Below are 1,153,433 nucleotides of genomic sequence, written 5' to 3'. Positions count from 1 at the left end.
GGGAGACAGGAGTGGGGGCCTGGTGGAGGGTGCCCTGCACTGCTGGGGGGTGGGGTGCTGGGAGACATGTGTGGGGGCCTGGTGGAGGGTGCCCTGCACTGCTGGGGGGTGGGGGTGCTGGGAGACATGAGTGTGGGCCTGGTGGAGGGTGCCCCTGGATGCTGGGGGGTGGGGGTGCTGGCAGACATGAGTGTGGGCCTGGTGGAGGGTGCCCATGACTGCTGGGGGGTGGGGGTGCAGGGGAACATGAGTTGGACATGGGTGGGGGCCTGGTGGAGGGTGCCCCTGGATGCTGGGGGGTGGGGGTGCTGGGAGACATGTGTGGGGGCATGGTGGAGGGTGCCCTGCACTGCTGGGGGGTGGGGGTGCTGGGAGACATGCGTTGTTGATCAGTAGTGCAAGGTGACATGTGGCTTGGCTGGGGGGCATGCCCATGGTGGATGGGCTGCCTGCGGGACATGAGCAGGGGTGCAGGGTAGTCCCCCGTGGTGTGGGCTGCCTGCAGGGGCCGTGGAGGTTGTAGAGCGAACACCTAGGAGGACCCACACGGCCAATTCATGTGTAGTACTCCCCGGAACCCCTGAAATACACGTACCCTGCTGAAATCGCGTGTGAGACTTCCCGCGCACCCCAAGATACACGTACCAGGACATTCGCGTGTGGAACTTCCCACGCACCCCTGAAATACACGTACCCTGCTGAATTCCCGTGTGAAACTTCCCACACACCCCAGGAATACACGTACCCAGGACAATCGCGTGTGGAACTTCCTGCGCACCCCTGAAATACACGTACCCTGATGGAATCGCGTGTGGAACTTCCCGTGCACCCCTGAAATACACGTACCCTGCTGAATTTGCGTGTGAAACTTCCCGCGCACCCTGAAATACACGTACACAGGACTTTCACATGTGGAACTTCCCGCCACCCCTGAAATACATGTACCCTGATGGAATTGCGTGTGGAACTTCCCCCGCACCCCTGAAATACACACACCCTGCTGAATTCGCATGTGAAACTTCACGCGCATCCCTGAAATACACGTACCCTGCTGAATTCGCGTGTGAAACTTCCCGTACACCCCAGGAATGCACGTACCCATGACAATCGCGTGTGGAACTTCCCGCGCACCCCTGAAATACACGTACCCTGCTGAATTTGCATGTGAAACTTCCCGCACACCCCAGGAATACATGTACCCAGGACAATCGCGTGTGGAACTTCCTGCGCACCCCTGAAACACATGTACCGTGATGGAATCGCGTGTGGAACTTCCCGCGCACCCCTGAAATACATGTACCCTGCTGAATTTGCGTGTGAAACTTCCGGCACACCCCGAAATACACGTACACAGGACATTCGCGTGTGGAACTTCCCGCGCACCCCTGAAATACACGCACCCTGATGGGATCGCGTGTGGAACTTCCCGCGCACCCCTGAAATACACGTACCCTGCTGAATTTGCGTGTGAAACTTCACACGCACCCCTGAAATACACGTACTCTGCTGAATTCGTGTGTGAAACTTCCCGCACACCCCAGGAATACACGTACCCAGGACAATTGCGTGTGGAACTTCCCGTGCACCCCTGAAATACACGTACCCTGCTGAATTTGCGTGTGAAACTTCCTGCACACCCCAGGAATACACGTACCCAGGACAATCGCGTGTGGAACTTCCTGCGTACCCCTGAAATACACGTACCCTGATGGAATCGCGTGTGGAACTTCCCGCGCACCCCTGAAATACACGTACCCTGCTGAATTCGCGTGTGAAACTTCCTGCGCACCCTGAAATACATGTACACAGGACATTCGCGTGTGGAACGTCCCGCGCACCCCTGAAATACAAGTACCCTGATGGAATCGCGTGTGAAACTTCCTGCGCACCCCTGAAATACACGTACCCTACTGAATTTGCATGTGAAACTTCCCGCACACCCCGAAATACACATACCCAGGACATTTGCGTGTGGAACTTCCCGCGCACCCCTGAAATACAAGTACCCTGATTGAATCGCTAGTGAAACTTCCCGCGCACCCCTGAAATACACGTACCCTGCTGAATTTGCATGTGAAACTTCCCGTGCACCCCTGAAATACACGTACACTGCTGAATTTGCGTGTGAAACGTCCTGCGCACCCCTGAAATACACGTTCCCCGCTTCGCGTTTGCTGTTTGGCAGCCCTGTGAACTGGTCCAGGGTTAGCGCAGACATTTGCGATGATTTGGGGATTTTGATGGCTTTTCCTTGCGCGAGGGCGTTCTTGGCGGCGTAACTGGCGCTGCTGCAGGGTCGCTGCGCCACTCTGCGCCATGGCTGGTTTTGGTGGCTAAAATCCATGAATACGCTTTGCGATGAAATGGATTTTATCGCACGCGGCTGGTGCAGAGTATCGCACGGGGACACTGTGCGCCAGCCCCGTGCGCCACTTTTGTGCAAAATTCTATGAATTATCCTGATAGTGTGCACCATGCAGCTCACCCACAGGCCAAATGTCAGGTTTGTAGCATGTTGGGAAGTATGCTGAACATTTCGAACAGAAAAACACAAATATACAAGCAATGCAACCCGCTTATAAAAAATAGAAATTTGAAAAATGTATATTATATACTATTTACATAGTCTAAACTATGGAACCTGCCCAGATGCCAAATATCAGGTCTCTAGCATGTGGGGAAGCATCTGAACATTCTGAACAGACAAACACACTTATCGAAGCATTGCAGATTGCTTTAAAAATGTAAATTATGTACAATTTACATTGACTAAACCATGTAACCTGCTCACATTCCAAATTTCAAGTGTGTAGCATGTGATGAAGCATTCTAAAAATGTCGAGCAAACACACATATACTTATGTAAGAATTGCAGACTGCTTATAAAATGCTTACAAAAATTAACAAAGCCAGAGAAATATATATGTATATTGTCTGCACCATAGAACGTACGCACATGCCAAATTAGAGGTTTGTAGCATGTTGGGAAGTATGCTGAACATTTCAAACAGAAACCCACACATATTCAAGCATTGCAGACTGCTTAAGCAAATACTTAAACAAAATATAGTTAGTAAAATGTATATTTTATATGTTTCCCACTGTCCACACCATGCAACCTACCCACATGCCAAATTTCAGGTTGCTAGCACGTGGGGAAGCATTCTGAACATTTTGAACAGACACACACACTTTTACAAACATTGCAGACTGTTTATGAAACCCTTACAAAAATTCTCAAAATTAGAAAAAAATCATATTTTATATGTTTCCCACTGTCTACACCACGCAACCTACCCACATGCCAAATTTCAGGTTTCTAGCATGTAGGGAAGTATGCTGAACATTTTGAACAGAAACACACACATATCCAAGCATTGAAGACTGCTTAAAAAAAAAGCTTAAAAATACATAGTTAGGAAAATACATACTTTATAATTTTCACATAGTGTGCACCATGCAGCTCACCCATAGGCCAAATGTCAGGTTTGTAGCATGTTGGCAAGTATGCTGAACATTTCGAACAGAAAAACAGAAATATCCAAGCAATGCAGCCCGCTTATGAAAAATAGAAATTTGAAAAATGTATAATATATACTATGTACATAGTCTAAACCATGGAACCTGCCCAAATGCCAAATTTCTGGTCTCTAGCATGTGGGGAAGCATTCTGAACATTTTGAACAGACAAACACACTTATCGAAGCATTGCAGACTGCTTTAAAAATGTAAATTATGTACAATTTACATTGTCTAAACCATGTAACCTGCCCACATGCCAAATTTGCAAGTGTGTAGCATGTGATGAAGCATTCTAAAAATTTTGAGCACACACACATACACTTACCTAAGCATTGCAGTCTGCTTATAAACTGCTTACAAAAATTAACAAATCAGAGAAAAATATATTTATATTGTCTGCATAGAAAGTACCCACATGCCAAATTACAGATTTGTAGCATGTTGGGAAGGATGCTGAACATTTCAAACAGAAACACACATATGCAAGCATTGCATACTGCTTAGGAAAATACCTAAACAAAATATAGTTAGTAAAATGTATATTTTATATGTTTCCCATTGTTTACACCATGCAACCTACCCACATGCCAAATTTCAGGTTGCTAGCATGTGGGGAAGCATTCTGAGCGTTTTGAACAGACACACACACGTATACAAACATTGCAGACTGTTTAAGAAACCCTTACAAAAATTCCCAAACTTAGAAAAAATCATATTTTATATGTTTCCCACTGTCTACACCATGCAACCTACCCAGATGCCTAATATAAGCTTTCTAGCATGTTGGAAAGAATGCTGAACATTTTGAACAGAAACACACACATATCCATGCTTTGAAGAATGCTTTAAAAAAGCTTAAACATACATAGTTAGAAAAATGCATACTTTATAATGTACACATATTGAGCACCATGCAGCTCACCCACAGGCCAAATGTCAGGTTTGTTGCATGTTGGGAAGTATGCTGAACATTTTGAACAGAAAAACACAAATATCCAAGCAATGCAGCCCGCTTATGAAAAATAGAAATTTGAAAAATGTATATTATATACTGTTTACATAGTCTAAACTATGGAAACTGCCCAGAAGCCAAATATCAGGTCTCTAGCATGTGGGGAAGCATGTGAACATTCTGAACAGATAAACACACTTATCGAAGCATTGCAGATTGCTTTAAAAATGTAAATTATGTACAATTTACATTGTCTAAACCATGTAACCTGCTCACATTCCAAATTTCAAGTGTGTAGCTGTGATGAAGCATTCTAAAAATTTTGAGCAAACACACATACACTTATCTAAGAATTGCACACTGCTTATAAAATGCTTACAAAAATTAACAAAGCCAGAGAAATATATATTTATATTATCTGCACCATAGAACGTACGCACATGCCAAATTAGAGGTTTGTAGCATGTTGGGAAGTATGCTGAACATTTCAAACAGAAACCCACACATATTCAAGCATTGCAGACTGCTTAAGAAAATACTTAAACAAAACATAGTTAGTAAAATGTATATTTTATATGTTTCCCATTGTCTACACCATGCAACCTACCCACGTGCCAAATTTCAGGTTGCTAGCACGTGGGGAAGCATTCTGAACATTTTGAACAGACACACACACTTATACAAACATTGCAGACTGTTTATGAAACCCTTACAAAAATTCTCATAATTAGAAAAAAATCATATTGTATATGTTTCCCACTGTCTACACAATGCAACCTACCCACATGCCAAATTTCAGGTTTCTAGCATGTAGGGAAGTATGCTGAACATTTTGAACAGAAACACACACATATCCAAGCATTGAAGACTGCTTAAAAAAAGCTTAAAAATCCAAAGTTAGGAAAATACATACTTTATAATTTTCACATAGTGTGCACCATGCAGCTCACCCACAGGCCAAATGTCAGGTTTGTAGCATGTTGGCAAGTATGCTGAACATTTCGAATAGAAAAAAAGAAATATCCAAGCAATGCAGCCCGCTTATGAAAAATAGAAATTTGAAAAATGTATAATATATACTATGTACATAGTCTAAACCATGGAACCTGCCCACATACCAAATTTCGGGTCTCTAGCATGTGGGGAAGCATTCTGAACATTTTGAACAGACAAACACACTTATCGAAGCATTGCAGACTGCTTTAAAAATGTAAATTATGTACAATTTACATTGTCTAAACCATGTAACCTGCCCACATGCCAATTTCAAGTGTGTAGCATGTGATGAAGTATTCTAAACATTTCGAGCAAACACACATACACTTATCTAAGCATTCCAGACAGCTTATAAAACGCTTACAAAAATTAACAAAAAAAGAGAAATATATATTTAAATTGTCTGCACCATAGAACGTACCCATAAACCAAATTACAGGTTTGTAGCATGTTGGGAAGAATGCTAAACATTTCAAACAGAAACACACACATATGCAAGCATTGCAGACTGCTTAAGAAAATACTTAAACAAAACATAGTTAGTAAAATGTAAATTATTTACTGTTTACATTTTCTAAACCATTGAAACTCCTCACGTGCCAAATATCAGGTCTCTAGCATGTGGGAAAGCATTCTGAACATTTTGAACAGACACACACACTTACACAAACATTGCAGACTGTTTAGGAAACCCTTACACAAATTCTCAAAATCAGAAAAATTCATATTTTATATGTTTACCACTGTCTACACCAGGCAACCTACCCATATGCCGAATTTCAGGTTTCTACCATGTTGGGAAGAATGCAGAACACTTTGAACAGAAACACAAACATATCCAAGCATTGAATACTGCTTTAAAAAAGCTTAAACATACATAGTTAGAAAAATGCAAACTTTATAATGTACACATAGTGAGCACCATGCAGCTCACCCACAGGCCAAATGTAAGGTTTGTAGCATGTTGGGAAGTATGCTGAACATTTTGAACAGAAAAACACAAATATCCAAGCAATGCAGCCCGCTTAAAAAAAATAGAAATTTGAAAAATGTTTATTATATACTATTTACATAGTCTAAACCATGGAACCTGCCCACATGCCTAATATAGGGTCTATAGCATGTGGGGAAGCATTCTGAACATTTTTAACAGACAAACACACTATCGAAGCATTGCAAACTGCTTTAAAAATGTTAATTATATACAATATACATTTTCTAAACCATGTACCCTGCCCACATGCCACATTTCAAGTGTGTAGCATGTCATGAAGCATTCTAAAAATTTTGAGCAAACACACATACACTTATCTAAGCATTGCAGACTGCTTATCAAATGCTTACAAAAATTAACAAAATCAGAGAAAAATATATTTATATTGTCTGCACCATAGAACGTACCCACTGCCAAATTACAGGTTTGTAGCATGTTGGGAAGAATGCTGAACATTTCATACAGAAACACACACATATGCAAACATTGCAGACTGCTTAAGAAAATACTTAAACAAAACATAGTTAGGAAAATGTATATTATATACTGTTTGCAATTTCTAAACCACGGAACCGCCGCACGTGTCAAATATCAGGTCTCTAGCATGTGGGAAAGCATTCTGAACATTTTGAACAGACACACACACTTACAAAAACATTGCAGACTGTTTAGGAAACCCTTACACAAATTCTCAAAATTAGAAAAAATCATATTTTATATGTTTACCACTGTCTACACCATGCAACCTACCCACATGCAGATTTTCAGGTTTCTAGCATGTTGGGTAGTATGCTAAACATTTTGAACAGAAACACTTACATATCAAAGCATTGAGGACTGCTTAAAAAAGTGTAGAAAAATGCAGATTTTATAATGTACACATAGTGAGCACGATGCAGCTCACCCACAGGCCAAATGTCAGGTTTGGAGCATGTTGGGAAGTATGCTGAACATTTCAAACAGAAACACACACATATGCAAGCATTGCAGACTGCTTAAGAAAATACTTAAAGAAAACATAGTAAGTAAAATGTATATTATATATTGTTTATATTGTCTAACCACGGAACCTGCCCACGTGCCAAATTTCAGGTCTCTAGCATGTGGGAAAGCATTCTGAACATTTTGAACAGACACACACACTTACACAAACATTGCAGACTGTTTAAGAAACTCTTAAACAAATTCTCAAAATTAGAAAAATTCATATTTTATACGTTTACCACTGTCTACACCATGCAAACTACCCACATGCCGGATTTCAGGTTTCTAGCATGTTGGCAAGTATGCTGAACATTTTGAACAGAAACACACACATATCCAAGCATTGAAGACTGCTTAAAAAAAGCATAAAAATACATAGTTAGAAAAATGCATACTTTGTAATGTTCACATAGTGTGCACCATGAAGCTCACCCACAGGCCAAATGTCAGGTCTGTAGCATGTTGGGAAGTATGGTGAACATTTCGAACAGAGAAACACAAATATCCAAGCAATGCAGACCGCTTATAAAAAATAGAAATTTGAAAAATGTATATTACATACTATTTACATAGTCTAAACCATGGAACCTGCCCACATGCCAAATATTGGGTCTCTAGCATGTGGGGAAGCATTCTGAACATTTTGAACAGACAAACAGTCTTATCGAAGCATTGCAGACTGCTTTAAAAATGTAAATTATATACAATTTACATTGTCTAAACCATGTAACCTGCCCAAGTGTCACATTTCAAGTGTGTAGCATGTGATGAAGCATTCTAAAAAATTTGAGCAAACACACATTCACTTATCTAAGCATTGCAGACTGCTTATCAAATGCTTACAAAAATTAACAAAATCAGAGAAATTCATATTTATATTGTCTGCACCGTAGAACGTACCCACATGCCAAATTACAGTTTGTAGCATGTTGGGAAGTATGCTGAACATTTCAAACAGAAACACACATATATGCAACTATCTCAGACTGCTTAAGAAAATACTTAAACAAAACATAGTTAGTAAAATGTATATTATATACTGTTTACATTGTCTAAACCACGGAACCTGTACACGTGCCAAATTTCAGGTCTCTAACATGTGGGAAAGCATTCTGAACATTTTGAACAGACACACACTTACACAAACATTGCAGACTGTTTAAGAAACCCTTACAAAAATTCACAAAATTAGAAAAAGTCATATTTTATATGTTTTCCACTGTCTACACTATGCAACCTATCCACATGCCAAATTTCAGGTCGCTAGCACTTGGGGAAGCATTCTGAACATTTTGAACAGACAAACACACTTATCGAAGCATTGCACACTGCTTTAAAAATGTAAATTATATACAATTTACATTGTCTAAACCATGTAACCTGCCCACATACCAAATTTCAAGTGTGTAGCATGTGATGAAGTATTCTAAACATTTCGAGCAAACACACATACACTTATCTAAGCATTCCAGACAGCTTATAAAACGCTTACAAAAATTAACAAAAAAAGAGAAATATATATTTAAATTGTCTGCACCATAGAACGTACCCATAAACCAAATTACAGGTTTGTAGCATGTTGGGAAGAATGCTAAACATTTCAAACAGAAACACACACATATGCAAGCATTGCAGACTGCTTAAGAAAATACTTAAACAAAACATAGTTAGTAAAATGTAAATTATTTACTGTTTACATTTTCTAAACCATTGAAACTCCTCACGTTCCAAATATCAGGTCTCTAGCATGTGGGAAAGCATTCTGAACATTTTGAACAGACACACACACTTACACAAACATTGCAGACTGTTTAGGAAACCCTTACACAAATTCTCAAAATCAGAAAAATTCATATTTTATATGTTTACCACTGTCTACACCAGGCAACCTACCCATATGCCGAATTTCAGGTTTCTACCATGTTGGGAAGAATGCAGAACACTTTGAACAGAAACACAAACATATCCAAGCATTGAATACTGCTTTAAAAAAGCTTAAACATACATAGTTAGAAAAATGCAAACATTATAATGTACACATAGTGAGCACCATGCAGCTCACCCACAGGCCAAATGTAAGGTTTGTAGCATGTTGGGAAGTATGCTGAACATTTTGAACAGAAAAACACAAATATCCAAGCAATGCAGCCCGCTTAAAAAAAATAGAAATTTGAAAAATGTTTATTATATACTATTTACATAGTCTAAACCATGGAACCTGTCCACATGCCAAATATAGGGTCTCTAGCATGTGGGGAAGCATTCTGAACATTTTTAACAGACAAACACACTATCGAAGCATTGCAAACTGCTTTAAAAATGTTAATTATATACAATATACATTTTCTAAACCATGTACCCTGCCCACATGCCACATTTCAAGTGTGTAGCATGTCATGAAGCATTCTAAAAATTTTGAGCAAACACACATACACTTATCTAAGCATTGCAGACTGCTTGTCAAATGCTTACAAAAATTAACAAAATCAGCGAAATTTATATATATATTGTCTGCATCGTAGAACGTACCCATATGCCAAATTACAGTTTGTAGCATGTTGGGAAGTATGCTGAACATTTCAAACAGAAACACACACATATGCAACAATTTCAGACTGCTTAAGAAAATACTTAAACAAAACATACTTAGTCAAATGTATATTATATACTGCTTACGTTGTCTAAACCACGGAACCTCTGCACGTGCCAAATTATAGGTCTCTAACATGTGGGAAAGCATTCTGAACATTTTGAACAGACACACACACGTACACAAACATTGCAGACTGTTTAAGAAACCCTTACAAAAATTCACAAAATAAGAAAAAATCATATTGTATATGTTTTCCACTGTCTACACCATGCAACCTACCCGCATGCCAAATTTCAGATTTCTAGCATGTTGGGTAGTATGCTGAACATTTCAAACAGAAACACACATATGCAAGCATTGCAGACTGATTAAGAAAATACTTAAACAAAACATAGTTAGTAAAATGTATATTTTATATGTTTCCCATTGTCTACACTATGCAACCTACCCACATGCCAAATTTCAGGTCGCTAGCACTTGGGGAAGCATTCTGAACATTTTGAACAGACAAACACACTTATCGAAGCATTGCACACTGCTTTAAAAATGTAAATTATATACAATTTACATTGTCTAAACCATGTAACCTGCCCACATGCCAAATTTCAAGTGTGTAGCATGTGATGAAGTATTCTAAACATTTCGAGCAAACACACATACACTTATCTAAGCATTGGAGACAGCTTATAAAACGCTTACAAAAATTAACAAAATCAGAAAGATATATATTTATATTATCTGCACCATAGAACATACCCATTTGCCAAATAAGAGGTTTGTAGCATGTTGTGAAGTATGCTGAACATTTCAAACAGAAACACACACATATGCAAGTAAAATGTATATTCTATACTTTTTATATTGTCTAACCACGGAACCTGCCCACGTGCCAAATTTCAGGTCTCTAGCATGTGGGAAAGCATTCTGAACATTTTGAACAGACACACACACTTACACAAACATTGTAGAATGTTTAAGAAACTCTTACACAAATTCTCAAAATTAGAAAAATTCATATTTTATATGTTTACCACTGTCTACACCATGCAACCTACCCACATGCCAGATTTCAGGTTTCTAGCATGTTGGGAAGTATGCTGAACATTTTGAACAGAAACACACACATATCCAAGCATTGAAGACTGCTTAAAAAAAGCATAAAAATACATAGTTATAAAAATGCATACTTTATAATGTACACATAGTTAGAACCATGCAGCTCACCCACAGGCCAAATGTCAGGTTTGTAACATGTTGGGAAGTATGCTGAACATTTCGGACAGAAAAACACAAATATCCAAGCAATGCAGCACGCTTAAAAAAAATTGAAATTTGAAAAATGTATATTATATATGTTTCCCATTGTCTACACTAATCAACCTACCCACATGCCAAATTTCAGGTCGCTAGCACTTGGGGAAGAATTCTGAACATTTTGAACAGACAAACACACTTATTGAAGCATTGCGAACTGCTTTAAAAATGTAAATTATGTACAATATACATAGTCTAAACCATGTAACCTGCCCACATGCCAAATTTCAAGTGTATAGCATGTGATGAAGCATTCTAAAAATTTCGAGCAAACACACATACACTTATCTAAGCATTGCAGACTGCTTATCAAATGCTTACAAAAATTAACAAAATCAGAGAGATTTATATTTATATTGTCTGCACCGTAGAACGTACCCACATGCCAAATTACAGTTTGTAGCATGTTGGGAAGTATGCAAAACATTTCAAACAGAAACACACATATATGCAACTATTTCAGACTGCTTAAGAAAATACTTAAACAAAACATAGTTAGTAAAATGTATATTATATATGTTTCCCATTGTCTACACTATGCAACCTACCCACATGCCAAATTTCAGGTCGCTAGCACTTGGGGAAGCATTCTAAACATTTTGAACAGACAAACACACTTATCGAAGCATTGCAGACTACTTTAAAAATGTAGATTATATACAAATTACATTGTCTAAACTATGTAACCTGCCCACATGCCAAATTTCAAGTGTGTAGCATGTCATGAAGCATTGTAAAAATGTCGAGCAAACATGCATACTCTTATCTAAGCATTGCAGACTGCTTATAAAATGCTTACAAACATTAACAAAAAAAAAGAAATATATATTTCAATTGTCTGCACCATAGAACGTACTCACAAGCCAAATTACAGGTTTGTAGCATGTTGGGAAGAATGCTGAACATTTCAAACAGAAACACACACATATGCAAGAATTGCAGACTGCTTAAGAAAATACTTAAATAAAACATAGTTAGTAAAATGTATATTATATACTGTTTACATTTTCGGAACCTCCCCACGTGCCAAATATCAGGTCTCTAGCATGTGGGAAAGCATTCTGAACATTTTGAACAGACACACACACTTACACAAACATTGCAGACTGTTCAGGAAACCCTTACACAAATTCTCAAAATTAGAAAAATTCATATTTTATATGTTTACCACTGTCCACACCAATCAACCAACCCACATGCCGAATTTCAGGTTTCTAGCATGTTGGGTAGTGTGCTGAAGATTTTGAACAGAAACACACATATATGCAACTATTTCAGACTGCTTAAGAAAATACTTAAACAAAACATAGTTAGTAAAATGTATATTATATACTGTTTACATTGTCTAAACCAAGGAACCTGTACACGTGCCAAATTTCAGGTCTCTAACATGTGGGAAAGCATTCTGAACATTTTGAACAGACACACACACTTATACAAACATTGCAAACTGTATAAGAAACCCTTACAAAAATTCACAAAATTAGAAAAATTCACATTATATATGTTTCCCACTGTCTACACCATGCAACCTACCCAGGTGCCTAATATCAGGTTTCTAGCATGTTGGGAAGTATGCTGAACATTTTGAACAGAAACACACACATATCCAAGCATTGAAGACTGCTTAAAAAAGCTTAAAAATACATAGTTAGAAAAATGCATTCTTTATAATCTTCACATAGTGTGCACCATGCAGCGCACCCACAGGCCAAATGTCAGGTTTGTAGCATGTTGGGAAGTATACTGAACATTTCGAACAGAAAAACACAAATATCCACGCAATGCAGCCCGCTTATAAAAAATAGAAATTTGAAAAATGTATATTATATACTATTTACGTAGCCTAAACCATGGAACCTGCCCACATGCCAAATATCGGGTCTCTTGAATGTGGGGAAGCATTCTGAACATTCTGAATAGACAAACACACTTATCGAAGCATTGCAGATTGCTTTAAAAATGTAAATTATGTACAATTTACATTGTCTAAACCGTGTAACCTGCCCACATGCCACATTTGAAGTGTGTAGCATGTGATGAATCATTCTAAAAATTTCGAGCAAGCACACATACACTTATCTAAGCATTGCAGACTGCTTATAAAATGCTTACAAAAATTAACAAAATCACAGAAATATATTTTTAAATTGTCTGCACCATAGAACGTACCCACATGCCAAATTACAGGTTTGTAGCATGTTGGGAAGTATGCTGAACATTTCAAACACAAACATATACAAGCATTGCCGACTTCTTAAGAAAATACTTAAACAAAATATAGTTAGTAAAATGTATATTTTATATGTTTCCCATTGTCTGCACCATGCAACCTACCCACATGCCAAATTTCAGGTCGCTAGCATGTGGGGAAGCATTCTGAACATTTTGAACAGACACACACTTATACAAATATTGCAGACTGTTTAAGAAACCCTTACACAAATTCTCAAAATTAGAAAAATGCATATTTTATATGTTTACCACTGTCTACACCATGCAACCTACCAACATGCCGAATTTCAGGTTTCTAGCATGTTGGGTAGTATGCTGGACATTTTGAACAGAAACACACACATATCCAAGCATTGAAGACTGCTTTAAAAAAGCTTAAACACACATAGTTAGAAAAATGCATGCTTTATAATGTTCACATCGTGTGCACCATGCAGCTCACCCACAGGCCAAATGTCAAGTTTATTGCATGTTGAGAAGTATGCTAAACATTTTGAACAGAAAAACACAAATATCCAAGCAATGCAGCCCGCTTAAAAAAATAGAAATTTGAAAAATGTATATTATATACTATTTACATAGTCTAAACCATGGAAGCTGCCCACATGCCAAATATCAGGTCTCTCGCATGTGGGGAAGCTTTCTGAACATTTTGAACAGACAAACACACTTATCGAAGTCTTGCAAACAGCTTTAAAAATGTAAATTATATACAATATACATTGTCTGAACCATGTAACCTGCCCACATGCCACATTTCAAGTGTGTAGCATGTGATGAAGCATTGTAAAAATTTCGAGCAAACACACATACTCTAATCTAAGCATTGCAGACTGCTTAGAAAATGCTTACAAAAATTAACAAAAAAAGAGAAATATATATTTAAATTGTCTGCACCATAGAACGTACCCATAAACCAAAAAACAGGTTTGTAGCATGTTCGGAAGAATGCTAAACATTTCAAACAGAAACACACACATATGCAAGCATTGCAGACTGCTTAAGAAAATACTTAAACAAAACATAGTTAGTAAAATGTATATTTTACATGTTTCCCATTGTCTACACCATGCAACCTACGCACATGCCAAATTTCAGGGTGCTAGCACGTGGGGAAGCATTCTAAACATTTTGAACAGACAAACACACTTATCGAAGCATTGCAGACTACTTTAAAAATGTAGATTATATACAAATTACATTGTCTAAACCATGTAACCTGCCCACATGACAAATTTCAAGTGTGTAGCATGTGATGAAGCATTGTAAAAATGTCGAGCAAACACACATACTCTTATCTAAGCATTGCAGACTGCTTATAAAATGCTTACAAACATTAACAAAAAAAAGAAATATATATTTCAATTGTCTGCACCATAGAACGTACTCACAAGCCAAATTACAGGTTTGTAGCATGTTGGGAAGAATGCTGAACATTTCAAACAGAAACACACACATATGCAAGCATTGCAGACTGCTTAAGAAAATACTTAAATAAAACATAGTTAGTAAAATGTATATTATATACTGTTTACATTTTCGAAACCACGGAACCTCCTCACGTGCCAAATATCAGGTCTCTAGCATGTGGGAAAGCATTCTGAACATTTTGAACAGACACACACACTTACACAAACATTGCAGACTGTTCAGGAAACCCTTACACAAATTCTCAAAATTAGAAGAATTCATATTTTATATGTTTACCACTGTCCACACCAATCAACCAACCCACATGCCGAATTTCAGGTTTCTAGCATGTTGGGTAGTGTGCTGAAGATTTTGAACAGAAACACACATATATGCAACTATTTCAGACTGCTTAAGAAAATACTTAAACAAAACATAGTTAGTAAAATGTATATTAAATACTGTTTACATTGTCTAAACCACGGAACCTGTACACGTGCCAAATTTCAGGTCTCTAACATGTGGGAAAGCATTCTGAACATTTTGAACAGACACACACACTTATACAAACATTGCAAACTGTATAAGAAACCCTTACAAAAATTCACAAAATTAGAAAAATTCACATTATATATGTTTCCCACTGTCTACACCATGCAACCTACCCAGGTGCCTAATATCAGGTTTCTAGCATGTTGGGAAGTATGCTGAACATTTTGAACAGAAACACACACATATCCAAGCATTGAAGACTGCTTAAAAAAGCTTAAAAATACATAGTTAGAAACATGCATTCTTTATAATCTTCACATAGTGTGCACCATGCAGCGCACCCAAAGGCCAAATGTCAGGTTTGTAGCATGTTGGGAAGTATGCTGAACATTTCGAACAGAAAAACACAAATATCCACGCAATGCAGCCCGCTTATAAAAAATAGAAATTTGAAAAATGTATATTATATACTATTTACATAGCCTAAACCATGGAACCTGCCCACATGCCAAATATCGGGTCTCTTGAATGTGGGGAAGCATTCTGAACATTCTGAACAGACAAACACACTTATCGAAGCATTGCAGATTGCTTTAAAAATGTAAATTATGTCCAATTTACATTGTCTAAACCGTGTAACCTGTCCACATGCCAAATTTGAAGTGTGTAGCATGTGATGAATCATTCTAAAAATTTCGAGCAAGCACACATACACTTATCTAAGCATTGCAGACTGCTTATAAAATGCTTACAAAAATTAACAAAATCACAGAAATATATATTTAAATTGTCTGCCCCATAGAACGTACCCACATGCCAAATTACAGGTTTGTAGCATGTTGGGAAGTATGCTGAACATTTCAAACACAAACATATACAAGCATTGCCGACTTCTTAAGAAAATACTTAAACAAAATATAGTTAGTAAAATGTATATTTTATATGTTTCCCATTGTCTGCACCATGCAACCTACCCACATGCCAAATTTCAGGTCGCTATCATGTGGGGAAGCATTCTGAACATTTTGAACAGACACACACTTACACACATTTTGCAGACTGTTTAAGAAACCCTTACATAAATTCTCAAAATGGGAAAAAATCATATTTTATATGTTTACCACTGTCTACACCATGCAAACTACCCACATGCCGAATTTCAGATTTCTAGCATGTTGGGTAGTATGCTGAACATTTTGAACAGGAGCACACACATATCAAAGCATTGAAGACTGCTTAAAAAAGTTTAAAAAATACATAGTTAGAAAAATGCATACTTTATAATGTTCACATAGTGTGCAGCATGCAGCTCACCCACAGGCCAAATGTCAAGTTTGTTGCATATTGGAAAGAATGGTGAACATTTTGAACAGAAAAACACAAATATCCAAGCAGTGCAGCCCACTTAAAAAAATAGAAATTTAAAAAATGTATATTATATACTATTTACATAGTCTAAACCATGGAAGCTGCCCACATGCCAAATATCAGGTCTCTCGTATGTGGGGAAGCATTCTGAACATTTTGAACAGACAACACACTTATCAAAGTCTTGCAAACTGCTTTAAAAATGTAAATTATATACAATATACAATGTCTAAACCATGTAACCTGCCCACATGCCAAATTTCAAGTGTGTAGCATGTGATGAAGCATTCTAAAAAATGTCGAGGAAACACACATACTCTTATCTAAGCATGGAAGACTGCTTATAAAATGCTTACAAAAATTAACAAAAAAAGAGAAATATATATTTAAATTGTCTGCAGCATAGAACGTACCCACAAGCCAAATTACAGGTTTGTAGCATGTTGGGAAGAATGCTGAACATTTCAAACAGAAACGCACACATATGCAAGCATTGCAGACTGCTTAAGAAAATACTTCAACAAAACATAGTTAGAAAAATGTATATTATATACTGTTTGCATTTTCTAAACCACGGAACCTCCCATGTGCCAAATATCAGGTCTCTAGCATGAGGGAAAGCATTCTGAACATTTTGAACAGACACACACACACTTACACAAACATTGCAGACTGTTTAAGAAAACCCTTACAGAAATTCTCAAAATTAGAAAAATTCATATTTTATATGTTTACCACTGCCTACACCATGCAACCTACCCACATGCCGAATTTCAGGTTTCTAGCATGTTGGGTAGCATGCTGAACATTTTGAACAGAAACACACACATATCAAAGCATTGAAGACTGCTTAAAAAAGTTTAAAAAATACATAGTTAGAAAAATGCAAATTTTATAATGTACACATAGTGAGCACCATACAGCTCACCCACAGGCCAAATGTCAGGTTTGTAGCATGTTGGAAAGTATGCTGAACATTTCAAACAGAAAAAGACAAATATCCAAGCAATGCAGCCCGCTTATAAAAAATAGAAATTTGAAAAATGTATATTATATACTATTTACATAGTCTAAACCATGGAACCTGAACACATACCAAATTTGAAATGTGTTTCATGTCATGAAGCATTCTAAAAATTTCGAGCAAACACACATACACTTATCTAAGCATTGCATTCTGCTTATCAAATGCTTACAAAAATTAACAAAATCAGCTAAATTTATATTTATATTGTCTGCACCGTAGAACGTACCCATATGCCAAATTACAGTTTGTAGCATGTTGGGAAGTATGCTGAACATTTCAAACAGAAACACACACATATGCAAGCATTGCAGACTGCTTAAGAAAATACTTAAACAAAACATAGTTAGTAAAATGTATATTATATACTGTTTACATTTTCTAAATCATGTTACCTGCCCACTTGCCAAATTTCAAGTGTGTAGCATGTGATGAAGCATTCTAAAAATTTCGAGCAAACACACATGCTCTTATCTAAGCGTTGCAGACTGCTTATAAAATGCTTACAAAAATTAACAAAAAAAAAGAAATATATATTTCAATTGTCTGCACCATAGAACGTACTCACAAGCCAAATTACAGGTTTGTAGCATGTTGGGAAGAATGCTGAACATTTCAAACAGAAACACACACATATGCAAGCATTGCAGACTGCTTAAGAAAATACTTAAATAAAACATAGTTAGTAAAATGTATATTATATACTGTTTACATTTTCGAAACCACGGAACCTCCCCACGTGCCAAATATCAGGTCTCTATCATGTGGGAAAGCATTCTGAACATTTTGAACAGACACACACACTTACACAAACATTGCAGACTGTTTAGGAAACCCTTACACAAATTCTCAAAATTAGAAAAATTCATATTTTATATGTTTACCACTGTCCACACCAATCAACCAACCCACATGCCGAATTTCAGGTTTCTAGCATGTTGGGTAGTGTGCTGAAGATTTTGAACAGAAACACACATATATGCAACTATTTCAGACTGCTTAAGAAAATACTTAAATAAAACATAGTTAGTAAAATGTATATTATATACTGTTTACATTGTCTAAACCACGGAACCTGTACACGTGCCAAATTTCAGGTCTCTAACATGTGGGAAAGCATTCTGAACATTTTGAACAGACACACACACTTATACAAACATTGCAAACTGTATAAGAAACCCTTACAAAAATTCACAAAATTAGAAAAATTCACATTATATATGTTTCCCACTGTCTACACCATGCAACCTACCCAGGTGCCTAATATCAGGTTTCTAGCATGTTGGGAAGTATGCTGAACATTTTGAACAGAAACACACACATATCCAAGCATTGAAGACTGCTTAAAAAAGCTTAAAAATACATAGTTAGAAACATGCATTCTTTATAATCTTCACATAGTGTGCACCATGCAACGCACCCAAAGGCCAAATGTCAGGTTTGTAGCATGTTGGGAAGTATGCTGAACATTTTGAACAGAAAAACACAAATATCCACGCAATGCAGCCCGCTTATAAAAAATAGAAATTTGAAAAATGTATATTATATACTATTTACATAGTCTAAACCATGGAACCTGAACACATACCAAATTTGAAATGTGTTTCATGTCATGAAGCATTCTAAAAATTTCGAGCAAACACACATACACTTATCTAAGCATTGCATTCTGCTTATCAAATGCTTACAAAAATTAACAAAATCAGCTAAATTTATATTTATATTGTCTGCACCGTAGAACGTACCCATATGCCAAATTACAGTTTGTAGCATGTTGGGAAGTATGCTGAACATTTCAAACAGAAACACACACATATGCAACCATTTCAGACTGCTTAAGAAAATACTTAAACAAAACATAGTTAGTAAAATGTATATTATATACTGTTTACATTTTCTAAATCATGTTACCTGCCCACTTGCCAAATTTCAAGTGTGTAGCATGTGATGAAGCATTCTAAAAATTTCGAGCAAACACACATGCTCTTATCTAAGCGTTGCAGACTGCTTATAAAATGCTTACAAAAATTAACAAAAAAAAGAAATATATATTTCAATTTTCTGCACCATAGAACGTACTCACAAGCCAAATTACAGGTTTGTAGCATGTTGGGAAGAATGCTGAACATTTCAAACAGAAACACACACATATGCAAGCATTGCAGACTGCTTAAGAAAATACTTAAATAAAACATAGTTAGTAAAATGTATATTATATACTGTTTACATTTTCGAAACCACGGAACCTCCCCACGTGCCAAATATCAGGTCTCTAGCATGTGGGAAAGCATTCTGAACATTTTGAACAGACACACACACTTACACAAACATTGCAGACTGTTTAGGAAACCCTTACACAAATTCTAAAAATTAGAAAAATTCATATTTTATATGTTTACCACTGTCCACACCAATCAACCAACCCACATGCCGAATTTCAGGTTTCTAGCATGTTGGGTAGTGTGCTGAAGATTTTGAACAGAAACACACATATATGCAACTATTTCAGACTGCTTAAGAAAATACTTAAACAAAACATAGTTAGTAAAATGTATATTATATACTGTTTACATTGTCTAAACCACGGAACCTGTACACGTGCCAAATTTCAGGTCTCTAACATGTGGGAAAGCATTCTGAACATTTTGAACAGACACACACACTTATACAAACATTGCAAACTGTATAAGAAACCCTTACAAAAATTCACAAAATTAGAAAAATTCACATTATATATGTTTCCCACTGTCTACACCATGCAACCTACCCAGGTGCCTAATATCAGGTTTCTAGCATGTTGGGAAGTATGCTGAACATTTTGAACAGAAACACACACATATCCAAGCATTGAAGACTGCTTAAAAAAGCTTAAAAATACATAGTTAGAAACATGCATTCTTTATAATCTTCACATAGTGTGCACCATGCAGCGCACCCAAAGGCCAAATGTCAGGTTTGTAGCATGTTGGGAAGTATGCTGAACATTTTGAACAGAAAAACACAAATATCCACGCAATGCAGCCCGCTTATAAAAAATAGAAATTTGAAAAATGTATATTATATACTATTTACATAGTCTAAACCATGGAACCTGAACACATACCAAATTTGAAATGTGTTTCATGTCATGAAGCATTCTAAAAATTTCGAGCAAACACACATACACTTATCTAAGCATTGCATTCTGCTTATCAAATGCTTACAAAAATTAACAAAATCAGCTAAATTTATATTTATATTGTCTGCACCGTAGAACGTACCCATATGCCAAATTACAGTTTGTAGCATGTTGGGAAGTATGCTGAACATTTCAAACAGAAACACACACATATGCAACCATTTCAGACTGCTTAAGAAAATACTTAAACAAAACATAGTTAGTAAAATGTATATTATATACTGTTTACATTTTCTAAATCATGTTACCTGCCCACTTGTCAAATTTCAAGTGTGTAGCATGTGATGAAGCATTCTAAAAATTTCGAGCAAACACACATGCTCTTATCTAAGCGTTGCAGACTGCTTATAAAATGCTTACAAAAATTAACAAAAAAAAGAAATATATATTTCAATTGTCTGCACCATAGAACGTACTCACAAGCCAAATTACAGGTTTGTAGCATGTTGGGAAGAATGCTGAACATTTCAAACAGAAACACACACATATGCAAGCATTGCAGACTGCTTAAGAAAATACTTAAATAAAACATAGTTAGTAAAATGTATATTATATACTGTTTACATTTTCGAAACCACGGAACCTCCCCACGTGCCAAATATCAGGTCTCTAGCATGTGGGAAAGCATTCTGAACATTTTGAACAGACACACACACTTACACAAACATTGCAGACTGTTTAGGAAACCCTTACACAAATTCTAAAAATTAGAAAAATTCATATTTTATATGTTTACCACTGTCCACACCAATCAACCAACCCACATGCCGAATTTCAGGTTTCTAGCATGTTGGGTAGTGTGCTGAAAATTTTGAACAGAAACACACATATATGCAACTATTTCAGACTGCTTAAGAAAATACTTAAACAAAACATAGTTAGTAAAATGTATATTATATACTGTTTACATTGTCTAAACCACGGAACCTGTACACGTGCCAAATTTCAGGTCTCTAACATGTGGGAAAGCATTCTGAACATTTTGAACAGACACACACACTTATACAAACATTGCAAACTGTATAAGAAACCCTTACAAAAATTCACAAAATTAGAAAAATTCACATTATATATGTTTCCCACTGTCTACACCATGCAACCTACCCAGGTGCCTAATATCAGGTTTCTAGCATGTTGGGAAGTATGCTGAACATTTTGAACAGAAACACACACATATCCAAGCATTGAAGACTGCTTAAAAAAGCTTAAAAATACATAGTTAGAAACATGCATTCTTTATAATCTTCACATAGTGTGCACCATGCAGCGCACCCAAAGGCCAAATGTCAGGTTTGTAGCATGTTGGGAAGTATGCTGAACATTTCGAACAGAAAAACACAAATATCCACGCAATGCAGCCCGCTTATAAAAAATAGAAATTTGAAAAATGTATATTATATACTATTTACATAGCCTAAACCATGGAACCTGCCCACATGCCAAATATCGGGTCTCTTGAATGTGGGGAAGCATTCTGAACATTCTGAACAGACAAACACACTTATCGAAGCATTGCAGATTGCTTTAAAAATGTAAATTATGTCCAATTTACATTGTCTAAACCGTGTAACCTGTCCACATGCCAAATTTGAAGTGTGTAGCATGTGATGAATCATTCTAAAAATTTCGAGCAAGCACACATACACTTATCTAAGCATTGCAGACTGCTTATAAAATGCTTACAAACATTAACAAAATCACAGAAATATATATTTAAATTGTCTGCCCCATAGAACGTACCCACATGCCAAATTACAGGTTTGTAGCATGTTGGGAAGTATGCTGAACATTTCAAACACAAACATATACAAGCATTGCCGACTTCTTAAGAAAATACTTAAACAAAATATAGTTAGTAAAATGTATATTTTATATGTTTCCCATTGTCTGCACCATGCAACCTACCCACATGCCAAATTTCAGGTCGCTATCATGTGGGAAAGCATTCTGAACATTTTGAACAGACACACACTTACACACATTTTGCAGACTGTTTAAGAAACCCTTACATAAATTCTCAAAATGGGAAAAAATTATATTTTATATGTTTACCACTGTCTACACCATGCAAACTACCCACATGCCGAATTTCAGATTTCTAGCATGTTGGGTAGTATGCTGAACATTTTGAACAGGAGCACACACATATCAAAGCATTGAAGACTGCTTAAAAAAGTTTAAAAAATACATAGTTAGAAAAATGCATACTTTATAATGTTCACATAGTGTGCAGCATGCAGCTCACCCACAGGCCAAATGTCAAGTTTGTTGCATATTGGAAAGAATGGTGAACATTTTGAACAGAAAAACACAAATATCCAAGCAGTGCAGCCCACTTAAAAAAATAGAAATTTTCAAAATGTATATTATATACTATTTACATAGTCTAAACCATGGAAGCTGCCCACATGCCAAATATCAGGTCTCTCGTATGTGGGGAAGCATTCTGAACATTTTGAACAGACAACACACTTATCAAAGTCTTGCAAACTGCTTTAAAAATGTAAATTATATACAATATACAATGTCTAAACCATGTAACCTGCCCACATGCCAAATTTCAAGTGTGTAGCATGTGATGAAGCATTCTAAAAAATGTTGAGGAAACACACATACTCTTATATAAGCATGGCAGACTGCTTATAAAATGCTTACAAAAATTAACAAAAAAAGAGAAATATATATTTAAATTGTCTGCAGCATAGAACGTACCCACAAGCCAAATTACAGGTTTGTAGCATGTTGGGAAGAATGCTGAACATTTCAAACAGAAACGCACACATATGCAAGCATTGCAGACTGCTTAAGAAAATACTTCAACAAAACATAGTTAGAAAAATGTATATTATATACTGTTTGCATTTTCTAAACCACGGAACCTCCCATATGCCAAATATCAGGTCTCTAGCATGAGGGAAAGCATTCTGAACATTTTGAACAGACACACACACACTTACACAAACATTGCAGACTGTTTAGGAAACCCTTACACAAATTCTCAAAATTAGAAAAATTTATATTTTATATGTTTACCACTGCCTACACCATGCAACCTACCCACATGCCGAATTTCAGGTTTCTAGCATGTTGGGTAGCATGCTGAACATTTTGAACAGAAACACACACATATCAAAGCATTGAAGACTGCTTAAAAAAGTTTAAAAAATACATAGTTAGAAAAATGCAAATTTTATAATGTACACATAGTGAGCACCATACAGCTCACCCACAGGCCAAATGTCAGGTTTGTAGCATGTTGGAAAGTATGCTGAACATTTCAAACAGAAAAAGACAAATATCCAAGCAATGCAGCCCGCTTATAAAAAATAGAAATTTGAAAAATGTATATTATATACTATTTACTTAGTCTAAACCATGGAACCTGAACACATACCAAATTTGAAATGTGTTTCATGTCATGAAGCATTCTAAAAATTTCGAGCAAGCACACATACACTTATCTAAGCATTGCATTCTGCTTATCAAATGCTTACAAAAATTAACAAAATCAGCTAAATTTATATTTATATTGTCTGCACCGTAGAACGTACCCATATGCCAAATTACAGTTTGTAGCATGTTGGGAAGTATGCTGAACATTTCAAACAGAAACACACACATATGCAACCATTTCAGACTGCTTAAGAAAATACTTAAACAAAACATAGTTAGTAAAATGTATATTATATACTGTTTACATTTTCTAAATCATGTTACCTGCCCACTTGCCAAATTTCAAGTGTGTAGCATGTGATGAAGCATTCTAAAAATTTCGAGCAAACACACATGCTCTTATCTAAGCGTTGCAGACTGCTTATAAAATGCTTACAAAAATTAACAAAAAAAAGAAATATATATTTCAATTGTCTGCACCATAGAACGTACTCACAAGCCAAATTACAGGTTTGTAGCATGTTGGGAAGAATGCTGAACATTTCAAACAGAAACACACACATATGCAAGCATTGCAGACTGCTTAAGAAAATACTTAAATAAAACATAGTTAGTAAAATGTATATTATATACTGTTTACATTTTCGAAACCACAGAACCTCCCCACGTGCCAAATATCAGGTCTCTATCATGTGGGAAAGCATTCTGAACATTTTGAACAGACACACACACTTACACAAACATTGCAGACTGTTTAGGAAACCCTTACACAAATTCTAAAAATTAGAAAAATTCATATTTTATATGTTTACCACTGTCCTCACCAATCAACCAACCCACATGCCGAATTTCAGGTTTCTAGCATGTTGGGTAGTGTGCTGAAGATTTTGAACAGAAACACACATATATGCAACTATTTCAGACTGCTTAAGAAAATACTTAAACAAAACATAGTTAGTAAAATGTATATTATATACTGTTTACATTGTCTAAACCACGGAACCTGTACACGTGCCAAATTTCAGGTCTCTAACATGTGGGAAAGCATTCTGAACATTTTGAACAGACACACACACTTATACAAACATTGCAAACTGTATAAGAAACCCTTACAAAAATTCACAAAATTAGAAAAATTCACATTATATATGTTTCCCACTGTCTACACCATGCAACCTACCCAGGTGCCTAATATCAGGTTTCTAGCATGTTGGGAAGTATGCTGAACATTTTGAACAGAAACACACACATATCCAAGCATTGAAGACTGCTTAAAAAAGCTTAAAAATACATAGTTAGAAACATGCATTCTTTATAATCTTCACATAGTGTGCACCATGCAGCGCACCCAAAGGCCAAATGTCAGGTTTGTAGCATGTTGGGAAGTATGCTGAACATTTTGAACAGAAAAACACAAATATCCACGCAATGCAGCCCGCTTATAAAAAATAGAAATTTGAAAAATGTATATTATATACTATTTACATAGTCTAAACCATGGAACCTGAACACATACCAAATTTGAAATGTGTTTCATGTCATGAAGCATTCTAAATATTTCGAGCAAACACACATACACTTATCTAAGCATTGCATTCTGCTTATCAAATGCTTACAAAAATTAACAAAATCAGCTAAATTTATATTTATATTGTCTGCACCGTAGAACGTACCCATATGCCAAATTACAGTTTGTAGCATGTTGGGAAGTATGCTGAACATTTCAAACAGAAACACACACATATGCAACCATTTCAGACTGCTTAAGAAAATACTTAAACAAAACATAGTTAGTAAAATGTATATTATATACTGTTTACATTTTCTAAATCATGTTACCTGCCCACTTGTCAAATTTCAAGTGTGTAGCATGTGATGAAGCATTCTAAAAATTTCGAGCAAACACACATGCTCTTATCTAAGCGTTGCAGACTGCTTATAAAATGCTTACAAAAATTAACAAAAAAAAGAAATATATATTTCAATTGTCTGCACCATAGAACGTACTCACAAGCCAAATTACAGGTTTGTAGCATGTTGGGAAGAATGCTGAACATTTCAAACAGAAACACACACATATGCAAGCATTGCAGACTGCTTAAGAAAATACTTAAATAAAACATAGTTAGTAAAATGTATATTATATACTGTTTACATTTTCGAAACCACGGAACCTCCCCACGTGCCAAATATCAGGTCTCTAGCATGTGGGAAAGCATTCTGAACATTTTGAACAGACACACACACTTACACAAACATTGCAGACTGTTTAGAAACCCTTACACAAATTCTAAAAATTAGAAAAATTCATATTTTATATGTTTACCACTGTCCACACCAATCAACCAACCCACATGCCGAATTTCAGGTTTCTAGCATGTTGGGTAGTGTGCTGAAGATTTTGAACAGAAACACACATATATGCAACTATTTCAGACTGCTTAAGAAAATACTTAAACAAAACATAGTTAGTAAAATGTATATTATATACTGTTTACATTGTCTAAACCACGGAACCTGTACACGTGCCAAATTTCAGGTCTCTAACATGTGGGAAAGCATTCTGAACATTTTGAACAGACACACACACTTATACAAACATTGCAAACTGTATAAGAAACCCTTACAAAAATTCACAAAATTAGAAAAATTCACATTATATATGTTTCCCACTGTCTACACCATGCAACCTACCCAGGTGCCTAATATCAGGTTTCTAGCATGTTGGGAAGTATGCTGAAAATTTTGAACAGAAACACACACATATCCAAGCATTGAAGACTGCTTAAAAAAGCTTAAAAATACATAGTTAGAAACATGCATTCTTTATAATCTTCACATAGTGTGCACCATGCAGCGCACCCAAAGGCCAAATGTCAGGTTTGTAGCATGTTGGGAAGTATGCTGAACATTTCGAACAGAAAAACACAAATATCCACGCAATGCAGCCCGCTTATAAAAAATAGAAATTTCAAAAATGTATATTATATACTATTTACATAGCCTAAACCATGGAACCTGCCCACATGCCAAATATCGGGTCTCTTGAATGTGGGGAAGCATTCTGAACATTCTGAACAGACAAACACACTTATCGAAGCATTGCAGATTGCTTTAAAAATGTAAATTATGTCCAATTTACATTGTCTAAACCGTGTAACCTGTCCACATGCCAAATTTGAAGTGTGTAGCATGTGATGAATCATTCTAAAAATTTCGAGCAAGCACACATACACTTATCTAAGCATTGCAGACTGCTTATAAAATGCTTACAAAAATTAACAAAATCACAGAAATATATATTTAAATTGTCTGCCCCATAGAACGTACCCACATGCCAAATTACAGGTTTGTAGCATGTTGGGAAGTATGCTGAACATTTCAAACACAAACATATACAAGCATTGCCGACTTCTTAAGAAAATACTTAAACAAAATATAGTTAGTAAAATGTATATTTTATATGTTTCCCATTGTCTGCACCATGCAACCTACCCACATGCCAAATTTCAGGTCGCTATCATGTGGGGAAGCATTCTGAACATTTTGAACAGACACACACTTACACACATTTTGCAGACTGTTTAAGAAACCCTTACATAAATTCTCAAAATGGGAAAAAATCATATTTTATATGTTTACCACTGTCTACACCATGCAAACTACCCACATGCCGAATTTCAGATTTCTAGCATGTTGGGTAGTATGCTGAACATTTTGAACAGGAGCACACACATATCAAAGCATTGAAGACTGCTTAAAAAAGTTTAAAAAATACATAGTTAGAAAAATGCATACTTTATAATGTTCACATAGTGTGCAGCATGCAGCTCACCCACAGGCCAAATGTCAAGTTTGTTGCATATTGGAAAGAATGGTGAACATTTTGAACAGAAAAACACAAATATCCAAGCAGTGCAGCCCACTTAAAAAAATAGAAATTTTCAAAATGTATATTATATACTATTTACATAGTCTAAACCATGGAAGCTGCCCACATGCCAAATATCAGGTCTCTCGTATGTGGGGAAGCATTCTGAACATTTTGAACAGACAACACACTTATCAAAGTCTTGCAAACTGCTTTAAAAATGTAAATTATATACAATATACAATGTCTAAACCATGTAACCTGCCCACATGCCAAATTTCAAGTGTGTAGCATGTGATGAAGCATTCTAAAAAATGTCGAGGAAACACACATACTCTTATCTAAGCATGGCAGACTGCTTATAAAATGCTTACAAAAATTAACAAAAAAAGAGAAATATATATTTAAATTGTCTGCAGCATAGAACGTACCCACAAGCCAAATTACAGGTTTGTAGCATGTTGGGAAGAATGCTGAACATTTCAAACAGAAACGCACACATATGCAAGCATTGCAGGCTGCTTAAGAAAATACTTCAACAAAACATAGTTAGAAAAATGTATATTATATACTGTTTCATTTTCTAAACCACGGAACCTCCCATGTGCCAAATATCAGGTCTCTAGCATGAGGGAAAGCATTCTGAACATTTTGAACAGACACACACACACTTACACAAACATTGCAGACTGTTTAGGAAACCCTTACACAAATTCTCAAAATTAGAAAAATTCATATTTTATATGTTTACCACTGCCTACACCATGCAACCTACCCACATGCCGAATTTCAGGTTTCTAGCATGTTGGGTAGCATGCTGAACATTTTGAACAGAAACACACACATATCAAAGCATTGAAGACTGCTTAAAAAAGTTTAAAAAATACATAGTTAGAAAAATGCAAATTTTATAATGTACACATAGTGAGCACCATACAGCTCACCCACAGGCCAAATGTCAGGTTTGTAGCATGTTGGAAAGTATGCTGAACATTTCAAACAGAAAAAGACAAATATCCAAGCAATGCAGCCCACTTATAAAAAATAGAAATTTGAAAAATGTATATTATATACTATTTACATAGTCTAAACCATGGAACCTGAACACATACCAAATTTGAAATGTGTTTCATGTCATGAAGCATTCTAAAAATTTCGAGCAAACACACATACACTTATCTAAGCATTGCATTCTGCTTATCAAATGCTTACAAAAATTAACAAAATCAGCTAAATTTATATTTATATTGTCTGCACCGTAGAACGTACCCATATGCCAAATTACAGTTTGTAGCATGTTGGGAAGTATGCTGAACATTTCAAACAGAAACACACACATATGCAAGCATTGCAGACTGCTTAAGAAAATACTTAAACAAAACATAGTTAGTAAAATGTATATTATATACTGTTTACATTTTCTAAATCATGTTACCTGCCCACTTGCCAAATTTCAAGTGTGTAGCATGTGATGAAGCATTCTAAAAATTTCGAGCAAACACACATGCTCTTATCTAAGCGTTGCAGACTGCTTATAAAATGCTTACAAAAATTAACAAAAAAAAAGAAATATATATTTCAATTGTCTGCACCATAGAACGTACTCACAAGCCAAATTACAGGTTTGTAGCATGTTGGGAAGAATGCTGAACATTTCAAACAGAAACACACACATATGCAAGCATTGCAGACTGCTTAAAAAAATACTTAAATAAAACATAGTTAGTAAAATGTATATTATATACTGTTTACATTTTCGAAACCACAGAACCTCCCCACGTGCCAAATATCAGGTCTCTATCATGTGGGAAAGCATTCTGAACATTTTGAACAGACACACACACTTACACAAACATTGCAGACTGTTTAGGAAACCCTTACACAAATTCTCAAAATTAGAAAAATTCATATTTTATATGTTTACCACTGTCCACACCAATCAACTAACCCACATGCCGAATTTCAGGTTTCTAGCATGTTGGGTAGTGTGCTGAAGATTTTGAACAGAAACACACATATATGCAGCTATTTCAGACTGCTTAAGAAAATACTTAAACAAAACATAGTTAGTAAAATGTATATTATATACTGTTTACATTGTCTAAACCACGGAACCTGTACACGTGCCAAATTTCAGGTCTCTAACATGTGGGAAAGCATTCTGAACATTTTGAACAGACACACACACTTATACAAACATTGCAAACTGTATAAGAAACCCTTACAAAAATTCACAAAATTAGAAAAATTCACATTATATATGTTTCCCACTGTCTACACCATGCAACCTACCCAGGTGCCTAATATCAGGTTTCTAGCATGTTGGGAAGTATGCTGAACATTTTGAACAGAAACACACACATATCCAAGCATTGAAGACTGCTTAAAAAAGCTTAAAAATACATAGTTAGAAACATGCATTCTTTATAATCTTCACATAGTGTGCACCATGCAGCGCACCCAAAGGCCAAATGTCAGGTTTGTAGCATGTTGGGAAGTATGCTGAACATTTTGAACAGAAAAACACAAATATCCACGCAATGCAGCCCGCTTATAAAAAATAGAAATTTGAAAAATGTATATTATATACTATTTACATAGTCTAAACCATGGAACCTGAACACATACCAAATTTGAAATGTGTTTCATGTCATGAAGCATTCTAAAAATTTCGAGCAAACACACATACACTTATCTAAGCATTGCATTCTGCTTATCAAATGCTTACAAAAATTAACAAAATCAGCTAAATTTATATTTATATTGTCTGCACCGTAGAACATACCCATTTGCCAAATTACAGTTTGTAGCATGTTGGGAAGTATGCTGAACATTTCAAACAGAAACATACACATATGCAACCATTTCAGACTGCTTAAGAAAATACTTAAACAAAACATAGTTAGTAAAATGTATATTATATACTGTTTACATTTTCTAAATCATGTTACATGCCCACTTGCCAAATTTCAAGTGTGTAGCATGTGATGAAGCATTCTAAAAATTTCGAGCAAACACACATGCTCTTATCTAAGCGTTGCAGACTGCTTATAAAATGCTTACAAAAATTAACAAAAAAAAGAAATATATATTTCAATTGTCTGCACCATAGAACGTACTCACAAGCCAAATTACAGGTTTGTAGCATGTTGGGAAGAATGCTGAACATTTCAAACAGAAACACACACATATGCAAGCATTGCAGACTGCTTAAGAAAATACTTAAATAAAACATAGTTAGTAAAATTATATTATATACTGTTTACATTTTCGAAACCACGGAACCTCCCCACGTGCCAAATATCAGGTCTCTAGCATGTGGGAAAGCATTCTGAACATTTTGAACAGACACACACACTTACACAAACATTGCAGACTGTTTAGGAAACCCTTACACAAATTCTAAAAATTAGAAAAATTCATATTTTATATGTTTACCACTGTCCACACCAATCAACCAACCCACATGCCGAATTTCAGGTTTCTAGCATGTTGGGTAGTGTGCTGAAGATTTTGAACAGAAACACACATATATGCAACTATTTCAGACTGCTTAAGAAAATACTTAAACAAAACATAGTTAGTAAAATGTATATTATATACTGTTTACATTGTCTAAACCACGGAACCTGTACACGTGCCAAATTTCAGGTCTCTAACATGTGGGAAAGCATTCTGAACATTTTGAACAGACACACACACTTATACAAACATTGCAAACTGTATAAGAAACCCTTACAAAAATTCACAAAATTAGAAAAATTCACATTATATATGTTTCCCACTGTCTACACCATGCAACCTACCGAGGTGCCTAATATCAGGTTTCTAGCATGTTGGGAAGTATGCTGAACATTTTGAACAGAAACACACACATATCCAAGCATTGAAGACTGCTTAAAAAAGCTTAAAAATACATAGTTAGAAACATGCATTCTTTATAATCTTCACATAGTGTGCACCATGCAGCGCACCCAAAGGCCAAATGTCAGGTTTGTAGCATGTTGGGAAGTATGCTGAACATTTCGAACAGAAAAACACAAATATCCACGCAATGCAGCCCGCTTATAAAAAATAGAAATTTGAAAAATGTATATTATATACTATTTACATAGCCTAAACCATGGAACCTGCCCACATGCCAAATATCGGGTCTCTTGAATGTGGGGAAGCATTCTGAACATTCTGAACAGACAAACACACTTATCGAAGCATTGCAGATTGCTTTAAAAATGTAAATTATGTCCAATTTACATTGTCTAAACCGTGTAACCTGTCCACATGCCAAATTTGAAGTGTGTAGCATGTGATGAATCATTCTAAAAATTTCGAGCAAGCACACATACACTTATCTAAGCATTGCAGACTGCTTATAAAATGCTTACAAAAATTAACAAAATCACAGAAATATATATTTAAATTGTCTGCCCCATAGAATGTACCCACATGCCAAATTACAGGTTTGTAGCATGTTGGGAAGTATGCTGAACATTTCAAACACAAACATATACAAGCATTGCCGACTTCTTAAGAAAATACTTAAACAAAATATAGTTAGTAAAATGTATATTTTATATGTTTCCCATTGTCTGCACCATGCAACCTACCCACATGCCAAATTTCAGGTCGCTATCATGTGGGGAAGCATTCTGAACATTTTGAACAGACACACACTTACACACATTTTGCAGACTGTTTAAGAAACCCTTACATAAATTCTCAAAATGGGAAAAAATCATATTTTATATGTTTACCACTGTCTACACCATGCAAACTACCCACATGCCGAATTTCAGATTTCTAGCATGTTGGGTAGTATGCTGAACATTTTGAACAGGAGCACACACATATCAAAGCATTGAAGACTGCTTAAAAAAGTTTAAAAAATACATAGTTAGAAAAATGCATACTTTATAATGTTCACATAGTGTGCAGCATGCAGCTCACCCACAGGCCAAATGTCAAGTTTGTTGCATATTGGAAAGAATGGTGAACATTTTGAACAGAAAAACACAAATATCCAAGCAGTGCAGCCCACTTAAAAAAATAGAAATTTTCAAAATGTATATTATATACTATTTACATAGTCTAAACCATGGAAGCTGCCCACATGCCAAATATCAGGTCTCTCGTATGTGGGGAAGCATTCTGAACATTTTGAACAGACAACACACTTATCAAAGTCTTGCAAACTGCTTTAAAAATGTAAATTATATACAATATACAATGTCTAAACCATGTAACCTGCCCACATGCCAAATTTCAAGTGTGTAGCATGTGATGAAGCATTCTAAAAAATGTCGAGGAAACACACATACTCTTATCTAAGCATGGCAGACTGCTTATAAAATGCTTACAAAAATTAACAAAAAAAGAGAAATATATATTTAAATTGTCTGCAGCATAGAACGTACCCACAAGCCAAATTACAGGTTTGTAGCATGTTGGGAAGAATGCTGAACATTTCAAACAGAAACGCACACATATGCAAGCATTGCAGGCTGCTTAAGAAAATACTTCAACAAAACATAGTTAGAAAAATGTATATTATATACTGTTTGCATTTTCTAAACCACGGAACCTCCCATGTGCCAAATATCAGGTCTCTAGCATGAGGGAAAGCATTCTGAACATTTTGAACAGACACACACACACTTACACAAACATTGCAGACTGTTTAGGAAACCCTTACACAAATTCTCAAAATTAGAAAAATTCATATTTTATATGTTTACCACTGCCTACACCATGCAACCTACCCACATGCCGAATTTCAGGTTTCTAGCATGTTGGGTAGCATGCTGAACATTTTGAACAGAAACACACACATATCAAAGCATTGAAGACTGCTTAAAAAAGTTTAAAAAATACATAGTTAGAAAAATGCAAATTTTATAATGTACACATAGTGAGCACCATACAGCTCACCCACAGGCCAAATGTCAGGTTTGTAGCATGTTGGAAAGTATGCTGAACATTTCAAACAGAAAAAGACAAATATCCAAGCAATGCAGCCCGCTTATAAAAAATAGAAATTTGAAAAATGTATATTATATACTATTTACATAGTCTAAACCATGGAACCTGAACACATACCAAATTTGAAATGTGTTTCATGTCATGAAGCATTCTAAAAATTTCGAGCAAACACACATACACTTATCTAAGCATTGCATTCTGCTTATCAAATGCTTACAAAAATTAACAAAATCAGCTAAATTTATATTTATATTGTCTGCACCGTAGAACGTACCCATATGCCAAATTACAGTTTGTAGCATGTTGGGAAGTATGCTGAACATTTCAAACAGAAACACACACATATGCAAGCATTGCAGACTGCTTAAGAAAATACTTAAACAAAACATAGTTAGTAAAATGTATATTATATACTGTTTACATTTTCTAAATCATGTTACCTGCCCACTTGCCAAATTTCAAGTGTGTAGCATGTGATGAAGCATTCTAAAAATTTCGAGCAAACACACATGCTCTTATCTAAGCGTTGCAGACTGCTTATAAAATGCTTACAAAAATTAACAAAAAAAAAGAAATATATATTTCAATTGTCTGCACCATAGAACGTACTCACAAGCCAAATTACAGGTTTGTAGCATGTTGGGAAGAATGCTGAACATTTCAAACAGAAACACACACATATGCAAGCATTGCAGACTGCTTAAAAAAATACTTAAATAAAACATAGTTAGTAAAATGTATATTATATACTGTTTACATTTTCGAAACCACGGAACCTCCCCACGTGCCAAATATCAGGTCTCTATCATGTGGGAAAGCATTCTGAACATTTTGAACAGACACACACACTTACACAAACATTGCAGACTGTTTAGGAAACCCTTACACAAATTCTCAAAATTAGAAAAATTCATATTTTATATGTTTACCACTGTCCACACCAATCAACTAACCCACATGCCGAATTTCAGGTTTCTAGCATGTTGGGTAGTGTGCTGAAGATTTTGAACAGAAACACACATATATGCAGCTATTTCAGACTGCTTAAGAAAATACTTAAACAAAACATAGTTAGTAAAATGTATATTATATACTGTTTACATTGTCTAAACCACGGAACCTGTACACGTGCCAAATTTCAGGTCTCTAACATGTGGGAAAGCATTCTGAACATTTTGAACAGACACACACACTTATACAAACATTGCAAACTGTATAAGAAACCCTTACAAAAATTCACAAAATTAGAAAAATTCACATTATATATGTTTCCCACTGTCTACACCATGCAACCTACCCAGGTGCCTAATATCAGGTTTCTAGCATGTTGGGAAGTATGCTGAACATTTTGAACAGAAACACACACATATCCAAGCATTGAAGACTGCTTAAAAAAGCTTAAAAATACATAGTTAGAAACATGCATTCTTTATAATCTTCACATAGTGTGCACCATGCAGCGCACCCAAAGGCCAAATGTCAGGTTTGTAGCATGTTGGGAAGTATGCTGAACATTTTGAACAGAAAAACACAAATATCCACGCAATGCAGCCCGCTTATAAAAAATAGAAATTTGAAAAATGTATATTATATACTATTTACATAGTCTAAACCATGGAACCTGAACACATACCAAATTTGAAATGTGTTTCATGTCATGAAGCATTCTAAAAATTTCGAGCAAACACACATACACTTATCTAAGCATTGCATTCTGCTTATCAAATGCTTACAAAAATTAACAAAATCAGCTAAATTTATATTTATATTGTCTGCACCGTAGAACGTACCCATTTGCCAAATTACAGTTTGTAGCATGTTGGGAAGTATGCTGAACATTTCAAACAGAAACATACACATATGCAACCATTTCAGACTGCTTAAGAAAATACTTAAACAAAACATAGTTAGTAAAATGTATATTATATACTGTTTACATTTTCTAAATCATGTTACCTGCCCACTTGCCAAATTTCAAGTGTGTAGCATGTGATGAAGCATTCTAAAAATTTCGAGCAAACACACATGCTCTTATCTAAGCGTTGCAGACTGCTTATAAAATGCTTACAAAAATTAACAAAAAAAAGAAATATATATTTCAATTGTCTGCACCATAGAACGTACTCACAAGCCAAATTACAGGTTTGTCGCACGTTGGGAAGAATGCTGAACATTTCAAACAGAAACACACACATATGCAAGCATTGCAGACTGCTTAAGAAAATACTTAAATAAAACATAGTTAGTAAAATGTATATTATATACTGTTTACATTTTCGAAACCACGGAACCTCCCCACGTGCCAAATATCAGGTCTCTAGCATGTGGGAAAGCATTCTGAACATTTTGAACAGACACACACACTTACACAAACATTGCAGACTGTTTAGGAAACCCTTACACAAATTCTAAAAATTAGAAAAATTCATATTTTATATGTTTACCACTGTCCACACCAATCAACCAACCCACATGCCGAATTTCAGGTTTCTAGCATGTTGGGTAGTGTGCTGAAGATTTTGAACAGAAACACACATATATGCAACTATTTCAGACTGCTTAAGAAAATACTTAAACAAAACATAGTTAGTAAAATGTATATTATATACTGTTTACATTGTCTAAACCACGGAACCTGTACACGTGCCAAATTTCAGGTCTCTAACATGTGGGAAAGCATTCTGAACATTTTGAACAGACACACACACTTATACAAACATTACAAACTGTATAAGAAACCCTTACAAAAATTCACAAAATTAGAAAAATTCACATTATATATGTTTCCCACTGTCTACACCATGCAACCTACCCAGGTGCCTAATATCAGGTTTCTAGCATGTTGGGAAGTATGCTGAACATTTTGAACAGAAACACACACATATCCAAGCATTGAAGACTGCTTAAAAAAGCTTAAAAATACATAGTTAGAAACATCCCTTCTTTATAATCTTCACATAGTGTGCACCATGCAGCGCACCCAAAGGCCAAATGTCAGGTTTGTAGCATGTTGGGAAGTATGCTGAACATTTTGAACAGAAAAACACAAATATCCACGCAATGCAGCCCGCTTATAAAAAATAGAAATTTGAAAAATGTATATTATATACTATTTACATAGTCTAAACCATGGAACCTGAACACATACCAAATTTGAAATGTGTTTCATGTCATGAAGCATTCTAAAAATTTCGAGCAAACACACATACACTTATCTAAGCATTGCATTCTGCTTATCAAATGCTTACAAAAATTAACAAAATCAGCTAAATTTATATTTATATTGTCTGCACCGTAGAACGTACCCATATGCCAAATTACAGTTTGTAGCATGTTGGGAAGTATGCTGAACATTTCAAACAGAAACACACACATATGCAACCATTTCAGACTGCTTAAGAAAATACTTAAACAAAACATAGTTAGTAAAATGTATATTATATACTGTTTACATTTTCTAAATCATGTTACCTGCCCACTTGTCAAATTTCAAGTGTGTAGCATGTGATGAAGCATTCTAAAAATTTCGAGCAAACACACATGCTCTTATCTAAGCGTTGCAGACTGCTTATAAAATGCTTACAAAAATTAACAAAAAAAAGAAATATATATTTCAATTGTCTGCACCATAGAACGTACTCACAAGCCAAATTACAGGTTTGTAGCATGTTGGGAAGAATGCTGAACATTTCAAACAGAAACACACACATATGCAAGCATTGCAGACTGCTTAAGAAAATACTTAAATAAAACATAGTTAGTAAAATGTATATATATATACTGTTTACATTTTCGAAACCACGGAACCTCCCCACGTGCCAAATATCAGGTCTCTAGCATGTGGGAAAGCATTCTGAACATTTTGAACAGACACACACACTTACACAAACATTGCAGACTGTTTAGGAAACCCTTACACAAATTCTAAAAATTAGAAAAATTCATATTTTATATGTTTACCACTGTCCACACCAATCAACCAACCCACATGCCGAATTTCAGGTTTCTAGCATGTTGGGTAGTGTGCTGAAGATTTTGAACAGAAACACACATATATGCAACTATTTCAGACTGCTTAAGAAAATACTTAAACAAAACATAGTTAGTAAAATGTATATTATATACTGTTTACATTGTCTAAACCACGGAACCTGTACACGTGCCAAATTTCAGGTCTCTAACATGTGGGAAAGCATTCTGAACATTTTGAACAGACACACACACTTATACAAACATTGCAAACTGTATAAGAAACCCTTACAAAAATTCACAAAATTAGAAAAATTCACATTATATATGTTTCCCACTGTCTACACCATGCAACCTACCCAGGTGCCTAATATCAGGTTTCTAGCATGTTGGGAAGTATGCTGAACATTTTGAACAGAAACACACACATATCCAAGCATTGAAGACTGCTTAAAAAAGCTTAAAAATACATAGTTAGAAACATGCATTCTTTATAATCTTCACATAGTGTGCACCATGCAGCGCACCCAAAGGCCAAATGTCAGGTTTGTAGCATGTTGGGAAGTATGCTGAACATTTCGAACAGAAAAACACAAATATCCACGCAATGCAGCCCGCTTATAAAAAATAGAAATTTGAAAAATGTATATTATATACTATTTACATAGCCTAAACCATGGAACCTGCCCACATGCCAAATATCGGGTCTCTTGAATGTGGGGAAGCATTCTGAACATTCTGAACAGACAAACACACTTATCGAAGCATTGCAGATTGCTTTAAAAATGTAAATTATGTCCAATTTACATTGTCTAAACCGTGTAACCTGTCCACATGCCAAATTTGAAGTGTGTAGCATGTGATGAATCATTCTAAAAATTTCGAGCAAGCACACATACACTTATCTAAGCATTGCAGACTGCTTATAAAATGCTTACAAAAATTAACAAAATCACAGAAATATATATTTAAATTGTCTGCCCCATAGAACGTACCCACATGCCAAATTACAGGTTTGTAGCATGTTGGGAAGTATGCTGAACATTTCAAACACAAACATATACAAGCATTGCCGACTTCTTAAGAAAATACTTAAACAAAATATAGTTAGTAAAATGTATATTTTATATGTTTCCCATTGTCTGCACCATGCAACCTACCCACATGCCAAATTTCAGGTCGCTATCATGTGGGGAAGCATTCTGAACATTTTGAACAGACACACACTTACACACATTTTGCAGACTGTTTAAGAAACCCTTACATAAATTCTCAAAATGGGAAAAAATCATATTTTATATGTTTACCACTGTCTACACCATGCAAACTACCCACATGCCGAATTTCAGATTTCTAGCATGTTGGGTAGTATGCTGAACATTTTGAACAGGAGCACACACATATCAAAGCATTGAAGACTGCTTAAAAAAGTTTAAAAAATACATAGTTAGAAAAATGCATACTTTATAATGTTCACATAGTGTGCAGCATGCAGCTCACCCACAGGCCAAATGTCAAGTTTGTTGCATATTGGAAAGAATGGTGAACATTTTGAACAGAAAAACACAAATATCCAAGCAGTGCAGCCCACTTAAAAAAATAGAAATTTTCAAAATGTATATTATATACTATTTACATAGTCTAAACCATGGAAGCTGCCCACATGCCAAATATCAGGTCTCTCGTATGTGGGGAAGCATTCTGAACATTTTGAACAGACAACACACTTATCAAAGTCTTGCAAACTGCTTTAAAAATGTAAATTATATACAATATACAATGTCTAAACCATGTAACCTGCCCACATGCCAAATTTCAAGTGTGTAGCATGTGATGAAGCATTCTAAAAAATGTCGAGGAAACACACATACTCTTATCTAAGCATGGCAGACTGCTTATAAAATGCTTACAAAAATTAACAAAAAAAGAGAAATATATATTTAAATTGTCTGCAGCATAGAACGTACCCACAAGCCAAATTACAGGTTTGTAGCATGTTGGGAAGAATGCTGAACATTTCAAACAGAAACGCACACATATGCAAGCATTGCAGGCTGCTTAAGAAAATACTTCAACAAAACATAGTTAGAAAAATGTATATTATATACTGTTTGCATTTTCTAAACCACGGAACCTCCCATGTGCCAAATATCAGGTCTCTAGCATGAGGGAAAGCATTCTGAACATTTTGAACAGACACACACACACTTACACAAACATTGCAGACTGTTTAGGAAACCCTTACACAAATTCTCAAAATTAGAAAAATTCATATTTTATATGTTTACCACTGCCTACACCATGCAACCTACCCACATGCCGAATTTCAGGTTTCTAGCATGTTGGGTAGCATGCTGAACATTTTGAACAGAAACACACACATATCAAAGCATTGAAGACTGCTTAAAAAAGTTTAAAAAATACATAGTTAGAAAAATGCAAATTTTATAATGTACACATAGTGAGCACCATACAGCTCACCCACAGGCCAAATGTCAGGTTTGTAGCATGTTGGAAAGTATGCTGAACATTTCAAACAGAAAAAGACAAATATCCAAGCAATGCAGCCCACTTATAAAAAATAGAAATTTGAAAAATGTATATTATATACTATTTACATAGTCTAAACCATGGAACCTGAACACATACCAAATTTGAAATGTGTTTCATGTCATGAAGCATTCTAAAAATTTCGAGCAAACACACATACACTTATCTAAGCATTGCATTCTGCTTATCAAATGCTTACAAAAATTAACAAAATCAGCTAAATTTATATTTATATTGTCTGCACCGTAGAACGTACCCATATGCCAAATTACAGTTTGTAGCATGTTGGGAAGTATGCTGAACATTTCAAACAGAAACACACACATATGCAAGCATTGCAGACTGCTTAAGAAAATACTTAAACAAAACATAGTTAGTAAAATGTATATTATATACTGTTTACATTTTCTAAATCATGTTACCTGCCCACTTGCCAAATTTCAAGTGTGTAGCATGTGATGAAGCATTCTAAAAATTTCGAGCAAACACACATGCTCTTATCTAAGCGTTGCAGACTGCTTATAAAATGCTTACAAAAATTAACAAAAAAAAAGAAATATATATTTCAATTGTCTGCACCATAGAACGTACTCACAAGCCAAATTACAGGTTTGTAGCATGTTGGGAAGAATGCTGAACATTTCAAACAGAAACACACACATATGCAAGCATTGCAGACTGCTTAAAAAAATACTTAAATAAAACATAGTTAGTAAAATGTATATTATATACTGTTTACATTTTCGAAACCACAGAACCTCCCCACGTGCCAAATATCAGGTCTCTATCATGTGGGAAAGCATTCTGAACATTTTGAACAGACACACACACTTACACAAACATTGCAGACTGTTTAGGAAACCCTTACACAAATTCTCAAAATTAGAAAAATTCATATTTTATATGTTTACCACTGTCCACACCAATCAACTAACCCACATGCCGAATTTCAGGTTTCTAGCATGTTGGGTAGTGTGCTGAAGATTTTGAACAGAAACACACATATATGCAGCTATTTCAGACTGCTTAAGAAAATACTTAAACAAAACATAGTTAGTAAAATGTATATTATATACTGTTTACATTGTCTAAACCACGGAACCTGTACACGTGCCAAATTTCAGGTCTCTAACATGTGGGAAAGCATTCTGAACATTTTGAACAGACACACACACTTATACAAACATTGCAAACTGTATAAGAAACCCTTACAAAAATTCACAAAATTAGAAAAATTCACATTATATATGTTTCCCACTGTCTACACCATGCAACCTACCCAGGTGCCTAATATCAGGTTTCTAGCATGTTGGGAAGTATGCTGAACATTTTGAACAGAAACACACACATATCCAAGCATTGAAGACTGCTTAAAAAAGCTTAAAAATACATAGTTAGAAACATGCATTCTTTATAATCTTCACATAGTGTGCACCATGCAGCGCACCCAAAGGCCAAATGTCAGGTTTGTAGCATGTTGGGAAGTATGCTGAACATTTTGAACAGAAAAACACAAATATCCACGCAATGCAGCCCGCTTATAAAAAATAGAAATTTGAAAAATGTATATTATATACTATTTACATAGTCTAAACCATGGAACCTGAACACATACCAAATTTGAAATGTGTTTCATGTCATGAAGCATTCTAAATATTTCGAGCAAACACACATACACTTATCTAAGCATTGCATTCTGCTTATCAAATGCTTACAAAAATTAACAAAATCAGCTAAATTTATATTTATATTGTCTGCACCGTAGAACGTACCCATATGCCAAATTACAGTTTGTAGCATGTTGGGAAGTATGCTGAACATTTCAAACAGAAACACACACATATGCAACCATTTCAGACTGCTTAAGAAAATACTTAAACAAAACATAGTTAGTAAAATGTATATTATATACTGTTTACATTTTCTAAATCATGTTACCTGCCCACTTGTCAAATTTCAAGTGTGTAGCATGTGATGAAGCATTCTAAAAATTTCGAGCAAACACACATGCTCTTATCTAAGCGTTGCAGACTGCTTATAAAATGCTTACAAAAATTAACAAAAAAAAGAAATATATATTTCAATTGTCTGCACCATAGAACGTACTCACAAGCCAAATTACAGGTTTGTAGCATGTTGGGAAGAATGCTGAACATTTCAAACAGAAACACACACATATGCAAGCATTGCAGACTGCTTAAGAAAATACTTAAATAAAACATAGTTAGTAAAATGTATATTATATACTGTTTACATTTTCGAAACCACGGAACCTCCCCACGTGCCAAATATCAGGTCTCTAGCATGTGGGAAAGCATTCTGAACATTTTGAACAGACACACACACTTACACAAACATTGCAGACTGTTTAGGAAACCCTTACACAAATTCTAAAAATTAGAAAAATTCATATTTTATATGTTTACCACTGTCCACACCAATCAACCAACCCACATGCCGAATTTCAGGTTTCTAGCATGTTGGGTAGTGTGCTGAAGATTTTGAACAGAAACACACATATATGCAGCTATTTCAGACTGCTTAAGAAAATACTTAAACAAAACATAGTTAGTAAAATGTATATTATATACTGTTTACATTGTCTAAACCACGGAACCTGTACACGTGCCAAATTTCAGGTCTCTGACATGTGGGAAAGCATTCTGAACATTTTGAACAGACACACACACTTATACAAACATTGCAAACTGTATAAGAAACCCTTACAAAAATTCACAAAATTAGAAAAATTCACATTATATATGTTTCCCACTGTCTACACCATGCAACCTACCCAGGTGCCTAATATCAGGTTTCTAGCATGTTGGGAAGTATGCTGAACATTTTGAACAGAAAAACACAAATATCCACGCAATGCAGCCCGCTTATAAAAAATAGAAATTTGAAAAATGTATATTATATACTATTTACATAGTCTAAACCATGGAACCTGAACACATACCAAATTTGAAATGTGTTTCATGTCATGAAGCATTCTAAAATTTTCGAGCAAACACACATACACTTATCTAAGCATTGCATTCTGCTTATCAAATGCTTACAAAAATTAACAAAATCAGCTAAATTTATATTTATATTGTCTGCACCGTAGAACGTACCCATATGCCAAATTACAGTTTGTAGCATGTTGGGAAGTATGCTGAACATTTCAAACAGAAACATACACATATGCAACCATTTCAGACTGCTTAAGAAAATACTTAAACAAAACATAGTTAGTAAAATGTATATTATATACTGTTTACATTTTCTAAATCATGTTACCTGCCCACTTGCCAAATTTCAAGTGTGTAGCATGTGATGAAGCATTCTAAAAATTTCGAGCAAACACACATGCTCTTATCTTAGCGTTGCAGACTGCTTATAAAATGCTTACAAAAATTAACAAAAAAAAGAAATATATATTTCAATTGTCTGCACCATAGAACGTACTCACAAGCCAAATTACAGGTTTGTCGCACGTTGGGAAGAATGCTGAACATTTCAAACAGAAACACACACATATGCAAGCATTGCAGACTGCTTAAGAAAATACTTAAATAAAACATATTTAGTAAAATGTATATTATATACTGTTTACATTTTCGAAACCACGGAACCTCCCCACGTGCCAAATATCAGGTCTCTAGCATGTGGGAAAGCATTCTGAACATTTTGAACAGACACACACACTTACACAAACATTGCAGACTGTTTCGGAAACCCTTACACAAATTCTAAAAATTAGAAAAATTCATATTTTATACGTTTACCACTGTCCACACCAATCAACCAACCCACATGCCGAATTTCAGGTTTCTAGCATGTTGGGTAGTGTGCTGAAGATTTTGAACAGAAACACACATATATGCAACTATTTCAGACTGCTTAAGAAAATACTTAAACAAAACATAGTTAGTAAAATGTATATTATATACTGTTTACATTGTCTAAACCACGGAACCTGTACACGTGCCAAATTTCAGGTCTCTAACATGTGGGAAAGCATTCTGAACATTTTGAACAGACACACACACTTATACAAACATTGCAAACTGTATAAGAAACCCTTACAAAAATTCACAAAATTAGAAAAATTCACATTATATATGTTTCCCACTGTCTACACCATGCAACCTACCCAGGTGCCTAATATCAGGTTTCTAGCATGTTGGGAAGTATGCTGAACATTTTGAACAGAAACACACACATATCCAAGCATTGAAGACTGCTTAAAAAAGCTTAAAAATACATAGTTAGAAACATGCATTCTTTATAATCTTCACATAGTGTGCACCATGCAGCGCACCCAAAGGCCAAATGTCAGGTTTGTAGCATGTTGGGAAGTATGCTGAACATTTCGAACAGAAAAACACAAATATCCACGCAATGCAGCCCGCTTATAAAAAATAGAAATTTGAAAAATGTATATTATATACTATTTACATAGCCTAAACCATGGAACCTGCCCACATGCCAAATATCGGGTCTCTTGAATGTGGGGAAGCATTCTGAACATTCTGAACAGACAAACACACTTATCGAAGCATTGCAGATTGCTTTAAAAATGTAAATTATGTCCAATTTACATTGTCTAAACCGTGTAACCTGTCCACATGCCAAATTTGAAGTGTGTAGCATGTGATGAATCATTCTAAAAATTTCGAGCAAGCACACATACACTTATCTAAGCATTGCAGACTGCTTATAAAATGCTTACAAAAATTAACAAAATCACAGAAATATATATTTAAATTGTCTGCCCCATAGAACGTACCCACATGCCAAATTACAGGTTTGTAGCATGTTGGGAAGTATGCTGAACATTTCAAACACAAACATATACAAGCATTGCCGACTTCTTAAGAAAATACTTAAACAAAATATAGTTAGTAAAATGTATATTTTATATGTTTCCCATTGTCTGCACCATGCAACCTACCCACATGCCAAATTTCAGGTCGCTATCATGTGGGGAAGCATTCTGAACATTTTGAACAGACACACACTTACACACATTTTGCAGACTGTTTAAGAAACCCTTACATAAATTCTCAAAATGGGAAAAAATCATATTTTATATGTTTACCACTGTCTACACCATGCAAACTACCCACATGCCGAATTTCAGATTTCTAGCATGTTGGGTAGTATGCTGAACATTTTGAACAGGAGCACACACATATCAAAGCATTGAAGACTGCTTAAAAAAGTTTAAAAAATACATAGTTAGAAAAATGCATACTTTATAATGTTCACATAGTGTGCAGCATGCAGCTCACCCACAGGCCAAATGTCAAGTTTGTTGCATATTGGAAAGAATGGTGAACATTTTGAACAGAAAAACACAAATATCCAAGCAGTGCAGCCCACTTAAAAAAATAGAAATTTTAAAAATGTATATTATATACTATTTACATAGTCTAAACCATGGAAGCTGCCCACATGCCAAATATCAGGTCTCTCGTATGTGGGGAAGCATTCTGAACATTTTGAACAGACAACACACTTATCAAAGTCTTGCAAACTGCTTTAAAAATGTAAATTATATACAATATACAATGTCTAAACCATGTAACCTGCCCACATGCCAAATTTCAAGTGTGTAGCATGTGATGAAGCATTCTAAAAAATGTCGAGGAAACACACATACTCTTATCTAAGCATGGCAGACTGCTTATAAAATGCTTACAAAAATTAACAAAAAAAGAGAAATATATATTTAAATTGTCTGCAGCATAGAAGGTACCCACAAGCCAAAATACAGGTTTGTAGCATGTTGGGAAGAATGCTGAACATTTCAAACAGAAACGCACACATATGCAAGCATTGCAGACTGCTTAAGAAAATACTTCAACAAAACATAGTTAGAAAAATTTATATTATATACTGTTTGCATTTTCTAAACCACGGAACCTCCCATGTGCCAAATATCAGGTCTCTAGCATGAGGGAAAGCATTCTGAACATTTTGAACAGACACACACACACTTACACAAACATTGCAGACTGTTTAGGAAACCCTTACACAAATTCTCAAAATTAGAAAAATTCATATTTTATATGTTTACCACTGCCTACACCATGCAACCTACCCACATGCCGAATTTAAGGTTTCTAGCATGTTGGGTAGCATGCTGAACATTTTGAACAGAAACACACACATATCAAAGCATTGAAGACTGCTTAAAAAAGTTTAAAAAATACATAGTTAGAAAAATGCAAATTTTATAATGTACACATAGTGAGCACCATACAGCTCACCCACAGGCCAAATGTCAGGTTTGTAGCATGTTGGAAAGTATGCTGAACATTTCAAACAGAAAAAGACAAATATCCAAGCAATGCAGCCCGCTTATAAAAAATAGAAATTTGAAAAATGTATATTATATACTATTTACATAGTCTAAACCATGGAACCTGAACACATACCAAATTTGAAATGTGTTTCATGTCATGAAGCATTCTAAAAATTTCGAGCAAACACACATACACTTATCTAAGCATTGCATTCTGCTTATCAAATGCTTACAAAAATTAACAAAATCAGCTAAATTTATATTTATATTGTCTGCACCGTAGAACGTACCCATATGCCAAATTACAGTTTGTAGCATGTTGGGAAGTATGCTGAACATTTCAAACAGAAACACACACATATGCAACCATTTCAGACTGCTTAAGAAAATACTTAAACAAAACGTAGTTAGTAAAATGTATATTATATACTGTTTACATTTTCTAAATCATGTTACCTGCCCACTTGCCAAATTTCAAGTGTGTAGCATGTGATGAAGCATTCTAAAAATTTCGAGCAAACACACATGCTCTTATCTAAGCGTTGCAGACTGCTTATAAAATGCTTACAAAAATTAACAAAAAAAAGAAATATATATTTCAATTGTCTGCACCATAGAACGTACTCACAAGCCAAATTACAGGTTTGTAGCATGTTGGGAAGAATGCTGAACATTTCAAACAGAAACACACACATATGCAAGCATTGCAGACTGCTTAAGAAAATACTTAAATAAAACATAGTTAGTAAAATGTATATTATATACTGTTTACATTTTCGAAACCACGGAACCTCCCCACGTGCCAAATATCAGGTCTCTATCATGTGGGAAAGCATTCTGAACATTTTGAACAGACACACACACTTACACAAACATTGCAGACTGTTTAGGAAACCCTTACACAAATTCTCAAAATTAGAAAAATTCATATTTTATATGTTTACCACTGTCCACACCAATCAACCAACCCACATGCCGAATTTCAGGTTTCTAGCATGTTGGGTAGTGTGCTGAAGATTTTGAACAGAAACACACATATATGCAGCTATTTCAGACTGCTTAAGAAAATACTTAAACAAAACATAGCTAGTAAAATGTATATTATATACTGTTTACATTGTCTAAACCACGGAACCTGTACACGTGCCAAATTTCAGGTCTCTAACATGTGGGAAAGCATTCTGAACATTTTGAACAGACACACACACTTATACAAACATTGCAAACTGTATAAGAAACCCTTACAAAAATTCACAAAATTAGAAAAATTCACATTATATATGTTTCCCACTGTCTACACCATGCAACCTACCCAGGTGCCTAATATCAGGTTTCTAGCATGTTGGGAAGTATGCTGAACATTTTGAACAGAAACACACACATATCCAAGCATTGAAGACTGCTTAAAAAAGCTTAAAAATACATAGTTAGAAACATGCATTCTTTATAATCTTCACATAGTGTGCACCATGCAGCGCACCCAAAGGCCAAATGTCAGGTTTGTAGCATGTTGGGAAGTATGCTGAACATTTTGAACAGAAAAACACAAATATCCACGCAATGCAGCCCGCTTATAAAAAATAGAAATTTGAAAAATGTATATTATATACTATTTACATAGTCTAAACCATGGAACCTGAACACATACCAAATTTGAAATGTGTTTCATGTCATGAAGCATTCTAAAAATTTCGAGCAAACACACATACACTTATCTAAGCATTGCATTCTGCTTATCAAATGCTTACAAAAATTAACAAAATCAGCTAAATTTATATTTATATTGTCTGCACCGTAGAACGTACCCATATGCCAAATTACAGTTTGTAGCATGTTGGGAAGTATGCTGAACATTTCAAACAGAAACATACACATATGCAACCATTTCAGACTGCTTAAGAAAATACTTAAACAAAACATAGTTAGTAAAATGTATATTATATACTGTTTACATTTTCTAAATCATGTTACCTGCCCACTTGCCAAATTTCAAGTGTGTAGCATGTGATGAAGCATTCTAAAAATTTCGAGCAAACACACATGCTCTTATCTAAGCGTTGCAGACTGCTTATAAAATGCTTACAAAAATTAACAAAAAAAAGAAATATATATTTCAATTGTCTGCACCATAGAACGTACTCACAAGCCAAATTACAGGTTTGTCGCACGTTGGGAAGAATGCTGAACATTTCAAACAGAAACACACACATATGCAAGCATTGCAGACTGCTTAAGAAAATACTTAAATAAAACATAGTTAGTAAAATGTATATTATATACTGTTTACATTTTCGAAACCACGGAACCTCCCCACGTGCCAAATATCAGGTCTCTAGCATGTGGGAAAGCATTCTGAACATTTTGAACAGACACACACACTTACACAAACATTGCAGACTGTTTAGGAAACCCTTACACAAATTCTAAAAATTAGAAAAATTCATATTTTATACGTTTACCACTGTCCACACCAATCAACCAACCCACATGCCGAATTTCAGGTTTCTAGCATGTTGGGTAGTGTGCTGAAGATTTTGAACAGAAACACACATATATGCAACTATTTCAGACTGCTTAAGAAAATACTTAAACAAAACATAGTTAGTAAAATGTATATTATATACTGTTTACATTGTCTAAACCACGGAACCTGTACACGTGCCAAATTTCAGGTCTCTAACATGTGGGAAAGCATTCTGAACATTTTGAACAGACACACACACTTATACAAACATTGCAAACTGTATAAGAAACCCTTACAAAAATTCACAAAATTAGAAAAATTCACATTATATATGTTTCCCACTGTCTACACCATGCAACCTACCCAGGTGCCTAATATCAGGTTTCTAGCATGTTGGGAAGTATGCTGAACATTTTGAACAGAAACACACACATATCCAAGCATTGAAGACTGCTTAAAAAAGCTTAAAAATACATAGTTAGAAACATGCATTCTTTATAATCTTCACATAGTGTGCACCATGCAGCGCACCCAAAGGCCAAATGTCAGGTTTGTAGCATGTTGGGAAGTATGCTGAACATTTCGAACAGAAAAACACAAATATCCACGCAATGCAGCCCGCTTATAAAAAATAGAAATTTGAAAAATGTATATTATATACTATTTACATAGCCTAAACCATGGAACCTGCCCACATGCCAAATATCGGGTCTCTTGAATGTGGGGAAGCATTCTGAACATTCTGAACAGACAAACACACTTATCGAAGCATTGCAGATTGCTTTAAAAATGTAAATTATGTCCAATTTACATTGTCTAAACCGTGTAACCTGTCCACATGCCAAATTTGAAGTGTGTAGCATGTGATGAATCATTCTAAAAATTTCGAGCAAGCACACATACACTTATCTAAGCATTGCAGACTGCTTATAAAATGCTTACAAAAATTAACAAAATCACAGAAATATATATTTAAATTGTCTGCCCCATAGAACGTACCCACATGCCAAATTACAGGTTTGTAGCATGTTGGGAAGTATGCTGAACATTTCAAACACAAACATATACAAGCATTGCCGACTTCTTAAGAAAATACTTAAACAAAATATAGTTAGTAAAATGTATATTTTATATGTTTCCCATTGTCTGCACCATGCAACCTACCCACATGCCAAATTTCAGGTCGCTATCATGTGGGGAAGCATTCTGAACATTTTGAACAGACACACACTTACACACATTTTGCAGACTGTTTAAGAAACCCTTACATAAATTCTCAAAATGGGAAAAAATCATATTTTATATGTTTACCACTGTCTACACCATGCAAACTACCCACATGCCGAATTTCAGATTTCTAGCATGTTGGGTAGTATGCTGAACATTTTGAACAGGAGCACACACATATCAAAGCATTGAAGACTGCTTAAAAAAGTTTAAAAAATACATAGTTAGAAAAATGCATACTTTATAATGTTCACATAGTGTGCAGCATGCAGCTCACCCACAGGCCAAATGTCAAGTTTGTTGCATATTGGAAAGAATGGTGAACATTTTGAACAGAAAAACACAAATATCCAAGCAGTGCAGCCCACTTAAAAAAATAGAAATTTTAAAAATGTATATTATATACTATTTACATAGTCTAAACCATGGAAGCTGCCCACATGCCAAATATCAGGTCTCTCGTATGTGGGGAAGCATTCTGAACATTTTGAACAGACAACACACTTATCAAAGTCTTGCAAACTGCTTTAAAAATGTAAATTATATACAATATACAATGTCTAAACCATGTAACCTGCCCACATGCCAAATTTCAAGTGTGTAGCATGTGATGAAGCATTCTAAAAAATGTCGAGGAAACACACATACTCTTATCTAAGCATGGCAGACTGCTTATAAAATGCTTACAAAAATTAACAAAAAAAGAGAAATATATATTTAAATTGTCTGCAGCATAGAACTTACCCACAAGCCAAATTACAGGTTTGTAGCATGTTGGGAAGAATGCTGAACATTTCAAACAGAAACGCACACATATGCAAGCATTGCAGACTGCTTAAGAAAATACTTCAACAAAACATAGTTAGAAAAATGTATATTATATACTGTTTGCATTTTCTAAACCACGGAACCTCCCATGTGCCAAATATCAGGTCTCTAGCATGAGGGAAAGCATTCTGAACATTTTGAACAGACACACACACACTTACACAAACATTGCAGACTGTTTAGGAAACCCTTACACAAATTCTCAAAATTAGAAAAATTCATATTTTATATGTTTACCACTGCCTACACCATGCAACCTACCCACATGCCGAATTTCAGGTTTCTAGCATGTTGGGTAGCATGCTGAACATTTTGAACAGAAACACACACATATCAAAGCATTGAAGACTGCTTAAAAAAGTTTAAAAAATACATAGTTAGAAAAATGCAAATTTTATAATGTACACATAGTGAGCACCATACAGCTCACCCACAGGCCAAATGTCAGGTTTGTAGCATGTTGGAAAGTATGCTGAACATTTCAAACAGAAAAAGACAAATATCCAAGCAATGCAGCCCGCTTATAAAAAATAGAAATTTGAAAAATGTATATTATATACTATTTACATAGTCTAAACCATGGAACCTGAACACATACCAAATTTGAAATGTGTTTCATGTCATGAAGCATTCTAAAAATTTCGAGCAAACACACATACACTTATCTAAGCATTGCATTCTGCTTATCAAATGCTTACAAAAATTAACAAAATCAGCTAAATTTATATTTATATTGTCTGCACCGTAGAACGTACCCATATGCCAAATTACAGTTTGTAGCATGTTGGGAAGTATGCTGAACATTTCAAACAGAAACACACACATATGCAAGCATTGCAGACTGCTTAAGAAAATACTTAAACAAAACATAGTTAGTAAAATGTATATTATATACTTTTACAAAGGTAGCGGGCGCCCCTCTCTCGCAAGAACAGACATGATAACCTGTTCAGTGGTTATTAACCACTTGAGAGTTCGCAGCCACTGCTTTTACTCACTGTGCCTTTCACAGATGGGAAATATCCATTTGCATATCAGTCTTTGTCCTGCCCAGGGGCAGTCCAGCACCGAAATAAAATGGCAATTCCAATCTGAACGAGAGTACCACCAGCAACCCCATACACGTGTTTCACCCTTGTTGGGGATCATCAGTGAGGTGAAGCTGATGCCTCTCTAAGCACAGTGAGAGGGAGACCACGTCTGGTTGCCCCCAGGAGACCTAGGGTTACCAATCCCAGGTTCCTTAAAAAATAGTTTTACAAAGGTAGCGGGCGCCCCTCTCTCGCAAGAACAGACATGATAACCTGTTCAGTGGTTATTAACCACTTGAGAGTTCGCAGCCACTGCTTTTACTCACTGTGCCTTTCACAGATGGGAAATATCCATTTGCATATCAGTCTTTGTCCTGCCCAGGGGCAGTCCAGCACCGAAATAAAATGGCAATTCCAATCTGAACGAGAGTACCACCAGCAACCCCATACACGTGTTTCACCCTTGTTGGGGATCATCAGTGAGGTGAAGCTGATGCCTCTCTAAGCACAGTGAGAGGGAGACCACGTCTGGTTGCCCCCAGGAGACCTAGGGTTACCAATCCCAGGTTCCTTAAAAAATAGTTTTACAAAGGTAGCGGGCGCCCCTCTCTCGCAAGAACAGACATGATAACCTGTTCAGTGGTTATTAACCACTTGAGAGTTCGCAGCCACTGCTTTTACTCACTGTGCCTTTCACAGATGGGAAATATCCATTTGCATATCAGTCTTTGTTCTGCCCAGGGGCAGTCCAGCACCGAAATAAAATGGCAATTCCAATCTGAACGAGAGTACCACCAGCAACCCCATACACGTGTTTCACCCTTGTTGGGGATCATCAGTGAGGTGAAGCTGATGCCTCTCTAAGCACAGTGAGAGGGAGACCACGTCTGGTTGCCCCCAGGAGACCTAGGGTTACCAATCCCAGGTTCCTTAAAAAATAGTTTTACAAAGGTAGCGGGCGCCCCTCTCTCGCAAGAACAGACATGATAACCTGTTCAGTGGTTATTAACCACTTGAGAGTTCGCAGCCACTGCTTTTACTCACTGTGCCTTTCACAGATGGGAAATATCCATTTGCATATCAGTCTTTGTCCTGCCCAGGGGCAGTCCAGCACCGAAATAAAATGGCAATTCCAATCTGAACGAGAGTACCACCAGCAACCCCATACACGTGTTTCACCCTTGTTGGGGATCATCAGTGAGGTGAAGCTGATGCCTCTCTAAGCACAGTGAGAGGGAGACCACGTCTGGTTGCCCCCAGGAGACCTAGGGTTACCAATCCCAGGTTCTTTAAAAAATAGTTTTACAAAGGTAGCGGGCGCCCCTCTCTCGCAAGAACAGACATGATAACCTGTTCAGTGGTTATTAACCACTTGAGAGTTCGCAGCCACTGCTTTTACTCACTGTGCCTTTCACAGATGGGAAATATCCATTTGCATATCAGTCTTTGTCCTGCCCAGGGGCAGTCCAGCACCGAAATAAAATGGCAATTCCAATCTGAACGAGAGTACCACCAGCAACCCCATACACGTGTTTCACCCTTGTTGGGGATCATCAGTGAGGTGAAGCTGATGCCTCTCTAAGCACAGTGAGAGGGAGACCACGTCTGGTTGCCCCCAGGAGACCTAGGGTTACCAATCCCAGGTTCCTTAAAAAATAGTTTTACAAAGGTAGCGGGCGCCCCTCTCTCGCAAGAACAGACATGATAACCTGTTCAGTGGTTATTAACCACTTGAGAGTTCGCAGCCACTGCTTTTACTCACTGTGCCTTTCACAGATGGGAAATATCCATTTGCATATCAGTCTTTGTCCTGCCCAGGGGCAGTCCAGCACCGAAATAAAATGGCAATTCCAATCTGAACGAGAGTACCACCAGCAACCCCATACACGTGTTTCACCCTTGTTGGGGATCATCAGTGAGGTGAAGCTGATGCCTCTCTAAGCACAGTGAGAGGGAGACCACGTCTGGTTGCCCCCAGGAGACCTAGGGTTACCAATCCCAGGTTCCTTAAAAAATAGTTTTACAAAGGTAGCGGGCGCCCCTCTCTCGCAAGAACAGACATGATAACCTGTTCAGTGGTTATTAACCACTTGAGAGTTCGCAGCCACTGCTTTTACTCACTGTGCCTTTCACAGATGGGAAATATCCATTTGCATATCAGTCTTTGTCCTGCCCAGGGGCAGTCCAGCACCGAAATAAAATGGCAATTCCAATCTGAACGAGAGTACCACCAGCAACCCCATACACGTGTTTCACCCTTGTTGGGGATCATCAGTGAGGTGAAGCTGATGCCTCTCTAAGCACAGTGAGAGGGAGACCACGTCTGGTTGCCCCCAGGAGACCTAGGGTTACCAATCCCAGGTTCCTTAAAAAATAGTTTTACAAAGGTAGCGGGCGCCCCTCTCTCGCAAGAACAGACATGATAACCTGTTCAGTGGTTATTAACCACTTGAGAGTTCGCAGCCACTGCTTTTACTCACTGTGCCTTTCACAGATGGGAAATATCCATTTGCATATCAGTCTTTGTCCTGCCCAGGGGCAGTCCAGCACCGAAATAAAATGGCAATTCCAATCTGAACGAGAGTACCACCAGCAACCCCTTTTTGAACAGAAAAACACAAATATCCACGCAATGCAGCCCGCTTATAAAAAATAGAAATTTGAAAAATGTATATTATATACTATTTACATAGTCTAAACCATGGAACCTGAACACATACCAAATTTGAAATGTGTTTCATGTCATGAAGCATTCTAAAAATTTCGAGCAAACACACATACACTTATCTAAGCATTGCATTCTGCTTATCAAATGCTTACAAAAATTAACAAAATCAGCTAAATTTATATTTATATTGTCTGCACCGTAGAACGTACCCATATGCCAAATTACAGTTTGTAGCATGTTGGGAAGTATGCTGAACATTTCAAACAGAAACACACACATATGCAACCATTTCAGACTGCTTAAGAAAATACTTAAACAAAACATAGTTAGTAAAATGTATATTATATACTGTTTACATTTTCTAAATCATGTTACCTGCCCACTTGTCAAATTTCAAGTGTGTAGCATGTGATGAAGCATTCTAAAAATTTCGAGCAAACACACATGCTCTTATCTAAGCGTTGCAGACTGCTTATAAAATGCTTACAAAAATTAACAAAAAAAAGAAATATATATTTCAATTGTCTGCACCATAGAACGTACTCACAAGCCAAATTACAGGTTTGTAGCATGTTGGGAAGAATGCTGAACATTTCAAACAGAAACACACACATATGCAAGCATTGCAGACTGCTTAAGAAAATACTTAAATAAAACATAGTTAGTAAAATGTATATTATATACTGTTTACATTTTCGAAACCACGGAACCTCCCCACGTGCCAAATATCAGGTCTCTATCATGTGGGAAAGCATTCTGAACATTTTGAACAGACACACACACTTACACAAACATTGCAGACTGTTTAGGAAACCCTTACACAAATTCTCAAAATTAGAAAAATTCATATTTTATATGTTTACCACTGTCCACACCAATCAACCAACCCACATGCCGAATTTCAGGTTTCTAGCATGTTGGGTAGTGTGCTGAAGATTTTGAACAGAAACACACATATATGCAGCTATTTCAGACTGCTTAAGAAAATACTTAAACAAAACATAGTTAGTAAAATGTATATTATATACTGTTTACATTGTCTAAACCACGGAACCTGTACACGTGCCAAATTTCAGGTCTCTGACATGTGGGAAAGCATTCTGAACATTTTGAACAGACACACACACTTATACAAACATTGCAAACTGTATAAGAAACCCTTACAAAAATTCACAAAATTAGAAAAATTCACATTATATATGTTTCCCACTGTCTACACCATGCAACCTACCCAGGTGCCTAATATCAGGTTTCTAGCATGTTGGGAAGTATGCTGAACATTTTGAACAGAAAAACACAAATATCCACGCAATGCAGCCCGCTTATAAAAAATAGAAATTTGAAAAATGTATATTATATACTATTTACATAGTCTAAACCATGGAACCTGAACACATACCAAATTTGAAATGTGTTTCATGTCATGAAGCATTCTAAAATTTTCGAGCAAACACACATACACTTATCTAAGCATTGCATTCTGCTTATCAAATGCTTACAAAAATTAACAAAATCAGCTAAATTTATATTTATATTGTCTGCACCGTAGAACGTACCCATATGCCAAATTACAGTTTGTAGCATGTTGGGAAGTATGCTGAACATTTCAAACAGAAACATACACATATGCAACCATTTCAGACTGCTTAAGAAAATACTTAAACAAAACATAGTTAGTAAAATGTATATTATATACTGTTTACATTTTCTAAATCATGTTACCTGCCCACTTGCCAAATTTCAAGTGTGTAGCATGTGATGAAGCATTCTAAAAATTTCGAGCAAACACACATGCTCTTATCTAAGCGTTGCAGACTGCTTATAAAATGCTTACAAAAATTAACAAAAAAAAGAAATATATATTTCAATTGTCTGCACCATAGAACGTACTCACAAGCCAAATTACAGGTTTGTCGCACGTTGGGAAGAATGCTGAACATTTCAAACAGAAACACACACATATGCAAGCATTGCAGACTGCTTAAGAAAATACTTAAATAAAACATAGTTAGTAAAATGTATATTATATACTGTTTACATTTTCGAAACCACGGAACCTCCCCACGTGCCAAATATCAGGTCTCTAGCATGTGGGAAAGCATTCTGAACATTTTGAACAGACACACACACTTATACAAACATTGCAAACTGTATAAGAAACCCTTACAAAAATTCACAAAATTAGAAAAATTCACATTATATATGTTTCCCACTGTCTACACCATGCAACCTACCCAGGTGCCTAATATCAGGTTTCTAGCATGTTGGGAAGTATGCTGAACATTTTGAACAGAAACACACACATATCCAAGCATTGAAGACTGCTTAAAAAAGCTTAAAAATACATAGTTAGAAACATGCATTCTTTATAATCTTCACATAGTGTGCACCATGCAGCGCACCCAAAGGCCAAATGTCAGGTTTGTAGCATGTTGGGAAGTATGCTGAACATTTCGAACAGAAAAACACAAATATCCACGCAATGCAGCCCGCTTATAAAAAATAGAAATTTGAAAAATGTATATTATATACTATTTACATAGCCTAAACCATGGAACCTGCCCACATGCCAAATATCGGGTCTCTTGAATGTGGGGAAGCATTCTGAACATTCTGAACAGACAAACACACTTATCGAAGCATTGCAGATTGCTTTAAAAATGTAAATTATGTCCAATTTACATTGTCTAAACCGTGTAACCTGTCCACATGCCAAATTTGAAGTGTGTAGCATGTGATGAATCATTCTAAAAATTTCGAGCAAGCACACATACACTTATCTAAGCATTGCAGACTGCTTATAAAATGCTTACAAAAATTAACAAAATCACAGAAATATATATTTAAATTGTCTGCCCCATAGAACGTACCCACATGCCAAATTACAGGTTTGTAGCATGTTGGGAAGTATGCTGAACATTTCAAACACAAACATATACAAGCATTGCCGACTTCTTAAGAAAATACTTAAACAAAATATAGTTAGTAAAATGTATATTTTATATGTTTCCCATTGTCTGCACCATGCAACCTACCCACATGCCAAATTTCAGGTCGCTATCATGTGGGGAAGCATTCTGAACATTTTGAACAGACACACACTTACACACATTTTGCAGACTGTTTAAGAAACCCTTACATAAATTCTCAAAATGGGAAAAAATCATATTTTATATGTTTACCACTGTCTACACCATGCAAACTACCCACATGCCGAATTTCAGATTTCTAGCATGTTGGGTAGTATGCTGAACATTTTGAACAGGAGCACACACATATCAAAGCATTGAAGACTGCTTAAAAAAGTTTTAAAAATACATAGTTAGAAAAATGCATACTTTATAATGTTCACATAGTGTGCAGCATGCAGCTCACCCACAGGCCAAATGTCAAGTTTGTTGCATATTGGAAAGAATGGTGAACATTTTGAACAGAAAAACACAAATATCCAAGCAGTGCAGCCCACTTAAAAAAATAGAAATTTTAAAAATGTATATTATATACTATTTACATAGTCTAAACCATGGAAGCTGCCCACATGCCAAATATCAGGTCTCTCGTATGTGGGGAAGCATTCTGAACATTTTGAACAGACAACACACTTATCAAAGTCTTGCAAACTGCTTTAAAAATGTAAATTATATACAATATACAATGTCTAAACCATGTAACCTGCCCACATGCCAAATTTCAAGTGTGTAGCATGTGATGAAGCATTCTAAAAAATGTCGAGGAAACACACATACTCTTATCTAAGCATGGCAGACTGCTTATAAAATGCTTACAAAAATTAACAAAAAAAGAGAAATATATATTTAAATTGTCTGCAGCATAGAACGTACCCACAAGCCAAATTACAGGTTTGTAGCATGTTGGGAAGAATGCTGAACATTTCAAACAGAAACGCACACATATGCAAGCATTGCAGACTGCTTAAGAAAATACTTCAACAAAACATAGTTAGAAAAATGTATATTATATACTGTTTGCATTTTCTAAACCACGGAACCTCCCATGTGCCAAATATCAGGTCTCTAGCATGAGGGAAAGCATTCTGAACATTTTGAACAGACACACACACACTTACACAAACATTGCAGACTGTTTAGGAAACCCTTACACAAATTCTCAAAATTAGAAAAATTTATATTTTATATGTTTACCACTGCCTACACCATGCAACCTACCCACATGCCGAATTTCAGGTTTCTAGCATGTTGGGTAGCATGCTGAACATTTTGAACAGAAACACACACATATCAAAGCATTGAAGACTGCTTAAAAAAGTTTAAAAAATACATAGTTAGAAAAATGCAAATTTTATAATGTACACATAGTGAGCACCATACAGCTCACCCACAGGCCAAATGTCAGGTTTGTAGCATGTTGGAAAGTATGCTGAACATTTCAAACAGAAAAAGACAAATATCCAAGCAATGCAGTCCGCTTATAAAAAATAGAAATTTGAAAAATGTATATTATATACTATTTACATAGTCTAAACCATGGAACCTGAACACATACCAAATTTGAAATGTGTTTCATGTCATGAAGCATTCTAAAAATTTCGAGCAAACACACATACACTTATCTAAGCATTGCATTCTGCTTATCAAATGCTTACAAAAATTAACAAAATCAGCTAAATTTATATTTATATTGTCTGCACCGTAGAACGTACCCATATGCCAAATTACAGTTTGTAGCATGTTGGGAAGTATGCTGAACATTTCAAACAGAAACACACACATATGCAACCATTTCAGACTGCTTAAGAAAATACTTAAACAAAACATAGTTAGTAAAATGTATATTATATACTGTTTACATTTTCTAAATCATGTTACCTGCCCACTTGTCAAATTTCAAGTGTGTAGCATGTGATGAAGCATTCTAAAAATTTCGAGCAAACACACATGCTCTTATCTAAGCGTTGCAGACTGCTTATAAAATGCTTACAAAAATTAACAAAAAAAAGAAATATATATTTCAATTGTCTGCACCATAGAACGTACTCACAAGCCAAATTACAGGTTTGTAGCATGTTGGGAAGAATGCTGAACATTTCAAACAGAAACACACACATATGCAAGCATTGCAGACTGCTTAAGAAAATACTTAAATAAAACATAGTTAGTAAAATGTATATTATATACTGTTTACATTTTCGAAACCACGGAACCTCCCCACGTGCCAAATATCAGGTCTCTATCATGTGGGAAAGCATTCTGAACATTTTGAACAGACACACACACTTACACAAACATTGCAGACTGTTTAGGAAACCCTTACACAAATTCTCAAAATTAGAAAAATTCATATTTTATATGTTTACCACTGTCCTCACCAATCAACCAACCCACATGCCGAATTTCAGGTTTCTAGCATGTTGGGTAGTGTGCTGAAGATTTTGAACAGAGACACACATATATGCAACTATTTCAGACTGCTTAAGAAAATACTTAAACAAAACATAGTTAGTAAAATGTATATTATATACTGTTTACATTGTCTAAACCACGGAACCTGTACACGTGCCAAATTTCAGGTCTCTAACATGTGGGAAAGCATTCTGAACATTTTGAACAGACACACACACTTATACAAACATTGCAAACTGTATAAGAAACCCTTACAAAAATTCACAAAATTAGAAAAATTCACATTATATATGTTTCCCACTGTCTACACCATGCAACCTACCCAGGTGCCTAATATCAGGTTTCTAGCATGTTGGGAAGTATGCTGAACATTTTGAACAGAAACACACACATATCCAAGCATTGAAGACTGCTTAAAAAAGCTTAAAAATACATAGTTAGAAACATGCATTCTTTATAATCTTCACATAGTGTGCACCATGCAGCGCACCCAAAGGCCAAATGTCAGGTTTGTAGCATGTTGGGAAGTATGCTGAACATTTTGAACAGAAAAACACAAATATCCACGCAATGCAGCCCGCTTATAAAAAATAGAAATTTGAAAAATGTATATTATATACTATTTACATAGTCTAAACCATGGAACCTGAACACATACCAAATTTGAAATGTGTTTCATGTCATGAAGCATTCTAAAAATTTCGAGCAAACACACATACACTTATCTAAGCATTGCATTCTGCTTATCAAATGCTTACAAAAATTAACAAAATCAGCTAAATTTATATTTATATTGTCTGCACCGTAGAACGTACCCATATGCCAAATTACAGTTTGTAGCATGTTGGGAAGTATGCTGAACATTTCAAACAGAAACACACACATATGCAACCATTTCAGACTGCTTAAGAAAATACTTAAACAAAACATAGTTAGTAAAATGTATATTATATACTGTTTACATTTTCTAAATCATGTTACCTGCCCACTTGTCAAATTTCAAGTGTGTAGCATGTGATGAAGCATTCTAAAAATTTCGAGCAAACACACATGCTCTTATCTAAGCGTTGCAGACTGCTTATAAAATGCTTACAAAAATTAACAAAAAAAAGAAATATATATTTCAATTGTCTGCACCATAGAACGTACTCACAAGCCAAATTACAGGTTTGTAGCATGTTGGGAAGAATGCTGAACATTTCAAACAGAAACACACACATATGCAAGCATTGCAGACTGCTTAAGAAAATACTTAAATAAAACATAGTTAGTAAAATGTATATTATATACTGTTTACATTTTCGAAACCACGGAACCTCCCCACGTGCCAAATATCAGGTCTCTATCATGTGGGAAAGCATTCTGAACATTTTGAACAGACACACACACTTACACAAACATTGCAGACTGTTTAGGAAACCCTTACACAAATTCTCAAAATTAGAAAAATTCATATTTTATATGTTTACCACTGTCCACACCAATCAACCAACCCACATGCCGAATTTCAGGTTTCTAGCATGTTGGGTAGTGTGCTGAAGATTTTGAACAGAAACACACATATATGCAGCTATTTCAGACTGCTTAAGAAAATACTTAAACAAAACATAGTTAGTAAAATGTATATTATATACTGTTTACATTGTCTAAACCACGGAACCTGTACACGTGCCAAATTTCAGGTCTCTGACATGTGGGAAAGCATTCTGAACATTTTGAACAGACACACACACTTATACAAACATTGCAAACTGTATAAGAAACCCTTACAAAAATTCACAAAATTAGAAAAATTCACATTATATATGTTTCCCACTGTCTACACCATGCAACCTACCCAGGTGCCTAATATCAGGTTTCTAGCATGTTGGGAAGTATGCTGAACATTTTGAACAGAAAAACACAAATATCCACGCAATGCAGCCCGCTTATAAAAAATAGAAATTTGAAAAATGTATATTATATACTATTTACATAGTCTAAACCATGGAACCTGAACACATACCAAATTTGAAATGTGTTTCATGTCATGAAGCATTCTAAAATTTTCGAGCAAACACACATACACTTATCTAAGCATTGCATTCTGCTTATCAAATGCTTACAAAAATTAACAAAATCAGCTAAATTTATATTTATATTGTCTGCACCGTAGAACGTACCCATATGCCAAATTACAGTTTGTAGCATGTTGGGAAGTATGCTGAACATTTCAAACAGAAACATACACATATGCAACCATTTCAGACTGCTTAAGAAAATACTTAAACAAAACATAGTTAGTAAAATGTATATTATATACTGTTTACATTTTCTAAATCATGTTACCTGCCCACTTGCCAAATTTCAAGTGTGTAGCATGTGATGAAGCATTCTAAAAATTTCGAGCAAACACACATGCTCTTATCTAAGCGTTGCAGGCTGCTTATAAAATGCTTACAAAAATTAACAAAAAAAAGAAATATATATTTCAATTGTCTGCACCATAGAACGTACTCACAAGCCAAATTACAGGTTTGTCGCACGTTGGGAAGAATGCTGAACATTTCAAACAGAAACACACACATATGCAAGCATTGCAGACTGCTTAAGAAAATACTTAAATAAAACATAGTTAGTAAAATGTATATTATATACTGTTTACATTTTCGAAACCACGGAACCTCCCCACGTGCCAAATATCAGGTCTCTAGCATGTGGGAAAGCATTCTGAACATTTTGAACAGACACACACACTTACACAAACATTGCAGACTGTTTAGGAAACCCTTACACAAATTCTAAAAATTAGAAAAATTCATATTTTATACGTTTACCACTGTCCACACCAATCAACCAACCCACATGCCGAATTTCAGGTTTCTAGCATGTTGGGTAGTGTGCTGAAGATTTTGAACAGAAACACACATATATGCAACTATTTCAGACTGCTTAAGAAAATACTTAAACAAAACATAGTTAGTAAAATGTATATTATATACTGTTTACATTGTCTAAACCACGGAACCTGTACACGTGCCAAATATCAGGTCTCTAACATGTGGGAAAGCATTCTGAACATTTTGAACAGACACACACACTTATACAAACATTGCAAACTGTATAAGAAACCCTTACAAAAATTCACAAAATTAGAAAAATTCACATTATATATGTTTCCCACTGTCTACACCATGCAACCTACCCAGGTGCCTAATATCAGGTTTCTAGCATGTTGGGAAGTATGCTGAACATTTTGAACAGAAACACACACATATCCAAGCATTGAAGACTGCTTAAAAAAGCTTAAAAATACATAGTTAGAAACATGCATTCTTTATAATCTTCACATAGTGTGCACCATGCAGCGCACCCAAAGGCCAAATGTCAGGTTTGTAGCATGTTGGGAAGTATGCTGAACATTTCGAACAGAAAAACACAAATATCCACGCAATGCAGCCCGCTTATAAAAAATAGAAATTTGAAAAATGTATATTATATACTATTTACATAGCCTAAACCATGGAACCTGCCCACATGCCAAATATCGGGTCTCTTGAATGTGGGGAAGCATTCTGAACATTCTGAACAGACAAACACACTTATCGAAGCATTGCAGATTGCTTTAAAAATGTAAATTATGTCCAATTTACATTGTCTAAACCGTGTAACCTGTCCACATGCCAAATTTGAAGTGTGTAGCATGTGATGAATCATTCTAAAAATTTCGAGCAAGCACACATACACTTATCTAAGCATTGCAGACTGCTTATAAAATGCTTACAAAAATTAACAAAATCACAGAAATATATATTTAAATTGTCTGCCCCATAGAACGTACCCACATGCCAAATTACAGGTTTGTAGCATGTTGGGAAGTATGCTGAACATTTCAAACACAAACATATACAAGCATTGCCGACTTCTTAAGAAAATACTTAAACAAAATATAGTTAGTAAAATGTATATTTTATATGTTTCCCATTGTCTGCACCATGCAACCTACCCACATGCCAAATTTCAGGTCGCTATCATGTGGGGAAGCATTCTGAACATTTTGAACAGACACACACTTACACACATTTTGCAGACTGTTTAAGAAACCCTTACATAAATTCTCAAAATGGGAAAAAATCATATTTTATATGTTTACCACTGTCTACACCATGCAAACTACCCACATGCCGAATTTCAGATTTCTAGCATGTTGGGTAGTATGCTGAACATTTTGAACAGGAGCACACACATATCAAAGCATTGAAGACTGCTTAAAAAAGTTTAAAAAATACATAGTTAGAAAAATGCATACTTTATAATGTTCACATAGTGTGCAGCATGCAGCTCACCCACAGGCCAAATGTCAAGTTTGTTGCATATTGGAAAGAATGGTGAACATTTTGAACAGAAAAACACAAATATCCAAGCAGTGCAGCCCACTTAAAAAAATAGAAATTTTAAAAATGTATATTATATACTATTTACATAGTCTAAACCATGGAAGCTGCCCACATGCCAAATATCAGGTCTCTCGTATGTGGGGAAGCATTCTGAACATTTTGAACAGACAACACACTTATCAAAGTCTTGCAAACTGCTTTAAAAATGTAAATTATATACAATATACAATGTCTAAACCATGTAACCTGCCCACATGCCAAATTTCAAGTGTGTAGCATGTGATGAAGCATTCTAAAAAATGTCGAGGAAACACACATACTCTTATCTAAGCATGGCAGACTGCTTATAAAATGCTTACAAAAATTAACAAAAAAAGAGAAATATATATTTAAATTGTCTGCAGCATAGAAGGTACCCACAAGCCAAAATACAGGTTTGTAGCATGTTGGGAAGAATGCTGAACATTTCAAACAGAAACACACACATATGCAAGCATTGCAGACTGCTTAAGAAAATACTTCAACAAAACATAGTTAGAAAAATGTATATTATATACTGTTTGCATTTTCTAAACCACGGAACCTCCCATGTGCCAAATATCAGGTCTCTAGCATGAGGGAAAGCATTCTGAACATTTTGAACAGACACACACACACTTACACAAACATTGCAGACTGTTTAGGAAACCCTTACACAAATTCTCAAAATTAGAAAAATTCATATTTTATATGTTTACCACTGCCTACACCATGCAACCTACCCACATGCCGAATTTCAGGTTTCTAGCATGTTGGGTAGCATGCTGAACATTTTGAACAGAAACACACACATATCAAAGCATTGAAGACTGCTTAAAAAAGTTTAAAAAATACATAGTTAGAAAAATGCAAATTTTATAATGTACACATAGTGAGCACCATACAGCTCACCCACAGGCCAAATGTCAGGTTTGTAGCATGTTGGAAAGTATGCTGAACATTTCAAACAGAAAAAGACAAATATCCAAGCAATGCAGCCCGCTTATAAAAAATAGAAATTTGAAAAATGTATATTATATACTATTTACATAGTCTAAACCATGGAACCTGAACACATACCAAATTTGAAATGTGTTTCATGTCATGAAGCATTCTAAAAATTTCGAGCAAACACACATACACTTATCTAAGCATTGCATTCTGCTTATCAAATGCTTACAAAAATTAACAAAATCAGCTAAATTTATATTTATATTGTCTGCACCGTAGAACGTACCCATATGCCAAATTACAGTTTGTAGCATGTTGGGAAGTATGCTGAACATTTCAAACAGAAACACACACATATGCAACCATTTCAGACTGCTTAAGAAAATACTTAAACAAAACATAGTTAGTAAAATGTATATTATATACTGTTTACATTTTCTAAATCATGTTACCTGCCCACTTGCCAAATTTCAAGTGTGTAGCATGTGATGAAGCATTCTAAAAATTTCGAGCAAACACACATGCTCTTATCTAAGCGTTGCAGACTGCTTATAAAATGCTTACAAAAATTAACAAAAAAAAGAAATATATATTTCAATTGTCTGCACCATAGAACGTACTCACAAGCCAAATTACAGGTTTGTAGCATGTTGGGAAGAATGCTGAACATTTCAAACAGAAACACACACATATGCAAGCATTGCAGACTGCTTAAGAAAATACTTAAATAAAACATAGTTAGTAAAATGTATATTATATACTGTTTACATTTTCGAAACCACGGAACCTCCCCACGTGCCAAATATCAGGTCTCTATCATGTGGGAAAGCATTCTGAACATTTTGAACAGACACACACACTTACACAAACATTGCAGACTGTTTAGGAAACCCTTACACAAATTCTCAAAATTAGAAAAATTCATATTTTATATGTTTACCACTGTCCACACCAATCAACCAACCCACATGCCGAATTTCAGGTTTCTAGCATGTTGGGTAGTGTGCTGAAGATTTTGAACAGAAACACACATATATGCAGCTATTTCAGACTGCTTAAGAAAATACTTAAACAAAACATAGCTAGTAAAATGTATATTATATACTGTTTACATTGTCTAAACCACGGAACCTGTACACGTGCCAAATTTCAGGTCTCTAACATGTGGGAAAGCATTCTGAACATTTTGAACAGACACACACACTTATACAAACATTGCAAACTGTATAAGAAACCCTTACAAAAATTCACAAAATTAGAAAAATTCACATTATATATGTTTCCCACTGTCTACACCATGCAACCTACCCAGGTGCCTAATATCAGGTTTCTAGCATGTTGGGAAGTATGCTGAACATTTTGAACAGAAACACACACATATCCAAGCATTGAAGACTGCTTAAAAAAGCTTAAAAATACATAGTTAGAAACATGCATTCTTTATAATCTTCACATAGTGTGCACCATGCAGCGCACCCAAAGGCCAAATGTCAGGTTTGTAGCATGTTGGGAAGTATGCTGAACATTTTGAACAGAAAAACACAAATATCCACGCAATGCAGCCCGCTTATAAAAAATAGAAATTTGAAAAATGTATATTATATACTATTTACATAGTCTAAACCATGGAACCTGAACACATACCAAATTTGAAATGTGTTTCATGTCATGAAGCATTCTAAAAATTTCGAGCAAACACACATACACTTATCTAAGCATTGCATTCTGCTTATCAAATGCTTACAAAAATTAACAAAATCAGCTAAATTTATATTTATATTGTCTGCACCGTAGAACGTACCCATATGCCAAATTACAGTTTGTAGCATGTTGGGAAGTATGCTGAACATTTCAAACAGAAACATACACATATGCAACCATTTCAGACTGCTTAAGAAAATACTTAAACAAAACATAGTTAGTAAAATGTATATTATATACTGTTTACATTTTCTAAATCATGTTACCTGCCCACTTGCCAAATTTCAAGTGTGTAGCATGTGATGAAGCATTCTAAAAATTTCGAGCAAACACACATGCTCTTATCTAAGCGTTGCAGACTGCTTATAAAATGCTTACAAAAATTAACAAAAAAAAGAAATATATATTTCAATTGTCTGCACCATAGAACGTACTCACAAGCCAAATTACAGGTTTGTCGCACGTTGGGAAGAATGCTGAACATTTCAAACAGAAACACACACATATGCAAGCATTGCAGACTGCTTAAGAAAATACTTAAATAAAACATAGTTAGTAAAATGTATATTATATACTGTTTACATTTTCGAAACCACGGAACCTCCCCACGTGCCAAATATCAGGTCTCTAGCATGTGGGAAAGCATTCTGAACATTTTGAACAGACACACACACTTACACAAACATTGCAGACTGTTTAGGAAACCCTTACACAAATTCTAAAAATTAGAAAAATTCATATTTTATACGTTTACCACTGTCCACACCAATCAACCAACCCACATGCCGAATTTCAGGTTTCTAGCATGTTGGGTAGTGTGCTGAAGATTTTGAACAGAAACACACATATATGCAACTATTTCAGACTGCTTAAGAAAATACTTAAACAAAACATAGTTAGTAAAATGTATATTATATACTGTTTACATTGTCTAAACCACGGAACCTGTACACGTGCCAAATTTCAGGTCTCTAACATGTGGGAAAGCATTCTGAACATTTTGAACAGACACACACACTTATACAAACATTGCAAACTGTATAAGAAACCCTTACAAAAATTCACAAAATTAGAAAAATTCACATTATATATGTTTCCCACTGTCTACACCATGCAACCTACCCAGGTGCCTAATATCAGGTTTCTAGCATGTTGGGAAGTATGCTGAACATTTTGAACAGAAACACACACATATCCAAGCATTGAAGACTGCTTAAAAAAGCTTAAAAATACATAGTTAGAAACATGCATTCTTTATAATCTTCACATAGTGTGCACCATGCAGCGCACCCAAAGGCCAAATGTCAGGTTTGTAGCATGTTGGGAAGTATGCTGAACATTTCGAACAGAAAAACACAAATATCCACGCAATGCAGCCCGCTTATAAAAAATAGAAATTTGAAAAATGTATATTATATACTATTTACATAGCCTAAACCATGGAACCTGCCCACATGCCAAATATCGGGTCTCTTGAATGTGGGGAAGCATTCTGAACATTCTGAACAGACAAACACACTTATCGAAGCATTGCAGATTGCTTTAAAAATGTAAATTATGTCCAATTTACATTGTCTAAACCGTGTAACCTGTCCACATGCCAAATTTGAAGTGTGTAGCATGTGATGAATCATTCTAAAAATTTCGAGCAAGCACACATACACTTATCTAAGCATTGCAGTCTGCTTATAAAATGCTTACAAAAATTAACAAAATCACAGAAATATATATTTAAATTGTCTGCCCCATAGAACGTACCCACATGCCAAATTACAGGTTTGTAGCATGTTGGGAAGTATGCTGAACATTTCAAACACAAACATATACAAGCATTGCCGACTTCTTAAGAAAATACTTAAACAAAATATAGTTAGTAAAATGTATATTTTATATGTTTCCCATTGTCTGCACCATGCAACCTACCCACATGCCAAATTTCAGGTCGCTATCATGTGGGGAAGCATTCTGAACATTTTGAACAGACACACACTTACACACATTTTGCAGACTGTTTAAGAAACCCTTACATAAATTCTCAAAATGGGAAAAAATCATATTTTATATGTTTACCACTGTCTACACCATGCAAACTACCCACATGCCGAATTTCAGATTTCTAGCATGTTGGGTAGTATGCTGAACATTTTGAACAGGAGCACACACATATCAAAGCATTGAAGACTGCTTAAAAAAGTTTAAAAAATACATAGTTAGAAAAATGCATACTTTATAATGTTCACATAGTGTGCAGCATGCAGCTCACCCACAGGCCAAATGTCAAGTTTGTTGCATATTGGAAAGAATGGTGAACATTTTGAACAGAAAAACACAAATATCCAAGCAGTGCAGCCCACTTAAAAAAATAGAAATTTTAAAAATGTATATTATATACTATTTACATAGTCTAAACCATGGAAGCTGCCCACATGCCAAATATCAGGTCTCTCGTATGTGGGGAAGCATTCTGAACATTTTGAACAGACAACACACTTATCAAAGTCTTGCAAACTGCTTTAAAAATGTAAATTATATACAATATACAATGTCTAAACCATGTAACCTGCCCACATGCCAAATTTCAAGTGTGTAGCATGTGATGAAGCATTCTAAAAAATGTCGAGGAAACACACATACTCTTATCTAAGCATGGCAGACTGCTTATAAAATGCTTACAAAAATTAACAAAAAAAGAGAAATATATATTTAAATTGTCTGCAGCATAGAACTTACCCACAAGCCAAATTACAGGTTTGTAGCATGTTGGGAAGAATGCTGAACATTTCAAACAGAAACGCACACATATGCAAGCATTGCAGACTGCTTAAGAAAATACTTCAACAAAACATAGTTAGAAAAATGTATATTATATACTGTTTGCATTTTCTAAACCACGGAACCTCCCATGTGCCAAATATCAGGTCTCTAGCATGAGGGAAAGCATTCTGAACATTTTGAACAGACACACTTACACAAACATTGCAGACTGTTTAGGAAACCCTTACACAAATTCTCAAAATTAGAAAAATTCATATTTTATATGTTTACCACTGCCTACACCATGCAACCTACCCACATGCCGAATTTCAGGTTTCTAGCATGTTGGGTAGCATGCTGAACATTTTGAACAGAAACACACACATATCAAAGCATTGAAGACTGCTTAAAAAAGTTTAAAAAATACATAGTTAGAAAAATGCAAATTTTATAATGTACACATAGTGAGCACCATACAGCTCACCCACAGGCCAAATGTCAGGTTTGTAGCATGTTGGAAAGTATGCTGAACATTTCAAACAGAAAAAGACAAATATCCAAGCAATGCAGCCCGCTTATAAAAAATAGAAATTTGAAAAATGTATATTATATACTATTTACATAGTCTAAACCATGGAACCTGAACACATACCAAATTTGAAATGTGTTTCACGTCATGAAGCATTCTAAAAATTTCGAGCAAACACACATACACTTATCTAAGCATTGCATTCTGCTTATCAAATGCTTACAAAAATTAACAAAATCAGCTAAATTTATATTTATATTGTCTGCACCGTAGAACGTACCCATATGCCAAATTACAGTTTGTAGCATGTTGGGAAGTATGCTGAACATTTCAAACAGAAACACACACATATGCAAGCATTGCAGACTGCTTAAGAAAATACTTAAACAAAACATAGTTAGTAAAATGTATATTATATACTTTTACAAAGGTAGCGGGCGCCCCTCTCTCGCAAGAACAGACATGATAACCTGTTCAGTGGTTATTAACCACTTGAGAGTTCGCAGCCACTGCTTTTACTCACTGTGCCTTTCACAGATGGGAAATATCCATTTGCATATCAGTCTTTGTCCTGCCCAGGGGCAGTCCAGCACCGAAATAAAATGGCAATTCCAATCTGAACGAGAGTACCACCAGCAACCCCATACACGTGTTTCACCCTTGTTGGGGATCATCAGTGAGGTGAAGCTGATGCCTCTCTAAGCACAGTGAGAGGGAGACCACGTCTGGTTGCCCCCAGGAGACCTAGGGTTACCAATCCCAGGTTCCTTAAAAAATAGTTTTACAAAGGTAGCGGGCGCCCCTCTCTCGCAAGAACAGACATGATAACCTGTTCAGTGGTTATTAACCACTTGAGAGTTCGCAGCCACTGCTTTTACTCACTGTGCCTTTCACAGATGGGAAATATCCATTTGCATATCAGTCTTTGTCCTGCCCAGGGGCAGTCCAGCACCGAAATAAAATGGCAATTCCAATCTGAACGAGAGTACCACCAGCAACCCCATACACGTGTTTCACCCTTGTTGGGGATCATCAGTGAGGTGAAGCTGATGCCTCTCTAAGCACAGTGAGAGGGAGACCACGTCTGGTTGCCCCCAGGAGACCTAGGGTTACCAATCCCAGGTTCCTTAAAAAATAGTTTTACAAAGGTAGCGGGCGCCCCTCTCTCGCAAGAACAGACATGATAACCTGTTCAGTGGTTATTAACCACTTGAGAGTTCGCAGCCACTGCTTTTACTCACTGTGCCTTTCACAGATGGGAAATATCCATTTGCATATCAGTCTTTGTTCTGCCCAGGGGCAGTCCAGCACCGAAATAAAATGGCAATTCCAATCTGAACGAGAGTACCACCAGCAACCCCATACACGTGTTTCACCCTTGTTGGGGATCATCAGTGAGGTGAAGCTGATGCCTCTCTAAGCACAGTGAGAGGGAGACCACGTCTGGTTGCCCCCAGGAGACCTAGGGTTACCAATCCCAGGTTCCTTAAAAAATAGTTTTACAAAGGTAGCGGGCGCCCCTCTCTCGCAAGAACAGACATGATAACCTGTTCAGTGGTTATTAACCACTTGAGAGTTCGCAGCCACTGCTTTTACTCACTGTGCCTTTCACAGATGGGAAATATCCATTTGCATATCAGTCTTTGTCCTGCCCAGGGGCAGTCCAGCACCGAAATAAAATGGCAATTCCAATCTGAACGAGAGTACCACCAGCAACCCCATACACGTGTTTCACCCTTGTTGGGGATCATCAGTGAGGTGAAGCTGATGCCTCTCTAAGCACAGTGAGAGGGAGACCACGTCTGGTTGCCCCCAGGAGACCTAGGGTTACCAATCCCAGGTTCTTTAAAAAATAGTTTTACAAAGGTAGCGGGCGCCCCTCTCTCGCAAGAACAGACATGATAACCTGTTCAGTGGTTATTAACCACTTGAGAGTTCGCAGCCACTGCTTTTACTCACTGTGCCTTTCACAGATGGGAAATATCCATTTGCATATCAGTCTTTGTCCTGCCCAGGGGCAGTCCAGCACCGAAATAAAATGGCAATTCCAATCTGAACGAGAGTACCACCAGCAACCCCATACACGTGTTTCACCCTTGTTGGGGATCATCAGTGAGGTGAAGCTGATGCCTCTCTAAGCACAGTGAGAGGGAGACCACGTCTGGTTGCCCCCAGGAGACCTAGGGTTACCAATCCCAGGTTCCTTAAAAAATAGTTTTACAAAGGTAGCGGGCGCCCCTCTCTCGCAAGAACAGACATGATAACCTGTTCAGTGGTTATTAACCACTTGAGAGTTCGCAGCCACTGCTTTTACTCACTGTGCCTTTCACAGATGGGAAATATCCATTTGCATATCAGTCTTTGTCCTGCCCAGGGGCAGTCCAGCACCGAAATAAAATGGCAATTCCAATCTGAACGAGAGTACCACCAGCAACCCCATACACGTGTTTCACCCTTGTTGGGGATCATCAGTGAGGTGAAGCTGATGCCTCTCTAAGCACAGTGAGAGGGAGACCACGTCTGGTTGCCCCCAGGAGACCTAGGGTTACCAATCCCAGGTTCCTTAAAAAATAGTTTTACAAAGGTAGCGGGCGCCCCTCTCTCGCAAGAACAGACATGATAACCTGTTCAGTGGTTATTAACCACTTGAGAGTTCGCAGCCACTGCTTTTACTCACTGTGCCTTTCACAGATGGGAAATATCCATTTGCATATCAGTCTTTGTCCTGCCCAGGGGCAGTCCAGCACCGAAATAAAATGGCAATTCCAATCTGAACGAGAGTACCACCAGCAACCCCATACACGTGTTTCACCCTTGTTGGGGATCATCAGTGAGGTGAAGCTGATGCCTCTCTAAGCACAGTGAGAGGGAGACCACGTCTGGTTGCCCCCAGGAGACCTAGGGTTACCAATCCCAGGTTCCTTAAAAAATAGTTTTACAAAGGTAGCGGGCGCCCCTCTCTCGCAAGAACAGACATGATAACCTGTTCAGTGGTTATTAACCACTTGAGAGTTCGCAGCCACTGCTTTTACTCACTGTGCCTTTCACAGATGGGAAATATCCATTTGCATATCAGTCTTTGTCCTGCCCAGGGGCAGTCCAGCACCGAAATAAAATGGCAATTCCAATCTGAACGAGAGTACCACCAGCAACCCCTTTTTGAACAGAAAAACACAAATATCCACGCAATGCAGCCCGCTTATAAAAAATAGAAATTTGAAAAATGTATATTATATACTATTTACATAGTCTAAACCATGGAACCTGAACACATACCAAATTTGAAATGTGTTTCATGTCATGAAGCATTCTAAAAATTTCGAGCAAACACACATACACTTATCTAAGCATTGCATTCTGCTTATCAAATGCTTACAAAAATTAACAAAATCAGCTAAATTTATATTTATATTGTCTGCACCGTAGAACGTACCCATATGCCAAATTACAGTTTGTAGCATGTTGGGAAGTATGCTGAACATTTCAAACAGAAACACACACATATGCAACCATTTCAGACTGCTTAAGAAAATACTTAAACAAAACATAGTTAGTAAAATGTATATTATATACTGTTTACATTTTCTAAATCATGTTACCTGCCCACTTGTCAAATTTCAAGTGTGTAGCATGTGATGAAGCATTCTAAAAATTTCGAGCAAACACACATGCTCTTATCTAAGCGTTGCAGACTGCTTATAAAATGCTTACAAAAATTAACAAAAAAAAGAAATATATATTTCAATTGTCTGCACCATAGAACGTACTCACAAGCCAAATTACAGGTTCGTAGCATGTTGGGAAGAATGCTGAACATTTCAAACAGAAACACACACATATGCAAGCATTGCAGACTGCTTAAGAAAATACTTAAATAAAACATAGTTAGTAAAATGTATATATATATACTGTTTACATTTTCGAAACCACGGAACCTCCCCACCTGCCAAATATCAGGTCTCTAGCATGTGGGAAAGCATTCTGAACATTTTGAACAGACACACACACTTACACAAACATTGCAGACTGTTTAGGAAACCCTTACACAAATTCTAAAAATTAGAAAAAATTCATATTTTATATGTTTACCACTGTCCACACCAATCAACCAACCCACATGCCGAATTTCAGGTTTCTAGCATGTTGGGTAGTGTGCTGAAGATTTTGAACAGAAACACACATGTATGCAACTATTTCAGACTGCTTAAGAAAATACTTAAACAAAACATAGTTAGTAAAATGTATATTATATACTGTTTACATTGTCTAAACCACGGAACCTGTACACGTGCCAAATTTCAGGTCTCTAACATGTGGGAAAGCATTCTGAACATTTTGAACAGACACACACACTTATACAAACATTGCAAACTGTATAAGAAACCCTTACAAAAATTCACAAAATTAGAAAAATTCACATTATATATGTTTCCCACTGTCTACACCATGCAACCTACCCAGGTGCCTAATATCAGGTTTCTAGCATGTTGGGAAGTATGCTGAACATTTTGAACAGAAACACACACATATCCAAGCATTGAAGACTGCTTAAAAAAGCTTAAAAATACATAGTTAGAAACATGCATTCTTTATAATCTTCACATAGTGTGCACCATGCAGCGCACCCAAAGGCCAAATGTCAGGTTTGTAGCATGTTGGGAAGTATGCTGAACATTTCGAACAGAAAAACACAAATATCCACGCAATGCAGCCCGCTTATAAAAAATAGAAATTTGAAAAATGTATATTATATACTATTTACATAGCCTAAACCATGGAACCTGCCCACATGCCAAATATCGGGTCTCTTGAATGTGGGGAAGCATTCTGAACATTCTGAACAGACAAACACACTTATCGAAGCATTGCAGATTGCTTTAAAAATGTAAATTATGTCCAATTTACATTGTCTAAACCGTGTAACCTGTCCACATGCCAAATTTGAAGTGTGTAGCATGTGATGAATCATTCTAAAAATTTCGAGCAAGCACACATACACTTATCTAAGCATTGCAGACTGCTTATAAAATGCTTACAAAAATTAACAAAATCACAGAAATATATATTTAAATTGTCTGCCCCATAGAACGTACCCACATGCCAAATTACAGGTTTGTAGCATGTTGGGAAGTATGCTGAACATTTCAAACACAAACATATACAAGCATTGCCGACTTCTTAAGAAAATACTTAAACAAAATATAGTTAGTAAAATGTATATTTTATATGTTTCCCATTGTCTGCACCATGCAACCTACCCACATGCCAAATTTCAGGTCGCTATCATGTGGGGAAGCATTCTGAACATTTTGAACAGACACACACTTACACACATTTTGCAGACTGTTTAAGAAACCCTTACATAAATTCTCAAAATGGGAAAAAATCATATTTTATATGTTTACCACTGTCTACACCATGCAAACTACCCACATGCCGAATTTCAGATTTCTAGCATGTTGGGTAGTATGCTGAACATTTTGAACAGGAGCACACACATATCAAAGCATTGAAGACTGCTTAAAAAAGTTTTAAAAATACATAGTTAGAAAAATGCATACTTTATAATGTTCACATAGTGTGCAGCATGCAGCTCACCCACAGGCCAAATGTCAAGTTTGTTGCATATTGGAAAGAATGGTGAACATTTTGAACAGAAAAACACAAATATCCAAGCAGTGCAGCCCACTTAAAAAAATAGAAATTTTAAAAATGTATATTATATACTATTTACATAGTCTAAACCATGGAAGCTGCCCACATGCCAAATATCAGGTCTCTCGTATGTGGGGAAGCATTCTGAACATTTTGAACAGACAACACACTTATCAAAGTCTTGCAAACTGCTTTAAAAATGTAAATTATATACAATATACAATGTCTAAACCATGTAACCTGCCCACATGCCAAATTTCAAGTGTGTAGCATGTGATGAAGCATTCTAAAAAATGTCGAGGAAACACACATACTCTTATCTAAGCATGGCAGACTGCTTATAAAATGCTTACAAAAATTAACAAAAAAAGAGAAATATATATTTAAATTGTCTGCAGCATAGAACGTACCCACAAGCCAAATTACAGGTTTGTAGCATGTTGGGAAGAATGCTGAACATTTCAAACAGAAACGCACACATATGCAAGCATTGCAGACTGCTTAAGAAAATACTTCAACAAAACATAGTTAGAAAAATGTATATTATATACTGTTTGCATTTTCTAAACCACGGAACCTCCCATGTGCCAAATATCAGGTCTCTAGCATGAGGGAAAGCATTCTGAACATTTTGAACAGACACACACACACTTACACAAACATTGCAGACTGTTTAGGAAACCCTTACACAAATTCTCAAAATTAGAAAAATTTATATTTTATATGTTTACCACTGCCTACACCATGCAACCTACCCACATGCCGAATTTCAGGTTTCTAGCATGTTGGGTAGCATGCTGAACATTTTGAACAGAAACACACACATATCAAAGCATTGAAGACTGCTTAAAAAAGTTTAAAAAATACATAGTTAGAAAAATGCAAATTTTATAATGTACACATAGTGAGCACCATACAGCTCACCCACAGGCCAAATGTCAGGTTTGTAGCATGTTGGAAAGTATGCTGAACATTTCAAACAGAAAAAGACAAATATCCAAGCAATGCAGCCCGCTTATAAAAAATAGAAATTTGAAAAATGTATATTATATACTATTTACATAGTCTAAACCATGGAACCTGAACACATACCAAATTTGAAATGTGTTTCATGTCATGAAGCATTCTAAAAATTTCGAGCAAACACACATACACTTATCTAAGCATTGCATTCTGCTTATCAAATGCTTACAAAAATTAACAAAATCAGCTAAATTTATATTTATATTGTCTGCACCGTAGAACGTACCCATATGCCAAATTACAGTTTGTAGCATGTTGGGAAGTATGCTGAACATTTCAAACAGAAACACACACATATGCAACCATTTCAGACTGCTTAAGAAAATACTTAAACAAAACATAGTTAGTAAAATGTATATTATATACTGTTTACATTTTCTAAATCATGTTACCTGCCCACTTGCCAAATTTCAAGTGTGTAGCATGTGATGAAGCATTCTAAAAATTTCGAGCAAACACACATGCTCTTATCTAAGCGTTGCAGACTGCTTATAAAATGCTTACAAAAATTAACAAAAAAAAGAAATATATATTTCAATTGTCTGCACCATAGAACGTACTCACAAGCCAAATTACAGGTTTGTAGCATGTTGGGAAGAATGCTGAACATTTCAAACAGAAACACACACATATGCAAGCATTGCAGACTGCTTAAGAAAATACTTAAATAAAACATAGTTAGTAAAATGTATATTATATACTGTTTACATTTTCGAAACCACGGAACCTCCCCACGTGCCAAATATCAGGTCTCTATCATGTGGGAAAGCATTCTGAACATTTTGAACAGACACACACACTTACACAAACATTGCAGACTGTTTAGGAAACCCTTACACAAATTCTCAAAATTAGAAAAATTCATATTTTATATGTTTACCACTGTCCTCACCAATCAACCAACCCACATGCCGAATTTCAGGTTTCTAGCATGTTGGGTAGTGTGCTGAAGATTTTGAACAGAAACACACATATATGCAACTATTTCAGACTGCTTAAGAAAATACTTAAACAAAACATAGTTAGTAAAATGTATATTATATACTGTTTACATTGTCTAAACCACGGAACCTGTACACGTGCCAAATTTCAGGTCTCTAACATGTGGGAAAGCATTCTGAACATTTTGAACAGACACACACACTTATACAAACATTGCAAACTGTATAAGAAACCCTTACAAAAATTCACAAAATTAGAAAAATTCACATTATATATGTTTCCCACTGTCTACACCATGCAACCTACCCAGGTGCCTAATATCAGGTTTCTAGCATGTTGGGAAGTATGCTGAACATTTTGAACAGAAACACACACATATCCAAGCATTGAAGACTGCTTAAAAAAGCTTAAAAATACATAGTTAGAAACATGCATTCTTTATAATCTTCACATAGTGTGCACCATGCAGCGCACCCAAAGGCCAAATGTCAGGTTTGTAGCATGTTGGGAAGTATGCTGAACATTTTGAACAGAAAAACACAAATATCCACGCAATGCAGCCCGCTTATAAAAAATAGAAATTTGAAAAATGTATATTATATACTATTTACATAGTCTAAACCATGGAACCTGAACACATACCAAATTTGAAATGTGTTTCATGTCATGAAGCATTCTAAAAATTTCGAGCAAACACACATACACTTATCTAAGCATTGCATTCTGCTTATCAAATGCTTACAAAAATTAACAAAATCAGCTAAATTTATATTTATATTGTCTGCACCGTAGAACGTACCCATATGCCAAATTACAGTTTGTAGCATGTTGGGAAGTATGCTGAACATTTCAAACAGAAACACACACATATGCAACCATTTCAGACTGCTTAAGAAAATACTTAAACAAAACATAGTTAGTAAAATGTATATTATATACTGTTTACATTTTCTAAATCATGTTACCTGCCCACTTGTCAAATTTCAAGTGTGTAGCATGTGATGAAGCATTCTAAAAATTTCGAGCAAACACACATGCTCTTATCTAAGCGTTGCAGACTGCTTATAAAATGCTTACAAAAATTAACAAAAAAAAGAAATATATATTTCAATTGTCTGCACCATAGAACGTACTCACAAGCCAAATTACAGGTTTGTAGCATGTTGGGAAGAATGCTGAACATTTCAAACAGAAACACACACATATGCAAGCATTGCAGACTGCTTAAGAAAATACTTAAATAAAACATAGTTAGTAAAATGTATATTATATACTGTTTACATTTTCGAAACCACGGAACCTCCCCACGTGCCAAATATCAGGTCTCTATCATGTGGGAAAGCATTCTGAACATTTTGAACAGACACACACACTTACACAAACATTGCAGACTGTTTAGGAAACCCTTACACAAATTCTCAAAATTAGAAAAATTCATATTTTATATGTTTACCACTGTCCACACCAATCAACCAACCCACATGCCGAATTTCAGGTTTCTAGCATGTTGGGTAGTGTGCTGAAGATTTTGAACAGAAACACACATATATGCAGCTATTTCAGACTGCTTAAGAAAATACTTAAACAAAACATAGTTAGTAAAATGTATATTATATACTGTTTACATTGTCTAAACCACGGAACCTGTACACGTGCCAAATTTCAGGTCTCTGACATGTGGGAAAGCATTCTGAACATTTTGAACAGACACACACACTTATACAAACATTGCAAACTGTATAAGAAACCCTTACAAAAATTCACAAAATTAGAAAAATTCACATTATATATGTTTCCCACTGTCTACACCATGCAACCTACCCAGGTGCCTAATATCAGGTTTCTAGCATGTTGGGAAGTATGCTGAACATTTTGAACAGAAACACACACATATCCAAGCATTGAAGACTGCTTAAAAAAGCTTAAAAATACATAGTTAGAAACATGCATTCTTTATAATCTTCACATAGTGTGCACCATGCAGCGCACCCAAAGGCCAAATGTCAGGTTTGTAGCATGTTGGGAAGTATGCTGAACATTTCGAACAGAAAAACACAAATATCCACGCAATGCAGCCCGCTTATAAAAAATAGAAATTTGAAAAATGTATATTATATACTATTTACATAGCCTAAACCATGGAACCTGCCCACATGCCAAATATCGGGTCTCTTGAATGTGGGGAAGCATTCTGAACATTCTGAACAGACAAACACACTTATCGAAGCATTGCAGATTGCTTTAAAAATGTAAATTATGTCCAATTTACATTGTCTAAACCGTGTAACCTGTCCACATGCCAAATTTGAAGTGTGTAGCATGTGATGAATCATTCTAAAAATTTCGAGCAAGCACACATACACTTATCTAAGCATTGCAGACTGCTTATAAAATGCTTACAAAAATTAACAAAATCACAGAAATATATATTTAAATTGTCTGCCCCATAGAACGTACCCACATGCCAAATTACAGGTTTGTAGCATGTTGGGAAGTATGCTGAACATTTCAAACACAAACATATACAAGCATTGCCGACTTCTTAAGAAAATACTTAAACAAAATATAGTTAGTAAAATGTATATTTTATATGTTTCCCATTGTCTGCACCATGCAACCTACCCACATGCCAAATTTCAGGTCGCTATCATGTGGGGAAGCATTCTGAACATTTTGAACAGACACACACTTACACACATTTTGCAGACTGTTTAAGAAACCCTTACATAAATTCTCAAAATGGGAAAAAATCATATTTTATATGTTTACCACTGTCTACACCATGCAAACTACCCACATGCCGAATTTCAGATTTCTAGCATGTTGGGTAGTATGCTGAACATTTTGAACAGGAGCACACACATATCAAAGCATTGAAGACTGCTTAAAAAAGTTTTAAAAATACATAGTTAGAAAAATGCATACTTTATAATGTTCACATAGTGTGCAGCATGCAGCTCACCCACAGGCCAAATGTCAAGTTTGTTGCATATTGGAAAGAATGGTGAACATTTTGAACAGAAAAACACAAATATCCAAGCAGTGCAGCCCACTTAAAAAAATAGAAATTTTAAAAATGTATATTATATACTATTTACATAGTCTAAACCATGGAAGCTGCCCACATGCCAAATATCAGGTCTCTCGTATGTGGGGAAGCATTCTGAACATTTTGAACAGACAACACACTTATCAAAGTCTTGCAAACTGCTTTAAAAATGTAAATTATATACAATATACAATGTCTAAACCATGTAACCTGCCCACATGCCAAATTTCAAGTGTGTAGCATGTGATGAAGCATTCTAAAAAATGTCGAGGAAACACACATACTCTTATCTAAGCATGGCAGACTGCTTATAAAATGCTTACAAAAATTAACAAAAAAAGAGAAATATATATTTAAATTGTCTGCAGCATAGAACGTACCCACAAGCCAAATTACAGGTTTGTAGCATGTTGGGAAGAATGCTGAACATTTCAAACAGAAACGCACACATATGCAAGCATTGCAGACTGCTTAAGAAAATACTTCAACAAAACATAGTTAGAAAAATGTATATTATATACTGTTTGCATTTTCTAAACCACGGAACCTCCCATGTGCCAAATATCAGGTCTCTAGCATGAGGGAAAGCATTCTGAACATTTTGAACAGACACACACACACTTACACAAACATTGCAGACTGTTTAGGAAACCCTTACACAAATTCTCAAAATTAGAAAAATTCATATTTTATATGTTTACCACTGCCTACACCATGCAACCTACCCACATGCCGAATTTCAGGTTTCTAGCATGTTGGGTAGCATGCTGAACATTTTGAACAGAAACACACACATATCCAAGCATTGAAGACTGCTTAAAAAAGCTTAAAAATACATAGTTAGAAACATGCATTCTTTATAATCTTCACATAGTGTGCACCATGCAGCGCACCCAAAGGCCAAATGTCAGGTTTGTAGCATGTTGGGAAGTATGCTGAACATTTTGAACAGAAAAACACAAATATCCACGCAATGCAGCCCGCTTATAAAAAATAGAAATTTGAAAAATGTATATTATATACTATTTACATAGTCTAAACCATGGAACCTGAACACATACCAAATTTGAAATGTGTTTCATGTCATGAAGCATTCTAAAAATTTCGAGCAAACACACATACACTTATCTAAGCATTGCATTCTGCTTATCAAATGCTTACAAAAATTAACAAAATCAGCTAAATTTATATTTATATTGTCTGCACCGTAGAACGTACCCATATGCCAAATTACAGTTTGTAGCATGTTGGGAAGTATGCTGAACATTTCAAACAGAAACACACACATATGCAACCATTTCAGACTGCTTAAGAAAATACTTAAACAAAACATAGTTAGTAAAATGTATATTAGATACTGTTTACATTTTCTAAATCATGTTACCTGCCCACTTGTCAAATTTCAAGTGTGTAGCATGTGATGAAGCATTCTAAAAATTTCGAGCAAACACACATGCTCTTATCTAAGCGTTGCAGACTGCTTATAAAATGCTTACAAAAATTAACAAAAAAAAGAAATATATATTTCAATTGTCTGCACCATAGAACGTACTCACAAGCCAAATTACAGGTTTGTAGCATGTTGGGAAGAATGCTGAACATTTCAAACAGAAACACACACATATGCAAGCATTGCAGACTGCTTAAGAAAATACTTAAATAAAACATAGTTAGTAAAATGTATATATATATACTGTTTACATTTTCGAAACCACGGAACCTCCCCACGTGCCAAATATCAGGTCTCTAGCATGTGGGAAAGCATTCTGAACATTTTGAACAGACACACACACTTACACAAACATTGCAGACTGTTTAGGAAACCCTTACACAAATTCTAAAAATTAGAAAAATTCATATTTTATATGTTTACCACTGTCCACACCAATCAACCAACCCACATGCCGAATTTCAGGTTTCTAGCATGTTGGGTAGTGTGCTGAAGATTTTGAACAGAAACACACATATATGCAACTATTTCAGACTGCTTAAGAAAATACTTAAACAAAACATAGTTAGTAAAATGTATATTATATACTGTTTACATTGTCTAAACCACGGAACCTGTACACGTGCCAAATTTCAGGTCTCTAACATGTGGGAAAGCATTCTGAACATTTTGAACAGACACACACACTTATACAAACATTGCAAACTGTATAAGAAACCCTTACAAAAATTCACAAAATTAGAAAAATTCACATTATATATGTTTCCCACTGTCTACACCATGCAACCTACCCAGGTGCCTAATATCAGGTTTCTAGCATGTTGGGAAGTATGCTGAACATTTTGAACAGAAACACACACATATCCAAGCATTGAAGACTGCTTAAAAAAGCTTAAAAATACATAGTTAGAAACATGCATTCTTTATAATCTTCACATAGTGTGCACCATGCAGCGCACCCAAAGGCCAAATGTCAGGTTTGTAGCATGTTGGGAAGTATGCTGAACATTTCGAACAGAAAAACACAAATATCCACGCAATGCAGCCCGCTTATAAAAAATAGAAATTTGAAAAATGTATATTATATACTATTTACATAGCCTAAACCATGGAACCTGCCCACATGCCAAATATCGGGTCTCTTGAATGTGGGGAAGCATTCTGAACATTCTGAACAGACAAACACACTTATCGAAGCATTGCAGATTGCTTTAAAAATGTAAATTATGTCCAATTTACATTGTCTAAACCGTGTAACCTGTCCACATGCCAAATTTGAAGTGTGTAGCATGTGATGAATCATTCTAAAAATTTCGAGCAAGCACACATACACTTATCTAAGCATTGCAGACTGCTTATAAAATGCTTACAAAAATTAACAAAATCACAGAAATATATATTTAAATTGTCTGCCCCATAGAACGTACCCACATGCCAAATTACAGGTTTGTAGCATGTTGGGAAGTATGCTGAACATTTCAAACACAAACATATACAAGCATTGCCGACTTCTTAAGAAAATACTTAAACAAAATATAGTTAGTAAAATGTATATTTTATATGTTTCCCATTGTCTGCACCATGCAACCTACCCACATGCCAAATTTCAGGTCGCTATCATGTGGGGAAGCATTCTGAACATTTTGAACAGACACACACTTACACACATTTTGCAGACTCTTTAAGAAACCCTTACATAAATTCTCAAAATGGGAAAAAATCATATTTTATATGTTTACCACTGTCTACACCATGCAAACTACCCACATGCCGAATTTCAGATTTCTAGCATGTTGGGTAGTATGCTGAACATTTTGAACAGGAGCACACACATATCAAAGCATTGAAGACTGCTTAAAAAAGTTTTAAAAATACATAGTTAGAAAAATGCATACTTTATAATGTTCACATAGTGTGCAGCATGCAGCTCACCCACAGGCCAAATGTCAAGTTTGTTGCATATTGGAAAGAATGGTGAACATTTTGAACAGAAAAACACAAATATCCAAGCAGTGCAGCCCACTTAAAAAAATAGAAATTTTAAAAATGTATATTATATACTATTTACATAGTCTAAACCATGGAAGCTGCCCACATGCCAAATATCAGGTCTCTCGTATGTGGGGAAGCATTCTGAACATTTTGAACAGACAACACACTTATCAAAGTCTTGCAAACTGCTTTAAAAATGTAAATTATATACAATATACAATGTCTAAACCATGTAACCTGCCCACATGCCAAATTTCAAGTGTGTAGCATGTGATGAAGCATTCTAAAAAATGTCGAGGAAACACACATACTCTTATCTAAGCATGGCAGACTGCTTATAAAATGCTTACAAAAATTAACAAAAAAAGAGAAATATATATTTAAATTGTCTGCAGCATAGAACGTACCCACAAGCCAAATTACAGGTTTGTAGCATGTTGGGAAGAATGCTGAACATTTCAAACAGAAACGCACACATATGCAAGCATTGCAGACTGCTTAAGAAAATACTTCAACAAAACATAGTTAGAAAAATGTATATTATATACTGTTTGCATTTTCTAAACCACGGAACCTCCCATGTGCCAAATATCAGGTCTCTAGCATGAGGGAAAGCATTCTGAACATTTTGAACAGACACACACACACTTACACAAACATTGCAGACTGTTTAGGAAACCCTTACACAAATTCTCAAAATTAGAAAAATTTATATTTTATATGTTTACCACTGCCTACACCATGCAACCTACCCACATGCCGAATTTCAGGTTTCTAGCATGTTGGGTAGCATGCTGAACATTTTGAACAGAAACACACACATATCAAAGCATTGAAGACTGCTTAAAAAAGTTTAAAAAATACATAGTTAGAAAAATGCAAATTTTATAATGTACACATAGTGAGCACCATACAGCTCACCCACAGGCCAAATGTCAGGTTTGTAGCATGTTGGAAAGTATGCTGAACATTTCAAACAGAAAAAGACAAATATCCAAGCAATGCAGCCCGCTTATAAAAAATAGAAATTTGAAAAATGTATATTATATACTATTTACATAGTCTAAACCATGGAACCTGAACACATACCAAATTTGAAATGTGTTTCATGTCATGAAGCATTCTAAAAATTTCGAGCAAACACACATACACTTATCTAAGCATTGCATTCTGCTTATCAAATGCTTACAAAAATTAACAAAATCAGCTAAATTTATATTTATATTGTCTGCACCGTAGAACGTACCCATATGCCAAATTACAGTTTGTAGCATGTTGGGAAGTATGCTGAACATTTCAAACAGAAACACACACATATGCAACCATTTCAGACTGCTTAAGAAAATACTTAAACAAAACATAGTTAGTAAAATGTATATTATATACTGTTTACATTTTCTAAATCATGTTACCTGCCCACTTGCCAAATTTCAAGTGTGTAGCATGTGATGAAGCATTCTAAAAATTTCGAGCAAACACACATGCTCTTATCTAAGCGTTGCAGACTGCTTATAAAATGCTTACAAAAATTAACAAAAAAAAGAAATATATATTTCAATTGTCTGCACCATAGAACGTACTCACAAGCCAAATTACAGGTTTGTAGCATGTTGGGAAGAATGCTGAACATTTCAAACAGAAACACACACATATGCAAGCATTGCAGACTGCTTAAGAAAATACTTAAATAAAACATAGTTAGTAAAATGTATATTATATACTGTTTACATTTTCGAAACCACGGAACCTCCCCACGTGCCAAATATCAGGTCTCTATCATGTGGGAAAGCATTCTGAACATTTTGAACAGACACACACACTTACACAAACATTGCAGACTGTTTAGGAAACCCTTACACAAATTCTCAAAATTAGAAAAATTCATATTTTATATGTTTACCACTGTCCTCACCAATCAACCAACCCACATGCCGAATTTCAGGTTTCTAGCATGTTGGGTAGTGTGCTGAAGATTTTGAACAGAAACACACATATATGCAACTATTTCAGACTGCTTAAGAAAATACTTAAACAAAACATAGTTAGTAAAATGTATATTATATACTGTTTACATTGTCTAAACCACGGAACCTGTACACGTGCCAAATTTCAGGTCTCTAACATGTGGGAAAGCATTCTGAACATTTTGAACAGACACACACACTTATACAAACATTGCAAACTGTATAAGAAACCCTTACAAAAATTCACAAAATTAGAAAAATTCACATTATATATGTTTCCCACTGTCTACACCATGCAACCTACCCAGGTGCCTAATATCAGGTTTCTAGCATGTTGGGAAGTATGCTGAACATTTTGAACAGAAACACACACATATCCAAGCATTGAAGACTGCTTAAAAAAGCTTAAAAATACATAGTTAGAAACATGCATTCTTTATAATCTTCACATAGTGTGCACCATGCAGCGCACCCAAAGGCCAAATGTCAGGTTTGTAGCATGTTGGGAAGTATGCTGAACATTTTGAACAGAAAAACACAAATATCCACGCAATGCAGCCCGCTTATAAAAAATAGAAATTTGAAAAATGTATATTATATACTATTTACATAGTCTAAACCATGGAACCTGAACACATACCAAATTTGAAATGTGTTTCATGTCATGAAGCATTCTAAAAATTTCGAGCAAACACACATACACTTATCTAAGCATTGCATTCTGCTTATCAAATGCTTACAAAAATTAACAAAATCAGCTAAATTTATATTTATATTGTCTGCACCGTAGAACGTACCCATATGCCAAATTACAGTTTGTAGCATGTTGGGAAGTATGCTGAACATTTCAAACAGAAACACACACATATGCAACCATTTCAGACTGCTTAAGAAAATACTTAAACAAAACATAGTTAGTAAAATGTATATTATATACTGTTTACATTTTCTAAATCATGTTACCTGCCCACTTGTCAAATTTCAAGTGTGTAGCATGTGATGAAGCATTCTAAAAATTTCGAGCAAACACACATGCTCTTATCTAAGCGTTGCAGACTGCTTATAAAATGCTTACAAAAATTAACAAAAAAAAGAAATATATATTTCAATTGTCTGCACCATAGAACGTACTCACAAGCCAAATTACAGGTTTGTAGCATGTTGGGAAGAATGCTGAACATTTCAAACAGAAACACACACATATGCAAGCATTGCAGACTGCTTAAGAAAATACTTAAATAAAACATAGTTAGTAAAATGTATATTATATACTGTTTACATTTTCGAAACCACGGAACCTCCCCACGTGCCAAATATCAGGTCTCTAGCATGTGGGAAAGCATTCTGAACATTTTGAACAGACACACACACTTACACAAACATTGCAGACTGTTTAGGAAACCCTTACACAAATTCTAAAAATTAGAAAAATTCATATTTTATATGTTTACCACTGTCCACACCAATCAACCAACCCACATGCCGAATTTCAGGTTTCTAGCATGTTGGGTAGTGTGCTGAAGATTTTGAACAGAAACACACATATATGCAACTATTTCAGACTGCTTAAGAAAATACTTAAACAAAACATAGTTAGTAAAATGTATATTATATACTGTTTACATTGTCTAAACCACGGAACCTGTACACGTGCCAAATTTCAGGTCTCTAACATGTGGGAAAGCATTCTGAACATTTTGAACAGACACACACACTTATACAAACATTGCAAACTGTATAAGAAACCCTTACAAAAATTCACAAAATTAGAAAAATTCACATTATATATGTTTCCCACTGTCTACACCATGCAACCTACCCAGGTGCCTAATATCAGGTTTCTAGCATGTTGGGAAGTATGCTGAACATTTTGAACAGAAACACACACATATCCAAGCATTGAAGACTGCTTAAAAAAGCTTAAAAATACATAGTTAGAAACATGCATTCTTTATAATCTTCACATAGTGTGCACCATGCAGCGCACCCAAAGGCCAAATGTCAGGTTTGTAGCATGTTGGGAAGTATGCTGAACATTTCGAACAGAAAAACACAAATATCCACGCAATGCAGCCCGCTTATAAAAAATAGAAATTTGAAAAATGTATATTATATACTATTTACATAGCCTAAACCATGGAACCTGCCCACATGCCAAATATCGGGTCTCTTGAATGTGGGGAAGCATTCTGAACATTCTGAACAGACAAACACACTTATCGAAGCATTGCAGATTGCTTTAAAAATGTAAATTATGTCCAATTTACATTGTCTAAACCGTGTAACCTGTCCACATGCCAAATTTGAAGTGTGTAGCATGTGATGAATCATTCTAAAAATTTCGAGCAAGCACACATACACTTATCTAAGCATTGCAGACTGCTTATAAAATGCTTACAAAAATTAACAAAATCACAGAAATATATATTTAAATTGTCTGCCCCATAGAACGTACCCACATGCCAAATTACAGGTTTGTAGCATGTTGGGAAGTATGCTGAACATTTCAAACACAAACATATACAAGCATTGCCGACTTCTTAAGAAAATACTTAAACAAAATATAGTTAGTAAAATGTATATTTTATATGTTTCCCATTGTCTGCACCATGCAACCTACCCACATGCCAAATTTCAGGTCGCTATCATGTGGGGAAGCATTCTGAACATTTTGAACAGACACACACTTACACACATTTTGCAGACTGTTTAAGAAACCCTTACATAAATTCTCAAAATGGGAAAAAATCATATTTTATATGTTTACCACTGTCTACACCATGCAAACTACCCACATGCCGAATTTCAGATTTCTAGCATGTTGGGTAGTATGCTGAACATTTTGAACAGGAGCACACACATATCAAAGCATTGAAGACTGCTTAAAAAAGTTTTAAAAATACATAGTTAGAAAAATGCATACTTTATAATGTTCACATAGTGTGCAGCATGCAGCTCACCCACAGGCCAAATGTCAAGTTTGTTGCATATTGGAAAGAATGGTGAACATTTTGAACAGAAAAACACAAATATCCAAGCAGTGCAGCCCACTTAAAAAAATAGAAATTTTAAAAATGTATATTATATACTATTTACATAGTCTAAACCATGGAAGCTGCCCACATGCCAAATATCAGGTCTCTCGTATGTGGGGAAGCATTCTGAACATTTTGAACAGACAACACACTTATCAAAGTCTTGCAAACTGCTTTAAAAATGTAAATTATATACAATATACAATGTCTAAACCATGTAACCTGCCCACATGCCAAATTTCAAGTGTGTAGCATGTGATGAAGCATTCTAAAAAATGTCGAGGAAACACACATACTCTTATCTAAGCATGGCAGACTGCTTATAAAATGCTTACAAAAATTAACAAAAAAAGAGAAATATATATTTAAATTGTCTGCAGCATAGAACGTACCCACAAGCCAAATTACAGGTTTGTAGCATGTTGGGAAGAATGCTGAACATTTCAAACAGAAACGCACACATATGCAAGCATTGCAGACTGCTTAAGAAAATACTTCAACAAAACATAGTTAGAAAAATGTATATTATATACTGTTTGCATTTTCTAAACCACGGAACCTCCCATGTGCCAAATATCAGGTCTCTAGCATGAGGGAAAGCATTCTGAACATTTTGAACAGACACACACACACTTACACAAACATTGCAGACTGTTTAGGAAACCCTTACACAAATTCTCAAAATTAGAAAAATTCATATTTTATATGTTTACCACTGCCTACACCATGCAACCTACCCACATGCCGAATTTCAGGTTTCTAGCATGTTGGGTAGCATGCTGAACATTTTGAACAGAAACACACACATATCCAAGCATTGAAGACTGCTTAAAAAAGCTTAAAAATACATAGTTAGAAACATGCATTCTTTATAATCTTCACATAGTGTGCACCATGCAGCGCACCCAAAGGCCAAATGTCAGGTTTGTAGCATGTTGGGAAGTATGCTGAACATTTTGAACAGAAAAACACAAATATCCACGCAATGCAGCCCGCTTATAAAAAATAGAAATTTGAAAAATGTATATTATATACTATTTACATAGTCTAAACCATGGAACCTGAACACATACCAAATTTGAAATGTGTTTCATGTCATGAAGCATTCTAAAAATTTCGAGCAAACACACATACACTTATCTAAGCATTGCATTCTGCTTATCAAATGCTTACAAAAATTAACAAAATCAGCTAAATTTATATTTATATTGTCTGCACCGTAGAACGTACCCATATGCCAAATTACAGTTTGTAGCATGTTGGGAAGTATGCTGAACATTTCAAACAGAAACACACACATATGCAACCATTTCAGACTGCTTAAGAAAATACTTAAACAAAACATAGTTAGTAAAATGTATATTAGATACTGTTTACATTTTCTAAATCATGTTACCTGCCCACTTGTCAAATTTCAAGTGTGTAGCATGTGATGAAGCATTCTAAAAATTTCGAGCAAACACACATGCTCTTATCTAAGCGTTGCAGACTGCTTATAAAATGCTTACAAAAATTAACAAAAAAAAGAAATATATATTTCAATTGTCTGCACCATAGAACGTACTCACAAGCCAAATTACAGGTTTGTAGCATGTTGGGAAGAATGCTGAACATTTCAAACAGAAACACACACATATGCAAGCATTGCAGACTGCTTAAGAAAATACTTAAATAAAACATAGTTAGTAAAATGTATATATATATACTGTTTACATTTTCGAAACCACGGAACCTCCCCACGTGCCAAATATCAGGTCTCTAGCATGTGGGAAAGCATTCTGAACATTTTGAACAGACACACACACTTACACAAACATTGCAGACTGTTTAGGAAACCCTTACACAAATTCTAAAAATTAGAAAAATTCATATTTTATATGTTTACCACTGTCCACACCAATCAACCAACCCACATGCCGAATTTCAGGTTTCTAGCATGTTGGGTAGTGTGCTGAAGATTTTGAACAGAAACACACATATATGCAACTATTTCAGACTGCTTAAGAAAATACTTAAACAAAACATAGTTAGTAAAATGTATATTATATACTGTTTACATTGTCTAAACCACGGAACCTGTACACGTGCCAAATTTCAGGTCTCTAACATGTGGGAAAGCATTCTGAACATTTTGAACAGACACACACACTTATACAAACATTGCAAACTGTATAAGAAACCCTTACAAAAATTCACAAAATTAGAAAAATTCACATTATATATGTTTCCCACTGTCTACACCATGCAACCTACCCAGGTGCCTAATATCAGGTTTCTAGCATGTTGGGAAGTATGCTGAACATTTTGAACAGAAACACACACATATCCAAGCATTGAAGACTGCTTAAAAAAGCTTAAAAATACATAGTTAGAAACATGCATTCTTTATAATCTTCACATAGTGTGCACCATGCAGCGCACCCAAAGGCCAAATGTCAGGTTTGTAGCATGTTGGGAAGTATGCTGAACATTTCGAACAGAAAAACACAAATATCCACGCAATGCAGCCCGCTTATAAAAAATAGAAATTTGAAAAATGTATATTATATACTATTTACATAGCCTAAACCATGGAACCTGCCCACATGCCAAATATCGGGTCTCTTGAATGTGGGGAAGCATTCTGAACATTCTGAACAGACAAACACACTTATCGAAGCATTGCAGATTGCTTTAAAAATGTAAATTATGTCCAATTTACATTGTCTAAACCGTGTAACCTGTCCACATGCCAAATTTGAAGTGTGTAGCATGTGATGAATCATTCTAAAAATTTCGAGCAAGCACACATACACTTATCTAAGCATTGCAGACTGCTTATAAAATGCTTACAAAAATTAACAAAATCACAGAAATATATATTTAAATTGTCTGCCCCATAGAACGTACCCACATGCCAAATTACAGGTTTGTAGCATGTTGGGAAGTATGCTGAACATTTCAAACACAAACATATACAAGCATTGCCGACTTCTTAAGAAAATACTTAAACAAAATATAGTTAGTAAAATGTATATTTTATATGTTTCCCATTGTCTGCACCATGCAACCTACCCACATGCCAAATTTCAGGTCGCTATCATGTGGGGAAGCATTCTGAACATTTTGAACAGACACACACTTACACACATTTTGCAGACTCTTTAAGAAACCCTTACATAAATTCTCAAAATGGGAAAAAATCATATTTTATATGTTTACCACTGTCTACACCATGCAAACTACCCACATGCCGAATTTCAGATTTCTAGCATGTTGGGTAGTATGCTGAACATTTTGAACAGGAGCACACACATATCAAAGCATTGAAGACTGCTTAAAAAAGTTTTAAAAATACATAGTTAGAAAAATGCATACTTTATAATGTTCACATAGTGTGCAGCATGCAGCTCACCCACAGGCCAAATGTCAAGTTTGTTGCATATTGGAAAGAATGGTGAACATTTTGAACAGAAAAACACAAATATCCAAGCAGTGCAGCCCACTTAAAAAAATAGAAATTTTAAAAATGTATATTATATACTATTTACATAGTCTAAACCATGGAAGCTGCCCACATGCCAAATATCAGGTCTCTCGTATGTGGGGAAGCATTCTGAACATTTTGAACAGACAACACACTTATCAAAGTCTTGCAAACTGCTTTAAAAATGTAAATTATATACAATATACAATGTCTAAACCATGTAACCTGCCCACATGCCAAATTTCAAGTGTGTAGCATGTGATGAAGCATTCTAAAAAATGTCGAGGAAACACACATACTCTTATCTAAGCATGGCAGACTGCTTATAAAATGCTTACAAAAATTAACAAAAAAAGAGAAATATATATTTAAATTGTCTGCAGCATAGAACGTACCCACAAGCCAAATTACAGGTTTGTAGCATGTTGGGAAGAATGCTGAACATTTCAAACAGAAACGCACACATATGCAAGCATTGCAGACTGCTTAAGAAAATACTTCAACAAAACATAGTTAGAAAAATGTATATTATATACTGTTTGCATTTTCTAAACCACGGAACCTCCCATGTGCCAAATATCAGGTCTCTAGCATGAGGGAAAGCATTCTGAACATTTTGAACAGACACACACACACTTACACAAACATTGCAGACTGTTTAGGAAACCCTTACACAAATTCTCAAAATTAGAAAAATTCATATTTTATATGTTTACCACTGCCTACACCATGCAACCTACCCACATGCCGAATTTCAGGTTTCTAGCATGTTGGGTAGCATGCTGAACATTTTGAACAGAAACACACACATATCAAAGCATTGAAGACTGCTTAAAAAAGTTTAAAAAATACATAGTTAGAAAAATGCAAATTTTATAATGTACACATAGTGAGCACCATACAGCTCACCCACAGGCCAAATGTCAGGTTTGTAGCATGTTGGAAAGTATGCTGAACATTTCAAACAGAAAAAGACAAATATCCAAGCAATGCAGCCCGCTTATAAAAAATAGAAATTTGAAAAATGTATATTATATACTATTTACATAGTCTAAACCATGGAACCTGAACACATACCAAATTTGAAATGTGTTTCATGTCATGAAGCATTCTAAAAATTTCGAGCAAACACACATACACTTATCTAAGCATTGCATTCTGCTTATCAAATGCTTACAAAAATTAACAAAATCAGCTAAATTTATATTTATATTGTCTGCACCGTAGAACGTACCCATATGCCAAATTACAGTTTGTAGCATGTTGGGAAGTATGCTGAACATTTCAAACAGAAACACACACATATGCAAGCATTGCAGACTGCTTAAGAAAATACTTAAACAAAACATAGTTAGTAAAATGTATATTATATACTGTTTACATTTTCTAAATCATGTTACCTGCCCACTTGCCAAATTTCAAGTGTGTAGCATGTGATGAAGCATTCTAAAAATTTCGAGCAAACACACATGCTCTTATCTAAGCGTTGCAGACTGCTTATAAAATGCTTACAAAAATTAACAAAAAAAAAGAAATATATATTTCAATTGTCTGCACCATAGAACGTACTCACAAGCCAAATTACAGGTTTGTAGCATGTTGGGAAGAATGCTGAACATTTCAAACAGAAACACACACATATGCAAGCATTGCAGACTGCTTAAGAAAATACTTAAATAAAACATAGTTAGTAAAATGTATATTATATACTGTTTACATTTTCGAAACCACGGAACCTCCCCACGTGCCAAATATCAGGTCTCTATCATGTGGGAAAGCATTCTGAACATTTTGAACAGACACACACACTTACACAAACATTGCAGACTGTTTAGGAAACCCTTACACAAATTCTCAAAATTAGAAAAATTCATATTTTATATGTTTACCACTGTCCACACCAATCAACCAACCCACATGCCGAATTTCAGGTTTCTAGCATGTTGGGTAGTGTGCTGAAGATTTTGAACAGAAACACACATATATGCAACTATTTCAGACTGCTTAAGAAAATACTTAAACAAAACATAGTTAGTAAAATGTATATTATATACTGTTTACATTGTCTTAACCACGGAACCTGTACACGTGCCAAATTTCAGGTCTCTAACATGTGGGAAAGCATTCTGAACATTTTGAACAGACACACACACTTATACAAACATTGCAAACTGTATAAGAAACCCTTACAAAAATTCACAAAATTAGAAAAATTCACATTATATATGTTTCCCACTGTCTACACCATGCAACCTACCCAGGTGCCTAATATCAGGTTTCTAGCATGTTGGGAAGTATGCTGAACATTTTGAACAGAAACACACACATATCCAAGCATTGAAGACTGCTTAAAAAAGCTTAAAAATACATAGTTAGAAACATGCATTCTTTATAATCTTCACATAGTGTGCACCATGCAGCGCACCCAAAGGCCAAATGTCAGGTTTGTAGCATGTTGGGAAGTATGCTGAACATTTTGAACAGAAAAACACAAATATCCACGCAATGCAGCCCGCTTATAAAAAATAGAAATTTGAAAAATGTATATTATATACTATTTACATAGTCTAAACCATGGAACCTGAACACATACCAAATTTGAAATGTGTTTCATGTCATGAAGCATTCTAAAATTTTCGAGCAAACACACATACACATATCTAAGCATTGCATTCTGCTTATCAAATGCTTACAAAAATTAACAAAATCAGCTAAATTTATATTTATATTGTCTGCACCGTAGAACGTACCCATATGCCAAATTACAGTTTGTAGCATGTTGGGAAGTATGCTGAACATTTCAAACAGAAACACACACATATGCAACCATTTCAGACTGCTTAAGAAAATACTTAAACAAAACATAGTTAGTAAAATGTATATTATATACTGTTTACATTTTCTAAATCATGTTACCTGCCCACTTGCCAAATTTCAAGTGTGTAGCATGTGATGAAGCATTCTAAAAATTTCGAGCAAACACACATGCTCTTATCTAAGCGTTGCAGACTGCTTATAAAATGCTTACAAAAATTAACAAAAAAAAGAAATATATATTTCAATTGTCTGCACCATAGAACGTACTCACAAGCCAAATTACAGGTTTGTAGCATGTTGGGAAGAATGCTGAACATTTCAAACAGAAACACACACATATGCAAGCATTGCAGACTGCTTAAGAAAATACTTAAATAAAACATAGTTAGTAAAATGTATATTATATACTGTTTACATTTTCGAAACCACGGAACCTCCCCACGTGCCAAATATCAGGTCTCTAGCATGTGGGAAAGCATTCTGAACATTTTGAACAGACACACACACTTACACAAACATTGCAGACTGTTTAGGAAACCCTTACACAAATTCTAAAAATTAGAAAAATTCATATTTTATATGTTTACCACTGTCCACACCAATCAACCAACCCACATGCCGAATTTCAGGTTTCTAGCATGTTGGGTAGTGTGCTGAAGATTTTGAACAGAAACACACATATATGCAACTATTTCAGACTGCTTAAGAAAATACTTAAACAAAACATAGTTAGTAAAATGTATATTATATACTGTTTACATTGTCTAAACCACGGAACCTGTACACGTGCCAAATTTCAGGTCTCTAACATGTGGGAAAGCATTCTGAACATTTTGAACAGACACACACACTTATACAAACATTGCAAACTGTATAAGAAACCCTTACAAAAATTCACAAAATTAGAAAAATTCACATTATATATGTTTCCCACTGTCTACACCATGCAACCTACCCAGGTGCCTAATATCAGGTTTCTAGCATGTTGGGAAGTATGCTGAACATTTTGAACAGAAACACACACATATCCAAGCATTGAAGACTGCTTAAAAAAGCTTAAAATACATAGTTAGAAACATGCATTCTTTATAATCTTCACATAGTGTGCACCATGCAGCGCACCCAAAGGCCAAATGTCAGGTTTGTAGCATGTTGGGAAGTATGCTGAACATTTTGAACAGAAAAACACAAATATCCACGCAATGCAGCCCGCTTATAAAAAATAGAAATTTGAAAAATGTATATTATATACTATTTACATAGTCTAAACCATGGAACCTGAACACATACCAAATTTGAAATGTGTTTCATGTCATGAAGCATTCTAAAAATTTCGAGCAAACACACATACACTTATCTAAGCATTGCATTCTGCTTATCAAATGCTTACAAAAATTAACAAAATCAGCTAAATTTATATTTATATTGTCTGCACCGTAGAACGTACCCATATGCCAAATTACAGTTTGTAGCATGTTGGGAAGTATGCTGAACATTTCAAACAGAAACACACACATATGCAACCATTTCAGACTGCTTAAGAAAATACTTAAACAAAACATAGTTAGTAAAATGTATATTATATACTGTTTACATTTTCTAAATCATGTTACCTGCCCACTTGTCAAATTTCAAGTGTGTAGCATGTGATGAAGCATTCTAAAAATTTCGAGCAAACACACATGCTCTTATCTAAGCGTTGCAGACTGCTTATAAAATGCTTACAAAAATTAACAAAAAAAAGAAATATATATTTCAATTGTCTGCACCATAGAACGTACTCACAAGCCAAATTACAGGTTTGTAGCATGTTGGGAAGAATGCTGAACATTTCAAACAGAAACACACACATATGCAAGCATTGCAGACTGCTTAAGAAAATACTTAAATAAAACATAGTTAGTAAAATGTATATTATATACTGTTTACATTTTCGAAACCACGGAACCTCCCCACGTGCCAAATATCAGGTCTCTAGCATGTGGGAAAGCATTCTGAACATTTTGAACAGACACACACACTTACACAAACATTGCAGACTGTTTAGGAAACCCTTACACAAATTCTAAAAATTAGAAAAATTCATATTGTATATGTTTACCACTGTCCACACCAATCAACCAACCCACATGCCGAATTTCAGGTTTCTAGCATGTTGGGTAGTGTGCTGAAGATTTTGAACAGAAACACACATATATGCAACTATTTCAGACTGCTTAAGAAAATACTTAAACAAAACATAGTTAGTAAAATGTATATTATATACTGTTTACATTGTCTAAACCACGGAACCTGTACACGTGCCAAATTTCAGGTCTCTAACACGTGGGAAAGCATTCTGAACATTTTGAACAGACACACACACTTATACAAACATTGCAAACTGTATAAGAAACCCTTACAAAAATTCACAAAATTAGAAAAATTCACATTATATATGTTTCCCACTGTCTACACCATGCAACCTACCCAGGTGCCTAATATCAGGTTTCTAGCATGTTGGGAAGTATGCTGAACATTTTGAACAGAAACACACACATATCCAAGCATTGAAGACTGCTTAAAAAAGCTTAAAAATACATAGTTAGAAACATGCATTCTTTATAATCTTCACATAGTGTGCACCATGCAGCGCACCCAAAGGCCAAATGTCAGGTTTGTAGCATGTTGGGAAGTATGCTGAACATTTTGAACAGAAAAACACAAATATCCACGCAATGCAGCCCGCTTATAAAAAATAGAAATTTGAAAAATGTATATTATATACTATTTACATAGTCTAAACCATGGAACCTGAACACATACCAAATTTGAAATGTGTTTCATGTCATGAAGCATTCTAAAAATTTCGAGCAAACACACATACACTTATCTAAGCATTGCATTCTGCTTATCAAATGCTTACAAAAATTAACAAAATCAGCTAAATTTATATTTATATTGTCTGCACCGTAGAACGTACCCATAAGCCAAATTACAGTTTGTAGCATGTTGGGAAGTATGCTGAACATTTCAAACAGAAACACACACATATGCAACCATTTCAGACTGCTTAAGAAAATACTTAAACAAAACATAGTTAGTAAAATGTATATTATATACTGTTTACATTTTCTAAATCATGTTACCTGCCCACTTGCCAAATGTCAAGTGTGTAGCATGTGATGAAGCATTGAAGCATTCTAAAAATTTCAAGCAAACACACATGCTCTTATCTAAGCGTTGCAGACTGCTTATAAAATGCTTACAAAAATTAACAAAAAAAAGAAATATATATTTCAATTGTCTGCACCATAGAACGTACTCACAAGCCAAATTACAGGTTTGTAGCATGTTGGGAAGAATGCTGAACATTTCAAACAGAAACACACACATATGCAAGCATTGCAGACTGCTTAAGAAAATACTTAAATAAAACATAGTTAGTAAAATGTATATTATATACTGTTTACATTTTCGAAACCACGGAACCTCCCCACGTGCCAAATATCAGGTCTCTAGCATGTGGGAAAGCATTCTGAACATTTTGAACAGACACACACACTTACACAAACATTGCAGACTGTTTAGGAAACCCTTACACAAATTCTCAAAATTAGAAAAATTCATATTTTATATGTTTACCACTGTCCACACCAATCAACCAACCCACATGCCGAATTTCAGGTTTCTAGCATGTTGGGTAGTGTGCTGAAGATTTTGAACAGAAACACACATATATGCAACTATTTCAGACTGCTTAAGAAAATACTTAAACAAAACATAGTTAGTAAAATGTATATTATATACTGTTTACATTGTCTAAACCACGGAACCTGTACACGTGCCAAATTTCAGGTCTCTAACATGTGGGAAAGCATTCTGAACATTTTGAACAGACACACACACTTATACAAACATTGCAAACTGTATAAGAAACCCTTACAAAAATTCACAAAATTAGAAAAATTCACATTATATATGTTTCCCACTGTCTACACCATGCAACCTACCCAGGTGCCTAATATCAGGTTTCTAGCATGTTGGGAAGTATGCTGAACATTTTGAACAGAAACACACACATATCCAAGCATTGAAGACTGCTTAAAAAAGCTTAAAAATACATAGTTAGAAACATGCATTCTTTATAATCTTCACATAGTGTGCACCATGCAGCGCACCCAAAGGCCAAATGTCAGGTTTGTAGCATGTTGGGAAGTATGCTGAACATTTTGAACAGAAAAACACAAATATCCACGCAATGCAGCCCGCTTATAAAAAATAGAAATTTGAAAAATGTATATTATATACTATTTACATAGTCTAAACCATGGAACCTGAACACATACCAAATTTGAAATGTGTTTCATGTCATGAAGCATTCTAAAATTTTCGAGCAAACACACATACACATATCTAAGCATTGCATTCTGCTTATCAAATGCTTACAAAAATTAACAAAATCAGCTAAATTTATATTTATATTGTCTGCACCGTAGAACGTACCCATATGCCAAATTACAGTTTGTAGCATGTTGGGAAGTATGCTGAACATTTCAAACAGAAACACACACATATGCAACCATTTCAGACTGCTTAAGAAAATACTTAAACAAAACATAGTTAGTAAAATGTATATTATATACTGTTTACATTTTCTAAATCATGTTACCTGCCCACTTGCCAAATTTCAAGTGTGTAGCATGTGATGAAGCATTCTAAAAATTTCGAGCAAACACACATGCTCTTATCTAAGCGTTGCAGACTGCTTATAAAATGCTTACAAAAATTAACAAAAAAAAGAAATATATATTTCAATTGTCTGCACCATAGAACGTACTCACAAGCCAAATTACAGGTTTGTAGCATGTTGGGAAGAATGCTGAACATTTCAAACAGAAACACACACATATGCAAGAATTGCAGACTGCTTAAGAAAATACTTAAATAAAACATAGTTAGTAAAATGTATATTATATACTGTTTACATTTTCGAAACCACGGAACCTCCCCACGTGCCAAATATCAGGTCTCTAGCATGTGGGAAAGCATTCTGAACATTTTGAACAGACACACACACTTACACAAACATTGCAGACTGTTTAGGAAACCCTTACACAAATTCTAAAAATTAGAAAAATTCATATTTTATATGTTTACCACTGTCCACACCAATCAACCAACCCACATGCCGAATTTCAGGTTTCTAGCATGTTGGGTAGTGTGCTGAAGATTTTGAACAGAAACACACATATATGCAACTATTTCAGACTGCTTAAGAAAATACTTAAACAAAACATAGTTAGTAAAATGTATATTATATACTGTTTACATTGTCTAAACCACGGAACCTGTACACGTGCCAAATTTCAGGTCTCTAACATGTGGGAAAGCATTCTGAACATTTTGAACAGACACACACACTTATACAAACATTGCAAACTGTATAAGAAACCCTTACAAAAATTCACAAAATTAGAAAAATTCACATTATATATGTTTCCCACTGTCTACACCATGCAACCTACCCAGGTGCCTAATATCAGGTTTCTAGCATGTTGGGAAGTATGCTGAACATTTTGAACAGAAACACACACATATCCAAGCATTGAAGACTGCTTAAAAAAGCTTAAAATACATAGTTAGAAACATGCATTCTTTATAATCTTCACATAGTGTGCACCATGCAGCGCACCCAAAGGCCAAATGTCAGGTTTGTAGCATGTTGGGAAGTATGCTGAACATTTTGAACAGAAAAACACAAATATCCACGCAATGCAGCCCGCTTATAAAAAATAGAAATTTGAAAAATGTATATTATATACTATTTACATAGTCTAAACCATGGAACCTGAACACATACCAAATTTGAAATGTGTTTCATGTCATGAAGCATTCTAAAAATTTCGAGCAAACACACATACACTTATCTAAGCATTGCATTCTGCTTATCAAATGCTTACAAAAATTAACAAAATCAGCTAAATTTATATTTATATTGTCTGCACCGTAGAACGTACCCATATGCCAAATTACAGTTTGTAGCATGTTGGGAAGTATGCTGAACATTTCAAACAGAAACACACACATATGCAACCATTTCAGACTGCTTAAGAAAATACTTAAACAAAACATAGTTAGTAAAATGTATATTATATACTGTTTACATTTTCTAAATCATGTTACCTGCCCACTTGTCAAATTTCAAGTGTGTAGCATGTGATGAAGCATTCTAAAAATTTCGAGCAAACACACATGCTCTTATCTAAGCGTTGCAGACTGCTTATAAAATGCTTACAAAAATTAACAAAAAAAAGAAATATATATTTCAATTGTCTGCACCATAGAACGTACTCACAAGCCAAATTACAGGTTTGTAGCATGTTGGGAAGAATGCTGAACATTTCAAACAGAAACACACACATATGCAAGCATTGCAGACTGCTTAAGAAAATACTTAAATAAAACATAGTTAGTAAAATGTATATTATATACTGTTTACATTTTCGAAACCACGGAACCTCCCCACGTGCCAAATATCAGGTCTCTAGCATGTGGGAAAGCATTCTGAACATTTTGAACAGACACACACACTTACACAAACATTGCAGACTGTTTAGGAAACCCTTACACAAATTCTAAAAATTAGAAAAATTCATATTGTATATGTTTACCACTGTCCACACCAATCAACCAACCCACATGCCGAATTTCAGGTTTCTAGCATGTTGGGTAGTGTGCTGAAGATTTTGAACAGAAACACACATATATGCAACTATTTCAGACTGCTTAAGAAAATACTTAAACAAAACATAGTTAGTAAAATGTATATTATATACTGTTTACATTGTCTAAACCACGGAACCTGTACACGTGCCAAATTTCAGGTCTCTAACACGTGGGAAAGCATTCTGAACATTTTGAACAGACACACACACTTATACAAACATTGCAAACTGTATAAGAAACCCTTACAAAAATTCACAAAATTAGAAAAATTCACATTATATATGTTTCCCACTGTCTACACCATGCAACCTACCCAGGTGCCTAATATCAGGTTTCTAGCATGTTGGGAAGTATGCTGAACATTTTGAACAGAAACACACACATATCCAAGCATTGAAGACTGCTTAAAAAAGCTTAAAAATACATAGTTAGAAACATGCATTCTTTATAATCTTCACATAGTGTGCACCATGCAGCGCACCCAAAGGCCAAATGTCAGGTTTGTAGCATGTTGGGAAGTATGCTGAACATTTTGAACAGAAAAACACAAATATCCACGCAATGCAGCCCGCTTATAAAAAATAGAAATTTGAAAAATGTATATTATATACTATTTACATAGTCTAAACCATGGAACCTGAACACATACCAAATTTGAAATGTGTTTCATGTCATGAAGCATTCTAAAAATTTCGAGCAAACACACATACACTTATCTAAGCATTGCATTCTGCTTATCAAATGCTTACAAAAATTAACAAAATCAGCTAAATTTATATTTATATTGTCTGCACCGTAGAACGTACCCATAAGCCAAATTACAGTTTGTAGCATGTTGGGAAGTATGCTGAACATTTCAAACAGAAACACACACATATGCAACCATTTCAGACTGCTTAAGAAAATACTTAAACAAAACATAGTTAGTAAAATGTATATTATATACTGTTTACATTTTCTAAATCATGTTACCTGCCCACTTGCCAAATGTCAAGTGTGTAGCATGTGATGAAGCATTCTAAAAATTTCAAGCAAACACACATGCTCTTATCTAAGCGTTGCAGACTGCTTATAAAATGCTTACAAAAATTAACAAAAAAAAGAAATATATATTTCAATTGTCTGCACCATAGAACGTACTCACAAGCCAAATTACAGGTTTGTAGCATGTTGGGAAGAATGCTGAACATTTCAAACAGAAACACACACATATGCAAGCATTGCAGACTGCTTAAGAAAATACTTAAATAAAACATAGTTAGTAAAATGTATATTATATACTGTTTACATTTTCGAAACCACGGAACCTCCCCACGTGCCAAATATCAGGTCTCTAGCATGTGGGAAAGCATTCTGAACATTTTGAACAGACACACACACTTACACAAACATTGCAGACTGTTTAGGAAACCCTTACACAAATTCTCAAAATTAGAAAAATTCATATTTTATATGTTTACCACTGTCCACACCAATCAACCAACCCACATGCCGAATTTCAGGTTTCTAGCATGTTGGGTAGTGTGCTGAAGATTTTGAACAGAAACACACATATATGCAACTATTTCAGACTGCTTAAGAAAATACTTAAACAAAACATAGTTAGTAAAATGTATATTATATACTGTTTACATTGTCTAAACCACGGAACCTGTACACGTGCCAAATTTCAGGTCTCTAACATGTGGGAAAGCATTCTGAACATTTTGAACAGACACACACACTTATACAAACATTGCAAACTGTATAAGAAACCCTTACAAAAATTCACAAAATTAGAAAAATTCACATTATATATGTTTCCCACTGTCTACACCATGCAACCTACCCAGGTGCCTAATATCAGGTTTCTAGCATGTTGGGAAGTATGCTGAACATTTTGAACAGAAACACACACATATCCAAGCATTGAAGACTGCTTAAAAAAGCTTAAAAATACATAGTTAGAAACATGCATTCTTTATAATCTTCACATAGTGTGCACCATGCAGCGCACCCAAAGGCCAAATGTCAGGTTTGTAGCATGTTGGGAAGTATGCTGAACATTTCGAACAGAAAAACACAAATATCCACGCAATGCAGCCCGCTTATAAAAAATAGAAATTTGAAAAATGTATATTATATACTATTTACATAGCCTAAACCATGGAACCTGCCCACATGCCAAATATCGGGTCTCTTGAATGTGGGGAAGCATTCTGAACATTCTGAACAGACAAACACACTTATCGAAGCATTGCAGATTGCTTTAAAAATGTAAATTATGTCCAATTTACATTGTCTAAACCGTGTAACCTGTCCACATGCCAAATTTGAAGTGTGTAGCATGTGATGAATCATTCTAAAAATTTCGAGCAAGCACACATACACTTATCTAAGCATTGCAGACTGCTTATAAAATGCTTACAAAAATTAACAAAATCACAGAAATATATATTTAAATTGTCTGCCCCATAGAACGTACCCACATGCCAAATTACAGGTTTGTAGCATGTTGGGAAGTATGCTGAACATTTCAAACACAAACATATACAAGCATTGCCGACTTCTTAAGAAAATACTTAAACAAAATATAGTTAGTAAAATGTATATTTTATATGTTTCCCATTGTCTGCACCATGCAACCTACCCACATGCCAAATTTCAGGTCGCTATCATGTGGGGAAGCATTCTGAACATTTTGAACAGACACACACTTACACACATTTTGCAGACTGTTTAAGAAACCCTTACATAAATTCTCAAAATGGGAAAAAATCATATTTTATATGTTTACCACTGTCTACACCATGCAAACTACCCACATGCCGAATTTCAGATTTCTAGCATGTTGGGTAGTATGCTGAACATTTTGAACAGGAGCACACACATATCAAAGCATTGAAGACTGCTTAAAAAAGTTTTAAAAATACATAGTTAGAAAAATGCATACTTTATAATGTTCACATAGTGTGCAGCATGCAGCTCACCCACAGGCCAAATGTCAAGTTTGTTGCATATTGGAAAGAATGGTGAACATTTTGAACAGAAAAACACAAATATCCAAGCAGTGCAGCCCACTTAAAAAAATAGAAATTTTAAAAATGTATATTATATACTATTTACATAGTCTAAACCATGGAAGCTGCCCACATGCCAAATATCAGGTCTCTCGTATGTGGGGAAGCATTCTGAACATTTTGAACAGACAACACACTTATCAAAGTCTTGCAAACTGCTTTAAGAATGTAAATTATATACAATATACAATGTCTAAACCATGTAACCTGCCCACATGCCAAATTTCAAGTGTGTAGCATGTGATGAAGCATTCTAAAAAATGTCGAGGAAACACACATACTCTTATCTAAGCATGGCAGACTGCTTATAAAATGCTTACAAAAATTAACAAAAAAAGAGAAATATATATTTAAATTGTCTGCAGCATAGAACGTACCCACAAGCCAAATTACAGGTTTGTAGCATGTTGGGAAGAATGCTGAACATTTCAAACAGAAACGCACACATATGCAAGCATTGCAGACTGCTTAAGAAAATACTTCAACAAAACATAGTTAGAAAAATGTATATTATATACTGTTTGCATTTTCTAAACCACGGAACCTCCCATGTGCCAAATATCAGGTCTCTAGCATGAGGGAAAGCATTCTGAACATTTTGAACAGACACACACACACTTACACAAACATTGCAGACTGTTTAGGAAACCCTTACACAAATTCTCAAAATTAGAAAAATTCATATTTTATATGTTTACCACTGCCTACACCATGCAACCTACCCACATGCCGAATTTCAGGTTTCTAGCATGTTGGGTAGCATGCTGAACATTTTGAACAGAAACACACACATATCAAAGCATTGAAGACTGCTTAAAAAAGTTTAAAAAATACATAGTTAGAAAAATGCAAATTTTATAATGTACACATAGTGAGCACCATACAGCTCACCCACAGGCCAAATGTCAGGTTTGTAGCATGTTGGAAAGTATGCTGAACATTTCAAACAGAAAAAGACAAATATCCAAGCAATGCAGCCCGCTTATAAAAAATAGAAATTTGAAAAATGTATATTATATACTATTTACATAGTCTAAACCATGGAACCTGAACACATACCAAATTTGAAATGTGTTTCATGTCATGAAGCATTCTAAAAATTTCGAGCAAACACACATACACTTATCTAAGCATTGCATTCTGCTTATCAAATGCTTACAAAAATTAACAAAATCAGCTAAATTTATATTTATATTGTCTGCACCGTAGAACGTACCCATATGCCAAATTACAGTTTGTAGCATGTTGGGAAGTATGCTGAACATTTCAAACAGAAACACACACATATGCAAGCATTGCAGACTGCTTAAGAAAATACTTAAACAAAACATAGTTAGTAAAATGTATATTATATACTGTTTACATTTTCTAAATCATGTTACCTGCCCACTTGCCAAATTTCAAGTGTGTAGCATGTGATGAAGCATTCTAAAAATTTCGAGCAAACACACATGCTCTTATCTAAGCGTTGCAGACTGCTTATAAAATGCTTACAAAAATTAACAAAAAAAAAGAAATATATATTTCAATTGTCTGCACCATAGAACGTACTCACAAGCCAAATTACAGGTTTGTAGCATGTTGGGAAGAATGCTGAACATTTCAAACAGAAACACACACATATGCAAGCATTGCAGACTGCTTAAGAAAATACTTAAATAAAACATAGTTAGTAAAATGTATATTATATACTGTTTACATTTTCGAAACCACGGAACCTCCCCACGTGCCAAATATCAGGTCTCTATCATGTGGGAAAGCATTCTGAACATTTTGAACAGACACACACACTTACACAAACATTGCAGACTGTTTAGGAAACCCTTACACAAATTCTCAAAATTAGAAAAATTCATATTTTATATGTTTACCACTGTCCACACCAATCAACCAACCCACATGCCGAATTTCAGGTTTCTAGCATGTTGGGTAGTGTGCTGAAGATTTTGAACAGAAACACACATATATGCAACTATTTCAGACTGCTTAAGAAAATACTTAAACAAAACATAGTTAGTAAAATGTATATTATATACTGTTTACATTGTCTAAACCACGGAACCTGTACACGTGCCAAATTTCAGGTCTCTAACATGTGGGAAAGCATTCTGAACATTTTGAACAGACACACACACTTATACAAACATTGCAAACTGTATAAGAAACCCTTACAAAAATTCACAAAATTAGAAAAATTCACATTATATATGTTTCCCACTGTCTACACCATGCAACCTACCCAGGTGCCTAATATCAGGTTTCTAGCATGTTGGGAAGTATGCTGAACATTTTGAACAGAAACACACACATATCCAAGCATTGAAGACTGCTTAAAAAAGCTTAAAAATACATAGTTAGAAACATGCATTCTTTATAATCTTCACATAGTGTGCACCATGCAGCGCACCCAAAGGCCAAATGTCAGGTTTGTAGCATGTTGGGAAGTATGCTGAACATTTTGAACAGAAAAACACAAATATCCACGCAATGCAGCCCGCTTATAAAAAATAGAAATTTGAAAAATGTATATTATATACTATTTACATAGTCTAAACCATGGAACCTGAACACATACCAAATTTGAAATGTGTTTCATGTCATGAAGCATTCTAAAATTTTCGAGCAAACACACATACACATATCTAAGCATTGCATTCTGCTTATCAAATGCTTACAAAAATTAACAAAATCAGCTAAATTTATATTTATATTGTCTGCACCGTAGAACGTACCCATATGCCAAATTACAGTTTGTAGCATGTTGGGAAGTATGCTGAACATTTCAAACAGAAACACACACATATGCAACCATTTCAGACTGCTTAAGAAAATACTTAAACAAAACATAGTTAGTAAAATGTATATTATATACTGTTTACATTTTCTAAATCATGTTACCTGCCCACTTGCCAAATTTCAAGTGTGTAGCATGTGATGAAGCATTCTAAAAATTTCGAGCAAACACACATGCTCTTATCTAAGCGTTGCAGACTGCTTATAAAATGCTTACAAAAATTAACAAAAAAAAGAAATATATATTTCAATTGTCTGCACCATAGAACGTACTCACAAGCCAAATTACAGGTTTGTAGCATGTTGGGAAGAATGCTGAACATTTCAAACAGAAACACACACATATGCAAGCATTGCAGACTGCTTAAGAAAATACTTAAATAAAACATAGTTAGTAAAATGTATATTATATACTGTTTACATTTTCGAAACCACGGAACCTCCCCACGTGCCAAATATCAGGTCTCTAGCATGTGGGAAAGCATTCTGAACATTTTGAACAGACACACACACTTACACAAACATTGCAGACTGTTTAGGAAACCCTTACACAAATTCTAAAAATTAGAAAAATTCATATTTTATATGTTTACCACTGTCCACACCAATCAACCAACCCACATGCCGAATTTCAGGTTTCTAGCATGTTGGGTAGTGTGCTGAAGATTTTGAACAGAAACACACATATATGCAACTATTTCAGACTGCTTAAGAAAATACTTAAACAAAACATAGTTAGTAAAATGTATATTATATACTGTTTACATTGTCTAAACCACGGAACCTGTACACGTGCCAAATTTCAGGTCTCTAACATGTGGGAAAGCATTCTGAACATTTTGAACAGACACACACACTTATACAAACATTGCAAACTGTATAAGAAACCCTTACAAAAATTCACAAAATTAGAAAAATTCACATTATATATGTTTCCCACTGTCTACACCATGCAACCTACCCAGGTGCCTAATATCAGGTTTCTAGCATGTTGGGAAGTATGCTGAACATTTTGAACAGAAACACACACATATCCAAGCATTGAAGACTGCTTAAAAAAGCTTAAAAATACATAGTTAGAAACATGCATTCTTTATAATCTTCACATAGTGTGCACCATGCAGCGCACCCAAAGGCCAAATGTCAGGTTTGTAGCATGTTGGGAAGTATGCTGAACATTTTGAACAGAAAAACACAAATATCCACGCAATGCAGCCCGCTTATAAAAAATAGAAATTTGAAAAATGTATATTATATACTATTTACATAGTCTAAACCATGGAACCTGAACACATACCAAATTTGAAATGTGTTTCATGTCATGAAGCATTCTAAAAATTTCGAGCAAACACACATACACTTATCTAAGCATTGCATTCTGCTTATCAAATGCTTACAAAAATTAACAAAATCAGCTAAATTTATATTTATATTGTCTGCACCGTAGAACGTACCCATATGCCAAATTACAGTTTGTAGCATGTTGGGAAGTATGCTGAACATTTCAAACAGAAACACACACATATGCAACCATTTCAGACTGCTTAAGAAAATACTTAAACAAAACATAGTTAGTAAAATGTATATTATATACTGTTTACATTTTCTAAATCATGTTACCTGCCCACTTGTCAAATTTCAAGTGTGTAGCATGTGATGAAGCATTCTAAAAATTTCGAGCAAACACACATGCTCTTATCTAAGCGTTGCAGACTGCTTATAAAATGCTTACAAAAATTAACAAAAAAAAGAAATATATATTTCAATTGTCTGCACCATAGAACGTACTCACAAGCCAAATTACAGGTTTGTAGCATGTTGGGAAGAATGCTGAACATTTCAAACAGAAACACACACATATGCAAGCATTGCAGACTGCTTAAGAAAATACTTAAATAAAACATAGTTAGTAAAATGTATATTATATACTGTTTACATTTTCGAAACCACGGAACCTCCCCACGTGCCAAATATCAGGTCTCTAGCATGTGGGAAAGCATTCTGAACATTTTGAACAGACACACACACTTACACAAACATTGCAGACTGTTTAGGAAACCCTTACACAAATTCTAAAAATTAGAAAAATTCATATTTTATATGTTTACCACTGTCCACACCAATCAACCAACCCACATGCCGAATTTCAGGTTTCTAGCATGTTGGGTAGTGTGCTGAAGATTTTGAACAGAAACACACATATATGCAACTATTTCAGACTGCTTAAGAAAATACTTAAACAAAACATAGTTAGTAAAATGTATATTATATACTGTTTACATTGTCTAAACCACGGAACCTGTACACGTGCCAAATTTCAGGTCTCTAACATGTGGGAAAGCATTCTGAACATTTTGAACAGACACACACACTTATACAAACATTGCAAACTGTATAAGAAACCCTTACAAAAATTCACAAAATTAGAAAAATTCACATTATATATGTTTCCCACTGTCTACACCATGCAACCTACCCAGGTGCCTAATATCAGGTTTCTAGCATGTTGGGAAGTATGCTGAACATTTTGAACAGAAACACACACATATCCAAGCATTGAAGACTGCTTAAAAAAGCTTAAAAATACATAGTTAGAAACATGCATTCTTTATAATCTTCACATAGTGTGCACCATGCAGCGCACCCAAAGGCCAAATGTCAGGTTTGTAGCATGTTGGGAAGTATGCTGAACATTTTGAACAGAAAAACACAAATATCCACGCAATGCAGCCCGCTTATAAAAAATAGAAATTTGAAAAATGTATATTATATACTATTTACATAGTCTAAACCATGGAACCTGAACACATACCAAATTTGAAATGTGTTTCATGTCATGAAGCATTCTAAAATTTTCGAGCAAACACACATACACATATCTAAGCATTGCATTCTGCTTATCAAATGCTTACAAAAATTAACAAAATCAGCTAAATTTATATTTATATTGTCTGCACCGTAGAACGTACCCATATGCCAAATTACAGTTTGTAGCATGTTGGGAAGTATGCTGAACATTTCAAACAGAAACACACACATATGCAACCATTTCAGACTGCTTAAGAAAATACTTAAACAAAACATAGTTAGTAAAATGTATATTATATACTGTTTACATTTTCTAAATCATGTTACCTGCCCACTTGCCAAATTTCAAGTGTGTAGCATGTGATGAAGCATTCTAAAAATTTCGAGCAAACACACATGCTCTTATCTAAGCGTTGCAGACTGCTTATAAAATGCTTACAAAAATTAACAAAAAAAAGAAATATATATTTCAATTGTCTGCACCATAGAACGTACTCACAAGCCAAATTACAGGTTTGTAGCATGTTGGGAAGAATGCTGAACATTTCAAACAGAAACACACACATATGCAAGCATTGCAGACTGCTTAAGAAAATACTTAAATAAAACATAGTTAGTAAAATGTATATTATATACTGTTTACATTTTCGAAACCACGGAACCTCCCCACGTGCCAAATATCAGGTCTCTAGCATGTGGGAAAGCATTCTGAACATTTTGAACAGACACACACACTTACACAAACATTGCAGACTGTTTAGGAAACCCTTACACAAATTCTAAAAATTAGAAAAATTCATATTTTATATGTTTACCACTGTCCACACCAATCAACCAACCCACATGCCGAATTTCAGGTTTCTAGCATGTTGGGTAGTGTGCTGAAGATTTTGAACAGAAACACACATATATGCAACTATTTCAGACTGCTTAAGAAAATACTTAAACAAAACATAGTTAGTAAAATGTATATTATATACTGTTTACATTGTCTAAACCACGGAACCTGTACACGTGCCAAATTTCAGGTCTCTAACATGTGGGAAAGCATTCTGAACATTTTGAACAGACACACACACTTATACAAACATTGCAAACTGTATAAGAAACCCTTACAAAAATTCACAAAATTAGAAAAATTCACATTATATATGTTTCCCACTGTCTACACCATGCAACCTACCCAGGTGCCTAATATCAGGTTTCTAGCATGTTGGGAAGTATGCTGAACATTTTGAACAGAAACACACACATATCCAAGCATTGAAGACTGCTTAAAAAAGCTTAAAAATACATAGTTAGAAACATGCATTCTTTATAATCTTCACATAGTGTGCACCATGCAGCGCACCCAAAGGCCAAATGTCAGGTTTGTAGCATGTTGGGAAGTATGCTGAACATTTTGAACAGAAAAACACAAATATCCACGCAATGCAGCCCGCTTATAAAAAATAGAAATTTGAAAAATGTATATTATATACTATTTACATAGTCTAAACCATGGAACCTGAACACATACCAAATTTGAAATGTGTTTCATGTCATGAAGCATTCTAAAAATTTCGAGCAAACACACATACACTTATCTAAGCATTGCATTCTGCTTATCAAATGCTTACAAAAATTAACAAAATCAGCTAAATTTATATTTATATTGTCTGCACCGTAGAACGTACCCATATGCCAAATTACAGTTTGTAGCATGTTGGGAAGTATGCTGAACATTTCAAACAGAAACACACACATATGCAACCATTTCAGACTGCTTAAGAAAATACTTAAACAAAACATAGTTAGTAAAATGTATATTATATACTGTTTACATTTTCTAAATCATGTTACCTGCCCACTTGTCAAATTTCAAGTGTGTAGCATGTGATGAAGCATTCTAAAAATTTCGAGCAAACACACATGCTCTTATCTAAGCGTTGCAGACTGCTTATAAAATGCTTACAAAAATTAACAAAAAAAAGAAATATATATTTCAATTGTCTGCACCATAGAACGTACTCACAAGCCAAATTACAGGTTTGTAGCATGTTGGGAAGAATGCTGAACATTTCAAACAGAAACACACACATATGCAAGCATTGCAGACTGCTTAAGAAAATACTTAAATAAAACATAGTTAGTAAAATGTATATTATATACTGTTTACATTTTCGAAACCACGGAACCTCCCCACGTGCCAAATATCAGGTCTCTAGCATGTGGGAAAGCATTCTGAACATTTTGAACAGACACACACACTTACACAAACATTGCAGACTGTTTAGGAAACCCTTACACAAATTCTAAAAATTAGAAAAATTCATATTGTATATGTTTACCACTGTCCACACCAATCAACCAACCCACATGCCGAATTTCAGGTTTCTAGCATGTTGGGTAGTGTGCTGAAGATTTTGAACAGAAACACACATATATGCAACTATTTCAGACTGCTTAAGAAAATACTTAAACAAAACATAGTTAGTAAAATGTATATTATATACTGTTTACATTGTCTAAACCACGGAACCTGTACACGTGCCAAATTTCAGGTCTCTAACACGTGGGAAAGCATTCTGAACATTTTGAACAGACACACACACTTATACAAACATTGCAAACTGTATAAGAAACCCTTACAAAAATTCACAAAATTAGAAAAATTCACATTATATATGTTTCCCACTGTCTACACCATGCAACCTACCCAGGTGCCTAATATCAGGTTTCTAGCATGTTGGGAAGTATGCTGAACATTTTGAACAGAAACACACACATATCCAAGCATTGAAGACTGCTTAAAAAAGCTTAAAAATACATAGTTAGAAACATGCATTCTTTATAATCTTCACATAGTGTGCACCATGCAGCGCACCCAAAGGCCAAATGTCAGGTTTGTAGCATGTTGGGAAGTATGCTGAACATTTCGAACAGAAAAACACAAATATCCACGCAATGCAGCCCGCTTATAAAAAATAGAAATTTGAAAAATGTATATTATATACTATTTACATAGCCTAAACCATGGAACCTGCCCACATGCCAAATATCGGGTCTCTTGAATGTGGGGAAGCATTCTGAACATTCTGAACAGACAAACACACTTATCGAAGCATTGCAGATTGCTTTAAAAATGTAAATTATGTCCAATTTACATTGTCTAAACCGTGTAACCTGTCCACATGCCAAATTTGAAGTGTGTAGCATGTGATGAATCATTCTAAAAATTTCGAGCAAGCACACATACACTTATCTAAGCATTGCAGACTGCTTATAAAATGCTTACAAAAATTAACAAAATCACAGAAATATATATTTAAATTGTCTGCCCCATAGAACGTACCCACATGCCAAATTACAGGTTTGTAGCATGTTGGGAAGTATGCTGAACATTTCAAACACAAACATATACAAGCATTGCCGACTTCTTAAGAAAATACTTAAACAAAATATAGTTAGTAAAATGTATATTTTATATGTTTCCCATTGTCTGCACCATGCAACCTACCCACATGCCAAATTTCAGGTCGCTATCATGTGGGGAAGCATTCTGAACATTTTGAACAGACACACACTTACACACATTTTGCAGACTGTTTAAGAAACCCTTACATAAATTCTCAAAATGGGAAAAAATCATATTTTATATGTTTACCACTTTCTACACCATGCAAACTACCCACATGCCGAATTTCAGATTTCTAGCATGTTGGGTAGTATGCTGAACATTTTGAACAGGAGCACACACATATCAAAGCATTGAAGACTGCTTAAAAAAGTTTTAAAAATACATAGTTAGAAAAATGCATACTTTATAATGTTCACATAGTGTGCAGCATGCAGCTCACCCACAGGCCAAATGTCAAGTTTGTTGCATATTGGAAAGAATGGTGAACATTTTGAACAGAAAAACACAAATATCCAAGCAGTGCAGCCCACTTAAAAAAATAGAAATTTTAAAAATGTATATTATATACTATTTACATAGTCTAAACCATGGAAGCTGCCCACATGCCAAATATCAGGTCTCTCGTATGTGGGGAAGCATTCTGAACATTTTGAACAGACAACACACTTATCAAAGTCTTGCAAACTGCTTTAAGAATGTAAATTATATACAATATACAATGTCTAAACCATGTAACCTGCCCACATGCCAAATTTCAAGTGTGTAGCATGTGATGAAGCATTCTAAAAAATGTCGAGGAAACACACATACTCTTATCTAAGCATGGCAGACTGCTTATAAAATGCTTACAAAAATTAACAAAAAAAGAGAAATATATATTTAAATTGTCTGCAGCATAGAACGTACCCACAAGCCAAATTACAGGTTTGTAGCATGTTGGGAAGAATGCTGAACATTTCAAACAGAAACGCACACATATGCAAGCATTGCAGACTGCTTAAGAAAATACTTCAACAAAACATAGTTAGAAAAATGTATATTATATACTGTTTGCATTTTCTAAACCACGGAACCTCCCATGTGCCAAATATCAGGTCTCTAGCATGAGGGAAAGCATTCTGAACATTTTGAACAGACACACACACACTTACACAAACATTGCAGACTGTTTAGGAAACCCTTACACAAATTCTCAAAATTAGAAAAATTCATATTTTATATGTTTACCACTGCCTACACCATGCAACCTACCCACATGCCGAATTTCAGGTTTCTAGCATGTTGGGTAGCATGCTGAACATTTTGAACAGAAACACACACATATCAAAGCATTGAAGACTGCTTAAAAAAGTTTAAAAAATACATAGTTAGAAAAATGCAAATTTTATAATGTACACATAGTGAGCACCATACAGCTCACCCACAGGCCAAATGTCAGGTTTGTAGCATGTTGGAAAGTATGCTGAACATTTCAAACAGAAAAAGACAAATATCCACGCAATGCAGCCCGCTTATAAAAAATAGAAATTTGAAAAATGTATATTATATACTATTTACATAGTCTAAACCATGGAACCTGAACACATACCAAATTTGAAATGTGTTTCATGTCATGAAGCATTCTAAAATTTTCGAGCAAACACACATACACATATCTAAGCATTGCATTCTGCTTATCAAATGCTTACAAAAATTAACAAAATCAGCTAAATTTATATTTATATTGTCTGCACCGTAGAACGTACCCATATGCCAAATTACAGTTTGTAGCATGTTGGGAAGTATGCTGAACATTTCAAACAGAAACACACACATATGCAACCATTTCAGACTGCTTAAGAAAATACTTAAACAAAACATAGTTAGTAAAATGTATATTATATACTGTTTACATTTTCTAAATCATGTTACCTGCCCACTTGCCAAATTTCAAGTGTGTAGCATGTGATGAAGCATTCTAAAAATTTCGAGCAAACACACATGCTCTTATCTAAGCGTTGCAGACTGCTTATAAAATGCTTACAAAAATTAACAAAAAAAAGAAATATATATTTCAATTGTCTGCACCATAGAACGTACTCACAAGCCAAATTACAGGTTTGTAGCATGTTGGGAAGAATGCTGAACATTTCAAACAGAAACACACACATATGCAAGCATTGCAGACTGCTTAAGAAAATACTTAAATAAAACATAGTTAGTAAAATGTATATTATATACTGTTTACATTTTCGAAACCACGGAACCTCCCCACGTGCCAAATATCAGGTCTCTAGCATGTGGGAAAGCATTCTGAACATTTTGAACAGACACACACACTTACACAAACATTGCAGACTGTTTAGGAAACCCTTACACAAATTCTAAAAATTAGAAAAATTCATATTTTATATGTTTACCACTGTCCACACCAATCAACCAACCCACATGCCGAATTTCAGGTTTCTAGCATGTTGGGTAGTGTGCTGAAGATTTTGAACAGAAACACACATATATGCAACTATTTCAGACTGCTTAAGAAAATACTTAAACAAAACATAGTTAGTAAAATGTATATTATATACTGTTTACATTGTCTAAACCACGGAACCTGTACACGTGCCAAATTTCAGGTCTCTAACATGTGGGAAAGCATTCTGAACATTTTGAACAGACACACACACTTATACAAACATTGCAAACTGTATAAGAAACCCTTACAAAAATTCACAAAATTAGAAAAATTCACATTATATATGTTTCCCACTGTCTACACCATGCAACCTACCCAGGTGCCTAATATCAGGTTTCTAGCATGTTGGGAAGTATGCTGAACATTTTGAACAGAAACACACACATATCCAAGCATTGAAGACTGCTTAAAAAAGCTTAAAAATACATAGTTAGAAACATGCATTCTTTATAATCTTCACATAGTGTGCACCATGCAGCGCACCCAAAGGCCAAATGTCAGGTTTGTAGCATGTTGGGAAGTATGCTGAACATTTTGAACAGAAAAACACAAATATCCACGCAATGCAGCCCGCTTATAAAAAATAGAAATTTGAAAAATGTATATTATATACTATTTACATAGTCTAAACCATGGAACCTGAACACATACCAAATTTGAAATGTGTTTCATGTCATGAAGCATTCTAAAAATTTCGAGCAAACACACATACACTTATCTAAGCATTGCATTCTGCTTATCAAATGCTTACAAAAATTAACAAAATCAGCTAAATTTATATTTATATTGTCTGCACCGTAGAACGTACCCATATGCCAAATTACAGTTTGTAGCATGTTGGGAAGTATGCTGAACATTTCAAACAGAAACACACACATATGCAACCATTTCAGACTGCTTAAGAAAATACTTAAACAAAACATAGTTAGTAAAATGTATATTATATACTGTTTACATTTTCTAAATCATGTTACCTGCCCACTTGTCAAATTTCAAGTGTGTAGCATGTGATGAAGCATTCTAAAAATTTCGAGCAAACACACATGCTCTTATCTAAGCGTTGCAGACTGCTTATAAAATGCTTACAAAAATTAACAAAAAAAAGAAATATATATTTCAATTGTCTGCACCATAGAACGTACTCACAAGCCAAATTACAGGTTTGTAGCATGTTGGGAAGAATGCTGAACATTTCAAACAGAAACACACACATATGCAAGCATTGCAGACTGCTTAAGAAAATACTTAAATAAAACATAGTTAGTAAAATGTATATTATATACTGTTTACATTTTCGAAACCACGGAACCTCCCCACGTGCCAAATATCAGGTCTCTAGCATGTGGGAAAGCATTCTGAACATTTTGAACAGACACACACACTTACACAAACATTGCAGACTGTTTAGGAAACCCTTACACAAATTCTAAAAATTAGAAAAATTCATATTGTATATGTTTACCACTGTCCACACCAATCAACCAACCCACATGCCGAATTTCAGGTTTCTAGCATGTTGGGTAGTGTGCTGAAGATTTTGAACAGAAACACACATATATGCAACTATTTCAGACTGCTTAAGAAAATACTTAAACAAAACATAGTTAGTAAAATGTATATTATATACTGTTTACATTGTCTAAACCACGGAACCTGTACACGTGCCAAATTTCAGGTCTCTAACACGTGGGAAAGCATTCTGAACATTTTGAACAGACACACACACTTATACAAACATTGCAAACTGTATAAGAAACCCTTACAAAAATTCACAAAATTAGAAAAATTCACATTATATATGTTTCCCACTGTCTACACCATGCAACCTACCCAGGTGCCTAATATCAGGTTTCTAGCATGTTGGGAAGTATGCTGAACATTTTGAACAGAAACACACACATATCCAAGCATTGAAGACTGCTTAAAAAAGCTTAAAAATACATAGTTAGAAACATGCATTCTTTATAATCTTCACATAGTGTGCACCATGCAGCGCACCCAAAGGCCAAATGTCAGGTTTGTAGCATGTTGGGAAGTATGCTGAACATTTCGAACAGAAAAACACAAATATCCACGCAATGCAGCCCGCTTATAAAAAATAGAAATTTGAAAAATGTATATTATATACTATTTACATAGCCTAAACCATGGAACCTGCCCACATGCCAAATATCGGGTCTCTTGAATGTGGGGAAGCATTCTGAACATTCTGAACAGACAAACACACTTATCGAAGCATTGCAGATTGCTTTAAAAATGTAAATTATGTCCAATTTACATTGTCTAAACCGTGTAACCTGTCCACATGCCAAATTTGAAGTGTGTAGCATGTGATGAATCATTCTAAAAATTTCGAGCAAGCACACATACACTTATCTAAGCATTGCAGACTGCTTATAAAATGCTTACAAAAATTAACAAAATCACAGAAATATATATTTAAATTGTCTGCCCCATAGAACGTACCCACATGCCAAATTACAGGTTTGTAGCATGTTGGGAAGTATGCTGAACATTTCAAACACAAACATATACAAGCATTGCCGACTTCTTAAGAAAATACTTAAACAAAATATAGTTAGTAAAATGTATATTTTATATGTTTCCCATTGTCTGCACCATGCAACCTACCCACATGCCAAATTTCAGGTCGCTATCATGTGGGGAAGCATTCTGAACATTTTGAACAGACACACACTTACACACATTTTGCAGACTGTTTAAGAAACCCTTACATAAATTCTCAAAATGGGAAAAAATCATATTTTATATGTTTACCACTTTCTACACCATGCAAACTACCCACATGCCGAATTTCAGATTTCTAGCATGTTGGGTAGTATGCTGAACATTTTGAACAGGAGCACACACATATCAAAGCATTGAAGACTGCTTAAAAAAGTTTTAAAAATACATAGTTAGAAAAATGCATACTTTATAATGTTCACATAGTGTGCAGCATGCAGCTCACCCACAGGCCAAATGTCAAGTTTGTTGCATATTGGAAAGAATGGTGAACATTTTGAACAGAAAAACACAAATATCCAAGCAGTGCAGCCCACTTAAAAAAATAGAAATTTTAAAAATGTATATTATATACTATTTACATAGTCTAAACCATGGAAGCTGCCCACATGCCAAATATCAGGTCTCTCGTATGTGGGGAAGCATTCTGAACATTTTGAACAGACAACACACTTATCAAAGTCTTGCAAACTGCTTTAAGAATGTAAATTATATACAATATACAATGTCTAAACCATGTAACCTGCCCACATGCCAAATTTCAAGTGTGTAGCATGTGATGAAGCATTCTAAAAAATGTCGAGGAAACACACATACTCTTATCTAAGCATGGCAGACTGCTTATAAAATGCTTACAAAAATTAACAAAAAAAGAGAAATATATATTTAAATTGTCTGCAGCATAGAACGTACCCACAAGCCAAATTACAGGTTTGTAGCATGTTGGGAAGAATGCTGAACATTTCAAACAGAAACGCACACATATGCAAGCATTGCAGACTGCTTAAGAAAATACTTCAACAAAACATAGTTAGAAAAATGTATATTATATACTGTTTGCATTTTCTAAACCACGGAACCTCCCATGTGCCAAATATCAGGTCTCTAGCATGAGGGAAAGCATTCTGAACATTTTGAACAGACACACACACACTTACACAAACATTGCAGACTGTTTAGGAAACCCTTACACAAATTCTCAAAATTAGAAAAATTCATATTTTATATGTTTACCACTGCCTACACCATGCAACCTACCCACATGCCGAATTTCAGGTTTCTAGCATGTTGGGTAGCATGCTGAACATTTTGAACAGAAACACACACATATCAAAGCATTGAAGACTGCTTAAAAAAGTTTAAAAAATACATAGTTAGAAAAATGCAAATTTTATAATGTACACATAGTGAGCACCATACAGCTCACCCACAGGCCAAATGTCAGGTTTGTAGCATGTTGGAAAGTATGCTGAACATTTCAAACAGAAAAAGACAAATATCCACGCAATGCAGCCCGCTTATAAAAAATAGAAATTTGAAAAATGTATATTATATACTATTTACATAGTCTAAACCATGGAACCTGAACACATACCAAATTTGAAATGTGTTTCATGTCATGAAGCATTCTAAAATTTTCGAGCAAACACACATACACATATCTAAGCATTGCATTCTGCTTATCAAATGCTTACAAAAATTAACAAAATCAGCTAAATTTATATTTATATTGTCTGCACCGTAGAACGTACCCATATGCCAAATTACAGTTTGTAGCATGTTGGGAAGTATGCTGAACATTTCAAACAGAAACACACACATATGCAACCATTTCAGACTGCTTAAGAAAATACTTAAACAAAACATAGTTAGTAAAATGTATATTATATACTGTTTACATTTTCTAAATCATGTTACCTGCCCACTTGCCAAATTTCAAGTGTGTAGCATGTGATGAAGCATTCTAAAAATTTCGAGCAAACACACATGCTCTTATCTAAGCGTTGCAGACTGCTTATAAAATGCTTACAAAAATTAACAAAAAAAAGAAATATATATTTCAATTGTCTGCACCATAGAACGTACTCACAAGCCAAATTACAGGTTTGTAGCATGTTGGGAAGAATGCTGAACATTTCAAACAGAAACACACACATATGCAAGCATTGCAGACTGCTTAAGAAAATACTTAAATAAAACATAGTTAGTAAAATGTATATTATATACTGTTTACATTGTCTAAACCACGGAACCTGTACACGTGCCAAATTTCAGGTCTCTAACATGTGGGAAAGCATTCTGAACATTTTGAACAGACACACACACTTATACAAACATTGCAAACTGTATAAGAAACCCTTACAAAAATTAACAAAATTAGAAAAATTCACATTATATATGTTTCCCACTGTCTACACCATGCAACCTACCCAGGTGCCTAATATCAGGTTTCTAGCATGTTGGGAAGTATGCTGAACATTTTGAACAGAAACACACACATATCCAAGCATTGAAGACTGCTTAAAAAAGCTTAAAAATACATAGTTAGAAACATGCATTCTTTATAATCTTCACATAGTGTGCACCATGCAGCGCACCCAAAGGCCAAATGTCAGGTTTGTAGCATGTTGGGAAGTATGCTGAACATTTTGAACAGAAAAACACAAATATCCACGCAATGCAGCCCGCTTATAAAAAATAGAAATTTGAAAAATGTATATTATATACTATTTACATAGTCTAAACCATGGAACCTGAACACATACCAAATTTGAAATGTGTTTCATGTCATGAAGCATTCTAAAAATTTCGAGCAAACACACATACACTTATCTAAGCATTGCATTCTGCTTATCAAATGCTTACAAAAATTAACAAAATCAGCTAAATTTATATTTATATTGTCTGCACCGTAGAACGTACCCATAAGCCAAATTACAGTTTGTAGCATGTTGGGAAGTATGCTGAACATTTCAAACAGAAACACACACATATGCAACCATTTCAGACTGCTTAAGAAAATACTTAAACAAAACATAGTTAGTAAAATGTATATTATATACTGTTTACATTTTCTAAATCATGTTACCTGCCCACTTGCCAAATGTCAAGTGTGTAGCATGTGATGAAGCATTCTAAAAATTTCGAGCAAACACACATGCTCTTATCTAAGCGTTGCAGACTGCTTATAAAATGCTTACAAAAATTAACAAAAAAAAGAAATATATATTTCAATTGTCTGCACCATAGAACGTACTCACAAGCCAAATTACAGGTTTGTAGCATGTTGGGAAGAATGCTGAACATTTCAAACAGAAACACACACATATGCAAGCATTGCAGACTGCTTAAGAAAATACTTAAATAAAACATAGTTAGTAAAATGTATATTATATACTGTTTACATTTTCGAAACCACGGAACCTCCCCACGTGCCAAATATCAGGTCTCTAGCATGTGGGAAAGCATTCTGAACATTTTGAACAGACACACACACTTACACAAACATTGCAGACTGTTTAGGAAACCCTTACACAAATTCTCAAAATTAGAAAAATTCATATTTTATATGTTTACCACTGTCCACACCAATCAACCAACCCACATGCCGAATTTCAGGTTTCTAGCATGTTGGGTAGTGTGCTGAAGATTTTGAACAGAAACACACATATATGCAACTATTTCAGACTGCTTAAGAAAATACTTAAACAAAACATAGTTAGTAAAATGTATATTATATACTGTTTACATTGTCTAAACCACGGAACCTGTACACGTGCCAAATTTCAGGTCTCTAACATGTGGGAAAGCATTCTGAACATTTTGAACAGACACACACACTTATACAAACATTGCAAACTGTATAAGAAACCCTTACAAAAATTCACAAAATTAGAAAAATTCACATTATATATGTTTCCCACTGTCTACACCATGCAACCTACCCAGGTGCCTAATATCAGGTTTCTAGCATGTTGGGAAGTATGCTGAACATTTTGAACAGAAACACACACATATCCAAGCATTGAAGACTGCTTAAAAAAGCTTAAAAATACATAGTTAGAAACATGCATTCTTTATAATCTTCACATAGTGTGGACCATGCAGCGCACCCAAAGGCCAAATGTCAGGTTTGTAGCATGTTGGGAAGTATGCTGAACATTTCGAACAGAAAAACACAAATATCCACGCAATGCAGCCCGCTTATAAAAAATAGAAATTTGAAAAATGTATATTATATACTATTTACATAGCCTAAACCATGGAACCTGCCCACATGCCAAATATCGGGTCTCTTGAATGTGGGGAAGCATTCTGAACATTCTGAACAGACAAATACACTTATCGAAGCATTGCAGATTGCTTTAAAAAAGTAAATTATGTACAATTTACATTGTCTAAACCGTGTAACCTGCCCACATGCCAAATTTGAAATGTGTAGCATGTGATGAAGTATTGTAAACATTTCGAGCAAACACACATACACTTATCTAAGCATTGCAGACAGCTTATAAAACGCTTACAAAAATTAACAAAAAAAGAGAAATATATATTTTAATTGTCTGCACCATAGAACGTACCCACATGCCAAATTACAGGTTTGTAGCATGTTGGGAAGAATGCTGAACATTTCAAACAGAAACACACACATATGCAACCATTTCAGACTGCTTAAGAAAATACTTAAACAAAACATAGTTAATAAAATGTATATTATATACTGTTTACATTGTCTAACCACGGAACCTACCCACATGCCAAATTTCAGGTCGCTAGCATGTGGGTAAGCATTTTAAACATTTTGAGCAGACACACACACCTATACAAACATTGCAGACTGTTTAAGAAACCCTTACAAAAATTCACAAAATTTGAAAAATTCATATTTTATATGTTTACCACTGTCTACGCCATGCAACCTACCCACATGCCGAATGTCAGGTTTCTAGCATGTTGGGAAGTATGCAGAACATTTTGAACAGAAATACAAACATATCCAAGCATTGATACTGCTTTAAAAAAGCTTAAACATACATAGTTAGAAAAATGCAAACTTTATAATGTACATATAGTGAGCACCATGCAGCTCACCCACAGGACAAATGTAAGGTTTGTAGCATGTTGGGAAGTATGCTGAACATTTCGAACCGAAAAACACAAATATGCAAGCAATGCAGCCCGCTTCAAAAGAAATAGAAATTTGAAAAATCTATATTTTATACTATTTACATCGTCAAAACCATGGAACCTGCCCACATGCCAAATATCGGGTCTCTGGCATGTGGGGAAGCTTTCTGAACATTTTGAACAGACAAACACACTATTGAAGCATTGCAAACTGCTTTAAAAATGTTAATTATATACAATATACATTGTCTAAACCATGTAACCTGCCCACATGCCAAATTTCAAGTGTGTAGCATGTAATGAAGCATTCTAAAAATTTCGAGCAAACAGACATACACTTATCTAAGCATTGCAGACTGCTTATCAAATGCTTACAAAAATTAACGAAATCAGCTAAATTTATATTTATATTGTCTGCACCATAGAACGTACCCATATGCCAAATTACAGTTTGTAGCATGTTGCGAAGTATGCTGAACATTTCAAACAGAAACACACACATATGCAACTATTTCAGACTGCTTATGAAAATACTTAAACAAAACATAGTTAGTAAAATGTATATTATATACTGTTTACATTGTCTAAACCACGGAACCTGTACACGTGCCAAATTTCAGGTCTCTAACATGTGGCAAAGCATTCTGAACATTTTGAACAGACACACACACTTACACAAACATTGCAGACTGTTTAAGAAACCCTTAAAAAATTCACAAAATAAGAAAAAATAATATTGTATATGTTTCCCACTGTCTACACCATGCAACCTACCCGCATGCCAAATTTCAGATTTCTAGCATGTTGGGAAGTATGCTGAACATTTCAAACAGAAACACACACAAATGCAAGCATTGCAGACTGATTAAGAAAATACTTAAACAAAACATAGTTAGTAAAATGTATATTTTATATGTTTCCCATTGTCTACACTATGCAACCTACCCACATGCCAAATTTCAGGTCGCTAGCACTTGGGGAAGCATTCTGAACATTTTGAACAGACAAACACACTTATCAAAGCTTTGCAGACTGCTTTAAAAATGTAAATTATATACAATTTACATTGTCTAAACCATGTAACCTGCCCACATGCCACATTTCATGTGATGAAGCATTCCAAAAAATGTCGAGCAAACACACGTACTCTTATCTAAGCATGGCAGACTGCTTATAAAATGCTTACAAAAATTAACAAAAAAAGAGAAATATATATTTAAATTGTCTGCAGCAAAGAACGTACCCACAAGCCAAATTACAGGTTTGTAGCATGTTGGGAAGAATGCTGAACATTTCAAACAGAAACACACACATATGCAAGCATTGCAGACTGCTTCAGAAAATTCTTAAACAAAACATAGTAAAATGTATATTATATACTGTTTGCATTTTCTAAACCACAGAACCTCCCCATGTGCCAAATATCAGGTCTCTAGCATGTGGGAAAGCATTCTGAACATTTTGAACAGACACACACACTTACACAAACATTGCAGACTGTTTAGGAAACCCTTACACAAATTCACAAAATTAGAAAAATTCATATTTTATATGTTTACCACTATCTACACCATGCAACCTACCCACATGCCGAATTTCAGGTTTCTAGCATGTTGGGTAGTATGCTGAACATTTTGAACAGAAACACACACATATCAAAGTATTGAGGACTGCTTAAAAAAGTTTAAAAAATACATAGTTAGAAAAATGCAAATTTTATAATGTACACATAATGAGCATCATACAGCTCACCCACAGGCCAAATGTCAGGTTTGTAGCATGTTGGAAAGTATGCTGAACATTTCGAACAGAAAAAGACAAATATCCAAGCAATGCAGCCCACTTGTAAAAAATAGAAATTTGAAAAATGTATATTATATACTATTTACATAGTCTAAACCATGGAACCTGCCCACATGCCAAATATCGGGTCTCTAGCATGTGGGGAAGCATTCTGAACATTCTGAACAGACAAACACACTTATCGAAGCATTGCAGATTGCTTTAAAAATGTAAATTATGTAAAATCTACATAGTCTAAACCATGTTACCTGCCCACATGCCAAATTTCAAGTGTGTAGCATGTGATGAAGTATTCTAAATATTTCGAGCAAACACACATACACTTATCTAAGCATTGCAGGCTGCTTATAAAACGCTTACAAAAATTAACAAAATAAGAAAAATATATATTTATATTATCTGCACCATAGAACGTACCCACATGCCAAATAAGAGGTTTGTAGCATTTTGTGAAGTATGCTGAACATTTCAAACAGAAACACACACATATGCAAGCATTGCAGACTGCTTAAGAAAATACTTAAACAAAACATAGTAAGCAAAATGTATATTATATACAGTTTATATTGTCTAACCACGGAACCTGCCCACGTGCCAAATTTCAGGTCTCTAGCATGTGGGAAAGCATTCTGAACATTTTGAACAGACACACACACTTACACAAACATTGCAGACTGTTTAAGACACTCTTACACAAATTCTCAAAATTAGAAAAATTCATATTTTATATGTTTACCACTGTCTACACCATGCAACCTACCCACATGCCTGATTTCAGGTACCATCATGTTGGGAAGCATGCTGAACATTTTGAACAGCAACACACACATATCCAAGCATTGAAGACTGCTTAAAAAAAGCATAAAAATACATAGTTAGAAAAATTCATACTTTATAATGTACACATAGTGAGCACCATGCAGCTCACCCACAGGCCAAATGTCAGGTTTGTAGGAAGTTGGGAAGTATGCTGAACATTTCTAACAGAAAAACACCAATATCCAAGCAATGCAGCCCGCTTAAAAAAAAATGAAATTTGAAAAATGTATATTATATACTATTTACATAGTCTAAACCATGTAACCTGCCCACATGCTAAATTTCAAGTGTGTAGCATGTGATGAAGCATTCTAAAAATTTTGAGCAAACACACATACACTTATCTAAGCATTGCAGACTGCTTATCAAATGCTTACAAAAATTTACAAAATCAGAGAAATGTATATTTATATTGTCTGCACCGTAGAACGTACCCACATGCCAAATTACAGGGTTGTGGCATGTTGAGAAGTATGCTGAACATTTCAAACAGAAACACACACATATGCAACCATTTCAGACTGCTTTAAAAAAGATGAAACATACATAGTTAGAAAAATGCATACTTTATAATGTTCACATAATGAGCATCATACAGCTCACCCACAGGCCAAATGTCAGGTTTGTAGCATGTTGGAAAGTATGCTGAACATTTTGAACAGAAAAACACAAATATCCAAGCAATGCAGCCCACTTAAGAAAAATAGAAATTTTAAAAATGCATATTATATACTATTTACATAGTCTAAACCATGTAACCTGCCCACATGCTAGATTTCAAGTGTGTACCATGTGATGAAGCATTCTAAACATTTTGAGCAAACACACATACACTTATCTAAGCATTGCAGACTGCTTATCAAATGCTTACAAAAATTTACAAAATCAGAGAAATGTATATTTATATTGTCTGCACCGTAGAACGTACCCATATGCCAAATTACAGGGTTGTGGCATGTTGAGAAGTATGCTGAACATTTCAAACAGAAACACACACATATGCAACCATTTCAGACTGCTTAAGAAAATACTTAAACAAAGCATAGTTAGTAAAATATATATTATATACTGTTTACATTGTCTAAATCACGGACCCTGTACACGTGCCAAATCTCAGGTCTCTAACATGTGGGAAAGCATTCTGAACATTTTGAACAGACGCACACAATTACAAAAACATTGCAGACTGTTTAAGAAACCCTTACAAAAATTCATTAAATTAGAAAAAATCATATTTTAAATGTTTACCACTGTCTACACCATGCAACCTACCCACATGCCTGATTTCAGGTACTAGCATGTTGGGAAGCATGCTGAACATTTTGAACAGCAACACACACATATACAAGCATTGAAGACTGCTTAAAAAAAGCATAAAAATACATAGTTAGAAAATTTCATACTTTATAATGTACACATAGTGAGCACCATGCAGCTCACTCACAGGCCAAATGTCAGGTTTGTAGGAAGTTGGGAAGTATGCTGAACATTGCTAACAGAAAAACACCAATATCCAAGCAATGCAGCCCACTTAAAAAAAATTGAAATTTGAAAAATGTATATTATATACTATTTACATAGTCTAAACCATGTAACCTGCCCACATGCTAAATTTCAAGTGTGTAGCATGTGATGAAGCATTCTAAAAATGTTGAGCAAACACACATACACTTATCTAAGCATTGCAGACTGCTTATCAAATGCTTACAAAAATTTACAAAATCAGAGAAATGTATATTTATATTGTCTGCACCGTAGAACGTACCCACATGCCAAATTACAGGGTTGTGGCATGTTGAGAAGTATGCTGAACATTTCAAACAGAAACACACACATATGCAACCATTTCAGACTGCTTAAGAAAATACTTAAACAAAGCATAGTTAGTTAAATATATATTATATACTGTTTACATTGTCTAAATCACGGAACCTGTACACGTGCCAAATCTCAGGTCTCTAACATGTGGGAAGCATTCTGAACATTTTGAACAGACACACACACTTACACAAACATTGCAGACTGTTTTAGAAACCCTTACAAAAATTCACAAAATTAGAAAAATACATATTTTATATGTTTGCCACTGTCTACACCATGCAACCTACCCACATGCCAAAGTTCAGGTTTCTAGCATGTTGGGAAGTATGCTGAACATTTTGAACAGAAACACACACATACCCAAGCTTTGAAGACTGCTTTAAAAAAGATGAAACATACATAGTTAGAAAAATGCATACTTTATAATGTTCACATAGTGAGCATCATACAGCTCACCCAAAGGCCAAATGTCAGGTTTGTAGCATGTTGGAAAGTATGCTGAACATTTTGAACAGAAAAACACAAATATCCAAGCAATGCAGCCCACTTAAGAAAAATAGAAATTTTAAAAATGCATATTATATACTATTTACATAGTCTAAACAATGTAACCTGCCCACATGCTAAATTTCAAGTGTGTACCATGTGATGAAGCATTCTAAACATTTTGAGCAAACACACATACACTTAACTAAGCATTGCAGACTGCTTATCAAATGCTTACAAAAATTTACAAAATCAGAGAAATGTATATTTATATTGTCTGCACCGTAGAACGTACCCATATGCCAAATTACAGGGTTGTGGCATGTTGAGAAGTATGCTGAACATTTCAAACAGAAACACACACATATGCAACCATTTCAGACTGCTTAAGAAAATACTTAAACAAAGCATAGTTAGTAAAATATATATTATATACTGTTTACATTGTCTAAATCACGGACCCTGTACACGTGCCAAATCAGAGGGTCTCTAACATGTGGGAAAGCATTCTGAACATTTTGAACAGACGCACACAATTACAAAAACATTGCAGACTGTTTAAGAAACCCTTACAAAAATTCATTAAATTAGAAAAAATCATATTTTATATGTTTACCACTGTCTACACCATGCAAACTACTCACATGCCAAATTTCAGGTTTCTAGCATGTTGGGAAGTCTGCTGGACATTTTGAACAGAAACACACACATATTCAAGCATTGAAGACTGCTTTAAAAAAGCTTAAACACACATAGTTAGAAAAATACAAACGTTATAATGTATACATAGTGAGCACCATGCAGCTCACCCACAGGCCAAATGTCAGGTTTGTAGCATGTTGGGAAGTATGCTGAACATTCCGAACAGAAAAACACAAATATCCAATCAATGCAGCCCTCTTATAAAAAATAGAAATTTGAATTTTTTTTATTATATACTATTTACATAGTCTAAACCATGGAACCTGCCCACATGCCAAATATCGGGTCTCTGGCATGTGGGGAAGCATTCTGAACATTTTGAAAAGACAAACACACTTATCGAAGCATTGCAGACTGCTTTAAAAATGTAAATTATATACAATTTACATTGTCTAAACCATGTAACCTGCCCACATGCCAAATTTCAAGTGTGTAGCATGTGATGAAGCATTCTAAAAATTTCGAGCAAACACACATACACTTATCTAAGCATTTCAGACTGCTTATAAAATGCTTACAAACATTAACAAAAAAAGATAAATATATATTTATATTGTCTGCACCATAGAACATACCCACATGCCAAATTACAGGTTTGTAGCATGTTGGGAAGAATGCTGAACATTTCAAACAGAAACACACACATATGCACGCATTGCAGACTGCTTAAGAAAATACTTAAACAAAACATAGTTAGTAAAATGTATATTACATACTGTTTACATTGTCTAAACCACGGAACCTCCCCACCTGACAAATTTCAGGTCTCTAGCATGTGGGAAAGCATTCTGAGCATTTTGAAAAGACACACACTTATACAAACATTGCAGACTGTTTAAGAAACCCTTACAAAAATTCACAAAATTAGAATAATTCATATGTTATATGTCTCCCACTGTCTACACCATGCAACCTACCCACATGACATATTTCAGGTTTCTAGCATGCTGGGAAGTATGCTGAACACTTTGAACAGAAACACACACACATACAAGCATTGAAGACTGCTTAAAAAAAGCTTCAAAATACATACTTAGAAAAATGCATACTTTATAATGTTCACTTAGTGTGCACAATACAGCTCACTCTGTTAAACATTATCAATGTTGGTCATGGTGGCAAAGCCGTAGAATAGGGAGAACGGCGCATAACGTGATAAGGCAGGCTCCCATAACGGCGACTTTTCCTAGAGACAACAACGGTCTAGTTGTTTCACGTACATCTGACACACTCGCGCCAGGTCACGTGACTCCTGATAAGGAAGGAAGTGCTGTCTGTATACGCGCCGTTACTGCCTTTGTGGACGCTCCGTAAGTTTGCTTCTAGGACTCACACTCCTTTCCTCTACTGACTCAGAGTTTCTCCTTAGTCCTTACTTCTGTTCTGATTTCTATTCCCTTGCTTAGACTCAGCTGCTGGCCGTATTTGGTGGGATTCGTGGGTTTTCTGGCGGGTTGGCCGCCCGTGTTAGTGAGTACAATTAGACTCATGTCCCTTCAGTAGATTTCTCTCCCCGGCATTCTAAAGCTTACTTTCTATTCTCTGTTTGCTAGCGCCACCACACCCCCGGAACAGGACCGGCTTCTCAAGCCCTCGGACACTTCCAAGAGCAGTCTCTTTCCTTGGAGGACACCCTCCTTAATCCCTTGTACGTAGTTTCACACTTCCCACTCTCACTTATTTCTCGCTACCAGACTTCCTGGAACTTACCTGTTCTATCTTGTTTCCTTGGAAAGGTCTCCGACCCTCTTCGTTGTCCAGCGCGCACAGAGGATCCGTCCACATTTCCACCTCCCGTTCCGAAAGAGTTGCAGCGGCTCAGGGTTTTTCCCTCCAGGAGGGTTTCCCTGGGGATCCTGCTCTCCTCCTAGCTGGTTTATCATTCAAGGAGCTGGGAAGCAGGACTCCCACGGGGGATTCATCCATTTCCATAACATCCGCCAGTTGTCTCCATTCCGGGTCGCAGTCTGCCCAGGTAAGTGCAATTTGTTACCGATTTGACACACTCACATGCCAAATGTCAGGGTTGTAGCATGTTGGGAAGTATGCTGAACATTTAAAACAGAAAAACACAAATATCCAAGCAATGTAGCCTGCTTAAAAAAAATAGAAATTTGAATTTTTTTTATTATATACTATTTACATAGTCTAAACCATGGAACCTGCCCACATGCCAAATATCGGGTCTCTGGCATGTGGGGAAGCATTCTGAACATTTTGAAAAGACAAACACACTTATCGAAGCATTGCAGACTGCTTTAAAAATGTAAATTATATACAATTTACATTGTCTAAACCATGTAACCTGCCCACATGCCAAATTTCAGGTGTGTAGCATGTGATGAAGCATTCTAAAAATTTCGAGCAAACACACATACACTTATCTAAGCATTTCAGACTGCTTATAAAATGCTTACAAAAATTAACAAAATCTGAGAAATATATATTTATATTGTCTGCACCGTAGAACGTACCCACATGCCAAATTACAGGTTTGTAGCATGTTGAGAAGTATGCTGAACGTTTCAAACAGAAACACACACATATGCAAGCATTGCAAACTGCTTAAGAAAATACTTAAACAAAGCATAGTTAGTAAAATATATATTATATACTGTTTACATTGTCTAAATCACGGACCCTGTACACGTGCCAAATCTCAGGTCTCTAACATGTGGGAAAGCATTCTGAACATTTTGAACAGACGCACACAATTACAAAAACATTGCAGACTGTTTAAGAAACCCTTACAAAAATTCATTAAATTAGAAAAAATCATATTTTATATGTTTACCACTGTCTACACCATGCAACCTACCCACATGCCTGATTTCAGGTACTAGCATGTTGGGAAGCATGCTGAACATTTTGAACAGCAACACACACATATCCAAGCATTGAAGACTGCTTAAAAAAAGCATAACAATACATAGTTAGAAAAATTCATACTTTATAATGTACACATAGTGAGCACCATGCAGCTCACTCACAGGCCAAATGTCAGGTTTGTAGGAAGTTGGGAAGTATGCTGAACATTTCTAACAGAAAAACACCAATATCCAAGCAATGCAGCCCACTTAAAAAAAATTGAAATTTGAAAAATGTATATTATATACTATTTACATAGCCTAAACCATGTAACCTGCCCACATGCTAAATTTCAAGTGTGTAGCATGTGATGAAGCATTCTAAAAATGTTGAGCAAACACACAAACACTTATCTAAGCATTGCAGACTGCTTATCAAATGCTTACAAAAATTTACAAAATCAGAGAAATGTATATTTATATTGTCTGCACCGTAGAACGTACCCACATGCCAAATTACAGGGTTGTGGCATGTTGAGAAGTATGCTGAACATTTCAAACAGAAACACACACATATGCAACCATTTCAGACTGCTTAAGAAAATACTTAAACAAAGCATAGTTAGTTAAATATATATTATATACTGTTTACATTGTCTAAATCACGGAACCTGTACACGTGCCAAATCTCAGGTCTCTAACATGTGGGAAGCATTCTGAACATTTTGAACAGACACACACACTTACACAAACATTGCAGACTGTTTTAGAAACCCTTACAAAAATTCACAAAATTAGAAAAATACATATTTTATATGTTTCCCACTGTCTACACCATGCAACCTACCCACATGCCAAATTTCAGGTTTCTAGCATGTTGGGAAGTATGCTGAACATTTTGAACAGAAACACACACATACCCAAGCTTTGAAGACTGCTTTACAAAAGATGAAACATACATAGTTAGAAAAATGCATACTTTATAATGTTCACATAATGAGCATCATACAGCTCACCCACAGGCCAAATGTCAGGTTTGTAGCATGTTGGAAAGTATGCTGAACATTTTGAACAGAAAAACACAAATATCCAAGCAATGCAGCCCACTTAAGAAAAATAGAAATTTTCAAAATGCATATTATATACTATTTACATAGTCTAAACCATGTAACCTGCCCACATGCTAAATTTCAAGTGTGTACCATGTGATGAAGCATTCTAAACATTTTGAGCAAACACACATACACTTATCTAAAGCATTGCAGACTGCTTATCAAATGCTTACAAAAATTTACAAAATCAGAGAAATGTATATTTATATTGTCTGCACCGTAGAACGTACCCATATGCCAAATTACAGGGTTGTGGCATGTTGAGAAGTATGCTGAACATTTCAAACAGAAACACACACATATGCAACCATTTCAGACTGCTTAAGAAAATACTTAAACAAAGCATAGTTAGTAAAATATATATTATATACTGTTTACATTGTCTAAATCACGGACCCTGTACACGTGCCAAATCAGAGGGTCTCTAACATGTGGGAAAGCATTCTGAACATTTTGAACAGACGCACACAATTACAAAAACATTGCAGACTGTTTAAGAAACCCTTACAAAAATTCATTAAATTAGAAAAAATCATATTTTTTATGTTTACCACTGTCCACACCATGCAAACTACTCACATGCCAAATTTCAGGTTTCTAGCATGTTGGGAAGTCTGCTGGACATTTTGAACAGAAACACACACATATCCAAGCATTGAAGACTGCTTTAAAAAAGCTTAAACACACATAGTTAGAAAAATACAAACGTTATAATGTATACATAGTGAGCACCATGCAGCTCACCCACAGGCCAAATGTCAGGTTTGTAGCATGTTGGGAAGTATGCTGAACATTCCGAACAGAAAAACACAAATATCCAATCAATGCAGCCCTCTTATAAAAAATAGAAATTTGATTTTTTTTTATTATATACTATTTACATAGTCTAAACCATGGAACCTGCCCTCATGCCAAATATCGGGTCTCTAGCATGTGGCGAAGCATTCTGAACATTTTGAACAGACAAACACACTTATCGAAGCATTGCAGACTGCTTTAAAAATGTAAATTATGTACAATTTACATTGTCTAAACCATTTAACCTGCCCACATGCCAAATTTCAAGTGTGTAGCATGTGATGAAGCATTCTAAAAATTTCGAGCACACACACATACACTTATCTAAGCATTGCAGACAGCTTATAAAATGCTTACAAACATTAACAAAAAAAGATAAATATATATTTATATTGTCTGCACCATAGAACATACCCACATGCCAAATTACAGGTTTGTAGCATGTTGGGAAGAATGCTGAACATTTCAAACAGAAACACACACATATGCACGCATTGCAGACTGCTTAAGAAAATACTTAAACAAAACATAGTTAGTAAAATGTATATTACATACTGTTTACATTGTCTAAACCACGGAACCTCCCCACCTGACAAATTTCAGGTCTCTAGCATGTGGGAAAGCATTCTGAGCATTTTGAACAGACACACACTTATACAAACATTGCAGACTGTTTAAGAAACCCTTACAAAAATTCACAAAATTAGAATAATTCATATTTTATATGTCTCCCACTGTCTACACCATGCAACCTACCCACATGACACATTTCAGGTTTCTAGCATGTTGGGAAGTATGCTGAACACTTTGAACAGAAACACACACACATACAAGCATTGAAGACTGCTTAAAAAAAGCTTCAAAATACATACTTAGAAAAATGCATACTTTATAATGTTCACTTAGTGTGCACAATACAGCTCACTCTGTTACACATTATCAATGTTGGTCATGGTGGCAAAGCCGTAGAATAGGGAGAACGGCGCATAACATGATAATGCAGGCTCCCATAACGGCGACTTTTCCTAGAGACAACAACGGTCTAGTTGTTTCACGTACATCTGACGCACTCGCGCCAGGTCACGTGACTCCTGATAAGGAAGGAAGTGCTGTCTGTATACGCGCCGTTACTGCCTTTGTGGACGCTCCGTAAGTTTGCTTCTAGGACTCACACTCCTTTCCTCTGCTGACTCAGAGTTTCTCCTTAGTCCTTACTTCTGTTCTGATTTCTATTCCCTTGCTTAGACTCAGCTGCTGGCCGTATTTGGTGGGATTCGTGGGTTTTCTGGCGGGTTGGCCGCCCGTGTTAGTGAGTACAATCAGACTCATGTCCCTTCAGTAGATTTCTCTCCCCGGCATTCTAAAGCTTACTTTCTATTCTCTGTTTGCTAGCGCCACCACATCCCCAGAACAGGACCGGCTTCTCAAGCCCTCGGACACTTCCAAGAGCAGTCTCTTTCCTTGGAGGACACCCTCCTTAATCCCTTGTACGTAGTTTCACACTTCCCACTCTCACTTATTTCTCGCTACCAGACTTCCTGGAACTTACCTGTTCTATCTTGTTTCCTTGGAAAGGTCTCCGACCCTCTTCGTTGTCCAGCGCGCACAGAGGATCCGTCCACATTTCCACCTCCCGTTCCGAAGAGTTGCAGCGGCTCAGGGTTTTTCCCTCCAGGAGGGTTTCCCTGGGGATCCTGCTCTCCTCCTAACTGGTTTATCATTGAAGGAGCTGGGAAGCAGGACTCCCACGGGGGATTCATCCATTTCCACAACATCCGCCAGTTGTCTCCATTCCGGGTCGCAGTCTGCCCAGGTAAGTGCAATTTGTTACCGATTTGACACACTCACATGCCAAATGTCAGGGTTGTAGCATGTTGGGAAGTATGCTGAACATTTAAAACAGAAAAACACAAATATCCAAGCAATGTAGCCTGCTTAAAAAAAATAGAAATTTGAATTTTTTTTATTATATACTATTTACATAGTCTAAACCATGGAACCTGCCCACATGCCAAATATCGGGTCTCTGGCATGTGGGGAAGCATTCTGAACATTTTGAAAAGACAAACACACTTATCGAAGCATTGCAGACTGCTTTAAAAATCTAAATTATATACAATTTACATTGTCTAAACCATGTAACCTGCCCACATGCCAAATTTCAAGTGTGTAGCATGTGATGAAGCATTCTAAAAATTTCGAGCAAACACACATACACTTATCTAAGCATTTCAGACTGCTTATAAAATGCTTACAAAAATTAACAAAATCTGAGAAATATATATTTATATTGTCTGCACCGTAGAACGTACCCACATGCCAAATTACAGGTTTGTAGCATGTTGAGAAGTATGCTGAACGTTTCAAACAGAAACACACACATATGCAAGCATTGCAAACTGCTTAAGAAAATACTTAAACAAAGCATAGTTAGTAAAATATATATTATATACTGTTTACATTGTCTAAATCACGGACCCTGTACACGTGCCAAATCTCAGGTCTCTAACATGTGGGAAAGCATTCTGAACATTTTGAACAGCCGCACACAATTACAAAAACATTGCAGACTGTTTAAGAAACCCTTACAAAAATTCATTAAATTAGAAAAAATCATATTTTATATGTTTACCACTGTCTACACCATGCAACCTACCCACATGCCTGATTTCAGGTACTAGCATGTTGGGAAGCATGCTGAACATTTTGAACAGCAACACACACATATCCAAGCATTGAAGACTGCTTAAAAAAAGCATAAAAATACATAGTTAGAAAAATTCATACTTTATAATGTACACATAGTGAGCACCATGCAGCTCACTCACAGGCCAAATGTCAGGTTTGTAGGAAGTTGGGAAGTATGCTGAACATTTCTAACAGAAAAACACCAATATCCAAGCAATGCAGCCCACTTAAAAAAAATTGAAATTTGAAAAATGTATATTATATACTATTTACATAGTCTAAACCATGTAACCTGCCCACATGCTAAATTTCAAGTGTGTAGCATGTGATGAAGCATTCTAAAAATGTTGAGCAAACACACATACACTTATCTAAGCATTGCAGACTGCTTATCAAATGCTTACAAAAATTTACAAAATCAGAGAAATGTATATTTATATTGTCTGCACCGTAGAACGTACCCACATGCCAAATTACAGGGTTGTGGCATGTTGAGAAGTATGCTGAACATTTCAAACAGAAACACACACATATGCAACCATTTCAGACTGCTTAAGAAAATACTTAAACAAAGCATAGTTAATTAAATATATATTATATACTGTTTACATTGTCTAAATCACGGAACCTGTACACGTGCCAAATCTCAGGTCTCTAACATGTGGGAAGCATTCTGAACATTTTGAACAGACACACACACTTACACAAACATTGCAGACTGTTTTAGAAACCCTTACAAAAATTCACAAAATTAGAAAAATACATATTTTATATGTTTCCCACTGTCTACACCATGCAACCTACCCACATGCCAAATTTCAGGTTTCTAGCATGTTGGGAAGTATGCTGAACATTTTGAACAGAAACACACACATACCCAAGCTTTGATGACTGCTTTACAAAAGATGAAACATACATAGTTAGAAAAATGCATACTTTATAATGTTCACATAATGAGCATCATACAGCTCACCCACAGGCCAAATGTCAGGTTTGTAGCATGTTGGAAAGTATGCTGAACATTTTGAACAGAAAAACACAAATATCCAAGCAATGCAGCCCACTTAAGAAAAATAGAAATTTTCAAAATGCATATTATATACTATTTACATAGTCTAAACCATGTAACCTGCCCACATGCTAAATTTCAAGTGTGTACCATGTGATGAAGCATTCTAAACATTTTGAGCAAACACACATACACTTATCTAAAGCATTGCAGACTGCTTATCAAATGCTTACAAAAATTTACAAAATCAGAGAAATGTATATTTATATTGTCTGCACCGTAGAACGTACCCATATGCCAAATTACAGGGTTGTGGCATGTTGAGAAGTATGCTGAACATTTCAAACAGAAACACACACATATGCAACCATTTCAGACTGCTTAAGAAAATACTTAAACAAAGCATAGTTAGTAAAATATATATTATATACTGTTTACATTGTCTAAATCACGGACCCTGTACACGTGCCAAATCAGAGGGTCTCTAACATGTGGGAAAGCATTCTGAACATTTTGAACAGACGCACACAATTACAAAAACATTGCAGACTGTTTAAGAAACCCTTACAAAAATTCATTAAATTAGAAAAAATCATATTTTTTATGTTTACCACTGTCCACACCATGCAAACTACTCACATGCCAAATTTCAGGTTTCTAGCATGTTGGGAAGTCTGCTGGACATTTTGAACAGAAACACACACATATCCAAGCATTGAAGACTGCTTTAAAAAAGCTTAAACACACATAGTTAGAAAAATACAAACGTTATAATGTATACATAGTGAGCACCATGCAGCTCACCCACAGGCCAAATGTCAGGTTTGTAGCATGTTGGGAAGTATGCTGAACATTCCGAACAGAAAAACACAAATATCCAATCAATGCAGCCCTCTTATAAAAAATAGAAATTTGATTTTTTTTTATTATATACTATTTACATAGTCTAAACCATGGAACCTGCCCTCATGCCAAATATCGGGTCTCTAGCATGTGGCGAAGCATTCTGAACATTTTGAACAGACAAACACACTTATCGAAGCATTGCAGACTGCTTTAAAAATGTAAATTATGTACAATTTACATTGTCTAAACCATTTAACCTGCCCACATGCCAAATTTCAAGTGTGTAGCATGTGATGAAGCATTCTAAAAATTTCGAGCACACACACATACACTTATCTAAGCATTGCAGACTGCTTATAAAATGCTTACAAACATTAACAAAAAAAGATAAATATATATTTATATTGTCTGCACCATAGAACATACCCACATGCCAAATTACAGGTTTGTAGCATGTTGGGAAGAATGCTGAACATTTCAAACAGAAACACACACATATGCACGCATTGCAGACTGCTTAAGAAAATACTTAAACAAAACATAGTTAGTAAAATGTATATTACATACTGTTTACATTGTCTAAACCACGGAACCTCCCCACCTGACAAATTTCAGGTCTCTAGCATGTGGGAAAGCATTCTGAGCATTTTGAACAGACACACACTTATACAAACATTGCAGACTGTTTAAGAAACCCTTACAAAAATTCACAAAATTAGAATAATTCATATTTTATATGTCTCCCACTGTCTACACCATGCAACCTACCCACATGACACATTTCAGGTTTCTAGCATGTTGGAAAGTATGCTGAACACTTTGAACAGAAACACACACACATACAAGCATTGAAGACTGCTTAAAAAAAGCTTCAAAATACATACTTAGAAAAATGCATACTTTATAATGTTCACTTAGTGTGCACAATACAGCTCACTCTGTTACACATTATCAATGTTGGTCATGGTGGCAAAGCCGTAGAATAGGGAGAACGGCGCATAACATGATAATGCAGGCTCCCATAACGGCGACTTTTCCTAGAGACAACAACGGTCTAGTTGTTTCACGTACATCTGACGCACTCGCGCCAGGTCACGTGACTCCTGATAAGGAAGGAAGTGCTGTCTGTATACGCGCCGTTACTGCCTTTGTGGACGCTCCGTAAGTTTGCTTCTAGGACTCACACTCCTTTCCTCTGCTGACTCAGAGTTTCTCCTTAGTCCTTACTTCTGTTCTGATTTCTATTCCCTTGCTTAGACTCAGCTGCTGGCCGTATTTGGTGGGATTCGTGGGTTTTCTGGCGGGTTGGCCGCCCGTGTTAGTGAGTACAATCAGACTCATGTCCCTTCAGTAGATTTCTCTCCCCGGCATTCTAAAGCTTACTTTCTATTCTCTGTTTGCTAGCGCCACCACATCCCCAGAACAGGACCGGCTTCTCAAGCCCTCGGACACTTCCAAGAGCAGTCTCTTTCCTTGGAGGACACCCTCCTTAATCCCTTGTACGTAGTTTCACACTTCCCACTCTCACTTATTTCTCGCTACCAGACTTCCTGGAACTTACCTGTTCTATCTTGTTTCCTTGGAAAGGTCTCCGACCCTCTTCGTTGTCCAGCGCGCACAGAGGATCCGTCCACATTTCCACCTCCCGTTCCGAAGAGTTGCAGCGGCTCAGGGTTTTTCCCTCCAGGAGGGTTTCCCTGGGGATCCTGCTCTCCTCCTAACTGGTTTATCATTGAAGGAGCTGGGAAGCAGGACTCCCACGGGGGATTCATCCATTTCCACAACATCCGCCAGTTGTCTCCATTCCGGGTCGCAGTCTGCCCAGGTAAGTGCAATTTGTTACCGATTTGACACACTCACATGCCAAATGTCAGGGTTGTAGCATGTTGGGAAGTATGCTGAACATTTAAAACAGAAAAACACAAATATCCAAGCAATGTAGCCTGCTTAAAAAAAATAGAAATTTGAATTTTTTTTATTATATACTATTTACATAGTCTAAACCATGGAACCTGCCCACATGCCAAATATCGGGTCTCTGGCATGTGGGGAAGCATTCTGAACATTTTGAAAAGACAAACACACTTATCGAAGCATTGCAGACTGCTTTAAAAATCTAAATTATATACAATTTACATTGTCTAAACCATGTAACCTGCCCACATGCCAAATTTCAAGTGTGTAGCATGTGATGAAGCATTCTAAAAATTTCGAGCAAACACACATACACTTATCTAAGCATTTCAGACTGCTTATAAAATGCTTACAAAAATTAACAAAATCTGAGAAATATATATTTATATTGTCTGCACCGTAGAACGTACCCACATGCCAAATTACAGGTTTGTAGCATGTTGAGAAGTATGCTGAACGTTTCAAACAGAAACACACACATATGCAAGCATTGCAAACTGCTTAAGAAAATACTTAAACAAAGCATAGTTAGTAAAATATATATTATATACTGTTTACATTGTCTAAATCACGGACCCTGTACACGTGCCAAATCTCAGGTCTCTAACATGTGGGAAAGCATTCTGAACATTTTGAACAGCCGCACACAATTACAAAAACATTGCAGACTGTTTAAGAAACCCTTACAAAAATTCATTAAATTAGAAAAAATCATATTTTATATGTTTACCACTGTCTACACCATGCAACCTACCCACATGCCTGATTTCAGGTACTAGCATGTTGGGAAGCATGCTGAACATTTTGAACAGCAACACACACATATCCAAGCATTGAAGACTGCTTAAAAAAAGCATAAAAATACATAGTTAGAAAAATTCATACTTTATAATGTACACATAGTGAGCACCATGCAGCTCACTCACAGGCCAAATGTCAGGTTTGTAGGAAGTTGGGAAGTATGCTGAACATTTCTAACAGAAAAACACCAATATCCAAGCAATGCAGCCCACTTAAAAAAAATTGAAATTTGAAAAATGTATATTATATACTATTTACATAGTCTAAACCATGTAACCTGCCCACATGCTAAATTTCAAGTGTGTAGCATGTGATGAAGCATTCTAAAAATGTTGAGCAAACACACATACACTTATCTAAGCATTGCAGACTGCTTATCAAATGCTTACAAAAATTTACAAAATCAGAGAAATGTATATTTATATTGTCTGCACCGTAGAACGTACCCACATGCCAAATTACAGGGTTGTGGCATGTTGAGAAGTATGCTGAACATTTCAAACAGAAACACACACATATGCAACCATTTCAGACTGCTTAAGAAAATACTTAAACAAAGCATAGTTAGTAAAATATATATTATATACTGTTTACATTGTCTAAATCACGGACCCTGTACACGTGCCAAATCTCAGGTCTCTAACATGTGGGAAAGCATTCTGAACATTTTGAACAGACGCACGCAATTACAAAAACATTGCAGACTGTTTAAGAAACCCTTACAAAAATTCATTAAATTAGAAAAAATCATATTTTATATGTTTACCACTGTCTACACCATGCAAACTACTCACATGCCAAATTTCAGGTTTCTAGCATGTTGGGAAGTCTGCTGGACATTTTGAACAGAAACACACACATATCCAAGCATTGAAGACTGCTTTAAAAAAGCTTAAACACACATAGTTAGAAAAATACAAACGTTATAATGTATACATAGTGAGCACCATGCAGCTCACCCACAGGCCAAATGTCAGGTTTGTAGCATGTTGGGAAGTATGCTGAACATTCCGAACAGAAAAACACAAATATCCAATCAATGCAGCCCTCTTATAAAAAATAGAAATTTGATTTTTTTTTATTATATACTATTTACATAGTCTAAACCATGGAACCTGCACACATGCCAAATATCGGGTCTCTAGCATGTGGCGAAGCATTCTGAACATTTTGAACAGACAAACACACTTATCGGAGCATTGCAGACTGCTTTAAAAATGTAAATTATGTACAATTTACATTGTCTAAACCATTTAACCTGCCCACATGCCAAATTTCAAGTGTGTAGCATGTGATAAAGCATTCTAAAAATTTCGAGCACACACACATACACTTATCTAAGCATTGCAGACTGCTTATAAAATGCTTACAAACATTAACAAAAAAAGATAAATATATATTTATATTGTCTGCACCATAGAACATACCCACATGCCAAATTACAGGTTTGTAGCATGTTGGGAAGAATGCTGAACATTTCAAACAGAAACACACACATATGCACGCATTGCAGACTGCTTAAGAAAATACTTAAACAAAACATAGTTAGTAAAATGTATATTACATACTGTTTACATTGTCTAAACCACGGAACCTCCCCACCTGACAAATTTCAGGTCTCTAGCATGTGGGAAAGCATTCTGAGCATTTTGAACAGACACACACTTATACAAACATTGCAGACTGTTTAAGAAACCCTTACAAAAATTCACAAAATTAGAATAATTCATATTGTATATGTCTCCCACTGTCTACACCATGCAACCTACCCACATGACACATTTCAGGTTTCTAGCATGTTGGGAAGTATGCTGAACACTTTGCACAGAAACACACACACATACAAGCATTGAAGACTGCTTAAAAAAAGCTTCAAAATACATACTTAGAAAAATGCATACTTTATAATGTTCACTTAGTGTGCACAATACAGCTCACTCTGTTACACATTATCAATGTTGGTCATGGTGGCAAAGCCGTAGAATAGGGAGAACGGCGCATAACGTGATAATGCAGGCTCCCATAACGGCGACTTTTCCTAGAGACAACAACGGTCTAGTTGTTTCACGTACATCTGACGCACTCGCGCCAGGTCACGTGACTCCTGATAAGGAAGGAAGTGCTGTCTGTATACGCGCCGTTACTGCCTTTGTGGACGCTCCGTAAGTTTGCTTCTAGGACTCACACTCCTTTCCTCTACTGACTCAGAGTTTCTCCTTAGTCCTTACTTCTGTTCTGATTTCTATTCCCTTGCTTAGACTCAGCTGCTGGCCGTATTTGGTGGGATTCGTGGGTTTTCTGGCGGGTTGGCCGCCCGTGTTAGTGAGTACAATCAGACTCATGTCCCTTCAGTAGATTTCTCTCCCCGGCATTCTAAAGCTTACTTTCTATTCTCTGTTTGCTAGCGCCACCACATCCCCGGAACAGGACCGGCTTCTCAAGCCCTCGGACACTTCCAAGAGCAGTCTCTTTCCTTGGAGGACACCCTCCTTAATCCCTTGTACGTAGTTTCACACTTCCCACTCTCACTTATTTCTCGCTACCAGACTTCCTGGAACTTACCTGTTCTATCTTGTTTCCTTGGAAAGGTCTCCGACCCTCTTCGTTGTCCAGCGCGCACAGAGGATCCATCCACATTTCCACCTCCCGTTCCGAAGAGTTGCAGCGGCTCAGGGTTTTTCCCTCCAGGAGGGTTTCCCTGGGGATCCTGCTCTCCTCCTAACTGGTTTATCATTCAAGGAGCTGGGAAGCAGGACTCCCACGGGGGATTCATCCATTTCCACAACATCCGCCAGTTGTCTCCATTCCGGGTCGCAGTCTGCCCAGGTAAGTGCAATTTGTTACCGATTTGACACACTCACATGCCAAATGTCAGGGTTGTAGCATGTTGGGAAGTATGCTGAACATTTAAAACAGAAAAACACAAATATCCAAGCAATGTAGCCTGCTTAAAAAAAATAGAAATTTGAATTTTTTTTATTATATACTATTTACATAGTCTAAACCATGGAACCTGCCCACATGCCAAATATCGGGTCTCTGGCATGTGGGGAAGCATTCTGAACATTTTGAAAAGACAAACACACTTATCGAAGCATTGCAGACTGCTTTAAAAATGTAAATTATATACAATTTACATTGTCTAAACCATGTAACCTGCCCACATGCCAAATTTCAGGTGTGTAGCATGTGATGAAGCATTCTAAAAATTTCGAGCAAACACACATACACTTATCTAAGCATTTCAGACTGCTTATAAAATTCTTACAAAAATTAACAAAATCTGAGAAATATATATGTATATTGTCTGCACCGTAGAACGTACCCACATGCCAAATTACAGGTTTGTAGCATGTTGAGAAGTATGCTGAACGTTTCAAACAGAAACACACACATATGCAAGCATTGCAAACTGCTTAAGAAAATACTTAAACAAAGCATAGTTAGTAAAATATATATTATATACTGTTTACATTGTCTAAATCACGGACCCTGTACACGTGCCAAATCTCAGGTCTCTAACATGTGGGAAAGCATTCTGAACATTTTGAACAGACGCACACAATTACAAAAACATTGCAGACTGTTTAAGAAACCCTTACAAAAATTCATTAAATTAGAAAAAATCATATTTTATATGGTTACCACTGTCTACACCATGCAACCTACCCACATGCCTGATTTCAGGTACTAGCATGTTGCGAAGCATGCTGAACATTATGAACAGCAACACACACATATCCAAGCATTGAAGACTGCTTAAAAAAAGCATAACAATACATAGTTAGAAAAATTCATACTTTATAATGTACACATAGTGAGCACCATGCAGCTCACTCACAGGCCAAATGTCAGGTTTGTAGGAAGTTGGGAAGTATGCTGAACATTTCTAACAGAAAAACACCAATATCCAGGCAATGCAGCCCACTTAAAAAAAATTGAAATTTGAAAAATGTATATTATATACTATTTACATAGCCTAAATCATGTAACCTGCCCACATGCTAAATTTCAAGTGTGTAGCATGTGATGAAGCATTCTAAAAATGTTGAGCAAACACACAAACACTTATCTAAGCATTGCAGACTGCTTATCAAATGCTTACAAAAATTTACAAAATCAGAGAAATGTATATTTATATTGTCTGCACCGTAGAACGTACCCACATGCCAAATTACAGGGTTGTGGCATGTTGAGAAGTATGCTGAACATTTCAAACAGAAACACACACATATGCAACCATTTCAGACTGCTTAAGAAAATACTTAAACAAAGCATAGTTAGTTAAATATATATTATATACTGTTTACATTGTCTAAATCACGGAACCTGTACACGTGCCAAATCTCAGGTCTCTAACATGTGGGAAGCATTCTGAACATTTTGAACAGACACACACACTTACACAAACATTGCAGACTGTTTTAGAAACCCTTACAAAAATTCACAAAATTAGAAAAATACATATTTTATATGTTTCCCACTGTCTACACCATGCAACCTACCCACATGCCAAATTTCAGGTTTCTAGCATGTTGGGAAGTATGCTGAACATTTTGAACAGAAACACACACATACCCAAGCTTTGAAGACTGCTTTACAAAAGATGAAACATACATAGTTAGAAAAATGCATACTTTATAATGTTCACATAATGAGCATCATACAGCTCACCCACAGGCCAAATGTCAGGTTTGTAGCATGTTGGAAAGTATGCTGAACATTTTGAACAGAAAAACACAAATATCCAAGCAATGCAGCCCACTTAAGAAAAATAGAAATTTTCAAAATGCATATTATATACTATTTACATAGTCTAAACCATGTAACCTGCCCACATGCTAAATTTCAAGTGTGTACCATGTGATGAAGCATTCTAAACATTTTGAGCAAACACACATACACTTATCTAAAGCATTGCAGACTGCTTATCAAATGCTTACAAAAATTTACAAAATCAGAGAAATGTATATTTATATTGTCTGCACCGTAGAACGTACCCATATGCCAAATTACAGGGTTGTGGCATGTTGAGAAGTATGCTGAACATTTCAAACAGAAACACACACATATGCAACCATTTCAGACTGCTTAAGAAAATACTTAAACAAAGCATAGTTAGTAAAATATATATTATATACTGTTTACATTGTCTAAATCACGGACCCTGTACACGTGCCAAATCAGAGGGTCTCTAACATGTGGGAAAGCATTCTGAACATTTTGAACAGACGCACACAATTACAAAAACATTGCAGACTGTTTAAGAAACCCTTACAAAAATTCATTAAATTAGAAAAAATCATATTTTATATGTTTACCACTGTCCACACCATGCAAACTACTCACATGCCAAATTTCAGGTTTCTAGCATGTTGGGAAGTCTGCTGGACATTTTGAACAGAAACACACACATATCCAAGCATTGAAGACTGCTTTAAAAAAGCTTAAACACACATAGTTAGAAAAATACAAACGTTATAATGTATACATAGTGAGCACCATGCAGCTCACCCACAGGCCAAATGTTAGGTTTGTAGCATGTTGGGAAGTATGCTGAACATTCCGAACAGAAAAACACAAATATCCAATCAATGCAGCCCTCTTATAAAAAATAGAAATTTGATTTTTTTTTATTATATACTATTTACATAGTCTAAACCATGGAACCTGCCCTCATGCCAAATATCGGGTCTCTAGCATGTGGTGAAGCATTCTGAACATTTTGAACAGACAAACACACTTATCGAAGCATTGCAGACTGCTTTAAAAATGTAAATTATGTACAATTTACATTGTCTAAACCATTTAACCTGCCCACATGCCAAATTTCAAGTGTGTAGCATGTGAGGAAGCATTCTAAAAATTTCGAGCACACACACATACACTTATCTAAGCATTGCAGACTGCTTATAAAATGCTTACAAACATTAACAAAAAAAGATAAATATATATTTATATTGTCTGCACCATAGAACATACCCACATGCCAAATTTCAGGTTTCTAGCATGTTGGGAAGTCTGCTGGACATTTTGAACAGAAACACACACATATCCAAGCATTGAAGACTGCTTTAAAAAAGCTTAAACACACATAGTTAGAAAAATACAAACGTTATAATGTATACATAGTGAGCACCATGCAGCTCACCCACAGGCCAAATGTCAGGTTTGTAGCATGTTGGGAAGAATGCTGAACATTTCAAACAGAAACACACACATATGCACGCATTGCAGACTGCTTAAGAAAATACTTAAACAAAACATAGTTAGTAAAATGTATATTACATACTGTTTACATTGTCTAAACCACGGAACCTCCCCACCTGACAAATTTCAGGTCTCTAGCATGTGGGAAAGCATTCTGAGCATTTTGAACAGACACACACTTATACAAACATTGCAGACTGTTTAAGAAACCCTTACAAAAATTCACAAAATTAGAATAATTCATATTTTATATGTCTCCCACTGTCTACACCATGCAACCTACCCACATAACACATTTCAGGTTTCTAGCATGTTGGGAAGTATGCTGAACACTTTGAACAGAAACACACACACATACAAGCATTGAAGACTGCTTAAAAAAAGCTTCAAAATACATACTTAGAAAAATGCATACTTTATAATGTTCACTTAGTGTGCACAATACAGCTCACTCTGTTACACATTATCAATGTTGGTCATGGTGGCAAAGCCGTAGAATAGGGAGAACGGCGCATAACATGATAATGCAGGCTCCCATAACGGCGACTTTTCCTAGAGACAACAACGGTCTAGTTGTTTCACGTACATCTGACGCACTCGCGCCAGGTCACGTGACTCCTGATAAGGAAGGAAGTGCTGTCTGTATACGCGCCGTTACTGCCTTTGTGGACGCTCCGTAAGTTTGCTTCTAGGACTCACACTCCTTTCCTCTGCTGACTCAGAGTTTCTCCTTAGTCCTTACTTCTGTTCTGATTTCTATTCCCTTGCTTAGACTCAGCTGCTGGCCGTATTTGGTGGGATTCGTGGGTTTTCTGGCGGGTTGGCCGCCCGTGTTAGTGAGTACAATCAGACTCATGTCCCTTCAGTAGATTTCTCTCCCCGGCATTCTAAAGCTTACTTTCTATTCTCTGTTTGCTAGCGCCACCACATCCCCAGAACAGGACCGGCTTCTCAAGCCCTCGGACACTTCCAAGAGCAGTCTCTTTCCTTGGAGGACACCCTCCTTAATCCCTTGTACGTAGTTTCACACTTCCCACTCTCACTTATTTCTCGCTACCAGACTTCCTGGAACTTACCTGTTCTATCTTGTTTCCTTGGAAAGGTCTCCGACCCTCTTCGTTGTCCAGCGCGCACAGAGGATCCGTCCACATTTCCACCTCCCGTTCCGAAGAGTTGCAGCGGCTCAGGGTTTTTCCCTCCAGGAGGGTTTCCCTGGGGATCCTGCTCTCCTCCTAACTGGTTTATCATTGAAGGAGCTGGGAAGCAGGACTCCCACGGGGGATTCATCCATTTCCACAACATCCGCCAGTTGTCTCCATTCCGGGTCGCAGTCTGCCCAGGTAAGTGCAATTTGTTACCGATTTGACACACTCACATGCCAAATGTCAGGGTTGTAGCATGTTGGGAAGTATGCTGAACATTTAAAACAGAAAAACACAAATATCCAAGCAATGTAGCCTGCTTAAAAAAAATAGAAATTTGAATTTTTTTTATTATATACTATTTACATAGTCTAAACCATGGAACCTGCCCACATGCCAAATATCGGGTCTCTGGCATGTGGGGAAGCATTCTGAACATTTTGAAAAGACAAACACACTTATCGAAGCATTGCAGACTGCTTTAAAAATCTAAATTATATACAATTTACATTGTCTAAACCATGTAACCTGCCCACATGCCAAATTTCAAGTGTGTAGCATGTGATGAAGCATTCTAAAAATTTCGAGCAAACACACATACACTTATCTAAGCATTTCAGACTGCTTATAAAATGCTTACAAAAATTAACAAAATCTGAGAAATATATATTTATATTGTCTGCACCGTAGAACGTACCCACATGCCAAATTACAGGTTTGTAGCATGTTGAGAAGTATGCTGAACGTTTCAAACAGAAACACACACATATGCAAGCATTGCAAACTGCTTAAGAAAATACTTAAACAAAGCATAGTTAGTAAAATATATATTATATACTGTTTACATTGTCTAAATCACGGACCCTGTACACGTGCCAAATCTCAGGTCTCTAACATGTGGGAAAGCATTCTGAACATTTTGAACAGCCGCACACAATTACAAAAACATTGCAGACTGTTTAAGAAACCCTTACAAAAATTCATTAAATTAGAAAAAATCATATTTTATATGTTTACCACTGTCTACACCATGCAACCTACCCACATGCCTGATTTCAGGTACTAGCATGTTGGGAAGCATGCTGAACATTTTGAACAGCAACACACACATATCCAAGCATTGAAGACTGCTTAAAAAAAGCATAAAAATACATAGTTAGAAAAATTCATACTTTATAATGTACACATAGTGAGCACCATGCAGCTCACTCACAGGCCAAATGTCAGGTTTGTAGGAAGTTGGGAAGTATGCTGAACATTTCTAACAGAAAAACACCAATATCCAAGCAATGCAGCCCACTTAAAAAAAATTGAAATTTGAAAAATGTATATTATATACTATTTACATAGTCTAAACCATGTAACCTGCCCACATGCTAAATTTCAAGTGTGTAGCATGTGATGAAGCATTCTAAAAATGTTGAGCAAACACACATACACTTATCTAAGCATTGCAGACTGCTTATCAAATGCTTACAAAAATTTACAAAATCAGAGAAATGTATATTTATATTGTCTGCACCGTAGAACGTACCCACATGCCAAATTACAGGGTTGTGGCATGTTGAGAAGTATGCTGAACATTTCAAACAGAAACACACACATATGCAACCATTTCAGACTGCTTAAGAAAATACTTAAACAAACCATAGTTAGTTAAATATATATTATATACTGTTTACATTGTCTAAATCACGGAACCTGTACACGTGCCAAATCTCAGGTCTCTAACATGTGGGAAGCATTCTGAACATTTTGAACAGACACACACACTTACACAAACATTGCAGACTGTTTTAGAAACCCTTACAAAAATTCACAAAATTAGAAAAATACATATTTTATATGTTTCCCACTGTCTACACCATGCAACCTACCCACATGCCAAATTTCAGGTTTCTAGCATGTTGGGAAGTATGCTGAACATTTTGAACAGAAACACACACATACCCAAGCTTTGATGACTGCTTTACAAAAGATGAAACATACATAGTTAGAAAAATGCATACTTTATAATGTTCACATAATGAGCATCATACAGCTCACCCACAGGCCAAATGTCAGGTTTGTAGCATGTTGGAAAGTATGCTGAACATTTTGAACAGAAAAACACAAATATCCAAGCAATGCAGCCCACTTAAGAAAAATAGAAATTTTCAAAATGCATATTATATACTATTTACATAGTCTAAACCATGTAACCTGCCCACATGCTAAATTTCAAGTGTGTACCATGTGATGAAGCATTCTAAACATTTTGAGCAAACACACATACACTTATCTAAAGCATTGCAGACTGCTTATCAAATGCTTACAAAAATTTACAAAATCAGAGAAATGTATATTTATATTGTCTGCACCGTAGAACGTACCCATATGCCAAATTACAGGGTTGTGGCATGTTGAGAAGTATGCTGAACATTTCAAACAGAAACACACACATATGCAACCATTTCAGACTGCTTAAGAAAATACTTAAACAAAGCATAGTTAGTAAAATATATATTATATACTGTTTACATTGTCTAAATCACGGACCCTGTACACGTGCCAAATCAGAGGGTCTCTAACATGTGGGAAAGCATTCTGAACATTTTGAACAGACGCACACAATTACAAAAACATTGCAGACTGTTTAAGAAACCCTTACAAAAATTCATTAAATTAGAAAAAATCATATTTTTTATGTTTACCACTGTCCACACCATGCAAACTACTCACATGCCAAATTTCAGGTTTCTAGCATGTTGGGAAGTCTGCTGGACATTTTGAACAGAAACACACACATATCCAAGCATTGAAGACTGCTTTAAAAAAGCTTAAACACACATAGTTAGAAAAATACAAACGTTATAATGTATACATAGTGAGCACCATGCAGCTCACCCACAGGCCAAATGTCAGGTTTGTAGCATGTTGGGAAGTATGCTGAACATTCCGAACAGAAAAACACAAATATCCAATCAATGCAGCCCTCTTATAAAAAATAGAAATTTGATTTTTTTTTATTATATACTATTTACATAGTCTAAACCATGGAACCTGCCCTCATGCCAAATATCGGGTCTCTAGCATGTGGCGAAGCATTCTGAACATTTTGAACAGACAAACACACTTATCGAAGCATTGCAGACTGCTTTAAAAATGTAAATTATGTACAATTTACATTGTCTAAACCATTTAACCTGCCCACATGCCAAATTTCAAGTGTGTAGCATGTGATGAAGCATTCTAAAAATTTCGAGCACACACACATACACTTATCTAAGCATTGCAGACTGCTTATAAAATGCTTACAAACATTAACAAAAAAAGATAAATATATATTTATATTGTCTGCACCATAGAACATACCCACATGCCAAATTACAGGTTTGTAGCATGTTGGGAAGAATGCTGAACATTTCAAACAGAAACACACACATATGCACGCATTGCAGACTGCTTAAGAAAATACTTAAACAAAACATAGTTAGTAAAATGTATATTACATACTGTTTACATTGTCTAAACCACGGAACCTCCCCACCTGACAAATTTCAGGTCTCTAGCATGTGGGAAAGCATTCTGAGCATTTTGAACAGACACACACTTATACAAACATTGCAGACTGTTTAAGAAACCCTTACAAAAATTCACAAAATTAGAATAATTCATATTTTATATGTCTCCCACTGTCTACACCATGCAACCTACCCACATGACACATTTCAGGTTTCTAGCATGTTGGGAAGTATGCTGAACACTTTGAACAGAAACACACACACATACAAGCATTGAAGACTGCTTAAAAAAAGCTTCAAAATACATACTTAGAAAAATGCATACTTTATAATGTTCACTTAGTGTGCACAATACAGCTCACTCTGTTACACATTATCAATGTTGGTCATGGTGGCAAAGCCGTAGAATAGGGAGAACGGCGCATAACATGATAATGCAGGCTCCCATAACGGCGACTTTTCCTAGAGACAACAACGGTCTAGTTGTTTCACGTACATCTGACGCACTCGCGCCAGGTCACGTGACTCCTGATAAGGAAGGAAGTGCTGTCTGTATACGCGCCGTTACTGCCTTTGTGGACGCTCCGTAAGTTTGCTTCTAGGACTCACACTCCTTTCCTCTGCTGACTCAGAGTTTCTCCTTAGTCCTTACTTCTGTTCTGATTTCTATTCCCTTGCTTAGACTCAGCTGCTGGCCGTATTTGGTGGGATTCGTGGGTTTTCTGGCGGGTTGGCCGCCCGTGTTAGTGAGTACAATCAGACTCATGTCCCTTCAGTAGATTTCTCTCCCCGGCATTCTAAAGCTTACTTTCTATTCTCTGTTTGCTAGCGCCACCACATCCCCAGAACAGGACCGGCTTCTCAAGCCCTCGGACACTTCCAAGAGCAGTCTCTTTCCTTGGAGGACACCCTCCTTAATCCCTTGTACGTAGTTTCACACTTCCCACTCTCACTTATTTCTCGCTACCAGACTTCCTGGAACTTACCTGTTCTATCTTGTTTCCTTGGAAAGGTCTCCGACCCTCTTCGTTGTCCAGCGCGCACAGAGGATCCGTCCACATTTCCACCTCCCGTTCCGAAGAGTTGCAGCGGCTCAGGGTTTTTCCCTCCAGGAGGGTTTCCCTGGGGATCCTGCTCTCCTCCTAACTGGTTTATCATTGAAGGAGCTGGGAAGCAGGACTCCCACGGGGGATTCATCCATTTCCACAACATCCGCCAGTTGTCTCCATTCCGGGTCGCAGTCTGCCCAGGTAAGTGCAATTTGTTACCGATTTGACACACTCACATGCCAAATGTCAGGGTTGTAGCATGTTGGGAAGTATGCTGAACATTTAAAACAGAAAAACACAAATATCCAAGCAATGTAGCCTGCTTAAAAAAAATAGAAATTTGAATTTTTTTTATTATATACTATTTACATAGTCTAAACCATGGAACCTGCCCACATGCCAAATATCGGGTCTCTGGCATGTGGGGAAGCATTCTGAACATTTTGAAAAGACAAACACACTTATCGAAGCATTGCAGACTGCTTTAAAAATCTAAATTATATACAATTTACATTGTCTAAACCATGTAACCTGCCCACATGCCAAATTTCAAGTGTGTAGCATGTGATGAAGCATTCTAAAAATTTCGAGCAAACACACATACACTTATCTAAGCATTTCAGACTGCTTATAAAATGCTTACAAAAATTAACAAAATCTGAGAAATATATATTTATATTGTCTGCACCGTAGAACGTACCCACATGCCAAATTACAGGTTTGTAGCATGTTGAGAAGTATGCTGAACGTTTCAAACAGAAACACACACATATGCAAGCATTGCAAACTGCTTAAGAAAATACTTAAACAAAGCATAGTTAGTAAAATATATATTATATACTGTTTACATTGTCTAAATCACGGACCCTGTACACGTGCCAAATCTCAGGTCTCTAACATGTGGGAAAGCATTCTGAACATTTTGAACAGCCGCACACAATTACAAAAACATTGCAGACTGTTTAAGAAACCCTTACAAAAATTCATTAAATTAGAAAAAATCATATTTTATATGTTTACCACTGTCTACACCATGCAACCTACCCACATGCCTGATTTCAGGTACTAGCATGTTGGGAAGCATGCTGAACATTTTGAACAGCAACACACACATATCCAAGCATTGAAGACTGCTTAAAAAAAGCATAAAAATACATAGTTAGAAAAATTCATACTTTATAATGTACACATAGTGAGCACCATGCAGCTCACTCACAGGCCAAATGTCAGGTTTGTAGGAAGTTGGGAAGTATGCTGAACATTTCTAACAGAAAAACACCAATATCCAAGCAATGCAGCCCACTTAAAAAAAATTGAAATTTGAAAAATGTATATTATATACTATTTACATAGTCTAAACCATGTAACCTGCCCACATGCTAAATTTCAAGTGTGTAGCATGTGATGAAGCATTCTAAAAATGTTGAGCAAACACACATACACTTATCTAAGCATTGCAGACTGCTTATCAAATGCTTACAAAAATTTACAAAATCAGAGAAATGTATATTTATATTGTCTGCACCGTAGAACGTACCCACATGCCAAATTACAGGGTTGTGGCATGTTGAGAAGTATGCTGAACATTTCAAACAGAAACACACACATATGCAACCATTTCAGACTGCTTAAGAAAATACTTAAACAAAGCATAGTTAGTAAAATATATATTATATACTGTTTACATTGTCTAAATCACGGACCCTATACACGTGCCAAATCTCAGGTCTCTAACATGTGGGAAAGCATTCTGAACATTTTGAACAGACGCACACAATTACAAAAACATTGCAGACTGTTTAAGAAACCCTTACAAAAATTCATTAAATTAGAAAAATACATATTTTATATGTTTCCCACTGTCTACACCATGCAACCTACCCACATGCCAAATTTCAGGTTTCTAGCATGTTGGGAAGTATGCAGAACATTTTGAACAGAAACACACACATACCCAAGCTTTGAAGACTGCTTTAAAAAAGATGAAACATACATAGTTAGAAAAATGCATACTTTATAATGTTCACATAATGAGCATCATACAGCTCACCCACAGGCCAAATGTCAGGTTTGTAGCATGTTGGAAAGTATGCTGAACATTTTGAACAGAAAAACACAAATATCCAAGCAATGCAGCCCACTTAAGAAAAATAGAAATTTTAAAAATGCATATTATATACTATTTACATAGTCTAAACCATGCAACCTGCCCACATGCTAAATTTCAAGTGTGTACCATGTGATGAAGCATTCTAAACATTTTGAGCAAACACACATACACTTATCTAAGCATTGCAGACTGCTTATCAAATGCTTACAAAAATTTACAAAATCAGAGAAATGTATATTTATATTGTCTGCACCGTAGAACGTACCCATATGCCAAATTACAGGGTTGTGGCATGTTGAGAAGTATGCTGAACATTTCAAACAGAAACACACACATATGCAACCATTTCAGACTGCTTAAGAAAATACTTAAACAAAGCATAGTTAGTAAAATATATATTATATACTGTTTACATTGTCTAAATCACGGACCCTGTACACGTGCCAAATCTCAGGTCTCTAACATGTGGGAAAGCATTCTGAACATTTTGAACAGACGCACACAATTACAAAAACATTGCAGACTGTTTAAGAAACCCTTACAAAAATTCATTAAATTAGAAAAAATCATATTTTATATGTTTACCACTGTCTACACCATGCAAACTACTCACATGCCAAATTTCAGGTTTCTAGCATGTTGGGAAGTCTGCTGGACATTTTGAACAGAAACACACACATATCCAAGCATTGAAGACTGCTTTAAAAAAGCTTAAACACACATAGTTAGAAAAATACAAACGTTATAATGTATACATAGTGAGCACCATGCAGCTCACCCACAGGCCAAATGTCAGGTTTGTAGCATGTTGGGAAGTATGCTGAACATTCCGAACAGAAAAACACAAATATCCAATCAATGCAGCCCTCTTATAAAAAATAGAAATTTGATTTTTTTTTATTATATACTATTTACATAGTCTAAACCATGGAACCTGCACACATGCCAAATATCGGGTCTCTAGCATGTGGCGAAGCATTCTGAACATTTTGAACAGACAAACACACTTATCGGAGCATTGCAGACTGCTTTAAAAATGTAAATTATGTACAATTTACATTGTCTAAACCATTTAACCTGCCCACATGCCAAATTTCAAGTGTGTAGCATGTGATAAAGCATTCTAAAAATTTCGAGCACACACACATACACTTATCTAAGCATTGCAGACTGCTTATAAAATGCTTACAAACATTAACAAAAAAAGATAAATATATATTTATATTGTCTGCACCATAGAACATACCCACATGCCAAATTACAGGTTTGTAGCATGTTGGGAAGAATGCTGAACATTTCAAACAGAAACACACACATATGCACGCATTGCAGACTGCTTAAGAAAATACTTAAACAAAACATAGTTAGTAAAATGTATATTACATACTGTTTACATTGTCTAAACCACGGAACCTCCCCACCTGACAAATTTCAGGTCTCTAGCATGTGGGAAAGCATTCTGAGCATTTTGAACAGACACACACTTATACAAACATTGCAGACTGTTTAAGAAACCCTTACAAAAATTCACAAAATTAGAATAATTCATATTGTATATGTCTCCCACTGTCTACACCATGCAACCTACCCACATGACACATTTCAGGTTTCTAGCATGTTGGGAAGTATGCTGAACACTTTGCACAGAAACACACACACATACAAGCATTGAAGACTGCTTAAAAAAAGCTTCAAAATACATACTTAGAAAAATGCATACTTTATAATGTTCACTTAGTGTGCACAATACAGCTCACTCTGTTACACATTATCAATGTTGGTCATGGTGGCAAAGCCGTAGAATAGGGAGAACGGCGCATAACGTGATAATGCAGGCTCCCATAACGGCGACTTTTCCTAGAGACAACAACGGTCTAGTTGTTTCACGTACATCTGACGCACTCGCGCCAGGTCACGTGACTCCTGATAAGGAAGGAAGTGCTGTCTGTATACGCGCCGTTACTGCCTTTGTGGACGCTCCGTAAGTTTGCTTCTAGGACTCACACTCCTTTCCTCTACTGACTCAGAGTTTCTCCTTAGTCCTTACTTCTGTTCTGATTTCTATTCCCTTGCTTAGACTCAGCTGCTGGCCGTATTTGGTGGGATTCGTGGGTTTTCTGGCGGGTTGGCCGCCCGTGTTAGTGAGTACAATCAGACTCATGTCCCTTCAGTAGATTTCTCTCCCCGGCATTCTAAAGCTTACTTTCTATTCTCTGTTTGCTAGCGCCACCACATCCCCGGAACAGGACCGGCTTCTCAAGCCCTCGGACACTTCCAAGAGCAGTCTCTTTCCTTGGAGGACACCCTCCTTAATCCCTTGTACGTAGTTTCACACTTCCCACTCTCACTTATTTCTCGCTACCAGACTTCCTGGAACTTACCTGTTCTATCTTGTTTCCTTGGAAAGGTCTCCGACCCTCTTCGTTGTCCAGCGCGCACAGAGGATCCGTCCACATTTCCACCTCCCGTTCCGAAGAGTTGCAGCGGCTCAGGGTTTTTCCCTCCAGGAGGGTTTCCCTGGGGATCCTGCTCTCCTCCTAACTGGTTTATCATTCAAGGAGCTGGGAAGCAGGACTCCCACGGGGGATTCATCCATTTCCACAACATCCGCCAGTTGTCTCCCTTCCGGGTCGCAGTCTGCCCAGGTAAGTGCAATTTGTTACCGATTTGACACACTCACATGCCAAATGTCAGGGTTGTAGCATGTTGGGAAGTATGCTGAACATTTAAAACAGAAAAACACAAATATCCAAGCAATGTAGCCTGCTTAAAAAAAATAGAAATTTGAATTTTTTTTATTATATACTATTTACATAGTCTAAACCATGGAACCTGCCCACATGCCAAATATCGGGTCTCTGGCATGTGGGGAAGCATTCTGAACATTTTGAAAAGACAAACACACTTATCGAAGCATTGCAGACTGCTTTAAAAATGTAAATTATATACAATTTACATTGTCTAAACCATGTAACCTGCCCACATGCCAAATTTCAGGTGTGTAGCATGTGATGAAGCATTCTAAAAATTTCGAGCAAACACACATACACTTATCTAAGCATTTCAGACTGCTTATAAAATTCTTACAAAAATTAACAAAATCTGAGAAATATATATTTATATTGTCTGCACCGTAGAACGTACCCACATGCCAAATTACAGGTTTGTAGCATGTTGAGAAGTATGCTGAACGTTTCAAACAGAAACACACACATATGCAAGCATTGCAAACTGCTTAAGAAAATACTTAAACAAAGCATAGTTAGTAAAATATATATTATATACTGTTTACATTGTCTAAATCACGGACCCTGTACACGTGCCAAATCTCAGGTCTCTAACATGTGGGAAAGCATTCTGAACATTTTGAACAGACGCACACAATTACAAAAACATTGCAGACTGTTTAAGAAACCCTTACAAAAATTCATTAAATTAGAAAAAATCATATTTTATATGTTTACCACTGTCTACACCATGCAACCTACCCACATGCCTGATTTCAGGTACTAGCATGTTGGGAAGCATGCTGAACATTATGAACAGCAACACACACATATCCAAGCATTGAAGACTGCTTAAAAAAAGCATAACAATACATAGTTAGAAAAATTCATACTTTATAATGTACACATAGTGAGCACCATGCAGCTCACTCACAGGCCAAATGTCAGGTTTGTAGGAAGTTGGGAAGTATGCTGAACATTTCTAACAGAAAAACACCAATATCCAGGCAATGCAGCCCACTTAAAAAAAATTGAAATTTGAAAAATGTATATTATATACTATTTACATAGCCTAAACCATGTAACCTGCCCACATGCTAAATTTCAAGTGTGTAGCATGTGATGAAGCATTCTAAAAATGTTGAGCAAACACACAAACACTTATCTAAGCATTGCAGACTGCTTATCAAATGCTTACAAAAATTTACAAAATCAGAGAAATGTATATTTATATTGTCTGCACCGTAGAACGTACCCACATGCCAAATTACAGGGTTGTGGCATGTTGAGAAGTATGCTGAACATTTCAAACAGAAACACACACATATGCAACCATTTCAGACTGCTTAAGAAAATACTTAAACAAAGCATAGTTAGTTAAATATATATTATATACTGTTTACATTGTCTAAATCACGGAACCTGTACACGTGCCAAATCTCAGGTCTCTAACATGTGGGAAGCATTCTGAACATTTTGAACAGACACACACACTTACACAAACATTGCAGACTGTTTTAGAAACCCTTACAAAAATTCACAAAATTAGAAAAATACATATTTTATATGTTTCCCACTGTCTACACCATGCAACCTACCCACATGCCAAATTTCAGGTTTCTAGCATGTTGGGAAGTATGCTGAACATTTTGAACAGAAACACACACATACCCAAGCTTTGAAGACTGCTTTACAAAAGATGAAACATACATAGTTAGAAAAATGCATACTTTATAATGTTCACATAATGAGCATCATACAGCTCACCCACAGGCCAAATGTCAGGTTTGTAGCATGTTGGAAAGTATGCTGAACATTTTGAACAGAAAAACACAAATATCCAAGCAATGCAGCCCACTTAAGAAAAATAGAAATTTTCAAAATGCATATTATATACTATTTACATAGTCTAAACCATGTAACCTGCCCACATGCTAAATTTCAAGTGTGTACCATGTGATGAAGCATTCTAAACATTTTGAGCAAACACACATACACTTATCTAAAGCATTGCAGACTGCTTATCAAATGCTTACAAAAATTTACAAAATCAGAGAAATGTATATTTATATTGTCTGCACCGTAGAACGTACCCATATGCCAAATTACAGGGTTGTGGCATGTTGAGAAGTATGCTGAACATTTCAAACAGAAACACACACATATGCAACCATTTCAGACTGCTTAAGAAAATACTTAAACAAAGCATAGTTAGTAAAATATATATTATATACTGTTTACATTGTCTAAATCACGGACCCTGTACACGTGCCAAATCAGAGGGTCTCTAACATGTGGGAAAGCATTCTGAACATTTTGAACAGACGCACACAATTACAAAAACATTGCAGACTGTTTAAGAAACCCTTACAAAAATTCATTAAATTAGAAAAAATCATATTTTATATGTTTACCACTGTCCACACCATGCAAACTACTCACATGCCAAATTTCAGGTTTCTAGCATGTTGGGAAGTCTGCTGGACATTTTGAACAGAAACACACACATATCCAAGCATTGAAGACTGCTTTAAAAAAGCTTAAACACACATAGTTAGAAAAATACAAACGTTATAATGTATACATAGTGAGCACCATGCAGCTCACCCACAGGCCAAATGTCAGGTTTGTAGCATGTTGGGAAGTATGCTGAACATTCCGAACAGAAAAACACAAATATCCAATCAATGCAGCCCTCTTATAAAAAATAGAAATTTGATTTTTTTTTATTATATACTATTTACATAGTCTAAACCATGGAACCTGCCCTCATGCCAAATATCGGGTCTCTAGCATGTGGTGAAGCATTCTGAACATTTTGAACAGACAAACACACTTATCGAAGCATTGCAGACTGCTTTAAAAATGTAAATTATGTACAATTTACATTGTCTAAACCATTTAACCTGCCCACATGCCAAATTTCAAGTGTGTAGCATGTGAGGAAGCATTCTAAAAATTTCGAGCACACACACATACACTTATCTAAGCATTGCAGACTGCTTATAAAATGCTTACAAACATTAACAAAAAAAGATAAATATATATTTATATTGTCTGCACCATAGAACATACCCACATGCCAAATTACAGGTTTGTAGCATGTTGGGAAGAATGCTGAACATTTCAAACAGAAACACACACATATGCACGCATTGCAGACTGCTTAAGAAAATACTTAAACAAAACATAGTTAGTAAAATGTATATTACATACTGTTTACATTGTCTAAACCACGGAACCTCCCCACCTGACAAATTTCAGGTCTCTAGCATGTGGGAAAGCATTCTGAGCATTTTGAACAGACACACACTTATACAAACATTGCAGACTGTTTAAGAAACCCTTACAAAAATTCACAAAATTAGAATAATTCATATTTTATATGTCTCCCACTGTCTACACCATGCAACCTACCCACATAACACATTTCAGGTTTCTAGCATGTTGGGAAGTATGCTGAACACTTTGAACAGAAACACACACACATACAAGCATTGAAGACTGCTTAAAAAAAGCTTCAAAATACATACTTAGAAAAATGCATACTTTATAATGTTCACTTAGTGTGCACAATACAGCTCACTCTGTTACACATTATCAATGTTGGTCATGGTGGCAAAGCCGTAGAATAGGGAGAACGGCGCATAACATGATAATGCAGGCTCCCATAACGGCGACTTTTCCTAGAGACAACAACGGTCTAGTTGTTTCACGTACATCTGACGCACTCGCGCCAGGTCACGTGACTCCTGATAAGGAAGGAAGTGCTGTCTGTATACGCGCCGTTACTGCCTTTGTGGACGCTCCGTAAGTTTGCTTCTAGGACTCACACTCCTTTCCTCTGCTGACTCAGAGTTTCTCCTTAGTCCTTACTTCTGTTCTGATTTCTATTCCCTTGCTTAGACTCAGCTGCTGGCCGTATTTGGTGGGATTCGTGGGTTTTCTGGCGGGTTGGCCGCCCGTGTTAGTGAGTACAATCAGACTCATGTCCCTTCAGTAGATTTCTCTCCCCGGCATTCTAAAGCTTACTTTCTATTCTCTGTTTGCTAGCGCCACCACATCCCCAGAACAGGACCGGCTTCTCAAGCCCTCGGACACTTCCAAGAGCAGTCTCTTTCCTTGGAGGACACCCTCCTTAATCCCTTGTACGTAGTTTCACACTTCCCACTCTCACTTATTTCTCGCTACCAGACTTCCTGGAACTTACCTGTTCTATCTTGTTTCCTTGGAAAGGTCTCCGACCCTCTTCGTTGTCCAGCGCGCACAGAGGATCCGTCCACATTTCCACCTCCCGTTCCGAAGAGTTGCAGCGGCTCAGGGTTTTTCCCTCCAGGAGGGTTTCCCTGGGGATCCTGCTCTCCTCCTAACTGGTTTATCATTGAAGGAGCTGGGAAGCAGGACTCCCACGGGGGATTCATCCATTTCCACAACATCCGCCAGTTGTCTCCATTCCGGGTCGCAGTCTGCCCAGGTAAGTGCAATTTGTTACCGATTTGACACACTCACATGGCAAATGTCAGGGTTGTAGCATGTTGGGAAGTATGCTGAACATTTAAAACAGAAAAACACAAATATCCAAGCAATGTAGCCTGCTTAAAAAAAATAGAAATTTGAATTTTTTTTATTATATACTATTTACATAGTCTAAACCATGGAACCTGCCCACATGCCAAATATCGGGTCTCTGGCATGTGGGGAAGCATTCTGAACATTTTGAAAAGACAAACACACTTATCGAAGCATTGCAGACTGCTTTAAAAATCTAAATTATATACAATTTACATTGTCTAAACCATGTAACCTGCCCACATGCCAAATTTCAAGTGTGTAGCATGTGATGAAGCATTCTAAAAATTTCGAGCAAACACACATACACTTATCTAAGCATTTCAGACTGCTTATAAAATGCTTACAAAAATTAACAAAATCTGAGAAATATATATTTATATTGTCTGCACCGTAGAACGTACCCACATGCCAAATTACAGGTTTGTAGCATGTTGAGAAGTATGCTGAACGTTTCAAACAGAAACACACACATATGCAAGCATTGCAAACTGCTTAAGAAAATACTTAAACAAAGCATAGTTAGTAAAATATATATTATATACTGTTTACATTGTCTAAATCACGGACCCTGTACACGTGCCAAATCTCAGGTCTCTAACATGTGGGAAAGCATTCTGAACATTTTGAACAGACGCACACAATTACAAAAACATTGCAGACTGTTTAAGAAACCCTTACAAAAATTCATTAAATTAGAAAAAATCATATTTTATATGTTTATCACTGTCTACACCATGCAACCTACCCATATGCCTGATTTCAGGTACTAGCATGTTGGGAAGCATGCTGAACATTTTGAACAGCAACACACACATATCCAAGCATTGAAGACTGCTTAAAAAAAGCATAAAAATACATAGTTAGAAAAATTCATACTTTATAATGTACACATAGTGAGCACCATGCAGCTCACTCACAGGCCAAATGTCAGGTTTGTAGGAAGTTGGGAAGTATGCTGAACATTTCTAACAGAAAAACACCAATATCCAAGCAATGCAGCCCACTTAAAAAAAATTGAAATTTGAAAAATGTATATTATATACTATTTACATAGTCTAAACCATGTAACCTGCCCACATGCTAAATTTCAAGTGTGTAGCATGTGATGAAGCATTCTAAAAATGTTGAGCAAACACACATACACTTATCTAAGCATTGCAGACTGCTTATCAAATGCTTACAAAAATTTACAAAATCAGAGAAATGTATATTTATATTGTCTGCACCGTAGAACGTACCCACATGCCAAATTACAGGGTTGTGGCATGTTGAGAAGTATGCTGAACATTTCAAACAGAAACACACACATATGCAACCATTTCAGACTGCTTAAGAAAATACTTAAACAAAGCATAGTTAGTAAAATATATATTATATACTGTTTACATTGTCTAAATCACGGACCCTGTACACGTGCCAAATCTCAGGTCTCTAACATGTGGGAAAGCATTCTGAACATTTTGAACAGACGCACACAATTACAAAAACATTGCAGACTGTTTAAGAAACCCTTACAAAAATTCATTAAATTAGAAAAATACATATTTTATATGTTTCCCACTGTCTACACCATGCAACCTACCCACATGCCAAATTTCAGGTTTCTAGCATGTTGGGAAGTATGCAGAACATTTTGAACAGAAACACACACATACCCAAGCTTTGAAGACTGCTTTAAAAAAGATGAAACATACATAGTTAGAAAAATGCATACTTTATAATGTTCACATAATGAGCATCATACAGCTCACCCACAGGCCAAATGTCAGGTTTTAGCATGTTGGAAAGTATGCTGAACATTTTGAACAGAAAAACACAAATATCCAAGCAATGCAGCCCACTTAAGAAAAATAGAAATTTTAAAAATGCATATTATATACTATTTACATAGTCTAAACCATGTAACCTGCCCACATGCTAAATTTCAAGTGTGTACCATGTGATGAAGCATTCTAAACATTTTGAGCAAACACACATACACTTATCTAAGCATTGCAGACTGCTTATCAAATGCTTACAAAAATTAACAAAATCAGAGAAATGTATATTTATATTGTCTGCACCGTAGAACGTAACCATATGCCAAATTACAGGTTTGTAGCATGTTGAGAAGTATGCTGAACGTTTCAAACAGAAACACACACATATGCAAGCATTGCAAACTGCTTAAGAAAATACTTAAACAAAACATAGTTAGTAAAATATATATTATATACTGTTTACATTGTCTAACCACGGAACCTGTCCACGTGCCAAATTTCAGGTCTCTAGCATGTTGGGAAGTATGCTGAACATTTTGAACAGAAACACACACATATCCAAGCATTGAAGTCTGCTTAAAAAAAGCATAAAAATACATAGTTAGAAAAATGCATACTTTATAATGTTCACATAGTGTGCACCATGCAGCTCACCCACAGGCCAAATGTCAGGTCTTTAGCATGTTGGGAAGTATGCTGAACATTTAAACAGAAAAACACAAATATCCAAGCAATGCAGCCCGCTTATAAAAAATTGAAATTTGAAAAAAAATGTATATTATATGCTATTTACATAGTCTAAACCATGGAACCTGCCCATATGCCAAATATGGGGTCTCTAGCATGTGGCGAAGCATTCTGAACATTTTGAACAGACAAACAGTCTTATCGAAGTATTGCAGACTGCTTTAAAAATGTAAATTCTATACAATTTACATTGTCTAAACCATGTAACCTGCCCACATGCCAAATTTCAAGTGTGTAACATGTGAAGAAGCATTCTAAAAATTTCAAGCAAACACACATACACTGATCTAAGCATTGCAGACTGCTTATCAAATGCTCACAAAAATTAACAAAATCTGAGAAAAGTATATTTATATTGTCTGCACCGTAGAACGTACCCACATGCCAAATTACAGGTCTGTAGCATGTTCGGAAGTATGCTGAACATTTCAAACAGAAACACACACATATGCATCTAGTTCAGACTGCTTAAGAAAATACTTAAACAAAACATAGTTAGTAATATGTATATTATATACTGTTTACATTGTCTAAACCACGGAACCTGTACACAAGCCAAATTTCAGGAAAGCATTCTGAACATTTTGAACAGACGCACACAATTACACAAACATTGCAGACTGTTTAAGAAACCCTTACAAAAATTCACAAAATTAGAAAAATTCATATTTTATATGTTTCCCACTGTCTACACCATGCAACCTACCCGCATGCCAAATTTCAGGTTTCTAGCATGTTGGGAAGTATGCTGAACATTTTGAACAGAAACATACACATATCCAAGCATTGAAGACTGCTTTAAAATAGCTTAAACATACATAGTTAGAAAAATGCAAACTTTATAATGAACACATAGTGAGCACCATGCAGCTCACCCACAGGCCAAATGTCAGGTTTGTAGCCTGTTGGGAAGTATGCTGAACATTTCGAACAAAAAAACACAAATATCCAAGCAATGCAGCCCACTTATGAAAAATAGAAATTTGAAAAATGTATATTATATACTATTTACATTGTCTAAACCATGTAACCTGCCCACATGCCAAATTTCAAGTGTGTAGCATGTGATGAAGCATTCTAAAAATTTCGAGCACACACATACACTTGCCTAAGCATTGCAGACTGCTTATAAACTGCTTACAAAAATTAACAAAATCAGAGAAAAATATATTTATATTGTGTGCACCATAGAACATACCCACATGCCAAATTACAGATTTGTAGCATGTTGGGAAGTATGCTGAACATTTCAAACAGAAACCTACACATATGCAAGCATTGCAGACTTCTTAAGAAAATACTTAAACAAAAAATAGTTAGTAAAATGTATATTTTATATGTTTCCCATTGTCTAACGTTCACATAGTGAAACACTTGTGTATAGGCGCGTTACAAATGCCATATCATATCATATCATATCACGATGCAACCTACCCACATGCCAAATTTCAGGTTGCTAGCACGTGGGGAAGCCTTCTGAGCATTTTGAACAGACACACACACACTTATACAAACATTGCAGACTGTTTAAGAAACCCTTACAAAAATTCACAAACTTAGAAAAATTCAAATTTTATATGTTTCCCGCTGTCTACACCAGGCAACCTACCCAGATGCCTAATATCAGGTTTCTAGCATGTTAGGAAGTATGCTGAACATTTTGAACAGAAACACATACATATCCAAGCATTAAAGACTGCTTAAAAAAAGCTTAAAAATACATAGTTAGAAAAATGCATATTTAATCGGTTTACTTTGTGGGCAAAACCTGTGTAGTAGCACAACAGTAGGGGGGGTCAGGGAGAATGAGGTAGAAGTCCAAGGATGGAGTGGGTGTGAATGGTTGAATGGTTGGTGATTTGAGACCGGGGATGGGTTATAGAAGAAGTCAGTTGGGAGAGGCACAACAGATTGGAGGATGGTGCAGGGAGCAAAGAGAAAGTCCACACTTACTTGAAAGCTGAGGGTGCGATCACATAGCGCCTGGATAAAATCATGGAGTAAAGGTGCTCATTGAGGTGGCATGAATAGAGATGTTAATGCTAAGGGTAAAGTCTAAAGTTTAATTGCAAAGGGCCATATAGCACCCTTGCAAAAAGGTTCATAGATTGACAGATCAATAACGTTACTGTCACTAACCTGTCCTGACGGCAGTCTTCTGGAGCAGCAATTGAAGAATGCAAGAATCTCCTGGAAGCTCCTGCCCATCCCAATCCCCGGATGTAATGGATGTCAGAGAGGGAGAGACAGGAACCCCAGGGAAACCCTCTGGGGAAGAAAACCCTGGACGGTCTTGGAGAGTGCTTCTGGGATACTGGTTCTTCTCTGGAGTAAGGCTGCTGGAGGAGGAGTTGCGATCCCTACAGAACAAGGGATAGACAGGTAAATAATGGGAAATGACGGGGTAACTAAAGAAGAGAGTCTGGAGGAGGGGAACAGCACTTACTGAAACCAATCTCAACATGGGATTAAGTCGTTTGAGTCGACTGTTCCTGGTGGCAGGTAAGGGAGTTGAGTCGAAGGGTAACGGGAGATTCCTAATAAAAGCAAGAGAATCAATCATGGAAAAGAGAGAGAGAGAGAGAAAGTGAACTGACTGATGATGTGAAAGAACTCACTTTCTCGTGAGGGAAGACTTGCCCAAAATTGGTGTGTGGTTGGAGAAGTGAGAGTCGAGCGGGAAGGGGGTTACGAGGCGTAAAGCCCAGAAGTGGGGGAACCGCTGGAGAGAGGATATGCGAAGGATTGCTACAAGGAAAAGACAGTCAGAAAAGAGGGAAATAAGTAGAGCTTCTAATTTATCAACAGAAGTTTGACAAATAGTACAGCAAACTTACAAAGCGTCATGCAAAGCAGAAGCGATGCACAGGATAGATGTTCTTCGATCCGTAAATGAAGTCATGTGATCGTCAGATCACGTCTGTCGGAAGCGTGCAACAACTAGACTGTCACTTCGTCCGTGCCAGTGATTTATGGCCATCTTGAAATTCCCACGCAATGCGGTTCCACACAACGACCATTGTCGTCTCAATTGCCATCGTTGAAAAAGTGTAACAAGAGCGGCCCCCAGAGACCTGCCAGGATGGACAGGAACAGACAGAGCCTTAGATGAGGGCCTTTGGTGGATGGGCCGGCTTCCGCCTACCGGCGCATCTGTTTGGCTTAAGGAGGAGGAGTCAGCCCATCACGTAGCAGGAAGCATGCAGGCAAACAAAGGCTCTTAGGCAAAAGAGGCATCTTAACATGTTGCAATACCAGTGAGGGATACATTAAAATGGAGGGATGTAGCCCTTTACTCAAGCTTTGAAACGTTTGCTATGATTTTTTAAATGAGATGCGCTTCTTCAGAGGTATTTAAGAGCCTGTTCCATGGCTGATGGTGAAGTTTTGCAAATTATTATATCGCCCTTCTCCGGCAGTGATAAAACCCAACAGGGCATACCTTTTTGCAGAAAACGGCATCAGTGCTGCTCCACCAGCTCTGGCAGCACACAGGTGGTAGTGGTGGTGTTGGGAGCACAACGGGTGTTCCTGCTGCGTTCTTCGATACTGTGTGAGGAATAACAAAAGTTTGGTTGGTTCTCTCCATGTATCCATTGGTATGAGGGTGGTATCCAGAGCTAAGGCAACGCTGAAGTTTAATATGAGTGCAGAGTTGAGACCAAATACGGGTGATGAACTGAGAACTGTGATCTGATATCGCTTTCTCTGTTAGTCCATGAGGACTGTAAACATGGTGGAAAATCCCCATTGTCATTTGGGACATGGGTAGAGCCTGGAGTGGAATGAAATGGGCTAGTTTGGAAAAGCAGACGATGACCACCATGATACATCTCATCCCATTGGACCTGGGCAGGTCAACTATAAACCCTGTAGCAATAGTGTGCCAGAGATAGGGTGGTTGTTCAATGGTTTGCAACAACACTACAGGTGTCAATGCTTGCAGAAGTTAAACCCTTTTTCCGGTCCAACCCCGCAGCCTCCTCCTCACCTGAAGTCTCGGGGTCCACAGGTTGCACGAGTTTCTTCTTCCACAGTGCCTTTTTTTTGTTAGCGGATAAGGTCTGCCCCGGAAGGAAGCCACCCTGATCTTGGGCAGAGAGGCATGGGGTGGGCCCCTCTTCCGGAACAAACAATTTGGTGGAAAAAGCCTGACGGCACAAAAAAACCCTCAGGGCAGGAGTAGTGCAGGTACTGGAAGACGTTGTCTTCTGAGTTGGAGAGTAAACAGGAGTCAGGACCTGTAGCACCCAAAATACGGATGGAAGAAGGAGGGATAAAAGGAGTAAAAAGGCAAACTAAGAAAACTGGGAAGAACTGGAGTCTGCAGAAATAAAGGTCTGGGAAAAATAATACACAGCGGGGAGGGCAGAGCAAAATAGGCTAATACACGGGAGGAAAGAAATGAGGAGGACATTACTGAAGCAGGGAGAAGCAGCAGGCAAGAGAAAGACAGAGAGAAGAAAACACAGCCGAGTAGGCGGGGGGCCGTGGAGAGGGACAAAATACCAGGGAAACACAAAAGAATAAGGCGCAGCGAAGTAACACACGGAGCGAGGAAAACTCGGATAGCGCCTCACCCGGAGCCTACCGTGAATGGGTTGCAATGCACAGGCTTCCATGTGAAACAGACGGAAAAGGCTTCTTGCGGCCGAGGCTGCAGAAGCTAGACCCTCAAAATGAAACGTGGAGGAGACGTGCTGGGAACCTCAATGGCTTGCCAGGCGCCACTGAGACCACACGCGCCAGTGTCTTCGGCATGTGACAACAGGTCTTTGTCTCGAGGTTTGGCCTGGGCACATGTCGGGGAAGACAACACGTAAGCGGTTACTTGTTCCTGTAAACCGGGCCACCAATGAGTATGGGATACTGGCTGATAAGAGCTTATTTGCCTCTGTGCCCAGTTTGATTAATCCTGCAGAGTCCTCACAAAGACCCTTCCTAAAGTCTCCTCCCAGGTAGCCAAGGAAAATCAGCTGCTACCTGATCTTGACCCCAGGGGTGATATTAGCCAAGAGAATCACCTGGGAGGAGAAAGGCCTCAATGGAACAGGAGGACTCGGCTATGAGAGATGCTGTACTTGTCTTCCTCGGAAGAGGACATGTCAGTGATGCCAGAATATTTAATGGCTTGCTGTCGAAGGGAGCTTTTCTTTCCCAAAGCCAATTATATTGATGGAGGTGAAAACCACCATGGCAAATTATGTATTGGGTGTAAGCATCCCACTCCCAGAAGTCACTTACATTTATGGAGGTTAAAACACTTCTAATCAAAAGGGGAATGTTTAAGGTAAATCTCTAAACATTAACATCTCTAAATCTGAAAACCATAATTCCCATGTAAAACAGAACCACTCATTAAATCCTTATAATACTCCTTTAGAAAATGTAATTAAGGATTGAAATTAAGTTGGTAACAATATTCCCATTGAAAGAAGTCATTTGAACATTGGGGACATCAAGTCCCACAATGCCCAAAGTACTGGTGCCAAGACGAGGGATGCAGAGGCAGTGGGCTGCAAGCTGCAGCCTACTAATGGTAATGACCGATATCTGCGGGAGAGTAAGAGGCAGAAAAGGCCCCTTCAGTTGCAGGCCATAGAGAGAAGTATTGGGAGGTGGAGTGGTTGCAGAATCTCCACATTGCAGTTGCAGCTGAAGAAGAGCCAAGATACCAGCATCCCCGTCATTGGCCGATTGGGTGACGAATCTGAGAGGTTATCTACCTTGAGAGACCTTAAATGCCAGGGTTGTGCAGCAGGAAGCGTTGTTGTTGAAGCTTTTGCCCTGAAGAACGTAACTGCAGAGGCGTGCGGCGGGAAGCGTGAAGTTAAGAAGCTTCCCCATTGTAAGTCAGGCCCCGGTGTCAGGCAAGCACCAGAGTGGCCCAGGAGTGAGGAGCACTCCTTTTCTGACTGGCGTAGGCCATTGAAAGCAGAGAGAAGCAGTCTGCCGGCCTGAGCAGAACAAAAGAACTGATTGCCCGCTGGCCAAGTTTCATTATTTTAAATACCGAACTGACGCAAAAGAAAGGAAGTGGCAGAATTATAATAATTTTAAATGGCGAACTGATGTAGAAGAAGGGAAGTGGAAGAATAATAATTATTGGGAATTGTGAGCTGGTACACAGAAGATAAAGTGACAGAATAAGAATTGTGTGCTCAAGCAAGAGAAGTATCGGTGTGCTTAAAAAGGTCAGAGTCCACAGTCGCCGCCCAAGTCAAAAGAAGGCAATATTAGCAGAAGTGAATACAAACTACAATTTCCAAAGCCAAAAGAGGGCAATAACAAAGCCAGTTAATAAGAACCAACATTGCCAAAGCCATGAGAGGTCAATTAAAAAGCTAGTTGTTTGTTGACCCTGAGGAAGAAGAAAGAGTGGGAACTGACCTAAACAAGCATTGTCTAAGCTAAGAAAAGAGCAAGAGTGAACAAAATCCATTATCAGCACTTGGTTAATACAAGAGTGGGAAAATAAGAGTGGCAGGAGAGCTGCTCCTCTGACGGAGAATGTTCATGAGGAGAGTAGTGTGACCTGCATTGCATGTGGCAATCACATGGGTAGAACAAACAGCACCAATGTGTTTCATGTTTTCACAGAAGAAGTAGTCAAAACTGATCTTATGGAACGGCAAGATATTTAACAAGTTTTTTTTAAGTTAACTGTACCACAGAAGTACTTATAGTAGTGTTTGTAGTTGCATTAGTCCTGGCAGGCGAGTATACCGGGATAAGGGACCTTACAGTGGTAGACCTGGCAGGTGAGTTGACCAGGTGGACGTTATTGAAGTACTGTGGTGTGGTTAAACGTGTTAAAGAAGATGTGGCAAGACCACTAGAGTATCCTGGGAACTGTTGCAGAATCATCCTGACAAATCAACATTGCTGATGCAAGTATTTTGTGAACTGTTGAAGAATCATCTTGACAAAGGCATTTTTGTTGATACTGATGAACTGTGGAAGAACACTTGATATTGAATATTTTGAACTCTTGGTCAAGTCCAAGTGAGAGACTTACTGGATTAAGAAGAACTTTATTACAACTTTGTTGCAAGATGGTATTTCCTTATTCTGAACTGTGAATTAAAATCCTGCATGAATCTGGGAAAGGGCAATTCACACAGGTTACAAGGAAAAACAATCATCAGGTTTTGAACATAACTGCTATTTCTGTTATTGCCATATATTACCTTGTTAAGTTTGCTGTATATGTTTCTTTTAGTTTATGTTGATAGGCAGGGAAATCTTTGTCAGAGTCGGGATAGTGAGGCATTCATCAAACCATTTTGAATTAATAAAATGGCATCTTATGAAAAACCTTCACAAAGTTGTCTGCCTCACATTTCTGACCCCTCGCACCAGCTGCCCTGGAAACCCGTAGGTATGCAGGATTGCCTTGCATTGCCCAGTAGATGGCACGTCCAACCGATGGCCGTGTAACAGCAGTCCACTGTGCATACTGATGTTGGTTTGTCGGTCAATTGGACTAGATTGGCAACAATGGGTCGGATGTGTTTGTCTGTTGGATGTGTTCCAGGTAAGACTGCAGAGCACCCATGAAATGTTTAACAGGGGGTAGGGGATCAGAAGGCAATCTTTCAATGGCTAAGAAATGGGGGAAGGCATCTGCCTTCTTGTTGTTGGTCACCAGAATATAAGTCAAGAGGAACTCATACTGGAAAAAGAAGAAGGCTGAACGGTCCTGACAGCTGTTCCAACTCTGCAGTTTCTGAAGACACTGTAAATTGCGATGGTCTGTCTGTACATTACCTGGAATGCAGGCTCCTTAAATGTGATGTTGCCATTGTTCTAATGCCTCTTTGATGCAATAGTTGAGTTTGCTAGGAGTGATGTCAGGGGTGTGCAGGCATTATTAAGTAGACACAGACAACAGGTTCAACATTGGTTCTAAATAGTTTTATTAACTTAAAAGGCAGGATGGAGTAAGGCCTAACTTGCCCTATGCTTAGGTGGGAATTCACTACCTAAATAAACTAAGGATAGTCTGTGTCATGAAGTCCAAATCAAGTGTCTGTGTCACAAACCATTACTTGCCCTCACAACTAACTGTATACAATGTGTAGGGATGTCAGCATCAAAGTGAATAGTGTTCAAAATAAAGTTCAGAGCTTCTTCCAGCTCTTGCCTTGTAATCAGCTTCCCCTTCCCCAAGTGCAAAACAGTTCACAGGTATCGGGATTCCCGTCCCCAAGTTAAAATCTTCCAGCTTCGCAAAACAACACAATTCTGTGGGACCCTTCCCACCTTTTTTGACATCAGTTCAAAACAACACAATTCCTTGGGACACTTCCCAGCTCTTTTGACATCAGTACTTTTCACTGGTTCACATAGGTAGTTCTGTTTCTTGACTTCACAACACATAAGAAGAGGTTGCAAAACACAAGCTTCGTTATGGATAATTTCACTTTCTTTTCTATACAGAGGGACACTCAGTCTAGGCGCAGTTGTCAGACCACACGGTCCGCCTATTACAGGTCACGCAACTGATAACCCTCCTTGACTGCTTTCTATCAACAATTGGCCACTGCTTTCCTTTGACACTAAAGCTTGGTTCTTTCATCAGTGTCACACTCTTCTAACACTTTACCGTGGCTTGGTTGGCCACCATGCACTTTGTTACACTTTTGTATTCTTCTGGCTCTTGCCACTACAGGTTTGCTCTTAACTTGCAGTTCCTTGAACTCTTTTAGCTTTAGCCAATACTTGGTTTCTCATCTCATAATTTGCTTGGTATTCTCTTGGCTTTGTCACTACTTATGTCTCTGACAGTACATTCTGTGGTATCTCCTAGATGCACCACCTTTCTTTCACTCCACTAAGGAGTGCTCAAAACTTGCCTTTTCTTTGTGCAGCATTCGAAAGTCCTTATAATGACTTTCAGTTCATTAAGTATTTAAAAGCACTTGTTTCAGCATTCAAAAGTACTTACAATAACTTTCAGTTTGTTCAGTATTAAAAAGATATGTGTTTCAAGTTCCCGGAGAACCCCAGTATGAGTGTTTCCCTTGTGTCCACTCACCGTTTGCACACAGTAGCTCCCTTCTATTTGTTTTCACTCCTCCTTCTGCTTTCCAGCTAACACGCGCTTTGCTTTTCCTTCGTGGCAGCCTCAGAGAGCACTGCTTGCTCTCCTGGTTTCCCACAGGGGCTAGGGTTCTTGGGCGTACCACAGCTCCTGCTGTGTGTACCTCATAAGGAGAGTAGCAGGACTTCCAGAACCTCTCATGGCCGGCCTCCACTTGAGCCTCCCTCTCTCCTGCTTGACACAGCTCCCTGGTCCTATGTCTCCAGCCCGTTCCTCCCCGCTTAATGCAGCAATGCTTTTTATATCCATTCGGAGTGTTTAGTGACCTCAGGTGTGGGTAATTAAGTCCAATTGCCTGACTATGGTCCCCTGCTTCATCTCATTACCAGAGTTGTGTTTGGGGATGTCGGAATTGATAAAGGGAGTATGTATAACTCTGTGTTGTCTCCTCCTCATCTTGGTACCTGACTGATGTGTGTCTGTATTAACAATATAAGGCTGATATGTATTTGTCTCAACCAAATGAGGATATGTCTTACTGGTTGATCTCTTCCTCATCCCAGTGTTGTGGTGCTGTTTCTAGGGGACATTCTGGAGAGAAGATAAGGGAAAGGGCTGACAGTAGCCTACAAAGGCTTGACAGATAGAGGGTTCATTATGAAAACGGAATGGGGATACCATGTCTCACCTAAGGATGTCCTCTCCCCACATCGCAAGTTCCCTCCACCCAGGTGATCCTCCCTTGTATATCCACCCCCAGGGTCAGGTCAAAAAGCGGTGGCCTTTCCCTGGCCACCTGAGAGGAGGATACAGGGGGAAAAGAAGTGAGGTCGTCCTCAGGTTCCTCACAGGGATCAGCAATGAGAGGCAGCTACAACGTTTCAATGTTGACACCATATTTATTAAATGGAAATGGGTGTGGAAAAAGGCCTATCTTGCCTTAATCAAAAGAAAATGTCCCTACCTATGAAACTAAAACTAAAGAAAGTTGACCTTGTGTGCAGACTGCATCTGACCCTCACACTAACATACAAAATCAAAAAGTACAATATCATATCTGTTCTTACTTTAAGCAAGTTGTTCAAAACCATATATATATGTAGAATTCCATCAGAACAATTCTTGTCTCCAGGGTTTAGTTTCCCGTGCCCGGAACTGTTTTAGGAAAAGGCATCTGGAATACTCCGTTTCACCAAAGTTCCATTAAAGGTGATGGAAAATGTCTCTTTCCTAGTTTGAGGGGTCACAAATGTGAGACGTAAATACAGGCATAGGTTTCTCACAAGTCGCCATTTTATTAAATGAAAAGGGGTGAGATAAATGCCTATCTTTCCCTAGCCTAACAATGATTTCCCTACCTAACAAACTAAGGCTAAAGGAATATTACCTAATGTCTAAAGGTCCCTCAAACTAATACAGCCAACAAAACCATACAGGAATTATTTGGCTGTTTAAACGTCCCAAAAAACCATGTAAATTCAAACACAAAGGTTATAAGCAGGAATCCTTGTGACCAGGGTTGGGTTCCCTTCCCCTGGATCAATTCAGGATATTCCAAACCAAAGTTAAATTTCAGAGGTTTTTTTCACTAGCCAAGTTCAGCTCCATGTAGAAATAACAGTTCTTTTCATTCGATATGTCCTTCTCTTGGCAAAGTGACCGTCTCAGTTCAAAAGGTTTTTGATACTTAATGACAATGGTTAAAGTTTCCACAACCTTCCACTTGGCAAACCAAAAAGACTTTCTCTTCACACATCAATTCAGATGTCAAGGTAAATGTTCTTTTTCTCTGAAGATCAATCACTTGTTATCACGTTATATTTCTTCATAAACAACACTGTAGTCAGGATGGTTATACAACAGCACATCAAAACACTGTAGTAGATTTACCACTTCTTTCCACCAAAACCTTCTACCACATTCACAGTACGTCAAGTTATCTTCTTCCTGGTCCACTCACCTGCCAGGGCTAACCATTATTTGTCCCTTTCCTGGTTTACTCTCTTGCCAGGAAAAAACTCCTACTACCACACCTTGTACTTTGTGGTATGGCTTGTCAATAAAGTTGGCGTAAAGTTTCTTTCACCAACATAATGCACAAAAGGACAATAGTTCTCAAATTGATCTGTTTACCATAAGCAATGCAGGTTACAAAAATTCTCTACCCATTGTTCCTGTTTACAAGGAGGGCTTCTCTCTTGCTGTATCTGATTTTTATTCTGGCTGTTGGTAATGTGGTTTATGATATGATATGGCATTTGTAACGCGCCTAAACACAAGTGTTTCAAGGCGTGACAAGGCAAGGGAGGATTAACAGAGGGAAGACAGAGACAACGATCTTACTAGGCCAAGTGACATTCAGATTGAGCAAGTGCAGGGGAGAGGGAGGGCAAAAGTGCCAGGGGAAAGGGGAATTGGGCAGTGCTGTAGATGGGATCAAAACAATAACAAGAAGTGCGGACAGCAGGTGGCAAGTGCAAGGGTAAGTGCAGACAGCAGGTGTCTAAAAGTGCAGGTAGGGGGACTGTAGGGTTACAGATACAGCCCCAAAGGTTTGCCGGGAGGCAGTGCAGGTGTGCAACTGGTCCGGCAGGGACCTGGGCCCGAAATTGGAGGGTAGCCTGGTGACCAGTGCAGTATCAGACAGGAAATCAGCAAGGGAGAGAAAGAGAGAAGGCAGAAGCAAAGAGGAAGGTCTTGAGGTGCTTCCGGAACCGAAGATGGTTCTCCTCAAGTTTTATAGAGGCAGGGAGGCTGCTCCAGAGGCAGGCACCAGCTGAAGATAGAGATCTACCACCAACTTGTTGCTTGGAGAAGCGACTGACCCTGAGGGAGTTGGAGGTGGAGGAGCGAAGAGCTCGTGTAGGAAGGTATTTACTAAGAGAGAGTTGGAGATATTAAGGACCCAGGCCTTAGAAGGCCTTGTGGATAATGCAGTGGGTCTTGAACTTAATCCTTACAGCCACTGGGAGCCAATGCAGAGATTTCAGTGCTGGAGAGATATGATCCATGGGCTTTAGGCCAAGGACAAGTCTCGCAGTCCTTTTCTAGGTGAGTTGCAGAGGGCGGAGAGTAGAAGAAGGCAGATTTAGAAAGAGGCTGTTGCAGTAGCCCAGCCTAGAGAGAACCAGAGCACTAGAGAAAGTGAGCTTCTGGGAGAAGGAGAGGAAAGGAAGAATACCTCTGAGGAGGTGCAGTGGTAGTTTGACTTCTTAGAGACATGAGGAGAAAAGGAGAGTGTGGAGTTGAAGATGACGCTGAGGTTCTTAGCCTCACAGGTGGGAGCAGGAAGAGGGCCAAGGGAGGCCGGCCAGAGAGTGACAGGAAAGGAGGGTGCAGGTGTGCCGATGAGGAGAATCTTCATCTTACTAAGGCAGAGATCGTTGGTGGCATATTACTTCTGGATAGCAGACAGATAGTTAGAGATGAGAGAAGGAGAAGAGGTGGCAGAGGGGAGCCTGAAAACAAGGTGAGTGTCATCCACATAGCACTGAAATTTGGAGCAGAGAGCAGCAATGCAGTGGGAGAGAGGTGCCAGGTATTGGTTGAACACCCAGGGAGAGAGGTTAGACCCCTGGGGAACACCAAAGGTAGAGAGTGAGATAGATGAAAGGAAGATCCCAAGTTGGACCTGGGAGTGTCGATCCGAGAGGAAGGAGGTCAGCCAGGCCAGGGCCTGATCGGTGATACCCAGGTTATCACGGAGACGATTGAGCAGGATGGCATGGTTGGCCATGTCAAAGGCAGAAGCGAGATCGAGCAAGATGAGGACAAAGGGAAGATTAGAACCAAGGTTAGAGAGCAGGTCTTCACGGATGTTCAGGAGAGCAGTTTCCATGCTTCTGGCTGCTCTGAAGCCAGACTGATGGTCATGGAGACAACCAACAGATTCAGTGTGAAGATTAAACTCAGAGATTGTCAGCTTTTCCAGGAGTTTGCCTAGAAAAGGAGTAATGGAGATGTGGCAGTAGTTAGCCTGGCAGGAGGGGTCGACTGAGGGTTTCTTGAGAAGAGGGTGCACAAGAGAGTGCTTCAGGGGGGAAGGGAAGGCTCCAATGGTGAAGAAGTGTTTACAGAAGTCAGCCAGTGCAGGAGCAAGGGTGTCAATGTGGTTCTTGATGGTTTTGGAAGAACAGGGAAGAACCTGTTTTGATGAGACGTTCATAGATCAGACTTGTCTAGAAACCGTGTCAGGGGAGAACAGAGGAAAAGAAGAGAAAGAGGGAAAGGGAGTTTACAACTTCTTCCCTTGAGGTATCTTGTCATGGGACGGTTATGTTCAAATTACATTGGTATCACTCTCAGCTTTCTTTGGCAATGTCCCCTTATTGGATATCCCTCTTTGAGAAAGTTGCCTGTTTGGCTTTGGCAACGCGGTTTACAATATTCTCCTATTCAACATCTTTTAATAGGAGAGTGGCGCCCAGTTTGCTGGCTTGGCGATGCAGGATACAATATTCTCCTATTCGATATCTCTTAATAGGAGAGTTGCACCCAGTTTGCTTAAACTCAATTGTTCTGTTAGGGTGGAACCCCAGACAGGCAGAGCCATCTGCTAGGAGCCCGCAGGTGCAGAACACGTGGAAGGCCTAACTCCTTCCCAACTCAAAGGTACTTAAGGTCCACACAAGTAGCAAGGTATAACTGGGGTTTATTACAGCCAACAAACCACAGGGAACACGTGCACGGCAGCAAATACAGGCACCTCTTGAAGTGCGCTTGCTCGCTATCCAGTTTTAACAATGGATGGCGTCACGGCTTGCATCACATTCCAGGCTTTTCTCCAAAAACCAAACTCCACTCTGGATAAGCTGCTGAGTGGTAGTTCCCCTATAGGATCCTATATAGGTATTAATCTATTGGACTAGACCGAGCCAGGTGTCAGGCTTGGACCATTCCCAAAAATTGTTACACTAGAATTGTTACAGTGTGCTGGCCCCATGATTGGTCGGTGATCCCTGCTACCCACCCCTAGCGTCCTGAATTTTCGTTCGGTCGGCCACAGGCCCCCAAGCCTGGGACAAACTCTGTTCACGGTACACGTGCAATATTGTGTCCATAAGGTGTAACTATTTGTCAGCGTTGTTACTGTGTGTGGACCATTATTACCATGGGCACGCTCCCTTTCCAATGCAGAACTGTAACATTATCTGTAGCAAGTTTTTTGCGACCATGGTCTGGTCCCTGAGATGGGTTTCTCTTCCCAGCCACCTGATCTTTGCACCTCATCAGCTCGGCAGGATCACGTGCTTGGAGATCACGTTTGTGAGCACAGGAGCTCTGAATTATTCTGTATTTTAGGGGGAATGGGCCTCTCCTGCGACCGATGTTACTTTAGTTCAGGGTGAGGAATGTCACCTGCAACATTGTGACCGTGGAGGCTTTGTTCCTGCAGCAGTGGATCTGCTTGCACAGCGTCCTGCATAGCACAGGTTTCTCTAAGACGATCATGGCCTACTGTGTTATGGCTGTCAGGTCCCTCGAGTGGAGAGTGCTCCTGTCATCCCACAGGATTATTTGCATGTAAGCATTTGGAAGCATTGACACGTTTTCTTCTTGCTCATTGCATTCCTGCACTGCTACGGCAAATTAATGACTAAAATAATAAACGTGTATGTACATGTCACTGTCCTCTAACCCATTCGACTGTATGCAAATATTCTTCATGTAGTTGGGTGTGTGAGTGTCCCGAATGTGCATATGGCACGTGTGCTTCATGTTGGATGCAGCTTTGTCGTAATTGTGTCTCTAACGACAGAGGTATTGCTTCTTGATAATTCAGTCATTTCTGTCCATGTAGCTGTCACCAGCTCCGTCTTGTGCGTCTTTGTCCACCTTGGGTAGCGTTCGCACTGCTCCTGCGTTGTAGGGTCTGGTGAGTGGGTATCTTTCACGGTAGCTGTACATTGGGGGAGCAGTGAGACTTGATGTGAGCTTGTACGATTCGGTATTCTTCAGTTCGGTATTCAAAACTACTCAGCGGTCTCTTTGTCATGCCCTGGGGTCACCTGCATCAGGCCAACTCACCAGTATGTCCTGGAATCTCTTTCTGATGCGCTGGCTCTGCTTCTTCGTTCATCGGGACTCCTGCAATGTTTTACAGCTCCCATCAGTCTGCCGCTGCCCGCGCTAATCTTCGATGGAGCTTTCACAACCCTGTAGGGTCGCCGGTGAAAACCTTACACCGGAGCGGTTTACAGGACTCTGCATCCTGTAAACCGCTTCTCTAAACCGAGCTTCTCCCTCCCTTAGTGTAGCTGGCCTCAAAACTGCTTCCCACTGCATGTCCTCTGCATACACCAGGGATCCCGACCTCTGCCACGTTCTCTGCACAGCATCCCGCTGTCAGCACAGCAGCGACTCCAATCTCTATTTCTTCCTGCTGCTCCTGCTACTCCTGCTGCTCTTGCGGCTCTTGCTGCTCTACTTTGGCCCACACCTGAAAGGCCTTTAAATGTTTAAAGGTCCTGCTCAAGTGTAGGTTGCTATGACAACGAGACCAATCATTACACTTGGGTAACTCTGGATCCCTCTTCCTCGTATCAGTACTAGGAGAAGTCCATAATGTTCTTAGTTGTTTTAACATTATCCAGTCTACTCTGTTTGAGTGATTTAAAAGATGTATATTTAAGGGAAGATTTCAAAAGAATTAATGATTTTCTCCTGGATCTACAGTCCAAACCCAATATAGAGTTATAACTACTATAAGTAGTAATATGAACTCCCTGACACTTATATACATCATTTTCATGTTTACAATAAGGGTTCTCATATTTGCCACCTTGGGTAGGTCTGGGAGGGGAGGCCCTACTGTGACAACATTCTATTAAATTTTCAGGTACTAGGGAAACCTCATCCTCAGAAGAGGATGGACTCTGCGTCTCCCCTGACAGAGCCATCAACTCCCCTGACAGCCATCTCCTCCCATGTGATCCAACTTCAGAATACAACCCCCAGGGTCAGAATAAGGTAGCGGCTGCTCTCCTGGTCACATGGCTACAGACCTTAGGCTGGGATCAGTGATGATGCCACAGGATTCATCACAGTGAGCTTGCGCAAAAGGTATGCAACAGGATGTTCCAGCGAGTTACAGGGATCGGCTTGTAACAATACAGCACAGAACTCGTCCACTAAAAAGGGCTGATTGGCACACAACTTTTGGGTAATGGCCAAGGACAATAAGGCAAAATCGGCTATGAAATCCCAGTAGTATTTGGCGAACCCAAGAAAAAATGTGACTGCTTTCCTATCTGAAAGGCTTTGCCAATTCCTGATGTCCTGCACCTTTGTGGGGTCCATCTGAATGCCGGAATTGCTTACAATATGTCCAAAAAGCTCATCTGGCTCTGGTGGAAAGCTGTCACGGTTGAACCGTGGAAGATATGGAATAAATGGCGGCTTCATTAGGCCACCGCGGAATCAGAAGCAGCATTCTAGTGTTCAACGTGCCTTTATTTACATAGGCTGACACGCCCCCTTACCAGACGCGCTGCAACTCTTTCGAACTGCCCGCGTCGGACCGCCCGGTGCTTCCTCCGTGTGGTTTTTTCTCCGTCCCTACGCTTTAACCCTCGTACCCTACCTTTCTTCTTTCCTTGCCTCAGTTTGCCTTTTCCCCGTTACGGTCAAGCTTATTTGCTCTATTCCTTTTTCCTTCTTACGGTCGCGTCCTTCCGCGTACCATGTTCGCCTCTCTCTCTCTTTCCCTTCTCGCTGTTTGCCTGCTTTGTACGCCAGCGTATCCTTCCTCTTTCGTTCTGAGCTTTCAGGTGTTTATTTCCCTTCCGTTCTTCTTTTCTCTACTTCCTCCACTCTTACACCTTGCTGGCTTTGCCTTGGATAATGTCTTTCTCTCTCTCTTTCCTTCCTATCGTCCACCTTTTCTGTTAGCCTTCGCTTTCGAGCTCCCCTTTTCTTACCTGCATATGTGGCTGTCCAGTCATCCTGGTTGGAACCTACCTTCAGAACCTATTGGACTCTGTACTCTCTGGATTGTGCCCCTTCCAGGAGACACAGTCATTACTCCATTACGCCGTAGCTGTCCTAGGTCCCACTGCCTACTCCGGTTAAGGATTTGGACCTTTCTTCCAAAGCAAGACCTACATCTGCATGCTGATTCCGCTCAGGGTTTTTTGCGCCTTACCAGGCTTTTTCCCTGAATTTGGGGGCAAGCTCCATTGGGTCCGCCTGACGATTCTCAAATCATTGTCAAGGTGGCCTCAGGTGGAGAGCGTCCTTTTCTCTACGAAAGAAGGAAGGGAAAGAAGGCGGAGAAGAGTGAAGAAGTACACAGAAAAGAAACAAGGAGAGTCAGAGAGTCTACCATAATTCTTACGTTGGAGGTCACAGGTGAGGAGACACAGGGGGAGGCTTCTTCAGACTCTGATAGCTTGCAGCGCCACTTAAAACCCATGGCGTCCCTTGAACAATTCCAAGAGATGGTCAACGCCATCCAAGGTCTTCACTCAGAAGTCCAGAATCTACGCGCCGAGAATCAAACCCTAAAACAACAGATAGTCGTCAGGGAAGAGACTCGTGGTGATCTGCCCCCCCTCGTGTTTTCATTTGGGAAGTATGAAGGGGATCCCAAGACGTTGAAGGAGTTCTTGGAGGCTTGCACAGTGTATTTCACCTTTCGCCCCAAGGCTTATGAATCTGACCGATCCAAGGTGGGGTTTATAGTCACTAACTTGACGGGAAATGCCCTGGCTTGGGCTACTCCTCTAATCACTCAAGAAGACCCAGCCATTAATGACTATTCCCAGTTTACTCAACTTTTAAGGTCCAGGTTCGGGCGAGCAGAGGTCCAATACTCTGCCTATGAGGCACTACTTGATATCAGACAGGGGTCACAGGATGTCCAAACTTATGCCTCCTCATTCAGTAGATTGGCCACAGGAGCAGCCTGGCCAGATTCTGCTCAACAGACCCTATTTCGCCGTGGTTTACATGAAGAATACCGCCTGCAGGAGAGAAGACAGGAAAGACGAAGGACTAAGATTCTTTTTCCCTCCAGAATGACACCTATGAGCCCTCCTGGGAAGACTCAACCAGAAGAACCCATGCAAATAGGGGCCGCAAGAGTTCCTTTAACTCCGGATGAACGTCAACGCCGTAAGAATCTGGGGCTCTGCATGTACTGCGGATCCTCTAAACACCTGCTTCGAAATTGTCCCGAAGTTCCGCCCAGACGGTCGGGAAACGGATCTCCCCGGTCCTGAGCAGGGAAAGGATCCGGGCTGGAAGGACTAGTCCCTGCCGATGTAGCCAAGAGGGCGTACCTACCGACGACCATTGCCTAATGCTTTTTTCGATCACTTTGACCTTTGGAGCTGACCCTCCGATTGAGACACTCGCAATGTTAGACTGCAGAGCCGCCGGTAACTTTATGGACACTCATTGGGCTTTGGAACACCGTATTCCTCTGCTGTTCAAGGAAAACCCCATCCCTGTTGAAGGGGTTGATGGCAACCCGCTATCCTCTGGACCCGTCTCCCAAGAGACCGATATGGGTCAGATGTCTTTTTTGCAACATCAAGAACAACTCTCTTTCGACATCATCAGGGCAGCTCATTTTCCCGTGATATTGGGAATCCCGTGGTTACGTCGCCACAATCCTCAGATTGATTGGTCTGCTAATACCATCCAATTCGCTTCCACCTATTGTACCCAGCATTGTCTCCCCTTGGCTCACCCAGCTTCTGCAGCTAGCCTCTCAATACCCGTATCAACCTCAGTGTTGCAGTCGATTCCCCCTTATTACCATCAGTTTATAGACATTTTTGAAGACAGATTACCTCGCTCCTTGCCTCCTCACCGGTCAGAAGACTGCAATATTGATCTGAGACCGGGAACTTCAGTACCGTTTGGCCGTATGTATCCAATGTCTCTCCCAGAAAGAAGAGCGCTCAGGGTGTATCTCGATGCCAATCTGCAGAATGGACTTATTCACGATACAACTCAACATCTTGCCTAACCCCACCTGCCTGCCTTGACATGCAACTGCCTGTGGCCCCTGGCCTGGTGTTGCCCCTCTTGCCTTGGACAATGTTTCTGTTGCTGCCATGCTATGCCCTTCTCATTTGTTGAATGCCGATGATTTATGTTGCTTGTTATGTTGTTATGCTTTAAAACTCAATAAACAGAGTTATAAAAAAAAAAAAAAAAAAAGAATCTCATTCCTCGGCGGGGGCGTCCATGTTTTTTATACCCAAAAAGGGAACCACTGAGTTGAGGCCTTGTATTGACTACCGTGGTCTCAATAGCATGACCATCCGAGACCGCTATCCCATGCCCTTAATAAAGGAGGTGTTGGAGGCGGTTAAGGGAGCCAAGATCTTTACTAAACTTGATCTACGCGGGGCATATCATCTGTTGAGAATCCGAGAGGGCGACGAATGGAAGACGGCCTTCCGCACTCCACTTGGGCATTTCGAGTATAGAGTGATGCCCTTTGGTTTGGTTAATGCTCCAGCAATATTTCAACATTTTGTTGACAAGATATTCTCAGACTTGTTGTATTTGTTGGTAGTGGTATACTTGGATGATATTTTGATCTTCTCCTCCACTCCAGCTGAACACAGAAGACATGTCACGGAAGTATTACAGAGATTAAGGGACCATCAGTTGTTGGTGAAACCCGAGAAATGTGTCTTCGAAGTGTCTTCCATCTCTTATTTGGGCTTTATCCTCTCCCGGGAAGGGGTACAGATGGATCCAGAAAAGGTTAAGGCAGTGCTGCAATGGCCTATTCCAAGGACCGTGAAGGACATCCAACGGTTCTTAGGTCTCGCTAACTTTTATAGAAGGTTTATTTCCAACTTCTCCAAAAAGGTACTTCCCATTACTCAGTTGCTAAAGAAGGGAAGAAGGCTTGAATGGGATCAGGCAGCTGATCAAGCCTTTCAACAGCTCAAGGAATCTTTTACCACAGCTCCAATTTTGATCCAACCTAATCAATCCTTACCTTTTATTGTTGAGACTGATGCCTCAGGAGGAGCAATAGGAGCTGTTCTGTTACAAGAAGGAGAGGATGGCGAGGAGCATCCAGTGGCATACTATTCCCGAACTCTCACTCCTAGTGAAATAAATTATTCGGTGTTAGAGAAAGAGCTTTTGGCCATTCGTCAAGCTTGCATTGAATGGAGACACCTGCTTCAAGGATCCACTCATCCCTTTAAAGTACGCACGGATCATCGTAATTTACGAGTGCTGCAACAGATGGCGTGTCGCAATTCTAGACATGCTCGTTGGGCTTATTTTTTTCCGCAATATGATTTTGAAATCACTTACCTGCCTGGGAAGGAGAACGTATTGGCTGACGCATTATCCCGAAGTCTTGAGGAAGAAGATAAGGCTAGAGGTCAGCCGAAGGTAGACCATATCTTATCAGGAAAGAGATTCATTGGAGTTATTAATTCCTTTCTGCAGGAAGTGGAACAAGCCACTAAGGTAACAACTGATCCAATTTTACGACAAACTGACCTGGAAAAGAGAGGACCGTTCTACTTTTTTCAGGGTAGGCTGTACCTACCCGCAAGGGACCTGCAAGTACAAGCAATGTCTTGGTGTCACGATCTGCCATCTGCAGGACACAAGGGCCGGACCGCTACCTTAGACATTTTGTCTAGACAATTCTGGTGGCCTAACATGCATCAGGATGCTAAGGAATACGTGGCTAGTTGCCCAGTATGTGCTTCCAATAAAAATTCAGTATCTAAGCCTTTAGGCCTACTTCAACAAGAACCATTACCATCCCAGCCCTGGGAACTTATCTCGACAGACTTTATCGTCGATTTACCGCCATCTTCTGGCTATACCACGATTATGGTCACTGTGGACTCTTTAAGTAAGTTGGCACACTTTTCCCCGCTCTCAAGCCTGCCCTCAGCTCCTGAAGCAGCGGCTGTCTTCTTGAAGGATGTTGTCAGACTGCATGATTTGCCCACGAGTATCATTTCTGACAGGGGGACTCAGTTTACCTCAAGATTTTGGTCTGCAATGTGTAAATCATTGGGCATTAAGCGCGCCCTCTCCTCGGGCTACCACCCCCAGAGCAACGGCCTTACAGAATGACTTAATGCCACCTTAGAACAGTACCTCCGCTGCTTTTGTAGCCAAGAACAAGAGAGATGGGCGTCATTCCTCTCTATGGCTGAGTTTGCATATAATAACTCAAGACATTCCGCTACTGGGGTTAGCCCATTTCTGTTCACCTATGGGTATCATCCCAGTCACATTCCTTTCTTTGGATTGCCTACAACCACCGTACCTTCGGTAGATACACACTTGGAAGACCAACGATGCATACAGAGAGATGCCAAGGTACAACTTGAAGCCAGCAGATCTCAATATAAGAAACAGACAGATAGCAGGAGGTTACCTAACCCCGGCTGGACTCCAGGTACCAAGGTGTGGTTGTCCACTAAGTTTCTTCCAAGGTGGACACATGCTGGGAAATTCACTGCCCGGTACATAGGTCCGTATCTCATTGAATCTCAAGTCAACCCTGTGGCCTTTCGTTTAAGGCTACCTCCCAGTCTCAAGAGGATACATCCTGTATTTCACACCTCATTATTAAAAGCCTTCAAGCCAGACACTTACGGCCGCAAGAGGGTTCGACCTCTAACCCTCAAGAACCCGCCTCCAGATGAATACGAGGTTGAAAGACTTGTAGACTCCCGATACAGGCATGGAACCCTCCAATATCTAGTGCATTGGAAAGGTTATCCCGTGGAGGAACGCACGTGGGAACCCAGAAGGCATATTCACGCCCCCAGGTTACTCAGGCGCTTTCATCGCCTCCACCCGGGTAAACCCGGTGGAAGGTTGCAGAAGAGGGGGCATGCTGTCACGGTTCAACCGTGGAAGATATGGAATAAATGGCGGCTTCATTAGGCCACCGCGGAATCAGAAGCAGCATTCTAGTGTTCAACGTGCCTTTGTTTACATAGGCTGACACGCCCCCTTACCAGACGCGCTGCAACTCTTTCGAACTGCCCGCGTCGGACCGCCCGGTGCTTCCTCCTTGTGGTTTTTTCTCCGTCCCTACGCTTTAACCCTCGTACCCTACCTTTCTTTTTTCCTTGCCTCAGTTTGCCTTTTCCCCGTTCGGGTCAAGCTTATTTGCTCTATTCCTTTTTCCTTCTTACGGTCGCGTCCTTCCGTGTACCGTGTTCGCCTCTCTCTCTCTTTCCCTTCTCGCTGTTTGCCTGCTTTGCACGCCAGCGTATCCTTCCTCCTTCGTTCCGAGCTTTCAGGTGTTTATTTCCCTTCCGTTCTTCTTTTCTCTACTTCCTCCACTCTTACACCTTGCTGGCTTTGCCTTGGATAATGTCTTTCTCTCTCTCTTTCCTTCCTATCGTCCACCTTTTCTGTTAGCCTTCGCTTTCGAGCTCCCCTTTTCTTACCTGCATAGGTGGCTGTCCAGTCATCCTGGTTGGAACCTACCTTCAGAACCTATTGGACTCCGTACTCTCTGGATTGTGCCCCTTCCAGGAGACACAGTCATTACTCCATTACGCTTTAGCTGTCCTGGGTCCCAATGCCTACTCCGGTTAAGGATTTGGACCTTTCTTCCAAAGAAAGACCTACATCTGCATGCTGATTCCGCTCAGGGTTTTTTGCGCCTTACCAGGCTTTTTCCCTGAATTTGGGGGCGAGCTCCCTTGGGTCCGCCTGACGATTCTCAAATCATTGTCAAGGTGGCCTCAGGTGGAGAGCGTCCTTTTCTCTACGAAAGAAGGAAGGGAAAGAAGGCGGAGAAGAGTGAAGAAGTACACAGAAAAGAAAGAAGGAGAGTCAGAGAGTCTACCATAATTCTTACGTCGGAGGTCACAGGTGAGGAGACACAGGGGGGGGGCTTCTTCAGACTCTGATAAAAGCAGAGTTTTTGGTCTTCACATAAAGATGGTTTTCTTGCAGATGACGAAGAACTTGTGAGACATGGAAGTGATGTTCTTCAAGGGAAGAGGAGAAAATCAGGATAACATCCAATTAGACTCACATACTGAGACCGATTAGATCCAAAAAGATGTTATCCATAAACCGCTGGAAAATTGCAGGGTCATTACAGAGGCTGAATGGCATAACCGATACTTGAAATGCTCTTGAGAGGTCTTGAAGGCGGTTTTCCACTCGTCTCCTGGTCTTATTCTAATCAGGTGGTAGGCCCCACAAAGGTCCAACTTGGTGAACACTTTGGCATTCTTGAGTGACTCCAGGATGTTGCGGATCAGGGGCAAGGGATAACAATACCGTATGGTAATTTCATTCAAATCCTGGTGTAGGATTGACAGAGGAGGAAAACTCAAGGTACATTTCCACCTTTATTCAATAACGTATACACCAATAACAGGAGAGTATACACCAATAACAGGAGACTTCCAGGTATGGGGTTACTTCACCCCTTCAGATAAGCAGACCATCTCCCGATACACTCTAGGTAAGGGCTCTTGTCTTTTCTTCTAAAGCTTCTGTGAGCACACCACTCCTCTGAGTCCTCCCCTGGGAGCAAGTCATCCTGCAAGGCAGAAAGTGCAACATTGTAACAGGCATTCCTCTCCCTTTTATAGTCCCACCTGCCTGTTACAGCCAATCCACTTCCTTCTTTTTTAGATTCATCAATCCCGTCTTTCCTGAGCTTGTCCCGCCCATGCTATGGCTGCCGTTCTCCCTTCACTTTCTCCTATTCTAGTCCACGTGGTGATGGCGTTTCTTCCTTCTTTCAGGTTCCTGATGGTGTTCTGGCATTGCAGGTCAGTAATTATCCTGCCCGCACTTGTTGAGCGGCCAGGCTTTCTTTATATGTGTCCATCTCCCTTCTTGTGTCACTATCATTTTTCCTGCGGCATGTTCTGCTAGTCCTACGGTGTGTGCCAGGTCTTTTGTTGCATGTGTCACGTTGGTGCCGCCAAAGCCAGTGCTGACATCTTTGGGTCTCCTGTGGTGTGTGCCATGTTACCCATTTCGACCGGTGCTGCCGAAACGGGTGCAACATCTCTGCAGCTTGAGGTGCCACCAAAATGGGTGCGGCTGCCACCGTGGCGGGTGCCAACATCTGCGCGGCTTGAGCGACCGAAGCAGGTGCAGACAGAATCAATTTCTCTTCTTTTGCTTGAAACGCCCGATGTTCCCCACATACCCGTGCAACAGATCCAGGCCGGTCGGGCATGGAACTGCAGCGAGACAGGACATCCGGTACAACTTGGGACCGAGCCAGCCGATTAATAGTGTCTAAGTCAGAGGGCTGCGGGGACAGGAACCACCATAGTACTCTGTGGTTAGAATCCTTGTGCATAGTGACACATGGATTCACATGAAACCTATGGATTCCTCACTGTACCCCTGCCTAAAGTCTCCTACCAGATGCTTCCTGATCCTGACCTTGGAGGTGGTGTACTGCTAGAGGTAACCCTGGAAGGAGATAGGGCCCAGGGTGGTGAAGGGATCCCATGGGATGAGACACAGTATTCTCCTTTGAAAGGGAGTAACCTTTCTTGTATACGAAAAAATGTAATGACCTTTTGCCATTGTGAGGTATCTGAACCCTATGTTGAGTTTAGAAATATGGGTTAAGTGGACCCAACATCATTAACCACTTTACTTAAGGAGGAACCTGTTGTACCTTCTGTGAATAAACACCCCCCTTTCTCCCAAAGGTACAGAGAAAGTAAACACATAAATGGTGGCATAAATGAACTGCCTTTCCCTTATGTAATAAAACCTGATGAAGCATTTTTTAAAGGCATGAACAAAATAGTTCTAAAGTTAAAAGTAGTAAATTACCAGTTAGAACTCATTTGTTACAAGGGGCTTCAAGGTCAGGCGATTAAGCTTAACAGCCTCACATCATGAGAGAGGCTGAGAGGATAAGAATCTCCCTCAGGTAGTCGTGGTTGGAGGAGTAGTAGTAGCAGCAGAAGCAACTGGGACAGGAGAAAGTGGCAGAAGAAAGCACGCTGCTGGCAGAATTCACAGAAGTGGGAGGAATTGAAGGATGCTGGGATTTTCCATCAGCATATCCCAGTTACCAGTCCTGTGTTGGTCCTGTTCCCCCAAAGTCTGGATTGCAGAGGTTGCGCAGCCGGAAGCTTAAGATTCAAAATCTTTCCCAGTTGTGAACCTAATTGCAGAGCGTTTGCAGCAAGAAGCGTGCAGAAGACCGTGCCTGGAGGCTGGCGTGCTCCAGGGGGTTGTAGTGAGCCAAACTCCATGCCTGCATGGTGGGACCAAAGGCAGCTTGAGGTGAAAAGTGTACCTTGTTGACAAAATATACGTAGTAGAAGTCATGCAGCCTGTGACAGAAGTTGAGAAGCCGGTGAGCGTTTCTGTGTGTTCCCAAACCTTCAGGCATCGCAGGTGGGCAACTGTAACCAGTTGCTTTTCACTCATGAAGGAGTGAAATTGTCTGAAGCTGACCGGAGTTTGTTAGACACTGAGGTGTAACAATTGTAGCACTCGCAATTCGAAAAATATGCTTTTGAACATTAAACATTACAGAAACAGCTTTAACAACGTTAATGGTGGTCACGTGTGCATAGAAGTGATTCTAACACGCAGACAGAGCATAAGCAACGCAGCAAAAACATTGTATCCTGTGAAACCAAGTGTTAAACCTCAATATTTTGAACCAAAGAGAACACACAAGCATCACCTTAAGCCCAGAATTGAACAAGCATTGCCCTCAGTCAAACGTGGCTCAGAAAAGTTTTCTGTGGAAATAACTGTTGCTATCAGAGGAAAAGGAGCTAATGTAATACCTCTAAAGGTAGCGCTTGTAAATGAATAACTATATTGTAAATGAAACAACAGTTAGTCATGAACTGACATTGCTGAAACAATAGAGGTTTAAATTGAAAGTACTTGGTTGATCGCTTGACAAAAGACACAAGTGGTTGATGAATGGCCCTAAAAGAAAGCTGGTGTTACGAGGAGGAAGAGACCTTGTCTGTCTGGCAGACTTAAAGGAGCATTGGTGGAAATTTTGACTTCACTAAAGTGTTGTAAGGAATTATTTAAAGCTGTTTAAAGTTGATGAAGTGATCAAGTTTAGAAGCATCAGTGGGATTGATCCTTCAGAAGCAGTACAACTAAAACACTGTGAAGCTGCATGGTGTATCTTTTTATAAATTAGGTCTAGCAGGAGAGTAGACCAGACAAAAGTGAAAGTAGAGGACAGGGTGTGAATCACTACAGTAGAAGTTGTCTTGTTCCATGTTGCTGAGAGAGAAGCACTGTGAAAAAAGCCATTGGTGTTTATGGTGCCAAGAAAGAAACACAATGAAATTTCTCAACCAGAAGAAGTTATGTTTCATGGTGCTGAGAGAGAATAACTGGGAAGAGAAGCCGATTTCAACCTAGTTATGTTTGTGAAGCGTTTAAGTTTCAACAGAGATCATGCTGACCAAGAATTCCTTTTGTACTGTTTAAGGAACTTTTAACTGCCTAAATTTCCTGGAGAGAGGAATCCTTTATATGTTGAACTATGGAGTGTTGGGAGTTCTTTCTGTTAAGAACTGTGTTTGAACTTTGTTTCAACCCCGGATTTCCTTGCTGTTTTGGGTGCATCCACAGAATTGACTTTGACTTAAAACCTGGGGAAGGAGAATTCACACAGGTTACAATCAGAGACTTTAAAAGCACTGTGAATATAATTGTTGACATTGTGAATTGCCATATATTTTCTTGTTTAGGTTTATGTAGTTTATATAGGCAGGGAGGCCCCCATTACAGTAGGGCAAGTGAGGCATTTGGTTGACAATTTTAATTTTTTTAAATGGCAATGGTTGATAAATCATCTGAAAGTCGTCTGCCTTACATTTCTGACCCCTCACACTAGCCAGCCACTTTAGAGGAGCATGGTCTGTAAAAGGAATAAACTTCAGAACCAGCAGGTAATACCATAACACCTTAACTGCCGATTTTATTGCCAAACACTCATTTTCAAATGTGGAATATGGCAACTCATGAGGCAGCAACTTCCTGCTCATAAAGCAAATGGGGTACAGGCCACCGTCTTCTTCTTGGGACAGTACAGCCCCAGTGCCTCTCTGAATGCATCTGTCTGTAAGAAGAAGTGTTGGCCGAAGTCTGGACACGCAACACAGGGTTCGAGGAAAGGGTCATCTTCAATAGGTTAAATGCAGACTGAGCCACTGGGTCAGCGGACAGGTCATAAAAGCTTTTCCCTGTAGGGCGTTGTAATGCATTCAGGAAATGTAATATCTTTGACTCAAATATGGAGTCTATGTGAAATGCACACTGGGTGCAGCAGTGGATGTTTGTTTCCAATTCTCAATGAAAGCTTAATTTCTGGATATCTTCTGCATTTCTTGAAACACTGTAAAAATACTTTGTTTATGCCTAGGCCAGTTTCGACTCTGTCAAGGATTGTTTGGAATTACTGTTTGATAATGTTGCAAGAACAGAGAAACAGAGGGTGTTTACTTGCCAAGGCATTCCACAGGGTACATCAGCTGGCTATCTGTGGAGTACTATCAGCAGTTGACCATTCTGGAAGAGTACTAGACTGTAGTTGTGTCCGTTAGATTGGGGGAATCAGACGAGGCTGGCAAAAAGAAATGCATAGCTTCTGCGGGGCTGAGAGAAGGTAGAGATATCTTGTCATGTCTGCTCCTGTTGTGCTGTCTCGCTGCACCAAGCCTGGTTTGAGAAGCTGCCCAGTGAAGTTCTTGGCAGGGATGAAGTGGTGCAAACCTTTGCCAATGATGATGTAACCTTTTTTCTTATTCTGAATTTTATTTTGTAATGTTTATTGGAGTTTATAAACAGCCACGCAACTGCCAGTTTTATAATCACTCAGAGTGAGTGAATTCTTGTGTTCCAAGAGTACATTGATATGATATGATTTGATATGATAAGTAATTTATAACGCACCTGTACACAAGTGTTTCTAAGTGCAACAAGACAAGGAAGGGAAGACAGAGGGGGGACAAGACAAACGATCTTACTAGGCCTTTCGTCATTCAGATTGTGCAAGTGCAAGAACGAGAAGTGCAAGGGGAAGGGGGGTTACAGGGCAGAAGGGAGGGGGAAACAGGGCAGCAATGCTCTGAGTAAGTGCAGCCAGGGCAGCACCCCCGTGGGTAGTGCAAAGAGAACAAGAGCCTGTAGGGTTACAGTTACAGCCCCTAAGTGCATGGTAGGTCTGGAGGCAATGCAATGGTGACTGATCAAGAAACAGCCTGGTGCTCAGTGAGACTCTGAGGGTAGCCAAGCAACTAGTCGGTACAGCAGTCAGATAGGTCAGGTAAGTCAGGAGAAAGGGAGAGAGGGAAAGCAGAGGAGAAGAGGAAGGTTTTGAGCTGCTTCCGGATCTTCAGGTGGTCAGGCTCAAGTTTGAGAGGGGCAGGGAGGCCATTCCAGAAGAAGGCACCTCCAGAGGAGAGTGATCTACGCCCACTCTCTGCCTGGAGAAGCTTCTAACCCTTATAGAGTTGGAGGTAGCTGAGTGAAAGGCTCGAGAAGGATGGAGAAGGAAGGTATTTTGGAAGAGAGCGTTGGATGTAGTGCTGGCCCCAGCCCCAGAAAGCCTTGTGGACAATGCAAAGGGTCTTGAACTTGATCCTTGCAGCCTCCGGGAGCCAGTGGAGAGATTTCAGGGCTGGAGAGATACTGTCCCTGGGCTTGTGGCCAAGGATGTGTCTTGCTATCCTATTCATTGTGTTGGGTAAAATAATAAGATATATAGACATCTCTGCACTTATATTTGGGAGAGCAAAAGAGGTATCCATCAAAGGAGTAGCAATAGCGGCAAACTGGGGTTTAAACCGTCTGTAGTACCCTACAAATCCTAGGAAAACCCTTATCTCTTTCTTATTTTTGGGTAGGGGTATCTTCTCAATGGCCTCTACTTTGCTTGCCTGAAGCTGAATTACTCCATTACCTATGGAATATCCCCAAAACCTAGTTTTGGTGGATCCTCGAACTGTTTTTGCAGGGTTTATGTGTAGTCCAGCTTCTGTCAGTTCAGTCACAACTTTCTTTAGGTGGAAAAGATGTTCCTTCCAAAACTGACTGAACACTATTATATCGTCCAAATAGGTGGCTGTTTTTTATTATGAGGTTGTAACACTGCATCCATCAGCCTCTGGATAGTTATGAGAAATACAGTTTTGCAGAATAGAGCTACTATTGACTGCTGATTATTGAAACATAATTGAGGGTGCAATGCTTTTGAGGGAATGTGCTGCTTTAACATGAGTGACCATTCCCAGTCTGTGCAAAACTGCATCCCAAAATTGAAGGATTTGACAAAGGAGGTTACTTCTTTTCATTCTGGGAAATGGTGGGATTGGCTATTTTCATGAATCCCAAATGTTGGTGATAGCCTACTTTACACCTTTGCTTGCTTCTTTATTGTTTTGATGATTTTGATTTTGTTTTCTTGTTGTTTGCAATGTATTTCTAGCTTAGCTAAATGCTTCGTAGATTTCAGAAACTAATGTAGTGCCACTGGGCTATGGAAGTCAAATGTCCAAGGGTGGAATGCAATGCATTTAAAAGTCTTTGTGAAATGCATTCTGGATGCAGGAGTGGCTGTTTGCTTGCAATTTCCATTAAAAGCTTCATTTCTGAATATTGTCTGCATTTTCTGAATACTGGAAAAATACCTTGTTTATGCCTAGGCCAGTTTCACCTTGGTCAAGGATTGTTTTGAATTACTGTTTGATAATGCCGTAGGAGCTGAAAGCAGTTCTTTTGGCTCCCATGAGAAACAGATGATGTTTACTTGCCACCACATTCCACAGGGTACATTGGCGGGGTCTCTGTGGAGCACTATCAGCAGGTGACCATTCTAGAAAAGTACTAGTATGTAGTTGCGTTAGTTAGATCGGGGGGCATCAGATGAGGCTGTCAAAGAGAGATACATAGCTTCTGCGGGGATGAGAGAAGGTAGACGTATCTTGGGCGGTCCGCTCCTGTTGTGCTGTCTCTCTGCGCCAAGCCTGGTTTTAGAAGCTGCCCAGTGAAGTTCTAGGCAAGGATGAAGTGGTGCGAACCTATGCCAACGGTCTGTTAGAACTGATATAATATTGTTTCGTCCTCATTGCATATGTTGGCCTATGCCCAGTCGCTGTGCGAGGAAATGCGTATTACAAGGTCGTGACCTTAAGTGAATCAAGCCTCCATTTTAGGTTAGACCCGCCATTTTAGTTTATTGTACAAAGTCACCCTGTGGCCTAAAATGGCCGTCTCGTGTTCTCTTGTTCTTGCTTTAACCTCTTCAACCTCTGGAGGAGAGTTAATGTCCAACCTGCCTTCAGGCTACATGTTAGGGTCATGTAGACCTTCTCCTTTGTTGACCTCGGGATCAGGGGATTACTTGAATTAGCGATGTTAACCTACAAGTATACAAGAACAATAACGCTATCCAAATACGACATGCAAAACATTTGTTTGATCTGTATTAAAGCAATGTGTAAAGAGTGCACCGTTAAATTTAGAGAATAATTATGTTTGTTGGTAAATGTATTAAAAAGTAAACGGCATGCACAAGATATGTAAATTAGGAACGAACCTGGCGTGACCCTAGCCCAGAACATGATAAACTTGAAAGAGGCTGGACATTGTTATAACGAAAATGTATAAATACGCCGATGTCCAGCTAGCAAATCCTGCTCACTGCTCACATTGAACCCTGCTGGTGGTCTCTGTGATGTATTGACGGACAAATAGCTATTTGTGTACTTTGTTTTGTAACTGTTCAGTTTTGTAATAAAGATTCTGGGAATCTTTACAAGCCTGTGTCGGTGTATTTTCCTTTTGCATGGTGTAAAAGCCTTAATATTGTATTTTTCTGATTCAACAGATGGCGCCCGAATAGGGACCCTCAAGATCGACTTCGTCTCGTTGAAGGTTGGCTCGGCTATCGGACCGGGATCGGACGGTGCCAACAGAAATGGCCACTCTGGACGAGAAGTGAATTCCTCAACAAAACTGAACAGCGAGCTGTAGCCCGAGACGACGTCTTGACGAGGGTCCATATATCGAGGTGGGTAAATTTGCCGAAAATCACCAGACACGTGGGTCCTTAGCATTGTCCTTAGTAACCCGATCGGGCCTCCCAGTCCTTTGATCAGGTGAATCGTGACGCGATTCTTAATTTAACCCTGACAATTTGAATTTGGCGCATTGTACTCGCGAGCACAATTACTTGACCAGGTAACACCAGAACTTTGATATGCCTGGGAAATTGTCTGCCTGCTTTAGGGCATTATTCCACAGTGACAGACAATCTTTGGAAGATAGCTGTCCCGCACCACAGGAGGGGTCGCTGGCATGTACTATGTACTGTAAGAAAGGCTTTGGTAGTATAGCATTTAATGACATTTGGCACAGACAGACCAGACATAATTCTAATCTTCGGAGGCCAACCAATGGTAGCTTTGAAATCCCTCATATAGAATATCTAGAGTCTGTATTAGAAAAAGGCTAGACCTGCAGCATTTGACACATTGCATAGTTGGAAAACAGAAGCTTTGCAGCAACAAAAGAGTAGAGAGAAACATATGCGTAGACATATGACAAGTGTCGAAAAGGCATGGTTATATGATCAAAATAAACAATTGGAGTCAGTTAGGAACACGGACAGGGTGTTTCAATTAGGCATTCAGAAAATTGACCCTTCAAAAGAGTTTCATACGTCAGATGAATTGATGAATAAACTTTTGCATGAACGAAGGCCCGATGCCTCCGCGCAACCTCTGTATGTCCCTCCTCCTGGCGCTTTGCCCCTTCCCGTTGTTGTTCCCCCATCTACAGTTCCTCCGGTCCTCCCTGCTGTTCTTCCTGTTGTTCTTCCAGCCGTCGCTCCTTTGCCTGCCCCCTTGCCTCCACCTGTTGATATGCAGAATGTGCCTACTCTTCCTCTTCTAAGTGATTCTGCATTGCTTGTAGTAGACCAGGGAGCAAGACCAAGGGTTGTGACTCGTAATACTGTGTCCCCAGAAAAAAAGAATGAATTGATCGCTTGGGCTAAACATTGCATGGAGAAGGGTGAACAAGCTGATGTTTTTTCAACACTTGAAAATTTAAAAGGTCCTGTTTTTATTTGAAGGATTAAGGACTCATTTGAGTATAATGTGGAATAGATTAAACAATGTAGATTTCCCACAAGGGTTATGGGATTTGAACGCCTTAGCGTTGTCCAGAGATACTGCGGAGAAAGTATATGAGCATGTCGAGAAGATTTTTGAGTATAGGAAGGAGTTGGAAGGGTTACTGAATGAGGAAGCAGATGGTGGTAGTTTAGGTATTATGTACTTACAGAAACGGTTTTCTCCTCGCCGTGCATTAAAAGGTGAGGAAGCGCGAATTTGTACAAAGGATGCAATAAGATTGGATTTCGGATATGTCAATAACTCCATATGAAGTATATGACACATATAGTCAGTATACGTTAGAAATGCAAAAGAAAGTGATACAGGTTATGGTAGAATCCCTGAGTGTGTAAAAAGAAAGATTTGTTGTCCTGCAGAATTGTTGAGTGTTTATAAGAGAGCCTTTTCGGTTGATACTTCTTTGACTTCCTTAGCGCTTGATTTGGCTCTGTGCTTAGTAAGCGTTCGGAGCTGCCTACTTCTCAGTTGCCTATGAGAGAGGTCCCTCCGACATTTGTCCCAAAAGTTGAGATTGCGGCCGATGCCGCATGAGGTATACTCGCTGGGGAAATTCCTGCACATTACGTATCACAGTTTGTTCACGTCCCGTTTTCAAGACAGGAAGTTAACACCATAAAGCAATCTATTCCCGATGTAAGAAAGAATCCGACCGGGTTCTATAAAGAAATAGAGTCGGTCTTACAGTCATTGGTATTCACCTTAAGTGATATTGATTTATTGTTTCCCGTACTCCTGCCAGTTGATTTGTGGAAACAGATTAGGACTGTAGATGATGTACCTGGGTTAGGAGATACATGGGATAACATGGTTAGGCTAGATAGAGAAAGACCAGCTGGCGAGCGACCGCCTCAAGTGATATTAACCTTGCCTGATAGGATTATTGTAAAATTGAAAACTATAGTTCCTGAAAAAAGAATCATTTGGGACAAGCTTACGGCCTGTGTCCAAGGAAAGTCTGAGGGTGCTACCGATTTCTTCAATCGGTTTGAGCAGGTATTTTCAGATTTCAGTGGACAAGACTTAGGCACAGAGTCAGGGAAAAGTCTGTTTGTCAGCAAATTTGTATGTGGATTGTTGCCCGACATTCAGTTACAGATTATGTCTTGCGAAAGAGCTTGGCAGGCGAAGTCTCAATCAGAAGTACTGCACATGACTCAGTACTATGAAAATCGTGTGAATAATGAAAAGGAAAAACTTGAGAAAAAAGGGTGACCTGAAAACAAAACTCCTATTACAACAGATTGTTAGAAACCCTAGAGGGGGTAATTCATTTAGAGGTCAGTACTTTCCACAGGGAAGTACGCCCCTGGCTCCAGTAACCATTAGCCAGTGTGTCTATTGGCGACAGGAAGGCCACTGGCGCGCACAATGTCCGACCTTGCAGCAAAAGTCATTTGGGAACATGGGTAGACGATCCAGAGGTCGCCCAGGTGCAGGGGGCCCTGGCAGAGGTCAGTTTGCACCAGAATCACAGCAACCTCCTTCACAAGATAAGCAAGTTTCGAATGTGAATAATAGAAACAATTTTGATCACCCTTCTGTCGCGTACCTCTCTGAAGAGCTTCCTTTTGACAATATTCTGTTCCGCTAGGATTGCCCAAAGCAGGATTTGGAACCGACGCCTATTCCCGTTCATCAGAAAGGCCCCTACGTTGAGATGGGGCTGGGAAATAGGAAGCATCTATTTTTAGTAGATACGGGAGCACAGAAATGTTCCATTGACCATTCACGGGTTCCAAATATTCCCCTGTCAGGGCAGTCCAACGTTTCCGTAGGGTTTTCAGGCACACCTGTAGTTTGTCCGGTCTCTTTGCCGATACCGATAACATTGGGTCCCTACACGGAGCAGTGTCCATTTCTACTTACCACAAACTGTGGGGAGAACTTGCTGGGGTTAAATTTGTTGAAGGAATTGCATGCAGTAATACATTGTTCTCCGGACGGAGTTCGGTTAACAATTTCACCTCAGCCATCACTCGCCTCTCAGTTTTTGACTCGACCTTTACCGCCAGAATTCAGTAATGTTCCGGAATGCTTATGGGCAATTCATGATAATGATGTGGGCATTCTTCAAATTGAACCTGTTAAAATTATTCTGAAACATGGAGTAAAATTGCCTCGCATCCTGCAATATAAGATCTCAGTTGAAGGCGAGCAGGCTTTGAAATGTATAGTTTCTGATTTTGTACATTGTGGAGTAATTAAGGAAATTACAGGTAGCCTATGTAACAGCCCCATTTTGCCAGTATACAAAAAAGGTGATAATGCGATTCCCTTTCGGTTTATAATTGATTTACGCGCTATTAACAAAATTGTGGCTCCTCAATTTCCTATTGTATCTGATGTTGCAATGATACTAACCATGATTCCGGCTTCTGCCACTCATTTTACCATTGTTGATCTTAAAAACGCGTTTTTCAGTATTTCCATGCACAAAGATAGTAGGTATTTGTTCGCGTTTACCCTAGGTGGACGCTCGTTCACAATCACTCGTGCACCACAAGGGTACACTGAGAGTCCAAGTATTTATAGTAGGGCATTAAAAGAACAGCTCGATACTCTCGAGTTGCCTACTACATGCACGTTACTACAGTATGTAGATGATCTCCTCTTGGCTGCTGATTCTGAGAGTGCCTGTAAAGAATGCACCGTGTTGTTGCTTTGTCATCTAGCGAAAGCTGACCACAAAGCTTCACTCAAAAAATTCCAATATTGTTGTCAGGAGGTCGCCTATTTAGGCTATCTCCTGTCAAAGGAGGGAAGACGGTTGACACCTGAACGAATAAAGACTATTTCTGGCATGTCTGTCCCAAATACGCAGAAGGAAGTTAGAGCCCTGATAGGTATGGATACTTACTGTAGATTGTGGATCCCTAACTTTTCGTTAACGATTAAACCAATGCTGGCTTTGACAAAGAAGGGCATTTCTTTACCATTGCCATGGACTTTGGAACACCAGACAGCATTTGATTTGCTTGAATCCATGCTGTGTTCAGCGCCGGTGTTAGGAACTCCGAATTACGACAAGGCATTTGTGTTGTATGTGCATGAACGTGATGGATGTGCTTTGGCTGTGTTAATGCAGGAACATGGAGGGAAGAATAGGCCGTGCGGCTATTTCTCATCCGCCCTTGATCCTGTTGCATGCGCTTTGCCAAGATGTTTGAGAGCTGTTGCTGCTGCGTCAGAGTGAGGGAATGGTCCTGGGTCATGCGTTAACCCTAATGGTACCTCACTCTGTAGATATTTTATTGAATAGAACTCCTCACTTCGGCACGATTGACAAGATATGAACTGATCTTGTTTGCCCCCCACATTCAAATTCAGAGGTGTTGTGTATTAAATGCGGCTGAACTTTTACCTGTCCCGCAAGATACTGTTGATGGTGATGAAACGTCACACGATTGCCTTTATGCGACAGAACAGGAGACTAAAGGTAGAATCGATCTGAAAGACACGCCTTTGAATAGCCCACAATGAGAGCTATTTTGTGATGGCTCATGTTTTAAACTTCCGAATGGTACATCCACGGCTGCTAATGCCGTTACTACTTTAAGCATGATTGTGGAAACCAAAAGAATTATGCATAATTCAGCGCAGGCCGCAGAAATTATAGCGTTAACTCGAGCTTGTGAACTTTCTGAAGGGCTTACAGTAAATATATATACCGATAGTCAGTATGCTTTTGGGGTGGTTCACACCTTCGGTAGACTTTGGAAAGAACGAGGTTTCTTGACCTCGCATGGCACGAAAATTCAGCATGGCACTTTAATAGTACGATTACTTTCAGCACTCGCACTCCCTGTTCAGCTAGCTATCATAAAATGTGCAGCACATCAAAAGGTTACTGATGATGTAGGAAAAGGGAATGCTTTCACTGATCAGATAGCTAAACAAACTGCCACTGATTTTAGTTCAGAAATGTATGCTGTAAGAGAAACTGTAAATATTTGCACTTTGGGTGAAAGTATCGATCCTGTAAAAGACATTCAAGCAGATGCTACTATAGAGGAAACTAAGAGATGGGTCGAGGGTGCAGGAAGACTGGATGATGATGGGTGTTGGGTGGACAATGTTGAAGGAAAATGGTTACTCCCTGACGCCTACATTACAATGATGGTTATTATGGCTCATGGTCCGACACATGTCTGTGCGCGTAAATTGACTAAAATGCTACACAGTGTATGGGCCAATGATAAGATTTTCAAAACTGCGGAGCGCTTTGTCCAAGGGTGCATGGTCTGCTTGCAGCATAATGTAGGAAAAGGTACCTGACTCCTAGAGGAAGTTTCGCTCCACCTTCTGTTCGGTTTGAGGTTATTCACTTTGATTTTATTGAAATGGAACGTTGCAACAATCTTAAATATGTGTTGGTTGTCATTTGTGCCTTTAGTAAGTGGGTTGAGGCCTTCCCGGTTAGAGATACAACGGCCATAACCACGGCAAAAACTCTGTTGAAAGAGTTTTTTCCTAGGTTCGGGCTGCCGAGAGTCATCTGGTCGGATAATGGGCCACAGTTTATCGCTGCTGTAATCCTACAAATATGCAAAGGATTACGGATCCATTCGGCCAGACATGGACATGGACATGGCCAAAGTGCCGGATTACAGGAAAGGCATAACGGCATTATAAAGAACAAGCTCGCTAAGACGTGTGCTGGCACCAGATAAAATGGCCGGACGCCTTACCAATCGTGTTGCTGTCGATGAGAACAGCCCCTCAAACTAAGACTGGGCTCTCTCTCCCTTTGAGGTAGTAATGGGAGACCTGCTAATATTTGGGGTTTGCCAAAAAGTCGTTTGTTGCGGGATATAGAGAATGTGCTTCTTTCAGATTACTGTAACCAGTTGACTAAAAATCTGTTTTCAGTTTATCACCAGGTGCGAGAGGCATTACCTGTACGATACGAGGGTCCTGGTCACAGTCTACGACCGGGGGACTGGATCCTCACGAAAGTTTTTGAGAGGTCGTCTTGCCTTGTACCTCGGTGGAGGGGTCCCTACCAAGTCCTGCTAGTCATCCAGACTGCTGTGCGGGTAGCGGGTCGTAAGAACTGGATCCATGCGACGCACACCAAACGGATCCCGGAGCCCGTGCCATACAATACAGAAGACACATAATCCCTTTTAACTGCTGTAACTAACGTGCCTGAAACAGCAACAACTGACAAGAGAGTATCGGAGACCGTTCCAGAATTCGCAAGGCCAGACAAAACGGCCATCTTGTCTCCGCACTCTCCAACAGTGGAACTTCCGGATCAATCCTTTCCTGATCCCATTTCCATTCACTCGCCACCTCCAGTAGGAAGTGACGACACTTTGTTTTCTGATCCTTCAGCACCAGAAATTGTGAAATATAATTTACGTCCAAGGAAATAGACGTACAGCACGGTTTGACTTTGAGATTGAGGAAATCATTTGAGGGCTTGCCTTTTTGCCCGACTGTACGGAAGGATTCTCTTGGCTAAGGGTTGTGGGAAAGACATTAAGAAGACGCGCGACTGGAGTCACCAGCAAACGAACAATTGGTGTTTTTTCAATTGAAGACTACAATGCCTGCACTCGCTACCGCTCGTACCGAACTTTTAGATAAATATGTGACTAGCAGAGACAACAATCAAGCATGCAATGGGACCCCCAAAGTGTATTGTTGCCTTTTTGTAATAATAACTGGATTTTTAGTAACTGTTGGTTTTGGGTTATGGTATCTGGAGGAAGCATATCCGCTAGAGAACTTTTTACCTATTGAAAATGTATCTGTTATCCCGACTCCTTCCGTGCGATTGCATACTTAATCGCCTAGAGATTCTTTGCATAGACGGAACTATCAGAATAATACCCTTTTGTTAATCATGAATGCCACTCATGCAATTTTAAACATAACCAATTGCTGGATCTGTTCACATCTACCGCAACATGGGGATAAGGGGCTAGGTTGGTATATTCATCCCCTACCTTTGACAACTGCCTGTTACGCTTCTCTTAGAGCACTATTCTTTGGCCGATGGAATGACAGCATCTCAGGGAACTTTGATGGTACAAATTTGAATAGTTTTGAAATACTTGTTTTGATGCCCCTGAGATGCTCGCTTTTTGCAAATAGGAGTAAACCGAACGTTGCTTCTGTTAAACCCTCTGACAGATTGTCTCATCCTTTTCAGTCTTTGATCTCTTTCAAAATGGCTCCTATAGGCAATAAGGATGCCACGCTTCCATCTTATTCTGTTAATCATAGCCCCGATTCAGTATCCTTCTGCGTACAGAGGAATGGAACATGGTCAATGGGTAATTTTAGAAAATGCGCCAACGTTGCGAATTTGACGAGTGAGAACAGACCTCTGTACGTAGGCGAACCTTTCTATTTTGTTTGCGGTAATGTGGCATTTCCATGGTTGCCCAGGGATTGGCAAGGAACCTGCTATTTAGGGATTCTATTACCTGGGGTATTTATTGCCAGCACTGCAGAAATTTCGAAATCTCGTCCACGACGAGGTGTGAAAGGGGATACTCCAGCGCAAACTCTAGGAGATAACATGAAATCATTTGTGCCATTTTTTGGGAAAATTACGAATTCAGAAGATATCAGGGGACTAGCGAGAGTATTGGAGAGAACCATCAACCGGACCACTGACATACTCTATAATATGACGTTAGAACAGAAAGCGATAAGATTAGTGGCTCTTCAGAACAGGGTGGCATTAGATGTCATTCTGCCCGAGCGTGGAGGAGTATGTAAATTAGTGGGGTCCGCTTGCTGCGTTTACGTACCAGACTCCTCTCCAACGATCTTTAGGGCTATCCAAAATCTACATGTTCTTAGTTCAGAAGTGCATGTTCCTGAGGGAAACTGGGAACTTAGTGCATGGTTTTGGGACCTCCTACGGTCGTGGGGATGGAAGTTGTTTTCAGCCCTGCTGATTATCTTGGGAAGTTTTCTATTCCTTTGTTGTTGTATACAGTGTCTCCCTGGTATATGCTCAGTATTAGGGGGGTGTTGCGCGCAAGCAACAAGTGTATTAGGACATAAAATATATGCCCCAGATAAGGTTTCCAAAGAGTATGTGTTGAAAGAAACTCTAGTGTCTGATCTAATGGCAATAGATATGTCTGACAATGAATCGGGGTGTAGAGACGTTGAAATGTGGAGTTAATCGCAAAATGATTGAAGGTAGTTTAGCGCTTGGCATAGGCCAAAAGGAGGGTTTGTTAGAACTGATATAATATTGTTTCGTCCTCATTGTGTATGTTGGCCTATGCCCAGTTGCTTTGCGAGGAAATCCGTATTACAAGGTTGTGACCTTAAGTGAATCAAGCCTCCATTTTAGGTTAGAGCCGCCATTTTAGTTTATTGTACAAAGTCACCCTGTGGCCTAAAATGGCCGTCTCGTGTTCTCTTGTTCTTGCTTTAACCTCTTCAATCTCTCGAGGAGAGTTAATGTCCAACCTGCCTTCAGGCTACATGTTAGGGTCATGTAGACCTTCTCCTTTGTTGACCTCGGGATCAGGGATTACTAGAATTAGCGATGTTAACCTACAAGTATACAAGAACAGTAACGCTATCCAAATACGACATGCAAAACATTTGTTTGATCTGTATTAAAGCAATGTGTAAAGAGTGTAACGTTAAATTTAGAGAATAATAATGTTTGTTAGTAAATGTATTAAAAAGTAAACCGCATGCACGAGAAATGTAAATTAGGAACGAACCTGGCGTGACCCTAGCCCAGTACATGATTAACTTGAAAGAGGCTGGACATCGTTATAACGAAAATGTATAAATACGCCGATGTCCAGCTAGCAAATCCTGCTCACTGCTCACATTGAACCCTGCTGGTGGTCTCTGTGATGTATTGACAGACAAATAGCTATTTGTGTACTTTGTTTTGTAACTGTTCAGTTTTGTAATAAAGATTCTGGGAATCTTTACAAGTCTGTGTCGGTGTATTTTCCTTTTGCATGGTGTAAAAGCCTTAATATTGTATTTTTCTGATTCAACGGGTCATCAAACCTTTTTTCTAATTCTGCATTTTATTTTGTAATGCTTATTTGAGTTAATAAACGGTCATACAAGTGCCAGTTTTATAATCACTGAGAGTGAGTGAATTCTTGCGTTCCAAGAGTACATTAATATGATATGATATGGAAAGTCATTTATAACATGTCTGTGTACACAAGTGTTTCTAGGCGTGACAAGACAAGGGAGGGAAGACAGAGGGAAGACAAGACAAACGATCTTACTAGACCTTGTGTCATTCAATACGTGCAAGTGCATGTATGAGAAGTGCAAGGGGAAAGGGAGGGGGGAAGTGCAAGGGAGAGGGGAGGGGAAAACAGGGCAGCAATGCTCTGAGTAAGTGCAGCCAGGTGTGAGAAACCTGAAGGTGTCTCACCTGCTAGTCGCTGGAGATTGGTCATCCAGGTGGCCAGGACACGAGCATTGCTATTGGATCCAGTGCCTGTGGGTGGACCAGTGGGGGAGGATCACCAGGATGGGCGGTCTTTGGGGAGTGGAAGGGGGACATCAAAGGGTGAGACATGGTATCCCTTCCTTTTGACACATTTTCCCAATGCTACCCAGTGGGATATTTAGAATCTCTACCCCCACCCCTTTTCCAACACATCACTTTCTTACATCGTGAAAGACAAAGTACTAACACCAGAGACGTTTACCTGACATGTCCCAATGCAAGGGTCAGGCATAGTCAGGCAATTGACAACAACTACACACAGCCGACGGCCCTTTACCTTCCCCACAGTGATAAAAGGTGGAGCACAGGAGCACACTTTTAGCAAGGCCAACCGCACAAGGAAGCAGCTATTCCAGGACGGCAGTTCAAATGGAGAAGGAAGGCGGCGAGAGGGGAAGTACCCTTGCCCTTTTCAACCCCAAACCGCAAAGCCTCTGAGAAAGAAATAATAAGACCGGGAACGACAGCTGGTATATGTGGTATAATAGATGTAAGCAGTGTATGAGGTCTCCTGTACTGATAGCCGAGGACGGGAGACGTGCCTACTACCGTGATATCGTCCTTGACTCCAGAGACAAGAAACTTCAATGAGTTCAACACAGCCAGTGAGTCGGAGAGTGCTGATAGTAAGCCAGACTGTGTTGAGCCGAAAGTTGCCATCGGCAGCATTACATGAACTCAAGGAACTTGTGAACAAAGAACTTGTGTGTGTTTGAACTATTGGGAAAGCCCAGTGAAGGACTGGTTGCATATTGGTCAGGCGCCATGGGAGCACTCATTCAAAGCACTCTTGCTGGCCCCTTTTGTTGAAGCTATGAGTATTAGGAGGCCCTAGGAGAGGCTGGCGCGAAGTGCCAGAGTGGTCCTATAAGGGTCATTTCAGATCTCATGGACAATCGAAAGTCTCTGACCCGTTGCCAAGGGGAAAGCTAACGAGAGTGAATCCAGCATTTTTATAAAGCTAAGAGAACTGTGTATTTGGAAAATGTGAACCCGGCTGAGGGATGCCTGCATGTTGGGGTGAACAGTAATACACCTGTGAACATTTTTTTCAACAATGGGGATGTCCACGGTGAATGGTTGTTTAAAAAGACATTAAGACTCTTGAATATTACAAGCTGCTGATAAGTTGAATGAAAGGATGTAGTGAACTGGACGGAGGGAGGCCCACGTAACACAAAGGATCGGAGCCCGGCAGGAGGGGGGGATCCTAAGGCGAAGAGTAATCGCCCCATGAAGAGTTATTGAAGGAACTTTTGTTTTTGTTGGTTGTGACACATCAGGTCCTCTGAGGCAAGAGACTTCATTTGAAAGAGACTTGGCCACAGAAGGCCCTAATATTTTGGAAACAAACTGTAAACTAGTGCTGGCGAGGCCAGGGGGTGGGCTGTGCTCAAGAGTCCCACCTTGTCCTGTGCTTAAAACATGGGGAAGGGAGGCCCCAGCCATACCATCCTGACTTATCATTTGGTGAATGCTTCTTTCTTTTCTTGTGAGCATTATCCCACACTATTGTCTATTGTAGCAGTAAGGATTGGCAATAGATTTTTTTTTAGTATAGGCTCTTATTATTTGACTAAAACACCACTAGGACTATATTATTATTATTTGATGTCGTAGCTTTGTCCCATCTTAGATTTAAGTTTAGATTAGGTGTTTATCTCATTTATCTAACCCATTGTTACAGTTTAATAAACACCCTTGAACTGTGATCACTTTTGTATTCCTTTACTGTTGTGTCAGGATTCGCTCACATCCAACCCGTTCTGTTTTAGCCAAAAGCAGACCTCAGAGTTCAGGGCAACCTTCACACACTAGGAGGGGTGTGGCATCGCAGTCATCCAATGTTCGATCACATTTTCTCTACGTCCGTTCTCCTAGGTGTCCTGTACACGGGTTGTCATGGCGACTTTGGTGCCCGCTACACTCTTGTTACTTAGCATGACGCTTAGGAGTGGAATTAGGCTTCCATGGCAACACTTTATATAAATTCCGGGTTGCACTAGACGCCACTTCTGATTTGGCTTTGTGTTCCTTCACTTCGTTTCCTGTACTCTTGTCTATCCTTGCCCTGATATTGCTTCCTTGTGCTTCGTTTTTTACCCAGATCGTTACTGGAACTCATCTTTTGCCTGCTTAACAGATTACCTCTCACACGTGTACTGAACCCAGTCTGCTCACTGTTTTCTCTTCTGCCTTACGATTCAAACCTGTAATGCCTGCATATCTGAACTGACCCAGCACGCTCCCAGACCTCTCTTTATTTGCCGATTCCAATTAACTAACTACCCGCACGTTAACAAACCCGGAACAACCTCTGGACTCTTCTTTGTCTTCTGATTTGGATCCACACACTGCCTCCACAACTCCGAACATGGACTCCTTTTGACCTTCCTCCTGGTTGAGCCTTCAAACGAAACATTCATTTCATCTAACACTACCCTGAATTGCTGGATTACACCTTCACTCCTCAAGTCCACACCGGATCTGCATATCACCTGTCTCTGGTCCTGCAAGACTCCAACACTGCACCAGTGCATTCCTGCAAAGCGCTGTTTGATTGGAGACTGCATAGTACTGGCACTTAGGTCGTTAGGCGTCCTCGTGCTGGCGGGGTTGTCCTGGGACTAGAGACTTTCGATTTGCCTACGCGTCCTCATGCCGTTGTGTTTTCAGCATAGGAACTGAATGCACTGGTTGCTCTGTTGGGCTGCAAGGACAGATCAAGACTCATCCTGGTAAGTTGCAGTCTCGGACTGGCATTCATTCCTTGTTCCTTGACCTTGTGCCTTTGTTTACTATTGTACACTATGTCTCCAGTGATATTCTCTTGCTAAACCATCTGCTTGGACCTAGGAGTTTCTCAGATAGGAACAACTCATAGTACCACTTGGTTAGTGCCTTGTTGTCTTTTTCCATTTACTGTGCAGTGTGGAATAGACTTTCAACTAACTTGCCCTTGTTCCCTTGCAGTGCCTGGTCTTTTGTGTGGTGTTCCCCTCTTTCGACTAAATGACTCCTCTGGACTTCACCTTGTGTGTCCAGAGGGGTACATTGGTAGGAAGAACTTGACGACTACACTTCGGGTTCAACTACCACAGATTCTGACATTTTGCCACCATGAGTTCCTTACACAGGTCAGCGCAGCTCTGAGTAGTGCAAGGAGAACAAGGTACTGTAGGTGACTGGTCATGAAAGAGCCTGGTACCCAGTGAGACTCTGAGGGTATCCAAGCAACCAGTTGGTACAGCTGACAGGTAGGCCGGGTAGGCCAGCAGGGGAGGGAGAGAGAGAGAGAAAGCAGAGGAGAAGAGGAACGTTCTGAGCTGCTTCCGGAACTTCAGGTGGTTTGAGAAGGGCAGAGAGGCCATTCCAGAGTGAGGCACCTGCAAATGAGAGAGATCTACTCCCCACTCTCTGCCTGGAGAAGCGTCTAACCCTTAGAGAGTTAGAGGTAGCTGAGTGAAGGGCTTGAGAAGGAAGGTATTTTGGAAGAGAGTGTTGTATGCAGTGTGGGGCCCGGCCTCAGAAAGCTTATGGACAATGCAAAGGGTCTTGAACTTAATACTTGCAGCCACTAGGAGCCAGTGGAGAGATTTCAGGGCTGGACAGATAAGGACCCTGGGCTTGAGGCCAAGGATGTGTCTTGCTATCCTATTCAGTGTGTTGGGTAAAATAATAAGATATATAGACATCCGTGCACTGATATTTGGGAGAACAAAACAGGCATTCGTCAAACGAGTAGCAATAGCAGTAAACTGGGGTATAAACCTTCTGTAGTACACTACAAATCCTCAAAACGCCCTTAACGCTTTCTTATTTTTGGGCAGGGGTATCTTCTCAATGGCCTCCACTTTGCTTGCCTGAGGCCAAATTACTCCTTTACCCATGTAATATCCCAAAAACATAGTTTCGGTGTCTCCTAGAACTGTTTTCGTGGGGTTTATATGTAGTTCAGCTTCTGTCAGTACAACTTTCTTTAGGTGGAAGATATGTTCCTTTCAAGACGCACAGAATACTATTATATTGTCCAAATAGGTGGGTGCGTAATTTTCATGAGATTGTAACACTACATCCATCAGCCTCTGGAAAGTTGCTGGAGTCCCATGTAAACTGCTACGTTAGAACCTTGAACTGGAACAAAATAATCAGGACTAGCAAAGGCCATTTTTTCATTATCCTGGATCTTCAAAGAAATCTGCAAATATCCTTTTGTGAGGTCAGTTGTGCTTCGGAACCAGGCGGAGCCCAGGTGCTCCAGCAGTTCCTCAAATCTGGGCATAGGGTATGCCTCATAACTCGAGATGCTGTTCAGTTATCGGAAGTGCATGCATAATTTAAAACTCTTTTCTATTGTTGGTGTGCCTCCAACTGTACAGCCACAATTCTGTACTGTTTTTTAGTGCTTTCTGGCATAATTCTAATTTAGGGGTGCTTCCAACTGTGCATCCACTATTGTTTTACTGATTTTTTGTGATTTCTGGCATCATTCGAATTTAGGTGTGCTTCCAACTGTGCATCCGCCATGTTGTACTGCTTTTTATTGCTTTCTGGCATAATTCAAATGTAGGTGTGCTTCCAACTGTGCATCCTCCATTTTGTACTGCTTTTTTGTGCGTTCTGGCATAATTAAAATTTAGGGGTGTTTCCAATTGTGCATCCACTATTTTGTACTGCTTTTGAATGCTTTCTAGCATAATTTGAATGTAGGTGTGCTTCCAACTGTGCATGCACTATTGTGGGTAATGGCCCAAAATGTCGCCCTCATAATTGCGACGGCCAAAATGGCTGACTTTTTAATTATTTGTTAACACCCCATTTACACCACATATATATGTGGGGGTATGGGATATTATAGTAAAATGGGGGGCTGTGGGGTGTCTCTTCCCACATATCTATGTGGTGTAAAGGGGGTTTAATTAAAAAATAAAATAAAATAAAAGTCGGCATTTTCGGCTGTCGGAATTATGGGGGGGGTTGCAGTGATCACATAGATCCACCATTGTGTACTGCGTTTGAATGCTTTCTGGCATAATTTGAATTTAGGTGTACTTCCATCTGTGCATCCACCATTTTGCACTGCTCTTAGTGCTTTCTAGCATACTTTGTATTTAGGTGTGCTTTCCAATGACTTATTGATCTGTAAATCTGGGCATTTCCAGGGTTCTCATTGTTATTGTTTGCCTGGCCGCCTGGTGAGATTCTACTGTTGCATAGTGATTCTGACCCTCTCTCCTGCTATCCTCTGATTTCCCACCCCCCACCTGTCTCTGCTCCCATGGTGCTCTCCGTTTCCCCTATCTTTTTTAACTGCTTCTCCATCACCAATCCTCCCTCTCTCACAATGTCTGGAAGAAAGAAACTTAAAAAGGCACTCCTTAGTTCCAAACTTGGTCTGCCCATTGCAGACACCTACATCAATGCTTCCGCCAGACACACTATCACTGACATTCTCTTTGCTGTTCCTTCCTCTGACCTATGGATTCCCCATATGGTCTCTGTCCTCTCCCCTTTCTCCTTCTCACCCATTACTGGCGGCACCAGATGGAAAGTGCTCTTGGCTCACTTCACATCTTCCAAATGCACCATTAATGTCTATCACAATGGCACTATTATGGACCAGGGCTCTCAGCCCAACCTCCTCTTTCTTGACAGACATCTTCCATCTCTCTTCAACTTCTACCTTCTCCTGCCACCCCTCCATCCCTCACCCCCCTCCACTCCCCCCAGTGGTGGCACCTCAGCCCTGTGCCCCCCCCTTGCAAATGTTTTAAAGGGGGAAACCAGCTTCACTTAGCTTACCTCAATTCTCGCTCTGCTATCAAACACTCTTCTGACAACTGTCACCTCCCTGAAGACCTTGACCTTGACGTCCTTGCTCTAATCGAGACGATGTTCAAGGCCAGCTCCGTTACTGCTTTTGTCACTCTTCTCCCCAAGGGATACAAGATCGTGTCCATTCCCAGGCCCTCTCGGCCTGGTGGTGGAGTGGCTCTGATCTTGCCTGAGTGGGTTCCTACCTCCATCATCCCCACTCAAACATACTCATCCTTTGAAAGCTTAGTCTACAGCCTTTCTGGCTCACCTACCTTCTCTCTTACTCTCACTGCCATCTACAGGCCCCCCAGAAAGGGCTCCCTCTTCTTCTCAGAATGGTCCAACTTTGTCATGATCTCTACTTCCAAAAGATCAGGACTTGCCCGACTCCCTTGGAAGCAGACCCATAACCCCGGTTCCGAGTGCCAGCCAGTCCCAATTGGGACCTTTTGGACCCTGTCCTGGCGCCAGTGGCACCAGGCTCATAAAGATGCCCAGTCCCAGCGCTGGAAGCGCCGGGCTCATAATGCTTGGGTGGACTTACCTGCAGCAAACCATGCTGCTTACTTATCTGCCAGTTGAACCCCTGATCCTCTTCTGTTTGGGACTACTTTTCCTGTTGGGTGGGGCAGGAGCCACTCCCTAGGTTCAGAACACTGGAACTCTTCTGGAAAGCAGGAACTCTTTTCTTACCTAGGCGTGGCTCTGGAAGGAGACACCTAAGCACTACAGGAGGCTATTTAAACCACACCCGATGGATGAATCTTGCTTTGTGTTATTCTGCATTCTCTGCAGCAGAACGCTCATTGTGTCTTCTGCTTCTGAACCTGGGCCTAAGGGAACAAAGGCTTACCATCCTGGAATCCAGTCTTCAGCAGCACCTGTAAAGACAAAGAAAGAACAGGTTAGCACTACGGTCTTCAGTGGCAGCGCATCTCTTACCTGGTCCATCGGCTGTCACCAACGCCTCGCGCTGCATTCCGGCATCTGAAAGACAAAGGCTAACCTACTCTTCGCATGCTCCGGAGGTCTTCGCACTGCATTCCGGCATCTGAAAGACAAAAGCTTACCAGCTCTTCGCACGCTCCGGAGGCCTTCGGCGCTGCATCCCGCATCTGAAAGACAAAAGAAGGTGCGTTTAAAGACATTGGGCAACTTTATTACTCACGTGCCATTACTCCTTCCAACGCCGAATCCAGTGGGTATTCCAGCACCCTTCAGCTTCTCTAAAGCTCCGAACTTGTACCTGCAAGATAAAAGGGACAGTTAGTGCGCATCGTGAAGCAGGCTACAAGCGCTTACTTACGTGCTTCCAGGCGCTTCTATTCCTCACGCGGGTTCGATCCTCAACTCTCATCAGCCCGCCATCCGCCATCGCCGGAACCCTGCAAAACAAGAGATATCATTACAAAAGACTTTTAAGACATTTGAAGTGCCCAGAACTTACCGTTCGTGCAGTTAACGACGGACAGCAGTCCTCTGAGGTCAAGAGGCCTGCACCCTTATCCAGTGAAGAAACTGGTTACGGCACCCTGCCCCGAGGCAGATGGAGAGCTCGGCGTTCACTTACCTAAGACATCTTACTCTTCGAGTCAGACATACAGTGCACAGAGGTCCAGCCCAAAGAGCCAACCGTGTGTTACACATCACCTTTGAAGATACGGCATTCACCCAGTCAAGACCGGCGCCTCTGCGGGAATCAGGTGAGCGTTACAGAACACAAAGCCTACCGCAAAACTCCCACCCAGGCGCTATGGAAACCTCGGATACCGACCAGCTAGCCCAGTTACTTGGGGAACTAAGAGCAGAAGTGCATGCAGCCCGTCAGGAAACGAATGCTCTAAGAAGGGAACTGATTATTTCCAAGGAGCGAACAGACGATCTCGCTAGACAATTGCTACAGTCACAAGCCGGACAAACTCCGTTACCCACATCAGGGGCAAATCTTCCTTCAACATCCTCTACGAACCCAGTGCAGATCAACCTACCTGGGAATGTACCTCTGGCTCCGCCCGAACGATTTTCTGGTGACCCAAAGAGGTTTGCAGTATTTATTAATCAGTGCCGGTTGCACTTCTTATGCCGGCCAGCAGCCTTTCCAACTGATCAAGCTAAGGTAGTTTTCGTGCTTTCGTACCTTAGTGGCAATGCGGCAGACTGGTCGATCCCTGTAGTTAATCAAGATGATCCGGTTCTCCATGATTTTCAAGCTTTTCAGCTCAGTATGGAAAAACTGTTTGCAAGACATTCACAGGGGCAGGCCTTGGACAATGAGCTCCTTTCATTGCGACAGGGTAATCAAGACCTTTTGGCTTATATTGCGTCTTTCAACAGACTGATAGTGGAAACTCGATGGCCTGAGGACAAAAGGATTACGCTGTTTTATAGAGGTCTACGTGGAGAGCTCAAAAATGTGTTAGCCCAAGTAGTGAATCCCCCGCAAGACTGTTCGGACTATATTGACTTAGTCGTTCAAATTGACCACAGACTGCAGAACAGGAAGGCCGATCGTTCCAAGTTTGATGCTCGAGTATTTTCCAAACCACCAACTCCTACCAAAGGAGTAGACTCCGGGGAACCCATGCAAATAGGGGGCCTGAAAGGACCACTAACACAAAAGGAGCGGGAAAGGAGAAAACAGCTGCAATTATGCCTCTATTGCGGAAACTCAGGGCACTTTCTTCGAGACTGTCCGGTGAAACCAGCCAAGAAGGCAGTAGGAGCTGCAGTTATCAGGGTCACAAACTCTGAGCAGGGAAACGACCTCGCCCGACAAGAATAGAGGTCCTCTTGCCGAGCGTTAAAACCAGTTCAGTGACCTCGCATTTCGTGATACCTATGGTCCTCATTAGCCCTGAACATCCGGATCGATTACATGCGATTGAAGCTTACGTCGACAGCGGTGCCATCGGCAATTATGTGGATCATGAAATGGTTTTGAGGATGAATCTGACTCTTTGTCCAAAGGCTGTAAAGGACGTCATTACTACGGTGGATGGTACGGAGATAGCCTCCGGACCAGCCTCCGGACCAGTAACGCATACCACCCAAGAAGTGACGCTAGTAAGTCAAGATGGACACCATGAGAAGATCGTGTTTGATGTGATCAAGGCCCCTCAGTTCCAGATTATTCTAGGAATTCCTTGGTTAGAGAAGCACAATCCTCAGATCGATTGGCGAGCAAGAACGGTTCAGTTTCCAGAATGTGTCTCTACTTGTCACCCTCGACCTGGTGTTGCACTGGCAGCAATTTCCTCGGAGGCTCCCCAGTTACCTCCTGAATACCTAGAATTCCAAGATGTTTTCCGGAAGGATCAGGCTAACTCTCTACCTCCTCATAGGTCTTATGACTGCCAGATAGACCTGATACCTGGATCTACTCCTCCTTGTAGTAGAATTTATGCCCTCACCGAGCCTGAGAATCTTCACCTCCGACAATACCTGGATCAATACCTAGCGAATGGGTTTATTCGTCCTTCCAAGTCCCCTGCTTCCTCAGCTTTGTTCTTCGTTCCAAAAAAAGAAGGGGACCTTAGAACTTGTATAGATTATCGCGCCCTGAACCAGATCACCGTTAAGAATAGATATCCGTTACCTTTGATCCCTGAACTCCTGGACCAAGTCAGAAAAGCATGCATATATACAAAGCTGGATCTTAGAGGAGCCTACCACTTGGTACGAGTAAAAGAGGGCGATGAATGGAAGACGGCCTTCCGCACCAAGTATGGGCTATTTGAATATCAGGTCATGCCCTTCGGACTTTGCAATGCCCCGGCCGCCTTTCAATATTTTATGAACGATGTCCTCAGAGAGCTCATAGATGTGTGTGTTGTTGTTTACATTGACGACATCCTCGTTTATTCTTCATTGGAAACTGAACATCGGAAACACGTTATCACCTAGCGGAGTGCGTATGGATTCGAAGAAGGTCGATGCAATTCTCAAATGGCCATCGCCATCCCCCGTAAAAGGTGTTCAAAGCATGTTAGGCTTCGCTAACTTTTACCGCAGGTTTATCCCCGAATTCTCTCGAATAGTCCAGCCCATCACCGCCTTGTTAAAGAAAAACAAACGTTTTGAATAGTCTACCGAGGCGGAACAAGCTTTCCAGAATTTGAAGACTAGATTCATCTCTGCACCGATCTTAAAACATCCTCGCCCAGAACTCCCCTACATCGTTGAAACTGATGCTTCGAGCCTTGCCATGGGGGCAGTTCTATCACAAAAGGACCCAGTAACCAATCAGTTGCATCCCGTGGCATTTTGGTCCCGCAAATTCTCGCCTCCTGAAATCAATTATACTATTACTGATAAGGAACTTCTAGCTATCAAGTCCGCCTTTAAGGCTTGGCGGCATTATCTTCTGGGGGCCCGACACACCGTTACTGTGATTACAGATCACCGAAACCTGCAATATTTGAAAACCGCAAAAGCTCAATCCTCTAGGCAACTCCGTTGGGCACTATTCTTTGCCGAGTTTGACTTCATAATTACCTATCGACCTGGTACAAAAAAACGGTAAAGCTGATGCCCTTTCTCGGATGGGAGTGGAAGAACATTTGATCAATCCTAAACCTGTACCTATCATTCCCGAACAAAGAATTCTAGGTGTAATCGCCACACAATCCATAGAGGAAGTTAAGGATAAAGCCAGGCTACTGGTAACTCCAGCAGACATACAGAATTGGCATCTGCAGGGAAAGGACTTTACGGTGAAGGACAACCTATTATATTTCCAAGAACGGTTATACCTGCCCAGCACAGATTTACAGAAAAAGGTAATCTCTTGTTATCATGATTCTTTAATGGAAGGACATCCCGGTATGACCAAGACCTCGGAAAAGATCAAGCGCTTCTTCTGGTGGCCGTCTTGGAAAAAAGATATCAGAGACTTTATAATGTCCTGTGGAGTATGCGCCCAAAACAAGAGTCAAAAGGAAAAACCAGCTGGCCTCTTACGCCCTATTGACATCCCGCCTCGCCCTTGGCATACGCTTTCTATGGACTTCATCACCGATCTACCTCCATGCTCCGGATACAATACGATCCTAGTAATCGTGGACCTATTCTCCAAGATGGCGCATTTCATTCCACTCAAAGGCTTACCAACAGCAGCAACTCTGGCCCGAGAATTTCTCGAAAACATCGTCCGACTGCACGGTTTTCCTTCAGTTCTAATTTCAGATCGAGGTAGTCAATTTATTTCTCATTTTTGGCGAAGTTGCTGTCGGTCGGCTCAAATTGATGTGAGACTTTCGACCAGCCACCACCCTCAAACCGACGGACAAACCGAGAGGACCAATCAAACTCTGGAACAGTATTTGCGCTGCATGCTACAACAAACTGAAAAAACTTGGAAAGATATCCTTTGGATAGCCGAATATGCCTACAATAACTCTGTCCACTCGGGAACTGGGAAGACCCCGTTTTTTCTTTTATACGGTAGTCACCCTCGAACCTCGGAGTTGGATCCACTCCAAGATCTTGGAACACCAGCAGTAGACCACCTGCATTCTACAATCACCCAAGCCTTTAAGGAAGCCGTTTCTCACCTTCAAAGGGCTAAAGAACAATACAAGAAAGGAGCAGACCAACATCGGAAGGAAGCCCCCCAATATCAAGTAGGAGATCAAGTCTGGTTATCCACCAAATATCTACCTCTAAAAGGACCACGCACATTCAACCCAAGATACCTTGGTCCCTATTCCATCACTACCATAGTAAATCCAGTAGCGGTCAAGTTGGACTTGCCCCCTCACATGAAGATACATCCGGTCTTCCACGTCTCTCTATTTAAACCCGTGCAACCTCAAACCCGACTAACTACATCTCCAAAACCTATTCTAGTTGATGGAGAACTCGAGTTTGAAGTCAAAAGCATCCTGGATTCCAAGATCTCCAAATCTAAACTATTTTACCTGATTGACTGGAAAGGCTACGGTCCCCAAGATAGATCCTGGGAACCTGCAGAATATGTCCACGTGCCTCGTCTAATCAAAAGATTTCATCGAACATTTCCTAACAAGCCCAAACCCCGGAGAAGCCCGGTTTGGGAGGGGCCTTGAGGGGGGGTGCTGTCATGATCTCTGCTTCCAAAAGATCAGGACTTGCCCGACTCCCTTGGAAGCAGACCCATAACCCCGGTTCCGAGTGCCAGCCAGTCCCAATTGGGACCTTTTGGACCCTGTCCTGGCGCCAGTGGCACCAGGCTCATAAAGATGCCCAGTCCCAGCGCTGGAAGCGCTGGGCTCATAATGCTTGGGTGGACTTACCTGCAGCAGACCATGCTGCTTACTTACCTGCCAGTTGAACCCCTGATCCTCTTCTGTTTGGGACTACTTTTCCTGTTGGGTGGGGCAGGAGCCACTCCCTAGGTTCAGAACACTGGAACTCTTCTGGAAAGCAGGAACTCTTTTCTTACCTAGGCGTGGCTGTGGAAGGAGACACCTAAGCACTACAGGAGGCTATTTAAACCACACCCGATGGATGAATCTTGCTTTGTGTTATTCTGCATTCTCTGCAGCAGAACGCTCATCGTGTCTTCTGCTTCTGATCCTGGGCCTAAGGGAACAAAGGCTTACCATCCTGGAATCCAGTCTTCAGCAGCACCTGTAAAGACAAAGAAAGAACAGGTTAGCACTACGGTCTTCAGTGGCAGCGCATCTCTTACCTGGTCCATCGGCTGTCACCAACGCCTCGCGCTGCATTCCGGCATCTGAAAGACAAAGGCTTACCTACTCTTCGCATGCTCCGGAGGTCTTCGCACTGCATTCCGGCATCTGAAAGACAAAAGCTTACCAGATCTTCGCACGCTCCGGAGGCCTTCGGCGCTGCATCCCGCATCTGAAAGACAAAAGAAGGTGCGTTTAAAGACATTGGGCAACTTTATTACTCACGTGCCATTACTCCTTCCCACGCCGAATCCAGTGGGTATTCCAGCACCCTTCAGCTTCTCTAAAGCTCCGAACTTGTACCTGCAAGATAAAAGGGACAGTTAGTGCGCATCGTGAAGCAGGCTACAAGCGCTTACTTACGTGCTTCCAGGCGCTTCTATTCCTCACGCGGGTTCGATCCTCAACTCTCATCAGCCCACCATCCGCCATCGCCGGAACCCTGCAAAACAAGAGATATCATTACAAAAGACTTTTAAGACATTTGAAGTGCCCAGAACTTACCGTTCGTGCAGTTAACGACGGACAGCAGTCCTCTGAGGTCAAGAGGCCTGCACCCTTATCCAGTGAAGAAACTGGTTACGGCACCCTGCCCCGAGGCAGATGGAGAGCTCGGCGTTCACTTACCTAAGACATCTTACTCTTCGAGTCAGACATACAGTGCACAGAGGTCCAGCCCAAAGAGCCAACCGTGTGTTACACATCACCTTTGAAGATACGGCATTCACCCAGTCAAGACCGGCGCCTCTGCGGGAATCAGGTGAGCGTTACAAACTTGTCCTGCTCTCTTCTTGCCTCCTCCCCTAAACCTATCTTTCTTGGGGACTTTAACATCCACCTTGACTCTCCTGATGTGGCTACTGTTCTCTTTTGAGACATCTGCGACACTCTTTCCCTCACTATCCTCCCCTCTGGCCCAGCACACTCTGCCGGACACACCTTGAATACTCTCATCTCAACAGACAACCCCATCTCCAACCATCTTATTACCCCTCTCTCCTGGTCTGATCACTCTCTCCTCCCTTCCACCTGACCTCACCTGTCCCCTGATGATGCCTCCGTCCGCACATCCAGTATCCTTCTCCGTCATTCGGCCAATGAAGCGAGTGTCAGTCACTGCATTTGCCTCTACCTTCATCTCTCCTCTGCCCCTTCCTTCGACTCTCCTTCTGACTCTGTTCTAGCTAACCACCACCTTTCTATCTCTAACACCCTGGACATCTGTGCCCCCTGTCCTGAGTATCCTCATTAAGCCTGCCTCCAAATGCAACTATTGGTATGACTCCAACCTGGTCGCTTTGAAACGCAAGTGCAAAGCTGCAGAGAGGAAGTGGCAGGCATCTAGCTCATCCTCTGACAAACTGGCCTGCCGCTTACTCCAAAGGCAATATTGTCTCTCCATCTGCTCCAAGAAGAGGGCTCATGTCCAAGCCCTCATCCCTGGAGCCACCAATAACATAGCTGAACTCTTTAAAATCTGCAAGGAACTTGCCAATTCTATTGCAGTCTTCTCCTCTCCTCCTACTGCCTATGCCCTCTGCTCTCCACTCGCCCCCACTTTCCTCTAAAACTCTGGACACCTTGTCCTCTCTGTCATCTTCCCTCCTTATCTCGCCTCCCTTGACCCCCCTCACGCCCCATACTCTCCTATTCCTCTCCCATTGCACCAGATGAGATCTCTATAGTGGTCCACTCTATGAAAGTCTCCTCTAAACAGGTGCATCCCTGCTCCTCCAGAATCATCAAGAACAACATCACCTCTCTCGCCCCAGCCTTGGCTGACCTCTGCAACCACTCATTTGCCACTGGATCCTTCCCTCAACCCCTTAAGCACTCTCTTGTGCACCCTCTCCTATAAAAAGCTGTCTGCTGACCCTTCTTGCCCGGCTAACTATCGCCCTATCTCTATCGCCTCTTTTTTGGGCAAACCCATGGAGAAGATGGTCAACCCCCAACTGACCCTCCACACCAAAGTGGCTGGCTGTCTCCATGACCACCAGTCTGGCTTCAGGGCAGCCAGAGGCATGGCAACTGCTCCCCTGAACACCTGTGAAGACCTACTCTCTAACCTGGACTCCAACTCTACCTCTGTTTGGTTCTCCTTGATCTTTCTTCTGCCTTTGACACAGTCAACTACTCCATCCTCATAAACAATCTCCATGAAACCCTAGGCATCACAGACAGGGCACTGGCATGGCTAACCTCCTTCAAACAGTGTTACGCAGACAACACACAGCTCTCTTTCAAGCTGCCATTATCTACCACCTCCTCCTCCTTCCTCATAACTGACTGCTATTCAGACATGGTGCTCTGCCAATGATCTCTGCCTTTATGCCAGTAAGAGAGAGATCCTTCTCATTGGGACGTCTGCTCCTTGTTTCCCCCACACTCCCTGGCTAGACTCCTTAAATCCCATGCCCTCACCCACCTGTGAGGCAAGAAACCTTGGGATCATTTTTGACACCTTTTTCTCTTTCTCTGCACACATTACAGACCTTGCCAAGAAGTCCAACTTTCAGCTCCACCTTCTCATGTACATTCTACTTTTCCTCACCTTCCCCCAGAAGCTCAATGTCTCCATAGCCCTGGTTCTCTCTAGGCTAGACTACTGCAACAGCCTCTTCCTCAATCTGTCTCTTTTGTCCCTTTGCCCCTGCAACTAATCAAGAATAGGACTGTGAGAATTATCTTTGGCCTCAAGCCCAGGGACCTCATATCTCTAGCACTAAAATCTCTCCACTGGCTTCCGGTGACCGGAAGGATCAAATTCAAGACCCTTTGCATCATCCACAAGGCTGTCTAGGGCCTCTTTATATCCAGCTTTCCCTCCCTAAATACCTCACTGCCAGAGCCCTTCGGTCCTCTGGCCACAACTCTATGCAGGTTGAATTGACAGTGTGTGGGAGTGAGGGGTCGTTGGGGACCCCCACCTTAAATTCATTACAGTCTGGACCATGTGCTCTCCCAATGGTGGGGGACGCCTCTCTCGCCCCTATGTTAATATCAGCCTTATGCTGACATTGGCATAGATGGGGCTGTTGCGCAAGACTCGTGGCATTCATTTTGTGCACCCTCAACTCCATCTTTTTGAACTAGGCCTCATTGCGATAATACGAAAAGGCTTCTCTCCCCTTAGCTGCGCCGCGCACACCGCGCACAGGGCCCCCACCTTTTCTCATGTGTCTTAAAGTTTTGCAACTCCATTCTCACGCTTGGGCCAGAGGCAATTGCAACAAAAACAAATGTAACATCTCACTCTTCCTCTGAGATAACTGTCCCGTGTGTGAACCGGTCTGAGCCAGGCCTTGTAGCTCATCCATCTCCACAAACCTGCCCGTGCCCCCTCACCCTCGCTGTTGGAAAATTACTGCCAGTGTAACCCTGTGTCCCTGCAAGGTATTCTCTTGATGTGCCAGACACGCAACCCTGCCATGAAACCCACCCCAGTGTGACCCCATCTAAAATCAGACCTCTGTCGCAGTAAATTGCACCTCAGAACTAACAAAATGACAGCATGCCCCCTAGTTTCTTTGATGTACTCAGACCCACCCCACGGTCAATGTTATCACACCTGTCAAGGCCCCTGAGCCCGGTACCCCATATAAGTCTTAATAAATGATGGTGTAATCATATGTATACAACTTATATGTTTATGATGATTTGTTCAAAGGAGTAGTAGTGACTATTATTTAGTGCATTACTAATGGTAGTATCTTGCATTAGCTTAGTTAGGGGCCACCATGCTTCACAGTGACCTGACCCTCACCCCGCCTGGACACAGACGAACGGACCTCGTGACGCTCCACCTCCCGCCAACCGAGCAGCCAATCCGGAGGGAGCAGAGCCTAAAGCTACATAGGTTACCTAATGTTTATCCAATCATGTGTCTGTGAAATCCCTTATATCATGATGTCATTGATGACAATTGTTTTGCCTTGATAAACTGATGTAATTGTAATGTTTGCCAGAGCGTTCTCATGCAGCAGAGTTCTTTGGATGCCAATTCCTGATTAAAAAAAAGACTAACTCTTGCAACCTGTTCTCTTAGTCTCATTCCCCGTTGGGGTGTGTCTATTTATTTATATTGCACATGCTAAAACGAGGATGGGCCTTTACAACAGAGGAGGCAGACTCAAAAGACTCAAAAGGTAAGGTAAACTTCCACCTTTATTCAATAACGTGTACACCAATAACAGGAGACTTCCAGGTAAGGCGTTACTTCACCCCTTCAGTTCAGCAGACCTTCTCCTGATACACTCTTGGTAAGAGCTCTTCTCTTTTCTTCTAATTCTCCTGGTAGGTCCATCACTCCTCTGGGTCCTCCTCGGGCAGCAAGGCGCCTGCAAGGAAGAAAGTGCAATATTGTAACGGGATTCCTCTCCTTTTTATAGTCATGCCTGCCTGTTACAGCCAACCCACTTCCTTATTCTTCAGATCCACCAATCCCCTCTTTCCTGGGCGTGCCCCACCCCCTGCTATGGCTGCTGTTCTCCCTTTGCTTCTCCTGTTCCAGTTCACGTGGTGATGGTGTTGTCTCCTTCTTTCAGGTCCTCAATGGTGTTATGGCATTGCAGGTCGGTGATTATCCTGCCCGTACTTGTTGAATGGCGAGGCTTTCTTTCTGTGCCCCCCCATTTCCCTTTCTGTATCACCTGTCATTTTTCCCACGACGTGTACCGCTAGTCCTGGGTGTGTGCCAGATCTTTTGTTGAGTGTGCCACGTTAACTGCTTTGGTGGGTGCCGCCAAGGCTAGTGCCAACATCACTGGGGTGCGTCACGTTAGCTGTTTTGGTGAGTGCTGACATCTCTGCGGCTTGAGCCCTTGCCTAAATGTGTGTGGCTGCAGCTGAAGCGGGTGTGGCCGCCGCTGAAGCAAGTGCTGACATCTACGAGGCTTGAGACTGTGAAGCTGGTGCTGTTAGACAGGCAGGGCATCACACGCAGATTTTTGCCTTACATCGCCACACTTAACAGTATTGAATGCAACATACATCTATTACACTAAACCAGTATTCCCCCATATTTATAAGCACTTGTATCATCCACAGAGTGGACAGCCATCAACCAGATTAGTCACTGTGATCCAGTGGAACGTGTGCATGCACAGTCACAACTTTACGGGAACATAGAGGTAAATCCTCTGGCCTCTTTACCCACTACTCTTGTGTATTATTTAGAATAGAGGCCTTTTCATTATCTTTACTTTTTAACAAAATCCACTCTCTTGTCCAACAGACAATTAATACACTATGCATTTCCCCACACATGCTTGCATTGCAGGGTCCCCCATCGTGTCTTTTATTGAACCCGCTTCTCCATACCAGAGTTCTTCTTTGAGTGTAAACAGAGACAACAGGTGCTTCCATAGCACAGACCTTGATTATTTTACTATATTAGTTTATTTGATTGTTGTTGCTAGGAACAGCATATTTTGTGGAAATTCTACCATTATAAACCTCAATGTGGTAATAGACATACACTTTCATATATTTTGTAGAAATCGCCCTGATGATGGAATGAGTCCGAAATGCATCGGCGAAGTTGGCCTCTGTACCTATAACAAAATAAGAAGATAAAAAAGAAGATTTGCTTTGTATGCCTGTTTTCTGCTATTTTTTCATTTGATTACTTATAGGCAATATGAGTTATTGTAGTAATTTCTGATGATAGTATTTTCTACCCCCAATTGGTGTCACCAGGTCTGGTATAGGTTTATACCAGACATTTCTTTTGTCAAGGGTATCCAGAGATGACACAGACAACAGATTGTGAATTCAACAATATGACATTTATCATCAGGGTGGATGTAACACCTAACTTGCCCTATAGCTATGGTGGGAATTTCCCAACCTAAAGAAACTAAGGAAAGTCTATGTCCGTAAGTTCAAATCAAAAGCCTGTCTTTGTCAAAACCTATGCTTGCCCTCACATCTAATACAAAAATGTATTGTAGGATTAGTCTAACTCAAATAGTGTTCAACATAAAGTCTGGAGCAGTCTCTAGCTCCCTTACCCAGGTTCAGGATACAGTTCCAGCACTTATAGGTTTCAACTGTTGTTTCAGGACTTGAGGGTATCTTTCCCCCAATGTACACTTGGTTTCAATATACAAAGTTCAGAAGGAGCTTGGTGTTCCCTTCCCTTCCCCAAGTTCCAAAACAATATTCCAAAAAGAGCTCAGGTTTCCCTTCCTCGAGCTTCAAACACAGATTCACAAAACCAGTGTTCTGAAAGAGCTCAGGGTTCCCTTCCCCAAGCTTCAAGTACAGGTACACATTAAACGATGTTACAAAAGGAGCTCAGGGTTCCCTTCCCCAAGTTTCAAGCACAGATTCACAAAACTAATGTTCTGAAAGAGCTCAGGGATCCCTTCCCCAAGTTTCAAGCACAAATGCAACAAAAGTTCAACAAACACTTGCTCTTAAGTTTTCTTCAGCAACGTCCATACACTTGGTTGGGGCCCTCTGGTCTGGGCGCAGTTGTCAGACTGCATGGTCCACCCATTACAAGACACGCAACCATGGGCCCTTGGTGTGTGGTTTTGGCTTGAGACCTTGTCCAAGCATCCTCCTTGCCATTACTTGACCCTGTGTACTTTCATTTGTTAACTTTACATTCAGTCTGTCTTCCTCTTCCAGTCTGATATCACAGAACTGTGCCTTAGCTTATAGCTCTTAGTGGATCTTTCAGGGTAGATATAAGGTCTGTCACTCTTTAGAGGGACAGAGAAGCAAGTTGGTAGCCTCGAAGCCCCCCCCAAAGCAATGGAAAAACTCAATTGAGAAAAAACCCTTGATGAAAGATTGTAGATGAAAGCTGTACTCCACAGGGCAGCAGCTAGTACTCCACAAGGCAGAAGGAAGAAGAACAAAGGAAAAATCAAGGGCTGAATCAAGAGGCTGGAGGAGACTGGGAGGAAGCTATAAGAAGGAAGGAGGCCAGGAAGCAACAGCAGGCAGGCGAAAAGACAGAAGAAGTAGGAACAACAGGGACAAGGGAACGGAGCATTGTGGTAATATGGGAAAGAGGCAGTTGTGATGCAGGGCTTACTGTTCAGCCGGCATCTTTATCCAACAGTGAAAGGAAGCTGGAGTTCCAGGTTTGTGATGTCAGAACGTCTCTTGTGAGACGCGGGCGCCATCTTGGATGTGGCCGTAATGGTGGCAGAAAGATGCCATCTTGGGAGGGGACTGCAGCATCTCCAACAGGAAAGAAACAAACAGTGAGGCTGCATCATGACATCATGCCCCCTCCATGAAAGTCCTTGGCATCCTACGAAGTCCTATCATAAGGTGCATATCCCTTCCAGTCCATGAGATACTGGAGATGTCTTCTATAGATGTGGGAGTTGCATATCTGTTCAATTTCGTAATCCATTTGACCATCAACAAACACCAGAGGAAACTGTGAATGACACTCCCGCAAGGAGACAGCAGGTTTGTATGGTTTGAGAAGGGAGATGTGAAAAACTGGATGAATGTGACTCCAAGAAGCAAGAAGACTTAAGCAAAAGGCAACAGGGTTAATGATTCCCATAATCTGAAATGGGTCAAAATAGTGAGGAGAACATTTCATGGGATGTAAACGAGTGTTCTATCGCCTTGATGGTCGTGCAGTTTATATGGCACCTCCGTCCCCAAGTTCCCCACAGACACACTATAAACACTGCCTGTGGAGTCTTTGCGGCCACAGGTGTGTGGTGGGTCGTTAAGATGAAACCAGGAACTGCCAAAAGGACCCCTTGACTGCTAAAGGCAATATGCTAGTGATTAAGCAGGGCAAACAGCTGTGAATTATATACTAGTGTTATGAGCACTGCTTACCTAAAGATGTAGGACCTGTCAATGAATGTAGAGGACTTGGCGTGAAGGAGTTATGATGCAGTGTGGTAGAACCCACTGAACCACATACCAGAGTAGATAGAATTCAGTTCACGTGGTTGAAGCCAGAATCCGTAAGGAAAACCAAAATCAAAGTCTTGATGTAAACAAGGAGGAACAATCCGTCCAGGGCGACGTAACAGTTCAGGGACAAATCCAAAGCCAAATCCTAAGAAGCAATCCGTGGTCGTAGTTCCAAAATAGCAAACGCGATGTAACAGTTCAGGGACAAATCCAAAGCCAAATCCTAAGAAGCAATCCGTGGTCGTAGTTCCAAAATAGCCGATAGAATCCAAGACGCTTAGCAGTACTCGAATAAGCAGCTGAGAAGCACCGTTTCCGGTTTCTTCGCGGGTTTAATACCACAAACAGTAGTCACATGACAAGTCCAGGAAACCATGATTGACGTGCAAGAGAGTCACGTGATTAATGTCCGTTAGTCACGTGATACCCAGTTTTATTGCCATGGCGATTTCGCCGATTACGGCGCCAGAGGAAAGGATATCTCCATTTCAGTTGCCAGCGGCGCGAGGGTCGGTAGACACCTGAATTACCAAGCGTATTGGTATAGTTCTGTTGCCTCTGCCTGTATCGTCGTGTAAGAGCGTGTGAATGGTCAAGACTCTGTTGGTTTGCGAGTGGCTGCAGATTGCTCCCTCTACCAGTGTGACCCCTGGTGGACGTGACAGAGCCCCCCCTCAAAGGCCCACGACCCCGTGGGCTGGAAGGATTGTCCCTATGAAAACGGGAAACCAGTAGAGGGGCTTGGACATCACAGGAAGGGACCCAGGAGCGATCTTCCGGACCATAACCTAACCAATCCACCAAATACATGAGTCTACCCCTGTGCAAACGGGAACCCAAAATAGCACTGATCTCATAGACATCTGGGGCAGAAACAGAGACAGGAGCAGGAGACGCAAGGAGACGGGTAGGAGCGGGACAAGGCTTGAGTAGAGAGGTATGGAAAACAGGATGGATTCTCCAGGAGGAAGGAATGGCGAGACGATAAGCCACGGGATTCAATACCTTGGTGACCCGATAAGGACCAACAAAACGAGGCAACAACTTGCGACAGCCGGGAATACGAAGATGACGTGTCGATAGCCAGACACGATCATCCACACAGTAGTTGGGGGCTTCCGACCGTTTTTTATCAGCCTTGGTTTTCATTGCTGATTGTGCCTCACGCAAATGGATAAGGGTCTGAGCATGTACGGTAACTAGATCCCGGGCACAGGTGTTGGCAGCAGGGGTGTCAGAGGCTAAATCAGGAAGAGGTAATGTGCGTGGATGTTGGCCATATAATGAGTAGAAAGGGGAATAACCAGTAGATGAATGCTGTGAATTGTTGTATGCAAATTCTGCAAGATGGAGTAAGCGTAGCCAAGAGTCTTGATATTGGAGGGTCAAACATCGTAAATACTGTTCGAGGGACTGATTCACTCTTTCTGTTTGACCATCACTCTCTGGGTGGTAAGCTGAAGAGTAGTGAGAATCAATACCCAAGAGTCTAGTAAGTGCTTGCCAAAACCGGGACGTGAACTGTGTTCCGCGGTCTGATATAATGACCTGTGGAAGACCAAACAAACAGAAAACTGACTCAAAAAACAACCGGGCTAGGGTTGGAGCCGATGGTATACCAGTACAAGGTATGAAACGGGCCATTTTAGTAAAGGAATCAACTACAACCCAGATTGTATCATACCCTCGTCTGCGGGGCAGATCTGTAATGAGGTCCATAGTGATTGTGTGCCAGGGCTTGGGAGGAATGGGCAAAGGATGGAGTAAGCCTAACGGGCGACCCCTACGTGATTTGCTTTGTGCACAAATTGAACATGTGTTTACATAGAGCTCAGCATCACGTCTCATAGATGGCCACCAACACCAACGTTGTAACAATTCTAGGGTGCGATGTTGCCCTGGGTGGCCATTGATGGCGGCGTCATGAGACCATGCAAGAGCCAGGTTTCGTACCTCACAAGTAGGAAGAAATAGTTTCCCCTGGACGAAAGGTAAGCCCTCTTGGAGTACCGCATCCCATTCTGCCAAAGCATCCGGGTGATCAGAGACCCATTGCTTAATGATGGAGATCATGGGAGGCGACGGCGTACAAACACAAATGACATGACTCGTGTCCAGTATGGTGTCAGGAAACTGAGATAAGGAATTCCCCCCAGGCGAGCGAGAGAGTGCATCCGCTTTGCCATGAATGATGCCAGGTCTGTGTTTTACCACGAAATCATAAGCGGCGAAGAACAAGTGCCAACGGACCTGTCTACTGTTTGAACATTTCAGACTGGCCAGATCTTGTAGATTCTTATGATCGGTATAGACCATGGTCTGATGATTAGCCCCCATGAGATGGTGTCGCCAATTTTGTAGTGCGTCTTTGATGGCTAATAATTCTTTCTCAGTGACCGTATAATGGGTTTCTGCTGCAGTCCATTTCCGCGAATGATATGCCACCGGATGTAAACGACCGGTGGTTGAACAGGGCTGAGACAGAATGGCCCCCATGGCAAAAGAGGAAGCGTCAGCTTCTACGATAAACGGGAGTTCAGGATTAGGATGTTGTAGGACTGGGGCCGTGGTGAACCTAGCTTTAAGAGTTTCAAAGGCATGTTGTTGTTCCTGTGCCCAAGAAAACGGGACACGAGGGCTAGTCAGGGCTGTAAGTGGGGATACAATTGATGAAAAACCGGCGATAAAACGCCGGTAAAAATTGGCAAAACCAAGAAAGGTCTGGAGCTGTTTTAGAGTAGACGGAACAGGCCATTCAACGATGGCACGTACCTTAGACTTGTTCATGGACAGGCCCCCGGGTGTCAGGTGGAAACCCAGAAAATCCACCTCGTTAGTATGAAAGATGCATTTTTCGGGTTTGGCAAATAGATGATTACTCCTAAGACGGGACAGCACTTCCTTGACATGGACTATATGTTCTTTCAGAGATGACGAGAAAATCAAGATGTCGTCTAAATAGACCACTACATAGACGTCAAGGATATCAGTGAAGATCTCGTTAACAAAACGCTGAAACGTCGCAGGGGCGTTACAAAGCCCGAATGGCATCACCAGATATTCAAACAAACCTTGGCGGGAACAAAATGCTGTCTTCCACTCATCTCCTTGACGTATACGGATCAGGTTGTAAGCCCCCCGCAAGTCTAGTTTGGTATAGACGGTAGCCCTTGACAATCCGTCCATCAGTGTGGAGATGAGTGGGATTGGGTATCTGTTCTTAATGGTAATGTTGTTCAATCGTCTATAGTCAACACAAGGACGTAAATCTCCTTCTTTCTTTGGTACAAAGAAGATAGGACTAGCAGCTGGGGAACACGAGGGTCTAATATGACCTACCTTTAGTGCCTGTTGGATGTACTCTTTTAGTACCTTCTCCTCGGACTGTGACAGAGAATAAATCCTACCTTTTGGAATCACAGCATTCGGTACTAGATCTATGGGGCAATCATAAGATCTATGTGGTGGCAAACCTTCTGATGTGGCTTTATCGAAGACCGTAAGGTATTCGTGATATTCAATGGGGATATTAGTTAGTACTGCCCCTACGGTGTGTGTTGTAGGGACATCAGGTGCGCTGTCAATGATATGTGAAGCGGCCATAGCGCCGAGGAGACTGGCGGGAGAGGTGGTGGAATCGGATTCTGATAAACAGAAATGTTGGCAAATCTCTGATTCAAACATCACCTGTCCTGTTCCCCAATTGATTAAAGGATTGTGTTGTCTCAACCAGGTAATCCCCAAGATGATACCAAACTGAGGAGTGGAAATGAGGTCAAATGACATGGTTTCTTTATGGGTATCCTGGATTATTACTTCTAATGGTGCGGTTTGATGAATAATAGGGCCTGATGCAAGATTGGTTCCATCCACCGCTTGTACGGGTTCAGGGTATGTTTTCTTGACCAATGGTAAATTGAGATGTTGTGCTAGTGCAATATCAATAAAGCACCCAGAAGCCCCGGAGTCAATAACTAAGTGTACCGGATGGGTGATGTCTTTGGTGGGTTTTAACAAGGCATGGACCACTATGGGTCTAATGGGACCAAAAGTTGGTTCAATGGGGGAAGTTGAAGTGCTCGTCCGTACCCCCAATGTCAAGGGCGAGCCTTCTGAAAACCCGAGGTCTTGTTCTTAGGCCGCCGGGGACATTCCTTCACATAATGCCCATTTAATCCGCAGTAAAAACAGGCGTTGTCTGCCCTCCTGCGTTCCCGTTCTACCTGTGTTATAGGACTCCTAATCCCACCTATCTGCATGGGTTCTGGGGTAGTGGTTGCAGGTGTAGGGCTTAATGAAGGAGGAGTGAAACGACTCGTTTCGGTTCTGCGCTCAGCTTTACGGGCGTCCACCTGAAGGGTTAGTTCGACTAGGTCTGAGAAGACAGATGGAAGGGATGGTACCACAGACAATGCGTCTTTCATTGTATTACTAAGACCTCTATAATAAACTACAGCCTTCTTTTCTTCAGGCCATGTAGTTTCTGCGGAAAGCTGATTGAAGTGTGTAATGTATTCAATCAATGATTGTTTACCTTGTGTAAGATCCAAGAGTTCTAGATCCCGTGAATGGGCTTTATATTTGGTATCAAACACCTTTGCCATCTCGGTGACCAAGAGATCAAAATCGTACAAGACAGGATGATTGTTTTCCATGAACGGGTTTGCCCAAGTTGCTGCCACACCTGATAAATGGGAAAGAAGAAAGGCAGCCTTGGTCACTGAATCGGGGAAAGCTTGGGGTTTACATAGAAAGTGTAGCTTGCACTGGTTAATGAAGGTACGATATTTTCGGGGATCACCCTGGTATCGCTCAGGAGCCGCAAGCGGAAAGGAGGTCGAAAGAAATACTGGGGTAGGTGCTGTGGGAGGAGGCAAGACATGGGGATCAATATCACCTAATTCTGCGTCTGCAGGTAACGGTTGATGTGTACTATGCAGAGTGTCCAGACGATGATGGATAGCGGCTGTGGCTGCGGCCATGTCGGTCCTAAGAGCCGCAACTGCCTGCATTAGGGCGGTCACAGGGTCCCCAGCAGAAGGATCCATAATCTAGACGACCAATAGGCTTCTCAGTCTGTTCTATCGCCTTGATGGTCGTGCAGTTTATATGGCACCTCCGTCCCCAAGTTCCCCACAGACACACTATAAACACTGCCTGTGGAGTCTTTGCGGCCACAGGTGTGTGGTGGGTCGTTAAGATGAAACCAGGAACTGCCAAAAGGACCCCTTGACTGCTAAAGGCAATATGCTAGTGATTAAGCAGGGCAAACAGCTGTGAATTATATACTAGTGTTATGAGCACTGCTTACCTAAAGATGTAGGACCTGTCAATGAATGTAGAGGACTTGGCGTGAAGGAGTTATGATGCAGTGTGGTAGAACCCACTGAACCACATACCAGAGTAGATAGAATTCAGTTCACGTGGTTGAAGCCAGAATCCGTAAGGAAAACCAAAATCAAAGTCTTGATGTAAACAAGGAGGAACAATCCGTCCAGGGCGACGTAACAGTTCAGGGACAAATCCAAAGCCAAATCCTAAGAAGCAATCCGTGGTCGTAGTTCCAAAATAGCAAACGCGATGTAACAGTTCAGGGACAAATCCAAAGCCAAATCCTAAGAAGCAATCCGTGGTCGTAGTTCCAAAATAGCCGATAGAATCCAAGACGCTTAGCAGTACTCGAATAAGCAGCTGAGAAGCACCGTTTCCGGTTTCTTCGCGGGTTTAATACCACAAACAGTAGTCACATGACAAGTCCAGGAAACCATGATTGACGTGCAAGAGAGTCACGTGATTAATGTCCGTTAGTCACGTGATACCCAGTTTTATTGCCATGGCGATTTCGCCGATTACGGCGCCAGAGGAAAGGATATCTCCATTTCAGTTGCCAGCGGCGCGAGGGTCGGTAGACACCTGAATTACCAAGCGTATTGGTATAGTTCTGTTGCCTCTGCCTGTATCGTCGTGTAAGAGCGTGTGAATGGTCAAGACTCTGTTGGTTTGCGAGTGGCTGCAGATTGCTCCCTCTACCAGTGTGACCCCTGGTGGACGTGACAACGAGCTAGTAAGTACTTGGAAGCAAGCCAGACTTTGTCCCCAACATTATATATTGGGGAGGGAGTACGCTTAATGTCTGCATATTTCTTGGTGGCTTTCTGGGACTCGGATAAGTTGCGTATCATCTGTTGATGTCTTTCTTGAGGTTTGAGCAGTAACTCATCCAGGGTAGGGACAGAAGGTTCCTCGAAATCGATACTGGTAACCATTTGGGATGTAGTCCATAGGTACAAAAGAACAGAGTCATTCCAGTGGAAGTGTGCAGAGTGTTATTATATGAGAATTCTGCGATAGGAAGGAGCTGAGACCAATCATCTTGAGTGGTGGAAACAAAACATCTTAGATATTGTTTGAGCGTCTGGTTAATCCTTTCAGTCTGCATGTTAGTTTCAGGGTGGTAACCAGATGACAATAGTTTTTGAATTCCTAGGGCAGTACACAATTGGGTCAAGAATGTAGAGATGTACTGTGAACCCCTGTCAGAGGTGATCGAATTATTTAATCCATGTAAATGAAATACATTGCATGAAAATATGTGTCTCATTTCAACTGCAGAGGGAAGTTTTCTAAGAGCAGAAAAATTTGCCATCTTAGAAAAAGAATCAGTGGTTACCATGATCACAGAGCAATTGTTAGACACTGGTAAGTCTACAATAAAATCGGTAGAGATATTTTGCTAAGGTCTTTGTGGTATCTCAGGTTGTAAAAGATAATCAGACGGTTTTGTTTTTTTTGTTTTTTGCTGAGCACAGATGTCGCAGGTGGAAACATATTCAAGAACTTCTTGTTTGAGACAAGGGCACTAGAACTGACGACTTAATAAATCTGTAGTGGCACGTATGCCTTGATGACCTGCAACCACTGAATCATGACATTGTAATATAAGTTATTTTTGTAGTGTAACCTGAGGTATATAGAGCCTGTTCCCACGGAAGTATATACATTCACAACAACTCAACTTCATGTTTTTGAGACAGGTGGAACTAAGAGGTGATTTATTCAACGCGTTCTTTATCTTGTGAAGGGACTTATTTATGACCATTACGAAAGATGTGTATGGCAAATGTCTCTCCCGGTTTTTTGTATTGTCAAAGGTGGCCATACCCCACCTGGATAGCATGTCAGCAAGTGGGTTTGTAACATTTGCAGGTTACGATGATCCATTCTGATCCGTATTGCTTGAAGTGCTCCTAGTAATAGGTGACACCATTCAGTGCATGCCAACTTAATGGCTAACAGCTCCTTTTTCAAAACAGTATAATTCCTTTCGGAATCCGACAGAGTTTTAGAGAAGAACGAGACTGGATGCTCCACCTGATCTGGTTAAATGTGTTTTAAAACTGCTCCCACAGCATTATCAGGAGTGTCAGACTTGTGGATAAATGGTTTGGTGGTATCAGGTTTAGCCAGGATGGGAGCCAAGGTAAATACCTTTTTTATGGACTCAAATGCTTTTTGTGTTTTGTCAGTCCATTCAATCTTTTGGTCTTTCTTCAATAGATTGGTCAATGGTAGAACAAGTTTTGAGAATCCAGAAATGAACTTGCGATAGAAACTTGCCAACCTCAAGAATCGCTGAACTTCTTTAATAGTAGGAGTCCTCCATTTGAGGACAGCTGTAGCTTTTTGGGGATCCATGGCAACACCTTGATCGGAGAGTATGTATCCAAGATAAGGAACCGTGGTTACGTCAAACAGACATTTCTCTGGTGTAGCTCTTAGGTGGTTCTTTTATAACCACTGTAAGACTTCGGCTACATTTGAAGTATGCTCTTAAGGTGAAGTAGAAAACACTAGGATATCATCCAAATAGGCTGTTACTGAGTGCATGGGAAGGTCAGAAAATAGATGACCAATAAACCTTTGGAAGATTGCTGGGGCATTGGCAAGTCCAAAGGGCATTATGCACTACTCAAAATGGCCAACATGTGTACTAAAGGCTGTTTTCCATTCATCGCCTTTTTTTAATTCAGATTAGGTGGTAAGCCCCCCTGAGATCCAGTGTCATGCACTGGTGAACCCTCCCGATCCTCTTCCTCACCTTGATCTTCGGTGGAGCTGTCGTGAGATTGTGTCCTCTTCTTCCTTCGAGGTTCCTTAGTTTCTTTAGACTTCCTTGACCTTCTTCTCCTTCCTATCGTGGAGGTAGGGATGAGCTCCCCCGGAGGCCACCTTGACTTGATAAGGGAATCAAGTCCAAGGGGAACCCCGAGGAACTGGCTCCTTGACACAGGGAAAAAGCCTCCTGGCTCAAAAAACCCTGTTTAAATGGTGTTGGTGCTCTGGGATCCGGTCTTGGGATGAGAAATGTGTTCCTGGAAGTTTGTCCTTATCCTTGACTGCAAGGAGTATTGGTCCCAGTTCAACACAAAGGAGATTGCCAATAAAAGCAAGTAATTTGGGTAATTTAACTTCAGGTAATGCTGTATAGTACCCTCTTGCCAGAGAAGAACATCAGGTGGCAATCACAACTCCTGGGAAGTACCAGGAAGCAACTTGGATGGTAAATAACCCTTTATGCCGGAGCAGAATGTCAGGTGGCTAACCCAACTCCTGGGAAGTAACAAGTAGCAACTCGGAAGTACACGGGTTGCAGAAAGTGTGAGAGTCCAGCAGGGGTTTGTAAGCAGAAAGCAGTAGTCTGAACAGAAGACAGACTAAGCAGGGAATAGAGAATGAGAAGAGCCCACGTGAAGTAGAAGAGGAAAGTAAGTACCAGAAATAGGTAAGAGTGAAAACATGCATATGGGCACAGTGAACGCAAGAGAGTGCGAGACCAGGGCAGAATAGAATAGTCAGAATCTCTGAAAAAACATTGGATGGTAACCCTAATTACATGAAGGAAACAAAGTATCCGGCAAGCCGGGGAGAACAAATAGTGACTTACCCGCGGGCGAGCGGAGCAGAAACCGGTAGAGCGCCACACAAGTAAGGGCTGGGAAAGTGATGCGGCGGTGAGGAGAGATAAGGTAAAAGGAGCGAGAGAGTACTAGAAAACTTCCGAGATGCCGGTCGTGGACCTGTAGACAAAGGAAAAGTTGCAACAACTAACTGACAGAAAGACTGTTCGGAAGGAACAGCAGCGGGAATCCTAAGGAGAGGGAAACAACGCACTGTGCGTATGGCACGGACCATTGATAAAAGCTGCGGTGGCATCTTGGTTGAGCACTATACCGCTCACCCACCGCAGTGGATGTCTGGAATACAGAATGACCCCATGCAGGAACCTCTACCGTTGCCAACATTTCCAGGGCCGCAGCATGAAAACCAGTTTGGTAAACACCTTAGCATCTTTGGCTGTCACTAGGATGTCGGGAATCAGAGCTAATGGGCACTTATCTTTAAGTGTGATTTTGTTCAATCCCCTGTAATCTATACATGGACGTATTTTGGGTGTGTCCTTTTTGGACACAAAAAACAAGAAGGCCCCTGCGGAAGATGCAGACTCACGAATCAGGCCATTTTCCAGGTTTTCTGTGAGATATTCCTTAACAACAGCTTTTTCCGATTGGGACAGAATAAATATCTGGCTGAAGGGTGCTGTCATCTCTGGCAAGAGGTTGATAGAACAGTCATCAGGCCTGTGCAGCGGTAAGGACTTAATTGTTTCTTTCCGAAAAAAATTCTCATACGCTTTATATTTTTGGGGAGTGGCACACAACTAGGGAATGGTGTTGGTTCTTGACGGTGTATATGATACGCTTTGAACTGGAGGAGGGGCTGACAATTGACAAAAGGAACAGCAAAACAACCAACCCAAAAAAAGTTTATGAGCCGTCCAAATAATATACAGATTGTGTCTTGCTAACCAAGGAATGCTCAAATTGAGAGGGAAATGGGTGGTGCTTTGTTAGGTTTTAGATCAACAAACCACTAATCTGAACTCTCAGGAACCATAAGGCTAATAACCATTTATGGTTTGGGGAGGATCACCAAACCTCCACAAAAGATTACAGGAGCTCGGAGTCCCCCACGTTCCCCAAGGGTCTTTCAGGATAGGGGGTGCTGGGATGGTTGGTATAATTAGACAGGGATCACTGTTGATAGTAGATGGATAACTGCAGGGTGATAAAGATTAATACAAGTTTTTAGCTTTACTTAGCGGTCTCATATGTCCATAACGGATTCCAGGAAAGTAAGTCTTTGTATGAGAGGCTCAGCCATTCAAACTAAAAACAGTTAGTCCAGCGATACTGCGATTCTATGCTTAATCCAATTGTAGAAACAAAAAACAGAAAACAGAAAACGGAACAGAAACCTAAATACCTATTCAAGGGACTGAAATTCTTTATCCTTGAGTGGGTCATAGTAGAGCAAATGTGCTCCATAGTCCTGATCCACCAAAGGCTTGCAAGACAAGTTCTTACTGATCGTCACTGTATTTATACTGAGGGAAATGAGGTATTGTCTTTGACAAGCGTTTGTTTCCCCAGGTGGCCATATTGGAATGGGATGTTAGGCGGCCATCTTGAAGGGAGAGTTTGTTGTGGGGATCAGCATTCGCTGATAATGATGTCTGTCCTGGATTTTATATTGCAGCAGCGGTTTTAGGCTAGATACCGCATTGTCCAGTGGGGCTGTCAAAAGAAGCCTGGAAGCAGGTGGCTAGTGCAGGCTCACACACCCGTCAGGTAGGTATTTCCTAAATGTCTTATAATGTCAAATGTTAAAGTTTCCTGATGTTGGGCAATCTGCATCTTGAGATTTGCTGTATTGTGTGTGATTGGTCCGCCATCCAATGGTGTTCCATCTACTCCTTCAACAGATAAGGCAACACATTTTTTTATACAAGGAATGGCCATCTCTTTGGCCCAGATGTGATCCATAAATACCCCAGCTGCACCCGAATACACCACGGCTGGTACTTCTAGGGAAAATGAGTCATTGTACCAAAGCAAGACCTGCAAACCCAGGAGTCTGCTGTCTTCAATTTTGGTATTATGGATTGGCTTGAAAGCTGTGGGACTCATAAGTGTATACTCCCAAATCGTCGTCCCTACAAGGTTCAGGAGCTGGCGTTTCCCTGTCTGTGTGTGGAGGCCAATGGACAATTCCATAATAAGTGACGCGGAGAAGCACAATAAAGACATACGACTTTGGTACGTCTTCGGGTACTTTCTTCTTCCAAAAGGGGACCACGTGCTGCCCCGATCTGCATAGGTTCCGACTGATCGGGAGTGGCAGTAGAAAGGGTTTCTGTAGACATAGCAGGAGGTGGATGAAATATCATAGCCCTGTTTCTTTTTCTTTCCATTCTTCGTTCCTGTATGTGGAAATCCATTTTAACAGCAGTTTAATCAATTGTTCGAAAGAAGGAGGTCTGGGAACTCTTGCCAGCTCATCTTTAAGTTCTTCAGACAATCCCCTACGAAATAGAGCATAACAGGCCTCTTCTGGCCAGGCTGTTTCACAAGCCATTGGTTTAAAGCGGGTTATATAGATTAAGAGATCCAATGAGCCTTGTCCATAATCCAAGAGGGATTCCTGTTAGGTATACGTCAGGTCGGGTCTCTCAAAATATGCCTTCAGGGCATTAAAAAAACCAGGATAGCTGTTCAAAAGAGGATCATCAGCTGTAACCAAGGGCTTTGCCCATGCCAGGGCACTACCACCCATATTGGTTATCAAAACATCGACCTTTGAATTGTCGGTTTGAAAAGATGTCTTCTTAAAGGAAAAGACAACAGTACATGCATCTAAGAACTCTTTGAGTTTTTTGGGGTCCCCTGTGAATTTCTCAACTTGGGGCCCTCCTGAGGAGGACGTTGAAGGCAAGGCTTCTCTGGCAAGAAAAGCCTGCCGTAGATAAGCGTTTTCATTTTTTAAGGTCTGCATTTCCTTTGTGAGGTTTTGAACAGCAGTGATCAGATCCTGTAACTGAGGCTCAGTACCTGGGCGTCGCAAACTGTCAAATATCTCAGTTTTGCAACTTACCATATCTCTCTTAGTGGAACTGTCAGTGTAGAGATAAGGTCTGTCCTTTCAGGCAGCCACCTCGCTCTCTGGAGGGACAGAAAGCAAGGTGGCAGCCTTGAAGGGCGCCCTCCAAAGCAAGGGAAAAACTCAGTTGAGAAAAACCCTTGATGAAAGATGGTAGATGAAAGCTGCACTCCACAGGGCAGCAAGCAGTACTCCATGGCGTAGAAGGAAGAAGAACCAAAGTGGAAATCCAAGGGCTGAATCAAGAGGCTGGAGGAGACTGGGAGGAAGATATAAGAAGCAAGGAGGCTAGGCAGCAACAGCAGACAAGTGAAAAGACAGAAGAACAAGGAACAACAGGGACAAGGGAACGGAGCATTGTGGCAATATGGGGAAGAAGGCAGTTGCGACGCAAGGCTTACCGTTCAGCCAACATCTTTATCCCACGCAAAAGGAAGCTGGAGTTTCGGGTTCGTGATGTCAGAGCATCTATGCCGTGAGGCGGGCCCATCTTGGATGTGGCCGTAATGGTGGCAGAAAGACGCCATCTTGGGAGGGGACGGCGGCGTCTCCAACGGGAAAGAAACGGCCAGTGAGGTCAAATCATGACACTTCTGGTGCCTGCAGCCTTTACATTCTCTTTTGCTCCCACTTCACTGCGCCCCCTTCTGCTGTTTGACAAACAGATTTTAAACACTTTCTATTCACTCGTAGTGCTTTAAATACTTTTTATTCATCCTCAGATATCCAGAGACTTTCGAAACCGTGCCTATTGCCTGCAACTGACCACTCTGATATCCTGTTTCAAGATATTCTCCTGCCAATATGTTAGTCTTTCTCCATTACTCAAAAGTCTTTCAAAACCTTCCAAATCTTCTATAAGCGATCACTCCAATACACAGTATCTTTGTACTGCCTCGTTCGCACAGCATTCAATTGTTCATACAGCTCAGAAGCACTGTAAGGAAAGCATGGTATCAAAGTAAGACAGACACAAGTGACCACAGTTTAAGGGTGTTTATTGAACTTTATCAAGGGTGTGATAAACGCCTATCTAAACCTAAATCTAAAAATGGGAACAAGCTATGGCCATCAAATAATAACGCAGTCCTAGTGGACCCCTGCTGGGTCAAACTCTGGGACATTCTGATAGCCGAGAAGGTTATGGCAGCTAAAGCAGGATCGCTTCACCGATTTATGGACATTTGGGCACCGTTGCTGGACTATGATCAGAACTATCCGGCCTTGACATATAAACCACGCCTGATTGCGAGAGACCTTCATTCTATGGACGATCCGTCACCGCCACCAGACCAGGCCGAAAGAGGCCCGAGAACAGTGCCCACCGAGAAACGCATGGGGTCAGAGGATGGGACTCTGTGCCTTATATGTTCTCAGAAGCTATAAGCAATGTGAATGTATACGCCTTCCTGTGTGTTGATTTATAAATAAACAAATTAAAAAAAGGGCCTATACTAAAAAACTATTGTCAATCCTTACTGCTAATTTACAAATAGTGTTTAAAAATGTTCATGAAACAGAAAGAAGTGTTTGCAAAATGATAAGTCAGGATGATCATGCCGTTGGCCTCCCTTACCCACATTTTCAGCACGGGACAAGGCAGTTCACTCGAGCATAGCACACTCTTGGGCTTCTTCAGAACGAGGACACAGTTCCATTGCCAAAATCAGGGCCTTCTGTCCCTTAGTCTCTTAAGGTGTCAAAGTCTCTTGATTCAGAGGGTCTGATGTACCAAAACAACAAAATGTCCCTTTACAAATATTCAAGTCAGGCGATTCACTCTTTGCCCTGGATCCCCATCAGCTGTGCTCAGATCCCTTTTCTACCACAATCTTTAGTTTGGATCCCCCTCTTCTGGGCTCAGATCCTCTTCTCCAGTGTTTATGGAATATCTTTTCTCGGGTGACTCATGGTTCACCCCCGATCCCAGTCAGCTGGGCTCAGATCCCTTTTCCACAATTAGTCCCCCTCAACCGAGCTCGGACCAATTACAGTTCTTATTAGCTATCGAAGACTTTCGAATGTGCACAAGGTTTGGCTTGACCCGTTGCAGGACCACTTCGATTTCACAGTTCACACATTTTACACTCTCAGTTGGATACCTAACAGAGACTTTCGAATGAGCACTCACGTGGCGCCGGACCACTTTGTATATTGCATCTACTGTCATGAACCATCGGACGCGTCCTTTCTGGACTTCATGGTCCCTGACCCATAGGGGACTGACCTCAGGAGTACTCCCAACATGGCCACCAAACACGGAACGCTGTTTGTCAGTCTGCGCATTGTACGCTCTACGTTCTAAAAAGCAGACACGCCCCCGCAGCCCTGCGCGTCTCAACACTACCGCTTGCAGTAGCCAGACGTGTGCTGCCGTAGTTCATACTGAGAATTCCTCTGTTTCCTGGTTCCCGGTTACCTAATTTTCCTCCTCCTTCATCCTTCCCCTTCTTGTCCTCAGTTTCTCAGTTTACTTTCCTGGATCTTCTTCGCACTCGCTTTCCGAGTGCGCTCCTCGCCATTTCCTGGACTTTTCCTGGACATCTGAGCGCTCCTTGGAGACAGGACGCTGAACGCATGCTGGAACCCGAGGACCCACGCACAGGGTTATACAAGACCCGAACTGTGCGAAAGAAGACTTCATCGAAGAACTCCAACAAACAACACAGACAGGTGAGAAGGGGGGAAACCTGTGACATCTACCTTGGTTTCAAAAGTTCAGTCACCCCTTGGATATTCAATTGCTCATCACATACGCCTTAGTCTCTGATCTTTGCAGATTTCTTCATACAATGTTGCTGCTTACGACCTTGGTTCTAACACAGCCCGGTCTGCTATCAGTCTCCCCGACTCAACGGATGGGCTGAGTTTACTGGGGCAGCCTTGTCGTAGGAGACAAGGACAGTATTATGACGGCAATCGCTCCTCCCCGCCTCAGCTATCGATGCAGACACACACACAGCATCTATCTACTGCTTTAATTCACAGTCCTATGTTTCTTATTCTAGAGGGCTTACGAAAGTAGCGTTTTTCTTCCTCTGAAAAGGCCAGGAAAAATTCCCTCCTTGCAACCCTTTCTGGTCTTGCCGTCTTTCTCCTCGTATTAAACTGCCATCTCGGAACTGTTGCTTTCTTGTGTGTTTTGCCTTGCTCAGCGTGTGCTTTTGAGCTCCTCCTTTTATCCATGTGGGGAAGTGGGATGGAAGTCAGGTGTGTGTCATTATCAGTAATTGCCTGACTCTTGTGTTGGGACATGCCAGGTATACGGCTCGGGTGTTAGTCCGTTTTATCTCACAGTCCGCTATCCGCGAAAGAGTGCTCATGTCAGGAAAGGGGGCGGGGGTTGAGTTCCTAGGAATCCTACCTGGTGGGATGGGAAAAAGGTGTTAGAAGTAAGGGGATACCATGTATCACCCTACGGTGTCCCACTTCCACTCCCCGAGAACCCCTCATCCAGGTGATCCTCCCACACTGGTCCACCCCCAGGAACTGGATCCAAAAGCGATGGCTGAGTCCTATCCACCTAGATTACAGATCCCTGGTGACTAGCGGGTGAGAGACCTTCATGTTTCTCACACGACTCACAAGTTTATTGGTGCCTTGCCTTATCTCAACGTCCTGATTACGAAACTCTTGAAGATTGGGCCTATCCAAAGATGTTTCCAAACACAATCTTTGTAGCCCAAGCAGTCAGTCTCATGGAAGATATTCGAATGCAAACCCAATCCTCTGAGATCTGGAAAGAATTCACAGGGAAAAATCGGTGGAGTCTTGGAACTAAAGACTGGTACCTGTTCAAGCACAATGCCCTGGTCATTCCCACACAGAAGCCGCAGCTACGGATCATTAACCTCTGTCATGACACTCTTCACTCCAGGCACCGTGGTGTCACCAGCACTCTCCGTCTAATACAAAGACAATTTTGGTGGCCTAAGATGAAAGTTGACGTTCAACGGTACATTCAAGCCTGTGCAGTCTGCAATAAAAACAAGCATGATAACAAGAAACCGGCAGGTCTCCTATTTCAACCTATGTTACCTTCTAGGCCCTGGGAATTCATCGCTACGGACTTTATCGTGGAATTACCACCATCTAGGGGCTATACAACTATTATGGTCACCATTCATTTATTCACCCACATGGCCCATTTTACACCCTTATACAAGCTGCTATCTGTTACGCTCACCTGGCTCCCACAGAGGCGTCGATCGGAACTGGACAGCTGCGATCTCCACCAATGTGACGCGTAGGGCCGAGATGACGGACTGGACTGGCCCACCTAGCTTTGTTTGCTTGTCCTGTAGGAATATTCTTCTGCAAATAGAGAAAGGGAATTAACCACCCGTGGAGTTGAGCGTAAATCCCCCCACCCCCGCCGTTCTCCCCACAGATCACCTTTGATGTCCCCTCTTATAGTCTCACTGATGGTTTGAAAAGATGAGCTCTCCATCCTGCATTGAGCGCAGGGGCGCGTTGATAACCAGTTGCTTCACTGGCTCGAAAGAATTGGTGAGTTCCAGAACAATAATGACTCCGAGATTCCCGGCAAGACGCCGTAAGTATAAAGTTCGTAAGAGTTCAAATGCATGACTTTCAGTCTTGTCCGACCCTAATGAAAAGTTCCTCGTGGCAACCGGTAGTGTTCTGGTAAGGATTTGTATTTTCCAACACAGTTTGATAAAATAATGTCAATATGTAACCTGTTGCTTTCTCCCTTATTCAGGCACTGAGAGAAAGTATGAAGTCTCGGGGAATAATACCTCCGGCGATAAAATCAGGTAAGTCTATTGTGGTGAGGAGCGTTGACCTTATTATTCCCTTTGTTTCACCATGCTGTCCTTTTGTTTCCCCTTAGGGGCCGGGGTTCGGTGAAGATGCAGTGGAAGCCGCGCCGACCCGTGAAGAGGAATAGTACCCCTGGTGGTAAAATCAGGTAAATCTATGGGGGGTAACTAATATTTCTCTGTGTATTCCCTTGGCTCACCTTGCTGTTCTTGTCTTCTCCTTAGGTGCCGGAGTGAAGCGGGAACATGCAGGAGGATGCGGTGGAATGTGAAGATGCTGCGAAGGCCGGTGAGTTCAGCGTGGCGCTGCAGCAGGCGAGGCGACACGCATAAATAGCTTCTTTCTTCCAGCTTGAAGGCGCGATGGATCGGGAATTCAAGTAAGGATCAAAGGTATTGCTCTTGTTCTAACCTTTTCTCCTTCTTTCTCCCTTTTTCTAGGAGCTCCAAACTCGAGGCGGGCGTGGCAGAAGGATGGATGCAGACTTGCAGGCACGGTGAGCTTTACGCTGCTGGATGCAGAATAACGCGAAGCGTGTGCTGCTCTTCGGGCGTGGTTTAAATAGCCTCCAAAGTAGTCCCAGGTAAGTATTACTCCCCAGCCCCGCTCGATTAAAAAATAGTCCCTAAGTAAAGTAGTCCCTTCCAAGATCATATCAGACCGAGGACCTCAATACGTCTCACAATTCTGGAAACATCTATGTCGCATTCTAGGAATCCAACGTGCCCTCTCATCAGGATACCACCCACAGACTAATGGAGCTACAGAACGTGTGAACCAGACCCTGGAACAATACCATTGTTGTTTCGCCACCAAGGTACAGGACGACTGGTCCCTCCTTATACCCGTGGCTGAATTCGCCTACAATAATTCTGATCACTCGGCAGTCAAGACCAGCCCTTTTTATTGCATGATTGCTGGATTGAAACTCTCATCAACGTACACAAGGAAGCCAAAGAACATTTATAAAAGGCCCGAAGACACACTAAGCGTTATGCGGATACCAAAAGAAGACCAGGGCCTTCTTATGCTATCAGTGATCAAGTCTGGCTGTCCTCGAAGCTACTGCCTCGACATTTACGACCAAACAAACTGGCCCCCCGATATTATGTCCCCTTTTCCATAAAGGAAATCATAAACCCAGTCTCATTTCGGCTCAAGTTGCCAGACTCCTGGAAGAAGATTCATCCAGTTTTTCACACTTCCTTATTAAAACCTTACATCCGATCCTCCCGGAAATCCTGCTGACCCAAACCCGTGGTTGTGGACGACCAGCTGGAATAGGAAGTTTCCAGAATATGCGACTCCAGGTATAAACGGGGTCAACTCCAATACCTGGTCGAGTGGAAAGGATATCCTCCTAGTGAAAGAACCTGGGAACCAATTTCTAATCTGAATACCCCTCGATTGCTCAGAAGGTATCATCTCATACACCCGGGCAAACCTGTTGGAACAGGTTTTCGGAGGAGGCATGCTGTCATGATCCACAGAACACGTCCCTTTCGGACTTCCTGGTCCTTATCACAACGGGGCTTGCATTCCTTGGTACTCCCAACATGGCCGGCTAACGTGGTACACCTTCCACCAGCCTCCACGTCGGACGTAGCGTATTCTACAAATAGATCACGCCCCCGCGTCCCAGCGCGTCTCAATGCTATCGCTGGTAGTGGCTAGACGTGTGCTCCGTAGTTCGTTGAACTATTCTCCTGTTCCTGGTTCCCAGACCTTCTAAATCCCATCTCCCTTCCTCCCTCTTCTCTCTACCTTGCTTCCCGGATTTCGTGTGCCGTCTTCATGTACACCTTCCTCGTTTCCTGGACTTTCCGGAGCCTCCGAGTATCCCGGAACACTGAACGCACACTGGAGCCAGAAGAAGCTCGCGCGGGCTTGTACAAAACCTGATCCGTGCGCAAGAAAACTCCTCCCAAGAAATCCTGCAAGGATCGATCTCAGGTGAGAAAGGGGGAAATCCCTGACACTTACCTCACTCAAAGCAAAAGGTGCTAGCATGGAAGAAATAGGATTATATCCTTTAAAGGAATTGAAAGCGGTGACGGGTATAGTAATCCGATATATGCATTTCTCGCTTACAGTAGTGACGATAACCCAGAGGAGAATAAGAGAAAAGAAGAGATCTATAAGATCATACAAGACAAAGAAGAAAGGAGTGAGCAGTTGAATCTGCTAACAGAAATAGACAGAGTGATTAAGAAATGGAAAGGAGAGAAGGATAAAGCTGACGACATAGCGGTCATGCACAACGAATGGATTGGAGGACAGATATTACTTAAGATAGACGGGAAAAGTATTGAGGAAGTTTGGCAAAGGGAAGATAAGGATGAACAAGAAAGAAAGACAATTGATATTGATATTTTATTTGTATCACGCTCATACACATGTGTTTCAAAGTGCAACAAGGCAAGGCAGGGGAACAAGGCAGAACAAAAACAACGATCTTACTAGGCCCAGTGACATTGAGAATGCGCAAGTGCAGGGGAGAGGGAAGGGGGAAATTGCAGGGGGGAGACAAGGAACAAGAGAAGAGATTGAAAGAAGACGAGCAGAAAAGGAAGAGCAGAGAGCAACATGAACAGATATATCAGGAGGAGCAAGAGAAAAAAGAAGAACAGGCAGAAGAACAAAGAAAGTATGATAATAGACAGCGAGCAATAGAAGATAGGGATTGGAGGGAAAGAAAGAGAGAAGAGGAGGAAGAGCAAAGATTAAGGGACAAAAGATTACAGAGACTGAGGAAAGAAGAGGAAATAAGGGAAGGAATAATGAGAGTAGAAGAATGAAGGCAAGAGGGAAAAGAAATTAGACGAGATGAGAGAAAGCAAAGAGAAATAGACAAAGAAATGGAACAAAAAAGGAGACAACAAGGTCTTAATGTCAGTCTCATTCGTAAAGGACCATTAGGGCCAAGCCCAGAAATACAATAGGATAGAATAGAAGAGTTCCATCCAATAAAGAAAGCAACTCCAGCGCCATCTAGAGTAGTATTGGAAGACGAAAGATTTGAAGTGGCAAGCATCAGAGAAAAGAACGACAAGGTCTATCAACAGTTAAAGGAAGGTAGCAAGTATGGGATTCAAGGGAAGAGTGATCAATCCCTAGCATTTCAATTATGCAGCAAAGAAGAAAATCTGTTCAGTCACGGACGTAGAGCATAGTGTTTAAGCAGACTGAATCTGGATAAAGGTGAAGGGGATGATAGTCACACTAGTTGGGGAATAGACATGTCGGACGAGGAAAGAGAGGCCAGTCTTGGGGTAGAAAGAGGGAGCGCATGCACCCCTGAACGAAGTCTGCCAATGGATAAAGAAGTGAGAGGGTCAGATCTGGATCAGCCTAAAGATAGGACACCAGATCCCATAGCATATCCAGAGCGTCCCTGAGGACGATCGTATAGTGAAAAGGAAGAGTTGCTGCCATATGTGGGCAGGATAAGGTTGTTAACCATGAGGAGGCAGACAGGGGTGATCATCCCTGCCATGGATAGACCAATGATGGGATCCGACTCTGGTGGGGGGGTTCACTCAGTTTCCCTTACTGGAAAAAGGGGGGAGCAAGACCACAGTATATCCCATGGCCACAAATGGACAAGGATAATTTAAGGTGTAAGCTCCCAGGTTTCACTTCAGGCGCTGGGAAATGGATATACGAATTAGAAAAAATGACAGGAGGAAACACGTTGGCCATAGGGGGGATAAAAGGTCTCCTGGCAGCTGTTCATGGAGAGAGGGCTGATGACATATGACGAAGAGCGGGTTATTCAAGTGTGACAGCACAGAATACAGTGCATGATGGAGCACTGTTTAGTAATTGTAGAGCGGATGTTTGGAGGGCTCTGAGGGTACAGTATCCTGATACATCAGATATGGGTGCAATTATGAAACGAAAGATGAAGGAAGATGAAGAAGACCCTATTGCTTACATTCAGGATATTCAGGAGAAATGGCAGCTTGAAACTTGCGAGCTGTGGGAAAAGACAGTGGCATTATTTTACTACATTTTATGGCAGGGGTTGCCTGAGCAAGTACAGAGGAAGATGAAAAAACAAGTAGGGATGGAAGCAAAGCTATGGGCTGAAATACAGCTGATGATAGTACATCATTGTCGGTTATTACAAGAGAAAAATAAGAAGAAAGATAAGAATAGGAAAATCGAGGAAGCCAAGTTAGTTCAGAAAAAATTGTCAAAATGTGCCATCGAAGGGGCGGTATCGACAAGTGGAGAAGGATTGGGAATGCACGAAGCAATGGGTGCATCGCAGGCAAGTAAACTGCACCTGATGGATCAAGGTGGATATGGGTTTGTGCCACGAAGCAGTGGTACAGGCTATAGAAGAAGAAGAGGTGCATTCCAAAATAATCAAGGTGGGTTTCAGTGTACGCAGAATGAGAACCAGAGTACTTAAAGAGGGTATAACCAAGGAGGGCTTGTCAGACGGGCACCCCAAGTATTTTAGACTTGTGGGATGACAGAGCACATTGCACGCGTATGGGGACGCCAAGGGAATGTACAAAATGATCACTTTTCTAGAGGGGGACATCTTATCCTCCACCACAGACTAGAGAGGGCTTTACCAAGGATCACACATTTTATCAGACACAAGCACCGTGAGTACAGCAGGTACAGCAACAAGAACGAGTACAAATTAATTCACCACAAGGAAAGTCGCAACAAGCCCCTATGCATACACAGCAGTATGCGAACACAGGACAAGTACTGACACCCAGAATAGGAGGTGTCACTGTGGTAGGAGAAAATCCTTTTACAGGGACGAGGATGAGCCTGTACCCACAATAGGATAGCTCACAGGATATCTTGATGTGTTCAGTACTATCTGTGACATCAGACCCACAAGAGGAACCAAGGGTCGATGTGACCATAGGAGGCAAATCTTTTTCTTTTCTTGTAGACACTTGAGCAAGTTGTTCATGTATACGGGAAGGAAAATATCCAATGTCAGGGATTGCCATGAATGCTTAAGGGTTCTCTGGAGCTACGAGTCAAGTTCCTTTTACCAATGAATTACCAGTCTGTATAGGAGTATGTGACATTTCTGTTCCTTTGCTATACTCGTGACAGATACCAGTAAACATTTTGGGAATAGATTTAATGACAAAACTAAACATGACAATTTCATTTGCTGATCAAAGAATAGTGTGCTTCACTCCAGGAATACACTATTTGAATGTGGGAGAATGTATACTGGTGTTTACAGGGCAAGTGGCTCTGCAAGGTGTTCCAGTAGATCCAGAGATTTTTCTATATGGAGTGAGCATTTTACTGACATGGCTAACTGGTTTGGTGGGAAAAATTGTGAAGATACCCAATGAGCTTTTGTTTAGACCACAAATACCTATGGATGAAGAGTGGGGACAGACAATCCCTATAGAATTTGAAGCAGCCATAGTATGAAGGGAAATGGAAATGCTCGAAGGAGTAGATGATGAGGGAACACCATGGAGAACAGTAATAGCTCTCGACAAAGGGTACAGATTGAATGACATAACTGATGACATGTTCAGGGAAAACCGTACAGATGATGAAGTGGTGTTCTTTATGAGCATGGTAGTATTCACACAAGGGCTTTCCCACTGCGTGGTGTTGACACCCTCCTACTAAATGGGAATACAATTTATGTAATCAAACAAAAGGAAGGTCACTGTCTATTAATAAAAACCTGTGTACCCTTACTCACAAACAAGGACTCTTGCTATCACCCTCTGAAACAAATATAGGGAGATAACACTGTGGTCAACAAAAATGTTTCTTATTAAAACACTTAAACATTTTAATATTTCATCAAAACGCAAGTCTAACCACATGCTGGTTCAAATAAAAAACATTCAAAGCATATATACACACATTGTTATAATTCAATTCAACAATCTACAAACATAAAATCAAAACAAGAATCAAGTATACATAACTTGATCGTACACAGTGATGGTTTAACTACCTCTAATATTGCACTATGTCTTTATAGGCCTGACTTATATATGTTTATGTCCTGAAAAGCTGGAATTAGCGGGACATTCCTCAATGGCGAAAATGTGTAGATCATGTGTTGCTTGTAGGTGGCAAAGCAAAATTCCCTCTAATTGTTCCACGTGTTATTCCACGGAATCCCTGTATAGGTGGGTACACAATTAAGAACATATATCAATTTATGTGCTTGAAGGATTTTTTTTTTACTAACCTAGCTTTAATCCTTCACACCAAAAGGATACTCAAGTATGTTATTAATAATATACCTGAACAGGTCTGCTTGGTAAAATCCTCAGACCCAGGAAGCAACTCCAATTGTTGCTTATTAATGCACTTGCGATTGGTTGATTCCACTAAGACGAATGCCTGCAAGGAAAATACATTCCTTAGTCATGCTCCTTAATGTCATGCTGCCTCACCCCACTCCGAATGTATAGGATTAAACCTCTTATCTTACATTTCCCAACACTCAATAGATGTAAAATAGGCTTCCAAGGAAGGCTGGATATGTAACCCTGTAGCAATGGCCTCAAAATAAACCTTTGGGTCAAATCAGTACCTTCCTAGCAATGCAAGGCGTACCCTAATCCCTCTCTGTAAGCCCAAGAGTTCACTTACTTGTAGTCACTGCTGCATCCTTGGGACCACCCATGCTTCAACGGAAGGAATTAATTTCCTCATTCACTAGTCTTTAATCGTCTTTACCAGGGGAATAATGCTATTATCCCAACAGTTAATTTTGTCCTGCAAAATAATTCACAGGAACTGGGTCAGACAATATATCTGCACCCTTTAAGGCTGCTAGCTAGAGAAGATATGTGTATCCCATTGCCACAAAGTAATGGATTCTTACCTCAACATGGACATATGCCTGCTCAGGGCCATTGTATCAACTAAATGAGGCCAGGTTTCTCAATATTTAAAGACCGGGACGCTGTCGCATTGGTGACATCATCGCTTGATGTCAATGATGTCATCACGTAACGCGATGACGCATTACGTCGCGTCCAGGCGGCAAGCCGCATTGCCGACTGCAATAACTACGTTCTGGGCAGCCAGTTTCATACCCCATTGTTGTTGGAAAAAAGGTTGAAACCCAACCCAGGTAAGTAGTAAGGAGCCCTAAGGGCAACAATTGATAAACAAGGGGAAGTTTACAAAAGCCCATAGTCAAAGACTATCTGGAGGACATTATGTTGTACCAAAACACTCACACATGTTATCAATGGCACAAGTGAGTATTAAGATCTCAAAAACCCCACATGTGTATAATTTGCACAACCTGGAAAATCACTGAATTACTCTCATTTGTACATAGATACTCATATTCACAGCCATATACATAATGACCCATGGATTAATCGAAGGTGTACAATATCACAGTGGTCACCAATCAATCTAACATCGTATCGCAAAATGTGTACAGTTTACACAACCTGGAACACACCAAATTACTTTCTTTTGTACATAAGTACTCATATTACCGACCATATCCATAATGACACATGGAAAAACTGGAAATTACCAATATCACAGTGAACAGAAACTGTAAAGCTACACCTGTTGACCGTTAATCCAGAAACACCATGGTCATACACACATAACGTATCATATAGGTTACCACAGTACTGCATTGAATTGAAAATTGTTACCAAGAGGAACTGCAAGACTAAAGAACATAGATAGATGTTATGCCACTCAATATTTTCGTTTAGCCCTACTAAGTGGGTACCAGTAAGAAAAATAAGTTTCAGTTCCAAATTAATGAGTTTTTTATTTATATCTTGCTGAGTTTTCCTCTTACTTTTTTCAGGATGCACCATTCAAATTCCATAAAGGAATGGCTCATCTCTCCAAAGTATTCACTAGAGGGGCTTTTTAATCTTATTTTTCAGGCAACTCTTATACTCAATCATCTGAGCATAACACTTCCTGTTAGTCTTTCCTATGTATAGACACGGACAAGGACACTTGGTCATGTAAATAACATTCTCTGTGTTACAATTAGTGTGTTCTCACAAACTCCACTCTTGGCGTAATCCTAGATTGACAGATGTAATTTTCCTCGTCTGGGGACCATCACACATGAGCCACACGGATGATGTCCAACTACCTGTGGCAACCCCACAGCATACTCTGGGGGGATATCTGTCTACTAATGTTTTGAATGTCATTCTTCATGACAATATTGGGGATATTAGTACTCTTTTTAAAGGCTTCCAATGGAGGAGGAGTACTCATAATCTTTTTCCAATTCTTGGTAATGATGATTTTTACTTCAGAAGACGTTACTAAAAGTGTTAACAAACACTAGTGGAGTATCTTGGTTGTTGTTATTGCTCCACCCCTGCTTTTTTTTCAAACTGTGCTTCTCTGTTGTTGTTAAACGCCCGCTTAGCAGATTGTCGCACAACTTTGGCGGGATAACCCCTGTTCGTCAATTTATCCATAAGGATATGAGCTCCTTCCTCGTAGTCTTGTCTGGTACTGTTGTTGCATTTTAACCACAAAAATTGTCCGAAGGGCAGATTATCTGGAACATGCTTAACATGATGACTCCTGTAGTGCAACAGGGCATTCTTATCCGTGCTTTTTACATAAGGTTTTATCCATAGACGGAGATCTTCATGGTAAATCGTAAGATCTAAATAATTCACCTCAGTTGTACTTGTTGAGGCAGTACATTTTAAATATCTATTGTGTCCACTTAGCCAAGTCAAAAAAGATTTGCCTCATCCACACTTCCGTGCCATACTACAAAGACATTGTTGATGTATCTTAACCATCTAGATATTTTATTCTGGTAAGCGTTGACATCAGAATATACCACAGTCTGTTCAAACATGTCAACGTAAAGATTGGCACGGTTGGGAGCAATAGCTGTGCCCATGGCAGTACCTTCCACCTGTACATAATATTGTCCCATGAATTGGAAAAGGTTGTTGATAAGGGCTGTTTCGGCACACCACAGTATGAAAGCATTACTCACAGGATGATTATCATTGCGCTTCAGTAGAGTTTCTTCAACTACTTCTAAAGTAGCGCGCTGAGGAATATTCGTGTGCAAAGTTTGAATATCTGAGCACATAAGCACATCCCCAGTACGGTTGAAATCCAGACCTTCTATTTTCAAAATAGCGTCCCTAGTATCTTGGACGTAACTTTTCATATTGAGGAGAAAAGGTCACAAATAATGATCCACAAACTTCGACAGGGGTTCAAGAAGGGAATTAACCCCCAACACAATGGGTCTGCGTGGTGGTTTTCAACATTTTGTGGATTTTGGGCAATATGTAGAACACTGGTGTTCTTGATTTCTCTCTAATCAGGTATTCACCCTCCTGTTTGCTAATGAGATGCAACTCAACTGCCTTTTCCACTTTTTCCCTTATGTTCTTCAATAGTTCTCTACTGGGATCTTGGCCAATCTTACAGTAACTGATTTCTTCAGATAACAATCTGCCACATTCATCAATGTAATCTTGTTTGTTAAGGATTACAATAGCACCCCCTTTGTCCGCTTGGTGGATGATTATTTTCTCATTTCTTCCTAGGCGGTGTAGGAGGTCTATCTCTTTTTGACTTAGATTCTAGTTCCTAGGGATTCCTTTAGTTTCAAGTTTCTCAACCTCTCATAATACCTTAGTCTGAAAAACTCAAGATTCACGTGAATGAGTCTCGAACGGAGGATAGAAACTAGAAGGGTTCCTTAACCCACTGAAATTTTGCATTTAACTCAGAGGTTTATTCTTTCTAATGAACTTTACGCATGATAGCATTATATTCCAATCTAAATTGTAAGGGGTTGTGATATTTAGAGATGAAAAAATGAAGGCCCTTTTTCAAAGTCTGCTCTTCAAAACGCGAGAAGGTAATGTTCGGCAAGTTGACTACCAACCCCGGTAACTCTATGTTTGCATCCGATCTGTCGGCCATTCTTGACGACTGTTCTCTCTGCCTAGAAAAAGGGGGATGCCTTGATCCATTGCGGCCTCCTTCCCTCTAGAATTCCTGCCTCTCTGCATGCGGTTGTTAGTGTTCCTACCCTTTGACCAATAATATTAGGATCATCATTCTCTCTAGGTGTCACACCTTTCTCGCTCGAACTGTACAAAGTATTTCTGAACCGGACGCGTCGATTAGCTTTCTGTCCTCCAGATGGAGCTCCAAAGACGTAATCTTTCATAGTATACAAAAAAGCCTTTTCAAGTGTAAAGGAAGCCAGATATTTTTTCATCCTTTTGTACATGTTGAGGTAAGAATCCATTACTTTGTGGCAATGGGATACACATAGCTTCTCTAGCTAGCAGCCTTAAAGGGTGCAGATATATTGTTTGGCCCAGTTCCTGAGAATTATTTTGCAGGACATAATTAACTGTTGGGATAATAGCGTTCTTCCACTGGTAAAGAAGATTAAAGACTAGTGAATGAGGAAATTAATTCCTTCCGTTGAAGCATGGATGGTCTCAAGGATTCAGCAGTGGCTATAAGTAAGTGAACTCTTGGGCTTACAGAGAGGGATTAGGGTAGCCACACATTGCTAGGATTGTACTAATTTCACCCAATGGTTTATTTTAAGGCCATTGCTGCAGGGTTACATATCCAGCCTTCCTTAGAAGCCTATTTTACATCTATTGAGTGTTGAGAAAGGTAAGATAAGAGGTTTAATACTATACATTCAGAGTTGGGGTGAAGCAGCATAACATTAAGGAGCGTGACTAAGGAATGTATTTTCCTTACAGGCATTCGTCTTAGTGGACTCAACCAATCGCAAGTGCATTAATAAGCAACAATTGGAGTTGCTTCCTGGGTCTGATGATATTACCAAGCAGACCTGTTCAGGTATATTATTAATAACATACTTGAGTATCCTTTTAGTGTGAAAGATTAAGGCTAGGTTAGTAAAAAGACTGTTCAAGCCCAAAAATTGATATATGTTTTTAATTGTGTACCCACCTATACAGGGAGTTTGTGGAATAACATGCGGAAACAACTAGAGGGAATTTTGCTTTGCCACCTACAAGCAACACATGATCTACACATTTTCGCCCCTGAGGAATGTCCCACTAATTCCAGCTTTTCAGGACAGAAACTTACATAAGTCGGGCCTATAAAGACATACAATATTACGGGTAGTTAAACCATCACTGTCTATGATCAAGATATGTATACTTTATTCTTGTTTTCATTTTATGTTTTAGATTGTTGAATTGATTTATAAGAATGTGTGTTTATATATTATTAATGTTTTTTTTTATATGAACCAGCAGATGGTTAGACTTTTTGATGAAATAATAAAATGTTTACGTGTTTTAATAAGAAACATCTTTGATGACCACAGTTTTATCTCCCTATATTTGTTTCAGAGGGTGATAGCAAGAGTCCTTGTTTGTGAGTAAGGGTGCACAGGTTTTTATTAATAGACAGTGACCTTCCTTTTGTTTGATTGCGTTCTTTCTGGGCATCACATACTGGATAAGGATAAAAAAGAAGGAAGTCCCACTGCGAATAGAGATAATGCGGCAACGTCCAGCATTTTTTCAGGAAACCTTGGAAAATGTGGCAAGCATCCTTTGGACCACAGGCCCTTATAACGTAGGTTTATTAAAGGGAATACACAGGTTAAAATAAAGCTTAAGCCAGAAGCAATTGTACCTTGAGCAAAACAGTAACCTATGTCTCGAGAAGCTGATGAAGGTATATTTTAGACCATTTCAGCACTAATGAGACAAGGGATTCTGGTGCCATCAGAGTCATTGTGTAATACCCCGGTGTATCCTATTAAAAAATCTAAAGGAGGGTCGTGGAGATTTATACAAGATATGAGACCGATTAAACAGAATGTAGATGCAGAGTGTCCTTTAGTTCCTTATCCGGCAATGATACTGTGCAGTATCCCGGTGGAAGCTCGATATTTCACGGTGATCGATTTGAAGAATGCATTTTTCTCAATCCCATTGCACAGGGACTCACAAGACTTTACTTCTTTTACGTTCCGCTAAACTCGACTGAAACATACTAGGCTGCCTCAAGGGTACTGTGAGTCCACGTCGATCTTTAATAGAGTTCTATAGATGGATTTAGGCAATATTGATCTCAAGAGTGCAGAGATACAGTACATAGATGACATTTTAATTTGTAGCACCACAGAAGATGAGTGCAGCCAAGATTCTGTTCAATTGATGACTATTTTAGCAGACAAGGGATATAAGGTAGACAAAGAGAAGCTAAAATATTTTCATGAAGAGGTGTTATACATAACAGCAGTGCTTACGCTGAGAACTACATTGTGGTACGAACCTTTAGTGTATTACAGTGGGATTTTAGACCCAGTTATGAGAGGACACTTTCCTTGCGAACAAGATTTGGCTGCTGCTGCGTTCGCGATTGACAAGTCTACAAGTATTTTCATGGGATGCTCCATGAACCCTAAGGGCACATTGACATCCCAAAGAGCTTCAACTTATGAGGTAATGATTTTGAACCCAATGATTAAAATCATTAGATGTAAAATAGTGACTCCTGCCATGTTTATAGCTGAGCCAATAGAAGAAGGCAATCATGTGCATGACTGTGCTAATTATGTTGAAGGTTATGATAATGTACCCCGTGTGAAGGTAAATGCTTTAGCGGGAGGGGAAATTCTCTTTATTGATGGTTCTTCAAAGATTTATCAGACCAATGGGGAAAGGCATTCAGGAACCACAGTAGCAAGGCATAGATTAAATGGAGAATTTGAAGTTGTAACAAGTGCAAGACTACGTCTCACTTTTCATTGCAAGAGGCAGAATTCGTAGCTCTCATTGTCGCGCTTGAGAAACATGAAGGACAGGTAGTGATGGTGTACAGTGACTCCGCCTATGTGACATCAACCATATACGCAGGGTTAGCAAGTTGGAAGAGGAGGGGCTACCTCCGCGCAGACAGCACTGCAGTGCAACATGCATCCTTACGGGTGTCATGCTTCATTCTTGGAAGAAGTGGCAGCAATGGCCGCTCCTCTAATGGCCGTCACGCCAGAGGCATTGCCAGGATTGTCTAACAAGTAGGGCCTTAGACTAATGTAGTTGGGCCCACTACATTGACATTTACAGCTGCAAATGGCCGCACAGCGCTGCCGAGTGGGCATTTTCAGATTTTGGGTGGGCCTTGCCCGCTCAGGCCCTACCCTGTCTATGCCTCTGCGTCATGCATTTCACGTTTTGCTAGACTCGGTCTAGTAGTTGCCTCCAAGATGGCCGCCGCCATATATCTCTCCATACAGAGCCTGCCGTGGTGCATTGCAACCTCAGTGATTCTTTGCTCTGGTTAGATGCTAGTGCCTCGTGTCATGTCTTGCTTCCCCTATCTCGGTTGACCCTCCCTGCCTCGTTGTAATCCCCCTCGCATGCCGCCCTTTTTCTCTCTTACGAGCAGGCACGTTTCATCTCTCTCGCTATCTGCATTTCCCCGCCTTGCGCTCTTCTTGTTGGTACTCCGCTGGTATCCTTACCTGCAGCATCCTTCTGCTGCTCAGAGCTTCTCCCATGTCTCCTGCATATTGCAGGTTGTAAGGGACACGATAGGAGAGATTCAATTCCTCTTCTCTTGTTCTTCCTGGTAGCTATCTTCTGCTTCGGCTGCGTGGATACCCTTCCAAGTTAACACAGCATTCTCCTGCTTAGCTGCGCTGTGACCCTTCCCAGCGGACACAGCATTCTCCTGCTCGGCTGTGCAGTGACTCTACTCGCGGACATGGCTTTCTTCTTCTACCAGCTGCGCTGATACTCCCCAAGCGGCTATTTCCCACCTTTACAAGGCTGAAGCTGAATTGGGTTACAGCACTTTGGAAACAACAACCACAGGTTTTTTCAGCCGAAAAGCTTTTTCCCTGAAAGGGGCGTGCTCCCCAGGGTTCCTCTTGCCTGGGGATCCATTACACGGTCAAGGTGGCCTTCGGGGGGAGCACGTCCTTACCTCTTCGTAAAGAAGAAGGACCACAAGGCAGAGAAACCCAAGAAGACCGGCAAAAAGAAGTCAAAGACCTCTGCATGCACCAATGAGGACTCAGGTGAGGAGAAGGAGCGGATGGAGGACACTCTTACGCATGAGAACTGAATAGGCTTCTTAAGGCACTACAACTCCGAGTGGCCATATCGGTTGTTAATTGCGCAGCGCATACTAAGCAAACAGATTTTATCTCTTGCAGGAACAAAGCCGCAGACGAAGAAGCCAAAAGGGTTGCATATTCCCCAGATATTTTGATTTTTGGTACTGAGAGTATTAAAGAAAAAGTAGTTACAACCATCTAAGTGGAAGAAGGGTTTAATAAATTGTCGATAACCCAACTAAAGGCGATTCAAGGGAGTGCACCACAGCAAGAGCAGTTATTGTGGAAATGATGCAGTAGCCTTATTAAAGGTTGCGCTTCAACAGCTGCATTAACCCGCAGAGAATTTGAGGAATTTTTAAATGAACTTTTAGAAATATATTGAAGCATCATATTTATGCCTAAACGTCAGTTCTTGTTCAGAAATTGGAAATGAGATCAGTATCTAGACTAATTTCTTGGAGAATACCTGTTATAAGCAGTTAAACATATGGTACTTACCAATAGTGACATTCACTGACTTGTGCTTGCTGTCTTTGTGCTTATACTTCAAGCTTACCCAGCTCTTCTGAGAAGAGGCGTTGATGTTCACACTTTCTTACAGAATCTTAAAAATATCCCAGTGATAAGAAGGCTTCTTATTGCCATAATTGAGCAGATTTTACATTTGCAAGTGTAAAGAAATGTGATGATTGAATTAAAAATGATTAAGGAGGAGAATGGCATGGTTCTAGGTGAGGAACAAGTGCAGCGAGTAGTAGGATGGCGCGGGAGATGGATGCCTATCTTCTTATGCATAATATATGCTTGCATGATTGTTCTGTTTGTCTTTCTGTTCCTCATCTTTCAGGATCTTATCATGTTAGCTGTTCCACTGTGGAATAGGTCCCTATGGTTCTCCCTACTATGGGAACTTCTTTTGACATACTACATGAATGGTACATGGCCTCTAAAAGACACACAAAAGATGCTGAGGAAGACAATGGGGGGAAAATACCTATCTAGCTAATGCAGCACACTTGGGGAATAACATGTGGTACCAGCACATGAGAAGGAGAGTTGCTATGTCTGCTCTCTCATACCCTATGCCATGAATGCAGTGCAAACTTTAATCGCCAGAAAAGTCCCAGAAAATGATGCAAGGTACCTCAGTCATCTTGCAGCATGTATGACTAGAGGACAATTTCTGGGAAGTTGGGCCACTTTACGATGGAGATCGAAATGTCATTTCCATACCAGGATGACTATATCAAGACCACACAGATGGAAAAGGAGCCTGGATGGAAGAGCAAGATGCTTGTGTATCCTACAACAGGACAGGATGAGATGGTGTCGGGGTGATTATCCCAGGGTCGGCTGGGCCGTCCGCGGACCTCCGGGCTGGGAGGCCCCAAATCCTCCCGTGTTCCCCAAAAATGAGTATGAGACACACGCAAGAAGCAAGGTGGTTCTGCTGTTTATTAAACAACGGCAGGGATGGGTCTAGGATCGTACGCGTCCGTCCAGACTCTCAAAATTTGTGGGGCTCGCAGGCCCTTTTTGCCTCATTATGACACGCTGCTTGCGTCACCTGGGAAAGTTAGCGAAAAACCTATCGCCACTCTGGATTGGTTCCTCGAGTGGTAGGGTTAGTATAGCATACATACAGAGAACAGTATTAGTGGTTGAGGATGAGTCAGGTGGAATACTTGGGTTGTCCCTTCTATTAGATACTTGAAAATTGTTACACAAAGACCCCTAATGATTGGCTAATGTTAGTGGCGTTAGTGATAAGTGCCCCCATGTTCTGATTGGTCCACCCGCGAGCCCCCCAGCCTGGGACCATCGTTGTTCAAAGCTCGCGGTGTACCTGTCACTAGCAACAATATGCAACTATGTGTTTGTGCAGACAATGCGCAGATTTGCTCATAGGCTTGAGAGCAGACCATTCCCATCGCTGTAGGTGTCCATTGGGTCATTTCATTGTTGCAGCCTGTGTCCCAGACGTGGGACCCAGGCGACTTCTCCCTCGTGGGTCTGGCACCTTGTCAGGTTGGCTTGGTTACGTGAGGGGAGACCGTGGCTGAGGCAGAATTCTGCACATTTAAAGTTGTATTTTGCTTCTGCGTGCTTGGCTTTGCTTACAGGTGTGACCTTGGCATCGGCTGGTAGCATGCGAGTTGCAACATCGCTCCCTTGGCTGTGAGCTCTCGCTGGGCTCGTTCTGCGTGATCAGCACTTGTACTCTTGCTCATTCAGTGTTCATGGCGGCTCTTGCTTGCGGCCTACTTGGGCCTGGTTCATAGGTGGGGAGATGTAATGCACGGCACCTGTTTTGTGGTGCGACATGGCTTCATAGTCAGTATTACGTCTTTGTTATATTCTCATCATGATGCGAGGGGTGGGAGAAGCGTCAGCAAGCGTATACACGAGTGCTTTATGCGTCTTGTGTTTCTGCATTACGGAAAACCTATGTGAAAAATAATAAAGATGCGCGTCAGTGGGTGTATCCGTCACCTACGTCATAGCACTGATTATATTCTTCATGTGGGTTGGTGCGTGAGTGTCCAGTGTGCATTGTTGCGCGTGTGTTCTTGGCAGTTGGCTAGGTCGTCATGGCATCTCTAACGATGTGGGTGCTTGTTGTTGAGGTCTTAGTCGAGTTCATCCATGCCGCAGGTGTCGGCTTGAGTAGGGCAGGCTGGTGGGCAGGCTGGTGGGCATATCCGTATGTTCTTGAACCAGGGTATTTGGTCGTTTGGTAGATAGGCGAATTCATCTCGTGGTGGGTGTCTAGGCCGCGATCCTCTGGGCCATGGTCGCAAGGAGATTGGGGGGAGCTTTTTCTCCCATTCTGCCACTTCAGTCCCCACTCTGGTCGACTTGTCGACCACAAACATATCTTTTTCTTTATCTCCTCTTACTCTCCATATTTTTGTCACTCCTCCCAGGTGTCCATAGTGGTTGACATGGTCTTCAAACGACCAGTACATGTATACACAGCTCCCTCCCGGTTTTCAGTATACACATCTTCCGATATAGCTCCTCTGGTTTCTTGGGTTCTCAAGCTTTACGGATGGTGGGTCTAAGTGATTGGCGATGATCTGTTTGCGCAGTTTTTCTCTTTCCTTTATTATCACGTCTGTGTGCTGGTCATCGGCAGTTGGCATCAAGGGGTGCATTCCCACCATTTCGATCATTTCGTCTGTAGTGCGTGCCTTCCTGGTTTTCCAAAACCTTATTACAATCAATATAGCTGCAGCCAGTATAATGCATCCAACTATTATCTTCAGCCCGTCCGACAGCCATGACCATAACAATGAAAACCAGCTATCATCCTTCTTTACTCCTTTACTTTCTTCCATCATCTTGGAGTGCATACTTTCTTCCATCATCTTGGAGTGCATCTGGGCAAGTTGTGATACTGCTTCGGTAAGTGTACCATTATCTGCATCGTTAGCAGGAATAAATGTGCAGCATGATTGTCCTATCTTCGTACAAACTCCTCCCTCCATCGCTGTGAGGAGATCCAATACATATCTGTTCTGTAGTGCTACCATTCTCACCGCTCGCAGTTCCTCTTTTATTGCATTGAATCCGTTTACTGTTGAATTAATCGTCATCATTAGTTCCCATCGGGTGATCTGGAGCCATTTAGCGTTTGCATAAGCTTGTAGTCCAGGGTGTATTATTGACGAGAAGAACATAGCAGCCCTGCTAAATAACCTATGTTCTGGTGGGATAGAAGTGAGTGCTGTTTCCGACCTTCCCCACAGGCAGTTTCCTGTCAGGGGTTCTCCTTGTCTCTTTATCCTTTTTAGGACATTGTTGTTGTTGTTGTTCTCTCCCTCCTGTGATTGTACGGATCTCTTCTTCCTCTTGTTCCCTTCATCCATTTTGGGGAAATTGGCCATGTTCACATGTTTTTGGGGCACCACTAGCGATGGTACATTGATGTGTACCATTGTGCATATACCATTCCACAACGGGGGCAGAGTGTGATATGCCTTATTTCCGCAGGCCCAATAGTGATCCATTATCACTGCCGTTCCAGCACCCCCCTCTGGTAATTCTAACACGCTTCCACAGTTGGTGTTGTATCCCACCTCCACATCTCCTCTGTGTTGGTAGCATAACTTGGGCGCGGTCAGCGGTAGTATGCTTATTGGGTCTTCATCCTTCTCCATCCATGTCAGCATGGGTACGTATTTGCCCCATGTCGTCCAACATCTGTCGTTGTATTCCTGTATGGTGGTAATATTCTCTCTTGTTATCATGTTGCTACCGACCACTCCTATTTCCCATTCATTGTTCATGTATACCTTCCCGGTTATTGTTATCAGTGGCCTTTCCCAACAGCCTTTTATACCAGGAACTTCAGTGGCGTACCAATTACATGGTAGGTATTGCAGGGTTACTTTCTTCGTTTCTCCCTTTTCAGGGCCGCTTGTCATGTATCTGAACGCTTCATCATGTAAACTGCTCTTATGGTAACTCAAATATGTCTTGAGGAAGTTGTTTTCGTATGGGTATGTGTCTCTTGTTTTCCACTGCATTCTCACCACCGTTCCTTGAAATCGTCCTCTCGTTTGGAATAGTGCCAGATATACTATACATCCCGCCGTCTTTTCTTCTATTTCTGTGGCGACGAATGTTCAAGAAGCGCTCATGGCGTATGGGATCAGTGAGCAAACATAACAGCTATCTTCTGTTGTCTGCTTACCAATTTGGGTCATGTGCTGGTACCACATGTTGTTTGAGACGTGTGCTGAATCTGTTATGTAATTATCAATACCCTTGTTGTCTGCATATGTGCTGCGTTTAACTCTACTTCCCTTATGCGGAGGGTTGCTAGTACCACCTGACGTCATACCTGTTGCAGCCGTAGGAGGGGGTATGTTAGGTTTGGGTGCAGCCATAATATTGATAGCATAACTTTTCTGCGACGTTAAAGGTGCCCGCCTGAAAATTCTCAATACGCTTGTTATTATTGTTAGTGGTTGTTATTAAGCTTTCCCTATCAAGTAATCGTTCAGTGCCCAGGCGAAGAGCTGTTCCCACGCTAACTTTAGTGATCTATCTCTTAGCGCAGGTAAGTGCTGGTGAAGATGGGGAAATGATTGTTCTAGGGCCAAAATAAATGCAGTGTAATATACTCGTACCCTCCTTCTTTTCAGGTACTTTGGCCTTCTTATGTGATATACAAATTGGTGTGATAGGGCTTCAGGGGTGCTATCATCCGTGGGCAGCATCTACTCTTGGGCACAGCACACTGTTAGTTACTTATTTTCTTAACAATACAAGTATACACGGTACCTGCATGTGCGAGAGAAGAAAAGAGAAAACATACAAGTGTTTTACATGTGTGTGTGTGCACAATACAATGTCCTTCAATCGGGGGTGAACTTAGAGGGGAGGGGGTTGGAGCTCAATTGGCGGAAGTTTGTTTACTTTGCGATCTCGTGACCATGGGATGGGCTGTGGGCAAGCGTCCAGTGTCTATTTCAGTAGTTGCCTCTGGGGAATCTGGGGTTGATCATGTGTGGTGACACTATTGTCATCAGCTGTGGCCGACGTTTCCTTCTCCGTAGCCGATTCTGTTGCTGTCGTTGCTCTTCCAATGGCCCTGTCGTTAACGCTAGGGCGGGTCTGGAGTTTGTAGATCTTCACGTCGTGTAGGTGATTCCAGGCACGCTTATCCTGCAATTTCACCACTCTGGTAGCTACCTCCTCTACCAAATGAGGACCAGTAAAGCGTGGGCCGTTCCACTTTCTATTGAAGTTGCGGAGTAGCACATGGTCACCTTTAGCAATTTTGCTTAGTCCTTCCTTTTCCAGTTCCTTGTCGGTGTCTTCTTGTTGAGAAATCTTCGACCCGCCCCGCGTGCGCTCGAGCTGTTGAGATACAAACGCTACACTAGTAATCAAAGAAGACACATATTGATGCATTTCGTCGCCAAGAACAGTTGCAGTGTTTTCATGGTCTGTGAATGCTCTTGATGTAGGCATTAGAGGAAGGCGCATTTGACGTCCTGTCACCACCTCGTGAGGAGTGAGGTAGTGATCAGACCCTGGCCTATTCCTTAGCTCAAATAGAGCTAGCGGGAGACAGTACAACCAGCTCTTCTTGGTTGTTTGCTGTATTTTTGCTATTTCTTCTTTCAATAGTCCATTCAGGTGTTCACATATACTGTTGGCCTGCGGGTGATATGCACATGCAAATTTATGCTTAATACCCAGCAAGGACGTGATGCGTATACTTTGTACACACCCCACCTGGGGAAAACCTCTCTCACTAGAAATTTAGCTGCTCTAAACGCATGTGCGTGTGAGCAGGGTCCGGCCTCGATCCACCTGGAGAACGGGCATACCACTACAATCATATACCTATTTCCTTGACATACATTAATCATATCAACGTAGTCAATATGAATGTGCAGGAAGGGTCCCTCTGGCCGGGGTATAGTACCTTTTATCACTTGCAGCGTGTGACAGGCCACAAACTGTTGGCATGTGAGGCAATTGCTGATAAAATTTGTTACATGAGAATTTAACTCGGGGCAGAACCAGTCTTCCCTAATTCGTGCTGCAATTACCTCCTTTCCTGTATGAGCTGGGTGATGGAGCTGGGCCAGGGCGGTGTTCAGCAGTGCCAACGGCATGACCACCTTTCCAGTGTTATTTTGACGCCACAGTGCGTCAGTTGGGGACCTCGTACATCCTCTTTTTACCCATAGTTCCTTTTCTGCCATTGGTGCGGCTGCCTGTAATTCCATTATCTGTGTGACGGGGAGATGGGTGTACCCTTCTTTCATCAACATCTGTTTTGCCATCCCCCTCCCTCTCCCTCTCTTTGACTCTGGGGGGTTCCATATTTCACCAAAGGTGGCCGCATGTTTGGCATGTGCGTCTGCTGTTTCATTCCCTTTTGAGATATGGTCATCTCCATTAGTGTGTGCCGGACATTTAACCAAAGCTATCTCTTGGGGATCATTAATTACTTCAATTAATTCTGCTAACAAGAGAGCATGTTGCACTGGGGTGCCATCAGCTCTCCTAAACCCCCTTCTCTGCCATTCTATCAACCCCGAGTGGACAGTTGGCGTGACATATGCACTATCAGAATATATAGTAACTCTTTTGTCAACGCTTTCCTTCAACGCCAAGATCAGTGCAACCAATTCTGCTGCTTGAGCCGAATAATGCTGTGGTAACTGCACACATTTCACCGGGACATACATCAAATCTTCTGTCATTTTTACAACTGCTGCCCCAGTTCTCCTTATCCCATCACTTTTGTCTATTGTTGATGACCCATCAATGTACAAAATCTCTCCACTGTTAAGTGCATCCTCTTCAACTTTTCTAGTGCATGAATACGTTTCGATAGTCTGCGTACAATCGTGAGCATAATCACCTTCCTCAATAACTTCTGCTATAAACCTGGCTGGGTTAACTGTACTACATCTGACAATTGACAGTTCAGGTCTAGACAAAATGATATCATAGCCTGACGCCCTCTGCGTGGTTAGTGTGGATTTAGGTTTATTCAATATTGCAAACAGCGGATGCTCCACAAATAGTGTGGTGTGGCACCCCATTGTAATCGATGATGATTTCTCTACCGCAAACGCAGCTGCGGCGAGACTCTGTTCGCAAGGGAAATGTCCTAACATAACAGGGTCCAAATGACCGCTGAAGAACACTACTGGCTTGTGTCCCATGCTGGTTTTCTGAGTCAATACTGCTTTCATTACTGCTGAGTCGCAATGTGAAAAGATAAAGAACTGCCGTTCATAATCTGGGTTGGCTAGTACCGGAGCAGTAGATATGGCGTGCTTCAACTCGTCAAATGCCTCCTTCATTTCCCTTGTCCACCCCAACGTTTTGTCCCCTTTGTGTGCTTCTCTCATGTTTTGTCCCCTTTGTGTGCTTCTCTCAATGCTTCCAGTAGGGGTCCTATGTATGAGCTGTAGTCAAAAACCCAAGCTCTACAGTAGTTGCATAATCCCAGGAACTGCTGCAGTTCCCTCACCGTTTGTGGAAGTGGCGTGTTTGATATAGCTTGTGCTCTTTGTGGTGCAATCTTTCTTCTGTGTTGGGATATTAGTTGACCAATGTATAGTACCTGTTCCTGAAAGTACTGTAACTTTTCTTTGTCTACCTTGTAACCCTTTTCAGCCAACACTGTCAGCATTTTCAATGAGTCCTCCCTGCACCTTTTCTCGCTCGTGCTGCAAATTATTATATCGTCAACATATTGCAGCACCATACTTTCCAATTCAATGTTTCCCAAGTCCATCTGTATTACTCTGTTGAAAATTGAGGGTGACTCGCAGTACCCTTGTGGTAACCTGGTGTGTTTCCATTTTGTGTTTCTGTATGTGAAGCGTGTCAAGTCTTGTGAATCTGGGTGCAGGGGTATTGAGAAAAAGACATTTTTGAGGTCAATCACTGTGAACCGTGAGGCCTCTGCCGGAATTCCACATAATATTGTGGCCGGGTTTGCTGCTAAGGGGTATTCTGCTTCTACAATGTTGTTCAAGGGTCTGAGGTCCTGGATAAAATGCCAAGACCCTCCTTCAGCCTTGCGCACTGGGTACATGGCCGTGTTACATGGTGATTCTGATTGTACCAATATGCCATTATTTATCAGGGCCGTTATTGTTTTGTATATGCCCTCATCTGCCTCTTTTGATAGTGGGTATTGTTTCACTCTAGGTAGTATTGCACCCTTTTTCAGTTTTATTCTTACTCCCCCGATACTCTTTATGCAGCCCACGTCATAGGGACTGGTGGTCCACAGTGATGTTGGAACTTTTGCCATATCTTCCTCGTAGAAAGGAACTGGGGTAGATGCAGGTGCTTCAAGTGCCATTGCCATTTTCTGTGCCACTTGCTTATATGTCACTCTTAGACATATATCTACACTCATCATAAATACCATCTCACCTTCTTCCTTGTCTTCTGAAAAGAGCTCCTCATCAGACACCTGGGTGAGCCTGCATCTCTCAGCCAGGGCTATCACTGCCCTCCATGCTCTCCCTTCCCGGTCTTGGGTATGTACTGCGATATAATCAGCTGTTGCTATAATACTCTGGATGCTCACCGAAATCACCTTCCCTTCTGGCTCATTGGCTGGTGTCTCAGGCCTGAATAAATATGCTGCTGGCCTCCTCCAGATCTTTCCTTCTATTCCTGGCATCCAGGCGAATGCCATGTCCGTTCCGTACTGGAACAGTTCGCCATCCACTGGCTCAGCCCGAGCTACTGTCTGTCCACAGTATGCTTGCAGTATTTGTCGTGCAGTAAGCATGTTTATTCCTGGAGTGGAATTAATTATGCCATCCTCCGTGAAGGAGATTGTCATATTTAGCCTGCTCATTATGTCCCTCCCAAGTATGTTTACTGGTGACTCCCTTGAATACAGGAGCGGGACAGACATGTCATAATCTCCAATAGATAAGGAGATGTTATCAGTAAAGGGAACCAACCCCCTAGCCCCAGAGAATCCTTGGGTGTTCATGGCCTCACCTGACATCTTAAATCTACCTTCCCTTATGCAAGACCGGGTTGCCCCAGTGTCAACAAGGAATGATCATTTTTTGTCACCTATCGTTACCTCAAAGCGTGGTTCCTCCGCACTATTAGGTGTTATCGACAGGATGGGACACACCAAGGACGTCTGTGGGCTGTCCTATTGTGGGTATAATGACTGACCACTTCCTGTGTAAGGGTTGTGTCCCAAGACAGTCACCCTTCCCAATTGTGTTTGTTGTAGCTGTGTATCGGTGGAGGTTACCTTATGGTTCTGTATTTGAGTGGGCTGCTGCACTGGCTGCACTTGGTGTTGTTGTGATATTGCTACCTGTTGTTGCGGTAGTGAATATGTCTGTGGCTGCTGTGGCTGTTGTTGTGTTGCTAACTGTTGCTGTGTGCTGCTCTGTTGCAGCCCCTGCAGTTGTTGGTAACCCTGCTGCTCCCTCATAGGCCCTTGTTGTTCTTGTTCCCCCCATGCTGGTGTGGATGGTCTCATTCTACACGTATGCGACATGTGTCCTAACATCCCACAAACCCAACATACAGGTGGTTCCCTGGTCTGCCATGGGAAACTTCCTGCATTATCCTGGTACACTCGTTGCCCAGGGGGGTAGAAGCTTCGGAATCCTCTCCCTTGCTGTTGTGAAGGTTGGCCATATCCCCTCCCCCTCATCATTCCTCCCCATCCCCTGATGTTATTATAATATCCAGTTCCTGATGCCACATACCCTCCTCCCATGTTAGCTGTGTATGATGGGGGTGGTGGCAGCTGTTGTGTTATAAGTCGTGGTGATTGTGGTAGTGGTGGTGTTTGTAGTTGTGAGGGATCCTGTGCGGCCACTACTTGCGTGGAGTTTAGTGTCATTGTTGTTGGTGTAGTTATTAGTGCACCTTCCATGGTGTACTTAGTCAGTTTTTTCTGCACTAATTTAGCCTCTTCCGCTTTTCTATCTTCTTCCTTTTGTTTCATCTTTTCTTGCCACGTCCTACAATGGTATACTATTGTCAATTGTATTTCCGGCCAAGCCTTTGCTTCCATCCCCACTACTTTCTTCAATTGTTTTTGTACTGCCTCCGGGAGCCCTTGTATTAGTATGTGGTAAAAGATTGCTGGTGTCTTGTCCCATTGCTCTCTAGTTTCCATGCACCACTTCTCCTGAATCTCCTGGATATAATCAACAGGATCTTCGTTCTCACGCATCTTGCGTGACGTAATTGCTCCTATGTCTGAGGTGTCTGGGTATTGTACTCTCAGCACTTGCCATAATGCATGCCTGCAATTCGCAAATGGCGCCCCGTCGTGTGATGTGTTCCTTATTGTGACCCCGGGGAAACCCGCTCTCTTCCAGATGTCATCTGCCGCATCCCCTAATATTGTTATTAGTAGGCTCTTCACGTCTCCTACTGCTAGTTTCTGTCCTGCAGTGTGTTTTTCCATCTCATATATCCATTTTCCCGCTCCTCCACTTATTGATGGGAGCCTACACTTTATATTTTCCTTATCGGCATGCTTCCAAGGGACGTATTGTGGTCTAACCCCCCCTCTCTCCAACAGCGGCATTAGATTGTGTCCCATCTGTCCCCCCAGTTGTCGCGGTGTAGAGTCTGCATACCCCTCCTCTTCTTCTGTGTCGTCTAGATCATCTGTCATGTCCATATTTCCGCCGCTCGTTGCAGCTTCCCCTTCATCTCTTCCCCTTCTCTTATTATTTTCTTTATTTGATGTGGGTGTGTGTGTCCGTTCTTCCTGCCTACGTCCGGGGAGATCTCTAAGCCTGCCGGCGTAGGGTGTGCGTTCAGGAGCGGGTGTAGGCGGACATGTTGGACGGGATGATGCGGGTGTAGCTGCACGTGTTTGCCTTCCCACCATTCCTGGTTCTTTCTCTTCATTTCCCCCCAGCTCTTCCTTCCTTCTGCATGCCCATGGTGATTCCCTGTTGGTGCGGGGGATGTACAATTTGTCTAAGCTTTCCCTATCGCCGCTTCTTCCTTCTCCCCCCATTCCTTCTTCTTCTTCGCTGCAAAAATCATCCAGGAGCGACAACCCCCAATCTGTCTTTTTCCCCCTAATCATTACTGTTTTTAAGTCTATTAAATCCGTTCCTTCCACTTCTTCTTTACCAATTGCTCCCCTTTGTGCTGATGTTGTTGCTACTTCTGCATCCCTGCGTACATATTTCCTTACCCCACTCTCCCCTTTCCTATCTCTTCTTTCCCCTTCCTTCTTCTATACTATTTCACCACCTATTTCATCTCTTTTCTTTTTTAATTCCTCCATCACCTCACTACTCACCTTCTCTAATATCCTATCTTCCTTTCTCCTCCTTTCCCATCTCTCTCTCTCCATTTCTAATATGCTTTCTATTACTTTGCCTTCCTCATACTTCTTGGTGGTTTCTGATAGTATTTTCCTCTTCCATATTTCCATTTCCTTTTCTTTCTCTTCTTCCTCTCTTTTCCTGTCATGCTGTGCTGCTCGAGATACCCTTTCTGCTATTGCTTTCAGCTTCCCGCTTCCGTTCTTCAGTTCATTCCCTCATTTTTTCTAACTCATCCTTACTTTCCTTCCTTTCCCTCCTTCTCTCTCGTTCCTCCCTCTCAAGCTGTTTGATCAGGGCGTTTTGCTCATTCCTTAATTCCGCCAATCGATCCTCCAACATCTCCTCCTCTGCTCGTAACAGCTCCCCTTCTTTCCTTTTACCTTCCTCCCCTTTTATTTCACTGCTACCCTCATCGTCCTCGTTCATTTTCCGTACTACCTCCTTTTCTTCTCCCGTTAGTGTCCCTCGCAATTTCAGCAGCACCTGCGCGGCTACCCACTCGTCGTGTCCTATGGTTGGGATTGGTTCTTCACTTGCGTCATCTTCGTATAAGTTGGGCCTACCGTACTTGTCACCTCCCCCCCTGTGTAGCCACCTGTAGCTGTATATGGTGGTGGACTGTATGCTGTGTTCGAATACCCCTCAGCCGCCGTTAGTTTTGCTAAAGGCATGTCGTTGGTCCTTTCCTTTTTTATTTCTATTTCATTTGCGATGCTAAGCTTTTCCTCCCCCTCTCGGCCTCTTCCCGCGCACTGTGCGCTTTCAACCTCCTTTTCCCCATGTTCCTCTTCCTCCTTAATCTTCTTTCCCTCCTTTGTTTCCTCCACAGTGAACATTCCGGTTGGCCCTGGTCGGGACCCCTGGAACATCCTCCATAAATTAAACACCTCCACGTGGTGCGTCAACTTCTTCCCCTTGTATGTGTTATGTATATGTGTCAGTAGCGAGTGTTGGACGTACAGGTCGAAACTGCCGTTAGGCGGCCAGGTTGTCGTCATTTTGTTGTCCGTCCCCTGTGTCCATTCTATGCTGTATTTGATCAGTTTTTCCCTATGGGGTGATAGTGTTTTACATATATGCTGTAGTGGGGTAGTGAGGGTATTCCCCCACCCTCCCGATCCTAACCCGTATGACATGGTTACACTGTTTTGTTAGCTCCCTTCAGTATAGTTGTCGTTACCTGGCCCCGTAGTTTGGGGACTTGCGACCGTCCGCTAAAAGAAACCCAGTCAAATATGACAATTGCAGATGTGTTACCTGGCAGCGTAGTTTGGGGACTTGCGACCGTCCGCTAAAAGGAAAACAGTCAAATATAATGCTTGCAAATATGCTGTCTTTTTCCTCTATTTGTTTTTCTTCCTTAATACCGTTACGGCCCCCTGCGGCCACGGCGCACGAAGCCCCCTGCGGCTGTGTGCCCTGTGTGACGTGTTTATACAGCCGTCCCACTTTTTCTCCTCCCCTCCTCCTCCTCCCTCACTCGGCGTGGCCGGCGTTCTCCATGCACGGTCACTTCCCCCTCTCCACCTGTCCCGTATTTAAGGTGGCCGACACCCTCCGTGCGCACCCCCTGTCCACTATTCACTTCCCCACCACCCTTCAACAATGCTGTTTGGTCGAGGTATCCTATGAAAGCCCTACGGGTGACGTCACCGACCTCTTCCAAAACTACCGGTAAGATCTTTTACACTTCAGAAAGCTCAAAATAAGTTTTGCTGTTTGTCCCCGTTAACCCCACAGATGTCCTCTTGTTACGCCTGGAACAAGGTAATCAACAATATAATCGTACTGCGCACGCTGCATCGCCTCGCGTGTGATACGCCCCTCAACAGGAGGGCTTAACCAGCCAATTATCTTCTGTACTAGGCAACCGGTTAGCTACCGCCTACAGGAAAACGTCATCTATCTATCGAGTTTCGCTGCTCGATCAATAGGGATCCTCATCTACTCATTGATCAATAACCGCCAATTCGTAGGAAGCCACACACACACACACCCCCTTACAGGTGGTCACGACCTAGGCCAATCAGTGTCTACGAGCAAAAGCACGTGATGTTTTCTTGCTCTGCCCACCCTTCTCCGTGACGTAGCGGACGGCTCTCGCGCCTGTCCTGCTACCATTCACTTCACCGTCAACACTGATTTATCAAATCTTCGCCGCACACCTTAGTAACACCTCCCATCGCCCTTATTGCACTCCACCCCCCTCCCTCACCATCTCACATTGCTTGTTGAGTGTGACATACTCACCAAGTTCTCTCAATGCGGGGCCGCTCGACATCGTGCACCTCTCCAAGCGGCTTGCCACATCCCCTCGTCTGGACCACATCTGGACACTCGCCAACCGCGGGCGGGATACTTCTCAACCGGCTCCCGAGGGCCAATATCCGGATTGCGCTGTCCGGGCCTCTCGCAGTTCCGCGATAGTCCTGTAGTCCTCAAAAAGGGGGCAGTGGCAGAGGGGGCCACGCCGCCGGACATCCTCGCAACGAGAGGCCTTGGAAAAATAAAAAGGTAGATCGTAAACAGATCTCAGCGGTGCCTCCAACTTGTCGGGGTGATTATCCCGGGGTCGGCTGGGCCGTCCGCGGACCTCTGGGCTGGGAGGCCCCAACTCCTCCCGTGTTCCCCAAAAATGAGTATGAGACACATGCAAGAAGCAAGGTGGTTCTGCTGTTTATTAAACAACGGCAGGGATGGGTCTAGGATCGTACGCGTCCGTCCAGACTCTCAAAATTCGTGGGGCTCGCAGGCCCTTTTTGCCTCAGTATGACGCGCTGCTTGCGTCACCTGGGAAAGTTAGCGAAAAACCTATCGCCACTCTGGATTGGTTCCTCGAGTGGTAGGGTTAGTATAGCATACATATAGAGAACAGTATTAGTGGTTGAGGATGAGTAAGGTGGTATACTTGGGTTGTCCCTTCTATTAGATACTTGAAAATTGTTACACGAAGACCCCTAATGATTGGCTAATGTTAGTGGCGTCAGTGATGAGTGCCCCATGTTCTGATTGGTCCACCCGTGAGCCCCCCAGCCTGGGACCATCGTTGTTCCCAGCTCGGGGTGTACCTGTCACTAGCAACAATATGTAACTATGTGTTTGTGCAGACAATGCGCTGATTTGCTCATAGGTTTGAGAGCAGACCATTCCCATCGCTGTAGGTGTCCATTGGGTCATTTCATTGTTGCAGCCTGTGTCCCAGACGTGGGACCCAGGCACCTTGTCAGGTTGGCTTGGTTACGTGAGGGGAGACCGTGGCTGGGGCAGAATTCTGCACATTTAAAGTTGTATTTTGCTTCTGCGTGCTTGGCTTTGCTTACAGGTGCGACCTTGGAGTCGGCTGGTAGCATGCGAGTTGCAACATCGCTCCCTTGGCTGTGAGCTCTCGCTGGGCTCGTTCTGCGTGATCAGCACTTGTACTCTTGCTCATTCAGTGTTCATGGCGGCTCTTGCTTGCGGCCTACTTGGGCCTGGTTCATAGGTGGGGAGGTGTAATGCACGGCACCTGTGTTGTGGTGCGACATGGCTTCATAGGCAGTATTACGTCTTCGTTATATTCTCATCATGATGCGAGGGGTGGGAGAAGCGTCAGCAAGCGTATACGCAAGTGCTTTATGCATCTAGCGTTTCTGCATTACGGAAAACCTATGTGAAAAATAATAAAGATGCGCGTCAGTGGGTGTATCCATCACCTACGTCATAGCACTGATTATATTCTTCGTGTGGGTTGGTGTGTGAGTGTCCAGTGTGCATTGTTGCACATGTGTTCTTGGCAGTTGGCTAGGTTGTCATGGCATCTCTAACGATGTGGGTGCTTGCTGTTGAGGTCTTAGTCGAGTTCATCCATGCCGCAGTGTCGGCTAACAAACCTGCATAAGAAGATGGAAGACGAAACAGAGGACATTGAGGATGACAGTTGGTTTGCCTCCATATTCTCGTGGATTCTGCAGTGGTTGGCAAACATATTCAAGATTCCTGGAGCAATATTGGTGATGGTGATGTTTGGATTCTGTGTGATCAGGATAATGATTGCCCAATGCAAGAAAACAGCGTTGAAGGCGATAGGAATGGAGATCATGTTCAATGTCGAATCAGGGTTTGGGCCCAAGGAATTGACAGATAAAGATGCCAGAAAATATATAGAGGCCAGCATCGTAGCACCTAAAGGAACAAAGTTCCTGTATCCAAAGAATCATAAGAAGTATGTTGGACAATGTGTCTATTGTAATCCGCAACTACATGACTTGGAGTGTAGATGAGCATGTTAAATCAGCTGGCACCCTGAGGGGGGTGATGAAGATCTGGACTCCAAAGAAGCACTTCTTCAAGAGAAAATATCAAGATGTGGTGACAATTGAGGAGGTGGTCGAGGATTCGACCGGAGGGGGGAATGTAGAGGAGCAGTTACATGCCGCTGCATGAAATCCTGCCCCCCTACCTCCTATATGTTGGAGGCCTGAGATTGTGCCATGTTTGACACCAGCAGTTGTGCCAATACCGCAGCGTATATTCCAAAGATGGTACCAACTGAGAAAACCCTATCAAATGTATCACGAAGATACGACAATCTGAGGGATGAGCTTCCTGAAGGAATATGAAAAGGAACAAAGAGAGAAGCTAGTGATGTCACAAGAAACATGCATGATGCCCCAAAAATACTGGCTGAAGAGAATGCATGTATCTTACATAAACTGATGACGAAGTTAAGAATTGAGTAAACTTTCATATGCGAAAAGAAGATAGCACGTGTGCTAAGTGCTGCAGAAAATTAACCGTTCAATAATTTATGGAGTGATTAGACTGCAGGTGAAGCCACCATTGTAAAGGGACTGGACAAGCAGTGTCATGAATTTAATAAGCTCGGACCCATAGAGAGGAAAGGCAGAGAATTGTGTTGCAACAAGAATAAACCGAGGTTATTGAAGCGCCTGGCAGTGCTGTCTGGCCTGGTGTCAGAATTGAAGCAGCCAAGGTCGGTTATCTATTCTTGAAAGCAGTGAATGTACAAAGGATGAATCATCCCTTGTTAAGGTGCAAAGAAAGAACACCAAAAATGCCATGTTTTATTGAGTCCTACAACAACCATAGTGAGAGCCTGCACCTGCATATATTATCATGGACAATGATACTTTGCAGGGCTAAGTTCACAGACAATCTTCATGGCAGAAGGGAACACCTGCTGAAACCATTCCACTTAACATTGACTACTTACAAGAGTTACATGTGTATACTGCATCAAAGGAAGGTCGCACATGGCCAAAAAGTCTGAAATCATCTCTGTGACATTATAAGTATTTAGCCTTAAAGGGTTGTAAGTAACTGTATTCCCGTAGAGTTTGACACCTTTGAAAAAATAGTGATCAAAAGCATTACCGTTGGACTAGCACAAAACATTTTTTACCAAGAAAACCTGAGCAAAGATGAAAGGACATCCCTCAGTGCACTTAACGCCGACAGATCCATCATGATCAAACCAGCCGACAAGGGCGGTGGAATAGTGGTAATGAACACTACAGATTACAACGACGAATGCCTGTGGCTTCTAGCAGATACCACATCCTATAAAAAGCTAAACAGAAACCCACCCAATGACTACAAGATGAGATCATTAGTCTCACCAGACATGCAGAGGACGAGGGATGGATATGTTAGTTCCTCAACAAAACACACCCAAGGACACCAGAATTTTACATCTTGCCCAAGAATCATAAACATGCAACAAAACCGCCCGGAAGGCCAATTGTTTCAGCATGCGATTCATTACTTGAACTCACTCTACACCGATCACTTCAAGAAACCCTTCATTGGACAAATGAAATTGTACATTAAGGACAGCACAAAGACCATCAAAATCTTACAAACCTTGGACTTAGAAAGCATTACCGTTGGACTAGCACAAAACATTTTTTACCAAGAAAACCTGAGCAAAGATGAAAGGACATCCCTCAGTGCACTTAACGCCGACAGATCCATCATGATCAAACCAGCCGACAAGGGCGGTGGAATAGTGGTAATGAACACTACAGATTACAACGACGAATGCCTGTGGCTTCTAGCAGATACCACATCCTATAAAAAGCTAAACAGAAACCCACCCAATGACTACAAGATGAGATCATTAGTCTCACCAGACATGCAGAGGACGAGGGATGGATATGTTAGTTCCTCAACAAAACACACCCAAGGACACCAGAATTTTACATCTTGCCCAAGAATCATAAACATGCAACAAAACCGCCCGGAAGGCCAATTGTTTCAGCATGCGATTCATTACTTGAACTCACTCTACACCGATCACTTCAAGAAACCCTTCATTGGACAAATGAAATCGTACATTAAGGACAGCACAAAGACCATCAAAATCTTACAAACCTTGGACTTGTACTCAAATTCCATCCTGGTAACCATGGATGTAGAGGCCTTATATACCTCAATTCCAAATACAAGAAGGACTAGAAGCACTTGCTTGCTGTCTAAACAAAAGATCTGACGTAACTTCGACACCAACGAATTTCATTCTCAAATGCATTCGCCTAGCTATTTCCGCGAATTTTTTTCTGTTCGAACACCAAATCTACCAACAAGTCAAAGGAGTGAGCATGAGCGCCACTTTCGCGCCAGATGTAGCCAACTTATACATGGCTCAATACGAGGAAGATCATACATACCATGACAGCAATCCCTACAAAGACCACATCAGATTATGGCGTCGCTACATTAACGATATTCTGCTCATTTGGCAAGGCAGCAGGGAGCTACTGATAGCATTCCACCTCTGGCTTAATTTACGAAACACACACATCAAATTCACCATCGAATGGGATTTTCAATCTATCAACTTTCTGGACCTACATATATACCGGTCTGGTAACCAACTGAAAACCAAACTCTTCAGAAAACCGACGGATAGGAACAGCCTCCTCCACTTTGCTAGTTACCACCCCCAAGGACTCAAGTATAACCTTCCTTATGGTCCACTTCTCTGTATAAGTCGAAACTGTATAGAAAAAGAGAAATTAGAACACCACGCCAAACAATTGCAAACACGTCTCGCAGAAAGAGGCTACCCAAAAAAATCAATCAAAATGGCCAAGAAAAGAGCAGCTAACACCGACCGCACCATTTGTCTAACGGCTAAAACCAAGGATCCCATAGACAGGACCGTCTGTGTCACCACCTTCAATCCCATCAGCAACCTGATTAAAACAACAATCAACAAACATTGGCACCTCATCAAGAACAAAGGAAGCCTGTCCAAAAAACCTCTTTTTGCATTCAGAAAAAACAAAAACTTAGAGACACTTTAGTTCACACGTTCCTTGAACCTGAAAAAGCACAAACAACACTACGGAACTTACCCCCGGTCGTGGGACACTATTGCTGTGGATATTGCATGGCATGCAGGTACACCGAAACCAGCAAAACCTTCAGCTATAAGGACTTCAACTGGACAATGAGAAACCACACCAACTGTGAAAGTAAACATGTCACCTACATCATCAGGTGTCCCTGCAACCTTATATACATTGGCAAGACGATCAGGCCCATCAAACAAAGGATCAATGAACATAGATCGTGCATAGAAAATGCTGTACAAGACAAACCACTGGTGGAGCACTTTACCAAAAAAGGACACACCCAGGAGCAATTCTCATGGACCATCCTACAGCAACTACTTCCAGAAAAACAAAGAGGAGACATCAACCTAGCCCTAACTAGACTCAAACAGAAATGGGTCCACAAACTTGACACAGTAAAAAACTGACTGAATATCAAAGTTGAGTGGAAGCATTTTTGGGACTTATCCTATTCACTTTGGACTATCCCCTTCTGTCTTCTCAAAAATGAAAGCAACTAGGTTCCCTCCTCTACGATATGGCCACAGGTGCATATAAAAAAACTAACATTTAGATGCTTCTGTCTTAATAACTGAATATATAGCGCATGGGGGTGAACACTATATAATATGTCACGTTGCATCCTTAACATTGTAGACTCACAGTGGTACCATCTCTACTAAATATGTTTTATTTAATGGATGTCTAGATGTCCATGTTTTACTAAGCTTTGGGCTTTTGCACATTGTAATACAAGACATGTTTAGAAGGAGAATACTCAGCATGTTATGTGACCACAAACGCTCATTCTGTATATTTGCTTCTGAATTGTACTAGCTGTATTACTGCTGAATTACCATGCAAATGCACCAGTCTGGCTTCCATCCACCTAACACTCGATCGCAAGTGTATTTCACACTTGTTGCAAGAGTTACCCACACCTCACGCACATGCAGTCCCCATTGCTAGGGCCTTTGTGTTTAATCACAGTGCGCACTACATTTCACATGATACCCGGCGCTTGTTCCAGTCCCGGGCACTCCAGCGCCGCGATCACTGGCAGAGCCGCAAGCCCATCAAGCCGGGTCTCTTGTTTTGCGATAGCACGCCAGTCGACGCGCACACCTCCACAGCGATTGGCCCCGTCATCCAGGGGTGGGACACAGCTTTGACCTACTCCCATTGGCGAGCCTTGAGCCTACCCAGCCCGCTTTCGTTTTTACTTTGTGCTTACACGTCATCCGACGCGCACACCTCCAATTCGATTGGTCCACAAGACCTCTCACCATACGCCACGCGAACCCGAGGGCGGGGCTTAGCACTGTCTTTACCCTGATCTCCACGCCAACCATTATACTCCACATGCAGTGACCGCAGCGAGACCGCCTCATCTACATCGCCGGTAAGTGCTAGCCACACCAGATGCTGATCCCACCACCAGGGCCTTGAACCTTACCGGATTCTCGATTAAATCATACGCTCTCCGGAGGTGGATGGGATGACTAGCACCCACTTTGTCCTGATTTCCAGCCTACCTCAGGCATGGCCACTCATTTCAGCACTACCGCGTGTTGTTTTTAAAAGGGTAATATACCATTAAGTGTTTCTCCAGCCGCCCTCAGGCTTGGCAATCACTCATGGTAGCACCATCATGTAGAATTATCTGTACTATTACTCACCTGTGCAAAGCAAAGAAATACCATCATGTGCTTCTCGAGCCGCCTTCAGGCATGGCAACCATTCGTTATAGCACCACCACGTTTAATCAAACACACCATCACGTGCTTTTCGAGTAGACCTCACTGCCTCCTTGCACACCAAGAGCATCAGACATTACTGTCACGCACAACTGATGCCTTGACCTTTTTGTTCATGGCACCTGCTAGCCTGTATACCACGGCGCTCTATGCCATGTTGTCACCACAGTCTGTTTTGGGAGACGATATTTAGACATCATTCTGCCTTCCCTTATACAGTTCAGAGGCCTAAAAAGAGCCATTAATAGGCATTTTGGCTCCTGTTACAATCTTTGGAACCAGGAACCCTAGGTCAACTCGCCCCAGTGTATTCAATACACGACAATCCTCCATGATGCCATGAGGGACTCCCATGCACAGCCACACCACCAAACTCTCAGTTGACGGTAAGCTGTACTACCAAACACACAAATGTGTAGATTCTAGGCACTACTCAGCCACTAATAAGTAACTTTAAATAATAAACAGCAAACATCCAAGATCCTCACAGCCATCCTTTCCCCACAGATAACACCCACAGACTACGCTTCACGTCTCTCCTGATGAAGGCCACCACAATAACGTGCTCAAAAAAGCCCCTGTTGGCCGAAACACTACAGTGTTGATGATCCGTGACACAACTGTTTAACCCCCATTGTATGTTTATATATAGTGTTGTGTACACTGTCTGTTAAATACCCCTGGACTAAAAGTAGTCCTGGGAAGCACTCTCTCAAGTTTCAATGTCGATGATCCGTGACACAACTGTTTAACCCCCGTTGTATGTTCATATATAGTGTTGTGTACACTGTCTGTTAAATACCCCTGGACTAAAAGTAGTCCTGGGCAGCACTCTCTCAAGTTTTGTTTTACCTAATTTTTGTATCTACTTGTGCACCTTGTTGGGAACTTTACCTCTACAATCCAGAGGTTGGTACACAGATGTAGGCCCCATTGTTAGAATACCAAACCTGTCCGTGTCACTTTCGTGCTTATCGAAAGAAATGTAAATACCTAACATTTTGTGTGAAAAAATTGTTTTGAGATTAAAACATTTTCCAAAACTTTACAGCTGTATTGTGATCTCACATCCTGATTCCTTTGATATTAATACATATACCCTCCTGGGCATATCAGGACTCTGCCAGGCGCCCTTTAGATACATGTTTGGCTTCCATGTCAGGCCTGATTGGTTGGCGTTTTAATCTGTCAAATACCTGATTGCTTGGACGACAGGACCGTGGAGTCTTGACTGACAAGTTGGTACGATGTGAGGGTGGGTTTCATGACAAAGACTTTGCAGCAGGAGAAACCAGCCACCTGCCATTCTGAGGATTTGATACTCAGGAATGACTGAACATCGGCTCCCCACACCAAAGGCTTGCCTTCTGGTATTTCCATATTGCAGACACTGAAACAGAAGGTGTAAAGGACTCTGGCAGCATATCCAATGGGGCAAAGAAAGGATACACTAAAAGACAGAGAAAAGGCCAGAGCAAAAGGGTAAGGAGAAGGAACAGGGAAGGTAGGCATGGGACCAGAGCAGGCAAGGCCTGTGGAATGGAGATAGGAAGGCAAGAACAGGATCAAGGAAGGAGCAGAGCGGACAAGCAGGAGGTCTGAACAGGCATTGTGACCAGAACAGCCAAAGGCAACACGGCCAGCATAAAACAAAGCTGCAGCCTGGGTGGACCGTTAAGACGCGCTGTGTCCTGGTTGAGTGAGCCTTTTATGGAGTCCTGTGGCATTGTCTTTACTTGCCATAGCAATGTCACAGGAGCGTTGTAGGTGTACCCGAAGCTCAGGACGCACTGCGAAGTATAAAAATATCTGTGGTGATCAAATCTTACCTAGTTTGTTGATCACGCTGAGAACAAAAGCTAAATATCCTCTCAAAGAGTGTCGAGATTCAAACTGGGCACAGCTTGGCTGGCGCTGGTGCAGTTTCTGCAGTGGAAAATGTTTCCCAGATTACCCCATTTGAAATAAATGTGCCAAGCTGAGCCCCGTATGAATCCTGACACTCTTTGAGAGGATACTTAGCTTTTGTTCTCAGCGTGATCAACAAACTGGGTAAGATTTGATCAACACAGACATTTTTATACTCCACAGAGGAACACTTTTTAGCTTAGGGTGAGAAACCAACCCTTAAACTCTATTTCTTTTCTACCTATAGAATACTGGGTAAACAGGAAATATCAGCAATTGCCAAATAGCATAATTAGAAGTTCATGATGTTTAGAACTACGCCATGGAATTATTACAACACAGTAAGATCAATGATCTCCTTCCCGTGATAGCGAGATCTGTCCTTTTTGAATGAGATATGGCATGACTTTTTAGCTTAGGGTGAGAAACCAACCCTTAAACTCTATTTCTTTTCTACCTATAGGATACTGGGTAAACAGAAAATATCAGCAATTGCCAAATAGCATAATTAGAAATTCATGATGTTTAGAATTATGCCATGGAATTATTACAACACGGTAAAATCAATGATCTCCTTCCCGTGATAGCGAGATCTGTCCTTTTTTAATGAGATATGCATTCATTGCTCATTAAATCAATTCAAATTATGTCCTGAACGAATACACACATGTAAATACACATCTCTGTTCATTCCCCGACAGAGAGAAACAGGACCCTTTCACTAAATTTTCTTCTCCCATCCTGATGAAGGCCAGTCACTCCTCAGCAACACAGACTAGCTAATGAATGGCCGAAACACTGTTGTGTCGACTCCCCCTCAGCGTTAATATTCACACTGTAAATGTTGCAATCTGGTGCACTTTGTCTACATGTAATTTGTTTCACTATGAACCCTGAATGTTGCAAGGGATTGTACATGTTTGTTGTACTGTGATCCAGGCATATTGGCTTGGAAAAACATCATTGTATCACTCTGAGATACTGTTTCTGCATTAATGATTGTTTTGTTAAAATCTTTTTAAAATAACAACTTTTATGCATTAAAGCACTTGGTAAAAATGAAAATCTTTGGGTTTCCAATCTGAAATAATATCATTTATTTTATATGGGTAATTATATGAAGTGTGTGTACCACGTTCAGTCACCCTGATAATTTTTGTGTTTTTTTATTACTAACCCACCTGGGTAGATCAGGGCCTAGCCAGGAACCTTAATAGTCACTAGTTTTAATAATCTGACAAAAGGGCCTTCTTTCTAACAGAAAATTTCAGAGCTGCAGATTTGGGGATTTCACTATGTGTCCAAGCATGCCTGCTTTCCAAACCACACCCTCTGCATTTGGTGGCAGACATTTCGATGCTGGCTGTGCCAAAAGAAAGATGTACCAGTACCAAGTGTCAACCTCAATCCAGGTCATGGTTGCAGTGCTGACGAGAAGGTGCCTGTGGGCCTCTCTCCCACCATCTCCCGTAGCACACGATGGCAGACTGGAACTAGCCCACAATTTCAGTCTCTGGCGAGGGTGCGGCAAACAGGGACCTGATGAAAGAAGGAGTCTCCTACAGGCTGTGGGGTGACAAGTTATTTGTAACTACAAAAACGTGATGTGCTTGAGGCTGTCTGCGTGTGGAGTGACCATGGTCCTAGAGACAAAGCGGCTGATTCCTGGCAAAGTACATCTTCTTCCTCACCACTAAGTCAAGACTCTGCTGCAAAAGATGCACAAGAGCATGTGTACACCACCAGCTCCCGTCTCCTAGTGTTGCGTGATAGGGAAAAGGGTAGTGCCCCAACAGACAGTGGTGATGTGTCCATTAATGGTCCTCGATAAGGATCAAATCCCATTTGGAATCAAAATTACTGAACACAACATCATGTTCTATGTAGTCCTGTGGCTCGATCCTCTCGTCTCAACTGTGAAATGTTTCAAACATGCGCGCGCCATGCTTTGAAAATGAAAAAGGCAGCGAGTGCTTCTTATTAACTGTATGAGTCTCAGTGTCTTTTCCAGTAGAAAATTATGGCAAAGTGCCAGTGGATACGCTTGGGGTGGAATTAACATTGTAGAAAAAGTAAAGCAAGTAAGTATAAACCTGTTCCTACCTGCCTGGCTCGTTCTTTTCTGCTAATGACAGAAAGGGCAGAGTTCTCCTTTTCAGCCACCCTGACCCGACCCCACCCATAAGCAGATGGGGGGTGAAATTATAGGGAAAAAGCAAGGTACTAGTAGTCCCACACTAACCTTTAAGGGTTTAGCTGTGTGCTCTCAGTCTCAGAAGAGAGTAGCCTTGTCTCGCTAATCAGACAAATGCTGAACGCGAGAGAGCCAATAGGATCAGGCGCAGGCAGCCAGCAAGCAGCAAAAATGTGCAATCACAGACCAGTTGAATTTTGCTGCTGCAATTAGCCGGACCGGCCCAGCCTGAGTCTTAGCACGCGTCGCTGGCTGACTGCTTGTGTTCGCTTCGACGATGACGAGTCACTGGAGGGACTCACGCAGGCTGCACAGCAGTGCACTGTCTAGAGGGTCACATGCAGTTTGTTCCCCGGGCGGTGACCAAAGACTCCAATGCATAGGTACACGCCGCGCCGAGCAGAAGAACTTTCATGATGCAACTGTCTCCATCTCTACACTCTATACAGCAGTGGCACTGCCACTGGCAGACAGTGCACTGTGCACAACAACATCAAATTCTGGGGGGGATAAATGGCATTATATCGCCCCACTTAAAATTGTGGGGAGATTTGTCCCCCCTGTCCACTCCACGTCCTACGCCCATACTCTCAAGAGGCCATTTCAGCAATTAACTGGTCTAAAAAAAAGGACCCGCCCTTAAAATACCATATTTTGTCTATGCAGTAGGTAAAATATGCTTCTAATTCACAACTTGTTTAAATAGTTTGAAAAATAAATTGAGGTCAATTCCCCACCCCACACACGAGTTCCTCTGATAGATGTTCAGGTATTTATTTGCTACACTTACTAGTTCTGTAGCTCCAGGACTGTTCACACACAAATAATATGTGTGATGTGATGTAAATGGCCAGCACCCCCACCCCCTCAGAATATTGTTCCAGCACCATGGTTGTGGTGTGCCATCAATCTCATTTGCATAGTGTCATGTTGATGCATTGGTTCTGGGGCATCGGGGAGGCCGGAGGCAGGGAGGCAAGGGACGCGGGAGGCCGGGGTAAGTTCAGTTGGTGTTGAGATGAGTTTAAAGACAGATGTTGAAGAGCACTCTCCGGCTCAGTTTATTTATTGCTGTGCAGCGAGGTGCGCATGTGCTGGCCTTCCAGTGAGGGAGAGTTGCTACACTGTTGACTAGGAGGATGCGCTGTCGGCGCGTGGACACAATACAAGGCAGGGTGAGGAGCGGCTGCCAAGCGATACGGCTGAGGCGTACCGAGACCGCTGACAGGATAGCAGTGGGACGTCACAGCAAGGCCTATTCAGCCCGACCTGGGCTACAACAGTGAAATCAGTGCCCCACCCACGGTAGAACGTTCATAATTGAGCCGCTGAGGAAACTTGGCAGCGTCAGTGATACGTGTATTGACACAATGAGTAGGAAGCGTGGAGGAGAGCCACTTGATGATGCTCGTGCCAAGAGGTGGCCATCTGAGCATTTAATAACTCCCTTGAGACCCTGCACAGGCTTATAATAACACAGTGCTCATGCCTAGCAGGCGGCCGTGTGGGCAAACAAGAAAGCAAGAGGCCAGATTCCCAGTGAGGGGCTACAAGTCAATGGGGGCAATGTCTGACCAGGAGGACCCCCAGGATGCAGGCCAGGACATACAGGATCCAGGGCCAAACACTCAACAAGCGCAAGCCCCATATAGACTGCTAGATTTCCTGGCAGTACAGATGCCAGGAGTGTTTGATGTAACAGATTCGAGCAACATTGGGCTGAAATGGGCCAGATGGATAAGGGACTTTGATTTGTACATGGGGGGCATGGGGCCCATTGATGAAGAAAGACAGAAGTGTCTTCTCAAGCTGGCAGTAGGCCCAGCAACACGAGACATTATAGATGAGCTGCCTGCTGCAGCTATTGACTCCATACAAGATCTAAATGTGCTTTATCAGGGTATTTCACCGGCACACCAACGTGGACTTTGAGCGACACTTATTCCACAGCACCAAACAGGTAAAGGGTGAGACCATGCCTATGTCATGAGACTAAGAATCAAAGTGAAGCACTGCGACCTCGCAAACTACTCCAACACTGAGACACCGTGCTCCCAAATTATTGCAGGATGCGTCCCAAACATTCAGGCCGAGATTGCTACAAAAGGCCCACCCTTTGGACGAAATACTAACGCTTGCCAGGGCGGAAAGGGCAGTGGACTCGCAGGTGGAAAGCTTTAACACTACAGCGCCTGCAGACTGAGTGCACAGTCTGTAGCAGGAGAGGAGACAGGAAGAGCCATTCTGTTTCAGATGTGCATTCCAATACCCGCATGAAGCAACATGCCCTGCCATTGGCCAGCGCTGCACCACGTGTGGACGAAGAAGGACACTTTAAAGTGGTATGTCGACTGGCCATAGAGAGAGAGAGGGTGAGACAGAGGCAGGGAATCATTTCCCAGTTCCAAAACCAGGCCTCTTCTCCCAGCGCCACAATCATCGGGGGCAACATCGCATCCCCGCCGAGACCCAAGGATCCTGAGCCAAAGGAGCCGGAATCCGGTGACGAGAGGCACAGGAGAGATTGCAGAGAGAGGTGGAGATACGTCACTCGCATGAGACCTGAGCGCAGATCCAGATGCCACGTATGCTACCTGGTAGAATAGTCCCCTTCTGAATCCAAAGTCAGCTCCTCAGGGAGCGAACAGCAGAAGAAGGGCTACGCATGCGCCTTGGGCAACTCAGTGGCCACTGAACACAGCCCAACACTGATAATTAGAATGTTTGAAAGACCCACCAAATTTCTCATAGACTCCGGGGCTACAGTGAACGTGGTCAGTGAACAAGTATACAAGGAACTGCCACAAGTCCCAAAGCTAAACCCTGTATAGAGCTACAACGCCCCTCAAGTGTCTAGGACAATTCGAGGTACTGTGCCGCTACAAGGGGCAAGCATATATAGTGCTGTTGCATGTGCTGGCGACAGGGAGCGAGAGTGGCTGTGTAATCAGCTTTAAGACAGCCATTGACATGGGCCTAATACACATGCTCTATAAGATCATGGTGCACAAGTACATCCATCCAGTACTCATGATAAAGGACTTATACCCCAACCTGTTCAGAGGCATAGGGAAACTGCGAAACAGGCAAGTCAAGCTGCACATTGACGAGGAAGTGCACCCAGTAGCGCAACACTATAGGGGCATACCAGTGAATATCCAGAAGAAGGCTGTTTCACCCATCATCCCACTGCCGAAGAAAGGCGCTGATGCTATCAGATTGTGTGTGGATATGAGGTGACCCAATCAAGCCATAAGAAGGGAAAGGCACATGGCACCACGTATCACTGATTTGATACACTTACTAAATGGAGCCAAGGTGTTCTCAAAACTGGACCTGAAAAAGGGTTACCACCAACTGGTATTGAGTCCCGAGAGCCGGAACATCACGACTTTCATCACACACCTGGGACTGGACAGGTATAAGAGGCTGAGCTTTGGGGTTTCTTCCGCGGCAGAGATATTCCAGGCAGAAATCCATAACGTGATTGAACACATTCCGAACTGCATAAACTATAGTGATGACATCTTGGTGTTCGGGCCTGATGTGGGAAAATACAATGAGATACTAGCCAGGATGTGCATGGCACTAGAGGCTGCTAACCTCACTCTCAACCAGGAAAAATGTGAGTTCAGAAAAGGCATGCTGACATTTTTCGGCCATGTATTTTCAGAAAAACGGCATGACTCATGACCCTGATAAAGTCACTGCGCTCAACGAGACACCACAACCGACCAATGTTTTGGAGCTAAGATCCTTACTTGGCCTCGCCAGTTACTGCACAAGGTATAACAAGGACTTTGCCACAGTCAGCGAGCCACTCAGTGCGTTAACCAAGCAGAATGCGGTGTTCAACTGGTCAGAGGACTGCCAATGTGCCTTCATAACCATTCGAGAAAGAGTGGCGCGACCCGAAAACATGTCATACTATGACTCAGACCGTAAAACAGAGATTAACGTTGATGTAAGCCCAGTGGGGCTAGGCGACATTTTAGCTCAACTAGACTCATCAGATCCAACGCAAACCCACTTAGTTGCATATGCAAGCAGAAGTCTCTCAGCCACTGAGCAGGCCTATTCTCAGGCGGAGAAGGAAAGTCTTGCAGTGGTGTGGGCGTGTGAGCACTTTCCCCTCTTTCTCTACGGTAAGCCATTCTGAGTAGTGACCGACCACCAGGCACTCTTATTCCTCTATGGAAATCCCCAGGCCAAAATGCCACCCCGCATCGCGAGGTGGGGGCTTCGGCTGCAGGACTATTCATTAATTCCAGGGAAGGAGGAAAACCCTGCTGACTTTTTATCCAGACATCCAAGGATTGGCTGTGCCTCTAAACCATCGGTGGCAGACAGGTACCTCCCATACCTGATCCAGCAAGCTATAGCCGAAGGTATCGAACCAGCACACTTAGCCCACGAAATGGAATCAGACCAGGCATGCCAAATAGTATGCAAAGGGCTCCGATCAGGTCTGTGGCGGAGAGCCAAAGAAAGGGGTCACCTGGCATCGGAAGAGGTGCAGCAGGAGGTGCACAGGCTATTGCAAGTGAAGAGGAGCTAGATCTCTCAGAGCACAACCTGTTATTGAAGGGTCACAAAGTGGTGATTCCAGCATCACTAAAAAGGAGGATGGTAGAGCTGGCACATGAGCGACATCGAGGAGTAGTCTCCACGAAACGCATGCTGCGCCAAAATGTGTGGTTTCCACAGCTAGACGCCATGGTGGAGGAGCTTCTGAAGCAGTGCCCCACATGCTGCCTCCTCACTCCAAATTGTCATCCAGAGCCGTTGCAAATGTCCAAGTTGCCAGGGGGCACATGGGAGGCGGTGGCGGCCGACTTCTTTGGACATATTGAGGGGGGAGATACGTAGTGGCCGTCATGGATGTATATTCCAGATATCCAGGAGCCCAAATAATATTGTCAACAGCCCACCACGTCATCCCGTTAATGGACCAATATGCACCGCATACAGCATCCTCAGGAAAGTGAAGACAGATAACGGGCCTCTGTTCAATGGACAAAGCTTTGCAAAATTCAGAGAGTTCATGGGGTTCTACATCACAAGATCACCCCATTATGGCCCATTATGGCCGCAGACCAACAGTAAGATTGAACGGTTCATGGCCAATCTGAAGAGAGCATTACAGGTGGCCCGGCTCACAGGGCAATCCTATGAACAAGTGCTTCATCAGTTATTGAGGGACTACAGAAGTTCGCCAAATAGCTCTACCGGAAAGAGCCACAGGCCAGTCCACCGGAAGATCGACAGACACTGGACAACAAGATAAGGGAACGAGATCAGGCCGCTAAATGTCGCATGAAGGAATGCACGGATGGTCGCCGGAAGGCTTGGGATCCCCAACTAGAGGTAGGGGACGTAGTAAGTGTAAGCATACATACCAACCCTCCCGATTTAGGCGGGAGTCTCCCTATTTTTCAGTTTAAAATAATGCTATTTTAAACTGTCTCCCGCCTAAAATCATTATAACCCCAATGCAGTCTTATAGGAAAACTGCATTCTTCCGATTTCTGTTGTGAAATCTCCCTCTCAGGGGCTCCACAATGTTGGCATGTCTGAGTGTAAGACAACCGCAGACTCACAAGCACCCTTTTCAAGAGGAACCTCTAATCATCCTGGAAAAGAAGGGCTCCATGATTACGGCTCAAGGGGACAAGGGACCGACCACCCGTAACTCCTTGCATTTCAAGAAAGTTCCCCTCCCGGGATCGAGGAGACTAAGTGGAAGGGTGGAAATACCTCACAACTACATATCCAATGATCCCTATCAAGGAGATTAAGAAGATTCAGATGCTTCTGGCGTGGTGGACAAAGGCGAGAGACCAGAGGCCAGAGGTTCTGTTGAACGTTTCAGCTCCAGGCCTCAGAGAGCCAGGAATAAGCCTTGCCGCCTCATTGAGGAAATGGGGTAGCGAACTGTGCTCCTGTTTGTATACCACCCCTGTTGGATAACTGTTTAAATTGGGGGGGGGGTGTCATGTTGACGCATTGGTTCCGGTGCATCAGGGAGACGGGAGGCAGGGAGGGAAGAGATGCGGGAGGGAGGGGTACATTCAGTTGGTGTTGAGACGAGATTAAAGACAGACCTTCAAAAGCACTCTACGCCATAGCTCTCAACCATTTGTGTTGCAAAGGCGGGTGAAATCACTCGATTTGTTTTTGGCGGGTGAGACGCCCATTGGAATGAATGGGCGTGCAGGAGTCTTGGCGGGTGAGCCAGCCCTTTACAAGGCGGGTGACACCCGCCAAAAGCGTGTGAGTTGAGAGCTATGCTCTACGCTCTGTCTGTTTATTGCAGCGCAGCGAAGTGCGCGTGCGCTGGCCTTCCAGTGAGTGAGCGTCCCTACACGATAGCTCTCAACTCACACACTTTTGGCGGGTGTCACCCGCCTTGTAAAGGGCTGTGTTACCCGCCAAGCCTCCTGCACGCCCATTCATTTCAATGGGCGTCTCACCCGCCAAAAACAAAATCGGGTGATTTCACCCGCCTTTGCAACAGAAATGGTTGAGAGCTATGCAAGTACACATAGATGCATATATTAATATCACTGGTCCCCAAGTTAGCGAAACAAAGTATTTGTTATTACATTTCCATCTTTTATAATTCCTGGATGGATTATTGTATATAATGCTGAACAAGTATTGTCAATGTTTCTAGAGTCTAAACAATACCCATATTTCATACATTCTTAACTGTTTTTGCAGCTATTTTGCAGACTTCTACGCTAATATTCCTCCCAAGCATATCAGCAGACAACAGAAAAAGCTATGGGCTTTGTTAATGATTGTTGTAACTTTGCATTCTAACTAGGCGCGTACGTTATCGACCGTTTTGTAGCCACACTCAAGATGGCGTAATAACTACGCTGCACGCAAACACTCCCGTGGCTCATTGGCTGTTCTCGAGCAATGCTATTAATTCGTTAGTTGCGAAGCCGGAAACGGACTAGTTGTGAGTGTGTTCCGTTCCCTGCGTGAACCGTGAAGTAGTCATGAGATTGCTCTCCCTCCGCAGAGCAGGGCGGCTCTTGGGATCGTTGCCCACTCGCCGTTCCCTGAGCATGGACGAGCTACTGCACCTCTGCGTGCCCCTTCTACCTCCTTACGAGGCTCGTGGCCGAAGCCAGCCTCCCCCGGAGCTGCAAAGCAAGTCCTTTATGGGCCAATACCAAGCACTAGATCACACCGGCCGCAGTGGGCTCTTGCGCACCTTAGCCGTGGACTTCGGTCGGGATCATAGCCGGGTGGCAGAGTTGTGCGCTGCGGTGCTGCAGGTCCAGGACCGTGGAGCAGCAGCCATGCTGCAGGCGGAGGACCGGCTGAGGCATCAGCTCTGTCCACGCTACCGCTTGCTGTTTGCACACCTCAGTACGGCGCCTGACGGGGTCAAGTTCCTGCTGGACTTGAGGGCCGATCTGCTGCAAAGCCTGGAGCCCGCGGCTTCTGAGGGGCCGGAGCTGAGGGTAAGGGCATGGGCTCCGTGTCCGAGAGTGTTTACAATAACACTATGCATTCTCTCCGTCAAGGTCACACATCACATAACACCGTTACCCCGATAATTATCACACGTGGAAGAGCAGATGAGCAACGTGTACTACCTACACCAATGATTGCCACTAGGAGTCCAGTTGTTGACATCAGTTCGTGCCCCAATGATGCCTTTCCGTTAAAGCTTATTCTCCCCTTTTACACTAAAGTCCCAGATTTGAACTTACTCGTTTCTACCCATCAGATATTTGAACTCCCCTCTCCATTGACTTGGCTAGCTAAGGCAGATGGGAGTAGATTATAGAAGTGGTAGTCCAAACTGGTGCCTGGGACCGGTGAGACTCTGAGGTACACCAGGTGGCCAGTCAGCAAACTGTAAGGAAGAGGTGGGAGAGATGGAGAGGGCTGGGTTAGCAGGGTAGGGTGAGTGAGAAGGAAGAGGAGAGGAGGAATGTCTTGAGGAGTTTTTGAATTTAAGAAGCTTAGGCTCAAGACGAGGGCGGCGGGGAGGGTATTCCAGAGGGAGGCACCTGCTGAGGATAAGGCTCTTGCTCCAAATCTCTGCTTGGAGAACTGGCTCACTCGCAGAAGGTTGGAGGAAGATGAGCAGAAGGCTTGTGAGGGTATAGTATTTAGGTAGGCAGCGTTGCGGGTAGGTAGGACCCAGGCCTCAGAAACCTTGTGGACAATGCAAAAGGTCTTGAATTGGATCCTTGCAGCCACGGGAGCCAATGCAGTGATTTCAGTGCCAGGTAGATGAGGTCCCTGCGATTGAGGCCAAGGATAAGTTTTGCAGTTCTGTTCTTGATGAGTTGCAGAGGGCGTAGGGCCGAAGAAGGGAGGTTGAGGAAGAGGCTGTTGCAATTATCCAGCCTAGAGAGAACCAGGACTTTGGAGACAGTGAGCTGCTGGGGGAAAGTGAGAAAAGTAAGAGTACCTCTGAGGAGGTGTAGCTGATAGATTTTTTAGAGATGTCACAGATGTGCGAGGAGAAGGAAAGAGTGGAGTCAAAGATGACCCCAAGGTTTTTTGGTGTGGGTGCGGGCGCAGGACCAAGGGATACAGTCCAGAGCGAAAGTGGGAAGGCGGGAGCTGGGGTCCCAATGAGAACGATCTCGGTTTTACTGGAGCTGAGGCAGAGGTCATTTGCAGCACACCATGACTGAATATTGGATAGATAGTCCGATACGAGCGAGGAAGTGGAGGTGGCTGAGGGTAGCCTGAAAGATAGTTGTGTGTTATCCGTGTAACACTGGAAGTTAGAGGTGAAAGTGGCAATCACGTGCTAATGCAGCTATATAGATGTTGAAAAACCAGGGTGGGAGTGGTTGGATCCCTGGGGAATGCCATAGGTTGAGAGCAATAGTGAGAGAAAGGCTCAGAGTTCAACCTGCGATGGGCGGTCGGAGAGAAAGGAGATTAACCACGCCAGAGCTTGACCCATGACTCCCAGGGTGTCACGGCGACGTGTGATCAGGATGTTTTGGTTAACCGTTTAAAGGCAGAGGAGAGGTCAAAGAGAATGAGGGCCCAACGGAGTGTTGGTGCCAAGATTTGAGAGCCGGCCCTCAGGTGTTCAGAAGAGCAGTTTCCGTGCCTCTGGATGCTCTAAAGCCAGACTGATGCTCATGTGTCCTTTACCTATTGCATAGCAAAATAATGTACACCTAGAAGAAAGATGGCCTGGCGTCATGTAAATAAAACTCTCCCCTCTACCAGAAAAGAGAATCCATACCCACTGCCATAAAATAAACATACAAGAAAAGCAAACTTTTTGATTAAGAAAAAGGACAACCACCTGAAGAGATCATTGCACCAATTAAACTTACACCTACCGGAAGGTACCGGCCAGTAAAGTTAAGCTTACACCTGCAAAGAAGATATGCTCGCCACTATTAATATCTCTGCTTCAGATTCATAGCATTAAGTACAGCTCTTTCCTAAGGTAGGGTTTAACCTTGGAACTAAGCCACTTTGGTGCTGCTACAAACAAATTTAGACTTTAGACATAGTACAACTCAGGACATACATAACTGAGGCTACTAGGTTTTTTCGTGGAGAATTAAGACTGCAGGTTTATTTAAATATGTTTACAGCAGTGCATTGGGAAAACATTTTATGTGCACTTCACTACAAGCGACCAGACAATTGAAGTTTCAGGGGCTCTTTGTTGCCCTGTTTGTGCTGCCTTGCCACTTTTTACATTATACTTCTTGTTGAGCTTCAACTTCCAAACCATTTTGTTTGCTGCAGTGACCCCTGGCTTGGCCTGCAAGAAATGCTGTTCCTTTTCGTCCTTTGGGGAGGTGTAGTTTCTTGTCTGTAATGTACCCCTGCAGTTTTGCATACAAAAGGTTAACTGAAGAAGGGCTCTACGCCCCTTACGTTATTCCTATTTTCTGATGAGGTTTGTTGCTAGTGTGACTGCTACACCACAATAGGGGTTTACAGGGAACAAAATTAAGATTGGATAAGCAGTTGTGAAAAAGTAGCTCCTGGGTATACATCACTAACAAGTGACCAGGAGCTAGCACTGGGGAACAAGGAGTGAGTACACAGCGTTTCTCTAACCTAATTTTCACGTAATCTACAAACCCTTAATTGTGTTCATTATTTATGACCCCTTATGCTTTAAATGTTGTGTAGATGTGTCCTTCTGCTTATTTATAGATTGTCTCAAACCAAAGACTACAATTTAGATCGACATACTTTGGCCCGGGGTGCCAAAGTAGCTCCTTATAGCTGTTGGTGTCAAGCTCACCAGGCTCTTTTAGGCAACCAGCAGGAGATAAATAGCTCCCCTCAATTTCGAAACCTTTTTTATGCTCCTAGTTGCTCCCCCATTCCCTGTTACCTTTTTAATACTGTAATATAGAGGCTTTCAGGCTTGAGACAAGAAGGGGTTAGCTTATATAATTAGCTATGTGTTCCTCGTGTTCGCCTGACTCCCTGGTCTACCTAAAGATGGCCTATCTTTGCTCAAATTGTTGAACCCTGTAAACATCCATTGATCCTTGCCCCATTGATTCAGTCTTGGTAACATGCTGAGGAGGGGGTTAAAATTACCCCTGGCCCGTTATGTCTGGGTTGTTTTGCTATTACCTCCATCCCTGAGGAGCCGTTCCTGCCCTCATAGATGTTTCTGTTTCATTATCCCTAGTCATAACACATCTGGTTCTCCAATGAGTCAAGTGAGAGCAGTGTGCTGTGCACTTTGTCTGGGCTGCACTTGCAGAGAGGCCACAAAACGCTGTGTGTTTCTAAAAACAGCAAGACCTCATGCAAACTGCAGCTCAGTCGGTATAATTGTCATAATAGAGATGCATACTTCTAGGGCGGGCCAATAGGGGATGTAACTGGAGTACACCACAGTCCCAGAAAATTACAAAGACGAGGGAATGTGAAAACACAAAATCTTTGTAATATACACCATAAAGGTTCTCAATAGTGGCAAAAGTAATACCAAAAGAACTCCCATCACATTGGTACGGTCTTGTGTGTGCGTGCAGGCACTAAGAAGCACACCTCTTGGTCGTGTTTGCTAGGAACAATGAACTCACCCAGAATAAAGGAGAACACTTTATACTTTGCATTTATTTAGCATGAAGTAGATAAAAATTGCAAATAATCACTACAAATTTGACAGGAATGTATGCTGATAAATAGTTAAATGCACATGGTAAATTGAGTATAATCTTGCGTTCCTTTGCTTATTTAGGCGGTGCTAGGGACCCTCAATGAACACCGGACTGGATAGCTCTTCCCCCACAGGCCAGCACCTACTACATCGCAGCAGACAGTCGCGTAGAGAGGCCTTTAGTTCCAGGAAACCCTGCATGCACTGCTAGCTCACTGGCAACCCCCCCTCTCTCCACTTGTGAAGCTTTATTAAGTGTGCCTGTCCATCAACTGTTAAGTCTAACTCTTCTAGTCTCTTCTGCTTAACCTGTTTGCGATGCACAAGTACTTGCCTGCATCAACTTGATCCTTTCTCTCCCTGCGGCTGGGAAAGCTTCTGGGAAACGCTTTTGGTACCTGGCCTTACCACTAACCCAGTTCACACTTAACTTTCTGGTGCAACCTCGTACCTGTTTATATGGAAGCGAAAAAGCTAAAGTTTGCAAGCATTTTGTGCACGCTTCGAAAATTAATTGACCTGTAATAACTTGGTCAGGCCTCGGGTCATTATATTACAGGTGAACAAACCTATGCAAATATTACACGGCTCACCTTTTCAACACCACAAATATCAACACATTTTATTAATGTAACTGTAAATAAATCACATTAAAAATAATGGATTTCTGATAATACATATGTACAATGAAAACAATCGAAGCATAATTCCAGACCACTAATTTTGACGAAATGCTACTTGAGCCTCATCTTCGTCGGGGCCAAAATTTGAAGTCTATCATCTAGGCAAGCTTCAAGGCTACAATAAAACAAGGAAACACTAAATTTCCTAAAAGGCATTGAAACACAGTGTACAAGAGGAATGAAGCAAATTTGTATTCATTCATATACTTATACAATGCCCCTCGTATACATCTGGAGCTGTAGCATAACTTAGTGGCAGAAATCAATCTGCAAGGCAAAGTGGAAGGTGATGCTGCCTTCAATTAGTAATGTAAGAGGAAACCAGCGGGATTGGTAGGATTGATCAGCAACCTGTATGTAAACCTGAGAATGGACACATACACCTTACCGCAAACATGCGTGAGTGCGAGAATCCGGGGATATTATTAAGGACCATAGACACCAACCTGGTCCTGTGAGAGTGCAGTAGTGCCTCCATCGGGAGCAAAATTTGGGGGCCAGCTCCCAAACGCCCCACCTGAGAACCCAAAATACAATGCCAGACTTGTTTTAATGAAACCGATAAATGTACAGATGTTGATAGTTTAAATAATGAGAAACAACACTCACTTGTATTGGGTAAAAACTCTGAAAACAGGTAGCACTTTATATACATATTAAATAAATAATTGAACTTGCATTAACAGTTGGCCAAACGGTGCATGGAAATTAAGTTTGTTCCCATATACATTGGATCCACCTTTGGACCTAAGCAAACATTGCCATGGATGAACAGGTTTGAACCCTGAACGTATTTGGCTTGGCTTGTTTAGAAGCTAATCAAACAGAATCACAAATAGACCTTTTCCCGGCATGAACAACATTTATTCTATGTTATGAACGAATCAACAGTGCAATGAATAAACAGGTTCTCAGACAATAATACATTGGTTCTATGTAAGTACTAAACGAACAGTGCAATGATTAACGGGTTCACAGCCTGCACTATCTCGGTTCACAGCCTGCACTATCTCGTAACCAACTAGCACACAATTTACTTATGTTTTCGATGAACTGCTGGAGGTCCTTCGCATCTCACACATTCTGAAAAACCTAAAAGCAATAAAGTGCTAAGCTGCACAAACTCCAGGTAGCTGCAGTCTACCACACACAGCTTATTACCACACATAAATACACAGATAGGTATACACAGAATGTCATACATTTTAACACCTGTGTTCTACCTGTAACAGGGAAGGGAACCAGAGTGCTAAAATCACGTGACACAGGGAAACACTGGCTCCACCAAATAATAGGAAGAGGTTCATGCGCACCAGAAGTGGCTAGGCGTTGCTCTATTTCGAAAAGTGTCTTACTCATAGGCCAATGTACCTTCACTGCAACCACAGCTCAGAATGAATTGAACAGTGTGACAACTTAATAGCTTTTCTTCCTTCTACACATCACAACTTTAGGGGCACAGGCCAACGTTCATGCTGACCTATAGTACAGTGCTTAAACACCAATCTGTTCATTTCATGTTTTCTTGTTTGTTTTAGTTAGCCAATGCAGTGGTGCCAAATACAGCTGTAATAAACATGTTTAACTGCCTGCATCAAAAGGTTTATAAACCCCTGTGAGGTATTGCATCAATCAGCAAGCCCATCCGTTTGGAAATATTTGTATATATTGTCTTTTTTTACTTTTGTTTCCTTTTTACCAGGGCCCTTCTTTAGTCACCGAAAGCGCTCCAGAACTAATGTGAGGGATGGGGGTTGGCGTGTATTTCCTGTTTCCCAACGTAGATTATATCTATGGGAAGAAATGAAATGAGAAACCAGGTTTCACTTTCTGCCTGCGTTTCCTTCAGTAATATTAGACCAGCCGAGTTGAAAATATTCACAAACGGCCTCTACTGAAAATGTAAGGTGAAATGACACACAGAAATATGTCTCTCTTCCTCTGCCAACCGACACAGCAGGGTGTCTTCTGGTCAGTCTGTGATGGCGAGCAATCGCTGCATAGTGCTCCAGCCAAACGGAGTAACACACAAGTTAGGCCATCCCATACCACTGAGGTGAACAAAATCCATCCACAATGCTGTCCAACACAGATCCGACCCACACAGTGTGTTTTTAATGAAGTATTATGAGGAGCAGCATGGGAAACATTAAATGGTATGAGCGCTTATGCATGACAGTGTCCGAATACTAGTGGGATATATTCCGTAAACCATGATTATGACCATCTAGGGCCACCGAAACCCACAAACATCAAGAATCATGAGTTCATTGACACTAAATTGGAAAGTAATTACAGGCGGCCAACAAGTGTTGTTAGGGATACCGAGGGAAGGGACCACAGAAACTGACCAATGAGCTATGCAAGGCTGGCGAAGCAAAACACCCCCAGCGTTGCATGGCTCAGTGATCATGTGCGGCTGGGGAAATGAACTGTCAAAGGCAAACAGTGTTTCCCTTTGACAGTTCAGCCAGCCCAGGAGCACTCCCTCAGCTGGAAAAAGCAGCTGAGGGAGTGCTCAGTGTTTCATGGCTCCTCTATAATGGGTGAGGTGGCCAGTGGGTGGACGCCCCCTCACCCATTATGGATGAGCCAGCAGGCTTGGACTGGCCTATAGGGCAATATGGCGATGACTGTACCAAAAATGCAAAATGCTAGTGTAGGCCAGTCATAATGGGGCACTTTTTTGGCCAATGCGGGCCAGTTTGAGGCATTACTTCACTATACAGCTAGTAGTTTTGACCATTGTTGCTGAATAAATATTCTTTAAATATCACAATGTGTTTACATTTGAACAAAAAACAACCCCTTGGGTACTATTCAAACAGTCTGTGACTAAAGCACTGAATATCCATTTGCAACTGCTGGCCATTTTTTCATTTGTGCCTAAGACCATTTTATGGTCCAGTCTGACCATGTGAGCTGCCCCTTCCCATTTCCTCCAATCTAAAAAAAAAAAAAAAGATTTTTTTTTTTACATTTTATGGTGGGCTCTCGCACCACCCTTGGATGCGGCCACGCCCCCCTGGGGGGCGCGCCCCACAGTTTGAAGACCTCTGCTCTAGGATATGCATCTGCTGACTCTCCGCTTCCTGATTCTACTACACAGGCCTAGCAGCCTCTCATGCCATCAAGTTGGTAATACCCATTCGCTCCCTACCTTACCCGACTGCATACCTAAGATACAAACCCACCCAAGGCACTTTTAATTATAGTACATATTTTTCGTTTTTTGTACTTGGATTACAAATCACTGTATCCTTTGTGTTTTGCCTGGAAGACCATTTAATTCTCTCCATACCCTCATGAAATTAAGAGCAGTTGCATTCTGGCAATTTTGTGCTTTGTATGAATCTTTCTTTCTGCATTGACTAATATTGGGGCATGATGGGTATTTTTCTTTCCTATCTTTGCCTTTCAGATTGTTTTCTGCCTCTAAGGTATGCTACAGCTTCAGATGTATACAAGGGGACTTGTATATGTATGTTAATCCAGATATGGTTCAACCCTGTTCTACACTTGTGTTTCAGTGCCATTTTGGTAATGTTGTGTTTCCTTGTTTTATTGTAGCCTTTTATTTTGGCCTAGATGATAGTCTTCAAATTTTGGCCCTGCCGAAGACGAGGCTCAAGTGCCTTTCAGTTGAAACTAGTATCCCTCCACTTCAGTTGTGCATATGTTCTTACAATCTTGTATATCCAACTGTGGATTGGCATTTGCATGTATTCTACTTTTTTCACGTCTATGTGCTTAGATTTGGCCATTAATAAATAGGACCTCAAAAAGTTCTGCTTTGCCTATGCTAGTTGGCCGTATCTTTGTACCCCGATGTCTAGCTTTTTTTTCTAGTTCATTTATGAATTTCAAACAAGTGCATGTAAGATTATAATACAAACGATCACTTACATCAGTAACTACATATCTGATCATATACAACTATTGAACATTAAAAATACCCTGTATCAAATTTATTCATAAACTGGATAAACTTACAAACATTGGGGTCGTAAAAAATAAAAAACGCATTACAATAAAATCAAGTCCTCCACAAAACTAAACAAAACTAAACATAACTAAACATATCGCAATTTCCTATCACTCAAGTAAGGAAACAAACACAAAATAAATATATATATACCTATATACATACTAACTACCACAAATAATATACAGCACCTATGATAGTTTCCGATCACTTAGACTATTCAGCTATAAACTTGAAGTCCCATTACCATACAGATCAATAACTTATTTCCAGAAAATCCAATAGGCTTCCTCTCTACCCTTTTTTTTGTACATAACCAATTCAAAATCAGACACTACCACCACATCATTAATCCAATCCTCCACTGTTGGTATCTTCCTGGTTTTCCATACCTTCAATATTTGTTTCACTGCTATCACTAGGATTCTATCTATCCAAGATCCATATAAACGAGCCGTAAAACAGTGCCCTGTGTTTACTAATAGCAAGACCTGTGACGGCCTTCTTGGGAATTTAATAGATAACGTCATATCTAGTCTATCAAGTACCTCACATCAAAAGGTGAGTACTCTGGGACAATACCACAACATATGAAGTAATGTTCCCTTTTCCTTCTGATAACCCCAGCATAAATCGTCTGTTATTAACCCTAAAGTATGCATGCATTCAGGTGTCCAATACAAGCGTCTCAAGATTTTCTGATGGATAAGACGTAGCTTGAGATCCAACTTGCTACTGTGTCCAATTCGCCATACATATTTCCAGACCCCATCAGTAATATCACAACCCAAGGCTGACTCCCATTTCCGTTTCAAATTACCCCATGACGCTAACACTGAATCATCCTCTGGCATGAGTTTCAAGTATACAGAAAAATTACGTGGCGACAAACGAAACATGTTCCATCCTGCTGGTTCCTTCTCTATTGTAACAGACAACATACCGAACACTCTGGTCATAAGCTTCTAAACAAGCCAAGCCAAATACGTTCAGGGTTCAAACCTGTTCATCCATGGCAATGTTTGCTTAGGTCCAAAGGTGGATCCAATGTATATGGGAACAAACTTAATTTCCATGCACCGTTTGGCCAACTGTTAATGCAAGTTCAATTATTTATTTAATATGTATATAAAGTGCTACCTGTTTTCAGAGTTTTTACCCAATACAAGTGAGTGTTGTTTCTCATTATTTAAACTATCAACATCTGTACATTTATCGGTTTCATTAAAACAAGTCTGGCATTGTATTTTGGGTTCTCAGGTGGGGCGTTTGGGAGCTGGCCCCCAAATTTTGCTCCCGATGGAGGCACTACTGCACTCTCACAGGACCAGGTTGGTGTCTATGGTCCTTAATAATATCCCCGGATTCTCGCACTCACGCATGTTTGCGGTAAGGTGTATGTGTCCATTCTCAGGTTTACATACAGGTTGCTGATCAATCCTACCAATCCCGCTGGTTTCCTCTTACATTACTAATTGAAGGCAGCATCACCTTCCACTTTGCCTTGCAGATTGATTTCTGCCACTAAGTTATGCTACAGCTAATTCCCTATATCTTTTCTCCTCCTTTACACCCAATTGGTACTTTCATTGAAGCTCTTTGTAAGACATCAGATGTCCATCCTGCATTAAGTCCCCTAATGCCAAGATCCCTTTTAAGGTCCAACTACGCCAATACAAAGCCTTATTTCCAATTTGCAAAGCAGAGTTACGCCAAATGGATGCTTTATGGTTCTGAAACACATTCTCATCATCGTTAAGTAGCCACCATAATATTAAGCTTTTGGCCACCTTTTGGCCACCTTAACATTTGCTAATTTAACAGAGCCCTTTGGTAGTTTCTCCATAGAAAAGAAATGTCCTAATCGAAATTGTAACAAGGCATCCCTCTCAATTGCCAACCAAATTGGTTCCTGCTCTGTTCTCCGCCGTCACATATAGAGCCGCTTTCTTCAAGATAAATCCCCAGTGATACTTTTCCAAATTTGGATATCCAAAATCTCCCTCTTTAGTGTCTCTTTGCAAGATGTACTTTGGGATCTTAGAAGCCTTTTTCTCACCCCAGAGAAAATACTGGAAAACCGATCAATTTCCTTAAGTAATTTCTTTGAGAAGCCAAGGGGTATTGGCTGCATAATATATAAAACCTTTGGTAGAAGCGACATTTTAATCGTATTAATCCTTGCCCACATCCCTAAATCTAACCTTGACCACCTTCTAATATCTCGCCTAGGGATTTCTAACAGTTTAGTCACATTAAATTGAAAAAATGTTCATATGTCTTTGGTAAGTTAGATTCCTAGATATTTTACATATGTTTCAGACCACTCACAATCCCATTCTGCAAAGTCTCCTCTTCTAACAGCTGACGAAAGTGGGAACACCCCTGTTTTTTTCCCCAATTGATTTTATAACCTGAAAATGTTCCCACTTTCAAATACTTCCCTAAGAACTATGCTACCCCTCTCTGGATCTGAGAGTACCACCACCAGATCATCAGCATACAAAAGCACTTTTCCTTCTTTTGTCCCAAAGTTCAACCCACATATCTTTTGTTCATTTCATATCGGGGCCACCAGGGGTTCTAAGGAAATGATGAATAGAAATGCTGATAGAGGACAACCCTGTCTTGTTCCTCTGGTAAGAAAAAAAGCATCCCACAATTCACCATTGGCCCTAACCCGCGCCTTAGCAGAACTCTGAAGACCATGAACCACACCCCTGAATCTATCCCCAAACCCCATTTTCCGCATTGTAAAATCCAGAAAATCCCAATTCACTCTGTCAAATGCCTTCTCAGCATCCATAAATACTAAGGCAGCATTGACCGATTCATTACTCTTTAAACGTATTATGTCCACTAGTGTCCTTATTATCCTTCATGAATCCCACCTGAGAATTATTAATTATTTTGCCAATAGATTCATTCAATCTATTTGCCATTATTTTTGTAAAAAGTTTAATATCAACATTTAACAGAGACATAGGTCTATAATTTTAAAATTTTTTTACCATCCCTTCCTTCTTTTGGTATCACTGTAATCATGGCCTCAGTCATTGATTGACACACATTTTCTCCTTGCAAAAAGGAATTAAATAACCTGCATAATTTTGGAGCCAAAAGTGTATTGAATTTCTCCTGGCAGTCCGTCTAAACCCAGTGATTTTCCCAGTTGGAGCTGGCCATTTGCCAATGAAACCTCCTCAATATCTGCCTTTTACATTCTACAGTCATTCAACGTCCATTTTTTAATATCGATATGCTCAAATAGGGTTTCCAAATCCTTCTTTGATATTGATTCTCTTTCAGTATAGAGTTTTATAAACAAGCCTGAATCCCTAACAGATCTCAGTATTCTTCCACATCAATATCCTGAAAAAATTGAGTCTTATGTGATCGTAAATCTTCTATGACATCCTTCTCCTCTAATAGCCCTGTTTTTAGTCTCCATTTCCTAAAGGATGGTGGTTCTATATCTATCTGTAAAGAAAGATCAATTGGCGCATGATCAGAGATTTCCCTCTCGCTAATATTGACATCAAGAGTCTTGTCCAATAGCGTCTCAGTGACCAATATATAATCTAACCTAGAGAACGAATCATGTACTGGAGAAAAGAATGTAAATTATTTTCTAGAAGGATGTAGCTCCCTCCATATATCAACCAGTCCAAATTTTTCCAGAAATAATTCAAATTCTTTACAGGTGTTCACGTTAATATACCTACACGAACTCATTCTATCCAGTTTGTTATTACAAACACAATTAAAATCCCCTCCCAAGGTAACTGTCTCACCATGCATTTCATTCAAAAGTTGTGAAATATCATCAAAGAGGCTCTTTCCTGACATGCACGGTCCATAGATGCATCCTAAGGTAATCAGTTTCTCTTTATACATTACATCAGTAGAAATCATACGACCATCTCCATCCATCACCACCTTTGTAATTTTATACTGTAATCCTTTCCTGAAGAGAATACTTACGGCACTAGAATTGGTATAATAACAATTCGATAGATCTTTATTATACCGCGAGTTAGTCAGCCATTGTCTAGTCTCATCTACCATATGTGTTTCTTGTAAAAGAACTATATCAGCTTTCACCCTCCATAATCTCACCATTACTTTTCTCCTTTTCTTAGGGCAGTTCAAACCCTTAACATTCCAAGTTACTCCCGTCAAGTAATTCACTTCCATCTCAAATTATTTCAAATATGCACTAACATATAGTCCAACCAACTAGTAGTTATGATACCCTCATATTCATTACTTAAAAGCACAATAAAGCCATCAAAATCCTGAAAGGTCAGCCAAATGATTCTAAGTAGATCATCAATGTAGGTTAATGACATAAAAACAAACGGGACACAACATATAAACATAAAGCCATTAATAATAACATACAACCCCAGAGAGATCCTCCAGGCGAGTGAATACCAAACAACTTTTCCCATCCCACTCCCTCCAAGGGTGTACCTGCCATGTTAACTAGAAGTACAATCAAAGTCATAATTCCCCTGTGTAAAGCTAGAGAATTTAAGGCTAACTATAGATACTTATCCCAACTATCAGAAAAAATGGCATGGTTTTCAACCAGCTCTATCCGACTTATTACTAAGATCCCAACATCACCAATTAACACCTACATGTATATTACATCTATGGCTAACAAGCCTTTATCAATCTATTTACAATCTATTTATAATAGTAGAATGTCAAAGACCACCGTCTTACTCAGAACTCATCCCATCCACCTAATAACCCATCTATATACATTTTAATGCCCATCAAGTTGCTCTTGCATCATTGCAAGTAGCCTCATTGCCCCCAAAGGTAAACCATAGTCCTAGTTAAGATTTGATCTTATCCCTGTCCTATCATCATCTAGCTGGCAACCCACTTAACCCAGTACCCCCTCCCCAGGAGGGACCACCAAACACTTACCACAAAAGCAGGAAGTCATAACCCTTCAATCCTCAGACCTCAATTGGACTACCAGCATATACTAATTTATATCCTTAATATTCCTTATACAGTCATGACTATTCAGGGACAGCTCTAATGTTGCTTATTTTACCTATAATGCTGCTTCAGAACAACTTAATTTTGGATCAACAAGTAGAGCTGTAGCGTGCATACATATCACTCCATCTGGGAGTCAAAATGAATAGCATTACATACCATTCTATGCCATATCTGTATATTATCCCCACCATTCTCTGCATTTACCTGACACAATTTGTCTAGCTTGATGTGGTCTATTGTGATCGTATCTCTCCGCTAGTCCTCCATTTATACATTAGCATTTCTACTTTTTTCACCGGATGCGCAGATGTCATTGTTTGCATGGTTGCACTTTACATCCAAATGTGATTATTCTTTTCTGTTCTTTCCTAGTGTTTGTGATTATGCTTTTTCACTTTTTTCATTGTGTATATGTATATCAGAAATACATTGTTTTTAATGTGATTTATTTCCATTAATAAAGTGTGTTGATATTTGGCGAACAGGTGAACCTTGAGTAATATTTGCTTAGGGTTTGTGTACCCATGTGATGGGAGTTTTGGCATTTTTTTTGCCACTATTAATGTGAACCCCTTATGGTGTATATTACGAAGATTTTGTGTTTTCATATTCAATAGGGGATGTAAGACGTATTGACGGCTAATGCATCTCGGCTCGCTCCTTTTTAGTAAAAGAGAAACTATCAATGAAAAATCCATCAGAAGTGTACTCTACTGTACTTGCACAGAGGCCTGTTCCAGTATAATTACAACTTAATTGAACACTGTTTAATTACCTACATTATTACTTTTGTCCATGCTGATGGCACCAACACCCTTCTCTTTTTTTTATTATTTAAGTGTGCACTTGATGTCTTTTTGATTGTGCCATGAAAGTTGTGGCGTAACTGCACCCCCATCATTTTTTCTTATCAAAATATCCTGCTTCGCTCCTTGATGTGTACTTCCCTAATTACCATAAAAATCACTCTATAGTAATTAGGGCAACGTCATACGGCACATTAGAGGAGTGCACCTTTAGAACTCTATGCCTGAGGCGCCAAGGGCATCCACGTACCTTTTTAGTTTTGTTAAATGCTTGCAAGTTGAGTGCTGGTGTACAAACAGTGCATCAGCGCTCTGCACCAGCAACCTTTTTTTAAATTGCCGCCAATATGTTTTGGTGTCTAATGTCTAGTGAAGTCTCTCACCTGTTAAAGTGATGCCATTGCTTTCCTAGTATAGTCTCCATATGCTAATATACGTAGATGTGCAACTGCTGCTGTCATATGACAGACAGAAACGCTGCAATAATTAATTAATGTGCTTGCTAAGTAACCAACACATACATAAGGTAAACCCTCAGAAGTACTGCCTTAATATTCCCCATCTAACTCACATGTACCAATAACACAATCTTTCCAATAACAGCAAGGTGCATGCTTCCTGTCGGGCCAAATTATAACATTATTAGGACTTGGGCTGACTACATTTGAATGCTACATCAAATAATAGCAATTAAGAGCACACCATTACCAGTGATGATAATGCATTTTTAACACAAAAATGGGCAAACACTTAAAACGAAACAAGCATTGTCAGAGCTAATGGGCTTTGGCAGTCATATGTGAAGTACAGCTTTAATTGTCCCAATAAACTGCATTTCTTGACTAAATGGCATCCATAAAGTTGACACCATTACAAATATTAATTAGTCATTAGTCATTTAAGTACATAACACCAAACATGCACAAACCTCAAACAAAATGTGTAGCAAAACAAGCACTTTAATGTGAAGTCTCAGACATGTGCAATTCTGTCCATCAAATTGAAAGCAAAGTTAAGCAATTGTAGATACACGGTCCAAACCTTTCAGCAAACCACAGTGCTAGAATCATCAAAAATGAGGGCATAATGACACCAGTAAGACAGATTTGTAGGTGTACACATTTGCTATTTACAGCTATCCATGTCAAGCGTGTTAGCAGCAAAACAAAAGAGTTGATGGCTGGAAGGTTTAGAATAAATCTTGACCTCTGGCATTGCTCTGGCCACCCTCCAGACCATCGTTCTTCACCTGCCAAGCCATTACAAAAGGGGAAAGACCATATGCAAATCAGGCTTGGTCCCACCCCCAAAGGGGTAGTCCAGCCCGAACTGCTAGGTCACATCCCTTTTGCACGAGACCACAAGCATTTCCAGACATGTTTCAGCCTTGTTGGGCGTCATCAGTGAGGAGTAGTTTGGGTCTATAGGTCTCCGTTAGCAGCACCTATGTGCTAAAACCTAAACCTACACCCTTGCTAATTAATGAGGTTCACGGTCAGTGCAGCAGAGCATAAAACTCCTTCACCTCCAGTAAAAAGATCAACATAATTGGATATATATAGTGCAGATAGCTATGAAGCAATACAATACTCCCTCACCCATTGTTTTGAAAGTGCAAAATTCTGAGTTCAGTAACAAACACCCCCTATCAAGTATTCCTGGTGGAGCAGCAGTGCAGTTGATGGCCCCAGTTCCCTCCTCGTCGCCATATTTGACAGACGATGTCCACTATGTGTTCTATTTGATGCAGGCTATCCAACCTGCAACCGGGTCCTAAACTGGGAGCCATTGAACTCTTCAGATAACCTCCTTCCACCACTATGAAGCATTATTATAGGGCAAATAACACCCCACCCTTGAATAGAGTGAAATACGTGATTTCCACTCTTGCTCCCCCACCACAGCGCACAGCCCATTTTGCCTATAAGGACAGTATGTCAGCAAGTTTCCATCAAATTGTTGACTTGTAAAGCAAAGTGTGCTCCTCTCTCCTGTCCACATTTATCACATGATTTACCTAATTTGGAAGGGCCCTATATCGATCCCTGCAGCGTTTGATTGGAACAGTATGACAACTGCTGCGGTCATGCTGGTCCTGCCACATTCTAATGATTAACAGCATGAAGTAGTTTTAGGAACGGTAATCCGGATGCCTGAAACAGATTCATGCGATTAATCCATTTTGATTTCGGCTGTTTGTGCAAGGGCACATGCAGATTAGTTATGGCACCATTATTACAGTGGATCTCCGTGGTCTTGTTTACTCTTAGCATGCGCTAAAAAGCAGTCAGTCCATAGGGGTACCTGCCTCTCCATCCACATCACTGCATTGATGCCGATTTAGAGACGGCCTGATTCCTTGGTTAGAGTAGGAATCCGATTCAAAATGACGTGGACAGGCCTCCAGATTAGGTGCGTAATAGGCCTTTTACGCATGAAAATCTTGTAAATGCGACAGGTTTATTGTTTTCCTGTGTACATTTACACACACGTTTAGAGCAGAGGGCAGTGCAAAGGTCTGGTTACTTGACACAAACCAGAATACTTCTTTTGATTGTTATCTACATGTATGCAATTGCAAGCCATTAATAAAAAGCCTCTGAAACGGAATGTATTTCTCTGAAGCCTTTCAAAAAAAGAAACTGCACACTGTGATTAAAGGAATGGTGTATTTCCATTCAGATTCTGCTGTGTAAATGCTCATGGAGCAAGCAGAAGCACTGCATATTCATTTTCCTAGCATTTTAGGATTGTATAATTAATAACATGGAAAAATAAGTTCCAATTGAGAATTAACATTTTGTAACAAATTGGGCTTTTTTCCAGTGAAAGCAAACCAGAATTTCATAATTGTATTTTTCAGAGTTCCTGTGCTGTCCGCATAATCGTGCGGAGGCAGATAATTTTTACACTTATCATTTAATTTACACTCTAATTATAAAAACAGTGAGTAAAATGAGGACTATGCACAGTCTAGTTTACTTCCATTGAACCTTGCAGTCAATGGGGTACATTAATTTAAATGGTCAGTGGCAGCAGAGTCATTGCTCAAGAGTGAGTGATTGCCATAATACCAATCACTGGTGTTCTAGCCTCTCAAATCTTTAAGACTACAATTAAAACATCCAAAACTTGACTCTCCAGGAAGTGCAAGCGCTGTTAAAAAAAAAGAAGAAAATTAAAGTTACATTTGTAATTGAAATGGAAACTCAGAAAAACCTGTCCCCAGTGATAATCCAGATAGGTATTTAACTTTATGTAGCGTTTCATACATGGTTCGTCCAACATCTAGGCACTGTGATTATTATACCTCAGTCGATACTCAGTTAACCGACCTCTGAAGGATGTTAGCCAATAGGATAGCTCTGCCAGTTAAGCCATCGTTGATGCGATCTGTGTGTGATCTGTAGGTTGCAGGTTCAAATCCCGGCAAGGCCAACTCAGCCTTTCATCCTTTCGAGGTCGATAAAGGAGTACCGAATTCGGTTTGGTGATAATTGTTTTTTTTTAACACATTTTATAGTATTTTCGTTAAGTAAGAACCAAACAAAACAATATAGAAAAGAACATACATACAACAAAGGCATCGTTATTTACCACTCTATTGTTTTCAACTGTGCAGTTCATTACCGGTTGGTTCTTGAGTCATGTCTCCGTGCCATGCCCCGTACATGTTCTGACCCACTGCTCGTGCTATATTTGCTACATAGCTAGTTCCCATTTTTGCCAAATTTTGTGTGCTTTCCCAGGGCAGCCTCTGGCTGTATAGACTCGATGCTCCATCGCTATCCAGGTATCCACGTCCGATACCCATTGGTCATATTGGGGAGTGGACTCCGAGCCCAACATTTGTGCAATATTTCTCTTGACCAGTCCTGTGGTCGTTGAGAATAGAAGTTTTTCAAAGCGAGTCATTTCTCCCTCCTCTTCAACCCCCAACAACATTAGCTTTGGTTCTTTAGGAATTGGACGGCCCAAAACTCTTGATAATCTATCACAACATTTTTCCCAGAAGTATTGGATGTGTGTGCAGCGTAGGCAATTGGGATCTGCAATCTTGCCCCAGCGGTACAGTGCCACCCGTGGATAATATATTCTGTGTAACACCTTTAATTGTATAAGCCTGATCCTAGCTGATATTGCTATCTCTCTGTGGTACATAAAGGTCGAGGTCCAGTCCTCAGGCAACAATGGGCCCACATACCTTTCCCAATTCGCTTTCAGGCTACATAGCTCTTTCGTGGCAAAGGAAGAGAGCGCTGTACATGACAGATGTAGTTTTAATGTTCACACTATCCAAAACGATGTTCCTCTCTTTGGGTGTACATTCTGGCACATCAGCGAGGTCTGGCATATGTTTTTGGAGTGCGTGGGATAATTGTGTGTATCAGTATTGTTCAGTTGTTAGGAGGCCGTGCGCGGCGAACAGGTCTGAAAAGGGTATGCTTTTGCCATTTTTAATTACCTCGTTAATTGTTAGTATGCCAGCCGTCTCCCAGTTCGTCTGTTTCGACAGTTTGTGGAGCTCGGGGAGAGATGCATTGTTCCATATTGGTTGCACCTGGGTGATTTTATTTGCCCAGCCTATATGTCTGTGTGACTGCATCCAAATCTGGACCATATGAGTTGCTATTGTGTGTGGAGGAGGACGGCCCACAACGTGGTATAGGCTTTCAAGCGGGGGTATGCCTTGTCTCGCGGCTTTTTCTGCTCGTATATGCGGTGACTCAGGATTCCCATGTAGTAGGTCATTTATAGCTGCCATGTGGCTCACCCAGTAATATGCTTGGATATGTGGGAGCCCAATCCCTCCCTCCCCATATTGAACGCTGTGGGTGTGCAATGCTATTCTTGGATTTGCCCCCCCGCCCCTACAGTAGCTTCCGCAATGTCTTATTTATCTTACCAAATTCGGATGCAGGGATGTGTAGGGCAGCATTTTGTAGGATGTATAGAACGCGAGGGAGGGCCAGCATCTTGAACAGCGCTGCTCTTCCCAATAGGTTCAATGGCAGTGTCACCCAGTGATTCACATCTCGTGAGAATCGCTGCATAATTGGTTTCTGGCTGTATAGTCCTTAAATTTGTTTGTGATCAGGATGCCTAGATATCTAAATTGTTCCGGCTCGACTCTATACGGGGAGCCTTCAGAAGGTATACAGTCTATTGCTTTAACCGGGAACAGTATTGATTTGTCCCAGTTCACTCTCAAACCACTGAACTCGCCATATTCCATTTAGTAGTTGTGTGACTATGGGGCAAGAGGAAACCGACCACGGTGGTGTATTTCTTAGTATCACTGCTAAGGGCTCAATTATCAGCACATAGGATGGCCGACAGGGTGTATCCCTGTCTGGTTCCCTTTCCCAGCTGGATGTTACAAGAGGGCCATCCGTCCACTCTTACCTCTGCTATGGGTGCATTATAGAGGAGCTGGACCCAACTAATGAACTGGTCACCAAATCCAATTTTTCTCATAATTATAGTGCCTCCCAATAAACTGAGTGGAAGGATTTCTCGAAATCAATAGCCAACAGTGCCAATGAATCCTGTAGGGCGGCTGCCTTTGCAAGTGCTAGATGAAACCTACGAATATTCATTATCGTGGATCTCATTGGCATAAAGCCTTATTGGTCCTGATGGATCAGGGATGAAATTACTTTTTGGAGTCTGTTGGCAAGTACTTTTGCCAGTATCTTGGCCTCACTATTTATCAGGGAAATGGGCCTATAGGAGCTACATTCATTTGGTGGTTTACCTCTTCCGGTATTACTATTATGGTGGCCATACGTAGATCCAATGGGAGTATCCCTTCTGTTTTCGAGTGCTGAAACGTATTAAGCAGGTGAGGGACAATGTTGTCGTTACCCAATTATTTTCCATACATCCACTGGGAAACCATTTGGGCCTGGGGTTTTGCCTGATTGAAGTTGGGAAATGGTTGATATTTCTTCTTCCTTGATGTTTCCTTCCAGCATATCTGACTGCTCAGTATCTAATGAGTGCAGGGTGACCTTTTCTAATGCAGTACTACTTGGATTGTTTGGGGCACTATAGAGTTCCACATAATAGGATGCAAAGCATTCAGCTATCTCGCTATCAGTTGAGACTAGCTCTGCATTTGTAGTAATGATGTTTCTGACTTGTTGATGCCCTTCATCACGTTTTTCCTACCAGGCAAGCAATTTAACCGCCTTATCGCCCGTCTCATACAGGCGCGCTTTCAGTGCTCTGTGTGCCTTTTTGGCGCAATCTAGTGATTTGTAATTTAGTTTCTTTTGTGCCAATATTAGTGCCCGATTTGCCTCAGGTGTGTCATTGCTCAGATAATGTTTCCCTACGTGTTACATCCTTTTCGGCATTCTCTATCTCTTTCCGGTATGCCTTTTTATATACTGCTGTCCATGCTAGGATTTCTCCTCTCAGCACCGGTTTGTAAGCTTCCCATAGTTTTCCAGGATTATCTACCAAGCGCGTGTTTAGCTCAAAGTATGTGGATGTAGTGCTGCATATATTTTCTAGCAGGTCGGGGAATCCCAGATAGTAATTGTTGAGTCGCCAGGCAGGCAGAGGACGTGTCCGTTCTGTTTCAATCTCCATCAACAGTGGGGAGTGATCAGAGATGCCCCACGGGAGCAGTGACGCTTTGCATGCCTTGTGAATATTCTGAGCTTGTAGAAAAAAATTATCTATTCTAGAGAGTGAAGCGTGTGGGCCTGCGCGGAATGAGTACTCATGTGCGTTTAAATGTAAGTCTCTCCATGCATCTCGCAACCCCATTTCAGAGGCAAATGCTGCCAGTTTAGAGATCGTAGCAGGGTTCCTCCCTCTTATGTGAGTGCGATCCTGTGTTGTGTCCATGACCTCATTGAAATCTCCACCTACTATCAAGATATCTGCTACATTCACAGCAAAGATGGATGTGATATCTTCTAACAAGGTATATATGAGCACCGGTGGGCAGTATACAGCCATTATTGCGAGAGTTTGATTCCAAATTGTAGCATTTATGTGTACGCATCTCCTCCGTGTATCGTGGGTCACCTTAGATATGGTTAGTGGGAGCCTTTTGTGTATCAGGATTAACACCCCTCTAGCACCCATGGAGAAACCTGCATGCACCGCAATGTGATAATTAGTTCTCTTGAAAAGAGTGCAAACTGTACCAGCTAGAAGTGTTTCTGCTAGGAGCAAAATGTCAGGTGTATGCCTGTTTATAAATTGTAACACTAGGCGTCTCTTAATGCTAGACCTTAGTCCGTTGACATTCCATGTCAGGAGTTTCAGGTGTTTATTAGTAATATCAGTTGGCGGTGCCATTGTATAATTAGACGGTATGAGCTGTTGCTATGCCTCTTTGAGGGTCTGTGCTGCGCGCTCGCTGGCGTATGATATGTCGTTGTCATGTATGTGTCTAGTGTGATTGCGGTATCCTTGAATGTGAGATAATAAACAAAAAATGCAAACCCAACTCCCTCCTCCCTATACTCCATCCCAAACTGAAGCATCTGTCGCCCCATTTAAACTAAGATCACTGAACTATCAAACCCAACAGATCAATGTTCTATGTTCTCCTCGGCCCAGCCCAGAAATAGCTGGGTACAACAGAGAGGCAAGATTATGACCTATTTATACATTGGGTAACGACAACAAGGGTGTGTCCGTGCGGCCAGAGCCGCCAGCTATCATGTCATCAGGTTCTTCTGCAGCGTTCGTTAAGTTTAGCATAACGCTGTATGATGGTGTGTCTCATATTATAACATCTTCGTCGTGTTCGTATCAATCATTGTCTCCCTCCGGCAATGCTTCGAGTTCCTGTTCTGGGCGTTCCTGTTCTGGGCGGTCCGGTGGTGCCCTCTCCGGTCGTTGTCGATTTCTTTCGTTAGCTTGTCTCCGGTTCAGCCTCCAGTCACCCTTGAGATGACTTTCTGCCCAGTTCCAAGCCTCTCTGGAACTCTCAGTTGTTCCGTTATAATAGATCTTTAGTTGTGCCGGGAATAGAAGTCCATATTTTATGTTTCTTTTGTTTTATTCGCATTTATATAGCGCACAACAGTCCGAGGACACTGTGGCACTTGTCACAGTACAATGCTTAGTTACAGGGTCATGAATCATACATATGTTAAACAATGAACAGTTTGGACGGGGATACAATATATATACAGGTTTATAATATAGTTCTATTACATTTGTGTTTATACTACAATATACATGACAGGAATAGGGTAGGAAGTTGCGTTACTTGTTGAAGAAGGTGGTCTTGAGGTTGTTTGCGGAAGACATAGATGTAAGTTTCAGCTCTAAGGGTGGCAGGGAGTGAGTTCCAAAGTTTTGGTGCAATGTATGAAAAGCTTAGACCTCCAGATGTGGCTCTTGATGCGTGGTATGTGTAGCTGGTTGGTGTACTGAGCTCTGGTGGGGCGAGTAGAAGTGGTTCTTGATATAGCTTCGGATAAGTAGGTGGGAGCGGTGTTGTTAATGCATCTTTGTGTGATGGTAAGGATTTTCAAAGTAATGCGGTCTTTGATCTGTAGCCACCGTCCTACAAGTCTGGCATGAGATATATGGTCTCTTCTAGGGACGCTCAACGCGGCTCTTAGGCGATTGTTTTGTGTGGTTTGCAGTCTGTGAATGTTCTTGGAGGAGGTGCCAGCTAAGAGAGCGTTGCAATAATAGAGTTTAGCGCCTATAGTTGCTCTAGCGATGGCCAAGCGGTTGGCCGCTGATAAGTAGGGTTTGATGGCGTTGATGAGTTTGGTGCTGAGTGTTGATGCAGAGGCTATGGCACTGACTTGTCTGTTCATTGATAGATTTGCGTCAATGTGAACACGTAGTGTCTTGACGGAGGATGATACTGGGATGGTCATGTTGTCTATGTTGAAGTTGACGTATTGGGGGTTAAGCTTCGTTATTGTGTTTTTCTGGCCAAGGATGAGAATTTCAGTCTTCTCCCCGTTTAGACAGAGGCCATTGATTGCCATCCATGCTTGGATCGTAGCATAGATATTGTGGAGGGCCTTGGCGTCTTGGTGATAAGAGTCCAGATAGGGGTATAAGTACTTGAGTATCGTCTGCATAGTTGGTATATGCAACATCCATGGAGTCAAGTAGGTCGAAAGAGGGGTTTCGTGAAGAGGTTACAGAGGGTGGGGGCTGTACATGAACCTTGGGGGACACCTCAGTTTATAGTGGTAGGATCTGCGTTTGCAGTGTCGGAGTAGACCTTCATAACTCTACCTTTTGCGGAAGGATGTGATCCAGGATGCTGCTTGTTTAGAGAAATGGGCTGCATGAGTGAGGTGGGTCGTGAGTGTTTGGTGATCTACCAGGTCGAAGGATGCTGACAGATCGAGAAGGAGGAGCAGGGCAGGTTTGCCTTTGTCCATGATATGTGAGATTTGTTTTTTTAGGTCTAGTAAGGCTGATTCTGTTCAGTGCCCGACACGGAAGCCAGATTGCCTTTTACCTAGTATGGAGTTAGCTTCTATGTATGACTAGATCTGGTTGTGGGCTGCTTTGTCCAGGGTTTTCAAGAGGAACGTGACAGTTGTTATCGGTCTGTAGTTGTTGGGTTGCGCTGGGTCAAGTGTGACCTTTTTTAGTAGAGGCCTCACTAACACAGATGTTGAAAAATGGCGTTTCTTAAGTGGATTGAAAGACTGTCTCGCTTTCTGCACCTCTCCAGTGAAGTGCGGAAAAAAGGCGATCTTGGAACCATTGTACGTGATGGATCCTTTGTTTCTAGCCATCTGAAGTATGGCATCCCGGTCTCTGTAATTTGGGAGCTTTGCTATTACTGTGTGCGGTGGAGCTGCAGGGATTCGCCTGCCTGTTGGAATACAATGTGCCCTTTCTATTGAGAAGAATTTTGATAGAGTTTTGGGGGCAAATTGATTGCTCGGGCCCTCTGTTTCTTCTGGCAATCCTAGGATTCAGATATTGTTGCGTCTCGCTCTGCCTTCTCCCTCTTCGACTCGTTCCGCGAGTGTTTTGAGACATGCCAGTGCCCCAGACAATTGGTGGTTTACATTTCTCAGCCCATCCTCCGTTTTGGATATGCGTCCCTGTGCTTCTACCGTACGAGCCGTGAGTTTCTGTAGGTGGTGACGCAGGAGCGACACCTCTGCGCTTATTCCATCCATCTTTTTTTCCATAGAGGTTCTCGAGTTGGCAATAGCATTTATTATATCTTTTAGAGATAGTTGGTCAACTTCCGTTTCCATAGTTTCACCCGATTTTGTTGTGCTCTTGTGGGGGATCTTGGGCAGGCGTTGTATATTGCACTATTTTGCTTTGCGTCAATGCACTTTTTGTCCTGTCCTTTCACATTGTGGTGCTATCAATGGTGGTCCAGATGGGCACTTTTGATGTTTTTTCTGGATCCATGGGGGGAGCATGCAGGTAGGTACCAGAAACCACTTTTCGTTAGAGTATCGTATACGTGTTATTCTGGAGTGAAAATAAACACAATCTCTCGCAGTACTACTTACTCTTTAGTCCACAGTTCGAGCTATGGTTCCGTGAATTTCTCGCAATTGCGTTGCTTATTTTCTTTTGTGTTCCCGGTGCCTGCTGTTGGGGCAGTCACTGCAGGAAGGCTGACGTCTTGATGTTGCGGTTGAGTGCCGCCGTTAGGGATTGCCGTGTCGCAGTGGTTCGTTCTCTGCCGGACACGTGTGCAATATATTGTGCACCGGTATGCGCTACCTGTCACCCATGCAGTTGGGAAGCAGTGTTTGTTGTATCCTACATGCGTTGTCGCGTTACAGCTACTGAGGTTCCTTTGTTGCTTAATTGTCCGCCTATTGTAAATCGGTGTTCTACAGGCTGCTGCACCACATGTTAGATAATTTCCAGCTCTGACCTCAGTGTATTCCCATGATTCACACAAATGTTATCCCCGCTGGAATCGCTTTTAATCTGGCAATACCTTTTTATCAGCATATTTGCTGCTGTATCGTTACCGGAGCATGTTGCTGCCACACGTAGGCAGTGTTTGTGTCCCCTTCTCCTCTCCAGGCACTTGGGTGTCGCAGCAGTAGCTCCTGCTCCTCCATGGATGGCAGTGGGGGAAACTGGGTAAGAGACAGGGAGGGGGTTGACAGGGAGCCGCTGAGTCAGCACGGTCCTGCAGTCCAGGGGCCCATATAGGTCTGCTGACTCACACTGTGCCACGGGCTGTGGTGACGGTGCGTTCCGCAAAGGATCAGGTGGTGTGCGTAGGACCCATCCACAACCGGGTCTTTAAATGTATATGTGTGTCATTTGTTGCCGCTCGGCGCGGACGTCCAGAGGGCAACGGCAGCCTGATTCGGGACTCGCAGCTGATGGATGTCCCAGTTGAGGCACAACCGCGTGTCTCGGTGCTCGAAATGAAGGCGGTCGGTAGTAGTTAGGAGGCTCTCAGAGTGCGCACATCGATTTTCATCCACACCTCGTAACACGCCCACAGCAACTCTTCACTGCAGTGCTGTTTGTAGGGGTGAGGTAGCTGGCTGACCGTCTCAGCCGCGGCCCTTGCACGCCACTCTGCCTCTCCTCTTGGCCGTGGTGGCCATTTTGGACAGTTCTTGTTGCCTGCAGTTGCAGTGTTTTATCTGCGTATATCTTCGGAACCGCAGTCCGGTTCAGTTCCACATTTCTGCGAACTGTTCTGTTTGTCCTCCGCTGCATGCAAATGTTATTTTAAGTAGGATGGGTATTCATTTTGTAGGATGTAACGCAGGATATTACTGGCGGCATCGGGAGCACCGATAGATCATGTCTGCATTTTGTGCTTGTTGGCCACGCCCCCGGTTTGGTGATAATTGTGATATATATGCTCTAAGTACAGCGCTTTGCCATAAGCGCTATATAAATAACCAATTCACCATGAGATTAGATATATAATTTAGCATGGAGTCCTTGCCTCCTTGCACTGTTGTATCATAACATTGGCATACCATTAGGTAGTAATAGCTTCAGGAAATGAGGACTTTCATTAAACATCAAAAGACAATTCTGCTATCAAACCTCAAAACACACAATTCATGTTTGCTTTATTATGTAATTGGCTAGGTTTTTGTGTCTTCAACATTTAAATATATACAGGAGAATTCAAATGGCCAGAATTTACAGAAATTATAAAAGGTATATTCTGTCACAATGCCGAAAGCTGCCGCATAGTAATGATTTCCATACAGTTTTTGCACACGTTGGCTGAATGTCACATACATTTGACTCTCTTGCAAAAGAGAAAAGTCATTTTTACTCTATTAAAATCACATTTACCCTCAAAGTTTAAAAATAGGGAGTAAAATACTTCCACCTCAAAATCTGGAGCACTGGACGCGGATGCCTGAAAACCAGACGAAAGATTGCTCCATAGGCTTTTGCCATGCTACCTTGTGAAAATCGCTGTGTGATGAGACGTCTCCTCTAGTTGAGCCTAGCATTAGAAAGGTGATTGCGTGGTCTTAAAAACACTATGTTCCTCAGTAAGTGCGAAGCTCACTGATAAAATATTTGGAATATCCCTATCCCACAATGTATCTTAAGGTTTCTTCTGAAAAGTTGAAACCTTGCTCCTGAAGCTCAGCGGGGGCAGTCGGCTTGGAAGAATACTTGAAATTAGAACACATTAGGTGACAAAATAATAATTTGAAAGGTGTCAAGCTTCCTAAAGATGTGCTTCTGTAACACTGTCAAAACATTTTGTTTACTTGCTGGAAAATGTCTATCTGATGATTTTATTAAAGTGTATTATTATTTTTTTTTTTTGGTATGGTTTACAAACTGATACTACATCGATCTATGTTGGCAACCACGTCTTCACTATTTATATTACTTTATAATTAATTGTGTTCTTATTTAGCGCTTCTTGCTCAAGTCCTCTTTCATTGAACTAATAACAGGATTTAGTAACCTATTTAATGGTACCTATTTGTTGAACTGAAAAGAATGAAGGACTGAGTTGATCTTGCTGTGGCATTAGGACGTGCAAAATGCCTGCTGGCCTCATGTCCGAGTCAAGCACTTTACTAATGAGCTACCCACTATGATTAGAGGAGACTTTGCGTCTGTTGGAGAAACTTAGGAAAATATCAAGACAAACCGAGTCTTAACCATTAAAGAAAAGTAATTTGTACTTTCACCGCAACATTTATCACTGCCATGGAGTGGAGTGATTACACTGTAAGCAAGTTGAGATCTCCCTCCTTTTCGTTTGCAGTACAATGGTAGTTAATCTGTAAAAATGCACTTTAATAACAGAAAACGCTATACCAGTTGTAGTTTTTTCCAGTGTGCCCAGTCTTATGGCTCATCATTTGGACAAGCCAACTTGTCTACCTGCTCCAATAGATCCAAGTGTGTTGGAGGGCTGTGTAATCTGTCAGGTTTGTGATGTTCTGCTAGTATGGACCATTTAGTTACTTTCAGTCTGAATCTTATATTGTACTTCTTGTTTTTCTTTTTCCGTACTAATATTGCACTAGTGAAAGTACTCGAATGCAAAGTAATGGGAGCCTAAAAACCATCACTGGAAGAGTCTCACACCGTATATGGTACGGTAGATCTTTGTAAACACTTCTCAAGGTTATGTATGAATGTGACAGGCATTTAGTCAGTTTAGTGCAGGCATGCAGATTGTGCATGCACATGATGTAAACAAGATGTGCACACCCACAGAAAAAAAGCAGCCAGCGCACATGGACTAGAACAGGGCTTTGTAAAGGTTAAACAAAGTGTTTGACCAAGTCATTCTGCCTAGTTTTGCTTTTGGTGTCGTGACACTTAGCACCATTTGTTTCTCAAAATCTACTATCATTCCTGCATTCACTGTTCTATGTTATGTTACCGGGATTTATACTGTGCTCTCTAGCCATTTGCGTGGCGCTATGGTGGATCTGATGAAGGGGTGGATTAGGTTAGTGGGGAGAGAGGGAAAATAGCATTGCTGTTGGTGCATTCAAACCGGAAGTACCCTGAGGGCTGTGCTGGTCAGTTTTTAGGTGTTGCGTGGCATGTGAAGCACCGGTGTCGGAAGGGGAGTTTATGGTTCCTGTATTGCAAGGACGTGTTGGTCACTACTGTGATATAGATGTTGGTTTAAGAGGTGTAATGTTCTGGTTTTTTATGTGGAATGAGAGTGGTGTTCAATTATCACGTTGTACTTGGTTTAGTTGGTATGTATATTGTGTGTTGGATTGTAGAATTTGAACTTCTTAGTGTGGGGAGCAGTCAGTGTGGGCAGTTGGGTATCTGTCTGGTGTGGGCATGGCGTTGTCTTGGTAGTAGTGCACCTGGAGTATCGTTATTGGGAATAGAAGTTGTTAGCCTGGAATGACCTGAGGTTCCTAGTAGCAGAGAGCATGCAGAGCTTGGCACTAAATTACGTTAGAAGACATATTGGAGCAGGCAGCAGTGGGTACCATGTCAACACTGAAGTGAAATCCCTGTAACGAAAACTAGGAGCAGAATTGCAGTGGGGTATCTGGGAACAAAATCCCAGCACAGCAAAATCACAATGGGACGTCTATGACCAAAATCACAGCAGGAAAGATTTAGTGGGATAGCTTTGGGCAAAACCGAGAGAGGCAAGTGCAGGGAGAAGTGAAGCTCAGGAACTAGGAGAGAGACAGGGACTCGTGGACCATGAGGCAAGGGAACACGGGGACTCTTCGACTATGAAGGAGTACATTGTAAAAATACTGCTTTCTATGGCGGCCCTTGGATATTAAAGTGGTGCTCAAAACAAACTCTTACAGTGCAAATCAAGCATTGGCAAAAAATAGCTTAGATGATTATATTTTTAACTTAATTTCTACGCTCTGTACAGTCAACAACACTGAAGTGTGCAAACGCAGGTGTGTGTTGAAGGAGGATACTTTTTTATTTGAGTTTTAGGGTTGGCGCTTTGACAGCAATTACTGTACAAATAACAAACATCAGAGGCTGTCACATTTTCTGGGTGCCATCATTTGTTATTTATTGCATCCGGTTTGAATGGAGTAGGGTGATCTGGTGCAAGGGCAATAATTAAGAGTTAAGCAGCTGTCCCACGGTCTGGAATGGGTGTTAACTGCCCGGGCCTGAGTTAAAGGCTGAGCATAGTGTAGTCACTACTTACCCTATTACACTTGCAGGACAGAAGTCATTTTGTCACACCCATATGCACAGTAAACCAGGAGACAAGAGGGGGGGAGGGCACCAGAAACTGCGTTATAATACTTAACTGGGTCCCTTGTATCCAGCAGATATGTAGGTAATTCCCAAGATGGGCACAGGAAAAAAAGTCACCTGAAATGATCCCCTATGCTACTGAAACGGGATGACTGCCATATCAAACGGTGTAGTTGTTAGTAATCAAAAGAACCGCCACCTCAGTATCTCTTAATTCCGGGCAGATCAGTATGATGGATTCAAACAACACCTGACAAAGACAAATCTTTCAGTCTTCATTGAAACATTTAGGATGGTCTCGGGATAAAGTCTGATGAAGATAGTGGGTCTTTCCATAGCAAAACAGTATATTCTTCTCTAAGAAAAGCCTAAGCAAACAAAAGTGCTGCTAAGCTATAAATTATCTGGATTCCGAATCCAAAAGGGGTAAGCAAACAAAAGTGGTAGTAAGATATAACTTCTCTGCCTTTTGTGATAACGTGGGCCAAGGGGCTGTACTCTCAAGAGGGGTGCGAGTGTGATTTAGTAGCAACCCAAAGAGCAATAGTAAACAGTCCAAAATAAAGGGAATGTCCCATCAAGGTTCTATACAAGTATATATTCTTAAGCACAACATCTTCAAGAATAACAATATAGAAACCACTACACAAAACCCACACCTAGGGAAATAAAATGTGCACAGATGGAAAGATGTATCACTCTGGGTATTGAAGCAGTGGTGTAAGGCAAGTCTAAACCACAGTGTTTGCAACAAAGAAAAATGCTCTTGGATGCAAAAAGGCGATAAGTGACCTAACCAGTCTATAGTGCCCAAAACTAGACCAAGGGGACAGTTAATAGTCAGTACCTTTTTACGCATTCCAGTGGTTTGACAGCATTGAACAAGGCTTTGAGCTGTTGTGCAAGCATGCCAGACCATATTTGAGGACGGTGCATTGTAATTTGATCCAAGCGTTGAGCGGCTGTCGATCTGGGTCGAATACAGGGGCTCAGGAGTTCGAAGGCGGGACTCGTTCAACGCAGGTCCGAGTATTAACCAGGATTGGTTCGAAGTGAAGCCAGTTTGAGACGTGGTAACTGCTGGTTAGGGTTGATGAGTGATGCTCCAGCACTTTGAGTCAAGGTCCGGTATGGGTTTGAAGCTTTGACCCTGATGGTCCAGTGTGGGGTTCGATGAGGTAGCAGTTTGGGGTCAAGTGTGTTTTAATCGTTCAGTAACGGCTGAGAGGAAGTTGGCAAGTGATGTCCCAGCAGTTTTAGTCCAGGTCTGGGAAGAAAGAGTTGATTCGAGCCAGGCAGGTGACTGTCTCGGCAAGGCGCTTGGCGGTGTCTAGTTGGTTCAATGGGTGCAAGCATAATGGGTCGAAGAGTGTGGGTGCAGCAGCCACATGGTGCCAGGCGGCAAGCAGGTGTCAAGCTGGGTGAACCAAAAGTATGCTTCTGTTCAAAAATGCTGCTAAAAGGCATGTGAATGATGCAGGCCACCAGGGTCGGTTGGACTGGATGCGCAGATTGCTGCAACCAGTTTGATTGCAGCATTTGAAGATTTCTGTTCGAAAGCGTCCCCTAGGGTCTGGTCAATTTTTCTGTATATCTACAAAGAAGATGCTGGCGGCTCGGCGACCTGTGTGAAGGTGGCTGCTTCAATGAATATTTTTTGGTTCCTCTGGTTCGCAATCCGAGGACTCCGATATGTTTCAGTCTTTGTTCTCGTGCTACCACACACAGAGGAGTCTGGCACACAACTGCAGATATCCCTCAACACAGTGATGTCCTGGGTACTCTTGGCTGGCAGAAAGGAAGTAGTAGTGCACCCTCACTGGTCCCTAGAGGCTGGAGAGGTGTAGGAGTACCAATTCTCTTAATTGATCCACATCAACCTGGCAGCAGCCCCAAGACCCGTCTTTGTCAAGTCTCAGTTATTAAAGTCAACTCAATATGATCGAGTTAAGACCCACAATTGACAACTACAAATGTGAATCATTGTTGCTCTTCAACTTTGATAAAATCTAAACTTCCCTTTTCTGTGTTACTGGCATGCTCCAGGAATTGTCATCACTTATCAGGGCCTACCAAGCTCAACCATATCTATCATACAAAGGCAGGGAATTAAAAAAAAATGGTTCAGACAAACATTACCAATTCACATACATTGATCTAAAGAACACAATCTAGCAATTGATGGAGTTAAGATAGGGGATACAAAGGAACAGAGCACAAGTGGATTATCCAGATGGTATACATAGGTCTCGCAGGAATGCTTTGAAATAAAATACATAATTTAGCTGATTGGGTGGAAAAATAGTGTCTTTTCCTATCCACTGTTAAATAGGTCACACATCACCGCTGACTAGGAGTAGTGAGTGGTGTCTTTTAGGTATAGTTAGACTTTCGCTGTCCCTCTGTATTCCCTATCTTAACTCCATACTCCAGGTATTGTCAGGATAAAATCAGAATGAGTGAGCCTGTTTTTGAGTCATTGGGAGAGTTCTCAAAAGAATTGCTTCATTTAATTTCTACCGTTCTTCCTGACAGGCTTCGTGAAAAACATAGCCCTGATAGGAAAGCAAACTGCTCCCTCTACGGATACCACCCTTAATGAAACTTACACAAATTATGACCAAGCTTGTCTTGGTTGGTATCTGGTCATTTCATCTAAAGCATTACCATCGAATTCCATTCCATCGAAAAAATATGCATCGAATGCATGTTTTTTCAAGGGTTTTGTGTTATTTACAATGGGTTCTAAAGCATAAAAACAAGGGGTTGGGGGCCCCATTTTTTAAAAAAAGAAAAAAGGCAAAAACGTGCATTTGATGGTAATTTTGTCTGCATTTTGTTTTAGATGGAATGGTGATTGAATGGTAAAAATTCGATGGAATGACAATAAACTGTCTTGGTTGTGCAGCAATCAACTAAGCATGCAACATGCACTCAATCTTTACCGGATTAACCTAATTTTCAAGGTGTAAATTGCACCTTCTTGGATAATGGGGCAGTGTCTCGTTCCCTGAATGTGATTTTGAAAACAGTGATGACGCTCTGGAATTATTTTTTTGAGTCCCAGTGTGAATATGGACTCTTTTAGCAATGAGAATATTATTGTAGCATGAGAAATTAATGTATTATTGTCTCCACTTGGTTGTAATGCTGAGTTCTAGAGAGTTTAAGGCTCACGATGCAGACTTTGAATAATTGCATTCTACCAGTGTTCTATCCTGATGATTTCTTAGATTTACTGATTGCGTATGTACCAAACATGTGTGTGAATTCTTGGTCCTTAATAATGTCGACATCCAAAATCTAATCATCCATTTCTTTACTGTACCAGATTGGCAGGTAATCTTCCTGTGGTTGGTTAACTCAGTGTAAATGTTAAATATTTGATCACATCTGTTCAGAATGTATCTTTTATTATCTTGCCCAGGGAGGTCGATTTGTGGAATGGGCTATCAAACACCATTGACTTCAGTGGAACAAGTGGCTGAGAGGAATAGGCTTACCCACCACAATCAGACTTTGCTGATGCGATTCTGCTGCGCCTACTTAAGATCATGTGAGCTGTCATGTAAAAAGAATTAGTCGTCTCTTTATAACCTTGCAGGCGGTCTGCAAATGCAATACTAATATCGGGATCTGGCATCAGTACGGGTATGAGGAAGTGTATGACAAGGAGTTACAGGGGTCAGAATAAGGATTTGTTGAGCAGGAGCTAAAAGCAGCTCCTGTGTATCCGGCAGGTGCCCGATTGATAGGTACAAACAATATTCATCCATCAGCCGTTTATTTTTTTTTTTTCCTGAATACATTTCAGACAGAAAAAAAACGCATCAGCAAAAAATGGGGGCGGGTGGGAGTTGTGGGCAGATAGAGAATAAAAGAGAGGGGGGGTTTGGAGGGTAACACCCAAATAAAACAAAAAAGAAATTCTATGATTTGTTTCGGCTAAAAAATGTCAGCAAAAAACTAAAAAAAATCTGTGGATGAATGAACCTAGAACCCGATTAATACAGCATGCTATATGTTATAATGAACAGAAAGAGAAAAATGTAGTTTTGTGGAAAGCACATAAACGAAACCCGAATACAATTTGTGGAAAGCAAAAAACTCAAAAGAAAATGTACTGATAAGAGTACCACTAAGAACAAAATGATATTTTGAAATTATTGCAACCAAAATGATTAATAGAGGATATTGAGACATTTCTCTGTGAATTGATTCACTCAACCGTATTTATGTATGTACTTTCTTGTTGGGGTATTATACTGTGCTACATGATCAGCAAGCCTCATCAAAGCACCATAAACGCTGAGGGCAGGGAAGGGGGTCAAAAGAATAAAACGGGGTACAATTCACAGCTAAACCAAGATTTGCCTTCTGGCAATGTATACCATCACATATTGGTGGTTAATTTTCATAGCCAAAAATGTGTTCCTGTCTCCTTTTGGTATTTGTACTCTTGCCTATACTGTATTAAAATGTATTGGTACTCACATTGTGCACAGAACCAGGACACATGAAATCGCCTGGAAGGTTATACACGTGACTTCTTCCCTTTAGCTTGGAGATGTGCACCAGTTTTGGTCCACACATAAATATATGGCGGTATCAAATAAACAGTGACAGATAACTATTGGCACATTAAAATGTTGGCACTAATGTTAAAAGTGGGGCCACTTTAAAATCTGGTAAGTATTTAAAAAGCAGCGAAAGACGCATCAGTTTCATTTGCATTTAATATGGGGAGGAATCCGAATATCACATTTTACACTTCATGTCAGTGGCCTTCCAATCCCAGAATACTGTGCACAATTTCTGCAATCTCTTTAAAATAATAAACTGACTGCGGATAACGGAAGCCAAACTCTCTGGTTTAGAATTTACTCTACCTCAGGACAAATATTTTACACATTTGAAAGCCACATTTGAAATTCACAAATCAGTTGACATGCGTACTTATATTAAGCAGAAGTCAGGCTCTTTCAGGGCTGCATATGTACTTGCCCTTGGGGTCAAATTCACTGTTTGTACTCCGATTCCTTCCTCGGTCACTGGGGAGGCCAGCTTTAATTCACAAAGAGCGCAGCACAAGCTCCGAATGAAAAGGTGTTCTGTCAAGAAGACCCCATAACTGCCCAGGTTAACAATTAAAACCAAATATAATCTATAATTTATAGATGTGAAACTGCTGGGACAACATGGAAAGCTCTCTCCCGCCCCCTTCCCCCACACCCTTCTTCTCCCTCTCATGTTCTTCCTCTTGCTCTCCATCTCTCCCTCTTTCCCTTTCCTCTCCCTTTCTTCCTCACCTTCTCTTCGGTTCTCCGTCTCCATTTCTCCTTCTCTGCCCCTCTCCCACAATCTCTTCCCCTATTCGCGTAGTAAATAAACAATATAAACATTTTTTTTTACATTTTACACTAGGTTTTGCGCTTTTTTAAAGAAACAGCATGCTCACAACACCGTCCATGCAAACCTGTTTCCCTTCAGCAGATTTATCCATATGCATCAGAGGGTTGGAAGTGCATCTGAAGTAACACAATGTTTCCATTTCAGGACTTCCTGAACTTTGTGCTCTGTGTTCTCATTTCGCATTTTCATACTTGAAAGGTTCCTTCCTCCACTAGTTGTTGCCTGAATTTTCTGTTGAACGTCGTATGCTTTTATGAAAGATCTAATGGTCCCTGCTAGGTTGTAAGGTCTAAGTAATTCGAACGGATATTCAGAACCAGTATTATCTACTGCCCTATGATGGAGAAGATACTAAGGGAGATCCTGTTTTCACCTGGACCCTGTGTAGAGATTCCAAGGTCAGGTAGATGTTTTCCTATTTTTAGATGCCCATGGTGAGTCCGGTCACTCGGTTGTGGATGAGTTGAAGTTGTTTAATAATCTTTCTTGTGGAAAACACGCTGTTCCAATAGTCAAGAAAGAAGGTCAGCCTGAGAAGCAAAGGCCACTCAAAGCAAAGTGTAGCTGGAGGTACAGCCATGCTGCGGACGTGGTGGGCCAGGTGCCCGCGAACTGCCACCGAAAGCAGGAACCCAGGGAGGAGTAAATTGTTCGCTCTCAACGCGGGAGCACAAGAGCGAGAGAACGCGCGAGATGAGCAGAACCTGAGAATCGCTCATATCGAATATGGTGGAGCGGCAAGCCCTGGAGAACGCTACCGAACCAACACTTCCTTTCTGGAGCGAACCCTTCAACACTGAAGGTATGTGGGTGGCCCAGGTCGGAGGGAGGTAGAGAGAGAAAAGAGTGAGTGGAGAAGAGAGAAAAGAGCCAGTGGGGAAGAAGGTAGGATTGCCCTAATACCATACCAGGCTCAAAGAAGCCCAGAAAGAGGGAGAAAACATGAGAGAAGGAGAAGGGTTACGGGAGCCCGAGAAATCCTAGTAGTGTCAACCTCCAGAAAGGTCACAGGAAGCCACAAGAGCAAAGCGAGCCACAAGGAAAGAGGGGTTAGCAGAACCACAGAGCGTTACATGAGACATTGGGACAGAGGAACCCAATGGAGCCAAAGTGGCCTAATGAACAAAGAAAAGAGCAGATACAAGCGAGCACATAGGTACCCAACAACAGAACCAAGTGAGGAGAGACCCACCAAAGTGGTGGAGAGGGATCATGTAAATATCCTTCCAGTTCAAGAAATGTGGACAGTTTGTTTTTTCAGGAACGTAAGACTTTATTGTTGACTTTGGGAAACTTGAAGAACTTTGATAGACTGCCAAGAACTGTTAGATAAGGAGAACTGTTAAGTACAGAAAGCTAGTTTATCCAGCCAGCAAAAACATCTGCAACACCTGAAAGAGATGGTGGTGAACAGCACTGATTGTAGATCACTCTAGGTATTTTCTTGTACCTATTTTCTAAGTGGTAGGGCCAATTTAGTGGATAGGTTTGGACTGAGGACTATTTTTCTTTTGGCCATTGTCGCACACCTTATTTAATTTCTAATCTGAGGGAATTCCCCTTTATCGGTAGGGATAGTGAGGCGTTTTTCTTTTAAATTAAATAAAGTCGCTTGGAAACCATGTCCTCTGGCCCGTGACCTTTTGGCTTGCCAACAAGGGCAGAGAAGTCTTTCAAGAGATGAAGTTGACATCCACTCTTTATGTCTAATACCATCTGTGAATGTATTTCGGAGAGTGCTATTGGGACCAGTTGGATCAATATTTTGATATCATAACTAATGCAAGAGGGATTTTTCCAAAATAGTTTTAATGATTTAAGGTACACATTGACGAGTCAGGGAGAGATGGCTGTGCCATGTGGAATGACCCCTGCTTGTAGGCGTCTTTGGAGGAGAAAATAATTGTGGTATAAGGGTATACCGCGAATAGCACCCTCGGAGGAGGCTCAGAGGTCTATATTCAAAAGGAAAACAAAATCATATTACAAAGTAAATCAGTCCTCACAGTACAACTTCTAGAGGGCAATGATGATTCCAATGAAAGAATCAAACACATGTGTACTCTATAAAAAAGGAAAACGTTTTTTCCAACTTCAATATGTTCATACCCTCCACTTTCACTGCTATCAAAGAAACCTATATTTCCTCTCATGACCCTGCTACACTTGCAGCTCTCCACACTGACTCTACTACCTTTTCCCACTCTCCCCGACTTGTGGGGGGTGGGAGGATGGTGATGGGCCGTTCCTTATTAACAAGGATCCCCAACACTGCTCCCCAACCACCCCCTGTCTACTTTGACCTCTTCATTTAATCCTGTCCCTCTGATCACTTCATTGTTCACTTTAACATATCAGTCCCCCCACCTTCTACTTCTCATCCCCCTCTTGAATGATCAGGGGTAGAGTCAGGCAGCACTTGCCCCTTACCATGATGATTAGTACCTGTCTACTGTCTCTTTCCCCTATACAGGCCCCTTCCATTGACTGTGTTTTCTCTAACTTTCACTATGTCCTTATCACTCCATTTGACAAACACTATCCTGCTCGTACATTCACACCTTCTCATCCCCGTCCTCCGCCTTGGATCAACTCTAAAATTCAGAACAAACATGCGCCGTGACCTTCGAAGCTGGCCCAAATTACGGCCACCTAACCTACTCCTAACCTATACATATTCCCTTGCTGCCGTAACCTCTGGACTGGGCTCTGTCAAATCCTCCTATTTCACAAACCAAATCTCCTCCCTTTGCTATCACCCTTGCAAACATTGATCTACCATCCAATCTTTGCTCACACCATCCAATATCCATTGCCTCCTCTTTTTCTGCTAAGGACTTTGTTCACAATGTTTCCTCTAAAATCTCTACCATTTTTGACACTTTAAAAGCCCTGCTTTCCCCCACCACCACCTCTCCCCCTACCCTGTCTACTCTCAAAACATTCTCCCCTACCTCTCATATGATTTAGCACTTATCCTTTGCAGTGCCAACCCATCTTCCACTCCTTTTGACTCTTTTGCCCCCTGAAATGGTCTCAATGTCTTGCCCTCATCTCTCAGAGCTCGTAAGCCTCTGTATCTTCTTTGGACTCATCCCTGCTTCCTTCAAATCTGCAGCTGTCTTACCCCTATTGAATTTAACCCTCTGCTGACTCAAACATACCAGCAAACTATCCCCTAGTTTTTCACGTTGCCCATAATTCAAATGTTTTTGAGTGTGTGGTTTTTCCCCGGATCAATTAGTATTTTGAGGATAATGGCCTTGGAGATCCTCTTCAATCTGGCTTCTGTAGTACAACCTACACCGAGACTGCACTCTTGCATGTATCCAAATTTCTTTCTAATGCTCACCACTCCAAACTCAAGGTTTTTTTTACCTTAATGCCGCTTTTAACACTGTTAACAACTCCTCTTTCTTCCTCACTCTCTAGAACCTTGGGATCTGCAAATCTACTTTTGCCTGGATCACCTCTTCCCTGCAAGGTCAATCCTTTAAATTCTCTTGAAACTCACAAACCTTTAATCTCACCCTGCTCCCTGTTGGTGTCCACAAAGGATCAGTCCTTGGACCTCTAATCTTCACCCTCTATACATCTCCCCAGGAAGATGTATCTCATCCATTGACCTTTACTATTACCTTTTTGCTGATTATAATCAAATAATGTTTTCATTTCCCTCCTTCACCCCAGCCATCTCGGAATCAATTTTGAACTCTCTCATTGCAAGAAGCCGAGAATGAGACGCCCGAAAAGCCAGAACAAGAGAAACGACAACGGAGAAGAATACTCAACCGCGTGCTGAGCCCTGCAGCGTCCCCTATGCAGATGAAGATACTGGGGAGAACGGGAAAAGCGGGAGGCCACTGGGGCAAGAGGACATAAAGAATGCAACCCATCCCAATCATAAAGAGGAGATACGAGGAATACCTAGCTACATAAAGACTGCAATTCATCCTAGTAATAAAGATGAGAAATAAAGTTGTCTGATTGCCAATGTGAAAGGCTCATAAAGCAAGTAACCAATGACAAGAATGAAGATGGCCTGGATACAATTACTCTGGGAAGACGGGAAAAGTTATTTTGGGCAAAGAGACAAAGACTGGTTAAAGCAAAGCCCCAGCACGGCTTCTAAGGAATATGAGATAGACTATCAAGAGAACCAGATGATAGAAGAAAGAGTATAAAAAGACCCAGGAGTGGGGAATCTAAAAGGGGCTCAAGTCCCATGCAACGAAGTCAAGGAAACATTGAGAGACTGAAAGAGTCCAAGTGAAGACAAGAGTGTGAGAAACTATCTCAAAACAAACTGTAAGAAGCATAAGCTTGACAAGAGCACCAAGACCAGACTGGTGTTAAAGAGCTCATGGAGGAGATATCCAGAGCTCACTGTGAAAAATCGGATGGATATCCTCGCACCTGCTCCCCTTGAATCCTCTTCTCAGGTGGCCAGGGAAAGGCCATTGTTTTTGGATCCTGACCCTGGGGGTGGAGAAGCAAGGGAGGATCCCCTTGGTAGAGGGTCCTTGGGGATTGGGGAGACATGGTATCCCCTTTTCCCTTCTGAAAATCAGCATCACCCTCCCTCTGCCTTCATGGACTATTGTAAATCATTTTCCATAATTTCCCCTCTTTCAACCCACTATGGTACTGGGACGGGGAAGAGGCGACTGGGAGTAGTGAACACTAGTAAGCCATTTCACCACTCTAGTACAGAGACAAGGAAAGAGGCCGGCAGAGTACTGTAAAGGTCAGGCATGTCTCAACTACTCCTCTAATTGCAACCAGGCAATTGTAATTATGGACTCTCACCTGCATCCTGTCAGGCGGTTGCAGGTTTATAAAAGCGGAGGAGACCAGCAGGCAATCCTATGTGTGAGGAGGCAGCTGTGGTGGGTCCCACAGGAGAGCCAGGACGCCAGCAGATAACTCCAGGAAGCCGTGGAGCGAAGGGCTAGGCGGGCCGCGAGAAGGCCACCGTTGGTATTTGGTATTTGTCGGATGTCTGCAGCCTGCAGGCAGAGAAGAAAGGCAACAACAGCATCTGCAGAGCAAGAGTGGAGCTACCGGCGAGATCCAAGAAGAAAGTGAAGTGCCAGCGTGGCCCGCGGGTGACGTGTCAACAAAGCTGAAATCTAAAGCACAGCTGCCCAGAGGAGACGCCAGGGACCAGGGAGTGCAGTGGAAAGAGCACTTGAACCGGGGCATTGCTGTAAAGTAACAGGTTGAGAAGGAAATGCAAGGACAGTAAAATATGCAAGCAGCAGTGTGAAAAGTCAAAATAATTGAATACTGAACTAAAGGAGGGCTTTTGGCAAAGATGTGTCTTGATGACAAGTGTGTGAAATTCAAATATTGCCTATTGAAAGCAAAAAACGCAAATCACATGAAGCATAAAAAAAGTATGGAAGAGTGCGAGAGAGCATTAAAGTAATGTGGTGAAGAAACAAAACCACCACATGAACTATATATGAAAATACATTGTGACAAAGCCAAGAGGTTGACAAAGGGAAGCCAAATGAGTGTGAACCATCGCACAGGTATAAATACAGAAGAACCTGTGGGGGCTAGAGAATCTGGTTTGCGCTACCTGTAATGGGTGGACTGTGTGGTCGGACAACTGTGCCTAGACCAGTGAACCCAACTGTGAAAGCCAAAGATGTTGCTGAAGTGAAACAGGAGAAAGCAATCTGATTGAACTGTTAAGACTCCAGAAGGGGTATAAAGAAATCCTGGAGCTGCTTTTGAATATTGAAAGAGTGAGAACAGGTACAAGTCGAACTGTATTGAACTTGTGTAAGCGAACCCCGTGGTTTTGTGGAAATGCCTTGAACTTGGGGATGGGAATCCCAAGACTTTTGTGGAACAGTCTTGAGATTGGGGAAGGGGAGCTGGAGAGTAAGCCAAGAGCTAGAAGAAGCTCAGTACTTTGTTTCAAACACTTTCTTTTATTGCTGACATCCCTACACATTGGTTAGCTTTAGTTGTGAGGGCAAGAATAGGTTTTGGACACGGGCAGACTTTTAAGTTGAATTTTCTGACTCGGAACTCCCTTGGGTAGGGAAATTCCACCTTAGAAAAGAGCAAGCTAGGCCTTCAACCATCCTGACATTTGAGTGAATAAAACATTTTGGTTTGAACTTTGAATCTGTTGTCTGTGTCTTGCTTCATGAGGCCTTCACGTTACCCAAGAATATTGCATAAAGAAACTCAAGTATAAGAGAGAGACCATTTCCATACAGGGACTTTTGAGAACTGCGAGAAGTCTAGGGGAAGAAAGACCTTCTCATGGTTGAGTTTGTTAAACTAGTGGCAGGCTCAGGAAGAGTTGGGTTTGGACCGAATAGGACATTTTTACATTGGGACCTTCTAATGACAGACAAGCACCCTTAGCTTCTTTAGCTAGGCTGTGTGATCCCTTTAGTAATAGGGAAAGTTAGGCCTTTTTATACTATTTAATTAAACAGAGTTGTTTATTTCTTTAACAAATCGGACTCGTTCTTCCGATTCGCCACACGTTGTAACAGAGAATCCATTCATTAAGCCAATCCATACAGCCAGAAAATGTAATGAGGATTCTAGGTAATTTCTCTATTTCATAAATAATCTGAAGGTACGGAAATTATTTGAACCATTGTTCAAGGGTTCCATGCCAGATATGAAACACCTCAGTGGTGGCTCCACAGGTTGTTTGCCAAGATATGATGGGACTCGAGGTAAAACATGAAGGTGTTGGCACAAGGGGTTGCCATTCTAGTTAGGATTGAGGTGCATTTGGCTTGTAAGAAGAATTGCTCTTTGAACTGAAAGAGGTTATGATTCAAAACAACATATAATTAAATGACCAAGCAGAGTGGTTGAAAATATAGTCCACTGAAGTAATACTGACTCCATACCACACTGATCCTCCAGTTGTTCATTTACTTAGTGTCCCAATTGAGCAGCATCTGATAACTTGCACTTTAATAAGATTCCTCAATAGCCTTGTTCGAGATATCTGAGTAGAAGAGTGATTTCTGAAGTTTCTTTATTATTCATTTCCTTAGAGTATCTTCCTCAAACTTAAACGTAGCCATCTTCTTGAAACTTGTGTTACGATCACTAGTTGAGGCAGTCTAAAAAAATAAAAGAAGCTGTTGCACTTAGTAAAGAAGTGTGTATTAAGTAGGTCATCCACCAAATATGCGCATGTCAGTGAATTGCAATGTAACTATTACAGAGCCAGATGAGATCTGAAATCGGTTTATTTGCTGCACAACTAGGAGATTACAGTAAGGACTATGCAATGTCGTAAGCCTAGGTAAGAACATGACAATTATTAAAACAAGGGCGCATAGAACATCCAGGATTGATCGCTTCAACAGTATGTGTTGCCCATTAATAGTATTCAAAATGTCTAAAAGGTTGTGTTAAGGTTGATGATGGCAATTATGAAAACATTGTGCTTTATTGTTTTAAGAAGTGACTATATGGACTGCACATAAACTGTATGCTGCGCTCATTCGAGTGACTTATCCAAAATCGCTCTAAGCAACTGTTCATGATGGTTTCCTGCAATCCTTTTGCTTCTTTCAGAAGTTGAATCGCAACTCCCATAAAGCAACTTGTTCTTCTTGATTGAATTGGTTTGTCAATGTCACTGCCCCATATGGAGTGTTTGAACCACAACTGGCATAGCACCTTTTTAATCCAGTTCTCCCTGAATAGATGCCCAGTTCCATCTTTTGGAACCACTGCACTTTTCTAGCATAGATCCCCACTTCTTAGTTTCTCTGCCATACCTTGCAGTCTATCCCTGGACTTGCGGAGTCACCTGCTTGATAAAAGAAACAAAAAAGGACTCATTGCTTCTAAGTCACCACCTGGCAAACAGGGGAACTACACCACATTTCCATATGTGCAAACAAAAAAGAATGTGTGTAGCTGAATGTGATAGGTAGATCGTGGGACCTGGGTCTGTTATGTTAACTGACAAATGGTGGCCCTGTTTAGATTTTCCTTCATAAGTGTTGTTTTCGAAATCTAGTAAAGCAAAAACATACTTGTATATTATATACCCACACATACGCAGTGTCCTATGTGACGAGTGCTGAGGAAGATAAGGCACTAGAAATTTGAGCATCACTGTGTTAGATCCGTGCATTAATGATTGTGACTCCGCTGCCTATGACTGGGTTCTTGTGAGATGGTGCCTTTCCATCTCGTGTCTTGGTTTAGAGGGTGGGTATTGAACTTACCACAATGGTGCTAGGTTGGTTCGTAGTTTCCCTTTGATTACAGGGTTCTATGATGTAGAAAAAGATTCAAAAGCTCAATGTTTGTGATGTTGTAGGAAACCGTGCTAAGTAAAAAACGCTGAAGGTTGTAGTGTACATTGGGGATTTTCAATTGCACAGTTTAGCTGACATGTTTTTCGACGCAACATGGGTCTTTTTCAGGGCTGTGACAGACATACAGAGAATGCAATTTGAAACATGTAGTTGACCATGTGTGGTTTAATATGGTTTAAGACCAGATAGAGTGAACAGTTGAGTAAATAGATGACATTGTGTATAGTGTGGTGCCACGTAGGATAAGTGACATAAAGCATTCTGATGTAACATGATGTCAACTGTCCATAATTGGTTCCAAGGTTTCAAAAAACATGTAAGATTGTTACATATTCACAAAAGAGAAAAAAGCATGTCCTTTAGGTGATGTCTGTCCCACTCTTAAACATAAAAAAACCATAAATCATTGTCAAGAAAAACATATATACATTCATTGTAAAATTGATCTCAAGCTTAAAACAAACAGTGCTAAAATGGAAAAAAACGCATCCACCAAACATAGAAAAATCTACATACATTCACACACAAATACATATTTCATGATTATTTGCAGAACACATAGGCAAAACAAATAGACTTCCAAAATTGGCCCAATTGTGTTCTAATGCAGACACCCCAACATGTTTCAGTCCCAGGACTTGCTAAATGGGACATTCTTCAGGGGCTCACCAACCCACAAAATATATGTTGACAGATGCACACCGTGGTCTCCACACGAGCTGGACCACCCAAAACACTACAACTTTGTTAGAAAAAGGACAACCCAGTCACCACCAGACAAGAATCATTTATCTCCTAATACTTTAAGAAATAAATCTTAAACTGTACCTCCATGGGTAACAGTATTGAACAGTGCTCTTACTGCACACACAAACATGTTTGTTCATAATACATGCTTCTGCTGCTCGATATCTCTCTTGAGTGCACGTGTGCACTCTTGCGCATCAAAAAATAGGCCAACTTTAAATCTTCAGAACAGGTTTTGTGAAATGACCCACACCAGCAACCACTGCACAAACAGAAAAGGAAAATAGAAGTCAAACAAACTTCACTCCTTAATTCAAACAAAAATAATTTTTCTCCTGGGTTCCCAAAACCAGAACACCAAAATGAGGGACAAAGGGTTACCCACCTGAAAAACAGTAAAGCTGCATGCTCGCCCAAAAAATGAACGTCCAAGCAGTGCCCAAGTGTGTGGTTCATGTATCTCTAAAGAACAACCGCATATCCTTAATTCGTCTTGAAAAAGGTCATCCAACCAGTCATCAAGCCTCAAATCACAGCCTTACGTCAAAACACAGAGCCAACAGCAAAGTCAGATATTTCACATACAAAATCAAACTGTGACTTTCTGGAAAAGCCTATCCTTTTCCTACTATCTACAATCAGAGACATATGCCGCTGGTATACCTCCACTAAACACGGGGGCATTGCTAAAGTAGCACCCCTAAAGAAGTCAAAAGAAGCTGTAAAGGAGTCATTAAGTCAACAAAAATGCTCCAACCTAGCCGCATTAGTGAAGTGTTCACATTATAACGTTCCATTCACCCAAAACGGGAGGCTTCCACACGTAGAATCACAATAGAGACACACCTTCCACATGGTGCCCCTGTGCTGTTCCATACCCCAAAGTAGCAAACACACATCATGTAGCGATGTGCTCAGTTACATAGTTTTTTCTCATATTACACGAAAGCCATCTCCCAGTACAGCATCCAGTGTCCATTAGCAGATTCACTAGATCTTCCCTAAGGTTACTATGCAACCAAAACTCATCAAAACATAGAGGAAGGACTCTTGTAACAGAGCCACTGAAATTTCCAGAAACCATGTATAACAACTAGGCCATGTTGGAAACCTTAATTTTCTGTTGTACATTTGCAAACCCAACCATCTCTGTAATGTCGACCAATGTACATTTGTAAATTTTGTAAATACTTGACCTATCTGCTATGCTCATTAATGACTCAATCAAGATCTGTAATTTTTATCTTCTGTTCTAACTTGTACAAATAGCGCCCAGATACACATGGATTGGGTGTAACGCTTACCCTGGACTCTGCGGGGACACTCACGATGGAACTACGTAACACAGTTCTTCTCAATTGGTGTAGCTCCCAATCCTCCCTTCAACCATACGAATGTGAGTTCCTAGGACCAACACAAGAATTTTGATTAGCACTTCTATGGGGTTAAACTAATTCTACACTCTCATATAATACTTCAACTTTTCTAATTACCTTGGGAATTTATGTTGTTAGCTCTCCATCCTGCATCTGTGCAGGGGCGCTAGTTCTGAAGAGGGGAGATGGTGCTAACTAATGTCGCTAGGAAGGAAATTTTCACTAATGTTCAATAAACTGGAAAGGTACAGCGCACAAATAATCACACAACAGGTAAGAGTGTGAAACCAAGATAACTGCGCCGTGACTGGAATTAGGACTGGGAAATTTTAGGAGTGCCTAAAGTGTGAGAGGAATTTCTACACCCCCGCATTAATGGGCACCACAACCGGAAAACGAATTTACCTCAGGAAACACACTCACACAATATGTAAAGAACACACGCCAAAATAAGATCCAAAGCGAAGGAACACTCAGTAGCTAATGAAGCGCAAACCCAGCTCCATACGTTACGCGCAACAATGCTCAGTAATTGATTACTACGCAACACTGAACTTCACAATATCATAGGAAAAGTTATGCTGCTTCAGAGGATAAGTGCAAAGATACTTGCGAAACATTTCTGACAGGAAACTCTTGAATTATGGAAGTCGTTCCATGACTGGAAAATGACGGGGCTAAAGGAGTGACCGGAATGAAGTCTGTGACGAGAGTTCCAAACACCGACTGTGGAAGATACTATGACTGGAAATATAGGAATTGCAGGGAACTAAGGGAAACAATAACGGGCTGAAAAGGGAACCAAAATGACTGAAAGGGAAGTGTAACTAGTGGCGCTGGAACGTGACAGGACCTAAAGCTGGACAGCGGCAAGCGTTGACTGGATTCTTTCCGAACGCGAAGCAGGGAATGCTCGAGGGGAGGGGCTTAAATAGGAGGAGAGAGAAAACAACTAGACCTACCCTGCGCACTCTACCAGCATAAACCAGGCAGCCCTGTTGAGTGTTGGGAAGTACTGCCCATGCCTAACAGTGCCCTGAGTTGCTTTTTCTTAACATCCACGAATGGTAGATTGAAGACCAATTCTTTTTGGACGCAATTGTAGGAACTTTTGCTGTGATCATGACACTGGGCCGCGATCTACAAATAAATAAAACTAAACTAAATGTGAGTGCCATTTTGACACTAGTTAAACTCTGCATAGTAGCCAACCCGTTGACCTGATATAACAGACCATAGTGCAACCTCTCAACTCCCTATTTTTATTTTTCAGGTCATTTTTGTTGGATCAAAAGTATATATTACCCCTAGAATCTTTGTGATAAAAATTGGTTTGTATAAACTGCCCGTTGGAGTTAAACATATTCGTTTAGCCATACTGTTGTGAGAAAACAACATTATATATATATCTCATAATTCAGGATCTACAAAATAGGCAAAACACTGTGTATATACATGCGAAAATACAAGTATTAGAGTTATCTAACATTGTAAAATTCACAACAGTGCTGTTCTGTATCCCATCTAGATGCTACATTCATCTACAGGGGTAGCCATAGAAATGTGTGACCATAAGGCAAAGTGTCAGGCATAGCAATATTCTTACTTTACATATAGGCTCGTAAAGTGTCAAAGATACATTGTGCCACTCTATTGCCTCATTCAAACCCTTAATATGACTATTAGCTATAAAAGAATGTGTTTGAAATTCAAAAGTCTCTGGTTTATGACTTCCTTACTTTCACCACTGATTTTCTTTACAATGACCCATTTCATGTCTAGGGATGTAACGGTATTACGGTATACCGTTAAAGATACCGTGAACCACTTAATTGAACAATAATAACCGTCACATTGTTTATACTGGTATACCGTTCATACCGTTAAGTGTGCTTTTCAATCTGATTTGGAAAGGCTGCAGTAAGCAAGTGCTGCGCAGTCTTGGTCTTGCACTGTTGGATGTGCCGTCTGCCAAGTAGTTTCAGTTGGAGCAGTTTTTAATGCCATTCCATAAACCACATGTGCCTGACACAAAATCAATATGTTAGCAATAGGAAGAATAAATACAGTGCCAAGAAGGAAAAGTGTTTACTTTGGGTTGGCGGTTTGGGGTTTATATATTTATAATGGATAATGTTTTCTAAACATATGACAATGGGGGATATCCCTGGTTCCATCATTGAATTTACATATAATAAGTCACAGTGCAACATGTACTCATCTCTGTGGGTATTCTCTGCTGCCATGCCAAAGTGTAACATGTCCGTGATTACTGAACACCTTTTGGCCCGCAAGTAAACTGAAGGCTGTAATGTAAAGAGAGAGTGCGTGTGTGCGTGTGCGCACAAGCGTATACTACCATCAGACTCCATTGATCTGTGGCATGCAGGTTATCAAGATAGCAACATGTTCATCTTCACCAGTAGCCAGTGGGGGGGGCTAAAAGCCAAAATGACCACTTAAGAAAAGCTATTCAGTTTGCTTTGCCAGTCGCAGCAGGGCTCCCCTCCGCCTCTCCTCTCCACACGTGTGTTTGTCTCCTCTCCACACGTGTGTTTGTGTTTGGTGGAAGAAAGGGGTGGCATTTCAGTGGAAAGTATGTTGAAAAGCCCAATTCTGGCCCTGGGTGCCTGGTTTTGTTTGCGATGATAGATCTGACAATTTATGACCTTTTAGAAAATATTTGTTAAGATTAGTTAACTCCACCTCCTATACCACGATAACCATGATATACCGTCATTTGGCAAGAAGTTTATTGTACCGTCATAAAACTAATACCGTGACACCCCTATTCATGTCATCGAGGGTGTGACATTTTTCCACGTAATGGTTGCCTAGCGGAGCTTGTAGTACAGGATTTCTAATACAACTTCGATGTTCTGTCAACCTACATTTCCTGTTTGTTTCCCCAAAGTATTACAGTCCACACGGGCACATGATCATGTACACCACATTTTCACTATTACAATTTGTATGTCCCTTGATGACCCATTTTTCTTTCAGGCCAATGCCGACTTCTGTGGTCTTCAATGTGAAACGACACATCACACGTTCTGCACAGGCAAAATGTCCCACCGGTGGGGCCATCCCCCATTTATTGTTTGACTGGTTTTGAAGATTTTTCAGTGATGTCGTTTCTCATGATCATATTCCTAATGTTCTGACTCATCTTGAAGGCGATCAATGGCATACGTTCTTTCTTTGTGAAAATCTTCATCCAGTTCTTTATGACAACAGATTTGATGCTATATGAAAGATCTGTGTAAGTGTTAACAAATACCAATCCTGTTCTCTTACCTTCCCTCTTGGATTTGTGTTCAAAAAGGGCCTCTTGGTTATTATAGGGTCTGTTTGCTGAGATATAAACAAGGAGTTCCGGATAGCCTCTAGATACTAATTTCTCGAGCAAGGTATTGGCACTTGCTTCGTAGTGATGTTTGTTACTGTTGTTTCTTCTTAGTCTTAAAAATTGGCCAAAAGGTAAATTGGCCTTGATGTAGTTTGTGTGATGGCTGGAAAAGTGTAAAAGAGCATTTCGATCAGTGGGTTTGTCGAACGGTTTCACCCTTAACTTGGCTTTTTCATGATAGATATTAGCATCTAGAAAATGTATTTCTTCTTTGTTGATCTCTTTCGTAAATTTCAAAAAAATGTTCTGAATATTTAACCACATTACAAATTCATTGGCTGTTGACAAAGTGCCCTCCCATATGATGAAAATATCATCAATGTAGCATAGCCATTGTATAATGTGTTTCTCGAAGGCATTACTAACATCATACATTTTTTTCTTTTCAAAGAATTTCACATGCACATTCACCAAATTAGGGGCTATGACTGCCCCCATGCTGTACCTTCTATTTGCTGATAGAAGGTCCTCTTGAATAGAATTGTTTTTGTTGTGAGGGCATACTCCACACAACACAAAATGAAAGCATTATTAACAGGATGGTACTTTTCTGTACCCATTAATACCGCTTCCACTACTTCCAAAGTAGCCCTATGTGGTATGACATATAAAGATTGAATGTCTAGACAAATCAGCAAATGGGTATTGATGTCGAAATGGGTGCCCTCGATTTTTCTAATGGCATCTTTGGTATCCCTCAAATAGCTCTTCATAGCAAGAACAAAAGGTCTCAGGTAACACTGTTTACAGTCAAATATCCACGCTTGTAGGAAGACTGACATTGAGCATTTGGGATATATCATGTTGTTGGGGGTATCGTTCGTTAAATGCCATGTTTAATAAATTATGGGTTTAAATACAATAGTAGTTAGTGCTGAATAATATCAATCGGCATTTGTACGATGGGGATTACATTTCATTACTTGGTGGTTCGTTTAGCACAAGAGAAATCAAATTAAATATCATGCACATTTATATGATTGTAGGTGAAAAGGATCAAAGAATCAATGGTGCCATTATATGTATGATCAAGAAACAGAAAACACCAAGGAAAGAAAAAGGTCCAGAAAGGAAAGACTGGTTAGAAGCTGGTAAGGAGGATGTTGATAAAAATATACGAAAAGGGTATAATACGTCCTTACAGTAGGTGTGGGTGCAGGTAAGGTAGGCTTTGAAGAAGAATGCTTTTCATTTGAGCCTCCGAATGGGATAGCCTGTGGGGTAGACATAAAATTGGACATGAATTGTATCAAGTTCCCAAGGGTTGATGAATGCTGTTGCCTCTTGTTATATTCTGCAGTAGGGTTCATACTGGAGCCAGAACAGTGTTGGATTTAAAGATAGTGGGTTGTTCATGACTCTGTGAGATGGTGCGGTCATGCATAAATGCTTATTGGGCCTTAGTGGCTGTTTAAGTGTGCATGTTTCTAATTACAGGAAGCTAATCATTCAGTGAATGTGGATTGGGTATGACCCACGCATGTGTTACTCAGCAACAGTGCGGTCAGGCATATATATATTTAGTGCCTTAACGTCTATAAGAGGGTGCACATTTTTAATTGCTGAAGGCAAATCCTTTCGTAGCGGAAACCTTTGATTTGGAGGGTGGATGAAGGAGCCTGATTGGTAGTGCTAATGCTGCTGGCCTGTTTGTGCAAACTCAGTCATTTAGTGCGTGATAGGCCGAGAAGTTACCAAAAAGGAGTAGGAGCAAAAAGACAACCTATTTGAAAAAGAATTTTAAAAGAAAATAAGTGTGAGGCTGAAAATAATGGCCGCTGGTGGATTTGCAAGTTTAGGCCACATTTAGTATTCTGTCCTAGTTCCTAGAACCTTAGATAGCGCATATTGGTTGATGTAATATAGTTGCATAGGAGTCACTGGATTGGCTTATGTAAAAGCAAATCTCATTTGCTCAAAAAACACTGATCATAATGATAGTGGTGATTGTGATTGGTTATTCAGTAACTCATGTGATGAGGACGTAGCAGTACAAGGAGCCTATTGAGGGCTGGTGGGATAATGGAAAAACAATACTGGTAATTGTACAGGTATGCAAGTGGACAGTAATTAAAACAAGAAGATATTGCGTCTCCACATTGTAAGTGCTTATGGGTCTTTATCGATCATGTGAGTTTGTGGTTCAGTAGAATGCTATGCCAGGTGGATCCCCTGCTTAGAGTAAGCCATGTAAATAAGCCGGATGAGTTAAAAACTAGGATGCACAATTTTGGTGCAGCTGCATATCTGGGACGAAGATCCCACATAAGAAAAATGGCGGCATAGAGACATGTAGGGAGTTGGATGATATGAAATTAATAAATGAACACAATCGCTCTGTTGGACCTGGTGGCCAGATAGAAGTCCAGAGTGTGCAGAGCAGTGTGAGGTTTGTTGTTGGCATCTGAGCTGGTGCTTAGCTGGGGTGAGGGCCCAACCAGCCAGTGGAAACAGCTGCGTAGGGTCAAATCGCCAAAATTACAAGTGACAATGTCATTTGGTGAGCAACTAACCTCATGGTTATCATGAGTGCAACAGCTGGTGATGGCATCCTATGAAGTGAAAGGATATTATTAGGTTCAATGTGTGACATTCTAATGGTTGAGGTAACGGCATCCTTAGCAAAGTCCAAAGAGATATCTGATAAATTAAACGCCTAAGGAGGTAATTGTTTATAAGACTACATTTAGTTCAGGGTCCGTGTTTAATCCATACACACATCAGTATTTACAATAAGTTTTGCGTCTCTTTGACGTAATCTCAGTTCTCAGTGACCGCCCCTTGCATCACATTTCACAGTTTCCAGGCCGGCAAATTGAATTTCTTTTTTATTCTCCAGCTGGTGTTTTTCTTGCCAGTGTTCCGCCAGTGGCTATGTTGCATCCTGGGACCTGAGAAGGATTAGATTTTTGGCAATTCTAGTCCGTAGTTCTCTGATGGTGCTTCCAATGTATGTCAAATTACATACGCAGATGATAACATAAACAACATATTTTGATTTGCAATGTATGAACTGGTCTACCGTATGCTTTTGGTTGCCATTAAAAGTGACTTATTTGCTGTTTCAGGCCTAGGAGCACATGGAGCATGTACCGCATTTGTGGAATCCCACCATTCTCGTTTTGGTCAGCCAATTTAATGGCTTGTCTGAAATAGGTGTTCAGTAAAACCGACTTGCTATGTTTTTCAAAGAGGGCACCTACATAAATGAAAATTCTGGTTTGTCCAATGTCCATTTGCTGATATCCTTGTCTATGGTTAATGGATGTCAGTGTTTCCTGATGGTTTTTCTGAAATTTATAGCAGTCCTGGCTGTATTGTGTCACATATCTTATTGTTGCTTCATTTTGTTTAGCTTTCACTTTCGTTGTGAGAAACGAGTCTCTGCTCAGTCAGTTGGCTGATCTTATCGCTTTGTCTATGGTCTGATTAGGGTATCCTCTGTTTAAATCCCTTGTTTTCAGTACTGTGCACTCTGATTGGTAAGTGCTGTCTTTGCTGCAATTCCTTCAAGCTCTTATGAACTCACCCTTAGTGATCTGTATAACAGAATTCCTACGGCAACTAGTGGCAAAGATGACTGAATTAACCTGCGTTGGTTTTCTGAAAGTTTTGGTATGGAGTCTGAGTCTGCTACTATTTTGATATCCAAGAAGTCTATTGTGTCAGAACTGTGACGCCCCGTTATTTGTATCCCAAGCGTATTGCTGTTCAAATATGAGTTTGTCTGCTGTAATGGACCAGATCATGAGTATATCGTCTATAAATCTGTGCTACTTGTATATATGGCAGGTGAAGTCTAAATTATTGAAGGCATAAGTCTGTTAAAAGAAATTCATGAATAGATTAGCTACAGCTGCGGTGTATGTTGCCCCCATGGCCCCGCCTTTCTTTTGCCGATAGAATTTGTCACTGAAGAGGACAATTTGTTGGTCAGGACAAACTCCAACAATTCCTTTGTCATTTCAAGCTGTGTGTAGAAGGTGGCCAAAGTTTTGGCATAGGTGTAGTCAAGTGCTTTGATGGCTAGTTCATGTTTGATCGACGTAAAAAGTCCTTTGACTTTTAATGTGATGAGTAAAAAGATCTCGGTTGCCAGTCCATATTCTCCAATATTTGTAGAGTGTGCATGGTGTCCCTTAGATATGTTGGAATTTTGGGCACCTCCTTTTCAATCACACCATTGATATATTTGGCTATGGGTTCTGTGACCCAGCCGATTGTGCTTAATATTGGTCTTCCTTGTAAGAACATATTCTTTGTGTACTTTTGGCAGGAAGTAAATGGTGGGCATGCATGGGTGGTCTGTTCTCAGGAACTTGCGTTAGTTATCTCAGTTTGTGCCATTTTGTTATCAAATCTTTGGCTTGCAATACCGTTGTTGTGGTCGGATTAGTGGTTATTGTTTCATAGCATCCAGGGGTTTTCAGATTTTCCATGGCCATCTTGATATAGTTATCCCTGTCTAGGATGACTGTTTTTCATCTGCTTCTTTGATGACAATGCTTGTGTTAATTTTCAAAGTATTGAGGGCTTGTACTTCCGCCGTATTGAGATTGTTGTTTTTGCCTTTCTTGTTGCTCGATCTTGTTTGGTCTTCTAGCCTGTCGAAATCCCGGGTGACAGCGGTTTGAAAAATGTCAATGTCGTGTTTTTTGAGCCAATGTGATTCACTTTTCCATAAGCCAATCCAGTGACTCCTATGCAACTTTATATTCCATCAACCAATATGGTGTCTGGCACAATCACTTTGCTGAGACCGCTCAACTGTTTGCAGAGGCACCCTAGGCCTTAAAGGTAAGCCTCTAGGAACAAAGACATAATGCTAATGCGGCCGGTTTAAACTCATAAGTCCACCCGCGGTCATTATTTTCAGCCTGACACTTGTTTTTCTTTTAAAAATGTTTTCAAGTAAGTTGTCTTTTTGCTTCTAGTCCTTTTTGGTAACTACTTGGCCTATTACAAACTAAATGCCCGGCTATGCACAAACAGACCAGCAGCATTAGCATCAGGCTCCTTCTCTCACCCTCCAAATCAAAGGTTTCTGCTACAGAAGAGTTTGCCTTCAGTAATTAAAAATGTGCACCCTATTACAGACGCTAGTGCACTAAATACATATATACGCATGACCACACTGTCACTGAGTAACACATGTGTCCCACTGGGTCATACCCAATCCACATTCACTGATTATCGTCCTGTAATTAGAACATGTACACTTACATAGCCGCTAAGGCCTGATAAGTATTTATGCATGACCGCACGATCTCACTGAGTCACAAGCAACCCACTTTCTTTGACTCTAACACTGTTCTGGCTCTTGCATGAATCCTATTGTGGAATCTAACAAGTGCCAACAGCATTCATCAACCCCTGGGAACTTGGTGCAATTTATGTCCAATTTATTGCCTACTGCACAGGCTATCCCATTTGTAGGCTTAAATTAAGAGCATTATTGTTTAAAGCCTACCTTGCCTGTGCCCCACACCTACGGTAAGGACGTACTATACCCCTTTTGTATATTTTTATCAATATCCTCCTTGCCAGCTACTAACCAGTCTTTCCTTTCCTTCCCTCACCTTTTTCTTTCCTTGATGTTTTCTGTTTCTTGATCATAAATATAAAGGCATGCTTGATTCTTTGGGCCTTTTCAGCTACAATCATTTGAATGTTGTAAGGAACTCATGGTGACAACAGTAAACAGACACACGTGATCACAGTGCAAGGGTGTTTATTAAGCTGTAAGTTCAGGGTGGAAAAGCGCCTAACCTAAATCTAAGATGGGAGCAAGCATCGACTATCCGATGAAAAATAAGGCAGTCCTTGTGGCGTCTTGTCAAAGTAAAAAGCCTATACTTAGAAAAACCTTTTGCCAATTCCTTACAACTAATAACAGAAACAGTGTGGGATAGGATATTCAAAATAAGGAAGGAATTGTACACAAATATTAAGTCAGGATGTGATTTCCCTGTGGTCTCCCTTCCCCACGTTTTTAGCACGGGACAAGGTGGGACTTTGGAGCACAGCACACGCTTGAGCCTTCCCAGCACAAGCTAACAGTTCTGTATCAGCTATAAGGTTCTTCGATGGTTAAGTCACTTTATAATGAAAAGTCTCTTGCCTTTGATGCCTGATGCTCTCAAACAAACAAGTTCTGTTCTACGAACACTTTGGGTGATGGCTTCACCCATGGTTCCCCCTCTTCTGGGCGCTGATCCCTCTGAAGACGTATTCAACAAATTAACAAGAGAGTTCCTTTATCATTGAACTTTGGGTGATAACTTTCCACCCCTGGATCTCCCTCAGCCGCGCTCAGACCCCAGATGACAAGGGGGACACTTCCCTTCCCCTTGTCTTGCAATGCTTCTTGTTTTCACAAATCTTAATGTCTTTTAAACAGGTTTTCGGCCTTTACCCCTGGTTGTCTGCTTCCCTCTGCCGGGTTCACTCTCTCTGACTTTTGGTTGTCGGCTTCCCTGTGCCGGGTTCACTTTTGACGACTTTTGTAACGCACTGTTCATCTACACACCCCTTGGTCGGGTTCGCTTTGTTCCACCTACTATTCTGGATTGTCGGCTTCCCTCTGCCGGACTCACTCTTGCCAACTTTTACCAACAATTCCTCACAGGACTTTTAGACTCTGCCACTTTTCATTAGCATCCCTCGGCCGGGTTTACTCTTGCTAATCTTCACAAAATGCAATTCACATGCTCGTTTTCACCATGCAGGAGTCACTTCCCTTAGTTTTCACAATTCTCTGTCGTTCAGACTTTCAACGGTACAGAAGATTTTACAAGACCCCTGTATGACCACTTCGACCGTTCTTCGCCTCTTCCCAAGGCCGTCTGGTTACAGTAGTCTTAACTGTTGGGTAATAGCCCAAAGTTACTTGAAATATGCAAATAACAAGGGGGGCCCTGGGAGACTCTCTACCAGATATTAGATTTCTTCTCTGTGAAAGATAGTGAGCTAAAGACTCTGGGTAAGTCTCTCCTAACCAGGGCTAATGTCTGGCAGAGGGACTCCCAGGACTCCCCCCTTGTTAAATTGCATATTTAAGTAGCTTTGGGTCTCACCCTAAATTACTAGGGGAATCCAGACGTGGACTCCTTGCTCACTATTCTTAGAGAGGCCCAGCTCCACCCTACTGACGAGGTCCAACCAGACCGAAACACGTGTCTGGGGTTGCTGTTGGTACTCTTGTTCAGAGGAGAATTGCCTAGCATTTCAGTGCTGAACTGCCCCTGGGCAGGACAAAGGCTGATATGTTTGGGATATTTCTTCTCTGTGAAAGATAGTGAGCTAAAGACTCAGTGTTAAGTCTCTCCTAACCAGGACTAATGTCTGGCAGAGGGACTCCCGAGACCCCCTCTTGTTAATTTAAATGCTTTTGGAGACGGGATCTGGCACAATCAAGCTAGATAATTGGTATGCCTATCTGGCACAATCAACACAAAAAAGTACAATTGTCAATGGATATGTACTGACTCGCTTTGCATTTGTGTTAATTCTATGTAAATTGAACTTAATACCTTTTAAAAAATTTTGATTTCAAAGATTTCATTTTTGTCAGAACTTATCTGTTCATTGATTATTTGGTTTTTATTTTCTTTTTTCTTTTGTAAACATCATCACGTCGCAAAACCAATAGTACAAAAATAGCAATCTCTCATTAACATTACATTAAAACCTTAATGGAACAAGTACACCTAAAAACTAATTTGGTACAATTTCATTGTCTTAAAACACCACGCCATACTGTGATCTCATATAGAGATGCACTCATCTCAATCACTTCCATCCTCATTCACAAAACCCATTCATACTATGTTCCAAAAAAGCAGTAATAACCGTTTGATTAGAAAAAAAAACAAAAAGCCTAACCTTTAGACCTTGATGCTGGACGATAATCGACGCGCCCAACCAAGTGCATCAGTTGTTTAATGTATTGTTGGCATATATTATAAATCATTCTAATATGGTAAATTGCCACATCATTTTGTATTATACAAGAAAGACACAATCATATTCCTGAAAGGACATCAAATTGTTGTCATGTCGACTCGAGTTTCGGGCCGGGCGTGAAGAAAGTATCCTGCCTAGGCTCTCATCAGGACAGCAAAACACACTCTAGTTTTTAGATCACATTGGTATTTGTAGACATAGTTTTTTCCATTGAATTCGTTGTTCTTTTCTCTGAGGTGCAGACCCTGTACAACTTGGAACCGGAAACGCAAGGCCGGTCCCATGATCAATTTCCAAGAGTGCCGCTGGTACGTCGATGTAGTATGCCCACAGGGCAGCTCATCCCCATATGGTCTGTTTGTCAAGAACGTCTCTCTCTTTCCTTAGTTTTCCACACAACGGTCATGTATGCAAATCCACAGTGTGATGTAGACGGGTGTTCCAAAGCTGAATACAAGGTATGGCCATCTGGCACAACCAGGCTAAATGCTATTTGAGACAGGAGATCTGGCACAATCAGACTGAATACAAGGTATGGCTGTCCGGCACAGTCAGGCTAAATACTATCGGAGACGGGAGATATGATGGGGTCAGACGGCCTAATGGGGGACAGTGGTTGCTGGTCACTATGTTTAGACCTAATCTTCACAAGCTAGTGTTACAACATCTAGACAACTGTCTAGATATGACGCAATGCTAGTCTTCACAATTCTGTCTAGATATGACACAAGCTAGTATTACAATTGTCTGGATGTGATGCAATGCTAATCTTCACAATTCTGTCTAGATGTGACGCAAGCTATTGTTCTAGTTGTCTAGATGTGACGCAATGCTAGTGTTACAGTTGTCTAGATGTGACGCAATGCTAGTCTTCATAATTCTGTCTTGATGTGACACAATGCTAAACTTCACAATTCTGTCTAGATGTGACGCAATCTAGTATTATAGTTGTCTGGATGTAACGCAATGCTAATCTTCACAATTCTTCTATCCGAGTGTGACTCATGGCTAAATTTCAACAGGACAGAATGTGAATGCTTAATTTTGAGGCACAGCAGTAGTGCAAACACCTAGATTTGAGGTATGTGAATAGATGTAGAACGCCTAAGTATGGGACACAACAGTGAATAACACCACTGAGCGTTTGTTACACAGCAGTGTGTGATGTGGAAGCAGTAGCGGCCACCCTGGATCCCGGGAGAAAGGAGGGGGTTGCGGAAGAGATCAGCCGGGTGCCAATGCTGGCCTTTAAGGAAAAGGAAAACAGGAAAAAGACTACAGATCCCAGAATGCCCCACGGAATACCGCATCATAGAGGGGGCCCACCGATGGGAAAGGAAAATAAGGAAAGGGAAAATCGGGTTTCCTTATCGTATCAGACCCACCAGAACAGACACGAAGTACAGGGTTAACCCACAGCGGGCGGAGCAGGGAGGAGGTGGGGAATCGGGTTCAGGCGTGACAAAACCGTTGCTGTGAACACCCGGGTCTGATTACGGGGGAGGAGCGGGGCAAGGGTTAAAAGCAACTCCAAGAGACTCAGATGGGGTCTTCTCTTGCAGGAACAGCGCGTGGCGATGGGAGCCGCACCCGATTGGCGTGAGACCAGCAGAGAGTATGAGTGGGCTTACTAGGAAGAAGCGGAAAACCCACAGATTGACGCAGTACCTGGTCCGAGGCTCAAGACAGCATTCCAAAGAAAAATAGCGGCAACTGGAGGAAAAGTATCACGAGGAATTGCTAATTTTGTTTAATTTGTTTGCCCGGCCAGCGAGCAGGTTGAGGGGTGAAAGCCTGTATGCGCCGGGGAAATATAAGAGACTATTTGGGATTTATAAAAGCATAACCGCTAAATGGCAAGTAAAGCAAGTCGCATTGCCAATGCCTGCTAGGTGAAAGGAACTGTCATCATTTGTCTGAATTCAATGACCTGTGAAGTGTTAGTTGTGAAAATAAACAACTTTGAAAGAAAAACCTTTTTTGTCTCCGGCTGACTACACACAGTGAAGGGGTATTCTTTACTAGCTGACTGATTTTGGTATGCTTATGTTGTGTAGGTGACAAGAGGCAGGGTTTTTGGAATACAGTGATTGATGTACTCCCCACCCAGACCACACTTATCTTGTCAGTTGCTGCTGGTTGACGGCTGGCTACTGGCTTCTTAGGCGAACACAGGCGCACACATGGCCTGGAGCTGCTTCTTTGGGAGCTGCCCTTTGCCTTGGAGCCCTTAGCTAAAGGGGCTGCACGGGCAGTGGGCTGCCCAAGGGGGGTGTGGTTAAGAGTGTACCTCCTGGCAGGTAACTGCCAATCACGGACACAGGGCAGGGGAGAGGTCACACATGTGCGGCAGGGAAATTGAAAAAGTCCTGAAGGCAAGTGGAAATGGCTGCCAGGAACAAAGGCAGAGACACACCTGACTGTTCCATCCAATGGCAAGGGGGGGTGGGGACAGGAAAAAATCCAGAAACAAACAAAGGTCTACACCACAGGGACTGCACACTCTATATGCAGGCCAGCTCAGAAAAACTGGGTGGGAAGCCACAGAAATGCAAGAGAAACCCACCAGAATAGCACAAAATAGTCAAATTGCAACAAACGCAAACCCCTCCAAAGGCGCACATGAAATAGGCCAAAAACGGAATGCGATCAATGTACAACTACTCAGCGAGCATCAGCCAGCATCTAAGGATGCTTTCCAAGTGGTTTCCTATCCCAAATGCTCAATGTCAATCTTCTTAAAAACGTGGATATGTGATCTGTACAATGCCATTACACTGCTCACCTGGTGAACCATATAACCCCACGATGCTCGGACTGTAAACAATCCTACATGTTATTTTGAAACCTTGTTACTAATTTTGGACAATTGACACCATGTTACATCTCAATGCTTTATGTCACTTATCCTACGTGGCATTACACTATACACAATGTCAATTATTTACTCATTAACACCCATCAACTACTCCATCAGCACCAGCAGAGTCCCAGCTCAGTTTAAATCTGCAAATATCAGACCTTTGCTCAAAAAGCCCATAGCTGACCCATATGACGCAGCCAGCTATCACCAAATCTCAAACACCCCTCTCATTGTGAAGGTTCTATGTGATAATGTCCCTGCAAAAAAATGTCGCCAAGCAAAACATTTGCCATAAAATGGCAGTTTTTGCAGAGAAATTTTCAAGGGGAGCGGGGGCCACCCCTGCGATTCCTGCACCCCCTGACCCTATATCTATGGTCACCTATATAATGAAGCCTCAACCTTTTCCCAGCGACATTATGTACGCGACTATATATATAGGGGCATTACCTGATACCATTATGAAATATTGGAATAATGAATATATTATCAACTAAGGGATTTCATCGAAACAACCAACCACATGGCCTTTCAGGATTCCAGAATCGGCTCTGTGCTCCATCTCGGATACACCTAAAATTTGCGCAGATGTAAACTCAGAGAGTGTGTTTATCCTGCTGGACATCAGCTGCTTTTGCACCATCAATCATAAGATCCTTCCAAAAAGACTGAAAGAAATTGATATCAAAACAACGTCTTTGTGCTGGATCACCGCCTTCCTCATTGGTAGAACTGACACCATTATCTTGGGCCCCTACACATCCCGGCCTCACCCACTTACCTGTGGATTACTCCAAGGAGCCACACTGTCACCTCTGCTTTTCAACATCTAAATGACACCTATTCTGGACCTCCTCAGTGAATCTAGTATTACCTGTTACATCTACGTCAATGACACACAATCTACGTAATTGTGAACCCCCCCCTCGCCAAATGCTCCAGACCTCATTCCTTTCACAGATGGATGCACAGATGACGGCAAACAGACTCAAACTCAACTCAACCTTACCAAAACAGAACTGATGCTTTGCAATTCCTCAGCTTCTAACACCCTCACATGGCATGATGAGCTGGCCCTTGCCCTATCCTGACCGACATAGTGAGGAATCTTGAACCCACAATGGACAATACCCTCACTCTTGATCCGCAGATCAGCGCCATCATCAGAAGCAGTTTTCCACCACTGTGCACGCTACGCCACATCATGTATACTTAACATTCACCTACAGACCAATGACCATAATTTCTCTAACACTGTCCAAACTACACTATGTGAAAAGCCTCTATCCTGGACTCCTAGATAAATTTATGGGGGAAACATGTTATAGTGAAAAGCACAGAGGGAAGACTACTTCTCAGAATTAAATAATGTATAGATGTCATGCCAGCATTACATATTTTCCACTGGCTATCAGAGAAATTGTTAATTTCAAAACCTTGTGCATCACCCATTGCTCATTCCATGGACGGAGACTGTGCTCCTTCAGAAGAACGTTTCTACACTACCCTCCCTCCAGTTCATCTAGGTACAGCAATGTGGCACTAGTGCTAGTCCCTAGCGTCAATAAAAAATGACAAAGGGGATCATTGTTTTCAGTTCTGGCCACAAAACTCGCCCTACCCAAACATCTCTGTCAGGAAGTGAACCACCTGATATTCAGGAAACAGCTCAAGACTTAGATCTTCAACCAACCACTTTAAAGAAATGAAAGATCATGGCAGCAGACAAAAATGCACAAGAAACGTGGGCGACTTTACGACAAGCAATTGCAATCCTCTTTGTGCTAGAATCCATGCAAAATCAATTTTGATTATATTGATCTTCTTTGTGAAGGCATCATGAAGCAAGACACAGACAACAGATTCAAAGTTTGAAATAAAATACTTTATCAACTCAAATGTCAGGATGGTAGAAGGCCTAATTTGCCCTATGCTAAGGTGGAATGTCCTACCTGAACTTAACTAAGGAAAGTCTGAGTCAAAGAGTTTAACTTAAATGTCTGTGTGTGTCCAAAACCTATGCTTGCCCTCACAACTAAAGCTAAACCCTGTGTATGGATGTTGATCAAAGAAATGGTGATCAACATACAATTCTGAGCCTCTTCCAGCTCTTAGCTTCCTTTTGAGCTCACTTTCCCCAAGTTCGAGAAAGTTCCACAAAAGTCTCAAAATTATCTTTCCCACATTCAAGGTAGTACAGTTCCACACAATCTTTGGGGTTTCCATTCCCCAAGTTCCAAGCAACATAGTTCAAACGAAACAGTTCTTGAGGCTTTGTTCTCAAGACGATCCTTGCCTCTCCTCAAGTCTCAGGGTTCCCTTCCCCAAAGCCAAAGGTGCCGCTGTCGGTTTCTTCTGGTTATCTTTCCCTAAAATGAGGAAATGGAGATTTTTCAAGAATCCCTTGGGCGATTTTCATCCCCACGATGTACTTCAAATGGGATTTCGCCATGGTTCTGTAAAATAACCTTTATTTCACCCTGGAAGTCGGGATCAGTGACGCCTGCTAAAACATCTATGGGGAACTTCCAAGCCAGGCCAGATTTCGGGGCCATTCTTGTAGAACAGCTGGGAAGGGGGTATCAACACTAAGTCTGTGAAAATCATTCATCTTTTCCCCAGAGGGATAGTAGCCTCTCTATTGCTACAGATATCGAAGCCTATTGATTCTCTTGTGGCAACAGAAGGGTTGGAGGCTCTATGACTAAGCTTCGTGGAATTGTAGGGTTCCCGAATTTATTTCAATTGAGTCACATCCCACTCTGAAACCACATCTAGGGAATGCATGGTGGCGATAGTAAGACGGACACAAGTGACCACAGTTTAAGGGTGTTTATAGAATTTCGCAAGGGGGTGATAAACGCCTATCTAAATCTAAATTTACAGATGGGAGCAAGCTACGACTCTCAAATTATAAATGCAGTCCTAGTGAAGTCTTGTCAAATAAATAGGGCCTATACTAAAAAAAAAAACGATTGCCAATCCTTAGCACTAATTTACAAATAATGTGGGGTAATGTAATGAAAATGAAAAGTGTTAACAAAATGATATGTCAGGATGCACAGGCAGTTGGCCTCCGTTCACCACGTTTTCAGCACGGGTAATGCGGGTTACTCGAGCAAAGCACACACTCTGGCTTCTGGGGCACGAGGATGCAGTTAATTTCCACAGTTCAAGACCACCTGTATTCAAATCTCTTTACTCCTTGCAAGTCTCTTGACTCAGAGCCTGCTGCACAAAACAATAAAGAAACATTCTTTCTCCTTCAGTATTTCGCACGTCCCCACTTCGGGTGTTCTCTGGATCCCGCTTAGCTGGGCTCAGATCTGTAATGCTCACCTGGTATCCACAGGGACACCTCCCGACCTGGACTCGCCTCCCCGGGTTCTCGTTCTGCCAAGGATCTAGTCTGGAATACAGGAGTTCTGGTTTAGCCAACAATCTGACTCTTTGGGCCCACCACCCTTGTGAACCCCAAAAACCCCTTTAGAGTTTTCCTCCCCTTGGATTTCGCTAAGATGCGCTCTCCGTCCTGCAATTCTGTGCAGTGGTGCGTCGTGAATGGGGCGCTTCGCTGCAAAGTTGTTTCACTGACGCGGGCCCGAGAGTCCAGACCTGCTGCGACTCAGTTCTTCAGGTAATTCAATTGTTCTTAATAATTGTCCGTAAAGGTAGTTGCCCTTGTTAATGTCCTCCTTCTCTCCTAGGTGCAGAAAGGATGATGAAGACGTTGAGCTGGTTGGTAGGGCGGTGCTCGAGATGGTAAGTGAATGCGCAGAGCGCGGCGCTATGTGCGCTTTTGTTGCTTTGTTAACCTGTTTATTCTTCTCTTGCAGGCCGCCTAGGTGTTCTGGATGGTGAGCGGCCGGGCCAATGCTGAGCGAAGAGTGGATGTTGTCCGGACCGCCGTCGAGTAAGTATGAGAGCCACCCGCCTTGCCTTTCTCTTGCAGGTTGATGAAGGCCGGCACGGAATAACTCGGCAGCGAGATCCGCTCAAGAATGATGCTTGAATGAGGGATGCGAGCGCTTACTAATATTGTCTTTCTTTTCCCTCCTCCAGGTTGCTGCTTTCAAACGAGGACGAGCTTCCGAGGTGACACTGGAGCGGACGACAGGAGCTGGGTTGACAAGCAGGTAAGGATGGATAATTCTTCTCTTCCTTGCAGGTGCAGGCCAGGAATGCTGAGGACAGATAGCAGTGAACGTCACGCTGCGAGTTGAGAGCAACGTGAAACATGTGCTGCAGCTCGGGCGTGGCTTAAATAGTCTCCTGTATCCCAGATGCCCTCAGGCCTGACCACACCCTGGAGGCTAGACCGCATGGTTCAGTTCTGAACTGAACCATGTGAGGGCAGCCATATTGTTCCATTCCCATAGGGAGCTCCAGCTCCTTCTTCTACCTTATGAGCCTGGCGCCAAAGGTGCCAGGACTGACTCCAGGAGAGTCTTGGGGGGCATGATTGGGCCCTTGAGGCCATGCAGGGACACTGTGATGCGGCCCAGAGGCCCCGAGTACCAGGCCCTGGGGCTATGGCCATGTCAAGATCCTTTCAAGGCAAAAGTAACTTAAAAGTTTCAGGTTGGATCCCCCTTTGCTGTGCTCAGATCGCACTGAATTAGTCTCCCTCATCCGGGCTCTGACCAATGGCGATGTACTTTAAATGATCAAAGACTTTCTAATGTGCACAGGATTTATTTTGACCCGCTGCATGACCCCTTCAATCTCAATCTTCCTTTTAATTAATTCAGCATCAATTGGATACTAAACAGACTTTCGAATGAGCGCCCACGTGCCACCAGACCACTCTGAATCTGGTATCTTGACTTGACCTCCCAAAGTCCAATTACTCTTGTTAGTTTCCAATTACATTTGCATCGCTCATTGCCAATGCCTCACACACTGTTCTCTTTATACTGAGTTGCTGCTTGCAACCTTGGTTCAAACCACAAGCTGGTTTGGTATCAGTCTCTGACTCACCAGCTGTGCTATCTTTTCTGATGCCGCTTTGTTGTAGGAGCCAAGGACAGTACCACGGCTGCAATCGCTCCTCCCTCACCTGGGTTATCGACGCGGGAGAGCCCAGGGTACCTCCGACACACTGCACAGGTTTGATCAGCCTTCATTCCTGTTCTTTGGTTTCTTACCCTCCAAGGTTCATGAAAGTAACGGTATTTAGAGTTCCAGTGCACTTCCCTCCTTGTGACCCTCTCTGGTCTTGCCGTCTTTCTTCTTTTATTAAACTGACATCTCGTAACTGCTGTTTCCTCGTGTGTTTTGCCTCGCTCAGAGTGTGCTTGCGTGCTCCGCCTTTTATTCGTGTGGGGAAGTGTGATGGTAATCAGGTGTTTGTAATGATCCGTTGTTGCCTGACCTTGCCTGATCATGGTGTTGGTACATGTCAGGTATACGGCTCTGGTGTTAGTCCGTTGTCGCTCACGGAGAGCTGTTTGTGAGAAAGTGTTTGTGTCGGGAAAGTGGGAGGGGGTTGAGTTCCCAAGTATCCTACCTGATAGTATGAACGAAAAGTGTCATAAAGAAGGGGATACCACATCTCACCGTCTCACCCTTCGGTGTCCCACTTCCACTCCCAAAGACCCTCATTCAGGTGATCCTCCTGCACTGGTCCACCCCCAGGAACTGGATCCAAATGCGATGGCCGTGTCCTGGCCACCTGGATGACAGATTCCCGGGGACTAACAGTTGAGGCACCTTCGGGTTTCTAACAATATACATTCAGTATTTTGAATTTCAAGTTTATATTCAGTTTGGTACTTTATCACCTATTCGCAGCCCGCTAGGAATACCCTGGATGTCGAGTAGCTTTTCCCTCCGACACTCACCGGTCCTCTTCGCTGTTCCTGGGTGGTTTCTGCTGCTTTGTTTCTGCTCTGTTGGTCAGAAGGCCAGCTCCTGCGAGCCCCACTCACATACCGGGCTGTCTTGCACAAGCCGGTAGCTCTGCTCTGCTGCCTTTGTAAGACACGGGGATGGTGTCCTCCTTTCTACTGTTCGCTAGCTGGTTCCGTGACACAGAGGCTCCCACACCTATGACAGCCCAACAGCCTGACTCGCCTTACCGGTTCTCTGGGCTGCTGGCCGGCGTCCTGGCTCCTCCATCAGTCCCATCACGGCTACCTCCTTCGGAAAAGGGTCCCCTGCTGGTCTCTTCCCCACAGATCTCCCTGTTGGTCTCCGTGCTATTCTCAGGCCCTCTCTTTATACACCTGCAACCACTTAACATTTTGTAGGTTTAGATTCTCAATTGGGCTTGCCTGACTATGATTACGGGGACATGCCTGACGCTCACTATACTCTGCAGGGTCCCAGTTCTAGAGTGGTAAAATGAAGGTTTAGTCTTCATTACTCTAGCTCCTCTTCCTCGTCCCAGTACTTTCAGAGGTTAAAGGTGGGGAAATGAGGGGAGAAGTTTTGCAGTAGCCCATAAAGGGAGGGTGAGGTTGGTCGTTAATAGGAAAATGCGGATACCATGTCTTGCCTGTGGGCTCCCCACTCCCCCCAAGGATGCTCCACCTAGGTGATCGCTTCTCCACCCCGAGGGTCAGGATAAAAAAGCGATGGCCTTTGCCAGTCCACGTGAGAAGAAGATCCAGGGGGAGTAGGAGTGAGAATACCTTTAGGTTTCTCACACCTGTTGTGGGACTCTGGTCCACACCCAAATCTCAATGAAATCAACCACCCCACTCCTCTTACCCCTCAAGTAACTCTTCACTACGAAAATCTTACTGCTACAGGTTTTGAGTACTTAATACACTTGTACAGTATTCCTCTTTTGTCAATTCTGTATCTCACATCCTAGGGGCTGCACATATGGCTAACCTGTCCCAGTCGACACCAACCGCTAAGAACACCTACATTTTCATATTGCCAAACAGGTGATGGGTGACCTGTATCCATCAACAGCGCAGGTTTCGACATCTGCCTTCCCGCCATCCCAAAACTCATGCCCACCTTTCCTGCAGAACCATGATCAATGAGGCCAATATTATTGGCAGAAGGGCGCTGTATAAGCCAATTTTATATTACATTACTACAGTTATTACTTTGGTAAACCAGGTTGCGGAATTTGCAGACGCCCCTGGCTAGTGATATTTCACTGAGGCTAAGAACACGTGTGCTGTGTTTATGTTTAGAATTGAGGTAGCGAGTGACTTTTTATGGCTGGGTATTTAGTACCTAGCAACTTAAATTGTTGTGCCCTTGGTAAATCTATCTCATGTTCCAACCATTTGTTTTCATGTCTTGTTCACCTGCTTTTTGTTTTCTTTTGCAGCCGGGTTTGGAACAATGTGTGCAGTTCTTTCCCTCCAACCGTTTGCTTTCTTTTCCCATCATGGGGCAACAATTCAAGCTACTAGCCATCCATAAAAAAGTCACTTGCCACCTCAATTCTGTATATACATGCAGCACTCTATTTCTTAGTTGCTAAAAGTCAATTATCACTAGCGAATGGTTGGAGGAAAGTGTAAGCTTTTGTGCCCTGCTCCAGGTCCTAATTTGCTTCACAATAAAGTGTATCACAAAAGGATTGCTCCATTTGCAAAATGTATAGGTAGATCAGGGAACCGAGGCACACAGATAAGGGTGATTTGCCCAAGATCACACACGTCGAATAAATTGAGCAACTGACTAGAACCCATCATCCTTTATCCACATAGTACATTGAGGGAATCCTCTGAGAATTCTGGCCATGGTTGTAATACTACATTAACCATTGAAAAGCGGCTGGCGCTCCATGGAGTCTAAAGAGTATTACAGTGAATTGGAAGAGGCCATTGGGAGTGGAGAATGCGGTTTTCTCTTTTAGCTTCTGGGTCTAAGCAAACCTGCTAATATCCCTTCCTCAAATCCAGGGTTGAGATAAACTTCTCCTTGCCAATGTGTTTCCATTAGTTTGTCTGTCCTGGGCTAATGCCGGAGTACACACCTGGGCACACACCCGATAAGCATCACATTCTGAAATGTCCTTTAGATGCCAAAAGGACTAGATCACGGTTTTCTTTCCACGCCTTTAACTTTTTGACATGATACAGCTGCAAGGGTTTTCTTCGATCCTCTTGTACTTTAAAGTTTCTGGAGGAGACTACTCACGCTACATGGACTGGGCTAACAAGCTAGCAGTTTATTCTGTGTCATTGGAAGCAATACCATAACTTTATCCTGAACTTTGAACAGTCTTAGATTTGCATTATTGTTGTATTGCCTTTCTTGTCTGGCTTGGGCACTTTCCATATGGGTCTTAACGAGGTCTCTAACTTTCTCTGTTATTGGGTATCCCTACAAAATATCCCCACCAAATATATTGCTGTACATATGGCCGTTTGTCTAGCCATAGGCAATATTTTTGGGGGGATAATTTGTGGGAGCAGGGTTGCGGGGGTGTCCCCCGCACATTTTAAAAAAATGCGGGGGCTTCGAGGGTGTCCACCGCAGGGTCCATCTGTCAATATCGCTGCAAAAATATGGTGATATTTTTGTATCTCAATATATTTGCAGGGATATTAACACATGGAACCTGTTATTGAGTGTTCTGCACGAGGGGGTTGGTCAGTGGTGTGCGTCTTCTCCCATTCTTCCCTTATGTCTAAGGATTCAAAACCTACACCAGCTCAAACACTGAAATTCTGGTGTCTTTTTTTTTTTTTTTTTTTTTCTTCCATGCTGCAAAAAGCGCCCACTCTATTGGGTCTTCCAAGTTTAGTTTCTCCCATCCTTGTCCTCTAGCTGCCCCAAGAGTATTATCAAAGGGCTACAGAAGGCAAACTTTCAGTATGGTTTTTAAGGTGTTACTTCTGGATAGCGGGTGGCTAAATCCATTATGACCAATATATATTTGTTTCCCACTCAGGAGGGTTCCAGGGGTCCCACTTAATCCATGGCAAGCCAAAAGAAAGGTATTTTGCTGCTGCCTAACTGTTGGAGGCGAACCCTTGTCCATCTTTTGTCACAGTCTTCTGACAAAACGTATCAGGCCATTAGAACCTACTTGGGAATTCTATTGCCTGCCCTGCAGTCCAATGTGTCTGGCTGAGAGGTGACAGCGGGCCAGCTCCAGAGCAGCTTTTTGAAAGTTGGCATTGGTTCATCCCTTCCCCTCTGAGATTCACTTATGCTCTGTATTTCAACCCCCTTTGGTCCACAAAGTAAAGGACTGTCATTTTTTTGCTCTCTTCCGAAACCCACTTCATTTAACCTCGCTTGAGAAGGGGATTCTGACACTGACCTGCAGCAAACTCTAGGGAGGCTCTGCCTGTGTTCCCCATCGGTCATTTGACCTGATCCATTCCGATTAGCATCCCAAAGCTAGCTTTGTGAAGATGCATCATTTCCAGTTCTTCTTCCTTCTTGAGATTTGGGGCCAGGATTTTCTCGCAAATCAGCCGACGAAAGGGGTGCCTGAGTTTGCTGACAAAAATTAAATGGGACAACTTTCACCTCCCCTCGGTATTGCTCTACTCCCCATATATTACTCCTGCTCCAAAATTAAGAGAGAGTTTATGAGCTATGCCTGACTTGTTGATCCTAGCATATTTTTCTTTGGCACAGCCACCTTTAATCTCATCTTCACCATAGTCTTCCCTCGTGGTAGAGCCACCCCTTCTTTGTTGCTGTAGCGGCCATGTCTTGCTGCTCATGGAGTAGCCATGGAAGGGAGCTTGGAGATCCCTAAGACTCTAAACATATTGGGTCGTGGAGTACCTCTATTTTGGGGGCCTCAGCAATTCAACTTGTCACAGATGGCTTCAGTAATCCACAAAGAGGATATGTTTTCACCAGGATTTATTATTTATGCAATTGGGCTTCTTGGTATGTCATGGCGGATGTGGTCTATGGGGTACCCTTTTCTTTGCTCTACCTTCCTGTGGGCTCCCTATACCCCAAACCAGGGTTCCCTATTCTCCACAACATTTTGAGATGGGAACCCAGGAAGTTAAAGCACGGTTTTCCCTAGTCTGGATCTAATCTGGTTTAAGGCAGTACCTAAAGTCCATGACCGTATCCATCTCTCCCCCTCAGGGGATTTTCTAAAGGGACTCATATTCCTAGTATTTCAAACAAGAATGCTTCTTAACTGCACTGTCTTTCTCACTGCCTCTCACACCTGCTTCTTCTCTCTCCACACAGCCTCTCTCTGCTCCTCCCACCATTTGCCCTCGCCCTCATATTTTATCTCTTCTCCTCCCTTATTTTACAAATTTTTTCTTTCTACCCCTCTGCTCTGTTAAGACTCCACTCCTCTTTCTGCCTGTTGCTCATTTCTCCACTTCACCCTCAACTGTCTTTCAATGTCTCTCACCATTTTACACTGTCTAACTTCTGCCCCTCCCTCCTACACTTGCACGTCCCTCTCTACCCTATCACACACACACACCGCCACACCCCCCTTCGCCCCCAACCTTCTTCACGCCTGGTTTTTTGATCCATCTGCTCTGACCTTGACTGCAACTGATCACCATTCATCCTCGTTCTGTTTGGCTGGGCTTTTGTAGCCCACCCGCCGTTGTTTATGCCTCCAAGAGTTATCACTGGTTGTTACGTTGACCTGTCTCTAAGGACCAATCTAATCCTGCTTTTTCCTATGGTAGTGGATTTTCACAAAACAGCTTTTAAAATCGTCTTTAAGCCTTGCCTGCCCCCTTTTTGAACTTCGTCTCGATCTCCAAGCAGAAAGAGAAAAATGTGTTCTCGTTGTGCAGGCTTTCCCCACTGTGTAAGTTATTTTTCCTTTGTCTTTGATGTGGTACTAAATGGAAGCCTCTGCATGATGGTTTTAAGATGTTGAGAAGTGAGCGCTTGCAAAGTGTTTTCTCATATGACGGCCTCGGATTCTCTCTCCCTCCACTTGATGTTTTCTGGGATACATGGTTCTGAAAGAAAAAGAGAAGAGGCCTGGCCAGGAAAGATGTTACAAGGCATTGAAGTTGAGAGAGTGGTACCTATGTTGTTACACCACAACATTCTCCAAGCCGTTCCAGGAACTGCTCCCTCCAACATCTTTACCCCTCCTCTGGAGTAGTAACTTATCTGGCAACTGCCCTGGTTGGCTGCCTACCCCACGTTGGGATGGGTTCCTGCTCCCCTTGACACAGTCAGGACCATGACTACCTGCATTGTCAATATATCCTACTTGTTAAAATGTCACCCAGAAGGCAGCATGCAGGATCTTTTACTTCATTGCCGCTCAATTCCACTGCCCTGGCTCTTGGCTTACAACAGCATTTTACCAAAGGTAATGCCTTTACATCCTCCTGGAATCTTTCCTCAATGCTGCTGTGTATCTTCTTGTCTCATGTAGGGAACTGCAGGGAAGAAATGCAGTTGAAGACTTTCAGGCGTAGGCCAAAATGAGGACCTCCTGTAAACTGATATTCATATATATTATTTTTTATTTGTTTTGTATTAAACCTTTCACATAAGTAGAAAATCACAAACCTACATAAAAAAACGTATATAATCGAGTCATTTAAGATTTTGTACGATAAATACATATTAACCATTACAAATTAAAAATCTAATCAATTTTGTCAGATAATTTCCTCTATGAGACCATCATAACATCTCTGAGCTGTCAGTAAATAGCGCCAAGAAATTCATTGTCCGTGATAAACAGAGTTCAATTAAGCTTTGGGAGGGTCAGACGTACGTACTTGTGGCAAAAGGACAATACTCTTTATTTATTTTTATTTTTTTTTGTAAGTTTTGCATTAACATCCAGTAACACCTTGCTCAATTTTAGAAGGAATGATTCAACCTCAGGAGTCCAGTCCATAAGAATTCATAGTTAAAAATAAAATCCTTCTCAGCTAACCTTGTAAAGGGCTTCTTAAGTAATTGTTTCATACTTGCACAACTCAACAATAGATATTTAAATTCCAGTTTGTGCAATTTACCAAATCTACAGTGCCTTTCATTTTCCTCCAACTTGACACAAGGGCCTATGATGACAAGAGTAGGTAACAGATTTAAATGTGTATTAGACTAGTCCTGTAGAACGGGAGATGGAAATGTACTCCTGAAAACCAGGAGAGAGCCTCAAATCCTATGGATTATTGCAAAATCTGTAAGGGACATGTATGATTCAGTTTGTTTGCTGATGGCCCAATCTAATGTAAAGAATTTGTTTCTTGCAAGATGGGGGGGTAGCAAGTAACACGGCTTCACTAGACTCAATTAGCTCGAGATAAGCTAGACTTTCCCGTACAAGTGTCCTACTTTGATAACCAATCTGTGTTGGAATGCAATAAATAGGTCCTTGAAGAGAGAATTCATTACGGGGGCATAGACTTTACACATTAACAATCCTTTCCACCAAATATGCGCTTTTATGAAGGAGAGACTCATAAGCTGATGCATAAAAGAAATGGGGACTGAACAACCTAAAATCCACCTCCAGATTTTTCTGCTCAAGTCTTCATGTCCTGCCATGCTGAAATAGAGGTAAATTCCAGCCCATATTCAATTGTCAGAATCACCTTCATTTTATAAAAATGTATAAGTGGAGTACAGGAGAATTTCCAGTACTTGAAAAAAATTATTTGCATCTGTACCGTTTAAGGTTTTTACAGCATTTTCTTTTTATCTTTAACTTCAAAATCCAAATACGTAAGCGAGGCAACTCGAGCTAAAGGAGTTCCATCTATACGCCATGTGAAATTGTCTCAGATCTTTTTTTTGTTGCCAAAACCATGTTAGATTTTTTAATGTTGATTTTCAAATTATTTGTGGCGTAGCACTCAAAGGCCTCCAATTTTCTCTGTAGCCCCATTTGTGTCTGGTCAAGGAGAATTATGTTGTTGTGAACCAGGAAAATCTATAAGCCCCACATTTTATAGGAAAAGTATTACAGGCTTCAAATGATTCTCTCAGATCAGATCAATAAAGATTAAGAACTATCGCGGCTAACACACAGCGCTGCCGAAGGCCTATCATTGTACTAAGCTCCATAGACACATGGCCAAGATTGTTTAGATGTAACCATGACTTTTGTGTCTGAATGAAGATGGATCAGCATTTTAAGGAAACCCAAAGGAATTCCCCAGGTGTGCAAATTCTGCCATAAACGAGCTCTTGCAACAGTGTCGAAAGCTGGCTTAGGTCAAGGTACATAGACAGACAAATTTGCTTTCCCTGAAACTACAACATTAGGCCATTAAGAGGCCACCTCTAAATCCACACTGCTCATTTTTAATACAGTTTAAATTAATTGCCCATTCTTCCAAGTGGGTAAAGATCAGCGGGGCTAAGATTTTGCTAGTCACATCCAGTAACGCTATGGGGTGATAGCTCAATATGTCTAGAATGTCATCCTTCTTGTGAATGGGGATTATGAATGCCTTTGTCCATGAATGTGGAATATTATTCTCTTTGATGATATCCTGAAATAAATTGTAAAGAATATTGGCCAACAGTGCTGGATTAGATTTTAGCAAAGTGTTTGTCATGCCATTGGGCTGGCTGCCTGAGAATGTTTAGCTTTTTCTATTAGATATACAATGTCTGATCTTGTAAAATTATGGTTTAAAGATGGTAATTGCTCCCATTTAATCGACAGTTGAATGGGCAACGATACATTACATTTTTTTCCATCCGCATCCAGCCATGTTTCATTTGGAATAGGTATATAAATAACTTCAGATTTTGAGCGATCAGTGTTTTTATTTAAATCCCAAAGAACACTTGATTGCCTTACCATTACAACATTTAACATTTCTTCACCATCATGCTGGAGCATTGTGTGTTTGTACACTTGACGAATTTGGTTGGTCCTAGTTTTGTGATCAAACAGGGATACATACTGATTTCTGGATAATTTTCTAATTTGGACTCTCATTTTGCATTTCATTCTTACAATGTCCTTATCAAATATGTTTATTTATTCTAAGAGAAGTGGAACTCTTCAATTTATTGGGCCCAACTGCCTCATACAGATTGTTAGAAGATGTGTAATTATTCACATTCCACTTGGGGTCCCCCTGGGGAGTAATGCATGTGGAAAACTCTTTTAGCCCACCTCGTGATATGGTTACAATTATGGCCTGACATCAAAACTCGATTTCCCCCAGGATTCACCCTGGGGTTTGCTAGCTGTATATCTTGCTTATAGGTTTTGCATGTTGGGTTAATGGTCAGATATAGGCACACATGGTCGGGAAGTTCAGAAAAAGCACACATGGTCCCTAAGGTCAGAAAATGTAATGGTTAGTGCCTTGTAAATGAGTCTGAGACGAAAACATAGTCAATTCGAGATGTAACCTCTCCTCTGCGCCAGGTATTACTTGCGGGCAAGTCACACCTTAAATTATAAGTCTTAGCAAATTCCATTCTTTAAGGTAGTGTGCCCAGGTGAGACCATTTTTATCCCCTATTTTGCTGTTCGCAACATTTGTGATCCACTTGCAACTGTTGTTCATATCCCTGTGTGGACACCAGGAATTGAAATTGCCACCCAACAGGATGTTATCTTCTTTGCTGGCAAAAAAACATTATGTTAGGAGGTCACACAAATCCTCAAGCACATCAAGACCACCTTTCACAGGATTCCATTATAGGTTGATCATAGATTCAGCCTCAATTCATATTTTCAGACCACTTTTTGCACCAATAGTGAGTCTGTGTTTGTAACCATAACCTCGGCACTCTGTTTAAATTTAGATAAGGTTGCAATTAATAATCCACCCAAAGGGCGGCCCAATACGCAGTTCCGGGCAGAATTGGAAAAGACTGTGAATCCATCTAGCATTCCCCTCTTAAGAAGCCATGTCTCTTGCAGAAATTATATCATAGCTAAGGATATATGAAAACAAACGGGCAGATATCTTAACATTGTTATAGCCCGGCATTTCCATGAGAGCGGGGTTTTTCCTTCCTGCTAAAGTTGTTGCACAAGGGGCACATCTCCCCTATGGTCAGTTAGCGCACCCTTTAGCCATGACCAATCAGATGGTGGCACCTTTGCTTCTACATTTTTGGACAACATGGAGACTGTGCAATTGCCCCAACTTCTATAATGCCACCTGATAAAAAGGGATCATCTTCCCTGAAGATTAAGGATCGTTGTGTTACCACAAGTGAAATCCTTTACAGAAGGGGCTACACTGAGTCCATAAATATCATATCCTCTTGATCGAAAAGCATCAATTTCTGTAACTGTAGTTGAAAGACTCAAATGAGCGTTGACGTGTAACTTGATTGTGTTTAGTTTGGCTGAAATAAGTTTGACCTGATTCATATTAGCCGATTGAGTCAGGCAGAGCCTTAGAAATGAGTTCATAATTGCAAGGATCTTGGATCTTTTCAGGGGATGCTGCTCATCATCCTTCCACAGAGCCTCAATGCATAGACAACTATCAAATTCACTAGGTGTCTCCTTGTGTGATGGCAATCAACACTCCTTTATGCCCGATAATGTAGCCTTACCCACGTGGGACCCAAAAATGGGCAAGAACTCCTTTGTTTGGGTCTTCCAATTAACTTGATTTTTATGTGTAACACACTCCTTGGATCTATCCATCAATGAGCGTGACAAGGATTCCAGTACTTCCACAGTATCAAACGGGATCATGGTGGGCAGTTGGGAGAGAACCTGTGTCCCATCATTGTCTTCCCGAGGGTTAGCTCTAAACACTGCTGCCCCTGCAAAGCCGTCTTTAGATGGACCTTTTATCACATAAGTACAGACATCCTTTTCAGGTCTCACGCCAGTCTGATTGCTTTTCCTGGCTCCTGTTTGAAAGGGTTAAGGGCACAGATTTCAAGATAAATAATTGCAGTGAGCTTTCGAGAGGAGGGTTTTTTTTTATTCAGATTCTTTTTATTCTTAGATTTCTTTCCCTTCTGATGCTTAGTGCAACTTTCCTTATTACATGAATTGGGAATCAACTCAACAAGGTCAGATAAATTAGGTTTTTGACTCGAGCATTCGTCCACCGCTTCGCATATAATCTCCAAAGAGGGGGTCAGTTTGGTAGGAGAAACCTGAAAACAGAAATCCTGATCTTTAACTGAGGGACCAGATGCTCGCTTTTTAACCTTTTTGTTCAACTTGATTGGTGCAGCGTTCGAGGCAGGAAGTCATTTGTCGAGTTTACCAAGGTATTGTTGTTAAGTATCTTAGTTTATCTTGGAGACTAGAGATTGTAGGACCAGTGTGAGTGCTGCTGCTGGTGAGGAAATACTATTGAGGTTTGTGTTTGGTATAGCTTGTTTGATTGAATGGTAATCAGGGAAGCAAATGGATCAAAGTCCTCTTTATCTGCATGGCCTAGAGGTACTCTCACCTCTCCAGGAACTTCACGTTTCTCTTTTCCCACATCCGACTTTCCCTCCAAAAATAAACCAGTACATGTAGTATCATGCATGCAAGTGAGCTTGATGCTGCTGTGAAAATGTTGGATGGAATGTAGAATGGTTGTTACTGGAGATTCAGGGAGTGATTGTTGGTCAGGACTTCAGCATGGGACTGTAAACTGGAAAGATGTATAGTATAACCGAGGAATAAAGTACATTTCTTGTATTGTACTTACTGTCTCCTGCCTGGTTCTTGAGTCGTAGTAATCATGCTGGATGCTTCAGTACATAGGTTCAGAAAGGAGGTATTAAGAGAGTTGAGTCAAGTGAGACTTTTGGCGGATGTTTTTTCTTCTCTTTTGGAAAGTGTGGTGGCTCGGGGTGTATTGGGACTACTGGTAGTGAGGCTTGAGTAGTAACAGAGGAAGCTGGGCGTGGTAGATGAGGTTGTAAGAAAAAGTAGCTAGTTATTTTTTCTGACTTAGAAATTGCAGGACTTAAAGCTAAATTGCCTGTATTTAAGGAGTTAACTCGTAGGCCTGCATGATTGGCAGTTTTGCTTCTGAAGTTATAGGCCGTTGTTCTGCAAAGTATGTCACTATGCAACACACCAAAATACAGAGTAAGATCTTTCCCAGCGGGAGTTGTCAGTACTGCTGTCAACTGCTGATAAGTGTACACAGCGTCCCACTTTGCGCCCCGCACAGCGGGAGGCTTTTTAAAGGCCTGGCGATGCAGCACGCTCCTTTGGGCCACTTCACAAACAATGATGCAGACATTATCCAGAATTTACCAAATATATTAGTAATATATCTGGAAATAAAGCTCAGCCTTTTGAGAGGCCACTGCTGAAATCTTTTTGTGATCTGCACATCACAGGGTCAAATCTTAGCAAGGCCAATTCACCCTTTTATTTTTCAGAGGTTGTTAAATGAGTACCGACTTTGGTTGGGTAATAATAATTGTTTATGAAAATGTTCCATTGAGAGTGCTTTGAAAGCGATATATAAATACATTATTGCATTCATTATATCTCTGTGGCTACAAGCAGTTTCTCTCTTTGAGTGAACTTGTTTTTGACTGTGGTTAAGATTGCTGATCTCCCTAGAGTAATCTTCTGATGAATCTCTTTCATGGCACAGATTTGAAGTCGTGTTATAAAAGCCCACCCAGACCTGTTTAACTTTGGATACAGCTAGGCATAAAGCCCTACCTAACTCGGAGAGAATAACAAGTACAGGCTTACAACTGACTGGTACCCTAGACCCTGCAGATAAGTATGCATTGTACAACTGGTCATATGAGTGTTCTTAAACCCATAAGCAAAATAAACTAATTGACAAAAGAGAGTTTAAACCTGAATAGAAATGAGGTGGTCCTTACCAAATTGCAATAAGCATCCCAGCCAACAAACCTGCCCTTCACCACCCCCTGAACACCTGAAAGAATGTTTAGGTTTGTTCATAATGGACTTCTGATGCTTGTTAATCTGCTTAGAATCACATGCTGTGCATATGGTCTGACATCCAGTGGTAACCGCAGAATATTGCATCTTGTCTTTTCGTGGACCGAAAGGGGACGTTGGCATAGGTGTGTCTGTAACACTATCCCTATCATGACGTGTAGTATAGAGGTCCCTCAGATTGTTTTTTTTCTGTCCAGACAACTGGTCGCCCTATTGCGGAGCTCTTTAACGAGAGACATTGTTATACCTTGTTTATCGACTTTGTTAATTATCGCCTGATAGTAACTTTGCCTGTGCTTCCTGTGGTACAACGAAGACAACGGGGGACTTTCAATGCCTAAGAATGTGGTGGACTTCGACGCCTAAACTCCGGCGGTGGAACCGTCCACGTGGCCGGGCCCTCTGGTTGGCCTACAAAGTATGGAGAGCGGGGTCGGGGTGGTCATATCCTTTCAGCTATGTTTCTCCTCTTTCCCCCTCTTTGCCCTCTAGGTCTGGTTATCGTCTTTTTTACCTTTCGCCATGGAAAGGACACAATTTAGGTTTGGCCCCTCTTGCAGGGCCAGATACCCTTGGAAGGACGAGCACGATAAGTGCAATAATTTGTCTACCCCTTGACCACAACGAAGCGCGGGGCACTGCCTGTAGACTCCTTCAAACTAAAATGCTTAAGTAGTGCCGCGTTATGCGGTGACGCGGCTACTGCATGTGGCTGGCTGGATCTTGTTCCCCCACTGCCGCACCCGCTGAAAGTGACCGGGGAACTAGTGATGACCAGGCGTCCATCTCGGATGCCATCGACCTCACGATGGACACCTCTAGGTCTGCCACGCCCAACCCCGACCACGCTAGGCCTGACGCGAGTCACGCTATGGGGAAAACACCCAGCGACAAGGGCATACGAGATCGCAAACGCACTAAATGGACAACCCCTGCCCCGGTTTCGCCGGTGCCCTCGAAACGGGCGAAAGCGCCAACAGGATTGCCGAAGATTTCGATGGAATCCTCTGATCCTCAAGATCAACAGCCTCTTGCGACTGGGCCTTCAAAAAATAAGGGCGCTCCCTCCAAACCACATTCGGCCATCGAAGCGTGCTTTTCTGACGCTCCAACACCCTCTAAGGCTCGGGTAGGGGAAAAATCTACTGCTAGGCCTCCTAGTAACACGGCACACCCCGCTTCGCCGAACATCGCTGAAAGCATTGCTAGGATTGATTCGGCAGTGTGGCTGAGAAGCCTAAAGACGCAACGAAGCACAAGGAGAGGGCCGCGGGCACGTCGAAAGATGCGTCACAACTCCCCGATGTTCAAGAAGATTACAAGGAGAGTGAGGAGCCTTTGGCTAGCTCTATGGGAAACCAATTTCGGCGCCATGGGGAATAAAATGAACATTTTCCAACCTTTGACCCTTCTGGTTCATCTAAATGGACCAAAGAAAAATTTGAAGGGTGCATGGACCGTTTGGAAAAGTTTGTCTCACTTTCAGAGCAGCCTACCCCTAAGAGACCTCGGGAGCACCCTCACTTTGTGCCAGTTTCTAAATTTCCTAGAAATGTTGGGCCTTCTCAAGAACAGTTCACTTCTATCCACCTGGAAGATGAGATCCAGATGGACACTTATCAGGACATTTATGATGAGGAAGAGGAGACTACCTTCCTACAAGACTATGCTGTGGATGACCAGGTGTGGATCCCACAGAAGGCTGGGAGGACACTCACCAGGTTGAGACGGAACCATGGGCACTCCCTACTCATGACCAGGACACGGATGTCCAATGTTTGGATTCCCTTCCACTCCGGCCCGCCAAGCCTCCCCAGTGGACGATCAGATGGCATTCAATGCGATTTTAAGAAAGGCGACAGATTATTTTAAAATCGCCACCCAGGAGGCCCTACCCAAACACGATTTTGTGGAGGATATTCACCTCCCCTCCCCCCCTCCAGCCAAGCCATACCTCTCCTGAATTCCATTAAAAGGAGATTGGCTCCTTCCCTGGTCACATCAGCCCAGACTAGGGCAGTAAATCCAAGAGTGGAGAAATTATTTCGACCATCGCCTACTGAACCTACATATATTAAAGGCCACGCCACCCCGACTCCCTAGTGGTTACCGCCACCCAGAAACGGACGGGAGTACCCCTTGTTACGGGAGAGGCACCTCCTGATAAGGAGTCAAAAAGATTGTATGCCTTGGGTAAGCGAATTACCACGGCAGCTGCTTTCACCACGCGCATAGCAAACACTACGTTGCTTGCCAGTTATGCGGATGCACAGTGGAACCTTATACAAGAAGCTCTCCAGGAGGTGCCTGAACCCACAAGAACCAGATTACTCGCTGTTGTGGCCGAGGGCAGGCAGGTCAACCAAAATGTACTAAAACACACTCTGGATACTGCAGAGACGGCAGGAAGATCCCTAGCTCAGGGCACCTGGCTCAAACGGTACAATTGGCTCCGAAACTTGGGCTTCAAGCCGGAGACCGAAGCAGTCCTTATTGATAAACCTATTGAGGAGTCGAATCTCTTTGGTAAATCAGTCGACGATGCTCTAGAGACTGCCAAAAAAGAGCACAAGACTCTTAAATCCCTGCAGCAAATCACACAAAAACCCTCCCCCTAGAGAGGTTCTTGCCCGTCCTTTTGAGGCCAATCCCTTTCCGCACAAAACATGTAAAATACGGGAAACATCTGGAACTCAAGACAAGCATCCAGCCTCCCCCCCCCCCCCCGTCAGCTATCCACCTAGGGGTCAGCGACGCAAGAAAGGCAGAGGCCCCAATTCCAGGGGAGCCACAGCATTTGGTCAGAAATGACCTACGCATCCAGGCCCCCTCCCATGTCACCCCAGTTGGGGGGCGCTGAACATCTTTACTTTCGGCATGGGAGGGGTTTACATCAGACCAGTGGGTTCTAAAAACGGTTGCCCACAGGTACTGTGTGCAATTCACCCGACTCCCACAATTCAGACCGCCCAGAGCACGACGCCTGACCATCTGCGAATCCTAATACAAGAAGTAGAGGCACTTCTGGAAAAGGACGCCATAGAAGCCGTACCTATTCTTCATGTTAACAAGGGTATTTATTCATTGTACTTCCTTGGACCCAAAAAGGACCTCACCATGCTCCCTGCGTTCGACTTGCGCCCAACGAACATATTTGTCAAACTGTTATGACTCTTGCAATTATTTACTAACAACAAAGTTTCTATGAATATATTTTTAAAGAGGTTCACTGAACCCTTACCTGCGAAGAGGGAAATGGGTAAGGATGAACAGTGGGGAGCTTTCCCAGCTCCACCTGTGACCTCGATAAGGTGAAAACAAGATCCTAGGTAAAGCAGGGGAAACCCTCCTGGGGAAGAAAACCCAAACGTAGAGTCAGACTGTAGGTCCGGAAGCAAAGTTTCCTATCTTTACGAGCGATGCAGAGTTTTGTGCGGATTTGCAGTGTTCTGGGTCCAGACGCATAAAGAGAAAGAGAAACCTTCTTAGTATTCTTGTTACAAGGATAAAGGGGTATGCAAGGGAGAATAGCAGCCAAAACAAATCAGGAAAGCAGTCAGTGGACTTACCAGTTGCAAGATATCCTTTGCTTTAAATTAACTTTTTGGTGCACGTGTTGCGCAAAGTAGGAAGTCTTGATCGGGTGTGATGCACAAAGTAGTAGATTGTCCTGGCGTCTGTGAGAGGGTGTTTGCCTTTATAGCAAATATCAATTGACTGTCTGACAAATTAAACAGATTGGCAAAAAGTCCAATGCAGGGTTAATCCGACGAGTTCAGAAAGAAATTCCCCTTGGAAACACTGTGTTAGAAGTCACACAACAAGAAGGGTTTTAGATACGTATTCCTAGTTTAATTTTGACTAGAATTACAATAAGAGTTCAGAGTGGCAGAATGGCAGTGAGTATGAAAGGCACTGCTTTTCCGTTTGAAATTATGTGTTAATATACACACGGAGTATCTGCAGCCAAAGTCTCGCCGGGAACAAACTTTGAAAGGATCCCAAGATTAGTTCCGGAGTCGTAATCCAAACAAACTAAGCGAATGGGAAGTGCTGAGCAAGCCACGGGGAAGCCGTGCTGCAGCTCGAGTTACAGAGCAGGGAGAAATGAATGAGAAAAGAAAGGAAAAAAGGAAAGGAGATAGCACTTACTTCGCCCGGAGATCCATTAGTTTCACAGAGTTAAGTTTGAAGTAACGCGCCGTTCTGGGTTGGAAAGCTAGTAATAAAGGAGGAGTTAGAAGCGGCCATTTTGGAAGAGACTAGACCAACGAAGATGTTAAAATAATCGCAGTGAAAAGAATCCGCCATGTTGGGGAGGTGATTCTTGGCTTACCGATGTATTCTCCACCTTCTCCATAGGGAATACCTATGTATGACAGTATGCCCCCCTTGTGAGGGGTTAGGACCGGGTTTCCAGGGACGTGACCTGTGAAAACGTCGAATACAATCCGGAGCATGGACCTGTGAAGCAGGTTCCCATGTACGATCAGATATAGCATATCCTTTCCAGTCAATTAAATACTGAAGTACACCACGAAAGTAACGGGAATCACAGATGCCGGCCACTTCATATTCAGGCCCAGACTGAGTATCGACAGGCGGTGGGGATGTTATGTGCTTTCTCTGGAACCGATCCGGAATATAGGGTTTCAATTGTGATACGTGAAATACAGGATGTATTCTGGACCAGGAAATTGGCAGTTTCAGTCGGTAGGCTACGGTTCCAATGGCTGATAAAACAACAAAAGGTCCGAAATATCTGGGTGAGAGTTTGGAAGGTACCAGGTGGCGGGGGAGGAATTTAGAAGCTAACCAGACCTGGTCCCCTACTTGAAGAGGTGGAGTATACGTTCTTTTTTTGTCAGCCTGTACCTTTTGTTGTTCTCTCGAATGGGTTAAGGCGGTAAGGGCCTTTGAATGACCTATCTTAATGGAATCCATCAAGGAAGTTATCGAGGGACTATGGGGACTAGAGGGAGTGATGGTAGGTATGCTGGAAGGGTGGTAACCATACGTGCAACAGAAGGGGGAGGTGTTGATGGAACTATGGTGGGTGTTATTATATGCAAATTCTGCTAAGGGTAAGAGTTCTGACCAATTGTCTTGAAGGGTTGACACAAAGCATCGTAAATAGTGTTCAAGGGTTTGATTTAGTCTCTCGGTTTGGCCGTTAGTCTGGGGATGGTACCCTGAACTTAAGGCACGTTTGATGCCCAAGGTTTTACAGACCAGGGTCCAATACCGAGATGTATATTGGGATCCGCGATCCGAGATTATGGTGTCAGGAAGGCCATGTTTAGAAAAGATTGAGTGGAGAAATATGGTGGCCATTTGGGCTGCAGTTGGTATTTTGGGAATGGCTACAAAGTGAGCAAGCTTGGTGAAGTAGTCAACAGTAACCATTATGGCTGTGTGATTATTGGAAGGTGGAAGATCAACAATGAAATCAGTTGATATTTGTTGCCATGGTTTGGTGGGGAGAGAAGGTTGAACCAGTAATCCAGAGGGATGATGGCGGGACGTCTTAGTTTGACTACATACTGCACAAGAATTTACATAATCTTGCACATCTTGAGAGATTTTAGGCCACCAAAAGTGTCGGTTAATTAGCAACAAGGTTCCTTTCACGCCTCGATGTCCAGCGATAACGGAGTCATGATTCATTTGTAGAGCTTCCTTTCTTAATTCTTCCGTGGGAAGATACAATTTGGAATCATGGAAGTACAATCCATCTTCTGCGATGAGATTGAATCTTTGCTTGTCAATGGTGATAAGGGGTTCCATTGTGGAAGTTACATCCTTGATAGTGGATAAATAATCTCTAACAAGATAGATGAAAGTAGAGTCTGGGAACATCTTTTCTTTTTGAAAGGAGTGTTGGTGAGTGATGGGTTTTCGAGATAAGGCATCTGCCATGATGTTGGTGTTGCCTGGGATAAAAGTGAAATTTATCCGATAAGATGAGAAAAAATGAGCCCATCTGGCCTGTCGGCTATTTTGTGTTTCTGTATATTGTAGAACTCGTAAATTGTGATGATCGGTTCTTATCTCAATGGGGAATTGGGCTCCGATCAGTAAATGTCTCCATTCTTGTAAGGCCTTTTTTATGGCCAGAAGTTCCTTTTCTAGGACGGTGTAATTGACCTCTGAGTTGGATAAAGTCTTGGACAGATAGGCGAGAGGATGTTCTCTTCCGGCCGTGTCCATCTGTTTTAGTACCGCTCCTATGGCCTTGTTAGAGGCATCGGATTCAACTATAAAGGGTAGTTTTTGATTTGGTAGTCTCAAGATGGGGGCTGTAGTAAAGGCCTGTTTCAATTTCAAAAAGGCTTCCTGGGTTTCGTTAGTCCAGTCAAATTTGTGATTCTTCTTAAGAAGTTTAGTGATGGGAAGAATGGTACGTGAGAATTGTGGAATAAATTTGCGGTAAAAATTTGAAAACCCCAAAAAACTCTGAATTTCTTTTATGGTTTGTGGTATGGGCCAATTTAGAACTGCTTGTACTTTGGTGGGGTCCATTTGTGTCCCTTGTGCGGATAGTATGTACCCCAAATATGGGATTTGGGGTTGATGAAATACGCACTTTTCTAGTTTGGCAAAAAGATGGTTCTGTTTTAGTCTTCTTAATGCTTCCCGAACATGGATGATGTGATCAGGGAGGTTCTTGGAGAAAATCAAAATATCATCGATGTATACCACTACCGTGTGTAGTAAGAGGTCTGAAAAAACATGGTCTATAAACCTTTGGAAAACGGCAGGTGCGTTGGAGAGACCAAATGGCATAACCCTGTATTCGAAATGTCCGAATGGGGTTCTAAAAGCAGTCTTCCACTCGTCGCCTTTGCGTATTCGGATGAGGTGATAGGCGCCTCTCAGATCGAGTTTGGTGAATATGGTTGCTCCTCTCACGGCTTCTAGGATGTCTGGAATAAGGGGCATGGGGTACTTATCCGAAATGGTTATTTTATTTAACCCTCTGTAGTCTATACAGGGCCTAAGTTCAGTTGTATCCTTTTTTGGGATAAAAAATAACGACGCACCTGCCGGTGAATGAGATTCTGTGATGAGTCCGTTACGGAGATTGCTTTCCAAGTATTCATGTAGGACATTTTTTTCTGTTTGAGACAGAATGTACATCCTACTGAAAGGAATAGGTTGGTCTGGAATTAAGTCAATGGAACAATCGTCCCGACGATGGGGAGGGAGTTCTTTGTACTCAAGATCAGAAAAAACTTCTTTATAATCATGATATTGGTTAGGCAAGGTTGTCATCACTTTGATGGAGGTTGATTCCTGAGACTGAGGTATAGGCGGGAGGGTGTGAAACCCTACTGATCCCTCATTTAAACAATGGTTTACACAATGTTCTGAACCTAGAAAAAGAGTTCCTGCTGTCCAATTGATAAAAGGGTTATGTAGTCGGAGCCATGGAAGACCCAAGATCACGGGATAGTGGGCTGCTCTTATGAGGTCGAAAGCTATGTCTTCTTGATGGGTCGAAATAGTCATGTTTATCAGTTCGGTTTCTTCTTTGATAAGTCCCGAAGAGAGGGGGGTACCATCCACTCCTTCTACGGGGATGAATGTAGAACGTGATCTACGAGGGATATGATACTTGTGGGCCCAGTGGTCATCCAGGAAGTTTCCTGCGGCTCCACAATCGATCAGAGCTGGGATGTTGTCAAGTAGGTGATCTTTCACTCTCAATGATATTTTGATGAGCACCATTTGGGTAGAAATTGGAGAACTGTGTTTTCCTTCCCGGATCATAGTTCCCCTTATGACCGGGAATTTGCGTTTCCCGATCTTCTAGGAGGGACCAATGGGCAATCCTTTAACTCGTGTTCTTTGGAGGCACAGTACATACAGAGACCCAAAGTACGGCGTCTGGTTCGTTCTTCTGTGGTTAAGGGGCCTCTTGCAGATCCTACTTGCATGGGTTCTTCTTCTTTGGAGGATTTGGGATGGAATTTAGTATTTTCAGGTAAGCGGGGGTTTCTGGATCGTTTCTTTTCTGTATTACGTTCTTGTAGGCGGTAATCTAGTTGGAGAACCATAGTGATCATTTCCGCGAAATTCCCAGGTCGAGGCAGTCTAGAAATCTCGTCTTTTAGATCTTCGTTGAGTCCTCTACGTAGTAAGGTAATTAAGGCATCATCAGACCAGGCAGTCTCATGGGCCATTTGTTTGAATTGGGTTATAAAAGATAAAGTTTCCATAGACCCCTGTCGAAAGTCTAATAGATGCTCTTGTGCTGATATGATTACTTCTTGTCTTCCAAACATTGCCCTCAGACTATTGATGAATCCAGGATAGGAATCTAAAATTGGATTATTGGTTATCACTAGTGGGGTCGCCCAAGCGAGGGCAGCTCCTACAAGATTCGAAATCATATGGCCTACTTTAATGCGGTCTGTAGGAAAATAAGCAGGTTTAAAGGCGAATTGCACTACACATGAGTCTAAAAACTCACGAAGTTTTTTTGGATTACCATCATATTTACCGCCCGGTAATGGGCCTGGTGGTAAGTCGTGGTGTTGCATCATTAATTGTCTGAGAACGGCATTATCGTTTTTTAGGGTCTGGACCTCTGTGGTGAGATTTTGCAATCCCGCCATCATTTGTTGTATTTGTTGGTCCATTTATTCTATTATATTAGGCGTTACTTTCTGTTATGACTCTTGCAATTATTTACTAACAACAAAGTTTCTATGAATATATTTTTAAAGAGGTTCACTGAACCCTTACCTGCGAAGAGGGAAATGGGTAAGGATGAACAGTGGGGAGCTTTCCCAGCTCCACCTGTGACCTCGATAAGGTGAAAACAAGATCCTAGGTAAAGCAGGGGAAACCCTCCTGGGGAAGAAAACCCAAACGTAGAGTCAGACTGTAGGTCCGGAAGCAAAGTTTCCTATCTTTACGAGCGATGCAGAGTTTTGTGCGGATTTGCAGTGTTCTGGGTCCAGACGCATAAAGAGAAAGAGAAACCTTCTTAGTATTCTTGTTACAAGGATAAAGGGGTATGCAAGGGAGAATAGCAGCCAAAACAAATCAGGAAAGCAGTCAGTGGACTTACCAGTTGCAAGATATCCTTTGCTTTAAATTAACTTTTTGGTGCACGTGTTGCGCAAAGTAGGAAGTCTTGATCGGGTGTGATGCACAAAGTAGTAGATTGTCCTGGCGTCTGTGAGAGGGTGTTTGCCTTTATAGCAAATATCAATTGACTGTCTGACAAATTAAACAGATTGGCAAAAAGTCCAATGCAGGGTTAATCCGACGAGTTCAGAAAGAAATTCCCCTTGGAAACACTGTGTTAGAAGTCACACAACAAGAAGGGTTTTAGATACGTATTCCTAGTTTAATTTTGACTAGAATTACAATAAGAGTTCAGAGTGGCAGAATGGCAGTGAGTATGAAAGGCACTGCTTTTCCGTTTGAAATTATGTGTTAATATACACACGGAGTATCTGCAGCCAAAGTCTCGCCGGGAACAAACTTTGAAAGGATCCCAAGATTAGTTCCGGAGTCGTAATCCAAACAAACTAAGCGAATGGGAAGTGCTGAGCAAGCCACGGGGAAGCCGTGCTGCAGCTCGAGTTACAGAGCAGGGAGAAATGAATGAGAAAAGAAAGGAAAAAAGGAAAGGAGATAGCACTTACTTCGCCCGGAGATCCATTAGTTTCACAGAGTTAAGTTTGAAGTAACGCGCCGTTCTGGGTTGGAAAGCTAGTAATAAAGGAGGAGTTAGAAGCGGCCATTTTGGAAGAGACTAGACCAACGAAGATGTTAAAATAATCGCAGTGAAAAGAATCCGCCATGTTGGGGAGGTGATTCTTGGCTTACCGATGTATTCTCCACCTTCTCCATAGGGAATACCTATGTATGACACAAACCTCAAAGGTTTCGTATGGTATCCCTGCAGGAAGTAATCCCACTGTTGAAACGGGGATTACATGGTAATATTGGACATGAAAGATGCATACTTTCATATTTCAATGTTGCCAGCGCACAGAAAATATCTAAGGTCCATGATCGAGGACAGGCACTATCAATTCAAAGTACTCCCCTTTGGCATTGCCTCGGTGCCAAGGGTGTTTAAGAAGGTCCTGGCAGTAGCAGCAGCACACCTGCGCAGACTATCTGTCCCTGTTTACCCTTACCTCGATGACTGGCTCATAACAGGGGACTCTTACGAGATGTGCCTAATGAATACTCAGAAGACAATAGACCTCCTGTTCAGTCTGGGATTCTCCATGAACGAGAAGAAATCCAGCTAAGACCCCAGTCAAGTCAAGCAATTTCTAGGGGCTCTGATTCGGACAAAGGATGGCCTTGTCTTCCCCTCCAACGAGAGGGTTCAGAACATGCTTTCTCAGATCCCTCAATATGTAGCCAGTCGGGAAGTGACGGTACGCAAGGCCTTTCCCTTTGCTAGGTATGATGGTGTCATGCATTCCCCACGCGTGGCTGCGCATTCGTCCTATGTAAGAGTGGCCAGTGGTGTCAGGTCAGCAGACAATGGTAAGATCTGGTATTTGTCTCGCCAGCCCTCGTTCTCTCTATGCAGTGGTGGTCGAGGGAAAACCTCTTGAAGGGGATTACCTTCACCACTCCTGCAATAGAAGCCACTCTCACGACAGACGCATCTCTCACAGGGTGGGGGTCTCATCTGCTTCAGCAGACAGCGCATGCAGCGTGGTCCCCACAAGTAGCGTCCAACCATATCAATCTGTTAGAGCTGCTAGACAGTCCTGGCCCTGACAGACAGCCCCACAGCCATGTATTACCTAAACAAACAGAGGGGCACACACTCTCAGGGCTATCCAAGCTGTCCCAGAACATTTGGATGTGGGCTCTCAGACACAAGGGGGGTCATTACGAGTACGGCGGTAGTGGGTTAACGGCACCGGTAAGGATGCCGGTGCCGTTAACCCCCTGCCGTCGCATTCCGAGGTCCCTTGGCGGGTCCCACTAGGGCCGGCTGGTTTTGCCAGCCGCCCTTAGCGGGACCCGTTAAGGGACCAGGGAGCTAATAACGGGCCTGCAATTTGCGGGCCCGTTATTAGCTCCTTCCCCATTCCCATTGAGCCCTATGGGGGCTCCAATGGGAATGGGGGAATTGTTTTCAGAATGGGGACTTATCGGGTCCGCAGGGTTGGAATGTCCCGGTAAATCCCCATTCCGACACCACGGACCCGGACACAGGTTTGGAGGCAGCCATGGTGCTATTAGAACCATGGCTGCTTCCAAACTCGTAATGACCCCCAAGATGTCCCTACTGTCACAGCACGTTCCAGGAGAACTCCATCTTCTAGCGGACATGCTCAGCAGAGATTTCCCACTGCCCGTAGAATACGAATGGCGTCTGCACAAAGACATTGTCTCCAACATCTTCACAGAATTGGGCTTCCCAGAGATCGACCTGTTTGCAACTCAGGAGAACGCCCATTGCCAAGACTACGCCTCCAGGTACCCCCCAGAACCGCTCCAAGGGGAACAGGCTCTGGATAACATGGTCAGGGAAATTTTCCCCCGACTCTGCTACTCAACAAGATAGTGCACAAGATGCACCAGGAACCAGTTACAATGATTTTGGTGGCCCCCATGTGGGCCCGCCAACCCTGGTTCGCTCATCTAATGGAAATGTCCCTCTCCCCCCTGCCCCCCATGAAACTACCCTGCCTGTACAACATGTTGTCTCAGGACAGAGGGGAGACACTACACCCATGCCCGCAAACTCTGAACTTAGTGACCTGGCTCCTGAGGTCCTAGAGTTCGGACACCTTCAACTCACTCAGAGATGCACAGATATACTCAGGGAGGCTAGAAAACCTAACGCGTATTATTACTATTCCAGTAAATGGAAACGCTTTGTCATCTGGTGTAAAACCAAGGGCGTCAATCCCATTGACTGCGCGCCTACCCACATTTTGTTGACCTAACTCATTTGTTAAACTCAGGTTTGGTTTTTAATTCCGTAAAGGTTCATCTAGCTGCTCTATCAGCCTACACTACGTCACAACAGAAAGTGTCATGGTGGAAAATGCCTGTTGTTATTAAGGCTTTTATGGAAGGGGTTAAGAGAATTGAACCCCCCATTTCTAACCCAGCTCCCGGATGGGATCTAAATGTGGTTTTGACCAGACTCATTGGTCTCCCTTTCAGCAAATGCGTAAAGCAAATCTAAAAGACCTTACAAGATGGCCTTCCTAGTGACTATCACTTCTTTTAGAAGGGTTGGCGAACAACAGGCCCTTTCAGTTCTAGACCCTTTTGTTACAGTCCACAGGGATAAGGTGGTTCTGCGCACTCATCCCAGATTTGCGCATATAATCATCTCGAAGTTCCATGTGAACCAATCAATTGAACTACTCACTTTCTTCCAGAATCCCACTAGCATGGCCGAAAGAAGCCTACACATACTAGATGTCCGCAGGGCAGTCATGTTTTACCTGGAAAGGACGAAACCACTGAGGAAGACAAACCAGTTTTACGTTTCAGTGGCAGCTGTCTCTAAATCAGCTATCTCAAGGTGGATTGGCAAATGCATCACACAATGTTATACTCTTGCTAATAGAGAGCTGGCCTTCAAGCCTAGAGCACACTCTACTCGGGGTGCTGGGGCTTCCATAGCATTCATTGCAAATGTTCCCCTTGAGTCCATTTGCAAAACGGCAACCTGGATTTCTGTACATACCTTTACAAAATACTATTGCCTAGCCACTCATTCTAAATCTGATTCACAGGTGGGACAAGCAGTATTAAGACATCTTTTCACTATTGCTCCTTCTCACAACCCACCTCCAACTCCGGGTACTGCTCGCTAGTCTATGCACAGCATGTGATTCTAAGCAGATTAACAAGCATCAGAAGTCATGCATTACTCACCGTAACAGCATTTTTGATGATTGTATCTGCTTAGTTTCACTTGCGCCCACCCTGCCTCCCTGCTCGGGTGGAAGGAACATAGACGTCTTACTACTTTCTCTCTTTATGTACTCACTCACAATAGCCTCGGGCTCCCTCATGGCAGAAAAAATACAATCGGAGGGACCTCGGCGTGTGAGGGATTTTGGGTACACTTCACGTCCCGATAGGGAAGCCAAAGGTTGCAAACTCCTGAGCTACACCAACAGATTAATCAAATCCAGTTCCACCTTTGCCTCTTACTCTACATCTGCTGCCTGTAGCACTCTCCATGTCCTTCAAAGTGTACTTTTAATAAAATATTGACTTTTAATTGAGTCTACGATTAGAGCGTTTTACTGTAGCCCATTATTGCACAGTGGTCCGTTGCTTTGCACCTAAGAGCACCATTTATGAAACCCAGCACAGGAATGTGATGCTTTTATCAAAAGATGACATCGGACTAGATTCGACAGTGGAAAAAAGATTGTATTTTAAGTTACACAAGTAGTTATTTGCTTGGTTTCTCCTTTCAAGAGTTTATGGCTGCTAGCTTTCTGTCCTTGGTTTCTCTTGGCTCACACCTTCTGGTTGGACCGTTTAAGGATTATGGGTAGGACAGTGCATTTACACAGTCCTGTTTTTGGCTAGCTGACTCTTAATTCTCATGGTCTTTCTCTGACTGGCTCTCTTAATACTGCTTGTTGCAATTGTGATTGTACAAACTCAACTGTCTGGTTTACCCAATGTTCCTTTCTCTTGTCCACTTGGGTTGCTCTGTGCCTCTCATTTTAAATCAGATTAGTGTTATATCACCAGTCCTTTCTATATTACACTGCCTGTGATATTGGCTGTGTAATTATGGTTAAATTGCTCAAGGAAGAACACTTTTTGGGCGGCTTATAACTTTGCTCCCCCGGGACGAAAGCTCCCCTAAATTTGCAAAGAAAGTATATGGCCCGCTCTGAATTTGTTTGAGGTTTCGTCAAGGGGGAGCAAACTTATAGGAGGTTCCAATTTTTTTTCCATAGATGCAATGGAGAAAACAATGTGCTCACGTCTACGGCCCAAACCGCAGGATGGATTTTCACCAAATTTGCGGCAGGACTGGCAGCTTCGTCTCAAAAATGTGCTTTTTTAAATTTGGTGTAGTTTTCTTTAAACAGGGAAAATGTAGGTCACAAAAACTTAGTGATATCTGGATCCGCTCCGCGGATCAATTTTCCTATTCGCTCCACGGACAAAACTCTGATTGACCCGCAGGGCTGCGTGATGTCCAGACACACAACGCGTCTGCTCATTGGTTGGTGAAAAGCGTGATGTGGGTCATATTTTCCCGAAACGCCCTCCATGTTGTAACCGCGGATATCCGCGATAGCTCAGTGGCAAACAGGGCTGGGAAACATGTTTTGGGGCATTTAGTGTTGGGAAGAGGGGCTGAGAAGGGTGGCTGAGTGAAAGAGTGTTATGATGTTTTTGTTTAGGTGGAAGGAGACCGTGCAGAGTGCGGCAGTCCGTGGACACCGCAGTAGTCCGCGGACAGGACCTAGGGCGACCACCTTATCTGGTGACTGCAGACAGTCTTCATTAGGGTGGGGTAGTGAAATGTAGATGATAGGAGGATGTTTGTATAGGCTGTTTAATGATGTGGTGGTTGTGGCCAGCCACTAGACTCTTGGGTGCATGGCCGGAAGCCATTGACCCAAGAGTCTGCCCATTGGCTGCAATACTTCAATAGTATGTGTACAGAAGTGCACAGGGCCTCAGGCGGATGGCTTCTGTGTATGGGTTGTGGCAACTGGCCAGATTCTTGGGTGCATGACTGTATTATGCTGTGGTGCGGCCATGCACACAAGAGTCTGCCCACTGGCTGCAAGTACTGTAATAGTATGTGCACAGGGCCTCAGGCGGCTGGTTTGTGTGTGAGCTGTGGCCACTGGCCAAAATCTTGGGTGAATGGCTGTATTATGCTGTGATGGTTGTGACCAGCCACTAGACTCTTGCACCCAAGAGTCTGCCCACTGATTGCAAGTACTGTAATAGTAGGAGTACAGAAGTGGGACAGGTCCTCGGGCGAGCAACTTATCTGGTGACTGCAGGCAGGCTTCATTAGTGTAGGGGAGTGGAATGGTGATTATATGAGGATGTTTGTATAGGCTGTGATGGTTGTGGCCAGCCCCTAGACTCTTGGGTGTATGTGTTTTCCTTTTTGGAAGTGGTGGTGGTATGGTTGCAGTTAGATACCAGTTGGGTATTCCAACTGTTCATTCGTTCAAGCACTTTGATTCCTGTTGGTGTATTGCAAGTACTGTACTATTGAAAACTAATGTTGCAGTTTTTTGGGGCCAATTAGATACCTGTTGGCGAATTCTAATTGTTGCTTGTTTCACAGATCTCGAGGGCATCTTTTGAAGCACTTCCACTCTTAAAGGTGGATTTTAGCAGTTTGAGCACTGTAAGTAACATTGTAGTACTGTGGGTGTACTGAGATACCAGTTGGCGTATTCTGACTGTTGATACTTTACGAGTCTTGATAGGGATGTCTAGAAGAACTTTAATTTATGCTGGTGGATTTTAACTTTTGTAGTAATGGAAAGAAATATTGCGTTATTATGGGTACAGTTAGATACCAGTTGGTGTATTCTAACCGTACGCAGTTGAACAGTTTTGCAAGTTATATTTTGAAGCACCGTCATTCCTGTTGGTGGATTTAAGTGTTCCACTATTGCAAAGTGACATTGCAGTATTATGGGTGCAGTTAGATGCCATTTGCTGTACTAATCGCAGTGGTATGGGCACAGTTAGACAGCAGTTGGAATATTGTAACAGTTGGAAGTTTTACAGGTTATTGAGGACAGTTTGTAGACCCTCATACTCAGCACTTTTTAAGTACTATGGGTGAAAAAATATTAGCGCATGTTTTCCACAATTGTTCTGTCTGTGTCTTTTAATCATTGTGTCATTGGGGGAAAAAAATGTATAGCAGCACAACTGATGTACCCATGGGCCAGTTTGTGTATTCTAAGTTTGTGCAGTTTCCCACGGCAGAAAGGTATTTTCCGTTTGCAGTTACATACCTGTTGGTGGCTATCGGGCAGTAGGTTATGCTACTTTTAGGTTTCAGGAACATTAAATAGGCATTTGCTAGATTTGCTGGTAATCTCTGTTTCAGAGTAATGGAAGTATCATTGCATTCAAACCACCCACATTTCTTTTTAATGTATGCGGTATAGTGACCTGCACTGGTTGTGCCTACTGTTGTGAAGGTTTTCTTGCAAAGCGATACTTGCCCGTGTGTGAAGCTAGTAAGCTTGCAGTTATTTTTGGTACCATCTGCGTTGTACCTTAAAAGCATGACTATTACGTACTGGCTATGTGAGGCATGGAAATGGGACTGTGGAGGCCAAGGGATTGGCCAAAAAGGTTTGCTGGGTGTGGTGTGCAAGGAGAGAGTCTGTCAGAGGGTCTGTTTGGTGACAGGAGTGCAAATGGCTATGGCTATGACTGTGTCTTTCAGGAGGCAGAGTGTCGCGATTTTGGGGGACTCGTGGATATATTGGTTACAGGTTATGCAGAGCACTGTGGAGTGGCTGCACATCTTTGATTTGATAATGTGGATGTGCACTGGTATGGAGTGTGTGGCATGAAGTGGGTGGATTTGGTTCCCCTTTGTGCCACTTTGGTGAGGCGCCATTATCAAGCTATTATTATTCACTGTGGAGGGAACAGTTTAGGCCATGTTACCAGAATTTCCCTGCAGTTTGCGATGAAAGCGGCACTTGGGAAAGTCATGGACATGTTTCCAAATTCCTGAGTAATTTTTTCTTGCATTTCCCAGAGACTGATGTGGCTGTGCTCTTGTTCATTTGGTCCGCAAATGGAGAAAGCGAGGCGCAATGTCAACACGGCTGTTTGCGCATTTTTGAGAGATGTTGGCATGTCGTCCTTCCACAATGAAAACATTACATTTCGTAGCACCAATATTTTTCGCACATATGGAGTCCATCTTAATGATCCTGGCAATCAGCTTTTTTGCAAAATATCCAATATGCTTTGCAGCCCTTTCTGCACATATAGCAAGCACTTCATAGTATGTGTTGCCTACTTTATCTCAAAACATTGAGAAAACCTTCCAAAAACAAAAAAGGCTCTTTACAGAGCCACCACTTTCTCCCACAAAAGAGTGCAATGGTGTTACTCACCACTCCGAGTAGGCTGAAGATACAGAGATAATGACCTTGGAGATGTTGGTGGTATAAGATTCCAAACTCAGCCTTCCATCCCAGCTCCCCTGAGTACAAGACTCAGGCTTCCTCAAAGAGGGGCTCTTTTCCACAATGTACCTCTCTGCTGTTTTAGCTAGAACAGACAGAGATGTCAATTGAATAAAAGAGCGGGGATAACACACACCGCCAATACCAATGCTGCAAAAGAATACCAAGATATTAGACGGTGTTGATATTATGCAAGTAATTAGAACAGATGAAATGATGGGACAACTACCTATATAGATATTGGAGTGGAGTTGAGTTTCCCCGGGAATGATCTAAATAAAGAATAACACAAATGAGTGGAATTGAACTAATTCAGCATCGGTTCCCACTATAGCTATAGGATTGATAACCACTGACCTGAAATAGGATAGTAGAGGAAGAGGAGTCCAGGATTCTGAACACAACGACAGGAGAAAATAACAAACAGGGAAGTTAGTACAGGTAAGTAACCCCGAACGGCACGAGGGACGCACTAGTGCCGGGTTGGTGCAGTTCAGGAGGGCGTTCATGTGCACTTAAGAGCAATCACAAGAAAAGTCACTCAATGTCCCAGAATCCAACATCCATGGAAGACAATAGGTATGTACCTGAGTACACGAGTGTAGCTGAGTAGCTGTTGAGATGATCCGGATAGAAGACGGCAATTGAAGAGCAAAGCGGTAGCTGGGAAGAACCGCCAAAGAAGATAGCCGTATCCAGTAGCGTTCCGAGTCCAACAACCAGATGAGCACGACAGGAAGGATGAGACGAGGCAATCCAAAATTCGGGCAAAAGGGTCAAAACCAGGAGTTCAGATAAGGATTCGTGGAAGGAAACACGAAGAGGAAACGGTACAAAAACCGCGTGTAGCTGGTAACGCTAATTAGCATAAACAAGCCCCTTGGAAGATGGTTTTATAGTCGTAAGAGGGGCGTGGCTTGCTGTATGTCTTCCACGCACAAGACTTGTCAGGTGACCTGGAGTGCGTCGACGTTTGTACAGACGCCATGGTAGCTTGTACCTGGACCATAGAGGAGCCTGTAAAGAAGTTGTATTTTGCAATGATGCCCGCGGGGAAGTCTGAAGTGTAACAGCATCCTCCCCAAAAGACACCGCAACCCTCTGGCGGAATGGAAGCTTCTCAGAAGAACCGGACAATGCAAATTGGAGAGTTGTTCCCAAGTACGATCCTCAGGCCCATACCCCTTCCAATCCACGAGGTAGAACAACGTACCCCTAGACACCCTGCAGTCCAGGATACGCGAGACCTCATATTCGTCCTCACCATCCACCAAGATCGGCGAAGGACGAGTAGGCATACAGGTCCCAGGGATGAAAGGCTTGATCAAGGAGACGTGAAAGACTGGATGTTTGCGCCAAGATCGCGGTAGAGAAAGCTTAACTGCCACAGGATTGATGACATCAATAATGACATAGGGTCCCACAAATTTGGGCAGAAGCGAGCGCTTGCCTGCAATTCGCAAATTGCGAGACGATAACCACACCTTCATGCCACTGCGATAGACTGGAGCAGGTGATCGATGTACATCGGCATACTTCTTGGCACGATCTTGAGCTCGGAGTAAATGACAGCGTACGTCCCGATGAATCTTATCGAGATCTCTGATGCAATCTTTTGCTGCAGGATTAATGGCCGGTAATACCGGATCAAGTGGAAGTGCCCTAGGATGACCACCATACAGGGCAAAAAAGGGAGAAACTCCAGTTAATGTATGCATAGAGTTGTTATATGCAAATTCTGCATAAGGTAAAGAAGTAAACCAAGACTGTTGGTACTGAAGGCATAAACAGCATAGATACTGTTCGATGGTAGCATTAGTTCTCTCAGTCTGCCCATCCGTTTGAGGATGGTAAGCCGAGGAATACCTGTCCTCAATACCCAAAGAAGCTGTAAGAGCCTTCCAGAATCGTGACGTAAATTGCGTGCCACGATCGGAAACAATAACCGAGGGTAAGCCAAAGAAACGAAACACATTCGTCAAGAACAGTTTAGCCAATTCTGGAGCTGCAGGCAAACCCGAACAAGGTATGAAGAATGCATACTTAGTAAAGTAATCAACGATTACCCAAATAGTGTCATAGCCCTGAACGTCAGGAAGTTCCACAATGAAATCCATTGACAGCATCTGCCAAGGTTTGTACGGCACAGGAAGAGGTTGCAACAATCCAACTGGTTTGGCTCTAGAAGTTTTACACTGAGTGCATATGGAACAAGTCAAAATATAATCCTTTACATCACGAACCATGGAAGGCCACCAAGCCCAACGCCGTAAGGTTTCAAGAGTTTTTTGACTTCCTGGATGTGCAGCAATCAAGGAATCGTGAGACCACTGAAGAGCTTATTCTCTAGCTTGACCTGAGGGTATATAGACGCGCCCTTGAATGAATGGCATACCTTGAATGAATTCTAGATTGAGGTCAATGATCTCTTTTGGATGTTTTAAAACCCAATCAAGGATGATTGAACGCAAAGAGGGCTGAACCGAACAACCACAAACAACCTTGTTTGGTAAAAGAGGAAGATCTTCGAGCTGTTGAGACTGACCATCCGCATGTAAGCGTGAGAGAGTATCAGCCAGAACTTGGGCTTTAGCAGGACGGTATGTGATAACGAATTGATATTGTGAAAAGAATAAATGCCACCGCGCCTGCCTAGCCGTAAGACATTTCATAGATTTGAAGGCTAACAGACTACGGTGATCAGAGTATACAGTTACAAGGTGTTTGGCCCCCAAAAGATGATGCCTCCATTCCAAGAATGCGTAAGCTGTCAATTTACGAAAGAAATAGGCAACAGGATGGATCTCTCCCGAATGCGGACAGGTTTGAGACAATACCGCCCCAATGGCATAACCTGAAGCATCAGCTTCAACAAAAAAGGAAGCTCAGGATCAGGATGTTTGAGGACAGGAGCGGAAGTGAATGCTGATTTTAATTGATCAAAGGCTCTCTGAGCTTCTGAAGACCATACAAATGGTACTTTGGCACTTGTCAGAGAGGTAAGTGGTGCAGATATTTCAGAAAAGCCATTGATGAAGCGTCTATAGAAATTTGCAAATCCCAGGAATGATTGTAATGATTAGAGTGAATTAGGCACAGGCCATTCCAGGATCGCACTAATTTTGGATTGACTCATGCGCACACCATTGTTAGTAAGGTCATATCCCAGAAATTCCACCTCTGAGGCATGAAATATGCACTTTTCAGCTTTAACAAACAATCTATGTTCTCTCAGACGTTGGAGTACTGTCTTGACATGTTTTTCGTGGTCTTTCTAGTTTTGAGAGTAAATCAAAATGTCATCCAGGTAGACAACAACAAATTGATCAAGAAGGTCGTAAAACAGATCGTTCATGAAAGCTTGAATGGTGGCTGGGGCATTACATAAGCCAAAAGGCATGACAAGATACTCAAATAGACCGTAACGTGTTTTAAATGCGGTCTTTCATTTGTCCCCCTCTCTCATGCAGATCAGATTGTAAGCTCCTCTAAGATCAAGCTTAGTGAATATTTTGGAAGAACCCAATTGATCAAGAAGGACAGAAATCAGAGGAAGAGGATACTGTTTTTTTATGGTTGCTGGGTTCAAAGCACGATAATCAATACAAGGACATAGATCCCCTTCCTTCTTAGGAACAAATAAAAGTGGTGATGAAATTGGTGATTTGGAAGGATGAATAAATCCCATGGTCAAAGCCTTGTCTATGTAATCTTTAAGGACTTTGTCTTCTTTGAGAGTGAGGGAGTATACTCTGCCGGATGGTATTTTTACTCCCGGAATTAGGTCTATTGGGCAATCATAAGCTCTATGTGGGGGTAGAGTCTCCGCCATCCCTTTGTCAAAAACATCTGTGTAATCTGCATATTGGGAAGGTATCACAGAGGTAACGTTTTTAGAGACAGCTCCAATATGCATCATAGGCGAAACTAGCGCCCTGACTGGACTATCATGTGTAATACCGAGTAATGTAGTACATCGAGTGTTGCACATATTGGAAGGAAACTGAATCTGGGATGTCGACCAGTCAATGGCAGGATTATGAAGTTTCAACCATGGAATGCCCAGAATGACTTTGTAAGCTGGTGCTTTAATGATATCAAATGATATGTCTTCAGTATGGCCTTCATCAGTACTCATATGTAGTGGAACTGTTTGATGAGTAACCATTCCTGAGACAAGAAGTGAACCATCCACTGCATTCACTGTTTCAGGTATAGTTTTGCGAACCAGTGGTATTCTTGACATGGCGGCAAAACATTGATCAAAATAATTACCTGTTGCACCTGAATCGATCACAGCTGTTATCTGGAATAAAACACCATGATCTAAGGAAAAAGTAACTGGTAGGCGGACTAAATGACTCGGATTCTGTAATGTAGAGTCCAAGGGTAAGTTTCCCGACATAGGGACTCTGTCTACTGTCGGGATTTGGCGTTTCCCGCCTTTCTTTTAGGTTTTTTGGTACACTCAGGTAATAAGTGATCAGAGGCCCCACAATACATGTAAGTGGCCCCCTAACCGCCCCAATCTGCATGGGTTCAGGCGCAGGAGAGGACGAAGACGAGGCCTCTGCTGGAACCGTGCTGAATAATGCTGTCTTCTTTTCACCGCGTCTTTCGGACTTGCGAGAATCAATCTGAAGGACTAAGTCTAGCAGTTACCCGAATGCCGCGGGAACTACAGGAACAGTGGAGAGGATGTCCTTTAATTCATCTGAGAGGCCTTGATAGAAGACAACTGTCTTCTCTTCTTCAGGCCAATCAGTTTCTGCTGCCAACTGATTGAATCGTGCCAAATAAACCAATAAAGAATTGTTTCCTTGTTGATGTTTTAAAAGTTCCAAATCAGTAGCTTGAGTAGTATAACGTGTATCAAATAAATTACTCATCATAACAAGAAGGGCATCACAATTGTAAAGAACATGACTATTAGATTCCAACAACGGGTTAGCCCATGCGGCTGTGGTGCCTCCCAAATGAGACAAAACAAAAGCCGCTTTGGTTGTAGATGTGGGGAATGAGGCGGGGCGACACAGAAAATGCAATTTGCATTGATTAATGAAGGTTCGGTATTGTTTAGGGTCGCCTAGGAAGCGTTCAGGAGGAGCTAGAGGGAACTGGGTGGTAAGCATGATCGGGTTTGATTCCTGCTGTGGAGGTGGAAACCCTGAACCCGATGCTGTAGTTCCAGCACCAGCCATCTGTGACGCTGGTGTGGTAACCAAAGACTGAATAGCGTCCATGCGTTGGCGCAGTGCTTCTTGTGCATTGGTCAAGTCGGTACGTAGATCCGTGACCATTTGCACAATTTGATTCAAAGCATCACTGGCCTCTGTGGACATTTTTATGCGGCTGCTAATTCTGTTACTCACCACTCCGAGTAGCCCGAAGATACAGAGATAATGACCTTGGAGATGTCGGTGGTATAAGATTCCAAACTCAGTCTTCCATCCCAGCTCCCCTGAGTACAAGACTCAGGCTTCCTCAAAGAGGGGCTCTTTTCCACAATGTACCTCTCTGCTGTTTTAGATAGAACAGACAGAGATGTCAATTGAATAAAAGAGCGGGGAGAACACACACCGCCAATACCAATGCTGCAAAAGAATACCAAGATATTAGACAGTGTTGATATTATGCATGTAATTAGAACAGATGAAATGATGGGACAACTACCTATATAGATATTGGAGTGGAGTTGAGTTTCCCCAGGAATGATCTAAATAACGAATAACACAAATGAGTGGAATTGAAATAATTCAGTATCGGTTCCCACTATAGCAATAGGATTGATAACCACTGACCTGAAATAAGATAGTAGAGTAAGAGGAGTCCAGGATTCTGAAGACAACGACAGGAGAAAATAACAAACAGGGAAGTTAGTACAGGTAAGTAACCCCGAACGGCACGAGGGACACACTAGTGCCGGGTTGGTGCAGTTCAGGAGGGCGTTCATGTGCACTTAAGAGCAATCACAAGAAAAGTCACTCAATGTCCCAGAATCCAACAGAAGACAACATCCATGGAAGACAATAGGTATGTACCTGAGTACACGAGTGTAGCTGAGTAGCTGTTGAGATGATCCGGATAGAAGACGGCAATTGAAGAGCAAAGCAGTAGCTGGGAAGAACCGCCAAAGAAGATAGCCGTTTCCAGTAGCGTTCTGAGTCCAACGACCAGATTAGCACGACAGGAAGGATGAGACGAGGCAATCCAAAATTCAGGCAAAAGGGTCAAAACCAGGAGTTCAGATAAGGATTCGTGTAAAGAAAGAGGAAGAGGAAACGGTACAAAAACCGCGTGTAGCTGGTAACGCTAATTAGCAGCAACAAGCCCCTTGGAAGACGGTGGTTTTATAGTCGTAAGAGGGGCGTGGCTTGTTGTACGTCTCCCACGCACAAGATGTGTCAGGTGACCTGGAGTGCGTTGACGTTTGTACAGACGCCATGGTAGCTTGTACCTGGACCATAGAGGAGCCTGTAAAGAAGTTGTATTTTGCAATGATGCCCGCTGGGAAGTCTGAAGTGTAACAAATGGTTTAGTTGGTGTCACTACCCACATTTTCTGGATGTCTGCGGAATACTGCACTGTCCGCGGCCTTCACGTTTCTTGGTACTTCTATTATTTAACTGTGAAAGGTGACTCTGAATAGAGCCGGTTTTATATTTGTTTTTGTTGTTTTATAATTTTGTTGGTGTCTTTTTTACACGACACACAAGGAAGGGAAGGCAGGGAAGAGACCCCAACCACAGGGACGAAGGGTCAGGTGGAGAGAGGAAGATGTTGGGTGGGCCTCATAGAGGTAAGGGGCACTTTGCCTCATGGTCCCGGACCGGAGCCTCGAAAGCACTCTGGAATTGCTCACCCCTGCAGAGTCCCGCGTCGCAGTGCATACACAGTACAGTGACCTTTGAAAGGTAAGGGTCTGCTGCGTTGTGTAGGGCCTGTGAGGCTTAGGTCAGGGATCTGCTGCCCCACAGGAGTGTCCCTTGTGGTGACAAGAGCAGATGCAGTGGATGCTGTAGAGGAACTCGACCTGCTACCATGTTCGAAGGGGACGACCCTGCGAACTGCTGCGTTGTGGTTCAACCTCAGGTGGCGCCGCATGGAGGTGGTCCTGTAGCTGTACAGCCCAGTACATTCAGTGCAGTGAACCCTGGCTGCAGGCGCCTTGGATAGCCCCCCAACGGCGTGTCAATATTCCCAATGTTCACTTCAGTCTCTTCAGACCCGCTGCTCCCCTCCGACTCCTCACCTATGGAGCTGGTATCCGAACAGTAGTGATCTGGGCTCTCTCTATAAGGTTGCCGTGGTGATGTCTGAAATCTGCCTCGATTAGAAGCCACAGTGGCCACCTGTAAACAGTAGCGCTGTGGCCTCTTCACCGAGACAGGCGAAATTCCAGGGAAAAAGCCTTGAGCAGAAAAAACCCTACTGTAGGAGAGTCTTGGTCTTCTTAGTTAGGCTTGATGGAGGCGAAGACCGTAAGGAGATATTTGATGGCGGACAACTCAAGGGAGGTAAGTGAGGTCCGATTAGCCGTGGCCGAAGAGATAAGTTGCCAGTACGGAAGGAGATGAAGGGAGTGGCAACTGAGAATCAGGGTAGACGGAGAAACAAAGGGAAAGGGAAGCGGTAAGGTTGGAGAGATAGAGAGAGGGAGAGAGAGACTAGCCTAACTGGCTGCAGAGTGGAAAAGGGAGATAGCGGGCGGCGAGAGAGAGAGTGCCAGTACGGAGCGGGGAAAAGCACGAAAGGAAGGAGAAAGCAAAGAGGCGGGAGCCAGGAGAAAGTGGAACCCACAACAAAGTTGAAGAACACTGAGCGCTGGAACAAGAAGCGGAGAGAGAGCTAAAGCAAAACTCTGACATTGCAACGCACGGCTAGCCGGGAGGAAGAGCGTAAAGTACCTCCCAAACAGCCGCGCACCCCCAACAGAACAGAGGTTATGTGAAGGGACATTCAATGGCTGCCCCAGCGGAAGCGGTTCAACTGCTTCCAGGAACCCGGGCGTATGACACAGTGGTAAAGAGCCTCCACACACAAGACTCATGTTGGCAGCTGGTAGTTTGGACTTCCACTACCTCATCCTCTTCCTGTTCCCCCCTCTACATCACCACGCCCTGTTCCCCTCCCCAGACCCAGAAGATGGTGATGGTGAGGGTGGTGCTGAGGAGCCAGCAGCAGCAGAAGCAGCAATGGATGCCATTATTGAGGCAATTAGCAATTCCGCAAAGCAGCAAACAGCAATCTTGATGAGTGTTCTGTCCTGGGTATCCAAAAACCAGAATGAGGAGCAGGGAAGCTCTCAGCGAACAATCGCGCGCTCCGCAGACCCTGCGAACCCCAAGTTGGCCTCAAAAAGTTGCAATAAGTCTTGATTGCCAGGGGCATGGTCTAGGACCTCTGCAAGGATGAAGTTGCACCGTAAAATACCTCGGATTGCTAAAAATAAATCACTTTTTACGTATCTGGGGCCTGGAGAGTGTCCGCTAATAAGGACCGATGCTCAGCTTGGGTGCGGCCACATGGTGATGTTGCGAACGTTCACGGATGGGACGGCTGTCCGTAGGACACCTATTGTACGGTATGCGATGTGTGCTAGGTGTCCGTAGGACAGGGGCGGGGACCCCCGAAATACAAAAAAGTGCGACACATGCAGTGGACCTTGCAGACAGGCGCAGTGTTCGGAGGGCACAGGGATCAAATACGCGTGCACCCAGGTGTCCCTAGGACAGGGGTGGGACCCCCAAACTAATTTAAATTGCGGCACAACTTTACAGACCTTGCGGACAGGCACAGTTTTCAGAGGGCACAGGGGATCAAATGCGCATGCACCCAGGTGTCTGTAGGACAGGGGCGGGACCGCCGAACTAATTAAAATTTGACACAACTTTACGGACCTTGCAGACAGGCGTGGTGTTCGGAGGGCACAGGGGATTAGATGCGCATGCACCCAGGTGTTCACAGGACAGGGTGTGGGTCCCCGAATCATATGAAGGTATATCATAACTTTGTGGACCACAGGACAACTCCATCTTGATTGACTCCTAACAGGGGTGGGGGGAGAGAGACACACACCCACACCCCCTCACCCCCCTGTTAACAGACACTAACAACATTGCATTAGGGAAACGTATACATGGGGATTTGGGTATTGCTTTTGCTGGTCATGTGGGGAGGAAGGGATTGAGGTCTCATAGCGTCTTTGACTACAGGGAATTTGTGGGGATAGTTGGCTGGGACAGAGGGAATGGTACAGGTACACGTGGGGCAGTGGTACTTAATATTGTCCATCATATGTCTTTCTACATATGTCTTTAACTCTGCAAACTTGTTGTTTAACTTGTTGTTTAACTGATCCATTTTCAGAGGATTCTTAGTTCATTTTCCCCATTACCACTTTGGGTGTCTATGTGCCCATCCTCTTGTAGGTGCTTCGGTGCTTCAGACTCATTGACTTCATTTGCAGTATGTACTGTTAAAAAAGAAGCATGTTCCAGTTACATGTGGAGCAATGTGCATTAATTTTCCTACTTCAATAATTGTATTGTGTACCATTGGAGTTGCTGTCGTCACTCATTTCATCATGAGGGAAATTCTCCTCAACCCACTCCAAGGTGCTTTCCATTTCTGTGTTAAAATAATAATGCTTTTTACTAGTCATGAACACAGACAATCTCCACAGTTACAGGAAGAAATGTAGTGTACTTACTACTTTTTTGTACGGTTGTCATCTTAGAACGTTGCACTTCCTTCTGACAGTTGCTTCTCCCTGTGTATGCAAAGCAGCACTGATGTAATATTGTTGCATGCACAGGTTATTTTTCTGCTTGGTGCATTCCATTATGTTGTACAACCTATGTAATTGCACTGCTGCTTTTATACGTACAGAGTTTGTAGACCTAGTTAATTTTTCCTTTTAGTTCAAATATGTGTTGCCCTTCAAACGTCTTCTCTTTGTTTGCTACACAGTACAACAATGTAAGTCAACCCCTGAGCTTTTGGGCAGTGTGGATGCTGGCCGATGTCTGCAGACAGTCGCATAGTCTGCAGACTCTGTAGCTATCACATTGGGCCAGGGGGGGTCAGTATGTTGTATGGTACATGCACACAAAGTAAGGGTATCCTGGTAAAAACCTGTGAAATTCAGTGAAAAAACATTGTTAAAGGGACGTTATGGTTACTTTGCACTAATAAAAACCAGTGGAAAAAGTGTGTTAAAAGGATATTATGTTTACAAGTAAAATCGAAAACCCCCAGAAATTCGCCAGTTATGGTAAGCTAAGCAACCATAGCTCACGCCACCACCGTGCACTGTTTATAGGAACACCCATGATATCCAAGATCACTTCACAAATGCCGTTCATGACATCACTAATGACATCACATGTGCTTTTACTCTTAATGGAAATTCCCTACAAGGGGTTGCGATTATAATGTTGGCAAAAAACTGTCAGGGTTGATCAGGAGACTTATCATGAACTACGTACTTCATTTAGCAATGTACTGCTATAAACAACATTCCATTTCAGTGTTCTTTCTAGTACAAGAATCCACTCATACAGAAACATAGGCATTGACTGGAGCATGCACCATAGAGGTGCACTATTTATAATCTTGCAATCTTGGATAGTAAAAGGATGACTGCTTCTGTGTCGGTCTTTTGCGTACTGTGAAACATGTAATAACTCACTAATAATGCATCACTTCTACATACTTGTACTAGTACACTTGTACAAAACATAAAGAGACCACAATGCATACAAGTATGGGGCATATACAGGGAATGTAAAGTAAGCAAAAAAGAAGCAGTATCATCAGATACTGTTCATAAGCTAAATGATTATCTTCATGCACATGAATGATTGCTGTGTTTAAGGCCTGCTTCTTCTTCATATGATACGACTGAACCCTAAGGAAAGTACTGTAAGAACAAATGATATAATAATAATAATATCTAGTTTTATATAGCGCAACAAGCCCACAGGCATATAAGCACTGAGATAACAGTTGATATTATTATCCCACAGCGTGGTATTCTGTGGTACTCAATTTATCGACCTCGGAAGGATGAAAGGTTGAGTTGGCCCTGCCGGGATTCGAACCTGCATCAGCAGGCTGCACACACATGTCAGAAATGGGCACTCAGCTTGTTGTGCTATCTGACCGGTTGTAACTACATCACTGTGGCATTTGTAGAGTCTTAAGGTTCTCAGAAGGTGGGGAACTTGATCTAAGTCCATTGCCACATCTTTCCTTGGTTCCTTAGGTTTTACACCCCATATGCTACTTCAGTGCTCCTAATGTTCAACTATCATTTGATTCTCTTTAGTTATACTCCGTCCCCTTTCCTCCATACTTATGGGACATCTCTCCGTCCTGTGGGACGGGACCGGAGCACTTTGTAAAAAGCATCCACATTTTTTCCAAAAATGTGTCCCTTCTCTTTCCTGCGCGGGGCCCGGCATGCGGCCCTAACCCCGCCCACCTTAGCTCCGCCTCACGCATCGCCCATCAGTCCTTTTCTCCGCACGATCGGGGCCGGACGCACTTGCATCCTCGGAAGACTTTCTTCCCTGTTTCCTCTCTGGCTCTCGCTAGCGTTCGTTTACTAGTTTGTCTGTCTTTTAAATTAGATTTTCCAGACTGTTCATCGTGTCACCGTCGCTTCGCGAGGGCGGATCCCCGTCCTCTTTGTTTAGAGTGTTTGGGTCTGGAACACCGTTGGGACTCCTGTTTTTACTGTGACTCCCTTTCGATCCGGGCACTTCAACGTCGGTTGGAGCGGTGGGAGGAGGTGTTCGGACAAACTCCTCCTTCGCATTTTCAGGCGTTCATCAATGAGAAGAAAAAACGCCCTGTAAGTTCTTTACTTTTCAGAGCACCCCGGCCGGGGGATACCTTTCCGGGTTCCTCTCGGGCCGGAAGGGGCATTGATCGCTCTGTTACCGGGGTTCGCCCTGAGGTGCCTGTCGGGCTTAATAATTCTGCCTGAGTTTTCTCCGAGGGTCTCCGTAAGGGGCCTGTGTTCACCGGAGTACGCTCCGAGGCCCCTCCTGTGGGGGCTGTTTGTAGACCCAGTTCTGCTGAGTCGTGGGGTACCGGAGCTTGCTCTGAGGCCGCTCTTTCGGCTTCCCTCAAAAACAAAACCGGGGTGCGCCCCGAGGTCTTGGCTGGGCTTGAGGTTACCGAACAGATGTTCGAGGCCCGTGCCGATAAGGCTTCTACCGGGGCTAGGTCAGAAGTCCTTCGTACAGAGGCTAAGGCTACCAACAGTTCTGAGGGGCCGGGCAAGGCCCTGTCGGTGAAAGCAGTTGCTCACCGTTCCCGCTCTTGTGGTGACACCAGATCTGTTGAGGGGGCAAAGAAGAAAGTTTCTTTTTTTACCGGCAGTGCCGAGGCCCTTCCTTCGAAGGCTCAGTTGGTGGTTGGTATGATGCAGAAACATTCCAGGCCTCATAGTACTGGCTCTGCCGAGGTTCCTTACGTTAAGGCTAAAGTTAAGACCCTTGACCCATCGACGGGGACCCCTGCCTCACGTGCCGCAGTTCCCCTCAGATGAGGACAAAATGGCGGCAGTTCCCGCCACGACAACGGCAGCCATTATAGGTACTACCCCTACAACTACGCCATCGGCCCCTGTTGTAGGGTTCGGTCCTTCGGGTGAACATAAGGTCCCTTGTGCGCATCCTTACCGGCCGGTTTATGATTGGAACGCCTGGATGCCTCTTCCGCATAATGTTTCGAAGCCCTCGGGGGCGGCTCCGTTGATTTATGTGGATACGTCGGTGGAGGGGCCGGTGTGGCACCCTTCCCCGTTACGTCCCTGGATTTGTCCACCTCATGAGAGGCCTCCTCAGGTTCCGAAACAATCTCCTGAGGATGCCTTTTTCGGTAAATTTCAAGCGCTTATGCGCACCGACCTCATCAGGGAAAATTTCAAAGGGCTTTTCAAGGAGATATGTCCACCTGCTCCTTTGGCTCCACCCGTTCCGCCAGTGGTCCCGCCGGTGCCTCCCTAGCCCGTGGTGCCTTCCCCTGCGTTTTCCGCCTTTGCCTCCATTGTCCCCAGTGGACAAGGCAGTGCCTGACACGGCTCACCAGGATCCTGATCTGTCAGATGACCGTCAAGGCGATCAGGACAACAAGCACCTCCCCCACTCTATCAGAGCTTTCCATGACCGGGTGCTGGACATGATGAGTTTCTTAGATGTTCCGGTGCCCGAGGCACCTGCCCCGCTTCACCTTGTCTCCTTTGGAGCGTACCAGCCTGTTCTTGCAGAAGGACGTTCTGCCCGAGGTCCGAAGAGTTTGGGAAAAGCCACACTCGGGATTTTTTGTCAATAAAAAGATTGACGCGAGGTACAGGCTGCATTCTTCGGAAGAAGTGGCCTTGTCGTCTTGTCCGCCTCCCTCCTCCACAGTGGTGACTGCAGCTCGTTGCAATCCAGGCCTGCAGCATCCTCCTCTGCGACGGCTACTCAGGTCTTGGGAAAGGAGGACAAGCTCCTGGACTCCCTAGGGAGGAAAATCTTTGCCAATTCGGCCTTACAGCCCAGGCAGGCCAATGCAGAATTGATTTTGGCGGGAGCTAACATGCGGATGTGGAGAGGTCTGTCGGAGTTTGAGGAGCACATTCCGGTTGAGAAGTTGGAAGACTTCAGAGGGGGCCTTTCCGATGCTAGGGTCTTGGCCCAGGATCTCCTGGAGGCTGCGGCTCATCACGTAGACACCTCGGCTCGGGGTCTGATGCTTGGGGTTGATACCTCGCGGCAAGCGTGGCTGCATGCCACTAAGTTTTCGAAGGAAGTGCAAGACAAGGTTCTGGACCTTCCATTCGATGGTAAGGAGCTTTTTCACTCTTCTACTGATGTAGAGCTCACCAAAACCAAAGATAGCACTCAGACGGCTAAATAATTGTCTGTTCTGGTTAAAGCTCCCTTCAAGTCTCAAAGACCGTTGTCACAAAGTCGACCTTCCTCTGGTTTTAGGGGCTTCCTCGACCGCAAATCTCACAGAGTGGATACTTCTGCAGGGAATAACCGCCGTAGACAACAGCGTAGGCTGTTTTTCTCCTGCTCCACAGCCTCCTCATCAGGTTCAGGTGGCACCGGCACCGATAAGCCTGCCAAATGAGGGTTTTCCGCGCTTGCACGAGACCCCGGTGGGAGGACGCATTGCGTCTCATTGGGAGGCGTGGCAGACCATCACAGAAGACAGATGGGTCTTGTCAGTCGCTCGAGCGGGCTTCCGCTTACCTTTACCCCCTACCCCACCGCTCAACCCTCCTTTTCAGCTGTCGGGCTCACCCTCCCTCAAGGCCGAGGTTCAGAAACTTCTGCACCTCAGAGCTGTGGAACCCGTTCCCCTTGGGGAGCGAGGGGAGGGTTTTTACTCCCTGCTGTTTACGGTGCCCAAACCCAACCAGGCCGGCCTGCGCACCATCCTAGACCTTTCCCAGTTCAATCTTTTCCTACCCCAAGGGAAATTCAAGATGATCACGCCCGGCCAGATTCGCTCCTCTTTGCAGATGGGCGATTGGCTCAGCGTGGTGGATCTTCAGGATGCGTACATGCATATCCTGATTTGGAATCCACACAGGAGGTACCTCTGCTTCTCTTTGGGAGAGGAGCACTTCCAGTTTCGGGTGCTTCCTTTTGGCCTCAGTTCGGCGCCGCGTGTCTTCACGAAGATGATGTCCGTGATTGCGGCCTATCTTCGTCTCCAGGGTATCCATGTGTATCCGTATATGGATGATTGGCTGCTGTGCAGTCGCTGTCCGTTGGCAGCAGCGGGCAACCTCCAGTCTCTCCTCGAGCTCCTGTTCCACCTTGGGCTGTCGGTGAACTGGCAGAAATCCTCCCTGACGGTCTCTCAGGACTTGATTTTCCTGGGTTTTCATTGGAATACGATTGATTGCAAAGTATACCTGACTGGGGACAGAATGGCGGATCTGTTTGCCACGTGTCAGGTGTTTATGCAGTCGGAGAGCATGTCGGCCTGGTGGTTTCAGAGGCTTCTGGGACTCATGGCTTCGTGCGTGCTTGCTCCTCTTCTTGCTCGTCTCAAGAGGAGGTGGACGCAGATGGCACTTCGGAACTCATGGCTTCAGGCAGTGGATCCAGATTCCAAAATTATACTGGTTCCATCGTTCATGAGGACGGACCTTTTGTGGTGGTCGTCTCTCCTCAATCTGTCGGTGGCCGCTCCCTCCAGGACCCTTGCCTGCAATTGACTGTCACAACGGACTCCTCCCTTCTAGGTTGGGGGGGCGGGGTGACGCTGGATCATCTTCAAGTTTCAGATTTCTGTTCGCCGCAGGACAGACAGCTTCACAGCAATTATCTGGAGCTTTGGGCTATATTCCTGGTGCTGAAAGCGTTCAAACGTTCAACTCTCATGCTGGTCTTCCTTTGCATCTTCTACTCATGGTGGCCCTGAATCATGCTGTTCCCATCTTCATCTTGTATCCTGGCTTGCAACATTATGTTACTACTGACTTCTACAATTGTATTCACTCTCCACTCTTGCTTCTCCACTCTTTTTTTGACTGCTTACTCTTTTCTCTCCTCCTTTCCCTTCTCCCTTTTCCTATCTCCTCTCCTTACTTTCTTCTATGCACTTACTCTATTAGAATTGTCCCTGGACCTAATATGAAAGCAACCTCGTCTGTTTCCTCCACCCTCCCATTACTGTTTTTTTCCTCCCCACGACCCTTCCAGCACTATCTGAAATGTCGTCAGGCCTAGTATGATAGTCGCTTGTTTTGTTCCTCCCCTCCCTTTCTGCACCCCTCTCCCTCACCTTTTGTTTTTCTCTGGCTCTACCAGAAATGTTGTCAGGCCTAGTACGGTAGTCGCCTGTCTGTTTCCACTTCCTTCCCACTCTACCCCTCCCTTACTTATTTATGTCTTTGCTCTCGCACTATCTGAAAGGTTGTCAGGCCGAGTACGATAGTTAATTTCACATCCTAACTGTTCATGGCCTGTAAGAGTGTGGTTGTATTTTCCCTTGTTCCCTCCCTTGCCTTGAAGCGCTTTGAAACACATTGTGTATAGGCGCTATATAAATAAACGATCATATCATAACCAGGTATTGTCACCAAGGTGGTCCGTGTCCGGACGGACAATGCAGTGTCCATGTTCTATATCAACAAGCAGGGGGGGGGGTTCCAGGTTTACTCCTCTTGAGGATCTTGCCTTTCAGATCTGGGAATGGGCCATTCAGCATGGTATCTGGCTGTTAGCGGTTCACATCCCGGGCCATCTGAATGTCACTGCGGATGCCCTCAGCTACGAGTGGGAACTGAACACAGAGATCCTCTTGGACATTTTTCGCTGTTGGGGCACTCCAGAAGTGGACCTCTTTCCGACATCTATAAAGAAGCTTCCTCTGTATGCCTCCAGGAACGGGCTCGGAGCGTCCTCACTCGGGGATGCTCTCGAAATCCCATGACACAATATGAAGGCCTACGCCTTTCCGCCTCTTCCTCTGATCCATCGGGTGCTTTGCAAGCTGAGGAACACAGTGAATTGCTGCCTGCTGTTCATAGCCCCTTGGTGGCCAGCCAAGTTCTGGTTTTCGGAGCTTCAGCATCTATCATTGTGCCCGCCGCTCAAGCTTCTAAAGGTTCCCAACCAGCGTCACCAGAGCGATCAACAACTGTGGCACCCTTCCCCACAATCGTTCAGCTTGTCGGCTTGGTGCCCGAGTTCAGATTTTTAGAGCGTTTCAACTTGTCCGCGGATAAAATGCGCATTATTCAAGCGGCCAGGAAACCCTCAACAAGATCTCAGTAGAAAAGTAAATGGCTACGCTTCTGTTACTGGTGTTTGGCGAGGCAGCTAGACCCCAGGGAGGCTCCTATCAACACCGTCCTGTCTTTTGTCTCACATTTGGCAGAGTCTGGCATCCATGTCTTGTCCTGCAGGTTATATTTATTGGCTGTTGCCGCTTATTTGTCCACTGACCAGTGTTCCTTTTCACTGTCTAATCCAGTCATTAAAAGACACTTTGCGGGCCTGATGCATCTTTATCCTCCTGTTCAAACCTGCATACAAGGTGGGATTTGAATGTTGTCTTACGGCCTTGTGTCGTAAGCCTTTTGAGCCCGGGCTACTGTCAATCTTAAGTACCTTTCCTGGAAAGTGTCCTTTTTGATTGCTGTGACTTTGGCAAGGCGTGCAAGTGAGCTTCAGGCCTTGTCGGTCGAGCATCCATTCCTTACTTTTCATATAGATAAGGTTGCCATGCGAACACATCCCGCCATTCTTCCTACGGTGGTTTCTGATTTTCATCTGAATCAGTCAATGTCATTGCCTGTATTCTTCCTAGACCCGGCCTCGGAGGCCGAAAGGGTTCTGCACTGCCTGGACGTTAGAAGAGCCATTAAGTTCTATCTGGACACAACATCTGGGCTCAGCAACTCCTTGCAGCTTTTTGTGACCTTCGGAAATCTGCAAGGAAAGCCGGCCTCGAAAGCGAACATCTCCCGGTGGATTGCTGCTTGTATTTCTGAGGCGTATACCATTCAGGGTCTTCGGGCCCCAAAGGGAATTCATGCTCATCTTGTGCGGGGCAAGGCGGCTGCCATTGTCTTCCAAAAATATGTTCCTTGGGAGACCATTGCGAAAACTACTACGTGGGCCTCCACATCGGCTTTTTGTAAGCATTACTGTCTGGACCCGAGCTCCACGGCTGATGCACAGTTTGGTCAAGCTGTGCTTAAGAACCTGTTTCAGTAAGGAGTTTCCATCCACCCGTAATTACTGTGAGGAGTGCTTGGGAATTTCCCATAAGTATGAAGGAAAGTGGACGGGACGTAGGAGTATAATAAAGTTACTCACCGTAGTGACTACCTTACTCCTAGTCCCTAGTCCCCTTTCCTCCATACGCTCGCCTGCCGTCCCCTCTATAAAGGTTCCTCTGTTATTGCTTAAAGGTCATAGACTTGGTGATAGAAAAGGACTGATGGGCGATGCGCTGGGCAGGGCTTAGGAGGGCAGGGTTACGGCCATATGCGGTACCTCGCGTAAAAAGAGGACACATTTTTGAAAAATGTGATGCTTTTTACAAAGTGCTCCGGTCCTGTCCCACAGGACGGAGGAATGTCCCATAAGTATGGAGGAAAGGGGACTATAGACTAGGAGTAAGGTAGTCACTACGGTGAGTAATTTTATTATGATATAAAACTACGAGATATAATAAATAATGTGCAAATATCAACATTATAGATTATTTTAGCTTCGTTGTGACTAGTGAAGTCATCTGGCTCGCAACAGCAGCAGGATTCGAAATTGAGGGGAGATGGGAGTTATTTAGCTCTTGCTTGTAGCCTAGGAGAGCCTGGTTTGCTTGACACTAACAGCTGCCATGAGCTACTTTTGGCTCCGAAAGCCAAATGATGCCGAAACATACACACCTATGTGAATTCAACTATGTTTATTTGGTACAATTTATAAATAAACTTTTGGACACATCCATATTACATTTAAAGCATACAAGATCATAAATAGGGCACGAGAGCAAAATGATATGTTCTGATCTTATGTGGAAATTAGATTTGCGGAACACTGTGTACTAGATCCTTGTTCCTCAGTGGTAACTCCTGGTTACTGGTTATTGCTGGATACCCAAGAGCCCTGCAGCCGTGTTTATAAATAAATCACTGTTGTGGCCTGATGACATCACACGCTCACATGATGACTTCGCTGCATGTTTGTTAGAAAAGATTTCTTAATTGTGGCTAATTTTCCTTCCATGTTGCAACCCCTAAACTTTTTGCTGTTGTTTTCACCATGATCTAGACTTTGCCAGAGAAGTGCAGCCTTCTGCCGCACTCTTCTGGGCTTTCGCTCCATTCTTACGGGGAAACTGACATGCCCTTAGGACAGTCAGTACTGGGAAACGCTGTTTTCCATAGTTTCTTTATCATGTTGCAGCTTTCGTGCAACATGGCACAAGAGGGCACTGTAAGCTAAGTTGCTGCTCTCTTGGGTCTCTAGTCTTCTACAGGCCCTACATACTCTTTGGATTGTAAATGAACGGTGCAAGGGAATCACGGACGGGATTGGTGGCAGCAATTGTTTCTTGTGTTTTTGAGCTCCTTTTGGCGTTTTAAGCGCGTTTTTCGCGCTTAGCCCAAAATAGTGGCCTGGCTCCCAAAATGGCCAGACCACAAGGCTCTTTGTCCTGTCCGCGGACCGTCTTGCCCCCTTCACCTCCCCCAGGTCGAGCCGACCCGGGGCCTTCCTTATTTGGGCATGTACTTTCCCGCGAAACAGACGCTTTTGCAGGCTTCTACAGGCCTGTGTGTGCCTCCAGGATGGGGGCTGGGATGTCTGGTCCCAATACACATCCTGGGCACCAGAGAGTCTAGGGTGGTGTGAATGCCTGGGACCCCCGAGGGCCATGATGAGGTCCACAGATGGTGTGAGTGTTTTATGAGCGGATCTCCCATTGGGTCCCCTCCGTTTTGGCGCAAAGGGAACCGTGGATAAGAGGGGGCTGGAAACGCCACTACCATGTCGATCTCCTGAGTTCTCACGAACAAAGGAATACCGGAGCCAAGTATCCTGCAACCACAAGGCAGAACCGAGGAATCGCTGGTGATCCGCTGAAGGACTGCTCCTCTGCACTGCTGTCGCTTTGTGAAACCCTTTCTACCTCGGATCGAACAAGAAGGCCTGTACTGGTACTTCGACCCTTGGAATAGTGGGAACAACTATTCTCGGCATCTTCACCATCTCCTGCACGTAAGCCTTCGGAAGTGTCTCTGGGCTATCCAGCAGACTGACCAGCCTACCCAGGAGTCTTGCTCTGTAACCGCCATCAGGTTGTGTTGTATTACGAGTCCTTGTCACTCTCACACGATTCGTACACTTGGCATTCCCAGGTCTGAAGTGAGTAGTGTACATTTGGCTGAAATACACACGGCCGCTCCGTTGCCCGGCTGTCGTAACAAACTGTGCGGGTTCACTGCATTTGGGACGCCCTCAACTCAACTTCTGCTGCTGTGGAATCTACACGACGACGAGACGTCCCCTGCTTCTATCTGAACCTGCCAGCACTGAAACTGACGCGGAGAAGCCTGTGTCTGCTTGCATCCGGGACCGGTGAGTAGCATCGCTAGGAACTGGTCGCCCTCCTGCAGGAGCCCATAGCTTTTCCCCGCTGTGTCTAACAGCACGCCTTTCCGTACTCGCGCTCTGCTTCTGCCCCCAGTAGAGGCTGCGCTTGAGTTGCGGAGCTCTGTTCATCTTCATTTGTTCACCGAACTAAACTGCCTGATTCCCTCGAAGAGACTCCCCTTTTTGCCCGTTGGCACCAGCGTGTGCAGGTACTTTTGAGCACAAGGCTCCACTCTTCATAGGGCTTGGACTTCCTTTTAGTTAGGTGCCTCTGAAGGCGGACTGGGTCTAATTATTATTCACACTGCCTGTTTTCCTCCCCATCTAGGTGGTCTACACATTTCGTGCGTCTAACTCGTTAGACTCGTTTGTATTTGTATATATATTGTATTGGTTTGTATGTGTTGGTTTACTGGAGTTTCATTGTGATTTCTCGCTACAGTCAATGTTACAAAGGCCTTGTAATAAATGTGTATATATTTTTAATATAACACCTGTTTGGAGTAATTTGTAAGTGTCCTTGCTTGGTGTGTTTATTGCGGGCTTTCAGTCACCCTCACCCCTCTTGACACCTAGTCTTGACCGCCGCGATCGCTACCCTGATTGGTCTGGCTTGTCCAGAGGTTACCCTGTTCCAAGAAACTAGTTGGCCTTCTGAACCTCTCCGCCTCCAGGACAGAGTTCAGAAATCCGTCTTAACAATGTTAAAAAACATTCCGTTCAAAATTACAACAACTAGTGATACAGCATGCCAAAGAAGCTTAAAGCTTGGGACTAGAAGTTCCCTACTTACACTGGTAAGAATTTAAAGTAGTTTGTATGGCATTATGCCTCTACATTTTAATTTCTTTAACAACCCTTTTGACAATTCTAGTGAGGGGACCAATAATTGACATACGTTTCTTTCAACAGTATACACTATGTTCATGGAATCTTCACGATATTGAGACCCGAAAGGCACAATTACCCTGAGAAACTAATTGAGGGGGGCATTTTATCATAATTATTGTAAAGAATATTTTTTAGAGATGTCATTATCACAGACTCTTGAGTTTCAACCATTGTCCCACCAATCCCTCTTTCCATAGATTTGATAATGTCACGTGTCCTTTGATAGACATAAACAGGGTTGGACACTAAATCAATGACATATCAACATAACTATGAAACTAACACTCAACGATCAGGGTAAGAGAAATCCAAACTTGTGATCACCATGCTTGAAAAACCTAATTGCTGACATACAATTTCAATCATTTGAGTATTTATCTATTACTATGTGCTTTCTTTTTTCTTTCATTTGTATTAGTTTGTACATTTATTATGAACATATGTGTACTATTATGGTCCTACAGAATATATGGACATATACACTAAGTCTATGAAAAAATGCTTTTCATTTGAGGAATGAGAATTTTCTGTTAGAATTTTGGAACGAGAATTGCCTTGATAAGGACCGTTTTCGTTCTAAACAATTATTGGCAAAAACAGACTATATAAACTATAAATGACAAATATAAACTATAAAACAAACAATATTTACCACTGTATTATGAGTCCTACATGAATATATACAGCTATATGTTAAAAGTATGATTGAATATGTGGTGGAATGCGGGTGCACAAACATACTATTTTATGATGCAAAAGGTACTAGGACTTCAGAAAATCACCTCTCTAATGCGACCTGGCTAGTAGATTTTGCAAGCCTCAGGGTGGGTGAGCTGAAGTTGAATGCGCCCTAAATTAGTGACATTGCTTCCGTAACCTGAGATAAATGCATGGGTTTGGTGTAATTCAGTTGGATCTTACTTTAAATGACATTCCCACGCCAGCCAACCTCAGCACCATAATCGCATGGTAAGGGGGAAACGCAACAGTTCCCAGATAACAGCACTTGTTGGTAACATTGGGGAAGAACATTTTCTGTATTTGTGCAAATTTAAAAATATGTGCAGTTTATGCAATTTGAAAACAAGAATCATTTGAACTAAATTGCTGGTGAGGGTCTATTTCGTTTTTGTAGAAAGACTTCCTGTGATTGCATAATATTGTTGAGATTCATGCAGACAGGGCTATCTCGTTTTTGTGCACAAGTGGTATCAGATTAAGTAACATTGTAGTGACTTCCCCTTCATAAAGCTGGGGACTGCCTCTGCATTGATGCTACTCTAAATAATAAAACAACATTTTAAATTGACAAAAGTAGCCTTTTTCTTGTCCCCAGTATTGTGGGGTGGTATTGTATGTCCAGGACCACAGCATTAAATCTTGACCACTTGGTGAGACGTTATTAAAGATAGATGATGGTCAATTTCGAAGGGATTGTCCTCCGACATATTCCTTATCTTTGATCAATCCACTTCCAGCTTGCTGGCCTTGGAAAAAAAAATCCACAGTAGAGCGTACTGCACTTCGACGTCCGTCGAGTCGGTGTCCCTCAAAGGCCTCTGTATCGGCACCGACGTCACCATAGGTATAACTAGTCTCGCGCAGCATCCGTTTCTCAGTTCCGTTTTTCCGTGCTTCGTGAGCCTCGGAGACGCAACGCTCGGTTCCATTCTTCGAAAAGTCTTACAATGGCATCTTCGTCCGAACCAACGACGCCACGATCTGGCTTAAAAAAATGTTGAGATTGTGGAAAGAAGATGTCTCTAACGGATCCTCACAGGATCTGTTTGTTGTGCCTGGGATCAGAGCATCAGTGTTCAGAATGTGAGGACTGCATGTCCATGACTGCGAAATCCTTGAAGGAGCCTAAGGGGAAGTTTGAAAGAGGTAAGGCTGTTAAAACTTTTACCCCTTTAAAATTATCCTCAGCTGAGTCGAGACATTCGTCTCCTCGCCGTCCAAAGAAACATTCCCAATAGAGATCTTGAAGCGGTTCCCATCACTCTTGAGCTCGAGGCACCCTAAGAAGATGCTTCATAGAACTCCCTCTTCCTCTTCCTCAAATTCCCCTGAAAGGGTCACCTGCCCCACAAAACACAGCTCTCCGACTAAGTGGGAAGAATTTTGTAAAAGGATGCTTAGGGTCTTCGAGAAAGCGGCCTTGACCCCCTCGGAGATGCCTAGAGGTAATACCCTGGGTGAAAGACCCCAAAAAACAAAAACGCTGCGAGCCATTGAACCCAGCGAGCAAAAATCCTCGAGAGTGCCATGAACCCTCGAGTAAAGGCAAAACCTCATCGGATAAGGCTGCACCATCGACGCCATCGTCGAAGATACCTTTGACGCACAAATCTGTGTCATTGACACCGTCTTCGATGCCGTCGTCAACCCCGATGAAAGATATGTCCTTGATACCTCAAACCTCAACTACGCCACGGGCGCCAGAGGTGTTGAAGGTTCCGACCAAGGCGGTGAGAGTGGCGTCGACAACTTTGACGATGCCGAGTAGGATTCCTGTCCTCTCGAGTACATCGGAGCCCTTTTCGACACCTTTTACGGGTTTGTCGAGACCTACAACGTCTACGTCGACAACCACCAATTTCACTCCTCCTTCTCTGGAAATGGGTTTTTACTCCTTATCCAAGATATGATTACTTCAGAGCTTTATCCTCTATATATGAGGAAGGGGAGGACTCTTGACAGTGAGAGGCCTTTTGGATTACAAAGAACAACAGTACCGATTCCAGAGGAACTAATTTCAGAAGGAAATAGATTGAAATATCTACAAGAGTCTGTACAGGAGGCCAGTCGCATAGATGCCTCTCCAGAGGCATAATTTGCTAGACCAGAACCTGGAGAACATGCAGAAATACCTTACAGGGTATTTGGCTAGAATTATGCAATTTATGGGGTGGACTACACCTGCAACCTATTTCCTGCAAGATGATCTTACTGATATCTTAGATAAAGGGCCCCAAGAGGATCCGATCGTCCCTTCCGTGCTGCATTGCAGAGGAAAATATCCGCAAATTGGGAGCCCCTGAAGTTATCCCTGCAGTAAATAAAAAACTCTCTGCTAAATACAGTGTGTCAGCTCCAGACCCTGAATATCTAAGCAAGCACCCAACTCCAGAGAGTTTAGTTGTGCAGTCAGCAACGTCATCAAGCAGTAAATCGGCATATCCCACTGTACCACAAGACAGAGATGACAAAAGATTTGATGCCATGTCAAAAGTATTTTTGGCATGCAGTATGGCGCTTAAATCTATCAACGCCACTTGCAAGCTAGCGAGATTCAGCCACCCCCTTTGGGAGTGTGCTTCATCATCGGCTGACTGTCTCCCACAAGGGGAGGAAGGAGAAGAATCCTTGAACATAATCAAGGATGGGAAGGATGCGATGTGAGAGTCCCTCCAAACAGGCATCGACTCTGCTGACAGCATCAGCAGATAATATACTTGAGGGTAATTCCCTACTCTGTCAAGGACTGGGATGTAATTAAGGCAAAAAACGAAAAAGTGTCCTGACAAGTTCACTAAACATACATGTAAATGAATTTATAGTAGTCTCCTCAATACCAAGGGCATAACTCGAAGAGTCTGTATATTACTCAACTCGAGTTAATAGGGGAGTCCTAACTTGGACTACCTATATATCTGAAAAAGCTCCTAGGTATATGTTTATTATTAGCATGTCCACCTAAATCTTCATTGTGGTCTTTTAAGATCTTTTAATTCCTCAAATTCTCAATTCTATTTAAAAATTTTACAAAAATATATTTTTTATTACTCACATGCTAGGTCTGTACATTACCAAGCACAATTGGCTAAAGACAAAGTTCAAAGCAAGCACAATATATACAAATGGAGCAAACAAGTATCCATATTAATCTACACAGTTTTTCATACACATTCTGAATACAATTATTCGAAAGAAATCAATCAATGATGTCCAAAATCAACACCATGTGAATATTGAAAACAATTAGCCCCCTCTTGGAGGCTGAAACCATATGCAGCTAAATTCAAATTCTTGGTTCAGCTGGGGGTGTTTCCAATTGCTGACTAAACTCGGGGACAGCATCAGCAGAGCCATGACGGCGAGTACCACAATCCGCAGATTTGCGTAGTTGCGGATGTCTGGGTTTTGCTCCTGATGTGCAAGCCAGACTTCTGAATATGTCCTTTAACAGCACTTCCCTATTTGGCAAAAAAGCTGATGACAGCCTAGAGAAATTGCAAACATCAAGGGCAGCAGCGAAATCACTTGGGGCTGCAATCTGGCAAACTCCAAATCACCCCACAGGTACATCCTGGAGTGGTAAGTCCTTTCGCTTTTACTCCGCATTCGGAAAAGGCAGAGGACAGCCAGCTCAAAGGGGCCAGAGATGATTCACCAGTGGTGGACGGGTCAAAGGTACCAAACCCGCATCAGCAGGTGCTACTTTACCCTTAGCATCTGCGACAGCCGCTTCTAAACCTATCTGAGGTCTCCCCTCACAAGACACCAGTAGGAGGCAGGTTAACTGAACATCTGGCAGAATGGCAGGCTATTGCGTCAGATGCTTGGGCATTGGAGACAGTTGCCCAAGTTTACTGCCTGCCTTTTCCTACAAACGCTTCAGAGCCATCCACCAGGGAACAACTCTTTGAAGTTTCCAGACCCGCTCCTTATGCTGGAGATTTTACACCTACTAGAGAAAGGTGCCATAGAACCGGTACCTTTAGCAGAGAGGAACAAGGGTTGGTATTCCCCCTGCTTTCTAATACCAAAGAAGGACAGAGGATTGAGACCCATCTTGGACTTGTGAGAATTGAACAAATTCCTCAGGAAAGACAAGTTCAAGATGGTAACCCTTTCTCAGATCCTTCACGCCCTCCAGCGTCAGGACTGGTTGGTATCTCTAGACCTTCAGGATGCTTACTTCCATGTACCAGTTCATCTCAAACACAGGAAGTACCTGAGGTTCACAATTGGCAACTCTCATTATCAATTTTGAATTCTGCCATTTCGGCTGACCTCCGCCCCGAGGGTCTTTACCAAGCTAATGGCGGTTGTGGCTGCAAGTCTAAGGAGGGAAGGGATTCACGTCTACACTTACCTGGATGACTGGTTGATCAGAGCAGTGTCCCCGGAACAAGCTCAGATTCATCTAGATTATGTTTGCCATTTCCCCCACAAGCTGGGCTTCTCCCTCAATTTAAAGAAACCACAGATGATGCCATCACAGAGACTCCAGTTAATTGGAGCAGTCCTGGACACATCCCTTGGAAAAGCCTTGCCACGAGAGGTGAGAGCTCAAGATATTCTACAGATGGTCACCAGGTTTCAAACTGCCCAACGTCTACTAGCCTTAGACCTTTTGAGGTTACTAGGCCTCATGGCATCCTGCATTTTCCTAGTGCCATAGGCTCGCCTGAGGATGAGATCTCTCCAGTGGGCATTAAAGACCCAGTGGTCTCAATTCTCAGGAAAGATGTCAAATCTCCTGCTAATCCTAGACAGAGTAGCTTGAGACCTTTAGTGCTGGGCCTGTAGGGAGAACATCTTGAAAGGAGCACAGTTTTGGCAACCCTGGCCGGAGATAACAGTAGTCACGGATGCCTCACTCACGGGGGGGGGAGCCCATGCCAGCGACTTGACCACCAGTGGTCGTTGGTCTCCATCAGAGTCCAGACTACACATCAACCTATTAGGGCTGAAAGCGGTCAGACTAGCGCTGAAAGCTTTCCTTCCATCAGTACATGGAAAGAATGTCCTAAAAATTACGGACAACACAGTGGCCATGCACTACCTCAACAAAAGAGGGGGCATAAGGTCACTGCCTCTGTGCAGAGAGGCAATGCAGCTCTGGTTTTGGGCAATTCAAGAAGGGAATCTCTCTATCGACAGTTCACCTAGCCGGAGAGAATAACTTGCCAGCGGGCGCTCTGAGCAGGCAGACACAGTATCCCACGAGTGGGAACTAGCTCAGGAAGTCCTTCACGAGATCTTCACCCTTTGGGGAACCCCTCAAGTGGATCTGTTCGCCACCAGTATCAACCGGAAGTGCGATCAGTATTGCTGAAGGGAATTTCCCCCGAGAGGAGGTCTAGGGGATGCATTTGTAGTGAATTGGGAGTTTCCACTTCTGCATGCGTTTCCTCCAGTCCCCGTCATTCCTCAAATGATCAGGAGGTTGAGAAGATTCCGGAACCCCATGATCCTAATTGCCCGGATTGGGCCAGGGGAACGTGGTATCTGGATCTTCTAGACATGTCCATCTGTCCTCCGATTCGTCTTGCGCAAAGAGAGGATCTTCTCTCGCAGAAAGGAGGTCGAGTTCTCCATCCGGATATCAGGACCCTCAACCTTCACGCCTGGTTTCGGAAAGGTTGAGCTACAAGGATTGGGATCTCCCGGTTGACGTAATGGAGGTGTTGCTTTCAGCCAGAAGGCCAGCAACAAAATCTTTATACCGCTGCTGTTGGAACACATTTTGCAGCTGGTGTAGAGAAAATAATATTGAACCCTTTTCATGTAGTACACCAATGGTGTTATCTCTTTTGCTTTATTTGGCAAATTCAGGTCTTCAAGTTGGCACAATCAAGGGCTACCTCGCAGCGCTGTCAATCTTTAAGCGCACTGCAGAGGAGCCTTCATACTTCAAATTGCCCTTAGTGATTCAATTTCTGAAAGGGTTAACTAATGTTTTTCCCAACTCCTTTTCAAGTTCCAATGTGGAACCTAAACCTAATCTTGAAATTTCTAATGGGTACTCCATCCGAACCCCTTTGTTCCTGTTCATTAAAGTTTCTCACTCTTCGGCCAGAAGAGTGAGCGAATTACAAGCTTTATCTTGCAAACCTCCACATACAATCTTTCACAAAGATAAGGCTGGTCTACAAGTGAAGCGGAATTTTCTCCCAAAGGTGGTCTCAGAATTCCACATTACACAAAAGATAACCTTACCCTCGTTCTATCCTCCTCCCCATCCAGGGAAAGAGGAAGAGAGATTACACAGGCTCCAAGGCGTGCTGTACGTTTTTACATTAGCAGACTTGTGAGGATTAGGTAAGCAGACCAATTGTTTGTGGGGTATGCAGGGCACAAATTAGGTTTGCCTATTACAAAACCATTTCAAGATGGATTATATTAACCATTATAGAGTGCTGTAAATAGGCAAGAAAAGAACCCCCTCAACATCTCAGGGCTCATTCAACCAGGGGTATTGCAGCCTCTTCAGCTCTCCAAAGAGGAGTTCCAATTAAGGACATATGTGCGGCTGCCACATGGTCGTCTGCACACACTTTCACTAAATTCTACAGTCTTGATTTGTCCGCTAGCCAGGAGACGAAATTTGGAAAAGCTCTGTTGCACTCTGTGCATCTTTAAAGGGAAAGATTTCACTTTACTCCCGCCTTCTCTTTATACTACTACTATGGGAATCTATCAAAGATAAGGAATACGTCGGAAGAAACAATCCCTTCGAAGAACAAGTTACTTACCAAACTGGTAACGTTCTTTCGATGGGATGTTCCTCCGACGTGTTCCGTATCGCCCCTCCCATCCTTCCCCGCAGTAAAGCTTCCCTTGTATTTGCAGCCTACACTCCTTCAGTTATTAACCAATTCATGCAAAGCAAAACAGCACCTCAAAACGGAACTGAGCAACGGACGCTGCGTAAGACTATTTATACCTATGGTGACGTTGGCGCCGATACAGAGGCCTTTGAGGGACACCGACCCGAGGGACGTTGACGCGCAGCACCCTATACTGTTGAATTTTTTGTCAGGGTCCAGCAAGCTGGAAGTGGATTTATCAAAGATAAGGAATACATTGGAGGAACATCCCATCGAAAGAACGTTACCAGTTTGGTAAGTAACTTCTTCATCTCTTACAAAGTCCTGATACACATGGTAAGTTATGACTTGTGGAGCATAGGGGGAATTTCATGTTGGCTTTTGGCTGTGTTCCCTGTGTAAGTAATTTTGGGCTTATGGGAGACTGCACGGTAGACCTATGGGGAAAAACCAGTAGGAATTCTGGCCTCTGACCCAAATTCCTGACAAATTCTTTGTGAGACAGTCGATGGGAAAACATTCCAACAGTCCACTAAGCACAGCACCTGAGCATGTTAGCGTATGATTTGAGATGTCCCTTACCCTGCCAACTGACATGCTAAGGAAATTGAAATGGGTGCCTGCTGTCCACGTATTTCAAACAGCCCTTTGTCTGAACCAAAGGTCCATGCCTTCTATAACTCTTAGTGTGTGGTAATGAGTGCAGTTTCCAAATGTCCTCTTTCCCTCCTCTGCCAATTTACAGATGCCTGTTTTGTTCCACATGTTGTACATTGAACCTACTTGAGACTGAAATAGAAAGCAAGATTTACAGTGCCAATTTGAGCTGGTAAAATGTGACCGGTCTCCAAGAGGCCAGTGGTAGCCATCCAGGTTTGCAGTTTGTTTTACCTTGTAAGGCCTATTCCCCTTCTCTCCTGATTAACCGACTCCCGCTACAATCTCCTATCACCTTATAACGCAGATGCATAGTCCCCCACAAACGGGTGCCACAAGCTTAGCTGTTGGTGCATTAACACCAGTCATGCCACGACAAAGCTAGCTTATTTAGTCTGATCACCCTCTCCCACATTAGCGACTAACCAGACCCAAAGTGCTGTGATCAAGCATATCTTGGGCTCTTCCCTATAGATTACATACTCCCAGGTCTCTTCGCTCAACCCATAGAATGTTGTTAGGCATACATGATCTGGGTACTTGCAGCCTGCACCTGTCAACACCACAGGTTTTGCACCTGCTTCTCCCTCTAATGGTACTTCCTCTTTTCTTACAGAGCCACACTTTTCGCAGCCACCAAAAGTGGCGGAAGGGTGCTATACAAGAGCACTTGGATTATCTTGTATCACATACTGCACTAGAAATTGTGGAGAATCTGATGGGATTTCCCACCTGGAACATGGTCTAGGACCCTTCTCATCTGGCCAGGGAATGACAGGCGCTCTCTGATCTCGACCCTGGGGGTGGTGCACTGCGGGAGGATCACATGTGGGGCGGGGGAGGTCAGGCCAGGAAGACTGAGAGCAACCCCTTTTTAACTTTCCCCGTAACTGCTCCCTCCTGATGGCCTTCTGCCAACTAAAAGAAGTGGAAAAACCTAATTTCCTTAAAGCTAACTACATGTCACAGAATCCTTCAGGGACTGTGACAAAGAAGATGGCTGAGGAGCCATGCAGAGGTAAAGGACAGGCAAGCAGACCTAACGGCAATTGCTGAGGTCAGACAATTCACACTAAGGGCCTGCACCTAGAGTGAGTTGCTCCACTGGAGAGGCAAAAAACGCTGCAGCAGGAGGGAGCAGTAGGAAGGAGCTAGAGCAGGAGCTGGAAGGTTGGCAGTAGTATCAGGAGGAGAAGAGCACAGGGCTTGCTATTCACAAGGAAGTGTCATCACTTAAGGGATGCCGGGACGTGAGGAGAGCAGATTTCACCTACAGGTTGGAGTTGGTCCTTTGTTCACAAACTCTTTTTGGCTGTGCCTGCACTGAGAGAGACTTGGCGAAGTTGATGGCTTCCCCATGTATGCCTAATTGCTGTGACTGCAGAGCTGAGGTTGTGCAGCTACCTGAGGCCTGTGTGTGCCTAATTGCTATGACTGCAGCGCTGTGATTGTGCAGCTACCAGAGACCGATGTGCAGAAGCAAGCCAAAGGAAGTAGGAGAGAAGGAGATTCTCTGTGGTCGAGGCCAGATTGGAGACACCCTTGCTGCAGTGGGGTGTAGTCCCAAGAGTGCCTCAAGCAGTAGTAGCAGGAAGAAAAGTCGGGAAGTGGAAGCCGCCCCAACCGCAGTATTTTGGAGCCGGTGAGTGAAGTTCTGCACTTCAATTCACTAAAAACTCCATACCGGTAACTGTAATCAGCTCAGTTAACACGTAAAAGTGGGAGCGAGTAAAATTTGCTTATTGCTGTTGGAAGTCTTTACAACAAAGGAAATATTTCCTGTGCATGTTTAGCACAAGTCAAAGTGCTTGCGTATAAGGAAAACCTTTTTTTTACTTTTCATTATTGTATTAAAAACCCTTACTGGAGTGGTTGCATGCCTCCAATTAAGAAGGAGAACGCTGTTTGTAATCATTCGAAAGGTAGCAGTTGACTTTCCTGAATTGTTACAAGAACAGTTCCATCAACGAAAGGTTGCGTGTAAGTGATTGTAATTCCCAATCCATGTTAAAGCAAAATTCGGTATGAATGAGAGAGGACACAAGTCTTTAAGTTGAAATTCTTCATCAAAGAGACGTTGCACGTACCTAATTTTGTTTCTCTAATGACACTTGACTCTTGTAACATCCAGAACAAACACTTTGTAATTGTAGAAGTTGCTAAAGTCTCCAGGAACAAGCATTACCAAGCCAGTAGACAGAAGACAGATCCTTTCTAAGGTGAAACCAGCCCTATTGAGATCTAATCACCGATGTTGTTGAAGTTGTTTCAAAGCCAGTGTTCTTTGATACAAGGGTGACAAGGTTATCCAAGGTTGCCAGAGTGGCAATACAGCTTTGGGGTAACTACTGGAACCATGATGGCAGGCCTCCAGATAAGGTGCGTACTAGGCCTTTTTACGCATGAAAATCTTGCAAATACGACAGCTTTTTTATTTTCCTGCGTACATTTACACACAGGTTTAGAGCAGAGAGCAGTGCAAAGGTCAGGTTACTTGACAGAAACCAGAAGACTTCTTTTGATTTTTATCTACATGGATGTAATTGCAAGCCACCTCTGAAACAGAATGTATTTCTCTGAAGCCAGCTAACATTTAAATATATACAGGAGAGATCAAATGGCCAGACCTTAGAAAAATAATAAAAGGTGTATTCTGTCACAATGCAGAAAGCTGCCGTACGGTAAGGATTTCCATACAGTTTGTGCATGCGTCGCTGGATGTCACATACATTTTACTCTCTTGCAAAGGAGAAAAGTCATTTTTACTCTCTTAAAATCACATTTACTCTCAAAGTTTAAAAACAGGGAGTAAAATACTCCCACCTCAAAATCTTATCTGGAGCACTGCATGATGGTGTGTATAAAGCTGGGGCAGGGAGCTGGGTGCTCGTTAAAAGAACTGATCAGCCATCTGTAAAGTTGACAGTTGAAGCTGAGAGAGATCAGCAGCCTAGATGCCAAGACAGATTCTAGTGGTAGTTGTAAAACAGACAGAAGAGGAAAAGAAGCTGCCCCTTTCTTATGGCATAGGAAGGCAGAGTGCCTTGCCTACATGTGGAGGTCGAAGAGTCTTGTCTTTAAGTTGCTAGAACATCCTTAAAATACCAAGTTGCAGTTGAGCTAACAGAACTGTTAGTGATAATATTGTCACAGAACATTATATTGAAGGTGGTTGAAGCAGTAGTAGACTGTGAAGCAAAGGAGCCTGCTTTCACAGTGCCATAAGCAAAAGGGAGTTGTCAAAAGGGAAGCAACCCCCTTAGGAGAAGCATCCTGACAAAAGTATACCAAAGACAATGTTTTGAACTTTGTCAAGTCTATCCTGGTAGGGGATTGTCCAGGATTACCATTGATGCGTTTTCTCTGTGGAGATTGGAGAGGAAACTTCAACACACATAGAAAAAACTGTTGCCAGTGGATTTTTGTTTGGATGAACTTTTGTTTCTTTTGGAACTTTTCAAGAACTGATTTAAGACTTTACTTTTCTTTGTGAGGGATTGACTTTGGACATTCTTTGGAAAGAGATCTACCCAGGACAAGTGGAAGTCATCCAATTCACTGGTTATTTGGTAATCATTTTTGTTGATTATGATTTACTTTTAATGTTTTGTTGTTTAGTATGAGGGCCAGTTGGGTTTATGCTAGGAGATTTTCCCTTAGAACCTAGACTAGGTAGGGAACTCCATGGTAGAGTAGGCTTAGTTTGTTTTTTTTCTTTGCATTTTCTTTCATTAATAACATGTCAAATACTGAGAAAACTACAAGCAGTTATCCGCCTCACATTACCAAACCTTTATATATGGTGTCAGGGTTGGGATCAGACTCAATTGACGCAAATTGAAAAACTTAGTAAAATAGTTTATGATCCAACTATAGCTACTGATCTGACATTTTTAGTAGTAGGGGATAATTAATACAACCAGGGGAAAGAGTTTTGATCCTCCACATATTTAATTCTCACACCCTCTAAGGGTACTTATATTCTCCTTGCCTCCAAGTCTGGCCTGGCCTAGCCTGGCGGTATGGCCTAGATGTATTGGCAGGGGTGATTGACCCAGACTATAGAGGTGACATAAAAGTCTCAATGCAAAAATAACAAGGAAAAAGTATATCAAGTTAAGCCTGGGTAAAGAATAGGTCAAGGTATTTTAGAGTGTGCTCAATTCCCAAAGCTTAAAGAAATTAAATATTTCGGAACAACATCCATAGGAACTCAAGGGTTTGGAGAAGCAGATCAAAACCTAAAAACTCCCTTGAATATAGATAAAGAAGAAAAATGATGCCCGATTTAGATTTCTCTCTGTATAATTACCCTCTACTTGCTGAGTCCTTTAAACAAATTACCAATGAAAAGGAAGGCAGAGCAAAATTGGGACCATTTCTTTTCCTGAGGAATGGGTTACTTTATAGAGACGTGGACCCATCTGGTAAATCCTGAACCCAGATTGTAGTACCGAGAAGTCATAAATACATCATATTGGAGATGGCTCATACTCATTTAACAGGGGAACATTTAGCACCCACAAAACACAAGCACAAATTGTGAATCGATTTTTACTGGCATGGTATCTGTGCTGACATTAAGAGGCTTATAAACACCTGTGAACTTTGTCAAAAGACCAGTACAACAATTCCTCCTCCTGTTCCCTTACAACCTCTACCTACTATTGATGTACCTTTTTTTCGTGAATTGTAATGGATATAGTAGGACCTTTTGCAAACCACACAATTAGGTAGTAAATATATCCTAGTGATTTTGAATTATGCAAACTAGATATCCTGAGATTTTTCCTTTAAGGAATAATACCTCTAAACAAATCTTGAAGCATTTTATTACCATTCTTTTCTCGAACTGGTTTCCAAAAAGAGACTCTAACCAATCAAGGTTCCACCTTTAAGAGTAAACCCATGTCTTAAGTAAAAGACATTCTTCAAATTAAAACGCCTAGAACATCAATTTATCACCCACCGACAGATGTATTAGTTGAAAGGTTCAACCAAACTCTAAAACACATTCTGAGAAAGTTGGTTGAAATGGATGGAAAAAATCGGGTTGTTATGGTGCCCTGGGCCCTGTTTGTCATCCGGAAAACTCCTCAGTCATCTACAGGAGTTTCTCCCTTTGAATTGTTGTATGGAATGTAACCTAGGGATCTGCTATACATGCTAAAAGAAACCCGGGAAGAAAGGGAGAGAGCCACCGTTCCGCTGTCCCAAACAGCTCAAAAATTGAAAGAACAAATGGCTGCTGTTTGGAAAATAGTTAATTCAAATATGGCAAAAGCACAAGAACAACACAAATAATTTTATAACCAGAAAGCAGTAATGAGGTCCTTTTCCAATGGGCAAAATGTATTAGTCCTTTTTCCTTCATCTGACGATAAGATGTTATCCAGGTGGCATGGACCTTGAACGTATGGGACCTTATAATTACAAAATCCCACAGCCAGATAGGAACATTAAGATGCATATATTAATTAGATTTATTTATTGTATATAGTTCTTTCAAGAACTTTACAATTAACACACATTTCACTTATTTAAATTACATATTTACATATTTAAATCAGCTGTTTAACATCAAATTTCCATACACATCAATACTTTTAACCCAAACATAAACATAACATTCAGAAAAACCTACAGACATTAACAATACCCTATTTGATTCAAATATAAATACATCATCATACAATTTAATTTAAAACTGTCCTAATTCATTTCATTCCTGAGTGATTGCGTTATGCTTCATTTGATTTAATTTCAGGCTCATACTCAGATCATACAATACATTTTTCACAGACCTGGAGGTATTTCTGGCCTCCCTCCAAACCTTATAAGGTGCCAAGTGCAGTGTCACTGTATCTGAGTTCAGACAAAAATCCCAAAACTCCCTAGATTTAATTGCATCTAAATTATAAGCACATTTTCCAAGAGTGGCAATCTGTCAATCGATGTTTAACCGATTCCTTTTTTGTTCAAATCATACATATTTTACATAATCTGGATGCAAGGAGTAAATTACACCTGCCCCTGTGCGTAGCACGTACTTGCAACTGATTTGTACCCATGATTAGGCGGAATCTCCGAACCGCTGGGTCCGGACATAGTAATAGAGATTGTTGGGGTCGCTAATATTTATGGATCACCTGGGCCATCATGGGGTACATATGCAACTGATACAGATGTTTATAATTATTTAGCCAGTCCCATTTAAACACTCTGCGCCCCAGAGAACCTTTTACTATAGCAAAATTGGAGCATCATTTAAGGTCCAGGTGCCAGGTTATCGCAGCACACAGTAGGGCACAGTTACAACATTCAAATGTAACACAGTTGACTTATCAAAAGGACTACTAAATGTTCAGTGATTCAGAACACGCATTTCATCCGGCATGCTCTACTTGTAATGGCTCATAACACACAACTTGTCAGGGCTGCTATACCTGTGATGGCTCAAAACACACAGCTCTTGGGGGCTGCTATACTTGTAATAGCTCAGAACACACACCTCATCGGGCTGCTATACCTGTGATGGCTCAGAACAGACACATCTAATATGGGCTGCTATACTTGTAATGGCTAAGAAGAAGAGCATCCCTTGAGGACTGCTATACTTGTAATGGCTCAGAACAGACAACGTCTCATCTGGGCTGCTATACCTGTGATGCTCAGAATAAACAGCTCATCGAGGCTGCTATACCTGTAATGGCTCAGAACACACATCTCATATGGGTTCTTGTACTTTTAATGGCATATAGTGTTGGTAAAGCATCTGCATTCAGACAAACCTCTAACTCTATAATTCCCAGCCTATTGGCCAAAAGAAGGTTTGCACACATCTAAAAAGGAGCACCCAATGGTAAAGCTGCACTAGATTTTTTTAAAGAAAAGGCATTTTCAGCTGTTTGGATATTTATTGGTGCCATGTTAAAAGATAAACAGAAAAGCGGGAGCGGAAGAGCAACTTTACACAGAAGAACAAAGGTGTAGCGGGGAGCGAGGGGGGGGTGGGCAAAGGGACAGAGAACATACTAGACAATCCAAAACAGGAAATCGAGCAACAGCAAGAGAGAGCAATGAGCTACATTATAGGGCAACAAAGAAAGTGAGAAGGGAAACAGAGTTAATAATAGGATAAACACAAAATAGTAGTGAAGGATAGAAGCAGAGCAAAAGAGACATTTGGAGACAGTAAAATAAAACGCAGATCAACAGATGGTGGGGATAGATGGAATTAGAAAAGCAAGACTAGTGAAGGGCAGGCCAATAACATAAGAGACAGTGCAAGAAAGATAATCAAAAGGAGTAGCAACCACAACAGAGAAAATGAAAATACAGATATACCCAGAGTAACGACACGACATGAGAGAGGAAGAGGAGTTATATCAACCAATATGGTGAGATATAGTGGGGGAAAAGCAACAATACAATGTTGAGATGGGAGAAGCAGAGTGACAGAAATAGACCGCAAAATGTGGCATTGCAACACTTAAGGGTGCGAGTCAGAGCGTCAGAAAATGAGAGACGGGAAACAAAGTAGCAAAGGGAAGGAGAGATGGAGCCAAAACATGCAGTGGCTTTCAAGCAGGTGTTATCAGGCAGCAACAGGTAGGCCCGAGAGGCAGAGAAGTGATGCTGGTAGACTGATGGACTTGATTTACGAATCACCCGATGTAACTAGCTGGCATTTAGTAACTCTTAACAGAGTTTGTGCCCAAGTATCATGAAGATAAAGTTGGGTAGTATGCATCTACAAGGTTCTTGTGTGGGGAAAATGTTTTACACAGGTGCAATAAAATATTTAGAACTACTTTGAAATACAGCCGTTTTATCGCTTATTTTTTTCCAACAAAGTTTTTTCATTTCATGCACAAATTGGATAGTTGTCAGACACTTTTTATTCTCTTGCGACGGAGGATAATCATTTTTTCTCTCTTGAAATTGGATTTACTCTCCAATTCTAAAAATTGGGAGTAAATTACTCACTCAAATCGTATGTGGAGCACTGCTTAGCGCCAAAAATACCCTTCTGCTAAATCCACCCACTTCACATCCCTATGGGTTAGTGCCTCAAGCCCATACAGAATAGAGGGGCAGAACCACTGTTTGTATAGAGTAAGCGTGCCCCTCATAGAAAAGCCTGCATGATCCTTTACATGTTTCCGGATCAGATGGGAAATTTGTTTGGCTCTTCTATACTCGGATTCGACATTGGTGTTATAGTCACCTTTGCTTGACATTTCTATGCCTAAATATTTATAGGTGCTAGTATATCCGATGTTCCCCAAACATGGGTTTAGTGTGTGCCTGTTCACCTTTTTTTGTAATACTAGCATAGTTTTAGTTTTACCCATGTTCACCGATAAATTATGCTCCTCGGCGTAACAGCCCAGTTTATTCAGTATTGCTTTCATACCACTTAGCAGATGGTCAAAAACCACCAAGTCATCCGCATGGACCATCGCGTGCACCAAGATGTTTCCCATTTTGGGGGAGCAATTTGCACATTTTGCTGAATGAGCTAGCAGATCAGAGATGTAGATATTAAACAGTAAGGGCGCAAGCATGCACCCCTGTTGTACACACTATTTGATATGCAGTGTTATTGTTAGATTCCCACAGTTATCACCATGGATCTGAGCCCTAGTTTCAGTATGTAAGGCCACCACAATCTCCAATAGCCAGCCTGGGTAATCCCATTCTTTTATTTCTTTCCAAAAGGTTGTGCGGTTTACTTGGTCAAAAGCTGACCTAAAGTCAACAAATGTAATGTATACCGAGGGAGCATTACACTGTGTTACTGGAGTAATTATTGTGTCCAATTTTCTTATGTTATGAACTGTGCCTGACCCCGTACGGAAACCTGTTTTGAAAGGGCGTAGTATATTGTTCGTAGTGACCCATGCTTGTAAATGTTCCAATACAAATGTGGAGAAAACCTTACTTGTGATATCGAGTAGAGATAATAACCGATAGTTTCCTGGTACTAAGCAAGCTCTGGCTTTATATACTGGGGCTAATATCGATTTCCTCCACGATCCAGGGATCATGCCATCAACACATATGTTGTGGAACAAACTTCTCAGTATACTCGACCATAATGGGATGTCCCTCTTCAACAAAGCAGCAGACAAACCATTCAGCCCCAGAGCCCTTGAGTTCTTCAATTTCGCAATGTGCATCCCCACATTTTCTGGACAAAAACGTAGGTGCCATCTGTGATTTCCCTGTGCGAGCACCCCATCTCGATATTCCGATTCATACATCATATTCTCCATAAAGTTGACCCAGATTTCCTCAGAGATAGGATTTAAGAGTATCCCATTCCACTGTCCTTCTTACCACCGACAATGCTCTTCACATTTGTCTGTGATACCCACAGGTTACCGCTACTAACAACTTCTGCCAGTTTATGGTGAAGCCTTGGCAGTGCTTTCTGTTAAGCCAATTTTATTACTTGTTTTTTAGACGCCAGGACTCACTTATTTGCATGTTTATCTGTATGGGTTTCTTTTTTATATCCCTTAGTTCTTAGCGCAAGGGACGCTTCGCCTTCTATATTTCTATATCAAATACGTATGGAGTTTTCTTATCATTTGAAGTTATGTTGCACGCATGTTTGATCAATGCACGCTCCCTGGTGGCACATAGACTGGAAATGTTTTCCCTGCTGGAAGATTGTTACCTTGACCTTTTGTTTGTTATGGAAACTTGGTTTTCCAATTCCACAGGGCTGGATGCTATTCAGGCGTTACCACCGGGTTATGCCATACTCCACGTAGACCAAGGTGCCAAGCATACAGGTGGAAGTGTGGCCTGGATCTATAACTCGCACTATGAATGTTTACTGCTGCCCAGTTCGCTCGAGGCATAGAGCACCTAGTAGTTAGAATCATAGTGAATGCGGCGTGGGTGTGTCACTTTGTTTCAGGATATCGCCCGCCTTTGGGAAATCTGTCTCTACACTATACGAACGCAAATGGTTCTTGGTGATTTTGATCTATGGGCAGAGGAGGGACCTGTTAATACGAATAAGGTTTTTCTTGGAGCCATGAAGCAATTGCAATTGGTTTAACAAGTCAGGGGCCTTACTAACATACCCTTGATCTTCTATTTGCTGCCCCTTTGATTGTGACGGTATATCCTAGTCATCCTCTCATGTGGTCCCTTTTATGATTAAAATGACTGGATCACGAAAGAAACGGCAAAACATAATATAGCAACTTGAAACGAAATTGGACAAGAGTTGACCCGACTCTGGTCTTCTCAAAAATCATTCAGCAGCAGGCTGAGGGCCACCTCAAGGTGGGTCCCATAGTGTTGGATATAGATAGGCTGACCAGCTCAATGGAGGCTGTGGCAGATGAATTGGCCCTGCTGCAGCTGACCGCAAAAGCGTCACAACGCTGTGCCCCAGCGATCTGCATGTTCCGCCTAGCGACCCGACAAGCTGAGCGTAAATGAAGAAAACACTATGGCGCACTACTATGTGAAGGCTATAAGCAGCAGCGCACAGCCTACCACAAGGCTTTGAAAGCAGCGAAATTGCTTTTTATTGCTGACTCTATTCAAACGGCGGTTAATGCCCCAAAAAAACTATTTGAAATAATCAACAATTTGACAATACCAAGTAGTAACATCGAGTTAGGTGGATCACAGTCATTATGTGATGCTCTATCGGGTTTCTTGCTGAGTAAAATTGAAGCGATTAGGAGAGGCATCACAGACAAGTGGAATCTTGAACATGGTAATCTTGAGATTCCGGAAAGTGAGACCCTGATAACTCATAGAGAAGCAAAAACGACTGCATGTTTTGCTGTCTTTACCTTAACGGATAAGGAGGAAATGAAGAAGACAATAGCAGGGCTAAAACCTGCGTCTCTTCTTGATTGCATTCCATTGTATTTGCTTAAGTTGGCACCAGAGGATTTCTATGATACACTACCCATAGCGGTTAATTCATCCCTGATCTGGGGCCAAGTTCCCCCTAAACTAAAAGAGGCTCTGGATATACCGCTACTGAAAAATCCCACTCTAGATACCTCAGTTTTGTCAAACTATCAGCCCATTTCGCTTCTCCCTTTCCTTAGGAGAGTGTTGGAAGCAGGGGTGGACACTCAACTGAGGACGTTTCTGGAGGGACAAAACATCCTAGACTGTTGTCAAATGGGCTTTCGCCCCCTGATGGTAACAGAATTGGTCCTAGTATTGGTATTGAATGAGCTCACCTTAATCAGAGACAAGGGCGGCATGACAGGCCTCATATTGTTGGACCTGTCGCTGCTTTCGATGCGATTGATCATGAGATTTTGATAGTCAGACTAGAGGAGATGGGGTTCTCTGATTCTGGGCTCACGTTCCCAAATAGTTTCTCTTTACCCGTATCGCTCTTCCCCGGTTGCGTTTACCTGTGGGGTTCCACAGCGCTCAGCTTTGCCCCCTTTACTTTTTAACTTGTACATTCGCCCTTTGATGGTTCTCATCCACTCGTTTGGTTTCAGGGTCTTCTCTTATGGAGACGATACCCAAATTCTGTTTCGACTGGATCCGAAGCAGGTAGAGGTTAGCAGTAGACTTAAGAGGTGTCTGGAATCAATTCGGGCTTGGATGGAGGCAAATTGGCTGAAGTTGAATGGCGGGATGACGTAGGTCCTGATTACTGGTCCGCCAGAGGCGGCCAGGGGATGGACCGACGATTTCTGGCATCATCACTTGGCCCCCTGTCAGAACCAGGCATAAAAATACCAGAATCTTTGTCAATGGAGGCCCAGGTAAATACTGTATGTGGATCAGGTTTTTTTTAAACTTAAACAGTTGAAGAAAGTCCTCCCTTTTGTCCTTGATACATTACACCCCCAGATAGTGGCAGAGTGCGTAAATGGAAGTATTGATTACTGCAATGTCATGTACCTCGCACAGCCATCCTTTCTTATCCAGCGCTTTCAGGTGCTGCAAAATGCAGCAGTGCGTCTGGTCACTCATATTCCAGTAGGAGTAGGAGCAGGAGTAACGAGAGTTTGGCAATCTTTCCACTGGTTGCCGATCGAGCCAGGGTTAAATTCAAAGCCTTGTGTACTATGCAACGGGCCCTGAATGGCAAGGGCTGCTTGACCATTCAGGAGAAATTGCACAAATATACCCCAGCCCAGTCCCTGAGATCTTCAACCGCAGTACTTCTGCAGATACCTAAATATAGAAGGGAGTGTCTCTGGGACAGAGCCTGCTCGTTGCTGGGCTTAAACTTGGAATTATCTGCCTGTCCATCTAAGAACCTCTATGGACTTTCTCCCTTTTAAACAAAACCTCAAAACATTCCTTTTCCGATGAGCATTGGTTCGCCCTTTCAGTCTCATTTGTTTCTCGTTTATCGTGGTGCCCTACTTCTAAGCACCATGATGCCTTTGGTGAAGACTGCGCTATATAAGTAGGTGATTGATTGATGATGGTCTCCCTTACCTTACCGGTATTATTCGCAAGGGAGGACAACCAGGCTTCAAACTCTTCTGGAGTTGAGTCAACCAATGTGGGTATCTCATTTGTAACTGCTTCCGCAGCTCCGCACACGCTTTCTCTATGTTGCGGTCTGACCACACCATTTTATTTTTACCATGGTTTGTTTTTAATCCCAATGGGTCACCCCTTCCTCCAATAGATTTCTCCCCATTCCATACAAGAGTTAAGGCTGCATGGTCATTGGCATCCCTTTTACAAATGTCTAAATTGACCACCCTTTCTAGCAGCAGTCTGTTATCACAGATATATTCATGGGTTGCATAGTTTTGGCCCAACGACCATGTGGGTCTACCTGGGATATCCCATTTAGTTCTCCTGTTCAGAATTTCTAATTTCCACTCTCTCAGGAAGCCAAGCCACTGTTGCCCCCGCTTATTTACTTCTGTTGGCACCATTTTGCTATCTAACTAAATTTTCCCGTAAGAAACGGATGAACATTGCTTCCCACATCTGGCATTTAGATCACCTAGTATGATTAAATCTTTACTAGGTTTCTTTATCCAATTTGTTACTAGTGAATCAATGTGTACAAAAGCATCCTCCGATACATGCCCCCCTGGTGGATCGTATACATTGATTACCAGAAACCGATTTCTATTTGCAGTCCCTTTCCAGCCAATACATTCCCCTCTTCCATGGTAGTTATCAAGGCAGAATTGAATTCTTGCTTCACCCCTATCATCAAGCTGCCAAACGGACGACCTTTAACCCACTTTTTTGCCAGAACCTGCTAAACAACAAATCCATCGACCATAAAAGGTATAGTCAACCATGTTTCCTGTAAAATAAACGCAGAATGTTTAAGTAATAAAATCTAGAGAAGGGCCGTTCTGAAGGAAATGGGAATGACCTCTAGTGTTGCAAGAGGCCATCATACATTTTCACTTTCTCAGGCTATCAGAGTCACGGAGCAAGCTCTTAAGACATCTCCATCCTGCCTCATTATACAGAGCATTAGTGGTAGATTCTTGTTTGGAGACACCTTGAGAGGAAAGTTTTGCAGAATGTCTACAGTGATCAGAACAGGATCCAATCTCAGCCTTATCCGGGTCCCTGTCCAGTTCGTACCTCAGGAACTCCAAAATCTTTCTTTCTGCTCTAATTAAGGCATATATACCATATCAATCTACTCAAAGAATGGAAAGAGCCTATATTTAAAGATACTTCCATCATGCTTACTATTCTATTATCAGAAGAAAATCAGGAGAATCAATTCATATCCCCCGAGTTGCCTCAAAAACAAAATTTATTGGACTTATTGGTACAGTTTCCTGATGTGTTTAGACCAGAACCATGGAGAGTGAAATGAGTGTACCATTACATCTGCACTTCTCCAGGACAGTTTGTATGTCAAAAGCCTTATTGAATCCCAGGAAGTAGAAAACACATCATTCAAGAAGAGGTAGAGGCTATGCTAAAAGCTGATGTAATTGAACACTCCCAAAGCCTGCGGTCCTGCCCAATCGGCTTAGAAGCAAAAACCAGATAATTCTTTGAGGTTCTGTATAGATTTTCAAAAGTGAATGAAGTATCTCAATTCGATAGCCATCCAATGCCCAGAAAATATGATCTAATTGACAAACTAGGTTATGCCAAATTCCTTTCTACTCTTGATCTCACTAAAGGCTATTGGCAAGTACCAATTAATCATACAGATAAACGCAAAACTGACTTCAACACCTTTTGGATTATTCCAGTTTAAAGTATGTATTCCAGTTTAAAGTATTGCCTTTTGGCTTACATTGGGCTCCTGCTACTTTTCAGAGGTTCATGGATCATGTCTTAAGACCTTTATCATCTTTCTGTGAGGCTTATATTAATGACATCATTATATATAGTAAGACCTGGCCTGAACATATGTCCCATTTTGTATCAAGTCACCAGGGCATTGAGAAAAGCAGACTTAATAGCCAACCCAAAAAATTGTCACCTGGCTAGATCCGCGGTTCAGTATCTAGGTTTCTTTGTTGGGAATGGGTTAGTACAACCCCAACAAGATAAAGTGGAGGCTGTTATGAGAACATCACCTCCCAAGACCAAAAAGTAGTTACATGCTTTTCTGGGACTTGTGGGCTACTATCGAATGTTTATCCAACATTTTTCCTGCATCTCAGGAATCCTTACAGATGAACTTAAATATGTAGCCCCTCAGAAACTACAGTGGTTACCCGAAGACCAAAAATGCTTTGACAAACTGAACAGATATTATGTAGGAAACCTGTTTTGAAAGTGGCTGACTTTAATCGACCATTTGTTTTACAAAGATATGCTTGGTTTAGGAGCAGTGGTATCTCAATTACATGAAGGGATAGAACATCCAATCCTATATATAAGTCGGAACCTTTTTGATCAGTTTGAGAAAAGACTCTTAATGGTTGACTGATGCGCTGGTTTCTAGATTTGTAGCCCTATTGTTTTCTTGAGGAGCATCGGAAAGGCCAGGAACAAGGGAATGTTGATTTTCTTTCCTGGTAGGTCTTAGAGGCTGAAAGAACCAGCGACATGTGAAATGGCGGCCGTCACAAATAACCACGCTGACTCTTGAGTAAAAATTCAAGGGTCTTTATTAAAATAAATTGTCAGAATGGCACTTCTGTTCCCTTAATTCTCTGGGGTCTATGAGTCTGGGGATGACTGGCCTAAGGGACGTCCCTCTCCTCTCTCGACTAACATGGGCCCAGAATTCACCTCCCAGCCGCAGACGTCCCTACCAGGCTGTTAATGATCTCCCGATTGGTAACCCTTATCTGGCTCTTTTCTCACTACGACTATTGGTGTTCGTTGGCTATCTGACTCCCTAGGAAACTTTTAACTTTCCCTCTCCTATTGTTGGTTAGTTGCTGTGAAATAGGGAATGGTGCCTTCTTTTACCCAGCGTCACGTACACTCCTTCCACAACCTCTCAATCCTGGCTCTTCACTAACCTAACCTCGTAAACTAATATCCTCCCACCACATCACTGTCCCTTCCAGTCTCTCACTCCGCCTTTCAACCTCCACACTTCGTTCTTACTTCCTTCCCCACTCCCGTTCTTATTAACGCTTCTACTCCCAAATATCCGTCTACTTCCATTATTCCTTTTCCCTCCTTACTTTCACTCTATTTCTTTGCCTCCTACTATTCTTCTAATCCTAACGCCTCTTCAATTCTGTACCAAGGGCTACTCCTAGTCTCCCACTCACTGTCACTCTTTACGCTACTACCTCAAATACTGTTCCGACTCTACTACTACCTGTCTCTACCACCTTCCAGCTTACCTAGGGATATAGTGCCCTGCTCACCTTCTGTACTATTACAAACCCTGATGGATATGGTGCCCTGCTCACCTTCTGTACTATTACACACCCTGAGGGATATGGTGCTCTGCTCACCTTCTGTACTAGCCCCTGTTTGACCCACAGGGACCCCCAGGGATATGGTACCCTGCTCCCCCTTCTCCTACTATCTCCCAATCTACCACTAATATCCTTTGCTTGCTACTCCCACCACCTACTACCTCTACTCCCAACCACTATTAACTCCACCACTACTACCTCCAATTGTGTTGAGTGTAAGCACGGCATGCCTTTAGTGCTGCGATTCTCTCTTCGGCAGTCCCTGCCAGTGTTGCTGCTGATCACCGCAACCCACGGCAGGGGCGACGCTGCTGCTGCCGCAGTTTTCTTCTCTGCGGCCCAGAGGTCATGCTTGCTGCAGGTAAGGAGGGGTGGGGAAGGTTGGGGTGGGCTCTCACCCTCACTTTTCTGACAGGGCCACGGAGATGGCCCTGTCACAGACATATTAGGGGAGGGGGATGTGGAGAATCGGATGGGATTTCACCTAGGAACCTGGTCTGGGACCCTTCTCATGTGGCCAGGGAAAGGCAGGTGCTTCCCGATCCTGGGGGTGGTGTACTGCAGAAGGATCACATGGGGGAAATCAGGCCAGGAAGACTGGAGGAACCCCTTTTTTAACTTTCCCTGTAACTCCTCCCTTCGTATGGCTTTCTGCCAACTAAAAGAAATGGAAGAATCTAATTTCCTTAAAATGAACTACATGTCCCAGAATCCCTCAGGGACTGTGACAAAGATGGCTGAGGGCGCATGCAGAAGTAAAGGACAGGCAAGCAGGCCGAACAGCCTTACCCTAGGTTAGGCAATTAACACAAAGGGCCTGCACCTGGAGTCCATTGCCCCACCTGAGAGGCATACAGGGCTGCATCAGGAAGGAGTAGTAGGAAGGAGCTGGAGCAGGACCTGGAAGGTTGGTAGTAATAGCAGGAGGAGAAGAGCACAAGGCTGGTAGTTGACCAGGAAGTGCGACCACTTAAGGAATGCCGGGACGAGAGAAGAGCAGATTTCACCTGCAGGTTCGGAGTTGGTCCTGTGTTCACAAACCCTGCTGGGCTGTGGCTGCGCTGAGGGAGACTTGTCGAAGTTGATGGTTTCCCCATGTACACCTAATTGCTGTGACTGCATAGCTGAGGTTGTACACCTACCTGAGGCCTGTGTGCAGAAGCAAGCTGAGGGAAGTGGGAGAGCAGGAGACTCTCTTGTGGTCGAGGCCGGATCCGACACACTCGTGCTGCAGAGGGGTATGGGTCCGAAGAGTGCATGAAGCAGTGGTAGCAGGAAGAAAAGTCAGGAAGTGGAAGCCGTCCGTAACCGCAATGATTTAGGAGCTGGTGTATGAAGCTTCATACTCTAATTCACTAAAAAATTCCTTCCCGGTAACTGTAGCCTGCTCAGTTAATACTTGCTTAGAAGTGCCAGTGAGTAAAAGTTGTTTGTTTCCATGGGAAGTCTTTACAACAAAGTAAATGTATCCTGCCATTTTTTAGCACAAGTCAAAGTGCTCGCGTTGTAAAGGCATCATAAAGTAAGACACAGACAACAGATTCAACGTACTAAATAAATGGTTTATTTTTCTTAATGTCAGGATGGAGTAAGACCTAACGTGCCCTATGCTAAGGTGGGATTTCCCTACCTAAAGAAAACGAAGGATAGTCTGTGTCATTAAGTTCAACTCAAGTCTGTCTCTGTTCAAAAACTATAGTTGCCCTCACAACTAAATATATACAATGTGTAGAGATGTCGGCAACAAAAGAAACAGTGTTCCAAATAAAGTTCTGAGCTTCTTCCAGCTCCTGGCTTAATTTTAGCTACCTCGTCCCCCAAGTTCAAAACAGTTCCAAAAAGGCCTCGGGGTTCCCTTCTTCGAGAGTTGAACACAGTTCGTAAAGTCTCAGAGTTCCCTTCCCAAAGAAGCTTGCTCTTCCAGCTTCCACCTTAAAATCATTTCAAATCTCCTGGCTTTCAAAACAGTTCCAATTCAACTTATTAATCCTCCCCGCTTTTCAATGGTTCACATAGATAACTCTTTCTCATTCACTTCAGAAACTGATATAAAATACAGCTTCTTTATCTTTGCTTTCATTGGCTCTTTTCAAGCAGGGGTCACTCGGTCTAGGCACATTTGTCGGACCACCCATTACAGGTCACGCAACAATAACCCTTGCCACTTTGTTATGCTTCTGTATTCTTCAGGCTTTTTGCCCACACAGGTTTTCTCTCTCTGAACTGTCATTGGTCAAGTCTCTTGGCTTTGCCACAATGTGTATTTCACACAACTCACTGCGTGGTATTCATTATTTTCCACTATCTTGCTTTCACATTATTCTTAAGTGCTCATCACTTTCTTTTCACTTTATTCATAAGTGCTCATTACTTGCTTTTGTCTCATGCTGTATTTTAATATGCTCATATCTTTCCTTTAGTTTCGTTATTCAGTAATACTTGTTGCACTCTTAAAAGTGCTGATAAAACTTTGCAGCTTGTTCGGCATTCAAAAACCTATGATTTCGTCTTCCATAGTAACTGTAAAAGTTTTCAGTTTGTTCGGCAGTTAGTTATTCCTGCTTCCATCCCTGGCACGTCACGGTATGAGTGTACCTTCTTTACACTCACAGGTATGCTATCGCTCCTCTGGGCGTCTCATTTCTCCTTTCCAGCTTCCTTTTGCTCTTCTTGTGCGTCATGGGAACCCCATTGAGCAGTGCTCGCCGTCGTCGAATCTTGTTGCGCCTAGCTCTGCCCTTCCTTATTGGAAGCGGTCTGCAGTGATCGGGAGACTTCGGTGTCTGGGCCAGGAGGATTGCAGGCTCCTCGACCTTTCCACTGGCCGCTCTGGCCCGAGTGTCTTTCGCCCTCCTGATCAGCACGGTGCCCTTCCAGCCGGTCCCTCTCCAGCCTGCTCCACTTCTGCAAGCTGTATCCTTCTCTGCAGGCAGGTTTTACCTATGTGCTGGGTGGTCTCCCATTTTATGCACCGTGGGGTTGTTAAATGGTTGCAGGTGCAAGTCCTTCACATCAGTGGCTGGACCATAGTTAAGTCAATTAGCTGGACATAACTGGCTATTGCAATGGTACTCCTCCACAGCCCTCTTCCTCGTCTCAGTACCAAAGAATTGTGAATGATTGGAAGTGTGCATAACTCCCAGTTGCCTCCTCCTTGTCCCAGTCTTAAAGTGAAATGGCTGTGATCCATTTTGTGTGGAAGAAAGAGGCTAAGACTGATAATAGTCTTCGAAGGCAGGGGGAAGGTAGTGTTCATTTTGATAACTGAACGTGGATGCCATGTCTCAACTAAAGACATCCTCTTTCATCTTCCCAAGTTCCCTACACACAGGTGTTCCTCCCTCGCATATCAACCCCCAGGGCTGTAAGTGATTTCAATCCGGCACACCCAAGTAAATGCCTAGTGTGTAATGCACAACTGAAATCCTTATTTATTTTTGTCTAAAAGTTTTTTTTATTCTGAACGATGTACCACTCATATCACGCCCCTCTCCTGGAACCCCCACCAGCCCCCCCCCCCCGATCACACTAAACCAGGAATCAGGCTGGTTTGCAAAGTTAAAATATAAAGGTTCCCCCTGCACACCCCTCAACCCCCCAATAGGCAATGTAAAGAGATAGGAGGAGAGAGCAGGTATTCAGGAATGGCAGAAATCAAACAAAATAACAATCTGAATTTCCCCCAGCAAACACAAGAGAAAACAGAATTGACTGTCAAGCTGTCTGAATGGCTTTTAAAGTTATCTTGAGAATGGATTGGGCAAAAGCACTAAATATGGTTTAAATTGCTGAAATTGCTATAAATTCTTATGGGAGCCGCTTTGGATAGTTGCACACAAACACTAGCAATGACTTAATACCAAGAAACACTTTGAAATCTTAAAATAAGCGGTTTTGCACGTGTCAGAATTTCCCCAAAAATGAAATTCGCTGCAAACTTTTCATTGCGATAATGAGATAATTGTTTTGGGATGCAGCTTTAGGTGCGATTTAAAGCTGTGGATGTTAGCTACAAGTAGAAGTTGGAATTTCGTTTCTAGCACAAACACTGAGGAAGTTATGGACGTTTTAGTGGAGGTCGCTTTTTTTTAGATAGGCGCAAGAATGGAGAACAGGAATGCACTTTTAAAATGAAAAAAAAGGATTTCACACACTAGAGGATAACTATGAAGACAAAGAATACCACACAGGGACACAGCCACTTGATCAGGGCGACTGCCTGCAGTGGTCCCGCCTTCTTCAGATGAGAAAAGATCAGCGCGGAGATAGTTTTAACAAAACTAGCACAGGAGGAAGATAGGAGGGATTGGATAGAGAGTTCAGACAATTCAAAAGTACTCCTAACAATGCAGGTTCTGAAGACAAGATAGGATGGATTTAAGATATGGATTGGACTAAGCAAGGTACAGATGCTAGTGATACAGTTCTATCTATAGATAGTCACTCGATATGTTTCACACTGAACCGTCAGGATTCTGGTCAGGACAGACTGCTGGAGTGTCAAGGCGCTCTGGACACAGCACAGGACTGGATTGGATCTGCCCTTTTTGGTTCTGATGATAATTATTTCAGCAGGCAAGGAGTACAGCGCAGCCCGGCTGTATTTTAGTTCCCCTTAGGTTTGTGATGTTGGTTCTGGAAATTGAGGCCTAGCTGAAAGTGGTTCAGCCATGCAATGGGTTCTGCTTTGCCAAGTTTCTGGAATCTGGAGCAAGGAAGATGGAAAGTTCTGCAGCAGAGTGCTCCGCCAGCATTCGGATGGTGGGTGAATCTGTCTGTCTTTTTTCTGCCCTCGGCTGTCTCTGTTTATGCTATGCTGAAGGGTGTGTGTGTGCTGGTTTATCCTAAACTCGCCCCTTTGACAGGGATTGGTCAGAATCTCCTCTCTGCCTTGATAGGAGGAGAAAAAGAGGGTGCCACCTTTATGGTGTGGGTTTGAGGCTTAGAGTCCACCACTAGCCTCTTGAACACAAACTCTACTTTTGACACAATACATATTTACACATATGCAACCTCTAACAACCACATATGTAGATTACATATTTTGTACAGCAGTTACTCCTCCAAACCCTGTAGCTGTGGGATCTTGTGTCTGCTTTTCCCAGACTTTCGCCCTTTTCATCAGGAACACAATGTCCCATTTATCAGCAAATGTCTACAAGTGTGCGCGTATAACGTGGGCATAAGTGTATACAGTTTCATACTTCTAGCAGAATTACATTTGGTGTAAAATCACATTTTCTGCCGTTTCCCTCTAAATTATGTCACACGATTTTGCTGCCTCTTGAAATGTGCAGCCAAAAATTTGATTTACAATTCTGTTTTTGTGTTTTTGACAATTTTAAGTAGCAAGTTATAGGTATTTAAACAAAATGTTCTTTGTGAATGTTTCGCCACAGATGGTTGTTTGTCTCCGCCTCCTTCTGTCTCCCTGCAAATCAGGAGCAATCTCCTCCCTGTTCTCTTGGCAGAGGCCATTTTACGACGGTCCTCGCACCCAGCCTTTCCTGCTTTGCAACTGTTAATTATTTACTTCCCAACTGCAGACCAGGTTCTTTCCACACCCTATAATCATCACTTGGGTGTGATTTCCTGGTGGAAGGAGCTGGAGGGGGAGGCCTTGCCTCTGTGAGGAAAGCTGTTATTCCGGTTTGGTAGATTTAGCCAGGCTTAAATTTAAATGTTAATTCTGTTGAATATTCCCTTAGTATACAACAAACTTGTGGGATCAAATCACAACTAAATACTTCAAGATTTCAAACCATGGAATCAAAATAATTACAAGATGGGTTACTCTCGATAACAGGCCTCTTAGATTGCAAACATATGATGTTAGTTTATACATTTTTAAAGTTTTAATCCTGCAGGCCCCTGACAGCTGTCATTCAGGCGGCCGAGGGTACTGCGCCCAGATTTTGACTGATCCACAGTGCCACTTTTGCTGTGGAAATCCCTTTATGCTTTCAGCTTTTCAAGACATTGTAAGTTCACAATGGTTTCTTGCACTAAGTGAATTGTAGCACCCAGCAAGAATTTTGGATGTTTGAGGGTGTTTTGTACCGACATTCTGCAGTTTCAGCAACAAAGACAAAATAATTGAAAGCAAGATTTTGGGGTTTCTTTCAGTAAAGCACTGCTTTTCCTTCTGTATTCCATCTTCACATGTTTGTGGAGCCCAGTGACATATTTCAGGAGTGAGATCTCTGTTCCACCACTGCATGGCGGATTGGGCAGCCATCTTTTTGGGCTTTGCAAAGCGGGATCGTTAGAAGTTTTGGCGCGCACAAGGTTTTTGCGGCCATTTTGATGTTTCCTTCACCATCAGAACACAGTGATGCTGCATTTCACAGCAACAAGTGGGTTGAATCATCCCACAGAGCCCACTCTCATGACTTGAGGTTGACTGCCCGTCAAGGGGAAGTCAGGAGTTTGGGATGTTCTTTCTTTCTTTGGTCCAGGTGGAGAAAGTTGTCTGCTTCGCCCATCAGTGCTGGATCGACATGTTCTCCTCGCCGGTTCTGGATGGGAGCATGGAGCGATACTCCCAGCCCCTTGGGTCTTTCCTCCCGGTCCCAGAGTGGTCCTCCTTGGTACTTAGAATCCTTGGTTTCAGTGCTGTGAGACAGAACAGAGCATGGTTATGGAAATTCCCCACTACTATTCATGTAGTGGGGCGGATGCATATATTGAATACAATTTACAATATTCCCTGCCTGTAATTCCTAATGATTTTGACAGGTGGAATGGTTTTAGAAGTTGGAATTTTTTCTAGGGATCCGGAATGTCCCCCTCTGGGTTTACGGTTGGCTCCTCTATTTGCCGCAATGTATACCTGGGATGGCAACTCTTCAGCTGGTTTATGTGGACCCACTTGTCTTCCCCTTCTGCCAAACTGCCCTTGGGGATGTGGATTTTGTAGGCGACAATTTCAAAAGGACCCCGCCAACTACGGAGGAATTTACGCTGTTTGGCTTGGTTCCTTTGGAAATTGTACAAGTAGACCCGGTCTCCTACTTGGTATTCTTTTTTTTAGTTGTCTTAAGGTCATAGTGGGTCTTCATACTCTCTGCAGATCTTTTTAGATTCCGCTGAGCATAGGCAAAAGCATGTTGAAGGTGTTTTCTCAGATTCGCAACATACTCATGAGTTGTGGAGGCATTTATCAAGGTCTGCTCTTGGGTTCTATAGAGCAGATGCTAGGGTAGCACCATCCTTCGTCCAGTCATCAGCTCAAATGGAGATATTTTCGTTGCAGAAGAAGGGGTAGATTTGATGGCCATCAGGACAAGAGGTAATTGAATGTCCCAACATGGCCCAGAATCTGCCACAAACTTTTTTAATATGCTCACAATTATCTTGTTGTATCTCTCAACTCCACCACTAGAGGCTTGCCGGGAGGCAATGTGTAGTTTCCTTTTGACCCCAAGGATCTCCCACATCTTTGTCAGCACTTCGCTAGTGAAGTGGCTACCTCGGTCTGACTAAATCCTTTGGGGTAGTCCAAAAACGCGAGAAGATGTGATTGATCATCTGGGCAGCTACTGTTTCTGCCTTGCAATTTGGGGCCGGGAGACATTCCACCCATTTAATGAACAAGCATGTTACGGTCAACATGTACTTGTTCCCACTAGAGGAGCGAATCATGTGCCTGATAAAATCAACTTGTAAATCTGACCAAGGCAGTGTCATCCCCCTCTTTTGGAGGGGAGCACGGTGTGTGAGTGATGTTGGCTGAAATTGTGCACACACAAGACACTCCTTCAAGTATTGGTCGAGGTCCTGCCCCATGTGTGGCCAGGATGCAACCTCTCACAAGATTTCTAGTGTCGTATGAAACCCCCGATGACCGGCTGTGGCCGCATCATAGGCGTGACTTAGCATCAGGCTTCGGAATGAGGTGGGGACCACCCACTGGTCATGGCCAGCTATGGATCTCCTCACCAACAAACCGTCTTGGATTCAGAATTTTTTTTGACATTTCATCAACACTCTGAGGTCCTCTTTCCCAATATAATCGGTATCCGTCAGGGGAAGTTCTTCTGCTCCTCAATGTGTTGATAAAACTTACCAATTATTGGATCACCTTTTTTGATCTGTTATCAAATCAGCATCTGGGGTCTCATTACTCCATTGTGCAGTTGAGAGTTCATTGTGAGCATTTGTCTGGGACTTAGTGATAGAAGTGACCTGGATTTCCCCCAACAGGGACTTAAGTAGATCCCCTTGGATGGCTCTGGTTTTGGCCAGCTGATCAGCTAGATCATTTCCAGTTTTGTCTGGTCCCTCTACCTTAGAATGACCCTTGATCTTTTTCCAATAGATGGTCATCCCATTCGAGATGACCAGATCATCAATATTTTGTATTCATTTCCCATGTTTTAAAGGTTTATTATTAGCACATAACCTGCCTCTGGTTTACCAGTTAACCAGGTGCTCCGCAAACCCGTTCCGTACATAATCTGAATCAGTGATTAGTACCAGTTTGTGGAGTTGGTGTTAGACAGCAGTGAGGATTGCTTGATGTACAGCCATCAGCTATGCTACTTGGCAACTTCAAGGACCGATTTTGTACCTAGCAGAGGGTTCTGGGACATCATTCACCCATGCATTCCCTACGCCGGCCACAAGTTCCTTTTCCCCGTTGTTGTGAACATGGTAGGAGCACCCATCCACATACAGTGGGCATTCCCTCCCTCATGATGATGATGTATACGTTGATGACTTTATTTTCTTGCTATTTTATGATCCCTGTGGATTTGCTTTATAATTACTGTATGTTCAATTAATTAATGTTGCTGACATATTGTGGGTTATCCAACAGATTCGTTTTCTCAATTTTTAGCACTCGAATCTGATTAGTTTGTGAATGAGCTGGCCCTAACGAAGGAACAGTGTTCCGAAATGCATTGGCCAATTGTTTGAGCTCGCCCTGTACATCTGCTTTTTCTAAGATGTACAATTAGTTAAATTGATGACGAAAATCAAGTATTAAACTATCATTTTTTGCAGTAAACTGACAGAAGTTAATTATTTTGTGCTTTGAACCACATTGAATCTATTCACCACGAGTGGTGTTTGGGAGTGCAGCCCGCACCGCTGGCTTAACAGCCTTGGTCCTTACCCCCTGTTTTCGTTGTGTGCCGTTCCACGGAGGCACCTTTTCCAGCGGGTTTGCACCCTTCTTTAAATTCCAAATTAGTAGTGATTTAACCATAAGAGTTATCTAACAAAGGAAGGTTGTGAGTGTTCACCACACACATTTCCATTCCCTCACACTGATCTTCTTCATAGACTTTGTGTGGGGAATTAAGGTATGCCTCCATGTTGTCCTTGATTTTAAGACTTTCGTCCTCGAGACAGTTTTCTCTGGCACAATCATGCAAGTCAGCCAGACCTTGCGCGAGGGGACTCTTCTTGTTTTGGCCATATCTGACCTCCACAGGAAAGCCTTGCATTGCCAGAATCCAGCAAATAATTTGGGAATTACTCACATTTCCGGCCCGGATTCTGTCACTTTGAAGATATTGCAAAGGTTGGTGTGGAGTCTCCACTATGATGTGTTCCCCCTGGATAAGCGGATGGTAATTCTTCAATGCCCACACCGTTGCCAGGAGTGCCTTCTCACAATTGTTGAATTTTTCCTCCACAGAGGATAAAGTCTTACTCGCATAGGAGATTACTTTATTGACCTTGTCATGCTTTTGATATAATATTGCAGTCAAGCATGTATTTGAGAACCCTGTCTCCAAGAAGAACTCCTTGTTTTTGACAGGGTAACCTAGGCAAGGCGCTTGTGAGAGGCTTCTTTTGAGTGGTCTTACTACCTCAGCTTGTTCTGGACCCCACTCCCACTTGACCCCCCTTCAAAAGATGGATCAAGGGTCTTGTGATCTCTGCATAGTCCTCAATGAACTTTCTGCTGTAATTAGTTAGTCCAAGGAGGCTCCTTAGTTCCCGCAGAGTTGTGGGGTCTTTTATTTTCTTGAGTGCTTCCACTTTCTTTTACTGGAGACAGAGACCCTGAGAAGTTATCTCATGCCCCAAGAAATTGGCATGGGTTTTGCACCACTGTGCCTTTTGAAAGTAGCGTTTTGCTCCGGCAGCCCTCAACTGTGTCAGGTCATAACGGATCTCCGCTATGTTCCTCCACAGTTGAGCGTTTGACTAGAACATCATCTACATAGGCCAGGTTACCCCTTTCACCCAACTCGGGCATGGCCTTATGTAGAAAGATGTTAAATTAATTGCCGGAGTTGATGTATCCGAAGGGAGTCCGGGTCCTAGTGTACTGCTGCCCCCCCGAAGGTAAAGGCCAGCTTGTATTGGTCCTCCCTACTGACAGGTACAGTCCAGTACCCATTGGTCAGGTCTATTGCAGTGAACACCTTTGACCCCTGGATCTTGGCCAGCCCTTGGTCAATGTAGGGAAGAGGCCATCTGGAAGTATCGTCCCGTTTGTTGAGCTCCCTTAGATCAGCACAGAGTCTCTGGCCGGTTGGTTTCAAAATCCCCAGCACCGGATTATTGAAGTTGCTGTGGACTGGACGAATTATCCCACGGGACTCAAAAGTTCTTAATTATTTCAGTAAAGGACTCCATTAATGTGAGAGGCAAGAGATATTGTTCCACAAACACTGGAGTCATGCCAGGGTCCGTGGGAATTGTTGTTGTGTGGATGTCGGTGCGACCACAGTCATATGAGTCCACTGCAAAGTGGTCTTGAAAATATAAGAAAACTTGTTTAAATTTTTGCTTTTGCTCCAGAGTCTCACAGGCATCAGCTAGGTTGACTCTCTCTTCAACCATCTGCCTGAAGCCTGGAAAGACTTCCGGTTTGGCTATCGCAGTTGCCTCCTCCAGCTCGGTGGAGACGTCCCTGGTCAGAGTGCTGATTTCGACTAATGGCTTCAGGTAGGGAAGGCAGTCCTCGTGGACTTGAAATATCAGCTCATCCCTCCTGAAGTCACAGGTCACATCTTCCTTACCATAAGGGCAGGAAGAGTACACCAGGAAATTTCCCCCATTCTGGGTGAAGATCCTATCTGGTGTTGTGTCATCGTCGCTATCACTGTCAAAACAGTCTTTGGGGATTGGTCCTAACAGTTCATTACCTAAATCTATGGAAAAATGTCGGTCATCAACCGCCATTCCAATAATAGTGCCTGCGCCCAAGGTGATGCTCTTTAGGTCGCTGTTATCCACCTCTATTGGAATGGTGTTGTGTTCTATGTTGACTAGTGGTGTTGGGTTTACCCCCAACCCTTGCTGTTGGAAATTAGCATTGAGATGGACATAGGCGTCAGGGTTTTTCAGTTTCTGTCCTCTTTTAATTTTTACTTCCAGTGAGAATTGTCAGGTCCATTCCGGGATGGTGACTTCCTCTCCAATCTGAATTTCAACTGCATATGGCAGCAATTGAGCTGACTGAAATGCTTTCTCTGGGTCATCAAAGTCCATGGGATTACCCGCTAATTGGGACCAGGCTTTGAAGTTTATTAGGTCCAAACTAATGGCAAAGAGATTGAGAATGTCACTGCCTAAATAAAATGCAGCAGGGACATTTCGCATGACCCAACAATTATGGACTTTGCTCTTGTTGCCTATGGAAATTTTGAGCATGCACCTGCTGGCCAGGAGATTTTTGGAATTGGGTGTTTCCAGGCCCATTTCCCATTTGTCTAACTGTGTTAAATGTGGGAATGGCTGGATCTTTTGGGAGTTTGTGGAACATGGCCTTGCTGATGAAGCTCTTACCATTGTTAACACGTACTCGGGCGAGAACAGTCTCCTTCCCCTCAATTAACTGAATAGGGATGAACAACTGCTCTCCAATTTTCTGAATATCAGCCAAGCTTTGAGCTGATTTCTCAATTTGGACTAAAGGAATGGGATTTTCAAATTGTGAATTTGTATAGAATTTCAGAGTGTTTCCTTCCAGTGTGGATAGCCAACTTAGACTGGAAGGAAGGTTGATTTTCAGAAATAGAGAGGACTCCCCATCACCAGTTTGCTGTCCTACTGCAATTACTGTCATGTCTGGGATTTGATTATTCTGGAAGTGAAATTCAATTTGGTCAGGTTTTTGTTCAACTATGTGGCATGTGGCATTTAAACTAACATGGTTGACACTCGGTTTCAATTTTATTGGTCGGCTAGTCTGGGTCCAGGCGACCTTGCTTACACAATCTTTGAGGGGAGACAATCTACGCAGGATGTCATTCCCTACTAAACATGGTGTGCCCTCTGGAGTCACAACTATGACCGGGTGCTTCACCTTGTGTCGCCCAATTTTAATGTCCGAATCCGCAGTCCCCCCGACGGGAATTTCCTTCCTGTCGAAGTTCTGAAGTTGTCCAGGAAGAGAGGTGAGAGGAATTTGTTATTTCTCCCCCCTTCCCGAATTCAGTTGATCAAAGGCACTTTTTGACAGAAGGATAACTTGGGATCCAGTGTCCACCAGTGCCAACATTGTATATTGCCCCTGTATTTGGACCGGGGCATACAATCTTCCCTCCTTTTCCTCAAGGGGGCAAAGATAATGCACATTTTTGGACAACTGGTGGGTTAATTTTGGATACTGACAGAGAGGTGATTTGGGCTGGGTTTTGTTTTGGATTTTGGGAACCTGTAAGAAAAAGGTAATAGCTAGATATGGGGGACGTTTTGGGTTCCCCTGGTTCTGATTCTGGGCTGCCTCCCCCCTTTTTGGAGGCAGTCACCAGAATGGGTTTGCACCAGGGGATTTTCGTGCTGGTCGTTCTGGGTACTGATGATGGGTGGTTTTAACTTGGTCCCCACATCTACCCAGTCTGGATTTGGATCTTTTGGGACTCATTTTTCTTTGGGAGGAGTTCCCCCATCCCTGAAGGAGAAGATCCTTTCCCCAGAATCCTCTGAGGATCTCTCTCCTTCAAACTGGAAGATTTGCACCTCCTTCACAAAATGGGCCTTTTTAGGCTCTTTATTTCTCCTACCCGTCTTCTGCTCCTTCGGTTGCAGGCTCTCGGGGCAGGAAATTTTGGTTCCGGTTCCTGGTTTCCAGGGGCTTTTCACAAGTGGGAAATGAAGCTTCCTCCAAGGCTTTACACACTACCCTTCCCCTTGTGCCTCCTCCCTGGGAACTGGTGGGTTGTTTGGGTTCTTCCCCCGTCATTGTTCTGGAGCACCAGACCGTGGATTTGAGGAATTCTGGGCCGCCATGCTCATCTGAGGGTTTTGTTGAGCCCTCAGCATGCGACCCAGGTCCTGTGCCATGTTCTGGACCTGGCGCTCTAGTTGGGACACCCGCTCTGGCTGGTAGGGGGTCCTCATATATACCCTTGGTTGATCCCGGGAAGGGTAACTATCCCTTCTCGCAAAATACCCCTGGTTAGGAAAGTTTGGGTAACCCTCCACGCTTGGCCTCCCCTTTCCCGGATTAGGCTGTCTGGGCTCAGGAAATTGGGGGAAGAAGGATGGGTTGTTTTGGGGGTTGAAGTTTGACGGGTACCGGGGAGAAAAATTTGGTCAGGCATTTGGGGGATTACTGCCCTCCTGGGGAAAGTAAGGAGGGAAGTTTCCTGGGTTCCCAGCTGTCTGGTTGGATCCCCCCATCTTGGGCTGGAGGAGTCCACACATAGCCCAGGATGGGTCTATTTCCCTTGTAGCGTGGGCTGATGTAGTCAGGGGAGTTAGGGGTCCCATTTGTGGGGTTACCTCCCTGGCTCCCTGTTTGGGATTGGCCCGAGGGCCTTCTGGGTCTGGGGTTGGTTGGATTAATGTTCGGGAAGGTTCTTAGGCCCCCCCCCATCTCCAGATCTAAAATGGGGGCAACCTTCACCTCCGCCACCTTAGCAGCAGCAGGGGTGTTGGTTGGTTTGGGGCTCTTGTTAAGAGAGAGCATGAAAGAAGGTGTTCACAAATTCCTTACTGTCAGTGCACACCCTTCTAGTAGACCGTGCAAAGGGGCGTTTCAATTCCTGAACAAATTCTTGTGGGTCTTGGTCTTCCCCACATTGTAAGTTGTAGGCTGCCTTGCAAGCCTCTTGAGCGTTCCTGTGAATGGAAAAAATGTTCAGGATGGCTGCCATATAGGTGGACCATCTGGACTGGTTCTGATCCTCCAGCCCCACAAAGAAGCTGGAGTACTCAGGAGAAAATGTCTACTTTGCATACTGAATACAGCTTTGGCTGTCCTTCAGATGGAAAGTTTCCATCTTTTTTTTTTTTTTTTTTTGTTAACCCAATTTGGTTTTTTTTACAAAATCGAAGTGCCATGGCGAACCCTATTTCATCTTATCAAGGCTACTCAGGACACCACTCAAAGGTCCGCAGGTCCGGTTTAACGTTCAGGTTTGGGCGTCAGCTTTGACGAAATGGAAGAAGCGGGGCCAAGAGCACTTGCTTTTGCAAGGGCTACTTCGAGAACTTTGGCTGCCGCTCTAGACCATCTCGTAGAATCGCCTGCAATCAGTCGAAACCATATTGTTTCTTCATCAAGTGTCGTAGGGCAGGTGATGAGTGGTGCCAGGTGAGCCCGCCTTTCTGCCGCGAGTCCTGCGCAGGAGATGAGGAGATGTCGGACTGACTCTATTTGGTCAGCTAGGCCACAAACCCGGCAGTTTAATGTTTCTGTAAGTGCTCTGGTGGCCAGGATTTCTCTAGTGTGAAGTAGGTTTAAGCGGGCCCGCATAAGTAATTTTCTCCGCTTTTTCTCAGGGAATTTTTCACAGTATCTCAGCGGGACCTTTGGCCGGTTGTGATTAGGTGGCAGATCTTTTAGAGATTTATACTGGAGTATTTTTTCATTGGTATGTATCCAGTCTTGTGAAAGTTTTAGCTTGACTCGTCCAGGGTTTGAGATGAGGAGGTCTTCGCTGCAGAGGACTTCATCTAGTTTTTCCTCCATTTTTTTGCCCAACTCATTAGAGGTAAGCAGGTTCCTTTGTTCAATTCAGCTTCTACTATTCGAAAGATCGGGAGGGTGTCAGAAGTCTGTATTTTTCTGTACAGTAGAATTACACTTTGGAGTACTACCGAGGCTAGTGATTGGAGGCCAAGGTCGCGACGAATGGCTGGCATGGGGGCTGAAGCTGGAAGACCCAAAACCGATTTCCAAAGATAGCCTTCAAGTCTCGACCAGAATTCCTCAGGTAGGTTTAGATTGGCTGCCATGCCGTATGTTATTGAAGGGACTACCTTGGTTTTGTAGAATTGTAGTACAGGTGTCCATGAGAATTTTCTGTCTACTGCTCGAGATTGGGCTGTTAGGTTTCTCATTTTTGCCCATAGTGAGGCTTGAAGTGAGTTTTCATTCAGAGAGTTGTCTAATTGCACGCCCAGATATTTAAATTCATCGACCACTTCGATTTTTGTTTCAAGGAACCAGCTGGGACTTATCTTGGCTTGTTTCCATCATTTGCTCAAATAATTCAAGGTGCTCCCAAACCGTATATTTGGCATTATTGTGGTAGGGCGTGCTGACGCTCCTAATATCTTTCATTTGTTTCAGGGGATCCTTGAGTAAAGTCCTCTTAACTTTGTTAGGCTTTTTAGTTCTTGTCACCCTGGTTCACTCATCCTCTGACTCAGAAGCAGTGCTACCAGAGGTGGCTGTCTGGTCTTCTAGTCTCTCCCGGATTCTGTGAGCTTGGGAATGGCTGGCAGAATGTGGGGGCCTAGGTCCTTGGGTCCTGTGGCGCTCAGAAGAGTCTTCTGACTCTTCCTTGCTCCCCGGATTGGTTGAGTACCCCCCCACTGTCCTAGCTGGAAAGGTGTTTTTAGGATGCTCTTAGTGGGCCTATTCTCATGGAATTCCCCACCAAATTTCACTGCCTGATCTCTTGATGAGTTATATTTCTGAGGATCAATTTCTCTGATTCTCCCCTCACTGGAGTCTCCCTGATCAGAGAGATGGCCCTAGCACTTGGGACCCTGTACATAGATGCCCGCCCATCAATTTCTGGGAGGCACTGACCTATTAGCCCCATATTCCCCATTGGGTTGAAGTCTACCATCCCTGTGGCCCTTGGCTTATGTGAACCAGTGGACATGGGGGTGGCAGAGTCCCTGGAATTGAAAGGATTAAAGTCTCTGGTGCCAGGGTTCCTGAGGTTATGCTCAGGGGTTTCCCTCTTCCATCTGACCTTCTCTCTCAGCCCCTACTCCCTGATGGCATGCACAAATCTGGCCCTTTTGTTCTTCTATTAAGGCCTTACTGGTCTCTATTAGTTGTTCCTGCATGGCTATCTGTCTATGGAGCCTGTCATTTTTCTCACAGAGAGCCTCATTGTCTCTCTGTGCTTCCTGTCTGATTTGGGAGTATTTGGCCAATTTTTGCTGCAGGAGGCTCACCTCCCGAGTCCTGTCCTTACTGGCCTGGCCATTCTTTGCCAGAGCATCTTGCACCGTCCTGGTGTGCTCTAACAGCTTTTCATAGTCAATTTTGAGTTCACCCAGTCCCTGAAGGGCCAGGTGATTTTCTTCCACCTTGGTTTTTAAATGGCTGACTTCCTGACCTAAGGCGTCCCTTTTCTGAATTAGAGAACCCCTCTGTGCAGCCAGGTTGTCCCTTTGTTTTCTAATGGCACATCATTTCTGGCGCTCCTCATCAATATCTGTTTGAGTGTGGAGCTCATTCACAATTAGTTTATTATTTTCCTCCTTTATCTCATCAATCTGATTTTCCAGGGCGATTATCTGCCCTGCGCAGGCCCTATTATAACTTAATTGCTGTTCCAGCTTTTGTTGGCTCTGTAGTAGAGAATCCAACCTTTCTTGGCACTCTTTTTGCAGTGTCAGTAATTTGGTGTCTTGCTCTACCCTCTCTTGTTGCAGGAGATCCAAATCTTCTTTTTCTTTTGTCAGGTACTGTCTGGTTTCACTCTCCGATTCTTGGCTCTTTGGTAGCCTTTGCTCTGCAGAGTCCTGATCAGTTTGGGTCTTCTCTAGGGATTGTACTTGCCTTTTTGTCAGGTCTAGGTTTTCGGCTTCTTTTTCCTGTATTACTCCAATGTGGAGGTACAGGTACGCCGCTATGTTAGCAATTTTACATTGCTCTTCTTTTACCCTTGGGGCCATATACAGTTCACTAAGTGACTGGTGTAATGGGCCCTGGTCCTGTCATATATCTAGTTATGTGACAGTGGCTTGTTGTTTGATTTCCTGCAGCCAAACATTCTCATCCTGCTCAATCCATTCACCCCTGACAAACAATTTGTGCAGTAGGTGTTCTTTTGCCATATTAATTTCCACTGGGGTCCCCATTCCAGAATTAATATTTTCCTTCTGACTTATCTCAGGGTTATTTTATTTTTGCAAAACAGGCCCAACTCCTTTGAGTATTTCTATTGAAGGTTGTTTTTACAGTGTAGCACAGTATGGTATCCCAACAAGGTGTATGTACCCCGTCAGTTAGCACGCTGTGTTAGACTGTCGCAAGTGGTTCAGGATCCCGGACAAGCCCCCAAGCTGTAAGTGATTTCAATCCGGCACACACGCAAGTCAATGCCTAGCGTGTAATGCGCAACTGAAATCCTTATTTATTTTTGTCTAAAAGTTATTTTATTCTGAACGATGAACCACTCATATCACGCCCCTCTCCTGGAACCCCCTTATCTCCCCCCCCCCCCCCCGGTCACACTGAACCAGGAATCAGGCTGGTTTGCAAAGTTAAAATATTTATTTATGTGTTTAAAATTTAATCACTCTATGTTTAATGGGTACACAATAATGACCAATGGGGTGATGCAACACTGACTAATCTCTTTAATACACAAGGAAAAATAAGGAGCAAAAAAATTCAGCACAGAAATAATACTTTTGTGTGTGTAGATCAAATGTCACTGTGGTTAAAGGTTCCCCCTGCACACCCCTCAACCCCCCAATAGACAATGTAAAGAGATAGGAGGAGAGCACATATTCAGGAATAGCAGAATTCAAACAAAATAACAATCCCACTTTCCCCCAGCAAACACAAGAGAAAACAGAATTGACTGTCAAGCTGTCTGAATGGCTTTTAAAGTTATCTTGAGAATGGATTGGGCAAAAACACTAAATATGGTTTAAATTGCTGAAATTGCTATACATTCTTATTGGAGCTGCTTTGGATAGTTGCACACAAACACTATCAATGATTTAATACCAAGAAACACTTAGAAAATTTAAAATTAAGGTCAGAAGCAATCAGAAGATGTTTTGCACATGTCAGAATTTCCCTAAAAATGGAATTTGCTGCAAACTTTTCACTGCGTGATAATTGTAATAACGGGATAACTGTAAGGTTTTGGGATGCGGTTTTAGATGCGATCTAAATCTGTGGGTGTTAGCTACAAGCAGAAGTTGAAATTGTGTTTCTAGCACACAAATTGAGGAAGTTATGGACGTTTTAGTGGAGGTCGTTTTTTTTTTAAGATAGGAATGCACTTTTAAAATGACAAAAAGGATTTCTCACACTAGAGGATAACTATGAAGACAATGAATACCACGCAGGAACACAGCCACTTGATCAGGTCGACTGCCTGCAGTGGTCCCGCCTTCTTCAGATGAGAAAAGATCAGCGCAGAGATAGTTTTAATAAAACTAGGAGGAAGATAGGAGGGATTGGATAGAGAGTTCAGACAATTCAAAAGTATTTCTAATAATGCAGGTTCTGAAGACAAGATGGGATGGATTTAAGATATGGATTGGACTAAGCAAGGTACAGATGCTCCCTAGATATGTTTCACACTTAACCGTCAGGATTCTGTTCAGGGATTCTGGTCAGGACAGATTGCTGGGAACATCAGATTTGGGCAGCGTCAAGGCGCTCTGGACACCACACGGAACAGGACTGGATCGGATCTGCAATGCACTCTGGTCACAGCACAGCATGCACAGTACTGGATTGGATCTGCCCTTTTTGATAATTATTTCAGCAGGCAAGCAATATAGCGCAGCCCCGCTGTATTTTAGTTCCCCTTAGGTTTGTGGGGTTGGTTCTGGAAATTGAGGCCTAGCTGAAAGTGGTTAAGCTATGTATTGGGTTCTGCTTTGCCAAGTTTCTGGAGTCTGGAGCAAGAAAGATGGAAAGTTCTGCAGCAGGGTGCTCTGCCAGCATTCGGATGGTGGGTGAATGTGTCTGTCTTTTTTCTGCCCTCTGCTGTCTCTATTTATGCTATGCTGAAGGGGGTGTGTGTGCTGGTTTATCCTAAACTCGCCCCTTTGACAAAGATTGGTCAGAATCTCCTCTGCCTTGACAGGAGAAGAATAGCAGGGTGTCACCTTTATGTGGTGGGTTTATGAGGCTTAGAGTCCACCCATAGCCTCTTGAACACAAAATCTACTTTTGACACAATACATATTTACACATATGCAACATCTATAACAACCACATATATAGTTTACATATTTTGTACAGCAGCTACTCCTAACCCTGTAGCTGTGGGATCTTGTGTCTGCTTTTCCCAGAATTTTGCCCTTTTCATCAGGAACAATGTCCCATTTATCAGCAAATTTCTACAAGTGTGCGCATATAACGTGGGCATAATTGTATACAGTTTCATATTTCTAGCAGAAGTACATTTGGTGTCAAATCAAATTTTCTGCCCTTTCCCTCCAAATGTCACACGATTTTGACGCCTCTTGAAATGTGCAGCCAAAAATTAATTTACAATTCTGTTATTTTTGTGTTTTTGACAATTTTAAGTGGCAAGTTATAGGTATTTAAACAAAATGTTCTTTGTGAATGTTTGCCACAGATGGTTGTTTGTCTCCGCCTCCTTCTGTCTCCCTGCAGTTCAGGAGCAATCTCCTCCCTGCTCTCTTGGCAGAGGCCATTTTACGACGGTCCTCACACCTAACCTTTCCTGCTTTGCAGCTGTTCATTGTTTCCTTCGCCACTGAAGACCAGGTTCTGCCCACACCCTATAATCATCACTTAGGTGTGATTTCCTGGTGGAGAGAGCTGAGGGGGGAGGCCTTGCCTCTGTGAAGAAAGCTGTCCTTAGGGTTTGGTAGCTTTAGCCAGGCTTAAATTTAAATGTTAATTCTGTGGAATTTTCCCTTTGCATACAACAAACTTGTGAGATCAAATCACAGCTAAATACTTCAAAATTTCAAACCATGGAATCAAAACAATTACAAGATGGGTTGCTCTCAATAACAGGCCTCTTAGCTTGCAAACATTTGATTTTAGTTTATACATGTTTAAAGTTTTAATCCTGCAGGCCCCTGACAGCTGTCATTCAGGCGGCCGAGGGTTCTGCGCCCAGATTTTGACAGATCCACAGAGCCACTTTTGCTGTGGAAATCCCTTGATGCTTTCAGATTTTCAAGACATTGTAAGTTTACAATGGTTTCTTGCACTAAGTGAATTGTAGCACCCAGCAAGAATTTTGGATGTTTGAGGGTGTTTTGTACCGACATTCTGCAGTTTCAGCAACAAAGAAAAAATAATTTAAAGCAAGATTCTGGGGTTTACTTCAGCACTGCTTTTCCTTCTGTACTCCATCTTCACATGTTTGTGGAGCCCAGTGACATATTTCAGGAGTGAGATCTCTGTTCCACCACTGACAAAATGCGTGGCGGATTGGGCAGCCATCTTTTTGGGCGTTGCAAAGCACAATTTTCAGAGATTTTGGCACCACCAGAACACAGTGATGCCACATGGCAGAGCAACAAGTGGGTTGAATCATCCCACAGAGCGGGATCCAAAAGCGATGGTCTTTCTCTGGCCACCTGGGAGGAGGGAGAACGCTATTTGTAACCACTCAAAATGTAGCAGCTGACTTTCCCAAATTGTTAAAAGAACACTTCCATCACAGAAAGTTTGCGTGTAAGTGATTGTAATTCCTAAGCCATGTTAAAGCAGCATTCAGTATTATTGAGAGGGAAGACGAATCCTTAAGTTGAACGTCCCCATCAAAGAGAGGTTGTGTGTACCTAATTTGGTTTCTCTAATTAAACTTACATCCAGAACAAATACTTTGTAATTGTAGAAGTTGCTGGTCACGAGGAAGAACAAGCATTATCGAAGCCAGTAGACGGACCTTTTCTAAAGTGAAACGATCCATATTAAGCTCTAACCACCAATATTTTGAAGTTGTTGAAGGCAGTTACAAATCCAGTGTCCTCTGATACAAGGGTGACAAGGTTATCCAAGGCTAGAAGAGTGGCAGTACAGCTTTGGGGTAACTACTGGAACCACAAGGTTGTGTATAAAACTGAAGAAGGGAGCCCGGCGCTTGTTAAAAAGATTGATCAACCATCTGTATTGCTGATACTGTTGAAGCCGAGAGAGAGAAGTAGTCTAGTAGTCGAGACACATTCAAGAAGCTGCCCCTTTCTTATGGCATAGGAAGGAAGAGTGCCTTGCCTACCTCTGGAGGTTGAAGAGTCTTGTCTACTAGTTGCCTGAAAATCCTTAAAATACCAAGTTGCAGTAGAGCTAACAGAACTGTGGTTGTCGATAATATTGTCAGAGAACATTATATTGAAGGTGTTTGAAGCAGTAGTAGACTGGGAAGTAAAGGAGCCTGTTTTCAGCAGAAGGGAATTGTCAAGAGGGAAGCAACCCCCTTAGAAGAATCATCCAGACAAATTATACCTAAGACGCTGCAGAGGTTACAAAAAGATGGACAGTTGTTGAAGCAGAAGTGGTACTTTTGTTTTGAACTTTGTCAAGTCTATCCTGGAAGGAGATTATCTAGGATTACCATTGGTGCTGTTTTCTTTGTGGGGACTGGAAAGGGAACTTTTCAAGAAATGGAGAAGTACTGTTGCCAGTGGATTTTTGTTTGGATGAACTTTTGTTTCTTTTGGAAATTTTCAAGATCTGATTTAAGACTTTACTTTTCTTTGGGAGGGCCAGTTTTGTGTATGCTAGGAGATTTTCCCTTAGAACCGAGAGTAGGTAGGGAACTCCCTGGTAGAGTAGGCTTAGTTAGGTTTTCTTCGCTTTTTCGTTCATTAATAAAATGTGAAATACTGAACATTACACGCTGTTGTCCGCCTCGCATTACTGACCCCTCAACATGGAAATGCTGTGGACAGTGGAGCTATCCACCTAAATCGCACATACAATCCTGTATTTGGTCAGGACTACCCCCATAAATTGGGTTTTAGAAGGCATGGCTATCCCGCTAAATCAGTTACTGCACTACACAAGTTCAGGCTTTAGGCAGCAGAGCTATACCCTTAAATTGCACTTATATGTACATATCGTACATGTTACAAACTATTCCCCCGAAATTGTGTGTGCTGCATTGTACATAGTCTGGCTTTAGGCAGCAGATCTAGCCTCCCAAATCACACATACTATACCAACTTGTACTCTTTCCCCAACTACACAATTACCCTCAAAGATCTCCTACCACCTTACACTACACATACAAATCCCCCACAGATGACCACTACAGCTCATAACTGTTGACACAGTAAAATAAATTGAGCACGGAATAAGCTCTCTTCTTTATCCTTATCACACTGTTCCCACATCAGTCACTAAAGAGACCCAAAGCGCTGTAGTATTCCAGATCTTAGTCTCTTTCCTGTGGATGAACACACTCCCAAGTCTCTTCGCAAAAAACCCTTAGAATGCAGATTGGCACATAGGAACCAGATATGTCCAACCTGCATCCATCTGCATCAAATGTTTCACATCTGTCTCTTCCACTGTCCCACTAATTATCCCCCAGTTTCTTTCAGATCCATGTGCAGCGAGGTCAGCAGAAGTGGCAGAGGGTTTCTACACAATAACACTTATATTTCACTTAGCAGTCTGACTCCACAAGTACTAGTCTTCTGATGCAAGAACCACTTGCACTCCTTTCGGTATTTTTGTTTCCTGTGGTTCTGCACATAGGGTCACATGATTACTATTCTAGAAGAAATACTACTCCTCTCCTGATGTTGCATTTGGAATTGTTGAAGCTTTGTCACACACTCCACCCTTAATTTCCACATCTCACTTTCCAATGCACAAGTAGTGGGAAAGCAAGATAGACATTGTTGTGCTGTCATTTGCAACTTCTGCCTTGGACCTGAAAGAGAGAGCTTTGTATTGCCAGAAGCAAGCAGAGTACCTTAGCATTTGTTACACTATTCGCGACAAACCAAACTGCTTGATCTATGATTAATGTGAATGTTACTCGAGACAGTACCTTAAGGTCTCCACAGCCCATTTGATTGCTAGAAATTTTTCCAATCGTTGGATTATTTCGCTCAGGTGGAAATCATCTCTTGCTAATATCCAGAATAGATCAATCGGATCTGTTTCTTTCTTGTGAGAGAACCATGATGAATCCAACCTATGAAGCATCTGTTTCAGGGCTCAAAATGCTTTCCTGGCAGCATCGCTCCATAAAAGCACATTCTCATAATTAATCAGGCCCTCAATGAAAACTGGAACATACATTTTAGATGAACCTGATTAATGCCAAAAAGGCCTCCAACCACTTTTCCTTCTCTGGTAAGAGGTATGTTGTACATAGCCATGATATTTGTAACTTAATATTTTATCACAGATTTGCCAATTTGGTAACCCAGAATATTGTTTTTTTTTTGTGTGTGACTAGTGAGCATTTGTTGGGATTGGTGTTTAATCCAGCCTTTTTCAGTGGCTAAAACATGGCATGTAAATGTTATCAGTGTTCGACCAAGGTGTTACTGTGGATCAGTGAGGAAGGTCCCAGCTTATTCTTTGTTGTACCAACAAACGGTGCTTTAGTCACTGGAAGGTAGCCTGTGCTCTGTGTAAACCAAATAGCCGTACAGTGAAATTGTTTGAGACTTGGCATATAAAAGGCTGTCTTCTCTTGATCAATGTGCTGAAGCTAAATTTGCCTTGTGTGGATAGGCACTTAATTTGGAGACTGCATTCAATTTACAGAAGTCAATACAGAAACACAGGCATTATCAGGTTGCTAGACTAGCAACATTAGTGATTGCTGAAAGACCACTGAGTTCTCAGTGACTCCAATTTTCAACATTTTGTCAATGTCCACTCTTATTATCTATCTTTGAGCCTTTGTATCGCATTACTGAACTGGGAGATGTTGCTACCAAGTGATGTATGATCTTAACTTGTCCCAGCTGATCAGAAAAGAAGACTGGAATTTAAGGAGAGCATTCTTTAGATCTTGTGACTACACATCCATCCACTCCTATGGGGGCACCCTAGTGATTAAGTCGCCTTCTGTTTTGGCAACATGGGCTATGGTGGAGGCACCCTCCAGTTCCCTCTTCTTTCAAACCTTCAGCCAATTTATGTGGTTTACTTGGACTAATGTTGGTGCATTTGGTAGTTCAACTTTCCGATGACATCAACAACTTTGTAGGGACCATTTACTAGCCTAGGAGTTTATTATCATTGTTAGACAGTAAAACCAATACTAAATCACCCACTTCTTTTTTTTTTTTTATTTAAACTTTATTTAACAATTGTGGTGGTACACTTTACTTCACAACATGACATTCCATAACTTTCCACATTACACTTATCCAATTTCGGGACTTGATTCCAGTTTAAGGGTTCTGCACTCTTGATACATTAACAGTTCCCCCCGGGCTGCTTCCAGCCGACCCCGATTCACACAGGTATACCCTAAATAGAGCCCATATGTCCTTGGGTTTGCATGGGCTTCGCAAGGACATTACGTATTGTTCCTCACACTCATTTACATAGGTCAATTCTTTAAGAAAGTGGTTTGCGCTCGGGACGTTTGTACTTTTCCAGTGTTGTAGTATACATTTTTTTCCCACTGCGCATGCTACATTGAATAATCGCCTAACCACTTCCGATGTCTTGCCAATGTCACCAAACAAATATTTCTGAGGTGCTAGGTCCGCCGGGATCTGTGTGATATCTTCTAGGGTGGATGCCACTTCGCCCCAGAACTTGTGTATGAGGGGGCAATTCCAAACATGTGGAATGAGTCGGCCTGCTCGCCCCCACATTTCAGGCACCTGCTTGAGCCATCTCGTGTAAATCTCGCTACTTTCTGAGGGGTGTAATGCAGCTTGTTTAACACCTTAAATTGGATCTGGCGGAGACCTGCATTGATGGAGACTTTTTTGATTAAAGCACAGTACTTTCCCCATTTTTCGTCTGAGATCGTGATCCCCAGGTCGGTCTCCCATGACGATCTGATCTTATTTGTTGTGGGTGAATGTACCTGCATTACTGCATATAGCCCCGAGACACTAACCCCTCCTCGGGTGGGCAGCCGAGCAAGGCATGGGTGGGTGAGTGGTTCCTCTGGAAACAGAATCACCCACTTCTAAGGTTGTCGGTTGGGCTTCATTGTTGTAGTCAGATGTTTGCTTAGCATGAGCTTTTTCTAGGTTCTCATCATTATTATTGTTAATATTTCTTGCACCAACCTATGTTGAAACAAAGTTGGCGCTGTATAGGTGTCAGGAATATGAGTCGGCATACACAGTTCTTGAACCAGAGGAAGAGTCACTGTTTGTCTCAACAGTGGCACAAGAACCGCACTGATAAAGACGTGCCATAACTCCTCATTCTTTACGTGTAAACAACCGCGCAGCACCATCTACGCCTTGTAGCCTGAAACACTACATTACCCATCAGCATTGAGCGTGGAGGTTGCCATGGCAATGATGGCGTCCTCTACACGCTAAGCACGGTGTTCCTCGTTCATGGAGGTGAAGTCTGGTTACCTCACATGGCTAATGTATTTAAGCTTTCACTTTGTGTCATGCCGGTGCTTCTGATTCGAAACCACGACACCTTGTTGTTTTCATTGCTTCCGACTCCTTGTATTAACAGACGCTGCCTCTTACCTCGACCTGCTTACAGTCTCGCCCTTGTCTTGTATGACAGATTTCCACTGTAATGTTCCACGGCCTTTGGACTATCGACCATTCCTTGCCTTCTGTTTTGTACTGCCTTCTGCCGCACGGTTCCAACCCGGAGTACTCCTTGACCTGCTCCCGTCTCAATGTTTTGTCTCCTGTTCTGCCTGCACTACCTCTGACCCAGGATTGCTTCACTTGCACAGCACTACGGAACTCCTCACATCCTGAAGAACGCCGGTGGTGCTTGGCAAGTGTATTCTGCCCATACTTTATTGCACACAGACTAGAGACTTCCACATAGTGTGCATTGCCGTTAGGCCTCCTCGTTCCGGCAGGATAGCTGGCTACCAGGAACTAGAGACTTTAGCCTCAACCCGAATTTAGGTGTCCGCGTGCCGTCAGGATTAGTTTGCTTCCCTTCACTTGCTGCATGCTGGCCTGGGGACTCAGAAACTCATCAAGTTTTCACTTGCTCACAATCTGGTAAGATCTCATACATAGTGTTGTATATCATTCTTACTCTCACAACGGTCACATAATCTTGTGCTCTCTACTTGGTGTGTAGGTTTGGGTTTCCGAATTGGGAAGGGTGGTGGAGGAAGTTATTTTCCCAAATCCAACACCATCTCAAGACAGGTAAGCAGAAAGCCAGTCTCCCATTGTCAATCTTGCTCTGTTACCTGGCAACCTATTGATAGTGTCCTTGTTTCGAGGGGATTGGGTCCTCCTACGTATTCCATATCTATGACATATAATCACCACAGCTGTGCTGCTTCGGAAACTTTTTTCTGCGTCCTGCGTCGATGACGTCGATGCGCCGTCGTCGAGGACCTCGTCCGACGTCATCCGATGTGATAAGTAGGACGCACAACGCCCGTAGCCTCAGTTCCGTTTTTTCCGCGAACGTGTTGCTCCGTGAATCTCAGTTAACGCCTCGACTCTTTGGAGTTCTGCTCTTCTCGGTTCTTCGAACCTGTTCGTTTTTGTGAAAATCCTTCGTGTGAAGATGTCTTCTACTTCGTCTTCGACCCCGCGTCCGGGCTTCAAGAAGTGCAGGGAGTGTGGGTCCAAGATGTCGGTGACGGACTCGCATGACGCCTGCCTCTGGTGCCTCGGGGAGGCCCACGACACCGATGACTGTATCGACTGCCAGTCGCTCATGTGCAAAGCCTTACGCGAACGTAAGAAGAAGTTGTCGGGAGGTCGGGTGTCCAAGCCCCGGAAGTCGAAGTCTGCGGGGCTTTCGACGGATGATTCGAGAGGTGACTCTCCGCATCATCGTCGGAAGTCTCGTGGGTCTCCTTCTAGGAGTCGGTCTCGCCACTCCTCAGCCTCTTCGAGGCATTCTCGGAAGCGCCGACACCGGTCGTCTTCCAGGTCCTCTTCGGAGGACTCTGCCCGGCACGCCGCTTACCCCACCAGCCGTGCAACGCTGGAGGAATGGGCTTCCTTCGGGAAGTAAATGCTGGCGATTCTCGAGTCGCAGGGTACTAAGCCGTCCGCGCCCCCGAGTGGGGTCGGTCGTGAGATGTCGAGAGACACCGCTCGCAAGAGTGGTCGGCACGAGTCACGGGAGAGGTCCCGTTCGGACAAGGAGACTCGTTCTCGACGTACCCGTTCCAGGTCCCGGTCCTCGACGCGTTCGAGACCGTGTGCACCTGTGAGGTCTTCGAGGAAGACATCGACGTCTGAGGCGTCGTGGGTGTCGACAGGCTTTCTCGAGGCTCCAGCTCTGAGGAAGTCGTCGAAGCCGTTGACGCTCAGGTCGTCGAAGTACACGCTCGGGGCTCCGGCTTCGAGGGCTGTGTCGATGCCGCCGATGCTGGCGGCGCTGCATCTGACTTCGACGCTGATTTACTCGACGCCGATCCTCTCGGCTCCGATGCCTGTTCTCTCGACGCCTTTCGTGTCGGAGGTACCCTGTGGCACGGGGGAACCCCCTAGGAAGGCTCTGGTTAAGAGCAAGCACTCTCGGGTGCCTTCTTTTCGCCACCTGGAATATATTTCAGAGGTGGATGAGGATTCTGATGGCCTGGTTCCTAGTCAGGTTCCAGATGAAATTGTCTTGGGCCATAGTCAGTTTGACGATTTGAGGCAGTCACTGCATGATGCCAGTGGACTGGACACCTCGCCGGAGGTGGAGTTTTGTAGGCCTGAGCCTGGCTCTCTTGCCGATTCCTCATACCGGCGCCTTATGGCTTTGGCTTCTGAGTACTTGGGATGGTCTGCTCCCCCAGGGGAGTTTGTGCAGGATGATCTCACGGTCATCCTTGATGTTGGTCCCCCAACTGACCCGGTACTGCCGTTCCATATGGCTTTACAGAGAAGGGTGGCGGCGGCTTGGACTGGTCCGAGAGTCTCCCGGCGGTGGGCAGGTCCTTGTCGCGAAAGTACCGTCCAGCCAGTAGCGACCACCGCTACTTGACCAGGCACCCCACTCCGGAGAGTTTGGTGGTGCAGGCGGCCACAGCCCCGGCAAAGCAGGCGTCGTACCCTACCATCCCTCCTGATAGGGACGACAAAAGTTTTGATGGCTGGGCGAAGAAAGTGTTTTCTTCTGGTGGTATGGAGCTTCAGGCGGCCAACTCCATTTGTGCCTTGTCTCATTTCAAACACACTCTGTGGAACTGTTTTGCTTTAGCGGCTGAACATATTCCCGAAGGGGACGAACGGGATGGTTTCCTTGCTATGGTGCAGGATGGTAAGGATGCCATGTGTGAGTCCGTTCAGTCGGGTTTGGACTTAGCTGAATGCGTCAGTAGGTTCATGGCGGCGAGCACCGTGATACGCAGGTTTGCGTGGTTGCGGAAGTCGGGGTTTGCTCCTGATGTGCAGTCCCGGCTCCTCAACATGCCCTTTGACGGTGAACACCTTTTTGGCAGCAAGGCTGACGAGAGCCTTGAGAGGTTGCAGACCTCAAAAGCTGCAGCGAAGTCGTTGGGCGCTGCAGTTCGCCAACCTCTGCCTTTTCGTCCTAGGGGACAGCAGTTGAGGGGTGGTTCCTTTCGCTATTACTCGTCCTTCAGTAAAGCGAGAGGAGCTGGCAGTCAAAGAGGCCAACGCAGGGGTACCAGAGGTGGACGACAGGGTACCCGTGGTGCCAAGGCCGCTCGTCAGTTGCCTCTTTGCCCTCAGGTAATGCCGCAGCCGTTCCCACTCAGTCATGAGGCCATGTCCCATGGTTCGCCGGTTGGGGGAAGGCTGGCGCAGCATCTTGTAGAGTGGCAAGCCATTACTTCAGATGTGTGGGTTCTGGAGATCATAACCCACGGCTACTGTCTTCCCTTTCGGCACAGGCCTCGCGACAACCACCGGGGAACCTCTCTTTGCAGAGTCCGGATCCGCTCCTTGCGCAGGAAATTCAAGCCCTGCTGGAGAAAGGCGCCATAGAACTGGTGCCTGTAGCGGAGAGGAACAAGGGATGGTATTCCCCTTATTTTTTGATTTCAAAGAAAGACGGGGGATTGAGACCCATCATGGACTTGCACGGTTTGAACAAACTCCTCAGGAAGGACAAGTTCAAGATGGTTACTCTCTCTCAAGTCCTCCAGGCCCTTCAGCTTCAGGAGTGGTTGGTGTCACTCGACCTCAAGGATGCTTACTTCCATGTGCCGATCCATCCCAAGCACAAGAAGTACCTGAGGTTCGCGGTTGGCGACTCGCACTTTCAGTTTCGGGTCCTGCCGTTCGGATTGACCTCCGCCCCGAGGGTTTTCAACAAACTCGTGGTGGTGGCAGCGCATCTCAGGCAAGGGGGGATTCACGTCTACCCCTACCTGGACGATTGGTTGATCAGGGGGAGCTCTCCCGAGCAAGTCCTGGATCATCTGTCCGTCACCTGCCACTCCCTTCACAGGCTGGGCTTCTCCCTCAATTTAAAGAAGTCCCATTTGATGCCAACACAGCGGCTCCAGTACATCGGAGCAGTGCTCGACACTTCCCTGGGGCAGTGTTTTCCTCCCCAGGTGAGGGCTCTTCACATTCAGCAGATGGTGCACAAGTTTCAGCATGCCCAGACGCTCCCAGCGTTAGAGTTCTTGAGGTGGCTCGGCCTCATGGCACCCTGCATTCTTCTGATGCCAGAGGCTCGCCTACGGATGAGATCTTTGCAGTGGGCACACAAGACGCAATGGTCGCAGTCCTCCGGCAGGATGTCGGACCCGGTTCAGGTGCCGCCCTCGGTCGCCCGGGACCTTCTGTGGTGGGCCGTCGAAGGCAACATGATAAAGGGGGCTCCATTTTGGCTTCCCTGGCCGGAGGTGACGATCGTGACGGATGCATCCCTCACGGGATGGGGAGCTCATGCCAACGGCTGACAGCGGTCGTTGGTCTCCGTCGGAGTCCAGACTTCATATCAATCTGTTGGAGCTGAGGGCCGTCAGGCTAGCCCTGAAGGCTTTTCTGCCGACTGTGCGAGGAAAGAGTGTCCTGATTCTGACGGACAACACAGTGGCCATGCACTACCTCAACAAAAAGGGGGGGGCAGGGTCACTTCCTCTGTGCAGGGAGGCGATGCAGCTCGAGTTCTTGGCCATCCAGCTGGAAGTTTCGATCTCGGCAGTTCATCTGGCCGGAGACGAAAACGTGACGGCGGACTCTCTGAGCAGGCAGAGCGCGATCTCTCACGGGTGGGAGTTGGCTCAGGAGATTCTCCTGGAGATCTTCGCCCTTTGGGGGACCCCTCAAGTGGATCCCTTCGCCTCCAGTGTTAACCGGAAGTGCGAAAGGTTTTGCTCGCGGGTATTTCCTCCAAAAGGAGCCTTAGGAGACGCGTTCGTGGTGGAGTGGTCATTCCCGCTGCTGTACGCGTTTCCTCCAGTCCCCCTCATCCCGCAAGTGCTGCGGAGGTTACGGAAGTTCGGTTCCCGGATGATCCTCATTGCTCCGGCGTGGGCTCGGAGGACGTGGTACCCGGACCTTCTCGACTTGTCCATCTGCCCTCCACGTCGTCTTCCCTACCGAGACGATCTGCTCTCATGGGAGGGGGGGTCAGGTTCTCCATCCAGAGGTCAGATCCCTCAACCTTCACGCTTGGCTTCTGAAAGGTTGAGGTATAAGGATTGGGACCTCCCTGAAGACGTGATGGAGGTGTTGCTTTCGGCCCGAAGGCCAGCAACAAAGTCTCTGTACCGTTGCCGTAAGTTCTGCGACTGGTGCAGAGTTCAGAATGTGGATCCTTTTGCATGTGACATCCCCATGGTTCTGTCCTTTTTACTTTCTTTGGCCCACAGGGGCTTGCAAGTGGGTACCATTAAAGGTTACCTGGCGGCGCTGTCCATCTTTAAGCGCTCGTCTGAAGAGTGTTCTTACTTTGAAATCCCTTCAATTTCACAGTTTCTGAAAGGGCTCACTAATGTGTTCCCTCGTCACCTTTCCTGGTGCCCAGTTGGGATTTAAACAGTGTTCTTAAGTTTCTTATGGGTGCTCCGTTTGAGCCTTTACATTCTTGCCCTTTGAGGCTGTTAACTCTGAAAACTGTGTTTTTAGTTGCGGTTACTTCCGCTCGCAGAATGAGTGAGTTTCAGGCACTTTCAGTTAAGCCACCCTTCACTGTATTTCACAAGGACAGGGTTGTCCTTAGAGTTCGTCCTTCTTTTCCTCCGCATCCTGATAAGAAAGAGGAGAGGCTCCATAGGCTTGATCCTAGGAGAGCTTTAAGCTTTTATGTTCCACGCATGTTCCGGGTCAGAGTGGACGATCAACTCTTTATTGGTTACGCTGGAAAGCGTTTGGGGCAAGCTGTGACGAAACAGACTTTGTCTCGCTGGATTATTTTGGCCATCTCGGAGTGTTACCGCTTGGCGGGTAAGGACCCACCGGCTGGCTTGCGGGCCCATTCTACCAGGGGTATGGCTGCATCTACTGCCCTGCAGAGGGGTGTTCCTATTCACAACATCTGTGATGCAGCCACCTGGGCTTCAGTACATACATATGTACGTCACTATTCCCTCGATTCCATCCGAGGACAGGATCTGGCCTTTGGCAAGGCGGTCCTTTGCTCTGCTATTTGATTGGCTATTCTAAATTTTTATTCTAAATTGTTTGACTCCTCCTTGCTCTGGTACTGCTTTGGGAGTCTGTCATAGATATGGAATACGTCGGAGGACCCAATCCCCTCGAAGAACAAGTTACTTTCTTACCTGGTAACGTTCTTTCGATGGGATGGTCCGACAACGTATTCCATATCGCTCCCGCCCTGCCTTCCCCGATGCAGAATTTCTTTTGCGATTGCAGCTTACGTTCCGCAAGGCTTTGTGTCTGACTGACAGTTGACTAATGTCACACGTTCTGGGGGAAAAAACTACAACTGAGGCTACGGGCGTCGTGCGTCCTACTTATCACATCGGATGACGTCGGACGTCGGAGGAGGTCCTCAACGACGGCACATCGACGTCATCGACGCAGGACGCCGAAAAAAGTTTCCGAAGCTGCACAGCTGTGGTGATTACATGTCATAGATATGGAATACGTCGTCGGACCATCCGATCGAAAGAACGTTACCAGGTAAGAAAGTAATTTGTTCTTCTGTGCCATTCTCCGTTGTTTTGTGCTGTGTTCCATCTTCCAACTAATTGATTCCTCTGCATGTTTAATCCATTCAGAGGGAAACATTGGTAGGAAGAATTCTTCAGCCACACTACATGTTCAACAGTGTAGGAATCTGACAATAGGTCATGGAGGAAAACATTGATAGTGAGAATTTAACAAGTCATCAAGTAAACATATGGCTGGAATCTAGATTACAAATGTGGTGATGGAAGAGTCTGGTCGCCAGTTCTCCTTGACTACTATTCTCACCGACCTCAGGTGCTCTTGCGTGTTCTCGACTAACTCTTCAAGGTTGAGACAATCTTATTTCTGCTCTTCTAGTTCTTTTCTTGAGGAATACAACGCATCTTGGGGTTTTCAACCTTACATCAATTCCAACGGTGAAAAGCCAGAGGGGGCTAGTGGAGTCTTCAACATGGCGCTGAGGGACCCGGCATAGTACACATCCAGATCTTGCCATCTTTATCTAAGACGTTCCTTAGCATGTGTTTGAGTGTTTCGAAAGTCCTGTACAAGTCCATCTGTTTGTGGATGAAATATGGACATCCAGAGACTTTTGATCATCAGTAGTTCCTTCATGTCATTCTTAACTTTCGACATGAATAACATTCCCTAGTCAGTTCTTTTGACAGTACCATTTGAGTAAAGCAGAGGGATCAATGCATTTAACAATGTTTTGTGTGGTATTCCGACATAAGGGAAATGCCCCTGCATACTTTGTTGCACAGTTCAGTATCAGAAAGATAAATGTACACCCACGTTTAGATGTTTCTAGGATCCCAATGAGCTCTCGGTCACATGAAATGGTTGTAGCTCAGCTTTGGGTTGCTAGTAGCCGTGTTGCTAGTTTTCTAACAGTACAAGCCTGGCAGTAACACTGGATGGCACTGTACATTTCTGTCCAGTAAAACGTACTACGGATAAGATCTTGTGTTTTGGCCAACCCAAAAAGCATGGTGGTGAAGTGAGCATCGTACCGGCTTCCATGTGTGTTTGAGTATGAATAGTGCCTCCCGCTGAGAATGTGGCTGTACTCTGTACAACAGCCCTCTCTTTTTGTAAATAAGACTTTTTTTCTTTGTCCTTCGTGTCTGGATTTTTCCTAAGGCATGTTGCGGTACTGGATCATACATTTGTGCTTGAGCAAACTCTGGTGCTATCTAGCCTAAAGCGAAGAGCTGTTTATCAGTGGGCCACTTGGCTTTCCCTTTCCTTAGAGAGGTTTTCTTACTACTAACTTTAGTTGAACCAACCCATTGTCTCTCTCGCTGTGTCACTTTGATTAATTTTAGCAGCTTTACATTAGAATGTTCAGTTCTCTCACAAATGGGTTGTGTGATCCTGTGACCTAGTTGGATCTTGAGATATTTTTGAGCAAAGTTCAATAAGATCATTACCCCGGGTGGTAGGAACACTTGTGGCATCTTAACAAAACCTATGGAAATTAGGATTATTCCATTTGCTTTGGGTTTCGAGCCTAGAGTAGGTGCCATCTTCTGTTTGGTCTTCGAGTCGGTCCGTCTGATCCTATTATATAGCCATTTATGAAACACATCAAACGATGACGTCAGACTACACTTGAAAGTAGAAAATAAATATTGTAAAGGTTACATCAGCAGACGGCTGATTGGTTTCTCCTTTCAAGAGTCTAGGTGACAGCCCTCTTCGTTTTTTAGTAGTCTTTAGCTCTTGATTGCATGCCACTGACTCTTGCAGGATCCTGGATAGCTTTTTACTGATCCACAAATTTGCACTTAACATTACACTTTGGCGAGTAAAAAAAAAGTGTGCTCTGTGTATGTAGACAATTGATAGGGCAAGTGACTTTTAAGCCTATCTAATGTTAGAAATGTAGTATTTCTTAACCCTGGGAATAGTGCTAGGGTTGCTGATTCGCACTTCTTTATGGCCACTATTTTTCCCTTGATTTAGCTATCATTGCAGAGCGTGTTGCTATTGTCCTACGTTTACCTAATGTTTATTTCTCTCCTGGTTCTCCTTGAGTTGCTCAGTGCTTGTGCTATATTAATATTCTCTCTCCCTCTTTCTCATAGCCCTTACTGTGTTCACCCCTTGAGTGCCCTAAAGACATATTTAGATGCCCTAAATAGTGGTCCTAGTTTGACTTTTGAATTTATACACAGCTATCCTAATTTCGATTGAGAATTTAGATCTAGAGAGACGGAGGAATATTGTCAAAAGAACTCTAGTGAACATAGGAAGAGCGACATTTACCATCACCAAACCAATGGGGTGGTTGAACGCTTCAATACGTTCTTGAAGGAGGCTATCATATGGGCTTGGGCCAATGGCAGAGACTGGAAGGGGGCAGTGAGAGATGTGATTGTTGCTCACAGGTTCACACCTCATTGTGCAACAGGTGTTTCTCCTTTTGAACTTAGCAGGGGGAGGGCTAACCCAAACCCAACTGACATAGGGAACAGATTGGAGGGTGTTGTTGAAAACATCAGAATCAGTCAGATTATGGAACAAAGAGGCACGTAATGGTGCTAGTATGAGGAGGAATGATGTGTGAGAATCAAACTGCCCCCCCACCCTCAGAGATGGGTATTGTAGGTGGTCCAAACCTAACAAGGTGAGAGAAGGTGACAAGTTTTTACATGCAGTCAAATTGGGAGAGTATGGAACATGGAGAGAGTGTCTCTTGTGAGGAGAGTGGAGAGAGAAAGTGTCACTGGCAGGAATGAGAGTTGGAAAAGCTGGTGAGAGTACACAGAGAATGTTGGGATTTTGTGACGGCACAGTTTCCTTGCCTAGCCATAGAGCTGGGAGTTTCTGCCGTTTAAGGTCTGGGAGATGCTCCCAAATGCCTAAGCATCTTGCAGAATATGTCTAGAGAGAGAGACTCTGCATGCCTGATTGGAGAAAGAAATTTTGTGAAGAGAAGGGGATGTGTAGTGGTGCTCCTGCCTGCAGTGTCACGCGGATATCCGTTAGCTGATGTGCTGAGTGTTCCAGGAGCAGAACAGGGAAAAGCGTAGATGGTTGGAGGAATACGGCGAGAAGGCCGAAGGGGCTCCATACTTTATTAACCAAAATACATTGCATATGTATATCCCCACACCACGTCTCTGTGTCCCTCCTTAATACACCATGATTGTTTCCCACTTTTTGTAGGTCTTTCATTTGCCTGCTGCCATGACTGTGTCCTAGTCCGCGCCCTCTCACGTGGAATTCTCTAGTTTTTGTTTTCCATTTCTTTATTTTTTTACTTTATTTTTATAACGGCCAAAAATTTGGAGTACAATCTGTTTGTCATGGTTCTAACACATACAATTATTTCCAGCCCAGGATTTCAGGTACCTTCTTGGTACAATTATGTTCCACATAGTTCGATTCAGATACATTCTCGGTACAAATATGTTCTGCATAGTTCAATCGGGGGTACGTAATCAGATTTGGCTAGGACAATTCTTAATGGTGCCCAGGTATATTTAGGTTGGCTTGCAGGGGGGAAACAGTCTGGATAAAACCTTCTTCACACTCATTTTCCTATGCCATATCCTTGAGCCAGCCGCTCTAAGCGGGCGCCGTCCGGGATTTCCAACATTTAAGACTGTTTCTTTTAGCCACAGCACAGGCCACAGTGAACAGCCTGCACGTTCTGACAGAGGCCTTCCCGATATCACCAAGTAGGTATTTAATTTGGGCAAGAGGGATGGGGGTATCAAGAATGTCATTTATAGTACTGGCTACTGCCCCCCAGGATTAAATTATCAAAGGGCATGTCCAGTACATGTGGAATCAGTCTGCAATTCCGGCTGGGTTAGGGCAGCCCAGTGATGTTTCGGCGAAAGAGTTCTCCATTCTCTTAGGGGTGAGATGCAAGTGGTTTAGTATCTTAAATTGAATCAGTCTTAGATTTACATTACGAGACGCTGATTTGGTAATTTGGCAACATTTGGCCCATTGTACCTCGTCCATTGACAAGCTTAAGTCCTGCTCCCACTTAGTCTTCATGAGGTTATGAGAAGGGGTATGAGTTTGTATCGTTTTGTATAGTTTGGAGGTGCCACAACAAATTCCCTTCAGCACCATTACGACCTGTATAAATGGGTGTGATATTGGTTTGTCAGGGAAGGAGGGCCAGTGACATCGAAATGCCACTTTCATCCTGTGGTATTGAAGAGCTCTGTAGGCGGCAAGCAGTATAAACTTCCCGTCCGTGTGTCCCGCATATTGTTCCTGCGCAGCCATATAGTAGAGCTCAAAATCCAGTGCTGAGAGGCCACTGATGTCGATTTGTTCTATCATTTTCCCCCAGCTCATTCTAACTGCCCAATCTTCCATGTAAATGAGGAGGCTAAGAATTCTAATTTAGAAAAGAATGCCCTTCCAGGCCATATAGGTAGATTAGTAAATGGATATAAGAGTTTTGGTAGGACAACCATTTTTAACAATGGTATCCGCCCGTATATTTATATTGGGAGGATGTTCCAAACTTTAGTCGATGCAGGTATGATTCGTAATAAGTGGCTATTAATGATTGATGGATCGTAACCATCCCCAGATATCGGACTGATGTAGGGGCCCATTGGAAGCCCATCATGTTATTCAATTGTATCGTGGTGATGTGAGTGTTATCAATTCAGATTTGGTATTATTTATCCTGTAGTCCGTGCAGACAGAGAATTTGTGTACGTCTCTCATAATAGGGGCCTGGTTAACTTCGGGATTTTGGACATACATGAAGGTGATGTCGGCATACAGAGAGATCAATCGGGAAGGGACGTTTATCCTAACACCTTTATCCATATGTTTTAAACGAACCAGCGCTGCCATGAATTCAATTTTGAGTGCAAATACCAAATGGGAGAGGGGACATCCTTGTTGGGTGCCTCTACATAAGGGACACTTAGGCGATAGGGTATGATTTGTGCGGACCATTGCTATTGGTTCAGTGTATAGTAATTGAATGTAACCCAGAAACTTTTAACCAAACCCAAACCGTGTAAGAATAGCGAACATGTATTTCCATGAAACCGTGTCGAGAGCTTTCTCTGCGTCCAAAGATGATGCAACTACTTTGGCCTTGGGATCTAGCTGAGCAATAATGGCAAACAGTCTGAGCACATTCAAGGAGGTGGATCTGGTGGGGCTAAAGCCTGTTTGGTCGGAATGTACTAAGTGGTTCATGATGGGTGATAAATGGTTTGCTATGACTTTGGCAAATATTTTTGTATCCTATATTATGTATATTTTTTGTATGCTATTAATGAGAGCAGTGTGATGTCCATGCATTTTGTTTAAAAAAACACATATCTGCCAAGTGGGTCCACTATAGTTTGATACCTGGAAACCCAGTTTGTGATGAATGATGGTGATGACCCTCCTAGATTGTGATGAGTAATTGGTACCAAATTTCTGGGGGCTCCAACTGCAGTCGAAGGATTCGACCACACTGACCAGAGTATGGGTTTACTGCAGCATCATAATTTGTATTTTATGCCTTTTGGCATATAACTGCATTTGTCTAGCCTTAATCTGGCTGTTTACTCCCCGGACATTCCATGTGAGTAGCCTGATTGATTGTCCACCACTATCCATTATTCCTAATAAGGTTATCCATTCCCCTCTCCCCACCCTCACTGTAGCTTCCACCGGACAGTGTATTCCCCCAAACAAACAACCCCTTCTTTAGCAGTTGGAGGTGACCAGCAAGCATCAACAACAACTTTGGAGACATAACCTAGTACGCGCTGCACTTCAAAATGAAAAATATCCTAAGGAACATTTTAAGGCCTACTATCAAGGGTAGCTCAACATAAGAGTGACCCATTTTAGCATTGAGAATGGGGCAGTGTGGTAATTTGGCAGATAGCCATTTATGCTCCATTAGTCAGTGACAGGAGGCATCAGGATTTTCTGGTCAAAGTAAGATGTTGCTTCCTCCGGTGTTTCAAAAACATGTGATTTGCCTGCCTGTTGTATTCTGAGTTTAGCAGGGAAGATCATGGTGTATGGGATTTTCATGTCTCAGAGGGCAAGCTTGACTTGATCAAAGTTTTGTCTGGCTGCTTGAACTCCAGTTGAGAAATCAGGCTATATATGGATTCTAGTTGAGTCAAAATGTAAGGATCCCTTCTCTCATAAGAGCCTGAGGATCATGTCACGGTCACAGTAGTTGAGCAGGCGGGCAAGGATTGTGCAGGGAGGAGCTCCAGGTTTAAGGGGTGGGCCTAGGGAGCGATATGCTCTCTCCGCCAGGAACTGAGCAGAGAACTGTGCTTCTGGAAATATGGAACGTAACACGTCCTCGATGAAGGATTCCATGGGGGTGTATAGGGTCTTCTTTGTTATGCCCACCACCCTGATGCTATCACGGCGCAACCGTGATTCCAGGTCGTCACACTTCACACAGACTGTTTTGAGTTCTTTTTAGATGTTTGATGTTCTTAACATGTGTGGTGACAGTATCTTCAAGGTCTCCCACCCGGTTCTCAGCCTGTGTGATTCAACCACTCTCCTTCTTTAGTTCTGCCTTCAGCGAGTTTACAGTGAAGCCAATCTCGTCCAGCTTGGCATTCACTGCCGCAAAAACAGCCTGCATCATGGTCATAGAAGGGTTCATGGTCGTATCCGTGTGCGTATTTATGTCCATGGGAGGGACCTGCGACCAAGAGTGATCCGTGTCAGGTCAAGATGTCTTTACAAAGGTGTCCATGGGGCTCCTCCGCCCCTACACCCCTTGGCTCCTCCTCGGGTCATGTGCCTAATAACTTACACTGGGTGAGTATGAGGCACAGTAAAATGGGGGTTTAGTAAAGGGATTATTGTGCTCCCACAGTCCCAGTCATGACCATTTATTCTAAGGTGTTTGCAGTTCCTTATTAATCCCAGGCCCAGGCGCTAAATGGTGCAGTGCGCCAGCCTTTCGTGTTACCAGGATTTTAAACAGCGCGGTATGTGCATAGACAAAGTATTTACCCACTGTTTCTCCTTTGTCTTTAAATTCTGGGCTGCGGGTCACGTGATCTAATGTTCTGCCATATAGCGGAAGCTCGCAGTGTCTCCGATGGGGGAGACGTGCCGGTGGTGTAGCGTCGCTGAGGGTTTCAGATGCGGCATGCTGTGTCAGGTTGCTCTGGCAGGGTCTGCCCCCATGCAGCAATCGCCCTTGCTTCTGGGCGCCTCCTCCGGCGTGGACTCAGTTAACGCTCCGGATGTATACAGCCCACAAGCGGCGCGGCTTTCAGGCCCCCCCAGAGACAGGGGATCAAAGTACTGTTTCACCACTTAATGAGGGACGCGGAACGCCGAAATTCGCTCCACGTCTTCTCGAGGTATTCCGGTGTCCTCCGAAACTAATGTCTCAGATAATATGGTCCTTAGCAATCAGGATATTCCATTGAGGATATCTGTGAGTGCAGAGCTCACGGACTAGGCAGCCATTCTCGTTGCTGCTCAGCAGCGCCCCCCTAGTTTTCCATTTCTAGCCCTGTATACCGTATGTTATCTGTGTCAGGAAGTAATGGAAATCTTATGCTGCTGCTGCACTTTTTAAGCTTGTTTGATTATGAAGTTGCACTGCTGCAGCCTGTGCTAAGATAACCTGGGCATTTGTCCATTAGCTATGCCATATGCATCACCCATTACTCATTCTTGCCAGCCCCTTTCCTTTCCCCTCCAGTAAGGTGCTGAATGAGACATTTTCCTTTGGTTTGGCATAACAAGGCCGCAGATTTATTTTCACACATATATATAACCACAGCAAACAGATATTGAAAATAGTTCCAAAGATGCGGCGACTGCTCCTCGTCCTGCTTCCCCCTTTTTGTCCATGTCCATTGCAGGCCCAACTCCCCCAAGACCTTCGAGTCTGAGAACCGCCTGCCCCTGCAGGTATTTGCGGACTGGGGGAGCGCCGTTAGTTGGGGGGAAGCTGAGCCCCAATTGCTACCGCCAGACACCCCCGCCGTTTAGGCTCCCAGGAGGCGCTGTCCAGAATGGGCGAAGCCCCTTCCGGTTTAGCAATGGCTCATTCAGAGTCTTTCTGTTCTCATTGGTCGCCACAACACCGCCTGGTCCTCCTGCGACAACGACGTCCAGGCTCTGCTTCAGCTGTAGGGTGGGAGGGTGGGAAACGAAAAACCTCTCCTGCTTGGCGGGCACCCGGCTGCTGGAAGAGCTGCAAGTGCTGCTGTTCCGGGTGCCCGCCGCTTATGAATCCCAAGCTCCTCCCCTTTCTTTTGTTGCCCTTCGCGGGCTTTTGCAGCGCTTGGCGCTCTTTTTCTGCCTCTTGCCGCCCTCTCCCCTGCCCCCGCGGGGGGGAGGGATGAGAGAGCAGAAGGAGGAAGGCCCCTGCCCCGGTTATCGGGGTGCCTCCTCCATTTCCCTTCGGGTCTCCGTTCGTCACCTTCATAACCTGGGCATTTGTCCATTAGCTATGCCATATGCATCACCCATTACTCATTCTTGCCAGCCCCTTTCCTTTCCCCTCCAGTAAGGTGCTGAATGAGACATTTTCCTTTGGTTTGGCATAACAAGGCCGCAGATTTATTTTCACACATATATATAACCACAGCAAACAGATATTGAAAATAGTTCCAAAGATGCGGCGACTGCTCCTCGTCCTGCTTCCCCCTTTTTGTCCATGTCCATTGCAGGCCCAACTCCCCCAAGACCTTCGAGTCTGAGAACCGCCTGCCCCTGCAGGTATTTGCGGACTGGGGGAGCGCCGTTAGTTGGGGGGAAGCTGAGCCCCAATTGCTACCGCCAGACACCCCCGCCGTTTAGGCTCCCAGGAGGCGCTGTCCAGAATGGGCGAAGCCCCTTCCGGTTTAGCAATGGCTCATTCAGAGTCTTTCTGTTCTCATTGGTCGCCACAACACCGCCACGCCAAAGGTGGGTTACCGCCCACCGTGGCTCCCCCTTTTCCTAGTTTGTAGCTCTAGAAGTTCTGTGTACACCTTGCTGCCCGGTGCCAGTCCTTCTATCCTTCTTTGACCAGGGATGTCACCTTTGCCAGTTGTGCCTGATCTTGGGGTACCCCAGTCCCCCCTTGACCTGCTCTCGTACCACCGGCTCCTGGTTCTACCACTGCTTTGAAGCCAACTGCTTCCTTCTCTTCAACCATCTCCTTACTAGGCAAAAATCTCTCACACTCCGTGCCTGGTAACACCCTGCCCCTGCAGGTGTTTTAGGGGTGAGAGCGCCATTTGTTCGAGGAGGCTGAGCCCTCGTTGCCAACACCAGCCGCCCCTGCCGTTTTTAGGCTCCCAAGAGGCACTGGTCCGATTCCGTTCCTTGCATTATCCAACCATCTCCTTCGTGGACACAACTCTCTCAACCCTCCGTGCCTGCTACCTCCCTGTCCTTACAGGTGTTTTCGGGCTGAGAGAACGCCATTTGTTCGAGGAAGCGGAGCTCTCGTTGCCACCACCAGACGCCCCTGCCGTGTTAGGCTCCCAAGAGGCGCTGGTCCGACTCCTGAGTAGTGGAGTCTATACATGAAGCTACTGTACATACTGACTTGTCTTTTGGCTCAAAACTTATCCCACCTTTTGCCACATACTACTGATGTTATATTGATTCCACCGAACCGACCCATGTGCGCCAGCCTAATAAATTGCGTTGTGTATTAGTAACTTTCATGGCCACTTTTTGCAGCCCTATGGATAGCCTGAGCCCTCTCCCCCGCCTCAATGCCCTTGCAACTACCAGGCCCTGCAGTGATAAGGCACCCCACCATAACCCTACCTGGACAACCTGTTTTGTAGGGTATGCCCTCCTGTGCGTTGACCTCGGTGGATCAGCCACTGACCTGAGTGCCCCAGCAACCTTCACCCCCTGGCCAATTCAGATATGTCCCATCCCATGCCCACTAGAATCTGCCCAGATATGGTTGCCTACAAGGGTATCCATCTACCTCTGTGCCCTTATTGCCTCTCCGGCCTATTCTCCCATCCTCTCCTAACCTGCTTCATATCATTTGAAACGTTGGTAGGAGGATAGGTTTTTTTCTAATGCACTTAATACCCCGAGGTTTCCAAGAGCTAGCATGGGCTCATACTTTTGCTGCTCTGTGTCATCTTGCTTCCAAGTCCAGCCTGCTCCCCCTGAGGTATCCTCACCTCTACGCTTTGTACCTCCCCTGATTAGCCCTATTCACTTAGGTACATTCACTCTTATGTCTTCCAAATTTGCAATGCATTGCCCCTCCTGTCAAATCATCTGACCCTGCGTGATCCCGACCAACCACCTTTGCGTGGTGGAAATTCCCTTAAAAGCCTGCTGCACTGAAAAGTTGCCTATCGCAACGTCTCTTCACGGGCCACCAAGTGAGTTCCGTAATAGAGTCCCTCACTGCAAACCCCTACCAGTTACTTGCGAACTCAGCTGACCTATTTGAACACCTGTAGCCCCTGTGTCATCTCTGTGGCTGCTCCCACGAAACCCAAACCAATGCTGTCAACCCACGTGGCTGATAACTAATCCACTGTTGCTGTGCCATACCTACAAATGGCTAAACTACTCCTAATCATTTTTCACCTCAAGCCCCCCGAGCAGCAACTGCGGTACCAAATAACAGCGTGACGTGATATCATGTACCCCCCAAGGACTTAAACCATGTTCGTCCCCTTTTCCTACATTGTGTGTCCGAGCGTTTTTACACCCGCCATAATTCCAGATACTTTTGCTAACTTTACATTGACCGTCATTGGGGCGTCTTGTCCTTCCAACTGCCCCATACCCGTACCACTAGCTGCTTTCCTGGGGCTCTACTGGTGCCTAGTCCTATCTTTCCTAAGAGTACAGCTGTCACCTACAATGAAAGCCTTAGACCCCACTCCTGTACAGAAACAGCAGGTGTACCACCAACCCCTGTACCATGTGGCAGTTGCGATAGCACCACACAAGAGATATGGTCCTTCCAGCACGCTCCGCCCAGGTAAACTGTGGCCCAATCGAAAGCTTTTAACCCTCCCCTGTGCCGTTGCACAGGAAGTGGTGCGGTTTAAAAACAGTCACTATCTAGTGGTTTTGCCGCTGCCGAAATTACACCTGTTAATCCCCCAGCTGTAGCCTTCCATACTTTCCCTGGCCGCACACCGTCACCTCGCTGCTAGTGGGTCGCTCAGCCTGGCCAAAATAAAAACGACACCTAAGACAAGTTGAAACCTGGCTGTAAACATGGAATATTCCCTTGATGACCCATGCAAGCCCACTGCACTGCTCACCCATCCCAACTGACGGTAGTTCGCCCTCATTTCCGATGCTCATGGGCGCCAATGCCCTACCTAAGCCCCACGAGGAGACATTCAATGTCACCCACACTGAACACGCGGGCGCCTCGCAACCTTCCCTGCAATGAGCAACATAACGCATGTGTGACGCCTAGTCCTAGTAAACACATCCCCACCTCTGACGGTGTTACCCAGTCATCCACCGGGACCTCCACTACTGTAAGTCCCAGACTGCCAAAAGAAAACCGGGCCTTGCCGGTTTCCCCCCAAAATGCAATGGGTAACGAACGCGATATCTCCCGCTTGTCGCTTTGCCTCTGACTTGCTACCATGCCCTCTGCCGCTCTCGTGCGCAACGTAATGCACTTTCCCCTCCCCACGGTAATTCCCCTAATGCTGGAGGACATATTGGCCGGAAAATCGCGCACCACCTGTACGTTCAGCTTGTCGCCTCTAGGAAATATAAAGAGTTGCTTCTAAAACCCCTTCCCCTATATAGACCACTTTTGAAATGGTGTTTCCATGGGGTCCATGTAAGGCATATGAAACTGCCTTCCTTTGTTGTGCTTGGGAAAGCACGACTGACATCTCTGTAATGTGTAGATCTACCGCTATTTTGTACTGAAAATCCCTGGTCCTTCTCCATTGAAAAGCAAGGCAACGTGGAAGACCTCTGTCCTGAACGTCGTACCACCCACTGCCATAGTAAACCCCTATATCCTTAGCCCCGAGAGCACCGCTGTAAATATCGCCTGATGACTGTGCAGGCGGCAATGCGGTACATAATGACACCCTACACGCCCTGTATAAATTGAAACAACTCGCGGCACTCTTCAATAATTCCAACACCGCACAGGACGCCATGATGATGCCAACCGCCATGTCCTCTAATAATGCAAGCCCCCCAAGTTAATTGTAGTCTGAAAAAACCTTATCCCACGGGCTACTACACACGCCGTTAATCATACTAATCTCCGGCGCCACAGCACACGGTTTCACACCCATGACCAGGTACCACCTCCCTTTTATCAAAGAGCTTGCTACCGACATTTCTATCGTGCTGTACCACTGTATGCAATGAAATGCAATTCATTATTTTCCTGCGAGCAACGCCGTAAGTTTAGGTTAAAGGCTTAGAGCACTGCATACTATTGTAACTGTACAGTTACTTATAACGTGCTTAATGCCCAGCTGTTTTCAAGCACGAATCTAGCGCCTGAACCTGTGTTGCTCCGCGTCTTCCACAGTGAGCACGTTGCCCCTGCGCTATCAGTTACGCTGTCCCATGCCGCCCCGAAGCAGAAAAGCAAGAAACACACCTTTGGGTAAGCGAGTAAAAACCTGGGGAGGGGGGGGCCTATAAACTCATCTTAAAGAAATGGCAGCCCAGAAGTGCCATATGGACACATGGCTCTGTACTCCATGACACCCTCTGCTCCATTCAGCATGGAGCGCTGCTAGCACACTCCAAGCATACCCCTGCCTCTTCTGGTGGACAGCTGGTGGACGCTGAATCTCCCTAACCAGCGCTGCGAGAAGTGTCGTGTCTGCAGCATAGTGTAACCACCCCCTTCCCAGGGGGCCATAGGGTTTGGGGTCCATGTGGCATCGCACCAGCCTCTGCAGGTTAACTCAGTTTAATTACTTTTGTCTCACCGCCGATGCAGGCCTGCATGCTCCAACTTGGAAAGTGTACTGTGGAGGGGGTGAGCGAGCACTGCCCCCTCCCCCTGTCCCCCACCGAGAAATATGCAATTTTCGAAGCGAAGCCACAGCAACGAACGATTAGTGGACACAATGGAGCAACACTGTGATGTGTGTCCGCCCTGGATTTGTGCTGCGCGAGAACCCCCACGGGAATGTGAACAATTCAGCAACCTGCAGGTAAACAGGAGAGGTGGGCGGGCACCCACGCACACTCCTTCCCATGCACATGCGCGTACCGCTACCACACAGGAGGAGTGTACAGTCACCCACCTGAGCCGACCCACAAACCTTCCGGGATCGATCCGCGCGCTTTCACTGCCCATGCCACAGAGACTGAATAATTTAGCATTTATATAGCGCTACGAACCCTCAAGTATCTGAGCGCTGCTTATTATTGCCCACAGTGTGTGGTGCTCATTTATCGACCTCGGAAGGATGAAAGGCTGAGTTTGGCCCCGCCGGGATTCGAACCTGCGTTAGCAGGCTCTGCACGGATGTCAAAGCAAGCGCTCTACTCGCTGTGCCACTTGACGACCCGCTCTTTCTACGTTACGCTTGCTGCATCATGTACAATTCCTACATGGCCCATAAAACTCCCGCCTCCAATGAGCCCGCTTACTTGCTCCGACGACCAGACCACCAATTACTGGAAACCCCTTCTATGTAATTACGGAGCCAGCCGCACTATCATTATCCACCCCGTCCTCTAACCAACGGAGCATTCGGCTCTCCCCACCTGTATGTACCTTCTCTCACGCTCTATCCGCGACACCCGAGCTCCTCTCGTGACTGCAGCCGGCGCACAAAATCATCCGTTGGACCACCGTGACATCTTAGGATCTCCCACGCGAACGCTGGAAAGGCCTTCAGCTGCAGTGACCGCCACACAGCAACGCGAACAGGGGTGAGCCAGGAGAGCAGGAACCCAAACGACATCCTTCTTGAAACGAAAAACCACGAACGAAAAACCTCTCCTGCTTGGCGGGCACCCGGCTGCTGGAAGAGCATTCAGAGTCTTTCTGTTCTCATTGGTCGCCACAACACCGCCTGGTCCTCCTGCGACAACGACGTCCAGGCTCTGCTTCAGCTGTAGGGTGGGAGGGTGGGAAACGAAAAACCTCTCCTGCTTGGCGGGCACCCGGCTGCTGGAAGAGCTGCAAGTGCTGCTGTTCCGGGTGCCCGCCGGGTGCCCGCCGCTTATGAATCCCAAGCTCCTCCCCTTTCTTTTGTTGCCCTTCGCGGGCTTTTGCAGCGCTTGGCGCTCTTTTTCTGCCTCTTGCCGCCCTCTCCCCTGCCCCCGCGGGGGGGAGGGATAAGAGAGCGGAAGGAGGAAGGCCCCTGCCCCGGTTATCGGGGTGCCTCCTCCATTTCCCTTCGGGTCTCCGTTCGTCACCTTCAGTTTTGGTCATGTGTGAGTGGAGTTTTCATTGCTGCTTCTGCTGCATGCGTTGTACCTGTCTGATGGAAACTTTGGGTGCTACTTGATAATGTTCTGTTGACTATAGGAATTGCTCCCCTTTTTATCATAACATTGCAGTCTCTAACTGGCAGTGGTGCCATGGTACAAACCTTTGCAAACTCTGAACCAGTCCTATTCGAACCTTTTCAATACTGACAATTCCTCCTCCGGCAGAAAATTGTAGTTTATGCTGTATTCACTATGCAGAGTACTCCGGCACTGTTTGTTGGTTCATTGGGTTTTCCCTTGTTATGCATGTTCAACTAGGCGCAGGATGCCTGGTAGAGGTTTGGATTCTTGCCCGTTTCCCACTGACGAAAACATTACATGATGCCATTGTGTTGTCGCAACACACGTGATTGCTCAAACTGCAGTGCGTCGGTACCCTTCACGCCTCAAAGCAAAATGTCGTGCAGTTCCTAAGTAGGGAGTGATCGTCTGCACATAGCCTTAAGAGGACAATTTTGAAGACAAGGTTGAATAACTATAATTTAAAATATTACAATGTTTCTGGCTTTGTGCAATTTTTTAAATGCCCAATATGCTTTTCATTGCACCATATTGTCCATTTGTTTGGTGCAGAGGAGAGGAAATACATCACTCTAACTAAAAACTCACCCATGGGGATACGGAAGCTTATTTGCTTTGTTCTTTGAGGGGGATTTGCACGAAACACTCTTGAATACAGGTATGTACTCCTCCGCCTCCTGCAGTAGACCGACAGCCCTTGCATTGGTGTGAACATACTGAAGCATGAGAAACTAGTCTTACACCACTGAATTGCGCTACTAGGTAGGAAGACCACCTTCAAGAATTGAGGAGGCCCCTGCTGGATTTCACGGATGCACTGTAACTCCTAGTTTAAAACACAAAAAAGAAAATCTTTGATTTGTCTGTGTATGCAAATGGGGGTTCAAGCTCCACGCCCGCCTCACCATGTTGAGAAGATGTAGACCTGCCACCGGCGGGAACCCGTGCTAATTACACAAAGCCTGTTAATGGTTATTTTATGCGTACATTTCAGGCTGTGTTTCTCCGTGAGAGCATTTAGCAAGCTAACACATTTGTTACGTCCTTTATACGTTCAGCCAGGTGTCAAGGTTAGGTTCAGCGAGAGATGAATAAATCCACTCAAGTCCATTTTGGATCAGTGCCCGTCTGCGGGCGAGCAGCGCGCGGCTGTAACCCTCATCAGAATGATGGCAGGTTCCATATACCGATGTGGCAGAAGCAACGGTCCTTATGTATAATTCAAATTGCTGCTCTTGGTGTTTCAGCAGTTATCCATATATGCTGTGACCCTCAACTGATGCTACCTGGCTTCAAATGAAATTGTCTCTGCTGTGAACAAAAAGAAAAGTTGAATTTAGAAAATTACCGCTTTCCATGACCGGGAAAACAGCATATTGAAATGGATGTCCGTTATGAACGCGATTGAAATAAAGAAAAAATGTAATGGAAATGATATTCAAGGGTAAACAGTCTGATATGCTGGACCAGTGGTCTGGAAAAAAATAGGATAGACTCTTCAGTGACTTGTTGCTAAGAAACAGTAAATGTCTTTGTGATAGAATCAGAATACTGAACGGATGCCTAGAGCCGAGTCTCTGGGCTCCAAAGCGCCTACCTCAACTCAAGTTTGACTATCCTAATTAATAACAGGAAAGTTGGGCACCCTACATTTTAAATCACATCGTCTTCTGTGCTTGTGTCCACATTTGTCATATCTGCGAGCTGTAACGTCTATTGTTAGGTCACCAAGGAGAACTAATTCAAGTGACTGCATTGTTTAAGGATTATTCCCTGTACAGTTTAAACATCTTGCAGATTTGTGCAATGCTGTGATTTTCTTTCTGGCCTATGGCTTCTGAATCTATTCAGTAATATCCAATTACTCTGAACTCAGCTTATTGCATATTGAGCGTATTACATTTTCTTTAATCAGGGCACTGGCACGTCCATTTTTTATTTGAAGCTTTTCGCATAGACCCCATTTTTGTGTACTAAGCATGACTCCTTGCCCTAGGTGTTGCAAAATAACTATTTTTCAGAGTCATGCTAAAACAGAGCAACGTTGAGAAAATTAATGTGTCTAACCAGTCTCCTAAACATGAGAGCAGATAAGCTGATTTAATTTTATAAAGAAGGCACCCTAATCTTGTTCAGAAGCCCCAGGCAAAGATTGACAAAGCCTTTGCTTAGTAAAATGGGACACCATAGGTGTAGACAGTGTTGAAGTGTAATACAGCCGTTCTATCTATTCAGTTCCTGGTGGAAACCCTCTCTAACTTAATTTATCTCGTAGACATTGATATTTACCACATGAAAACCATCTCCAATACATTTCTCATTCCCCGATCCTCGATAATTTTAAAAGAAGACTAACTGCAAATCTCCAGCCTTTGCACGCTGTGCTCTTAATGCATGCTACACTGCATTATATACTGCCCTGCATTGTAGGCACGCATTGCCATCTCCAAGGATGCGTCCGATACATAGTGACATACTGTGGCGTGTTCAGTTTTCTATAACTTTCCTAGCAGCCGCAAATAGAGTAAACAAATAAATAAGCGATGGAATGATACACCGATCATTACAAAATAAAGGATGTAGGATTTGGAGATTTCTTTGGAAAATAGAAGAGGGAAAACATTTTTTCACTGCCCATCAGGATGTCACCTTGGAATCCTTATCCCTAGTACTGTCCCTACTGGTACCAGGCATTGCTAGTTCTAACCTGGACTGCACATTTGCACATAAAACAATGACTGTGCACATTTGGCCTGCCTTGTGTGACTAGGGCAAGGCCTCCAGTTTTATTCCAATGGATAGTAATGGCCTGAACTGAATCCCACAATGTACTTGAAGAAAGGGTGCCTGGAATGCCCCTCTTGTCCCTATAAGCATGACAGCCTGAAGAATCAAGAGATGCAAGATGCCAGTCGCTGTTTGGACAACCCCCAGGAGGACCAGTGGCAAATAGATATGCAAATTGATATTCTCTCAGATAGCCATTCAAACCTTATCCAGCTAATGTCACCATGGAGACCAGTGCCCCAACACTGATTATGGATCCAGATGCTTTAATGGACCTGATCGACTAATGACACATATCTAACTGTGCTGACGTCATTGTAGACACCACTACATAGTAACGTTAGCCATGAAGGAAACTTGCATCCATGCACGAAGTTACATGGACACGCACACGTTCTCACACGAATTACATGCTTACACAGTTCTGTAGAGGACAGAACCATATTTTGAGAAACCTGGGGGTATTCTCCCAAGTAGACCTTGGGAATCCCTTATTCAGTTTGCCAGTGAAGGGCTAGTGCTCTCGGATCCCAAACCTGGGGGCGGACGAGTGAGGTGGGACCAGCTGGGTAGGAGAGCCCAAGGTTGCGCTCGGGGGAATACCCCAGGTGAGGCACAGTATTATACCGGGGAAGAAGGAGAGGAGGACAAAGCCCCTGAAGCTTTTGTAGGCCGTGCCACATCTACCTCCCTTACCCAAAACCAACGACCCCTCAGTCTATGGTAAATCCCCTAGGAACCAAAACCGTGCTGCACCAGGCAACTACATCTCCCAGAATCCCTGTTTTCCCGTTAAGTACCCAAACTCCCAATCTGTTGTGACAAAACACTACCCTTCCCACGATCTCCCCTATTCAATTCACAAACCCTACAAAACTCACATTTCCGAGGTAACCAACCACTGCCTTCCTTATGACACCTTTTCCACATCCTACCTCGTAGGATACTTAGAAACGGACTAACACTAGAGCAGTTTACCTAACTTGTCTCAACACAAGGATCAGGAAGAGTCAGGCAATTGATAATAAATACACACACCTGAGGGCCCTTTCCCTTCCCCACAGGGATAAACGAGAGCACACTTTGAGGAAGGACAAATGCACAAGGAGGCAGCTATTCCAGGATGGCAATTCAAACGGAGAAGAAAGGCAGCGAGGCTGGAAAGGACAACAAGGAGGGACGTGCCCTTGCCCTTTTCGACCCAAGCCCGCAAAGCCTCAGTGAAAGGAATCATAAGACTAGGAACTACAGCCGACGTGTGGTCTAACAGATGCCCACGATGCAGCGGACCATCCCACACTGATAACCAAGACGGGGAGGCGCGCTTGCTATCGTGGTAGCGTCCTTGACTCCCAATACAAGAAACAACGAGGAGGTCAGCACAGCCGGTGAGTCTGAGGGAGAACCGATAGTAAAACCGGACAATGTTGAGCGAAGATTGCAAACAGCAAGTTATTATGAACAAAGAACTTTTAAAACCCAGGGACAGACCACCTGTAGAGTGATCCGGTGCCACATGGGCGTCCATTCGAAAGACTCTGGCTGGTCCCCTTTTCTTTTTAATAACAAGAGGCCGTAGGAAAAGCCTGACATACAGAGTTAAGGTGGTCATTTAAGGGTCAAGCCAAAATCCCTTGTACAATCGAAACTCCTTAACCCATTAGCAAAGTTGTGACATTGTAAAACAGGTGTGTGCGCCCGGCTGAGGGAAAACGCTGTATGAACGATAAATGTGGAAAGCCTGACTGGGGGCTTGAGAGAAAGCCCGACTGTGGGCTGGAAAAAGCTAAGGGAAGTGAATCCCGCAAGGTATTAAGAAAAAGTGAACTGTGTTAAACTGGCAAATGTGAACCCGGCTGAGTGATGCTTGTGAATGAGAGCAAAATGTAACGCCCCGTAAACATTGTGTCGACAAGCGTGAACCTGGCTGAGGGATGTCCACAATGAACGGTTGTTTACAAAGACATTGAGACTCTTGAATGTTACAAATTGCTGAGATCTTGAATGAAAGGTTGTAGTGAGCTGTGAGGCCAATGTTGCAAAAGTATCGGAGCTCAGTTGAGGGGGATACACACGTTAAGGGAAATCACCCGACGGGAGGATAACTGAAAGGAACTTTTTATTTTGTTGTTTATAGTGCCTCAGGCACTCTGAGGCAGGAGACTTGGTGTAAAAGAGACTTGGCCACAGAAGGCCCTGATAATTTGGAAACAAAATGTAAGCTTGTGCTGAAGAAGCCCTGCAATGTGCCGTGCTCGAAAGTCCTGCCTTGTCCTGTGCTAAAAAGTGCGGGGAAGGGAGACCCCAGTAATACCATCCTGACTTATCTTATGAACACTTGTTTCTTTTCTGATGAACACTATCCCACACTATTTTGTAACTTGACGATAAGGATTAGCAAACATTTATTTTTAGTACATGCTCTTTATTTTAACACGCCACTAAGACTGCTTTATTATTATTTGATGGTCGTAGCTTGCTCCCATCTTAGATTTAGGTTTAGAATAGGCGTTTTTATCAGCCATTTACACAGTGTAATAAACATTGTTGAACTGTTATCACTTGTGTCTGTCTTTACTGTTGCCACCATGAGTTTCTTACAATATACATACTGTTGAAAGCTTTTATTTTTTTCCCTCAATAGCCAAACGCAGAAACGCAAGGCAACAAGAGATGCAGAGCAAGCTTGCAGCAGGTTATTGCAACTAACCACATGGAACTACAGGATCCTATAAAGAACCTGGAAGAACCAACATACTTGTAACCTATAAGCAGAATAGCACAATATAGACATATAGAAATTACAGTATAAACTATAGTAGAGTTACATGAAGCCACAGGCCTCAGAATGAAAGCAAAGCAGAATTGGACTGCACAAAGCACCAGGCCAGGGCTTGCAGCTAATGTCGAAGTCGAGTAGCAGATTCCTAAGCTCAGAGACAAGGAGCCATCTGCAAAATAGTGGAATACATCCTCACTAATTGAAGACCAGAAAGCTCAATTTTGCAATCTTCACCCACGTGGTGCAGCCAAACTGAACAATGGCCATTTACCCGTGGTGAGAAGAGGAGCAGTTCCCAGCGAAGCAGACACAAAATGATGCAGATATAGTTTTACATGTTGCTACTCTGTAGGCACTCTCAAAGGCAGAGTGGTAATACTGACAGCAACAATGGGAACACAGTCTTTCTCATCCCCTTGAGAAGGTGCACTGAGCTCTGAGAACAGAGCTGGGTCTCAGGTCTGGGGAGATCAGGTCCAGCCAATCATGGGACACAAATCTAGGGGTGGATGGCAGAGGGCAAGGGGCAATGGTAATCCTGCGGGCCTGCAGCAATGTAATAGATAGTTTTTAGGGAAGGGTCAGGCAAGCCACCTGACATGTGAGGGCCAGTAGGATAACCTCTGTATCTGCAAGCTATAGGTGATACCACCCCAATTACCCAATCAGGCGGGCTCTTAGGTTTTTGGGGGAGAGCCCTGATTTGTGATGTCCAGATGGAGCAAAAGCCCCTTACACTGGCTCAGGAACTGTGATTGCTCGAGAATTTATTTTCCTGTATGATCCCTGTCTGTTAATGAAAATAAAGGACAGTTCCAACTTGCCCTTGGCTGAGTCCTCCGTTTGTAGGGGGGGTTCGTTGGGCCCTGGGTGCTCTGAACGGTGATTGCATAGTGTGAATCACGGTCCTCTCTGGCATACCTATATACATTGTTCATCTGTGCTGGAACCTGTCATGGGGGTGGAGGAGGAGAAGTGCGTGTACATCATTCATGGTTCTTCGGGAAGAGAGCCACTAAGTGATGCCTTATGTACATAAAAGGGAGGACTAGTCCTTGGGACAAATATTTCTTATTGTTTCAGGGAATTCTGGAGTATGGTACCGGAAGGCTAGGTAAGTGCCTTTCGATGTCTTGGGGTCAAATGTCTGTAATCCATTTATTTAAGGAGCAGTCCTGGGGGCTGGAGCGGGTTAGTGGGTTAGTAACGGTTAATGCTACAATGGTGCCTATTTGTCTTGTGAGACTAACTGAAATAAAACAGTTCGGTTGATTGCTGGAAATTGACGATTCCTTTTGACGTTCTCAGTAGTGTAGTGTTACTTGATTTGTAAAAGGGAGCAGCAGGAGTTTGATACGAATCTCTCCCCGCTAGTGCGCTACTTTTAAAAGTAATACATCCTGTTAAGGGCAATGACCACTGCAATGCTGATTGTGAATGGTCTGCTGAGAGCACGTAGGCTGTTCTTTGTGGGCTGCCCCATGCTGTGGTGGCTGCCCAAACCACTACTGCAACCCTCAGCCGTTTTCCATCTCCTTGGGGAGTCCCATGACTTTGAGGATGCCCACGATCACCTCCCAGCACTTTTATCTCTTCTGGTGGCGCCCCCGTTGTCATGGGAATGCAACTGCCCAACCACCCTGCCCTTAACACACTGCAAGACCTCGCAACCCCACCCCCTTTCTTCATTATGTCGAACGCGAGGAGCCGGCTGTTCACCTCTCTGAACTTGGCCGGCGTGCCGGAGCTCCCTTCTTCACCCGGACTACCCGCTGTAGATTTTCATCATCACCCCCATGTGCTGGAGAAATTACCACTCAAGATTCCGGTGTATTGGTGAACAATTCATTAGTGAGGCACTTGCAAAACATAACCAACAGCAGCACTAGAATTTGATGCAAGTGAACATCCCACACCCACCCACTCCATGCATCTCGCTCTTCTACCCAAAAGCACACATGCATTTCAATGGAAGTGGTGGTCCCTACAAGGCAAGCCTCCAGATAAGGGCCATACTAGGCCTTTTTATGCATTAAAATATTGTAAATATGACAGATATTTGTTTTTCTGGATGTTTCATTTACAAACTAGTTGAGTGCCTAGGGCAGTGCAAAGGTCAGGTCCTTTGACAGAAACAAGAACATCTTGATTCTTATTTGTCTGGGTAAATGTGCATGCTGTAGAGAAGCAGTCTGAAAACAAGACATTTGCTCTCTGATCTGTGTGCATTTAGATTTTCAGAAAGAAACGTTTGATGCATGGAGAGGAGCATTATGCATGCATATTCATTTTGCTAGCATGTTCTTGGGTATCATTAATAAGATAGAAAACTTGTTTTCCATTAGGAAGTTTCCTTTGTAACAAAAAATTATGCTTTAAGTGAATGCATGGTTGCATTACACAAATACATTTTTCTAAGTACCTGTGTTGCGTGAATATATTAAGATGCATATACGTGATATGTTTGTTCATATTGTGTAAGAGAAGGATTTCTGCAAATGTAATATATTGTTTGAATCCAGACATCTTTGCTACACAACTCTGTTTTATTGCTAATGTGTTCTATTCATTTTCAAGTTTAGTCATGCTTTGGTTACTTCTTGCATACGTTTTACACCCTTGCTTGCACTTGAGTGATTGCCATTAGACCATTCACAGGGTTCACAGCATCTTTCAATCTTCAAGACTACAATTCTAACATTCAAAAGCTGACCCTCCAGCCAGAGCAAGCATTGTACAAAACAAAACAAAGGAAATGGTTTCATTTGTAACTGAAATAGAAACTAAGCAAGATGTGTCCCTGTACAGATAAACCAGATAGGTATTTACCTAGGGTCATGCAGACTTCCTTCAACTTCCAAACACTGTAATTATTATTGCATTAGTTGATCATTTTCTGTCTTCTGAAGGATGTAAGGCTAACTGTCCAGCAGACATTTGACCATGAGATTCTGTGCATGCAAAGGAAGCTCAGAGTGTTAGTGCACATTTTTGCCATTGGTGACAGGGTGCTACTTCACTCGGTGCTTTATCTTTTAAATATGAGAAACCTACTTTTCTGTCAGTGTGTGGACTGCTGGCACATGAGAATCATTTTCATACAGTCAACCTTTTATATGCTTGGGCTGGATGTCACATACTTTTTACTCTCTTGCAAAGGAGAAAACTAATTTTTACTCCCTTGAATTTGCATTTACTCTCAAAGTTTTAAAACAGGGAGTAATATAATCCCACCTCTACATCCTACCTGGCGCACTGGCTGTGCTAGTTAGTGTTATCAGGGAGGACAGCATAGCATAAATATTTAATCAAGGTGAATGTACTAAATACAGATTTGTACACGCTCTGAGGCAGGCAGGAGCGCTTTGTGCTGTAGCACTTTGAAGCAGCTTTTTTTCTCGATGGAATTACAATAATGGTCACAAACCAAATAATCGGACAGGTTCAAGGAATGTGACAAAGTACTGCTTTATTATCAATTTAATAACGCAGGGTCAAATGGCAGACATTGCTTGCACACTAACACATCAGCTTGATTACATAGAGGTCTTATACCCCAGTATGCATCATCTATGATTTCATTCTACGTGGCAAAATACAAAACCTATGAAGGGTAGAGATTGGTGAAGGGAACATATCTACTTATAGAATATATAAGGATTAGTGCATCATTGGCTAGCCCTTATCTGTAGGGCACTCCTCGAACTACATCTAAACACATATAGTACTGATTATAATAGATATAACAGTGGATTGGTTTCCGCAACATTGTATGTTGGGTTGTCCCACTACCCCACTGATTGGTTGGCATCCTATTCCAACCTTGAACTTTTGGCTCTTTAGCAGCATGTACTTGAAACTAGGTGTTTGAATCCTGTCCGACTACTCCCCGTTTTCCCAATTAGTCCATCTGTCAAGTCTTCCGTTTGTAGTTGACCTTGTTGCTGCTCGCTGTCCTGGAACATTCAAGGGAGTGTGAGCACACCACTATCTTTGCTTAAGGCTCTAATGAATACTCTTGGTTTTCGACTTCTGAGTCACATGTGAAAAGACCACAAATGTGTCCATTTCAGCCTTCCATTTACTGCTATTTGATTTGATTATGCAAGGTGCTGTTGCTTCTCTTGGCCTCTAGAGACTTGCTCACTCCATCTCATATGTACTGGATACACTTTTAATTGACCAGCAATTTGGCTCTCACAGATGTTTGACTTTTCCATCTACGAAGAATTTCCCACCTTCAGAGCATATCCATGTATACCCTCTGTGCTCTATACTTATCCTTTAAAAATAGCATCTTTGCTTTGGGCAAACCTTGACTCATCGTCGGCTCAGTGCACAAAACTGTCTCTGAGGTAACTTGCTTAATTTCAACGTGAGCTAGCGTCCATTTCCCTGATATGGCCTTCCTTGCCACGTTATATATTCCTCTACAGCAAGCTTCTATACGTTTTCTTTCTACCTTGCGTTACTGCGTATTTACAGTTATTAGTCAGTAAGTTACTTCATCTTCTTTTGATCAATGATTACTTTATCTTTAGGTTCATGTTACACTTAATGCTCCAGTTACATTGTTACTTAGTATTTTCATTTTGTTTCAACATAGGTCCATGTATCTTGTTCATGACACCACTTTGTCCTTGTCAGATTTCACTTTAACATCTTGGCAAACTACATTCTTCCATGCAGCTTTCTTCCATGCAACATCCTTGCACACTTTCAGTGCGAGGGTATATTCTGTATGGCTGGCTGAGTGCATAACGTCTCTTGCCCTCGATGCAATTTAGGAACGATGCATTAGGCCCCATTTATGGCTCTTCTTTGACTGTTCCAATATGACACCAGTGAGGGGGCAGAAACTGACAAAGCATTTACCTGCTCCTCTGCAGCTTGCAATATGATGACTTATGCCCACTAATGTCGCTTTTGCTAGGAAAGAGAGAGCATACAACACGGTTGGATATCGCAAAAGGGAAACACGTCGGAAATTAGACCTATGAAGGCAAGCATTCTTTCATGCTAGGCAAAAGACATGCATTGTACAGTCTACTGTCTCGCTTCACACAAGCTAGAACTAGTGGTTTAGACAAGGCAGTTTGCCGTATTGTATTATTAATATTATTTATTTATTTGCATTTTTATAATGCTCTGACAGCCCGCGGGCATCAAGGTGCTCTTACAGGAATATGTCTTAGTTGCATATTTATAACGCGCTTATTAACCAGGGGAACCTGTGTTGCTTCGTGTCGTCTTGTTTCCAAGGCGAGCACGTTGCTGCTGAGCTACCCTCCCGGGATATTGTATTGTATTGTATAGAGACTTGTAGATCGCAAACTAAGACCCAAAGGCGGCAAGGCGCTAACAACCATTGATAGGAAACGGAGAGCTACTGAAGAGTCAAAAACTCAAGAGATGCGTTTTCAGGTTATTTAGAAAATGAAGATGGTCAGCAGTGTCTCGAAGGTACACCGGACGAGAGTTCGACATAGTGATGGCCAGAACTGAAAAACGGCATCCTCCCGCTCGTACCTGATGGTGACTCAAAATCTTAAGTAGAACTTGTGAGGAGGATCGAAGGGGTTAAAAAAGGCTTGTATAGGGTAAGCTTAGAGAAAGATATTCCGCACCAAGTATAGTATTTTAAGCTTAATCCAGCTTCCAATCGGGAGGCACTGCAACTGGCAAAGCATATCTAGAGAGTGAGAGAGCCTTGGGGCTCCAAGAGCCAGCCAAGCTGCCGAGTTCTGTAGAATCTGCAGATGCTGGAGCAGGACTGAGGCTGCCCAAGGTAGATGCCATTGCAATAGTCACCGAAACCCATGATCTAACAGGTGACCACCTTGGCTCGGGACTCAGAAGGAAGAAATTGAAGAATTATACTAGGGGAGTATGTATAATTTTTGGTTCCCAAACGTTTCCTCCACATTCCCCTCCTCTGAGACCTCCCTCCAGTCTCATTACAAACGTCACACCCTGGCATGTTCGTAACAAATCGTGTCTTCAGTAACCTGACAGTAAGGCACTTTTGACAGTTTGGGAAACCTCAGGATAGATATTGCATACTCGATAAGAGGCATTTACAGACTATTGACAGACAGGACAGACTTTAACCACTGATATAAGCAAGAGCTGACCAATAGACGCACCAACAGACCTACGATCCAAGACCCAAAGGTCCAGGATGTCTCTATACTAGTATGAAGGAGGCTTACAGTATGACGAATGTGGGTAGTGATGTCTGTGATGTTACTTGCTTAATCTGGTATAAAAGTGCAGCAGTCATTTTTCATGACTGCACAGACACCTCCTTGCAGAGCACCATAGTCTGAATGGCTATCTGTTCAGAGGTCAACAAAGACGCGACACTGCAGTAGGATTTGCGATATCCTCCCCTAATCAAGACAGTTGAGTTATCTGGTCTCTATTTATTTTGACCCCAAGGGCCGGTATCAAATATCCCACTCCTTCAACAAACATTTCCCAATCAATGCATCCTATAGGGTTGAGCGGGAAGTATGGCAGTGTGATGCACTGCAGGCAGGGTATATCCCATATAAAACTCCCTCTTCAATTGTTGGGCAAACTGGGGGGTCCCCACAGATGAAGTGAGTTCAGGAATATGTAGCGTAGCCGGACTGGGAAATTGACAAATTCTGTTCAAAGGAAAAGCTGACATTATTATTCACCATACTGGAGCTGGTGGACAGGCAATACTGACACCTGCTAGTTACCCTATATATAGAGAAATCCCTGGTTCGTATAACATAGAAGACCAACTGCCGGGGAGGAAAGGTGAAGTGCTGCTGGTTTGATGCGACCTGGAGTGGTGAAATTCCGAGGACCAGTAAAACCCAAGTGGGAATGAGCATTCCTACAGGGTCCTGGACCCAGGGACTGGGTCACCAACTTCAGATCCAAACAGACATCTCCCCACTGGAAGGGGATGGGTGCAATAGGGAACCTGGAGGAGAGATAATGCGCAAAGAGCCACAAACCCAACAATCGGTCAGATTGAATATGCAGGCATTCTACCAGGAGAGGTGTGGTTAAATAATTTTGCTGTCAACCCAGGGGTCTGTGGGGGGGACTATCACTCTCATGCCATGTGGTGCGGAAAGTGTGTGTTACAGGGTAACCAGAGTATATCACTAGTCTCATAATCACAACAACAACAGAGATGTAGCCTGACATTGTGCACACCAGGCTCACTTCTTCAGCCTTTGGGTCCTGGAATCAATGCTAACATTTGGGGCAATGGTTTGTGGCCTGCAGGTAAAGTTAATTTCTGTTCGTCCGGGCTGGTAGGCTACAGGATACAGGTGAAAGAAGTTGGCTAGACCAACTTTGGCTCAAAGTTTCTGGGCTATGTGAAAAAGAACTGTGAAAAAGCAAAAGAGGACGAAGCAATGTTCCAAACTTCCTCCTAAAAGTCCAAAGTACAAATATTTGAGATATTGAGATACCAGAGCCAAACAAATATATCTGGGTCATGATAACAGAAAGCATGACGAGTCAATGATAGCAGCAGGGGCCGTAGCCTATAGATGCCGGGGAATTAGCAACAGTGGCATTTATTTTTTGCTCACTCACTGTCGCGGTAGGCGGGATTCATTGTCATTGAGAAGTCCCGCTTTAGTGGCAAGTAACTTGACCAGTTACCACTTTGTTCAAAACTACTGATTCTCTTGTATTCTTCCAGAGGATCTCAGAGCGTTCCTCTGGCTGGTGAGATCCAGAGAGGTCAGACTCTGAAGATGGTATGCCAACAGAGGGGCTTGGATTGGGGTTGTCCCTTCTGGGACTTTGACCTCCTGGCAAAGGAGCTTTAGCAATCGCTCCCACAGTGTCCTCACTGAGTTGAAAAGACTCAGACATTGCAGATTCTGTTTCAGCATGTGAACATATTGATTGATCGGTGCCCTTGACCTTGGCAGGTCGCTCTGCTTCAGAAAACCTGGAAGAGTCTGACATCGGCAAATGGTCTGGGGCATCATGGATGGTGGTCGTGTCGGTAGTCGTGGTGGAACTGGAGCAAGCCGGATGAAGACCTGTGGATGCAACATAGATGTCATCGGCGGGGGCGTGGACTTTGCGTCAATGTGACACTTGGATCCCTGCCAGGATCCCGTCACATTTAACAGCAGTGTTTGTAGTGAGCAGTACTTGAAACAGCACCGCCACCTTGGCTGCAACACTAACATTTTCTGATGGACCTTCCTGGCTGCAGTGGGTGGTACGGTCAAGTGGCTGCTTCAGGCAGGGTTTCGCAGACTGGGGCATGAAAAGATCAAACAGTTTTAATTAACAACCTGGGGTACTGCTCGTGGTGCAGTTCCCATTCTTATAGGATGACCTGTGAGGATTTTGTGAGCTGACAACCTATGTTTACGAAGTGGGTTATTTCTCATAGCAAGCAAAACCAGGGGCAAGGCTTGGGTCCACTTCAGCCTCACTTCTTTACACACTTTGGATAGCCTCAGCTTGAGGTAGCCATTCTGGCATTCTACATGTGCACTTTGAACGCAGGTGGTACGCACAATGGAACTGTTGCATTATTCACAGAGCGTTGCAGGCTTCCCATTTAACCTGGCCAGTAAAATGGGAACCTTGGTCAATGAGGCAGCCCAAACCGAGGTGCAAACGTGGCTAGCAATTTCTTGGCTACCGAGACAGCATCTGTTTTCCTACATGGGTAGGCCTCCACCCACCCAGAAAACACACCAACAAGGACCAAACGATAGAGATAGATCATACACGCGGGGAGCTGTATAAAGTCTGTCTGCACATGTACAAATTGAACTTCGGTACAGGACGTGCAGATCGTTCTCCCAACATTGTACGCCAAGCATGTAACACAATTTTCACAATAATTCTGAGCCATACAGGCTAAACTGGGAGCTAACCAGTCCAGTTACAATAGCGTAAACATGGCATTTTTATCTGAGTGAGTCAAGCGAACGCCACAGGGAGTCTACTCCCAGTCTATACCCACTCTGAGTCCATGTCATCCTTCTCAACCTCAGGATCTTGGAGAATTGCCACACTGGAAAGGGATGGTATCGGTGACCGTGAAACTGCAACACAAACCAGACATTCATTAGGAGCCAAAGGCTCTTCTAAGGCCTCTGAGCGAGTTGCACCGTTAGCTAAAGTATTTCCTTTGTCCGTAAGGACTGTGAGGGGTTGTACCCTTTACATCTCACTATGTCTATAGCTGCGAGAAGTAACAATGCATTTGATAGAGTTGAAACATATATTTCATTCAATACTGCAGTGCCTGTGGAGGTTAAGGATCCCCGCTGCTTCCATAGGACTCCAAAGTCGTCGACCACCCTGTGAGCATACCTGCAGTCAGTATAGATCGTTGCAGATCATCCTTGAGCCAGAGTACACGTGCGGGCTTGGAGACCTGTACTGATTTGCCCATATGCAATCGATCTGCTTCTAGAATAGCATGGGGGGGATGCACACAGAATATCCCAAAACAATTCCCCGGTTTCTGAAACGTGGATACAAGATCCGTCCATGAAAAGAATAAGATCCGGATTCAATATGGCCAGATCAACACTGGGTGAGAAAAGTGACTCCACAACAATCTGACAGTCATACGGTGCTCCATCTTCTTGGGTTGGTAACAACGAGGCAGGATTCAGGACTGAACAGCGACTCAGGGTTACATTGGAGACAGAAATTAGTAGCTTTTCATATCATTTAAGGGGGAAATTCGGCACGTGTTGCATCTTCTCTTTTAATAACAAGACAGCATGGTGAACTGTAATCGTGTCAGGATTTCCTAGTCAGTTTTCTTTATCAACAGGGCAGCCGCAGCGACGGCTCCAAGACAAGCTGGGAGTCTCTCGGCTACTGTATCTAGAGCTATGCTGTGGTAGGATACCGGCCGCTGCTTATCACTGTATAACTGAGTCAAAACTCTGCGCAAACCTGTTGCGCTCGTTGCAAAACCAGAAAAGGGCTTACTATAATCGGGCAAACCTAAAGCCGGAGCCGTTGCGAGTGCTTGTCTTATGGTGACAACAGCATCTTCTGCTTCCTGAGACCATGGCAGGGGTCGTATCATGCATGAGGTTCTGAAGAGGATTAACTATGGATACGTATCCCAGAACCCATTGCCTAAAGTAACTGACCACCCGATGAATCCTCTCATCTGCTTCTTGGTTAGGGGTTAGAGACTTTCTGTATTGTTACAATCAAAACAGAAGTAACAGGCTTTCCAATTCCCATTTAGGCCGCTGGTGTAACAGGGGCTCTTGCAGCCCCCACAGTGTGGAGGGGCCCTGCCACCACTGCCTTCGTAAAGAAATTATTTCGGTTACGCTGCTGTGAGAATAAGCGGTCTCCTGTGCCCTCTCTAACCTTCCAATCACTTCCCTGGCATGCAAGCACTAAACCCATATCAAGATTTTAATTGCTTAAAGAATTTGAATGCAGCTACTAACAGTAAAATGCTTTGAATCAGTAATTTCCGGGCCTTTGTTAACAGCAAAACCCAGGTGCTGTTTAACATCGGTGTCCTGTTCTGTCCGGCAATGGCTCTGTAGGTCAGCCAGGTCGAGTCAACATAGCCCAAAATTTCAGGGGGGGTTGTGGGGGAAGGGGAATTGGGGGAGGGAGAGCTGAACCTCAGTCAGGTCAATGGTGTGCGCCACTGCTTGTGTTTAATCCCTTGGTTACTTAATGGTCATAAATGTGGGTAGGGGCTAACAGGACACTGGCAATGGAGAGGGGCTAAATACAATGGGTCACTACTGAGACTCCCTCACAGAGGTCTAAGTACACCATCACCAGCTTGACCAAGGTCCCCATGAAGAGGGCTAAACATAACTATGTTGGAGCTAAAATGGTCTCAAAGTTTCTGGCAAAACAACAACCACCAGAAACACGTCCAAGGTTTCTCCATGTCAGGAGGCTACGGTAGTGCAAGCGCTGAGACCTGCTGTGGTGAATTTAAATTCCTGCTACACAAAATGGCGGGGTTGCATGGCCTCACAGAGGCAGGCATTGTGAAAACAATGTTGGCCAGACCTTGGCCAGAGCCTCCACCAAAGTTAATCCTGAGTGTGCCATTGGGCAGAGATCCTGTCATGCCCATGTTTGAGTGGTCACAAGATTCTCCAGTGGACATTTTCTCCCACTACTCCTCTCCATCAGGGTGGTCCACATGTCCACAGACAAACCTAGAAAGTGATTGTCTGGTTCAGTCCCACAACACTCCTGTGAGGGGGTGGCAGAGTATGCATATAAAGGTTTGGGAGGCCATCACTTCAGACATATGGGTTTTGTCATTGGCATGCAGAGGCTTCTGTTTATTGTGGTATTGAAGAGTCAAGAACAGGGAGCCTCTCCCTCATCCCGGCGGGGGCAGGTTGAAAGACAGTGTTCAGGTCAAGAAAAGCCTACTAAACTCTGGTTGTAAACTAGGAGAAGGGAGCCATTCTACAGGTCCCGTGATAGTTGTGGAATTTTGTGAAACACAAACTGTTAGAGACTTTTACCCAGGAGAAGGGGGTCATTCTCCTGGGTTAGAGTAAGAACTCTTCTATTAGCTTAGTGATTTTGTGACAGGGATGAGTTTTGTCTAGGATAGTAACTTTGCTTTGGACATCACAGACTTCCTGACAGAACTGAGTTTTAGTTTTTTCTAGGTGCGTTCACAAACATCTACTCCATTTCTACGCAAGTTTTCTGTTAATTTATTTTCAGTTTCCTTGTTGCTTGATCAAAGATACACTGTTGTGTTTGCCCAAAAGTAATGATATCACAAAAAAGTAGATCTTCATAATGCATGCGCTCAGGACGTGTTTTAGTTTTGTTGAGGTAGGGAAACTACTTTTAGCTTCAGGGATGGATAGGATTGCATTTATTTTGGTTAATAGTTTGTAGCAACAAACATGCCTTCACTTGGTCAGACTCCTCATTGCAGTTCACCACACATGTTGCAAAGCTTACATGCCAAAATACGAGAACCTCACTGATGCGTGTAGACCATATTATGAGAATCATGTAGTACAGGTAGAAACTACCAGAAACATTGTATACTGTTGTCATTGAAAATTGCCTGGCCCACCCCTTCCATAGTAAACCTGTGTGAGTTGACCGTATATAAGCCATGTAAACCCAGGAAGGGGGATTACTTTGCTTTATACAGTTCGGACATTGGTTTTGTGAATTGTTGGTATGCTGCTTTGCTGCCTGCCATTAAAGATGCTTATCAACCTACCTGAAGTTTGGATTATTGCTGGGTGGTGATTTTCCACTACACCACTAACAATATTATTGTTCACTTCGGCTCTGAATTGTGCAGAACAGGTATTTTCCAAGATGATGGCGCGAGTCAGAGCCTTTCGCCCCCTCCAGAACATCCAATTATACTTTTATCTGGATGACTGGCTGGGTAGGGCACATTCCCCCAGTGGCAAAGTCCAAACTCCAAATTTTGCTGGATATCCTGTTCAACTTGATCTTTTCTGTGTACTGGAGCAAGTCAACCTCATTTGTATAGTCTTCCGCTACAATAGAGCCTCTGCCCGTGTTTTTCTGACAACGAAGGATGCAGATATTCAGAAGACCTGTTCCATCTTTCTCAATACTTAAGCAATGAGTGAATAGTGGTGGTTACAGAGACAACAAGGCATCATGGCATCATGTGCACTAGTGGTTCCTGTGAAGATGCGCAGAACTCGGCTGGTGCTGAGAGAATCATGGACCCAAGAATCAGTCTCTTCAATGTCAGATGGTTCAGATTACAGAACAAATGCTTCTGGATTTGGTCTGGTGGTCCCCCGGATTCTGTTTCTCCAGCAACAACTACACCAGACTCCTCTCTCCTGGACCACCTACAGGCCTTTCACCTATAGTCCAGCCAAGATTGCAGAGAATGCATACATTTTTGGGAATTGAGAGCACTTTTTCCTGCCCTGAAAGCATTCAGGCCTAAGAACAATTTATTATTTGCCATGAATGTTTTATATAAACAAACAGGGCCTTTGGAAATCAAACCCCCTCGCTTTGTGAACAATTGAAATTTGGCAATGGGGCACTTGTCAAGTCATTTCCTTTCCATCAATCGACCAGATGTGGAAAACAGAGTTGATTGGCAATAGCCAAGCACCGGTGGCACTGAATCAGGAAGTCTCTTTGTCTATTTGCAGAATGGGTACTTCCACAGGGGACCTGTTTGTCATGTCAGAAGAAGAAATACCCCTTGTTTTAAAGTTCCCTTTGATGAGATTGAAGCCTTTGCTTTGCCTCCTGTCCGCCTGATCCATTGCTTGCTCCTGAAATTCCAGGAGTCAGACGATGCTCCCTCATATTCATGGATCCCTGATGGTCATTGGGATTCTGATTTTCAGATCTCATAAATCTATCTTCAGGCACTGATTTTTCTCTTCTAGATCGATCAGACTTACTATTGCAGGAGGAGCAGGGCCTGATTTGTCACACCTCCCTTCAATAGTTTTATTGGCCTGGTTCATGATGTTGGGTCCCTAGGACACCTGCACCTATCGGAGGGAAATGTGCATGTCATACAAGTTGCAAGTAAACCATCAGCATGTGCTGAATTTAGGACTAAGTAGCAGAGATTCTTCCACTGAGCTTAGGAAGTCAAAGGAATTCTTTGTTGGCTTCCTTGGATTACCTACTTTTTGTTTCTATCGAGCTTGGCCACCTGTGGCATTCAGATTGACTCTTGCAGCTCATAATACCTCTGAGCATTAGGGGCTTATCCCAATTCTGTGCACCAGATTTTTCTTTTATCCCCAACCCTTTGATGATACATCACTTTGATTGGTTGTCATTTGTATCCACTGCCACAGATGACCTCAAGAACACATCAACTGTCAAAGAGGGTTCAGGAGGTTTTATTTCAAGGGGGTCCATTAAAGGACTGTCCCGCTCTCTCTGGTCTCCGCATGGCCTTCCTCCACCCTAGCCCAGACTTCCCTAATTCCCAAAATGGTCCCTAGAGATCAGTAACCCCCCCTATCTAAAATCTTACTGGCTAGCAATGAGAGCTTTAAGGCAATTGTCTTTTCTATCTTACTCTTTCCTGGGTCTTCTAGGTGAATCGTTGCCTGTTGTCCCACAAAAATGACAATGGTCTTCAAAACAGGAATTGTTGCCTTCCAACCACCCAGGTCTAGCGGTCTTAAGCCTCTCATGCTCTGGGATTCCTCACCCTGATGTTCGTCCCTTTTTTTCCCTTCCTTTTAATCTCCCCCTATCTTCCTCCCACTTTATTTTCTCTCTCTTTCCCTTCTGTCACTCTGATGGTATTCCATCTCATGTCTACTCCTTACTCCTACCTTCAACTCTACTCTCCACTACCTCCACACTACTGTACACTCCCACTACTTTTCCTTAAACACTACTCCCCCTACTCTCCACTCCAGTATTCGTCCTTACTCTCCACTGCCACTACTCTCCATTCCTCGTTGTCTCACACTCACCCTTGTTTTACTCCCCAGTCACCTTTCTCACACAGTATCGCTTACCCTGTACTATCACTTAATTCCACTCATTCACTGTGCCTGCATTGTCACACCTAAGTACTACTTTCTCTCACTAAACCATGACTCATCTTCAACACTCTCTCTGCTAGTTTCTTCCATGCTCCATTTCACCTTCCTACTACCGTCTGGTCCCTTGGTCCGCCTCCTCGCCCCTTGACTGTACCTGAACAACCCAGACTCTCCCGTTCCGCTAGTCCCTTTTTATAGTCCTCCCCTTCTATTGGCTCATTTGACCTGGTTCACCAGGCAAATATTTTCGTTGTCTCCTTGGAGCCGGGTTACAAAGGTGGGTAGCCATTAAGTGCCCTTTAACCCCCCTTCCGACGCTGGTCTGCTAGGGTTCTGCGATGGCGTTTTATTACAGAAATTGTTAATTTAGTGATGTGTGTTCTGTTGAAACTAAGCATCCTGATTACCTGGGTGCAGCGAGCAATTCTCTGCCGGCTCTGTGTTTGTTGCCACATCTCTCGCCGGTGGGTTGAATGTTTCTTCCTTCCATCAAAGGGGCCGGGTCATGATCCTGTCAGGGTGGGAGAGGACGGAGATCCATCGTAGTTTGGGGCAGGAAGCTTACCATACCAAAATCCCAAGCAAACTATGCCCAGATTCGGGTCGTGGGAGTTGGGTGGGCAGGGAGGGAAGTAGTGCCAGCCCAGTCCCTAAAGCCCCCATTATGTGAAAGAAATCGGCTCCCAGTACATTTTCTGGCCAACGTTATCTTTTTCTGCTTCAAGACTCCAACTCCCACGACGACTCTGCAAGCAACAGAAATAAAGTCCCTGTCCGGAGCCAGCAGCCAGAATCTTCCTTCCAAACAAGAACCCAACCTGACTATTCCAGACTGACCCTAGGGCAATGGGGAACCAGCATAAAACAAACTGGTAGTGAGAGCAGGAGCTAGGAGTAGGGGGCTGAGGGTAGGAACTAGATTCAGAGGGAGTGGGTGTTGTTAGAGAGTGAGGGGAGTAAAGTGTGGTCTTGGAGTAGGGCAGGAGAAGAGAGGGGGTGAGAATATTGAGAGTAAGTGTTGTGGAAGGGTGAACAGGACACCATATCCCAAGAAGAGAGGTGTAGTGCAGAGAAGAAAGGGTAGTAGTGCGGAGAGGGGAGAGCAGGAGTGGTGCGGAGAGACTAGTATTACTGCAGCAAGATTAGTAGAGGGAGAGTGGTAAGGAAAGGCAGTAGTAATAGAGGGTGGAGATAGATAGTAGAAGGAGAGAGACAGATGAGAGAGAAGTAGGAAGGAGAGAAGGTGGGGTGGGTTTGACAGAGGAGAATAGGGGAAGGATGAGAGTAATAAGGTGATAGTGTGGGGTTTGAGCATCTGATGATGTAGGGCCAGTTTAGGAATTCCCTGATGGAGCTTCGTTAGACAAAGCATTTGCCTTTAGGTCCTCACTACTATCTGAAGGAAGACCTTAGACAGTGCGGGCTACCGATCAATAGAGGATTAAATCGAGTCAGGGACACCTGGGTTAGGGAGGAGCTGCAAAAAAAACAAGGGAAAGGGGCGACTTTAACAAGCAAGCCCCTCCAGCCAAGTGCATTCTGGTAAACCTTCTGCCTGTCTTTGTGCAGAACATTCAGAAATTGTTGACATTACACTTTTTTTTTAGTATTAAAATGATATAGTTTTAACAAAAACTTTTCATTTAGATTCATAAGAATGCAGGTCAGAATTGAATGAAATTCATCGAAGTTACAAAAAAAAAAAGAAAAACGTTCTCTCAGACCATCTTCTCGGGATATGACTCTTTTGACGAGGCGAAGATCTCTGTGAGGAATTGCACAACTGTGTAAATCAGTTTCTTATCTTGACCTTTGAGTAGTTTAATCCATCTGGAGTCGCCTTCTTCTTGTTGAGCTGATATTTTGAATAGTTCACCGAAAAGTAGTCTTTTGGCAGTGAGTGCTGGGCATTGCATGATTAAGTGTTTTAGAGTTTCCGGTATTTCTTTGTCGAGGCAGAATTGGTCAGATTTTGCTATTTGTCTAGTATTGGCGAGGCTGTGTCTGGTCGGGTAAATGTTTAGGCGAATCTTCATAAATGCCATGCGAATAGTCGGGTCTGGGAAAAGAGCCAGGTAGTACGCAATTCATTAAGTGCTCGGATATCCGTTGGGCATTGCAGATTCATAATAGATCTTGCTTTGCTTTCTGATGTTTTAGCCCAATCGTTTAGCTGAAGTTTGATCTTGGCTCGTTGAGGGCGGTTAATTAGCATGTCCACAGTGCTGTCTTCGCTTATCATTTGTTGAAATAGGGCTGCTTTCCATGCCTTCTGTTATTCATGGCGGACGGTGTCTTTCGTAAAATTTGGGTGGCCGGTGTTTTATCCACGTTTATCACTTTGCAGAGCAGATCCATCTGCTTCTACAATACAATTGAAGTGAGAGACTGGAGTGCCACTTCGAACCGAATTCTCGTCATGGGGTAGCTGTTGGGCAAGTTCAGAATCTTCTGCCAGAAGGAGGCTTCGATGGATTGCCAGTTTATCTTGGTTGCTATGATCATTGCGTTGCTGCCATAAGTTATTATGGGGATGACCTTCTGCTGATAGAACGCAATTATCAGTTTAAAAGAATATGTGCTGTATCGTCTTTGCAACATCACAACTTGTCTGGCTAGCCTCAGTGTTTTGCCTTATAGGGACGACACCCATGCTGTTTCAGATTTCTGCTGGTTGATTAGTACACCAAGATATTAAAAGATGGTGACTACCTCCAATGGTTTCTTTTCTACAGTGAAGGTCGGAAGCCTGCATCGACTATTTACAGTTGGGTGTTTAGTTAGTGTTATTATTTTTGTTTTGATGACGTTGATCTGGAGTTGGTTCTCACTCATGTATTTTTCTGTCATTCGTAGATTATCTTGAAGACCTGAGGGAGTTTTGTCCAATCAGTATGTCATCTGCGTACATGAGGTAGGGAATCGGGTGGGAATTGATTTTTGGCGGGTTAAGTGTATCAGTTGAAATCTGGGTAATCAGCAGTGTATAGATTATACAATGTTGCAGCAAGGGGACAGCCTTGTTTTAGTCCGTTCCATGTTTTTATCTCATCCGTGACAGTTCCTTCTTTTGAGAGCCTGATAGTGACCGAAGTGTTGGAATACAGAAGTTTTATCGGTTCACTGATCTCCAAGGGGCAATTCCATGTTGCAAGTTTGTGCCATAACTTGTTCCTGTTAATTGCATCAAAAGCCATGTGTACATCTATAAAGGCAGCATATACTTGATAGTTGTTTGTTATGGCTTTGTGCTTAATTAGATTGAGTGTCCGGAGGTTCACAGTCGTGGCCACATTTGGAGTGAAGCTCGTTTGGCGGATGTCGAAGCGATTTGTTTCCTTGGCCTAATCAGAACGTTTTTGTAAGAGATATGTGGCAAACAGTTTCCCCAGAGAGTCTAGAAGAGCAATAGGTCTGAAGTTGGACGGAAGGTCTCTGTCTCCTTGTTTATAGATTGGATCAGGACTGCTCTATTACAGGTGGCGGGTATCTGTTTGAGTCTGTTTATTAGCGTCAGGAGGAGGTCCATTAGATTTACCCAAGTCTCTGGTGCTTGTTTCAGCATCGCGTTGGATAAACCATCGGGCCCTGGAGCTCGAGAAGCATTAAGATTCTTAATCATCTCAGTGAAGTGGTGTTTGTCCCAGGAAAGGGACCATTGGTTTGAGACTGATGATTCTATGGCATTTGCATCTGGGATCTGGGCTTTATATAAGTTGGAAAAATGTGATATCCATTTCTGCGCAGTGACGTTGGAGACCATAAGTTGTTGCTGTTCGGTGTTGTTATTTAACAGATTCTAGAGGTTTCTCAGGTTTTTGTTTTTAAGTATTCAAGTATTAATAACATGGCTTCTGCATCTTTTTGTTGGAGGGTCAGCACATATGTTTTTTTCCAATTGCGGAAAGCTTGTTTCGCTTCTTTCATGCTTTCCAGGTTGTCTGGCGTGAGATTCTTTCTCCATTTTCGACAGTTTTGCTGTAAGATTTTCTTTTTATGTGCCAGCTCAGGGTTGTAATGAAGTGTGACCTTTTCTGCGGCTGTGGTCTTTCGTTGAAAAGGGATCAGGATCCAGTCGTAGTTTAGTTTTGCTTCATCTGTCATATTTGTTTGCTGGAAAGTCTGTGGGAGAGAGTCCAGATGTTGTTGGCTGATTCTTAATCTAGTCGTGGATCTTGTGAGTTCCAGGAGGGGGAACAGGCAATGCTAAGTTCTGTTCATGTGGGCCAAAACCTTGTATCATCAGCAATTGGTGGTAACTCTTGTTAGAAGAGAATATTTTTAATTCCAGTAGCAAGTTATTCAAAGCTGGAGAAAGATAGATGTAGTCAGTGATCGCGAAGGAGCTTCTACAGGACCAGGTTGGGATCAGGGAGTTGTGTTCATTGCATGGGTGGGTGGTTGGAGTCAAATTCCTCGTAGATGTCTCTTTAGACCATTGCTGCGCTCTTATTGATAGGTCGTTGAATGCTCTTTGGATCCCGTACGAGGTGTAGGAATGGAGGTTAAGATCGCCACAGATGATAATGTCTATTTGTAAAGTTCACACTAAGACGGTCGATGTTCAGGAATATGCTAAGAAGTTGTTGTCAGCAATGGCTGTTGGATTCCAATAAACATTTATTATTGCAAGCATTCTGAAGGTGTCTTTGTTCACTGGATTAGGGTGGAGTGGAGTCAGAGGGATCGTAATCTTTACGATCGAGAGCTGAACCCAGGGTTTTCTGTGTCAATTAGACTCCACGAGGGGGTGATTTTAATCATTGTTAATTGCCCCGAAGAGGCTTGTCGACAATTGCTTTGTAGGGCCGTATTTAGCAGTGTGATGAAACCTTCACAAGTGGGTGGCTTGGTGATCCAGGTCTCTTGGAGGCAAATAATGTGACAGAATTCGAGTTCAGGAGCTGGTGAATTGAATAGGTGAGAGTGGCCTCTAGTATTCCATGAACATAGTGTCCAGCTTTGGGTGGTAGACAAGGTTGGTGGTTATGAGTCATGGATTGGCCCATTGGATTGCGGGCAGGGCTCATCATAATTGCGCCAAAAGGGGTGTTGCGGATGGGCGGGGCCCCGCGGGCGGTGATCACTCAGTCGAGGGCTCATGATCTCTTTCTGAATGGGTTGAGTTTGTCCTTATTGTTGGTGATCTACGGTGTTGTCTGTCTCTGTTTTTTGTAATATTCTACAAGTTGTCTTGGAGAGGGGGCCCTTTCCTGGCTATCTGGATTTTCTCGCGGGTGTGGTAAGCATGTAAAGCCTAGGGTTAGTAATGGAGCAGTCATCTGTAAGATTAAATTCATTATCTTCAGTGAGTGTAATTCAAATGGATCCTGTCTAGTATTTGTTCATCTTGAAAAATGAACGTCTTAATGTGATGTGATTGTATTGACTTTAAGAAGGGTATTGCATGCAGTAGTCTAAGAAGATTAGTCCTGTTGAGTATGATGGGTTCTCCATCAGGATCCACACGGGCAATTTGGAGGATGTGAGACGGTTGTTTCTACCAGGGATCAATGAAATGTGGTAGTGTATAGATAACAGGCGAGGTCAGGTTTTGTCTCTGAATCTCTCAAGGCTGTTGCCCAAGAGTTGAGACGTTTATTGGAGATTCAGGGGAGGCGGTTGTTATGTGTGATATTATATTGATATTAGGTGAGGATTCTTCGGATGTGCCTTTTGAATCGCTTGAGTAATTTGACGGAGCATCTGAGATTCTTGTGAGGTCGCATGAATGGTGAATCTGAGATGGTTTTGCATGAGAGATTGGGTCCATCGGAGTAGTCCATGGGATCAATGGCATATTCATCTAATATTATTAGTGCTGAGTCATTGATGGTTGATGAAGAATCAATATTCTCTTGCGTATCTTGGTTCTCGATTGGGATGTCTAGAATTTGAGTACAGGGTTGCTTGGTGCCAAGCAAGGGCCCTTGATGAGTGTTATCATCTGATTTGGGTTTGCTGTTGTTTCTCTTGTTGGAGCTTTCTGATTTAGGTTGGTTAGTGGTTGCTGGAGCTGTAAGCACAACACGGTTTCTTAAGAATGCTCGAGATCCTGTTTGTCTGTTACCCGTTTTTCTTTTATTTTTGGGTTTAGGAGTCTGTGTGGTAGGCAGGATATCAGTGTGAACTTTTTTTATTAGAAAAAATCTGAAAGATATCAGTTGGCTTCATTACAGGTGGAATTTCATTGACTGCTAGAAGAGGGTGGGTTAGATGATCAGGAAGAGAGACCGTCGGATCAATCAGATTTTGTGTCGTCTTCAGGGTAGACGGCTTGTCGGGAGCCTTCACAGTCAATGGTGGTGGTGCCGTGTTGGTTTTGAATGAGGAGGTCGGTGGGTCTTCATCAATGTCATCATTGTCGAGGTCAAAAGAGCTTTTTCGGCCCTATCAGCTGTTGCGAGTTCGAATAATCTTGTTTGCCATTGGTGGGACTGTGCTGCTTCGCGGTGCAAACATTTTTCTGTAATAGCAATGAAAGTATCAAGATGGATTTGCTTTGTGTGGATCAATGCCAAGAGGGTCGCTTGGTCCTTGATGTTCTCATTAGTAGATTCATACAATTTGCAGAATGGAGCCATGGTTTGAGTATTGATTGCTATGAGCATATTTTGACGCTCCACCATGGAGGTGGGGGATCCTCTTCTGGTATTGATCGTCAAACGTTTCACAATGGCAATTATTAGGAAGCTGGCGGTCTTCAGGGTCGTGCGTGAGTGAAACCTTTTTTTTATTATTTCAATTTAGAGATTGGTGTATCTGAAATGTTATTAGGTGGGCATGTATCGTGAGTATTGTTAGCTGGATAGTTGCCAGGCAAGATAGTATTTCTACTAGTCGGCGTAGATGTTGAAGGCAAATCATTTTTGCGATTGGGAAATAGGTTTACAAACACTTCTTTTCTCTTTTCAATGTTGGTCATGAGTGACTCTATTTCTGTAATATCTAGAGAGAGTCGAGCTGTTCTAGTGTTGGTTTGATGAGGGAGTCTTTGCATCATAGGTTTTGTTGCGCTCCGGGTGGAATATGGTTGTAGCCATTTCAATTTGGCTTGCTTCGCTCTTTCTTTTTTAGATAGATCAGTTTGTAGAATCTTATCTGTTTTATGTTGTATATTCTTCGGAACTAAAGGAATTGTGGTTTTTGATAAAAGGACCAGGTTAGATTCAATAGCCTGCTCTGTCTGGTGGAAGCCTAGAATAGGCTTGTTCAATGTATCCATGGAGGGATCACCTCCGGTAAGTGTCATTCTTATGTGTCTTTGGGGCTACTACAGGACTCTGGGTAGCATCGACTGGAAGGGGAGGGGGATCGATAGTTGTAGAATTCAGATTATTGCATGGAGAGCTCTCTTGGTTGGTACGTTTAATCTGTGGGGCAAGTGCCCCAGTGGGCTTGTCATGGGCCGGCTGTAAGGCCTTCTGAATCTCACTTTCTCCATCTGCTGGCTTGGAGAGTTCAGTGGGTTGGAGAGCGGAGGGAGGAGATTGCATTATGTTGGTTGGGTCAGATCTCTTCAGAGTTGGTCTTATCGAGAGGGAGGTATCAGGCCCTTTCGGTTGGGAAAGGTTGTGGTTAATCAATGGAGTGGTCAATTTCGAATTCTTTTTTTGCTGAAATGAGGGTTTGCTCAATGGTAAGTTGAAGAGAGAGATCGCCAGAAATTGGCTGTTTTGTTGGTCATGTTTCTCTCGCAGCCTTGTTCTGGGGCCAGGTGTCTGTGGAGGAATGTTTTCTTTTCCAGAAGGCGACAAGTGAACCCGGGCGGGCATCTTGGTATGAAATTCGCTGATATAGATTATTAAGTATGACCTAGGTCGGTGCACTAGGCAAACCGGGTGGTGCACCGCACAGTTAAGTCAAATGGGATCAAAGGGTCAAGACCGCCGCAGTCTCCCGGGCTGAAGATTTTCCCAGAGGATCTCCAGAACCGTGAACAGGTGAACAGAAAAGTGTGACTCTGTTGAGTCAGCCGGGATCAAAGGGGCGGAACCCCTGCAGTCTCCCAGACGGGGTTCTTTGTGGAAATTCCTGGCCAGGAAAGAGTCCCAAAGCTTTGCAGGTACGTGGATGGAAATGAAACCCAAGTAGAGCGCCTGAGTTGAGTCGGCTGAGATCAAAGGGGCTGAACCCCTGCAGTCTCCCAGACAGGACTCTTTGCGCAAGTAGCTGACCGCTGAAGGGGTCAAATAACTGTGGAATTTCGGAATCAGCGGCAAGCAATGTCATGAAGGTCAAAGGGAATCTGGTTGGAGGAAAACTGGTTCACTGGCCAGGCTAGGAAACAATATTGATGGTCTGGTTGAGGGTGTTTAAGTGGAGCGAGATCATCACGTTGAACAGGATCAAAGGGGCAAGCCCCCTCAGTCTCCTGGACGTGACGCAAGGTCAGTGAGTAAGAATTGCACAAGCCACGGGCAGCACGTTCGAAAAATAGGAAGATTCGTGGTTAGCAAGGAATCGGGATAGGCAATGTAGCATAGGAGAGTGGGCTCGTGGCAATCCGTTGGAAGCTGCTGCAGTAGGACAGAGGCAAGCAAACAAGGGAGGGAAGGAGCAGCGGGGAGGCAGCGGAATGGCCAAGAAAAGTCAGTTCAGTTCATGTAGAGGTGGTGGTGGGATAGTGAAGGGGACACCTACCGTTCGTTTCCGCTGGATGCAACAGCCGTCGTCTGCCCGAGATCAGTTTGCAGATGGCATTGGCTCGTAAATCGCGTTGGTGGTTGCGAGGGGACTTGATTAAGAAGTCAGGCAAGTCAAGCAAAATGGGTGAGTAATAACAGTGAGGTTAGCCGCCCAGTCGCCGAGCCCGCAGAGCGTTCGACTCCGCGGATGGTTGAGCTTTTAGGCAGGAAGAGCACAATCAAGTAGTCGGCAGAGAAAGAGGACTGGCAGTCCTTAGGCACACACTGCAGACAAGGGTTCCCGGCAAGACCAGAAGACTCAGCGTTCAGTGCATGCATCTTATGCGGATTGTGATAAAAAAAACATAAATCACCCTTGGAGCTTCCTGGAGACTCTGCGAACTATCTGTGACATTTCACGGCATGGATCTCTTGGTTGAGTAGTTCTGAAATAGAAGAGAGAAAACACAGGCCAGCATTCTGAATGGGAGACATGGGATGATTAAAAGTGGTACTTGAGTTGGATGGGGGGCAGAGACTGGGGCTCTCCCAACTTGCTCAATCTGCCTCAGGCCTGACTGGTAAGCACCCTGGAAGGCCTCCTTCCTCAGGTCGATAGGGGGTATCTAGCCCCTGTGACAGGGTCTCACACCACTGAGAAGACCCTGTCACCCTTAGTGGGATCTGAATTTGGTCCTTGCAGTCATTTGTTGCAAACTTTGCTGATGGCGCTGGCCAATATCAGACTGGTGCTCTGGTAGGTGGCCTTCTTGGTTGCAGTAACTTCAGTGAGGCACATAGGTAAAATTCAGGCCCTATTTGCAGAAGAACCATTTACAGTATTTCACAGAGATGAGGTGGTACTAACACATCCTTTTTACACCAGGTCATATCAGATTTTCATATTTACCATAAAATGTCTCGCTTCATGTTCTTTTCTAACATTTCTTCAGAGGTGGGAAGGGTCCTCCACTTCTGGGAGTGAAATTAACCCTGAGATTCTGTCAAAGAGTTGAGAGACTCCAGTAGACTTTTTATGATGATTGGAATCCGTAATAAGGATTCACAGGCACCCAGGGACATCTTGAGATGGATCATGTCATGCATACTGCAAAGCTACTCTATTCAGTGCTTACTTCACCCTAAAGGGCTCCACGACCATCTTGTAAGAGCCAAAGCGGCTGTGATCACTTTTCAAAGACATGTTCCATGGGACACAGTTTCCAGGGCTACAACTTGGACTTCACCTTCTGCATTTTGCAGACACCATTGTCTGGATGCAAGCTCAAGGTCTAATGCTCAGTAGCACAAGCAGTCTTCAAAAATGTGCTGAACAAAGTTGGAAATCGACCCCATGGAATTCAGTGTTTTGGAATCTCGAGACTTCGAAGTAAGAAAAAGTTACTCACTGTAGTGTCTATTGTGCTTTTAGTCGTGAGTCCCCTTTCCTCCATATGCCCGCCCACCTACGCCTTTAAAAACAGGTTAGCCATCAATCAGGGACTGACTTCAGTGGGTGGAAATGGACTGATGGGTGACGCTGGGCAAGGGGGAACGGTGGAGGCTCAGCATGCGCCCGGCTTTGCATAAAAATAAAAAAAAACAATAAGAATTGTTTGGTGCTGCGAAACACCTTCTGTTCCCATCCTGTTCAACTGCATGCCCCAGAAGTATGGAGAAAAGGGGACGCTGCACTTCATTTATACTTTGAATATTTTTAGTACATTCTTTTTATCACTTCATTTTTAGAGTCCTTCATTTATCCAAAGTTATTTTTACTGTGAACACCTTGAAGCAATGCTTATGACATTTTTGACCCTCTTATCTGGCCAGGGGCCCAGATGTCCTTTGTATTGTATTGTATTGTTTATTTATATAGCGCCTGTACACAGGCAAGTGTCTCAAAGCGCTCGAGGGTGAGAACATGGGGTAAAAAAAAAACAGTCGCTCAAAGCCCTTGAAAAACGGAGAGGATAATGGTCTGCACAGGCAGAATAAGTGCATGAGATACATTTAATAGTATGGGGCATAGCAAATAGGCCTGACAGCGATTCTGCAATTTTAACAGTACAACTAGAGGTGAAGACAGGGGAGAACAGACATACCATCTTCTGGCATGGTGCGTGCGGATCGAGCAAGTGCACAGAGGGTCACAGGGAGGGGAGGGTCAATTGCATCCAGTCGGTGGAGACTAGGCTAAGTGCAGAGAGTACCACTCTCTAGAGTTAATTTCTCAGTGCATTGAGTGTGGGTGAGGTGTAGGGCCCAGGGTCAATTGCGAGAGAGCACTGGCAGGAGTGCCAGGTACCAGTGAGACTCTTAGGTACACCAGGCGGCCAGTCAGCATGCTGTAAGGAATAGGAAGGAGAGGAGGAGGGACAGGAAACAAGGTTAGCAGGGTAGAGGGGGAGAGAAGGAAGAGTGGAAGAGGAAGGTCTTGAGGAGTTTCTGGAATTTCAGGAGATCCTGCTCAAGATTTAGGGCGGCAGGGAGGCTATTCCAGAGGGAGGCACCTGCTGAGGATAAGGATCTCCCACAAAATTCCTGCTTGGAGAACCAGCTCATTCGCAGAACGTTTGAGGTAGATGAGCGTAGGGCTCTTTGCCTTCCATTTCAGAGTTTTGCCAATCCGGCTTCCTACATTTGAATAAAGGGGGCCATTTTTTACTGACCCCCCCCCCACATCAACTTCTTCCTCCAATGTGCAATTTACACTAGCCACCACTCAGCCTTGGGTGTCTCCATCATGGACAGCCCACAGTGCGCACACGCCACGCCCTGGAATTAGGAGAACTGGAGTTCTTTTACCCAGGATAAGCTAACCCCTTGGTGACCCACTCTGAAGCCGAAATATATCCCTTTTATGATTAAGTCTCAGTAATATACCAACTTGTGGCAAGTCCTAACACACCTATACATGTATTTGCAGGGTCCCACAAGCTACGCCCTGAAGAATGCGGCCATGCACATTTGAACGACGCCAAAACGTGACCGTTGCTGGGTTTTTTTTTAAACTTTGCGCACCACATCTCTATCCCAGCCCTAATTGGTTTCCCCACTATTTGATGTCACGTAGACAGACCAAGCGATTCTACGTCTTTAACAATCCTTTTAGAACCAGAAGGGACAGTTTGGATCTTTAAAGAAATACGAGTTATGAATAATGATCTACTATCATTTAAATTGATTATGAACTGCATATTATTTTCCCTGTATGTTCTCCGTTTGAAGTAATTATTGTGCTCCACAAAGTATTAATGTTCATAAGTATTTAGGAACTTACATCATTTATGAAGGGCCTTTAAATATTTGTTGATTAATGTATGTGTTAATTAGACCTTTAGGAGCTGTTTGTTGTCAACAGCATCCACTCTGTCGCTTTTCTTTTCCAGAAAAACCTCTCTCATGGGGTCTTTTCTTTCTTTTTCAATGCTTTTCGCCATTCTCTTTTTCATTTGCCAATTTTCTTATTTTTTGTATGAAAAGAAGTTTTAAATGTAATAAACAGCTCGCTGTTTTCTATAACCACAACTAAATTTCCTGGTATTCTTTACATATTGTATTAGAGTGTTTCTATGACACAGTTTTGGCCTGTATATTTGGAAACTTTAATGTCGCAATACTTTGACACGTCAAGGTCAAATCAATGATAGATGAAGCGTAAGCATTGGTAGCAGGGCCTCTTTTGTTGTTCTTGTGTTCATGGCAAGTACCAGCCTCAAAAAGTCCTGAAATGATATGGTGTGTAATTTATAACACACCTGTACACAAGTGTTTCTAGGTGTGACAAGGGAGGAAAGACAGGAGGAGGACAAGACAAACGATTTTACTAGGCCTTGTGTCAATCAGATTGTGCAAGTGCGATAACGTGACGTGCAGGGCGAAGGGAGGAGGGGGAAGTGCCGGGGAGCGGGAAGTGCAATCAGGGCAGCAATGCTCTGAGTAAGTCCAGATAAGGCAGCGTGGCTCCGGGTAAGTGCAAGGAGTCAGGGGACTGTGGGGTTACAGATACAGCCCCTAAGTGCGCGGTAGGCCTGGGGACAGTGTAGGGGAGACTGATCAAGGAGGTGCCTGGTACCCATTAAGACTCTGAGGGTAGTCAGCAACCAGTTGGCACAGCAGATGTGTAGGTCAGCAGGGCAGAGAGAGAGAACGCAGAGGAGAAAAGGAATGTCTTGATTTGCTTCTGGAACTTCAGATTGGCTTCAAGTTTGAGAGGGGCAGGAAGGCCATTCCAGATGGAGGCACCTGTAGAAGAGAGAGATCTACCCCCCATTCTCTGCCTAGAGAAGCTTCTGACCCTCAGAGAATTTGAGGTAGCTGAGTGAAGAGCTCGAGAAGGAAGATATTTTGGAAGAGAGTTGGATGTAGGACAGGCCCTGGCCACTGAAAGCCTTGTGGACGATGCAGAGGGTCTTGAACTTGATCCTTGCAGCCACCAGGAGCTAGTGGAGACATTTCAGGGCTAGAGAGATATGGTCCCTGGGCTTGAGGCCAAGGACAAGTCTAGCAGTCCTGTTCTGGATTAGTTGGAGAGGGCGGAGAGTAGAGGAAGGCAGAATGAGGAAGAGCTGCTGTAGTCCAACCTAGAGAGAGAACCAGGGCTCTGGAGACCGTGAGCTTCTCGGGGAAAGTGCAAAATGGAAGAATACCTCTGAGGTGGTGCAGCTGGTAGTGGGCCTTCTTGGAAAGGTCTGTGATGTTAGGAGAGAAGGAGAGAGTGGAGTCGGAGTTGACACCAAGGTGTTTAGCCTCACAGGAAGGTGAAGGAAGAGGGCCCATGGAGGGCAGCCAGAAAAAGAGAGGGAAAGCGGGAGTAGGGATCCCATTGAGAAGAATCTCCATCCTACTGGCATTAAGGCAGAGATCGTTGTAGAAGCACCAATCCTGAATCGCAGATAGACAGACAGGAATGAGCGAGAGAGGAGGCTGAGGGGAGCCTAAAAGAGAGCAAAGTATCATCCGTATAACACGGAAAGTTAATGGAGAAGGTAGAGATCAGGTAGGCTAAAGGGGTCAAGTAGACATTGAAGAGCCAGGGTGAGATGATAGACCCCTGGGGAACACCACATGTGGAGAGAAAGGACCCAAGTTGTACCTTGGAGGGTCGGTATAGGAGGAAGAAGGTCAACAACTCCAGGGCCAGGTCTGTGATGGCCAGGTTCTCACAGTCGTTTCATCAAGATGGCGTAATTGACCGTGTCAAAACCAGAGGAGAGGTAAAAGGGGGTGAGGACAGAAGGAAGGCTAGAATCAAGATTAGTGAGCAGATCTTTACGGGTGTTCAGGAGAGCGGTTTCCATGCCTCTGGCTGCTCTGAACCCAGACCGCTGGTCATGAAGACAACCAACAGATTTAGTGTGGAGAGTAAGCTGGGAGATGGTCAGCTTTTCCAAGAGTTTTTGCCCAGTAAAGGATTGATGGAGATCGGGCAATAGGTTGCCGGACAGGTTAGATCGGCAGAAGGCTTTTTAAGGAGGGGGGGAGCACAAGGGAGTGCTTGAGGAGAGAGGGGAAAGATCCAGTGGCAAAAGAGTGATTGCAGAAATCAGACAAGACTGGAGCAAGCGTGTCAATGTGGTCCTTGATTGTTCTGGAGGAGCATGGGAGCATGTGTTTGGACAACACTTTCCTACATTGGACTAGTCTATAATCATTGTTGGGTATTGGGAGAGAAAAAGGAAGAGGCAGCCAGAGGGGGGCTGAAAGAGGTAAAGGGAGAATTAGAGGAGAGAGAGAGAACAGGATGTCCTGAGTTTTAGTGGCGAAGTGAGAAGCCAGAGCTGTACATTGGGCCTGGGAGGGAACAGGAGAGGTGGAGACTGCAGAAGAATTGGCCAGCTCCTTGCAGACCAAGACAGTGCCATTGAGATAGACATTAATGATCGTCTTGGAGGAGTGGAAGCAGGCCAAAAGGATCCCTCATTGAGTGCCACCATTAATCAGAGAGTAAGAGATAGGAGAGAGCCAAGGCCATATGAGGGGTCCATTGGTCTGGAACGGGAACGATAAAGAGCATGTCAGTGAGAGTCTGTCTGGAGGAAGCACTGATGTAGGTGTCAGCAATAGGGAGATCTGGGTTCGAGACCAGGATGTCCCTCTTGGACTTCTTTCTTCCAGACTTAGTGAGAGGGATAGGATAGGAGAAAGAATAGCAGTTAGAGAAAATGGGAGAAATTGAGAACACGAAAGGGAGTGCGAAGAGGAAATTAGGAGGAGGAGGTAGCTAAAGAGAGGAGGAGAGATGCAAAGCCCAGCGCTGCACAACAAAGGATGGCAGAGGGGAGTTACACAGTAGAGAGCACATAGGAGGAGCAGACGGGTGAAATACAACAGTACACAGTACCCCCAGTGGGGAGGGGACCTAAAGAATGTGAGAGAGCCTAATGGTACACAGTTCACAGCACAAACAGTAACCACAGATGAATGGGGCCTTAAAGAGTGGGAGAGAGCCTAATGGGATACAGTTCACAGTACAGTACAATAGTAGCCACAATTGAAAGGGAGCCTAGAGAAGGGACACAAAAACACAAAGTACAGCTGGCGGGGAGAGCCTTGGGTTGTGTGAAGACAGAATACGTTATGTCAGATGGTTAGGAGGAAGTACATGCAAGGCCAGGAAGTCTAACAGAGAGCAGTAGTGGCTGCTTCCACTTTCCGCACTTTTATTACCTTTTGGCCGCTGATGGTCGACGGCTGCAACGCGCGTTCCTACTCTGTTCCGACCCCTTCATCACCAGGCACCTGCGTAAAACACCACCAGGGCCTTGTCCTGAGAGGGCTTTGTGGCAAAGGGATTGATCTCTGGTTCCTAAAGGTTTGGATGCGTAGACGTAGGTTCAACGTAATACGTGCCAACGGGCAGCGTCTCCTGCATACCTGCGTCGCACAACACTGTGGCCTTGTTCTGTGAGGGCTTTGCCTTCTTTAGTGTCTCTAAAATAAGGTTGGATAAGCAACACCCTGCAGTGTTCATAACGCTGCTCTTATTTATTTAGGGAAGCCTCTGAAGAATAACCTATTCAGTTGCTTTTTTGCTAGGCTGGTCTCTTATCCAAGACATTTATATCGGGTGCCTCAGGGATATTGGGGAAACCGAAGAAGTCGCCAGTAGGCTACTTTCCATTTTGTTGCCCAAGTACACCTCCTTCTGAAGAGCCTTTATGGATGCATCTCTGGTCACAAGTCCCTCAAGTTTAATTTTGATCCAGCCTCCATGGAACGATCACAGCTCTCCTTTCGTCATACTTCCTCCCTATGGCCTTCCCCCTACTTCATTTTTTAATAGACTTCTGGTTGTGGAAGTAGTGAAAAATGAAATAAGTCTCTTTTCCCAGACTTTACTTTCTCCTTCGCCCCCATATACACTGGTTTTTGATCAGACTGCAGGCATGTTCTGTTTCTTTTCCAGGTGAGGAGCAGTGTCTCCAGGAACAAGATATGTAAAACCACTAGATGAAGAGCAAAGGTTACTGGGCAGGAGCTTTTTTTAAATTCTAGTTTGCAATTGTAGTACAGCACTCTTCCTCTATCCTGACATATGTTTGGTTACAGTGCAGTGACGTGGCGCATTATCTGATCACCATAATCTGCTTTTTTAGGTATATACCTCAATGCCTTAAATAGCCTCGCTTTCGGGCTTTATTTCTCCCATCCCCACCTTAGTGACACATCCTGCTAATTTAACTTTTTTCCTTCTCGTTTTCACCGAGCTTCTTTATTACCCTGGCACCAGAGTCACAAGCAGGGCCCCATATCTTAAGCCACAGTGTAACTGTCACAGTGTGGGGGCAGTTGGCAAATGCTGATTTTTCCATATTATGGGTGGCTGCCTCTGTTCTTTAAATCTACACTGATGGGCACACGTCAGAGATCTTTGTTGGCCAACTCAGGAATCCCTGCAGGATTCAGGTGGATAACGATGCAATGGGGTTATCCATGTAAGCAAGAAAGAACAGCCTTCTTACCAGCTCCCCAGATATATTTAGCATCCTTGAACTCAATGCTTTTTAAATGGGGTGGCTGAGCTCTTCCAGCCTCAATAGATGTTCTGCTTCACCATCAAACAAGCCAGGGATTATAGAATTGAAATGTTCGCTCAGTTTTTACCCCCCCTGTCTTTACAGTTTGTGTAAGGTAACTAATACTCATCAGACTTGATTTAGGGCATTCCATATCCTGCGCTGCACTTGACCCACATTTCAACTGTAAAGAAGGCATGGTATCAACAGTAAGACAAACACAAGTGACCACAGTTCAAGGGTGCTCATTGATCTTTCACATGGGTGTAATAAACGCCTATCTAGACCGAACTCTATAGAAGGGAACAAGCTACAACCATCAAATACTAAAAATGCAGTCCTAGTGGAGTCTTGTCAAAGTAAAAGAGCCTATACTTAAAATAAATTGCCAATCCTTAACACTAATTTACAAATAGTGTAGGGGTAATGTTTATGAAAAAGAAAGCAGTTTTCACAAAATTATATGTCTGGATGTTGGGTCCGTTTGCCTCCCTTCCCTACGTTTTCAGCACGGGATACAGCGGTTCACTCAAGCAAAGCACACACACGGGCTTCTTCGACACAAGGATGCAGTTCTATTTCCCAGCAACATGGCTTTCTGTGCCCAAGTCTCTTTTCTCATCAAAGTCTCTTGATTCAGAGGGCCTGATGTACAAAAAAGAATATACACAGTTCTTTTCTTCTCACAAGTATTCAACTCGTGTGCTTCACCCTGGATCCCCCTCAGCTGGGCTCAGATTCCTGTTACTTTAAGATTGTTACTGTGATCCCCCTCTTCCGGGCTCAGATCCGTGTTATTATAAAGTTCAGAGAATATTTGTCTTCTCGGGTGACTCACGGTTCACCCCAGATCCCCCTCAGCCAGGCTCAGATCCTTCCCTTTTCCAATTAGTGTCCCTCCGCCAGGCTCGGACCGATTTGTAGTTCACCTTGGTGAAGCGGGATGGGGAAATTCGCCCCCTCCTCCTCCTATAAAATACATGACATGGAAGAAGGCCAGGAGATACTGTGAACGCCCATCCTATTTTGGACCAATTCCTAGTGCTCCAATAATCGATAAGTATGTCGAAAGGTACCCTCTCAGCCAGCCCTACAGACCAGGTGCGGTACAAGTCTACCCCAGAGTGGATGAGGAGCCCAAGGATGCAACTTAGGGGACCTCAATTGGCAGTATTGACTAAAGGTTACTGATGTTGTTAGAGACACCATGACTTAGCAACTTTAGACAAGAAGCACACGTGCCATCTGCACATCAGCACACACACACCCTAATACATGATGAACATGAGTGTAAAGTTCTGTAGATAGAGGACAAATCCATATTCATACTGTCATTGCTTTTCTTATTTCATCATTAGCTAGACGCAGCAACACAGAAACCGCAAGAAGCAAGAGATCCTGAGTAAAGTTTGCAGATGCTTCTTTGCACATAACCTTATGGAACTGCAGGAGCACCCATGGAACCTGACCGAGCCAAGTGTGACTTACATATGGAGAATATAGAATAGCATGGACACTGTAGGAACCGCACAATGGTTTAGGAAAATTACAGCAGACCACAATCCCGCCAGTAAGAGCTGAGCTGAGTTACATTCAGGCTGGACAAGAGCAAACGTGTGAGACAGGACCCGCTGCCAGGGCCACCAGATACAAATTCCATTCCATTCCCTGAACGACAATAACACCAGCTGCAATACATGCAAATAATTCTTCATACTTCAGAGCTCCAAATCATGGTCTCCGAACACGTGACCTGGCCGACTCAGACAATCGACAGAAACCAGCGCTGGGGAAGGGAGTTGATCTCATGCCGCCAGACAGAAGCTTGCAAGAAAGATGTTACAATATGAGACAAGTGTTGCACGAGATGAACATGCACTCTCACCGTCTAAGGTGGTACACACAAGTTACAATACAGACACATAGTTGTTCTTATTACCTTGAGAAGGTATACTAAGAGCAGAGAACCTTTACAGATCCCAGGCCTGGGTAGGTCAGCTCTAGCCAATCACAGTTAAGTTTCCTAGGGGTGGGAAGCAACGGGCAAGAACCCATGATAAGACCCTCACACTGCAACATTGTTAGAGATCGCAATTTGGGGATGGACCAGGCCAGCCACCTGACATGCGAGAGCCAGTAGATTAACATGTATAGTATCCGCTATAGTTGGACTATTACTCAGTACCCAACCAAGTAGTGTGATAGGTTTTCTGGAGAGGGGACCAGGTTGTGGCATCACTGATGCAACTTTAGAACAAAACTGGCCTGCGAGCCAGGAGACATTGAGTGGTCTGCAGATTTCTTCTATGCTTGTACTGATCCCTGTTGGTTTTGCTGTAATTAACCACAGTTTGAACTTGTCTGACTGGGTCTACGTTCCTCTTTGGGGGAAGGTGTTGGGTCTTCCAAGAGTCTGAAAATGTCTAAAGGCCCTCTAGTCTACCAGGGTGTTTGTCCCAACATCGGTTTATCGAAGACTTTCGAATGTGCACATGATTTAGCTTGACCCTTTGCAGGTCAACTTCGAGATTATATATATATATATATATATATATATATATATATGTAACGCGTTTAATACCGAAGAGGTTTCTAAGCACGGATCTGGGATTCGAACCTTTGTTGCTCTGCTTCGTCTTGCTTCAAACTTTCGTTTCACAATACAATTGCCATTCAGTTGGATACCTAACAGAGACCTTTGAATGAGCACCCACGTGGCGCCGGACCACTCTGTTATCTCACTTGGCCTCCCAAAGTTCATTCACTCTTTTAGTTTCCAATTATAATCGCGTTGCTCATCATATGCGTTTCATACACTGTCCTCTTTGTATTTATTCATTCAATGTTTGCAACCTCGGTTCAAACACAAGCTGGTTTGGTATCAGTCACTCCGACTCACCGGCTGTGCTGTCTTTACTGGCGCTGCTTTGTTGTAGGAGCCAAGGGCAGTAACACAGTGGCAGTCGCTCCTCTTTGCCTTGGTTATCGATGCGAGAGAGCCCCGGGCACCTTCGATGCACAGTGTAGGTTTATTCAGTTTAGTTCCCGGTCTTAGGCTTCTTACTGTCCAAGGTTTGCAAAGGTAACAGTCTTTAAAGGTCAAGGGCACTTCCCTCATTGCAACCCTTTCTGGTCTTGCCGTCTTTCTCCTTGTATTAAACTGCACTCTTGGAACTGCTGTTTCCTCGTGTGCTTTTCCTCACTCAGATTGTGCTTTTATGCTCCGCCTTTTATCCATATGGGAAAGTGTGATGGAAGTCAGGTGTGTGTAATGATCAGTAATTGCTTGACCATGGCATCGGGACATGTCAGGTATACAGCACTGGTGTTAGTCCGTTGTCGCTCACGGTGAACTGTCCGTGAGAAAGTGTTTGGGTCGGGAAAGGGGGGGGGGTTGATTTCCTAGGTATCCTACCTGGTAGGATGGGGACAAGGTGTTACAGGGAAGGGGATACCGTGTTGTCGGGGGGTTTCTCCCGGGGTCGGCTGGGCCTTCCGCGGACCTCCGGGCTTGGAGGCCCCAACTCCTCCCACGTATCCCAAAAATGAGTATGAGACACACACAAGAAGCAAGGTGTTACTGGTGTTTATTGAATAACGGCAGGGATGGGTCTAGGATCGTAGGCGTCCGTCCAGACTCTCGAAATTCGTGGGGCTCGCAGGCCCCTTTTTGCCTCAGTATGACGCGCTACTTGGGTCACCTGGGAAAGTTAGCAAAAAACCTATCGCCACTCTGGATTGGTCCCTCGAGTGGTAGGGTTAGTATAGCATACGTATAGAGAACGCTGTTAGTGGTTAAGGGTCAGTCAGGTGGTATACTTGGGTTGTCCCTTCTATTAGATACTTGAAAATTGTTACACAAAGACCCCTAATGATTGGCTAATGTTAGTGGCGTCAGTGATGAGTGCCCCATGTTCTGATTGGTCGACTCGCGAGCCCCCCAGCCTGGGACCATCGTTGTTCCCAGCTCGCGGTGTACCTGACATTTGCAACAATATGTAACTATGTGTTTGTGCAGACAATGCGTGGATTTGCTCATATGCCTGAGAGCAGACCATTCCCATCGCTGTAGGTGTCCATTGGGTCATTTCATTGTTGCAGCCTGTGTCTCAAACGTGGGACCCAGGTGACTTCTCCCTCCTGGGTCTGGCACCCTGTCAGGTTTGGCTTAGTCACGTGAGGAGAGATCGTCGTTGGGCAGAATTCTGCACATTTAAGTTGTACTTTCCACTGTGTGTCTGGCTTAGCTTGCAGGTGCGACCTTGGCGTCGGCTGGTGGCATGTGAGTTGCAACGTCGCTCCCTTGGCTGTCAGTTCTCGCTGGGTGCGTTCTGCAGGGTCAGCAATTGTACTCTTGCTCGTTCAATGTTCGTGGAGGCTCTTGCTTGTGCCCTACTTGGGCCTGGTGCATAGTTGGGGATGTTTAATGCACGGCACTTTAAGTTGCGGTATCACATTGCTTCATAGGCGGGACCATGTCTATGTTGTATTTTCATCACAATGCAAGGGTTAGGAGAAGCGTCAGCAAGCATTTAGATGAGTGTTTTGTGCGTCTTGCGTTTCTGCATTTTCGAAAAACCTATGTGAAAAATAATAAAGGTGCGCGTCAGTGGGTGTGTCCGTCACCTACGTCATAGCACTGAATATGTTCTTCGTGCGGATTGGTGTGGGGGTGTACAGTGTGCATGGTTGCACGGGTGTTCTGACAGTTGGCTAGGTCGTCATGGCATCTCTAACGATGTGTTTATTTACTGTTGAAGGGTTTAGTCGAGTTCATCCATGCCGCAGGTGTCAGCTTGAGCAGAGCAGGCTGGTGGGCAGGCTGATGGGCACATCCCTATGTTCCTGTACCAGGGTATTTGGTCGTCTGGTAGATAGGCGAATTCAATATAAATAACCTATCATATCATATCATCTCGTGGCGGGTGTCTGGGTCGCGATCCTCTAGGCCAGGGGCGCGAGGAGATTGAGGGGAGTCTTTTCTCCCATTCTCCCACTTCAGTCCCCCCTCTGGTCGACTTGTCGACCACAAACATATCCTTTTCCTTCTCTCCTCTTACTCTCCATATTTTAGTTACTCCTCCCAGGTGTCCATAGTGGTTTACATGGTCCTCAAATGACCAATACATATACACACAACTTCCTCCCGGTGTGCAGTATGCCCATTTCCCGATGTAGCTCCTCGGGTTTCTTGGGTTTTCGAGCTTCACGGATGGCGGGTCCAGATGGTTGGTGATGATCTGTTTGTGCAGTTTTTCTCTTTCCTTTATTATTGTGTCTGTGTGCTGGTCATCATCAGTTGGCATCAAGGGGTGCATACCAACCATTTCGATCATTTCGTCTGTAGTGCGTGCTTTCCGGGCTTTCCAGAACCTTATTATAATCAATGCAGCCCCAGCTAGTATTATACATCCAACTATAATCTTCAGCCCGTCCGCCAGCCATGATGGCATCCATGACCATTACAATGCAAACCAGCTGTCATCCTTCTTCACTCCTTTACTTTCTTCCATCATTTTGGAGTGCATCTGGGCCAGTTGTTATACTGCTTCAGTGAGTGTACCATTGTCGGCATCGTTAGCAGGAATAAATGTGCAGCATGATTGTCCTATCTTTGCGCAAACTCCTCCCTCCATTGCTGTAAGGAGATCTAATACATATTTGTTCTGTAGTGCTACCATCCTCACCGCTCGTAGTTCCTCTTTTATTGCATTGAATCCGTTTACTGTTGAATTAATTGTCATCATCAGCTCCCATCGGGTTATCTGGAGCCATTTAGCGTTTGCATACGCTTGCAGTGCAGGGTGTATTATTGACGAGAAAAACATTGCTGCTCTGCTGAATAATCTGTGTTCTGGTGGGATTGAAGTGAGTGCTGTTTCCGACCTTCCCCATAGGTAATTTCCTGTCAGAGGTTCTCCTTGTCTCTTTTTCCTGTTCAGGACATTGTTGTTGTTGTTGTTGTCGTTGTCTGACCCCCTCTGGAATTGTACCGATCTCTTCTTCCTCCTGTTCCCTTCATCCATTTTGGGGAAGTTTGCCATGTTCACATGTTTTTGGGGCACCACTAGTGATTGTACATTAATGTGTACCATTGTGCATTTACCATTCCACAGCGGGGGCAGGGTGTGGTATGCCTTATTTCCGCAGGCCCAGTAGTGGTCCATTAACACTGCTGTTCCTGCTCCCCCCTCTGGTAACTCTAACACGCTTGCACAGTTGGTGTTGTATCCCACGTCCACATCTCCTCTGTGTTGGTAGCATAGCTTAGGTGCAGTCAGCGGCAGTATGCTCATTGGGTCTTCATCCTTCTCCATCCATGTCAGCATGGGTACGTACTTGCCCCATATCGTCCAACATCTGTTGTTGTGTTCATCTATGGTGGTAATATTTTCTCTTGTCACCATGTTGCTGCCAACCACTCCTATGTCCCATTTATTGTTCATGTATACCTTCCCTGTTATTGTTACCAGTGGTCTTTCCCAACAGCCTTATGTACCAGGAACTTCAGTGGCATACCAGTCACATGGTAGGTATTGTAGTGTTACTTATTTCTTTTCTCCCTTTTCAGGACCCCTTGTCATGTATATGAACGCTTCAGCATGCAAACTGCTCTTGTGGTAACTCAAATATGACTTGAGGAAGTTGTTTTCGAATGGATATGTGTCTTGCGTTTTCCACACTAGTCTCACCACTGTTCCTTGGAATCGCCCTCTCGTTTGGAATAGTGCCAGGTATATTATACATCGTGCCGTCTTCTCTTCTATTTCTGTGGCAACGAATGTTCGAGAAGCGCTCATAGCGTATGGGATCAGTGAGCAGACATAGCAGCTATCTTCTGTTGTCTGCTTACCTATTTGGGTCATGTGCTGGTACCACATGTTGTTCGAGACGTGTGCGGAATCTGTTATGTAATTATCAATACCTTTATTATCTGTGTATGTGCTGCGTTTAACTCTGCTTCCCTTATGTGGAGGGTTGCTAGTACCACCTGACGTAACACATGTTGCAGCCGTGGGTGGGGGTACGTTAGGTTTGGGTGCAGCCATAATATTGATAGCATAACTTTTCTGCCATAGAGAGGCAGCCAAAAAACCAGTGATCACCAAAACCCCTATCATTTTTATTACAAAAGCTAGTCTCAACGGCATTTGCTCTTACCTTGCTGCAGTCCGGCAGCTTATTCTTGCGATGTTAAAGTTGCCCGCCTGAAAATTCTCAATACGCTTGTTATTATGGTTAGTTGTCGTTATCAAGCCCTCCCTATCAGGTAGTCGTTCAGTGCCCAGGCGAAGAGCTGTTCCCACGCCAATCTAAGCGATCTATCTCTCAGAGCAGGTAAGTGCTGGTGAAGATGGGGCATTGATTGTTCTATGGCCAAGATAAATGCGGTGTAGTAAATACGTACCCTCCTTCTTTTTAGGTACTTTGGCCTTTTTATGTGATATACAAATTGGTGTGATAGAGCTTCTGGGTAGTTATCGTCTGTGGGTAACATCTACTCCTGGGCAATGTACGCTGTTAGTTACCTACTTTCTTAACAATACAATTACACACGGTACCTGCATGTGCGAGAAAGAAAAAGAAAACATACATGTGTTTACATGTGTATGTGTGCAAAACAATGTCCTTCAATTGGGTGGTGGCCGTAGTGGGCAGGGCGATCGTGGGCAGGGGGTTTGGGGCGCTCGTAGGCAGAGGGTTTGGGGCTCAACTGGCGGTAGTCTGTTTACTCTTTGATCTTGTGACCATGGGATTGGCGGTGTGCAAATCACCAGTGTCTATTTTAGTACTTGTCTCTGGGGATTCTGGGGGATGATAAGGTATAGTGACACTAAGGTAGTCAGCTGTGGTAGACGTCTCCTTTTCCGTAGGTGATGCTGTCGCTGTTCTTCCAATGGCCCTGTCGGTAACGCTAGGGTGGGTCTGGAGTTTGCAGATCTTCACGTCGTGTAGGTGATTCCAAGCACGCTTATCCTGCAACTTCAACGCTCTCGTAGATACTTCCTCTACCAAGTGGGGACCAGTGAAGCGTGGGCTGTTCCACCTTCTGTTGAAGTTGCGGAGTAGCACGTGGTCACCTTTAGCAATTTTGTACAGTCTTTCCTTTTCCAATTCTTTGTCGGCGTCTTCTTGTTGGTAACTCTTAGACCCGCCCCGCGTGCGCTCGAGCTGTTGAGACACGCTACACTAGTAATCAAAGAAGACACATATTGGTACATTTCATCACCAAGAACAGTTGCAGTGTTTTCATAGTCTGTGAATGCTCTTGATGTTGGCGTTAGAGGAAGGCGCATTTGACATCCGGTCACCACCTCGTGAGGAGTGAGGTGGTGGTCAGACCCTGGTCTGTTCCTTAGCTCAAATAGAGCTAGCGGAAGGCAATACAACCAACTCTTCTTTGTTGTTTGCTGTATCTTTGCGATTGCCTCCTTCAATAGGCCATTCAGGCGCTCACATTTACCGTTGGCCTGCGGGTGATATGCACACGCAAATTTATGCTTGATGTTCAGTAAGGACGTGATGTGCTGAAACATTTCATTAGCGAAGTGCGGGCCGTTATCTGACCGCAGTACTTCGCACTCTCCCCACCTGGGAAAACCTCCCTCACTAGAAATGTAGCTGCTCTGAAAGCATCCGCATGTGAGCAGGGTCCTGCCTCAATCCACCTGGAGAATGGGCATACTACTACAATCATATACCTATTTCCTTGACATACATTGATCATATGAACGTAATCAATATGAATGTGCAGGAAGGGTCCCTCTGGCCGGGGTATAGTACCTTTTATCACTTGCAGCGTGTGACCGGCCGTAAACTGCTGAGATGTAAGGCAATTGCTGATAAAATTTGTTACATGAGAATTTAACTTGGGGCAGAACCAATCTTCCCTAATTCATGCTGCAATAACTTCCTTCCCTGTATGAGCTGGGTGATGGAGCTGGCTCAGGGCGGTGTCCAATAGTGCCAACGGCATAACCATTTTTCCAGTGTTACCCTGACGCCATAGTGCGTCAGTTGGTGACATTGTACATACTCTTTTTACCCATATCTCCTTTTCTGCCATTGGTGCGGCCGCTTGTAATTCCATTATCTGCGTGGCTGGGAGATGGGTGTACCCTTCTTTCATCAACATCTCTTTAGCTATCCCCCTCCCTCTCCCTCTCTCTGACTCTGGGAGGTTCCATATTTCACCAAAATACGCAGCATACTTAGCATGTGCGTCTGCTGCTTCATTCCCTTTCGAGATATGATCTTCTCCATTAGTGTGTTCGGGACATTTAACCAAAGCTGGTTCCTGGGGATTATTTATTACTTCAATTAATTCAGCTAATAAGAGAGCATGTTGCACTGGGGTGCCGTCAGCTCTCCTAAACCCCCTTCTCCGCCATTTTGTCAATCCAGAGTGGACAGTTGACGTGACATATGCGCTATCAGAATATATAGTAACTCTTTTGTCAAAGCTTTCCTTCAACGCCAATATCAGTGCAACCAATTCTGCTGCTTGAGCAGAATAATGCTGTGGTAACTGTACACATTTCACCGGGACACACACCAATTCTTCTGTCATTTTTACAACTGCTGCCCCCGTTCTCCTTATCCCATCACTCTGGTCTATTGTCGATGACCCATCAATGAACAGGAGCTCTCCTCCATTTAGCACATCCTCCTCGACTTTTCTAGTACATGAGTACATTTCAGTAGTCTGGGTACAATCATGAGCATAGTAACCTTCTTCAATAACTTCCGCTATAAACCTTGCAGGATTAACTGTACTGCATCTAACAATAGATAGTTCTGGTCTAGATAATATAATATAACCTGACGCTCTCTGCGTGGTTAGTGTGGACTTAGGCTTGTTTAATATTGCAAATAGAGCATGCTCCACAAATAGTGTGGTCGGGCCGCCCATTGTAATAGATGATGATTTCTCTACCGCAAAGACAGCTGCGGCAAGGCCTTGTTCACAAGGGAAGTGACCTAACATAACAGGGTCCAAGTGACTGCTGTAAAATGCTATTGGCTTGTATCCCATGCTTGTTTTTTGAGCCAACACTGCTTTCATTACTGCTGAGTCGCAATGTGAAAAGATAAAGAACTGTCGTTCATAATCTGGGGTGGCCAGTACCGGAGCAGTTGATATTACGTGTTTCAATTCGTCAAATGCTTCCTTCATTTCCATTGTCCACCCCAATTTTTTCTCCCCTTTGTTTGCTTCTCTCAATGCTTCAAGTAGGGGTCCTATGTATGAGCTGTAATCAAAAACCCATGCTCTGCAGTAGTTGCACAATCCCAGGAACTGCTGCAGCTCCCTCACTGTTTGTGGTAATGGCGTGTTTGATATAGCCTGTGCTCTTTGTGGTGCAATCTTTCTTCCGTGTTGGGATATTAGTTGACCAATGTATAATACCTGTTCCTGACAGTACTGTAACTTTTCTTTGTCTACCTTCTACCCCTTTTCAGCAAATATTGTCAGCATTTTCAGTGAGTCCTCCCTGCACCTTTATTTGCTTGTGCTGCAAATTATTATGTCGTCAACATATTGCAACACCGTACTTTACAATTCAATGTTTCCCAAGTCCATCTGTATTACTCTGTTGAAAATTGAGGGTGACTCGCAGTACCCTTGTGGTTACCTGGTGTGTTTCCATTTTGTGTTTCTGTACGTGAAGCTCGTCAGATCTTGTGAATCTGGATGCAGGGGTATTGAGAAAAAGGCATTCTTGAGGTCAATCACTGTAAATCGTGAGGCCTCTGCTGGAATTCCACATAATATGGTGGCCGGGTTTGCTGCTATGGGGTATTCTGCTTCTACAATGTTGTTCAAGGGCCTGAGGTCCTGGATGAAACGCCAAGACCCTCCTTTAGCTTTGCGCACTGGATACACGGCCGTGTTACATGGTGATTCTGATGGTACCAGTATGCCATTATTTATAAGGGCTGTTATTGTTTCATATATGCCCTCATCTGCCTCTTTTGATAGTGGATATTGCTTCACTCTACGGAGTTTTGCACCCTTTTTCAGTTTTATTCTTACTCCCCCGATACTCTTTATGCAACTCACATCATAGGGACTTGTGGTCCACAGTGATGTTGGAACTTTTGCCATATCTTCCTTGAAAAAGGGAACTGGGGTAGATGCGGGTGCTTCAAGTGCCATTGCAATTTTCTGTGCCACTTGCTTGTATGTCACTCTTAGCCATATAGCTACACTCATCATAAATACCATTTCACCCTCTTCCTTGTCTTCTGAAAAGAGCTCCTCATCTGACACCTGGGTGAGCCTGCATCCTTCAGCTAGCGCTATCACTGCCCTCCATGCTCTTCCTTCCCGGTCTTGGGCATGTACTGCGATGTAATCTGCAGTCGCTATAATGCTCTCGATGCTCACTGAAATCACCTTTCCTTCTGGTTCATTGGCTGGCGTTTCAGGTCTGAACAGATAGGCTGCTGGCCTCCTCCAGATCTTCCCTTCTATTCCTGGCATCCATGCGAATGCCATGTCTGTTCCGTACTGGAACAGTTCGCCATCTACTGGCTCAGCCCTAGTCACTGTCTTCCCACAGTATGCTTGCATAATTTGCCGTGCAGTGAGCATGTTTATTCCAGGTGTCGAACAAATTATGCCGTCCTCCGTGAAGGAGATTGTCATATTCAACCTGCTCATTATGTCTCTCCCAAGTATGTTTACTGGTGAGTCCCTTGAATATAAAAGCAGGACGGACATGTCATAGTCCCCTATAGATAAGGGGATGTTATCAGTAAAGGGAACCAACCCCCCAGCCCCAGAGAATCCTTGGGTGTTCATGGCCTCACCTGACATCTTAAATTTACCTTCCCTTATGCAAGACCGGGTTGCCCCAGTGTCAACAAGGAATGATAACTTTTTGTCACCTATTGTTACCTCTATGCGTGGTTCCTCCGCACTATTAGGTGTTACTGACAGGATGGGACACACCAAGTCGTCTGTGGGCTGCCCTATTGTGGGTATAATGATTGACCACTTCCTGTGTAAGGGTTGTGTCCCAGGACAGTCAACCTTCCCAGTTGTGTTTGCTGTGGCTGTGTATTGGTGGAGGTTACCTTATGGTCCTGAATTTGAGTGGGCTGCTGTACTTGTTGCACTTGGTGTTGTTGTGATATCGCTACGTGTTGCTGCGGTTGTGAATATGTCTGTGGCTGTTGTTGCCTTTCTAGCTGTTGCTGCGTACTGCCCTGTTGCAGTGCCTGTTGTTGTTGACGATCGTGCTGTTCCCTCATAGGCCCTTGTCCCTGTTCTCCCCATGCTGATGTGCCGGGTCTCATTCTACATGTGCGTGACATGTGTCCTAACAATCCACAGATCCAACATACAGGTGGTTCTCTGGTCTGCCATGGGAAACTTTGTGAATTGTCCTGGTATACTGGTTGCCCAGTGGGGTAGAAGCTTCTAAATCCTCCCCCCTGCTGTTGTGTGTTATAGCCGTATCCCCTCCCCCTCATCATTCCTCCCCTTCCCCTGTTGTAATTATAATATCCAACTCCTAGTGTTGAGTATCCTCCTCCCATGCTAGTCGTGTATGGTGGGGGTGGTGGCAGCTGTTGTGCTATAATCTGTGGTGATTGTATTTGGGAGGGATCTTGTGCGGCCACTACTTGCGTGGGGTTTGGTGTCATTGTTGTAGGTGTAGTTATTAGTGCACCTTCCATCGTGTACTTAGTAAGTTTTTTCTGCACTAATTTAGCCTCTTCCGCTTTCCTATCCTCTTCCTTTTGTTTCATCTTTTCTTGCTATGTCCTACAATGATGTACTATCGTCAGTTGTATTTCCGGCCGAGCCTTTGCTTCCATCCCCACTACTTTCTTCAATTGTTTCTGCACTGCCTCCGGGAGCCCTTGTATTAGTATATGATAAAATATTGCTGGTGTCTCGTCCCATTGCTCTCTAGTTTCCATACGCCACTTCTCTTGAATTTCCTGGATATAATCAACAGGATCTTCGTTCTCACGCATCTTGCGTGATGTAATTGCTCCTATGTCTGAGGTGTCTGGGTACTGTACCCTCAGTGCTTGCCATAATGCATGTCTGCAGTTTGCGAATGGCGCCCCGTCGTGTGATGTTTGTTATTGTGACCCCGGGGAAGCCCGCTCTCTTCCAGATGTCATCTGCTGCATCCCCCAATATTGATATTAGTAGGCCCTTCACGTCTCCCACTGCCAGTTTCTGTCCTGCGGTGTGTTTTTCCATCTCATATATCCATTTCCCTGCACCTCCACTTAGTGATGGGAGCCTGCACTTTATATTTTCCTTGTCTGCATGCTTCCAAGGAACGTATTGTGGTCTAACCCCTCCTCTCTCCAAAAGTGGCATTAGGTTGTGTCCTATCTGACCCCCCGGGTTCCCCAGAGTCGAGTCCGTATACCCCTCCTCTTCTTCCGTGTCGTCTACATCGTCTGTTATGTTCATATTTCCCCTGCTCGTAGATGTTTCCCCTCCATCTTTTCCCCTTCTTTTATCATTTCCTGTATTTGATGTGGGCGTGTGTACTCGTTCTTCCTGCCTGCGTCCTGGGAGATCTCTAAGCCTGCCAGCGTAGGGTGTGTGTTCGTGAGGGGCGTGTGCAGGTGTAGGTGGGCATGTTGGACGGGATGATGAGGGTGTAGCTGTACGTGTGTGCCTTCCCGCCATTCCTTGCTCTTCCTCCTCACTTCCCCCCAGTTCTTCCTTCCTTCTGCAGGCCCATGGTGATTCCCTGTTAGTCCGGGTGATATATAATTTATCTAAGCGTTCCCTTTCCCTATTTCTTCCGTCTCTCTCCATTCCGTCTTCTTCCTCGCTGCAAAACTCATCCAGGAGTGACAACCCCCAATCCGTCTTTTTCCCCCTAATTGTCACTGTTTTTAAATCTATTAAATCCGTTCCTCCCGTTTCCTCTTTACCAATTGCACCCCGTTGCGCTGATGTTGTTGTTACTTCTGTATTCCTGCGTACATATTTCCTTATTTCACTCTCCCCCCTCCTATCTTCTTGTTCCCCTTCTTTTTTCTCTATCATCTCTCCACCCATTTCCTCTTTTCTTTTTTAATTCCTCCATTACTTCACTACTGATCTTTTCCAATAGCCTTTCCTCCTCTCTCCTCCTTTCCCATCTCTCTTTCCCATTCTAATATGCTTTCTATCATCCTCCCTTCTTCCTATTTCTTTGTCGTTTCTGATAGTATTCTCCTCTTCCATATTTCCATTTCCTTTTCCTTCTCTTCTTCCTCCCTTTTTTTGTCGCGCTGTGCTGCTCGAGATACCCTTTCTGCTGCTGCCTTCACCCTTTCAGCTTCCCTCTTTCGTTCTTCAGTTCGTTCCCTCATTTTTTCCAACTCATTCTTACTTTCTTTCCTTTCTCGTCTTCTCTCTCTTTCCTCCCTCTCAAGCTGTTTGATCAGGGCATTTTGCTCATTCCTTAACTCCGCTAATCGTTCCTCCAAAATCTCTTCTTCTCGTATCGGCTCTTCCTCCTTTCTTTTCCCCCTTCCCCTTTCATCTCGCTCTTACTGTCATTGTCCTCGTTCATTTTCCTTACTACCTCCTCCTCTTCTCCTGTTAATGAACCTCGCAATTTTAATAACACCTGCGCAGCTACCCATTCGTCGTGTCCTATGGCTGTAATTTGTTCTTCGCTAGTCTTCCCCTCCCTTGCGGGCATCTTCGTTTAAGTTGACCCTACCGTACTTGTTGCCTCTCCTCCCGTGTAGCCACCTGTAGCTGTATATGGTGGTGGGCTGTATGCTGGGTTTGAATACCCCTCAGCCGCCCTTATTTGTTCTCTCACTATTTCTCGTAGTTCCGTTATAGGATATAAGCCCCCTTCCTCCTTTTTCACTACTTTCGCTAGGGGCATGTCGTCGCCCTGTTCCTTTTTTATTTCTTTTTCATATGCATTGCTACTCTTTTCTCCTCCCTCTTGTCCTTTCCCCGTGCACTGTGTGTTTTCAATCTCTTTTTCCCCGTTCTGTTCTTCCTCCTTAATCTTCTTCTCCTCCCTCCTTAACCTTCTTCTCCTCCTTTGTTTCCCCCACAGTGAACATTCCGTTCGGTCCTGGTCGGGACCCCTGGAACATCCTCCATAAGTTAAACACCTCCACATGGTGTGTCAATTTCTTCCCCTTGTATGTGTTATGTAGATGGGTCAATAGTGAGTGTTGGACATATGGGTCGAAACTGCCATTAGGCGGCCAGGGCGTCGTCATTTTATTGTCTGTCCCCTGTGTCCATTCTGTGCTGTATTTAATAAGTTTCTCCCTGTGTGGTGACAGTGTTTTACATATATGCTGTAGCGGGGTAGTGAGGGTGTTCCCCCACTCTCCCGATCCTGTCCCGTATGACATAGTAGCACTGTGTTGTTATCCTCCCTCGATATGGTAGCGGTTATCTTGCTAATTAATGAACAATATACAATTTCAGCTGTTTTACCTGGCCCCGTAATTTTGGGGACTTGCGATCGTCCGCTAAAAGAAAATAATAAAATATAGCATTTGCAATTATATATTTTTTTCTGTCTTTTCTTATTTCACCTAACACCGTTACTGCCCTTCTACGGCCGAGGCGCACGTAGCCCCCTGCGGCTGCGTGCCCTGTGTGACGTGCTTATACAGCCGTCCCACTTTATTTCACCCCTCCTCTTTCCTCACTCGTCGTGGCCGGCGTTCTCCGTGCGCGGTCACGTCCCTCTTTCCACCTTGCCCCGATATAATCGTTATCGTTTACCTCCGTGTCCGCTCCCTTACCACTATTCTCTTCCTCACCACTCTTCAACAATGCCTTGTGCTCGAGGTATCCTATGAAAGCCCTACTGGTGACGTCACCAACCTCTTCCAAAACTACCAGTAAGTTCTTTTCATGTTTCAAAAGTTTGAAATAAGTTTGCTATCTATCCCCGTTAACCCCACAGCTGTCCTCTTGTCACTCCTGGAACAAGGTAATCAACAATATAATCAGACTGCGCACACTGCGTCGCCTCGCGTGTGATACTCCCATCAACAGGAGAGCTTAACCAGCCAATTATCTTCCGTATTAGGCAACCAGCTAGCTACTGCCTACAGGGAAACGTCATCTATCTATCGAGTTTCTCAGCTCGATCAATAGGGATCCTCATCTACTCATTGATCAATAATCGCCAATTCGTAGGAAACCGCACACACACACACACACACACCCCCTTACAGGTGGTCGCGACCTAGGCCAATCAGTGTCTACGAGCGGCCGCACGTGATGTTTTCGTGCTCCGCCCACCCTTCTTTGTAGCGTAGCGGACTGCTCTCGCACTTGTCCAGCTACCATTCACTTCACCGCCAGCACTAATTTATCAAATCTTCGTCGCGCACCTTGGTGACACCAGCCACCTCCCGTATTCTATTCCTCCCCCCTCCCTCACAATTTCACATTGTTTGTTGGGTGTGGCATACTCACCAAGCTCTCTTGATGCGGGGCCGCTCGACTGCGTGCTCCCCTCCAAGCGGCTCGCCACCTCCCCTCGTCTGGACCACGTCTGGACACTTGCCAACCGCAGGCGGTATACTTCTCAACCGGCTCCCGAGGGTCAATATCCGGATTGCGCTGTCCGGTCTTCTCGCAGTTCCGCGATGGTCTTGTAGTCCTCAAAAGGGGGCGGCGGCAGAGGGGGCCGCGCCGCCAGGCCTCCTCGCAACGAGAGTACTCGGAAAAATAAAATAAAAGGCAGATCTTAAACAGATCTCAGCGGTGCCTCCAACTTGTCGGGGGGTTTCTCCCGGGGTCGGCCGGGCCTTCCGCGGACCTCCGGGCTGGGAGGCCCCAACTCCTCCCGCGTATCCCAAAAATGAGTATGAGACACACACAAGAAGCAAGGTGTTACTGCTGTTTATTGAATAACGGCAGGGATGGGTCTAGGATCGTACGCGTCCGTCCAGACTCTCGAAATTCGTCAGGCTCGCAGGCCCCTTTTTGCCTCAGTATGACGCGCTACTTGTGTCACCTGGGAAAGTTAGCAAAAAACCTATCGCCACTCTGGATTGGTCCCTCGAGTGGTAGGGTTAGTATAGCATACGTATAGAGAACGCTGTTAGTGGTTAAGGGTCAGTCAGGTGGTATACTTGGATTGTCCCTTCTATTAGATACTTGAAAATTGTTACACAAAGACCCCTAATGATTGGCTAATGTTAGTGGCGTCAGTGATGAGTGCCCCATGTTCTGATTGGTCGACTCGCGAGCCCCCCAGCCTGGGACCATCGTTGTTCCCAGCTCGCGGTGTACCTGTCATTTGCAACAATATGTAACTATGTGTTTGTGCAGACAATGCGTGGATTTGCTCATATGCCTGAGAGCAGACCATTCCCATCGCTGTAGGTGTCCATTGGGTCATTTCATTGTTTCAGCCTGTGTCTCAAACGTGGGACCCAGGCGACTTCTCCCTCCTGGGTCTGGCACCCTGTCAGGTTTGGCTTGGTCACGTGAGGAGAGACCGTGGTTGGGCAGAATTCTGCACATTTAAGTTATACTTTCCACTGTGTGTCTGGCTTAGCTTGCAGGTGCGACCTTGGCGTCGGCTGGTGGCATGCGAGTTGCAACATCGCTCCCTTGGCTGTCAGTTCTCGCTGGGCGCGTTCTGCAGGGTCAGCAATTGTACTTTTGCTCGTTCAATGTTCGTGGAGGCTCTTGCTTGCGGCCTACTTGGGCCTGGTGCATAGGTGGGGATGTTTAATGCACGGCACTTTAAGTTGCGGTATCACATTGCTTCATAGGCGGGACCATGTCTACGTTGTATTTTCATCACAATGCAAGGGTTAGGAGAAGCGTCAGCAAGCATTTAGATGAGTGTTTTGTGCGTCTTGCGTTTCTTCCTTTTCGAAAAACCTATGTGAAAAATAATAAAGGTGCGCGTCAGTGGGTGTGTCTGTCACCTACGTCATAGCACTGAGTATGTTCTTTGTGTGGATTGGTGTGGGGGTGTACAGTGTGTATGGTTGCACGGGTGTTCTGACAGTTGGCTAGGTCGTCATGGCATCTCTAACGATGTGTTTATTTACTGTTGAAGGGTTTAGTCGAGTTCATCCATGCCGCAGGTGTCGGCTTGAGCAGGGCAGGCTGATGGGCACATCCGTATGTTCCTGTACCAGGGTATTTGGTCGTCTGGTAGATAGGCGAATTCATCTCGTGGCAGGTGTCTGGGTCGCGATCCTCTAGGCCAGGGGCGCGAGGAGATTGGGGGGAGTCTTTTCTCCCATTCTCCCACTTCAGTGTCTCACCATCCGGTGCCACTCTTCCACTCCCCGAAAAGCACTCATCTAGGTGATCCACCCCCAGGTACTGGATCCAAAAGTGTTGGCCGTGTCCTGGCCACCTTGATGACAGATCCCCAGGGATTAGCGGGTGAGACACCTTCAGGTTTCTCACACAACCTGGGTGTAGCTTTTTAGGCGTGTAGGAATGAAACACATTATCCCACTGTGGAAATGTCTCCATTGGTCAGTCCTTACAATGATTTCCAAATAATTCAGGATAGACATGCACGCCCTTAGCACTGAAAGTATTTAAACGTTTTATCATGACTTGCCATTATGGCTGTCTCGTGCTGTACATATAGCTTGTGCGTTTTAGAAAATCACGCTGGCCTTACAGCACCTGGAACTCGTATAGGTTGCCCATAAACATCAGACTGGCCTGTGAGGCATTAGGGCAATCCCTGCAGCGCAGGCCCAACATGCTAGCGTGGGCCCGTTTGTTTGGTGAATGTCCGAGTTACTTCACTGTGCAGCTAGTCGTTTTGACGAGTGCTACTGAACGAATAGTCTTAAAAATGCACAATTTGCAACACAATTTGCTATCAACGAATTGCCATTTGCGATAGTGGGCCACTTTTTCGTTGGTGCCGGAGCCAATTGTATATATCAGTCCGACTCTGTTCCCCTGTGTAGGTTAAGAAAAGAATTGAGGATTGCGCGCAAATAGGACAGGCAGTGGTGGAGGTGTCGACAGGCAAAAAATACCTTATCCAAACAACGTCATTACGCGCTTGTTGTCTAGTAAAGCGTTAATAATACAAAGTTAGCATTTCGTTGGGCTAAAGTAAAAAGCATTTTCTGGAAGCTGTAGAAATGTACTTGAAACTTAATCGAGTGGCCACTTACACAGCATTTGGCAATATATTTTAATGTTGCAAGTACAAAAGCTTATCAAAAAATGCATCTTGTCTATTTGTAGACTGTGCTTTTCTTGTTTTATAGCCCATTTGAAACTCTTCCAGTGAAAGCATTCAAAGATTTATATAATGTGGAGGCGGGTGGACAGTAGTTTATAGCAATGCAAATAAAGTTCTCCCCGGCATTATTTGGCACGGGAAATGCTCCAACCCAATTTAAGCGGCAGGAACAGAATGTCCTTGAGAAATAAACTGAAGTAGAAAAGAAGATTTTGAGTGTAAGCATTGATGTTAGCAGGTGCCATAAACTGCATGTATTAACAGCTGATTTTAAAATGCACTGATGCGCTTTTTGGTAATCTACCACTTGCGGTGGATTTTTAAGTGCAGATTTTGTAATGCCTAGATGTGGGCAAAATTAAACTTTTTGGAAAACATAGTGCGTTCTGGGGAAAAATCCGCCAGCCTACTTATTTCTCCTGCGATTTTGCTTTTTGTGCTGGACTATTATGCCCGTTTAGGGGCGGTGTGAAACTTTTTATTCCCCTAGGTGGCTGAAATATTCACCTGCTCAAATCAATGTTGCCCTTAAAAGCATATTTTGCCCAAAAGAGGCAAAATGAGGATGAAATCTGCTTTTCTAGGCAAATTTCACTTTGCAGTTCATCATTTTGCTCACAATGAGTCATAAGCAAAGGTCTTGATTAATGAATGCATTGCACTTATTTAAACTGAAGATAATCCCATTTGCCAACCTCGTTATTTAAACTTGCCCCTGCATAATCTTTTCTTGACTCCTCCGAAACGGGCTACCAGGCTGTTGCCTGCAATTTGAAAATAAAGGTTCTGCATCCAATAGTGACAATTAGCGATTCCATCATCCTGTCAGCAGATTCTCATCAGACACGCTTGGTTCTTTCGTAGAAGGCTTCTCGCCTTTCTTGTTGATGGATACCCATGGCTAGCACCATGCAGACTGCTGTGTGGCATTTTCGTTTGCTTCGTAAGTCAGAGGTTTTGTTATCTTAATACTGCAGGCTGATTCTTTATCAAGGATCAGCTAAAGATGGGCATTGTCAAGTATGGAGTTTTGCTAGAGAATATCAAAATGATGAATGGTTTTGCTTGTACACTTTCAATACATTATCACTGGCTGCTTTTCAGTACACACTATTTCTCAATTTGTATTCTCTTGTAATTGTTGAAACCCAGTGTGGGACAATGCATCACTATCTACTGTTCGCTACATGTTCCTGATTCACATTTTTTCCCCACAATTTTTTGTGATCCCATGACTTGTTTAATTTACATTTATGCAGTTACCTATAGTTAGACAATGAACCATTCACATTTTATATAACATACAAAATCTATATAACCCTATAATGACATTTACATCCACATATTATCTTTAAATCTAAAGTAGTCTCAGTACACATCCACAAATTAATTATAGCTAAAATCTGTGCCTATCACATTTATATTCTGTACATATTTGTGCAAATACTCTTTAAAGGGCACAGTTTTATACTCTCCGGTATTGGATGTCTAGTGCTTTCATACAATAAGACATCTTTACAGCACCTGCATATATATTTCTCTTCTGGGATACATTCCCATGGGCGGCGACATCTAATGACACAAGCAAGTTTAAACATAATAAAATAATTGACAAAATCTAGGATTAGAAATTGCAAAATATAAGGTTCGGGGAGCATTATTAACATATTCATTAAGGTATTTTTTTTAAAGATATATGGTTGATATTTTCATTCCAGTTCCATAGCCAAGCTTTTTTTTAAAATGTACCAAGTAGCACCCAATACTCAAGTATCCATTTTACAGTCCAATTGATTATCTGAAAAACCTTGCAGTTTTGTTTTTAAATTTCTGTAACTCAGTCGAATACTTTGAACCGAAATACATAGAGGTATTCAAAGTAACAAATGTCCTATTTTAGATTCCAATTTATTTAACCAGATATGTCAATTATGTTAATTGATTCATAATCGCATATCATGGCAGGAGCTATGAGTTCATTATAGGCTGCATGGCATTGCATTCCTTTCAAGCCATAACCAGCAGAATTTGTAACACACTCTTATCTGAGCCAATTTAGTCATATCTCTTAATCTTATTTGCTTTTTTACTCTCGTATAACTTTTTTCCTTACAGAAAAGTACCCAGGTGTCCTCTTTCCAGAGAAGAAACTACCTACTTCCTCAATCATGAAACCATTGATACTCTGACTTCTCTTATCCATTCTTCTTTTAGTCCTCAGAAACATAATTTTGATCTTCAGATAGTTCACTTTCAAAAAGTTAGTCTGCATATTGAAATAATGCTGACAATTGATCTTTTTAGCCCTACTGGAGTATGGTCCAATCAGACGATATTGTCTGCATACCCCAACCAAGGGATGTGCATTGCTCCCAAATTTGGAGGAAAATTATTAACCATTGCGAACTTGACCAGCATGTCTCCAATATATATGTTAAATAATATGGGAGCGAGTACCCATCCCTGTTTTAATCCAACATTGATATCAGTAAGACCTATGTTGCTACCTACGTTAGCCAAATGTACCCTTAGAGTAGTATTTTCATACAACTGCATGGTAATGTTTAGTTATCCAGTTGGAACACCGTTGTACCCCCCTTGTAATACGCATACCAAAGTCAACTTTGTAGGCGCTATCAAAAGCAGCACAGCAGTCTATAAATCCAACTTATAACGGTAGGTGACTAATTAATTTGTACAGCAGTATGATTATTTGGGGATAACTTTTCACCGTCAGCTAACTTGGGGACCCCATTTGGAACAGGTGAAGGAGAAGGTCAGGTAAGCGTTGGACTAAAGATTCTTGCTGCCCAGCATGCCGGCTATTCATTGATCAGTCTGGTAAGGCTATATAGGGCCAAAATTAGACCTTTGCTGTTATATGGAGCAGTTATTTGGGCACCCATTTTACTGCAAAAGGTTGTACTACTTTAGGGTATCACTTTCTCCCTTTAGTCATCTATCAGGAAAGCTATTATAATGCATCAAAAAGGAATTGCAGGCCACTGATCATACGCAGATTATGGTTAATTTAGCCACCAATCCTATTGCATCAGAATATTTTGCACTTATTATTGCATCTACTGGAAGCAATGGTTACCTTACGGCTTTCCTCTATAATCATATAATCGCAACTTAACCTTCATCACACCCTATATAACAGCAAGGGCATAAGAATGGCCAGTACACTTTTCTGACTATGTGCTGGCCCAGAACGTGAAACCCTTAAACATATGCTAATGAATTGTGAGGTATTGGACACTTAACATAAAAGCCATCTTCGAGCGACAAAAAGCCTAACGGCTATAATGCACAAAATAAATAAATTTAAAAATCCTTATTAATTTGGTTTGTGTGGTTCACAGCTTAAGTACTAGGATATTATGTTTAGTGGTATATCCATTACGAAGGCCTGACTGTAATGGATTTAGCAGACCTTTAACTTGCGCCCGTTTTTGCTGATCTTTTTTTCTGGGCACATCAGAAAATGCTAACATTCTAGAATTCGACATGACAAAACGCTTATCTTTTTTAACCCCTTAAGTGTGGAAGACAAGGTATCTCGTCCTCTGCACTACGTTTCCAGTGTGGGGGATGAGATACTGACCCCATTTTGCCACCTCTGGGAAGCAGCAAGGACCACTAGGCCACCATCGACATGATCTTGGTGGTGGCACCCCCTAGGCCAATGTGCCCCCAACCCCCAAAAATGCCAGCAAGATCGCATAATGTTGTTTTGACTTCTTTGGGGGCAAATTAGTGCTGGTTTTCACCCATTTGCTCCCAAGAAAGGCAAAACCATATAGGGCAATTTTGCCAGAGCAGCACTTGGGGGCTTCAGGGGACTGGCCCTATGCCTGTAGGGCCAGCCCCCTCAGGAATGCCTCGTGGAGGAGCAGATCCTTTCTGCTTCCCTGGGGCGGGAAAATTTAAGGTCTGGTCCCATTTTGCCAACCCTGGGAAGCAGTAAGGAGCATTAAGCCAACAGGGAAACGATTTTGGGATTGGGGGGCATGTTTTTCCATCACAGTACCCTCTGCCATCCTGGATCTATGGCCGGGCCACGTTAAAGCTTTTCCCTCTGTTTTGAGGTCTGAGGGTCTGACCCCATTTTGCAACCTCCCCAGGGAAGCATCAAGGACCACTAGGCCACTAGGGATAGATCTTGGGGTGAGGGGGCAGGCCAATAAGCCCCACACCCCCAGAAAATGCCAACCAGATGGCAAAATGTTGTCGGTCATCCTAGATCTCTGGCTGGCCTGCATTACAGCTTCTCCCTCCGGGAAAGATCAGGGACCCTGCCGGGGCTCCCTGGGACTGCCGATGTGCTTGGGGGTGGTCGACCCACATGGGAGACAGCCGGCCAAGACCAGGGACATCACTCTGGCCAACTTGGAGCTCTGGCTAGGCTGTGTTACAGAATTTCCCTCTGGGAATTGATGGGGAACCTCCATGGACTCCCTGGAACTGCCATTGTGCTTGGGGACAGTACACCCACATGGGAGACGGATGCCCACTGGCTGGGCTGCGTTACAGCTTTCCCCTTCAGGGAGGTATAGGCAAACTGCCGGGGCTCCCTTGTGGGGAAAAGCTGTAACACAGGCCAGCCAGAGCTCCAGGATGATCAGGGGTGATGTCCCCGGCCTTGGGCGGCTGTATCCCATGTGGGTTGACCATCCCCAAGCCCACCGGCAATTGCAGGGAGCCCGAGCAGGGTCTCTGTCCTTTCCTGGAGGGAAAAGCTGTAACGCAGGCCAGCCAGCACTCCAGGTCTGGCCTTCGGCACCTGTCTCCAAGCACAGCAGCAGTCCCAGGGAGTCCCGGCAGGGTCCCAATCCATTCCCAGAATTCTGCAATACAGCAGAGCCAGAGGTACATGATCATCAGTGGGTGGGGGCGCTATGTCCCAGTCCTTGGGAACCCGTCTCCCATGTTGGTCGACAATCCCCTGGAGCTCTGGCTGTGCTGCATTACAGCTTTTCCCTCCAGGAAGGGACATTTACCCTACCAGGCCACCCCGGGACAGCAATTGAGCTTGGGTGCTGTCCACCCAAATGGGAGACAGGCACCCAAGGCCGGTGACATCACCCGCAACTATCCTGGAGCTCTGGTGGCTGGGCTGCTTTACAGTAATTCCCTCTGGGAAGGGATGGAGACCCTGCCGGGGCTCCCTGGGAATGATGCTGCACTTGGGGATGGTCAACCCACATGGGAGACAGCCACCCAAGGCCAGGGGCATCACCCCCGACCATCCTGGAACTCTGGCTGGGCTGCATTACAGAATTTGCCTCTGGCAAGGGATGGGGACCCTGCCGGGCTCCCTGGAACCGGCACTGGACTTGGGAATGATCAACCCACATGGGCGGTGGCCATGGCCGGCATATCACCCCCGACCGTCGTGGAGCTATAGCTGTGCTGCGTTAGGACATTTTACTCTGGGCAGGGATGGGGACCCTGCTGGGGCTCCCTAGGACTGCCATTGGACTTGTGGACGACCAACACTTTCTTTTCCGCCCAGGTAGGTGCACCCAGTTACGTGAGGTACTGTTTTCATCAGGACACCTGTGGGAACATGGGAAGGTAGGACATGTGTTGTTGACGGCGTGTTTCAGTGGTTTCCTGGTGGCAAATGTATGAAGATTTAGATGTTTTCGCTACATTTTGGACTTTGCCGGGCCTTGTGGGTAATGAAGTCTAGGGTGATTTGTGTAAGTCAGACATCTGTGGATTCCCACGGGTGTCTTCTTTTCAGAAATGCATGGGGGTTCCCTGTTTTCCTTGGTGGCTGCGACACCCCGGCCCAAATCTCTAGGTTGTCCACAAGACCAAAATCATAAAAATGTGCTCTCCTGAAACTCTTTGGGATACCAGTGGTTTAGCCTTTTCCCTTTGCGCCCAGGTAGGTGCACCCGCACATGTGAGATACCATTTGAGTCAGGACACCTGTGGGAAGGTAGGATATGTGTTGTTTGCAGCGTGTTTTGGTGGTTTCCTGGTGGCAAATGTCTGAAAATTGTGTTTTTTTCTTTACATGTTGGACTTTGTCTTGTGGGTCATACATTCTAGGGTGATTTGCGCAAATCAAACCTCTGTGGAGTCCCATGAGTGTCTTCTTTTCAGAAATTCATGGGGTTCCCCTTTTTCCTTGGTGGCTGCGACACCCCAAGGCCAAATCTGTGGATTGTCCACAAAGCCAAATCCAGTCTTCCCCAGGGCATTTGATGTACCAGTGGTTTAGCCTTCTTCCTTTGCGCCTAGGTAGGTGCACCCACACATGTGAGGTACCGTTCTCATCGGGACACCTGTGGGAATGTGGCAAGGTAGGACATTTGTTGTTTTCTCTTGGTTTTCTCTTTTTTTGTAACTTTCTTTATTGTTACACTTGGTAACACACAGTACAACTTCACAGCATAAAAGAGCATCAATACAAATTTCGCAAAGAGGTTAGGACAAAGATATCTGGATGAGGGCATTACAGTCTGCAGTAGGGTAAAACATGGATATACAAAAGGATGGGACCATGTGGTTCCTGTAGCAGCAGTTCCATGTCATGAGAGTAATTCGGTCAATTTAGAGCGCAGTGGTGTATCCGGAATTGTTGCTGTGCGCCAGAGGTACGATTTAAGTGGGTCCCAAATGTCTTTAGGTCAGGATTCAGGTGGTTGCATGTGTGTCCACTGCTCTTCCATATCGTTGGCTCACACGACATCTTTTAACCAGTGGTCTTTGTTTGGAGCATTCACACTCGTCCAGCTTAAAAGGATCCAACGCTCGGCTAATAAGAGACACAACCGCACAAATTTACACATAGCACCCAGTGGAGGGTCAGAAATATGAAAGAAGCAGAATAATGGCACGGGGGGGTAAAAACCCTGCCAGTCATTTTTTTGCCAGCGTCACACACACATCCCTCCAAAAGGTCGCAAGTTGCGGGTAGTTCCACAGCATATAAAAGTATTTAACATGGGCGGATTTACAAAGTGGGCATGCTCCACTCCCCTCATTGGAAAACACATGTAATCCGTCAGGAGTGTAGTCTAATACTTTTAAATTGTATCAGTTGGAATCAGGAATTATAGGACACTTTGCGTGCACATGTCGTTCAGAGGTCATCAGTGACATCTAGTTGGAGATCCTCCGCCCGTTTCGCTCGTACATTGTAGTGCATGGCTCTGTCACTTGCTGTCCGAACAAACGCCAACTAGGCATCATTTGCAGGCTTAACCAGGAAGTAACTCCATGATTTCTTGCACGCTTTGTGCAAAAACATATATTGCAACCACTATGAGGATGTGTTGTACCTGAGCCCTGGGACATCGGTGGTTTGGATGAAATTATCCTCCATATACAGTGACCCCAGTGTGTGGAATCCGTGTCACGTCCAAGCCCCACTTGAGCCGGCATCGACCCGCAGAAGGGATGGAACACAGTTCCAAAGAGGAAAGCCTTCATGGTATGGGTCCTGTACGCCTATTTCTTTCCATATTTTGCGCCAAGCAAGCGCTGTGACTCTTTCAGGGTCAAATCTGAAGTCATCCGAGTCTCTGGAGGAAAGAACCAGCAATCGCAAATCCTTGTACCCCGCAGAGTATTTCTCGAGTTGTGTGTGGGCGGTGGGAGAGTTATCACCAAACCGGATGGCCGCAAATTGTGCCTGTGCAGCTAACCAGTACAACCAAAAGTTGGGGGCTGCAAACCCGCCTCTATTTTATGACTTTGTTAGTGTGTCTCATTTCAACCGCACTGCCCCGGAGTGCCAGACGAATTTGTAAATTTCAACTTCTAATTCCTGAATGAATGCTCGCCCAGGCCACAGAGGCACATTGAGGAAAAGATACAAAAGCTTAGGAAGAACTGTCATTTTAGGGAGTGCTATTTTACAGGCCATTGTAATGTGGAGATGAGTCCAGCCTGTAAGCTTATCTCGTAGTTGAGTCATCTACAATCTGTAGTTGCCGTCATATAGTATAGGGCCATGTCTTGCAACCGTTACCCCTAGGTAGCGTATGGACTCTGGAGCCCACTTGAATCCCTGTAGTTCTTCTGGTTGGGTAGTGGCATCCGTAAGGGGAAAGAGTTCGGATTTGCTACAATTTACCCGGAGACCTGATAGCTCTCCAATAGTAAGATATCTTCCAGAGCAGGCCTTAGGTGTGCTCAGGGGTTTTGAATATGTACCACAGCATCATCTGCATAAAGAGAAATTATCTGCGGTTCACCCACTATTCTAATCCGACTATGCCCATGCTTTTAAGCCTTATCATATCCGCCAGTGGCTCTATAATGATGGCGAATATCAGGGGTGACAATGGGCATCCCTGGCGGGTTCCTCCGTCTATCTCAAACTGTGGGGAGAGCAACCCGTTCGTATTGACCCTGGTCATTGGTGCTGTAAAGTGGAGGTGTAAAGCTTTGAGGAGCCCTTGGCCAAATCCAGACTTGGATAACACAGCATATATGAATCGCCATGATAGTCAAATGCCTTCTGAATGACTAGTGTGGCAGCCACCGCTTGAATCCAGGGATCTATCTGTGCTAGTATATTAAAGAGGCGGCGTAGGTTCAGTGCTGTGGACCTGCCCGGGATGAACCCCCGACTGATCTGGATGAATAATGTACGACATGATTGGCATCCGCGAGTGGCCAGAGTCATCGCAAGCACCTTTATATCTGTGTTAATCAAGGATAGGGGCTGATAGGAGCCTCATTGATCCACAGGTTTCTCTGGTTTCAGGAAAAACATGATAACTGCATCGCGCATGGTGTCCGGGAGTGATAAGGACACAATGGACTCTCACCAGACCAGAAGGAGGTCTGGGGCAAGGGTCTCATAGTGTTTATAAAATTTGGCTGTAAGGCCGTCGGTTCCCGGGCTCCTTTCCAGATGGCAAGTGGTCTATAACCTGAATGATGTTGAATAGGGAGATCCAATAGGGCCTTGCTGTCATGTAATATCGAGTGGGAGTGTATCGAGAAACATATCAATCTCCTCCTGTGTACACGTGTCTTTGTTAATGTATAACTCCTTGTAGAAACCCTTAAATACCTCATTGATGACCACAGGTGTTTGAACTAGGTCGCCCAAGGTGTGTGTTATGAGTGGAATGCACCGACTGTCGTTCTCTTGACGCGACACGCGAGCAGGCAGTCTACCAGGTCTGTCTCCTTCCCCGTATCTCCTAGCCGCCATTGGGGTATGAAAGAATGTAACTTTACGGCCAGCATGGGTCCTAAAGGAGTCAATGGCCTATTTGATCTGTGCCAACGTGGCCATAGCGAGATCATTAGCTAGTTTTTATTCTAGTTTCTGTAGTACTCCTACGTTTTGTCCCCTTTCCTCCATACTTATGGGACATTCCTCCGTCCTATGGGACGGGACCGGAGCACTTTATAATAAGCATCACATTTTTAAAAAAAATGTGTCCTTCCTCTCTTTTTACGTGGGGTACCGCACGCGGCCGTAACCCCGTCCTCCTTAGCTCCGCCCAGCGCATCGCTCGTCAGTCCTTTTCTCCGCTTGTTCGGGACTGGACGCACTTGCATCTTCCAAAGATTTTTTCCTTCCAGTTTCCTCCTCTCTTGCTCTGGCTTAGCGGTCGCGTGGTAGTCCTTCTATGCCATTTCAGCTAGACTTTCCAAATTGTTGTCCTTGTCAGCGACACTTCGCTAGGGCGGATCCCCATTCTCTCTGTTTAGAGTGTTTGGGTCCGGACCACCGGTGGGAGTCGTGTTTTTATTGCGACTCCCTTTCGGTCCGGGCACTTCAACGTCGTTTAGAGCGGTGGGAGGAGGTGTTTCACCGTACTCCCCGGCACACTTTCAAACTTTCATCGACGAGAAGAAGAAACGCCCGGTGAGTTCTTTACTTTTTAGAGCACCCCGGCCTGGGGACACCTTCCCGGGGTCTTCCTGGTCCGGGAGGAGCGTCAAAAGCTCTATTACCGGGGCTTGCCCTGAGGTGCCTTCTAGGACTAAAAAGTGTACCAGAGTTTTCTCCGAGGGCCTCCGTAAGGGGCCTATTGACATCGGATTACAATCCGAGGCCCCTCCTGTGGGGGCTATTTCTGGGCCCAGTTCTACTGAGGTGTCGGTACCGGAGCTTGCTTCGAGGTCTCCTTGACTGGAGCTTCCTGTATAAACACTGGGGTATGCCCTGAGGGTTCATTTGAGGCTGTTGATACCGAACGGAAGTTTGAGGCCCGTCGTGAAGAGGCTTTTACCGGACTCCGGGCCAAGGTCCCTCGTTTAGAGGTTAAGGTGACCAACAGTTCTGAGAGGCCTGTTAAGGTCTTGTCGGTGAGGTGTGTTCCTCATCGTTCCTGCTCTAGCAGTGACTCCAGATCTGTTGAGGGGGCATGGAATGAGGTCTTGGACCGTAATCCCTCCATTACCGGCAGTGCTGAGGTCCTTCCTTTGAAGGCTAGTTTGGCTGATAGCATTTCACAGAAACATGCTAGGCTACACAGTACCGGCTCGGCTGAGGTTCCTTGTGTAAAGGCTAAGATGAAGACCCCTGACCTACCTGTGGGGACCGCTGCCTCACTTCCACACTTGTCGCAGTTCTCCTGAGGTGCAGACAAAATGGCGGCCGTTCCCGCCAAGACCACGGTGGCCATTTTGGATACCTCCCTTACAACTATGCCATTGGCCCTAGGTGTAAGGTGTGATTTTTCAGGTGAACATCAGTTTCCTTGTGCACATCCGTTTCATCCAGTTTATGACTGGAACGCTCGGATGCCCCTACCGCACAATGTCTCGCTTCCTGTGGCTTCGGCGCCCTAGATTTATGTGGACACCAATGGGGAAGGGCCCTCTTGGCAACCCTCTCCCTTGTGTCCCTGGAATTACTCCGCTCATGAGAAGCCTCCTCCAGTCATGCCTAAATCGTCGGCGGAGGACGTCTTTTTCGGCAGGTTTCAAAAACTTATGCATTCCGACCCCATGAAGGAGTACTTTCGAGGCTTGTTTAGGGAGATATGCCCGCCTGCACCGACGGTCCCAGCTGCGTTTCCTGTTCATCCGCCGGTGCTGCCTTTACCTGCTGGGCCTCCCCCAACTCTTCCACCACTGCCTCCGATGTCCCCAGTGGACAAGTCTACTGTGGTGCCTAATGCGACTCAGCGTGATCCGGACCTGTCGGACGATGCACAGGGCGATCAGAACAGCGAAGACCAGCCCCGCTCTGTCAGAGCCTTTCACGTTCGGGTGCTAGACATGATGTGTCTGTTGGATGTTCCAGTACCTGAGGCACCCACTCCGCAGGAGGGCGTGCTTTCGGGGGCATTCATCTTGTCTCCTTTGGAGCGTACTGGCTTGTTCTTGCAGAAGGATGTTTTGGCCGAGGTCCGTAAAGTCTGGGAGAAACCACACTCTGGACTGTTTGTCAACAAGAAAATCGACGCGCGCTACAGGCTCCATTCTTCGGAAGAGGAGGCCTTAGCATCGTGTCCGCCCCCCTCTTCCACGGTAGTGGCTGTGACCACTATGCAATCCAGACCTGCGGCATCCTATTCTACGACGGCTACACAGTTTCTGGCCAAAGACGACAAACTTCTTGACTCCATTGGGAGGAAGATTTTCGCTATTTCAGTCCTGCAGCTGCGTCAAGCCAATGCAGAACTGGTGTTAGCGGGGCGAATATGAAAATGTGGAAAGGTCTGTCAGAGTTTGAGGAGATTTCAAAGCGGGATTGTCAGATGCCAGGGTCCTGGTGCAGGATTTGCTGGAGGCAGCGGCGCATCATGTCGAAACCTCAGCCCGGGGCCTTATGCTTGGCGTGGATACCTCTCATCAGGCTTGGCTGCATGCCACCAAGTTCTCCAAGGAGGTGCAGGATAAGGTTTTGGACCTGCCTTTTGATGGCAAGGACCTCTTTCATTCTACAACATACATGAAGCTGACCAAAACTAAGGACAGCACTCCGACCGCCAAGTCCTTGTCTGTCCTGGTAAAACCACCTTTCAGGATAGAGATCGTTGTCGCAGTCTCAGCCTTCTCCTGGTTTCAGGGTTTTTTTAGATCGAAAATCCTGTAGGATTGACACCCCTTTGGGAAATTCCTGCCAAAGGCAGCAACAGAGTCTGTTTTTCTCCCGCTCCTCAGCCTCCTCCTCAGGTTCAGGTGGTGCCGCCACCTAGAAACCAGCTAAATGAGGGTTTTCTGTGCTTGCACGAGGCCCCGGTGGGAGGACGCATTGCGTCTTGTTGGGAGGCATGACAGACCATCACTGAGGATCGGTGGGTCTTGTCAGTCGCTCTGGCGGGCTTCCGCTTACCCCTTCACCCTACCCCACCCATCAGTCCTCCCTTCCAGCAGTTAGGGTCGCCCTACCTCAAAGCCGAAAATCAGAAATTACTGGATCTCAGAGCAGTGTAACCCGTTCCCCTAGGGGAGCGAGGGGAGGGCTTCTACTCCCAGCTGTTTATGGTGCCCAAACCCAACAAGGCTAGCCTGCGCTCTATCCTAGACCTTTCCCAGTTCAATCTTTCTCTACCCCAAGAGAAATTCAAGATGATCCTGCCTTGTCAAAGTTCTCTTTGCAGAAGGGCGATTGGCTCAGCGTGGTGGACCTTCAGGATGCGTATATGCATATTCTGATCTGGAATCCACACCTGAGATACCTACTGTTTTCCGTAGGGGAGGAGCACTTCCAGGTCCGAGTGCTCCTCTTTGACCTCAGCTCGGCACTGCGTGTCTTTACAAAGATGTCGGTTATCGCAGCTTATGTTCGGCTTCAGGGTATCCAAGTGTATCTGTATTTGGACGATTGGCTGTTGCACAGTCCTTGCCCGCTGAAAGCCGCGAGCAATCTTCAGTCTCTCCTCCAGCTCCTGTTCCACCTTGGGCTGTTGTTGAACTGGCGGAAATCTTCCATGACGGTCTCTCGGGACTTGACTTTCCTGGGTTTTCGTTGGAACACAATCGACTTCAGAGTTTACCTGACCGGGGACAGAATGTCAGATCTGTTGGCCACGTGTCATATGTTTGCGCAGTCGGAGAGCATGTCGGCCTGGTGGTTCCAGAGTCTTCTGGGCCTCATGGCCTCGTGCATATTGGCTCTTCCTCTTGCTCGGCTCAAGATGAGGCGGACGCAGATGGCTTTTCGGAGTTCTTGGCGTCAGGCTGTGGATCCGGACTCCAAGATAATATCGATTCCAGCTTTCATGAGAATGGACCTTGTGTGGTGGTCGTCTCTGAGCAACCTGTCGGTGGGCATGGTTTTTCAAGACCTCGCTCCGATGGTGACGATCACGACGGACTCCTCCCTTCTGGGGTGGGATGCGACGTTGGATCTTCTTCAGGTCTCCGACCTCTGGTCACCCCAAGACAAGTTACTTCATATAAATCATCTGGAGCTTCTGGCGATCTTCGACAGGTCATTGCCAACAAAGTGGTTTGTGTCCGCACGGACAATGTGGTGTCCATGTTTTACATCAACAAGCAGGGGGGCACCAAGTCCTCCCCTCTTGTGGATCTTGCCAATCAGATTTGGGATTGGGTGGTTCAGCATTGCGTCTGGCTGGTGGCAGTAAACATCCCGGACCAGCTGAATGTTACGGCAGATGCCCTCAGCCGACGAACAATGGTCAGCTACGAGTGGGGATTGGAAGCAGAGTCCAGATATTCCTGTGTTGGGGCATTCCGGAAGTGGACCTCTTTGCAACATCGGTAAACAAGAAACTTCCTCTGTATGATTCCAGAAATGGACTGGGAGCCTCCTCTATGTGAGATGCTCTCAAGATTCCCTGGCACAACATGAGGGACTATGCTTTTCCGCCTCTGCCTCTGATTCATCGGACGATTTGAAAGCTGAGGAACACAGTGAACTGTTCTCTAGCTCCGTGGTGGCTGGCCAGGTTCTGGTTTTCAGAGCTTCAACATCTGTCGGTGTGTGCCCCGATCAGGCTTCCGTTGGTTCCCGATCTGCTTCACCAGAGAGATTGGCAGCTGTGGCACCCCCCCCCCACAATCGTTCAGCTTGGTGGCATGGCGCCTGAGTTCAGATCTTTAGAACATCTCAACCTGTCTGCTGATAACATGCGCATTATTCAGGCAGCCAGGAAGCCCTCGACAAGGTCTCAGTACAGAAGCAAATGGCTTTGGTTTTGTCACTGGTGCTTAGCCAAACAGCTGGACCCCAGGGTGGCTACGATTGACATTGTGCTGTCCTTCAGTCTTATCTAGCAGAGTCGGGCATTCATGGCCTGTCATGCAGGACTTATCTTTCGGCTGTGCCCGCCTACCTACCCACGGACCAGTGGTCTTTTTCACTGTCAAATCCAGTGGTTAAAAGACACTTTGCGTGTCTAACGCGTCTTTACCCTCCTGTTCGCAAACTGCATCCGACGTGGGTTCTGAATGTGGTCCTTATGGCCTTGTGCCATAAGCCTTTCGAACCAATGGCTTCCGTAGATCTTAAGCACCTTTCGTGGAAGGTGTCTTTCTTGGTCGCCGTTACTTCGGCAAGGCGTGCGAGTGAGCTCCAAGCTTTGTTGGTGGAGCATCCCTTCTTGGTTTTCCACAAGGATAAGATTGTCCTAAGGACAAATCCTTCTTTCCTACCAAAGGTGGTTTCTGATTTCCATCTAAATCAGTCAATCTCCCTGCCTGTCCTCTTTCCAAACCCGGCTTCGGAAGCTGAGAGGGTTTTGCATTGCCTGGATGTTAGAAGAGCTCTTAAGTTCTATCTGGACAGAACATCTGAATTTAGGAGTTCTTCTCAACTATTGGTGACCTTTGGTAACCCGCAAGGTAAGCAGGCCTCCAAAGCGACTATCTCCAGATGGATTGCTGCCTGTATTACGGAGTATTACACTGTTCAGGGTCTCCAGCCTCCTAAAGGGATTCATCCACATCTGGTACGTGGCAAGGCAGCTGCTGTTGCCTTTCAAAAGTATGTCCCCTGGGAGACCATCGCGAAAGCGGCTACTTGGGCCTCGCAATCGGCTTTTTGTAAACATTACTGTTTGGACCTGAGCTCCAGATCTGATGCTCAGTTTGACCAGGCTGTGCTAAAAAACCTTTTTCAGTAGGGGGTTTCCATCCACCCTTAGTTCCTGTGAGGAGTGCTTGGGAATCTCCCATAAGTATGGAGGAAAGGGGATGGGACGTAGGAGTATAATAAGGTTATTCACCATAATGACCACCTTACGCCTAGTCCATAGTCCCCTTTCCTCCATACGCCCGCCCGCTGTCCCCTCTAATAAGGTTCCTCTATTATTGCTTAAAGGTCTCTGACCTGGTGATAGAAAAGCACTGATGGGCGATGCGCTGGGCGGAGCTAAGGAGGGCGGGGTTATGGCCGCGTGCGGTACCCCGCGTAAAAAGAGAGGAAGGACACATTTTTTAAAAAATGTGATGCTTTTTACAAAGTGCTCTGGTGCCGTCCCACAGGACGGAGGAATGTCCCATAAGTATGGAGGAAAGGGGACTATGGACTAGGAGTCAGGTGGTCACTACAGTGAGTAACCTTATTATTCGCCTTCACATTTCACTATGCTATGTCGGATGGTTTTAAGGACAGTGAACTCTGCCGCCATCTCAATCCCCCGGATGTAGACCTTGAAGGTTTCCCAGAGCACACCAGCCGAGGGTACAGAGCCTACATTTAAAAAATAAAAATAATTGCACATGTTCATGAATATTGGAGGAGAACGCTTCATCCTGCAGCCTTAGTGGTTTAAAGCGCCAGTTGTTACGTGGCCTGGAGAACATTGGCAATGTCAGGGAGATGCTAAATGGGGAGCGATCAGAGTAGGTGCGGGGGAGCATGCTGGCATCACTGGCTCCCTCCAAGTAATGTATTGGAGAGGAGTCACATATCTTTGCAAGAGTAAGTGTCGTGGGCTGACAAATAAAAAGAATAGGAGTTGTCATCAGTGTGTAGTGTTCTCCAAGCATCAACCAGCCCCAGGAGTGCATGCCCTCTATAACAGTGGAGGCAGTTTGTGTAAGAGTTCTCCGAGTGTGGGTGGATCTGTCTAGTTCTAGATCTAGGATAGTGTTGAAGTCTCCCTCTCATAATACAGGGATTAGTGGATATCAGGCAAGTTCATTCAGAATGTCTGTGTAAAACTGAGGATCATCTGTACTGGCGCCGTAAAAATTCAGCAACAATATTTCTCTCCCCGCAAGAGCCCCATATACCAAGACCTATCTGCCCAAAGGGGCTGCTTTTGCATGTTTGTACTGAAGTGGGAGAGATTTGTGTACCAGGGCCAGGACCCCCTAGCCTGTGAGGAGTATCTAGTATAGAAGCAGTTAACCCCCAGTTCCTAACAAACCCTTCGCAGGTTACTGAGAGTGCATGGGTTTCCTGCAAATACAGGATTTTAACTTTGTGTCTTTCAATATATAGTTGTAACTTCTGCCACTTATCTCTTGCATTGAGGTACGGCGTGGGTAATGTCTCCAGAAGTATATAGCTCTGACCCTCCTTGTATCCTTAAGTTCCTTTACATGCTCATTGTTTTCTTAACAGTGAGTGTAGTGTGTACCAAGTGTAGTTTTAATAAACTCAACAATCCCCACCCGCCCCCCTCCAGGACTAGGATGATGATACCCCCCAAGAAACATCCCAAACTGTTAAAGTAACATTGCATGGGGAATCTGGTGCACGGGTTCACCCGGGCCAACACAGGAATTAAATGCAGAAAAAAAAGGATGAGTGGTCACGTACTTCTTATATAACTGCCCCCACCGGGGGCGACACGCCCACCATCAACTGTGGGTCTGTGGATGCCAGAGTGTCCATTCCCAGCATCACAGTGAATAAAGTAGCGTCAGCAAGCGAGGTAAAAACATTTTCATGAGGCAAACCACATGGGATGTGTGCCCGGAGAAATGTGTATCACCTTTGCAAGGACAGCCACTGCGATTCAGGCCTATGGTTCAGGGGGTCAGTAGAGTATCATCCAAAACCTTCATGGCTTCGTCAGGTAGCGTGAAAAAGAATGTCTTGTTGTTCCACTCCATACATAGCTTGGGCGTATATAACATCTCGTATTTAAAGATATTGGGCCTCATTACAAGTACAACGGTCCGGACTAAACGCTGCCGGTATAACCATACCGCCACCGTTTCTGCGTCCGCCGAATCATGACCAGCGGACCCGGAAATAGCACCACCTTCAACCGCCACCGCAGAGTTTAAGCTCCCGTAAACTCCGCCTGCACGGAAACCCCTCCGTTACCGGCAATACTAAACACTGCGAGCATCACAAGTAGCGCGGACATGGAAACACTGCCAGAAAAATGGTGCTAAAACCGTGATCACAGTGGCGGTATCGCCGCCACCGCAAACATGACGTTAAACAGTGCCTGGTGACCTGAATCGGGGCACAGGTGCACCAAATAAGCCCAGCTGGACCCAGCAGGCCACTGGGAGCCTACAAAAGGGCCACACCCAGGCCAACTCAAAACAGAACCATGCAGGCAGCAGCTCTAGTAGCATTGGAACTGGGCCTACTCGACCACCAGGCAGCACTGCACATGATGGCAGTAATGTTGCAGAGGAGGAGGCGTAGGCGGCGCAGGCGTCAACCAGCTAACCCTTTATCCATGGAAAACCCCATTGTCCAGCCGGCACCACCCCGCAGGCAGCCTGCATCAGGGCCTCACCCTGGAACCTTACCCCAGGACAGATCCACACATTATACCGGCTGGACCGTCTAACAATCCTGTACATCACTGCCATGATAGAGGATGACATCAGCAGCCACATAGACACCCCCATCGCCACCCCCGCTCCTGAAGGTTGTGTCTGTACTGCATTTTCTTGGCACCGGTACCTATCAACACCGGTAGGTTGGTGAGCTGCATGGCCTATCACAACCCTCTTTCTCCAAAATCCTGGTACAGGTACTGGATGCCCTGTTGCGCCATGTGTCTGAACATATTGCCCTACCCCGTACCCTCCCCCAGGTAATTGCCACCAAGTTGGCCTTCCATGCCATTGCAGGCATGCCAAATTGCAGAGGTGCAGTCAACTGCACCCACATTGAGCTGACAGTACCACGTGCAATCGAGATGGTGTTACGCAATAGGAAACTGTACAACTCACTGAATGTACAGATGGTATGTGATGCCACACAAGTGATAACACATTGCTGTACACGTTTCCCGGGCTCAACACATGACTCAATGGTACTGCGGAATTCCACATTGCCACGGTACATGGAACGCTATGCTGGACAAAGCACATGGCTATTCGGTGAGTACAGCTGCCAATGCTCCGGCCCTGTGGAAGTGGTGTGTGTGTGTGTGTCCAGGGCAATGAGCAATGTGAGTGTGCCACTGCGACTGCACATGCATCACCCCCCACCCATCAACTGAAGAGACAGAACACAAACATCACAAAGCAACACATGACAGGTTGCCACAGTGTCCCCGTACACACCCAGCCTGAACTGCCCCTGGCACATACACCTGGAGCCACTGCAAACCCCCACCCATAATATGCAACACTGCCCTAACAATGAACATGATGCCTGTACATGAGACGTCCTGCATCGACTACATCATCGCAGTGGACTGACTCTGCCATGTGTGCACATCACTGCACAATGCCATACTTACAAGCCAATGTCACCCGCAGGGCAGAGTACACATGCACACCAATGCGTTGGTCAATGTCCAGTTGCCAACGTCCTCTACGATGACCAAAGAACAGAACCATCCACCGGTACAACCACTGCATGCCACATATGCATGAATGAACAATGAAACAAGATTGCACTGCATCTGATGAAGACATGATACTACAAACACTGACATGTACGCCACATCTACATCCCATGTAGGTGATGCTGGATATGCACTCACGCCATGGCTGATGACGCCTGTACGGAGGCCAAGGAACAGGCAGGAAGAGGCGTACAACAGGGCACATGTCCGCACACGTGGCATGATTGAGAGGACATTTGGACTACTGAAGGCCCGGTTCTGCTGTTTGAGCAGATCTGGCGGATCACTGCTGTACAGCCCAATGAAGACGGGTAAAATTACGCTTGTTTGTACCATGCTGCACAATCTGTGCCTGCGCAGGAACATTCGAATGCCCCCAGGCGCAGATGATGAAGATGGGGATGGGGATGGAGACGGAGATGGGGATGAGGATGAGGATGAGGATGGGGTTGGGGATGGGATGGCTCAATCTCCTCCTGGGGGTCCACTAGATGGACAACGAGCACGGGATGCACTGATTCGCATTTACTTTTCAGACACTGCACATTCACAGCATTGCATGGATATGGTGATGCCAGTAAATGAATTGTTGTACTGCCAATGAAATGATGGATGTCCACTCATGTATGTTTTTTTTTTCAAATGATGATCTATTCATGAAATCACAACAGGGAAGGAGGTGTAATGGTTAGGGAAGCTGTACACCCGTGCCCACCCACCACCCAAACATACCCACTCCCAACCAGGCCCCAATACACAAACCCCCTAATGGACCTCCCCCACCACCCAAACGTACCCATCCCCTCACACCCTTCTAGTCCCCATGTGTCCTGCAGTGCCCGACACACATGCCATCATTTCTGTGTGCGCTTCTGCGCTTGTGCATCCTTGCCCGAGAGCCCTGTTAGCTGACTCGAGCGCCTTCGTGGACTGGCAGTGGTGGAGCTGGGTGGGGTGGTAGTAGTGGATAGCACAGAATCTGGAATAGGTGGCAAATGTGCAAGATTTGACTGTTGGCCAATCAGCATGGACTCAAGAATCCGCAAAGTGTTGTCATCGCCCTCCTGTACATGGCGTGCCAGGGTCACTATAGTGCTGGCAAAGCATCCAATGGAGCTTGAGAGGCGATGTACAGATGTGCTGTAGCACTCCCTCTGCAGCCTGGATTCCTCGAGCTGCCTTTCCACTAGCTGGGTGAGGATAGCCTGCTGCTCCTCCATCCGCTGCATGCAGGAATTTAGCTCTGCCATTGAGGGGGTATGTGACCTCATAGGACTGTGGAGTGATGTGGGGCTGAACTCAAGCTGATGGAATGATTCCAAGTCCTCCAGGGTGGGCACCTCCCCCTGTGGCCCTATATCAGACTGCACTGCCGGGGCACTGTTGTCGCTACATGCTGCCTCCTCTGCAGTGCAGATGCTTTCTGTGGTGGGTTGTATTGGCATGATGGGTGCCTGTGGCACCGGTGTTGCATCAGGCAGCGTGGAGATGGTGGAGATGTTGGTGATGGTGGCCGGCACATGTGTTGGAGATGCTACTGGGGGCAGAGATGCCGAACTGCTGGAAGCAACCTCCTGGGCAGGGGCGCTGGCTTGCACACGTGCAGGAGCTGATTGCCTGGGCTGTTGTGCAGTATCACTGTCACTTGACACAGCTGTGGGGGACACAGAGGGCATGCAATTAGTTGTGTGGTGGTGCCTGATGGGTGCATCACATGCATCATACAGGTTGATCAGTTAAAAGTAGCATTTACATGCATATGCCTGTCGTCGGACATGTATTGTAGTGATATGTTCACCATCTGGTTCATGATTGTGTCCTTTGGGCCGCTCATGCACTGGCTGGGCGGGGGGGGTGTTATTGTGTCCTTTGGGCCACTCATGCACTGGCTGGGGGGGGTTGTTATTGGGTCCTTTGGGCCACTCATCACTGGCTGGGGGCGGTTGTTATTGGGTCCTTTGGGCCACTCATGCACTGGCCGGGGGCGGTTGTTATTGGGTCCTCAACATATACTCATATGGCATTCATATTTGTGCACTTACCAGCATCTGCAGGTGGGCTCACTCCTGCCTCAGCATCCCCGATCCCATGGATGCCCTCAAGGTGGAGGACACTGCTGCAGTGCTCCTCCCATGTTTGCAGCCTCAGTGGTGAAGGGGGCCCTCCACCTGTCCCACTGCTGGGTTGGCGGTGTGTGGAGATCAGGTTCCGCACCCTCAGCCTGAGGTCATCCCACCTCTTGTGGCAGTCTTTTACACTCCTCAAAGTCACGCCCACAGCGGTGCACTTGTGTGCTGCTTCCGCCAACACTTCCTTCCTGCGCTGCTGTGTAGCACGCCATTGAATGGCACTGAACAGCATCTCAGCATTCTTCACTATGTGTTATACCAAAACAGTTAGCTCCGCCTCACTGAAGCGCTGTTTCCGTTGCCTCTGTGCTGGAATCCTGGCAGACATGCTGGTGGTCCTTTTGGGCTTCCCACAGTGTGGATCCTGCTTGTGCTGACTCTGGATGGCAATGGATTGTGCTTTATATGATGGCCGCCTCTCTGTTTCCTGTTTTGGCGATCATGGTATTCCCGGTTCCGTGTCCGTGGCGACGGTGGCAGACACGGTTTTTACACTACTTGTGGTGCCGCTATGTCCATTTCCGTGGGTGTTTCCGTGGCGGCGGTTACACAGTTCCGTGTCCGTTTGGTGCGCGCGACCGACAGCACGTAATCTGCCGGTCTTTCCGCAACCTTGCGGACGCGGAAACTTTATGTCCGCCGCCGCGGAATCACTGCAGTCCGGACAGGAAAAGTTGTAATGAAGCCCATTGTCTTGTAGTTGTTTCTTGACCGCTAAGAAAGATTTCCTCTCCTGCTGAACGGCCACTGAGAAATCAGGATAGATGTGTATTCTGTTCGATCCCAACATCAGATCCTCTTTTTCACATGCTGCTCGGAGGATCGAGTCTCGGTCTCGCTAGTTAAGAATACAGGCAATGATGGGTCGTGGAGGTGCCCCATGTATGGGTCACAGTTTGCAATTGCACACTCAATTGCAAACTGTGGCGAGGACGTTGGGTTCCCCCGAAGCGGCAGCAGGGTGGTCTCTATCCACTGCTCCAAGGATAATTCAGTATTGGTTTCGGGGACCCCTGTAACGCCGATGTTATTGCGACAAGACTGGGATTCCAAGACATCGTTCTTTTTTTCCACCTGGAGTACTGTTTTGCTTCTGCTTGGCCACATGGGTATTACTTACCTTTCCCCTGACCCTGGCAAAACAAGTTATTGTTCCTAGACAGGCAAAGATCACACACAGACCATAAGTCATGGTAAAAAATGTAAATGGCTCATTACCGGCCCTTTATTCACTCCTCATATATGGACACATCATACACAAAATAAACATATAGTCAGTTATACAGAAAAAGAAAGCATCACTGTTATCAGTGTTGCAGAAGACACCTTCATCTTGGCTACTATGACAATGCTTAGTCCCAAAGCAGGTAGGGGAAGAGATCACACGTAATAACGGGGTCTGGAGCGGAGCGTCCTCTCTCTCAGTGAAACTGCATCACCAGGGGGATCCAGATTCTAACTGCCTTCCACAGAGGAAAAACCTCTTCTCTTTATCGGGCCATGTCCCTGCCCTTCTGTTAGGCGATCCTCTGCACACCAGGCCACTACACATCAGAACACTGCTCACATTCCCCCAGCATCCCCTCCCAAGCTTCGAGGCTCAAGTGATTCGGTGAACCCACAGAACCGAAAACTCTGTACCAGCTTTAGTGTACGGTCTCGATTACAACCCTTTCTGCATTGGCAATAGCCTTGGAGAACATATAGCAGAAGGGGCGGCGTTTCGTCTTCACGTCGGTCATGTGATACACTGTGGCGTTCCTCATGTGATCTTGGTGGACGTCACATGACCCAGAGAAGTCACATGACCCAGGGACGCTCAGTATAAAGGTCTGAGAGACAGAACGCTCATTGCTTCTCAGCTGGCTTCAGACCCTGTTTGGCGTTACTACTTGCTCCTTGTTATCTTGATCACGGAACTCTACCTCAGACTCCCTCGGACACCCCTTTGTACCTTTGCTTGGAACTGTTGACCTGTTGCCGGATTTTTGGACTTCACCTCGACTTGTCTTTGGATCATCCCTGGTTACCTTGCTGAACTTCTACGCCCTTTCCCTTCTTGGGATTCAAGTCAAGCCTTCTCTCCTACAGGTGGCTAACCCTTCCTCCACGCTAACCTGCGGTTCTACCATTCCAGGGACCGCCGCATCATCTGAGTCTCGAACCTCTCTACTAGGTTACCTGGGTCACCCTTACACCAGATAGGTAAAACACTTTAGATCCTTTTGTTTATCTGACTGTATTGTGATTGCCTGGTACTTAACCTCGTTCCTTCTTGACAGCAGCATCGGTGTTCCAGAGGCTCCGTGGATCTGGGAAGACATCTCCCACCTGTGGCCTCAAAGGTCGCACAGCGGGTTTCTATTTAGTTCCCCTGTGCATCACTTGGGGACAGAGGACTCATCGGTCTACACGACACTCAAGTCAGAACAGACTGAGAAGCCGTTTAGTCGTGTTTGACGATGCAGGGATCCACGGAAGAACCCATAGCTGCTTTAGTCCAGGCAATTACAGTATTAAGGGCAAACATGGCAGCCGCGAACACAGTGATCCACCAAAGGTTGGATTCCATACAGAGTGTTCAGCATTCCCTTCCTGCAGACCCTGAGTTTGGAGATGCCAGCTCCTCCACTACACCCCCTCCCTTGGCTACTTCTACAGTCCCAATTCCAATGACCCTCCCAACTCCTTCCCCCCTGGCTGCTCCGGAACGCTATCAAGGTGACCCCAAGAAATTCAGAACCTTTGTTAATCAATGCAAGTTACATTTCTTATGCAGACCTTTGGCTTTTCCTACTTCCACTACTAAAGCCGTCTTCGCCCTCTCCCATTTAGCCGGAACGGCTGCCGCTTGGGCTAATCCCCTGCTAGAGAATAATAGCCCAGTCCTTTATGACTTTGATTTGTTGGTTCTAGAAATGTCTCGAGTATTCGATACCCGACACAAGGCACAGTCTAAGGATTTGGAGTTGTTAGAACTGACTCAGGGTAGAAGGACTTTGATAGAATACATCACCCGGTTCAATCAACTAGTTGCAGAAACATCATGGCCAGAAAACAAGCGGGCGGTGGTCTTTTATAGGGGGTTGAGTAACACCATGAAAGATGCTTTATCAGTGATCCCTTCTATGCCTACTCAGTATCAGGAATTGGTTGATCTCGTCTTGCAGGTAGATGCACGACGATCAGAGCGTAGAGCTGAATTGGGGGTCTCTTCCCATCCTACTCTTGCTAGTACTCCTGCTTCCAGTACAGAAGAACCTATGCAAGTGGGAGGTTTACGTAGTCCTATCACAACATCAGAGAGGGAACGTAGAAGGGTGGATAATGCATGCTTTTATTGTGGCACCACTGGACATTTTGTGAAAGAGTGTCCTCGACGTCCCAAGAAGAGCCAGGTTTTTCGGATGGCTCGACCTTAGATCCGGAGAACAGGTCGAGTGTCCCGTCATCCTCTCCGGGTACCTCTCTTGCCTTTGCTCGTGTCCAACCCATCTCTGTAAAGGCTACTCTATGTCCCTCTACAGGCCTTCTTCATGCAGTCAATATCATCATTGATTCAGGTGCCACTGGTAATTACATAGATATTGATTTGGCCCATTCCCTCAACCTACCTTTAGTGGTAAAAACACGACCGGAACATGTCCAAGCCGTAGACGGCTCTGCATTAGTTTCTGGTCCTGTTAGACACCAAACTGCACCCCTCTTGTTGAACATACAAGAAACACACACAGAAACCTTAAGTTTTGATTTAATTACCACACCCCAATTCGGTATCATACTAGGAATTCCATGGTTACGTGAACATAATCCACTGATCAATTGGCAGTCAGGCACTGTACTCTTCGAGTCCGAAGTCTGTCAGAATTATTGTCTCCCGGTCCATCAAGCCTCTGACACACCTTCTCGGGCCTTGGGAGCTTTAGCTCAACTCACTGTTGATGATCCAGAGATTGTTCATTCACATACTGTTGGGGGGTTGGTGTCTGGGATTCCGCCTGAGTACAAAGCATTCGAATCAGTTTTCGATCGGGGCTCTTCCGAGGTACTTCCTCCACATAGACCATATGACTGCCCAATCGAAATACTTCCTGATTCCACTATCCCTTCGGGCAGGATCTATTCTTTGTCCCCTTCGGAGGAACAAGCATTGAAAGAGTATGTACAGAACGCCTTACGTTTAGGACACATCCGTCCCTCCACTTCACCAGCGGCAAGTCCCATTTTCTTTGTACCCAAGAAGGAGGGGGATTTACGTCCTTGTGTGGATTATCGACGTCTTAACGCTATCACAAAAAAGGATAGATATCCAATCCCGTTAATCACCCCACTTCTAGACCATTTAACACATGCTTCCATTTTCACCAAGCTTGATCTACGTGGCGCATACAATTTAGTACGCGTTCGCGAGGGAGACGAGTGGAAAACGGCTTTCTGTACTCGTTACGGCTTGTACGAATATTTAGTCATGCCTTTTGGCCTATGTAATGCCCCGGCCACATTCCAACGATTCATGAATGACATATTCAGGGATATTCTGGATGTTTACATGGTTGTGTACTTGGACGACATCTTAATCTTTTCTCGTGATCTTGATGACCATGTAAAGCATGTTCGAGAAGTACTATCCCATTTGAGAGAACATTCCTTATTTGCCAAACCTGAGAAATGTCAGTTCCATAAAACTTCTGTTGAGTTTCTGGGTTTCCACATCACCCCTGGGGCGTTATCCATGAACGAATCTAAGGTCAAAGCAGTATTAGATTGGCCAGTACCTCAAACACTCAAGTCCTTGCAGGCCTTTTTGGGATTCGCCAACTTTTATAGACGTTTCATTTCTTCTTTTTCCACAATTGTTGCGTCGCTCACGGCTCTGACTAGTCCTCAGGTACCCTATCATTGGCACAGGGAACATCAGGAGGCTTTTGAGGCTTTGAAAACCGTCTTCACTACCGCACCGGTACTCCAACACCCCAATCCTGATCTTCCGTTCATAGTTGAGGCGGATGCCTCTTCCTTTGCTCTCGGTGCGGTACTGTCTCAAACGTGTCCTACTACAGGCAAATTACATCCAGTGGCATATCATTCCCGTAAGTTTTCCAGTACTGAGTCTCATTACACCGTTACGGAGAAAGAACTCTTGGCTGTCATGGATGCCTTCCGTGTTTGGCGTCATCATCTTCTGGGGGCTAAACACTCCATCACAGTATACTCAGATCATCGGAATTTACAGGATCTGGCTTCTCTGAAGTGCATTAATAGCAGACAGGTCCGATGGCACCTTTTCTTTTCCGCTTTTGATTTTCATATTATGCATCGTCCTGGCACTTCACATGGGAAAGCAGATGCCTTGTCACGTTCCCCAGGGGGGGTCCAGTTGCCTGCCTTCCCTGACACCGTTCTCGGAAAGAGTCATGTGATTTGTCTCTGTACACCCTCATTGTCGCTTTTAGACTCGGTCCGATCCTGGACTAGCAAACATTCTGATCAGTTGCGAGATTGGGATCCGGTGTATTCTGATGGATTACCTTTCGTACATGAACGCCTGTTCCTTCCCACACCTGACACTCGTAATCTGGCCCTTGAGTGGTCTCATGATGCTCCCTTTAATGCCCATCCCGGACAAGAACGCACTTTAGATCTTCTCAAGCGTTGGTGTTGGTGGCCTTCTATGAAGCGCGATGTGGAGTGTTATGTCAATTCGTGCGCAGTATGTGCTCAGGCTAAACATCGAAGAGGTCGACCGGTTGGGTTGTTACTTCCGCTTCCGGTACCTCCTAGGCCCTGGCATACGTTGACTATGGATTTCGTTACTGATCTCCCCAAGTCGAAAGGCTTTGATTCCGTCTGGGTAGTGGTGGACACGTTCACAAAAATGGCTCGTTTTGTTCCTTGTAAAGGCATTCCTTCGGCCCCTGTCTTGGCGGATTTGTTTTTTGAACATGTGTTCATGCTATTCGGCCTCCCTTCGGTCATTATATCCGATCGAGGTTCACAGTTCACCTCTCGGTTCTGGAGATCGTTGACGAGATTATTGGGCATTGATACCAGGTATTCGTCGGCCTATCATCCTGAGACCGATGGGCAAACCGAAAGGACGAATCAATCCATGGAACAGTACCTTCGCTGTCTTATATTGCAACATCAGACCTCTTGGTTGGCCGTGTTACGGCTTGCGGAGTTCGCATACAATAATGCGGCTCATTCAGCTACTGGTTATTCTCCTTTTTACGCCCTCTACGGCCAACATCCCAAGGTCTTGCCGGTCCCTGATGCTTCCAGTTCTTCGAACCCTGCGGCCACGACATGTCTTAGGGATCTATCGGCTGTACATGCTAGTACCGTGGTTCATCTCACCGAAGCAAAGACTTCTATGAAGGCCCGTGTGGATAGCAAACGTAGAGCTGCTCCCCCTCTGGTGGTGGGTTCTAGGGTCTGGTTGTCGTCACGCCATCTTCGCCTAGTGGGTTGCCGGAAGTTATTACCTCGCTTTGTCGGCCCGTATGTGATCTCTCAGGTTGTGAATCCGGTGGCTTTTCGTCTAGTGCTGCCCAGTTCTTGGCGTATCCATCCTGTGTTTCATGTCTCCCTCCTCAAACCTTGTCCTGATTCTGTCCGTCTTCGTACCCCTGTTGCGCCGGTGTCCTTGACCTCTCCTGATGTTTTTGAGGTGTCGGCCATTTTGGGTTCCAGATGGTTTAGGGGTAGGCTCCGGTATCTGGTGGATTGGAAGGGTTATGGCCCGGAGGAGCGTTCGTGGGTTTCCGCCCCTGATCTGAACGCCCCTCGGTTAGTAGCCCGTTTCCATAAGGATCATCCGTCCTGCCCACGGGGTCGTGGGCCGTTGGGGGGGGGGGGGGGCTATGTTAGGCGATCCTCTGCACACCAGGCCACTACACATCAGAACACTGCTCACATTCCCCCAGCATCCACTCCCAAGCTTCGAGGCTCAAGTGATTCGGTGAACCCACAGAACCGAAAACTCCGTACCAGCTTTAGTGTACGGTCTCGATTACAACCCTTTCTGCATTGGCAATTGCCTTGGAGAACATATAGCAGAAGGGGCGGCGTTTCGTCTTCACGTCGGTCATGTGATACACTGTGGCGTTCCTCACGTGATCTTGGTGGACGTCACATGACCCAGAGAAGTCACATGACCCAGGGACGCTCAGTATAAAGGTCTGAGAGACAGAACGCTCATTGCTTCTCAGCTGGCTTCAGACCCTGTTTGGCGTTACTACTTGCTCCTTGTTATCTTGATCACGGAACTCTACCTCGGACACCCCTTTGTACCTTTGCTTGGAACTGTTGACCTGTTGCCGGATTTTTGGACTTCACCTCGACTTGTCTTTGGATCATCCCTGGTTACCTTGCTGAACTTCTACGCCCTTTCCCTTCTTGGGATTCAAGTCAAGCCTTCTCTCCTACAGGTGGCTAACCCTTCCTCCACGCTAACCTGCGGTTCTACCATTCCAGGGACCGCCGCATCATCTGAGTCTCGAACCTCTCTACTAGGTTACCTGGGTCACCCTTACACCAGATAGGTAAGACACTTTAGATCCTTTTGTTTATCTGACTGTATTGTGATTGCCTGGTACTTAACCTCGTTCCTTCTTGACAGCAGCATCGGTGTTCCAGAGGCTCCGTGGATCTGGGAAGACATCTCCCACCTGTGGCCTCAAAGGTCGCACAGCGGGTTTCTATTTAGTTCCCCTGTGCGTCACTTGGGGACAGAGGACTCATCGGTCTACACGACACTCAAGTCAGAACACCTTCTCAGTTATGACTGCCCTCGGCCGAAGAGCCGATCACAAGTGGAAGGGGGCAAAGAGTGGATAAAACCGGCCAGAAGTGGAAAAACCCATCTTCCCTCTCCTCGTGTTCTCCCATGACCCCTTATAACTGGGGTTTTATCGCGCTTTGTGACCCAGCCTCGGTACACTCGTGGTTCGTGCTGATGTGAAGGAGTCGGCCACTGTGGTGCGGCGGAAGGTACAGGTCTTGCTTCATCTCCTATCCTTCACCGTTGCTCCAGTGCGGATTACTCGTCCCTCACTCTCAGGTCACCGAAAGGGGCCGTGGAAGGGTGTGTGCCGCCAGAGGTGTCTGGGTGCTTGCAGCTAGTCAGCGGTTGTTGTTTAGTTAGAGAAAGAAGACTGGTTCCGTCCCGCTCCGGTGCAGGAGCGCTAACTAAGAGTGACCAGCTTAAACGCTGCGCAACAGCACCCCCCGTTTTTCCCTTAAACTCATTAAAAGATTAACTGTTTGTTTGTTACAGAGGAGGATATTGATTATAAGGTATGTTCTCTAGATCCTTTTGCGTTATACCTTAGGCAGTAAGGAGGGTAGTTATTCATAAAAGATCTTTCTATTGACAAGGTTTGCTCAGATCTAACAGGCCTAGTACACTAGGTCAGAGTTCTTATATGTGGGTGAGGGACACTATAATGACAAAATGCCATTACCTGTTTTGGCAACCCAGAAGGGCACTTGCTTTCAGAGTACAAATTCCATGTCTCATTCCACGGAATCTCCTCGCCACCCTGGGCTTTGTCTCCTCCCAGGTGATCTTCCCGCAGTACACCACCCCTAAGTTCAGGATCAGGAAGCGCCTGCCTTTCCCTAGCCACCCGCGAGGAGACTTTAGGCAGGGTTTCACTGAGGGATCCATAGGATTCTTCACATACACCAAGTCATGGTATAAGCCTTTGATCAGTACTTTGGCAACCATTATGGTATGCACTTGATGTCACAGGTTTCACTTTTTCTCACCTGTTTTCACTGCTTTGCGGAATTCTTCGCCGGGGTTTTCTTCCGTGCTGTTCGGGTCTTGTATAAACCTGCTTGGCCGTCTTCGGATTCCAGGATTCGTTCACCTTCTTCGTCCGGGATCAAGGAAACTCCAGGAAGGAAGGCAGCATTCGGGGGCGGACCACGTGGAACGCGGAAGGATACAGGCACAAAGAGAGGGGAAGGAAAAGGAGTAAGGAATGGGTTCCGGGAATTCAGGAAGCAACTCAGTTCCAGGAGTACGAACTACGACACACGTCAAGCCACAGCTAACGGTAGCGTTGAGACGCGCAGGGGAGTGGCTAATTTATAGAACGTGCTGCCTAGGACGTAAAGGTAATTCCGTGTATAGGGCCATGTTGGGTGTACTACAGCGAGTAACCCCCGACGTGCCAGGGACCAGGAAGACCAGAAAGGGCGTGATCGATGAATCATGACAGCATGCCCCCTTCTAAACCCTCTTCCACCGGGGTTGCCTGGATGTATTAGATGGAACCTTCTGAGCAATCTGGGGGAATTTAAGTTTGAAACTGGTTCCCAGGTACCTTCACTGGGTGGATAGCCCTTCCATTCCACCAGGTATTGAAGTTGTCCTCGCCTATATCTGGAGTCACATATTCGAGATACTTCGTATTCCAGCTGGTCATTGACAATCACAGGACTGGGTCTAAGATTAGTCCGGGTGGTTTGGATGTAAGGTTTCAATAGAGATTTGTGAAAAACCCTATGTATTTTCTTCCAGGAATCTGGTAGTTTGAGTCGAAAAGGCCATAGGGTTAATGATTTCTTTTATAGGGAAAGGCCCATAATATCGGGGAGTCAACTTATTCGGTCTGAGATGTCGGGGCAATAGTTTCGAGGATAGCCATACCTTATCCCCAATAGTGTAAGAAGGCCCTGGTCTTCTCCTTGAATCTGCATAATGCTTGGTTTGGATTTGTGTCCTTTCTAGATGTTCCTTGGCTTCTCTCTGTACATTGATGAGTGTTAAAATCCAGGAATCGACTGTTGGAACTGGTGTAGGGTGTGGAAGGACTGAAGGTAAGACCGAAGGATGGAATCCTTGGCTACAAAAAAAAGGGCTGGTCTTAACTGCCGAATGGTCCGAATTATTGTAGGCGAATTCAGCCACTGGTATTAAAAGCGACCTGGACCTTAGTAGAGAAACAACGGAGGTTTTGCTCAAGGGTATGAATCACCCGTTCTGTGACTCCATTGGTTTGAGGTTGATATTATCAAACTGGGCTGGCGGACTCACCACTTTATCAGGTAGTTCGGTAATGTCTTCCTCATCAGTAGAACTCAACTCGTCCGCCGGTTCCCTTTCCTCCTCACCTGAACTCGAAGAGTAGTTTAACTTCTTTCTTCTGACGTGCAGAGCGGGAAGTCTTTTCTTCTTTAAGAGGTAAGGTCGGCCTCGAAAGGAAGCCACCGCGGCTCCTCACAGGAGGCACGGTGACCCCCCTCCGCGATGGACTATCAACGGAGTGAGGGGAAAAGCCAAACGGCGGAAAAACCCCTCCGGAGTACTGGAGCAAGTAGCAACCGGAAACAGGACAACTCGGTGAAGCACACTCTGGCGATCCTATGCGAGGTGAGTATGTGAGAGTACAATGAGAGGCAAGCTCCGTAGGCAGAGATGAAGCAAGACGAAAAACAGCAGGGAAAGGGAACCGTCCGGTACCCAACAAGGGAAGGAACACAGGGAAAGCAGGAAGAGAGAGGCGAGCCAGGGCAGGGAAAAAATAGGACAGCGCGGGCAGAGCACCGCCAAGGAGAAAACAATGGAGGAGCGAGAGCAGCCGAGGGAAAATCCGAAGTTGCAACGCGCCGAACCGCCTAGCGCGGAAAAGTAAATATGCGTAGGCGGCGGCCATGTTGAAAAAGACTAGAACGCTAATGCTGTCAGGGAAAAAAACGTGACGGCACAATCTAATGGCGGCCCAGCTTCCACCTCTTCCACAGCCGCCAGTGCCCAGCGGTCGTGACAGATATCCCGAGGGAAGGGCTCGTTGGATTCCTAGTATCCTGTAAAGGTGTTTCCAAAACTGAGAGATATACTGTGGTCCTCTGTCCGATATGATCTTGGAAGGAAGTCCATGCAGTCGGAAGATGTGTTCCAAGAAGATTCCAGCAAGTTCTGACAATGGTAATTTATACAGGGGTTTAAAATGAGCCATATGAGTGAACAAGTCAATGGTGACCATGATAGTGGTATATCCTCTGGATGGCCGTAATTCCACAATAGTCTGTAGCGATGATTTCCCAAGGTCTTGTTGGTGGTGTAGGTTGCAATAAGAATCCCGCTGGTTTCTGGTTGTCATGTTTATTTTGATTACAGACGGAACAAGATCGAATGTACAGTTAAACATCAGCCTTCATCCTGGGCCATCAGAATTGTCTTTGTATTAGACGGAGGGTGTTGGAAATGCCACGATGACCGGAGTGAAGAGTATCATGGCAGAGGTTTATTATCTTTTTTGTAGTTTCTGTGTGGGGACGACCAGTTTATTATTTTTAAACAAGTATCCGTCCTTGGTTCTCAGATCCCACTGATTCTTTTCTGAAAGACTCTTCCAGGGTTCCGAAGTCTGAGTTTGCATACAAATGTCTTCCAGGAGATTGTTTGCTTGAGCTACAAATATTGTATGAGGAAACATCTTGGGATATGCCCGATCTCCCGGGGGCTCGTAGTCTGGACGTCGAGAGAGGGCGTCAGCTATTAGATTTTGTGTTCCGGGGACCTGACAAATCTGGAACTACTATTGGGCAAAGAAGAAGGCCCACCGAGCTTGACAGCTATTCCTACATTCCAAGGCCTGAAGTACTTGTAGGTTTCGATGGTCCGTGCGGACCTGGACGGGATGTTTCGCTCCGAGGAATAGATGACGCCACTCTGTGAAGGCTTGGCGGATGGCTAGCAGTTTGTTTGTTTGTTTATTCATTTGTTAAGCGCACCAGACTCGTGAGTAAAAGGGCGCGGCGATATGGAGATGCAAGACTTACATAGTTGCGTATACACAGGTTACAATATTTACATAATAGCAAAATATACAGTTTTTACATGAATGCAGGATATAAACAATGTACAAATAGGACGAAGAAAGGAATAACCAATGAAATTAAATAAATGATCAGTAGGGATTGTACAGAGGATAAATGTGCCACATGGGCCCATTGTGAGATACTAGGCTCCCAAGTGGAACACAATGCACAAGGTCTTCAGAGATTAATGCAGAGGTCAAAATTAGTACAGTGGTCCGTTGTTATTGCAGGATGACCAAGTCATAAGGGAAGTGGGCAAATCTCCTGAGAGTGGTGGGAGATTAAGGATCCGTAGCAGTGATATGTTTTATTAGATTTTTCCTGAAATGTAAGTAGGGTTGGTCCGCTCTCAACTCCTGGGGCAATGAATTTCAACTTTTAGCTGCCTTAACAGTGAAGCTGTTCCCCCCGATGGTGGTGAGCTTATATTTAGGAATAGTCAGACAATTAGTGTTTCCAATTCTAGTAGGTCTGAGAGAAGTTCTTCTCTGGAGTTTATCTATGAGGTAGCTAGGGGATGCGTTGTTAATGGCTTTGTGTGTCAAGGAAAGCGTTTTTAGCAGTATTTTGTTGGATGTGGATAGCCATTTATGTTGACGTCTCAAGGAGGAGATGTCAGTTTTCTTACATATGCCTAAGGCTGCTCTTAAGGCATTATTCTGTAGCGTTTGGAGCTTTTGAATGGTAGATTTGTTAGCACCACTGTATAGGGTGTTGCAGTAGTCGATTCTGGAGAGTATTAGAGCTCTAGCCAGGATCAGACAGCTATTGTCAGAAAGGAACGGTTTACCAGCTCTGAGTAATTTGCAGGAGTAAGCCGTGGCCGAGGTAAGGGATTTGACCTGTTTATCAAAGGACAGTGTAGAGTGCAGGTAGAATCCAAGGGTTTTTACTTCGTTGGAAACTTTAATAGTATTACCGTTGATATTGAATGATGAATATTCTTGGCCTAATTTTTTGATACTGGCCTGCGAACCCAGAATTATAAGTTCAGTCTTATCATCATTCAGGTTTAGGCCATGAGTGGCCATCCATGCTTGGATGATAAGGTAAACTTTGTTCACTAAACCCATGTCTGTACCGTAATCCCCAGAAAGTGGGAGGAGAATCTGAGTATCATCTGCATAGTTAGTGTAGGTGATACCCAGCTGGTTCAGATCGTCAAACAGTGGCTTAGTGAAGATGTTGTAAAGGGTAGGCGAGACGCAGGACCCTTGAGGAACACCGCATAGGATGGGTGTAGGGTCGGCAGCGGCTGAGGGTGAGAAGACTCTCATGGTTCTCTCACTCAGGAAGGACTCAATCCATTTGATGGCACCCAAGGAGAAGTGAGCTGCAGAATCAAGGTGCCGGCATAAGACCTTGTGATTGACCAGATGAAATGCGGCGAGAGGTCAAGTAGGAGCAAGAGTACTGTCCTTCCTTTGTCTCTCAACTCGTCTATTTGGGACTTTAGGTTGATTAGGGCTGTCTCGGTTCCGTGTAGTGGACGGAAACCAGATGTCTGTTGCCTAGAAGTTTATGCAATTCCAAGTGTTTTTGAATTTGAATGTAGGCGGCTTTATCCAATATTTTTAGTAGAAATGGGACCGTGGTAATAGGCCAGTAGTTCGTAGGAATAAGAGGATCTAGTGTCTGTTTCTTAAGGAGGGGTAACACCCATGATTGTTTTAGGTTAGCAGGTATGGTACCTGTGGTAAATGAGGCATTTATCAGTTTAGTTATGAATGGGGAGGGTTCTCTGGCAGCATCTTTTATTAGCTGTGCTGGGCAAATATCACCTTTACAGTTCGAGGGCTTCAAAGATAGGATGATTTTTTCTACCTCCAGGGTAGACATTTTAGAAAAATGGAAGGTGGTGTTGTGTGCCGATGGTGACTCGTTGGGCAGGAGAGTGTTAGGCGAGTGCTGTAAGTTCAGAACTACTTTTTTTTTGTTGATTTTATTCTGGAGTGTGTCAATTTTATTCGCTAAGGCATGTTGGATGTCTGTACACCAGGATTTGTCCTTAGTGCAGACATCAGGAATAATAATTGGGGACTCTAGTTCTTTGAGTATACAAAAGAGTTCTTTCATACTTGAATTTGAGTTAGCAATACGCTCGTCGTATGAATTGCGTTTTGCCTGGCAGATTTCCTTCTTGTAGTGTGAGGAAAGTGAGGTTAATTTAGCTTTATTCTCGCTAGAGGGGCAAAGTCTCCAATTGGTTTCACTTTTATTCTTTTAGGTGCGAAGGTTTTTAAGTTGTGGAGTGAACCATTTGTTTAAGTGGGCTATAGGTTTGCTAAGCCTAAGTTTGATAGGGGCAATTTTATCCAGAGTGGTGAGCATAATGTTGTTAAATTCCTGAACTAGGCTGCTAGGGTCAAGATTTTCAGGTAATGCGTTGAGAGTGGGCAGAATGGCAGGGATAACTTTCTCTACTGCAATACTTTTTTTACTTCTGGTTGAGCATGGTGGCGCTAGTGGTTGAGCCAGTGGAGTAGGTCTTATAGTGGATAGGTGAAAGGAGATCAGAGAGTGGTCTGTCCAAGCTAATGGCAGGATGGATGAAATAGTGGCTGAACAGTTAAGGTCCACTATCCAGTCCAAAATTCTCCCTTTAAGGTTGGGTAGGTTTATTGACTTTTTGGGATAGGCCTAGTGTTTTGATCGTATTGGCTATTTCAGTTGCATTTTTGTCCATTCGGTCATTGAAGCCTAGGTTAAAGTCACCTAGTAAGGGTATTTGCATGGTAGGTTTAAGGTTATTCATAATTATATTATGCAGGTCTTCCTCAAAGGTACCAAGAGGGCCAGGTGGTCTATATATAAGGTGTATAGTAAGGGATTGCAAGTTATTTATCTGAATGTTGGCAGTGAGTGTTTCACAAGATTGTGAAGGTTGGGTAGGGACTAGTCTGAGGCCAAGAGCAGTTTTAGAGATAATAGCAATACCGCCACCTCGGGCGTTATCACGGTCTTGTCTGACTATGGTATAGCCATCAGGGTTAGCTAGCATAAGAGCAGGTCCTGCTGCATTATGGAGCCAAGTTTCCGTAATTGCGAGGAAATCCAGGTTCCCTTCAATGATTAAGTCGGCAATATCAGTGGCGTGTGCGACTAGTGATCTTGCATTGAGAAGCGCTCCTTTGAGAGGGAGGGCCTCAGGTGTTTTGTTGACTCGGGTAAGTTTGTCAGAGATCTTACAAACTTTAGGCTTATGGTTATTAAGCTGATGGGTATTCGCGTTCAAGATTGACATTTGAAAGGGCAATTTAGGGTGGCTAGGTGGTTGTGGATTAAGTCTGTAATTAGTTTTGAGGTTTGTGGCCGGGAGGGCTCTTCTCATGGTTCATATAATTTAGCGCGAAGTCTGTTATTTTTATTGCACGTGGCACATGGTAAAGAGGCGTAGGGTATTGTCACTAGGGCCTTGTAGAGTGTGGAGAAATTAGGTTGCACAATATTTGTAGGGGTTGGTAGGCTAAGGTCGGTACTTTCCAAGGTACAGTTCCTTTTCCAAGACTGAGTAATGGGTTTCACTAGGAGTTAAGGTCCGTGAAAAGTAGGCGATGGGATGTTCCATCCTGTCCCCGAATAGCTGTTTTAGAACGGCTCCAATAGCGTAGCTGGAGGCGTCTGTCTCCACTATGAATGGTCGGTTGACATCAGGTTGACCCAGGATGGGGGCCTGGGTAAACTCAGTCTTCAACCGTTGTAAGGCTTCCTCTTGAGCTGTGGTCCAAAGGAAGGGAGCATCTTTCTTTAACAGGGCAATGATTGGTTGGACTATCTTGGAAAAGGAAGATATGAATTTCCTGTAAAAATTAGCCAAGCCCAGGAAGGATTGGGTTTGTTTCACAGAGGTGGGGCTTGGCCAGGATAATATAGCCTTAACCTTGGATTGATCCATACCGATGCCTTCTGGACTAAGGACAAATCTTAGGTAGTGTATAGTAGAAGCATGGAAGATACACTTCTCGGGCTTTGCCAGGAGCTTGTTTCGCGTAGCCGTTGTAACACTGCCTTAACATGTTCTTCGTGCTTGGAAGGGTCCTTCGAGAATATTAGGATGTCGTCCAGATAGACAATCACGAAAAGAAATAACATGTCTGAGAACACCCGATCCATGAAGCGTTGGAAGACCGCTGGGGCATTAGCAAGTCCAAAGGGCATGACCAAGTATTCAAAGTGACCAAAGGGTGTTCTAAAGGCTGTTTTCCACTCGTCTCCTTCCCTAATACGGATCAGATGGTAGGCACCCCTGAGATCCAACTTGGTGAAAACAACTGCGCCCCTTACTGCCTCCAGGATGTCCGAGATCAGGGGTAACGGATAGCGATCCTTAAGGGTGCATTGATTTAGACCTCGATAGTCCAGACACGGTCTGAGTTCCTGGGTGTCTTTCTTGGGAACGAAAAACAGTGAGGCCCCTGCTGGGGATTTAGAGGGTCGTATGGTGCCATTTGCAAGATTTATATCCAGGTATTCTCGAAGGGCTTTCTTTTCTGGTTTGGATAAGATAAACATCCTCCCAAAGGGAATCACAGCGGAAGGTTCCGTTTCTATAACGCAGTCTTCTGGTCTATGGGGTGGTAGCGCCTGGACAATTGCAGAGCAGAAAACATCAGAATATTCCTGGTATATCTCCGGAACCCGGATAATGTTTGAGACTGAAATTGTACCTTGATGGTTCGTAGGAAGTCCTTCTGATGGTGTCGGAACAAGGTCCGAAATTATGTAGTGGGACATACAAAACTCAGAACCCAGGAACAAGGAATCAGTTGCCCAATTGATGTATGGGTTGTGTTTTTGAAGCCAGGGCATTCCCAGAACCATTGGGTAATGAGCCGACTTAATGATGTCAAATCTTATCTTTTCTCGATGGTGGTTTATAGCAAGCTCGATTTCCTTGGTCTGAAGGGTTATGGGTCCTGAGGAAAGAGGTCTTCCATCAATTGCTTCTACAGGTTGCATGATAGTCCAGGATTCGTAAGGAATATGGTGTTTAAGGACCCATTCTTTGTCTATGAATACCCCCATATCCCCACAGTCCACCAGTGCCAGGATGGGATATGTTTCCTTCTTGGATGGCGATAAGAAGGCCTGTAAGATTACCAAGGAATTTTGTCCAGTAGAGTTCAAGGATGGAATAGATGTGGAGCAGGCATCTCTCTCCCGAACCTGTGCTCCATTTAGGATCGGGAGCTGGCGTTTCACGAGCGCCGTGGGGGGGCTATTGGGTACTCTCTCACTAAATGTTTATCTGATGCACAATACATGCACAATCCGGTATGGATCCTACGCATCCTTTCCTGGGAGGATATAGGTCCACAGAATGCCCATAGCTGCATAGGTTCAGGCTCGTTGCTAGAAGTAGAAATGCCTTCATGGTTCAAGGGTATACCAATGGGTTTCTTCTGGAGTGGTAACTTGCTTTTCTTTTTCTCTGCCCTTCTTTCCTGGATGCGAAAGTCAGTCTGTAGGGCGAGATCCATCAAGGCTTGATAGGAACTTGGGCGTGCCACTCTGGCTAGTTCATCCTTGATGTCTTTGTTTATCCCTCTTCGAAATAGAGTAAAACAAGCTTCAGAGGACCAATCTGCTTCTTTAGCCAGCTGTTTGAAGCGTGTGACATATGTGAGCATATCGTGGGTACCTTGTTGAAAGTCGAGTAGATGTTCCTGGGCACTGTAGACCTGTTCTGGCCGGTCAAACATGGCCTTAAGGGCCTGTATGAAGCAGTCATAGTCATCCAGGAGAGCATCCCCAGAGTTAACTAGTGGGGTGGCCCAGGTCAAAGCATTACTGGAAAGATGCGAGATAATAAAGCCCACCTTAACCCTGGACGTAGAAAAATAATAAGGCTTAAAAGTGAAGTGGACCAAACATGAATCAAGGAATCCACGAAGGCTCTTTGCGGAACCATCATATTTATCAACAACGCCGCCCAGTATTACTCTCTCTTTCGTGGCGGATTCACGGGATAACACCAATTGCTTTAAGGCGGTGTTCTCTGCCTTTAAGTTCTGCACTTCGGTCGTCAACTCTTGCATACCACGCATAAGGTCCTGGATGGCCGCTTCCATGTCTGTATCGAAATCAATCAGGTGGCATCTCAATCTGTCACAGGTTTCACTTTTTCTCACCTGTTTTCGCTGCTTTGCGGAATCCTTCGCTGGGGTTTTCTTCCGTGCTGTTCGAGTCTTGTATAAGCCCGCTCGGCTGTCTTCGGATTCCAGGATTCGTTCAACTTCTTCGCCCGGGATCAAGGAAACTCCAGGAAGACCAGGAAGGAAGGCAGCATTCGGGGGCGGACCGCATGGAATGCGGAAGGATACAGGTACAAGGAGAGGGGAAGGAAAAGGAGTAAGGAATGGGTTCCGGGAATTCAGGAAGCAACTCAGTTCCAGGAGTACGAACTACGACACACGTCAAGGCACAGCTAACGGTAGCGTTGAGACGCACGGAGCCGCAGGGGAGTGGCTAATTTATAGAACGTGCTGCCTAGGACGTAAAGGTCGATAGACCACGTTCCGTGTATATGGCCATGTTGGGTGTACTACAGCGAGTAACCCCCGACATGCCAGGGACCAGGAAGACCAGAAAGGGCGTGATTGATGGATCATGACACTTGATGGCATGGATAGGCTTTGATCCAACCTGAAAAGGTGTCTACAGTCACAAAGTCATATTGATTAGTGTTGCATTTCTGAACGTGGATGAAGTCGATTTGAATGTATGGGTTAATGAAGAGAATGTAGGCTGTTGGTGCGCTCCTCCCATCAATTGCATGATTCTCACACCATTGTTTTATTGCTAAATGTTACTGTCTGCAATAATCCTGTGCTACTGCAGCAAAATCCGGTCAATACCAGTCTTGTCTCACTGTATCATTCCTACCCCTCTTTCCTACATGGGTGAGTCGGTGATAAAAATGAGCCAAGTAGAATAACAGTACCTTTGGTGAGATAAGGAGACCAACGGGTCTTGCCAAAGGGTATCGAAGTGTAGACAAACCTCTCTGTGAGCAAGAGTCTTCTTTCTGATTCTGGGTCTGTATCCTGAATACATGCTAACTTCTCTAGTATTGTGAAAGAGGGAGTTTGTGCCTTACTTTTTATTCTTAGGATAAATTCAGCCTGTGAGTCAGAAATGGCTCCTTTTGCTATTGCATCTGTTAATTAGGTCCGTACATAATCCTGCCATTAGCCCGTTGGTTTGCAGCACAATGTATGATTGCTAGCTGACTGGATGACATAACAGCATCTAAAAGGGCTACTAGATAGCTATGGTTGTTAATTGGACAACCTGGGAATGTAAGGTTCCCAGGTTGTTTGCTTCCACACTTGGCTAAAAACCTATGCATCACCGATGCTGAACACGAGCAAGTGTTTGTTAGCACTCTGCTGTTCTGCAGACTTGCATACACATGTCAGTGCAGTCAGTTCTTCTACATCTGAATACACTGCAGATAGTCTAATACACTCTGCTACTTCCTGTAGTGAACAGACTGCATATTAAGGTGTTAGCTGACCTTTCTCCTCTCTGTCAACAAAGTGCAAGAAGTCTGTGTTTTGTTATGGAGTTTCAGACAAGCTTTGTCTAGCTTGGAGGAGTTTGTCAGACATGGCAATACAGTCAAGTGGTTTACAGTTGTGTGGTTCACCATCAAGGGTAGTGGATAACAGTGATGCTGAATTAAGAATAGGGCAATGAGTCTGCGTAGTGTGATGAGTTCAAAAGTATTTCATACTTGATCATTAGTAATAAGGAGACATGTTGCGGTTTCATCTTTAAAAATAATCATGTCATGTTAAAACGGCTACATCGAACAGTGATCATAACACTATTCACACTGCTTTTGCATTGCTGTAATGCAAGTGCAGCTTCTGATACTGACCTAAGATGAGACATAGGGGCCGAGCCGCTGCAACCGTGTCTGAGGGTGTACTACAATAGGCAACTGGCCACGTCTTCTCACCTTGCTTTTGTCTAAGGATTGCTTAGGAAACCCCATTTTTTGTTGGAGTACAGTGTGAATTTCTTTTCGCAATCGGACAACACTAATACACTAATGCTGGTACATATGGTACCGTTTGCTTAATTGCTTCAGATATTTTTCTGTTTCTTCACGCCAACTCTAAGGGTTCTGGAATGTTCATCCTATGCATTTATGTAGAGGCCCAACACATTCTGCATACGATAATGTCAGCTGATTGAAATATCCTGTCATTCCCAAAAATGCTCCCTTCTGGGATACTGTCTAGGCTTGTCTGAGTTTGCTTGCTATAAGTCAGTAGCCTGCTATAATGCGTCTTAACGAGTGGAGCCTCTACCTACACAGTTGTAATTTCTGTTTGCATGCTTTGTCTCTTCAGTGCCAATGCAGTTAGGAGGACATTTGTGTCTTGTTTGCAGTCATCCTAGGAAGGGGAGGATAACAATACATCTGCATACTGTACTGAAATGGATGACCCAGGGTACTTACCATTGTGGTCCTTTTTCAATTGTTAGGAGAAAAGTGTGGGTGATTCTGTGTAGCCCTGTGGGTGGCATAGCCACATAAAGGTCATTCCTTGATACAACAAGGTAATTAAGTTTCTACTGTCCAGATGTATAGGAATAGAAAAGAAAGTGGATTAGAGATCTACAATTGTTAAGTGTCGCTTTAAAGGGAGCATAGGAGAGTATGGTGGCCGGATTTGGGACACTAGGAAGTACAGTAGCACTACAGCATTTGCAGCTATATGATCTTGTAAAAAAATATATAAGTATCTCTCCCTGGTTTCTTTATAGGTGTTAATGGGATATTACATGGACTACTCGTCTGGACTATTCTATCCTGTTTCAGGAATGATTTCCTAACTGGGGCTGTACCCTTTTCCGCTTTTGGGCACCGTTGATACTGGGGAATCCTGGGGAATCATTTGGATTGGTTTACCATAATTCACACTTGTTCCACATTGTAAATCCATTCCACCCCGTTATCATGTGTAGACCGCCCAAGCAGGAAGTTTGCCTAGTTTAGATACCAAATATATAAACTTGTCCCAGGAACTCACTGATCTGTTAGCCAAAGTCCCAAATGAACGTCATGTTACAAAGCTAACCCTTGATTCAGTGTTTGTCAAGGATGTCGAAGGATACTTCGCCTGGGGTTCAGTAAGTTCTGTAATTCAGTTTACATAAGAGGTCTCTTCCCACTAAATTTACAAGCACTGATGGCCTCAATACGTGTGCATGTTTTTCAAGAATGATTTCTAGAGTGATGGATACCGGTCCAGTAACTGGGCATGGAACAGGTGTACTCGATATGCCTACTAAATTAACAGTCCTAAAGGATAAAGGGATTTCGTCAAAACATTTGCGACAGATCTCTGATCTACTATACTCTGTTTCTACTAAATAAGAGCTTGTGTCCTCCCACTGTACTAAAGGGCCATCTTGATCTTCTGTAATCGGGGGGATTATGACAACATTTTGTCTGCAGCCTTCTCAGTATTGGTCTGCATCCAGGGCACTAGGTGCTAATTTGTTCAGACTTGAAATATCATATAAAGATATGCATCTATTATGGTGGACAATAGTTTGGGATTGCTGAAAGCCAGGTATATTGTAAACGTGTTACACATTGAAAAGGTCTACGTGAAGCAGTTTAGTGGAGCAATGTGTTATTAACTCATACACTGTCCAAGGTTAGCAGCTTTTCCTGGTCTGTACTTCGGATCATTTTTGATACTCTGATTTTGAGGGATCTACGTGATTTTACCAAACCGAAAAGTTCTACTGTCAAAAGTCCGCCCCCCCCCCAATTTTCAGCAAATATATATGTGGGGGGGGGCACACTCCTCCCACCTTACCCCTATACATTTTTTATTCACTTTACCCCCCACATATATATGCAGAAAATTGGGGGTTGGACTTTTGGGGGTCAAACTTTTGGGAGTAGGTAATTTTGTACAATACCGATTTCGAGTACTCCAACATGCCTTAGTTGGTTTTTCAACTTGGGAGCTGTACAGCTTTTTGTATTATTCCAATTTAGGGCAGTGATATTTCATAAAATACTCATAGCTGAAAAATCCATTGCTGCTGCTTTTTAACAGCGTTGTATTGAGTGACTAATGTGGGTCCAGTGGGGCTACCCGAGTTGATGCACATAGTTGAATATTATACATTTTTGTCTGTTGGCCGATGGTATTGGTCATTCATCTTCTATGTTCATTTAACCAGCTGTCCCTTGTTGCCGGGGTATTTAAGCTTGCTCCAATGTTAACATGCAGGCTTACCTCTAGCTTAATTACTTGATTCTTGTATAATTGGTGGTTTCCTACTGCAGCTGCAGATTCTTCCTACCACACTTTTGACCTTGTATCCTTGAATCTGTTATGTCTGACCTCCCTTAAATACAGTTGTTGTTTTTTCTCAGCCCAAAGATTTTTCTGCAGCCCATAACGTAGCCCCTTTTACACTTTCCTCACTCCTTTTTCCCAGCCTCTCATTTTGCTTACTTTCATAACTAGAAAATATGTACACGATAGCTGCTTGCCCACGGTCATGCAGGATGAGATTGGTCGACTTGTTAAAGGAGCTTTAAGGGAATTGAAGAATAAACACGCGTGTAGATGTGAGCTGGGCCGGAGCAATACATGTGCCACACAGGGCCTCCCAGCTTTCACTCACTACCAGAGCTCTGATATGGGGTTGCCTCTGATAGACACGTTACCGGACGCTTCTCACACAGATTCAAAACTTCCACAGAAAAGTAACGCTCTTTGTTATCTGCAGAGCATTAAAATGGCAAGCTCTTAATTAGTGTTAGTTCATTGGAGTCAACATGGTCTAATTCATGTTAATGCTTGAGTGATGAGGGCTGATGGGTGTTTGTGCTTTTGAAAGCATTTATAAATCTACAGTTTGGTAACCAAATCTGAGCCTTTTTTAATGACCATTAACCTGTCCGGCTTAAATCATTCTTCACATCGTATATAATGAAAAGCTTGTCTCAATCAATGACAACATGCAGATGACCTAATTTGTGCATTTAAGCCTTGACAGCACAGTTGAAAAACCCAGAACCCTTTTTTGGCTCACATTTATTTTTTACATTCTGGCACTTAGTCTTCCATTCAAGATGGGGAACGGAAAGCTACTGTTTTAAAGGCTGGGTGACATCAGGGTTGGTGACGTCCTTGAATGCGGCACTGCTTGCATGAAGTGACACAGAAGCAGGCGCAGCGTGAGAAATCCAATGGTGGAATGCAATGAGGGGTGGGTGCTTTTGGCATAGTTTGGGGTAGTTTATAGAGCGGGCTCCGGGTGGAGGTGCAAGATGTTGTAGGGCGTATATGGTAGACAGGCTTTTGAGCAATATGTGAACAGTAGACAATCCATTTTGTCTGTAGGCCCATGTTAGGAAAGCATTTCTCGCAGGCCGCTTATAAGAAAGGAGCTTGCAGGCCTTTGTGTGACAAGGAGTATGTCATTTTTTAACATTGATCAGAAACAGTGCGCTGAAATGTTGCACGCTGAAGTTTCCCAGGCGAACGAAGCCACAGCGAAGTCACTGTAAGAGATACTTTCGAGGCCAATGAGCTAGGCACCTGGGTGCACGAGGAGAATTGGCAGAGAAATAAAATATGGTTAATTTAACTTCAGCCACAGTGTGGTATATGGTTTCAGACTACACTCTGCAGCAAGGCGTGAGAAGAAAGCTGGGGAGCCAGAGCATTGGGGTAAAGGTCATGGGGCGTGGGACGAGAAGGCAATCAGCGGGTAGAGGTTTCTTACATGTATAAACGTGCAATTAAACACTTTTGTTATGAAATTTCTTTGTTCAAAGCCAGTAAACTTTCATGGAAAATAACTGTATCTGAAGGAAAGAGTCCTATAGCAGTGCATTTCGGTTACCTGTTGGCAACAACAGCCTGTTTTTTGCTAGAGTTTCAATTCTGTTCCTCTGGTCTGGGGAACTATAGCTAGTAACGGGGGTGTGGCTTAACAGCCATGGGATAAGACGCTTCTAGGAAAGGCTGCAGTGGATCCGACATAATTCCTTGCACAAACAACTTAACCGAAGCCAAACCGAAGCCAAAACTGCACCAGCAACGAATTTCCTTGCAGTGGAATATGTCAGGCACACTGAGATCGTGATTGCAATGGCCCCACAAAGCTGGAAATACCTGAACAGCTGAGACAACTCACAGAGCCCGATAGCTACAAAGAGATAAAGATGGCGGCGTATGAGAAACAAAGAACTGACGGCGGCTACATTGTCTCATGACACTGTAGCATGCCACGGTCTGTTATGCGGGTCCTCGCTGGTAAAAAAATTAAGCAGAGGCAGCTTGATTATTAACGCTGCGGAATAACTGGGACAAAGACCGCGCAGCCCCCACCGTTGGAGGAGCGAGGAGGACAAAGCGACACAGAGCGACACAGGGGGCCAAAGCTGCTTTGCAGCTTCAATAAGAGAGGCCCATCAACAGGCCTGGGCGCATACCGAACAGGGACCAGGGGACCCCGTTACCAATGCAGGAGAGCCGAAACGGTTCATGGGCAGACTACGCCGAGCAACACGGATGATGGCCGCGAGACTCCGCAGTTGGTACAGAATACAGAGTGGTCCGCAGGCTTGCACCCTGGATAGCCAGATGCACCTTCCCGGCTGGGGCCACATAGCCACACGAGCCAGTAAGCGAATGCTAAACGTCACACATGACTGGGATCTCATGTTGAAAGCAATTATTCGCACACCCCAAAGAAGCTGAAAAGACATAGGGAATTACGCCAATCAAGAACAAAACGGCTGTTAGACCTTGGAAGTGCATGTATACGATAAATCACTGGGACCAGCACCCTGAGGTGCCAAAGCAGGGTGCATGGAGAACAAGTCCTACCTGTGGACACATGTCGTGAGCTGTGCCCAAGATCAACCATCCGACGCAGAATTGTGAGATGAGTGCCAAGTAAGAGCCCATAAAGAGTCATGCTGGTACCTAACGGAGAGAGGAGCAACATATGCCCACTTGGAGGGGGATAGGGCAGTAAAGGCGCCAGGATTCAGAGCTAGCATGACCCAGCAAGAAGGCCCAGAGAACAGAGTCATGACTCGCCGTCAATACAAGGCCCCTGACCGCAGGCCAAGAACTGGAGCGACACTGTAGAGACACGCCTAGAGTCAAATGCAGAATTGGGTGGGGAAGATAACCCCACTGCTGAAATCCTACGAGCAATTGCTCTGTGCATAGCCCTGTGACCCACCCTCGGACTTTGCAGGAGCAGACGTCAGCCCCGCAATAACACTTAAAACCAGAGACAATATACAAACCAACAGATCCACAGGTCGGGCCCCAATACAGGGGAACCGAAACTTCGGGTGGCACTACAATGGCGTCTAAGCTACCCAAAAGTAAAGGGAAACAGCCGACGATGGAAGAGTATACGAAAACACCACTACCAGCGGACAACCCCAGACACAAGGAGAAAAACCCGCCAATAGATTCTGCACCAGGGCGCAATGACCAGCAGATCCTAGACGCAATCCCAGATCTAAAAGCCACATGGGAAACCAAACTGGAGGCAGCCGTGGCGGAACTAAAGACCTCATTGGACCTAAAAATTGGGGCAGTGCAGGAAGACGTCAACCTGCTGAGACAAGATGTCACGAAGATATGAAAGTGCACTGGTGAACTAGAGAAAACAGTAACCTCGAACGTGGCGGCCTGCACCCCACACACCGCGGAAATCCACATACTTAAGCAACAAGTGTCCAATCTAGAACATAGGGCGGAGGAAGCAGAAGGACGGGCCCGAAGGAACAGCATTCAGATTGTCGGGCTCCCGGAAGGAGGCGGACAGAACCCAACTGAGTACATTGAGACCATGCTGCTACAGGAAATCGCAGTCGAGCCGCTCACGCAATGGTTCGCAGTGGAAAGAGCGCATAGAGCCCTCACTAGAAAACCACCGGCAGGAACTCCCTTTTTCCCCCCGAAACAGATAATTGCCAAAATCCTGAACTACCGAGACAGGGAGAGGATCTTGGAATTCTTCCGGAAAGGGGACACGATACAGAGAGCATCCATGTCAATAACAGCGTACCCGGATTACACACTCCTAGTGCAGAGACGGCCTCTGAACTATGGAATGGTGAAGAGGAGGCTGAGAGAAGCGGGCTTCAGGTACATGCTGATGTACCCTGCAAAACTCAAAGTGGTCCATGGGAAACGAGCACTGTTTTTTGAAACCCCGGAAAATGTGTCAGAATGGCTGGATGCACAAAATTGTCCAGGGAGCGACAAACAAGCAGAGGATTGCACACAGTAGTGCAGAGGTGTATCCCACGACTGAGGTGCCGTATAACCTAAGGCACTGGGACTTGAATATAGGTTAGAACCATGTTAAGGTTACAATAGTCAGGGAACACAAAGAATATAAAGATGTGCACAGAACACGATGCATAATTATGGGAGGCACAGCGGACCTAACCCCATTAGCCCCATAGATAGTTTGATAGGTTGCCGATAGAGAGGTAACCTCCTGCTGAGTTCCTAGTACCGACAAGTCGAGATAGGACTAAATGCAGGATTGCCTGAGATCCAAGTATGGAGCTGGGCATACGTTGGGAAGGGGGACCAAAGGGGTGGGAAGGGAGTTGAGGGATTTGGGGTATTAGTAGTTAGTGAACAAGCCTACATATGCGCGCATCCAAGATGGAAGCGGACAAACAGGGGTGTTAGAGGAGGGACGGGGTATGGCTGAGACATGGGAGATCTGAAGATAATGACCTGGAATGTCAGGGGGCTAAATAGCTATTTAAAGAGAAATAAGGTCATGCTGTTTCTAAAGAGACAGACAATAGATATTGCCCTGATACAAGAAACACCTCACTAAAGAGAAACTAGAAGTTCTAAAGAGGAAATGGAAGGGCACCCTTATAGGTGCAACATATTCGGTTTATGCCAGGGGGGTGGTCACTTGGGTAGCGCCACACGTCCCATTCCAGCTGCTACAGTCTACGGCCGAAGGTGACGGGAGGATGGTAATATTGAGGGAACTGATTGAAAACAGAGAAGTATGTATTGTTAATACATAAGTCCCGAACCAAGACACAGTGAGCTACTTCAGGACCCTATACAGCAAAATGAGCCCGTATCTAGGTTACACGGTCATTTGGGGAGGTGATTTTAATTGTACGTTGGACCCAAAAGTTGACAGGTCAGATGCGAAATATGTTAGACCCACCCCTGCTGCTAGAGCCCAAAGAACCCTGCTACGAGACCTTCAGCTGGAAGACACATGGAGGCTGCACCGCCCATATGATAGGCATTACTCACATTACTCAGCCCCACAAAATCTGTACACATGGTTAGATTACGTGTTCGCCACGCAAGAGATTACCCGGGAAATTGTGCGCCCAGAATATAGAGCGAGAGTCCTCTCAGACCACTCGCCATTGACCTTATCATGGCAATACATAGCCCCGAGAGCCAAGATCCCTACTTGGCGACTCAGAGCAGAGGCTTTAAATGATACGGTTTTCAGAGAAGACCTCAGAAGCGAAATTGTCGAATACTTCCGAATTAACACAGGGAGTGTAAAGTCAACTAGGACCCTATGGGAAGCATTCAAGGTGGTGGTGAGAGGAGCAGCAATAGCCAATCCAAGGGACTGCAGGGGGGTATACTACTGCAACTACAGAACACGGAGGAGAAACTAGAGACATTACTAAACAGTGGAAGCCACTCCCAGCAAGACGCTAGTAACATTACCCAACTACAGCAGGAATGTATGGGACACTGGGAGAGGCTGTGTAACTTAAATTACAAAAAATATATAGAAAGGCAACACGCTGAGGGGGACAAGCCGGGAAGATTGTTAGCATGACTATATAAAAGTGAGACCCCCAGGCCAATGATTAGAGAAATACAGGGAGAGGGTGGACTAATACTGGACGCCCAAGAAGGTGTGAAGAAGGGGTTTCTCGAATTCTATAAGAAATTGTATAGTGACACAGTATGTGGAGAAGAGAGCGAAATAGCAGAAACTTTGGAGGATATTGGCTTACCGAAAATAAGCGCAGAGGAATGGGAAAGCCTAGAAGCCCCGATTACATTAGAAGAGCTAGAGGCGGTGGTGGAGCAACTACCAACTAGTAAGACTCCAGGAACAGACAGACTCCTTAGTGAATTCTATAAAATCTAGAAGAATGAAGTGCTCCCCTCGTTGTTGTCAATGCTAAATGAAGCATACGTGGTGGGGACACTGCCAGAATCCCTTAGAAAAGCGATCATCATCCCACTCCTCAAACCCAACCATCCAGGCAGAGACTGCGGGTCGTATAGACGGTTGTCTATGCTGAATCAGGACAGCAAAATACTCACGGCTGTGTTGGCAAATAGGATGAAGAGAGTTATTGGTAGATTGATACACCCCAATCAGACCGGATATGTTCCGCATAGAAGCATATCCAACAACCTTAGAAGGCTATACCACGTCATAGAACAAACTCAGGTGAGTTAGCTACAGTGTCCCGAGATGCAGTAAAGGCCTTCAACTTGGTCAAATGGGTGTGGCTGTTGACAACCCTGAAAGAATATGGGATGGGACCAGAGTACCTGAAATGGGTGAAATTACTATATAGCTCACCATTAGCCAGAGTCAGTACGGGAGCAGTTATTTCGGAGAGATGGCAGCTCAGTAGAGGCACCAGACAGGGATGCCCCTGGTCCCTGATGTTCATTCTAGCATTAGAACCTCTAGCAATATGTATGAGACAACAATATGAGGAAGTGGGGATTTACACAAGAGGGGGACTACACCTAATATCACTGTACGCAGACGAGGTGCTACTATATTTGAAGTACCCAGAAGAAAATGTACAATATATCCTTGAAGTATTGGAGTGATTTGCATTGCTCTCGGGTATTGCAGTCAACCCCAAAAAGACCTGTATATTCCACCTATGACGACAAGCTACCAGTACTACCAATACCCTGGGTGACAGGCACCTTTAGATACCTGGGAATTGACATCTACCACACAACAGAGGCGAAACACACATATAACGCTGAAAAAGCGCTGACAAATGTTGCGAATAGTATGAAGTTCTGGACTAAACTCCCCCTAGCCATGATGGGGAGAGGGGCACTACTGAAGATGGTTTATTACCCAGATTATTGCACTTCATTGGAAACATACCATATATAATACTGAGGCGTTTCTTTGTCAAACTTCAAGGTATATGCAGAGATTTTCTTTGTGCTAACACAAGGAACAGGATAGCCCTATGGAAATTACAAAATGCATACGATAAAGGGGGGCATTAAGCTACCCAACTTTGAGATTTATTACCTGGCCAGCCAACTATGATACGTGGCCAAATGGCTAGCCGAAGACTCTATATCAGAGTCCATATTATTTGGACACGACTGTGCCCCGTACTTCTTAAAATAATGGATTTGGCTTCCTAAACGTCAGATGGAGAAGAGCTCAGGTATGCTGGAACTAGGATGGCAAGTATGGTGCAAAATGTGCCAGACCATAAAAAGTCCGACCCCATACTCCCCGCAAGTGCCGTTAGTGACACTAACTGGAGGAGACGCCCAGCTAAGAAAGACGATCCGTAAACACTGGGAACCGGTGGAGATTGTAACGACGTGTGATGTTTGGCAAGAGGGGGCGATAAAGGGATTTAATGCACTGGTGGACGAAACGGGTTTACATCTGGGGCAACACATAACCTACACCAGAACAGTGCGAAGAGTGAAGGACACATGGTCGGAAATAATGCTAGACGAGCAACCAGATATAGCCATCGAGCCACAGTATGATATCGCGGAAGGGGGGGTACGAGGTTTTCTGAATTTATGAACTACTGATGTCCAGAGTGGGAAGGGAAGTGACACAGCTGAGACGGGAATGGGAGGAGGATGCCGGGGAACCAATGACAGATGGGCTATGGGAGCGAGTACAAGGGTATCGCAAAAAAGTGTCTAGAAATGTGAGGCTACAACAAGTACAACTGTATATGACCCACAGAGCATACATGACCCCCCCACCCCCAGAGAATTTCTCAATTTTAAGGTGCAGAACGACAAACATGTCCCAAATGTGGGGAGGAGAAGGCCAGGCTGATGCACATGTTTTGGGCATGCCCCGAAATAAGAAGGTACTGGGGAGAAGTGGCCCAAAGATTAAACGAGAGAGATAAATCTGAATGTAGACTCCAGATGGACATGCATGGTGGGAGGGTTCCCCAGGTCACGCCAATTGAAACATGTCAGCAAACTCAAAGACTTGGCCTGTATATTGGCCAAGTGCAGGATAGCCATGGGGTGGAAAGCACCTAACAGACCCAAGGCAGAGGTCTGGTGGACTGACCTGCGTAAATGGTCTGAAGCTGAAACAGTCATATGGAGTGAAGCGGCTAACAGAGGGGGGAGAGGAAGAAGCGGAAACCCTAACAGCCTGGAAACACCTAGTGGTTACACTCTGGGGTCCTACCCAAGGGGGCCCGAGTGATGAATCTTCTGAGGACACAGAATGAGGAAACACCTCCAATGAATAAAGAGCAAGGGGATGGAGCGGGGTAGGTTTGTTGGAGGGTGGGATAAGGGAAGCAGTAGACACTAACTATATGTCCGCCATTATGCAAGATAAGACAAAGTACTGTTGGGGTTGTTGGTTTATTGTTGATTGTTTGTTTGTTTTAAAAACCAATACAAATGGTTTTAAAAAAACTATAGCTAGTAACACTTGAAATATACATACATTTTTCAAAAATACTGTTTTCATTAGAAACTTATCGCATTTATCGAATTCTGTTAGTGCACGTCACCCCCTCTCTTTTTTCAACTTACTTTGGCCATTTTTAACATATCACACCCCCCAAAAACAGAAGTATAGTGAATCCTAGAACATGCCATTTGCAAAAATAGACTATATCACGCCAAATCGTGCTGAGGTACTTGGATTCAGTGAGGATGAGGCTTGGAGGATTCTTGGATTAATTCCACAGGTGAAGAACTTTTTATCTTCCGATAAACCGGAAATTCTTATAAGACTGCTTGAGTGGTCTATACGTAGGGAGATGACCCTTAAGTTACATGCCACGACACGTGTTCAATATCATCGGGCGCAGCAAATCCCACAGGGTCTACGGTTGTCCCTAGAACCAACACTTTGTAAAGAGAATCCTGCATTTGTCAAACGCTGTTGTAAATATTGAGTAAATGCTCTGTAGACTCGATACTGTTAACCAAAGAGGTAATGTCACACATATCAGCACCTTTGATGAAGAGATTAACAAAATTAAAGGGACCTTAAGCACCAGTCTCACAAAAGAACAAAAACATAACATCCAAGAAGAGACTAAAATAAAGTTAGGTAAATACAAGAAGGAACTTGAGGCGGAAAAAGTCAGAAAATTGAGAAGAGACACACAGGACTATACATTGGATATAGTCTACAGGCAGGAGTACTACCAACAGGGAGCACCTAAATTTAGTAATCAAGGTGCAAGAAAGATCAGGGAGACCAGGCAGGTGACATCAGACACAGCGTCCTCTGATGCATCAAGCAATGAGCTTGAAGCAAATTTAGTACCATAGATTGACCCACAGGCAGAAGTTCGCGAGAAAGGAGCAGGACAAGCTGCTGCATTTAGCTCTACATCCACCGGACAAGTTTCTCTTTTAGAACGAGGCACTTCTAAAGGGTGACTCCAGGGGAACAGAAGAGGTTAGTGACATAAACACATTTTTTAAAAGTGTGATGCACATGAGTATATCGGAGTAACACAATACTATATTAGTAGGTACAGTGACTAAAATTCTAGTTTACTTAAGAACAATAATGGACAACTATGAAGCCTTGAAGAAGCTGCTTAATGAAATGTATCAGTAACGCGTCAGCAGAACGGAGAGTCAAGTGCACTTTTAGATCTAAAGTCTAAAATTGCTGAAATAATTGATAGAGGTGGCACGGCTCTACTCCTATTATTGGATCTGTCCGCCGCTTTTGATTTGATCACAATTTGTTGGCCGACAGACTGATCAATGTGGGGGACGGTGCACCTATTGCAGCCAAGTAGTGTACATCTTTTTTAGGTCCCAGAACTGCTAATGTGGTCAAGGGCAATGCACAATCGTCTAGAACTTTTCTTACGTGTGATGTGCCTCAGGGGTCCTGCTTGTCACCATTGTTTTGTAAAATCTACTCCAAGCCACTATGTGACCTTCTTGACAATCTTTGGGTTCAATTTGCAAATTATGCAGATTATACTCAGGTGGTGATCGAAATTGTTCAGGCCATCCAGTCATGGATGCCTGCAAACTCTCTGGCCCTGAATAACTCAAAGACTGAGCTACTTATTCTAGGCACTCAGCAATTTGATCAACAATATAAAAGTTTCCTGATGGCAGGAAATGTCATTAATGTTTCTGAATCAGTCAAGACACTTGGTGTCTTCTTTGATCCTCATCTATCATTCAAGAAACAGGTATCCCATCTTAAGTCCTCATGTTCTTACTATTTTGATGTTTGGTGGCAGATTCAAACCTACTTATCTGAGGCAAATAGAACATTAATTGCAGCAGCAATTATTAGTATGAAATTGGACTACTGTAACATTTTATTGGTTGGTGGTACTTTAACCTACTTAAAGAAACTGCAAGTTCTCCAGAATGGAGCAGTACGAGCTGTCTGTCAAATTGGTCGTAGATCCCATGTGTCAGGTTCCTGTAGGAAGCTGCAGTGGCTCACTGTTCACCAGAGAATTCAGTTTAAGAGCTCTTTGATGGAGTTTAAATGAAATGCTTGAATGGTGAAGCACCTTGATAACTCACATCCAGAGTCCAGAAAACTATGCCTGTGTGCATCCTACGCTCCAATAATCACATCCAACTCTTTCAGCCTTGTCTATCATTGCAAAATATAGGTGGTGCAAGCTTTCATGCATGGACACCTGCCCTTTGGAATGCCAGACCCCAAGAACTCAAAGGCTGTATATCGACAGCACAATCTAAGAAACATCTCAAGACTTTTCTGTTTCATATTGGAAAATGGTAAATCCGTTGTAGGCTCTGTCTCTGCTCCCTATAAAATGATAAGCTGATCTCACTTCTTTGTTCTTTGTGTGTGTGTCTTATGAGCGCCCTGAGGGCTATGGGCGAGTGGCACAATAGGAGACCTAGATAGAATGGTTTTGTGTTCGTTTTGACGCAAAATACTAAGCTGTTCTGTGTGTAAAATCTTTGAGCTGAAACATTAACGTGAAAGCTCGAATTTAACGAGCCTTGTGTTTTTGTATTTTGAGCAATCTATCAAGCATCTCTTAGTTCTACTTGTAGAAACGTGCAATTAAACGCTTTTGGTGGGAAATAATAACTGTATTTGAAGGTCAGAGTCCTATAGGAGTGCATTTGGTTACCTGTCAGCAACAGGCTGTTTTTTTACTAATGTCTCGCCCCTTGCCATCTCAAGCCATTTTTTACATTGGACATTGCCAACCAATTATATGATATGACTTTTATAACGCGCCTGTACACAAGTGTTCTTAGGCGCGAAAATACACTAATGGCAAACAAGTGTTTTTGACTGATTGGCACAATAAGGTAATTGAGTGGCGGTGTGCGAAGGTGTGTGACGTCACGAAGGGTGTTAATATAAGTGTGGCCAAAAAGTGTATTGCCCAATAATAATTACTCATGTTATTGCACCATGTATGTGAACATTTATATATTGCCCTTCACAGGTATTTGTCTCTTGGCTTGCACATGGCAATTTCTTGTAATGTAACTTTTCATGATGACTTCGAGTATGAGACTGATGTCACGTTCAGTGATGTGAATATATATATATATATATATATATATATATATATATATATATATATATATATATATATATATATATACAAATTAGTGGGACGCACAGGGCCTTCCAAATCCTAGAAACTGCTTGGATGCAGACACTTGGACATTCGTAGGGATACAGACACATATTGAACATGTAGCATAAGGTGGTGTTTGTCTGAATGAAAGTGCTACATCGACTTGGGCTCAAGTTTTGGATCGTGATCTATGGATTGATTTAGGCTGGGAAGCTAATGATGGTCATTATTGATATCTTGGGAAAGATGTCTTAATTTTTCAATAATACCTTTACATGGGCGTCTGGAGCAAACCGAGTGTAAACTGTATGTATCCGAGTTGACATGAACTTCTGTGGGCATTCAATTGGTGTGCGTGTGAAGGCCGGAGTGTATTACACTTTTAAGTAACTTGGCAGGTGACTCACATTTCGAAGCCTTTTGAGCGTGCCATATTCTTTCACCCATTGTGGCGCAATAAATAAAGTGCATTTGTGAAAAAGTGGATAAAAGAACCAATGTGTTGCACGACATATGTCCTGGCGAATAAAAGTCCCAAAGTGGCACAGTAAAGCGTCCCTGGAGTAGTCTGGGCTTTGGTGTGCTTGTTTTTGTCCCGGCCGGCTGCTGCTCCAGTGATTTTCCCTGATGAGTGGAGGTTGTGATTAATCAGATGATATTGGCAAGGTAATGTATTCCGCGCTGACAATGGTAATTTGTCCAGATAATGCATCTGATTGCGCTGTCGTTTGCTTGTTGACGAGGAGGAATGTGACTAGTGAATTATGATTGCATCAAGGAAATTGCCAGCGTGAATTTTAAAGTGAGGAATCGGAAGCGTGTTTGGAGAGGCACAGCCGTTCAACAGCGTGCTCTGGCACCAGACGTGGATACTGTCCAGTGCAACAGCTGGCGATGCAGTGCCCATTAATCTGCTTTACGTGTGCACGTGAAGTGTGTTGAGAAAATCCGACGAGGAGTCCGTTGGCACAATGGCGCTCGTTTTAGTGTTTCCATCACTCATCCACGCCTGGCTGATGACAGCATCGCATTTCCATATAAAGGGAACCTGCTATGCTTTATGTTTATCTAGCTCGAATGATCATTTGCATTAACTAATGCCATCTTCTCCTTCGTGAGTAGCTAGTCGTAACTGCCAGAGCATTTGTTTCTCCATGCGTGTTAATGTTAGTGGGTCTTGTACCGCGCCCTGTCGCCACTTGCACGGTCTCTTGGCACTCTTGCGGGTGTGCAAAGGAAGAAGGATTTTTGGTTTTTGTTAGTGGTATTGAGAGGGAGAAGAGCAAGAGAGCTTTGATGTGCTCTTCTTGTAAGCTTCAGTTCGGAAAAACTGGTCACTGAGCATAGGTGCGTTTTTGGTCGGTAGCTGTCATGTGGTGTTGAGGAGTGATTGTGTATGGGTTATGTTGGGTGTTGTGAAGTGCGTGCAGTTTGTGGTGCGGTAGCGGCGTGGTTGTGCTTGGTTCAGAATTTTATGGTGCTTATGCAGAAAGGTGAATTCTTAAACCCAACAGTCCCTTGACATGTGATGCAGTTCTCACCCTCAACAGTTAATACAAGTGCACTGCCTTTCCCACCCCCCGCAGTCCTTTGAAGTGAAAGACATTCCCTGTCCCCAGCATTTCATCCAAGTGTGGCTCAGTTTCTGCCCCCCAGGCAAACCATCTAAGTGCGATGCAGTTCTCACTCAGTCACTCCATTTATGCACGCTGCATCTCCCACTCCTGACCGTCCTTCCAAGTTTGGCACAGTTCCCATCTTCAACACTAACCAAGTGTGGTTCATTTCCCGGTCCCAGTTGCCCTTCCAAGTGTGACGTGTCTTCCACCCCTTGCAATCCGTCCCCGTGTGACACATTTCCCATCTCTAAACTATTCCATCTAGGTGTTATATATTTCCTGCCCCAAGTGTTTATTGAAGTACGATGTATTTTCCCATCCTAGCAATCAGTCTCAGGGAGCCGAACCCTGCACGCTACAGATGTTGCATAGCGCGCAGCTGGCAGTATAAGGCTTATATCACTGTACCCTGTGCAGAATGTGGCTAACCTGCACATACAGGTTGAGCGATGAGTGTGTATGTAAATGGTCTTAACTGCCCTATGAAAGCTGGCAGATTCCATTCATTTGCCAAGCTCATATCAGGCTAAGCATTTTTAACATAGTCAGTGGGCACAAGTATTGATTTCGCAATGAGAAGATTTATAGTCCAGGCATTGCAAACATTGCCCCTGACCATGCAATATATTTGCATGTTACGAAGAACATGTATACTCTGTGTGAAGGGACATCATACCCAGCTATCTATTTTAATTATGTTTTATTCTATTGTTTTTTTAACGTTATTCTCTGGATTGTATTGACTGGTTTTATGTGTCATCTAAAATACCTTTGGTTCATTCTCCTCAATTCTGTTGTCCCTATCTTTTTTCTGATCATAAGTCTAGTTGCTTTGATTCTCTACCCGGATTGTTCCCACTTGCAGTTCAGGTGCTCAGGACCTGCTAAGTGGGAATTTGTGATTGCTTGTCGTGTGATTCCCCTCCTTTCTGACCATTCTCTTGTATCCCACTATGACCTTGTTTAGGAGAAGTCGACTACTTCCGAAAAGGATTGTATCCAATCCATTCAATCAAGGTGGAAAATGTTAGCTGCCTCTACTGCAAACATCCATGACTTGCCAGTGGTTCTGCCATGATTCAGGGAAGTTCGGGGATAACAGAGACAGGATCTTCTACCCCTCCAAGAGGAAAGTTTTGGGGAATGAGTAGGAAGTTACTCTGGTGAGAACACCCACCACTATGGCCACTGGACCAGGAAGCCAGTGATGGAAGTGCATGAGCTAATATAAACAGAGACCTCTAAAATTTAAAATTCCCTCTGCCAAGGCTAACCAAGCTAACCGGACCCTTTGCAGTGGAGCTGAAGGATACACATGTTCCATTTGGTAGCCTCACTGTCGCTTTCTACAGTTTACAATACCGGTTTTGCCCGTTGGCCTGGGTCTTCACCAAGATGATGTTAGCGGTGGCTGCCTCTCTTTGGCTGGAGTCTGTCTACACAGAGCCGGATATGCAGAACCTGCTAGTTCGGTAGTCCAGCCCCCAAGAGGCATCTTGGTTCCTCCTCCTGCTCCTGGTATTCCTCTTTCCGGTTTATAGTCATAATATCGAAAACATAATTTCGAATTACAAAAATGTCGAAACAAAAATGTCGAAATCAAAAATGTCGAAAACACATACATATAATAGAAAAAGTCATTAATAAGAAAATAAAATGTCGAAAAAAAATCGAAAAACCAATGTTAAAATAACTGTAAAATGTCACAAATACTAACGTTTTTTATGGGGGGGGTCCCCCCTAACCCACCCATCCCAAACCCCTACCCCTACCCCAACCCCCCCCCCCTCCTCCCCATCCCCTCCCAACATCCCCCCATGGATATACCTTTAATTTTAAAAAAAATATATTTACTAAAACATTAATTAAATAATTAATTATTAAAAAACCCCATCCCAAACCCCTACCCCAACCCCCCCTCCTCCCCATCACCCCCACCCACCATGGATATACCTTTAATTATTTAAAACAATTATGTTTAATAAACTATTATTAATTAATTATTTATTTAAACATTAATTCGAAAAAAAATCAAAAAAAATTTGACATTTTTGTAATTCGACATTTTTATTTTCGAATAAATATTTTCGACATTTTGACTTTCGAAAATATTGTATTCGACATTATGACTGGACACCCCTCTTTCCCACTTGGTCTCTCTGTAAACCTGTCTTTCCTATTGCAAAGAGTATTCTTCTTAGCTCACCAGTCTGCCATGGCTTGGTGGTTTCAGCACCTTTTGGGCCTGCTGGCATCTTGCGTTCTTGCTGTTCCTCATGCTAGAATCAAGGAGAGAAAGACTCAACTGCACGTGGCATCTCTGGCTTCATAGACGCTGTTACCTATCAATCCCTCTTTGAGGACGGTCTTTCTCTGGTGTAGTGTTTCCAACAATCTTCTTCAGGGGGGTTCCTTTCTAGGAGCCTCTCCTTCTCTGTGACAGTGGCTATGGATTGTTAACTTGAGGGCTGGGGAGCAACCCTTTGGCATCTTCAAGCACATGACCATTGGTCTCTGGGCGAGCCTTGCCGTCACATAACTGCCTTAGAACTTCAAGCTATCCTAAATGCCCTTTGGGGATTTCTACCAGTGATTAAGGTATTCATGTTTATTTCGATCGCACAAAGGGCCCATATGTATCAAAGTGCACAAGGGAAAGGAAATAATTCAAACCATAAAGATGGATGTATACCTTATCAAAGATGAATGCAAACATCATAATCAGTTCAAGATAAGCAAAGTGGGCTTATAATTTCCTAGGTTGGGAACCATAGAAGGTAATTATTCTTAGGAGAAATTTAAAACCATGTTCATCTGTGAAAATTCTGACTGCAAAGTCCTATATTTTATTACTGAAGTCTGTTAAATGACTGCTCCCACGCTAACCAGCAATCCAGTCTAAGGTGGGATCCTATTCATGGATAAGAGTCCTTTTTACTTCCTTCAACTCTTGCTTCATATTAGTTGACATGCAGACTTTCTCTTTTTTCCATGCAAGAGACTTCTTACAAAGAGCCTCCTGAAGTTCACGATGTGTAAGTCCTGACCTACAATACTAGGGCCTTGTTTTACCTGAACAAATAGGGCGGCACTGAATAACCTCAACCCCTCCTTCCCCCAGTTTTGGTTGGCAAACAAAATATGTGAATTTACGATAAACAACAACCTACTTCAAACCTTCGTTCTCCCTGGACATATCCAAGGGATACAAAAAAAGATCCCATTATAAAAGAGAAGAACAGCTGATTCTCTTTTTCAACAACTGATGCAAAGGAATAGCCTTGTTTGACAAATTCAGAAAACTGTGTGAAAATACGAAATGTGTCATCAAATTGTGCACATATATGTTTGTGTCACTTACTGACCCAACTTTTTTGAAAAAATATCGTATTGAGAAAGTTGTTGAAATTTGTTTTATGTAGATGTGCTCTTTAGAAAGCACACGTTTTGCCTAACTATTTTTATCTATGAAGTATAAAAGAAAATTTATTTCGAGTGGATTGTGTCCTCCAACATATTCCTCATCTTGGATGTATTCCATCCAGCTTTAGCTGCTTCGGAAAAAAAATGTTGGCAGAGGGCGCTGTGCGTCAATGTCATCGAGTTGATGGTCCCTCGAAGGCCTCCGTCGAGGGTGACGTCATCGAGTGTATAAGTAGCACGCGTGGCGCCTGTTGGCCTCAGTTCCGTTTTTCCGCAGTATACATTGCTTCGGAGATTTGGCGCGCCTCGAGTTCTGTGAAGAATAGCAAATAATATCGAATATGTCCTAGTCATCGACGTTGACCACGACCCGAGATCGGGTTTCAAAAAGTGCAAGTTGTGCGGTTCGAAAATGTCAATCACAGACCCGCACCGAGAGTGTTTGTGGTGCCTCGGAGAAGGCCACGACATGGAGGCCTGTACGAAGTGTCAGGCGATGACGGGGAAGGCCTTGCGAGAAAGGAGGGGAAAACTACAGGTAGGTCGCAAATCCGACCGTAAAGCCTCTAGCGTCGAGTCGAGGTCCCGTGAGGAGAAATCTCCTTGACACGAAAGGCATCGTCCAGGTCCCAAAGCGATTCCCATCGCTCGTCGTCTTTGACGAAAAAAAATCGAAGAAACAACGCCACAGGTCCCCCTCCACCTTGTCCTCGGACGAATCCCCAAAAAGGATGAAATGGCCCACTAAACATTAATCATCCGAAGAATGGGAAGCATTCAGGATCAAAATGAGGTGTTCGAGAAAGCAAAGCCTCGGTCCGCGCCTTCCTCGGAAGCCGGCCGGGAGCGTCATCGCTCCGACACTCGCACGCCCTCGAGCCCGGGTGATCGAAAGAGGAAGAATAGAGAATCTTCTAGGACGCCGAGCGAGAAAAGCCAGTCGAGTCAACCGCTCAGGGTCACCGACGCAGTCCGAGACCGAACACATCTCGAAGGGCAAGTCTTCGAAGAGCACTTCGATGCCATCGAAGCCGGCGCTGTCGAAGGCAGGTACTGCGCCGACGTTATCGACGCCTTTGTCGACGTCTACCCCGAAGCCCTCGACGCCAAAACCCCCAGTTCGGCTAAATCAGCCAGAAAAAGGGAAAGAACCTGTAATCCCTTCAAGGCCTTCTCCACCTCTCCCAGAAAAAGTTTTCAAACCTCTTCCTAGGAAAAAGTTCTTCAAGTCTCTGACCTCAATTTGTGAGGAACAGGAGAAATCTGATGAGGAGAATCTACCTTTTGGGCTAGAATATGGCACCCCAAATGTCCTGGAATGCCTGATTTCAGAAGAAAACAGGATGAGGGATTTGGTTGAATCACTGCACAATGCAAGTGGTATTGAAACATCTCCTGAAAATGACTTTGGTAGACCAGAACCAGGAGAACATGCCAGTCCATCGTACCGTCAGCTAATGACAAAGGTAATAGATTATTTAGGATGGGCCAGACCTCCAGCCCAATTCATCCAAGATGATGTAACAGACATATTGGATCATGGTCATACTGAAGACCCAATACTACCTTTTTATGTAGCCTTGCAAAATAGGGTGGCCAAAAATTGGGAGACTCCGGATTCTATTCCGCCAGTGAATAAATCCCTTACTTCAAAATACCGCCCTGCCAGTAGAGACCTCGGCTATCTGTCTAAACATCGCACTCCCGAAAGGTTGGTCATGCAGGCAGCCACAGCTTCTAACAAATTGGTGTACCCTTCTATCCCTCCGGACAGGGACGATAAGCGTGTGGATGGCTGGGCACGGAAGGTATTTTCAGCTGGGAGTATGGCATTAAAATCAGCCAACTCCACATGTGCCTTGGCAACGTTTTCGTACACTCTGTGGGAGTGCATTGCAATGGCGGCGGAGCACATACCAGAACGGTACGAAAGGGAAGGATTCCTAGCCATCATTAGAGATGGGAAGGAAGCCATACAGGAATCCCTTGAATCTCGATTGGACATTGTAGATAGTGTGTGCCGGTCCATGGGCACCAGCACGGTAATGCGCAGATTTGCGTGGTTACGGAAGTCGGGTTTCGCACCAGACGTGCAGAACCGTCTCCTGAACATATCCTTTGACGGGTCTCACCTTTTTGGCAGCAAGGCTGACGAGAGCCTTGAGAGGTTGCAGCCCTCAAAGGCAGTTGCCAAGTCTTTGGGAGCTGCCATCAGGCAACCTCAGCCTTTTCGTGCACCAGGTCAATCTTGGAGGGGGGACGATCCTATCGTTACTACTCCTCATGTGGAAAGACGGGAGGAATGGCCAGTCAAAGGGGCCAGAGAAAGGCCACTCGCGGTGGACGAGGAAAACGTGCAAAGCCAGCTCCAGCTGCAGCCTCTCTGTCATCAGCGGCTGCAGCAACCGCCTCAAAACCACTTTGAGGACTTGCAACACAAGACACCTGTAGGAGGCAGGCTGTCACAGCATCTGCAAGAATGGCGAGCCATTACTTCAGATATTTGGGCTCTAGAAATAATAGCCCAAGGTTTCTGCCTTCCTTTTCTAACGCAACCTCAAAGCAATCCACCAAGGAGACACCCTTTGAAGTTTTCAGACCCGCTCCTACAGCAGGAAGTTTTAACCCTGCTGGAGAAAGGTGCTATAGATCCGGTACCTGCAGCGGAGAGGAACAAGGGATGGTACTCCCCATATTTTTGGATCCCCAAAAAGGACGGAGGACTGAGACCCATCCTGGACTTAAGAAACCTGAACAAGTTCCTCAGGAAGGACAAGTTCAAGATGGTTACCCTTTCTCAGATCCTTCAGGCCCTTCAACTTCAGGATTGGTTGGTGTCATTGGACCTCTAGGATGCTTATTTTCATGTGCCGATTCATCTCAAGCACAGAAAATACCTGAGGTTCGTGGTTGCCGACTCACACAATCAGTTTAGAGTCCTGTCATTCGGATTGACCTACGCCCGAGGGTCTTCACCAAACTGATGGTAGTGGTGGCAGCGCACCTCAGGAGAGGGGGATTCACGTCTACCCCTACCTGGATGATTGGCTGATCAGAGCGCGTTCTGCCGAACAGGCGCTAGATCACCTGAAAGTCACCTGCCACTTCCTCCACAGACTGGGCTTCTCCCTCAATTTCAGGAAGTCACAAATGACACCTTCTCAACTGCTCCAATATATAGGAGCTGTATTAGACACATCCCTGGGAAAGAGCTTGCCTCCCAGGTCGAGGGCTCACGACATTCTTCAGATGGTTTCCAAATTCCAAAATGCCCAAAATCTTCAGGCCTATGACTAATTAAGGTTACTCGGCCTCATGGCATCCTGCATCTTTCTGGTGCCAGAGCACGTCTGAGAATGAGATCCCTGCTATGGGCTCTAAAGACTCAATGGTCAAAGTTCTCAGGTCGAATGAAGGATCTTCTCCAGATTCCGAACAAGGTTCGTCGAGATCTTCTATGACGGACTTGTTCAGAGCGAACTTGTTCAGAGAATATCCTGAAACTGAAAGGAGAACTTTTTTGGCAACCATGGCTGGAGATCACAGTAGTGACGGACGCCTCACTCAAGGGGTGGGGAGCTCATGCCAACGATCTGACAATCCATCGGAGTCCAAACTACACATCAACCTTCTGGAACTGAGAGCAATCAGACTAGCGCTGAAAGCTTTCCTGCCATCTGTCAGAGGAAAGAATGTCCTGATAATGACGGACAACACAGTGGCCATGCATTATCTAAACAAAAGAGGAGGTGTAGGGTCCCTACCTCTGTGCAGAGAAGCAATGCAACTCTGGTATTGGGCAATTCAAGAAGGAATCTCTTTAACGGCAGTTCACCTAGCCGGGGAAGAGAATATGACGGCAGATGCTCTGAGCAGGCAGAGCACGGTGTCCCACGAATGGGAACTGGCTCATGAAGTCATTCAAGAGATATTCGCCCTTTGGGGAACCCCTCAAGTGGACCTATTTGCGACTGGAATAAATCGGAAGTGCAAAAGGTATTGCTCAAGGGAATTTCCCCCGAGAGGAGCCCTGGGGGATGGGTTCGTGGTGGAGTGGAATTTCCCACTATTGTACGCGTTCCCTCCGATTCCCGTCATTCCTCAGGTCATCAGGAGACTGAGACGGTTCGGGAGCCGCATGATCCTAATTGCCCCGGATTGGGCCAGGAGAACGTGGTACCCGGACCTTCTAGACATGTCCATCTGTCCTCCAGTACATCTTCCTCAGAGAGAGAACCTTCTCTCTCAAATGGAGGGTCAGGTTCTCCATCCAGAGGTCAAAACGCTCAACCTTCACGCTTGGTATCTGAAAGGCTGAGATACAAGGATTGGAACCTTCCAGATGGCGTCATGGAGGTGTTGCTTTCGGCAAGAAGGCCAGTAACAAAGTCTCTATACCATTGCCGTTGGAAAAACTTTTGCAACTGGTGCAGAGAAAAGAATGTCGATCCTTTTCTATGTTCTATTCCGGAAGTACTGTCCTTCCTCCTGACCCTAGCATATAGAGGTCTAAATGTTGGAACCATTAAAGGTTATCTTGCGGCGCTTTCCATCTTCAAGCGCTCGTCGGAAGAATGCTCCTACTTCAAAATTCCTTTGATAGTACAATTCTTAAAACGACTCACTAACGTGTTTCCTCCTTACCCTTTTCAAGTGCCAATTTGGGATCTCAATTTGGGGTCCTAAAATTCTTAATGTGTGCTCCCTTTGAGCCTTTGCACACTTGTCCATTAAGAATACTGACATGGAAAACTGCTTTCCTAGTTGCTTTAACATCTGCAAGAAGAGTGAGCGAATTGCAGGCACTGTCTTCTGTGCCACCCTATACTGTGTTCCATAAGGACAGAGTTGTATTGAGGGTTAAACCCTAATTTTTACCGAAAGTGGTATTTGATTTTCATTTAAGTCAGAGAATTGTCTTACCCGCATTCTATCCTCCGCCTCATCCTAGTAAGGAGGAGGAAAGATTACACAGGTTGGATCCAAAAAGAGCTTTAAGCTTTTACATCTCTAGGCTTTCTAAGCTTAGAGTGGACAATCAACTGTTTATTGGCTACACAGGAAAGAAATTGGGTCAGTCAATGACAAAGCAAACAATATCACGCTGGATTGTGCTTTGCATTTCAGAATGCTACAGATTAGCACAAAAAAAACCACCAGAATGTCTAAGGGCTCATTCCACCAGAGGCAGCGCCTCTTCAACAGCCCTACAAAGAGGTGTTCCTATAAGGTCCATTTGTGAAGCAGCAACTTGGTCTTCACTGCATACTTACTCAAAATTCTATAGCCTGGATGCTTCCCAGTCTAAGGAGCTTAATTTTGGTAAAGCATTACTATACTCGGCCATCTAAGGGTATCGAAAAATCTAACCCCTCCTCCAGAGGAATTGTCCATACTGCTTTGGGAGTCTATCTAAGATGAGGAATACATTGGAGGACACAATTCTCTCGAAGAACAAGTTACTTACCAACTGGTAACGTTCTTTCGATTGGATGTTCCTCTAACGTATTCCTTATCGACCTCCCATCCTACCCCTCTGTAGATTTTTCCAGGCTATTGCAACTCCAACTCTCGCAAGGCAAATACCTGTCTGCCGGCACAGTCTACACAGTGAAAAATCAATAATGAATGGGGAAAAACAGAACTGAGGCCAACGGGCGCAGCGCTGCTACTTATACACCCAATGACATCACACTCGACGGAGGCCTTCGAGGGACCATCGACTCGACGACATCGACGCACAGCGCCCTCTGCCGAATTTCTTTTTCCATCCGAAGCAGCTAAAGCTGGATGGAATACATCTAAGATGAGGAATACGTTGGAGGACCATCCAATCGAAAGAACGTTACCAGTTGGTAAGTAACCTGTTCTTTTGTGTGAATAAAATTAGTTTTAAAGTTACACTCAGTGTTTTGGACATGATAAATATGTTGGGACTTATTTAGCAAATAACATTTGGTGGAAATTTGGGCCGTTGTACAGCGGACTGAGACAGGGGTCGTCGTTCTTAGTTTTGCTTTGTTTTGCTTCCCCTGGGGGCCTCCAATCTGGAAGCCGACCTGCTTAGCAGGCTGTACTCACCCAAACACAAGTGGTAACTCCTTCTTTTACTGGCTCAGGATCTTTTCCCACATCTGTGCACGTGTTTGCATTGAAATAAAATAAGAAAGGCCCTTCATTTTCTAGGTGTTTGGCGCACAGTCGATGATCACTGGGCGACTGTTTGGTTAGTCATGGAATGGCCTCTTCCTGTATGCCTTCCCCCAGTTTAACTCCTTCACAGAGTAATCCGCAAATTTCGTGCTTTGAAGGACTGCCGGATGACTGAATTTTAAGTTGAATTATTTGTAATGGGCATGAATAAACTGCATCTGGGGGCAGATGGACAAAAAAGGAAAACGGGAAACAGAAGCCGACGCGAGAAGAGTGGTCTCAGGCAAAAACAACCCTTTTTAGAACCTTCCTGAAAGATGGCAAGGAGGTGATGTTTCTCAAATATGGAGGAAGAGATTTCCTTTTCTCCACTTTGGTCCTTTCTAGTGACCATATGCCTATCATTATAGCATCAAGGCAACCCTCCACTAGGAGCTGATACAAGAGTAAGTGGTCCCACTTATGTTAATGGTCTCTGGAACACCAGGTGTATCTCCTTCATTGTTGAGTGGATTAATTTGTGTCATTTGTATCAGACTTGGCTAGGTCTCGCCTGGCCAATGACGTGTAGGACTTCTCTTTGGCAATAGCTGCTTACCCGAGTTTTGTAAATACTCTTTTGGGGCAGCCACCCAAGCATCTTTTCTTGCCAGTGCGTGTGCAACATCCCTCTTTTGAACAAACCATGTTTTTTCTCGCTCTTGCACAGAAGCCATTCGAGACCACAGCCTCTGCTTTAGAACATTTTAAAAAATGTTTTAAAAAAATGGCATTTTTGCTGGCCTTTACATCAGCTTGCAAAGTTGGGGAGCTTCAGACTCTTCTGCTTCAGAGCCGTTCACTATTTATCACAGAGACAAAGTGGTCTTCGGGACACACCTTTCATTCCCAAGGTGGTCTTCGATTTTCACATAAAACAAGACATTGTTCTGCATACCTTCCTTCAAACCCAGGAGGGACATACTTGCCATAAATGGCTCAAGAAATACTGAGTCCAATAGGTGTTTCAAGGTTTTATGTTTTTATTTCTCAGGGCACTAGTTCTGTCCCTCTCTCTCTAGTTTGAAAAGCACCAGTCCTGCCTATTCCAGGTCTATTGCCTCCCCACGTTAGAATATCCTTTGTTTTGATCTCTACTCTCAAAGATCTAACTAATGATAGAGGTGAAGACCTATCGACAGAATGTCTTATCCCTATTCCCTGCCTCAGGGACTTTCTAGACTGACCCTACACTATCCAGTGGTTAGTGATCTAAAAAAGGGGTATTGGATTGTGCCTTCCAGACACTCTGCCCGATTTGGTTTCCTTATCATGCCCACATGCTCCTCTCCTTTTCTCCCTTTCACTTCCTGAGGTTCTCTTCTTCTCTCCGTACTTCAACCCCTCTCAGCTTATTCTACTTCCTTCTCTTATAGGTCTCTCTTTTTAGCTCTACCTCCACCCTCTGTTACTACTCTCACCATACTACTGCTCTCTCCTGTCTACTACCCCATCCCGATACTCCTTCCCCCGTCCCCGCTATTCCGCCCTACTTTTCACTACTCTTACCACCTCTACACTACTCCTCCCTCCTGCACACTACCCTTCTGTGGTGAATCAGAGGTGATTATCACAAGAACCCTGCCCTGGGACCATTCACCTGTGGCCAGGAAAGACAGACGCTTCCTGATCCCGACCCTGTTGGGGATGGTGATCTGCGGAAGGATGACATGAGAGGGGACTCAGGTCAGGAAAATTGGGAGAACCCTCTCGCTAACTAACCTGGAGATCCTACAGTTTTGATGGCCTGTTGTAAAATTGAGGTTTTTGATATAAGAGAGAACCAGAACACTGGGGACTTCAGGTCCCATAATGCTTTAAGTACTAGGACGAGGAAGAGTAGCTCAGAGGAACAGAACTGCCGTATGTAGTCTAGTGGTTCCAATGACCAACACCTGAAAGGGACTTTTGAATATTCAAAACCATTTCAGGTGCAGGTCATTAGAATGAGTAGCCAGCAGCAGAGGCAGAGGAACAAGGAGGCTATGACTGCTGCTGTGTTTTCAGTGGATTACAGTGCTGAGAGAGTCATAGAAGTCAGCAACCTGAAGTGCAGAGGTCGCGCAGTGGAAAACATTGATTTTGCAGGGTGCCCTGTGGGGGAGAGAAGTTATCCGCATCCTGTGGCCTTCTCCAGGCACTGGCGAGCACCGGAGTAGGAGAGAAGCAGTACTGTCAGAAGCTCAGGAACCGAAAGAAGCAGAAGTTGCAGTGGCAGCAAGTCGAGCAGACGCGCATAGAGAGACCATTTAGTTGTCCCTGGTTAGGTGACCCGTGACACTTCGTAGTAGACCAATGACAGCTCGCAAGTATTTTGAATGATGAACGAATGAAAGAAAGCTATGTTGGCATAATATTAATATTGAGAGAAAGCGAGAGGAGAGCGTATGCAAGTATTATTGACAAAGACAAAAAGGAGCCATAGTTCAGAAAGAATGGAACCATCATTACCAAAGTAAAGAGGAGGCGTATTGGAGCAAGATAACAAAGTAGGATATAATTTCCATAATAGTCTTCAAGGAAGGATACTACCTGAAAGGGAAGATGATAACCAGCATTACCTACGCCAAAGAAGGGAAATTATAAAGGCAAGGGTAAACAGTTTTCCTAAAGAGAGAAACTTGAATGAAAGACATTACCAGCCGTTAACTGGTGTGACCGTAGGAACCCAACGGTGGCAGGAGAGAAACCTTCTTGTAGAAAGTATTAAGGGGTAGAGGAACATAACATGCATTGCATGTGGCAAACAAATCAGTGGAGCAAATAGCATCAATATGTATTAAATCTTGATGAAAGAAGTAGTTTAATGTTGTTGAAAGTCAAATGACTTTATAAAGTTGAAGCAAGCCTCAACGCAGAATACTTGGAGTAGTAGCAGGAGTTTTTGTCCTGGCAGGCGAGTACACCAGGAAAGGGATTATTAGTGATAGTCCTGGCAGGGTAGTGGACAAGGAAGAAGTCATTGAAGTACTCCATTGTGGTTGGAGGTTGTGGAGAAGAGAACATGGCAAGGCCACTAATGTGTTCAATGGATTGTGATAAAATCACCCTGACAAAACATTGTTGTTGACACTGAAGAATTGTGGAAGTGATTGCTTTCCGAGACGAAGTTGTGCTATTGACTACAAGTGGAGATAGAGATGTTGTCGGTTGGTGGAACCTCTGTTAAATGCCAAGTAAAAGACTGTTGGGAGTGAGAAGAACTATGTTGTAATCGGAGCAAAGTTTGGCAAAAAAAGCGACATTCTCATTTGGACCTTTAATTTGAAAAATCCTGCATTAACCCAGTGGAATGGGATGCAACCCTGGTTACAAGGATACATAGTTATAAGGTTGACCTTGGAGTATAACAATGATTTTTTAAAACATGACCTGCCATCTGATATCTGTTTTTTTGTTTTATGTAGAAGTGTGAGGGACAGATTCCTTTTTATTAGAGTTTTTCCTTTATTCCTCTGCTGGATAGGATGGCTCTGTTCTGCTCCGCCGGTGAGAATTCTCATCAGTATGGAAGAAGGGACACTATGGACTAGGAGAACAGCAAGTCACTATGATGAAAAATTATTTTTTTTAAATAATTGATATTACATTGTTTGCTGGGTGTTCAACGAAACAGTCCATGGAAAAATGCTACCTGTGAATTAATCTCTGGGTTGTGTGAGAAACCGGAGCGTCCTCAAATCTACTCCCCTTGGATACTCTTTTCAAGTAGTCCGGGAATGGCCGTCGCTTTTGGATCCTGGCCCTCGGGGTGGAGATGTGAGGTAGGATCACCTGGGTGGAGGGTCCTTGGGGATTGGGGAGAAGATATCTGCAGGCAAGACACAGTATTCCCTGTTTCCCTTTCACAATGAACCATCAGTCCCTGAAGCCTTTATAATGTATTGGCTACCTCGCTGTCTTTTCCCCAGGGAAAATAAACCCCAGATAGATCATTCCAATAGAAGGACAAGGAAGAAAACAAGGAGAACCCCTCCTTATGTGGATTGACTAGACCCACATGTAACCCCTCGAATAAAATCTACAACCTGTCAGAATACACCCTACCCTACCTCTGCTTTTATAGGCTGTTGCCAGTCACTTCCCCTCATTTCCCCTCATGCATATCACCACAGTACTGGGACGAGTAAGAGGGGACTAGGAGTAGTACACACTAACCTGTCATTTCAAACTCTGGTACTGGGACGAGGAAGAGGCCTGAGGACTTGTGTGTGGGTCAGGCATGTCCCAATAACTATGGTCAAGCAACTGGAACTAAGAACTTACACCTGCAACCTGTTAAATTGTTGCAGGTATATAAAAGGGGAAATCGGCAGAGGAGAAAAGGAAAGGAGCAGAAGCATGATACAACCATCTGGGCAGGACAGTGCAGCAATCCGAGGTGGAGCAGACAGAATATGGGCCGGTGAAAAGAACGCAGATTACTGTAGAGAAGCCATATAGACACTGAGGCCAGAGCGGGCGGTGAGGGGTTCAGGAGCTGCAAAGAGTGTGCTCCCCGTTGGGAGTGGGGAACACAGAGATTTCATAGTTGCCGCAGTCTGCTGCGGGAAAGTCTGAAGGAAGCGGGCATTGCTCGCCGGACCTCACCAGGAGTGAGAGAGGAGCAAACGAGAAGCCGAAAGCCAAACCAGAGCACCCGGAGGAGCGGCCACACACCAGTGAGTGATGGGGAAGGATCCCTCAGGCCGGGGCGCTTGAGGGGCATGTTGTGTGTAACTGCAGATGCCAGTCAAGTAAAAGTATATGACAAATGGGTCTAGAGACTAAGCGTGAAACATTGAATACCGAACAAGTTGCCAAGCACTTAATGAGTTTTGAATGTTGAACTGAGGAAAAGATATGAGAATATCACACAAATGAAACGGAAAGTGATGTGCATTTGCGGACAAGATGAATTTAAAGAGGGAGAAAACAAAGTGAAACAAGTAAAAAGCAAAACACTATTTGATAGTGTGAAAGCAATGTGGTAACCAGGAGAAATACCATAAAGGAAAGTGTTGGTAAAGGCAAGAATCTGTTGAAGTGAACCAGAAGCATATGTGGACTTACAACATAGATACCGAAAGGAAACATGTGTTGTCAAGGAAGACCTGTGCGAAAAAGTATTAACTGTTGTAAAGTGCCAAGTGTTATCGGCTGTGCGACCTGTGATGAGTGGACCGTGTGGTCCGACAACTGTGCCTAGGCCGAGTAACCCTTACTTGGAGTAAACCAAGGGAAGTCAAGAGGCTGAGGCTGTTAGGCCTAAGACTGTTCAAGTGACAGAAAGAAAAGGCAAACTAAGCAAGTTGATTTGACTGTGTTGAACCTGGGAAAGGGAACCCCAAGGCCATTTTGGTGGAACTGCCTGGAACTTGAGGAAGGGAGCCAAGAGCAAGCCAGGAGCTTGAAGAAACTCAGAACTTTAGTTTGAACACTGTTTGGTTGGTTGCTGACCTCTCTGCGCATTGTATAGCTTTACTTGTAACGGAGGGCATTATAGGTTCTGCCCACAGACAGGCTTTTACGTTGAACTTACTGACTCAGACTATCCTCAGTTTATTTAGGTAGGGAAATCCCACCTTAGTATAGGGCAAGTTAGGCCTTCACCCTCCTGACATTTGAGTTAATAAATAGCTTTTATTTGTACTTTGAATCTGATGTCTGTGTCTTGCTTGAATATGCCTTCACAGTTGCTATTGCTATTCTCGTAGGTCACCTTTACTATCTTTAGTCACCTCTGCCTCACTTCGTACCAGCAGCTTCAGTTCTATTGACTCATCAGTTTGGTTTCCTGGATCTCCCCACCAGCTCCCTGGCTCAAGAGTTGGCCATCTTTCTGGACTTCTCTTCCAGTTTCTTGCACTCTCACACTCGACCTCATGCTCCCTCCTGCAGCACTGCTCTTGTCTTCTGTTTCTGGTTTACAGCTCCTAATTCAACGGCTTCCAGTCTCATACTGAGTACTTAGCTTGTTATAAGCGTTTGCACCAGCTCCACCCTCTCTCTGGTCAAAGGGTGTCTAACCTGGTCTGGCGTGTCTCTTAAGGCAACTGGTGTATGGATTGGCTAGTGTGTTTGGGTGGTCCTCTCTGGTTGTCATGCTTTATCCCTGCCATATGAGTGAACTTCCTGAGCTTATCTGTTCTTAACTATATGATGATGGATGGATTGGATAGAATGATGCATTGGTGCATGGATGGAAATAATGAATGGTTGGAATCGATGGATAGATCGGCTGGATGGATTTGATGTAATAGATTAAGGGGTGGATGGACTTGATGGATATATGTATAGGATGGATTGATATCTGGATGGATATAATAATTTGGATAAATGGTTACAGTGAATTAATTCCTTTATAAGATCTCTGCGTTGGCTCCCCATGCTTCATCGAATATCCCACAAGATGCGTATCGGGTAAAGCACCAGAGTACCTGGTAAAAGGCATACAAAAGGCTCTGGTTACAAGAACCTTACGCTCCAACAGTTCTGACAAACTAACTACCGCGAGATATAAGTAAAAAAATGTTGGTGGCACTAGTTTTAACATGTGTGCTACAGACTTATGGAACTCCTTTCCTAATTGTATATGTAGGATCTCATGCCTCACAAGTTTTAAGAGTGTAATAAAGACTTTATAACTCAAAGTACTAGGTTACCTCTTCTCGGCCTGATACTATTTGCCTGGCTCTATCTACTATTGCATTTGTATGTCATTGTCTTGTTCCTTCATGCACACTGAGACTGTTGGGTGTTATGCGCAATACAAGAAATTAAATAATAAGTCCAGTAGCTATCACTGTGACGTCGGGTTAAGAAGATCATTATTCCATATGGTTTATGCATTCCAAGTGTAGGTTCTGTGTAACTACAAGAGACCCTGTTCCTAATTGGCGCCATGTGAGTGTACCCAGCCTCCTAGTTCATCCCACTCTAGGCCCCTGGTATGAGGCAGGGGAATTTGTCAAAAGGTCTTGCGAGAAACCTAAGGGTATTCTCCCATGTAGGCCCTTGAGAATCCTCTATTCAGATGGCCTGGAGAGAGCCATTGCTTTTGGATCCGAACCTTAGGGGTGGACAAGCGAAAGAGGATCACCTGTGAAGGGCAGACTGGGGCTGCTCTTAGGAGAATACTCTAGGGAAGACACTGTATTCCTATGGGATAACGGGTGGAGAAATCCCAGAAGTCTTTGTAGGTTATGCAGGTCTCATTATCCCTAACCCAAGGAAGAGACAACCAGATTGCCCCGGAGCAACCCTAGGGAAAAGAGGAAGCAAGATAAAACAAAAACACAGTCTCAATTCCAACATCTTTTGTTTTTCCCATTCAGATCGTAGGCGGTGTCATACAGGCCTGTGCCTGCATATCCGAGGAGGTAACATAGGGAATAAGTTAATACAAAAGGATTAATCTCTTGTTTCCCAAAGTAGGGCCATGGGGTCTTCCCCCTAGTCTTTACCAATCACCTTGTAATAACCTAGCCCAACAATGTCATGTCCCATCTCACCCCATCTCACCCTCTCCATGTACAACAAATACTGATTCTGATACGAGGAGGAGGCCACTAGGATCAATAAAGATTACCCATAGGAATAACATAGTGAAAGTAAGGGAAACCTACCATGGAGAGAATTCAAGTTGTCCCACTAATAATCGGGCAGGGTCAGGCAATCACTAGTAACCATTCACACCTGACTGCACTTGACTAGTCTTTTCAGTATAAAAGGTGTGGTCTGACATAAAGGTATGAACAAGTAGGAGAGCCAGCAGGAGAAAGAGTTGGGAGGAGAGCTGAGCCGCCAGAATTGTCCAGGACTAGAGACCAGGACGCCAATACGCTGAGGAACTGCGTGGCGAGGGAGCCGTGTCTCCAGGGAGCCAAGAAGGGTCTGTATGCGGGGGCCAAGAGGCGGCTGGTGCCCCACAGAACATGTTTATGTGAATGCTCGTTCCCCTGTGCCGGTGAGACAGCCGAGGAGTGTCTGAGGGACAGGTGGTGAGACCCTGACCTCGGAACAAAGAGCCGGAGAGAAGCAGTGGCACAGAAGTCAGCCCGGTGAGTCGGAAAGCTTTGTAGAGCTGGGTTGTGAAGAACGCGATACAAGGTAATGTCAGAAACGCGTAAGAAAGAGTACCGCATTTGAACGGGCGTTCGTTGAAACTGACGGGAAGTCTTCAACAAAGATGCAATGAACAGTGCAAGCGTGAGACGCGCATGTGTGTATTGAACTATAATACAATATGAATGAAGGAGGGCCAGGAGCCTGTGGAGAAGGTGCAAGGGGCACGAAGGAAAGGACAATATAAAAAAGGGTGCAAGGAACTCAAAAAGAAAGAAGCAAGTGCAGAAGTGTGTGAAAGTATGAAAGAAGTGTGCGAGAGGCACAAACAAGATAAAGAATAAATGTCAGTGCAAGTATGCACGGAAAAGGCAAAGGAACATAGGAAGATAAAAAGTGCGAAAGGAAGTGAAGTAATGTATCGAGAGGTTCAGAGTGGTCGGGCTGAGGTAAAGTAAAAAACATAGCGTTTTTTTTCGAAAGGCTCTGATTCTACCCCACAAGAGGATGATGTGCAGGAAAAATTGTACATGAGAAAAGGCACATCCTGACCAGCTGCTTTGTGTTTTGCAAGTTGAAAGAGGCCTGAGCTTTGGGGAAGGGAACCCTGAGAGGCCTATTGGAGAAACTGACTTCATGCTTTGTATTTTAAAAGCAGGAAGAGGCCTTAGCTTGGGGATGGGAACTCTGAGAGGCCTATTGCAGAAACTGACTTTGTGTTTTACATTGAAAGCTGAAGGTGAGCAAGTTAAAGCTTGGGGAAGGGAACCCCAAGTAACTCAAGGACATTGGAGGTGTTTGAATTCACTGTAAGGGCTCTGTGGAGAAGGTCGTACGAAGAGCCCTGGTGAGTGAACCCCTCTTTGTGACATTGACCAAATTGCACCTGGTGAGAAGACCACCTGAAACCAGCTTTGGTTTTGCTATTTTTGCTGCACTACTATTTTGCCTTTCCAAAAGATTTCCTGTCAAATTTTTGTACAGTGTGAGGGCAAGCATAGGTTTAGACACGGACAGACTTGTTTTGGACTATTAGACGACGACAGCCATTAGAAACATCAGTTAAGTGAACTACCCTTTTAGAGTTAGGGCCAGGAAGGCATTCCACCATCCTAGGAACCTTAGCAAAGAAAGGTTTTAAAACAAATACTTTGAATCTGTGTCTCTCTTGATACCATGCCTGCCTCACAGTCTGCAAGTACCTTGTGGGTCAGCAGCTTTAACTCTGAAGTGGGGTCATTACAAGTTTGGCGGTGCAGGAAAAAGTGGTGGTTATTTTGTTAGCGCCACTTTTCCTGCACTGCCAAACTGTGTTTGCCGGTGGGGGTTCACTGACTTACCTCGAGCCAAGAGCTGGCGGTAAATCGGGCCCCACACCGCCAAAAAACAGCTGATATTTCTGGCACTGCTTTACCGGCGCCGGAAATACCAGCAATTCCCCCCTCATGGAGTCCTCTGGGACTCCATTGAATGGGGCATGACCACCTTTGCCCAGACCTCTAATATCCCGGTGATATCAGGATATCCGGCGCCGTTAACAGTAGGTCTGTTTCCTGGTATTCCCGCCAGAATTACCCGTGGGAATACTGGGAAACTTCTAATGACCCCCTAGCTCTGCCTACAAGCATGCCTCGGACATGCTTGGCCTGCTAGAGGAGCATGGCATCGACTTCCTTGGCCGTGTGAGACCTGGTTGTTTAATGACTATACATCCTCTGTTGACTGCATGCTCCTTGCCCGCTTTTAGATCATTGTTAATAATTAACCTTACATGATTTGTGGTAGTTTTGCACTTTTTTATGCTGCATCCGTCACTACCTTGATCACCATCATGATTTACTGGATGCAAACTCCTGCTTCACCACAACTACTATTTATAAGACCTCCAAGACACTCTGCCCTCCGTGTTAAGGAATGTACTGACTTCATGATGAGCATTCAATCCATCTCCATCTTCTCACTCATCATGGGAGAATACAATATTTGGTTGGATATCCCACCTAACAAAACATTGCTCCTTTTATTGTTTCCTGTGAGGCTCTTACCCTCAGGCTGACTTAGATTACTCAAATCAGCAAGTATGCTCTTGATGTTTTTCTTTCCACTAAGCTATCGCTTATGAACATCTTTATCACAGATCTGTGTGGCAACAAGGAATGAAGAGACTAATGATAAACAAAACCTATCTATCCTGAACTGTAAGGGGATTTCCCTATTTAAACTAAGGAAACTCGGGTGCTCATCAGTACGTCTCTGTGAGTCAAAACAAAAAGGCACTGTCCCTGTCACAAAAGCTCCTACTCTATACCTGTCTCTACAACAAAATACACTAAAGTCCAGCTACTGTTTGTTTTTTCTGAGAATTACGCCCTTCTCCTGGATGTAAAGCATCCAAACGCCTTTCAGGTTCTTTAACACAAAAGTCTTGGTTCTTCGTAATCTAGCAGAAAAATACACAGTTGAATAAAGGTCTTGCGGGGCTAGGAGAATGACTCCCTTCTGCTAGCTGTTTCCCAATATGTCTCACAGTTCTTAATAAGGTTTGTAGCTCCCTTAGAGAGGTCTAACAATCCTTACAGTTTGTATAACTTTTGGTCTGACCCCACTGGGACGATGAAGCTGTTCCTGGAGTCCCTCTCGACTCTCCAGTACCATACATTTGTGGAACTGGCCTGGGAACTCTCACAAAATGGTTTTCGATGTTCTCTTCCTTTTATGATTTACAGTCTTGTAACTTCCTGTCCCCCTCCCAGACCTGCATTGTTCCCGTTACTTTCTCCCAGGAAACTCTTTGTTGGTTTCGCCAGCGGTCGTGGGTCCACACTTCTAAGTTCAACTTCTTTCACCAGTAGTTCTGTGTCTCGCCTCTCTCCATCTCGGGTGATTGTGGACCGCCTCGGCATAACTGTTGGGCCCCTTTGGTCCCACGGTGACAGGTTACTCCTTCTCCACAGTCTCTCATGCTCTCCTGATAGTTACCTACATGGCTCTGCTGTAGGCTACGGCAGGCAGCTTAGTCACCGTTGTCGGACTAAACGGTCAACCCACTACAGGTTGTGCTACCACCTCTCAGCCTCTGCAAGTCTATCACGCCGGTTTTCAAACTACTCATAAGACACTTCTTGGGCATTCCACTATTTCTGCTCTCGGCTTTGGAGAAAGGCCTTGTTGCTGTCTCCTATAGCCCTGCCCCAGTTCACCAGGCTTCACTGCGGCCTCCTTGGTCATCTGGTTCTCCCTCTGGTTATATCACAGCTTCCAGCTTTCCAGGACCGCATGGGACATTGCCGGACAGGTCAGGGATGATGAAGAACACAGCCTGTCTTTGCTGATCAGTTTATATATCGGGGATGGTCCCTGCGTAACGTCCTTCCAATTGACATCAGCTACTCTAGCCTTTGTCCCGCTCAACAGTAGCGCTTTTTTGCCTCAGTACTTTTGTTATCAGATGGGTTCGATATTTTACAAAAGCAAATTGTTTTGGATAAGATTTGGACGCTACAATAAGCCTACGTGGTGGTAATTCACAGGGGTTGTACTGCCCTACTGCGTCCTTATCCCAAAAAGAGGAGTCCCTCCTCGCATGTTATCACCCCTAAGGGGACATTTGGTTGGTGGCCTCACCTCTCTAGCCTCATGGGAAGGGATTCTCCCATGGGGAGAAGAGACACAGAAGTAACACCATCTGAAGGATCGCCACACCTTCCTTGACTAGGCCACTCCCTCCTCACACACACATTACTAGACCGGCATGGGCACTTCCACTTTCTCCAACTGATGTGGAGTCTCTCTATCCTAGGCCAAAGAAGAGTGTATCCACAGCCGCCTTCACTTCCATCTTTATTCCTACGATCCTGGATGGCGTCCACTTGCCCACTGACACTCTTCTAGCTGGTGTCAGGGTGTGAAAGGTGGCGATTGATAAACAGGTGGCATGATGGTTGACAGAGACTTTTATTAAACAAATAAGGGTTGGAGAAATATTCCTGACCCTAATACTGGGAGAGGTTTCCCTGCTCCGAAATAATATTCTAAGGAGTCTCAGGTTACTCCAAAAGAAACAAGTCCACTGTTGTGTAAAAATTCCTATTTCCAGCCCTCACACTAATCACCGAATCTAAAGGGGATCTTCTTTAGTCTCAAAGTACTGTTCCAGCTCACAAGACAAAGTTCGAAAATGGTGCAACAGATAAACTTCAAAAGGATGGACAACTCCCAGGTTGTCGTGCCCTCCAAATGTTCAATGAGGGTCTTTTCCTCTTTTAGTATTCCTGTGGTGCCATCTGAATGTTTAATGAGGATTTTCTCCTCTTTGTATTCCTGTCACACCCTCTGAATGTCCACTGAGGGTCTTCCCCTCTTTTTGTTCTAAAAGTATCTGATACCGTCTACACAAATTACTAGGGAGGAGGCTTCCCTTCCCCTGGTTTCTTCCCAGTATTTTCCACGGTCAACCTGGCTCTTGTTTCCCCTTGGTTTTACAGCCAACCTGGTACACTATCCTGCCTGGTACTGGGAATATGAGGAGTGCTTTAGCTCTCTCTTCAAATGTGAGTGAGTTCCAGATAGTGTGTTTTCTTGCTTGACTGCTACTGCTTTGCTGGTCACAGCCAACCCAGTACATTCTCCTGCCAGGTGCTTTGAGTATGAAGATTTCTTTGCTCTCCCTTTGTGGGTGCGAATCCCAGACCCACCTTTTCTTTAATTGTGGTCTCTTTGCGGGACTACTACTACTACTTCGCTAGTCACAGTTAACCTGGTGTACTATATTTCCAGGTACTGTGTGTATGAATATTGCTTTGGCTCTTTCTTCATGTGGGTTTGAATCCCAGACTCGCCTTTTCTTGAAATGTGATCTTCTTGCTCGACTACTACGACTACTACTTGTACTTCCTGGGTCAAAGCCAACCTGGTATACTATTCTGCCAGGTATGGTGTGTATGATGAATGGTGTGGAGGCCTTGATCAGGTATATGGGTGCGGGTCCCAGATTCACTTTCATGATCCTCCCTTCTCCTAGCCGTTCCGCCAACTGTCCCGGTCTTCCCAACCTCTCTGGAGGACTTACCGGTGCTTCTCAATTGTTCACGGGTGTTTCGGTATTTCACGGCTTGGCTTTGCTGCTACCATGACCTGCGGCGGTTCTGTGCTGACTCTCGGCCGCTGAGCTTCGTGCCGTGGCTTCCCCACGCGTTTCAGGCTTCCCGATTGGATGGAAGCTCAGGCTTCTGCCTCTCAAGGGTAATCGTCTGCAACAGAGCTTGTAGAGATGCCCTTACCAGCAGGTAAGCATCCTGTTCTCAGTACGGTCAGTGTCCTGCCTCCTTTATAGCTGCCAGCCTTGGAATCTCCTGCTTCCTCCTGACAGGGCCTCTTTGTTGCTAGTCCTTATGACAGGAATGTAATTAGCCGTTCTGTGGTATTTAGTCTGCGCACCTTGGTTCTGCGCAACCTGCCACACGGATCCGTTCCTCTTCCTGTCTCATTAGTGAAATCTTCAATCCACATTAGGTTGTTGCTACTCTTCCTCATCCCAGTACTGTAGTGATCCCTGTTCTCAATGTTCTTCCTTGTCTCAGTTTTTCCCAGGTAAGTGACATTGTCCACTCTGCAGACGTACATGGAAGTATGTGGGGCTATGTCTTGTGCTGGGTAACAGGGTGAGGGAGGTTGGGGTGCATGGGGAATTATGTTGTGCATCTCGCGTGTCGGCCCTTGAGCCATAGGGGATTTCCCACCCAATGAGATCCAACCACTGAGTACCACCGCCAGGTGACAGGTAGCGACCTCACCACCCTGACCTCATGGGAAGAGGCTTCCCCTATGGAAGCAGTGATGACATCCTGGGATTCGTCACACTGCCCTCCATGGTGTCTTTCCAAAACCATGGCTGTGTGTACTCTTTGTCATAAAGAACCCCCTTCCTCCATAAATGCAGTATTTGGTTTGACTCTGACCATGCCAGCATGAAGAGAACTATTGGGGGGGGGGGGGGTTAAAAATGCAACTTAGGTTAGTTTAGTTTATTATTTGTATAGTAGCAAGTAGCTAGCCAGCAATAATAAATTTGCTTGCCACCTCAATTCTGGATACATACATGGCACACCAGTTCTTCCTCGCCAAGAATAAAATATCACTAGCCAATGAAGGGTACAAATTTTGTGCACCGAAATAATTGAACAGTGCTGGAGAAAATCCAAGACCAGGGAGGACAATCTGGCTTGCGTGCGCCACATAAAAGGCTATTATGCACCCTCAAACAAAAGAAAAAAGGCCTTTATGTGCAACGTGTTGACCTTGTCACTAACAAACGTTACATTAATGTTCAGATTCTGCATGGAGGGGAACCCCCCAGAAGCGTGTGTCTCTATGCCCTCTCTTGCAGATAGCCTGTCTACCTTTTTCATTAAGCCGGAGCTGATTCTTGCAACAATTTCTTCTTACGGGAAATAAATCCTTGCTCCCCAGTCCCTGCCATACAGTAACATTGGTCCCTCTTCTTGGTTCTCCTCCAAGTCTGCCTCTCCTACATGTTTCAAGATCTCACAAGTAGTATACTCCAACGTTGCGCCGTACATTTCAAAAGTATTCCAATACTCTTATATTAATTCAAGACTTTTTTAATCCATGTTTTTGCCGAACTGTGTTTACACGTGTTTCAGCCACCTGGCCTTTTTCAAAACTGGGCTAAATGTGTATGCAATTTATTCCTATAGAAAATACATTGTTAGAAAAAGAATATATATAGAAATATATCATCATTAGGTAATTAGTACATTATTGTACCATTTAGACAATAATTAATGAATATTGAGTAAATGTATCACCATTTATCAGTTAACACAATACAAGATTTAGACATAAATTGAGGATTCGTAGTTGTGTGGGATATTTTGACCCACTCAGCTCTGCTTTGCTACATCGCTTTGCTGCATTGTTGCAAGAAACAGCACAAAATGGCCGCCCTGACCCCTGTGCGCGCCAAGATCTCAAAACTGTGTGTGGTCACAACCAGAAAATGGCTGTACTACCCTACCAACCCCATTTCAGGTGGTGTAAAACAGAGTACTCGCTGCAGTAATGTGCCAGTGTGCTCTGCAACATTTTACATGGATCAAAGGCAAGAAACAGCATTATTTTGCTGAAAAACCCAAACATGCCTCTTTAAAAGGTCACTTTTTCAACCTTGAAAGTGCTGTTTGGCGCTAAATCCATCATTGCCCCTGAACCACTGTGATTAAAGGGCCCTGCAATGCTCAGGATCATCCATTGTGGCTGAGAGGAACCGGGCCTCATTTGAATGACAAAAGTATCTTTGGAAAAGCAACCAGGGACTTTGTTTTTCATTTTCATAGAAAACATGGCTATTTCTTTGCAACAAGTATCAAGAATCAGCTGTCCATATAAAGACTCCAAACAGATGCTTGATACATGTATCCATGCTGCAAACAACTCCAGCACTCAAGGAAAGAGCTAGAGCTGGCCAAAGTGTGTTTTTGTTGCAGAGGAAAACTGAATTTAAAGAAATAATTTAAATGTGCTTTTGCCTGAATGAAGAGCAAAATCGCCTATTTTTAAAGGATATCATTGTGTAAAGGCTTGATTATTTAAGAAATGTAAAAGGATTTGCTATTGTTAAAAATCCACCTATAAGCTGTTTTAATTCCATTGGTTTAAAATAAAGATTTAAAAGGAAATCAAAGCTAAAACCCAGGCTAAGTTGGCAAACTATATAAAAAAAGACCTGCTCTGCAAGTTGCTAGCCCTGAGAAAGGGCGACACCTCAAACTGCTGGCACAAGAAAGGCTAATTGCTAGCTTGGAGGCTTTGAATACCCAGGACAATGAGACTTCCCAGTCGGCATCCGACATTCGTCTTTGCCCCAGGCTAAGACAATAGCAGGTTAAGGCTCTCACCTTTAAGTGGGAGGGGCAGGAAACTTCAGTCAAGGGAGAGGCCCCTCATTCTGCTTCAAAGGAATTGACATTTGCTTACACTCGGGGAACAGAAAAAAAAACTATCAAGTGACATTTGGTGTTAAATGAACTTTAAGACGTTTAACTTGGCAGCAACAATGAGGAAAAATATGAAATAATTGTAATTTTACATCTAATTTTATGCTCTTTCTGTGAAGACTTGGTAGAACTCAGTACTGCATAAGGAACAGAAGTTGTAAAGAATTCCAGATTGTGGGGAAAGTATTGATATTGTACACATATCCCAGGGGTAATTGCGCATCTATGTACAAAATTGGGAAACGTTAGGCCAAACCTTTCATGGTTAAAATTGCCAAAATTTAGCAGAAAGGCAAAACCAGGTCCCACAGACCTGGGGTTTGGATTGAAATGTGACCCACAAAATATGTAACCTGTGCACCTGATTTTCTTGGAGGTCATAACTACATAAACATGTATTTGTGGGAGAATTAGATTTTGGTTCTAGGAGCCAGGCGAGGTTTCCAGACATTGTAAAAGTAACACCATAAGCATGACATCCTTTTCTGTGATACAAACAGCGAAAAGCAAGGTGGAAACTGTGCTCCTGCCCAACCCCTCGCATTAGGGGTGTGGACAGTAAGCCTGCCTCTGCCATATACTTTAGTGATGTCATTTGGCATGATAAATAAGGGCATGATAAATAAGGGAATCTGACAACATACAGACACTGATTCCTGACTTTCTTCCTGATTTTCTGCGTGGCGTCCTGTTCTTGATTTCTTCATCCTTGATCCTGATTCCTGATTTCATTACAAAACCAAGTCCTATGCATTGCTGGCTCCATTTTCAGCTAGGCCTCAAATTCTGAAGCAATCCCAAAAAACCCCCCCAAGGGAAGCATTCTGATCCAGCCTGGCTTGCTAATAAATGCATGCCTGCAAATTCGCCATCCCACTGATCTCCAGCCTCCAGTAAACCAGAATGGCTAGTCCAGTGCCGTGCAGGTGAGCAGAACCACCCAGCTGACTATCCCGCCAGATCTGCCCTGCTGTCCTTGGTTAGACCCAATCCGTGTGATGACCAGAACCCTTGACGGTCCAAAACCCTAAATTAAAGTGGACTGTAAGTATTAATAGGAAGCATAGAAAATCATAGCATACCTTGCCTTGTTTTGTTCCATCCCATCTGTAAGTTATCCAATCCTTATCCTGATCACTGTAATATTGTCACAACCATTCTTGAAACCCTGCCTTGATTCTTTGCGCTATTTGTCTTGTGAAATCCTAAACCCTTAATTCTCCTTCGGGAATCAGACTGGGTCCGCCAGGGCAGGCTGGGGTTGGTTCCGCGGATCAACTCTAGAGCTTACTGTGTTTCAATTTGGTAACCTAGCCTGAATGCGCAACTGTCTTTGTAAAAGTTGATTTCTGTTTTCTTTTTCGCGCCATTATTTTCCAAAAACGCCTATTATTCAACATTGCATAACTCACTCAGTTTAATAGCTAGAGACTTCATTTCAACTCTGGATTATACCTAAGACATGTAGCTACATCCCAACCTAAAACCGCAAAATCAGTATATTGCACCTGTTTTTCTTAAAAACCATTTGGTTAATTTTAGGTGTAAATCTGTATTTCTGCAAAGTTTTACACGTGACATTTTTGTTTTAAAGTATTTTCGAACTTCCATTAAGATTCAAAGTGTTTGCTCAAACTATAGCTCATGATTGTTAGCATCTTTCAAATGTTGCTCCCATAGAAATGTGTACTGATTTAAGGATTTTTGCACACATTCATTGTTTTACACAGCCATTTTTTAATTTCATTTTAAAAAGTATAAGATTGCAAATCCGTTTTGTTTTCTCTTGTTTTGGGAGGGAAGGTTGTATTGAAATTCTGTTTACTGTTCTTTATTCCTGAATATCTTCTGCTTCCTTATATCTAACTAGAATTGCTTATTTGTTGGTTGAGGAATATTGCAGGGGAAAAAATCCCAACTTAAGTCCTATTCTTCCAAACAAGCCAAAAGTGTTGTGTTTTATATTTGTGTTGCTAAAGAATGGATTTAACTGCCTTATATGCCTTCTTATCTGTTATTGTCACCACATTGGTGATTGCTGCTCCCTATTAAAAGTATATGTTTGATTTGAATTTTAAATAAATAAATATTACCTTTACCAACCAGCCCTACTCCTGGTCCACCGTGACCTGGGGTATTTTGAGAAGGGGTGTGTATTCTGAGTGGTATATCACTCAGAATACTGAACCTATAGACATAATAAAATAAGTGTTTCAGCTGTGCGCTGCATACCAGGCTGAGACCAGGGTGTATCACCTGATTGAAATACTTAACAGTTGGGAGGATTAATTGGTGACATGAGAGAAAATAACATATGATATTAAATAATAGCATCCTCAGATAATGCAAGCTAACTCCACAAGAGTATTTCAAATCGTAACTCCCTGTATCCATCACACATATATAATAGTCAATTATATACTCCTGACTTTAACATAACCCCCTAGTATTTTAATTGCCAAAACATGTAGGGTCAATATGTCCAACCCCCATGTTTATGTATCAAATAATTGCTCCCAACATTATCATGAACAACCGAAATGTTATTTTAATGAATAATTATGTAAAATTGTTCCTTATTAGCAATCTTTCATTCTGTCCACCTCCTATGAATACCATACTTCCACTAATATTAAGGTTAGACTCTTACTCATCCTCTGCTTACTTGATATTTCATGTGATCCTTAAATTGAGGTAATTCCTCATTCATTTTAACAGGGATAGATCACTTGTTTCTGTAAGGGATGTTGGCTTATTTACATTCATATCCCATCACAATTCATCCAGTATTACACTGTTTCAGGTTTTCTTATTTCTTACTAAATTACATTATTCTGACAGAATTTTATAAAAGTGCATTCTAATTTGTTGCCAACTCTTCTTGTTAGCGGTACTCTATTAATGTGGGCCTATCCACCGCATTCCCACTTGCCTACTCAACAATAGACTTTCGTATCAAGATCTCAGTAATGAAAATTCTCTTGCCCAGTGTAGAAACAAATAGCAATGAGCTCCCATTTGGGTCTATCTGAAATGTCATGTTTGGTATTACGAATGAGCACTGTATTTGAATGCATTGTTGTAAGTAGCAGGGCTACAAGGCCCTATGATTGGTTGGCACTGAGATGGAGACAGAGTTACTATGTCTGATTTGTTAATTGGATTTCAATTTAAAAAGTCCACGGTTACCTTTTGGTGTCAAATTTGCGTGCTGTAGTGTTTTTCCCTACCTCCAACCATACCATTAAAGGCAACATTGATACTGTGGTGAGGGGGGCGTGGCTAACTGGCCATGGAATAGGACGTGCTCCGTGAGGAGCTCCTGATGATCCGACTCTATTTTTGCCAAATTTACCTACTGAAACTGCAACGAGCGCCTAGAACTCTGAGGATCAGGTGTCGGAAGCTGCAAGATAAGTGAAGCTCGCTGGAGAAGCTCATAGTCCCCGAGAATCGTGAGATATACATGGTTTTGTCGGTGCGATTGTGGGGCTGCTTCGACACCAAGATGGCGGCTAACAAAGGAAAGGCCTCCGAGGAGAAACGAAACTGATTCCCCGGACCTGCGGGACACGGCTGCGGTAAATTGCCTGGAGAAGCAGCACAATTGGGTGATATGGCAGAGTGGTCGAATCCATGAAATCGCCCGGCCTGACATACGCGAATGGAGCCTCGGTGATCGGACCGCAAGAGGAGATGACATTGGATGCTTGGGTGACGAGGCCTATGGAAGTTGCATAGGGAGTGGAAGGCCAAAGCCCATCCGCAAGACAATCCGAAGTGCCATCTCGAATGTGCGTTTGGTGACCTGAAAGCCTGACCATTGTCGGACCGAGGACGGTGCGACAGCAGCACTAAAGCGGAGGAGCACAGGAGCAGCGAGAAGCGCCATGTCGGCGAAAGGGTTGAGAGTTAAGACCAAGCAACCCACGATGGAGACTTTCACGAGAACGCAACGGAGCCCCTTAACATCAGTACAGAGCGCGATCGAGACCCCTGCGGAGGATGCCCCCGAAGGGGATAAGCACCAGATCCTAGAAGCTATAACGGGGCTAAGCGCTAAATGGGACTTGCCAATGGCGGATCTACGCACAGCTCTGGAGAATAAGATCGATGCTGTAGGCACAGAACTCACCCTGCTTCGTCAAGATGTTAGGGCACTTGCAGAAAAGACCAGCGGTTTGGAAAGTGGGGTGAAGATTAATACTGATGTTAGCACGAGCAATGCGAAGGAGATTCATGTCCTAAAACAACAGGTCGCTAACTTGGAAAATCGTGTGGAAGAGGCGTAAGGAAGGGCGAGGAGAAACAACATTCGCGTGGTTGGCCTTCCGGAGGGAGAAGAAGGCCAAGATCCCACAAACTATGTTGAAAACATGATCCTGCAAGGGATCGGAGCTGGTAATCTCTCGCAGGGATTCATGGTGGAGAGGGCGCACCGCGCCCTGTTGAGGAAACCCCGGCAGGGGGCCCCGCCAAGACCGATCGCGAAGATCCTAAATTACAGAGATAGAGAGAAGATCCTCGAATACTTTCGTAAGGGCGGCCCGATAGAGAGAGCATCCACCAACATCACAGCGTATCCGGACTACACGATGCTGGTACAGAGGCAGAGGTACAGCTATGTAGCCGTCAAAAGGAGGCTGAGGGCAGCAGGAATCAGATATATGCTTCTGTACCCGGCACGATAGAAAGTGCTACACATGAACAAAGCTCTCTTTTTCGATACCCCTGAGGATGTTGTTGCATGGCTGGACCTGCAGGGCTGCCCGGAACAAGAAGCGGATCGGGATCGACAGGATCATACCAAATGAAGATTCAGTAAGGAAAAGGACCCTGATTGCATGGAGAAGCTGTGAATAACTGAACTTTGCACACGACCTGAGCCTGGTGCTCGATTCGGACTGGAATATAGTGAGTGTAACTGTAATCGGTAACGGTTTGGCAATTGAATGTGTAATTTTCTTTGAGAGGAGCAACAGAACGCGGACGTCCTACCCCAATAGACTATTAGTTTCAGCGGCCATTAGGGCGGCTATATCCTACGTAGCCCTGAGTAGAAGCTTGCGCTTGGCAGGGCTAGATGTGGGGATGCCTGAGATCCAGGAATGGAGTTGGGCAACTGTTGGGGAGGGTATTGTTGGGGGAGGGGTGGATGGGCAGAAAATTGGGGGATGGAGAGTTGAGTGTGTGTGTGGTTATGGGGAGTTTAAGTTTTGTCTCGAGCCTATTTGGGAGAACCAGCTTGCGGCACATGCGGTGCATGAAGGGACGTAATAGATGGAGGATTGGGTGGGTGCTTATTAACGACCTATGGGGGACCTCAGGATAACGTGGAAAGTCAGGGGCCTTAACAGCTACCTGAAAAGAAAAAAGATCATGATGATGTATCAGAAAAGGCAGAAAATAGACATTGCATTACTACAAGAAACGTACTTGACGCTGGGAGAAGTTGGACCTAGTTAAGAGAAAGTGGAAAGGGACCGTAGTGGGCTCGCCATACTCTGCATATGCCCGGGGGGTGCTAATCTGGGTGGCACCGCATGTCCCGTTCAAATTGACACAAGAGGTGGTTAAAATGGATGGAAGGATGGCTATATTGCGAGGGCTGGTAGAGGGCAGGGAGGTATGCATAGTAAACACGTATGCCCCCAACCAAAACACAGCAGCATATTTCAGAGCCCTGTGTGCCAATCTTAGTGTGTGTATGGGGAGCGTGGTGATCTGGGGCGGGGATTTCAATTGTGTGTTGGATCCGGCGGTGGACAGGTCAGATGACAGGGTGAATAAGCCTAGCCCAGCGGCGAGAGCGTTGCGGACGCTGCTAACAGATTTTGGTTTTACAGGTGCGTGGAGGATGAAACATCCCACTGAGAGGCAATACTCACACTATTCGGCCCCGCACCAACTGCACACTAGGCTCGATTACGTCTTTGTCACAGCAGATGTGATGGCCGAGATTACTCAAACCGAATACAAGGCCAGGGTCCTCTCGGATCATTCGCCCCTGATCCTCGGTTGGCAATATTGCCCCCCGAGGGCACAAATCCCTACATGGCGCCTCCGTGCGGAGGCGCTCAAAGATCCAATCTTCAGAGAAGATATGAGGGAGGAGATTACTAACTTTTTTGTGGAAAATACTGGAAGTGTTGACTCTGCGGGCACACTATGGGAAGCTTTTAAGGTGGTGATGCGGGGGGCGGCCATTGCTAAGTCAAAAGGGTTACAGGGTGGGGTCTTGGCTGACCTACAGAAGGCAGAAACTGAGCTAGAAACAACGTTGAAGAGCGAAGAGGTAGACACGGAGCTGGTACTCCAACTACAGCAACAATGTGCAGGGCACTGGGAAAGACTCTGCAATCTTAATTATAAGAAATATGTCGAGAGGCAGCACGCAGGGGGAGACAAGACAGGCCGCCTTTTGGCCTGGCTATACAAAAGCGAGACCCATAAGTCTCCGATTAGGACCAAATGTTAGGGAGGACGGAGAAGAGGTGGCCACGCAAGAGGGGGTTAACAAAGAATTTGTGGAATATTACAAAGTGCTGTATGGAGATGATGAGAAAGGCGACCAGTGCATGATAAACGAAACGTTAGAAGACATAGGGCTGCCCAAGTTAAGCGACGAAGAGAGGGAGGAGTTAGATGAGCCAATCACATTGGAGGAATTAGAAGAGGTAGTAAAGCAGCTGCCTACTTGTAAGGCCCCAGGGGCAGATGGGTTCCCCAGCGAATTTTATAAAGTATACAAGGAGGAAATCCTCCCCCCAATGCTGGACATGTTGAATGAAGCGTTTGAGATAGGACGGTTGCCTGAGTCACTTAGAGAGGCGATTATAATACCGCTGCCCAAGCCCAATAAACCGGAGCACAGATGTGGGTCCTACAGGCCCCTGTCGATGCTCAATCAAGACAGCAAGATTCTCATAGCGGTTCTTGCGAATCGATTGCGGAAAGTTTTTGGTAGACTCATACATCCTGATCAGACGGGTTATGTCCCGAACAGGAACATTACACACAATCATAGGCGACTTCATCGGGTGGTCGAATGGGGTGTCAAAAATGAGGGTGAGATGGCAATAGTGTCACTAGATGCAGTCAAGGCTTTTGACTCGTCAAGTGGTCATGGTTATTGGCTGCTTTGGAAGGGTATGGAATGGGGCCGTGCTATATCAGGTGGGCCAAGATGTTGTATAGTGAGCCGCTTGCCAGGGTCCGAACTGGAGCGGTGATATCCGAAAGATGGCAACTTGGCAGAGGCACCAGACAAGGGTGCCCCTGGTCCCCGATGCTTTACATCTTGGCCCTGGAGCCTTTGGTAATATGCCTTAGGGCGCAGTACGAGACGATTGGCATTGAGGTGGGAGGGGAACGACACTTGATATCCCTGTACGCGGACGATCTGTTGCTGTACTTGCAATACCCAGAAGAAAACCTCTTATACATACTTGAAGTGATGGAAAGGTATGCAGAGTTGTCGGGCATCCCGGTGAACCCCCAAAAGTCTGTCATATTCCCACTAGGTAGCTATAAGGGGATCCTTGCAGGAGGTCTACCGGTGCTACAGGTACCGTGGGCAACGCGCTCTTTTCGCTATTTGGGCATAGATATATATCACACGGCGCAGGACGAACACAGACACAATACGGAAGTAGCCATTGAGAAAATCAGAAACAGCATGCAGTTCTGGGCAAGATTGCCCTTGGCGATGATGGGGCGGGGGGCTATGCTCAAGATGGTAGTTCTGCCCAGGCTTTTGCATTACTTTAGCAATATCCCACACATGATACCCAAGAAGTTTTTTAGTAAATTGAACAGCATGTGTAGGGATTTCTTGTGGCACGGTACCCAAAATAGAGTGGCGTTCTGGAAACTGCAGAACTTTTATGAAAAAGAGGTATCAGACTGCCCCATTTTGAGGTTTATTATTTGGCGGGACAGTTGCAATATGTGGCCAAGTGGCTCTCCGACGAAGTGACCCCTGAGCACAAGGTGCTTGGGCAGGACTGTGCCCCGTTTTATTCAAAAGAAATGATCTGGCTGTCCGAAAATGACATGAGGGGGGCGCCCTGCGATGTTGAAGCTGGGGCGGAAAATTTGGCGTAGGGCTTGTCGCCTAATGGAGGTCCCATACCCGTGCCTCCCGCAGGTACCGTTGGTTGCTTTAACAGGAGGGGATGATCAGCTAAGGGCGATTGTTAGGAACTACTAGGAATCGGTGGGGCTGGCAACGCTAGGCGATGTTTGGCAGGAGGGATCCATTAAGGAGTTTATAGAACTCAACGAGGAGGCGGGGCTACACACGGGGCAATATGTCACATACATTAGATTGGTGCGAATGATTAAGAGCACCTGGCCAGAAACAGTTCTGATAGAAGAACAGGATGCAGTTTTGGAAGCAATGTATGATATGTCTGAAGGGGGTCATGAGATCTCGAGACTGTACGAGATGGTGATGGCTAAAGTGGGTAAAGATTTGACGCATCTGAGACTGGACTGGGAGATGGAAGTGGGGGCCCCGATGGAGGACGGGATGTGGGAGCGTGCCCTGGGCTACCACAAAAAAGTATCTAGAAATGCCAGATTAAAACAAATTCAGCTGCATGTAACGCATAGGGCATACATGACCCCCATTGAGGATATCTAAGTTCCGAAACGCTGGCATACAAGTGTGTCCTAAATGTAACCTGGAAAACGCTGACAGACACATATGTTTTGGTCGTGCCCGATTATTAGATGCTACTGTAGTGAGGTGGCGCAGAAACTGGCCGATAAAGGGGTTACTCTTGTTATAGACACGGCTTGGGCCTGCTTACTGGGCGGGTTCCCTAGGCCATGGAAACTCAAACATATTGAGAAACTAAGAAATCTGGCGTAAGTGCTTGCGAAACGTAGGATCGCAATGGGGTGGAAGAAATGCCACAAACCTAAGGTGGATGTATGGTGGAAGGACCTACAGAAATGGGCAGAGGCTGAAACGGTGGCATGGCAAGATGCGAGTAGCCGGGCTGATGAGGGGGAGGTGGGCACCCTATTGGCCTGGAAAACGCTAATAACAGAATTGTTTGAAGTAACATCAAACCCAAAAGACTCCGAAGAGGACGAAACTCGGCCGCATGTGCCAAACACTGAAAGAGATGGACAAATAGGCTCACGGGGGGAGGGGGGGATGATGGGAGCAGTGACTACGATCACTTGATGTGCAATTGAACCATTATGATTATGCTGCTTGTTTGGTTTTCATTGTTTTTGTTTGTAGAAAATCAATAAAAGAAATTAAAAAAAAAAAACATTTATACTGTGGCCCTCTCCTTGGCTGCCCGATTTAGCAGCTGTCTTTTCTATGGTGCCGTCCCCCAAGAGCTAAAGAAGACCTGCATCCACCCTCTCCTCAAAGTCTTCTGATGACTCAGTGGCATTACAACTAGCCTTCTATTGTTGTCCCATCCTTTATTGGTAAAGTCCTACAGACAATGGATATTTCCCAGCTCCTGGCCTTTTTGGAAAATAGCAACACGTTTCACAACCACCAATCTGGATTCTTCCTACGGGTGGAACTGAGTCAGTCCTCCTCTTTATTGCGAGACAAACTCCTGCAGTTGCTTGTTAACAATTGTCTGCCATTCTCATAGTCCTTGATTGATCTTGTTCCTTTGACATCATCATACGTATCGCTTTTCCTGGCCGCCTGGGAAGACTGTGGATCTCTTCCTTCCTTTTGAATGCAGAGATCCAGATCAAGTCAAGCCCTTTTATTTTGCATGCTATTTTCTCTAACTGTGGGGTTCTGCAATGCACCAGCGTCTCCCTCTGGCTCTTTAACACTTATGTGGTTCTTTTAGCTGATCTTCTCTCCCCCTTCTCGGCGTCCTGTTTTATGCTGACAACATCCAAATCTAGTTCATTCTCGATGACGGTTCCATGTTATCACCAAGGCAGATCGCAGCCTTCCTCTCGCCTGTTCTTGCCTGGGTGTTCAGCACAATCTGTGTCTGTGCTTCAAAACAGAAATCATCTGTTTGGGCTCTTTTGTTCCTTGTTCAATACCTTTTCCGTGGCCCCCACCTCCCTGGGCACCACACATAAGATGGTGCCGTCTGCTAACAAGGAATCTGGGAGTTATCTTTCTCGCTCACTATCTTTTCCCCCTCAAATTCTTGAGCGATCTAAGAAGTATCACTTCCAACTACACCTTACCAAGCATATTCTGCCTTTCCTGAACTTACCTCAAATGTAATGATAATCAGAACTTGGTTTTCTCAAAGCTGGACTACTGTAATAGCTTTTATGTGGGCCTTTATAACTTCTTAATTCCACCTTCCTCAGGCCAACCAGAACAAGGCAGCTAGATTCCCTCTTGATCTCCGAAATCATCCCAGTGTATTGTCAGGTGTTCCAAGAGAAGAATGCATGGCGGGAAAAACCATCAGAGCTGAAGGGGCCATTCTCCTGAACAATCTACCAGCCTTACTCTGAGAAGAAGGCTAGGACCTGTTCCGAAAAGGATTAAATACTCTCCTAGTCAAAGAACTTTTTGACTCTTAAGGGTGGACTGTGTTGATCCTACCCTGGTACCATTTCTTTCTCCAGTGATCCTGCTCTTTACTTGCTTTTCTAAGTCGCCTCATTTGACTATTTATGCTGTTTACCCCCTGCCTCTGCTCACTTTGGTCTGGTGTTCACTGTGTTTTGTGGTACTCCGTAGGTTCTTGCATGCAACCTGCACCTGATTCTTCTTGCCTTTACCTGTTGGTTTTGTTGCTCTAGTCAGAATGTTGCATCTGTGCAATCTTGTCTCCCTGTGCCCTTGCTCTTATCCTCTACCCCCTGTGCATTTATTGGATCTGAATGTCACAAGGATGTCACCATCAATTCTTCCTTCTCCCCTCCTTCGACTTGTGGCATCACAACAGTTGAATGTTTGGGAACGCTTACCAGCAGAATTCATGACCTCCCACCCACTTAATTTAGGCGATACTTAAACTGTTACCAGCTTGATTTGCTCCCCTGCCCAGGTACTTGTCTGTTTAAAGTTATTACTATCCATCAGTTAAGGGCCACCATCTGGGCTTGATCCATTAGCAGGTTTGGTCTTTCTCTTTCTCTATCATTCTCTCTTTCTTCCCCTTTTTCATCCCGTCTTTCTTCCCCTCTTTCTCTTTCCTTCTTTCTTTCTCTCACGGAAAACAACCTACAGGGATTTATTGTATGGCTTGGCTTGATCAAATTTGTGTAGGGGACATTAATATTATTTGATGGTAGTAGCTTGCTCCCATCTTAGATTTAGGTTTAGATAGGAGTTTAGCACACCCTTGAAAAAGTTCAATAAACACACTTGAACTGTGGTCACTTGTGTCTGTCTTACTTTGATACCATGACTTCCTTACACCTGGGACTGATGAGGACGAGAAATGCAGTGATAATGTGGGGCTGACAAGAATGAGGGTTGTGGCTGGAATGAGTGGCTTATGAGGATGAGGAATGCTGGGGTAACACGAGGCATTACAAGGATGAGATGCAATGGTGATTAGGGACTGTGATAAGGATCAGGGATAATGATGGACCATGATGAGGATCGTAGGGGTAATGATGGTCTTAAGAGGATGTCGATTACGGAGGTAATTAAGGTCTGTGATGAGGATGAGGGTTTTTCGGGTAATGAGGGACTGTGATGAGGTTGTGTGGGCAATAAGAGACTTATGAGGGTGCAGGGTTAATGGATGACTGAGAAAGAGGGGTGCTCGTGTAATAAGTGACTTTCAAGAGATGCTGGGGTAACTAGTGATTGTGATAAGGATGAAGTGTTGCAGGGGTAATGCTTAATGTCGAGTTTTGAGGGGGAAGGGCAGGACTGACTAGGGACTGTTACTAGGATTAGGGTTGTGGAGGTAATGAATGACTGGTAATGGTGAGGATTGTGATTGCATGGGTAATGAACTGTGAGGGATAGTGAGGGTCTGTGAGCATGTGGCATGAATAAGGGACTGTGGCAAGGATGAGAGAAACGGGGTTAATGGGGTACTGTGATTACCCCATTAATGCATAGGTGGCAATGGGAGACTCTGTCAAGGAACAGGGCTGCATTATGATGATGAGAGAAGCAGGGGTCATGGAGGGCTGATGAGGATGTTGTACATGGAGCAATGAAGAACTTTGATGAGGATGAGACATGCAGGTGTAATGATGGACTATGACAAAAATTAAGGTTGCAGGGGTAGTGAGGGGCTGTGACGAGGATGAGGGATTTGTCGGTTGTGAGGGACTGATGAGTAGTTGGGTAACGTGGATAATATGGGACTGTCATGTGTATTAGGGGTGCAGGATTAATGGTGGACTGTTAACTCAGATGAGGGTTACGAGGGTGATGAGGTTTGCAGAGGTAATGAAGGATTTCTGCGTGTTCGTAATAACATTACAAATGTTTGTATTCATGTGTTTACTCTTAATACTGCACATTGCGAGTGTTGTGCCACATAGTCCACCTCTCCCCCACTTACTCTCTTTCACACTGTTTCTCTTAGATAGATGTTAACATTGGGTGCAATAAGGATCTTGGAATTTGCAAAAGTGGGGAGGAGGGGAGCAGCCTGGAGAACCCGTCCATTACTACAGTGCTAAGCGTTATGGAAGGCTTGAAGTTTGCTGCAGAGAAATGGCTGCCTGGCATTTGAAAACCTTGGGCTTTCATTTCACCTTCCTTATATGCTCATCTCGCTGTGACTTTTGCACGTTAGGTCACCAAATGGCATTTGTCATCTGAACAAAGCAGCGGCCAGAATCATTTGCCATTCCCCCCCCCCAAGGATACTTCACCCAATTGTCTCCATCACACTGTGCACACAGCCAAAGGCCACCAATGATCTCTCCCTGGCCCTGCTCCCTACCTGCCTCCTCACCTGATGTTGAGGCATCTCCTTATCTTCACTTTCAGAACTATGCTGAAATCCTACAGGGGGATCTTTACTGGGAGTATGACTCGAGGAACACTAAAGACATAGGGTGGAGGGGGGATTCCTCAACGTGCCTCCCAAAGCTGGGTGCACCATTCCTTTTCCTACCAGGTATGATATGACTTTCTCCTTTTTCCTTTAAGCAGTTTCCAGTAAGAGGCAGGGTGCGCAAGTCGTTCTGCGTTCATATATGGTCACGTGTACCGATGTTTTGCTGCATGTTTTTGTATTTCTATCGTATTGCTATCATTTTACTTTGTGTCTGTTATTGCAAGGAACTCAAATTAGTTGTATTTTTTCGTTAATGTACGAATGAGATTATTTTTTTTTTTTAAAAAGCAAAAATATGACTATAGAAAGAGGGGTATTGAAAATATATAAGCTTGTGGCAATGGTGCATGAAGTTCAGCCATTGCCAGGTGGCACTATGGCACTATGTATGCTAAGGATAAATGTGCATTGATAAACAGTTATGCTCTGTCTAAATATGCTCTCATTTCCACTTTGGGTGATTCTCTTCAGCCCCCTGTCCTATAAAGGAGACCTACACCTCTTAACCCTTTGAAAGAGCAAATTCGAGTTTAGGAGAGCTTTTAGGTTTGTAATTAAAGCATTACATCTTGGAAAATTAAGTTTTGTTTAGACTCAGACAATAGTCAATTTAGCAATGTTTTTTTCGTTGTTTTGTGTATTACAAAAAGGTTGCAATGGCGTATTCCAGACACAACCTAATCTTACTCAACGTGATTGGAGGCAACCACTACACCGCCTTTATCGGAGACAATGCCATGATTTAGTTCTGGAAGTAACATCACAGGCTTCCCTACATTCCCAAACATCAAGGTGTAGCAGCTCACTTGTGCAAAGCATCTTCGACCAGTACCTCCCTGCAGTGTCCCACTTCACAGCCCCGCGCTGCTGCAGATCGTGGGTTCCAAGAGTGAGAACCTACGTGCAATACAGGGTGAAGGAATAAAGTAGTTACTCATCTGAATCTAAGCGTGACACTTGTGGTGAATGCAAGTCACTACTCTCCTCTCTCTACCGTCTCAGCCTTGTTTGGCTCCTTTAGGTTTGTGGAGTGTGCTTGTTGCCATGACTAAGATGCCCCTCATGCTATGATCGGACCCCCAGTTACAAAATAAGTGAAACATTTTAGAGAGGCTTGTTATACGTTGTTACTATAATTCCTGTTCCTTTACAAGGGGGTTTGTTGACCTTAGAGGGAAATATCTTAACACGTTGTTAAAAGAGGCGGCATAGGACAGACCGAGCCGGCACTGGCGTACTGTGTGGACTCTGGACATGCAACTATGGTTTTTGCAGTTACCAGATATACACACAGAGGATGGTTGATGAGGTGCAAAATGCATAGAGCCAAGGTTCAGCAATTAGATGGTCCGCCTTTATGTTTTAGTGGGGATTAGCCTGAGAGTGGAGTTTGCAATGCATTTTAAACTTTGTATATTATGTTTTGTTATAGGTTGTCTTAGTTCTTACTTGGTTTTTAAGTTTTATCCCATGTCGAGAAATCTCCACGAGTACCCTCACAGAAATGGCATTAGTAAAGGCAAGAAGTGCAATAGGCTAATGTCTGGAGTTAATTCCTGCATAGTCTTATGCAAATTCTGATGCTGTTGATGTCGAGTTTGAGACAGTCATGATTGCTGATAGTTTGAATATTATATGTTAATCCGATATGAGTTAGTACATGAATTGCACTTTAGTAAATAATCTTTAGTTGTAAAAAATATGTTATGTATAGATATGTATGTTTATACAATTTTAATGAGATCCTATCCAATCATATATCGTGATTTATGACTCATACATGTGTACGCTTGTGGCTCTGAGGCCTACATAAAGCAGTATTCACTGACTGATAATTCCCTACCATTCAATTGTACCTGTTTGTCTAATGGCTGTAGGAATTTAAAACCGAATAGCTACTGTGACTGTTGGTAAATGCCATTGACTAAATGGTTTAGGGGGAATTGTCATGCACAATGACAAATTATGCAAGAAAATGAATATGTGACTTAAAAATGGTTCACATTGACAAGTGTGTACAGTGATCCCACACATGACTGGCGAATCCGTATTCACGCATTACTCAGCATGCCTCAATCAGACACTTGCCCTCCTAATCTGCTAGGTACTTGTACATGGTGTGAGAAGGCCTGCGACATAGCCTGGTAATAAGCCTGGAAGTTTTTTAGTGCGGGGGGGGGGGGAGCAATGCAGAGTGTGACAGATGGATGACATTAATGGCAGTACCATAATGATGAGTCCTGACAAGGAGCTCAGGTGGAAAAACTTTGGCCACAAGCTTTATTATATCATGAGCTATAGTGGAAAGAAAACCAACCAACAAAATCATAATGATAATACAACTCAAATATTTTGGGGAACAATGGATTAGGTGTGCGGGACCCTACTCCCACGTACGGCCAACTCGAGGCTGATCCCTGCCGCCCATCATATAAAAGCTTGTGACATTCTGTGAACCCAGCCTGTTAGCTTTGCCCGGTTTATCTTCTTTGCTTTTGGGTTACTTTTCCAGTTCAATCTTCTTTTATGCGATGACTCCATTGCTATGCCAACAGCATTTATCTTCCTTGGAGATGCCTTCCAACTTCTTGTCCTGATGAGGCATTTTTCCTTTCTCCTTTCCTTCTTGCTTTTTAACATCTTCTTGTTTGATGGCATCATTAGCCTTTCCCTTGTATTCTGTGGAGTCACACTGCTGTGTGCCTTTTCTTTGCTTTGAGGCACACGTCAGCATTCTGTTAGCCCTGTGAGCCATTGGGGATTTGGCCCCTTGTGAGGTGTTAATAATTATAGCCTCAGTGATGGATTCCTGTGCTTCGGCTTTAGGGATTGCTTTTCCGATGCTTCTTACGGAGGCATTTTGCCTTTCCCCACTGCTGTGTGCCTTTTCCTCGTATTGCGGCATCTGCCACCCTTCCTTTTGCCCTGTGATTCATTTGGGATTTGGCCCCTTGTGAGGCGTTAATAATTATAGCCTCAGTGATGGATTCCTGGGCTTTGGCTTTTTGGGATTGCTTTTCCCATGCCCCCTGGGGAAGCATTTTCTTACCCCACTATGATCCATTTTGGTATAATTTGATCTCCAGTGATGTATTCCTGGGCTTAATTCAAGATTGGCAACCTGTCCTTGGACTTTGGTGGTTCTGGAGCTTTGGCTTGCCTTTACAGGCTTTCAGTTTTGGGGATTGTCTTTTTCCTGCACCCCTTATGGGAGGTGTTTTGTCTTTCCCCACTGTATGTAGGCATTCCTTTTGCTATCTGATCCACTTGGGCTATGGCCCCTTGTGAGGTGCTATTCATTTTTATCCTCACAGGTGGATTGTTGAGCTTTGGCTTGTCATTCCTTTTGCTCTCTGACCCACTTGTGATATGGCCCCTCGAAAGGCGCTATTCATTTTTTATCCTCAGAGGTGGATTCTTGAGCTTCAGCTTTCCTCAAGCTTGATTCGATTTGGCATTTTGCAACCCGCCCAGTGTTTTGATTATTGAATTAAGTCCAGTGTGGCATTTACTGGGCTTCCGCTTCCATTAAACTTTTACCTCAAGTTTGGCAACCTACCTGCATGATTTGGTTATTTTAATTAACTCCAGTGAAACATTTACCGGGCTTCAGATTTAATCTAACTTGACCCCAAGTTTGGCAACCTGGCCATGTGGTTTGGTTATTTAGTAAACTCCTGTGAGTCGTTTACTGGTCTTCAGCTTTCCTCAACTGTACCTCTATTTTTTGGAACCTGCCCCTGTGGTTTTTCTTATTTGTTTAACTTAGATAGGTCATCTGCTGGGCATCAGTTTTCATCAAACTTTTACCTCAGGTTTGGCAACCTGCCCATGTGATTTGTTAATTAATTAATTCTAGTGAGGCAAGTGATACATTCCTTCTTTGAGCCTACCTGTGAACATACACCTTTTTAATTGGTGCCTGCTCTATTCCGTAATTTTTTATTTTTCAATTGGAGCCTGTCCTAGTTTATCCCCCTTCACATATATAATATGCCCGTTTAGACGGAGGTATGGAGGGAAGGCTTTTTGTATTATTGCCTCATCTGTCTCGCTGCAAGGATGGTGGCAGGCACTCCACCCGCACGTGCTGAATACAGGGGTTGGGGGGAGAAGATTGGGGGCTGCCTGTCCTCCTCAGATATAGGCCAAAATTGACCTGAGGGCAGGTCGCCCCCTATGAAGCATCAAATGCCCTTTGTCCCCCATCCGCCCAGATGGGAGCAGGGCTTTTGACGTGGGTGTTACGGGCATGGGCTACCAAGCTGTCCCCTGCCACCCTGTCACCTGCTTGCAGTGCGGGCGGCCAGAAGTCTGGGTCCCTTTTGTTGCCGAGGCCTGGTGGCCCACCCTGCACACCAACATGCTAACTGGGCAAGCACCTAGTAGGTGCTACCCATATCCTGGACCCACTACAATTCCACCTCCCATCTTATGCTCCTAGGCCTCCCACCTCTGGGGTGGGGGCCCATGTAAAAGAGGGGTAGGTAGAGACCTGCCACGCAGTAACCCAGAGCTGCTCCTGGGCCTAAAGTAGAAAGTGGGAGTAGAGAGGACCAGACATCCTACCCCCCACCCCCAGCCTGCCCAGGATACTTGCGTGCAGACCCTGATCTCCGACCTTTCCTCTACTTTCTGATGTTCGCAAGTTTCTTTATTTCCGAAATTTCAAACTGAAGAACAAAAAGGAACAGAGAACGCCCAGTGAAAGAAACAGCACCCATACCTCAAGTCTGCAGTAATTAGCGTTCCAGAGCAGAAGGCACCAGCGTAAACCCTGCAGCATTCCAGAACAAAACGGGAAGGTAGAGCAGGCCGGCGAATGAGAAGACGAGTGAACGCTATCGGTGGAAACAGTAAGCCAGCGTTGCAACCGCAAATGGAGCACAGTACCAGCGAATATCACTGGTGGGGACTCGGGCATATAAGCAACCAGGGAAGTTCTGTAACACTTACTGTTGCCCACAGTGAGGCAGCGCCAAGAAACGTGAACAAGCACCATGAACTAACTGCAACTGCATGAGCAATGCTCATGAGCCTGCGCGAAATAAAAGTGGCGGGCTTAGACCCATTTTGGAAGCTCTCAACCACACATGCACGTCCCGCGGAGAGAAGCTTATAGTGGCCAGGGAAAGATTACAACAAGGAGGGAGTACTTGGGGGGGGGGGGGAGAGCGGGGGGGGGGGCACGAAACCAGTTGTGTGGGTTATCTGAGTGATGTTCGAAGAGAATGGAGCAGCCAAGAGACCAACAGGAGGAAGGAGGACATAGTAGAGTGTGCCGGCTATTTGAAAAGGTGAGGTATTAAGGAATGTTAGTGGTACTACAGTGTGAATGTGTGTTAGACAAGTGTGTAGAAAAGGACAGGAAAGTGTGAATGCGAGAAGACTGGTACAGAGTGAAAGGAGGGTGTTTGTGTAGTCTGGAGGGTGGGGTGGTGAGAGGAGAGCAGTGCTATTGGTGGGAGGAGAACCATGGTAGTAGTGTTGGGAGAAGAATAGTAGTGAGGAGGAGGAACAGTAAAATTGAGTGGGAGGTGAGATGACATCAAAGGGTGGAGGCTAGAGCCAGGAAGAGTGAAATACTGCAGCGACTGGAGAGTGGTGGGTGGAGTAAGAAGGAGACAGAAAGAGTAGAAAGGAACAAGTGTGTGTGGATTTGAGTCAACCAGCCTGAAGTACTTGGGGAGGAACAAGAAACAGGTTGTGTGGGTTATCCAGGTGAGGTTCGAAAGGGGAAGAAGTGGGCAGACAAGAGACCAACAGGAGGAAGAAGGAAGTAGTAGAGTGTTGCTGCTTTTTGAAAAGCCCAGGTATTGATTAAGTTGTGATAGTGATACTACAGTGTGAGCGTGTGTGATACAAGTATGTAGAAAGGACAGGATACTGTGAATGTGAAAAGACTGGTACAAAGACTAAAAGGAGGGCAGGGACGTCATTTCACCAAAATGCCTGGGGTAGCAGAAGTAACATCACACGACCCTTGACCTCTGATGACATCACAGGAAGTGATGTCATTTGACCCCAACCCAAAGTGATATTGCAGGAAGTGATGGAGCACAGCCATTAACCCCTTGACAATACAGGAAGCGGCATCACATAGCATTGTTCTGAAGCACACTACGAAAAATATGGTTACGAGATCACTATAATGTGATATACATTTCATACAAGAATGGATCGCCATATGTATTGTTAAGATCAGTGTGTATAGGCCCATATTACCAAATTACTCTGAATGCATGCAGTCGCCTATGGCCAAATGATAATGATGTGTTATTTTATAGCACTTATGCTTAAGTGCTTTATTTACAAAAAATATACATACAATATCACCCAACCCGTGTTGGTACTCATTTATCGGCCTCAGAAGGATGAAAGGCTGAGTTGGTGTTTAAGAACAGACTAAAGCAATGACTCACCCCCTGAAATGTGTGTGAAATAAACCTTTAATGAGTCTAGTAATTATCGTACAGCATTCCAGAAAGACACATTATTTGGTATTCCTATTCTTTCTTATTTAGGGTCACTGCTGAAAATGTTAGACTTGTGGAATCCCTATTCATCTTTTTTAAAAACATTTTTTTAAGAGATCTGAACAAGAAAGCCAGTCACTCCAGAAGCAAAGAGTCACATGGCGCTGGCCACAGCCCAGGAACTTGCATTAAAAAAAAATCTTTTTTCTTCTTTTTTTGGTGGGTAACAACGGAGACCTCAGAGTTCGCAGTTGCGACCCCTAAATTACGTCCCTGAAGGAGGGTGTTTGTGTAGTCTGGAGGGTGGAGTGGTGAGAGCAAAACAGTGGTGCTGGTGGAGGCAGAGCAGTGGTGCTGGTGGGGGGGAGAGCAGTGGTAGTAGTGGTGGGAGGAGAATAGTGAGAAGGAGGAGCAGTAACATTGAATGGGAGGAGAGAGAACATCAAAGTGCGGAGGCTAGAGTCAGGAGGAGTAAAATACTGGAGGCACTCAAGACTGGTGGGTGGAGTAAGAAGGGTTGGGAGACAGTAAGAATAGAATGGAACAGGTGAGTGTGGATGTGAGAGAACCAGTCTAAATTCAACTGGGCAACTGCAAGGCACTATCCCTCTCCCCCATAAAGCACAAAGACCTGGCTAGAGTAGGGATAGATGAAGCCCCTGTTGGGAGCGCTATCGTTTAGGGAGTCCACCCACACGTTAAGCCAATAAATAGATTAGTGGTTACCAATCAATAGCACTAACCTGGGATTATGGATGTCTGAGTTAGGGAGGGAATCCCAAGAGAGACAAGGGAGAGGGCCTATATTCCTGTCCTCTGTTGGGCATTGCACGCCTGTCTACTGCTGGGCGCCATTGACCATCCAACCCAACTGGGTGTAGTTCCTCCTGCTGGGCTCCGCTGGCCCTCTGGTCCACCGGGTGCAGCGCACCCTCCCTCCTGCTGGGCTCGTTGCCCGACGTGGCTTCTCCAGTTGGGCTGTGCTGGCCCACCGTTCTGCTGGGTGCGCCACACCTATCTATTCCGCCTGCTGCATGGCGTGGGGCCTCATGGGCCTTGTCACCAGTTGTTGGCCTCCTCTCAGGCCGTATGATGCACCCTGAAATGACCACACCGGAGCCAGGTCCCCTGCAACTGTACTTAGTTCTCTGCTTCACATCACTGAACGCCCTCTTCCCTTGCTCCTCCCCTTCCTTCCCCTCCAATAGTCTGGAAGTCCTTTCCCTTAAAGAGGCTCTGTCCTCATTCCCTCACAACAGGGTCGTCCCACAGTCTCCAAGTGATTTGTGGGTCAAGTGACAATGATTGTGGTTTTCCGAACTGCAGAATGTTTGCCATTTGTGTGCAACCGTAATAACTGCTCGATTTGACACAGTAAACACAGTATTAGGTTTACGTTCTTGTGTGACGCACCCAGGGGGTTTGGGGGAACTCCGAAGGGTCCCTGCTGCTACCAGCCTTGCCAGTCTTTTTGTCAATTGTGCCAGGCGGACCCCACACATTTAAACCATTTCTCTGGCTGTCCTCTCACTATGAACAGCAGCAAAACATGCCTGGCAATAGGTCACCTTGAAACCTATTTCGAATGAGTCTTAACTGAAATTAATTTCTTTGTTCAGAATTGTTTTAAATGTCAATCCATGCTAGTTAGCGGACGGTATCAAGTGGAAACGTGTAATGCATTTCCCATTAGTCTTGGGTACTTGGCTGTACAATGGCTGAACATATGTATATTCTCGGGTCCTCTGGTATACTAGGTTGTGTGCCCATTCTAATCATACTTGGTGATTGCCTTCAGTGGGATTTTCATTTCTATGTCGAGACTTTTACAGTCAATGCGATTTCTCGGAATGTAGTCTGTGAGCACTTTCTAGAACTGCGCTGGAATCTCTCACTTGAAACAATAGAACGAATTGATTGAAGGGAAGGAGTGATTACAGCGCAGCACATTCTTGTGCTAATGGCAATATTCTAGTAACAGTAATTCGAGGGGATTGGGTCCTCTGACGTATTCCATATCTATGACCGTAATCACCACAGCTGTGCTGCTTCGGAAAATTTTCTGCGTTGATGACGTCGATGCGCTGTCCTCGAGGGCCTCCATCGAGCTGACGTCACCGGATGTTATAAGTAGGACGCACGACGCCCGTAGCCTCAGTTCCGTTTTTTCCACGAACGTGTTCGCTTCGGAGATCTCGGCACGCCTCGGTTCTGAGTTCTGTTCTTCTGGTTCTCCGAACCTATTAGTTGTGAAAACCTACGATGTCTTTGGCTTCTTCCGCCCCGCGGTCAGGTTTTAAGAAGTGTCGGGTCTGCGGGTCCAAGATGTAGTTGACGGACACGCACAACGCCTGCCTCTGGTGCCTCGGGGAGCAGCACGATACGGATGATTGTGTCGACTGCCAGTCGCTTACATCAAAGGCCTTGCGGGAGTGTAAGAAGAAGCTGTCGGTGGGTAAGGTGGCCAAGCCCCGGAAGTCGCAATCCACTGGACTTTAGACGGACGATTCAAGGGGCGGCTCTCTGCATCGTCGGCGTAAATCCGTCGGCATAAGTCCGGGGGGTCTCGGTCCAGTAGTAGATCCCACCATTTCTCTGCCTCTTCGAGGCACTCACGGAAGCACCGTTACCGGTCGCCTTCCCCGTTGTCGTCCGAGGACTCTACCCGCCGGCGGGTTGCTTGTCTTGACAAGCATTCCACTCCTGCGGAATGGGATTAATTCCGGCAGGAGATGATGGCGATTTTTCAGTCGCAGTGCTCCATTCCGTCTGTGCCATTTGAAAAACGCTGTCCGTGAACGTGCTAGAGATGTCGATCGTCCACCTGCGGGCTCGAGCGGTCGTCGCGAACACCAGGCGCCTTCGAGGTCCCGGTCAGACAAGGCTGGTCGCTCTAGACATGCCCGTTCCAGGTCCCAGTCCTCGACGCCCTCGAGACCGTCGGAGCCTGTGAAGTCTTTGAGGAAGACATCGGCGCAGAGGTCATTGAGGGACTCTCTCGAGGCTCCTCCTCCAAGGAAGCTGTCAATGCCATCGGCGCCCAGGCTGTCGAACACGCTTGGGGCTCCACCCTCGAGGACTGTGTCGACGCCGTCGAAGCTGTCAGCGCCACGCTGACGCTGATTCCGTCGACGCCCTCGACGACGCTTTGTCAGAGGTACCCCGTGACACGGTGGAACTCCCCAGAAAGGCTCTAGCCAAAGCTAAGAATGTCTTTGTTCCTTTTTCTGTGCCCTCATTCCAGCCTCTGGATTATATTTCTGAGAGGGATGAGTGGTCTGAGGAAGGTATGGTACCTGAGGAGGTGCCTGACGAGATTTTGTCAGGTCATAACCAGATTGAAGACCTGCGTCAGTCGTTGCACAACGCCAGTGGTCTGGACACCTCTCCGGAGGTGGAGTTCTGCAGGCCTGAGCCTGGTACCCATGCAGAGTCCTCGTACTGGCACCTTATGTCGAGGGTCACGGACTACTTGGGGTTGTGGTCTGCGCCACCTATGGATTTTCTGCAGGATGATCTGATGGACATCCTCGACCAAGGTCCTCCGACTGACCCGGTACTGACATTCCATATGGACTTTCAAAGAAGGGTGGCGGCGGCTTGGACTGTTCCGGAGAGTCTCCCGGCAGTGAGCAAGTCTTTGGTGTGAAAATGCCGCCCAGCCAGTAGCCACCCCTGCTACTTGACCACGCACCCCACTGCAGAGAGTTTGGTGGTGCAGGCGGCTACGGCCCCAGCAAAGCAGGCGTCGTACCCTACCATCCCTCTGTCATGATTCCTACCCCCGGGCATCCGGACCAGGTCCATCTGTCCCGGGAGCAGGCATCCAGATACTTGGGAAAAACCCAGCAGCCCCGGCTAGGGGCTATCTGGGTACAGTCCTGGCGCCGTAGGCGCCAGGCTCATAGAAGGGGTCAGTCCTGGCGCCATAGGCGCCAGGCTCATTTGCTTTCACTTACCTCATGCAGACCATGCTGCTCAGCATTCAAGCCAATGTGAAGTCTAAAGGGGGACTACTTTATTTCAGGGACTATTTTCTTACTCGGGTGTGGTCTTGGGAACTTCTTACCTGGGACTACTTTGAAGGCTATTTAAACCACGCCTGAAGAGCAGGTCACGCTTCTGGTTATTCTGCATCCTGCAGCGTAATGCTCACCGTGCTTGCAAGCCAGCATCCAGTCTTCTGCCACGCCCGCCTCGAGTCTGGAGCTCCTAGAAAAAAGGGAGAAAGAAGGAAAAAGGTTAGAACAAGAACAATACTTATTTCCTCACCTGATTCTGGATCCATCGCGTCTTCGAATAGGAAAAAAGACGTTATTTGATTCGCGTCGCCTGCTGCAGCGCCACGCTATACTCACCAGTCTTCGCAGCACCTCCACGATCCACCTCTGTCTTCATCATTTCTTCGCCGAACTCCGCCACCTAAGGGGAATAAAGAACAGCAAGGTGAGCCGAGAGAATAATAAGGCAATATTAGTCACCACAATAGACTTACCCGATTTTACCGCCGGAGGCATTCTTCATCTCCACGGTCCGGTGCAGCCTCCATTCATCTTCGCCGAACTCCGGCACCTAAGGGGAACAAAAGGACAGCCAGGTGAGCCGAAAGAACAAATCAAGGGATTCCCTTTCACCTTAATAGACTTACCTGATTTTACCGCCAGAGGTATTATTCCTCAAAACGCCATCATTTCTCACTCTACACCTGTAATAAGGGAGAAAGCAACAGATTACATACAGGTGTCATTTACCGGACAGTGTTGGATAATACAGACTCTTACCTGAACTTTACCAGCTGCACAAGCCAATCTTCTCAAGGGTCAAGCTGCAAGGAATCGGACAAGAGTGAAAGTCAGACATTTTGAACTCTTACGAACTATGTACTTACGGCTCCTCGCCAGGAACCTCGGAGTCAATATTGTTCTGGAACTCTCCAATTCCTTCGGACCAGTGAAGTAACTGGTTATCCACGCACCCCCTGCATTCTACGCAGGATGGAGAGCTCATCTTTTAAAAACCTAAGGTGAGAATATAAAAGGAAACATCGGAGGTGATTAGAGGGGAGAACAGTGGGGGGGTATCACTGAAATCCACGGGTGGCTAATTCCCATTCCCCACTTTCAGGAGAATACTTCTTCGGGTCAAGCAGACGAGATTAGGTGGGCCAGTCCAGTCTGTCATCTTGGCACTACGCTTCACGTGGGTGGAAACCGCAGCTGTCCAGTTCCGATCGACGCCCCTGTGGGAGCCAGGTGAGTGTAACACCCTCCTGATGGGGACGACAAGTGTTTTGATGGCTGGGCGAAGAAAGTGTTTTCTTCAGGGTGTATGGCTTTACAGGCAGCCAACTCCGTGTGTGCCTTGTCGCGTTTCACACACACTCTGTGGAACTGTATTTCATTGGCGGCTGAACATATTCCCGAAGGGGAGGAACGGGATGGTTTTCTTACTATTGTGCAGGATGGCAAGGATGCCATGTGTGAGTCCGTTCAGTCAGTTCTGGACATGGCAGTTTGTGTCAGCCGGTCCCTGGTGGCGAGCACTGTAATACGCAGGTTTGCGTGGTTGCGGAAGTCGGGGTTTGGTCCTGATGTGCCAGCCTGGCTCCTCAAAATGCCCTTTGATGGTGCACATCTTTTTGGCAGCAAGGCTGACGAGAGCCTTGAGTGGTTGCAGACCTCCAAAGCTGCAGCGAAATCATTGAGCGCTGCAGTTCACCAACCTCTGCCTTTTTGTCCTAGGGGACAGCAATGGAGGGGAGGTTCCTTTCGATATTACTCATCCTTTAGTAAATCGAGAGGAGCTGCAAGTCAAAGGGGCCACCGTAGGAGTGCCAGAGGTGGAAAACAGGGTACTCGAGGTGCCAAGGCCGCTCGGGCAGTTGCCTCTTTGCCCTCAGGCACTGCTCCAGCCGCTTCAGAGCAGTCATGAGGCCATGTCCCATGGTTCGCCGGTTGGGGGAAGGCTGGCGCAGCATCTTGTAGAGTGGCGTGCGATTACTTCAGATGTGTGGGTTCTGGAGATCATAGCCCACAGCTACTGTCTTCCTTTCCGGCAGAGGCCTCCCGACAATCCACCAGGGAATCACTCGTTGAAGAGTCTGGATCCGCTCCTTGCACAGGAAATGTAATCTCTGCTGGAGAAAGGCGCCATAGAACTGGTGTCTGTAGCGGAGAGGAACAAGGAATGGTATTCCCCATATTTTTTGATTTCGAAGAAAGATGGGGGATTGAGACCCATCATGGACTTGCACGGTTTGAACAAGCTCCTCCGGAAGGACAGGTTCAAGATGGTTACTCTTTCTCAAGTCCTCCAGGCCCTTCAACTTAAGGTGTGGTTGGTGTCTCTCGACCTCAAGGATGCTTATTTTCATGTGCCAATCCATCCAAAGCACAAGAAGTACCTGAGGTTCGCGGTTGGCGACTCGCACTTTCAGTTTCGGATCCTGCCGTTCGGATTGACATCCACCCCAAGGGTCTTCACCAAGCTCATGGTGGTGGTGGCAGCGTATCTCAGGAAAGGGGGGGGTTCACATCTACCCCTACCTGGACGATTGGTTGATCAGTGCGCGCTCTCCTGAGCAACTTCTGGATCATCTGTCAGTCACCTGCCACTCCCTTCACAAGCTGGGCTTCTCCCTAAACTTGAAGTCCCATTTGACGCCAACTCAGCGGCTCCAGTACATCGGAGCAGTGCTTGACACGTCCCTGGGGCAATGTTTTCCTCCCCAGGTGAGGGCTCATCACATTCAGCAGATGGCGCACAAATTTCAACACACCCAGTCTCCCGGCGTTCGAGTTCTTGAGGTTGCTCGGCCTCATGGCATCCTGCATTCTTCTGGTGCCGGAGGCAAGGTTGCGGATGAGATCTCTGCAGTGGGCTCTCAAGATGCAGTGGTCGCAGTCCTCTGGCAGGATGTCGGACCCCGTTCAGGTGTTGCCCTTGGTCGCCCAGGACCTTCTGTGGTGGGCCGTCGAAGGCAATCTGATGAAGGGGGCTCCATTTTGGCTACCCTGGCTGGAGGTGGCAATCGTGACGGACACATCCCTCATGGGATGGGGAGCTCATGCCAACGAGTTGACAGCGGTCGTTGGTATCTGTCGGAGTCCAGACTCCATATCAATCTGTTAGAGCTGAGGGCCGTCAGGCTTGCCCTGAAGGCCTTTTTGCCGACTGTGCGAGGGAAGAATGTCCTGATTCTGACGGACAACACAGTGGCCATGCACTATCTCAATAAAAAGGGGGGGGCAGGGTCACTTCCTCTGTGCAGGGAGGCGATGCAGCTCTGGTTCTGGGCCATCCAGAAGGAAGTTTCGATCTCGGCAGTTCATCTGGCCGGAGACGAAAACGAGACTGCGGACGCTCTGAGCAGACAGAGCGTGATCTTGCACGAGTGGGAGCTGGCTCAGGAGATTCTCCTGGAGATCTTCGCCCTTTGGGGGACCCCTCAAGTGGATCTCTTCACCTCCAGTGTCAACCGGAAGTGCAAGAGGTTCTGCTTGCGGGAATTTCCTCCAAAAGGAGCCTTAGGAGACGTGTTTGTGGTGGAGTGGTCCTTCCCACTGCTGTGTTTCCTCCAGTCCCCGTCATCCCGCAAGTGCTGCAGAGGTTACGGAGGTTCGGTTCCCGGATGATCCTCATTGCGCCGGCATGGGCCCGGAGGACGTGATACCCGGACCTTCTCGACTTGTCCATCTGCCCTCCACGTCCTCTTCCCTACCGAGACGATCTGCTCTCACGGGAGTGGGGGGCCAGGTTCTCCACCCAGAGGTCAGGTCCCTCAACCTTCACGCTTGGCTTCTGAAAGGTTGAGGTATAAGGATTGGGACCTGCCTGAGGACGTGATGGAGGTGTTGCTTTTGGCCAGACAGCCGGCAACCAAGTCCCTGTACCGTTGCCGACTGGTGCAGGGTTAAGAATGTGGATCCCTTTACATGCGACATTCCTGTGGTTCTGTCTTTTTTCTTTCGTTAGCCCACAAAGGCATGCAAGTGGGTACCATTAAAGGTTACCTGGCGGCGCTGTCTATATTTAAGTGCTCGTCTGAGGAGTGTTCTTATTTCAAAATTCCTTTAATTTCTCAGTTTCTCAAAGGACTCACTAATGTGTTTCCGCAATCACCTTTCCATGTGCCTGGTTGGGATTTGAATCTTGTTCTGAAATTCCTGATGGGTGCTCCTTTTTTTTTTTTTTTTTTTAAACTTTATTTTATTAACATTTTCATAATATAACAAACAGGCTGGAAGCATTACCATAGATTCAACATGTCATCAGCCCCCAAAATAAGAGAAAAGAAGAGGAGCCCCCCCCCCGCCCACCCAGATAAGAAAAAGGAAGAAAAGAAGAGAAAAAAGGAAAAAACAAACCCTCCCCCCCATTAACTTGGATCCAGTAGAACCCCCTTTGCAGGGAGATGCGTTGCAACCTTTGTGTGACCGGAGTTCGGGAAAAAAGCAAGAAAATTCCAACTGCGTGATAGGCTGTATGTCGTCCATTCTCCCCCGGGACGTGGGTCCTCATTTCCATCCACCTTCCCTCCTCGAGCCTCAGTGGACCTCCCATCCCCAGATCTGCTGTACTCCGTACCAGTTAGTCTGAAAGGAGGTCATATCATTGTTCATCATCGCTGTTAATTTGTCCATCAAGAACATGTTTTTAACCTTGTGTGTCCAATCCTCCTTCGTGGGCATCTCCCTGCTCTTCCATTTCTGGGCCAATGCCACCCTCCCGGCCCTCAGCATTGTTTCCCACATCCTCGGGTATCTGTGTATCTCCGTATCCTCTGGGGGGAGGCCCAGCAGTACTGTTAGGGGATTGTGGGGAAGCGATTCCTCCGTGACTTCGGCGATCCAGCCCCTTACCCTCTCCCAGTATGTTTGCGCTTTCGGACAGTGCCACCACATGTGGCCCCTCGTGCCTGCTTGGTCACATCCCCTCGGGCAGGCGGGGGAAGTTCCCGTGAACATTTTTGACAGTTTGACGGGATCTCTGTGCCACCCCTGTAGAATTTTAAAGTTGTGCTCCATGTCTGCAGTGAACAGGTTCCCGTGGAATGCTATTTTGAATATCCTCGACCAGGAGTCCTCAGATATTTCTTCCCCGGCCAGCTCGTTCCAGAAAGTGCGGAACCCCCTCCTTTTCTCCAGGTCAACCGTGTTGAGGATTCTGTACATTGCAGATACCGCCCCCTTCCTGGAGGTTGCAGTATCGAGTAGTTTCTCGAAGGGGGTCATCTGCCTCTTGAGCCGCTGGCCCCATGCTTGATCGCACAGGATACCCTTCAATCGGAGGTACTCGAATATGGAGATTGTCTCCGGGCCGAGGGCGGCCTGCAAGTCCTCGTATGGTAGGAAATCTCCCTCTTTGAACAATTGTCCAGCCCATTCCAACCCTGAGTCCGACCAGGACTGTGCATTACGGAACCCCTCGTTTCCCAGTCTGAGTGGGTGACCCCAAAGGGAGGACATCGGGGACGGCCATGATGTCAGATGTGCCGTTTGGGGGCCCTCCCTCCATATTGCCCAGAGAACACCCAGTGTTGGGTGGGATTTGAGTCTGTTCGGGATGAATTTTGGTGGGGCCCATAAGAGGTCGCGTACCTTGAGTGGGTGCGCATCCATATCCTCCAGATACGACCAGTATGTGCCCATCCCTTCCCTCATGTGTTCCAAGAGGACGCGCAATTGAGCGGCGCGGAAATAGAGGTGAAAATCAGGGAGCCCGAACCCCCCCTCCTCTCTAGGTAAGGTAAGAACGGCCTTCGCGGTTCTCGGGGTCCTGCCCTGCCATACAAACTCGCGCACCGCGTTCTGGAGGACCCTGAATGTTTGGTCGGGGACGATGGTGGGGAGGGCGGTGAAAAGGTATAGTAGGCGCGGGAGTATATTCATCTTCACTGCCGTCATGCGGCCATACCAGGACAGGATCGTGGAGCCCCATCTCCGTAAATCAGCGGTGATCTGTGACATAACAGGGTCGTAGTTGGCAGGGGCGAGTTTGTGCAGGTCCCTGGTCAGGAGGATCCCCAGATATCGGATTGAGGTCTTCCCCACCGCTATTCCCCCCAGACTGTCCCGGGAGTCTAGCCCTGGGTCCTGAGTTCTCATGGGGAGGAGGACTGATTTAGATGTGTTGATCTTTAGGCCTGAGAATCTCCCAAATGCGGACAACAGGGACAGGAGAGGTGGGAGTGAGGATCTTGGGTCCACCAGATAGGCCAGAATGTCATCTGCAAACAGGGAGAGCTTGAATTCTACGTCGCCTCTCCTGATCCCCTTGATGTCTGGGTGTGATCTGATTGCTATTGCCAGGGGTTCCATAGTTAGGACATAAATCAACGGGGATAGTGGGCATCCCTGTCTTGTTCCTCGCGATAGAGGGAGTGGGGCCGACAGTCTACCATTCACTTGGACTCTGGCCTTAGGGGCCCTGTACAGTGCGGCCACCCAGTCCCTAATGTGGGTCCCGAAGCCCATCTTCCGGAGAGTGAGCTCCATGAACCTCCATTCGACCCTGTCGAATGCCTTTTCTGAGTCTAGGGAGAGGACGCTCGCGTCTAGGTCCGACACCTGGGCATAATGAAACAAGTCTATGGACTTGCGAATATTGTCCGAGCCCTGTCTCCCCCTAACGAATCCCACCTGGTCCCCATGGACCAGCTTCGGTAGGACCCCCTCCACCCGGCTCCCGATGACCTTGGCCAGGATCTTAACATCAATATTCAGCAAGGAGATCGGGCGGTAGGAGGAGCACTCCGAGGGGTCTCTACCGTCCTTGGGGAGAACTACGATGATTGCCTCCATCATGGAGTCCGGGAGAGGACCACCCTCCAGGACCGCATTGAACACCCTGACCAGGTGGGGGGCGAGGGCCGACCGAAACCTTTTATAAAAGTACACTGAGTATCCATCTTCGCCCGGGGAAGTGCCCACCTTCATGCCGCTGATCGCGTGTTCCACCTCCTCCTCAGTCACCGGACCCTCCAACCCCTCTGCCATCTCCCTGGTCAGAGACGGGACCTGTATGGAGTTTAGGAATTCCTCAATCTCCCCCCCGTCCCCTCTGTACTCAGACGAGTATAGCCTTTCGTAGTATCGGCGGAAGGCCTCTCCAATGTGAGAAGTATCGTGTCCCAGCTCCCCCACCTCATTCTTTACCGCCTTCACCATTGTACTCTTCTGTACTTCCCTCAGCCTCCAAGCTAGAATCCTGTCCGCCCTGTCCCCCTTTTCATAGTACTTTTGTTTGACCAGGTGGAGGCTTCTCTCTGTTTTGTGGAGGAGAAGGTCTTTTAGTTGGAGCCTATAGTCGTCCAGGGCAGCCACCCGGTCCCGGTCTAAGGGCTCCGTGGGGGAGCCTCCCGGCTGAAGTTGGGCAATTTTTCCCCTCAGATGCCTCTCCTGGGCTTCCCTTTCTCTTTTCCTCCGGGTTCCCAGTCGGATCAGGACTCCCCGCAGGGTTGCTTTGAACGCGTCGCACAAGGTGTGTGTACACACCTCACCGTTGTCATTGAATTCAAAAAATTCTGTAATGGCGTCAAGGACTTCCTGGGCTAGGACCTCGTCCTTCAGGAGGGCATCGTTACACTTCCATCTTCCCCTGTGTTCATTAAAGCCCCCTCTCGCTATGGTGACTCGCACCAGGTCGTGGTCGGACCAGGGGACTGGATCCACCCTATGGCCAGAGATAAATGGGTGCAAGGTTTCATCCACCAAGACATAGTCTATCCGGGAAAATGATGTGTGCACGGACGAGTAGTAAGTGAATATGGGGGTGTCCGTTCTAGGGGACGGGACCGTGTCCACCAGGCCCAGCTCCGAGTTGACCCTCTGGAAGCCCCGTGCCATGGTCTCATCGAGTGCCCTGGGGGCCTGGGGACCGACCCGTTTCCTGTCCCGTATTGGGTCCAGGACCATGTTGAAATCCCCCCCCACCACCACCGTCCCATGGACAAAGCCTTTAAGTTTATCCCTCACCTCTTCCCAAAACTGGATTTGGCCCTCATTTGGGCCGTAGACGACGGCTAGGGTGAGTGGGGCACCCTGTAGGGTTCCCCGCACCATCAGGTAGCGCCCCTCAGGGTCCTTCAGCACTGCCTCTTTCTCTAGCCCCACGTTCCTCGCTACCAGGATGGCCACCCCTCTCTTTTTGTTCTTATGGGATGCACTGAAGACCTCCCCGATACCTCCTCCCCGGATTTTGGGTTCCTTCCCCCGTGGCCAGTGGGTTTCCTGCAGGAAGAGGATGTCGAGGTTGGCCCTTCTGAACTCTCTACAGACCAGGGATCTCTTTGTGGGTGTGTTCAAGCCTCGTACATTGAGGGATCCCACTCCCAGGGCAGGTAGACTGTCAGCCATAGTCCCAGATTCCCTCCCTCTCGGTCATTACCCACGCATCTCTCTCCTTCGCATGCTCCCTTGGTTCTACTTTACGGATCTCTTCCCCTCCCCCCCCGGTGGGCCTGAAACTCCCCAACTGCCCACCGTGTCCCAACAGTGTCTGAACAACCCCTGCTCCCGAATATTCCCCCACCCCCCTCCCCGGCGTCCAGCCAATTAGTTCTGCCATTGTGGCTTTTGGCCGAACCACCAGCCTGCCCACCTCGGCCAGGCATTTCACCCATAAAGCTCATCCCCTCGAGCCCCTAACGTTCCCCCCCGGTCGTAACCCGACCGTGTGACCCCTGTACTTGCTGTTCGTGAAGACGGTGGTAGTGGTAGACTCCAAATCTGCGCATCTCCGTCTCGGATTCAGTGGGGCACCCCCGTTCTCAGTCCTCGGAGTCGTGCCGTTCTCCCTCTTTTGCTGGAGATGGAGTGTTCATTTTCCGAAATTTCCTTGCGCCGGTGCGCCTTCTCCTCTCCCCGGATGGACCGGGGCTGTTCGTTCTGAGGTTTTCTGGTCCCACTGGACCCCTCCGGGGGTGCGGTTCCGCTGTATATTCTTGAATTGCGTTCCGGATGTCTTCTTCCGTGATCAGGGTTGAGCGTCGGCCCATATATTCAAAGCTCAGGGAGAAGGGGTAGCCCCATCTATAGCGCACGCCCTGCTCCTTGAATAGTAGTGTGAGGGGTCGGCATGATCTGCGCTTGGCCAGCGTGTAGGAGGAAAGATCCTGATATATGGAGACCTGGGCGTTGTTGTAGGTAATTTCTCTGGTCTTTCGGGCCTCCTCCAGCACCTTTGTCTTCTCGGAGTAATAGTGGAATCGGACCAAGATCGACCGGGGGGCCCCCGCTCTGCCCCCTGCCCTATGCACTCTGTCAAATGTTGGCTCGGTTGTCATTGCCTCTGCGAATAGGAGGGTGATAATGTCTTTCACTATTCGAATGACGTCCCTCTCCGTCTCCCCCTCCGCTTCAGGCACGCCGAAAATTCTGAGGTTGTTCCGCCTCTCTCTGTTTTCAAAGTCATCCATCTGTCGAGCCCTTTCCTCGTCCCTCTTCTCCAGGGCTTCCAACCTCATGCATAGTTGTATGTCCTGGGCTGCTGTCGATGATTGGTTGGCCTCCACTTGTAACAGTCTATCTTCGACCTTGTCCACCCTCTGGTCCATTTTTTCGAATTTCTGGGCTATGTCTGAACGCATGTCCCTGATTTCCTGCAATATCGAGGCAAAGCCTCTTTCCATTGCTGCCGACGAGGGGGCCGCGTCTTTCTGTCGGGCCATGGTTTCCCTGGGGTCCGCGCTCATGTTGCCTCTGGGGGTCTCCTGGAAACGGTATCCCTGTAGGGCTTCCCGCCAATTCATCCGATAATCTCCTGCGACTTGTGGTGTCCGACCTCCCTCAGCGGTTCAGCTGGGGGTTTGGCTCTTTCCTGGGGGTTAGCCTTTGCCTGGGGGGGGCGGGCACACGCCCCACCCGTTCCTGGGTGGGGGCCTCACACCCCTCTCGATGTCGTTCCCCGTGCTCCGGGGCTTCTTCCGGCCCGTGCGGCCTGGTCCAGTGGGCGCGGAGGGCACCTCTGCCTCGGCGCCGCGCCCGAGGGCTTCTGTGGCTAGTGTAGGGAGGTGGGGGAGGGCACACGCCCCGGTTTCTCCTTTCCACGAGGGGGCAGGGCGGAATCGGTGCGTCCCGGGGGTCTTCCCCGTGGTGTTCTTGGGGGGGGGGGGCGGGCCCCTCCGCGTTGCTACTGCTCACTTTTCTCGCCCCCCTCCTCCGGGGCCCAGCGGTCCGCTTCTTCTGGCCCGTGCGGCCTGGGCCCGTGGTCTTGTGGTCTTGTGGTGTGTGGGGGGGGGTGGGGGCGGGCACACGCCCCGCCAACGGCGGGCGGGGGCCTCTCACCCCGTCCGCCCCGAGGTCTTCCTTCCGCAGGGGGGGAGGGGGAGGGCGGAATCAATGCTCCCCGGGGGTCCTCCCCGCGGTGTTCTTGGTGCGCGGGTTTTTCCACTCGCGCCGGCGGGGGGGGGGCAGGCCCGGACCCCTCCGCGTCGCTGCCGATCACTCCTCTTGTCCCCCTCCTCCGGGACCCCGCGGACCGCGGCAGCCCGATGGGGGCGGGGGGAGGCCGAGCGCCGGTCCTCTCCGTTCGAGCGGGACCGGCCACGGGGGCCCCCGGCCGGTCGCTGTGCCTCCGTACCTCTGTTCCGTGTGGTGGGGCGGGGGGGGAGCCCGTCTCCCAGGCCGCCGCCGGGCTTCCGGACCTCCGGTTCCTCGTCGCGGCGAAGGGGCCTCAGCTGCGGCGCCCGCTCGGACGCGATCACGTGTCCGGGCCGCGTCCTCCTCCGCAGTGGCCTTTCTCGGGAACCCCGGGGTCTGCGGACTCCGTTCTTTTTCCTGCGGGGTGCCCCGGGGGTTCACCCGCTTCGTCCGCCGTGTCGGGCCCGCCGGGGTGGTCTCGGGGGGGCTCGAATCCCGCTGGACGCCTGGCTTCGTGGAGAGCAGCACGTTCAGGCAGCCATTGCCTGCGCGCCCCCTGGTGGCCTCCGATGGGTGCTCCTTTTGAGCCTTTACATTCTTGTCCTTTGAGGCTGTTAACCCTTAAATCTGTATTTTTAGTTGCGGTCACCCCGCTCGCAGAGTGAGTGAGTTGCAGGCACTTTCAGTTAAGCCACCCTTCCCTGTGTTTCATAAGGACACGGTTGTCCTTAGAGTTCGTCCTTCCTTTCTTCCGAAGGTGGTGTCGGAATTTCATTCAAGCCAGAAGGTTATTCTTCCGGCATTTTATCCTCCTCCACATCCTGGTAAGGAAGAGGAGAGGCTCCATAGGTTGGATCCTAGGAGAGCTTTAAGTTTCTACATTTCTCACATGTCCAGGGTCAGAGTGGACAATCAGCTCTTTATTGATTACGCTGGAAGGCGTTTGGGACAAGCTGTTACTAAGCAGACTTTGTCTAGATGGATTATCTTGGCAATTTCTGAATGTTACCGCTTGGCCGGTAAGGACCCTCCGGTAGGCCTACGGGCCCATTCTACTAGGGGTATGGCTGCCTCTACCGCCCTGCAGAGGGGTGTTCCTATTCGTAACATCTGTGAAGCAGCCACATGGATGGGCTTCGGTCCATACTTTTGTACGTCACTACTCCCTAGATTCTATCCATGGGCAGGATCTGGCCTTTGGCAAGGCGGTCCTTTACTCTGCAATTTGATTGGGCATGCTACATTTCTATATTCTAAATTCTTTTTCCCTTCATAATACGTTGGTACTGCTTTGGGAGTCTGTCATAGATATGGAATACGTCGGAGGACCCAATCCCCTCGAAGAACAAGTTACTCTCTTACCTGGTAGCATTCTTTCTATGGGATGGTCCGACGACGTATTCCATATCGCTCCCTCCCTACCTGCCCCGCTACAGAATTTCTTATGCGATTGCAGCTTACGTTTCTGCAAGGCTTTCTGTGGTCATACTGGCAGTTGTAGGGTGTCACACGTTCTGGGGGAAAAAAACTGAGGCTTCTAACACCTGGTGACGTCGGCTCAACGGAGGCCCTCGAGGACAGCGTATCGACGTCATCGAAGCAGGACGCAGACACCGAAAATTTTCCAAAGCAGCACAGCTGTGGTGATTACTGTCATAGATATGGAATACATCGTCGGACCATCCCATCGAAAAAACGTTACCAGGTAAGAGAGTAACTTGTTCTTCTAACCTCCTAGTGAACACACCTATGGCCTGAGGCAACAAGTTGGGTTAAGGTGAATAACTAATATTAGCACATTGAAATCATTACCGACATCCTTTCAATTAATCGGAATGTTCAGAGTGCAGTCAATAACTACTGGTATTGACTGCATTCTGACTTTAAAAGCAGACATGGAAATAATAATGCCGTTTTTCTGCAAGATGTCTTTCAACAAGACACTTCATTTCTAAGAGAACCATTTTCCCCCTGCAACATCCCATTTAGCACACAACATAGGAAAATGATTTCACTTTCATATAGAGAAATTGTTTACTTTTGCTGACACCCATCTAATGCATGCTCATGTTAAACCTGCTCTAGTTTAACCAAGTTTGCAATTGAACTGCTTAACGGATGAAGACTAGCTTGTTATTTAAATACAGCTAAATACAACCCCATTTAATTTGCTAAATCAGTTGATCGATTTACTTTCTCATTATTAAAGTAACGTTTTTTTCTTCAACACCAAAGCTCCAAAACATGCATTGCTACTACCATTATGTGGTACTATTCTCATGGACCTAGGGAGGGAGAATGATCGCTTGAGGGAATGATTCTTCCCCAACTTTTAAGGCTATATTATTGATCTGCTCCTCGATCAATAATGCAACGTTGCAGTTGTTTTGCTTCTATATCCTTAATGTAGACCTCCTTCCCCTATTAATTTAGCATTTTTATTAGCAAACCAGGGCTTTGGAAATGCTTTGTATTTGTGTGTGTTTGCACTTACTGTGAAAAGAAAGCAAATGTCATTTGAAGACCAAAACATGCTTGCAAAGTCTCTGAGTTGCACACACTTTTAGTTCAACACACAGCCATATTTATATGTAGACTGTTGCTCGTAAAACTTGTGGTTTCTCTACTGTAATACTGTGTTTCTTCGTTTTCAGGAGATGAATGGTGTGCTGAAAAGCATGTTCTCAGAATGGTTCTCAGTGGGATTCTTGAATCTGGAACGCATTACTTGGCAATCCCCCTGTGAATTGCTCCAGAAGATTAGTGAGTAAGTACCACCAACGCTCACATTCTTAGGTTGGTTCTAGTTCAGAAACATTGCATCATGTAATGCAGATTCAACTTGTTTGGGCTATTAGGTGTCGCTTGAGACACATATAAACTGAAACTACTGCATTAGAGTACAGATAGGGAGGAAGGGCATATGAGGAGGCACACACAGCCTCTAGATGTTGGTGCCCACACATTGACTGGCCATTGCCATGCAAATCCCTATGGCCAATCCCACCCCGTTCCTGCCCCTCCCAAAACACCTCCTCATGGAAACTCTTTGAGCTCGCTGTAAAAAAGCCTTACCATCACACTTTACACTGGAAGTGGCAGGCAATATTGTTCAAAGCCGTCTTCTGAGAGTTAATGACTTAATTGGAGTGTAATACAAATATCTTACCAGGTCTGCCTTCAGCCACCCGATTTATAAGCACTCTCTGTGTCGTTCACTGAGGTTATGTTAAAAACTAGCATTGTCAAAGCCAACTGTTTTGGCTCGTGTATAAGTATTAGTAATTTGCCAAGCACTGCTTTTATATGTCCGGTTACCCGCACTATTTAGCACGAGCTAGCATCAATGGCCAGTTAATACCACTACGACTGTGCCTGGGAAATACCTATCCCATGCCTACACAAAAGCCCAGACTGTAGCCATTGCCAATGTGTGCTTTTTCGCTCGCATTTTCCTCAAAAAAGCATTCCCCGCTGTGTAACTTTAGTATCCTTTAGATTCCTGACAGTTTGGGATAACCAGGAAAAACAGTCTCATGGGCCAGACCTCTAAAACAAATGCACAGATGCATTGCTAGACCTCTATACTGTCTCCCCGGTACACCCTCTAAATACAGCTTTCTTGCCTCAAACCCTCCAACCCTTTATTTTTCCACCAGTTGATCTGTTTATTAGTAGGACACTAGTCGCTCTTGCTCCAGACTCCTGGCCTCACAAGATTTTATTAGGGTGTACGGTCATCTCTTGGTAGAAATTAGATTGCAGACCCATTTGCCTCTCACAGGCCCTGCCCTCTCTCTTGCTTTTGGCATCTTCCACCACTCCACACCTCAGTGTTTCGCCAGGTGCCCAAAAGAAAAGAACAGTTTCTTGATGTTTGCCTTGTGTTGAAACAAGCAACTTACTTCTGTTTAGGAACTGGTGTTCATGCTGACTTTTGACGACATTCTAAGTTTCCCAAAGCAAAGCTGACCCACACTATCTTTGCAATGCCTTGGACCTTTTCACTCCTTGTCTAGATAATCACTTTGTGATTCACTTTATTTCTCATCCTCGAATTCTAGGACTCTGGTGGCCCTTCATCGTTCATTCTGTTGACTTGTAGGCCAGGTATGCAGACCATGCAAGGCTTTAAATGTGCAAAAGTAGGAGTTCCGTTTAGAGCGCAGGTGATGGTGCCGTTATCTTCATAGATTCTCTGAAAGAACAGCCAGTGGCCGATACTTCATGTACAGCTTTAGACTGTTCCGAGCTGCACAAAGGCAGAACTAGTTTGGGTCATCTTTAAATTGTGATGCAGGGGCTCAAATCTACCGGTGCCACTACTAGGCTTACTCTTGGGACTACATCTACTGGTGCTCACATTGAGGTGTCCTGCAGACCTATCCTTAGCCAGGTGTTCTCTGATCTAACATACAGCAGCTCATCTGAAAGATCCTTTAAGTTTTCTTCCCACGTTGATTGCACCCTTCAAAAAGATTACCGCTGTACTTCGACCTATTAGTTGCTAGATCTTGCACCTACTGTGAGATCTGCACTGAGACCAGGTCTACAATGGGGACTTTGATTCCAACTTTCCCTTATTTGCCTTTTCCAGAACATTTTCTGGGTGCTATTGGATTTTTCCCTTGCTTTCAAAACCTTCCACCCATAATGCATTAGCCCGTCTGGGGCCGTCAGTCTCTTCAGCAACAAGGCTGTGTGATGGGGCAAATACATTTAAGTTTCCTTCATGCAAGTCTCTAACTCAGCCAAACCTGTCATAGTCTCAGTGAACAGGCCTTTCTGCCAGTATCATGTCCCAGGGCACATTGAGAGACTTATTTACCCCATTCCCTTCCTTCTCATGTGATGGTTGACACAGTTTGCAGACCTATGTTCTTACTCTCATATGTGCACCCATTGCTCCTCTGTAATGTAGATGGCTGACTCAGACATGTTATGCAAAGCAAGTGGTCTTGTACAGCGTAACCTCTGCTATTTCAGCAACCTCTTTGCTCTGTGAGGTTGAGGAGGACGGGTCTTATTAGGAGACTGTTTCCAAGGTGAAGTTGTTCAATGGGATATCGAAGACATGATTTTACGGATGGTCCTCAAGAAAGGGATCTTTTAATTTCCAATTACTGGGCCCCAGGGCCATCTTACCTTCTCAAAAGCATCATAATGACATTGAAAGTTGGTGCTGTGACAGGTCCACATGGAGAAAAGGCGCTGGGCTTATGCCAGCATTTAACAGCTTTTCTGATCTTGTCACACGCGGGATGGGAAAGATAGGCTTAGACAGGCTTAGATTGGTCAGGGAAAGTTGTGGGTTGTTCATGGGATTTTTGGTGGTGAGGTGTTGGTTAGTGTGTGTAAATGGTACTGCATTGTGAGTGTGCATGATAGTGTGGTGAGTGTAATGAATGTGGATAGGTGGGATAGTGTAAGGAGTGACTGCAAACTATATGAAACTTAATGAAACGAAGGTGGCTGAGTAGGTGGATGGAGTTGGATTAGTTTAGTGGAGTAGGAAGTAGAAGAGTGGTGGAGGGAGTAGTGGAGCGGTTGAGGGAGCAGGAGAGAGGAGTGAACATTGAAAGGTGGAGGCAGGGCCTACAAGAATTGATAGAGATCACAGGGACAGAGGAGAAAATGGAAGAGACTAGAGGTGGGTGGAGGAGATAAGTAGTGGGAAGGACAGGAGAACATGAGTGATAGACTCAGGATCAAATCAAGCAGGGTGTTTGCCAGAAGCAATCGTTAACCCTGTATAGCACTAGCCACTGGATAGAATAGGGACAGTCTTAGAACGTCCCTGAGAAAATCTAGTTAGAAAAGGCACTCTGCCTTCAGGTCCTCATATTCAGTGCAATGCAGGGATTAGACTTTAGTGGTTAACATTCGCGATATACTAACCTGGGATCAGGGACTCCTAGGTTAGGAAGGGGGTGCTTTGCAAGACCAGAGTGAGAGAGGGGCGGCCAATGAACTTATTACAACATCAGTAAAAAATACCTGAACAGTCTCTGATGCTTGGAGTAATGTTTGTGCCATTTGTGATACAACCTGATAATGTCTCCTCCTGCAGAAGAATTTTCCATCATACATAAAGGGCCCTGCTCGGGTGACTAACACCCACATGACATGTTATTCAGGTAATGTGTCTGATCTTCATTGATGACGTATTGTGTGTCACTGGATCCGCTGAACCCTGTACACAGGTCTTAACTTCATAGGTGCATAGCCTTATTGTCATATTGGGTCCTGCCAGCTAATCACGCTACTGAGCAGCGTTTACTACATCCTGGTTTTGTTACCGCTGCGCTGCCTGTGATATGTAAATGGTCATTGCTCATAGAAAATATATAAAATACTATTGGTCTCGACAGTTCCCCACTCCCCTTTTGTACTTTTAGCACTTTTAGCGCCTTTTGTATCCTATTTTCTCTAGCGCCAAACTTTAATTGGAGAGATGTTCACAATTGTAACAATCAACACCAAGCTTATTTGGACTTTTATTTTGTAATTCTGCTTGCTCCGGTTAGTGTCAGCAATTTCATTACTTTTTCTTCATGTCATAGCAGATTTTCTTTTTTCATGTTAATATGCATTTTTACACTTGAGTGTTCATTGACATATGTCTAATTCTTTTTACTCAATGGTTATTGGTTTTTGTATTTTTTTTGGGTGAAAATGTCATATTCAGCTTTTTCTGAAATGTTAATTTCCCCACTACTTATGAGCTTCAGCAGCATCATTATGAAACACATCATTAAGACTTTTTCGATAGCAGTTCCAGGAGCAAAACATGTAGCTATGTTGACTAGAATTATAGCAATAACCACTGTAAGAATCTATCACGTAAACATGTGGGTGGCATGGCAGATTACATCAATTCTCATGCAAAATGTCACGAAACAGTGTGCCAATGTAAAAGCATTCTTCTCGTTTTAAAAAGTTATTTGGAGCACATGAAGTTATTTATATCAGCCATGTCTTGAAAGACAAAAGCAGGCCCAAAGTGCCTGATGTAGTGGGAGGCTATGAGGAGGTGGCCCGCAGCTGAAACTGCGGGATGGTATAGAGCTTTGTAGAGAGGATTCTGTGTGACCACTGTGAGGCAGGCATGGTATCACAAGTAAGGACACAGACACAAAAGGTACACGTTTCAACACCTTTATTAGTTTGACTGGGGTTGGAGACTTCCTAGCTGGCCCTCTTTCTATCATGGGAGTAGTCTCGACCATAAGGTCAAGCTAGGGCCAAAAGGGCCTTCTTTTTTGTTTAAGGGGGCTTGACTCGAAAAGGCAAATTACACAGAAGAAGACCGGGAAGAGTCAGCAACTACCCCTGTTCAAACGTGCACAATAGGTAGGCCTAAGAAGCAGTAGGCGAGTTTTTACAAATACTGGCTGTTGGTAGTCACAAAAAGGGCTGGAAAATTTGACGACAAAACAATTCAATTTATTCATAGGTTTAGACAGACATCTAAAATCTGTAGGTCCACAAATACAAAATTGAACCTTAAAAAACACATGTAAGCCCTAGCCGGCAACAAAGAAATACAAAATGTTTACGCTCCACAATCAAGTGAGGGTTAGTAGCATAGATTGTTTGTGCAAATTCATATACTACTTTCAAAATAGTAGTATGATATTGTTGTCATTTGACCTACTTATTGTGCACGTTTGAACAGGGTTAGCTGCTGACTCTTCCTTGTCTTCTTCTGAGTAGTCGCGACCATCAAAGTAAAATAAAATGGTCTAAGTCAGTCAGTCAGCCAAACAAAGGAAATAGTCTGCGTCAGAAACCTATACTTGCTCTCACTTTTTGCAATAACTAAGTGTGGGAAAATGTATGAAAATAAAGTGTGTATCAAAAGAATGTCACAATGGTAATAAAAGTGGTTCAACACTCCCTTCTCCAAGTTCAGTTCACTGTGGTTCTTACAAAGTACCTTCAAGGTGGGTGGTATGCACAGTTCAAATTAAAGATTTCCCATAAATCTGTTAGGCTTCCCTCGCCTATTTCAATGTCAGTTCAATATGCATCAGAGTTCTCTTCAATGAATTCTTTTGGGCTTCCCACACCCGACTTCACAAATCTCAAACAAACAGATCTTCAGGAAGTTCCTTCTTAGTTACTTTCACAGGCTGTACTTCTCTTTCACAATGTTCACTTGTCAGAGACCTTCGCAACTGCATCGTATTATCACCCCCATGCGTGACCACTCCGACAGCAGGGTCCTTATCGTGATAGCCTTGGCAGAGACCTACGCAACCGCACAGTTTTCTCACCCCAATGCGTGACCACTCTGACAATAGGGTTGCTTTCACAATGTCGTGCCTCTTGCACATGGTTTTGCAAAACGGGCGCTCGGGCACTCTGTTCCTTATTTCACAAAAGCATATAGTTAATTTGGACGGGCCCACGGTCCGTCTGTTCCTCGTTTCACAAACAGTTCACTGTCACATTAGTCTTTTGGAATCCCTGCATGCTCTCGTTTCCTCGTGCCCTTTCCTTCAATTGCTTTCAATACATTTCATTTTCATTATTCACTATTTTGTTATCTTTCAAGAAGCGTTTAACAATGTGCCTTCTCACACAACACTGCTCCATTACTTTGTTTCTTATTGGCTCCCTCGCCGGCTAAATACATTCAATGTCTTTTATACTTCAACGCGTAACCTTGCATGTAACTCTAGCTTCCACAATTGTGCGTATCACAAACTGAGTTCTCCCTTTCTTTGAGCTGACCGGATGTGATTGCTTTCGCGCGCCCTTCGATTTTCAGCTTGTCGAGGTCAGGATCTTGCCCACCTGCCCCTCAGACACTCCCACAGGGCCCCAGGGAGGAAACAAGCAGTTTGCTGGTTCATGGAGGAAAGGGATCAGCCGGCCCCTCGGCTCCCTTCTCTGAACTCTCCTGGCTTCTTGGAGAAATTACTCCCTTTCCACGCTTTCTCCTGCTTCAACTCGCAGCCTGTTATCATCTCGGCGTCCTGTTCTCCCTGGCCTGATTCTCGGCAGCTCGCTCTCAGCTGTTCCTCCGTCTCACCATCCAGCTTGCCTTCCATCTTGGCACCTGTCCGCTTGCTGTGCTCCACGTTTTATAGTTTGGAAAACAGTCCATGAGTTTCAGGTGTGCATGATTGTGACTGAGTGCCTGACCCCACCTGGCCTTATTAGCGGGACAAGGCCAGTACATGTTACTACTGGTAATCTTCGTAGTCTCAGTCCTCCTCTTCTTCGTCTCAGTAGTTGGGCTGATAAGGAAAGGAGGGGAATTATGGGAGTTGTAGTATTCCATAAAGTTAGAGGAAATATGGGCAGAATAACTGTCAGGATATGGGGGATACCATATCTCACCTTCCGGTGTCTCCTCCCCACTCTCTGAGGACCCCCTACCAAGGTGATCCACCCTTGCTAGTCCACCCCCAGGGTCGGGATCCAATAGCGATTGGCCCTTCCCATGCCACCTGAATATGGGATCCCGGCGGACTGAGTCGTGAAAAACCTTGAGGTTTTTCACACCACTGACAATATGGAATCTTGGAATAAAAAAAAATATATTATTTAAAGTGCCGACGTAGCTTGAGAGCAGCCAAACAACAGAGCACTATACAGCGTGTGGGTAGCTAGCATTTGGGCTGGCAGCTTTTAACCGCGCAGTACTGTGAGGTCAGTGCGTCGGTATGTGCATCCATTGGCATTAGTCCTTGGTCCGGTGTTGTTGAAAGAGCCATGTTTTGAGATATTTGCGAAATTTGAAAATTGTGGGGGCATTCTGTGCCGATACGAGGGTGGAGTTCAAGAGGGTGGGTGTATGACAAGAGAAGGACTGTGTGAGGGTCCTCTATTTCGGGACGAGTTGTGATTCAAGCGGGTTCGTCAATTTATTGTGCAAGGAGTATGTGCCATCAGATATGTGGAGCTTATCCACCAGGTACGTTGGTGTGCTACTTGTGACTGCTTTGTAGATAATACATGCAGTCTTGAATAGTATTCTGGCTTGGAACAGAAGCCAATGTAGTTCGTGTAGGATGGGGGTAATTTGGTCAAATTTCTGTGATCCTATAATAAGACGTGCTGCAGTGTGGTGGACTTCTTTTAGGGGAGCCAAGTGAGAAGCTGGGAGCCCTGCCAGGAGAGCATTTCCCCCATCAATGTGTGAGACAACAAGGGCCAGCACTGCGGTCCGGAAGTTATGCGGCTGGATGAAGGGTTTGATTTTTCAAAGGGTAGAGATTCTGACCCAGGCTATTTGGGCCTTCTTGGCTGTGTGTTTCTGGAAGGACAGATTGCTGTCAATGGTGAAGCCTTAGGATTTTGCGGACTCCGAGTTGTGGATCAAATCTTTCTATGCGCATATCATTGAGCCATTGTTGGACAAGTTGTTTTTTAGCGGGCAGATGGATAAGGACAAATTCAGTCTTGGATCGGTTTAGTTTGAGGTTGACAGTCGATATCCAGGACTGGTGATGGCTAAGTAATCGCAGAGGTGAAGGATGTCCTGCACGCTATTTACTCTCGGGTACAACTGAGAATCGTCTGCGTATTGCTAAATGGCTATATTAGGATTTTTGAGGAGAGTGCCCAGAGGCTCCATGTAAAGGTTAAAAAGGATTGGAGAGAGGATGGAGGACTCCACAGGAGATCTGGAGTTGGTTAGAACGGAACAAGTTCATCTGGACTACCTGATTTCTGCCCGAGAGGTAGGAGGAAAACCAATTCAGGGCAGTGCCAGAGAATCCCATCGTGTCAGCAAGGAGGGAGAGAAGAATGCAGTGGTTGACGGTGTTGAATACAGCCGAGAGGTTAAGGACGACAAGGAGGAACGAGGAGGCATGAGGTGCCCTTATCCATGATTTGGAGAGCATCATCCACCACCTGAATGGTGGCTGTCTCGATGCTAAACTTTGGGGGGGAACCTGATTGATAGCAATTTAGGATGTGGTGTGGTTCGATTCTGGTGAGTAGTGGTGTAGCAAGTACATTTTCCAAGATTTTGCAAATAAACGGGAGGTTCGCAATAGGCCAGTAGCTGGCCAGGTCATCCAGATCTATTTCAAAAGAGGTTGTTTGAGACCGGTCTTCAGGGTGTCCAGGCATGATCCTTCTGTGAGGGAGGGAGGATTGATGATGCTGAGGAGCGTATTGAGCGCCAGGCCAGGCAATTGTTTAATGATGGAGTCTACAATTATATCATCAGAGTAAGAAATAGATTTGAGGAAGGCAGTCATTTTTAGAAGATCCAAGGCAAAGAGAGGAGAGAATTCGGTCCAGGGGCAGTGTGCTTGCCGGGGTGCAGGGGATGCTAATGCTGAGAGAGGTTGATTCGATGATCTGTCGGATTTGGTCTATTTGGCTATTTGTTCAATAAAAATGTGTTGATTTCTTGTTGCATTTCTCCAGTGTTTTTGGTACCCGGGGGCTGGGTGAGGGTTTGTACAATGCTTTACTACTTCAAAGAGGGCTTTGCTCCTGTTATGCCTTTAATGTCCCTATAATTGCGATGTTTGGTGCATCAGATGACAAACCTCCTTGAATACATTGCTGTATTTGTTGTCCACACTATATGGTTAGGGTGTGCATTCTTGAATACGGAGCAAGGATTGGGTAAGCTGTTCTAGGTCATGTCAGATGCTAAAATGGACCCCATGCGGAATGTAAACATTTGTGATACTGGGACATACATATGCCTGCCCCTTGTTAAGTGTATACTTGTGGAACAAGACAAGCTATTTTCTTTATCTTTCTTTTTGGTTTGGTTATCAGTTCTATATTTAGTGTAACACATTAATGTAATGATTTAGTAGGATTGTGGGAATCTGACACTGATTGTTACTGGAATACTGTAAACTCTGACTGTGATTATGAATACAAATAACTTTCTTTTAGCTTACATTTTTGCACCTGTAACATCAGTTCTAATAATTTGTCAACTCCGAAATGTTATCATGGTTGCTTATTATGGTTGACAAGTTACATTTAAACTTATGTTTCCAATGTATTTGCCATCTCACGCCTGCAGGTCTGTAAACATTAAGTCTCTCAGTTTCTGTGATCAGTACAAAGTTCAAATGAACTTGACGTTCTGCAACCGGCTGAATGCACCCGTCATTCACAATGAATATTCTACTTCCATTCAGCATCAATCCTTTCCCAGTACCTTCCAGCATATTCATCCATTAATGGCCATTACTTGGCCTATCTTTACTTTGTTCATACATTTAAGTTGTGGCGATTCATTTGGCCAGAAAGTCCATTCACTTCCATCACCGCGACCCGTCCTGCCTGGATAACTATTGCCCATCACTCCTTTACTGGGCAAACTCCTGGAAAAGCTGGCCATCTCCCAGCTTAGTCTTCACACTGAATCTGTTGATGGTCTTCAGAGCTGCCAGAAGCACAGAAACTGCTGCTTTCTCTCCTCCTCTTCCCTGCTGAACTCCTGTCTGAAACTTCACTGGTTACCTGGCCACCCTCTGATCTCGGGCCCAGGTCCCCTCCCCCACCAGTTGCACACCTGCACTGCCTCCCTGGCAATGTTCTGACTTGAATGTCGTGTAGACGGTTGAGACCTCCGTCCCCAAGTGACGCACAGGGGAATCAAAAGAACCCTGCTGTGCGACCTTTGGAGCCACAGGTGGGAGATGTTACTTCCCGGATCCACGGAACCTCTGGAACACCAATGCTGCTGAAAGAAAGCAGGGTTAAGTACCAGGCAAATATAATGGAATACAAGAATCACAGGATCAGAATAATCTTACCTATCCGGTGATTGGAAAACCCGGGAGACCTAGTGAGGGAGGTTCGAGACTCAGATGAGGGGCGGTCCCCAGAACAACAGAGACCGGAATAACACGTGGAACACAGGAGAGCCCACCTGAAAGTAGAGCTGGAAACGTAGTCAAAGGTCAATGGCGTAGAAGTCCAACAAAGTTCCAAGGGAAGATCCAAAGGCAGGTAAGGGACGGGCCGAGGTTCAGCAATGAGTAAACAGTTCCAAGCAAAGGTACAAAGGGATGATCCAAGGGAGTCCGGGTGCGTGATCCAAAGTCAAGGTAATCAGCAGAGTAAGTTCAAAACGTAGCGCCAAACAGAGTCGAAAGACAGCTAAGAAGCGGTGACCGCTTCGTGCCTCAAGCGTTATATACTGTGCGCTTCCGAGTCATGTGATGCCTTCCATCGTCACGTGGAAAACGCCACTCTGAATCACGTGAGCGGATGAATGATCGATGGGGAAGCGTTCCGCCGCCCCTTCTGCTGTATGCTCTCCATGGCAACTGCCAATGCAGGAAGGGCTGCAACCGGACACGTACATTGTACCCGGTGCTGAGTTTTCGGTCCTTTGGGGTAACCACATCACGTGAGTCTCGAAACCTGGAGGGAGTATTGTGGGAACCCGGGGAAGGTGTTGTGGAAGTGTTAGCAGTGTTGGAACCCGGAGAAGGTGTTGTGGAAGTGTTAGCAATGTTCTGGTGTGCAGAGGAACGTCTAACAGGCAACCCCCGCACTTGGGACTGTTTCTGTATCCCTAAAGTCCCCTACCAGCACTGACTCCTGATGTCTGCACTGACCCTTGCGCTTGCCACCAGCTGGCTGTACTTTTACTTCTGTTATTTATTCTATTTATCTGCACTATCCCGACCCCTTTCCCCCCTGCACCTTTCCCTCCCCCTTTCCTTGCACTTGCGCAATCTGAATGACACCTGGCTTAGTAGGATCGTTGTGTTTGCCTTCCCTCTGTGTCCCCTCCCTTGTCACGTCACGCCTTGAAACACTTGTGTATAGGCGCGTTATAAATGCCATAGCATATCATATATCATATCTTGTTTCAGTTCAGAAACGCAATGTATCGATGGGGCTCGTTGTGAACCTGAATTTCCCATACATCTTGCTGTGTCACTTGGTTTCAACTGCAGCTTGCCCACTTGCCAGGTATTATTCGATATGGTTGTGTTCATGATAAATGGACAGGTACATAGTCGTTGAAGGTGTGCTGTTCCCTCTCAACATCTCACTGTCAGCTGGAGAACCTTACAGGTTCCGTCATGACAGCCGTTCAGCTGGTATCTCATAATCTTCATCCAACGACTGATACTTGATATTATCTCGATCCCCCTCAGTTGGTCATTCATATCATCCTGAACTTCTACACATGTTATCCCACTCAATATTTTGGCCTGCAGCTGTGATATTAAAACATAAGACTGGTTAGAACTCTGTGTGATACTGCTTAAATCTCCTCTCACCTGGTGCTCTCCCATGCTTGTAAATATGTTGGACAAAAGTGCTCTTCTTATTAGTCCCATTAAAATTTCTTATTGACCCAATCTCTCTTTCTGCACCTGCCCATGAAAAATATTCCAAGCTGAGACAACTACATGTACTGTAAGGGTTGTGAGAAACTTTGGGGTATTCTCCCACGTAAACCCTGAGAATCCTCTATTCGGTTGGCCAGGGGAGGGCCGTCACTTTCGGATCCCAACCCTGGGGAGGACCACCTGGATAGGGGAGTCTGTGGTAGTGATCATGAAAATACCCCAGGCGAGACGCGGTGTCCCAACAGGATAATAGGCAAGGATGAAGAAGTGCCTGAAACCTTTATGGGATATGCAGGCCCCACTGTCCCTGATACGAGAGGCAGCAATACTGTATTAGGAAAAAAGCAGGCAGGGAGGTGGGTTAGAGGAAACAACAATATGACTTTAAACCTAGCACCTATTCACCTCCCCACATTTCAGACCCAAGGGAAGGCTGCCAAGATCAGTACCTTTATGGCAGGGGACCAGGCGTAGGAAACAACTTAACAAAAGGGGAATCACCCCAGTGGTATAAAAACAGGGTCAGGGGATACCCCTCTTTCCTCTGTCAGTCATCCTATTATTATTGCACTCATAAATATAATTTTCAATCCCATTTCATCTCCCCCTCCCCATTTCCAACTCATACTGGGAAGGAGAAGAGGCAAACCATGAGTAGTGAGGATTACTCATAGAAACAACATAGAGAGAAGTAAGGGAAACCTTCTGTAGAAACTCCTCAAGGTGTCCCACTAATAGTCCGGCAGGGTCAGGCTTTTAATAATGATCACTTACACCGGACTCTACTGGACTCTCTTTCCAAGACTGAAGGACAGGCATGTCCTGTTAATTGGTGTACTGAAGGCCAGGCAAACCCAGCCCTGGCCACACACCTGCAGCCCATTGATACAACACAGGTGTATACAAGGAGACTGCTGAGAGAGCAGGGAGAGCAGCAGTTGGGAGAGCAGAAAGGAGGTTGTGTGGCTGATTCCAGCAGGGGATCCCTTCTCAGTCCCAGTCCAATGTATGAGCAGAGAGTGGCAGGAGCTGAAGGCTGGAGGAGAGCACTGTGCCGATATGCTGACCCATTGTCTGTGAGGGGCTGCACCGTGTTGAAGGAGCCGTGTCTCCAAGGAGCCGGATTGAGGCTGCCTGCATCCTGCTGGCGGCGTTCAGTGGAATGCTTGTTCTCTTGGGACCTGTGCTGGCCCCAAGCGTTTCTGAGGGACAGGTGATTAGACCCTGACCTTAAACCTGTGTATCCTGAAGGGACCACCTGTGAATGCGACGCTGCCCGGTGAGTTTCGTGAAAGTCAATGAGAGAGAAACTCTGGAGCGTGCGTGTGACTGCAGCAGAGCAAGAGAAAGGCACAACTGTAAAGCAGCTCGGAACGAAAAGCAAGTGACCGATTGCAAAGAGGCATGAAACAGAAAGCAAGTGAAAAGAGTGTAAACCGACATGAAGCAGGAATGAGAGAGAAAATAATCCTTTTGTAAAGTTAAAGTCCACTATTATCCATAGGAAGAGGGACATGGTGGGTCTTGTAGTGAATAGCTAGTTATGTGAGAAAGCCAAAGGCGCCTGGGACCTGCATGTATGCAAAGGTTAAAGGGGTCTAGGACCCATGGAATAAATAAAAAAATACTCTGGTGGCGTGGGGGGTCTGGGGGCACTAGAGAGTCCGATCAAGATGGCCGCGAGCCTGTGATCTCTGACACACTCCACCTAAATCCGGAACAATATCCGGTGGATTCCCTCATCGGAACTTATCCCTGAGCACAGATCACGCAGTGGGAGACTTGGCAGAACAGCAATGGAGAAATCCCGAAGAAAATCGGAGTGTCTGAACCTAGTAATCCAGCCCGTGCACTGGCCTCAATGCGGCCTGAGAAAGTTACGAGGAAAGAAGGTAAGAGTCTTGGATGTGCTGCCGGGCTCCTTTCCTGGGCTGCGAGGGCCGCTGGACACCTGGCCCACAGCGAGTGACAGAGAGCCAGGACGGACCCTTGGAGCCTGTGGGCGGTGGATGTATAGGGCTGTGCGACGAGCGAAGCCCAGGCTGCAGGAGAAAGGGGATTGGCGCTGACGAGAAGCCAACTGCGGACGCTGATTATCTCAGAGTGCTCGTCTACAGTCCGAGGCGGCAGGCAGAACGACTGAGGGCACGGCCCTGCTGACGGCGCCACTGACAAACAGCAGACAAGGGCCGGGCGTGCTCGGCGAGGCTCGCACTGATTACAATGTGGAGAGAGGACTGGGGGCACCTCCCCGCCCCCATCAAGGTCGTCGACCGGCACAAACCATCTGGCACGCAGAGACTAGATCCGCTGGGCCGGTGCGGCTCTCGAGGGACATATGCAGTGATACACATGGCCCCGGAACGAGGTGCGAACCGCCGGCTATGAAATAAAGTGGACACCAATGACTGCAACAACATGAAGTGGGGAGAACAGCAAGGTATATCCGCGCCAATACTCAGAGCACACAATACATTTAAATTCTGGGTCTCCAAGACGTGGGAGGACACAATCAACTCTGAGTCAATACCAGAGCCAGAATAGAGAACTTTGCAATGTCACTGAGCGCATCATGTAGAGACTGAGGCAGGGCTGGCCCGCCCAACCTCAAAAAAAGAGCCCTATGGAAACAGGACTAGGAGAACAGCCAACCGTGAGACAAGAAATACACACCAAGGCTTCTGCAGGTACGACTGATTGGGTGAATCGCCCCAGGCGCCCCCGAATACCATTTCTGTGAGACACTAGTGTTACAGACACGCGAGACTGTCAATACTTCTGAGTGCCTGGGGGCCACAAATTGGGTGCTTTACCATAAGGACCACTAAACCGCCAGGGGCAAGGGGAGCTATGCGGCGTGTGCCTAATCTGCTGGGGGGACTGCAGGTGAGGGATAGTTGGACATCCAGCAAACCCTGCCGCTGCTTGCGGAGTGAGGACCCTGTTGAGTGGGAGGCGCTGCCCCGGTCTGCCATCACTAACTGAAACACTGCACTGTTAAAGGGAGGGCACTAAGGTAAATCAGTATTGACTCAGTGTTGAACAATCAGGGCCGTCTGCGGCAAACGGTGGTTAGAGTGAACGGTCAGATGACACCGTTACTGTCCCTAGAGAGGGGAACCCGGCAGGCATGCCTGCTTTCGCCGCTGCTTTTCGCACTGGCGGTCGAGCCGTTTGGCGATCGGATACGCGAGATGCATATGCATCGTGGGGTAAAGTTACACAATGATAGGATAGTGATCTCATTATATGCAGACGATATGGTGCTGTTTGTAGAGACCTTAAAGTCAACCTAGATCCGATAATGAGAGAAGTCCAAAGTTTTGGGGAGATATCTGGGTTGAAAGTGAATGCATCTAAGTCTACTTTGTCCATTGACGGAAGCGGTTGAACAATACCAGGAGGGCTGGGGATTCCAGTGGCATATGATTCTGACCCGTTACTTGGGGATTAATATTGCCAGGGACAAAGCCGTGGTGTACCGCAGCAATTATCTGAGAGTCCTGGAGCAGGCTTGTGCAGCAACGCTGTCCTCGAAGAATCTCCCTCTCAATATGTATGGCCGGGTCTCCCCTTGTTGAAATGACACTGCTCCTTAGATTCTTTATATATATTCCTGAACACCCCGATAGGAATACTCGGGTAATACTTCTTCAATGTGACGTCGACAACATTTCAGTTCTTGTGGGTGGGGAAAATGTCTAGGGTGTCGTGGGACAAGCTGGTGGCGCCTATCTCTGAAGGGGGACTGGCATTACCTGACTTTGAAACATACTATAATGTAGCACAAGCAGGATAATTTAGGGACTGGTATGAGGCACAAGGGGATAGGAGGCATGTGGAAGTGGAAAGGGCGGTGGCAGCTCCCACCCTCTTGAGATCAGTCATTCTTATGGCACCAGATAGGGCGCAATCGACAAGAGATCTGGTTGAGGTAACCTGCAGGGCATGGGAGTGTCTTGAGGATAAGAAGGGGGATGTTCTATATCCATCGAGACTGCCTGTGGTTCATGTGCCGGGAATCCCTATCAAAGCGGAGTCAGGTTTTGTAGCTTTGATGAAAAGACTGTGGATATCCAGTTTTGGGGAACTTTTTCCAGGAGGGAAATTTGTAACTCTGGAGGAGATGAAGGGGAAAGGGGCTCTATCAGCTCTGGATATGTTAATGTATTTCCACTTAAGGGTGAGTCTGTGCCGGGTGTTCGTTAAATTCCCAGAACAGCCCCGGGTTTCCCATATACTGGACAAACTGCTACAGGGGATGGTGGGGAGCAAGGTGACATTCGGATTATATACTATGTACATGCACATTAGGGGTTGGGACCGTGCTTCACCAAGGGTAAAATGGGAAAAAGCCCTGGGGAGGGAAATACCAGAGGATTTGTGGGCATACTGCTGTACGGAGATCATGAAGGGGACCATTAATGCATTATATAAAGTAATCCACTTCAAGTATATACACTAGTATTACTATAACCCGGCTAAACTAAAAGAACACTTCCCAGGTGCCACTGGGTGATGCGACAGGTGTGATAGTGAACAAGCTGATTTTCTACATGTATCTTGGAATTGCCCGATCATACAAAAGTATTGGGAGGAGGTATTTGGTACAGTTAGCAGTGTTACAGGCCAAACATTGAACCCAGAACCACTAGTAGGTTTATTGGGTTATACCAAAGAGGTCCCTAAACAGAGTAGAAAACTGGTTGGACTACTGCTTATGCTGACTAAACGGCGAGTGGCAATGCAATGGTGAGGGAAATTGAGTCCTAGGCACTCACAATGAAAACTGGACATTATGTTTTGCTTTGACATGGAGAACGGATTTGGGCTCCCTGAACCAAAATCAGGGCAATATTGGCGACATGTGGGATGCGTACACAAACTTCTTGATCCAACAGACTGATCGCTTAGAGAGGACACCGCCATCATCGGAAGTTGTATGTTAAATGTAGAGGTTATGAATAGTATTGTAACAATGTGATCTGAGATGTGGCAGGAGAAGTCCGCTGTCACGAAGACTTGAATGCGAGCCGGACAGGTTCAACTGTATGAAACACGAGTAAACTGAGGTGCACAAATAGTGAACAACCCAGCTGACACCTGGGGTGTACCAGGGGAGAGGAGGGGTGGGAGCGAGGGACGATTTATGAGCACATATTGCTAATTGTTTGTTTTCTTTCTTTCTTGTGTTTGTAAATACCAATAAATAAAATTAAAAAAAAGAAGAAATACTTGAAACACCAGCATTGCCTCAGTCAAAAGGAAGACAGTAGGGTCTTGTGGAAAAACAGAAATAAGAGGGCGTGAGCGACCCGAAAGCAGTAATAAAAGTTTAAAGGTGCAAAGTGTGCAGAGGCACGACAAGGAAAAGGACTGGTGCAAGGGTGCACGAAAGTAAAGAAGTAAATGTGCAAGAGGCACAATGGAGAGAAAGTAAATGAAAGGAAGGTGCCAGAGCCACGGTACGCTGAGAGAAAGCAAGACAAAGAAGGTGCAGTGAGCACAACCAAGTGAACGATAACCAAGGGGTGCAGGAAGCACCTGCAAGAGGAAAGGCTAGAAGAGAAGGAACTACAGGAAATGCAGAGAGGGGCCAAAGATGAGTGGTCGCTATTCAGATGAGTCATGAACCTAGCGTTTTCTAAAGTCTCTATTTCCCCATGAGAAGGTTGTATGTAAAAGTAACTGTAAACAAGAGAAAGGCACTTCTTGACAAGTTGAACTTTTTTGTTTAAAACTGAAGAGGCCTGAGCTTGGGGAGGGGATCCCTGGGAGGCCTAAGAGAAACTGTGTTGTTTAATTGAACTTGTGTTTGAAACTGAAGTGACCTGAGCTTGGGCAAGGGAACCTTGAGAGGCCTAACAATTTTGATACTGAAGGAATTGAAGCTTGGAGAAGGGAACCGTGAGAAGGTGAAAGAGGAACTGTTATATTTATTTTGTTGTGTTTGAACTAGGACAAGTTGAAGCTTGGGAAAGGGAATCCCAAGGAACCAAAGACATTGAAAGCATTTGAGAATATTGCAAGGGTCCTGTGAAGAAAGTCTTATGAACAGCCCTTTTTGATTGAACTCATTTTTGTGACATTGACAAATCTACACGTGGTGGATGAGAAGACCACCTGAAACCAGCCTTGGTTTCCTATTTTCTGTTGAACCACTATATTTCATTTTTTAAAGTCTTCCTAACACATTTTTGTAAAGAGTGAGGGCAAGCATAGGTTTAGACACAGGCGGATTATTGTTTTGGACTTTCAGACGTCGACGGCCCTTAAAAACATCAGTTAAGGGAACCATCCCTTTAGAGCTAGGGCCAGTTAGGCATTACACCAACCCAGGACCCTTAGTAAATAAAGGTTTTGAAACTAACATCTTTTGAGTCTGTGTCTCTCTTGATACCATACCATCTCACATCTTCCCGACTCACGAGATATGAGTTGATCCTATTTGCACCTCACATCAAAATTAAGAGATTCTGTTCTTTGAATCAGGCTGAACTATTGCCTCCTCTGAACGAGGACAGCATGAATGATACATCCCATGATTGCCTTTATGTCACTGAGCAGGTCACTAAAGGCAGGATAGATTTGAATGACACACTATTGACATCCCCTGATGGAGAGCTATTTTGTGATGGTTCTTGTTTTAAACAGCCTGATGGCACTTCTACTGCTGCCTATGCAATCACCACCTTAGAGACCATTATCGAGAGCAGGAGATTTCCTCACAACTCTGCCTAGGCTGCAGAGATAGTTGCCGTGACTAGAGTTTGAGATATCCCAGGGGCTTAGTGTAAATGTTCATACTGATAGTCAGTACGCCTTTGGAGTTGCTCACAACTTTGGGAGATTATGGGCTGAAAGGGGATTTCTAACATCTCATGGTACGAAGATTCAACATGGTCCCTTAATAGTGCAATTGTTATCCGCACTGGCTCTTCCTTAACAACTAGCAATAATGAAATGCGCAGCACACCAGAGAGTGACTGACGACATTGGCAAAGGCAATGCATTTGCAGCCCGAACAGCAAAACACAGTGCCACCGACCCATAATCTAAAATATATGTGTTGGATTCTGCTAGGTGGGTTGCTGAAACTGGTATGATGGAGGAGGGTGTTAGCAGTGTGAAGGAGATTCAGGCTGAAGCCACAAAAGAGGAGATTGAACTTTTGGGTTCTGGACCTGCAGGTTGGATAATGAAGGTTGTTGGCTTGACCATGAGAAACAGAGGTGGATGTTGACCAACGCATATGTAACCGCTGTAGTCACTATGGCACATTGGCCAGCACACATCAGTGCGAAGAGTATTTGTCGACATTTAGACCCATTATGGAATAATGACAACATTCCTAAAAGTCACAGAATGACTAGTTCAGAACTGTATGATTTGTCTGCGACACAACAGTGGTAAGAGAACACCAGCACCTAAGGGTAGTTTCAGACCTCCCTCCATGCCATTCAAAGTGATTCACTTTGACTTCATTGAGATGGAGCGATGCCAGAACTACAAATGTGTGTTGGTAATATGTGCATTCAGTAAATGGGTTGAGGCTTTCTCTTTGAAGGATAACACTGCCATATCAACTGCAAAAGTCATGCTGAAAGAGTAAGAGTACTTCCCTAGATTTGGATTACTCAGAGTAATTTGGTCCGACAATGGACCTCACTTTATAGCCACCGTCATACTACAGGCATGCGAGGCGCTACAGATTGATAAACAATTTCATTCCGCAAGACATCCTCAGAGTGCCGGTTTGGTGGAGTGCCATAACGGTATCCTTAAGAACAAACTAGCAAAGGTGTGTGCACATAGCAAACAGAAGTGGCCTGAACCCCTACCAATAGCATACAGTCTATGAGAACTACGGCCCAGACAAGAACGGGTCTTTCTCCCTATGAAATAGTAATGGGGAGACTTGCATATATATGAGACTCACCTAGACCTAGAAAGCTATCTGACATTGAGTACCTGTTATTACCTGATTATTGTGACCAACTGACTCAAAAAACTGCATTTGATTCACCAACAGGTTCGAGCAGCTTTGCCCGAAAAATACGAGGGACCTGGTCACTTCATTTGACCTCGTCACTTCGTGCTGATCAAGCATCTTGACAGGAAATCAAGTCTTGCAGCTCACTGGAAAGGTCCCTATCAGGTGCTGCTGGCTACTCAGATGGTTGTTTGAGTCGAATGTAAGAAACACTGGATACATGCGGTGCAACTGAAACAAGTGCCTTTGCCCTACGACAAGCGGGCTAAGGAGGGGGTTGAAGATCTTGAAACCAAGTGTGTGCCTTTCAGTGAGGGCACCCATTCTGATCCTGAGCATAATTTTGAGCCCAAACAACTTGAGAATTCATCACTTTCTTCAGATACTGACCCTTTGTTCACGGACCACTCTGTGCCTGGAGCAACAAGGTACAATCTTCGACCACGGAAATAGCTAGGGAATGACAATTTGTGGAATAGGAAAGTGCAGTATGATACTGCATCCACAAGAAACCAACGACCTTCCCTCCAATCCCCCTAAAGATGCTTCACGGAGTTGCCGAGGGGGTCAGGGTAACAAGAAGACTACAAGCAAGATCAGCCACGTGGTCAAGTGCCACCCACGGATGAACTTATAAAGCCTGTTTCAGTGAGGCTTCTTAATGGACACTGAAAACTATGCCTATGTTTGGGGCAAGTAGAAACGAGGACATGGAAAGCATTACCACTGGAGAGCCTGTATCTAAAGGGCTATGGTCCACTAGAGACAAGTTTATAATGATAGCAATTATAGCATGTGTAGTAATCAAATTGAGGCCTGTGTTATGATATTTGGAGAGTTCACGTCCACTAAGTATATTACTGCCTACTGTCAATACAACCACTTTGTCTCCTTTCTATGTACACTCACATAGTCTTCGTCCTCTTGATCTCAAACTGTTACGCTCACATGGTATCCACGGGCGACGCCACCCAGCTGTGGAGACTCTGGTGCCCTTCTCAGCCGCTCCCAGGAATAATCAGCGGAGAAGTTCTTCCTGGAAAACAGGTGGGCAATGTTCAAGACTGGGGAACTGGGGTAAGAGCCTCCCAACACCCAGTATGCCCGCAGCCCCTCCCTGGACCTTTCCACACCTTGTTATGGGTTTTGGCGTGCTCTCCATCCTGCCTTCTTGGCAGGGGCGCGTTGTCCTTTGTGGGCGAGTGCGATCTAGTTACTTCACTGATACAGGCCCTTTAGAGTCTTTCAGGTAGGTCTTATTACTGTTATACTGTATGCCTTTCTTGGATTTAAATAATGTCTTTTCTCTCTCCTTAGGTGCGCAGAAGGTCGCTGTGGAACATTGGCTGAATTGGGACTCGCCGGCAGGTGATGGTGCTTTGAGAGCGCCTTGATGCGGTAAGTAGGCGCTATGCGCAGCGCTATGATGCCTTGCCTTTGCTAACCTGTTGTCTTTTATTCCCGTAGGTTGCGGTGCTCACCCGGATCAAGAAGTCCCAAGGTGATACTGGTCGATGGGCGACTTGTGAGGTAAACTGCCGGCACAATTGTAAAATGTCTAATGTCCTGTTTCCCTCCTTTTTGCAGATCCGACGGTCCGGGAGGCTCGCTGTTCCTTCGGTGCTGTTTGCAGGAGCGGAGGGCAGCTAACGGTGGAATCACAGGTAAGCTGCTGCTATTAACAATGTCCTTTTGTTTTTCAGATGCTGTTCTTCCGAGGTTCGCAGATGCAACTGAACACGATGAGCGTCACGTTGCAGGATTGCAAAGTAACGCGAAGCGTGCTATCCAAGTCGGGTGTGGTTTAAATAGCATCAAGAAAGTAGTCCAGGTAAAATAGTCCCTATGCTACCACACCCAAAACATTCTACCGCATAGCTTGGTTCCAAGGAGCCAAGCTATGTGGATGCCTCCATGTTGACTGGCACTGAAATAAAGTAGTTCCCAAGCACAAGTCTTCATTAAGTATGAGGCTGGCACCAAAGGCGCCAGGACTGGCCCCAAGAGGGCCTAGGCAAAGGATGCCTACGCTTGTTGGGGGCCCGAGCCGAGACTCCTCCTGGCCCATGGACTTGCCGGGGGGTTTCAGGAAGTGGATCGTGACACGAACACAGAGAAGGATATCATAACAACGCACTCCTAGGGATCCTGAATACCACACATGCGATTTTGAATAAAACAAACTGCTGGGTATGTTATCATCTACCACAACATGTATCCGCTTTCACTATCAACTTCTTGTTATGCATCATTAAAAGCTCTATTTTGGGGAAATGGAACGATAGTGCCATCGGTAATTTTGTGGGACAAACCTGAATGAATTTGACAGACTAGTTCTGTTACCTCTAGAGTGTTCTGTCTTTACAAGCCAATACTGCCTCCACCAAAAATACCAATGAGACTTCTAGACCCTATCAATCTATGATCTCATTTCGAATGTCACCAGTAGGAAACGGGAAAGCGATTCCACCATCCTACACCGTTAATCATGATCCTGACACATTACCATTCTGCTTACGTAAAGAAGGTTCCCGGTATATGGGCACGTATGACAAATGTGTGAACACTGCGGTTTTGGTAAACGAGAAAAGGCCCTTATACATTGGGGGATCCATTTACTTTGTCTGCGGAAAGAAAGCTTATCCATGGTTACCTAAAGATTGAAAGTAACTTGTTATCTGGGGATACTATTGCCAGGTGTATATTTCACGTCGACTGCAGAAATACTGAAACATCGCCCTATGAGGGTGATCGATGATGACACACCTCTCTAGGTATTAGGGGATATAGCAAACTCCATGGTTCCTTTTTGGGGTCAAATAAACTCTAGAGATATTAGAAGATTGGCTAGAGTGGTGGAGAACACTATAAATGAAATAACTGATATACTGTTCAACATGACATTAGAACAAAGAGCTATTAGATTAGTAGCTAGCTGTTCAGAATAGAATGGTTTTAGACGTTATGTTAGCTGAGCTTGATGGCGTATGCAAAATGGGTCTGCGTGTTGCATGTACGCACCGGACTCCTCCCCTACTGTGTTTCAGGCTATCAAAAGGTTACATACGCTGAGCTCTGTAGTTCACGTCCCCGAAGGGAATTGGGAAATTGGAACATGGGCTTGGAACATACTTAGAACTTGGGGTTGGCAAATATTCTCAGCGCTCGCTATTATCATCAGGGCCTGACATGCTGCCCTCAGAATCTGTGAAATTACCAACAAAGGATACAGGTGTAACATAAAAGGATACAGTATCCTGATGAGGTATTCTAACTTCGATGTCGAATCCTCAGGGTGAAAACCTTTCCATTGATTCCACCCACTGTCCGATATGAAATACAGCCAGAGCGAGGAATCAATTGAAAGAGTGAAGTAAGAACACAAGCTCCAATCTGTATGATAGAAATAATCAGGTAAGAATTCAACCCAATGAATCAGACATGGGTATCTCCCTAGTTAATTACCCACTAACCTGAATAATGTAGTTATATGATGTTCCAAGGTCCAAAAGAAATCAAAGGCGAAAGTCACCAAATAGAACACAACGACAAGGGTAAGGTAAGTTAGTAGGAGACTAAACCCGAACCGCACAAGGGTTGCACTAGTGCCGGGTTGCTGCACACTGGAAAGCGTCCTCTAGTTCTGTGCACTAAATTCAACACCAAAGGTTTTGTCTTCAGAATGTTCAAGGCAAATAATATTCAGTACACGTTAATTGTCACTCAAATAATTGATTCTGGAACTATAGGGAAGTGTTCTTCTTTAAATACACCCTTGAAAAGTAATATGAAAAGAATATAAGTCCAGGAACAATGCTGCACTGTAGAATGAGGAAGAATACCTCTGTTAATGTCTTTGTTCAGCCGGCGAGGAATAACTGGAAAGCGGCGTGACATGGAATACACGTGGAGAGCCGCTATCACTGGAAATGCCGCAGAGAGAAATCTGGATGCGGCAGGCTTGCAAGCAGCGTAACACGGCTTACACGTGGAGAACCGCCATTATTGGAAACGCCGCAGAGAGCAGCCTGGATGCAGCGGCAGACATGCAATGAATGCCGAATGGAAACTGGACGTAGACCAAAGTCCAAAAAGATATGACTTGCACAGAAGAGTCATGAAGCTTTGCAAGGAACTGAAACAGAACACAGGCTCACTGCGAATCGGGCGAATAGAATCCACGATTAGAAGCACCGATCGATTAGAAGAAAGCACCTAAATACTTTCAAAGAAAACACGTGATAATCTAAACCAAAGTATCACGTGACCTAATGCTGGAATCAAAAACCTTTGTAGGGAGTCTATTAAAGAACCTCCACTTCGTGTAGAATGGTTTAGCCGCTGATATAACAGCATACGGATTCCTGATCCCAAAAGAAGGGGAACGGAGCATTACAGGTGAGCGAGGCATGATAGGGCCATCCTGTTCTGCTGTTGCTGTATACAATGTTTGCCTGTTCTATGTTCTGTGCTAGGTGATTGCTGTTCTATATCTTTGATGAAATTGAAACCTGGTCCTCATCGAATATGACTAATGCCTTGATCATGCAGGATGTTGTGATCAACCAATTTATGGCTATCAATGTATACGATGATTCTGATGATTCTAATGATGATGTATGACCTCAAAGTGTTGGCTTAGGGCAAAAGAAGGGGTTGTAAAAGTACATTCGCTCTGTATTATGTTGGGTTGGCCTAAGCGCACACATTGAATCGCGCCATTCAAACTTCTTCTTGGCCATTTTCCTCACTTTTCAGTGTTTTCATTCAACATGCAGTAAAGGTTCACAGATTCGCTGCTCAGAAAGCTCTTTGATAGGTCCCTGTACAGAAATGTGAGAAATGCAGAGCATATTGTTTGTCTTTATCTTAGGACCTTAAAGAGCTGGCACAAACACAGATAATCAGTAGTTTACGTGCCTTCCTATCTTCCTGACTCTCCGAGGCTAATTGTGCGACTAGATGATTAAAAGGAGCACAATTCTTGCCATGTGTATTTCTGAAAGCCTGAGCTACCGAGTCGAAATGCAGAATGACCTTTTAGTCAAGAATAATATATAGATAATGGAGCGCAAGGAATGTTACCTTGTGCTAGGGACAAGATATACACAGACACCTACACCCCACCCCACTCTGCTCTATTCCCAGACAGTAAATTGTTTGCGGGATGATGCAGACTACTGTAGCACATGTTGCCAAATCAAAGTGCCCACATTTCACGGGTCATGAACTGTGAGCACACGATGAACTGAAATGAATTTGACGGGTTCCAAAAATGTATGGCATGTGTGCTCCCCCATGCCTTTGCTCATCTTCTATATGGCTGTACAGACATGGATGAATCTGGGTCAGTTTAAGCGATAACAAACTATTGTTTTATATTTGTTTTGTGACTATTGTCTCTTCATTTATTCGCAGTAGTCCATGGGAGTGAATGTGAGGTGCCTGGGATGGAGATAAGTGCCCCCAGTGCACGGAGATGAGTGCTGGGTGGGAGAGAAGTCTCAGAGCCATGGGCCCCATGAAAGGAGCAGTATAGATGCAGGCCCAGCAATCCTTGGGAGGCGTGCAACTGGGAGGAAAACAAAGAGGAGGTAGCCACTTTGGGCCAAAAATGGAGATGCAGCGACAACGCTGGTGACCTTTGGCCACTAAGAGCAGCGGTCAATGACTGGTGGGGTCCAGACCCCTCCTCCCCTCTCACATGCTCCAGGAAACCCACGGGCAGCAGAGCCCATGTGGTGGCAAGGAAAGTGTGCAGGGTGAGCGAGGAAGCTGGGAGTGAAGAGCAGCTTTACCCGTGGCAAGGTCGCAGGAGCTGGGGTACCTCAATACACGGAATTGTCAATGTGGAGAACATGCAGGGCACAGCGGAAGCCACTGAAAAACAGATTGGATCAATTAGCTTTTACTACATGTGCACCAGGGGTGGCCATTGAGATGGCTGGGTACAGAGCACCTGAGCCCGTGGAGGTTCGCCTGTAGCATTTACTAAAGAGGACATATTGTCCAGCCTGAAAGCACAGCAGGACCATCTCACACGGGAAATGGAGGGCATGAAGGCAGAGGTTGCCAAGAGCATAGCTGACCTTAAACGTGATGTAGACACCCTGGGGAGTTGAGTTACAGAACTGCAGTATGAAATCACTGAAATAGTGTAGCTTGCCCGAGAAACAAGGTAAAATGGAAACTGTGCAAAAAAAGTTTAAATTGGAAAAAAAGTTTGAGAATCTGGAGAATAGATCCAGGCGTGACAACATCTGCCTTACATTTTTGAAGGGGGGTACCAAAGGTGACAACATGGAAGGATTGTTGAGGAAACTCTTGTTGAAAATGCTCCCAGAGGAGTCGGCGGACATGATTGAGATAGACAGAGCACACAGGATAGGGGCGTACAAGCCTAGGATTTGTGTGAAACGACCTAGGTTTGCTGTGTTCAAGCTTCACCACTACACATTTCAAGAGAAGCTTCTCAGGGCGGCGAGAGAAAGGGCTACGATGCAGCTCCATGGGTCATGCTTACAGCTGGCTCAGAACAGGCACCACATTACAGAAGCACAGACTTCTCAGACCTGTGACGAGTGCCCTGACTCAAGCTAAGCTAAAGTATAGGTGGTTGTTCCCAACCGGAAATCAAGTTTGAAAAGAAACGTCGGAAGCATTTGGTTACGACAATGGAGCAAGGATGTAACGTCCAGAACATGGAAGTGCCTCAGCAACAGCAGGGGGAAAGACGAAACAGTAGGTCTACCTAGAGAAATCGCAGAGATGGTTGGTGGTCCCTGCAAACAAGAAACTATAGCTGAACTCCAGAGGGTGCACAGTATGACTTTCTGTGACCGATCCCTATCACAGACTGTCAAAAGTGGACGGGACAGATTCTAGGCATGAGAGGACTATCATGTTGGGGAGCGAAGAGAACAACCTATTCCGAAGCTCGGCTTAGAGGAATGGCTTCCCATAAAGGGGGAGGAGAAATACTATAGTACCTGTTGTGCACAGAGCTAGATGTGTGGGGGGCCTGTTGGGGTGACTGGTTCATTAGCTAAAACCAGGAAGTTTGGTATAGGCAAGGTGTACGAGGGACCAAACCAAAATACCCTTTAGCTCTACAAATGTCTCATAGTTCGGGGAGTGGGGGCAGTTAGGAGCGGTGAGGGAAAATGTGTAGAAAGAAACGAAGATCAGCAACAAGGAAAGTATGTTTACCTGCGATGAACAAATGCCCAATATATTAAAAATTATCATAATTAACGTAACAGTTCTTGCTTTTTCCAGCTAATGAGGGATTTGGCCGGTGACATAGTCTTGGTCCAGAAGACCCATTTACTGCCTAAAGATAGGTCTTGACTTGGCAGTAGGGAGTTTCCTAAGCAGTGTCATGCAGCAGCTACAAATAAGACAGCTGGAGTTTATTGTTGGGGAAGCATGTTTCTTTTGAATTGGAGAGCCCATTGGTATATCCAGAGGGCAGATACATGGCTGTCATGGGGAGGTTTGGGAATAAGCCTCTCACTTTGACCAGTGTTTATGCACCCAATACAAAACAATCAGAATGTTTGCGGGGACTACTTTTTAGGCTTTCATTATTTGCAAGAGGCTATATCGTTCTGAGAGGGGATCTCAATATGGTGTGGGACCGTAGCATGGATCACTCACGAGGGGGTGTAGGACAGGGGAACTCTATGTCTAAGAGGGTAAGGCAGGAATTAGCAGAGGTGGGACTCTACGACACATAGAGAAAGGAAAATCCAACCGAAAAGGACTTTTCATTCTTCTCACATGTCCATAGAATATATACTAGGATTACCTGTTTGCCTCCAATACCATTAGAGGGGAGATACCTGAAACAAAGATAGGGGGCATTGTTGTATCTGATGATGAACCAGTGAGTCTTCAGGTGCATATGGAAGTCCTAGGAGGCCTGCCTGGAACCTGACACTCCCTAGACATTTATTTAGAGATGGGGTGGTACATGCAGAGATAACGGCACACATGAGGGTATTCTTTGAGTTGAATGACCAGGACGATACCTCCTTAAACAGGTTGGATGACTTTAAGGCCACAATACGTGGGAAATGATGGTCCTTGGCACAGATTAAGCCAGGGTAAAAAATCTGGAGGGGGGCAGATTGAAGGAAGAGCTTTGAATAGCTGAAGTGCAATATAGGCAGTCAGTGGCTCTTAGGTTCTTGAGAAAGGTTAATACGCTGATGGGTCAGATAAATACGATGACTACTAATAGAGCGAATCACACCCTCTTGAACATGAAGCGTATGTTCTACGAAAGGGCAAATAAGGTGGACAGGCTTCTAGCACGCATGGGAAGAACAAAGCAGGTGAGAGGAAATATCAAATTCATACCAGATGGGGATTGAAATTGAATAACAAGGGAAGAAGATATAAGGTCCACTTTCAGAGATTTTAAACCCTGCTATATAGAGCAGAGTCAGGTGCTAGTACTGGGATGGAACAGTATGTTAAGGAGGCTTGTTTTAATAAGGTGACCACGGACCAAAGAGATGACTTTCAGCAATCCATAATGGCGGAGGAAGCGCTGGAGGCGATAAAATCAATTAAAGCAATTAAAGCACCTGGGCTGACACGCCACTTTTATAAAGAGTTTAGTTGAGGGCTACTGAAACATTTGGTCAATCTGCTTAACTCCTTTCTCACTTCTGGTAGGTTGGCGGACTCTGAGCCAAGCAACAGTATCGGTAATACTGAAATCTGGAAAGGATCCAGCGCTTTGCAGTTCCTATAGACCTATAGCGCTGTTAAACCTTGACGAGAGATATTTTCAAAACTCAGTGTGTGTGACTGGAATCAGTGCTTCCTGGCCCCATCCATTCGGACCAAACGGGGTTTGTTCTGGTTAGGCAAACCTTTGATAACATAAGGAAGACAATCCATTTGATTGATAAAACAAGGAGATTCCAGGGTGATCTGGCTATGCTTTTGGCGTTGGATGCTGAGAAAGCATTTGACAGAGTGGATTGGGACTTCCTTAAGGAAGTACTGAGGACCACACATTTAGGACCAATCTCATTGCATGGATTTCTGCGATCTACGCAGCCTCTACGGCCACAGTGTGTTAAAATTATTTCAGCTGGATAGAGGGACCAGGCAGGGGTGCCCGCTTTCTCCGCTTTTGTTTGTTCTTGTCATGGAACCAGTGGCAAGGAAGGTTGGGAATAACCCGGAGATACAGGGGATAACGTTTTGTCAGACTGAATATAAGATTGCCCTATTTGCGAATGGTGTACTATTGTACTATGGTTTCTACCTGCCCACTTCCCTACAGAAAGTGCGAATTGAACAAGAGGCATATGGGTCCGTATCAGGATTCAAAGTTAATTATGAAAAATCAGAGGCACTAAACTTGACAGTAAAACCAGACCAAGAGAAGCTTCTACAGAGTACTTTGCCAATTAAATGGGCCAAGAAGCTCACTAAATAAACAGGGGTTAATTTAGCTGCAAATATTTATGAACTTTATGACCTGAATTATCAGAGGCTGTTCACTAAAATTAGGGAGGACCTGCATAGATGAGTTAAATAAACTATCTCATGGATAGGCAGAATAAACACTGTAGATGAACGTGCTCCCGCACCTGCTTTACTTATTTCAGGCTGGCCCGGTTAGGGTTCTGAAACCGGAACTACCGAACCTGCAGAAAGAGGTCATGAGATTTGTTTGGCATGGCGAGAAAAGCAGAATCTTTGTGACAGAGGAGGATTACAGTGTCCAAATTTACAGGATTATTGCAAGGCAACACACCTTTCGAATCCTGAGGGAGTGGTGTCCGGTTGACTCAGCCAAGCAGTCGCCGGAGATGGACACAGCAGATGGAGGTGGGGATCCCATTATGCCAGGCAATACGGATGCCTAGACATGATAGGCAACTTTCTTTATATATTAACCCTGTAACTAGAACAACGCTGGAAGCATGAGATGGGGTCAACACTACACCCCACCTGACGTTCCCATCACCAGGGATATTTCCCAAATGGAGACAAAATATAGGATGCTGTGTAGCGAACATGTTTAGGAATTCCGAGGTGAAATAATTTCAGGATTGCATGTGCGAGTTCCACCTGGGGGAAGAGGACCACTTACAATATGATCGGGTTAGGCACTGGGGAATGAATAAGGACGTTAGAGAGACCGCCACAGGGAAAATTACCCCATTTGAAAAAAGGATGGCGACCTCCAAGACGGCTACAGTTGTTGTATCAAATATATATAGAACACTCCTGCTTGCTAGATCACGGATAGGGTGGACGTACATGAAAGCATGGAGTAAAGACCTAGAAAGAGAGATTACTGGGGAGGAAGGCTCCACCTTATGGAAACTAATAAGATTGCCTCAATGTCGGTACAACTTAAAGAAACGGTACATACGCTAATTTATAGATGGTACTTGATGCCTACACGCCTACATATAACTAAGATGTTCCAGAGTAATGTTGGTGGGAGTGCAGGGAAAGGGGTTAATTCTTCCATATTTGGTGGGATTTTCCAAAGATCAGACCTTTCTGGAAGGAGATTGTGGTGTTTGCGGCGCAAGAGGTGGAAAGAGACTTCCCTTTTGACCCTGGGGTGGTGTTATTGGGGATACCCGTGAAAGGAATGTATCCGTTGTACGATAAGGTTGGGAGAGTCATTACAACCATGTTCTTGGCAGCCAAGTTGGTAATAGCTGCACATTGGAGGAGTAGTGATCCTCCTCCCATCCAAGGTTGGTGGACCAGTTTGTGGTCAATACTGGCCATGAACATTTTTTGGGCGATTTTAGCTGAGCCCTACAACTCATTTGCTAGGAAATGGGACATATTATTGTCATTTATGACGTCAGATTACAGGATAAATGCATGCCCGCAAAGGTTAAGGGCCCTCAATTTATTTGATTTAGTTATAGATGTTTCTTCAATTAATGATTTGTGAAGATGGAGTCGGGCTGATGGAATTGTGTATTTACTCTTATTTTGAAAGCCACAATCTTTAGGGTATTACAATGCTGGTTGGAGGGAGGAGGTAGCAGGGAAGGGCACAGCATAATGGCAAGATGTAAAGATGTGTTTCATTGATTCAAAAAGGATTTGTAATTCTCAGTGGCTGGAAATTTTTAATTAATAAAATACTTTTGAGAAGAGATGAAAGAGGTATACTATTCATACTGTGCCTGTCAAATTTATGATTGAGATCAGTGATGGAATAGCCATGGCATGTGTCTGAGTAAGAGCTTAGAATCCCTACTCATTCCTGAACCTATACAGGACTGCATTATTTTTGTCACTATTACATAATTCTCTCAACTGAAAATCTTTTTTTTCACCAATATTTTTCAGCATTTGTATTGTTATAGGCTTAGGATTGTGTTAAAAGTAGGGGGTGGTGGAGGGCAACCCTCCTCAACATGGGCCAGTGGGCTTACTAAAAACCAAATCTAGAACCAGCTCTGCTCCTGAAATGATGGACATAAGTTGGGAGTGCAGTGTCCCTGAGAAATCTCTCCTTGTGCCAAAAATGTCAACACTCATACCACTCATGTTTGCTCAGTACCTCCCAATAAAGTGACTTGCTGTAGTTCTCTTTCTTATTATTTTTTTAAAACCACTTTATTAAACCATAGGAAATTACAATACTTAACAATGACATAATAGTTTATACATCATATACATACTAGTAGTCTAAGGAGTTATCATTAATGAAAGAGATACAGAAAAAAAACACATCCTCCCAGAGGAAAGGGGGAGGAGGGAGGAAAAGAAAAGAGAAAGGAGAAAGCATCCCATAATCCATACAAGGCCCAGACCATGTAATGCATAAATGCACATACAAAACTCTACGACGCAAACATGTGCAATCATTAATCTTCAAACTATAAGCATTCAAATCTAAACTAACCAAGTCACTGAACATACGAAGGATCTAGAAACCATTAACAAATAGATTAAAACAAGAGTGTCTACTTCTCTTCACCAAGGCCATCTTGAAACTGCATACAAGATTATGTAAGATCCATGTTCAAGAAGGCCCTCCAGATCTTATCAAAGGTTGCCCTTTTCTTTTGCACAGAATAGATCACATTCTCTATACATCTCCTCCAACCAAATGTCTTTTGACAGATAAGCAGTAGATTTCTAGTTATGCAGGATTAACTTCTTCGCCAATATGGCCCCTCTCAAAACCCATGTGGACTGATGATGGTTCAGAGAGTACAATAGGGCGGATTCAATGATTACATGGCTTCATCGCCCAAAGTGCAACTGCAAGCCGCCAGGAAAACCCGGAGCAGAACCAAATGACCTGAAACCCCAAAAAGCAACACATCAGGCAGACCGTGAAGCAGCACATTATTCCATTAGTGACCAGTACCCCAGCGAACCAGCAAACACACCATGTCAACTGAACATCTAATTTCTATCCATGCAGAACTACAGGAAACCAGCAGAGACTGTTCGAGAAACCCTGCTGGAAAACGGTGGTAGAAAGGCACTGAACAACAAGGTCTGCAGTTTAGAACAGACGGCAGGAAAGGCAGAGTGTTGGTTGTATGGGTGAGGTCACTGTGGGAGCTGGAGGGGGACCAAGAGAGCAGGCAGAGAATGAACAGCGGAGCAGAGTGTTGGAGAGTTGGTGGTAGAGCTTTGAAAAGGTGAGGTATTTCAGTGGTGTCAGTGGCATATAGCGTAGTGTGTTGATTGTAAAAAGTGGGGGGAGTTTAGGAAGTGAGAGAGAAAGGTAGAAGATAGTGTTGGAAATAGAGCAGTGGGTGTAGTTGTGTGAGAGATAGGCGAGTGGTTGGAGAGATTGGGGCGGTAGACATGGGTTTAGAAGTGTTTTTATAATTCATACACACCAAAAGAACTAGAATTGGATTTTATTCTTAATCTGGTAAAATCTTCTCTTCAGGTCTGAAGCAGTGCATCCTGTCAGAAGCTGGACTGATATGAAACGTCGTGTGGGGCCATATAGAAGGTGTTATGTCTTTACACATAGTGCAATGCCGGGAGAACCATTGATTATTCTACATGTGGCTCTGACCAACAAAATCGCCTCCAATATCCAGGTAAGAAGGTAAAATGGTGGATTGTAAATCATGAAAAAGGTTAAATCACAGGAAGCAGTATGTAGCCTGAGATCGACAATGGGCGATGATGTATTGTTTTATATATTTTGTGTGTACATAGATTCTTTAACGTTTTATTATGTGATTTATAAATGACTATTCTAGTGTGAAATTGAATTCATTAAGTGTATCCATTTTAAATTCCCACGTCAGGATTATATTTTAACATAGTTTTGTCTTGACGTGATCAAGTTTATAAGATTTGCCTAACTACTGCTGCTGCTCACTTTATATTGACCTGCCTTGTTATGCCATTCTCCCTCTGCGTTTGTTTCTTTATTCTGCTGTTTCCTTTCTTTCCTCAGTAAACCTTTGATCACCTTTGTCTCTGTATTTAGCGCAGCCCTTCTGGCATTTCCATTACTGCAACTGTTGAATTAAATGTGTTATGTATTGTTTTTAAGTGTATTCAATCACTTGCCTCTGGTTATCTCTGCAATCTCGTTTCTCTCCGTCATACCACTCGTCCTCTTCCCTCGGCTACTTAGTGTCTTCTTTCTTCGAATCATCCTCCTTGTGCGTCTTCTCGCTTCCACTCCTTCTTTCCAGCTTCTGGCTCCTAAATCTTGGCGTTCCTTACCTATAGACGTCTAGTCACTCCTACTTTATCATTATTTAAAAAACCTCTGAGAAGTGGCTCGGAAGTGGCTGTTGTGCTGGAGAGAACATCTCTGCTAATCTGTGGAGCCTGGAGAGTTAGTGCTGGTATGCACCCAATCATCCCTCCAGCCTTCCTTTTGGACTCATATTGACTTATATGGACTCTCTAATATAATTATCAATGCCCACTGTGAATTGTAGTATCTAAATATATCTTTTATTTGTATTTTAGATATTGGCCATGGCCCCTTTTTCATCAGAATGCTCAAAAAGTGCCACCTGCGTGCTCCTGCGCGCGCGCGCTCCGAGAATTGGCTCGGAAGTGTCTGTTATGCTGTTAGGCTGCTTTGCTGCAAGCGAGCAAGCGCCATTCTTTCTTGGTTTTGCTTTAGGTCCTCCACCTTCCCATTCCCTCGTTTTCGTAGCAGCCTCTTGCTGTTAATGAAACTATGCTACCGTGTTTGTAACGTTCGCACACACGTTCAGATTGTAGCGGTCTTGGGGGTAAGTGGACAGTGAATAGCATACCACTATGAATAATTGAAAACCTGTTTTAGCTTCGGTTACAGTTTTTGTCTTGCCCATTTTAATTACTGTTGTAAGCATGAAAGTTTGCTATTTTAGACTATTTTAGATGGATGTGTTTGTACTACTTTGCACTACTCCATCAAAGAAGGGTCTCCCTTGCTTTAAATATGACCCATGAAACGTGAACTGTGCCTAATTGTTCAGAGCCCAATGTTTAGTGCCTAATGCAGTCTTGGCTGACTAAACGATATGGACGTGTGAGCACTTGTGGCAGCATACCGTTTTATTATTATACAATTATCCTATCTTCGGCTGATGACTGATGAAGAGCGTTTGACTGAGTCTTTGGTCTTATTTTATTAATGCTCATCTTTGTTTATTTGTGATTGTTAAACCAGCAAACACTGGGAGTGCGGTGTGCATTAGATACTCACTACACGTTCTCTCAAGATTACTGCTATCTACCTATTTCTTACTTTTAATTTCAGTTTTATATTGCATAATAGTGCAGTGCTTTGTTCAAGAATTGTTTTATTTTGTATGTATAACTTCTATTGACATATATTGTACTCAATATTGGTCCCTTAATTATTAATTGAGTGTCCAATTGGAGTACTTGGGATGGATGATTACGATAAGGAAATTGCGATGCACAAAAACCTATGCAATAGGCGCGTATGCGTTCCTAAGATCATTACACGCCCTAAAAAGGGTGTTATACAGACAAACCCTATCACTGATTATTTTGTGAAAACTGTTATTCCAACCACAATTGCCCATAATGAGGTCTTGGGTAAGGATCTTCGTAATATGGCATCTGTTGAATTAGTATCCGAACTGACTTGTGACCCAGGATGTGTAAGCGCTAAATTGTTGTGTGATGTTTTCTGTCCCCAACCCAACATTAATTGTGAGGATCTGACTGATGCGACAACTTGTAATGATGCCACGGCAAGTGCAATTCCGAGTCATCTTGATCCTAATGCTGGCGACTTTGGGCCAGGTAAAGTAAGCATCTCTAACCCTAAAAACGAGATGTGTGGTGCAACCAACAATAGTGGTCTAATGGTCAATGGTTGCACTAATGCTGTAGTCCACAGGGAGCTCGATAGTTAAGGCCGAGAGCTCAATTGATATCTCCATTTCTGAGCTTGATGAACTTGATATTGAGTACATGGGTACTGATCCGGAATTATCTCCGACTGAGGTTGTTCCTTCCCCTTTGTATTTTACTCCTCCAACTAAGATGGCATTATTATCCGGACCCAATACCTCACTTGTCCCTAATGTAAAGCCTATTTTGAAGAATGAGGCAGGGTTTGATGTCGCTATCTCATCTGTATTTAGTTTTAACACACACATTATACATGAGATGACCCTAGGTTCTTCCCGTTATGTCATTTCTGATTATGGTGAAAGATCGCGTGTATATGATGATGTCGATGCCGGTATGAACTCAGATGAAATGTTTAATGCATTAGAAAATCTGCTCACGATGTTACTTGAGAAATGTGCTCATCTAGAGACAAAAATTGATGTCCAATCCCTTCTTATCCATTCCACACTGAAAGAGCACTGCTGCGAAGTGTGTGCAAGTAAGCGAAGCATGACTCCCTTAATAACCTTGCCTGATGCGAACGTTAAGAGTAAACCCAAGGGCCAAAGTGTGACTACTGGGAAGAAGATAACTTTGGTTAAAAAGAAATCCAGAGGTGTAAATCAGGCATTCATGTATAGTAAGCGGATTATTAAAAAGAAAAAAAAATTTGGCTGTCGGAACAAATGTAGTGCCCCTGAATTCCATCAATGTTGTTGGTGGTGAAGCACCTATTGTAATCGATGATGAGAATAATTGCGACTCAGTGATTGATATTTCTCTTGTTAAGGTGCTGCCCTTAAGTAAAAATCAGATTGCTCCCAAATCAAACTGTTTGTTGGTTGAATCCTTGCAGCCTTCTGTCATTGCGATTGAACCAGCAACTAGGCTACCAAAGGATGTAGGTCCTACAGGTGTGCCAGCAATTTCTAATCAAACCACATTATCTGAAGCGTGGGTATTAAAAAATAATGCTAAAGCAAAATCATCTAATACCAGTTCTGAAAGTGGCCAGAATAACACAGACATGCTACCAGCCTTGCAAATTACGCTAATCCATATGGAAAAGTGCCCATCCCCATTGAATCGTGCTGCAGTGTTGAGTCTCTTTAAAACCATTGTCCCACTAAGGGTTATTACCTCTAGTGACATTCGTTTGGTTGACCAGTTAGAGCTTCCAAACCAATACATCACTAATGTATGCTTTGAAGCAGAAGGCACTTTGAACTACATCATGGGATATGAAGTAGATTTACTACGCTTAGGTTATGCTATTCATACAGTGATGATACCAGTTGTAAAATCACGGAAAAAAACTCGTCCCAGTGAGGCCTATTACCACTAATCCTCATGTCCCAACTCTAAATACTCGGCCAAGTGCGGAATATGTGAAATGTCCTCCAACCCAAGGAGCTATTACTGTGGAAAATACCACCAATGACATGCCCGAAGGTTATTGGCAATGGCTGCCTTTGAGCTTCAAGCCTCACTTTGCAGTATCTCACCATTGACCATATCCCCTACAGGTGCTCTATTCCTGGAACACTCGAGGGCATATGCATTTGTTCCAAGATAAGGGTTTGATAGAATATATGGCACTTTTCAAAATTTTAGCACTACAGGAAACCTGGCTAACTGTTGAAATTCAGTTAGACGACAGAAGTACTGTTCACCAATTGGCCTCAAAGGGCCCGCTTAGTCGTCCGAATGGTGGATTGTTGATATCTGTGCAATCACCTTGGTCGATCAAGAAATTACCACTTTCAAGTGAGTATGTATTGGTAGCAAAACTTACTTGGACCTCAGAGGTTGTTATTGTGATTAACATATACGATCCACCCAACATGACTAACACGGTAATAAACACCAAGACAGTTGATAATGTGTTAAAACTTTATAACCATCACTATCCAATATGGCTTCTAGGTAATCGTAACGCAAAACTTGGTGACCTTTGCCATTTTGAAGTATCATTGGGTGCCCAGTCCAAATCAGGAATCATTCCAGTTTCTAATAGACAAGGTAAAAAATGCGTTAATGCTATGAACACCCATAGTCTTGTGAAACTTAATGGTTTAACTCCAAGTGATGTTCCTATGAAGTATACGAGGATTGAGGGCAGATCAGCAGCTACTCTTGAATATATATTTACCAATCATATCGGTATCCATACTGTTATTGACATGGGTGTTGTTGAGAGGGATGAAAGCGATCACTTATCATTGTGTCTACTATTTGTTATCCCAGGTAAAGGTGTTGAAAGTCACGATTATGATGAAAATGGGATGGTCTGTATAAACAAAGGCAAGAACAGAATAGTTTGGCATCATCGTAATATTGAGAATGTAACCCAATTGGTATCTACCTTATTACCAGCCTTTATTAAGGAGGGGGTGCAAGTAATGAACACCGGAAACCAAATATTGAATAACTTCTCACTGGTCATGCAGAATATTAAAAAACAAGTGGGTGAACGCAGAGATTATAAATCAGCTGGGGCACGATCCAATATAATCATTCCACGTAGGCCTGGGAACGACAAAATTATTAATGTAGCAAAAAAGAATCTCTGCAACGAAATTCGTATTGTAGTTAGGAATAATGTATCCTCCCTGGCAGAACAAGAAGTAGCATGCCATTTCAAACAACTTAAAAAGAATTACAAACAGTGGCTTAAACTGCATAAACACCAATGTGAAACTAAATTGTGGAAAAAAATTGCATTGGTGGCTTTGTCTAATAACCAAGGTATTTGGCACTTGCTTGGCAAACACAAAACACGTGATCTAACAATTAACTGTATCACTGAAGAAACATGGGCCCTTCACATCTCTGACACATTGGGTAAAGTGCAACCTTCTGAAAACAGTATTCCATTGCCAGAAGTCTTGTGGGACTGTAAAGCTTCGGAGCTTGATATTATCAAGATCATTGAAAATCTCAAAAATTCACGGGCAGCAGGCCCAGATGGAGTCTGTAATTTAGTCATTAAAAAACAGCAAGAATTATGGGGGGGGCTGCACTAATGCTGCTATTCAAACAAATAGGGAAGTAAATTCCTCCTTCATGGCGAAATAGCCACATATTAACGGTAAATAAGAAAGGTGCATGGGATAATCCGGCAAACTTCAGAATGCTGGCAATGCTTGATGTATCATCTAAGATCTTTACCAAAGTATTGCTCCAGGAACTTGATGAATGGATAAGTACTTCTAACATGCTACCCTCGAATCAAATTGGATTCCGTGATAAATCCAGCACTACACACAATCTGTTGCTATTAACATCTGCGATTGAGCATGCCTGGAGCAAATGTAACCTTGATGTCTATTGCGCATATATAGACTTTTCTGCCGCATTTGATACCATTCTTAGGAATCGATTATGGCAAAAACTGAACTCATGGGGGATCCCACAAGGTCTTCTCAAGATGCTGATGCGGTTACATTCTGCAACCTCTGTCCGTATAAGACTTAATGCGGCTGGAAAACTTTCAAAATTCATGGCTACTAGCTCTGGAGTGAAGCAAGGTTGCATGATCGCTGCTATCCTATTCAACCTTTATCTGTCAGATATGATAAAAGCACTTCATATACCAAAGGCTAACCCTGTGAGGGTCAGTGGTGTTACCATTGGTTGGCTTGCCTATGCTGACGAACTGCTGTTATTCGATTATACTCCAGCAGGTCTCCAGCATATGCTTGACTCCCTGGTTGCCTATTCTTCTGATAATGGATTGACCATCAACATAGACAAAAGCAAAATTATGGTCTTTTCAAAGAAACGTAAACTGAAGAAATATTCTTTGAACCTTGCCCTTAAAAAAAGTGGAACAGGTGAAATCATACAAATATCTAGGTATAATTGTTGATGAAAGGTTGAATTGGGATGACCAGTGGTCTGCAATCAAAAACCGCTGTATTGTTGCCACTAACGCCTTGAGTACTTTCATAGGCAGAAATTGTTGTTTCTCCGCTATTGCAGTACTTAATATCTATCTGGCGAAAATCAGATCAATGTTAGTCTATGCTGTGGAAATATGGGGCCATTAAGTTTGTCAAATGCATTGTGGTTCTCGAATCCAAACTCCTAAGAAGACTACTACGTTTGCCCCCAAATGTCAGTGTTGAATACCTGTACCTGGAGTTTAACATCAAAGTCTTTTGGTATGCATATATCTGTCAATGTGTTTTGTCCTATGAAAAAGCAGTGACACTGTCTACTGACACAATCTTTGCCCTATATGTAAAAGCGTATCTTAGTCTTGAAGGGAATGTGTTGATTGGTACAAATGGTACAATACAAAGACTTCATCACACATGGTCAGTGGGGTACTCTGTCGTTCTTAGCCTTCAAAATGAGACTAAAGAGAAAAGTGCATGACTTTTGGCGTGAACAAAATATTGTAAACTTGGCATCAAAATGTTTTAGTGGAGGGTACTTGGACGAGTATTTAAATCGAGATATGCCTCCTAAATATATCTTAGCTTATCCAAGTACAGGTACCTTTCGATCCTATTTAATGATGAAATTTAACATCACAGAAGCTCTAGAGACAAAAGGTCAGAGCATGGGAATTCCACACACCTTAAACTGTCGTCTTTGCGGAGACAATGTTGTTGAGTCACTCACCTTATTATGTGTTGTGAAAGTTTAAATAAATTGAGAACTGTGTGTTTTAAATCCTACAATAATGGAATAGTGATGTCAGATATATCTGAACAGTGGATGATTTTTATGAGAGGAAATGATATTAATTTGATATATTTTATTGTTGTATTTTATTTGCAGATTGTGGCAATTTTAAAATGTGTTGAATGATATACATTGGAAATGTAAATGCTTTTAGGCTTTTGTATTGTTGTCTGTCTATGTGTTATACAAAGCCTTTTGGTTAGATGTATATCTAACAATAAATAAATAAATATATGTTCTTAACATTTATATTTATGAACAATAAGGTTCAACACTGCTCCTAATGCTTTGGTTTTCTTTATGGACCGTAGCTTCAAGAATTCCTGGTTGAATTGTCTTTTCCAGTTTGGATTTACTAACTGGAGTTCATATCAATTGTTGTTTTCAATAGAATATTGGGTCTTTATTTCATTTCCCATTCATCATACTGCAAAAATGTGTTACCATGCGTCACACAGCTACACGTAATGTCTTCTAAATAGCTTTTATATACTATATTATTTTAATATGCTTTTATACTGCGCCAAACCATATTTCTTTTTGAAAATCAAATTTTATTGGCATTTTGATTACAACCAAACCACTAACATTTCTTGATAACCCTAACATTGAAACAACCCTCCCCACCCACCTCCCCCCTGCTATGGATTCTCAAACGGAGCTCCACTGGAGAGTCGGACACCTTTAACTTCTCTTCTGTGAGTCTGGGTTCTTCTTCTGGAGACGCCCAAGCAAAGGGCAAATTAACTTCTCCTCTAATCCCTGCCTTAAATCCCACTTCCATCATTATTGGTTCCCCAAGGGCAGGTCATCCTCCCTCTCCCGCAACCCAGCCACTTCCACAACTCCCCTGGTCTCAGTGCCCATATTTCTCAAAGAATGGGAGCCACACCCCTTCAATGTTCGACCTGGACTCAGCTAATAGTTGGGTTAGATATTCCATATTGTATATGGCAATAATCTTGGAGACCCAATCCTTTTACCCCGGCATTCGTGGGTTCTTCCACATTCGGGCCAGACAGGATCTTGCTGCTGCCTACATAACTTGAAACATATGGTTCTGTTCCTCTGCAGGTTCCTCCTCTATGTTGACTCCAAAGAGAACAAGCTATGGGGAGAGGTCCCTCTGAATCCCATCAACCCCCTTTATCCAAGACAGGACCTCCCTCCAGTATGCCTGCACCCTGCGCCAAAGCATATTTTAATTGTTGTTTGTGTCTTCTGAATATAATCGTTTCCAAATAACATGCATTGATTGAACAGCAATGCCCATTAAAGAGATTGGCAAGAACAATGGCAAAACTGTTTTTACCTCAAATAGAAATGACTATTTCATACATCACAGCTTATACATGTAAATAGTTTGCCGTCTGCTCTAAAATATGATAGCATTATGTATACCCGTTGGCATGGAGATGGTACTTCATGCCTAGAGTGTACAGAAAGCTTGAGAGCACAGTATCTTTCAAAGGATTTACAAGAGTTAGTGATGGCTGTCATTGTGGCAGCTCACAAACATTTGGTTCCTTTTCTTGATACTCGAACTTTGAGTAATTTCAGATGCATTGGAGACCATGGCAGATTTGATGAGATTGTGACCTGCGTGTTTCAAGGTTTATGAGCAGTATGACAAAGTTAACTATTTTCCCATACCAAAACACATAAAACCTACAATAAAAAAAGTATCAATTTTACCTCACTAAATACTCTCTCTAGACCACTTCGTTCCTCTGGCACCAACTCTTTGTGTGTAAAGCGTTTTGCTAAACAGAGGGCAGGGGGTCCCTCACTTTCTTCTGTGGGCTCTCTCCTTTGGAATAACCTCCCCCTCCCCCTTGAGCAGGATCTTCTCAAATTCCGGGATCTACTTACGACTTTCCTCTTTTCCTCCTCCTTCCCTCCTTTGCTATTCCGACAGTTGCTGAATCAGTGTCCTTGGCCCTTATGCATCCTCTGAGCCATGACCTCCCACACCAATTCTTCCCAGCTCATGTCTATCCACAGCACTTTGCATCTGCACACCCTCCGCTCTGGAGGCTTGCTCTTACACATCCTGCGGCCTTGGCCATGTAGCACTCAACATTCCTTGCACTTTGTCTGTGGCTCACCCATGAGCTCAGACTCCCCAGCACTTACCCCCCTTCCCTCTTCCTTTCTGCACTTGCACGTTCTGAATACTCACAAGGTATAGTAGGTTTGTCACTCCCCCCTCTGCTCTTAAAATTGTGATGTAATGAATTTCCCACCCCTGCTCCCTCCCTGCCCTGTGGGTGCTTTGAAAGAGTATTTTCTTATTGTATAAGCACCGAACAAGCAAGCAATAAATAAATAACCACATAAATAAATAAATGTTTATTCTTCTCACATGCTTTCCTGACTGCTACCACCTCTGACGCAGCTAGTAGAAAGATTCCTCTTACAGGAACAAAATATAATTTTGAAAAGGTATAAGTTATAGACAGCATTGACTCTTGTTATCCTAGTCCTTAGTCCACGTCTGTCCTTTTAATCTCCTGAAGGATGAGATGAGAGCACTGTGCAGCAATACATTTTTTAAAAGATACACAAAGCTGCTTTGGCGGGGGGGCTTCCGTATGCAACTGCTTCTTCACTCATCTGACTATGCATTTAACAGACACTTGCTTTCCTCTGATAAGGCAGAAGATGGCAAGTTGTATGCAGGGAATGGGAGTATGCAGTAGGAGTACAAGAGTCACTACATTGATTAATTGTTTCTTCTCTTATGCCTTGTACACTTCCTCCAAACGTATGGGAGAACATCCAAGCACTCACTACTCTGGGAACAGGAATAAATGAGGAACACAACCACAAAAGTTCTGAAGAACAGCCGATCAAATTGTGCATCTCCTCTCAAACAGATATTGCAACATTGCCGGCCCCCTGGCATTGTCAACAGGGGGATAAAAACCTGACTTTACTGGCGGTGGGCGGCCTTGGGAGAACTACATCACTTGTTCTAATGCAGAGGACTGTAGAAGTTGACAGGATCCAAATTCCTGTCTCCCCCCCCACAGTGCCAGCAGGTATCTGTCATGCACTTGGTTTCCCAGAATGCACCTACCTTGTTCCCGAGGCATCCAGACACACCCACCTGTCCTCTAGTAACTCCCTTTCCTTGCAGCAGCAGGGGATAGGCCGCTTGGCTCCACCGCAAGCAAGTTGGCGCTCTAGGACACAGCAGGGTCCACATTGTTTCAGGCGCCTTCGCCCGACCCTGCATTGGCAATTACTGTTTATCATCACTGCCATTGAGAAGATTGTGTACCATGGACACAAGTTCTCTACTCGTCACTCGACACAGCCATTCCAGTCACGTGACGCGGTTTCGGTGGCAGCCCTTTAAACAGCCGCGGTTCACGCTATTCTGCGCTTCACAGCTGTGGTTAATTTCAGCGTTTGGCGTTCGTGTTAACGATCTCGTCTAGCCTTTGGAGAAACCTGATCTCGGATATTGTTTACTGGACCGTCTTCTGCCTGATACTTTTGGACACATCGCTTTTCTTCAACCTGGTTGCAACTTTTGGATATATTTCACCTCGGCTCCTGTTTTATGGACTTTTATTGGAAGTTAAGTTTGTTACGACGCTTTTGACTGGTTACCTGGATTTCAACCCTGCTTCACGTCATAGACTCCTGGTCCTCTAAAGTTAATATCCTCCGTGACAGGGGCTTGCCCGCCCATGTCCTTCCTCCTCAGGGGCATCCAATGAGTATTTCCATCTTGCCACGGACTCCCCTTGCTGCTGCCTTACACTCATTAAGGGTACTGTTTACACGGTTCAGGGAAGCTATCCCCATCTTCCTTCTTGGTTTCCCTTTATGACTACCTCCTCCCCAACACTTAGGTAAGGTACTTTCCCTTGTTGTTTACCATCTCTTTAAATTATCTTGTCCTGTGGTCCCAATTGTGTCCTTTGCTTACATTGCTTGTTTTCATTGCAGTCGTAAGGGGTTCCGGTGTTCCTGTGCCTGCCAATTGTGGCCCTAAAGACTGAACAGTGAGTCATAGCTATTTCCCTGTTCGGTACTTAGGGACGGAGGTCTACCTAATCCATGCGACTCAAGTCTTGACAGTATCTCAGCAGTACACATCTCTCTCAAGCCAGTCCCCCAATACCAGATGCTTGTCAATGTTTCTCAGGTTATTTTAGAGAGACATCATCCAAACAGGAAGCGAAGAAGAAACATTGAGAGTGTGAATCCAGATCCAGCGCCCTGTATTCAGAAAGCTGAAACCCGTGCACTGCCAATCCACATCTGTGATCAGCTACACAGAAGGAGAGCGACCCACTGCAAGAAAGGGAAGCTGCAACACCCTGCGGGCATGCACAGTAGACTTCTGTATTACACAATGGGGAGAGAGGGCAGTATGATAAATGTGGCTGAATCAGCTCTCCTCCCCACGTTAGACCACACCACACAGAGTAAGGCGGTCCCTGTAGGCAGGAAGACACACTCTGGCTCAGTTTTTCAACTCCGTAGACAGTTCCAAAAACATGGATTAAGGCGCGCCTGGCCTTCCACGTTGAAGTCTCTCTTTCCAGACTTCCAAATAATATTTCAGCATATGTTCTTGTAGGCCTACCTCTGTTGGGTTCAAACCTCTTCAGAGTACAGTTCATGTGGGTCCCCCTCTGTTGGGCTCAGACCTCATGGAGGCCCCCCTCTGTCGGGCTCAGACCTGTTCAAAACACAGTTCACATAGGTCCCCCTCTGTCGGGCCCAGACCTCATCAAAGCAAAGTTCAACAAAACCTGCAAGGGGGCTCCCTTTCCCAAGCTTATTACACTTTTGGGACTCCCTCAGTCGGGCTCAAACCACTTTCCGATGTTGAACCTTTCAAATGTGCGTGGCTTTCTTTACAGATCTCTTCAGGCCACTTTGACTGCAAGTTCAAGGTTCAACTTTCATTCTCCTCTTCTCTAGGCTTTAATTTTGCTTACTTCGCGTTTGCAGTTCATTCGCTTTCTCGTTAAAAACAATGTACCTTTCACAAAGACTTTCAAAGAGTGGGCTACTGTCTTTCAACGGACCAATCAGTTACTCAGTATCGCCGATTTCACAGCTGTCCTTACTTCAAAGATCATTCACAGGTCTGCCTTTCTTCGCGTCTCATCCCACACATGTGCAAGCTTCACTTGCGATATAATGTTGCCACTCCAAACTTTCTTTAACACACACCGGTCTCTCAAGTCACTTGCCAACTCACCGGATGTGTGTTTCTTTCTTGGTTTTTACGATTTCCAATTCACAAGTCAAGGTTAGTACCATAAGCTTAGCCTTGCCTCCCCAACTCTGCGGTTCACCCGGGAGGGTCACTGGCATCCTTAAAACACAATGCCGCCTTCTGATCCTTCTTCTTGGGATCTCGTCTTCTCTGCATGTCTTTCACGGCCTATCGCAGGCAGCAACCTCCATTAGGGAACTCTTGAGGTTTTCAGCCTGCTGCTCTCGTCCCTTTGTCCCGTCGCTCTGCTCCAGTAGGTTTGCTTTTGCCCGGAAGATCTGCTCATACTCGTGTTCCGCCTTGCTCAGAGTGTCTCTCTAGGTTCTGCCTTTTATCCATGTGAGGAGAGCTAATTGGTATCAGGTGTATCCACTTAGAATCAAGTGCCTGACTTTTCCTGACCCGGTTAACAGGACATGTCCAGTACGATGTATGATAGTTAGTCTTGTTACTCTGTCACCCTCTTCCTCGGCCCAGTGTTTGTGTAAAAAGGGGGTGGGGGGAGTTGGGACCTCAGAGAATCCTTAAAAAAAGGATGGGTTAAGTGAAAAAAAAGGGACAAATAGCGCATCTCACCATCGGCTGCCTCACCCCCAGTCCCCGAAGACCCCTCACCCAAGTGATCTTCCCGCACTGGCCCACCACCAGGAACTGGATCCAAAAGCAATGGCCGTGACCTGTCCACCTGGATGACGAGTCCCTGAAGACTAGCGGGTGAGACACTCTTTGGTTGCTCAGTTTTTACCAAAGTTCATATCTAAGGTCCATGTTAACCAATCCATTGAACTACTGACTTTTTTCCAAAAACCATCAAATTCAGGTGAAAGTAGCCTCCATGCCCTAGATGTAAGGAGGGCAGTTTTGTACTACATAAACAAAACTAAACCTCTAAGGAAAACAGGTGAACTCTGTGTTTCCATAGCACCCGGCAGGGAAGGAGATCATATTTCTACGCTACCTTCAGATGGATAGTCAAGTGCATACAACTTTGCTACTCGCTATCAAAAAAGACTTGACCATTTACACCACAAGCTCACTCTAGACCAAGTACAGGAGCTACTTTTGCATTTATTGCAAATGTTCCTTTAGATGCAATTTGCAAGGCAGCTATTTCGAGTTCCATTCAGACCTTTACTCAGCATTACTGCATTAACGCACACTCGAAAGCAGATGCACAGGTGTGGGACAAGCGGTGCTAGAACATCTATTGGCCGCTCTTATCTTCTCACCTCCTTCTCTGGGTACTACTTGCTAATCTATACATAGCATGGGATCTAAGCAGATCCACAAGCCTCAGAAGGCATACATTAGTCACTGTAATCGTATTTATGATGCTTGTATCTGCTTAGATTCACATGCTCCCACCGTTCCTCCCCTCCTGCAGTCGAAGGTGCATAGATGTTTTCTCTATCTTTACCTTTCTGCTTACCTATCTTTTACTCAAGCTACATACACTTCATGCACCCTCGTGTCAGAAACAAAACAATCTGAGGGACCTCGACTCGTGAAGGACCCTGATACAGTAGACATCACACTAGGGATAGTATTACTAACACGCCCAGTCAACGTCCCTTTTCAAGTTTTGAAAACAAATCATGTAATACTCTGTGACTACCACTAGATGTTGGCCTATGCAAAGCATGTGAATCTATGCAGATACAAGCATCAGCAATCTGTTTACAGTGAGTATATGCATTGGGCAGATTTACTAAGCTAAAAAAAAGGATAAGTTAATTTACACACACAAGATTACTTACATTTTTACTTAAGCTACTGTTACGCTCACCTGGCTCCCACAGGGGCGTCGGTCGGACCCGGACAGCTGCGGTCTCCACCCACGTGATGCGTAGTGCAGTGGTGACTGACTGGATATGCCCTCCTAATCTTGTCTGCTTTACCCGTAGAAATATTCTCCTGCAAGTGGAGAGATCGATTTAGCCTCTTGTGGATTCAAGTGATGGCACCCCCACAGTCCTCCCCAACTAATCACCTCCGAAATGCCCTGACAGCAATCTCACCTCATATTCTTGAAAGATGAGCTCTCCATCCTGCGTGGATTTGCAGGGGCGCATCGATTCCAGTTACTTCACTGGTTTGAAGGCTCGGGAGAGTTCCTGAAAGTATTGACTCTGAGGTTCCTGGTGAGGACCAGTAAGTATTAAGTTCATAGAGTACAATATGTCAGATGTTCACTCTTGTTCCCCCCTTCCTTTCTTGTCTTGCAGCTGGCACATGAAAAGATGCTCTTGTGGCAGCTGGTGGCGCTCAGGTAAGAGTCTATAATACCCGGCGCTGTCCGGTAAATGTTGCATGTGGAAAATGTGTTTTGTCTCTCTTTAGAGATGCGGCACGTGAAAATATGGAGAGTCACAAAAGGATGCCTCGGGTGGTAAATCAGGTAAGTCTATGGTGGTAAGAATTATATTTGTTGGTTCCCTCGGCTCACCTTGTGGTTTTCTTTTGTCTCCTAGGTGCCGAAGTTCAGCAAAGAAAGGATGGAGGCAGCGCCGACCCAAAGGATGCTGTGAAGACTGGTGAGTATGGCGCGGTGCTGCAGCTGGAGGTGCGGCGCATGCAGAAATGATGTTCTTTACAGGTCCGGAGACGAGATGGATCCAGAATCAGGTGTGGAATAGAAATAATTTTGTTTTCTAACGTTGTCCCTTCCTTTCCTCTTTGTTTTAGGAGCTCCGGATTCCAGACGGGCGTGGCAGAAGACTGGATGCAGGCTGCAGGCATGGTGAGCGTTACGCTGCTGGATGCAGAATAACGCGAAGCGTGTGTTGCTGGTCGGGCGTGGTTTAAATAGCCTCAAAAGTAGACCCAGGTAAGAAGTCCCTAGAACCACACCCGAGTAAAAAATAGTCCCTGTAGAAAAATAGTCCCTTTCAGGCTTCATGTTGGATTGGAGTCATTTGCAGCATGGTCTGCCTGAGGTAAGTAATGACTATGAGCCTGGCGCCTTAGGCGCCAGGACTGATTTCTACTATGAGCCTGGCGCTTAAGGCGCCAGGACTGAACCCAGATAGCCCCTAGCCGGGGCTGCTGAGGTTTTACTAAATGCCTAGATGCCTGCTCCCGGGGCTGATAGGCTTGGTCCGGATGCCTGGGGGTAGGCATCATGACAGCTACATATTTAGCTTAGTAAATCAGCCACATACATGCGTGTCTAAATAATGTATTCAGTAGGAAATCTCTTTCAATGTACTGTGAGGAGTCAGGCATGAAACTCGAACACATGTTGGCCATATTTCTGGTTAAAGACATTTATTGAAAATAAAAGGGTTTGGGAAAAGAACTCTCGGACTCTAAGCGGAATGTTGCTCCCTAAACCAAAACTAAGGATCTGTCTGTGTCAGTATGTCAAAATCAATAATTGTCCTTGTGCACAAAAGTCCTATTCTGACCCTCACACTATAACCTAAACCATAAGGTAAAAAAGGAAACGTCTTTAACCTTTGGTACTTTCTGAAAAAGTGTTCTTAAAGGAAGAATAAATAGTTCCAACACAAATAGTTCTTCAAGGATATATAGTTATTGTTCCAGAGAGTGGCTCCCTTCCCCAGGATTCCTCTTTAATACAAATAGTTCTCCATATAACATTTTCTTGTGTTTTTCCTGGCCCACAATAACAGTCACACACGAAGCTGCTCTGCTTTGTAATCTATTTATGTCAGAATTTCCAGGTTGCTTTTTCTGCCAGTATTTGACTTCTGCTTGTTCGGTCAAGAGTTATTATATTCTTTCTTAGCTTCTTGTTCCCACACACTTGTATTTGCCTGGTACATTCTCCCGCCAGAGCTTTTTGTATTCACACAGTGTTTATATTCATTTCCACAGTCGTACATTTACTTGGTTGGATAATATATCCTCTTGACGTATTGATTTGATTCAGTGTTCCCATGTTTTTGCATTCAATGCATTCACTTACTGGTAAGGGCTTTAATTGTAATCCACTTCCCCTTTTTACAATTAATCTCCTCTCTTTCTCTCTTTCTGCTGTTCTGTTTATTTGTATTTGGCGCGGTCGCCGATATGCCTCTGTTGTCCCCATTATACTTGGGTTCACTCACTGGCTTTTGTTGGCATTGTTGGTCGTGTTTGCGGTCAACCAGTGAAGGTACACTGTCTGCTTTCCCCTTGTGGCTGCTTTCTCTTCATTTTCCTCTCTCTCGCGGCATCTCTTCAACACACCCATTAGGTGCTGCTTTTCATTGTCTGCGAACGCCCAGGAGCCTTTCTCCAGTTTCCGCCGTTTCTATAGCACATCAGTTCTTGCAGCATTTCCCTTCTCCGTGGATGGTGAGCAGCAGAGCGCCCCTACACCTGTTTGAGCTTCTCTATTTGTCGAGCCTCTCAGAGAGGTGAAACGTTCTCTCGCTAACAGCAGCCTCTAGAATTTTGCTTCAGTTGTTTACATTTCCCGGGTGCAAGTGTTTGCGGTAAACAACTAGAGCGCTCGCTGGGCTTGTGGCTTCCTCCGCTCTGCTTTGTTTCCCTCTCACTCGTCCCTTTACATGAGTGATTCTCGGACAAGAAGTCCATTGTTGGTGATTGTTTTAAAAAGCTTGAATTATCAGTGTCAATTGTTCTAAATGGTATACCAGCTCTGAATGATGGAAAATGGAACTAGAGAAGACATTTTGTAATTGTCTCAAGGTAGACCAAAGTTGAAGGTTTGGTCGATGTGATTTGGAGAAAGGTTTTCTCTAATCTTCCTAGGGGAAGGTGTATACATATGAAAACAGGCGATGAGGGTCTTGGGTTTGGGACGAATATCTTCAAGGCGAATGGGGTTACCATGTCTCATCCAATGAAGCCACAATGTCTCCCCGTAGGTTATCTCCCCATGTGATCCTACCTCATATAGCCACCCTCAGGGTCGGGATCAGGTCACGGCTGCCGTCCCCCGGCAACATGGGAGGTCGTCACTGGCAGAAGATCAGCGATGACTCCATCAGATTCATCATAGTAGGCACTATAGTGAAGTTATACTTGTCTGCAGTGGATGCATAAACTAGGTGAATCTGCAACTAAGCACTATGAAAGAGTGAAGTATCTTAAGCCTACTGGTCAGATTGGGCCAGGCCAATACATTCATGTGCACATGCATACTAAGTGTCCCTTATATGCTGTACATAATTTGTAATCACCCAGGAATTCTCATTTATAACTCAGGCTAGTCAAATGCGAAATGTAGGGTTTTCTAGGCTTATTTTTACTGCAAAGATGGACTTCTTCATGTCACTCGAAAACTGGTAACTAGGCCTTGTGTTCATCAATTACCTGTAGTTCTAAATACACAAGCACAGAATAAGGATCAATCTATTTTTTGTATATGTGATAATAGCGCCATTGAATCAAATACTCATATTCTTCTTTTGTACTCTGTATGATATACCCTGTAAGCGTTTTTATTGCAACTTTTATAAGTACTCAATTTTAGACAATGTCATCTTGCATAGTTTTATCTTATGCAAACTCAAGATCCGAGGGTTTGAAGGGCACTGGAAAATGTTTGATATATGCAATGCAAATTGGAAAAATAAATGGTACTGAATAACTGGTATGTCTTTCCGGAATTGTTTCTGAACTATTTTTATTCATGGGCTTTGTGAATATTGCATTCGAAAGAAACTTTGATTGTTTTGTTGACAAAAGGTCAGAAGGAGGAGTGAGAAGGGTTGGGTAGAGAGGGGCAAGATTAGGAAACAGAGAGGAGTGAGTGTAATTGGAGGGGGACTGAATCTAACTGTGTCTCTAGGGCATAATTCCCCATATCCCAGTAGAACACTAACAACTGGTTGGAGTGAGGAAAGTTAGGAAATCCCAATAAGAGTTTAGCTAGAGAAGGCAGGTCTCCTTTAGGCCCTTATCTCAAGTATACAACAGAATTTGGCCAGCAATGGGTCAACCTTCTGTGAATACTAACCTGGGGCCAGGGATGCCTGGGTAAGGGAGGAGGTGCTAAACAAGACAAGAGAGAGAGTGATGGCTCTAGGGCCCATGAAAAATCACTAAAGATCTTTGAACTGCTTCTGAAATTTTGAGTGATTCTTATGCCATCTATGACAATATCCAATGTGTAATGCTTGCAGAAAGTTTGGGGAGAGGCCCATGTTGCTGATTAGCAAGGTGTTTCAAAGAGGAGCTATCTTTCAAAGGCAATGGTGGGGACCTAGCACTAAGTAGGTTAATGTGAAGATCCTGAGGAGGTGTACTTGTCGGGACACTGGACTGTGTGATAAAGGCATGGTATCAAGAGAGACGGACTCAAAAGGGTTTGTTTGAAAACCTTTATTTACTAAGGTTCCTGGGTTGTTGTAATGCCTAACTAGCCCTAACTCTAAAGAGGTAATTCCCTTAACTGATGTTTCTAATGGCCGTCATTGTATAAGAGTCCAAAACAAACGTCTGTTTGTGTCTAAACCTATGCTTGCCCTCACTCTGTACAAAAATGTAATAGGAAGTCTTTCAAAATAAGAGAAATAGTGGTTCAACAAAATGTGGAAACCAGAGTTGGTTTCTGTTGGTCTTCTAACCAGGTGCTGCTTGGTCAATGTCACACAAATTAGTTCAATCAACAGGGTTGTTCGTAAGGTCTTTTCCACAGTAGTATTCTAACTACCTTCAGTGTCTTTGAGCTCCTTGGGGTTCCCTTTCCTCAAGCTTCAGCTTAATCAAGTTTCAAAACACCATGGAAAAATTATAACACAGTTCCTTTAGCAAGCTTCTGAAGCTTCCCTTCCCATGCTTCAATCATCTCAACAGTACAACAAAAATTAACAAGTTTCCAATCTGGTTAGGCCTCTTAGGGTTCCCTTCCCCAAGCTCAGGACCCTTTCAACCTTTAAATACAGTCACTGTTATCAGGATGCTTTCTTTGATAGAGCTCTCAGGGTTCCTTTTGCCCAAACTTTAGCGCTCTTCCAGCTTTCAAACGCGAAACCTAATTTAGCACAGTTCTTTCTTGGGTTCACAAGCCGCCCTTCCCCCGGTTTAGGCTCCCTTAATTCACAACACAAATTCTGCTGGTTAGGATGTACCTTTCCTGATTAACAAACTGTTCCACATACCACCCTTTCATGTGGTATGGTATATTATATTATATGATATTTTATTTTTATCGTGCTCATACACAAGTGTTTCAGAGCGCGACCAATAAAAGGGAGGGGAACAGAGGAGAACACATGAATAAAACGATCTTACTAGGCCCAGTGACATTAAGAACGCGCAAGTGCATGGGAAAGGGAAAAGGGGGAAAGTGCATGGAAGGGGCAGGGGTGGAAAGTGCAGAACAGAGGAGAGAAAGGAATAAATAATCAGTGAAATAAATAAATAAGTGCAGTGAAAACACTTAGTGCAGCCAGCAAGTGGCAAGTGCAAGATAGTCAGATAAGGGTATATCTGATAAGTGCAGAAGAAGAGTTGTGGACTGTATGGGTACAGACACAGATCACAGTACCAGGGGTGGCCCAGAGATAGTGCATGAGGGAGGCACGATGAGCAGGTACCTGGGCCCGAGGGACAGAGGGTGGCCAGGTGCATGTTGCCGCGTGAGAGATGCAGATCAGCAGGGGAGAAGAGGGAGGTCTTGAGGTGCTTCCGGAACCGGAAATGGTTCTCTTCAAGTTCCAAGGTGATCAGGAGGCTGTTACAAAGGGAGGCCCCAGCCGAAGACAGAGATCTGCCCCCAGCTCGTTTCTTTGAGAAACGACCGACCCTGAGCAAGTTAGAAGTAGAAGAGTGAAGGGGTCGAGAGGGGAGGTATTTACGGAGGGATAGTTGAAGGTATTTTGGACCCAGGCTCCAGAAAGACTTGTGGACAATGCAGAGGGTTTTAAATGTAATCCTTTCATCCACTGGGAGCCAACGAAGGGATTTCAGAGCTGGAGAGATACGATCCCAGGGCTTGAGGCCAAGGACAAGTCTTGCAGTCCTGTTCTGGATTAGTTGTAAACGGCGAAGAGTGGAGGCAGGTAGATTTAGAAAGAGGCTGTTACAGTAGTCCAACCTAGAGAGAACCAGAGCTTGGGAGACGGTGAGCTTCTGGGGGAAGGAGAGGAAAGGCAGAGTACCTCTGAGGAGTGCAGTAAGAAGTTTGATTTTTTAGAGACTTCAGAGATGTGTGCAGAGAAGGAAAGTGTGGAGTCTAAGATGACCCAGAGATTCTTAGCCTCGCAGGTAGGGGTAGGAGGAGGGCAAAGGAAGGCTGGCCAGAGAGTGAGGGGAAAGGATGGTGAAGGTGTGCCAATGAGGAGGATCTTAGTCTTGTTGGCATTTAGACAAAGATTGTTGGCGGCACACCAATTTTGAATGGCAATTAGGTAGTCAGAGATGAGGGAAGGAGAGGAGATGGGGCGTCATCAGCATAGCACTGGAAGTTTGAGCAGGAAATGGAAATGCAGTAGGCGAGAGTTGCCAAGTATTGGTTGAAAAGCCAGGGTGAAAGGTTAGACCCCTGGGGAACACCACAAGTAGAGAGGGAGATCAGAATCAGAGTCTTTCGCAAATGCCAGGCTCTTTGCTTTTCCTAGGTGAGACCACTCTGACCCTTTTGCTGCTCTTTGTTTCTTTCTGTCACCTTTCTTGATACCTTTCCTGCACCTCTTTTGTTTTTTTTCCGTGCACACTTGCACTGTTTTGCTCTTACTCTTCTTCTCGTGCCCCTGGCACTTGCCCTTTATTCTTTCCATGCTATCTTGCACCTTCTTTTCGGTTTTCCTCTTTAGCTTCCCTCTGGCACCTTTCTTTACCTTTTCTCGTGCCCCTCTCTTATTACGGGCCACTCACACTCTTGTGCTTCTTTCCACTTCCACTTTCTCTGACTTTCTGCTCTGATCAGCCTTTTGCTCACTTTTCGCACCAATCTGCTTTTCTTACTTTCCCCTTTACTTTTGCCTTTAACTATGCTATTAGCCTTTTCGCTTCGCTTTGGCTTTCCGCTGCGCATTCAGCCTTAATGCTTTCTGCTTTGCTCTGACTTTCTGTTGTGCTTTCACCCCTTATGGTTTCTGCTTCGCTATTACTTTCAACTTTTACACTTTCCTTTCTTGGCAATTCTGTGCCGCTTTACCTTTCCATGCCCTTCGCCCGCTCTGCTCTCATCCAAACGCATGCTCCCGAGTTTCTCTTACAATCTCCAAGAAACTCACTGGGCAGCGTTTTTTCAAGAGGCAGTTTCTCCAGGAAATGCAGGGTTGAGGTCAGGGTCTCACCACCTGCACCTCGGGCACCCTTGTGGTCCACACTGGCCCCAAAGGAACAAGAACTCCCTTAGACATGGCCAGCATGATACGCTTTTCCGGCTCCCTGGAGGCACGGCCCCTATCGCCACGCTGCAGCCCCTTTTCCACACCAGGACAGCGTCTCTGCATGCCGTCTTCCTTCCGCCTGCAGTTCCCGCTTCTCTCTGCTCCTGGGCTCCACTGTATCTGCAGCTTGCTCATTCCTGTGTGCATGACCACACCTTTTATAGTGACCAAAGCTGTCAAGTGGAGTCAGGTGTGAATAGTTACTATTGAGTGCCTGACCCTATTAGTGGGACAACTAGAGTTTTTTCTATGGTAGGTTTCTCTTACTCAGTATTTGTTGGAAATAGGGAGCGGGAGATGGGGTGAGATTGTAAACACCCCTTTGAGGTTAAGGGAGAGCGTTTAAATGGGTAACATGATTTAGGTGGAGTTGTAATCATCCTATCAAGCGTATTGATGGGGGGAGTATAAGAACATCTTCCCTTCATATCTGCTGATGACTTATGGGTATAGGGTTTTATGTGGTTTTCCCTATGATTTGGAGAGGGTGAACACATCTTGCTCTCAATGCTTTGATCCTCTGTTACTTGATGCCTTCCTCCCTCTGCCTCTTGGGTAATCCGCTCCTTCCCTTCTCGCTCTGGGGTCATGACGGATAGAAGGAGATCTAAGGATCTTGCTGCCTGGAGTTGGGTTGTGGGAATCAGGATATGCCAAGAAGGCATCTGGGACCTCCTCCTCCACCACTGTGCGGTTAGAATACTGTGTCTATCCTAGGATATTCTCCTGAGGGCAACCTCAGCCTCCCCTACTCAGGTGATCCCCCTTGCTTGTCCACCCCTAGGTTTGGGATCCAAAAGCGATAGCCCTCCCCTGGGCACCTAAATAGGGGACTCTCAGGGCTTGCATGGGAGAATACCCCTAGCTTTCTCACAACTGCCTATGTTCTCTGGCCTTACAGACCCCCTGCTACAACCCAGCCAATCAGGAAAGGTACAAGCGTCTGTGGAGCATGCCTAATGTTACTGGGGAACCAGGCCCCCTGCATAGAGTACTTGCTCTGTCCCCAGTCTGTAAAGAAAAACAAGCAGTCAAGTTAGTAGAACATTGTGCTCTCCTTCCCTTCTCACCTTCACATTATTAACATACCTATTCAGGTGTCCCAAGAAGTAGAAAGGGAATCTTCCAACCTTCATGACGGAACATGAAAACACAGAAGGATGAGGGACCTGAGCTAGAGGGGGTGCCTGAACTACCGAAGGTGGACTTGCCAGCATGCCAACTTACACAAGGTCTGAAATGGCCACAAAGGATCCAACAGAGTACTGTGGCGGGTCAGAAGGACAAGCACTTGTGTCTTCCATTTTGGAATTTTTGGTTGTTAAAGAAAAATGCAAAACTCCTAACTTTCCCTAAGCTATGGGTTTTCCCTACCTAACGCAATCTAACTAGGTTGCTCGTCAGTCTGTGATTACAAAAGGAAGAACCATCCTCTGTCCAAAACTAATCTAACCTGTCCCTGCCAATAACAAAACTAAGGCACAAGAGAATGACTCCCTGCTTTTTTTTAGCAAGTTCACTTTAGTAATTTATTCTCAGATGGTTCTCAGATGATTCTTGGTAACTACATTGATCAAGCTGTATAGTTCAGATATTGAGCTTCTCACTCTCTCAATAGTGTCCTTTACACTTTGTTTCTCCCTCTTGAGATTGTTCTTCTCTCTTTTCTCCTTTATTAAACTTGAGACTTTCTTTATTCAGTGTCCACTCTTTTACTTGGCTGGGCCAAGTAGGACTGTTCCCAAAATGATTATCTCTCTTCTCCACCACTTGGTAGGTACTGGCACGAGTATGCATGTTCCAGTAATGTTTCTCACTTTTCTCCACCTCTTTATTCTTACTGGGAAGAATGAGTGTTCCAGTAATGATTCTCAACTTGCTCTGTTATTCCGTGTTTACTGAGATGAGTATGCAGGCTCTCACATAGTTATTCCCTCTTCTGCAATTTTAACATTAAGTCCCCACTGTGATGACTAAGATGCTTATCTTCGTTATTCTCTGTATCCCTCTCAGCTCTCCCGCCTTCCCCGTTACCTTTAACTCTCAGGGTAAGTGTCACTGGGCCTCCCTTCAGGACGGGATCCTCTTCTCTCAGTGCCAGGTTGGCATCTTGTTTCTCAGTTTCCTTTTCTTCTGTGTGGTACCTGCTTTGTACTGCAGTCAGATAAGTGGCCTCAGCATAGTAGTTGTACTTCCCAGTCCACTGAACCTCGGTCACGCCACCACCTTGAACTGAGTTGTCCGTCTCTGGCTCCCGTTTCCACTGGTTCGGGTTTTACACATGTAGGCTGTACATGCCAGCTACCCAGCCAGCTTGGGAACAGCATGTTCCTCTCCACTTCGGCATTACTCGCACAGCTGATTTGAAGCTCCCGAGTTTCTCTCACTCTCTGGGCTCCTCCGCCTTGATTTTTGACACAATGTGGGGACTTCCCCAGCAGAGCGTCAGAGTCCTACTTCTGTGTTAGAGGAGTACTCTGTATTACTCGCGTGATCTTCTTCTTCTCAGTATCAAACAAGTATTTCTTCTGCATATCAATAACATCACTTGTTCCTCTATCAGTAATGACGTATAGATGAGTGATTTAGGGAGTTCCTCTTCAGAACGGGAGTCCTTGTCCCCAGAGGAGAGTCTCTCCCGGGGAAGTCGCGCTTACCTCTACTCCTAGGGAGGGTATCGCCTGGCAGGCTCCTCTCGCTAGCATCCCAGGGAAAGGATCACCCCTGGGGAGAAGTGACTGAATCCCACGATTCGTCACAGTACCAAAAAGAGGCAATAGAGATTTTGAGAGTGAGAGAATAAAGAGCAGACAAGAGGTAAGGAGGTGAGAAGAGAGATAAAACAGCTGGAAAAGGTACTGAGAACTCCAGTCATGAAAGTGGCAATCTGCACATAGCAGTAACTCACAGAACTGGTGAAATCTGGCAATATGGTTCAACTCTAAGTCTCTTAAGGGCAACATACAGGCAGTCCTTAAATCGTGTGAGAGATTGGGTGATGAGTCACAGTCTCCAAAGGGTAATTCAGGTGGGTTCAAGAGGAGAGCAGAATTTGGAAAACAGGCAATCTACACAGGTAATCAACAAAAACATAGAAATGCACACACACAACCGAGTAATTTAGGAGCACTGTGTGTCACAGATGTACACAAGAACAAATCGACTTGAAAGGACAGTTCAGGGGTAATTGTTTGCTTTCTTTCATGTGATCTATAGGCTGTCCCCCTCTCTCTCTCATCTAGAAAACACCAGTCCCTTCCTAACCTAGGTGTCCCTACACCCCAGGTTAGTATATGCTGACTGTGTAAACTTCTGACTTTTTTTTATAAAAGGTCAAGGGCAAGCACTGTCTCTCTCTAATCTCCTTCAGGGATTTCCTAGCTGACCCTACACAATCAATGATGTTAGTTCTAAAGGTATTGTAGACTTCTGCCTTACAGGTGCTCAAGCCCCACTCTTAAGTCCTGATGGTCCTCTCCCTATCTCTTACTGTTGTTCTATTCACTTCCCACTGTACTCTCCCTTCCAACTCTACCTTCTCTCCACATTCTCTTGTTTCTCTCCCTGAATCTTCCTCCTCCGTACCTCTGATGTCTGTCCCTCTCTATATACCTACCTCCACCCTCTGATGTTACCACTGCCTCTCCTATCACTCGCCACTCCTCTAGAACTACTTTTCCCCCCTCCATGCCTCTATTTCTCTCCACTACTCGCACTACTGCTACTCTTCCCTCTCTGTACCTCTACTACACTCTTCTCCCCACTGCTGCTACTCTCTCCTCTCCACCGGACTACTTCCTCTCTACACACCTCTGCTACTCCTCCCTTTCCACACTTGTACTACTCCACCGCACTTTTACTCAGTCACCCTCTTGTCTCCCTCAAAGTTACTTCCCACTCGCTCTGTACACTTTCTCTTAACACTCTCACTCACTTACCTTGCACGCACATTTGCCAGACAGTAGCACTTGTTCTCATCATCCGATACCTCACCTTTTCTTCCAGTCCACCGTCCTTTTTCCTGATGATGTGCCATATCTTCCTCCTCTGACCTCACTCGAATAAGCTACACCTTCCTCTTTCCTGTTGTGAGAAACCCGACGGTGTCTCCCTGACTAGTCCCTGGGGATCTCTCATCCAGGTGGCCAGAACACGGCCATTGCTATTGGATCCAGTTCTTAGGGGTGGACCATTGTGGGAGGATCACTTGGATTAGGGGCCCTTGGGGAGTGGAAGTGGGACACCGACGGGTAGATGCAGTACCCCCTTCTCTATAACAACATTTCCCCATCCTACCCCATAGGATATTCAGAAGTTCTACCCTCCACTCCACCCTTTCCAACATGAACACTTTCCTACACCGAGACAGACAGCAGACCAACACTAGGGCTGTTTACCTGACATGTCCCAACTCAATGGTCCGGCAGAGTCAGGCAGTATTTAATAACCACACAAACCTGGTGGCCCTTTCTCTTCACCACAAGGATAAAAGGTGGAGCACGAGAGCACACTACGAGCAAGGCAGACCGCTTGACGAGCCAGCTGTTCCAGGACGGCAGTTCAAGAGGAGGATAAAGGTGGCTAGAATCGAAAGGATGACCAGGAGAGAAGTGCCCTTGCCCTTTCCGACCCAGACCCACTAAGCCTCTGTGAAAGGAATCATAAGACCGGGAATAACAACCAGCGTGTGCTGTAGCAGATGTCAACGGTTCACAGAGCCCTCCTACACTGATATCCAATGCAGGGAGAGGTGCTCGCTAAATTGGTATCGTCCTAGACTCCAGAGACAAGAAATGCCAAGCGGTTTATCACACCCAGTGAGTCGGAGGGAGAACCGAGAGTAAAGTGAACTATGTTGAGCAAAGGTTGCAAATGGCAACATGAGATGAATTAAAGAACAAAGACTGTGTGTGTTGCAGAACTGTTAAAACCGCAGGTAAAGAGCATTTGTAGAAGACCAGTTGCAGAGTGGTCCGGCGCGAAGTGGGCGCTCAATCGAAAGGTTCTGCTTGGTACCCTTTTGATAAAACTACAAGTACCAGACGGCCATAGGAGAGCCCGTCCTAAGAAGTCAAAGTGGTTATACAAGGGTCGAGTAAAATCCCTTGTCCAGTCGAAAGTCTTTGACCCACAACCAATGGCTATGTGAACCCGACAGAGGGATGCCAAAGCAAGAGCTGAGAGGAGTGAATCCTACATTGTGATAAACCTGAGTGAACTGTATTGCTGGCAAGTGTGAACCCGGCTGAGGGATGCCTACAAAACGGGGCGACGCATGATAATCCCGGGAGCATTGTGTTGACAAAGAGTGAAACCGGCTGAGGGATGTCCACGTTGAAAGATTGTTTAAAAACACATTGAGACTCGTGAATACAACAGGTGAAATCTTTTCAGTAAAAAGCTGTAGTGAACCTGACACGGCAGGCTAACATTCGAGAAGGGTCTGAGCCTGGAAGAGGGGGATCCAGGTATGAAAATTCATCACCCAACGTACATATGGAAAGGAACTTTTATTTTGGTATTTTTGTAATTGTAATTTTTTATTTATGCAGCGCTTATGAACAGGTGGATTGCTTCAAAGCACTTCAAGGCGGGAAGGGAACAAGGGAATACAGTAATCATTCTTAGGCCTTGACATTTCTGAGTGATCTAACAGAAAAACTAGCATACTAGGCCTGACAATATTTCTCCTAGTGCAAGTGCATGAAGTGTTACAGTTGCGAATAAGCTAGGGAGGGGGAACAAAAAAGAGGGGGACAGGCCAGACAAACTAACTAGTCCTAGTACATTTATGTCATGCATGCGTGCAGATGGAGGTGCGAGGGAGGTGTGGGTTGTGGGGAACAAAGGAGTCCAGTCCTACAGTACCCTGGGTTAAGTGCAGAGAGATTGCGCCACTCATGGAGCATAAGCTGATAGTGCAGTAATGCTGAACATAGTGTAACGGCCAAGAGGCAAGTGCAAAAGACTGGCGGGGAGCCTGGGACCTGTAAGGCTCTGGAGGTGAACCAGGCAACCAGTCAGCAAAAACTGAATAGTGTTAGGGAGGAGAACGAGGGTGGAGAGAATAAGAACAGAGTTTAGCTGGGGAGAGGGAGAGGGAGGGAGGGAGAGAGAGGAGGAGGAAGAGAAGAAGAAGGTCTTGAGGAGTTTCCAGAAGGTTCTCTGGCTTAAGACGGATAAAGATCTACCCCCAAATCGCTGTTTGTGAAAGTGGTTCACCTGTAGAGAGTTGAAGGAGGATGATTGGAGGACTCTAGAGGGAGAGTACTTGGGAAAAGAGCGGTGTGGGTAGTGCAGGCACCAGCCCCAGAAAGCCTTGTGGATTATGCAGAGGAACTTGAACTTGATCCTTGCAGCGACAGGGAGCCAGAGGATGGATTTCAGCACCAGAGAGATGCAGTCATTGCGCTTGAGACCAATGATAAGTCTTGCAGTTCTGTTCTAGATGAGTTGTAGAGGACGGAGAGTAGAAATAGGAAGATTGAGAAAGAGGCTGTTGCAATAGTCCAGCCTTGAGAGAACCAGGGCTCTCGAGGTTTTGAGCCTCTGAGGGAAAGTGAGAAAGGGTAGAATACCTCTGAGGAGATGCAGTTGGTAGTAGGACTTCTTGGAGATTTCTGAGATGTGAGAAGAGAAGGAGAGAGTGGAGTCGGAGATGACCCCTAGAGGGAGGCCGGCCAGTGTGATAGTGGGAAAGCGGGAGCAGGGGTCCCAATGAGTAAGGCCTCTGTCTTACTGGCATTCAGGCAGAGATCGTTAGCAGCACACCAAGACTGAATTGTGGATAGACACTCGGGGATGAACGAGGAGGAGGCCGAGGTTAGCCTGAAAGAGCTGCGTGTCATCTGCATAACATTGAAAGTTAGAGGTAAAGGTAGAGATCATGTGTGCCAAGGGGGCCATGTAGATATTGAAGAACCAGGGGGATAGGTTAGATCCCTGGGGGACACCACAAGTAGAGAGAGTGATAGAGTTGAGAAAGGACCCAAGTTCAACCTGGGAGGGCCGGTTTTAAAGAAAGGAGGCGAGCCACGGCAGGGCCTGATCTGTGATGCCCAGGGTATCACGGAGACGGGTGATCAGGGTGTTGTGGTTTACCGTATCGAAAGCAGAAGAGAGGTCGAGACGAATGAGAACAGAGGGGGGAGTTAGAGTCAAGAATTGAGAGTAGGTCTTCACTGTGTTAAGAAGAACAGTTTCCGTGCCTCTGGATGCTCTAAAGCCAGACTGATGATAATGGAGACAACTAACAGATTCAGTGTGGAGGGTAAGTTGAGTGATAGCTAGCTTCTCCAAAAGTTTTCCCAGGAAAGGGGTGATGGAGATTGGGTGATAGTTTGCCGGAATAGACAGGTCAGCAGAGGGTTTTTTGAGAAGAGGGTGCACAGGAGAGTGCTTGATAGATGGGTCTTCTCTAGAGACCTCATCAGGTGTGACAGGGGAGAGGGAGAAGAGGGGGAGCGGTGGGAGTGGCGAGGGGGGGGCTCAAGCGATGTTAGTGCAGGAGGCAGAGCCGAAGAGCAAGAGTACAGGATGTCCTGTGTTTTGGTGGTGATATGTGCGGCCAGGGCTGATCTAAGGGCCTGGGTGGGTGCAGTAGAGGATGCGGCTGTAGTCTGGTTGGCCAGTTCCCTGCAGACTTTGAAAAGTTCAGCCATGTTGTAAGATGCCGCAAAGACGCAGGCTTCAACGTATACTCTTTTCTTGGAGCAGCTGCAGAGTCTATAGTGCCTTTGAAGGAGGCAGGCCAGTTTGTTAGAGGGTGTACCTGAAGATCCCCATTTCCGCTCTGCCTCTCTGCACTTGTGTTTAAGGGCAACAAGCGCGGAGTCATAACAAGAGTTGCACTTTTTGGCAAGCTTCAGTCGGACTCTCATGACAGGGGCAAGAATGTGAAGAGTGTTGGAGATGGAACAATGAAAGTAAGAGAGGGCTGTATCAGGGGGGTAGTCAGCCGCAGGAGGGCGAATAGGTGGAGGCAAGGACAGCCACTGACACTCTTTTCATGGTCGCTCACCTTGAAGTCGGAGTGGTGTAGGGTGTGCCATCGCTAAAGGAGAAGAGAGCTTCAAGTGAGAAGTGAGAAGAGAATGATCAGTCCATGAGAGTGACGTAGTTAGAGGAATAGAAAGTGGGATGTCTGTGGAGATGAGAGCATCCAAGATGTGGCCAGCAGTGTGCATTTGACCCGAGGGTAGAATGGAAAGAGAAAGGGAGTCACACAGGTTGCGGAAGTGTTCTGAAGAGTCAGGAGAGTCAAGGTGAATGTTAAGATCCCCAGCAGAAGGTGTTGGGAAGAGGAGGAGAGGAGATAATAGACCAGGTCAGCCCATTCCGAGAGGAAGAGGGTGGACTGGCCCGGTGGCCAGAGTAAGAGAGGCGACGACAAGCGAGAGAGCTTGCAGACCAGGCATTCAAAGGAGATTACCTGAGTGTGAATAATGGAAACAGGGATCCACTCAGGAAAGATCAAGGCTACACCACCTCTTGGGCCTGGGCACAGAGAGGATCTTGTAGCCTTCAGGGAGGAGTGTGTCAAAACGTGTGACAGAGCTGTCCTTAAACCATGTCGAGCAAGAACATTAAGGTCCAGGAGTTCAAGGAGGTGGCAGGTGTCACAGGAGTGCTTGATGGCAGAACAAGAGTTTAGTGTGACAACATGGAGCAGGTTGCCACTTTTCAGAGACTTACGTGGGGGAGGTGCAGGGGACAGAGGTCCTCCCCCGCAAGCAGAACGAGTGCCTGAGAGATAGAGGTAGGAGGAGGCAGAAGAGGCAATGATGACAAGGGTGTCAGTGAGGAGGGTGCATGCAAGGGAGCCAGGATAGTGGAAGATGGCAAGGGAGCCAGTGTGGGAGGGGCCGCAGGAGGCAAGGGAACTCCAGATGTGGTGGCAGTCAGTGACCAGGGCAGCAGGGTGGAAGAGGCTGACGAGGTTGTCAGTGTAGTGCGAGTAGGCAGGGGAGCCTGTACAGTTGAAAGCGACAAAGGGGGAGTTGTGAGGGAAGTGGTGAGGTTGGTAAGGGGCAAGGTAGCCAAGGTGGGCAGAGTTGGCAAGGGAGCCTGGGCGGCCGTAGAGGCCAGTATGTACTTCTTGAATTTGTTCCTGTCAGACTTCGTGTGAGGTGAAGGATAGGAGATGGAGAAGCAGTTCGAGAAGATGGGGGAGATACAAAGCACCATAGTGAGGGGCACAGAGTGTTCTACACTTTGCCAGGCATAGCAGTTGCGGTGGGTGGGAGGAGGTAGGCAAGGAGGATAGGGAAGAAACAGTGGGAAATGAAGAGGGTGAAGGAATAGATAATGGACCAGAACATAGGAGAGACAGGGTGTTTTGCTCTCCAAATGCGCACGGAAACTTTATCGCCAGTACATGTGGAGAGCAAAGAAAAATATTTTGAACGCAGGTAGGCGAAGCAATAACTCACAGCCAAATACGCAGTTAGTGAAATAACAAGCACTTATACGGCTATTTATTCATAGTTTGGAAACAAGTGATAACACAGAAATAAATCACAGAAAAGACAGAGAATTCAAAAGAAAATACATCACCGTGGGCGTAACTGAATCCCTCATCTCACCAGAAGCGGCTGGAAGACCCGGTAAGATCCAGGCTGAGAGCACAACAGCCCACAGGTATGTCGGACAAAGGCGTCCCCCTTCCGACTGAAGTCTTTGTGCTTATCTCGTCTGACCGCTGAGGGTTCCGCATATATGCACTCCTCAAACAGGGATGGCAATTTCTCGAACCTTCTAGCAATGCGCTTGCGCATTGATAAGTGACCGTTGGTTGCCAGCTGGGTCAACTGACAGTAACCTCAAGGAGCAAAGCGCTTCCCTCCTCTCCTAAGAACAAACGCCACGGAAAACAGTCCATTAACTCATAGCAAGACATAACAAACCAGCTTTCCCAGCAGAATGTCCTTGACTGGCTGCATACCAGGTTTGGAAAGCATGTTTTTTCAGCAAAGCAAATTCAGCTCTCAGCAATTTAAGTACAGCTTTTCACTGAGGCATGGAATAAATATCCATTATGGCTCTGAGTGCCCCCAGAATGCACTGCGCACCAGCGCCATGTTTTAGCTCAAGCATAACACGGGGTAACCAGTCAGCACATTCCCGTGAAAAGCAGGATGTGCACACACCTAAAAATGATTTTTAAAACAAGCATCAAAAACAATGCTGGATGTGGGCACAGCTAAATTCGAGTTTTAAAATGGCATCAAAAACATGCAGGATGTGAACACAGCTAAATTCGATTTTAAAACAGCATCAAAAACATGCAGGATGTGAACAACGCTAAATTCGAGTTTTGGGTAAACAGGTATAGCAGCACAACAGTACGGAGGTGTAGGTAGTGGAAGTGTAAGCCCAGGAAGGAAGAAAAGTGCTATGGCCTGGTACTTGGAAAAAGAGGGGCCTTCTGAGATAGATTAGAGAGATTGTCAGGAGTGGCACAGGCACAGAGTCTGCAGGATGCTACAGGCAATAGAGCAACAGTCCTAAGTACGTGATAGCGGGGGGATCCCATAGCCCAAGGCTTCCTGGATGAGGTACACAGCCTCAAGATGCATATTGATGGTTGGAGAGAGGTAGAGCAGTCTACAAAGCCCAGCCAGGCCTGGACAGGCATAGACAGGGCCTAGGATGCAGGCTTTTGAGTGGAGGCCGGCTGAGGCCTACCAGCGCCTTGATTGGGTATATGGGAGCAGTCCTGGCCAATCTGCATCCAGGAGGTAGCTCACAGTGCTTCAGGTAGTAGATTGAAGTGAAGAGGGGAGGCGGCGGCCATGTTTGGAGAGCCTTAAGGTGCCTATGAACAATAAAAAGTACAATACAGGTATTTTGAACACATCAGGCCCCTGGAGGCAAGAGACTTTGGGTAAAGAGATGTGACCACTGCAGATCCTGATATTTCTAAGAGCGAGAGCCATGTGCTGGAAAAGCCCAGTTGTATATTGTGCTCAAGAGGTCCGCCTTGTCCCGTGCTAAAAACGTGGGGAAGGGAGATCTTGCCATACCATTCTGACTTATCATTTTTGTGAACGCTTATTTCTTTTCTTGTGAATACTATCACACACTGTTTTTGTAACTTAGCTGTAAAGACTGGCAATAGGTTTTTTAGTGTAGGCCCTTTTATTTGACAAGATGCCACTAGGACTGCCTTATTATGATTTGATGATCGAAGCTTGCTCCCATCCTAGATTTAGCCATTTTTCTCACCCATATATACAGTTAATAAACACCCTTGAACTGTGATCACTTGTGTCTGTCTTTACTGTTGACACAATGAGTGCCTTACACTGTCCTCCGCTACTCCTCCTTCTCCCAATGGACTCCATGCCCTAGTCAATCTGGTCCGGATTTCCCTGTTACAATTTACAAATACGGGGCTACGTTCCACCCCTTCCACGTGGGAAGGCCATGCTGCACCAATAGTGGCCCGCTTTGGTGAATGTCCCTGTTAATGTTAGAGCACCACGCTGTTATGAAGACTCGGGTAAATCTTTGTTTTGAAGAGCTGTTTTGCAGCAGAGTTTTGCAAGTCCTTTTCGAGTGGTCCCATGGTTGCAGGCAGAGTGTGGCATGCGCTGTTGCTGTTTGGCGTTGCACACGCATTCCTCGCAGCCACGCAGATCCTCTGCATTTCTCTTTCCCACTGATCGGAGAACTCTGATGACTAGAATTGTCCATCTGGAGGCTTGGATGGATTATTTTCTTGCTGGTGCTCCTCCCAGGGTCTGGTTGCCTGTGTTTGCCTTAATGATAAGAGGAGGACTGCTAAGCATTTGTTTGCAGAGGTCTGAGAGTGATGCACAGTGTAACCATTCATGCACATAAAGGCATTAGGTGAGTTGACATGAATTGGGTCCACAATCCTCCTCTGTGGTAGTACTGGCTTCAACCCCGGTTGTCCACCCACCCAAGGCTGGGAGGGGTGCCTATTCCCTCTCAACAAGGTCAGATTACTGATACTCCTACGTCCCGTCCCCTTTCCTCCATACTTGTGGGACATCTCTCCGTCCTGTGGGACGGGACCGGAGCACTTTGTAAAAAGCATCCACATTTTTTTCAAAAATGTGTCCCTCCTCTCTTTCCTGCGCGGGGCCCGGCACGCGGCCGTAACCCCGCCCAACTTGGCTCCGCCCCGTGAATCGCCCATCAGTCCTTTTCTCCGCTCGACCAGGCCCGGACGCACTTGCATCCTCTGAAGATTTTCTTCCCTTTTTTCCTCTCACGGCTCTCGCTAGCGTTCGTTTAAGAGTCTGTCTATGTCTTTCAAATTAGACTTTCCAGATTGTTCATCGTGTCACCGTCGCTTCGCGAGGGCAGATCCCCATCCTCTTTGTTTAGAGTGTTTGGGTCCGGAACACCGTTGGGACTCCTGTTTTTACTGTGACTCCCTTTCGATCCGGGCACTTCAGCGTTGGTTGGAGCGGTGGGAGGAGGTGTTTCGACGAACTCCTCCTTTGCATTTTCAGGCGTTCATCGACGAGAAGAAAAAACGCCCGGTAAGTTCTTTACTTTTCAGGGCATCCCGACCGGGGGATACCTTTCTGGGTTCCTCTCGGTCCAGGAGGGTTGTTGATCGCTCTGATACCGGGGTTCGCCCTGAGGTGCCTGTTGGGCCTAATAATTCTACCGGAGTTTTCTCCGAGGGTCTCCGTAAGGGGCCTGTGAACACCGGAGTACGCTCCGAGGCCCCTCCTGTGGGGGCTGTTTGTAGACCCAGTTCTAGTGAGTCGTGGGGTACCGGAGTTCACTCTGAGGCCTCTCTGTCGGCTTCCCTCAAAAACAAAACCAGGGTGTTCCCCCTAGGCCTTAGCTGGGCTTGTAGTTACCGAACGGATGTTCGAGGCCCGCACAGAAAAGGCTGTTACCGGACCTGGGTCCGAGGTCCCTCGTACAGAGGCTAAAGCTACCAACAGTTCTGAGAGGCCGGTCAAGGCTTTGTCAGTGAAAGCGCACCATTCCCGCTCTTGTGGTGACACCAGATCTGTTGAGGGGGCAAAGAAGCAAAGTTCTTCTTTTACCGGCAGTGCCGAGGTCCTTCCTTCGAAGGCTCAGTTGGCAGTTGGTATGTCACAAAAACATTCCAGGCCTCGTAGTACCGGCTCGGCCGAGGTTCCTTATGTTAAGGCTAAGATTAAGACCCCCTGATCCATCGACAGGGACCCCTGCCTCACTTCCTTACGTGCTGCAGTTCCCCTCAGATGAGGACAAAATGGCGCCCGTTCCCGCCACGACTATGACAGCCATTTTAGGTGCTATCCCTACAACTACGCCATCGGCTTCTGGTGTAGGGCTCGGTCTCCTGGGTGAACCTAAGGTCCCTTATGCGCATCCTTACTGGCCGGTTTATGATTGGAACGCCCGGATGCCTCTTCCGCACAATGTTTCATTGCTTGCGGGGGCGGCTCCTTTGATTTATGTGGATACGTCGGTGGAGGGCCCTGTGTGGCGGCACCCTTCCCCGTTACGTCCCTGGATTTGTCCACCTCATGAGAGGCCTCCTCAGGTCCCAAAACAATCTCCTGAGGATGCCTTTTTCGGTAAATTTCAAGCGCTTATGCGCACCGACCCCATGAGGGAATATTTCAAAGGGCTTTTCAAGGAGATATGTCCACCGGCGCCTCCGGCTACACCTGTTCCTCAGGTGGTTCCGCCGGCATCTCCCTTGCCCGTGGTGCCCCCCCTGCTCTCCCGCCTTTGCCTCCATTGTCTCCAGTGGACAAGGCAGTGCCTGACACGGCTCATCAGGATCCTGACCTGTCAGATGACCCTCAAGGCGATCAGGACAACAAGGACCTTCCCCGCTCTATCAGAGCCTTTCATGACCGGGTACTGGACATGATGAGTTTCTTAGATGTTCCGGTGCCCGAGGCACCTGCTCCGCAGGAGGGCGTGTTTTCTGGGGCATTCACCCTGTCTCCCTTGGAGCGTACCAGCCTGTTCCTGCAGAAGGACGTTCTGGCCGAGGTCCGAAGAGTCTGGGAAAAGCCACACTCAGGACTTTTTGTCAATAAAAAGATTGACACGAGGTACATGCTGCATTCTTCGGAAGAGGTGGCTCTGTCGTCTTGTCCGCCTCCCTTCTCTACGGTGGTGGCTGCGACCACTTTGCAGTCCAGGCCTGCAGCATCCTCTTCCACGACGGCTACTCAGGTTCTGGGTAAGGAGGACAAGCTCCTCGAATCCCTCGGGAGGAAAATCTTCGCCAACTCGGCTTTGCAGCTTAGGCAGGCCAATGCCGAATTGATATTGGTGGGAGCTAACATGCGGATGTGGAAATGTCTATCAGAGTTTGAGGAGCACATCCCGGTCGAGAAGCTGGAGGGCTTCAAAGGAGGCCTTTCCGATGCCAGGGTCTTGGCCCAGGATCTCCTGGAGGCTGCGGCTCATCACGTAGACACCTTGGCTCGGGGGCCTCATGCTCGGGGTTGATACCTCACGGCAGGCGTGGCTGCATGCCACTAAATTTTCTAAGGAAGTGCAAGACAAGGTGTTGGACCTTCCATTCGATGGTAAGGAGCTTTTTCATTCTTCTACTGATGTAGAGCTCACCAAAACCAAGGGTAGCACTCAGACAGCTAAATCATTGTAGGTTCTGGTTAAACCTCCTTTCAAATCCCAGAGACCGTTGTCGCAAAGTCGACCCTCCTCTGGTTTTAGGGGCTTCCTCGACCGCAAATCTCGCAGAGTGGATACTCCTGCGGGAAATAACCGCCGCAGACAACAACGCACACAGTTTTTCTCCCACTCCTCAGCCTCCTCATCAGGTTCAGGTGGCACTGCCACCGATAAACCTGCCAAATGAGGGTTTTCAGCGCTCGCACGAGACCCCGGTGGGAGGACGCATTGCGTCTCATTGGGAGGCGTGGCAGACCATCACAGAAGACAGATGGGTCTTGTCAGTCGCTCGAGCGGGCTTCCGCTTACCTTTACCCTCTACCCCACCCCTCAGCCCTCCTTTTCAACTGTCAGGCCACCCTCCCTCAAGGCTGAGGTTCAGAAACCTCTGGACCTCAGAGCTGTGGAACCCGTTCCCTTTGGGGAGCGAGGGGAGGGCTTCTACTCCCGGATGTTTACGGTGCCCAAACCCAACCAGGCTGGCCTGCGCACCATCCTAGACCTTTCCCAGTTCAATCTTTTCCTACCCCAAGAGAAATTCAAGATGATCACGCCCGGCCAGATTTGCTCCTCTATGCAGATGGGCGATTGGCTCAGCGTGATGGATCTTCAGGATGCGTACATGCATATCATGATTTTGAATCCACACAGGAGATACCTCCGCTTCTCTTTGGTAGAGGAGCACTTCCAGTTTCGGGTGCTTCCTTTTGGCCTCAGCTCGGCGCTGCGTGTCTTCACGAAGATGGTGTCGGTGATTACGGCCTATCTTCGTCTCCAGGGTATCCATGTGTATCCTTATTTGGACGACTGCCTCTTACGCAGCCCTTGTCCGTTGGCAGCAGCGGGCAACCTCCAGTCTCTCCTTCAGCTCCTGTTCCAAATTGGGCTGTCGGTAAACTGGCGGAAATCCTACATGACGGTCTCACAGGACCTGATCTTCCTGGGTTTTCGTTGGAACACGATCGACTGCAGAGTGTATCTGACCAGGGACAGAATTGCGGATCTGTTGGCCACGTGTCAGATGTTTGCGCAGTCGGAGAGAATGTCGGCCTGGTGGTTCCAGAGGCTTCTGGGCCTCATGGCCTCGTGTGTACTGGCTCTTCCTCTTGCTCGTCTCCAAATGAGACGGACCCAGATGGCTCTTCGGAGCTCATGGCGTCAGGCAGTGGATCCGGATTCCATGCAGATAATGATTCCGGATTCCATGAGAGTGGACCTGGATTGGTGGTCATCTCTCAGCAATCTGTCTGGGGGCGCGGGGTTTCAGGACCCCGTCCCCACGGTGACGATCACGACAGACTCCTCCCTCCTCGGGTGGGGTGCGACGTTAAATCTTCTTCAGGTCTCGGACCTCTGGTCGCCTCAGGACAAGCTCCTGCACATAAATCATTTGGAGCTTCGGGCGATCTTCCTAGCGCTCAGGCCGTTCAGACCGCTCATTGTCAACAATTTCATCCTCATAAGAACAGACAATGTGGTATCAATGCATTAGATAAACAAGCAAGGGGGAACAAAGTCTCCCCCCCCCCCCCTCGTGGACCTGTCCATCCAGATTTGGGAGTGGGCCATGCTTCATGGTGTCTGGCTGCTTGCAGTTCACATCCCGGGCCAGCTGAATGTCACAGCGGATGCCCTCAGCCGGCGGACAGTGGTCCGCTACGACTGGGAGTTGAAGGCGGAGGTCCTTTCATGGAATTTCTTGTGTTGGGGCACACCGGAGGTGGACCTCTTCGCTACGGCGGTAAACAAGAAGCTTCCTCACTATGCCTCCAGAGGGGGGGGCTGGGAGCCTCCTCTCAGGGGGATGCTCTGAGATTCCATGGCACAACATGAGAGCTTATGCCTTCCCGCCTCTGCCTCTAGTTCATTGAGCAATTTGGAAGTTGAAGAACTCTGTGAACTGTTCCCTTCTGCTGATAGCTCCGTGGTGGCCGGCCAGGTTTTGGTTCTCAGAACTTCAACACCTGTCGGCATATCCGCCGATCAGGTTACCAGTAACTCCCGATCTTCTTCACCAAGAGGAACAACAGATGTGGCACCCCTCCCCACAATCGCTCAGCTTGGCGGCATGGTGCCTGAGTTCAAGTCTTTAGATCATCTGAGTTTGTCTGCAGTTAACATGCGCATTATCCAGGAAGCCAGGCAAACCTCGACCAGATCTCAATACAGGAGTAAATGGCTCAGGTTCTGTCATTGGTGTTTGGAGAAGAAGTTGGATCCGAGGGTGGCCACGATTGACACGGTGCTGTCCTTCGTGTTCTCCCTAGCAGAGTCAGGGGTTCATGTTCTGTCATGCAGGACTTATCTCTCAGCGGTTTCTGCTTACCTTTCTATAGACCTGTGTTCTTATTCTCTAACCCAGTGGTGAAGAGGCATTTTGCTGGCTTGACACGCCTCTACCCTCCGGTGCGTAATCCACACCAGCCATGGGACCTAAATGTAGTCCTGACGGCGCTGTGCCATAAACCCTTTGAACCAATGGCTACGGTAGACCTCAAGTACTTGTCTTGGAAAGTGTCTTTTCTGGTTGCCGTTATGTCAGTGAGGAGAGTGAGTGAGCTCCAGGCATTGTCGGTGGAGTATCCTTTCTTGGTCTTTCACAAGGACAAGGTAGTCCTTCGGACAAACCCGGCTTTCCTACCGAAGGTAGTGACCGAATTCCATCTGAATCAGTCGATCTCCCTTCCGGTCTTTTTTCCAAACCCTGCCTCAGAGGCTGAAAGAGTTCTACACTGTCTTGATGTCCGAAGAGCTCTTAAGGTCTACCTGGACAGGACTTCCGAGTTTAGGAGTTCTTCTCAACTTTTTGTGACCTTCGGTAACCCTCAGGGCAAGCCGGCGTCTAAGGCAACTATTTCCAGGTGGATTTCCGCCTGCATCACGGAGTCTTTCACCGTCAAAAGGCTGAAACCTCCTAAAGGTATCCATGCGCACCTGTTGCGGGGCAAGGCAGCCGCGGTTGCTTTTCAGAAATATGTTCCCTGGGAGTCCATCGCTAGAGAAGCTACTTGGGCCTTCCGATCAGCTTTCTGTAAGCATTACTGTCTCGACATGAGCTCTAGAGCTGACACTCAGTTTGGTCAGGCTGTGCTGAAGAACCTGTTTCAGTAAGGGGTATTTCCATCCACCCTTAGTTCCTGTAAGGAGTGCTTGGGAAACTCCCACAAGTATGGAGGAAAGGGGATGGGACGTAGGAGTATTACCAGGTTACTCACCGTAGTGACCACCTTACTCCTAGTCCATAGTCTCCTTTCCTCCATACGCCCGCCCGCCGTCCCCTTTAATAAGGTTCCTCTGTTATTGGTAATGGGTCTGTGACCCGGCGATAGAAAAGGACTGATGGGTGATGCGCGGGGCGGAGCCAAGGTGGGCGGGGTTACAGCCGCGTGCCGGCCCCCTTGCAGGAAAAAGAGGAGGGACACATTTTTGAAAAACATTTGGATGCTTTTTACAAAGTGCTCCGGTCCCGTCCCACAGGACGGAGAGATGTCCCACAAGTATGGAGGAAAGGGGACTATGGACTAGGAGTAAGGTGGTCACTACGGTGAGTAACCTGGTAATTTATCACACCAGTTACTAGATGAAACGACCTGTATGTGCTCATAATGGTGTTTTGTCCAAGCATGGCAGGCACTGTATTTCTGTTATTGCGTGACAACTGCCACTCGCACCGACCATACTTAATAGAGTGGAGAAAATATGCGAGCGCTGATACCCAAGGGGAAAAAAGGTAGAATCATGGCAATCCGCTTCCGAATCTTGAAACATTCAACAATGCTTGAAACAATCTAGCAAGAAATGGTGGCTCTTGTCACCTGCTTCACACGTCAAAGACAAAGTAAGAATACCGGGTCACACAACCGCTCTCATATGGGGCCCAACATGGGCAAGTTATTTTTTCTGGTTCAGGACGATATACTCAGGTATTCATAGTGTACCATACATCTTAAAGATAAGAAGATGAGTCTGTTTGGTTCATATCAAAATGATTTATCAATGGTAAATCAAATGTAAAGCTATCACTAATAATCCTTAGTGAGGAAGCAGTTGCCACAATCCAAATGAAGTAGACTAAATAAGCCAATGCATTTCGGAAATTCTTTCCTTCATCAGGGCAAGTCTCATAGGTGTGGCCAGTAGTGCAAAACAGAACGTCCTGCGTTCATACCCACTCAGCAGTAGGTTGGAGATAACAAAATACACGAAGGAATGGAGAAAATCCACTCGTGTTTGCAAGGAAGCTAATCTTGCAGTACACGGAGCGCAATGCTCCTCCACCGTGCAGCTGCAGGGCAGTGTCTCTGACTGCCGTGTGAAGCCGTTGTCAGGGCACCTGCTTTCCTGAATTAGGGCATCCATGGTGCACAAAATGAATAACGGAGGATTGCGCTCTCTTGTCCAATTTTAAATAGAATTGGAAAGTCTGTTAGTCATCCAGGTTATGAAGTATTCATTTGCCCCTTGAGATGTCTTCGGAAAACAATGTGAAAACAGATTTCCATATTGATGTGAAATTCTTAGTAAATCTGAGGGAAAATTAAGGCTATGTACTTCAAACTGCTGTGTCCTTGGTAATTTGGGTATAAGGCTCCTCAGCTGGGAGGTTCTGTAATCCGATTGTGCACTTAGCAGATACCACTTCTCCCAAAAAAACTTTTTTCAGTGAGATTTACCTGGGATCTATGGAAGTCATGGGTCAGAAGGGTCTCTATGTGCAAACACGGCCGACAAAATGTTTAAAATGCCACCGAGGGTTAAGATGGTTGCTTGGAAAAAAGAGTGTAGTAGGCCAAAGTGTTGCTTGATTACTGTGTTTATCAAGGGAAGTGATTTGGTTATAGAATTAAAATAGAACCATATAACCTACCTGTGCATGGTTCACTCAGTGTGCCAGATTAGAGACAAAAGAACATGATGTAAGGAGGATTCCAGGTGACAGACAGTGGCTCTCGGTTCAGTCAATTTGCTCTTGTTCTGTTTCCTTGTGAAAATGGAGATGCCATCATACATACTTTATATGGCCCTGCAACACCTGTAGGTAACTCAATTTCACGTCACAGGAACCATCCCACTAAGTGACCCGGCAAAGGCACATTCGTTCTTGGACTCCATACCAGCGGAGTGTCTTATCTTGCTGGTAATGTGTTTGAGGAGTAAACTGCGAGAATCGTTTACTGTTATAATTGATAGTGCGCTGTATTTAGAGACACATTGTTCTACGAGACTTGCTTAAGGATGTAACACCATAGCCCATCTCTAGTCGATATTTGATATATTCAGTGCCCGCTCATCCCCTTCTCGGAGTGCGGCCTTCTGGAGCTGCGACTACTAATGCCCATGGGCAGTTGCTCACAGTTTAGGGTTGTTGGAGTATGTTTATGGATTTGGGTGGAATTCTTTATTGCGAGTTGGGGTTTGGCAGTGTGGGTGGCAGAGGGGAGTGAATCTGGTTTTAAAACTTAAAATTGGTTTACAGCACTATTTAAGAATATTTTGTACCCATCATAGGGTTTGTATCCATCATTTTACAATAAACTCTTTTAAGAAAATGTCCTAATGTGGCGCCCCTGGATGTCTGCACACTATTGAGCTGGAATTTTAGGGGCCACCAACCCTATAAAGGCTCAAAAGATATTTGCTTATTGTGAAAGGCATGGAGCGAAAATAACTCTGCTCCAGGAAACACATTTGTCTGGTATCACCAAAGAAGACTTTGCTAGGCCTTGGGATCCCTCCAGGTTTTGCACTTCCTTTTGCTCCAACTCACCGGGTTTTTCTACCCTGAACCACAAATATCTTAGAATTAAGGTGCCGGACCCTGATCAAGACCCGGAAGACTGATATTTTATTGTTACTGGCACTTTATCCCACAACCACAATCATCAATACCTATGCTCCAATATTGATGACCCTGCATTTTACACTTAAGAAGTGTGTCCCATATTTGCACACAAACATTATATGGGCTGGAGTCTTCAACACCATCTTAAATACTTCCATTGGCTGATCTAGTAATGTGTCCAGAACCCTCACTCTATCTGCACAAGAAAATGTTCGAGGTATTGGAGATTTGGAGCTTATTGATTTATAGAGATGGTTACATCCGATGGATACGGAATGCTTAATACTCTTCTGTGCATGATATGCAATTATGAATTAACTAAATACTGACCGGAACACAATTACTACACAGGACCAGAACTTTTTCGGACCATTCACCAATAGTGTGGACATTTAATCTTGACGAGGGGGCAATTGTGCGACCTCCATGGTGCTTTAAATCTCGCACGCTTTCGGACATTGCTTTTAAAAGTGACATTGACGAAGCTATTTCTATGTTTTTCGACTGCAATATTAGTTTGCTTTCCTTGATATCTTCTGTCTGGGAAACAGTGAAACTTTATCTACCGTGTTGTATTGGGATTGAAAATGTTGTCCTGTACGCCCATCAGAGGAGTCTGATGGAGTTAAGGGTGAGGGCGGGGGCAGATGTCTTCAACCTGAATTGAACAAATCGAACAATTAAGGGATATTGTCCTCTATTAAAACCAAATTGGATCAGTTTTGCTCTGCATGCACGGGGAAGTTAAATTCATCTCTTCCCTGAGATAGGCTCTCAAATATGGAGAGGGGGGGAAACTGGGTTGTCACCTTGTTCAGGTGTCACATTCTGAACATTGCCCTGCTAATAGTGCAGCTACATTAAATAAGAAGTGGTTATTTATGGCTGAGCCAGATGCCATAGTTAATACCTTTCTCATTTATTATGAGAATTTATATGCGAGTAGAGATACCCAGGCCCCTGACGATTTGCAAACTTACCTCAATAGTATGCCAACACATATGTTTGGCTGAAAAGTGTTGGAACTTCTTAATTCTGCAATCATGACAAATGACATCATTAAGGCTGTTCAGGCCCTTCCCTTCTCCGAAGCTCCTGGTTCGGATGGCATAACGGCTGGGTTTTTTAAAGAATTTGGTCCCAGGGTAGCTCTGCACTTACTACAAGTGTGTCTGGAATCGATAGGTCATGGCTCTCTTCTTCCCACGATGTGAGAAGCTGTGGTTTCGCTACTTTTGAAACATGGAAAAGATCCAACAGATTCTGCCTCTTATAGGCCCGTCTCGCTTATAAATGTAGATACTAAAATGTGTTCCTAATCTGGGCTGACTGTCTGATGCTTCATATGTCATGCGTTTTCCATCTTGATCAGTACAGCTTTTTGGCTGGCCGGTCTACTGCATTGAACCTGAGGTGGTTATTGAAAGCGTTGGCTCAAATTGACCCGGATGCTGACACGATGTGTGTTCTACTAGACGCTGAAAAGGATTTTGAGTCAGTGACTTGGGATTGTCTTTTTTCTATGCTAGGGAAATTCAGGATATCGGGCTATTGCATAAAGCTCCTTTTATTCTTGTTCGAGTACACAGCTTGGTCTACTAGGTAAATGCTCCACTCCTTTTTCATTAGAGCGCAGGACCAGGCAGGGGTGCCCCTTGTCACCTCTTTTATTCGCTATGGTGGTTGAACCCTTGGTTGTTCAAATTCGGCTCTTACACAGGGAGCGGGATCATGCGATGGGGGTTGGCGGTCGAGAGATGTTGCGTCGCTATATGCAGTCAACATGTTACTTTATATTAAAGACCAAGACATTCATCCCCCCCCCCTCCTTGCAGGAAATAGTACACTTTTAACTTTTTGGGGGTTTGAAGATTAATTTTGTTCAAGTCGATTCTTTTTCCTTTAAGGAACAAGAACACTAAACCCTGGCAAATAGGCTCTTATAGGTGGGAACAGACATCTGTGAAACATCTTGGCATCACAATAAGTAGGGATCACAACTCTTTTAAGTGATAATCACTATGCCTACCTAAAAACTCTTCAACTGAAAATCAAGAGATTGACTGTGCTTTCAATTTGTACTTCTCCAGCATGGGGTCTGGCATGGATTCACATGCTCATGAATATTCCCCGTCGTCAGGCTGGGAATCCTCGGTAAAGAAAAATTAGTATCAGTTTCGTTTCTGATCTGTCTTTCGTAGTAGTAACCAAACACTGATCTCTGCGTCATACTGACCACAGCCAATGACTGCCATCTCCCTAAGCCCCGCCACTGGCAGCCATCTTCAGATTTTTACCGCACGTTCAAGTGTTGGGATCCTCGTGCTATTGCTCTCGAGCTTTAGTGCTTTTTTTTGTGCTTTTTCTTAGGAAAATTTTCTCTTTTTCAGTCAAAAGAGCCTCAAGCTCCACCGTTTCTTTATCCGATCAACGGGGACCGTGTCTGATTCTTCTACGCCCCTCAAGGGTGAAGATTTCGTCGAGCCACGCTTTTGGAGGACTCCAGAAGTTTCTCAGGCCCATCTCGATCATGGCCCAGGAGAAGGGAAGCTCGACGCCCGGAAAGCTGTTCAGGGTCTGCCCTGGATGCCAGCTTCAGAATGTCTTTAAGGAGGACGAACACTCCCTTTGCCTCTACTGCCTGCATGAGGACAAGACGCACGTGGAGAAGGACTGTGCGTTTTGCGGCAATATGTCGGAGCGGACCATGAAGGACCGCCATCTGCGTCTCGCCAACTGGCTGGAAGGGAAGAGCCCGTCAGGCGAGAGGAAGAAGAAGTCCGAGCGGTCTTCTAAGACCTTTGAGGGCGCCCCGGCGACGGGGGTCCAACAGAAGGCCAAGCACCGTGAGTCCGCTGGCACCGGGAGCGCCGAACGGTCGGGCTCTACGGGCGCCAGGCAGGGCGCATCCTCCCCGGCACCATCAACCACGAGCCAACGCTCTGGCTCGGGTAAGAGGAAGGCCGAGCACCCGGCGAAGCTCCTGGAGAGACCCCGGTCGAGCTCAAAGGCCCCATCGGAGGGGGAGCGAGGCGGTGACCCTCCCCCCAAGGAGATGGCAGTGAGCGCACCTAAGGTGGTGAAAGCCTTGATCCACCCGGCCAAGGCCTCTATCGAGACAGTCGCGGCGGCCCTGGCTCAGCCTGTGGAGGCTACACCAGTGGTGGTGACCTCGGGGCCCAGAGTCTCCCTGCCACCGCGGAGGGAGTCCTCTTTCATGCCCATCGACAGGACCCCCGTGAAACCTCCGACGGAGAAGAAAAAGGGGGGGCAGGAGGTCGTCTTGGATTTGGCCTCAACCTCTGAGGAGGAGCTGATCAAAGTCTTAAGCCACGGCATTGGCGTGGAAGACGACCAGCCCGTCGGGAGGGACCCCGACGTAGGAGACGACGAGAACGTAGAGGGTGCCGACGGGGCTCCTGACCGCCCGTCGGAATCCCCTCAACCAGTGCCGCAAGACAACTCGGCGGCCATTTTGTTGGCTATACAGTCCTTCTGCTCGGAGATAAGGACGAGATTGCCGTTACCACCAACGGAGGAACCTCTCCCGACGGGGGACCCGTAGCCAGGCCCTTCTGGGAGCCCTCCTCCTAAGAGAAGGATTCATCCTCCACCTCCTTTTCAACCATCACGCCCTGCTCAGCCCTCCTCCCCGTCCACGACCCGTGGGGATCATACGGGGACTGACACGGCCGCGACGGGCACAGACGACGAGGTTTACGACGAGGATCTCCCGTCGTCACCTCCTCCCCGGGCTTCCCCGCCCGACGAGATTGGATCGTTTCATGCCATGATCGCCAGGGCATCCGAGCTTTTCCAGCTCTGCCCGGAAGAGAAGAAGGAAGGTTTCCTTTATCAACGGCGCAAGACCAAGAGGAAGACGGTCCTCGCTGTACCTCTACTGGACGATATCTGGGATGAGGGTCTCGCCCTCCTCAAGAACCCATCCACAAAGCCTGCGAGAAGGGATCGGTACGAGAAGAAGTACCGGGTCCCGGACGCAGCCCCCTTGTGCCTTCGGGCACAGCCGACCCCGGACTCGGTCGTCTCCGCGGCGGTCAGGAAGAAAGCGGGGGGGGGCCTCAGCCTCTACATCAACCTCCCCGCCAGACGGCGAGGGAAAGAAATAGGACACGATGGGATGCAGAGTCATCTCATTGGCAGCAACGACGATTAAGGCTGCCAACGCCTTGGCTATCGTAGCCCGCTACGACAGGGAGTTGTGGTACAAAATCGCCCCCCTGCTGGACTTCTTACCAGACGACAAGAGGGCGGAGGCCCTAGAGATCTTGCAGGAAGGAGAAGTGGTGTCGGACCACGCCATTACGATAGCGACGGACATCGCTGACACTGGATTTCGCCAGTTGGGCAACGGCGTGTGCCTTAGACGGCGTGGATGGCTCAAGGCAACTGACTTCCGTCAGGACGTGCAGACCAGAGTCTTGGACATGCCGTTCGACGGGAGCAACCTGTTTGGGAAAAACAGTGGACGATTCCCTACAAGCCATCAAGACGGACACAGAGACGGCCCGGGCTCTTGGTGTTCTCCAGCAACGACGACCACCCTTTCGGAGCGGCGGAGGCAAGCAGGGTGCCTCCAAAGGTTCCGGCGGCGGATTTTCCACCTATCGTCAAGCGGCCCGTTCATCGTCACAGGAAGCCTACAAGTCGGGCGGACCCCGCCGTCGTCGCCAAGGAGGACAAGGCAGCAAAGCCTCGTCGAAGCAGGACTGAACCGGCCGTGGGATCGGGCCCCCACCGAAGCACCCCGGTGGGAGGCCGGTTGGCGAGCTTCGTCAGCGTGTGGGAGTCCATCTCCACTGACCGTTGGGTGCTGGACGCCCTGGCCCAGGGTCACGCGCTCGAGTTTCTGAAGAAGTGCCTGCGTGTCCCCCCCGTGGCCAGGAAGGAACATCACGTCCCTCAACTTCTCTTGGAGGTAAAGGCGATGCTCAAGAAAGGCACCATCGAGCTCGTCCCAAAGACGCTTCGGGGCTCCGGAGTTTACTCAAGATACTTCCTCGTGAAGAAGAAGACGGGAGGATGGCGTCCCATCCTGGACCTACGACGACTGAACAAATTCATCAAGGCACAGAAGTTCCGGATGGTCACCCTCCAGCACGTCCTGGGTCAACTGGAAGAGGGCGATTTCCTGTCGTTAGATTTGGAGGATGCCTACTTCCATATCCCCATCCTAAAGGGACACCGAAGGTTTCTAAGATTCGTGGTCCAAGGGCGTCACTACCAGTTCAGAGCCCTTCCCTTCGGATTGAGGTCGGCACCCAGAGTCTTCACCAAGTGCCTAGCACCGGTGGCAGCGCGGCTGCGCCTGGAGGGGATCCACGTCTACCCCTACCTGGACGACTGGCTCATCCGAGCAAAGACAAAGGAGCTCGCCGCGGAGCACACAACGAGGACCGTCCAACTACTCACGGACCTGGGATTCTCCATAAACTACGCCAAGTCCCACCTGGTGCCCGCGCAAGACGCACTGTTTCTGGGAGCGAAGCTCGACACAGTGGCGCTTCTGGCCTCTCCGTCGGCGGAAAGGACGAGGGCCATCTTGGGCAAGGTGCAGCGGATGCTGGTTGCGGACGCGGCCAGGGTGAGGTCCATCAAGTCCCTCCTCGGAATGATGTCTTCTTGCATTTATCTCATCCGCCTGTGCAGGCTTCGGATGCGCCCGTTACAGGAGTTCCTGGACGCTCGCTGGATCCAGACGACGGGCAGCTTCGAGGACAGGATCACACTCGATGAGAGCTTCCGACGAGCGATCCGGTGGTGGGGCACCCGTGCGCCTCTGACGGCAGGCATGGACTTTCAGACCCCGGGCCACCAGAAGACAGTGACCACGGATGCCTCCCTGGAAGGGTGGGGAGCGCACACCGCAAATCTGCACGCGAGGGGCCTTTGGCTGCCGACAGAGAAGTGCCTCCATATCAACGTCCTGGAACTCTGTGCAGTGTTTTGGGCCCTCAGGTCCTTTCTTCCGTTCCTCAAGGGCAAGGTGGTGAGGATCTTCACCGACAACACCACCACCATGTTCTACATCAGGAAGCAGGGCGATACCAGATCCCCAGCCCTGTCCAAGGAGGCTCAGGATCTGTGGCATTGGGCCGTCGCCCAAGGGATGTTTCTGGTGCCGTTTCATCTGGCAGGGATAAAAAACACCATCGCCGACTCGCTCAGCAGAGAGCTGCGCTCGTGCCACGAGTGGGAACTACGACAGGATCGAGTGGACCGCCTCTTCCGACGGTGGGGCACACCCCAGATCGATCTGTTCGCGACGACGACGAACTCCAAGTGCCGGAGGTTCGCCAGCAGATTTCCCCAGCCGAGGAGCATGGGCAATGCTTTCTCGTTCCCCTGGGAGGGCCTGTTCCTATATGCGTTCCCTCCATTGCCTCTGCTGCTCTGGCTCATCAACCAGCTCAAGAGGTCACGGTGCAGGATGATTCTCGTCGCACCTGCGTGGCCGAGGCAGATATGGTTCCCGGACCTTCTGGACTTGTCCCCGTCAATCAAGCTGCCAGTGGACGCGGATCTTCTCTCCAGGGAAGGAGGCGCCATCCTCCATCACGACCCGAAGTCGCTGAACTTGCAGGCCTGGCTCCTGCAGCGTTAGAGTTTGGAGGTTACGACATACCGGCCGACTGCAGAGAGGTTCTTGCAAAGGCCAGGGCGTCCTCAACTCTTAAATGCTACGGACACAAATGGAAGAGGTTCTCTGTCTGGTGCCACACACAGAAGATTAACCCTCTACGGATTACGGCTCCTCAAGTACTGCCGTACCTGCTGACACTGGCCAAGGCTGGACTGGCGCACGCTTCCATCAAGATTCATCTTGCTGCAATCTCCCGATACACCAGAACCACGGGACGGACGTCTTTGTGGTCTCATCGTCTCATCGTCTGGTGAAAGAATTCATGAAGGGACTGTTCAGATCGTTCCCGCCGGTGAAGGCCCCGGCCCCGGCGTGGGAGCTCAACGTGGTGCTGACCAAGCTCATGGGACCTCCGTTCGAGCCTCTGCACTCAGCTCCGTTGAAGTTCTTGTCGTGGAAAACAGTGTTTCTTGTGGCCATCACCTCCGCACGACGGGTGGGAGAGATCCAGGCCCTTTCCTGCAAGCCCCCGTACTTGACTTTTCACGACATGAGGGTAGTGCTCAGGACGCACCCCTCCTTCATGCCCAAGGTGCCGTCGGACTTCCACCTCAACAAACCCTTGGTGTTGCCTGTTTTCTTCCCGTCGCCGGCTGAAAGGACTTTGCACTCGCTGGATGTGGCTAGAGCGCTGAAGTTCTACGTGGACCGCACAAAGAGTTTTCGGAAGACGTCACAACTTTTTAAGAACTTTGGACATGTCAATCAGGGGAAGGCTCTCTCGAAGGCTTCCATTTCCAGATGGCTCTCCGGCTGTATCATGTACTGTCATCGGTTGGCAAACCGACCGCTGCCTGGCCGTCCCAGAGCCCATTCCACCAGAGCGATCGCAGCTACCACGGCGTTCCTATCTGGTGTGCCCTTGCTGGACATCTGCAGGGCTGCTACGTGGAGGTCGACGCACACCTTCACGAAATTCTACTGCGTCGATCGGGATTCCAGGGAGGAGTCCAGGGTCGGCCAAGCAGTGCTGCGCAACCTGTTCGCCTAAGGTGAGCCTGGTGAGGAGGTAAGAATTGCTTAATGTTGAGTTTTGGATGTAATGCTTAATGTTGAGCCTTTGCCAGTACATGTGTGTACTGCTATGTATTCTTTTATTCATGAGCATGTGAATCCATGCCAGACCCCATGCTGGAGAAGGAACAAGTTACTTACCTGTAACTGTTGTTCTCCAGCATGGGTCTGGCATGGATTCACATGCAAACCCTCCCGCCTACCCTTCTGCGGCTCTTCACTTGGTCATACTGCCACTTCACGTGCTAGTAAATCTGAAGATGGCTGACAGAGGCGGGGCGTAGGGAGATGGCAGTCATTGGCTGTGGTCAGTATGACGCAGAGATCAGTGATTGGTTACTACTACGAAAGACAGATCAGAAACAAAACTGATACTGATTTTTCTTTACCGAGGATTCCCAGCCTGACGACGGGGAATATTCATGAGCATGTTGGAGAACAACAGGTACAGGTAAGTAACTTGTTTCTTATGGTAGGATTGCTATTGCAAAGATGGTAGTGGTCCCTAAGTTTATTGTATTTGTTTCAAAATATTCCTGTCTGTCCTGGTGCTAAATATTTTATACAATTACGTTCCCTTTTGGTGGGTCTTTTTGGCACCCAAAACTCCCTATGATTAAGTGGGAAACGATTGTCCGACCATTTGCTCAAGGTGGGCTCTGTGCATCCGTACATGGAACTATATTATTTAGCGGCAAAAGCTCACTTTGTATCGTATTGGATCCCAGCTGTTGCCTCATGTTAGAATTGAGAGGATGTCCATCTGTCCTTATTCGTTAAAAGCCGCTCTCTTGGCTTCAGTTCCAAATGTGAATTTAATACAGTAGGCGCATGGAAGAAATTGCAGGTGCACTTCCTGTATATGCCGGAATTGTCTATTTGGGGTACAAGACACATTTATCCCACTTTTATTGACTCCATTGTACGTGCTTGGTCCGAATTAGGTGTGGGATTCATGTATGACACATACCCTCAGGGTGTATTTGTATCTAGAGAACAGGTTACTATCAAGGCGGGTGATGACCTTCGATTGGTGTTTTAGTACCTTGCAGTGAGAATGGAATTTCGAGCTTGGACCCCGCAGTTTCCTCTGGAGCCTTTTAGAACTCCTACAGTACATTGTTAATTCTGCAGGCTCCACAAAAATTGTTTCAACTATTTGCTGAATGGCGCAAGCTTCCACTCCCCTGAACAATCAGCCCGTAATTTGAAAGGGGAAAGGGATCTACAGATGTTAATTGATTACCAGTTGTGGGAGTCGGTGTGCCAGTAGACACAAAATGTTGCACTCATAGCAAATTCAAGCTAATACAATTTAAGGTTATCCACCAAGCGTATGACCTCAGCTCGCCAAATGAAGTTTGATACAACTAACAATGGTAGATGCCCCAAATGTCAGATACATGGTGCACATTTTATTCATATGCTGTGGTCAAGTACTATGATTGTCCGTTTTTGGGACTTGGTGGTCTCAATGGTGTCCCAAATAGCTATGGACATACCTCAAGACCCCTTATGTTGTCATTTTGGCAGGATGCGTGGACTCTCTAAAACTACCAGCAAGCTACTATCAATGTGCATCATGATGGCCAAAAGATGTATTCTAGTGCATTGGACCAATACTATCCCTCCTACGGTTAATCAATGGCTGAAAGATTTGACCTGGAGTTATGATACGAAACAGACCTATTGTTCGCTAGTGGCTCTGAATCAACGTCCTGCTAACATTTGGGACCTGTTCAATGATTTCTCCAAGAGTGCATTGATGTAAATGGGCAATCGTAACACTTGATGATGCAAAGTCACTGAAATCCTTACTGAGTACTGTTGTGGGTGGCTTCCTTGGAATAGCCTACCAATACTTGCGGGAAGGGTCGTGATGTAGGGTTGCGTCTTCTAGTTTAGTCTCTTGTATGATTTCTTTTCTTGGTTTCTAAAGCAATAGAACATATTCTGTATGTGGCATTGTTTTGAAATATTCTGTGGAATTGCATTGCATTGCATCTACGTGCTGTGAATTCTAAAATAAAGGTTTTTTTTTAAAAAAAAGATGGCATATTTATGACTACATACATACATACACAGGCCTTACATCTCACCCTCCAGGCTTTGGCCAAATAGCTGGAGACTGCATAAACCACATCCCTGTGGCATGTCGATTTACACAAAACAAAGGTGTCACTATAAGAGCTGGCCTAATATTTCCATAAAATTGGAAGGATCCAATCTTTCTGTAGCAATTTATATTTTTAGACAATCAAACATAAAATGTGCCCTTATTTCTACTACAGTAAGACAGAATGGGCAGAACTTCGATGAATTGGATACCGAGTTGCATGAACATTCAGGAACTGGGAAAATATTTAGTCTGAATTTTGTGTATAATATTTTATTATAAACAGGGTAGATCTCATTCAGGTATTTCTCTGGAGAAAGGTCTGCTTTGTGGATGATAGCAGGAAATCTCATTAAGGAAACAAAAGCCGCCATTTCCTTCTCACTATTTAGTACTTTTTTTATGTCATTGTAGATTTCCTTGGTTAGCTGGACTTCACTGTTCAAAATATGTTTTGAATTTAACACAGAAAGCAGTGAAGAAACATGGCGGTGCCGAGTCCAGGATGTCCCCAGTTGTGTGTTAAAAACACCCCAAATCATGTCTCATGTAGGCACAGCCACTGCAATAGAGGTTTGCATAGTGTGGTAAACGCTATCTGTTGCAAACCGGACTCTAATCGTAATGGAATTAACAGAGTGCTCTGGGAAACGGCCAGGACACGTCTGACAAATGTGTTTTCTACTTTAGTTACGTGGTCCAGATCGCCCATACCCCGAAGCGCACTACCTCAAATTGTAGCAGGGATTGCCCATGTCTTGTACACCGCCAACGTTGTAAGCAGGGAGCGGTACCCAACTGGGAGTTTAAACTGTATTTGCGTGGCGGTTTAATGTAATTTAACTCTTGGCTTTCTGGCTGCTCCATTTTATATCATTTTGGAACCTAATGCCCAGGTAATCATGAGAGCATAACTCTTGAAGTGTAGTCCCATCCAGCTTAATGTTCATTTTATATTCTCGCCTGATTTTTTGGTGGTTAATGGTGAGACTATATTCTTGCAGAAATTATTGACCAAGTCGTTATTTTTGCAACCCAGTTCTGGTCTTTGATGTAAGAACAGCTCCATCGGCATACAGAAGGATGCCTATCTTTTTGTTGCCAATTAGGGGTGCATCAGCATGAATGTTGAGGTAGTTGACGCGCTGTTTGCTTTGTACATACATCCCATCATATAATTTAGTCTTTAACCAGCTAGGCTCTGAACTCTCCCCAAATATCTTGGGGCCGCGATATGTGAGTGGACAGTGAAATATACAATTCTCCAGCATTGGATCTTTCATGGATTCACACACATGCTGTGAATATTTCCTGTCGTCAGGCTGGGAAACCTCAGTAACTTTAACCTAGTGTCCTATCAACATCATTTTTGGGTGCTTTATCCTACCCAATAGGACAATCGGTATAAATAGCCCCGCCCCTGCGGCTTCCCTTCAGATTTCAACCATCTCCAAACAGTTGGGATCACCTCGTGTCTATTCTTCGAGTTCCTCACATGTTTTTCGTACTATCGGCCAGTATGTCATCTGTGGGGCAGAAACAATCATTGTTTAGGCATTGTGCTACCTGCGGCCTAATGAAGGTCTTTGAGGGGGATGGCCATGCAGATTGCCTGTATTGCCTTTACCCCAATCATTCGGCAGAGGCCTGTGAGATCTGTCGTGGGTTTTCGCAGAAAATGCTGAAAGACCGCAACCGCCGGCTGATTGTGTGGCTCAACAAGGGCACTTATCTGGCTTCGGAGGTTTTGTCCCGGGAAGCAAGTCCTCGGCTCCGGTGGTGAAGGCGTCTTCACGGCGGAGGGCGATGTCCGCGGAACCCCCTCCAAGAAGCAACGCACGGAGGTGCCGGTTTTGTAGGTCGGGAAAGGTGGTTCCTCTGAATCCAGGTCGCATCGCTGCAAAGGTGCGAGTAGCTATTTGCTCTCCAGGTCGGCGAAACCAGACAAGTCCAAGGGGTCAAGTGATAGGCCCAAGAAGTTGGTGCAGAAGTCCACGTCAGTGGAGGTGGTGAAGTTGAGAGAGTCCTCTTCGAAGCACTTGTCGTCTAAGGACCAGCATAGGTCCTCTTCCAGCCGAGACTCGTCCAAGCACCGTTCCGGCACTTCAAACACACGGCCGGCGTTGCCGGAGAAGGTCAGGCAGGTGGAGGCGTTAGTGTTGTTGACAAGGTCATCGACGGAGGTTCCGTCATCGACGATTGTGGTACACCCCTCACTCCCTTCGTCGACGGGGGTGTAATCGGCCAAGTCTACGGCCGTTACTGTCAGTGGTCCTAAATTTTTGTCAACGACGCAGCTGGAGGTGGATGGTGGTTTGTTGCCCGACGGGAGATCCGTGGCAGTCTGGGGCTGGCTTCGGGCCGTTGTTCCCAGTGGACATTCTCCATCAGGATCCGACTTCGTATTCAGTCTCCTCGGGTCTGGGGGAGGAGCATGAACAAGGTTTCCATCCATCAGCGCTGGGTCTGCGGGAAGCAGGTCCGTCTACTTCGAGTGGGGCTGGGGCGCCCCTGTGTCCGTTGGTGAATCCTCACTCTCTGCTGTCTATGCAGGTGTTAAGTACGCTCCAGTCGTTATTGGGTCAATTGGATGCAAGACTTCCAGCGGCTCCGAGCCTGGTGTCTCCAGTGGTGCGTAGTGTGCCTGTTGAGGCCTCTCGCCCGAGTCTCCCCTGGAATTCGCCCTTGTTGTGGCTGCCGTTGCCATCACCTGTGGGGTTGGGCCTTCCAAGAAGTCATCCATAGGAAGGAGAGCTGGTCAATTTGGATCAGTAGAGCAGACCTCATGACACTTTGTCGACTGTGTCCTTGCCACCCAGGAGAGATATGTGGGATACAGACCTGGAGGTGGAACCGCCTAGCAGCCCAGCTCAGCCTTCTCCGCCAGACGATATTGGGGCGTTTAACGTTATGATGGCGAAGGCGTGCCAAGAATTTGGCCTGGCTCCTGATGAAGAGCGAAAAGACTGTTTTCTTTTCGGCCACATGGGGAACCGACGGAAGGCAGTCTTCTGTCCCCATTTTGGACCATGTGTGGCAGGAGGGCCCTCGCACGATGTGCCATCTGATCCTGGAACAAGCTGTGAAGGGATGTCTGGAGAAGAAGTTTAAGGCACCCGATTTGACCTCCAAGTGTCTCATGTCTCAGCCCACGCCAGAGTCAGTGGTTTCGGCGGCGGCTAGTCGGAAGACAAGGAGCCAACACAAGTGTGTTATGCCACCGGACAGTTAGGCCAGAAAACAAGATGCTTTTGGGACTAAAGTCTTGATGTTGGGCGCTACGACAGTAAAGGCGGCGGATTCCTTGGCCATTATGGCCAGGTATGACAGGGTGATGTGCTACCGGTTGGCCCCACTTTTCGAACATCTCCCGAAAAATGCAAGAAAGCTATGCTGCTGGTTCGAGAGGGGAAGGAGGCCTCCAACCACAGCATCAACATTGCAGTGGACTTGGCAGAGTCAGGCTTCAAACAAATAAATGACGGTGTTGTTCTCCGGAGTAGGGCATGGTTTCGCTGCTCTGATTTTCGGCCGGAAGTCCAGCATAAAGTCGTGGGTATGCCTTTTGAGGGGGAGCAGCTCTTTGGAGAGAAGCTCGATGAGGCGCTCAAGTGCATGAAGGAAGACACTGATGCAGCGAAGTCCATGGGGGCTCTGCAAACGGGCTGTTCTTTTCGACCCCTTTTCGGGCGTTTCGAGGGGCCTTTGGTAATGCCATATTTGCTGCCTACCGCAACCAAGGTTACAGTCGCCCCGGCTACTCTTCCCAGGGTTTCATGTGCTCGTTCCAAGCAGCGCAGAATAGCAAAGACTACCAGGCGCAGCATAAGAAGTGCCCTGCCTCCTCAGCTGCTAAGGGACAGCAATCTAAGTTTCACCAATGACTGCCATGTGCGTAGTGAACTTGGGGGCAGAGTGTCACGACACGTCGATGAGTGGAATCTCATTACTACAGACCGCTGGGTACTGGATACGGTAAGTCTTTGGCACTCGTTGGAGTTTCTGTGTTTTTAACTTCCAATTTAACCTGTGCCCGAGGTGCAGCCGCACCTGCCTGTCTTGCGGCAGTTCGTCGACTGCATGTTGGTGAAAGGGGCGATAGAACCAGTCCCGGGGGCGGAGTGGGGCCAGGGGGTGTACTCCCAGTATTTTGTCATCAAAAAGCCCATGGGAAGTGGAGGCCTATTCTAGATCTTCGGCCGTTGAACAAGAATCTGCAACGCCTGAAATTCAAGATGCTGACGCTGCAGGATGTGATCCGGGCGGTGCAGCCGGGGGAGTTCCTGGTGTCGTTAGATTTGGAGGACGCTTACTTCCACATCCCGATGAGGGCAAACCATCGCAAGTTCCTGTGCCGGAAGGGCATTGGAGTCTCTCCAGGTGTCTATGCAGCTGCTACAATGGCTGGGCTTCGCGGTGAACTTTGCAAAATCCTTTCTAACGCCATCCAGGGAGTTGGTTTTTCTCGGTGCCCAGTTTCTCACACAGGACAATCTGGTGAAGCCGTCGGAAGAGAGAGTGGTGAAGCTGCAGTCCAGAGCATCCGAATGGGGCAGAGGAACGGTGGTCTTGGTCCGCAGTTACATGTCACTGCTGGGGTCCATGGCGTCCTGCATCCCGCTTATCCTGAACTGTCGCTTGTTCATGCGACCAGTACAGGAATTTCTCGCCGGCAGGTGGTCGTAAAGTCGAGGGTTATGGTCGGACAAGGTGGTCCACTTCGAGGGACTGGTGGAAGCTCTGCGATGGTTGGTATGCACAGACAATCTGGTACATGCTGGATCCGTATTTTCAGTTCATGATAGTGGCGGATGCCTCCCAGGTGGGTTGGGGGCACACCTCGACCAGTCGCAGGTCCAGGGCCTGTGGTCTCAGGAGGAAGCAGGACTGCACATCAACATACTGGAGTTGCGAGCGGTGCACTGAGCCCTGAAATCCTTTCTTCCTCGCATCCAAGGTGCAGTGCTTCGAGTGTTGACGTACAATACCACCACAAAGTTCTATTTGAGGAAGCAGGGTGGCACGCATTCTCGGCTCCTGTCCAGAGAAACTCGGGAGGTTTGGCATTGGGCAATTGCTCGGGGAATTCACGTTACAGCTTACCATCTGCCTGGGGTCCAGAACGGGCAGGCAGACGCTCTGAGCAGAGACGGGGGGCAGTTGCACGAGTGGACGCTGAAGAAGGAGCAGGTGATGAAAATCTTCAGGAAGTGGCAGTCCCCCCCCGGACTTGTTTCCCACACCAAAGAACAAGCAGTGCCCATTGTTTGCAAGCAGATTGGCTCATCCAGGGTCAAAAGGAGACGCATTCTTGTTCTCATGGACGGGCCTCTTCGGGTATGTGTTCACTCTGTTTCCTCTTCTTCGACAGACAATCTAGTGGGAAAAGCAGATACCCGTGCAGAATAATCTTAGTCGCCCCATTCTGGCCCCGACAGACGTGGTTCACAGATCTGCTTCGTCTGGGGGCGGAACAGGATCTACTATCGCAGGACGAAGGGAGAGTGTGGCATCGCAATCCAGCGTCTCTGAGCCTGTCTGCCTGGCTCCTGACCACTCCGAGTTTGGTTATTTAGGTATTTCACAGGAGTGCCGTCGGATCCTGGAGGCGGCAAGGGTACCTTCTACTAATATCTCTTACAGTAGAAAATGGGCGAGATTCTATGCCTGATGGGAGTGCGGGCATTGGAGTTTACACCGGCCCAGGTTCTACCATACCTGCTGCATCTGGTGCAGGGGGGCCTAGCATTGTCTTCAGTCAGGGTGCCTTTGGCAGTCATTTCCAGATTCACCAGACGGCGCCATGCTGCTCCTCTGTGTAGTGACTGATTGGTTAAGCATTTTCTGAAAGGACTTTTTCAGACATTTCCCCCAGAGAAACGGTTTGCTCCGGTATGGATTCTCAATGTGGTTCTCACTGCTCTCATGAAACCGCCGTTTGAGCACATGTCGACAGCGTCCTTGAAGTCCTCTTGTGGAAGGTTGCGTTTCTGGTGGCAATCACATCTGCCAGGAGGATTTCGAACTTCAGGTGCTGGTCGTTGACTCACTGTATCTGCGATTCATGAGGGACAAGGTTCTCCTGTCTAGTAATCCTCACTTCATACCAAATGTGTGAAATTCCGAAGGCAAACACGCTTCAATTGCCCTGCCCTCGTTCTTCGATAAGGCGACCACGCCAGTGGAAAGAGCCCAGCATTCTCTGGACGTTAAGAGGGTGCTAACGTTTTATCTGACCCGTACTCAGGACTTAAGGCGGTCGAAACAGCTGTCGTTTGGTCCCGATCCATTTCCAAACGAGGACTTTCTCGCTGGGTCTCGTCCACAATTTCATTTTGTCACGAGAAGGCTGGCAAGCCCTTGAGGGGCAATCCTAAAGCCCATTCTACAAAGTCCACGGTGGCTTCTTGGGTGGTGCCGCATACCTTCACCAGACACTGGGTCAGCAACATATGTAAGATGTACAGGTGGGACGGGCAGTCCTGTAACGCCTGTTTCAATAAGGTGAGCCCCATATCTTCTGGGGGGTTTGTGTTTTACTCTATCACTTGCTGGTTCTGTTACCATGCATGTTGTTGGATGTTATTCGCTGTGTTCGTGGTTATGGCCTGGGGGCATGGGGTTGGTTTGCCTGTCATGCACCTCCAGAGGTTGTTCGTACTGCTCTGTAATCTATTCACAGCATGTGAATCCATGACAGATACCAACGCTGGAGAAATGGAATTACAGGTAAGAAACTACTCCCTTCTTCCTGTTCATTTACCCAGGTTAGTTCCTTCAACCATTCTTGAGTGGATGGAGGGTAATAAGCTTTTCACTTTTGAAGTATACATCTTTTTGCTATCATATTGCATATATTAAGGAATTTGATTTCTGGTTTTGTTTTCTAAAGGGACCTGCCATTTCCCAAATAATACAGACATCAGAGTCGGATCCAGGTTCATACCGATTATTTCTGACATTACCTTTATTATGTAGTAATACCCAGTAGTATGATAGGTTTGGGCGTGTCCAAACCCTATGTAAGTATCCTGCTTCCCTTATCCTGCATCTCAGCAGCAACCAGTGTGATCAGGGAATATTCTTTTAAGTCTGTATGGCGTATATGTAGCATGTTTAGTATCTTATACTGTATTAATTTCAGTTGGCTGTTCATGGAAACAAATGTATTAAACATACACATCTCTCTCCATTGTTCATCATTTATTTCTTGATTTCATTCCCTCGCCCGTTTCACATGGGAGGGATCAGCCTGTATCAGTATTCCAAGCAGAATCTCCCTATATAAGGTAGAAAGTACATGCCTGGAGCCACCAGAGTTTGATATGTATGCCAGTAGCTTATTTTCAGGTGGTTCAATGGGGTATGAATCCCATCTAGCACAGATTGCTGCATGCAATCTATAATACTCCACTACTTGCGTGCTGCCGTGTTTAGTATTAAATTCTTCTGCCATGTTTAGTAATGAATTTATACATGGAAGCAAATTCACTATTGATTCATTCTAAAAAATCAAAGATTTTGAATTTAACAGTAAGAGCTGGCGAAAAAGAGAAAAAAAAAGATTGGGCTTTTGGTGGTCCATAGGCCCCGAATATGTACAACAAGTTGAGGTTATACGATATCTGGGCATCCAATTCTCGAACATTAGGTGAAGCAGAATAGATTAACAACCTGAAAACATAAATGAAAGCATTAGCTACTCAGGGAGCTATAATCCATGCCAGATATGGGAAATTTACACTAATTGCGGTACTATCATTCTACAAGCAAAGAGTGGTACCAGCAGTGACCTATGGAAGCGAGAACAGCCCTAAGCATGAAATGTAACATCTGGCCTAACTTAGAAGACTGTTTCTGGAAAAAAGTGCTACGACTCCCAAAGAGCACGCCAATAGCAGCCATAAGATGTGAACTTGGACTACAATCTCTCAAATCAGTATGAATGTGGAAAATACTTGCCCTATTCAGAAAATCAGTAATGCAAGATGCGGCAATACCATATACAATTCTGTGGCTAAAAGAAAGCGGGACTCAGACATGGCCCTTAGGAGAATGGCAACAACATTGTTTAATCAAACTAAGCCGACTGGGTACAACAACAGATTTGCTCATCTCTAACTCTGATGCAGTGAAAGAAAAGGTAAAAGAAAATGATTGGATTCTAACTTAAAATACCAGAATGGAATACAAATCTGTAGAATAAATTCCCTGGGAACCCCGGGCGGTTAATAAGATCCAAACTAACCTGATGAAATACCCCAGCACTTACCATCGGAACCAATTCTTGCGATTAAAACTAAATGTATAAAACCCAAAGGAAGTGCTATACAGAAGAGGCTAGCTAGGTTATCAAGATAATATTTGCAGATACTGTGAACTAGCAAACACTGTAGCATCCACAAAACATCTTATGATAAGTTTTAAAAACCTGAATGTAAAAGAACAAACTATTTGGGCAAGTACATAGATGACACACTCTCTTTGACTCCTGAAGAATGGTGGAGGCTTTTTTTGTGGGGTGAATATAGTGGACGCACTTGTGCAGGAATTTACTTTCTGGACGACGTTCTTAAATTACAAGAGCAAACGAGAAACTAAGACATAATCAAGGACTATACTTGATCTAAAAAGATATATGAAATGTCAATGTGGTGCTCTTTTGGATGTGGAATATTGTTGGAGTGGATGGCAACGTGTACAAAAGTTTGTTGTAAACTATAACACGTTAAGTTATCATTTTTTTTAAAATTGCATTGAATTCTTCAACCGTCAAAAACTTCCCCTCAGGGATCAAGTCACCCATACATGTATATCCCCAGGGTTCCCATCGTCTATGGATAGTGATTTCTCATGTAGGGGAGAGGTGCGGAAAGTCACAGAGTGGTAGCCAGCGGTAGACTGGATTCTTCCCATCTGTTTTGAGGAATATGTGCTTCCAGGCATTTACGGTGGTGGAGACCGGGTCATAAGGGCAATCATCTTTCTCCAGCATGGGGTCTGGCATGGATTCACATGCTCATGAATATTCCCCGTCGTCAGGCTGGGAATCCTCGGTAAAGAAAAAACCAGTATCAGTTTCGTTTCTGATCTGTCTTTCGTAGTAATAACCAATCACTGGTCTCTGCGTCATACTGACCACAGCCAATGACTGCCCTCTACCTAAGCACCTCCTCCGGCAGCCATCTTCAGATTTTTACCGCACGTTCATGTGTTGGGATCCTCGTGCTATTGCTCTCGAGCGTTAGTGCTATTTTTCGCGCTTTTTCACAAAAACTTCGATTCTTTCGGTCAAAAGAGCCTCAAGCTCCACCGATCCTACATCCGATCAACGGGGACCCGTGTCGGATTCATCTGTGCCCCTCAAGGGTGAAGATTTCGTCGAGCTACACTTCGGAGGACTCCAGAAGCTTCTCAGGCCCGGTCTCGGAGATGGCCCAGGAGAAGGGAAGCTCGACGCCCGGAAAGCTGTTCAGGGTCTGCCCTGGATGCCAGCTGCAGAACGTCTTCAAGGAGGACGAACACTCTTTCTGCCTTTACTGCCTTCATGAGGACAAGACGCACGTGGAGAAGGACTGTGCGTTTTGCGGCAACATGTCGGAACGGACCATGAAGGACCGCCATCAACGTCTCGCCAACTGGCTGGAGGGTAAGAGCCCGTCTGGCGAGAAGAAGAAGAAATCCGAGCGGTCTTCTAAGACCTTTGAGGGCGCCCCGGCGACGGGGGCCCAACATAAGGCCAAGCACCGCGAGTCCGCTGGCACCGGGAGCGCCGAACGGTCGGGCTCTACGGGCGCCAGGCAGGGCGCACCCTCCCCGGCACCATCAACCACGAGCCAACGCTCTGGGTCGGGTAAGAGGAAGGCCGAGCACCCGGCGAAGCTCCTGGAGAGGCCCCGGTCGAGCTCTAAGGCAGAGGAGGAGCGTGGCAGTGCCCCCTCCCTCAAGGATAAGGCGGTGAGCGCACCTAAGGTGGTGAAGGCCTTGATCCATCCGACCAAGCCCTCTATCGAAACGGTCGCGGCGGCCCTGGCCCAGCCTGTGGTGGCTGCACCAGTGGTGGCGACCTCAGGGCCCAGAATCTCCCTGCCTCCTCGGAGGGAGTCTTCCTTTGTGCCCATCGATAGGACCCCCGTGAAACCCTCCGTGGGGAAGAAGAAGGGGGGGCAGGGCGTCGTCGTAGATTCGGCCTCAACCTCAGAAGAGGAACTGATCGAGGTCTTAAGCCACGGCCTAGGCGTGGAAGAAGGCCAGCCCGTCGGAATGGACCCCGACGCAGGTGACGACGACGACATCGTCGAGGATGCCGACGGGGCCCGTGCTCGCCCGTCGGATTCCCCTCTGCCAGCGCCGCAAGACAACTCGGCGGCCATTTTGTTGGCTATACAGTCCTTATGCTCCGAGATAAGGACGAGACTACCGTTACCGACGGAGGAACCTCTCCCGTCGGGGGATCCAGAACCGGGACCTTCTGGTGTTCCCCCTACCAAGAAAAGAAGGATCCATCCACCACCTCCTTTTCAACCGTCGCGCCCCGTCCAGCCCTCCTCCCCGTCCACCCGAGGGGATGATACGGGGACTGACACGGCAGCGACGGGTACGGACGACGAGGCATACGACGAGGATTTTCCGTCGTCGCCTCCCACCAGGGCTTCTCCGCCCGACGAGATTGGATCGTTCCACTCAATGATCGCCAGGGCATCCGAGCTTTTCCAACTCTGCCCTGAGGAGAAGAAAAAGGAAGGCTTCCTTTACCAACGGCGCGAGGCCAAGAGGAAGACGGTCCTCGCAGTGCCTCTGTTGGACGACATTTGGGATGAGGGCCTTTCCCTCCTCAAGAACCCTTCCACGACGCCAGCGAAAAGAGACCGGTACGAGAAAAAGTACCGGGTCCCGGACTCGGCCCCCCTATGCCTCCGGGCGCAGCCTACCCCGGACTCCGTCGTCTCCGCGGCAGCCAGGAAGAAAGCGGGGGGGGGTGCGGCCTCCACGTCGACTTCCCCGCCGGACGGCGAGGGAAAGAAATTGGATGCTATGGGACGTAGAGTCATCTCGTCGGCAGCGACGACGATTAAAGCGGCCAACGCCTTGGCTATCGTGGCCCGCTACGACAGGGAGCTCTGGTACAAGATAGCTCCCCTGCTGGATTTTCTGCCGGACGACAAGAGGGCGGAGGCCCTTGAGATCCTGCAGGAAGGTGAGGTGGCTTCGGACCACGCCATCACCGTGGCGACGGACATCGCCGACACTGGGTTCCGCCAGCTGGGCAACGGCGTTTGCCTTCGACGTCGTGGATGGCTCAAAGCTACGGACTTTCGGCAGGACGTCCAGACCAGGGTCCTGGACATGCCCTTCGACGGGAACAACCTGTTTGGGAAGACAGTGGACGATTCCCTTCAGGCCATCAAGGCGGATACTGAGACGGCCCGGGCCCTTGGAGTACTGCAGCAACGGCGGACGCCCTTTCGGAGCGGCGGAGGCAAGGGCGCCTCCAAAGGTTCCGGCGGCGGTTTCGCTTCCTACCGTCAAGCGGCCCGCTCGTCGTCGCAAGAGGCCTACAGAGGACGAGGCAAGTCTAGCGGACCCCGCCGTCGTCGCCAAGGAGGTCAAGGCGGCAAGGCCGCGTCCAAGCAGGATTGAACCGGCCGTGGGGTCGGGCCCCCACCGAAGCACCCCGGTGGGAGGCCGGCTGGCGGGCTTCGTCAGCGTGTGGGAGTCCATCTCCACCGACCGTTGGGTGCTGGACGCCCTGGCCCGGGGCCACGCGCTCGAATTTCAAAAAAGGTGCCCGCGCGTCCCCCCCGTGGCCAGGAAAGAACTTCACGTCCCTCAACTTCTCCTGGAGGTAAAGGCGATGCTCAGAAAGGGCGCCATCGAACTCGTCCCAAAGAGGCTTCGGGGCTCCGGAGTCTACTCGCGATACTTCCTCGTGAAGAAGAAGACGGGAGGATGGCGCCCCATCCTGGACCTGCGACGCCTGAACAAGTTCATCAAGGCGCAGAAGTTCTGGATGGTCACCCTCCAGCACGTCCTGGGTCAGCTGGAGGAAGGAGACTTCCTATCGTCGTTGGATTTGGAGGATGCCTTCTTCCACATTCCCATCCTAAAGGGGCACCGAGAATTCCTCAGATTCGTGGTCCAAGGGCGTCATTACCAGTTCAAAGCCCTTCCCTTCGGACTACGGTCGGCACCCAGGGTTTTCACCAAGTGCCTCGCACCGGTGGCGGCGCAGCTGCGCCGCGAGGGGATTCACGTCTACCCCTACCTGGACGACTGGCTCATCCGCGCCAAGACGAGGGAGCTCGCCGTGGTCCACACGGCAAGGACTGTCCAACTCCTCACGGACCTGGGATTCTCCGTGAACTACGCCAAATCCCACCTGGTGCCCGCGCAAGTCGCACTGTTTCTGGGAGCGAGGCTCGACACAGTGTCCCTTCTGGCCTCCCCGTCGGAGGAGAGGACCAGGACCATCTTGGGCAAGGTGCAACGGATGTTGGTGGCCGACGCGGCCAAGGTGAGGTCCATCAAGTCCCTCCTCGGGATGATGTCTTCCTGCATCTACCTCATTCCCATGTGCAGGCTCCGGATGCGCCCGTTGCAAGAATTCCTGGATGCGCGCTGGATCCAGACGACGGGCAGCTTCGAGGAAAGGATCAAGCTCGACGAGAGTTTCCGACGAGCGATACGGTGGTGGGGCACCCGCGCGCATCTGACGGCGGGCATGGACTTCCAGACCCCAGCCCACCAGGTGACTGTGACCACGGATGCCTCCCTAGAAGGGTGGGGAGCGCACACCGAAAATCTGCACGCAAGGGGACTCTGGCTCCCGACGGAGAAGTCCCTGCATATCAACGTCCTGGAGCTCCGTGCAGTGTTTTGGGCCCTCAGGTCCTTCCTTCCGTCCCTCAAGGGCAAGGTGGTGAGGATCTTCACCGACAACACCACCACCATGTTTTACATCAGGAAACAGGGCGGAACCAGGTCCCCAGCGCTGTCCAAGGAGGCGCAGGACCTGTGGCATTGGGCCGTCGCCCAAGGGATTCTTCTGGTGCTGTTTCATCTGGCAGGGATAAAAAACACCATCGCCGACTCACTCAGCAGGGAGCTGCGCTCGTGCCACGAGTGGGAACTACGGCAGGATCTGGTGGATCGCCTCTTCCGACGGTGGGGCACACCCCAGATCGACCTGTTCGCGACGGCGACGAACACCAAGTGCCGGAGGTTCGCCAGCAGGTTTCCCCAGACGAGGAGCATGGGCGATGCTTTCTCGTTCCCCTGGGAGGGCCTGTTCCTCTACGCGTTCCCTCCCTTGCCTCTGCTAATCCGGCTCGTCAACCAGCTCAAGAGGTCACGGTGCAGGATGATCCTCGTCGCACCTGCGTGGCCGAGGCAGATATGGTTCCCGGACCTTCTGGACTTGTCAGCGTCCCCGCCAATCAAGCTGCCGGCGGACGCGGATCTACTCTCCAGGGAAGGAGGCGCCATCCTCCACCACGACCCGAAGTCGCTGAACTTGCAGGCCTGGCTCCTGCAGCGCTAGAGTTTGGAGGATACGACATACCGGCCGATTGCAGAGAGGTTCTTGCAAAGGCCAGGGCGTCCTCGACTCTTAAATGCTACGGACACAAATGGAAGAGGTTCTCTGTCTGGTGCCACGCACAGAAGATTAACCCTCTACGGATTACGGCTCCCCAAGTACTGCCGTACCTGCTGACGCTGGCCAAAGCTGGTCTGGCACACGCGTCCATCAAGATTCATCTTGCTGCGATCTCCCGATACACCAGAACCACGGGCCGGACGTCCTTGTGGTCTCATCGTCTGGTGAAAGAGTTCATGAAGGGACTGTTCAGATCGTTCCCGCCGGTGAAGGCTCCGGCCCCGGCGTGGGAGCTCAACGTGGTGCTGACCAAGCTCATGGGACCTCCGTTCGAGCCTCTGCACTCGGCCCCGTTGAAGTTTCTATCGTGGAAAACAGCTTTTCTCGTGGCCATCACCTCCGCACGACGAGTGGGAGAGATCCAGGCCCTTTCCTGCAAGGCCCCGTACTTGACTTTCCACGACACGAGGGTAGTGCTCAGGACGCACCCCTCCTTCATGCCCAAGGTACCGTCGGACTTTCATCTCAACGAACCCTTGGTGTTACCTGTGTTCTTCCCGTCGCCTTCGTCGCCGGCTGAGAGGACTTTGCACTCGCTGGATGTAGCTAGAGCGCTGAAGTTCTACGTGGACCGCACGAAAGGTTTTCGGAAGACGTCACAACTCTTTGTGAACTTTGGACCTGTCAATCAGGGGAAGGCTCTCTCGAAGGCTTCCATCTCCAGATGGCTCTCCGGCTGTATCATGTACTGTCACCGGTTGGCAAACCGACCGCTGCCTGGCCGTCCGAGAGCCCATTCCACCAGAGCGATCGCAGCTACCACAGCGTTCCTATCTGGTGTGCCCCTGCTGGACATATGCAGGGCTGCTACGTGGAGGTCGACGCACACCTTCACGAAATTCTACTGCGTCGACCGGGATTCCAGGGAGGAGTCCAGGGTCGGCCAAGCAGTGCTGCGCAACCTGTTCGCCTGAGGTGAGCCTGGTGAGGAGGTAAGATGCTTAATGTTGAGTTAATGTGATGCTTAATGTTGAGCCTTTGCCACCTCCCGTGGTTGTGCATGTGTGTACTGCTATGTATTCTTTATTCATGAGCATGTGAATCCATGCCAGACCCCATGCTGGAGAAGGAACAAGTTACTTACCTGTAACTGTTGTTCTCCAGCATGGGTCTGGCATGGATTCACATGCGAACCCTCCCGCCTACCCCTCTGCGGCTCTTCACTTGGTTATACTGCCACTTCACGTGCTTCCAAATCTGAAGATGGCTGCCGGAGGAGGTGCTTAGGTAGAGGGCAGTCATTGGCTGTGGTCAGTATGACGCAGAGACCAGTGATTGGTTATTACTACGAAAGACAGATCAGAAACGAAACTGATACTGGTTTTTTCTTTACCGAGGATTCCCAGCCTGACGACGGGGAATATTCATGAGCATGTGAATCCATGCCAGACCCATGCTGGAGAACAACAGTTACAGGTAAGTAACTTGTTCCTTATATGTATCATCCATTATGAGTGTCCTCATTTCAAGTCCTTCCGCTGCAGATTTTTCTAATTTAACATGGGGTGGAGTTGCTTCCTGGTTATACCAGTAGGTGGCAAATTGTGATTGAGCTGCTAAGAAGTAAATCTCTAAATTGGGTCTGTTGAACCCACCTTTATGTACGGCAGCCCCATTGGTTCCCATTTATTCTGCACCGCTCTGGAGTGCCACAGACATCTGGCCAAAGTATTGGTAGTTCGGTAAAAAAACAGGTGTCCGGCCAGATGGGTACATTTTCACATGTGCATAGTGCCTTGGGTACTTGTATCATTTTAATGAGCTAGAGTCTGCCAGTTGCCGGAAGGGGGAGCCGCAGCCATGTGGATATGTTTGTGTTTGCGTATGTCATCAGGGAAGTATAGTTCTCTGCTGATAAGCCCACCTTAGATCTGGAAACTGTTACCACCAGATATCCCAATTTATCTAGTGTCCATTTTAATGGGGATTGTGTCAAAGGTCAAAGCGTAGCATCTGTAAGGGGGAACCTTTCCTGTTTTTTTCCCCGTAATTTATTGTGATTCCGCAATCTGTCCCGATTCGGGCTACATCTTTCATTGTAGGATCTAGGTTTCACTGCAGGTCCCTGATGTACAGCAGAACATCGTCTGCATGCAACAAGATTATGTCCGGGATTCCAGCTGTTCATATCAATTTATTTGCATGCCTAGCCCGGATGAGATCCACCATGGGTTATATTACCATGGCAAAAAGTAGAGGAGATAATGGACACCCTGGCACGTCCCTTTGCCCGTTTCGAATTGAGCTGATTGTGTTGTGTTAGTTAGGACAGAAGCCATGGGTTTAGTATACAGTATTTTAACATAGTTTATTAAGGACTTGCCAGTCCGCTTTTTCGAAGGACCATGAACAGATATGGCCTTGATACCATATCAAATGCTTTCTGGGCATTCAAGGGTACAGCTACTGCATGAGTTTCCGGTGATATACAAGCTATTATATTGAACAACCGTCTAAGATTAAGTGACGTCGCTCTTCCAGGTATAAAGCCGGCTTGGTCTTGATGTATTAATGCAGGCATGAACGGTAGCTACCTATTGGCCAGTAATTTCGCATAAATGTTAGTGTCCACATTCATCAACAATAGTGGTCTATAGTAGCTGCACTCATCGCTTGGTTTATTCGGTTTAAGCAGGACCGTTACTACCGTTTCTCAAAGAGATTGCGGGAGCTGTCCCACCTCAACTGCCTCTAAACCACAGCTTCAATAGATAAGGTGCCAGTTGGGCACCGTATTCCACATAAAACTCTTCTGTGAGGGGTTTTATGTCTCCGCAATTCCTTTATCACCCGGAATATTTCCTCTGTCGTAAACGGGACATCTATTTGTTTTCTGGCTTCCACCGATAGTTCAGACAATGCATCAAGCTCTGATTGTTTCCTTGAATTTGTGCCTGATAAATTTCTTTATAGAAAATTGTGAATTCTTCATTAATTTCCGTTTACGAATATCGTAGTTTATGGTTTTTATCTTTTATTGCAACTATGTAACCTACCCCTCTTTCCAGCAGAACAGTTCTTGATAACACTTTTCCCGGTCTCCCCCCTTCACCATAGCCTCTGACCATGATGGGTTTAGCAAAATATCTAATTTCCCCGTCTGCTAGCTCTAGCTGTCTATATGCCTCGAGTTGTGACTTAATCATTGCTAATTTATTACAGTCCGGGTTGCCGTTAGTTAGCAGTATTAAGAGACAGAATGCCTGATCTATGGTGCCCATTTCGTGGGTAAAACTGGCCTGTAGCTCAGAAAGAATGCAAGCATCAAAGAACCATTTTTCTTTTGTCTAAGAGCACCCCATTGATATGGTGTGGTGTTAAATGGGGAAACCATGCATTGAATTTTAGGTTTGGTTTTGGGTCATGGCAACTCCCTCTCTACCACTTGGCACATTACACGTGTGAATATTCTATTTGTATCTTTATTGAAATGTGTGCAATGGTGTGGGCTGCCTGTCTTACTTTAATGTGTACTGTATTATTTTGTGTTGCTGTTGGGCGAGGGTGCCTGTCAGACACCAGTGACCGCTGCAGTCTATGAGGTGCCGGGGACTACTGCAGTGGCCATGGCTACCCCGCCCATGCCGGTTGTTCCTGGCGGAGACGAGCCGAACCCCTGGGACGAAGCATGGGAGGGGTTTGCATTCCCACAGGTAGCTCCCACCTCCGGTGGGAGCGGAACAGTGAGTAGCACTGGTCGTTATGCTAAAGGAGCCATGGCCCTGGCCGCCCCATACAAAGCAGTAAGCGCCACCTCCAGGGCCGGGAACGGTTGCCCCAAGACATACAGCTCCTCAGAGAAGGAAGAAAGGGGCACCAGCCCGACCCCTACCTCACACCGACCGACCCCCTAGCCCACACCATCTTACCAATGGGGAAACCCCAGGACAACCACAGGGACCAGTGACACACCTCGGACACACGGACAAGCATATGCACACCAAAGACTGTTGGGGGCGTGGCTTGAGGACAAAACAGAAAGTAAAGAAGGCAAGCCTCTGGATTGGTTGGGAAGGGCACTAACAACCAGTGAGACGAAGAGGGTCCAGGTGAGGAGAATAAGGTTAAAGGCTGCTCCTATCAGACTAGAGGGAGAGGATATAAAGGGGGAAGAGCCTAACCAAAGTGTGTTATGCTTTGTGTCATTACAGACAGAAGAGGCAGAAGAAGCGGAGGGTGTGGAGTATGTCAGAAAGAGAGTCTCGGAACAGAAAAACCCAGGAGACAAGAGGAAGCGGCGATGAGGTTGGCCTTTTGAGAACAAGAAGAAACAGCAATGCTGTAATTGTGGACCCTGTGTATCCTGAATAAAAGTCTGTAGCTTACAAATGGTGGCAACGGTGGGCTCTTAACACCATGGAGAACCTGATCAAGACTCTCACAGAAAGCCAGGAGCAACTGCAACAAGCATTTCAGCTGCAAAACTATCAAGTCCAGAGAGATTGGCAGGCCTTTCAACAAGTGATACATTTGTAACAGGCCCATCTGATGGATGTTACCACCCTGAGAAGGCAACCACAAGTACCCACTATGGTCCCACCAAAGTTACACCACAGGTGAAGACCTGCCCCATTTTCGTGTGAACTTTGAAAGAGTCGCAAGGAACGCTCAGGGTCCTCTAGAGAGATTAGGGCAGTATATAGCCCCACTGATGGCCGGATAGATAGAGAGCACATGCCAGGCTGCTAATCCCACAAGGGAGACGACCTATGTGGATATGAAGAGGGCAGTACTGGAGCGATTAAGAAATTACAAGGAAACCTATCAAATATGCCTACTAGAAACCAGGTTAAACCCGGGGGAAACCCCCACAAAGCTGTTTTATCACACGAAGGACCTAGCTCATAGATGGCTCCAAACTGCCACGACCACCCTGAACGAAATGGCAGACTGCATTGTGCTCCAGCAGTTCGTAGAAGCCTTATCGACTCCTATGCAGTGGTGGCTCAAACAACACCACAGGCCCAGCATCGCTGAAGCAGTGAACATTGCCTCAGCATACCAAAAAGCAGACAGAAGAGTCATGACCTTTACACCAGGAAAGCGAGGTAGTCTGATCGAATCGTCTCCAGCAGTACGTCCATGGAACTGAAGCTCTCAGCCTGCACTACCCCAACGATTTGAAGGAGATGCAATGAAAAGTAGAGACGGGGGAAGAGATCCCTGGGATTACGATGAATCCAAGTATCATCTTGCCCCTGCAACCACAATGCTATGAGTGTGGGAAATGGTGACATAGCGCAAGACGCTGTACTTAAGAAAACCTGAGTTTATGGATGTTGGACTGTTTGATGCCCTACCAGCTGAGCCAAGCCAGGATAGAATCATATCTCTGTATTCCTGCACGTGTGGGGCCAAAGTCAAAGGCATACCAACTGGGGCGATGGTGGACTCGGTAAGACTACAGACCGCTGTCAGTGAGAAGCTAGGCTGGTGTAGCCTCAGGGAGCTTCAGCAGGATAAATATAAAATGTGTTCAGGGCATTGTAAAACCCTATGCCCTCAGAGATGTGAATATAAAAATGGTCTGAGAGAATATACACATTAAAGCTGCAGTCCTCCTTGAATTGCCCGAGTCCCTGGTGCTGGGATCTGATGCCCCTAACCTACCAAAGATAATCAAGAAAATAGAGGATTGGTGGCAACAAAAGGCCCCTTTTCATGACACTACCATACGCAACACACCCCTAAGGAACCGCAAGAGTCACTAGGAGAAACGACTATGACAAAATCACTAGAAAGGTACACGCAGTGTTGCCTGTTGCAGTAGACTGGATATTAGACAAGCAAGAAGATAGTTTTCGATCAACCCAAGAACTAGACCCCCACCCTATAAAAACACAAAGACCTTAGCCACTCAGGCAGAGACACTGCAGATTTCATTTCATTTCATTTTTATATAGCGCCGGTAGCCCAAGGGCATCAGGGCGCTTTAAACGAACAGAGACACACATAGAACACAGAAAGAGGCCAGTCCAAAGCTGAACCCTGAAGATGTCCCTGATTCAACTTATCTCGTTTCATCATCTGAAGAGATATGTTTTCAAACCCTTCCTGAAAGCAAGAAGGTTTGTTTCAGACCTGAGTGTTTCCGGAACACTATTCCACAAGCTGGGCGCCTGAACCAAAAAGGAGCTGCCCAACCCCGATTTCAGCTTGAACTTGGGAACGATCAACAGGCATTTACCCCCGGAGCGAAGACTTCTACTGGGGGTGTGAAGCACTAACCTCTTTTTTAAATACTCTGGAGCAGAGCCATAAAGGCATTTATGAACCAGGCAGAGAGCTTTAAATTTTATACGATCCTCTACTCTTAGCCAGTGTAACGCCATTCTATCTTTAGTGACATGGTCTCTTTTCCTCAAATTTTTGACCAGCCTAACCGCGTTATTCTGAATCACCTGACAACTAGAGACATCCCTAGAGGAAGCCCCTAGCATCAGGGCATTACCATAGTCAAGTCTTGATAATATAATGGCTCTGGTAGCCATGTTGCCCTCATTAAGGTAAGTCTTAATGGCTTTCATGAGCCTTAAGTAATATGCCGTGTTTTTTTGTAGATAGCTAGTCTGAGCATGAGAGTCTACCACTGCGTTAACCATCATTCCCAGGGTCTTCACTTTCTGGACTACCTGGATAGTGGCGTTCTTGATTTTAAATGACTTATACTCTGCCCCCAAGTTGGCAAACTGACGACTAGATCCAAACAGCATAAGCTCAGTTTTGGAGTCGTTCAGACACATCCAATTTGTCTGCATCCAAGCATTAATTATCTTATAGACCCTGGCTATTACTTCACTGTCTGCGTCATGATGGCTGCCATCCAGTTCCAATATGAGTTGGGTGTCGTCTGCGTAATTTGTAAACGACACCCCCTCCTTCACCAGTAAGCTGCACAGAGTGTGCATGTATATGTTAAACAGCATTGGGGACAGGCTGGCCCCTTGTGGGACTCCGAATAAAATATCACAGGGATCGGAGAAGCTACTGCCCCAATGGACTCTGGCTTGACGGTCCGAAAGGAAGGACAGAAGCCAATCTATGGCTCCTTCTGAACATCCCACATTCTCTCTGAGTTCCTTGATGAGAAGGTGGTGATCCACCAGGTCAAAGGCGGCACTTAAATCTAAAAGCATTAACACTCCTAACTTGCCTTTATCTATTAAGATAAGCATCTGGTTCTGCAGATCCAGCATGGCTGTTTCCGTACTATGGGAGGCTCTAAATCCCGATTGTTGCCGATGCAGGATCTCCTCGTTTTCAACAAATTGTTGCAGTTGTTGTGTAGCAACCTTGTCCAATAACTTGAGAACAAAGTTTGAGTTGGTTATTGGGCAAAGATTCGCAGGATCTTTAGGATCCAGACCTGCTTTTTTGACAAGAGGGGTGATAGTAACTTTCTTAATGTCTCTCGGCACTATGCCCTCTTTAAATGAGGCGTTTACTATTCTCTGAAGATGTTTCCCCACTTCCAGAAAAAGAATGGTCTCCATTACTAGGCACATCTAGACCAGGAACCAGTGTTCTAATTGCTTATACCACTGAAATACGGAAAACTGTCCTAGAGGTGGCACATATACAGGTTGGGGAATGATGTTTGGGCACAGCAAAGACCACCCTGAAAATCCTTCAAAGGTTCTTTTGGCCCGGAATATAGGGAGAAACCTCACAGTTGTGTCAACAGTATGCAGCATGCGCAAAAAAAAAGAGGTGATGGCTGGAATGTTTGGAATTAATCTTAACCTCTGGCATTGCTCTGGGCAAACCTCCAGACCATCATTCTTCACCTACTAAGCCATTACAAAAGGCAAAAGACCATATGCAAATCAGGCTTGGTCCCACCCCAACAGTATGCAGCATGTCAGCTGAAGAATACGGCCAAAGTACCAAGAGCCCCATTACAACCCATGCCGCTGATCAGTCTTGTCCCACTGCATTGGCATGGACATTGTGTGGGGCCTTTGTATCCCTCCAGCAGAGGCCATAAATACATTCGAGGGGATTGGGTCCTCCGACGTATTCCATATTTATGACATGTAATCACCACAGCTGTGCTGCTTCGGAAACTTTTTTCGGCGTCTGCGTCCTGCGTCGATGACGTCGATGCGCCGTCGTCGAGGACCTCCTCCGATGTCCGACGTCATCCGATGTGATAAGTAGGACGCACGACGCCCGTAGCCTCAGTTCCGTTTTTTCCGCGAACGTGTTGCTTCGTGATTCTCGGTTCACGCCTCGACTCTTTGGAGTTCTGTTCTTCTCGGTTCTTCGAACCTGTTCGTTTTGTGAATATCCTTCGTGTGAAGATGTCTTCTACTTCGTCTTCGACCCCGCGGCCGGGTTTCAAGAAGTGCAGGGAGTGTGGGTCCAAGATGTCGGTGACGGACTCGCACGACGCCTGCCTCTGGTGCCTCGGGGAGGCCCACGACACGGATGACTATCGACTGCCAGTCGCTCACGTCCAAAGCCTTACGCGAACGTAAGAAGAAGTTGTCGGTAGGTCGGGTGTCCAAGCCCAGGAAGTCGAAGTCTGCGGGGCTTTCGACGGATGATTCGAGGGGTGACTCTCTGCGTCATCGTCGGGAGTCTCGTGGGTCTCCTTCTAGGAGTCGGTCTCGCCACTCCTCAGCCTCTTCGAGGCATTCTCGGAAGCGCCGACACCGGTCGTCTTCCAGGTCCTCTTCGGAGGACTCTGCCCGGCACGTCGCTTACCCCACCTGCCGTGCGACGCCGGAGGAATGGGCTTCCTTCGGGAAGAAAATGCTGGCGATTCTTGAGTCGCAGGGTACTAAGCCGTCCGCGCCCCCGAGTGGGGTCGGTCGTGAGAGATCGAGAGACACCGCTCGCAAGAGTGGTCGGCATGAGTCACGGGAGAGGTCCCGTTCGGACAAGGGGACTCGTTCTCGACATACCCGTTCCAGGTCCCGGTCCTCGACGCGTTCGAGACCGTGTGCACCTGTGAGGTCTTCGAGGAAGACATCGATGTCTGAGGCGTCGAGGGCGTCGACAGGCTTTCTCGAGGCTCCGGCTCCGAGGAAGTCGTCGAAGCCATCGATGCTCAAGTCGTCGAGGGACACGCTCGGGGCTCCGGCCTCGAGGGCTGTGTCGACGCCGCCGATGCTGGAGGAGCTGCATCTGACGTCGATTTCCTTGACGTCGACGCCGATCCTCTCGGTGCCGATGCCGGTTCTCTCGACGCCGGCGCCGATTCGCTCGACGCCTTTCGTGTCGGAGGTACCCCGTGGCACGGGAGAACCCCCTAGAAAGGCTCTGGTTAAGAGCAAGCACTCTCGGGTGCCTTCTTTTCGCCACCTGGACTATATTTCAGAGGCGGATGAGGATTCTGATGGCCTGGTTCCTAGTTCCTAGTCAGGTTCCAGATGAAATTGTCTCGGGCGTTAGTCAGTTTGACGATTTGAGACAGTCACTGCATGATGCCAGTGGACTGGACACCTCTCCGGAGGTGGAGTTTTGTAGGCCTGAGCCTGGCTCTCATGCCGATTCCTCGTACCGGCGCCTTATGGCTAGGGTTTCTGAGTACTTGGGATGGTCTGCTCCCCCAGGGGAGTTTGTGCAGGATGATCTGACGGACATCCTTGATGTTGGTCCCCCAACTGATCCGGTACTGCCGTTCCATATGGCTTTACAGAGAAGGGTGGCGGCGGCTTGGACTGCTCCGGAGAGTCTCCCAGCGGTGGGCAGATCCTTGTCGCGAAAATACCGTCCAGCCAGTAGCGACCCCTGCTACTTGACCAGGCACCCCACTCCGGAGAGTTTGGTGGTGCAGGCGGCCACGGCCCCGGCAAAGCAGGCGTCGTACCCTACCATCCCTCCTGATAGGGACGAGAAATGTTTTGATGGCTGGGCGAAGAAAGTGTTTTCTTCTGGTGGTAAGGCGCTTCAGGCGGCCAACTCCATTTGTGCCTTGTCTCGTTTTACACACACTCTGTGGAACTGTGTTGCGTTAGCGGCTGAACATATTCCCGAAGGGGACAAACAGGATGGTTTCCTTGCTATGGTCCAGGATGGTAAGGATGCCATGTGTGAGTCCGTTCAGTCGGGTTTGGACTTAGCTGAATGCGTCAGTAGGTCCATGGCGGCGAGCACCGTGATACGCAGGTTTGCGTGGTTGCGGAAGTCGGGGTTTGCTCCTGATGTGCAGTCTCGGCTCCTCAACATGCCCTTTGACGGTGAACACCTTTTTGGCAGCAAGGCTGACGAGAGCCTTGAGAGGTTGCAGACCTCGAAAGCTGCAGCGAAGTCGTTGGGCGCTCCAGTTCGCCAACCTCCGCCTTTTCGTCCTAGGGGACAGCAGTGGAGGGGTGGTTCCTTTCGCTATTACTCGTCCTTCAGTAAAGCGAGAGGAGCTGGCAGTCAAAGAGGCCAACGCAGGGGTACCAGAGGTGGACGACAGGGTACCCGTGGTGCCAAGGCCGCTCGGGCAGTTGCCTCTTTGCCCTCAGGTAACGCCGCGGCCGCTCCCACTCAGTCATGAGGCCATGTCCCATGGTTCGCCGGTTGGGGGAAGGCTGGCGCAGCATCTTGTAGAGTGGCAAGCCATTACTTCAGATGTGTGGGTTCTGGAGATCATAACCCACGGCTACTGTCTTCCCTTTCGGCACAGGCCTCGCGACAATCCACCGGGGAACCTCTCTTTGCAGAGTCCGGATCCGCTCCTTGCACAGGAAATTCAAGCCCTGCTGGAGAAAGGCGCCATAGAACTGGTGCCTGTAGCGGAGAGGAACAAGGGATGGTATTCCCCTTATTTTTTGATTTCGAAGAAAGACTGGGGATTGAGACCCATCATGGACTTGCGCGGTTTGAACAAACTCCTCAGGAAGGACAAGTTCAAGATGGTTACTCTCTCTCAAGTCCTCCAGGCCCTTCAGCTTCAGGACTGGTTGGTGTCACTCGACCTCAAGGATGCTTACTTCCATGTGCCGATCCATCCCAAGCACAAGAAGTACCTGAGGTTCGCGGTTGGCGACTCGCACTTTCAGTTTCGGGTCCTGCCGTTCGGATTGACCTCCGCCCCGGGGGTTTTCACCAAGCTCATGGTGGTGGTGGCAGCGCATCTCAGGCAAGGGGGGATTCACGTCTACCCCTACCTGGACGATTGGTTGATCAGGGGGAGCTCTCCCGAGCAAGTCCTGGATCATCTGTCCGTCACCTGCCACTCCCTTCACAGGCTGGGCTTCTCCCTCAATTTAAAGAAGTCCCATTTGACGCCAACACAGTGGCTCCAGTACATCGGAGCAGTGCTCCACACTTCCCTGGGGCAGTGTTTTCCTCCCCAGGTGAGGGCTCTTCACATTCAGCAGATGGTGCACAAGTTTCAGCATGCCCAGACGCTCCCAGCGTTCGTGTTCTTGAGGCTGCTCGGCCTCATGGCATCCTGCATTCTTCTGGTGCCAGAGGCTCGCCTGCGGATGAGATCTTTGCAGTGGGCGCTCAAGACGCAATGGTCGCAGTCCTCCGGCAGGATGTCGGACCCGGTTCAGGTGCCGCCCTCGGTCGCCCAGGACCTTCTGTGGTGGGCCGTCAAAGGCAACTTGATGAAGGGGGCTCCTTTTTGGCTTCCCTGGCCGGAGGTGACGATCGTGACGGATGCATCCCTCACGGGTTGGGGAGCTCATGCCAACGGGCTGACAGTCAGCGGTCGTTGGTCTCCGTCGGAGTCCAGACTCCATATCAATCTGTTGGAGCTGAGGGCCGTCAGGCTAGCCCTGAAGGCTTTTCTGCCGACTGTGCAAGGAAAGAGTGTCCTGATCCTGACGGACAACACAGTGGCAATGCACTACCTCAACAAAAAGGGGGGGCAGGGTCACTTCCTCTGTGCAGGGAGGCGATGCAGCTCGAGTTCTGGGCCATCCAGCAGGAAGTTTCGATCTCGGCAGTTCATCTGGCCGGAGACGAAAACGTGACGGCGGACGCTCTGAGCAGGCAGAGCACGATCTCTCACGAGTGGGAGTTGGCTCAGGAGATTCTCCTGGAGATCTTCGCCCTTTGGGGGACCCCTCAAGTGGATCTCTTCGCCTCCAGTGTCAACCGGAAGTGCGAAAGGTTTTGCTTGCGGGAATTTCCTCCAAAAGGAGCCTTAGGAGACGCGTTCGTGTTGGAGTGGTCGTTCCCGCTGCTGTGCGCGTTTCCTCCAGTCCCCGTCATCCCGCAAGTGCTGCGGAGGTTACGGAAGTTCGGTTCCCGGATGATCCTCATTGCTCCGGCGTGGGCTCGGAGGACGTGGTACCCGGACCTTCTCGACTTGTCCTTCTGCCCTCCGCGTCGTCTTCCCTACCGAGACGATCTGCTCTCACAGGAGGGGGGTCAGGTTCTCCATCCAGAGGTCAGATCCTTCAACCTTCACGCTTGGCTTCTGAAAGGTTGAGGTATAAGGTTTGGGACCTCCCTGAAGACGTGATGGAGGTGTTGCTTTCGGCCCGAAGGCCAGCAACAAAGTCTCTGTGCCGTTGGCATAAGTTCTGCGACTGGTGCCGAGTTCAGAATGTGGATCCTTTTGCATGTGACATCCCCATGGTTCTGTCCTTTTTACTTTCTTTGGCCCACAGGGGCTTGCAAGTGGGTACCGTTAAAGGTTACCTGGCGGCGCTGACCATCTTTAAGCGCTCGTCTGAAGAGTGTTCTTACTTTAAAATCCCTTTAATTTCACAGTTTCTGAAAGGGCTCACTAATGTGTTCCCTCCGTCACCTTTCCTGGTGCCCGGTTGGGATTTCAACCTTGTTCTTAAGTTTCTTATGGGTGCTCCGTTTGAGCCTTTACATTCTTGCCCTTTGAGGCTGTTAACTCTGAAAACTGTGTTTTTAGTTGCGGTTACTTCCGCTCGCAGAGTGAGTGAGTTACAAGCACTTTCAGTTAAGCCACCCTTCACTGTATTTCACAAGGACAGGGTTGTCCTTAGAGTTCGTCCTTCTTTTCTTCCGAAGGTAGTGACGGAATTTCATTTGGCCCAGAAGGTTGTTCTTCCGGCATTCTTTCCTCCTCCGCATCCTGGTAAGGAAGAGGAGAGGCTCCATAGGCTTGATCCTAGGAGAGCTTTAAGCTTTTATGTTTCACGCATGTCCCGGGTCAGAGTGGACGATCAACTCTTTATTGGTTACGCTGGAAAGCGTTTAGGGCAAGCTGTGACGAAACAGACTTTGTCTCGCTGGATTATTTTGGCCATCTCGGAGTGCTACCGCTTGGCGGGTAAGGACCCACCGGCTGGCTTGCGGGCCCATTCTACCAGGGGTATGGCTGCATCTACTGCCCTGCAGAGGGGTGTTCCTATTCGCAACATCTGTGATGCGGCCACGTGGGCTTCAGTAAATACATTTGTACGTCACTATTCCCTTGATTCCATCCGAGCACAGGATCTGGCATTTGGCAAGGCGGTCCTTTGCTCTGCTATTTGATTGGCTATTCTAAATTTTGATTCTGAATTCTTTCCCTCCTCCTTGCTCTGGTACTGCTTTGGGAGTCTGTCATAGATATGGAATACGTCGGAGGACCCAATCCCCTCGAAGAACAAGTTACTTTCTTACCTGGTAACGTTCTTTCGATGGGATGGTCCGACGACGTATTCCATATGGCTCCCGCCCTGCCTTCCCCGTTGCAGAATTTCTTTGTGATTGCAGCTTACGTTCCGCAAGGCTTTGTGTCTGACTGGCAGTTGACTAGTGTCACACGTTCTGGGGGAAAAAACTACAACTGAGGCTACGGGCGTCGTGCGTCCTACTTATCACATCGGATGACGTCATACGTCGGAGGAGGTCCTCGACGACGGCGCATCGACGTCATCGACGCAGGACGCAGACGCCGAAAAAAGTTTCCGAAGCAGCACAGCTGTGGTGATTACATGTCATAGTTCTCCAGCATGGGGTCTGGCATGGATTCACATGCTCATGAATATTCCCCGTCGTCAGGCTGGGAATCCTCGGTAAAGAAAAAACCAGTATCAGTTTCGTTTCTGATCTGTCTTTCGTAGTAATAACCAATCACTGGTCTCTGCGTCATACTGACCACAGCCAATGACTGCCCTCTACCTAAGTCCCGCCTCTGGCAGCCATCTTCAGATTTTTACCGCACGTTCAAGTGTTGGGATCCTCGTACTATTGCTCTCGAGCGTTAGTGCTATTTTTACACGTTTTTTTCTCAAAACTTCGATTTTTTCGGTCAAAAAGAGCCTCAAGCTCCACCGATTCTTCATCCGATCAACGGGGACCCGTGTCGGATTCGTCTACGCCCCTCAAGGGTGAAGATTTCGTCGAGCTACGCTTTTGGAGGACTCCAGAAGTTTCTCAGGCCCATCTCGGACATGGCCCAGGAGAAGGGAAGCTCGACGCCCGGAAAGCTGTTCAGGGTCTGCCCTGGATGCCAGCTTCAGAATGTCTTTGAGGACGAACACTCCTTTTGTCTTTACTGCCTACATGAGGACAAGACGCACGTGGAGAAGGACTGTGCGTTTTGCGGCAATATGTCGGAGCGGACCATGAAGGACCGCCATCAACGTCTCGCAAACTGGCTGGAAGGGAAGAGCCCGTCAGGCGAGAAGAAGAGGAAGAAATCCGAGCGGTCTTCTAAGACCTTTGAGGACGCCCCGGCGACGGGGGTCCAACACAAGGCCAAGCACCGCGAGTCCGCTGGCACCGGGAGCGCCGAAAGGTCGGGCTCTACGGGCGCCAGGCAGGGCGCATCCTCCCCGGCACCATCAACGACGAGCCAACGGAGGAAGGCCGAGCACCCGGCGAAGCTCCTGGAGAGGCCCCGGTCGAGCTCGAAGGCCCCATCGGAGGGAGAGCGAGGCAGTGCCCCCCCCCAAGGAGAAGGCGGTGAGCGCACCTAAGGTGGTGAAAGCCTTAATCCATCCGGCCAAGGCCTCTATCGAGACAGTCGCGGCGGCCCTGGCTCAGCCTGTGGAGGCTACACCAGTGGTGGCGACCTCGGGGCTCAGAGTCTCCCTGCCACCGTGGAGGGAGTCCTCTTTTATGCCCATCGACAGGACCCCCGTGAAACCTCCGACGGAGAAGAAAAAGGGGGGGCAGAAGGTCGTCGTGGATTCAGCCTCAACCTCTGAGGAAGAGCTGATCGAGGTCTTAAGCCACGGCGTTGGCGTGGAAGAAGACCAGCCCGTCGGGAGGGATCCCGACGTAGGAGACGACGATATCGTCGAGGGTGCCGACGGGGCCCCTGACCGCCCGTCGGACTCCCCTCAACCAGCGCCGCAAGACAACTCGGCGGCCATTTTGTTGGCTATACAGTCCTTATGCTCGGAGATAAGGACAAGACTGCTGTTACCACCAGCGGAGGAACCGCTCCCGACGGGGGACCCGGAGCCAGGCCCTTCTGGGAGCCCTCCCCCTAAGAGAAGAAGGATTCACCCTCCACCTCCTTTTCAGCCATCGCGCCCTGTTCCGTTTCTGATCTGTCTTTCGTAGTAATAACCAATCACTGGTCTCTGCGTCATACTGACCACAGCCAATGACCGCCCTCTACCTAAGCACCGCCTCTGGCAGCCATCTTCAGATTTTTACCGCACGTTCATGTGTTGGGATCCTCGTGCTATTGCTCTCGAGCGTTAGTGCTATTTTTTTCACGTTTTTTCTCAAAAACTTCATTTTTTCGGTCAAAAGAGCCTCAAGCTCCACCGACTCTCCATCCGATCAACGGGGACCCGTGTCGGATTCGTCTGCGCCCCTCAAGGGGCTTTTGGAGGACTCCAGAAGCTTCTCAGGCCCGGACATGGCCCAGGAGAAGGGAAGCTCGACGCCCGGAAAGCTGTTCAGGATCTGCCCTGGATGCCAGCTGCAGAACGTCTTTAAGGAGGACGAACACTCCTTTTGTCTCTACTGCTTACATGAGGACAAGACGCACGTGGAGAAGGACTGTGTGTTTTGCGGCAATATGTCGGAGCGGACCATGAAGGACCGCCATCAACGTCTCGCCAACTGGCTGGAAGGGAAGAGCCCGTCAGGCGAGAAGAAGAGGAAGAAATCCGAGCGGTCTTCTAAGACCTTTGAGGACGCCCCGGCGACGGGGGTCCAACACAAGGCCAAGCACCGCGAGTCCGCTGGCACCGGGAGCGCCGAACGGTCGGGCTCTACGGGCGCCAGGCAGGGCGCACCCTCCCCGGCACCTTCAGCCACGAGCCAACGCTCTGGGTCGGGTAAGAGGAAGGGCTAGCACCCGGCGAAGCTCCTGGAGAGGCCCCGGTCGAGCTCGAAGGCCCCATCTGAGGGGGAGCGAGGCAGTGTCCCCCCCCTCAAGGATAAGGCGGTGAGCGCACCTAAGGTGGTGAAGGCCTTAATCCATCCGGCCAAGCCCTCTATCGATACTGTCGCGGCGGCCCTGGCTGAGCCTGTGGAGGCTACACCAGTGGTGGCGACCTCGGGGCTCAGAGTCTCCCTGCCACCTCGGAGGGAGTCCTCTTTTGTGCCCATCGATAGGACCCCGTGAAATCCCCGGCGGGGAAGAAAAAGGGGGGGCAGGGCGTCGTCGTAGATTCGGCCTCAACCTCGGAGGAAGAGCTGATCGAGGTCTTAAGCCAAGGCCTTGGCGTGGAAGAAGACAGGCCCGTCGGGATGGATCCCGACGCAGGTGACGACGACATCGTCGAGGGTGCCGACGGGGCCCCTGATCGCCCGTCGTATTCCCCTCTGCCAGCGCCGCAAGACAACTCGGCGGCCATTTTGTTGGCTATACAGTCCTTATGCTCAGAGATAAGGACGAGTCTACCGTTGCCGACGGAGGAACCTCTCCCGTCGGGGGATCCTGAACCGGGACCTTCTGGTGTTCCCCCGCCCAAGAAAAGAAGGATTCACCCTCCACCTCCTTTTCAGCCGTCGCGCCCCGTCCAGCCCTCCTCCCCGTCCACCCGAGGGGATGATACGGGGACTGACACGGCAGCGATGGGTACGGACGACGAGGTATACGACGAGGATCTACCGTCGTCACCTCCCACCAGGGCTTCTCCGCCCGACGAGATTGGATCGTTCCACTCCATGATCGCCAGGGCATCCGAGCTTTTCCAACTCTGCCCTGAGGAGAAGAAAAAGGAAGGGATTCCTTTATCAACGGCGCGAGGCCAAGAGGAAGACGGTCCTCGCGGTGCCTCTACTGGACGACATTTGGGATGAGGGCCTCGCCCTCCTCAAGAACCCTTCCACAACGCCAGCTAGAAGAGACCGGTACGAGAAGAAGTACCGGGTCCCGGACGCGGCACCCCTGTTCCTCCGGGCGCAGCCTACCCCGGACTCCGTCATCTCCGCGGCGGCCAGGAAGAAAGCGGGGGGGGGGGGTGCGGCCTCCACATCGACTTCCCCACCGGACGGCGAGGGAAAGAAATTGGACGCTATGGGACGCAGGGTCATCTCGTCTGCAGCGACGACGATTAAAGCGGCCAACGCCTTGGCTATCGTGGCCCGCTACGACAGGGAGCTATGGTACAAACTGGCTCCCCTGCTGGACTTCCTACCGGACGACAAGAGGGCGGATGCCCTGGAGATCCTACAGGAAGGTGAGGTGGCGTCGGACCACGCCATCACTATTGCGACGGACATCGCCGACACTGGGTTTCACCAGTTGGGCAACGGCGTGTGCCTTAGGCGGCGTGGATGGCTGAAGGCTACGGACTTCCGTCAAGACGTACAGACCAGAGTCCTGGACATGCCGTTCGATGGGAACAACCTGTTTGGGAAAACAGTGGACGATTCCCTTCAGGCCATTAAAGCGGACTCTGAGACGGCCCGGGCCCTTGGGGTTCTGCAGCAACGACGGACGCCCTTTCGGAGCAGCGGAGGCAAGGGCGCCTCCAAAGGTTCCGGCGGCGGTTTCTCCACCTACCGTCAAGCGGCCCGCTCGTCGTCTCAGGAGGCCTACAGAGGACGAGGCAAGTCTAGCGGACCCCGCCGTCGTCGCCAAGGAGGTCAAGGCGGCAAAGCCTCGTCGAAACAGGATTGAACCGGCCGTGGGGTCGGGCCCCCACCGAAGCACCCCGGTGGGAGGCCGGCTGGCGAGCTTCGTCAGCGTGTGGGAGTCCATCTCCACCGACCGTTGGGTGCTGGACGCCTTAGCCCGGGGCCACGCGCTCGAGTTTCAAAGAAGGTGCCCGCGCGTCCCCCCCGTGGCCAGGAAAGAGCTTCACGTCCTTCAGCTTCTCCTGGAGGTAAAGGCGACGCTCAGGAAGGGCGCCATCGAACTCGTCCCAAAGAGGCTTCGGGGCTCCGGAGTTTACTCGAGATACTTCCTCGTGAAGAAGAAGACGGGAGGATGGCGCCCCATCCTAGACCTGCGACGTCTGAACAAGTTCATCAAGGCGCAGAAGTTCCGGATGGTCACCCTCCAGCACGTCCTGGGTCAGCTGGAGGAAGGAGACTTCCTGTCGTCGTTGGATTTGGAGGATGCCTACTTCCATATTCCCATCCTAAAGGGGCACCGAAAATTCCTCAGGTTTGTGGTCCAAGGGCGTCACTACCAGTTCAAAGCCCTCCCCTTCGGACTACGGTCGGCACCCAGGGTATTCACCAAGTGCCTTGCACCGGTGGCGGCGCAGCTGCGCCGCGAGGGGATCCACGTCTACCCCTACCTGGACGACTGGCTCATCCGAGCCAAGACGAGGGAGCTCGCCGTGGAGCACACGGCAAGGACCGTCCAACTTCTCACGGACCTGGGATTCTCCGTGAACTACGCCAAGTCCCACCTGGTACCCGCGCAAAACGCACTGTTTCTGGGAGCAAAGCTCGACACAGTGTCCCTTCTGGCCTCCCCGTCGGAGGAAAGGACCAGGTCCATCCTGGGCAAGGTACAGCGGATGTTGGTTTCCGACGCGGCCAAGGTGAGGTCCATCAAGTCCCTCCTCGGAATGATGTCTTCTTGCATCTACCTCATTCCCATGTGCAGGCTCCGAATGCGCCCGTTGCAGGAGTTCCTGGACGCGCGCTGGATCCAAACCATCGCCGACTCACTCAGCAGGGAGCTTCGCTCGTGTCACGAGTGGGAACTACGGCAGGATCTAGCGGATCGCCTCTTCCGACGGTGGGGCACACCCCAGATCGACCTGTTCGCGACGGCGACGAACTCCAAGTGCCGGAGGTTCGCCAGCAGGTTTCCCCAGGCGAGGAGCATGGGCGATGCTTTCTCGTTCCCCTGGGAGGGCCTGTTCCTCTACGCGTTCCCTCCTTTGCCACTGCTAATCCGGCTCGTCAACCAGCTCAAGAGGTCACGGTGCAGGATGATCCTCGTCGCACCTGCGTGGCCGAGGCAGATATGGTTCCCAGACCTTCTGGACTTGTCAGCGTCCCCGCCAATCAAGCTGCCGGTGGACGCGGATCTACTCTCCAGGGAAGGAGGCGTCATCCTCCACCACGACCCGAAATCGCTGAACTTGCAGGCCTGGCTCCTGCAGCGCTAGAGTTTGGAGGATACGACATACTGGCCGACTGCAGAGAGGTTCTTGCAAAGGCCAGGGCGTCCTCGACTCTTAAATGCTACGGACACAAATGGAAGAGGTTCTCTGTCTGGTGCCACGCACAGAAGATTAACCCTCTACGGATTACGGCTCCCCAGGTACTGTCGTACCTGCTGACGCTGGCCAAAGCTGGACTGGCACACGCGTCCATCAAGATTCATCTTGCTGCGATCTCCCGATACACCAGAACCACGGGCCGGACGTCCTTGTGGTCTCATCGTCTGGTGAAAGAGTTCATGAAGGGACTGTTCAGATCGTTCCCGCCGGTGAAGGCTCCGGCTCCGGCGTGGGAGCTCAACGTGGTGCTGACCAAGCTCATGGGACCTCCGTTCGAGCCTCTGCACTCGGCCCCGTTGAAGTTTCTGTCGTGGAAAACAGCGTTCTTGTGGCCATCACCTCCGCACGACGGGTGGGAGAGATCCAGGCCCTTTCCTGCAAGGCCCCGTACTTGACTTTTCACGACACGAGGGTAGTGCTCAGGACGCACCCCTCCTTCATGCCCAAGGTACCGTCGGACTTCCATCTCAACGAACCCTTGGTGTTGCCTGTGTTCTTCCCGTCGCCTTCGTCGCCCGCTGAGAGGACTTTGCACTCGCTGGATGTGGCTAGAGCGCTGAAGTTCTACGTGGACCGCACGAAGTGTTTTCGGAAGACGTCACAACTCTTTGTGAACTTTGGACCTGTCAATCAGGGGAAGGCTCTCTCGAAGGCTTCCATTTCCAGATGGCTCTCCGGCTGTATCATGTACTGTCATCGGTTGGCAAACCTTCCGCTGCCTGGCCGTCCGAGAGCCCATTCCACCAGAGCGATCGCAGCTACCACGGCGTTCCTTTCTGGTGTGCCCCTGCTGGACATATGCAGGGCTGCTACGTGGAGGTCGACGCACACCTTCACGAAATTCTACTGCGTCGATCGGGATTCCAGGGAGGAGTCCAGGGTCGGCCAAGCAGTGCTGCGCAACCTGTTCGCCTGAGGTGAGCCTGGTGAGGAGGTAAGATGCTTAATGTTGAGGTACTGCTTAATGTTGAGCCTTTGCCACCTCCCGTGGTTGTGCATGTGTGTACTGCTATGTATTCTTTATTCATGAGCATGTGAATCCATGCCAGACCCCATGCTGGAGAAGGAACAAGTTACTTACCTGTAACTGTTGTTCTCCAGCATGGGTCTGGCATGGATTCACATGCAAACCCTCCCGCCTACCCCTCTGCGGCTCTTCACTTGGTCATACTGCCACTTCACGTGCTTCCAAATCTGAAGATGGCTGCCAGAGGCGGTGCTTAGGTAGAGGGCAGTCATTGGCTGTGGTCAGTATGACGCAGAGACCAGTGATTGGTTATTACTACGAAAGACAGATCAGAAACGAAACTGATACTGGTTTTTTCTTTACCGAGGATTCCCAGCCTGACGACGGGGAATATTCATGAGCATGTGAATCCATGCCAGACCCATGCTGGAGAACAACAGTTACAGGTAAGTAACTTGTTCCATATGGAATACGTCGTCGGACCATCCCATCGAAAGAACGTTACCAGGTAAGAAAGTAACTTGTTCTTCTAGTGATAGTCGATTACCTCCCAGGTACCCTGCGGCATTTCCCCTGTGTGGAATCACTGCCCATCAAGTATGTGATGTCCTGTAGCCGACCAAGGAACGAACTTCATGTCACTGGCGCTACAACAAGTCTAGCAAACTCTATCTATTAGTTATCTGAAGAATGCAGATGGATGGTTTCGTTGAAAGATATAATCGGACAATAACGCAGACCCTAAAACTGCGGAACCTGAACTGGGATTGCCTGCTACCATGGTTGCTAATTGTTAAGATGGTGTTCTAAGCTCTGACCTGGTGGGCAGAAGTTTAGGAGGCCACCCTAGTTTAGTGGAAAAGGGTAACCTTCTGGACAAACCAGAACAATCCATGGTAGCTTGGCAGGCGCTTAAGACTAAGTCTCAGGAGGAGAGAGAGTGATCGGAAGCCCAAAATGAGCGCACACAGTAAAAATCCACAGATTACCCGTAGACAAAAGTATATCAAAAATACATTTATTGTAGGCCTTAATAACAAAAACACGATTAAACCAGTCATCAAGAAAACAATTACCATACACGCTTATTCGCTATGTAACATATAAACAATATTGCGATTAGCCTAAGGCTGCTGATGGGGGAGAAAATAACCACAACGTGCAATAGAAAGGGGTTAGTTTGGCACATATGTCAGTTTAGGCAGTCCTTCATCAACAATCCCTAACTTATGTAGTCCATCCCTACAAAGTGAGGAGTCTAGCGCTCAAAGTGCAGTTGTGTGTTAACGCCCGGTCGTGCATAAAACAAAATTCCGGTGCTCTTCAGGGCACTGTAGCTGCTCAGGAAGGGACTTGAGGCGATGAAGAATAAGTTCCTATTCCTAGAGGCGGGTCTACCCTTGCGGCTAGAGCAACTTTCAGAATTCAGGAATAGCTGGGTACTGCAGGCTACTCAGCCAAGCTGAGGATCTCTTAAGGGATTCTCGTGCGTAAAAAGGGATGGCTTTGCCAGGAGGCCACTGATAAGTGATGGAAGTACTCACAGACCCTCGACACAGTCCGGACCAAACTTTGTCAGTCTAGCCCACTTCGCTCGTAGGTGTTAACCCTGCAGTTTCAGGATGCTCCGGCTCTCAGCGGCTGCGGGACCGGACGATTGTCTGTGGCGGGACAGTAGCCTTTACTCAGGTCTGAAAGAGAAGCATAGTTTCGGTGCAGCACCTCGCAGGACACGGTAGGTAAGAACTGCAGGCACGTTTAGCGATGGTCACCACAGCGGGGCAACACAAGGACCGCAAATGCTTGCGGCGTGGCACACTATCATAAATCGTGACCCAGAGAAGCTAGGACAACAGGAGAAGGCCCAGGACCACATGCTAGCAATTCCCAAAGTCTTGAGTCTCAACTCAGCATTCCTCTGCGATATACTGGTTTCCACCTGGTAAGTTCACTGGATGGCCCAGGAACACTTCTGAAGAGGCTCTTTGCGAGGGTAAGTAGGAGATTACAAGAGTAGTTGTTCCCTCTACTCCAAAGGGGCGAAGCGCCCTTGCAGGTCTTCTTGGTTTGATGAAAAAGCAGGGGTCTGATGGGACAACCGTGCGGTCAGTGTGCCAAAACTTCCTAGCACGACACAAGCGGTTCCTAGAGTCTGCTTTCTTGCTAAGGATACTTGACTTATGAGGCTTGGTATGAACCTCGGTAGATCGACCTGGAATGGATGCAGAGCCCCTTCTCTTATTCAAGATTTGGTTTGCGCTCAAATCTTAGATAGCCAATGGAAGATTTGCTCTCTTGCATGCATGCCAGATGTGGGCCAATCGTGGCCTACGGTAGTTCCAGTCATTCATGGCTAACAGACATACTGGCTTCAGTAGTGTGGATTGGGACCGGACAATCCCAAACCTCTTCCTGGGCACTAGCACATGTGTCAATATCTTGATCACTCCCTTCCGACCCACAGCTTAATGTTGCCTCCTCACCTGATTGACTTGAGTCGGAGTCATAGAAGCTTAGGGCCTTGTCGGTATGACCAATCCTTCTCCTCCTTGCGTGTATCCTTCCCCTCCTTGCATGTAGTGAACCTGCCTCGGAGGGAAGCCACAGTCACAGCTCAAAGGCTGTACCGTGGGTCCCTCTCCCCGGAGCAGGCAGATGAGGGGAAAAAGCGGATGCAGAAAAAAACCCTCCAAGGCGGGATGCGTGATGTTGGTGTAATCTCTTACTGTTCAGCTGGATGTATGCTGACACGAATCAGGGCGATGAAATCCAGAGAGTCGTGGTACCTTGCCGAGCGCTCCGGTTGGAATGGAGCAGGGTGCGAGTCCACAAAAGTTTGATGTGAAGTCTACGTCTGACAGGTCAGGCTCCGGTAACAGATATCAAGAATGCAGGCTCCGGTAAGTGGAAAGGTAGAGTTGCAGCTCCGGGAGCGGAGAGGAGATTCAGGTAGCGGGTAGAGAAGACAAGGAGGTGGGGCTCCGAGTCCAAGAGCAAGGAGGCAGGGCTCCAGAGGCAAGGATGCCGTAGCAGAAATAGGAGAGGAAAGAAAAGTAGGTAGAGTACGGCGGAGATGCGGAAAGTGAATCGAAAGAAAATGTAGTACCAATAGGCGCGGGTAGCCCGCACACCGAAAGGAAGTAGTAGAACCAAAAGTTCTACGAGTAGAGAGTAACACGTAGCGTCTAGACCAACAGTAATGACTAGCTACGTGGTTGCAAAGCAAGGCATGATGGGAAAGGAGAGTATACATACCCCTGTATAAAGAAAGACTAGACCGTCACCACACCCTTGTGGAAAACACATGATGGAATAACTAACGTCTGCCCAGTTTCCACCGCTTCCACACCCTCCAGGCAGTGCTTAATTTGTGCCGGTGTTAGCCGGTGGCCAACACCGGAACTCTTTTTTTGGGGACCGGAACATCATTGGGCGGCTGGCGCATGTGTAATTCCTTTGTTGTTCCAACTTTAACTAGTTTCATTATCATACATCATTCTACTGTTGCTCTCCTTGCAGTTGCAGACCACGGCTGGCTCCTGGCTGGCTGGGCCTACAGCACAGCAGCAGCCAATGAAAACCAACATTCTGTTGTCACTATGCAGTATTTGATACATTCTGTATAGTAACACAGAATGTACAGTTTTCACTGGCTGTTCGACTCCAGGCTCCAGCCAGTGAAATGACATGATGTGAGTGTGTGGGGTGGGGTGGGTGAGTCACGTGGATCTGATGTTTTGGTCAGGCAAGCCACCTTCACAGGCGTGAGACTTGTGACTGAGAGCCTGCCCTGCACGTGTGGTTGGTTCCATTCCGTGTGTGCCTGGGCCTACTAACTGTTGAGTTCCTGAAGGCTGAGGTTGCTGATGAACAAGTTCAACAACGTGGTAATTGTAAAGTCAACAGTGTCTGTGTGTGTTTACTGAACTTTGTTTCTTACTAGTTGGGGGAATAGTGCCTTCTCCTAGTTTACTACATTATCGCGCGCACACCCACACCCGCCGCCGCGTGAAATGAATGCGTTCAGTTATCGTGACATCCACGGCAGTGGGCCGCGGGCGGCGCGCGCCATAAATAATGGTATGACCCCACCCTCCCAACTTTGACCGCGGCCGCCTATGTGGCATGCAATGCATGCATTGCAGCTTCTCGTGTGTGCCACCGAGCCTCCCCTCTTGGATAATGGTTGGCCGGGCCCCAACTCAGTGTCACTCAGGCCGTGAGGCAATGCGAGCGGGCCGGCCCGGTGGCACTGGCTATGGGATCTGCATCTGCATCATCAATAAAGGTAAGCGTGAAGCGCCAGCCCCCGTGGTAGCCTTGGTCAGAGGACCAAGCGAGCTGCCTGGCTACAGCTTACATACATTAATTTGCGGCCACCGCCAGCGGCGCCACAGCGGTCGCAATAATAATGTAACTAAGTAGCTTGTGGCAACTTACTTAGCCTTAAGCAGCTGCCTGGGGTAGTCCCTTGCAGACTGCAGCCTAAGTTGCCTTACATTATTATTGCGCCCGGCGCCGCCGTCGGTGGCCGCAATAATAATGTACGGTAAGGCCATATGACGTATTTATCAAAATGGAAAGTATTAATTTTTCAGACTGATAGTACAGTCATATTTATTTTCTGTAAGGCAGAACTATTGTATAGCTGGGTTTGAAGGTGTGTGCCAAGGGGGACAGGAAAGAATTGCACAGAGTTTGAAAGTGCATCTTGAAAAGCAGAACACGTTTGCGATGATTTGTTCGTGTTGCTGAATTGCTGGGTCGAGCAGGCTGGGCTGTGTACACGACAGGGAGATATGTTACGGTTGAGTGATGTGATTGTGCACTCTTCCATAGCTTATTACTGCCAACTAAAGTAGCATCCTTTTTTGTACCCGCTCGCCTTATTTGCCCCTTTAGGTCGTTATCGAGGTCCATCGGTTTATCGTCCACCGCCCCTCAAACACCCCTTCCTTTATCACCCTACCCCAACCGGTGTTCATGCAGAAAGGACTGGAGCTCTCTCTGTCATTAAGCAGGGCAGGGCATCAGAGTGAAACCATGTATTATGTAGCTGGGGGTGTAACTGCTTAAAACTCTACAGATGTTGCAGTGCAACAACGACATCCAGTTAAAATTACAGTGATTAGAGTGAAATAACGGCGCTAGCCTGCTGTGCAAATCCAGAGAGGTGTGTCTGGTCTCCAGCCACCAGCCACCCCACCCCTCGGATTGCTGATCTCTCCTGCTACTCCAATGCCATTTGCAGAGACCAGGAACTCGGGGGTTGTCGTGTGGTGAAACGTCAGTTGCCACAGTGCAACCGTTATTCCAGTGTGCAGTGGCGTGTTTGGGGCAACACTGTCGGTCAATGACAGGTGTTTGTGTTGCGGCGGGGTGTGGACTGACACCTGTTGCGCGAACGTGCACCTATCTCCCCTTTCCGGGCATGTGGGGGAAGGCGGAAGGTGCCACTGTGGCCTGGCTGAAGGGTCCAATAGCCGACGTGATGGGTATTAAAAATGTATACTTTTCCAGAGCTGAATCCTCTCACAGTTAAATGCCAGAGGCAAGAAAAGGAAGCACGCATCCAACAGTAACCCCATCAACTACTCATCGAAGCAAATAATATTCTCCTGTTAGTCACAGCAAATATTTTCAGAAGGGACGAATAGGTATTGTGCTCTGGGTGAATACGATGTAAAGGTTTCACTTACACACTAAAATAGCTCGTGTTATATAGCGCTTCGTGCAGCAGTTTTGATTTGTAGCACTTCATATATCCAACTTGGAACTATGAGGGACTGATAAGGTATTAATGGGATTCACACCTGTGACCTGCACGTCGCACAGGGTGCGTTTATCTCGTACCCCCCACTTCCAATCCACCTGAAAAGTGCATAGTTACTGTGGTGCATGTTATCATGGGCAAAGGTGAGCTATGCAGCGTTTTGAAAGTATTCCATAGCATGAAGGAGCAGGTCTGCAGACCAAGCGCTGCGTGAATTAAAGAACACAGAAAACACTTCTGCGTAAACAACTGTGATTAATGCCACTCAGTTGTAGTCTAGCTTTTTTCTGTCTTGCCTTCGCCATCTGCCATCTTGTATCTCTCTCCCATCCATCTGCATCCCTCCAAACATTCCCATACAATCCTACGCAGAATGGAGTCTAAGTAACTAGGGGTAGCGCCATAGCGGCTACGCAGAATGGAGTCTAAGTAACTAGGGGTAGCGCCATAGCGGTACGGATAGTGTGGGCTGGGAAGAAATGCTGCAGAGCATTATGGGCAGTGTAGTTTGAATGAGTGATAAATCAAACTTAGACACGATGTGCTGAAGCAAGGTTTCCGACATTGTATGTATATTTGTGCTATATAAGGCGCTCAAACACAAGTGCCATATAATGAGACACACCATCATCACTCTGCTTCTACCTGTCGCGCCTTGAAACACTTTGTATTTGTTTTATTTGTGTATTTGTTTATAGGCGCGTTATAAATGCCATATCCTATATCATATCACATCACATGCTCGTCCATTTAAATATAGCAAGCGAACGCCATGTAGCATTTAAACCTGGCGACTGCTATAGTTTATCTCATGATGAGGGACAATCTGGGTGGCAGGGATGGGGAGACAAGCCCTGTGGAAGGCGCTCACAGAGGGGTGACAATCAGGATGTGCTGGTGTTAATTTGGGGCTTGCAGTAGGAAGGGCTTTCACATAGGGGCCAGCCAGCAGCTAGACACCACGTTTATCATCATGCACACAAAGACCTGAGTGGGCATCTGAAGTAAAGCACAGGGAGGGTGGCACTGTCAGCTGTCCAATTATGACAACAGATGCAATCTGCTCCAAGCACCAACAGAAAAGGGGTCCTCATGACATTAACGAGCGTGGGGGGCGATGGGTGCTCTTGTATTTGCAGACAAATATCCTACGTCAAATCAAAGAAACGCCAGCCCCAGCCACCCCGAATTACCAACTGCAGCCATTTGGCAGAGAACTGTCACCCCACGACAATGTGTGACAAAACAAAGACAACTGCTTCCACAAAGCCCAGCACAAAACTCTTCTCTGCTGGCCAGCCACTGAAGCCCAAACACTAAATAGCAGTACATTCATTTAAACAAAAAAATAAAATATCTTGGAAGGAGCATGGACACAGGCGTAGTGGTTCAGTGTTCAACTTGCACTGCAGGAATACATATGCTACAGAGCAGTGGCAAACGTTGCTTACCAGCTTTGTGTGATTACCACCTGTGTCATTGAATTTGGTGTTAATTTACCATTCATAATTATACATTTTTAACATTTGAACATCTTGCCATGTTGTGTTGTCTGATGGGTTGTGTATTTTAGAATGCTTGAATGGTGTCAACAACGTATGTTTTGTATTTTCCCGTGATGTCATTGTTATGCAAATTATTATTTTTGAAACTTGAGAAATCCTACATCTTTTTGGTCATAGAATGTTGGCAAGTATGTACTATTTGTTATCTCTCCATGTGTGTGAGATCGATTGCCATCTAGTCAGAGAGTTGAGTTTTATCAGTGGTCCCCTAAACTTTTCACACTGAGTCCTACCGTGTGTACCAAGATATTGTTTCTGCCGCCCCCCCCACCCAACAAGGTTTGTTATTTGGACTTAACTATCAATTATTGGTCACCGGGCGCAACCACGTAACAAACAGGCATTCACGGGGTTGATTCCGGTAGCTGTTATCTAGGTGAAGGCCGGGCACACATAATGGGGTGCAGTGGTGCACAGGGCAGATGCGGCGACTGCCTTGTTCCTCATTGCAAGCAGGGTGAATCAGGGGAAGGAATGAGAGGAGTAGGTAAAAGAAAGAAAGGAGACGTGGGGTGATAACATGGCATAGTGGGCTCAGCATCCACCACTGTGATTTGGCGCACATTTGCGAATAAAAAATGTACATATAGACTGTCTCAGACTTTCATCCTTCCATCGTTACGTCATTGGCATTGCTCAGGACTGCGGTAGCCTGCGGTAATAATGGCAATCACAGGTTTAATGCATAAATATATACCCTTCTCACTGCAGGTGTTTGATGGTCAAGGAAATAGATTTTCGGTTGATGAAAGCCCATGGCGCAGCCCCGTATGGGGCTAATAGTGCCAAGGCATAACAGGGCAGAGGGGATAAGCACCCCCCGCCCTGCCTGCTGCCCCAAAATCGAGGGGCAGGTAGCAAATAGGAAGTGGGAACTCTTAAGTGTAGGGACTAGGGACACAAACATTGGTGATATATATGATATGGCATTTATAACGCGCCTATGCACAAGTACTTCAAGGCGCGACGAGGCAAGGGAGGGGAACAGAGAGAGGACGACAGACAATGATCCTACTAGGCCAGGTGTCATTCAGATCACGCAAGTGCATGGGAAGGGGGCAGGGAGAGTGCAGTACAAGATGATAACAATATGTAACTAACAGCCAGCATGTTGCAAGTGCAGTACAACAATAAGTGGGTAGCGGCCAGCATGTAGCAAGTTAAAGGGTAAGTGCGGACAGCAGGTGTCAGGGGCTGGTAGGGGGACTGTAGGGATACAGAACAGTCCCTGTGTGTGGGGTTTGTCAGGTGGGCAGTGCAGGTGTGAGACAATGGCAGGGGAGGGACTTGGGCCCGAGATCAGAGGGTGTCCAGGTAGCCAGTGCGGATCAGTTTTCATACTTGTACAAGCACCAAAAAATCCTTAGAGTGTGGCTAGGGCCATAAAACAAAAGGACCCCTATGTGCGGTACTGTAAGGTACTGGGCACATAGATAAAAAGTTACCAAGAAATGGCAACATAGTCGAAGACTAAGGGAAACATATTTTCCCAGTACCGACAGCCTGAAGGACGTGTCAGTTTCCCCATAACAAATGAGCGAAAGCCCGGTGGAGTGCAGCTGAAGGCTGTGCTCCACTGGTAACACAGGTTAGGTAAGCCAAACAAAAGCAAAATGTTTGGGGGGTTCACAAATGGAGGGAACATTGCACCTGAGGGAAATCTTCCCTAACAGTATGACATTCCGAAACACCCCACAACCCTCTACCAGTTTTGCCCCGGTTGAACTGTTGTTCAGACGACGTCCACGCTCGTTATTTGATATCCTAAAAGAGGAGTGGGAAACCCAACCACACCAGAAAGTATCGCTAATGGAATACGCCCCGAGTCTCGCTGAATGGGTGGAGAAGCTCCAAGACATCACTTAAACAACCCACAGCAAGCATAGAAAATACAGAAGAAACACAACAATACGGTGTCTAGGTTGCAGACCTTTCAATCCAGCGATACAGTGATGGTTCTATTACCAACCACTGAGAACAAATTGTTGGCTTCGTAGAGGGGCACCCTACATGGCAGACCAGGTGATATGCCCTGTTACGTACAGAGTCTGACAAAAGACTGGAATCCTCACATACAAACGTATTGCGTCAACCTCCTAAAACAATGGTACAAACCCATCCCTAGAGTAGCCATGGTCAGCACTGAAATAGACGTCCCGGAGATGCACCCAGAGACGGAGGAAGCATGGTGGAACACCCTACTTATCATACCTTAACTCAACAACAGAGGAACCAACTAGCTGAACACCTCTGGACTTTTCGCTGCATATTTTTGATCTTACAAGGATGTACAGATGAAACCCACCAAAGTTTCCATACTCAACCAGAACACACGGTATGGACAATACCTTACCGAATCTCAGAGGCCCGAAAACAAGCAGTCAACCGCGAAGTACAAAACACGTTGGACTTAGGAGTTCTCAAACTTGCCAACAGCCAGTGGTGTTCCCCTGTTGTTCTAGTCCCGTAACGAGATGGGAGTATTAGATTCTGCATGGACATCTGACGCCTCAATAGTATCTCCAAATTCAACCCTTTCGAAGGGATTGTGTCCTCTGACGTATTCCTTATCTTTGATAATTCGCCTCCAGCTTGCTGGCCTCGGAAATGTTTTCTCTGTAGAGGGCGCTGCGCGTCGACGTTCGCCGAGTCGATGTCCCTCGACAGCCACCGTAAATAGCCACGCGCGGCGTCCGTTGCTCAGTTCCGTTTTTCCGGCTTCGTGGGGCCTCGGAATATCGTTGCTCAGTTCAGTTAGATAAACCTCTTATATTTACTCGATAAAACCAACTCGTTCTCAATGGCTTCTTCATCCGAACCGACGACTCTGCTGTCCGGCTTCAAAAAATGTTGAGACTGCCGAAAGAAAATGTCAATAACGGATCCTCACAGGATCTGCTTGTGGTGCTTGGGAGTCGAGCACCATTGTTCGGAGTGTGAGGACTGCATGTCCATGACGGCGAAAGCCTTGAAGGAGCGCAAGGAGAAGCTCGGGAGAGGTAAGTCAGTCAAAACCACCTCGAATGTTTCTTCGGCTGAGTCGTCGTCAAAAGCATTCCCATTCTAGGTCTCGATCTCCCACCACTCGTCGAGATCTACACACCCAAAGAAGAGACGTCGAAGATCCCCTTCCTCGTCATCTTCTGTTTCCACAGAAAGGGTCTCCTTCCCCATAAAACACAGCTCTCAGGCTGAGTGAGAGTAATTCCGGAAGAAAATGCTAAGCATCTCCGAGAAAGCGGCCTCGACCCCCTCAAAGACAGCTGAAGTTGATACGCTGGGTGAAAAACCCAAAAAATCGAAACGCAGCGAGTCATTGCACCCGGCGAAAGAGTTCACCCGAAAGCGCCACGGGCCATCGGGTATGTCATGACCACGGGTTTCCCTCTTAAAAAGATCTCCAAGGTTTCCTGGTTAGTTGCCTACAATTCCTGGTCCAAGGGTAGACAGAACATAGTGGGTTAGCTGAATTAAAAAACACTTCCTCATCTTGTAACATGGCTGTCTGAGCATGCCCCTTAATATGAGACAGCGGTCTAGTTGCAGCAGCTTCCATAGTATTTAAGCCCCTCCCCCTGTTCGTTCCGTGCTTCGCGTCTTTGCCTTCACAGTGATGCTTACTGCGGTCCGGATTTTCAGTCGGAAGAATTCCCTGATCCTGTCCTTAGTCTCCGCCGTAGTTTATCCACTGTTTCTGTTATTTAATTCCTTTTCATTTGCCTCGGTGCCCAGTCTCCTGCCCATCCTGTCTATCCTCGGCATTTGGCGTTAGTGAGGTGTTCTGAGAGAAAATCGACTCTGTGTGTTTTCGCTCCTACCTCCGCATAACCGCAAGTACCTTGGTGTTTTGAAAGCTTTTATGGTTGCCAGAAGCGCTTGTGTTGCGGGTTGTGTTTACTGTGTACATTTACTCGTTTTTATGACAAACTTTTCCTCATGACCTGCGTGTTCAGTCACAAGTCTTGGCGCCTCACAAATGTACCCGAGATAATTAAATCTGTACACACTGGTTTTGTTTGCCAGGTAGTTTTTTCATCTGCAAGTTTGTAGTAGGTGAACGCATTAGCTTCCCACTTCCAGTAGCCAATTAGTATTCCAATTGGCTCTGCAGTTACAGGAGAATTTCCGTGTAGTGATAGCATTTTCTTGGTTTAGGATTATTTCTCTCCAGTCCCTCCCAGAGCATACAAGTCTGAAGTTAGTTACATACATAAGCACCTTGTGTTAATCCTTATTCGATCATCATTTCGAGATTTATAGGAAGGGCTTCCTCAGTTCAGAACAGTGTAAGCAGTACACCCGCTTACTTTTAAAAGGTGTTTTCTCCTCAGTGATTCTTCCTTGCAACATCACAATTTCACTAGGAGTTTCCTTTTCCTGACTCTAACACCCTCAGCAACCTCCATTTCCCCCCCACCCCTCGTTTCCCTGGGCTAGAGATTCTTGCCTCCTAGAATCATATTCCTGGCGTCTGTCCTTTCAGAAAAAATGTCTCCACTTTTTTGTTTTGTTTACCATCCCTATTCTCATTTGCTAATTCCTATTGCATTGTGGCACAGACTGCAAACATGTAAGAAGCCAATGGTAGAAGCGCAGAAGGGCAGCCCAGTTGTAAAGGCCATTTTCATGTGCTCCTATGACTTATAATGCTTTAGGACTTTGATGCCTTGCCATGCCATGTTATTATCTTGTATGTGGTTTCTGTTTTTTGTGTCCATGGTGGTCTCTGATCCCACACACGTTTGAATTATATATTCTTTTTTTTTTATTCAACAAAGCATTTTATTAGGTGTTTTCAGGAAAACATACAACATCAACATCACATGAGAGCAGGTTACCACAAGGTCTTAACTTCACAGGGAAACATTACAGTATTTCCAGAGTCTTTCCCATCTGAGGTGAGCTGACTTGCTGCTAGTGTGAGAGATTATGTGAGGCTCTATTGCTCCTTACAGTTTTAGGGTCTATGTAAGCCAATGGGTCATGGGGGGGACGTCGAGTCAGGGCTGGGTGTTTCTCTACGTATTCCATGAAGGGTGCCCAAGTGTTCTGAAAGCTTGTGAGATTCTGAAGCACATAGCAGTGATTTTCTCTGACACCACAATGTCCCAACTTTTTGTCCACCAAATAGGCAACGACGGGCCTTCAGGGTGTTTCCATAACCGAGCTATAGAGATCTTAGCAGCAGTAAGGAGTTGGGTTATTAATTTAGCTATCTGTCCTGTTAACGGGAATGCACCCTCCTTGGTGTCCCCCAGTAATACTATGCCTGGGTCCCATGGGATCTGCAATCCTGTAATCAGCTTAATTTGCCCCAACGGTACTCGCCAGAATTCTCTAGCTTTTGGGCAGTCCCATAGCAGATGAAACGGTACCAGTGTCTGCACATCCCCTCCAACAGCCGGAGGGTATAGCAGGATTACTTTTGCTGAGCAGTTCAGGTATAACATAGAACTGGTAGCATACTTTGTATCCCCCTTCTCTGTTTGTAATACATTTGGTACTGCCATATAGTCTTTCCCATATTCTGTTCAAGTCTTCTATTTCTAGTGTGCGCCCCAGGTCTTTTTCCCAACTGAGCATGTATTTCTCCTTCCTTGAAGGATCTGTTTTATCCAGCAATCGGTATAGAGTGGAGATTTTACCCCTGGGAGCGGATGTGGTCAGGGTCCTTTCCAGCGTGGTAGGTTCGCTCCCTCCTTTTCCTTTAATCACACTTTGTCATAGCCAGTGCCTTAGTTGTGCATAATGGAAATGCTCGGATTCTGGGATATTACATTTTTTTTCCTTACATTCTATGAATGTGAGAGGGATTCCATTATGCAAAAAATCACCAATTCTCCTCAGGCCTTCCACCCCCCAGGCTGCGAAGCTATTGGGGGATACCCGGGGTAAAATCTGGATTACTCCAAATCGGTGTAAAAGGACCAAACCTGCTCGCGCAACCCCATTTCCGCACCATGTGTCTCCAGTTCAGGACTGTATTTTTTGTGGCCATGAGGAGGCCCGAGTTTGCCAGACTCCGAGTGGGTGCTATATATGGGAGGGAGGAAAGTGGTCCCAAGCACCATGCTTTCTCAATTTGCTTCAAGCAAGGTTGGTCTACAGTGATTTCCCAGGCAAATGTGTGGGAGAGCTGAGAAGCTCGGCGGTATCTGGCCACATCTGGGACCCCAGGGCCCGCCAAGACCCTGGAACGGAGCATAATTTGCTTGGCGGTACGCGGTTTCTTCCCTGCCCTTAATGAATGTCATTATACTTTTCTGCAATTTCTTTAGGTCTCCTTTCGGTATGTGTATTGGGAGGGCTGTACAGTGATATATCGCCCTTGGGACAATATTCATTTTTACCACGGTTATCCTCTCTAGCCAAGAGATGTCCTGTTTTTCCCCCTGCTCCAGATCTTTATGCAGCTCCTTGAAAAGCGGTGGAAAGTTGTGTTGCTATATCTATTCAGATTTCTTGGGAATCTGCATTCCCAAGTATCCAATACAGGAGTCTGCCCAAGGGATGGGGATGTTTGGGGCGAGAGATTCCTTGTTTGCGCGAGATGTTAACTGCAAGAGCGGCTGATTTAGCATAATTCACCCGGAACCCTGAGACCTCCCCAAAGGCCGCGATTTCCTCCCATAGGGCCCCCATTGATTAGTCTATTCGCCTGATTGTAAGGAGGATCTGTGTACATGGATGTTTTATATTCCCGCTTACCTACCATAAGGCCCTTTATTTTCAGGTTTTGTCGCAGTTTACAGGCAAACAGTTCCATTGATAGGGCGAATATAAGCAGGGATATTGGGCATCCCTGACACGTGTCTCTTGTTACGTGGATCTTATCTGATCTTGCCCCGTTAATTCTTAATTGTGTGGAGGGATTCTGATAATTGGACATTGCCCAAGCTACAAAGTTAGGGCAAAACCCAAAGTGAGAGAGTGTTTCCTTAATGTATCCCCAATCCAGTACTTCAAATGCTTTATGGGCATCTAGCGAAATAACTGCCAGTTTCTCCGCCTTTCTGGCCGCAGATTCTATCAGGTCAATTGTGCGACTAATATTATCGTGGCTGCTCCTACCAGGGATGAAGCCTTTCTGATATGGATCTATCAATTGTTGCTCAACCTTATAGCCAGAATCTTGGAGAAAATCTTTCCATCATTCTTCATCAACGTGATTGGCCTATAGGAGGAGCACATCTCTGAGATTTTACTGGTTTGGGGGTGAGAATGGTTAGTGATTCTCCCATTGATGGGGTAATAGTCTTTGAAGTAAGAAACAAGTTGGATAGAGCTGTGAGGTTCAGGGCCAGGATATGCAAATATGTCTTATAGAATTTGGCTGAGAGCCCATCAGGGCCCGGGGCTGAATTTTTCAGGAATTTAATTGCGTCCCCGGTTTCTTCTGTTGTGATCAGCAACTCTAGGGGGGGCTAGGTGGGCCCATGGGGAGAGGTGCCACTGAGATGTAAGTACTGCATTTGGATTTCAGGAGTACTAGGGGCTTCCATCATAATTTCCCTGTGGTGCTCAATCATGATTTCTATTTTCTCTGACTCAGTAAATCACATGATACCATCATCCCCCTTAAGCTTTGAAATGTTATTTCTATTGTGGGCCTTGTTTGTATGCCAAGATGCAAGTCGCTTTGTTCCCATTCATGTAATAGTATTGTTTTGTATGTGCCAAGGCCCTGGCTGAAATATCTGCCCAATGCATTTCTAGGGCTATCTTGGCTTTTTTAAGGCCCCTCTCCCGTTTCCTCATTTGTCGTTTTTATAGCTTTCTTCAAGATCTGCGACTTCCACTTCAAGTTTGTTGCCCTGGAGTCGTGTGACCCTTCTTTGCTCTGCAATTGCACTGATCAATACCCCCCGTATTTCTGGCTTCATGGTATCCCAAATTATGGCAATGGGGGATTCGCTAGTTGTGTTCTCACTAAAATAGTTGGCAAGGGACTCTCCCAGTTCTCTTTTTATTACCACATCTAGTAGGGTAGAGTCTTGCAATTTCCATTATTTTTCGGGAGGTGCTTGGGAGCCCTGTATCCACAGATTTGGCGTGACGGTGCACGGTCTGACAGAAGCCTTGTGTGAATTTGTACCTTCTCCAGGCAGGGGAATAGGACTACTAGCTTCAAGATCAAGTCTATTCTAGAGAAGCCTTTGTGAGCATTAGAGTAGAAGATGAAGTCAGCCGAGCCCGTATTAGCTAGCCGCCAAATATCAATTGTCTCTGTTTCCCTGAGGTTCCCTGAGGAAGTTAGCAAGCCCCAGTGCCCAGAAGAAATCTGTTCTGGTGGGGGGGAGCGTTTTATCCACTTGGGGGTCTGGGACTATATTGAATCCCCCACCCCAATTAGGAGGTGAGCCTCCGCAAATGTTAAAATCATTGGGATTAAATCGAGCAGGAATCTCTCCTGCACATTGTTTGGGGAGTAGATGGCTGCTATGGTGAGTGGCTGTTCCAGGAAATGGCCCTTAACCAGGAAAAACCTGCCACAGGGGTCCCTTTTCACTGTAATTTGGGTCAAACTGACGTTTTCACTGAGTAGGATGGCCACTCCCCCCCCTTTCTCCCGCCTGAAGTGGCAAAGTAGGATTTCTTGAACCTCTTAAATTTCATTCGGTGTTCATCAGCCTGAACCAAATGGGTCTCCTGTAGACATACGATGTCACATGAGAGTTGGCCTAATCACCGCTCTATTGATCTCCTTTTGCATGGGAAGTTAAGTCCTTGAACATTCCATGTCAGCATTCGTATTTCACGTTCGCCACTAGACCCAATGATCCCCGTTGGTGTGCATGCTTCTAATTGCGTTTACGTGAATACCCTCCCATGTGTCAGAGATATGTTTGCTTCGACCCTGTCTGTCTGATTGGTTGTCATGTGTTGATATTTTGTTCCCCTCAATCTCCCGAGTCATCCTGAATGAAATTTCCCCCATAGCTCAACCCCAAACCCTCCCCTCCTCCACCACCCCCCCTATAATCAGAAAGACAGGAGCAGCCTCAACCAACGGGGTATCCAGCTCAATCCCACCACCGACAACTGAAGGCCAACAGGGCCTGATGCAAACTAAACGGCATAACTTCATAATGCAGGGAAGGAATTTACCCAGGTTGCTGGCTCAATATTTACCATTATTTCAACCTCTGGGTCCCAGAACTGGGACTGAGATGGCTTCACACCGCTTTTAATAACAGGAAAGGCAGTCACCCTGGGTGCCACCCCCGCAGGGAAGGACGTCTGCCAGCTTTCTTACTTCTAGCTGCCTTCCAGCGGTTTCTGTCCCATGGTAAGCCCCAAGGGATCCAGCTCAGCAATTGCAGTTATAGTGCCCCCTTCAGTCCAGACTCTTGTTGTTTTTCTGGGGAGGGCCACAAATGTGGCGTCTTCTGTTCACTCTTGTCCAGGTGCTCGTAGATGTTTTCTCCACCGAATCCTGGGATGCTGATTCTCTCTCTGAGTCTCCACTGTCCGCTTCCATTACCAGGAACTTCTCTGCTTCTTTTACTGAGTGTATTTGTTATGGATTTCCTCCCCAGATTAAATTTCGGGAGGTCAGGAAGCCCCAGCAGTAAGGAACCTTCTTTTTTCTCAACCATTCAGTAAGATGTTTAAGCACCTTTCGTTTTTGGAGAGTGGCGTTCGACAGATTCTGGAATAACAGTATGGTCGCCCCCCTGAATTGAATGCGCTTGGAGTTCTTGGATTCTCGCATTATTTCCTCCTTCACCTTGAAAAAATGAATTCTTGCTAGGACATCCGGAGGAGCAGAGAAAGTTTGCCGGGCTCTTGGACGGTGGACTTGTGTCTATTTCAAGCACGGCATCATCTGGTAGCGTGATTCTAAATCTAAATAGATCCTTCGTGTAGCTCTTCAGGTCAGCGTCAGCGACCGAGGTGGGGATTCCCTGTAGGCGTATGTTTCGCCTTGATCGATTTTCTGGGGCCTCTTGTTTAGATTCCAACGCCTCGCACCTAACCTCAAGGGCAGCGATCCTGTCTAATATTCCTCGGTTTCAAATTATTGTTTGCAAAGATTATTCTCGATATTGGCTGTTCTGCCTTCAAATGCTGCCACCAGCTTATCCAATGTAGATATTTTGCTCATGAATTCCTCTGTACCCTTTTGGAACTCCCTCGTCATGGCTGCTAGTAAATCCTGCAGGTCTGATTTTGTTACGCCCCAGATGGTACCATAGGCTTTGATTCTACTTGGTCCCTCTTTTTTGCTGTTTCGGAGTTGGGTTGGGTCATTAATGTGGAAATGTCCACTTGCTTAATGTTTTTCCCCCCTTTCACCATCTTTCACCCTGTTTACTTTGGGATCCGCTGCTTCCTTGTTAGACCCCCTTTGTGTATTACACTTCATGAGGAGCCCAATTCTGGGCTGTGAGCAGTAGTCCAGGCTTTTCACTTCTTTAACAAGCTGCTTGGAGACCGTCAGCATATGATTTGCGTCGTTGGAGTAAGGTGCTAGGGGCTATGTGGGGCTAAAGCCTCAACCTTGGCATCCGTGCTGGGCCCCTAATTCAGAGCCACGAGGATTTGATCTAAGTGAGAGATCAACCCGCCCCAACTCTTCCTTCGATGGTTGAGCTGAAGGCCTCTGCAGGCTGAAACCCTATGAAGCTTCCGAGGGCGCTTCGTCCTGGTCCAGTTGTGTTGCTGGAGCCTGGGGCGCCTTAGTCCCCCAGCACCCCCGAGAGTCGTGGAGTTGGGTGGACGGGTGCAGTCAACTGGAGTTCCGTGTCTGTGAGTCCACTTGGGCCCACTGCAGTTCAGGTTGATTAAGCAGCACTAGGCGTGAAAATCAGAGCTACCCACTGCTTTGGCCGGCCTGTTATATTTATAGCGGGAATGTTGTGCAGGGGTGGTAATGGCTGAAACTCTGGTGAGAGATCTCCTCTGCATGTTACGGTGCGCCTCGAGCTGGCAGGGCTTATTTCCCCTACTGTTGAAGATTGTAGGCTTCTTGCGGTGGTGGCAAGCTTTGCCCCCACGCTGCCCACAAGCACAGTCCTTGCATGTTGAATGCACCGGACCAAAGCGTTGTAGCCCCAATTCGCGCCAGCTCTTAGTGCCAGTGAAGGTTGATGCTTGTTGGGTAGTTTTGCATTCTGTGTTCCCCAAGCACCCATGATACTATAAACAGCTCAGTAGCTTACTTGGATGCGGCGGGTGCTCTTTCCACTTCGTGCTGCCCGGTGCTTGTGGATAGCGATAATCCCCTCCTCCGCTATGGCTCCTCTGAGAGCAACCACAGAGAAGCTCCAGGACGATGCGGCCGCCATCCTCCTTTTCCCAAAGTCACCCACAGAGTCAGTCCGTTGAGAGTAAAAGAAGGAAGAAGGCGATCTGCATTTTTGAAATTCAGCACACCGTGCCTTCCTCACTCCGTACTTAGTTCGGTGAGCTTGTAAAGCGAAGTGAAGCCGGTGAAAATGCCAAGCCACGCCCCTCTGAATTTTATATTCTAACACACAATGTACTTACCAACTAAGCCACGCAGTCATGCCAATTAACACCCCTCCCAACAGACATCAAACATCATAATACTACACCTCTAGAACCAGCTTACATGCCACACCAGAGGCACACGATGATCCCCTTCGTACACAAATGCATCTTTGCTCTCAACACATGGTACTTAGGGTACTTTGGTCTTCATGCATCAACACAACAGCAAAGTTATCCCCCTATCTCCTTTCTAACCTTACTCACTCCCCCCCCTCCATTTAGATCCGCTATAGCACTTAATGGCCATGCAAGTGGTTGTAGAATTCCCAAGAACCTAACTAGCATAACATAATTAAAATCCCAAAAACGAAGGAAGTCCTCTGGCCTTGATAGCTTCACAGAGGTGCTGTAAATATTAGGAACTATGTTACGCTCTGGCCTCTCACGAAATATTCCTTTTTGCAGACGATATCTTGATGACCGTTTTGAAACCTGAATACTCATTCCTGTGTTACTTGCTCATTTGTAAAGTGATACACATAGATCGTGGCAAGCCTAAGACTCACGCCCATTTTTCATGACTTCTCTACATGTAACTTTTCTTTGCATGGTGCGGGTATTTCACAGTGTGTCTGAGGATGGAACATATTCAGTAAATGCACAAAATGTGCTAATCTCATTAGTGTTTTTTCGAGAGCCTTTTTCAAATATCTTGGTTGTAAGTTTCTTTTTGACTTTCAAAGACCACAATAGTTTTCTACATACCTACTAAGTATACAGCTGGAAACAGGTGGAACACGTTCGTAACATAAACCGACAGACTGAATGGCTGCAATTCTTGTGCACTGTACAATCCTTTGTTGCTTCTCTTAGGTTCGTTCTTTATGGACAAGGCCTTTTCTGTGGTATTGCAAACCTTGTTGACAAAGCGCTCATTATGGACCTCGGATGTTTGAAGGTTTGTAATTAATTGAACGTTTCCATTGACTGTTCTTTTTATTCTGTTCAGGCCATAGTGAAGGAAGTCTCTACTTTAGATGTCGAAGATGTGGACAAGATTACAGCAGCCATCTTCTACTCTATAAGCTTGGCTCAACAGGGCCTGCAGGGAGTGGAATTGGGAAATTACCTGATCAAACGCGTTGTTAAGCAGTTAAAGGTAGGTTAAACAGTGCCTTGTACAAAACACTATTGCCATAAGATATGAATCGGTACATATGCCAAATAGTCTTGTTTTTTGATGGATGTGGTGTAAACATATCAAATAAGTAACTAATACTGTCTCTCTCTCCATCTCTGATATGCCTCAATTTAGCCTGCCTTCTGTACCCACCCAAGAACCATTTCTCCTGGTTAACTTCTAAACTGTTTCTTTAGTCTCCACCTTTGTTGTTAATAATGGTGTTTCACTTCCCCTCCTCCCTCCCACCCCATCTCAAAGGCTTTGGCAAAACATTTTATGTCTTGCATAAATGCTCTAACAATCTCTATATATAAAGGTCAAAATTTGTCTGTGGCGCGATTTGTGAATTTGCGACTTGGCAAAGCGTTGTTCCTTATACAATTCCACACATATCTTCATTGTGCACCAAAATTGTATAGTTACATGTTGGGACCCTTCTGACATTATTGGCTATATGACATTTGGACACCCCACCCCTTTCCCCGGATTTTAGCAAAAGTTCAAATTTGTTTGTGGCCTGCCGACGAAGCCTTAAACCATGTTCATCGGGGAGGGAAACCAAAAATGTATGAGGGGCGAATGGACCTGAGAGGCAAAGATGAAGGCAGGTAGCATTTGAGAAGATTCCACATTTTTACTGCACCAGGTGAAATTACTTTTCCAGAGGATTTCTGCGAGATGGTGCCTGCCGATGAAGCCGTAAACCATGTTCACCGGGGAGGGAAACAAAAAATGCTTCTCAACCAGTACAGACAGAAGGAACAAAACTTGAGGTCAAGGATGCATGGTTTCCAAGATATTTACCTCACAATGCACCGCAACGAACTGCACCATGCTAGGGGGAGAAGGAACAGTGACCTACAGGATACTTCATTTTCAACAATTGAGTGTTATCATGTTTGTCTACAGAATGGGTACTTCTGCTAGTAACCAATAAATAAGATCAAACATGGGGTTTGTGTCTGCCTGTCAGTACTCACGGAAAGGTAAGTGGGCCTGGTGGATTGTTCTTCTCTAAAGCCCAAGATTAAATATACGGGGTCTCCTCAATGAGGACAGAGTAGCTGTTCAGGTGAAAGAGCAGAATTCCACCAGGTATACCTGCCAGGCTGCAAAAATAAGGATAAGGTTGTAGTTTCAATCATTAAGCAGAATAGAAAGAATTTTGAATTTAAGACAACACTAACCTGTGTAATGCTGGGTGCTTATCCGAGTCCTAAGTAGTCATCTGGTGGCAATACTCGTTCTTACTCTAAGGTCAAAAAGAACAGGTAGAGATGTGGAGCATAGTCCAAAGGATAGGCTAAATGACTCTTACCTAAGGTGTGCAGAGTAGGAATCCTGATGAGAAGGGGATTGTAAGAAAGTAGGAGGAGGAGACAGCTAGATGCGATATGGAAAGGGATGTTAGTATGGTTAACAGGACTTACCTCCGGCTGGAACGAAGACGCACTAACGGCAGTTAGTGTGCATAGCGTCCAGAGTCCAGTGCACAGAGTTTGTCCAGTAATCAAGCAGTCTCTTGAACCATGGGTTCTGATTCCCATCTCTGCAAGCACCTGGCCTCTATGAACACTCCTTAGAGAGAGACAAGAGAAAATTAGACGTCTGGGAGTTTTTTCATCATGGTCTATATTTGTTGGAATAACAAGACATGCACTCAAAGACATTTTGCCTTTAACCTGCGTTTATACTCTTTTACAATGATGCAACATTTTCATGCAAATGACCACCTTCAACATGGTATGCTTCTGATAGATCACTGATATGCTTACTTTAGACTTGGCTGGACACAACTATCTCAGTGCTTAACTCCTACTAAGGACATTTTGATGCACCAACATCTAATCTTTATCTGATTGCTGAGGTATTTCCAAGTTAGTTAGTGCTTTTACTCCCCTAAAGCAGATTTTATGGCTGCCAAAATAATACAGCTGGTCTCTCAGAATAGTCTGCATGACACACATTGTGACCTCTTCAAATAATAAATGTATCTAAGCTTTCCTTACTTATCTGGCTTCATCACAGTCTTGTCTGGCATTCCTGCCAATTTTCACAAACCTTATTACTTCACTGCAAGCTGCTGCCAAAGACTATCTCCAATGTATCAGCCTCTGTTGCTTGTCTAAAAAGTTTTGGCATCATTCATAGTCCCTCACACCTGGCGTAGGCCCGGAAACCATTTTGTACCCGAGTATCCATTTTGAAATATATTTTTGTCTGACTCTGTATTTATTCTTCAGGGAGCTATTTTCTATTTATCTTTATACACTTAAGGTGTGTGTGTGATATTTAAAGCACCCTTCATTTTCTGGGCCATTCCAACCCAAATATGCGCAGTGCCATGTGCACTTTTTACCTTAAATAAAAGCAATCTAATCCTGATTCCTTCAAAGATGGAACTATTTGATCTGCCTATCATGTTATCTATATTCAGTTGAGGGGGGAGGGGTTGACACCACCTATACACTCTCGCTCTCCAGGAGCAAGGGAGAAAGGGTAATCCAAAAGGCAATCCATAGAGCAGAAGCAAGGTTTGTTAGCCAAGAAGTCAAGAAAGGCTGTACCATAGGGTAATCTGAAAAGGGAGGTCGATGAAGCAGAAGCAAGGTTCATTAGCCAGGAAGTCAGCACAAAATGGTACCAAAGCATAATCTAAATGGAGAGGTCAAGGTTACAGAAGCAGGTTCAGTAGAATCAAAACACAGGAGAATGTTGGAGGTTCGAACGCCAAGTACTTACTTCAACTAGAAGCATGGAAACACTGTCCCTTTATCCATGCCGGGTTTGGTACTGACGTACCAGCGTGCGTCAGGTAACCATGGCAACACATGGCGTCTTGCGGAATGGAAACGCAGTAGTCGGCCTACGTCTTGTACGCACATGGCATTGGTATAGGTGCCATGGTAACCGCCAGGAACGTAGGTAAGGGAACAAAATACTACTCTGTTTGCGTAGCATGTGGGAATTCCTCCCTTGAGTCATGATACTTCCCCTCCTAGATCTCCAGAGCTGGGGTTGTCTACAGTGCTCCCCTTTCCTTTATATTGCCATCGTAAATTGATTCAAATTGTATGGTATCTGAATTGGCCTAGGGGCACTTGTATCTCAGGGATGTAGAGTTGGGGAAATGAATGCTTTTGGGTAATGTTTTTTAGTTTTATCTTTTGTTCTTCTCAGCGCGTTTGGTCTCATTATTCTGAACCTCCCCATGATGTCTGGTAGAGCTATAGTAGCTTTATAGAATATGCTGACATCTGTGTAAACTGCTCCTTGTATTTAAATTCTTTCAGCAATTCCAGGTATCCCAAAAGCAGGAGCCACATAAGACTTCAACCACAGCTCTCTCCTTCTCAGGAAAAGAAACTCTGATTGGTTTCAGAGAGCACATAAATGTTTCCGCAGTGGAGGTTAAACAAAACCATTGGCTTTTAGATTTGGCTTCTAGGCATAGCTTAAGTGGCATTTATACGCCCAAACTATTGCATTGGAGTACAGGTAGGAGGGAGGCGCAGCTTGTCTGCCCATGCCCATTCCCACCCAGTACCTGCTCCTCGCTGCCTAAACCACATCCTCAAAGGGTTCCTTTGAGCTAGCTGTATTAAGCAGTGACCTCAAACTCTAGGCCTGCCATTGTTCTTGCTAAGCAGTCTTCTGAAAATGAATCTCAGTTGTAAAAGTGTTACTGATGTAATATAAATGTCTTGCCTGCCAAGTGTGCCTTCAGCCACTTTATTTTGTATCTGTTTAGTTGCACCAGAGTTATTTTAAAAACGAGGATTGGGAAAGCCATGGCTTGTCTATTGATATTAGGCATTTGGTGGTTTACTCCACTATAAAGGAAAGGGCACGTGTGGTATGTGTGATATGTGCACATAATTGATATGTGACATGTGAAGTTGCAGTTTTACAAATTTGTTACTTTTTGGGTCCTTTCTGCTTTGAGTGAACGTTCAGAAACATAGTCCTCTACCAAAGATATACTACAGTTAGAAAGATGTAGTGTGCTAGAAACTTTACCCTTTCTCACGTGCCCTGTTTTTATAAAGTATGTCACTGTGTGTCTCTGCAGAAAGATGAGCCTTCTGTGTGCCAATGTGTGTTCAATTCCAGCGCAAGCCATTTTGTGTCAACTTACGCATGAGACGTTTACTATTTCTTTTCCCAAGGAAGTCAAACTTCATGGAAACAGCTCTATGCATCTGACCCATTGCAGACCTTCTGATAGGTAAACTGTCAGCCTTGGAAGGTGTGGTGGGCCAGAAGAAGGAGTCGGACACTTTGAGGACATTTTTGCACTCTCTTTATTAAACTAAAAGAATAAGGCCTATCTCTTCCTATGACTATGGGGAATACCATACCTCTGTAAAGAAACTAGTGAATGCCTCTTCTTCCCTTGGTCTTCTCTTTATCCACGTTTCTTGTTATAGTATGTATTTCTTAGAAAAGTCCATTATGATAGTCTGTCTTATTAGGTCTTGTTGTTTTTGAAGACAACTTTTGGTTCTTAACGTTTCTGTGGCCCTCTATCTCTAGTAGTTTTCCCTACAATCCTGTCTCCTCTTCTTGTTATCACATACACGCTCTTCACAATTTTTCTGTTTATGCTTCTGCAAATGATCTCTACTTAATTCTGTTTCCTTTAGCCTTTGTCAATTGTACTCTCTATGGAACTTCGGGTTCTTGTATCCTCTTCAATTGTGAGCCTTAGCTATCCTTTCTCACTCTACGTTTTAGGCTTTTCCTTCTCACACACTTCAACTTTACACTTATGGAGTTCTTGCCCTTCTTCCCAGGGTTTCATTTCCTAGCCTTTGTTGGTTCCCCACCTGTATTGTTTACATGACTCGCTTATCACTTGTTGTTCACATACCTTCTTCTCCAGCATGGGGTCTGGCATGGATTCACATGCTCATGAATATTTCCCGTCGTCAGGCTGGGAATCCTCGGTAAAGAAAAAACCAGTATCAGTTTCGTTTCTGATCTGTCTTTTGTAGTAATAACCAATCACTGGTCTCTGCGTCATACTGACCACAGCCAATGACTGCCCTCTACCTAAGCACCGCCTCTGGCAGCCATCTTCAGATTTTTACCGCACGTTCTTGTGTTGGGATCCTCGTGCGATTGCTCTCGAGCGTTAGTGCTATTTTTTTCACATTTTTTCTCAAAAACTTTGTTTTTTTCGGACAAAAGAGCCTCAAGCTCCACCGACTCTCCATCCGATCAACGGGGACCCGTGTCGGATTCGTCTGCGCCCCTCAAGGGTGAAGATTTCGTCGAGCTATGCTTTTGGAGGACTCCAGAAGCTTCTCAGGCCCGGACATGGCCCAGGAGAAGGGAAGCTCGACGCCCGGAAAGCTGTTCAGGGTCTGCCCTGGATGCCAGCTGCAGAACGTCTTTAAGGAGGACGAACACTCCTTTTGTCTCTACTGCTTACATGAGGAAAAGACGCACGTGGAGAAGGACTGTGCGTTTTGCGGCAATATGTCGGAGCGGACCATGAAGGACCGCCATCAACGTCTCGCCAACTGGCTGGAAGGTAAGAGCCCGTCAGGCGAGAAGAAGAGGAAGAAATCCGAGCGGTCTTCTAAGACCTTTGAGGACGCCCCGGCGACGGGGGTCCAACACAAGGCCAAGCACCGCGAGTCCGCTGGCACCGGGAGCGCCGAACGGTCGGGCTCTACGGGCGCCAGGCAGGGCGCACCCTCCCCGGCACCTTCAGCCACGAGCCAACGCTCTGGGTCGGGTAAGAGGAAGGGCGAGCACCCGGCGAAGCTCCTGGAGAGGCCCCGGTCGAGCTCGAAGGCCCCATCGGAGGGGGAGCGAGGCAGTGTCCCCCCCTCAAGGATAAGGCGGTGAGCGCACCTAAGGTGGTGAAGGCCTTAATCCATCCGGCCAAGCCCTCTATCGATACTGTTGCGGCGGCCCTGGCTCAGCCTGTGGAGGCTACACCAGTGGTGGTGACCTCGGGGCTCAGAGTCTCCCTGCCACCTCGGAGGGAGTCCTCTTTTGTGCCCATCGATAGGACCCCCGTGAAATCCCCGGCGGGGAAGAAAAAGGGGGGGCAGGGCGTCGTCGTAGATTCGGCTTCAACCTCGGAGGAAGAGCTGATCGAGGTCTTAAGCCACGGCCTTGGCGTGGAAGAAGACCAGCCCGTCGGGATGGATCCCGACGCAGGTGACGACATCGTCGAGGGTGCCGACGGGGCCCCTGATCGCCCGTCGGATTCCCCTCTGCCAGCGCCGCAAGACAACTCGGCGGCCATTTTGTTGGCTATACAGTCCTTATGCTCAGAGATAAGGACGAGACTACCGTTGCCGACGGAGGAACCTCTCCCGTCGGGGGATCCTGAACCGGGACCTTCTGGTGTTCCCCTGCCCAAGAAAAGAAGGATTCACCCTCCACCTCCTTTTCAGCCGTCGCGCCCCGTCCAGCCCTCCTCCCCGTCCACCCGAGGGGATGATACGGGGACTGACACGGCAGCGACGGGTACGGACGACGAGGTATACGACGAGGATCTACCGTCGTCACCTCCCACCAGGGCTTCTCCGCCCGACGAGATTGGATCGTTCCACTCCATGATCGCCAGGGCATCCGAGCTTTTCCAACTCTGCCCTGAGGAGAAGAAAAAGGAAGGATTCCTTTATCAACGGCGCGAGGCCAAGAGGAAGACGGTCCTCGCGGTGCCTCTCCTGGACGACATTTGGGATCAGGGCCTCGCCCTCCTCAAGAACCCTTCCACGACGCCAGCTAGAAGAGACCGGTACGAGAAGAAGTACCGGGTCCCGGACGCGGCCCCCCTGTGCCTCCGGGCGCAGCCTACCCCGGACTCCGTCGTCTCCGCGGCGGCCAGGAAGAAAGCGGGGGGGGTGCGGCCTCCACATCGACTTCCCCACCGGACGGCGAGGGAAAGAAATTGGACGCTATAGGACGCAGGGTCATCTCGTCTGCAGCGACGACGATTAAAGCGGCCAACGCCTTGGCTATCGTGGCCCGCTACGACAGGGAGCTATGGTACAAACTGGCTCCCCTGCTGGACTTCCTACCGGACGACAAGAGGGCGGATGCCCTGGAGATCCTACAGGAAGGTGAGGTGGCGTCGGACCACGCCATCACTATTGCGACGGACATCGCCGACACTGGGTTTCGCCAGTTGGGCAACGCCGTGTGCCTTAGGCGGCGTGGATGGCTCAAGGCTACGGACTTCCGTCAAGACGTACAGACCAGAGTCCTGGACATGCCGTTCGATGGGAACAACCTGTTTGGGAAAACAGTGGACGATTCCCTTCAGGCCATTAAGGCGGACACTGAGACGGCCCGGGCCCTTGGGGTTCTGCAGCAACGACGGACGCCCTTTCGGAGCAGCGGAGGCAAGGGCGCCTCCAAAGGTTCCGGCGGCGGTTTCTCCACCTACCGTCAAGCGGCCCGCTCGTCGTCTCAGGAGGCCTACAGAGGACGAGGCAAGTCTGGCGGACCCCGCCAAGGAGGTCAAGGCGGCAAAGCCTCGTCGAAACAGGAATGAACCGGCCGTGGGGTCGGGCCCCCACCGAAGCACCCCGGTGGGAGGCCGGCTGGCGAGCTTCGTCAGCGTGTGGGAGTCCATCTCCACCGACCGTTGGGTGCTGGACGCCTTAGCCCGGGGCCACGCGCTCGAGTTTCAAAGAAGGTGCCCGCGCGTCCCCCCCGTGGCCAGGAAAGAGCTTCACGTCCCTCAGCTTCTCCTGGAGGTAAAGGCGATGCTCAGGAAGGGCGCCATCGAACCCGTCCCAAAGAGGCTTCGGGGCTCCGGAGTTTACTCGAGATACTTCTTCGTGAAGAAGAAGACGGGAGGATGGCGCCCCATCCTAGACCTGCGACGTCTGAACAAGTTCATCAAGGCGCAGAAGTTCCGGATGGTCACCCTCCAGCACGTCCTGGGTCAGCTGGAGGAAGGAGACTTCCTGTCGTTGGATTTGGAGGATGCCTACTTCCATATTCCCATCCTAAAGGGGCACCGAAAATTCCTCAGGTTTGTGGTCCAAGGGCGTCACTACCAGTTCAAAGCCCTCCCCTTCGGACTACGGTCGGCACCCAGGGTATTCACCAAGTGCCTTGCACCGGTGGCGGCGCAGCTGCGCCGCGAGGGGATCCACGTCTACCCCTACCTGGACGACTGGCTCATCCGAGCCAAGATGAGGGAGCTCGCCGTGGAGCACACGGCAAGGACCGTCCAATTTCTCACGGACCTGGGATTCTCCGTGAACTACGCCAAGTCCCACCTGGTACCCGCGCAAAACGCACTGTTTCTGGGAGCGAAGCTCGACACAGTGTCCCTTCTGGCCTCCCCGTCGGAGGAAAGGACCAGGTCCATCCTGGGCAAGGTACAGCGGATGTTGGTTTCCGACGCGGCCAAGGTGAGATCCATCAAGTCCCTCCTCGGAATGATGTCTTCTTGCATCTACCTCATTCCCATGTGCAGGCTCCGGATGCGCCCGTTGCAGGAGTTCCTGGACGCGCGCTGGATCCAAACGACGGGCGGCTTCGAGGAGAGGATCACACTCGACGAGAGTTTCCGCCGAGCGGTCCGGTGGTGGGGCACCCGTGCGCATCTGACGGCGGGCATGGACTTCCAGACCCCAGACCACCAGGAGACAGTGACCACGGATGCCTCCCTGGAAGGGTGGGGAGCGCACACCGAAAATCTGCACGCGAGAGGCCTTTGGCTCCCGACGGAGAAGTCCCTCCATATCAACGTCCTGGAGCTCCGTGCAGTGTTCTGGGCCCTCAGGTCCTTCCTTCCGTCCCTCAAGGGCAAGGTGGTGAGGATCTTCACCGACAACACCACCACCATGTTTTACATCAGGAAACAGGGCGGAACCAGGTCCCCAGCACTGTCCAAGGAGGCGCAGGACCTGTGGCATTGGGCCGTCGCCCAAAGGATGTTTCTGGTGCCGTTTCATCTGGCAGGGATAAAAAACACCATCGCCGACTCACTCAGCAGGGAGCTGCGCTCGTGTCACGAGTGGGAACTACGGCAGGATCTAGCGGATCGCCTCTTCCGACGGTGGGGCACACCCCAGATCGACCTGTTCGCGACGGCGACGAACTCCAAGTGCCGGAGGTTCGCCAGCAGGTTTCCCCAGGCGAGGAGCATGGGCGATGCTTTCTCGTTCCCCTGGGAGGGCCTGTTCCTCTACGCGTTCCCTCCTTTGCCACTGCTAATCCGGCTCATCAACCAGCTCAAGAGGTCACGGTGCAGGATGATCCTCGTCGCACCTGCGTGGCCGAGGCAGATATGGTTCCCGGACCTTCTGGACTTGTCAGCGTCCCCGCCAATCAAGCTGCCGGTGGACGCGGATCTACTCTCCAGGGAAGGAGGCGCCATCCTCCACCACGACCCGAAATCGCTGAACTTGCAGGCCTGGCTCCTGCAGCGCTAGAGTTTGGAGGATACGACATACCGGCCGACTGCAGAGAGGTTCTTGCAAAGGCCAGGGCGTCCTCGACTCTTAAATGCTACGGACACAAATGGAAGAGGTTCTCTGTCTGGTGCCACGCACAGAAGATTAACCCTCTACGGATTACGGCTCCCCAGGTACTGCCGTACCTGCTGACGCTGGCCAAAGCTGGACTGGCACACGCGTCCATCAAGATTCATCTTGCTGCGATCTCCCGATACACCAGAACCACGGGGCGGACGTCCTTGTGGTCTCATCGTCTGGTGAAAGAGTTCATAAAGGGACTGTTCAGATCGTTCCCGCCGGTGAGGGCTCCGGCCCCGGCGTGGGAGCTCAACGTGGTGCTGACCAAGCTCATGGGACCTCCGTTCGAGCCTCTGCACTCGGCCCCGTTGAAGTTTCTGTCGTGGAAAACAGCGTTTCTTGTGGCCATCACCTCCGCACGACGGGTGGGAGAGATCCAGGCCCTTTCCTGCAAGGCCCCGTACTTGACTTTTCACGACACGAGGGTAGTGCTCAGGACGCACCCCTCCTTCATGCCCAAGGTACCGTCGGACTTCCATCTCAACGAACCCTTGGTGTTGCCTGTGTTCTTCCCGTCGCCTTCGTCGCCGGCTGAGAGGACTTTGCACTCGCTGGATGTGGCTAGAGCGCTGAAGTTCTACGTGGACCGCACGAAGTGTTTTCGGAAGACGTCACAACTCTTTGTGAACTTTGGACCTGTCAATCAGGGGAAGGCTCTCTCGAAGGCTTCCATTTCCAGATGGCTCACCGGCTGTATCATGTACTGTCATCGGTTCACAAACCGACCGCTGCCTGGCCGTCCGAGAGCCCATTCCACCAGAGCGATCGCAGCTACCACGGCGTTCCTTTCTGGTGTCCCTGCTGGACATATGCAGGGCTGCTACGTGGAGGTCGACGCACACCTTCACGAAATTCTACTGCGTCGATCGGGATTCCAGGGAGGAGTCCAGAGTCGGCCAAGCAGTGCTGCGCAACCTGTTCGCCTGAGGTGAGCCTGGTGAGGAGGTAAGATGCTTAATGTTGAGTTTGATGTAATGCTTAATGTTGAGCCTTTGCCACCTCCCGTGGTTGTGCATGTGTGTACTGCTATGTATTCTTTATTCATGAGCATGTGAATCCATGCCAGACCCCATGCTGGAGAAGGAACAAGTTACTTACCTGTAACTGTTGTTCTCCAGCATGGGTCTGGCATGGATTCACATGCGAACCCTCCCGCCTACCCATCTGCGGCTCTTCACTTGGTCATACTGCCACTTCACGTGCTTCCAAATCTGAAGATGGCTGCCAGAGGCGGTGCTTAGGTAGAGGGCAGTCATTGGCTGTGGTCAGTATGACGCAGAGACCAGTGATTGGTTATTACTACGAAAGACAGATCAGAAACGAAACTGATACTGGTTTTTTCTTTACCGAGGATTCCCAGCCTGACGACGGGGAATATTCATGCCCACCACTTTGCATGTGTGGTTGCACCACTACCAAGTACCTTCTCCTTCCCTTTTTGGTTCGAACGACTTTCCTTGTGGTCCTGCACACAATTTTTCTGGCGTCTTCCAATCTGCTGCTCTACTGCTTCGAAACTTGCAGGCTCCGAGATGTACCTTGACTCCACCTCCACAAGGCGTAATGAGGTCAGAGGGCTTCCCCTGCGTATCAGACTCCCTTCTCCTTCTGCTCTGACTTGTCGCAGTTAAATGCACATCTCCAGTTAAAGGGATATTTTCCTTATTTTCTTCTGCATTGCTTTCAGCCAAACATGAAGCCTCCATAGAGTTCTCCATGGAAGACAGTCCCATATATGCGGCTATGGTAGTTCCTTCAGGGAGTTCCTCACAGGAACGGGAGTCCTTGTCCTCAAAGGGGGAGTTTCTGTCAGCGAGGTCCCACTTGCCTCGACCCCTACAGAGAGTCTTGTGGAGTGGGCTCACCTCCCTAGCCTCTCAGGGGGAGTCTCAGCCTCGGTGAGAAGGGGCCGATACCTGCATTTGATCACAAAGTGCAGCAGTGCAGAAGCGTCTGGTGACCCACTTATTTGCACCCACCATTCCATACAAGTACTGCCAAGAGATGTGTTGCAAGTGGCAGAATAAAATGTATACTCAATTGAATATGGTCCAATGTAGTTCAAGTCTTCTTTTAGTTATGTTTTAGTATATGATGCTAGCTGTTGCTCTGTTTACAGGAACTACTGGTGTTGCATTTTTCTTTAAAATTACCATGTGGAAATAAACAATCCTCCTAAAACAAAAGCAAACCAAAATAATTGCACTTTTTATTTTGCTTTTCTTTTCCTGACACCCTTCTTATTTGATGACTGTCTGCATCCACCTAATTTCAAGCTTCTCTAACTTTTAATTTCCTGAAGTAATGATGCTTCCACCTTGGATGTAGCAAAGAACAAAGGATCTAGTGAGGAATGTGACACTGGAGCGAGGCTTGAATCAAAATCTCTAGACCAAAGGGACAAGTGGTGCTGAAACTCGAGAGGCATTAATGCTTGTACTGGACTGACTTCTCGTTTGATTCTGTCTCTGAAAAAATAACCCTTCATCTGTCTTTGGCGTTTGCTCTCCACCACTGCTACTGTAATTGCTGAACTTCTCATGCTTTTTCTGTAATTCTTTGCACTGGGATTTCTCATGGTCTGGGCAAGAGGATACTGCTGCATGTTAGTCACTAAATATCAGTGCTGCCGTTAAGCTTTGCTTTGATCCTATGTTTGCGCTTGACGTTGTAAGTACGGCACTAATAAGTTAAATTAACATGTCTCATTTTTAGTTTTGGAAAATCAGTGTCGCTTGAGTGACATCTTTGAGGCAAATGCAATGGTATTGAATGTTGTGTAGTAGGGTAGCACTCTTTGATGGCATTTAAGGATGAATACAGTGCTTTGAAATGCTTAATTGGCCCGTCTTATCACCGATCACATTAAATGTATTGGTTTTAATTGGGCACGTCGAAGCAGCATCTGTTATAACCATCAGCTTTCACATTCCATTGACATATTGGCTAGCCATGATGTCAGTCTTTATGTAAAAAGTGATAGCCGTTTCCTGTTGATTATTTATTAATTTTATTCATTTATTTGTCTTTTTAATTTATATACAGGGAGGAACATTTGATCACAAAACAACATACAATAGATAAGAAATCAGATTTGATGGGAAGCAGTCAGCCTCTTACAATGGGGTGAGTGTGAGGCACATTCTGTTAGGTTGTTGAGGGGAGTAAACAGAACAGTCACAGAGGACAATACATAAGTGGACATACATCGATTAAGAACAACCAACATTGGATATTTTTAAGTGCAGGTAGGCGGTACGGCCATCTGTGCTTGGGATGTGAACATGAAACGGGGCAGGTTAGAGATGAAGGGAAAATGTTAGCTAGATGGCAGATGAGAGAGATATATTAAGAGGGTAACTCGGAGGCAAGGAGGTAGGCTATTAGTTTGGTTTTGAACAAATCCATGTGGACTGTTGCTCGGATGTCCAGGGAAAAGAATTCAATGCAAGTGGAGCAAGAAGAGGGAGAGAGCGGAAGCACAGGGAGGCTGAGTAGCCACAACAGTAGTTGAAGAGGCAGAGCAGAGATTACGAGAAGGCTTGTAGAGTTGAATAGTGGAAGATAGATACAGTGGTGCCTTACCATGGATAGATTTTTTTAACCAGCCGAAGAAATTTAAATATAGCACCTGTTTGGCATCGTCCGCCATGCAGCCTGGTGACGGTATGAGGGAGTAGGTGTGAACTGAGGGTGTTCAAAGAGTCCTGGCAGCAAAGTTAATGATCTTGTCAAGAGGACAGAAAGAATATTCATTTTAATTAAGTGTGATGTGTTGTTGTTTGATTTTATTAGGTACCCTCTTCTGTGTAGGTTGCAGGAGTGCTGTATTTAAGGAAATTAAAACATACTCATGGCTGGCAGTTAATGTCTGGCTGTGTTTATTTGTTAAGTGTCGACTTTTTGTAAAATATGGTTTGTGTTTTCAGTATGTTATTGTTTGTTGGGAAGAAATCTTTACTCTGTGAGAGAGACACGATGGCACAGTGATGCTTTTAAAGCAATAACATTGTTACCAATGAGGATAGTTTTACGTTTGTTGCGCTGAATAGAAACGTGTTTGAGTGGGAAACTCAGGCAGTGGGATAGTGATGTTATGCAAGTATTCACGTTAATTAAAGGGATGCATTATGTTGCCATTATGTATTATAATCATGTTGCCATTTCGCTTCTGAACCCTGGGAGACAAAATAGCAACATCATTTCTAGAAATCTAGATGCTTCATTTAGATCCTCACTGTACATCAATGTGTGATTCCCAAAGATTATATGATGATTGTCCCCCCCACCCCCCCACACACACACACAAGCTGTTGGCATTGCCAATCGTTAATATGCTTAAACTTCTCCTATATAGGATATGCTGTATTATATCAAATGATATGGTGGGTGGGCTTTGATTCTTTTTTGTGCTGAACCGATTTCATGAGGTGTAAACCGCAATACCCGGTAGTGCAATATCCTTTTGTTTCACCCCCACACAAGCTGTTCATTATTGTTACTCAATATCTAATGGTTTATTCAAGAGAATGATACTATGGCTATGATTATAGGTGAATCTTTAGACCTCTTGTCTACACTTCTGGGTATGAGGCAGATGCAGTGCATGTGACAACCGCATGGGCAGCGGATACTCTAAATATTTGCGATTGCTTGTGAGACCATTATCATGTGAAGCAGGTGGGCTTTAATCTGGATGTACTGAGAGGCCGAAGCTTGACTAACTGGTTGTGAGGTGTGCCTTAAGAGAGGATTTTTGAAATAGCTGACTGAAAAGAACAGATATGGCAATAAATTCATATCTTTGAGCTTGGAGTGTTTTATAAGTGGTTAACAAATCCTATGAATATTTCTTAGCCTATTTGAGCATGCGCGTGCACGAGAGAGACAGCCGTCACTTGCAGGAGGAATTACAAGGATCATGCCACATGGTTTTTTCTTTTTTTTCGTTTTCCACAGGAACCATAATTCTGGTTTTCCTAGGAGGAGATGGAGTAATGCCTCTATCTCGCATGGAGCCCGAATATCATCTAAAAACATGCTAAAATGACCATGGTTATGGAAGGGAAAAAGTAAGTCTGGGGTGAAGGACGACTTTTTTTTATTTCCCATGACTTGGGATCAGAGACCACACTCTCATCTTCCCCAGGTCTAGGCTTGCAACCTGAATAAATCAATCCAGTTGTCACCCAAACGTCTCTATCTTTAGGCTTTATGTCTCGTCCAAGTTCTGTCTTGTATTGCAACTGTTTTGTCTAGTATCTGAATTTACAAGATCCTTACTGGATGGTTAATCAGGACTTGTCTGCCAAAAGTCAAGCGTCTGTCACTTTGGTGGCCATTGCAACCGTGTCTAATTTTCTTCAGTTTTCAAAACACCTGCCATCGAATGGAAACACCAGGCTTATCATCCTGGATGCACCCATGCAGGCCCCTAAGGGGACAATGAGAGACTGTCGCACCACAACCTCCAGACAACTTTTTGACCCCGGTTTCATATCCCTGTTTGGACCTGGGCCTTCAGTTATGACTAAGTTCTCTCTTATCTTCTCATATTCCTTTTCAGGTGGGGTTTCTTATGGTTCTGGGGTCCCGGCAGCCCAGACCTCTGCCTTGGGTCACCCTCACCCGCTATCTTCTCCTTTACCCAATTGCTGAGGTGGGATCCTATCACTCACATTTCTGTAGACCATCCCTATGCGATTTCTTTGGGGACTCTTTTACTTCTCTCACGTTGCTATATTTGTCACCTTTAATTGTCTTGTATCTTAGCTTCAATCGCTGGTGCAAGGTTATTTTGCCCTTCAATAGCTCTACCCACCTTTCCAGTATTGATCTCTATTCTCTCTTCATGTGACTTCTCTCTCCTCTCTCACTTTGAGGTATACTCTTACTGCCTGTCTTCTTTTTGGGCTTAAGTTATCAGGACTGTAGATTCCTGAGCTTTTGTCTATCACTCGTTTATTACTTAATTATGTTTGTGTTGTAAAGTTGAATGGATGCACTCCAGGCACAGGAAACACTTGTCTAAATAAGTAGAAATCACGTAGATGTATTGTTACATATTTCTAGGTATTCTAATTACAATCGGCATACCCACTGGTCCATTCTCACTCATAGAAGTTCAGGCCCAACTGATAGCCACCGAACCTTCACACAGCACTCATCCAACATTCCCTGACCTGTCACTCCCATACACCAACTTTTTGGCAGCATGTATGGAGGACTCAAAAGCATTTGACAGTAGACAACACCTGCGTTCTCCCTAAACATAGGAAACCACAGTTGTTCCTAGCTTCCTGTGGGCAATTCCTTTGATGCCGGGCTTTTTAAAATTTCTTCACAACTTTTGGGCCCAAGATTTTTCTTGCTTGCTTGACTTTGTTTGAGCCAGTGACTCAGATTTAGGAAGTTCACCCCTTTCTTTGCCTAGTGCAACCTTTTGCTCACTTCCTACCTTCTTAACTCACTTCCCTTATGTCTGTACTTCACCCTCCTGGCCCAGCTGTCTACTTACATTCCTTTTTTTTTTTACATCTTTCTCATTGTGCCACATCTTTTTCTTTAGTACCATCTTAAATTCCCTCTCTTCCTTTGGGAAGACCTAACTTTCCCTCCTTGTTGCTTTGCTATGCACTTTCTGTTTTATTTTCGTGATCGTTTTCTCTTTCTACCTTCATATCTTTCCTTTGTTCTTTTCTCCCTTCGTTCTCTCTCATCCCTCCATCCGTTTCCCCCCCAATATGGTTCTTTGAAATGTATTTGCATTTTTCTCTGCCTTCTGGCTGACTTGGTTATTTTTCTCTCTTCCTTTGGACAATCATGTCTCTTCAGAGGTTTGGCTTCATTTCCGCTTCATTGCCTCCCTTCTCGCTGTCTACCCATACCTTTTTTCATGACCCCTGTTTAATTCCACTTCCTCCTTCATTGTATTTTTTTAAATATATTTTTTATGAATTAAACAGTTGGAGCAACGACATTTGCAATTGACAAGACGACACAGTCTGTACTTCTACAGCTGAATAGACATTCAGAGTCCTTCGGCTCCCACTTATTTGTTGGGGAGTTTTCGAACCCCGCGGTCTTCCCCATGTCCTTCCATACATGTCATGCATGCCGGCACACCCGCATCACCCATTCTCGCCCGGACCAAAATACAGTTTCACCAAACAGGATTTGAATGTCAAGACTGGGAATTTAAAATCATTCTTCAGTAGTGGCGACCAGATTGATTGAAATTGGTGGAGCTTTCCCTCCTTTGCCGGCGTCACCTTCTGCGCCACCAGCACATCCCAGACTTTAATCCACCATTGTCCCAGATCGGGGCCTCCTGCTGTTTTCCAGCGCTGGGCAATGGTAAAACACGCTGCCAGCAGCAAATGTGTTAACAGCTTTGCCCGGGCCCCAGACTTTGGATATACCCCCTCACAAGGGGCCCCCAAGATCAAGGTTTTCGGACACATCGGGAGTTAACTACCCATGATAGCTTCTATTGCCTGCACAATGTTCTCCAAGAAGGATCGAATCAGGGGACAGTCCCACCACATGTGAAAGTAAGAGCCCTGAGCTCCACAGTTCCGCCAGAAAGTAGGGGGAATCACAGCCTGGAAATGGTGTATCTGTGCTGGAGGGTAATACCAGCGGAACAACAATTTTAACGTACATTCGTTGTTTGTCATGCATCTGGATGAGGTATGGCCCCTGGGCCAAATCGCTAAATCTGCTTCCCATTGGGTTATGTAGTCCGGATGACAGTGGGTTAGGAGATCTTCTCTTAGAAGTCTTTATAGTTTTGAAATCCCACCCTTGTCTAGAGTCTCCTAGACGGTTAGTTCAAATGGGATGAAGGTCCGAGTGGCCTTTTGTCATATTTTGGGGTGAGTGATCCAATGACGTAATTGAGTGTATGGGAATCTATCTAACTCCGAGAGGTGGAACACCCTTTTACAGTCTTCAAATGAGCATGGGTTTGGCTCTCCTCAAACAGTTGTCCCACTGTGAGTAATCCGCCCTCTTTCCATCGCCTAAATGCCCCTGGATGCAGGCTCGGTGTGAAGGCAGGATTACAGAGGACCGGAGAGAGTGTGCCCATGCCCCTAGTGTGCTTTTTCCTCCTCAATACCTCGTCCCATACCTTTAAAGTAGTTTTTGTTGATGAGAGCAGGAGTGGCCATTGCTTACGTGTCATATGGGGAATGAAAGGTAGAAATCGGAGGGGAAGACAACTTTTGGATTGCTCAATTTCCATCCATCTTGATGCAGGGGCATCGACCGTCTATGTAAATAAATGGGAAAGCTGAGCCGCCTCCGCATCCCTCAGTAGATTGGGATCCCCCAAGCCGCCCAACCCAGATTCCCCCCCCCATCATCACCCTCTTGGGGATTCTAGATTTTTAACCATGCCATATGTATCCCGGGAGTTTACGTTGGAGCTGATCCAACATAGGTTACAGGACATCCATTGCGAGGGATAAACAGCAGTATAAAAAACGAGGGAGATTTAATTTTGACTGCCGTGATCCATCCCATCAGAGAAATTTCCCGCCCCACCCATCTTTCCAGGTCCTGTTCCAAAACCTTAACGGGGGTGGAGGGGGGGCCATAGAGGTCCTTTGGAGATGCTGTAAATTGGACCCCTAAGTATTCATTGGAGGTCGTGTCCCAGTGGATGGGGCAAATAGTTTGGAGGGAAGTGATATCTTGGGGGGATAGACCCACCCCTAGCGCCACTGACTTTCCAAAATGTATTTCCTATCCGGCTACCTGGCCGAAAGCTCCGAGTTCCTGTAGGGCCGCCTGCATGGAAGGCCAGACGTTAGTGATGGAGAGAAGTAGGTCGTAGGCGTATAAAGATAGCTTGTGGGGGAGTCCTAAGCCTCCGGCCGTTGAATCACGTTATTGTTACTTATGTGCTGGGACATTGGTTCCATTATAAGGCCAAACAGAAGGGGAGAAAGGGGGCATCCCTGTCATGTACCTCATGTAAGGGTGATTGGAGGAGAACACTCCCGGTTAACCTGGAGTGAGGTGTTCAGGGATAAATAATTGATGGCAATCGGTTTCCTAAACTGAAGACCAAAAGCGAAGGCCTCTATTGTTAAGTGCATGAAAGACCAGTCCACCTTATCGAACCCCTTTGTTGCATCCAAAGCTAGGAGGGCCAGTTTCCCATTGCTCTTAGTGGTGGATTCAATTGGATTCATTGCCCGCCTGATGTCCCCCGTTTTCCTGCCTTGTATAAAGCCTGTTTGGTTGGCATCAATGAATGTCGGAAGGAGCGGGGCTAGGCGATTTGCCAACACCTTTGAGTAGATGTTGGCATCTATGTTCAAGAGCGAAATTGGCCTATAATAGGCACACTCTCGCAGATCCTTGCCAGGCTTCAACAGTAGTATCGGGGTAGAGGTTTGCATAGAGGGAGTCGCGCTTCCCACTTCTATGAAAGAGTTAAAGAGGTCTGTTAAAGGAGAAAGCAGCTGACCACTAAAAGGTTTACAGAATTTGGGGGAGAAACATTCTGGGCCTGGGGCTCGGGATTTCAGGGACTTAATTACTGCCTCCACTTCCTCCTGTCGATTTGGGTCTTCTAAAGACTCCATATCTTCCCGGGCTAAACGGGGTAGGGATGCCTCCGTAATGTATTGTTTCTGAGCAGCGACCGATCTACCTGAGCTGGACATGGTCTCCAGTAGATGGGCATGCGCTAGCCGCAGTTTGTCCTGCTCTCCATATTGGGTTACTGCATGTTGGTCTCGAAGGCCTATTATAAAGTAACTTTTTTGGTCTTTGCCAATTTCCAGATACACCTGCGCTCCTGCACGGACCCCTCCATCCCGACCTTGCCTGCGGTAGCTCCTGCGAGGCGAACCACCGCTCCTCAAGTGAGGAACAAACCCATGCTCCAGTGTCTGAGGCACACCACGACTCCCACCATGTAGAAGGAAGGGCAACTGGCCTAACGCTGTAAATACACAAAGGCACACCACTCCTTCTCCACTTCCAGCAGTTCACAGCCATTCCACACCGCTACACACGCAGGAAGCAAGGAAGCATCGACAAGCTAACAATCACACGCACCCCAGGGGTCAGGAGGTGAAATGTTGGACTGAGGCACCTCAAGAGGTAGGAAAGCTGCACTATTTGGGATGGCTACCCAGACCCTAAAATGCTAGAGCTATTAACCAACACAAACATTCGGTAGAGGGGAAGCAGAGGCATCTTGGCAGCCTATTCCTCCCTGGGGGAAAAACTAGACTATGTATGTGAGTCTAAAGATCATCAGTGACCCACGAGCCAGCTCCTGCAGCCGCATACGCCTGTACAAGGCACAGAGCCACCCAATTCAGAGCCCTCTCACTCTGGTCGTTAAGTGCATGCGGCAGAAGCTAAGAAACGAAAAAGTAATGGAAAGGAAGACAATAGTGCAAAAGCAGAAAAAGAGGAGCAGTAGGTCATGTGAAGGCAACCCAAACGGGAGAAGGAGAGGAAATTGGTTGTTATCCGAGGAGAGATGGACTGAGTAAGTGGGGTACATGATTGGAGGAGGTGACTCTCCAGGATAAAGCAAGAGAGGAATAATCAAGAAAGAGAAGGTCGCAAATGGAGGAAACACCAGGCTGTCGTCACTGGTTACAGGTCATTTGGTCGAAAATAAATGGTCCACAGGACAAATGGTCGACGCAATTTGGTCGAAAGACAAATGGTCACATTTTTTTTTTTTGTATTTTCACTTTTTTTTTTTTTTTTTGGGGGGGGGTTTCCCCCCAACCCCCTTTTTTTGCTAAAAAACCCTTTTGTTCCTAAACGAAAACCTGAAAAATATATATATAAATAAAAAGAAAAATTCTCGAACATTTGTCTTTCGACCAAATTGCGTCGACCATTTGTCTGTCGACCAAATGACTGGATAGCGTCGTCACTAATAGTTGGAGAGGAAAATGCAAATACATAAACCAGGACAAGCGAGGGAGAAGAGGAGCCACACGAAGAGAGGAAGTGTAAGCAGGGCAAAGAAAATAGAATGAAGGGGGTCGTGGCCAGCAGCGCCACCGATGTGGCAGCTCTGCTGATGGCCTCTGTGTGAAGCCTGCAGTATTGAGGGATAAATAATGTTCCTGCCTGATGCCGAAGCTTAAAAATCCAGCATTTATCTTTGGAAGGTACTGAGCATCTGCTGTGGCAAGACGGAGGGATAATATGCAACACGAAGCTCGGAATGCCTGAGGGACAGAGGTGGCAGAGAACCAGAGACGGCACACCAAAATGGCGCTGAGGCAAAAAACACAGCGGGCGAGCCCGCCACCCTTGATATGATATGATAGTTTATTTATATAGCGCCTATACACAATGTGTTTCAAAGTGCTTCAAGGCAAGGGAGGGAACAAGGGAAAAAACAATGACATTCTTACAGGCTATGAACAGTAAGGATGTGAAATTAACTATCGTACTCGGCCTGACGACATTTCAGATAGTGCAAGAGCTAAAACATAGAAAAGGAAGGGAGGGGGAGAGTGGGAAGGAAATGGAAACAGACAGGCGACTACCGTACTAGGCCTGACAACATTTCCAGAAAAAAAACAAGAGGTGAGGGAGAGGGATGCAGAAAGGTAGGGGAGGAACAAAACAAACGACTATCATATTAGGCCTAACAACATTTCAGATAGTGCTGGAGGGGGTGCGGGGAGGAAAAAACCAGTAAGGGGAGGGAGAAGGAGACAGACGAGGTTGCTATCATACTAGGTCAAGGGACATTTCTGATAGAGTAAGTGCATAGAAGAAAGTAAGGGGAGGAGATGGGGAAAGGAGGAGAGAACAGAGAGTTAGCAGTCAAAAGAGTGGAACACTTGTGTATAGGCGCGTTACAAATGCCATATCATATCATATCATATAGAAGCAAGAGGGGAGAGTGAATACAATTGCAGAAGTCAGTAGTAGCACATTATGTTGCAAGCCAGGATACAAGATGAAGATGGGAACAGCATGATTCAGGGCCACCATGAGTACAAGATGCAAAAGAAGTTCAGCATGAGAGTTGCGAAAGGGTGACGCACCATGAATGAATGAAGTCAATAAAAGTCAAATCCAGCATTGTCCACAAGACGGTGATGGTGAAACCAGAATGTATCAGGACAGACTCCTGCAGAAGTAGGCTTGAGTGCGGTGAGGGGGGAGCAGGGTAGAAGAATCAAGCAAAACGGGCAACACCTGTGTGCAACATGGGGGGGCACAAGGGAACATCAAGGGGGGACCAGAGGGAGTAACACATGTTGGTGCATGCCTACCTGCTGTCTGAGCAGGGGGTCGGGCCCTGGGTCCTCCTGGTCCAAACAGGAATTCCCCTTTTCTTCGTCTGCCCTTCGCTTAGGACGCCCGGGCAAGAGGCGCCCTTGATCTAATAGTTAAGAGGCAGGGCTAAGAAGGTGGGTGGTGCTTGCTAAGTGGTGAAAAAGAGCAGCAAACAGGAAGGCACGAGGTGGGCGGGGCTTGCTAAGTGGTAAAAAAAGAACGGCAAACAGGAAGGCACCAGGTGGGAGGGGCTTGCTAAGTGGTGAAAAAGAGCGGCAAACAGGAAGGCACCAGGTGGGCGGGGCTTAGGCCAGGTGACCTAGATCCACTTGCACCTGCTCCCCATCTGCTGTGGAGTAGTAAGCGTCCTTCTCTTGTTCTTTCTGTTCTTATAACTCCGCTCCCATCGTTGTTAGTGCAGCTCTGCGGGCAAGAATATGAATAATAGGGCCCACCATCTTATTGTCGGGTATCTCCATCATAGCAGCCTCCTAGCTTCTCATCAGTTTGCCGACTTGCTGGACACCTCTCACCCTTTGCTGCTACCTTCCTAAAGCTGATGGAAGGACCCACTGCCAACACTTGTCTTGTAGTTTCCTCATGCACCCACACACTCCGGCAAGCAGAGGTGGAGGGATTCTGACCACAGACTTAACCCTCAATGAGTGTGCCTACACCGTGGTGAGGCGAGACAACGCAGGAAAACAATTCACAGGTTGGTTTCTTTGTTCTTTCCGAGATCTGCTTTCTGTAACCAGTTGTTGAGTCCCTGAGTCTGATCACCTCTCTGACACATCAGTCGTAGGTTAGGAGTTTCATACCCCTCCCTTCTTTCTGCCAGTAATGTTACTCTTCTTGGCACTGCCATCTTGGGTCTTTCCCTGGGTCCTTTTTATGACCCTATTTGCTCTACCACCTTTGACATTTTTACACAATTTATTGCCCTATATGATAAAAGACCGACCTGAAGGGCTAGTGGACTAGGTGCCGCTTGGTTGTGAGGGTGTGTGCTTGCCTGCATATTGACAACTTCAGGCTTGTTGCACAGTGTCTTTGTCACTCTGCCTGCCCGCTCTTCCAGCGCTGCAACAAGCATCCCCATTGACAAGCAACGCCTGGGTACATGCCCACACAACCTTGGAAACTGCATAATTTCCGCCCTGGGCAAATCCCTGGCGAAGAAAGGGCAAGTCGAGACGTCGCTGTCTGTGGCTATCTGCGGAGGAATGCGTTCCTATGCCGGGTCCATCATCTCGAGATGCCTGCCCTTCCGTTGCGTTGCAGGAAACTATTCTGCCTGACTCCACATTGCCGACACACCCTGCTCATCCATCTGCTGGCACCATATTTGTGTTCGGTTCTCTATTATCCATCCTTGCAGTATTGTTGGGAACCCTGATTCTAGCGCCCACAATGCCACCTTGCTGCACAGATTTCAGGTATCCCTCGTCCACCCAGAACTTTGCTAACCTGACTTATCTCTTTTGTACTCCTAAAGTTACGCCACCTAATCTTAGAATATGGAACCCTAGATCACCCTGTAACAAATCTTTGAATGGATTGTGTCCTCCCATGTATTCCTCATCCCATGATAATTATCCATCCAGCTTTAGTTGCTTTGGAATTTTTTTTCGACAGTGGGCGCTGTGTGCTCTCTCATCTCGCCGATATCCCTTGAGGGCCGCCATTCGACTGTCAACATCATCATCCGTATAAATAGCGCACACAGCGCCAGGTGGCTTCAGTTCCAATTTTTTGAGCTAAAGCTTTGAAGAATTACGTTGCGCTTCAGTTCTTCGGTGAACTAAGTCAGCTATTTTCGATCAACGAAAATGTCTTCTCCGTTGGCTCCATGAACACCTAAGACTGGCTTCAAGAAGTGCCAAGACCGTGGATCGAAGATGTTGATCACTGACCATCACTGCATATGTCTGTGCTGTCTTGGTACCGGTCACCGTACCTCCGACTGTAACTCCTGTCATGCGATAACTGAAAAGATTCTGAGGGAGCGTAAAGGTAAATTGGCAGTGGGTATTTTGCCTTCGAAGTCTCCTTCGAAGAGCTCAAAAAGAAAGACTGATGAGTCGAGAGATTCTCCTCGACGGAAAAGATCTGAAAGATCTCGATCGAGAAGTCAATCGCTCCATTCTTCATATTCTTCTTGGAAGAAGGGCAAGAAACGCGCCACAGGTCACCTTCGACCTCTAGTGAATCCTCGGCCAAGGTAATCAAATGTCCAACTAAGTCGGACTCCCCAGCAACATGGGATGCGTTTCGTAAAGAAATGCTTACAATCTTTGAGAATGCGGCCCAAAGCCCTCGAAGGAAAAGCAGAAAGCCCATGCCTCTGTCGATCTGCATCAAGACGGCAAATGGAAGTCGAAGTCGAAACTGAGCCATAAGCCGGAACAGCATTGAGAAAAATCTCGATCCAATGAGAAATCGTCAAGGGCTTCGACAAGTCAGGAATTCAGTTAATCAAGGGTTCCTTCGAAAATGCATAAAAAGTCGACAACGCTGACGCCTTCGATAACACCACAAGCGCGTCGTCGTCGACGATTTCCTTGAAGTTGTCGAAGCCAACAGTAACCCAGGGAAAGGTGTTCAAACCATTGCCACCAGATTTTTTTTTTAAGTCGTTAACCTCTATGAAGAAAATGAACATTCAGATAACACACCACCGTTTGGGTTACAATATGGCACCCCTAATGTGCCAGAGTAATTCATCTCAGAAGAGTCTATGTTAAAAGACGTGTATGATAACCTTGAATCAGTCAGTGGTTTAGATACCTCTCCTGAACTGGAATTTGGTAAACCAGGTCCGACTGACCACACTAACTCCTCATATAGGAAGCTAATGAGCAAGGTGATATAGTTTTTAGGTTGGAGCAGGCCTACTGCTTTTTTTGAGCAGGATGACCTGACCGATTGTTGGATCAGGGTCCTGAAAAAGATCACATTTTGCCTTTTCACATTGCTCTAAAAAAAAAAAGGGTCTCAAACAAATTGGGAGACACCAGAGACTGCGGCTGCAGTAAATAAAAATGTTGCCATCCAGCAGTGACCGATAGTACTTAACAAAACATCCAACACCAGAATGTTTGGTGGTTCAAGCTGCTACATCTACTAAGCAATGAGTATACCCCTATATCTTCCTGATAGGGATGATAAGAGAGTGGATGCCTGGGCGAGATAAATATTTACTGATGGTAGTATGGCGTTAAAGTCAACCAACACAACTTGTATCTTGTCAAGATTTATGTTTACCCTGTGGGACTGCGTAGCTATGGCGTTTGACCACATCTCGGAAAGTGAAGAAAGAGACAGCTTCATGGCTATCATCAAGGATGGATAAGCAGGCTATGGGGGAATGCCTCCAGTCAGGTCTGCAGACAGCAGCAGCAGATCCATGGCAACTAGCACCGTGTTGCACAGATTGCTTTAGCACCGCAATTAAACAGCCTCAACGCCCCTACTCCGGTTCTTCATCTTGGAGGAGTAAGTCCTTTTGATTCTACTCCTCAATTGGAAGCGGAAGAGGACAAGCCAGTCAAAGAGGTGAGAGAAGATTCCCTCATGGTGGACGAGGGAGAGGTGCTAAACCAGCCCAAGCAACCGCAGTTTTACCCTCAGCGACCGCTTCTGCTGCCTCAAAACCACTGGGAGGCCTTGACTCACAAGACCCCGGTGGGTGCCAGACTTACTCAGCATCTGAAAGAATGTCAGGGCATTACTTCAGCAGCTTGGGCACTGAAAATTGTAGCCCAAGGATGCCTTCCTTTGCATAAAAGGCCTTAGGATCATCCACCGGGGAAAAACTCTTTCATAGTTTCGGATCAGCTCCTTGTGCAGGAAATTTTGACCTTGCTAGAGAAAGGTGCTATAGAACCAGTGCCTGTGGCGGAAAGGAGCAAGGGTTGGTACTCCACATACTTTCTAATTCCCTAAAAGGACAGAGGATTAAGACCCATTTTGGACTTAAGAAACTTGAACAATTTCCTCAGGAAGGACAAGTTCAAGATGGTTATCCTTTCCCAAATCCTTCAGGCTCTCTAATCCAAGACTGAATGGTGTCATTGGACCTTCAGGATGCTTACTTTCATGTGCCTATCCATCACAAGCACAGAAAGTACCTGAGGCTCATGGTTGGCAGTTCTCATCAGTTTCGAGTTCTGCCATTCGGGCTGGCCTTCACCCTAAGGGTTTTCACCAAGTTAATGGTGGTGGTGGCAGCGAGTCACGTCGATCCCTGCCTGGATGATAGGCTGATCAGAGCCCATTCACCCGAACAAACCCAGGAACATCTCAGCGTAACCTGCCACTCTCTCCACAAACTGGGCTTCTCCCTCAATTACAAGAAGGCCCGCATAATACCATCTCAAATATTCCAATATATTGGAGCAGTCCTTGATGCTTCCTTGGGGAAAGCCTCACCACCCGAGGTGAGAGCTCAACATATTCTGCAGATGTTCACCAAATTATGGAGTGCCCAGCATCTTCCGGCCTTTTTGAGGTTGCTCAATCTCATGGCATCCTGCATGTTTCTGGTGCCAGAGGCTCATCTCAGAATGCGATCCCTCCAATGGGCTCTCAGGACTCAATGGTCCCAATTCTCAGGCAGAATGTCAGACCACCTGAAAGTTCCAAGCAGAGGCGCTCAGAACCTTCTGTGGTGGGCTTGCAAGGACAACCTTCTCAAGGGATAATCTTTTTGGTAGCCATGGCCAGAGATAACTGCAGTGATGGCCGCCTCACTCATGTGGCAGGGAGCCCACGCCAACGAGCTGACTATCAGCGGTTAAGAGTCTAAACTACACATCAACCTTTTGGAGCTGAGGGAAATCAGACTAGCGCTGAAGGCATTTCTGCCCCCTGTACGGGGAAAGAATGTCATAATAATGACGGACAACACCGTGGCCATGTACCTCAACAAGAGAGGAGGCATAAGGTCACTACCACTGTGCAGAGAAGCAATGCAGCTCTGCTTCTTGGCAATTCAAGAAGGAATCTCTCTATAAGCAGGTCACCTAGCTGGAGAGGAGAACACAACAGCGGACGCTCTGAGCAGGCAGAACACAGTCTCCCACGAGGGGGAACTATCTCAGGAAGTCCTTCTAGAGATCTTCACCCTTTGGGGAACTTTGCGAGTGGATCTGTTCGCGACCAGCGTCAATCGGAAATGTGAATTATTTTGCTCCCAAGAATTTCCTACAAGGGGAGCTCTAGGGGACGTTTACATAGTGGACTGGGAGTTTCCACTCCTGCATGCGTTTCCTCCAGTCCCCGTCATTCCTCATGTGATCAGGAAGTTGAGAAAGTTCAGGAAATCCATGCTCCTAATTGCTCCGGATTGGGCCAGGAGGACGTGGTACAGGCATGATTACTGCCCCTCATGTCCCCAGCCCTCCAAGATGTCAGGCTGGAGCCAGGCCACGATCACCTACATGGCCCTCAAGGGCCTCTCCATCCCTCCAAAGACCCACTTGGAGTCAGACTTGGCGCTTGTTGCACCAGACTCACTCACTCCCATAGGATAACATTGGGGATTGGACTTGTGGGGCATTGATGGAGACAAGATGGATGCCTCCACATATTTCGGTTCCCAGAACTGCATGTGCAGTCTAGTCTTTTGGGTGTGGTTCAGCCCAGAGACACCTGGGATACCCAGAGACTATTTAAGCCACGCCCAGGCTGAGAAACATGCTTTGTGTTTTCTGCACCTGCAGCGGGACACTCGCCGTGTTCGGATCGGTCTCCAGTAGGCCTGCATCTTTCTTCTGCGCTCAGCTCCTGCAAGAACAAGAACACTGTTAGGAACAGCCTTACCTTGCGGCACTTCTGCCCATCATTCATTGCTCCTTCTGTTCTGCGGGCATCTTCGGCGGTGTCATTCCCATCCCACCATGCTGCTTCCTAAGGAAAAGGGGAAAAGAACAGAAAAAAGGCATTAGTAAGCATTCAGCAAATCTTCGCTTATTTTTAAAGACTGTACGAGCTTCAAACGCTTGCCTGAATCCCAGCCGCTCTGGGGGAACTCTTTCTCCGAAACGTCTCATCTATCTGCAAGAGGGAAAAGACACTCAGGTTAGCGTGGAAACATCTAGAGGCGCCGCATACCGCGCTTACTCACTGCATTTCTTCTTCATAACCGGCATCCACGCTGAAAACGTCGCGGCACCTAAAAGACACAGAAAAAGAACTCAGTTCAATACAAATACAATAGCGTTGCATCGTGCATCGTGCTCTCACTCACCTTCAGCGCTACTCGTCTCAGCAGCACGTCGCCATCCCCGGATGCCGGCCATCATCTAAGGAAGGAAAGGAACGAAGTTAGAGAACTGTTCAAAAGACTCATTATACTTACCTGTCGGACTCTTGTCAGTGAAGTAACTAGGCAGCAACGAGCCTGCATCAATCAACGCGCCCCTGCGCTGAAAGCAGGACGGAGAGCACACTTTCCAAGAAAACAAGGTGAGCTGTGGATCAAAGGGAAGGGTTGGACGCCGGGGAAGAAGGGGTTCAAGCACACAGAGACAATAGGGAGTTAAACTCTACCAATCATGTGTTTCAGGCCCAGTCTCCAGTCGAGTAGACTCCAGGGAAGGGTTTGAGGTTGTAAGAGGTCAGAACAGGCTGAGTGACGTCCCCGTGGATACCAGGTGAGCGTTACAGGTACCCGGACCTTCTGGACATGTCCATCTGCCCTCCAATGCATTGTCCACAAAGAGAGGACCTTCTCTCGCGAGAGGTCGTCGGGTTCTCCATCCAGAGCTCAAGACTCTAAACCTTCACGCATGGTTGCTGAGTGGTTGAGCTACAAGTATTGGGATCTCCCGGTTGACGTAATGGAGATCTTGCTTTCGGCCAGAACGCCAGCAATGAAATTGTTGTACCGCTGCCATTGGAACAAGTTCAGCAGTTGGTGTAAAGATGAGATGTAGATTCCCTTTTTATGTGACACACTTATGGTGCTTTCTTTTTTGTTACATTTGACGAATGTGGGGCTCCAGATTGGAACAATTAAAGGTTACCCGGCGGCGCCATCTATTTGTAAGTGCTCTTCAGAGGAAGATTCATATTTTAAAGTCCCTCTGATTAGAAATTGAACAAAGAGTCTTACTAACGTATTTCCACCAGTTCGCTTCAAAGTCCCTGCATGGGATCTTAACCTGGTGTTAAAATTTCCAACATGCATTCCTTTGGAGCCTATACACTCATGCCCATTAAGACTGTTAACCTTGAAAACCTTGAAAGCTTCACTCAAGCCTGTAACTATGGCCCTGGGGCATTAGCTGAAGTGGTAATGCCCCCACTTCTCGGGGCTTAGCTTATTGCTTAATTAGTACCCAGTGAGGAGGGGTGTGGCAGCCAATGAGGAGGCTCATAACATAGATGTTGCCAGACGGTAATCCCGCCACCCTGAGCCTTCTCAGGGCTGGCGGCTGCCATCTCGCCTCGCCAGGTACGTCAACCCCTCCCCTCACCCCCATCCACAGAATTCCCTCCCACCCTTCGCTCTGGCCTGTAACTGTGGCCCCCGGGCCATTACCGGTAGTAGTAATGTGCCTCCCTTCCCCTGCTTGGGGCCTATTGGTTAAGTGAGTTATAATGCACTCACACGCAACAGGACATTTGCTCCAGAGTTCAATGAAAGGAAGATTTGATCAAGCATAGAAAGGGAAGCTGGGGAATCCCATGATCTAGATTGGAGAGGCAATGACCTAGTGAAAAGGGTACCAGTTAGACATCAAGAGCCATCCCAAGAGACATGAGTTCCAGAGTCTAAATAATACATGCTGTATGTGCTTAATAACAAGAAAGAGCTCCTGAAGTGCCTCTGGATGATTGTGTTGCAATTCAACACTTTCCTAGTCTGAAAGATTTTCAAGCAATCAAGGAAATTCCTGTTTGACTAATTCAGTTGAGAGTTTTTGGAGTGCAGAGCGGCCCTTTGTAGGCCTCTGAGTGCTTTACAGCAAAAGAAGGTAACAACAAGAACTTATTTAGTATAATAATAATGATGAGAGGAATAATGAAGATAAACAACCATTTGGAAAGGATCTACGATTACAGTTTTGGTGAGATAAAAGCAGTTTCTGAGCAGCGCTCACAGCATTAAGGAAACAAATGTGCTTCACTGGGGTACATTTCATTTAAACATGGTCCTTGAAGTTTCTTTCTGTAACATGTAACCTTTCTCTGTAGTTACTTTCAAGTCAAAAGGCCTCCTAGAATTGTCCAGCAAACCTTCTAGCCTTGGTAGGAGCAAATAGACATGGAGCGTTTGACGAAGTCAACGGAGAGAGCTAAAAGATTACAGACAGTGGCCCTCATTCCAACCCAGGCGTTAAGGGTTTAACGGCGCCATCGGTGCCGTTAACCCTTAACGCCTGATTTCCACCTTAACGTCTGCTTTTAGCAGGCGTTACGTACCAAGGCGCTAAGTGTCCTTGGCGCTAATTACGGCACCGTAATTTACGGTGCCGTAATTAGCACCTTCCCCACTCCCATTATGCCCTATGGGGCAAAATTGGGAATGGGAAGGGTAAATGGGGATTGGGGATTTACCACCCCACTCACCTTGGAATGGGGCGGTAAATCCGCCATCCACCATGGTGTAAACAGAGTTTACACCATGGTGGTAAAGTAGGGAACTTACCACCTGGGTTGGAATGAGGGCCAGTGTGACTGGGATTAGGAGGAGGCTTTAGGGGGAAGTAAGTGGAGTTGAATGTGATATTCTCCCAGAGCTTGGCGGCCTGTGTCATCAACTTACCCATATTTGATTTTTAGGCGATGGAGGTTTAAATGTTCCTTACCAGTTTTTATCATGGGCATCTCTTAGGTTTTTATTGATTCAGGTGTTGGCAGAAGTATCTTCAAGTACAATACAATAGGTGAAGCTGAATAATAAGGCTTTCCTCACATTGTTTGTGTGCCCAAGTACAAGGATAAGAGAATATTCCAATTGGTTGCAATTGGAAGTGTTAATCTGCAGAGTAAGTGTATTGAGATTGTCTACAGTTATGTCCAGCATGTTAATCATAGAGCCTGGAGGCCATATAGGTGCTCAGTGCATAGGGCTGAAAAGCAAGAGTGACATTGTCAACAAGGTACGATAATGGTTTACGTGCACCCACCCCTGCCCTAAAAATCAAAGGGAATAAGTCAGACTGCCTGCTTTCCCCACTAGAATAGCAATACAGTGTGAACCAGAACTTTTGCGTTCTGACTTCGGTTGGGAGGGAGGGTTCTATTTTCCAAAAATGAGGCTTTCCCGCTAACAGCTGTATTTCTCGTAACATAATCGTGGATGTTCGCAGCATTACTAAAAAGAATGGTCTATTTACTGTATCATAGGAAGTTGATTGGTGCTACAAGATGAGGATGTACGTCTGTTTGTTGTCTAGTGCTTTAAAGGGCTCTTACCTGATATCCATTAAGGTTCTTTCTTTACACATCCAAGGTCTAGCAAATTGATCAAACACTAGAGCAATATTAATATATGAAATTTGATTCAGAACTGAACAGCAATTGCATGTACAAAACAAGTGCTAACCCAATGACCAATAGCAATAGTCTGCTGTCGGAAAAGGTAGGGAAATGTGCAGCTATGATGACACAGCAATCTTTTGTTGGCCTCTCTGTTGCTAATATTAACCAAGCATCCCTTGACTGGCAGCCCAACATTAGAAATAGCAGGTTAGGGGCTTTGTGCAATTTCTTGTAAGGTTTTTGGCACATCAAAATCAATTGATTTCTTTGACACTGCATCCTTTTGCTATTCCCAAGTGTTCACTCATGGTCTGCTAAACCCCTCTAAGCGAACACTTAGACAATGGCACCTGCTCTATCTGCACTGGTCTATTGCTCTGTGTCTTTATGTCCATTCCCTTTCTGTCTCAAAGAAAACCTACATTGCTCCCATCCTAAACAAATCTAATGTTGACCATAACAACCTGGCTAACTGCTACCCAAATGCAAATAGCTCTTCCACTGACAAGATCCTATAAAAAGCAGAAATGCAACAATTGATTGAGTACATTGAATCAAACAACCTCCTTCATGACCATCCATTAGGGTTTCAACCCTCAAGATGCACGCAATCCCCACATGAATACATGGAGATGTACTCATGAATGCTTCAGATAAAACTATTCATGCCGAAAGTATCTTCCTCGTCCTGTCGGCAGCCTGTGAAACTGTTTATTACCCCATCTTACTTGGGTACCCATGTGTCCCTTATTTGTATTGCCTTATTCCTGACATAGTTGCATGTCCATTTTGGACATTTCCTCTCCAAAACCACATTTCTCAATCCTGTTCTCTCTCCAACCCCCATAGTTATGCAATGTATTTCTGAATGGATTCATACCACCCCGCGGGCCATTCTAGCTCTCGTCAAGATGCAAGCACTGGCGACTTTGTTGATGAGATTTGCAGAATTGGAATGCTGTGAATAATTTATAGAATGTGAAGTAAGCATTCACGTAATGCAATGACAAAGAAAGTGTGTTCGAAAGACTGGGCATTGCAACCACAAATCTTCAGTCTCCTTGTGACTTCAGATTTGATTTAGTCAGTGTGACGAATTGAGGGAATTCGTCCCTTCTCCCGAAGGGGGAGCACCCCCTGTGAGATTAGAGAGGTGAGCCCGCTCCGAAATACCTTACCTAGGGTTAGAGGCACTCACTGGGAGAGACTCACCCAACCCCCATTAGGGGACAAGGACTCCTGTTCCCATGCGGTACTCCCACAAGTGGTGCATACTATGGCCTACATGGACTGCTCTACAGTACCAAACCCAGTGAAATACTAAGACTGGGACAAAGAAACTACAATGTCAGAAACTGTGAGGTATCAAAACTGGGATGAAGAAACTCCTAATATATACTGTTAAATTATAAAGAAAGGTCTTTTCCCTTTAATTTGGGATGCCCAATCCACTGAGACGAGCATGGGCATAAATATGCATCCAGAGAGAGAAAGAGAGGAACAAGAAGGTGAAAGATAGAGAAGCACATAATTCAGCAGGGGATGCCCCCAAACAACGTCATCCTTGAAGGAGAAGGAAACCTGCAAGGGTCAAACTCATTTAGCTTTACAATAAGGCACGCCGCAGCTGAGGCGAGCACGAGAGAACGCAGGGGAAGGAGCCTGTGGTGGCGGAACGCAAGGTGGACAGCATGTCCAGGCAACATTAGAAGGATGCAGGGTGTACGGTCATGCAATGGAAGACCGGGACACTATGAAGAGACCAGAAACTGCAAGGAGAGCGACTTCAAAGAAAGAAAGGTGTCAGCGCTCCGTGAACCGAAGAAAGGTGCCGGCTAGAGAAGGCTCCCGAAGATGTTCTCCTACCGCCACAAAGGTAACTGATTGAACAGGAGGCCCGGCGGGACCCAACGTAATCATTATACCGTACAGTTAACTTGTCTCTTTAGAACATATGAAACAGAGTTGAACTTGAAACAAAGGAACTACAAATGATGTAACTCAAGAGAAAGTACTTTTGAGCAGTTAACAATGAGAAAAGAGAAGAATGGATGAAAATACCCTTTAAAAAGCGAAAAGTAACTCGACCTCCTCTACACAACCAATGTAACCTTAAAGAGGAAGTGAGATATAGAAAAGTTTAGAGAAAGTATACGATTGAACTACATATTAAGTGAAGCCCAACAAGGCTCAGTTAACTTTCAAGGATACGCTGAGAACCACAGTCAAGAAAGGAGAACTAGTAAGAAAACACCAAGAGAGACATTCAACGAAAAGAGAAAGCCCAATAATCCAATTAAGGAATTAAAGAGTTTAATCCAAGAAGTCACTAAAGAGTATTTGCGGATTACGTATTAAAACTACTGGTACTAGAAGTACCTTCAAGAGAAGGGAGTAAAGCTCCTGCCCTAAGTTAGTTTTCACAGTTGGAGGGTCAGAAAAGGGAAGTTTTGGACAGCAGACTTATTCCTTTTGAACATTCACAACAGACTGATGCGCACCTTAGTTAATCACATAAGCCGGGATCACCCATAGTGATAGGGAAAGTTGGGCTTCATCCTTTTATCTTAATAACATCTTTGAGACCATGTCCTCAGTGAGTCTGTGTCCTCCTTCTGACTCGCCACAGCAGGTAGAGAAACTCCTTGTTTATTGAATGTAAGATGAGGGATTGTATATACCACTGCATCTTTTGTTCCGGATATGTAAGTGCCAGACAGTGCAGCCATTTAAAAACAAGACAAAGCACATTAAAGGAAATTCTGATTTGCTCTGAATGTAGCAAGATTGAAGATGCGCCTGACTGCGGCATTTTGGACGTTCTATCTGATAATAAAGCAATATGCCCCGAGCGGCAGGGGCTTTACCGGCTCAGGTAATGAATGCCCCGGGGCCCATAGGTATAGGCTCGAGCGTAGCGGGGCATTACCATGAGCCGGTAATGCCCCCACAGCGAGGGGCATATTGCTATTAGTATTCTGGATTAACGTCCGGAATATTAAAAAGCAATATGTAGTATTTATTTTACATTTACCTTAATGTTGGTTGTTGTGCGCGATAGCAGGGCTGCGTGTTCTCATTGACGCAGAGTTCAACAAAGCGGAGGAGTAGAAAGCATTCATGTGCTCCGTGATACGGGACGGGCGGCGGCCATGTTGGAAGGAGGAAAAGGAACTGATTAGTGAATGGGTTGGCAATCATGAGGTATTCTGCAGAAAAAATATCAGGTATATTTTTCTGCACAATATTTCATAATTGTGCATTAATGCAACCCAATAAAAGTTGCTTTCATTTAGGCTGAAAGTTGAAAAATTGAAAAAATATACCAATAGGAGTTTTTGCAAAGTAGTTTAATTTGTAAATATTAGGCAAAGTGTATCTGGAGATAATAGCATGTCTGTTTTGTAGAATGAAAAAACAGAGATAACAGAGAAGAGAACTTTTTACAGGTACACAAATAACTGGGAAAAGTAATCCAAGGTATTTTAATGAACACACAAAATAGAAAGCCTCATTGGATACCAACATTAAATTGAATGCATACTATAAGTAACAGTATTGTAGAGCATTGTATTAAACGTATGGGAAAAGACAGCTTTATTAAGTCAAAATATTAAATTGCTTTGCCGAATACATCACAGAAAACCATCTAGAAATCAATAAATCGAAAACCAAACTACTATCGCTTGGGAAAGTGAGAGGCAAAGCAAACAATTTTGTCTGGCATCTGGAAGGCCAACGTATCGAGAAAGTCACAGATTTCAAATACCTGGGCATCATGATCGACAACTCTCAAAATGAAAACGCCATGCAAAACTATCTGCAAAATAAAACTAAGAGCCTAATATCTCAGGCTAAAGCCATTGACAAGAAGTTTGGTTGCTTCTCTTTAACACCAGTCATAGACTTTTACAAAGCCAAGGTTGTTCCATCACTTGTATATGGTGCGAAAGCCATGCCAGGGCTACCTAATAAGATCTGTCTCACACTTGAAAGTAACTTCTGGTGAAAAGTGTTGAACCTGCCGACGTCAACACCTATGGCTTTAATAAGGCGCGAACTGAGTCAGTTGTCACTACAATCGGTGGTTGAAAGAAACTCAGTGATGCTATTCAGGAAACGCCTACTGGAAAACCGCCCCAAGCTACTGGAGGCAATCAAAAACAAACTGGCTGGGGGACACTGCACAGTTTTAAGCCACTGGTCCTCTGACCAAGTGGCTAAACTAGAAACGATCCAATGCTGCAATCAAGATCTGATTGGGAACCCAACAGGGATCCACAAAAAAAATGAACAAATTAGACTGGATTAATACATGTGAGCAAGCAGCAACTTACAAATTGACCTTGCAATTTCCATATGTGCCCCAGAAACTGCATACACTACAACCTTTTGTGGGCAAATACCCTAACTGAAAATTGAGGAACATTTTCATAAGAGCCCGCCTCAATCTGCTGCACACCAATGAAATTCTTGCCATTCGTGGGTAGTCAACGTCAAATAAATGCAGATTCTGCAAAAACTTCGAAGAGGTGGAGACAACGAAGCATCTCCTTCTATCATGTCCAGGATTGGAAAACATCAGGCAAGCTTACCTGAACCCTATTTTGGCCTCAGCACAAATCTTCGATGAAGACGTCTGGTGGTCTAGACTAATCGGAGGAGAGAAAACGGCTTGGGTGACAGCTACTGCAAAAATAATGGATTTAATTCTGGCTTTGGCTGTCCAAGGAAAATGGAGAATAAAAGCACAGTAGAGAAAAATAAAAAGGAACAATTCTTGTAAAAACCTTGAGGGTTATTCAAGTATAAAAAAAATAATAATAATTGCTTTGTATTAGCTGGCAATAAATTGCCACTAGAGTAAACCCTGCATTCCCAATGCACCATAGCAAATGTAAAACAATGAAACTGTGTCAACCTATAACATTAAATTGACTATACACAGAGTAGGAAAGCTGTTGCTGTGCATTGAAATTCATATTCCAAAAGCAAGGCTTTAACGAGTAATAACATTAAATATGATAGAAAACTGTGAGAAAGTAATTGGTAGCATTAACTTTGCTGAAATTATATACGGGTGTTATTTGGTGTTGAATTGTACATACCCATTAAAAGTAAAAGAGCAATTAGAAAATTGGGGGAAGAAATTAGAGGACCGTACAGGGTTTCGGAAGGTGACCGATGAGGTGGTAGCACAAAAAGGAATGCAGTTTGATAGAGGAGAAAAGATGTTTGTAGAGGTACTCATTGATTGTGATGAAGAGGAGGTTATATTGCTTGATCCGTGATGGAGTATGGTTGACCACTTAAGTTTCTCGGCTGATTGGAGTTTCCAATAACTCTCGATGGAGCACGGGTTGCAATGTCCAGTCACAGCCATAATTTGTTGTGTGTCAAGCCTGGCGTTGGACAGAAGTTGTACTGCTGCTGCTCGGATGGAGTGGTTGGTGTAGTGATTCTGCAAATGTGCATGTTTGCTAATCTTGACCATGAATGATCAGAGTGTGCTCTTTCCTAGTGGTTTTTTGGTGTACCATGTTTGTTCTGTACACAGTTCCTCTTTAGTTAGATTGCAGGGAGCAACGAAGAAACATGGGGCATCTGTTGGAAGACGGGATATATATATTGCAGTAATGACTGCACAGGGCAGTCGGGAGTATCAGGAATTGCATACATGCGTCCATGAAAGTTGCTGCAATGTCATTCAAGTAGTGAATGATGATTTTTTGTAACCTCATTGAAGGTTAGGCTGGCATATTTATGGGCATTTTCATCTATGAAAACAGTCAATGCATTTGGTGGTAATTGGCGCAGTCCTTCATGTCCGCGCTGTGCAAAGTGGATTTGGATGTCAAACCACACTTTAAACTGGAGTGTATCTGGAGCGTCAATGGAAAAAACACCACAGTTGCGCAATTGATGTAGATCTGGAGGTGTAATAGACATTTTATGGGCAGAAGTGTCCTTTCCAGCTCGGCGAAGGAGCTTTATGATACTCACAAACACATTATTTGCGCTCAGAAATTCCTGATTGTGCATCATGTTTACATTTCGGCCAAATGGAGGATTATTTATATGCCGATTGATTCTTTGCGGTTGGTATTTGGATCCTGTGACAGTGCTCACTTCGGCATAAAATTGGCGCAGAAGAGCTGCTAGAGATTGTATGGGTTCATATTCAAATGAAAGATTTAACCCTTTTCGACAAAGCCAACTTTTGAGTGTATCAATAGCACATTCTGTGGCTTGCTGTGTATTTACCTCAGATTTGCTCAGTTCAATTGTTTTTAAATCCATGGTGCCCAGAGTAGCATGTCTACAGGGTGGAGATGACACAGTAGTTGCAATAGGGAAGGGACTAAGGGTTATTTTTTGCTGTTGTCCCTCCCTCTTCAGTACCGTTGTCACTGAGTTCGAGTCACTCCTCCATTGTATGTTGGCCGAGAACATTAAAGTCTATTTTGGCGTCCTCATCCGGTGTAAACATGCTGTCTGTACATGTACTTGCCATGCTGAACAGAGGGATATTAATAATTGTGGATATCTGCTGCACCTTCGGAATTCTGCTGTGTTAAGTATCCTGTGAAACTGTGTGAGACGGAATGATGCAGCGACGTACAAAGGCAAAACGCATTAAGGCACATCACAGGAGCTGATTGGTGCGACTACGTCAGCCCCCGAAATAAAGGTATATGTTAAGTGACCGTGATTAGATAGGACATTTCTGCAGCAAAAAATCGCATTAACACCCCTCAATTAAACACTGTTTGCCATTGGCTGGCAATGTCCAATATACAAAATGGGTTTAGGTGGCAAGGGCCAAGACATTCAAACCGAATCTGACCGATGATGTTCCCCATGGACTTCAGCAAGGAGACTGTACAATGTTGCACCCTAGGGACACCAAAACGTCTCTATTGATTGGCTCCCCGGCACATGCCCCATAACTCCTACCCAATGCTCTGCCCCCCCCCCCCCAGCTCCCTTCTCATTCCTTGCTGGCAAGTGTAGTCTGAGAAAACTATACGACACTGTTTCTTAATTTCTGTTTTGTTGCCAATTCTTCTCATGCACCCTGGTGCCTAGCTCATTGGCCGCAAAAGTGTCTTTTAGTGTCTTCGCTGAGGCTGCGTTCTCATGGGAAACTTCAGCCGTACAACATTTCTGTAAACTGTTTCTGCTGAAATACATACCGTTTGTCACACAAAGGCTTGCAGCTCTTTTTATTATGAGCTATCTGCGAGAAATGCTTTCCTCACATGGGCCTACATAAAATAATTATAATTGTAGTTGTTCTTTTTCAAAACGGGCTTAATACCAGAGATTGGTTTCTAAGCGTGGGATCAGGATTCCAACTCGTGTTGCGCTGCGTTGTCTTGCTTCGAAGACAAACGCGTTGCCCCAGAGCTACCCCCCCCCAAATATGGCTCCTCTACTGTTCACATATTTCTCAAATGCCCCCCTAAAAGAATCCCCACGGAGCCCTTAGCACCCACCACCCTGTGCCTGATCCATACAACTACCCCTTACTACATCCAAAGCATCCACCCCTCATTGCGTTCCACCATGGGGCTTCTGATGCTGCACCTACGTCTGTGTCCCCTTATGCAAGCAGTGCCATGTTAAATGATGTCCCCACCCCGATGTCACCCACCACGTCACTCTACGTCACCATGTTGCATCCTTGAACCTGGAACTTTACAACATCTTGATCACGTGTTGGGGGACCGTGTTAGATAATTCATTTCTTCCTATTTACTGAGCTTTAAGCTAATTCAAACGTGCATGTTGTAATCTTTGTGACCACTTGAGACACCCTTCATCTACATGCGGTAGTCTTTCGGCAAACTGATCTCATGCACCTGGACTTCAGTGGCTGTTTGTGGGGGGGTGTCTCAAAATGTGTGGTTTTTCCCATAGACGCAATGTAAGACAAATGTTGCTCACGCCTATAGCCCAAACCGCTGGACCGATTTACTCTGATTTTAGGGCAGGAGTAGTGTCTTGGTCCCGAAAGCATGCTTTCTTAAATTTGGTGTAAATCCGTCCAGTTGTTCGTTTTTTTTAAACAACCAAAAAGTAGGCCAAACAAAATTAGTGATATCTGGGTCCGGACCACTGATCCGCTTCCATGTTCGGTCTGGGGACGGGCCTCCGATTGCCCTAGAGGGGGCATGATGTCTGTGGACATCAAATGCGCTCGCCGATTGAATGGTGAAGAGCGTGAGGTGCGTCAGATTTTTTGGAAATGCCTGCCATGTTGGATCCGTGGAAAGGGCGGTGGGGAAAAAGTCTGGAAAACATATTATGGGTTTTTTGGTGGTGGGAAGGGTGCGGCTGTGGAAAAAAATGATATGGGACAGTTTTTGTAGGTTGAAAAAGGCCGGGTATGCGCTGTAGTTGTCCATGGATACCGCAGTTGTTCGATGGCAGCTTGGGAAAGACATTTGTGGTTATTTGAGGTTTGGAAGAGGGCATAGAAATGGTAGGGAAGTGGAATGAAGGCAATCTGGAGCTGTTTTTATAGGTGAAAACATTGTTTGGAAATGCTGTCTGGCCCGCTGTCAATTTCGGTGTCTGTGGTTATCATTTTGATTGCAGGAGGGTGGGGTGAGTTTTAGTGTCTGGTGCATGGCCAAGCAAGATGGATTTTTTGCAGGAAGTGTTTCCCATTTGGGAGGTGAGAAATTAGTTAAGTATGACGGTAGGGGGGCTATTCCGATGGGGGCGGGCTGTTGTCCCAAAAGGAATACGCAATAGAGTTATTGATTTAGCTCATGGAGGACATACTGGAATTATGAAAACTAAGGGTGTTTTGTGGAAGGACTACTGGTGGCCTGGTTTTGAAAAAAATATTGAGAGGAGGTTATTGGATTTTCAATTGTATATCCGAGCTAGGAAGGGAGAAGAGGCAAAGAAAGAGCCTCTAGTGGAAGTAGAAGCACAGGGGTGGGGGGGGTGCTGGAACGTACTGGCCATGGATATTATGGGCCCGGTGGATCTTGGATACGGGAGAGGTGAATTTGATGTGGTCATTATGGTTCTGTTTTCCCGATGGTGTGAATTCAGTATTGTGAGGTAGATTACGGGGTAAGCTATGGTTGGGGAGATTCAGGAAGTGTTTGGTAGGGAAGGCATTCCCAAAAGCATTTTGACAGACAATGGACCACAATTCACAGGTGGTTGCTTTAGCAGGTATCTAAGAAAACAGCCTTGTATCACCCCTAAACCAATGGATGTGTCGAAAGGATGAATAGATGGCATCATGGAGAGCATACGGATGGCTTCAGAAACCGTTTGTGATAAGAAAGTGGCTGTTCAAGAAAGGTTATTTGCCATGCAGATGTCGCCACACTCAACTACAGGAATAACTCAGTGAGAATTGATGAGGGGGAGAAAACCCAATACTACAGTTAGTCCACCCTGGTTGGGCAGGAGGATGGAGAGTGACTATGTGGTAGATGATGTGAGGAGAGTATTGAAGAGGAAGAAGAAGGAATGGGTAACCTCCGAGAATGTGAGGCGGGGTAAAGAATTGAGGGTAAAATGTGGCGTCATGGTGAGAATTAAGAAAGGGGTCATAAAGAAAAAAGGGGAGTCATTGTACTCTGATCCTGTGAAGGTTGTGGCTGTTTTGCTTGGTGCGGTACGAGTGGTTGGAGGTCAAGTGTGGAACAAGGATAGAGTGGCAGTAGTGAAGAGGGGTTGAGGGATACTTTACAAAATAAACAGAGGGAGGTGTGTTATAGTGTTTAGCTATATCTGTTTATTCTAGCCTTCCTGGACTGTTGTGATGTCAGCAGGCTACATCATTATTGAATATTCTAAGTGATGATGTCTGATTGTTTATATTCATATGGGGTTCTATGTTTGGGCAGTTGATGGCCAACTTGCTTTGTTGGTGCTGTACTCATGATGCTTGGGGTCTTTTAATGTTATTCAAGCTTAATAAAGCAATTGAAGGTATGCCACGTGTCCCTGGTGTCCATGGCATAACAGTTTTGGTTACAAGTACAACTGAAAAACCTCAGACGTTTACCAGTTATGGTAAGCCAAGCAACCATAACCCGCGCCATCACTGTGCACTGCTAAGACTATCACCAGTATATCAAAGATGACATCACAAATGTCATTGATGACCTCACATATGAAATTATTTTTGATGAAAAGTCTCTTCAAAGGGTTGTGTATACAATGTTGGTAAAAAGATGTGAGGGGTGATTGGGAGACTTATCATGAACAACATATTCTATTAAATAATATACTCATCTACACACAACATTATACTGGAATGTTGTTGATAAAACAGGAACCTAATCATACATAAACATGGGCAATGGCTGCAGCATGCACCATAGAAGTACATATTTAAAATGTTGTAATTTTGTATAGTAAACTAATGAATGCTACCATATCAGAGTTTTGAGTAATGTTACACATGCAATAACTAGCTAATAATTTAAAAGTTGCTACACACTTGTGCTAGTACAAACATTGGATATGAAGACCCACGGTGCATAGAAATCAGAGGCACATACAGGGAAACTAAAGTAAGTAAGAAACGGCATCATCAGAGAATGTTAATAACATTAAAGTGCATCTTCATGTATACAAATAAATTGTGTGTTTCAGGTCTGGTTATTGCCTCGTCTACATGCACAATGAGCTGACACCAAACTGTAAGGACAGTACTGTAAGAATACATAAAAAGGTTAATGTGCAGATATATAGCATAATTTAAACTTTGGAAATTGTGATTGTCAGTAAAAACAAAAAACGAATGTAATCATGTCAGTAAACCAAAACAAGTGGGCCAAATATGTGATGTCATCATTGATGTCATCTTGGATGTCCTGGGTGATAGTCTTAGCAATGCACGGTGCTGGCGCAATTTATGGTTTCTTAGCTGACCTTAACTGCCAAATTTGTATAGGTTTTTATTAGCGCAACTTAACCATAATGTCCCTATAACTAAGTTTTTTCAGTGATATATCTACATATATATTATATACACAGCACACTACTTGTGCTTTCTGCTGCCTCACTGTAAACCCTACTAGTGTTGCACAACCTTACTGATTTGTTATGGTACAGGTGTGTACATTGATTGTTTAAAGTATTGTTTCTTGTAGTCTGCCTTAGTTGGTCTCGTCTCTGAACCCTAGACTCATGGGGCAGAAGGGCTGCCTCATTTGATATCGTTTCTCACCTGTATGTGATGGTGAGGAGTAGGGGCATACATTGGTACTTGAGTAGGCGCATTAACTGATATTTGCATATTCATCTGCCCCATTACACTCTCCCCTCTGGTTGAACCATCAACTATCCTCTCACTTCTGCCCATCCCACTCTAGCCATCCCTTGGTAGCTATTCTTTGGTGACCCCCCCCTCAGGCTACATCCTTGTGCTGTGTATTTTTCTGGGCCACATGTCATAAAACAGTCCCCATCCCCTGCAAAATCCACCCAATGTTTGGTGTAATTATGGGGGTCATCAGTACAGTGAAACATTGCCCCAGGGGGTCCAATAGGACTTTCCACTGGGTACATATGTGGTAGTTCATCTGTTTGGGCATAGCTGTTCATTTGATCACCCTCATTTACTATTATTGTCGCTTCCAGTGCTTTCATGCTAGCCTTTTTATATTATTTCTGGGTTATTTTCAGGACATAGAAAGCTGTCAGGGCCAGTACTAGTATGACCAGTAATATTTTGAACGCGTTCGCCAACCAAGTGGGTAACCATGAAAACAGGTAATTAAACCCATCATCATCTTTAATGTCCTCCACCTTTAACACCATCTTAGTGTGCAGCCTCTGTAAGGGACCCATTCTTTTCACCACTTAGCAAGCCAGCCCCGCCCACCTGTTGCCTTCCTGCTTGCCGCACTTTTCCCTACTAAGGAGCCCTCCAGGCTCTTTTCCTTTGCAGCTGGGGAGCAGGTGTAAGTGGATCTAGGTCCCCTGGCCTAAGCCCCGCCCACCTGGTGCCTTCCTGGTTGCAGCTTTTTTCACCACTTAGCAAGCCCCGCCCACCTGTTGCCTTCCTGCTTGCCGCTCTTTTCCCTACTTAAGGAGCCCTCCAGCCTCTTTTCCTTTGCATCTGGGGAGCAGGTGTAAGTGGATCTAGGTCACCTGGCCTAAGCCCCGCCCACCTGGTGCCTTCCTGGTTGCTGCTCTTTTTCACCACTTAGAAAGCCCCGCCCACCTGTTGCCTTCCTGCTTGCCATTCTTTTCACTACGTAAGGAGCCCTCCAGCCTCTCTTCCTTTGCAGCTGGGGAGCAGGTGTAAGTGGATCTAGGTCAACTGGCCTAAGCCCCGCCCACCTGTTGCCTTCCTGGTTGCCGCTCTTTTTCACCACTTAGCAAGCCCTGCCCACCTGTTGCCTTCCTGCTTGCCGCTCTTTTCCCTACTTAAGGAGCCCTCCAGCCACTTCATTTGCATCTGGGGAGCAGGTGTAAGTGGATCTAGGTCACCTGGCCTAAGCCCCGCACACCTGATACCTTCCTGGTTGCCGCTCTTTTTCACCACTTAGCAAGCCCCGCCCACCTTTTGCCTTCCTGGTTGCCGCTCTTTTTCACCACTTAGCAAGCCCCGCCCACCTGTTGCCTTCCTGCTTGCCGCTCCTTTCCCTACTTAAGGAGCCCTCTAGCCTCTTTTCCTTTGCAGCTGGGGAGCAGGTGTAAGTGGATCTAGGTCACCTGGCCTAAGCACCACCCACCTTCTTAGCCCTGCCTCTTCCTTCCTGCTCTTAACTCTTAGATCAAGGGCGTCTCTCACCCGGGCGTCCAAAGTGAAGGGCAATCAAAGAAAAGGGCAATTCCTGTTCGTACCTGTTCGGACCAGGAGGATCCAGGGTCCGATCCCTTGCTAAGACAGCAGGTAAGCATGCACCAACATGTGTTTACACCCTCTGTCCCCACAGGCCATCCCCACGCTCTCTGGTCCTCCCGTGTTGTTCCCTTGTGCCCCCCCCGCCCCTTCCTGCACACAGGAGTCTCTCCTGATACATTCTGGTTTCACCATCTTGTGGCCAATACTGGATTTTATTTTTATGGACTTCATTGATTCACGGTGCGTCACTCTTTCTCAACTCTCATGCTGGACTTCCTTTGCATCTTGTACTCATGGTGGCCCTGAATCATGCTGTTCCCATCTTCATCTTGTATCCTGGCTTGCAACATTATGTGTTACTATTGACTTCTGAAATTGTATTCACTCTCTTCTCTTGCTTCGCCACTCTTTTTGACTGCTCTGTTCTCTCATCCCCTCCCTCTTTTCCTATCTCCTCCCCTTACTTTCGTATATGCACTTACTCTATCAGAATTGTCCCTGGACCTAGTATGATAGCAACCTCGTCTGTTAATTCCCCATCCCCTTACTGGCCCCCCCTCCCTCCAGCACTATCTGAAACGTTGTCAGGCCTAGTACGATAGTCGCCTGTCTGTTTCCATTTCATTCCCACTTTCCCCCGCCCTTTCTTATCTATGTCTTAGCTCTTGCACTATCTGAAATGTTGTCAGGCCGAGTACGATAGTTAATTTCACATCCTTACTGTTCATGGCCTGTAAGAATGTCATTGTATTTTCCCTTGTTCCCTCCCTTGCCTTGTAGCGCTTTGAAACACATTGTGTATAGACACTATATAAATGAACTATCAGTTTGCTGGTGTGTACTTGCAGCAAGATGAGCCTATTTTGGCACAAACACCTCCTCCAAAGCCAGGATGAGATCAAGAACATACCTTTTTTGTAGATTCATTAATCTGACTCCTCTAAACTCCTCTTTAATTGCATTGAACCCCCCTTCACTGTGGCATTTATTGTTTGCAACAGCCCCCATCTGGTTATTTGTAACCATATGGCATCTGTTGCTGCTTACAGACCAGGGGCAAGGTAGCACATACAGAACATTGCCAAACTGCCGACCAGTTTATGTTCATCTGGTATGTCATCCTAGGCCTCGATTGATTTTGCTGAAAAATAATTCTCCCTTTGGGTACGTTTTAAAGCAAGAGACCTTTTCATTACGGTGTTTGTGCTCATCAGCGGAAAATCATTAATCTGCACCTCACTTAGTGGCACCACCCAAGCTGGCGCACTTATTTCTACTGTCTAGCATATGCCTCCCCAATTCGGGGTGAGCTAGCTGCATGTAGGCCTTTGAACCACAAGCCCAGTAGAGGTCCATTAATACATCTGTGCTCACTTTCATGCATGGTGGGTCCATGATGCGTTGACAACCCTTGTTCACTCCTACTTTCACTGAACCATTGTTTCTGAAACACATTAATGAGGATTTTTAGCTTTCCTGCTTGCAGGTGTCCTTTCTCTTCTGCAACTTGGAAACTCTCCCTCCCTTAGTGCTTGCTGCCTGTGCTTTCCTGTTGTATCAGCGAGCCAGGCCTCCCCCTGTATTCTTGAGCCTTTCCAGTGCCTTCCATTCACTTTAATGTGGCTGCAGCTTCCAGTTTGATTTACATAGCCTCTCCTGTTACTTACATTCAGCGTCAGCACGTGGTTTGTGTGTTCCTTTGAAACTTGTGTTACTGCATAGCGACAGTGTAGACCTTCTCTATCTAAATGGGTCATAAGCATGTTCTTCATGTCTAGGCATTGTTTAATATATGTGTATATATAACTTCATAGAGGGATCCATATGTGCTTCATGTCTAACGCTTCTATGTCATGGTCTTGGTTGTGATGTCATCGGCTCTTGCACAGTCATAGTGAGTCCACTTGCTCCATTTAAAACTTATCTCCTCTACAATGTCATCAGTATAGGGTCTAAACAGCTGTCTGAATATTGTTTCTCGCATCTGTGATACAACGGTGAAGTAAGAGGGGGCCAGGAACGACATACATCTTTAATTTCTATGACGTTGAGACGAGGGAGGAACCAGTGCAACAAGGGCTAGGTTCATAACCCTCTTCATTCCCTTACTTCTAGGTTGCCAGGCATCCACTGTGTTAGTGTGGCATTTTCTTACAGTGTTCTTGTACTGTACCTGCTAAAACCTCTTGTTTATCACCATCATTGCACTTTCTCAACTCGTCTGATCTGAATATTCTCATAAGCTTGTGGTTGATCAGAGCTCTGCTCTGTACCCTTACTTTATTTTATTTGCTCATGAGGTGCCACAAAACGACTCGTCATAGCTGGGGCCTAGGAAATTATCAATGAATAAATAAATCCTAGTACCTTTTCATGCTGCACTTTTTCAAAGTTCTCTAAAGTAGTAAGTAATCATGTGAGAAACTAAATAACAAGCAAGATAGCTCAGTGAATCAATGCACCGGCTGCCTAGCATGTTGTGCACTCTACAGATCAGAGGTCTGCAAGTCATCAGGGCTGCTGTTGTTTTGCAGAGGCAAGAAGTCGGATACCAGTCGCACAGTGAAACCTAATTTTGCCCTGCTGTAAAATTAGAGCTTTCACCTCCACAGGATTATGATTATGGTGGTTGTTTTTAAAAACTCAAAATCAACAGGTGCTTCTTGGTTGATGCTTGTTTTTACAGTGCTCAAGCTGTCTGCAAGGGATTATTATCGAGAGACTACTGATTCTAAATAGTAACTTCTAAATGCAGCTTTTGCTTGATTTTTCAGTAAGCTGTTATGGCTGCCTTTTATTGGGGAAACACCCTCGTCTTAACCTCTCTAAAACATGAGATGGCATATATGGTAGTGAGTTACAGATGGTTGATGCTGTAAACCTGAGAAATCCCTGCATCCACTTAGACCTGCCCACACTTCGTTTTAACCCTTGTGCAGGTTTTAAATCTTAAGTGGGGTTTTGAGTGAACCGATAAATGAGGAATTGAGGTCATCCCTATATCACATGTTCATGTGGACATGTAGCAGCACATTGTGCACATTGTAATACACACAAACACCCCTTGAGCCTCTTCGGTTACACTGGCCTGTGTATGTGCCTTTTAAGGAAAATAATGTGAGAACCTAAAGGAATGCCTGTCATATAATTTGAGTTGCTGGTATAGCATGGTAACTCATGGTTAAAGACTGTAATACCTAACCAGAATGTGGTGGAGGTGCCTACCAAAGGATGGCAAATGCCTAGCCAATGCCAATACAAAAGCTAAAACGTGTAGTTTTGCCAATGCTAGGTTTTTTACAGTTGTAGCTGAAAAAAATCATACCCCTGCCTTCTTTTTTCGGAGAAAAACACCCCTGTTGGTTTAGCTCGTTTTATTTAATTATTTTATTTCTTTATAAGGCGCCGAAAGCCCGCAAGCATCAGGGCGCCACATGAAGACAGTCACTCACACAAAACACATGGACTAACAGGTACAAAAGCACAAGACGCTTGGCGTGCCAAGACACAGATAGGAAACAGGTACTACTCTGGATTGCTTAGTTCATTTGAATAGGAGAGGTTTTAATTGCCTTCGAGACCTGAGGAGGTTGGATTCAATTCACAGGTTCAATGGCAGTTTGTTCTAGTGGTAGACAGACCGATTAGGGAAAGCTCTGCCCAAACCGTTTGCTTTCATGTGGAGGTTAGTTGTAATAACCCTTGAGCCTCAGATCTTAGAGTGCGGGTTGGAATGTAGCCCACAATTTTGGACTTAAGGTAGGCCCGAGCTTTTCCATATAAGCACTTGTGTGTGTATGTCATTGATTTGAACATTACACAGTCTTCTACCCTTAGCCAGTATAGTTCCCTCCTTGCTTCACTGATATGATCAGATTTTGCCTTATGCTTAATTACTCAAACAGCATGATTCTGAATGTCATAAATCTTGCAGCCCTTTTCATAAGCTTTGGATAGTCCATGCCTGAGTCTGCTCACAGTACAAACGACAAACGGTGGTAATTCCGTTACCACTGCATTACCGCACCGCACCCTATAAGTTTGGTGGTGAGGTGGATAATAACAAATCTTCCACCTTAACGCCTAAAATCACTGAAAAAACAGCACAATTACGGATGAGTCATTCTGCCGAAATCCTCATTTAGTCCTATGGACTCCAGAACTTGCAACCTACACCACCCTACCACCACTTTTAATCCTGCAGTAAATCTGCAGGACCAAGTGGCAATTGAGTTTGGCTCGTAATAAGGCCCATGGTATTCCCTTCCTACTACTACATGTCTGCACATCACGCAATGCCCCTCTGCAAGAGCGAATCGTTGGTTAAACCCAAGGGCGTTGGCTTTTTGTTTTCGCAGGGGGATCTAGGAGGTGCAGACGGACAAGTATAGGGACTTTAAAGAATATAGCTTTTTTCGTGGGGTACCCTGGTTAAACCCATTGTAGACGTATGCTTGTGCATCATTTCATGACCTTTATTTCCGAGCAGATGACACATTTCTTGGTTTGTAGCCCATTTCCCCGGATACTAATGCTCAACCCTTTTATAAACCTTCCTCGAATTCTGTACGAGTGCAAAGTGGTAATGGCGATGAGCTGCTGCTTTTTTAGAATTCCTGGCGCATTGCGCGGAATGATTAATAATTTCCGTTGAGGATCACGTCAATTTCTGGCTCCACATCCTCGCTTTGCTGGCTCAGCTAATAAAACAGTGACACAGTTTCAAATGCACGCTGCATAATGGGAGAGAGGCTGCAACCTGTGATTGAAAACCCCCAACAGCTGCTTCTTAATGGTGTGTAGTTCCTGACAACAACTAACTATTAATGGGTTTCCGTCCATAGCCTCGGAAACGAATGCATCAATTTGCCTCCAACATAAATGTGCACGCATCGCGGCAACTATTTATTTCCCCAGCTAAATGTGTCCGTCTAGGATAAGCTGCCCAGTTCAGACATTCATCACGGCTGTGTATGGTGCTCGGCATCTGCAAAATCTGGGTCTCTCTCTGTGTCTGCGCTGCTGTGAAAGACGCGCACGTGCTCCTAGTCCACGCCGGGTGCCATGATGCCCATTAGAAGACGCCAGGGATCCAGGCTCGTTGAAGGGGCGCCAAATCCTGTATGAGGGTGTCTGAGATGCCCTAATCAGCCTTGCCAAGATTATTTCTGCACAGGGGCTGGCAGGAAGGTGGCATGGTGATGGCTCTACTCAACTGTCTGTCCTGACCTTTTTAAAGCTAAACGAACCTCCTCAGGCCATCCCTGATTGCCTAATAACACAGACCAAAAAAGTCGTAATGTTTTTTTCCTGAAACAGTGTTTGCTTCAGTGTATCAGTATTCCTCACTCATAAGCAGGAAAAACCAAGGTTGTTCAATCAGGGATCACACCAGTGGTCGAATTCTATGACAAGACAGGAGGCTCATATTATGCATTACAATCTTTACTCTGAAACCACAGCAGCAAAGAAAAAAACTTTTACAAACAAAAAAGTTGTAAAGAACAGAACTAAATAAGAGTTCAATGGCAATGTATGGGAGCTCCTCAATCCATCATGGAGGACAGGTCATGCCCTGCAGTCGACCAATGAGCAGGGACCCTTCCTCATATAAGTCCATTACTCCAATCCCAACCCCTCTTTCCTTGCTGCTGACACCACAGTTAAGTACACTCCTTTCAGTTTGTGTCTTACATGTTGTCAGTAGAAGTTAAACCTTAATTGGTTATATTATGGGAAAAATATTGTATGCTTAGCATTTCTTTGTGATAACAAGATTATATGTAATTGTAATTACTTTTGAATATGAATGTTTATATATATATTTAAAAATTGATATTTTATTTTGTGTTTATATTGATATTTCAACTTACATTAACACTGGTTCGCCTACTGCAGAGCCTCATACACTGCCAATTCTGCAGTTTTTATTTTATTGTTTGTTTATTTATTTACTTATTTCTTAAGTTAGGTGATTTGCCTTCACTGAGGTGCCATCTGTTCGGTTTCAGGTACAGCCTGAATTCTATTGCGAGGTTACCCCCTCGTGTACTGCAGATTATCACGCCCTGCTCGGGCGAGCAGTTGGAGGTGCACTTGCTCAGTGTTTCCTACCTTAAACTTGACAGTTTTCTTTTGTCTGGGGGCTGCTGGTGGCAGATGTCATTATCTTCCCTGGAAAGGTGCAGTCACCTGCTCGGTGGCAAGGTTGCCTGTGTTTTCTGCGAGGGGTCCCCTCGTATACTGCTGGGTCCACGCCCTGCTAGGGTGAGCAGTTTGAGGTACACTTGCTCAGTGTTTCCTCCCTTAAAGTCGGCAACTTAGGTAATTACCTTAACTGGCATGCACCATAACCTGCTCGGTTTCAGGCTCTGCCTGAGTTCTAATGCGACGTTACCCCCTTGTATACTGCTGATTATCATGCCCTGCTCGGGCGAGCAGTTGGAGATGCACTTGCTCAGTGTATTACTCCCTTAAGGTCGGGAGCTTTGTTTAAGTGCTGCATATGGCTGACGCCATTGTTTGTTCTGGTAGGCGTGCAGTAACCGTCGGTTTCAGGCTTTGCCTGGTTTATACTGCGAGGTGCTCCCTCGTGTACTATTAGTTGCCACAACCTGCTGGGGTGAGCAGTTGAGGTGCACTTGCTCAGTGTACGCTTTTGATAAACAATATGTTTAAGTGTTGACTGGAGCACATTTGCGTTTTTCAGAATTGTCAGTGGCCCGGATAGCTCAGTGAGTATCAGCTTATATAAGGGCCTGGGGTTCGGACCCCTGTGAGGGCGTAACCCCTCTTCGTTGGATATATTATATATTTTATATATTATATATTATTTATTTATTAAGTACTTTGAAGAAAAGAGAGTGTGGAAGTGGCTGTAAACAGACCCATATGGAGGGGTTGTACCTTCCTCTCTAACCATCTCTCTGGTATTATCCTTCGTCTTTTAGTTAAAATTCTGTCGCCCTTTACCTTAGTTAGTTCAGGGCAACTCAGTCCTTTCCTTAGGTTTGCTTCCCCAACCTCAATTGCTCCACCCAATACCCGTGCTGATTAAGCTACAGTATTTTCTCTCAGCATGAGGAGAAAAGAGTGTCTCTAGTGAGGTCTGCAGGGCTTAAGGCTCTTTAGTGGGGACATGTTTTTCTCCCCTACTTTTGTTCCATTGGACATTCATTATTCTATTGAATTTTGGTGGAGACAGGGTCAGCTCGAGGGTAACTGTTCAGTTTTTTGTTGCATGACAAGTTGAGCAACCATGTTTTACTTGGATGGAATGTTTGGAAACACTTGATGGAAACACTTGATGGTATCTAATAGATGAGTTGCCAAGTAATAACTTTATGGCGCCTGCCCCATGGTTTTTCTCCCAAAGCTTGGCCTATGGTTCAGCTTGCTGTCTAATACTATATTGCAACTTCTCCTCTGCTCGAGGAGTACAAGTAGGCTTCTGTATCCTCATGAGCGTTGCTTAACCTCTTTATACATATATATTTTTCTATAGTGCACCAAATAGAGTGCTGTTTTCATATCTGTGCTGACCCTCCTGATGCAGGTTCCCAAATTTGGAAAGGTCTAAATCTGTCTTTTATCCTGCTGAGATCGATAAGTAAGCACCTCTCGTATACCTGAGGGTTCGTCGTACTGTATAAGTACTGGTTTGCTATGGACAATGTGCTTAGTTTTTCATTCCCTGATTCCTTTAGTGGCCAGTCAGCCTCACATGAATACAGTGATTCAGTCCTCAGGGTTTGAGGGGACAGTGGTCCCACTTTCTTTCTCAACCTTACATTTACAGGGCATTGTTAATTATCCAGAGTCCTTTCCCCCTCATTCCCTTCCCGCCATCCTTGGGGGAGATTGCATCATATTATTACACCTCTGGGGGTAACACCCAATGGTTTTCCGTTTTCCTTTTTTACAGGAGTTCTGACGCGTGACCAGTGCAGACTCGCACTGAGCATTTCCCTCCCGTCAGTTACTTTCCTTTCTGCTAATATCTGGTATTTCAAGAAGTTAAGCTGATCCTGTCCACGGTCAGGGGTTGGTTAGAGGTGCTATAGTGTATTTATTTCTCTTAAGGGTGTAAAGCGGTGCTTTAATGGGGTCCTCAGGTTAGCTTTCTTCTGGGTTGCAAGGTTTCCCTTGGATAAGTGGGGGAGGTTTCTCCTCTTTTGGGAGGACTCAATATCCTTTGGTGGGATAGAGGGGTCTGGGAGTGATACTAATTCCCCATCCACGTTCTCATGACCCTCTATTGATGTGTTCTTGCGTCTATACATTCACTATCAGAAGGTGACTGCCGCTACGATTCCCAGAGGGCTGGGATATTTATATTTAGTTACTGACGTGGTTCTCATAGTCGCCTGCATGGCAGGTGGTCCTTTGGGTTCTTTCACAAGAGTTCATTTTTACAGTAATGTGCCATCTTAAGGTGCTGTAAGCTTCAATGATCTGCAAGTTGGCTGAAATATTTGCTGGACCCATTCTGGTGTGCAACTTCAGTTTAACTGTTTAGTGATTAGTTCTTTGCAGTTTAGAGTCTTGCTAAGACTTTGGAATTTTAGTGTCCTCCTTCGGTTAGTTTTGATCCTCTAGGGGGTTTATCTCCAGGGTGGAGAGATCAAGTTTCAAACACCGGGCATATCTACAAGGGGGTTTACATATCACTATAATGGTGGCGATTGGATGTCAGATACATTTTTTCTCCTTGCCAAGTTTGCCCTCTTAAGGATCAGGTTTGTTAATATCTGCCTTTTGTCATGTAGCAGAGTCCTTTTGCAAGAGTTAGGGAGGTCTGAAGGTCTCCGTGTTGGCGGTTTGATGGGTTTAGCTTCTCAGGTGGGGCTCCTCTATTCCATTCTGTTTCTGCCTCCAGAAGACACCCCTCCTTAGTATACATATATGCCTGAAGACAATTGTGGGTTAATTCTATTGCTTTTCCGCTCTGCTCAGGATGGGTTGTCCTATTACAAAATGTACTCCCATTTTACCTTTTGAAGATTTGTCTTTCCCTCTTGGTTACCCGTGTAGTTCTGCGACATGCCCTATTTCTAATGCGATATCTTCCTTTAATGCATGGGATGGAACCTACAAGCCTTTCACCCCTATGGGGTACTTTTCTTTTCTTTATCTCCAGGAGAGCTAGGTGCTTATTTTCTTTGGTTTGCTTTCTAGGTTCCCAAAAAGGGTATGAATTTAAGTGTTTTAAATGTTTGATTGGACAACAGAGGTGTTTATTTCAGATGAGTTTTGTCCTAACCTATTAGTATAGGAGAACTTTGTTCAATGTTTTCCCCTCTTTTAACCAGTTGGTTTTGGTGGCTGGTAAGGAACACAGGAATTGACACATTTTCCTGTTTTCTTGCAGTGGATTTGTCTATGCCTTATAAGACAGTTTTTCGGGCATCCTAGTCTTGGGCAATTCTCTTGCGGTCAGCTGATTATTTAATGAAAACATTTAAGGTTTCCTTTCCTATTATTTTATTATTCATTATATTGGCTCTATTATGGATCATGTTGTACTAATGAGATGCAAGGGCTTTGAACTTGCATAATATGAGCCTCCTGTCTTGTCATAGAATGACTAATCCCCCACACTAACGTGAGATGGGGGTTTAGATTCTATTAAAGACAAGGAGGCGATTATTATCCCACCCTCCCACCCTGGATATGATATGATGTCAATTGTGATATGCATGTACATAGGTGGTTCAAGTGAAAACATTCTTTGGTTTGTTGTTCTGCCCAACCACCCACCCTTCTTGCTTGTTGTTTTTTACAGCTATGGTTTAAGGTCCTGATCAGGAGTGTGGCTCGCAGTTACAAGTTATGGAGTGCGTGGTACGAGAGCTTCACTGGATTGGCCTTCATCGTTTATCGTCTGATCTGTGCAGTGGACGTCTGGTTCAAGACAGCTACAGAAAGAGTGGTTGGGATTGGAGTAATGGACTTATATGAGGAAGGGTCCCCGCTCATTGGTCGACTGCAGGGCATGACCTGTCCTCCATGATGGATTGGGGAGCTCCCATACATTGCCATTGAACTCTTATTTAGTTCTGTTCTTTACAACTTTTTTGTTTGTAAAAGTTTTTTTCTTTGCTGCTATGGTTTCAGAGTAAAGACTGTAATGCATAATAATCGCCTCCTTGTCTTTAATAGAATCTAAACCCCCATCTCACGTTAGTGTGGGGGATTAGTCATTGTACGGAAAAGAAGTAGTGGAACTATGTTCCCTGCTGGCCTGCACCCAATCCCCACAACAAACCCCATCGCCATGCCCCCTCCCACACACAATACAAACCCCCAAACACATGCACCTGCTGTTTAAATGAACGTTCAGTGTAGTGCACTGAAAGTGCAAGTTTCAACGTCTTTCTAATAATTTTATTTTAAAACGAAACCATTCCGGAACAGTTTCTTTTCAAAATAAAAGTATAGGAACAGTAAAACTTAATATTGTCTGTGTGTGTGCAGAAAGACTGCAAACCAAACCAAGACCACATCATGCTTTCCAAATGCTAATGCAAAAGCATCCACTCCATACTTGCCAACATTCTGTGACCAAAAAGATGTAGGATTTTTCAAGTTTGAAAAATAACCATTCCCATAACAATGATATCAGAGGAAAATATAAGACATACAAACAGCACAACATGGAAAGATGTTGAAATGTTATAAATGTATAATTCTGAATGCCAACACCAAATTGTCGGCAGATGCTATGTGATGATGATACACTCTGCCACTTGCTTTCACTGCTGGTTCACCTAAGGGTTGTACTGGCAAGAGTGCCAGAGAGAGTCATGTAGCTGACAGGTCAGTGGATTGGTCTGAGCCCAATCAAAGAAATCACCTACTAGCCCACTGTACAGACAAATTAATGTGTTGCATGCGTTGTCCTGGGCTGGTCTCAAGCAGCCTGCCTTAGAATCACATAAATTACTTGCCACTGTAAAAACCAGTAGGATCTGTCACTGAAATCTGTAGGCAGTAGGGCTGCTTCAAAAGCAGTAGCCTACTGCCTAAATCTGTAGGGTTGGCAAGTATGCCACTCGAGGAAACTCTAATCTGAAGTCACACGGATACTCCGACACCGCATCCACAAGCAATGGATTTAAAAGCGTGTTGGGAAGGTCGACTCAAATTCACAATCTGCCTACTCCACATTTCCAAGTACAGCAGGGTGTCCACAGCAACAACTTCAAAAAGTGAGCATAAATCGCACAGGTGCTTGTGCTTGACATCAATGCATTTGCGAATCACATCAAAAGTCTCATCCCAGGACTTTCTTCCCCCACGCCAGAGTGTCAGCAATCAATTCTGATAGCATGCATCAGGAGTCACACAGATGCAAGTAACAAAAAAGGTTGCAAAGGCAGGATTTGCACAGGCTCTTTAATTACTGTGTCCCGCCCCGCTCACATCCACAGCCAGGTTCATGACATCACAGATCTATACCACTGAATTCCTACAGGTAGGAAGGAATTCTGGAGAGTTAGTGATATGAGCAGTGCTGTATATCTAGAGGTTAAACTTGTCATATTTTCTTAAATTACTTTCCTTAGGCTTTGGTATCAGCTCATGGGGCACGTACATGGGGCCTAAAGGCAGGCCTCAAACACACAATTCATTTGCATACATGAAGATAAACTTTAATGCTATTATAAAAACATACCCAGATTCAGATTGGGTTCCATGTTATTACTCTGCAGGTATATGCTGCACAGCAAACACCACAGAGCTCTTTCTCTTTCTGCCTACCCCCTATACCTGTCCTACTTCATTGAAAGGGGGACACCCTTCACCCCCTATTTTTTCGCAATGTGCTCGCATACACAGCCATGACTTATCTATGTCATCAGGTTTTCCTCTATGCGGGTCATGGTGCTGTTTTCTTTCTAAACTATAACATGGTCTCCTTGTTTTGAATGTCGGGGTCCTGTGAGAAACCTGATGGTATTCTCCTATCCACTCGCTCTGGATCTTCCATTGAGGGTGCCAGGGAAGGGCCATCGCTTTTTAGTCCCGACCCTGTGGGTGGACAAGCAAGGGAGGATCACCTGAGTTGGAGGATCATGAGGGATTGGGAGGAGGATACCCCAGGGAAAGACACGGTATTCACCCAGTCCCCAAAACACCACAAACTACTCTCCCTCAGCCTTTATGGGCTATCTCCAGTCTCACACACGAAAAAGGTTCAGAGTTGCCTCTGAGCCAACCAAAATGCTCTCTATATATCACCTGGCAGCAGGTTTTAAATCAAGTTCAATAAAATCTTCCATACTCATTACAATTATATGGCTCAAGTCTTTTTATTACTCCATAAAAGGCAGGACAAAAACAGGCAAAGTGACATTTAGAAATTGCATTTCGGATACATATCCACCTTCAGGGCGAAACACTATCCCGTAATGAGTCAACTGGTGTTCATATGACTGAGTCTTCATGATAACCTGTTAGAGGTTAATAGCCACGTTGCATGGTTTTCCGCCCCTGGGGACTGGAGCTCCATGAAACGTCACCCCATTTCCAACAAATACTGAGACGAGGAAGAGGCAACTAAGACCAGTAAAGATTACCCATAGGAATAACATGGGGAAAACAAGGGAAACCTACCCTAGAAAGAACTCAAGTTGTCCCACTAATAGGCAGGGTTAGGCATTTAAAGGTAACTTCACACCTGACTTCTGTTAGAAACCTGAAGGTGTCTCACCCGCTAGTCCCCAGAGATCTGTCATCCAGGTGGCCAGGACATGGCCATCACTACTGGATCCAGTTCCTGGGGGTGGACCAGTGGGGGAGGATCAGAAGAGATGCGTTACCCCCTTCCTTGTAACACCTTTTCCTCATCCTACCCTGTAGGACATTTAGAAACCCTACACCCCCGCCCTTTCCAACACGAACACTTTCTTACACCGTAACAGACAACAGACTAACACCAGAGCTGTTTACCTGAGATGTCCCAACCCACCGGTCAGGCAGAGTCAGGCAATTGACAATAACCACGCACACCTGACGGCCCTTTACCTTCCCCACAGGGATAAAAGGTGAAGCACAAGACCACACTACAAGCAAAACCGAACACTCGAGACTACAGCTATACCGGACCGGCAGTTCAAACGGAGGAGAAAGTTGGCGAGACTTGGAAGGACGATAAAGGGTGAACTGCTCTTACCCTTTTCAACTCAGACCCTCGAAGCCTATGAGAGGGATATCATAAGACTGGGAGTGTAACGCTCACCTGGCACCCACGGAGGCGCTGGTCTAGTCTGGATTGCTGTGGCCTCTTCAAGCGTGATGCGCAGAACTCGGACCACCGATTGAACAGGACCCCCAAATCTTGCTTGTCTGGCCCGTAGGAATATCCTTCTGCAGATGAGAAAGGGGATTAACTGTCTGCAGAATAGTGTGCTTGCTCCCCCCTTTCCCCCTTCGTTCTTCTCTGACTTCCTCCAAAACCCCCGGTTTAAGCTGGTTTTCAGAATGGCGCTGGCAAAATCCACTTGACTTTTCTGAGCGATACGCCGTAAGTATGAAGATTCAAAAGTTCAAGTGTGAGCCTCTTTTTATGTTGTCTTCCTAACCCGTGATCTGTCCTTTATTTCAGGTGCAGAACGAAGGCGATGTGTTGAGGGGTTAAATTGCCGATGGTAAAATCAGGTGAGTTAGTGATGAGGGCGACCCCTCTAAATGTCTTTATAATTCCCCAGTAATGTCTTTTGTCCTTTCCCCATAGGGGCCGGGGTGCGGTACCTGCCACCGAAGCGGCGCCGACCCGAAATGTGGAATGGTTCACCAAGAAAAGCCGGTAAGTATTATGGCTGAAAATTCGGCTTTCCTCCTGTGTTCCCTCTGCTCACCTTTTGTCTCTTCTTCTCTCCCCTAGGTGCAGAGATGTGGCGACCGGTGCTGACAGCCGCAATGGAGCCGGGAGATGTCTCGAGGACAGGTGAGTGAAGCGCGGCGCTGCAGCGAGCAACGCAATGCTTTTAAATGGATGTCTTTCTTCAAGAATGCTGGCGTGAAGATTCCGGAAGCAGGTAAGAAGTTTGAATAAGTTCTTGGTTTTCACCTTTCTCTTCTCTTCTTTCCTTACAGGTGTTCCAGGTTCGAGGCGGGCGTGGCTGGAGTCCAGGTGCAGGAGCAGACACGGTGAGCGTTCAGCTGCTGGGATGCAGAACAACGCGAAGCACGTGTGGCTGTCCGGGCGTGGCTTAAATAGCCTTGGAAGAAGTCCTAGGTAAGTATTCTTCCACAGCCCCTTCCAAGTAACAAAATAGTCCCTTCAGTAAAATAGTCCCTCCTAAGCCTCATTTGGCTTGGGTCTTCATGCAGCATGGTCTGCATCAGGTGAGTATGCAGCATGGTCTGCATCAGGTAAGTGCACCAAACACTTTCCTTTATGAGCCTGGCGCCAAAGGCGCCAGGACAGAGTCCAAAGAGCCCCTATAAGGGGCCGCTGGGCTTTTACCCGGGGGCATGATGCCTGCTCCCGGGGGTGCTGGGCCTGGCCTGGTGCTCCCGGGGGTAGGCATCATGACAGGGAGTCACAGCTGGCGTGTGCAGAAACAGATGTCAACGGTGCACGGGGGGCTCCCACATTGATAATGCAGGTGGGGAGGCACGCTGGCTACCGTGGTACTGTCCTTGACTCCAGAAGCAAGACAAGCCAACGGATTCAACACAGCCAGTTAGTCAGATGAAGCTGATAGTAACCTGAACTGTGTTGAGCCTAAGGTTGCAAGTAGAAATGTTATATGAATGCAATGAACTTCAGAAGAAAGAACCTGTGTGTGTGTATGAACTTTTCGGAAAAGCCCAGACAAAGGTCGGCTGCAGAGTGGTCAGGCACCGCAGGAGTGCTCATTCGAAGAACTCTCACTGGCCCCATGGTGTGTTGAAAACTGTGAGTACAGAAGGCCCTAGAAAGGGGCGGCGTGAAATGTCAGAGTGGTCCTACAGCGGTCACGTCAAATCCCTTGTACAATCGAAAGTTTCTGACTGATTGCAAGAAAAAGCTAGGGGAAGGGAACCTCGCTTTCTCGATGAAAAATAAGCAAATCATGAACTGAGTTAGAAATTCATGAACTGTGTTAAAGAAGGCCATAGTAAACCCGAAAGAGGGAGGCCCACTTTACAAGGAGGATCTGAGCCCGGTGTAGGGAGATCCTAGGGGCGAAGAACAATCGCCCTGGTGCAAGATCACCAAAAGAACTTTTATTTGTTGTTTTGAACCAGCAGGCCTTCTAAGGCAAGAGACTTTGGCGAAAGAGACTTAGCCCCTGGAGGCTCTGGTATCATTGAACTGGAATTGTGAGCCTTGTGCTGCAGAGGCCCAGAAGGGTGCTGTGCTCAGGAGTTCCGCCTTGTCCCGTGCTTGAAACGTGGGGAAGGGAGACCCTGCCATACCATCCTGACTTTCATTTTGTGAACACTACTTTCTTTTCTGGTGAATGTTATGCCACACTCTTTTTGTAAGTTTGTGGTAAGGATTGGCAATAGGTTTTTTAGTATAGGCCCTTTTTATTTCACAAGACGCTACTAGGACTGCCTTATTATTATTTGATAGTCATAGTTTGCTCCCATCTTAGCTTTAGGTTTAGTTTAGGCGTTTTTCTCACCCATGCATACAGTTTAATAAACACCCTTGAACTCTGATCCCTTGTGTCTTTCTTTACTGTTTCCACCATGAGTTCCTTAGGTATTAGCCTATTTGACCTAAAACATTTGACTGAATGACCAAATTGACCTTTTTAGTTTGGTCCAGATTGACCTTTTTTTTGGTTTCACTGTCGCTTACCTTGCTTTTTACCCTGTTTTTATTTTTTTTATTTTTAATGAAAACGCATGTTCTATCAAACAAAATATTGTTTTTTTTATCGGTTTTTCTTTTTAACAATTCAGTTTATAACGGCTCTTAAATTAGTCTTCATTTCTTTACATGATAATGAAGTTCCCTGAGAAAGCCATGCCCAAAAAGTAATCAGAAATGGTTAATGTCTCATACTTTTCAGCTATCGCTTTCAGATTTTTTGTTTTGCATGCTTTTTTTTTTGCAGGTTATTATGACCACTCATTTTTTGAATAAATGAGTTTTCTTGAAACCTTTGCTCTATTTGTAACACACTCAAAAACTTCCACAATGTAGGTTTTGCATGATCCAGCCCACCTTTACACCATGATGCCACCCCACCAGGTTTATTGTTAGTTTTTTAAGAATCATTTATTATTGCTGGAAAGCAATTCCAGTAATCAATTTTAATTTTTGGAAGTTTCCGTCCAAAACGGGTTTGTCCACCAATCCATGTTTCTTCATAGTAATTTAAAATTTCTGTCATTTAATTCTCATTTCTTATATAATATGGTTTGTTAATTATGGTCATATACGCTTCCACTACATTCTCTGTCAGAATGAAGGCTAATGTGCATAGTTTTTTGATGTAATGCTGAGATTCACTATCCTGTATCCTGTATAGAATTCATAAGGAATATTTGTTTCATTGCTTTAATTGCCACCAAGTCATAGATCATTGAGAATATTTTCCCTTCTTTTTCCGCGTGGGGCATACTTTCTTTCAGTTTGGTAAACACCTCTCTGTAGTTCTTTTCCCCTTTTACTCTCATTAATATGTATACTAGTGGAAAAAATGCATTATCAATTTCTCCATGCACACTGTACAACTGTATGAACGGTTTAGGACAACATTTGAATGTTCCATCTAGCATCCAGTTTTTGCTTATTTCTAAACGAGTCAAGTTTTGATTTGTTGCAAAAATAATATATCTGTTATCCATTGTTTTGCTATCATAATACATGAATCTTTTACCCTGTAGAGTTCTCTGTAAGCTTTCTGGTATTTCCACATCTCCCATTTTTGTTTGGATGATTGGTAATCTAGATTTTAAATTCCTCTCGTACAGTATTTGTTTTTTTTAGCAAGTTCTTACGGGGCATATCACCAGCCAAATATGGTGGGATCTCCCCTAATACCTGTCTAATTAATTGTCCACTTGTACATTTTTCACATTTCGCCTTTCTTTTTAACTCAAGCATCTTTTCTTTTACTTCGATTTTAGCAATATTTGGTGCATGGTTATGTTAATTTGTTTTTTCAATATTTTCCCCATTTGCAATTGCTCTTCCTCTACAATACATTCTCCTGTATTCGATGCATTTGCACCATTTCTTTTTGCCTTTAAACCTTTTCATATTGTTAATACAGCCATTTCTTTTCAACTGGTCTCTCCCTCTGGTAGACACAAGGTAAACTGCCTTTTCTATAATCTGGTTCACCTAAATAAATTAATTAATCATTTTTAGTCAGGAGGTATATGCGCACTTCATTTTTTAACCTTTTATTTTTTTACTTTTATTACTTAAGATAAGATGTTTGGTTTGTACTTGATTATATATACAGTAAAACACTTAAAAACTCGTCTGTCTCTTTATTTTCAGATGCATAATACATGTCAATCTGGCTTAAATTAAATGAGTTTTAATTCTCGACTACAAAAAAAAACAGAACAGCTTTTTCTAGGGTTAGCATAGGAGGGATCTTTCAGTGAACCACGAATATAAACAGTAATAAGCAACTGCTTTAATCCTTTTACCAGACACTGTTTTCTCATTTACACTAATTTCAGGAAAAGTGAGCCCAACGTTATAGACAGTGTTGAAAATCACACTTATCTTTCTTACGTCTTTGCTAATAATTTAATATCCACATTAAAAATCGATTGTTATAAACAGTAATATTTCTGTATGTGCGTGCTTTCAGTTCACCTCTGTCAATGTTTTCGTTTCAATTTCCCTCATAACACTAACTTTTTTTGTTTAAATCTCACGAGAATTGACTGCCATGTCCTTTTCTTTAATATATTTTTTGTTTTCTGCTTTACAAACACTTTCACATACAATTTCTCATTTGTTGCTCGCGTATACATCAACAACAAAACCCTGATGTTAAACAAAGTAAGTGAACCTTAAGCGTCGTTATTTCTTTCTATTAAAACAAGATGGAACACAACATAATGATTCGATTTCCGCAAAGCCGTGCCGAACATCTTGCGATCATATGTTTTATGCGGTCATTTTTTTTCGATTGCATTCCCGTAATTAATTATTTTTCTGTCTAACATACCTGAACCGTTCCTTACACTCCACTTGACTGGTCTCTACACTATAAAAGTTGTTGTCTGATGCAGATGATTGCGCGAGTAGGAGAGCAAGCATGAGAGCGAGTTCGGAGGCGAACCGAGATGCCAGAGCTGGCCAGAACCGGAGGCCAGAGACTGGAAAGCCGAGACGCTGAGAAGATGCAATGCAAAAGAGCTGAAGCATGGCGAGGCAGCTGTTTCTGCAGGGTGTCCAGAAGAGTATGTGTGTAGGAGCCAAGAGGCATGCTGGTCCTGCGATTGTGAATGCTCGTTCCACTGGGCCCAGGAGTGTCCGAGGGGCAGGCGGTGAGACCCTGACCTCGGAACGAAGAGCCCCGTGGAGCCGAAGAGCAGAAGTCAGCCCGGTGAGTCTGAAAGCATTACAGAGCTGGGTTGTGAAGATTGTGATACATAGTAACAATGGAAACCCATAAGAAAGAGGACTGTGTTTTTGTGAGTGTTTGATTGAAGCTAACAGGAAGATTTCAAGAGTGCTGAGACATTGATGCAAGAAACAGTGTAAGCGTAAAACGAGGAAGAGGTGCGTGTATGCAATAATAAATTAAGGACATTGAACAATGAGGTAATGAATGGAAAGAAGGCCAAAAGCCTGTGAAAAGGGTGCAAGAGGCACGAAAGGGAAAAGATTGTGCAAAAGGGTGCGAGTGACCCAAAAAGAAACAAACAGCACAGGGGTGCACATTAGAGTGAAAGAAGCCTGCAAGAGGCACAACCAAGAGGAGAAAGAAAGGACAGTGCAACTGTGCACTGAAAAGGGGACGGAACATATTAAATCAAAGAGGGGCAAAAGGGTCGGAGTGGTCGCACCGAGGAAAAGCAAAGAGCCTGGCATTTTCGAAAGCCTCTGATTCTACCCCATGAGAGGATGGCATGTAAGACAGAACATATTTAAGAAAATTACACATCCTGAACAGCTGATTTGATGTTTGAAACTAGAGGAGCCTAAACTTGGGGAAGGGAGCCCCGCCAGGCCTATTGAGAAAAGTAGACTTTGTGTTTTGTGTTGAAAGCTGGAAGATAGATTGATTGTTTATTTACTATGTGCTTATATACAAGTGTTTCAAAGTGCAACCATGCATGGGAGGTGAAACATAAGGAAGACCAGACAAACAATCTTACTAGGCATGGTACATTCAGAACATGCAGGTGCACAACAGGAAGTGCATACGGGGGCAATAGGGACCAAGTGCACCCAGTCCCATTTGAACATTGGTTAAGTGCAGAGAGATACTACTCTCATGGGTTGTACCCTAAGTGCAGTAGTGCTGCAGCAAGTGTAAGGCCTCGGGGTAAGTGCAGGAGACCGGCGAGGAAAGTCTGGGACCTGTGAGGCTTTGAAGGTTCACCAGGCAGCCAGTCAGCAAAACTGAGCAGAAGTAGAGGCGAGAGAGTGACAGAGCAGAAAGAGGTGGTTAGCAGGGGAGAGGGAGAGAGGAGGAGGCGAAGAGGAAAGTCTTGAGGAGTTTCCGGAACTTAAGGAGATCCGGCACAAGACAGAAGGAGGCATAGAGACCCCCCCACCCCAAGTCTCTGCTTGGAGAAGCGGCTCATCCGCAGAGAGTTGGAGGAAGACAAGCGGACAGCTCAGGAAGGAGAGTATTTAGGAAGACAGTGTTGCAGATAGAGTGGGCCCAGGCCGCAGAAAGCCTTGTGGACAATGCAAAGGGTCTTGAACTTAATCCTTGCAGCCACAGGGAGCCAGTGAAGAGATTTCAGTGCCGGAGAGATGCAGTCCCTGGGCTTGAGGCCAAGGATCAATCTTGCGTTTCTGTTCTAGATGAGTTGAAGAGGACGTAGGGTAGAAGAGGGAAGGTTGGGAAAGAGGCTGTTGCAGTAATCCAGCCTAAGGAGGACTATGGCTCTGGAGAAGCTGAGTCTCTGGGGGAAAGTGAGAAAAGGTAGAATACCTCTGAGAAGGTGCAGTTGGTAGTGGGACTTTTTAGAGATGTCCGCAATGTGAGACGAGAATGAGAGAGTGGAGTCGAAGATGACCCCTGGGATTTTTTGCCTTGTTGGTAGGTGGTGGTGCAAGGTCAAGTAGGCCCGCCAGAGAGAAAGAGGGAAGGCGGGAGCAGGGGTCCCGATGGGGACAATCTCTGTCTTACTGGCATTGAGGCAGAGGTCATTTGCAGCACCCTGTGACTGAATTGCAGACAGAGAATCAGGTATGAGTGAGGAAGAGGCCAAGGGTAGCATGAAGGAGAACTGCATGTCATCCGCGTAACACTGAAAGTTGGAGGTGAAGGTCGCTATCATTCGGGCTAGTGGGTCATGTAGCCATTGAAAGACCAGGGGAATAGGTTAGATCCCTGGGGAACACTGCACATAGAGAGAGTGATAGGGGAGAGAAAGGACTCCAATTCCACCTGGTATGGGTGGTCAGAGAGAAAGGAGGTTAGCCCTGCCAGGGCCTAATCAGTGATGCTCAAGGTATCACAGAGACATCAGATCAGGGTGTTGTGGTTCACCGTATCGAAGGCAGAGGATAGGTTGCGTAGAATGAGGACAGAGGGAGAGTTGGAATCAAGATTTGGGAGCAGATCATCACGAGTGTTCAGAAGAGCAGTTTCCGTGCCTCTGGGTGCTCTATAGCCAGACTGGTAGTCATGAAAGCAACCAACAGATTAAGTTTGGCGGGTAAGATGAGAGATAGCCAACATCTCCAGAGGTCTGAGCTTTGGGAAGGGAACACTGAGAGGCCCATTGAGGACAGTAAAGTGAACAAGTTGAAGCTTGGGGAAGGGAATCCCAAGGAATTCACAGGCATTGAAGTTATTGAAACTCACTGTAAGGGCCCTGTGGAGAAGGTCTTACGAGCAGCCATGTTCAGTGAACCCATCTTTGTGACAATTGAACGAATTGCACCTGGTGAGAAGACCACCGGAAACCAACCCTGGATTTGCCATTTTTGTTGGACCACTATTTTTCCTTTTCAAAAAGACTCCCTATCACATTTTTGTAAGGCATCAGGGCAATCATAGGTTTAGAGACAGACAGACCTTTATTTTGGATGATTAGACAACAACGGCCATTAGAAACCTCTGTTAAGGGAACCGTCCCTTTAGAGTTAGGGCAAGTCGGGCATTACACAAACCCAGGAATCTGAGTAAATAAAGGTTTTCAAATGAACCCCTTTGAGTCTGTCTCTCTCTTGATACCATGTATGTCTCACAGTCCACACCACTCATGGGTTTTCTGTGAAATCCCACACTTGAGACATGTGACACACTCCAACACACTTTTTCAGAGCACTGCATTCTAGACTGAAGGGACCTTTTTCCACCGACAGTCGCCTATGTGCTATTGGCACCTTGGGGAGATAAACCAGTCAAACCGGTGGACTGCAAAGCAGACAGGAATCCATGGTGTCTGACCACGTTCCTTTGCTATGTTTAGACCTTCAATCGGCTTGGGCTGGCGGACAGTTATCGTCCCCATACGAACACAGGAGTAGTAATACAATTAATCTTGCAGAAGAAGAAAACAGTCAAGGTAAGCAGTCTGTTTTGTTTCTTCTCTATACATCCCTGGAGATAGGTTTGCATGCATCCCTTGCCCTTGGAGGGACTGTGGTCCCCAGATTGCCTCCCACTGCAGTAGCCCACTCTCAGGGCTCTCTGGTCCCTTGAAGTATCAACATTTTAAAGCCTCATTTTGCCTGAAATGGAATGACGTGCAAGGATGATTAGGGGCTAAACCGCCTACTCAGCCCTCACCCTTCTACAAACCAACAGTGATCCCAATCATAATGGTGAAACACACTGCAAAGAGACATGTGATTCGCCTTTTGTGCCAGGCCAAGGTATGGCTATACTCAAAAGGATTGTGGATGTGAGACAGTAGCAATCCAAACCGCAATAGTTTAAAAATAAAATCATGTCTAATTAAGAATCTCTAAAAATATATATACCTGAAACTAATCAAACATACAATTTAACTATTAAACATATTATGAAGAACCCCTGTACAAGAAGACAGATGAAATGCAACACTGTTAATAAAAAAACTATATGTCTTGGAGAATAAAGGTGAAAAGGGGACTTATCAATCTCTAGGCAGTTTGACAGTGGTGAACCATGGTTCGAACTGTTGTGCATGTGGGTCGAACTGGTTTGGAAGAAGTCGAGGTGGTGTCTAGTTGGATTCAAGTGGGTACTATGTGTGGTTCCAACGTGACATCAGGTGTTGCCGATCAAGGGATCACCAGGCGTGGTCCCACAATTGATCATGGTTTAAAATGTTGAGTACTGCTGAGTGATTGGTTGATCCTGCAGTTTGAGTTGAGCTGTGAGGAGAAGTCATTGTGGTTCCATGCTAGGTTTGATGCGGCAGTTCCAAGTAGTCTGCACGTTGCTTGAGCCAGACGAGTGATGGGGATCTTTTGTGGTGATGCATCATCAAGCCAGTTTGATATAAAAAGCAGTGGTTCGAAGTTCGAGTGACTCCCAAAGGCAGCACCGGAAGGTCCCGTCAGTTAGAAGACATTGAATGTGGTTGAAATGGATCTCAACTGAAAAAACAGGGATCCTGGATGTTCTTGCTCTTAAGATGCAGTGAGACCCACTGCAGGGTGCTCTTGGGTACAGTGAGTCCTTTTCAGCCTCCGCTTTCCCAACATAGGGAGGTTTGCTTGCAAAGTGGTAGGCCTTGGTCGTCAGCAAGAGTCACACCAGTGTACCCTGGGGTGGGTAGAGAGCAGACCATGCCTCTGCCTTGATGCACTCCTTCATTCACCTCAACGGCTCATGGTTTTGGAAAGATCAACACTCCCAAAAATGGTCCAAATGAATTCTTTCTCATGTCCTTGAAGGTCCAAACGTGAATCAAAGGAGGAATGGGAGGCCTCTTTTTGTTATCGGAAAGGCCACAGGGAATTGGGTAAAAACAAGCCTGCTTTAAGGGGCCCAATACCCATCCTTGAGACAAGTAACCCTGAGCTTCTGATGTCATACCTAGAGTGCCTTGTTTCCACAGGAAGTGAAGGGGACAGGAAGGAGAGGAAAGCCTACAGAATCCTTCCTCAAACCCACTTTTGCTCCCTGATGTGTTCTCACTCAGCAACTTTCCAAGCCATCAGCTTCAAATACTCTGTTACTTCAAATACTCTCTGTGAGGGTCAGTCAACACCGTGGCCCTCGCAGGACAAGGCTGTTTTGTTGAGCAACGCAGGTGTGCCGGAAACGCTGCCCGACTACGCAGCACGCTTCGCTACGTCACGCTTCCGTGCCTATAAAAACAGAGATACAGACCCTCTGCGGCAAAGCCCTGACAGGATAAGGCCGTGGTGTTGAGCGATAGGGTTGCGGCATAGACATTGAGTGCGGACGACCTCACCCTCCTGTCTGTGGCCGCCAGGTAAGACAGAGCAGTGAGAGTTAGCTTGCTACACTCCATGCAACCCCCCTGACCTGGTGCCCCGTCTCACCCTTGCACACATGTTGTTTTCCCCCAGCGACCGATCCTCTCAGCCATCCCCTTACCCCCTGCTTACTTGCAATCCCTCGCATCTTAGGCCGCGTGTGCTCCTTCGCAAATCTAGGACACATGCGCTACCACACATCTTAGGCCGCGTGTGCTACCTCGCATCTGAGGCTGCATGCATTTCTTCACATCCTAGGCTGCATGTGCTCCCTCGCATCTTAAATTGCGTGCGCTACCTCGCACCTTAGGCTGTGTGCGCCGCTTCTCATCCTAGGCTGCATGTGCTCCCTCGCATCTTAGGCTGCGTGTGCTCCCTGGCAACTCTAGGCCATGTGCTCTCTCTCTCTCTACACGGCCGCATGCATCCCCTCATTCTCCTAACCGCTGCGCTCCCTGCATTCCCCGCGGGCCCTCTCCCTTCCACTAACCTATTGTGTACTATTCTGAGGTGTTATTCTCCACGGTTGTTGGCTTACATTGCATTACCTGCATCCCTGCTGTGTTCATTCTTTTCTTCTAGGTTCCTTTGGCGATTGTTCTTTTTCATTGTACTGCCTGCATTCCTGCATTGTGCATTCTTTACTTCTAGGTTCCGTTGGCGACTGACTTTTATCTATGTATTGCATCTGATTTTCTGTTCTGTCCTCTGTGTACCCCTCCTCCTTCTGTGTCCCCCACCATAATGTTTCCTCCACCTGCCTGCTTCCCAGAGCTACCCCTCTCCAACCTCCCCTCTCATGCCTCCACTCTTCCTCTCTGCACCCTCTATGGTGCTCTGTCTTTCCTGTCTTCTCTAACTGCTTTTCTTTTTTTCCAATTTAGTTTTTATTGACAATAGCCAGAAATGAGGTTGGGCCGGACATCCGACCCGATCAGCAAAAGCATCAGAATAAATCACATTGTCAGTAACATTTTCAATTACTTTTGTCTTAACACTTTTTCCCCTTTCCCCCCCTCCCACCCCATCCCCCCAAACAATTAACAAGCCAAGTTTAGAGGTGTTACAAACTCATAAAATTCCGGGAAGAACACTTGCAAGCCATTCGGTTATTAGGATTAGCACTCGAGACAGTGGGGTCTCTAACTGCTTTTCTATCAACTATCTTATCCTTCTCACTAAGTCTGTCAGGAAAAAGTTCAAAAGGGGCATCCTGGTCTCCAACCCAGGCCTCCCTATCGCTGATATCGCTCACGCTCCCTAACAGTGCATCCTCCAGACAGACCCTTACCAATATCCTCTTTGTCGTTCCCTCTCCAGGCCTATAGAACCCCCATATGGTCTCTGTTCTCTCTCCTTTTTCCTCTTCACCTATTAATTGTGGCACCCGGTGGGAGGCCCTCCTGGCCCCCTTGCACTCCTCCAAGACCATCATTAATGTTTACCTAAACAGCACCGTCTTGGTCCAATGTCCTCAGGCCAACTTCCTCCTTTTTGATAGTCGCTTTCGCGCCTTATCAACTTCCTTTCTTCTCCTGCTGTCCCTTTTTCCCCCTCTCTGGCTCCTCTGCCACCTCCATTCTCTGACACCTATACGGCTGCCTCTGCTGCTTCTCTGGCCACCCCGTTGCCTCCTTCACCCTTCTGGCACCCACCCCCTCCTCCTTGGCAACCTTGCCTTCTCCTCCTTCCTGCTCTGCCCATCCGCAGGCACCTGCAACACTTCTGCAGGTCATACCTCTACCCCTCCACAGAAGTCCTTCAAAGGGGGCCACCTGCTCCACATTGCTACTCTCAACTCTCGCTCAGCTGTCAAAAACTCCTCTGACATCTGATGTCTCCTGGAAGAACTCGATCTGGATGTACTCGGTCTGACCAAGACATGGTTTACGGCCAGCTCTGTCACGAACTTTGATACTCTCCTTCCTGATGACTACAAGATCCTCTCCAAACCCAGAATCAACCATCCCAGTGGGGGTGTAGCCTTGATCTTCTCGGAGTGTATCCCTTCTTCTAGCATTCCTATGCAGGACTCCTCCTTTGAATGCCTTGTCTGCAGGCTCTCTATCTCTCCTGACCTTTCTTTCACTGTGGACACTATCTACAGGCCACCTGTCCAGGTAGCCTCATTACTTTGAGTGGGCAGACCTCTCCTCCTCCCTCCTTGCCTATACCTCTCAACTTCTCCTCCTCTGAGACCTTAACATCCACCTGGATGCTACCTATCCCTCCCTCCCCTCCATCCCTCTCTATTCTTCCCTCTGGCCCGACTCACTCTGCAGGGCACACTCTGGATGTTCTGATTTCCTCAGACCTCCCCCCTCTCCAACCCTCTGTCATGCGATGCATTCCTACCTGGCGTCTGTGGCCCCGATTCCGATTACGCACTTCCTAATTCCTGTCACGTCTTTCGCGTCACGTCCACTTAGCGGTCTAGTCTTTTTCCGCTCAAGCGAACGTGGCGTTATTTAAGCCACACCCTATTTTCCTTCTGTGCGTTGCAACCCCTTCACGGTCAGCTGTGCTTTCTTTGGCTGCCGCGGTTTGCTATACGCTGTATTTCTGCTCCGCTGAGCTTTTCCTCCCTCTGCACCTCCTCGTCCTCTCGGGTACCGAATTTCTCGGGACCCTCCTTCTCTCTCTTATTTCTTCTTTTTCTTTTGTATTCCCGTCCTGTTTGCCTGCAGTTTTCCGGTCTCCTGGAGTAGGAGCTATTTATATTTCCAACCCTTCCTGTTTCTTGGTTATTCTTTCCTCGCTTTCCATTTCTGTGATTTGCTGATTTCTGCTAGTACAACCTCCATTAGGATAACCACCTGCCGTTGTGATTCACCAGGGTTTTTGCCTACACTTGGCTTTTTTCCCCTTTCCGGTCCCTCCCGGGAGGGGGTCACGGTCAGGGCGTTTCTACCGCTCTCACTGTGGCTTCTTCTTGTGGGAGACATCCGCAACAAAGAAAAAAAAGAAAAGGACTACAGAGCACATCGAACTATCAGCTCTATTGAAGTAGACTCTGATTCAACAGGTGAGGAGGTGGAGGAGGGAAGCGGGGATATTCAGTGGAGACTGCTGACACCCTCTCACCACTCCTTTCTCCTCGAGTGATCACTTTCTCCTTTCTGTAAGGAACTCATAGTGACAACAGTAACGACAGACACAAGGGATCACAGTTCAAGGGTGTTTATTAAACTGTAAGTGCAAGGTGGAAAAACGCCTAACCTAAATCTAAGATTGGAGCAAGCGTTGACCATCAAATGAAAAATAAGTTAGTCCTTGTGGCATCTTCTCAAAGTAAAAAGCCTATACTAAAAAAACGATTGCCAATTCCTTACAACTAATTACAGAAAGAATGTGGGACAGGGTATTCAAAATAACAAAGAAAGTGTTCACAAATAATAAGTCAGGATGTGATTCCCTCGAGGTCTCCCTTCCCCATGTTTTTAGCACGGGACAAGGTGGGACTTTGGAGCACAGCACACGCTCGAGCTAACAGTTCTGTATCAGCTGTCGGGTTCTTTGATGGTTCAGTCTCTTTGTAATGAAAAGTCTCTTGCCTTCGAGGCCTGATGCTCTCAATAAACAAAACACAAAGTTCTGTTCTACAAACACTTTGGGTGATGGCTTCACCCCTGAGTTCCCCTCTTGTGGGTGCAGTCCCCTCAGAAGTCATATTCAACAAATTAACAAGACAGTTCCTTTCTCAGTGAACTTTAGGTGATCACTTTCCACCCCTGGATCTGCCTCTGCCGGGCTCAGACCCCAGATGACAAGGGGTACATTTCCCTTCCCCTTGTCTCGCAATATTTCTCGCTTTGATAAATCGTAATGTCTTTTTAAACAGTTTTTCAGCTTTTGCCCCTGGTTTTCACCTTCCCTCTATCGGGTTCACTCATGGCAAATTTTAGTTGTCAGCTTCCCTCTACCAGGTTCACTCTTGCTGACTATTACAGATAATTCATCACAGGACGTTAGATTTCGCCCCTTCTCATTAGCATCCCTCTGCCGGATTCACTTTTGCTAATCTTTACAAAATACAGTTCATGTACTAATTTTCACCATGCAGGAGTCGCTTCCCTTAGCTTTTGCAATCATCTGTCAGTCAAAGACTTTCAACGGTACACAGGATTTTACAAGACCCTGTATGACCACTTTGACCTTTCTTCGCCTCTTCCTAAGGCCTTCTGGTAGGCTTTACCGTTGGGTAATCGCCCAGCGTTTCCTGCATGAGCACCCACGTGGTGCAGGACTCCTCTGTATCTGGTTTCCCCCCTCTTTCGTTAATAGTATCCTTTTACTTTTCAAAGTTCGACTTAGCCTTTGGCTACTTTTCATTCGTAACAGTTCAGTTTCTTATCGACACTCCCCTCAACTCACCGACTGTGATGAACTTCTTGGCTTTCTTTCGCCTCGGAGTCAAGGTTGGTACAATAGAGACCTGCTTCTCTCCCCGGCTTGGAAATCAGCGGAGGAGGGTCTTGTGTACTGTTGACATCTGGTGCAATACACGCTGGCTATTGTTTGCGGACTTATCGTTCCCTTGGCAGAGGTACCACGGGCATTGGTCGGAAAGGGCAAGGTGGACTCTCTCCTTGTCACCCTTTAGGTCTGTGCCATCCTTCTCCTCTTCTTGAACTGCCATGCTGAGTTAGCTCTTACGTCGTGCGGTCTGCCTTGCTCGCCCTGTGCTCTTGTGCTCCACCTTTTATCCCTGTGGGGAAGAGAAAGGGCCGTCGGGTGTATGTGATTCTGGTCTATTGCCTCACTTTTCCTGACCCATATATTGGGATATGTCAGGTAAACGGCTCTGCAATTAATCAGTTGTCTTTCGTGAGGTAAGGACGTGTTTGTGTCAAAAAGAAAGGGTTTGTCAGAAGAAATTATATTCTTCATCCTAGGGGTGTTGGTAAAGTCAGAAGGGTGAGATTGGTAGGGTTTGTAAAGCGAACAGGAATGACCGGGATTAATATCATAAAATAAACAAGGGTTATTGTGGGAAAGGTAGTGTTTCATCCAAGTAGACTAGGTGTTTGAGAAAGAATAACCAGAGGGATGGGGGAAAGAATGTTCAGAAGTATTCGAGTAAGAATAATCAGAAGGACGTGGAGAAGAACGATTGGGAGTATTCGGGCAGGGAGCAGGATAACGGGGATTCTGGGAATGATGGTTTCAGGATGCAATGGGGTTTGGATCCTAGGGGATGTTACATACAGAGGGGTCGTTGGATCTGGGTAAGATAGATTCAACAAGGAGGAAGGGGGGTAAAAGTATTACAGCCTAGTGGCTGCAGGTATAGTGTCCTCCTCTCCTTCTGCCCCGGTACGATATCGCATCTCACCTAGGATATTCCTCCAAGCACAACCCCGGGCTCCGCTACACAGGTGATCATTCCTCGCTCGTCCTCCCCCTGAGAGCGCCAACCCTTCCCTGGCCGCCTGAATAAGGGATTCGCAAGGTCTACTGGCGAGAATACCCTCAGGTTTCTCCCGTTTCCTCCCACCTCTCTCTCTCTACCCATTAGGCCAAGCTGAATCCAGCACTGCCACCTACCTTCTTGTTCATCTGACCCATGAAGCGTGTTTCAGTTGAGGCTTTCGCCACTACTTTCTCTCCTCCTTTGGCACATTTGGCTCACTCGCGTCCTGACACAGCCTATCTAACTTTCATCTTTAATCTCTAACACTCTTGATGTACTTGCCCCTATCATGAGGATCTGCTTAAAGCCAAATCTAAGGGCACATCTTGGTACGCCTTCAACCTCGATACCCTCAAACGCAAGTGAAGGGTGGCTGAGAGGAAGTGGAGGGTATCAGGTGCACCCTCTGACAAAGTGATCTGCTGCCTGCTCCAAAGGCAATCCAGACTCTGTCCTCGCCAAGAAGAGAACCCACATCCAAGCCTCTCTCTCTGCGGCATCTAACAACTCGGCTGAACTCTACAACATCTGCAAGGAGCTGGTCAGTCCTGCTGCAGTGTCTACCTTTCCTGTTCACTTCCAGGCCCTCAGTACAGCCTTGGCTTCTTATTTCATCACTAAAACCCAGGACATCTGGTCCACACTCTCTTCCTCCTCCACTCCTGGCCTTCCTGTGGCTGCCTCTCCTCCTCCCTTCTCTTCCTTTCCTTTGTTCACCCCAGACGATGTTTCTAGACAAGTATGATCTATGAAAGTCTAATCTAAACCGGTTCTTCACTGTTCATCCCGAACCAGCAAGGACCACATCGACACCCTTGCTCCAGCCTTGGCTGATTTTTGCAATCACTCTTTTGCCACTGGAACGTCCCCCTCCTCCCTTAAGCACTTAATTGTGCACCCCCTCCCAAAGAAGCAGTCTGCCGATCCTTCCTCTCCGGCTAACTATCACCTGATCGCCATCATTCCTTTCCTGGGCAAATTCTTGGAAAAGCTGGCCATCTCCCAGCTTAATCTACACACTGAATCTGTTTGTTGTTTCTTCGACCACCAGTCTGGCTTCAGAGCGTGGAAACTAGTCTCCTGAACATCTGTGCAGACTGTTTGCTCTCTAACATTGATTCTAACCTTCTACTGTCCTCATTCTCCTCGATCTTTCTTCTGCTTTTGATATGGTCATCCATGCCATCATGCTCAATCGCCTCCGTGATAACCTGGGTAACACTGATCAGGACCTGGCCTGGCTGACCTCTTTCTCACTGATAGACCCTCTCAGGTACAACTGGGGTATTTCCTCTCTTCTATCTCTTTCTCTACCTGTGGTGTTCCGCAGGGGTTTAAACTTTCTCCCTATGCTGTTCAACCAATACCTGGCACCTCTTGCTCGCCATATCGCTGCCCTCTTCTCCAATTTTCAGTTTTATGCTGGTGACACCCAGCTCTCTTTCAGGCTCCCCACGGCTGCCTCTTCTCCTTCTCCCATTCCAGACTGTCTGGCCACAATTCAGGAATGATGTGCCACCAATGATCTCTGCCTTAATGTCAGTAAGACTGAGATTCTCATCATCGGAACATCAGCTGCCTACTTTACTCTCTCTCTCTGGCCGCCCACTGTTGGCCCTCTTCCTGCTCCTACTTGTGAGGCTAAGAACCTTGGGGTAATCTTCGACTTTATCTCTGGTGTCTCTAAGAAGTCAAACTATCAGCTGCACCTCCTCAGAGGTATTTTTCCTTTCCTCACTTCCCCCAGAAGCTCACCGTCTCCAGAGCTCTGGTCCACACTAGACTGGACTATTGCAACAGCCCATTTCTAAATCTTCCTGCCTCTACTCTCCGTCGTCCTCAACCTATCCAGAACAGGACTGCAGGACTTGTCCTTGGCAAGAATCAAGTTCCAGACCCTCTGCATCGTCCACAAGGCTTTCTGGGTCCTGGGACTGCACTACCTCCAACCTTCCTAAACATGTCCCTTCTTGAGCTCACCGCTCTTCCACCTCCAACTCTCTGAGGGTCAGTTGCATTTTCAAGCAGAGAGTTGGGGGCAGATCTCTATCCCCGGCTGGGGCCTCCCTAGGGAACAGCCCCTGCCTCCCTCAAACTTTAGTACCACCACCTCCGGTTCAGGATGCAACTCAAGACGTTCCTCTTCGCTTCTGCTTTCTCTCTTCCTCTACCCTGCTGATGTCCTAACTGCTCTATGCACTGGTCACCTGACCAACCTTTGTCCTTGGGCCAAGGTCCCTGCATGTCCAGTTGCACCTTGCACTGCCTCTTGGCTCCCCCAGCACTTGCGGTCTGTATCTGCAACAATACAGTCCCTTCTCTCTGCACTTATGAGCCACTCGCTGGCTGAACTTTCTGATTTACTGCATTGAGCCACCGGCTGGCTGCACTATTGAGTTACCAACACTTCGCCTGCCTCCCTGCCGCCCCCCCTGACGCCTCAGCACTTCTCCCCTTCCACTTCCCTGCACTTAGCAATCTGAATGACACAAGGCCTAGTAAGATCGTTGTTTTGTCCTGCCTCTGTTTCCCCCTCCTTGTCTTGTTGCGCCTAGAAACACTTGCGTACAGGCACATTATAAATGCCATATCATATATAACAAGATGGGCACTAGGTTTTGGACTCCAATTGCACTTTACCTTGTTTATACTCTAGTTAAGAATTGGTTGCTTGTGTCTAGCAGCATGGTCACTGGTGACTAGAGGTGCCGCCCACACCTCTTTGGGAAGGGAACTTGTCTGAACCCGGTTACCTTGCGCTATTAAATAAATTGATTGAAATCTACACAAAAAGTTTTGACTTTAGTGTGGTTTTAATTAGTGTTTACAAGTGGTCAGCCGATACGTGTTTCAGCCCCTCAAGGTCCTTATCAAGGCTGGTACATATACATAAGTGAACATGAGTGATTTTGATAAAGGTAGGCATCAGAGTATAACATTCATATGATAAATCATTTTTACAAGAGAAAAATTACATTTTAAGGCCATGTTTAGCATATAAATTACATCCATTGAAAAAAGGTCATAGGCATATGTTTTGATCAGATGTTGTCCATGTTAAAGATGGCACAGTCCCAATAGAAGAAAAGGAGGGAAGGAAAAGAGAAGGTTTAAAAATTAGTTCTCAGATAGTTTAGGGGTATGTTTAAAAAAAATAATAATCCTATACGTGAATATCGTAGTTGTGATTTGCTCAGGGCCTTACCTAGGTTTGATTTGATAAATCCACGTCCTGTTGGATCATGGCTCTGAAGTGTCCTTCATGCCTGGTTGGGCTTTGATTCTGGGGAGAGAACCAAACGAAATTAAGATCCCCATAGTCCCATAATGCTCTAATTTAGCGTTACCTTTAAAGGTGACCATTTTAGTACCACTGATGGTCTAATTTAGAAAGGTGACGATTCAACCCTAATGCGTGCGCAGTTCGTGTGATCTAACATACTGGCTTGATAGGGTCATCAGTGTTGGTGATCCATTTTTGTGATAGTGAATTAAGTCAGTGACTTAGGGCGAGGTAAAGTTGCAGTTTGGTTGGTGCATTGGTGCTCGATTTTCAATTGCAGGTTGCTTGTTCAAGGTCAATTGCATGCACTGCTGGGAATACATTTCTGCTTTAAGCCCTTGAAAGGGGTGATGTCTGTATGTAGGACAGTTATCTATTGGCATAGCCTCGATTTGGCTGGTATGCATTTCTAGCATCGAATTAAAGTTTTATGAACTTGCTCCATACAGTGAACTTTGTGAGATGTAAGCTCAGAGAGGCAAGTGCAGCGTTTGTAGTGTTGTGGCCTAGTTTGACACGAAAACAATTAATTCGATGTGAAAGTGAACGCGTTGGATGTGCACGAGAGTGACGAGGGGGATAGTGATAACGCTACCTCCGTAACAAAGGTTGTTGACCTCTGACTGGAGCGCTGCTGCTCCATCCCGTCTGTCCCCGGCCCCGAAAAGCTCGGCTCCGGCCCTACTTATGGGGATGTACACCCCAGCGACGCTGACACACACGAAAAACTCACTAAACACACAACCCACAGCCATTTGTCGTGTAAATCGAAGAAGGCCTCAGCGGCAACGGTGACGACGAATCAACCGGCAGCCTCTGCCGACCGTAAGGGCCGGCAGCCCTCCCCGCAGCCGCATGCGTGCCTAGCGACTGGGCCATCTTCAACTAAGGGCGCTATCACCAAAATGTCAGTTGAAACGCCTCGGAAGAGGGCGTCCGTCGATGGTAAGGTTCCGGCTCCGCCGAAAACTATTCACGACCAGCCCTTGACGGAGAAACTAGTCGTGGAAAGCATAGCTAGAATAGTCTCCAAAGACTCAAAGACTCGCAGAAACGGCTGGTGAAGGAGTCACCAAAGCCCGCTCAGAAGTTCAGAGAGATGACGAAATCTACAGAGGGTACGCCGGAACCTCCCCCCACGTCGAAGGGAAAACCCAGAGATATTCCCCCATGAGAAGGGTTCTCAGAGGGCGACCGGGGTATATCCTCCACGCTATGTGAGAGATCTCTCCGCCTAGAGGCGGAGGAGCAAGCCTTTCCGCCACTAGACCATTCCGGGTTATCCCATTGGACTAGAGAAAGATTTGAATCATGTATGGACAGGCTAGATAGGTTTGTGACCACTTCTGAACACATTCCACCCAAAAGGCCAAGGGAGGTGCTCTCTGAAGACTCTAGGGCCAAATTCCCAAGACTTTTTGACCCACTTGAGGAAGAAATGGATACATATGACCTCACTGAAGAGGATCCACACTTTCAGGAAGAGGAAGAATTCCTAAATACTGAAGATCTACAAGACCCTGTTTGGGACTTTGAGGAAGTCCCAGACTATATGTGAACCACAGCCCTGGCAGTCACCAGGGGCGTAAACAGACCCTGATGTTTTAGATCTGCCCTCTCCTCAGACTACACCGGTCAGAGAGCCTTCGCCTGTGGATGAACAACCCACTTTCAATGCAATGCTACAGCACATTTTCAAATTGATACAGGGGAAACTACCCCAGAAGTAGATTTTGTTGAGAAGATAATCAAGGAAAAGCCACCTGCTAGCCAAGCCATACCCCTTCTCACCTCAATCAAGAGACACATCGTTCCCTCTTTATCTACACCTGCATTGATTAGAGGGTTGAATCCAATGATCAAGCAGCTTTTTAGCCCCTCACTTTCTGATCCCTTATGTATTAGGGGTCATTCCATACCTAATTCCCTGGTAGTAACCACCACAAGGAAAAGGTTGGGGGTTCCACTATCTACTAGCGAAGCACCTCCGGACAAAGAGGGGAAGAAGCTTTATGCCTTAGGGAAGAGGATTACATCCTCGGCAGCTTTTGCCACACGTATTGCCAACAATACAACTTTGTTGGCTAGCTATGCCAATGCCCAATGGGGACTGTTGCACGAAGGCCTACAAGAAGCCCCTGAGCCCTTGCGAACACGCTTATTAGCCACTGTGACAGAAGGTGCTCAGGTAAACCAAAGCATCATCAAGAACACCTTAGATGCTGCGGAAACGGCTGGCCGTTCACTAGTCCAGGGGGTACTTCTTAAGTGACATGCTTGGCTCAGAAACTCGGGTTTCAAGCCTGAAACACAGGCGTCCCTCATCAACAAACCCCTTGAAGACTCAAACTTGTTTGGCAAGGCGGTTGATGACGCACTGGAAACAGCTAAGAAAGAACACGAAACACTTAAAACCCTGGACCAAATCACAAGACCTCCTAATAAGCGAGGTTATGGCAACAGGTGCTTTTTTTGTGGCCAACGACAAAACCCACAACAATACACCTCAGTCAGCAACTGGTCCTCCCCTCAGGGAACCAGTGGACAGTATGCTGAAAGAGGACAACGTCGTGGCAAGGGAAGAGGTCGGGGCCCCACTCCCAGAAGCTCCCCGGCTACCACCAACAAATGACCCGAAAGTTTGGGTCCCCTCCCATGCATCTCCGGTCGGGGCCGGTTAATATCATTCCTGCAAGCATGGGAGGGAATTACCACAGACCGTTGGGTACTGTCAACAATAGCCCACGGTTAGGTCATCAAATTCAGTCAATCCCCAACATTCAGACCCCCAAGGGGAAGACGTCTATCACCGGGATACCTCTCCATCCTTCTTCAGGAAGTCGAACTGCTGCTGGAAAAAGGAGCCATAGAGGTCGTGCCTCTATCACAGGTAAAGGAGGGTATTCATTCAGTGTACTTCCTTGTACCCAAAAAGGATTTAACCATGCGCCCTGTATTATATCTGCGCCCAGCAAACAAATTTGTAAAACCTCAAAAATTTCGTATGGTGACTTTGCAGGAGGTAAATCCCCTGCTCACACAGGGGGATTACATGGCAACACTGGACATGAAAGATGCATACTTTCATATTTCAATGTTGCTAGCGCACAGGAAATACCTCAGGTTCATAATAGAAGGCAAACACTATAAGTTAAAAGTGCTACCCTTTGGCATACCCTCAGCACCAAGGGTATTCACGAAAGTACTGGCAGTGACAGCGGCACACCTGCGCAGGTTGTCCATTCCGGTCTATCCTTACCTCGGTGACTTGCTCATAACAGGGGATTCTTACGAAACATGCTTCGAGGGGATTGGGTCCTCCGACGTATTCCATATCTATGACAGGTAATGTCCAGAGCTGTGCTGCTTCGGAAAATTTTCAGCGTCTGCGTCCTGCGTCGATGACGTCGATGCGCCGTCCCCGAGGACGACCTCCGACTGCCAACGTCACCCAATGTGATAAGTAGAACGCACGAAGCCCGTAGCCTCAGTTCTGTTTTTTCCGCGAACGTGTTCGCTTCGTGAATCTCGGTACGCCTCGACTCTTTGGAGTTGTATTCTTCTCGGTTCCTTTCGCTATTACTCGTCCTTCAGTAAAGCGAGAGGAGCTGTAGGTCGAAGAGGCCACCGTAAGAGTGCCAGAGGTGGAAAACAGGGTACTCGAGGTGCCAAGGCCGCTCGGGCAGTTGCCTCTTTGCCCTCAGGCAACGCTGCAGCCGCTACCACTCAGTCATGAGGCCAGGTCCCATGGTTCGCCGGTTGGGGGATGGCTGCGCAGCATCTTGTAGAGTGGTGTGCCATTACTTCAGATGTGTGGGTTCTGGAGATCATAACCCACGGCTATTGTCTTCCCTTTCGGCAGAAGCCTCACGACAATCCACCTGGGAACCTCTCTTTGAAGAGTCCAGATCCGCTCCTTGCGCAGGAAATTCAAGCCCTGCTGGAGAAAGGCGCCATAGAACTGGTGCCTGTAGCGTAGAGGAACAATGGATGGTATTCCCCTTATTTTTTGATTTCGAAGAAAGACGGGGGATTGAGACCCATCATGGACTTGCGCGGTTTGAACAAACTCCTCAGGAAGGACAAATTCAAGATGGTTACTCTCTCTCACGTCCTCCAGGCCCTTCAACTTCAGGACTGGTTGGTGTCTCTTGAACTCAAGGACGCTTCCATGTGCCGATCCATCCCAACCACAAGAAGTACCTGAGGTTCGCGGTTGGCGACTCGCACTTTCAGTTTCGGGTCCTGCCGTTCGGATTGACCTCCGCCCCGAGGGTTTTCGCCACGCTCATGGTGGTGGTGGCAGCGCATCTCAGGAAAGGGGGGATTCACGTCTACCCCTACCTGGACGATTGGTTGATCAGGGGGAGCTCTCCCGAGCAAGTCCTGGATCATCTGTCCGTCACCTGCCACTCCCTTCACAAGCTGGGCTTCTCCCTCAATTTAAAGAAGTCCCATTTGACGCCAACACAGCGGCTCCAGTACATCGGAGCAGTGCTCGACACATCCCTGGGGCAGTGTTTTCCTCCACAGGTGAGGGCTCTTCACGTTCAGCAGATGGTGCACACGTTTCAACTTACCCAGACTCTCCCAGCGTCCGAGTTCTTGAGACTGCTCGGCCTCATGGCATCCTGCATTCTTCTGGTGCCAGAGGCTCGTCTGCGGATGAGATCTTTGCAGTGGGCACTCACGCTCCAGTGGTCTCAGTCCTCGGGCAGGATGTTGGACCCTGTTCAGGTGCCGCCCTCGGTCGCCCAGGACCTTCTGTGGTGGGCTGTCGAAGGCAATCTGATGAAGGGGGCCCATTTTGGCTGCCCTGGCCAGAGGTGACGATCGTGACGGACGCATCCCTCACGGGATGGGGAGCTCATGCCAACGAGTTGACAGTCAGCGGTCGTTGGTCTCCGTCGGAGTCCAGACTCCATATCAATCTGTTGGAGCTGAGGGCCGTCAGGCTTGCCCTGAAGGCTTTTCTGCCGACTGTGCGAGGAAAGAGTGTCCTGATTCTAACGGACAACACGGTGGCCATGCACTACCTCAACAAAAAGGGGGGGCAGGGTCACTTCCTCTGTGCAGGGAGGGGATGCAGCTCGAGTTCTGGGCCATCCAGCAGGAAGTTTCGATCTCGGCTGTTCATCTGGCCGGAGACGACAACGAGACGGCGGACGCTCTGAGCAGGCAGAGCACAATCTCTCACGAGTGGGAGCTGGCTCAGGAGATTCTCCTGGAGATCTTCGCCCTTTGGGGGACCCCTCAAGTGGATCTCTTCGCCTCCAGTGTCAACCGGAAGTGCGAGAGGTTCTGCTCGCGGGAATTTCCTCCAAAAGGAGCCTTAGGAGATGCGTTCGTGGCGGAGTGGTCATTCCCACTGCTGTACGCGTTTCCTCCAGTCCCCGTCATCCCGCAAGTACTGCAGAGGTTACGGAGGTTCGGTTCCCGGATGATCCTCATTGCTCCGGCGTGGGCCCTGAGGACGTGGTACCCGGACCTTCTCGACTTGTCCATCTGGCCTCCACGTCGTCTTCCCTACCGAGACGATCTGCTCTCACGGGAAGGGGGTCAGGTTCTCCATCTAGAGGTCCGATCCCTCAACCTTCACTCTTGGCTTCTGAAAGGTTGAGGTATAAGGATTGGGACCTGTCTGAAGACGTGATGGAGGTGTTGCTCTCGGCCAGGCGGCCGGCAACAAAGTCTCTGTACCGTTGCCGTTGGAGAAAGTTCTGCGACTGGTGCAGAGTTAAGAATGTGGATCCTTTTGAGTGTGACATTCCCATGGTTCTGTCTTTTTTGCTTTCCTTGGCTCACAGGGGCTTGCAAGTGGGGACCATTAAAGGTTACCTGGCGGCGCTGTCCATATTTAAGCGCTCGTCTGAAGAATGTTCCTATTTTAAGATTCCTTTAATTTCTCAGTTTTTGAAAGGGCTCACTAATGTGTTCCCTCCGTCACCTTTTCTGGTGCCCGGTTGGGATTTGAACCTTGTTCTTAAGTTTCTTATGGGTGCTCCGTTTGAGCCTTTGCATTCTTGCCCTTTGAGACTGTTAACTCTGAAAACTGTGTTTTTGGTTGCGGTTACTTCCGCTCGCAGAGCGAGTCAGTTACAGGCACTTTCAGTTAAGCCACCCTTCACTGTGTTTCATAAGGACAGGGTTGTCCTTAGAGTTCGTCCTTCCTTTCTTCCGAAGGTGGTTTCGGAATTTCATTTGAGCCAGAAGGTTGTTCTTCCGGCATTCTATCCTCCTCCACATTCTGGTAAGGAAGAGGAGAGGCTCCATATGCTTGATCCTAGGAGAGCATTGAGCTTTTATATTTCACGCATGTCCCGGGTCAGAGTGGACGATCAACTTTTTATTGGTCACGCTGGAAAGCGTTTGGGACAAGCTGTGACAAAACAGACTTTGTCTCGTTGGATTATTTTAGCTATCTCCGAATGTTACCGCGTGGCGGGTAAGGACCCTCCGGCTGGCTTGCGGGCCCATTCTACCAGGGGAGTGGCTGTGTCTACTGCCCTGCAGAGGGGTGTTCCTATTCGTCACATCTGTGATGCAGCCACCTGGGCTTCGGTACATACTTTTGTACGTCACTACTCCCTCGATTTCATCCGAGGGCAGGATCTGGCCTTTGGCAAGGCAGTCCTTTATTCCGCAATTTGATTGGGCATGCTAAATTTGTGTTCTAAATTCTTTTCCCACCTCCTTGCTTGGTACTGCTTTGGGAGTCTGTCATAGATATGGAATACGTCCGAGGACCCAATCCCCTCGAAGAACAAGTTACTCTCTTACCTGGTAACGTTCTTTCGATGGGATGGTCCGACGACCTATTCCATATCACTCCCTCCCTTCCTTCTCCGCTGCAGAATTTCTTATGCGATTGCAGCTTGTGTTCCGCAAGGCCTTGTGTCTCTGACTGGCAGAAAACTGCTGTCACGCGTTCTGGGGGAAAAAACTACAACTGACCTACGGGCGTCGTGCGCCCTACTTATCACATCGGGTGACGTCGGCCGTCGGAGGAGGTCCTCGGGGACGGCGCATCGACGTCATCGACGCAGGACTCAGACGCCGAAAAGTTTCCGAAGCAGCACAGCTGTGGACATTACCTGTCATAGATATGGAATACGTCGTCGGACCATCCCATCGAAAGAACGTTACCAGGTAAGAGAGTAACTTGTTCTTCTCAAATACCCAAAAGACTGTAGACCTTTTGTTCCACCTGGGCTTCTCCATCAACGAGAAGAAGTCCAGTCTAGACCCCAGCCAAGTCAAGCAATTCCTAGGGGCTCTAATTCGAACAAAGGAAGGCATCATCTTCCCCTCCAACGAGAGGGTCCAAAACATGCTGTTTTAGATCCCTCAATATGAAGCCGGTTGAGAGGTGACGCTACGCAAAGCCATGCGATTGCTAGGAATGATGGCGTCATTTATTTGGTCCCTCATGCGCGCCTGCGCCCAATGCAAGAGTGGCTCAACAGCCAGTGGTGTCAGGCCAGCGGACAATGGGACGATCTAGTGGTTGTCTTGCAAGCCTTGGTTCTCTCGCTGTGGTGGTCGAGGGAAAACCTTGTGGTGGGGAAATCCTTCGCCACCCCTACAGTGGACGCCATTCTAACCACAGACGCATCCCTCACAGGATGGGGGGGCTCACCTATCCCATTAGACTGCACACAGAGTTTGGACTCCAAGTGTGCCATCCAAACACATAAACCTGCTGGAATTGTTGGCGGTCTTCAAAGCACTGAAGGCTTTCCAGACACACCTACAAGGGAAAACAGTGCTGATTCTCACAGACAGCACCACGGCCATGTACTACCTGAACAAGCAAGGGGGCACTCACTCTCCAGGGCTGTCCAAGCTGTCCCAGAACATCTGGAAGTGGGCTCACAAAACACAACATGTTCCTGTTATCTCAACATGTACCAGGGGAACTTAATCTTCTGGCAGACTGCCCGCAGAGTACAAATGGCGACTACACGAAGACATCGTCTCCAACGTTTTCGCAGAATTAGGCTTCCTAGAGATCGACCTGTTCGCAACTCTGGAGAACACCCAATGCCAAGATTACGCCTCCAGGTACCCCCGGAACCTCTCCAAGGGGAACTTGATAACATGGTCAGGAAAATGTGTCTACGCTTTCCCCCCCCGACACCTCTTCTCAACAAGATAGTGCACAAGATGCACCAGGAACCAGTTACCATGATACTGGTGGCCCCCATGTGGGCCCAACCCTGGTTCGTTCATCTGATGGAGATGTCACTGTCTCCTCCAATGAAACTACCCTGCCCGTACAACATGTTGTCACAGGACAAGGGCCAAACGCTGCTTCCATGCCCACAGACCCTGAACTTGGCAGCCTGGCTCCAGAGGTCATATAATTTGGACATTTGCAGCTCCCACAGAGATGCATGGACATTCTCAGAGAGGCAAGGATACCGAACACTCGTTACTGCTACTCTAGCAAGTGGAAACGGTTCGTCATCTGGTGTAAATCAAAGAGCATCAACCCCATTGACTGCTCTCCCACACATATTGTTCTATACCTGACTCACTTGTTGGACTCAGGTTTAGCCTTTAATTCTACTAAAGTTCACCTAGCTGCACTCTCCGCCTACACAACATCTGAACATAAGGTGACATGGTGGAAAGTTCCAGTTATTAAAGTCTTCATGGAGGGAGTGAAAAGAATTCACCCTCCTATATCTAACCCAGCTCCCGGATGGGACCTGAACGCTGTACTAACCAGGCTAATGGGGCCCCCTTCGAGCACATGCATAAAGCAACCCTTAAGGATCTCACTCTTAAGACTGCTTTCTTGATAGCTAGGAGAGTGAGTGAACTGCAAGCGCTCTCTATATTAGATCCCTTTGTAACAATTCACAAAGATAAGGTGGTTCTACGCACACACCCTAGGTTTGCACCGAAGTTCATTTAAAAATGTCATGTCAACCAGTCTACAGAACTACCAACGTTCTTTCAAAACCCATCAAACTTGGGAGAAAAGAGCCTGCACACACTTGATGTGCGCAGGGCGGTCATGTTTTATATGGAAAGAACTAGACCACTGAGAAAGACTAATCAGTTCTTTGTCTCAGTGGCGGCAGGAAGTGAAGGAGATGCAGTTTCCAAATCCACTATATCTAGATGGATTGTCCAGTACATCACTCTCTGTTACACTCTTGCTAAGACAGAACTGCCCTTCAAGCCTATAGCACATTCTACTCGAGGCACTGCGGCATCCATAGCATTCATTGCAAATATTCCCCTTGAGTCCATTTGCAAGGTGGCAACCTGGAGTTCTGTGCACACCTTTACAAAACACTATTATCTAGATGCCCATTCAAGATCTGATTCCCAGGTGGGACAAGCAGTACTAAGACATCTTTTCTCTACTGTTCCTTCTCACAACCCACTTCCAACTCCGGTTACTGCTTGCTGGTCTATGCACAGCATGTGATTCTAAGCAGATTAACAAACATCAGAAGACATGCATTACTTACAGTGAAAGCATTTCTGATGGTTGTATTTGCTTAGATTCACATGCGCCCGCCCTTCCTCCCCGCTCGGAGGGAAGGAAGATAGACGTCTTATTACTTTCTCTCTTTTCTGCACTCACGTTAGTCATAAGGCTCCCTTATGGTAGAAAAAATACAAACAGAGGGACCTCGACGCGTGAGGGATTTTGGGTACACTACACATCACTATAGGGATAGTATTACAGACACGCCTATGTCGACGTGCCCTTTTCGACTTTCCAAAAACAAGATGCAATACTCCACACGAAAATCAACGCAAAGAAAGCACGCCAATACAAAAAACCACAAATGGCGCTAAGGTCTTTAGTCAAATAAAGCCGTCCACGATGACAGGCAATGGAACTGTGTCAAATCTCTCACACTTACCAACTAAAGGTAATTTGGTATCTGAAACTGCAATTAGAAATCCGACCGTTGGTTCACAACAAGGCCGCTGTAATGTTTCCCCGCTAAATGAGATCGATCTCGCAGCGCGTGAAGCACGCTTGACGAAGAGGCTCTTAGCCGACTTTGAAGAAATGAAAGAGAGACTAACAGCAAGTTTCACTCTTGGAGCCTCAAGAAATAACAACACAGTGGAAAAAGTTTCTGGCATACATAATGAAGGCGACCATGAATGTTCCATTGATGACACAGCGACAGGCTTAAATCAGAAATCCTTGGAGCCGAAACGCATAACCAACCAACGTGACTTAAATCCAGCGATTGATTTGACACCATGCTTAAAAAATCAAGGACAGCGCTTCTGCACTAGCACCAACACCAGTTCAAACACGAGGAGCCAGGAAGGTAAAGCACTTGACGCGCACACTTATCAACGGCCGAAAAGAATCCCAGCAATCAGCACGAACGACCAGAGTGTTCCAAGCAGCGAGAATACAGGCAGTTCGCAAAGTAGAGATTCTGAGATAAAATCGAATCTATCGGATGAACTCACTATTGATCCTGGTCAAATCCAAGCGCCGGTTGAGACCTCCGAAGCCAAAGACAATTATTCAGTGAATTCTGAAGTAGACTCGCTGTCAATACCGCAACAATTATACCTGCGTGAGCAAGCTATAACTGAAAACGCACGTGAAGCTGCTGAGCGCACAGCGCTGTTGAAGAACGAAATGACTAGTAAGGCAAAAGCCTCCCATGAAGCCCATCCCGAAACCACAAACACGTATTCTGCCAACGGTGGAAACAGCAGTAAAGTTGGGAGAAGCCTTATTATTGTCGAAAATCTTTGGCCCGGGACAAGTCATTCAGAAGTTGACTTAAACAGAGATAATGTGGAATCAGAGGTGATCGAGATAAATGCGGAGGCATTTCAATCACCCTTCGATGTAACAGATAACGAACTGCTTGCGCTTGAAGTCCCAAACATCGAACTTGATCCAAAATTACTGAAATTCACTTTTCCATTGTCCAGTTCATCCACAGTTCATCCGAAGCCGGCGCACGTTCTATCTCAAGCTCTGCAAAAGGGAGAGCTTCCACTGAGCCCGGCATTGCATCTTCTGTGCGCACTTCCAAAATTGTATCCGTTAAGCATTGGGTAGTGGGGATTACGGAAGAGGCCGGATTGATCAATCCTACCATGCTACATTTGCCGCCTCCCTCGGTGACATCGAGGGGTAAGCATTGTCTGTATTCGCTTTCGGGTGCAGGGACTCTTCTAATGGCACTATTTGAGTGCAGTTCAGTGCCCATAATGTTACTGTCAATTTGAGGCAAGGAATTCTGTGTTTGTTTTAACTTGAGCCTTGTCCAAGGCCTGTTATCCCCCATGAAAGTCTCTTACCTGTTGACTTGCTTGCTGACGGAAGCCGCGGCAGCCTGCTGCGGACTGCAGCAGACTGGACTCTCTCACAGACTCCGCGCGCGCTCCGCGCTGTTCAGGTGTTTTTAAAGGAAATTGTCCCTGTTTCCTTAAAGGCACACTGGACACTGGACACAAAAAACAGAATAAACCGTTGATCGTAGACCGTGGCTGCAGCTCCTCACTCCTATTCACTCTGCAGCAGACTGGAATCTATCAGTTGCGGCTGCCATACAGATACACAACAACGTCTTAGCTGCCACATCTCTGGCCCTGATTCCCTTTATAAAGCTATATGAAAGCTTGAACGAAACTGCCCAAAACAACGGAGCAATCATAAGACATATAGACGACAAAATAAACAAAATCGAAACAGAATTCGTGGCTTTCCAACTAAGACAAGAAGTTGAAAACACCCAGTCTTCCGAATACATGAGCAGGCATTTTGAACAGTTGCTGATGGTTCACAAAGGTCACGACCTACGCACTGAGGAATTGCTTGAAAACTTAAAACAAATGCTATCATATGGAAAGGAGAAAAGAGACTCTTCTGTGTATAATACTCACAATAGAACAGATGCAGGGACACAATGCAGCCTAGAAGCAGAAACATCGGAAACAGATAATCCAAATGGCAAAAATACCTTTGACATCGGATCCAACTCAAATGTTCCCATTGACTTAACAGGCAATGGCACAAACATTGTGTTAAAGTCTTTGACAAATGGAACTGTTTCTGAGACAAATAAGATTGCTGACACTTCAAAGCAATCATTGGCGGAGGGCATCACTGACTCAACTGCTGATTCCCGCACAAGGAGCAGAGAGATAATCATGGCACCGGAGAGGAGCTCTGAGCACCCATCAAGTTCCTCTGCAAAGGTATCATATGGCATCTTTAGTGGCCCTGCCAAAACCCTTGAGACTACGGTAAACAAAGGAAAATCATCAACAGGGACAAATGGCCATCCAAAGAAAAAGTTAGAAAAGAAAAAGAACACTCAGGCTAATCCTAAACACAGAAGCAACACAAAACAATTTATAAGAAACTTGACCACGCCGGTGAAATTTAAGTCAAGTGAAAATAAAAACCTTGACAAACCAAAAGCAACTAGTAAAGAGGGAAAAGAAGAGACGAAAGTTGGATCTAAGTGCAAACCGATTACAAACCCAAAAAAGCGGATGAGAATTGAATCAGATCAGAGTTCCTCTGACCCTGGAGACCTAATGGAAGCACTATGCAATCTGTCTACTTACTCTGATAATGAGGCTGATGAAATCCTTCGAGGATCTGCTGCGGACTTAACAAACATGTCATCTAGTAGTTCAGATCTACCAGTACAGACAAATCCATGGAAACCGCTGTTAAAGAAAACAGGTGGCCAGAAAAGAGCAACATGCGAGGCTGGGGTAACCGAAAGAACAAAGGATGAACTCTCACCTGAACGGAAGGGAAGACACCTTGACTTCAATTCTAAGTCCTCAAACAACGGCCGTTCGGTATTGAATCCAAAATACACAACCGCACACAGTCGCAATTCTTCTTCCAATCTACATGATATTCAAAGAATGGCACCTAAGGAATCTTATCAAAAGATCATGATCGAAAACATCTTTCGGAACGAACTAGACGTCAATTTGAACCGTGGAAACATCATGTGTCTATTGCACGCAGTACCAGCGCTGCGGAATATCAGGTCCGACGATATCCGCATTGTTGAATACCTATCGGAAGATCGTGCAGACATTGTACTCCTCCACATAAACTCCCAAGCAGTACGTTCAATGTTGCTATCCGCAAAGCAAGACCTCAGGCGCTTGGGATTTGAGATCTCACTTTACGATCTAACAAGCAGACAGGGACCAACTGCATTCGCTGATAACATAAAAACGAAAGAAACTTTGGATCAGCAACGAGACAGCCTGAGGAGACAGTTAAAATCCATACCACCCCGCAACGAAAAGAATAGGATCGATGGCAGTATATCAAATATGCATTAGCTGAAAAAAGAAGAAATTGCTGTGCCTATGACTGTGATATCGTGGAATACAAGAGGCTTTAACCATCTATATAATGACTTCCCGGTTGACCTAACTAATAACTTCGCCATCTGCTTACAGGAAACCTGGTTGCGGGTGTCACCGATAAAAGATGGCTATGTAACATTGCTAAACCCGGCTGGAAAAAATATCAAGGGACGCCCATTCTCTGGATTAATCACAATGATAAAATCAGGGACAAATTGGGAAATAATTGAAAAAATGAATCCAAATAGTTATGTTCAAGGAACTCTACTTCAAACAACGCACGGTCACAATAACAACGAATATCTATTAATTTTGAACGTGTATTGGAACCCGTTAAAAATCTCGGCTGATGTATTTATATCTGATGTAATGCAAATAATAGATCGCCACCAACGGACCTGCCCGGTCCTTGCAATAATCCTATGTGGAGACCTGAACATTTCATGGTTTGACGAACATAAGAAACTTATCGAAGTCAATTTGTCAGATAGTCACTCAGGAAATAAAAAACAAAAGCAATGGAGTAAGGAACTAGAAGCTCGTGACTGTATGATGGCAAACGGCCAAGTGAGAGGGGACATACCACCAAATTTCACCTGGGAGAACATGGGATACAAAAAGATACTAGATTACTTCTGGATTTCAAGAAATGTGTTTGCAACTATTAACAATCTGCAAATCATACCTACAACAAACAGTGATCATTACCCACTTGTATTGTCCTGGCCGGTAAAGTGCAAAAAGAAATGTGCAATCCATAGTCAAGCACTAGAAGTAAATCATGGGCGAAACCGATTAAGAATAAATAAATATCAAATCATCAAATTGTCCAACGAAATACAGGAGACTATCCACGACAATGTTGACCCCTTAAACTACATACCGCTGCTACCAAGCCTGAAAACAGGCTTATCTGGAAAAACAAGCCAAAATAACAAGGATCACAAACACAAATGGAGTAGATCTCTGAAAAACCAAAAAAAGCAGCTCAGGAAAGACCTAACAAAAATAAAAAAACAGCATGGAGTGAATGTCCAGAGCCAATTAAAACTGAGAAAACAACAATATCGAAACTGGCTAAAATCTTTCTCCTATCAGAGAGATCAAGAGCGTGGCGAAGAAATGCTGACTTTGATCATAAAAAACAACTCTAGGGAAATATGGAAAATCTTGAATAAAGGCACGGTTAATCAGGACGCCTTAATGTCAAATGGAGTGTCTGAAAATGATTGGGTAAGGCACTTTCAAAGTGTTTTTACAGGAAAGGAGATGCCAGACAATGTAGACAGCCGAAACAATACCACAGCTTGGGACATAATTGAGTCCAGTGAAGACATTCTTCTGGCCATATCTAAATTAAAGGCCTCGAGAGCTGCTGGGCCAGATGGCATCAGTAATACACTGCTAAAAGAGCACAGCTACGCATGGTCGTTATTCATTGGTAAACTTTTTGTGGCGGTAGCGGAAAGGAAACAGGTCCCGAGTTCATGGACTGGGGCAATAATAGTACCAGTATATAAGAAGGGTAGTCGGGACGACCCCGCAAACTATCGACCGATTGCCCTCCTGGATACTATTGGCAAAGTGCTGGCGACATTTCTACAAAAAAAGATATCGGCATGGGCAAAAGAAGTCAACCTATTTGATGTCAGACAAACTGGATTTACAAAGGGCGTGGGAGTAGAGAACAACCTTGCCCTGGTAAATCTGTTAAAACTCGACGCTCTAAACAAGAAAGATCAATTATTCATGGCATTTATCGACTTACAGCAAGCGTTCGACTCAATTAATCGAAATAAATTATGGGAGAAGTTGGAAAACCAAAACTGCCCAAACACTTTGCTACAACCAATAAAGGCGCTACACTCTAATACAACAATCAGAGTAAGACTAAATGCAAGAGGAGACCTGTCTAAATCCATTATTACCACCAGAGGGGTGAAACAAGGATGCCCACTTGCTGCCACCTTGTTCAAATTATATATTGTTGACATCTCTATAGCATTGGCAAGCGTCAACTGTTTCCCCCCAAAAATCAATGGACAGCCTATAAGTTATGTGATATACGCAGACGATATAGTACTGTTTGACAGGACCCAGATAGGGCTGCAGCGCCTTCTGTCAAAGCTCGAAACCTACATGATTGATAATGATTTATCAATCAATGTGAAAAAAACAAAAATTATGAGATTTGGCAGCGACCGGGTCGCAAAAAAAAAGTCCTTCAAATGGCGAATTGACAACAATGTCCTTGAAGAAGTCACGGAAATTCGCTATTTAGGAATCCTAATGAACACCTCGATTCGTGAATGGAGCTGGACTCAAGATCTATTCCAGCGGACCAGAATCCTTGCCTTACAAGGAGCACGTTTGCATACCTTATATGGAAAATTTTCTGTACTACCAATACGCACGTTCTATATCCAAAAAGTCGTCCCTACATTATCATTTGGGGCAGAAGCAGGTTGGAACATAGACCTAAAGATCTGGTCTAATATAGAAGGCTTATTCTGGCGCCAAGTCCTGAGATTACCAAAATACCTATCAATGACCATAATACGTCATGAATTGGCACTAGAAAGCCTATACGGAACAGTTCTATGGAAATCCTTGTCATTGCTACGAAAGATGAAAATATCGAACCCTGAACCGGCCTACCAAATACTAACATCAGGAGAAAATCATCTTCACAAAGGCCTGCTCTTAAGATGGTCAGAGAAAGTGAAAGCCATCATGTACAGTGCAAATATTTCAATGGAAACATTGATTAATCGGCCTCAGATCGCTAGAACAAAATTGAAAGAATGGCTATGGATCGACAACCTGGACAAACTCGAAACAATGTCGACAGCATTAGATCTTGGGCCAACAAAGAATAAAGTAGACAAAATGCCAAATTATCTGTGCCAATTTCCGTCGAGGTATCATAGAGACAAATTCCTTAGACTCAGATTGAACCTTCTGAAAACTAACCAAATGTTGGTGACGAGAAAAATGAAGCCGATTACCGAAGAAGCTTGTCGGCACTGTAAAATGTATGCTGAGTCATTAAAACACCTGACAATTGAATGTGTGGCAATAAACGAGCTGAGATCTACCCATCTGAACAAATTTAAACCAGCAAAGGATGAGATGGAAGATCTGTGGTTTCGGATACTGAGTGGAAGTTCGATACACCTAACCTGCTCAGTGATAAACTTTTTGGACATAGTCTTAAATTAAAAGGACACAAGTGTAAATCGACAAGGAAAAATGTCATTAATGACCAGAAGATGAGTTGTAATAAAAGTTTGTAAAAACTAGATGTTACAAATAAAAAAAAAAAAAGAAAAAAAAAAAAAAAAATACTCCACAGTGACCATTGGATGTCGGACCATGCGGAGCATGTGAATCTAAGCAGATACAGCCATCAGAAATGCTTTTACAGTAAGTAATGCATGTCATTTATACGCTTCAATTTAATTAGAAATGTTGATATTTATTTTTCTGAGGCTTGTGGAATCTACTTAGATCACATGCTATGCATAGGCCGACATCTAGTGAAAGCAGAGGAGTATTCGTTGTTGTTTTCGAAACTCGAAAAGGGACGTCGACAGGGCGTACCAGTACTACTATCCCTAGTGTGACATCCACTGTACCCATCGTCCTTCACGCGTCAAGGTCCCTCAAATTTTATTTTTCCGCCATTGTGACGGGCACTTAATCGCAGAGTTCCTTTCGGCTGCCGCCATTTATTATTGTTAAATTAGAGTTAGTTTCTCTTTCTGTCCTTTCTCTATACCGAATTCGACTTGCCCTAGTTATAATAAGAAGTTCCCCTGGGTAGACAAGCACCGGGTGTGCAATCTCTGTCTAGCACGGGACCACGTTGAGGGCAATTGTGGAGCCTGCAAGCTCTTCAAGCCAATGACACTGCGGGACCGAAAGACAAATTGCTGGGCCCATCACGCCATGCAGTCCGAGGCTGCCATGGACGTGGAGGGAACCTACAGCGATGGCAGCATCGCGGTCTCTTCGGACATCGAAGGCAACGGAACCGTTAGATTCCCAAGTGCACGTCCCCGACCCCAATAGACAGGCCGCCAGCTCTGTTACGGGGATGACACCTGGTGGCAGTAGCACTCGCACTACTCCCAGCACTAAGCACATAGCCAAGGGCCAAGAATCAATGTTAACATCGACCAAACGCCACCACACGGCATCAAGGCGGAGGTCCACTGAATCCCTGTCCTCTGGGCACTCGAGGTCCGGATCGCCACACGACAGGCCGCGTAAGTCAAAAGACAAAATGGATGCTGTGTCCGAAACCCTCTGCCGAACGTCGGAAGACAAGGTTTTGGTTCGCCCCACTGCCGAAATTCGACACTCCACGTCGAGAACGGCCAAAGGCACCAGGAGCTCGGTATTAGCCCACTTAGTGCAAAGACATGTCCCTGAAAGCCGCCTTAAGGCAAAAAAGTTCAGATAAACACTCCTCCAAGAGTCACTCTCACAAGGCGAAATCGAGCACACCTCACAGGGAAAAACACTCAGTTTCCCAGGAGGAAGGGACTTTAACAGAGGCCATGAAAAACAAGGGCCAGCCTACACCTCAGGCCCAGCCCACACCTCAGAGACAGATTACACCTCAATACCCTGGAGTCATACCAAGTTCAGCGACATGGACCGCTGAGGACATTAACAGGGTTATGACAAGGATGACATTTATGGTGAACTTCTTTGAGAAGAACAGCCAAGCTATCCATAATTTCAACATCATGCCACCAGCTACTGAGGCTTCATCCTCCCAGCCCACAGCTAAGAGGCCACGTCCTGACACCCTTCCCATTTCACCTCAAGGGGGCCCAGGCCATAGTGAGCTAAATACAGACACTGAGAACAATGATACTATACAAGAAATTGACCATTATTATGATGATGAGGAAGATGTGTACAACTTACCCTCTCCAGTTAACCAAGACACACCAGTGGCAGATTCACCAGTTGACAATCAACCACTATATAACGATATGCTCATGAAGGCAACTGAGCACTTTCAGATTCAGACCCAAGAGACTTAGCTGGATAAAGATTTTGTGGAAGATATATTGGGGGACAGGAGAGCCGCCCCCCAATTTATTCCAATCCTTCGGTCCATCCAAAGCAGGATACAACCTTCTCTGGAGACCCCGAACCAAATGAGGGAAGTCAACCCACGTGTTGAAAAACTCTTCCGCCCTGCACCATTGGACCCACTTTACATCAGGGGCAAGCTGAAACCGGACTTTCTTGTGGTAACCACAACTCGTAAGAGGGCCGGAACACCTTTTAGCCTTATCAGAAGCGCCCCTGATAAGGAAAGTAAAACACTCTACACTCTGGGGATAAAGGTGGCCACTTCAGCAGCCTTTCAAACAAGGATTGCAAATAACACACTACTGGCAAGCTACAACTGCCACAAGTGGGACAAGGTGACAACACTAATAACTTCACCTCCTCAACCCCTCAAATCGCAACTGGCCATAGTTGCAGCAGATGGCAATGTAGTATCCAGCTGTAGCTTAAAAAACAACTTAGATGCCTCAGACAATGCGGGCAGGATCATTGCCGAAGGTACCATCATTAAACGCCATGCATGGCTACGCCAGTCTGGTTTCAAACATGAAACACAGGCATTGCTCCTTAACGTGCTGGTGGAACCCAACGTCTTGTTTGGGAAGGCTGTGGAGGATGCATTGAAATCCGCCATGGAGGAGTATGATACTTTAAAATTTCTAGGCCAGCTAACGAATAAGCCACCAGGCCAAAGAGGTGGAAGCAATTTTCATCAATGTCATGGTCAAAGCTCACAAAGGAGTTCAGATTATGGATAAAGTCAGGGCTCATCCTGGGGAAACAACCAAGGACAACCCTTGCAAGGTTTCCAGAGAGGCAAGTGTTGATCTCGTGGCCGTAGGAGGTCCTCCACATCCAGAGGTGGAGCAACACTCCTAAACAATGACAAACTGCTTCAGGTCCCCTCCCATGCCTCTCTAATAGGAGGGCATATTTCACACTTCACCCACGCATGGGAGGGAATCACCACAGACAAGTGAGTGCTATCGACCATTACAGGAGGTTATTGCGTGGCGCTAATCCAACGACTTTCCAACCATCCCCCGCGACAAAGATCAACCACGAAGGAAGAACAACTCATCCTTCTCGCGGAGGTTGCATCGCTGTTACTCAAGGATGCCATAGAGATCGTACCAGCGAACAAGGTAAATAAGGGCATTTATTCAACTTACTACTTTGTGCCAAAAAAAGATCTAACTATGCTCCCAGTATTAGACTTACGCCCTGAAAACGCTTATGTAAAGCCACAAAATTCTGCATGACAAGAAGTAATCCCTCTGCTAAAACAGGGGGACTACATGGCAACACTGGATATGAAAGATGCCTATTTTCATATTTCAATGTTCCCGGCACACAGAAAACTCTTGTGTTTCAAAATAGCAAACCAGCACTACCAATTCAAGGTGCTGCCCTTCGGAATAGCATATGCTCCAAGGGTATTCACCAAGGTACTGGCGGTGGTGGCAGCGCACCTGCACAGGAAGGCAATCCCAGTGTAACCCTACTCGGACGACTGGCTGATTACAGGGGAGTGGCCCCAACTTTGCAGGCAGAACACACAAAGAACCATAAACCTTCTCTTCCAATTGGGCTTATCATGAACGGGAAAAAAGCAAGCCTTGTGGCGAGCACAACCAAACAGTTCCTAGGAGCTGTCTTAAACACAGAAGCAGGGTTAGTCTTTCCATCAATGGAAAGAGTTCAGAACATGCTACGGCAAATACCTCTTTATCAAGCCGATCGACAGATAAGCGTACGCAAAGCAATGCATTTACTACGCATGATGGCATTGTGCATTTACTTGGTCCAACACGCACTTTTGTGCATGGGCCCCATGCAGGAGTGGTTGGTGATACAATGTTGTTGGGCAAGCCGTCAGTGGGACGATCTAGAGGTCGTTTCGTCAACACTAGTATAAGACCTACGCTGGTGGATAAATGAAAACCTGTTAAAGGGAAAATCCTTCCACGCAGGAGTGGTTGGCGATACAATGTTGTTGGGCAAGCCGTCAGTGGGACGATCTAGAGGTCGTTTCGCCAACACTAGTATAAGACCTACGCTGGTGGACAAAGGAAAACCTGTTAAAGGGAAAATCCTTCCACGATCCTAGCAGTGCAAGTGGTCGTTACAACAGACGCATCATTCTCTGGGGGGGTGGGAGGGTGGGCACATGAACTTCACCACAAAGCACATTGTCTGTGGACTCGCATCACAGCACAGAACCACATCAACCACCTGGAACCTCTGGCAGTATTCAAAGTGATTCAAGCATTCGAAACTCAGCTAACAAATCAGTTGGTACAGATCCTAACCGACCACACCACTGCAATGTTGTACATCAACAAGCAGGGAGGCACACACTACCCGAATCTGTCCAAGCTAGCACAGAAAGAATAGAAATGGGCGCTCAGACAGGGGATGTTCCTATCTTCCCAACATGTTGCAGGGGTACTCAACACTCTAGCAGACTCTCTGAGCAGAGATTCCTTACCAGAAGAACACAATGTCTTCTGTTCGTCTGTTCGTCCTTGGTGGAACAGGAGCTCCCAACACTGCTGGAGCAGTGTGTCGGCCCCCCCGGAGGCTGCACTACATCACGCGAGCGTAAGGTAAGCCCTGGGGCTTGCCTGGAGAATATCCACAATTTCAATCATTGTCTGCGAAAACGCAACGGATCGCGCTCCCATCCCTCCGCATATTTCTACTTTCAACTTGAAGCTGTTTTACTACTGCCCACGCAGTGCACCTAGCGAGTGTGCTGCATGTCTCCATTAAGGCACACAAAGGCATAACCACTCCAAAATGGCGGCTCACTGGTAAAGGCCGCACCATCACCTTGCCTGCAACCAGATAGCTCACTATTGGCCATTGGGTGCCTCTTATGCACCAATCCCCAGCCGGCAGGCGTTAAGCCGGCCCACACAAACAAAGGCACGCACAACAAAGGCTCTCCACCTAAGCCTGTCCAGAGCCGAAGGAGCCGAGGGCCATGGAACTCTGTCGGCATACTGCTCTAGGTAAGCGCTTGCCCTCTGAACTAAATAACACCTTACTAAATCGCGCCATCGCTCTGAAATAACTGCCCTAATCTCTATACAAATCTACGGAGACTACTCGATGAGCCATTGCATTCCCTGACTTTGCCATATCATTAGCACGGTTACACACCTTAAGCGTATATTGCAAAAAACATTTTTGGCTTCACTCTGCACACTCAGCAAATCAGTCATCCCCTATGTCTACTGTAATGTATGTGAAATACCTAATATGTCCTACGTAGCCGAGGCTGCACTGATGTAGCACATCTGCATACAAGATCCTTGTTTGCCCTCCGAATCAGCATACCTTGTTAGTTACTAAGGCAACTGCCCAAACCCATGGCTTTATTGACTCAGCTTGTCCTTATGACACACGCAGTTTGAGACAGCCCTATTCACGGACACCAACACCCCCCTATAATACTGCATACTTTATACTTAGACTGCATTTTAGCCACTGTGCTATTCTGAATCTAGGTGTTGCCCCAATGCATTTTAGCCACTGTACTATTCTGAATCTAGGTGTTGCCCCACTGCATTTTAGCCACTGTACTACCCTGAATCTATATAGCCTTCAAGGATGGCCTCGCCAAACTTGGATGTCCAAGGCACTACCCTATCCCCTGCCCCATGCCCTTCCTACCATCCCTGCCCCCTTCCCACACGCCTACCACCTACATTCCACCCCCCACATAAACACTGTCCTCCCAAATAACGCTGACAATACCCACAACTACCCTAGACCCAGTATTCTAGACAGCGCCTCACCCACAACTAAGTCTAAATTCACCAAACTTAAAAATCAAGCCCCCCGCCCCACCCAAGCTTCCAGGACCCACCCCCACTATCACGCCCAACCTCACAGCCCGTAACAATAGACTAGGCACCAGACTCCTGACTACAACCTGCAGGCCCACTACCAAATCCAACACCAAAACCAAAAAAAAGCACCTGTCACCCAATAAGCCCAAACCACTCCCACTAAAAGGAGCCTTACTCAATGTCAGATCCCCTGCTGCCCACCCCACACAAATTGCCGACATTATTCTAACTAATGATCTTGACTTCCTAGCCTTAACTGAAACCTGGCTTCATGAAGCATCAGGACCATACCTATCGCTAGCCATCCCTGACAAATACTCTATCCTCAGAGCCGACAGACCCAACGCCAGAGTAGGAGGCATAGCAATCACATCCAAATCTTCCTTAGACCTTAGATCAGTAGCCTCATTGTCACTCAAATCCTGTGAGCTACTTGCAGTCAAGCTGCAAACCTCCCCTAATAATACAATCACCTTTCACCTTGTATATAGACCCCCAGGCTCTCCTGGGGTCTTTGAAGAAGACATCACCTCTCTCATTGCTGAAGATTCCAAGCCTTCAGCACAAATCATTATCCCCGGAGACTTTAACCTTGGTTACCACGACCCCAACGACGCCCCTGCTGCATCCTTAGCCAATGCCCTAACAGAACATGGCTTTGCACAACTTAATGCCCTCCCCACCCACCAGAAACATAGAACTATCGACTGGGTAGCGACTTACAAATACAACACAATCTGCAAGGATCCCCAACCTCTTGTATGGACGGATCACTACCTCATCCTTTTTGAAATCAACATTAATCATGTAGCACCCAAAAAATGCCCCATGGCACCAGCCTCCGCTACCAGAAACAAACGCAACATTATTGCTGAGGCCTTACTACCCTTGGTCCTACCCACCCTCAACACACTTCCAGCCAACGCTGATCTAAACCTAATGATTGACACCTTCAATGAATCCATGGCCAGTGTGAATGGATTCCATTGCCCCTCTGAAACTGCGCAAAGACAAACCAAGAGCACATCTGAACTCATGGAACACCCCCGAACTTAAACTACTCAGAAAAAAGAAAGCCAAGGTACATCTTTTATGGAAAACCAACCCCTCCGCAGATAACAAATCAAATCTTACGGATATATCCACTCTATATAAAAGATGCATACAACGTCAGGATCGATCAGACAGGGAAGAATTATATAAAATCCTAAAAGAACTAGAAAATCTCATCCCACCTATAGACACCTGTTTGAAAGACAAACCGTGGTGCACCAGCATCCAAAACACCCTTAATAACAAAATCATTGGACTCCAAACTAAAATTGAGAACAAACGTCAACAACTCTCTAACAACAAGTCTACCACCATAGTTTACCTACACCCATCGACACCAAATCAGTCTTCACGTTCAAGAAAGTAACCACAATAGAAGTTAAAAAATCATCACCTCCTTAAAACCCTCAAACTGCAAAGGGGACAGCCTGTCCTGCCCAGATCATAAAAGACGCAGCTAGAGATCTATCCCCCTTCATCACTAAACTTATCAACCTATCATTCATCAACAACTCAGTCCCCAGCAACCTCAAACAGTCATGGGTTCTCCCACTTTTAAAAAAGCAATCACTAAAATCACTAAACCCAGCCATACCCACCAATTACAGACCCATCACCACAGTCCCTTTCCTATTAAAAATCCTGGACATAATCACCTACATCCAAATTCAAGAATACTTGGAATCCAACCAATTGCTAGGAATTCGTCAATCTGGCTTCAGACCTCAATATGGAACAGAAACTGCTCTTGTTGACCTCAAAAGTCAAATTGGTTAAATCAAAGACAAAGGCAATACCGCTATCCTACTCCTCTTAGACATTTCAGCGGCCATCGACCTGGTCAATCACAAAATCCTCTGCAGCCACCTAGCCACAGCAGCTCACTTCTCCCCCTCTGCCGTCACCTGGATACAATCCTTTTTGGAGAACAGAACCATGCGGGTCTTCTCTACAACGGATGCTGCAGACCCCATCCCTATCACATTCGGGGTCCCACAAGGATCCTGTGTCTCCCCTACTTTGTATAACATATTTACAAAGCCTCTCTATGACCAACTGGACCGTCTGGGTGTCACCTACACAAATTATGCAGATGACACCCAGATACTCCTCACCATCACAGGCAATTACCATATGGACGTCACTCGGATTAATGAAATCTTCTCCATCATTCAGGCATGGATAGCCTTGCATGGCCTCTGCCTGAATGAGAAGACAGAGCTCCTCCTTGTCGGCTCCCCTAGTAACCTGTCTAAACTTAACACTAACTACAACATCACTATCGATGGTCACACCATCCCCATAGCTAAAAGCGTAAAAACTCTAGGTTTCTACCTTGATGCCAACTCTAACCTCACCAAACAAACCACCATGATCGCCTCAGCCTCCTCCTACACAGGCAAACTAATTAGGGCCAGTAGACCCTTCCTATTATCTAATAACTGCCTCACTCTTGCTAGAGCCTTCATACAGTCTAAATTGGACTACTGCAATAGTCTGTACCTACGTGCTAACCAATCTATAATCAACAAATTACAGGTACTTCAAAACAACGCACTACGAGCTGCACTGAACATCCCCAGGTGAGAGCACATATCCACGATTAGGAAATCATGCAAATGGCTCTCCATATGACAGAAAATCGATCTAAAAACCATCTGCCTCACTTACAAGGCATTAAACCACCTAGCCCCACCCTACCTCACCAATAAATTCACCATGAAACCAGCCACCAGAACCACCAGAACTTCCAACACTTTATGCTCGACAGTGCCCAAATTCTCCTTAAAAAGAGCTGGAGGTGCCAGTTTCACAGTACCTGCCTCCCAACTTTGGAACATCTTACCACTCAACATTAAAACTATTGAGTCCTTCCAGACCTTCAGAAAACAGGTTATCGGCTGGCTCCTGAACAAAGAGTAACACATAACCCCCAAACATATGTGTACACCTCCGTCCGGTTAACCCTCATTGCTAAATCTGTAAAATGCTGTATTATATTATCTACTTGTATATATTAGAAATTGCCTATTTTGAAATCTACTTGAAATTGCCTTTCTGAAATTGTATTTTGATTTTGTATATATCTCGCTCTGTAACCGTCTTCTTTAAGCACCCTTCTACCTCTGGGTTTGGAGAGCTATACAAATAATAAACAAACAAACGAGTGGCGACCAGACTCAAATGCCGTAGACCACATATTTTCGCAGTGGGGTTACCCCACGCTAGACTTGTTCGCAACAGGAGAAAACAAGCAATGCCCAGACTTCGCATCCAGGTTTCCCCAGCCAGACCCGAAGGTGATTGCCCTATGGATGAGCTGGTCGGGAAAATGTGCTTACGCTTTTCCCCCCAACTCCTCTAATGTGCAGGGTGGTGAACAAGATTCACAGGGAACAGATTACGCTCATCCTAGTTGCTCCCATGTCGGCAAGACAACCATGGTAACCACATCTGCACAAACTGGCGATGTGCGATCCCATTAAACTCCTGTGCCAGTCCAATCTACTGACCCAACACAGGGGAATAACAGTTCACTCTCAACCTCACTTAGTGAACTTGGCAGCATGGTTCCTGAGATCATAGAGTTTGGACATCTAAATCTACCACAACGGTGCATGGATATCCTCAAGGGGGCACGTGAACCAAACACCAGACCCTGTTATTTCGAAAAGTGGAGGAGATTTGTAATTTGGTGCCAATCTAAACAAACAAACCCCATAGAATCCCGCATTCTTAACTATATGCTCCACTTGTTAGACTCCGGGTTAGTATTCAACTCTATAAAGGTCCGCCTGGCGGCTTTATCAGCTTACACCACCTGTCAGAGTAAAGTATCGTGGTGGAAAGTTCCAGTCATCAAGGCATTCATGGAGGGAGTAAAAAGACTCCACCCTCCAGTTTCAAACCCACCGCCAGGCTGGGATCACAATGCAGTTCTCGCAAAGTTCATGGGATTCCCCTTTGAGCCTATGCATAAATCAAGTCTTAAACACCTGCATACAAGACTGCATTCTTAGTGGCTATTACTTCCATCAGAAGAGTTAGTGAATTGCAAGCATTGTCAGTGCAGGACCCTTTCTTTGTCATACACAAGGACAAATTGGTTTTACGTACACACCCTAGGTTTTCACCTAAATTCATTTCAGGGGTACCAATCCATTGAGCTACTGGCTTTCTTCCAGAATCCAACAAGCTCAGATGAGAAAAAACTTGATACACTAAATGCAATGACGGCGGTCCTTCACTATGTAAACAAGACCAGACCACTTAGGAAAACAGACCAACTGTTTGTCGCCGTATGCACCAGTCAGAGAAGGAGACCGCATTTCCAAGAATGCCATCTCCAGATGGATAATCAGATGCATACAGCTCTGTTACTCATTATCAAGTAAAACTCTGCCTTTCACACCAAGAGCTCACTCCACAAGGGGTACAGGAGCTACTTTGGCGTTTATCACAAATGTCCCGCTAGACACCATTTGCCAAGCAGCCACATGTAGCTCAGTACATACTTTTCACTCAGCACTACTGCATTGACACTCATTCCAAAGTAGATACACAGGTGGCACAAGCGGTTCTAAAACATCTATTTGCCGCTGGAACTTCTCACAACCCACCACCTTCTCCTAACACTGCTCGCTAATCTATGCATAGCATGTGATCTAAGCAGATTCTGTATTTCTGATGCTTTTATCTGCTTAGGTTCATATGCGCCCACCCTTCGTCCCCTTGGCGAGAAGTTGCGTGGATGTTTATATGAGCTTCTCTGATACATATCTGCTTGGATACACCTGAACTCAGGCTACTCTTCATGCTACCTGTCAGAAACAAACCAATCTGAGGGATCTCGGTGCATGAAGGACCTTAGGTACAGTGGACGTCACACTATGGATAGTATTACTGGAACACCCTGTCAATGTCCCTTTTCGATTTTCAAGCATCAGAAATATGATTACTGTGAGTAATGTATCCCATATATGCCCATATGTTAGGTTTCCAAATGGGCAGCATTCTATCGCTAAATGTCCTTGGATAATTTCTGCACACAGATAGCAATCAAGGTAAACTTTAATTAGTAAGCACATCAAGGGATTACCCATGTAGTGAATCTGGTGGTGCCAGAGATAGATGGCAGTGTATACTGTAGGTGTGTAGCCCATAAGGGAAATACCAATATAGGTCCCAAGTTCATCTTATTAAATAACCCCCAATGCTAGTGTATAACCATGTATCAATCGTCTGCTAGTTGGAAAATTCTTACAGAGATTGCTTTGCTGATATATAGGGTTCTTACTGATATATAGAGTTCGAGGGGGGTAATTTGAAGGTTGCAACTCTTAAGGCATCACACAGTATTGGTTCTTGGGAGGTGTGTGCGACTCCCCCCCCTGAGAAGGAAGAACTTGTTTATTTAAAGTTATTCCTTTGCAATCACGTATGGTGTACATTTTACAGAAATACATTAAATTGATGTTCCTTGTTAAGATCATTAATAACACCTCTAAATCTACAGATCATTCTTGCATCTTCTTGTCTCAGTTTCCATTCCTGGTTCCCACCCTTGGTTCCACATGACAGTTTAAAGTTACACAAATATGATTTTCTTTTTGGCATGAAGTTGGTGATTCGCTTGCCAATGGTTCGCCAATGGGAGCTTCTGGTCCTGTGAGCCTATTGTGTTCAGATGTTCGCTGATTCTTGTCTGAAGCTTTCTTATTGTACTTCCTATGTACATTTTTTCACAGATGCAAATGATCGCATATATTACATATTTGGTACAGCAATTAATATGTTCATTAATGGTGAAGTTTTTGCAATTTTTGAAAGTTGTAGTTTGGGTTTTTTTCAGAATAACCACACATAGAGCAGGTTCAAAATTTAATAAAACCTATTGGTCTTGCTTGACTCAGCCAATTACTTGCTCATTCTTATTTTTGGGCATATATGATGGGGTTAGGATGGTGCTTAGTGTTGGGTATGGTTTGAGGTCTGATTTAATATCCTTGTCCAAAGTAGTAACAACCAGTGTTTTTTTAGGAATTCTTGTATCGGGTAACTGTCTGCATTGTATTTGGTTACAAATCTCAGTTTTTCGCCTCTCGTTATGCTTTTTGCTCTGGTATTAGTGTTTCTCTTTCCAAGGTGCTAGTTTCTTCTTTCATTTGTTTTATACTACCTGTTTTGTAGCCTCTGTCTTTGAATCTTTATTCCAATAGTTCACATACTTTGTAAAATGCCTCAGTTGTGTTCGTTTCTTCTGGCTCTAATGTATTCGCCTTTTGGAATTTTAGTGATAACTGATCTTCTATGACAGCTGGTTGCGTGTAATACTGAATTCACTTCCGTTGGCTTGCGGTACGTTGTGTGGTTAGTTTGTTATTGGCGACCTGGATGATAAGGTCTAGGTATTCTAGTTGTGTGGCGCTGATATGGCTGGTTAGCTCAATTCCAAAATCATTTGTGTTAAGGTATTGTAAAAACAACTTCATTTGCTCTTCCGTGCCCTGCCGGATGAGTATTACACCATCTATGTAACTATACCATGTTATGATATTCCTTATAAACAATGTATTGCTGAGGGCATGTTTTTGTTCGTATAGGTGCATGAAGTAGTTGGCCAGTGAGGGGGCATAGCTTGCTCCCATCTCTATCCCTCTGGTTTGTTGGTAATAATCGTTAAAGAGAAAAATGTTGTTAAATAAAGAGAAGTTCAAAAAAATTGTTTGTCATTTCCAAAGGGGTATAGTGTGAGGCTGATTTGCCTGGGAATGGATAGTCAATGCTTTCTAATGGCAAGTTATGGTCTATTGAGGTGTAAAGAGCTTTGACGTCCAGGGTTGCAAGGAGAAAGTCTGATTACCACTCTATTTGTTCCAATATTTCTAACGTATGCATTGAGTCCCTGAGGTATGATGGTATTGTTGGCACCTCTTTTTGGATCACATTATTTATATATTTGACTAGGGGTTCTGTTATTCCGCCTATGCCACTCATTATTGGTCTACCCACCGGGACATTAATGTATGCCTTGGGTATCTTGGTTAAAGAATATAGGGTTGGCATTATTGTGTGGGTCACTGATAGGTACTGGTGTTCTTCATCAGTTAGCAATCCCTTGTTTTCATATTCTTTCAGCATTAGGGTGCCCTTAGGATGATTTGGATAAGATTATTATTTAGTTTAGTATATCCACCTGGAGTGCTAAGGTGTGTGTTTGCCATTCGGATGGAATCTTTTTTGACCATTAGTACAATATTACCACCCTTATCTACTTCTTTTATCATAAGTTCAGGATTTTCCTTAAGTTTGCGTAGGGCTTCCAGTTCACATTTGTTCAGATTCTGTTTGTTTTCCACTTTAACTTGTTTTGAGTCTTCTAGTTTGTGAAGATCTAATGTCACTGCTTGCTGGAAAATATCAATAAAAATCTCTGCAAATAGTTGTGGTGTAAACTTAGATTTACGTTTGAGTTCTGGTATTTGTATGGGCACTTCTTAAATGTCTAGATGTGCCATTAGTTCCTCTTTGCTAGTCAGGGTTTCTTTCATCTAAGGTTGTTGATAGATGTGGGTCATGTAGGTTTCCTAGTGCAGTAGTGCTTGGAATCATCTTGGCGACCGTTTTTTTTGTTTATACTGAGTTTGTTTGCCAAATTTTATTTTAATTTGACCCTACGGGTACATTTATACAGCTCTATGTGTAGGTCCACAAAATGATTGCAACTTGTTAGTGAAAAATATAATCCTTTTGTTAAGTAAGTTCCTTTCAATTAATGTTAGTTGTCTTGTAGATAGGTTTGTGACTAAATCTGGGAGCTGTCCTGTCCCGATTGTTTCTGCGAGTGCGATCTTGTTTGCCTATTTCCTATTTCTTTTTCCATGTCGTTGCTGGTGTTTACCAGCCCTCCTGCTGCTTCTTCGTTTGTTCCTGTTGCATTATTTGTTAGGGAGCCGAGAAGTGGACACATTTTCTCTTTTTGTAGTCAAGCAATTTGCCATCTTGTGTCATCAGATTTGTTCTAAAAAAAAAATCTTAGTAGCTGTTGGTTCAATGTTAGTGGTTGATGTACTCCGCATATCTGGTTCACTTGCTGCTTCGAAGCTTGCCGGGGAGCTGTTTGGCCTACTTTCCCGTGAGTTAGTACTTCGTTGGTCGTATTTGGACTGATAAGTAAAGACTCGATCCTCCCTGTACTCTCGATTATCTCTGAAAAATGTGTGAATTTTTTTCATTTTAACCCCATCCTGATGTATTTTTAAAATGTTGTACATTGTCCTGTAATTTTTCTTGTTGGTGGCAGTTGGTGCATCACAGGTTTTGATTTCTGCCTTGATTTCATAGATTTGAGTTATTAATCTGCCATGTGCTCGATCTGCATATTCTATTAATAGTAGGATCATGGTTGTTGAGCTATGTACTAGGTTTTCTTCACATTGTTGTGCTAGATCTGTGTTTCTTGTGTCTTCAAAGTCTGGGAAGATCAAAATCCGTAGTCACCTTGGTATTTTGTTTTGGTCTGCATATTGTTGCATAGTGTTTTTTTCCCCAAAATGTGTTGTATTTCTTTGGTGGATAGTTTCTCGAATGTCATGAATTTCTGCTTTAGGCCCTTTTGGTTTAGTTGTATTTCTAAATGCATTGTCTGTTGAACCTCAGGGTACGAAAAGGGCTTGTATGTCGTCTGTGCGAGATAGAAGATATTCTTCCGTTATGGCTTGGTGTTATGGGTGTGCACGCAGTTCCTAGAGATTTGAGATCAGCCAACCGGGAAGCCGGACTGGTGCTGCACCTCCATGACACTGTACCCTAAATCTTATGCTGAGTGCATCCTTGGCCCGAGGCCCGCAGCCCCAACGCTGCTATAATTCACTTCAAGTTTGATGACGCGTCCGTCCCTGGCCTGCATTCTGCAAGCCTTACGTTGCCATGGCTACTTTTTTGAGTGGAATAGAGGTGCAGCACCAGACCGGCTTCCTGGTTGGCTGATACGCTCCCCATGTAGGAATATACAGGTACCCACGACAGAAGTTGTAAGAAAAGCAGATTATTTGATGTTACCATATTGTTATTCCACCGTCAGGGCGCTCACCCTTAGGGGTTTTGAAATCTGGATGAATCTAGCAAGATGTTTGCTTCTTCCAACTTTTGCCTCAAGTAAGATGGCTGCCGCTTTCACACAGCGTGCATTTTGCATGCCCTGGGTCACCATAGCAACCTAATGTATATACACGGAGGTGGAGCACCAGACCGGTTTCTCCGGTTGGCTGCCCCACTATCGGTGCATGCGAAAGCTAGGTAAGTTTCAGTCTCTCATGCTAAGAGACCGACAAAGTCGCAACGTGATGCGGTTTTTCCTGCTATTGCCTTGTTTAATGTGATACGCACAATCAAACGTGTTCTGCTCCTATTTCAGAACCGACTCTGATGGCATCCTTTTCTTTGTATCTTCGCTCCATACAAGGGAAGCAGCTGATCCGCCTAGAAGGCTTTTTTCGTTAAGGGCTCTCCCAGCGTGAGGCATCGTGGTTTGAGCTGGGTACGTCTGAGCTTCATTGAGCTCAAACAACTTTTCACAAATGTAGGGACATAATACTGACACATACCTCATATAATATGTGTTATGGGTTGGATTCTCCTTACAAGATTACCAGATATATTTCAAGGTCAGTACACTATCCAGTGTATGACTATCCAGTGTATGGTTACTAGTAAACTAGAGTATGTTAAATATAGACATTGGCATTCTATATAGTAATGTGAACATGTATTATTTAGATTAGGCACAAAGATGAACATGTTGATATATTGTTGATGAAGAGACACAACTGAAAGCCCTGAAGAAGGATAATGAGTATCCAAAACGTGTTGGCAAAAGTTTACAACTTCTTTTTGGAGTTGCTCGCAAAAACCATGTTGGTTTGTTTTAGGGTGAAGTGTCATAAATCCATAGGTGCTGACCTATGGATTCATGAATGTATCTTGTTTTTTGTTATCTGCAATTTAAAAATTGTCAAACTGAGTAATATAACACCCAGGAAGGTAATATCAATCAATAAAGTATGTTGATTGATTTATTGCGAATTTTTAGAACATTTATTTCGAAGGGATTGTGTCCTCCGACGTATTCCTTATCTTAGATATCTCTTTCCAGCTTTGCTGGCCTCGGAAAAAATTTTCTCTAGAGGGCGCTGCGCGTCGACGTCCGCCGAGTCGATGTCCCTCGACAGCCGCCGTATCGACGTCCACGTCATCCTGCCTATAAAGGCCGCACGCAGCGTCCGTTGTTCAGTTCCGTTTTTCCGCGCTTACTCAGTGCCTCGGAATATCGTTGCTCAGTTTTCGTTGTTAATTAATCCAATTTCCTCGAGATATTCGATCCAATACTCGATGGCTTCCTCGTCGGAACCGACGACCCCTCGGTCCGGCTTTAAAAAATGCTGAGACTGTGGGAAAAAGATGTCGCTGACTGACCCTCACAGAGTTTGTCTGTGGTGTTTGGGAGCTGAACACCATTGTTCGGAGTGCGAGGACTGTATGTCCATGACAGCTAAGGCCCTGAAGGAGCGTAGGGGGAAGCTGGAAAAAGGTAAGAATTCAAAAGCTTCTCCTTCCTCGATGAAATCGAAACATTCGTCTCCTCGTCACCATTCGCGCTCCAGGTCTCGAAGCGGGTCCCATTACTCCTCGAGATCGAAGCACTCGAAGAGGAGACGTCGAAGATCCCCTTCTTCGTCCTCCTCTTCCTCTGTTTCTCCTAAGAGAATCCCTTGCCCCACGAAACATAGTTCCCGGGCTGAATGGGAGGAATTCCGCAAAAATATGATGAGCGTCTTCGAGAAAGCGGCCTCGACCCCCTCGAAGACTGCCGAGAGCGATGCTCTGGTCGAAAAGACCCAAAGGTCTAAAACGCTGCGAGTCGCAGTACCTGGCGAAGGAAGCTTCTCGAGCGCGTCACGAACCCTCGAGTAAAGCTATGACCTCGAACCCTTCTTCGAAGGTGCCGTCGATGAAGGTTCCGTCGACGCCGAGGTCGGTGTCTTCGACGCCGTTTTCGAAGGGACCTTCGACACACGGGTCTGTTGACTCGACGCCATCTTCGACACCGGCGTCGACACCAAGGAAAGTCACGGTTGCGGTGCACCCAGTGGCTATCCCCAGGTCTTCGATGACTATGGCGTCGAGATTGTCAACATCCTCGAGCAGAATCCCAATTCTATCGAGGACCTCGAGGCCTCCGCCTTTGTTTTTCGATGCCGCGTTCGAAGCCTTCGACGTCGGCGTCGACGACATCGACGTTTTCGAGGCCGATTACAACAAGTTTGGCACCCTCGGCCTTGGAGGTGGGTTTCACACCCTTTGTGAGTTCAGACCAATTGAGAACTATGTCCTCAATTATGGAAGAGGGAGAACTATCTGACCAAGAAGAGACATTTGAGTTGCAGGGATCTGCAACCTCAGTTCAGGAGGAGTTATCCTCAGAGGAACGCAGGTTAAAGGAACTACATGATTCCTTACATGAGGCAAGTGGGTTAGACACTTCCCCTGAGGTGGAGTTCGCTAGGCCAGACCCGCGGGAGCATGCTGAAACCCCCTATAGAGCCTTAATGGCCAGGATCACAGAATTTATGGGGTGGTCAACACCTTCACAGGCTTTCCAACAAGATGACCTCACGGATATTCTTGATAAAGGTCCACAGGAGGATCCTGTAGTGCCTTTTCATAAAGCTCTTCAAAGGAAAATCATGACGAACTGGGAAACCCCAGATGTCGTCCCGGCAGTAAATAAAAAACTGTCTGCTAAATACAGGGTATCTTCTGCAGACCCAGAGTTTTTGTCCAAACATCCATCCCCAGAAAGTCTGGTGGTACAGGCAGCATCTTCTACTGACATCAAGACTGCTTACTCTACCGTCCCACAGGACAGGGACGATAAAAAATATGATGCTATGGCAAAGAAAGTTTTTTCGGCATGTAGCATGGCGTTAAAATCTATTAATGCTACTTGCACCCTTGCTAGATTCAGCCATACACTTTGGGAGTGTGCTTCTACAGCGGCTGACTGCATCCCGGAGGGAGAAGAAAGGGAGGCGTTCCTGAATATCATATAGGACGGTAAAGACGCTATGTGCGAATCCCTCCAGACGGCATTGATTCGGCTGAAAGTATCATCAGAGCAATGGCGGCAAGTACAACAACCAGGAGATTTGCCTGGTTGTGAAAGTCTGGTTTTGCCTCAGATGTGCATGCCATTCAATGGCTCTTCTTTGTTTGGGAAAAAGGCGGATGACAGTTTAGAAAAACTGCAAACATCAAAGGCAGCAGCAAAATCCCTAGGCGCTGCAATCCGTCAGACACCTTTTCGTTCCACAGGATCCTCTGCGAGAGGCAAGTCCTTTCGCTTCTACTCCGCATTCGGAAGAGGTAGAGGATGACCGTCTCAAAGGGGACAAAGAAGAACTACCCGAGGTGGACGGGGTAGATATTCAAAAGCCGCAGCAACAGCAGGTGCCTCTTTACCATCTGCATCAGCCGCCCCAAAACCACTCTGAGGACTTCCCTAACAAGACACCTGTAGGAGACAGGTTAACTGAACATCTGGCGGAATGGCAGGCTATCACGTCAGATGCTTGGGCATTGGAAACAGTTGCCCAAGGTTACTGCCTGCCTCTCCTACGCATACCTCAGAATCATCCACCGGGGATCAGCTCTCTAAAAGCTCCAGATCCGCTCCTCTTGCAGGAAATTTTAGACCTGCTAGAGAAAGGTGCCATAGAACCGGTACCTGTAGTGGAGAGGAACAAGGGCTGGTACTCCCCTTACTTTCTCATTCCAAAGAAAGACGGAGGACTGAGACCCATCTTGGACTTGCGAGAATTGAACAAATTCCTCAGGAAAGACAAATTCAAGATGGTAACTCTTTCTCAGATCCTTCAGGCCCTTCAGTTCCAGGACTGGTTGGTATCTCTGGACCTTCAGGACACTTATTTCCATGTGCCTATCCATCTCAAACACAGGAAATACCTGAGGTTCGCAATTGGCAACTCTCATTATCAATTTCGAGTGCTGCCATTTGGGCTGACCTCCGCCCCGAGGGTGTTCACCAAGTTAATGTCGGTAGTGGCTGCAAGTCTAAGGAGGGAAGGGATTCACGTCTACCCCTACCTGGACGATTGGTTGATCAGGGCTGTATCTTCGGAACAAGCTCAGATCCAGCTAAATCACATTTGCCACTCCCTTCACAGACTGGGCTTCTCCCTCAATTTAAAGAAGTCACAAATTATACCATCGCAGAGACTCCAGTTCATCGGAGCGATCCTGGACACTTCCCTGGGAAAAACCTCGCCACCAGAGGTGAGGGCTCACGATATTCTACAGATGGTTACCAAGTTCCAAAATGCCCAACGTCTCCCAGCCTTCGACTTTTTGAGGTTGCTAGGCCTCATGGCATCCTGTATTTTCCTAGTGCCAGAGGCTCGCCTGAGAATGAGATCCCTCCAGTGGCACTGAGAACTCAGTGGTCACAATTCTCAGGAAGAATGACAGATCTTCTTCAGGTTCCCGACAGGGTGGCTCGAGACCTTCAGTGGTGGGCCTGTCAGGAGAACATTCTGAAAGGAGAACAGTTTTGGCAACCCTGGCCGGAGATAACAGTAGTCATGGATGCCTCACTCAAGGGGTGGGGAGCCCACGCCAATGACTTGACCATCAGCGGTCGTTGGTCTCCATCGGAGTCCAGACTACATATCAACCTGTTAGAGCTGAGGGCCATCAGACTTGCGCTGAAGGCGTTCCTGCCATCTGTACAAGCAAAGAATGTCCTGATAATGACGGACAACACAGTGGCCATGCATTACCTCAACTAAAAAGAGGAGGCGTAGGATCACTACCTCTGTGCAGAGAGGCGATGCAGCTCTGGTTTTGGGCAATCCAAGAAGGAATCTCTCTATCGGCAGTTCACCTAGCCGGAGAGAAGAACTTGACAGCGGACGCTCTGAGCAGGCAGAGCACAGTCTCCCACGAGTGGGAACTAGCTCAGGAAGTCCTTCAAGAGATCTTCGCCCTTTGGGGAACCCCTCAGGTGGATCTGTTCGCCACCAGTGTCAACAGGAAGTGCGATCTGTTCTGTTCAAGGGAATTTCCCCAGACAGGAGCTCTGGGAGACGCGTTCATAGTGGACTGGGACTTTCCACTTCTGTACGCGTTCCCACCGGTCCCTGTCATTCCTCAAATGATCAGGAGGTTGAGAAGATTCCGGAAAACCATGATCCTAATTGCCCCGGATTGGGCCAGGAGAACGTGGTACCCAAACCTTCTAGACTTGTCCATCTGCCCTCCATTTCGACTTCCACTCAGAGAGAATCTACTCTCACAGAAGGGAGGTCAGGTTCTCCATCCAGACATCAAAACCCTCAACCTTCACGCTTGGCTTCTGAAAGGCTGAGGTACAAGGATTGGGACCTCCCTGATGATGTTATGGAGGTGTTGCTTTCGGCAAGGAGGCCAGCAACAAAGTCTTTATACCGCTGCCTTTGGAACAGATTTTGCAGCTGGTGTAGAGAAAAGAATATCGACCCCTTTTCATGTGGTACACCAATGGTTTTGTCCTTCCTACTCTATTTAGCGAATTCAGGCCTTCAAGTTGGCACCATCAAGGGCTATCTCGCAGCGCTATCCATCTTTAAGCGCACTGCGGAAGAACCATCCTATTTCAAGTTACCCTTGGTAATACAGTTTCTAAAGGGGTTAACTAACGTTTATCCCCCAAGACCATTCCAGGTTCCCCTATGGGATTTAAACTTAGTCCTAACATTCCTGATGGGCACACCTTTCGAACCACTCCATTCTTGTTCATTAAGATTTCTTACCCTTAAAACTGTTTTATTAATAGCACTTACATCTGCTAGAAGGGTGAGCGAGTTACAAGCTCTTTCTTGTAAACCCCCTCATACAATCTTTCACAAAGACAAAGTTGTTCTGCAAGTGAAGCCTAATTTCCTCCCAAAGGTGGTTTCTGAATTCCATATCACTCAGATTACCCTTCCATCTTTCTATGCTCCTCCTCATCCGGGGAAAGAGGAAGAGAGGTTACACAGGCTGGACCCAAGAAGGGCTTTAAGTTTTTACATCAGTAGACTGGCTAGGATAAGACAAGCAGACCAGCTGTTTGTAGGCTACGCAGGTCACAAGCTGGGGTTACCGATAACTAAGCAGACCATTCCAGATGGATCATTCTAGCCATTTTGGAATGTTATAAACTGGCAGGAAAAGAGCCCCCTCAAAACCTTAGGGCTCATTCGACCAGAGGTATTGCAGCTTCATCGGCCCTCAAAAGAGGAGTGCCGGTTAGAGACATATGTGCGGCTGCCACATGGTCGTCCGTCCATACCTTTACACGGTTTTACAACTTGGATTCCTCCTCCAGTCAAGAGACTAGGTTTGGAAGGGCAGTATTGCACTCTATTCATCAATAAAAGCATGAAGTCAGTACTCCCACCTCCAATAACAGAATACTGCTATGGGAGCCTATCTAAGATAAGGAATACGTCGGAGGACACAATCCCTTCGAAGAACAAGTTACTTCTTACCTTGTAACGTTCTTTCGATGGGATGTTCCTCCGACGTATTCCTTATCGACCCTCCCATCCATCCCCGCAGTACTACTTCCCTTGTTGTTGCAGCTTACGCTCCTTCAGGGTGATTAGTCTAGTCCAGAAAGAATTATTGTGGGCTACAAAACGGAACTGAGCAACGGACGCTGCGCGCGGCCTTTATAGGCAGGATGACGTCGACATCGATACGGCGGCTGTCGAGGGACATCGACTCGGCGGACGTCAACGCGCAGCGCCCTCTAGAGAAAATAATTTCCGAGGCCAGCAAAGCTGGAAAGAGATATCTAAGATAAGGAATATGTTGGTGGAACATCCCATCGAAAGAACGTTACAAGATAAGAAGTAACTTGTTCTTCTGTACACATCCAGAAAGAAACTAAGGAGGATTTTTGAGTTGATTAGATCTACCTATATGAACTATACAAAGAGACATATGTCTGACTATACTGCGAAGGGTTTACCTGTTGGCAACAACAGGATGTTCTATACATATCCATAAGTGAACATGTGACATTAAGTGAGCATGATAAAGGTGTGCATCAGAGTATAAAATTTGTATCAAAAATCTTTTTTACAAGAGAAAAATTACATTGTAAGGCCATGAGTAGCATATAAATTACATCAATTGAAAAAATGTCATAGGCATATGTGTTGATCATGAAGGAAAAGAGCAGGTTTAAAAATTAGTTCCCAGATAATTTGGGGGTTTGTTTTAAAAAGAAGATTCTATATGTGACTATCGTAGTTATAATTTGCCTAGGGCATTACCTAGGTTTGAATTGATAAGTCCACATCCTGTTGGATCATGGGTCTGAAGTCTCCTTCATGCCTGGTTGGGCTGTGATTCTGGGGAGAGAACCAAACAGTATTAAGATCCCCATAGTCCCAGGGATGGCCTAATTTAGACATGTCCGTTACCTTTAAAGGTGACCATCTTTGTACCAGTGATGGTCTAATTTAGAGAGGTGCATTAACTATAAAGGTGACGATACAACCCTAACTGGTTCACAGTTTGTGTGATCGAACACGTAGTGTACGGCCTTCACAGGGTCACCCGTGTTATTGATCAATTTTTGTGATAGTGAATTAAGTCAGTGAATCTGGCCATTTACCTGATTAAACGCTCGATTGCTGCCGTTCATCTCCTCCTCATGGTGACCGTGCATGTAATTGGCCTTCAGCCAGCCACATGCTTTTGAAAATCGAGCACTAATGCACCAACCGTAACAATGCACCAACCAAACTGCAATTTATCCTCGTCCCAAGTCACTGACTTAATTCATTATCACAAAAATTGATCATTAACACAGGTGACCCTTAGCCAATATGCAAAGGGTATACTTTCCCCCTATTCTTGTGGCTCTTGCCAATACAGGTTTTTCTTGAAACACACAGTTCTGTAGTGTAGTTCATACGGCTCTAGCCAATGCTTGTTCTCTCAACGTTTGCAGTTCTGAATATTCACAGGTTTTCACCCAAACTGCTTTCATTCAGATCAGTATTCAAACTGCTTGCTTTCATTCGAATCGGTATTCAAAAGTGCTTGGTTATACGTGAAATGTACTTTCATTTGGATCAGTATTGAAAAAGTGCTTGGCTATACATAAAATGTCAATTGCACATTTACTTTGCTTTAGATTTTCATTTTCTGGTATTTCCGTACACAGGCCGCCTCCAATATGCCTCGGTGTCCCTTTCCCAATTCATCAGACTCACCGGTCTCTCTGGGCCCATTTGGTTTCTCCCACGGTGTACCATAGCACCTGCTACGGTGAAACCTGTTCTGCTTCGGTTTCTCTGGCCCCTTCTGGCCTCCGGAGTCGCCACTTCTCTCAGCGTCTCGTCTCAGAACTCTGGTACGCCTCATCCGACTTGCCAGCACCTGAGAATGCCCCAGAGCTGCTCTTCTGCTCTTGGCGTCGCCACAGCCTGCTGCTTCCTCGCCGCAGTTCTTGATAGTAAGCCTTCTCGCTCCACCACACCGATACTCGCTCTTTCTTCTGCACAGCTTCCCAGGGATACTTGGCCTGCTCGCATCCACAGCCATAGCCAACACTGTTCTCCCTTCTCTTCCTGTATTGCGGGTATTTAAATGTCACGCCAGATGATTGGTTCTCTGACTAATAGACTGCACATTGTTGGTTCTAGAGTCTGTTGTTTCTTGTTGTTGCTTCCTCCTCATCCCAGTACTAAAGTGGTGTATATATGAATGACTGTCAATGGGAAAATAGGGATCTGACCTGCAATAGCCTACACAAATCTGGGGGATTGAGGGGACATTAAGAGAAAAAAGGGGATACCATGTCGCATTTAAGGACACCTCACCTCCTTCTTCCAAGTCTCCTCCTTCCAGGTGATCCTCCCTCGCATATCCACCCCAAGGGTCAGAATCTGATAATAGCCCTTCCCTTGCCACCTGGGGGGAAGATATCTTTGGGGAAGAAGTGAGTACAGCCTTAGATTCCTCACAGCACCCATGGCCCCCTTCTTCCAGGAACACCAATGGTAAGTATGTGAACAGAGCTTCCACTCTCTAAGTCTGAAATAGTGCGGAGGCTGCCGGCCTCCCTATTTCTTCAAGAGTTCTTATGCTGCTCCTCGCTTTGTCATAGGTGTTCTTGCATGCCTTGCCATAGTGTCCTATCATGCCACACCTAAAACACTCTGCTGCAGCCGCTGGGCATTCGCTTTCACCATTCAAATGTCTATTACACCCACACCTGTAGCACCTCCATTGCGGGTGTGTACCTTGCGTATACCTACCAGCACCATGCACATTTCCGCTTCAGGTCTTGTCTTTCTTCATTTTGTCACGTGGGTTTGACTTATGACTTAGCGCAGGCGCTGATCTTTTAACCAGCGCCACAGTGGTGTCATCGCTGTCATTGTCACCTTTACTCTCTATCTTTTTCACTTCCTGGGCAGTGGAGTTGTGTTGTACTATTTTCATACACTTGCTACCTAATTCTTTGTCCTTGCCATTTCTATCACTTGTTCCAGGGTAGGGTCTTTTGCCTGACATAACTTTTGTTGAATGTTAGGGTCTGCAGTATGAAGCATTAGCTGATCCCTCAGATATTAATCTGCAACACCCGTAAATTTGCAGGGGACAATCCGTCATCTCAAAGCTGCGACTTATCTGACCACAGATTTCCCCCTTGTTCTGTTTTCTTGTGAAAAAATAGTACCTTTCTAGGCCAGCATTGGTTTTGTTCCCAAAATGCTTCTCCAGTTTTTCCAGTGACACCTTATATTTACTGCTTGCACTCAATGTGCTTGAGTCACTGGCGCCATCCGAGCTGGTGATTTCAGGAAGCGTGCAAAAAAATCCTCAATGGCTCTGCCCCTATGCAGTTCAGGAGAGGGGCCTCTTTTAGATCCTCATTAAATTTTCCACTACCAATGGCACTTAGGTACACTTGAAAGAAGCCTGTTCACTCCTCAGTGGTACAGAAGGGTCCCCTGGGGTGGCGAGGAAAGGGCAGGGGGCAGGCGCATTCTGCATGGTTTTTTTAGAGTCTTATTGGTGAAGAAAACTATACATCTATGCAAAGTACTGGGACGAGGAAGAGGCAATAGTTGGTAATCTTTATTCAGGTTAGAAGTACTGGGACGAAGAAGAGATAACCAGCGGTAACTTTCATGCAGCAAAAAGAGATGGCAGCACGCACTACATGCCGTGAAGTAACTTTACTCTAGTGTTCTTGCAGGCTCTTCCTGGAGCATGTTAGCAATGTTCCAAGGTCAGTTCCTCTAAACAGCAGCCTGTCGATTCTACTCTCATGCATGCAGGGCCCCACCGAAGGCTGCACAAGCCACTCAGGGTCCAAAACCACTGCGGACCCCTCTGTGTCCCCAATGCCACTGTAGGACCTCTCACTGTCCACAAAGCCCTTGGCGGGTCCACTGCTGCAATGGAGCCATTTTGAAACGCCCGGGGGTCTACTGTTGCCTCAAGCCTCGTCGAAGATGTAAGGACAAACTGCGATGTTTGATTCACAGGGTAATGGTCCCGGAGAACGTTCCAGAGAATGTGAACAGTATGTATATGCTCCTCAGTTAGTGGCAACATTTCACAAGACTTATCCTGATAAATATGGCCCTGGACAGGGCTAAAGAGAGGGGGTGCTCTTAGGTCTAATCAAGTCAGGCACAGATGTATTCACAGATTGTGGAGGAAGTTCTAGTTTCTAGATGAGGATAATGTTTTATTTATTTTAGCCTTGCATCTTTGTATGTATTTCTTTAAGGGTGGTGTGAGCCTTAACTAATGTTTTCAGATCTTGGAGTTCTGCCCAAGTCAAGTTGGCAGTAGTTGACCTGGCTGCTTATTGATGGTGGTCCACACCAAAGGAACTGAAAGCAGTGTTCTAAAATGCCTTTCATTGAAGAAACCAAGCAGGAAGATCCTGTTTCCAAAAACTCCCTTGTAAAATCATCTTTTCTGGTATTTAGTGCAAATTAACTTCAGGAATCTTCCCAAATTGAAAATAAGCTTTGTGGGACAAAGAAGAATTCATGGTGAATCGTTGCATGTTTCCCTTCAAGGGAAGAAGGGAAGTCGTACATTTCTGAATGCTTAATATGTATATATTTTTTTTTAATGAAAAAACGTAGTTTATAGGGCTTAAGATTACAAGTAAAACCGAAAAACCCAAGAAATACGCAAATTATGCTAAGCTAAGCAACTATAACTCGCGCCACCAGCGTGCACTGTGAACACTAACACCCAGAACATCACTGATGACATCACATATTTGGGCCACTATACTCATACTTCCCGTTGCCTTTCCTCCATACTGTATGGGTATCCCTTGCTGGGGACGGGAACAGAACCTTTTTCACCAGATAAACTATCTTTTCCCTTTTAAATATTATACGCATGCAAGGGCGCAGCCTGGGAGCATGCGCTCCTTTGTCTCTGCCTACCAGCGCCACATCCTCTTTTCCGCATCGACGGGAGCGGACCTGCTTCACCAATGCTGTGGTTCAGCCTCTTTGGTTCTGGTTATTCCACGCGTATATATTTTTTTCTTTAAATCATCATCTCATTTCTTTTTGTAATCTTATTTAGGATTGTTCCTTCCACCGTTCTGCGGTGCATCGCCTCTCACTGTCACATGTCGGCCGTGACAGGTCTTAGTAGGTGTCTGGCCTGCAATGGTTCTTTCCCTGTGTCCGATCTGCACGCGCTGTGCCTCCGGTGCACAGGAAAAGACCACATCTGGGAAGGTTGTTCAGCGTAGAATGCCCTTTCACCTCCGTCCCTGAAGAACCGACTGGCATGGTGGAGAGAGTTATTTTACAGGTCCCCGCTGAACCACATAAAGGCATACGTAAGTAGAAAGACGACGTAGGTAAGTAGTCTGTTCTCAAAAGCAACTCGCAAAGGGGACTCCTTTCCTGGGAAGCGCCGTAGCGGGAGGGGCCTAGTAGACTCTGCTACCAGCATGGGTTCAGAGGCTCAGTTAGCCACTGGCCTAGGCGTCCACAGATCTGTGGCTCTAATACCAGGCCAAAGCCTAAGGGGCTTTGCTCTGTTACCAGGCAGAGGCCTCACTTGCATTGTCAGTGCCAGCATAATTTATATGAAGCACATCCACCGATTCCGACTACAATGCTAGACCTCCAAAATTCTTTGATGGCAGTGTCTACTATTGCGCTTGCGCCATTCTTTAAGCTGTATGAGTCATATAGCGATGCTATGAGAGACCAAGCAACTTTACTAGCGCTCATCCATACAAAGCAAAATACACATGGAAGCTTTCATAAATAGAATACAATTGAGACTAGATACAGAAACCGAGACATAATCACAATGGCAAGCACGGCTCTTTGATATTGCAAGATCTGACCGAAACGATAAAGGGAACATGTCATCTACAATGATAGATATGATCAAAACACTCTAGAAAACAACCAAAGACGAGAGTTCTCAAAAGAGCACATGGATTTATATGTAAAGGAACTCATGGGAAATGCCCTTAAGAAAATTGATAAGGGAAATGAGCAAAAGTCCAATACTGTTGGAATCATACAGATAGAAATCAATCTGCCAAGTCAGAACATAAAAGTGAAATCGACCACACGGTCTGGAATAGGGACTAAGAAGCTTTGTGTAACACAAGAAAGAGAGCCCTGCAATGAAAAATGAAAATGTTATGATGCTTGGAAATTAGTGCAAACTCTATCTAATAACACGATACAACAACCTAAAGAAATTAAATAACCAGTGAGAACAGCAACCCTGGATGACAAAAAGCTAAACAAGACCACTCGGCAACAAGAAGAGAGTACAATGAAAGAGGAGCAAGCGACAGTCTCTATTTTTGAAGCATCACAAAAGAAGACGAAAATAAATCATTCACTAAACATGAAAAAGCAAACACAAAAAACCATCTAGACAGAAAGCCAGTGTGAAGGGTTCCTGCTCTTTCCTAAGTAATCTAAGTGTGCCGGCCTTAACTACGAAACAGGTATGCAATGTTGTGAACAAAAAAATAGGCCAAAGAATGCTGACGCTCCATGAAATCTGAGGGAATCAAAACCCAGCTTGTCTGGGGAGGAATTGGAACTGAGAAACGTCCTGATGAATCTATCAATTTATATATGAGATGACGAACAGGAGGGTCAGATTACAGTAGAAGACTATTGCATTGTCATAGACGAAGATACATCACTCTATGACTCAGATCAAGAACGGACTACACAAAAACTGTGCAGACCCGACACCGATCTAACATGTGAAGGTATCTCAGATACAGAGCTGGAAAACTGGGGATACTATGTTCTCCAAGGCTGCTTTAGGTCAATATGACATGTTTGCAGCCTCGCGGCACCTGCTAATCCAGACTATAGCACAAAAAAGTCTTTCACTGCCCAAGGCTCAAGAACAGCAGCCCAACCATACAAGACAACAAGAGAGAGATGAAATACTGGAAAAATAACCATTTTTGATAACCCACGATCAACATATTCCGACAAGGTCATCGTCATCAAGAGTTTGCGGATTAGAGTAGACGCTGTGATCCTAAATAGAACCAACTTATTGCGACTCTTACAAGTGATACCTAATCTAAAATCTATTAAGACAGAGGATATTAAGACTATCGAATGTATGTACGAAGAACGAACATATCGGGTCACAGTACATTTTAAATCATGAAGAGTTGCAACATCTATAATGGATCTCAAGAATGCCTTCCTACCTTTTGGGTTTTAAACTCACCACCAATCAGCCAAGAAACACCAGGCACAGAGATGATCCAAACAGGCCACAAGGCGACAAGACGAAAGGTATAAGGATGGCGAGAAAGAACTATGACACAAGAATAGCAGAGGAATTGGAAATGTATGGCACATACATGAAAATACAATTTTACTCATTGGATAATACACAACCGAGAGAAATCGAGACGAAAAAGAAAGCGATGGAATGGGAAGAATGCCCATATGCTGAAAAAAACAACCAGCTTGGAAAGAAGAAGAAGACATAACTGACTGAGACAACTGTGATGGTTCTGTGGAAATGATGCTCATGGAACACGCAGGGCTCAGTGCACTTGTTTGAGGAAGAAAATCAGGACCTCAAAAACTTTGAAATAAAATGTCTTCAGGAAACCTGGATCAGCAAACAGCCTATATGTGATGGCTATAGTACCTTCATGAATCCAGCTATAACAAGAGCGAAAGGTCGCCCATCCTCTGGATTGCTTACGCTGATAAAAGCTGCAGCCAACCTGCACGTCATGGAGACAAGCAACCCTAATCCCTTCATTCAAATTATTGTAATGGAAGCATCATACAGTGTTCACATTAGCCCGAACAGGAGTAGCGAAAAACCTAGTGGGAAGACACTGTGTCTCTTTTATCAATATTGGAATCCAGCAGCGATAAATGACAATATCTTCATCGACTCGGTTTTCTCGAGTGTGGATGAATTACGGAGCCGATATGCAAGGTCTGAAATAATACTTTGTGATTTGAACATTCATCTATTCTCTAACAGCGGTACGTTGATTTTGAGCAAACTGCAGATGAAAGCCCAAATATGGATGAAAGAGTCATCACAATGGGACATCAGGCTAATGAATGAGAGGACATTCTTCCTGTAGCTAGCTGGCAAAGAGGGCATTCTGTGGCATACTTAGATTATATCTTCGCATCCCCGTCCTTATGGCCAGACTTGGATCAGTTGAAGATTGTTCCATCCTTAACCAGCGACCATCACAAGCTAACACTTACATGGAAAGACAAACAGTAAATATCATATACTCATAGGCTCCCTAGGCTTGAGTTAAATTATGGTCAAAATAGACTTTGTATCAAAGACGAACCAATACAGGTGTTAACAGACACCTTTTGCAAAACACAAATGAAAGATGATGTAAGCCTGGAATACTAATGGCTTTTTCATCCATTCAGATGTCCAAATTCCAAAACAAGGAAACAGCGACTAAAGTTCAATCATGCCTTTAACAAAGAAACTGCTATCGGGAAGAAAAACTACGGCACAAATATACTGCGGCACTACAATATTGAGGATAAAAGGAGAATTGTGAAAAACTTTAAGCAAAATTATAGAAACCTGCAACGGAACAAACAGGCATTACGTTGACAAAGCGATGCCGAATGTATGCTTGAAGCCTTGAACCAGTGAAATACCAGAGATCTCTGGAAATTGATAAATGGCCAAGAACAGAATACTGATCCACTAATCTCGGATGTGCCGGAGGCAACTTGGATGGCCTATTTTACCAAACTCTTTGATAAAACCGAGGAGGTCTCTGTTCAATTCGAACAACAAACAAAATAATTGGAGATAGAATGGATTTACAAGGACATTTTAGTGCATATTACTCACCTTAATGTATCGCGTGTGCCAGGCCCGATGGGCTCTGCAATGCAATACTAAAAACAAATCCTGAAGCCTGGTCTAAGCTCTGTGAACAGATATTCTGAATTATTATGGAACGCAATCAAATTCTGACCACATGGAAAGCAGCGATTCTGATCCTGATTTTCAAAAAAGGGGACAGAAAGAAGGCATCCAACTACCGGCCTCTAGCCCTGCTAGACCCAATAGGGAAAATATTCACCTCTATTTTGCTACGAAGATTGACAGAATGGGCTATCTTGAATAACAGGTGTGATCCAGGACAGACAGGATTTGGAAAAGGTGTACGAACATCAACCTGATGGTTCTAAACGTCCTTAAACTCGAGGCATTAAGAATAAAAACACAGATCCTTGCAGTGTTCATAAACTTTCAACTGGCATTCGACAGTGTGAACCGGCAGAATCTATGGCAAAAATTGAGCGTATGGAAATGGCCAACGGACCTACTCGAAGCGATAAAAGCAATATACTCAATGACCACCATTAGAGTAAGACTTTTGCAGATGGGGGCGGTCTCAAAAGAAATCCCAACATGGAATGGGCTGAAGCAGGGGTGTCCCCTTGCAGCCACCCTCTTCATCCTAAACACTTCAGATCTAGCACTCTCACAAAACTCAATAACTGCCAACCCACCAATCCTAAACAGGATCCCCGTACTTGGATAATGTATGCGGATGATCTCGTCTTGCTGGATAGAACGCAAGTAGGCTTGCAAAGGCGTGTGAATACTTTATCAACATATGCAGAGGAAAATAATCTAACCATCAACATGGCAAAATCTCAAGCTATTTCACTTGCATGTCATCCAGGGAAAAAGAAGAGGGAGGCAATAATTTACCTAAAAGTGACCAAATTAGAAAATGTCAAAACTACCAAATACCTGGTAATCTGGGTGAATCGGAGTATTTGTGAAAAAGAATAGGTGGACCATCACCTTATCACATTTAGCATCCCCACTAAAATCACTCACCCCATCCCTAACATAGCACCTGCCACGTCCACTAGGAACAAGCGCAGCATAACGTGTGCTAAACCTATCCCACTCATCCTCCCCGCCCTCAATGATCTTGCCTCTGCATGTTTGGACCCTACTGTCCTGGTCGACACTTACAACCAGACTATGTTCAAGGCACTTGATCTTATTGCTCCCTCAAAACTACGGAAACCTAAACCCCGGGCTCACCTTAACACCTGGTTCATGCCTCAGCTGAGAACCCTATGTAAGGAAATAAGGACCCTTGAAACTCGCTGGAGAAGCCACCCCACAGAATCCAATAAAGCATGCATGGCTCTAGCCGCTTTAAATTACAAAGAAGCCATACTGGCTGCTAAAAAAGAAACATACAATAAACATATTGAACAGGCCCAATCCAACACCAAGGAGCTATTCAAAATGTTAAAGGAACTGGAATCCCCTGTTACTCCGCAGACACCTGCTCCAAAGACAGTGCTTGGTGCACAAACATCCAAGAGGCTCTCCTGGGAAAAATTACTATGCTCCAAACCAAACTCAATGAGAAAAATAACAGTCTACACTCCTTTATAGCACAGCTTGCCCCTCAGGCTAACTACAAACCGAATACTGCACCTCAGCAACCCTTCTGCTTCTCACCCCTCTCTATTTCTGAAGTTGAACACATCATTAACAGTCTTAAGCCCTCTAACTGTCAGGGTGACTCCTGCGTTGCCACTATTATCAATGAGGCCTCACAGCACCTGGTGCCTTTCCTCACTACACTCATAAACTCCTCCTTCAAGTCGGGGATCATCCCTGGCAAACTCAAGGACGCCTGGGTTATTCCCCTACTGAAAAAACCTACCTTGGACGCTAACCCTCCTACCAACTACAGACCTATCACCACGGTGCCATTTCTTTTAAAAATTCTCGATTGAGCGGCATGCCTGCAGATCCAAGATTATCTTGAATCCAACTACCTTCTGGGTTTTAGGCAATCGGGCTTCCGCCCTCGCCATGGCACAGAAACTGCGTTACTAGATTTAAAAACACAAATAGAAGACTTAAAAGATATGGGAAAACTGTCTCTCTTACTCCTTCTAGACCTCTCCGCAGCATTCAATTTAGTCAATCATCAAATCCTCTGCCACCACCTTAAATCAGCGGCTAACTTCTTGGAGAAAGCCACAGCTTGGATTACATAATACCTGGACAATAGATCTGAGGGTCTTCTCCCCCTCTGCCACTGCTGAACCTTCCCCTGTCACATGTGGTGTCCCCCAAGGATCATGTGTGTCCCCGACACTCTACAACGTTTTCACAAAACCTCTGTTTGACATACTGGACCGTATGGGCGTCATGTACACCAACTACGCTGACGATACCCAAATACTTATTCCCATCACAGGTGACCACAAAATTGACTCCCCAGCTATCAACGCCATTTATCAAGTCATCCAGGCCTGGATGGCGCAGCATGAACTGTGTTTAAATGACGGGAAGACTGAGCTCCTCATCTTAGGTGCACCCCAAAAACTCAGTAAACCTGACTCCTCATTCAAGTCCTTCAGCATTGATGGTAACTCCATCAAAGTGGCCAAGGACACCAAGACATTAGGTATTTATCTTGATTCCACCCTCTCCCTATCCAGACAAACTAATGCAGTCTCCTCAGCCGCATTTTACACATGCAAGCTTATCATAGCTTGCCACCCTTTTCTGTCTCCTGCCAATTGCCCAACTCTAGCCAGGACTCTTGTCCTCTCCAAAACCGATTACTGCAATGCCCTCTATCTGGGCACTAACCAATGCAATATCAGAAAACTTCAAATCATCCAAAACAATGCTATTAGAGCGGCCCTGAACATTCCTAGAACTGCACATATCTATGAATATAGACAGAGCCTTTGCTGGCTCTGTTACCCAAAGAGTCTCTCTTAAAGCCTTGGCACTCACACATAAAAGTATCGCTAACCTAGCCCCCAGCTACCTTTCCAACAGGTTCACCTCACACTCAGCTGCAAGACCTCTCAGAAGCGCACACACTAATTACCTTATCATGCCACGGTTCAACCTCCAAAAATCTGGAGGCCGCAGTTTCCATGTCCTAGCAGCCAAGCTGTGGAACAAACTACCCAACACACTCGGAGCTGAACCTTCCTTCACTGCCTTCAAGCGTAATGCCAAAGCTTGGCTGTCCACCCTCGACTAAGAATGACTATTGACTGTAACAATAGTCTATGACACCACAGGCTATTTTTATGTCTCTGCCATTGCATTCTGCCCTATCCTGTAAATTGTATACCTTTGTTTCTGTCACTTGTATATTGTAAATTGTATACCTTTGATTATTTCACATGTATATTTTGTATGTCCTAAATGTAAATACTTCTATGTAAGCTGACTGTAACTAAATAATGCACCCGGTTGCCCTCGGGCCTTGTGCGCTATACAAATAAACAAAATACAAATACTTGCGTGCTAAAACTGATGCATTGGCCCAACAAGGGATGGTGCTTCATAGGAAATAGGGGAGATTCTCATTAAAGCCACTCATTGCTTTCTACCGGCAGAAGGTAGTAGCAATACTCATATATAGAATTGAATCAATATTAAATTTACCATGGCAGACTTGTGATACCTTGGATGGTAGGTTTTGGAGAAAAAAACACTGTACCTACCTAAGAGCTTCCCCATTCGACGAATACGCTTCGAACTAGCTCTGCAATCAATGCAGTCGATCGTAGTTTGGAAATCACTACATTTATACAGGAAAACGGTAATATAAGATCATATTCCACCAATCACCTTACTACGATCCCAGACAAAATCATCTCATGATGCAATACTAAACACATGGAAAGAAGCCTGCAAACAGATGATGAGCAGTTTGGATACTACAGAGAAAATTATGCTTCAGAGACCCAGCCAAGTCAAAAAACGAATACAGCAGAATGATTGGATCGAGACAATCGACAAGAAATCTCAATATCAACTGTCGATAAACTGTTTATATGACTGTAGAGCAATCAAGCAATTGCTATCATACCTGAACCTTTTTCCATGTCAACAAACCCGGGATTTGTTTCTCCGTATGCGCCTTAACCTAATACCGACAAGAGAGATACTCATGCAAACCAGACAAATAGTGCCTAACTTGAACACCTGCTGCTTTTGCAAAAATGAATTCCAACTTGAAACACTCTATCATATCACCATGGAGTGTACAGCCTTGGACAGTGAAAGAAAAACCTTCGCCGCTATGCTTCCACCAGAAGAGACTGTCCTAGATCGCGAAGAGTGCTGGACAACCCTGATGTTGAGTAGTCATAAGACTCTCGTATTGAGAGTGGTACAATTTTGGAGAGAAGTATTGGGAAAGATGAGACTTTAGTAACCCAGTACTGAAGAAATGCTTTTCTAGCCCTTTCCTTGATACTGGTTGTCCTTTTTTTTGCTAACCCTCTCCGTTGTTTCTGTTTTTGTTGTCTCTACTGCGTGTGTGACCTAATCTGATGATACTGGAAATGATGATGGAAAAGGTTTGCACCAAACTAAATCATTTAATACATTTTTTATTTTTTAAAGTATGGTGGAAAGGGGACAGGACGTAGGAGTAATTACATGTTACTCACTGTAGTGACTAAGGTACTCCTAGTCCATAGTCCCCTTACTTCCATATGTCCCACCATCCTCCCTCCTAAATGAGCAGGATTGTTAGGCAGATTAATACAGCCGACACGTCAAAGGGGACTGAGGTGTGATGCAGTTGGGCAGAGTCAATCTAGTGTATGATCCAGGGGCAGCGCCCCAAAGCATGTATACAATTTAAAGGGAAAAGACAGTTTGTCTGTTGAAAAAGGTTCAGTTCCCGTCCCTAGTGAGGGACAACCCATACAGTATGGAGGAAAGGCGACTATGTACTTAGGAGTATGTTAGTCACTATGGTGAGTAACTTGCCAATTTTGGTTCACTGATATATGTAGGTCCAGGCAGTTTTGTTTACGGACAGTGAAAATATGAAAATTTAAAAGGTGGTATATATGTAGAAATTAACCTATTTTTATGTTTTTAAAGTACTTTCCTTAGGTTTTGGTTGCAGCTCATGGTGGACATATATTCAGCAATAAACAGGCTTCAAACACACAATTCACTTGTATACATAGTGATGAACTTTAATATTAATGACTTTTTAGGGTGATGTTTCTTTTTTGCTTACTTTACTTTTGGTGTATGTGCATCTAATCTGTTCATATTGTGCATATGTATTGTTTGTATTAAAACAATGATGTAGGAAATATTTTTATTCCATCTTGAACATTACTAAAAACTACTTTGCTAAAGTAGGATTTATTATTTTAGTAGCCACAATTGCCAAATTAAACCAACTCTGCTTGCATGGTGCATGCTGCAGCCATTACCTATGTCTATGTATTATTAGGTTCCTGTATTAACAACAACGCTCCAATATAAAATGTTGCTTACATGAGTACATTATTTATTACATTAACTACTTAATAGTAGGTTTCCTAATCACCCCTGACATTTTGCTACCAACATTGTAAACACGACCCCTGCTAAAAAACGTTGCATCTGACATTTGTGATGTCATCTGTGATGTTCTGGGTGTTAGTGTTAGCAGTGCACGATGGTGGCACGAGTTATGGTTGGTTAGCTTACCATAGCTGCCGAATTCCCCCCCCCATTTTTAAATGGAACCATAACGTCCTTTTTCATTAAATATTATAGGTTTTTATTAGTGCAAATTAACCATAACATTCGTTTTTATGTTTTTTTGATGCAATTCATGGGTTTTTACCAGTACATCATAATTTGCTATAACGTCCTAATATTATGCTTAACCACAATATATCACCATTTTCGGCCGATGTAGAAAGTTTGAAGTTAAAACTGTGCCATTCCCCACCTTCTTGCAACATTTTTAACACTACTATAAACGTTTTACAACTTTTTCCACTGTTTTTGTGTTCTCTGACGTTTGCAATGTCTGACGTCATCGCTGACTTTCGGGACAGTGTCACGTGACTACGCCTATGCGCATCATGATGATGTTTTCGCAAATGGGTTGGCATTTCGCGAACGGGTCCATGCTTCACGAACAGTTCGAAACTGCATTTTTAGCTGATCAAGGATGTTTCAAGGTAAAATGGATCTTTGCATGGCTACTACACTTAATCTTACTTATTATTAATTTGCAATCTAGGACAGATTACATACTTGAAAGAATATCAACACAACTGCTATTCATCTTCAAAAATGGCATCAGCTATTATGATCTCTCCTCCCCAGGAGCCACCAGCACCACCAGCTGGTCGATCTAGACAACGGAAAAAGCAAAATAATGCAGAAAACAATCAAAAGGACCAGGAGGATGAGGTAGAGGAAATGCCTACCTCCAGCCCCTAGAAAGAATCACTGGTTGTGGCAGTTCTTTACCACTGTTGGGGGTGTACCAAAGGCTAAGACTACCAAGGTGAAGTGCAACGTTGTACCCCGTGACAGACGACCTGGGCAGTATCCATGCGCCGCCACACTAAATCCAACTACCGGAATGCTCTCAGTAAGGCTGTTCCTTTTTCAGGAAGTAGTACGCGGTCTTCCTCTACCTCATCTTCCTCAACCAATACTGTCACCACGGAGGCTACTTCTGTGGGGCAGAAAATCACATCAGCTTCCTTGCAAGCCATAAAAGAGGCTGTTGATCCAGATCTTTCCAAGACAACAGTACTCTGTATATACTGCAACACATATACTGCAGCAGTTTTGAAGTGCTTTTGAGACTGTAATCAAGGAGCATGAGAAACACTGCCCCCTACCTTAGATTTAATGCATGCCCAACATCTTCCCCTGCCCACCTGCCCCTCCATAACTGTGATTGGTGTCCTTTCCCTTATTTCCCTCCCCCACCTTACTTCCTAACCTCTCCTGCAGAAAAATGAAAAATAAATAAAAAATAAAAAAAGACAAAAAAGTTCCTTCAGGAACCACCTTTCACTGTTGAAAAATTGAATTTAAAAAATAAGATAAGCTTATAGACTCCATGTACTTAAAATTTTTCAGTAAAGTAGTTAGACTAAATAAGATTTTCGAACTTTCCCATTAGCATTGTATAGTATGCTAATGGAAATAATGGACACTTGCTTGTTTTGTTTGTTTCTTTATTTGTAGTGCGCGCCGGAACCAAAGGTATCAGAGCGCGAAGATAAGAATACTTTATGCTTACAAGTTACAAGGTTGCACAATCACAAAAACGTACAGTTCAATGACAAAATCGTGCAGATCAATGAGAAAAACCTTCAGATCAATGACAATATAGCAGGTAATACATTTACATAGCAGATAGATACCATGGAAAGGTCGGTTTGGCTATTCGTCAGTTGGTTGGTAGGTTCACCTATGGTTCGTTTTCTTTGAGCCACTTGATGCAGTTTGATCTGAAGTGTGGGTATGTTTGGTCAAGTCTTATGGTCGGCGGGAGGGAGTTCCACTATTGAGCAGCTTTGACCGGGAAGCTGTTCCCTCCAATTGTAGTCATTTTGAAAGGGAGAACTGCGAGGCAGTTCATATAGGCAGTTCTCATGGGTCTAGATGTGATTCTTCTTTTGAACCTCTCTGACAGGTAACTAGGTGCTAAATTATTGAGACATTTCAATGTTAGGGATGCCATTTTAAGTTTAATTTTGTTTGTTGTGGATAGCCAGTTAGATTCTCTGCTGATTATTGAGATATGTTCTCTTTTGGAGATTCCTAGTGCCGCTCTAAGGGAGTTCTTTTGCAGTGTTTGGATTTTTTGCGTGATGTATTTATTCGCACCTAGATAGAGAGCGTTTCAGTAATCCAGTTTGGACAGCACAATTGCTTGTGCCAGTGTGGTGCAACTAGTTGTAGAGAGGTAGGGTTTACCTGACCGGATTAATTTACAAGTGTAGGCTGTGGATGAGGCCATAGCGTTCACTTGTTTTGCTAAAGTGAAGCTGGCTTCGAGGTAAAAACCAAGTGTTTTTACCTCCCTGGCAACTTTGATTATGTGGCCGTCTATGACAAAGGTTGTGTAGTCTTGACTGAGTTTCTTGATTTTGTGTGTAGACCCCAGTATGCTGAGTTACGTTTTGTCATCATTCAGACATAGACCATGACGGGCCATCCATGCCTGGATGATGAGGTATATCTTGTTCACCAAGGCCAAATCCTGTTTGTAATCCCCAGAAAGTGGGGTGAGAATCTGGGTGTCATCTGCATAGTTAGTGTAGGTGACGCAAAGATGGTCTAAATCATCAAACAGGGGCTTAGTAAAAATGTTATACATGGTGGGGGAGACGCAAGATCCCTGTGGCACACCGCATGTGATGGGCACAGGGTCGGCAGCTGCTGAGGTGAAGAAGACCCTCATTGTTCTCTCACTTAAGAATGATTTAATCCAAACTATGGATTGTGGTGAGAAGTGAGCTGCTGTAAGGCAGTTTTTCTTTGGTCTCAGCTCGTCGACCTGGGCTTTGAGATCGTTGGGTGCTGTTTCAGTACCGTGTTCTGGTCTGAATCCAGATTGCCTAGTGCCTAGGAGATGGTGCATCACCAAGAATTTTTGGATCTGTAAATAGGCCACTCTATCTAGAATCTTTAGTAGAAAGGGCACCATAGTGATGGGCCTGTAATTTGTTGGTATCGCTGGGTCTAGTGTCTGCTTCTTAAGGAGCGGCAGGACCCAAGATTCCTCAAGGTTACTTGGTATAATGCCTGAAGAGAATGAAGAGTTGATACGTTTAGTAATGAATGGGGATAGGTCTCTGGCAGCATCTTTTATTATTTGAGCCAGGCAGTTATCGCCTCGACAATTTGATGGTTTCAGAGATAGGATAATTTTTTCGACTTCCAGTATGGAGACTTTAGTGAAGTTAGTTATGTTCTGGTTTGGCATTGGTAGGTGAATTGTTAGCTTGGATGGTTGTCGTGGGTATGTTTTGTTTTTTTCTTGTCAATTTTGATTTGGAGTGTGGCAATTTTGTCACTTAGGGCCTTCTGGATGTTAGAGCACCATGTTTTATTTTTGTCACAATTATCTGGGTCTGGGATAGGGTTCTCTAATTCTTCAGGATTGTGAAAAGCTCATTAGTTCCTGATTTGGCTTGCATTATTCTGTTGTCGAAACTTTCTTTTTTGGCTCGCTTTATTTCTGTTTTTAATTTTGTGGAGATGTTAATGAGGGAGGCTTTATTCATTTCTAATGGAAGTAGCCTCCATGCGGATTCGCACTTGCGTTTTTCTTTCCTTAGTGTTTTTAGAGAAGGGGTAAACCAGGCATTTATGTGTGCTCTAGGTTTGCTATTTCTTAGTTTCCATGGGGCGATAGTGTCCAGGGCATTGGTAATGACAGTGTTAAATTTGTTGACTAGAGATAACGGATCTAGTGAGTCTGGCAGCGAGTTTAGGATTGGGAGAATTAGTGGTAATAGCCTGTCTATTGTTATATTTTTTTTGTTCCTTGTTAGCGTAGCCGGTGCTACAGTATTATTTTGAGGTTGGAGGATTTTTACATCTACAGTAAAGGATATAAGGGCATGGTCTGTCCAGGCTTGTGGGAAGAAGGAGGTGATGGTAGTGTTACAATTGTGGTCAGCCACCCAGTCAGGTGTCCGGCCTTCCTCATGGGTCGGCTGTGTGACTCTTTGGGTGAAGCCCAGCTCTGACAGGACATTGGCGATATTTGATGCTTGTACATCTTTTTGATCGTTAAAGCCTAGGTGGTTCAGATCTCCTAGTAAGAGGGCTTGTGAGGAGTTTTTCAGGTTATCTGAAAGGATAGTGTAGATGTCCTCCTCGAAGGTCCCAATGGGTCCTGGTGGTCTATAGATGAGGCGTAAGTTGATTGTTTGTGAGTTAGCTGTTAGGAGCTTGAGAATTAGGGACTCACATAGGTATTTCTATTCGAATTGATAGATTTGTTTTGGCGATGATGGCTAGGCCTCCTCCACGGGAGTTAGTTCTATCTTCCCTGAGAATGGTGTAATTGGTCGGTACCGCAAGCATAAGGACTGGGCCAGCCGCTTGGTGTAGCCATGTTTCAGTAATGGCTAGGAAGTCAAAATTGCCTGACTGAATAATGTCGGCAATTTCTGTAGCATGAGCTATTAATGACCTGCCATTAATAGGTGCTCTTGTAAGGGTGGGGCTGGGTGTGGGTAACGTTGCGGTGGCAGGTCTGTTTTGTTTGGCTGGCTTAGTTTGTGATTTATGATCGTTATCTCTTTTGTAGTTGTGCTGAGTAGAGTTATTCAGCGAGGAGCGGTTTAGTTTTGTAGTGTCCTTGTGAAGACTTCTGCTAAAGGCATTGAGGTGCTTGGCTAGCGGTTTGTGGATTTTAGGTAGTCTTGCAACTAGTTTGGAATTCCTTTGTCTGAGGTCGTAAGGAATGTTGGTTATAATGGGATTAGGATAGGGTGTTTTTCCTGGGGTGAGCATATCCAGTCTGGAGATACAGTTGTTTTTGGTAGTAGTCATCTCTTGAAGGGGTAGGCTCATAGATGACATTATAGGCCTAAGAGCAGTCAGGTAAAGGAGGATAGTGAACATTATAAACTGGTACTGTGTAAGTATCTCAGAAGCGATTGGCGATGCTAGGTAGGATAAGGCAATGGGAGGTCAAGCTAAACGGGGCGTAGGCATGGCATTTGCATAGCACAGCATTGGTAACATTAACATGGGTTAGGTATGGTCCTGTCTGAAAATCTCTAAATCACAGGCATAGTACACTTAAAATATCCTTAACATTCGTTCTACCAAGAAATGTGTTTAAAAAAGGTGACAGGCTTGAAATATTGGGCACTCGCATACATATGCAGTCAATGTGGATCATGGTCAGCAATAACATTTGTAAGTGATTCATGTGTATTTCTCTAGTATCCTGTTACTTGGCTACTAGAGAAAAAGAAAAAAAGCACAAACAATTTTCTTTCCCAAACACTTTTCTCTAGCATATAAAAAGGACCATAATTCATGGACCTTCATGACTATACTTCATGACTGTCTGCGGTCTCCGCATTCCCCTCTTCTTGGCATGCATCATTAAAAAAACATGCATTGCGTGTGCACACCATCGGAGAAGATAGCCCTTCTACCCTTTTTACTGTTATGTTTGGAACACTCCCTTACTGCCCGTTTACAAACAGTCACACATCTATCCACCAATCAGTTAAAAAAAAGCTCTACGCATAACCCTATCAACATATTAAACTTACACACACCAACTGACACTTAAACGTTTTCTACACATCTTTTGCATATGCATTTCCCTTGCTTATCCAAACAACTTGTGCACACTGCTGCTATAAATACACATTTGAATTGTGCATTAAAGGAAGTGCATGAATGGAAATAGGAGTAGGGATTACCAAGTACTGATCAGAGCCAAGAAGGAAAGTCCCAAGACATACCAAGGTGGGACACCACTAGCTACCTGCTGTGGCAGAGGAGTCCCAAGGGTGTGGTACACAGCCACCAGGCGGTAGACCCGCAATTGCAGTGCTGAAGGGAGGGGGTGTGTGTGCTGATATCGACTAGAATATAGGGCCTGGAACCTGAGAGATTCATGAGGGACCAGGCCATCAGTATTAGTGGTATACATTAGCAGGGAAAGGGCTTAAGTAAAACAGGAACACAAAGTTTACAAAAATTAAAGAAGTCCAGCTCAAGCATAAGAGGAGCAGGAAGGCTGTTCCAAACAGAGACACCGGCCAAAGAGAGACATGCCTCCCGCTCTATGTTTTAAAAAGCATTTGACAATCGGAGTATTGTAGTTACAGCAGCGGAGGGCTCTTGCAGGGCAGTATTTAGGGAAACAAGGTTCGACATATTGTAGTCCCAGGCCCCAGAAAGCCTTGTCAATTATACTTATATATAATTATATTATCTCAAATGTCATCATTGCAATTAGCAGAAGCCAAAGTACACATTTTGAGGCTACAGCGATCCGATCCCTGTGCTTGAGGCCAAGGATAAATGGTACAGCCCTATTCTAGATTAGCCAAAAGGAGCATAAACAAGAAAGGGGGAGGTTAAGGAAGAGGCTGTTGCAGTAGTCCAGCCTGCACAGGACCAGGGCCCTAGAGACCTTTAGCTTCTGGGGGAAGGTAAGGAATGGTACAATGCCTGTAAGGAGGTCAAGCTAAAAGCATGGGCTTTCTTTACAGGCTCGAAAATGTAAGGAGTAAGACAGAGAGAGGACTTAAAGATGAACCCAAGGTTTTTGGCCTCACAGGATGGTGAGAGTAGAGGGCCCAAAGACTGCGGCCAGAGGGTAGGAGAAAAAACGCGGCAAAGGTGTCACAATAAGAAAGATATGTCTTACTGGCATTGAGACAGAAATTGTTAGCTGCACACAATGCCTTGATGGCCGTCAGACATTTGAGGATACAAAACGAGTAGAAGAAACGATTTCAGGGAAGTTTAAGGAAAGCTGTACATCATTAGCATAACACTCGAAATGAGAAAAGAAGATCATCAAGTGAGCCAGAGGAACAAAATGCATATGGAAGAGCCACAATCATAGAATAAAACCATGGGGTACTTTGCAGGTACACAGTGAAGTGGTGGAGTACAAACAGCCCAGTTGCAGTGGGGAAGGGCGGTTAGTGAGGAAAACAGATCAGCCATTCCAGTGCCCTTTCCCTTACTGCTTAAGGTATTGTGTAACGGTTTAATGAGGCTACAATGGTTTACCGTGCGAAAGGCGGAGAACACGTCATGGAGCACTTTCCTCAATGGTACTACAATCATAAATACCATATACACTTTAATTATGGGAGGGTGTGTCCCTCCCTTTTCAGATGTGCCATGACTGTGTCATGGGCTGAGCTAATAAAAGGAGCAACTGCTGGCGCGTGCCTCAGACCGGCTGCAGACTCCAAGAATGGATCTGCTGTCTGTCTCTCGATTTGGGCCTGCAGGTCTACAGTGTGTGACCACGGTCCAGCAGGTCCCTCCTGTTCTGGGCCCCCCGTATGAGCCTGGGCACCATATTACAAATATTGTATGCTCCCTCTACAGTACCTATAACTACTATACACATATTACTACTATACTATGTGTTGCTAGTGGCCAGATTTTTGGGGACATGGTCTATGGCCATGCAAGAATCTGGCTACTGGCCACAACCACCACAATAGAATTAAACCATATAACAAGTACGCGCAATACACCTTGAAATAACAAAACTCACCTAGAATCCCCTGCCATTCATATGATGTCCGCGGACCGTAAGAATTGACCATGGACTCGGCGGGACCTGCAAACTCCTTTTTCATTTCTTAAAACATCTCCATATCATCTCTTTTCCACTCACCCACCCTTTCCATGCTCTCTTTCGGCCATCAAATAACCACAAATGCGTTTTCCAAACTGTTCATTCACTGCATTGTCTGCGGGTTACCACGCTGTCCGCGGGCACGACTGCACCTACACCCACACCCACTTTCTTTCACCTTTTAAAAACAGCTCCATATCATCTTTATTCCACTCCGCCGCTCTTTGCAGCCCCTCTTTCAACCACCAAATAACCCCAAATGTTTTTCCAGACTTTTTCCCCACTGTGTCATTCACGGACACCAGCGGCCGTCCATGGATCCAACATGGAGACCATTATAAAAAATATTATGCACCTCACACTTTTGGCCATCAAATCAGCAGCCATGTACGATGTTGGGAAGTGAGTCCATGAACCGGACCCAGATATCACAAATTTGTTTTTACCTACTTTTTGGCAATTTATTTAAAAAACTACTGGACTGATTTACACCAAATTTACAAAAGCATGCTTTTGGGACCAAGACGCTGCTCCTAGTGAACATTTTGTGAAAATCCGTCCAGCGGTTTGGGCTGTATGCGTGAGCTACATTTTATTTACATTGCGTCTGAGGATTTCCACAAATGTTAGGTCCCACCCTATAACTTTACCCCCCACTGGACGAAACCACAGCAAACTTCACAGAATTATTCTGAGAGGGCCATATACCTTTTTTGCAAACTTTGGTGAGGATTCGTCCGGGGGGGGGGACAAAGTTGTAAGCCACCCAAAAAGTGCTCTTTCTATGAGTTGAGCAACTTAACCATAACTACAGGGCTCCTACCGAGTCCTTCTGATGAGTTCTTCAGACGCCATCATGTAATGCACTCCATTGCGCATGAGTCAAAGAATGAACTGTAACTTGTGGTGGTCATGCACATTGCATTGGTGATAGCTCAGTTTACTCCAGTGCTGCTTAGGAAGTCAAAGATGCAATCAGCAGCTAGCAGCATCCAAAAAGGAAGAAAATTAATAATTTGAAAGAAACTTGAACTGAAAATGAACTCCTTGTCATTTTCAGCTGTAATTCATTCATTAAGCCAAAAGACCATTCGAATTAGAACACTCCTCATTTGGGAAAATTCTCTTCAGTTTCAGTGGAGACTTCTCGTTTGGGCAAACTCAATCTAGTGGTGAGAGAGCAATGTCTCAGCAAATAGCGAAGGAGTACCTACAACACTGAACAAGTGAAATGAGTATTGGCCCGCACCGGAGAGTCGTCATTAATCCCGTTCTCACAACGTGAAGTCTACTTAAAAGCACTGCAAGTTATCCGTCTAACAGCAAACTAGGAGAAGACAAAATAATTCGACATCTGACTTAACTTCCTTTAGTGCTGCCGATGAAATATCCATTAAAAACGTTCACACTGCCTTATCACGTAGTTCATCCACGCAGTACAAAAATACACCTTAGACGAACAGCACTGCATTCCGTTTCACAAACTTGCTTGAACAGCATTTGATCCTCCTAACACAGAATGATTAACTTATTACTGTTATGTGTGACCCCAAGTGTATTGCCCTTTTAAGTTGGTGTGTCCCTCCCTTTTCAGATGGGCCATGACTGTGTCATGGGCTGAGCTAATAAAAGGAGCAACTGCAGACTCCAAGAATGGATCTGTTCTCTCTGTCTCTCACTTTGTACCTGCAGGTCTACATGGTGTGATCACGGTCCAGGCCCACAATGTGTGACCACGGTCCTGCAGGTCGCACCTGGTCTGGGTGCCCCCGCATGAACCTGGGGCCCTGGGTCCAGCCCAGGCGCCCTCCATAAAGGTGTTATGAAGTACCAGTTAGAGTACTAACACCTTTACTGTGTAACTATATGTATGATGATTGAATTCTTGTTTTTTCTATGTCTTCATTTATTAAAATAGTTGTGGTTTTGTATTCTAATGTTATTAGTTTCCCTTAAGACCTGTCAGCCCTTGTTCTATATTCTCAATATTTAGTGGTTGCAAATGTGCCAATGTTTTTGGAAGTCTGTTTTTCTGTTTGAGTGCATGGGATCCTGTCTGGAATGGCTGTATGTGTGTTGGCCCCTTGCTGTAACTTTATAATGGAGGGAGATGTGTAGCGTGGTGCTTGCATTGGCATAGCAATGCAATGCTATGGAATGCTGTGTAGTGGTGGAATTCCCTCAGGGTTCCATGGAGGTTGGTTGGGGATTCAAGGTGGGAGCCACAAATAATACAGATGTTATTACCTGCTCTCTCGCTCCCTTCTTCTAATCTGTACCATATAGCATAATCAAGTAAGCTTCACATTTGTACTTACTTGCTCCTGCATCCTTCTTGCATCATACCTGTGTATTTTGCGGACCCCAGAAACTGCACAATCCGTTAACATTGCCCTTTCAATGGGCCCAAAGTTCCTGAGGTGAGTAAACTGCCTAAGGTGAAGCAACCTCTCTGTCAAGCTCCAAGTGACCTGATAAACTCTGCCCCAGGGTTTCCCCTTGCCAGTAGCCTTGCAGGCCTATGAGTTATATGAATTGGGGTCGACCCTTCTGTCTACGACCATTGAGTTAACAAGAAAATGTACTGAAATAATTTTCGCCCCAACATTTTTATAAAGAATCTTACTGTATTATTGCTCTTAGATCGTGAAGCAAAACTACGAAACACTAACCGGATGAAATGTCTACACGGATTTGTTTGATATATATCGAATGATGTAAGGGATTTTATACCTTTTTTTGTTTTTTCTTTCATGTGTATTCTGTTTCGCTGATTGTGCATTTATAAGACTTCATACTCCCAAGACAGAATGTCTTCTCTGCCTTCATTGGTCTATCCTTCTTAGCAAAAATAATGAAAGTCGGCAATAGTTTCTACACATAAGGCAACACACCTTTCCAAATTGTATAATTAAACCTTTATAAATTATCATGTGCACGGAATCATCACGTGAAATAACGTAGTCTGCGTCACAGTGAATATTATTCAGCAAAAAGTGAATAATTCTCTTGAAACGAGATTTGTCTGCATCACAGCAAACAATATTCAATAAACTAACATGCACAATTCTCCTTCTTTCAAACAACAAAAATACATTATTGCAAAACACGTAGGGCCTCATTACACGGATGGCGGAGAACCATTGCGCTAAAATACCGGCACCGCCTTGGCGGAAAGGGGAATTACCACCCCATTCCAAGGTTGGCGGGGTGGTAATTCCCCCTCCCACCATTGCCCTTCCCCATTCCCATTTTTGCCCCATAGGGCTCAAAGGGAATGGGGAAGGCGCTAATTACGGTACCGCAAATTGCGGTACCGTAATTAGCTCCCTGGGTCCCTTCGCAGGTTGGTTTTTAACGCCTGCAAAAAGCAGGCGTTAAATCCCCCAACCCGCAAAGGGACCTCGTAGTAAGGCGGTAAGGATTTACCGGTACCGGTATTTTACCGGTACCGGTAAATCCTTACCGCCATCCGTGTAATGAGGCCCATAGACTCACGTGATCTTGTTCACATGAACCGTCAAATGCACATTTAAATGACGACTTTCTTGCTGTGAACATAAACTGTAAGAAGCAGATCCTATACAGCTGAAATCCCTTCACATAGTTTTTGGCAAGGTAAACAAACTAGGGGGAACTGACACATTTAACTTAATGACTTTTTAATGTTTCATAACGTCTGGTTCCCCCCAGGTAACTTAGGGTGACCAACCCCTAGTTCTTCCAAAAATACAAAAAAGGTAGCAGGCGCCCCTCTCTTGAAAGAACATGACATGAAAACCTGTTCAGTGGTGGGCGGGACAAAGACTGATATGCAAATGGATATTTCCCATCTGTGAAAGGTACAGTGAGCAAAAAGCGTGTGCTGCAAACTCTCATCTCAGAACAGGTCATCATGCCATGTTCTTTCTGGAGAGGAGCGCCTGCTACCTTTTTTTGAAACATCTAATGCCATTCCATCGAAACATTTTCATCTAAAAAAATGTCCATCAAATGCATTTTTTTCTATTTTTTGAGGGGGTTCCCTCTGCCTAACCGCCATTTTTTATCCTTTAAAATGCACCTGAACAAAAATTAACCCTTTACCCCCCAAAAATATGCATTAGATGGACATTTTTAGAGGGAAAAATTTAGATGGAATGGCATTAGATGCAATGGTATTCGATGCAAAGACCATATACCCCCAGGGTACCCTCTGTTCCTTTGGTTGTGCACTCTTGCACCTTCTTCTCACTTTCTCGTGCTGCTTGCACTTACTTGTCTTCACCTTCGCGTGACTCGTACCCTCTTTTTACTTCCTCTCGCTTTTACTTTCCCCTTTCAAATCTTTTGGGCAACTCGCAACCTCTTTCCTGCTTCGAGTTACTCGCACCCTCCTTTCTCTTATATTTCTCACAGTTCACTTTCCTCTTATTTCAGCGTCCTTAGCACATTTTCCTTCAAGCATTCTTTCTGACTTTCTGCTTGTTTTCTTTCATGCCATTAGCAAAGAGGTCCATATAGCTCTTCCTGAAGCAAACCCTAGTTCGAAAACTTCGCCTGCCTCGGGTCTTTGGGCTTGCTTTCTTGCTTTATGCTTTTTCACAATCTGTAACTTGCCTTTCGCTCTATGCTGCTTTACTTCGGTGCCTTCCTCCCGCTCTGCCACAATCACACGCAAGCGCCCAAGTTTCTCTCTCATTAACATTCATGAAACTCACCGGACAGCGTTGGGTTGACAAACAATCCCACGAGGATACGGGGGTTGAGGTCACGATCTCACCACCTGCCCCTCAGGCACCCTTGGTGCTGGCACAGGTCCCAAGGGAACGAGCACTCTACTGGATGCAGACAGCCCCACTGCGTCTCCTTGGAGACACGGCTCCCTCGCCACGCTGCAGCCCCTCAGGCACTGGGCCAGCGTATCTGCATGCTGTTCTCCTCCAGCCTTCAGCTCCTGCCCCTAGGCTTCTCTGGTCCAGACGACATCCCCAGCTCGTTCACTGCCTCTGGCAGAACTCCACCTTTTATAGTGTAGGGAAGAGTCAAGTGGAGTCAGGCGTGCACAGTTGTGATAAAATGCATTACCTTGCCTCACTCTGTTAGTGGGACAGCCTAGTGGCAGGTTGTAGTAGTAGGCCGTTTTGCTTCACAATGCTTTTCCTATTGGTCACCTTCATTGATCTTAGTTGAATCTTTCTCATCTCAGTGTTTGCTGGAAATGGGGAGGGGGAGTTGGGGTGTGATTGAAAATACCCCATGAAGGATAAGGGAGGGTGGGTTGTGGTATTATTCGGAATGGGGAATACCATGTTGCGTCCTCAGGCTACTTCCTCTTCCTCTGCTGAGGCGTTAGGGATGTCTGGGACTTTTAGTTCAAATCGAAAAACGTATGGTTCTTCGGAATTTCTGCCCTGTAGTAATTCCTGAACCTTTTGGGGGTATTAAGGTTTTTATTCTCCCTCCTCCATTGGTTGGATTCTTCCCCCAGGTAATTTATACCCACTTCACCGTTCCCAGGGACTGGGTCCCGATGCATCTGTTGTGTCCTGGCCACATGGGAGGAGTCTTTGACCCAGGATTTGGGAAGAATCGAGGCTGATTCTTCACACAATAAAGAGTTTATATTCCTTTCTAGGTGGAGACCAGCAAGCCCGTGCTGGAGGTAACAACCACCCAGACATGCCGTCTTCCACTCGTTCAAGAATGACCTATTGTACCCCAAATTAAAATGTTTTTCTTTTTGCTGCCATGAACAAGTACGTACACCATCTGTAATGCTTAGATGCTAGAGGTACATGACAACAAAGCATTTGGCGTCACATGGGATGTATTCAAGCCATAAATCATCAAAACTCACTACACAAGCCATCAATGGCAATGGAACTGACAGAATTGTAGAGGAAAATAATTAATGTAAATTGATTGATAATGCAGTGTTATACCACAACATAGGAACCAATCAAATCAATACTGATAGAAAAACACTTATGCTAAAAACATTTTTTCCCAGTGACGAAAGTTCTGTGGTCGAAGGGTCGCTTCCTCATCACTCCCCGGCCCTGCTGAAAACCTCTAACCCTAAGAAAAGACTTAGACCTCACCTCTCTGTTTCTCAAAACAGGAAAATCTGCCGTCATGCTACAAAGGAACCTGCAAAGCAAGCACGCCTCATGACGACACAGCCCCTCGGCAAAGCTATTGGCAAAGTTGTCTCGTTTTTGTCATCGAAAAGGGGGAAGGCCAAAAATCAACCAACTGCTCAGTCTTCATTAAGGACCTTTTTTAAATCTTCTAATGTTTGTCGAGCCCCTCGAGGAGAAGAACTAACTGACATGGAAATCCTGGAAGCTATCCAGGACTGCCCCCCCCCCCCATGTCTAAACACAGAAGACTGGACCATCAAGCTGAGTCCTATCTACCAGTACTACCTTTTCACTCGATGCTCCAGGATCAATCCCTCGGAAACACACATAGTAGGGAGCCTAATGAGCTGCAGCAACTTGTGGACAAAGAACATCCTCAAAGTAGAGACCTTGAAGAATTTATACTATTAGAGACCCCAAAAACAACGGCGGAAGCCCCAATTGAACAAACTCAAAGTGCGACCCACGTCCCATGTCCGTCTAAAGAGGCCGAAATGCTCTTAAACAGAACACCTCTTCCGAGATTGGCAGAACATACATCAGAGACCGCTGCCTTGGTTTTTTTAAAGGACGGCTGTCTTACAGATGCTACTACAACTAAATTATCCAACCTCGTTAAGGTACCTCCCCCTCTAACAGAGAACGAAAACCTAGATACTTCATCAAGGGAGGCCAACCCGCCATCCCTAGGCCTGGCCATTGAGTCTATGCCGGATTTGATTTCTAACGCCTGTGGTAGCAGTGGTGGGGACAGACCAGATGAGCACCCACCCACTCCCCACAAGCGAGCTCCGCTAAGAGGTCTCTCACTAGACCGTTCTGCAAATAACCAGCAACATAGATTATCGAGTGCAGTTCCCCCACCTTCGTCTACACCAAGGAAAACCAACAACCCTGGCTCTTTTTTTGTAAGTGAGACACCTTCCAAAAAACCAGACTTTTTTGCCATTATGTCGGCCATTACAATAGCTTTAGCACCATTTACAAAACTTTATGAATCCATGAACGACACTTTAAAGGACCACACGACACTTCAAGCTATGATTCATACAGAGCTGACCTTCCTTGAAGGCCACGTAACGGCACAGAAGACCTGCCATAAACAGAACACAGTTCAAACACACCAGACTAAGTCTACACAATGTTTCCGAGGCCAAGTGGCCGTTCAAGAGGAGGGGCAGCTAACATCTAAAACACTGATAGACCAGTACAAACAATTCCAACTATTGATCTAACTTCCTTAACAAACTTGCCAGAGTCGTCCAGGAATATAACTCCACCACTGACCAAAAGGTCTGAAATAGGAGAATGTAACAGTAGGAAAACGAAAGTGCTACTAATTGTTGACGGGCCACCAACACATATTCGGATCCCAAAAACCAACCTTTCCAGATTTTTACAAAAAAGGCTTCCCACCCTGAAAGAACTAAAATAGTTGGGAACAGGGACATAAACCCACTGAAGCCTCTGATCGGATCAACCAGCCCTAGCAGAAGCAAAAACGAAGTCCACCTTTCAGAGGTCTACCTACCACCAAGCCACCCAGGAACTCGGACAAAAACACCTGGGGAGCTAAACAAAGACTTCAAATCACTGACACCCATAGATGACTCTTCGAGTAACAAGTGTCTTATGAACATTGGTCAACACCTGGACGAACCAGCTTCACAAGACCCTGCTAGTAAGTTAAGGGTTCCCACGGAGCGAAAGGTGACAATCCTCTTTTCTCCAGATAGTTCCCCTACTATCATAGCAGAAGCTGAGGGGGCTCATTCGCCCACTTTTTTAATGTTGGAAGAGCGCCGTAAAACCATATCACTAATAAATAACTCTGACAAAGAAAGAGTGAAAACGGAAAAATCCCATGATAACGCGCAGTGCACCTCGCTGCTAAGGTCCCATCGCTCTGCCCAGGAACACTCAGGGGAGAGAGCCCCCTGACTAAGCCTAGGGCCAAAAGCCCTAGAGAAAGTCTCAACCAAGAAAAAGAGAGAAAGAGATCTTCAAATCACTTTCTCTCTCGCAAACTACTAACTGATGAACACCGACATCATTCCTACTCGGAGAACAAAACCCAAAAACTAATGCCCGAGCGATGGCGACGTTTTAAACTAGAACAAGTCAAGGGAAATTATGATGAAGTGATTCTAAACAGAAGCTCTGTACTAACCCTGTTCCACTACGTACCCAACTTGAGGGTCATAAGAACTGAAGATCTAAAAATAGTTGACCCAAGTCACAAAAATAGCAGAGCACAAACTTATCTATATACCTCTTCCAACACAGTTGAAGATTTGCTAAGAAAAGAAGCAAGTGAACGGCTTAGATTAGGTTACGACCTAACAGAACCTAAAGAAACTAGACACGCCGCTCGACCCGGGACACGAGCTTCGATAACCCCTGATCGCCCTCTCGCCAATCACTCAAACAGAGAGGGTAGAACTCATAAGCTCCCTAAGACCTACTCGAGAGGACCAGTGAGGCGGTCCCGGGACAGCGGCGACAGAGACACAGCCACTCCATTAAGTTCTCAGACCAAAGAACAAAGATCGGAGCAGAAAAACAAGATACAACCCGACCGAAAAAATTCACCTGATGCAAATTCGCCTCTCTCCAATCGACGACTAAAAACTCCATCTTTCCCACCAATCTGAGCAAAACCATTAGCAAAGAGGTCCATATAGCTCTTCCTGAAGCAAACCCTAGTTCGAAAACTTCGCCTGCCTCGGGTCTTTGGGCTTGGCTTCCAAAAGCCCTCATAGCAAGAAAGCTGAAATAGCAATCCAAGACTCAATGCCCTGCCAACGGAGAACTCTACAAGTCTACAACAAGCGACATAATACTTGGTTCTTGGAACACCAGGGGCTTTCAACACCTTACAGCCGCAGGGGATGTCAATTTGGGTGACTTCGACATCCTCTGCCTACAAGAGACATGGCTCACGAAAACCCCGACCCTTGATGGGATACAAAGTAATTTTAGCTCCGGCAAATAAAAGTACAATGGGTCGCCCATCATCAGGTCTTTTAACAGCAATTCGCATCGGTCAAGGCCTACAACTGGATAGAATATTAGCAGCAAATCAATCTCTCCTGACTGTCCTCTTAACTTGGAAAACCAATATGGAACCCAACCAGAAACACGCTATACCAATCGCTATTTTAAATACTTACTGCAACCCAGTAAAAACTGAACCCACATTTTTTTTTTAAAGAACTGGAGAGCGCTGTTGACGAAATACTGGCGACTTATCAAGTAGTGAACATACTGATATGCGGAGACTTAAACCTAACAGTTCCCCCACAAAAAGTAAAAAATAAACCTACTTCAGCAGATCCTAGAGGAGTGAAATGGCTACAGCTAATGAACTCGAGAAAACTGCAAAACCTTGACAAAGTATTCCCTAATCCGGATCGCCTTCCGACTTGGTCTAATGGGTCATCAAACTCTACCATCGACTACATATTCACTTCAAGATCATTCCTGAATCTGCTCATATCGTTCGAGGTTATCCAAACCAAGGAAAGTGACCATAACCTTCTAGTTGCTACTTGGGAGAGCTCAAATGAGCCTGAAGATAAACTCGACTTCCAGCCAGAAAGGAACACACAAGGGAATAGACTTTGTCTCTCGGCTAAAGACATCAACGACCTGGCGAATAACTACAAAAAAAGTAGAGACGAAAACAACTCTAACATGACCGACTATGGTCCTCTGCTTACAGTGTATAAAAAGCCCGCCCTAAAGTCAAACACATCTGCCGAACTCGCTAAACATACCTATGGCACAATGTTAGTCGAGAAAAGACGGACCTATCGAAAAACATTGAGAAATGCTGCAAAACTAAATAGCGACCTAGCGGAAACGGCCCGCCGAGCAGCGAAGTCCACATACCGTGCGTGGCTAAAAGCCTATCGACTAAACTTACATCAACAAGATTCAGAAGCTATAATTAAGTCGATCTGCACTAAGAGCCCGTGAGAATTTTTGGTCGCTACTCAATTCTACATCATCAACCAAATTTAGCAACATTGAAAATGTAATCAGCAAAAGATCTTGGAGAAAACACATTGTGGAAACTTTTAAGCCCTCGTGCATTGGCCTATTACCGAATTGCGTAGGAAACCCAAGTGATTGGGACAAACTTGATGACCTAAGAGAAATTACTGATTTAATAACCTCCCTGAAAAATTCTAGAGCCCCGGGACCAGAGGGCATCACCAACATCGATCTAAACGCATACGCGGACGCCTGGACCTCATTCATCAGACAAGTCTTCGCTCGATGCGCTGAGTCAAAATGAATACCTATTTCATGGACGACTGGAATTATAATTCCAATCTACAAAAAAGGCGACATCACCAATCCTTCGAATTATCGCCCAATAGCCTTGCTTGACCCAATCGGAAAGATCTACGGCTCCCTATTGCTGAAAAGATTCCAAACTTGGGCTAACAACGCCCCCTGCCATGATCCCTTTCAATCAGGGTTTAAGAAAAGCATGGGAACTTCGGTAAACATCTTGACGCTAAGTATCCTAAAAAGCAGAACAATGGAAGGTGGCCAGAGGCTTTATCTGGCGTTTATAGATTTTACTCAAGCTTTTGACAGAGTTGACAGGACGCTTCTATGGAACAAGCTGAAAGCTTGGTCTTGTCCCCAAGGTCTTTTGGAGCCTATTAAAACCCTCCATACTGACACTTCCGTCAGAGTTCGATTAAACTCTAAAGGCTTGCTGTCATCCACTATTAAGACCGATAGAGGAGTCAAGCAAGGGTGCCCGTTGGCCCCTGCCATTTTTCTGGCATACGTAGGAGATTACCAGTTCTCAGAAGCTTCAGTAAGATCTTTTCCTCCGAAGCTAGGACATCAAAGCTTAAGCAGACTATGCAGATGACTTGATCCTTGTTGACCAGACACCAGTAGGCCTGCAACGTCAACTGGATAGCCTTTTAATATACGCCTCAACTAACCACCTGGAAGTAAACGAGGGGAAAACAAAAATACTTACCCTTGAAAGAACAGCAAGAAAATCAGACAGAACTAAGTGGTTCTACCAATCGTCGGAGATTGAAAAGGTGCAAAGCTTTAAATACCTGGGTATAACACTGGACAGTTCTAAAAAAGAAACAGCCATGCAGGAAGCTCTTTACCTAAAAACCAAACAACTGGCGACCAAGGGTAAGGCGATCGACCAAAAATGTGGTCTGTTTTCAACAATTCCAGCTATAAACTTCTATAAAATCAAAGCCGTGCCTTCCCTAACTTATGGAACTGAAGCTATGCTACTGTTTCCGCCTGACATCTGGCCGAAACTGGAAGCCCTCTTCTGGAGAACAGTACTTACCCTACCATCCTCAACACCAATAGCATCGATTCGAAGAGAGTTGAGCTTTCTATCCCTACAAGGGACTATAAATTGTAATTCCCTGAGTCTGTACAGGAAATGCCTAAATCCATTGAGTCCACTGCTTTATAAACTAATACAAATGGCAATGTTATCTGGCAGAAACAAGGCGCTCCAAACCTGGCGAAAAGACAACCTCGCCCTCCTAAAAAGGAAAATCAAAGACCTAGATTGGATATTGACCTTGTCAAAAGCATCAGAAAATAAGCTAACTCTCTGTTTCTCAAAACAGGGAATCTCTGTTTCTCAAAACATTGCCTCCGAATACAAAAAAAAGGAATGAACTAGAGAGTTATATTAGACAATTTCCTAACAAACTGCATCTTGCGCGCAAGGCTCAACCTCCTCCCAACAAATGAAATCAAAGCAACAAGAGGACTCTCAGACACAAGTGACTGCAGACTTTGCCACAAGATAAATGAAAAAGAAACAATACGCCATCGTCTCCTCAATTGTGTGGCAACAGAGGAAGTAAGGACAACCTACATGCAATATTTTGCGTCAGACCCCTTGCTGGACTCAGAATCTTGTTGGTGGTCGCGGATGATCAGTGGCGACAAGCCTAGGTGGTTAATGGCGACAACAAAAATATTACAACATGTGATGGCCCAACTAGACCACCTTTCGTAAACAATGACGCAACAAACAGCATTTGTAACTCCTCTTGAATTCTTGACAAACAAGACACTTTGATGGGTAGATGTACCCAAATGAAGAAATTAAAAATAAGGGTCGAGGGCTGGCTGAATTGCCTTAGTCTCTCCTAAAGAATCCTTTTTTTAGAGTAACGTCAACACTTTGTAAAAATCATTCATCTGATTAAAAACAAATTAAAAAAAAACATTTTTGTTGATGTTTCATGATTTGAATTCATCCCATGCCACACCAAATTCTTTGTTGTCATGTTATTCGTACCCCGGGTGTCGATGAGGTATGAGGTTTGCCCACCTCTTTGGTCCAGTATATATATAGATGCAAGAGGTAAACGTGGAGTCCTTCTGCAGTCTCTCAATATCTGAATCTGCAGAACCAACTTTGGTAACCCAAGGGTATTGGCATCACTACAAGCTTTCATCGGCAATTAGTGGACCAGGTCTCACCAGGAAACCCCACAAAAGTCCCCATCGTTCTCTCTTGTTCTTTTTTAAAACCTTTCCTCAAGATAGTTTCCTCCTGTACATTAATATCATACCCATGTGGTGAAATCGGCCCACTTGCTGGGTAACTTCAGCAGGGCCGGTCTTCCATGAAATATCATATCATATATCCATACTTTTCCCCGGCTTTCTGCAACCTTTACCCTATTGTGAAAAATGAATGTAGCGTTAAGCCCCTGTTCCAAGGGCTGGAACGAGGCCTAACAGCCCAGTAGCCCACCTTAACAGCCTGAATGGAGCGAGGGCCATTAACGAGGGCTCCAGGCCGTTGCCCCGCCCCCTTCCAGCACTTAAGGCCATTAGCACCCCAGGCTACCAAACCGGTAACCCGGGTTGCTAAAAAAAAAAAAAAAAAAAAGAATTTTCCTTCATTCAAAGGGACACGCGTTCCGTTGAACGAAGGGAAATCCTTTACAAAGATGGCCACCATGAAAAGGGAAGACGGTCTTCCGTACACAGCCCCTCTTCTCTTTCCATGCCGGACTGCAGGAGGCAAGGGGAAGGAGCAGATGTGGCGGGGGCCTCTGCCGAAATAAGGTAAATAGGGGGTCGGGGGATGTAAAAAAAAAAAGGGTGGGTGGTGGGGGAGCCGGCTGTCAGGCGGCATGGAACGTGGCTTTCACCGGCGGTTCAAACCTGCGTTCCTGGCCACCTGATTGGATGGCACCCACCGCCAGGGGGTTTATAGTCATAGAATCGAATACAATAATGTCGAAAGTCAAAAAATCGAAAAAATAATGTTGAAAAAATAAGTCGAATTTCCCTCCCAACCCCCCCCCTTTTTTTTTTTTTTTACCTTTTTGGTTTTTTTTTACATGCGGATCCAAAAAAAATATAAATAAAAAAAATAAATTCGACTATTTTTCACTTTTTTTTTTTAGTTTTTTGTAATTCGACATTATTTATTCGATTTTATGACTGCACACCCCGCCAAGGTGCTAATGGATAAATCTTGCCAGCATTCTTTTTTACTGGACTCAGAAAGATGAATGTTTCATTGCTGGCTTCCTCGTATCCACGACTCTCCATGGTCTTACTACTTGTGTCATGTATCATGATTTTGATGAGGCTTTTGCAAATCCTGGTACCACATTTGGGGAAATACCTTCATATACAAGCAAGGTTATACTTCACAGAGAAAAAACAAGGTAGCTGTTCACATCCTGCCTCTGTATTAAGCTGGGGTCCATTTATACACAGAGTTGGCACAGCTCTAATGAGGGCCACTTGGACACAACACATTAAAATGAGGGAAATTCTCTTAAAACCTTGATGGCAAGAGAGCCAACCACCCTATATTTCCCTGCACCAGCTCTACATTCTAATATAGTCCTGCCAAGCTGGATAGATCCTGCCTCTATTCCGGTGGTTTTCTTTCTCTAAAATCATTAACCCAGTAGTGAACACAAGATCTTCCCTTACAAGCTGTGTTTATAATCACAAGCTGGAAGTGCACCATTCAATAGTCCCTTTTGTTTGAACACAGGACCACCACCTTCATGAATGGTAAACTTCAAATTTTCCCTTTATTCCCTCAGAATCTCTACCTTGGTTCTATCTTCATAAAAAATATTTATCTGTTGGGACTTCTGACCAACTTATTGTCCCACCCGAAAAGCGTGTTCACTGTCCGCCTTGTAAGAAATCCCTTGGTGGAAAGACACATGTAGCAGTTTTAGAACCAGGCCAGGCACTGTTAAGGGAATGTATGTCTTTACCTCCCCTGCATTCACTTCGCCATACATTCACGTAGTCAAATGTACTTCTCCATACCTTTACTTATCCTTTGTTTCACATCTCCAAGCATTTACTTGTCATTACAGGGGAATGCACCCGTACTCCCCCCTTCTTTTTTTAACCCCTTGTTCTACCCCCTGCCACTCTTTGACCCCAAACATAAGCTTTAGACAACTTTAACCACATTCATTTCCACCTTCACATTTTGAAGATGCAGGTGAAGTAAAGGCATGAACAAGTAAATATCTGACAAAGTCAAGGTATGTTGACTCAGTAAGGCAGAGGATGTTTTCTAGGTGAAGTAAAGGAGGGGGATACCCTGTTACGATTCCTCACATTCTTCACCAAGTCCCAGGATCGGCAAGGTATGAACGTAGTTCTGAATATCAAGCTCTGTGCTTAAGTCGTTTAGCTTCTTGACTTTACACTTCATCTCATTGCAGGCTTTGAAGGTGTCTGTGTTCTCCCCTTCCAACCCACGAGCACCCTTATTTTACTTGCCCATCCTTCTTTCAAGATTGACCACTTTCCCAGATAGGTGACCAAGGTGGTATTTATCTCACTCATGTCATTGACCACTTTGGAAAGCATGGTGTAAATGTCAGCAGCGCCTAGAATCTCTTCAGCTATTTCAGCTTCTGTAGCAGGGACCTCTGTCTGGGCAGATATCAGGGGCTCTTACAATTACTAGTTACTGGTATCCTTAAAACTTGAAGGTTAATCTGAGTCAGCGGTGGGAACATGAACCAATAGTCTAGGCTGCTCTGTTGCAGGCATTCTAGAATCATGAACAGGAGGTCTGCGTCCTATCCTAGACATATACAGGCTAACCAGGTTCCTATTTCTCAATAAGTGATTTTCTAGCTCGATTACTATGCTATAAACAAGTAAATGGAAGGTATTCTCAAATGTCTCAAAACATGGCTCTTTCAACAACACCTGACCAAGGACTAATTCCAATGGACGCCCATATTGAAGCACAGACCTTGCACTACTACGTGTGGGATGTTTCAATCCACGCATCCAAGCCCTACAACATCATTGTGCGTTACTGACATGGGAAACATCATAATGGCTGCCTGAAAGCATGCTGCTGGCCAGAAATCACCAGAAAATGCGCAGTGAGAACCTGACAGACAGGCTGCCATCTTCTTTTGCCTCTGTCAGTGTTAATACAGGAGACCATTGCCAGCCCCATCCTTTGGCTGCCCACAGAACAAGAGCAGACAAAGGAATACAGAGCTGTTCAACAATTCATTTCTTGATTGTCAAAATTACTAAAATCATGGGCATGAAACCACCAAAAAAATCCAACTTCTGGTTGGGTGTTCTACATTACTCTACGGCAGAATCCACATCAATACAATGTTAACAAGGATCATATGCTATCAAGTAAAATCCCCTTTTTGAAATGTATTAATTTAAGGCAGCTGTCAAAAATGGGTGCAATACCGGTGCCCGCCACTGACCGGCGCTAGCGATCTAAATTCTGACAGGAGACTTGTATTTCAGGAGCTAAACAGTGCTTGCTTGTCCATGAGAAGTCTTCACACCTAGTATTCTCAGCAAGAAGGCAGGAAATCACGTGGTTCTGTTAATCAGATGGAGAGTGGCACCCTGGACTGATGCCCTGCTAGCAGGAAAAACCAGACAAAGGATTCCTTCAGCTGAATAGGGTATGCTGATTTTGGGTGTGAACTGTCAACACTGCTCTTGGGGAAGGCAAGACATTTGACCTCTGAGCCAAGCCAAGTTTCTAGGGGCGGGGACAAACAAATGGGTGTACTGCAGTGGAGGCAAATGTATGTTTTATTAAATTGCTTATAAAATATTGTATCAAGCTGACAGAAATGTACAATTTGAGGATTCTTAAAATGAAAAATGCACCCACAATTTGAGACAAAGTTGGACGCTGTAGGATGTTCTGAGGCCAAGCCCTGCAATTAATATTGTAACGTCTGTGTTTATGCTAGAGACCTCAAAACTTACTGTAATATGCCCAGAGAGGGTGTGTACCTCCGTGTCAGATTTGATGAAAAACCAATATTGCGAAACCCATCAAAAGCGCAAAATGTTGGCACTTCTGCACCCAAGCTCTTAGAAAGATCAGGGTTGAACAGAGACCTGTCTTAATTCATCTGTGATCTGTACATGTAATTTCAACAACTTGTGTATCTGGGAAGCATATTTGGTTATGAAAAATTGTTTTCTAAGTAAATGCAAGGGGAGGGACTTCAGTCAATCCATAAACATAACATCACTCTTACTCATTCTGACTCACAATTCCCTTCTCCAGTCAGGTCACAGTAAATGCTTTAACCTATTAGCATCCTCAGAGGGTTGGGCATAGAAACTCAGCCTTCCCACCCACTTTCCAAAGACATAAAACGAACCACTGAGACCCAGAGAGGGACATTCATTTTCCACTCTTCAATCAATTTCTGCGCAGCACGCTGCCCGACCATATCCATAACTTAGACCCCAGATAGACTCCAGAACTTGAAGCAGAGAGGCCTGAACCAAAAGCTGAATCCTTCTCAGCAGGCCTCAGAATCCAGCAACCTAACTAAACTATTCAACAACCGGGCGAGCTGTTTGATTCTGGCTAGAACCATATCCAGACCCAGAAAGCAGAGCTGTATCCAGACCCAGAAAGCAGAGCTGTATCCAGACCCAGACCAGACAGCTGTGCAGTGCCGATAGCAGACCCAGACCAGACCGCTGTGAGCAGAACCAGTGCCAGAGACCGTCCCGTGGCGAGAGAACCGCAGCCCAAATCTGACCGGATCTGTGACGAGGTCCATTCCAGTCCAAAACTAGGAGTGAGTATCCAGCCAAGAACTGTGCATAGTCATCTCTTAGTCTAAAGTAATCTCATCCCATCCATTTCAACCTATTTAGAACTGCCTAGAAATCATGTGTCCATTCTGTGATTTCAAAGCTGCAAAAGTGTCATCTGTCATTCTGAAATCTTGACTTCATTTCTGAAAATCTACCTCCATAAAAACGTCCGTATCTTTTGAACCGTATGTCCAAGAAGTGAGATTTAACTGTCATTTCAAAGCTACGAACCTAAGCTTTCTAACAAACCCAATACGACATTCCAACTCCTTATAGTTTTTCCGTAATCGCGATCAACACACTCAGAAAAAGTGCAGCAAATTGCAATTTGACTCAATTTCACCACTTGTAAAAATAGCTGCTTCTTGCTTTCCACTGCTGAAATTTATTTTTAGTCTGATAATCATTCATGAGTCATTGCTAGTGTTGACCTGAACTAATTCAAAGTAGCTATCACCTACCCTGAATCTCCTATAGGGAATTAAAATCATTTTTAGCATATTTTTCACTTCATTGCAACCACATATAAAAGTATTTGGCCTGTGTTTTAAAATCATCCCCGTTTCTCTAAGCTTGCTGGGGGGGGGGGGAAACGGGAACTGAACTGCTTCTGATTGTATTCCTGAAAACCAGTGTGCCCTCATTTCCATTTCTTCATATTGCATAGGGGGGGAGTGAGTTGTCGCAAAGGAAAAAATGATCAGATTATCTCTTGTTGAAACCATATACAGTTTATTTCTGTGCTGCATTCTTTCCATCATTGCTTTTCCTTGAAACCATACAAAGTATTTTCTGCTACCTTATCCTTTCTATACCAACTCCTAAGTCATTAAGGAATTGTGCTACTGTAATATTATCCATTGTTGATTACTGTTCATACTCATAAGTGTGCTATCAAATATTAATTTATTCATAAAAGTGTGATATATATTTTGTTTAATTTTTCCAATAAATCTTTTAATTTGCAAAACAAAATTACTTCTTGGCTCACTGAGGTCAGGGGGATTCAAAGAGAGGGGCGTTATATAAGGGTTCATCATCCAGATTTAAGAACTTGACATAAAAATATATAAATAAGGGCTTCCATTGGGCATCCCAGACTAGGCATTGATTTAGCTGGATTGCTGAATTGAAGTCACTTACAGAGTGGGGGCTTGTAACGGGACACCTGGATTAGATCTACCACTTGTGCAGCTTAATACAGTGTGCTAACTGACAGGATACATAAACCCTGTTGGATCACCACACTTTGTTACACTGTAAAAGCACTCCTCACAGGAACGTTCCAAGGAAACGGTCTGTTTTGCAAAATAAAATACTAACTTCTGTAAGTCAGGAAGGAAATCAATTTCCAGAATGACGACATTGGTAGACATCAAAATAGCGAGAGAGCACCTCTTACATAAGCTATTTGTGAGTGGTGAGTGGACTCAGCAGGACCAGATGGGGTGGTTGCAGGCAATCACACCCCAGATCACTGCAACAGGGTCAGTATATGGAGACATCAGGGTCCCTTACATGTGGCCCTGAGTGAACTAAATATGGCCCCTAAAGCCAAAGATGAGCACGGCAAGATTGCCAGGATAGCGGCATATTGATATTTATATATGGGAGCCATACAAGACAAATGTGCTGAAGGCCAAGATCTGGCAAGTAGGCAACTGATGGCATTAGAGAAGGCCCAATCTGACCTGGACTCTTCTGAGCAGGGGCTGCACAGGAGCCAGGAGTCCGAAAATTATAGTAGACAGTATATCATTAAAATAAAAGAGGATATGGATATCCTGCAACAGGAAAAGGCAGACCAGGATACCAGAAACATGGCCTTGCAGAAGGAGCATCAAGAAGGTTTGGACTCCCTACTGCAGAGCCAGAAAAAGCTGGAGCAACAGATAGATTTCAACGGGGCATGCAAAGAGCAGGTAGCCACCCTGCAAAGCCAATTGGATAGAGAAAAAGAGGAGAGCAATACATTGATTTTGAAAGACCTGGATACCCAGGCAGAGTTTGATGAAGAGCGCCAGAAAGCTGGTGCCCTTCAAAGGCAGAGGGACGACCTGACGGCACAGATGCAGGCTATTACTCAGGAAAGGGATACCTTAGTCCAGGAAGTCTGCCACTTAAAAAAGAAAATGGAAGAAAATCACCTGGACCTCCAGGGACTGGGTGACCTCCAAAAAGAGCATCAGAACTTGTTAGAGCACACCAGGAGGGTGGAAGATGCTCTGGCAAGAAAGGAGCAGGCCAGTAGGGACGGTACTCAGGGGGTAACCCTCCTGCAGCAAAGTCTGGCCCAGTACTCCAAAGACTAACCAGGAAGCACAGAGAGAGAATGAGGCTCTCTGCCAGCACAATGATAGGCCCCAGCAACAGGTAGCCATGAAGGAGAGACTGATAGTCTAGTAAGGCCTTGATTGAGGAACTGAAAGCACAGGCTCTGGCATGGCAACAGGGAGCAGGGGCTGACAGAGATGAGGTTCGCTGGGAAAGGGAAACACCTGAGCATAACCTCAGGAGCCCTAGTACCAGAGGCCTTCATCTCTCCCAGTCCTTGGACTCTGCCACCCCCATGTCCCATGGCGCACATGAGCCCAGGGCCACAGGGATAGCAGATTACTATCCAGCCAAAAGTATGGGGCTCATAGGCCAGTACCTCCCAGGAATGGATGGGCGGGCATCCGGGTATGGGCACCCAAGTACAGCGCAATTTAGTGGGGAACCACGGGAGAGTAGGCCCTCTATGGGCATTCTGAAAACCTCTGCCCAGTTATGTCAGTGGGGGGGGTACCCATCAAATCCGGGCAGCAAGGAGGAATCTGAAGACTCCTCCGCGCGTCGCAGGACACAAGAGACTACGTCCCCACATTCTGACGGCCATTCCCAGGCTCGCAGAATTCGGCAAAACCTGGAAGATCAGACGAGCACCTCTGGGAGCAGTGCTTCTGAGTCAGAGGATGAATGGACCAGGGTTACCCGAACCAAGAAGGCCAATAAGGCAAAAAAGGGCCTTGCTTAAATACCCCTTAAAACAAATTAAGGCAATAAGGAGTGTCATCACGCCTTATCACAAGAACGCGAAGTATTCTATGAGGGAACACTTGGAGCTCTTTTGAGCGAATAATGGAGACTTTCCATTTGAAAGACAGCAGTAGCTGCATGCACTACGTCAAATGGACATTCTCCCCAGAATACTCCAGTTTCTTTGCGGGGCTGGAGGACCACAACCATTCAAGATGGTCCACATATAGGGTGGCCATCTTGAAACATTTTTCTGTTCACCGGAATACCCAAGAGGCTCGCAAGGCAGCCTACAATTTGCAATGTGGGGAGGATCAGCCCCCACAAGAATTTGTGCAGGAGTTGAAGCGTGCCTTTGTGCAGACTACCAAAAGGGTGCGCAGGGACAGCAAAGAATTTGTTAACACTTTTTTCCATGCCTTGCCCAAATACATCATGACCAAGCTAGTGAGAGATTTTCATGAGAAAAGGTCACTAGACTGGGTCATTGAACAGGCCACCCGAATCTATGAGGTGCAGAAGCCGATAGAAAATAAAAGTAATGCGCAGAAAAGCCCCAAACCGACCAGCACCCCTGCTGCTGCCAAGGTGGCAGAGGTAAAGGTTGCCCCCGTTTTAGATTTGGAGATGGGGGGGGGCCTAAAAACTTGCCTGCACAGAATAATTCCAAGCCAATTAGGCCCTCAGGCCAGTCACAGACAGGGAGTTAAGGAGGTAGTCCCACAAATGGGATCCCTCACTCCCCTGATTATGTAAGTCCCCGCTACAAGGGAAACCGACCATCCTGGGTTATGTGTGGACTCCTCCAGCCCAAAGGGGAGGATCCAGCCAAGCACCTAACCGAGGGAACTTCCCTCCTAACTTCCCATAGGAGGGCACAAATTCCCCAAATCCTGGGCAGACATTTTTCCCCAGGTATCCACCCAACTTCCAGCCCCAAAATCATCCCTCCTTCTTTCCCCCACTTCCCTGAGCCCAGACCACCTAATCCAGGAGAGGGGAGGCCAAGGGTGGAGGGGTACCCAAATCTTCCCAACCCGGGGTACTAACAGAGAAGGGATAGCTACCCTTCCCGGGATCAGCCCAGGGGAGAAAACAGAACCCTGTATCAGCCAGAGCGGGTTCACAGTTAGAGCGCCGGGTCCAAAATATGGCACAGGAGCTGGGTCACGTGCTGAGGGCTCAGCAGAACCCCAAGATGAGCATGCCGGCGCAGAATGCCCCAAACTCTGGACCTGGTGCTCCAGAACAATGACGGGGGCAGCAACCCGATAACCCACCGGTTCCCAGGGAGGAGGCACTAGGAGAAGGGGGGTGTAAAGCCTCGGAGGAAGCTTCCTTCCCCACTTGTGAACAGCCCCTGGAAACTCAAGAACCGGAAACAAAATCTCCTACCCCTGAAGGTCTGCCACCCAAGGAGCAGAGAGGAGGTAGGAGAAACAAAGGACCCAAACAGACCCACTTTGAGGAGGAGGTACAGATCTACGAATTTGAGGGAGAGGGATCCTCAGAGGATCCTGGGAAAAGAATCTTCTCTTTGAGATGGGGAAACTCCTCCCAAAGAAAAATGGGTCCCAAGCGATTCACAGAGAGACTGGGTAGATGTGGGGACTGAGTTAGCGCCGCCCATCATCTCATCCCAGAACCAACAGTATCAAAAGCCCCTGGTTCAAACCCATTCTGGTGACTGCCTCCAAAAGGGGGGGGCGCGGCCCAGAACCGGAACCAGGTGAACCCAAAATATCTCCCATTTCTAGTTGCCAACTTTTTCTTTCAGTTTCCCAAGACTCTCCACAGAATTCTGCCCAAATCTCTTCTCTTTGCATGTCCAAAACCAGAAAATTGGCCCACCAGTTGTCCAAAAATGTGCATTATCTGTGCCCCTTTGAGGAGAAGGAGGAAAGATACTATGCCCTGGTACAAGTACAGGGGCAAGGTACAATTTTGGCACTGATGGACACTGGATCCCAAGCTACCCTTCTGTCCAAAAGAGGCTTTAACGAACTACATTCTGGAAGGGGGGAGAATTATCAAATTCCTCTCACCTCTCTTCCTGGACAACTTCAGAACTTTGACGGGAAGGAAATTCCCGTTGAGGGGACTGCGGATTTGGACATTAAAATTGGGCGACACAAGGTGAAACACCCGGTCATAGTAGTGACTCCAGAGGGCACCCCTTGTTTACTAGGAAATGACCTCCTGAGAAGGTTGTCACCCCTAATAGATTGCGTAAACAAGGTCCTCTGGACCCAGACTAGCCGACCAATAAAATTAAAACAGAGTGTCAACCATGTTAGTTTAAACGGCACATGCCACATGGTTGAACAAAAATCTGACCAAGTAGAATTTCACTTCCAGAACAACCAAATTCCAGACGTGACAGTAATAGCAGTTGGACAACAAACTGGTGATGGGGGGTCCTCTCTATTTCTGAAAATCAACCTTCCTTCCAGTTTAAGGTGATATTCCACACTGGAAGGAAACACTTTGAAATTCTTTACCAATCCACAATCAGACATTCCCACTCCAATAGTCCAGAAAGAAGTGAAATCAGCTCAGAGCCTGGCTGATATTCAGCAAATTGGAGAGCAGTTGTTCATCCCTGTTCAGTTAAATGAAGGGAAGGACTCTGTTCTCGCCCAAGTGTGTGTGAACAAGGGTAAGAGCTTCATCAGCGAAGCCATTTTCCGCCAACTCCCAAAAGATCCTGCCATTCTCCAGCATTGGATCTTTCATGGATTCACATGCTTAGAATATTCCCCGTCGTCAGGCTGGGAATCCTCGGTAAGTTATATAGACCTTTTCCATAGGAAAACTTCTGACACTTTTGTGTCCTATCTACGTCGTTTTGCGCCGCGTACGGCAGCGCCACTAGGACGTAGAGGTATAAATAGCCCCGCCCCCGCGGCTCCCTCAGATTTCAACCGTCTTCCAAATTAGTGGGATTACCTCAAGTATCTACTATTTTATTAGGTTGTGTGTTCTTCTGCTTCTTCGACTGTTTCTTTTCGAAGAATGTCTGGAAAGGCGTTATTTTGTCCGTGTGCTACATGCGGTCTTAAGAAGGTGTGTGATGGAGACGGGCATATGGACTGTATCTACTGTCTTCACCCTCATCATACGGCGGACACGTGTGAGATCTGTCAAGGCTTCTCGTAAAAGACCGCAACAGACGCCTGGTTACTTGGCTCAATGACGGAGCAGGTGCATACCTAGCATCGGAGGTAGGCTCTACAGCCTCGAGATCTAAATCTCCTGTCCCCCCTCGTCGCTCAGTGTCGGCGGAGCCTCCGGAGAAGAAATCGCGCTCATCTGAAAAACGCCCCTCGGAGAAACATCCTGCGAGGTCCTCCTCTTCGCATAAGGCTCCGTCTTCTTCCTCCTCATCTAAAAAGGAGAGAAAAGACTCATCGAAATCCTCTCAGGAGACCGTCATAAGTCTACCTCAAGTCGAGAGTCCTTGTCCCACAGGTCGAGGTCAAAAACGGCAGGAACGCCTCAAGGCCCTGCGCCACAGACTTCATCGACGACGATCCGGTCGTCGACGCCTGCCTTCTCTTCGGCGACGGCTCTTCCTACGGCTATTTCGTCAGGTCAAACAGCGCCTATGGAAAAGATGTCATTGTCGACGGTGGCCCCGTCGGTGGGATGGCAACCGGAGGTTTTTGATCAGATCCCGGCTGAGGCCTTGCTGCAACCAGAAGCGGCTTTCTCCATCTCGTCGGCAGAGGATGACCGTGATCCGGTCGCACATCCAACCGATCTGGGATTACAACCAACTGGTTTGGGTTCACTCTTGAGTGGAAGTGCCATTCCAGTTACCTCTTCCTTACTGAATCCCCAGGCTGTTCTGTCCCTGGAGGTGTTGAACACATTACAGAAGCTGTTGGAGTGGTTGGATACTCTGTTACCTCAGCTTGTCCCGACAGTGTTACAGGCTTCGCCAGTCGTCGACGAGCCGGGCCCAGCTCCTTGCCCTCCATCCAGAATTCCTACTGCTTACCCGGTTGAGGAAGATCGTTCTCGTTCACAGGAAGAAGGAGAACTGTCAGAGTCGGAACGTGAAGGGTCCGGTTCAGACATCCCCCTCAAGGGACCCTACATGGGACTCTGAAGCGGAGATGGAAACTCCAAGGGGTCCGGCGCAGCCATCACCACCTGATGACATGGGTGCTTTCCATGCCATGATGGGTAAGGCATGTGCGGAGTTTGGCCTAGTACCAGAAGAAGAGAAAAAATATTGTTTTCTGTTCGATCATATGGGAAAGAGAAGAAAGGCGATATTTGCTATCCCCATTTTAGACCATGTCTGGCAGGAGGGACTAAAAACCATGCGTCACCCTTTTTCAGAACCGGCAGTATAAGTCGATTGGAAAAGAAATTCAAGGCTCCGGAAATCGACTCCCAAGTGCCTGACGTCTCAACCTTTGCTGGAATCAGTGGTATCCGCCGCAGTGGCCAGAAAGGCAAGGTCCCAACACAAATGCACGACCCCGCCAGACAACGAAGCCAGGAGACAAGATGCTTTTGGGAAGAAAGTGCTATCGGTTGGAGCTACTACAGTTAGAGCAGCCAACTCCCTGGCTATTATAGCCAGGTATGATAGGGAGATGTGGCATTGGCTGGCTCCTATCTTGGACCATCTCCGAGAGGAACACAGGAAATCTGCCATCCTGCTCGTACGTGAGGGAGAAGAGGCTTCCAATCATTCCATTAACATTGCTGTCGACCTGGAGGAATCAGGCTTTAAGCAAATCAACAATGTCGTAGTGTTACGAAGGCAAGCCTGGCTTAAGTGCACGACGTTCAGACCAGAGGTACAATATAAGGTAATGGATATGCCGTGCGAAGGAGAACATCTTTTTGGGGAGAAAATGGAGGAAGCCTTGAAGGGCATGAAAGAAGATTCTCACACGGCTCGTTCCCTTGGAGCCCTCCACAGTGGTAGGAATTTTCATTCCTTTCGTCCCTTCAGAGGAGCATCAGGTAACTCCCGGTTTGGATCATCTAGAGACCGAGGTTTCAGCAGAGCCTCCTTCTCTTCCCAAGGCTACAGACGTGCAGCCCAAGCTACTCGTAAAGTCAGAGATTACCAAACCTCCAGACGACGAGGCGCCTACTCCTCGTCGACAAAGGATAAACAGGCCAAAAGCCAGCAATGACGACTTACAGAACGTCCTGGGGGGGCAGAGTGTCTCGTCACATTCAAACTGATAGACAAATGGGAAACGGATCTGGAAACACCCAATTCCAAACATCTCCTGCCAAGCAGGTCTATGCTCAAAATCTCCATTGGCAACAAGAGCATAGTCCATAACGGTTGGGTCGTGCGAGACGTCACTGCCGCCTTTTACTTAGGCAGTGACATTCTCAATTGTTTGCCATTAGCTTGGACCTAATAAACTTCAAAGCTTGGTCCCGATTAGCGGATAATCCCATGGGCTTTGATGATCCAGAAAAAGCATTTAGGTCGGCTCAATTGCTACCTTATGCAGTTGAAATTCAGATTAAAGAGGTAGTCACCATCCCAGAAAGGACCCAACAATTCTCCCTGGAAGTGAAAGTTAAAAGAGGACAAAAATTGAAAAACCCTGATGCTTATATTGATCTAAATGCTCCTCTCCAACAGCAAGGGTTGGTGGTAAACCCAACACCGTTAGTCAATATAGAACATGACACCATTCCAATAGAGGTGGATAACAGCGACTTAAAGAGTATTACGCTAGCCGCAGGCACCTTTATTGGAACGGCGGTTGATGACCGACATTTTTCCATTGATTTAGGAAATGAACTGTTAGGACCAATCCCCAAGGACTGTTTTGACAGTGACAACACAACACCAGACAGGATCTTTACCCGGCATGGGGGGAACTTCCTGGTGTACACCTCCTGCCCTTATGGTAAGGAAGATGTGACTTGTGACTTCAGAGGAGATGCAGTGATTTTCCAGGTCCATGAGGGCTGCCTTTCCCACCTGAAGCCACCAGTCCAAATCGGCACTCTGACCAGGGACTTCTCCACCCAGCTGGAGGAGGCCGCTGAGATAGCGAAACCAGAAATCTTTCCAGGCTTCAGGCAGATGGTTGAAGAGAGAGTCAACCTAGCTGATGCCTGTGAGACTCTGGAGCAGAAGCAAAAGTTGAACCAAGTTTTCTTGGATTTTCAAGATCTCTTTGCGGTGGACTCATATGACTGTGGTCGCACCGACATCCATACAACAATTCCCATGGACCCTGGCATGACTCCAGTGTTTGTGAAGCAATATCGTTTGCCTCTCGCATCCATGGAGTCCCTTACTGAAATTATTAAGAACCTTGAGTCCCGGGGGATAATCCGTCCAGTACACAGCACCTTCAATAATCCGGTGCTGGGAATATTGAAGCCAAACGGCCAGTGGAGACTTTGCGCCGACCTTAGGGAGCTCAACAAACGGGTCCACACTTCCTGATGGCCTCTTCCCTACATTGACCAAGGGCTGGCCCAGATCCAAGGGTCACAGGTATTCACTGCTATAGACCTGACCAATTGATACTGGATTGTGCCTGTCAGACGGGAGGACCAATACAAGCTGGCTTTTACCTTTGGGGGCCAGCAGTACACATGGACTGGACTCCCTTTGGATATCTCAACTCCGGCAATGAATTAAACATTTTCCTACACAAGGCCATGCCCGACCTGGGTGCGAGGGGTAACCTGGCTTATGTAGATGATGTCCTCATTAAAAGTTCATCTGTGGAGGAACACATAGCGGAGATCCGTTATGTTCTGACACAGTTGAGGGCCGCCGGAGCAAAACTTTCCTTTCAGAAAGCACAGTGGTGTAGAACCTGTGTTAATTTCTTGGGGCATGAGATTACTCCTCAGGGTCTCTGTTCCCAGGAAAAGAAAGTGGAAACACTTCAGAAACTAAAGGACCCCACAACTCTGCGGGAACTAAGTAGCCTCCTTGGACTGACTAATTACAGCAGAAAGTTCATTGATGGCTACGCAGAGATCACCAGACCCCTGATTCATCTCTTAAAGGGGGCGGGTCAAGTGGGAATGGGGTCCAGAACAATCCAAGGCAGTAAGACAGCTGAAAAGATGCCTCTCACAAGCGCCTTGCCTAGCTTACCCTGTCAGAAACAAGGAGTCTTTCTTGGAGACAGGGTTCTCTAATACATGCTTGACTGCAGTATCATATCAAAAGCATGACAAGGTCAATAAAGTAATCTCCTATGCGAGCGAAACTTTATCCTCTGTGGAGGAAAAATTCATCGATTGTGAGAAGGCACTCCTGGCAACGGTGTGGGCCTTGAAGAATTACCGCCAGTTTATCCAGGGGGAACACATCATAGTGGAGACTCCACACCAGCCTCTGCAATATCTCCAAAGTGACAGAATCCGGCCCGGAAATGTGAGTAATTCGCAAATTACTTCCTGGATTCTGGCAATGCAAGGCTTTCCTGTGGAGGTCAGATATGGCCAAAACAAGAAGAGTCCCCTCGCGCAAGGTCTGGCTGACTTGCATGATTGTGCCAGAGAAAACTGTCTTGAGGACAAAAGTCTAAAAATCAAGGACAACATGGAGGCATACCTTAATTCCCCACACAGAGTATTTGAAGACAAGTGTGAGGGAATGCCCACTGTCTATGTGGATGGATGCTCTTACCATGTTGACAACAACGGGGAAAAATAACTTGTGGCCGGCGTAGGGAATGCATGGGTGAATGAGTCCCGAGAACCCTCCGCTGGGTACAAGATTGGTCCCCGAAATAGTCATGTGGCCGAGTTGATGGCTGTGCATAAAGCCATTCTCACTGCTGTCCAACATCAACTCCACGAACTGGTCATAATCACAGATTCGGATTATGTATGGAACGGGTTCGTGGGGCACCTGGTTAATTGGAAAACTAGAGGCATGTTATGTGCTAATAAACCCTTGAAACATGGGAAGTTAATCCAAAATATTGATGATCTTTTCACCTCGAATGGGATGACCATCTACTGGAAAAAGATCAAGGGTCATTGCAAAGTAGAGGGACCAGACAAAACTAGAAATGACTTAGCTAATCAGCTGGCCAAAACCGGGGCCATCCAAGGGGATCTAATAGAAATCGAGTTCCTGTTGGGGAGATCCAGGTCACTGCTATCACTAGGTCCCAGACAAATGCTCACAATGATCTTTCAACTGCACAATGGAGTAAGGAGACTCCCAATGCTGATTTGATTACGGCTCAGAAGGAGGATCCACTAATTGGTAAGTTTTACCAACACATTGAGGACCCAGAGAACTTTCCCCTGACGGATACCGATTACATTGGGAAAGAGGACCTTAGAGTGTTGATGAAATGTCCAGAAATGTTCTGAATCCAAGACGGTTTGTTGGTAAGGAAATCCCGAGCTGGCCATGATCGGTGGGTGGTTCCTACCTCATTCCGAAGCCTGATGTTAAGTCACGTCCATGATGCGGCCACAGCCGGTCATAGGGGGTTTCAGACAACACTTGAGATCTTAAGAGAGGTTGCATACTGGCCACACATGGGGCAGGACCTCGACCAATACTTGAAGGGGTGTCTTGTGTGTGCACAATTTCCGCCAACATCCCTCACACACCGTGCGCCTCTCCAAAAGAGGGGGATGACACTGCCATGGTCAGATTTGCAAGTCGACTTCATAGGGCGTGTGATTCGCTCCTTTTGGCGGAATAAGTACATGTTGACTGTGACATGCTTATTTACTAAATGGGTGGAATGTCTCCCGGCCCCAAACTGCAAGGCAGAAACAGCAGCTGCCCTGATGATCAACCACATCTTTTCACATTTTGGACTACCCAAAGGATTGAGTCAGACAGAGGTAGCCATTTCACCAGCAAAGTAATGACAAAGATGTGGGAGAATCTGGGGGTTAAAAGGAAGCTACACATTGCTTACCAGCCAGCCTCTTCTGGTTCATTAGAATGTTTCAACACCACCATTGTGAGCATCTTAAAAAAGTTTGTGGCAAATTCTGGGCCAAGTTGGGATATCCGATTACCTCTTGTCCTAATGGCCATCAGATCTACCCCTTCATCTGCAACTAAAATGTCACCGTTTGAGCTGATGACTGGACGCAGGATGGTGCTTCCCCAGCATTTGCTCTACATGACCAAAGAGCAGACATTGATCAATGCCTCCACAACTCATGAATATGTTGAGAATATAAGGAAACACCTTCAATATGCTTTTGCCTATGCTCAGCGAAATCTAGAAGGATCAGCCGATAGCATGAAGACCCACTATGACCTGAAGACCACCAGAAAGGAATACAATGTAGGAGACCAGGTTTATCTGTACAATTTCCAAAGGAACCAGGCCAAACAGCGGAAATTTCTGCCTACCTGGAAGGGACCTTTTGAAATTGTAGACAAGATCTCACCAGTCGCCTACAAGATCCGCGTCCCCAAAGGCAGTTTGGCGGAAGGGGAAGACAAGTGGGTCCATATTAATCAGCTAAAGTGTTGCCATTCCAGGCACACTCTGCAGCAACTGGAGGAGTCCTCTGCAATCCCAGAGGGGGCCGCTCCAGATTAATACATTTCCAACCCTAAAATATTCCACATATAGTCTCTAAAATACAATGATAAGAATGCAAATGTCTCCTGATTTAGCAAATGTATATATTCACCCTACTACATTAATAGTGGTGGTGAAATGTCTACGAATATGTTTCTGCCGCTTTTGCTTTGTCATCCTAGGAGAGATGAAACCATGGAAACTGCCCAAGGAGGACGACCCGGGGACCGGGAGCAAAGATCCGAGGGGCCCGGAGTACCGCCCAATACTCCCATCAGGACCGGCGAGGAGAACCGATTTATCCACCCTGATGGAGGAAAATATACCAAACTTTGCCATCTGCGGAATCAGAAGAAGATGAGGCGAACATACCAGTCTTGCGAGTTCCATTGATGGAAAAGAATGGCCATTGCAAGAGGGGGCTTGTGGGATGTTTCAATCCACGCATCCAAGCCCTACAACATCATTGTGCATTACTGACATGGGAAACATCATAATGGCCGCCGGAAAGCATGCTGCTGGCCAGAAATCACCAGAAAATGCGCAGTGAGAACCTGACAGACAGGCTGCCATCTTCTTTTGCCTCTGTCAGTGTTAATACAGGAGACCTTTGCCAGCCCCATCCTTTGGCTGCCCACAGAACAAGAGCAGACAAAGGAATACAGAGCTGTTCAACAATTCATTTCTTGATTGTCAAAATTGCTAAAATCATGGGCATGAAACCACCAAAATAATCCAACTTGTGATTCGGTGTTCTACATTACTCTACTGCATAATCCACATCAATACAATGTTAGCAGGGATCATATGCTATCAAGTAAAATCCCCTTTTTGAAATGTATTAATTTTAGGCAGCTTTCAGAAATGGGTGCAATACCGGTGCCCGCCACTGACCGGCGCTAGTGATCTAAATTCTGACAGGAGACTTGTATTTCAGGAGCTAAACAGTGCTTGCTTGTCCATGAGAAGTCTTCACACCTAGTATTCTCAGCAAGAAGGCAGGAAATCACGTGGTTCTGTTAATCAGATGGAGAGGGGCACCCTGGACTGATGCCCTGCTAGCAGGAAAAACCAGACAAAGGATTCCTTCAGCTGAATAGGGTATGCTGATTTTGGGTGTGAACTGTCAACACTGCTCTGGGGGAAGGCAAGACATTTGACCTCTGAGCCAAGCCAAGTTTCTAGGGGCGGGGACAAACAAATGGGTGTACTGCAGTGGAGGCAAATGTATGTTTTATTAAATTGCTTATATATATATATATATTGTATCAAGCTGACAGAAATGTACAATTTGGGGATTCTTAATATGAAAAATGCACCCACAATTTGAGACGAAGCTGGACGCTGTAGGATGTTCTGAGGCCAAACCCTGTAATTATTAATATTGTAACGTCTGTGTTTATGCTAGAGACCGCAAAACTTACTGTAATATGCCCAGAGATGGTGTGTACCTCCATGTCAGATTTGATGAAAAACCAATATTGCGAAACCCATCAAACGCGCAAAATGTTGTCACTTCTGCACCCAAGGTCTTAGAAAGATCAGGGTTGAACAGAGACCTGTCTTAATTCATCTGTGATGTGTACATGTAATTTCAACAACTTGTGTATCTGGGAAGCATGTTTGGTTATGAAAAATTGTTTTCTAAGTAAATGCAAGGGGAGGGACTTCAGTCAAGCCATAAACATAGCATCACTCTGACTCATTCTGACTAACAATTCCCTTCTCCAGTTAGGTCACAGTAAATCCTTTAACCTATCAGCATCCTCAGAGGGTTGGGCATAGAAAGTCAGCCTTCCCACCCACTTTCAAAAGACATAAAAAGAACCACTGAGACCCAGAGAGGGACATTCATTTTCCACTCTTCAATCAATTTCTGTGCAGCACGCTGCCCAACCACATCCAGAACTTAGACTCCAGAACTTGAAGCAGAGAGGCCTGAACCAAAAGCTGAATCCTTCTCAGCAGGCCTCAGAATCCAGCAACCTAACTAAACTATTCAACAGCCGGGCGAGCTGTTTGATTCTGGCTAGAACCATATCCAGACCCAGAAAGCAGAGCTGTATCCAGATCCAGAAAGCAGAGCTGTATCCAGACCAGACGGTTGTGCAGTGCCGATAGCAGACCCAGACCAGACCGCTGTGAGCAGAACCAGTGCCAGAGACCGTCCCGTGACAAGAGAACCGCAGCCCAAATCTGACCGGATCTGTGACGAAGTCCATTCCAGTCCAAAACTAGGAGTGAGTACCCAGCCAAGAACTATGCATAGTCATCTCATAGTCTAAAGTAATCTCATCTCATCCCATCCATTTCAACCTATTTAGAACTGCATATAAATCGTGTGCCCATTCTGTGATTTCAAAGCTGCAAAAGTGTCCTCTGTCATTCTTAAATCTTGACTTCATTTCTGAAAATCTACCTCCATAAAAATGTCTGTATCTTTTGAACCGTATGTCCTAGAAGCGAGATTTAACTGTCATTTTAAAGCTAAGAACCTAAACCTTCCAACAAACCCAAGTCCTTATAGTTTGTAAAAAAAAGTGCCGCAAATTGCAATTTGACTCAATTTCGCACTTGTAAAAATAGCTGCTTCATGCTTTCCACTGCTGAAATTCGTTTTTACTCTGATAATCATTCATGAGTCATTGCTAGTGTTGACCTGAACTAATTGATAGTAGCTATCACCTACCCTGAATCTCCTATAGGGAATTAAAATCATTTTTAGCCTATTTTTCACTTCATTGCATCCACATTTATAAGTATTTGGCCTGTGTTTTAAAATCATCCCCGTTTCTCTAAGCTTGCTGGGGGGAACGGGAACTGAACTGCTTCTGATTGTATTCCTGAAAACTTGTGTGCCCTCATTTCCATCTCTTCATATTGCATAGGGGGGGAGTGAGTTGTCACAAAGGAAAAAGTGATCAGATTATCTCTTGTTGAAACCATATCCAGTTTATTTCTGTGCTGCATTCTTGCCATCATTGCTTTTCCTTGAAACCATACAAAGTATTCTCTGCTACCTTATCCTTTCTATACCAACTCCTAAGTAATTAAGGAATTGTGCTACTGTAATATTATCCATTGTTGATCACTGTTCATACTCATAAGTGTGCTATCAAATATTAATGTATTCATAAAAGTGTGATATATATATTGTTTAATTTTTCCAATAAATCTTTTAATTTGCAAAATAAACCTACTTCTTGGCTCAATGAGGTCAGGGGGATTCAAAGAGAGGGGCGTTATATAAGGGTTCATCATCCAGATTTAAGAACTTGACATAAAAATATATAAATAAGGGCTTCTATTGGGCATCCCAGACTAGGCATTGACTTAGTTGGATTGCTGAATTGAAGTCACTTGCATGCGCTACTGTTAAGAGATGGTGTCCCAAATGCTGACTACCCACACTCTGCACAGCGCTCTGCTGCTCTCAAGCTAGACCCGTGCTTTAAACAATACAAATAAATAAAATATTTATGTGCCTCCACCAAATCACACCTCTTTGTTCTTTGTTTTTATACTTGCCAAATGCCCTCCTTTGAATCTCACTCACCTACTCTCCCACTTTCTTACCCTTGCCCAAATTGGTTTCAGTGATTCAGGCCTTTCTCCAGTTGTTCTTTTTCTCCCTTTGTCCTGCCCTAATGGAGGCCACTATGCCCCACATGCTGCTTTCTGACTCCATTCTGCCCTGTTATCACCGCTCAGTGGGGGCTCTGACACCCATTGCCCCTGCTGGCTAACTCCGCCTACAGCCCTCCACCCACAAATGCTCTGTCTCCTACCCGACAACATCCTAACCTCCATTCTGACCATGCTTGTTCTTCACCCTGTCCTGCCAACCAGAATCCACTTAATTGTGCCCTACGCTATCAGCAAAAGCGAAATGGGACCATTTGTGCATTCAGAGAGGAACATTCACCAAGATCCCCCAGTGTGCCGTGATTTGATTAGGTAAGATTCGACCTACAGTGTTGAATCAGGATGGAAATCTTTGAAAAAATCATAACCATTGGGAATTATATGGGTGATTCAATCTCGAATCTGCAGAACTGACTATTTTCAGCCTACACAAGTTGTCTCGACTACCCGTTGGAGGGTTCTGTGGCTACAGTTCACAGTCCACAGTTCAAATGTTTTTTCTAGTTTACAGTACAATGAATAGTACTACAAACAGTTCTTACCTTGTATACATTGCAAAAACGATTATACACAAGTAAATAAAAAAAAGATTTTAAAAAAAAATGATGGGTGATTTCTAGTCCATTGTTTTCTAGCCATATGCCCAATTATAGAAGTGGACCAAGCGTAGAAAAATCTGTTTTAATCCTCCTGCCATGGGAATAGTCTGGCTAGTTTTGCTATTCCATGTGCCCCCTGCATGGGAACACAAGCAACCACATGGTTTGGCCTTGTTGTACCTCATCTGTGAGATGCAGATAACATTCCATTACACAGCAAGCAAGGGACCCATACCTGGATATACCACCTGGGCTTAAGGTGGTTCACTAAAAACACTTAGAAGTTACTGATGGAAAGCTATCAATTACTCCTATTCCAAATTCCATTGGTAATTGGAATTCAAGCTGCCTAAAAGAATATCAAGTGGTTCATTGCATTTGGGGTATATAGCCAGACATGGTTTCTTCCATCACTATGCCTAGACTCCCAAGGTATATCATACTAGTGATGCTTACTGGGACTGAAACAGGTCGGTGGTAACTTGTAGTTGCATTCCGAAAGGATGTGACCTAGCCGTTCGTGTTGAACTGCTCTTTTTGTGATAGGATTTGATTAAGCTATTCTCCCTTCTGTGATAACATAGGCGAGCTAAACAAATTTGGAGTGGAAGCCTACCCAGACCAGTTGCCAGTCGTTATGAATAATTCATAGCTTTCTAGCCATAACTTTTGTCGTCTTTTAGAATACGTGACTTCATCGTGGACAGAAACTGATTCTTCTTGGTGGATATTTTGAGTTGATATTTCTTACTTGACTAATTCGGGGAATTCGTCCCCTCTCCCCAAGGGGGAGCCACCCCCATTGGGACTTGGGAAGTGAGCCTGCTAAGCTTAACAGGCCCCAGAGGACAGGGCAAGCAGGATCCCATTGGGCTAACATCCCCTTTGAGGACAAGGGAACAGTAGAAAGGGATAGACGTTATGCTTCCTTTGTTCAAGACCCCCAGTATCTTTGTTGGCTATATGGGAATTAACATATCTGATGACTGGAAACAACCGGTTTGGATGGCTGGTGTGGTTTCTGACCCTCTGGTTGCACATGGTGGGAAGGCCTGCCACGGGCCAAAGGGAAGATAAAGCAGCAATCACTGTTGGAGCAGGTGGGGAGACTACCGCAGAGATGGAGGAGACACTCCTCCTCGGAGGCATGGTAGATGAGGCAGAGCATACACATGCTGTGGAGGCCCAGAGAAGGGCAAAGACCACAGAATGTCAAAAGCCTAGCTGGAGGAGAAGCCAGAACCGCCTGACGGAAAGACGCAGCAAGGCGCTGTACCCGCCCGACACCCGGTGTGCTTAGATCCCAGAACTGGGGATCTGCAAAAGGACTGCAGGAAGGCATGACAAGCTATGTCCGAAGTGGGCTGTGGGGGATGGAGAAGCACTGCTGAGTGGGCTGACCTCCCAATGTCCCCCGAGGAGCACTGCAGCAAGATAAAAGCTGCATGTCTGCTCGAGAGAGGCACGAGAGAGGAGGCAACACCCAAAACGACCCGAAGGTGGGCTGAGAGAAGGGAGACCCCAAGGTACGGTAAGTAAGACAAGACCCAAAGGTGGCATGAAGGAAACACGACACCAAGACTGGGTGAGAGAAAGTAGACCCCAAGGCGGGGTAAGCAAGACGAGAACCCCAGGTGGCATGAACGAAGCACAACCCCAAGGGGTGGGTGAGAGAAGGGAGACCCCAAGACTGGGCAAACGAGACAACATCCCAAGGAGGGGTGAAAGATGCATGACCCCAAGATGGGGTCTGAGATGGGAAGCCCCAAGGCAAGGTGAACAAGATGAGGGCCCAAGGCAGGGTGAAGGAAGCAAGACCCCAAGGCTTGGTGGGAGAACTGAAAACCAAGGTGGGGTGAGAGAGACAGTACCCCAAGGCTGGGTGAAAGAAACCAGACCCCGAAAGCAGGTTGAGAGACTTGTGTGGACTGGATGGAACTGTGCCAAAGAGACACTTAGCCTACCAGCTTAGACAGTGCACCAGGGGCAGGAGCCCTCTTAAGAAAGAAACATAAGGGTGGAGGTCAGAAGCCAGCCACCATTCACTTGACAGGGCCAAGGGGCTCATTGTACTTTTTGTTGTAGTTATATGTTTTTCCTTTTACAGTGGTAGGGAATGACACAGACTAGCATAGGATTCTGGACTTTTCTTAATTTGTAAAGACATCCTGACGACCACCTTTCTTTTATACTTCTTTTGTAGTTTAGGGCCAAAAGTCATACATTTTGAGCAATAACAGGTGAGCAATAATAAAGAAAAGTCAGACACAATGCCACTTTGTCCGTTTCCTCATTCCGAACAACCACATTCTCTATCTTAGAAGACCACTGGATGCTTTCCATTGCTTTGGGGAATGAGGTAAAGAGAAAACATCTTCTGTGTATTCTCCTCTTTCGGCACCGAGTGCTCACAGATGATCTGGTAACAGCAGCTTGCTTGCAATACCAGGCTCTGCTTGTTTATCCTCTCAGTTAACCAAGTCCATAAACAGCCTTCATCAGGATTTCCCTATCCCTCCAGTCACTGCTATTCTGCGTTAGAGTAGTTGCACCTGTCCTGGCAATGAAACATTGTTCTAATGCAGTGACAGAAATATTGGGAATTTCTACTACAAGAAATGTGAGGTCATTTATTTGTAGATCGCTCACTTCATAGAAACGGCTTGCGTTAACGGCATTGCAAATCCCACAGTGAGCGGCACTGAAGTGGGTGCACAAGTGGATATTTATTTATTTGTAATGCTCCATAGCCCAGAGGCATCAGGGCACAATCCACAGAGAAACACTTACAAGAAACAATTAGTTTCTTTGCACAGACAAAACAATTAGTTAAACAACAACGTTTTTAACTTCCTTCTAAATGGGGCAAGATGTTCTTCCTTCCAAGGAAGTTCCAGGAGAGCATTCAAAGCCATGGCTGCTTTTAACACAGAAGGAAACGCCTTTACCACTTGCTCGCCTCACACGAGGGACTGCAAGCAGGTTCGCTGTGCTGGAGCGCAATGCTCTGCACGGAACATGTCTAATTAGCATTTGTACAAGGTATGTTGGAGCCGTACCACAGGCATTTAGGAGTTAGTGTAATGATCTTAAAACTGATCCTTTCTGCGACAGGCAGCCAGTGGAGTTATTTTCTGTAACTGGATACATGTTCTTTCCTGGTGATGTTACAAACTACTCTTACTGCGTTATTTTGAACTATCTGGATTCTGTGTATACTCTCCCTACTTTCCCCCCTAAGGAGGGCATTGCAGTAGTCCAGCCAAGGCATGATTGCGTGAAAGGCTTTTTCAGTTTTTGCAGTGGTATTGGGATTTTTTAGCGATGTTGTTTACGTGCGCATCAGCACTAATAAATGCTTCTAACACTGTGCCCAGGGTTTTAACTTTTTTTTTTTACCACTGGGATATGAGTGCTACCAATCCGGAACTCAGAGTATGCGGGACCCAGCTTATTTCTTTTAAGATTTGTGCCAAAGATCACAAGTTGCATTTTTGACCCATTTAGGCACATCCAGTTGTTTACCATCCACCCCTGCAGGGATGAGTAGATGGAAGTTAAATTTGCTAAGTCGATGTCATAGTCCCCACTAAGATCCATTAGTAGCTGAAAATCATCTGCATAGTTTGTAAATTGCAGACCCCTAGCTTAGAACTGGTCGCGCAGAGGCTTTATGTATAAGTTGAAAAGGGCTGGAGAGATGCATGCACCCTGTGGAACTCCATATTTAATTGGGACTGTCTTAGAGCATGCATTACCCCCAACAGATTCTGGAATGTCTTTCACTAAGGAACACGTTTATCCATGTGACAACATCACTGGAGCAGTTCCTCACAGAAGCCAGTTTTGAGCAAGTAGGAGTGATCCAGCGGGTCAAACGCAGCTGATACGTCCAAGAGGATCAGCAAGCCAGTTTTACTTCCCCCTTACCTTTCCTGCATGTGTGCTTGTAGATTTAACATGGCACTCTGTCTCATAATGGCTCCTGAAGTGTGATTTACTAGGATGCATGATGGCTGCTGCTTTAAAAAGGGCCTGTAATAGACTGGTTCTTCACCTATACAGCACTATCTGCCCCTGTTCTCAGCTCATCCATCTTCACATCTGTAATCATTAACATCCGACATATGGGCAATTATTAAGGAAACAGTATGTGCCAGGGACAACAAAAGCAATTAGGAATGAGGCTAAGGACCCATGGGAAGGCCTATTTAGGATAGATTTTGTGAGTTCTTCAGTATCATCTGGACAGGGGTGTGCTGTCTGCCACATTGTTACGAGCATTGGCAAAACCAACATTTCTTTTTTTTACGTGGGCATGAGATAGACATTTGCCAATCAGTACCATAATGGTACTACCTCGCCATAAAATGGCAACAGCTGGCAAGTGGTGTGTGTATTGGGGCACATGCGCAGTACTTGGAAAATGCCTGTAGACGAGCCAGAACTGTTGGCTCTACCAATGCCTGTTTTTCATAGGAATTCAGGGCAAGGAACAGGTGCAAGGACACACACCATGTTTATAATTCAAGTGGCTGAAGGACCACTTGGTTGAGGCATTTTTATTACATGAGCTGATTTACAGCTGTAACTAAGGCATTCACTTTCAGAAGACATCCCTCTCTCCAACCCTCTAACTACTCCTCTCTCCTGATCTGACCACTCTTTCCTCCTCCCACCTTGAGCTCCCTGGCCCCCCATCGATGCCTTTGGCCGCACTGCCAGGTGCCTCCATCATTCAACCGATGAAGCGCGTGTCAGTCGCTGCATTTGCCGCCATCTTCGTCCCGCCTCCCGCCCCTGCCTTTGACTCTCCTACCGACTCTGCACTGGCTAACCTCCATCTCTCCATATCTAACACTCTGGACATCCTTGCACCTGTTATGAGGATCCGCATGAAGCCTGCCTCCAAATGCAACTATTGGTATGAATCCCACTTGCTAGCTTTGAAGCGCAAGTGCAAAGCTGCAGAGCGGAAGTGGCAGGCCTCAAATTCATCCTCTGAGAAACTGGCCTCATCCTCTGAGAAACTGGCCTGCGGTCTGCTCCGTGACAATATCATCTCTTCATCCAGGCCAAGAAGAGGGTTCATGTCCAAGCCTTCATCACTGGGGCCACCAATAACACAGCACAACTTTGCAAAATCTGCAAGCAACTTGCCAATCCTACTGCAGTCTTTTCCTCTCCTCTTCCCTCCCACTTCTCCACCAAAACTCGGGACATCCTGTCCTCACTGTCATCTACACCCAACCCCCCTCCTCCCTTGCCTCACTTGGCCTGTCTCTCCCCCCATACTCTCCTCTTTCTCACCAATTGCACTGGATGAGGTCTCCACAGTAGTCTGCTCTATGAAAGTCTCCTCCAAACAGTTGTTCCCCTGCTCTTCCAGAACTATCAAGGAAAGCATCTTCTCTCTCACCCTTCTTTGGCTGACCTCTGTAACCATTCCTTTGCCACTGGCTTATTCCCACAACCCCTCAAGCACTCTCTTGTGTACCTTCTCCTAAAAGAGCCACCTGCAGACCCTTCTTGCCTCGCTAACTATCAACCTATCTCTATCGCCCCTTTCTTGGGACAATCCATGGAGAAGTTGGTCATCCCCCAACTGAACCTACACAGAGCATCTGCTGGAAGCTCCACGACCACCAGTCAGGCTTCAGAGCATCCAGAGGCACGGAAACTTCTCTCCTAAACACCTGCTGTCGAACCTGAATTCAAACTCTCCCTCTGTTCTGATCCTTCTTGATCTTTCCTCTGCCTTTGACACGGTCAATCATGCCATCCGCATAAATTGTCTCCATGATACGCCTTGGTATCATGGACCGGGCGCTGGCGTGATTGACCTCCTTCCTTTAAACCGACCCTCCCAAGTGCAATTGAGCCCTTTCCTCTCCTCCACTGCACTCTCTACCTGTGGCGTCACTCAGGGCTCTATCCTATCGCCATGGCTCTTCAACATCTACCTTGCCCCTCTGGCCCATTTGATTTCCTCCTTCTAACCTCGCTTCTAGTGTAATGCTTATGACACATAGCTCTCCTTTAAGCTTCCATCATCTACCTCCTCTCCTTCCTCTCTCATACCTGACCGCCTGACTTCTATTCGGGCATGGTGCTCTGCCAACAATTTCTGCCTTAATGCCATTAAGACAGAGATCCTTCTCTTTGGGATGCCTGCCTCCTGTGCCCCCCCCCCCACTCTCTGGCCACCCTCCTTGTGTACCCTCCCCTCACCCTCTTGTGAGACTAAAAACCTTGGGGTCATCTTTGAATCCTCTCTCTCATTCTCTCCACGCATCATGGACCTTGCCAAGAAGTCTAACTTTCAGCTCAACCTCCTCAGAGGCATTCTCCCTTTCCTCACCTTCCCCCAGAGCTCAATGTCTCCAGAGCTCTGGTTCTCGCTATGCTGGACTATTGCACATCCTCTTCCTCACTCTACCTCGTTCCTCCCTTCGCTCTGTTCAAATAATCCAGAAGAGGGCTGCAATACATATTCTTGGCCTCAAGCACAGGGACTGCATCTCTCCAGCCCTAGAATCTCTCCACTGGCTCCTGGTAACCGCAAGGATCAAATTCAAGACCATTTGCATCATCCACAAAGCTGTCTGGGGCCTGGGACCTCTCCACATCTAGCTTTCTCTTCCTAAATAAGTGCCAGCTAGAGTTATTCGGTCCTCCAGCTCCAAATCCCGGCAGGTCAGATGCTTCTCCAAGCAGAGAATGAGAGGTAGATCCCTTTAGTCGACTGGAGCCACCTTCTGGAATGGCCTCCCTGACCCCTCAGACTTGAGCCAGATCTTCTTAAGTTCCAGAAACTTCTCAAGACTTTCCTTTTCTCCTCCTTCCCTCTCCCCCTCCTGTGCTAATTGTCCCTCTGCCACTGCAACTGGTGCCTTTGCCTTTTATGAGTCTTATAGGGGCCAGGCCATCCTCTACCAGTCTCCCCCAGCATCCCTAACCCGCACTTGCCCTCGGACGCCCTTCCCGCACTAGCCTGAATATGGTCCACTTTTCCCTTTCCCCTTTTCCTCCCACTTGCCCTTGTGGCTCCCCTCTGCACCTCCACTCCAGCACTTCACCTCCCCTCCGAGCCCTGCACTTTTTGTCTCTGCTCTTGTACAGTAACAATGTCACAAGGGTTACTATACCCGTTATTTCTTTTCTTCCTATATCCACCCAACTTTTTGTCTTGTGGCACATGAAAACACTTGAGTATAGGTGCCATAAACATGTCCAATAATTAGACTGCTCGAAATAACAATGGCAGCTCCTCAAAAGCCCATAGTTTGATGTTACTGAGTGATAGAGCTAGCTCCAACAGATCCCAAGAGGATGTGTTTTTAGCAGAGAGGGTCGGTAGTGAGTGGAAATGGCCATAGGAATTGGCAAGGCTTTGGGTTGCAAATCGTTGGCTACAAAGCCAAACCGCACCCACAGGTCGTGTGTTCCTCTTCACAACCCATCTCCCTCCTATATTTACTGCTATGCTAATAGTTTTGGCATCACATGAAACCAAAACTAAAATGGGCTTTAGGACGAGTTGAAAAATGCAGAAGTGGAACACGTTAAGTACTTTTTCTTATTGTAATGTATAATCAACAGAGAATGTAAGAAACAAGTAAAGCTTTTATCAGTGCTTGTTTTTCTAACGTCAGAACAGACATCAAGTTTAATTTCTCTGCAAAATGAAGAAATATGTCCCTGCTCTGCCTAAAACAAAAAAATGTACCCGTTCGACGGTGATTTTTGCAGTCCTACTTTATTTGTTTTCAAAAGGAAGTCTTTCGAGATGCTATCTGTGGATGAACTATCTCGTTCAAGTCTCTCCAAGGAAACGGCAATACGTTTCCCTCTTTTATGGGTGTTTTGCAGGCTTGTAATCCATCTCCGCGTTGACTGTGGCATAAAATGTGAAACACGCAGCAAATCATGCGCATCCTCTGTCGATAGATGTGACGAGAACTCCAGCAGCTCTCATTAAACTGCGTTAGAAGATAAGCAGACTGCGCTTTATATTTTAAAGGGGGAGACCTCGCGCTCTCGCTTCCAATGGATCAGTGCCTCGGCAGTTCAATCTCAATGAAACCCTTTTTGCTGAATAGGAAGAAAGCAGTTCTTTTTTTGTTGCTCTCACAAATCAATAACTGTAGCGTTATGATCTTCACAGACGCACATTTGTTCCACTGTGAGCCGCACTAGGTCCTATAATGTTCGTAATTGCTCGATGGGCTATGGTTGGATTTGCTCTTGTAACCGGGGATGTTTGTGTTAGTGGCAGGTTCCACTTGTGAAAAGTCTCTTTATAAATAACGTATTTGAATAATGTTTTCTTGGGCTCACCTCCTCCTCCCAGAAGCCACAAATTGGCTGCATGTTTAATGGCAGGGACTTCATTTGGGGGTTGCCAGCGGTAGCACCTGCTACCCCTGGCTCCCCCTCTTCTATCCTTGCGACCCCTGGCCCACTGGACAAAGTGGCAGCACCAAGAGGAAGCTGCACCTGAAAAAGGCGGTTGTAAATGCAGCTAAATGTGCCAACGCTTTCTTTGCCTGGAATCTAGATCTTATTAGCTGGAGAAATAACAGGGATGCAGGAAAAATCAAGAAGCCGTCGTCACTAACAGGTTGGCAGTCCATTAGTGTAGAATGCCTCAATGGTTTTGTTTAACGGCAGGGCATGTCTGTGCAGCTCATACCCAGTTCTGTAGCAACAAGAAGGGTATGGTGGCTTGGCATAGCTAGCTGGGAATGGGTAAGAGCAGCCTGCAGTACTCAGCAACGAGATAGCACAGCATGAGCACAAATCTCATGAGTGCTTCTCGTTGTCTGCTTTCCGCATCCACTGAGCCACTGGGCCTGTGATGAGAGGGGTGTGCTCCAGTGGCATCTGCCACAATCCTGCCTGGGCACTGTGTGACCTGACCCAGATCTGTGGATAGACGCAAGGTGAGATCATTAATTCACATTAAGTTGCCCTCCGTCTTTGAAGTAAACCATCTGTTGCTTACTCAAGCAAACAAATATATATATTTGGAAGGATAGCTCATGTGCCACTCACTTGCTTTGGGAACAAGAGGATGCAGTGCAACATGGGTTCAGTTCCTCTTTTAGTGTTTAGACGCTGGAGAAGACTGGCATTAAGCAAGATATAAATGACCAAAGAAAATCATATGGGCCCTTTCTAGTGGTGATGTCATAGAGCTGCTATTTACATTTTAAAATAAATAAACCTGCAATTACCGTGAGCTGCAACACATCGCCTCTCTCCCATATATCAAAACAAAACTGTGGGTTACTTACCAAATAAGCAAAACAGAAAGGTGATGGCTGTGCAACCCTCCATACCATCACATTTCTGGTTGGACTTGTGTGGGTCATTTTCTGTTTCCAACAAAAACAGTGTCTTCAACTTGAGACACTCCCGGACCCTGCACACCAATACTACTGAAAATACATTCAAATGTTCACATAATAATTCACAGATTTTAATATAACAGGAAAGTAGACAAAACAGAGATTACAAAGTGAATAATATGCAGGCATATTTTGTGCCCATACAGTAACATATATTCATAGAATCACGATAAAACTGGAAATGGATTCCTTCAGTTGGAATACTTCAAGCTCAACGCATTTCGGGGTCCCAACCCCTTCTTCAGAAACAAACTTCTGAAAGTACACACAGAACAAACTGTTTCAGGTTCAGTTTATACCAACTTCTAAATTTCATATATACTAGAGCTCATGTCATGCATATGAGGGATAGCGTCACCACACTCGTGTATTTACCCCACAAAATACATTATTGCATTAAAGTCATCTCCAGTGCATGCAACCATCTTTGACATGCACGAGTGCTCCCTTGGGATTGTCAATCCACACCCTCCTCTTTCGTTGGCTGTCACCAGTTATAAACAACCCCTGGTGCCAAACTATACTACACCCTTTCACATGTGAAAATGTTCTAGCGTTCCCCAAATACACTTCCTACCTCATATGTTGTACCAAGCGACACCAATATCAGGTGTACCTATATTTAAAAATATACAAAGAAGTCATTAGTCCCTGTGTAATACTGTAACTAGCTCTAGGATTTACCCAAAAATTGTAGATGGATACCTGAAACTACAGGAAATAACTAAGACGCTGCGATAACTCATCCATGTAATCTAGTCCCTCAATGACTCTTAAAGCGTTCAAGTTTGACCGTAGACCCAACACCCAAAAGGTGTGCCTCGGAAATATCTCCTTTACTGCTTCCACATCGCCTGTATATATGGACAGGCATTAGTATTGCGCGTATAGTTAAACTAACATTGCTTCTATTCAAAGCTGGCAACAGCGGTACTGTTAGTCTGCACAGCCATAGGTATTACCTTTAAAGTCATCAATGTCGGATAAAGAATTCTCACACTCAGCTTCCCAGGAAAAACAATACTGCACCCGGCGAGAGGAACTACAAGATCATAGTGTGTCACGTGAGCTATCATGTGATCACGCTTAAATAGACGTTGCGTACATACCCTTTCCAAAACAACTAGTGCGCTCCCATAAACGTGGGAGCAGACACTTGGTAGGCACTGATGTCTGTGCTTTGGGGTTCAGGCCTCTTCGAGATGCTCTCTGTTTACAGTTTAGCCTAAGTGATGTACAATAGTCCAGGTTGTGGACATCTGCTTACATTCACAGTAATTTGGTAAAATGGGCCTATACACTCTGACATTAACGCTACATGTTGTGATCCATTTTTGTATGAAATGTATATCATATTAGTGATATCGTAACAATATTTTTATTAGTGTACTGAGGGACAATGCTATGTGATGCCACTTCCTGTTTTGTCAAGGGGTTAAAGGTCATGTGCTATCACTTTCCGTAAATGTCATGTGGGGGTGGGGTCAAGTGACACCACTTCCTGTGATGTCATCACAGGTCATGGGTCGAGTGAGGTCACTTCTGCTACCCCTGGCATTTTGGTGATATGACGTCCCTGCTTAGTTGGTGGAGGAAGACCCGCAGCAGCAGTAAAGCAGAAGAGAGAGAAAGGAAGCATAGGTGTGGTTGTGATTGAAGAGCTGAGAAGAGGCAAAAGTGTGTGGTTTAGATAGACTGCTGTTGCGGTACGCAAATGACAGAATGTAGGTAAATAAAAGGGCTCCTTTATTCGGTCCTATTCACATCATCAATCGGCGGCCACCAGTGCCCTCACCCGTTCTCCAACCGTCACTCTTCCCCTGCCAAACGTTCTTTTCTTTGTGTTTCGCGTGCCTCATGCCATCAAACACACCTTCCTTTCAACAATACAAACATTAAATTCATTAAGATTGAAATTCTATATTAAATACCAAGCAACATATATCATAATAAAAATAGCCTTTATCCTGCTAGGCCACTAGTTGCCCCTCAGCGATCTCTCGTTTTTTTTCATTCTTTTTCGTCCTCGATCACTACCTCATCCAACCGTCTTGCATTCATCTCAACATTACCATCGTCCTGGGGCAGTTCATCATCTCACTTGACTCTTTTCCTGGTGTGATTGCTAGCAAATCCCTCCATGAATGTCTTCCCATTGCTCTCGCTCCCAAAATCCATACTCCGCAGTTGCCATCCAATGCTTCTACCTTTTTGCGTGCCTTGACTAATTCTCTCCTTATTTCACCATCCACTCTTCCCTAGCTTTGCAGCCCTGCGACTAGTTTCAATGAACACATCACAGACAAAATACTCTCTCGTTGAATGATTGTTTTACCCACTCCGCATCCTCCACCTTAGTATCACACACTTACGGCTCTCGAAACATATCTTGTCCTTCCACTGCGACTCCAACACTCTTGCATGAATTTCCTCCACATCTTGTGGATGTACTCCTGCTCCAGCTAAATAGCTCATCCATGCAGGTATCAAGTTTGTTACTGCTTCCCACTCCCTCAGTAATTTAAATGGTGAAACTCCTGTTAAAGCGTTGTCGGCTCTGAAGTGCTACGGACACAAGTAGAAATGTTTCACGACGTGGTGCCAGACGCAGAAGTTCAACCCTCTGATGGTCACGGCCCCGCAGATTTTTCCATACTTCTTGTCTCCAATGCCTCCATCAAGATGCATTGGCGGCTATCTCCCGCTACACCAGATCTCCAGAACGGACTTCTCTTTGGTCCCACCGTCTAGTCAAGGAGCTCCTCGAAGGACTGTTCAGATTGTTCCCGCCGGTGAAGGCTCCTGCGCTGGCGTGGGAACTCAACGTGGTGCTGATGGGGGCTCCCTTTGGTCCTATGCATCAGGCCCCTCTCAAGTTCCTTTCGTGGCAAGCAGCTTTTCTCGTGGCCAACACCTCTGCCAGAAGGGTAGGTGAGATGCAGGCCCTGTCCTGCAAGCAGCCTTACCTGACTTTTTATAACACTAGGGTGGTGCTGCGGGCGCACCCCCTCCTTCATGCCAAAGGTTCAGTCGGAATTCCACCTCAACAAACCTTTGGTGTTGCCTGTGTTTTTCCAACACCTTCGTCGCTTGCTGAAAGGACTCTGCACTCGCTGGATGTGGCGCGTGCTCTGAAGTTCTATGTGGCACTCACAAAGAGTTGCCGAACGATGTCACAACGTTTCGTGAACTTTGGTCCTGTCAACCATGGGAAAGCTTTGTCCAAGACTTCCATTTCCGGTTGGCTCTCCGGCTGTATCACGCACTGTCACCGGTTGGCAAACCGACCGCAGCCTGGCCGTCCTAGAGCCCATTCCACCAGAGTGATTGCTGCGACCATGGCGTCTGGTGTGCCCTTGCTGGACATCTGCAGGGCTGCTACGTGGAGGTCTACGCACACCTTCACAAGATTCTACTGCGTCGACAGGGATTCCAGAGAGGAGTCCAGGGTCGGCCAAGTAGTGCTACGCAACATGTTCGCTGGAAGGTGAGCCTCTTCCAGAGGTAAGAGTAATTGCTTCTGTTGAGCCTTGCCACCTCCCGTGGTTGTGTATTTATGTACTGCTATGTATTCATTACTCATGAGCATGTGAATCCATGCCAGACCCCATGCTGGAGAAGGATCAAGTTACTTACCTGTAACTGTTGTTCTCCAGCATGGGTCTGGCATGGATTCACATGCAAACCCTCCCTCCTGCCCCTCTGTGGCTTTTCTTGGTCATACTGCCACTTTACGTGCTACACAATCTGAAGATGGCTGCCAGAAGAGGGGCTTAGGGAGAGGGCAGTCATTGGCTGGGGGCAGTATGACCCAGAGCTCAGTGATTGGTTTATAGGACAAAGACAGTTTGTAAGTGAAAGTGAAAATGTTTTTTCTTTTACCAAGGTTTCCTGGCCTGACGACGGGGAATATTCATCAGCGTGTGAATCCATGTCAAACCCATACTGGAGAACAACAGTTACAGGTAAGTAACTTGTTCATTATTGCTCCACGAACGGTATGCACATTTTCATATCCTATTGAATGCACCCCTTGAAATTCCTATTGGCTCTTTCCATCAACTAGTTACCCCCGAGGATAATCTAGAGCTGCTCTCCAACTTTTGATGCCAAACTCTTTAATAAAAAGCTGCATCTCTCCTGATGTAAACTGTATACCATTGTCTGTTACCAACATTTCAGGGGTACTCTGCCCCCCAAACAATTCATGGAAAAATGAATCACACTAGCAGTAGTTGGTCCCGCCATAAATTCCACCTCCGGGCTACATCTATACATAGAACCTAATAAGTCCACTGCTATTTTGGTCCATGGAGTTTCAGGTCATACCTTTGTTAGCTGCCCACCAACCAATCCACTTCCTTATCCAGTTTTGACTGCCAATATAAATCGCACACAAGTCTTTTTGTTTGCGTAGATCCACCATGTCCTTCATGTGCAGTTCTCAACAACCTTGCTCTGGTACTCACAGGTGGCACCACTCTGTGATTGCGAATAGGTGCACCATCTTCCACAGACAACTAATTTTTGTCAGAATCTTGAAACTCACTATCTAGATTGCGTTCCCTAGGCCAACCATTCTTCATATATTGAATGACCTCCCCCAGCATTATCTTGACTAGTTGCCTGCTTCCACTCTTCATTATACATTGCACACCATACATCACCTAGGAATACCATCATCTCCTTACCTAATCTGCCCATCATCTGCAAATGGCAATCGAGACAAAAGGTCTGCTCTGACGTTTCTCGCTTCAGCAACATATTCTATTTGATACACCTACTCATGAAGTTTTGATACTAAGCTGGAGAACCTGGTCGTGGCCTTACCAGCCCCACTAGCTTGCTACACTTTTGACTTGTGATCAGTACACATAGTAAATGCTGTGCCCCATAGATATGACTTCAAATGTTGCGAACGCCCACTCATGCAAGCGCCTCTCGATTCATCACTGAATATTGCAATGTGCGTGAGGCAAATGCCACAGTATGCTCTGCTCCCAACACCATATGCTCCAACACAGCGCAAAAACCATATGTGCTTGCATCCACAGTCCAGAAACAAGGTATACCCTCTTGGAAAACACCCTCAATATAAGAGCTCGAACTACATGTTCTTTTATACTTTGAAAAATGTTCCCCTCACCTCACGCCATTCACACTTTACTCCCTCTTGCTAAAACATCACTCAAACTCCTATTGTGTTCTTCGTCATTGCGTCCACAAGTAAATTGCTACCACCCCCATCATGCCCTTGAACATCTCATGCATCATCTGTAGTAAACACAAATGAAGCAAACAGCAATCCGAATGGTATCCGCTTGGATTGAACTGCCCCTTCAGGTGTCACAAAGGTTGTTATTGGCCTAGAGTCAGGGTGTAATACTGGTGGTATGCTGCTCTCAAGTCAAGTGTTGAAAAATACTTTGCGTTAGCCACATTGGCGAACAAATCTTCCAGCTTTGGCAGTGGGTGACAGTCCACCCAGATTGCTGCATTTAGTCCCCTTAATTCTACACAGAGCCGAACCTCTCAAATTTTCTTTATCGCCACCACTATTTTTCATAACCACATCGACTCAATTGGTTTGATTATCCCCTAGTTCATCATACGGTCCAAATGAGCCACCAGTTCTTCCCACACACTAAAAGGCACTGCACGACCCCTGTGCTTTACTGCACCGCATCTTGCTATAATTGTATTCATTGCACCTAGACTTCTGAGTCGGCATTTAAAAACAGGTTGTGAGCTTTTAAGATCCTCTCCCAATCATATTCATTGTTCAATGATAGCACTTGTTCTTTGCTGAATGGGTCCAGATCTATCTTCAACCTGACTGCTGTTTCCCATCCCAGCAAATTCATTCCTTTGCTGGTCTCATAAATTGTATCCTCTGCGAACCATCCTTTGAACTCCAGCTTTCCATGAAAGTATCCTTTCAAGATTATCCTTTCACCTTCAAATTTCTCTGTGCTGATTCATGCTTTTGATTCTTTACTCACTGTGGCCTCAATCTACCACCATCTCTACACGCATGCCACAGATTTTGACATTTCACTGTGGTATCCTTCCTCTGTTTCTTATGACTTGCCCTGCTGTGATTGACAGTACCATGTTCTTTGAGCTATTGGTGGCTTCCATTTCGCCTTCCACTGCAAAATGTTCATGGTTTCCCCTGGACAGGCGGCACATCCTATTGAAGGTTATAGGTCCAATGCCACCACATCAATAGCATGTTCTGGAGGCACGCATGATGCCCCTGCCTCCTCTTCTGTTGCTACTTCCTCCTCTGCCCACTGATGGAGTTTCATTGTTTTTTCGGTCCAAAACGTTCCTCCCGCTTGAGGATACCTCCATACTTTTGGTCATATATATTGCCTGTTCCAGAACCAACTCGCTGCAGCTCAATAATCTGGTATTATTTTGCTGTTGCACTGCTTTACAATTTAATCTCTAATATGCGGATCCACTTGTTGACCAAATTCATAGTCTGCAGCCAATATTCGCAGTGCAGCTATTTAGTCTTCTGCGCCTTGCTGACAAATATAAAATTGGTGCCTTTCACGTATAACATGTGTTTTGAGCTGCATAGTGTATTTGCAACCTGAGAATATCTTCCTCATCCTCATGCCCTCCACATCCACCTCCATCCTGGGCAGGTGATGAAAACTGTTTGGCCTTCCAAACCTAACGCTTTAATCAACAAAGCAGCTTTCTTGTCAAGTTTACAATGTCCTTTGTCCGGGGCTGCTGAATAAGTTCCAAATGCCCTGATCACCACCCCCGCTTTACCAGGTGTTGCTAAGAATGGGCGCAGTGGTTGGCCTTGTTTATTGTTGGCCATTTCGATATTCCTCACTTTACTTTGCAGTTAATTCCTTGTAGTGGGTCTAAGAGGGCCCTTGTGTGCCTTATTTTAGTAATACATTATATTCAGTCCTTATCTCTTTACTTAGTTTTTCAACTCTGAATGTTAATCCCTGCATGCACTGTCCCTTCCAGCGTACTTCTATGTTCCCAGTCGGAGCCAGAATGTTCTCGAACATTGATTGGCCAACCTCTGCGCCCTCCTGCTCAGCACACACGGCCAAACCTGCCTGTCATTGCACGGGCCCGCACATTGCGATCCTCATCGCCACGATTGTGCGGTTCACATATGACAGAGCCATGGTAAGTGAAATGGCCCCTTTTTTTTGGGCCGTCCACATCATTAAATGTCGGCCACCGCCGTGCTCACCCAGTCGTCACTCTCCACGACCCAAAAGTTCTTTTCTCTGTGTTCTAGTGCATTCGGTCGGGTGCCTCACACCATGGCGCATTATATCATAACAGTTGTGTATTGCCTATGTTCATGTTATTTTGGTGGATGAATAAGACGTTGCAAATGAGAATGACCATTCAGCCAAGTTAGCGGCTTTGCACACACATTTTCTATGTACCTGGTCCGTTCTTAATGCATTTAGCTATTTGCAGCTCTGGCTATGCAGAATAGAGAAAAAATATCACCCCAGACAGCCTTATTGGTTGTCTAGGATGATAAAGCAGGACACGTTTAGCTTTTTGTAGATGCTTGATCTCTCAGCCAAATTTGATAAAGTGGATCTTTCAAACTAAGTGGGCATTTCTGATCATGCCATTGGATAGATAGGTGATTATCTTTATTCGGAAAATAAATTCTATGAAAGAGTGTGCATTAAACATATTCCAACACATTACATAACATGTTACAACTAATACCATAAAGAAATAGCATCCTAAACCATGATTCTGTATTTGCAATCTCAATAAATACTTAAAAACAGTGATTCAATTTAAAATATAATCCAAAACAATATTTCTATAATATACACACCACTTGTATCATTTTATCTGGGCTGAACATACATTGGGCCTCATTACGAGTCCAGCAGTAGCCGTGCCGGTAAAACCAGCCGGCTGCCGCCAAACCCGTAGTGAATTGCCGGCGCCGGACTTGCTGGAATTACCAGGGCATTACAGCCCTGGTGGTCCGGTAAATCCAGCGTCTGCAGTTCTGTTAATCCCCATTCCTGTGGAGTCCCATAGGGCTCAACGGGAATGGGGACCGCAGAAACACCGGCACCATGTCGTAATGGTGCCGGTGTTTCCATGCATCTCTGCGTGCAGGTGCCGTTCTGCCCGCAGGTCCGACCTGGCAGGTGGGACGGCACCAGCCCGCACAACTCGTAGTTTACCGGTCCGGAAATCGCTCAGACTCAGACAGGAGACCATTTTGTTTCCCTGAAAATTAATACCATTTTTTAAAACTGCTCCAAACACCAACAGACTCTATAATGACTATCCAGTATCGGGCAAATGAGTAAGCCACTGTACATTGTCTAAAGCCTAAATTCTTTAAAAGGGGAATCGGGTATGTACGGGGCACATAATCTCAAGGACAGAAGAATAGAGCTTGCTTATTAGTTTCTAATGAAATATTGTCACATTGGCATCTTGTGTCCTTTGCAGTTTTACAATGTATTCTGTTTACCACAAATGGAAACTGATTAAACCTTAGTTTTGTTAGTTTCCTTGCCCTTATATTACATATTCATGATAAATACAATTAATTGGTAAAATTACTAGTTTCTTCCTATAGATGGGTGAAGCAGAGAGGGTATCTTCAACCCAATTTGGTAACCCAAGTTCCTTGAGCACTTTAAATACTTGATTTGTGATAGCAACGGTCAGGTTTATGACCAGAATCCTCCCAACACTGAGAGACTAGAGACTGAACTATAGGAAAGACGTATACCAGATTTTCTTTGCTGTCCGTCAAGGATCCCAAGGGCATCTTCTTGAATCTTTGTAAAAATTGTATATCAATTAAAGCAATACAAACATAATAAAAATAGATCATTTATCCACTTTGATCTCATTTTATTCATTAGATTCAGTACGTCCTTAAGTATAATTTTGTTAAAGAAGGCCTTGTTGTTCGTACAGATAGACAACCATGGTAATAAGGGGACAATTCTCAATTGGTCCCTTAAAAGAGAGAGACCAAACTCATAATATAAAAGTCCTGTTTCCGTTCCTGGGAAAACATCAAGAAGTGCGTTTACTAATTTCCTTTCTGTTACAGCAATAGTCAATAAAATCAGAGAAAGATACCCAGTAATTTTACCGAAAATAATTCAGAGTGGTAAGTTTTACCGAAAGCCAAAACACCGAAAAAGATACTGAAAGTTTTAATTAAATATATGTGTGGTAGTGGGGTAAGGGGTTACAAATTATGAGGATGTGGTGGGGTTAAAAGGATAGAAAAACAGGAGCATGGGGGGGGCACCCAAATAAAAAATAAAATAATTCAGTAGTATTTTGTCTGTATTTTGACCACTCTGAAATGTACCACTCTGATTCTACTTTTGGTAAAATCACATATAACCAGAGAAAACCCATGCGGCACATGCATAATGATCGGTCCCCCTGACTTCCATCTGATAGGCCGTTAGTGTGGGAATGACTGCTCCACCACCCTCATGGGAATAAAAGTGGAAGAGCCCAGCATTTGACTAATTCAGCAGATTTTTTATTTTTACAGTGTGAGCTCACCATTTATTCCTGTCAGAGAATCTCATACCCAGATAGTCAAAGGTATACACCCTTTTCATGTTCACATCACCCACACAAATGTTAACCCTCTGTTCCTGTTTAAAATCACGTCCACAGATTTTATATTGTTCAGTTTCATGGCTCTTAAATTCATGAACTCAATATAAGAATTTTAAATGTTTGTACCGCTGTGGGTGTTCCGCCCATTAAAACCGCGTCATCCGCATAACCCAACCAGGGTGTTTTGAAGCCCAAAAAGTTTGTTCCATCAAAAGGCTTCTTTGTGAGATATTTCTCAAGCCTGTTGACCTAAAGATTAAATAAGAGTTGCCAAGACAGCCTTGATGAACTCCTCTAGTTATTTTAAGATTATTTGTTTGTTCCCTATTCACACTATAGGTGGCAAAGGCTTCTGTGTTGTGATACAGTTGGACTGTAAGGTCCAGGATACCAGTATCTATTCCTTAATCACGCTGGATTGACTTCAGTAAGGATTTAGCCACTGGGTAAAAGACTGTTAATAGGCCCTTAAAGGTCAGGTATAGTGCTGCACCTTTAATCTCATAATATTCATCTATGGTCAATGACTGGTTTAAGCACTGTTCTGTTGGGTCTAAGGACCTACAAAAGCCAATCTGGGTATCAGGCATGATCTTCCTCTCCTCCATTCAGGCATTACGCCTTTCGACCAGCCCCCTTTCTAATATTGTTGATGAAATATCACTGAGGGCAATTGGTCTATTGCAGTATGGGTCCTAGTGCTTCCTTTTTTAAACAGTGGAACAATATTTGACACTGACCATGAAGCGAGAATTATCCAGGTCGTGAATATTATCATGAATAGTTCAAACAGTGGGGCCTAAATCTCTGGTGACCATTTGTATAAGCCTCCTGGTAACCGATCTGGGCCGGAGCTCTACAGGAGCACAAACCTTTAATTGCTTTCTACCCCTCTGATAGGGAAATACTATTTACCATCAGGATTAATGGAACGTGGGAGGTTGGTTCTCTGTCACTTGTTCACTTATTGGAGCCACCAAAGATTTACATGGTGGTTAAACCACTGCACCCCAGCAATATTACCAGTCAGAGTACTCGAACAAATCTTAGAGTTATACCCTAAGGTAGCCACTTTCCAGAATTGTCCATTATCTCGTAACAGGCCACCCAAATGTATCCCCAGGACTGTTGTACAAAGGATCTTTTTGCCACATATAGCATGTGTCTGTAATTCATACTGGCCTCTTTCCCGCGTCTTTGCAAATTGGCTTTTAGTGCTTTGAAGAGACGCTTCTTTGCTGCTCAACACATCTGGTTAAACCAGGGGTTTGGTTTGTTTAACGTTCTATGGGGTTTGCTTGTTGACAACTTATAGATGAATTCATTAAGTGCGTAAATAGGCCCATTATATTAAAATGATCATCCAGCAAGCATTCCTCAATGTAAGATTTGTTTCATAATCCTTCCCTCTACAAGGTTATAGTTTGTGCTTTCCCATTTGAGTCTCTTCTGGCAACTAGAGTCCTTACACATAGCAACATTATCACTAGCCAGGTTCCTTTCCTCATAAAAAGAACCTAGAGTTAAAGATGAGGGATAGTGACCACTTTCCACCCATACGGTTGCACCTAAATCAACAATTTTCTACCTGTTACAATTCTGGATCACAAAGTAATCAATTGGGCCATTCAGTGACCTAACAAAGTTATTGCCTGCTGACGTGTACGAAGTAAAACGGCAATATACTGTACTGTGTCAGCAGTCCATTAATAGCTGTTTCAAAATGTTACCTTGTTTATTGGTAATGCCCCAAATCATACCTTCGTTAAGGTCAGAACATTTCCCTGCATCCTCTTGTATTGTCTGATAAGAAACCCTGGCATCCCAGTCCCCGCCAATCAGTGGTCAAGTTTTGTCACATACCAACTTTCCTGGGAGAGGGCATCTAGTATCTCTCAGTGTAGTTGGAGTAGGAGAAAAACTTTCAGAGCCACTACAGCTGTCATAGATAATAGTCTCCCACTATTCCTTTTTATACTTGTAACTCGTAAGATTTGTGAGTAAAGCGTGGACGTCGGGTCAACACCTAGAGAAGTAGAGTGCCATGTTATCAGCCATCCCTTTGCTCTACCCTTACCTCCCCCCGAGGACAGCGCTGGCGTAAATACTGAAGAATATCCTGAAATGTGTAATGGTTCAGCTGCCCAGGTTTCTTGAAAGAATATAACCTCAATTGTAGAAATGCATGTGCACCAGTCCAGATTCTTCAACTTTGCTTTCAAACTGGCAAAGTTCCATGATACAATTTATATGGACCTACTTTAATATGAAATATTGGGAGAATCGCTTGGTTTGTTTGGCTCTGCCAGATTTATAAGCTACTGTCTTTTGCAATATACAATGTGTTAGGTCTAATAAGTCAGTCCACCTCTTCAATTCTATTTAGGGGCTCAAAACTGTTACTAGGTTTCATATTATTGTGCTGCAGAATAGTCAGGCCTTCCTTGATCAGTTGGTACACCTTCCCATAACATTCTATATTTCCAGCTGAATTGGTCGCCTCGAGTGGTTGACCTGTGAATCCTCCTTGCGCTAGATCCCATAGTCTTGGTTCTGCTCGGTTGTGATAGATGGTCATGAGGTGGGATTTCGCCTAAAGTGGGAGGGGCAGGAGGGGTTCATAAAATAGACTCAGGGGAAGAGCCAAAATGGAACCAGTGTTTTTCTTCCTGAGAAACAACCTCCTTTAGATGTCTCGAAGTGTAGATGGATTTCTACATGTTATGATCACATAATCTTCTCTGAGTGACTTTAAAGCCTTGCCAACCCATTCTACTCATCTTGTCATTAAGCTGTGATGACTTGGTTCCAGGAGGAGACCAGCTCTATTATTAATGAAGTATGTCGATTTCAAAATTAGACACGCAACTTCAGTTGATCTGCAGGGACATCAATTGGGGGTCACCAGAGGTCGCAAGAGCAACCTCTGCCGTTTCTCCCAGCGACCTCTGGCATAATCCTGCAACCTCTGGCCTGGACTGGAGCCTGGAGCTTGCCCTTTTTTATAAATATTTTGTTAGGCTCCAGTCCAGGTCAGTGGAAGCAGCAACAGCGTGGCACGCTGGTGCCTTCATGTCAGTGATTTGAGCTATGGTTGCTAAGCAACCATAGCTCAAGCTCATCCGGGACTGAGGCAGGAAGAAGAGCGAAGTGAGACTCGAGGCGTCAGTTTCGTGCCCCTCTCCCTGTGTCTGGGGAAGGGTCCCCCTTGTGGTGTCTAGAGCGTGAGACCAGAGAGGAGTCAAGACTTCTCGGCTCCTGCTTACTTGGAGCCTGTGCCTCCCCAAGTCCCCCGCCCGTAAAGTACCGCCCCTATCGTGGGAATGGAGTGAGCAATCGGCTGTCAGGCAGCTCTGGGCTCTTTCGGCGGGTGTTGGCCGACCAACGGCCTGCCCACCCACCCGCAGGTGATGAGCCTGTGAGCGCTGCAGCTCTCAGGCACGCTCTGGAGCAGGAAGGCTTCCCCCTGTCTCTTCGGCTGCGCCGGGCCGGAGCGAGCTGTCACCCATGCCTTCAGTCTTGGCTATATTCAAGACTGAAGTTGGCCGCCCCAACGCGCACCATTTGCAGGAGCGCCATGCCTACCTGGATGAGCCTGTCAAGGTTTGGCGTCCAGTGGCCCGCTGCCGTCTGACACAGAGCAACGCCACTTTCCACTGCAAGGTGCTGTCTCGCAACCACGTGCTGGTCTGGAATGACCACAAGACATGTGTCATGGCCCATCGGACACGCCCCTTCTGGACCTCCTGGTCCCTGTCACGCCGGGGCTTGCACTCTGTTGTACTACCAATATGGCCGCAAACACTGAACGCTGCCTACCAGTCTTTGCGTTCATTGCAGCACACTCGATAAAATAGCCACACCCCAGTGCTTCTGCGCGTCTCAACGCTACTGTTAGCTGTGGCTAGGCGTGTGCTCCGTAGTTCCCCTTCGCAGAACTTTGTTGCTTTCCTTGTTCCCGGACCCTTGCTCCATTCTATCCCTTCTCCTTCTTACCCAACCTTCTCCCGGAATCCGTGCACCCGCCTAAGAGTGCTTCTTCCCCTTATTTTTTCCTGGATTTCCTGGAGTTTACTGTCGATCCCAGACAAGAAGTTGAACGAACACTGGAAGCCGAAGACGGCCGAGCGGGCTTGTACAAGACCCGAACCATAAGGAAGAAAACTTCTACAACGGAATCCATCAAGCAGTGAAAACAGGTGAGAAAGGGGGAAACCTGTGACAACCTGCAAGCTAAGATCGTGTCGCGGTTATGTTGGGTTCTTGTTGTATAGGGGGTAAACTAGATACATTTTTTTGTGAACGGTAGAGGATCTGTCTTATGTTTAAGGTGGGGTAGAAGGTACCAAAAGTCGCAGATTGGTGCTATGCTCTTTAAGCATGCATTCTGCAAGGCAAGTGCAGGTCTTCCAAGTATCACTCTGTCCAGTTGAGGTGTGACTGACTTTGTACGCATAAACATCCAACGTCCGGGACATTTGACACGTGGTTTATGAAAGAGGATTGTATGGGATATAGACGTTGTTGGTAGAAATGGGGAAACAAATTGTGATTACTCCTTTATAAGTACAAATGAGCTGACGGGAAGGTTTTAATTAGATTTTCAAGGTTCATACGCCCTCAAAGGTGCAGCCTGACATTGATGTTTGCGCTAGATGTGAAGGTAGTGCACTCTTTACAGATCATGATTAGGGTGGCAAAGCAGGTGGTGCACATAGAATTAGGAAGGTGGAGGAACTGAGGGTATACTGCCTTAGGATCCCACTTCCGGCAATGTCATATGGGGGGCGGGGTCAAATTACATCACTTCCTGTGATGTCACTCGGGGTGGGGTCAAATTACATCACTTCTGCGACCCCTGGCAGTTTGGTGAAATGACGTCCCTGTTGATCTAGTCTTACCTTAGGTACCTGATGACATGCCATTGGATAGTTTCATTCACACTTGAAAGGTAGAACTCAACAACTAATGCTGTGTCTGTTTCTGTCTACAAAGGCAGTGGTAAATTGGGGAGTGCCTCCAGGTTCACCACTGTTACATTTGCTTTTTATTATTTATATCCGATTGTAGTCAGTTTTCATGCAATATTGCTTACCGTATCACTCATAAGCAGATGACACTCTGATTTATTTTAAAATAAACAGTCCCACTCTGACCTAAAGAGTATCATTGGTCGCTTGAAAAAAGTGAAAGCATGGTCTCCATCTTAATCGCAGTAAAACACAAGTCACTCTCCTAAAGCCTGCCACCTCAGTTATTATTGGGGCTTCCTTCAATGTAAGCCAAAAATAGTAAAAACATTGCCTTTTCTGGCAAGCTGACCTCCACATGAATTGCCAAGTAGGTGAGGTGACAACATCTGAATTCTTTTAACTGTGCCTTCTACAATGCATTCTCTGCACTGTGATAAAAATGATCACACCATGCTAGTTGGCTGTATTGTAAACTCTAAATCGGACCATGCCATCGCTTTGCATATTGGGCTTATGATGGATCAGTTCTTGCGCCTTCAAAGTCCAGAATCCTGAGGTTCACTTATTTTTTGAGCTGCCCAGACATAAATCTATCTTACCATTCCAAAATCTTTGCAATGGCTGCCGGTCAAATGCAGGATTGTTTTTAAGGTGCCCTTCTTGGTGTTCAAGTGCCTGCATGGCCTGGCCCCAAAGTATCTGGATACTAAGATTCGCCACTGTAGAATTTATTGATCTTTGCAATAGGTGAACCAGTTACTTCAAAAATCAATAGGCAACAGTAACAGATTTACGGTGCTTTATTAAAATTGAAGACAGTCACTTTTGACAAGGTCAGTCACGCCATCCTGATCAATCGACTCTGTGAGAACCTGCCTGGGCATCACATGTCAAGCCCTGGAGTGGTTGTCCTCCTGGGCTAACCCTCTCAGGTCCAACTTGGGACCTTTATCTCCATCACCTTTATCTCGTATGTGGTGTTCCCCAGGGCTCTAGCCTCTGACCCTGGCTCTTCAATGTCTTCTTGGCCCCTTTGGCCCACCTGATCTCTACCTTCTACTCTAACTTTTAAAGTCATGCGGATGACACTTGGCTCTCTTTCAGGCTCCCCTCGGCCTCCTTTCTCATTCCTGACTGTCTATCCGCGATTCAGGATTGGTGCGCCTCCAAAGATCTCTGCCTTAATGCCAGTAAGACAGAGATCCTTCTCATTGGGACTCCTGCTCCCGTTTTCCCTTTATCACTCTGGCCGCCCTCCTTGGACCCTCTTCCTTCGCCTTCCTGTGAGGCAAAAAACATTGGTGTCATCTTCGACTCTATTCTCTCCTTCTCTCCTCACATCACAGACCTTGCCAAGAAGGCCCAATACCTGCTGTACCGCCTCAGAGGTATTCTTCCATTTCTCACTTTCCCCCAGAAGCTCACTGTCTCCAGAGCCTTGGTTCTCTCTAGGCTGGACTTACTGCAACAGCCTTTTTTTCAATCTGCCCTCCTCTACTCTTTGCCCTCTGCAACTAATCTAGAACAGGACTGCAAGACTTATCCTTGGCCTCAAGCCTAGGGACCGTATCCCTCCAGCTCTAAAATCTCTCCACTGGCTCCCAGTGGCTGCAAGGATCAAGTTCGAAACCCTCTGCATCGTCCACAAGGCTTTCTGGGGCCAGGGCCCCACTACCTCCAACTCTCTCTTCCAAAATACCTTCGTTCTCAAGCCCTTTGCTCAGCTACCTCAAACTCTGAGGGCCAGACGCTTCTCCATACAGAGAGTGGGGGGTAGATCTATCTCCTCTGGAGGTGGCTCCTTCTGGAATCGCCTCCTTGCCCCTCTCAAACTTGAGCCAGACCACCTGAAGTTCCGGAAGCAACTCAAGACTTTTCTTTTCTCCTCTGCTTTCTCACTCTCTCTCCCCTGCTAACCTACCTGTCTGCTTCACCGGCTGGTTGCTTGGCTGCCCCCAGAGTCTCACTGGGTAACAGGCTCCTCCATGATCAGTCTCCTCTGCACTGCCTCCGGGCCACCACGCACTTAGGGGCTGTAACTGCAACCCTACAGTTCCCTGCCTCCTTGCACTTGCCGTGCTGCCCTGGCTACACTGCTCAGAGCAATGCTGCCCTGATTGCACTTCCATCTCCCTGGCACTTCCCCATCTGCCCTCCCCCTGCACTTTTGCATTGTCGCACTTGCACGATCTGAATGACACAACGCCTAGTAAGATCGTTTGTCTTGTCCTCCCTCTGTCTTCCCTCCCTCCCTTGTCTTGTCATGCCTAGAAACACTTGTGTACAGTTGTCATATCATATCACATCACATCATGGTATGGGAAGGCTGGGATGCTTGAAAAAAAGTCTTCCTGCTGCTCTCCCTTCCTTAATAGGGGCTCCCTCCACCGTAACCACCAGAATATCCCCAAAATATTCTAAAGCATGGTAACTGCTACTTTCTGGGCCTTTTGAACCTTGATGGGGAAACGTAAAGGCTGTTGCCTTTCCTTTTGTCTCCGTCGGGGACTTTCTAATTGATAGTTCAGCTCAATTTGGCTGCCCAATGTCGTCAGGTTTCTATTCCAGTCTCTTCACTTCTCACTCTCTCCGTCTATCTCTCCCTCCATCTCTCTCTCCTCCCTCCGTGATCTTTATCGTCTCCTTCTCTCTACCGATACCCCTTTCCATCTCTCACTTCTCTCCCTTCTCTATCCTCCTATCTGCTCCCTTCTCCTTTTCATCTCTCTTCTGCCACCCTTGCACTCCCAGCCACATCTCTTTCTCAAAGACTCCTGTCTGCTCCTCTGCCTTCTGATCTTACACACTCTCCACCTGTCTCTCCCAACTACTTTTCTCCTTCTCTCCCCCTCGCCACTACTACTCCTACCACCACCTTTCATTCTCTCCCACTCTCCTACTACACACTTTCGGTCACTTACTCTCCCATACACCCTCTCTAGATCTCCGTACACTTCTCCCCCTCTCTTTTAGCTCCCCATGTATCTCTTTCCCGCACCTCTCAAACACCTTTCACTGTCTTCTGTTCTGGCTGGGCTTTTATAGTCCAGCCTACCCCGTCCAACACTCCTCCCATCTCCCATTGGTCTCTCTAGTCTCATACTCCTCTTGGCCAATCTCTGGCTAAGCAATCCTTCTAGGTGTTGTGACTTCTCTTGGAAGCCTTTAAGAGCCTTTTCGGCCTACCATCTTTTTAATCTCCTTTTGTGGGGTAGCAGCCATGTGATCATGCTACTTCTTTTCTTTGTGATTTCCTTCATGTGCTAGTAAATTCTGTTCACAACTGGGTTTGGGGAGGATTTCTGTGTTTCCCCTTTAGTCTTTTTCCTCTCTGTTAATTTCATGTTGCCCCACCATTCACCTAGGGGGTGTCTGGGATTGGTGGGCTAGGTGATGCTGGCAAAATCCCAGTCCAATCAATTTATGGTCTTGATCCCAGTCACCTGTTTCCACTCCAGAATTTGTTGTTTGCACCCAGGTGCATTCTGGTAGATGTGGTTTGGAAAAAGACAAGAGTACTCTGGCCAGAAGTGAGGCAGACGGGCGTTGTGGAAAGAACAGTGGTACCATCAGTCATACAGAATGCATATTCGGAGTTTGGAGGGAGAGAGCTCGCCCAACCCCCTCACTCTGCCACTGGGGTAGGACTGGCTTTGGTATACACAATGGTAGACCGCCTATCTCGTGTCAGAAGGGTTCCCTTTTCCCCAACAAGGTCATGATGCTGACCCAGTTGCATTTTAGAGAACCCTACATCAAGTTTTAAATTTAAGGGCAGTCGCAGTTTTGCAGTGACTGGCGCTCGTTTGTGGACTGAGTTGCCCACTCGTCTTGCGTAAAATGGACCTGTACCTACCGATCCATAGGGCTCTGTTCTGTTTCTCGGTTGTTGGATACCTTCAGCTCTTTTTGACTGAGCATCACACCTTGAAGCAGGCTGCCTGGTGTCACGTGATTTAAATCCGAAATGTATTTTATTTCTGCACTTGAACGCATTTTAATTGCAATTTGCCATATTTTGAAACTCCAAATTAAATACATCTGCAGGAACATTTGGGTGCGGTGGAAACTGCGCTCTGTTATTGTCGTTCAATCGTTGTGCTTTTACGCTGCTTTGTGTAAAACATGATTACAGTCCAAAGAATGTTACTTTTAGGCAAAGGCATTTTTGAGGAAAAAGATTATTTCTTAAATTTAGTTTTCACGGTTTTAGTATGGTGCTAAAGGCAATTGATGGCCTACACATGCTTCCTACTGCGATACTTTAAGCATACTTTTGCATAAAGTGCCTGGTTATTTGGATTTATGCACGTGTATTTTAGGTAAGTGAACATACTTCTTTATGCCTTTGTCCTTTTACGGATTTCCAAGAAAACCCGCGAAGGGTAGCACCCGCACCTCTATTTTGGTGTAAGGGGAAAGCAGGAGTGGTTTAAAAGCTGCCCACTGCCCTCACTAACCACTCACCATGCACACCCCAAGTGCACCATTGTTCTCCAACCATCCAATAGAAGCAAACCACTGAAGATGAAATGGTGAGAGGGGAACAGGACTCGGGGAATAGAAAATATGCCTGTGTCCATTTCAACTGTATTTTGTATAGCAGTCACTCCACAGCACAATGTTTCTGTACAGGCAGCTGTAATTGTTGCAAAAGTATAGCCACCTAATGTTATGATATTCTGGTTTCTTGTATAGTGTTTTGTGCCACAGTAAAGCCGTCCCACAGCACTGAGGATGAGGAACAGGGAGGGAAAAGTAAACACCAGTGCACCAAAATGAGAGAACGGGAGCCTCAGAGCTATGAATGACCAGCTCACCGTATAGTAGAGGTAACTGTGTTTACCATGAAGACACTTATGTAAGTGTGGCCTTCAGTATGTCGGTTCCCTGTTTGAGAATGCAACCTTGAGGCTACTACCCACAACAAGCCCAGAAGTACCAATAAGGTTGCCCGCAGGTCTGTGCTAGCAAACCTATGGTTTCATGTGGGTTTGTGGTGTCTGAGCATCTCCTACGTTGTTGCTGGCTCCTCTGAGAGCCTTCTGCACTTATATCACTTCCATGTGCTGCTGTTGCCTAGTTAGGTTAGCAGTGTAATGTGTGACCCTCCCAATGTGTATTACCCCTTTAAGGGGAAGTGTCCCTCCCACGTGTATTGCCCCTTTAAGATGGGCCATGACTGTGTCAAGGCCCAAGCTAATAAAATGAGCCCCGGCAGGCACGTGCAGTAGAGCGGCTGCAGACTCCAACCACGGAACTCCTGTGTCTGTCTCTCATTGTGGGCCCGCAGGCCTACACAGTGTGAGTTCACGGTCCTGCAGCCCTGGCCTGCAGGCCCCATGCTGTGTGACCACAGCCCTGCAGGTCCGTGCTGGTCTGGGAACCCCAGACCAGCCATGTGCCCTGGGTCCAGCCCAGGCACCCACCCTCCAGGATGCTCCAGCCATCCACAGTGCTCCGGCACCCAGGCTGTGCCCCACAGCTTTCCAGGGCCCTGCCCTGCAACAAGAAGTAAGTCCAGGTGACCCCGGCATCACAGCATGGTGCTGGGGCCCCCAGCACCAATGAGGCCAACCGCATGACCGCCGCTGGCCCCACAACAAGCAGGTGGCAGAAGGATTAAGCCGGTTATGTTTGGCAAAATAGTTCAGTTTACTGGTCAACGTACTCTTTTCATAGCACAATTCTGGACCAACAAGATTCCTGAACTGCTAGGGCAACCAAACAGTTTAGAAATAGTGATATGTACACCTCGGGTCGCGTGCTGGTTGTGCATGAGTAGTATACAATGATACCTTTCCTCATCAAACGAGCCTTGACAGCTTTCCACGCCCTTTTAGGGCGGGATATCCGGTCCCTATGACGTCATATCCTGGGCGTGGCCCCCTGGGGCTTCCCCCGGAAGTTCTGCCTGGGCAAAATCCTGTCCCGGAAGTGATGTAGGTTTAACAGGCCCTGGGTCCTTAGCGAGGGTGTCCCACCGGATGTGACATCATGGGGGCTATCGGGAAGGTCCCCCCAAGGGTTGGGGCCCCAAGGAGACTTCCTCCGGATGCCCCCCAAAGAACCGGAAGTGTGGAGCGGGGTTTTGAAGGGTGGGCGTGGCGTGCAGGGTGTATGTATATATAGCAGTGTTTTGGCTGTAGGTCCAAGCCAATCCTGAGTACCGGGTTGAAATTCGGATTAAACAGCATCAGCGCGACCGGGCAGGTGCGGTAAGGTATACATAAGATTGAAGCTTTGGGCGTTGACCAGGGGTGGCTGTGTTAAAGAGGGTCTTGAGTATAGGGTGGCAGGGTGTCTACACTTATAATAAGACAGGTAAGAATTAGAAAAAGAAAAAAGAAAAAAAAAATCGAAAATACATTTGTAATTATATCAAAAATGGGAAATTATTAAATATTTTTTTTTTATGATTAGAATAATTAATATTTCATAATTTTCCGGCTGGTTGTGCTGGGGAGAAAACATTTTTTTTTAAAAAAAAATAATAATTTATGAATAATAATATTCATAATAAATGTTGGGGTGATGGGTCTGAGTCCAACAGGCTTGTGAAGCAAGACCCTATGGTTCTGCAAGGGTCCATTTGTGAATACTGGGCCATCAGTGGAGGTCTCTGTCCTTTTCAAGGCACTCAGGCTGCAAAATGATATGCGCAAGGGTCTGTGCAAGCCATGTTCACCCCACACCCCTGCCAGCCGTCTATATATAGAGAGAGCTCAAAAGAAGATGTTGGGCCCAGCCCAGTGGTGTTACAGCTGTAATTCAACAGGAACAGGGCCAGTGGACATGCTGTTGATCTCTGAAATTCCAGGGGAGGCCGGAAATGGCCTCGGTGTCCGCATGGTCTGTTCTTGCAGCCCTCAGCAGGATGGGAGGGGTGGAAGTGCTGTGGTCTGAGCCCCGAGGGGCAGCTCTGATGGATCACTTTGAATTTCTGGGGGATGTTGCCACACCCATGCAGCCCCAGGCGGTGGAGGAGCCCTTGAAATTTCCGGGAGGATGGTATCCGGCTGACCATGCATCCCCCAGCCCTCCCCCCAACACCCTTAGATCCGGTCTCAAAGTCCTAGGGCCTTATCTTGAGTGGCAGAAGCTGGTGACCATCTGGAGTTAATTTCACAGATATCTGCAAAGCCCGCCACTTTTGAGATAACATTATAAAGAGGGGTGGCTTAACTGTTGTCAGCCCTTGTGCGACGCCTGTTAAGAATTAACCAGCTGCAGACCCAGTGTGTGTGTGAAGTCATCGTGCTCGTTACAACTACCATGCAGGAGCAGGATCAGACAAACTATCAGGTAAGGGGTCTATAAACTCTGACATGCTGCAGCCTCCATTAGTTTTATGTAAAATGCTAACTTTTCCTAATTTATCTACAGGACCTCTTCCCAGACCTTTCACTAGGGGCTGTGCTAGATTTTAGTCCTGCCCCAGGTACTATCTTTTATATTCAATTATTGGCATGCCACTGTGTTTAAAAATATATACATGTGCATAGGTACAAAATATGTTTGTTTGTTAGACTCTGGGGTAAATGCTGGGGGCCGCTAAGTTTAAAACAATGGTCAGCGTGTGGTGCTTTAAAGACATATGTGTAGTTGCACCGTATTAGCTTTTTAAAAAACAATTGCCAGTCTGGCCTGTCTTTTGAAAAAATAATAATAATAATAATGATAATAATAATGTGGCCCTTTGTATTGTGCATGCATAGCCATGGGCCCCGTGGAGGGGTGTGCTGAGGTGCCCCGGTTTTGCGGGTGTCTTTGCCTGTATTTGGGGCTCTGGTTCCCCTTTGCCATGATTATGCGCCCATTGGAAACTGCAGTGTTTCCTGTTTTATCTTGTTGCTGTAGTAAGGTGGCATTGGCAGGAATGCACAATCTTGCACATTCTAAATGTTTATTTTTTTTTTTACAATTTAAAAGCATTGTAGTCTGTGATGAATGAATTATGATGGGTGTTTCTTTGTGCCAAAACACTTAAACCCCCAGTCTCCTCCAAATGGTCCTTAGGTGTAGCGCCTAGACACCCACTTTTTAAGAGCTATGCCTGCTTTTCATAAGAGCCGGCATAGCTCTTGAAAGAGGGTGTCAAGGCGCTACGCCTAAGGACCATTTGGAGGGGAATGATGGTTTAAGTATTACTTCTCAAAACATCATTCCCCTCCAAATGTTCCTTAAGTGTAGCGCTTTGACAGCCCCCTTTCAGGAGCTAGGCCTCCTTATGAGGTCCTGGGGGCCCAGCTCCCCTAAAGCTCTGTGGACCAGGCGCCCCTGATGCAGCCTGCACCATCGCAGGCTATTTACATTAAGATGAGCGTGGTTTGCAGTGGTCATCCGCACCATGTAGCTGCATTAGCATCTACACGGTGCGGATGACCACTGCAAGCCGGAGACATCCCAATGCTGATACACGTTTTTTCGTTTTAAAAAGAAATACAGACTTGTATTTGCATTAAGATGACAGCTGCAAACCGCTGTTATCTTAATGCAAATACAAGTCTGTATTTCTTTTTAAAACGAAAAACGTGCATGAGGCGCCCGGTTTGCCGCTGATGTTGTGCTGCTGGGGGCTGGTGAACAAGAGACCCCGCAACTCGATGCCAGAGCCCCAGGCAAGCGCTTTTCAATAGATAAAATAATCCTTATCTATTGAAACATGCTTGCCTGGGGCTCTGGCATCAGGCGGCGCTGAGGCTGTTCACTGTGCTCGTCCTGGAGGGGTGAACAGGGCCTAGCCATCCCTGTTCACCCCTCCAGGACTCATTTAAAAATGGACCCCTTCCTGATCCATGGGGGGTGGGGGCCTGTGTGCCACATGTGCTCCGGTGGCCTGGGGAGCTGTGGAATTTCGCAGCTACCCGGCCATTAAAAAAAAAAAAAGTCATTGGTTCCTGCAGGGGTTAGCAGCACGGGCTCTGCTCCCCTCTGTTTCTGGTTTACAGCAGGGGTCAAGTCCTAAAAATGTAAAGTGGGGGGGGCTCATAAACAAAATGTATGGGATGTGACGCCATCAGAAATTAGCCTATTTAGGTGAATTATGCACATTTCATTAAAATGGCTTTGCATAACCACCCAAATTGCACAGGACGAATGGCATTTGCCTTTCATAAAATCAACACACTCAAAACCAAGAGAGGATATTTTCTTCTGATAGTGTTTCTGAAAACGTTAAAATGTGGGCATGCTTTAAAATCCAAGGCCGAATACAAATGTTTTCCCTGGATCTTGCAGAACCAAATGGGACATTTAACTTTTAGTTGTTTGTTATTTTTCATCAGGCTGTATAGTGCACTGGTGAAGTGTCTGGCGGCAAGCCGCCTGATGTTTGATCCACAAGGTCGACTTTAACTCATAAATTCAAAGTGGCCAGTCAATGTTTCACATTTACCCTGACTTGAGCCCTGGTTTACAGTCTCTATAAAACACACGTGAGGAATACCGTATTCATTTTTAAAAGACATGCATGTTCTTTTAAGACAAAAATAAATAAATAAATAAATAAAGGTTTACAGAAGCGTTAAAGCACCCGCGGGTTACAGGCATTCATTGAAGTATACACCCTGTTCTTTATAAATCAAAGGGATGATGGCACACCTGGTTTAGGCATTTTATTTTATAACAGTCACATATTTACTGCTCCAATTAAGTGTCATGCGCCGCCTCCGCACCTGGCGTCTTTGGCCCCGCTGCCGCTTAGGGACTTCCTGATTCCCGTCACGCTGACGCTACGTTCTCTCTATGCGGTCTAGTCTTCTCCGCCGTAGCGCTATTTAACCACTCCTCTCCCTGAGCACAGCGCGTTGCAACCTTCCACGGTCAGCTGCTTTTCCTCGCTGCCGCGGTCTTGCTACACGCTGTTTACCTTTTGCTCCTCGAGCATTTTTTCTCTTACTCTTTCCGTCCTTATTACCGGTCCTACTCCGGTCCCAGTTTTTCGTTTCCTCTCTACCTCCATTTCCTTAGTTCCAGCTCTCTGCCTTTACTTGGTTTTCTTTACCTTTTGGCGTTTTACGCTGCATTATATTTCCACCTGGTTCCGGTTGCTGCCTTCTCCCGTCATTCATCTGCATACACGTCCAGCGGCCATCAGGATACTTACCGGTCCAAGGGGTTTTTTGCCTACTCTGGCTTTTTTCCCCCTTCCTGTCTCTCCCGGGAGGGGGACACGGTCAGGGCGCATTTACACACTCTCACTGTGGCTTCCTCTTGTGGGAGACACTCTCAACCTAGAAAAAAGGAAAAGGATTATACGGCGCATCGAGCACTCAGTCCAGCTGAAGAGGATTTCGACTCCACAGGTGAGGAGGTTGAAGAGAGAAAGAAGGGTATTACACCAGTGGTAGAATCGGAAGCTGACAGTAAGCCATTAACTTTCAGAAAGCTGTTTTGAAATAACTCTGGAAGGCATTTGCACTATGTTTGATGTTATTGTTTGATAAAGCTAGCACAAGGAAACACCACAATGGGGCACTTTGGGTTTTTAAATAATATTTATTCATCAACCCTAGTCAAAGCGACTAGCCCCAACCCAGAACCATGGGTTGGCTGGGGTATGCCTGGGCCCTAAGAGTGTCTCAGGCACCAATGAAAAAAAGTATTTGGCCATTCATTTCTTTTGTGACACGGTTTGACCCGCACACTAGGGATAAGGTTTTTTTTTTATAAAATGTGTGGTCTATTGTACATTTTAAAGAATGTTATGCATCAAGGCTGGGCAGAACTATTAGCCTCCCCGTCCAGGTCCCCATCGAGTTGATCCCCAAGGGTCCACAGTTAATAAGGGCCCCAAGCAGGGGGTGTTGTGCTTCTTGTGCGTGCGGGTGTCTGTTACCCCCAAGGTTTGAGCATTTGCAGTATGGGAGACCCGAGGCTTATTTATTTATCTATTTATTTTATTTATTGCTTCCAGCAGATGGCTATGCTGCATGGGATGCCTCCTTGGAAGACGCATGTATAAATTCCGAAGCACTTATCGACCTCTTGGCAGAATACGGAATTCCTAGTATCGATACCGCCGGTGTGTACTTTTAATACAGATGTTATTAGTAACTGTTATTAATATACATAATGTAGTTTTATGGCATGAGCATAAGATGATTATAGTTATTTAATAATGGGTATTTACAATAACATATGTTGTTTCCTTATTTTCTAGCGGTGATCCATGCGGGCGCCGCTTCTGCAGATGTGCGAGAGGCATCGGCTCTTGTAGCAGGTAATTATTATAGGTGAACCCTGTAAAGCATGTATGCTTTTTTTTTATAGGAGTCCTGATGCTTTCCACAAATGGAGTCTTTAGTGTAAAACATGATTATGTATTTGAAGCATAGGTCTGCCATGTGACGATTTGATGTTTTCTTTGGTTTTTATTGCAGATACACCCATTGTAGGACCAACGGCATCACGACCCTCCTCAGATCCCCAGACCGCTGGACCATCAACATCTGATGCCACCCCCAGGACCCATGCCAGATACCCAACACCTGCGGCGAACCCGTCATTAAAAAGGAAGCACCCTGGCTGGGGTACAGAATGTAAGTATGCTTAAAGGATCATTGAGAGCTACTCTTTTTTTTTCCATAGCAGGTGTCGTTAATATTTCAGCGTGTCTTCAGAAGAACATGATCGGTCCATTATGGGGTTTTACAGAGTGCTGCACAGGCCTAATTTTTATCAACCAGTTTCTTTTAATATTTTAAAGGGGTTCGTATACCTTGAGTTTTACCTGAACAATGTGCCGCAATGTATCACTTGGTCTTTAATATAAAACTAAAACTGTTTTTTTTCTTTTATTTTAGGGGCGTGTGCTGCTGCTGTTGAGAAAGAAGTTATAGCGCAGCCGTCCACTGTGACCCCGACAGCTCGAACCCCTCCAGTTGCAGGTCAGCCGCCTACACCGCTGTTGTATAAAGCCGCTGTTTGTAATGATGTGTTAGATGGGGCAGTAAAGCTCCTTTTAAATGAAAAGCAGGGCTTAGCGCTTAAAAGGGAGCGGGTGTCTCAAGGGTCTGCAAACAAGTTCATTTTAAATAAAAAACAGGTACTTATCGCTTGAAAGGGGGCGGGTGTCTCAAGGGTCTGCAAACAAGTTCATTTTAAATAAAAACAGGGGCTTATCGCTTAAAAGGGGGCGGGTGTCTCAAGGGGTTGCAAACGTTGTAGTACCCATTAACCCCCAATGTATTATTGTTCCCAACAATCATATACCACTGCCTATTGATTCACTCATACCTGTAGCACATGTGAATGCTGTATCTCCCCAGGAGAGACAGACAGGGGGTGCGCTTATACCGGGCCCGGGGCTCCCGGTAGTGGGCTCCGAAAACCTTTTAGACAGAGGGACGGTTAGCCCACGTCCGTGGACCCCCAGCTGTGGTGAGAGCCCACCCCCTCATTTGTACTCCCCAACGATCCCCAACCGCATAGTCTATGATAGTCCGCCACAGGGGTCTCCGGCTTGGGGTGAGATCACCCCGCCTCCTGTGTACTCTCCAGCAATCCCCATCCGCATAGGCTCTGGTCATCAGCTCTTGTGGCCCCCGGGCTGTAGAGATATAACACCACCCCAGGCATACACACCTACGGTCCCTAACACCGAGAGATCTATTAGGACTTCTGAAGCTCTAGAAGGTGGGGGTGTTCAACCTAACACCAGGGTCGTCCTAGAGGCGACGCCTATTATAATAATTTCAGATTCCCCCATAAAAATAGGGTCTCAAAACTGCGGATATGCATCTGTCATCCGTGAAACAGGATATTCCCCGAAACCCCTTGATCTGTCCTACAGGGGGCCCAACGGTATAAACCAACAAAGACGCATACCCGTCATTTATTGTACAGATTCGAATATACAACCCTTAAATATCCCAGCGCCTGTGAATCTCAACACAGCCAACAGTTTTGTAAATATACGTGCTTCTAAAAAGGGACACGTTGTAAAAGAGTTATTTCGGGCCCCCGGTTTAAAAAAACTGCGAAAGGAAAAACACTTATCAGGCCCGCATAACAGCTCTAGATTATGACGCCAGGCCTGGCGCTTGAGACATCTGTTTGGTAAAAAACATCTAGTAGACATGCGTAAGCGTGTGTCTAAGGCCAAACAAGCCCTTTTCGCTAGGGATTCTAAAAACAGGGTGAAAACCATAGCTAAAAAAAGGATGAAAAAGAACACACCACCAACTCTTAAAAACAAACTTGAAAAGAAATGGGCGCTACAAAAGCATATACCGCCCCGGCCTGGTTTTGCAGAACCCCCAGAGCCTTTAAGCACAGGGGTGGACCCTGGGATGGGTACATCCGAGTCCTGCTTAAATGCTGCGCCCGAAACACTGCGGCCAGTGTTGGAAAACACAAACACCCCCTCAAACCCTGTTAAAAAACGAGGTGTCTCTTTAAAAGATTTACCGGCACGCCGTTTAAAATGGCTTCAAACCCTCAGGCAGCGGAAAATGTTTCTCAAACGCCTGAGAAAAGCTAAAATGATAATCATGCAGCGACCCCTTAAAGATTTAGAGGCTCAACCCCAAAACACACCCCCTCCGGATGAAACTGACACGGTTTTCTTGCAGAGTATGGGCACATACCAGCGAGATCTACCAAAGTTTCGAAGCATTGAACACTATGAGGTGTTCCGCTTTATAAATCTGCATAGGTTAAGATCAACCGGTCAAGGTCTCTTAGTGATCACAGAAACTACTGAAAGGCTCATCTCTCAGATTCTTGAAACGGTTGGGCCTAACGATTTTGTCCAGATACGCCTAGACAGCACTGTTTTAAACAGGCCTCTTTTCACCAGGCGATCGTTTCGGCAGACCTTTGATGTTTTGCAGTTTCTAGAAAACATTGGAAAACTGCTACAAAGTAAGGCGGAACTGGTCGTAACCGAGCCCTTGCGACTCGTGTCGGTGGTTGTCAGGGCTAGAGAGGGTGGTGTGTACAGACCCCTGAAGAAAACCCTTTACAGTATGGTGGTTTCCAAGAAGAAACGCTGGCTCTTGGATTTTAATCACGGGGACCTGAACATATGTATGGCTGCAAGCATTATAGGCCTGCTAGAGCCTAGAACCGTTACGGATGGATACATTCAGGCAAGAGCTATGGAGGTTCACAGCGTATTGGGTATACCACCTGATGTTATGGTTGGTTTTAATGATCTGCGTTTATTTGAGGATCACTTTGGTGTGCCTATCAAAATCCTGTATAATGAGGACAGGGTTTGGAAATACTTCCCGGCAGGTGACAATGTGAATAAGAACACTATATATATTTTACACCACGAGCAGCACTATTATGGAATCTTAAACCTTCAGAGTTTCCTAGGGGCTCGCAATTTATGCCCGCATTGTTGTCACATATACAGCAATAAAACCGCTCACAGGTGCCACTTACACTGTAACATGTGTCAGAGAGACGGTTGCGTGGTGACCAGTGAATCAGGCTTTAAATGTCCCCGGTGTAAAACATTTGCCCGATCCAAAGACTGTCTTCAACAACACGTTGAAAAGGCGGCTCAAGGTACAGTCGTATGTCATCTTAAAACAGACTGCAGTTCCTGTGGCCGTTTTATAAAGGCCAATCATGAATGTAAGGGTCGGATATGTCCCGCTGTGATGTAGAAGTGATCTCTGTGGATGAACACCAGTGTTATATGACACACCCGAAAGAAATAGCCAAAACCGAGAATTACATAATCTTTGATATGGAGTGCATGCAGGAGACCGGCATACACATACCCAACTATATCTATGCCAGGCATCTGACTCGTGACAACAGTTGGTCATTCGCTGGAATTGACTGCGTCAGCCGCTTCATTACAACATTTCTGACAAAAAAATTCCACGGGTATAGCTTTTTGGCACACAACAGTCAGGGCTACGATGGCTTCTTCATAATACAACAACTGATTAAAGAGAGAGTCGACGTCAAGCTGATAACTCAGGGTGCAAAGTTGAAACTCCTCGCTGTGCCAGACCTTAAAATCCGCTTTATCGACAGTTTGAATTTTCTACCCATGAAATTAAGCAAACTGCCTAAGGCTTTTGGATTCCCTGGGTCCAAAGGGTATTTCCCCTACTTCTTTAATACAGTACAGAATCAGAGCTATGTGGGAGCCATCCCCCCCTATGGAGTGTTATGGGTCGGAATACATGATGCCTGATGACAAGGAGGCGTTTCTGAAATGGCATACGGAGGCCCGAACACAGGTTTTTGATTTTAAGAGAGAACTAAAAACCTATTGTCGTGAAGACGTCAATATTTTGAGAACAGCCTGCAACAGTTTTCGAGACGGCATCATAGACATGACCCGACAGGTCCACACTATGGATGATCCTGAAAACCCCGAGAATAAGATACATTTTGTTACATATGTAGATCCCTTTACATTCATCACCGTGGCTAGCATGTGTATGCATATATAGAAGAAACTGTTTCTAAAGTCTGAAACAATAGCCCTCATACCCCCAGACATGTATCATGGACGCCAGAAACGATTTTCCACACCCTCCATCCAGTGGCTAATGCATATGTCTGAACAGATCAAGACACCTATACAACATGCTCTGCACGGAGGAGAGAAAAAGAACGCACCCTATTTTCTAGATGGCTATGCGTCTTTAAACAGTGTGCAGATGGCCTATGAGTTTAATGGGTGTTTTTATTACTGGTGTCCACAATGTTATAAGAAAGATGACTATAACATCCTGACGGCGTGTACGTATGATCATCTTTACAGGAGAACTCTTTTAAAAAAGAATTTTCTTGAGACCAGGGGTCTGCGCGTTATTACGCTTTGGGAGCATGAGTGGACCGAAATGTTGAAAAAAGATTCTGATTTAAAGATTTTTCTCAAGCATAAGAATTTACCAGAACCCCTAGAACCGCGTGACGCTCTTTTTGGAGGTAGGACTAATGCCATCAAGCTCTACCACGAAACAGCCCCTGGTGAGAAGATACACTACTTAGACTTCACCAGCCTCTACCCCTTTATCAATCATTCAAAACCCTATACTTTAGGACACCCACGGATCATCTATGAAAATTTTGGGGATATTAAGCAGTATTTTGGACTGATCAAATGCCAGGTGTACCCCCCCTAAGAAGCTTTATTTTCCGGTCCTCCCTCAGAGGATTTCTGGTAAGCTCATGTTCCCATTGTGCATGGCTTGTGCAGAGTCAAAACAGACTGAAAAATGCACACATAGCGATGAGGAGCGTTCGATCACGGGTACCTGGTGTACTGTCGAGTTAGAAGTAGCCTTGCAGAAAGGGTACCGTCTGGGGAAGATTCATGAAATATGGCACTTTGAGAACATTACGGTAGAACTCTTTTGCGAGTACATTCGTATGTTCCTGCGGAGCAAACAAGAAGCTTCAGGATACCCCGAGGGCTACGATGACCCCGCAGCCCGCCAGAAGTACATAGATGACTATTACACACATCAGGGTATCCGTTTAAGACCAGAATTCATCGAGAATAACCCTTCCAGATGGCAGCTAGCCAAGCTGTGCTTAAATTCCCTATGGGGTAAATTTGCTCAGAGAACAAATTTACCAAACACATCTATTATAACCGACCCTGATAAGTTGACAGCCTATCTTTTTGACGCAGGTTATGACATTTCAAGCCTGCAGTTTATAGATGAGGAAACGGCATGCCTCTGTTGGAAATACGCTGAGGAGTACCCTACGTGTTCCAACAATATAAACATATTCATCGCCTGTTTCACAACCGCTCATGCCCATCTGGAACTTTATACAGTCATGGATGCTCTCCAGGAGAGGTGTCTGTACCACGACACCGATTCGGTTATTTTTGTTAGCGCCCCCAACCAGGAGAATCCCCCACTGGGTGATTATCTGGGTAATCTAACAAGTGAATTAGCTCCTGGTGAGCACATTATAGAATTTGTTTCTGCAGGGCCCAAAACATATTCCTATCGCACATCCTCAGGGGCGGTCTGTATGAAAGTAAAAGGCATCACTTTGAACGTCAGCAACAGCTTGAAGATCAATTTTGACAGTTTGAAAGAGCTGGTGCGTGAGTACACTTTAGAAAACACCATCAAATCTATTGTGGTGCAGCAGCCATCCATAGTGCGGGAGAAAAAACGCTGGGAGATCAGCACCCAGACACTGCAGAAGACTTTGAGGGTGGTGTTTGATAAAAGGGTGCTCACAAACGACTACAAAACATTACCCTACGGTTACTGAAAAGGAAGCATCGTGTATGATGGACACGCGCCTTCAACACCCTTTTTCATGCGTGCTAGCGGGTCCTTCCAGCTGCGGTAAAAGTTATTTTATCAAACAGCTCCTAGAAAATGCCCGCACCACCATGTCGGCCCCACCTGATAATGTCATCTGGTTTTATTCCTGCTGGTAGAACTTGTATAACGAACTGGCCTCTAAAATACTGCATCTGAAGTTTGTGGAGGGGTTACCAGAGACTCTGAATGATGATCGATTGCTACCACCAAACCTTATTAACATGATTATCGTAGATGATCTCATGATGGAGGGCGGTCAGAGCCCCGAATTGGAAAAGGCTTTTACCCAATACTCACATCATAGGAGCCTTAGTATCTGCTACATTGTACAGAATTTATTCTACAAGGGCAAGGGCAACCGCTCAATAACTCTAAACGCCAGTTATATCATTCTGTTTAAGAACCCCAGAGATAAACAACAACTCTCGGTTCTAGCACGCCAGATGTATCCGGGTAACATCCGATTTTTCATGGAGGCCTTTGAAGACGCTACCCGTAAACCTTATGGCTACTTATTGGTGGATTTAAAGACAAACACCTTAGAGGACTACCGACTGCGCACGGGTATTTTCCATCCGGATTTACCGGTCGTCTACATACAGAAGCCCTGTAGAAAAACCCGGTGAGGTGCAAAACAGACCTCATTAGTACCAGCGACCGACCATCATGACGGCACGTATACGCCGGAACTACGCTCTCCTTAAAATGCTAGTAACGGCACCGCCCCAGCAACGCAGGGCCATTCTGTGCTCGGCCTCTGATGATCTAGTATCAGCTATAGCCGAGATTGCCTTCAATACCGTCAGGGGGAACGTACCGCTATCCGGCCGTCAACTAGGTGTCTTAAAAAAGAAGAAGCTAATCCTCAAGAAGCTGGGTAACAAGCGGGCCTCCTTAAAAGTTAAAAGAAAGCTTTTAAAACAATCCGGAGGTTTGATAGAAGCACTCCTAGGCCTTGCATTGCCTCTGATCACCAGGCTTCTAGGGGGCGGTTAATGGAGCACAGTCAGAAGATGTATCTGGTTGACAAGCGTCAGCTGGATGGTCTGAGCACCCATAACAGGGAAGAGCCTGATATTCGAAAATCAGCAACCCTCCGGATCGATTCTGAAATGCAAGATGTCCTACGTCGGCATGATTTATCAGACTACGACAAGGTTACCCTCTATTCCGCGATTCTCCAGAAATACTTAACACATTTTAGACAAGCCGCCAATGAGAAGAACAAACTAACATTGTACATGCCCCCTGAAGAGCCTACGAGTCTCGGCAACACAAATCCCGGACACCCCGTTTCTGATCCCCTGGTCTCTGAAATCCTGAATACCATTAACCCCCGTTATCGTAAGAATGCGGAATTATTGTTGAACAAGATGACCGGTGAGCAGGGGCTAGTACCCTGGAACGCAAAGGGGGAGTTTGTATATAAAGGTACGCCTGTCAAAGGTTCAAATGTCCATGATTTAGTTCGCAGCATTACCAACCCACAGGCCTTTGGAAGACACAAAAGGCCCAGAGGCTGGGATCTGTTCATGCAATCTGCTGCGGACTTAAACATTCCTGCCACTTTAGTGGGAAACATGGGGCATCGCGAGCTGCTTGAGACATTGAAAGACACTGGTGTTAAAACCACGTCCGAGGATGTTGAGTCCCTAGATATTTCCGTAAAGAGAAGAAGAAAGAAAAATAAACCCAAACGCGAGGCCTGGTTTAGTGTGTAACTGTGTTTTCTCTTAATTTTAAGAACAGTTTTTAACCTTTGTCATATGTATATGTATATGGTTTATGTATCTGTTTTTTATAAGTATACGCACACCTGTTGATTAAACAAATGCGCTGTTTGTAATAAAATACATGTTTATGTAAATGTCTTTATATCTATACCCACTACAGCCTGTATAAACAAAGGTTCTGTTTGTAATAAAAGAACATTATTATTTATACCAACCATACGTTTTGCGTCTAATTATTTAAAGCATGGCTAGTACAACATTTTGTTTGTTTAAAAAAAAATAAAATAAAAAATATTAAACATGACACAAGTAAGAAGGAGACGGTTGTTTAAAAGTACAAGATGTTTTTATTTAGCCCTGTACACATATCTACTGATTATTAACACACTTACATTTCTGGCAAAAACTATATACATTTACAGGTGGCCGGCGATATTTACGTTTGTTCACAAAAGCCGTCACCATCCGATCATTCTGCCTGAGATCAAGAGAGTAGGTTTGCATAACAGCCCGCAGTGCCTGTTTCTCAGACATTTTAGATACAAAGTAGCAAGCATGCTGCCCACATGTCACGGCTTCAGAATGCTGCACCTGTGCTCTATTATAATGTACTATGGGTGCTATATGTTTAACATAGTCCAGTAGATCGCCGTCATATATAGGGTGGCTTGGGAAACACCCCAGACTATCAAAAACAGTTATTGCAACAGTGTCTATAAACATAGCTATCCAGTGTGTTCCTTCTTGATGCTGGGGGTCGGTGTTCACAACAAAGCTGATGGGCAGCTCCCCCGGTATACCCCGTGAAATGTTATCACACGAATACACGCCTCAAAATATTTTCACAGCATGTTTGTCTTTTCGCAGGAAACGCATGATCTGGTAGGTATCCATTACATATCGTACAGCACCTGTCGCTGGTTGTTCAGTTCTATGACAGAGTCAAATAGGGCCATAATAATGAGATTCACAGTACTTGGTAAATTTGCAGCAAACCGGACCTCAAGTCGTAAATTACCATTCCTAATCAGATTATAATGTCCTGATGATGCATTATCGGGTCTCAAATCAAAAGCCAGCAAGGTGTAGCCACCATCATAGTCGTCACGTGGTATCACAAATCCTTTATCGCGCATGTGCTTGCCACTGATGGAGACTAGTCCCAGATACTCCCTAATTGTATTTTTCTGTTGAAAACTAGGGCTGTAGGCTTTGGCAGGGATGATGACCCCATCCTTAAAAAGGGCGGCGTAGTTAATGTTGTAATGTTTAAAATTAAAAGGATTGCTTGCGTAATCCCCTGAAAAAGCGGTGTTATCCACAAAGCCAATAACGATTATTTTAGGTAGCTGTCCCAAGAATAAGTTATCTTGACTGGCGACACGGCTGCCCGCTGGTACACTGAAGATTTTCAAGGAGGTCCTCTCCACAGGGTATTTCAAGTTAGATACTTGTAGAGCATCAGCATGCGCGAGTCTGACCGTCGGTGACACGTTGACCCTTTTAATGAATAAACTCGCTGATACTATTACCAGTTTGTAGGCTTCGGCATCATCACTGTTCAAACAGAAAGCATCTTTATTTCGCGAGAGTTTAATTTTCAGATCAACACCATTCACCATCAGCTTCTCCTGGAAAAACAGATCCGAGTGTAGACGCCCTAGTAAATCAAAGTTTCTGCTACCTGTCGCATACGCTGATCTCTTTATAAAGCCCTTGTTGTTTCCATTTAGAGCATAATCCTCAATATGCCCCGCCGTGTCCTTATAAAAAAGCCCTGCAGTCAGCTGGGTGTCCAAAGTGTCATTGCTGTAGTTCAGAATGCTTTCAATATACGCTCTATAGGCATACATATTGTCGCTCTGTGTAATCATGCGATCACCTAGAGTGATGTCCACCTGGTTGAAAAGGGTGGCCACCGGATAGGCAATCGTGGCCACCTTCGCCGCTGCACCGATAGCCGTCCCACCCTCTTTTGTTATTCTGCAGGTTAGGTAGAGCAAGGTGTCATTCAAATCCAGGTACGTCTCTGTTGAGCCTGATATGTAAAACTCGATGGGGGCTAATGGTGATAGTGCCGCTAGGGGCGCAACTTCCATGAAAAAACTGTTTTTGATGCTTGTCTGTGTCGGGGGCACGACAAACAGATCTAGTTCCGATTTCACACATTCCCCCGAGGCACAGTGGATAAAGGCCATCTTTTAGAAAATATTGATGCCGGGTCTGTTTTTATTTCGCTTGACCCGTCTGTTCTTTGACGTGCGCTTTCTCTTCTGAGCGGTTTTGATTGTTGTTCTTCGTTTTTTATGCGGCTTCGGAGGCCCCCGCCGGCGCGAAGCTCGCCTTTTTCTTTTTGCAGGGCTTTTACCCACGTAAACCAGACCAGAGCCCTCTTGTGCTGGTTGGTTGAAACGATTTGCGATGGAGGTTGTTGCAGTAGACACCACATCCTTAGCAATGTTTGTAGCAGCTGTTTTCATATGCGGCTTGGCTAATTCAAACCCTTTGCGCAGGAAGGGCATGGCTCTCCGAAAAAGACTTCTAAAAATACTTCCTAGCCCCTCACCATACATCACAGGCGCACCTTGGAAGTAGGGCTGATTTCCATAACCGGCCTGTCTGCGGTAATAATCCCTATAAGCGTGCGGCTCCCCGTAATTCTTCATGATTACCATGTTCTAATTGTCTCTCTCGCGTCCAGGGCGCAGGTGTAGTTTCACTAGGACCTTCCCGTATTTAAATGAGACCAGATCTCCCTGATCGTCCCTTATCTGGATGTTGATGGTATCAAAATGACACTTAGAAACAGGAATATAATCAGGCTTCATGTTTTGTATATTAACAATGCCGTTATTTTCGCCCTTGACTTGTGCGGTCCGCATCAGGGGGGCGTATGAGTCACCAACCCTTTGGTATTCTACTATATCGCTGTAGATCATGAGGCTGTAAAATCCACCATCAATATCTGCATGTGTTTTGTCCGTATTTTTAGTATTATTTTTTATATGCTGAACGTTCCCCAACACCATCGAGAGTTTCCCGCTACATATAAACTCCACGGTAAGATCGGGTGATCTTACAAATACTTTACAGCGTGAGTTATTTAGAAACAGGTGTATATCTGCATAGCGCTCGAGACTCGCGATTGATTTGTTGATAGTATCTAGCAGCGCCTGTATTGTGGGGTACAAGCCGTGAGGAAAACCCACATTTATCAATTCAGCAGGTTCTCCACGTCTGATGGTATACCAGGAATCTCTTTTGTCCAGGGTGTCCCAGGTATGGGGGTACTGAATCTCCATCAACCCCGCTTCCCACGGACCTTGTAAATTAACGGGTTTAGCCGGTTTAACAGAATAATCCGATATTTCGTTTTTGGGGAATATATCTAAAGAGGCGTTACTGGGCAAGGTGATATAAAAGCCGGTGTTTTCCATCTTCTTCTTCTTCTCAGGGATCGTCTCTGCTTTTTAGATCCTCTAGAGAGGCCGTGTTGACCCAACTGTTGAATTTCTCAGGCCATCCGTGCCATTTTACCAGGTGCTGTTTCTTAGACCCCTTACCTTTACTCTAAATAATTTTCTCAACCCTATAAAGACGCCGGGGATCGTCGATCACCTTTTGTAACTCCTCTGTGTAGAAATTACTGCTTACAACTTCACCAGCATAATCATTCAGCTGATATATGTATACCCCCTCTTTCACAGATGCTTTTGCCACTATGAAAATTTCGTCAGTAAAGGACTGTTGGTAGCCTTTTGTAAAGACACCTTTTAACTTGGATACTCGGACGTGGTCCCCTACGCGAAAGGATGCTTTCTTGATCTTCTCCGATAGCCGTCCAGGTTTCAGGTTTCGCCACGCTGATAATGAGTTTTCAGAGGTTACAGCCCGGGGAGGCATTTTAATAGACCGGTGGTAGCTGTCATTATACACATCGATAAAAGTCTGTAATATATCCACATAGCGTTGTGTATTATAGGCTGTGAAATATCTCCATAGTTTAGATTTTAGGGTCCTATTAAAACGTTCAACAACCGCCGCTTTAACTTCCGTGTGGGTTATAAAATGATGCACGCTGTGGTGCTTTAGAAGGTTTTGCAGGGGCCTATTCAGAAATTCCTTACCGGCATCAGTTTGTAATTTTACAGGTACGCGACCCTTGCTGAAGATATGTTTGAAGGCCGCCGCCACTCTTGAACCAGTCTTATCCCGCAAGGCCTCTGCAAATGCATATTTTGATAAAACATCTATCACCGTCAGAATGTACCGCGCACCATCATTCTGCTTTTCAAGATTAGAAACATCCGCCAGGTCTGCCTGCCACTGCATACCTGCCGACGCGACAATGGTCATTGTTCTTTTAAAACGTTTTCTAGCATTTTTATGAAGGGTATACGTCTCCTGGCCGGATAGCCATGTCTTAATAGCTCCACGCGTGATGGGGTGTTTATCACGCTGTAATTTTCGATAAAGCGCATCAACACCCCCATAACTCCCAACACCAGATTCATCATAATAGCATTCATGCAATCTTGAACGTGTGTTGTTAGCCATTGATGCACTACAAAAAAATAAGCAGACGCAGGGTTGGTGTATGGCGTTTTATTTAATTTTTCTTTATACTGTTTGGTATACATGTATGGGGTGTCAAACAGTTACCACCCCTGATATTTTATTGGTCGCATCATATAACAGGCTATACACATCAACGTGGTTACCCCGCCTGTAACTCTGTAGACACCAGACACTTGTAGCATTTAATAGTTCAGATAGTTCAGAGGCCTGTAAAACAAGACCTTTAAGGCGTAGGAATCTTGCATACATTTCAGCCATGTGGTGCCTCAAAACGGTTCTAGGGCCCATGTATAAAGAACCCCAGTTGTATCGGAATACAGAACCGTATTCATCACACGCCGACATCTTGATGGTGCTACAAATTACACTTTGACACATCCGTGCATCTTGAAATCTCAGTACATCAAAACGCCACAGTCGGGGTGGGGTGTTTACCGCTATTCTCGCCTTCCGCATAGCGTATAAATGTTTTTCCCCACACAGCCGTACAGGCATCAGATAGCTCTCCACACGTCCGGTTTTTCCTCCAGAAACGTTACCCTAGAAACAACGGTGCACATATACGGAGCAGTATTATTGTGTTTTCATCTTTTTAAAAAACAAGCTTTTGCGGAACCGGACACCTCTGCGGGTTACTCCTCAGCCTGTACAGGTTAGAAAAGTCTCTCTCTATTAAACGGGTTATATGGTTTCTAAAAATCACGGGGCCTGCCAGGCGTAAAGATTTCATTTTTTTCTCAGGCTTGCGACACGTTTGAATTTTCAAGATTGTTTTTGTTAGCAGGCCCCCCACACTCGCATGTACACGCATACCCATGGTTTTATAAACCCTTTTAAGCATCTGATAAACGTTATATGACTTCAACATCTGACATATCGCCCGTATTGCTACAGATTGATAATTCGGGAGTAAACAATCATGAGCATCCTGTTGCGGGTATCCGTATTTATGCCCTTCACACCATCGGTAATAGTCCCGCTTCAAACACGTTTTCACAACAGCCGCCGCAAACGCTTGAGCCGTTACACGCTCCAAAAGGGTTATATTATCATCTTCTTCCTCATCAGAACTTTCAAAACGTTTCAAAGTATCGCATTTCTTACACTTATCACCGACTGGGAATGCTGAACTTTCGATCCTTTTTGAACAGCACACGCAATAATAATTGACGGCGTTAAACGAGTTGTTCAGGCCCACAGTTCCGTTATGGTTATCTGGCGTTTTCTGCAATTCAAAAAAGAAAGAAGTTTAGCTCTTGAGCATGTGTTTTCACAGGTTTTTTCACACACACAAACACCCACATCGTCATACTTCATTACTTACCATAGCCAATGTTTCAGAACCAACATCTTCCAGCATAGAGGAGCTAGTAACGTCCATAAACAGCTTGTCTTCATCAGATGCTGTGTCTACCGACGAGGACAAGGTTATTGCGGCCTCTGGAAACAGTTGCTCTAAAACATTCAGATCTTCATACGGGGTCTCCTCCAGAGCCTTAACAGCCTCATCCATATCCACATAGTCTGCATCGGTGTAGGCGTCATCCACACCGGAGTCGATGACACCCGGCTGTTTCCCACTCCCAAGATTCAACATATCAAAATGCTCACATAATGTACCCATAGCCTCTGCGTCATCAGGACTCCCATCGACGGATAGCGCTGGTGCCGGCGGACTTTCAGGGCTGTAATATTTTTGAAGGGTTTTCAAATCCTCAGCAGCTGTATTGTCCTTAGAGTAGTAGCTGTAGCGCTTCATAATTCCTGGTATTGAGGTCTTTTGAGTTTTCGTTTTTTTTTTTTCCAAGGCTTCAGGAACGGCTTGTACATCCCCCAATACGTATCTGTATATATACACCCTGCACGCCACGCCCCACCCTTCAAAACCCCGCTCCACACTTCTGGTTCTTTGGGGGGCATCCGGAGGAAGTCCCCTTGCGGCCCCAACCCTTGGGGGGACCTTCCCGATAGCCCCCATGATGTCACATCCGGTGGGACACCCCCGCTAAGGACCCAGGGCCTGTTAAACACACCTACATCACTTCCGGGACAGGATTTTGCCCAGGCAGAATTTCTGGGGGAAGCCCCAGGGGGCCACGCCCAGGATAAGACGTCATAGGGACCGGATATCCCGCCCTAAAGGGGCGTGGAAAGCTGTCAAGGCTCGTTTGATGAGGAAAGGTATCATTGTATACTACTTGCATGTGTGGGAGTGAAGGCTGGAGAGCTGTGGGAGGGTGTTGTAGAATGAGATCTTTACGTTGCACTGAATTAGTAGGGCGCACGTGGCCTGTATGGCAAGATCTTCACATATGTTGAAAATGACAGAGAGAGAGAGAGAGAGAGAGAGAGAGAGAAAGAAAGAAAGAGAGAGCAAGTCTTCCAACGGGCCAAATGTGAAGAAGATGCAATTTAAACAGATTCCCAGACAAGTCCCCTTTCCCAACAACAACGGAATAATTATTTGTGCAGCAGGTTCAGTTGAAAACTCAAAATACAAATTAATTTGCCCTAAAACTAACTTCAAGACTGGACACTTTTCACATTAGCAAGACAAATGGAGATTTGGGCACTGGAAATACTTGAAATTCCTAGAGAAACCCTTCAAAACTCGGGATTGAATGCAAACCTGTGTAAAAACACAAATTAATGTTACAAAACTGACTCGCGAATAAAGATGCCTTCCACAAATGGAGGAGAGCTGTTATATCATGGCATTTTTAAAGCATTTAACTACTGCTGCTATGGCCTCAAATCCCTGAGGCAGTCTGGACATTACATTACAATCAAGCAGAACATTGGATCATTTGGGAAATCGTATAGGAATTACACCAAAGTATTAAGAATCCTTTAAAATGTTTTTTTGTTGGGAAGATCTATGTATTGCCTATGCTCATGTTATGTTTGGGTGAGTAAGGTGTTGAAATTGAGCATGACTCATTCAGTTTAGTTACTTTGTGCGTGAGAATGATCATGAATTTGGTCAGGTTGTGTCCCCTCTTGGTACCACAATGCAGCTGATTGAAGCTATGGGCTCTAAAAATAGTGTTATGCATTGTGAATGCTATGTGGCGGCAGTTGGGATCAGTTGGTATGACGCTGGTATGGGTGAGGACGTGCTAATTTCTTATCTTGCTGTAGTTCTTAACGATTTCTAACTTGCCTTTAACAAGACGAGTAAAGACGTTCTATTTGTGCTTTAAAAATCGATAAGTACAGTTTCAGGTAAGTGTATAATATACACAATAGTCTAGCAGAAACCCACCTATACATCCATACCCAATCAGGCTTTCCTTCAGCTGTAATTCTCTCAACAATGACATGCTCACGCCTCACTCTCAGCATTCTGCACTACAAAATTCCTACATCGCAAATTCAAGAAAATGTATGCGCAGCTGAAAGGATCCCTCTAAACCTGCAAGGAAGGATCTGCTTGGTTGATGACCAGCTGACCCACTGTGAGGAAATTGACTATCTGCACGGTGGGAGTTTGCTAGCCTGGCCTTTGATTTATTTGTTTTATTAAATGGAATGATGGTAGATCAACATTGCGAAAAAGTGTAGGGCTCAGCCGCACACATTTTCCTATGCTCACACCACGACAAACGCATAGACCTGTGTACTCTGGGTGGACAGAGCCTACAGGCGACGTTGGCCCTGTCATATTTAGGTAGAATATGACAGCCATGAGTGCAGAATGCATCTTCAGAAGTGGGAGGATCAAACCTTCCCCCTGCTATGGCCAGTATGATTAACTAGCAAAGGGTCCATGATTCCGCCCTGCTCTTTTGTTGGGCCCTGTAACTGGTGGCAATGATTATCATACATATAGAGTGTACTCTAAACAGGCCCACATGGGGCCTGGCTGCAGAGGTTAACAAAGGAGACAGGAAACCCCAACAACCTTTCATATGCAACTGTGTCAACCTGAAGCCAGCTCCCGTTCTCGGTATCAATGACAGTGAACTGTCATGTCTGGCACTGCGTGTTTATGGTAGTCCACCCTGCAGGGGGACCCCATTCATACAAGAATGTGGTTTGCAGGAGCCAGAGAGTCTGGTCTCGCTGCAGCTTGGAGACCTGCTGCTTTAATCAGGAACCACAGAGAGATCCACTAACCAGAGAGACTCTTTGATCCACAACAGACAGGAAGATGGGTGGGACTTAGTACCACATGTTTTCACCCTTTTCCCTTTCCTGTTGCAAAGCTCTCTGCTTATGACCTAATACATACAGGAGATTGTTGGTGGGGACGCCAAAATTGGTTCATTAAGGTAGGCCTAGCCTAAACCAATAATTGTGGCCCATTTAGCTTTAAAAGAGGGAGGAGCCCCTCTTTTGGCAGATCTGAAGACTTTGCAAGGTGTGGCAAGAATAACTCATCATTGGACCCTGGCTGAAGATATAGTCTGCATTAAATATTTTGCCAGTGAAGGAAGGCCAGGACCTCCAAAAATGGAAGCAAGTTCCCTCCCCTAAAGATCTTCCAGGGAACAGAGGGAGATTCTGAATCCAAAGGACCCTCCAGCAGCTCCAGAACCGGTACCCAGCCAGCACAAGGTACATTGTGTCCCTGTCTTCCCAGAAGGCCCCTAGAGACATATTAAGACTCATTGTTCCCTTTGTGCTGAAGCCAAGTAACTTTAAACTGTTGTGGTTATTAACCATACCAACTACCCTCCTGTCAGTAATCCAGAGTGCATCGATTTTCCATCTTTGAAACTGTCCTCTGCATTCCTTTATAGGGTGGGTTGTATTTTGTAGTGTTGCTAGAACTGTCTGTTGTGATATAAATAAAGTAGATATTTTTGAGAAAACCTTGACTGGACAGTCCCTTTTATCATTGGGTAATAATTGTATTTCGCAGGGTTGCAACCAACCAACGATCCACGACCTTTCAGAGATAAGCCTGCCGTTCGGACAAGGAGGTTTATAATTTGCTTGTTATTCCAATCTGTCTGGATCCCTTCTGGGATACTAGAGGTGTGGACATGGGCGTAATTTTAGGGGGGACAGGGGTGTTTGTCCCACCCAACTTTCATGGCAGACCAGTTTGCCCCCATTCATTTGGCTGGGGCACCTTTTCTTCAGATGCCATGCCCCCCATCCCCAACATTTTCAGCAAACTTACTCCACTGGGTGTAGGGGTGATTGATGGTTTAGAAACCGATATTCACCACTGGATCACTGGTACCCTTAAAGTTGATTCCCCCCCCCACCCCACTTCCTTCATTGAAGTATTTACCGTCATATCGCTGGCTGGTTGTCTTATAAACACTAAGAGAAGCATACAGTGGCTCTCGATCTGTAGAGTACTGGACACAGGGAGCAAGGCAACAACAGTTCAGGTAAATCCCTCACAAATGTAAATGGCAACCGATGGAGAAATGCAGCTTTAGTATACCTCTCAATCTTCTGCTCATCTAGAAAACTCCGCTTTTTGAGATATTTCAATGGCACTGGCCGTGGCATGACATTTTATTAACCTAAAAAATGCTGGAATTAGTTATGTTGATTTATAGCCTGCACCACTTGGCCCCAGGGGCAGTCTCCAGGCGCTCATGTGGCACTGCAAGAAAGAGGGCAGGGTTGGTTAGTGAGGGTAGCGGGAATGGGTAGGTCCAGAACCAGGAGAAACTAGTGTCTGTGTGTGTTGGGTCGCAGATGTGTTGATTGCGTTCACTGGCTTGTATCTGTAAGGGTGAGGCCAAATGCCTGGGATGTTTGTTGTAAGTGAATGTCTGTTATGCTGTGTGTGTGTTTTATGTGTGAATTGGCTGGTATTTAAGGTTGTGGTTAAGCGCACTGGCTTGTGTATCCATAAGGGTGAGTCCAATGTTGGTGGTTGTGTGTGAATGTCTGTTATGTTGGGTTTGTGTTTTCTGTTTTAAATTGGCTGATATTTAAGGTTAAGGTTGCGTGCACTGCCTTGTTGTTCTGTAGGAGTAAGGTCCAGTGCCTGGGGTGGTTGTTGTATGCAAGTATTAGTTATATTGGTTCTGTGTTTGTGTGTAGTTTGGCTAGCCAAATGGGCGTATATAGTACATATCAAAGTCAAAGTGTGAACATTAGAGATAGCAGAACTTTTAAAGTTGGTAAAATAAGCTTCAAAATTAAGGGAAACTGCAACCAAAAATTGACCAGGTATAAAGATTGACAAATAAGCTACTGAAAGTCAGAGGATAATAAGATAACATATACTCGAACATCTCACAGTGTGTGAATTTGAGGGATGACCTTGACATGTGCATGTTGGAAACCTTTTTGAGGACACACTACACCACAAGTTAAATGTGTGTGTTCCTGATGAAGGTTTTACAACCGTAACATAGAGAGCGAACATCGATGAGAGGATCGAATACAGGTCATCTTTCACATATTGGTACATATTAATGTGATAAGTTCTAATGGAGTTTGAAAGCAGGACAATGGAATGAAATAATTTGATGGTAGATGCTATGTTAAATGTATATATTCTACACGAATTCATGATTTAAGTAAACAAAAACATGCTAATGTATGACATAAGATGATTTGATTAATACATATTGCTCAGTCCTTTTGTCAGTTTATGTACAGTTGAGCCTAACTAACTCATCGTTGGAAGCTTACATTATGCCCACTTACAATACTTGTTAACATTTCTAATATCGTCCAACAAGTGATGCACGCTTTGCCACATTATACAATGCCCCTTGTATCAGCACAACACTCCTCCACATTCATGTTTTTATGCATTGCTGATGTGTCTATTGGGAAACTTGCTGCACCTTCTATCTTTCTCCACGGTATTGTGCTAACCTCACTGCCCAGGCAGAGGCTTTTAACCATACACAGCATGTCACATTATCTGCTGTCCTGCATTGTTGGCCTCCATTTCCATTTCCAAGAAAACGCCAAGTGCCTGATGATGAACTGTGATGTGCTAAAGCTTATACACGATTATAAACACTTTACAACCACATCGCTGTTGGTGCAGAGAGTGGGGCACTCTACTTTGAGAAAAGGGAGCAGCATTGTGAGATTGGTTTGAACCAATCTGGCAATGCTTTTTGTTGTTGTTAATGTGAACTGTTTCGACATAAAAATATATACAATAGTCTACAATTAAAACAAAATAATGCATATATGAACAGATGTACATAATTTAAATGTACAGCTTAACCAAGGAACGGATGGGGGGCTTTGAAGGCAAATGCGTCAGTCTTGTGACCTAATTTTATACAGATCTGCGTTTGGAAGTCTCAGAAGAGAAGCCATGGGAGCTGGGTTCAAACCCCTCTTCCTACTAGTACAATGATGCTTTTTTTGTTGTCTGTCAGAGCAAGCCCCATTTTCTTCTTGATTGGTAGTGCTGTTTAACCTCCGGGCTGGGTGACCGTTCTGTGAAAGCTCTCTCATATGCTCTTCTAATACTGACCGGGACACCCTGCTGATATGGAAATATGTGTTAACCTCCTGCATAGTCCACAGTACTGCACTGAAGATTTGTTACTTCTTTCAGTTGAACGGCTTATGACCACCCGGGGTGCAAACGCCAAGTGTCCCTTATTATTGAGGTGCAAATGCTTGATTACTCTGCTCAACTCAATACTCTAGAATTAAACTCTACAGTTTGGACACCTTCCCCCTACCCCATCAGGTCTTCAGGACCCATTTCGAAAACTTTGTTTTTGTGCATTGCACCTTGTGAGATACTTCACCCAGCTGTGTTTGCTCCCGTTTTCTGGTATTGCACGATGCCTAAAGTCCTTGGGCTGTAGACGAGCTCCATGGTGACAACAGGCACGGCTTAGCCAGTCCTCTTGTTCCAGCAGTGACACTTAAATGTCCCCTCGCCTAGCTTTGACATCTCTTTTCTTGAAAGCATGGTGGAAGGTTGCCATTTTCATGCAACCTGCCAATTCGACAGACTACTTGAACATCATATGGCATCAGGGACACAAACCACCCCAAAACGTTGGCGTTTGAATCCTTATTACTGGACACCAAGACTGGCAGTGCAGTATCCAGGAACATCCCTTAATCTCCTGCATGGTAGTCTCCTACCGCCTCACCATCACACAAGATGAGCAATAGAAGAAACATCATGTGTTGGCATACAGAGCCAATGCCATTTCTGAAACAATACCTCCTTCTTGTTTTGAGGTGATATGGTCTAGTGGCCCATCCAGGTCCTCCATGATTTACTTTCCTTCTTGAAGGTGGGGCATGTCAATGGTTCGGGTGTTGGGCTTCTACACTATGGATGCAATATTCCTAAACGGCATAGTTTGACTTTTTTTTATGTTGGCAGTGGTTTGCAGCAACTCCTCCATGGGTATGAAAATTATCCAATCTTGTGTGACCATCAATCACTGCCAGTGCTTGCTAAGTTCCCCTTGTTTTGTAGCTTGTTGCAGCTGCAAAATGCTGAATTGTCAAAATGTGTGACTGCATGAGGCAGATGTTTTGTGCCTCAATGCCTGCACTCTGTTGTCTCCTTGCTTTGAGCTTATGCGTGTAGGCATGCTGTTGCTGAGCAAAGGCCCTGCGTATGTCGGTACTGTCAGTGGTGTCGGAGGCAAGATGGCAAGACATCCATCTGAATACTCAGTGATGCTTCTTCTGCCCATCCACCAAGGCCCTGTCAATGCTCTCCTCACTTTGGGGCCAAGTTGAAGGCCTACATATAGTAGTAGTAGTGGTGATGTTGACCACTAGTTGAATAATTGCAATGGGCAGGGTTGGCGCTGTGGTGCTCGTTGAATGAGTGGTATCAGCCGAAAGAGTCCGGATGCTTGAAGGCCAACCTTACTCTGGATAGCTCAGAAAAGGAACTGAGTGGGCGAAATGTAGATTGGCTCTGTTGCTGGTCAAAGAACACGTACCATGGAAATGGCAGAAGCTGCTCTATTGTAAGACCCAATAGTTTAGCCTAGCCATATAAATCAGGAGCCTTTTTCACAGGTGTTGCACGTAGCACACACGCTATGTTAGTGTTGCCTCTGTCCCGACATGTCTAACCCACTCATTTGAGTCCCATAAAGAGGTGTCTATGTAGCTTTTCAGCACAAAGCTAATTCCGTGAATGAAGGCTTTTATGGCCAGTTCAGCCTCACCTCATGTCATTCCCCTGACAGGAAAACCTCTGGGTAGTGTTTACGGCCAGACACCATCTTCCCAAAAACTTATCTTATGTGCATATATGATGGATGGCTGAGAAAAAAAACATTTTGAAAAAACGGATTCATTTATAATTTAAAAGATGCTTGGTATATTGATGTTAGGTGACTTTGCTCGATCTTGCCACACAGGAGCACTTCTCACAGAACAACCCAGTGTCCCAAATAGGCCATACATACGCAGAGAGAGGGATGAGACCAAACAGTGTGCCATTAACACTGAGATGTCATCAATGGTACATACATGTCTCTTTGCTCTGTTACATGACATATGGTCATTTTCCCACAGTACTGCTATTCATGCATTCATAACAAGGCAAGTGCCTGTTTCTGATGCAAATGTATATGTAGGTGTTGCTGAACCGCACTGTATTATTTATGCCCTGAAACACCCAGTTTTGTGTGTGACACTTGTATCAGAATAAGCTAAATAGATAAATACACATTAAATGCCATTCCTGTGGATCAAATTTCCACTACTCCTGCTCCATTATTTCTGTCCACTTTAAGTGTTGCTGCTGTAATCTACTGCTCTTCTGTGAGCTCCTCATCTAACACATTCCTTAATGTTGTGCCTATTTTATTTCTTTGGCCTTCTGGTGGAGATCGGACCATCATTCTCACTTTTTATTGAGTATGAATGACCTCCCCTGCTGCATTCTCCATTGTATTATGCCTAACCATATTCTGTACTTGGGCAGCATTTGGTCCATTCAGGTTGGACTTTGACCTCATCAGTGAACTTATGTTTCCTTTACCTCTCCATCTGGTCTGCTGCTCCGTTTTCACTTTCGGACCGGGAGTGGGGTCACATGGGGAGGGCTACAGTAGACCCCTCCCCCCTACCCACCACGGCACTGCAGCTGTGGACATGTCTGCTGTAGAAGGTTTTTTGTAGCCTGTTTCTACACAAGTGGGTTGTGCCTGCTGATTTGAGGGCCGAGACTCTCGTTATCTGCTCCTTCCCTTCTAGAAGTGGCTACTTAAGTGTAAAGTTGTGTTTGGGCACTAGGTCTTTTACATGCCGTACTCTGTTCTGCATGGGTGAACGCATTATGTTTTACTGCTGGTTCATAGGTCATGCATTTTTAATGACCTCTTCTGTGCAAAGGAAGCATGATTTTCCTCTAAATTATGACAGCTGAACTTTTTTTTCACAATTCTACCTTTACACAGTGGTACTCCATTCCCCTCTGGCTTTGGCTTGCATACTGCCAGCAGTGTTCTGGAATGCTGATTTTACACTAATGCCATTGGAGCGACCAGGGTAGCGGAGCAATATTTTTTCACCATTGGCAGTGGTCGAAGTGTGAGGAAGCAAAAGGTTCTGAAGTTCCTCTACTTTATGAAAATCACCATCCTTCCCTTCCCCTTTTGTCCGGAGTACCCCTCCTCGATGCTGGGCCTTGAGCACTTGTGTGTTCTGCCTGCCTCCTGGACGGATTCAAATCTTTGTTGTGCAGAAAATGCGCTGTTGCCCTTGCTCTCTGAATGTTTCGTTTATTTTAGTTTCTTTCTTGAGACATGAAGCATATTCCCGAGCCGTCCCCAATTTAGACTACGGAACGCCAATCCACCCCAATTAAGGAGGAGCCGAAGCCAGCACCGAGTGAAAACCTGAGCTCTCCCTTAGCTACAGTTTAGCTGAGGGAGCGCTCCTTGGTTGGCTGTGTTGTGAGGAAACACAGTTTCCCCTTTGGTGAAACAGCCTAGATCCGCATGGGGAATGAGCCCTGCTTACTGGGGTACTGCACCCACAGAATACCCTGAGCTGCTTCTGTGCCTCCCTGTGGATTAGGAGGGACTGGGGCGGCCAGTACTCTTACTCGGCTTCACTCTCCAGGCACCAGGAAGAAAGCAGAGGTGTGTGTTTGACACTTGATGATGTCCGTTTCCTGACTGAAGGGTGTGCAGGGCCGGCCCTCCCCAGCAGCCCTAGAGTGAGCTGGAGCCGAGCTGGCCAACAAGTAAGTACTTTATTCATTAAAATATATTGTGCATGTATACAAGGTTGCATGTATTTGAGTGATTCTGTGTTTGTGAATGTGTGTGTTTCAGAGTGCAATATGTAAAACGTGTGATTGAAGGGATTTTCGGTACTTGGCTGCAGTGGAATGTAATTAGCTCTGCCTTTACAGTGAAAATCTGAGTATGCAGTGGCGTTGCTAGGGCGGAGCCAGGGGGGCCTGGGCCCCTCCTCTGAAATCCTGTGCTCCCTTTTCCCCCCACAGCGGAGTACCGAGCAGGGAGGGAATGCTGCCTCCCTAGAGGCTCTTCTGTCAGTGGGACACCTCTCATCAGGAACCTCAGTGAGGGTGCCCAACGGGAAAGGTGTCCCACTGGCAGGACAATGCCCCAAGGAGCTCCATGCAGCAGAGGGGCTCTCACTTTGCTCTGTGTCAACAGAGCATTTCGATGGGAGGCGAGAGGGACTATAAGCAGGGGCTTTTGTCCCTTTAGAAATGTGAATGGGGGGTGATCAGAAGTGAGAAGGGTGCACAATGTTGCATGATTTATGGAATAATGACTATGGATTTAAAACCCAAGGGGGATTTGTTAGGCTCACATTAATCTATTAATCATGATGCTATTGTGACTTTGCATGCAGGATGGGGAGAATAAAACTAAAGCCATATTCTTATTGCTCAATATATTTCTATGACCATGTATATAGGGCCTGATTCATGGAATATTTTGCACGGTGCAAAGTGACTTTGCACTGCCAACAAACACGCTGATTCATAGAACAGTGCAAAGTGTATTTTTGTTGTGTAAAGTCTCTTTGCACGACAAACATACACTTTGCACTGTTCCATGAATCAGGGTGAAGCAGTGCAAAATGTATTTTTGTAGTGCAAAGTGACTTGGCGTGGCAAAAATACACTTTGCACTGTTCCATGAATCAGGGTGTTTGTTGGCAGTGTAAAGTCACTTTTCAGAAGTAAAACGTCACTTTGCACTGTGCAAAAAATTCAAGGAATCAGGCCGGCAGTGTATAGTTAATTTACTATGAAAGGATAGTTTAACATGTAATGTGGTTTGCTTCCAAGGCATTGCCATAAGTAAAGTATTATTTAAGCACATGAAATGCAAAGCAAAACCTTAATAAATATCTACATCGACTAAACCTGGGAAGAGGTGCTCAGTTGCTTAAATTGTCCAAACCCGGTTTCGCCAGTTAACCAAAGTGTGTGATCCTGGGCAAATCATTTAATCGCAGCGTGTCTTATCTTCAGCTCTGTAAGTGATTCACTTCATAGCTTATGTTAATATATCACGCTATTTAAAAAAAAAAGCCTAATGACTATAGAGTTGCTCCATATAGAATAATAGTGCAATTTAGGTATTTTGCACCAAAATGGTATGTGCGACTTGGCTTACTTATAGCAACTTATTCTCAAGTCACTGTCATGGTGCCTCCAAGTATCAAAGACTGATGATGCTCCTTGCGATGTCCTTTTCTGTGAAGTCATTTCTGTTGGGGCAATCCATATGCAAATTAGGAGGTTTGCATGTGGATTTGCTGCAGAGCGCCTGGAGAGTCCTCTAATAGATGATTTTTCTGCATCTGTAATGAGTTTTATTTTGTTATTGTGTTAAAATGCCTTCTGCCACTTATGTTACCAAAAAAGTAGATTGGGGCAGGTGTGGGTGGTTTGGGGGTGCAAATGAGACCGTGTGGAATTGCGCGCACTGCATTTGGGGGGAAAGTAGCAGGACTTTTTTTGTGGCTAGCCTCCCGACTTGCAATGCTGGATACTCCCTTGCCCCCCCTACCTGGGCTACTCTCTCTGCAGTGCTTCCTGTTGTCCGCCCTCATGGCGCACACACAGGGCCGCAATACAAAGGGCTGCAATGCTGCAGATGGGGCCGGCTTATGGACACAGCAAATGCAGTGAAGAACGCACCATAAAGGTGTACACAGGACAGCGGCACAAGCGTGAGGGTCAGCAGGGCTTGCCATTGCTACTTCATGCGTGTGCATGCATGCACAGCTAGGTGAAACGGCAAGATCTGCCTGGGGGATTGAGGGCACAGTGAAAAAAGACCCCCATTTGAATTTCAACAAACGGGCCGGCCACTGATTTTTTAAATTTAAATTGGGGTCTTGGCAGTTAGCTCGCCCCTGATAAGGGTTTCCCGGCCAAGCCCACAACTTTGCTGAGGGAAGCAGGGGGCTTGGTGATCTAATCTGCTATCCTGCTTTCCCCAGCTGTCACTTACACATTTGTAGGGTTTTTTGCTTAGCCTACTTTATTCTTTAGGCCTGAAAGGGACACACTGCCCTGGAGACATCAGAATGGCTCCATCTTTGCAGGAGACAATGCTTTAAAGGATCATATCTTGATGCTGGTTGACCGCTGTTATAGCGCGTACACTGACACACACTGTGCTCCTCTAGTTCACATGCCCGCTCTGGATATTCTCAGTGCTCTTGCTACATTTGGGTATTAGCATATCTGACCGTGGCAAACTGACCGAATGACCAATTATATGGGTTATTTGGCCTTCGGGCCAATTTGACTGCATATATTGCTAAATACCAACCCTGGAGAGCGGGTGTTGTGGGGGTGTCCCCCGCTCTCCAGGGTTGGTATTTAGCAATATTTGCAGTGCGTGGGTGTCCCCCGGTTACTTAAAACTGGAGGCGGGGACAAAAAAAAACAAAGAAAACCGCATATGGGTTTAAATTGGGTACCAACCAAATTGTTTTACGGTCAGTTTGCCACAATCAAATTACATTCAGTCAGACATACCCAAACCTACATTTGCACTATAAAATGTCCACACAAAGACACTGCTGGGAAAGGAATCCACAGCCCCAATTGTGATCTCCACAGACCTTCCAGAAAAGCACCCGCAGCCAGATGCGAGATGCACAAAAAGGCATTGCGAACCGTGGGTATTAATGGCACACTTGAGAAAGGCCACCTACAGCAGATGCGATCAGGACACTGTATCATTTCAAAGTGCATAAAATGGCAATTGTCCATTACCAGCCAATGACAACAAGCAACATCTGAATAAATTGCCAATGAAGGGCCAAAACCATGAGTGAACTTAACTGGTGCAGTGTGTGTGCTGGGGGATATGTCAACTTTTGGAGATATACAGATATATATTTTCAATATCGATATAGGATGAGACAATATCGTTAACATCAAGATATACACATATATACAACAGAACTGCTTGCTGTATAAATGCACGATTTTTTACCTCCCACGGGCCACTTTGGACTTCTTTGCCCCGTAAATTTGGGAAAAGCATACACATTGCCCTTTAATAGGCGGCTCCCCTACTTTTGTCTGTGGCCCACTCTATGCCCCCCCTAAATTTGCTTCCTGGAGACACCACTGCAAGTACGAATCCACAAAGCTTTCTATATCCTTTCAAGGTTGATGCATAAAGTACCATTCAGTTCTTACAGGGCCTAAACGTAGGAGAAATCGATCATGAATCCCCTTATAAAAAGTGATATTGTTGATTTTCAGTTCAGGCCTACAAGAGTAAGTTTAACAGTGGATTAGTCACAGGTTTCCCATTTTTAGAGAAAACCTTGTAAATTGTATCTGATATGGTTATATTAATAATCACCTTACGAACACTTTAACCTTGCAGGTATTACATCACATAACTGAATAGAAATACCAAGAAGTGATGGATGGAAGGCTTTGAATTAATCATATCCTCTGAAATGTCCTTGGATGCTTCCCTTGAACTCTAGCAAAAAGGCACCAACCATATACAAATGAGACTTTTTCTTTCCCCTAAAGAGAGAGCAGTCCAACCTTAACTGCTAGGCCATGACCCTTCTGCATAGGAACTCAGAAATGCCGGACATGTTTCTGCTCAGTAGCACCTCATCAGTGAAGTGCAGTCTACACCCTAGAGCCTAGGCGCAGTGGGCAAGATATATTAGCCGAAATGATCAGTGAGAGTAAAATATGTTCATCATTCGAAGCCTAAGAAGAGACTGGGAAGCAGACCAAGGGGGATATGTGTTCTTGTAAGATGGTTATGTATTGACCTTAGCATGACTGGATGCGGCAAGAACAAGGTGGGGTAAGCATTTGTGAGAAATAGGATGGTTTTGTGATGCTAAGAATGTAATTGAAAAAATAGCACAGTGTGTACAAAATGAATTGTCACCCGGATACGAAGTAATATGGAGGCCCTGCTTGGTAAGTAGAAGCCAGAGGCACCAATAGCGTAGACCGTCTGTGGAAAAGCACTCCCAAGTCACACGATTCCCAGTGCCCAGTGCCCACGCTCCACTTATGTATTTGCCTCTATTGTCTTCAGTGTAGATGTAGAAGCTAGGTGCTGTGGGAGGAAGGGGGACCACGGTTACGCACTTTGCGGAAGGGTGCACGTGATACCCATCACCACACTTGCGGAGTTAAACAGGTTTCACCTTCCCTCCCCTTTTGCTAAGCCATGCGCCAACCGCTCTGTTCCTTCTGCTGCTGAGTTGATGTTTAGCTCTCCATTTACACCACCTGTCCTCACAGGCCTTCGCGTCAGTAGTGTTTTTACACTTCTAAATGATTACAAAGTAAAGGCTCCTTCAACATCAAATCGCATCACATATACTCATTAATCATTCGTAGATGCAGGAAAAGTACATGCAACTTGACTTCTCGGGTTTTTTAACACCAGTTAACAGCAATTACCAATCAGAAAATATCCTCAGGAGAACAGATGTAACTAGAGCATGAAAGTAGAATGCACAAACCAACACTGCATAGTGCTTAACTCCGAAGAGAGCAGTGCTCAATGCCATGTTATGTTACAGTCAATGGATGGCTCATACTTGAATCTTCAGTGTTTGCCTTTTAGATGTTTGGCTAAGAACAATCCAGGGACACAAATTGCTACTCTAGTTTAGTTTATCTACATAATAAAGGTCAAACTTGTATGAACTAATTTTCAAACATGAACACTCCAAGAGGCATATTTTCTCTTTCTTTTATTCCCTTTTAAGTCTGTTTATTGTTTTTACTACAGCTACATGACAAAAAAACCACAATAAAACAATGACAGGAGCAGACACACCACAAAATAACCAGAATCCTTTGGAGCCACATTGTTGAATCACATTGCATAATACCACAGCACTTAGGCACCGAGATCAATATGGAACTTGTAGTACGGGCACATCCAGAACCTCCCCCATGTCCAGCCCCACACATAACATAACACACCCATAATCTTGTTCCCGATGACAGCAGGGCATTAACATCAGAAAATCGTACAAGACGAAGCAAACCAAATCGCTTCATAAACAATTGTGCAACCATTATTAGATGCATGTCTTCCTCATGATAAATATGCCGTGACTGACCAAATAGGAGGTCCAATTCCCACTACTGATATAAATTCCATATGTGCAAACGGCCATATATGCCCTTTCATACTCGGCCCTACTCCGCAACCCATCGCAGTGAAACCACCTACGCCTTTTAAGGGTGTTTGCAGCATGTCTCACACCTCATGCCACACACTGTACTGTAGGAGCCTATGTCGCCCTCGACTCCTCTCTGCCTGTCAGAGACATCCAACTCTGCTTTGGTACACTTCTTGGGGTCCCTGAGCCAATTGCAAAACAGTGGTCTCCCGGGCGCCTGCGGTGGCGCACTTGTCAATGATCAACCACAGAGACTGTACACAAATGAGCCTGTTATGCCTCTTTCCCCTTTTATAAGGGAGTAAACCCAGTGTACACTGTTGGACAGTAGCCTGTATCGATAATCCAGTAAATTTCTCTATCACCTGCTCCAGGCACCCATGAACCCCAGCACAGCCCCACCGCATGTGCAGATATGTTTCCATCACTCTCCTACATCTCCAGCAATTATGGTCTGATCCATGGGCTATTTTGGCAACCACAATGGGTGTGATGTATGCACGCACGACACATTTATACTGGATCCATGCATTCCTAGATACCCGTTTTGCATGCACAAGCATCTTAACCCTTACACTGAGAGTGAGCAGTTCACCCAGGTCTTCTCCCCACCTATTCCACGGTCCTGCTGCACCATTCAATCTGGCAAATATGGCAGTAATGTAGATCTCCATTACATGCCTGCCACTCTTAGTCAAGCTCCTCAGTGCAACATTGATTACATGTCTCTCTGGTCACACTAGGAACCCCTCCCATAAGACACTAACCTCAGCCATCAACCTGACAAACTCCAAAAGTCATACACCCAGGATGTACTTCTCTGAAAGATAAATGTGTGTTGGCCCTATCACCCATATGCAAGTCTTCAATCCGACCTCCCCATGCTAACTGGGCAACCCTCCCAACCTTCCTCTTACCCACTATATACCCTAACCTACTACAAGAAAGACTAATTTTTGATTTTTAAAAAAAAGGCAATTTCTGTCCCTTCGCTCTTGTCGCCTGTTTCCATATTTGTGTCAGTGTGGTTATGGCAAGAGCAGCGGGAGTTCCCACCTTCCGGGCAGCAATTACCTCACACAGCAAAGGCAATCATGTTCATGACCGCGTCAGTCTGGGGGTACACAAAACAGTCCACTATGTGTTGAAGGGTAGCCGACAATAGTATAGTCGAAAGTCAGACACACCTACACTACCCTTCACCACTGGTGGTTGCAAAGACTTAAAAGCCACTCTGGGACTTTTGTCCATCCACAAAAACGTCCCCAATATCCTATGGCTTGTCTGAAAAAAGTCACTTGGTAGGAGCGTGATCATGACCTGGAAAACATACGGCAGTCACAACACCGCTATCATTTGTTACAAGCACCCCCCACCCTACAACAGAAAAAGGGAATTTCACTCACAAGTCAGTCGATTTCCTAAAACTATCTTCCACATTGCGTTGATACAACCATTCCTAATGAGTTCCCACCGTGATCCTCAAATACGTAAAACCAACACTCGGACTTTACATCCCAAGAATCCGCAGTCTGTCCCCCACCTTTGCATGCAGGGTGTAAATAGCCTATTTCATCTGATTGACCACTAATCTGCACAATTCACCACACACTCACCTATCCCAACACAGCCCCCAAATTACTGACCGGTCCCGAACAAATAATATATGAACAGCATACAGGGAATGCAGTGTGATACTCCCCTCAGCGCTAGATCAACAACCTCTTGCATTCTCGTCAATGGCTCAATCACCAAGGCAAATATTATGGGCGACAAAGCGCAGCCCTGGTGTGTGCCCCTGTGAACCAGCCATGTTGAGGATACAAGCCCATTCACATGCACCCTAAAAATAGATCTTTCATATAACAACATGACCCATCCCATAAATCGAGAACCCAATCCCATCCTTTCCAAATAACCAACCATTGAAACTCCCAACAAATGGAGTCAAACGGCATATAAGATATCAAACTAACTATCACCACCTCATTCTGAGACTCCCTGAACTTATCAATGATAAGAAAAAGCCTCCTGAAACCTCAGATGAGCATCTTTTTGCGCTCAGCTATAACGTGGTCAAAAGGGGCCAATTTTCTGACCATGTTGTTCTTTCTCAGTCACCATCTATTTCATAAAAATACGACTACGATAGAAATAATTTCACCAAGTCCCATCCAGATCTTTCAAATACTTTAATCAAGTCGAATCATTCCAGGGATAACGTCACATTGTTAAACGTAATGTTTTCCTCAGACCAATGCAGACGGTTACCCTGGAAATTTGAAGTACACATAGCAGCGCTCAATGACGTCAACGGTTGAATTTTGATGTTTATGTCCGCGCATAGTACTGCGTGATCACTTTATTGTGAGTAATGGTGAAGTTACTAAAATGCAAGTGCAAAGTCGAACTGCAAAGCACATAGTCAATATATGATTTGAAAATAACATTAGACCAGATATAAAAGGGCGGGCTACTACTGATATTAGGAGAGACCAAAAATGTCAAATCAAATGAATCAATTATTTTAAACCAAGAAGTGTAGCCTTGATGAGCAGTGTCAGTCCCTAAATGCAGATCTCTTTTGTTAAAATCGCCTGCCAATAAAAACGTATCTTGTCAGTGATTGCTCACGCCATTGAATAATGCCGTTATATATCACATGTTGAATATCTTTTATGAGCAAACCACCCTGTGGGTCATAAATATTGATAATTAGAATAAAAATGTCAACTTCTGACTCAGAACAAAGACGCAGTACACCCGTTAGCACATTCAAGGATTTTTGTAAATGAGTAAAAAGTTAAACTTACATGTGCCTTAGCCCCTATGATCAAACCGCCACTAGCACTCCCCTTCTTAGAGGGGGCAGCATTTAGGCATAAAGTGTGGAAGCCGTCTATCCAGAGAGACTTTGTGCACCAAGACTCTTGAATTAAGAACGCATCTGCAATTTCATGTAATTTATGACCCTCAGGATGTTCAAGGAATGAGCGGAAGCCCCGCGTGTTCCATGATATGAGTCTCAAGCCGTGTGATGCGGGTTCCAGTTAGTTTGCCCTGCTATGTAAGGACACGGCATCCACAAATCCTTCCGCTGCATATTATCGGCTTAAGTCTTTCAATTTGTAAGGCTCGGTGTTCTTAAATGCAGATTGTTTAAAGGGATGTAATTCATAGTCTATTGAAAAATGAGCCAGGCTTGTGATCTTCCTGCAGGCAATTAGAGTAAATCTAATTTTAAATAGTGTGTTGGCATGTATTTTCAAAAGAGCCACAGTGAGCGGAGAAGCAAACTCCGCCAATATCAAGTTGGTGGTGCTATTCCAATACGATAGCTCCATTATTTGGAGGTCATTCAGACTAGAGACATTTTAAAAATTAAGTTGCTTGAAAATGAAAAGAATAGTTGATCTATTTAAGAATGGACTAGAGGCCCTCAGGGAAATATCCTCGAGAATAACCCAGGTATTTCTGTCTTTTGATGTTCCAGGATGTCTGACCGAGATTGGAGTGGGTGGCACTTCATCCAATTGATCTTCTATAGGTGTGGACTTTGCTGTATTTGTTGCATCTACATTGTCTCCTGTGCCTCCATCCATCGCGTTTTTGATGTTGACTTCGTTTTTCCACTCTTTATTATGTAATAAAGAGTCAGGTTGTGCCTTTACAGGTGGTTTGCCCCACAAGGCGTTCGGGGGGGGGTGTGGGGGGGCATATAAGTAGAGCTGTCTGATGTTACCATCTGAGTCACTTGATTTAGCCAAAAAAGTCTTAGGACTAGAAGCACCTTGGATCTTAGAAATGTCAGTTCTTTTCACCTTTTCTGCATTTGATTTTCCTGTAGTCAGATCAATGAAAGACGGGGGTTCAGTTAGAGAGCGCTTATTTTTCATTACCTTTCTCAACTCTATTGGGGGAGCGATTTGAACTTCTTTAAAATCCCACCCAAGTGTTGTACTTTCCTATTTTGCTTCAGTTGCGCCAATGTGTTAATATCTTTACTTCTGCTGCTTTTAATCGATTTGCTTGCACGTTGACCATAAGTTCTTCCGTCTTCTGAAACCGTTTCAGGAGGGTTCTTAGTAATACTTTGACCCTCAATGGTTTCAGACCCTTTTTTTTGCTAACATGGAGAATAGGCCAATTATTTGCAGCAATATTGCTTTACCAGCTCGTTGCTGTTCATGGAGAGTTGCGAGAGTGTTTGAGCAGCCAGCATTATATTCAACTTGCTGAGATAATGCGAACACTCCATAGAACACACTCCCATCGTGTCATCCAGACGCGAACCATCTCCCATGCTAACTGAATCTTCTACAGAGTCTGAGTCAGAGTGGGAAACACATTTGCCCATATTGGGAGATGAGATGCAGATAAATTGGCCGTAACTAAATCTTCTGCAGGCCTTTCCCCTAACAAAACATTTTCACCACCCAATGAGGCTCTTTTCAAGTTAACTACTAATTTTAGTAGTGAGTTGTTGTTATTCATGGCCTCAGATAAAGAATGTACAGATTCCTCATTTATAGACACAGACGAGTGGCGCGGGGGGAGACGAAGTTTTGAAAATAAAAAAAAAGCGGTAATAGCAGCTTGCGGTGGTGGAATGTGTGAAATGGCGTGAGCAAGTCCCTGCCTAACCACTCCTTTGCTCCTATTTCATTTGTTAGTTGTGGCCGCACTACGGAATGTAGATTTGCAAGGCATGGCAGGCTGTATTGAGAAATGAGCAATAAGGGAAGGAAAGCAGTGGTCCTTTTCTTACCTTCAGATGTGCAGGAAACCATATTGACAAAGACTAGCTCACACCGCACACCAGTCCACAAGACCAAAAGACCACTTATTCCACACGCTCCGCGCTGTAATGCAGGCTTTACAGTGTCTGCCGATTCAGAGGGGTATGAGACTCCTGCCCCTGTAGTAACGCTCGAAGGCAGACTCGACGATGGAATGAGGAGCGAGTTAGCGCTGCTATGGAACCAACGCTGTTGGGAGCTTCCAGCTGATCAGCGCTCCGCACAAGTTAGTTACAGACAAAGCTTCGGTTTCAAAAGAAATGTTTCTCTACAGCTACACGCTGTCAAAGACCACGTATTCCACTTGGCCCATGCGCATTCCGCGTTGTGATGCAGACCTTATGGTGTCCGCCGATTCAGAGGGGTATGAGACTCCTGCCCCTGTAGTAACGCTGGAAGACAGACTCTTTGATGGAATGAGGAGAGAGTTAGCTCTACTATGTAACCAATGCTGTTGGGAGCTTCCAGCTGATCAGTGCTCTGCATGCGTTAGTTACAGACAAAGCTCCGGTTCCAAAAGATATTTTTCTCTACAGCTACACGCTGTCAAAGACCAAAAAGAGCACTTATTCCACTTGGCCCGCATATCCTGCATATTCAAAAAGTATCCTGTGCCTTGGCCAATCTCTCCCCAACTGACCCTTGTAGCCTGTACTTCCTCCGCCATATCGTCCATCCAGACCCCCACCTTAGCAAAGAGACAGAGGCTGCTGATACACACCTTCAGCGTCTCCCATTCAGTACACTGAAGGTCACTGTACCCCCAGTTCAGCTCAAGATACTGAGTAAACTCATCTTTAAGAGACGATCTAAACTGTGTATCATGCAGCATAGTATTAATGAAGCTCCACCTCAGAATAGGAGACACCCACAGCTGCTTTGATATTTCCAGGCAAAGTGGTGCATGCACAGATGGCTTCCTATCCAGGAATTCTGCATCCGCAACCAATCTAGCCTCTTCCTCCCCACAGAATGCTTAATCAATTCGCAAAAAGGATCCATGGACTACAGAATAATAGGAGTGACAGCCTTTTGACCCATGCTGTAATCGCCATACTTAAATAAGTAAATCAGATATAAGCCTGAAGGGCATTGTACTTGCCCGGTTTGGTGGCTTAGTACATTTACTCAGCGTGGCTAACAACTTACATAAGACACAGTTAAAGTCTCCACACCAACACACCCCAACCACTCAATGCCATATAACCAATGCGCTCATACTTTCATAGAAGTCTGCTTGGTCCACGTTGGGCGCATAGGAAACACTTGTGTACAGGCGCGTTATAAATGCCATATCATATCATAAGTACCCAGCAACAGCACTGATCGGCCCATGATTCTGCTCAAAATCTCCACATATCTCCCATCTGGGTCAATCCGTGAGTCATGTATCGATAAAAGCCCTGACTCTCTAACCCCTATAAGGACTCCCCGAGCATAAGAAGAGAACTATGAACTCACCACAAGCCCCCCTGCACCTCACAGAGTTTAGCCAGCTCTGCACACATCAGGTTATCTCCTGCAATATAAACAAATCAGCCTTGTGCCTAATCAAATACAAATATATATTACTACGCTTCACAGCATTATTAATCCCTCACACATTCCAGCTAATAATTCTTAGTGTGGCCATTTGCTCGTAGCCAGTGCATCTGCTGCCCCCACAGCAAGGATTTCAATACAAAGTACTACTCACCCCATCAGCATCACAGCAATAGCCCCAGGACAAAAAAACAAAAAATACAACAAAGCCAATACTAACCCAACTAGCAACCTGTGTCTCATCCCCCCGCACGCAGATGCAAACCCCCTTCCCACATATCCCAAGCAACAGGCCCAACACACCCCATGAAATCGTCAGTCCCCACCCCTGACGTGTAACCTCAGTTATAGCCATGCCTAGACCATGTTTAAAGCAGCCTGTGTGAGTAATAGACCAGCCTAGCTGCTAATGCTTATTTATATATAGTAAAATGCGAGCCGCAAGATCAGCCTTAGCAATGTTAAATTAAATTGCATCCGTTTTCTTATGCATGAAACAGCTGTTCGCCGGCAGAGCTAGCAAGAAGAAGAGGGGGCAGAAGACAAAGGGCTGGAGGAAGTAGAGAACCAGAGGTTTTCCAGAAGCGGGTTGTGACAACTCCCTCCTTTTTCCCTAGCTGGATTTTGAAGCCACTAAACTGGATTTGTGGCTGTTTTGGGGCATTTTGAGCAATGGGTAATGCCTATTGAATTTTGACCAGAGCTTTCATTTGCTTGAGCTGCATGGGGAATCATTTTGCTTTTCTCCCCCAAGGAAAATCAACTTGCCACCTATGGAAAGATCATATCCTGGATTTGCTAAATGCTGGCACCAATAATCCTAATTGACATGTAATTCTTTGCAAAGCATTTTTCCTACTTTTTATACTTTTTTGATGAAACGTTCATGGTGCATTAGTAGGTTGCTCTTTAATATTTTTGTCATTTTTCCTTGAATTGTGGATCATCTGATGCATCCAGTCTTTTCCAGCTCTCATCTCCCTACCTGCTACAGTTATTGAGTGCGAGAGGCCTTTTACCATTCATTTATATTACATTGAGAAAGGTATGGAGCTATTGCTTGGGGCAGATTTATTTATTTTATTTATTGTGCATTTGTAAGGCGCTCATACATCAAGAAAATGTTTTTTAATGCACCCACAGGGCAAACGGGGAGGGAACATGGGAAAAAAAATGCAAATAGAAGAACAAGAAAGAGACAGTCCTACTAGGCCTTGTGAGCTTTCGAAGCGAGCAAGTGCATAGAGAGAGAAAGGGCAATAAAAGTTGTACGTGCTTAGAGTTCCACAGGGGCAGTGCCAGGGAGTCAGTTGTGAGCAACAGTTAAGTGCCTGGCAGAGATCACTTGGTAAAGAGTGGTCGCCTGCCAATACAATAAGTGCAGGCGTATGAGAGAACACAGCCAGTGGGTGCTTCCAAAGCGAAGTGCTAAGAGAGGGTGGGAGGCTGAAGGCGATTGGGAAGAAGGCCACGACTCAGAAGGACACATGTGCCCAGGCCACCAATTTCAGCGACTGTGGCGTTTAGCATGGGAGGGAGAGGGGGAAGGAGAAGGTGAAGAGGAGAGTCTTGAGGAGCTTCCGGAATTTGATGAGATCCGGCTCCAGACAGAGGAAAGAGATCGGCCACCAGCTCTCTGCTTAGAGAAGCTCTTGTCACTCAGAGAGTTCGAGCCGGAGGAGAGCTCTGGAGGGAAAGTATTTGGTGAGAGTAAGTTGTAGATCGCATGGTCCCTTGTAGATGTAGATGTTGTAGATTCTTATGAGGTTGCCCATCATGATTTGGTGAGGCAGGTGCTTCTGTGGAGATTGCCTAGCATGATTTGTGAGGTCACTTATCGTGAACCTGGTGAGGCAGGTAGTTTGTTTTTAAGGTGACTATGATTTTTTGGATATTGTTGATTAGTCTTAGTCTTGATTAAGAGGTAGAGGCAATGACAACTGATTTCAGCTTTTTCATGAATTACTTTTTGCATTTTAAGTGTGTTGTATATAGTGGCAATAATAATAGCAATGTTTCTTTATTACATATATATTTTTTATGTTTCAATGTTTCTTTATTACATATATATTTTTTATATATATATATATTTCTGAGGCTTGTGGAATCTGCTTAGATCACATGCTGTGCATAGGCCGACATCTAGTGGAAGCTGCGGAGTATTACAGTTTGTTTTTCGAAACTCGAAAATGGGCGTCGACACAGGGCGTGCCAGTAATACTATCCCTAGTGTGACGTCCACTGTACCCAAGATCCCTCACGCGTCTAGGATCCTCAGATTGTTTTTTTCCACCATACTGGTCGGAAGCATTTTGCAGAGTCCCCTGGCCTTAGCCATACTTTTGCTAGAATTTAAAATAATAATCTATTGACATCCTTTCCCACTCCAACGTCGAACTTCGACACTCGACGCCGGCTGGAGAAGAAATCGACCGTCGGCTGCTGCACGACAGATTTGGGCCTCGGAAGGCCGCTGGCCTCGGCCCTGCAAGTAGGGAGAGTGGGGGGTGGTACATACTCTACACTCTTGGTATATAGGTACACCTTATACCTTTCCTACACTTAACAGCCCGCTGCCTCAAGGTGCGTATGGAGGGTACCCCTTTTCAATTCTGCCCCAAGTGCAATCGCAAATACCCTTGGGTCGACAGGCACGCCACGTGCAATCTCTGCTTGCCGAGGGACCACCCCGAAGCGAACTGCAGAGCGTGTAGTAGGTTTAAACCTAAGACACTTAAGGACCGTTCGACGAAGCGTTGGGCCCACCACGCCAGGCAGACGGCCATGGCAGCGGAGGGCGCCTTCAGCGAGGGCAGCGACGCCGTACTTTCGGACGGCGAGGGCATTACGGCGTCGAAAGACAGCCGAGCGCAGGTCCCCCAACCTCGGAAGGTCGTCCGGCAGGGCGGCTATGGGGAAGACCCCCGGCGACACAAGCGCTTCACATACTACACACACTAAACACACTAAGTCCAACTGAGACTCGACGACGTTGAGTTCTCGGAAAGAGGCACAGACAGAACGGTCCGATTCGGTGTCCTCTGGGCGCTCTCGATCAAGATCGCCACATGACTCCAGGCAATCAACCACTCTTGCCAAGAGTGCCTCGCTCCCTCGGCTAACAGAAGTTCGATCGTCGGAAGACGAAGACGACTTCCGCCCCCAGGCCGCGCTCCAGGAGTCGGAGCCTGCAATTAAACCCAGCGAGGCCCCACGCTCGAAGGATAGGGACACCTCTCCCGATCCTCGACGCCAGGCGTCGAAAAAAACTCCGGAGCCACTAAGGGACAGGGAAAACATTTTTCTACGCACGGGGAGGGGGGAAAACAGCAGAAGAAACTACCTGTACATTCTTCCACACCTGTGAAACACTCCACCCCCCCTAAACAGACAGACAAGCCCAGGTCTGCTGATAGGACCACAACCAGCAAAGCTACTCAAGATAAATCCCATAGACTTGCTGAGAGAGTCATTCCCAGTTCCAAAAAATGGTCCAGTGAAGACATAGATAGGGTCATGTAAAGAATGTCTTCTTTGGCTGATTTTTATGATAAAAATCCAGAACATTTCCTCTCGTATGATCGACAAGGGCCCACACCCTCAGGCTCTACTGATCCTATCCCCCCGAGTAAGAAGGCCCGGTTTGAAACTCCAATGAGGTCCGAACCCTTCGAAGTACAACCTTACGCAAGACCCTACTCACGGTATCAAGGAGAGGCTTCCTTTTGTGAAGACCAAGAATTTGGGTTGATAGAAGAGCAAACTGGGACGGGCTACTATGGGGATGATGACCCCTCCTAAATGAGGTTCTCGCTCGCGCAGCAGAACATTTCCACATTCACACCCACGGTGTACAGGAGGAAAGGGACTTCGCAGAAGAGTTAGTGGGAGAAAGGAGGCCTGTTGCCCAGACCATCCCTATCCTTAAATCCATTCAGCGGAGAATAGATCCGTCCCTGGTGAACCCAAACCTCACCAGAGCGGTCAATCCCAGGGTTGAAAAACTTTTCAGGGCAGCACAGTCTGACCCTCTCTATATAAGAGGACATCTGAAGCCAGACTCCCTAGTTGTCACCAACACTCGTAAGAGGGCTGGGACACCCTTGTCTTCGTCAGAAGCTCCTCCCGACAAGGAGAGCAAAAAACTATACGGTTTCGGCAGGAAGGTAGCCTCAACGTCCGCCTATCAAGCAAGGATTGTTAACTCCACCACCCTGTTGGCCAGCTACAACTGCCATCAGTGGGAAGAAGTCGCGGCTCTCATAGCCTCTGCTCCTGAACCGTTAAAAAGCCAATTAGCTTGGATTTCCGCAGAGGGTAGAGCCGTGTTTGGTTGCATTGTGAAAGCAACCTTCGACGCCGCGGACAACGCAGGCAGATTGATAGCAGAAGGTACTGTTATCAAGAGACATGCGTGGTTACGGCAGTCTGGTTTTAAGGCAGAAACTCAGGAATCATTGTTAGACAAACCGGTGGAAGCCGATCTGTTTGGTAAGGCGGTCGAAGACGCACTAAAAAATGCCAAGGACGAATACGAGACACTCAAATCCCTTGGCCAGTTAACCAATAAACCCCCTAACCAGAGAGGGAATAGTAATTTTCGTCGCCCACGCGGCCAGAATTCCCAGAGAGGATCTAACTATTCCCAGGGGCAGGGTACACAGTGGAACAACCACCAACAGGCTACCCAGGGTTACGGCAGAGGTAATAGGAGAGGTCGTGGTAAAGGCAGAGGCAGCCCCAACAAGGGAGGCGGCACGCCTCCACCAAAGCAGTGACGCTCCGTTCAGGGTCCCTTCTCACGCAACCCCAGTAGGGGGACGCATTTCAAACTTCACCCAGGCTTGGGAAGGGATCACATCAGACAGATGGGTGCTGTCAACAGTATCCACGGGATATTGTATAGAGCTACTGCAGCGTCCCCGGAACCATCCTCCACGACAAAGAGTACACTTCTTAGAACATCAAAAGATTCTCCTCGAGGAGATCGCCATTCTTCTACAAAAGGACACGATAGAACTCGTCCCGGGACACCAGGTAAACAAGGGTATTTATTCAACTTACTTCCTTGTGCCAAAGAAAGACTTGACAATGCGCCCAGTATTGGACTTACGGCCTGCCAACAAGTATGTCAAGCCCCAAAAATTTCGTATGACCACAAGGCTACAAGAGGTAATCCCCCTCCTAAAAAAGGGGGATTACATGGCAACCTTGGATATGAAAGATGCTTATTTTCATATTTCCATGTTCCCAGCGCACAGAAAGTACTTGCGCTTCAAGGTGGACAGTCGCCACTACCAATTCAAGGTACTGCCCTTCGGGATAGCTTCAGCACCAAGGGTATTCACCAAGGTATTGGCGGTGGCGGCTGCACACCTACGCAGGGAGGCAATCCCAGTGTACCCTTATCTCTACGACTGGCTCATAACGGGGGAAACCCCAGGAATTTGCAGGACAAACATTCAAAGGACTATCGACCTCCTCCACGAGTTAGGCTTCTCAATCAACAAGAAGAAGTCAAGCCTGGTGCCAAGCCGCATTATCAGTCCGGTCAACAAATAACGGTACGCAAAGCAATGCGTTTACTGGGCATGATGGCGTCATGCATTTACCTGGTCCCCCAGGCGCGCCTGCGCATGCGTCCCATGCAGGAATGGTTGGCGATACAGTGGTCTCAGGCAAGTGGTCAGTGGTTCGATCTAGTGGTCGTTTCGCCAACACTGGTACAAAGCCTTCACTGGTGGACAAGAGAAAATCTTGCACAGGGGAAACCCTTTTACGATCCCGAAGTACAGGCAGTAGTCCCTACAGATGCATGTCTGACTGGGTGGGGAGCTCACCATCTCCACCACACAGCTCAGGGTCTCTGGTCTCACTCAGTGGCCAAGAACCACATCAACCTGCTAGAGCTTCTGGCAGTATTCAGAGCGCTTCAGGCGTTCGAGCCCCACCTGCTAAACCTGTCAGTGCAAATCGGGACGGACAGCACTACAGCCATGTTCTACCTAAACAAGCAAGGAGGGACTCGCTCGCCAAATCTGTCCAAGCTTGCCCAGAAAATCTGGATATGGGCACTCAGGCGGAACATCTTCCTGTCATCACAACATGTTCCAGGGTAGCTCAGTTCCCTAGCGGATGCTCTGAGCAGAGACTCTCTCCCAGAGGAACACGAATGGGTTCTTCACAGAGAGGTCGTAGAAGATCTCTTCTCGCAGTGGGGTTTCCCCACTATAGACTTATTCGCCACAAGCGAAAACAGACAATGGCCAGGATTTGCATCCAGGTTCCCCCAACCAGACTCCCAGGGGAACGCCCTGTGGATGAACTGGTCAGGGATGTTTGCGTACGCTTTTCCACCAACTCCTCTCATCAGGAAAGTGGTCAACAAGATGAACAGGGAGTCGATGACGCTCGTCCTAGTTGCTCCCATGTGGGCAAGACAACCGTGGTTCCCACACCTATGCAGGATGGCGGTGTGCGAGCCCATCAAACTTCCAGCCTGGTACAACCTACTGTCCCAGCACCAAGGTCAAACAGTGCACCAGCAACCCAACTCAATGAACCTGGCAGCATGGCTCCTGAGGTCATAGAGTTTGGACACCTCAATTTACCACAAAGGTGTATGGACATCCTAAAGGAATCTAGGAAACCAAACACAAGGCACTGTTACTTTGACAAGTGGAAGAGGTTCGTTATCTGCTGCCAGAGTAGACAAATCAACCCAGTTGATTGCACTCCTTCCACTATTGTTACATACATGCTCCACCTGCTAGATGCAGGATTGGTTTTTAACTCACTGAAAGTACACCTGGCAGCCCTCTCGGCTTACACCACTTCCCATAGCAAGGTTTCGTGGTGGAAAGTACCAGTAGTTAAAGCCTTCATGGAAGGAGTAAAGAGACTTCACCCTCCTATTTCAAACCCACCACCAGGGTGGGACCTTAATGTGGTGCTAGCCAAGCTCATGGGCCCCCCTTTCGAACCCATGCATAAAAGCAGTCTCAAACACCTGACTTATAAAACGGCCTTCTTAGTAGCTATTACTTCTATAAGAAGGGTCAGTGAAATTCAGGCTCTGTCAGTGCAGGATCCCTTCTTTACTATCCATAAAGACAAACTGGTTTTACGCACACACCCTAGGTTCTCGCCTAAATTTATATCAAAATTCCATGTAAACCAGTCCATCGAGCTTCCGGCTTTCTTCCAGAACCCGCAAAGCTCGGCTGAGGTGAAACTACACACCCTAGATGTGCGTAGGGCGGTTCTCCACTATGTAAATAAAACCAGACTGCTAAGGAAAACAGATCAACTGTTTGTCTCCGTAGCTACAGGCAGAGAGGGGGATCGCGTCTCTAAAGGTGCCATCTCGAAGTGGATTATTAACTGTATCCAGCTGTGTTACTCACTCTCTGAAAAGACTCTGCCTTTTACGCCAAGGGCCCACTCTACTAGAGGCATTGGGGCCACTCTGGCTTTCATTGCAAATGTACCCCTTGACACCATTTGCAAAGCAGCTACTTGGAGCTCTATTCACACTTTTACTCAGCATTTCTGCATTGACACCCATTCCAAGGCAGATACACAAGTGGGACAAGCGGTTCTAAGACACTTATTTGCTCATGACCCTTCTCACATCCCACCTCCTTCTTCTGGTACTGCTCGCTAATCTATGCACAGCATGTGATCTAAGCAGATTCCACAAGCCTCAGAAGGGATACATTACTCACCGTAATCGTATTTCTGATGCTTGTATCTGCTTAGATTCACATGCGACCCACCCTTCCTCCCCTCCGAGAGAAGGCGCATGATTGCTTGTAGTCTTACCTTTCTGTCTATCTGCTTGGATTATGTGTACTCACGCTACTCCTCATGCTACCTCATGTCAGAAAAAATACAATCTGAGGATCCTAGACGCGTGAGGGATCTTGGGTACAGTTGACGTCACACTAGGGATAGTATTACTGGCACGCCCTGTGTCGACGCCCATTTTCGAGTTTCAAAAAAAAAATTGTAATACTCCGCAGCTGCCACTAGATGTCGGCCTATGCACAGCATGTGAATCTAAGCAGATACAAGCATCAGAAATACGATTACGGTGAGTAATGTATCCCTTATATATATATGTGTTTGTGAAAGTTTGTTTGTATGATTGGGGTTGGGTCCAGCCCCATAACAGTTGGCGGGCTGAAATTCTGGCCCACGGTCGGCATACCAGTCTGGAGTGTACTGGCGATAGTGAAATCTGACCAACCCCACCCATTCGCCCTGCACAGGGTGGTGTCTTGCCCTGTACTATCAGTATAGGCGATTTCGGGAGATTGACAATTTAACAATTTTTCAAAAATAGGATGTTATGACACAATAAAACATACACAAGGCTATAGCAGTCCCTTACGTGCTTGTCAGCTGCAGACCCGGGCAACGCCGGGTGTTACCCCTAGTTTCTCATAATTAAAAGATGTAACTTTTTACCTGAGGGCATAAGAAACACTCATTGAGTGTTCATTACGGAGTGTTTTGTGAGAAGTGTTTAAACATGAACTTAAAGAATGGGGCATCTATCTAAAATTATTGTGTATTGATGTGTTATAGATGGTAAATGACTATTAATACACACCAATGGTTACTGAAAGGTTTGAGTCGTGGACTAGCGATAGAAATGTGACATTAGTAAACCCCCTCCTGTGCTGATGAATGAGTAGCAGCCACCCACTGCAGGGGGTTTATCGCCTGCTCTCATTACTGATGCACATTGATAGGTATATGCTCCTTTCTATCTCTATTCCTTCCAAAGCCCTTCCTGGAGGTGTCCTTTTGGACACTCCCCTGGGGGTAGGTGAGCTCTGGTGATAGGGGTGATAAGAATCATGCCACTGTGGTACCCCAGATGGGAGGTTGCTCACCCTCTCTCACGCCCTAAGAATATTCTTCTTACTTTGCTACCGAAGAGGAGCTAGGGGGGTTGCTACTGAACTGGCATTGAAAAGAGTAATATACTGTAAGGGTGCAGGAGAAGGAAACTGACACACAGGTGGTATAGTGATTGCTATAGACTTTTATTCAGTGTAAAAATAAATAGAAAACCTATCCTTCCCTATATCATTGAGGGGTTTCCCTGCATCCACTAAAGTGCTAATGAGTCTGTCAGAATGTCTTAGTAACTTCGAGTCCACCGTCATGTGTCAAAATGTTCCCATCTCTGTGCCTTACACTTATAACTAAACTAATAAGTAGCACCAAAGTTCTTGGTCCAAGAAAATGACTGCCTACTCCTGGACTGCTTGGCACAGTTTTGGTCACATGTTCCTCATCAGGGGGAATTACTCCCTTTCCCTTGTTTTACTACTTCACAAACAAAAGGATTGCAGGTTATCTAACACTCTGTGTCAGAATGTTCACTATTTTGATAACCCAGGAGGAATTAATCCCTTCCCCTGGATCACTGGTTTGATCCTACTAGTAGGCTCAACTACCAGGAGAAGGAATCCGTTCTCCTGGCTTTGTTTGGCTTTGTTCTCACATTTCACAAATACCAGGGGGAATGACCTCCGTCCCCATGCCTTCATCAGGCTTTATTTCACAGCTGTCAACACCAGGAGGAATGACTCCCTTCCCCTGGCCCCTTTGCACACTTGCTAGGTACTGCCTCAGAGAAGATAACATATGCTGGTCTTCCCTTGTGGGTGTGGACCCGAGACCTGTATCTCCTTATTATGTGGAGTTGGCATACCTGGGTTGCTTCCCTTCCAGGTACTGCCACAAAGCTGACAACCTGTGTTAGGTTTCGGTTCTCAAGTGCTCAACCCATCCCTGGTGGTCAGTGGCTCTGCTTGACCCCCAGCTTGAGGGAGACTCCCTCTAATTCTCACTAGGTGTGTCTGTGGGTCCCAGTCCCTTCTCTGGCGGCCAGTGTTATTTCTGTTCACACTGGGATGAGGGATTCTATCCCTGAGGCTACGTTTGGCTCTCCACTCCACCCTGCCGGATCTCCTGCATTTCCCGTTGCCCGCTCTTCAATGGTTTGTGGTTCTTCTTGCCGGTCTCTCTGGTGCCTTTCTGATCCGACCGGCTGGTTTCTCCAGCGGCTCCTCTGGCCCCGCTGTTTCGGTGGTGGCGACATCTCGCCCTCTCACTCCCCACTCCCGGAATGGTACCTGTTTGGACCTGGTGGTCCACCTCATAACAGGTGTGGGACTGCCACTCCTTCATCTGTCCCAGTAGGAGTCAGTCTCATGCTGGCTCCTCTGCTGCTTCAACGTCGGCGTCATCTCGCCTTTCTGCTCCCTTCGCCCGGTTTGAACTTCCGGGGTAGCTGACACAGACTCCTCGCTTCCGCAGTAGAAGATGCAGAGTCGCTTTTCAGTTTCCTTATTATAGATCTTGTCCTTGCATAACGTCAGTCCCAACTGTGTGTCATTTCACACGGTTCGGAGTGATCTTTTTACTTATTTGCTTTATTATGGTACTATATCACTATCATTTATAATAATATGAATTAGGCAAGGTGTGATGGATGTTCCATTGGACGTTCAGTTGTTTTAATCATGTTTATGCCTGCAGGATAGAAATAACAATTAATACACTGTCATCATTTGAAATTGCCTATGCACTTGAAGAGCACAGTCATACATTGTACTGATAGACTGTCAACATTATATTGTAGATAAATGAAATGCAGCTGATGAAGGGAACCAGAATCCGAAACGCGTTGTGCAAACGACTTCAAATATAACGAACATTTTTCACACTGAATTGTCATCAAATTGGATTATTGCTAGCACAGAGATATGTTGTTCAATGCTTTATACTCATTTCGGAAGTTATATACTGTTTATCCAATCTTGGCTGATCTTTTCAGCATTAAGGTGTGTAGGGGATGGGAGGGTCTGATACTCCAACCTCGTGTCAAGGTTGTGTTACCTCCTCTGCACCCACATTTCTATAAATCACAGTTTACCATTTTGAAATTGTTCCACACAGAAGGTGAACTTGGATACTCTAATTAGCATGTAACACAAGATGTCCTTTTAAAAGAGCATGATTGGCCCAGGCTATATGTTAGAGGCATGCAGCGAACTCCTATGCAGCCTCATGGGCTGTTTTAGGTACATCACAGTTATTCAAAAACCATACAGGATATGACATAGACTTCCCTCCGCATAAAATGCCAGTGTTTACAACACCAACGCCTCAGAGACAATATCCAATCAAAGCACAGGCTATAGCACATTTGAAAATAATTGTGGACCAGCTATTGAGCCAAGGGGTTCTGATACAGCAAGCAAGCCCCTACAATACAGCATTACTTCCAGTATCTAAACAAGATGGTTCATATTGGCTGGTAATTCACTTTAGAAATGCCAATACATGCACAGAGGCTCTACAGAACATCCATAGTTCAGGCCTTCTGAGTAACATAGAGAGATACAAATATAAGACTGTATTGGATCTGGGAAAAGGATTCTTCACACAACCTAACATAACAAAGAGGTTATAATGCATACACAGCTATAACCTTTAGGGGAATTATTTTTGCTCCCACACCGGGACAAAAACAGTCCTGGTCTATTCACTAGTAGAATACTATCCCTCTTAGCTGGCATACAGGCAGTCTGGGCATATGTTGATGACATATTCTATACAGATGTTTAATTTAGATTACATTTTAGAGACGTGGACTTAATCATGAGAATACTAGCAGCTAAACATTGCATTTTCAACTTAAAGAAGTCTAAAAGGGCCCATGCAGAAATAATATTTCGAATGGATTGTGTCCTCCCATGTATTCCTCATTTTATGATAACTATCCACCAGCTTTAGCTGCTTTGGAAAGCTTTCTCGACAGAGGGCGCTGTGTGCTGTCTCGTCGATGTCCCTCAAGGGCCTCTGTTCGACTGTCGACATCATCATCAGTATAAATAGTACACGCAGTGCCCATTGGCTTCAGTTCCATTTTTCTGACAAACGATTCAAAGAATTACGCCGCGCGTTGGTTCTTCACTGAACTTCGTCACTATTTTCAGAAACGAAAATGTCTTCTCCGTCGGCTCCATCAACACCTAAGATGGGCTTCAAGAAGTGCCAAGGCTGTCAATCGAAGATGTCGATCACCGACCCCCAACACATATGTCTGTGGTGTCTTGGTACTGGTCACCGTACCTCCAACTGTAAATCCTGTCAGGCGATGACTGAAAAGGCTATGAGGGAGTGTAAAGGTAAATTGGCAGTCGGGAGGTTGCCTTCGTAGTCTCCTTCGAAGAGTTCCAAAAGAAAATCTGATTAGTCGAGAGATTCTCCTCAACAGAAAAGATCTAAAAGATCTCAATCGAGAAATCGATCGCACTATTCTTCGTCTTCTAAGAAGGACAAGAAATGGCCTCACAGGTCACCTTCGACCTCTAGTGATTCCTCGGTGAGGCAATCAAAAGTCCAACTAAATCGGAGCCCCCAGCTAAATGGGATACATTTTTTGTAAAGAAATGTTTAAAATCTTTGAGAATGCAGCCCGACCCCCTCGAAGAACAAGCAGATAGCCCATGCCCCTGTCGATCTGCATCAAGACGGCAAAGAGAAGTCAAAGACAAAACCTTTAAAATCTTCGAATCCGAGCCATAAGCCGGATCTGCATTGAGAAAAATGTTGATCCCATGAAAAATCGTCGAGGGCTTCAACAAGCTAGGAATCCAGTCCATTGAGGGTTCCTTTGAAAAAACATAAAAAGTCGGTAACTCCGGCAGCCTTGCTAACGCCATCGGCGTCGTAGCCATCGCACCAGTGTTGAAGTAGACTCCGACAAAATCCAGTCCACCTTCAAAGTCATTGTCGACTATTTCTTCGAAGTTGTCGAAGCCAATAACAGCTCAGGAAAAGGTTTTCAAACCCATGTCTCTAACCTCAATTTATGAAGACCATGAGCCTTCAGACAATAATACACTACCAATTGGTTTACAATATGGCTGCCCAAATGTGCCAGAGGAGTTGATTTCTGAAGAGTCGAGCTTAAAAGACGTGTATGATAACCTACAATCAGCCAGTGGTATAGATACCTCTCCACAAATGGAATTTGGTAAACCAGATCCTACTGACCACACTGACTCTTCATCTACGCACCTAATGAGCAAGGTGGTAGAATATTTAGGTTGGAGCAGGCCTACACCTTTTTTCGAGTGGGATGACCTGACAGATATTTTGGATCATGGTCCCCAAAGAGATCCAATTTTGCCTTACATTGCCCTACAAAAAAATGGTCTCAACAAATTGGGAAATACCAGAGACTGCAGCAGCAATAATAACAATGTTGCTGAAAAACAATATAGGCCTTCCAGCAGTGACCCAGAGTACTTAACAAAGCACCCAACACCAAAATGTTTGGTGGTTCAAGCTGCTTCATCTACCAAGCAATCGGCATACCCCTCTATCCCTCTGATAGGAATAAGAGAGTGGATGCCTGGGCAAGAAAAATATTTACTGCTGGTAGTATAGCTTTAAAATTAACTAACACAACCAGTGCTTTGTCAAAATGTATGTTTACCCTGTGGGATTGCATAGCTATGGCGGCTGAACACATCCCAGAAGGAGAAGAAAGAGACGGCTTCCTGGCTGGCATCAAGGATGGTAAGGAGGCAATGTGTGAACGCCTCCAGTCAGGTCTGGATACTGCAGATAGCATCAGTAGATCCATGGCACCTAGCACTGTGTTGCACAGATTTGTGTGGTTGAGGAAGTCTGGATTTGCACCTGATGTGCAGTCTAGACTCCTCAATATGTCCTTTGATGGCTCAAGGCTGTTTGGCAGCAAGGCTGATGAAAGATTGGAAAAGCTGCAGCCCTCCAAAGCAGCAGCTAAATCTTAGTGCCACCATTAGACAGCCTCAACACTCCTACCCCGGTTCATCATCTTGGAGTGGTAAGTTCTTTTGATTCTACTCCTCAGTCGGAAAAGGAAGAGGACAAGTCAGTCATAGAGGTCAGAAAAGATACTGCAAAATCAGCTCAAGCAGCAGCATTTTTACCCTCAGCCTCTGCTTCAACCACCTCAAAATCACTCTGAAGCCTTGACTGACAAGACCCCGGTGGGAGGCAAACTTTCTCGGCATCTGAAAGAATGGCGGGGCATTACTTCAGATGCTTGGGCACTGGAAACCTTAGCCCAAGGTTACTGCCTTCCTTTTCAAACAAGGCCTCAAGATCATCCACTGGGGAGCAACTCTTCCAGAATTCCGGAACCGCTCCTTGTGGAGGAAGTTTTGACCCTGCTAGAGAAAGGTGCTATAGAACCAGTGCTTGAGGCGAAGAGGAACAAGGGTTGGTACTTCCCCTTATTTTCTACTTCCCAAAAAGGACAGAGGATTGAGACCCATCTTGGATTTAAGAAACTTAAACAAGCTCCTCAGGAAGGACAAGTTCAAGATGGTTACCCTTTCTCAGATCCTTCAGGCTCTCCAACACCAAGACTGGATGGTGTCATTGGCCCTTGAAACTGCTTACTTTCATGTGCCTATCTATCAAAAACACAGAAAGTACCTGAGGTTCGCATTTGGCGGTTCTCATCAGTTTCCAGTTCTGCCATTCGGGCTGACCTCCGCCCAAGGGTTTTCACCAAGTTAATGGCAGTGGTGGCAGCGAGTCTCAGAAGAAGGTGGATTCACGTCTATCCCTACCTGGACAATTGGCTGATCAGGGCATGTTCACCCGAACAAGCCCAGGAACATCTCAGCGTAACCTGCCACTCTCTCCACAGACTGGACTTCTCCCTCAATTACAAGGAGTCACACATGAGATCCTTTCAAAGACTCCAATTTATTTGAGCAGTTCTGGATGCTTCCTCTGGGGGAAAGGGCTCATCACATTCTGCAGATGGTCACCAAATTCCAGAGTGCCCAGCGTCTTCCAGCCTTCGATTTATTTATTTTTATTTTTTTGAGGTTGCTTGGTCTCATTGCATCCTACGTTTTCCTGGTGCCAGAGGCTCGCCTGAGAAAGAGATCTCTCCAATAGGCTCTCAGGACTCAGTGGTCCCAATTCTCAGGCAGAATGTCAGACCACCTTCAAGTTCCGAGCAGAGTAGCACAGGACCTTCTCTAGTGGGATTGCAAGGACAACCTTCTGAAGGGAGAAACTTTTTGGCTGCCATGCCGGAGATAAACTAGTGACAGCTGTCTCACTCATGGGGTGGGGAGCCCAAGCCAACGATCTGACAATCAGCAGTTGTTGGTCTCCATCTGAGTGCAACCTACACTCAACCTTTTGCAGCGGAGGGCAATCAGACTAGCGCTGAAGGCCTTTCTGCCCTCTGTACGGAGAAAGAATGTCCTGATAATGACAGACAACACAGTGGCCATGTACTACCTTAACAAGAGAGGTGGTGTAGGGTCACTACCACTGTGCAGAGAAGCACTGCAGCTCTGCCTCTGTGAAATTCAAGAAGGAATGTCTCTATCAGCCGTTCACCTAGCCGGAGAGGAGAAAACGGCAGCGGATGCTCTGAGCAGTCAGAGCATAGTATTGCAACAAGTGAGAACTAGCTAACAAAGTCCTTGAAGAGATCTTCATTCTTTGAGGAACCCCTCAAGTGGATCTGTTAGTGACCAGTGTCAACCGAAAGTCGGAACAGTTTTGTTCCTGGGAATTTCCTCCAAGGGGAGCTCTAGGGGACGCGTTTGTAGTGGAGTGGGAGTTTCCACTCCTGTCCGTGTTTCCTCCAGTCCACGTCATTCCTCACATGATCAGGAGGTTGAGAACGTTTGGAAAATCCATGATCCTAATTGCCCTTGAGCCAGTAGGATGTGTTACCCAGACCTTCTGGACATGTCCATCTGCCTTCCAATACGTCTCCCACAATGAGAGGACCTTCTCTTGCAAGAAGAGGGTTGTGTTCTCCATCCAGAGGTCAAGACTCCCAACCTTCACGCATGGATCATGAGAGGTTGAGATACTGGGATTGGGACCTGTTGGATGACGTAATGGAGATCTTGGTTTCGTCCTGAAGGCCAGCAACAACATCTTTGTACTGCTGCCATTGGATCAAGTTCAGCAGTTGGTGCAGGGATAAGAATGTGGACCCTTTTTTTGTGACATACCCATGGTGCTTTCTTTTTTATTACATCTGGTGAATCTGGGGCTCCAGATTGGAAAAATTAATGGTTACTTGGCAACGCTGTCTATTTCCAAGCGCTCTTCAGAAGAGTATTTAAAATCCCTCTAATTGTTCAATTCTTAAAGGGTCTTACTAACATATTCCCACCAGTTCCATTTTGAGTCAATACATTCATGCCCATTAAGACTGTTAACTTTGAAAACTGTTTTCTATGATGACAAGGTTGTTCTCAGGGTAAAACCTTCTTTTCTACATAAGGCAGTCTACGACTTCCACTTGTCGCAAAAGATCATTTTGCCAACTTTCTACCCACCTCCTCATCCTGGAAATAGGCTGGACCCAAAAAGGGCTCTCAGCTTTTACATCTCAAGGATGGCTAAAAGCGTTGAAAATGACCACCAATTATTCATTGGCTATACAGGCCCTAAATTCGGTTTAGCTGTGACAAAACAGACCCTATCCAGAAGGACATTGTGGCTATTGGGGAATGTTGCAGGTTAGCAGGAAAACGCCCGCCAGAAGGCTGAGAGAACATTCCACAAGGGCCATGGCAACCTCTGCTGCTCTTCAGAGAGGTGTTCCAGTCAGACATCTGTGCAGTGGCCATTTGGTCGTCTGTTCACACGTTTGTGAAACATTACTGTCCGTTTGTGAAACATTACTGCCTGGATTCATCTTCCAGTCAAGAAGGACAATTTGGAAAAGTGATCCTTCATTCAGTCCATGATAACAGTTGTGACAACATTTAATTCGTACTCCCATCACCAAATTATTGCTGCTTTGGGAGACTATCATAAGATGAGCAATACATGGAAGGACACACAATCCATTGGAAGAACAAGTTACTTAACCCTGGTAATGTTCTTTCGATTGGATGTTCCTCCCACGTATTCCTCATCGCCCGTCCCAGCCTACCACACTGTAGAATGTACGTGTCTTTACACTTTATGCTTCCTTGGAGCCTGCAGTCTATGGTACGCCTGGTAATTCCTCTACAGGAGTGGGAAAACAGAACTGAAGCCGAGGGGTGCTGTGTGCGCTAATTATACTGATGTTGACGTCGACAGTCTAACAGGACATTGCCTTGACGAGACGGCACATAGCGCCCCCTGTTGAAAAATAAATCTAAAGCAGCTGAATCTAGAAGGATAATTATCATAAGATGAGGAATACGTCGGAAGAATATCCAATGGAAAGAACGTTACCAGGGAGTAACTTGTTTTGTTCTTCTAGGGTTTTCATTAACTGTTGAGGAAAGGGGAAGACTTGCTCCACAATTCCTACAGAGATGTGCACACTTTGGAAGCCCTTGTATACTTAAGCAGTTGCAGGCCATACTTGTCCTTTTAAACTTTGGGCGATCATAGACTATGCAGCATTAATGAAACCTATATATGACTTTTTGAAGCCAACTTCTGTCCATCAGACTGGAATGGAGAGCACAAACACATCCTACACCATGTCTGACAACAGATGACTGAAAGTAGTCCTCTGCAGGACAGGAACGCAGAACAGGAATTAAAAGTGACACTATTTCTGGACCAAAAGCTTTTACATATGTGGTATGTAACCATGGAGAAAGAAAACCCATAGCATACCATTTGCATGTCTATACAATTTCAGAGCTAAAATCTGCTCTAGAAGAAATGATTCTGGCTGCGGTACAAATGATAGTACAGAAGAAACGCACATTAGCTGCAAACAAAATGATACACATAAACACACCGTTAGTGCAGTTAGAGATACAACTACATGCCCTAGTAGTGTAAATGTGAAGGCACTACACTCCAGGTGGGTTCGGTGGGCCACAATGCAAACTGCACAAGACATAAAATATCACTATAAGCCAGAACTGCTACAAAAGGATGAACTGGAATGACCTCTACAGCCAGAAGCAAATACAGCAGTATCAGGACATCCCATTTTGGATGTTTGCAAATGTACTATACTGTAATGGAAGTGCTTTTCCAGCAGTTGGGACACGCTCAAAGTATTCTCATGCTCAAAGTATTCTGCTGCCTGTGCTGCTGTAAAAGGGCGATCAACCATAACAATGAGTTTGAGCACCACGATAGACAACCAAAACACCTAGGGGATTCAACAGCTCAGGTTGGTGAGTTAAAAGGCCTCCTCCTTGCACTAAAGCAAATTGATCCACATAAACCCACTCTAATTGTGTCTGATTCAGATAATCTAGTAAGAGGTTATAATGTGGACCGTCAATGGTGGCAAGCCATCTCATTCTGAGATTCTAAAGGTAAGCCAATATTGTCAAAACAAATTTGACAAAAAATATGGGACATCAAAAAGGTTACACCTCTCATCTGGGTTATGCACACAGAAGCACACAAGAGATTTGGTGTACAGTGCAGGCAATGCACTTACTGATCAGTCTGCAAGAAAGCGGGCTCTACAAAAAGTGGTAGCAACACTAACACGGCCAGCCACGTTTATAGATGAGGACATAAATGCATGTCTGGATGCAAACAGTCCTAACCCACCAGGGTTCCCCACTACTTATAACTATGCTGTAAAAATGAATGCAGTGATAGTCACTATACCTAGGTCAAAAGGAGGTCATGTTGACAGGATACTACTGAACAAGCAGGATAGATACTGGCATACAGCCTAAACCTATTTGGGGATTTCAGCTACTACACAACTCTTGCAGGACAGATACTGGTAACCAGGGCTTAGTAAAGAGATGCAACAGTACATAGCAAATTGCCCTATATGTTTACATACAACAGTGGACAATATCCGAAAACCACCATTTAGCACACGAACAAGGGCCAGGAGCAAGCTTAGCAGGCATTACGAGGCTTTCAACATAAACAAATCCCTGATAAGAGTTCAGACTAAGGTAAAAACCCTCGGAGGAACATTCGACCTTTCCTAACATGGCCACCATCGCGCATGCAGTCATCTTACCAAGGCTGGATTACTGTAATACGCTGCTCCTTGGAGCTAACCTTACCTGTGTAAAGAGGTGTCAGCGGATACAGAATGATGCAGTGTGAATTGTTAAAAGGATCCCGTGGAAGGGGCATATCTCCAACCACAGGAAAAAACAGTGCTGGATGTCCTTACAGGACTGTATCAATTTCAAAGCATGCACCATCGTTCACCGATGCCTGTATGGCAACACCCTCTTCTACCTCAAACCAGCGATAGCTCGCTATACCCCCGGTAGAAGATTGTGCTTAGTAGACGAGGCCCTGGCTTCCTGCCCCACTTTCAACCGCACAAAGGGGATGGCCAGATCTTTTCCAGTCCATGCTGCCATGCTGCCCAGTTTTGGACCTCTCTCCCTGAGGACCTAAGGCAGGAAACAAACCTTTTACGTTTCAGAAAAATGTTGAAAACAGCATTTTTCAAATAAATCAATCCCTTCCTACCTGACATTACCTTCTGTTTCGTTTCTCTTTTTTAGATGTTGTTCCTGTGTTTATGTGCGCCTGATGCTGGCGGACTGCCGGCGTGTTAGAAATGTATAAATGAATACATGGGTTCACTGACACCCATCAACAAGCGCACATATTTGTTGGTCGTGGTGAACTCCTGCACAAAATTCATGTGGGAAATTCTTCAGAAAGAAAGCTGCTTGTAAAGAGGTCATAAAGGGTTTGCTGTTATTAGTAGAAGCAATAGATGGGTATCCTCTTCGCAGACATCTGGGGAACAATATTAATTAACTACAGAGATGATCGCTCGATGAACAAACAAAAATTTTAATAATTCAATAGAGGCTGAAGGGGAATGGTAGGGGGTTTGCGGCAGGCAAATTCTCAATAACAATTCATTTATTAATATATTTTTTTATTAAAAGTTTTTCAATTTAAACAAATCACAATTCATATACAATCTTCAACAATGTATACAAATTCACAAACAATGTGTGCAGACCCGCATATATTAGTGTTTTGTGCAAAAAACGCAATACGGATGAGACAAATACACAAATGTAAATTGTGCAAATTCACAAAATATATGCCACCAGTCCTCGACATGTGAAGCATAAGCAACACTGTACCAACATACATACACTATTATAAATAGTACTCTTTAGAAACTGTTCATCCAAAGTACAAACAAAACCCATTCTTGGTATTTGTCAACTAAAGGTCATCAGGAAGAGCCAAAACTCCAGTTGGACCTGCTCGTTAACATTCAATGGGTAGGCTTCTGTTTCTCTTAGTTTTGACGGCAAAAAACCTAATTGAACAATGCAGCTGATGGTCGTCTTCTTCAGGACGCAAATATAACATGGGATGATTTGTTGTGTGTTTCTAATCCTCTCACACCATCCTGTATAGTCATTATGAATTCTAAAATGACATAACAAGTGCAAGACATTAAAATCAGCCATGCCTGTTCACAAACCTCCACAATCCTTGAGCCTCTATTAAATTATTAAAATATTTATTTGTTCCGCAATGTAGCATTTCTGTAGTACATTAGTGGCTATGACAGCACTGAAATTACTCCAAGCTTACAATGGGCCAGCCTTTTTAGGCAAAGCCTCAAGAAAGGCCCTGTTAAGCTGTGGTTGTACCTTGCAGTTCTGTAACCCGTTCTGCCCACAAACTAATGGCATTGTAGAGAGAAACAGTGGAATAGTAAAGCAAGCCTTGACTAAATGCATCCTTTCCTTTGGTGGTAATTGGGTGGATCATCTACCTGTAGTGCAGTGTAGCATAAACAGCCTACCTCTCCTTTCTCAATGTGCGGGTAAAACAACTTATGAGTTGCTGTTTGGCGCACCTATGTATATGCCTATATTACACAAGCCTTGTAGTTCTCTCACCAGGCCAGAACAGCTACTTCTCATACATCTTCTAAGAGACTCCATCCATGGTCAAGAAACATTTCCACAAAAGCATGACAAAGACAATGCCCAGAATGCCTTGAAATCTGGGGACTGCGTCCTGGAGAAGATTCCAAAAGAATTATACTCAGACCGTGCTACAGACCTCCTGTGAAGGTACTGACATGGATTGTCTCAAGAACAGTAGTCCTACCAGTCCTGCCCCCTAAGAAAGGTACTCAACAAGTGTCTGTCAATCACCGTAAACCTGCTCCAGATGGTTATGCCCCTGTTCCCGACGGAGGTGACTCTCCAACTTGAACAACCTGACCAGCAGAGAGGAATAGAAGAACATGTGGCATTACTAATAGCTCCAGAAACCTCCGAAAACATATGAGAAAATGTCAATTTTTCCAGGACCATATAAGCCAGAAACTAAGCCAAGCGTGAGGTCCATCGTGAAGATGAGGATCTTTGACCGTCCAAAGTGCACGAAAACCTGCAAAATATTTGTTGGAGCAGTGATCCTGGTTTACACTTTCCTGTGGAGAGGTCTGCTTACTTTTTTGTCTTATTGACTTCAGGGCATTTCTTTATCCCAATGAAGATCCCAATAAAAAACTGACGGTTGAACTTTTCAACTTTAGATGCTGCACATACTCCAAACCCAATACACAAGAGGGAGGTGCAGGCAGCTGAGGTTGGAGTAGTCCCAACACAAGTAAGCATTTGCTCACTAGAGTTAGGACAATTCGGGACACTCAAGTATAAATCCTACAGTGGGCCGAGTATGCAGCTCCAGCTCCAGGTACATACACTTTAGCGATAGATGAATCCAGGCTAATGACCCAATAAGATGCTATAGAGACCTGATGAGATCCAAGATGAAAGCTTTTGCTCAAGGAGGACTGTTAGATACTGAAGATGATCTAGAAAAGATAGATGACATGGCAGGCCATGTATTTTATGGGAAATATTTTGACACCTTTCTTTTCTATAAACAAAGACCAGTGCAGTGGCCAACCAAAGCCAGTTGGGAGCACTGTCCTGGTCTGTTACTGAACTCCCCACCAGAGTTTAAGGCACAATTCCCATGCGTAAAAGAGCTCCCATTGAAAGGAGATATGAAAGAGCTGAACAACTATATATTCCCCAAACACATGCGAATGGCCAGTATGTTTGGTCTACACACTATTTATCATAAAACTTGCTATAATACAATGACAGAGAAAACATGGCAAGAGAAAGTCCCTCTTAACACGTCATGTGGGGATGAATCTTGGCAAGCACATGGAACAGACACTCTAGATTTAGCATGCAGAAGTTCCCTTTTAATGTACTTCCTTAATTCCACACATTTTTTCGTAATGTATAGTTCATATCATATGCCCAAATATCCAGATTGGCTAGCCAAAGAGGATGTATTTTGGAGGTCATCACAGCAGCTTAACAAAGTGAAGCGAGAAAACAAACATGAAAATATTAACAGTGCTCCAAATAGGATTTTGGAGTGAGAGTATTTTACTCCCAATTTTTAAAATTAGAGAGTAAATCCAATTTCAAGAGAGTAAGAATGATTTTCCGCCTTCGCAAGAGAGTAAAAAGTGTCTGACAACTATCCAATTTGTGTTTCAAATTAAAACTTTGTTAGAAAAAATAAGCAACAAAACAGCTGCATTTCAAAGTGGTTCCAAATAATCCTTTGCAACTGTGGAAAACATTTTCCCCCAAACAAGAACCTTGTAGGTGTATACTACCCTACTTGATCTTCATGATACTTGAACACAAACTCTGTTAAGAGTTACTGCAGATGCCAGCTAGTTACATCTGGTGATTCATAAATCAAGTCCCCCACTCTACCAGCATCACTTCTCTGCATCTCGGGCCTACTGTTGCTGCATGGTACTACCTGCTTGACAGCCACTCCATGTTTTTGCTCCATCTCTCCTTCTCTTTGCTACTTTGTTTCCCCTGTCTCTCCCTTTCTGACGCTCTGCCTCGCACCCTTGTGTTGCAGTGCCACATTTTACGGTCTGTTTCTGTCACTCTGCCTCTCCCATCTCTGCATTCTGTTGTTGCTTTTTCCCCCCTATATCTTGCAATATCGGTTGATATAACTCCTCTTCCTCTCTCATGTAATTAATCTGGCTATATCTGTTTCTTCATTCTCTCGATTGTGGTTGCTACTCCTTTTGATTATCTTTCTTGCACTGTCTCTTATGCTATAGGCCGGCCCTTCTGTAGTCTTGTTTTTCTATTTCCATCGCTCCCCTCCTCCTGTGTTTTATTTTACTGTCTGCAATGGTCTCTTTTGCTCTGCTTCTATCCCCCACTCCTATTGTGTGTTTGTCCTGTTATTAACTATTTATCCCTTCTCCCTTTCTTTGTTGCCCTATCATGTAGCTCATTGCTCTCTCTTCCTGTTGCTCGAATTCCTGTTTTGGATTGTCTAGTATGCTCTCTGTCCCTTCGCCCCATCCCTGTTCTTTTGTGTTGCTTAGGTTCAGAGTTGCTTTTCCTCTTCTGTTTTTCTGTTTGTCTTTTCGCATAGCACCAATAAATATCCAGAAACCTGAAAATACCATTTCTATTTAAAAATCTAGTGCAGCGTTACCATTTGGTGCTCCTTTTTAGATGTGTGCAAACCTTCTTTTGGCCATTAGACTAGGAATTATAGAGTTGGAGGTTTGTCTGACCAGATGCAGCACTTGCTTGAATGCAGATGCGTTACCAACACTGTATGCCATTACAAGTACAAGAGCCCATATGAGACGTGTGTTCTGAGCCATTTCTGGTATAGTAGCCTCGATGAGGTGTGTATTCTGAGCCATCACAGGTATAGCAGCCCTGATGAGGTGTGTGTTCTGAGCCATTACAAGTATAACATCCCTCATGGGATATGCTTCTTCTGAGCCATTACGAGTATAGCAGCCCAAATGAGATGGCTGTTCTGAGCCATCACAGGTATAGCAGCCCGATGAGGTGTGTGTTCTGAGCCATTACACGCACAGCAGCCCTGAAGAGTTGTGTTCTGAGCAATCACTGGTATAGCATCCCTGATGATTTGTGTGTTCTGAGCATTTACAAATATAGCAGCCCTGAAGATGTATGTGTTCTGAGCAATCATACGTATAGCAGCCCTAATGAGTTTTGTGTTATGAGCCGTTACACGTAGAGTATCCCGGATGAAATGTGTGTGTTCTGAATCACTGAATCTTTAATAGTCCTTTTGATAAATCAAAAGTTAAGTCAACTGCGTTACAATTGAATGTTACCTGCATCTTAAATTCATAACTCTGATGCAGACTCATTAACTCACCTATTACCAGGATTTGAACTAACAGGTTACACAATAATCTCAGCGGCAGGATTATTGACCCACTGAGCTGCCTTTCCCAACAAGCCGTTGACACTGACAGGCACAATAGGGTTAGGGCACTTGCAGTTCCATGTGAGGCTTGCCTGACATAAATGGCTTGTCAAAAGCTCGAAGCCTGTTTGGACTATTCTACATTAGTCAGGAGATTCATAATGAGGCTGTGAAATGTGCTAGATTTTTGGCAGTGGGACTCATTAATCGGACATGCGAGAAGCAGACATTTTGAAAAGTGGAAGACAGAGTAGAATGTATTGAAGTATATGACAGCAATGCCATCTCACACTGTCAGATGTTGTTGGGAAGAGCTCAGACACTGTTCTTGCTCTGTACTTTAGCTCGCTGCAGAAGATGTCAACAAATGTTCGTGCTTTTGTAACAACCGCTCTGTTAAGAAATTCAGGTACTGTCCCAAAACATAGCAGTCCGGCTAAGAAATGTGGGCATGATGCAATCAGCCCTGCTGTGAATTTTTGGCATTGTGCCTTGACATGCGTACGGTACAGCAGCTCCGTTGATAAATTAGGCTACTTTGCCTGAATATATAGCAGTCCTGTTGAGAGGTACAGGTACAATCTGTGCCACTGAAAATGTATACAGCACTGTTTCAAATGGGTTGTGTCCTGCCACGTATTCCTCATCTTTTGGCACATGTCCAGCTTCAGCTGCTTCGGAATTGTTTTTTTTGGCAGAGGGCGCTGTGTGTCGATGGGGTCGACTCAATGTCTCTCGAAGGCCTCCGTCTCGAGGATGATGTAATTGAAGGTATATATAGCACAGGCAGACAGGTATCAGAGCGGGGGCAGGAAGTTGACCCGATGCTGCAGTCCATAAGTCTGAGCAAGGATTCAGACTCCAATGTAGAGCAGAGACCGGAGCAAATAAACTCCCAGTACTAGGATGAATTACCCCACAAGATCTATCTGCAATCTGGGGCAAGGCAGCTTGAGAATCTACCGAAGTGAATTAATGGTGGTGGAGATAACAAATCTGGCAGCCTTGATTTATTTATTTTCTTCCAGATGCTTGGCTACCTGTTTCAGATAGGCATCTAGAGAAGATTCTTGCCCTTCATTTTTTTAAATATATTGCCAGACTCCCACCACACCCCCCCCCCTTTCGTGCAGGGGTACTATGCGTGGCTTTTCTATTGCCCATGTCCGAGGCAGTCTTTTATATTGATTGCCACTGGTCAGTATGTTTTTGGCAGCAGAGTCAACCCCTCCGAGACAAAAACATTTTAATTGCTGTACCCATGTATCAATTAGCCCCTTCGTCGCCGTACAAGGGGGTGCCTACAAGGCACCATTGCCCCAATGTCCTTCTATGTCTTTTTATCCTACCATCCATACAAAGAGGGAAAAAATTATAATATAGTAGTGAATGGGTAATTTAGCAAGTCAGCGAGTTAGTAGCTCTCTGCAGCTCCCTCCGTCTGATCTTTGGTTTCACACAAGATGGATCCAGATGGGCCTCCATGATTTGCCGCTACTCCTGTACGTGAGTCACGGTAACCACAGTGTGAAGGTGATACAGAAACCGGCTTCGCAGGAAGATTTCTCCAACTCCCACTCCTGTATACTAAGGGCAAAAATACAGAGCTGTGTGCATGCAACTAGCAGCATAACAGCATTAGCCCGCTGCCGGCTCCACTCTGTCATTGTAATTCAGCAGCGTCAGGTGCTGTGCTCCACCTTTTCCGGTGCAGGGAACAGCCTGGGCCACTTGCTGCTCCACTCCGATACGGTATTTGGACATTGTGCATATTGGCCATAATAATAATAATAGTAATAGTTTTCTTAGGTAGTGCTTCATGCCGAATATTTTACCAGCTTGGAAATGTGATAATGGCTCTTAATATTACCCAATATATTAGTATTCATTTTATCAATGCCAAATGCTGCTACCTTATTCACCGGACCTCATGTCTCATCAGCAAGCCCCACACCCATCTTCTTATTTACTCAGCTATGTGGTTAAAAAACTAGTCTATGGACATCCAATATTGTCGAACAACCTCCAGGTCTTGTGAGCATTCGACAATGAGTCAATAAAAGAGCAAACAGTTAACATTTTGCTCAGAAGTAAATATGAGATTTTGTTGTTTAACTCTAGCCTGGATCCCTTTAGCGTTCAGGTGTATTTATGCAAGGAGACAGGAGCGGCTCCCAGACACAGTGGGATAACACTATGTTGTGGACCGCCTCAACACTGCAGCTTAACTGCATGAAGAATGGGCTCAAGCAGTGAATCAACATGCTGCAGCCATCCCCTAATATGGGATGTTTATGTATTACACAATTCATTAAATTCTTTGTACCACTAAGAATAAGAAAGCAGTGAAGATGTTTGTGTTGTTGGTCCTGGAGAGTTAGCAAATCATCACAAATTTAAACGGCTATCAGCCCAAAAAGTGTTTTGAATGGATTATGTCCTTCCACGTATTCCTCATCTTTCGATATATCCATATCGGGCTTTAGCTGCTTTGGACATGTTTTCCAGCAGGGGGCACTTCACATAGGTGCATTGTCAACTCAATGTACCTTGTGGGCCTCCATGTCGATGTCATCACTGGTACATATAGCGCGTGTAGCTACCGTTGGCTTCAGTTCAGTTTTTCCACAATATCTATCACTTCGGCAGATCAGCGCGCTTCTGTTCCTTCGTTAAGCCTGGTTTTTTGTGAAAGAATATGGCATATTGGTCGGCATCATCGACTCCCAAATTGGGAGTTTAAGAAATGCCATGACTACAGGGTGAAGATGTCCCTTACGGACCACCATCGGGTGTGTCTGTGGTGTTTCGATGACAGTGAAAGCCCTGAAAGCATGTAAAAGGAAATTAGCTGCAAGTAGGTCACATAAATCCCTTTCGACGACTCGGTTGGAAAAGCTATCTTCCGGTGAGTCGAGGGGCAACTCTCCTCGTTGGAAGAGAGCTAAAACACTATCTCAATCTAGAAGTGGGTCTCACCACTCTCATCACTCGCCTTCACGACGTACACAGGAAAGGATTGCCAGGTTGCCATCTTCATCATCAAGATCCTCCCCTGAATGGGTTACTTGCCCGAGAAAATCAGCCTCACCTGCTGAATGGGAGCGATTCCGACAGAAAATGCTTCAAGTCTTTCAGAATGCGTCCTCGACTCCCTCGAAGAAGAATAGCAAGAGTCGTGCAACCTCAAGCCCGGGTGCCCAGGAGGAAACTCCTTGAGAACCTTCGAAGGTATGTTTGAGTCGAGAAGATACTCCTCTGAAAGAAAAAAACGTCGACATCATCGGCACTGTGAGAAACCTGAAGGTTTCTCCCTGACTGGTCCCCGGGGATCTGTCATCCAGGTGGCCAGGACACGGCCATCGATATTGGATCCAGTTCCTGGGGGTGGATCAGTGAGGGAGGATCACCTGGATGTGGGGTACTGGGAGTGGAAATGGGACACCGACAGTTGAAACACAGTATCCCCCTTCCTATAACACCTTTTCCCCAGCCTACTACGTAGGATACCCAGACACTCTACCCACACCCCTTTTCTGACATGAACACTTTCTTACACCATGGAAGACAACGGACTAACACTAGAGCCGTTTACATGACATGTCCCAACACAAGGGTCAGGCAATTGACCAGAACCACACACCCATGACGGCCCTTTCCCTTCCCCACAAGGATAAAAGGTGGAGCACGAGAGCACCCAAGGAGCAAGGCAGACGGCACAACGAAATAGCTATCCAAGCATGGCAGTTCAAGAGGAGGAGAAAGGCGGCAAGAACCAAAGGCGTAACAAGGAGAGAAGCGACCTTGCCCTTTCAGACCCAGACCTGCAAAGTCTCCATGGAAGAAATCCTAAGACCGCAATCAATAGCCAACTTGTGTTGCAGCAGATGTCAATGGTACACAGAGCCCACCTACGCTGATGAGCGGGACACAAAGGGACGCTTGCTACCGTGGTACCGTCTTTGACTCCAGATACAAGGAAAGCCAAGCGGTTCATCACAGCCAGTGAGTCGAGGAGAGAACCGATAAGAAACCGAACTGTGTTGAATGAAAGTTGCAAAAGCCAAGTTAAGGAAAGTTCAAAGAACTGTTAACATTAAGGGAAAACCAGCAGCACCGGCACCATGTGGGTACTCATTCAAGAGACTCTGATCCCACGTTTGTTGAAACTGACGATACCAGAAGGCCCAAAAGGAGACGGAAGTAAAAGGTCAAAGTGGTCATACAGGGGTCTAGCAAAAGCCCCTGTATAGTCGAAAGTATTTGACCTACACGTAATTGGAAAATCTAAGGGAGGTGACTCCTGCATAGTGAGTTCAAGACCCCATAGTGAGTTCCAGAGGTACAACATTGTGATTGGCAAGAGTTGGCAAGAGTGAACCTGATGGAGGGATGCTGATGGAAATGGGCGAAGTCTGAAGCCCCAATGAACAGTGTGTTGACGGGAGTGAACCCTACAGAGGGATGTCCACAGTGAGTGAACTGTTTAAAAAGACATTAAAGCTTGTGAATGCCACAGGTGAAATTGTTGTGAGGAAAAAGCCGTAGTGGATCTGACGGAGGGAGGCTGATATTCGAGAGGGGTCTGAGTCTGGAAGAGGTGGGCTCATGGGTGGAAATTCATCACCCAACGTTAAAGTATAAAGGAGCTTTTTGTTTATTTCTTTGAACACATCAGGTCCTCTGAGGCAAGAGACTTTTTGTAGAAAAGAAACTTAACCGCTGAAGGTCCTGATAGTTGAAAGTCGTCTCTTGCTGTAAAAGCTCACAATTGTGCTGTGCTCAGGAGTCCCGACTTGTCCTGTGCTCAAAACTTGGGGAAGGGAGACCCGACTACCACATCCTGATTTATCATTTGTGAACACTTTTTTCTTTCTTGTGAACCCTATCCCACACTCCTTTTGTGTCTGGTTTTAAGGATTGGCAATAAGTTTTTCTTAGTATAGGCCCTTTTATTTGACAAGAATCCACTAGGACTGCCTTATTATTATTTGATGGTCGTAGCTTGCTCCCATCTTAGATTTTGGTTTAGCTAAGGTGTTTTTCCAACCTTCCTGTACAGTTTAATAAACACCCTTTAACTGTGATAACTTTTGTCTGTCTTTAATGTTGTCACCATGAGTTCCTTACAACACTGAAGGAGTCGACGCCCTTGTTGGAAAAATCTTCAATGCTGCAATTGTCGAAGCCCTCAACCTCGATGGCATTGAAGACTTCGATGCCGTCATTGACGCAAGTGAGAAAATCATCAAAGGAGGTTGAAAAAACGAGGTATTCTTTTCTTCTACTACCAAGAAAGGATTTTTTAAGTCACTTTCTTCTATATTTGAGGAGCATGACCCTTCATCTGATGAGGCACGGCCCTTTGGGCTGCAATATGGGACACAAAGTGTTCCAGAGGCTCTGGTGTCAGAAGAGTCGAGGATGAAAGATCTATATGAGATTCTACAAACTGCAAGTGGGATAGACACTTCTGCTGAAATTCAATTTGGAAGAACAGATCCCTCAGAACATGCTGAGGGGTCATATGGACAATTAATGTCTAGAGTAATTGAATATCTAAAATGGAATAGGCCTGCACCACATTTCTTTTAGCAGAATGATCTAATGGATATTTTAGACAAGGGACCCCAGAAGGAGCCTATTCTTCCCTTACATGTAGCCTTATAAAGGCAGGTCAGTGCCAACTGGGAGACGCCAGAATTCCAGCGGTAAATAAAAAATTGACAAGTAAATAGGACTTCAAGCAATGACGCCTTTTATCCAAGCAAGCATCCCACTCCAGAAAGTCTGGTGGTACAGGCCACCACATTCACATCAAAACAAACTGCTTACCCGACGAGTCCCCCAGACAGAGATGACAAACGCTATGATGCCATGGCAAATAAAGTCTTCTGTACTGGGATTAAGGCCCTTAAGTCAGCAAATGCCACATGTACACTGGCTAAGTTTAGATTTACCCTATGGGAATGCATAGCAATGGTGGCTGAATATATCCCCGAAGGGGAAGAGATTGTTTTTTTAATTTTGTTAAGGATGGAAAGGACGCCATGTGTGAGTCCCTTTAGACTGGTCTCAACTCTGAAGACAGTATCAGCAGAGCTATGGCGGCTAGCACTTTAATGAACAGATTTGCATGGTTAAGAATGTCTGGGTTTGCTCTGGATGTACAATTAAAGGAATGATTTGGTCAAAAAAATGTATTGTCCCTATGGGTCGGCCATGTGTTTTTAAGCCTAAATTGCTCGGATTTAGACAAATTTCCTATGGACCTTACCCGAGTTTTCGTTCATTAAACGCACACGAAAACAGGCACCAGGGCGCTGCCATTTTGTGATAATCCTATCACTTGCCGCATCGCCCTGGCTGACCTGCTTTTGCGGCACTAAATCATATCCCCCGCCCCTGAGCCTGACATTATCAAAACATTCTTATTCCCCGCCTATCTCCGTGACGTTACTGTGCTGCGTAGGCAAACGCGCCCAGTCGTCTTCTACGCGACTTCACACAGAACCCGGAAACCAACACAGATCAACTCACAACACAGCGCGCCACAATTCGGAATATGAAACTGTACTTTAAAATCAAACAGCAATACGGTACATTTACAATATGATTCAGACACATTTAATATCCCTAGTAAAGGACACCTTGGGTAAAGATATCTTTTTAGATGCCCACCCAAATTTGAATCAGATAGCAACCTTAAAAAAGCAAAAAAATCGAGAACTGGCTAACATAAGAAAAATGTCACTCAGTCCTATCATCTATCATCGTGAAAAAAATTACATCATTAGGAGCTTTAAGCACCAAATAAAGCATCTCCGCCAGGCTGCCTACACCCTCGCCAATCAACATATGATTAGTCTGCTCTGCAAAAAAAAAACTCGAGAATTATGGGCCATTTTAAGAAACCCGTCAGGTAAGGCGGATACTCGTTCTGTGGCGACCATCACGGGAATCGAATGGGAGAAGTTTTTTTCCCAAAAATATGCTTTGCCAACTATGCATTCCAAAAAAGAAAGTAGAAATATGTATTTGCCCTTTCCGCGAGTCTGTCCCTGGGACATAAAAGATATTATATGGGCAATCTCCCAATTGAAGTTTTCAAAAGCAGCTGGTCCAGATGGGCTCCCCCCTTGTGTTCTAAAAGACGATCCTCATTTCTGGGCCAGTTATCTCCTTCCTTGCTACCAGCTGATCTACAAAACTGGCAAAATTCCGACATCATGGCTGACCGCCATAATTATTCCAATACATAAAAAGGGTGCGTTAAATAATCCTCTAAACTTCAGGCCGATTGCCCTTATAGATACAGCTGGGAAAATTTTTGCACGATTGATCCTTTCAGAATTGGAAGTCTACATACATGACCTAAAAATTCTGTCCAAAGCCCAGGTTGGTTTTCGGAGAGCAATGGGCACCCAACTAAATGCTTCTATTTTAGCCCATCTTCTTCGGAATGCACATTCTAAGTCCAACGGCACCATATACATGGCGGCTTTGGACCTTTCGGCTGCATTTGACAATGTACTTCGCACCCGGCTATGGCAAAAGATGCTGGCTTATGGTATACCATCTCCACTAGTAGCGGTAATCGCAGCATTACACCAGAATACATCCTACCGGGTCCGTATTACTGCAGAAGGGCTATTGACTGACAACATACCTACATACATAGGTGTTAAACAGGGCTGCAATTTGGCTGCATTCCTATTCAATCTTTACCTTGCCGATATCGACAAGATTTGGCAGGGTTCCAACTCTTTCCCGGTTATACTGGGTTCTATGCGGCTCCATTGGCTAGCATTTGCCGATGACATCATAATATTTGATAGAGTGCCGTTTAGACTCCAAAATAAATTAAATTTGTTTGGCGAATATTGTAAGCTGAATAACATGACCATTAATTCAGCTAAATCACATATATTGGTTTTCACTGCAAAAAAAAGCTTCCTAGATTCAACCTTACAATAAATGCCCAGCCGATTGTGAGAAAAGAAGAGATTCAGTATCTGGGCTATCACTTATCGAATGGGACGTCTGCTAGCAAGTGGCGTACAGTGTTGAACGCAAAGTTTAACCCACTTCTGGCCCAAATGAGAATTATCTTTACCAAATATTGTCGTTACTCCCTCCTGCCTCTCATACAATATTATACTATGAAAATAGAGCCCATTCTCCTATATGCAGTCGACATGTGCCTTCTGAACTTGGGGCCCCTCTTAAATCTCCTACAAGGCAAACTCTGGAAGAAGATTTTGGGGCTTCCCGGATATCTACCCAACGCTATAATCATACATGAATTGGGCTTATATCCATTAGAAGACAAATACCTTTGGCGGACTGTATCTGCATTTTCTAAAATGATCTCTCCACCCCCAAACTCACTCTATGAGGACTTTCAGGAAATGCTTGCTGGAAAGTGTCCAATTTCGATCCTCAAGGTGAAAGAGACGACACATGCGATTTTAAGTTCATTGAATATGACGCAGGATGATTTGATAAATACCCCTGCCAAAGTCAAAAGGCGCTTCTTCAAAAATTCCTGGGCTCATATTTCTGATCAGATTGGAAGCTACTCCTCCTTTACTGAATATGCCACTTTCAGGCATGCAGTTGCACCACGGTTACCATATATTTTATGTTTCCCAGACAAAGTAGCAAGAAGGTCCTATATGCGCTTCCGCCTGGACCTTATCCACACGGGTGCTCGTATTAGGAATTGGGATTGTTATAGGGCTTTGGCAAAATGGGAGGGATGCAGATTTTGCCTAAATACATCTGAGCCCGAAACTCTGGAACATCTCTTTATGTACTGCAACTTCTTTCTCAAACAGAGGCAATGTTGTCTGGTCGCATATCTTACTTCTTTCTCTCTGTATGAATGTCATTTAGTATGGCTGAGATGTATGCAGGGAAATTCAAACTCCATCATACTAGCAACTGTCAGACTTGTTACATTAATTGAGGAGCAATTGTTGGCTCTCAATAGGACCATTTGGAGTGGGTAAAAAAATTTTGGGTGTCTGAGATTTTGTTATTCTTATGATTGATGGTATTAGCCAACTGTTTGTGGGAGTGTTTAAGCTGGTGGAGGGTAGCGACGCCATACCATCATTGTTAGCTTATGTTAGGCAGGCTATCTGTTGTTGTAGACCTCCACTTGTGATATTTGATCTTTGATGATATATTGGAAATATACTCAAGTGTTTTTATTATCTTTTAGTTACTCAAGTATTGACTAACTTTGGCTGTTTTTTTTAATGACTTTTATATGATATATGTTTTATATGTGCTATGTACTATTTGTCAAGGTGTAAATTAATTTTTGCTACCAAAACAAATAAATTAAAAAAAATTAAAAAAAATAAAAATACGGTACATTTGGTAAAGTACATTTATTTGACATTAAATGTTTAGAGAATATTCAGCAATTGGCATATTAAATCGGAATTGAATTTTTTTTCTTTTCTCTCGATCCGCAAATCCGTAAACGTTTATCGTGAGTCACGTGCTGTGCCTTTATGGTACACAGTGTGTTGGTTTTCATTAAAAGAAGCACTTTGGATGCACGGTGAACCGCAAGGCTGTTCCATCAACTAGGCACTAGGCCACCGTAAAGGTCGATATGTTGCTTCTAGCCGCTAGTACCGCGTAAGGGCATATGACTCCTTGGCGATCGTCCCATAAGATGGTCAATGTAGTGCAGTTGTTTACAAGAAGCTGCAGCTGACGGTTGAAGAAGCCGTCTGCCGGGGTCTGGAATAGGTGGCAGTGGCAATAGTAGGATGTACCTGTTTAGAAAACATAAAAATTGAAATTAGTCTCAGCAGCCGATCTTTATTACTATTATTCATTTTATTTATTACGGGCAAGCTGAAACTATTTGCTTGCGAGGATAGTGCAATGCAGTATGTTCGGCTCTAAAAGCAATGTGAAAAATAACGAAATAAATCGAGGGAAACACACAAACTAATGTTTTTTTTTTTACCGTTGAACAACTGACAAACGACTGTTTGTCTACATGCGTGTCGAATGGGCACATGCATGCCCATGTGCCCGGTAGAAAGACGATCCCACAAATGTTGTACTTGCTCTTCATTCATTCTTTCATTCATTCATTCCGGTATAAAAGCGTCTAAAGAGTTACTTACATTATATTTGCCATTTCCATTGTATCTCTGCGTAATGCAGTCCGTAAATCCCACTGTGTTCGTGGCAACGATTTTTCATATCCCAACTAACATGAAACTTGGTCTAGTTTCAGAATTTTCAGCCTTATCGTCTCTTACGTTATTGCCCACCTCCTTCGAATGAAGTCCTTTCGGCATGGTCCCTGTCTCTCAAGGTCAAAAAAAAAAACAATATAAACTTATACTGCCAGTGCGATTTGCGGGCCTCTTCAGCCCGCGAGCATAAAATCAAAGCCGCTGACCTTCACTCTGCATGAGCGTACATTCTTACTTTGCAACATCCCGTGTAAAGCCATCAGTGAGAATTTTCGACTCCATGTTTGTACTAGGCCTCAATGTGCAAATGCAAACTGGCTTCTCTCCCATCTGCAACGCCTCGCTTGGCGCGTTCTAAGGCCCCCAATTTTGTCCTTGTTGTTTGCGAGCTTTGCAGCCTTAGAGAACCATAACTATGGAGACATTGACTTTTTGGGGGAAGGTCAGGGAAAGTATAAAGTACCCGAGGAGTTGAGTTGAAAGTGAGATTTATTGTTTATTTGTTTTATTATTTGCAATACGCAAGCTTCTCCTCGGTTAACAGTGCGCAGCATTTACATGAGATTGCGAAACTTAGTTACAGCAACAAAAATATATACATACACATATTCACAAGGTCAGCGATATAAGGTGAATAGAGAGAGAAGTCGAAGATGACATCCATGTTGTTCGCCACCCAGGATGGTGAATAGAGGGTTTAGGGTTAGCATACTTTGTATGCACACTGTACAATAACATTATTTTCAAAAAGACAATCAGATTACAATGATTTATTTAAACCGGGATTTTAACTTCTCAACAAGCTCTGCTTTGTGTGGACATGGCACAGTGGCAATGTTTGGTGGCAATGCATCAGTGCTCTGCACAGAAACGCTCAAAATTCCATATCTGTGCTTCGAAGGGATTGTGTCCTCCGACGTATTCCTCATCTTAGATATCTCCTTCCAGCTCTGCTGGCCTTGGAAAAAAAAAATTTTTCTCCAGAGGGCGCTGCGCGTCGACGTCCTTCGAGTCGATGTCCCTCGACAGCCGCCGTATCGACGTTCGACGTCATCCTGCCTATAAAAGCCGCGCGCAGCGTCCGTTGCTCAGTTCCGTTTTTCCGCGCTTACTCGGTGCCTCGGAATACCGTTACTCAGTTCTTAGTCAGATTAATCCTATTTACCTCGAGTTATTCGATCCGTACTCGATGGCTTCCTCGTCGGAACCGACAACTCCTCGATCCGGCTTCAAAAAATGTCGAGATTGTGGGAAAAAGACGTTGTTGACCGATCCTCACAGAAATTGTCTGTGGTGCTTGGGAGCTGAACACCATTGTTCGGAATGCGAGGACTGTATGTCCATGACAGCTAAGGCCCTGAAGGAGCGTAGGGGGAAGCTGGAGAAAGGTAAGACTTTTAAAGCTTCTTCTTCGTCGACGAAGTCGAGACATTCGTCTCCTCGTCACCATTCGCGCTCCAGGTCTCGGAGTGGGTCTCATCACTCCTCGAGATCGAAGCACTCGAAGAGGAGACGTCGAAGATCCCCTTCTCCGTCTTCCTCTTCCTCTGTTTCGCCAAAAAGAATCCCTTGCCCCACGAAACATAGTTCCCGGGCTGAATGGGAGGAATTCCGAAAGAATATGATGAGCGTCTTCGAGAAAGCGGCCTCGACCCCCTCGAAGACTGCCGAGAGCGATGCTCTGGTCGAAAGACCCGAAGGTAAAAAACGCCGCGAGTCGCAGTACCCGGCGAAAGAAACCTCTCGAGCGCGTTTCGAACCCTCGAGCAGGACTATGACCTCCAAACCTTCCTCGAAGGTTCCGTCGATGCCGTCGACGAAGGTCCCGTCGAGGTCGATGTCTTCGACGCCGTTGTCGAGGGGACCTTCGACACACGGGTCTGTCGACTCGACGCCGGCCTCGACACCGGCGTCGACGCCAAGAAAAGTCACGGTTACCACACATCCAGTGACTATCCCCAGGCCCTCGACGTCGATGGCTTCGATATTGTCGAGTAGAATTCCAATTCTAGGCCTCCACCTCTGTTTTCGACGCCACGCTCGAAGCCTTCGACGTTGGCGTCGACGACATCGACGCTTTCGAGGCCAATAATGACAAGTTCCGCACCCTCTGCCTTGGAAATGGGATTTACTCCCTTTATGAGTTCAGAACAATTGAGAACTATATCCTGAATTTTAGAAGAACAAGACACATTTGAGTTACAGGGACCTGTAACCCCAGTTAGAGAGGAATTTTCCTCTGAAGAGCGCAGATTAAAGGATCTTCATGATTCTTTACATGAGGCAAGTGGGTTAGACACTTCCCCTGAAGTGGAGTTTGCTAAGCCAGACCCGGGGGAGCATGCTGAAACCCCCTACAGAGCCTTAATGGCCAGGATTACAGAGTTCATGGGGTGGTCTGCACCTTCACAATCTTTCCAACAAGATGACCTCACGGATATTCTTGACAAAGGCCCACAAGAGGATCCTGTGGTGCCCTTTCATAAAGCTCTTCAGAGAAAGATCATGACAAACTGGGAAACCCCAGATGTAATACCAGCAGTAAATAAAAAACTGTCTACAAAGTACAGGGTATCTTCCACAGACCCAGAGTTTTTGTCTAAACACCCATCCCCAGAAAGTCTGGTGGTACAAGCAGCATCCTCTACCGATGTCAAGACGGCTTATCCTACAGTCCCACAGGACAGGGACGATAAAAAATATGATGCTATGGCAAAGAAAGTCTTTTCAGCATGTAGCATGGCGTTAAAGTCTGTTAATGCTACTTGCACCCTTGCTAGGTTCAGCCATACACTTTGGGAGTGTGCTTCTACAGCGGCTGACTGCATCCCGGAGGGAGAAGAAAGGGATACGTCCCTGAATATTATACAGGACGGTAAAGACGCTATGTGCGAATCCCTCCAGACGGGCATTGATTCGGCTGACAGTATCAGCAGAGCAATGGCGGCAAGTACATCAACCAGGAGATTCGCTTGGTTGAGAAGGTCGGGTTTTGCCCCAGATGTGCAAGCCAGGCTCTTGAACATGCCATTCGATGGCTCTTCTTTGTTTGGGAAAAAGGCGGATGACAGTTTAGAGAAACTGCAAACTTCAAAAGCTGCAGCAAAATCCCTAGGAGCTGCAATCCGTCAGACTCCTTTTCGTCCCACAGGAACCTCTGCGAGGGGCAAGTCCTTACGCTTCTACTCCGCATTCGGAAGAGGTAGAGGATGACCGGCTCAAAGGGGTCAAAGAAGAACTACCCGAGGTGGACGGGGTAGATATTCTAAAGCCGCAGCAACAGCAGGTGCCTCTTTACCATCGGCATCTGCATCAGCCGCCCCAAAACCACTCTGAGGACTCCCCTCACAGGACACCTGTAGGAGGCAGGTTGACTCAACATCTGACGGTATGGCAGGCTATCACGTCAGATGCTTGGGCATTGGAAACAGTCGCCCAAGGTTACTGCCTGCCTTTCCTACGTATACCTCAGAGTCATCCACCGGGGATCAGCTCTCAAAGTTCCAGATCCGCTCCTCTTGCAGGAAATTTCGGACCTGCTAGAGAAAGGTGCCATAGAACCGGTACCTGTAGCGGAGAGGAACAAGGGCTGGTACTCCCCTTACTTTCTCATTCCGAAGAAAGACGGAGGACTGAGACCCATCTTGGACTTGCGAGAATTGAACAAATTCCTCAGAAAAGACAAATTCAAGATGGTCACTCTTTCTCAGATCCTCCAGGCCCTTCAGTTCCAGGACTGGTTGGTATCTCTGGACCTTCAGGACGCTTATTTCCATGTGCCTATCCATCTCAAACACAGGAAATACCTGAGGTTCGCAATTGGCAACTCTCACTATCAATTTCGAGTGCTGCCATTTGGGCTGACCTCCGCCCCAAGGGTCTTCACCAAGTTAATGTCGGTAGTGGCTGCAAGTCTAAGGAGGGAAGGGATTCACGTCTACCCCTACCTGGACGATTGGCTGATCAGGGCTGTTTCTCCGGAGCAAGCTCAGATCCAGCTAATTCACGTGTGCCACTTCCTTCACAGACTGGGCTTCTCCCTCAATTTAAAGAAGTCACAAATGATACCATCGCAGAGACTCCAGTTCATAGGAGCAATCCTGGATACTTCCCTGGGAAAAGCCTCGCCACCAGAGGTGAGGGCTCAAGATATTCTACAGATGGTTACCAAGTTCCAGCATGCCCAACGCCTCCCAGCCTTCGACTTTTTGAGGTTGCTAGGCCTCATGGCATCCTGCATTTTCCTTGTGCCAGAGGCTCGCCTGAGAATGAGATCCCTCCAGTGGGCACTGAGGACTCAGTGGTCACAATTCTCAGGGAGAATGACAGATCTTCTTCAGGTTCCCGGCAGGGTAGCTCGAGACCTTCAGTGGTGGGCCTGTCAGGAGAACATTCTGAAAGGAGAACAGTTTTGGCAACCCTGGCCGGAGATAACAGTAGTCACGGATGCCTCACTCACGGGGTGGGGAGCCCACGCCAACGACTTGACCATCAGCGGTCGTTGGTCTCCATCGGAGTCCAGACTACACATCAACCTGTTAGGGCTGAGAGCCATCAGACTTGCGTTGAAGGCTTTCCTGCCAGCTGTACAAGGGAAGAACGTCCTGATAATGACGGACAACACGGTGGCCATGCATTACCTCAACAAAAGAGGAGGCGTAGGATCACTGCCCCTGTGCAGAGAGGCGATGCAGCTCTGGTTTTGGGCAATCCAAGAAGGAATCTCTCTATCGGCAGTTCACCTAGCCGGAGAGAAGAACTTGACAGCGGACGCTCTGAGCAGGCAGAACACAGTCTCCCACGAGTGGGAGCTAGCTCAGGAAGTCCTTCAAGAGATCTTCGCGCTTTGGGGAACCCCTCAGGTAGATCTGTTCGCCACCAGCCTAAACAGGAAATGCGACCTGTTCTGCTCAAGGGAATTTCCTCCGAGAGGAGCTCTGGGAGACGCGTTCATAGTGGACTGGGAGTTTCCGCTTCTGTACGCGTTCCCACCGGTCCCTGTCATTCCTCAAATGATCAGGAGGTTGAGAAGATTCCGGCGAACCATGATCCTAATTGCCCCGGATTGGGCCAGGAGAACGTGGTACCCGGACCTTCTAGACTTGTCCATCTGCCCTCCAATTCGACTTCCACTCAGAGAGAACCTTCTCTCACAGAAGGGAGGTCAGGTTCTCCATCCAGACATCAAAACCCTCAACCTTCACGCTTGGCTTCTGAACGGCTGAGGTACAAGGATTGGGACCTCCCTGATGATGTTATGGAGGTGTTGCTTTCGGCAAGGAGGCCAGCAACAAAGTCTTTATACCGCTGCCGTTGGAACAGATTTTACAGCTGGTGTAGAGAACAGAATATCGACCCATTTTCATGTGGTACACCAATGGTTTTGTCCTTCCTACTATATTTGGCAAATTCAGGCCTTCAAGTTGGCACCATTAAGGGCTATCTCGCAGCGCTATCCATCTTTAAGCGTACTGCGGAAGAACCATCCTATTTCAGATTACCCTTGGTAATACAGTTTCTAAAGGGGTTAACCAATGTTTATCCCCCAAGACCATTCCAAGTTCCCCTATGGGATTTAAACTTAGTACTAACTTTCCTGATGGGTACACCTTTCGAACCTCTCCATTCTTGTTCGTTAAGATTCCTTACCCTTAAAACTGTTTTATTAATAGCACTTACATCTGCTAGAAGGGTGAGCGAATTACAAGCTCTTTCTTGTAAACCCCCTCATACAATCTTTCACAAAGACAAAGTTGTCCTGCAAGTGAAGCCTAATTTCCTCCCAAAGGTGGTTTCTGAATTCCATATCTCTCAGAAGATTACCCTACCATCTTTCTATCCTCCTCCTCACCCGGGAAAAGATGAAGAGAGGTTACATAGACTAGACCCTAGGAGGGCTTTAAGTTTTTACATTAGGAGACTAGCCAGGATAAGACAGGCAGACCAGCTGTTTGTAGGTTACACAGGTCACAAGCTGGTGTTACCAACAACTAAGCAGACCATTTCCAGATGGATCATTCTAGCCATTCTGGAATGTTATAAACTGGCAGGGAAAGAGCCCTCTCAAAACCTTAGGGCGCATTCGACCAGAGGTATTGCAGCTTCATCGGCCCTCAAAAGAGGCGTGCCGGTTAAAGACATATGTGCGGCCGCTACATGGTCTGTCCATACCTTTACACATTTTTACAATCTGGATTCCTCCTCCAGTCAAGAGACTAGGTTTGGAAGGGCTGTACTGCATTCTATTCATCAATAGAAGACAGCGTGAAGTCAGTACTCCCTCCTCCGAATATAGAATACTGCTATGGGAGCCTACCTAAGATGAGGAATACGTCGGAGGACACAATCCCTTCGAAGAACAAGTTACTTCTTACCTTGTAACGTTCTTTCGAAGGGATGTTCCTCCGACGTATTCCTCATCGACCCTCCCATCCATCCCCGCAGTTCTACTTCCCTTGTTGTTGCAGCTTACGCTCCTTCAGGGTGATTAGTCTAGTCCAGACAGTAATACTGTGGGCTACAAAACAGAACTGAGCAACGGACACTGCGCGCGGCCTTTATAGGCAGGATGACGTCGAACGTCGATACGGCCGCTGTCGAGGGACATCGACTCGAAGGACGTCGACCCGCAGCGCCCTCTGGAGAAAATTTTTTTTTTTCCGAGGCCAGCAGAGCTGGAAGGAGATATCTAAGATGAGGAATACGTCGGAGGAACATCCCGTCGAAAGAACGTTACAAGGTAAGAAGTAACTTGTTCTTCTCTAGTACACTAACAATAAGGCCTTTAACAAAGTCGAACTCCTTTTCCTCATATACTGGTTTCACCACCCATTTCTTCTTTTTCCAAAGGTCGTAGTGTAGCAAGGCATCCCTACATTTCCCGTAGTCCTAAACTGTTCACGGCCCACATTCTCGTTATGGGCCAAGACCGCTAGTAGAGTCCTATGTTTCATGCCCTGTAAGCTGAAATGCAATCGCTTTGGCCTGTACTTTAGGCACATATTGTGGAACACCTCCAATTCTCCTGTGTGACAGAATTCTGTCAGTCCCCTCAAATCTCTTGATCGAGTTTTATGGAAAACAATCTTCTCAATGGCTTTGTGTGTAGGTGAAGATGCAATCAACCACTTCTTCTTCCGTGCCTCCTCTGTGGACAAAGGGCCATGTTCACATTGGTGGAAATGTTGGTTTTCTGTCCAGCGGTGAAAGTTGGTACAGTGGTGCATCAGTGACCGCTATTTTTCAAGTAGGATTTCCACTGACCCTTCGCAAGTTTTGGAGCTCCACCAAAGATGGTTGCTGATAGACTGGGACCACTGTGAAATACTTTCAAAACCTTTTTTTTCCCTGCAGCCGAGATTTTCTTATTGATTGATTTAGCAAGGTGCCATACGTCAAATTGATGTTAAATATGTGGGAACTGCTCTCTCATTGTCTTGGCAATTGAAACGTGTCTCTCCGTTTCTATGAGGTCGATGTGCATTCCCCTTGATTGTAGATATTGCAATGATTTTATAAATCCTAGTTTCTCCATGGCCACTGAGGATTTACATTGGGACACCTGCACGACCACCGAACTCACAATTTTGTTACTATCCATGTCCTAAAAGTGGTAGGTGCAGTACTTGGCAGAAAATCCAGGGCTGTCGCACTGTCCATCGTCGGCTAGCCTGAATCGTTTCCCTTCGAATGTACTTGCTAGAGACAATTGTTCAATTTTCCAAGCATCACTTATGGCCGGAAACAGATAATCATGTTGGTAATTAATGTAATGGAGTCCCACAAACTGAAAGAAAGACTCTAACTTTCTAAAACTGGACCCACTAAAAAGCGAGGCAGCTGCACACAGTAGATTGCCTGCTGGCAGCTTCCCTAGCATCGGTTGTGCAGACCACGAGAACGCATGATTTAATCTACAGGCGGCATGTATTTTGACGTTACTGCCTTGTTTTTGACGAGTCACATGAATCAATGGCTCCCCACATACTTCCCCTCCAACTGAATGCCCACATTTCAGCATACTTATAATATCCATCAAACAACTGTCCAATACTATGTATCTGCCCTCTTTCATTAGACTGTCATCCGGCGTGAAAGTTGTTTTGGACTGTGCCGTTGAGGACATATCAAGAAATTCGAAAGAAATATCGCTGATATCAAGTTCTGATGCGTCGTCGGGTGCTGCTGCTGGTTAATTTTCTGTCATTTCAACATCTGTTACTTCAGCATTGATGGAAGAACACAACATTGTCGACAGCTTTTTGGGTGGCATTTTTTTGGCGGGTGTAGATTGTGTGAATTGATCTGCGACTACTTCAGAGCTATCTTCAATACCTTCAGTATCATCTTCTTTTGGTGATGCAGTCGAACTGTAGCAATGGTCCAATACAACTTTACTGGATTCTCCGGACACATTCAATTCATGTTCTGGCCATTTGACATGAGCATCCTGAGTCTCAACACGCCGCGTCTGAATTAATAGTTCCTCCATAGTGTAAATGGTCTGGCAAGCAACTTCTCTCATTTGCTTCACTGTCTGTGTATGTATAGTTCGTACACCCATGGGTAACTAGAGGACAGATTGGAAAAGGGATGTTCATTTTAAACACAATATAAAGTATAATACAATTGACAGGAAAAAAACATAATATAGTCCCCAACACAAAACAATTCCTAAAATTATGAACTATTTGAAACTAACCTTATTTTTGTTTCTTTTCTTTGCAACTTTCTTGACTCGAACTTCAACATCTGCACACTGTTGCTCCGATTCGTTTCCGCATGTCTTCTTTTCGTCTTGCGCTGCAACGACTATATTTTCTGGATCCGCATAGACAGCACAGAATGACGCCCATCGACTCCCTGAAACATAGTACTTTCATTACTATGTATCACAATATTGAAAACCTAAAACACACGTGTGGACGAACACACAGGTACATCTCAATAGCTAAACACGAATTAAACATTCTGTAGAACAATCAAACCACAAGTATTTGAGCTCTGATGATCTAGTTCGATGGAACTGTCAGTATCCATACCTCTGGCTCCGCATGGACTGCCATGAATGGTTGTATTGGACAGGAGGCATCAGCAATCCCTGAAACACAGTACTTGCATTAGTATGGTTTTCAATATTGGAAACATAACACACACTTGGTGTCGACGGCACAGGTGCATATAAAGAGATAACCACAAATGATGCATTGTCTAAAAGAATCAAGGAATATCTAAATATGATCAGATTTCATCGACTTATTTCTCCGATTTCTTTACATCTGCATCACCTACAAGGGATGTTGTAATTGTAGAGGAAGCTCCGTCGTCTCCCTGAAACACATTATTTGCATTAGTATGGTTTTCAATATTGTAAACATAACACACACTTGGGGTCGACGGCACAGGTACATATAAAGAGATAACCACAAATGATGCATTGTCTAAAAGAATCAAGGAATATCTAAATATGATCAGATTTCATCGACTTATTTCTCCGATTTATTTACATCTGCATCTTCTAAATGGGATGTTGTTATTGTAGTAGAAGCTCCGTTGTCTCCCTGAAACACAGTACTTGCGTTAATAGGGAAGAAAGTATAGCAAATGGAATCACATTATGTGATGACGCTCGATGGAGCCGTCAGTATCCATACCTCGTGCTGCCGAAGAATATGTAGGGATGTTCTAAATGTAGTGCACACTTCGGAAAGCTGTGTCGTCGATTCGTATACGCAAGATCCCGCTTCCACTTCCCCTGGAATTACTTGAATGTCAGGCTCCGCATCAAGTGCAGGGGTTGACGCTCCATCAACTGCCTGAAAGATAGTACTTGCATTAGTAAGGATTACAATATTGAAAACATAAGACACACTTGGGGTCGACATATCAATGGCTAACCACGAATGAAACATTGTGTAGAACAATCAAACGGCAAGTATTACAGCTCTGATGATCTAGTTCAATAGAGCGGTCAGTATCCATACCTCGTGCTGCTGAAGAACATCTAGGGATGTTGTCAATGTGGTAGATGCTTCAGCATCTCCCTGAAAGACAGTACTTGCATTTCTATGGATAACACTAATCATAACTGAAAACAAACACCAGTGGACGATAACTAAGGTGTATATCAATTGGAAAGCACTAACCAAACATTCGGTAAAATAATTACACGATACAATAAAAATATTACTTGACATGCATAAAACAAGTCTGTAGCGGAATAGCCAAGTAAGATTACCTGATACACGCTAGAAGTGGTTGATAACTGCGAGCACGTCACGGATGTAGAATGTTCTTGCTTCACATTCAAGGGATAGTCAAGCAGTTGTAAAGGTAAATTATTGATTGATAATGAAATGCCAATATTAAAAATTGCCATGCAAGGAGACAGAATACTTGAGAGTAATGCTATTGAAAATGCGCAATATAGCACAGTTCCCTGTGTCCATATATAGATTTCGTTCGTGGATTATGAAATCGAAAAAGAATATATTGATAAATGTCATTATTCAAAAAGCTATACACTCATATCAATGTCGAAAGTATTACAAGGGACTCAACACCTAAAATATCAATGAATCCATTCGGCTACCTACACACTACCGCAAGGCCTAAAGCTAAATCCGGACACTTGACTCACCAGTGGCGGAATGTGGATGAATAGAGTGGGAATAGCGTTCGCGAGCAATTTTCGTGTCGTTCGCCGTTTATTCTTCTTTGTTACCCAAGATGATGTGTACATGTTCGAGGAAAAGTGCCGGCTGCAGATGCGGTATCGATCACCCCTCTTGTCCTCTAAGACTTGTTGAACTCTACTTTCCAGCTCATCCAGTTGAAATCCGCAATGTCTGACCCATTCTCTTATTCGATCAACAGTTTTCGGGAATACATGCATTGTAGTGCCTTCAGATTTAGCATGGGTCTTCGAAGGGCAACCGCTAATCGAGCAGGCAGGCATTGTTGAAAATTCTGAAAAGTAAATATCAACATTATTATTATTATTGATTAAAAATGTGATACAAAAGTAGATGAACCATACAATGTTCAATGCAAGGTTTGTTTTAGTCGCAGGAACTATACCAGTTCCTCATGTGCGGCTTAGCATTTGCATAAATTGCAGAAATGTATAAATGATGTGACTAAACTCTGAACATGTGACTCGTCCCTTGGCTGTTCTGTCTTGCATAGAAGGAAACATGCTTACATTATAGACTGTACGCCCGAAGGATGCAATACAATGACAATTGACACAGATGAAAATAAATAGATCTAGTGATAGCATAACAATGGAAACTCAAGTCAATATCAATGAGACCAATGAACATAGCACTATTGAGTACTCTACTCGCAAATAGATAGAAATTTAAAAATCAGCGAAATATCGCTAGGATACATGGCCTTACCTTGACCAACACACAGTTGGATTCAGCAAGCAGAGCAGTATGTTGCAGGAGAACAGGTGGATGGCCATAGGTAGCACACTGACGAGTTTGCTCGAAGCGGTCACAGAAGTTCACGGATAGCACGACGACAAGCAGATTAGCATAGATCTTAGTGGTTCTCAGGTAGCACGTTCAGGAGTTGACTTGCAAAGCACAAAGATGTTCTCATGAGACATATCAAGTGGTTTATAAAGTATTACAAACAGGGGTGTGTTTGTGAATGAATGACGTGTGTATGTCGTGGTATTATATGGTTTGCCGGGGGCCGGGCAGCGTGAGGGGGGGTCCTGGCCGGACACACGGAGTCTGAGGAAGCCATGTGAGCGATGGGCCCTTGGCGTGGGATACCTTTTGAAGTGTACATGCTGTTTGGCACCTTGGCCGTTCGCGCCCCTGACAGCCCCCCATGGTAGCGCGCATCCACTGGCGCAAACCGCCTTTGATAGAGGGGGGTGGGATGGATGGGCCTGGGGCGTGCAGATAAGGCACAGGAAGACTGCTGAATGGAGACACAATTATGTGGATTGCAGGGGGGCGGCCTGCTTCAAGGGTGAGCTCTGCCTGGAGACACGGAGTCTGAGGAGGCCATGTGAGCGATGGGCCCTTGGCGTGGGATACCTTTTGAAGTGTACATGCTGTTTGGCACCTTGGCCGTTCGCGCCCCTGACAGCCCCCCATGGCAGCGCGCATCCACTGGCGCGAACCACCTTTGATAGAGGGGGTGGGATGGATGGGCCTGGGGCCTGCAGATAAGGCACAGGAAGACTGCTGAATGGAGACACACTTATGTGGATTGCAGGGGGGCGGCCTGCTTCAAGGGGGAGCCCTGCCTGGAGACACGGAGTCTGAGGAGGCCATGTGAGCGATGGGCCCTTGGCATGGGATACCTTTTGAAGTGTACGTGCTGTTTGGCACCTTGGCTGTTCACGCCCCTGACAGCCCCCCATGGCAGCGCGCATCCACTGGCGCGAACCGCATTTGATAGAGCGGGGTGGGATGGATGGGCCTGGGGCGTGCAGATAAGGCACAGGAAGACTGCTGAATGGAGACGCACTTGATTCATTTAAAAAATCGAAACAACCGTTGTTAAAATATATGTGATGTTATATTTTGTTTCTTTTTTTGATGGCACAAATATACAAAACTTTACACATTGTACAGGTCAGGTTGCAGCACAGCGAGGGAAAATCCCCTGTACTGACCGCTGTCGTTCAGGAAAGTTTCTCTTATGGCACGGACAGCACAGGCGGGTATTACTCTTCGAACGCGGTGTCCAAGCCTCCCGTGAAGCCACCATGTAAGGGAACGATAGGCCACCAGCCGGTACCACCTGTGAAAAATGATAAACTGTTTTTAAATGACCAAGATAAGTTGATTAAACGTTTGTTGTCAATGACAATTCTTGTAACTAAAGGCATTCTGCCCGGACAAATGCTATCTATACACTGCACACTATTGAACGACTTTCATGCGTTACAATGATATGTAGATGTCATTTTGGATATAGGAGACAACCATGAAATAGTAGTGGCATCACAAGTAGATTATACTTACTCGTTACTCGGATTACGAGGACGAACAGTTGCGCGAAGTTCGTGCATAAGCACCATCATTATCCTCAACACGGACCGTGTGAGCCAGGCTGCCCTGAAGTCTGGCAGCTCGGTGATGCATTGCCGCTGTGGCTCGCCTTCCGAAATGTAGGCCACTTATCCCGAGTTTTCACAGCACCAGCAGTTCTCCTCCTTGGTTGGCATTAGCTCGCACCGATTGCATGTGCACCAGGTGGAAACACCGTCCATGCGACTAGGTCCAGTGTCTTTATCCGTTGATTCGTCCTGCCAACTGCTGTCCGAAGCCCCATCGTATTTGCGTGTTTCCCTTTCCAGTAGTTCCTCCTTGGTATACTCGTGCTCGTACATGTAGGGCATTATTGTAGCCATTGTGTGGGAAACAAACTAAAATAATTTATACCGATGGTACAGGTGTTCACACGGGCTACCAGCGGCAAAGGTAGCTGACCAGAGCACAGAAACGAGTCACAGAATACTCTTAGTAACACAGAGAGAGGAATGGAATCAAAAATCTGCTGCTGTGTGTTGTGAAACGGTCTGTTTATACTTATTGAGGAAAGAGGCGTCTTGCCATTTCCATGGCGACATGTCATTAGCTGAAGCGCAGCGATTGTTGACACGAGACGTGCTTTGGCGTTGTGAAATGGGCGTTACACGTCTGCTGATGACAGGCTAAGAGGCGGGGGATATGATTTAGTGCCGCAAAAGCAGGTCAGCCAGGGCGATGGGGCAAGTGATAGGATTATCACAAAATGGCAGCGCCCTGGTGCCTGTGTTCGCGTGCGTTTAATTGACGAAAACTCGGGTAAGGTCCATAGGAAATTTTTCTAAAATCGAGCAAATTAGGCTTAAAAACACATGGCTGACCCACAGGGACAATAAAACATTTTGACCGAACCATTCCTTTAAGACTTCTTAACGTGCCCTGTGATGGCACATACTTATTTGTCAGCAAGGCTGACTAGAGCCTGGAGAAGCTGCAAACCTCCGAAGCACAGCCAAATACCCTGGTGCTGCCATCAGACAACCACAAACTCGCCCCAACAGCTTGGAGGGGCAGTTCGTTTAGTTTTTATTCCTCAGCTGGAAGAGCGAGAGGACTGGTGAGTCAAAAAAGGTCAGAGAAGATTCCCCCATGGTGGACAGGGGAGAGGTGCAAAGACCGCTCAGGCAATGGCTGCTTTACCTTCAGCCGCTGCATCAACCGCCTCAAAACCTCTCTGAAGCAATAGCCCACAAGACCCTGTTGAGAGGCAGACTCTCATAGCACCTGGAAGAATGGCAGGGTATTACTTCATGCATGGGCATTGGAACCAGTAGACGGAGTTACTGCCTTGCCTTTCTAAAAAGGCCTCGGGATCATCCACCGAGGAGCAACCCTTTCAAAATTCCAGATCCACTCATTGCGGAGGTAATTTTGACCCTGCTGGAGAAAGGTGCTATAGAGCCTTCACCTGTAGCAGAGAGGAACAAGGGTTGGTACTCCCCTTACGTCCTAATCCCCAAGAAGGGCAGAGGATTGAGACCCATCTTGCACTTAAGAAACTTTAACAAGTTCCTCAGGATGGACAAGTTCAAGATGGTTACCCCTTCTCAGATCCTTCAGGCCCTTCAGCTCCAGGATTGGATGGTGTCATTGGACCTTCAGGATGCTTACTTTCATGTGCCTATCCATCACAAGCACAGGAAGTACCTAAGGTTTGCCGTTGGCGATTCTTATAATCAATTTCAGTTCTGCCATTCAGGCTGACCTCCGCCCCTGGGGGTTTCACCAAGCAGATGGCAGTGGTGGCAGCGAGTCTCGGGAGAGGTGGGGATCACGTTGGACGATTGGCCGATCAGGGCACAATCTCCTGAGCAAGCCCTGGAACATCTCAGCATCACCTGGCACTCTCTCCACAGACTGGCTTCTCCCTCAGTTACGAGAAGTCCCACATGATACCATCTCAAAGACTCCAGTTCATCAGTGCAGTCCTAGATGCATCCTTGGGAAAGCCTTGTCACCCGAGGTGAGGGCTCAACACATTCTGCAGATGGTCAACAAATTCCAGAGTGCCCAGCGTCTCCTGGCCTTCAATTTTTTGAGGTTGCTCGGGCCTCATTGCATCGTGCATTATTGTGGTGCCAGACGCTCGCTTGAGAATGAGATCCCTCCAATGGGCTATCAGGATTCAATGGTCCCAATCCTCAGGCAGGATGTCAGACCTTCTTCAGGTTCCTAGCAGAGTCTGACAGGATCTTATGTGGTGGGCCTGCAAGGACAACAGTCCAAAGGGAGATCCTGTTTGGCAACCATGGCCAGAGATTACAGTAGTTACAGACACCTCACTCACGGGGTGCGAGCACATGCCAGCGATCTGACAATCAGCAGTCATTGGTCTCCATCTGAGTCCAAACTACACATCAATCTTTTGGAGCTGAGGAAAATCAGACTAGCGCTGAATGCCTTTCTGCTCTATGTAAGGGGAAAGAATGTCCTGATAATGAAGCACAACACAGTGGCTATGTACTTCCGCAACAACAGCGGTGGCGTAGGGTCACTACCACTGTGCAGAGAGGCAATACAGCTCTGGTTCTGGGCAATTCAAGAAGGAATCTCTCTGTCAGCAGTTCACCTAGCTGGAGAGGAGAACACGGCGGCAGACGCTCTGAGCAGGCAGAGCACAGTTTCTCACGTTTCGGAGCTAGCTCAGGAAGTCCTTCCAAGAGATCTTCACCCTTTGGGAAACACCTCAAGTGGATCTGTTTGTGATCAGTTTCAACCGGAAGTGCAAACTATTCTGCTCCAGGGAATTTCCCCCAGGAGGAGCTCTAGGGGACGCGTTTGTAGTGGACTGGGAGTTTTCACTCCTATATGTGTTTCCTCCAGTCCCGTCATTCCTCAAGTCATCAGGAGGTTGAGAAAGTTTGGGAAATCCATGATCCTAATTGCTCCGGATTGGGCCAGGAGGACGTGGGACCCGGACCTTCTGGACATGTGCATGTGCCCACCAATATATCTTCCATAAAGAGAGGACCTTCTCTCGCGAGAGGAGGGTCGGGTTCTCTATCCAGAGATCAAGACGCTCAACCTTTACGCATGGGTTCTGAGAGGTTGAGATATAAGGATTGGGGCCTCCCAGATGACGTAATGGAGATTTCGAAGGGATTGTGTCCTCCGACGTATTCCTCATCTTAGATATATCCTTCCAGCTCTGCTGGCCTCGGAAAAAATTTTCTCCAGAGGGCGCTGCGCGTCGACGTCCCTCGAGTCGATGTCCTTCGACAGCCGCCGTATCGACGCTCGACGTCATCCTGCCTATAAAGGCCGCGCGCAGCGTCCGTTGCTCAGTTCCGTTTTTCCGCGCTACTCGGTGCCTCGGAATACAGTTGCTCAGTTCTTAGTCAGAAATCCTATTTACCTCGAGTTATTCGATCCGTACTCGATGGCTTCCTCGTCGGAACCGACAACTCCTCGATCCGGCTTCAAAAAATGTCGAGATTGTGGGAAAAAGATGTCGTTGACCGATCCTCACAGAAATTGTCTGTGGTGCTTGGGAGCCGAACACCATTGTTCGGAGTGCGAGGACTGTATGTCCATGACAGCTAAGGCCCTGAAGGAGCGTAGGGGGAAGCTGGAGAAAGGTAAGACTTTTAAAGCTTCTTCTTCGTCGACGAAGTCGAGACATTCGTCTCCTCGTCACCATTCGCGCTCCAGGTCTCGGAGTGGGTCTCATCACTCCTCGAGATCGAAGCACTCGAAGAGGAGACGTCGAAGATCCCCTTCTCCGTCTTCCTCTTCCTCTGTTTCGCCAAAAAGAATCCCTTGCCCCACGAAACATAGTTCCCGGGCTGAATGGGAGGAATTCAGAAAAAATATGATGAGCGTCTTCGAGAAAGCGGCCTCGACCCCCTCGAAGACTGCCGAGAGCGATGCTCTGGTCGAAAGACCCGAAGGTCAAAAACGCCGCGAGTCGCAGTACCCGGCGAAAGAAACCTCTCGAGCGCGTCTCGAACCCTCGAGTAGGACTATGACCTCCAAACCTTCCTCGAAGGTTCCGTCGACGTCGAGGTCGATGTCTTCGACGCCGTTGTCGAAGGGACCTTCGACACACGGGTCTGTCGACTCGACGCCGGCCTCGACACCGGCGTCGACGCTGAGAAAAGTCACGGTGACCACACATCCAGTGACGATCCCCAGGCCCTCGACGTCGATGGCGTCGATATTGTCGAGTAGAATTCCAATTCTGTCGAGGTCCTCGAGGCCTCCACCTCTGTTTTCGACGCCACGCTCGAAGCCTTCGACGTCGGCGTCGACGACATCGACGTTTTCGAGGCCAATAATGACAAGTTTGGCACCCTCTGCCTTGGAAATGGGATTTACTCCCTTTATGAGTTCAGAACAATTGAGAACTATATCCTCAATTTTAGAAGAGGGTGATTTGTCTGAACAAGACACATTTGAGTTACAGGGACCTGTAACCCCAGTTAGAGAGGAATTTTCCTCTGAAGAGCGCAGATTAAAGGATCTTCATGATTCTTTACATGAGGCAAGTGGGTTAGACACTTCCCCTGAGGTGGATTTTGCTAAGCCAGACCCGGTGGAGCATGCTGAAACCCCCTACAGAGCCTTAATTGCCAGGATTACAGAGTTCATGGGGTGGTCTACACCTTCACAATCTTTCCAGCAAGATGACCTCACGGATATTCTTGACAAAGGCCCACAAGAGGATCCAGTAGTGCCCTTTCATAAAGCTCTTCAGAGAAAGATCATGACAAACTGGGAAACCCCAGATGTAATACCAGCAGTAAATAAAAAACTGTCTGCAAAGTACAGGGTATCTTCCACAGACCCAGAGTTCTTGTCTAAACATCCATCCCCAGAAAGTCTGGTGGTACAAGCAGCATCCTCTACCGATGTCAAGACGGCTTATCCTACAGTCCCACAGGACAGGGACGATAAAAAATATGATGCTATGGCAAAGAAAGTCTTTTCAGCATGTAGCATGGCGTTAAAGTCTGTTAATGCTACTTGCACCCTTGCTAGGTTCAGCCATACACTTTGGGAGTGTGCTTCTACAGCGGCTGACTGCATCCCGGAGGGAGAAGAAAGGGATGCGTTCCTGAATGTTATACAGGACGGTAAAGACGCTATGTGCGAATCCCTCCAGACGGGCATTGATTCGGCTGACAGTATCAGCAGAGCAATGGCGGCAAGTACATCAACCAGGAGGTTCGCTTGGTTGAGAAAGTCGGGTTTTGCCCCAGATGTGCAAGCCAGGCTCTTGAACATGCCATTTGATGGCTCTTCTTTGTTCGGGAAAAAGGCGGATGACAGTTTAGAGAAACTGCAAACTTCAAAAGCAGCAGCAAAATCCCTAGGAGCTGCAATCCGTCAGACTCCTTTTCGTCCCACAGGAACCTCTGCGAGGGGCAAGTCCTTTCGCTTCTACTCCGCATTCGGAAGAGGTAGAGGACGACCGGCTCAAAGGGGTCAAAGAAGAACTACCCGAGGTGGACGGGGTAGATATTCTAAAGCCGTAGCAACAGCAGGTGTCTCTTTACCATCGGCATCTGCATCAGCCGCCCCAAAACCACTCTGAGGACTCCCCTCACAGGACACCTGTAGGAGGCAGGTTGACTCAACATCTGACGGTATGGCAGGCTATCACGTCAGATGCTTGGGCATTGGAAACAGTCGCCCAAGGTTACTGCCTGCCTTTCCTACGTATACCTCAGAGTCATCCACCGGGGATCAGCTCTCAGAAAGCTCCAGATCCGCTCCTCTTGCAGGAAATTTTGGACCTGCTAGAGAAAGGTGCCATAGAACCGGTACCTGTAGCGGAGAGGAACAAGGGCTGGTACTCCCCTTACTTTCTCATTCCGAAGAAAGACGGAGGACTGAGACCCATCTTGGACTTGCGAGAATTGAACAAATTCCTCAGGAAAGACAAATTCAAGATGGTCACTCTTTCTCAGATCCTCCAGGCCCTTCAGTTTCAGGACTGGTTGGTATCTCTGGACCTTCAGGACGCTTATTTCCATGTGCCTATCCATCTCAAACACAGGAAACACCTGAGGTTCGCAATTGGCAACTCTCACTATCAATTTCGAGTACTGCCTTTTGGGCTGACCTCCGCCCCGAGGGTCTTCACCAAGTTAATGTCGGTAGTGGCTGCAAGTCTAAGGAGGGAAGGGATTCACGTCTACCCCTACCTGGACGATTGGCTGGACAGGGCTGTTTCTCCGGAGCAAGCTCAGATCCAGCTAAATCACGTGTGCTACTCCCTTCACAAGCTGGGCTTCTCCCTCAATTTAAAGAAGTCTCAAATGATACCATCGCAGAGACTCCAGTTCATAGGAGCGATCCTGGATACTTCCCTGGGAAAAGCCTCGCCACCAGAGGTGAGGGCTCAAGATATTCTACAGATGGTTACCAAGTTCCAACATGCCCAACGTCTCCCAGCCTTCGACTTTTTGAGGTTGCTAGGCCTCATGGCATCCTGCATTTTCCTTGTGCCAGAGGCTCGCCTGAGAATGAGATCCCTCCAGTGGGCACTGAGGACTCAGTGGTCACAATTCTCAGGGAGAATGACAGATCTTCTTCAGGTTCCCGGCAGGGTGGCTCGAGACCTTCAGTGGTGGGCCTGTCAGGAGAACATTCTGAAAGGAGAACAGTTTTGGCAACCCTGGCCGGAGATAACAGTAGTCACGGATGCCTCACTCACGGGGTGGGGAGCCCACGCCAACGACTTGACCATCAGCGGTCGTTGGTCTCCATCGGAGTCCAGACTACACATCAACCTGTTAGAGCTGAGAGCCATCAGACTTGCATTGAAGGCTTTCCTGCCAGCTGTACAAGGGAAGAACGTCCTGATAATGACGGACAACACGGTGGCCATGCATTACCTCAACAAAAGAGGAGGCGTAGGATCACTACCCCTGTGCAGAGAGGCGATGCAGCTCTGGTTTTGGGCAATCCAAGAAGGAATCTCTCTATCGGCAGTTCACCTAGCCGGAGAGAAGAACTTGACAGCGGACGCTCTGAGCAGGCAGAACACAGTCTCCCACGAGTGGGAGCTAGCTCAGGAAGTCCTTCAAGAGATCTTCGCCCTTTGGGGAACCCCTCAGGTAGATCTGTTCGCCACCAGCCTAAACAGGAAATGCGACCTGTTCTGCTCAAGGGAATTTCCTCCGAGAGGAGCTCTGGGAGACGCGTTCATAGTGGACTGGGAGTTTCCGCTTCTGTACGCGTTCCCACCGGTCCCTGTCATTCCTCAAATGATCAGGAGGTTGAGAAGATTCTGGCGAACCATGATCCTAATTGCCCCGGATTGGGCCAGGAGAACGTGGTACCCGGACCTTCTAGACTTGTCCATCTGCCCTCCAATTCGACTTCCTCTCAGAGAGAACCTACTCTCACAGAAGGGAGGTCAGGTTCTCCATCCAGACATCAAAACCCTCAACCTTCACGCTTGGCTTCTGAACGGCTGAGGTACAAGGATTGGGACCTCCCTGATGATGTTATGGAGGTGTTGCTTTCGGCAAGGAGGCCAGCAACAAAGTCTTTATACCGCTGCCGTTGGAACAGATTTTGCAGCTGGTGTAGAGAACAGAATATCGACCCATTTTCATGTGGTACACCAATGGTTTTGTCCTTCCTACTATATTTGGCAAATTCAGGCCTTCAAGTTGGCACCATTAAGGGCTATCTCGTAGCGCTATCTATCTTTAAGCGTACTGCGGAGGAACCATCCTATTTCAAATTACCCTTGGTAATACAGTTTCTAAAGGGGTTAACCAATGTTTATCCCCCAAGACCATTCCAAGTTCCCCTATGGGATTTAAACTTAGTACTAACTTTCCTGATGGGTACACCTTTCGAACCTCTCCATTCTTGTTCGTTAAGATTCCTTACCCTTAAGACTGTTTTATTAATAGCACTTACATCTGCTAGAAGGGTGAGCGAATTACAAGCTCTTTCTTGTAAACCCCCTCATACAATCTTTCACAAAGACAAAGTTGTCCTCAAGTGAAGCCTAATTTCCTCCCAAAGGTAGTTTCTGAATTCCATATCTCTCAGAAGATTACCCTACCATCTTTCTATCCTCCTCCTCACCCGGGGAAAGATGAAGAGAGGTTACACAGACTAGACCCTAGGAGGGTTTTAAGTTTTTACATTAGTAGACTAGCCAGGATAAGACAGGCAGACCAGCTGTTTGTAGGTTACGCAGGTCACAAGCTGGGGTTACCAATAACTAAGCAGACCATTTCCAGATGGATCATTCTAGCCATTCTGGAATGTTATAAACTGGCAGGGAAAGAGCCCCCTCAAAACCTTAGGGCTCATTCGACCAGAGGTATTGCAGCTTCATCGGCCCTCAAAAGAGGCGTGCCGATTAAAGACATATGTGCGGCCGCTACATGGTCGTCTGTCCATACCTTTACACGTTTTTACAATCTGGATTCCTCCTCTAGTCAAGAGACTAGGTTTGGAAGGGCTGTACTGCATTCTATTCATCAATAGAAGACAGCGTGAAGTCAGTACTCCCTCCTCCGAATATAGAATACTGCTATGGGAGCCTATCTAAGATGAGGAATACGTCGGAGGACACAATCCCTTCGAAGAACAAGTTACTTCTTACCTTGTAACGTTCTTTCGACGGGATGTTCCTCCGACGTATTCCTCATCGACCCTCCCATCCATCCCCGCAGTTCTACTTCCCTTGTTGTTGCAGCTTACGCTCCTTCAGGGTGATTAGTCTAGTCCAGACAGTAATACTGTGGGCTACAAAACGGAACTGAGCAACGGACGCTGCGCGCGGCTTTTATAGGCAGGATGACGTCGAGCGTCGATACGGCGGCTGTCGAAGGACATCGACTCGAGGGACGTCGACGCGCAGCGCCCTCTGGAGAAAAAATTTTCCGAGGCCAGCAGAGCTGGAAGGATATATCTAAGATGAGGAATACGTCGGAGGAACATCCCGTCGAAAGAACGTTACAAGGTAAGAAGTAACTTGTTCTTTGCTTTCAACCAGAAGGCCAGCCACAAAATCCTTGTACCGCTGCCGTTGGAACAAGTTCTGCAGCTGGTGCAGGGACATGACTGTGGACCCTTTTATATGCAGCGCACCCATAGTTTTATCTTTCTTGTTACACCTGGCCAATCTGGGCTCCAGGTTTGCACAATTAACGGGTATCTGGCAGCACTGTCTATTTTTAAGGGCTCCTCTGAAGCGGTATCTTTCTTTTTCAAAATGCCACTAGTGACACCATTTCTGAAAGTGTGTCCCCTCCGATCCCCTTTCAAGTTTCATTTTGGGTTCTCAATTTAGTTTTCAAATTTCTCATTTCTACTCCTTTCAAACCTATTCATTGCTGTCCTTTAAGGTTGTTAACCCTCAAAATCATTCCTTTCTCCAGCATGGGGTCTGGCATGGATTCACATGCTCATGAATATTCCCCGTCGTCAGGCTGGGAATCCTCGGTAAAGAAAAATCAGTATCAGTTTCGTTTCTGATCTGTCTTTCGTAGTAGTAACCAGTCACTGATCTCTGCGTCATACTGACCACAGCCAATGACTGCCATCTCCCTAAGCCCCGCCTCTTGCAGCCATCTTCAGATTTTTACCGCACGTTCAAGTGTTGGGATCCTCGTGCTATTGCTCTCGAGCGTTAGTGCTTTTTTCGCGCTTTTTCTTAGAACAATTTTCTCTTTTTCGGTCAAAAGAGCCTCAAGCTCCACCGTTTCTTTATCCGATCAACGGGGACCCGTGTCGGATTCTTCCACGCCCCTCAAGGGTTAAGATTTCGTCGAGCCACGCTTTTGGAGGACTCCAGAAGTTTCTCAGGCCCTTCTCGAGCATGGCCCAGGAGAAGGGAAGCTCGACGCCCGGAAGCTGTTCAGGGTCTGCCCTGGATGCCAGCTTCAGAATGTCTTTAAGGAGGACGAACACTCCCTTTGCCTTTATTGCCTGCATGAAGACAAGACGCACGTGGAGGAGGACTGTGCGTTTTGCGGCAATATGTCGGAGCGGACCATGAAGGACCGCCATCAGCGTCTCGCCAACTGGCTGGAAGGAAAGAGCCCGTCAGGCGAGAAGAAGAAGAAGTCTGAGCGGTCTTCTAAGACCTTTGAGGGCGCCCCGGCGACGGGGGTCCAACAGAAGGCCAAGCACCGCGAGTCCGCTGGCACCGGGAGCGCCGAACGGTCGGGCTCTACGGGCGCCAGGCAGGACGCATCCTCCCCGGCGCCATCAACCACGAGCCAACGCTCTGGCTCGGGTAAGAGGAAGGCCGAGCACCCGGCGAAGCTCCTGGAGAGACCCCGGTCGTGCTTGAAGGCCCCATCGGAGGGGGAGCGAGGTGGTGACCCTCCCCCCAAGCAGAGGGCGGTGAGCGCACCTAGGTTGGTGAAAGCCTTGATCCATCCGGCCAAGGCCTCTATCGAGACAGTCGCAGCGGCCCTGGCTCAGCCTGTGGAGGCTACACCAGTGGTGGCGACCTCGGGGCCCAGAATCTCCCTGCCACCGCGGAGGGAGTCCTCTTTCATGCCCATCGACAGGACCCCCGTGAACCCTCGACGGAGAAGAAAAAGGGGGGCAGGAGGCCGTCGTGGATTCGGCCTCAACCTCTGAGGAGGAGCTGATCGAAGTCTTAGGCCACGGCGCTGGCGTGGAAGAAGACCATCCTGTCGGAAGGGAACCCGACGTGGGAGACGACGAGAACCTCGAGGGTGCCGACGGGGCTCCTGATCGCCCGTCGGAACCCCCTCAACCAGTGCCGCAAGACAACTTGGCGGCCATTTTGTTGGCTATACAGTCCTTATGCTCGGAGATAAGGACGAGACTGCCGTTACCACCAACGGAGGAACCGCTCCCGACAGGGGACCCGGAGCCAGGCCCTTCTGGGAGCCCTCCTCTTAAGAGAAGAAGGATTCATCCTCCACCTCCTTTTCAACCATCGCGCCCTGCTCAGCCCTCCTCCCCGTCCACGACACGTGGGGATGATACGGGGACTGACACGGCCGCGACGGGTACAGGCGACGAGGTTTACGACGAGGATCTCCCGTCGTCACCTCCCACCCGAGCTTTCCCGACCGACGAGATTGGATCGTTTCACGCCATGATCGCCAGGGCATCCGAGCTTTTCCAGCTCTGCCCGGAAGAAAAGAAGAAGGAAGGTTTCCTTTATCAACGGCGCGAGACCAAGAGGAAGACGGTCCTCGCTGTGCCTCTACTGGACGATATCTGGGATGAGGGTCTCTCCCTCCTCAAGAACCCATCCACAACGCCGGCTAGAAGGGATCGGTACGAGAAGAAGTACGGGGTCCCGGACGCGGCCCCCTTGTGCCTTCGGGCACAGCCGACCCGGACTCGGTCGTCTCCGCGGCGGCCAGGAAGAAAGCGGGGGGGGGCGCAGCTTCTATGTCAACCTCCCCGCCGGACGGCGAGGGAAAGAAATTGGACACAATGGGACGCAGAGTCATCTCATCGGCAGCGACGACGATTAAGGCTGCCAACGCCTTGGCTATCGTAGCCCGCTACGACAGGGAGTTGTGGTACAAACTCGCCCCCCTGCTGGACTTCCTACCAGACGACAAGAGGTCTTGCAGGAAGGAGAAGTGGCGTCGGACCACGCCATTACGATAGCGACGGACATCGCTGACACTGGATTTCGCCAGTTGGGCAACGGCGTGTGCCTTAGGCGGCATGGATGGCTCAAGGCTACTGACTTCCGTCAGGACGTGCAGACCAGAGTCTTGGACATGCCGTTCGACGGGAGCAACCTGTTTGGGAAAACAGTGGACGATTCCCTACAAGCCATCAAGGCGGACACGGAGACGGCCCGGGCTCTTGGTGTTCTCCAGCAACGACGGCCGCCCTTTCGGAGCGGCGGAGGCAAACAGGGTGCCTCCAAAGGTTCCAGCGGCGGATTTTCCACCTATCATCAAGCGGCCCGTTCGTCGTCACAGGAAGCCTACAGGGGACGAGGCAAGTCGGGCGGACCCCGCCGTCGTCGCCAAGGAGGACAAGGCGGCAAAGCCTCGTCGAAGCAGGACTGAACCGGCCGTGGGGTCGGGCCCCCACCGAAGCACCCCGGTGGGAGGCCGGCTGGCGAGCTTCGTCAGCGTGATAGAGTCCATCTCCACCGACAGTTGGGTGCTGGACGCCTTGGCTCAGGGTCATGCGCTCGAGTTTCTAAAGAGGTGCCCGCGTGTCCCCCCTGTGGCCAGGAAGGAACATCACGTCCCTCAACTTCTCTTGGAGGTAAGGGCGATGCTCAGGAAGGGCGCCATCGAGCTCGTCCTAAAGAGGCTTCGGGGCTCCGGAGTTTACTCAAGATATTTCTTCGTGAAGAAGAAGACGGGAGGATGGCGTCCCATCCTGGACCTACGACGACTGAACAAATTCATCAAGGCTCAGAAGTTCCAGGTGGTCACCCTCCAACACGTCCTGGGTCAACTGGAGGAGGGCGATTTGCTGTCGTCGTTGCATTTGGAGGATGCCTACTTCCATATCCCCATCCTAAAGGGGAGCACACTGCAAGGACCGTCTAACTACTCACCGACCTGGGATTCTCCATAAACTACGCCAAGTCCCACCTGGTGCCCGCGCAAGGCGCACTGTTTCTGGGAGTGAAGCTCGACACAGTGTCGCTTCTGGCCTCTCCGTCGGAGGAAAGGACGAGGGCCATCTTGGGCAAGGTGCAGCGGATGCTGGTGGCGGACCCGGCCAGGGTGAGGTCCATCAAGTCCCTCCTCGGAATGATGTCTTCTTGCATTTATCTCATCCGCCTGTGCAGGCTCCGGATGCGCCCGTTGCAGGAGTTCCTGGACGCGCGCTAAAACCAGACGACGGGCAGCTTCGAGGAGAGGATCACACTCGACGAGAGTTTCCGACGAGCGATCCGGTGGTGGGGCACCCGCGCGCATCTGACGGCGGGCATGGACTTCCAGACCCCGGGCCACCAGAAGACAGTGACCACGGATGCCTCCCTGGAGGGTTGGGGAGCGCACACCGAAAACCTGCACGCGAGGGGTCTTTGGCTGCCGGCGGAGAGGTCCCTCCATATCAATGTCCTGGAACTCCGTGCAGTGTTTTGGGCCCTCCGGTCCTTTCTTCCGTCCCTCAAGGGCAAGGTGGTGAGGATCTTCACCGACAACACCACCACCATGTTCTACATCAGGAAGCAGGGCGGTACCAGATCCCCAGCCCTGTCCAAGAAGGCACAGGATCTGTGGCATTGGGCCGTCGCCCAAGGGATGTTTCTGGTGCCGTTTCATCTGGCAGGAATAAAAAACACCATCGCCGACTCGCTCAGCAGGGAGCTGCGCTCGTGCCACGAGTGGGAACTACGACAGGATCTAGTGGACCGCCTCTTCCGACGGTGGGGCACACCCCAGATCGACCTGTTCGCGACGGCGACGAACTCCAAGTGCCGGAGGTTCGCCAGCAGGTTTCCCCAGCCGAGGAGCATGGGCGATGCTTTCTCGTTCCCCTGGGAGGGCCTGTTCCTATATGCGTTCCCTCCATTGCCGCTGCTGATCCGGCTCATCAACCAGCTCAAGAGGTCACGGTGCAGGATGATCCTCGTTGCACCTGCGTGGCCGAGGCAGATATGGTTCCCGGACCTTCTGGACTTGTCAGCGTCCCCGTCAATCAAACTGCCAGTGGACGCGGATCTTCTCTCCAGGGAAGGAGGCGCCATCCTCCATCACGACCCGAAGTCGCTGAACTTGCAGGCCTGGCTCCTGCAGCGTTAGAGTTTGGAGGTTACGACATACCGGCCGACTGCAGAGAGGTTCTTGCAAAGGCCAGGGCGTCCTCAACTCTTAAATGCTACGGACACAAATGGAAGAGGTTCTCTGTCTGGTGCCACGCACAGAAGATTAACCCTCTACGGATTACGGCTCCCCAAGTACTGCCGTACCTGCTGACGCTGGCCAAGGCTGGACTGGCGCACGCTTCCATCAAGATTCATCTTGCTGCGATCTCCCGATACACCAGAACCATGGGACGGTCGTCTTTGTGGTCTCATCGTCTGGTGAAAGAATTCATGAAGGTACTGTTCAGATCGTTCCCGCCGGTGAAGGCCCTGGCCCCGCGTGGGAGCTCAACGTGGTGCTGACCAAGCTCATGGGACCTCCGTTCGAGCCTCTGCACTCGGCTCCGTTGAAGTTCTTGTCGTGGAAAACAGCGTTTCTTGTGGCCATCACCTCCGCACAACGGGTGGGAGAGATCCAGGCCCTTTCCTGCAAGCCCCCGTACTTGACTTTTCACGACACGAGGGTAGTGCTCAGGACGCACCCCTCCTTCATGCCCAAGGTGCCGTCGGACTTCCACCTCAACGAACCCTTGGTGTTGCCTGTTTTCTTCCCGTCGCCTTCGTCGCCGGCTGAAAGGACTTTGCACTCGCTGGATGTGGCTAGAGCGCTGAAGTTCTACGTGGACCGCACGAAGTGTTTTCGGAAGACGTCACAACTTTTTGTGAACTTTGGACCTGTCAATCAGGGGAAGGCTCTCTCGAAGGCTTCCATTTCCAGATGGCTCTCCGGCTGTATCATGTACTGCCATTGGTTGGCAAACCAACCGCTGCCTGGCCGTCCGAGAGCCCATTCCACCAGAGCGATCGCAGCTACCACGGCGTTTCTATCTGGTGGCCCTTGCTGGACATCTGCAGGGCTGCTACGTGGAGGTCGACGCACACCTTCACGAAATTCTACTGCGTCGATCGGGATTCCAGGGAGGAGTCCAGGGTCGGCCAAGCAGTGCTGCGCAACCTGTTCGCCTAAGGTGAGCCTGGTGAGGAGGTAAGAATTGCTTAATGTTGAGTTTTGATGTAATGCTTAATGTTGAGCCTTTGCCACCTCCCGTGGTTGTGCATGTGTGTACTGCTGTGTATTCTTTTATTCATGAGCATGTGAATCCATGCCAGACCCCATGCTGGAGAAGGAACAAGTTACTTACCTGTAACTGTTGTTCTCCAGCATGGGTCTGGCATGGATTCACATGCAAACCCTCCCTCCTACCCCTCTGCGGCTCTTCACTTGGTCATACTGCCTCTTCACGTGCTACCAAATCTGAAGATAGCAGCCAGAGGCGGGGCTTAGGGAGATGGCAGTCATTGGCTGTGGTCAGTATGACGCAGAGATCAGTGATTGGTTACTACTACGAAAGACAGATCAGAAACGAAACTGATACTGATTTTTCTTTACCGAGGATTCCCAGCCTGACGACGGGGAATATTCATGAGCATGTGAATCCATGCCAGACCCATGCTGGAGAACAACAGTTACAGGTAAGTAACTTGTTCCTTGTTTGCTCTTACATCAGCCCATAGGGTGAGTGAACTTCAGGCCTTAGCTTGAAAGTCTCCTTACGCAATTTTCTTTAAGGATCGGTCTTAAGGTTAAACCCACAGTTTTACCAATAATTGTGGCTGATTTTCATTTAACTCAGAAAATGATACTACTTTCTATCCTCCACCTCAACCTGGGAAGGCTTCACCCAAGGTGCGCACTTAGCTTCTACATTTCCAGGATGTATATTTTAAGAGCAGATGATCAACTTTTCATTGGTTACACAGGCCATAAGTTGGGTATGGCAGTGACAAAACAAACCTTGCCTAGATGGATTATTTTAGGAATTTCTGAATGCTACAGATTAGCTGGAAAGGATCCTCCTGAGGGTCTATGGGCAGTCTTGATGCAAACTTGGTCAAAAACTGTGCTCATTAAAACATTACACATTGTTATTTGTCTTGTAACAAAATGTTTTCCATTTTTAAAACCATTATTGTGGATGTTTGCAGGAATGCAATATTCGAGTGCAAATAAATAGGAAAACACCTTGTGTAGGTAACAGACGTAAATAAGATCATTCTTGGGTAACGCCCCTTGAACAGGTAAATCGTGGATATCAACCCTAGTCAACATGCCCTTCTTGGAGTAGAATATCTTCTCCCCTACTAGGATTCTTATAACCAAAAAGACAGGTAAATATCAGTAGGGAATTGCTCTAAAATGCAAAATAAAGAAGAGCTATGACCAGGACCAGCGCCATCTTTCGGAGAACCTCTTCCTTGAACAGTTTCAAGAACCTGTCTAAAATTGTTCCTCCAGTTCTTACAAAACTAGCATTCATTTGAGGACAAAAGCTTGTTTTTTTCACATTTCCCAGGGTGAGCAATATAAGTAGTGAACAATCATCTGCTGGGAGTTGAAGTACCACTTAGATTTTGATTGTGTTTAAGCATATTCTTAGCCCCTCTCCAAGATAGGCACTCCCAAGTTAATTTGCCCTCTCTCCTTTCTCTGGTTGCCTGGGTTAATCGACAACAGTTTGCAAACAGCGGTGGCAGCTCTTGGGATTGATATTGACGGCTGTACAGTTCAGGAGGGTCATGTATATCTGAGTTCAGTACAGAAAATAGATTGGTGAAAAGTTCTGAAAGCTGTCTGTATCTTAGTTTTTCAGAGGCACTTAAAGGGATGGTCTAGTAAAAATTTTTATTTAAAAAATAGGCAACATAAAAAAAAAATACTAGCATTCTCCGTTTTAAAACTTCCTATGTAAAATTTTGAGCTATTCAAGCTCAAAATTCGCAAAAGCAAGCACATGGGTGCATCCATTTTGTGAAATGGAGGCCCTCCTGTGCTGGCTTTTGCTTTTCCAGCACTAATGAAGGAAAAGCCAGCCAGCTGTAGTAAACAAAGGCTACCGCTGGGTGGCTTTCCCTTCATTAGTGCTGTAGGCGGAGGACAGGGACTGGAGACCAGAGCAGGAAAGCTGCAGCTGAATCTCGGTAAGTGCTATTTATTTTTTTTTAAAAAATAAGCACTAGCTGCGTTTTTTTTTCTAAGTTTTCCGGGCTGGAGGAGCCCGGAAAACTTAGAAATAAAACCGCAGCTTTAAAAACGTATTTCACAAAATGGATGCACCCATTGGCCCGTCATTAGCCCCTGGTCCCCTCGCGGGACCCGGAAAGGATGTCTGTTCCGGGTCCCGCTAGGGGACCTCGTAATCAGGCATCCCGTAATGAACGGTGCCGGTCCCGTACCGGCACCATTAATTATGGGGCCGCCAGGGTCTTAATGAGTCCCACTGTCTGAAACTATTGTCATGGGAAGTGAAGGTAGGAGAGACATGAAATGCTAGGTGAGATACATAGTATCTGGGTGTTTGGACGTTTACCCACTCATTGACTGGCCAGGCCAGTCCCCATGGCTATTCCCACCCACTTACCTTCCCCCTCTGCCCAAAACACATCTCCCCCTCAGATGTTTTTAAGTCTTCCTCTGTGCTTTCTCAGTAACCAATGTAATGGCTTTTTTTCAGCAATAAATCATCTAAAGCAGCTCCTAATGTAATAGAACAGGCTTAACCAAGTGTGCCTTTAGTCACTTGGTTTATAAACAGTGTGTCTGTCAATGCATGTGTTGCTTGCACTTCATTCCTGTTAAAAACAAGCATTGGTGAAGACAGCAGTTTTGGCTCTTTTATAGGCATTTGATTGGCATTTGCCAGGTATTGCTATAATATGCCCAGGTAATAGTACCATTTTTCAGCTGTTACTGTTTTATGGACAGGTAGTACCCGTATGTCAGTGCCTGAAAAATGCAAATCGTGTGCCTATACAAAAGCCGAAATTGTTAGATTTGCCAATGTATGTTACTTTTGTCCGACAAGATAAATAACATGAAATGTTCGAAAAGCAGGAGATACTGCAAAATGGGTCCTGCATGCGTGGTTTGGTCATGCACTCCACCTCCTGCAGTGCCAGCTAAAGGTAAATGGGCTCATTCCGAGTTTGGGGTGCGGTGCAACCTTGGTGATAACGGAATTACTGTTAGTTTCACCACCTTGCCAACATGAATGGAGACTAACTCTGCCATACTGCTACCCGTAATCTGGCAGCAATTTCACAGGAACATGTGGCGGTATCGGTAACCAAGTTTGTTGATAATTCCTCTCGAGCAAGGAATGAGACCCATTGTCTTTTTTTTTCGTCCACTGGAAGCCTATTCCTGCCAAGTCTCCTCTCAACAAAAACTATGTGCTGTTATGTGGCTGCCATAATTAATGTGAAGCAGCTTTACGAAAAGTAATTACTTAATTGCAGCTGTTAATCCACTCCTGGCAAAATAAAAATGTCTTAACCAAGTGTGCCTCTAGCCACTTGGTTTATAAGCATTGTCTTCCTACAACTCTTTTAAACTTCCCAAAACTGCAATGTTCATTTAACATCACAGGCTGCTGTGTCATAATGATACAGTATTGCTCATGCCTGGGCAGCTGTGGAAACTACTTTGATGTTCCAGCGCAGAACAGTGGTGTTTTACATAACGAGTACCATTTGTCTTGTGCTTAAGAACGGAGATATATAATATGTCATTGGCTTGAATAATTGTGACTCACACAACTGGTCTACATCCAATCCCAATCTTGTATTTACAAGAGTGTGTCTAGGTAGCCTGATTTTAAGATGCTTTGATCTCCTTTTTGGGTTCTGCTGACACCAGAATACGCTTAAAAGGAGGATCTTCTGGTGTGCCAGGGGATTTTCTCCCCCTCACCAGAACACACCCCTCTTCTAGGGTCAGGGGCTCTGCTGTTCTTCACTGGAGCACACCCATTGTTTGGGCTCAAGGTGTTCCCCTGTTCTGGTGTTGTCCCACTACCTCAGCAAAACCCTCTCCTCAACTCCCAGCCCAAATCACACTGATTCTTAGCCTCGGTTTGAACGGCCTCACAACCCCCATATAGACTGAGGCAAACCTTTTAATCGATTCGCTAACTGGCTTCCTATTTCAAGGCATGGAACAAAGTCTTTTGGAGGCTTTACACCATTTTGGTTTTCTTTCAGCTGGTTTCCAGTGCAGAAGTTGATGTTGGTCTTTTGCTCTGATCCTGCCTTGCAACTGGCTGTCCATCTGCACAGAAGGTTGTTTTGTGATTTTCTGGTGTTTGTTTGAAAGACATTTTAAGGTGTAGGAAAACTTCTAGTAAATATCCCACTTGTGAAAAATAATTTTTCTTTTGGGAAATTGGAAGGAAGCATTTCTCTCCTAAAATGCTGCAGTTGCAGAGGCGAGGAGAAGGCGAGCACTGCTTCTGGGAAGATGAAAGGAGGATTGGAATGGACCAGGTTTTACCCTTTAAGTATCTGCACCTATTGTTTAAGGGGTCTTTCTGAGTGTACTCGTGTTTCCCCATAGCACAGCTCCCCTTGGAATACGTAGTTGACATTCTGTAATCCGCTCCTTGTTTTGGGGTTCTTATCATGATGCATCCTGAGAGAGGCATTCCATAATACCCTATTTATTTGGAACCTGGTAGTTTCCAACTAATGGCTCTCTCTGGGCTTTCCGGATTAATTCAGTGCTGCTCTGCCTAACATCCTGGCTTTGATTTAGAGGGACTCTGGTAAGGTTTTAAGGAAGGGATTCCACTCTTCTGGTGCATTCTTCTCCTTGCACCAGTTGATGTACAGGATAGCGGTTGGCCCTCTGACTTTGTCACAGTCCCTGAATCTGTTCCTGGCATTGAATTCCTGTTAAAAACCAGCATTGGCAAAGCCAACATTGCCAGGTACTCGCACCATTTCGACCTGTTGCCAAGGCAAGGCAGGCCATTATGGCTACACGAAAGCTAAAACATGTCACTTTACTAGTGCTTGTTTTAATATGGTGCAAGATATGACTATCTTATGACCTCTGACTAGTCCTTTGCCTTATGTATTGTAATCACCTCACTAATTTTAGTCATTATGCTGTCTTCCAGTGATACAAAGATAGCTTCAAATTAATGAGCATGACTTACAAAGCACATTGGTGACGTGGACTCAAATACTCAAGCACCCTGGCTTGCATTACAAATCTACCTGCCACATGCAATTTGCCAGAGACGCAAGAACCTTAATATGCTAGCCCCTGGCGATGGAGCAGTCTTAGCCCAAATTGAGGACTACCGTCAGGATCACTACATGTTTCAGTGGAAATGGAAAACGTGCCCTATTGTCAAGCGTTAATTCATAGAATGCGGAACTGGAATTAACCCTTTTGTTTTAGCTTTGAAGGTCCCTGGGACCGCTGTCAAAAAGGGTTAACCACACTCTTTTATTTCTGGATTCCTGACAGCTATACTATGACACCCATCCCATGCCGGGCAGTGGACAGGGAGTGAGTTTGGGACTCATCAACCACCCCCCAACGCCATATTATTACCCCTCTTCCATAGTTCAGTTCCTCATTGCTACAAGATCACGTACATTTCTGGCTGACTTATATGTTAAAAATCTAATGTAATGTGAACCAACAAGGGGCATTCACACCATAGAAATCCCAGATAGATATAATAAAACGCTGTGCCCTAAATAATGTATTTATCTTTTGGTAATCTGTGATATAAGAGCAACGTCTTTTGTCAGCCGAGGGAGGGGTTTAGTAACGATGCAAAGGTTATGTTTGGTTTTTTCTAGTATGTGAGTGAGTTAGTGGCTAAGACTCTGGACAAGTGAAAAGTAGCTTCTGGCAGAGCAAAAACTCTATGGTGGAATTTCCTTTGAATTATGTAATGTAACTGTTGATAGTGTGACTTCTCCTATTTGGGCTGCTTCTTTGTGATATGTCATGAAAGAGAGAGAGTTAGTAATAAGCATGCTGTTATTGGAGCCCACGTCTGCATTGAATAACCAGTACCCAAAAGACAATCTCTTTCTTAGTTTATGGTAAATTGAAATGACTAGTACTGAAAAGACATGAGGCCTCATTCCGAGTGCGGCGGTAAGGGGTTAACGGCACCGGTAAGGATGCCGGTGCCGTTAACCCTTACCGCTGCATTCCGAGGTCCCTTAGCAGGCCCCACTAAGGCCGGCTGGTTTTACCAGCCGCCCATAGCGGGAGCCGCTAAGGGACCAGGGAGCTCATAATGGGGCTGCTATTTGCGGGCCCTTTATTAGCTCCTTCCCCATTCCCATTGAGCCCTATGGGGGCTCGAATGGGAATGGGGAATGGTTTTCAGAATGGGGACTTTACGGGTCCTCCAAGGTTGGAATGACCCAGTAAGTCCCCATTCTGAGAACACAGACACAAGTTTGGAGATGGCTGCCTCCAAACTCGTAATGACCCCCATGGTCTTGGTTATTAAGTGATAATCCAATGTCTTTTTTTTTAAAATAATTTTTTTATTAAGCAGTACCGAAGGCAGTTTTGAATGGATTGTGTCCTCCCACATATTCCTCATCTTTAGATATCTCCCTTCCAGCGTCAGCTGCTTCAGAATTAGTATTTCGGCAGAGGGGGCTGTGTGTTGTCGTCGACTAGCTGTACCTCGGCGGCCTCTGTCTCCCATTAAGGTTGATGTCGATAGTGTAAATGGCACGCACCGCGCCCGTGTCTTCAGTTCCATTTGTCTTCAATAGCTTTCGCTTTGGATTCGCTGCGTCTGGTTTCTTACGAAATGTTTTCATAACTCCACTATGGCTGCTGCTTCTTCTACCTAGAAGACCTAGTTCAAGAAATGCATTAACTGTGGAGCTAAGATGTCGATAACTGACCCACATCAGGTTTGTTTGTAGTGTCTTGGCGTCGACCACACAATGGCTGATTGTGGATCTTGTCAATCCATGACCGTTAAGGCGTTGAAAGAACGCAAGGGGAAACTTGCAGCGGGTATGCCCCCTCCAAAATCCTTGTCCACAACTATTGTCAAAAAGGCATTCTTCAGATTAGTCAAGAGGTGATTCACTGCTGAGGAAATGGCCAAAGAAACACTCTCGGTCACAAAACGGATCTCACCATTCCTCATCTTCTTCAAAAAAATTGAAAAAAGACTCCACAGATCCCGATCCTCATTCTCGGACTCCTCGCCTGAACTCAGAGTAGCCTGTCCGGGTAAGACAGCAACTGTAGCTGAATGGGAGGCTTTTAGGCAGGAGAAAAAAAAGTTTGAGAAGGTGGCGCAGGCCTCCCCCACCTCCCCTTTATAGTAAAGGCAAAGAGCCATGACCCTATCGCGCCTTCTAAGGCAGACGAGGAGAAAAGTAATGCTAAAGCCTGCACACCCTCGAGTCCAAGTGAGAAGCCGCTAACCCATTGAGAGGCCTTGACTTGAGGACAGGCCCAGCCCTCATCCTTCAAAGACTGCTTTGAGCCACGGGTCAAGTCATTCGAAGCCAATTCCATCGACGCTGATGGCGTTAAAGCCTTTGAAGCAAATTAAACAAAAACATTTAAGCCTCTTCCAAAGAAAGAACTTTTCAAGTCCCTGTTTTTTTGGGTTAGAATATGTCACACCCAATGTCCCAGAGGCCCTCATATCAGAGGAATCAGGGATTTGTATGATCATTTACAAAAGGCAAGTGGCCTTGACATTTCACCAGAGTTAGAGTTTGGAAAGCCTGATCCCTCAGAACACGCAGAGGCATCGTACAGGCAATTAATGGGCAAGGTAATAGAATGTCTGGGATGGGACAGACCACCTCCACATTCTGCGCAAGAGGACCTCACAGACATTTTATATAAGTGTTGTTAAAAAGACACTTTGTTGCGTTTTTCATTTATCCCTTCAAAAAAGGGTGAAGGCTAATTTGGAAGCAACGGGGACGAGCCCGACCATAAACAAAAAACATACAAAGAAGTATGGACCTTCTAGTAGTGACCCAGAATATGTTTTCAAATATCCTACTCCGGAAGACCTGGTGTTACAAGCTGCAACTTCCACCTCAGGATAGACATTATCTCCCATAATACCACCAGACAGAGATAAGCGTTTCGACGCTATGGCAAAGAAAGTATTGTCAGCTGCGAGGATGGCTTTGAAGTCAGTCAATGCCACTGGTTCCCTTGCAAAATGTTCCTACACCTTGTGGGACTGCATCTCTATGGTGGCTGAACATATCCCTGAAGGAGAGGAAAGGGAAGGTTTGCTTAACATTGTGAAGGATGGGAAAGATGCAATGTGTGAGTCTCTCCAATCTGGTTTGGACTCTGCCGATAGTATTAGCAAAGCCATGGTGGCGAGCGCTGTTATACGCAGATTCGCGTAGTTGAGGAAGTCTGGATTTGCGCCTGATGTGCATTCTAGACTTCCCATCATGCCCTTTAACGACACACCACTATTTGGCGGTAAGGTTAACGAGAGCCTAGAAAACTGACCTCAAAAGCGACAGCCAAGTCACTCCGCTCCGCCATTAGACAACCACAACCTTTGCATCCCATGGCACAGGCTTGGACGGGTAGGTCCTTTTGTTACTACTACTTATTTGGAAGAGCAAGAGGACTGGCCAGTCAAAGGAAATTCCCTCATGTTGGACAAGGAAGAGGTGCCAAGCCCACCCAAGCAGCGACTTCTTTACCCCCAGCCGCTGCTTCAGGTGCCTCAAGACCACTCTGAGGCCTTAATCCACAGATCCCCGGTGGGAGGCAGGCTCACTCAGCATCTGGAAGAATGACACAGCATTTTCTTCAGATACTTGTGCATTACAAACAGTAGCCCAGGGTTACTGCCTCACCTTTTTACGAAGGCCTCAGGATCATCCACCGGGGAGCCACTCTTACAAAACTCTGGATCCGTTCCTCTTGCAGGAAATGTTGAGTCTGCTAGAGAAAGGTGCTAACAGAAACAGTACCTGTGACTCAGAGGAACAAGCGGTAGTACTCCCCTTACCTTTTGATCTCCAAGAAGGACAGAGGATTGAGACCCATTTTGAACTTGAGATGCTTGAACAAGTTCCTCAGGAAGGACAAATTAAAAATGGTTACCTTTCTCCGATCCTTCAGGCCCTCCAGCGTCAGGACTGGATGGTGTCATTGGACCTTCAGGATGCTTACTTTCATGTGCCTATCCATCAAAAGCACAGAAAGTAGCTAAGGTTCGCCGTTGGCGGTACTAATGATCAGTTTCAAGTTCTGCCATTCGGGCTGACCTCCGCCTCAACAGTTTTCACAAAGTTGATGGCGGTGGTGGCAGCGAGTCTCTGGAGAGGGGGGGTTTAGATCTACCCCTACCTGGACGATTGGCTGATCAGCACCCGTTCTCCTGATCCTGGAACATCTCAGCATCACCTGCCACTCTCTCCATGAACTGGGCTTCTCCCTCAATTTCAAGAAGTCCTACATGATACCTTCCCAAAAGCTCCAATTCATCAGAGCAGTCCTGGATGTTTCCTCGGGGAAAGCCTCGACACCTGAGATGAGGGCTGAACACATTCAGCAGATGGTCATAAAGTTCCAGAATGCTCAGCGTCTTCCGGCCTTCAATTTCCTGGGGTTGCTTGGCCTCCTGGCATCCAGCATTTTTCTGATGCCAGATGCTCATCTGAGAATGAGATCCCTCCAGTAGGGCCCTCGGATCCCAGTGGTCTCAGTTTTCGGGCAAGATGACAGATCTCCTTCAGGTTCCGAGCAGGGTCGCACAGGATCTCTTGTGGTGGTCCTGCAAGGGCAACATTCTGAAGGGGGAATCTTTTTTGGCAGCCATGCCCAGAGAAAACAGTAGTTGCGGATGCCTCACTCAGCAAGTTGGGAGCCCATGCCAATGTTCTGGTGGTCAGCGGTCGTTGGTCTCCATTGGAGTCCAAACTATACATCAACCTTTTGGAGCTGAGGGCGATCAGATTAGCGCTGAAGGTCTTTCTGCCCTCTGTATGGGGTAAGAATGTCCTGACAATGTCGGACAACACAGTGGCCATGTACTATCTCAACAAGAGAGGAGCTGTAGGGTCACTACCACAGTGCAGAGAGTCAATGCAGCTCTAGTTCTGGGCAATTCAAGAAGGAATCTCATTGTCAGCCATTCAACTAGCCGGAGAAGAGAACACAGCGGCGGACGCTTTGAGCAGGCACTGCACAGTCTCCCATGAGTGGGAACTAGTTCAGGAAGTCCTCTAAGAGATCTTCACCCTTTGGGGAATCTCTCGGGTAGATCTGTTTGCGTCCAGTGTCAACCGGAAGTGTGAACTGTTCTGCTCCAAGGAATTTCCTCAGAGAGAAGCTCTAGGGGATTTATAGTGGACTGGAAGTTCCCACGCCTGTATGCGCTTCCTCCAGTCCCCGTCATTCTTCAAGTCATCAGGAGGTTGAGAAAGTTTGGGAAATCCATGATCCTAATTTGCTCCGGATTGGGCCAGGAGTACATAATGCATTTCCATCTGCCCTCCAATTAGTCTTCCACAAAGATAGGACCTCCTGTCATAAGGACAGGGTTGGGTTCTCCATCCAGAGGTCAAGGCCCCCAACCTTCACACATAGTTTCTGAGAGGTTGAGATACAAGCATTGGGACATCCTGGAAGACGTGATGGAGATTTTGCTTTCAGCCAGAAGGCCAGCAACAAAGTATCTATCACTGCCTTTGTAACAAGTTATACAGATGGTGCAGGGAGAAGAATGTGGATCCTTGTCAATGCAACATAACTATTGTGTTGTCATTCCTACTGCATCTAGCTAATCTCGGGCTCCAGATTGGCATTACACCTTGCGTTCTTTAAACGCCTAATTTCGTTTGACTATGCTAATGGCGGTTATCCTGTGGGAAGGAGGCGAAAAAATTGAAGTAACGGGCCCAGTGCATACCATTTATACTATCGATGAAGTCACCTCGATGGGAAATGGAGGCCGTTGAGGGACATTGAGTCGACGGCGACAATGCACAGCGCCCTCTGCTAAAACAGAATTTCCAAAGCAACTGACGCTGGAAGGGACATATCTAAAGATGAGGATTACGTGGGAGAAACATCCAGTCCAAAGAACATTTCTAGCGGTAAGTAACTTGTTCTTCTTATCTTGGTGATGAGGGATCTCTTATGAAATTAAGTTGGCTTTGCTGTATATGAAAAAGTTCTCATTTCCCAAGAGTACTACAAGCTAAAAAGTAGTGAGTTAATGATATGATATGACATTTATAACGTGCCTATACACAGGTGTTTCAAGGCGTAACGAGACAAGGGAGGGGGAACAGAGGGAAGACAGACAACTATCTTACTAGGCCAGCTGTCATTCAGATCACGCAAGTGCAAGGGAAGGGGGAAAAGAAAAGTGCAGGGGAGGAGGGAGGGGAAAGTGCAGTACATGGGATAATAAAATAACATAAAATAAAGAACGGCTAGCTGGTGGGAAGTGCAGGGTGAGTGCAGACATAAGTGCTGGTTTGGGGACTGTAGGGATACAGAAAACAGTCCCCAGGTGCAGGGGTTGCCAGGAAGGCAGTGCAAGCATGCAACTGGCAGGTCTTGGGACCGAGATCAGATGAGTGGACAGGTAACCCGAGCAGTCTCAGTATCAACCAGGACTTCAGCAGGGGAGAGGGGGAGTGAAAGCAGAAGCAAAGAGGAAGGTTTTTAGGTGCTTCTGGAACCAAAGATGCTTCTCCTCAAGTTTCAGGGAGTCAAGGATGTTGTTCCAGAGGGAGGCCCCAGCCGAAAAGAGAGATCTACCACTAACTCATTGCTAGGAGAAGCGACTGACCCTGAGGGAGTTGGAGGTGGATGAGCAAAGAGCTCAAGAGGGAAGATATATAGGAAGAGAGAGTTGAAGGTATTTAGGCCCCAGGCCCCAGAAGGCCTTGTGGACGATGCAGAGGGTTTTGAACTTAATCCTCGCAGCCACTGGGAGCCAGTGCAGAGATTTCAGTCCTGGAGAAATACGGTCCCTGGGCTTGAGGCCAAGGACAAGTCTCGCAGTCCTGTTCTGGATGAGTTGCAGAGGACATAGAATAGAAGCAGGCAGATTTAGAAAGAGGCTGTTGCAATAGTCCAGCCTGAAGAGAACCAGAGCTCTGGAGACAGTGAGCTTCTGGGGGAAGGAGAGGAAAGGAAGAATACCTCTGAGGAGGTGCAGCTGATAATGTGACTTCTTAGAGACGTCTGAGATGCGAGGAGAGAAGGAGAGTGTGGAGTCGAAGATGAACCCCAGGTTCTTAGCCTTGCAGGTGGGAGCAGGAGGAGGGCCAAGAGAGGCCGGCCAGAGAGCTACAGAAGGAGAATCTCATTCTTACTGGCATTAAGGCAGAGGTCATTGGCGGCACACCACTCCTGGATAGCAGGCAGTCAGAGATGAGGGACGGGGAAGAGGTAGCTGAAGGTAGCCTGAAAGTGAGCTGAGTGTCATCCGCGTAGCACTGAAAGTTGGGGCAGAGAGCGGCAATGCGGTGGGCAAGGAGTGCCAGGTATTGGTTGAACAGCCAGAGAGAGAGGTTAGACCCCTGGGGGACACCATAGGTAGAGAAAAAGATAGCAGAGAGGAAGGACCCAAGTTGGACCTGAGAGGGTCGGTCAGAGAGGAAGGAAGTCAACCACGCCAGGGCCTGACCGGTGATACCTAGGTCATCACGGAGACACTTTAGCAGGGTGGGAATGGTTGACAGTGTCAAAGGCAGAAGAGAGATCAAGCAAGATGAGGACACAGGGAGTGTTAGTCAAGGTTTGAAAGCAGGTCTTCACAGATGTTCAGGAGAGCAATTTCCGTCTTTCTGGCAGCTCTGAAGCCAGACGGATGGTCATGAAGACAACCAACAGATTCAGTGTGAAGATTAAGCTGGGAGATGGCCAGTTTCTCCAGGAGCTTGCCCAGGAAGTGAGTGATGAAGATTGGGTGAATTACACGCAGATCTGAATTAGTTTGTGAGGGTAATTAAGCCTTGATTTCATCATCAAAGAACTTATGGTTTGGGTAATCTCGTGCTATGGTAACTGTTCAGTGAAAGTTTGGTGGTAAATTTGCTACGCTCTGTTCAGGCTTTCTTTTCTTTAAAACATTTTTTTTTTAATTTTGATTGGCTGAATCAATCAACCTTTCAAAAAGGAAAAAGTTTTACAAGGATAGTGAAGAACAGTAAAAGAGCATTTAAAAATATAAACATTCAAAATTCATTTTACACGGTATAAAGATTTAAAACGTTAGAAAACGCTATTTACAATAGCAGCAAATTTGATAATCAGTTCATAACATATACTTGTATCTTGTTTCACTGAGACGGAATAACAATCCGAACAAATTGAACAAGTGCAATTTGAATCAAAGTTTTAGTGTTAGTAAGCAGATAATTCCATATTTCTTCTCTGGTACGTAGAGAGAGGACTTTACAACATTTGTTAAAAAGTTTCTGCCTAGTGAAACTCAAGGCTGGACATTCGACCACCAGATGACATAGAGTTTCAGTTTGCTGCTGATCATTACAGTGACGGCAAAATGTTTGATCTTGAGGAACCAAGTGTCTCCTACCCAAGATATGCCTCGTCAAACATAAGTTTAGAGGGATGCATAACATCTGTGATCTTACAAAGTTGGAAGTACATTTAACCAAATACGGTTCCATACAACGCAATTTTTTGTGAGATGACATCATGGGACCACAATCCACATATTCCAAACATTGTTTGCGTGTGCAAATCCAGTTAAAGCTAAACAATTTCAATTTAGCCTTTGTAGGGTTCTTCAGCATAAGTTCAAGAGTGATGCCAGCATTTGTTAGAGTATCTAAGACACATTCAACCCATTGCTTGGGGAGTTTCGCTCCAGAAGTAAGCAAATAATTCCCAAGAACACCCAAAACATTAGGGGATGTTGGACCAATTAGACATTTCCTGTATAACAAACAAAATGTCCACAAGACTTGACTATAGATTGAGATGGTACCCAATTCGTGACGCACCGTTGGTAACTGGGTGCATTTCGGAAGGCTCAAAACGGGCTTTCAAATATTTGACTCATTACGATCCCAAAAAGCTCTTGGTTTGGGTGCCCCCGTCTCTGCGCCATAGGCAATTATTGGGACAACCTTTTGTTGAAAAAACGTGATTATGTGGGCTGATTTTACCATATCTGTACAGCAAGATTTTTGCTTGTGATGTTAGTAATCGATTTTTCGCATCCACGGTTGCTGTGTATATGGTGTTGTTCAGTGACTCGGTAAACAGAAGGCCCAAGTATTTGTACTGTTGGACAATAGTTAACTCTTGGTTATGAAGGGACCAGTTAAATTTGGATGTTTTTTTCTTGACTAATTTAGGACAGGTTACTATTTGCGTTTTGTCGATATTGATAGTCAAGTTGTTTTCATTGACATATTCTTGAAGTTTATTCAAGAGATCCTGGAGCCCACAGGGAGTACACGATAGTAACACTAGATCATCGGCGTATAAAAGCCAAATGATCTTCTGGTTGCCCAGTTTTGGGGCATCAGCGATTGCTTCTTCAAATGTAATCCCTATGTCCAGCAGAAATAGGTTGAATAGGGTTGAGGCTAAAATATACCCCTGCTTTAAACCTCTTTCTTTTGGAATCATGGCAGACAATAGTCCATCAGAGTGAGTCTTACTTGCAACCAGGTATTGGAATGCAGTAGTTTGATTAGGGTGAAAATTGATGAGGGGCAACCTTATTGTTGAAGTTTCGTAAAAAGGAGTTGCTGGTCAATTGAATCAAACGCTATGCTGAAATCAATAAAAGCTATGTATAGGTTTTGGTTTTGTTCGACATATTTATGCTTGATTAAGTTGAGAATGAGCATATTGGGAGCCGTGCCCATCCCACTGACAAAGCCAGATTGAAATGGGTCTCTTTTGGCTTCTCGCTTGGTCCACTCATTCAGCTCCTGGAGTATGATGCGACTGTAAAGGCTGCCAGGAGCATCTAATATGGCAACTGGTCTATAGCTTTGTGGCAGATGACAATCACCTTTTTTGAACAGTGGAATGATAATTGCGTGTTTCCATGAAGGTGGAATACTTTGGGTGAAATTAATGTTTTGGTAAATTTAAAATAAAATTTCTGTCCACACAGCTGGGTTAAGTTTAAAGGTCTTGTTCGATAGTCCGTCCGGCCCCCGGGCTTTTGACTGACTTATGAAAGAAATATAATGCAATATGTCAACTCTTGTGAAGTTGAGATGGAAATGCAACCTATCTTCACAGTCCTCGGCTGCAAAGGACGTTACAGGATTCGCATAGATTTTAGTGAAGTGGTCAATCCATGTCTTTTCAAGAACGTTGTGGGACTGTCCTATTGTTAGGGAGGTGGACGTTACTTCATTCAATGTTGACCACATTTTTTTTTTTTTTAAACTTTGTTTTATTGGCATTTTCATAATATAACAAAAAGGCGCAAGACATTTTCACAAATTGTGCAAATAACTGGCCCAGTAACCCCCCCCTCACCCTCCCCAAACGAACCCACCCCCCCAAAAAACGTAGTCCCCGTAGAGACATTTTGCTGGGGAGCCGCGTTGAAAGCTCCGAAAGTCTGGAGCTCGAGAAAGAGCGAGAGCGTTGACTACGTGAATGGCTGATTATCTACCATCGTCCCCTGGGCCGTGGGCCCTGTCCACTCCTTGTTCCCCCCCTGAGGATCAATGCACATCCCAACCCCATGTCTGCTGTACCCCGTACTAGTTTGCTTGGAATGAGCCCAAGTCATTGTTGTTCATTGCCGTCAATTTATCCATCAGGAACATGTTTTTAACCTTTTTTAGCCAGTCCTCCTTCGAAGGAGTCTCCGGGCTCTTCCATTTCTGGGCCAGTGCAACCCTTCCCGCCCTCAACATTGTTTCCCACCTTCTAGGGTATCGGGGTATGTCCGTGTCCTCGAGGGGGAGGCCCAGCAGCATTGTCAGGGGGTTCTGGGGGAGAAGCTCTTCAGAAACTTCGGCGATCCAGCCCCTCACCTTCTCCCAGTATGCCTGAGCTTTCGGGCAGTGCCACCACATGTGCCCTCTCGTACCGACCTGGTCACATCCCCTTGGGCATGCGGGGGACACTCCCGTGAACATTTTAGACAACGTCACAGGGTCTCTGTGCCACCCCTGTAGGATCTTGAAGTTGTGTTCCATGTCCGCTGTGAATAAGTTCCCATGGAAAGCTATTTTAAATATCCTCGACCAGGCATCTTCCGAGAACCCATCCCCCGCTAAATCATTCCAGAAAGTGCGGAACCCCCTTCTCTCACCCAGGTTAACCATGTTCAGTAGTCTATACATCCCTGATACCGCTCCCTTCCTGGAGGTCGCCGAGTCCAGGAGTTTCTCGAAGGGGGTCAGCTGTCTTTTCAGGTTCTGGCCCCAGGCCTGGTCACATAGGATTCCCTTCAAGCGGATGTATTCAAATATGGACAGGGACCCCTGACCGAGGGCATCTCTCAGTTCCTCATATGGTCGGAATTCCCCCTCCCTAAACATTTGCCCCGCCCACTCCATCCCCAAGTCGGACCACGACTGGGCGTTGCGGAACCCCCTGCTTCCCAGTTTGAGGGGGTGACCCCAGAGCAATGACATCGGTAACGGCCACGATGGTAGGTGTGCCATCTGGGGGCTTTCCCTCCAGATTGTCCAGAGAACTCCCAAGGTTGGATGAGATTTAAGTCTGTTCGGGATGAACTTGCTAGGGGCCCACAGGAGGTCCCGAATTTTAAGTGGGTGAGCGTCCATATCCTCCAAATAGGACCAGTACGTGCCCATCCCCTTTTTCATGTGTTCCAGGAGGACGCGCAGCTGGGCGGCCCGGAAGTAAAGTTGAAAGTCTGGCAACCCGAACCCTCCCTCCTCCCTCGGTAAGGTCAAGACCTTATTTGCGGTCCTCGGGGTCTTGCCCTGCCATATGAACTCACGCACCGCATTCTGGAGGACCCTGAAGGTCCGGTCGGGGACAACAGTTGGGAGGGCGGTGAAAAGATATAATAATTGCGGGAAAATGTTAATCTTCACTGCCGTCATGCGGCCGTACCAGGACAGGATCATTGACCTCCACCTCCTTAAATCTGCGGTAACTCTTGACACAACGGGGTCGTAGTTGGCAGGGGCAAGATTGGATAAATCCCGGGTGAGGAGGACTCCCAGGTATTGAATGGAGGCCTTCCCCACTGTTATTCCTTCCAAGCTGTTCAGAGGGTCCAAGCCCGGGTCCTCATGGGAAGCAGGACTGATTTGGACGCATTGATCTTGAGAACTGAGAAGCGCCCGAACGCAGTCATCAGGGACTGGAGTGGGGGGAGCGAGGATCTCAGGTCAACAAAATAAACCAGAATATCGTCTGCGAACAGGGAGAGCTTAAATTCCACCCCCCCTCCTAATACCCTTAATCTATGAGTGTGCTCTGACTGCTATGGCCAGGGGTTCCATGGAGGGGACATAGATTAAAGGGGAGAGTGGGCATCCCTGCCTTGTCCCCCGTGAAAGGGGGAACGGCTCCGACAACCCGCCATTCACTTGGACTCTGGCCTTTGGGGCCCTGTATAAAGCCGCCACCCAATCCCTGATGTGTGGCGCAAAGCCCATTTTCTGGAGGGTAAGTTCCATGAATCTCCACTCCACCCTGTCAAACGCCTTTTCCGAATCTAGGGACAGGACGCTCGCGTTCAAATCCGACCCCTGGGCATAGTGCAACAAGTCTATAGTTTTCTGTATATTGTCTGAGCCCTGTCTTCCCCTAATGAACCCCACCTGGTCTCCGTGGACCAGCTTCGACAAGACCCCCTCCATGCACCCCCCAATCACCTTGGCCAGAATCTTTACATCGACATTCAATAGGGAGATGGGTCGGTAGGAGGAGCATTCCCTGGGGTCCCTGCCGTCCTTGGGGAGCACCACAATAATTGCCTCCATCATGGAGTCCGGGAGGGACCCCCCCCTTCCAGCACCGCGTTAAACACTTTTACCAGGTGGGGAGAAAGGGTCGAGCAAAACCTTTTGTAAAAGTAGACCGAGTAAGCGTCTTCGCCCGGGGAAGTGCCCACCTTCATCCCACTAATCGCGCGCTCCACCTCGTCCTCGGTCACAGGGCCCTCCAACCCCTCCGCCATCTCCCTGGTCAAGGCCGGGATCTGGATCGAGTTCAGGAACCCCTCCATCTCCGCCTCATCCCCATTATATTCAGACGAATATAGTTTCTCATAGTATCGGCGGAAGGCCTCGCCAATGTGGGGTGTATCGTAGCCTACCTTTCCCGCCTCGCTCTTTACCGCTTTCACTAATCGGCTTCTCTGCACCTCCCTCAGTTTCCAAACCAGAATCCTATCCACCCTGTCCCCTTTTTCGTAGTACTTCTGTTTGACCAGTTGAAGACTCCTCTCTGTCTTGTGGAGAAGGAGATCCTTCAGTTGGAGTCTATAATCGTCCAGGGCGGCCACCTGGTTGCGGTCTAGGGGAACCGTGGGAAGACCCCCAGGTTGGAGTGGGGCAATTTTCTCCCTAAGATACCTTTCCTGGGCCTCCCTTTCCCTTTTTTTCTGGGCTCCCATTTTGATCAAGATTCCCCGTAGGGTCGCCTTAAAGGCGTCCCAAAGGGTGTGTAAATCTACCTCCCCGTTGTCATTGAGTTCGAAAAATTCTGTGATGGCCTCGAGGACCTCCTGGGCTAGGACTTCGTCCTTTAACAGGGAGTTGTTGCTCTTCCATCTCCCCCTGCGTTCGCTTAGTCCTCCCCTTGCTATAGTGACTCGGACCAAATCGTGGTTAGACCAGGGGACGGGGTCGACCCTGTGGCCCGAAATAAATGGGTGTAGGGTCTCGTCCACCAAGATGTAGTCTATCCTGGAGAACGACGTGTGGATGGCTGAGTAATATGTAAAAGAGGGGGAGTCTGTTCTGGGGACGGGGATCGTGTTCATCAGACCCAGTTCTAGGTTGACTCTTTGGAAATTACGCGCCATGATCTCGTCTGCTGCCCTGGAGGACTGCCGACCTGCACGTTTCCTGTCCAGGGCAGGGTCTAGAACCATGTTGAAGTCCCCCCCCACCACCACCGTGCCATGGACGAAGTACTTGAGTTTGTCCCCTACCTCCTCCCAGAATTGGCCTTGGCCTTCGTTTGGGCCACAAATGACGGCCAGGGTCAGTGGGGCCTCCTGCAGGGACCCCCGCACCAGCAGGTAGCAGCCCCCTGGGTCTTTCAGCGTGGCTTCATTCTCGAAGCCCACATGTTTCGCTACTAAGATGGCAACCCCTCTCTTTTTGCACTTGTGGGATGCACTGTAAACCTCGCCAATTCCTCCTCCCCACAGTTTGGGCTCCTTCCACCGTGGCCAGTGAGTCTCTTGCACGAAGAGGAAATCTAGGTGTGCCCTTCTAAATTCCCTATAGACAAGGGACCTCTTAGTGGGGGTATTTAAGCCACGTACATTAAGTGAGCCCACACCCAGGGCGGGCAGACTGTCAGCCATGGTCTCTATGTTCCTCTCTCTCGGTCAACGTCTTCCTAGGGCTCTTCCCCGCGTGCTCCGTTATTTCAGCTCTGTGTTCCCCTTCTCCCCCCTCCCCATCCCCCCGGGTGGGCCTAAAACAAAACCCCAACTGCCCCCCCTCCCCGAACCGTAACTGAACTTCCCCAACTCCTGTGTCCCCCCCCACCCCGGCATCCAGCCAAGTAGTTCTGCCATTGCTGGCTTTTGGCCGAACCATCAGCCTGCCCACCTCGGCCAGGCAATCTGAATAAGAAGCTCATCTCCTTGAGCCCCCTAAGATCCCCCCGCGGCTGTGACCCCTCTATGGACCCACCTACTTGCTGATCTAGGGACGTTGTTAGTAGTGAGTCCTCTGAGTCTGCGTCCCTCCGACCAGGGCACACCAGGGTGCCCCTGTGCTCAGTCCTCAGAGTCATTACGTTCTCCGTCCTTTGATGGGGAGGGGGTGTTCATTTTCCTGAATTTCCTCGCACCGGTGCGCCTTCTCCTCTCACCAGACAGACCAGAGCAACTGGGTCTGCCATGCTCCGGCCCCGACGGGCCCCTCCGGGGGTTCGTATCCACAGTATACTCTTGTATGGCTCCCCTTATGTCCTCTTCCGTGATCAGGGTTGATCTTTGGCCCATGTATTCAAAAGTCAGGGAGAAAGGGTAGCCCCATCTGTAGCGCACTTCCTTTTCCTTAAGCACCTGTGTAAGAGGGCAGCACATTCTACGCCTAGCCAGCGTATAGGCGGAGAGGTCTTGGTATATGGAGACCTGGGCGTTGTTATAGGTGATTTCCCTAGCCTTTCTGGCCAGCACCTTCGTCTTCTCAGAGTAATAGTGGAACTGGACCAGAATCGACCGGGGGGCCCCGGCCCTGCCCCCCGCCCTGTGTACCCTGTCGAATGTTAGCTCAGTTGTCATCTCCTCTGCGAACAGGAGGGTGATGATATCTCGTACAGCTCGGGTGACGTCCCTCTCCGTTTCCCCTTCCATTTCGGGCACCCCAAAGATTCTGAGGTTGTTCCTCCTCTCCCTATTTTCGAAATCATCCATCAGCCGGGCCCTTTCCTCGTCCCTCTTCTCCAGGGCCTCCAGCCTCATGCTGTATTGTACGTCTTGGACTGCAGTTGAGGATTGGTTGGATTCGACCTGTAGCAGTCTGTCCTCGATCTTATCCACCCTTTGGTCCATTTTCACCAATTTCTGGTCAATGTCGGAGCGCATGTCCCTGATTTCCTGTAAGATCGAGGCGAAGCCCCTTTCCATTGCCGCCGAAGAGGGGGCTGTGTCCCCAGATTGGGCCATGGTCCTTTCGCGGTTCGAGCTTTTGTCACTTCTTACGACCTCTTGGAAGCGGTATCTCTGTAAGGCTTCCCTCCAGCTCATGTGGTGCTTTCCTGTGCCCTGTCGTCCAGATCCCCAGGGCCCCGGTGGGGGGCAGAGGGTCCCCTGCTGGCCAGTCCCTCCTTGCTTGGGTTGTACGCTCCTCAGATGCCCCGAAGGGGGTGTCAAAGTCCGGGGGGGGGGGCGGGCACACGCCCCACCTGTCCCCAGGCGGAGGCCTCTCACCATTTCCAAACACCTCGTGGTAGTCTGAGGCCTCCTCTGGTCTCCCTGTGGAGGGGAAGTGCTGATTCAAGGGGGCCCCACCGTCCAGGCCAAAAGGGCCCTCCGCGCAGAGCTGGGGGGGGGGCACCGTGGCTCACGCCCCAGGCCTCGTCTTGGGGGGGGCACCTCTGGGCGGGCACACGCCCCACCAACAACTGGCGGGGGCCTCGCACCCAGGTTTCCCCCGCGTCAGGCTGTGCTGTCTCTGTGTCCCACGGGGGGGTCAGGAGCCCCCAGCCGGAAATCCACAATGTTTGCCCTCGTGTTCCTGGGGCTCCTCTCCGCTCGAGCGGGGGTGCAGGGGCAGGGGAGCCCCCACCCCGTCGTCCACTCACCCGTGGGGGGCGAATCCCAGGCCCTCCGGGACTCCGCCGACTCCGCTTCTCCGGATTCCGGCAGGCCGCGAACGCCGCGATGAGGACTCCCGGGGGGGGGGGAGACAGCCCCGCTCCTTCCTCTCACTCCTGGGGGGGGTGCCGAATCCCTGGAGGTGCCGCTCCAGACCCCCGTATGCCGGGCGTGCACTCTCCTCCTGGCCGCACGGGAGATCCCGGCGCGTTGTGCTCTGGCTCGAGTTGTGGGGGGAGGGGCGGAGGGAGCCGACCCACGCCCCGCGGCCGCATCTCCGAAGTCTCAGAGGCCTGGGCCCCCGACCGGGTCACTCCCCGCACACCGAGAGGGGGGGCAGTCGCAGGGAGAGTGAGGGCTGGTCGGGCGGCGAGGCCGTGTGTGCCCGGGGAGGGACCGCTTCTCTTGCGGCACCGAGGCCGTTCCGGTCCTGCTGCGTCATCCGCCCCGGAGCCACGGGTTACGAACTCCGGCTCCCCCGGGAGCTCAAGCTCCGCTCTTTCGCTCGTTGGGGGCTCGTTGGGGGTCTGGGGGGGGCGCCAAGTCAGTCTATCAAGTTGGGCTTTCGGGGTGGGGGCTCAAGCCCCTCAGATTCCCGGGCTTCAGCAGGAGCTGTGCACTCAGGCAGCCATTGCCTTTGCGCCCCCTGGTGCGCCCCCTGGTGCCCTCCTTTGACCACATTTGTACAGTGTTTTGGTTGCGAGTAAGAGACAACATAAGTTCACCATCCTTTTGGAATAGAGTTGCACGATGGGAACGTAACCAGTTTCTATGAGCTGTTTTGATTTTGGTCAAAACTGCTGTTCTTTGATTTACTGGAAGGAGTAGAGCTTTACGCGAAATTCAGTTTTTTTTGTTATTAACTTGTATGTCAAAAGCGTGAGTTCTCGGTTTTGTTAACTTTTTGTTTTTCTGCGCATTTGGTGCATGTCTCTGCACGAGATCGTAATAGCAAACATTAGTGCGCTCATTACTTAGTCGTGAGTGGGTGAAAGCCGAGGTGAGGGAGTTTGCATAATGGCGTATAGTTCCCTCAGACCACCTGATTCGATTTAGTTGGGAGTTTGCTCTAATAACACCAGCATAAAGTGATGAAGAGTTTGAATCTACAGCCTGGGGCATGGGCCATCGGCTTGTTAATATTTGCTGATCATTATCCATTGCAGGGCTTACCCGGAGAGAAACCACACCCGCAAACAATTTATGGTCAACATAAATATAGTCAATAATCGCCTTTGAAGTTCCACTTTACCAGGTGAAACCTGGGGGAATAGCCCCAGAACACGCTCCATTGAGCATGCACAGGCCCCATGAAGACATCATGTGCTCCCATTGGACTAGCCTAACATTTTCTTGAGTTTTTCTAGCAGAAGAAAATGCAAATTGAGATCTCTGGCTAAAACAATGTAGACAATGTCCGGTGTCATGACAACATAATCCAACATGCATGCTATATCCTGAAGAATTTTGAGTCATCAATCCCCTTGGGGTTCCAGTAGACGTTAATCAGAGCATACAGAACGGAACAGACCGATACTACAGACAGTTGGACAAAAGGATTGGGCACGTAAGAAAGGACCAGTTTAAAGGTAGAACTAGTTTTAATGCTAGTAATTAATCCAGACATGGGACGACCATTCTCACCTTGCAGTGCAGGCGTGAAATGCATGATGTGATCATGCCAAGAAGGTGAGCTGGTGAGCCATGTTTCCGGGAGCATGATTATGTCAAATTGGTTTAAGTAAGACTCTTGGTTGTTAAAAAGGTGAAGGTGTCCACAAGTGTTCCAGGAGGCGAATAGTAGGAGTCTGTCCTCATGCTGTTGCTCTAGTTAACTACTTGTCACACAGTTACAAACAGGTTTAGGTTGCAAAAAACTTTCGGTGTGGGCAAGGTTCCCTGAAGTGCAAACCGGGTTAAGAGGCTGCAGTGAACACTTGGCTAGGTCAGCAAAAGGGGAGGGACTGAGTAAAAGCAGAAAACCCATGTCAAACAGTTGGTTTTTGGCTGACCAAATGATGTTACGGACCAGCCGAGAGCGAAGCCTCAAACAGCTTAGTCAGTATGTTTCTGTTAATAAATTCGACCTGTTCAATGTCAGCCGTGCCCACATCCTCCAATTTGTTTTATGTCAGAAACAATTTCAAGGATGCTCTGCCTATTTAGAAGATATTGGGGATGGGGAGTTGGAAGGCAGCCAATAATTAAGGTGTTAGTTATTATCAGAGCTTAAGCCATTCACTTGCTTTCTTGGAACTTAAAGTTGGTGCTGAGGATCTACTGGAGAGTGCATTACATTTTTAGGCTGAACTTTAGGAAGTAGGGCCTGTAGCATCATGGCAATCTCCGCGCCTCGTCCTTCAAGTGGGGCTAAATCTCTTTCAAGCATGACATTGGAACTTCCGACCAAGACCGGGTTACATGATTTAGCATTTGCATTAAGAGCTCCTTTAATAGAGTGGTTAGGAGATCTAATCTTGGGTACGGTTGAATTATCTTATGTGAAATATTGCCATTATTGGTGTGAAATGGATACCAAGTATATTGTCCTTGTACAAATCTTCACCTTGTGGGAGAAGCAGTCTTGGGTAGTAGAAACGTAAAAGCACCGTAAACAGTCCAAGTAGCTGCAGAAACATCTGCGGCAAAGCGGGACTCTCCGGGACTCACTCGGGTGCGCTTTCACTGTTGGGGTTTATGATGGTTATGGATGACATAAATCAGTGTGGTGTGTCAAGTAAGCTAACTGGTTACTCGAATCCGATCAGGCGTTTGACTGCTGGTGGGGTAGAGATGAGATTTAGTCCTGATTTTGTATCAGTCTACATTGATACCCGGTGGAAATATTGTTTCCTCCAACCCCATTTTATTCTGAATTAGTGTACACTGGTGAATGGTTGCATATCAAAAGCAATTGTTTACTTCCTTTATATGTATACTATAGTTTGTGGCGATCTTCTTTTTGTAAACGTGCAGATAGCCCATATTACATTCTCAATACAGTTTACATTAAAATACACAAACATTAACTTGGAAACTCCACACTCCATAGGCTTCCTGCACACGGGGCATGATGTGCTTCCAAAGAAAAAGTTCCCAGTTGAAGGTCTACGGCTATGCTTTATTCCTGAAAATCTTCTTGCACCACAAACCAACAGAACTAAACGTAAACCTTGTAGTGTCTAGTTAAGGTTTCTAAAAAGGAACCTTGATCTAAGTGAGCATTTCTCGAACGTGTTCTTTAAACATCTTTGGGATGACTGTGAGTAGTATTTCATTTATGATGTAGGCTATCACAGGCATTATGCAATGGGAAGACACTCGACATAAATGTGGAGACATTAAGCTCGACAGCAGGCTGACCCTGCCATTGAAGACCTGCCACTCAAATGAAAGGCTTGAGTGAAGGGAGGCACCGTCAACACAGGGGGTTGTGCTGTGACCAACAGGGTCATCCCACAGCTGAGGTTAACATCTCCATTACCTCCACGTCCACTCTTCCTCGTCCCAGTACTTACTTCATGAGGCACCTGCCTCCGACACAGGACCTTCTTCTATTTCTTTAAATCTCTATAACTCCTCCCCCACATCCATGTCACTCAGTTTAATTTTTCCTGCCTCCGGCAGGTTGGACTTTTTCTTCCCGGTGCGGGGCACCAGGGAGCACCGATTGCTGGCCCCCTGGGGGGGGCTGTGTGGCGGGGCCCTCGGCTCCCTCAGGTGCGGCGCTGCTCCTGGGCCCCCTGCGGGGCTTGGGGTCACAGTTGAGCTGGATTGCTTCGCTCGGTTCTTTGCTGGGCTCCGGACCGCAGCGTGAGCATTGTGTCCCGGGTCCTGCACGGCCCCGGGAAGGTAAGGAGAGGGGAGGACTGGGCTTGATGTTTTTCCCCTCTCCTCCTGTTTTGGCCGTCTTGATTCGACTTGGCAGTATGGGCTAGCCTTCCCTTTTGTTGTGAGGCCTCTCTGCTTCTTGTCGTGGGGTGACAGTGGCAGAGAGTCTTTGGGAGTGCGGGGGCTCTGTTCTGTCGCAGGCATGTCACATACCACCCGCTCCTCAGACACACACAGCACAGGATGCACCGGATGTTAGCTGCATTATCTGGGGGAAGGTAAGGAGAGGGGAGGACTGTGCTTGATATTTTTCCCCTCTCCTGCTGGTATGGCCATCTTGACTCCTTCAACATGCCGTTTTCCTCGTGCCCTGTGTGCACATCTTTATTGGAAATGATGGCAAGCACTTGGCAGTATGGGCTAAGCCTTCCTTTTTGTTGTGAGGTCTCTCTGCTTCTTGTCGTGGGGTGACTATGACAGAGTATTTGAAAGTGCGGGGGCTCTGTTCTGTCGCAGGCATGTCACATACCACCCGCTCCTCAGAGACACACGGCCCAGGATGCACCGGATGTTAGCTGCATTATCTGGGGGAAGGTAAGGAGAGGGGAGGACTGTGCTTGATTTTCCCCTCTCTTGCTGGTATGGCCATCTTGACTCCTTCGAAAGGCCGTTACCTCGTGCTCTGTGTACACATCTTTATTGGAAATGATGGCAAGCACTTGGCAGTATGGGATAGCCTTCCCTTTTTGTTGTGAGGCCTCTCTGCTTCTTGTCGTGGGGTGTCTGTGACAGAGTATTTGAAAGTGTGGGGGCTCTGTACTGTCACAGGCATGTCACATACCACCCGCTCCTCAGACGCACACAGCCCAGGATGCACCGGATGTTGGCTGCATTCCTTGCGTGCTGCCTGTGAATACGGCGCAGATTTGGACACATCTGCAAGCGGCCGGAAGGGTACCGGCCTGGCATAGTCTACACTTCGGGTTCGAGTATCAGCGGTGCTGACTCGGTCCTTCAACCTTCCTAGACCGACGCATTGGAACGATCTAGAGCATGGGGCTACCAGCTACTGGGTACAGGGCTCAAGCCACCTCTCAGTCATGTGGCGTGTTAGTGGTGTGTTTGGGTCTGTGCTAGCTATGGACGCAGACTCCTTGTCCTGTCCTCTTCCTCTAAACTGCGCGAGGGAAAGTCGAAGGAGTTGATTTGCTTTTCCCTTGTCCGGCATGGGATTATGGAAAATGCATCTTGGAAGTAACGGCCATGCAGGGGGTTCCCAGTGTCTCTTCTTTTAGGGCCTAGGTCCTCCGGTGCCGACGTGTTGCTTTCACGCCTCCTCTCAGACTTGTGGGAAGTGATAGGGCACATGGTGGCACATGTCTGTGCTTAGAGGGGTTCTCAGAGCCCCTGGTGCCGGTGGAGGGGGATGTCACTTCAGTGGGTTTTCCAGTATAGGCATACCTCAGGTAGGGGGTTGCCTTTGATGTCGGCTATCCGGGATGGATTGCTTTGCCCCGCTTTGTGACAGTACTCTGCCCTTTTGACGCCAGCCGGGTGGCTCCTCTGTCAGCTGAAGGGGCCATAGTCTTCTGGACTTCTGGGCTGTCCAGTATCTTCCTTTTGATAGGTCAGATCTTTTTGTGGGCTGACAAGCATGCTGTTATATTGTGGCGCAGGCCTGTTTCAACGTCCTGTGATTTCCCTTTGGTGCAAGTTCAGTGACTGGCGGTTTTCCCTGGCTCCTCGTCTCTACCTTCTCGGAGGTGTATGGGACCGGTGGGGTTCGGCTTCCTGGGTAATGGGCTCCTTCGGGAGGGGGTATCAGTTGCCATTCCTGTCTCCTCCTGTCCAGGTTTGCATGGTTAGGACTTTGGTACCCAGCTCACGGTCCAAGTAGTTGGCCATGGGATCCGTTCTCCCCGAACGGTTGTTGTGGGTTACCGTCTTGCCCGTTCCTCTCCCTGTTCAGGGTCAAGTTTTGTACTTGCGGGTGTTCCTGGTCCCTATGCCTTCTAGGATGTGTCACCTGCTTATGGGTCTCAAGACCCTGCACTGCTTGTCCGGACGTCTGGGGAGAGCGTACTCTGGATGTTGTGCAGGGGGGGCGCTTGCTGGCTGTTCTGGGCTGGGTTCTCAGAAGGCAGTATGTCTCGGCTCGCCTGTTGCTGAAGTTACGGGGCACGTGGCGTCTTGCATGTTTTCCAGTTCCTTGAGCCCGTCTTCGGTTACGTCTCCTGGTGTCTTATACTCTCTCCCACTGGCTCCCGACATCTCAGCTTTCGTAGTTTTGTTTTCAGTGTCCCCAGAGCTGCGAGTGTCCCTGCTATGGTGGCGGGGGGTTTCAGGTCTACAGGCTGAGGTGTGCATGGTCCTTCCTCCTGTGGCCTCTCCTACTACCAACACCAGCAGAAAGGGTCTACATTGGGGGTCCTCTCAGCTCAAGGGTTGTGAGATCTGGGGAGAGCCGGCGATCATCCAATTGGCAAGAGTTGTGCCATTGTCCAAGCTCTGGTGTACTTCGAGGAGTTGCTGGACGGTCGGCGGTTTTTGGTCCGATCGGACAATACGACAGCCTTGGCATATGTCAACTGCAAAAGGGGTTCCGGCCACTCCTTGAATGCTCTGGCAGCGCTGATAGGCACCTGGGAGGACTCTCATCTGGTGTCTCTGGTGGCCTCACGTATCAGAAGGGTGGACAATGTTCAAGCGGATCTTCTCAGACGCCGGTTTTCACTCCTCTGCGGAACTGGTCCTGTTGGCCCAGGTCTTTGCGGTGACCTGTGTCAGATTAGGGTCCCTGGTTCTAGACCTGTTTGCATCCCCGGCCTCAGCAGAAGTTCCCCTCTTCTGCTCTAGTTTTCAGGCTGAGGGGATTGGGGGATGGACGCCCTCTCTGTACAGTGGCCTTGGGGTTTTCCTTTATGCCTTTCCGCCTATTCCCCTTCTGCCCCGGGTGGTTTGGCGCATCAGAGTGTCCAGGGTGACTGTGTTGTTGTTAGCTCCGTTCTGGTCCCGCCGGAGTTGGCTCCCCTCTCTGTTGGAGCTTTGGTCCTAGGAACCTTGGCTGGTTCCGAGGTGGCCGTGTCCCCTTCAAGGGGATCTGCGGTTGGAATTCCACCAGATGCAATGGGCGGTGTGGCTATTGCTCAGTCTAGGTTGATATCTCAGGGGTTCTCAGAACCTGTAGTTGGGTCCAAATGGATGCTCTTAGACCCTCCACTCTGAAGGTGTTAGGCAGACACTGGGGCCATTTCCGAGACTGGTATGGGCGGTCTGGGATCCCTCCCCTGCGTTCTGGCCTCTGCTATCCTTCAGTTCCTCCAGGAGGGGTTTTGACAGGGGCCTGGCAGTTTTTCCAGGCTTCGCTCTCAGTAGGCCTCCATGAAATTACTTTTGGGGGACTCTGACGGTCACTTGGATGGGGAGGTGTTGGTGGGGAAATTGATCCAGGGTTTTTCTTCTTCCCGTCCTTGTGCTGATAAAGGGCTTTCCTCTTGGGATCTCCCTCTTGTATTACGGTTCCTTCACGGGCCTCCTTTTGAGCCCATTTCCGAGATTGATATCAAACATCTTACACTGAAATCTGCTTTTCTTATTGCCCTCACTTCTGCCCGTAGGCTTGGGGAGATTGGGGCTCTCTTATGTCACGCTCCTTTCCTGAGGGTGCTGCCAGACTCGGTGGTGCCGGGGTGTGGTCCGATGTTTCTCCCTTCAGTTGTCTCTCGGTTTTCACACCTCTCAGGGTCTGGTTCTCCCTGACTTCTTTCATGATCCAAGAACGCCTGAGGAGGTGGCTCGGCTTAACATTGATGTCCGACGGGACGCGTTGGAGTATTTGGGTTGGTTTGCTTTTTCCACCAATCTGATAGTCTTCTGTTTGCTTGTGGTCCGGCTGGGGCTGGGCATAACGCATCTGTGGTTTCCATTTTCCGGTGGTTCCGGGTTGTGATCTCTAGGGCCTATGTGGCTTCTGGCCTGCCTGTGCCTGCGCACAATCGGGGGCGGTCTGCCAGGTGTTTGGCGGCTTCCTGGGCCGATGCAAGGAGGGTTTTTCTCTGCAAGAGATTTGTATGGCTGCCGCCTTGGCTGGTCTAGGCATTTTCATCAACCGCTATGGGTTGAGTTTCTCCCACTCGGGGGTTGGTTCCTTCGTGGTTGGAGTTTTGTCTGTGGGGATGTGATTTAAGAGTTATTGTGGGTGTGTTTTGCTGCACTGTTTTTGGCTCTGTGTCTCATTGGGACCTTTTCCCCGTTGCTGCTTTGGTATACCTCATGAAGTAAGTACTGGGACGAGGAAGAGTGGACGTGGAGGTAATGCTCCGATTACTTACCGGTAATCTTCATTACTCCTAGTCCTACTCTTCCTCGTCACAGTACTGACGACCCTCCTCACCCTCCCTCCCGGGGAAGGTCCCATGCTCCGGCTTGGTAATATGAAACTGAGTGACATGGATGTGGGGGAGGAGTTATAGAGATTTAAAGAAATAGAAGAAGGTCCTGTGTCGGAGGCAGGTGCCTCATGAAGTAAGTACTGTGACGAGGAAGAGTAGGACTAGGAGTAATGAAGATTACCGGTAAGTAATCGGAGCATTAGCATTCATGAGCTGAATACCAGTGGCGTAGCAGGGGCCACCGTAGTGTTCCCCACTGACACATGTCCTTAGCACGTTTCAGTCCTTTCCCTGAGCAAAGTCAGGGTCAGGGTGAGGGCTGGGCTGGGGCCTACTGTGTCTGTGTCTGTCTGCCGGCACAGAAAGGAGCCACTCTGCCTCTGACTCCCCTACACAAGACCGATGTGTGCAGGTGACCCAGAGGCCTGGAGACAGCATCCTGGCAGACCCAACGCGGGAAATATTTAAGAAAGCGTTTTTTGGCTGTGTAATGTGTGTAAGATGCATGTGTGCGTGTTGATGTGTATGCATTTATATATTGGTGTGTATGTCTCGGTAGGATAGCTCAGGGGGAAACGTGCTCACCTTGGAAGCAAGGCGACACAGAGCAGCACAGGTTCGATCCCCAGGTCCGTGCTCAGAAACCTCTGGGTATTAAGCGTGTTATAAATAACATATCATATGAGAGGGTGTCATCGTGTGAATGAGAATGCAGTATGTGTGAATGTTCTTGTGGGTGAATGCAGTGTGTGAATGTTCTTGTGGGTTTGCATGTGCAGAATGCAATGAGAATTTATTTATTTAACACTTGTGTAGCGCACATGACCCAAGGGCATCTAGGTGCTTTTTCTTAAGAATTTGGTTACTTGAATTGACAGGTTACAGAAATTGCATGGAAAAGACACACATGACATATGTAGTGTTACAATATTGTGGATTATGGATTGACAATAGTGTTTCGTGACAAGGGAGTTATTACATTGGTGTCATTGATAAAGCATACATTGAGTTGCTGTAGTATCAGAGAGAGGATTGCGGCGCTTTCTTACAGGGCTAGCTAGCATACCGATTACCCGAGGGTGTTTCATTTAAATAAGTTACAGGCAATAGCATAGTCATGTAGGTGAGTGGAGGGGTTCCTAGTGAGCAGATAAGGAAGCAGCGACGCCCACTGCTGGCTGCCGAAGAGGTCATAGGTCAGGCGTCAAATGAGGTCTTGGGTAAAGAGCCAGGTTTTGAGTTTTTTTTCGGAAGGACCAATATGAGGGGTCAGTTCTCAAGGCTGCAGCCATAGTGTTCCAGTGTTTGGCAGCAAACACCGAGAAGCTAGAGACACCTGCTTTCTGTCGTCGGGATCTGGGGATAGCGAAGAGGCCTGCGTAGGTTGATCGGGTGGGTCTGTTAGATGTGTTGGCAATGCAAGTAGGCAGGGGCACTATTGGAGAGGCATTTGTGGGTTAGTGAGAGGGTCTTGAATTTGATCTGATCGTGTACTGGTAACCAGTGGGTATTGCGTCTGGCTGAGGAGATGTGGTCATGTTTAGGTAAGTTGAGAGCTGCTCTAATGGCGTTGTTGTGCACCACTTGCAGTTTGCTGATATTTCTGCCATTGGATCCGGCAAAGAGGGAGTTGTAGAATGTGACAGAACACGTATGTGTGAGTGACTGGTGTGTGAATGGGTATGAATGTGAATGTGTTGAATGTTTTGGATGGGTGTGTGTATGGAGAATGTAATGGGAGTGAATGTGAGGGAAGGTGTATAGGTTAGTGACTGGTGTGTGAAAGTGTATGAATGTGATTGTGTGTGAATGCTCTGGATGGGTGTGTTTATGGAGCATGTTGTGCTACATCACTGCTGCATTGTGAGTTATAGCCTATCTACCTTATTTGAAAAATTAAAAAAAACAATTACCTGCACAAAATGGGAAAACACCCTGTGGCGCTAAAGTCCTTTTACTGTGTTGATGGCATGAACACAGAAAAAGGACATCAGTGCTGCGCTCTTTGCCAAATGGCACAGGTAAATATTATTTTTTACTTCTTAGAAAAGATACTCTTTAGCACCTGCATACCCAGCTTGCTGGTGATGAAGGTGTGGAGGCGGTTGTAGGGAAGTGAATCCTGGTGATGGAGGCAAGGGGTGGGAGAAGCGCAGCTGACAGGTTGTTTGGAATACACACTTGGATTAGTGAGTACAGCCTGCGTTCAGAACATCCTGATTGGCTGGTGCCTCCTGCCCCTTGTCAGGGTGCTAATGAAGTAAATGTCTCAAATTAGATGAATTAGCCAAGTACATCAATCTATCCTTTGTACTGCAAATGGATTTGTTTCTTCCTCTAACCTTCTCTCAATATCGTGTTCATTACATTTCTGTTTGGTAACAGTATAACTTTTTATGTTAACTTTTTATTAAAGTAAGATTCTATTTATGAGAGTTCTCAAGCAATTAATCCCTGTTTCTTTTAATTTCCTGTAGGCAGAGTTTTCTCACCTTAAAGACTTCTCAAGTCTTTCACCTATCCCAGGGTTCAGCAAGTGGTTTCTTGGACTACTGACGTCACTGAAAAAGGAAGTGGGCAGAAACGAACTCTTCACAGATTCTGAATGCAAGGAAATCTCGGACATAGTTGGGGAGCCTATCACAGATGCTCTGAGGCATCTCATTTCGAGCAACGAGTGGATGAGATCAGAGAGACTGATCCAAGCCCTGGAGCCACCATTGATGAGACTTTGCGCTTGGTATCTATACGGTGAAAAGCACCGTGGCTTTGCCTTGAACCCCGTGGCAAATTTCCATCTACAAAACGGAGCTGTCATGTGGCGGCTCAACTGGATGGCAGATACAAGCCCGCGCGGCCTGACGGCATCCTGCGGGATGATGGTGAACTACCGCTATTTCCTCGAGGACACCAGCGGTAACAGTGAAAGATACCTGCGTACGAAACATATTGAGGCTTCTGAGCAAGTTCTAAACCTGGTATCACAGTTTCAAACAAATAGCAAACTGTGAATGCAGAAGAAGAATTTTGGAAAGGCAATAGATAGAATCAAAATTAAAAAAATGGTTGAATGCTTTGTTTTCGGTGCGACTTTAATAAAATAGAGTCCGGTTCTGTGGTCTCTGGATTACAGAAGATTGAGTAGTTAAATGAAAGGGGAACTTCAGCTGCATGTATCTGTTGTAAAGTAACTTAATACATGTGTGTCCTCATGATGCTATGCACCAGTAAGATTATAAATTAACTTTGATACGGCCATCAGAGCACCTGAATGATGGCTTATGGCTTTTGACACAGCATCACTTTTCCCTGACGACATGAGAGGCGGGCCAATGAGAATGGCAATACCATGCAGAGTGGTTTGCAGTGACTGTCTGCTGGGTGCACTGCCTACCCCAAAACATGTATAAAGTATATTTTGGAACATACAGACCAGTGGAATATGGTATGCAGTATTGTCATTGCTGGAAATAACATTGGGGGTGACTCGATATTTTTGTTAAAGGCAGGAATAGAACCCTAATGAAGCCATCAGTGTAAAAAAAAAAAAAAGAAAACTGTAGTTCCACTTTTATAGTCCAACCTGTGATTTTATCATAATTCTGGGTGCAAGATGCATCATGTAATAGGTCTGTCGTGTGCGCCATGCTAACACCGCCCGTTGGTTCTAGAGCGGGTTACTTTGGACGCCTAGGCATTTACTGCCCTACAAATGAGGGTAACATTCTAGCGCATTCTTCCTGACCTGGTGGAGTGCCTCTACTCACTTGAAAGTGGCAATCAACACCCGATTGCCCAGTAAAGGTTGCAGTGTCCTCTCACTGGCCCGCATATGACTTGCACGCCTGCCTGCCTGCCTGCCAATAGCGCCCCGAGACGACATCTACTTTCACTGGAGGGATGCTGAAGTTTTGCTCTACTGTATGGGTTGCAAAGTTGAAAGGGCCACAATTCCTTGTGATCTCTGCTTTCTCAATTTTGGAGCCTTCGCATTGGTTAAATGGTATGCATGTAGTCCAGCTTTGTATTGCATTGTCTGCCCCAGCCATTACACCACTATGTGGATGAAACCTAATAAGAGTAAATTTAAAGATGAAACCATGTTTTAAAAATGTGTCTTAAAGAAGCAGTTAATGAACCAGTAGAGTTTGCACGCAGTTATGCGTAACTTGGCTACATAGCTTTGCCTTTTTTTCAAACAAAGCTTACTGAGATGTTTCACTATCCTCGGAAGCAAAAGGTCATTACATTCAAAACACGAGTACACGAGTGACAAGTTATGCTGGCTCTTACTGGCTAACCATGCTAAAATTGATAGGGTGGGGTAAAGCTCCACATTTCTGCGATAAGAAATTCTGCTAGGAAATGTATTTCTTGTAGAAAATAATTCTCGAAAGGCCCTACCAAAATGAACTCTATTTGCGCAGAAATGATTGTATTTCAATTAGTAAATTGTAAAATGATTTCCTTTTAAGTGTCTCTTTATAATTTTCTTGTCATTGAATGGTCACGCAGCAAAGTGTTTACCTGCTTTATATTGTTGTCAAGTACGCCCTTTGATTGTCTGAGGAAAACAATTGCCCAAAAGCGCCCAATATTACTGCTGCAAAATGTTCTAAGCGAAGAAGCAATGCCACAATTGATAGGAGCAGTGCTTGACTATGGAAACCTTTTACAAAGAAAATGATTTCAAGACTCCAAAAATTTCAATGGTTGGGGTTCAACGCCATGGGTAATCCAGGCGTGTGCTCTTGCTGTCAGGATCCTCAGAAAGCTATAGTGCCTCAAGTTTGATTCAAGGATCAAGTTCAATACCAGCCACAGTAAACAAAATGTATGTGATTTAGGTTATTAATAAAAAGGGTGCATGGAAGCAATGGGTGTGTTCGTAAAGAGAATGAGGCATCAAAGGAAATGTTGAGAGGAACTCTGGACTCTGTGTGTTGAGAGACTAGTGAGGCTTTATCACTTCGCTGAACTGCAAACAGTCAGGTTCTAGTTCTAGTCAGAGATGCAGAGGGAGAGTCACTGGGCCACCCGTTAGGCGTGCCCTCTACTCCATCGCCCCATATTTAATCTAGAAGCCACATAGAACAGTGATGATTTCCCCATAACACCAATCTTTGTCCACTGACAATACACCACTGAGTAACAGTTCATTTCATGAGTTTGGTTTTCTCCATTTTATTTCTTTACCGGACATTGATGTTACTCTTCCCATGACATAATTCTGGAAATTAATTATTTGTCAAATGAATTCCCTGATGAAGACAATGCCCTGATCAAGACAAGGCCACAGATTGATGAGGCCTATCACTGAAACACATAGGCTGTCTTTTTTAGTAATCAATTGTTCATTGATTCGAGATGGATTTGTGTGTCTCTTTTTTGTCTTTTTGAGTGAGATATACGGATATGTTTGAGCTTTTTGAACACACTCATTATCTTGTGCAAACACACAGATGTAATGACTACTGTCCTGCAAGAACAAAGGGAAGAGTAGTGGTTTCTAAACTGCAGCAGTGATCCTAATCTTAAGAATATAAAAAAAACAACATGAATGGTATACCGCCTTCACCTCTTAATGTACCATGAGCCGAGGGCAGGCTATACTCTTCAAAAATGTCTGATCCAGCAAATAAGCATCCAAAAAGGTTGTACGGTAAGTACCACTCCTCCCCCACACACCCAAAACTTGTACCTATACCCAACAAGATTGCCTCTCATTGCAACAATAGCCTGCCAACCAATTTAGTTCCAGAGACCATAACCTGCCTCAAAGGGGGACTCAACGCTAGATCGCTTACAGCCCAAGAACTCGACATCTGCAACCTCATCACCTCTAACGATCTAGACTCCTAGCTATTACAGAGACCTTGCTTCAGCCTACTTCTGGTCCTCTGCTCTCACTGGCCATTCCTGACATATGCACTATCATCAGGCAGAATAGGACATCTACAAAAGGAGGAGGCATCGACTTTATTGCAAAAACTGCACTAGGACTAAGGCCTAGCCCCAATCAAACTTTCCCTTTGGGAGAACTCCTCACTATCAAGGTACTTATGTCGCCCATGCAAACCATAACCATTCAATAGACCATCAGGAAGACATAATCCTTCTACTCACAGCTAACATAAAGCCGTGTTCGCAAGTGATGATGCCGGGAGATTTTAACCTAAGTCTTCACAACCCTAAAGATGCCAACGCACAAACCTTAGCTTACAGTAGCTCAGAACTAGGCTTTACAAAACGCAATCTCCCAACCCACGCACAATAAAGGTAGACTACTAGATTGGATCACTGACATCAACCTCAATAATAACATCCTGTCCAACCTCCCATGTGCCTGTTCCGACCATCACACTATTCTCCTCTCACTACAGGATGTGAACCATTCTAACGTAGATAGGCCCATGGCACCTCCCAGACTTTCAAGAAATAGGTGCAGTATAACCGCTGAAAAATTCCTCCCATTCCTGCAGCCTCTCACTAACCTCACCATTTCTAAAGTCGACCCAACCTCTTTAGTGGACTCTTACAATTCCACCATTCTGAATCCCATTAACAAAATCGCTCCCTTGAAAATGCGGAAAGCTAAAATGCACTCACATTTGAACACTTGGTTCACCCCACACCTCAGAACCCTGCATAAGAACAAAAGAGCCGCAGAAGCCACATGGAAAAGCCTCCCTTCAGTATCTAACAAAGAGAATTTCCTAACAGCCTCATTGGACTACAAAACAGCAATCATCCAAGCCAAAAGTCATTCATACAATGATTGAATCTCCAAAACCAAATCCAATACAAAATAATTATTCAGCATCCTTAGAGAGTTAGAAACCCCTGCTGTTCCACCTGTAACGTGCACTAAAGATTTTACATGGTCCAATATTCAGTCAGCTCTCTGACAAAATCAAACTAAAATAGAGAAAAAGAAAACCAGCCTGACCACTAACATAGCCCCTCTCGCAACTCACACACCCCCACCTGACAAACATGATTTGTTCCAATTCACACCTCTCGCCATGAATGATGTTGAGGACTTAATCATGAGTCATCAAGCATCTAGATGCCTAGGTGATGTCTGTCCTGCATCAATTATTAAAGAGTCAGCGAAAGATCTTGCGCCCTTTATGACAGCCTTAATGAATGCTTCCTTTGCAACCAACACAGTGTCAACCATGCCAGTTTGCCTTAAAATTCTGGACAAGGTTGCCTATCTACAGATTCAACATCGTCTGGAAAGTAAAAATCTATTATTTCGAAGGGATTGTGTCCTCCAACGTATTCCTTATCTTTGATAGATCATCTCCCAGCTTGCTGGCCTCGGAAAAATGTTTTCAGTAGAGGGCACTGCGCGTCGACGTCCCTCGAGCCGATGTCCCTCGACGGCCTCCGTATCGGTGCCGACGTCACCACGCTTTTAAATAGATCCGCACAGCGTCCGTTGCTCAGTTCCGTTTTTCCGCACTTCGTGGGGCCTCGGAATATCGTTGCTCAGTTCTTCAGTCGAATATATCAATATATTGCTCGTGAATACCGACTCGTACTCGATGGCTTCCTCACCCGAACCGACGACTCCACGGTCCGGCTTCAAAAAATGTTGAGACTGTGGAAAGAAAATGTCATTGACGGATCCTCACAGGATCTGTTTGTGGTGCCTGGGAATCGAGCACAATTGTTCGGAGTGTGAGAACTGCATGTCCATGACGGCGAAAGCCTTGAAGGAGCGTAAGGGGAAGCTCGAGAGAGGTAAGGCAGTTAAAACTTCTTCGAAAGTTTCCTCGGCGGAGTTGAGACATTAGTCTCCTCGCCATCATAAAAGACATTCTCTTTCTGGGTCTCGGAGCAGTTCCCATCACTCTTCGAGATCTAAGCATTCAAAAAAGAGACGTCGAAGATCCCCTTCTTCGTCTTCTTCCGTTTCCCCAAAAAGGGTCTCCTGCCCCACAAAACATAGCTCTCAGGCTGAGTGGGAGGAATTCAGGAAAAAGATGCTAAGCATCTTTGAGAAAGTGGCCTCGACCCCCTCGAAGACTGCTGAGGGTGATACCCTGGGTGAAAGACCCGAAAAATCAAAAAGCCGCGAGTCGCAGTACCCGGCGAAAGAAGTCACTCGAGAGCGTCACAAACCCTCAAGTAAAGGCAAAGTTGTGCCGTCGTTGAAGATCCCTTCGACACATAGATCGGCGTCCTCGACGCTGTTATCGAAGTGTTCTTCGATGCACAGGTCAGTCGAGTCGACGCCGTCTTCGATGCCGAGAAAGGATAAACCCACGGCCACCTCACAGCCAGTGGCCATGCCCAGAACCTCGAGCACGAGAATGTCGTCGACAACCTCGAGTAGAATCCCGATACTCTCGAGTTCATCGAGGCCTCTACCACCTTTCTCGACTCCTTTTTCGATGGCTTCCAAGCCTTTAACGTCTGCGTCGACTACGTCAACGTTTTCTCAGCCAATCATGACAAACTTAGCTCCTTCTGCTCTGGAAATGGGATTTATACCATTTTCAAGACCTGATCACTCCAGGGTCTTATCTTCTATTTATGAAGAAGGGGAGGATTCGGATCAGGAAAGACCTTTTGAGTTGCAGGGATCTGCAACTCCTGCACCAGAGGAATTTACCTCTGAGGAAGGTAGGTTGAAAGACCTCCATGAAACCCTACAGGAAGTAAGTGGGTTGGACACTTCCCCAGAAGTGGAATTTGCCACACCAGACCCAGGGGAACATGCTGAAACCCCTTATAGAACCTTGATGGCATGGATAATAGAGTTAATGGGATGGTCCACACCCTCACCTGCTTTTCAGCAAGACGACCTCACAGACATTTTGGTCAAAGGTCCACAGGAGAATCCTGTGGTGCCATTTCATGCGGCATTACAAAGGAGAATATTGGCAAACTGGGAAACACCTGAGGTAATCCCGGCAGTTAACAAGAAATTATCAGCTAAATATCGGGTGTCTTCTGCTGATCCAGAATATTTATCCAAACACCCAACTCCGGAGAGTCTGGTTGTTCAGGCAGCTACTTCGGCAGGTAGTAAATCGGCTTACCCTACTGTTCCACAGGACAGGGACGATAAGAGATATGACCAAAAAAGTATTTTCCGCATGTAGCATGGCGTTGAAATCCATCAATGCTACTTGTACGCTTGCAAGGTTCAGCCACACACTTTGGGAATGTGCTTCATCAGCGGCTGACTGCCTCCCGGAGGGAGAAGAAAGGGAAGCGTTTCTCAACATCATTAAGGATGGTAAGGACGCAATGTGCGAATCCCTTCAGACTGGCATCGATTCTGCTGACAGGATCAGCAGGGCCATGGCGGCAAGTACAACAACCAGGAGATTTGCTTGGTTGCGAACGTCTGGTTTTGCTCCAGATGTGCAAAGCAGACTCTTGAATATGCCCTTTGACGGCTCTTCTTTGTTTGGTAAAAAGGCGGATGACAGTTTAGAAAAACTACAAATATCAAAGGCAGCAGCCAAATGCTTAGGAGCTGCAATCCGTCAAACACCATATCGCCCCTCAGGCACCTCTTGGAGAGGTAAGTCCTTTCGCTTCTATTCCGCATTCGAAAAGGGCAGAGGACAGCCGGTTCAAAGGGGTCAGAAGAAATTCACCCGAGGTGGACGGGGTAAAAACACAAAAGCCGCAGCAGCAGCAGGTGCCTCTTTAACCTCGGCATCTGCATCAGCCGCCTCCAAACCGCTCTGAGGACTCTCCTCACAAAACACCAGTAGGGGGCAGGTTAACTCAACATCTGACGGAATGGCAGGCTATTACGTCAGATGCTTGGGCATTGGAGACAGTTGCCCAAGGTTACTGCCTGCCATTTCTATGCAACCCTCAGTCATCCACCGGGTAACAGCTCTCTGAAAGTTCCACATCTGCTCCTCTTGCAGGAGATTGTAGACCTGCTAGAGAAAAGTGCCAAAGAACCGGTACCTGTAGCGGAGAGGAACAAGGGCTGGTACTCCCCCCTACATTCTCATACCGAAGAAAGATGGAGGACTGAGACCTATCTTGGACTTACGAGAATTGAACAAGTTCCTCAGGAAGGAAAAGTTCAAGATGGTAACTCTCTCTCAGATCCTTCAGGCCCTCCATCTCCAGGACCGGCTCGTATCTCTGGACCTCCAGGATGCTTATTTCCATGTGTCAATCCATCTCAAACACAGGAAATACCTGAGGTTCACAATTGGCGGCTCTCATTATCAATTTCGAGTTCTGCCATTTGGGCTGACCTCCGCCCCGAGGGTCTTCACCAAGCTAATGTCGTTAGTGGCTGCAAGTCTAAGGAGGGAAGGGATCCACGTCTACCCCCTACCTGGACGATTGGCTGATCAGAGCTGTATCTTCGGAACAAGCTCAGATCCAGCTAGATTATGGCTGCCAATTCCTTCACAAACTGGGCTTCTCCCTCAATTTAAAGAAGTCACAGATGATACCATCACAGAGACTCCAGTTCATTGGAGCGGTCCTGGACACTTCCCTGGGAAAAGCCTTGACTTTTTGCGGTTGCTAGGCCTCATGGCATCCTGCATCTTCCTCATGCCAGAGGCTCGCCTGAGAATGAGATCTCTTCAGTGGGCACTGAGAACTCAGTGGTCGCAATTCTCAGGGAGAATGACAGACCTCCTTCAGATTCCGGACAAAGTGGCTCGAGACCTTCAGTGGTGGGCCTGCCAGAAAAACATCCTGAAGGGGGTACTGTTTTGGCAACCATGGCCGGAGATAACAGTAGTCACAGATGCCTCACTCACGGGGTGGGGAGCCCATACCAACGACTTGACCATCGGTGGTTGTTGGTCTCCATCGGAGTCCAGACTACATATCAACCTGTTAGAGCTGAGAGCAATCAGACTAGCGCTGAAGGCTTTTCTGCCATCTGTACTGGGGAAAAATGTCCTGATAATGACGGACAACACAGTGGCCATGCACTACCTCAACAAAAAGGGAGTCGTAGGATCACTGCCACTGTGCATAGAGGCAATGCAGCTCTGGCTTTGGGCAATTCAAGAAGGAATCTCTCTATCGGCAGTCCACCTAGCCGGAGAGAAGAACTTGACGGCAGATGCTCTGAGCAGGCAGGGCACAGTCTCCCACGAGTGGGAACCAGCTCAGGAAGTCCTTCAGGAGATCTTCCCCCTTTGGGGAACCCCTCAAGTGGATCTGTTTGCCACCAGTACCAACAGAAAGTGCGATCTGTTTTGTTCAAGGGAATTTCCCCCGAGAGGAGCTCTAGGGGACGCGTTCGTATAGGACTGGGAGTTTCCACTCCTGTACGCATTTCCACCAGTCCCTGTCATTCCTCAAATGATCAGGAGGTTGAGAAGATTCCAGAGAACCATGATCCTAATTCCCCCAGACTGGGCCAGGAGAATGTGGTACCCGGACCTTCTGGACATGTCCATCTGCCCTCCAATTCGTCTTCAACACAAGGAGAATCTTCTCTCACAGAAGGGAGGTCAGGTTCTCCATCCAGACATCAGAACCCTCAACCTTCACGCCTGGCTTCTGAAAGGTTGAGATACAAGGATTGGGACCTCCCTGATGACGTCATGGAAGTGTTGCTTTCAGCCAGAAGGCCAGCAACAAAGTCTTTATACCTCTGCCGTTGGAACAAGTTTTACAGCTGGTGTAGAGAACAGAATATCAATCCCTTATCATGTGGTACACCAACGGTGTTATCCTTTCTACTCTACTTGGCAAATTCAGGCCTTCAAGTTGGCACTATCAAGGGCTATCTCGCAGCACTATCGATCTTCAAGCGCACTGCGGAGGAGCCTTCGTATTTCAAATTACCCTTAGTAATACAATTTCTAAAGGGATTAACTAATGTCTACCCTCCAAGACCTTTCCAGGTTCCTTTATGGGACTTAAATTTAGCCTTACATTTCCTGATGGGTACTCCTTTCGAACCACTCCACTCTTGTTCGCTAAGATTTCTCACCCTTAAAACTGTCTTGTTAGTGGCTTTAACATCTGCTAGAAGGGTGAGCGAATTGCAAGCTCTATCTTGTAAACCCCCTCATACAATTTTTCATAAAGACCAGGTTGTCCTACAGGTGAAGCCTAATTTCCTCCCAAAGGTGTTTTCTGAATTCCACATCACTCAGAAAATTACTTTACCTTCATTCTATCTGCCTCCCCATCCGGGGAAAGAGGAAGAAAGGCTACATAGGCTGGACCCTAGGCGAGCTTTAAGCTTTTACACCAGCAGACTTGCTAGGATTAGGCAAGCAGACCAACTGTTTGTGGGTTACTCAGGGCACAAGATGGGACTACCGATAACAAAACAAACCATTTCCAGATGGATTATTTTGGCCATCTTGGAATGCTACAAACTGGCTGGGAAAGAGCCTCCTCAAAATCTTACGGCTCATTCAACCAGGGGTATCGCAGCCTCCTCGGCCCTCCAAAGAGGGGTTCTTGTTCGAGACATATGTGCGGCTGCCACATGGTCGTCCGCACATACCTGCACAAGATTTTACAACCTGGATTCCTCCTCTAGTCAAGAGACTAGGTTTGGCAAAGCCGTATTACATTTGGTTAATTCCTGAAAGGAAACATGGCGTTTTACTCCCACCTCCAATTGCACACTACTGCTATGGGAGTCTATCAAAGATAAGGAATACGTCGGAGGACACAATCACTTCGAAGAACAAGTTACTTCTTACCTTGTAACGTTCTTTCGATGGGATGTTCCTCCGACGTATTCCCCATCGCCCCTCCCATCCATCCCCGCAGTAATACTTCCCTTGTGGTTGCACCTTACGCTCCTTCAAGGTCAATAACCAATTCATGTAAAACAACTGTTAATGTCAAAATGGAACTGAGCAACGGACGCTGCGTGAGTTTATTTATACGCGTGGTGACGGCCGTGCCGATACGGAGGCCGTCAAGGGACATCGGCTCGAGGGACGTTGACGCGCAGCACCCTGTACTGACATTTTTTTCCGAGGCCGGCAGGCTGGGAGATGATCTGTCAAAGATAAGGAATACGTTGGAGGAACATCCCATCGAAAGAACGTTACATGGTAAGAACTAACTTGTTCTTCTACGCCAATCAGGTTTCCGACCTAGACATGGCACAGAGACAGCCCTGTTAGATCGAGTATCAGAAATGGAGCTCATAAAAGACCAAAGCTATTTGGCACACCTTTTGTTAATCTATCAGCGGCCTTTGACCTGATTGACCACAAAGTCTTATGTGAACACCTCTCATCCGCAGCAAATTTCTCTGATGAAGCCACCACCTGAATTCAGTCCTTCTTAAACAACAGAACCACAAAGAGTATGCTCACCCTCCGCTTCGGCTACCCCAGTCCCTGTCACCTGCGGAGTCCCCCAAGGATCATGCACCTCACCCACATTCTACAACATTTTCACCAAGCCCATCCTTGATGACTTAGACCATTTGGGTGTCCCATACACAAACTTTGCGGACAACACCCAAATCCTTATTCCTATGGTGACTATAACACCACAGACTCTAATCGCCTAAACGACGTCTACCAAATCATCCAAGCTTGGATCGCCAAACACAATTTATGTCTCAATGACAACAAGACAGACTGCTCCTTGTATGTACCCAAGCTAGACTCAACAAACAATTCAATGCCTTCAATATTGATGTAAAAAACTTGGGTATCTACATCGACTCCTCCATCTCACTGACGAGACACATCTATGCAACTGCCTCCACTATGCATAAATGTGCAAGTGAATGTCTACAGACCATTATGAAAATTTGTAACTGCATTCCCCTAGCCAGGGCCCTAGTCTTATCCAAGATAGACTATTGCAATGCTCTCTACCTCGGCACTAACCAACACAACAAATCTTCAAATGTTCCAAAATAATGCACTCATATCAGCAGCCAACCACCCCAATCTCACCACATCTCAGAGTTAAGACGCAGCATACACTGGCTGTCTGTCTCCCAAAGAATCAGACTTAAAACCCTTTCACTTACCTTCAAATGCCTATACAACCTAGCACCAAAGTACTTGTGTGATAATTCACTCGGAAACCTTTAGACCCGCCTAGCAGATCCTCATATCCCAACTGCCTGATCATTCCTAGGTTCAAGCTACAAAAGGCAGGAGGCAGTAGTTTCCCGGTCCTTGCAGCTAAAATGTGGAACTCCCTACCAGCAACTCTCAGAGCCGAGCCTGCCTTCCGTATATTCAGAAATCATGTAAATACCTGGCTCAAACTGACTGATGCTTTATACTGAATTAACCCTCTACACTGAATGCTATACCTCGTAAATATACCTGTATACCATGTCAATTGTTTCATATTCTCACTTTATAAATACTTATTTGTGATTACCTTTTATTCTTTTGTAAATTACCTACTGTATGCTTCTGTATGCTTCTGTAAATTACCTATGCTACTGTAAGAATGGCGCCTAGATGCCGAAGGGCTTGGTGCGCTGTATAAATAAAAATACAATACCAAAATAAAAGAGATGTCCAAGCACGGTTCTATGAAAAAAGCCTTTAATGCAAAAGGACAAACTATTAAAAACACTAACACACCCCCTATAATTAGACACACAGATATTGCAAATAGAACATGTTAAGATTGCCGCCAGGATAGCAGACATGTTTGTGGTTAAGAATACAAAGTCGCATGACTGAGATGATCAGCTGAGACGAGTGTGTAGAAATAAATGAAAGCCCTTTGTGATACAATGTAATTTCCGCCTAAGGAAGTCCATGCTAACGGGCTGGTACGCGTGACGTAAAGGTTTCACGTCGAGGACAACACACACTGCTGTGTAAGGCCATGTTGGTTTTTATGAACTGTAATGTGATTTTATGAAGAAATACATTTAAAGTTGTTTTGCACTTAAGCAGACGGAGTGCTCGGACGTTTGTTCTGTTATCAGTTCACTGGTTTGCAATGCGGGCAACTAGTAACTAAGACTGAAGTTTTTGTAAATATATATATATATATCTCCAACATGCGCATCCAGAATGAAAATGTTTTTACACTAGCAAAATACTGACCAATATTGTGGGGAAAAGGCATTGTAAAATGCTCCTCTGTGCTATTGGTGACTTAGCAGGATTTTCTCATGTTATCCTACAAAACTGATTGTAAACTGTGCATTTTTACCAATTTTGTCACAGAAAGTGTGCTGTAAAATGCACCATTTTCACACATTATTGAAAAAATATTCTCGGATGGGAAAAGACCCTCTACTCACGAACCCACTTTTGCTTGCTTCAGGCTCCCTGTCTATTCTTGTTTGCTCTCCCGCATAGTCAAGCGAAATGTTTACACCCCTCCAATTTCAAAATTCACCGCCCGGCACAGTTGACAAATGTTAAAGGCAAATACGTTCAGAAATATGCCTTTTAAGGTGTAAAGTAGGGTAACAAATTTTATTTTGGCACATCAAAAAAGGCTAGGAGACCAGAACCACATATATACATATCTTCTTGTGTTTGTTCAGGCACTTGACAGTGTCGAGCCAGGGCTTTGGGGTTTTTTCTGGTGCATCAAAGCGGTGTTGTTCAACAAGCTGCAACAGTCGGTGCTGCTCAAAGTGTCTTAAAGTTGAGAGTGCATCAAAAAGGGACCTTGCTGCTTGTTTACTGCTGCTCAAAGGCATTTAGAGCGCTGGCAGTGGATCATAGTAGCTCAATCTTGCGGAGAGCCAAATGCAGCTTGTTTTGGTATTGTTGGGCCCTTCAGAGGGTCCCTGCGAAAAGTTAAGTCTATCTTCTGCTCTTCCCAGCCAAGACGGTTGCTAGGGACACTTGCATGGCTTGACCTTCAGCAGGCAGAGTTCTGGATACCAGCATTCAACATCATAATGGCTTTTCCTCCCCCAAAGTCGCTTTAAACGTTCCCCTGAAGTGCTTAGGGGAAGAGTCTGCACTCTCCTTGCATGTCTTTGTCCCCACTCAATGGCTGGGAATTTGTGCAGCCTTCCACTCCAACATTGAAATCTTCACGTATGTCCAGGATGATTCCTCCAGCTGATGCAAGAAGATAATTCAATTAAGGGTGAGGGAGTCTCATCCCCTTATGTAGTCTTTTTGCCTGAATGGATTGGTCCTCTCCAGACCTCCTTGCTGCTGAACAATCTAAGAGAACCTAACGGGGCACACCCCTATAGAAAGGGAAGTGGAAGAAATACTTATGCTTCATACCAAGGCTGGGAAAGCTGACGAAGGGTAAAGCAGAGTGAAATAGATGTGAATAGGCTGGGGAAGCCGCCAACAATATGAGACCCTAAGAAAATCGAACAGTCATGCGCTCAATATTTATTAATTAGACTGAGACCCAATACCTTCTGAAGAGAGATGGGCCTTTGGGGAGTCCCTGGGACTACTGGTAAACTCCGAGAAAAGTAAAGAAAGAATAATTATTTTTCCAAGGGGGAAGGGAAAAGAACACAGAGGACATTTTTTGTTTTTAAGAAGGCTGTGAACTGCAACAATATCTTTACTGTGTTCTGGTAATAGCAGCTTTCCCAAAACCTGGAAAAGTTTTATGATTTCTCACTATAAAATGCAGAATTGTGTGTATGTTTCTTGTCTGAGAAAAGGGCAAGCGCAATTGGTGTTGGGCATTGCAGTATATATGGCATATGAGGACATTAAAAGTGCATACATTCCTGATGTGTTTTCCAGCCCAATTGATGAACTTATTGCACTGATCAAAGCATGTACCGTAGCCAAAGGTAATTATGGTATACATGGATTCCCATTAGGCCTTTGGTGTTGTCCATGGTTATGGGCTGCTGTAGAGGGAAAGGGATTTTCTAACTGCAGCCGGTAAACCACATACAAAATGCCTTGAACGTAGTAACCCTTCCCAAAGTTTTAATGTTACCTAATTTGGCGATGGTGAAATGTGCCACCCATTAGATCTCTAAAGATGAGGTTGCTGTTGCCAATATAACTGCAACATGAGGTGGGCTACTTTTTTAATATGCCCAGACTGTAAACATGTTTCCCTTTCTCAAATACCAGAAACTGCTTGAGATGTTAAATAGAAGGTAATCCCAGAAAATAACAAATAAAATGCTGAATGTGTGTTTAGTGCGCATTCGGCATGGACGAAAATCCAGAATATCACATTGCTGACCAAGGTGGGCGGGGGGTGTCCCCGCTCCCCTTGTTCGGCATTATAGGACCGGGGGTTGCAGGGGTGTTCCCCCACTTCCATTATATGGAAAACGTGGGACAATTTTCAGTTGCGTGCAGTCGAGATTTTCGAAATGCAAAGTTTTCAGCTTCGGCACACAAGGATGCGGTGTTCTCTGCTTCATTATTTTAACGTTGTACCAAATAGAAGGCATGGAGGAAGTTGTACACTACACACTGGCAAACTGTGGTGCTCCACAGTGTATTATTATTTAAGCCCAGTCCCTACACACTATTTTGCAAAAATCTGTTTGACTGGTCTGACATGGCGCGATGCGCTGCTATTCACCTTAATGGGCCTCCAAGGCACTGCTAGCAGAAAGACTAGCTTAAGCCCCTATGAGATTTGCACTGGGAAACAAATGCACTAACAGAGGGACCTGCTGGGAACAGAGGCCCCCTATTTATTTCGTTCTGAAAGGAGAACGATTGGCAGTGGGATCTCCCAAAGTGGAAGACCCTATGCGCTGCACCCTGCATCGGAACCCTGGGGGGGTGCTGACTTGGGGGGGTGGGCGTTCCCACTATGGCATTGGTAGGCGTTAGTGTTGAGGCTTGAGGGGCTGGATGAAAGCAAACTTGCTTCAGGGCAGGCGAGGAAAATGAGGGGACTGCATTCAGTAGCAAGTTCCTCAATTGCGCTGGCGGGAGAAGAATTCCATCTCACCTACCGTTCTTCACAGCAATCGGAGGCTTTGAACTACGGGTGTCATGAGATTCCAATGGCTCCACACCCAAGCCTTAATACAAGTTCCGAATCATCCAGCGGCTCTGGCTCTGATGGAGGAGTGCATGACACTCCCGCTGTGAAGGAAGTATTGATGGATTGTGGCCGATTTTCTTGCACGTGAGGAGGGCATGGGGATGCTAAGCAAGGCAGTGGCTGGGCTGAGCTTGGTAATGAGAGCGTGATGGAGCGTGTGCATAGATCATAGGTGGCCATGGCAGCAGCAATAGCAATAACACAGTCAGGTTGAAAGTCAACAAAAGCACAGCACGTTAAGAGAGAGCCTCTCCCAAGCCACAGCAGACATACTCATAGAAATTCCTGGGCACACGCCACTCCCTGACACCAACTGCTGATTACTGCAGGACTCTGCAGCGACTCTGCTGTGCTCCGCGCTACAAAGGGTTTTTGACCCTTCTTCCTCCAATGGAAATGGTGCACAGACTGCTCCTGCTTCTTGCTTCTCACACTGCTGATAATTGCAGGAATCTGCAGTGCTCCACGCTAGAAAGGGTTTTTGACCCATTCTTCAGCCAGTGGAAACAGTGAACAGAATGCGCCTGCTTCTTACTCCTCGCACCGCTGATAACTGCAGGACTTCAATTTCATTATGCATGTCAGAACATTACTCATGGATTGCAGCCTGACGGAGGAATGGAAATGAAATTTCATGGCTTGACATCTTAACAACACGTACTTTGGGTGACACCTTGCCCACTGGTTCTGGGCTCTGTGCCAGGAAGTATGTTCTCAAGGGAGTCAGATAACAGCCCTTTTTCCTTATCAAGTTCTCTTAACCTGGTCAAGTTGTCAAGTCATGTACGGGTGTCTGGGGGAGAGGAGTGGCTGGCCCACCGCATCAGTATACATTTCCTAGCCATTATCATTCTTGTGGCCAACAATTTCCTGCCGCAGGCTGGGACTCCCGGCAGCCACCCAAACATGCAACATAGCTAATCGCACGGTACATCATAGTTTGATACCTCAGTAAGAGTACTTGTTACCCCCCTCCAGAATTCCTTCAGTTGAGGACAGGACCATAACATACGAGGAATGTCAGCGGCCGGCATCCTGCATTTAGGGCATTCATCATTTTTAGATAAATCAAACCGAGCATGATGAGCTGGTGTCGGGTATATCCTGTGAAGGGTCATTAGTTGGATTAATTGCAAGTCAGTGTTAAACGCCCCATGGTGAGACCTTAGGTACAGGGCAGCCCACTGTCAGTGAATGAAGCCCGAGCATCCTTCTCCCACTGCCCTCTACATTTCAACATCACTTTGTGAAAATCCTGCTGAATTATTCCATAAATAGAGGACACCAGACGCTTAGCAGATGCCGAATTGATGAAATACTTCAAAATTGGGAGGGGCGGGGGAATAGCCGGGAAGGTGGGGGACCATGCTTTAAAAGTGGCCCTGGATATAAATCAGCCATTGTGCCTATCCCGATCCCATGCCACTCATTCTCCAGCACCTTGTCAGAAGTGGAGCCAAGACATTCAATTCTCCACAGCTAGAGCCCCGGGTCAAACAGGAACTCAACACCCAGCTGCCTTAGCGCCCTGTTCCATGCATGAACCGTGCATACTTTACAGTTATCTGCCACTTTCCTTGATACCAGAACCCCCTGAATAGTATGCTGTCTCACAGAGCATTTTTCAATGCGAGCATGAGGGTACAAGGCAAACACGGCATCCAAAATGAGACAAAATGTAGAGGGCTGCTATGAAATACAACTCCATGTCGGGTGCTCCTTTGCCCCCCATGTCCCACGAGAGAACAAGGGTCTTCCAACCAATCCTGGGGGGCTTGGGTGCCATGCTAGCCTAACCAAAAATGATCTTAAATTATTGAAGAAAGATTCTCCAGGCCACACCGGAATATTCTGAAACATATACCATATCTTGGGGGCCACCAACATTTTAGAATTAGCAACCCTCCCTAGCAGTTACAAAGGTAGTGTGCACCATTTGCCCACTTTCTTCCTCAGGACCTCCAGGTATGCCAGGTGATTCTCCTTTAGGAGAGATCTAGAGTCCCTACTCACAATCACGCTCAGGTATTTGACAGAGGCCCGCCCCAATCTAAACCCTTCCAGGTTCTCAGGTTTCTCTGTCACCTCAGTCAGAGGAAATAGTATCCATTTAGAGCAGTTCACCCAGAGGCCTGAATACCTCCCAAACTCTGGAACGTCCTGCGCCAAATGGTGCAAGCTCTCCACGGGGTCCTTAAAGTAAAGTATTGTGTCATCTGCTTATAAAAATACCAATTATCCCGTGCCCCATAGCGCCAACCCGTGATTATTATGAAACTTCCACAATCTGGATGCCAGCGACTCTATAGCTAAGGTGAAAAGAAGTGGGGAAAGCGGGCAGCCCTCCATAGTTCCCCTATTCAAAGCGAACGGTTCACAGTGTTTCCCAAGCAAACCAATCCTAACTGATGCGCCATAATTTCATTGCTGAGAGGAAATATGTTGGAATCCCTGCAACCCTAAATACCTCAAATAGATAGCCTCATTCTAAAGAATCATACGCTTTTTCGATATCCAAAAGAGCTGCTGCTGCCTGAACCTTCGGGTCTATCTGAGCCAATATGGAGAAGAATCTCCAGAGATTTAACGCTGTTGACCTCCCCGGAAAGAAGCCAGATTGATCCATATGCACTAAACCCGATACAGATGGGAGTAGCCTATCTGCCAGGATTTTCGAACAAAGATCTTTGTATCCAGATTTAACAGGGAAATCGGATGGTGAGATGCACAATCTAAGGGGTATTTCCCATTCTTCAAGAGCAGGATAATCACTGCTTCATCTAGTAAGAGGGGTAAACGACCCACCCCCATAGCCTCCACCATATGTTTGTCCACCTCCGACCCCCTCTCCTTAAAAAACTCTGCAACTATCCAATCCGACCCAGGAGCTTTAGCAGAGAGGAGGGCCTGCACCGCCGCCATTCTATCCTTTACCGTGATCAGCTTTGCCAGTATCTGTCTTGCCTGCAGGCCTAGTCTAGGCAATTCAGCATACTCGAGATATTCGGCCAAGTCACTCACCTCCGTGCTACCCCTTGATGCATAAATGTTTTTAAAGTATTGGCCAAAGGCGTCCAGAATGTCCTCCGACGCCACTACCATAACTTCTTCCGGCATGTGAATTGCAGCACTACCTCATGCCCCTCTCTCCAAGCGCAAAAGAGCAGCCAGCAGGTGCCCTGGGTGACCTCCTCCTCCATATCTTCTTGCCATTACCGGCCGTGTCGAACATGTAACCTCCACCTCAGCAAGGTCCTTAAATCGGCCCAGTGTTCTCTTTAGGTCAGCACTGGCCCTGGTGTCGTCAGCATCCACCATAATGGCTTCAATTGACTTAAGCTCTCCTTCCAGACTCGACAGCTGCCGCCTAATCATTTTCAGCATGCCAATTTCCATGGACATGCACCTCCCACGCCGGACAACCATTAATGCCTTCCAGACTGAAGCCATCGAGCCCACAGATCCCACGTTTTCTTCAAAATATAAACGTACAACATCGGGCACCTCACTGCAGAACACTATATCTGACAGGGCCACTGCCTTTATCTCCACCTAGGTCTGGGTACCATCTCCCTCCCCAACTCCAAGGACCACAGTATCCGGAGAGTGATCTGATAACTTTCTTGGGAGCATCGCGCATTCCTTTGTCATCCTCATTAAATACAGACCTGCAAACATATAATACAACCTAGATGACGTACCGTAGACTGATGAGTAGAATGAAAACTCTCTCAGCCTCGGATGAAGAACACACCACACATCTACCAAGCCTAACGCAACCAAACACCTGCTTACCTGGACTGCCGCCTGGGAGGCAGGGTGGATGCTCCCTCCGATCTAACCAACGACGCCTCCATAATCACATTAAAAACTCCTGCCCAGACAATATTCGTGTGCATATATTTATAGCAGCTAGAGAGTAGGGATATAAAGAAGTCAGGTTGCCTATGTTAGGTCTGTAGATATTCACAAATGTCACCAAGACGTGGGCTCAACTCCCGGGCACAATAATAAATCTACCCCTGGGTCCACCACTAACTCCATCAGATGAAACCCTATCGACTTATGAATCAACATCAGAACTCCGGCCGAATAATTAGAGTATGAGGTGTAGTATTTGCTAGGCCCCCATGATTTAGCTACCCCCTCATTGGCCCTCCCCATCAGATGGATCTTCTGCAGCATGATCACCTTTGCCCTGTGTCTCTCTCAATAATCACCTCTCTAGTTGGGTTATTTAGCTCACCAGCATTCCAGCTTATAATGTTACAATCTGATATACCTTTGGAGAATTCTGTTTTGCACCGACAAAGGTAGGGTTTTCTGACGTGGAGCTTTGGTCTTCACTGGACGATAAGACAGTGGATAACGTTCACTGCCCAGTGTGACCATTTTGGGATAATGAGAGGGGTAACCAATCTTCCTGTTCGCATTTTCTCTATACACCCATACACAGACATGAAAATCTTTCTGAGACATTCGAGTACTCGTGACTCCTCTGAGGTCTATGGCTTAAAATACCCCTGCAGCTTTTATTATGTGGGGATAACATCTTGTAAAGCCAAGACATGTTGGAGCAGAAGTCTAATATCAGGATGAGGTATCCAAAGTCTGCAGTCGCTAGTCAGTTTCTAGAAGCTAAACAATATTGCGCAACTAACTACAGTGTGTAATTCTGGAGCGAGTGGTTATGCCCAACCGAGGTGTTGTTTCCAGAAAAGGTTGTTACAGAGAGAGATAGAATGATCAAAATCCTAGAATAATGACCCCACAGGGTATGAATTTGGAGTGGGACTTATCATGCGTTTTGTGAGTATGACAGTCCTAATGAGTCAGCTAGCAAACTGGTTAAACACCCCAGGTACAGATTGTGGTATAAGTTACCATACATGTGACGAATATGGAATTACAACAAGGGTGATATTAGCAGTCTGGAACTAGGACCGGATTGTGAACGGACTATAGATTCAGGAGACATTAGTGCAACTGTGGAGACTATGATGAAGTTATCTGAGCAGATGTTGTGGGAAACAATATCACAATCTTGATCCAGAATGTGAACGGACCATGGATCCAGGAGACATTAGTGAACTTGTGGGGACTGTGAAGAAGTAGGTCTGCGCATATGTGAAGGGAAATGATAAACAAAGCCTGAATAGGTACAGTGGGATATTGATTGCCAAAACCCTCTGTACTCACTGGGGTTACAGTGAGATGCTTGTCATGAAATGCTGAGATGTCGAGAAATGTAAAATGTAGATTTTCGAAGCGTATGACTTCACATGACCGAATTAAAATGGTGTATAATGATGGCAGGATGTTTACAGGAGGGGATGATGGTGAGATCTAGGAAGGAGATTGTGAATTGGATCAGCCTGGGAGCATTCGGTTAGCAGTAGTCATTGAATTATAGACTAAGGACTAGGACTTACATCAGTTACATGGCAACAGTATCAAGTTAACGATATGTGAAGATTATATAACACACGTGTCAGTAAATGCAAGTGGCACAGAGAAGATGCACATTGTGATTGTAAACAGGACTGCCAGCATTATACATTGGTGGTCATGGCACAGCGGGTGCTGCAGCCTGGCCGTATCGCTATTGGAATGGTACAGGCTTAGAACTGACGCGGGGTGGCATGTTGTTGTAAGTGCAAATTTATCGATTCAGAATTGCCTCAGAATGCAAGATCTTCGTGTTACAATGAATGTATACCTGGAAATGAGAATGGAACAGAAAAAGGATAACACAATGTGTATGTGCTAGAATTGAGGTACAATATAGGAAACACCATGCTGCCATTCACTGCGCCTTACAGCTCGCCTCGACTGTTGCTATGAGAATGCACAAACAAATAACAGACCCGGGGCACCCCAATGTTTTGGCTGGTCGCATGCTCTGCGGTCTGTGGTTAAAACTCATGTAAGCGGAGGAAGTACATCTTCAATGAGATGGGGATTGTGGCAGTGGCATTCATGCCGGGTGAGATTTGATTATTAGGTTTCACCCTAGGTGGACTAATGGGACTACTTGTGCCCTTAGGTACGCCACGGACATTATAATCGGGCACAGTGAGAACATTCCACATGACACTACGTGCAGACCAACCTGAAGGCGGGTGAGTGCAGAAAGGAATGGCTTTTACTCTACTCTACGTGTAGAGTGGCTAGTTATGTTGCTCTTCTTTTATTTAGGTGCACAACAATGGAGACATGCTCGTGGAAACTGGAGGTCGGTTGTGAATATGAATATGATTTGTATTATGAAACTTAATTGGGAATAGGTGTGGATTTTTGACGACTATTTCTCTTTATAGGACATAGTGAATGTTAACAGTGCATATATGATATGATATGGCATTTATAACGTGCCTATACACAAGTGTTTCAAGGCGCAATGAGGCAAGGGGGGGGAACGGGGAAGACAGAGACAGCGATCCTACTAGGCCAGGTGACATTGAGATTGCATAAGTGCAGGGGAGGAGGGAAGGGAAAGTGGGGGGCAGTGATGTGCAGTACAAGGGATAACAGCGAAATAAATAAAGACATTAAATAATAAATAAAACTGCAGCCAGCTGGAGGCAAATGCGGGGGTAAGTGCAGACATCAGAGGTTGAGTGCTGGTAGGGGCTGTAAGGATACAGGAGCAGTCCCCAAGTGCAAGGGTTGCCAGGGGGGCAGTGCGGTGAGCAGCTGGCGGGGAAGGGACCTGGACCCGAGATCAGAGGGCAGCCAGGTGACCAGTGCAGTATCAGATTCAGCAGGGGAGAGGAAGAGAGAAAGCAGAAGGAAAGAGGAAGGTCTTGAGGTGCTTCCCTGAACCGGAGATGGTTCTCCTCAAGTTTCAGTGAGGCAGGGAGGCTGGTCCAGAGGGTGGACCCAGCAGAAGAAAGATCTACCACCAACTCGCTGCTTGGAGAAGCGGCTAACCCTGAGGGAGTTGGAGGCGGATGAGCAAAGAGCCCGAGAAGGAAGATATTTACGAAGAGAGAGTTGAAGGTATTGAGGCCCCGGAAGGAAGGCCTTGTGGACAAAACCACAGTAGATTAGCCTTTCAAGAAGAATACTTCTGATATCTGAAATGCGTCAGTAACAATATTGGGTCAAGAAATACTAATTCTGATGTTTGTAACTCTGATGTGGGTGGTGGAGGCAAGTTTTTTGTTGATGTAACTGAGACCTTGAACATTCTGCAGCTCAAGCTAAAATTAAGTTGTGTTCTTTGGCTGAGGACATATTTACGTTTGTAAGAGTTTTGTATAAACTTCATGTGAATATTAAATGCTTATAATTTAAAAAGGTAATATTTCAATTTGTTAATAAGAATGTAGCTTATGAGCAAAGTAAAGGGGAATTCCCCAAGTAGAGTGGGCCAGAATTACCTGTTGACAGCAATGGGTTTTGGATGTATGGATAATGTTATATGGCCACTCACTTAATGCATGATGAGATTTCAGGGAAATAATGTGTATACCCGAAGGGAAAGTTGTATGTTGGCAGTAAAAACACTCTGCACACTAATTCAAATTTAATCCTATTGACACCCTAAAAGTGATTATTGCTGCAAAGGATCCGTGACTGTGGAAATGATAGAACTCCCCCAGAGAAGCGGATGGTGAGAAATGCAACACTGGGCTCAGCAGAGTTCATTTTGACAATTTTCATTTTGATCCTTCAAGTAACTCTTCACAATTGTTCTACAGGAGCTGCACTACATCTGGCACAGAAAAAGGATATGCTGGCGGATTAGGTATAGAAAAAGCTATTTGAAAGGTCTTGCCTGGGATAGGGTTAACTCCGTAGTTTCAGCATGGTCTACAAAACTGAACTGCATGAAGATAGGTTGGGTCATCTGTAGAAGGCAAAAGGATTATTAACGGGTGCTCCGCACTCAAATATAGATGCAAACATTGGAGAGCGCCTTGTCATTGAAGCTCTCAGCAGCATAACGAAAAAGTGCTAGCAAATCTCATTTAACATCACCTCTGCAGGTCAACACATTACGTGGATATTAGCTGGCTGCATGGACTGGGTGATACTTTGTGATCCATTGTGATTTCTGGGAGATTCAGGTCCCAGGAACTCCAGTTGTGTGTGTACCCCAGAAGTAAACTGAAATGTGTGGGTCGAAAATGTGTGGCTCTTTGAACAATGGAAATGCCACACAATGACTGTCATGGAGAGGATTTGTTGGCAAGTCAAAGCAAAATGTGTGATTGCTATTGGAACAAGGCAGTTCCTCACAGATAGTAGCTGGATCCACCTTCTTGCTGGACTGACACATTGTGTGAAATGTGTACTTGTTACACAGACAAAGACATAATATGTGTTGGCCTGCTGAGTTGAAAATCCAAATACACTTCTGATATGAAATCCAGTCCATTGATAGTTCCACACCACATTGATAATTCGCAGAAAATATAAAGAAGGAACAATGTATTACAAGTGACTGAGAAAAATGTCTACAAATTGGCGCATAGTCCAGCAACTCCCTGTACCCCAAACCACATATACCACATTACCCAAATATTCACGCAACCAATTAATATAGGTGGCCAAGCATAAAAAACTGCATTTTCGTAGTGAACAAATGTTACCAAAGTTGGTTAAATAGCATTGAAATTACCATACCGAAGAAGCAGAGTGGTGAAGAATCAGATGACAATGATAACCAATTATGAACATCGAATATCCATAATAAAATAATACAATTATTAACATAAACTATGAGAAAATACAGTAGCAAAATCAGAAAATTCATATACTTAATAAACTTTTCTAGAAGTGCTTTGTTTGAGCAGGGACAGAAAATAAAGGCTTAGTTAAGAGTGCAATATTCAGGCATAGAACAATGCTTTGAATATAACCATTCAATGAAGAAAAATAAAGGGGGTAATTCATGGATTATTTGCGCCGAAAAAAACGGGATTTGTGCGCCATTCTGCCCGCAAATCCCCATTTGTTAAACAGGGATTTGCGGGCAGAATGGCGCACAAATCCCGTTTTTCTCGGCGCAAATAATCCATGAATTACCCCCAAAGTGTAGTGGGATATGGTTTGTAGTCACAGAAACGAGGAAACAGGTTATGCTAACAATATGTTATGCCCTTCCCTTAGCACTGAACATGCAGATGTACTGACCTGAACCATGATTACTGTTATGATACAGCTAGACTGCGAGTAGCTGTGATTGGTTGGCTAGAATCACGAAAGACAAGAGGGCTGAAGGCTGCGCAACTGACTTTGGTCTGTGCTCCTAGAAAAGGGTCACCGTGGCGACAAACAAGTGACATGTCAAACTGAAGGCGAACCATGTTCTCTCTGAGATTCTGAATAAATGTCATGTAGCTGTTACAAGGTTGCGACTCATGACTTATGATGAAGTGATCTGCTGCTGGCAGAGATTGCAACATGGGTAGGAAGAACTGAATTGGACAGGCAAACGATGGTGCTATTAGCCATGCCTCTCCAGTTTGGAGGATGCCAAAATATCCCTGAGAAATGTGTTCGGTGGTCAGTATTTTTGGGAGCGGGGGGGTGCTGTGCTGGTTTTCCAGTCTTTCTCTACAGCTGTTTAGAAATAAAGATAACTATGTTGCTGCTACAATGGTTATCGCGTTCAGATTTTGACTGTGTTCACACTGATCACCTACAATTTCTTAGTTTTAGTTGCCTACTTTCCTTTTGCATTTCTAAAAGGTTCCTCCTATAACCCCATTGTCAAATTTCCAACATGTAATGTACGAAGAGAGGTCGCTATGTCAAAGTGTTGCTTGCTTCAATATCAGCCTACAATAGATATTATAAAAATCATGAATATACACTTTGTAATTGCCACATATCATACCTTAAAATTGTAACAACAGATAGGCCACCACGGAGCGCATGAAAAATAGCTGCCTGAAGGACGAGCTCCTCACCCACCAAAGGGTTAAAAGGGCCCAGAGCCCCCTTATAGCCTCTCGAATGACCTCAATGCCAAGTGAAAAACAACCCCTGAACTGTGAGGAACTGGTTGTCCGCAGCTGGAGCTTGGCCGGGCTCCTGATTTGGAGATCAGCACAACGTGGTGCGTGCAATGCCTGCGACGAGACCGTTCCCAGGGATGGTCGAGCTCCATGAGCTGAGCCCCTACACAGTGGAAGGTGCTCTATTCTGGCTGGAAACCAGGCTGTGACTTGCGCCACCGGCCCAGAGCCCCGTTGAGCCTGGTGGACTGCCCCAGAGTGAACTGGAGGGAAGTAGAAGGAGGCCAGGGTGAGGGGAGATGCTCCCCAAAGATGAACGCCAGAGGGACAGTGTTGGTCCCAACATACGGCTGCAGACGCCAGAGCCTGGCCCAAGAACAAGGCTGCACAGGCTCAAGTGGATCCTGAACAGACGAGTTGGACGGTGGAAGTGTGCTAGAAGACGCCCTTCCCGCGACCACTACAGAAGTAGAGCGGAAATCCGGCCTCCCCCGGGCCTCCAAGGCTGACAAGGATGAAACAAACTGTCCTCCCAATCACTGAAACACCCTGGAGAAGAGTGAGGTCTACCACCACTATATAGGCCATAGAGTTTCTGAAAAGAAGTCGGAACCTGAGGGAAAGTAGAGGGTCCATTTTGAAATGGCTGGGAATTCCTGGCGGAAAACATCCATACAAAGACCCCGATCCCAATGGGAAAGGGAGATCCCAAGTTGTGGGGTCAAAACTGACTCTGTAGTAGTAATACACCGGGTGTCATACCTGTGCTGAGTAGGAGATCCTGTGGAGATAAGATTCCTCCTCTGAATCAGGCAGTTGTGGTAGAGAATCCCTGACAGTACTTAGGATCCTGGGGGTGATTACCACAAACCCTTGAAAGATCTGCCAAAGAAACTGTATGGGGAGCCCCTCGACACTGCATACCCAATCTCAGAGAGAGAAAATGCTCCTCCCACCAGGTGCGCAAGTCATGGGTACAGAGACCAACTTTAAGGAAAGCCAAGCCAAGGGCAATACCCTGTGATGAGTTGGAAGGAGTCTCTAAAAAGTTTAAAAGTCCCACAGTGCCGACCCCTGTGTCTGAAGTAGAGGAGTCACATATGGCAACGGAAATGAGGGAGCAGGTGGCAACAATAGAGATATTGTAGCACTCCAAAAAGAGATCAGAGGAATTCCGACTGACATCGAACACAAACTTGACACCCTTGGAAGTAAATCAATCATCAGTTGACATCCTAGACTCTAGAGACACTATTAGACATGAGAATCTCCAAACCTGAGAGACAGGAAGAAGTCATGAGACTGAAAATTCACAATTTTGAAAACTGTGAAATGCGTAACAACCTTAGGTTCTTTGGCTTTCCGGAAATGGTCAGTGAAAATGAGAAGGACATTATGAAAGCAGTACAAACAGTCTTAAGAACCCTATTCAGTAATTAAGAAATTGATAGGGAACACAGAGCAGGTGGAGGAGGTCGGGGGCCTAGATCAATTCTGTTGAGATTTCATTACTCTACTGAAAATTCTAAATTGCTGGACAAGGCTAGAAGAGAAGGGGCCATTGACTACGGGTCGGCCAGGATATCGATATTTCAGGACTTGTCCAATTTTACTCTGGCCAGGTGATACCTATGTGCCCGCCTAACCAAATGGTTAAGGGAGTGAAATATAAATAGGATACCCCTTCTCGATTTCATTTGAATATGAGGATTTAAAGTATAACCTGATCATTGAAGATGACTCCCAGAGATCCTCAAGTGAACTTATGGAAGAAGGGGAAGCCCTGCAACGAACCCGACAACAGGTAAGGGAAAAACCAAAGACAGAAGAATAATTGCAGGCTCTAGAAAATATTGAAAAATTAACACCCCATCACCAAAAGAAGAGATGAGAGTGAGAAGCTGTAGGATCGCGGTTGGAGGGGAGTAAGGAAAATAACTAGGTAGTCCTAAACCACATTAAGAAATAACTGTATGGATTCAGTTGCTAAGAAATCTGTAAACTACCATAGTCAGGGGGCAGGGGGAATGGGCAATCAACAACACAGGGAGTTGACCATGGACTAAGTGTGAAAGTGGGGTCACCAGGGGGATAAGGGGAGAGGGGGATTGGAGAAGATTGGAGAAGTAGGTAAAGGTCCTTTTGAAAATTAGGGAGGGCTTAGGGAGAGGAGAAATTTAGATAAGAAAGGGTTGATGGGGAGGCCAGACCTGGTGGACCAATTCATGTATGGGGAGGGGCATTGTCCCAAACTGGATGCCAAGAGGTGAGGGGAAAAGG

At 44.8% G+C, this 1,153,433-nt stretch overlaps 1 protein-coding gene across 1 annotated transcript; it reads left to right on the top strand.

The window, feature by feature from the left end:
- The first annotated feature begins 290,633 nt into the window (after positions 1-290,633).
- Positions 290,634-1,127,716, top strand: MLYCD (malonyl-CoA decarboxylase). The gene is made up of 5 exons (XM_069638670.1): positions 290,634-291,179; positions 651,654-651,766; positions 684,224-684,380; positions 790,134-790,283; positions 1,125,720-1,127,716. Exons 1-5 carry the CDS (start codon positions 290,709-290,711, stop codon positions 1,126,251-1,126,253), a joined length of 1,425 nt encoding a protein of 474 aa, XP_069494771.1. The 5' UTR covers positions 290,634-290,708; the 3' UTR covers positions 1,126,254-1,127,716.
- Positions 1,127,717-1,153,433: the final 25,717 nt, after the last annotated feature.

Source organism: Ambystoma mexicanum, chromosome 1q (genome assembly GCF_040938575.1).
Source record: "Ambystoma mexicanum isolate Mex_15411 chromosome 1q, UKY_AmexF1_1, whole genome shotgun sequence".
Lineage (NCBI taxonomy): Eukaryota > Metazoa > Chordata > Amphibia > Caudata > Ambystomatidae > Ambystoma > Ambystoma mexicanum.
Note: the sequence above shows the minus strand (reverse complement) of the source record. Positions and strands in the feature narration are given on the sequence as shown.

Excerpts from the sequence above, each read along its gene's own strand:
- MLYCD (XM_069638670.1), top strand. The coding sequence starts at position 290,709 with ATGAGATTGCTCTCCCTCCGCAGAGCAGGGCGGCTCTTGGGATCGTTG. Across the intron at positions 291,180-651,653 it reads CTGAGGGGCCGGAGCTGAGG|GAGATGAATGGTGTGCTGAA; the intron begins GTAAGGGCATGG and ends CTTCGTTTTCAG. Across the intron at positions 684,381-790,133 it reads AAATCGCCTCCAATATCCAG|GCCATAGTGAAGGAAGTCTC; the intron begins GTAAGAAGGTAA and ends TATTCTGTTCAG.